This window comes from Dasypus novemcinctus, chromosome 11 (assembly GCF_030445035.2).
Source record: "Dasypus novemcinctus isolate mDasNov1 chromosome 11, mDasNov1.1.hap2, whole genome shotgun sequence".
Lineage (NCBI taxonomy): Eukaryota > Metazoa > Chordata > Mammalia > Cingulata > Dasypodidae > Dasypus > Dasypus novemcinctus.
This window is the reverse complement of record NC_080683.1, coordinates 31,892,484-33,045,916: the sequence shown is the minus strand read 5'-3', so window position 1 is coordinate 33,045,916 and position 1,153,433 is coordinate 31,892,484. Positions and strand designations below refer to the sequence as shown.

At 35.8% G+C, this 1,153,433-nt stretch overlaps 2 protein-coding genes, 1 long non-coding RNA gene and 1 pseudogene across 4 annotated transcripts; 3 read left to right on the top strand and 1 right to left on the bottom strand.

Annotated features, from left to right (window-relative positions):
- Positions 1-343,092: 343,092 nt before the first annotated feature.
- KHDRBS2 (KH RNA binding domain containing, signal transduction associated 2) lies at positions 343,093-1,022,662 on the top strand. Of its 2 annotated transcripts, XR_002793225.3 has the most exons (10): positions 343,093-343,454; positions 465,258-465,385; positions 601,592-601,708; positions 685,369-685,515; positions 775,446-775,573; positions 787,491-787,689; positions 964,036-964,118; positions 992,784-992,842; positions 1,016,787-1,016,960; positions 1,018,867-1,022,662. XR_002793225.3 is itself a non-coding variant. In XM_004473412.3 (9 exons), the coding sequence occupies exons 1-9, from the start codon at positions 343,364-343,366 to the stop codon at positions 1,016,882-1,016,884; spliced, it is 1,050 nt and encodes a 349-aa protein (XP_004473469.1). In that variant the 5' UTR covers positions 343,100-343,363; the 3' UTR covers positions 1,016,885-1,017,580. The 2 variants fall into 2 exon arrangements, 1 of the variants encoding a protein (XP_004473469.1); XM_004473412.3 differs by lacking the exon at positions 1,018,867-1,022,662 and having other exon boundaries at positions 343,100-343,454; positions 1,016,787-1,017,580.
- Positions 367,996-370,428, top strand: LOC139440048 (putative E3 ubiquitin-protein ligase UNKL). The gene is given in 5 exon segments (XM_071218701.1): positions 367,996-368,148; positions 369,369-369,719; positions 369,795-369,990; positions 369,993-370,076; positions 370,079-370,428. Coding segments are annotated over 5 exon segments (1,134 nt in total).
- LOC111759142 (protein FAM133B pseudogene) lies at positions 520,190-555,466 on the bottom strand (annotated as a pseudogene).
- A 25,388-nt stretch (positions 1,022,663-1,048,050) lies between the features above and the next one.
- LOC111759143 (uncharacterized) lies at positions 1,048,051-1,060,952 on the top strand. The gene is made up of 3 exons (XR_002793228.3): positions 1,048,051-1,053,133; positions 1,054,821-1,054,915; positions 1,060,751-1,060,952. It is a non-coding gene; the product is annotated as an uncharacterized lncRNA (long non-coding RNA).
- The last annotated feature ends 92,481 nt before the right edge of the window (positions 1,060,953-1,153,433 follow it).

Below are 1,153,433 nucleotides of genomic sequence, written 5' to 3'. Positions count from 1 at the left end.
TTTACTTCTGAACTTTGACAAATTGCTCTGAACTGGTGAGTTCTTAGAGATACAGTCCTCAGTTACAGAATACATAAAATCTCCTGCTGCTACTTAATTTACCTTGGAAAATAATGATACCCTTGATAATAATTGACCAGATGAATTCAGCAAAGACTAGAGAAGTGCTAGATCTGCAAACACAAGAAAATGTAAAATCAGAATACAAACCCAAACCTAGAGAACTAATGGTGGTAGCCCAATTTAACTTTGTGTTAAACTATATTCAAATTAGAAATCTCTTATTATGTAAAACCAAAATCAATGAAAGAAATTCCTAAAATAATGAACTTATTTTTAGAAAAGTATTGTTAGGAAAAAATTATTGTGGCAAGACTTCCCTTATGACCTGACTTAAAACCATACAGACTCTATGACCAAAGTGAAATTTTATTCACAGATTAATATCGACATACAGTAAGAACTTGGTATAAGATAATCAGTGTATGTGGCATTAATGGATGTTAATCTCTAAGATGAGGGTATTAAAAGTTGTCATTGTAGTTGTAAATAAGTATGATTTCTGGACAAGGTTAGAGTTCTTTAAAACTGTTAATAATTTTATAGTGAAAATATTAACACTGAAATGAATATCTTCAGCATTTTTCAGATGTTTTGAACCTAGATTAGGCTTATCCCTCCAACATTGCCCTTACGTAGACTAAATGAGACTAAATAAAAATATACATAAAATGTATCATTCAATTAGCAAAGTATCTGCCTTGGACATTTATTTTTAATTTAGATCTTTAGATAAGTACATGACAGGAAGGACAAGATGACTAAAATTAGATTTTAAAGGTTATTATTTCAATGAAATTTCATGTTATTTTTTAATCAAATTTTTATTTTTTGTAACTGTTACAAATTACTCAGTTTCACAAGGTAATAACTACAATCACAATAAATCTGCTTTAGTCGGTTATACTCATTCCTTATTTTTGTTCATTTCTCAAACTTGAGGAATTTGGGACTATGTCCATTCTGACTGCTTCAGTCTGAGAAGGGACTTATATGTTACAGGCAGAAAAATTGAATTGTTTTGCTTGAAGTTGAAGCTACTATGTAGTTTTAGGCTGGGAATGGTTGATCTTCATTGTTTTGTTAGATGTCCAGGGCATGCCCAAAGAACTGGAGAGTAAAAGCCAGCTGCTTATCTGCTGGGTTTCAGGGATCAACCAACATAAGAACAGTCTGAGGCCTTTAAATCTCTGGGAAATATATTTAAGTATATTGAAAATCACAGGTTCAAATAAAGGAAGTAGAAGAGTTGTGATTAAAGGATTTATACAACTATGTTACGCTGGGTAAATAGCTTTCCATATATTCCCAGATACAGTCTGCCGAGGGGTTGTTTACATGTGGCCCTGTGGCTTGCCTATGGTGTCTAGAAGTCCCCAGGGCCACCAGGGACACTTCTGTTAGAGGCTTTGTTTATTGTTACTGTTTGTAAAATCTGGCTGAGACCTGCATAAGCATAACATCTGGAATACCTCCTGACTATTTCTGAAATCTCTTAACCATAAAAACTCTATTTTATTTAATACCACCCCCTCTTTGTCAAGGTCATTCTCCAAATTCATTGCTTATTAATGCTGGTAATAATCTCTCAGTGCCAGGGAGGCTCATCCTTGGGAGTCATGCCCCACACCAGGGGTGGGGCAAGGTAGTGAGTTTCTTTGCAGTCTGTCTTAGAAGAGAATTCACAATTGAGTAACGGAAGTTTTCAGGAGGTAGCTCTTAGGCAAAATTATAATTAGGCTTCATTTCATTATTATAAGAATAAAGTATGTAAGTGCAAACACTGAGATAGATAGCCTGTTTTCTTTATTAGGCAAGGCTTATATATTCCAGAGCTTTTGGCCATCTTATTTGAGAAAGTAGCAGGACTTCCCCAGGAGGAAAGTTTATTATTTGGGAGCTACTGTGAGGGCCTCTATCTATTCTATGGCAACAAGGACATATTTATATCCCATAGAACTATGTAGCTATATAGCGTTCAAGATGTTTAGAAGGTCCTGTCTGTTGAGACACCTGGCATCTCACTTTTACCTTCTTACCAGAGTTATGCTAATTAACAGGTAGAATTTTATATATTTGCCTTGCTTCTCATGTAAAATTCTCCCCCCTCCTTCTTCTTCATGAAGTTTTGACTACAGCTGATTGCATGTACTTACAGAGAAGATCCAGAATAAAACAGTAAAACTTACAAGGAAATGTGATTGTTTCTGTGCCATATAACATTTTTCTAAGAATAAAAATGCAACATTCCCATAACCACTCTTAACTTTGGTGTGGTACCTTTGTTATATTGTGTAAGAGTGTTAAAACATTACTATTCCCTATAGTCCATATTTTGTTTCAGGAGGATTTTTCTCCCACATACCACTGTATTATTAATACCTTGTACTAGTGACATACTTTTGTTTTAGCTCCTAAAAGGGCATTCTTATATTTGTGTTATTAACCACAACCCTCATCCACCACAGAGTTCACTACGTTACACAATTCCATGTTTTGTCTTCTAACTTTCCTTCCCGTTACATATATGATTCAAATCTTCCCCTTTCAACCACATTCACATACATACTTCAGCACTGTTAATTATACATACAATAATGTGCTATCATCACCTCTGTCCATTGCCAAACATTAATTAATTATGAATTCTGCACAGATTCAGCTTGCCATTCTCTATACTCATTCTATATTCTGGTAATATCTTCTAAATTCTACCTTTCTGAGTTTGCTTATTATAAGTTCATATTAGTGAGATCATATAATATTTGTCCTTTTGTGATTGGCTTATTTCACTCAACATAAGTTCTCAGTGTTCATCTATGTTGTCATAGATGTTAGTAACTCATACTTCTTATGGCTGAATAATATTCCCATCATTTTGTTTATCAATTTTGTTTAGCAATTCATTGGTTGATACAAACTTGGGTTGCTTCCATCGTTTGCCAATTATGAATAATGCTACTATGATCAAAGGTTGCATATATCTGTTCATGTCACTGCTCTCAGTTCTTCTGGGTGTATACTTAGTAGCAGGATTTCTGGATCAAATGGCAGTTCTATATTTAGCTTCCTGAGGAACTGCCAAACTGTCTTCCACAGAGACTGCACCATTCTACTTTCTCACCAGCAGTGAATGAGTGTGCCTATTTCTCCACATCCTCTCCAACACTTGTAGTTTTCTGTTTGTTTAACAGTGGCCAGTCTAGGAGGTATAAAATGCTATTTTGTTTTGGTTTTAATTTGCATTTAGCTGATAGTGATGTTCAGCAACTTGTCATGTGCTTTTAAGCCATTTGTAGCTCCTCTTTGAAAAAATGACTATTGAAGTCTTTTGCTCATTTTTAAATTGGGTTTTCTTTTTACTGGTGACTTGTAGGGTTTTTTAATATATGCTGGATATTGGACCTTATCAGATATGTGGTTTCCAAATAATTTTTCCCTGTGTAAGAGAAATTATTGTTTCTTGACAAACTCTTTGAAGCACAAAAGTTTTTAATTACGAGAGGTACCATTTATCTTCTTTTTCTTTTGTTGTTCATGCTTTGGGTATAAAGTTTATGAAACAATTACCTAACATAAGTTCTCGAAGATACATCCTACATTTTCTTATAGAATTTTTATGATCCTGGCTCTTAGATTTAGTTTTTTGATCCATCTTGAGTTAGTTTTTGTATAGGGTGTGAACTAGGGGTCCTCTGAATTCTTTTCCATTGGTCAATCTCTCTATCCTTCTGCCTGTACCATGCTATTTTGATCACTGTAGCTTTATAATATGCTTTAAAGTCAGGTAGTGTGAGTCCTCCAACTTTGTTCTTTTTTTCAAAATGTTTTTTGCTTTTCAGACCCCTCACTCTGCTAAATAAGTTTGAAAATAAACTTTTCCATTTCTGCAAAAAAATAGGATGTTGGATATTTTAGTGTGATTGTGTTGAATCTGTAAATCACTTTAACAATATTTAGTCTTCCGATCCATGAAAATAGAATTTCTTTCCATGTATTTTTCTGTGTGCAAGTCCTTTACAGCCTTAGATAACCTATGACTAGATATGTGATTCTTTTAGTTGCTATTGTATATGGTATTTTTTCTTCATTTCCTCCTCAGATTGCTCATCATTAGTGTATTGATATATTGATGCACTACTGCTTTTTATTTGTTGATCTTATACCCTGCCACTTTGCTAAATTGTTTATTGGCTCTAGTCACTTTCTTGCGGGTTTTTTTTGATACTTTCTTTGTATCAAATCCTGTCACTTGCCAAAAATGAACATTTTACTTCATCCTTTACAATTTGGATGACTTTATTTATTTTTCTTGCTTAAGTGCTCCAGCAAGAACTTCTAACACAATGTTGAATAAGAGTGGTGACAGTGGGTATCCTTGAGTTGTTCAGGATTTTAGAGGAAAAATTTTTAGTTTTTCAGCATTGAATATAATGTTAGCTGTTGTTTTCTCAAAATATATATATACTTTATATATATATTTATATATACTTTATAATGTTGATTTCTATCTTTAAAAGTACTTTTATCAAGAAAGGATGCTAGATTTTGTCAAATGCTTTTTCTGCATCGATAGAGATGATGGTGTGATTTTTCTCCTTTTAATTGTTAATGCTGTATATTGTACCAATTGATTTTTCTTGTGTTGAACCACACTTGCATTCGTACGATAAAACCCACTTGATCATTCTGTATAATTCCCTTAATGTGTTGTCGGATTTAATTAGCAAGTATTTTGGTGAGGTGAGATTTTTTTTTTTACCAATTTTATTTTTTTCCCTCCCTGAGGTGACTGCCTCAACTGTTTGCTCATTGTCTTTCCTTGTTGTCTCTGCTCATTGTGTCCACTCATCTTTAGGTGGCATTGGGAACCAAACCAGGAACCTCCCATGTGGGAGGTGAGTGGCCAACTGCTTGAACTACATCCGCTCCCCTGTTTTGTTTTGTTGTTTTTTTCTTTTGAGGTGAGGACTTTTGCATCTAAATTCATTAGAGAAATTGGACTATAATTTTATTTTCTTGTAGAATCTTTATCTGGCTTTGGTATTAGGGTAATGGTGGCTTAATAGAATGAGTTAGGTAATGTTCCCTCCTCTCTAATTTTTTGGAAGAGTTTGTGTAGGATTGGTATAAGTTCATTTTGGAATGATTGCTAGATTTCACCTGTGGAGCCATCTAGTCCTGAGCTTTTCTTTGCTGGAAAATTTTCATGACTGATTCAGTCTTTTTACTTTTGATTTGTCATTTGAGGTCTTCTACTTCTTCTAGAACCAGTGTAGGCTGTTTGTGTTTCTAGGAATTTATCCATTTCATCTAAGTTGTCTAATTTGTTGGCACACAGCTGTTCATAGTACCCTTGTATGATCCTTTTCATTTCTGTGGGATCAGCAGTCATGTCCTCTCTCTCATTTCTTTTTTTTTTTTTTTTTCTTGTTTTATTTCAGTTTATTGTTTTATTTAACCTTGTTTTTTATCTGGCTTGTTTTGTCTTACAGCTGCAGGTATTTCATAGAGTCCATCAGCCACATTTTGCTCATTATTTTTTTTTTTATTGACTTTGTAATAATATTACATTAAAAATATATATGTGAGGTCCCATTCAACCCCACCCCCCCACCCCACCTCTCCCCCCCCAACAACACTCGTTCCCATCATCATGACACATCCATTGGATTTGGTAAGTACATCTTTGGGCACCTCTGCACCTCATAGACAATGGTTCACATCATGGCCCATACTCTCCTCCATTCCATCCAGTGGGCCCTGTGAGGATTTACAATGTCCAGTGATTGCCTCTGAAGCACCATCCAGGGCAGCTCCATGTCCCAAAGACGCCTCCACCTCTCATCTCTTCCTGCCTTTCCCCATACCCATCAGCCACCATGTCCATTTTTCCCAATCCAAGGCCACCTCTTCTATGTGGACATTGGATTGGTTGTGTCCATTGCACCTCTATGTCAAGAGGAGGCTCAGATTCCACATGGATGTTGGATGCAATCCTCCCACTTTCAGTTGTAATCACTCTAGGCTCCATGGTGTGGTGGTTGTCCTTCTTCAACTCCATCTTAGCTGAGTGTGGTAAGTCCAATAAATCATATTGTAGGTGCTGGAGTCTGTTGAGGCTCAGGACCTGGCTAGATTGTGTTTGTTTTTTTTTTTTTAAAGATGTATTTATTTATTTAATTTCCCCCCCTCCCCTGGTTGTCTGTTCTTGGTGTCTATTTGCTGCGTCTTGTTTCTTTGTCCGCTTCTGTTGTCATCAGCGGCACGGGAAGTGTGGGCGGCGCCATTCCTGGGCAGGCTGCTCTTTCTTTTCACGCTGGGCGGCTTTCCTCACGGGCACACTCCTTGCGCGTGGGGCTCCCCCACGCGGGGGACACCCTTTGCGTGGCATGGCACTCCTTGCGCGCATCAGCACTGCGCATGGCCAGCTCCACACGGGTCAAGGAGGCCCGGGGTTTGAACCGTGGACCTCCCATATGGTAGACGGATGCCCTAACCACTGGGCCAAAGTCCGTTTCCCTAGATTGTGTTTTGATCATCTTGTTTTGAGTATGTGATATTCAAATACATTAATTTCATTAAAATACATGGACTTTAAAATTAAAACAACTGCATTTCATCTAAAGGAAAGGTATGCTTTTAAAAAGGAAATAAAGCATATAAATATATGAGGAAAAATTTTAAAATTAGTAAAAATGGAAACAACAGCAAGTCTATAAGCATTTTCTTTCCCATGATCTTCTGCTATTACAGTATTTCTGAGATAGTAGCCGTCTTCAAAATAGGATTTCAGAGTGATCAAATCTCATTTCCCCTTTTCTATAACACTTCCAAACTTATGGAAACACGTAGCCTTATTTTAAATGAATCATTCCTATGACTTTTCAATCTCTAAAAATACACAGCATCTAAAAGTAATAGAGTGTCAAGGCACTGAACTCCAGAGACATTTTCCATGACCATAGAACCTGTGTGTCTCTGTAGCCCTCAAAAGTACCAGTATCTGGGGTTGTATCTACTTTGGCTGTCTCTGGGATCCTGTGAGATGTGCATAAGTGCGACCCCTCTGATGACCTCCCAACTCATTTTGAAGTCTCTTAGCCATATAAACTCATTTGTCTTTATCATTTCTCTCTTTTATTCAAGGTATTTTTCTAGTTGCATCAACAGCTGGTGATTGGTAATAATCCCTCAGTGCCAGGGAGGCTCATCCCCCCAGAGTCATGTCTCACACTGGGGGGAAGGTAATGCATTTACATGCTAAGTTTGGCTTAGAGAGTGGCCACATTTGAGCAACGTGGAGGCTCTTGGAAGGTAACTCTTAGGCATCCTGCATCTCTAGGCCTAGTTGAAATTTAAAGCACACAGGCTTGCAAGCATAGTTATCAGTATCAAGGGCCCATCATTGGACCATCCTTCTTCACTGGTCTTTGCCCTTGCATTTGGGGGATTATTGCTGTTACAATTGAGGAATGTGACAGAGCTCCCCTGGCTAGGAACTCAGCAGTCCCTTAATTGTCATGTGTAACTTTACCTACTATGACAAATCCAGAGAATGTCCAAACATATTTATATACCTTATATACATGCCCTGGAGAACTCCCTCCCAACCATGTGTCCCCTATCAATGATACCCCACACCAGTGCTCCTCCCCTGCCATAGTTGAACCCCTCTGTGATCCAAAACTTCTTCAGAAATGAAGCCTAATATATTGCCGAATTCAACTAGTAAGAAAAATGAAATAGTAATGATAGGTTTAAAGATTAGAAATAGAATACAAAATTTAGAAAAACTAAAATAAAGTAAAAAAATAAATTGGAGTATTGAAAATAAAAAATATCATAAAACTTTGTTTTTGACATTTTTTCTTTCATCACTGTAACAGACTCTCCTATGGTCATAGCAGATGGCTCTGGAATTCAGTGCCTTGCCAGTGGGCCATACTTTGGAATTTGTGCTCCTGAGTGTGTTAGAGTTGGACTCATAGTGACCTCTCTAAACATGCCTCTTCCGTCATTTCACTAAACCTGTGGTTGACGCTGGGGTTGGTGTATGCTCAGGAGACTTGAATCTTTGGACGGTCCATGTGCCATGTGGGCCCTGAACCTCAGCAGAGTTGCAACACCTACTCTCCAGTTTGTTTGACTTACCCAGATCAGCTAACAGGGAGGTGAGGATGGTCAACCACCACACCAGGGAACTGAGAGAGTCTACAACTGCAAACAGGAGAACTGCATCCATCAGCTATGTGGGATCTAAGCACCCTCTGGATTTAGAGGTGGAGGGAACATCACCATCCCAGGGCCCACAAAACGGAGGAATAAATATGGATTAGAGTGGACTTACTGGTAATCTACTATAGAAGTATTGTGACTCTAGTAGTGGAAGAAATTGTGTCATTGATGTGGAGACAGTAGCTATGAGAGTTGCTGAGGGCAGGGAGAGGGAAGAAGAGATGTGATATGGGGGCATTTTCGGGACTTGGAGTTGTCCCAAATGATATTGCAGGGACAGATACAAGACATTATATATCTTGTCATAACCCACTGAATGGACTTGGGGGAGTGTAAACTACAATGTAAACTATAATCCATGCAGTGTAGCAGTGCTCCAAAATGTATTCACCAAATTCAGTGAATGGGCCATACTGATAAAAGAGGTTGTTAGTGTGGGAGGAGTGTTTGTGGAGGTGGGAGTGGGATATATGGGAGCCTCTTATATTTTTTAAATGTAACATTTTGTGTGATTTGTGTATCTTTAAAAAAAAGACAATAAAAAATTTGCCAAAAAAGTAATAGAGTGGCCTCTAAAATGAAGCAGAATGTGTGCTGGCCAAGGTGGTGAGACAAGAATCTTACCAATACCTACAGAAAAATTTAGGGTAGAGCTGTTGAATGTAGCATTTGACCGATGTCTCAGATGCCAAGAAGTACAATACATGATATACTCTTCCAAAAAGAAATATTTTGGGATTTAGGAATCAGTAAATTTCTGTTGGAATCTCAACTTTGGTAATTTATTTGACAACAGTTTCCTCAGAAGTAAATAGGAAAAAATACTTGTTTGATAAGGTTACTGTGAAGTCTATATAAGTAAATATAAGTAAATTATACTGTTTGGGGACTAGGACATGGGATGCGGCAAATGATAAACCTATGTATGCACTTTTTAAAAATGTTAATAGTAATTTTGGCCTCTAATACATTTTTATTACTAGTCTTGACAAGCAAAGCAGATGACACCAAGCATCTTCTTTTGATATTTATTAATAAAGACTCATAGATTCAAAATGAGAGAAGAAAAAACATTTTTGAACAAAAATTTATCTTTAAACATTTTTAAACAAAAGTCAACAAAAGTCCATATTTGAGGAGTAATAAGGCATAATTTTTAAAAATTATCAGCTCTATCATTATTTACCTTCATAATGTTTGTGGAAGCCTCTCCTTCAGGTAAATCCCAGCTTGATCATGATATACACACTTAAAATAATGTAGCCCTTCTCTGTGTCCCATGCCCTGATGACCTAGTCAAATGCAAAACTTTGATTGTTCAATCCCAGTAATTAGAAAAGCTTTCAGTATCCCAGGAATCTGTTTAAGTGGTTCTGAGGCTAAAAATAAAATAGATGTCCAGGTGTCAAAGATATGGGGATATTTTATGGCCACATCAGGACCCTACTTTGAGTCAACTTGACCTGTCCAGAATAATGTTATATTCTCTCTCTCCCTAAACAACCCAGGGTGGGGAGTATATTATACTATTCCCTTGCTACTTTCCATCAGTTCATCACCTCTGATAATGGGGTCCAATAAGAATATGCTGTCCCCACCATTTACAAATTTATACATGGAGAGGTATTCAAACGACCATCAGACATTGACAATTGCATAAACTGAATGTGTAAGCAGGAGACATTTACAGATTTCCTTAATTTATGTTTTTTTCTAAAGATGAGGAACAAACTCATAATCAAGGTTACTTTATTGCCTCTTTTGAATGATGTGGTTAGGACCAGAGACATATGAACTCAACCATGGTAGACAGCAAAACCCCAGGTGTGGGATATTTCTCATCTGGTCTCTTAAATCATCACATCCCAATGGGTGTTTGGTATCAGCCAAGTCAATATGCTTGTCCATGCTATAATACATTCAGCAGAGGAGAGGACTGAGGAGCTTCTTTATTTGAGCAAATGGATGTGTTTCAAATTCTTCTTAGTAAGGCCCAGGCACCTGTGGATGTTTCTTCCACACTCAATTAACTTAAAACTTTCAAATTTAGTCCACACTCCTATTGTTGGAACAAAACTGTTTATACAGTTTTTGGCCATGGAGTTTGATTAATTAGGTAGGAGTGGTGATCTGTCTGAAAAGAGTAACATTATCTACTACTTCAAGCCTAGGACAACCTAAGGAGAAAAAAGTTCTTCCCCACGATTTTGCTCTGCTAGAGTGGTAACATCAAACACTGTTCTGTGTATGGTTCAAATAGCTATAATTTTGACGAGCCTCCTGGGAAAGAGGCAGCTGAGTTTTTATGCTCCTTGTGGATGAATGAAGGTGAGGTAAAGCTCAGCTTCTATACATCAGAACCTCCAGAGCTGGCAACAGGTAGGGGGCTGGTGGATTAGGGGTAGGGGGAAGGGCATAAGATACAAAATATTGGGTGGACATTACAACGACAGATGCAGGCCATTATATATCTGGCCATAACCTACAGAGTTGAATGGGAGAGAGTGTAAACTACAATGTAAACTATAATCCATGCTTAGTGGCAATGTTCCAAAATGTGTTTACCAATGGCAATGAATGTACAACACTGATGAAAGATGCTGCCAATGTGGGAAAATGTGAGAGGTGTGGGGAGTGGGGAATATGGCAATCCCCTATATATTCTCTGTAATATTTAAGTAATCAAAGTGTCCTTTAAAAATTAAAAAATATATATATTATTGGGTGGAGAAAAGTGAAGTTTTAACTATTGCATTACATATGCTTTGACTTTTTTTCTCATTTTATTTATTTTATCTAGCATAGTTATTTTCTTCAGGAAAAGGAACCATTGGAAACAACTCAAATTCCTAATATTTAAAGACTGATTAAAATTCTATTAATTAAGGGGGGGGCAGGATGACAGCAGATTCAGGAGCTCCAAAATTCAGCCCCTCTTACAGAGCAATTAGCAATCACCCAGAGCTATCTAAAGCACCAATTTAGGGGCCCCAGGAGACCAGAGGAGCATCCTGCAGCATTCTCAAAGGAATGGAAAGAGGAGACTGCCCATCTGCAGTAAAGATTCATGAGTAGAGCATCCAAACCTTGAGACTAGTACCCGTCCTCCACTGGGATGCAAGCTGCTGTGAGAGCTATTCTGTGGCTGGAGTTGGAAGCTCCATTTCCCAAAAACAGGGGAGAAAGACATGGCAGGACACCAACTTCAGCTACTGATTAGTAAATTTGACTGGCTAAAAATAATCCTAAGAACAATTAAAGTTTGAACCTGTCCAAGTCAGAAGGAGACTGCTAACCACTACTTTGACTACACCATTGGCTTGGAGGAAAGCAGGGCTGATTGAAAATCACATTGACAGTAGGGTCTGGCTTCTTTCCATCCAGATCAGATAGCACACCTAGCCTAAGCCCCAGCCCCATTTCTGGCAAGGAGGAAGCTGGGGGCACCTGCACCAGACTCTTTGGGCAACTGCAGGCACTTTCAACTGGCATAGGCTGGATAAACAGACACCTGGGACACCATCCCTGACTTCCAATAGGATAGGAGGGTTGCTGTTTCCTTGGCCTCTCTGGGTGACTGAAGGTATTTTTAGACTACACAGACTATAGTCTGTGGAGTCTTGACACCCGGGGCTCCATCCTTGCTCCTGATAGGATAGGAAGGGAGCTGGGAGTGGTGTTTTCTCAGTCTCTTTAGGCCTCTGCAGTTGCTTTTGGCCTGCATGGATTGGACTGTTGGGCACCTGACTCCACCCCCACCCCTGATAGGACACAAGGGGAGAGTGCTTTCCCAGTCTCTCTTGACAGCTGCAGGCACTTCTATCCTGCACATACTGGTTTGATGAGAACTTTGATTCCATCCCCACTCTTCCCCCATAGGATAGGATGGCCTGGTATTTCTTTAGCCTCTCTGGGCAACTGCAAGCACTTTCAGTCACATAGAGTGGATATTTGGACACCTGTAGCTCCATCCCTGCCTCCTGATAGGATAGTAGGGGAGCTGTGTTTCCTCAGCCTCTCTGGGAAAATGCAGGTGCTTTTGGCATGCACAAATTAGTTTGCTGGACACCTGTGGTCCCATCCCAAGCCCTTGAAGGACAGAAGGGACAATATTTCCTCAGCTTCTCAGGGCAACTGCAGGCACTTTCAGCCCACATGGATTAGATTGCTGGGCACTCCAGAGGATCCATCCTGACCCCTGGTAGGGTTGGAGGGGAGCTGGAGTTACGTTAATCTACCTGGTCAACTGTGTTCAGTTTTGAACCACACAGCTTAGTTTGCTACCCATACCTGCAGCTTTGTATCCACCAGCCAGGGAGGAATGGGCTTGAATCTTCTTTAGTCTCTCTGGGCAACCACAGACAGTGTGGACCTTCATAGCTAGGATTACTACACATGGCTATGTCTCTGTCTCTAACCCTTGGCAGAGGAAAAAGGAGGGAGAATCATAATCAGTTCCTGGGGAAACATAGGCAGCTTCAGCCTTCACAGCTTATAGTACCAACTACATCCTCATCTCCTACTATAAAACCAACAAGGGAGAAAGGATAAGAAAACCCTAAACTAAAGAGAGAAACTGTGGCTCCAAGATAATTATGCCTAGTAAACCATATGCCAAGAAACCAACAAATAATTAAAATCCATACCAAGAAATAGGAAGTTAAACCTCCAAATGACTTAAAGGTGTTGAGACAATTAATCACACAAATCTCCTTAATAAATTCAATGCAATGAATACTAAAGAGATTAAGGATATTAAGATGATGCTGGGTGAGCACAAAGAATTTGAAAGCACACAAAGAAAAATAGCAGATTTTATGGGAATAAAAGCCACGATAAATGAAATTAAAAATACACCAGAAGTATATACAACAGGTTTGAGGAGGCAGAAGAAAGGATCAGTGAGCTTGAAGATATAGTCTCCAAAAGTGAATATACAAAAGAATAAAAGAATGGAAAAAATTGAACAGAGTCTCAGGGAACTTAGTGATGGCAAGGGATGTGCAAACATTTGTGTCATGAGTGTCCCAGAAGGAGAAAGACATTATATAATATTAAAGGGGCAATTCACCAGGAAGAAATAACAATCATAAATGCATATGCACCTAACAAGGATGACTCAAATTACATGAGGCAAACTGGCAAAACTGAAGTGAGAAGTAGATTTCTCTACAGTAATAATTGGAAACTTCAAAACACCACTCACAGCATTGGATAGAACATCTGGTCAGAGGATCAAAAAAGAAAAAGAAAGCTTGAATAATATGATAAACGAACTAACCCTAATAGACATATACAGAACACTGTTCCCCGAAACAGCAGGATATACATTCTGCTCAAGTGTTTATGGATCCTTCTTCAGGATAGACCATATTTTGGGTCACAAAGTAGATCTCAATAAATTCAACAAGATTGAAATTATACAAAACACTTTCTCTGATCATAATGGAATAAAATTGGAAATCAGCAGGAAGCAGAAAAAGGGAAAATTCACTTATATATGGAGATTAAACAACATACTCTTAAATCAGTACATCAAAGAATAAATTGCAAGAGAAATGAGTAAATATCTCAAGATGAATGAAAAGAAGAACACAACATATCAGAATCTATGGGGTGCAGCGAAGGCAGTGCTGAGAGGAAATTTGCACCCCTTAATACTTATATTAAAAAGGAAGAAAGAGATAAAATCAATGACCTAACTACACAGCTGGAGGAAATAGAAAAAGAACAGCAAACTATGCCCAAAACAAGCAGCAGGAATGAAATAATAAAGATTAGAGTAGAAATAAATGAAATTGAGAACAAAAGAACAGTAGAGAGAATTAACAAAACCAAACATTAGCTCTTCAAGTAGATTAACAAAATTGACAAACCCTTAGAGTGATAAAGAAGAGAAGAAAGAAGATGCAAATAAATAGAATCAAATAGAAAATGGGGACATTACTGACCCCGCAAAAATAAAAGAGATCACAAAACGATTCTATGAACCACACACCAACAAACTAAACAATGTAAATGAAGGGGATAAATTCCTAGGAATGTATGAACAACCTACACTGGTCCTAAAAGAAATAGAATACCTCAACAAACCAATCACAAGTAAATAGATTGAAATGGTCATCAAATAATTCCCCAAAATGAAAAGCCCAGGACCAGATGGTTTCACAGACGAGTTCTTCCAACCATTCAAAAATTTAATATGAATTGTATTCAAACTATTCCAAAAAATTGAACAGGAAAGAATGCTACCAAACTCATTCTATGCAGCCAACATTACCCTAATACCAAAGCCAGATAAAGATATTACAGAAAAAAAAAAAAGAGAGAGAGAGAGAGAAAATTACAGACCAATTTCCCTAATGAATACAGATGCAAAAATCATCAACGTAATACTTGCTAATGGAATCCAACAACACATTAAAAGAAATATTCATCATGATCAAGTGGGTTTTATACCACGATGCAAGGGTGATTCAACACAAGAAAATCAGTCAGCATAATATACCACATTAATAAATCAAAGAAGAAAAATCACATGATCCTATTGATTGATGCAGAAAAGGCATTTGACAAAGTACAGCATCTTTTGTTGATGAAAAAACAGTACAAAAGGTTGTAATTGAAGGAAACTTTCTCAACATGAACATTCCATGTACTTGGATGGAAAGACTAAATATCATTGAGATGTTAATTCCATCAAAATTGATACACAGATTACATACAATCCTAATAAAAATTCCACCAGCATTTTTTTAAGAAATGGAAAATCCAATTATTAAATTTATTTTGAAGTATAAGGGGCCGGCCCCAAATAGCCAGAAACATCTTTTAAAAAAAAGATTACAGTTGGAGGGCTCTCACTTCTGGAATTTAAATCATATTACCTAGATACAGCATGGTCCTGACACAAAGATAATCACATAGATCAATGGAACTGAATTGATGGTTTAGAAACAGACCCCCACATCTCTGGTCAAGTGATTTTTACAAGTCTGTCAAACCCAACCTAGTGGGGCAGAACAGTCTATTCAACAAATGGTGCTGGGAGAACTGGATATCCATAGCCAAAAGAAAGAAATAGGACCCCTATCTCACACCTTACATAAATATTAACTCAAAATGGATCAAAGACCTAAACATAAAAAGTTATAACCATAAAGATCCTAGAAGAAAATGTAGTGAATCATCTTCAAATTCTGGTGGTAGGTAGGTGGTGTTTTCTTAAACTTCAGACTGAAAACATGAGCAATGAAGAAAACATGGATAAATTGGACTTCCTTAAAATTAAACACTTGCATTTCAAAGGAATTTGTCAAGAAATTGAAAAGGCAGCTCACTCAATGGGAGAAAATATTTGGAAACCACATAACTGATAAGGGTTTGATTTCCATTCTATGTAAAAAGATCATACAACTCAACAAAAAAAGAGCAAGCAATCCAATTTAAAAATGGGCAAAAGATTAGACATTTTTCCAAAGAGGAAATACAAATGACCAAAAAGCACATGAAAAAATGTTCAATATCACTAGCTATTAGGGAAATGCAAATCAAGACAACAATGAAATAACATCTCACACTGCATAGAATTTCAATTTTTAAAAAAACAGAAAATAAGTTATTGAGAAGATGTGGAGAAATAGTAGTACTCCTTCACTGTTGGTGGGAATGTTAAAGGGTGCAGCATCTGGGGAAGACAGTTTGGCAGTTCCTCAGGAAGCTAAATCTTGAACTGCAATATGAACTAGCAATTCCTCTACTAGGAATATACCCAGAAGAACTGAAAACTGATGTGAAAACTGCACACTAATGTTCATAGCAGTGTTATTCACAATTGCCAAATAATGGAAACAAATCAAGTGTCCATTGATCAATGAATGGATATGCAAAATGTTGTATATACATATGGTGGAATACTATGCTGCTGTACGAAGAAATGAAATTGGGACACATATGATCACATGGATGAAACTTGAAGGCATTATGCTAAGTGAAATAAGCCAGACACAAGTTATTACATGGTCTTACTAATATGTAGTAAATAAGAAGAATAATTGCATGTAATTAAAACTTATGGCATAGATTATTAGGGTATAAGTGGAGGGCTGAAAAGGAGTACCGATGCTTAATGTATGTAGAAGTGTTAATTAGCTTGACAGTGAAAGTGGGAAATGGATAGAATTTATGTTAATAGATTATAGTGAGTAGAACTAAGGCAGATGGCTTATAAATGGGACTGTGGCTGACCAGGCTAGTTTAGGGTTGTAATTGTCAACTGAAAGAAAGCTAGAGAATAATCTAGGGTCTGAACCCAGAGGTGAACAAGAATTGTGCTTATGTATAAATGCAAGAATGTCCTTCTATGACCTAGAACAAATGTACATCACTATTGCAAGGTGGTAAGAATGTGAAGAAGCATGGGAAAAATAAAATTATTGTAATTTATGGACTATAATCAACAGCAATAATGTAATATTCTTGCATCAATGCCAAAGATGTACTGTTACTAATAGAGGAACATGGAAAATACATACCAGATATAAGCTGTAGACCATAGTTAATGGTAATAATCTGATGATATTATCTTATAATATGTAACAAGAGTTCTACAACAATGTTGGAGGAAGGGTGTTGCATAGGAATTCCACACATGTGCATGATTGTTTTGTAAATTTATGAACTTCTCTAATAAAAATATATTTCAAAAAAACTATTGGTGCATATGCAAACGAAGTGTATAGCTATTAAATGCCTTTATAGTATAACATTTAATGACATAAAATGTTCATGATATATTGTTTAGTAAAAAATGCAGGTTATGTAAGATTAATTACAGTTTTTAGACATGTAATTGTGTAAAAGGATATGAGAATATGCAGAAAAATTTAGTAGTGATTATCTTTGTGGGGTTATACCTGATTTTGATTTTTTTCTGACCCGACCCGTGGATCAATCGAACCAAGACCTGAGGGAGGGAGCGGGAATGAAAGGGACAAGAGACACAAAGAATGGAGACAAGACAGGATTCTGATCAAGTCTCGTTTATTGAGGGTCAATCAGGGGTATTTATAGCCAGGAATGAATGAGGTTTTGCGCCACAGATCTGATTGGTCCACGTCAGGACATCTTTTAGCGGACGTTTCAAAACAACCATCTGCGGATGCACAAGGCGGGAAAGACTTTCGCGCTCTTTAGGGAGTGCCCAATTGGAGCCCGGGGGTGTGGCATGAAGATAGAAACTTAATTACTTCAGCGAGGATGGGGAAATAGAAAACTTAACTGGGTTAGGCGTTATTTCACGAGATGGCTGCGACTGATACTGGCGCCAAAAGCGGCCTCCCACATTTTTCTATTGTATTTCTTAACAACTTTTTAAATTAATTCTGTTTGAATTTTTTAAAGCGATATTGTTTTCCTCAAACAATTCACAGTATTATAAAAATATTTGTGTAAAAACACAACAAATATAATAATACAGCTAGGGCAATAATAGAGTCAAAATAACATGCTGTTTCAATGAAGAGAATTTACTCTGATTGGGTGGATCAATTATGGACTCACCTAGGAAGTGAAACAAATGTGGACATGTTTTTCAATTATAATAAATGTAATATATTTACACAAAAATATTTTAATATATTAAGTCCTGAGGAAATAATTGTTCTGGTGGTCCCTTCTTTGAAGCAGATACAAATAATTAGTGGACAATTAAAATAATATTCTTATTCAAGGTTAGTACTGAAGTTCGTTATAGCTATTCATTTGCCACACCCACATTAATATTAAATTAAAAATAAAAGGATGAATTTCTAAACAATAATGATATTCTGTAGAAGCGAAAATGTAATATTTGAAAAATTAAATAGTGAAATTTATATCAGTTAGATTTTAGTAAAACAGCATAACAGTTTAAAATGACAGAAGAACTTGGTTGATAATAATTTCATTAAGCAATAAAATCTATATTAAGAACAACCTGAAAACCTGCAGTGGAATTCAGAAGGAACCATTTAAAGATTGGTCTTTCTTAGTTTCATTATTTACTTCCTAAATATTTTATATACTAATTTTGAAATTATAATTTAAAATAGCACATGCTCATGATGACAATGTCAGGGAAACTTTTGGGTATAAGATGAAATTTAAAACCTTTCACTTTTTCCTTTAGAATAACTTCTTTTTTATGGATTCTTGTATATGTTACAGAAATGTTCTATTGATAAACACACATACACAACACAGAAACACAGATACACATGCACAAATTAATCTAAATAGGGTTATACAAGGCATACATTTCTGTATTATTCCTTAACAATTAGAGTTTATTAAGAAGAAAGCTTTCTATGGAGTGCATTTGGAATTACTCTTTTTAAAAAACTTTCTATTGAGAAATAATTTCAAGCTTACAATAAAGTTGCAAAAACATAACAAAATAATATATAGAACTCCATTATACTCCCTACCAAATACATAGATTTACCAACATTTAACATTTTGCTGCCTTTGTTATATCATTCTATGTCTATATATTTGTCCATCTTCTAAATAATTGTTCCAATGATGACTTTTTGGCATTTTCTCCTCCATTATGAGATCCATTCCTGGATCATGCATTTCATTTCATTGTCTCTTTAATGTCTCCTACTTAAAATTGTGGTAACATTTTATATATATATATATTATATATATATATATATATATATAAACCCTAAAAATTCCCATCTCTATCATTCCCAAGAATTCAATTCAGTGACACTAATCATAATAAACATTTTTATACCATCCCCACCATTCATTAACAAAACCTTTCCATCACACTAAACAAAAACCCTGCATCTATTGTGTATTAACTCCCTGTTCTCTAAACTTCCCACCCCTGTCCCTGCAAACCTATACTCTACTTTCTATCTCCATGAATTTACATATTGCTGTTATTTTATGTAAGTGGAATAATACTGTATCCATCCTTTTGTCTCTGGTTTATCAATGTTAAAGTATGTACTAAAATTTAATGCATTTTTCCAGCTGAATAATGTTCCACATATACCACATTTTGTTTATTGAATCATCTATTGATGGACACCTGAATTTCTTCCATCTTATGGCTATTCCAAATACTGCTGTTATGAACTTTGGTGTACAAATAACCTGTTCATGTTCCTACTTTAAATTCTTTTGAGTATATACCTAGAAGTGGAATTTCTGGGTTATATGGCAGTTCTTTTTACCATTTTGAGGAACCAACAAACTGCTTTCTACAGCAGTTAAAACATTTGATATTCCTACCAAAAATCTTCATGGGTTCCCATTACTCTACATCCTCTTAGAACTTATTAACTTTAAAAAAAAAAAAATAGCCATCCTAGTGGATATGAAGTGGTAACTAACTGTAGTTTTAATTTGCATTTCCCTGTTGGCTAATGATGTTGAACATTTTTTATGTGCTTTTTAGCCATTTATGTATCTTCTTTGGAGAAATATCTACTCAAGTCCTTCAAGGTTCCCATATACCCCACTCCCCACCCCACCCCCACTCCAACCACATGAACATCCCCTTTCATCAGCTAGGCACATTCATTGCATTTGGTGAATACAGCCTGAGCACTGCCACACCGTATGGACCATAGTTTACATTTGTAGTTCACACTCTCCCCTAGTCCATCCAGTGGGTTATGGCAGGATATACAATGTCCTGCCTCTGTCCCTGCAATATCACAACTCCAAGTCTTGAAATGCCCCATATCACACCTCTTTCTCCCTTTCCCTGCCTTCAGCAACTCCCGTGGCCACTGTCTCCACATCAGTGATACAATTACTTCCATTGCCAGAGTCACAACAGTTCTATAGTAGAATATCAGCAAGTCCACTCCAATCCATATTATATTCCTCCATCCTGTGCACCCTGGAATGGTAATATCCCTTCCATCTCTAAATCATGAGGGGGCTTAGATCCCAAATGGCTGATGGATGCAATTCTCCTGCTGGCAGTTACAGACATTCTCGGTTTTAATTTGGATTATGTATTGTTTTGTTGAGGTGTAGGAGATATTTATGTTCTGGATATTACACCATTATCAGGTATATGGTTTCAAATATTTTCTCCCATTCTGTTGGTTACCTTTTCACTTCTTGATTGTGTCCTTTTGCACAAATTTATTAAATTTTGAAGTCCAAATTATTTTTTGTGGGTAGTGATTTGCAGTTATGTGTAAGAATCCATTGCCCATTTAAAAGGTCTTGAGGATATTTATTTTCTACCAGAATTTTAGAGTTTTAGTTTTTATATTTACATCACTAATTTATTTTGAGTTAATTTTTGTCTATGGTGTGAAGTAAGGCTCCGCTTTCACTATTATGTATGTGAATATCCAGTTTTCCCAGCACTGTTTATTGAAGAAGTTATTCCTTCCCCTTTGAGAGGACTTAGCACCCTTATACTAAAATCAATTGGCCATAAAATGTGGGTATAATTCTGAACTCTCAAATCTGTTCTCTGTGTATACATCTTTCCTTGTGCCAGTAGCACATTGTTTGAATACTGTAGTTTTATAATAACTTTTAAAATTGGGGACTATGAGTGTTTCAATTTTGTTTTTCTTTTCAGAATGCTTTTGGTTAATGGGGTTCCTTGTCCTTCCATACGATTTTTTTTCATTTAAAAATTTTATGAATATGTCATTCATATATGAACATACATAAACAATAAGTGTATAGTAAAAGTTATGAACTTATAAAACAAACATGCATAATATCATACAAGGCTCCCATACATCACCCAACAAACAATACCTTGCATTGTTGTGCAAAATTTGTAAGAAACTGTGAAAGAGCAACATCAAAGTATCACTACTAACTAGAGTCCATATCTTACATTTGGTGTATTTTCACCCTATTCTTTTTGTTCATAAACCATACACTTTATCCAAATTGTACAATCAATGGCATTTGGTATAATCACAGATTTTTGCATTCATCACTTCAATAAATATTAGAGCATTTTCATTATTCCAAAGAAATGGAAAAAAAAACCCACAGAAAAACAAAAAGCAAACAGCTATCATATCAATTTGTAATTAGTGCTACTAATTACAAATCCTATGGTGTTCAGTCACCATTTCTATTCATTTCCAAATAGTTACAAACACCAATTCTGCAGAGAGTAGGACCTTTAATTGAGGCTACTTCAATTAAGGTGTGATCCAATTCTATCAGGGTGGGTCTTAATCCTATGACTGGAGTCCTTTACAAGCAGAATGAAATTCAGACAAATTCACAGAAGTAAGAGGCTGAACCTCAAAACATGGAAGTAAAGGAAGATATCAGGACATACAACCATGTGCCTTGTCTTATGACAAGCTAAGGACCAAGAATAGCCGGCAGCCAGCCCAGAACACCACAGTCTTCAGGAAGAAAACATTGCCTTGATGACACCTTGATTTGGACTTTTTCCTGGACTTTTTCCCAACCTCAAATCATGAGCCAATAGATTATCATTGTTTAACTTGACCCATTTCATGGTATTTGCTTGATCAGCCTACAAAATTAAAACCACCTTCATACACACTTACACACATGTATTTATTCACACATATATATTCACATACACACATATACACATTCATAGACATATATTTATACATAGTCATATACTTTCACACATTCACACACATACAATTTGTACACACACATATATACATTCATACATGTACATATATACATGTATATGCACACAGAAATATATGCTTTCACACACATCTGTTGATATAGATATATATTCGTGTACACACACAGGCACGTCTACCTCACTCTTTAATATCCCTCAGGCCTTTGCTTAAAGGGTACAGAATCCTTCCATGACTTCCCAGCATAGTGCTTCAAAGTCCCCCAGCACTAGCTGTCATTCTTACTTTCTTTTTCGGGCACCAAACATATCAGCATTTATTTCCTTTTTCCTTAGGCAAATGAAAAAGACCCAGCTTGCCAAACTTGCTTTTTATAAATCAACATATGGAAATAATTATCAAAAATTACTCAGTCGTCAGCATTCATCTACAACCAGAAAATGTATCACCATTAATGTACTAATATCTTTCACTACTGAGTACTGAAAAAAAATGAATTTTGTAGAAGGTTCATCCTGACAGTGTTAGCTTCACAGCAGACTGATACTACCTGGCTCATATTTCAAACAAAATCCAGGCTGATGCTATTGTATGATTATGTCCTAGCACTATGAAAATCATGGTTCATCTGGGAGTAAGTTAGGAAAAAAAAAAGTAAAGTGCAAGCAGAAATTTGCAATTTTAAAGACAAAACAAACAAACAAACAAAAAACTGGTCTTATTAGTATGGTTGCCACAATAAACTAAAAAGTCTATGAAAGTTGCTCTAGTGAGCATTTTTTAACACCTCGACATTATGTTACAGATATTTGCTTGTCCATTTCTTGCCTATATGAACAAGGATAGTACATGTTGTGTTTATGGCTGCATCCCCCGCTTTCAGAGCAGGGCCTACTGAGTGCAGGGGCTCTAACAATGACTAAGAGAATGAATGAATAAAAGCACTTTCCTCCAATACTATGTTGAAATGAATGAGGCAAAGCATATTAGGTGCTCAGCAGAGTTCTGGGTAGGGAATATGGACTCAAATCCGTGAGCTGCTTTTTCCTTCTTCCTGGTGCTTTGAAAGACACACAGGGGGAGCTAAGTCCCAGTCTGGCAATCACAACCTAAAAGCAGAAAGCAGAGACTCAGTGAGCCACACTTTAGCAGGAGCCTTTGGAGACCAAAAAAAAAAAAAAAGAGGGGGGGTGGATATGACAGGGCCACATCTTTGCTTTAGGAAGAAATGCTGCTAGAAGTATAGAAGTACAGAGTATAAATTATTGAAAGGCAGGAGGACAACTGGAAAGTAAGTGACAAGTGGACTCAGTCCTGCACCACATGGGATTCTTATTCCAGGTGGAAAGCTTTCCTCTCCCATCTTCAACAGTCTTCACACTCTGAGACTAAGGCAGGATGTGTGTTGCCTCTGTTTCCCTGAATAGGAAATTGAGGCTTAGACTGGTGGCGTGATTTCTAAGTCATCTGTTCACCAAGAGTGAAAAGCAGACCAGGAACTCAAGGCCTCCTGTGAATTCCAGAGTATTCTAACTCTGCATCTTGGCCCAAGCAGCAAAATGGGAGCTGCTCACACTGCTACAGTACCTGGTGATGGAGAAACTGTGTTGTCTCTAAGCCTCCATTTCCTCAACCACCATCCCTGCTCGCTGCACCATCAGTGTCTTGTTCCTTCCATATGATTTTGATAACTAACTTTTCCACTTCTGAAAAGAAAGCTGTTGGAATTTTGTTTGAGATTGCATTGAATCTGTAAGTCACTTTGGATGTTATTGAAATCTTATCTAAAATCTTCCAATGAATAGAGCATATTATTCAATTTCTTTTGGTAATGAGTTGTAGTTTTCTGTGTACAAGTCCCTTATATCCTTAGTTAAATTGATTCCTACTTATTTGATTCTTTTAGTGACTATTATACATTAAATCATATTCTTGATTTCCCTTCAGGTTGTTCATGACAGGTTTATAGAACCTATTCACTTTTGCATGACCTAGTACCCTACTTCTTTGCTGAATACCTTTATTAGTTCTATCAACTTTTCTGTAAACTATTTGGAATTTTCTTTATATAGAATCAAGTCATCTTTGAATGGAATAGTTTTATTTCTTCCCAGGTTTGATGCCTTTTTTTTCCCCTTGGCTAGAACTTCCAGTACAATGTTTATTAGCACTGATGGATGTACACACCATTGTCTTGTTTTTGATCATGTGGAGAAAGCTTTCAGTCTTTCACCATTGAGTATAAGGTTAGTTGTGGCTTATTCATATACACCCTCTGTCATATTGAGGAACATCCCTTCTATTTCTAGTTTTCTGACTATTTTTTATCAAGAAATGGTGCTGAATTTTGCCAAATGCCTTTTCTGTGTCAGTTGAGATGACCATGTTATTTTCTTCCTTCCTGAGGTGAGGAGCCCCCGCTTCTCCAGACAGGGGGCTCGGGGTGGGGAGGCGCAGGCGTGAGAGGACGCACAGTGACTCGAAGGACAACTGCGGAGACAAGGCGGATGGCGCAGGTCTACTTTATTGAGGAAGTACAAGCAGTTTTATAGAGTATGAAGAGAGGGGATTGGTGGAGGGTGATTGGGTTCTGATAGGCTAGATTAGCTGTAGTTACCTTATAAGGGCATAGAAGCAGAACTCGTCTACTAGGCTGGTCAGTAGTTACTAGGGAGAGCTTAAATTTGAGAGGGCTGAGCTGGATAGCTCGCTGATAGGTGGAAGAGAGCAGGCGTGTCTTTACGAGGTAGGAGGCCCTGAGATTGGCCCAGACAGAGGTGGTGTGAGGGGGCTTGCGTGAGTTTCCCCTGCGGGGAGGCGCAGGTGCATACCTCGTCCCGAGGGGCCAACCAAGGGAGGCGTATTTCGTGCCTCAGACCTCAGAGGCGGCCAGTTCTGAGAGCCAAATTTTTGCATGCTTGCCCTCACTTCCTTCAATTAATTGATGTAGTGTATTGCATTATTGATTATCTTATGTGAAACCACCCATTTCATTACTAGGACAAATCCCTATTTGTCATGGTACATAATTCTTTTAATGTGCTATTGGATTCTGTATGCTAGCATTTTGTTGAGGATTTTTGCATCTCTACTCATAAAGGATATTGGTGTATAGTTTTCCTTTCTTGTGATATCATTATCTGGTCTGATATTAAGAAGATGCTAAGCTCTTATAGAATGAGTCAATATTTTTGGAAGAGTTTTAAAAAGATTGCTGTGAATTCTTTTATTTTTTAGTATTTAGTAAAATTTTACTATGAAGTCATATGGTCCTGGGTTTTTCTTTATTGGAAGTTTGTTTACAGATTCAATATCTTTCCTTGTTATTGGTCTGATATTGGAAGTTTGTTTACAGATTCAATATCTTTCCTTGTTATTGGTCTGTTGGGATCATCTATTTCTTCATTAGTTAGTTTAGGTAATTTATGCATTTCTACAAATTTGTCCAATTAATCTAGGTTATCTAACTTTGGGTATACAGTTGTTTGTACTATTCTCTTATAATCATTTCTATTTCTATAAGAATGGTAGTAAGGCCCCCTTTCACTTTTGATTTTTATTTGCTTCCTCTCACTTTTTTACTTAGTCTAACCAGAAATTGTTAATCTTATACACCATTTTAAAAAAAACCACTGCTTTTGTATTCATTGATTCCATTTATTCTCTAATCTCTATTTCATTTATCTCCACTGTAATCTTCATTATTTCCTTCCCTCTATTTATTTTGGGTTTAATGTGCTCTACTTTATATAGTTCCTCCAGTTGTGAGGATTAGATATCTGATGTGCGATCTTTTTTAATGTAAGCATTTACAGTAATTATTACCCTCTGAAAACTACAGTTGCTGCCTCCCATGGTTTCTGAAATGTAGTGTATTTGTTTTTCTTCATCTCAAGATGTTTCCTAACTCTCTTTGTAACTTTCTTTTTTGATCCTTTGGCTGTTTAATAGTGTATCATTTAATTTGAACCTATTTGTGATTTTTCTATTTATCCCTCTGATGTTGACTCTAGCTTTATTACCTTATAGACAGAGAAGACACTTGGTATGATTTCAATATTTTTAAACTTATTGAGACTTGTTTTGTGACTTACCATATGCTGTCCCACAGAATGATCCTTGTGAACTTGAGAAAAATGTGTATCCTTCTGTTGTAGGATGTATTGTTCTATATATGTTTTTTAGTTTAGGTCTAATTGATTTATAGTATTGTTCAAGTTCTTTATTTCCTTATTTATCTATTGTCTAGTGGCCTATCCACTATTGAAAGTGGTGTTTTGATATCTCATACTATTAACATAGAACTATTTATTTCTCCCTTCAAATCTGCCAGTGTCTGCTTCACATATTTAGGGGCTTGTTTGTTAGGTGCATATATGTTTATAATTATTGTATCTTCTTGATGAATTCGCCTTTTTCTCTCTTTGTCCCTTTTAGCAGTTTTTGACTTAAAATCTATTTTATCTGATATTAATATAGTGACCCTTGCTCTCTTTCAGTTACTATTAGCATGGAATATCATTTTCTTTCTTGCAGTTTTCACCTACTTATGTCTTTGGATTTAAGGATTGTCCTTGTAAACAGTATATAATGAGATTTTTTAAATCCAGTTTGCTATTGTCTGGAATGTTGAACCCAGTTACGCTTTAAGTATCTGCTGATAATACAGGGCTTATGTTTTACTTTTGCTATTTGGTTTTTATAAGTATTATCCCTTTTTTGTCCCTAAATTCTTCCATTGCTGCCTAATTTTGAATTTATTTTTTTAAAGATTTACTTTTTAAAAAATTCCTTTCCCCTTTCCTCCCACCCCCATTGTTTGCTCTCTGTGTCCATTCGGTGTGTGTTCCTCTGTCATGTCCACTTGCATTCTTGTCAGTAGCACCAGGAATCTGTGTCTCTTTTTGTTGCATCATCTTGCTGTGTCAGCTCTCTGTGTGTGTGGTGCCACTCCTGGGCAGGCTGCACTCTTTTTGCACAAGGCATCTCTCCTTGAGGGGGGCACTCCTTGCATGGCATGGCACTCCTTGCATGCATCAGCACTTGTACATGGGCCAGCTCACCACACAGGTCAGGAGGCCCTGGGTTTGAACACTGGACCTCCAATATGGTAGGCTGATGCTCTATCAGTTGAGCCAAATCTGCTTCCCTAATTTTGAATTTAGTTGTAATTTTAAAACTTTCTGATGTTATCCTGTGCATATTTGTCAGATATTTTCTTTGTAATTACCATGGGGCTTAAATTTAATATCCTAAATCTATAACAATATTGTTTGTGTTGATATCAGCTTAATTTCAATAGCATACACAAGCTATGTTCATATATCCCTCAAGCTCCCACCTCTATGTTATTCTTGTCACAGATTACTTCATTATACATTGTATGTCTAAAAACATACATTTATAATTGTTTTTTATACATTTGCATTTTAAATCCTGTAAGAGGTAAAAAGTGGAGTTATAAACCTAAAATCCAATAGCACTGGTATTTATATTTGTTCATGTAGTTACCTTGACCAAATATTTTTAGTTCTTCATGTGGCTTTGATCTACTGCCTAGTGTCCTTTCCCTTCAAGCTGAAGAACTCCCTTTAGCATTTCTAATAGGATGGGTCTAATGGTGGTGAATTCCATCAGCTTTTGTTTATCTGGGAAAGTCTTAATCTCATTTTTGAAAGGCAGTTCTGGTTGTAGTCTTCTTGGTTTGCAGTTTTTTCCTTCACAATATTAAATATATCATACCACTGCCTTCTTGCCTCCATAGTTGATGAGAAATTGATACTTAATCTTATTGGGGCTCAATGGTACATGATGTGTTGCTTTCTCTTGCTACTTTCAGGATCCCCTCTTTTCCTTTGGCATTTGGCCATGTGAGTTTATCCTGTTTGGAGTTAGTTGAACATCTTGTATATGTATATTCATATCTTTCCTTAAATTTGGGAGGTTTCCAGCCATAATTTCTTTGAATATTCTTTCTGCCCTGTTCTCTCTTTCCTCTCTTTCTAGGACTCCCATAATGTTCATACTGGTACATGATGGTGTATCACAGTCCTCTTGGTCTTTTCTCATCTTCTCTTTTTCTTTTATGCTCCATAGACTGAATTATTTCAATTTTCTCATCTGCAAATTCACTGATTCTTTTTTCTGTCAGCTCCAATCTGTTGTTGAGCCCCCCGCAAAATTTTCAAATTTAATTTATTGTGATCTTCAGCTCCAGAACTACTGTTTGGTTCCCTTTCATGGTTTCTGTCTCTTTATTGAAATTCTTAATTTGTTCATATATTCTTTTTCAGATTACCTTTAATTCTTTGACTGCCTTTTTCCTTTAGCTCTTTGAACATATTTAAGATCATTTTTTCAAAGTATTTTTCTAGCTTGTCCAAAGCTGAACTTCCTTGTTGATAGTTTCTAATGCTTTAATCCATTCCTTTTTATGGACTATCATATTCTGTTTCTCTGTATGCCTTGTGATCTTTTATTGCACACTGGATATTTCAATGTTTTCATATGTTATTTCTGGATTTTACTCACTGAGTTGTCTGTTCCATTATCTTGTATCCAGCTAGAGTTGTAACAGAGATTTCCTTGAATGCTAGCAGATAACAAGATAGAGAGCAAGTGCATGTTAGAGAAATAAAGCACTTTTACCAGCCTTTGCTGGTGGTTATGTGCAAGTGCCTCAGAGATTATCCCACCTAATAATGAGTTTGAAGAACAGCCTGAAGTGAAAGAATAGGGTCCTCCCTGGTCTTTTCTCAGCATACAACTTGTCCTGGGCCTATGTTCATGGCATAAGGAATTCTCCCATTTACATGTATCCAGATATCCCTTTTCCCCAAGGAACTAGTCTTCCTCCCAGTTTCAGGTACTGTATTCTGAGTCTTAAAGATGATAATTCTTTTTCCCAGGCAACCATTTTTATTGTTTTCTTTTTTTTTTTAAGATTTATTTATTTATTTATTTATTTATTTATTTATTTATTCCCCCCCTGTTGCTTGTTCCTTTCTTTGCTGTCTCTTCTCTGTGTTCATTTGCTGCAGTGCTTTTTCCTGTATCTGCTTGTCTCCCTTTGTTGTGTCATCTTGCTATGCCAGCTCTCCATGATGTACTGGTCATCAGCTCTCTGCGGCACGTGGGCCAACTTGCCTTCTCAAGGTCCCAGGGCCTCCAGTATGGTAGATGGAAGCCCAACTGACTGAGTCACAGCCACTTCCCAATTGTTTTTCTTTCACTGTTTTAGCTGTCTTGTGAGTTGCTTCTACATATAGGACAATATCTTGGGGAGTGAGCCAGGAAAATGTCCTGATCGAGTCTTTCATACTGCCACCAAGTTGATTGGTACAGAAATACATGCACCTTAGTATGTGCATAATGGTTACTCTACTCCCTCCCTTTAAAACTAGGACCAGAGACCTGTGCCAAGAGCATATGTTGACTCCATACCACATCCATGGGGGAGTGGGGCAAGGACTTGCAAGGATGCCACAAGGTTTTCCTATCATTTTTAAGTGGCCTTTTTCTTGATCCAGTGATTGCCAAGTTACAGAAACTTTTAACTATTTTCTGGAACTCTGATATATGGTTCTGCCAATTTTTGTTTGTTCCTTAAAACTGCCATGGGCACATGAAACGCTGGAGTATCTCATACTATCATCCTGTTGACCCCAGCTCTATTTATTCCTTATTCTTAATGAAAGCACTGTAAAAATGTGCTATGGCATTCTTACATTGATTTTCATGTAGTTTATGCCTGTTCCCTCTAATCACATTTCAAATATCATCTCCCCAAAGTCCCTCCCTTACCATCCTAGCTAATGTAGCTATCCATCTCCCTCATCTCACACATAAGATATGGTTTCTTCATGGCACACATTATAATCTGAAAATATCTAAGGTGTGTATTTGTTACTTATTCATTTTCTATTTTGTACACTATAATGTAAGATTTTGTCTTATTTACTCTTGGATCATAAAGTCTCGAACTAAGCCTGTTACATGGTAAACAATAATTACTTATTGAATAAGTGATCAGAGTTAATCAGTTCTTTTTTGATAAACACTCTCTTCCTGCTATCCTAGGAATAAAAGTAATGTTGTAATTGGCATCTTTGAAATACCTAAGCCTATTGAGCAGACTCACAGAGATAGGGTCTGGAAGATAGGTTTTCAGGAGATGGAAAGGGAATAGGTTGTGGTGATATGATGCTCAACATGGGCAGAACCTATGGTAAGGTGGAAGGGGATGGTTTGGCAGTGGATGGGAGTATTGGTGGTGCAGTGATGTGAGTGGGGTCAATGGTGCTGGAATGCCAGGGTGAGCAGGTGGACTATCCATGGAACTAAGGGTAGGCCTGGAAGAAGGAAGGTTAACACTGGAAATTTTTTGGTCTGTGGTTGAAGCTACAATTATGGAAATATTCTTTTGGCAAATATGGCATGGGAGGATCACTGGTACATGGTGTTGGAGGGGTGGGGGATGTGTGGGAAAGGGTACACCTGGGACATGCTTCCTTGGACTGTAAATGTGTTCATCTTGTCATAGGGTTTATCTCAGTGGCTGGAGATCCACATAATAAACTACAAAATATTAAACTCCCATCTGTGGAGTCTTGCTACATTCTCAAACAGAGGGGCAAGAATCTCTCAAATACGTTGGCATTGCCTAATAAAAGAAAAGAGACCAGTATGTATGTCAATACTAATGCATATAACTATGAATCTTATTCTTCAAAAACAGAAACTTAGTGGTTACCATAGGTTCTGAGGGGAGAGGAAGGTAGAGTACATGGAACATACGACAGTTTTAGGACATTATATTTGTTCTGCATGATTTTACATGTCATACATGCCATTATACATTTACAAAACATTATACAAACCTATAAAACTGTATGCTGCAAAGTGTAAATCATAATATAACATTTTGACCATGGTTAGTAGCAATCCTTCAATATTTGTTCACCAATTGTACCATACTCATATAAGATGTTATTAATAGGGGAAAATGTGAAAGTGGGAGGGGTTAAGGTAAATGAAAATCCCCTATATTTTTTATGCGTCTTTTCTGTAAATCTAAAGCTCTTTGAAAATAAGTGAAAAAAATAATAGAAGACACTGGGGTAACATACAGAAGAAATTGAAAACATACATAAAAGTTAACAGGTCTATGGTGATGAAAGGCACAATGCAAGAAATTATTTGGCCCTGTTTTGATGAAGGTTTTGGATTACAGAAAAGTTAAAAGTATGGCAGGGGAGCAACACCAGTACAAGGTATCAGTGGTGGGGGAAGGTGTGGGGAAGGATGTACCCGGGGAAGGCCTCAATGGAATATGAATGTGTTTATGTGGTAATGGGGTATTATCTCATTGGGTGCAGACCCACATAATAACCAACAAAATATTAAATTCCCATTTTGGGGAGCCTTGCTACATTCTCTAATAGAGTGGCAACAATCTCTAGAGTAAATAGACAGTATCTAGAGAAAGAGGACGGATGAATACACCAGGCCCTTCATATTGATGCTTGAACTTATTAACTTATTCTTGTGAAATTGAAACAATAGTTACCTCCTGAAAACCTCCTTTTACTCAAATGTGGCCTCTCTCTAAGCCAAACTCAGCATATAAGCCAGGTCAGATTTACTGCCTTACCCCTCATATGGGACATGACTCCTGGGGATGGGCCTCCCTGGTACCAAGGGATTATTACCAAGTGCCAACTCTCAATGCATTCGGAAAAAGACCTTGACCAAAAGGGTGAAATATTAAATATAAAGATTTCAAAACGAGTCAGGAGGTCATTAGAGAGGTTGCACTTATGTCTGTCTCAAGAGGATCTCACTGACTGCAATGGTAAACAGTGCCTCAAGCAGGTGTGCTCCTGAGGGCTGTAGACACTATAGGCAGAGCAGACAACCCCAGGAAAGCCGTGCCCCATCAGTGGACCTTACCTTGTAATATATGTCAATGTATCTCCCCAATGTAACAGAGTTACATTTATAATTTCCCTACAAATTGCTCCTCTGCCCCTTTTATTTAACCTATAATTAGCATTAAATCCTTTAAATATATGCCCAGAGACTTAAATCTTTGGTCTGTTCATATGCTGCTTGAGCCCTGAATCTCAGTGGAGTTGCAACACCTACTTTCTAGTTCATTGGACTTGCCCAGGACAGCTAACAAAAGGATGATGATGGATGATGCCCATCCCAAAGAGCAGAGTATCTATAACTGCAAGCAAGACAGTTCCAGTCATCTGCCCCATGAGGTCTAAGACCCCTCCCAATCGGAAGCAGAGTAGGCATCACCATCCCAAAATCCTCAACAATGGAGAATCAACAAATATAAGGGGGTTTGCAACTATGGACAAAAATAGACTCATTATTCTAGTAATGGAAGAACTTGTAACCTTGAAATAAAGATAGTGGTCACCAGAGGTCCTGAGGGGAGGCAAAGAGAAGAATAGATGTAACACGGAACATTTTTAGGACATGGGAATTGTTTTGCATAATATTGCAATGACGGATACAGACCATTACATATTTTGTCAAAACCTATAAAATTGTGTGGTGCAAGATGTAAACTATATGTAAACTATAGACCATGGTTAGCAGCAATACTTCAATATTTGTTCATCAATTATAACAAATGTACCATACCATACTCATGTAAGATGTTATTAATAGGGGGAAATGTGAAGGGGTATATGGGACTCCCCTATATTTTCAATGTAACTTTTCTATAATCTAAAACTTCTTTAGAAGTGAAGTTGAAACTATGAGTATTTAAAATGTTGATATACATTGCCTTGTGAAATTCACAGCAATATATATTCCCACCAAAAGCATATGAGAGGAGTTATTTCTCTGTACCTTAGATAAAACTCATTGTTACCAAATAATTAATTCTCTGCTTAAGTAAACTCTGTTAAGTAAAAATAATATGCTGTGATTTAAATTTATATCATTTTTATTTTGAGTTAAGTTACATATTTTTCCATATTTTTATTTTTCTGTGACCTCCATGCTCACATACTTTGACCATTTCTCTTTTGAATTGTTAGTCTTTTTACATAGTAATTTTCTACAGTTATGGGTGCATTAGAGAAGTTCTTCCTTTTTTAGGCACATGATTGATAACTTTTTCCTAGGTTTTCTTTTACATTTAAAAACATCTTTATGATATCATATTTTCCATATTTTTATCTAAAATTTATGTAGGCAAATTTATTTCAATAGATTCTAGCCTATTTACTTAACATACATTTTCTCTAAGTGTCTTGTTTAAAAATTATTTCATTGGAGTCAAACCAGTTCCTGAAATCATTAGGTAGGAAAAGTATACATAGATCCTGAGTAAGTTTATAATCTTATCCAGGAATAAAAGTAAAAAATGTGAGGATGTGAATTAAAAGAAAATGAAAGATGAGAGTAGCAATCCCTTGGAAGAAAGGTTAAGTCAATATGTAAAATTGCATTGTTTTTTGAGAGGGGCTTAGATAATAAGAGAAGGAAACTCAGTAGTGTCTAAAAGAGTTCATTTTTTCATAAATAAAATTATCTAAAATTATTGAAAGTCTCCTTATCAGAGAGCCATTTAGTATAAAAAGATAGAACTTTATATGTTGGAAGAAAAATATGTTTTTTTCTTTGAATTCATGTGGCTTAGATTTGGTACAGGCAATGCACTCAGAACATTTAGCAAGTAGCTTATTTCTATCCTGAGTTAATCCACAAGGATTTAGTATGGCTTATAAAAACACAACCAAAAGGATAGTAAAACATAAATAAATTATGAAGACTGGAAAAATATGTTAGAATAGGAGGAACAGGCCAAGGCGGAAAAAGAGCACAGAAGCAGACGTAAGGTCCAAAGCAATTGCTGTAATTGAGATATCAATTTGTGTCTGATATCCTGAGATATCAAAGCAAAATGGGAAACGTGATTAGTTACATAGCTTCCATTATCCATAAGGAGAAATTATGCCTCATCTTTAGGAAATGCAAAACTATTCTCTTGCTGCATTTTAGACATCTTAGGCTGCATCTTTTGCATGTGGGAAAAAACTAAAACAAAAGCAAAAATCAAACCTTGCAACTAGAGATTACATTAAAGTTGTAGGATCAGTTTCAACTGAAGGGGAAAAATCTTTCTTATCAATGGAATTGTTTAACAGTGCAAAGACATCTTCTATGAAATCATGATTCATAAGTATTCAAGCAGAGAGTAGATGTAAAATATGTAGACAAGGCCCTTTCTTATAGCCTGGACTGTGCCTGTAAGTGCACCTACACACACAGAGGAATGTGTTCACTGGTCGGGGGGTTGAATGACAAAAAGTAGATTAATCAACTCATACATAGAAGCTCAGAGCCTAATCTAACTTGGTTAAAAACCATATGTTTTTTCTCGTAAATCTTTCTCTTTATCAAGACATGTCAAAAAATAGTGATTAAAAACTCATTAGCTAAACACATGATCAGGTCTATGGCTTCAGGAACTATAAACAAGTTCCTTGGTAACCTCTTGCTAATGGCAATTTTAGTGCTTAACACCTTATGAATGAATCATTCCATATAAGGAACAACCCCACCATAATACCCTGGTAGCCTTGAACTTCTGCACAAAGCAGTATGATCTAAGTCTTTGCAGAATGCCCTCTGATTTCTCTGGAGCAAGTTTGGGTCTGATAAGGAACTGTTCTCATCCATCTCCCTCCTTTCAGATAAGCATCAGCTTTCAACATGACCCCTTCTCCCCGTTTAGGCTTTAAAATTGTTTAGACTTGACTCTTGAGTGTCAGAGCAACCCACATCCCATGCTTCATGTCATTTGACACCTCCAGCTTGGTGTCTACCTGTGGGACTCAGGATGCAGAAAGCCAGCACCAAATTATTTTGATTTTACTGTTTGTGTAAGTAAGAAAAGACTGTCTCCATTTGGGCTCATTTTCTTACTTGCCAAAAAGCCAACCTTGCAGTTGCAGTAGTGGGTCTTGTGGCCCTTTTAACCACAGTGCTACTGTCTAATGACTGCTTCACAGCTTGCCATTCTGTACTTAGTGAGAGCATTGCCCTGTTTCCAGTGCCATCCTCTTCTGCCTGCTTGGACTTAGTAATCAGGCTCTGGACTATAGACATTTTGAACAGCAAGGAAATAAAAAAGAATGTTCCACCAAGACATTGGCCACCCCTAATCCATTCCTCCCCATTGGGACATTTATAGATGGCCTTCTGACCTCATGCTACATCTTGGAGAAGACATAGGACAATGTGTCGTAGAAAATTTATCTTTCTCTGCTATCTGAGTGATTGCCTGGCATACTCACGTGTACTTGTACATGAACATACACATACAGGAAAGAATTATTCCTCCTTTCCAGTCTGACTCCATTTTCCAGTAAACAACTGCTACTCAATTTTGTGTACATAATGTCTATTATTTAGTATCTCCTGGTATCATAACGAAATGTATGATAATTGTTTAAAAATCTGTCTCTAATAACAGCACAGCAGTTCTTATATGCTTTTGCAATTATTGCAGTATGGAAAATTTACAAATATATTGAAGAGCTTTAAATTATATACAATTATTTCATATATGCAAATATTAGAACTTTAAAATCTTGTATTCTGAAAATGTTCCAAGACTGACAATCTTCTTTAATGGATATTTCATTGTTCTTTCTCAATGCACTGACTGTGAAAAAAGCATAAAAGATGGCCATTTGGCAATCCTATATTTGTAGTTGATAGAAAAAGGAAAGAGCAGCATGTCATGCCAGATAGGCTGTCCTGGCAGTACCTTGACAAGTGTGAAGGACTATAACAAGAACAAAGACTCTGTTTATAGCTAGAGCAAAGTCACCATTGGAAATATTCTTCAGGAACATCATATGCATTTTGTTATAAAATGTTTCTATTTCTTTCTGATTAAAATAGTTATATATATCTATAATTACATGTTTGATAATATGTAGAAATCATAATATCAAGCACACAAAATGAATAAATTATAGTGCATTCATAAGACATATTATTGAATCATTATGTAAAAGTATATATATAATTTGTAATTTTATGGAAAAATCCTTATTCTGTAAGTTATCAAGGTAAGTGTGATATAAAATGACATGAATATATTTTAGCTATATATGCATACACAAATATAGATTAAAAGCTTTAAAGGATTTATCTGTTACTAGCTGTTAACTGTGCTTTTTTGGGGAGGAAGTACCAAGAAGAACAATTTTAATTTTTGATTATTATTATTTCTAATTTGTTTCCAACATGAATATACTATATATGTTTGTAACAATATTTTTTGTTAATTTACATGTAGAAAAAATATATAATTTTCCTTCTTCCTTCTCCTCCTCTTCATATACTGTTTTGTGAGTTTAACTCATCATGCTTTCTGGCAAATACCAATACCCAGAAATGATGAGGAATATGGAATATATATTCCAGCAGCCTAAGACAGCCACCATTTATTGCCTTTCTTTTCTTACCTGTATGTTTTATCTGCAAAGACTCTTTCGGGTTGTTTTTAACTTGTTGTTGTTATTTTTGTTTGTTTTTTCAGACAGGCATTGTGCTTAGGCCCCAGATGATAGATCATGATTGGCATAAGGCAGTCATGACTATCTTAACTGATTCCCCAGCTTCCCTTGATAGCAAGATAGCTGACTGACCCAGGTAGTATTTTCAGATAAAGAATCAAATGCCCAGTTAAATTTGAGTTTCAGAAAATAATGCATAATTTTACATCACAAATATTGCTTTGGGCATATGTATACTAAAATTATTATTACTTTATCTAAAATTCAAATTTAACTTACCTTATTTTTATTTGATACATCTGGCAACACTAGATCCAGTTCTTGACAGTGAAACCTAACAAAAAGTCCATTGTAAAGATTTCTGGGAAACCTTTTGCTTTCCTAATAAAAAGGGCAGATAGGACTAATCTTGCCTTTTGCCTCTTCTCCTTGCATTGTATAGAAGTGCAACAATGTCTTGTGATGAGTGTGACCACAAGAAGGCACAAACTGAGAGGGCAGATTGTAAAGCTACATGAAGCCAGGTTTTTGACAACTGAGACATTGCTGTCTAACTCTTGATTTTTTTTTTTTTCTTGCAAGAAAATTCTTTCCTATTTATTTAAACCAGTTAGGTTTTTTGTACCTTAAGCTGAATGTAGTCCTGATTGCTAATGCTACTTGGGTGCTCTTTCTTCCCCTTTCTGCACCAAGAAGGCTTTACTTACAATGATAATACATTCTTATATGCATTCATTCAGCAATTACCTTTTGAGGTCTAATCTATGCTAGGGAGGCACCAATTCACTGTAACACTCCCCCAACTTTCTGTCAGTTATTTTCTGAAGAGTCCAAAGTATAGAAAGTTAATGGAGTTATCAGCATACTTTAACTTCCTCCAAGAACATTGTCCACCCACCAGAGGGGTGACTGAAATGTTTTCTGTGTCTGAGTAAAGGATCAGAGAATAAGATATTTATAGTGCACTTCTTACCTTCTTTCACAGAGTTAGCATAGCTCTTTGACATGAAGTAAAACATATGCAATTTCTGGTAATTTGCTCTATCCAATATTTTTGATATTATAAACAGTGATGATTCTTCCTAGATTCTGGGAATATACCATCAGTCATGGTTTTTTATATTGTGACTTTTTGTCACTCAACGTCTTCAGTGTCATCTCAAAATTTTAATGGGAATTCAAGATAGATTGTCTCAAGAGCTGCTAGGCATTGCTATTTATACCCTGACATTCCTATTCTTGGAAAACTTGAAAGAGTTGTCTTCTAGTCATGACTTAGTTGCTGATAAATTTTTCATCCATGTTTTAGTGAAAGGTAATTCTTTCTAGGATTTGGCACATCTTTTCCAGTGCTGTAAGCATTGTATCCATCCTGTTGTGTATTTAGATTGCAAGAGTTGGGAATGATGAATCAAGTAGAGGCAGTAACTTCCAGCCCAACCAGGTAATTTTCTAAGAAACTTTTAAGTACTAATTCGCTTAATATTTTAAAATAATATATTTAAGTGCATTATATATTTATCTTTAAAAAGTATATTGAACTGCCAACTACTATATAAGTTGGTCAATAACTAGTACCTGGGACATATTAATGGCAAATTAGTATATTGATATTTACATCATGTTGGTTGCCTGAAGAATTAGCTTTTAAGGAAATCAAATAATTAATGGACCGTGAGTCTGATGATTGTGAAGCTACATTTAGATTTTCAGTGATCGCTCACTGAAAAAAATTACACCTTTTTGAAGTGAACTCAGAAATTATTTTACTATAGTATTATACATAGCATAAAACTATTAACTGGTATGGGAGGCTGAAAAATGGTCCCTAAAATGTCCACATTCTAATTCCTGGAATATGTGTATGTTACCTTATATAGTAAAAGGGACTTGGCTGCAGTGACTAAGATAAAAATCTTCATATGTGCATAATTATCCTGGATTATCTGGGTGGGCCTGATATAATCACAGAATTTCTTATAAGAGGTATTCAAGAGTTTAGAGACACAGAAGGCAATGTGAGGACAGAGCGGGAAAAAAATTTGAGATGCTCTACCACTGGCATTAAATTGGAGGAAGGGACTAGGAGCCAGAGAATGTAAAGAAAGAGCTCTAGAAGCTGGAGAAGACAAGGAAGCATATTCTCTCCTGGAGCCTCCAGAGGGTGTGTGGGCCATGGTTTTTGCCCAGTGAAACCCATTTCAAATTTCTAACTTCCATAGCTGTTGGATAATAAATTTATGTTATTTTAAGCCAATAAATGTTGGGTAATTTGTTACAGCAGTAATAGGAAACTAATACATTAGGCAACAATTCTTCCTACTGTATTAGAATGTTTGGGGCAAAAACATGGGTGCTATGGGATTAAAAGTCTGAGACAGAAACAAATCAACATGGTGAATATGTGACAGACACATGAATGGGAATCAGATCAACTGTGACAGTGGGGGGAAAACCTGTGGATGGTAAGCTGTTTATAGCCAAAGAAAAGTATATCGGGAAAAACAAACATGCATTGTTTACATCATGAAATTCGAGTAGGAGAGATATATGTGTATCTAAATGTGTGAAGGTAATCTCTAGAATAAACAAGAATTATATCATCAACAACATAGTGTGGAGCAATGGAAGTTACAGAGGTGGGAGGAATAGATGTACAGTAATTCCATCATCACTTACAGTGGGAGATCAGTAGGTACTGGTAAAGAAATAGATTAATTCCACTAAGTAAATTACAGTTATAAAGCACCACAATAACTTTTAAAGGGTATAAACTTTTAAAATTATCAGATATAAATATACACAATACAGATGCAAAGAAGAAAAGAAATAGAATATGAATGCTAGAAAATATAACACAAAGCAGAATGGCAAAACCATCCTACTTTAATCTGTGTGAATATAAATGAGATTTCCTTATCTGTTAGAAGAAAAAACTACTCACACTGGATTACTAGGGAAAATCCAACTACATTATTATGTACAGGAGACATGAAATTTTCAAAAAAGTTTAAAAGGGTAGAAATAGACATAGCAGGAAAGTGAAGAGTAAAAGCTTATAGGGGTCAGACAATTTATATCATGTGGTACAGAATTCTGGTAAAAAGTCACTGAATTAAAGAAAAACACTTTATAAAATATTTGATCCACACTGAAAAGCTTATAATCATAATTTATATACAAAATAATTGTATCAAAAATCATAATGCAAAAATTCTCTAGAATGGGCTACTCTCAGACTATTATAGATTGTACTTGAAAAATAATACCTAAATAATCCTATTCTTTATATGAATTTTAACAGAACATAAAATTTATGTGCCCATAAAATCATCAGTATTTGACAAAAATGCTCAATAAATTTAAAAAAGTAAAAATAGTAGAAATATTAAGCTTTATTTATAATGTAATAACATAAACTGGTCAGAAAATGTTTGACAAGCAAAAATGAATAATTCATGTCCTTGCATTCCTTCCTGCCTTCTCTCTCCTTCTACCTTCAAACATGTTTTAAAATGTAAAAATTTTCAAGATAATTTGAAAGCAAGATATAGCATCATATTTCATTTTTACAATGTTTATAACATGTTACGATATGTGTTAAAAGGGCAGCATAATGTATTATGTATACTGATGGGATTGAATCATTTCTCTGACAAAAGGCATGTGTAGGCACCAAATCCTGGTCCTATAGATGTGGACCCATTGTAAATAAGATTTTTTCAAGGTGTTACTTCCACTAAGGTGTGACCCAGCTGAATCAGGTCGGGATTTTTTCTGGGTTACTGGAGTCCTTCACAAGCAGAGTGAAACTCAGACAGATAAAATCACAAAGAGGAGCTAAAAGCTGGAAGTCAACCAGAACACACAAGAGAAAGAAAAATATGCTGCCATGTGCATCTCCATGTGATGGAAAAGCCAAAGAGCTCTAAAGTTCACTAGCCCACCAGAAGAAACAGACTCTGGGGGAAGCCAGCCTTCTAGCCTCTGAAACTGAGCCAATAAATTCCTTCAGCCATCCCAATGTATGGTATTTGTTTTAACAGCCAGGAAACTAAAACACATAGCCAATTTTTGAAATGACATGTATTTGGTATTTGGGGACTATAAATTTGGGAACATGGAGAAATAGTAAGGTGAGACAAATGTTCTCTTGAAATTTGTACCCATGTGCTTATAAAATATATTAACTATTTAACGGGTTCTACAAAAAGTTTGCAAAAACTGTGTTCTGCAAAGTATAGATACTCTCTATAAGTACATTATACATAAAAGTCATACATCAAAATATTGCCTGTCATCACCATTTGCTAGTACAATTATAGGTGACACTTCTGCTTTGTATCTTACGGTATTGTTTTATTTTTAACCAAAAGAATATATCATATTTACAACTGAAAAAGCAAACTGTAAACATTTTTCCACTTGGGGGAAAAATAATTACTATACTGAGATGGTTTTCCTTAGCTTCTAGGAAAATTTCTAAACAACTTAATGATATATACAAGGTCCTTCATGACAACATTACAGGTTACATTCCCAGCATTGACTTCTGCCTCATATGGCTTATACACCTTGCATTTAGGCAAAAATTCATGACTTCAAACTCTCTTAGTTCATTGTTATGTATACCATTGTTCAAGCTGTTTCTTCTGCATAGAATAAATGCCCTTTCATTTACTGATTATCAGAATGCCCCTCCTTTTTAAATGTTTAAAGTCACCTTAGTGATATTTATATGGAAAATTAATCACTATCTACTCACTTTTAAAAATATTTATATTAAAGCCCCATATCTTATTCTATGTGTGTATGGATAAAGAATCAGACACTGAAAGAGAAATGCAAGACAGAAAAAGATAGTAAAATTAATAAAAGATCATCCCTTTCAGTCTGGTCTCCAGTATACTACAAGGATTGAGGTTGGATATACTCGAATTTAAACTTTCCCAACTCATGAACAATTTTTTTCTTTCAAATAATAATACGCTGTGAGTGATTACCTTACCTTATGATAGTCTATCATTGAGTTTGTGATTGTGATTATGATTAAATTGGAAGTTTTCTTGAGAAAAATTGACAAGGAAATCTAAAGACTGCTTTTAACTAGACTCCATTTTTGCTGATATAGAGATTCAATCTAAAAGTTCAACTTTTTTTTTATAAATGAATTACAATTAAAAATGAAATTTGATAAGAATTGGCCAAAGAACCAGTTGCTAAAGAGTCAATTCATTTACTTCTTCATTTTATTACCAGTATTATAGACATTAAAGAGATAACTTAAATTGAGCCTGCTTTAGACTGAATTAGGAAGAAATAAAGCTTTATTCAGTTATATAACTCACTTTTGATCATTAATTTTAATGCCACAATATATTTCATATGCTTTTCACAGAGTTCTAATAAAAAAAATTAATTATTTAATAACAACTTTTTTGTTTGCATTTTCTAAGGGATTTCAGTTTTAAGGTATAGTTTCATTTTATTAATGAATGTCTCCAAAAGTACCTGTTTTCTCATTTTTTTAATACAAGCTTTAGCATGTTTTTATTACTTTAGAATTCTGAATTACTGTTTTTGTGGTAGTGTCTTACAATCTTGGGATTTTTGACAAGGTTCCCAACTTCTGAGCCTCAATTAATCATCATTATAATAATAGTATCTACATTCTTTTTGTTGGATTTAGAAGTATGCTCATGGATTATGACATTAGTTCTACCCCAACTGATCTGTTGAGTCAACACAATCTCAGCCATGTCCCTAGCAATCTTTCTTTTTGTTAGAAATTGTGAAGCTGATTGAAAAATTATATGGCAATGCAAAGTTCCTGAAAATAATAAAGCTCAATAATGAATCTACAGCAAGGAGGTATTGGTATATGAACAGACAAATAGATCAGTGGAACAGTTTAGAATTCAAGAAACAGACTCATATTTAAGTAGTCAGTTAACTTTTGATAAAGGCTGGATATCCATTTACACAATGTCTAGAACAAATAAAATTAAACTACAGTGAAAAAAATACAGAAGTGATTGCCTGGAGGGTGGGGAAATGGACTGTGAAAGAGCAATAGGGAATTTTCTTCATAATGGTTAGTTACATACCTACAAGAGGAGTTTGATTTACACAGATACATGTATTTGTCAAATTCATTGACTTATATACTTAAGAATTGTGCATTTCCTTATATGTGAATTTTATTTCAAAAATGCATAGGCAAATATTAAATTCTAATTAGGATCTTTATCACTGTTATGGTTTATCAATTACAAAGCTACTTCTGTATATTGTAGGCATGAGGAAATGAGTAAATATACTGAGGTTAACAGGAGCTTCTCACAACTGGACAAGGGAGTTACAAATAAAATAATGGGAAAATTAGAATGTGATGTGTGGTATTAGATTGGAATTTAGGATATCTATATGAACTCATGCATTTCATATAGATAATTAAATAGATATATAAATATTATATTTGTGTGTGTGTATATATGTTCATATAATCTTAGATTTGTCCCTGAGATGATTTAGGACCAATGGCATACCAGGACCAACAAATTCTCACTGAAAGGAACTAGGGGTCCCTGGAAAAAGCAAATTTCAGGAATGGAGTTGAGAAAATACAAGATAAGCTTGTTGCAACAGAAATAAATGAAGATCAAAAAGGATCTATCAAAGGAAATACATTGGCCAGCTTGAAGGAAATGCCCTTACTCAATCTGGCATTTATAAACAACAAAATAAATACTGATGGTAATGAAGTATAATTCATTAAATAAAAAAATTTTCCATTATTCCTTACAATATAAATGAAAAAATAAATAACAGAGAAGAGGAAATTCTTGTGTGCAATAGAATAGTAAATATAGACATATTTTATGAAAATGTATTTATATAAAATCATTAATGGGCACTAAAATTAGTGGGTAAAATTTCTATGAGAAATATGATATTTACATTCTCTCAACATATTTCTCCACAATTTTTCTTATTAAATACAAAGGGTGAAATAATAATTTTATAGTGAGAAATCAGGCAGACATCACTTAAATGATCAAAGTTAATATTACTAATATTGACCAAAGAGGTGTCAAAATGCTACTTTAAGAGACTTGTGCTTTTTCTGCCAAAAATGCAGAACCAGAATGCAATTGTGAGGAAAATATCAGAAAAGTCCAAACTGAGTGATATCCTACAAAATAAATGGCTTGTAAAATTCACAAATTCACAAGTTCAAGAAAGGTAAGGAAAAATTAAAGGACTGTTCTAGATTAAACAAGGGTGAAAAGACAGGAAAATTAATCCAAAATCCTAGGCCTGAAAAAGGAAATAGCTCTAAAGGCGTGATTGAGACAACTGACAAAATTTGAATATGGACTGTAGATTAAGTAATATTATTATACCATTGTTAAATTCACTGATTTTTAAAATTGAATTGAGGGAAATGGATATAGCTCAAGTCATTGTGCTTCCCATGAGCAAAGTCCCAGGTTCAATCCCTGGTACCTTCTTAAAAAGAAAGAAAAAATAATGGAATGAAGAAATAAAATCAAATGGGATGAAATGTAAACAATTGGTGAAGTAGACTATAGCCTATTTAGGATTTTCTTATTCTATTCTTGCTGTTTGTCCATGAATTTTAAATTAAAAATAAAAAGTAACACAAAGAAAAAAAAAAGCGAAAATATTTTCATGTTTTAAACATGATTCATCTCTATAAGCCAACAACTTTAGCCTATTTAGTAAGGCCATTTACAGATATTTAAATTATAGTATACACAGTAATAGTTAAAAATTCAATTAAAGGAAGCGGACTTGGCCCAATGGATAGGCCATCCGCCTACCGCATGGGAAGTCTGCAGTTCAAACCCTGGGCCTCCTTGACCCATGTGGAGCTGGCCTATGCGCAGTGCTGATGTGCGCAAGGAGTGCCCTGTGTAGGGGAACCCCATGCGCAAGAAGTGTGCCCCGTAAGGAGAGCCACCCAGTGCAAAAGAAAGTGCAGCCTGCCCATGAATGGCGCCACACACATAGAGAGCTGACACAACAAGATGATGCAACAAAAAGAAACACAGATTCCCAGTGCTGCTGATCAGGACAGAAGCAGTCACAGAAGAACACACAGCAAATGGATACAGAGAGCAGACAACCGGGGTGGGGATGGAGGGGGGGGGGGGAGAGAAATAAAAAATAAATCTTTAAAAAAAAATTCAATTAAGGAAAAGTATAATGTATATAATGCATGATGGCAGAGCTAGTTCACATTTATAATAATTCACATTTATAATAATGTTAGAGAGAGGAATCTTTCCATAATTTTATTTCCAGAAACAAAGTAATATAAAAAACAAAGACCAAAAATTAGCTTTAAAAAGATTCTAAAAATAGATCCTGAAAAATTAACTGCATTTTCTAACTACTCTGCAAAATAGAAAGCTGTTCTATTGACCTATATTTATTAAATACAATTTTAGTGTGTCAATAAACTTTATTTTTCCAGATATAGACTGACCTATTCCTGTGAGTTTTGTTTAATTTTAAAGAGTTGAGAGTCTGAATTTGGGTCAAGCAGTTCAAGGATATTGTAAAGCAAAGTCTTTTGCTTTTTTGAGGTTTATTTTATGCACACACAAGTAATCACCTCACAAACACATACATACCTACAACTGAAAAGCAATTGAACAGAAGGATTAAGTTGTTCTGATACAGAGAAATGATTTTCTTGAAACAAGCACATTTATTTTCTCTGAGAATATATTAAAGAAAAATGACTTTCAAAGCATTAAAAAATACTTTCCTCTAATTTAACCATAATTTCAAAAAGTATATTTTCATATAGATATATAAAGTATGTTTAAAATTTTACCATTTGTAAATGTATGACAGGGTTACCAAAGAATTGCCTTTACTTTTAGTTTATTCTTTAGTTAGAATTTATTTTCCTAAATCATTGGTAGAGCCCATGACATTGAACGTTAGTGATGGATAAAAATTAAAAGTTTGACATTTCAGATTTTAATAATAATAATGAATACTGTGAAATTCAGAACAGGAGTCTACTCTTTTATCCTTGAACATAGCTGCTCCTTTAGAGTCCTGGTAGGCACCCTTGGGGGTCCATGGATGATCTCTAGCAGCACAACATACTTTCTGAATATGTGTGAAGATGTTTTTATTTATTCACATGTTATTTTTTATTGAGGAGCACATAGATAGATTTTATTAGATTCTCAAAGGAGTTCCAAATCATAGAGCTTATTACACTTTAGGCCCAAACATAGGAATACTCTCAAAATTCATTGTCTATGGCATCTAACCTTGATTCCAAACCAGATAAAATACAAGAACAAAATGCAGAAAAATATTATTCATGAACATAAATGCAAAATTCTTAAAATACTATACAAAATCCACCCATTTCTAAGAAACATGATAAAGTTCAATTTAATGCCAGAATTCAGTAGTTTTAATAGTAGGAAATATGGATTCCCCTATTAAAAGATTAGATAAATATGATAAAGTGTTTATTCTAAAAACCTTTAGCAATAGTTACTAATAAAATTTTAAATCCTATACTTTTACTCAACCTGTGAAGTCTTAGCCAGTAAGGTTAAAAAAGGGAAAAAATGAATCAAAGGAATAAACAAGACAATCGCTACTTATGATGTTTTGATGGTTTACATATAAAACCTAAATAACCAAGGAATGAATTATTGGAATTAATAAGTATTGAGCAAGTTTACTGCAAACAAAAAATGTATACAAAGCCAATTATATTTTTCTGTAACATAATCAAACAGTTCAAAAATATAATTGTAATAAGATGTCATTTGCAACAGCAGAGTTTAGATTCTGTATAGCATAATTGTCATATTCTTGTAAAGTTTCAAAATGTGAAGAGACTGCATTTATCAGATATCAAAGACAGAATATGTGATATGATACTATTTGCCAATTATTTAAATGCATACAATTACATACATAAGTAGCTACAAATGATTGTGATAATTCATCGGTCCATAGCAGTTTTCTCTGGTTATTAAAATTTCAGGCGTTTTTCACTTTCTTTCTCATTATTAAGCAATGTTCAATTTTTTTAAATTAGCTTTTACTATTTATATAATTAAAAACTAGAAAATAGGTATATTATCACTGTTTTAAAAGTAAAACTCAAAAACCTGCAAGGTACTATGAAAATATGCTTATATTACAGTGAAATTTTTAGAAATATCAAAAAAATTAAAGTAGTTAAGTGGTTTATGACAACCATTGCAAGCTACTTTATGTCATTTCTGAAAATAAATTTGTTTCAAAGAAAATGAACTCATGCTACAATTTTACCTTAAAATTGATCTGTTTGAGAAATCACAGTTGAGAATGACATACATGAGAGGAGTACAGCTAAGTCCTGTGCAAGTTGAAAAACATAAATTTGTTGATGGAGGCTAGTGGAATTGTCATTCAGAAAGTGGTATTTAAGGTAGGATTCTGGTATAATTTGGGTAGTGATCTGTGGGGAATAGATAATTGATGCTTTAGGATCCTGTCAAGGAAGTATACAGAGAGCAGATAGCCAAGCATGGAACATTCATATTAAGAAAGAAGTTATTATTTGTAGAAAATTAGTTGAATACTCGTTTGTATCAGGACTATATGTCATTATAGGGAGTAGTGATGAGTACAAATATAATGGTCTTTGTGAGACCCTACCTATGTGTCTTGGGCCATATTCATTTCAATGCTTGCTGGTGAACTTCAACTGCTGTAGCTTTTCACCTAAGCCACTCTGCATTTGCTTCTGACAGACTGGATTACTGGAGAATTAACTCCTCTCCCTGCTTCTAATTCACCCTCAGCCAATGACTGTAGGAGGCTGGTGTATAACTAGCTCAATTCCCTTGCCTCTGGGGTGAATAATTCCACGACATGTTGTATACTACTTCCCAGAGTTTCCCATGCAATTAGGTTCTTGTTACCACAGTGTTAGATGACTTAATTATATGTACTTTACTAATTGCCTTCCCATCCCTTTCTCACTTCCCCATTCTCATACCAGTGTCTGCTGCATTTTCTAAATCAATCACTTGCACGCGAATTCTGGTCTCGGGATTTGCTTCTGGGGAACTCAACTAAAAAAAGCAAAGATTGGCAAAAAAATAAGAATTTAGGAAAAGTGCAGAATAACAATCTGCAGATCATTATTGGCATAACGGAACTTTTACAAATGTCACATTTTAAGTCTAGTGTTCAACTGTAAAGTAGTCAAGTGAATAAATGGAGAATAAGTTGTAGAAACACTGTAAGGGATTTTTAGGTAAAGTCCATAAGTGAAAAGAAGGAAAAAAAAATAGAAGCCCTTCCTTGCCATTCAAAGCTCCACGTTGAATATGACAGCCCATACTGACCTCCACAAATTGGGCCATATGCCTCTCCTCTGTGCCAGATGTAACTATGAAAACAAATCCATAATTCAAGTAAGAATACAGTTTGGGGACTGAGTCAGGCATATTCAGGAACTTTATAATACAAGCCAGTGAAATGAGGTAGGCTGGAATCAGAAAGAGTGTAGAGAGAAAGAAATGCTGGGAAGCTATAAGAAATCATTCACAAGGACTTAATTTAGAATGTGGGCCAATATTAAAGTTTTATATTTGCAGAGCATTTAATAATGGTTTTTTCTAAGACAAATATAGCATAGGTAACTCACCCTCTAATCTCACTCACATTTTTCACATAATAAATAAGTACACCAGTGGTTCTGTGGTAAGGGGTTTTGTTATTCAAAATGAACAGAACTTTTTCATTTTCTTAAAGTCCATACCTATCTCTTAATTCTTAGACTAGTATATTAACCAGGTTCTCTATAGAAACAGAACCAACAGGAGATATCTGTAAATGGTATGTGATTTTATAAAATTGTCTAACATGACCATGGGGATACAGAAGTCCAAATTCCATAGGACAGGCTGCAAGTCAGGGATTCAGATAAAGGTCCTTGTTGAATTCCCCAGGGGAAGCTTGTTATCTGAAGTAGATATGGGGATTTCTCCCTGAATGCTGAAATCATTCCTCCTTTTAAGGCAGGGATTCTTAAGAAGGCATTCAATGAGCTTGAACTGAAATTCAAAAGAAACATTATTCTTGTGGGATGTGTTGGTGCAGGTGTGATATATTTATTAAATAATACACAGTATAGTATGGCCTTAGTAAAGGGTCCATGGTTTTCACCTGCCTAAAAATGTGATCTGTCAGTTTAAGAACCCTATTTTAAGGCTTTCAACTGACTGGATGATACCTCACTCATTGCTGATGGCAGTCTCCTCAGTTGATTGTAGATGGAATTAGCCATATATGCAATCAACTCACTGATTATTAAAGTCCATGAAGTGCCATTGTATTACAATTAGCCCAGAACTACTTGACCAAACAACTGGGCTTCAATTTGCCAGTTCAGTAGCTGCATACCAGGTACCATGGGATGTGTTGATTTGCTCAAGTAACCATACAACATTTGGAATAGTGACTGCAATTGGAGTCATCACCTGGTTAAGTTTGCAATAGTCTACTATCATCTTTTAAGATCTGTGTTCTGCATAAGTCAAATAAGAGAATCGAACAGTGATGTGGTGGAAATCACCTCCCCTGCATCCCACAAATCGTTGATATGGTGGCACTGATCTATGAAATCCCTCCAGGAATCTGGTATTGCCTTTGATTTACTATTTTGTTAGTTAGTGACAGTTCTATTGACTTCCACTTGACCTTTCCTACCATAATAGCCCTCACTCCACAAATCAGGGATCCAATGTAGGGATTCTGCCAGATGCTGAGTATGTCTATTCCAATTATGCATTATGGAACTGGGGAAATAACCACAGAATAGGTCCAGTGGTTCCCATGGACCTGAACTAAAACCTCATCAATCACCTGATCTCCATAAGTGCCTACTCTGGTGGGCCACAGTGACATTTTTGGTTTCCTGGAGTTAATGTAACTTCCAGATGGGTGTCTAATAATCCCAAAAATATCTGAACATTTCCTTTTCCCCAATGCACAGTTATCCAGGTAAAAGGCTATAGGTCTGTTTGGGGATGCCTGGGAGGAAGATTAACAGTATGCATTTTTGGCAGTGTAACAGGATTCTTCCCCAAGGGGACCTGACTTTTACCTCATTCAAGGGGCTTGGGTCTGTAAACTGTCTCAAGTCTGGGAGTTGATCAAGGGGCAATGACTCTCTGTTTTTGTAATTTAAGCTAGGGTTTTGTTCACTTGACCTAGAACTCTTCTGTTTATATAGATCAGGTTGGAATTTAGTAGACTGCCCATCTAGTTTACTTCTAGGTACCCCATGATCTATTAGACAAAGCCATAGATCTATGCAACTCGAACTCTTTTGATGACTTCTTGAAGTTTGCCTTTCATTGTGGTAGCCAAGGTCACTTTGTCTTTGACAAGTAAGTGCTGATTCATGACTTTTGCCTGCCTGGAATCTGATCATCCTTATAGTGTTAAAGGATTCCAGTTCCATGACAGCAGTTCCCACAGTAATATCTGACCTACAGAGAAGAGTAACTGTAGTGCTCTTAAGGGAGGATGAAGTTAGTCTCCAAAATTTATTCTCACAGTCCTGGTGAAAGGTGTGTCCCCTGGACATTCCTCGAGTGGGTGGGCAGGTCTTAAATTGTATATCTATTCTAGCACTCCAATCTCTCTAAGTCTTTGATTGCTCTTATCCACAGTACACAGGGTAAATTGGACATCTCAACTTCAGTCATTATAGGCTATCTTTTGGTCCATGTTTCTGCCTGCCACCCAAACAAACTGTTAAAGCCCTTCCTAAGACCTTAAGCTACAGCATTAAATCTAGAATCTCTGCTTAGTGGGCTCATATCAACAAATTCAGTCTGATCCAACTTTATATTCCTTCCACCATTATCCCACATCCTTAATATCCATGCCTACACATAGTGCCCTGATTTCTGTCTATATAAATTGGAAAACTCACACAGTTCCTTTAGAGTACCATGTATTTCCTCATGGGTCACAATTTGCTTTTCACCTTTGGGACTTGTGACTTTAGTCTAGTTATAGGTTTGAAAGAGGGGTGGTGGGAATGGGTAAGGAGAAGAATTAGAAATGTCTTACAAGAAAATTACCTCAGGGCATTCCCTTGTAGTTTCATCTGGTGAGAAAGGATTACTCCTCACCTGGGGGTTGGATGGCAGGCTCCTCAGGGCAGGGTGGAGATTAGACAGTGCAGGTGCATGTTTGAGGTTGGATGGTACCCTCCTCAGAGCAAGGAGGAGGTTGGTACTCCTTTGGGCAGGCTGGAGGTTGGGTGATGCAGGCTGGACATTGGGTGGTCTCCTCAGAGCAGATCATTACAGGTTTATCTGGCAAAGTCTCAGCAGAATTTAGGGTTTCAATGTCCCCACTGCCATCATCATCAACTCATATGTCTTCATCCCAATCTTATGTATTCCACTCCTTTCCAATTGGTGGTCTCACTTTTAATAGCAGAAACTCTGCAATGTTGAGATTTTAGTTTTCATTGTAAATCTGCTACTGGTATAATGAGACTCTGAGTCTGGTTTTCAGAGATCTCAAGTCTGCACCTGCATGAAACAAGATTTTCTTTCTGAGCACATATAGAAACTTTCACATCATTCAAGTGAGGCTTAAGCTGCAAATATGAAGCCTTCAGTTCATCCATTTCTTTGGACCTGTATCCAGCTTATTTAAGAACAGCCAGGCAGCGGACTTGGCCCAGTGGTTAGGGCATCCATCTACCACATGGGAGGTCTGCAGTTCAAACCCCGGGCCTCCTTGATCTGTGTGGAGCTGGCCCATGTGCAGTGCTGATGCGTGTAAAGAGTGCCATGCCACGGAGGGTCCCCCGCATAGGGGAGCCCCATGCGCAAGAAGTGCACCCCATAAGGAGAGCTGCCCATGGCTAAAGAAAGTGCAGCCTGCCCAGGAATGGTGCCGCACACACGGAGAGCTGACAGAAGATGATGCAACAAAAAGAAACACAGATTCCCGTGCCACTGACAACAACAGAAGCAGATAAATAAGATGCAGCAAATGGACACAGAGAAGAGAAAATTGGGGTTGGGGGAAGGGGAGAGATATAAAGAAAGAAAGAAATCTTAAAAAAAAAAAAAAAAGAACAGCCAGCCAACATCACCACTGTACCTTTTAACTCCAAAAACCTCTGTTAAGTGATAAAAAACATTCTCACCCAGATCCTTGCACTTTATAAGCATGGAAGTAGTCATATCCAGTGGTGGGCAATATTTTGTGAATCTCTATGCCAACACACACCATGGACTGTCAGCAGCCTCTTGATTATTGAAAACAAAGTCATAAGTGCCCTTGAATTTAATCAGAGTAGAGAGCCAGAACCAATTCAGCAATCCCATTTTTAAGATTCTGTTTCTCAAGAACACCACTCTGAGTAACAAGTTGTTTTAGTTAGGGAAACAGTATAACAGGACATATTTGTAAATAATATGAGATTTTATAAAATTGTCTCATGTCACTGTAGGGATGCATGAGTCCAAATTCTGTAGGACAGGCTGTAAGATAGGAACTCAGATGAAGGTCCTCATTGAGTTCCCCAGCAGACACTGGCTATCTGAAGTAGAGATGGGAATTCTCTTCCTGAATGCTGACTTCACTTCCCTTTTTAAGGCCTTCAACTGACTGGATGATACCTCACACATTGCTAATGGCAATCTTCTCAGTTAATTGTAATTGTAATCAACCACATATGCAATCAACTCGCTTATAATTAAAGCCCATGAAGTGTGTTGTATTACAATTAGCCCAGTGCTCGCTTGACCAAACAACTGGCCATCATTACCTGGTCGAGTTGACACATTAGCCTAACCAGCACTTCTAGCAAAGGAAAATGTATAGGAACTGACTTAATATATTTTTAGTCAAATGAAATAACTGGGTTCTGACATATGGATATTTCCCACTTAGTTTCAATTATTTTTTAAAGCCTCCACCTATTTTATAAACAAACCTGTCTTATTTATATTTCAACTCTTTTAGATGAAATCTAATCATTAAAGTCCTTAAGACTTTATTAGTTTATTAAATAACTGATTGTCCCTATCCTGAAAGCTCTGCTGTTTAGAGCACAAAATGAAATGTTTGCTCAAAAACAAACAAAATGCATCTTAGTTTCCCAGGATGCTGAAAGCAGATACCATGAAATGGATTGGCTTAAACAAAAGGAATTTATTAGCTAACAGTTTAAGGCTGAGAAAATGTCTAAATTAAGGCATCATCAAGGTAATACTTTCTTCATGAAGACTATCTTCTAGCAATCCTGGGCTCCTCTATCACATGGCAAAGAACATGGAGTGTCTGCCAGTCTCTCCCTTCCCTTATGGGTTTCCTTGATTTAGCTTCCTGCTTCTGTGGATTTCTCTCTTTGTGTTCATTCCTTTTTTTAAGGACTCCACTAATAAGATTAAGACCCATCCTGAATGAGGTGGGTCACACCTTAACTGAAGTAGTCTCATCAAAGTCTCCTATTTACAATGGGAACACACCCACATGAATGGATTAACTTCAAGAATATGCTTTCCTGAGGGTACTTAAACGGTTTTAAACCATCAAGATGTGTATTTAGGGGTTGATATTGTTACTGAGTTTTGAGACTAGTACAGAAAGGCACTTCTACTAAGTAAAGATCAGTGTTTCTCCTTTTTAACTCAATAACTTCCTTATGTTTAGATGTAATATTTGAACTAAAATTATTCTGAAGTGACAAGGTTGGATTATTAATTTTACTCTTATTATGGTGAAATAGCAGGCATATTTTCTTTATAATTAAGCAATAAACTTCAGTTTATTTTAACTGAAAGTTAATAATTGGAAACAATATTGCAACTGACTTTAGAGTAGCCAAAAACTATTCTTTATTCACTTGGATTTGATATAGAAAATGGTGCCTCTATAATTCTTTACCAAAGCATAAAACAGAAGCAAAGCTTCCTTTCACTGCAGTTTGGGATCATAATAGATCTACCAGTCCATAAACTCTCTATGTTCTATCAATTTTCTTATACTCCATAAAAGATTTTTTACAATCTGTTCTACCTTTGTAAGGTGGAGGATAGCAGGATTCATTAGTACAGAATCAGACAAATTGGTAATGTAGACCATTTTTAAAATCTTGGGAAATAAGTGGTATAATTATTTGTTGAAAAATTCAATATGTGTTGAAGATTGATAAAGGACTCTATTATGTGCTTGTTGAAAGGAAATTGCTTGGAATAGCATAACCCACAATCTGCATGGCTCTGAGGTCATGGCTCATTGCTAATTCTTTTTCCATATTACTTTTAGGGTTCTGGTTCTGGGGATCCCATTATCTTTTTGACTACTGACATTTATCTTGGGCAACTGAGTGTTAGGAAATCTGGTTGGGTTAACTTTATCCCATTAGCAGTAAATTGGACTGAATGTTCACAAAATGAGGTCACACTTTTAAGGGCATTAGAGGTAAGGAGTCTGCTTTTATCATAGATGTGGAGGCAGTGGCCACTGGAGGTTCTGAAGGGAAAGAAAGGGAAAAACAGATGTAATTTGGAGGCATTTTGGACACTTGGGAATTATCCTGAATGACATTTCAATGACAGATACAGGCTATTGTATATAATAACTTGCAAAAATGTGCAGGAGAGACTGTAAACTACTATTTAAATTATAATCATTGCTTAGTGGCAATGCCTCAAGTTGTGTTTATCAGTTGTAACAAATGTACCACACTAATGAAGGATGTTGTTGATGTGAGAAAACACAGGTGGGCTAGGGAGCAGTACGTATGGGAATCCCCTATATTTTTAGTGTAACATTTATGTAATCTGAAAAAAGAAAAGAATGTGGAGTAAAATAAACCTTTTCAAAATAAGCTTAAGAAACTCCACTTATTGAAATCTATCCCAGGGACTTACCCTCCTGGAAATAGCCTGTCTGGAGCAAAGCAGAACAGCCTCTTAATACTATCCCTTTGAGATGTAATTACTGATTATTGTCCTGTATAATAACCAGAATTCTCAAGAAGAAAAGGAGTTTTCTACAATCATACAGCAGGACCAAACGAAGCAGAATTTCTTAATTTCCTGAAATAAATATCTTCAAGTAATTTTTCACTGAATCCTTGAAATCTACGAAGAAAAGAACAAAATACTATTTTTACTAACTCTCTATGTATAGGATGACATTACCTGAGAGGTAATTGAGTGTGAACAAAGAACTTTTGAAAAACATGGCTAAAAAAACAAACAAAGACACAGTTAATGCCTGTTTCAGCCCTTGCTCCTTGTTTGCTTTAATGTCAGGGCTGAGTAAAATGCTTGTAAAGGAGATTTTGGTGTGTGTCTTAAGGGGACAGCAAAGGATGAAGATGAAAACAACAGCTAGAGAAAGTGGACTGATTTTGAAGAAACTGAAATACTGTTGTCATCCCTTAAACATCACTCAGTTTCAGAGATCCTATTTACCATAGTTTGACAACATAAAAAAAAGTATGCCTTATTAAAATATTACTAGTTTAAGCAGAAATCTTAAAAATTAACAAGGGATCATACTTAAATGCATAGCCTAGAGTGCAATACATTTTACATACCCATTGATGCCCTCTCTTGGCAATAATAGTCAATGCTAGATTGCTTTAGGAAGAACTATAAAAATGTAAACTACTGAGACCTGATTTGGTCTTATTGCCTTAGCTAAGTTCTCACACTTAACTTAAAATATATGGAGGCTGGAGCTAATTAATACTGGTTAATTTGCATATTAAGAATCTTGCCCTAGTACTCCTCTCTTTTAACTAACATGAGATGACTCTTTCAAAGCTCACAAGGCCATTTGAATAGAGAACTGGACTGAAATTTGTGCCTTCATTTATAAAGGTTTCAGTTTTTTCATGAGTATCATCTCCCTGTTAAAATTGTCTCCTATATCCCTTAGTCATTTCCCTCACTAATAAATAGAAGACAAGGACTGTTGGGTTATTAAATTACTCATTTAAATAGAAAATAATGTCTTAAATTAACATAATAAAATGTTTGGAAGTGATAATATACTCATAAAATGGTTCAATTGCACATTTAAATACAGCAGAAAGTAAGCTTAATATACATACTTGCAAATAAGTCATAAGAAAATACTAGAGTGGATTCATAAAACAGCAAAAAAAAAAGGATTATATCAGTTCTGGAGTTAGAATGAAAGAAAAATTATTCTTTCTTTGATATTAACATTAATTTTTCTTATCTTCACCAGATTTTGAAATATAGGTTACATGGTTTTTAAAATAAATGAGAATTAAGGATAGGTAAAATAGAAAGAATAAATAATTTACTACAAATTATCTGTTTTAGTTTTCCAAAGGACTGCTGATGCAAAGTACCAGAAATTTGTTGGCTTTTTTAATGGGGATATATTTGGGGTAAAAACTTACAGTCCCAAGGCCATGAAATTTCCAATTTAAGGCATTGGTAAAGATGCTTTCTTATCAAAGTCAGCTGCCACATGGTGAAACAAGATGGCCACTGATCTCTGCTGAGGTCTCTGCCCTCTCCTCCAGAATTCCTCATCTGCTGGAGCTGAGCTGAGGGAAACCAGGTTTAGGCTTTGGCTATTTCTGGGCCTCCTCTATCATTCTCAGGTGGTCTACTTTCTTCCTGAGCTCAGCTGCAAACTCTCAAGTATATGGCTCACCTCTCCCTTGGCCTCAGCTGTTTGAGCCTCTTGGGGGCTTCTTTCCTTAGAGATCAGCTGTGAGTGAAACTGGAGTCCTTTCTCTCACATTGCAGGATCAATGTGGCAGAGTTCCCTTTTCCTGTGTCTCAGGTTTTATTAGACCCAGCAAGAGGGTGGAGATTCAGCAAGTTCTAGATCTAAGAAAAGGAAAAAGTGACACAATTGGTACTTGATTTGAAGACTTTAGGGGTGTGTGGGTTGGTGGGCATATGGGGACCTCATATTTTTTGAATGTAACATTTAAAAGAAAATAAAGAAAAAATAAATAAAAACATAAAAAAAAATACTTGCCAGCTCCAATTTTAAAATATGTTATCCAGTTTGACTCAGATCTTCAAAGTGTATTTAACTCTTTGAGCACTTTCTTCTTGAAGGACAAAATGGTTCCTTGGAAAATTTATCCTTCAGCAAGTCTATTTTTTAATCCTTTACTATACAATGTTATCTTTTTCAATACTATTTCCTGCCTAAAAACAAATTCCTGGCTTTTTATGAGGTTAGAATCTCTCAACTCCTAATTTCAATTGAATGTCTTAAAATGTTTTGCATCAGTTGTGAAAACGGGATATTGTTACAGGACGTCTAATTTCAAGAATGAGATATTTCCAGCATTAATAGGGTAACTACTCACTCATGTTCTCCTGCTAGAATTGAATATTCCTAATTCAAAGGGAGGACTGGGAAATTCAATTACTTGTACATTGTAGTGTGTTTTCAATGTAAAATTGCATATAATTATTAGAGCTCATGAACCCATTATTTTTTGTATAAGCTTTTATTGTCTTCATGGAGCACTTTGATTATTGACTTGTGAAACTTGCTCCTGGAAGCATTATGGACACTTCTGTGGTTTCCTTTCCATATACTCAACCCTGAATGATGTGTGTAAGTTTGGAAAAAAAGCACCAACTGCTAATAGAACCAGGCAACTCCTAGCATTCCCACTTTCACTGCATTTTCAATAAACACTGGAAAAAGAGGTTGAGGATAAGTGTTTGACAGCACTACTGTTCTCTCAGTATCTTTACCATAGTGGTTAGAAAGTATTATGGTGTGTCTTTTAAAAGTTAGAAATCATGGTTAGGGTATCACTTAAGTTAACAACAAATTTATAAATATACCTACTGATAATCATTGTTCATATCTTCATTTATAATTTAAAAATAAACTATATAGTGACTTAATTCAACACCAAAACAAGCCAGTAAATTATGAGCAAACTGAAACCACTAAAATTAAGTTATATATTCAACTCACACATTTTTAAAGTATTAGAACCAGAATTACTGATGCTCTTTTTACCACATTTTGATCTTTCCCTAGATGCATGAGCACTTCTAGGGACAGGAATTTCGCTCCTATGAAAAGCAATCCTTTTATTGAGCCGCAATGTCTAAATGCAAAAGGTTTTACTTGACCATAAAGAACATAACATTAAATCTGAATTCAATTAATGAATTTCTTTGCTGATCTAAAATATAATGGTGTTAGTTCTTAACTTTATTATTTTTCTACTAAAATTGAAAATTCAAATCAATTAAACTGTCCCTACCTATGTATAAAAATACTATAAAATATGCAAAGGTAATTGAGCTAAGGGTGATTATAAGAGCAAAAACAGTCATTTGGTGTACCTCTAAAGATTGTCTTAATTAAACCTTCATCATAATAAACAAAAAACAGACAAACAAAGAAGAAAATTCTTATACCAATGATTGTATGCTTTGGATGAATTGTGTACTTTATTAATATATATCAATAAAAATGATTTGTTTAAAAAAATTAAAGAAACCTTGAAAAGATTTAGGATGACAGCAAAAATTATGACTGAAAATTTAACAAGTGACAATAATGTGTTGTTGGTTAATTTTAGATATTAGCCATAAATATGCCAAAGTAGTCACCTAGTGGACAAAGTATAAGAGTGGTATTACTATTGTCAAACAGAAAGTCGACACACTTCTTCCTTTTGTTGTTTGGAAGAACATTCTGTAGATTACAAATCAAGGATGGCTTGTTTCAGTCTAAAATATCCACCCCATTCTCATTCTCTCTTTATCAGAGACTCTATTCTTTTTTTTAATTTAAAAAACGTATTAAAATATATCATTCATACATAAACATACATAAACAATAAATGTATAGTAATAGTTGTGAATTTACGAAACAAACATATATAACATCATACACAACTCTCATAACTCACCCTACCACCAATACCCCAAATTGTTATGAAACCTTTTTAACTCCTTAAAGAGCACTGTCAAAACATTACTATTAACCAAGGTATTTTCCCCAACCCATCCTACCATCATTACTATCTTTATATCATTTATATGTGAACATACATGAACAATAAGTGTATAGTAAAAGTTGTGAACTTACAAAGCAAACATGCATAACATCATACACAGGTCTGGTACATCAACCCTCCACCAACACCCTGCATTGTTGTGAGATGCTTGCCACAAATCATGAAAGAATATTGTCAAAATCTTACTAATAACTACAGTCCTTATCTTACATTTGGTGTGTTTTTCCCCCAACCCTAGCTATTATTATTTTTTAAATATATTTTTTATGACAGAAGTTGTAAACTTATAAAACAATTATACATATGTGCAAAATTCCCAAACATCACCCTTTCATCAACAGACCACACTGTACTGGAACATTTGTTACAGATAAGATAATATCATCTGATTCTTACCACATCCATAGTGTACATTTGGCTCATATTTTCCATACTGCTCTATTATCAACACAGAATATCTTTGGCATAGATGCAAGAATATTATATTATTACTGCTAACCACAGTCCATAAGATAAGTCACTCCAGTTATATTTTTCCCATGCTTCTCCACATTCCCACCACCCTGCAGTAGTGATGTACATTTGCTCTAGCTCACAAAGGACACTTGCATCTGTACCATCAACCATAATTCTCATCCACCTCTTGGTTTATTGTGCTATTCAGTTCCTAGATTATTCTCTAGCATTCTGTCAATTGGCATTTACATACCTAGACTACCATTTTCAGCCACATTCTCATTTATAAAATAGCTGTTAATCACTTTTTGTTACCATCCACTCTACACATTTTCACACTTTTACAGTAAAGCTAATAAAACTTCCACATACATTAAACATCAGTAGTCCATCTCAGTCCTCCTCTCATCTCCTATAAGAATCCACCACCTATCACCAGGTCTTGAAGATATTTTCCTACAATTTATTCTGGAAGCTTTATTGTTCTTGCTTTTATTTTTAGGTTTTTAATGCAATTTGAGTTAATTTTTGGATAAAGTGTGAGATAGGGGTCCTCTTTCCTTCTTTTGGCTATGGATATCCAGTTCTTTCAGCACCATTTGTTGAATGGACTGTTTTGCCCGATCTGTGTGGGTTTAACAGGGTAGTCAAAAATCACTTGAACATACATATGAGGATCTGTTTCTGAACCATAAATTTGGTTCCATTGGTCTACGTGTTTGTCTTTATGCCAGTACCATGCTGTTTTTACCGCTATAGCTGGGTAATATGATTTAAAGTCTTGAGATAAGAGTTTGTTTTGCCTTTATATGATGTTTCTGATTATTCAGGACCTCTTACCCTTCCAAATGGGCTTGATAATTTCATTTCCATTTTTTTTTAATGCTGGTGGAATTTTTATTGGGATTGCATTGAAACTATATATCAGTTTGAGTAGAATTGACATCTTAATAATATTTAGTCTTCCAATCCTTGCACATGGAATGTTCTTCCAGACATTTATTCAATTTATTTTAACACTGAGTTGTAGTTTTCTGAATACAAGTTCTGTATATTGTTGCTTAAGTTTATTCCTGACTGAGCAGTGAATTTGGCTCAACTGATAGAGTGTTTGTCTACCACATGGGAGGTCCAGGGTTCAAACCCAGGGCCTCCTGACCTGTGTGATAAGGTGGCCCATGGGCAGTGCTGATGTGTGCAGGGAGTGCCGTGCCTTGCAGGGGTGTCTCCCACATAAGGGAGCCCCACATGCAAGGAGTGCACCCCATAAGGAGAGCTGCACATTGCTAAAAAAGTGCAGCCTGCCCAGGAGTGGTGTCACATACATGGAAAGCTGATGCAGCAAGATGATGCCACAAAAAGAGACACAGATTCCTGGTGCCACTGACAAGAATACAGGTGGATACAGAGGAGCACACACTGAATGGACACAGAGAGCAAATAACTGGAGTGGGGGTAGGGGAAAAATGAACAAAATAAATAAATCTTAAAAAAAATGTTTATTCCTGACTCTTTGAGTTTTATCTGTCCTATTTTATTTTCACGACTCTTTTGATACTTTGTTATTTTTTTTATTTTATCTTCATTTCTAGACTCTCTTCCAGGTCTCTCTCTCCTCTCTTCTCTTTTCAGGCTGTAGCACAAACTTTAGTATTTCCTGAAAATCTGATATGTATTTAGAAATTCTCTGTTTCTGTTTATCTGTGAATATTCTAATCTTGCCCTTATTTTTTAAAGACAGTCTTACTGGATATAAGATTCTTGGCTGGAGGTTTTACTCTTGTAGTATCTTAAATATATCAGACGACTGTCTTCTTGCCTCCTTGGTTTCTGGTGAGAAATCAACACTTAATCTTACTGGGTATCTTTTATATGTTAGGCAATGCTTTTCTCTTGCTGTTCACAGAATTCTCTGTCTTTGGCACTTCACATTCTGATCAGTATGTGTCTCAGAATTGATTTATTTGGATTTTTTTGGGTAGGGGACATTGTGCTTTTTGGACATAGTTATCTATGTCCTTCAATAGGATTGGGAAATTTTCTACTATTATTTTTTCAAATATTCCTTTTGCCCCTTTCCCTTCTCTTCTCCTTCTGGGACACCCATGACACATATGTTTGCACACCTTTTGCTGTTATTTAGTTCCCTGAAACCTTGTTCAATTTTTTCCACTCTTTTCTTCTTCTGTTCTTTTGTATGTTCACTTTCAAAGTGGAACAATCCGAATTGTGCAGGCCTAGACTCTAGTTGCCCATAGGGACTGATGAAGCTTTATGCCCCTTTCTCCCCTGCCTGGGGTGATGAAGCTGCAGGTGTGGGCAGCAATCTATGCAGTGTGAGTCCAAGATGACCACAGTTTTCCCAGTAGACTTCTGATTAGTCAATCTGTGCCAGCCAAAGTTACCTGCAGTTACCTGAATAGTTTGGTGCAGGGTCCACCAGCCTTCTCCTGGCCAGAGGTGGGGCTGAAGCCCAGACTAAGACTGCAAGCTGATATGGGTGAGAAAAACCAGTTCCTACCATCACTGTGATTTTTGGTCAGCCCAGGTTCTCCTCATGCTGGGGGCAGAGTCAAAATGACAGCCACTGGCCTCTTTCTGACCTGGGTAGATTCACACCCCAGTTGTTCCTAGGGTTATATCTTAGCAAGCTGAGTCTACTAATCAGTAGCTGAAATAGGTGGCCAACTGTCTCCTCCTCCCCTGTTATTGGGAAATGGAACCTCCAATTCTAGCCACAGAACAGCTCCCAGGGCGTCTTGCACCACCAGTGTAGGGCAATCACTGACCCCTGCCATTTAGCTGGCAATTTCCCAGAGAGGCTGGTGCAGGTCCCCCCAGCTTCCTCCCTGCTGGAGGTGGGGCTGGGGCCTAGGCTGGAACTACAATCTGACCAGGATGGAAAGAAACCAGTCCCCACCATTGCGGTGATTATTAGTCTGGCCCACTTCCCTTGTGCCAGGCATGGAGTTAAGATGGTAGCTTTCAGCATCTTTCTGACTTGGACAGGCTAAACTTCAGCTGTTCTCAGGATTTTACTTTAGCCTGCTGAATTTACTCATCAATAACTGAAGTTGGTGCCCAACCGTCTCTTCCTCCCCTCTTTTTGGGAAGTGGAGCTTTCAATTCCAGCCATGGAACAGCTCCTGAGGTGCCTTGTGCCTCCAGTGGAGGATGGGCACCACCTTCAGGGGGGTGGAGCACTCTACTTATGCATCTTCTCTGCAAATGGGCAGTCCCCTCCTTCCATTCCTTCAAGGATGTGGCAGGATGCTCTTCTGGTCTCCTGGATCATCCAAAGAGGTGCTTCAGCTAGCTCCAGATAGCTCTGGATATTTATTAATTGCCCTATAGCAGGAGATGACTCTAGGAACTCCTTACTCCACAGCCATCTTGCTGGTTGTCCCAAGGTCTATTCTTTTTATTATCGCTTTGTACTCCTGAATCTACAACCTCTACTCATTCCTTATCTTTAGTATTTGAGGTACTAATGGCCAAAAAACCCCAACTCTTATAAAAGAAATGAATTCACATGTTCAAGAAGCACAGTATACTCCAATCAGAATAAATCCAGATAGACCTACTCCAAGACACATATTACTCAGAATATCAAATGCCAAAGATAAAAAGAAAATTCTGAAAGCAGCAAGGGAAAAGCAAATCATCACATACAAGGAACACCCAATAAGACTTAGTGCAGATTTCTCAACAGAAACCACAGAGGTAATAAGACTGTTTTTAAATATAATTAGGATACTGAAAGAGAAAAATTGCCATTTGAGAATTCCTTATCTGGAAAAATTGTCCTTCAAACATGAAGACAAGTTTAAAATATTCACAAACAGAACCTAAGAGAATTCATGAAAAAGAATCTGGCTTTGCAGGAAGCATTAAAAGGAGCATTACAGCCTGAAAGAAAAAGACAGGTGGGAGAGACTGGGAGAATGAGTGTAAAAGGGAATACTATCAGAAAGGATAACAAAAAGAGTTAAAAGACTGTCAAAATAAGATATGACATTTGAAGACAAAGAATAAAATTGTGGAAGTAAGTGATGCTTTTATAGTAATATCATTGAATGTGAATGGATTAAACTCCCTAATCAAAAGACTTGACTGAAAGAATGGATTTTAAAAAAAAGAAAACATAAGCAATCCATATGCTGTCTACAAGAGACTCACCTTAGATCAAGGCATAGTAATCACTGAAAGCAAAAGGCTGGAAAAGGATATTCCATGTATACAGTAACCAAAAAAGAGCAGTGGTAACTATTCTAATATAAGACAAAACAGGCTTTAAATGTAAAAAAGTTATGAGTTGCAGAGAGCCATTATATATCAATAAAAATGGCAATCCACCAGGAAAAAATAACAGCCATGAATATCTATGCACCTAACCAGGGTAGCCCAAAATACACGAGACAAACTCTGGCACAAGTGAAAGGGTGAAATAGACATCTCTACAATAATAGTTGGAGACTTCAACATGGCACTCACATCATTAGATAGAACAATTAGAAGAAGATTAACAAGGAAACAGAAAAGTTAAATGAGAAATAAAGTTATCAAAATTTATGGGATACAGTAAAAGCAATACTGAAGGGAAATTTATAGCGCTACATGCCTATATTAAAATAGAAGACAGAGCTAAAATAAAAGACCTAACTGAACACCTGGAGGAACTAGAAAAAGAAGAGCAAACCAATCCTAAAGAAAGCAGAAGGGAATAGGACATGACTCAACCTATAGAGCATCTGCCTACCATATGGGAGGGTCCAGGGTTTGATATCCAGGGCCTCCTGACACATATGTTGACCTGGCCCATGCACAGAGCTGCTATGGACAAGGAGTGCCATGCCACATGGCAGTGCCCCCACGTGGGGTGCCCCATGAGCAAGCAGTGCACCTTGCAAGGAGAGTCACCCTGCATGAAAAAAAAGCACAGCCCACCCAAGAGTGACACTGCACACACAGAGAGCTGGTGCAGCAAGATGATGCAACAACAACAATAAAAAAAGAAACAGAGTTTCCTGGTGCCACTGAGGGTGCAAGCAGACACAGAAGAATACACAGCAAGTGTACACAGAAAGCAGACAATGGTGGGGGGGAAGGGGAAAGAAAGAAATAAAATAAATCTTTTATTAAAAAGGAGAAGAAAAGAACTAATAAAGATTAGAGCAGAAATAAATGAAATTGAGAGCAAAAAAAAAAATAGAGAAAATCAGCAAAATGAAAAGCTTGTTCTTTGAGATGAATAAAATTTACAAACCCCCAGCTAGACTAACAAAGAAAAAAAGAGAGAAAAGATGCAAATAAATAAAATCAGAAAGAAAAGGGGCGATGTTATAACTGTCTCCACAGAAATAAAAAGGATTGTAAGAGAATATTATGAAAAGAACATGCAAACAAAATAGACAACCTAGATGAAATAGGTAAATTCCTAGAAACACAAAAACGATCTACATAGGCTCTATGAGAAAGTCAAGAACTCAATAATCCAATCACATTTAAAGAGATTGAATCAGTCATCAAAACTCTCTCAAGGAAGTGAAGACCAAATGACTATACAGGTGAATTCTACCCAAGTCTTTCAAGAAGAATTAATACCAAACCTATTTAAACTCTTCCAGAAAAATTGAAGAGGGAAAATTACCCAACACATTTTATAAAGCCAACATCTCCCTACTACCAAAGCTACAGAAAGATACTACAGGAAAAGAAAATTAAAGCCCAATCTCTCAAATGAACAGAGATGAAAAAATTCTCAACTAAATACTTGCAAATAGTATCTAACAGTGTATCAAAAGAATTATACACCATGACAAATGAGATTTATTCCTTGTATGCAAAGGGGGTTCAACAAAAGAAAATCAATCAATGTAATACAACACTTTGCCAAATTAAAGGGGAAAAAACAACAATATGATCATCTTGATCCATGGTGAAAAGGCATTTGACAAAATCCAGAAATAGACCCTCACCTCTATGGCCAATGTGTTTTTAAGAAACCTACCAATTTCACACTACTGAAACAAAGCAGTCTCTTCTGCAAATGGTGCTGAAAGAACTGGATATCCATAAAAAAAGAACAAAAGGTGATCCCTATCTCACTCCATATACATGAGCACATCAAAATGGAACAAAGACCTAAATACAAAAGCCAGGACCATAAAACTACTAGAAGGAAATATAGGAAAACATTTTCAAGATCGTGTGCCAGGTAGTGGTTTCTTGTATGTTACATCCAGATCATAAGCAACAAAAGAAAAAATAGATAAATGGGACCTTCTCAAAAGTGAACACTTTTTCACTTCAAAGGACATTGTCAAAAGGGTGAAAAAATAGCCTACTCAATGGGAGAAAATATCTGGAAATCACATATTTGATAAGCATTTAATATCCATGATATATAAAGAGATGCTACAACTCAAAAATAAAAAGACAAATGACCCAATTATAAAACACATGAAAAATGTTGAACATCACTAGTGATTAGAAATGCAAGTCAAAGCTACGATGAGATATCATTTCACACCTATAAGAAAGGACATTATGAAGACAGAAAACTACAAATGTTAGAAAGGATGTGAAAACACCTCAATCTCTCCTGCAAAGAAGCGGCTGAGTAGGGTCAGAGTCCTGCTGGACCAGGCTGTTTTGGGGGCTTGCAGGGCAGGAGGTGTCTGGATGTCAATTTGGTGAGACAGTGACAGAAGAGATTCTTGTGAGAGGTGGAATTTTGGGTTTCTGACACGGAGGTCAGAAGTTGTGTGTGGGACCCCTCCCCTGGGGCTGGAGGCCTGGCTGCTGTGATCCCTGAAAACTTTGTTGTGCTGCAGTGTTCTCAAACCTCGTGCTAACTGGATGCATGGTTCCCAGGTCTGTATCCCCTAAACACTGGTAGCCCATGCTCCAGAGACTCACACACCTTGAGTCTGCAATATCATGGACTTCCCATTCCCAAATCCACTGCGCCTTGAAGCCCATCTGAGGTCCTTGATTACCCTAGTCCTCCACGTTTTTTGTTGTTGTTTTTTTTTTCTCCTTGAGCTTGGAGGAGTGTACCAGCTGACTTGGGGAGAGTCTGGGAAGAAAGGAGAGGTGAATCTGCTAAGGAAGCCCAATTTACCTAAATGTCCTGGGATAGGAAACTTGATCTGGGAGAAGGTGGAGTCAGAAAATCAATAAGACCTCCCTAGCACACCTAAGGGGTAGGACATGCTATCCAAGCTTCCAAAGCATATTTGGGATTTCTGGTGAGGTGTAGGTGCTCTCACGCTGGACTTAAAGTCATATTCTTCTGTGTTGAGTTGATTCAACAAGGACCCACTTGCATCTCCTACTGGGCCTCTCAGACAGCTTTCCTGCTGCTCTGGTGGAGAGAGAAGTGAGGAAGGGAGAAAGGAGAAGGTCAGATCCCTAAGCATTTTATTTAACTGCAAAGAGGTTTCCTAGCTTGAAATGTTTCTGGGATTTTTTGTTGTTGTTTTTCTTTCTTTCTTTTTTTTTTTTTGTCTTGGCTGCTCATATTACATTGTCTCCTGGTCTTTTCTCACATTTTATATCCCCCAAGGTCCTTTTTCATTTATTTATTTATTTATTTTTATTTTTCTTGCTTGTTACACCCCTTTACTTTGCCCCCACTGTTCTCTTCTCTTTTTTTTTCCTCTCCTTTTCTTCTTTTTTATTTTATTTACTTTATATAATAGGTGCAGCAGGGAGCACTTCACATATGCTGTGTTTCCTCATCCTCCATTTCCTCTTTTCTGTGTGTATTGATTTTGACCACATACACTATCCCCTTTTCCCTACATTTTTCTATCCTCCATCATCTACTGTTTCTCTTACATTCCATCTCCCTTTCTTTGGCCCCCAAATTGTCTGACTTTTTATTTCTAATACCTTTGTTCTGTTTTCTGTCTTTTATCTACTCTTGATATTACTGTCTTTCTTTTCTCATTCCCTCTCTCATGAAAACATGGGCATTTTATTTCATACTATATTCCTCCCCATATTCAGTTAACTGCTATAACTCTACACAACTTACATGAGTCTAATATCCATTATCCTAGATCTCACATTGTTGCTGTTAACATTTATTACCAATACTACTTTATACATTTCTTTTCTTAATCATTTTGCTTTCCCTCCTGGCCCTAATTCCTTCAAAGTGAACTTAGCCAGCAACAAGAAAACAGAGTAAGAAGAACAAAGTGACAAAGAGAAGACATAACAGTTATGCACAAACAACAGCTAATTAATCCCCAAGACTAGACAAAGAAGCTAAGGAACTGATTAAACCTTTCAAAAAAAAAATGATGACTAGACAGCAACAAAAAATTACAAACCAAACCAATAATTGGGAAAACATGGCTGAACCAATGAACAAACTAAAAACCAGGAAGAGGAGCAGAACATCGGACAAGTAATTAAAGATCTCAACACATATATTAGAGACTAACTTAATGAACTAAAGGAAGAGATTAACAATATGAAGAAAACACTTGGAGAGAATACAGAAGAAATTGCAGACATACATAAAAAGATAACAGATATGATGGTGATGAACACCACAGTTAAGGAAATCAAAAATACACTGTCAGCAAATAGCAGCAGATTAGAAGAGGCAGAAGAGAGAATTATGACATGGAAGACAGTACATCTGAAATCAAACAGATATAGAACTGATAGATAAAAAGATAGAAAAAATACAGCTGGGACTTAGGGACCTGAATGCAATGCAAATGCACAAACATATGTATTATAGGCATCTCAGAAGGAGAAGAGAAGAGAAAGGGGACAGAAGAGGTTTTGGAGGAAATAATGGCTGAAAACTTCCCAAATCTACTGACGAAGATGGATGTACATGTCCAGGAAACCAAATGCACCCCAAACACCATAAATCCCAACAGGCCTACCCCAAGGCATATACTTGTCAAATTATCCAATGCTCAAGACAAAGAGAAAATTCTAAAAGCAGCAAGAGAAAAGAGAACCATCAAATTCAAGGGAGGCTCCATAAGATTAAGTCCTGATTTCTCATCTCAAATGATGGAGGCAAGAAGGCAGTAGTATGATATAGTCAAGGTACTAAAAGAAAAAAAAATTCCAACCAAGAATACTCTACTTAGCTAAGCTAGCATTCAAAAATAATGGAGAGTTCAAAATATTCACAGATAAACAGAAATTAAAAGAGTTTGCCAACAAGAACCCCGCCCTTCAAGAAATACTAAAGAGAGTTCTACAGGAAGAAAGAAAAAAACAGGAAAGGCAGAGTTGGAGGAGAGTGCAAGAGCAACAACAACCAAAAAAAAAAAAAAGAGAAGGAAAACAAACAAACAAAATATGACAAACACAAGTCCAAACAAAATATGGCTAACATAAATAATTCTTTGAAAGTAATAACACTGAATGTCAATGGATTAAATTCATCTGTCAAAAGATTCAGATGGAAGATTGGATAAAGAAATATGACCCATCTATATGCTGTCTACAAGAAACACATCTTAGACCAAGGGATTCAAGGATGTTGAAAGTGAATGACTGGAAAACAATCTTACAAGCAATGACCAAGAAAAGGCAGGAGTGGCTATATGAATATCAGACAAAATAGACTTTAAATGCAAAACAATTGTGAGACACAAAGATGGATACTACATATTAGTGAAAGGGACAATCTCTCAAGAAGAATGAACAATCATGAATATTTATGCTTCTAACAAGAGTGCCTCTAAATATGTGAGGAAAACACTGGAAAAACTAAGTGAAAGAATAGATGCTTCTACAATTATAGTGGGGGACTTTAACACATCACTATCAACTTTGGACAGAACATCTCAAAAGAGAATCAATAAAGAAACAAAAACTTTGAACAGTATATTAGAAGAACTGGACCTAATAGACATGTACAGATCATTACACCCAACTACAGCAGGATATACATTTTTCTCAAGTGCACATGGATCATTTTCCAAGATAGATCATATGCTAGGCCACAAAGAAAGGCTCAATGAATTCAGAAAGATTGAAATCATACAAATGAATATCTCTGACTACAGTGGAGTGAAGCTGGAAATCTGCAAGGGCCAGAGGCCCAGATTTCACACCAAGATAAGGAAATTAAACAGCACACTCTTAGAAAAATGGTGGGTCAAAGGGGAAATCTCAAAAGAAATTAATAACTACCTTGAAACTAATGAAAATGATAACAAAACATCCCAAAACATATGGGATGCAGCAAAAGCAGTACTGAGAGGGAAATTTATAGCCATAAATGCATACATCAAAAAAGAAGAAAAAGCAAAAATTGAAGAACTAACTGCACATTTGGAGGAATTAGTAAAAAAAAAAGTAACCCTATAGGAAGAAGAAAGAAAGAAATAACAAAGATAAGAGCAGAACTTAATGAAATAGAAAATAAGAAAGTACTTGAAAAGATAAACAGGACCAAGAACTGGTTCTTTGAGAAGATCAATAAAATTGACAAACCCTTAGCTAGACTAACAAAGAAAAAAAGAGAGAAGATGCAAATACACAAAATAAGAAATGAGAAAGGAGATATCACCACTGACCCCACAGAAATAAAGACTATCATAAGAGGATATTTTGAAAAACTATATTCCAACAAAAATGACAATTCAAAGGAAATGGACAAATTCCTAGAAACATGTAAGCAGCCTATATTGATGAAAGAAGAAATTGATGATCTCAACAAACCAATCACAAGTAAAGAGATAGAACCAGTCATATTAAAAACCTCCCAACTAAGAAGAACTCATGGCCAGATGGCTTCACAGGTGAATTTTACAAAACATTCTGGAAAGAACTAATGCCAATCTTGCTGAAGCTCTTCCAAAAAAATCAAAACAGAAGGAATATTACCTAACTCATTCTATGATGCCAACATTACTCTAGTGCCAAAGCCAAACAAAGACACCACAAGAAAGGAAAATTACAGACCAATTTCTCTAATGACCCTAGACGCAAAAATCCTCAACAAAATACTTGCTAACCATATTCAACAACACATTAAACAAATTATACACCATGGCCAAGTGGGATTCATTCTGGGTATGCCAGGATGGTTCAACATAAGAAAATCAATCAATGTAATACACCATACAAACATATTGAAGGAAAAAAATCACGTGATTATATCTATAGATACAGAAAAAGCATTTGACAAAATACAACACCCTTTCTTGATAAAAACACTGCAAAAGGTTGGAATACAAGGAAATTTTCTGAACATGATAAAGAGTATATATGAAAAACCCAGAGCCAACATCATTTACAAAGGTGAAATCCTAAATCTTACCCTCTAAGATCAGGAACAAGACAAGGATGCCCATTATCACCTCTTCTGTTTAACATTGTCTTAGAAATACTTGCTCGAGTGCTGAGGCAAGAACCAGATATAAAAGGCATTCAAATTGGAAAGGATGAAGTCGAAATTTCATTATTTGCAGATACATGATCCAATACATAGAAAACCCAGAGAGGTCTACAACAAAGCTTCTAGAACTCATAAATGAGTCTAGTAAAGCCGCAGGTTATAAGATCAATGGGCAAAAGTCAGTAGCATTTCTGTACACCAATAATGAGCAAGCTCAGGAGGAAATCAAGAAACAAATACCATTTACAATAGTAAATAAAAAATCAAATACCTAGGAATAAATTTAACTAAAGATGTAAAAAACATACACAGAGGACTACACAACACTGTTCAAGGAAATCAAAGAAGACCTAAATAAATGGAAGAATATTCCCTGTTCATGGATGGGAAGACTAAATATTATTAAGATGTCTATCCTACCGAAACTGATCTACATAGTCAATGCAATCCCAATAAAAATCAACACAGCATTCTTTAAGGAACTAGAAAAACTAGCTATGAAATTTATTTGGAAAGGAAAGAGGCCTCAAATAGCCAAAGACACTGAAAAAGAAAAACAAAATTGGAGGAATCACACTACCTGACTTCAAAACATATTACAAAGCTACAGTAGTGAAAACAGCATGGTATTGGCATGAGGAGAGACACACAGACCGATGGAACTGAATTGAGAGTTCTGATATAGATCCTCATATATATAGTCATATAATATTTGATAAAGCCACCAAACCCTCTCAACTGGGAGAGAATGGCCGATTCAACAAATGGTGCCTGGAGAACTGGATATCCATATGTAAAAGAATGAAAGAGGATTACCAACTTAGAACTTATACAAAAATCAACTCGAGATGTATCAAAGACCTATATATAAGACCATAAAGACTTTGGAAAGCAGTGTAGGGAAACATCTACGGGAACTTGTAGTAGGAAATGGCTTCATGAACTTCACACCAAAAGCACGAGCAGTGAAAGAACAAATAGATAAATGGGACTTCCTCCAAATTAAAGCCTTCTGCACCTCAAAGGAGTTTGTCAAGGAAGTGAAAAGTGAGCCAACACAATGGGAGAAAATATTTGGTAACTATATATTGGATAGGAGACTTATAACCTGCATATATAAAGAACTCCTATATCTTGAAAATTAAAAGACAAACAACCTATTTAAAAAATGGGAAAAAGATTTAATCAGACACTTCTCCAAAGAAGAATTTCAAATGGCTAAAAAGCACATGAAAAAATGCTCCAAATCCCTAGCTATTAGGGAAATGCAAATCAAAACTACAATGAGATACCATCTTACTCCCATAACATTGGCAGCAATGGAAAAAACAGAAGACTACAAATGCTGGGGAGGATGTGGAGGAATGGGAACACACATCCACTGCTGGTGGGGATCCAGCCATTCTGGAGGACAGTTTGGTGGTTTCTCAAAAAACTAGCTATAGATTTGCCATATGACCCAGCAATTCCACTCTGGGTATATACCCAGTAGAACTGAAAGCAAGGACACAAACCGATATATGCACACCAATGTTCATAGCAGCATTGTTCACTATTGCCAAAAGTTGGAATCAACCCAAATGCCCATCAACAGAAGAATGGATAAATAAAATGTGGTATAAACATACAATGGAATACTACTCAGCTTTAAGAATGAATACACTACAAACACACATGATAACATGGATGAATCCTGAGAACCTTATGTTGAGTGAAGCAACCCAGGCATTGAAGGGCAAATACTTTATGACCTCAATGATATGAAATAAGTAAACCAAGCTGCCTCATAGAGCTAGAGACTGGATGATAGGCTTAAGGGAAATTGGGGGTAGAGGAAGGATGTAAGCTGACACCTACATGGGTGAAATCTATGATAAGCTGGAGGTAAGTATTTGTACAAGGAAGGGATAAAATGAGGGAACAGGGTTAATTTTGGGTGGGCTTTGCGGGCTTGAGGGGTGCTAGGGATGGGAGGATGGGTAATATTGCCCAAGAAGTTGGGAGGAGGGTAGGGGAACATACGAACATAGGAGATTGTCAGGTATTTGGTTTAGAGCATAATGCTGAGAAAACTTTTTCAAAAATATAATAAGGAAGGTTACCTGTTTATGATGCTTAAAAGAGATAATCTGATGCAGGACAGGCTCCTAGGGAGTATGTGAGTGCTCATTTTGCCATAGTGGCTTACATCATTGAATAGAGACACATAAATGAGAGTGAAGGTATGCCGACATCCTGGGGAGGACTGATGTTCTCAAATAGAGGGAATTGTATCTCTCGAGAGAAATCATGGCTCCCAATGCATTAGGTCAGTTGAGCATGTCAAGCCCTCAACACTGTTGTAAGTATCTCTGATCATGACTCTTCAAGCAATGAAGATTGACTCACTGTGGGACCTGAGGGGAGGCGGAAAGAGGTATTGAATATATGGAATCAATGTAACTGTGAGGGCAATAGAAGTATTCCACAAGATTATGCAAGGATGGATATAAGACAAGTTAAATTACACCAAAAATATATAGGGGCTGATAAGTTAAAAAGTAAATCATAATGTAAAACATAAGATAACTAAAAATTTAGAAAATTGTATAGTCTAAAATATAAACCACAATGTAAACCCAAATGTTACCTTGTTTGAAAGCTATTGTCTCAATATTTGTACATCAGTTTCAGTAAATATAGTATGAATATGTAAAAAGATTATTGCTGTGGAAGGGAAAAGGGTTTTATGTTGGATATGTGGGAATACTGTATATTGTATATATGAATTACTGTGATCTAAAACTGTTGTGAAGATAAGTTTAATAATTAGGAAAAAAGAAAAAGAAAGCACATAGACACCGAGGAAAAGATGGAAGAAGTTGCCTTGCCAATTTTCATACAGGACAACACTTATTGCAGTGATGGAAGGCAAAACTTCAAAAACAAAGCTTTCGCATTTAAAAATTTTTTGATACCCCAATTTATTTTTACCTTAATTTTTCTAAATTAATATGTATTCTATATCTAACCTTTAAAATCATCACTATATTCCATTTTACTATTAATGGAACCTGGCAATATATTGTGCTTCATTTTTTAAGAAGTTTTGGATCACAGAGAGGTTCAACAATGGCAGGGGAGGAATACTGGTGTGGCATGTTACTGACAGGGGACACAAGATTGGCAGGGATTTCTCCAGGGCATATATCCAGGGTACATAAAAATGTTTGGATATTTTCATAGTGGTTACAATTAAAAACAATAACTGAGGGAGTGCTGAGTTCCTAGCCAGGGGAGCTCTATCACAGTCCCTAAAGGAACAGCAACAATCCCCCAATTGCAACAGCAAAGACCAAAAAAGAAGGAAGGTCCAACAATGAACCCTTTAAACTAATGACTATGCTTGTAAGCCTGTGCACCTGAAATAAGAACAAGGCCTAGAACTGCAGGGTGCCTAAGAGTTACCTCCTGAGAGCCTCCGTGTTGCTCAAATGTGGCCAGTCTCGAAATCAAACTCAGCATGTAAATGTGTTGCCCAGTGTGGGACATGACTCCCAGGGATGAGCTTCACTGGTGCTGAGGGATTACTACAAAGTACCAGCTGATGATGTTAACTAGAAAATGACCTTAAATAAAAGGGTCAACTCGGACCAGCAGAATAGCTCAGTCTACATATAATACCAGGAGTTAAAAATGCTTTTTGACCTGAAGAAAAGGGGGAAATGGAAAGGACAAATGAGTTATATGGCTATGAGTCTTCAATAAGAGCCAGGAGGTTATCAGAAGGGTTGCCCTTATGCACACCTGAGCAGAGTCCCAGAGAGAGATAAAATAGATACAATCCCAGGTATTGGTTCTACTGAGGGCTGCAGAGACCCACAGGTTCTATGGTCATGGAAGATGGAGTTCAGTGCCATGTCAATTGGCCCTACTTTGGAGTTTGTGTTTCTGTGTGATGGAGCTGGAGCTGGACTCAGATGTGATCTTTGTCCATAAGTCTCTCCTGCTACTTTTACTGGATCTGTAGTTCGTGCTGGGTTTTAGTGTATATCCAAGGGACCTGAATCTCTGGACTGACCATGTGATAGTCAGGCCCTGAGCCTCAACAGACTTGCAACTCCTACACTCTGGTTTATTGGACTTACCCCACTCAGCTAATGTGGAGGTGAAGAAGGTTAACCACCACACCAGGGAGCCAAGAGTGCCTACAACTGAAAGCAGGCGAATTGCATCCAGCATCCATGTGGAATCTAAGCTCCCTCTTGATATAGATGTGGAGTGGACACAACCATTCTAAGGTCCACAGGATGGAGGAATAGAGTATGGACTAGAGTGGACTTACTGATATTCTATTCATGAACTATTGTGATTAGTAATTGAAGAAAATGTGGCATTGGTGTGGAGAAAGTGGCCATGGTGGCTGCTGGGGGTAGGGAGTGGGAGAAAGAGATATGATGTGGGGGCATTTTCGGGGTTTGGAGTTGTCCTGGGTGGTGCTGCAGGGACAGTTACCGGACATTGTATGTCCTCCCATGGCCCATTGGGTGGACAGTGGGAGAGTGTGTGCTATGGTGTGGACCATTGACCATGAGGTGCAGCAGTGCTCAGAGATGTATTCACCAAGTGCAATGAATTTCTCTTGATGATGGAGGAGGTTGTTGTTACGGGGGGAGGAGTGAAGTGAGGGGGATGGGGAGTATATGGTGACCTCATATTTTTTTAATATAACATTAAAAAAATAAATAAAGACAAAAAGTAAAATAAAAAATTACTGAGAAAAAAAGGATGTGGATAGTTGGGAATGCTTATTCCTATTGGTGGGAATGTAGAATTGTATGGTACAGCCACTGTGCAAGTCTGATTGGCAGTTCCTAAGGAAGTAGAATATAGATTTGCCATATGACCCAGCAATACCACTATCCATAAGAACTGAGAACAAGGCAGTGACATGAACAGACATCTACACACAATGTTCATAGCATTGCTATGAACAATTGCCAAAAGGTGGAAACAACCCAGGTGTCCTTCAACTGATGAATGGATAAACAAACTGTGGTATAAACATACAATGGAATATTATTTAGCCATAAGAAGAAATGAATATGACAATAAGGATGAATGTAAGGACATTTTGTTGAGTGAAGCAAGCCAATCACAAAAGGACAAATACTCTATGATTGTGCTATTGTGAACTAAATATGTTTGTGTAAACTCATGGAGTTAATGACTAGAATACAGATCACCAGAAAAAAGAATAAGGTTAGAGAATGGAAAGTTGAAGGTTTATCTCTGCAGAAGTGGTAAAAAGGTTGTTTTGGAAATGAATAGAAATGGTGAAAGCACATCATAGTGTTTGTAACTAGTAGTCGTAGTATATGTGTATAATAGCAATTGAAAGGAAAATTTAAGGTCATGTATATTACTAGAAGGAAAGCTTAAAAATTTGACATGGGACTGTATAGCATGGTGAAACTTCATTTTAAATATGAGTATAGGTAATATTGCATTTTTAAGACTGTTTTTCTTTGAAACCGAACAAATGTAATATTACATGATATTAATATCAGGCAAAAATGTAACCAAATCAAAATATGGACAATAGGGTATAGTAATGTATTAAGAATCTTTCATTAAGTTTTTAAAAAAAGGAAATATACTAAGTCAAATAAACTAGGAAACAGGTACTATATATTGTTTTGTCTGTCTCCATATATTAAAAACAAACAGAATAGCAACTATGCATGGCAGGGGAAGCATAAACAGACTGAGAGGTGATAATGTAGAGACAGAACTTTGTTGGCTTTTGGTTTTGTTTTATTATTATTATCATTATTATTATTGGAATAATGAAAATGCTCCAATAATGATTAAAGCGATGAATGCACAATGATGTGATTATTGCAAATACCTTTCATTGTGCGCTTTGGAGGGATTTTATGCTTTATTAATATGTATCAATAAGATTAGTTTTAAAAATCCAATTGGCATTTCTCAGTCCTTAATCATATATACTCTCACAGAAGCATTTGGCAGTCTGTGATGTCATAAACTTCTGATTCTTCTGTTTCCTCTGTCTGCTCATTATCCTCTGATGGTCTGTTTTTCCCCTGCCAGGTCTTTAAATGTCCATGGTCATCTCTTAATCTCCCTTCCCCCCTTTTTTTAAAATACTTTCTCTCTGAAAAATATTAACCTTCATCATAGATTTATGAACATCTGTATTATGATGCCTGCAAGCTATAGTTTCAGCCCACGTCTGTTCAAACTCACACTTTCAAATCCATTTTAAACATACCCCCTTACTTGACCCAAGAAAATATTAAAGTGAACAAAGCACAACAAATCAAGTCACTTTAAATTCTATTATCCTGACCTGAAAACCCCCAAACCAACCTTGATTTCTCCTTCTATGCCTAATACCATATCTCATTGGTTAACCAGAAACTTTAATAGTGCTTCCAAGTTACCTATCTCTTAAACCAATCCACTTCTCTACTCCTTCCTTGCTATTTTCTATCAAATTCACAGCACCACATATCTCACATGAATGATCATAACCTCCTAACCCAACAGTGCTGTGAAGCCAGTTCTTTCATTCAAGGATGTATCCCGTGCTTAGCACACTGCTCAGCACAAAATAAGAATTTCATATATTTTTATTAAAAGATTGAAAGAATGCAGAGAAATAGAGTATTTTAATGTCTTATTAAAAAGAAACACTGAATTTGAATCTTTTCAAAATTACACAAATACTTTATTTAGAATCCAAGGTTATGTGCCATATGTTATTGCCATATGGTATAACTAAATACTGAAAATAATGGATACTTTTTAAAAGTGCTTTCCAGCATTGATGGAAATTCCAGGAGGACTCTTCTTGGCTGACTTTCCCTGGATTTCTCTTTCAAATTTTGAACTGCTTTGTCATTTTGCTTGCTTTTTCTACTATCGTGGAGCTATGAGTGCCCTCTTAATTGCTTTCCAACAAACCATTGCTTTCATCAGTCTTTTGGTATGTGATTTTCCACTTTCTGTTATAATTAAAACCAGTTTCCTCACTCAGATCTGCAAAGCTCAATGTCCTCATGGCTTGCCTCGCTCTCTAGACAGAACCTCTGCATCACTGCATAGGAGCTGATGGCAGGCATACGGGTCTTCTTTTCCTAGTGTGACACCCATGCTGTACACAAAGGTACTTGGAGTATGGTGGTAGCCTAAGGTCTTACTAACATATCTCTTCTGATGTGGAATTTTTTCCATACAAATGATCTGAGGCAGGGGTGATTAGGTCCAGTACTCAGCCTGCTGTGCATGGCTTAGAGCATCTACCCTACAAAGAGGAGTTGAGTGAAGAATAGAAACCCCCATTTCTCTAGATCATGTCTGTCAGAAATAGAGTTTCTGCAACAAGGGATAGGGGAGATGAACAATGCCAGTGGCATTGTGAAACCATAGTTCTAGCCTGGCAGCTGAGGGGATTGGGAGCCTCCATCTTCTTGGCCACATGTGCCCAAAGTAGAGAAACTAGAGTAGAATTTCCATAAAATGGAACTGGGTCATGGTTAGGAATGCAGTGGGTCATGGTTGAATTACCAGAGAATTGTTCTTTTCTTACCATGGTTTAATAGAGTTTATTTGAATGAGTGCCTCTTCATTTGACACACACTCTTGGAAGAAAAATTCCAGAGATTTTTTCTTTTTCTGTGAGCAACCCACCTTATTCAGGGTGGGTCTTAATCTTATTTTTGGAGTACTTTAAAAATGAAATGGAGAGATAGAGAGAGAGGCAGAGAGAGACATACTGTTGTGGGAAACTGGCTTACCTATTTGTTGCTTCCTGTTATTGTAGATGATGTTGCAATTGCTTCCTTTAGAGATTTTGAATGTTTGAATTCTTTTGTTTTTTATTTTACTATTATTCTCCAGCTGAAATATGTTTTGTTAGGGAAAAAATCTGGGGCACTTGTCACTTTGTCATTCTGGAAGTCAATTCTTGCCCAATCACTTTTGGGTGCATCTGGACTCTTCTTTAAACCATATGGATTGCCAAGTCTCACTCAAGTTTTGACAGGAAATACATGGTACACTCTATGGGATTAATTGGTGAGAGTTTAATAGAGAGAATTTTAAAGAAATAAGCAATTGTAGTGAACACCCAGATACTGGGGGTATTAGGCAACCATTACTACATGACACCTAAAGTGACAAGAGAAAAATATTGTTTTAACGGAAACTGAAGGTATCAAAAGACTTGGAAGTGGGACCACCCTAAAGAGTCAATGTCTGTAGATTCTCTTCTTTTAATCAGTGTCTCTTTTTCCTTAAATCTTCAACCTCTCAATTTTTCTTGGTTCCTTCCCATAAGCCAATATAGTTCAGATACAAGGAAAGACTGGGGAATAGCAAATAAACCCCAAACTTTCTCCTTCTCCTTTTTTTCATCTCCTTTTGGTGCTATCCACAGGGCATTCCCGTGAGAAGGAGAAGGAGGAGCTAAGTGATGGAGTTCATTGAAAGCATCGTCTTGGGACACAGAGAGGATGTATTTGGAGGGGCAAGTAGACACTAACCAATCCAACCAAGAACCCAATTCTTCTAAAATCTGCTTGATACTATACTGCCTCAGCCTCAGATTCTATGACCACCACTACATTAGACTCCTTTAGATATTAATGCTATTATACATCTAGATTGAGATTGCCATTTAGCTTTGCATTCAATAATGAAAAATGTTTTTACCATTTGAATTTAAAAAACATATTGCTATGTTTTAACTTCTGGCCCTCACCATCCATCCCAGTCTGTTGAAGAGGTCCTAGTATGCCTTACTTCTTCTACATTGATATGACTTGTCCCTTATGAAACACCTATTTTGAATATAATATCTAGAGACCAGCTATCTACAAAGTATTCTCCTAAGCAGAAAAATGAATTGAAATGGGTATTGAAAACCTGCAAATATATATATTTTTAAAACCTGCAATAAGGGAAAGATTTCAGCTTTGGTAAAGCTAATGAAAACATCTCTTTATTTTAACATAATAAGCCAACAGAACCAGAAGTTTTAAAACCATTCTTCATATGATAAAATAGAACCATGTATATGATATGGAGAAGAATGCTTATCCATTTTGCTTATTATATGTAGTGTACTAGTCTGCCAAAGGGATACCAATGCCAAGTACCAGAAATCTGTTGGCTTTTATGAAGGATTATTTATTTGGGGGTAAAATATTACCATTACAAGGCCCTTGTAACTGTAAAGAATCCACCTAAGTCAGCTGCCATGTGTTGAAGCAAGATGGTTGCTGATCTCTGCAAGGTTTCAACCTTTCCTCTGGGCTTCCTCTCTCTCAGCTGCAGGCTGGCATAAGGTTGTCTCTCAGGGCTTCATCTCTCTCCTGACATAAGGTTTGTTCCTTTTTGGGCCTGCTCACCTGTACTATTCCCTTCCCAAGGTAAGCTGTAAACTATCAGGCAAATGGTCCATCTCTCCCTGGAGCTTTAGCAGTTTGGATTTTCCCCTTTCTGTCACATGACAGGATCAAAATCACAAAATTCTCTCCTCAGTGTATCTTATTGAGTGTCCATTTATATTGGCTCACCAAGGGGGTAGGAACTCAACCTGAGTCATGTTTTATTGACATAGTCAAATCAAAGTCCTAATCTTAACAGGTAATTTAATCAAAGACATCTCAGCTGAATCTAATGCAATCAAAGGGTATAGCATCCAGAGGAGTAGATTAGTTTACAAACATAATCTTTCTCTTTTTGGGATTCATAGAATAATCTCAAACTGTTATATATAGTAGACTGAAACAAAACAAAATCAAAACATGTTCCTATTTTTTTTTTCAGATTTATTTCTCTCCCCTTCCCTCCCCGCCCCCCCCCCATTGTCTGCTCTCTGTGTCCATTTGCTGTGTGTTTTTCTGTGACCACTTCTATCCTTAGCGGCACCAGGAATCTGTGTTTCTTTTTGTTGAGTCATCTTGCTGTGTCAGCTCTCCGTGTGTATGGTGCCATTCTTGGGCAGGCTGCACTTTCTTTTGCACTGGGCGGCTCTCCTTACAGGGTACACTCCTTGCATGTGGGGCTCCCCTATGCAGGAGACACCCCTGCATGGTACGGCACTCCTTGTGCGCATTAGCGCTGCGCATGAGCCAACTCCACACAGGTCAAGGAGGCCCGGGGTTTGAACTGCAGACCTCCCATGTGGTAGGTGGACGTCCTATCCACTGGGGCAAATCCGCTTCCCTATGTTCTTATTCTTAGTCAGTGTTCCTGTTGTTTTAGTTAGGATATGGCCAAACTGAATAAAGGTGGGCCTCAATCTGATTACTTGAGTCCTTTGTAAGTAGAAGAAATTCAGGCATGGTGAGAGAAAGCTCACTAGGAAAATGAGTCAGAAGCAAGAAGTCAATAGAATCTGGAAAAGGAAAAGGACAGTGCCAAAGTGGGAAAGCCAAGGAACCCAAGGACTGCTGGTCAGCCAGATTATACTGAGTCCAGGAAAAGCAAGGCTTCTAGCCTCTGAAACCATGACCTAGTACATTCCTGTTGTTTAAAACAACTCATTACTTGATGTTTGTCATAGCAACCTGAAAACTAAGACACTATAGAAGGAGGAAATCCATCCAGTATATTAGGTAATAGCAAAAAATTAAAGAAATATGGTTTAACTATGATTAAATACATGTCGATACTGGGAAGGACTCTGACAGGAAATTAAATTCCTTCCATTTTTAAGAGGAACAGTGTTTTAATATACCCTAAGTCTATGATATATATCAAGAATATATAATTTGGTCTACAGATGCTTCCTCTATATTGTCAAAGATTAGTGTATAATGCCTTCAGGTTTTCTCAATTATTTTCACATGAGAAACAAATAGAAAAGTTACTTAATTTTCTTCATATAAAATATTAGTTTGAAAATTCAGTCCTACCAATACTGATAACAAAATTGATATTATTTTGAAGAAAAATCAATTCAATATTCAACAATATAGTTTATACAATATTTTCCTTTCTAAAGGTCTGATTATAATTTTTGTTCCTTACAAGAGAAGGACATTTTGAGTTAATTAGGGTATATGTTTCCACAGATCAGATTGCATTCCCTCAGAATATTTTAAAAACTCCAATTTCAAGAGATCACCTTTTCAGGGAGTTAACATGATTGTTCAAATATTTTAGAGGTTGCAGGGCAGAAAAATGGCTGGGTAGATTGGTGAAACATTCTATAAATTATGGTGCATCTTTCATAGATTTGTGCTTCTATAATTCATACTACAAAATCTTTAAGTTACAATAACCCAAATCTACAGGTATAATTGAGTCTTCAAGGGGGTTGCAGCCTATTAGTGGGATCTATTATAACCTAGTTTAAGGGTTTTAAGAAAAATGGTACTTGTGAATGTGGCTGTATATCTTTAATTTTCACTTGCCAATTTAGCTTTAATTTTGCCTTCTGGCAATCTTAATACATATGTTTACAAACCATAAATGAGAACATTCTATGTTCTGTTGAGAAAATGTTTCTGAATAATGCCTAGAAGAAAAGAGAAATAAAAGTGACAGTGAATATAATTTGATTTGAGATAAACACTGAATCAGAAATAACATTATCTAATAAATGAGATCTGGCGATAATTATCTTTTGATTCTTAGTGATAGGAAAATATTTTCTTCCCTAAGTAAGATAACATAGTTGTGCACTTAAGAAACAGGACACTGTTTCTTTGAGTAGGTCTTGGGCATAAATGGCCAAAACATAGTAAGCCCCAATTTTGGAATTAACAGCCTTGGTGGGCAGAGAAAGAGAGAAATAAGACTTGCTCTGAATGAAGTGAGAATTAGAAAAGTAGGCCCTCATTTGATGGAAAGTGACTTGAATAGGAGAAGGGCACCTGAAAGTTCTCAACCTTAGTGGAACTTGGTTATAGAGAACAAACTACAGATTGGATATATGAGTTAAAAACATATTTACCATAAATGTATTGAAGCTCAGGCTTTAAGGACCCTTGCTTGCAAGGGTACTTTCTTTGTAGCAGTCCTATTAATGTGTTCAAAAAGTCACGTGTTTTTGTAAATTGCCAAAGTAAGTTTTGTGTTAAGACAGTTGATTTTTCTGCTCTTCTTGTATGGTGTTGGCATGGCCACCAGAGCTTTTGGCATCCAACAATAAAGCAGTTGAGTTGGGGATAAGTTTAATTTTAGTATAATAGAATATAATCTTGTGATTTAGAGTCACTTCCATACTTAATAAGTTATTGGTGAGTGTGAAGGAATTGTAGTGCTCTCAAACCCCAAAGCCCTAACACAAAGATGCAAGTGTAGAGAGAGTAATATGGATGTGGCTATGAAGCCAAGCAAAATTAGGTCAAGGAAAAAGATTTGAAATGCGTGGATCCAAAAGCAGATCTACAAAGTATTTTACAAATCTTTTAGCTCATATGGGAAAGGAATTTGACAGCAATTCTAAGTATTTACCTGACATTACCAATAATGAGCTGTGCATCTGAAAGTAACTTTTCTAAACTAAATGAATTTTCATCAATTATGTTATAGAAAAATTTAATTATTTATCATTCTCTCAATTTACTGTTGCCTTATGAACAAGCTAAGACTATGTAGCCAAGAAATTATAGAAAAATATAAACATTAGTATAGGGATGAGTTAGGCAGTTAAATAATAAAAAATATTGCCTTGTTTTTCCCAATTTTGTGATGACTTTGGCACTTGCCAGCTTTTTAATTATGTAAAATGTTTTCTTATTCTAAATAAGTATTGCGATTTGTGCCAAATTTGTGTTTTACTTAAATTGAGCACTGCAAATTGCATAAACTTCAGGCTCTAGAAAACCTAAATTTGCCTCTTCCTGACCAAGTTGTATGACATCTCTTGCTTTAACTCTTCTCTGACCAATGCTCCTTGCTCCCTTCCTCCCATACAAATACATACTCCCAATAAGAAGCTCTGGTGTTGGCGTGAGGATAATCTCAGGTCCAGAAGACTCCATTACTTTCAGCAATCCCTAAAGGAAAAAAAGTCTAGATAATGAGATTTTATTTTTCTGGGACCAAGGATGAATGATTAACTGAGGTGGAGATTTGAGGCCACCCTTGGTTTTAATTATTAAATCTCACCCCATCTCCAATACCTGTAGATCTATTTTCAAATGCCTGGAATTAAGACTAATTATTTGGGTGGATTATAGATAATATTTTTAGGAGGTACTAGGTTTTGAACCAGGGACCTTGTACATGCCAAGCAGGAGCTCTACCGCTGAGCTCCACCTGCTCTATAGATAATTTCTTAATCACCTATTTCCCCTGGCCCTAATTCCATGAGCTAATTTAGGAGTCCTTAGACAGCAGATGTTATTGTTCTACTTCGAAAGAAGAATAATATTTGTTTATATTTGCTTAGTAAATTTTCCAGAAAGGTAGAATAAGTGACATTTTTCAAATCTTCTTAGTAAAGTTCAATTTTCCCCTTTTTCATAGTGTGCCCTATCTCCTTCTAAAAGAAATTAATGGTTTCAGTACTCATAGGGATTATTTGTGTACCTCTCAAACGATCTATAAGTTTCTATATTGCATGTTAGAGATAAACTAAATTGTCTAAATTCAGTTAGTGTGCAAACTAATTGAAGGCAAAGAAGTCATCTAAATTATTTGGAAATAATAAAAGTTAAGAAACTTTTATTAAAATATGAGTAGGATTTAATTTTTCCATTGTTTGTGTGGTCTGATCCAGCCTAATGTAATGATCAGTGTTTATTTACTCAGTGTTGATTACCTATTTACATTTGACTTGAGAAAAATTGCCGGTAACTTTATTATATTATTTCTATTTTACCTCTTACATATTGTGGTTTTTTTTTTTTTAAGATTTATTTATTTATTTAATTTCCCCCCCCCTCCCTTGGTTGTCTGTTCTTGGTGTCTATTTGCTGCGTCTTGTTTCTTTGTCCGCTTCTGTTGTCGTCAGCGGCACGGGAAGTGTGGGCGGCACCATTCCTGGGCAGGCTGCACTTTCTTTTCACCCTGGGCGGCTTTCCTCACGGGCGCACTCCTTGCGCGTGGGGCTCCCCCACGCGGGGGACACCCTTGCGTGGCACGGCACTCCTTGCGCGCATCAGCACTGCGCATGGCCAGCTCCACACGGGTCAAGGAGGCCCGGGGTTTGAACCGCGGACCTCCCATATGGTAGACGGTCGCCCTAACCACTGGGCCAAAGTCCGTTTCCCCATATTGTGGTTTTGAACCCCTTTTCATTTTAAGGATTTATTGTCTTTGTTGGTTATTTTAATAAAGATGATACAGTACATTTCTACCATAATTTATACTGAAAAAAAGAAAGTTTTGTATTAATTTCATAAATAATACAAATTATGTTAAATATTATTTTACAAAAATATTCAGTTAGATGTAATTTTGTTATAGTAGTACAAAAAGTGGTATGATCTATATATTAAAATCTAAAATATTTAACTTTAAAATAGCTAACAAAATTATTTTAGATACTAAAAGGATGACATAATGTGATATTCCTGTAACATATTACCAAATTAGTTGCACATTTTGTCAGAGAATTAAATAGATGAAATTGATTGTGTTCTTAAGAAAATTTCCCAATTGACATAGCATAGTGAACATAAATATATACTATGTGTGCTAAGAGACAAGCCACATTAATGCTAGCTATTTTTAGAAGTACAAAATAATCTAAATCCAATGCAATTTAGTTCCTGGGAAACTCAGGAAAATATGATGCTTTCAATGATAATTCTGTTGCATATTTTTAGAAATTCTTTGGGATGGAGTGGAGGGCACATAACAACATTTGTGTTCTTTTTGTTAAATCTTTTATTAATCTATCCCAATATCTGTAACATGAGTTAGCACTGCCTAAGCAACGAAGTCTAAATTTCCTTGTCCTGGCAATCAAACTCTTGAATGCTTTAATGGTGCTTCTTGTTTCATTTACTGCTATTTGTCTTGAGGATCTCTTTGCTTTCGAAGAACTTCTCCTAGTTCAGAAATTTTGCTATGTTTCTTGATTAAAACAATTCCATGGGGAAGAGGGAGGGGTGATAGTGGCTCCTTTTTTGTGTTTTTCTGTCTACATAAATTCTTTCTTGCAGCTCAGTTTCCTCTTCCTCCCATAAGACTTCCCGGATGTTTTTAGCCCACATTAATCTCCCTTCGCCTCTGAATCCTTACAACTCTTTAACCACTCTTTTACAAATTACTTATGCACTATTCTACTTTAATATTCTTTATGACTTCACATTTCTCCATATTTGAAAGAGTACACTTAAATATTTTGCACTCCAATCACCATTTCCTCTATTATAGCTATGCCACACCATCACTGCTCTGTCTCTGATCTTTGACATCCAGAATCCATTTATTAACTCCCACCCCCTGGACATTTACCCACCTTGCTTTCTTCACTTGCTACCTCACAGCCAGGATCACTTTCACTTTCAGTGCTCTTTTCCATGCCTCAAACTCTATTAACTCAAACTCACACATATATCTTGCTGCACTCTTGTGGAAAAAAAATTCTTTGGTTAAACCTATAATCTGCCTTTAATATATATAATACCCAAAGGATTGAATAATTGCTGATGGGAAATCACATAACCACATAGATGACTGCCATTACAAAAGGAGCTTCAACCTCAGCTGAATCCTCAGTGGTTTTTGAAAACTGCTTTGTGTTTACCTGACTAACTATATCATTCTTTCTCTTCAGTGATCTCTCCAAAAACTTGCCCTTTTCATAAGCCCTTTTCCCAATACCCACCACACTAATTTTCAGTAGACATCTTGGCTGTGGTCTCTGGCTCTAAATGAATGGATTAAATTGAGTTCGTTAGCAGTAAAGGCTTTTCAGTTCAAGATCCCAATAACAAAGTTAATATATTTCCTATGACATTTCTTCATTTCTTCTTGTCTCTGAGGAAAAGATACTTTTTCCAATTCAGTTCAACCAATTCATCTCATCTCCAGATAATTTCTTACTATCACTTTAATCCCTCTCATCTGCTCCATCTTCTCTTTACTTTAGTTCAGCAACTTTAACTTCCTCTTGGTTTTCCTTGTACCTGTCTTACTCTACTTCCCACCCCACCACCACCAATTCATTCTCCACATTACTGCCAGAGTGATTTTTCTAAACTGTTGATCTGATAAGTTATTCTTTGTTCAAGATCCTCAATGATTTCTCTGTTACTTTGCACACAATACAAATACCTTAGCATCACTAATCAGGCCTTTCATAACTCTGGTCCATCATTCAGCAACTCTCCAGCCATATGGAACTCCTTGCATTCCTGATAGGCCTATGCCTTAAATTCTTCCATATTTCGTTTCTATTGTACATGTTGTTTCCTCTGTCTGGAATGTTTTCTTACAGTCTCTCCAGGGAAAATTCATATATATAATTCAAATTTTGGCCATTCTAGAATATTTGAACAAACTTCTCTTTCTATCTTCCTTTCCTGAAGTTTGCTTCTCACACCCTTCTTTGTGTTTTATAGCATTGTACCTTCATTCTGCCTTTTGCATTTGTCTCTTTAGTGGGGAAACAGCCCCGTTTATCCAGGATCACACTAAAATTATATCCCAAGTTTTTCTCCCCAAATTAGTTAAGGATAACTGTGAAATGGCCCCACCTGTTTTCTTCTGCTTTGTAAAAACATCTGCTCATGTAAAATAATATTAAAGTTGTCATATTCTTGGCATACTCTGTCTTTAACACACTGGACAAAGTGGATGGCATTATTTATATGGCACATGCTAAAATATCATTTTTATTTTGCATGACTGGTGTGTTTTATTGAGTAATAGGCATTGTAGAACCAAGTACTTAGTGCTATTGATCCAGTGTGTGGCATAAAGGACTAGATTGGAGTTTGTATGTTGGCATATGTTTGGGAATGGGAGCCTCACAAAAGGATGGGTTGAACAGTATTTTTAGATATGTGGTTATAGACACAAACAGTCCTCTTCATTCATCTTATTTTCATTGATTTATTCATTTATTTATCCATTCTTTCATTATATATTTTTGATTATCCAATAGGTGCTAGGCTTTGTCTTAGTTGATGGTTGTATTTCAGATAAATAAAATAGCTATGGCTCTGCATTCATATAGCTTATAGTCTGTAACCATTCCTGTTAGACATACAAAGTGACAAAAATATCATAAACCAGATAATGAGAAACTGAAACTAAACATTTCTAATCTAATATAACTTTTTTACAGGATGATAATGTACTCATTCATCTCAACTGGAGGTAGAAGTAAAATTTCCCTTCTCCATAAATTGCCATTTAATCTCTAAGGGGTTGGTTAGCAGATCAGGGTCTTTGTTGGACAATACATATACACATGTTGTTGCAGAAGGAAATTGCAGTTATTAGGACTCCACTGGGTCAGAAAAGCTGTGGCCGTTTGTTTAGAAATGGAGAAAATAACCATTTTCTAACATTTGCCATGTGCCAGTGTGCTAGCCATTCTCATGTGCTATCCCATTCATATAGAAAACTTGGAATTTATGTTTCTTATACTCATTTTAAAGATAAAATTCAAATATCCAGAGAAGATATTATTTATTTCCAAGGGCACACATCAAATAAAAAATAGAGTTAGAATTTTGATTCAAGACAGTACTCTTTCTAATACCTACCTGCTCTATGATTAACAGTACCTCCATCTGACCTAAGATGCAGTGGAGTCAGACAATTCCTTGCTGGAGAATTATCTGCAGGGTCATAAACCAGCTCATCAAGGAATTAGGGCAAGTGTGCCTATTTGTTTTGAAGAAACCATATTCTATAGTTAAGGGAAAAATGAATTAAAACAAGAAAGAATTGTCAGAATATCTTAGCTCTCAGTAGAAAGGAGAAGCAATTTCACTGTTGAACGGAATGAATAATATCATTTAATGGAGATGTCAATGGGAAAAATTCAGTAGGTGAGGAAATATGCCCATCTGATAGATTCTCATGACAAGTTTCTGGGGATAATTATTGTGGGAACATAATACTATACAGAATGAATAAGAGTCAAGATCTAGTCCTCATAATTTTAAAATAATTTCACAGTTATTTAAGCCTTTAGGCCTGTCCATGAAGGTCCCTTTTTCTGCCTTAGAGCAGGGATAAACTAGCACATAATCAACTTACATCAATTTGTTTCTAAAATATTCTGAGAGCGTCTTCTATTGAACTTAATCAGAAAGTGATGCAGAAATCTCCTTGTGGGAGCTCTGGGATTGGCTTAAATTCCATATTTCTATATAAACGCTCCTTAAAATAATTTCAATCTTAAGCAACTAGTTCTTAGTTCTTATAAGAGAAAGCAGTTAGAAAGGTCTATACACAGAAACAATCCATAGTGATGCCTTAATTAATTAATTTAATAATATTTGAATGATTACTTTGTGCCTGGCTTTAAGTATGTTCCGGGAGTGTCAAAATGAACAAAATAAGTATGGTCCCTACCTTCATGGAGTAACAATCTAATAGGATAAAACACTTCATAATCAAATGTTTAATATATATATATATATATATATATATATATATATATATATATACACACACACACACACACAACAAGGCTGCTTTACAAATATTTGTCATATTCTTATATACAGCCCAAGAGAATCCTCCCAAAATATGAGTTGACAAAATAAATCTAATAAAAGATGAATGAATACTCTGTTGGTTATTCTAAGGGGAGGCAGACATTAATTTAGTAACATCTTTGCAGATCTTCAGGTGTCACTATTGTCAAGAATTTGTCAAAAGAATAAAAATATGTGTTTATTCTTTTTACTAAACATCTCTAAATTTTGCATTCCTGGTATCCATCCTGACCATGTTCTGGACTTTCTGCACATGAATTTCTGGATTTCAGGCACCCAGGTTTCCTGTGGAATACAGCTATGCTTCCATTGTGTGCAGCCTCAGGGCTGTCTATTCAAGAGTCCTATATTCCTTATGCCAAGACAATTTGAGTTACTTTTTAAGGCATTTTAATCTTTATTTGAGGGGTGTAAAAGCACAGATTATTTAGAGCTGATTGCTGACCATGACAGGACTTTCAAGAGGCCCATCCAATCCTGCAGCCCATATTCCCATGATGGTTCTGCTTTCTATAATTCTTCAACCAGGCCCTCCCCTAGATTCTGGTAATACAATAGAGAACAACAAAGATGTAGTTCAAGTATAGTGAGGAGGGCAAATATTTAACACATAATCACAAAAATGAATTTATAATTGCAAACTGAGATAGGGAAATATCGGAATTGAGGATGATAGTTAGACATTTGCTTTAGTTAACATCCTAGAAAACACTAAGACCCTCCCCCATCTCTTTTGCTAGGAGGGATTCTCAAGGTTTTCTGGGGAATTATAATTTAATGAGATTTAGATTCAGATAAAATAGACATGAGCTCACTTAAGAGCCCCCAAGAAAATAAAGAGAGCCTGCAGCCTGCATCAGTAGTGTTTGTTCTTCCTGAAGAACCTGCTGAATAAATGAGTTTTTTTAAATTTCAAAACACTAATTTCATCTAAACTAAAATGACATGAATCAAAAAAGGTGAAGCAATTATAACACTATTAAACTTGTATGACATGAATATAAGGTATTCAGTGCTTCACCATTACATATTTAGAGCATAGGTATTGCTCTAAATTATATGAGGCTGAAACATCTGCCTTTATGATCGTGGTAGATATTGCCTCACAGTTGTAACTTTTCTATTTATTTTAATTATTATGCTTCCTTTGTGATAAAGACAGTCATGTTAGCATCTCTCTATAGAAATCATTTCCCATGGCTCAAAATACAAAAATAAAACAAATGAATAAACTGGATAGTCATCAAAATGAAATTTGCTAGAAGACCAAAACATGAATTTAAATGGAGAAAGGTGAAATTTGAGGTTGAATACTGACTCACTTTAGAAGATTAACCCTTCTCAATTATATAATATGCATGTAATAACATATAGCAACTGTTATACTTAATGCATAATCCTATAAATTCTCAAACTCCTTATTTGGTTAAAAATATTTATATGTGACCTAATTACTTAACTGAAAGCTTTAAAATATTTCTTACTAATCGTTAAATCAGAATTCTGGTATAATATTATATATGTTTGTTTTCTGGCATTTTTATTTTTCATCAACTTTCCTTCCCATCTCCTTCAGGAGAAAATATATTTTGAAGTCTAGAAAAAAGGTCGTATATAATAAAGACAAAAATTTTCCAGGATTAGTAATGAAAATACACATGTGAAATTTGCCATTTACTGAAACACAAGATAGTAATAATTTAGAAGACTTCCTGATTATATTTTTAAAAATAAATAAATCAGGATAATTTTCTGTCTAGATTTCCAAATTATTTTACTTTCTTTTTATAGACTCAGCTCCCCAGTGCTTTAATGAATGTAGTTAAATATCGATAGATATGGCATTTTAGTTCCCAAGTTTTCTGATGATTCAAATTTAATATAACACATTTTAAACTCCTAACATATTTCAGTCTCATCAAAATGGCTACAATTTATTTCTGAGGAATGTTTATTTGCTTTTCTTATTTTAAAAAGTATAATATATTCATTTTAGAATATTTTGAAATAATTATACTGCAAGCACTTTATTGTAAACTGCCTTTGTCTTAACCAAAGGTGCATAAATATTTGATAAGACAGTATTTTAATGGATGAATATCCTTTCATTTTTAAGACTATTCCACAGTTCATTTAACCATTTCTATATAAGTGAAAATTTCATTTGTTTTCAAAGTTTCTCCACAGTAATAATTTGCAATACATAGTTTTGTAAAAATACATTTGTATGAAATTCTTTGGTTATTGTCTAAAGATTAATAATTAAAATTAAAATTATATTTGTGTTTGCATAATTTGGAATTTTAGAACTGATTTTTTTTCCATTTTTTATTGTTACTTTCAAGAAAAATGAATTTCATCCAATATGTATCCATATTTCCAGTAATTATTTAGAGAATGGTTATATTAACCCTCCCTTGGACCATGAATTTGTAGTTTGGAGATTTTTTTTTTTTTTTTGGTCTTTTTCAGTTGAATGCACTAAGTGGAAGGGATGGGTCCTAAGCCCTTACATATCCAAGAGTATCTCCCCTTTGCCATTGAAAGAGTGTTGGGAGATGAATTGTGTTGTTTCCCCACTGTCCTTTTCACTATCATCTGTTTAATAAAGCAGAAAAGAAAACTGAGATCAGATAATATTTTCATTTAACAAAAAGTTCTGCCTAAATGCGTACACAGTCTACTTTCCAATAAGTTTACCAGTATTTGTCTAGGCATTTCCCTTCTTTTCTGAATTTTCTAATTTTTGGAAGGATTTCTTCGGATGTACATAATTAAGTCACTCTTTAGCACAGAAAAACTATTTTTCTAATTAAGCCATGATTTTTATTTCTATTCAGTTTGTTCTCATATCTTTCTCAAGAATACCAATTAATGCTATATTAGAACATTTCTCCTCCCTTATTCAAGTTATCACTGTTAATTGATTTCATCATTTTGTCATTATGTCCTGGGCCCAGGTTTGTTCCTATAAATTATTTGATTTTCTGTAATGTCAATTCTATCTTTTTATAGTTCAAATGAAGTTTTACAGTGTACCATTACATTAAATTTAGGATTGCTTATAAATATTTCTTACCTCATTGAACTTCCTATTTTTTTTTTTGTTGTTCTTTTTTTTAGTTTTGTTTGAGTGATTGCTTCTTTTATTTCATTATTTTTATTTAGAGAAGTTGTAGATTTACAGAAATAACATGCATAAAATACATAAAATACAGAGTTCCCGTATATCACCCTGTTATTAACACATTGTATTCATGTGGTACATAGGTATAATTCATGAAAGAACGGTTTTATAATTGTATTAATAACTATAGTCCATCATTTACATTAGGGTTCACTGTGTTCACAGTTGTATGATTTTCTTAATTTTTATTCTAATAACATATATGGCCTAATTTCCCCCCTTTTAACCACATTCACATATATAATTCAGTGCTGTTAGTTATATTCACAATGTTGTGCTACCATAAATGGAAACCCACAGGGAAACTCAATATAATTTAAGTATTAACTTCCCATTCCCTACCCTCAACCCAGCCTCTGGTACCTATATTCTAGAATCTGACACTTGAATTTGCTTATTATAATTATTTCATATCAGTAAGGTCATGCAATACTTTATCCTTTTGTGTCTGGATTATTTCAATCAACATAATGTCTACAAGTCTTATCCATATGGTTGCATGAATCAGAACTTCATTTGTTTCTAATGTAGAAAAATATTCCATCTAATGTTTAGACCACATTTTGTTTATCCATTCATCAGTTGATGGTCACTTGGGTTGCTTCTATCTTTTTGTAATTATGGATAATGCTTCTGTAAATATCAGTGTACATATATATGATCGAGTACCTGCTTTAATTCTTTTGGATATGATAGCAGTTTGATATAGTTATGAATTCCAAAAATAGATATTGGATTGTGTTTGTAAACTGGTCTATACCTGGACATGGTTAAATTATGATTAGGGTTTTAATTAGGCAACAACAGTAGGGATTTGAGTCCCTGCCCCTTGGTAGATGGGGACTTTTAGATAAAAGACATGGCAAAGGACAGAGTTGGAGGTTTTGATATTGGAGTTTGATGCTGAAGTCATAAGTTGGAGCCCCAGGAAGTAAGCATGCAGAGGAAAGAGAAGCCAGCCCTGGGAAGAGAGGAACGCTGAGCCCAGAGAGAAGCAAGACCCGGGGAAGAGGGGAACTCAGGAAGCCTGAACACTGGCAAATGTTGGCAGCTGTCTTGCTCCAACTTTTGAAAATAGACTTTGGTGAAGGAAGTAACTTATGCTTTATGGCCTGGTATTCATAAGCTCCTACCCCAAATAAATATCCTATATAGAGGCCAACAGACTTCTGGTATTTTGCATCAAAACCCCCTGGCTGACCTATACAGATATATACACCTAGTAAAGAGATTGCCCGGTCTTATGGTAATTCTGTACTTAGCTTTGTCAGGAACAGTCAAACTACCTACCACAATAGCTGCACCATTTTCATTGTCCCTAGGAATTAAGTTGTGCTCCTTCTTTCCCAACATCCACTCCAACACTTTTAATTTTCTGTTTGGTATTTTTTTTAATAGTAGTCATTCTAGTGGTTATGAATTCTTAGTGTGGTAATTTGCATTTCCTTAATAGCTAATGATGCTGAGCATATTTTCATGTGCTTTTTAGCCATTTATATATCCTTTTATGAGAAAGTATATTCAAGTCTTTAAAATTTTTTTGTCTTTTTTTGTTGATTTTTAGGATTTCTTTATATATTCTGATATTAAACTCTTACAAGATATGTGGTTTCCAAATATTTTCTCCCATTGAGTAGATTGTCTTTTCATTTTCATGATTAAGTACTTTGTACAAAGGTTCTAAATTTTGTCAAGGTCTCATTTATCTATTTTTTTCTATTGTTGCTTATGCTTTGGGTATAAAATCTAAGAAATCATTGCCTAACACAAGTTCCTGAATGCTTCCTTACTTTTTCTTCTAGGAGTTTTATAGTCCTAGTTCTTATATTTAGGTCTTTGAATCCTTTTTGAATTAATTTTTGCATCTGGTGTGAAATAGGGACTCCTTCATTCTTTTGCATATGGCTATCCAGTTCTCTGAATACCATCTGTTGAAGAGACTATTCTTTCCCATTTGAGTGGATTTGGCAGCCTTGTCAAAAATCAGTTGGCTGTAGATAATGTGAGAGTCTATTTTTGAACTCTCAATTCAATTCATTTGGTCTATATAACTATCCTTGTAATTTGACTGTTGAGATCTCCCTTTTCTTCTAGAGTCAGTGTAGGTTGTTCATGTATTTCCAGGAATTTGTTCATTTCATTTAGTTTTTCTAAATTGTTGGCATTCAGTTGTTCATAGTAACCTCTTATGAACCTTTGGTTATTATATAGCATCTTTCTTTGTCTCTCGGAAGTGATTTTAACTTGTCTATTTTGCCCAATATTATGTAGCTACCCTAGCTCTCTTTTGGTTGCATTTGCATGGATTGTCTATTACCATCCTTTCACTGTCAGCTTGTTTGTGTCTGAGTCTAAGTTGAATCTCTTGTGAAGAACATACAACTGGATCGTGCTTCTTTATCCAGTCTGCCAATTTTGTGTGTTTTGATTGGGAAGTTTAATCAATTAACATTCAGTGTTATTGCTGTAAAAGCAGTACTTACTTTAGCCATTTTGTCCTCTGGTTTTTATGAATCATGTCTTTTTTGGGGGGAGTGGGAGGTTTCCATTTTCCTTTATTTCAAGTTCCTTTTCTATATAGTTGATCTTTTGTGATATATCTGACTGGTCCCTTTCTCATCTGTTTCAGTATATTTTTAAAAATACTTTGTCATTACCCTAGGGTTTATATCATACAAATTGTGTCTACAGTCTACTAATATGAAAGTATATCAACTTAGCTTTAATAGCATACATATTCAATAGTGCAGATACTGAGAAATTCTTTGGTACGGGAAAGAATATGGTCTCTACGAATAGTCCTGGATTAGAACACAGCTCTGCTAACTTGAGTGTGATCATTAGACAAATTATATAATTGAATCCATCTCCTTGTGGAATCCATTATAAGCCCATTTCTCCAAATGGAGATTATACCTTACCTAGAGAGCTCTTATGAGGATCAGATGGAATAGATATGGATATCCTAAAATTTCCTGGCTGCTAATCCCATACCCTAAGAGAACTTCCAGACTTTTATAAAATAAAGCACCTTCCCTCTGTATTTTATAGTTGTTTCCAACCATAAAAGTATATGTCTGTCCCCTTTTCTTATTTTCATTGTTTCCCAAGTAGTGCCTCAGTAGCCCTCATTAATCATTTCACCAAAAATTACCACACCTACATCAGGCCCAGTTATAGATGTATCTTAGACCTAATTTGAAATTCTACTACATGTGAACAACAACAAAAAATAAAAATAAATGATATTTAAAGTACCAATAGCTTTTATGTATAGCCTAAGAAATAATAATGATATAAACACTGTGTACCTCTCACTCAGCTTAAGAAATGAAACATTACTAGTCTTCTCTGTGCCCCATCACAATTGCATCCTCCCCACTAACCATCCATGTCTCAGTTTATAATAATCTAGATTGATTTGGTGTCAGCTATTCACATGCTTTGTTTTTTATTAAGATAAAATTCACGCAACACAAAATTAGCGATTAACTGATTTAAATTCTACAATGCAGGGGCATTTAGTACATTCATAGTACTGTGCAAGTATTACCTCTGTCTACTTCCAAGACATTTTCATCATTCAAAGAGGAAATCCTTTCCCCTCAATCAGGTTTCCGTTTGTATATATTTACCGAGTCTAGAAATTTCATATAAATGAAATCACGTAACATATGAACTTTTGTGTATGGACTCTTTCACTTGTCATAATGCTTTTGATGCTCATCTATGTTGTACCATGTATCAGGAGTTTGTTCTTTTTTATGGCTGAATAACATTCCATTGTATGGATATACCACATTTTGTTTATCCGTTCACCCATTAATGAACGTTTGGGTTGTTAATAAAGTTTGGATATTGTGTATAGTGCTGCCATGACCATTTGGATACAAATATTTGTTTGAATACCAATTTTCAATTCTTTAGGATATATTCCTAGGAGTAGAATTGCTGAGTCATATGTTAATTCTATGTTTAACTTTTGAGGGAACCTAACTATTATACTTTCCACGGAAGCTGTACCATTTCTCATTCCTACAAGCAACGTACAGGGCTCAAATTTGTTCACATTCTTGCCAACTATGGCAGTTTGAGGTTATTTATAATCCCAAAAAGAGAGATTATGCTTGTAAACTAATCTATTCCTCTGGGTGATACCCTTTTAATAGATTAGATTCAGCTACCATGTCTTGATTAAATTACCTGTTAAGATTAGGACTTTGATTCAACTACATCAGTAGGGCATGGCTCAGATTGAGTCCCCACACCCTTGGTAGGTTGATATAAATGGACACTCACTCAAGAAGACATATAGGAAGAGAGGCAGCTCCAAGGATGCCAGAAGAGAGAACTTTGTCATATGACAGAAAGAAAACAGCTCAAACAGCTAAAACCAGGGGAGAGATGAGCTATTTGCCTGATAGTTTGTAGCTGAACAGAACAGAGCTGCTGAGCAGCTGACAAGGCCTGGAAAGAAACAAAGCCTACACCAGAGACTGAAAAAGGAAGTCCTCAGAGATAAGGTGGAGACCACCCACCATCTTGCTTCAACACGTGGCAAATGACTTTAGTGAGAAAGCAACCGTGAATTGGACTTTTTTAGACCTTGTATCTGTAGGCTTTTACCCCAAATAAATACCCTTTATAAAAGTAAACAGTTTTCTGGTATTTTGCTTCAACACTCTTCTGGCTAATTCACCAACATTTTTAAAATTTTCTTGTTCTTGTTTTGTTTTACTACTTTTTCCTGTTCAATAATATTCAGCAGCATTTGTGAGGTCCTTCTCCAGTCTCTATCCTACTCCAGAGTTCAAGTAAGTGGGGTTTGTCCTACTATTAGATGATTCTTAGGGGAGAGTATTGCAGGATATCTCTTATGTCACCATGCTGATGACATCACTCCTGAACTTTCTTTTTAAATGCATTTATATCTCAGGAAAATGTTTTTTTCTTTTTACCTTTCATTACATTATACATTGAATCCATATTTTCTTGAATTTCGCTGAGGTTACATAGCAGATAATGTTTGAAATGTATTTCTTATTGTATTAAGTCTTATCCAAAACATGCTTATCTTCTATTTCAAATACTCTGTTCTTTTGTTAGAGATTTCTTTCCAGTGGTCTCTCTTTTCTTTTTCCCATACTTGGAATGATGAAATATCTGTCTGCCCTGATTTCTCCCACCACTCCATCAACTGTAATGTTTTAGAGTCCTTGGATTACAAGATTATCCATGTTGTATGATTTTAGGATTTTCTTTTCATACCTTAAGCAATTGCATGGCTAAGGTAAAGTGACATCACCAAATCAGGCATTAGTATTTTCGGATAAGTAACATCTGAAGCCAGCGGTTTTTTAAATTTTCTTCCCAGTGATTAGCCAAATTGTTGCTCCCAAGACTAGTTGTTCTTTCCTGTGTCCTAGAATAGAATATCTGTACCTGTTGAATGTAATTAGAAGGTGTAATATAACTTTATAAATTAAAAAAATAATCATGGAACACTTTTTTTATCCTGGCCACTATTCCAGGGACTAAGGATTATAACCATGAGTACAACTGCCCTCATGTAGGTCACATTTTAGTGGGGGAAGGTGAAATTAAACAAATCATTATATAAATTACCATAAAACCACAACTCTGATAAATGAAACAAAGAAAAGGAAAATTATGTGATGGTGATTTTGCAGCTGAAGGACATCAGAATGTTTCAACGAATGATTAACCTTTAATTCAGAAAAATGAATAGGAGTAACTGGGTGGAGGCAATTACAAAGAGACTTCCAGAAGAGGAAAGTGTACATGTGAGGGATATGAAATCAGCTTTTCACAGGACTAGTGAAGTCAGAGTGTTTGGAACATAATGAGACATACAGAGACCAGCAAGAAATGAGGCTTAAGAGGTACGGAGGGAAAATCTAAGGATGAAAGGACACATGGAATTCTGGCCAGGCTTCAGAAAGAGTTGGAATGTTATCCTGTTGATAAAATTGGGAATTGACAGGCTTTCAGCTTTTGTGGACTATTGGTTTTATTAAGTAGCACAATACAGATTTACCTTTGTGTTTTAAAACTGCGGCATTATTAATCATGCTAATCTTTTCAAAGCATTGCTGCATGCATTAATTAGTAAGTTTTTCAGCATTAATTAGTAAGTTTTTCATCATTTTTCAGAAAAAAAGGTGAGCAAAGTATAACCATTACTACTATATGAATAAGGAAAATGAAGCAGAGTAAGTTTAAGTAAGTTAAGTGACTTACTTAACATTTTCACTGAAGTTACCTGACATGGTATATTGAATGTGTCTTATGATTCCTAAATCAATTGTTTTTCCATCAGATTACACTGAAGGCAATTACATAAAAAAATAAATCTATAAAATCTCATTAATAAAATGTTTAGAGGTTCCTTACCATCTCCACCTTGTTTTTTACTTTTGCTTGGCAAACAGTTTTCATTTTCCTCATAGTTACTCCCTTTATCAGTTCAGGAAAGTAGTTTAACCCCCCTTTTTCTGTTTTCTTTATAAAATAAAGTAGGGATAAAACTCAGCTTTCAAGAGTTATGTCAACACTAATTAGATGACATTTATTAAAAGCTCTGAATATTACATGAGAACTAAGAATTAGTTTTATTTTTAATGAGATATTGGATGAAATTAATTATTGATTACAAATTGCTTAGTAATTCAAAGCATATGCAAATGCTAATCTTATGTATCATAAACATAGAAAGATAAATTCATTCATGGAGAATACAGTAGATGCAAGATCTTTAAAAACAACGATCAGTGCCCAAGTATGTTCCATAATTCCATGTGCTTTAAGAAAGTAACTATGGAAGAGGCAAAGACTGTTTTGTTCTCATGCTTTCAGTACCCAAAGGTATAAATTAATATTAGCAATTAAATCTCCTTCAAAATAACGATTGTGAGCAATTGCTTTGGGCAATCCCTTCTTCACTAATACTTTCTTACTTCCTCTCTTGAAAATGAAGAAAATCTAATAACCCAAATCGTGATATATTTTCCTTTGCTTTAATTAGCATAGTTTTAATTTACTCTGGAATTAGATAACTAATATAGGTGACTGAAATGAACCATGCATGACTTGCATGTATATATTTAATATGAATTTACAAGTTTGTAGCAGGTAATGTAAGAAGGAGCCACTGAATCTAACCAATTTCAATTTCTAGTTTTTACATTTATCTGGTCATATGTAGAGAGGGCTTACATGCATGTTGTTAGAGTTAACATTATTACTGAGATTTAATAAAGTCACATTTATCTCAGCATTTTACCCCCTTTGATAGTTAGTCTTGGTGTCAACTTGGCTAGACTGTAGTACCCAGTTGTGGCAGTTTGAAATTCTTTTATGAATATCAAAAAGAGAAATGTTATGTTTATAAGCTAATCTATTCCTCTGGGTGTGATACATTAAATTAAATTGAGAGGGATTTGATTAGATTACTTGATAAGATTGCTTTAGGGCTTTTGATTGGACTACGTCAGTGAGCCATAATGCAGGCTGAGTTTCTGCCCCCTTGCTGGGTCTGATATAAACAGAAACACAGAGAGAAACTCACTCAGCCAGACCTAGGAAAAAGAAGCCGCCATATTTGATCCTGCTGTGTAAGAGAAAGGATCACTTAAGCCTGAAGCCCCAAGAGGCTGGGCCCATGGAGCAGCTCAAGAGGAAATGTTGAGCTTGGAGGGTAAGGCTGAAATTTAAGCAAAGTTGGGTGGCCATCTTACCTCACCACGTGGCAACATGCCAGGACACACAGTAGCTGAGTTTGGTGAGAAAATATCTTGATGGTGCCTCACTTTGGACTTTTCACATCCTTGGAACTGTAAGCTTTTACCCCAAATAAATACCCCTTATAAAAGCAATACATTTCTAGTACCTTGTGTCAGTATCCCATTGGCAAACTAAAACATCATTTATTAATCTAATGCTAATCTACGTGCTTGTGTGAATGTATTTTGTGGCTTTAGTTAACATCTACAATCAGTTGACTTACATAAAGAAGATTACCCAAGAAAACTTGGGTGGGTGGCCCTCATCAAATCATTTGAAGGTCTTAAGGGCAAAAACTCAGGAATCCCAGAAAATAAGAAATTTCTGCTTCAAGACTACAGCATAAAATCTCACCTGGTTTTCCAGTTTGTTGGCATCTCCTACAGATTTTGGACTTCCAAGTCCCTACAATCACATGAACCAATTCCTTAAAATAATAAATCTATTTAAATAAATATAAATATGTATATATTCTGTTTTTCTGAAGAACTCTGAGGCAATATACCCCTTCAAGTACTTTTTTGCATATTATAACTATATGCAAAGGATACTGCATTATGAATTCTTCTTTTATTATATAAAAATACACCTCAGAAACTTTAGTTGTGGGATTATTTCATTGCTTATATTGTTTATGTCATCTAAATTGTGTTTCCATATGTCAGATAAACAACCTTTGATTCAGTTGTTTAAATGCTTTGGTGTTAGAATAGCAGTTTTAATGTTTGTCTTGTGTGTGGGTTTAGACATTTTTAATGAAGGGAATACTTAAGCTTAAACAGAATTTGGATTTATGAATTCCAAACACAGCTATTTAAAATTAAATGCTGTATGTTATAATTCTTAACATGATATCGGGCTCTTTTTCCAGTTAAATGAATATTTTTAGGATATGCATATCATTTATGAGAAAAAGTACAGCATACATTTCTGCTGAAAGACACAAATAAACTAATAACATTATTTAATTTATCCAATGGTCAAAGCTTTTTATGAACTATTTAAGGCATTCTTTAGAAAATATAAAGTCAGTCATTGATTAAATGAAAGGAAATAATTACACATTAATGAAAAACATTTTAAGAGATACACTTATGATTTGATAAATATATAATTTACATCAGCAGTTTATTTTGTAGCTAGACTCTCATTCATGTGACCTTTTCTCTGAATTCTTTCTTTTTAATGCTGTAATTCTTTATTTTAGTCTTTAATATAACTCTTCTCTGATTTCTTCCTCCCCAGAGAGCCCCATTACCCCTTTCCCATTCTTATAATGATGATGTTAACACTTTAGTTAACATAGATAATGTTCCAGTCAATTGACATTTTTTCCCCTATATTTTCTAGGTCTCTGCTTCAGCCAAACAAAATTCCTTGTTACAATCATACAACTGATAACACTCTAGGAAGATGAAGTCACTAATCCTCCTTCCTTTATAACTCAACTCAGTATTGTTCTCCTAAAAAAAAAAATCTTGACAGGTTTTTTACAAATTTTCCTTTATGTTTTTTTTTTTAACTTGAACAAGTTCTTCAATCGTTATATATTCTTGCCTCCTTAATCATTTTGTACTTCCATATACCCCAAATGTTGTTCCCCAAAGTATGCATATCTGAGAAGAGAGGAAGAAAGCATACATAAAAATACTAATTTCAAATTTAATTGCATACATTATAATAGCAGATTGAAGCTCAAAGTCAATATTTGAGTCTAGATTGTCTTTTCAATGAATCTTGTGACATCTGCTGTGATTTATTTCACATCTTTGCATTTACTGAAAATGGCCACTAGAGTGCTGCAAGTAGCCATGCAAATTTGAGACCCTGTTCTATGTGGTAGAAACAAAAAAATACGATACATATTTGGAACTTCTGGGCCATGATGAGTAAAGATTTTCCAAGAATTATTTAAATCATATGTAGTTTTATCGGCTTATACATTTATGTTTGTAAATTTCTCTATTGTGTTAGACTTAGAAGGCATAGAAATAATTGAAATCAAGTCAATCTCTTAGTTAATAAAACTTACTTTTAATTTTATCATCTTACCATCAGCACTTATACAACTTATAACTTACTTTCTTTTTATAGACTGATTTGAATATTTATATATATATATAACATTATATAGCATATCTTAATTTCTATTCATTAAAATTATAATAAGGTCACCCAGCAATGGACTGATTCAATTTTTCTTTTTTAAGATATATTGTTTCAGTTATATGTCCATTCAATATGTGAGAGAATTAATTTTTTAAATCATCCTTTTTGACATATTTAGCTAATTTAAATTTTAAAGTTCAATTTACCACCTGTATGCCATAATCTGCAGTTTCAATGAGTCCTCTTTTGAGAAACAAGCAATATTTTTATTCAACATCATAGTTGCGATGTCTAATACATCTTAGCAAACAAATATGAATATTGGCACTTTAAAAATAGATGAATGAATCTAATTTATTTCTAAGCAATCATCAAGAAAAGCACTTTCCCTAGCATCTATATATTTTATTATTACTTGAATAATACTTTATGTACCATAACTTTTACCATTTGTTAGGATTTTGGAGCAAGGAAATAAAGGATACAAAACTCAGTTTATTTGATATATTAAATTACAGTATTGGAATTCTGATCTCCTGACTGAGAACAGAGATTTTTAATATTTGTGATCCTTGTGGTTGCCAAAATCTTTATGTTCAATCAATTCACATCTCAACAGAATGTGTTATACTTTAATTGCAAACATGCCACTATACACCAATGAAATAAAATCATTTTCATTGATTCTGTTAATTAATTAAAGTAAAAATTTTTCAGATAAGACTGGGGATTAATATATTCACCAAAGTCAAGTGATAAAGCAAAATATCAAAGCCATTAAGATTCTGGTTCTATGATTTGTCCATTTGTCCATTGTTGCCAGATGGAGCCACTTGGTGAGAGAAGCATCCATCTATTCAAAACACCATAGTTTGCAGTTATGCAGTTGCTTTTTATATGACACTTGAGGTAAACCTGCAATTCCAGTCTCATTTCTCACTAAAACCCTTCAGACATGTTACTCCCTGAAAATGTGTATGCTTGCCTCTGTACTCATAATACCTTTTTATTCTGAAATTTTCTTTTCCCAAGACAGCCTCAGATTTCCAACTGATTTCTAATGCCTTAGCCTACAAATCCCCAGATGGAAATAATTGCTTTCTTATTTGAAATCCCATAAGATTTTATTTGCTGATATAATTATAACATTATTGTACGCATATCTTTCTGTTTTTCAATTAGCCTGTTTTTTTGCCAGGTATATTTCTCTTAGCTTTAATTGATTAATTGTATTATTCATTCTATGAATATTCAGTGAATACTTACTATGAGCTCAGCACTGTTCTATGTCCTGAGAATAAAATAGTGAAGGAGACAAAATTCTTACATTGTGGTGAAGGAGGGTAATAAATCAATGCAAAAATATTAATATATACTATAATTGTAGGAAATATACGCTATGGAAAATTTTAAAGAAGTTTAAAGAACAAAAAGTTCTAAACTATGTTAATAGCCTCTCTTTGGAGAAGATGACAGGGGTGAGCCAAGATCTAAGTACCAAGAGAGAAGAAATCATTCCACTATCTGAGATAGGAGTGCTCTAAACAGGAGAAATAGCAAGTGCAAATCTCAGAGGCAGAGGTAAAATTGGTGTAGGAAGGAAGAGCAAGAGGTTAGCAAAGGGTGGAAGAAGACAAGTTCAGACAGGGGAAATTCATATTTTGTCATCATACCTAATTTTACCCTCTTTGTTTCTTGTACTTCATACTGCATTCAATACATGGTGTTTTGTACAAAGTATTCAATAATAATGCAGTATAGCAAGTATGGAGTAAGCAAAGTCTACGTTTTACTCTAATTTCATATCTTTATTTGATAATGACCTTGAGTAGATTGCATAGCTAGAGACTTGGTGTCTTTGATCAACGTTTTCACTTTCCAGTTGAACCCTTTATATTAAGACCATATATTAAGTAAGAAAGAGATGTGTTATAATGGTGAATTGTATCTGTTGAGCAGAACTTTTCTTAAAGTAAACATTCTAAAGCACATTTAAACTCTGAAATCAAAATTCATAAAAGATGCTGACTTATTCTAACGGGTAAGACCCCTGAAAGAACAGACTATCTTCCTGAACTGAAAATCAGCTTCATCAGAGCCCTTCTTTGCTCTTGCCTTCCATCAAGGAGGAAGTGTGTTTGTTCGTCTGGACTCCACTTTTCTCCTTTTGACTTGATCTGCATTAAATTTGGTACACGATTTTTTCCATTTGCATTCTTACTGAAGACAATGGAATAAGATTAAATTCTGTAGACCACCAGTTGAAGAAGATCACATTTTTCTGTCCAGTTTATTCCTACGATTTTAAAATTCAGATGAAAAACAAAAGTTATACCCTCTATTTTCAATGTGTAGATAAAAATCAGTGTCATTAGGGAGGAATGACTTTCTCAAAATAGAGAAGGTAATATAGTTGCTATCAATCCAACTAGAATTTGTCCTATTCTTTTTCAGATAGATGAAAACTCTGATATTATCCTCTGGCTTGAACCTGCATGATTTCCCTTCTGTCCTTTTACATATGTGGGTAAAATACTGGTCATTTTAAATGTGAACTGAAGCAGTGCCTTCATTTGCTTCTCTGATGAAATCCCCAGAGCTAGCAGCACACTTTAATATGCTTGAGAGACTTGGGATGCCTTTACTAAAAAATAATAAAATGAATAGAACAGTTTCGCCTTTTAATACATTTACTTTCAGCTTATGCCCTGACAAAGTAATATTGCCTAATTAATTGGAAGTTTGGGGATGAATATATAATCTCATCTCCTACTAGGATCCTCTCCTCCCTTCTTTTGTGTGTCTATACTTTGGAAAACATCTGCTTTCTCCTTTTATACTCTTTTCACCCTCTACCCCTCCTATGTTTATTAAAATAGAAAAATCCTATTTTTAATAATTCCAGAAAAATTATTACATCCTCTGTTTTCCTTCACCTCTCTACTCCTCCATCAGAATTAATTAGGTATTGGTTTTATTGTTGCTTTACCATTTTTAGGCATTATATGCTACTACTCCTTATGCTGTGATATAATTATTGCTTTACAGCTTACAATTCTCCAATAGAGTATAAACCACTCAAAGACAGGAACTGTGTGTTATTCATTTTTATAACCCTAGAACTGAGCACAGTGAAAGGAACATAGTAGATAGGAAATTTGTATTGGATTAGTTTCATCTTAAAGAGAATAGTATTACTTTTGGAACTAGAAAATTGCCTTTTCATAAATCATGAACCTGGCTATGTAATTGTCAAGACCCACTCCTTCTCTATTCTCAGGACAAAGTCCCCAAACTGCAAGGTGTTGATTGATTTTACTGCTTTTCTTCCATCCGCTTTCTTCACCTAGAATTCACCTCTTTTTCTTACCTCTTTCCCATCTGTTTGTAAAAATATTGTCACCGGTTGAGTCTTAGCTCAAATGCATTCTGCTTTGTGAAAACATTTCCCAAGATCTCAGCAAGCATCTCCTGTTTGGAATTCCTATAATACTGATGTAATTCTTGACATAGGCAGGTATCCCATATGCTCATGCATTATAATCATTGTGTAGATTAGATCACTCATAACTTCAAATAGACTGCAAGCCTCTTGAGGTTAGAAATAAGGCCCTACTCTCAGCATGCATTCATTCATTGTGTTCAGTATATGCTTTGCCAGTTGAAGATAAGCAATAAAAATATCTTGTATGAGTAAATAAATATATGTAGATAGGAACATATTATATATAGATATCTGTTAGTATCCATTTATACTTATATTATAATCTATCTATACAATTCTAGTAAATTTTTCCTATAAGAGGTAGGTAATTAGTATTAGCAAGGGTCAAATCCAGCCTACTGCCTGTTTTTGTACTGTCAATAAGCTAAGAATAATTTTTACCTTTTAAAGGTTGAAAATATAAGAAGAATAATATTTCATGGCATGTGAAAATTATTTGAATTGAAAATGCCAATGTCTGCAAATAAAGTTGCATTGGAAGATAGCCATATCTATTAGTAATAGTCTAAGGTTGCTTTCAAGCTACAAGAGTAAGAGTTGTTGAGTAGTTGTGACAGAGACAGCAAAGCCCATAAAGACTAAAATATGTACTATCTGATCTTTTATTTAAAAAAAAAAGCTTGGAAACCCCTGGTATAAAGGAACAACAGGGAAACAAACACTTATAATGCAAAATTGGATATAATAATGACACTTTACATGTTTCATCAAGAGCAGAATTTTCCCTGTCATTTTTTTCAACCTTTTAATAATACAAACACATAATTTACAGGATTGGATTTCCTGAATGCTACGTAGAGCAGAATCTGTAGACTGTATCTACAAGAGGTTTAAATATTCAGGATATATATGTAAATATGATGTAATTTATTGTTGGAATTGACTCACATAACTGTGGGATTGGGCAAGTCCAAATTCCATAGGACAGACCACAAGCTGGGAAAACTGATGAAGATATGTGATGAATTTTCCAGGAGAAGCTGGCTGGTTGAAACAGAGATAGAAATTCTTTCTGACTGCTGAAATCACCAGTTGTCTCTTTAAGGTCCTAAAGTGATTGGATGAGACTGCTCTCATTGCTGAAGGCAATCTCCTTAGTTGATTGTAGATGCACTCAGCCATGGATGCAGTCCTAACTTATGGATGATTTGGATCCCTGGAATACCCTAAACAGTAACAATGAATGCAGTGCTTGTTTAACCAAACGACTGGACACCATAAATAAGCCAAGTTTACACATTAATTTAATGATTACAAGTTATATTAAAATATGTATAATGCCCATAAGCACACATTCAAAATAATAAAAGAATTGGGAGAATTGTGGAACAATGTGTATGCTGAGAATTACTGAGCTAGAATGGTTTGGAACCTAACACAGATTTAATCATTTTGATTACCTGATACAGTTAACAGTTAATATTTAAAATGTAAATCTTATGGATTTTAATTATAAAGTGCTAAGTCATAATTTGCACTTGATATTGCTGAACCATGTGCCAAATATTGAATGAGAATCTAATTAAACAGTCATTTGATTGTTTTAATTTTAAATATTACAAAGAATTTACTATGACTCCAAAAATTTAAAGTCCCTTTGTCTAAAATAGGTAATTTTGATTTTTCATAATTATTTGAAGTTAGAGTTAGGCAAAGACATTTCTATTGGTATTTAACAGGAATCTTACAATACATTAAACTGAATTTCTCCATTTAAACAATATGAGGTTAGATAAATGCAGTCAATTTAGTTACTTCTTTCTTCTCCACCACAGGGGCATTTCTCAGTAATTCCTTTGCTCAGCAGTCTAGCAGACGCTAAGCAACTAAATTTATGAAACAAATGAAAACACTTAAGTCAGAGAGTTGAGTGGATAATCTTCCTCTCTTAGCAATTGCTTTGCTAAAGGAGGCTAGATTTCAGTGATGAATTATATAACTTCTACCAACTTAAATATTGCATTTCCTGGTTTGCACAGCTTATATTATATTTGTTAGTGAGGGTCTAACATGATTCTACTTTTTTTTTGTATGTGTTGAATGTAGTGGTTTACTTATATATTCATGCTAATTGAACATTTCTGTTGCATTACAACAAACATTGGTTAATGGTGATTATTTAGAAACCAGTACACAAGATAATTATAAATAATCCCATTAAATATTTGACATTATTTTGTCCAGAGCATAATTTCAATGCAAGCAAAGTTGCCTATCATGTACTGTGAACTTCCTTTTGCATTTATATACAGTTTCCAGGTCTTCTCACAGTACCTCTGTGTACTTCATGCAAACTTTAGGCACATCATTGTGCACTGTTAACCGCCTTTTTTGCACTTACATACAATTTCTAGGTCTTCTCACAGTATCTCTGTGTATTTCATGCAACTTGTAGGCCGTTAAAGATCTCTTTGTTGTACATCATCCCAGTCTGACTTGCAGCAAAATTCCCAAACCAAAATTACTTCTACCTTTTATTCTGTGGCAACTATGTAGCTATTTATTAAAGTGCATGCAATAATGTGACTTTTTGGAGGAATTAGAATGATTTATAGACTTTACCTACAATGGGTTAAAATTATGGGATGCAGTGAGCAATAAGGAAAGCAGCTGTGTTAGTCAGGGTTCGCTAAGGAAACAGAATCAACAGGAGATATCTGAAAATAGTATGAGATTTTATAAGAGTCTCTCCTGTGACCGTGGGTGTGTACAACTTCAGGTTCCATAGGCAGGTGCAAATCAGGGGCTCTGACAAAAGTCAAGTGAAGGTTCTCGATGAGTTTCCAGGAGATTAAGGTCCAAAGATGAGCTGGGAAATTCTTCCCCTTTTAAGGCTTTCAACTGGTTGGATAAAGCATTGCTCATTGCTGAAGACCATCTCCCTGGTTGATGTAGATGTAATCAGTCTTTTATGAAGTAAACTCACCAATGACTAAAGCCCATAAATGTCCTTATATTACAATTAGCCCAGTGCTTGCTTTATCAAACAGCTGGGCACAATTACCTGGCTGAGTTGACACATTAGCCTAACCATCACAGCTATCAAACTCATTCTATGAAGCCAATATCACCCTAATAACAAAGCCAGATAAAGGTGTATACTCAGGATAAAGGTGTACACTGAATCTCTGGATTGGTCATGTGCCAGTGGGGCCCTGAGCCTCAGCAGAGTTGTAACTCCTACTCTCCAGTTCATTGGACTTACCCAGGTCAGCTAACAAGGAGGTAAAGATGGTCAACCACCACACCAGGGAACTGAGAGTGTCTACAACTGCAAGCAGGAGAATCACATCCATCAACCGTGTGAGATCTAAGCCCCCTCCCGATTTAGAGGTGGAGTGGACATCACCATCCTGGGGTCCACAGGAGGGAGGAATAAAATATGGATTACAGTGGACTAACTGATATTCTACTACAGAACTATTGTGACTCTAGCAATTGAAGAAACTATATCATTGATGTGAAGACAGTGGCCATGGTAGTTGCTGAGGGCAGGGAGAGGGAAGAAGAGATGTGATGTGGGGGCATTTTTTGTACTTGGAGTTGTCCTAAATGATATTTCAGGGACAGATACCAGAAATTATATATCCTGCCTTAACCCACTGAATGGATTGGGGGAGAGTGTAAACTACAATGTAAACTATAATCCATGCAGTGCAGCAGTGCTCCAAAATGTATCCACCAAATGCAATGAATAGCTACAATGATGAAAGAGGTTGTTGATGTGGGAGGAGTGGGGCGGGGTGTGGGGTATATGGGAACCTCTTATATTTTTAATGTAATATTTTGTGTGATTTATGTATCTTCTTTAAAAAGGCAATTAAATAAAAAAATTAAAGAAAGATATTATGAAAAAGAAAATTACAGACCCATTTCCCTAATGAGTTTGGATACAAAATTCCTCAACAAAATACTTGCTTATCACATCCAACAACACATAAAAAGAATTATTCATCATGATCAAGTTGGTTTTATACTGTATATTGCAAGGATGTTTCAACACAAGAAAATCAACCAGCATTATAAACCACATTAATAAATCAAAGAAGAAAACTCACATGATCATATCAATTGATGAAAAAAAAGGCTTTTGACAAAATACAGCATCCTTTCTTGATAAAAATATTAATCTACAAAAGATAAGAATTGGAAGAAACTTTCTCAATATGATAAAGACCATATAAGAAAACCATATAAAGACCATATAAAGACCATATAAGTTAACATTGCACTCAGTGGTAAAAGACTAAAAGCTTTCCTGCTGAGATCAAGAACAAGACAAAGATGCCCATTGTCACCACTGTTGTTCAATATAGTGCTAGAGGTTCTTGCTAGAGCTGTCAGGAAAAAAAAGAAATAAAAACCATCTGAATTGGAGAGGAAGACCTAAAATGTTTGCTATTTTCAGATGATATGATCCTATACCTAGAAATTCCTGGAAACTACAACAAAGCTTCTAGAGCTAATAAACAATTTCAGCAGACTGGCAGGATATGAGATTAATAAGCAAAAATCAGTAGTGATGTATATACTTGTAATGTGCAATCTGAGGTGGCAGTCAGGGAAAAATTCCATTTATAATAGCTAGTAAGAATCAAATATTCAGAAATAAACTTAACCAAGGATGTAAAGTACTTGTATTCAGAAGACTACAATGCATTGATAAAAAAAATTTTTTAAAAAGACCTAAATAAATGGAAGAACACTTCATGCTATGGATTGGAAGACTACATATCATTAAGATGTCATTTCAACCCAAATTGATACACAGATTTATTGCAATCCTGATAAAAATTCAACCAACATTTTTTAAAGAAATGGAAAATAAAATTATCAAATTTATTTGGAGGGGCAAGGGGCCCAGAATAGACAGAAACATCTTAAAAGAAAAAGCAAAGTTGGAGAACTCTCACTTCCATACTTTAAATCATAGTTCCTAGCTACAGTGGTAAAAAGAGCATGGTACTGGCAAAAAGACAGACCATTGACCAATGGAACCAAAATGATGGCTCAGAAACAGACTATCACTTCTATGGACAAGTGATTTTGACAAGGCTGTCAAACCCACCCAGCTGGAGCAGAACAGTCTGTTCAACAAATAGTGCTGGGAGAAATGGATATACATAACCAAAGGAAAGAAACAGGGCCCCTATCACATACATTATACAAAATTTAACTCAAAATGGATCTAAGGCCTAACTATAAAACCTACAACCATAAAGCTCCTAGAAAAAAATGGTGGTAGGTGGTGGATTCTTAAACCTACATCAAAAACGTGAGCAATGAAAGGATACATGGTAATGGGATCTCCTTAAACTTAAAAACTTTTGTCCTTCAAATGACTTCTTCAAGAAATTGAAAGACAGAAAATATTTGGAAACCACATATTTGATGTGTTTGCTTTCCATTCTATTGAGAGAGATCACAGAACTCAACAATAAAAGAGCAAGCAATCCAATTTAAAAAATCCAATAAAAAATGGTCAGAAAACTTAAATAGATATTTCTCTAAAGGGAAAATACAAATTGCCAAAAAGCACATGAAAATAGGTTCTATATCAGTAGCTATTAGGGAACTGCCAATCAAAATGACAATAAAATATCATACCACATAGAATGGCCATTATTAAAAAACAGAATATAATAAGTGCTGGAGTTGATGTGTAGAACTAGGATCACATTCTAACTATTGGTGGGAATATAAAATTGTGCGCCTCTGTAGAAGACAGTATGGTGGTTCTCAGGAAGCTACATATAGTACTACCATATGATCAAGAAAGCCAGAAATTTCTTCTTTAAGGATATACCCAGAAGAATGAAAATCTGTGATATGAACAGATAATATGCATACCAATGTTCATAGCAATGTTATTTACAATTGCCAAAAGATGGAAACAACCCAAATGTCCATCACTCAACCAATGAATGGCTAAACAAAATGAGGTATGTACATACAATGGAATTTTATACTGCTGTAAGAAGAAATGAAATTTGGACACATATGATAACATGGATGAACCTTGAAGACATTATGCTAAGTGAAGTAAGCCAGACACAAAAGGAAAAATTTTGTATGGTCTTACTAGTATGTATTAGATACAAAGAATAAACACATTGAGTTAAAACTTAATTTAAATGTTATTAGGAGGTAAGAGGAGGTCTGGGAAGGTGTACTAATGCTTAATGTATGTAGAAGTTTTAATTAACTTGCCTGTAAAAGTGTAGAAATGGATAGAGTTTATGGTAACACACTTATGGTGAGTAGAATTAATGCAGCATGTTTATAATTATGATTGTGGCTGAAAAGGGTAGTCTAGGGATGTAAATGTCAACTGAAAGAGAGCTAGAGAATAATTGATGGACTGAACAGCATAGTGAACACAGAGGTAGATAAGAATTTTGGTTAATATAATAGTGCAAACACAAGAATGTCCTTCTAAGAACTAGAACAAATGTATGTTACTATTGCAAGGTTGTAAGAATGTGGAGAAGCATGGGAAAAATAAAATTAATGTAACCTATGAACTGTAGTTAATAGCAACACTGTAATATTTTGGTATCAATATCAAAGATGTACTTGTTAATAGTAGGGGGTATGGAAAAATATATACCTAGTGTGTGCTATAGACAATAGTTAGTGGTAATAATCCAATGATATTATCTCATAACCTGTAACAAATGTTCCAAACAATCTAGTGTGTTGTTGGAGGATGTTGTATGGGAATTCCACACATATACATGATTGTTTTCTTAGTTCACAACATCTCTATTAAAAATGTATTAAAATAAAGCAAATTAAAAATAAATTGAACCTGAATAATCACAATATGGGTAATTGGTAGATTAGGTAACAATGACATATTAAGAAGAGGAATTTTTTTGGCATTTTTGAAAATAAAAGATGCTACTATTAGTATTCTCTCTTTGTGATTGTCCCACACTTTCTGAATGCAGTGTCCTCATGATTTATAAAGTTACTTTACTTTTTGGGACAGTTTAGAGAAAAGAGAAATGATACCCTAATTGTCTTTTTACCAATTGAGTCACCTGGAGAAACTACCTTCACTCTTGTCTTAGTCTCTCATCTATTAACTAAAGTTGGATAATATAAGATTTAAAGTCATATCCTATTTTCATTAAATATTTAATCTCCACATTCACATGGATTGAATTTCATATATTTTAAAGTTAAAATAAATAGCTATGTCTGTATTAAAAGTCAAATGCCATTTTAATATTCTGTTTTCTCCATGTTATACCGATTTAATAGTATTATCAAAGATATGACTGGGATATTATAGGAAACCATTCAAATTTTATTTTCTCAAATTCAACATAAGAATGATACACTAAACAAGCATATTTTCATTCCCAATAAATGAGTAAACTCATGAAAACTAAAGTTAATAATGCAAAGCCAATAATACAAAACAAAACAGAAAGTATCTCCAGAGAGAAAGATGAAGGAAGAGGAGGAGGAAATATTTTTAATAGTCATACAGACTGGTAAACATTGTTTCTCATATTCTTTCAAAACCATTTTAAGACTATGAACTCTCTTGAATAGCTTGTTCAAAATAAGAAAATACATAAAGAATATATTCTATATACTCCCATATCTATATCATCTATCCATCTACAACCATGCCTCATTTTTGTGCTTCACTTTATCATGCATTGCAGATATTGTACATTTTACAAATTAAAGTTTTGTAGCAACTGTGCATTAAGTAAGTTTTTTGGTGCCATTTGTCCAACAGCATGTGCTTGCTTCATGTCTCTGTATCACATTTTGGTAATTCTCACAATATTTCAATCTATTTCATTATTATTATATCTTTTATGGTGATCTGTGATAGTGAACTTTGATGTTACTATTGTTGTTTTGGGGCACCATGAACTGCACCCATATAAGATGGCAAACTTAATTCATAAGTATTTTATATATTCTGACTCCTCCACCAACAAGCCATTCCCCATCTCTCTCCCTCTCCTTAGGCTTCTCTATTCCCTGAGACACAACAATATTGAAATTGGACCAATTAATAACCCTACAGTGGCCTCTAAGTTTCAAGTGAAAGGTAGAGTCACACATCTCTGGCTAGGCCCCTTGTGCCAAACAGTTAGTCAAGCTGTGAATGCAAGGGAAAAGTTCTTTAAGGAAATGAAAAGTGCTCATCCAGTGAACCCTCAAAAGATAAGGAAGTAAAACAGGTTATTATTGATAAAGAGAAAGTTTTACTGGTCTGGATATAGATGAAGCCAGACGCAATATTCTCTTAAGAAAATGCCTAATCTTCACTTCTGAGAGACTGAGAGAATTGAAAAAGCTGCAGAAGAAAGTTTGAAGCTAGCAGAGATTGGTTCATGAGGTTTAAGGAAAGAAACCATCTCAACATAAAAGTGCAAGGTAAAGCAGCAAGTACTGGTGTAGAAGCTGCAGCAAGTTATCCAGAAGATCTAGTTTAGCTCATCTTGGCTAAACAATAGATTTTCAATGTAGATTAAACAGACTTCTATTGGAAAAAGATGCCAACAAGGACTTTCAGAGCCAGAGAGAAGTCAATGCCTGGTGTCAGAACTTCGAAAGACAGGCTGATTCTCCTGTAAGAATCTAATGCACCTGGTGACCTTAAGTTGGAGCCAATGTTCATTTTAAGCACACTGTTCAGAACTACTCTGAGGGAAAAAATCCTTTCAAAATATTACTGTTTATTGACAATATCCTGGTTACCAAGAGCACTGATGGAGACTTTAAAATCTTATTATTTAAGAAGTTCATTTCATAAGGCTATAGCTCCCATAGTGAGAAATTTCTCTGATGGATCTAGGCAAAGTAAATTGAAAACCTTGTGGAAAGGAGCCACCTTCTAGATGCCATCAGAATATTCATGATTCATGAGAGGAGGTTAAAATATCAACATTAACGGGAGTCTGGAAGAAGTTGATTCCAACCCTCATGGATGTCTTTGAGGAGTTCAAGAATTCAAAGAATGAAGTAACTGCAGATGTGGTAAAGCACAAGATCTAGAATTTGAAGTGGAATCTGATTATGTAAATGAATTTCTACAAGCTCATGATAAAACTTTTATGAATGAGGAGTTTCTTCTTAAAGATGAGGAAAGAAATTATTTTCTTGAAATGAAATCTATTTTTGGTGTAGATGCTGTGAACATTGTTGAAAGGACCACAAAGGATTTAGAGTAGTACATAAACTTAGTTGAGAAAACAGCAGCAGGGTTTGAGAGGACTGACTCCAAATTTGAAAGAAATTCTACTGTGAGTAAATGCTATCAAACAGAATCAAATGCTATGAAGAAATCTTTTGTGAAAAGAAGAGGCACTTGATGTGGCAAATTTCATTGTCATCTTATTTTAAGAAATGGCCACAGCCACCTTTATCGTCAGGAGCATCAACATCAAGGCAAGACCCCCAGCAGCAAAAAATTATGACTTGCTGAAGGCTCAGATGATGGTTAGAAATTTTAGCAATAAAATATTTAAACTAAGGCATGCACATTGTTTTTAAACACAATGCTATGGTACACTTAAAAGCCTACAGTAGGGAAGCGAATTTGGCTCAACTGATAAGAGTTTCTACCTACCATATGGGAAGTTCAGGGTTCAAACCCAGGGCTTCCTGACCCTGTGTGGTAAGCTGGCCCACGTGCAGTGCTGATGCCTGTAGAGTGCTGTGCCAGCAGGGGTGTTCCCCAATAGGGGAGCCCCATACACAAGGAGTGCGCCCTGCAAGAAAAAAGCACAGCCCACCCAGGAGTGGTGCTGCACACACAGAGAGCTGTCACAGCAAGATGACACAACAAAAAGAGACACAGATTTCCAGTGCTGCTGACGAGAATGCAAAAGCAACGCAGAATAACACACAGCAAATGGACACGGACAGCAGACACCGGGCGGGGGGGGGGGGGGGGAGGGAGAAATAAATAAAAAATAAAACTTAAAAATAAATAAATAAATAAATAAAAGCCTACAGTATAGTGTAAACATATTTTATATGCACTTGGAAACCAAAAAATTCATGAGTCACTTGATTGCAATATTTGCTTTATTGCAGTGCTCTGGAAGTGAACCTGAAGTATCTCCAAAGTATGCCTGTATCCATCAATGCACAATACAGAAAAATTAAGAAGTTTAAAACAAAGACTCTGAATTCCTATGATTTATAAAAGTTTACTTTTTATAATGAATCAAACTCTACTTAAAATAACTGTATAGATTTGTATTTTCAAATGGGCTTGTCTTTGCCATGTGATCTTCACGTGTGAATATTATGTTCTAATATGTTGATTTTTCCAGGGAAGAATACTATCATTAATATTATTATCTACCCAATGAGTAATAAATATGTATTACTAGTCAGGTAGAGTTTTGCAATGATTGTTCACAATTTATTCATACTTCCCCTCCTACACTGCCACTGAGCTTGGCCATTTAACTGAATTTAGCCCAAAGTGAAGATAACAGATGTGAATGAAGCAAAGACATGAAAAGTTCTTGCATTTGATGCTTTACTTCTCCTGATGCATTTGCAACCCGTCTGCTACCAAGTGGACAAGCCCAGGCTAGCCTGCTAGATGATGAAGTCATATGATCCAGTGGCCCAGTCATCTCCCTTAGCCAGCTAAAATCTAGCTGGTGTCTAATGCCTCACAATGCCTCACAGAGCTATGTAATTGATTGATGCTTGACAAAGAAGCACGAATATGTTCGCTGAGATAAGCAGAACAGAGCTGAGCCCCGCCCAAACTGCCAATCTACAGAATTAGGAGCTAAATGAATGGTTGTTACTTGAAGCAACATGTTTTTGCAGTAGTTTGTTTCATACAAATGCACAATTGGATTGAATGGTAATATTAAATAGGCCAACGCTGATATCTCAGAATATATTCACTGCAGTAGTGAGCTAATCCTAACAAGATATTGTTTATCATAATAGTCACTGGTAGAGAAATGCTCATTTAAAATTGTCACTTTTTCCTTTTTTGGAAAAGGAGTTCATGTATTACTATATAAATGAATTGACAAATATTTATGTAGTAATATGTACAAATCAAGTTTTATGAGCAACTTTTTAAATATGTAGTAATTTAACCCTTGAGAGAGTTCGTATTTAATTCACTTCTTAAACACCTATGGGAAATGGCTTAGCACACTCTGTAACCTAGAGGCTCACTATTTTTTTTTCTTTTTTACTAATAAATTCATATAAAAGACAGAATTGGAGACATGATTATTAGATTTGGAAATAAACCCTAACAGCTAGAGCTTGCACCGTAAAGTGTATGCCATAACACTAAACAAAAGGAGGGGAGAAATTCTTTTTCAAGACATTAGGGAATTTTTAAAAATGTATAAAATATCAAAAAGAAAAATATTCTCCCATCTTATCCTGCACAGAATATCCGGCATTAGATTTCCACCTTTAGACTTTGTTTTATCACACTTATGTACTTTGTATACATATATTAAAAAGTATGCATTATAAGATAAAAGTGATCTTAATAGTTTGATTGATGAGCTTAAATTATTTAATTTTCCATTCATAAGTTTATTTACATTGATTTCAGTAAGATCAGGAAACAATAAAATAGGTCTACTTTAACCACCAAGTCCTAAGATTTTTATATTCATTATTTGTTTTGATTTTGTTTATTTGTTTAGATCCCCATTTCATCATCACCACATCCCTTGGAAGTCATAATGGACATTTGTAAAGTTCATTTTAACTTGAATGTATTTTCAAAATCTTGTCTCATTTCACTCTCTCATGCTCTACAAAATGAAAGGTTTGTTCAGTCTTACACCCATACCTTATTAGAATGTTTCCTGAACAATTTCCTTAATTTCCTGAAAAAGATAGATAAGCCAACTCTCTTTTAACAATGAGTTGAAGATCTTAACCAATACAATGCAACAAAAAAGCAATTATAGATTATAGAATTAAAAAGTATAGATTGAAAAAGACTTAAGAGGCATATTAAGTTGTATCGACTATTACAATGTATAGACCTTTATGGATCCTTGCTTAACTCTAAAAATTATGAGAAAATGGGGAAAAGTGAACACAAATGATGAATTATTTTAAGTGTGATAATTGTACTGGGGAGCCTTGGATTTGGAATAGATTCTGAAATGTTAGTATTTTCACATAAAACGATGAAATATATGAATGTTCCTTCAAAGTAGTTCAGGGAGTACAGGAAAAAGTGGGTGAAGTATAGACAAAACAATTTTGGTCTTTGATTGGTGAATTGGGTAAAGTTGTTCTGAAGTTCATCACTACTCTCTCTAATTCTCCATATGTGCAATCCCTCCATTATAAATACCTATGCATGGTTATTAATTGTTATACACTCTTTCTTTTCTTATAAAGAGTTACTCTTCCCAGAAAATAGTGTACAGTCCCCACTCCACCTCTACTCCACTATGCATCCAATAGTTTTCTTGAAATTTCTGTATTGATTGGGTATGTAAAGATAACAGATACTGACAAGTTCTCAGATCAACATAAACAAACAGCTAAACAAATTTCTACTTGGAGCAGATCCTGTGTCTCAAGATTCAGTGGCTAATAATCCTTTCTATTTTTTCACAGATGATCTGTCTTCATAATTGAAATCTGGAGGAGTAGAAACTGTTAAAAGTCTTAATTTGTATAACCAACATTCCACTACTTATCTTTTAGAGATTTAGTTAATCTGAACCCAAAGCCTAAGTCCACGGCCCGAGAAAATATAAAGTTCATACATTTTTTGTAGCTTCACAAATTTTCTCGTCTTCACTCTCTCTCTCTTTCTGTTTGTGCATCTACACAGGATTCTTTTATTTTATTAGTGTTACTTTAATTGGGAAGTGACTCTTTCACTGGCTTCCTTAAAAATATCCTTTTATTAAATTTAGTCTCAGTAAATTTGTGGAAGGTTTGGAATTCTTGAAAATCGAATTAAAGAGTAAAACAGTATTCAGCCTTATCACAGATTGTCATGCTCCCTTCTTGCCACTCCCACATCTTTGCCCTTTCTCTCAAGAGAAACTGGTGTGTGCGTGTGTGTAGGGGTATATTTGTATATTTTTTCTGCTAGCAAAGCATTTCCTCCCACAGTCAGAATTTATATTTTATCTAAGGTGTCTAACAAATAATTACTTAATAAAAAAGAAACCTGATAATCTCCCTGAAAGTTGTCCTGGTTGATAAAGTTTTCTTTAATTTATTTCATTTGAATATATAAATAGGATTCAGTAACATTGTTTTTACATGGCCATTGGCAGAATGATTTCAGAACCACTGTCTAAATTCTTTTGATTTTCAAAAGAATTTATCTGCTGGATATCATTTTTGGTTATTTTACATTACTCTATGTAGAAGAACCATTTTTTATTAGTTTGATGAAAAGTCATCAAAAGGACAAATTCTGCTGATGCAAAGTAGAAGCTTAGAAATAGACTTTAGTCCTGATATGAACAAGTGTATAAATCATAGAGCTGATGAAATTGGAAAAAAAAAAAACGCATTTAATTCTCCATCATTCATATGAAGAAAACAAGGATGGGGGGCGGGGGGGGGGAGAAGAAAAGATTTGCTGATTTCACACAGTAGGTGAGAATTCTAGAAAGCAGATTTTTAAAATTCTTTTAATTCCTGATACAAAGGGCTTTGTCCTGTGTTGCCTCTAGTAACAAAAAGGCATGTTTCTCTCTGCTTGTAAAAATGCCAGTTAAAAAAAGACAGAATATTTTCTGAGTCAGGTGCAAAGTGATAAATTTTCCCTGATGTATTAACTGAATAGGTATTGAGAAACATGGCAAGGGTCAGTATGAAGCCCAGAGATTACAGTACCTACTCTTCTCAGACTAGATGGTTAAATTTGTTGGTAAAGCCCATGAAGAGTAAAACTGACAGACCCAGTCGGAATGATGTGAAATATGTAGTTGAAACTGTAGGCATTTTAGTGAGGAAGTGCAAATATTTTTAAAGCAAGGATTTGTTCAGTACAATAAATGCAAGGAAAATTATGGTTAGAGCATGGGCATTTTAACCATATTGTCAATTCTTATACAGGAATACATTATTATCAAGCAGAAAAGGCATGCTATTTTAAAACATATTTTACAATTAGAAAGAAATACATTTAACAATGTGAAAAAAAATGAATAAACATTAGTTTGCATTCAGTGAATATCATTAATATCTTAAAGCACATATCAATACATATCAAAGTCACTGGGGAAACTTTTCAAATCTCTTATGCCTGGCCACAACTCTAGACATTCTGCTTCAAAGTGTTACCAGATTTCATTCAGGTTCTTTGACTCTGCTGGAGAAATTAATTTCAAGAGTACGTTGGGTGAATTAGGCTAGTAATTTATTCAGGTAGGGAGGGAAGAGAAATGGGAGAAAATAACAGATCAGGGGTCCCAGGTAGAGAGGAAGGGGTGAAAAGGGATTAAACGGGCTGATTTATAGGCTACAGTTTCCCGTTATAGGTTATAAATCCCCAATTTTTAATTGCATGGCCACGTGGAAGAGGATAAAAGGAACGGGTCCAGAGGCAAGAGAGCGGAAAGCTCATGCACTCATTCAGTCTTGTGCCTGGCTTTTAAACTGTTAATTATTCCACCCCTTTGCTAATGTCAGGGCAGGGGTTCCAGCTGTTTGCTCTTTTGATTGATTACCCCACCCATCAATCTCCCAGTGAAGACCCAAGGATGAAGTCTTTGTTCTGGACAGCAGGATCTTGGGGGTGGCAATCTTCCAACAGCCATCCTATGGGTTACTGATGTCCAGGTGGACTGTCTACCAGGTTCCAGATGCACCCATTGATTCCCTACCTTACTAGCCTGCTTCAAAAGTGCCTGTGTGGTGAGGTCCAAGAATGATTATTTTGAAAATGTTCCCCAGGTATCCTGAGGCACAACCCTTGTTAGTCTTCACTTTCTATCTACTATGTTCATGATAAACTCAGTTGAGCTGGTGAATAGAGGAGATTTAGGCACCACTCATTCATTTGCAAGAACTTGACAATCGCCAGTGCCTGTACAGCCACCTCTCCAGGTGGTGGGTGATAAAGCTCATCTGTATTTCCAAGGTCAGAGGATTTTCTGTTGAATGAAATGTTATCCTTATCTCTATATTCTACATTTAAGAGATTTCAGGTACTCTTCTGTGTGCCTACATGGTAAGCTAACCACCCCCAGGAAGTTAAATTAGAAACTTTTTATTAGAGATGATCAGAAAAAAAATATTGACAAGTGAAAAATCAAAGTAAATTAATCAAAAATGCTAACATTAACTAAGTATGGTCATGAAAAATAGAAGAAAGCTTATATAAAGTAACTGAAAAGCAACAAATGACTGATTCTGTAGTATTTCCTTTTCCTTCATTGTCCATCAAAGTCCTATTTACTATATAAAGTGGTAGAATTATATAAATTATACTGCAATTAATTTTTGATCTTTTTGATCTTCCTAATATAAATAGAAAAAACTATGAAAATGAGTCTTTCTTTAGTTTTTTATTATGGAAATTTGCAAACATAGAAAATATCTACCCCAATTTCCATTATTCAGTTTCAACAATTATCCAGATATTTGTGTATCAGCTTTAGTTCTAACAATACTCCGCTCCACTGGATTATTATATTCTTTACACTATATTTTAATGCAAAATTTTTGATACATTTTAACACAAAAATTTTAGCTATTCAGTTCTGAGAAACAGAGACTTGTGTAATTCAAACTCCTATCACCATAGAGTAAATTTCTATCTCCCTGGGAAGTTCCCTTGGATTCCTTTCATTTAACCACATTCACGCATTGGTTACCAGTGTTCCAATTTTTTTTTCATATTGTATTAATTTTGTCTGTATCAAATAACTGTTGCCACCAAGTAGAAACTACAACTTTGGTAGTATTTGGACTTACTCACTAGGATTGCCTTGAAGGTCCCATAAGTATAAGCAATGAGATCTACAACTGAGAGTAAAGCAGAGTAGTGTAAAGTTTAAGTCCTAAGAAAGATACAGAAAATTGTCAACTGTACATTATAAATAATGTGTAACAAAGTTGTCAGTTATTCAAAGAAAGTGTGACACCCCTCCCCCAGTTTGAATGCACTTCTTAAATTAAATTAAATTTTATTTTAACTTTGTTTTTAAAATAGTTTTAGCTTACAAAGAGTTACATCAAAAAATATTGGGGACTATCATGTATTTCACCCCCTTTTTCTCTCACATTTTCCCCTATTAATAACATCTTACTTGAGTGTGGTACATTTGTTACAATTGATGAAAAAATCAAATTAGTAGCATTGCTACTTATCATGGTTTATAGTTTACATTATTGTATATACTTGCTCTGTACAAATTTAAATATTTTGACAAAATGTATAATGGCCAATATCCATTATTGCAAAATCATGCAGGACAATTCCAATGTCCTAAGTTTATCCCTAGATATTTGATTCTTTTAGTTGCTATTATAAATGGATTTCTTTTTCTTGATTTCCTCCTCAGATTGCTTATTATTAGTATACAGAGATGCTTCTGACTTTTGAATGTTAATCTTATATCCCAACAGTTTACTAAGTCATTTAACAACTTTAAAGTCTTCATTGTAGGTATTTTGGGCCTTTCTACATATAGGATCATGTGACCAGCAAATAGTTGTTGTTGCATCCCTTCCCCCAGCCTTTGTTATCTCCTTCCTCCAGCCGTTGCTGTCCTTCCCGCCAGTCCCGCCCACGTTGCCAATATATAATCTGCCTTCTTCCCTGGCTACTGCCTACCTCATAGCCGCCTGCACAACTCCGCCTATCCACTACCGCCCCGTAGTTAACCCGCCCCAGCTCCTGCCCCTCCCTCTACCCAACCCTATATAACCAAGTGTATTTCCGCAATAAAGCAGACTTGTTCCTGCGCTCAGGCTGTCTCCGTGGTTTTTACCGCGCGTCCCCCACGCCTGGAGAACCTAGGCCTACGCGCTGGCCTAGGGGCTTCCCGCCGAGCCATGGAAGGCTGCCCGGACCTCGTGGGCCGCTAATCACTGCCAGCGAGCCCACAAATAGTGAAAGTTTAACTTCTTCCTTTCCAATATGGAAAGAATTTTATTTCTTTTTAATGCCTGAATGATTGAGCATGTACTTCTAATTTAAAAGTGGTGACAGTAGACATCCTTGTCTTGTTCCAGATCTTAGTGGGAAAGACTTTAGCCTTTCACCATTGAATATGATGTTAACTGTGGATTTTTCATATATGCCCTTTATCATGTTGAGGAAGTTTCCTTCTAATCCTATCTTTTGAACTGATTTTATTTAGAAAAGAACACTGTATTTTGTCCAATGCCTTCTAGGTGTTGATAGAAATGATGTTATTTTTCCTTCAATCTGTTAATGTGGTATATTGCATTGATTTTATGTTGAGCCATAATTATATACTTGGCACTAAAAACTTCTTGAGCATGATGTATAATTTGATTGATGTTTTGTTGGATATAAGTAGCAAGTATTTTATTGAGGACTTTTACATCTAAGTTCATTAAAGAGATTGGTCTGTAGTTTTCTTGTATTATATTTATAAGGTTTGGTATTGGGTGATGATGGCATCATAGAATTAGTTAGGTAACATTCCCTCCTATTCAACTTTTTGGAAGAGTTTGAGCAGGGTTGGTTTTAGTTCTTTATGGAATGATTGGAAGAATTCACCTGTGAAGACATCTGGTCCTGGGCTTTTCTTGGTTGGGAGTATTTTGATGATTAGTGCAATTTCACTACTTATGATTGGTCTGTTGAGTTCTTCTATTTTTCTTCCATCTGTGTATTATGCTTGTGTGTTTCTAGAGGTTTGTCCATTTCATCTAAATTGTCCATCTTGTTGGCATACAATTTTTCAAAATATTCTCTTATGACACTCTGTTTCTGTGAGGTCAGTGGTGATATCCTCTCTCTCATTTCTGATTTTATTTATTTGCATCTTCTCTCTTTTCTTCTTTTTTAATCTAGCTAAGTGTTTGTCACTTTTCAGTCTTCTCAAAGAACCAGTTTCTGATTTTGTTAATTCTTTCTCATGTTTTTATTTTTAATTCTCAATTTCATTTCATTCTGCTTGAATCTTTGTTAATTCCTTCCTTCTGCTTGCTTTGGGATTAGTCTGTTGTTCATTTTCTTTCCAGGTCCTCCATGTGTGCAGTTAAGTCTTTGATTTTAGATCTTTCTTCTTTTTTTAATGTAGGCGTTCAATACTATAAATTTCCCCCAGCACTGATTTAGCACTGCATCCCAAAATTTGATGTGTTGTGTTCTCATTTTTATTCTCTTTAAGGTAGTTACTGATTTCTCTAGCAATTTCCTCCTTGACCCACCCAATGCTTAGAAGGATGTTGTTTAACTTCTGTATATTTGTTCCTATTCCAGTTCTCTGTCCTTTATCAATTTCTAGCTTCATTCCACTGTGGTCAGAGAAAGAGCTTTGTATTCTCTTAATCTTTCTAAATTTGTTGAGACATATTCTATGCTGTAGCATGTGGTCTGTCCTGGAGAACAATCCATGAGCACTCAGAATAATGTTCTGTATAAGTCCATTAGGTCTAGTTCCTCTAACATGTTCTTCAAGGTCTCTTCAAGGTCTTCTTTATTGAGCCTCTGTGAAGATGTTCTGTCTAATGATGATAATGGTATATTGAAGTCTCCAACTATGATCGTAGGTGCATCTATTTCTCCCTTTAGTTTTTGTAGCATTTGCCTCAAGTATTTGGGGGCTCCCTGATTAGTTGCATAAATATATATGATTATTCTTTCTTCTTGGTTGTATACCTTTTTTATTAAAATATAGTGTCCTTCTTTGTCTCTTTCAATAATTTTGCATTTAAAGTCTATTTTGTCTGATATTAGTATAGCTACTTCTGCCCTTTTTTGGTAATTAATTGTATATAAAATCATTTTCCAACCTCTCGCTTGCAACTTGTTTGTGTCCTTGTGTCTAAGGTGAGTTTCTTACAGAAAGCATATAGATCAGTATTATTTCCTTATCCATTCTTCTAATCTGTGTCTTTTGATTGGAGAACTTAATCCATTAACATTCAATGTTGCTACTGTAAACAGAGTACTTTGTTAAGCCATTTTTTCTTTAGCCTTATATATGTCATATTTTATTTTAATTTTTAAAATCATTTTTGTTGCCTTTACCAATAATCTTCCCTTTTCCACTCTCCTCCAACCCTCTCTCTCCTGTTTTTTTTTTTTTTTTCTCTTTTCAACCTGCAGAACTCCCTTTAGAATTTCCTGAAGGTCTGGGCTGTTGTTGACAAATTCTCTCAATTTCTGCTTACCTGTGAATATTTTGAACTCTCCCTTACTTATAAATGATAGTTTTGTGGGATACAGAATTCTTGGCTGTCAGTTATTTTTCTTTCAGCACCTTAACTATGTCTCCACTGCCTTCTCACCTCTATAGTTTCAGGTGAGAAATCAATGTGTAATCTTATCAAGCTTCCCTTATATATAATGAATCTCTTTTCTCTTGCTGCTTTCTGGATTTCTGTCTTTGTCTTGAGCTTTTGACAACCTGATAAGTACATGTCTCATGGTAAGTCTGCTAGGATTTATTGTGCTTGCAGGATGCTACACTTCCTGAACATCCATGCCCCTCATAAAAATTTGGAATTTTCAGTCATAATTTCTGAAAACACTCCTACATCTTGCTTTACTTTTTCTTCTCTCTCTAAAATGCCCATAATGAATATGCATGTACATTTCATATTGTCATTCAATTCCCTGAGTTCCTGCTGAATTTTATCTATCTTTTTGTCTATCTGTTTTACTATCTGTGCAATTTCAAATGTCCCATCTTCTACATCATTAATTCTTTCTTCTGCCTATTCAAATTTGCTGTTAAGTGCTTCTAGTGTATTTTTAATTTTTTATATTGTCTTTCATCACTGTAACGTCTGTCATCTTTGATGTATGTTTAAAATTTCTTCTGTATGTTTCCCCAGAGATATCCTTTATCTCTTCCGTCATTCCAATGAGTAGATTAAGAATATTTGTCTGGACATCTTTAATTAGTTGTTCCACATTGTCATCTCCTCCTACTTTTTTAAACTGCACTAAAAGTATGTGTGGCTTGTAATTTTTGTTGATGTCTAGGCATCTGTTGATCTTTGTGGGTTTATTCAGTTGGTTAGTTTCTCTTTCTAATCTAGGCTTTTATTTTTGGTTTTATGTTAGGATTCCTCTTTATCACTTGGGTCCACTTATTCTATATCCTAGTAGTTGTCTGTGTTCAATGGAAACAAAATTAGATGAACAAAAAAGGAAAGGAAAAAGAAAAAGCAAAGGGAAAAGAAAATAAAAAAGAAGAAAGGAAAAGGAACAAAAAATGGAAAAATACATAGTAAGTGGGAAAAATGGTAAACATGAATAAAAATTCTAAAAGGTTAAAAAAAGAAACAGGAAAAATAAAATCAAATGAATGATAAGTGAGAAGAGATGAAAGAAAGACAAAATAGGGAAAGGCAGATGAAGGATAAAGAAGAGGGATAAAATGACAGAATGATAAAAAAGAAAGAAAAAATTAAAAGGTATAGGAAACAGATAAAAGAAAAAAGAGAATGAAATAATAAAAGCTAAAAAGGGAGGAAAAAAGAAAAAGAAAACAGGAAAAATTAAAGACAAGAGAGTGGAAAGAGAAGAAATAAAAGAAGAAAAACAGGAGAAGAAATGAAAATGAGGAAGAGGAGAAAAAAGAAACAAGCAAAAAAAAAATCTACCTATTTTGGCTAAGCAATCAATTCACAAATAAAATAGAATAAAATTTAAAAACAGAAAACAGGCCTCCCTCTCAGGTCACCAGGAATTACTAATCTACTCCTCTTCGTTGCTTTTACCTGCCAATCAATCTCCCCAGAGCCAGCCTCTGGGACAGTACCCAGACAAAGAAAAATAAATAAATAAATAAATAATAAATTTAAAATAGGAAATAGGAAAAAGAGGGGAAAAAAGCAAAAACCTCTCCACCTAAGTTCCCTGAGCTCTTCCTGTGGTTCATCCAGCTCTGTCTATCCTTAGCAGGCTGGGCATTGGCTCACCTATGCCATTGCTTCTCAGCAGCAACTCCTTTCTGCACCAGAGCCAGGTACATGGTGTCCCTTCCCCTAGGACTAGCTGGGTGGTTTTCCTTTCCCTTTTGGGCCAGCTGGTATGTTCCCTTCTCCTCTGAGGCTGGCTTGTAAACTCCCTTCTTGTCCAGAGCAGACTGTGGACTCCCCTTTTCCCTGATGCCTGGGACCCCTCTTTCCAGCTATCCTCTCCTATTATCTCCCTGACATCTGGCTTCCCTTAAGCCTGGGAAGCCTGCCTACCTTCCCCCAGTATCTAGAGGAAGAGTGCAGCCTGCTGTTTCCTACTCCACCATCTTGGATCTTCCTAAGTGCACTCTTTAGCAGGCAATTAAGAAGGAAAAGAACCAGAACAGAAAAGTTTACATGCCCCTGCATATTCCAGAGTAGTTTTGAATCTAGACGTGAACCCAGGCACATGTTTCAGGAAGGAGTGTCCAGTGAAATGATTATGCTACACAGCATTTTCCTGAGCATTGAAACTTTTCTTTTGACTCTTATAAAGCACTCCTAAACTCTAAAAATTCCCTGATGACCCATCTTAGTTTGGCAGAGAAGAAAAGATTGTCATTTATAACCATTATGTTAGTGTATAAATTTCGGTTTCTAAGATAGTTAAAATAAGAGATTTCGCCACTCTTTTTATCCTAGGATTCCATATCAAACGTAGGTTGGATAAATATTAGACTACCACATGGGATAATTCAACAATGTCATTTATTTTTAAAATTACCTTCCTGAATTTCCTGAACTCCTACTTCACTCCACAGAACTCTTCCCCTCCATACACACAGAAGCATATATACACAGACAAATAATTACAAACAATGTAATATTTGACTGTAATGAACTTATAAAGATATTGTTATTAACACAATGCTTTTAGTTCCATTCATTGTTTCAAGTGGTAAAACCACTTTAATTGAACATTACATGCCAAATACTTTTTACTGAAAAGAGTTTTAGAGAAGAATTAAATCTACTATTCAAAAAGACAGAATTTTCACTTCAAGTTTAAAGACTGGGAATATATGACACCTTCTTCTCCATGCTGAGATTTTAGTATAATAATAGGAGGAGATACTTTCAAAGGTATAAAGGATACCTTTAAAAAGGAGCAAATCAGAGGGAGATTGTTATGGAATGAGATGTCTATCAAATTTTGGAAAGGTTTAAATTTAACAGAGGAGTGTTTACTGATGAAGCAGAAGGAAAGAAGTCTCACCTAGACTTATATGTGGAAGGTGGTACTTCTAAAGAAGGGACTATTGTGTATCAAGAGCTGCAAATTCCCCCCAATATCTTTTTGCCTTTCTTTTAAGTAATTAAAGCACACTCACACCTAACCCCTCATTTTAGCAAGGGAATTGTGCCTTGGTCCCAGATACAGTATTTATATACTAAGTATAGCAAGGTCAACACACTAACTTGGGTGTATAGATGATGTCATGGAGTGAAGTTGCCTCTCTTTTATGTTAGAAAAGAATTAACTTCTTTTTATTTAAAAAATTAAATTTTTGTATCTTTATTAAAGCAGCTTAACCTTTATTCTAGCCTATATACCATTTTAACTGACAAAACCCCAGAGGGACTTCAGCCCACAAAAAGATGATTATGGCTAAGATAAAGGATGAGAAATGGAGCTAAAAGCAGAATATTATTTTTTTAATTAAAAAATTTATTAGAGAAGTGGGTTTACAGAACGATCATGCATAAAATACAGGATGCACATATTGCCCCCTATTATTAACATCTTACGTTGGTATGGTATATTCATTACAATTGATGAAAGCACATTTTTGCAATTGTGCTATTAACCATGCTCTGTGGTTTAACTTAGGGTTCACTGTTTGTGTTGTGCAGTTTCATGGTGTTTTTTTAAAAAAATGTTATCCTATTGCCATAAATATTGACTAACATTTCCTCTTTTATATAAATTCAGATATATATAAAATATATACTCAGATATATATTTCACTGCTGTTAATTATCTTCACTATGTTGTGCTACCATCACCACAAACGTTTATCAAAACATTTCCATCATCCCAAATAGAAAGCCTATATATTTTAAGCTTTAATTCCCTATTCCCTATCCCTACTCCATCCCCTGGTAAACTATATTCTAGATTCTAACTCTAAGAATTTGCTTATTCTAATTCTTTTGTATCGGTGAGATCATACAATATTTCCCCTTTGTATCATTACTTATTAAGTGCTTAACATTTGTTAGTCCTTATTACCAGTTTTTCTATGGTCATTGGATGACTACGATAAAAGAGTAATCCTCTTCCATGCCATAGGCAAGGTCGATCCCCACTGTTGAAAGTGGGAAGACAGGAAAATCTCTCTGGAGTGGTCTTATGTTCTCAGAACATGTAGGGATTGGTTGTGATTAGCCCATGTTGATGCCTGGCAATGAACTGGTGTTGTCTCTCCACCACTACTCTGGAGAATGGGCATTCTTGGGCCATACTGGAATAGCTTCTAAGGGGGTTCTTTTCTTGGCTCAGTAATCAGCACATTTTCTTAATCTCTCTGCCTCATAGAGATGTAAGTCATCTGCAAATGTTTAAGGAAAAAGTCATCAGATTATGTGATGAGATTCTGGTACATTATGGAATAAACCAGGGGAATACTTTTATGGACTCTCTGGGCTTGTATTCCTGTAGTCCTTTATTCCTCCTTCCAACATCCCTTATCAAATAGTTACTGTACCTTGTGCCTTCATTATTTTTTATCCTCTTGAGGACAGAGCAAGAGTCTATTATTATCTCATTCAACAAATACCTACTAAGTGACTACCATGGGTCTCTGTGTCTATTTTTTTTATATAAAATGTTTTTAATATACTTTTTAATTTTTTCTAAAAGACACTTAGGTTACATAAATGTTATATAAAGAAAGTGTAGGGGATTCCCACAGACCTGCTCCATTCCCCTCCCACATTTTCTCACATTAACAACATCCTTCATTAGTGTAGTATATATGGTACAATTGATGAACACATTTTGGAGCATTGTCACTAAGCATGGATTATAGTTTACATTGCAGTTTACACTCTCCTGTACAATTTTGTAAATTATGGCAAGATATATAATGGCATATATTTGTCATTGTGATGTCATTCAGGACAATTCCCAAGTCCCAAATATGTCCCCATTTTATACCTCTTTTTCCTTCTTCTTCCCATCAGGACCTCCAGTGGCCACTGTCCCTACATCAAAGATATAAGTCCTTCCACTGCTAAACTCACAAGTCTATAGTAGAATACCAGTAAGTCTACTCTAGTGCATCCTTCATTCCCCAATCCTGAGGATTCTGGGATGGTGATGCTCACTCCACCTCTAATTGAGAGGCGGCATAGATCCCATGGGACAGATGGATGGGGTTATCTTGCTTGCAATTGCAGACTCTTTCTGTTCCTAGGAATGGTCATTGTCCATCATCATCTCCTTGTTAGTTTTCTTTGGTGAGTCCAATGAACTGGAGTGTAGGTGTTGCTACTCTGTTGTGATTCAGGGCTCAGCTAGCACATGGACAGCCCAAAGATTTAAGTACTAATTATAGGTTCAGAATTTGTAATTTGTAAATATTAAATTTTTTGCCCCTTTTTGAACCCCCTTACATCCCCCTTCCACTAACACACTCATCTGCAGTCTACTACCTTAAAGGGAAAATGAAGTTCTATTCTCTTAGAATATTGAACCAACTCTGGGAAGAAAGAGGAAATTGAAGTTTACATGAACCCAGGGCAGGAATTAGAGTGACATGAGTGAGGCTGAGTGTGGCTAAGTGAGGCAACTAGAAGTTTGGATCCTGTCTTTATTTAAAATTTGGATATTTTTTCTAATTCAGAATTTTTTGTGTTAATTTGGATTTTTAAAAATAATTAGTTGTAAGTATTTATATTGATTAGCGAGGTATTTGACAGTATCTTAAATTTTGTACCAGTGGCAAGTACCACCGTCTCCTCACTCTAGTTCTCGTCCTGGTTTTACCAACAATCTTACCTATTGAGCATTTACATATTTTCAATGTGAAAAATGGCTCTCTGCCATCTCATCTTAATCAAATTCTTATAGTTGACAAGGACAGTACATATGCACAAATGTATTAATTTCCTAATTCTTATGTTTTTAATCATATTTTTTATCAGATTTGCCAAGACAAGTATTTTTTAAATCAAATACTACTAAACAGTTCATGTGTTTAAATGATTTGGGTACAATATTTCTTGATTTTCCAATTTTAGCTAGAATCTATTCATGTATTCAATATTTATTAATAATGTAGTTATTCTACATAATGTAATTATATTTTTGTTAAATATCTTTCACAGTTAAGGTAAATTGCTCTTCTTTTCCTTTTTCCATGTTTATCATTTACATGCTTTTCTCTGCCTTATTACATGTTTATCTAAATGCTCTAACAGAATCCCCAACAATAATATCTCCAGGAGCTAAAATATAAATTCTATTCATTTCATTTTCCCAATAGTTTCTTCCAAAAGCTCTGTGTCCTGTTTCAATATAGACTGACCGTTTTTGAGGTTAGCTGCATGGCTTTAGTTGGGGACTTAAAATCACTATTCTCATGTATTTTCCCCACCATTTCCTGGATCCTTATAACTTTGGTACTGTCTTAATCCTTTTTTATTAAGATGCTCACTGTACTATCCTAAGAAATGATAGATGGAAGGCATATTTTTGAGACCTTGAATTCTAAAAATATCTTCATTCTACATGCTTATTTTAATAGTGGACAGACAGAATATAGATTTCTAGACTGGAAATCCTTTTCCTCCAGGATTCTGAAGACATTTATCTCCCAAATTTCATTGTAGTAACTGTTGCGAATAAAGATGCCATTCTTATTTCCTTTTTTTTTTTTTCATATCACCTAAGAATTTTTCTTGTTGGAAGATACTAGGCTTTCTCTATTCCTAATGGTTTAAAATTTGATGATGTGCCTTTGATAGGGGTTGTTTTTTCAATATAATTTCAAGGCCACTTTCAGTTCAAAGACAGTTCTTATATGATATCTTATTTTTTGATATATTCCTCACTGTCATTTTCCCCTACATTTCTCTTCTTTTACCTTCTTTTTAATTGATTGATATTTTAATTGTTCCTTTTTTTTTCACAGATAGTGGTTTATTGGATGTACCTCACTGAATTTTTTAGTAGTTAATCTAGGGTTCACAAAACCTATCTTTAACTTATTGCAACCTAACTTCAAGTAATAGCATACCAATCTATATATCGTGTAAGATCATTAGATGATATACTTATGTTTCATTCTTTTTGCTTTCATTGTAAAATATTTTGTCTTCATATGTTAGAACTCCATAATAAATTACTATTTTTATTTTGACATTGAATTATTTTTAGTTTAAAATACAAACAATTTAGGTTTTTTAAATGTTTCACACATTTTTCCTATATCCAGTAGTCATTTATTTCTGTAGATTAAATTTTCCATTTGCTTTTATATTTATGTTGCCTGAGATATTCAATTAAATTTGTTTCAGTGCAGGTGTGACAAAATAACTTTACAGATTTTGTTTATCTAAAAGTATTTATTTCACTTTTACTTTTACTGGATGTATGTTTCTGGGTTGGTAAGTCCCCTCCTCCATCACCGTAAGGATTTTTACTCTATTTTCTATTACCATTCATAGTTTCTAATGAAAAATCTGCTGTATTATTCATATTTGTTCCTGTATGTAATTTTTTTCTCCTCCCATCTTGCTTTTTTTAATATTTTCTATTTATTTTTAGTTTTCATCAGATTAACAAAGATCTTTGGTGTTAGAATATACTTTTTATATATATACATATTTAAGATTCTCTGAGTTTTTGGAACTTTGGTTGACAGTCTCTCAATAATTTGGAGATTCTTGGCTCTGATCTCTTGAAATAGTTCTTCTGTCCATCCTCACCCTCTTCTCCTTCTGTACTCCAATTATTTATTAATTATGATATTTGATATTGCTCCACAGTTTTGGTTGTTCTGTTATTTTTTAACTCCCACTGATTTTTCTTTTGGCGCGTCAGATTACATAATTTCTAAAATAATCAGAAATATAAAACATCGTATCAAAGATGAATAATTACCTAACATTTCAATTTGACTTTTTATGGTTTCACATATGTTCATTTGTTTTCCACCTTTCCACTCAATTCCTTAATATATTCATCATACAAAATACAAATCTCTTGAAAGAATATTCTGGAAGTTGTTCCAAGTAATATTAAAAAGGTGATTTAAATATATCAGTACATTTGTAATGAATTAGAAGATGAATGAATGAAATTTTTATGATATTCTGAATAAAAGAAAGATGAAAATCAGTAAAATGACTTTGATTTGTAAAGATAATGACAAAAATGTATAAAACAGCAAAAAACTAAGTACAAAAAAATAAATTCAAATTAATGAAAGTAATATAAACCCCTGAAATGCACAAAGGTCTGTGCAGGTAGATATGTGTGTATGATTATCAAATCATGCATGTTTATGGATATGAATTTCCTGCCTTTTTAGACCTAAGGTAAATAATTTTACTGTAACACACAAAATATTGTATAGTGGTGGAAGTGCATGCTTTTGGACTTACACAAAACTGAATTAGAATGCAAGTTCTGTCTCATTAACTTTGTAAATGTGATAAAGCTGTACAGTTTCCTAATTTATAAAATGAAGATAATTTTGCTCTAAATCTGTGCTGTAAGTCAAGGAGATAATAGATGCAAAGAACCTGAAATGTAGAAGGTGTTCAATACATTGTAACTGGTTTTGTTTTGGGCTGTTACAATTTATAGGGACATTGAAATTAATGAAATTTTGACACATGCTTTGATTTTATTTTAACCATTAATTAAATTTATGAATTCCAAATATAAATTTACCTTCAATGAGACTGTTTTTGTAAAATGGATATAATTATACTTTATAGTCTTACTGTGAATGTTAGAAAATTGTATGCAAAATACCTAACATTCTTGCCTATTACCAAGAAATAATGATATTTTTCTTATTAGTATCTTGTACACCTACTATTATTATGTTTAGCATCTTAGGAAAATCACATGTTTGTATTTAGTTGACCTCTCCCAAGCATTAAACCAAGTTTTTCACTTATATAAATTCATGAAACATCAACTTTTTTTCAAAATATGCTGTTTTTAATATCCTTCTTTTTGTGCTTTGCAATAAAATTTCAATGATTTATGTTCCAAGTGGTACATTTTACTCCTAGCTATTGTTCTTTTAAGCCATCATTATTCTTAGGTCCCAAGCTTTCAGAATATCCATCCTTCATCTATTCCAGGCCATCATATTTAGATCTACTCCATATCATCAGTTACAGTTAATCTAAATTAGCTTTTATCTTAGAATGTGTCATTTAATATAAGATTATCTTCTATATGTATGGGAATCAATGACTATGCTTTCCATTTCTCCTATTCCTCTGTCTTTAGCTTTATGACAAAAATTTGCATGTCACCTTAGGGACTTTGCTAGTTTTAGCTGCATGAGAATATCAGTATTATCAACTCTAAAGGCTTATTACACATGCTTTTAATTTCAGAAATAGTTATATTCTTTGAAGTTTTATGCAATTCTATTAAAAATTCATTGCTTGAGAAAATTTTCTTCTTTATTAAAAATTGTGAGCATTTGCCAGGATTCAAGGGAACAACTCAAATAGTAATATTTTACATTTTAGGCAAAATGCAGATAACTGTAATTGTTACATTTTGAAAATATTCCCAGTCAATAATGAATTGACCTTAACAGTGAAATTCATATAAAGTAGTACATAATTGGTCTATTGAAAAAGGTAAATGTAGATGCCTTTTGAGAAGAGAGTCCCTAGTTCATCAGGGAGGAGCTACAAGTAGTTTTCTAGAGAAGGAGATAACTGAATATTGTTTTGATAAGTAGCAGACATTTTTTCAGGGTAGAAAAGGAGAAGATTACTAAAAGCAAAGTGAACAGTGTAGACAGAAGAAAGCAATGTTAAAAAGTGTGGTATATTTATCAAATAGCAAACTTTCTAGTGAGGTAGGACATTGTATATCCAATTGGTATATTTGAAAAATTGAATAAATAAGTGATGAAAGAGAAAAAAGAAGAAAGTAGAGCAAAATTGAAAGAGGGAGGGAGGGAGGGAGGGAGGGAGGAAGGAAGGAAGGAAGGAAGGAAGGAAGGAAGGAAGGAAGGAAGGAAGGAAGGAAGGAAGGAAGGAAGGAAATATATGTGCCTTGAAAGAGAAAGACATCTGATATTTCTGTCTGTTTCTGAGTTGGTATTGTTAAAATTTTGATGAGGATAACTCTGAACAAATAGGGTCACTTGATTAATATATACATTTGATAATAGAATTTTTGAATGAGAGATTTTCAATGTTTATCCTCATTGAAGATCAGAAATTAAAACCAAGTTTTCAATACAAACAGTTAGTAGCAGAGTCTACACCACATCGAGAACTTTCAACACCCGTTTAAAGCCATCCTTTATAACACTAATCAAAAAAGTGCAATTCACTTTTGAAGTGAGAGGCAATGTTTAATAGGATGAAAGTTGTGACAGGAAGATGGGAGAGAATTGTTCAGACAAAAATATTTCATAAGCTATATAAGGAGGGAATTCATATACAATCAAAAAGTGTGTGTGTATTATTGTGTAGACATAAATTATATTCCCGGCACAGGAAGTTTGAGCCATTGAGTCAAGACACAAGGAGGCCAAACAATATACAGCCTGTGTATTGGTGAAGAAGCCTTTTGGACTGATTCTTAGGCTTGTAAGACATTGGGATAAGCATTCATAAAGCTAAAAGGATGATGAAAGTTGACCCAACTTCTGGAACATAATTTTAAAATAGAGAGGGAATTTACCTTAAGATGGAACAAAAATACATAAACTTTAATACGGAACAGTAGTTTGTCATGAGCATGAAGGAATAAATCTTAATACAGCAAGAGTAATGAACATGGATTACTACACAATCTGGCACCTAGGAAACATGTTCTAAATTCTGAAAATGCCAGACTTCCCTCTGTGAACCACAAAAACAGGTTCAAATATTAAAGAATAAAGTACTTCTGTATATTTGAAATGCCAGTAGTATAGGCAGTAAAGAGAGTGAGAAAAATGAGTACAATGGAGCTTTCCTGGAGGAAGTAATGATACTGTAAATTAGTGCCTCCACTGCAAATGGTATGGAAAGGGCTGATTCCCATCATGTGATCCAAGTCTTTAATCAGACACAGATGCCGCTGGGCTAAAAGTGAAACTACCATGTGTGGTCTTCAAAGTAATGGGCTGTTTGCTATTATACTTAAAGGTGAGGGTAAGGAAGTGTATGCATAAGGAATATCTGTGCCAAATGTATCAAATTGCCAGACTTTGAGATGTATTTCTTATTTTTTATTAGAGAAGTTGTGGGTTTACAGATCAATCATGCATAAAATACAGCATTTCCATACATTACCCCTCCACCAACATTTTGTATTGGTGTGGAACATTTGTTAAAATTGATGATAGTGTTGTGGAATTTAAGAGAAGTTCAATTATTTGAGTATAGAGAGGCCAGGACTCAGGAATGATTTTGATAAGGAAAAATGGTTTATTGATGGCCGGCCGGACTCGGGAACTTCTGTTTGAATCCCGAGCCCCGAACAAGATTTTCAAACGTCTTTTATACAGAGAGGAAAGGCCAAATGGTCCCTTTGTTTCAGTTCTCAATAGGCTTCAATTAGCATATATCTCTGCCACATCTTAGGTAAGCTTTTAGCATGGACTCCAGATAGTCTAGATAAGCTTTTAGCATATTTACTTTTTGCATTTCCCCTAAATACTTAAAGTTTATAGCCCTTGCATTGTTAAACATTTCCAGGGACTGGAGCCGATGCCACTGTCCCTAAGGCCAGGACTGCAGCCTCTTACCGTTCCACACCCACAAGTCAAACAACTTAGTTATCTCTGAAGAGACAAAGAGCCTTCCACCCATAGCCCACATCAATAGCACTTATTTTTGTATTTTTACTAGTTTTTAACTGTTGTTAACTTTGTGACAACTGAGGAAAATTATTAAAATAGCATATTATCATCCATAGTTTATCTTATGTGTAGTTTTGCATATACCAACCTATTAACACCTTATACATTTGTTATAATTCATGAAAGAACATTATTATTTTTATATTATTAGTTATAGTCTATCATCTACAATAGGGTTCATGGTGTTTTACAATCCTTATCTTTTAACTTTTATTCTAGTACTTATTCTAAATTTTCCCCTTTTTACCACATTCATCTATATAATTCAATGCTGTTAATTTCACTTACAATAATGTGATACCATCACCACCATCCATTTCCAAGCATTTACAATCAACCTTAGTAGATATTTTGTACAAATTGAGATCAACTCCCCATCTAACTCCAGTCTTTCCCCTGGTAACCTGTACTCTATATTCTAATACCATGAGTTTGCTTATTTTAAGTAGGTCATATCAGTTGAATCATACAATATTTGTCACTTTGTGTCTGGTTTATTTCACTGACCATAATGTCCTCAAGTTTCATTCATGCTGTCACATGCATCAGGATTTCATTCCTTTTCATAACTGAATACTATTTCATTGTATGTATATACCACATTTTGTTTATCCATTCATCATCAGTTGATATACAGCTGGGTTGCTTTCATCTTTAGGAAATTCTGGGTAACACCTTTATAAACACTGGTGGGAAAATATCTGCTTAAGTCCCTGCTTTCAATTCTTTTGAGTATACATCTAGTAGAAGGATTGTTGGATCGTACGATAATTCTATACTTAACTTCCTGAGGAACTGCCAAATTATGCCTACAACACTTTACATTCCCACCAGCAATGAATGATAGTTCCTATTTCTCTACATCCTCTCCAACACTTGTAGTTTCCTGCTTTATTTTTTAATAGCCATTCTAGTGGGGGTGAAATGAAATCTCATTTTGGTTTTGATTTGCATTTTCATAGTAGCTAGTGATGTCGAGCATCTTTTCATATTCTTTTTTTTGTCACTTTTATATCTTCTTTGAAGAAATATATATTCATGTCTTTTGTCCATTTTTAAATTGGCTTGTTTTTTTTTTTTTTTTTTACTGTTCAGTTGTAGGTTTCTTTATATATTCTGGATTTTAAATGCTTATAGGATATGTGGCTTCAAATTATTTTCTTCCATTAGGTAGGTTGTCTTTTTATGTTCATTATAAAATGCTCTGAAGCATGAAAGTTTGGTTTGTTTGTTTGTTTGTTGATGAGGTCTCATTTATCAATTCTCTTCTATTGTTTACATTCTGGGTACAAAGTTCAAGAAACCATTGCCCAATGCAAGATCCTGAAGTTGCTTCCCTATATCTACTTTTAGATGTTTTATAGTCCTGGTTTTTCTATTTAGATCTTTGATCCATTTTGACTTAATTTTTGTATGGTTTGAGATAGGGGTCCTCTTTCATTCTTTTGCATATGGGTATCCAGTTCTCCAGCACCATTTGTTGAAAAGACTATTCTTTCCATGTAGAGTAGACTTAGAACCCTTTTCAAAAATCAGTTGGTAATAGATGTGAGGGTCTGTTTCTGAACTCTCAATTTGACTCATTGGCTAATACATCTATACTGTGCCAACACCATGCTATTGAGACCCCTGTAGCTTTGTAATTTGCTTTAAACTCAGGAAGTATAATTTGTCCACCTTTGTTCTTCTTTTTCAAGATGTTTTTGGTTATTTGGTGCCTCCTACACTTTCAAATAATTTTGAAAATTGACTTTTCCATTTCTACAAAAATGCTGTTGGAATTTTGATTGGGATTGCATTGAATATATAAATTCTTTTGGATAGAATTGACATTTTAATAATATGTAATTCCTTAACATGGAATTTTCTTTCATGTAATTTTATATCCTTGGTTAAATTTATTCCTCAATATTTGATTCATTTAGTTACTTTTGTAAATGCATTTTTGTTCTTGGTTTTCTCTTCAAATTGCTCAATACTAGTATATAGAAACACTACTTGTTTTTGAGTGTTGATTTTGTATGCCACCAATATGCTGAATTCATTTATTAGCTCTAGCAACTTTTTATACATTTTGGGGGACTTACTATATATAGGATAATGTCATCTGCAAATAGTGAAAATTTTACTTTTTCCTTTATGATTTGGATGCCTTTTATTTCCTTTCATTGCCAAATTGCTCTTACAAGAACTTCTAGCACAAAGTTGAATAACAGTGGTGACAGGGACATCCTTGTCTTGGTCCACATCTTACAGGGAAAAGTTTTAGACTTTCACCATTGAATGCAATGTTAGCTGGGGTTTTTATTATATCTGCTTCTTAGCACATTGAGGAAGTTTCCTTCTATTCCTTTTTTTTCAAAGTGTTCTTATGAATAAAGTATGCTGCATATTGTCAAATGCCTTTTCCACATCAACAAAGATAATCATGTAGTTTTGTTTCCCCTTCATTTGGCTAGTGTGATACATTACATTAATTTAAAGTTGAACAATCCTCGCAACATAAGGATATTGGGATAAAACCCACTTGATCTTAATGTATAATTCTTTTAATGTGCCATTTAATGTGTATTTGGTTTGCAATGATTTTGTTGAGAATTTTTTGTATATATTCATTAGAGAAATTGATTTATAATTTTCTTTACTTGTACTATCTTTATCTGGCATTGTAATTAGGGTGATGTTGACCACGTAGATTGAGTTAAGTAGTGTTCTCTCCTCTTCAATTTTTTGGAAGAGTTTGAGCAGGATTGATATTCATTCTTCTTGGAATGATTTATGGAGTTCATATCTGAAGGAATCTGGTCCTGGGCTTTTCTTTTTTGGGAAATTTCTAATGACTGATTCAATCTCTTATAATTTATCTGCTGAGGTCAATTTCCTCTAGAGTTAGTGTAGGTTATTAGTGTTTCTAGGAATGGGTCCATTTTAACTAGATTATCTAATTTATTGGCATACAATTGTTTAGGGTGTCCTCCTTTGATCCATTTTATTTCTGTGGGTTCAATAATAATGTCCTCTTTCTCATTTCTGACTTTATTTGCGTCTTCTCTTTTTGACCTTGTCAGTCCAGCTAAGATTTTGTCAATTTTATTTCCTTTTGAAAGAACTGGCTTTTAGTTTTGTTAATTCTATCTTTTTTTTTTCTAAATTTCACTTATTTCTGCTCTAATCTTTGATATTTATTTCTTTCTGCTTCTTTCAGGATTACTTTACTGTTCTTTTTCTAATTCCTCCATGCGTGAAGTTAGGTCTTTGATTTTAGCTCTTTCTTAATTTTAGATATGTGTATTTAGGGCATAAATTTCCCTCTCAGCATTGCTTCACTTTATCCCAGAAATTTTGATATGTAGTGTTATTGTTTTCATTCATCTCAACATATTTACTGGTTTGCCTCGAAATTTTCTCTATGACTCATTGATTGTTTGAATGGATTAACTTATTTGTGAATTTTCCAGTTATCCTTATGTTATTGTTTTCCAGCTTCATTCCATATGGTTAAAGTTTCTTTGTATAATTTCATTCATTTTAAATTTATTGAGACCTGTTTTGAGGCACAATATATAATCTATAATGGAAAATTATCCATATGCTCTTAGGAAGAATGTATATCCTACTGTTTTGGTGGTACAATGTTCTGTATATGCCTATTAGGTATAGTTCATTTATCATATAATCCAAGTTCTCTGCTTCCTTACGGATCTTCTGGGAACACGTTCTATCTGTTGGTGATAGTATTGTATTGAAGTTTCCAACTATTATTGTAAAGGTGTCTATTTCTTTCCTCAGTTTTTCCCGTGTTTTCCTTATATATTTTTAGGCACCATCATTAGGTGAAAAATATTTATGATTGTTTTTCTTCTTAGAGGATTGCCCCTTTTATTAATCTATAGTGTCCTTCTCTGTCTCTTATAAGAGCTTTTGACTTAAATTAAATATTTCTGATATTAGCATAGCTACTCCAGCTCCTTTTTGGTTACTATTTGCATGGAATATTTTTCCAGCCATTCACTTTCAACCCATTTGTGTCACTGGGTCTGTGGTGGACCTTTTGTAAATAACATATAGTTGGATCACAATATTTAATCCATTCTGCCACTCTCTGAATTTTGATTGAGGAGTTTAATCCACTAACATTCAATGTTATTACTATAAAGGCAGTACTTAAGCCATTTTTTCCATTTGATTTTATATGTCATGTCTGTTATTGGTCTCTTCTTAGCTTTATTTTATTTATTCATTTATTTTTAAAGATTTCATTTTTATTTCTCCCTTCCCTCCCCCTCTCCCCCCCCCCCCCCCATTATCTGCTTTCTGTGTCCATTCACTGTGTGTCTCTTTTTGTTCTGTCATCTTGCTGTGTTAGCTCTCTGTGTGTGTGTGGCACCACTCCTGGGCTGGCTGCACTTTTTTTACGTGGGGCGGCTCTCCTTGCAGGGTGCACTCCTTGCATGTGGGAGTCCCCTATGCAGGGACACCCCTGTGTGGCATGGCACTCCTTGGGTGCATCAGCACAGCACATGGGCCAGCTTGCCACATGGGTTAGAAGGCCCTGGGTTTGAACCTGGCACCTCCCATGTGGTAGGGGGACACTCTATCAGTTAAGCCAATTCTGTTTCCCTTCTTAGCTTTATTGCAGCCTCCTTTGCTGTATAGTTGGTTTTTTTCTGATGTATCTCTTTGATCCTTTCCTCATTTTTGATTCTGTATATATTTTTAACATTTCTTTGTGATTACCCTGGGCTTATATTACTCAACCTATATCAACTACTTACTAATTTGAAGAGATACAAAATTAAATTCAGTAGCATACACACTCTCTGCTGCCAAATCCCTTTTTTCCTCTTTATGTTGTTTTTTCCCACTTTACCACTTTATATTTTGCATAACCATTATTAGGAAATATGCCTATTTCTTGTTCATTTGTATTCTGACTTTGAAGGAATTGAAGAGTAGTGTTGTATTTTGAGAATGCTATCCTATTGGGTTTTGCATTTACCTTTTAGTTATCCTTACTAATCTTCATTTTTTCAACTTATTCTGTCACTTTCTCCTGTCTTTTCCTTTCAACTTAGCAAGGAACTAAACTCCCTTTAGTAATTCTTGTAGGGAAGGTCTCTTGTTGATGAACTCTCTCAGTTTCTGTTTATATGTGGATATTTTAAGCTCTTCCTCATTTTTGAAAGATTTACCAGATAAAGAACTTTTGGTGGGCAGTTTTTCTGTTTCAGTACTTTAAATATATCATAGCTTGGTATTTGCATGGTTTCTAATGAGAAAGTAGCAGTTAGTCTTTTTGAGGATCCTTTGTATATGATGGATCACTTTTCTTTTGCTGCTCTCAGAATTCCCTATCTGTGGCACTTGACATTTTGAGTAGTATGTGTCTCAAAGTAGATTTATTATGATTTTTTCTTATGCAATTCATTGCACTTCTTGGACATGTATTTGTCTTTCATAGGAGTTGGGAAATTTTGGGCCATTATTTCCTCAAATATTCTTTCTGTCCTTTTCCCCATTCTTCTCCTTCTGGGACACCTAGGATCCATATCTTTTTGCACTTATGCTGGCACTCCAATATCTGAGACACTGCTTAATTTTTTTTTCTTTCTTTTCCCTATTTGTTCTTCTGATTGTATGAGTTCAATTGTGCTTTCTTCTAGTTCACTGATTCTTTGTGCTGTCTGTTCAAGTCTGCTGTTATATGCCTTGAGGATATTTTAAATTTCTACTATTGTAACTTTCATCCCCATAATATCTGTTACATTTCTTTGTATACTTTAAAATTATTTTTTATGATCACACATTAATATCCTTTATTTCTTTATGCATATTTTCCTTCATCTCCTTGAATTGATTTAGGAGATTTGATTGATCTTCTTTGATTGGTTATTCCACATTATCTCTTCTCTGAAGTTTTAATTTGTTCCCTTGATTGAGCCATATTTTCCTGTTTCTTAGTATGACTTGTTTTTTACTGATGTTTAGGCATTTGATTATCTTGATGAGTTAACTCTGAAGGTCAGTTTCTCCCTCTTGTTAGGGTTTTATTGTTGACTGGCTTTGTGTTAAGGTTTCTCTCTGATGCTTGTTCAAACTTATTCCAGATGTTTAGAATAGCCCATGTTTATCTCATAAGATTTTCTCAGCTCTTCTTCATCTGATTCTTGCCTTGGATAAGTGATACGCATTTTAAGATTTTACTTTCTGTGCCATTGTTTTACCTGCAGGAGAAAACTTCTTTTCCTCTGTTCCTTCTCTGACAATCTTGATCTATTCTGTTTATGTTTGTACTGAAGTTTCTCCCTAGCTCCTAGGATTTGTTTAAATTCTCTTCTGTACACAATGTCTTGTTTTCCTTATTCTTGTTTAGTTCTAGGAACCTCCTGTCTTACAGAAATTCAGTTTAATTCCACCCTTTTTTTCTTCCCTATTAGGGTATCCCACCTCAGGGAGCCATTTATGTTGTCAATCTAGAAAGGTAGGCCACTCCAGAAAGGTATGTTATGGATTGAGGTGATCTAGTCAACAGAAACTGGATTCAGTGGGTGCAACACATTCCAGCTGCTGTTCTCTCTCTCTCTTTCTGTCTCTCTCTTCCTTCTGGGGGCCCTTGTGTATGCAGCACTCCTCAGAAGCTCTATGGACTTGGGCCCCTGTGCCTGGATATGCATGGTGTTCTAACTGTATCCTGGTGGAATGTTGTGGGATCCCTGCCACTGTTTCTGAGCAACTCCCAACTTGTGTGAGACCAGTGATAGAGAGGGTGTGGATGAGCCAGTCTGACATTTTTCTCTTTCAATGCAGCATTTGTGGAGTCCTTCTCCAATCTCTATTGTCCCCCAGAGTGCTAAGCAAGTGGAATTTGTCCTATTTGCTGAATCTCTGGGAAAATTTTTTCAGGTGATATTGATGACATCATTCCAAGATGAATTATATTTTAAGTATATGCACATGGAAATTTTTAGAGATTAGGCAACATCTCAAATGTTAAGGGATGTTCCTCCTTTTTTTTCTTTTATTAGAAATAAAAGGGCATTCAAGTGATTTAATAATTCATTTAACAATGAATACATTTTTTAAAAGCAGAACTTGAGCATTTACATATTTGTCATGAATTCTGTTGTTAATCATGACAGTAAGTATTTAGGGCCCCTTCTTATAAATTTAGCTTAAATCTTATTTAGTCTTAAGATTTCTGACAGTTTCATAAACACATGAATAATTGCAAATTTTATAGTCAGACAGGGAAAACAAGTACAAATATCAACATATCACTATACGTACAATGACTTGTTAAAGGGAAAAAGAAAAACAATGTGCATAAATTATTGCAATTTTATTTCTCCTTTCAGAGTCATATTTTCACTACCAAAATGAATATTCAGTAGGAAATCATGGCCTTGGAAAAAATACATATAATTGTCCTAGGTTTTACAAAGGGAAGTTTTTAATCTTCTAAGATATTTATCATACATAATTATCTCGTGATTTTGCTCCATGCAAATATTTTTTTAAAGTTGAACATTAATAATTTAAAAATATTTTACACATAGCCAAACAAGGTAAGAAATGGAATGAGCTTTTAGGCCACTGTGATTTATTTAGACTTTCTTTCTTTTATCCTTTTATGAGTAGAAGTGTACATTTTTATTTTGATAAATATGATCTTTTATTGAGCAATCACTTATCCCAAATACCCTTTGCCTTAGTTTGCCAAAGGGTTGCTATTGCAAATTACCAGAAATGGGCTGAAATTTATAATGGGAATTTTATTTGGATAAAAGCTTAGAGTTCTGAGACTGTAATATGTCTAAATAAGTCTCCATCAAAGATGCTTTCTCACCAAAACCAGCTACTGGTGATCCTGACATCCTGCCACATGGCATTCAGGTGTACGGGAAGGGGAGGGCTTCTCTCCTCAGCCTTGAGCTACTCTGTGGGTCCAGCCCCGCAGAACCTCTTTCTGTGCCTCTGTGCTCTACTGTTTCCGGACTCTGGGACCTCTCTCAGCCTCTCTAATGTCTCTGCTTTTCTGCAGTTGTAGACAAACTGGAGTCCTCTCTTTCTCTCCTTTGTCTCACATGCAGGATCCAAATGACAGTTTCCTTTTTCCGTGTCTCTCTCTGTGTCTCTGTTTATATAAGACTCAGAAGAAGGATGGAGACCCAACATGAGTCACATCTCACAGATACAGTCCAATCAAAAGCAGTCTAATCAAGTAATCTAAAGTGAATCTAAGGCAATCAAAGGATACCACACCCAAAGGAATAGATTAGTTTAAGAGCCTAATATTTTGGGATTCAGAAAAGAACTTCAAACTGTCACACCCTCTAATTTACTCATATAAAGTACAATTATGTATAGTAGTAAATCAGAATTTTGTATTTTGATATGTCTGATTAAAAGTGGGATCCAAATGTTTCATAAGGAAAAAGATCTAAGCAAAATGTGGATTGATTGATTAAAAACTTTTATTGAAATATCTACATTGTGATTATGTTCAAGAAATTAATTGAACTTTTCTAAAATGTCTACTTATCTAATTAATTATGCCTTGGAATTTAAGATGAGTCTTTTGTAAACCGTATATAGTTGGATAATGTTTTTTATCCATTCTGCTAACTTCTGACTTTTGAATGGAGGATTTAACCATTCACATTTAAAGTAAGTACTGGGAAGTGGATGTGGCTCAACTGATAAAGCATCTGTATATCATGTGGAGGGTCCAGGGTTCATTCTCCAAAGCCTCCTGACCGTGTGGTGAGCTGGCCCATGTGCAGCGCTGCTGTGCACAAGGAATGCTGTGACACGCAGGGGTGCCCCTGCCTAGAGGTGCCCCATGTGCAAGGAGTGCACCCTGCAAGGAGAGCCGCCCCACATGAAAAAAGGTGCAGCCTTCCCAGAAGTGGGGCCTCATACACAGAGAGTTAATGCAGCAAGATGGTGCAACAAAAAAGAGATGCAGTTTCCCGGTGTCACTGGATAATGCAAGTGGATGCAGAAGAACACACAGCAAATGGACACAGAGAACAGACAATAGGGGGGAAGGGGAGAGAAATAAATAAAATAGTAACTACTGATAATGCAGGACTTTTTTATGCCATTTTTCTATTTGGTCTTTTTCAGTATTATACCTGTTTTGTTTTGTTTTTTAACCTCAATTGTTCCACTAACATCTACTTTCATATTTATTTGATTGTGTGTATCGTATCATTTTCAGTCCATTTCCATTTCTTTCTTTATATTTTTTCATATATTTTCTTTGTGGATACCATGGAGATTACATTTAACATCCTGAATCTATAACAATCACATTTGATTTGATGCTGACAACTTGAGTAGCGTACATATACACTGCTCCTGTATCCCTCTACCCTCCCACATTTATGTTTTAATTGTTACGAATGATATCTTTATAGACTGTATGTCCCAAATCATTGATGTATCATTATGTTTATGTATTTGCATTTTAGAAGCTGTAAGAAGTAAAAAATGGAGTTCTATGGTAAAGAAATTCATTCTATGGTATTGGCATTTATAATTTCCCATGTGGTGACCTTGACCAGGAGTCTTTACATTTTTATGCCACTTTGGTCTATTGTCTAGTATCCTTTCTGTTCAGTCTGAAGATGTCCCTTAACACTTCTGGTAGGGGAGGTCTAGTGGTATTAAACTACCTCAGTTTTTGTTAATCTGGCAATGACTTAATCTTTCCCTCATTTTTGAAAGACGGTCTCACTGGATACAAAGTTCTTAACTGGCAATTGTTTTCCTTCAGCATTTTAAATATTTTGCCCCACTGCCTTCTTACCTCCATGATTTCTGATAAGAAATTGGTATTATAATCTTATTAGGACTGCCTTATACATAATACATTGCTTTTCTCTTGCAGCATTCTGACCTCTCTCCTTGTCCTTGGCATTTGGCAATTTACTACTAGGTGTCTGGTCATGGTTTTCTCAGAGTTTATCCTGTTCGGGTTTCACTGGGCTTCTTGAATTTTCATATTCATCTATTTCATTTAGTTTTGGAAGTTTCCTGCCATTATTTCTTTCAAAGTTCCTTCTTCCACTTTCTCTCTTCTCCTTCTGGAACTCTCATGATGCATATATTGGTACAGTAAATGGTATACCTATTGAGGATCATTCTTTTGAAAGTTTTAGTCCAATATTTGGTCATCTTGGATAGTTTCTATATTTGTATTTTCTTCCTTTGAATGGAGCACAAATTCATGTTTCTTTGTTTGTCTTTGTATATTTTGTCGTACACTGTATATTTTAATAATTTAAAATATTAATTCTGTGATTTAGTCCCTGAGCTGTCTCTTCCTTAAGTTTTTATCCAACCAATGATATGGTGAGATTTCCTTTAGTGAAAGAATCTAAACTTTCACAGCCTTTGTGAATTGGCTCTGTGCTCTCTTGGCTTTCCTGCAGAGTTCTGTCTTCCTATCAAAATGATCAGCCTGAGATAAATTTAAATTCAGAGTCCTCTATATCTTTTCTGAACCTGATCTTGTCCTGGGCTTCTGCTTATTCATGGAATTTATCCTTTACAGGAATTAGATTGCCCCCTCTAACTCCTTATGAATTAGCCTTTCTCACCTGCAAGGGTGCTTTATTTTATTTTGTACAACAGGTACTTCCTTAGATTTATTTGTTTCTTACACTGTTTTAGCTGTCCCAAAGCTGCCTCTATCTGTAGAACAAGCACTGGGAGGGTAACTAGAGATGAGTTTCCTGGTTGTGGTTTTCAGGCTGTCACGTGATGGTTGACATCCAGGGATCCCAGTTTACACATAGGGGATACTGTGCTCCCTCCACTACAGGGCTAGGTACCCAAAATGGGAGTGCAGTCTGGCTTTAACACACCACACCAGAGATGGTGTGAGAGAGGAACCAGCAATGGTGCCACAATATTTGATTTGTGAGACCAGACTTTTAATTTATTAAAGCTATAGAATTGATGAATAACTAATCAGTACTCCAAAATTTTAAAAACAAATTACTTCTGTAAAGTGATATTTCTTATACATATTTAGGTCAATCAGTTGAGATATTATTTTGGAGTTAATTTAAGAAGAATTTACAAGATTCCAACTTAATAGTAATAAGCATTTTGTATTCTTTCAGGGTACAAAATATCATTATCAGTTGCTTTATTTTATTTAAAATTTAAATGAATAAATTAGAAATTGTTGGTGGATGTGAGCCAATAAGAGAAAAATTTAAGTATGGATTTTTAATATTTTTTTATCTATGAACTGAGCACCTGAGGACATACATGCAAAATATTGCTTGTTCCACTTTATGACCTACAGTTTAGCTTTTAAAGTTTGGTTTGTTTTTTTGTTTAGTGTAGTATATATTCAAACCTAGAGTGTTTTCACATTTTTCCTTTCCTGAAACTTTATCAAGCCCCATTCTTTGGCTCTCCTCACCAATGTTCTCTTCCATGGTACGTATTGAAGAAACAGTTCTCAATAAAGATGTGAGGTGATTATTCAGCTCTTGGAAGTCTTCTTGGAAATATGTTGTAACATACCTTCCTTTCCAGGCTGACAAAAATTAGTGTCTTCTAGTCTCACTGTGCATTTCTCTCCTTTAAGCACTTTTTACGTATTGTTACAGTAACTTATTTTCTCATCTGGTTTCCCCACTATTTTATGAGACCATTGAAAGAAGCTATTGTTACTGATCTACCTCTAAATAGCCAGCATCTAGCTTTTTGTCTGTTATATAGTAAATACTTGATCCAAATTTGAAATAATGAAAAAATGAGTAAAAGACATGGGTATAAAAGGGAGCAAATAATGGAAAGCCACATTTCTCACACAAAATACTTAGGAAGAGAACTGTAAGCACTTCTTGTGTCTACACAATTTAGAGAAAAAAAAAATTTTGGGAAAGTGGAGAATAAGTATATTTCCCCACCAGAGGTTATTTCTAAGATAAATGCACTGCTATATTTTTTAAGTCTTTTCAAGTTTCTTTCTCATCTTCAAATACAACTGAAGACCCGACTTAATCAATGACATGTTCAGGTCAGTAGATAAGCATAAGAAAATCCATTTGTGAATTTATAATTCATGACTCTGGCTAGAACATTATTCTTGTTTACAATTATTTCTTTATGATGTTAACTAATTTGTACAATCAGAGGGAATGTAACAATTATTTTTGGTTTCTGTCTGTTGATTCCAATAAAATAGAAGTTGAGCACAGTGAGGTTTCACTATTTGGTTGTCAAAACAGAGCATAATGTTATTAAAGAAGCTAAAGTTAATTATGCATTATTTTAAATTAAGCACTGAAGAGAAGCTAGAGTTTAGCTCATAGACACATTCATGAATATTGTTTGATATTAAAACACTAAATCATCAGGTAAATTTCAAATCTCAGTTTGTTTCCTTGGTTGCTTATAAGAGAATCGAGGGATTAAAAAAAAATTATGAGATGAAAATATCAGCAATTTTTTAATTCAACACTTGTGGAAATTTGCTTATTTATTCAGGAATGGGGAAATCATATTAGAAACCAGGAATCAATGTTGAAATTAGCCCTGTTTAACAGTTTATCTAAATCTTGGAGAGTCATATTCTTTTCACATTTGTTATAACAAATGGTAACACTCTGTAAAGGTTATATTTAACTTAACATTTTATATACTTTCAAGAATTCTTTAAACCTTATTTCAACTTCAAAAAATAAAATAACAGGCAAAATAAAGCTTAACAAATGATGAAAACATTACTTTAAAAAATTCTTTCCATGCATATTTCTCTTATTTAATTCTAATTACAATCTCAATTGTTTGTCCAGTGTACTGAAAGATGAATAAATGAGCACAGATTGGTTAAATGACAAGTTTCAATTCTCCTTGTTAATGAAGGAAATGAAAAAAAAAAAGGCTATATCATATTCTCATAAAATTGAATCTCATATTCTTTTTTTCCCATTTTTTTTCACCTGGAGCATTGTTATAGTACCTTCCTTGCCTTTGCAACAATAATGGAACATTCTTGTATTTGTGTTATTTACTACCATCCTCATCTACCACCAAAATCACTATATTATACAGTCCCTATATTATCCTCTAGAAGTCTTTCAATTAATAGTAACCTCCCTAGACCACTCCTTTCACCCACAATCTCATTAATAAATCAGTAGTGTTAGTTATACTCATTATAATGGTTATCATCACACCTATCCATTTCCACATATTTACAATCAACCTTACTAAACATTCTACATACAGTCAGCATCAGCTCCCCCTTCTCAACTCACATTGTCTCCTATACTCTATAGTTTAACTCGGTAGGTATAATCATTGTATTTAGTTCCTATCAGTGGGACCATACAATATTCGTCCTTTTGTGTCTGGATTATTTCCCTCGACATAATATCCTCAAGATTCATCCATGTTGTCTTATGCATATCAAATTCATTTCTTTTTACAGCTGCATAATATTCCATTGTGTGTATGTACCACATTTTGTTCATTCATCTTTTGGTGGGCACTTGGGTTGTATCCATATTTTGGCAATTGTGAATAATACAGCATTAAAATTGGTGTGCAAATGGCTGTTCATATCCTTGATTTCAGTTCTGATATATTCCTAATGCCAGGATTACCAGATCATAAAGTAATTCTATATTTAACTTCCTGAAGAACCACCAAACTGCTTTCCACAGAAGTTGCACCATTTTACACTCCCACCAACGATAGAATCCCTAATTCTAGTACTTGTAATTTTCTTATTTTTTAAAAATAATAACCATTCTGTAAGGCATGAAATGATATCTTGTACTTGTGAGCTGCATTTCCCTAAGAGCTAGTGATGTTGAATATCTTTTCATGTGCTGTTTGGCCATTTGTGTTTTTTTCTTTGGGACAATGTCTATTCAAATCTTTTGCCCATTTTTTAATTGGGTGGCTTGTCTTTTTATCATTGAATTGTGTGATATCTTTACAAAAAAAAAAAGGCTGTTGAAATTTTTTTCAGTTTTTGTTGAATCTGTAAATCAGTTTAGGTAGAATTGGCATCTTAATGATATTTAGTCTTGCAACCCAGGAACACTGAATATCCTTCCATTTATTTAGGTCTTATTTGGTTTCTTTTAGCAATATTTTGTAGTCTTCTGCATATAAGTTCTTTATTTACTTGGTTAAGTTTATTCAAAAATATTTGATTATTTTAGTACTTGTAAGAGGAATTTTTTAAAGAATTTCTCCTTAGTTTTCTCATTAGTAGTGTATAAAAACACTCTTGATTTTTGTTTATTAATTTTGTATCACACCACTTTACTGAACTCATCTATTAATTCTATTATATTAGTTGTGCATGTTGGAGAATTTTCTAGGTAAAGGACCATATCATCAGTGAATAGCCAGAGTCTCACTTCTTCCTTTCTTATTTGGGTGCCTTTTATTTCATTATCTTGCCTTATTGCTTAGCTAGAACTTATAGCACAATATTGAATAACAGTGGTGACATTGAGCATCCTTGTCTTGTTCCTGATCTCAGCAGGGAAGCTTTCAGTCATTCACTGTTGAGTACAATGTTAGCTGTGGGCTTTTTGTATTTTTGCTTTATCATATTAAGAAAATTTCTTCTATTCATGTCTGTCAGAGTTTTTTTTATTAGAAAGGATGTTGTATTTTGTAAAATGTTTTTTCTGCTTCAATTGAGATGATTAAGAGTTTTCTTTCTTCAATTTGTTAATGTGGTGTATTGCACTCATTGATTTTCTAGTGTTGAACCACCCTTGTATACCTGGTTAAAAAAAACCACTTGGTCATGGCATATATTCTTATAATGTGCTTTTGGATTCAGTTAGCAAGTATTTTGTTGAGGATTTTTTAATCCATACTTGTTACATAGGTTGATCTGTAATTTTCTGATTTTTCATAATACCTGTTTTAAATTTGCTATTAGAATGATGTTGGCTTCACAGAATGATTTTGGTAATGTCCCCTCCCAGTTAAATTTTTGGAAGTGTTTTGAGAAAATTTGGTTTCAAATCTTTAAATGATTTGTAGGATTCACCTGTGAATCCATCTGGTTCTGGGCTTTTCATTTTGAAGAGCTATTTATTGACTGTTTCAATCTCTTTAATTGTGATTGATTTTTTGAGGTCTTCTATTTCTTCTAGGGTCAGTGAGAGTTATTCATGTTTTTCTAGGAATTTGTTCATTTCATCCACATTGTCTAGTTTGTTGGCATACAGTAACTCATAGTATCCTCTTATGATCTCTTTTATTTCTGTGGTGTCAGTGGTAATGTCCCCCCTCTCATTTCTGATTTTATTTATTTGCATCTTCTTTTTTTCTTTGTCAGCTAAAGATTTATCAATTTTATTGATCTTGAAGGGCAAACTTTTGTTTCTGTTGACTTTCTCTACTGTGTTTTTATTCTGTTTACTTCTGCTCTAATCTTTCCTTCTTTCCTTCTTCTTGCTTTGAGATTAGATTGCTGTTCTTTTCTAGTTCCTCTAGGTGTGCAGTTAGGCCTTTGATTTTAGCTTTCTTCCTTTTTAATGTCAAAATTGAGGGCTTTTAATTTCCCTCTCAGCACTGCCTTTGCTTTAATCCATAAGGTTTTTTTTTTTAATTTATTTATTTCTCTCCCCTTCCCCGGCCCATTGTCTGCTCTCTTGTATCCCTTTGCTGTGTGTTCTCCTGTGTCCACTTGCATTCTCAGCAAGTCTGTGTCTCTTCTTTTGTTGCATCATCTTGCTGCATCAGCTCTCTGTTTATGTGGCATCACACCTGGATGGGCTGCGCTTTTTTCACGTGGGGTGGCTCTCCTCGCAGGTCATACTCCTTGCGCGTGGGGCTCCCCTGCATGGGGGAAGCCCCTAAGAGGCATGGCACTCCTTGTGCCTGGCAGCACTGCACATGGCCAGCTTACCATACAGGCCAGGAGGCCCTGGGTTTGAACCCTGGACCTCCTATATGATAGGTAGACACTCTATCAGTTGAGTCACATCCACTTCCCAACCCATAAGTTTTGAAATGTGTTCTTATTTTCATTCATCTCAAGATATTTACTGATTTCTCTTGCAATTTAATTTCTTCTTTCACACACTGATTATTAAAGTGTGTATTTTTTAATCTCCATATATTTCTGAATTTTCCCTTTTCCCTTCCGTTATTGATTTCAAACTTCAATTATGATCAAGAAAGAGCTTTGTATAACTTCAGATCTTTTTAAATATACTGAGATCTGACTTATGACCCAATATACGGTATATCTTGGAGAAAGATCTATAAATGCTTGAGGTGAATGAATGTCCTGCTGGTTTGGAATGTAAGACTCTGAAAATAACTGTCAGGTCTAATTCATTTATAATATTATTTAGGCTATTTTCTTATTTATTCTCTGTCCAGATGTTCTACCCAATGCTGAGAGTGGTATATTGCAGTCTCCAACTATTATTGTAGACACGTCTATTTCTCCCTTCAGTTTTGCCAGTGTGTGCCTCATGTATCTTGGGACAACCAGGTCAGATGCATAAATATTTATTATACTTATTTCTTCTTGGTGAATATCCCCATTTATTAATATATAATGACCTTTTTATCCATTGTAACTGTTTTTCATTTAATATCTATTTTGTCCAATAGTAGTATCACTACTCCAGATCTTTTTGGTTACTATTTGTGTGGAATATCTTTTTCCAACATTTCATTTTCAGTCTGGTTGTGTCCTTACATTTGAGGTGAGTCTCTTGTTGCCAGTATATAGATGATGTATAGATTTTTTATCCATTCTATTAGTATGTGCCTTTTGATTGTGAAATTCAAGCCATTGACATTCAGTATTATTACTGTAATGACCTTCTTACTTCATCCATTTTACCCTTTGGCTATCCATTGTCATATCTTACTATTGTCTGTCTTTTTTGCCCTTTAATTTAGCTTTCTTAATGATGTTCATTGCTATACTCTCCTGCAAGTCTTTCACCCTTGTTTTTTCCTTTCAGATTATAGTACTCCCTTTAGTATCTCTTGTAATTTTCGTCTTTTGGTACCATACTCTCTCAGTTTTTGTCTGTGAAGACTTAAAATTTACCACCTTATTTGAAGGACAGTTTTTCCAGATGCAGAATTCTTGGCTGGCAATTTTTCCCTTTCAGTAACTCAAATACATCATCCCACTGTCTTCTCACCTCCAAGGTTTCTGATGAAAGGTCAGCACTTAATTTTACTGAGGTTCCCTTGTATATGATGCTTTGCTATTCTCCTACTCTTTTCAGAATCTTCTCTTTATGACTATTATTTGTCATTTGAATAATAGGTATCTTGGAGTAGGTCTATTTGTATTTATTCTATTTGGATTGCATTGTCCTTCTTGTATATTGATATTCTACCTTTCATAAGGGTTGGGAAATTTTCAGTTATTATTTCCTCAAGCATTCTTCCTACCCCTTTTCCATTCTCTTCCCCTGCTGGGAAACTGATAACAAGTACTTTTGTGTGCTTTGCAATATCGTTCAATTCTGTGAGACCCTGTTCCATTTTCCTCGTCCTTTTCTCTTCTTTTTTCATATTCATGTGTTCTGTACTCAATTTCACTAATTCTGTCCTCCATCAATTCAAATCTGCTGTTGTGTTTCTCTACTGTATTTTTTATCTCATCTGTTGTTTCTTTCATTCCCATAAGCTCTTTTACCTTTCCTGAAAGGCTTTCAAATGGCTTCTTATGCTCACCAGTGTCTTCTTACTATCCTTTTTAGTCATATTTTCCTTCAATTCTTTGAATTGATTTAGGAGATTTGTGCGATTATCATTGATTAGTTTTCTTAAATACTTTATCTTAGCAGGATATTCGGTTTGTTCCTTTGGCTGGACCATCTCTTCCTGTTTCTTAGTATGGCTCATAATTTTTTGCTGTTATTTAGGCATTGGAATATATTGATGAATTTAACCTGACAGTCAATTTCTCTCTCATCTAGTGTTTTTTTTTTTCTTTTTTCAAAACACTTCTTTGATTTTTGTTTCAATTTATTGTGAGTCTTAAAATTGTCCAGTTTAAGTTACCAAATCAGACCAGGGAACCACTAATGGAGCACAGAATTTGTCCCAGGATATTGGGCTAAGACAGACCTCAAAGTAGTTTTTCTTTTTCAGTTTCCCACCTAACCAGCATATAGTGAACATTAGTGATTGTTTCCACAGAGATATTTCATTCAATCTCCACTTGCAGGTAGTTCTGCTTGGGACAGAGCCATGGTTCAAAGTGGGCTCTGCAGACCAAATTCATTGAAGATAAATCACTCTCCTCCAAGGTCATGCACTTACTTTTGAAGGGATGTAAATGTCCATTCCGCTCTCAGTTGGCTAAAGTGGGCCATGGGTTTTGTCCATGCTGCACACCTTAAAGGTGGGGGATGGGTGCCCTTTTCAGCCACCATGAGGGTTTAGCAACTCACAGTTGTTGTTTCCGTTCTTCATCTCTTGCCTCCCTAGTTTTGCACAGCATTGTCCTGGACTGGTGATCCTCAAAGCAGGTCCCTTGGACAGCTTTTGACCTTTTCTCCATTGCTTTTGTGAGAGAGCTGAGCCCTGCCTGCCTGCTTTGATGTCATCTTCCTGGAACTCCTTCTTTAATGTATTTTTTATCTCATCCATTGTGTCTTTCATTCTCATAAGCTTTGCTACTTTTCTTTGCAGGCTTTCAAATTGTTCTTTATGCTCTCCCAGTGTCTTCTTAATGTCTTTTATCTATTTAGTCATGTTTACCTTCAACTTCTTGAATTGATTTAGGAGATTTGTGTGAACATCATTGATTAGTTGTCTTAAATCCTGTGTCTTATCAAGACTCTTATTTTTTTTCCTTTGGCTATGTCATGTCTTTCTGTTTCTTAGTACAGCTTATAACTTTTTGCTAATGCCTAGGCATCAGATTATATTGGTGACTTTAGTCTGTTTGCCAAATTCTCTCTATTGCTAGTGGTTTTGTTTCTCAGTTCTTATCTAATTTTTGGTTCAATTTTTCCTAAAACTTTAAGATAGCCCTGTTTAAGCAAAACAGGTCCAGGGCCCCACTAATGGGGCACAGATTAAACCAATGGGGCCCAGTAAAGGAACTAGAGATGTAATGTCTTCTTTACTTTCCTGGCTAGTCAGGAGATGACATTTTTTAGTAAGCCCTTCCACAGAGGAGGATCTTTCAGTTTTCCCTGACTGGGTTTTCTGAGCCAGTGAGTCAAAGCTGAGTTATGCTGTTTAAACTTGCTGAAGAGAAACCACACTCAGCCTCCAACTGCATCCTCCCTCTTCCCAGGGAGAAATATGCCCTTTCCTCTCTCCATAGGCCTCTCACTTGCAGATTCTACTGAGGCTGTTCACCTAGAAGTAGTGGGGGGACAGTGTTCCTTTCTGCAGGGCCTAGCAACTAATGGTTTCCCATTTGGCCCCTTCATCTCTCTCTCTCCAGTCTCTACTGAATGATGCATGCATCACTCTCCTGGTTTATAGATTGCCAAAGTAGATCTCTCAGACAACTTCTGCCCTTTTCCCCTGTTTTGTAAGAGAGCTGTGCTCTGCTTGACCTACTTCGATGCCATCTTCCCAACTCCTCCTCAATAAATTTTTATAAGCCAAAATCAATGAGCATATATTTTTTTCAGTTCATGGTTAAGTAGCATAAATACAGAGTTCTCAGTTAAATTTGAATTTCAGATATGTATGTGTATAAAATATGGGACATATTTATCCTAAGGATTGGTATTAGTGGTTGTGACAGTTTGAAGCTGGGTGGATCCCAGAAAATTATATGCTTAGGCTAATCCATTCATGTGTATTTAGGACTCTTTGGATTGGATTCATTTGGGGCCCTTTGATTGGATTACTTCAGGGAGGTGTGACCCAGGGTGGCACTTGGTTCTCTTGCTGGAGTCCTTTATAAATGGAGGACTGAAAACAGAGATGAACAGAAAAAAAATGGCAGAAACAGAATTCCCAAAAGGCTGATAAGGAGGTCCCAGAGCCTTGAGGCTAGAATCAGCGGAGCACAGTAGTACAGAAAGTGACCCCTGAGGGAATGAAAGAAAGGACCCAGGGGAGAGGGGAGAGATGAGGCATATGCTTGATTGCCCAGAGCTGAGTTCAGGAAGAAAGTAAACCCAGAGGAAAAGGGAGAAACCCAGACAAGAAGATGCTTCCATGTGCTTTGCCACGTTTGGTGAGACAGCCCCTTACCCCACATTTCAAGGATGGTACAAGTGCTGTTAGTTGTCAAGTTCCCTGCCTAATACTGACTGGCTGTTCATTTCTCCTGTATTTCAGGTGCCCTAACACTGTTTCTGTCCTAAGGATGCATCTGGTGGTTCTTAAGGAACTGGATACTTACCCTGCATGGTCTCCTGGCATGAAAAAGCCACCTCTTTCTCTCCCACCACCAATCCCAGCCTTGCTTAGGCCCTTTTTCACAGCCTTTTGCAGTTGGAGTTCTTTTCTAATAGGTGACCCTCTTGGAGGTATTGACAAGAATGAGTATGACCCTATAATTATTCAAAGCATCTACTGCATCCATGGGAAGTGAAGCAATTACTATTGTCACATTAATTCACGTTAATTGAGGGGTCTAAGATCTAATCCCAGCTCTGCCTCTTCTTTCTTGCCCCTTCCATGTGCTAGAAGGAAAAGCTGAGCTGTTTTCACGATTCAGCAGCTTCCTTATAAGAACATATGACGAATAGTAGCTTAGGAAATGCATGTTTCAGGCATTTTCTATTGAAGAAATTGGAAGGAAAAGAGATGGGATGGTGGTGACTGCAAAAATGTATTTTTACAAAGACCTCATTTTCTCACTCCTGGTCTACTTATTATATCTTTTGATAATGAAGTTCACCAAAAATTTCTAATCTTCCTTCTTATACCTGGGAACATAAGAGTCAAATACTAAGAATTGGGTATTCTTCTGATTCTGGGCATTTGGAAACTTTACTGTATCTTAATTTTATTCCTAGCCTTATTTAAGCCACATACCCTCCCTCACCCCCCAAAACTCTAGTTCTCAACTAGTAGGCACTATAACTATACTATTCTACTAATTGTACTGTAACTCTAACCAGAGTTACAGACATAAGTGTAACTGAGAGTTGGGTATTTATGGAACTCAAGGTGGGTTATCCATGGGAATTTCAATCCTATGCAATCATTTATAAACCTAACATGTGTGCAAAACTGTAACTTAGAATATTTCATATTGTCAGGGATGATATGGGGACATTCTTCCAAAAAGTATGCATGATTAATGTTCCTTTAGAGTCATTTTCAGTCTCATAGTTGGTATTTTAGCATAAACAAAATATTCAAAGTAGCATGAAAGATACAAATTAGGATCAGTAATAATCTGACATCAGATATATTAATATCATTTTCTGAATTTATTAACCCATATAAAAGCCTCTCTAGAAATACAAAGAAAGAACTATATAATTACACAAAATATAGGCATCTTACAATTGCTACCTGTGGAGGCTCTTAAAATCATTGCTCACCATGTGAATATTTCAGCTGTTGCAACTATCTAATTAGAAATACTTAGGTGTAGCAAATTGAAAAAAAAATATTCTATCTACTGCAACTCTGGAGTAAATCATGCTGAAAGATAAGCAAAGAAAAAGTATTCAGAAGTTTAAATCAAAGTGAAAAAAAATGCCAGTTTTAGTTATGTAGTATTTTCTAAACTTCTCAAAATGACAGATTGTCAACACCATACCTATTTCTCTAAGGAACATGGTAGGTTTTTTTATTGTCACAGAGCAGAAAAGTGGTTTTCTGGTAGCATCACTAGCATTTCAGCCATCTCTTAACACCAAGTTTGACACAAATGGAACACAGCATCTTATAATTTTCCAAAAAGTGCCAACAGAGATGTGACACCATCTTAAATTACTGTCAGCTCTATTCCCTATACTGATGGCTCACTGCTGAGAGAGGCAAAGCTGGGGATAAAATTCTCTCATGATGACTGCATGGGACCTTTGTCAACATTTGGAATTCTTAGAGTTTTCAATGGTATTCTAACACTATCTCCAAAAAAAAAAAAAAAGCAAAACAAGATGAAACATAGAGACATTTGAATACTAAAGATGTTGTTTCTTTTCTTAGAAAGGAAAATCTACAGTAATTCAGAGAAAATATTACTTTAAATTTAACTCAGGGAATGTGCAGCATTTTTATCAGTCACATTCCTAAGGTTGCAAAGAATAGGTAGATTATTGTATTTGCCAGTTGAATTTTGTCATAGCAAACCATATCTTCCTATAAAATACTGCTAACTACAAGGCCCACTGTTTGCATCATTCCATCCTCATTCCATCCCCAAAATAACCTTTTGAGATAAATGTTTCTCCTGTTTTACAAGGAACTGAAAGTCACAAAAGTTATTCATTTTATTCCAGACCACAGAGTTAGTGACCACTAAAAACTAGGTCTATTTCAAGTTTAATACCTTTTCCAATGTACCATAGATGTCTGCACAGGGCTGACAGGTCACAGTGTAAATTAGTAGGGAATGTACCTCTCAAGGTTTCAACCAAAACTCAGATATAGGGCATAGGTTTTGAAAAAATATTGACTTTTTAAAAAATAACTTTATTTCAATACTCGAAAAAGAGAAACTTAACAAATTATCAAAGCATTACTTTAAAAAATCCTGTCCAGGCACATTTATCTTATTTAATCTTAAATAAGATATCCTAAAAACAAACTCAGTTGTTTCTCCAGTGTTCTGAAAGATGAAAAAATGAGCACAAATTAGTTAAATGAGATGACCAAGGTCTCCTTGTTAATGAAGAAAATTTTAAAAATTATTTATCATATTCACATATTATAAAACTAAATCCTGTATATTTTTGACCTTTAGCATCTTGACTTTTGAGTGGGTGTTTTGAGAACATGATGTATGCTGATTTCATTATGTAAGCACTCATTACGTGAACTATGTACCATCAAAAACAAAGGTAGTCAAGGGAACTCTAGATACACTTTAGTGTTTGTGTAGAACAAGCACTGAGCCTGAAACATGATCTAGAGTCATGTTTCAGGTGTGTGGTTGTCTGTCTTAGATCTCTTTGTTTCTGCCCTGCCTTTGTTCCTTATAAACTATAGTATCTGATTACAAAGTCTTAGAAAAAAATCAAGAGGAATGCATGCTGCTTTAGGGACCTACAGGTTTTAGTTTGATTAGTAATTCAAGTTATAAATAGAACTCCAAAAACTAGATTCTTAGAAGTAACAGTCTAAGCTGGCAAAATCAGTAAGGGTTATTATCATTTGATTTACTATCTCTGTGATACAGTCAGCACTGCACTGATTAGTGAAGATGCAAAAGCAGGAATCAAGAAACTCATGACTGAGGAAGGTGTCTCTAGTGCTATTACTTAATATCAAAAACAAAGGGAAAGAACTTTGCCATTCAAGTGGGCATTAGGTTTTTTCTGTCTGACCAAAAAAGAAAAGATGAATGCCATCATTGTAACTTAAAGAGTCACAATACCCCTTATTTTCTCTCTCTCTATTATATGTTGTTTTACTATGGTAGAGGATAGATTTAAAGCCATCAATAAAATGTAAGCAATGGTGTCAGAGAGAAATTGCAGCTAACTAGACATTGCCCTTCAGACTTACATATATATATATTTTTTTAATTTTGCAATTTATGGTAAAAAAAAACAACACACACACAAAACTTTCTGTGACAATGAAGCTACATGGTCCTTCCAAAAATAATTTGCCAGAGACTTCGGGTACTATATTCAGTACCAAATGCAATAATGATGTTCTAGGAGATAGTCAATATTCTGACACTAAACAAATGCTCACGTCCACTTGTCTATGCTTCACTGGAGCCAATAGCAAGCCCAGCAGGCAGAGGCAAGAACAAATGGCAAAGAAGTATAATTTGAGCAAATAATATGACTAGGAAATTACAGTAGGGAGCCAGGACTAGTATGTGAAGCATCTAGCAATGGGAAAGCTCTATTTGAGTTAAATTATTTGTCTATCCAGGAGGCATATCATGAGTCACTCTCTAAAGTTATAACCATTGAATGAGCATGTTAGGCATTTCTAACTCACACAGACAGCACCATTGTGTACTGGTACATTTTTGAGTGGCCTGGGAAGAGTGAAAGCCTTGTAGAAGGGTTAGTAATAGTTAGAGTGGCTGAATCATTTGATGTGCTCCAGTCAGTAAACAGGTATTTGGATGTGGTCTTGCATTTATGAAATTACAAATGGGCAGCTATTACCATATTCAAATTTAAGACCATTTTAAAAGTCTATTCCTCATACGAACTTCAAGTTAAAGGAAACATAAATAAGCAAAAACTTCCTCTCTTAGAAGAGGATCTAGTACTGAGACCCATGGTATACATTGTGAATCCAGTACTAAGACCCATGTATACATTGTGATTATAATACATTATTATTGAAAGCACATTTTGTGAAGCAGAGTAACATTTATTTCATAATGGGCCATATTTTATTGATACCATGTCTTGTTTGGATAATTATAGTTTTGGTCCTTCTAATCATAATTTGTGAGAAAATGAACCTGTTAAAATATTCCAAACACTTTGACAATAGGTAGCATGCAAATGAACAAGCAAACAAATAAATATTTTTAATTAGCCTAGTAACAGATGGATTCATTGTCTCCTAGGTATTCTAGAAATAATCAATTGGATTGACCAAAAATGCTCTCATTAGTTAACTTGAAGAGGCAAACGATAATAGTGGATTTAGAGTAGAGACATTTAGGCAAGAATAACATTTCCATATCTATTTAGGGTATGGAGGATTCTATGATGGAAGTCAGGGCCTCATTCCCACCTGTATTATATATTAGGAAAGCTGGCATATTCCCTTTTTTCTACTAGGTGGATTTGAAAACCACTTAGATTACTCTGTGGATTACAGTGAGATTTATTTTATTTTTTGTAACATTTTCTGACTCATGATTTAACCAACTCTTGCAGTAGGACAACACTTGAAGTCAGAAGACCTCATGTGCATTATGGAAATGATAATCTTACTATACAACCTAAAATCTCCCTGTAGAGTAAATTGTAAATAAAATAATGGACCTTAAAGTATTTTTAAATCATAGATATTACTTATAAAAGTAAAATTCTCTATTGACCTCACAAACTGTACAGTGTCATTAAGCATCCAATTTAACTTCATATGTTTTTTAACCTGATTATAGCTTAAATATATTGAAGTATACGTTACAGAAAATAAAAATACATAGATTTCTAAGTGTACAGCATTATGAGTTTTGAAAATGTATACCATTTAACCACCACCAAAATCAATATGGAGGAAATTGTCATATCATAAAATTCCTTTGACACCACCCACCTTCCCCTCTCAGAGGTCATCAATTTATATTCTTATTTATATTATCAGAACTTAGTTGTCCTATTCTAGAACTTTCAATAAATGCATTCGTACAGCACATACTCTTTTATGCCTGACTTCTTTTGCTCAGCATAATTTCATATTGTTACCCCTGCAATATGGAAATAAAGCTGTCATATTTACTTTTGATATCCCATAGAGTTGCAAACCACCCAGGTGACTCCATGGATTATAGTAAAATATGGCTGTGTTTATTTTAATTTTTGTAACATTTTCTGACCTATGAGGAAGGCAAATCTATAAAACAGAACCAATCCTGAATTTAGGACTCCTGTTTTGGATGATATGGTATAAACACTTAAATTAACTAAAACTCAGCTTCTTTATGTGTAATATGTAAGTAATAATAATAGACAATCACAGTGCCTTAGCAAATATTAAATAACTGTGTGTATCGAGATGCTTTATAAAGTCTACTGGTTTCTGCTTATCATAAAGAAAAAAATAACCTATAAAATCATAACTTTCCTTCAAACCATCAAAAAGCTGAGGTCACAGAGAAACCAACCAGCATGCCATCTAAGGAAAGACAGACAAATTCAAACAGAGGTAGGATGGATGGGATCACTGACTTACCTAGGGAAGAACACAGGAGAAAGATAAAGCTGTCATACAAGTTGGAAAGGAATTCAGCTAAAATATTTAATTAACACTAAATGCTTTGTGTGGGCTAGTGTGAAAGTTTAGAACCCCTGTTAGCTGCAGATACAAGGAAAGTTTGTACTCCTTTCTAAAAAGAACTTCACTGAGTGCTCATGAAAAAAATTGGGAATGTTCAGCTGACCCAAGAAATCTGCCCAATTTTGCAGGCTTAGAGTAGAAATGTTCCTTGCCACTAAACAAAAATCAGGGAATTCCTCTTGGATCCTTCTGTTCTACAGTAAGAAAGCTTTAGCTGCTTTGAGAAGCACAGCAAATAATGATGTCCCCTAGATGCATATGAAGACCCATTTTAGCTAAAGGAGGGTAGTAGAAAAATATTCTCTACTCTTGGGAAAGGGAAAAAATAGTCTGATGCCCAGACTATTAGAAATTTCTAGAGCTGGAGAAAAGAGAGTATTGTTTTGAAAGCCCTACCAAAAAGATACAGGATCATGAAGTCTGCTTAAGACTGAGACAGGAATAGGACAATGGAGCATCATCCTTGTTTGTACCACTAGGCTGGAAAGCACTAAGAAACAAACCTCAGATGCTGATTGTTAGAGAGGAGTAAAAGCCTAGAGAGAGTCTATGATATGCACAGACCCAAAGGGAAAGCCTAAACCTGAGGGTGGATACTGAGCAAAATTATCTAACAACAAGTCCCTACCCTAACTATAAGGTAAGGCTGGGGGAATTTGAAAGCTAGTAATGCACTGGGGATAAGCATAGCGACAACAAAATCCAAACCCCTCTCAGCTCCTGAGTAGTTTGAGTGTACCCCTCACAATAAGTGCCAAACCAAAAAAGGAAAGAGTATTTTGACTATTTTTAGAAGAGAAAAAATTTTCCTCTTTCCCTATTATTTTACATATGATATCTAGTATTCAAAAAAAATTATGAGACAAACAAATTTTGAAAATAAATAGCATACTCTAAAAAAGACAAGATAATGAATTAAATCAGATGAAGAGTATAACCAAATGTTGGGACAATCAGATAAGAAATTTAAAATAACTATGAATAATGTGTTAAGGACTCCAGTAAAAATGCTGTACAACATGCAAGAACAATGGACAATGTTGGCGAAGAGACAGAAGCTATGAGAATGTATCCATTGGAAATGCTAGAAAAAAATATAACCCAAATGAATGTTCTCTGTGTTGAATTGAAACTGCATGTGTGCCAGAAAATCATGTTCCTAAAGCTAATCCATTCCTGTGGGTGTCAACCTATTTTAAGTAAGATTAATCCTTTAACTGGAGTCTTTTATAAAAGAATGGAATTCAGACAAATAAAGAGAAAGTCTTACGAAGAAAGAGGCTAGACATCACTGGAACCCAGAAGGGAAGGGAGAGGCCAGTAGATGATTCCACGTGTGCCTTGCCATATGACAGGGGAGCCAAAGAGCATTGGCAACCAGCAAGAGAATGCCAGTCATTGGGAGGAAAGCATTATCTTGATGATGCCTTGATTTGGGCTTTTTCCCAGACTCCAATAGTGAACTAATAAATTCTCATTGTTTACCTGAATCCATTTCATGTTATTTGTTTGAGCAATCTGGGAAACTAAATACCTGGAGAGTGGGGTGTTGCTATTGTAAATATAAAAAAAGGGGAAATGGCTTTCAAAGTGGATCATGAGTAGAGACTGGAAGAATTGTGAAGCAGTTGATAGAAAAGTCCTAGGTTGCTTTGAAGGGACTGTTGGTAGAAATATGGATGCTAAAAAATACTCTCAATGTGTTCTTAGAGGGAAATAATGAATGTGGTATTGGACTTGAGGAAAGGCTATTCTTGTTTTAAGAGCAGAGAACTTGGCAAAATTGAGTTCGAATGTCAAACAAAAGTCAGAACCTGAGAGTGATGAACTTAGATATTTAGCTGGGGAGATTTTTCATAGCAAACCTTTCATATCAATAGCAAATGAAAATGCAGAAGCTGCTTTATCAGCAGTTATTTTAAATGCCATTGACTTAAGATCTTCAGTCAAAAGGCAGATATTGACATACTGGATAAAAAATCCTGACCCAAGTATATGTTTTTACAAGATATCTTAAATTCAAAGACACAAGTATGTTGAAAATGAAAGGGTGGAAAAATACATGTCATCCCAATAGTAACCAAAGAGAGTTGAGGTAGATATACTAATATCAGATAAAATGGACTTTAAGTCAAAAACTGTTACCCAGGACTGAAAAAGTGTTCAATTCAAAAAGAAGACATAGTAGTTATAAATATATATGCACCGAATGGCATTACCCCAAAATATATGAAGCAGATATTGACATACTTTAAGGGATAGATAGTTTTGCACTAACAGAAGGAGACTTCAGTAGAACATTTTTAATAATGGATAGAATATCTAGATAGAAGACCAATAAGGGAATAGTAGACATGAATGATACTATAAACCAACTAGTCCTGACAAAATATATGAAACACTTTATCCAATGGTAGAAGAATAAACTATCTTCTCTAGTGCACATGGATCATTTTCCAATTTTCCAGGGTAGACTATATGCTAGGTCACACAAGTCTCAATAAATTAAAAAAAATATTGAATTCATACAATGTATCTTCTCTGAACACAATGCAATGAAGCTAGAAATCAATAATAGAAGGTGAACTGGAAAATTCATAAATAAGTGGAAATTAAACAACACAGTTTTAAACAATGAAGGGGTCAAGGAAAAATTGCAAGGGAAATTAGAAAATACCTTGAAGCAAATGAAAATGAGAACACAACATATCAAAACTTATGGGTGGCAGCAAAGATAGTGCTAAACAGAAAATTTATAGCTCTATAAGCTTACATTAAAAAGATGAAAGATCTCAAGTCAAACCTAGCCTCACAACTGGTGGATCTAGAAATGAATAAACTAGCAACCTCACAGAAATTAAAATGATTACAAGAGGATTCTATGAACAACTGCATACCAGATGAAACGGACAAATTCCTAGGTACACATACCTACTTACACTGACTCAAGAAGAAATAGAACACCTCAACAAACCAGTAACAAGTAAAGAAATTTAAAAAGTGATCATAAACATTCCAATAAAGAAAAGCCCACAAATCAATGGTTTCACTGGTGAATTTTACCAAATATTCGAAGAAGAGTAAATACCAATCTGTTCGAGATTTTCCAAAAAAACTGAAGATGAAGGAACACTGCCTAACTCATTGTATGAAGACCACATCATCATAAAGCCATAAAAAGACACCATGGGAAAAGAGAGTTGCAGACCAATATCCCTTATAAACATCGATGCAAAAATCCTCAACAAAATATTAGAAAACTGAACACAACAGCACATTAAAAAATTGTACAACATGACCAAGTTTGATTTATCCCAGACATGCAAGTGTAGTTCAACATAAAAAAATTAGATAATGTAATACACCGAATTAATGGATGGAGTAACAACCAAAACATGATATCCCCAATTGACACAGAAAAGACATGTAACAAAATCTAGAACCCCTTTTTGATAAACCTCAGAAAACTAGGAATAGAAAGAAACTTAATCATCATGATAAAAGGTATATATGAAAAACCCACAACTAATACCATAATAAATGATAAGTCTGAAAGTTTTCCCTATAAGATCAAGAACAAGGCAAGGATGCCCACTGTTACCATTGCTTTTCAACATTGTACTGGACATTCTAGCAAGAGCAGTCTAGAAAAATAAATAAAAGTCATCCAAATTGCAAAGGAAGTAGTAAAAACTTTCCCTATGTGCACATGAGATGATCCTAAATATAGAAAATCCCCCAAAAGCCACAAGAATGTTACTAGAGTTAATAAATGAATCCAGCAAAGTACAGTGTGCAAAATCAACCCAGAATCATCAGTAGTGTTTCTATACACTAGTAATGAACAACCTGAGAGGAATAATTTTAAAAGTTCTGTTTGCAGTAGAAACTAAAAGAATCTAATATTTAGGAACAATTTTAATCAACAATTATAAGGAACTGTGCTTGGAAAACTATGAAACTAAATAAACAAAAAAACTAAATAAATCAAAGGACAATCTATTTTTATGAATTGGAAGACTAAATATTGTTAGTATGTCAGTTCTACCCAAATCTATTTACAAAGTCCACTCTCTCTACCTAGAGGAACCTGCATTAAATCTCAGTGGGTATTTCCATTCTTCCCTCTCATTTCTCAGCAAGTTCTGTTCTTTTCCAAATTTCCCAAGAAATTCTTTTTGCTGGCCTAAATTTTAAAAAAATATTCAATGTAATTCCAATAACAATTCTTTCTTTGCGAAATATAAAATTCAGTAATTATATTTTATAGAAAGGTAAGAAGTCCAGAATAGCCAAAGCCATCTTGAAAAAGAATAAGAAAGTTGGAGGGCTCACACTTCCTCATTTTCAAACATACAGAGCTACAGTAATCAGAACTGCATGGTCTTTGTACAAGGAAAGATATATGGAACAATGGAATCCAATTGATATATCAGAAATAATCCTTCATATCTGTAGCCAACTGTTTTTTTTAACAAGTGTGCCAAGTCTATTCAATGGGGAAAGAATAATCACTTCAACAAATGCTGCTGAAAACACTGGATATACCCCTTCCTCACATCTTATACAAAGGGAAACACAAAATAGATCAAAGTCCTAAATATAAGAATAAGACTATAAAACTCCCAGAAGAAGCCATAGGGAAGCATCTTCAAGACCTGTGTTAGGGACTATTTTCTCCAACTTTTATAACAGAAGCATCAGCAACAAAAGGAAATAGATAAATTTGTTTCTCATGAAAATTAAAAACGTGTATACATCAAAGGACTTCATTATGAAAGTAAAATGATAACATGGGGAAAAATGTTTGGAAACTACATTTCTGAAAAGGTTTTACTATACAGAATACATAAAGGTATCCTATAATTCAACAACAAAAAGACAAGGAACACAATTAAAATGGGACAAACTCCTTGAATAGACATTTCTCCAGTAAAAATGTACAAGTGGCTAAAATACACATGAAATATACTTAATGTCATTATAGTAATAGAAATAAAAACCCATTTATTAAGTGGAAAATATATGTTGGAGATGATGTGGAGAAGAAATAGGAACACTTGTTCATTCTTGGTGGGAATATAAAATGATACAGGGAAGTGAACTTGGCCCAGTGGATAGGGCATCCATCTACCACATGGGAGGTCCACAGTTCAAACCCTGGGCTTCCTTAACCAGTGTGGAGCTGGCCCACATGCAGTGCTGATGCGTGCAAGGAGTACCATACCACACAGGAGTGTCCCCCACGTAGGGAAGCCCCATGCGCAAGGAGTGCACCCCATACGGAGAGCTGCCCAGCGCAAAAAAAGTGCAGCCTGCCCAGGAGTGGTACCACACACATGGAGAGCTGACACAGCAAGATGACACAACAAAAAGAAACACAGATTCCTGTGCCGCTGACAACAGCAGAAGCAGACAAAAAGAAGAATAGAAGAATACACAGCAAATGGACAAAGAAAACAGACAACTAGGGTAGGGGGAGGGGAAGGGGAGAGAAATAAATAAAATAAATCTTTAAATAAATAAATAAATAAATAAATAAATAAATAAATAAATAAATAAAATGGTGCAATGGCAGTGGAAAACATTTGTCAAATAGTCAGAAAGTTAAGTATAAAATTACCATATAATCTGACAATCCCACTTTTGGTATATTCCAAAGTATTGAAAGCACGGACTTGTACATTTGTTCATTTGTACACTGATGTTCTGAGCATCATTATTTATAATTGTCAAAATATGAAACAACCTAATTGTCTATTAAGATGAACAAAATGTGATATATCTATTTAATGGAATATTATTTGGCTGTAAATAGGAATGAAGTTCTAATACATGCAACAACATGGATGAACCTTGAAGACTTCATGATGAGTGAAATAAATCAGAATGATAAGGACAGGTAATATATAATCTCACTGATATGAAATAATTAGGATAAGCAAATTCATAGATCCAGAAATTAGAATACAGTTTATCAGGTGCTGGAGTGGGTTAGAATTTGGAGAGCTAATGCTTAATTGGTATAGACTTTCTGTTTGGGTGATACTGTAGTATTGAAAAGTGGTAACAGTAGCGAATATTGTGATTGTAATTAACTCCACTTAATTATACATTACAAAGTAAAGTGGGAAATTTTAGATTTGTATATATGTTACTAGAATAAAATTTACAAAAAAATGTAGAACTGTACAACACAAAGATTCCTCTTGTAAACTATGTACTGTAATTTATGACACAATTATAATAATACTGTTTCATCAAATTGTAACAAATTTACCCCTCTAATGCAAAAGGGTAATTGCAAAACAACATGTTTGTGAGGGGATTATATGGGAACTCTATATTTTCTGCATGATTTTTCCATAAACTCACAACTTCTCTGGTAAAAAAAAAACAAAAAATAAAAAACAAACAAACAAAAAACAAAACAAATTAGGAACACAGTACATGCCTGGGATTGAAGCTTAGCCATAACAGATAAGAATTTTTCCCACCCTCTGCTGTTCATGTAAAAATCATCATATAAAAAATACAGTGAAGAGAGAGTTGTTAAGTAGCCAGTACTTTCTAGTGAGATAGAGTGCAAAGAGAGACTGGAAGCTGAAAGTGAAGCAGATGTTTATACAAACCCTCTGGAAGACTAGGCTTTACCTCAACAACAAATTATCACTCTTGGAATAAATCTTTAATGCACTGATAATGATGTAAAAACAAATCTAGTATATAGCGCATCTCCTGACTGGAGTAAACCTAAGCCCTACAATAAAATCTATCACAAGATGTATTGGCTTTTGACAAAAAGTGCATAGCATATGAAATAGCAGAAAAGACATAACAAAACAAACAATAACACACCCAAGAGTTAAAAAAAAAAGAGGTAGAACACATGTTGTAAATATTGAACAGGCAAGTTAAAATAAAGATAATAATATGTCAAATATTTAATGTAGAAGGTATACACCATGCAAAATTAGATAGGTAATATTACTAGAGACAGGGAAACTACATAGGACTATTAAATGGAAATACTAAAAACAAAATGAACCAAAACACTGAAATAGTGATGACACATTTGAAGAATGAAAGAAAAAAGAAGATAGAATCACTGACCTTGAAGACAGTGTGATAGATTAACTAACTGAAACACAAAGGAAAATAAGAGTAAAAAACAGAAGAGAGCATTACAAATCTATGAAACACTCTCAAGTGATCAAACATGTATTCTTGCAATCCCAGAAGAGAGAAAGTATAGGTGAGAAAAAAAGTGAAGATATAATGACAGAACTTTACAAAATACTAAGTCTTATATATAAGAAGCTCAGAAACATCAGTCAAGATATATATCCAAAAAATAAAACAAAGTTAAACAGAAATAAAAACACATAAATACTTATGTTCATATTCAGACTGCTGAAAAAGACAAATATGATGGTAGGCACAGAAAAATTCAGAGACACAACATTAAGTAAACCTGTACTTTTTCATCAGAAACTATGCGAATTATAGGACTATGAATTAATATCTCTGAGATGCAGAAAGAAAGAATAAAATAACATTAATTCAGTGTCCTAATCTTAGGGAAAAGATAACTTGAAAATAAAGGCAAAATAAAGACTTTTTCAGAAAATCAAAAACCAAGAAAATTTCTTTTCAGAAGACCTACACTAAATAAAATCTAAAGGCAGTCCTTCAGGGCAGAGTCATATAATAACCAAAAGAAACTTGGAGCTAACCAAAGAAATAAAGAAGAAATATATTGGGAAAAATAATTTGTTTTTCCTTGTCCTTTTTATTTTAATTGCCCAAAAAGATAACTGGTTAAAGCAAAAAGAGTACACTAACCTGTATTTATAACATGTAAAAGTAAAATGTACGACAATAATAGAACAAAGGATGATTAGGATGAATTGGAAATATACTACTATTATGTATTTATGATACATGTGAAACAATATCATAATAATTGAATGTATATCTGATTAAAATGAAAGAGGCATAAATAGTGGGGACAAAATGGAATCTTATATAAATGCTCAATTAATAAAAGAGGAAGCAGAAAAAGGGAAATAATAAAGAACAGATGGAGAAAATGGAAAAAAGCTAACAGCATGGTATACTTTAATGCAAATGTATTGATAATTACAGAGTTTATCACACTGAATAAAAAAGTAAGATCTAACTACATGCCACCTACTAGAATTCCATTTTTTCTAAAAACATAGCCTGAAAGTAATAAGATGAAAAATTATAACATGAAAACACTAATTCAAAGAAAGATGGGTAGGTATGCTATTATCAGACAAACCATATTTCAGAACAAAGAATATTATCTGTATAAAGAAGGAAATTACATAATGATAAATCAATTCCTCAAGAAGACAACTGTAAACATATTTACAACATCAGACTTTCATGCAGCAAACATGAAGAACTGAACAGAGAAATAGAGAAAACCGTGATTATAATTGGGTATTTCATAGTACTTTTACAGTACAGTCTCCATAATTCAGGACATTAGTAAATTTATAGAAACCCTGAATCAATACTATCAACTGCCCGAGCCCAATTAGTATTTGAGAACATTCAACCCAACAAAAGCAGAATACACATTTTTTTCAAGTGCACAATGAATGTTCTCAAAGATAGATTATATCCTAAGCCAAGGATTGACTATCTTTTTTCTATAAAGGGCCAAATAGTAAACATCTTAGAGTTATGGGCTAAACAAACCAGACTTATCAAACCTAATGTTTTAGTGGGAAAGTAGCAAAATAGTGTAAGTAAGTAACTAGGTGGCATTATGTTGCAATAATACTTTATTTGCAAAACAGGTGGTAAATCAGATTTTACTCATGGACAACTTGCCAGCCTCTGTGCTAGACCATAAAACAAGCCTCAATGAAAAAGCAATTGAAATCATATGAAGTTAGTTGTCTGGGGGAAAAAAGGAATTAAATTAGAAACCATCAATAGAGGATATCTCTAAATTTCCGGAAAATTTGGAAACTAAACATTATGTATCAAATAGGAAGTATCTAGGGAGATTAAAACATATTTTGAACTGGATGAAAAGAAAAATATATTAAAATATGTGGGTTTAAGTTAAATCCATGCTTGAGGGAAATAATAGAATTAAATTAGGGAAAAAAAATGAAGATCTTATATGAGAACCCTCTGTTTTCTCTTAGAGAAACTAGGAAATGGAAAGCAAAATAATGCAAAACAAGCAGAATGAAGAAAATATTGTAGATCAGAGAAGAAATAAATGAAATTTTAAAAGCAGAAACATCATAGAGAAAATCAATGTAAAAAAAGCTAGTTCTCTGAAAAAAGTCAACTAAGTATTCAACCCTTTGAGCTAGAGTGCTGAGAGAGAATGATAAAGACAAAAATTACTAATATCATAAGTGAAAGACACAGAATCAAGGTCAACCTTCAGAAATGTATTATAAGGGAATATTATAAACAACTTAAACAAATTAGTCAACTAGTCTGTGTTCATCTGTGTCTGTTTCTGAAGACTAGAGGAACAACTGAGTTAGCAATTGGAATTAGACAAAATAAAAGTGCCTGAAAAACAACTTTATAGGAGTGATGTTTCCATAACTTGTTGAGCTGCCTTTTTTTGTTCTTTACTTTTTTGTGAATTTGAAATAGTTATTAATAATTTTTAAAAACCCAATTAACAAATTAGATTAAAAAGATTTCTTAGCTCAAATATAAAAATTGTATAAACCATAAAAGAGGTAATTGACAAATTGCACTTTATCAAAATTAAAAACTATTGCACAATTATGTAATAATATGAATACCATTAATTGTATATTTTGGATGGATTTATGCTTTATAAATATGTATCACAAATTGAGTTAAAAAAAAAACTGTCCCTTACCTTAACACACCATGAAGAAAATGAAAAGGCAAGACGTGGACTGGAATAAAGCACTTACAATACAAATATCTCATAAAATACTTGAATATAGAGTGTATAAAGACCTTTTACATCTCAATAATAAGACCAAAACCTTGATTTAAAAAATTAGCAAAACGTTTGAACAGACATTCAGATGTATGGATAAAAAGTGAGCATATTAAAAGGCGTCCAAGATTCATTAACCATTAAGGTAATTAATTTAATTAAAGTCACAATGAGATACTACTACACTGTTATTAAAATGACTAAAATAAAAAAATCCAGTGAAAAGGTAGAGCAACTGGAATTCTCTTATATAATTGATGGGAACTTTTCCTATTTTGAAAAAGGTAGGCAGTTTCTTATAAAGTTAAATTACATATTGTATACAACCCCAAATTTGCCCTAGGAAACTCAAAATATATGTTCATATAAAGATTTATATATGAATAATTAAACCACTTTTATAACCAAAATCTATAAACAATGCAAATACCTACAAACTATTGAGAATGGTTAAAGATCTGGTATACTAATATAAATGAATATTATTTAAAAATGAAAAAACAAGAATGAATACTGATAAATGCAACAACATTAATGAATCTAACATGTGGAATAAAAGAAGAAAGCCACAGATGAGTTCATACCATAAGTACTAATGTATATGAAACTATAGGAAAGAAAAATCTAATCTACAGTGAAAGAAAGCTGTTTGGTAGTTACCTGGTGCTGGGAGTAAGATGGTAATTGAGTGGAAGGAGTACAAAATAATTTTATATGGTGATGGAAATGCTCAATACCTTGATTGAGATACTCTTTACATGTGTGCATATATTGAAACTCATCAAAATGTACAATTCATATAAGCACAGGGCATCAAGTATAAACTACACTTCTTAAAATTGGTTTTGGGAAAAATAACCATTTGAGAAGAATTTAAGGGAGAACATGGATCTGATAGATGAAGTTCTATAAACCTGGGAATCTCATGGAAATCTGATCTTGGGTATGATTTTAGATAGAGCAATTCTATTATTAGCTCCATTTTAATTCTGGGAAAAGTCCTTAAATTCTGGAAACTTAATTTCTTAAGGTCATACAGCAGGTGAAACAGGAGTCATTAGTAAAGATCTTGCAGGTTGGTAAAACAATTACAAGGAAAATTTTGTAGTTGGGAGAGATGTAAAAAGCTATTATTTTTTATGTTTTAAAAATAGAATTATCTTGGGATATCCAGCTCAAATAATTTATTGCTCACTTCAACATCCTGCTTTTAAGAAAAAAGTAGATAATAACTGAATCTTGAAATAAATGATTCAAGGAATAAAAAACTGCAATATCTAATAATTTTTTAAAATTTTGATTCTTTAAAATACATTTTTAATACAAAAGTTTTGAATTTAGAAAACAATAGTGCACATGTATAGAATTCCCATACAACAACCCTTCACCAACATTCTACATTGTTTGGAATATTTATTACAGATTATGAGATAATATCAAACAATTACCTCTTTGGTCCATAGCATACAGTTGGCATATTTTTCTATACATCCTATTATTAACACAGTATATCTCTGACATTGATGCAAGAATATGACAGTATTTCTGTTAACTATAGTCCATAGGTTACGTTATTTTTATTTTTCCCATGCTTCACCACATTCCTACCACCCTGTAATGGTGATGTAATTCACAGAAGGACATTCTTGCATTTGTACACTTAACCACAAATCTCATTGACCTCTGGGTTCCCTGTGTTATTCAGTCCCTAGATTTTTCCCTAGCTTTCTTTCAATTGACATTTACATCCCTAGACTACCCTTTTCAGTCACAATCCCATTTATAAACCAGCTACTACTCACTGTAATGTGTTGCTATCACCTCTATCCATTTCCACACTTTTACAGTCAAGTTAATTAAAACATCTACCTACATTAAGCATCATTACCCCTTCACAGACCTCCTCTCATCTCCTAGTAACCAATACTCCAGTTTTTTTTTTAACTCCATGAGTTTATTCTTCATGTTTAATTCATATTAGTGAGACAATGCAATATTTGTCTTTTTAAATCTGGCTTATCTGCTTAGCATAATATCTTCAAGATTCATCCATGTTGTCATATATGTCCCAATTTCATTTCTTCTTACTGCAGCACAGTATTCCATGATATTTATATGCCACATTTTCTTTACTTAGTCATTGGCTGATGGATATTTGGGTTGTTTCTGTCTTTAGGCAATTATTAATAACACCGCTATGAACACTGGTGTGCAAATGTCTGTGTCACAGTTTTCAGTGCTTCTAGATATATTCTTAGTAGAGCAATTGCTGGATCATATGGCAATTCTATATTTAGCTTTCTTAAAAACCACCCAACTGTCTTCCACAGAGGCTACACCATTTTACAATCTCACCAAAAGTGAAGGAGTGTTCCTATTTCTCCACATTCTCTCCAGCACTTATTGTTTTATATTTTTTAAATCATGGCCATTCCATGAGGTGTGATATAACATCTCATTGTCACTTTGATTTGCATTTCCCTAATAGCTAGTGATATGGAAGATTTTTTTCATGTATTTTTTGGCCATTTGTATTTTCGCTTTGAAGAAATGTCTATTTAAGTGTTTTGCACATTTTTAAACTGGATTGATTGCTCCTTTATTGTTGAGTTGTATGATCTCTCTCTATAAAATGGAAATCAAACTTTTAATGGATATGTTGTTTCAAAATATTTTCTCCCATTGTGTGGCTTGCCTTTTCCCATTTTTGATGAAATCCTTTGAATCATCAAAGTGTTTAAGTTTGAGGGGGTCCCATTTATCCATAATTGCTTTCATTACTCATGTTATTGGTGAAAGGTTTAAGAATGCACCACCTATTACCAGGTCTTGGGGTTTTTTTCTGCATATTCTTCTATAAGCTTTATGGTTCTTACTTTTATATTTAGATCTTTGATCCATTTTGAGTTAATTTTTGTATAAGGTATATGATAAGAGTCCTCTTTCTTTCTTATGGATATGAATATTCAATTCTCCCACCATCATTTATAGAATAGACTTGTATTAGTCAGTCAAACGGGTGCTGATACAAAATACCAGAAACTGGTTGGTTTTTGTAAAGGGTATTTATTTGGAGTAGGAGCTTACAGATACCAGACCATAAAGCATAAGTTACTTCCCTCGCCAAAGTCTATTTTCATGTGTTGGAGCAAGATGGCTGCCAATGCCTGTCAGGGTTCAGACTTCCTGGGTTCCTCTTTCCAGGTCTTGCTTCTTTCTGGGATCAGAGTTCCTCTCTTCCAAGGGCTTGCTTCTTTCTTCTATGTGTGCTTACTTCCTAGGGCTCCAGCTTAAGACTTCAGGATCAAACTCCAACATTAAAATCCCCCCGCTCTGTCTTTTGCCATGTCTTTTTTTTTCCACTTTAAAAAATCAATTTTATTGATACATTTTAATAAAGCATAAAGCTATCCAATATTCTGATTTCTTTTTTCTCTATTTTTTTAAATGTTCCATTAAAAAAAAAGAGGTCCCCATATACCCTCCTCCCCCCTCATTCCATTCCTCCCACATCAACAACCTCTATCTCTGAGTCCCCACTCACCAAGGGGCAGGGACTCATTGCCTTACTGGCACAAGAGGTTTGCTTGATTAAGTGATCAATCAAATATAATCTCATATACCGAGAGGAAAAGACCAGTTTACAAACATAATTCAATATTTTTTTTTGGAATTCATCAATAATATCAAACTGCTACAAGACTCTTCTGCCCTGGCTGTGTGGACTTGAAAACCTTGTAAAAAATCACTTGACCTTAGTGTGAAGGTCTGTTTCTGAACCACTACTTCATTTCCATTGGTCTATGTGTCTATTTTTATGCCAGTACCATGCTGTTACTTTTATTTTAAGACTATTCTGGCTATTCAAGACTCATAACAATTCTAAATAAATTGGATGATTGCATTTTCCATTTCTAAAAAAAAATGCTGGTGGAATTTTTATTGATTTGTGTGGAATCTAGATATCAATTTGGGTAGAGAGGCTTACAGGAAATCGGGGGGTGGAGGAAGGATGTGAATTGACATTTTAATGATGTTTAGTCTTACAATCCATGAGCATGGAATGTTCTTCCAATTATTAAGGTTCTTGATTTTTTTTAAAAGATTGCATTGTAGATTTCTAAACACAGATACTTGATATCATTTGTTAGGTTTATTCCTAAATATTTGATTCTATTAGTCACTATTGTAAATGGAACATTTTTCCTGACTTCCTCTTCAAATTGAACATTCCTAGTATATAGAAACGCCACTGATTTTTGTGTATTGATCTTGTTATTGAAATCATTTATTAGCTCTAGCATATTTCTTGTAGATTTCTCAGATCTTTCTAGGTATAGGATCATATCATCTCTGACTAGGCAAAATTTAACTTCTTCCCTTATAAGTTGGATGCCATTTATTTATTTATTTATTTATTTATTTATTTATTTATTTATTTATTTTGCCTCATTGTGCTAGAGCTAGAATTGCTAGTACTGCATTGAACTACAGTGGTGACAGTGGGCCTCCTTTTCTTGTTCTTGATCTCAAGAGGAAAGCTTTCACTCTTTCACCATGTTATCTGTGAGTTTTTCATATATTGCGGCGGCTTGCTCGGTCGGTAGAGGTGGGGTCTGGCTGCGGACGAGGGGTCGGTCTAGCTCTGGACGAGGGGTCGGTCCCGCTTGGGACGAGGGGTCGGTCCCACTTGGGACGAGGGGTCGGTCCGGCAGCAGACGAGGGATCGGTCTCACAAGGGGTTGCGCGGTTCGGCTGACGAGGTCGCCCGGCGAAGCCGGTGACGAAGGGGTCGCCCAGAGAAGCAGGCGACGAACTGGGGACAAGGGAGGCCAGGCCCTTGTCGGGGCCTCTCAGGACTGGAGGGCGCATGGCAGGAAAACTACCGCGGAGACAAGGTAAACACGCAAGTCCAACTTTATTGAGGGAGAGGCAACAGTTTTATAGGGGCTGGGGAAGGCTGATTGGTCGAAGCCACGCCCTGTTCTGATTGGTTGCCGGTGAAAGGTCAGTGGGCGGTACTGGATGGGGGAGGGGTGGTGGTTAGGGATTGGCTGTCGCTGTTGCTGGGGGAAGGGGCAGGGTTTAGGGATTGGTGGCTGCTGTTGCTGGGGTGGAGGGCAGACTTGAGTTTCCCGCCCACGCCTGGCTGTTGCTTCTGTCGGGGGGAGGGAAAAGGGCAGACTGGATTTTTCCGCCCTGCATCTGCACAGGGAGAAAGAAGAAGAAGGGTGCCGCCCTACAGGCATCGTGTGGCGCCATCCGGGAGGAGGGGCGGCCGCGGAAGCATGGCTGCCGGGAAGGGGAGACCCGAGGGCACTCTGCGCCCATGCCGAGCTTCCTTCAGGGGTGGCGGTGAGTCCAACCAGCCACCCTATTATGGGGGCAGCGGCTTGGCCTACCGCGGCTGCTCCCCTGCCAGGCCAGCAAACCACGCTTCAGCCCGAGGGGTGACCCCAATATATGGCCTTTATTATGCTGAGAAAGTTTCCTTCAATTCCTTTTGTAGCATTTTTATCAAGAATGGATGCTGTATTTTCAAATGCTTTTTCTGCATCAATCAAAAGGATCATGTGATTTTTCATCTTTGATTCATTAATGTGGTGTATCATGCTGATTGATTTTCTCATGGTGAATTGTCCTTTCATGTCTGCTATAAAGCCCATTTGATCATGATGAATAATTCTTTTATTGTGTTGTTGGATTCAATTAGCAATTATTTTGCTGAGGATTTTTGCATCCATATTCATTAAGGAAGTGGACCTGTAATTTTCTTTTTTCATATCTTTATCTGGCTTTCTTAGTAAGGTGATAATTTGCTTCATGGAATGATTTTGGTAATGTTTCTTCTTGTTCAATTTTTTGAAAGAGCTTGAGAAAGATTGGTATTAAATTTCTCTTTGAATTCTTGGTAGAACTCAACTGTGAAACCATTTGTTCTTGGACTTTTCATTATGAGGAGTGTTTTGATAACTGTTCTAATCTCTTTACTTATAGTTGGTTTGTGTGGTCTTCTATTTCTTCTAGTGTTAACTTAGTTTTTTGGTACACTCCTAGGAGTTCTTCCATTACCTAAATTGTCAATTTTTCAGCATAGAATTGTTCATACTATCTTATAATCTCTGTTCATACTATTTTATAATCTCTTTTATTTCTGTGGGGTCAGTAGTAATGTCCTTGTGTTCATTTTTTATTTCATTTATTTGCATGTTTTCTCTCTCTTTCTCTCTCTCTCTTTTTTTTTTTGTTTTGTTTTGTTTTTTTGGTCATTGCAGCTAAGGGTTTGTTAATTTTGTTAAACTTCTTGAAGAACCATCTTTTGGTTTTGTTAATTTTCTCTATTGTTTTTTTTTTTTTTTTTTGCTCACAATTTCATTTTTTTCCTGATCTGATCTTTGTTATTTCATTTCTTCTACTTGCTTTGGGAATAGTTTGTTGTCCTTTTGTTAGTTCTTCTAGCTATGTAGTAAGTCACTGAATTTTACCTCTTTCTTCTTTTTTAATATAAGCATTGAGGACTATAAATCTCCCTCTCAGCACTGCTTTCTCTGTATCCCACAGTTTCTGATATGTTGTGTTCTCAATTTCATTTGCCTTGAGATATTTATTGATTTTTCTCACAATTTCTTCTTTGATCCACTGATTTTTTAAGAGTGTGTTGCTTCCTTTCCTATATTTGTGAATTTCACTTTTTCTGCCTATTGTTGATTTCCATCTTTATTCCATCATGATCAGATTATGCTTTGTATAATCTTGATCTTGTTGAATTGATTGACATCTGTTTTCTGACCTAACATATGGTCTATCCTAGAGAAAGATCCATGAGCACTTGAGAGGAATGTATATCCTGCTGTTTTGGGGTGCATTTTTCTGTATATTTCTATTTGGTTTCATCTATTTTTTAAATATTATTCAAGCTCTCTATTTCATTATTGATCCTCTGCACAGACGTTCTGTCCAATGCTGAGAGTAGTGCATTGAGATTTCCAAATATTCTTGAAGAAACATCTATTTCTTCCTTCAGTTTTGCTAGTGTGTGCCTCATGTATCTTGGGGCATTCTTGTTAGGGGCATATACATTTATGAACGCTATTTCTTCTTAGTGAATTGCTCTTTTACTTAACATATAATGTCCTATTTTGTTTCTAATAGCAGTTATGCTTTTAAAGTCTATTTCATCCCATATAATCATAGCTACTCAGCTTTTTTTTTTTTTTTTTTGGTTACTGCGTGTGCATGGAATATTTTTTCCAGACTTTGCTTTCAATCTTTTGGTATCCTTGGGCCTAAGGTGACTCTCTTGCAGGCAGCATATAGGTGGCTCATATTTTCTTATCCATTTTGCCAGTCTGCATTTTTTGATTGGGGGTTTAATCCATTAACATTCAATGTTATTACTGTAAAGGCAATTCTTATCTCATCCATTTTGACCTTTGGATTTTATCTGTCATAATTTTATTCACCAATCTATTTCACTATTAGTTAATTTATTGATATAATCTTCATTTCTAGACTCTCTTCCAAGCCTCTCTCTCCTGTCTTTTCTTTTTAGGCTATAGCACCCCCTTTAGCATTTCCTGGAAAGTAATCTCTTGGTTAGAAACTCTCTCAGTTTCTGTTTATCTGGGAATATTCTAAACTCACTCTCATTTTTGAAAGATAATCTTTCCAGATATAAAATTCTTGGCTGGAAATTGTTCTCTTGCAAAATCTTACATATATCATACCACTGCCTTGTTTTTATGGTTTCTTCTGAGAAATTGGCACTTAATCCTATTGGATATCCCTTATATGTTATGCATTGCTTTTCTCTTCCTGCTCTCAAAATTTTCTCTTTGTTTTTGGCAATTAACATTCTGATTAGTATGTGTCTTGGACTTGGTCTTTTGGAATTATTTGGATGGGAGTACATTGTGCTTCTTGGACTTGGAGATCTATGTCCTTCAATAGGGTTGAGAAATTTTCTACAATTATTTCTCCAAAATTCCTCCTACCCCTTTTCCCTTCTCTTTTCCTTCTGGGACACCCATGACATGTATGTTTGCATGTCTTTTTCTGTCATTTACTTTCCTGAGACCTGCTCATTTTTTTTACATTCTTTTCCTTATCTGTTATTCTTTGTGTTTGTTTCAGAGCCCATGCTTTCAAGCTCACTGATTCTTTCTTCTGTCTCCTCAAATCTGCTGTAATATATCTCCAGTGGTTTTTAAAAATATTTTTAATGAAGCTTTAGAATTATAAATATTACATAAAAATACAGGGAATTCCCTTATAGCCTACCCCCATGTCTCCCCACACATTCCCAAACTAACAACATCCCTCATCAGTGTGATTACAGTTGTTACAAATGTTGAACACATTGAAGGATTGCTACTAACCATGGACTATAGTTTACATTATAGATGACACTCTATCACACACAATTTTATAGGTTATGACAAAATATATTTGGCCTGTATCTGTCATTGCAATGTCATGCAGGGCAATCCCAATGTTCCAATAATTCCTCCATATTTTACCTATTCTTCATTCTCCCTTCCCTTAGAAACTCTGGTAGCCACTGATTTTATATCCATGATTAAAGTTCTTCCATTGCTATAATAATAATAATAAGTCTATAATAGAATAATTCTGAAGATTGGGGAATAAACAATGGACTAAAGTGGACTTTTAGTCTATTGTTTATATTTTGGGATTGTGTTGCCTGCTCTCTTTCTAATTGAGAGGGAGCTTAGGCCCCATGGGACAGATGGATGGAACTATGTTACTTGCAGTTGTGCTCTCTGTTCCTTTGGATGGCTGTTGCCCATCATCTCCTTGTTAGTTTTCCTCTATGAATTCAATGAACTAGATAGGAGGTTTAGCAGCTCTATTGAGATTCAGAGCTCAGCTGGCACATGGATGGACAAAAGATTTACATCTCTGAGACATATATTTAACAAGTATAGTGCTAATTAAAGGTTCAAATAAAAGGGGTAAAAGAGCAAAGTGTAGAGAAACTTAAAATGAGTCTAAGCCTGTTACACTGGGGAGCATAAATTCCAGAGTAAAGCCCACTGACAGAACACTGAATATGGTAATACCCTCTATTTTCTATGTGACTTTTTTATAACAAAAAATTTTATTGAAGATAAAGTGGAAAAAATAAGACCTTGGGATAATTATCCCAAGAAATTATCACTGTACATACAAGGCAATAGATCTTATGGTGAAGAAAGACACAATGCCTTAAAATTTTTATTTCAAGTTTTAGAATTTTCTTTTTGTATTCTATTTGGTATTTTAAAAATTATTATTTTTCACTTTCTTATTAATTTTACTTGTTTATTCTGTTGGCTTCATTTTTTAAGAGGTTTTAGATCACAGAAAGATGGCAGCCTTGGCAGGGAAGGATCACTGGGATGGGAATCAGAGAAGTAGTGCATCTGAGGCAGGCCTTTAAGGCATATGAATATGTTCAAGTGTTCATGAGGTGTTATCTTAGTGAGTGGAGACCCACACAATAACTGAAAGAATATTGAAATCCTATCCTGTGGAGTTCTGCGACATTCTCTAATAGAAGAGCAAGAATTCCCTGAGAACAAGGGTATTGCCTAGTAAAGGAAGACAGATCATTATGCCAGGCCCTTAATTTTGATGACTGTACTTATGAACCTTTTCTTGTGAAATAGAAACTTAGTCTAGTATTATTTATTGCGTAAGAGTTATCTCTTGCGAGAGTCCTTGCTGCGCAAACGTGGCCACTCTCTAAGCCAAACTCAGGACATGAATGCACGAACTTCCCCCTGGCATGGGACATGACTCCCAGGGATGATCCTCCCTGGCATCAAGGGATTATTACCAAGTGCCAACTAGCAATACATTTGGAAAAATACCTTGAGCAAAAGGGAGAGATATTAAACACAAAAGAGTTTTTAAGGCTAAGCAACATGTCTCAGGAGGATCTCACTGACTGCTACAATAAACAGTGCCTCAAACAGCAGGGATCCTGAGGGCTCTAGAGATTTCCAGACACTATAAGCAGTGAATATAAGCTCAGGAATCCAGTGTTCTTTAAATTTCATTTATTATACTTTTATTCCCATAAGAGCTGTCTTCTTAGTATCCTTAATCTCTTTAGTCATCTTGTGTTTATTAAGATTTTTTGAACATCTATGTTTCATTGTATCAAGTCCTTTAATTATCTGGAGTCTTATCTTGTTTCTTTGACTGGGCCATATCTTCTTTCTTGTTATGGATTGTAATTTTTTGTTGTGTCTTGGCATCTGGCTTATTAGATGTATTTTTTCTGGGCTCATTTTTTCTCTTTAGTTTAGGGTTTTCTTCCCCATCCTCCCTTGCTGGTTCTGTACTGGTAGTTGATAATGTAGTTAGTATAGTATGATCTGGAGGCTGAAGTTGCCCACATTGCCCCAGGGACATATAAAGCTTCTCCTACTTTTCTTCTCTGTCAGGGGTACAAACAAAGCTGGAACTGTGCTTAATAATCCAAGTTGTGGGGGGACAACCAGCAAGATAGCAGTGGAGTAAGGAGCTCCTAGAGTCAGCTCCTGCTACAGGGCAGTTAGTAAACACTCAAAGCTATTTGGAGGTATCTGAAGCACCTATTTGGGATCTCCAGGAGACCAGAAGAGCATCCTACAACATCCTTGAAGGAATGGAAAGAAGAGACTGCCCATCTGCAGAGAAGACTCATAAGTAAAGTACTCCATGCCATGAAGGTCAGTGCCCATCCTCCACAGGAGGTATAAGCCACCTCGGGAGTGGTTCTGTGGCTGGAATTGAAAGCTCCAATTACCAAAAATGGGGAGAAAGAAACAGTTGGCACCAATTTCAACTACTGATGAGTAAATTCAGTGGGCTAAAGTATAATCCTGAGAATACCTGAAGTTTGAGCCTGTCCAAGTCAGAAAGAGGTCAGTAGCCACCATCTTAAATCCATGCCTGGCATGAGGAGAAGTAGGGTGGACTGAAAATCACAGTGCTGGTGGGGACTGATTTCTTTCATTTCAGGTCAGATTGCAGCTCTACCCTAGGCCCCAGCCTGACCTCTGGTAGGGAGGAAGCTGCAGGGAGCTATTACAGCCTCTCTGGACAATTACTGGCTAAGCCACAGACGCTGGTGATTATACTACTCTGGCATAATCTGCCCCAAGAGCTATTCTGTGACTGGAATTGGAAGCTCCATTTCCCAAAAACAGGGGAGGATGAGACTATTGGCTGCCGATTTCAGCTACTGATTGGTAGACTCAGCTGGCAAAGATATAACCCTGAAAAGAACTGGGGTGTGAAACTGGCGAAGTTGGAAAGAAGCTGGTGGCCATCATTTTGGCTCCACCCTGAGGCTGAAGGGGAGCCAGGGCTGAAAATCACAGTTAGAGTATGAACCTGTTTCTTTCACCCATATCGGCCTGCAGCCCTAGAGCATGCTTCAGCCCAGCCGCGGCAGAGAGGAGGATGGTAGGCTTTGCACAAGCCTATTCAGGTAGTTGCAGGTACCTTTGGCTGGCAAAGACTGAAAATTGGAAGTCTATCTGGGCAACTCTGCTCATCTTGGGCCCAAACTGAATAGATTGCTGCCCACACCTGCAGCATCACTCCCCCCCCTCCTTTCAGGGAAGAAAAAGGCATGAAGCTTCACCGGTCTCTCTGAGCAACTAAAGTCAAGGCCTGCATGACTTGGATTATTCCACATAGCTGTGACTCTGTCCCTACCCCTGGCAAAGGAGAAAGTTGGGAGAAGCTTCATTGGTCCCTGGTGCAATGAGGGCTGCTTGAACCTCCACAGCTTATAGCACCAATTACAACTTTGGCTCCTACTGCACAACCAGCAAATGAGAAAGGTCAGGAAGCCATAAACTATAGAGAAACACTGCACCAAGAATAAATACTCTAGTAAGCCACATGCCAAGGCACCAATAAAAAATTATAATCCATAACAAGAAACAGGAAGGTAAGGCACAATTAAAGGAACAAGATAAGCCTCTGGGTGACATAAAGGAGCTCAGGCAATTAACAACAGATGTTCAAACAAACCTTCTTAATAAATTCAATGAGATGACTAAAGAGATAAAGGATATTAAGAAGACACTGGATGAGCACAAAGAAGAATTTGAGAGCATACATAGAAAATAGCAGATTTTATGGGAATGAAAGGTGCAATAAATAAAATTTAAAAAAACAGTGGAGTCATACAATAGCATATTTGAGGAGGCAGAGGAAAGGATTGGTGAGCTTGAAGAGATGGCCTCTGAAAGGAAACATACAAAAGAACAGATGAAGAAAAGAATGGAAAAAATTGAGCAAGGTCTCTGGGAACTAAATGACAGCAAAAGACATGTAAACATACACGTCATAGGTGTCTGAGAAGGAGAAGAGAAGGGAAAAGGAGCAGAAGGAATATTTGAAAAAATAATGGTGGAAAATTTTCCAACCATATTGAAGTACATAGATATCCATGTCCAAGAAGCACAACTTACTCCCATCTGAAAAAAATATGAATAGGCCAACACTGAGACACATACTCATCAGAATGTCAAATGCCAAAGACTTAGATAGAATTCTGAGAGCAGCAAGAGAAAAGCAATACATAACATATAAGACATGCCCAATAAGATTAAGTGCTAATTTCTCACCAGAAACCATGGACACAAGAAGATAGTGGTCTGATATATTTAAGATAATACAAGAGAAATATTCCCCACCAACAATCTTATATCCAGCAAGACTGTCTTTCAAAAATGAAGACTAGATTAGAATATTCACCGATAAACAGAAACTGAAAGAATTTCTATGCAAGAGACCATATTTTCAGAAAATTCTAAAGGGTGTGGTAGAGCCTGAAAAGAAAAGACAGGAGAGGGAGGTCTGGAAGAGAGTCTAGAAATGAAGATTATATCAATAAAAGTAAGAAAAAGTGTTAAAAGAGTAGTGAAAACAAAACATGATAGATAAAACTAAAATAGGTAGGAATAAACTTAACCAATGATGTAAAGCACTTGTATTCAGGAAATTGCAACACAATGTTAAAAAAAAATCAAAAAAGTCTGAAATAACTGGAAGAACATTCTATGCTCACAGATTGGAAGACTAAATATCATTAAGATATCATTTCTACTTAAATTGATATATAGATTCAATGCTATCCCAAACAAATTTCCACCAGCATTAGAAAAAAAATGAAAACATGACCATCAAATTTATTTGGAAGGGTGAGTGGACCTGAATAACCAGAAACATCATAACAAGGAAAAGCAAAACCTCATCTCCAGACTTTAAATCACATTACCTAGCTATAGTGGTAAAAACAGCATGGTACTGGCATAAAGAAAGACACATAGACCAATGGGACTATTTTGGTTTAGAAACAGACCCTCACAAGTTTGGTCAAGTGATTTTTGACTAGCCTGTCAAACTCACACAGCTCAAGCAGAACAGTCCATTCAACAAATTGTGCTGAAAGAACTGGATATCCATAGCCGAAAGAAGGAAAGAGGACTCCTATCTCACACCTTATCCAAAACTTAAAAATAAAGGCAAGAACCATAAAACTTCTAGAAGAAATGGTAGGAAAATATCTTCAAGACCTGGTGGTAGGTGGTGAATACTTAAAGGAGATAAGAGGAGGACTGAGATGGACTACTGATGTTTAATGTATATAGAAGTTTTCATTAGCTTTACTGTAAAAGTGTGAAAATATATAGAATGGATGATAACACATAGTGAGCAAGAACTAGTTTATAAGTGGGGATGTGGCTGAAAATGCCAATTGACACAATGCTAGAGAATAATCTAGGAACAGAATAACACAGTAAACCAAGAGGTGGATGAGAATTGTGGTTGATGGTACAGATGCAAGAATGTCCTTTGTGAGGTAGGGCAAATGTGCATCACTACTGCAAGGTATTGGGAATGTGGAGAATCATGGGAAAAATCCAGCTGGAGTGACGTATGAAATGTGGGAAATAGTAATAATATAATATTCATGCATCTATGCTTTATTAGTCAGGGTTTTCTAGGGAAACAGAATCAACAAGAGTTGTCTGTCAATAGTATGCTATTCTCTAAGAGTTTTTCATGTAGCTTGGGGATACACAAGTCCAGGTTCCACAGGCAGGTTGCAAACAGGGGCTGCAATAAAAGTCCAGTGAAGGTTCTTGATGAGTTCTGGAAGATGCTGACTGTTCAAAGACAAGCTGGGAAATTCTCTCTCAATGCTGGAATCACTTCTCCTTTTAAGGCATTGAGCTGATTGGGTTAAGCATCACTCATTGCTGATGACAATCTCCCTGATTGATGTAATTATAACCAGTTATCTATGATTTTCCACTGCAGTAATGTCAATGGTGACGAAAGTCCATTAATGCCCCTATATTACAGTTAGCCCAGTGCTTGCTTGGCCAAACACAATTACCTGGCTGAGTTGACACAATAGCCTAGCCATCACAGTCCACCCCTTGTCAACTCAGCAACCATACACATTACCTTAAACCATACTTAGTCTCTAAGTAAAAACAATAACAGACATGCATATATATATATTTATACATATATATAAATATATATATATTTCTGCCTAATAATTTTCAATTTTCCTGCGTACAACCAGAAACATATTAATTTCATACAGAATGGTGTGCAAGTTCTTTGGTAATATTCACTCTCAAGCTTGACATCCTCAAATATTATGACATGAAATGGATACAATTGTTATATGATAAAGGGGAAAGTTTAAGGAAGAAGACAAAGAAATTCATTTTGTGTACCTATACAGTCATCATCATAATGAAACAAGAAGGAATGGTTTATGACCATTATAGTCCTCATTTCCATAACTGGTCACATGGTCAAAGTTCATATTTATCACTACCTTCTTCCACTACTCGTTCCATGTTTCCATTACTCTCAGCAAGCACTTCAACTGGCCATGGTTCTTTGCCTGGTGGGGTGAAACAAACTTTCATTCTTGAATATCATGGGCCATTTTCAGTCCTGCTTGGATTGGGTTGTTTCAGTTTTCCATGGACTTTAATCATAGGACATGGCAGTACCAAGAGATGCCCTAGAGGATCTCCTCTATTCCAGGCAAACTCTTCTTTACTTTCATTATGTAGACACAGTCCTATTTCTCCTTGATAGTCAGGATCAATCACCCCAGCCAGTAAAGTAATTCCCTTCTATGACTGTTGATTCAGAGATAAGAGGAGCCCAAAGTGGCCATGTGGCAGTTTTAACATCTAGCTCAATGGAATCATTGTTGTGTTCCTGGTGACAGCACTCCTCCTTTTGGGACTAAAACCTATAGACCAGCAAAGTTTGAGGTTGCAGGAATAGGAAGCAAAAATTTTCCTAGTGAGACACTAGGGGTAATAGTGAGTGTTGCCACTCCCATTTCCACCCCTTGATTCCTGGACTCATGGATACTCGTTATGGGAGAAACAGCACTATAGATTGGATGCTGATTTAAAACATTTACAGCCTCCTGGAGAACACTGCCCCACCCCTGCAAGATATTGCCACCTAGTTGGCACCATAATTGAGTTCTCAAAAGGCCGTTCCACTCTACTATCAATCCAGCTGCTTCAGGATGCTGGTACCCACCTCAGGGCTGGAAGTTGTTTTAGACTCCCTGGCACAGGCTGGAGGCTGGGTGATACAAGGTTGACAAAGTGTGGCCTGGACAGGGCAGGCCATGGCAGGCTTATCTTGTAAAGTCTCAGCAGAATTGAGGGTTCCAGTGTCTCCATCAATATCATCATCAACCCAATATCATCTCCATCCCAATTCTGTGGATTCCACTCTTTTCCAATCAATGCCTTCATTTTAACTGCAGGAACACGGCAAGGTTGAGATTTTCATTTCCTTTGTAACTCTGCAACTCATACAGTGAGAGTCTGGGTTTGGTTCCCAGATATTTTGAGCCTGTGGCTACAGGTGACAAGATTTTCTTTCAGAGCACACATAGAAACTTTCACATCATCCATTTGGTGTTTAAGTTTCAAATTTGAAGCTTTTAACTCATCTCTTTCTTTTGTAACAGTATACAGAATATATACGAGGAGCCATCCAACATCATTTTACCATTTGACTGCACAAAACTCTGTTAGGGTATTGAAAACACTTTCACCCAGATCCTTGCTTCTTAAGTGTGGTAGTAGGGGAATCCAGTGATGCTATTTTGCATATTTTGATTGCCAACTCACACCATGGTCTATTAGCAGCCTCTTTCTTATTGGAAAAGGAGTTGTCAGTAACCTCGAGTCTAATTAGAGTAGACAGACAATTGCAAAACTCCCCAAACCACCTCTGACATCCCATGTTTAAGATTCTGTTCCTCAAGGACCACTCTTGGTACCAAGCTGTATTACTCAGTGTTCTCTAGGGAAACAGAATCAACAAGTGATATCTGTCAATATTATGTGATTCTATAAGAGTCTCTCACACAGTGTGGGGATGCACAAATCCAGGTTCCACAGGCAGGCTGGAACCAGGGGCTGCAGTGAAAGTCCAATGAAGGTTCTTGACTAGTTCTGGGAGATGTTGGTTGTCCAAAGACAAGCTGGGAAATTCTTTCTCAGTGCTGGAATCACTTCCCCTTTTAAGGCATTCAACTATTGGATTAAGCATCACTCATTGCTGATGGCAATCTCCCTGACTGATGTAATTATAACTGGCTATCTATGATTTACCACTGCATGATTTACCACTGCAGTAATGTCATTGGTGACAAAAGTCCCTAAATGCCCTTGTATTACAGCTAGCCCAGTTCTTGCTTGACCATACAACTGGGCACAATTACCTGGCCGAGTTGACACAATAGCCTAACCATTACATTGTGAAAGATGTACTTTGTGGATAATGAGGCAGTATGGAAAATGTGAGCCAAATGTACACTATGACTATGGTAACAATCAGATGATATTATCTTATCTGTAGCAAATGCATGTTGATGGAGGGTTGTTGTTTGAGAGTTCTCCACATGTGCATGATAGTTTTATTTGTTTACAACTTCTGTCATCAAAAATATATCTAAAAAATAATAATATGATGGGTTGGGGGAAAACACACCAAATGTAAGATAACGACTATGATTAGTAATAAGATTTTGACAAAATCTTTCATAATTTGCAATAAACATCTCATGACAATGCAAAGTGTTGGTGGAGGGTTGATGTATGTGACCACTGTAAGATGTTACACAGGTTTGCTTTGTAAGTTCACAACTTTTACTATACTCTTAATTGTTTACATATGTTTATATGTAAATGATATAAAGATGATAATAGGATTGGTTGGGATAAAATACTTTCATTAGTAGTAATATTTTACAATGTTCTTTAATCATTAGTTAAAATGGTTTAACAACAATGTAAGTTATTGATGATAGGGTGAGCTTTGAGAGTCTTGTATGATGTTATATATGTTTGTTTTATAAGTTCACAACTATTATACACTTATTGTTTATATATGTTTATGTATGAGTGATATACTTAAATTAATTTTAAAAAATGATAATAATCCAAGTTGTGCAGGGCAACACCATCTGTAGTTGCCTAGGAGACTTATGAAGCTTTCTGCCTCTTTCTCCCCAGCCTGGGCCTGGGATAGAGGTGCAAGTATGGGTAAAAATCTATGCCATGCAGGTCCAAAATGACTGCAATTGCCCAAGTAGACTGATGTAACAATGGCCCCCCTCCTCCCATGCCAGTGGAGAGGATGGACCCTCTGGAGTGTCCAACAATCTAACCCATGTTGCCTGAATCTGTCTGCTGTTGCCCCAAGAAGCTGAGGCTGTACAGTCCCTTCTGCCCTTTATTGGGTGCAGATGGAACCACAGGCCTCCAATAGTTCTGTCTGTGTACACCAAAAGTGCCTGCCATTGCCCAGAGAGGCTGAGGAAACACCAACCCCTTCCTATCTTACTTTGGAATTGGGGATGAATCCACAGGCACCCAACAGTCCAGTCCCTGCAGGCTGAAAGTGCCTGCCATTTCCCAGAAATGCTAAGGAAATACCAGGCCCCTCCTATCCTACTGGTCAGTGGTGTGGATCCACAGGTACCTAAAAGTCCAGTCCATGTATGTCAAAAGTGCCTGCCATTGCCTGGAAAGGCTGAGAAAACACAACTCCCCTCCTATCCTATTTGGGGACAGAGATGGAGTTATAGGTGTTGTGATGGTTAGGCTATTGTGTCAACTCAGTCAGGTAATTGTGCCCAGTTGTTTGGTCAAGCAATCACTGCCTTAAAAGGGGAAATGACTGCGGAATTGAAAGAGAATTTCCTAGCTCATCTTTGGACAGCCAACATCTTCCAGAACTCGTCAAGAACCTTCATTGGACTTTCATTGCATCCCCTGGTTCCAGCCTGACTGTGGAACCTGGACGTGTGCATCCCCACAGCTGTATGAGAGACTCTTACAGAATCACATACTATTGCCAGATATCTTTTGCTGATTCTGTTTCCCAAGAGAACCTTGACTAATACAGGTGTCCAACTATTCAGTCTTTGTGGGCCAAAAGTACCTGCAATCACCCAGACAGGCTGAAGACATATTGCCCCTTCTTGTCCTCTCATGAGTGTAGGTAGAGACACAGGCATCTAACAGTCAAGTTCATATAGGCCAAAAGTGCCTGCAGTTGCCCAGGAAGCTGAAGAAACCCCAGCCCCTTCTTATCCTATGGGGTGGAGGAGTGGAGATGTAATTGAAGGTGTGCAACCAGCCAGTTTGTGCAGGCTGAAAGCACCTGCAGTTGCCCAGGAAGGCCAAGGAAACACAGCTCCTCTCCTATCCTATCCTACTGGGGTGCAGGGATGGAGCACCAGGGGTCTGACTATTAAGTCTATACTGGCTGAAAGTGCCTGTGGTTGCCTGGAGAAGTTGTTGCAGTTTCCCCTAGCCTCCTCCCTGCCAGAGGTTGGGCTGAAGCCTAGGCTATGGTTGCAATCTGATCTGGATGGAAAGCAGCTGTCCCTGGCTTCACTGTGATTTTCAATCAGTGCTGCCTCCCCTCATGCCAGGGGCAGAGGTAAAATGACAGCTACTGACCTCTTTCCAACTTGGACAGGTTCAAACTTCAGCTCTACTTAGGACTATATTTTGGCCAGCTGAATTTACTAATCAGCTGAAATTGGTGGACAATGTCTCTCTACTTTTTGGAGAAATGGAGCTTCCAACTCCACCCAATCCTCCTACACTTTACAGGAAAATGTTGTCAACCCTTCCTAGAAAGGAATAATACTTTACATGAGTTCTTCAATATAGAAAATATTTTATGATACTTTATGGCATATGTAATGATGGTTTAAGACACTACATTCATTGCATTGTGGTTAACAATGTAACTTTTGTAACCATTCGGCTTACTTTTGCTTTCACACTCTGCCCATATTAACTATGTGAACATGGATAGATTAGTTAATCTCTCTTTCAGTTTCCTGGTCCTTAAAATTGGGATAATAATAGCACCTACCTGTTAGAAATGCTGTGATGATTTACATGTCAGGTATTTAAAGTAGTCACTGGCACATAATGTCTGATAAATATTAGCTAGTATCATCCTCCTCATCATTACCATCATCATGACATATATTTTCATACAACAGATCAAATAAAATTCTAAAAGTAAAAGATCTTTTATAGTGAGGATGGAGAGTAGAAAAAGGATAAAAATATATTTTTTTCCTTTTGGAAAATAATTTTCAATTTAATGAAATGTGCTGCATTGTATTATACTTAATTGAGTGCATACCTTTTATTTCCTATTAGATTGTGTATTTCTTTAGTACCATAAAGTTCTTTATTTTTTAACTCTCCAATTTTTAGGAATCCTATGCATGTACTGTTTTTTAATATTTACTGTCTGATCAGGTAATAAATTAATAGCTAATGGCTACCATTTATAGCACTGAATATTGAAAATGAAGCATTATTCATGTTTAACAGAAAGTTAATTGGAATAATTAGCTGTTTTGATTAAGTGCGTTTCTTAGCCATTGAAGTCCTTTAGAAGCATTGATCTTGACTGTGATGTAAACTTTGGGGACATGAGTTAAGACACATGCATTTGTGTTTAATTGGAGAAGGAACTTTACTAATAGTAATTTCACTGAATTCAAATAACAGCCCTATTAGAAAGTGAATATTTAATTGCTTTGCTATAAACAATTAAACAATGATCATCTCTAAGTTTTGAAAAGTATTTTATCAGTACAGTTCCTTATTGCCATCAGCTTGAGAATAAAATCAGGGTAAGTTCAGTAAATTTCCAAAAAATGTTTTAAATATTTAGTTAAAAGTTTCCCTGAAAGATTTAAAAAAAAAGGATTAATTTTCCTCTTTTTCTCATAAAGGAGAATGAATGTCTTTCCATTTTCCATTTTGGTAATTCATGCTCAAAGTTCATGGAAGAGATGTTTCAATAAAATATCCTGCTTTAGTGAAAGAGAGTAATGAGTAGATTTGTATATTAATTCAAAGAAGGTTGTTCATCATCTGAAATTAATCTTCCACAGTGAAGATTCATCCTGGAATTGTTACCCACAGAGGAGCATAATGTACCTTGTCTCTATAATACTGCTTGGATAGTAAGAGTATATTCATATTGATTTGTAACCATCAAACCTTGGTGACATGAGTGTTCATTCTTTTGTATAAAACAATTACACTTAGAAATAATCTTTTGAGAAAACTGGAAGGCATTAAGGTGAATGTATCTTTGAGTTTTATGTTCTGGGTTGATAAAAAAAAGAAGTTACTGATGCATATATTCTGAAAAATATTTTGTGTGGTAAAGTTAGAGGTATCTTCAATAGTCTACTATTTGCTTACTGAAAGCAAAAATAACATGTATTTCTTAAGCAGGCATTGAGAGTTATATGGAAATGACATCCATAAGGATCAAAAAGTGAGTAGGTTGAGGTAGATGAGAATACATTACTTGAAAGTACCAAGCAAATGTGTTTGTGTGAGAGACAGCAAACTGAAGAATTAGAACAGAATCATCAGAGAATTAACAAGCTAATTTAAAAAGTGTCAATTAGAGCTTATTAATCATGGACATTGAGTAGATAGTTTGTATTTTTTAAATTTTTTAAGATATATGAAAAATATTTTAGAGTAAATTGCTTTTAAGGCAAACGGTACAGTAACTAACTCACTGTCATGTTTTATTAATTATAGTAAAGAAGCCAAGGAACAATCAGGGTTATTGATGATAAAATAATAAGCTCTATCTTCTTAATGTTGATTATCATTCCATTAGTACCTTCCTACTAATTTAGGAAAATATCTTAATATAGCTTAATTTGTTTGTATATGTATGTGTACATGTGTTGCTTTGAAAAGTGTGAACCTCTGTAAGCTTGTGACTTGTTATTCTATATAATCATTATATTGAAATGTTCACTCTGTCCACATTGATCATCTTAGGTCAAGCTACACCTATGTGTATGGATGTTAGAATTTTGCTGCTTCCAATGTCTCCAAATCTGAAATTCTCTGAAAACAATCTCAATAGCTCTAATTGTTATAGATTTTCTGTTCTTTGACCAGTTGTATTAGTCATCCAAAGGGGTTCTAATGCAAAATACCACAAATCAGTTGGTTTTTATAAAGGGTATTTATGTTGAATAGGAGCTTACAGATACCAGGCCATAAAGCATATGTTACTTCCCTCACCAAAGTCTGTTTTCACGTGTTGGAGCAAGACGGTTGCCAACATCTGCCAGGGTTCAGGCTTCCTGGATTCCTCCCTTCCAGTGCTCTTGCTTCTTTCTGTGTTCAGGGTCCCTCTCTCCCCAGGGCTTGCTTCTTCCTGGGCTCAGCGTTGCTTTCTTCTGGGGCTTGCTTCTCTTTCCTCTATGAGCTTACTTCCCAGGGCTCCAGCTTAAGGCTACAGCATCAAACTCTAACATCAGAACTCCAACCCAAAAATACTCCAACTAGAACCAGCAAGATGGCAGCAGAGTAAGGAGCTCCTAGAGTCAGCTCCTGCTATAGGGAAATTAGTAAACACTCAGAGCTGTCTGGAGCTAGCTGAAGCAACTGTTTGGGGGCTCCAGAAGGCCAGAAGAGCATCCTGCAATATCCTTGAAGGAATATCTGCAGAGAAGACTCATAAGCAGAGTGCTCCACACCACGGAGGCTGGTGCCCATCCCTCCACTGGAGGCACAAGCCACCTCGGGAGCTGTTTCATGACTGCAATTGAAAGCTCCATTTCCCAAAAATGAGGGAGGAAGAGACGGTTGGGCAGCAATTTCAGCTACTGATGAGTAAATTCAATGGGCTAAAGTAAAATCCTGAGAACAGCTTAAGTTTGAGGCTGTCCAAGTCAGAAAGAGGTCAGAAGCTGCCATCTTAACTCTGCACCTGGCATGAGGAGAAGTGTGGTGGACTGAAAATCACAGTGCTGATGGGGACTGGGTTCTTTCCATCCAGGTCAGATTGCAGCTCTGGCCTAGGCATCACTGCCACCTCCCACAGGGACAAAGCTGCAGGAACCTGTGCCAGCCTCTCTGGGAAATTACTGGTCAAGCTATGGAGGACAGTGATAATCCCACTCTGGCAGCAAGAGCCACCCCAGGAGCTATTCTGTGACTGGAATAAGAAGCTCCATTTCCCAAAAACAAGGGAGGACAAGACAGTTGGCTGCCAATTTCAGCTACTGCTTGGTAGACATGGCTGGCTAAGACATAACCCTGGGAATAACTGGAGTATGAATCTGTCCAAGTTGGAAAGGAGATGGTGGCCACCATTTTGGTCCCACCCCCAGTCTGAGGTGAAGCTGGGCTGACCAAAACTCAATGTCAGGGTAAGAACCATTTTTTTTTCCACCCAGATCAGCATGCAGTCCTAGCCTGGGCTTCAGTTCTGCCTCTGGCTGGGAGGAGGCAGACAGGTCCAGCACCAGCCCATCCAGGTAACTGCAAGTACATTTGGCTGGCACTGACTGAAAATCAGAAGTCTACCAGGACAACTGCCATCATCTTGGACCAGCACTGCATATATTGCTGCCCAAAAGGGCAGCAACATCCCCACCCCAGGCAAAGAAAGGGGCATGAATCTTCATCAGTCTTTCTGGGCAATGACAGGCTAGGTCTGCATGACTTGGATTATTCCACTCAACTATGACTCTCTGCAAACTCGTGGCAAAGAAAAAAGTTGGAAGAAGATTCATTGGTCCCTAGAACAATGAGGACAGCTTGAGCCACCACAGCTTACAGCACCAACTAAAGGCTTGGCTCCTACTACACAACTAGTGAGGGAGAAAGGGCAGGAAGCCATAAACTAAAGAGAAAAACTGCACCCAGAATAAATACTCTAGTAAGCCACATGCCAAAACACCAATAAAAAATTACAATCCACACCAAGAAACAGGAAGCTATGGCCCAGTTAAAGGAACCAGATAAGCCTCCAGATGACATAAAGGAGTTGAGGCAATTAATCACAGATGTTCAAACAAATCTCCTTAATGAATTCAATGACTTGGCTAAAGAGATTAAGGATATTAAGAAGACACTGGATGAGCACAAAGAAGAATTTGAAAGCATGCACAGAAAAATAGCAGATCTTATGGGAATGAAAGGTGCAACAAATGAAATTAAAAAAACATTGGAGTCATATAATAGCAGATTTGAGGAGGCAGAAGAAAGGATTGGTGAGCTTAAAGAAAGGGCCTCTGAAATTGAACATACAGAAGAACAGATAAAAGAAAGATTGAAAAAAATTGAACAATGTCTCCAGGAACTAAATGACAGCAAAAGGCATGCAAACATACGTGTCATGGGTGTCCCAGAAGAAGAAGAGAAGGGAAAAGAGAAGAAGGAATATTCGAAGAAATAATGGTAGAAAATTTCCCAACCCTATTGAAGGACATAGATATCCATGTCCAAGAAGCACAATGTACTCCCATCTGAAAAAATCCAAACAGACCAACTCCAATACACATACTCATCAGAATGTCAAATGCCAAAGACAAAGAGAGAATTCTGAGAACAGCAAGATAAAAGCAATGCATAACATATAGGGATACCCAATAAGATTAAGTGCTTATTTCTCACCAGAAAACATGGAGACAAGAAAACAGTGGTCTAATATATTTAAGATAATAAAAGAGAAAAACTTCCAGCCAAGGATCTTATATCCAGCAAGACTGCCTTTCAAAAATGAGGGCTAGATTAGAATATTCATAGATTAACAGAAACTGGGAAAATTTCTAAGCAAGAGACCAGACCTTCAGGAAAAAACTAAAAGGTGTGCTGGAGCCTGAAAAGAAAAGACAGAAGAGAGAGGCCTGTACAAGACTCAAGAAATGAAGATTATATCAACAAAGGTAACTAAAAGTGTCAAATGCTTGGTGAAAATAAAATATGACAAATAAAACTCAAATAGGAATAAACTTAATCAACAATGTAAAGCAGTTGTATTCAGAAAACTGCAATACAATTTTAAAAGAAATCAAAAAAGACCTAAATAACTGAAAAAATATTCCATGCTCATGGATTGAAAGACTAAACATCATTAAGATGTCAGTTCTACTCAAATTGATACACAGATTGAATGCAATCCCTATAAAAATTCCACCAGCATTAAAAAAAAAATTGGAAACACAATCATCAAATTTATTTGGAATGGTGAGGGGTTCTGAATAGCCAGAAACATCGTAAAAATGAAAAGCAAAACCTCATCTCTAGACTTTAAATTGTATTACCTAGTTACAGCGGTAAAAACAACATGGTACTGGCATAAAGACAGACATGTGGACCAATGGAAACAAACTGATGGTTCAGAAACAGACCCTCACAAGCTTGGTCAAGTGATTTTTGACTAGCCTGTCAAACTCACACGGCTCAAGCAGAACAGTCCATTCAACAAATGGTGCTGAAAGAACTGGATATCCATAGCTGAAAGACGGAAAGAGGACTCCTATCTCACACCTTATCCAAAAATTAACTCAAAGGAATCAAAAATCTAAAAATAAAAGTAAGAACCATAAAATTTCTAGAAGAAATTGTAAGAAAATATCTTCAAGACCTGGTGGTAGGTGGTGGATTCTTAAAGGAGATAAAAGGAGGACTGAGATGGACTACTGAGGTTTAATGTGTGTAGAAGTTTTCATTTACTTTACTGTAAAAGTGTGGAAATGTAGAGTGGATGGTAACACATAGTGAGTAACAGCTCGTTTATTGGGATGTGATTGAAAATGGTAGTCTAAGTATGTAAATGCCCATTGACAGAATGCTAGAGAATAATCTAGGAACTGAATAGCACAGTAAACAAAGAGGTGGATGAGAATTGTGGTTCATGGCACAAGTGCAAATGTCCTTTGTGAGTTAGAGCAAATGTACACCACTACTGCAGGGGGTTGGGAATGTGGAGAAGAATGGGAAAATCCAGCTGGAGTGACTTATAGACTGTGGTTAGCAGTAACAATATAATATTCTTGCATCTATGCGAAAGATGTACTGTGTTGATAATGAGGCAGTGTGGAAAATGTGAGCCAAATGTACACTATGGTAAACAATCAGATGATATTATCTTTTCTGTAGCATTTGTTCCACCACAGAGGGGTGTGTTGATGGAGGGGTGTTGTTTGGGAATTCTGCACATGTGCATGATTATTTTATCATGCACAACTTCTGTCATAAAAAATATATATTTAAAAATTAATAATAGGGAGAGTTGGGAGAAAAACACACCAAATGTAAGATAAGGACTATGATCCGTAGTAAGACGACAATATTTTTTCATAATTTATACCAAACATCTCATGACAATGCAAGGTGTTGGTGGAGGGTTGATGTGTTGGACCCCTGTATGATGTTATGCATGCTTGCTTTTTAAGTTCACAGCCTTTACTATACACTTAATTGTTTCTGTATGTTCATATATAAATGATATAAAGATAATAATAATATGGTTGTTTGGGGGAAAATACTTTGGCTAGTAGTAATTTTTTGGCAATGCTCTTTAATCATTATTTAAAAAGGTTTAACAACAATGCAAGTTATTGGTGGTAGGGTGAGTTATGAGAGTCCTGTATGATGTTATATATGGGTTTTTTTTGTAAGTTCACAACTATTATTATACGCTTATTGTTTATGTGTGTTTATGTAAGAGTGATATACTTCAATAAATTAATTTAAAAACAAAACAAAATAAAAAAATTTTTGAAAAACCAACTTTTAAAAAAAGATTTATTTATTTATTTCTCTCCCTCCCCCCCAGCCCCAGTTGTCAGTTCTCTGTGTCTATTTGCTGCGTGTTGTTCTGCGTCTGCTTCTGTTGTCAGCGGCATGGGAATCTGTGTTTCTTTTTGTTGTGTCAGTTCTCCATGTGTGCGGAGCCATTCCTGTGCAGGCTGCACTTTCTTTCACTCTGGGCAGCTCTCCTTACAGGGCGCACTCTTTGCACGTGGGGCTCCCCTATGCTGAGACACCCCTGCGTGGCAGGGCACTCCCTGCACACATCAGCACCATGCGTGGGCCAGCTCCACATGTGTCAAGGAGGCCCGGGGTTTGAACCGTGGACCTCCCATGTGGTAGACAGACGCCCTCACCACTGGGCCAAGTCCGCTTCCCCCAACTTTGTCTTTGCCATGCCTTTTATCTGAGTTCCCACCCACCAAGGGATGGGGTCCAAATCCCTACTGGCATGAAATCCAAAATATTCTAATATGCCCAGAGGAAAAGACCAGTTTACAAACATAATCCATATTTCTTTTTGGAATTCATCAAAAATATCAAACTGCTACACCATCTATAGACAACTCTTAGTTCTCCTTGTTTTTCCCACTTCTGACCTCTTTGTTACCTTCCCAAATTCTAGGAAAGAAACTAGATTTCTCCCATCACTTCTTTTTTCTCCTACAACCTTGGATTTTTTTCTCCTATGATCCCAAGTACTCTTGAGATCACCATGAAATAATCTTCCCTGACTTTAGAACATATATTCTTAACAAATCTCAACAATTTTTATATTGATCTCTACTTAACTTCATATTACAGTGATCACAATGCCTTTACAATTTTCTAATTATTATTATTTTTATAATGTATTACTGTTTTATAGTGTTCACAATGTACCACACATAATTCTAAGCACTTGACATATATTAAATACTTACTTAATCCTTGCAGGAAAAATAAAGATGTTTGGGCAGGAAGATTTTTAAGGATAAGGAATAGATTACAAATGCAGAGAGAAAAAAAATTTTTGGCTTTTATTATGACTTCATGACTCATTTCTTCCATGAAATTCCTCTTTATAAAGTAAATTGAGTTATACAGTAACACAGTGCAATGCCATTTTCAAACACATCATTCCTGAATACCCTGTAAAATTTATATTTGTCCAGATTTCCTTCTGATCTTCTATCCTTTCTTGGCTTCTCTAATTTTGATTTGATTTTGTTCTTCTCTTCATACTGTTTAAGCTTTTCTCATTTTCTTATTATTCTCCTTCTCATTCAGCCTAAATATGGGCATTTCTTTGAAGTTTTAGCCTAGAGGAAAGGTATTGTAGCTAATGTCTCCCATAACATCTCATCCCTTTAGCCTGCCTCTGACTTCAGCATACACTCTGGTGATCAAGAGCTCAGCCTCACCTTGGCTGCCCCACTTCAATTTCACAATATCTTTTAGCATTATACCCCAGGATTGTCCCTGACCTGGGAAGTTCATTCAGTAAGCAGCACAAAAATTTAGGGAGAATTTACTTCTGGCAGAGCAATCCTCTACCAACGGAGTTTGGGACCTGTTGGTTAAATTCTTTGACCTCTGGTCTTTGGTGGACAATTCTACAAGATACTTTTCATGCCTTTAAGAAGTCCTGGTAGAATTGAGCTCTCATGTTTACAGCAGTGACCTTGATAATCCATCCTTATACTGGCTTTTTCTTGCTTCCTCTCTCCTGCTTCCTAGGGTCACATCCAAATAAATGAGGTCATTATTAGTCTCATTATTTTTTGTCTCAGGTTCTGCTTTTTAGGAGAATGCAAAGTAAGATAAATATTTTGTGAGTCCCAGGGCTATAATTTGGGGGCTTCTCTTCAAAGAAAAGAAGAAAAAATAGTCTTAGTTTGGCAAAGTTTACAAAAACATATGGCCATGTGAACACAATCTTGGGGACCTTTCCCAAAATGTATCTATCTATTTTTTTTTTATGTAAAGCTGAAATAGAAGAAAAATTAAGAAAATATTATGAGGCCAGAAACAATTGGAAAAGATGAATCAGGAAAATTAAGTATTTGCCCTTAGGTCACATGTTGGGTGAAAAGAAGATTTAGGCACTCTGGCTCCAGAAGAATATTCTTCACTCTTATTCTGCTTTCATTAAATACCATTGAAAGAGAATCAGCTATTTGGAAGTTATATTTGGAATTATATTAACTGTGGGATACTGAAGCAAAGAGATAAACATTATGAAAATAATAATCAACAGTTTCTCTACAATGTATCTAGATATATATTTATATTTATTTTTATTTTTATGTATTGATATTTTTGGGACTTTTGAATTTGAACAGTACCTTCATTAGTTCTGTTTAGGAATGTAGCATGTGTTTGGTGAAGTTAATAGGCCAAGAGGATTGCCCACTTGAAAATACCAAGTATGGCAGATTGAATTACATACCCCAAGTTAGACACCTTGATCCACATTCCTGTGGGTATGAATTTATGGTAAATAGGATTTCTTAATGATGTTTTTGTTAAGGTGTGGCCCAAATGAATGAATCCTTTGTAAGCAAAAGAAATTCAGAAATGGTCAGAGAAAGCCATGAGGAGATAAACTGGAAGTCAGTGGGAATCCAGAAACCAGAAGTCAGTGGACATCTAGCAGAGAAAGGAGAGGACATTACCATGTGACAAGAAAGTCAAGAAATCCACAGATATCTGGCCAGCCAGGTTGCTTTGGACCTTGGGAGGAAGCAAGTTTTCTAACAAAGCCTTGATTTGAAAGCCTGAACTCTGACACTATGAGCCAAGAATTCCCATGGTTTAAACCAACCTATTGTGTGGTATGTATAATAGCAGATAAACTGACAAACTAAGACACCAAGAGAGAAAAAGTTTATCTTTACATATAGGCCTGACTCAAAGAGCACAAATCTATCTTAGAAATTTATCAAAGTAAGAACATTCCTTCCTGTGAAACTTCTCTCCTTCTCCTTCCTTGGAACCTCTCTCCCACAGCAAGTAGCTAATACACAGAGGAAGAAGACCAGAGCAACAAATTCATCATTAAATCAGATTCAGAGTTTCAATTACAGCACATTTTCAATTACTGTTTTAAGACTATGTTGGGTCTTAAATAATCATAAATTTTTCTATTTCTTAACAGTGATTAGAAAAGTCATAATATCCAACTAAAGGGATGCTGAGAAACAAATTTTGATTTATGAATAAATCCCGTGAGTTCTTGTTCAGCATAGCAGTTATATATATACAATTGGTTCTCAATTTTATATATTTAACCTGGTTATAAAAATAGACTTGTTTATTCAATTGCCTTATTAATATATCTAAGAAATTGCCACATTCATATGCTGTGTGAGAGAAACCCCTTGTGTCAGTTGGAAATGTCTTTTCCTTTAGTATGATTGGTCCAAATTTTGTCATGAGTCTGCTTCTGGATCGATATCCTTCACAAGGAAAATAAAAGTACCAACTCGCCTAAAATTAGAATGTGATACCTGGCAAGGAGGATGGTGTTAACATAATTAAGACAAATTATCAAAAAGCAAAAATGGAGCCAGTTTCCTAGTGAGTCATATGGACTAGTTGGGGAAGAGATAAATATCTAACTCAAAGCAGCTTTTTAACATAGGAAAGATAGGCAAAATGGTTGCTATGAGCCACAAAAAGGACTCACTTTACTTTTTTCCCCTCCATTTAGGACCCATTAGAAGTTCTGCCCATTTTTCCAATATATATCTTCAATCCAATACTTCTCACTATATCTGCCTTTAATGCACTATTCCAAGCCACCATCTGTTATTGCCTTTCCTAAACTACCGTATTTGCCTTTCATCTAACGCTATTATCTTATGGTTTCTTTAAGGTTCCTTACTGTTGTTGTTGTCATTGTTGTTGTATAATTTCTTCATGAATGTATGTTTTATTAAATAAAAGCTAAATTTTTAAAAATCTAAATTCTTCCTCTTTCTCTTCAGATTTACCATCTTCTTCACCTTAATTTTATTAATTTCCAGTGCTGTATCCCTTGAATTTTGGCCACATCCATATGTAAAATCCATGGTGGTCATTCCTTTTTATTACCCATCTTTGATTTAAGCTGCCACTTGATTAGAAATAGTGTGGCTAGGGTATGGAATTACGACAGTTGGTGAAAACCACAGATTTAATTCAGGTTGTTCTCTGGAGCACAAAATCTCTTATGTCCATTGGACTTTAGGACATGAAATCCTAAAGTTGTTTTACATTAAGCAAGTTGATATGAATCATGATAAAGCCCTTTGTTTTTTCGGGTCTTTATGTTGTAATAACTATTTTTCCTATGTCCTTTGTTGCAATTCATTTTGGCAGTCTCCTTTGCTAAATGCCCATTTCAAATTGTAAAATTGATAGTTAGCATAATCTTTCCTACTTTGATAACTTCTCTTGCCTTTGTAATACAACAAACTCATGCAATACCCATATTTCTTCTATGACTACCCATCTCTATAGTTTACTCAGAGAATGATAGGATAGGCCCTTTAGGAACCTAATGCATACTTTCAGTAGCACTTTAGCCCTACTAGTATCTAAGAAGATACATATCAGCCCTTTATGTCTTTATATATTTTGGTTCAAATTTCAGAGTGCTTGACAACTTTTTCATATTGTTTTTACAATGTAGTTGTGATCTTTGTTTTCCTTCCTTAAGTGAAGTTTCTTTGTTTATTTTTTGTCCATTTTGTTATATTTGATAGGAATCAATGGAAGTGAAGAAAGTTAAAATATCCTCACCTTGTCAAGCATAGACTTTGTGGTGGATTGAATTATATGCTCAATTTTATACACTTGGTCTTGTTTCATAATCCTGTGGGTGTCAATGGGGTCTCTTGAGGAGGTTATTCTAGTTTATGTGTGGCCCAACTGAATGATCTTGGGTTTAATCTGGATAACTGGAGTCCTTTAAAAACAGACAAAACTAGACATAGTGAGAGAAAGGGCCATGGGAAGGAGCCAGAAGCAGAAGATAGAGAGAAGCAGAAAGAGAAAGGAGAGGATATCACCATGTTTATAGCCATGTGGTGGGAAAGTCAAAACCCAAGGAGTTCCAGCTATCCAGAATTCTATGGACTACTTCTGTCTTCTGAAATTACCAGCCAAAAAATTCCTATTATTAATGTGTTATCTGTCTTAGCAATTTGGCAACTAAGACAGACTTCCATTTATAACTACTTATTGTTACCAGGTCTTAAGAATCATTTTTTATAGTAATGATTTTCTTAAACAAAATTTATTATAATCAAATACAATATTTAGGCCTTTACGGCATTTCTTTTATTACATTGAAAACAATTATGGACCTAATTGCTTTCAATTTCAATTCATAAAAATGCTTATTTTCAATGCTGTTTTCTGGCTTCACTGGCATCACAAAAAGTGTCTCAAGTAAAATGCTATCAAATGAGTTGTACTTAAAATTTGACTTCAAAGTCCCATTTTTCCCCTTCCTTAAAGGTCTTTCCTTGAAGATGTATTTTCTTGGTTAAAATATGACTGGAGATTTACAGCTAATTCATGCATGAAAATGTGTAGTCCAGCTTTATAAATATTCAAGACAGTAGTAATGGGAAGAAATATAGAGAATACCTTATATCTCATTAGTGGTCAGTGGTTCTTTTTACATTATACAATATATGAAATTCCTTGCAGTAGATATGGAAAAAAAGAAAGTGTTTTCCTATGCAGAAATATAAAATGAATCCTAGTTTTTCTTATTTTCTACTTATTTTATGTTCCTTTTGTTCTCAGGATTTATATTGAGTAGATATGTTCCATTTTTGACAAGTATGACTTATTTAAATGTTTTGAATCTTCATGTTCCAGACATCTGGCAAAGCCATCACTGCCAGTATTTTTTTATGTTACATATTTCTGAATTTACGTGCAAAATAAAATGCTTCGCCATTTAACTTAGTTGATATGTGTTAGAGTCTTGATATAATATGCTTTATTTTTATAATCTTTTTAAAATAAAATGTTATATTTTTCTCAAATCTTATCCAAGGAGAGTAAAAAACTGGCTTATCAAAATTATTTCATTATATGTTAGTTCTGATGCATAAATTCTAAGGGTATAGGAGGCTCTGTCGTAATTCTTGTTTAGTGATGGTACTGTTTACTAATATCTAATAAAAAATTGTAACTAATAAAGCTTAATTCCTTTCTGTAAAAGAGTAAGGATGCTTGTTTATATATACAGGTTTTATCCTGCTTACAGCTCAGCTTCCTCCCTTTACAGGAACCATTCCATCTCAGATTCCTAACAGGCTAGGTTTGTCTGCCTGTTGCTATGGTTTCCCAGCAGTCATTGGCTATGCCTTGTTGCTTGAAATTATGCTTAGGCATGTCCTCATAGAATTTTATCCTTCTCCCGTGATTTTGGTTGTTCTCAATTTTGCGTAGAGTAGTTATTCAGCAAATCTTTGCAATCCAGTTTCAAGCTAGGTTGATTTGACTGCAGCAGAATTAAATGTGTCCTAGAGGTTTGGTAGACCCCACATTTATGAGGGCCCATCTCATTAATGGAAGACCCTAGATTTTTAATATCCCTATTGCTCATTGAGTTGAACATATCATGGTCCCTGAATCTGATATACTGCCCTCATGAAGCTGTGACATATTTTTACCTAAGATGAGTTTCAACAGTAAGACAGCTGTTGATTTCATCTAAGGGTTTTCCTTTTGTCCATTGTCACAGGGTGGAAGTACTAACATATAGAATGGCATCTTGACCATCTAGACTTCACAGTCATATTATAAATTGCATATTACCACCATTCTATGGGCTATTAGTTTGGCTGGGAGCATTTTGCTCTGTAGGTGTCACCTTTTTCCAGCTAGGCTTTCTGGAAACTTGTTGGCTTTCTTATTGTGTTCCTTTATTTCCTTGGTAGCATGATGTTTAATGATTTTCTGCCAATATAGTAAAATTTAATAATCAATTTTTATTTTCCATCTCCAATAAATATCTTTGCTTTTATGCAATGATGCATTTTCCTACCTTGGTCAACTTCAGACCCATCATTGCCAACACCATTGAGTAGAAATGACTAATTGTCCATTCAAGTGAGGTCCTTTTTGAATAGAAGTACAGAAATGAAGAGAAAGGGGGAATCCTGGTTTTGGTTTTTGGAAAAGATAATTTAAGTTTTTGATTACTTAATTTTTTCTACCCAAAGTTAATTTTGCATATTATTGTCATTCATAGAGAATGAAGAGGAAAAAGCAAAACAGAAAAGACACAAAGCAAAAGGAATTTAAGATATTATATGATGTTAATGCACACAAATACTTTATACATATACATTCATATTACAGACTAAAAATACTATTTTAGTTTCCCTTTCTTTCAAGTGCTTCTATCTTCAATTCAGACTCAGACATTTCCCAGGAGGATCTTAGAATTAAATTTATAAGACAACTATTTGATGTGCAGAGACAAAAGTTAAAATTCCTATATTCTTTAATTTAGCTGTGACTAGAGAGTTTTAACTTGATGACGGTTAATAAAAAAATCTTGAAAGAATGGTAGATATTTGACATAGATAATTTGAAAGATCAAGCCTCAGACCTGCCAGTTCATTCTGAGTAAGTTAAGAAAGACGTGAACAAATATTTATATATTTAAGTGTTACCTTAAGTTTAAGTATAAATGTATGGCAAAAGGCTTTCCTGTAATGATGAAAAAGTTTCATAGTAAAATTGTCAATATTATTGATTTGTAACCTCTAGAATGTAACCTCAAGAAGATGTTTGTTATAAAAAAGCACACTTATTAGAATATTTTTTTGCAAAAATTATAAAGTTTTACAATTTCTATAAGGAGTAAATTTTATACCATGGCTTTGGTGATAAGTTATTTCAATTTTTCTTTAACAAATCCAATCTACACAAAAAGACAGTGTGGAATTTCTTTCAAGTAGGAACATAACAAATGTCCTATTTCTCCTCCTAGAAGTTAATTGCCATTAATATAAAATGGCATATAAAGAGCTAAGTAAAAGAAAGATGGCCTTGAAAATGATACTAATTCTCAAGTTGTCATTATAGGGTTTTGAGGATATTCAAAGGAGCATTAATATTCAAAATCTCTTCATTGATTGTATTACTGTTAATAAATTCCTCTCAACAATACTGATTTTATGAGGTACTGCATTTTGAGTTATTTTATATGCATTTCCAGAGTCTCCTTGCCTTGCTATTTTGAGTCTTTTTGGTGCATAACATATAATTTGGAATCAAAAGTATTGGATGGTGTTCTCACTCGAACATTTTGTTACCTCTGTGGTCTTTTATATGTCATTTCAGTTCTCTGATTTTCTGTTTCATCGTATGTAAAATGAGGCATTTTGTGGAAATCAAATAAGGAAAATAAAAAAGATTTCACAAAATTTTTAAACTGTAACATGAGTTCTAATTGTCATTTTAATAGTTGACCCTTTCTCAAGGATTTCTAATGATGGCATGTTTTCTAAAGTTGAAACCATTTTCTGCAAGACTATATTTATTCTACTCTAGATATCAGAAATATTCTCTTAGTCACTATATAAAACGTTTGAAATTTAGATTAGTCTGTATAACGATTTCTAGAAAAAAATACATTTTTTTCTTCAAAAGTCCCTCTCCATTTGCAAGTCATTTTTCTGTTTGCATTTCCAGACTTTCAATATAAATCAGAATTTTTGGAATTTTGATTGTTTTAGCTTAAAATATTACCATCCATAAAAATAATCCATAAGCTGTATAATAACATGAAACATAAATGAATGTAAAGAAGGTGAGAAATTAATTGATCATAGTGGAAAAAGTATGGGATAGAGAGTCCAGCAGATCTGAGTTCATATTCTAATCCCACTACTTTTTAATTCTGAACTTTGGGAAACATTATTAAATTATTTTGTGCCTCAGCTTACTAATTACATGACAGGGATAATATCCATTTTTTTCAATATATTCTATGTGAGTGACATAATGTGTGTAAACTATCTCTCATAATGCATGATTTGTATGTTAAATAATCAACAGCTTCATCATTGCAAGGGTCTCATTATCATGACAACTCTTGTTAATATTCTTATTTCTTTGCTTAATATTATTAAAGTAACTTTTAATTATAATGAAATTAAAAACTAAATTTGAAAGAAAAACTTAGAAGTTATCTATGCAAACTGTCCGTTCACATTGCATGCTTACATAATATTTTGTTTCATATATGGCTTGTAGAACAGTTCCAGAAATTTTTACCTTCTGGTTAAGCTTTTATTTTCTTAATTCCATTTTCAAAATGTAGATTCCAGATTTAGATATAGTATTTCTACAGTTGTTGAACTCATGAATATTGGAATGGGGCTCATCTCTCTCTTTGTGTGGAAAATAAATTTCTATTGATCGAACCTCTTTTCCAACTTAATGAACCATTGTGAAATTTTATGTTGCTATCAAATATATTGTTTTGATATGACAGTATCTAGAATTTGTTCTTTTTTTTTTATTAAATTGTCCATTTCCATTTTTACCATTTGATTAATTTACACCCCTGGCTCAAACACCACATTATGTATTTTATTCTTTAAAATAATAAATATGTAAGGAGGATCTACCATGTGTTAATCCCAGGAATGGTGAAATACTGACCTAGATAAACAAATTCCTGCTAAAATTTATATTACAGGGAGATAGACAATGAATATGTAAACTAAAATATAAATAAATGGAATATAGAAGAAAGTAGAACTAGGAAAAAAATAACAAAATGCTATGACAGAAAATAATAGAAACAGCTTTACATAGATAAATGGCTAGGTAAGGATTATCTAAGGGGGTAATATTTAAAATGAAAAAGGACCAATTAAGTGGAGAACCAGGAAAAGAACATTTCAGGCAGAGAGCACAATGCAAAGGCCTTAGATAAGAAAATAAAACAAAACAGTACAAAACAATAAAACCTCTTCTGAAGTGGAACAGAGAGACAGGTAATTGATAAATACGGGGAGACTGGCATGGGGTGAAGCTGGAGATATAGGTAGTGGTGAGATCTCCAAAGGGCTCAAAAGTTTATGGCAAGGAGTTTAGATTTTATTGCATAAATGGGGATTCCATTCACAGACGCTACACAGACAGTGATATCATCATAGCATTAAAAAAAAAATCTGGCTACTATGTAGAGAGAGGATTGGTGAGAGAATAGAAAAGCAAAAGCAGAAGAAGGGAGACTATTTAGGAGGATCTGAAATATCCAAAGAAGAGAAAATGAATGAAAGATGTTTAATTTTCAGAAGAAAACCAGCACCAATTACAAAATGACCAGATCTTTAAAAATAATTCATAAATAGACTGAACAATATACTGAGCAGTCAATTTGCCAAATTTACCAATTCACTTAGAAATTTTTTTCATAAAGTTTATAGATATTTGTATTGAAACAGACAGTTTTAATAAGCTGAAGATTTCTGAGATATTTAGATGAGTAGTTTGTTTTAATTTGTCTATTTTTATTTTTGGTTAATTTTTATTTATTATCAGCCATTTCACTCTGGCAATCCAAAGTTTATTATATTCTTTCCTTTTTCAATATAGCCTGCTTTGAGAAAGAGAATGTCTTCTGCAATTTCAATTTCAAATATTCAGTAGAGAGAAATTGTTTCATTAGGATGAAAAAGTGAGTTTCTACCTTCAAAAAAATTTTCATTCATAAATTCACCAATAAGCTCAATCAAGTTAATATTTGAGGATTTCTTAAGGTCTGAAATGTGAATCACACTTAAAATTGACATTTAAATGTGCTTTACATAAAAATTCACTGCAAAATAACTGAATTAAGGATGATGTAGTAATAGAAACTACTGTGAAACATCTTATGGAAAATTAAAACTCTATAGAATCTTTTGAAAATATCCACTCACCATATTTTGTTGGGAAATATATAAATACTTAATATAAATGTGTTTTACTGAGTTTCCATTTTGCTAAATGGAGTTTGGTAAGTTGGCCTTTACACAATTGATTTTAAGCTAATGCGTTTATTTAAAAGAAGCTGTTTTTTTTGTTTTTTGTTTTGGCAAATTCAAGTAAACTGTGATCAGTGAATTGATTACTAGACAAATTTATTTTGGTAAATAACTGTTTGATTTTAAGTAACTAATGAAATTGAATTTTAGTATGCTGGTTATAAGGAAATTTATTTTTGTGAATAGACAATGAATGATCTGCTCTGGGCTTTTGAAATATGGTTGTAAGCAATGTATATTGAACAAAGTGAGTGAATATGATACTTTGGAGAAATGATATAATTTGATGCTGGGTTGGATCTGAAGGATAGAAGAAAAAGAGAGGTTGGTGATTACTATTACAGTTTGGGTTTTGGTGGCATTCTTTAAGATGGGGGAATATTGGGGAAACCACATTTCAAGGCAGCAGACACAAGCATTTCCAAAATGAAATTTCTGATAAGTTTCGGATACTTATGAAATAACCACATGACAGCAGCAAGTACAAAGTAGGGCATACCAGCCTGGTTCTAACAGGAGACTAGTATGGAGATAAAAACTCAGGTGCCATCAGAATATGGGTAGCAATTAAAAACAAGGTCAGGCGGTAAAGAGGCACTTGGATTGACCCCTGAAATGTACATCATTAAGATCATAAATGGAGGTTCATAGACCTAGAATGGGGACCTAAAAGGAATTGCAAGTGGTATGCAGTGCTGCTGAAAATGAGAAAAGAAAGTTTTCAAGAAAGTTAGAGTAGTCAGATATGGCCAAAGTAGCAGAGTTTGGTCCAGGTCATTCCGTTTAATTCCCTTTTTCAGTTATTTTAGGATTTCCAATTCACATTTATAGTTCTTTTTTTTTCCTTACTTAACAAACACAAATAATAGTAAATATTTATATTTATATATATTTACAGTATCATATTGATACATACATGTAGTAGTATATAGTAGTATTCAATATATAGAAGAATACAGAAATCACATACACACTATATATATAACTTCTAGAAGATGTTCATTATAAGCAACCATGTATAAATACAGACAATAAAATAACTGTATTCTACTATTCTACACACACAAGTGTGAGATACATGGATGGATGGATGAATAGATAGATAGATAGAAAGAAAGAAAGATAGATATAGACAGACCGATCCTGTACAGGATATTTATTATAAGAAAGCATATAATATTATGCTTGTGATATTATTTCTTTATTCTACTTTAGTCTTAACCATGAACTCTTTGAGGGTGGGCAGGTATCTCATTCATTTTTACATTTCTGGTGCTTAGCACAGTACCTGGGAAATACAAAGTACTCAGGAATATTTATTGAATTGCATCATATTGTTTCTAAAAAGAACTTCACGTCAGTCACTATCAAATTCAAATATAAATATTGATGAAACATGTAAGTGAATTTTAGACATTCAAGCATATTCATGCACTAAGAAAAGTATATTTCCATTCTTACAGGACATGTTAAATTTTGCCCCTCAAAATGAATTATAAGTTTTTCAGATAAACACATATAATCTCTTTTACCTCTAAAGTTACCTCTTTGGCTTTTTGTGAACATCTCTTGAAATTTCATAATCACAAATGCTGATGTCTGAAGAGAAAATTTGCAACAAACAAAGTCTACTTGCTACATTAGCTACTGATCTGAAACTGTGGCCTGCACCTGTAGAGCTAAAATTGATTTTATTTGGCTTTTCATATGTCATCAAGATCAGCATGCATTTTGAAACATTCTTAAGATTTTGTTAAGACATTTTTGAAGTTATAGTCTGTGAGTCTGATCAGTTTCTGAAAAGCTTCTCTGCTCATTTGCACAAAGACAAAGGCCATGTGTAAACGGATCAACAAAGATATAAAATTGGCTTTATGCCATTATACAAGTAAAAATCCTAGAGATTTGTTTATTCCGAGATTGAAATATTCACAGACATAATGTAAATGACCATATTTGCATTCTGTAAGCTAATATAATAAAATAATAGAAGAATGCAACCCAATATATGTGAGTAAAATTTTAAAGCAAAATAGGAGAATGAGTCGTCAAATTCAGTAAGCGTAATTCAAAGAATTTGTGGTTAAACTGGCTTTAAACATAAATCTAATTTAGTATTTTAATCTTATTGTTCTACAATATGTGATCCTATAGCCACAGAATTTAAGCATTAGGATGAAACTTGGAGATATTTATTCAAACATCTGTAGCATGCAAAGAATGTTTTCCACAGGCTCCCAGTTAACGGTTATTCAGATTTTGGGGGGAGATGTTCAGTAATAGGAAATTCATCCTACCCATAGCATTCTATTGGAAAGATCATTAGAATCTTCTTCTCCATTTATTTTAACTCTCTGGAGCCACATGAAATAAATCTTTTTTCTTACACACAGTGAACTTTAAAGTCATTAGGATAGTTATTTCCATGACATCTCTCCTTGGTGTGCATTATATCAAATATTCAGACCTACCCAAATGTTCTCCAAAGTCTATTCTTTATTTTTTCCCTCTATCTATAATGGTACTACATGTGCAGTTGTAGATAATAGCCACATGAGGCTATTGAATTGTGACTAGTGTGAGGAAAGACCTTTATTTCTAATTTAATATAATTTAAGTTTAAAAACCAGTTTCAGTTGTTGGAAAACTTGTAGGTATATTTTGAATAACCTGGGTATGTGAATTAACTTTTTAAACTGTGCATTAATAAAATGTAAATACTATCATGTATTTCCAATAAAAATTTTGTATCAGATTGAGATGTGACATAAGTGTAAAATGCTTACTGTAATGCAAATATATCATTAATACCTTTTGTATTGATCACATGTTGAAATAATAGTATTTTGGACACATTTGTTCAAATAAAGTTTATTATTTTTCTATAATTTTTTTAATTTTTACAGAAGCTTTAGATTACATAAATGTTACATAGAAAGTATAAGGGATATGCCCCACACCCTCCTCCTCCCACACTTTCTCACATTAACAACATCCATCATTAGTGTGATATATTTGTTACAATTGATGAACACATATTGAAGCATTGCTACTAACCACGTTCTATAGTTTACATTATAGTTTACACTTTGTCCTGTACAAATTTGTAAGTTATGACAAAATATACAATGGCCATATCCATCACTGTAATATCATGCAGGACAAATTCAAGGTCCCGAAAATCCCCCATATTATGCCTATTCTTCCCTCTCCCATCCCTCAGAACCTCTGGTGGCCTCTGCCTTTGCATCAGTGATAAGAGTTCTTCCATTGCTGGAATAATAATAAGTCTGTAGTAGAATAATTATAAGTCTACTTTAGTCCATTGTTCATTCCCTTATCTTGAGGATTTGCAGATGGTGATGCCCACTCTGCTTCTAACTGAAAGGGAGCTTAGATCACATGAGGCTGATAAATGGAGCTATCTTGTTTGCAGTTGCAGACGCTCTTTGTCCCGTGGAATGGGCACTGTCCGCCAGCCTTGCCTTGTGAGTTGTCCTGGGTGAGTCCAATTAACTGGAGAGTAGGTATCACAACTCTGCTGAAATTCAGGGCTCAAATGGCACATAGACAGAAGAAAGATTTAAGTCTCAGAGACATATTTATCAAGTATAGTGCTAATTATGGGTTGGAAAAAAAGGGGCAGAAGAGTCATGTGTAGAGAACCTATAAATGAGTCTAACTCTGTTACACTGGGGAGCATAAATTCCAAAGTGAGGCCCAATGACAGGGTGCCAAATTCTCAATACTTCTTGAGCCCTCAGGAGCCCAACTATTAGAGGCACTGTGGTATTCAATGAGATCCTGCTGAGACTTGCATAAGTGTAACTTCTAGAATGACCTACCAACTCACTTTGCAATCTCTTGGCCAAAAAACTCATTTGTATTTACTATTTCCTCATTTTGCTAGTTGGTGCTTGGTAATAATTGCTCTGTGTCAGAGAGACTCATCCCAGAAGTCACATCCAATGCCCGGGGGAAGGTAGTATGTTTATATGCTGAGTTTGGCTTAGAGGGAGGCCACATTTGAGCAACAAGGAAGCTTTCAGGAAGTACTCTTAGGCAGTATATAATATGAGGCTAAGTTTAAATTTCACAAGAAAAGGTCCATAAGTATTATACAATCATCACAGTCAAGGGCCTGGAATAATGGTCTGTCTTCCTTAACTATACATTGCCCTTGCATTTGGGAATCTTTGCTGTCCTATTAGAGAATGTAGTGGAATTCCTCAGAATGGAAATTCAATATTCTTTCAGTTATTGTGTGGATCTCCACCCACTGAGACAATGTCCCGTGAAGACTTGAACATATTCATATGTCTTAGAGGCATGCCCCAGGTGAACCCCTCCCATGCCTCCCCATGTCACTGATAACCCATACAATTGATCCTCCCGTGCCACTGATGTGACCCATCTTTGACCCAAAACTTCTCCAAAAATGAAGCCAACAAATAATCTAATAAAATTAATGAGAAAATGAAATAATGATTTAAAAATTAATCAATAAAATATAAAAAGATTTAAAGCAATTTGAAATAATATTTTTAAAATTTTAAAAAATTAAAATTTTAAATGTAGATATTGTGTCTTTCACGATTGTAAGATCTGTTGTCTTTAAGTACAGTGACATTTTCTTCCATATATTCCTCTGGTGTCTTATTTTTTTTCCATTTTATCTTCAAAGAATCTTTAGGATACAGAAAAGTCACATAGAGAATACAGGTTGGATATACCCAATGGCCTCCCACTTTTCCCTCTCCCTTCCATTTTGTGGATGGTACATTTGTTATAACTGATAGACAAATAGTGAAGCATTGCTACTAACCACGGTGAATGGTTTACCGTAAGGTTTACCTTTTGGATTGTACATTTTTATAGGTTTTGACAAAATTTGAAGTGGACTGTATCTGTTATTGCAAGATCATGCTGAACAAGTCTTAATGCCCTAAAAATGCCCACATTCCAAAATTAATTTCATCTGTTTCATTTTACTTTTCTTAGTGTGGTTTTGGAAAATTAAAACTTGCATAAATGGCTCACATTGAATCTCTATAGGAAAACCTTGGTGGTGAAATCTTCTTTGTACTTTATTATTCCTATCTCCAATTGTTTCTTTGCCAGACAGGCTTCTTTGACCACCAAGTTTCTCTCACATAGGTTCAGTTTTTCCATTCTCTTCACTTCCAGGGCCCTTCAGGGCCTTTTGATAAATGTTTCAAAGTTAATAATGTATTTATCAATTTCTCTTGCTAGAAAATGCACTCTTAGATAAGAAAATTTATATTTAATTCATGTTTTAATTGTAGTGCTTACACAGCCTTGGCATATTTCAAGCAATCATAAATCTTTTTTATATAAAAATTATTGAAGAATATTATTAATACATAAACATGCATAAACAATAATTGTATAATAAAAGTTGTGAACTTACAAACATGCATAACATCATCCAGAGGTCTCATACATCAACCCTCCACCAACACCTTGCATTTTCATGAGATATTTGTTACAAATTATGAAAGAATATCATTAAAATCTTACATTTGATGGACTTTCCTCCAACCCGCCCTATTATTAATTTTAAATATATTTTTATGACAGGAATTGTGAACTTACATAACAATCATGCTCATGTGCAGAATTCCCATATAACACCCCTCCATCAACACACCACGCCGTGGGAGAACATTTGTTACAGATTGTAAGATAATATCATTAGACTATTACCACTATCCATGGTCCATAGTGTATATTTGGCACACTTTTTCCACATTATCAACACAGTACATCTTTGGCATAGATACACAAATATTACAGTATTGCTGTTAACCACAGTCCATACGTCACTCCGGTTCTCTGGTTGTGTTTTTCCCATGCTTCACCACATTCCCACCACCCTGCAGTAGTGATGTACATCTGCTCTATTTCACAAAGGGCTCTCTTGCATCTGTAAATTCAACCATGCTTATCCTCCTCTGGTTCTATGGTGTTATTCAGTCCCTAGATTATTTTCTAGCTTTCTTTCAATTGACATTTACATCCCTATGCTACCCTTTCCATCCACATTTCCATTTATAAACCAGCTGTTACTATAATGTGTTACCATCAACTCTATACACTTCCACACTTTTACAATAAAGGTAATTAAAACTTCTACATACACTGAGCATCAATTAGTCCATCTTAGCCCTTATCTTATCTCCTTTAAGAATCCACCACCTACTACCAGGTGTTGAAGATGTTTTCTCACATTTTATACTAGAAGCTTTATTGTTCTTGCTTTTATATTTAGGCTTTTGATACATATTTTAAGTTAATTTTTGTTTAAGGTTTGAGAGAGGGGTCCTCTTTCTTTCATTTGGCTTGAATATCCAGTTTTCCCAACACCATTTGTTGAATGGACTGTTCTGCCTAAGCTGGATGTTTTTGAAAGGCTTGTCAAAAATCACTTGAACATAGATGTGAAAGTCTGTTTCTGGACCATCAGTTCAGTTCCATTGGTCTTAGTGTCTGTCTTTATGCCAGTACCATGCTGTTTTTACCACTGTAGTTAGGTAATGTGACTTCACATTAAAGCCCAGAAGTGACAGTCCTCCAACTTTGCTTTTAATTTGTGAGATGTTTCAGGACCCCTCACCCTTCCAAATAAATTGAATAATCATGTTTTCAAATTATTTTTAAAATGCTGGTGGAATTTTTTTTATCGAGATTGTTTTGAATCTGCATATCACCTTGGGTAGAATTGAATCTTAATGGTATTTAGTCTTCCAATCCATGAGCATGAAATATTCTTCCAATTATTTAGGTCTTTTTAAATTTCCTTTAAGAATGAGTTGTTGTTTTCTGAATGCCAATGCTTCATATTATTAAGTTTATTCTTAATATTTGATTCTTTCAGTCGCTATTGTAAATAGAATTTCTTCCCCTGACTTCCTCCTCAGATTACACATTACTAGTATCTTTTAAATTCTATTTCATCTGATATAATATAGCTACTCTGGCTATTTGCCTTTTGTTGTTGTTACTGTATGCGTGAAATATCTTTTCCCAGCCTTTCACTTTCAATCTTTTGGTATTCTTGGGTCTAAGGTGAGTCTCTTGCAGACAGCATATAGATGGTTCATATTTTCTTATCCATTCTGCCAGACTGTATCTTTTGACTGGGGAGTTTAATCCACTAACATTCAATTTTATAATATTAAAGGCAGTTCTTATTTCACTCATTTTGACCTTTGCGTTTTATCCTTCATATTTTGTTTTCACCACTCCTTTGAGACGTTTAGATACTTTTATTGATATAATCTTGATTTCTAGACTCTCTTTCAAGCATTCCTCTATTCTTTTATTTTCAGACAGAAGCATACCCTTTAGTATTTCCTGCAAAGGTGGTCTCTTGGTTACAGACTCCCTCAGTTTCTGTTTATCTGTGAATATTCTAATCTGGTCCTCATTTTTGAAAGACAATCTTGCTGGATATAAGATTCTTGGCTGGAAGTTTTACTTTTGCAGTATCTTAAATATATCATACCACTGTCTTCTTGCTTCCATGGTTTCTGATGAGAAATCGGCATTTAATGTTATTGGGTATCTTTTTATATGTTATGCATTACATTTCTCTTGCTGTTCTCAGAATACTCCCTTTGTCTTTGGCATTTGACATTCTGATTAGTGTGTCTAAGAGTTGGTCTATTTGGATTTATTTGGATGGGAGTATGTTGTGCTTCTTGGACATGGATATCTATGTCCTTCAATGGGATTGAGAAATTTTCTACCATTATTTCTTCAAATATTCCTTCTGTTCCTTTTCCCTTCTCTTCTCCTTCTGGGACACATGACACATATGTTTGCCTGTCTCTTGCTGTTGTTTAGTTCCCTGAGAATTGCTCAATTTTTTTTTCCATTCTTTTCTTCATCCGTTCTTTTGTATGTTCACTTTTGGAGGTCATTTCTTCAAACTCAACAATCTTTTCTTCTGCCTCCTCAATTCTGCTATTATATAATTCCAGTGCATTTTTAATTTACTTATCGCCCCTTTCATTCCAATAAGATCTGCTATTTTTCTAGGTATGCTTTCAAATTCTTCTTTGTGCTCACCAATGTCTTCTTAATATCCTAAATCTCTTTAGGCATCACATTGAATTTATTAAGGAGATTTGTTTGAACATCTATGATTAATTGTCTCAACTCCTTTATGTCATCTGGAGACTTATCTTTTTCCTTTAACTGGGCCATATTTTCCTGTTTCTTGGTGTGGACTGTAATTTTTTGTTGATTTCTTGACATCTGGATTACTAGATATATCTATTGTGAATGCAGTTTTCTCTCTTTAGTTTAGGCCTCTCTTGCCCTTTCTCCTTTGCTGGTTTTGTAGTAGCAGACAAGGATGTAAACTCTGGAGATTCAATCTGCCCTCATTGCCCCAGGGACCAATGAAGCTTCTCCCAACTTTCTTCTTTTTCAGGGGTAGGGACAGAACCAAAGCCCTGTGTAATAAACTAAATCATGCATTTCTAAACTGTAGTTGCCCAGAAAGACTGATGACTTTACACCCCATTCTCTCCTGCCTGGGATGGAGACAGAGCTGCAGGTGGGGGTAACAATCTATGCCTTGTGGGTCCAAAATGACCACAGTTGCCCTGGCAGATTTCTGACTATTTAGTCCGTGCCACCTGAATGTACCTGCAGTTATCCAGAGAAGCTGGTGCAGGACCCACTAAATTCCTCCCTGCTAGAAGTGGGGCTGAAGCCTAGGCTGGTGCTGCAGACAGATCTGGGTGGAGAGAAGCTGGTCCCTACCTTCAATGTGATTTTCAATCAGCCCAGCTTACCTTCATGCCAGGGATGGAGTAAAAATTGCAGCTACTGGCCTCTTTTTGACGTGGACAGGTTCAAACTTCAGCTGTTCTTAGGGTTATACTTTAGCCAGCTGAATTTACTAATCAGTAGCTGAATTTGTGCCCAACCATCTCTCCCGCCCCCATTTGTGGGAACTGGAGCTTCCAACTCTTGAGATGGCTTGTGACACCAGTGGAGGATGGGCACCTCTCTCCACAGCATGGGCAGTCTCCTCCTTCCATTCTTTCATGGATGTTGCAGGATGTTCTTCTGGTCTTCTGGAGCCCCAAACAGGTGCTTTAGCTCTGGGTGGTTTGCCCTGTATCACAAGCTGACTCTAGGAGCTCCTTACTCTGCTGCCATCTTGCTGCTTCCATAAATCTTTTAATTTGTTGCTTTAGTTTCCTTTGCTTTCTTTCATTTTGTTTTAATAATGACACAGATAGTTGAAGTGAAAACATCACTACTTCTGTACACACTTCTTTCGAAATGATTCCAAGTTCACACAAGGCTTATTCTTTGCTTATACTATGGAATGATGGTGTCAGTAAGTAGATAGAATCTTGCATTTAAAAACAATATAGCTTTCTTCATTTTTCTGTAACACAACTCAATTTCAGTTTAAGAGTTCCAATTTTGCTTTGTGAGGAAACTTAATTATGGTCAATTTATAGTTGTGCTCCTGGGATTGCATGTAAGTATTTCAGGGTATTTGGAGGTAAAGACTTTGAGGTGAAGTCATCTGACTCTTATTGTTAGATTTCATCATTTATACTTCTTGACTTCTTTTGAGAAGTTTTCTGACCTATCAAATCTTTGGCTTTATATCAAGCCAAACCATTGCTAAGTGATCTCACTTTCCTGAATGGGAGACTTCTTTTGACGTACAATTTGGCCTTCTTCACAGATTCAAGGAACTTTCCAAAACTACATCTTGTTGAGCCAAGAAGGGCCTTGTGCTAATTATTATCTCCTTAGATATAGGCAACTGTAGGTGTGGGATGTAGGTCAAGGAAGAAAGCCAAGGGATGTGAGTGAACATTGATAGAATGGAAAACCTGCACTCATATGTCAACCTACATAGTTTTTATGCCAAACTATATGCTTCTCAAAGAAGAAATTAAAACTTTTATCCTAACCATTCTAGTTTAATACCTTGAAATTTCTCAGTAAATAATAATAGTATGATTGCTAGATGATAATTTGCTCTCAATTATACTCAACATTCAGGTAACAAAGACACCTCCTGTTTACTAGACTTTGTCATATATTATAGAGTGAATAATAATAGCATATCAACCTAATATTAAAATTGGTCTGTTTTGCCTGAAACCATGCTGGGAGGAGTGAGAGAGGAGTGCCAGGGGCATATTGTTGAGAATTTGAAAATTAACATTTTGAAATTGACCATAAAGAACACCATTTCACCTATAGTTACTTTTGAAATATTTGAAATACTCTTTGTTTCTCTTTTCCTAGGAATTTTGTAAAACAGATAGATTCACAGTGAGCAAAATAGAAACAAACTTTTAGTTTAATATCTTTATAGAGAATGAGTCACCTATAATAACTCCAATTAGGACTAATGGAAATTTGTATGTAATAAATCCTTCTGGAGCCTTGAGAATGCACTGCAGCTCTTTTAACTGTCTGGAGCTTTTACCCCTGGGTTTTCAGAAGTGATGAACCATTAGATAGTATTCCTGGGAAGGAACAGGAAGATAATTAGGGTAACTCCTGTTTTCTGTCTTTGCATATCACAATCTTTTTATTCCAGAAATACACGCATGCATGTCTTAATACTCACACACAACTACATTTCTGAGAAGCTGAGATATATATATATATATATATATCTTCCTGAGCTTCTCAGTATATATACTGGATCATATGAGAAGAACTCTGAATATAACTAATAAGAATCTTATGAGAATTTTCTGCTAGTATAATTATAAATATTTTATAAGGGGTTTCAGAAGATGATTTATACCTTTAAGTACACAATATCTGTTTAGGTTTAAATTTGTCATTTTGCTTGATTAATTTAATAATGATTTTAAAAACTACCAAGATAAAAGTTATCCTTTAAAGCATCCATATTTTATTTCATAGGAAAATTAAATACCAATCAGATTTTTACTGGAAACATAGAACTAGGTCCACCTACACAAACTGCATTGATTGATTTGTTAAAGAAGTAAAAAAAAATTGACTCAAAAGTAATGAATTTGATATGGCAAGAAATGTTTAATGACTTATAACTTCCAATACCCTAGTTTAGGACATACTTAATTTTGAAGCTTCCTTTTTTCCCCCCACAGTATTTATACTTCTGGGGAGCTCCACTTGGCATACATGTTGGCTTTAACTCTGTGTTTAATTTCTCAACTCACTGGTAGGTACTATACCCTTTTCTTAATCCTTCATTGTTTATATTGAGCACTCTATTATTTCAAAGGCTGCTCTAGTACATCTATAACCCACTTTTCCCAATGTTTAGAGACTTTATAATTAGTTAAGTAAAATGGTAAACTTATATATGGAATAATTTTATGTTACTGTTTTTTAAATAGATTTTTCACTAATGTCTGTACCACACACTTATTCATAAACTTAGTGAATCTAAATCTGAACTTCTGATCTTTTCTAACAAGACTGACCTTCCAACAATCTTCTTCAATGTTGCAGCTCAATTCTTCTGATGGAGACCTTTGAAGTAATGTGATTATAGAATACCATAGGAGTTATGAATCAGAATTGCAGTTTAAAAATCCAAAAATCAAAGGTATGGAGAAAATGTGCTTATATTTTAAATAACTATTGCCTTGATTAATTGACTATAAAAGAATTTAGAAAACAAAATTAGGGATGTGGTTGAGATCCAGCTGATATAGAACCTTTTTCTCACAAAAGAGAATTGTTCAAATATGAGGGAACCAGCTTCTTTACAACTTGCTAAGTAAGAATCTAGAAGAAAGAAAGACTATGTTATCAATTAAAATATATTTTAAATTTTGTTTCCTTAGACTGTCACCATGCCTACTTCATTTGTTTAGTCAATGTATACAAAAATATTGATCTGTATTCTTTGTGGTACAAATGACTAATAGATATCAGCAATGATAAGCTTATATGTTTGAATACTAAATTTGTGTTAAGTAGGAATATTAAACATGGTAATTTTAATATTCAGTAGTTAGCTTTTGAGTATTTAACTAAGTCTATAGTTAAACAAATAGTCATATAAGAAAAGTCCAAGATGTGGAGTCATACTTTTCTTATGCAAATAATGCATGCTCTTATATTGGGGATTAGTGATCACTGTATCCCTTTTAAGAGCATCATACATGGGGAACTTTCCTCTATGTAAATAAATCAGTTCAAAATCACCTGTAATTATTAGTAGAGATTTCAACTTTTACTTGGTTAATAAATTTATTTCCAAATAAACCAAATAAAGGACTTAAAAATAAACAGACTAGTAAATATTTATTTTATTTTTTATTTTTTAATTGAATTGTCTTTTTTTAAAGATACATGGATCACAAAAAAAGTTACATTAAAAGATATAAGAGGTTCCCACATACCCCACACCCTACCTCCCCACTCCTCCCATATCAACAATCTCTTTCATCATTGTGGCACAGTCATTGTATTTGATGAATACATTTTGGAGCTGCTGCACTGCATGGATTATAGTTTACATTGTAGTTTACACTCCCCGTCAGAACATTCAGTGGGTTATGGCAGGATATATAATGTTCAGCATCTGTCCCTGCAATATCATTTAGGACAACTCCAAGTCCCAAAAATGCACCCTTATCTCATCTCTTCTTTCTTCTCCCTGCCCTCAGCAACTACCATGGCCACTTTTTCCAGATCAATGCTACAGTTTCTTCCACTATAATAGAATACCTATAAATTCATTCTAAACCATATTTTATTCCTCCATTCTGTGGACCGTGGGATGGTGATGCCCACTCCATCTCCATATCTACAAGGGGCTTAGATCCACATGGTTGATAGATGCAATTCTCCTGCTTGGAGTTGTATGCACTCTCAGTTCCCTGGTGTGGTGTTTGACCATTTTCACCTCCGTTAGCCGACCTGTGGAAGTCCAACAAACTGCCGAGTAGAAGCTGTAACTCTGCTGAGGCTCAGGATCCAGCTGGCACATGGCCATTTACATATACACTCCTTTTAAATGTTTGATAACAATGGAATGGTAATTAAATGCATTAATAAAGCTTGCTAACATTTTTTTTTGAAGAAGAAGAGTTAGTCTTTAAAGAGAATTATTCTACAGAATATCTGGTTTTGTAATTCCAGTGAAAGAGGATGTTTTCTGACAGCAGAAAATATTTTTAAAATAATAGTTGATAGTAGAAACACAGAGACTCACAAAGTCATAAAGGAAATCAACAAAATTATCCTTAACCCACCATCCAGGTAATCCATATGGGTTTGGTAAAATGAAATAACATTGGTAATTAATTTGGTAAAAAGATAATTACATGGAAAAGGGACTTGGCCCAGTGGTTAGGGAGTCCGTCTACCACATGGGAGGTCCGCGGTTCAAACCCCGGGCCTCCTTGATCCGTGTGGAGCTGGCCATGCGCAGTGCTGATGCGCACAAGGAGTGCCATGCCACGCAGGGGTGTCCCCGGCGTAGGGGAGCCCCACGCGCAAGGAGTGCACCCTGTAAGTAGAGCCACCCAGCGCGAAAGAAAGTGCAGCCTGCCCAGGAATGGCGCCGCCCACACTTCCCGTGCCGCTGACACAGCAGAAGCGGACAAAAGAAACAAGATGCGGCAAATAGACACAGAGAACAGATAACCGGGAAAGGGGGGGGGGGTAAATAAATAAATAAATCTTAAAAAAAAAAAAAGATAATTACATATAACTAGAAAATCTACTAAATGGAAACTAAAATCCTCCTCCCAAACTCACATCTATATTCTCTTCCAAACACAACAAATTAAATATTTTATTAAGTTATCTTATAATTATTATACATAAGAAATTTTATGATATTAATTTAAACCTTATGAAATTGCTAATAGTTACCCAGCAATTTTATAGTATTTAAACTGATACTTGTTGATGCTGTACCTTAATTTTTTTTAAATGAAATATCCTGGATTTCTTTCTATACCAGCAAATAACAATACTTAGATATAAAATGGTTATATAGTTATAACAGATTTTATTTGATCTTCTATTGATAAGAATTTATGTTCCTTGTTTCTATTGTAATCTTTATGGATGCATACATATAAATCCACAGATAAGCTGTGAAAGTATTGTATCCAAATGAAACACATATTAAATATTTATAGACACACTGAAATTGCCCATGAAAACAGTTGTACTGGTTCACACTGCCCACACCCACAAAAAAATATTTTTCTGTTTCACATCTTTGCCAGCCCCAGCTATAGCTTATGATGGATAAAAAACAAGTATCATATTTGTTTATAAGTGAGATTGAACATTTTCATTTACTATTCATTTGTGTTCCTGTTTCTTTTTCAGTATATTGCCTGATCATATATTTTGCTTTTTTCCATAATATTTATATGCATAACCTTGATTTGTATAACTCCTTCCAAATTAAGGCAATTGGTGGTTTAGCTGTCACATGTTTTTATAACTTTTCTGATTGTGTTACCTTTCTAATTCATTCATGGTGTTCTTGTTATGAAAAAATGTTTAATGCTATTTATTGAATAACCTTTCTTTTTATGACCTTTTCTGCCTAAGAAATCTTCTCTACTCTAAATTAAAATACATTATTCATGTTTGCTGTTTGAAATTTTGGATTCATTTTTACTTTCAAATCTTTCATCCAGCTGGAATTTATTTTAATATAGAAAGTGAGGTTGGCATCTAGCTATTTGTTTCTCTCTAAAAATTTAGCAAGTTGTTACTTATTCACTACTTTGCCAAATTCTCAAATTGATTTATGTAGTTTTTTTTTTATAATCTTGGATTTTCCAAGTTGCAAGTATATCATCTGCAAATAATGGTAATTTTTCAATCTAGAAAAAATTGTGGAGTAAAGCTTAGTATTAATTATATGATAATGATTGAACTTTCTGGGGAAGAAAATTTATATTAGCTAAAAACTAATCTATTGAGAATACAAAATATCAGTGGCTATCTAATAATGAAGGAGCAGTTGTTCTCAGTTGGGTAGGAGAAGAACCATGACAGTAGATTGTCATATAAGTTGGGGAAATTGAAAAAGTAAAGATTGAGACAAGATCACTAAAACACAATTGGATTCAGTTACATGCAAAAATAAATCAGCATTGGAGAAGATCAAGGATGGAATGATAAGAGTAAATGATGTCTGAGTTTGTAGATTATTCTTTCTAGAAGTTTGAGATCAATGAGAAGAGAAATACACTGTACAAACTCTATAGAAGTCAAGAAAAGATGTTTTCAAGCAAAAGAAGATGAGAACAATTTAAAAGCAAAGGAGATGCCAATGGAGAGGGAGAAAAGGAGGCAGTGAGTGATCGAGAAACTTGGAGAGAAGGAAAGAATGATGAAACTACTCAGAGTCAGAAAGGATTAAAAGTTATGATATCACTAGAATTCTGAGGAAAAGAGGGGCAAGCTAAATTCAGAATGTCAACCTAAATCAGGTCTCTTATTCTTCAGGTTAGGGAGAGGAGTGTGGGGCCTCTGAAACAACTAATCTGAAAATTAGCTAAATCACATCTGTAGCAGTTTGATATTATTTATGAATTCCAAAAATAGATAGTGGATTATGTTTGTAAACTGGTCTGTTCCTCCAGGCATATTAGATTATATTGAATTCAGAGGTTTTGCTTTTACTTGATTAAATAATGATTAAGGCTTTGATTGAGTAACATCAGTAGGGCATTGCATCCCCACCCCCTTGGTGGGCAAGGACTCACAGAGAAAAGACATGGCAAAGGACAGCATTGGAAGATTTCGAGGTGGAGCCTGGGAAGTAATCACAAAAAGAAGCAGATACAGCAGAGGTCCTGGGAAGAAAGACAGGTCATTCACCTGATAATCTACAGCCGGCCTTGGGGAGAGAGCAAAGCAGCTGAGTCCAGAGAGAAGCAAGCCCAGGGAAGAGAGGAACCCAGGAAGTCTGAACCCTTGCAGCATTAGTAGCCATCTTGTTCCAACATGTGGCAATAGACTTTGGTGAGGGAGGTAACTTGCGCTTTGTGGTCTGGTAACTGCAAGCTTCTACCCCAAATAAACATCCTCCATAAAAACCAACCAATTTCTGGTATTTTGTATCAACATCCCTTTGGCTAACAAATATAGCATGTAAATTGATTCACATATGAACGTAAATAAATTTCTTATAAAGAAATGCTTAGTAATTATCCATAACATTCATGGTATATTAGTTTGCTGGCTACTAAAACAAATAACATACAAGGAGTTGGCTCAACAACAGTGATTTATGGACTCCTAGTTTCAGAGACAGGAAGGCTAGCTTCCTCCTGGGGTCAGTATCTTTTGGCTGGCCACCAGTCTTTGGGATTCATGGCTTTCCTGTCCACGGCAATACACATGGTGATGTCTTCTACTTTCTCTTTCCAGTTCCATTGACTCTTGGCTTCTGGATGTTCCCTGTGGCTTCTCCTTCTGTGTCTAAATTACTCTGTTTATGAGAATTTCAGTTATAGTGGTTTAAGGTCCCCACTCATTCAGTTTAGGCACACCTTATCTAATCTTGAAAGGTTCTATTTATAAATGGGTTCACACTCATAGGACCAGGTAGGGACCTGAAAATGCCTGTTGTGGGGGATATGATTCAATTGCTTACACATGGAAAAATAAAATGAAGATTAAGAGAAAACATATGAAGAAATGCAAATGGGAATTTAAAGGGAATAAAGGGCAACATTTAAACAATTGGATGCTATACTAAAACAGAAGAGATTGCTAATTAACCTTAACCTAGGTATATAAAATTCTTCCCCCAAAATCAAATTTTAAAAATACTGAATTTAGAAGATTAAGGGCATTGTGCTTGTTTTCAGGTATGGATCTGACATAGGATGATAAATCCTATATGTAATAAAATTCTGGTTTTTAGTAAATATGTCCAGGTAACTATGCCTGCCAGGATATTTTCAGTGTTCTTTGTGGGTACTAATGGACTTCACTTCCTAAACATGTATACAACGCGGTCACCCCTCGGGCTGAAGTGTGGTTTGCTGGCCTGGCGAGGGGCAGCGGCCACGGTAGGCCTATTCCAAACCGCTGACCCCATAATAGGGTGGTTGGTCGGGCCCACCGCCACCCCCGAAGGGAGCTCGGCATGGGCGCAGAGTGCCCTTGGGTCTCCCCTTCTCGGCAGCCATGCTTCCTCGGCCGCCCCTCCTCCCGGATGGCGCCACACGATGCCTTGTGGGGCGGCACCCTTCTTCTTCCTTCTCCCTGCGCAGGCGCAGGGCGGAAAAATCCAGTCTGCCCTTTTCCCTCCCCCCCGACAGCAGCAACAGCCAGGCGTGGGCGAGAAACTCCAGTCTGCCCTCTACCCCAGCAACAGCAGCCACCAATCACTAAACCCTGCCAATTCCCCCAGCAACAGCAACAGCCAATCCCTAATCACCACCCCTCCCCCATCCAGTACCTCCCACTGACCTTTCTCCGGCAACCAATCAGAGCAGGGCGTGGCTTCGACCAATCAGCCTTCCCCAGCCCCTATAAAACTGTTGCCTCTCCCTCAATAAAGTGGACTTGCGTGTTTACCTTGTCTCCGTGGTAGTTCTTCTGCCGTGCGCCCTCCAGTCCTGAGAGCCCCCGACAAGGGCCTGGCCTCCCTTGTCCCCAGTTCATCACCTGCTTCTCCGGGCGACCCCTCCGTCGCCAGCTTCGCCGGGCGACCCCGTCAGCCGAACCGCGCAACCCCTGTGAGACCGACCCCTCGTCTGCTGCCGGACCGACCCCTCGTCCCAAGCGGGACTGATCCCTCATCCCAAGCGGGACCGACCCCTCATCCTGAGCTGGACCGACCCCTCATCCGCAGCCAGACCCCACCTCTACCGACCGAGCAAACCGTCGCAAACAAACACACACATAAACTCATGTATCAAACAGCAAATAAAAATCCATCACACATACATCTCAAGATGGTTTTTTGGCAAATGTGTTTTCCAAAACAATATAGCATTCAGCTTTTATCCAGAACAAACTTAGATATTAATAGCAGCTTTCAGCTAATAACAGCTATTCAATTCTAAATACAGGTTCTTTTACTGGTAGATCTTGGACAAATAAATATTTCTTTTCCTATTTATATTAGAAGATCTTTATTTTACTTTTATTGCATTAAAAACTGATTTTATTGCTCTATTTCCTGACATTTTGAAGTGATTTTCAGAGTCTACTGAGCAAACTTATTAGTCTTTCTCTGAGCTGTTAATAACTTAATAATGCTATTTATACTTACATACAAAGGAAAATTCTGGTGAAAATAGAAATGTAACAAGGAGAAAGATCACTATATTTTAAGAATTAATTTTTCCTGAAATCTCATTGGCATTTAATTAGAAAAAGAAGAAAGTCAGGCAATGAAGTACTTGATAGCATTACACATTACATTTGACAATACTGTTATAAATTTTAAATGTTTCCTGAATTGAACTTGTTGTCATTTTTAATTCTCTGTAGATCAATATAAATTCTCCATATTTGGAGATTACTAGATCTTATTTTAGTTATGAAACCCCTCAAAAAATACCATAAGAAACACAAAACACTGGGATATCTAGTTTATGAGCCATTCATCTTTTTATAAGTTTACATTTGAAAATAAAATCAGCTACAATATATATATTCTTGAGAATGTCTTTATATGAAATTCTTGAATACAAAATCACTCCACTTAAGGGATTTTATTACTTACATGATCTTGAATTTTCATAATTGAATGGATACTCATCCACTTTTTGACTCTTGAGGATGAAGCTTTCATTAGGACAGAGCAGATATGTTAACAGACCTACTCGAGTCAGCCTTGATTGCAAGAGTTCCCATGAAACTTTCAATTGAGAATATATGATTTCCCAAATGATGCCACATTCACCTTTATCCAAAACAAACTTAGATAACAGTGTGGCAGTTTTGAGCTAATGACAGCAAAGCAATTGAGCCTTATTTTTTTAGAGGAATAGTTCAGCCTAGGAGAGTCCCATTTATTATTTTTTTAAGAAATGAATAAAATATATTGCTCTGTTTAAGGAATCTGTGGTCCCTTAAGGAACATAATATGTGAGTTAAAGTTTTTGTTGACAAGGGATTTTCAACCTTTATTTTGAAATGTAATGAATTATTTTCATGTGTATGATGTTAATATTATAGCACTGTATGTTCCCTACTGAAAAGAGTTCACTATATTATTGCACATTTTTATATTTACATCCGATCTGTATCTTAAAGAGGTCCTCATTGTGGAAGCTTAATAATTTAGAGCCCCAACCTTGACAGACATCCAGAAGCAGAAGAAAATTAGAAGAGAAGATAAAAGGGTAAAAACAAATAAAATATAGAATTTCCTTAAATATTAAGCTGTCAGGAATTCTTGGTTATAGAGATTATGCTGGTAGTACTAATAGAATTGTAGATGATACTGCTGCAGCTACAAACTTCAAGGAAAGCTAAACCTGCCTACTTCAGAAATGGACCACAGAGCCAATGGGTGGGTATGGGAAGTATAGATAATGAGGACTAGGAAGAGGAGAAAGCACTACAGTGCTGAACTGTTCAAATTATTCCTGAGAGCTCCTATTCGCCCAATCCAAACTAAAATTCCAGTTGCTCTTATCTACAGTAGACAAGAGGAGGGTATTGGCTAAAAGTGAACAGACAAAAAAAAAAACATCCAAAATCATGAAGTCATGTCTAAATGGTAGTTTCTGGAATTTCAGAAAATAATCTTTCAACTTAAACATGTAAGATGAAGATTAACTCAGCTTGAAAATGGAGCTCAAAATATTCATATTTTCCATGCTGCAAACTCATTTATTTAAATGGATACCTTATTAATAACTAGGACAGGAAATAGGATTATATTTATATACCCAGAAAAATTTCCCTTGTAATTATTCAGTAACATAGCGCATCCACATTGAAAATGAATTATTCAGTAGAATATATAGTATTCTTATATTTCTAATATTTGGTAACAAATGAAGATGATAATATTCCTTTCTCGAAATATTTTAAATACCATTACCATTACTCTTCTGGACACAGTTCATCTTTCTAATCATCTAGAAGTAAATTACGTCTTTATGATACTTAAAGCTCTTTGAGTCTCCAATATAAACTTTATATAAGATTCATCCTAGATACCTCATTCTTTCAATATTGTACTCAAATTAATATAATATGTTTTTCTAGTAATCTATCAATATTCCTGAAAAATATGAAGAGATTAAAAGTGAACTTATAGCATAACAAATAGTCCTATCATATACTGAAAGTGGAATAAAGAGCGGAGACAGTAAGAAAATTTCTTAAATTTATATCTTTCTATGTACCAACAAATACTGTTTAATACCAGTTTTATGCAAGGCAGTTTGTTGGGTACTATGAAGTATACAAAGTCATGTAAAATGTAGTTCCTACTCTTCAAGAGTATTGCCCCTGACTTAATTCTGACTTCATCTTTTCTTACCTTGACAATAATTATCTTAGAAAAATTATCTAATTGTTATTTCTACGTCTAGCTCCTTTTCATTTTGATGGCCCTGAGGTCTGTTGTCACAAACTGCTTTAAATTTTCCTGTGGTTTCCATTGACCAAAACTGTGTAGGATGCTGTCTATGATGTTCTAGTATCTGATACTAGTCTGACTCTCAAGGTGTACCTTTATCAACATACTCTTCCCATGTACACTGCAAACTTACAATACCAAAATAATCATTCTACAATAATTTGTGACTTTGTAGATACTCCTTTTATCTGATATGCCTTTATCCAGTAATAAAAGTATGCTTGCCCATTAAATTCAAATTCAAATGCCTTCTTTTTCAAGAAATCTCTCATTTCTTCCTACATATTCCTATGTAGTACATATTTCCTTCTCTGGGTTCCTAAGCCACCTCATTTGAAATGGTATTATTTCATACTACTTTGCATCATTGTTAATTGCTTAATAGATTTCTCTTTGCTTTCAAACTATTTCAATTATTGTTTATTCTTCCTTTTTTTGGTATAGTTGGCTTCTAATGAAGACTGCTTCAAATTCTTTTTATTCAGGTATGTGAATAACACATGATAATGAATATCATCCCAATTAGATATGACATTACATAAAGATTGGAACCACATCTTAGTTACCCTTTTCAATCAATACTGATTGGATCAAAAGTAACATAAATTGAGTTTTTTAGCATAATTAATTGGGAAATGCTTCAGAAGTAAGTAATTTATATAATGAAAGAAGGGAACTTGAGCTTTGCTATCAAAATTTGTACCAAAAGTAAAAATCCTTTGGGTATTAAGTCACTTTATACATTTCAAGATTTTTTAGAAACAATTTATATTTCAAGTTACAGAAGATTTGAAAATTATAGTGCAAGAATAAAATATAAAACATAAAACATTATAAAAACAAGTGATTTATTCTGTAAATAAATCAAGAGATTATTTATGCTTAAGTACTTTTGCTTTAATGTTACTGGTTCTGGCTAATTAATGAGAAATTAGTTGATAGTCTAGGAACAAAAGTATATACCAGAAAATAAGAAATAACCTAATTGCGGCGGCTTGCTCGGTCGGTAGAGGTGGGGTCTGGCTGCAGACGAGGGGTCGGTCCAGCTCAGGACGAGGGGTCGGTCCTGCTTGGGATGAGGGATCGGTCCCGCTTGGGACGAGGGGTCAGTCCGGCAGCAGACGAGGGGTCGGTCTCACAGGGGTTGCGTGGTTCGGCTGATGGGGTCGCCCGGCGAAGCCGGCGACGAAGGGGTCGCCCAGAGAAGCAGGTGACGAACTGGGGACAAGGGAGGCCAGGCCCTTGTCGGGGGCTCTCAGGACTGGAGGGTGCATGGCAGAAGAACTACTGCGGAGACAAGGTAAACACGCAAGTCCAACTTTATTGAGGGAGAGGCAACAGTTTTATAGGGGCTGGGGAAGGCTGATTGGTCGAAGCCACGCCCTGTTCTGATTGGTTGCCGGCGAAAGGTCAGTGGGCGGTACTGGACGGGGGAGGGGTGGTGGTTAGGGATTGGCTGTCGCTGTTGCTGGGGGAAGGGGCAGGGTTTAGGGATTGGTGGCTACTGTTGCTAGGGTGGAGGGCAGACTTGAGTTTCCCGCCCACGCCTGGCTGTTGCTGCTGTCGGGGGAGGGGAAAAGGGCAGACTGGAATTTTCCGCCCTGCGCCTGCACAGTGAGAAAGAAGAAGAAGGGTGCTGCCCCACAGGCATCGTGTGGCGCCATCCGGGAGGAGGGGCGGCCGCGGAAGCATGGCTGCCGAGAAGGGGAGACCCGAGGGCACTCTGCGCCCATGCCGAGCTCCCTTCAGGGGTGGCGGTGAGTCCGACCAGCCACCCTATTATGGGGGCAGTGGCTTGGCCTGCCACGGCCGCTCCCCCGCCAGGCCAGCAAACCACACTTCAGCCCAAGGGGTGACCGCATTTCCCCCTTCTTTCCAAATAAGGGCCAGGATGGCAGCAGCAACAAGTAGCCGAGGCCCAAGAGGCAGTAAGCAATGAGGGAAGCGGGGCTGAAGAGGGAGGTGAGTATGACGGGGATATAAATGTACAATTTAGGGGGCGGTATCTTGCCGTTGCAAGCAAGGGTGGCCAATGTCCAATTCTTGTTGATCTCGACAGCTATAAGGTCTATCTGCTGTTAAAAGTCCCGAATGACAGCGCGTTACAGGTAGTTGATCTCTTCTTGGCGGCAAAGAGCGGTAGAGGCAGACTGTGTGATGGTCTGGAGGATCACAGCGGTGAGGACAAGTCGCGTCAGGGCACCAGCGACGGTGGTGGTGGCGGCGTCGGGAGTGGTGGAGACGTAGGCGAGGGCAACAAGAAGGCCAAAGTCTCCACGGGCACGAGAGAGGCCGATGTTAACGGGGCGGGCCGACATGGGGCGGCCCAATCTGCAACGCAATGGGGGTTCAAGCAAAAAAGGAGGGGGTGGGGGATGAGAAAGGATGCTTTGGATGGCTGAGAAGAGGAGTGAGGTCGAGACAGGAGGAAGCTCCGCAGAAGTATGGGGAGCTGTTTGCGTTAAAAGCAGAAACGTTATTAGATGCTAGAAAGCAGGCCGCGGGCCGGGGAAAGCGGGTTGCGGGCCGTTTAGCAGGGCTGGAGCTGCTTGAGAGCGATGGCGGCATGGGGGGCTGCAGTTACAGAAGACTTGGGGCTGTTTCAAAGAGATCTTACACCAGTGAGTGTCTAGGAGACCGGCGAGGGCCCGAACTTGTGGGGCTTGCTTAGCAGATAGGATGTTACCCATTGCTAATGGCCTTTTGGAGCCGATAAGAAAAGGGGCCCTTACCTTGAAAGCATGGCGATGGGAGCCGAGGTGCGCGGTGAGATGAGGGGTCAGAGCCGGTGGGGCTCCGACGGTGGTCGCGGGCCAAGAGAAGGCCCCGACGAGGGGAGGGCGGAATGACGAGCAGTGGAGCAAGGCAAAGGGGAGCAAGCACGGAGGGGAGGAGGCAGAGATGAAGGCAGGGGTGGAGGTGCTCAGGCACGCGCTCCTGAGAGTTTTATTGGCGCCTCTTAATCATAGCAGATCGGTATAAGCCCCCGACATGGAAGGAGAAAGCCATCCAGTGATTCTCCCAGACCACCGTGGATCATATGAGGTCACCAAGGTTCAGGAGTAGCAATGCAGAGCAAAAAGATAGGGGTGAGAAGAGAGGAGGGCGTAGGGCTATGGTAGGGTTACTTCAGATGTGCAAGCGCACGCTCCCAAGAAATCCAAGGCTCCTCTTAATCATAGCGGGTCGGTATAAGCCCCCAACATGGAAGGAGAAAGCCATCCAGTGATTCTCCCAGACCGCCGTGGATCATATGAGGTAGCCAAGGCTCAGGTAGCAGCAATGTTGCACAAGAGAAGTTCCAAGGTGAGAAGAGAGGAGGGGGGGCTGCCAGGTTATGGAGTGAGGCTGTGGTGGAATTGCCTTGCCCCACGTTGGGCGCCAGCTGCGGCGGCTTGCTCGGTCGGTAGAAGTGGGGTCTGGCTGCAGATGAGGGGTCGGTCCAGCTCAGGACGAGGGATTGGTCCCGCTTGGGACGAGGGATCGGTCCCGCTTGGGATGAGGGGTCAGTCCGGCAGCAGACGAGGGGTCGGTCTCACAGGGGTTGCACGGTCCGGCAACGAAGGGGTCACCCGGAGAAGCAGGCGACGAACTGGGGACAAGGGAGGCCAGGCCCTTGTTGGGGGCTCTCAGGACTAGAGGGCGCACGGCAGAAGAACTACCGTGGAGACAAGGTAAACACGCAAGTCCAACTTTATTGAGGGAGAGGCAACACTTTTATAGGGGCTGGGGAAGGCTGATTGGTCGAAGCCACGCCCTGTTCTGATTGGTTGCCGGCAAAAGGTCAGTGGGCGGTACTGGATGGGGGAGGGGTGGTGGTTAGGGATTGGCTGTCGCTGTTGCTGGGGGAAGGGGCAGGGTTTAGGGATTGGTGGCTGCTGTTGCTGGGGTGGAGGGCAGACTTGAGTTTCCCGCCCACGCCTGGCTGTTGCTGCTGTCAGGGGAGGGGAAAAGGGCAGACTGGAATTTTCCGCCCTGCGCCTGCACAGTGAGAAAGAAGAAGGGTGCCGCCCCACAGGCATTGTGTGGCGCCATCCGGGAGGAGGGGCGGCCGCGGAAGCATGGCTGCCGAGAAGGGGAGACCCGAGGGCACTCTGCGCCCATGCCGAGCTCCCTTCAGGGGTGGCGGTGAGTCCGACCAGCCACCCTATTATGGGGGCAGCGGCTTGGCCTGCCGCGGCCGCTCCCCCGCCAGGCCAGCAAACCACACTTCAGCCCGAGGGGTAACCGCACCTAATGAGTGAGACTCAAGGTTTATTTAATTAAATATTCCAAACCCACTTATTGACAGGGCATTTACCAATAGGATATGGTTGTTCTACATGAAACTATTCCTTAAATATCTCTAAATTGTTTTATTCATTTCTTCTGAGTCCTTCATCTATTTATTTTCAAATCATTTTTATCAAATAAATTTTAGGGAAATTGTAGCTTTACAGAAATATTATGCATAAAATAAATAAAATACAGAGTTCCAATATGCTACCAGTGATGCTAAGTTCATTGTGTCAACTTGGCCAGGTTATGATATCCAGTTGTTTGTTCAAGCAAGCACTGTCCCAATTATTACAGTTTGAAGACTTAAATCGTCTGTAAGTTGATTGCATCTAGGGCTGATTACATCTTTGATCAATTTAAGAGATTGCCTTCAACAATGAGAAAAGCCTCATCCAATCAATTGAAGGCTTTAAAAGGAGAATTTCCATCTCTCCTTCAGCCAGTCAGCTTCTCCAGGGGAATTCATCAAAAACCTTCACAGGAATTCCTAGCTTTCAGTCTACCTAGCTTCCAGTCTATGCTATGGAATTTGTATTTGCTCATTTCCACAGTCATGTCAGACAATTCTTATAAAGATCTCAGAATATTTACAGATATCTACTATTGGTTCTGTTTTCCTAGAGAACTCTAACTAATAAATCTTTGATGCTGAGAAGGAGGTACTGTTTCTGAAAACACTGAAAATGTGGAAATGGCTTGGGAATTGGGTAATGGGTAGAGGCTACAAGAAGTGCAAGGTACTTGATAGAAAAGACCTAGATTACTGTGAAGAGACTGTTGAGTAGAAAAATGAGTACTTCTCATATGGGAAATAAAGGTACTTCCTATAAGGCTTTAGAGGAAAATGGTGAATGTGTTATTGGAAATTGAGGAAAGGTAATTTTTGTTTTATATGTGGTAGAGAACTAGGCAAAATTGAGTTTTGATGTCAGTGGAAAGCAGAATTTGAAAGCAATGAACTTGGATATTTAGCAGAGGAAATGCCCAACCTAAATATGGGAAGTGCAGCCTGGCTTTCCTTTGCAGCTTATAGTAAAATGAAAGAGGATAGGGATAAGCTGAGAACTGAACACTTAGGCACACAGAAACCAGAAACTGAAGTTTTGGAAAATCCTGAGCTTCTGGAAAGTGAGTCTCGAGAGAATAGTCATCCATCTGAAGGTTTAATTGAACAAGAATCTAGTCAGTCATTTCAGTGCAAATCAGAATTGGCAATTCAATTATCCATGAATAATATGTGGAAAGTTCTTTTGTCTGATGGTTTGGACCCCTGTGCAATACATGCAAAACCAACAAATTTTTAGTGAGATCTGTATGAACAGAACCCCTGTCAGCCAGGACTAAAAGGTACAAAACAGGGGTAGATTGGAGGAAAAATCACTTTGAGGGCAGAAACATGGACCAAGTTTCTGAGGCCAAGAGATCTGACCCACCCGAGTGTGTGGAAAGGCTGATTACGCTCTGGGGTTTGGGTAGAGAGGACATGCCTTCCACCCCTTTTTTTCAGGAAGAATGCTGCCACCCCAGTATTCAGAAAGGGTGGGGCATATTCCTCAGGAGAGTCTGGCCATCAACCCAGTCTTCTGAGGTGATTGAGCCTTTGCCCAGAGGATAGTGGAGAGCTGGGCCTTACCCCAATGCTTAGAAAGAGTGGAGCATTCACCCAAGTGTTTGGGGAAAGCAGGGTTTTGGAATCATAGGTTTACTTGATGTTAAGCATCTTTTCATGTCATTTTTAGTCATTTGTATATCTTCTTTGGAGAAAGAACTAATCAAGTCTTTTGCCCATTTTTAGTTAGCTTGTCTTTTTATTGTTGAGTTGTAGAATTTCTTTATATATTCTGTATATTAAACCATGATAGCATATGTGGTTTGAAATATTTTCTCCCATTGAGTAGTTTGTCTTTTTATATTCATTATAAAATCCTTTAATGCCTGTATTAACCAGCCAAAGGGGTGCTGATGCAAAATACCTGAAATTGGTTGATTTTTATAAAGAGTATTTATTTGGAGTAGGAGCTTACAGATACCAGGCCATAAAACATAAGTTACTTCCCTCACCAAAGTCTATTTTCACGTGTTGGAGCAAGATGGCTGCCCGACATCTGCATGGGTTCGGGCTTCCTGGGTTCCTCCCTTCCAGGGTCTTGCTTCTCTTTCCTCTGTGAGTTTACTTCCTGGGCTCCAGCTTAAGGCTCCAGCATCAAACTCCAACATCAAAACTCCAACATTAAGAACACCCAACTCTGTCCTTTGCCATGTCTTTTATCTGTCAGTCCTCACCTACTAAAGGGTGGGGACTCAATGCCCTACTGTCATGAGAGATTTACCTGATTACTTAATCAAGTAAACCTGTGATTCCAATATAATTTAATAAGCCCAGAGGAAAAGATCAGTTTACAAACATAATCCAATATTTCTTTTTGAAATTCATCAATAATATCAAACTGCCCAAATATTTCTAATTTTTATGAGGTTCCATGTATCTATTCATTTTTTTTTGTTCCTTGTGCTTTGGGTGTAAAGTCTAAGAAATCATTGCCAAACACAAGGTCCTGATAATACTTCTCTATTATTTCCTCTAGGAGTTTTATAATTCTGGTTCTTATATTTAGGTGTTTTATCCATACTGAGTTAATTTTTTATATATGGTGTGAGATAGGCATTCTCCTTCATTCTTTTGCATATGGATATTCAGTTATCCCAGCATCATTTGTTAAAAAGACTATTCATTTCCAGTTGAGTGACTTGGCAGACATGTCAATAATCAAATGACCATAGATGTGAGGATCTATTTCTGAACTCTCAATTTGATTCCATTGGCTTATATATTTATCCTCAAGCCAGTACCATAAGTATCATAATGTTTTGATGATTATAGCTTTGTACTCAGTTTTAGGTTCAGGAAATGAGAGCCCAACAGTTTTGTTCTTTTTCCTCCAAGATTTTTGTGTTAATTGGGGTCCCCTACCCTTCCAAATAAATTTCATAATAGTTTTTTTTTCCTTTTCTGCAAGCTAGTCTCTCGGAATTTTGATTGGGACTGCATTGAATCTGTGAATCATTTTGGGTAGATTTAACATCTTAACAATATTTAGTTTTCCAATCTATGAACATTGAATATCCTTCCATTTATTTAGATCTTATTTGAATTCCCTTATTAAAATTGCATTGCTTTCCATGTAAGAGACCTTTTTTATCCTTGGTTAAATTCATTCTTTGACACTGAGTTGCTAAAGTAAATGAATTTTTTCTTGATAAGATTGCTCTTTATTAGGGTATAGTAATGCTAGTGATCTTTGTATGTTGATCTTATACCTGCCACTAAACTGAAATTAATTACTAGCTTTGTCATAGATTTTTTTGACTTTTTATATATAGGATAATATCATTTTAGATAGTGGAAGTTTTACTTCTTCCTTTCTGATTTGGGTGAATTCTATTTCTTTTTCTTTTGGATAGAACTGATGATACAATGTTAAATAACAATTGTAAGAGTGAGCATCCTTATCTTTTGACAGATCTTAGGGGGAAAGTTTTCAATCTTTCGCCATTGAGTATGATGTTAGTTGTGGGATTTTCATATTTGCTCTTTATCGTATTGAGGAAGTTTCCTTTAATTCTTATTTTTCAAGGTTTTTTTTTATGAAGAAAGAATGCTGAATTGAGATGATTGTGTGTTTTTCTCCTTTGTACTGTTAGTGTAGTGCATTACATTAATTGACTTTCTTATTCTTAGGTTGAACCACCCTTGCTTATCTTGGATAAAATCCACTTGAACATTGTGTGTAAATCTTTTAATGTGCTTTGGATTTGATTTGCTCTTATTTTGTTGAGATGTGTGTATCTATTCATAAGAGAAATTGGTATGTAATTTTCTTTTCTTGTAATATCTGGCTTTGGTTTTAGGGTGATGTTGGTTGCACCAGACTGAGTCAAGTATTGTTCCCTCCTGTTCAATTTTATTTGGAAGTGTTTGAGCAGGATTGGTATTAATTCTTTGAATAATTAGTAAAATTCACCCCTGAAGCCATCCTGTCCCAGGCTTTTCTTTTTCTGAGGTTTTTGATGATGGACTCAGTCTCTTTACTTGTAATTTGTCTGTTGAGATCTTTTTTATTTTTTAAAGATTTATTTGATTTATTTCTCTCCCCTTCCCGCCCCCATCCCTGTTGTCTGTTGTGTTCATTTGCTACATGTTCTTTCTGCTTCTTCTTGCATTATCAGGTGGCACCGGAAAACTATGTCTCTTTTTTTTTCTGTTGCATCATCTTACTGCATCAGCTCTCTGTTTGTGCAGCGCCACTCCTGGGCAGGCGCCACTCCTGTGCTTTTTTCACACGGGGTGGATCTCCTTGTGGAGTGCACTCCTTGCATGTGGGGCACTCCTATATGGGGGCACCCCTGTGTGGCATGGCACTCCTAGCACATGGCAGCACTGCACATGGGCCAGCTTACTACATGGGTCAGGAGGCCCTGGGTATAGAAGCCTGGACCCTCCATACGATAGGCAGAGCTCTGTCAGTTGAGTCACATCTGCTTCTCTACTGAAATCCTCTGTTTCTTCTAGAGTCAGTGTAAATTGTTCTTGTGTTCCCAGGAATTTGTCCATTTCATCTAAACTGTGTAATTGGTTGGAGCACAGTTGTTCATAGTATCCTCTTATAATCCATTTCTATTTCTGGGGAGTCAGTAGTAATGTTTCCCTCTCATTTCTGATTTTCTATATTTGCATCTTCTCTGGGTTTTTTTCCTTTGTCAGTCTAGCTAAAGGTTTGTCTTCTATTGATCTTTTAAAAGAACCAAATTTTGGTTTTCTTAGTGCTTGCTATTTTTTTAATTCTCTATTCATTTATTTATGCTCTAGTCTTTGTTATTTCTTTCTTGTGCCTACTGTGCATTTAGTTTGCTTTCTTTTCCTAATTCCTCCAGGTATGCAAAAGATCTTTGGTTTTAGGTCTTTCTTTTTTAATGTAAGAATTTAGGACTATAAATTTCCCTCTCAGCACTGCCTTTGCTGGATCATGTAAGTTTTCATATGTTGTTTTCTGTTTGTTTTCATTTGTCTCAAGATATTTTTTGAGCTCCCTTTTGATTTTCTGTTTGATCCATTGATTGTGTAAGAGTGTTGTTTAACGTCCAATGTTTGTGGAATTTCTCATTCTCTGCCTGTTATTGATTTCCAGATTCATTTCATTGTGGTCAGAGAAGTTTGTGGGGTTTTTTTGTTTTTTGTTTTATCATTTCAACCTGTTAAATTTATTGAGACATGTTTGTCACCTAACATTAGGTCTGTCCTGGATATTGATCCACATGCACTTGAGAACTATGTATATGCTGCTGTTAGAGGATGTAATGCTTTTTATTTGCCCATTAAGTCTATTTCATTTATCTTATTATTCAAGTTCTCTGTTTCTTTACTGCTTTTTTTTTCTAGTTATTTATATGTTGATGAGAGTGTTGTATTGAAGTCTTCAACTATTATTGTAGAAGTGTCTATTTCTCCCCTTACTTTTGCCAGTATTTGCCTCATGTATATCGGTACACTGTGGTTAAGTATGCAAACATGCATGATAGTTATTTCTTCTTGTTTGACCCTTTTATAAAAATATAATGCCCTTCTTTGTCTCTTGTAACAGCTTTGATTTAAAGTCTATTTTGTCTGATATTGATATAGTTACCACCGCTCTCTTCCAGTTACCATTTGCATGGATTATCTTTTTTCATCCTTTAACTTTCAACCTGCTTGTGTCTTTGGGTCCAAAGTGAGTCTCTTGTAAACAGCATATAATTGAATCTTGCTTTTGTGTCATGCTCCCAATAAATGTCTTTTGATTGGAGAGTTTAATTCATTAGCATTCAGTGTTATTACTGTAAAGGTAGTACTTACTTCAGTCATTTTGTCCTTTGGTTTTCTTTTTCAGTCATATCTTTTTTTACCTCTCTTTTCCTTTACTGTACCATTCTTTTTGCATGGGTAAACTTTTGGGTTGTATCTGGCTAATCCCTTTCTCATTTCTGTTTTGTGTATTTTTTAAATACTTTCTTTGTGGTTCCCCTGTGGTTTGTATTACACAACCTGTGTCTATAATGCACTACCATGAACTCAACTTAACTAGTATATGTATACTCTGTTCCCACACTCTTATTTTTCCTCTATTTATGTTGTTTTTGTACCATATTATCTCTTTAGATGTTGTGAGTTCATTACCAGGAAATATGACTTTTTCTTGTTTAATTGTACTCTGACTCAAAGGAGTTAAAGAATAGAGTAATATATTGAGGATACAATACTATTGGGTTTTATATTTATCCTTTTAGAACCTTTACTTCTTCACACTGCTCCAAGCCACTCTCTCCTGTCTTTTCATTTCAACTTGAAGAACTCCTCTTTGTTGAGGAGTGCTCTCAGTTTCTTTTTATCTGTGAGTATTTAAAACTCTCCCTTATTTTTTAAGGACAGTTTTGATGGATAAAGAATTTTTGCCTGAGAGTGTTTCTCTTTCATATTCCCTTAAGTATATCATACCACTGGCTTTGCACCTCCATCATTTCTGATGAGAAATCAGCACTTGCAGATCCCTTGCATAAAAAAAAATCACTTTTCTCTTGCTGCTTTCAGAATTCTCTCTTCATCTTTGGTATTTGACATTCTGCTTAAAATGTGTCTCAGAATAGGTCTATTGAGGTTTATTCTGTTTGGACTGACTTACAGTTTTTGGATGTTTATTTATGTTTTTTAAAAGAGCTGAGAAATTATTGGCCATTATTACTTCAAATATTTTTTCTGCTCCTTTTTCTTTCTCTTCTCTTTCTGGGTGACCCATGATGTGTATATTTTATGCTTCATACTGTCACTCTAGTCCCTGAGATACTGGCCAAATTTTTTCTATTCTTTTTTCTACCTGTTCTTCAGACTGTATAATTTCAATTTCCTGTTTTCTAGGTTGCTGATTCTTTTTCCTGTTCAAAACTGCTGTTGTATGTTTCTATTGGATTTTTTTTTAAATTTTTTTATTTTTTCTTTTCTTCCTTTATTTTATTTTATTTTTTTCAAATTCTACTCAATTTATTCATTTTTTAAAAAGATATTACATTAAAAAAATATGAGGTCCCCATTCGCCCCCAACCACCCCCACCCCCACTCCCCCCACAATAACATTCTCCCCCATCATCATGTCACATCCATTGCATCTGGTGAGTACATCTCTGGGCATCGCTGCACCCCGTGTCCCGTGTTCCACACCATAGCCCACACTTTCCCACGTTCCATCCAGTGGACCATGGGAGGACATACAATATCCGGCAGTTGTCCCTGGGGCACCACCCAGGACAACTCCAAGTACCGAGAATGCCTCCACATCTCTTCTCTTCCTCCCATTCCCCACACCCAGCAGCCACCATGGCCTCTTTTTCCACATCAATGCCACATTTTCTCGATTGTTAACCCCAATAGTTCATGAATAGAATATCATTAAGTCCACTCTGATCCTTACTGTATTCCTCCTTCCTGTGGACCTTGGCTTGGTTGTGTCCATTCCACATCTATGTCAAGAGGGGGCTTAGATTCCACATGGATGCTGGATGCAATCCTCCTGCTTTCAGTTGTAGGCACTCTAGGCTCATGGTGTGGTGGTTGACATTCTTCAACTCCATGTTAGCTGAGTGGGGTAAGTCCAATAAATCAGAGTGTAGGAGCTGAAGTCTGTTGAGGCTCAGGGCCTGGCTATCATATTGTCAGTCCAGATCTATTGGATTTTTAATCTCCATGCTTGTGCCTTTCAACACCATAATTTCTGTCATGTGTTTTTTTAAACTTCCAAATTCTTCTTTATGCTCACACATTGCCTTTTTAATATCATTTTGCACTGTACCCACCTTTATTTTCTGTCATCTATTTGAATTGACATCAGATATTTGTTTAAATTCTTAAGTTTTAATTTTTTCCCTTTACTGAATTATATCTTCCTGTTTCTTAATATGACTTGTAATTTCTTTGTTGATGTGTTGGCAGCTGATTTTTTTTTTTTTTGTATTAACTCTGAAGGTCAGTTTCTCCCTCTTGCCTAGAGTTTTATTATTGATTTCCTTTATGTTAAGACTCTTTTTTGACACTTGTACCAACTAATTCTGAACTTTTAGAGTAGTTGTGTTTAAATGTGCAAATGTTCTCAGCTCTTTTGCACCCGATTCATGCCCTGAATATACAGTACAACTTTTTAAGATTGCCCTTATTTGTGCAATTGTTTCACCTCTGGGAGAAAACTTCCTTTCTTCTGCTCCTTCACTGAGAATCTTGATATGTTCTGTTTGCTTTTATATAAAACTTCCTCTCCAGTTCCTATGTTTTATTTAAATTCTCTTCCTCAATCAGTGCACCCTTTGTTTTTATAAAGATTCTGTTTTTTTTTTTTACTTATTTCTCTTCTCTTCCCCTCACCCCACCCCATTGTCTGCTTTCTTGTGTCCATTCACTGTGTGTTCTTCTGTGTCCACTTGCATTCTCATTAGGCAGCACAGGAATCTGTGTCTCTTTCTATTTGTTGTGTCATCTTGCTGCGTCAGCTCTCTGTGTGTGGCAGCACCACTCCTGGGTGGGCCGCGCTTTTTGCACGGGTGGCTCTTCTGGTGAGGCACACTCCTTGTGTGTGGGGCTCCCCTATGCGAAAGACATCCCTGCGTGGCAGGGCACTCCTTGCATGTGCCAGCACTGTGCATCGTCAGCTCACCACATGGGCCAGGAGGCCCTGGGTTTGAACTCTGGACCTCCTATATGGTGGGTGGATTCTCTATCAGTTGAGCCAAATCTGCTCCCGAGTGCACTCTTTTTATTATACTTTTTGGCTCTGGAGGCTGTCCTATCTTAGTACAATTCAGTCATCTTCTATCCCCCTCCCTCCCCCCCCTTTTTTTTTCTGGGAGCTTTTCCTGTCTCTGCTTTCTTTCCTGTTAGGGTATCTCAGTATCCCAGTCAGGGCCACCAGATGGCGGCAATCTTAAAAGGTCCATTTTACGTTTAGTGGTCCAACAAACAGCTGGATTGAATGTCTGCACCTAGCTCTTTCCGCCAGTTCTAGTGTAGTCTCATTTTAACCTGGAGATACCTTTGTATGTAGCACTCATCAGCTGCTTGTGTTCCACCCTGAGTCTCTGCAGATTTGGGTCCTTGTGCCTGCATATGCATGGGATTCTAACTCACTATGTGAGTGTCTTTATGGAATGCCTCCATAGCAGGAGGGGGGACCTAGGTTTTGCTTCCTCTATGTGACTCTAAGTTGCATGGGACTGAGTGAGTGGGAGGGGTCTGGAATGAGGGGTTTAAGTTATAAATCTCCTACATGAGTTTAGTATTTTTTTCTCCTTTTTCTTTAATTCAGCATTTGTGGAATTCTTCTCCAGCCACTATCATACTCCAGAGTTCCAAGCAAGTGCCACTTGTACTTTAATTGGTTTACTGTGATTTTCCAGGGCATGTCTTATGTTACCACATTGTTTAAATCACTCAAATCTTTGTTGAACCTATTAATGTTTTCGGCTTTAATTACAATTTTAACAGAGTACACATACTAACTCAAACCAATTAAATCCAAGTACTATTACCAAATGTCTATGATAAACAAGATTCTATGCTGAGCAATAATATACAAAGACCTAACAACAGTATATGCCTTTTTAAAAGTTGGCTTACATAAACAGACTGTTATAAAATAGCGTGCTAATTTCAGCAACAAGCAAATTGTAAAACCATGTGGCTGTTCTGAAGTTTATCTGGACTGTTTACAAGAATTCTTGCCAGCCCTTATTCTCAGAAATAAAGTTTGTACTTTCCTTCATCACATGATTATATGCCTAGAGGAAGATGTTTTCCTTAGATCCCATCTGCCCCAGAGCATATGCTCAAAGATTGTGAAACAAAGGATCTTCAAAAAGTTCATTCCTTTTATCAACAAAATTACTGTCAAATTTAAGATACAGGTATCCCAATTTTTAGAGCAAATGTCCATGCCCTTGCTTCACGCAATTTTTGAAGTGCTGCTCCATCCAGCAGAAGTAAATGACCAGTCTTCTGCTTTGTAAAATCAAATGTTGTGGAGGAGTTACTTTGCTTTCCTGCAAACCGTCACAGGGAGTGGAATGAATGAAGTCAGCAAATCAAGGAGCAGAATATGTAGAATGGGTATTGGTTACTCTAATCCAAGGAGTGGTCGAATACCCAGATTCAATTGCTCAAAAAACATACTTTATAATCCTCTCAATATTGGTAAAATTCTGGGGAGGTAAAGATGGGCCAGTGGGATTTGACGATTTTGTTTAAAAGCACATTGTCCCTGCATGTTTGTAGCAACTTTAAAACAAGCCTTTGACCTGGCAAATGCACAAACATATTGACTTTACCTGAGTGTACAGCGACACTGAAAAAAATTTCTCTCAGACGGGGCCCAGAATGTGTTCAGTATATTAAATAGAAAATACTTGCCCTCCTTGCAAGTAACTCCAGAAATAATTCAGTTTTGTCAAGCATTCAGCAGCCTGATGTTAAAGTTTCTTTAAATTACTTACAGGTACTCTTCCAGAGAGCAAAGCCCTAATGACTGGATCTCCTTGTGCCTACTTGATGATCAGAAATTCCAGTTAATAATTTATGAAAATGTGATTTTTGTGTGTCATTCACACTGATCTTTTTAAAATATCTTGAGTTTACTCTGGGTATAAGTATTGGGATTTTTCTGCAAAATGGGTGTAATTTTTCCTATATACACATATATGACAACATGACAGATTGCTTGCATGCCAACTCACTGTTCTATATAAATTGCTATTAAAAGATACAGCAAAGTTAACCTAATGCCTTAATTTTTTTTAAACTTGAAATTTTGTCAAGTCCTTTATCAAAACTAGAGCAGAGGGAAACAGTGTATTTTTAAAAACTGCTGAATATAAAATGTTTGAAATTTCATTTTCTTCAGTGTGTGCAGACACATGAAGGATAGGAGGAATACAACAATCAAAGCTAAATTTTGTAGATAGCCATTACATTATTTAAACTTTCAATACCAATGTGTATTCTACAAAAGAGAATGCTTTTATAAATTAATTGATTTAAAAGTAGGTGTCATTGTTAAATATATTTTTTATAAAAAAATAAATTTCATGTAGTGGAGAAAAAAGAACATGCTAAATAGTGATATTTTTATATGTACAATACTATAAGGGACCCTGAGGAGGAGCCTGTAACCTGTGCTATTGGGGTAGATACAATTGAAGGTAAACTTAGGCTATCAGAAGTTGGGGGTGAAGAAGAAAAAATTGGAAATCTAAGCAGAGGAGAGTGTGACAGTGTGATTCAAAGCATAGAGGAGTATGAGTAAACAGTACTGGAAATCAGACAGTCCAGGGTTGCTGAGAAACAAACCATTATAAAAAGGCATCAAGGATTGATTAGTATTTCTAATGTCTTAGAATGTGGTGTTTAAACTTATGTTTGGTTGCTTTTTCTTTTGATTTAAACATCTTTTCAAAAAAAATCTGAACTTTTAAAACAGCCTTAATAATTATAATAATAATGAATAGCATTTGTTGAAGATTTATATGCTAGACATTATGTTAAGTAATTTACATCTGTCATCAAATTTTATCCTCACAACATCAGATGAAGCAGGTAGGATTGCTAGTCTCGTTTGTCAGAATGAGGGAATAAAAATTTTAAAAAATAAACTTTTTAGTCTTATTGTTACCAATTCTTGGGATAAAGATAATTTCAGGTAACTTCTTTGAACATTTTATTTCTTTGTATTATTCTGAGGTAATAATTAACCTTTCAGTAAATGCATATTCAAGTAAATAACTTTTCAAATGAGTTTTCAGTTCTCAGTAAGCACTTGTCATTTGCCATTTGCTCCCTCCTCTAGAATTATGTGGAATTTTCTATGGAAAAAAATAGCAACTCCACCTGTCACTGATTTTCTCTGTGAAATTATTAAGTTTTTTGTCTTTATTTTTAATGTTACATTAAAAAAATATGAGGTCCCCATATACCCCCCACCCCTCTCACCCCACTCCTCCCACCATAACAACAACCTCTTCCATCATCATGAGACATTCATTGCACTTGGTGTATACATCTTTGAGCACTGCTGCACCTCATGGTCAATGGTCCACACCATAGCCCACACTCTCCCACAGTCCACCCAGTGGGCCATGGGAGGACATACAATGTCCGGTAACTGTCCCTACAGCACCACCCAGGACAGCTCCAAGTCCCAAAAAATGCTCCCACATGCATCTCTTCCTCCCACTCACTACCCCCAGTAACCACCATGGCCACTTTCTCCCTACCAATGCTACATTTGAAATGATTGATTTTGATTCCCAAACTTTTTCATTTCTTATTTCATTTTTTTACATCACTTTCTAAATTACCATTATCCATTCATTCATTCAAAATTAGATCATAGATATTATATATTTGTAAGTCCTTTCTTTCTTCCCTCTTTGAATTGGCAAGTTTCTCTCCAAAAGTGGATGCCATTTTTCTGCTTTAAGAAGCAGATGATATATCTAATATTAAAACACCATCAATAACAACATCTTGGCTTCTTAACCTTAATTAGCTTTCTATTCTGAAACTACTCTTTATCATATCTATCCCTTGAGCTCAGACAAAAATTAGTATTCTTTTGTGTTGTCCTTAACTTGTTTTTCTCTTTTCGGATCCTTTGAATTAGATAATTAGATTAAGGGAGAACTACAGCAAAAACATAATTAATTTTCCCTTGATATCTTATAATCAAAGTGTCATCCAGTCCCACCCAAAATTCCTTCTTTCCTTTTCTCAATCATTCCTTAATTTGCTGAAAAATATTTATTATGTTCTGAGAATTTAGCTTATCCTACCAGTTTGTATGATTTAATAAGGCATTTTGGTTTTGATTTTTGAAAAGAACTCATTTCCATTACTTTAAATGTTTGTCACACATAATGACATTATACTGTAAAAATGAAATCCTAGTTGAGCTTAAAAGTACCCAACTTTCAATTTATCTCTAAACCAAATTCTCCATAAACTAAGTCATAAACAGAAATCAGATGTCTCTTTTGACTAGGGATTCTCAAATTTTCCTGTGAAAAACAATCATTTAAGAACAATCACTTGAAAACTATCTGACCCCACCCAAGGATATCTGAGGTGGGAAACAAAAATCTATATTTGTAACAAACTTCGTCTAATTCTGATGCAGAGTCCTCAAGCCACAATGAAGAATTAAATGTGGCCCTATGATTAAGTTCTGGCCAATGAGTTGTAACAGTTCTGCTCTTTGGAATTTCTGGGAAGGCTGTTTATAGGGAGTCTACTAATCTTAGAGGGTCAAGGACTCGCCATTACACCTTTTGTGCTTCTTTCAGTTTTCAATGAAGATATGATATCTGGGGTCTAAATATTCATCTTGGATCATTGGTAACCTAGAAGATAGAAGTCAAATGCCTCAGTAGAACAAAAGATAGAAGCTAGGTCCCTGATGAAATCATGATGCCACAATAATAACCTTGTACTGCTTGGAAAACTGGGATTCTCTAGGATTTTTTAACATGAGAGGTTTTCATCTAATTTAAGTCACTTTTGGGGAGCAGGATTTTTGTATGTACAACCAAACATCATACTATTTTAAATAACCAACATGGGGATATGTAACATAAGTTAAGTAGAGAAGAGAACACAGTTATAACTTCTTCCTAATAATATACATAAAATTTAAAAAGAAAGTGATTTATATAAGCAGAAGTTTTATCAGAAGACAAGCAACGTTTATGATTGCATGAAATTGTATAATCATAGCTAGCTATTCAAATATAAGAACACTATGTGAGAAACTGACTAAAGAATAGATAATGATAACATTAAAGAGTGGAGAGATAAAGTGCAGTCATACACACCAATAAACATACACTGTTAATATGTAAGTGGTTATTTTGGAAAATTCCTCCATGTGAAAGGAAATCATCCTTTAACCCAGAGATAGCATTAAGTGGTGGTGCTGATATGTATGGAAGTGGATGGGTGGGGACTGTTATCCTATATTTCTCAGATTACCAAAGTCAGTGAAAGATGCTACAAGAATTTGGATGATCAAAGGGTTTAGTATTCAAATTGGCTACAATTTCAAACTAACAAAGAGCAAATCAAACTAGAATTAATTTCTAGCATTAAATAGAAATAGGATAAAGGAATTTGCATGTAACAGAAACTAAACAACAGTGTCTTAAATAAATACTGGTTATGTTTATCAACTTTAGAAATCTGGAAGTAGGTTTCCAAAGCTGGTTAATTTATTCTAGTAAGTAAGCATGGAATCTGGTTTTAAAGAAAACTTCCTTTTCTGCTATCACAGTCTTTGTATTTTATCCCTGTGACTACAAGACGACTGCTCAAACTCCAGGACTCAGATCTATATCCTAGGCAGGATGAAGAGGGAAAAAGGCACAAAACAAGTGATGCATGTTAAGTGAGACTTTTCTTTTCATTAAAGAAATTATGTATTCTTAGAAACTCCTCCTCAGCAGGCATCTGCTTATATCTTGCTGCATGTATCATGTTCTCATAATTGCCCCCAACTGCAAGGGAAGTATAGAGATCTAAGCATCTCATTAGGCACATTATCCAAAACAAAATCAGTAGATAAAGGATGTTGGTTAGGAAACAAGTGAGAACTGTTACAAGAGTGAGCATAGAGGATGTTGAATATATTTGACCACCAGTGAATTTAGAAAACAGTTAATTAGAAATTATTTTTCATGGCATCATTCATTTCTATACTATTTCTACGAACTTTAGTAATAATGCAAGTGAAGGCCAAAATGAACTGAACTGCGCAAACATTATTTAACCAAAAAATAAGCAAATTCTTTCACTGTCTGTCTTAGTCGGGGTTCTCTAGGGAAACAGAATCAACAAGAGATATCTGTCTAAGTATGCGATTCTGTGAGTCTCTCGTGCAGCCATGGGGATGTACAAGTCCAGGTTCAACAGGCAGGCTGCAACCAGGGGATGCAACGAAAGTCCAGTGAAGGTTCTTGATGAGTTCTGGGAGATGTTGGTTGTCCAAAGATGAGCTGAGAAATTCTCTCTCAATGCTGGAATCACTTCCCCTATTAAGGCATTCAACTGATTGGGTTAGGCATCACTCATTGCTGAGGGCAATCTTCCTGATTGATATAATTATAATCAGCTATCTATGATTTACAATGGCAGTAAGTCAATGGTGACTAAAGTCCATTAATGCCCTTGTATTACAGTTAGCCGAGTGCTTGCTTGAACAAACAACTGAGTACAATTACCTGGCCGAGGTGACACAGTAGCCTAACCATCACAGTCCATCCCTTATCAACTCAGCAACCATACACATTACCTTAAACCATACTTAGTCTCTAAGTAAAACAATAATAGACATGTATATATATATATATATATATATGTATATATGTGTGTGTGTATATATATATATATATATATATATATATATATATATATATCCACCTAACAGTTCTGTGTACAACCGAAAACACATGAATTACATACAGAATAAGGTGCAAGTTCTTGGGTAATATTCACTTTCAAGCTTGACATCCTCAAATATTATGACATGAAATGAATACAATTTGTTATGTGATAAGGGAAAAGTTTGGGGAAGAAGACAAAGAAATTCATTTTGTGTACATATACAATCATCATCATAATGAAAGAAGGAAGAAAAATTCATGACCATTATAGTCCTCATTTCTGTAACTGGTCACATAGTCAAAGTTCATATTTATCACTACTTTCTTCCACTACTCATTACATGTTTCCATTACCCTCAGCAAGTACTTCAGCTGGCCATGGTTCTTTGCCTGGTTGGGTGACTCAAACTTTCATTCTTGAAGATCTTGGACCATTGTTAGTCCTGCTTGGATTGGGTTGTTGCAATTTTCCATTGACTTTAGTCATAGGACATGGCAGTACTAGGAGATGCCCTAGAGGATCTCCTGTATTCCAAGCAAACTCTTCTTTACTCCCATTATGTAGATGCAGTCCTATTTCCCCTTGATAGTCAGGATCAGTCACCCCAGCCAATATGGTAATTCCCTTTTTTGACTCTTGATTCAGAGGTAAAAGGAGTGCAAAATGGCCATGTGGCAGTTTTAATGTCCAGTTCAATGGAATCACTGTTGTGTTCCCTGGTGACAGCACTCCTCCTTTTGGGACTAAAACCTGTAGACCAGCAGAGTTTGAGGTTGCAGGGACAGGAAGCAAAAATTTTCCTAGTGGGTCACTAGGGGTAATAGTGAGTGTTGCCACTCCCTTTTCCACCCCTTGATTCCTGGACCCACAGATCCTGATTATGGGAGAAACAGCACCATAGAGTAGATGCTGACTTAAAGCATACAGAGCCTCCTGGAGAACATTGTCCCAGTCTTGCAAGGCATTGCCACCTAGTTGACACCATAATTGAGTCATCCAAAGGCCATTCTACCATTCAATCAGCCCAGTTGCTTTAGCGTGATGGGAAACATGGTAAGACCAGTGAATTTCTTGGACATGTGCCCATTCCCACACATCATTTGCTGTGAAATAGGTTCCTTGATCAGAAGCAATACTGTGTGGATTGCCATGGCAGTAGATAAGACATTCAGTAAGTCCACAGATGGCAGTTTTGGAAGAAGCATTGCATGCAGGAAATGTAAACCCATATCTAGAGTATGTGTCTATTCAAGTTGAAACAAATCACTGCCCCTTCCATGGTGGAAGTGGTCCAATGTAGTCAGCCTGCCACCAGGTAGCAGACTGTTCACCTCGAGGAATGATGCCATATCAGGGGCTGAGTGTGGGTCTCTGCTTCTGGCAGACTGAGCACTCAGCAGTGACTGTAGCCCAGTCAGCCTTGGTAAGGGGAAGTTCATTTTGCTGAGCCCATGCATAACCTCCATTCCTATCTCCATGGCCACTTTGTTCATGAGCCCACTGGGCAATGACAGGAGTGGCTGGGGAAAGAGGCTGAGCATTAGCCTCAGAGCAGGTCACCTTATCCACTTGATTATTAAAATCTTCCCATGCTGAAGTCACCCTCTGGTGAGCATTCATGTGGGACACAAAAATTTTCATTATTTTGCCCACTCAAAAAGGTCAATCCACATACCTCTTCCCCAGAACTCTTTATCAATTTTCCAATCATGTTCTTTCCAAGTCGCTGACCATTCAGCCAAACCATTGGCAACAGCTCATGAATCAGTGTACAAGTGCATCTCTGGTCATTTCTTCTTCCAAGTAAAATGAACAACCAGGTACACCGCTCGAAGTTCTGCCCATTGGGAAGATTTGCCCTCACCACTGTCCTTCAGGGATGTCCCAGAAAGGGGCTTCAGTGCTGCAAATGTCCACTTTTGGGTGGTACCTGCATTTCCTGCAGAACCATCTGTAAACCAGGCTGGAGTTTTCTCTTCCTCAGTCAACTGATTGTAAGAGACTCCCCAAGAGGCTAAAGCTGTGGGCTGGGAAAGAGAATGTAATATGATAGGGGTGGTGACCATGGGCATTTGGACTACTTCCTAATTTAACTTACTCATGCCTTCAGGACACACTCAAGCCCTATCTCATATACACCACTTCCACTTTATTATGGAGTGCTGCAGTGTATGCCCAACTTTATAGTTTGGTAGGGCAGACAATACCCAGCTCATGATAGGCAACTCAGGTTTCATGGTAACTTGATGGACCATGATTAAGCATTCAGTCTCTATTAAGGCCCAGTAGCAAGCCAAAAGCTATTTCTGAAAAGGGGAGTAGTTATCTGCAGAGAATAGCAGGGCTTTGCTCCAAAATCTTAAGGGTCTGCATTGTGATTCTCCTATAAAGACCTGCCAAAGGCTCCAGACAGCATCTCTATTTGCCACTGAAACTTCCAGCACCATTGGTTCTTCTGGATCATATGGCCCAAGTGGTAGTGGAGCTTGCACAGCAGCCTGGACCTGATGCAAAGCCTCTTTTTGTTCTAGTCCCCAGTCAAAACTAACAACTTTTCTGGTCACAGTGTAATTGGGTCAAGGTAGCACACCCAAATGAGGAATGTGTTGTCTCCAAAATCCAAAAAGACCAACAAAGTGTTGTGCCTCTTTTTAGATCATAGGAGGAGACAGATGCAACAGCTTATCCTTCACTTTAGAAGGGATATCTCTACATGCCCCACACCACTGGACACCTAGAAATTTTAATGAGGTGAAAGGACCTTGTATTTTAGTTGGATTTATCTCCCATCCTCTCTCATGCAAATGCCTTACTAATACATCTAGAGTCTGTGCTACTTCTTGCTCACTAGGTCCTATCAAGTTAATATCATCAATATAATGGACTAGTATGATATCTTGTGGGAAGGAGGGATGATCAAGATCTCTGTGGACAATATTATGACATAGGGCTGTAGAGTTGACATACCCCTGAGGCAGGATGGTGAAGGTATACTGCTGGCCTTGCCAGCTGAAAGAAAACTGTTTCTGGTGGTCATTACTATTAGCAATTAAGAAAAAAGCCTTTGCCAAATCAACAGCTGCATACCAGGTACTGAAGGACATATTGATTTACTCAAACAATGATACCATATCTGGACAGCAGCTGCAATTGGAGTCATGACTTGGTTTAGTTTACAATACTCTACTGTCATCCTCCAAGATCCATCTGTTTTCTGTAAAGATCAGATAGGAGAGTTGAATGGGGATGTGGTGGGAATCACCACTCTGCCTCCTTCAAGTCCTTAATGGTGGCACTAATTTCAGCAATCCCTCCAAGAACCTGGTATTTCTTTTGTTTACTATTTTGCTAGGTAGGAGCAGTTCTAGTGGCTTCCACTTGGCCTTTTCAACCATAATAGACCTCACTCCACAAATCAGGGATACAATGTGGGATTCTGCCCATTACTGAGTGTGTTTATTCCAACTATGCATTTTGGAACTGGGAAAATAACCACAGAATGGGTCCAGGGACCCACTGGACCAACTGTGAGAGGGAACTGAGCTAAAACTCCATTAATCACCTGACCTCCATAAGCCCCTTCTCTGACTGGTGGACCACAGTGATGTTTTGGATCTCCTGGAATTAATGTCACTTTGGAGCCAGTGTCTAATAATCCCCAAAATGTCTGATCATTTCCTTTTCCCCAATGCACAGTTACTCTGGTAAAAGGCCATAGATTTCCTTGGAGAAAGGTGGAGAAAGATTAACAGTATAAATTTGGGGCACTTTAACAGGATCCTTCCCCAAAGAGACCTGACCTCCTCCTCATTCAAGGGGGTCTGGGTCTGTAAACTGTCTCAAGTCTGGGAGTTGATTAAGGGGTCATAATTCTCTGCATCTGCAATTTGAGTTAGGGTTTCATTCACTCAACCTAGAACTCTTCTGTTTATACAGATCCTGAAGAAATTTAGTAGACTGACCATCTATTTCACTGCTATGTATTATCCAATGCCATAACTCTACACGACTCAGACTATTCTGAGCGCTTTTTTGAATCTGCCTTTCATTGCGGCAGCCAAGCCACCCTTGACTTTGGCGATTAACTGTTGATAATTGACATTTACCAGACAGACCTCCAATCATGCCCGTAATGTTTAAGGATTCTAATTCCATCATAGCTCTCCCTACAGTAATATCTGGACTACAGAGAAGAGCAACCACAGAGTTCTTCAGGGAAGATGGAGTTAGCCTTACAAATTTATTCCTCACAGTCCTGGTTAAAGGTGTACCCTCTGGATATTCTTAGGGTGGGTGGGCCACTCTCAAATGGTAAATCCATTCTAGCATTCCAATCTCCCTAAGACTTTGAATTCCCTCTTCTACTGTATACCAGGGCAAATTGGGCATCTCAACCTCAGACATGCTAGGCCATCTTTTGGTCCATGTTTTAGTCTGTCACCCAAAGTGTTAGAGCCCTTTCTAACCCCTTGAGTTACAGTGCTGAATCCAGAATTTCTGCTTAGTGGTCCCATATCAATAAATTCAGTCTGATCCAACTTTATATTTCTTCCATCATTATTCCATACCCTTCGTCTCCATTCCCACACATATTTCCCTGATTTCTGTCTATATAAGTTGGAAAACTCATGCAGTTCTTTCTGAGTATAACTTACTAATAGGTCACACTTTGTATTTCACCTTTGGGGGCCTCTTGTGATTTTAGTCTAGTAATAGGTCTCAAAGACTTGAAAGGTGGTGTGGGTGGGTAAGAAGAAGGATTAGAAATGCCTTGCAAGCTACTGACCTCAGGGCCTTCCCTTGCATTTTCTTCTGGTGAGATAGGATTAATCTCTTCAGACAGGGGTTGGAGGTCAGTTTCCTCAGGGTAAACTGGAGGCTCCACAGTGCATGCTGGAGTTTGCCTGGTACATGCCTCAGGGCTGGGAGGCAGTCCAGACTCCCTGAGGTAGGTCAGAGTCTGGGCAGGGCAGGCTTTAGTTTGACTGGTACCCACCTCAGGGCTGGAAGTTCTTTCAGACTCCCTGGCACAGGCTGGAGGCTGGATGAAACAAGATTGACAAGGTTTGGTCTCCACAGCACAGGCCATGACAGACTTATCTGATAAAGTCTCAGCAGAGTTCAGGGTTCCAATGTCTCCATCAATATCATCATCATCCCATTTATGTCCATCCCAATCCTCTGGATTCCACTCTTTTCCAATTAATGCCTTCACATCAACAGCAGAAACTCTGCAGGGTTGAGGTTTTAGTTTCCTTTGTAACTCCACTACTCATACAATGAGAGTTTGAGTTTGATTCTCAGACATCTGGAGCTTATGGCTACAGGTGACAAGATTTTCTTTTAGAGCACACACAGAAACTTCCACATCATCCATTCGGTGTTTAAGTTTCAAATTTGAAACCTTAGCTCATCTCTTTCTTTTGTGGCAGTGTCCAGAGTATCTAGAAGGAACCAGCTAACATCATTATACCATTTGACTCCACAAAACTCTGTTAAGGTGTTTAAAACTCACCCAAATCCTTACTTCTTATAAGCATGGAAGTAGGGGAATCCAGTGATATTATTTTGTGTATCTCAATTGTCGACTCATGCCATGTACTGTTAGCAGCCTCTTCATTATTGGAAAAGGAGTCATCAGTACTCTTGAGTCCAATTAGAGTAGAGCGACAATTGCAAAATTCCCAGAACCACCTCAGACACCTCATCCCTGGTACCAGGCTGTATTAGTCAGGGTTCTCTAGGGAAATGGGATCAACAAGAGATATCTGTCAACAGTGCGTGATTCTATAACTGTCTCTCATGCAGCCATGGGGATGCACAAGTCCAGGTTCTGCAGGCAGGCTGCAACCAGGGGCTGCAATCAAAGTCCAGTGAAGGTTCTTGATGAGTTCTGGGAGATGCTGACTGTCCAAAGATGATCTGGGAAATTCTTTGTCAATGCTGGAATCACTTCCTCTTTTAAGGCATTCAGCTGATTGTGTTAAGCGTCACTCTTGCTGATGGCAATCTCCCTGATTGATGTAATTATAATCAGCTATCTATGATTTACCACTGTAGTAAAGTCAATGATGAATAAAGTCCATAAATGCCCTTGTATTACAGTTAGCCCAGTGCTTGCTTGACCAAACAGCTGGGAACAATTACCTGGCTGAGTTGACACACTAGCCTAACCATCACACTGTCTTATGAAGAAAAAAAAAAGAAGTGCTTCCAATAATACTTTAGTTAACTTGTGAAACATAACTCTTTGCTGGTGTATAAAGAAATATCAATAAGCAAACTTATAAAATACTGTTGTAGTTAATTTTATGTTTTTCCATTATTTCAAATATGCTGTTTTTTATATCAAGATGAATTTATTCCCAGTATTTTGTAGCCAAAATTTAGCACAAACATGTCAATCATTTTTATGACTAAGAAAATATTACATTTTATATTATATTCATATTATCAGTCATAAATTCCAATCAAAACTTTTTCTCCAGAGTGAATTGAGAAGAAATTAAAAGGAAAAAGTCATGATATATATTATATGATATTCCTCCTACTGATTTTAATGTATTTAAAATTTTTCTCACAGGATTTGAGAAATTATGACAGTTATTGTCAAATTTTACTTTTATATTAAGTGTTTTCAATCCGTTTTGTTGTTCAATCTGAAGTGTTTTCAATGCTTAATATAACTTTCATGGTTGTTGAGTTACTGTTGTTTATCATATTAGATAAAAACTATTGAATTTTTTTTCAAAACATTTCTGGCAGAGGTGCAATTTAAAGTAGTAATCAGGGAGATGGAGCAGGATAGCAGGAAACTAAGGGGCTCTGAGAGACATCTTGTCCTACAGGGCAGTTAATAATCACTTAGAGCTATGTAAATCAGCTCTTTGGGGGGGGCCTGGGAGACCAGAAGTGTATCTTCCAATATCCTTGAAAGAATAGAATGAGGAGACTGCCCATGTGCAATGGGGATTCATGAGTGGAGCACTCTACACTGAGATGGCCAGTGTCCATTCCCTGCTGACAGCACAAGATGCCTCAGGAGCTATAACGTGGGTGGAGTTAGAAGTTCCATTGCCCAAATATGGGGGAGGAAGAGACAGTTGGGCACCAACTTCAACTACTGATTACTAAATTTGGCTGGCTAAAGACCAGTCCTAAGAATAGCTAAAGTTTTAATCTGTCCAAGTCAGAAAAAGGTGAATAGCCTTCATTTTATTTCCACTTCTGCCATGAGGAGAAGCAGGGAGGATTGACAATCACAGTGAAATTAGGGACTAGCTTTTCCCACCAGGTTGGATCACAGTCCTAGTCTAAGTTTCAGCCCCACCTCCTGCAAGGAGGAAGCTGGGGGAACCTGCACCAGCCTTTCGAGGTAACTGTGGGTGATTTTGGTCTGCGTGGATTACATTGTTGCACATCTGTGGCTTCAGTGCTGCCACACGATAGGAGGGTGCGTGGTGTTTCCTCAATCTCTCTGGGCAAATGCAATCACTTTCCGCCCACATGGACTAGATTGTTGGGCAAACCTGTTGGCTACAGTCCCACCCTCAATAGGACAGGAGTGGGGGTGGTATTTCCTCACCCTCTCTGGGCAACTGCAGTCACTTTTGGACACATGGAGTAGATTGTTGGGGATTCTGCAGATGCATTCCTGCCCCTAGAAGGGCAGGAAGAGGGACAGTGTTCCCTCAGTCTCCCTGGGAACTGCAGCCAGTTTCTGTCAGCACAAACTACACTGTTGGACACATCTGTGATTCCATCCCTGCCCCCGACAGAGGGAGGGGTAGTGCTCTTTGAGGCTTTCCAGGCAACTGCAGTCACTTTTGGCCCACATGGACTAGATTCGTGGGCACACAAGTGGCTCCTGCCCCATGGCTTGGAGAGGGACAGTGTTTCCTCATCCTCTCCAGGCAACTGCAGCCACTTTCAGCAAACATTGACTAGAATGTTGGGCACATCTGTGGCTCCATCCCTCTAACTTATAGAGCAGGTGGAGAGACAATGTTCTCTCACCATCTCTGGGCAACTGCAATCAACTTCAGCCTACAGTGATTAGATTCTTGGGCACACTTCTGGCTGCATCTCTGCCCCTGGAAAGGAGGAGGAGGGGCAGTGCTTCTTCAGTCTCTCCAACCAAATGCAGTCACCATCAGCCTGCACAGATAAGATTGTTGCATATACCTTTGACACCATCACTGCCCCCCTCCCCGGCAGGGGAGAATGGGATGTGGAGATTCATCAGTCTCTCCAGGCAACTACAGATAGTCTTGGACTGCATGACTTGGATTACCGCACATGGTTGTGGCTCCATTCCTACTCCTGGCAGGGGAAAAAAGTGGGAGAAGCTTCACCAGTTTCTGCAGCAATGCATGCAACTCCAGTTTTCACTGCTTACAGTACCAACCACATCCTCAGCTCCTACTCTATAGCCAGCAAGGAGGAAAAGTCAAGAAATAGATGAAAAAGAGCTGAAAGCATTCAGATTGGCTAAACACTAGCCACTATAAATTTCAAAATTAAGTTGACCAAGTACCAAAGAAGGACTGTAACACAGTCAATCAAATAGAAATTTCTAGATTAAAGAGAGAAAATGCACCAAGCAAAAATACCTTTAGTAAATCAAATATCAAAACATCAACAAAAAATTACAATTCATACCAAGAAACAAAAAGGAATGGCCCAGTCAAAGGAACAAACTAATCTTCCAGATGACATAAAGGAGTTAAGACAATAATCATATATGTTCCAATAAATCTTAATAAATTGAGTGAGATGACTAAAGATATTAAGGATGTCAAAAAGACACTGCAGGGGCGGGGCAAGATGGTGGCTGAGTGAGCACACCTGAGATTCTCTCCTGCAAAGAAGCAGCTGGGCAGCATTGGAAATTCTTCGGGACCAGGCTGTTTTGGGATTTCCCAGGGCAGGAGGTGTCTGGACATCGATTTGGTGGGAAGGTAACAGAGAAAATCCGTGTATAAGATATAATTGAGACTGTATTACACGGAGGTGGGAGCTGCGCGCAGGACTCTCCCTCCTGGGGTGGGCGGAGCCGTGGCGCCAGTGCTGTGGCAGCGATTTCTGGAGGCTCTGCGGTACTGGGGAATTCATAAGCCCTGAGCAGGCTATTGGGGGGTTAACAGGACAGGAGACCTTCGCAAACTGATTTGGGGAGACAAACAGGAGTTTTTTTGGGAAGTGGGGAATTTTTGATTGCGGACACAAATAATAGCACTTCCACCTAGAGCCCCGCCCCCTGAAGGCCAGCTGCCGATCTGAAGCAGCCTTAAATTTTTCACAATAAAGAGACATACCAGGAGACTGTTTCAGGGCCTGCAGGGTGGGAGATGTCTGGAAGCCAATTAAGGCAATATTTTGCGAAGTGTGGGAATTTCGGTTTTGGACTCTGTTATCGGCGTTTCCGGCTGGAGCCCCACCCCCAGGCCTGGCTACTGATCTGCATCATTAAATTGGCTGCAGTGTAGAGGCGCCCCCAGGTGGCTGTTCTGGGGGCTTACAGGGTGGGAGGTGTCTTGAAGTCGAATTGGTGATACAGCCATAGAACAGACCCAGTGAGTGAGTTAATTGAGGGGTTCAGACACATAGGTTAGAGTTTGCAGAAGTGACCTCTCCCATAGGGCTGGCACCCAGCTGCGGGGATCCCTGAAGGCTGTGTTGCACTGCGGTGCTCCCAGGCTCCCTGTTAACCAGATTTGAGGGTGCCAGGTCAGAGTCCCCTAAACCCTGGTGGCCCACACCCCAGAGACACACACCTCTTGAGTCATCAATATCTCAGACTTTCCATCTCTGAATCCATCATGCCCTGAGGTCCATTTGAGGTCCTTGAATGTCCTAGCCCCCAACGTTTGCATTTATTCTTTTTTGTTTTGTTGTGTTGTGTTGTGATTTTATTTTTATTTTTTTATTTTTTTATTTTTTAATGTCCTGATTGCTAACATTGCATTATCTCCTAGTATTTTCTCCCAGCATATCCCCCAAAGTCTTTTTTTTTTCTTTTTTCTTTTTTCTTTTTTTTTTTTTTTCAGTTATTTAGGGGTTTTTTTTGTTGTTGTTGCTGTTGTGGTTGTTCTATATCTTTTTTTTTTCTTTTCCATACTTGTTCCCCTCCCTTTAGCCATCCCCATTTTCTTTCTTCCTTTCTTCTCTTTTTTTCTCTCTCTCATCCCTCATTTCCTTCTTATTTTATTTTATATTAATTATACAATAGGTGCTGCAGGGAACACCTCACATTTGCTGGGTTTCCTCACCCTCCGCTGCCTCATTTCTGTGTGAATTGATTTTGGCTACCTGCACTATCCCCTTTCCCCTACATCTTGATATCCTCCATCATCTACTGTCTCTCCTATATTCCACCTCCCTTTCTTTGATCCCCAAAGTGTCTAACTCTTAATTTCTAATACCTTTGTTTTGTTTTCTGTCTTTTATCCACTCTTGAAACTATTGCCTTTCTTTTCTCTTGACCTCTCTCGTGAAAACACTAGCTTTTTAATTCATACCATATTCCTCACATATTCAGTCGACTACCTCATTATAGGTACTCTACCTATTGCTATAACTCTACACAACTTACATGAATCTAATATTCATCCTCCCAGATCTCGTATTTTTGCTCAGTTAGCATTTATCACCAATACTACTTTATGCTTTTTCCTTGCTTATGCAATTGCCTTTCCCTGCCCCTAATACTTTCCTTTAAAGTGAACTCAACCAGCAATAAGAAATTAGAATAAGAAGAACAAAGTGACAAAGAGAAGATATAACACTTACACAAAGACAACAGCTAATTAATCCCCAAGACTAGAAAAAGAAGCTAAGGAACTGATTAAGCCTGTCAAGATAAAATGATGACCAGACACCAACAAAAATCTACAAACCAAACCAGTAATCAGGAAAACATGGCTGAATCCAATGAACAAACTAAAAACCAGGAAAGGGAGCAGAACTTCGCACAAGCAATTAAAGATCTCAGAACATTTATCACCGACAAATTTAATGAAGTAAAGGAAGAGGTTAACAACATGAAGACAACATTTGGAGGGAAAATTGCAGACATAAGCAAAAAGATAACAGATATGATGGGAATGAACACCACAGTTCAAGAAATCAAAAATACACTTGCAGCAAATATCATCAGACTAGAAGAGGCAGAGCAGAGAATTAGTGATGAAGACAGTAATCAGAAATCAAACAGATAGTAGAATTGATCGATAAAAAGAGAGAAAAAATCCAGCTAGGATTTAGGGACCTGAATAACAATGCAAAATGCTCAAACATACATAATATAGGCATCCCAGAAGGAGAAGAGAAGGGAAAGGGGTCAGAAGGAGTGTTGCAGGAATTAATGGCTGAAAACTTCCCAAATCTACTGAAAGAGACAGATGTACATATCGAAGAAGCACAGCACACCCCAATTGTCATAAACCCCAACAGGCCCATCCGAAGACATATACTTGTCAAATTATCCAACACTCAAGACAAAGAGAAAATTCTAAAAGCAGCAAGAGAAAAGAAAACCATCACATACAAGGGAAGCTCCATAAGATTAAGTGCTGATTTCTCATCTGAAACCATGGAAGCAAGAAGGCAGTGGTATGGTCAAGGTACAAAAAGCAAAAAATTTCCAACCAAGAATACTCTATCCAGCTAAACTAGCATTCAAAAATGATGGAGAGTTCAAAATATTCACAGATAAACAGAAACTGAAAGAGTATGCCAACAAGAAACCTCCTCTTCAAGAAATTCTAAAGGGAGATCTGCAGGAAGAAAGGAAAAAACAGGACAGGCAGAGTTGGAGGAGAGTGTAAGAGCAACAAAAAGACAAAAAGAGAAGGGAAAAACAAACAAACAACATATGACAAACACAAGTCCAATCAAAATATGGCTAACATAAATAATTCCTTGAAAGTAATAACACTGAATGTCAATGGATTAAGCTCACCTATCAAAAGATTCAGACTGGGACATTGGACAAGGAAATATGACCCATCTATATGCTGTTGACAAGAGACACATCTTAGACCCAGACTCTTGGAGGCTGAAAGTGAATGATTGGAAAACAATCTTACAAGCAAACAATAACCAAAAAAAAGGCAGGAGTAGCTATATTAATATCAGACAATATAGAAAAAATGCAAAACAATTGTGAGAGACAAAGAAAGATACTACATATTAGTGAAAGGGACAATCTGTCAAGAAGATCAAACAATCATAAATATTTATGCTCCTAACAAGGGTGCTTCTAAATACATGAGGCAAACGCTGGAAAAACTAACTGAAAGAATAGATGCATCTACAATTATAGTGGGGGATTTTAATACACCACTATAAACTCTGGACAGAACATCTCAAAAGAGAATCACTAAAGAAACAAAATATTTGAACAGTATATTAGAGGAGCTGGATCTAATAGACATATACAGATCATTACACCCAAACACAGCAGGATATACATTTTTCTCAAGTGCACATGGATCATTCTCCAAGATAGACCATATGCTAGGTCACAAAGAAAGGCTTAATGAATTCAGAAAAATTGAAATCATACAAAATAATATCTCTGACCACAGTGGAGTGAAGCTGGACATTTTCAAGGGCCAGAGGCCCAGATTTCACACCATGATTTGGAAATTAAACAGTACACTCTTAGAAAAACAGTGGATCAAAGAGGAAATCTCAAAAGAGATCAATGACTACCTTGAAACAAATGATAATGATAACACAACATACCAAAATTTATGGGATGCAGCAAAAGCAGTACTGAGAGGGAAATTTATAGCCATAAATTCATATATCAAAAAGGAAGAAAGAGCAAAAATTGAAGAACTAACTGCACATTTGGAGGAATTAGAAAAAAAAAAAACAAAGTAATCCAACAGGAAGAAGAAGGAAGGAAATAACAAAGATAAGAGCAGAACTAAATGAAATAGAAAATAAGAAAGCACTTGAAAAGATAAACAAGACCAAGAGCTGGTTTTTTGAGAAGATCAATAAAATTGACAAACCTTTAGTGAGACTAACAAAGAAAAAAAGAGAGAAGATGCAAATACACAAAATAAGAAATGAGAAAGGAGATATCACCACTGACCCCACAGAAATAAAGACTATCATAAGAGGATACTTCAAAAAATTATATTCCAACAAAAATGACAGTTCAGAGGAAATGGACAAATTCCTAGAAACACATAAGCAGCCTATATTGACAAAAGAAGAAATTGATGATCTCAACAAACCAATCACAAGTAAAGAGATAGAATCAGTCATTAAAAAGCTCCCAACTAAGAAGAGCCCAGGACCAGATGGCTTCACAGGTGAATTCTACAAAACATTCTGGAAAGAACTAACACCAATCCTGCTGAAACTCTTCCAAAAAATCGAAACAGAAGGAACATTGCCTAACTCCTTCTATGATGCCAGCATTACCCTAGTACCAAAGCCAAACAAAGACACCACAAGAAAGGAAAATTACATACCAATTTTTCTAATGAACCTAGATGCAAAAATACTTACCAAAATACTTGCTAATTGTATTCAACAACACATTACATGAATTATACACCACGACCAAGTGGGATTCATCCCAGGTATGCAAGGATAGTTCAACATAAGAAAATCAATCAATGTAATACACCATATAAACAGATTGAAGGGAAAAAAATCAAATAATTATATCTATAGATGCAGAAAAAGCATTTGACAAAATACAGCACCCTTTCTTGATAAAAACACTCCAAAAGATGGGAATACAAGGAAATTTTTTGAACATGATAAAGAGTATATATGAAAAACCTACAGCCAACATTGTTTACAATGGGGAAATCCTAAAATCCTTCACTCTAAAGTCAGGAACAAGATAAGGATGCCCACTCTCTCCCCTTCTATTTAACATTGTCTTAGAAGTACTTGATCGAGCACTGAGGCAAGAACCAGATATAAAAGGCATTCAAACTGGAAAGGAGGAAGTCAAAATTTCATTATTTGTAGATGACATGATCCTATACATATAATACCCTGAGAGGTCTACAAGAATGTTTCTAGAACTCATAAATGAGTTTAGTAAAGTCACAGGTTATAAGACCAATGTGCAAAAATCAGTAGCATTTCTGTACACCAATAATGAACAAGATCAGGAGGAAATCAAGAAACAAATACCATTCACAATAGTAAATTAAAAAATCAAGTATTTAGGAATAAATTTAACTGAAGATGTAAAAAACTTATACACTGAGAACTATAGAAGGAAATCAAAGAAGACCTAAATAAATGGAAGAATATTCCCTGTTCATGGATAGGAAGACTAAATATTATTAAGATGTCTATCCTACCAAAACTGATCTATACATTCAATGCAATCCCAATAAAATCAACAAAGCCTTCTTTAAGGAATTTAGAAAAACTAACTATAAAATTTATTTGGAAAGGAAAGAGGCCCCAAATAGCCAAAGACTTATTGAAAAAGAAAAACGAAATTGGAGGAATCACACTACCTGACTCAAAACATACTACAAAGCTACAGTAGTGAAAACAGCATGGTATTGGCATAAGGAGAGACACACAGACCAATGGAATTGAATTGATAGTTCTGATATAGAACCTCATATATATAGCCATATAATATTCAATAAAGTCACCAAACCCTCTCAACTGGGAGAGAATGGCCTATTTAACAAATCATGCCTGGAAAACTGGGTATCCATATATAGAAGCGTGAAAGAGGATTACCATGTCACACATTATACAAAGATCAACTCAAGATGGATCAAAGACCTAAATATAAGAGCCAAGACCATAAAGACCTTGGAAAGCAGTGTAGGGAAACATCTACAAGACCTTGTAATAGGAAATGGCTTCACGAATATCATGCCAAAAGCACGAGCAGCAAAACAACAAATACATAAATGGGACTTCCTCAAAATTAAAGCCTTCTGCACCTCAAAGGAGTTTGTCAAGAAAGTAAAAAGAGAACCTACACAAAAGGAGAAAATATTTGGCAACCACATATCTGATAAGAGACTTATAACTTGCATATATAAAGAACTCCTATATCTTGAAAATAAAAAGATAAACAGCCCATTTAAAAAATGGGAAAAAGATTTAAACAGACATTTCTCCAAAGAAGAAATACAAGTGGCTAAAAAGCACATGAAAAAATGCTCCAAATCTCTAACTATCAGGGAAATGCAAATCAAAACTACAATGAGATACCATCTTACTCCCATCAGATGGGCAGCTATGAAAAAAAACAGAAGAATACAAATGCTGGAGAGGATGTGAAGAAATGGGAACACTCATCCACTGCTGGTGGGAATGCAGAAGGATCCACCCATTCTGGAGGACAGTTTGGCGGTTTCTCAAAAAACTAACCATAGATTTGCCATATGACCCAGCAATACCACTGCTGGTTATATACCCAGCAGAACTGAAAACAAGGACACAAACCGATATATGCACACCAGTGTTCATAGCAGCATTGTTCACTATCGCCAGAAGTTGGAATCAACCCAAATGCCCATCAACAGATGAGTGGATCAATAAAATGTGGTATATACATACAATGGAATACTACTCGGCTTTAAGAAAAAATACACTACAAACACACATGATAACATGGATGAATCTTGAGAACCTTATGCTGAGTGAAGCAACCCAGGCATGGAAGGACAAATACTACATGACCTCAATGATATGAAATAAGGAAGTTGCCTCAGAGAGCTAGAGACTGGAAGATAGGCTTACAGGAAATCGGGGGTTAGAGGAAGGATGTGAGCTGACGTCTGCAGGGGTGGAATCTATGTTGAGCTGGCGGTAAGTATGAGCACAAAGAAGAGATAAAATGGGGGCAAATGGTTGCCTTTGGGTGGGGCTTTGCAGGTTTGAGGGAGGGTGGGGATGGGCGGATGGGTAATATTGCCCAAAAATTGGGGGGAGGGAGGGACATCATAGAAACATAGGAGATTGTCAGGTGTTGGTTGAGAGTAAAATGCTGAGAAAACTGTATCAAAATATAATTAGGAGGGTTACCTGTTTAGGATGCTCGGAGGGGATGGTCTGACGCGGGAGGGACTCCTGGGGAGTATCTGAATGCTCATTTTGCCAGGGTGGGTTGTACCATTGGGTAGAGACCCAAGTAGTGAGAGTGGGGGTGGACCCACATCCTGGGGAGGACTAATGCCATCAAATAGAGGGAACTGTATCTCTCAAGAGAAAGGGTGGCTCCCAGGGCATTAGGGCAGTTGAGCAAGCCAGGCCCTGAATACTGTTGCAAGTATCTCTGGACGTGGCTCCTCGGGAAATGGAGATTGGCTGTCACTGAGGGCCCCAAGGGGAGGGGAAAATGGATGTTGAATGGATGGAACCAAGGTAAATGTGGGGGCAAGAGAGGAGTTTCACGAGAGTACACAAGGATGGATATAAAACATGTAATATTACACCAAAAACATATAGGGATGACAGACTAATAATGTAAACCATAATGTAAAACATAGGATAACTAAAAAATTTAGAAAACTGTATATCCTAAAGTATGGACCACAATGTAAGCACAGATGTCACCTTGTTTGAAAGCTGTTGTCTCGGAGTCTGTACAACAGTTTCAGTAACTATGATATGAATAAGTTAAAAGATTATCGCTGTGGAAGGGAAAAGGTTTTATGGTGGATGTGTGGGAATACTGTATATCGTATATATGAATTACTGTGATCTAGGACTCTTGCAAAGAGAAGCTCAATAATTAGGAAAAAAGAAAAGAAAAAGATAGGAAGTAGAATTTTTCCAAATCAATATGTATTCTATATCTAACCTTTAAACTCATCGCTATATTCCATTTTACTAGTAAGGGAACCTGACATTATATTGGGCTTCACTTTTCAGGAAGTTTTGGATCACAGAGTGGTTCAACAATGGCAGCGGAGGAATACTGGTATGGGATGTTATTGACAGGCGATATATGGTTGACAGGGAGTTATACAGGGCATGTGTCCAGGGTGCATGGAAATGTTTGGATATACTCATAGTGGAAACAATTAAAAACAACAGCTGGGGGGGTACTGGGTTACTGGCCGGGGGGGGCTCTGTCATGGTCTTAGGGGAGCAGCAGCAGTCGCCTAGGTGCAACGGTAAGGACCAGGAATGAGGGTCCAACAGTGAACCCCTGATACTAATGACTATGCTTGTGAGCCTATACGCCTGAAATAAGAACAAGGCCTAGAGCAGCACTGTGCCTAAGAGTTCCCTCCTGACAGCCTCCATGTTACTCAAATGTGGCCAGTCTCGAAGCCAAACTCAGCATGTAAATGCAATGCCTTCCGCCCAGCATGGGACATGACACCAGGGGATGAGCCTCCTTGGCACCGAGGGATCACTACCAAGTACCAGCTGATGACATAACTAGAAAATGACCTTAAATTAAAGGTTCAACACGGATCAGCAGAATATCCCTGTCTACATATAATAACAGGAGTTAAAAATGCTGTTTGATCTAAAGTAAGGGGGAAATGGAAAAGACAAATGAGTTCATATGGCTATGAGTTTCTAAAAAAAGAGTCTGGAGGTTGTCAGAAAGATTGCCCTTATGCATACCTGAGCAGAGTCTCAGAGACAGATAAAGTAGATACAACCCCAGATATTGGTCCTTTTGAGGGCTAAAGAGACCCACAGGTTCTATGGTCATGACAGATGGGGTTCACTACCATACCAGTTGGCCCTTCTTTGGTGCTGGTGTTTCTGCATGATGGAGCTGGACTCAGATGGGATCTCTTTTCATGAGACTTTCATGCTACTTTACTGGAATTGTAGTTTGTGCAGGGGCTTAAGATATATCTGGGGGATTTGAATCTCTAGACTGACAATATGATAGCCAGGCCCTGAGCCTCAACAGACTTCAGCTCCTACACTCTGATTTATTGGACTTACTCCACTCAGCTAACATGGAGTTGAAGAATGTCAACCACCACACCATGGAGCCTAGAGTGCCTACAACTGAAAGTAGGAGGATTGCATCCAATATCCATGTGGAATCTAAACCCCCTCTTGACATAGATGTGGAATGGACTCACCCAAGCCAAGGTCCACAGGAAGGAGGAATATGGTAAGGATCAGAGTGGACTTAATGATATTCTATTCATGAACTATTGTGGTTAATAATTGAGAAAATGTGGCATTGATGTGGAAAAAGTGGCCATGGTGGCTGCTGGGTGTGGGGAATGGGAGGAAGAGAAGAGATGTGGAGGCATTCTTGGGACTTGGAGTTGTCCTGGGTGGTGCCCCAGGGACAACTGCTGGATGTTATATGTCCTCCCATGACCCACTGGATGGAGCGTGGGAAAGTGTGGGCTATGGTGTGGAACACGGGACACGGGGTGCAGCGATGCCCGGAGATGTACTCGCCAGACACAATGGATGTGACATGATGATGGGGGAGAGTGTTACTGTGGGGGCAGTGGTGGGGTGGGGGTGGTGGGGGCGAATGGGGACCTCATTTTTTTTTAATGTAATATCTTTTTAAAAAATGAATAAATTGAGTAGAATTTGGAAAAAAAAAGACACTGCATAAGCACAAAGAAGATTTGAAGGCATATATAGAAAAATGGCAACTCTTATGGGAATGTAAGGCACAATAAATGAAATAAAAATACACTGGAGCCATATAGCACCAAAGTTGAAGAAGCAGCATAAGAGATCAGTGAGCTTGGAAAAAGCAAACATAGAAAAGAACAAATAAAGAAAATAATAGAAAAATGAACAGGATTGGAATCTAAATAATGGAAAGAGATGCACAAACATACATGGCATGGGAGTCCCAAAGGAGAGAAAGGAAGAGGAGCAGAAGGAATATTTAAGGAAATAATGGTAGAAAATTTTCCAACATTATTGAAGGATATAGATATCTGTGTCCAAAAAGCACAACATACTCCCATCCAAATAATTCTGAATAGACCAACTAGAAGACACATACTAATCATAATGACAAATTCAAAATATAAAGACAATCCTGAGAGCAGCAAGTGAAAAAAAAATCATCACATGCAAAGGGATGACCAGTAAGTTTAAGTGCTGATTCCTCTTCAGAAAGCAAGGAGGTAAGAAGGCAGTCGTGGGTGGTGGACTTGGCCCAGTGGTTAGGGCATCCATCTACCACATAGGAGGTCCACAGTTCAAACCCTGAGCCTCCTTGACCCCTGTGGAGCTGGCCCATGCTCAGTGCTGATGCACGCAAGGATTGCCCTGCCACGCAGGGGTGTCCCCCACATAGGGGAGCCCCATGTGCAAGGAGTGCACCCTTAAGGAGAGCCGCCCAGCAAGAAAGTAAATACAGCCTGCCCAGGAATGGTGCCACACACATGGAGAGCTGACACAACAAGATGATGCAACAAAAAGAAACATAGATTCCCGGTGCCACTGACAACAACAGAAGTGGACAAAGAAGAAGACACAGCAAATAGACACAGAGAACAGACAACTGGATTGGGGGGGAGGCGTGGGAAGGGGAGAGAAATAAATAAATAAATCTTTAAAAAAAAGAAGAAGGCAGTGGTATGCTATATTTAAGATACTGAAAGAGTAAAACTGCTGGCAAAGAATTATATCCAGCAAGATTGTCTTTCAAAAATGAGGGTAAATTAGAATAGTCACAGATAAATAGAAACTGAGAAGAGTTTGTAACCACGACTAGCTTTGTAGGAAATACTAAAGGGAGAACTTTAGTCTGAAAAGAATAAACAGGAGAGAGAGGCTTGAAAGAGAGTCTCAAAATGAAGACTATATCAGTAAAAGAAATTAAAAGTGTAAAAAGAGTAGTGAAAATAAGTCATGAAAGGTAAAGCACAAAGGTCAAAATGAATGAAACAAGAACTGACTTTACAGTAATAACACTGAATGTTAATGGATCAAACTCCCCAAATCAAAAGACGCAGATTGGTAGAATGGATAATAAAATATAAACCATCAATATGCTATCTACAAGAGACTCACCTTAAACTCAAGTATACAAACTGAAAGTGAAATGCTTGAAAAAGATATTCTACACATGCAGCAATGAAAAAAAAATAAGCTGGAGTGGCTAAACTTTTATAAAATGAAATAGGCATTAAAAGCAATGCTGTTTTGAGAGACAGGGAAGAACTTTATATAATAATAAAATGGGTAATTAACCAGGAAGAAATAGCAATCTTAAATATGTATGCACATACAACAATGCCCCAAATTACATGAGACAAACACTGGCAAAACTAAAGAGAGAAATAGATGTTTCTACAATAACAGATGAAGACTTCAGAACACCACTCTCATCACTGGATAGAAAATCTAATCAAAGAATCAATAGACCAATAGAGCTTGAATAATATGGTAAATAGACTAAACCTAAAACACACATTCAGAACATTGCAACCCAAAACTGTAGGATACAAGTTCTTCTCATGTGCTTATTGATCTTTTTTTCATGATAGACCATATATTGGGTCACAACGTAGATCTCAATAAATTCAAAAGATTGAGATTATATAAACCACTTTTTCTGATCATAATGGAATAAATTTGGAAATCAGCAAGAGGCAGAAAAAGGGAAAATTCACAAATATATGGAGATTAAACAACACACTCTTAAATAATAAGTCAGTCAAAGAAGAAATTACAAGAGAAATCAGTAAATATCGTGAGACAAAGGAAAATGAAAATACAACACATCAGAATGTATGTGAAGCAGGGAAGGCGGTTCTCAGAGGGAAATGTATAGTCCTCAATGCTTACACACACACACAAAAAAAAGAGCTAAAATCAATGACCTGATTAAACAACTGGAGGAAATAGAAAAAGAACAGCAAACCATTCCCAAAGCAAGTAGAAGGAATGAAATAACAAAGATCAGTACAGAAATAAATGAAATTGAGAACAACAACACAAAAACTAGAGAGAATTAACAAAATCAAAATTTGGTTCCTCAAAAAGGCTAATAAAATTGACAAACCCTTAGCTAGACTGAAAAAGAAAAATGAGAGAGGATGCAAATAAACAAAATAAAATAAATGAAACTGGAGACATTACCATTGACCCTAAGAAATAAGAGATTATGAAAGAATACTGTGAACAACTCTACACCAACAAACTACACAATGTTAATGAAATGGAAAAATTGCTAGGAACATGTGAACAACTAACCCTGACCCTAGAAGAAATAGAAGTCCTCAACAATCCAATCACAAGTAAAGAGATTGAAACAGTCATAAAACAGCTCTCCAAAATTAAAAGCCTATGACCAGATGGTTTCACAGGCAAGTGCTGTCAAGCAATTCAAAGAAGATTTAATACCAATCTTACTCAAGCTCTTCAAAAAAATTGAACAAGAAGTAGCACTACCAAATTCATTCTATGAAGCCAATATCACCCTAATACCAAGCCAGTAAAGATATTATGAGAAAAGAAAATTACAGAACCATTTCCCTAGTGAATATGGATGCAAAAATCCTCAATAAAATACTTACTTATCGAACCCAACAACACATTTAAAGAATTACTCATCATGATAAAGTGGGTTTTAAATCAGGCATGAAAGGATGGTTCAACAGAAGAAAATCAATCAGCTTAATACACCACATTAATAAATCAAAGAAGAAAAGTCAGATGATCATCTCGACTGATGCAGAAAAATCATTTAACAAGATGCAGCATCCTTTCTTGATAAAAATACCACACAAGATAGGAATTAAAAGAAACTTTCTCATTATGATAAAGGACATATATGAAAAACTGACAGCTAACATTTTACTTAATGATAAAAGAGTGCAAGCTCTCTCATTAAGATCAGGGTCAAGACAAGGATGTCCACTGTCACCACTGTTGTTCAATACAGTGTTAAAGTTCTAGCTAGAGTAATCAGGCAAGAAAAAGAAATAAAATGCTTCCAAACCAGAAAGTCAGAAGTAAAACTTTCAATATTCCCAGATGATATGGTCCCAGAAACTTGGAAGAATCTACAAAAAAGACTCTAGAGCTAATAAACCAGTTCAGTAGAAGCAGGATTCAAGATTAATATACAAAAATCAGTAGTCTTTCTATAAATTTGTAGTGCATAATCTGAGTAGTAAGTCAGGAAAAAAATTTCCATTTACAATAGTGACAAAAATAATTAACCAAGGTTATAAAGCACTTGTATTTAGGAAAATACAATCCATTGCTAAAAAATATCAAAGAAGACCTAAATAAATGGAAGAATATTCCATTTTCTTGGATTGGAAGACTACATATCATTAAGATGTCAATTCAACCCAAACTGATATACAGATTCAATGCAATCCTGATAAAATTTCAACTGCCTTTTTTAAAGAAATGGAAAATCAAATTATCAAATTTATTTGGAAGTGCAAGGGGCTCCAAATAACCAGAAACATCTTAAAAAAGGAAGAAAGAAATTGGAGGACTCTTACTTCCTAGGTATGTACTACCTAGTTATAGTCGTAGAAACAGCATGGTACTCGCATAAAGATTGACACATAGACCAATGAAACAAAATTGATGGTTTAGAAACAGACCTTAACATCTATGGTCAAGTGATTTGTGACAAGACTGTCAAACCCACCCAGCTGGGGCAGAACAGTCTACTCAACAAATAGTGCTGGAAGAACTGGATATCCATAGCCAAAAAAAAGAAAGAGGACCCCTATCTTACACCTTATACAAAAATTAACTGAAAATGGATCAAAGACCTAAGTATAAAAGCTTGAATCATAAAAGTCCAGGAATAAGATGTAGGGAAATATCTTCAAGACCTGGTAGTAGGTGACGGTTTCTTAAACTGTATACCAAAAGCATGAACAATGAAAAAAAAAAGGATAAATAGGACCTCCTCAAACTCATACACTTTTGTGCTTCAAAGAACTTGGTCAAGAAGGTGAAAAGGAAGTCCATTCAATGGGAGAATATTTTTGGAAACCATGTATTCCATAAGGGTTTTATTTCCATACTAGATAACGAGATCATACAACTCAACAATAAAAGAGCAAGCAATCCAACTCATTTCATGGGTAAAAGACTTAAATAGACACTACTCCAAAGAGGAAATACAAATAGCAAAAAAGCACATGAAAAAAATGTTCAATATCACTAGCTATTATGGAAATGAATATCAAAACTACAATGAGATTCATTTCACACCTCATAGAATGACCATTATTTAAAAACAAAACAAAATGCAGAAAACAACAAGTGCTAGACAAGATCCGGAGAAATAGAAGAACTCCTCTGTTGAGGATGTAGAAGTGCAGACCGTGTGGAAAAGTTTGGTGTTTTCTTAGGAAGCTAAATATAGGACTGCTGTATGATCTGACATTCCATCTTCTAGGAATATATGCAGAAGAACTGAAAACAGTGACACAGACATTTGCGCACTGAAGTTCATAGCAGCATTATTCACAATTGCCAATAGATAGAAACAACGCCCAAGTGCCCATCACCCAATGAATGGTTTAAGAAAATGTGGCATATAGATATGACGGCATACTATGCTGCTCTAAGAAGAAATGAAATTCATATGATAACATGGATGAAACTTGAGGACATTATGAAATAGGCCAGACACAAAGGAACAAATATTGCATGGTCTCACTAAAATATGAACTAAATATGAAGAATAAACACATGGAGTTAAAACTTAGAGTATAAGTTACTAGGAGATAGAATGAGGATTGAGAAGAGGTACTGATCCTTAATGTATGTAGAATTCTTAATTAGCTTGACCATAAATATGTGGAAATAGAGTTGACTGTAACATTATAGTGAGTAGAACTAACACAGCTGCTTATAAATGAAATTGTGGCTAAAAGTCCAGGGATGCAAATATCAGTTGAAAGAAAACTTTGGAGAATAATCTAGGGACTGAATAACATAGTAAACTCAGAGGTGGATGAGGATTGTAGTTTATTTGGAAATGTAGTCACAGGGTGCAAGAGTGAGAGACTAATGAGAAAAACTGGGAGGAAGAAGAATACAAGCATGAGTCTACTGAAGTGGGCTATAGTGTGGGTGATGGGTACTCAATACCACAGACAGGACCTTCTGAAAAATCTAATGAAATATGCCTCAGAACTTACTTCCATTTCTTATTGGTCTAGAGTAGCCACTTCTTTATGAATAACAAATGGGTTTCCAGAAGACTGGAGACAAAATTGAGGGAACCTGTGCAGGTTCAGGTGGGATGCTGTTAGGCTGCATTCACAAGAAAGGTACCCAAGTCCAGCTGAGGAACTGACAGCTGAAACAGTGTATGGGGTAAGAGGCAGGGCAGAGAGGATCTGAAGAGGTGTGCAAGAGGTGTCACAACAGGTCATATACTCATGTTCAATAGAATCATCCTCACTGTCTACTATAGTGTAAATAGAAAACCCAGTTTCATTCAAAATGTTTGTTAATTTCTCATAAACAAGCTCATCAGTGTCCTTATTAGCTTTGGGCACTGAATGGGTGAAAATATGTATTTTTCAAATGTTAAAGGGAAATGAAGTAATTTTCTGCTAGGCATTTGAAGATTCATTATTTTTGTCTGGAGACAAGCTTCCTGTTGAGGTTCTTGACTTCAGGACCTCAGCCATCTCATAGCTACTGCATTCCTCTGTAAGAAAAATCTTTTTATTCCTTTCCTGTTGAATAAACCTATGCACCTTACTGCAATTTTTTTTATAACATTAGAACTAATTTTGAGCATTAGCACACTCTTTTCAGCATTTGGATAATTTCTAGAACTTACTCATCAACTTGTGGTATTTCTTTCTGAGACAGAAACTATTAATTTTATTTTCCTGATATCTTTGTTGGTAATTCTCATGGTCTATTGAATCACAGCACCTTAATATGAACAATTTCAAAATAATTTGCTTTAAAACTTAACCCCTCTTTCTTGGCTTGCCATTTTGCACATGAGCCACAAATGTATCCTACACAATTGCATATATATTTTTTTAAATTCATGAAGTTTAGAATTTCACCAACAAAAATTCTCTCTGACAAATAATACTATAAGCGATATCTTATACACAGATCTCAATAGATAATGGTAATCAGGATGAAAAACCTTGGGCCTGTTCTAAACATTACTGCCAAGGTATACACTGAACCAAGTGCCTTTCTTGTTCATCCATCTTTTGTCAAGTAGGAAAGTTTTTCCTTGATTTATTTTTATTTATGTTTGCTAATTCCTCTGGGCCTCTTCACAGTGACAGTAAAAGGTTTCATAGAATTTTCAGATAATTGTCTAATAATAATAGTAATACCCATTGGGTACCTATCATGCACCAGGCTTTGTACTAAGTACTTCACACACATTACCTCTCTCAGACCTCTAAAGGACTCATTCAACAAATAAGTCACCAAAGCTTATAGAATGACCTAGCTCGTCTAAGGCTGTATAATAAATTCTTAGAATAAAATACAGGTTTCTTTCCATAGTCTCCTAAATTTGGAGACCCTTCAGAAGCTGGAACTACCCCACTTGTCTTGCTTTTGGGTTCTGCCTGATGCACCTCACCTTTTTTACTAGAATCCTCAGTTTTGTGCATTCCTCAAATTAGATATTCTTCAAAGCTTTAACAAGAGATTCTATGAGGTTTATCTTCAAACCTCATTGTGTCTCTTAATTTAAAACCACAGTCTTCCTTTTTTTTACCTAAGTAGAAAAAACATTTTCCCACAATCAATATTAAATACTGCTACCATCACCCCCCACTACCCCATCATTTATTGCTTCTGCCTTCACTGATAAATGCATTGAAGCCTTCCCTTTTTCACCTGTTAGCTTAATTGCTCTCTCTTCTCTAATTTCTTCTGAAAACATGCTTAAATGTCTCCTATTCTTTAAAAACAATGCCATTTTAAAACAGATAGTATTTCTTTAAAATCTTTTTTGACTCTTTTTAAGATTAGATTTCTGGTGTGAAGGGGACTGAACCTTTAGATTAAGATATGGGTGACTGGTAAAAGATGAGGTTGAGGAAATGAGGTCTAAACTGGCAAAAACCATAAAAACAAATTAGGATTTAGGTTGATAAACAGAAAGAAGAGGTTATTTTAAATTGAGGGATGTAGCTGTTTGATGTGGTTCATGAATTCCAAAAATAGATATTAGATTATGTTTGCAAATGGGTCTGTACCTGAGTGTGATTTAATTATGATTAGGGCTTAGTTTGGGCCCTATCAGTAGGGCATTGAATACCTGCCCTTTGGTGGGTGATAACTTACAGATAAAAGACATGGCAAAGAACAGAGTTGGAGTTTTGCTCTTGGAGTTTTGATGCTGGAGTCTTGAGCTCAAGCCGGGGCAAGTAGGCACACAGAGGAGGTTGGTGGTGAGGAAAAAGAAGCAAGTCCCAGGAACAGAGGAACCCTGAACCCAGAGAGAACTAAGCCCTGGGAAGAGAGGAACCCAGGAAACCTAAACCTTGGCAGCAATCAGCAGCCATCTTGCTCCAACACGTGGCAAACAACTTTGGTGAGGGAAGTAACTTATGATTTATAGCCCAGTAACTGCAAGCTCCTACCCCAAATAAATACCCTTTATAAAAGCCAACAGATTTCTGGTGTTTTGCATTAGCACCCCTTTGGCTGACTAATACAGGGGACATAGGGGAAAAGGAGAAATAGTCTTGGTAAATCCAAGAGATAGTAAAATCACTAACCTAGACTATTAGAAAGGGAGAAATTGTATGGAGTGCTTCAAAATCTAGCAAGTAGATGTGGAGTATGGGAAAGGGACCTAAATTCAAATACCTAGAAGAGTTAGGTCCTTGATGAGGGGTGAAGAAATGAAATGGTGTTCCTGAAAAATACTTTAGGCAAAAGTGAGAAGGAAGAACTACAGTGGAGAGAATCTAGAGACAGAAATACTGACTGAAATATGTTGCAATCCAATCCTGAAGAGTTGATATCATAGCCTAAATTGGTAATTGTTGAAATAAAGCTAAAGATGATTCTGAAAAATATTGTGGTAGAAAAATATAATACCTAAATTGATACTAGATGGAGGGACGTGTAGATAGGATGTAATTTTAAAATTCCAAAATTTCAGGGATGATGGAACTGGAAACAGTGGTATCATTGATAGTCCTTATGAAACAGTATAATTTTATAGGAGAAGATCAAAGAAAAGTTGCACTTTTGAAAACTAGAAAATATTTCAAATTCTCATTTTTAAAAACTGCATTCCAAGTTTGGGTTTTCATAATCCTTTATTTTTTCAAATAAAATTTTCAGGCACATGTGTATTAATATGTAGACTTATTTCAGGTTGTAATGTCTTTAAAATGCATTTCATTTGCACAAATCGCTTGTGCATTTAAGTAGCTGACCTTTTAACTAGATCAATAGTTTCAAAGTGATCTTTAAATATCAGCCCTCATTTTCTGGATATCAGTTTTTAGCTTTCCAATCAACTTAAAACTTTTCTTAACTGTTAGAAAAAATAATCTAAGGAAATGAAAACCTATTGTATCTCAATAGTCACTACATACAAATTTCTCTGTTCCTTAAATTTGCATACTGACCCAATTTTTACCTTGACCTCTGAATACAGGCAGAAATGAACTTTTAAATATCTGATTACTATAAGAATATATCAACACAAGCCATGGGCTCACCTACCCTCTACTAGGGCCACTAGGAATTTTTTTTTTCTTTGATCTGGAATCCCATAGAAATTTTCATTTCCATCACTCACCATTCATTAATGTATTATTTATGGAGCAACTAATAACTGCTAGCACTAGGAGCCCAAGAGTAAGCCAGCACATTTGTGAGTTATATCTGATTAGAAGAAACAGACAATAAATAAGTAAATAAATGAATGGTATTCTAATTGTGAAAGCTGTTATGCAGGATATACATAATGTGATAGACGAAACTGTCCAAAGTCAGAATTAGAGTGAACAGCAAACACTGCTGTAAAGACATGATTTTGAGACATGACCTGAAGAATAAAGGAGCTAACCACACTAAGAGCTAGGTGAAGAGCATTCAGGGCAGAGGAATTAAGAATTAAAAGGGCTCTGGAAAGGGACAGGAGAAAATCCTCATGGCTGAATTACAGTGGTATAAATTGAAGTTGGCCAAGAAAGCTGGGCCAAATTACAAAAACTCTGGATGTTATTCTTTGGGAGTTACCTTCCTTCCCACTGGCTCTTACCTCAGTGGTTACCTGACAGCTTGGATTATAGATGGGTCCTGAATAGCCTTTGGAATTTACCTTCATGGTCATCTCCATGACATCTGTTCTTTCTCTATCGGAAAAACCAAATCTCAGCTTTCCTAGAAACCTGAGTGGTAAAGGTAAGCCCCACAACTCAGGTTGAATGTGACTGTTTTATTTTAACATAAAAGTTCTCCATACACATTTGGGACCTGGTTTCACCATTCTTACTCCCTTTCGTATCTCCTCTCTCTTCCACTTCTACTTTTCAGGATAAAACAATTTAGTGTCCCCAGAATTATGAAAACCTACATTTGAAGTTCTTAATTAGTGTTAAAAGACTCTTGTACTTGGACAAATAACATTTTCACTATAGCATCCTTATCCCCTAAAGGACAGGTTTCTCCTATGAGCTAAAACTCACTCATCTTCATATTTCTGTTTCTTTAATTGAGACATGAAATAATAAGGAATGAGAAGTATAAATATGTAAACACAATATTATGGAAATTGTGAAGGCATTAACTGTAAGAAACCATGAGACAAATTCCTAAATCCATTGTGTGGTATTTGTTATATCAGCTTGGTAAAACTAAGGCAACAATTTATTGAGAGCCTACTAGGTACAAAACACAATACTTAAAACACTATAATCTAAGCTCCCAAACAATTCTGGACCATGAATATTTTAGGTCCAATATTATACATAAAGAAACTGAGATTCAAATGTGTTGTTACCTACCAAAATGTATTCAGCTGACAAAAAAGAGTTAGAATATTCTTTATTTTCACTAGTCACAGGACTGGCTACATAATGTACAGAACCCACTGCAAAATGAAATTATCTCTCCCCTTGTTCAAAAAGCAGGAAAACATGGCTGTTAAAAGAACTTGAACAGGAACCTTTTCCTTTCTTCTGCTGTCTCTATTGCAGTGTCATAGTGTTTCTTTACTTGCTGTTTAATATCATTAGAAGTAAAGGAAACATAAAAATTGTAATAATTAACATGAATTTTACCAGTCATCTTTATATAATGCAGTCTTAATTCTAAAAGCAAATATAAGTACATTTATCTCGGAAATTACACAATCAGTACTGCCTAACTCATATATGCATTTGTATTTTGTACTTGCCAGAAGATTGGAAGTGCTGCACCAAACTAACTCAGCTGCCTTTATTTTCCTTTTCTTTTTTTTTTTTAACTTCAGATTATTGATGAATAAGGAAGAACTAAAAGGGGGAAAAAAAATGTGTTTTCCTATCTTTCCCGTTCCTTCTCTGTCATCCTTCTCTGTATAAGTGGTTGGCTAATGAAATGATACAACAGGGTAAGAAAGGTTGCAGTAATCTTCCTTGGTTCCTTTGAACACCATTGCCCTGTTCCTGAATTTAAAGAATGTTTGGCTTCCAATGGAAAGTATGATTCCTCAGAACTAACTCATTAGGCCATGCAACATGGGGGGACAAACATAATGTGCAGACATGTCTTCTCTGCCATTTGCTTGCTCCACTGTCTCAAATTAGTAATATGGCCCACAAGTTCAAAGATGAAATTATGAAGAATTTCAAGACGAAAACAGTAGAGCATTGAAACAAGCACAAAGCCATTCTGAGAGTGGGTGCCCTGTGTGACTGCACAGGGGACATGCATGTGAAGTGGGCTCTGACTAGACAGGCTCCTTGCTTTGGTTTTCTGGGAAGGAATACCTTAGTGGTAACTAACCACTCACTTAATAAATATTTGTTTTTTCCTTGCAGTGTGCAAGCCCTGTAATATGGGTTGCATGAGAGAGAGGTGAATTAAGTAAAGGATCATTGAAACTGTTGATTAAATACTTTCCTCTTCCATTTAAAATTTATACCTTTGAACTTTTAATTTTCATTCAAGGTTGGCTTATTCCAAATTAATAAAATCTTAAACTCAATCTGATGAATTTTCCTGATCCTAAAAATGTGCTTTTTTCTAAAAATTCATCTTGTATTTCAAATATATAACAGGAAGAACTTCAATTTGTGAAACCTTGAGTAAAGAGCTGGGATAGATGAAGGCATGAAATGCTGTGTTTTCTCAGAAAAAGTTCTGAATTCAAATCCAATTTCTAATAAGAAATTTGATCCATATAATTACCAGTGAAAAGTATATATAAGCAGTAATTTTGCTTCAAACAATTCAATAATATTTTGTCATTTGGCTATATTAGGCATAAATCTGAATAAAATTTGTAGAAAATCACAACCACTAAAATAGTTGACTTCATTATAAACTAAAATGATTTAGCCAGGCAAAACAAATTCTAAGAAGCAAGCACATACTTTGTGGTCCTAGGAAAAGTATTCAATAAGAAATGGTCTAAACCTGGAAGTTCTTAAATAAATGTTTTGATTTGAAATAATGGTGGAATATTAATGTATAAAGTAAGGTATCACTTATTTAATCCAGAATGCAAGGCATGAAGTTCCTTTTGAAAAGATATATAAGAAAATGTTAATATTAAAATATTCTAGTGTGTGGGGGAAAATTATCTAGAAAATCTAGCAAAAGTTCAGTTTAACTTTGCAAGCTCAGCACATCTGAAGTATATAATATGTGTAGCCAATGCAGAGCTGTCGGTTTTTTTTTAATTACTTTGTTATCCTGGCCTCATGTAAATCAGATAAAAGTTGATTATATGCAGAGGTGTTTTTTTGCAATAATGAAAGTTCCTTTTATTCCTATCTTTTTAATTCAAATACAGGTAAGAAAACATCTCCATATTGTTCTTTATTGAACTATGAAGAAAATAAATATTGCCAAATAACTCAAATTCAAAGAGAGAAACTATTTTTAGCTACGGTGAGTATTTTCCATTTTATTATAAATCTATTGCTTCCTGAACTCTGATTAACCAACCATTTTTCTTGAATTTCCATTCCAACCCTTTTGAGTCTGAAACTACTTGCACTACTATATTTCCTTCATGATTTATTTCCCTCAAATATTATTCCTGATATACCCAGAAGGATGGTTTTGTCTCCTCATTTTGCCAGTGCTCCATTCCTCCTACAAACTTATAAGTCTATTTATTTCCTTTTATTTTTAAGTTATTCAGGTACCTGTTTATAATCAGATAGGGGACACACGCTACATAGCCATACTCACTAGCAATCTTTATTTTTGTATTCTCTATTTTCATGTAGCATTTGGAAAATATAAAGATGCAAAAATCATAGCAACTGTATTGATAAAACCCAAAACCAAGCCAGTTATCAAAACCCTTGGTAGATAATCATTCCAGGGAGCTGTGTATGTGGGGGAGAGAGTGTGCACTCATGTGTGTATTTCATCTTCACTCTAACAAGATGGGTCCTGCCTTCAACATTCTCCCAACCTCCCATTTCCCAGGCTACAAGAAGTTTTACTTGAACTGAACTTCCTCTGCTATATCCTGCCACAAAGGCCAAGAAGTCTGAAAAGCTAAGCCAAGAGCTAAACTATTCTTGTAGTCCACACACACATACCTCTCTAATCCTAGTCTAGGTACCTAGCACCCTGGAATTACCTGCCTAAGTGAAGCCCACAGCCCACTTGCCAGTGCTTTAGTTTTGTCAGGGTAATTCTTCTCTAGGCTTGGAAGAGAATCTGTTTGCCAGAGTGTGAGCTGAGCTCAACTGTGCTGCCTAGGATGATTGCACACATGTACATGTAACCTCTCACGTTTGGGACAGCACTGGGAGGTGACAAGAAGGTGGTCCGGGGTGCAGGATGGAAAATGTGGCTCTACACTTCACTGAATTCTGAAATGTCTGAGAATTCTAAGTTTTAATGTGGACTTACTGGTTGTTATGAAAGTAGAAGAATAGGACACACTTATTTAACATTAAGACTTTAATTCACATATATGTATTTAAACATATTGTAACCGGATGTTGTCTAGGTTCTTGACTATGCTGCAGAAATCAATTTCAAGAGCATGTCGGGTTAGTTAGGCCAGTAATTTATTAAGAGAGGGAAGAGAAATGGGAGAAAATAATAGGTAGAGAGGAAGGAGCTCAAGAATGATAAAGTGGGCTGATTTAGAGGCTATAGTTTCCCATTATAGATTATAAATGCCCAGGTTTTACTTGCATGTTGATCCATGCAGGGACATGGAGAGAGCACGGCACAGAAGGCAAGATCAGGGGTCAAAAGGCAAGAGAGAGTTCAGCCTTTGTGCTTGCTTTTTAAACCATTAATTATTCCACCCCTTTGCTAATGGCAAGGGAGGAGTCCCACCTGTTTGCTGTTTTGTTTGATTGCCCCACCCATCAATCCCCTGGGAGGGCCCAAAGAAAAGGCCCCTGGAGTGTATCCCGGATTTCTCCTGGCTTCTAGAGCAATCTTGTTCTGAATGGCAGAATCTTGTGGGGGTGCCTTCCAGCAGCCATCCTGGGGTTATTGATGTCCATGTGGACTTCTTGCCAGGTTCCAGATCCATCTGTTGGTTCCTTATTTTACTAGCCTGCTTCAATGTGGTATGTGGCCACCCTTTGTCCTTTTACTCCAGTCCCTTCTATGCTAGGGGCAGGCTCGTGTTTGTGTGTGTGAGTGTATGGGGATGCAGTGGAAGGATGGAAGTCGGGTGGATAACTGCAGTCACGTTCACACAGCATAGGGCATGAACCCCACAGTAAAGCATTAGGGAGTCTGGGAGATATTCTTCTGTGGGCCCAATTCCATTCCATAGAGGATACTTCTCCTGGGTTCCTTCCTAAGAAGGAAGAAAAAGCAGATTTTCAGTCCAAATTCATAGGTTACAGCATTTATAAAGCTACTTTTGGCTAAGAAACAGGGGAGCTGGTGAGAGGGAATTTACTGCTGACCAGGAAGACGGACTCCACAGTGTCATCTCTAAGTACTTTTCTTCTGAAACCTTTCTCATTAGAGCAGGACTTTGGCTGCCTTCCTTTAATCTTTTTAAAGAATAAGAAAATTAGCCAACCCCTAGTCTCTCCCTAGCAGAGATAGTGAGAGAATGTCCCTTAACTGAACAAAAAAAGGAACACATATAACCGATCATTTCCACTTTGAGGCCATGGTGAACCCAGTGGAGCAGGAACTGAGTATTTCCACAGGCCAGAGGGAGGCACAATTTGAAAATGTTTTGGGGATGGAAGTGAAAGAAGAGAAACAACATTGTTCTGCATAATAATGAGCAGTACAAAACCCATTGTGAAAAAGGTGGTCTTACCAATTATGGATTAATTAGGAAGATATTTCTTTCTTTTAATGTGTTTAGACCTAGGGTTACTAAGCAGCAATTCACAGGGCAAATTCAGCCTGCTGACACTTTGCTTCCTGTGTACTGTGCATTATATGACATTTGAATTTGATGCATTTAGATGCGTCTACATTCTCCAATTTATGTGTATTACCTAGCTGGCCCTGGTGGCATGTGAGTTTGTGCACAAATAAAAATACCTGTGAATGTGAAAATTAATGTTTGTTCTTGAGAGATTTATATGTGTATATGTGTGTGTGTCTGTCTAGAAAGAGAGAAAGAAAGAGAGAGGGAGAGGTAAAGAGAGAGGCAGACACAGAGAGAAATACAAAGTCACAGAGACAGGGACATAGCATCATGGGACAGGAACTAAATAGAACAAGCCAGAAAAATCTATCCAGATGTTATCTGTAGCACATAGTGACATCAAGAACTCAGAGTGGGCCTGACAGAAAATTCCTGCTCTCTCTCTGCGGACCCTTGGAGGAGGAGCCATGTTAACACTGACTAGGGAAGCAGACATGACTCAAATGATAGAGCGTCTGCCTACCATACAGAGGGTCCAGGGTTTGATACTCAGGGCCTCCTGACCTGTGTGGTAAACTGGCCCACACATGGTGCTGCTGTGAGTGAGGAATGCCATGCCACACAGAGGTGCCCCCGCATAAGGGTGCCCCACACACAAGGAGTGCACCCTGCAAGGAGAGCCACCCACGTGAAAATAAAAAGCACAGCCCGCCCAGGAGTGGCGCCGCACATGTGGAGAGCTCACGCAGCAAGATGACACAACAAAAATGGGACACAGACTCCCGGTGCCACCTGACAAGAATCAAGCAGACACAGAAGAACACACAGCAGCGAATGGACACAAAAGAGCAGACAACAAGGGGGAAGGGGAGAGAAATAAATAAAATAAATCTTAAAAAAAATTAATAAAACACTAAATAAGGCACATTAAGGGAAACCAAGAGGGATGGATCACATATACTGGGAGAAGAGATAAGTTTCTTACCTGGGTGATGAAAAAACAGAAGTGTTAAAGAGGTGCATGTCGGGAACAGGATAGCAGAAAAGGGAAACGAGGGTGTCTGTAAGGACTTAACCTTTGGAGGTGCTTTTCTCTTATACTCTGGGGAAGTCATACTTTATTCACCGTTAGACATTTCTTCATCTCCTTGTACAATGAAATCTTCAAAATTATCCCATCTGTATTAGTTTACCAGGGTTGCCATGACAAATTACCACAAATAAGGTAACTTAAAATGGTAGAAATTTATACCCCTAATGTTCTGGTGACTAAAACTTCAAAATCAAGGTGTTAGCAGGGCCAACTTCCTCCGAAGGTTCTAGGGAAGAATCTTGCCCTGCCTCTACCTAGAATCTGGTGGTTTTCCAGCAGTCCTTCATGTTCCTTGGCTTGTGGATGCATGCCTCCAATCTCTGGCTCATGGTCTTATGTTGTTCTCCCTGTGGGACTGTGTATCCATATTTCCTCTTCTTATAAGGACATCAATCATTGGAATGGGGGCGAAACTAAGCCAGCATGATCTACATCTGCAAAGACCCTATAACCAAGAAAAGTCACACTCATGGGTACTAGAGGTTAGGATCTGAACATATGTTTTAGAGGAACATCATCTCTTGTTTGGTAATATAGGGAAGAAAGGGATGAAGGTATTGCTGTCTCACCAACTTTTATCTAGAGAGATAAGCAAACTTTTGAGAGAGAGACAGAGAGAGAGAGAGAGCATGCTGAGGAGCACCAGATGATGAGCACTAAAGTGAGCAGTGGTCTCTGGCTGAACTTGGAATGATAGGAAGAAGGAGAATTTATAGTTATTGAGGAGCAGCAGCCTGGTAGACAAATGGAAAAAGGCATGTGAGATAGCCTCTTTTTTCCAAAATTCCTAAGGGATCCAGAGAGACTGAAATTTGGGCAATTTAGGAATTATAATAAGAGTTTATCAAACTGAGACAAAATTACATTCTACTCTTAACTCCTCAGCGCCAAATTCCAAAAGGAAGTTGATATGTGTATATATCTGAAATTGCTCCTGCCATGTATCTGTGAACTGATAATTGGTCAAATCAAGGAGACAGAAGAGCTGGGAAGGCAAGCCATCATTATGCTAATACAGTCACTTGTACAGTAGCTAGTATTTGGGAAAGGGTGGGGTGATGAAAATGGGGTAGGGCTTTTGAAAGTTCGCTTGTTACTGGTTCACCCCAACCCTAGATGTTCTGACATATATCTTAGGTACAAAGGATGACAGAGCATAGTAGTTGACAGATTTTACTGTACTGTTCAGCTCCTATTCTCAATATATATACTATAAAAATATGTACTGTATAATAATGAATAGTAATCTATATAAAAAGCTTTGTACATAGTTTTTAACATATATATAATTTTAGCCATGGAAATAACTGTAATGTAAAATTTTATTGATGAAAGATCTGGATTAAGTGACTGTGGGGCATGTACTGAGAATACAGATGATGTAATACTGAATAAACACCAGCTAAAAGGTTATGATGGGGTTCCCATGAGAAAAGAGTATAACGTTTGATAGCTTACCACATGATTACATAGTTGAACTTTAATTTTCACAACGGCCCTGTATTCTAGGTACAATATATATTACCCTATTTTTACATTTTTGCAGGTCAGAATAAGTCATGTGTCAAAGTTTACTAATTAAATAAGCAAGACCTTACTGTATACAAATCCAGTGCTCTATCAATCTACAGCTGTTCCCTGTAAGTGGGTAGACAAGGAATGGAGAAAAACATGTGCCCAGTAGATTACTGGGCTGACATAGCCCCACAGCTTCATTACTAGGGACATTTTCTGTTTTTATATCTTGGGATTTTATTAAGGTAATAACCTAAGGAAAAGTACTGTGGTGCAACTTTCAGAGGTACCAAATATGTAACCAGAATCTTGCCAAGACAGTGGAATTTCCTATTCCTTGTTTCTTAAAAGTGTGCAGATACAGTCATGTTGAAATCAACAGAACAGAATTCTAATGCCAAAAGTCAGTATTGATATCAGACTTTCTGTATCTTAAGGTGACTTACTACAATTAAGAACTGTCAAAGATAATTGAAGCTTAGAAGTAGCTTCATAAATATTCCTCAATTTATCTAATTAGTATGTGTATATGTGTTTTAATCTTTTAGTAGCTCTTTCATAATTGAATATAAGTGAAAATTTCAGCAAGCAAATGTAAGCTTTACTAATAATTAGCTTAGAATCAATGAGTAGATGAAAATCTATAGGTGTTACAATAATTCCTTAGATATGTTATGAGAAAATGTAAAAAAAAATCATTAAATTTCTTTAGTTTATCACTATAGGTCTTCCTTCTTTGCCCATAAATCTAATTGTAAGATATACACAATATGAATTTACTGTTTAAACTGGGTTATTAGAGATAGTAAATTAAAATTTTATTTTAGCATTATGTTTTAGGATTGGCCAAATAATTTATTTTTTAAACTAAGAATTTGTAAAGACAATTTGGAAGATCATGAGCCTATTAGAATGTTAGTTCTTTAAAAGCAAAATCCATGTTTTAAGTATATTTGTAATCTCAGCTGAACACAATGGCATATAATAAGCATTGAATATATATTCAGTAAATGAAATTGAATAGTTTATTACCACTTTCAAGAGGCTCAAAATATTGTCTTAGATGATAAGAGTTATAGCACTGTAGCTAAGAATAAATCCAGAAACAAGAGTGTAGAATAAGTACTCAACACTGTTAGGAATATATAACTATATACCTATCCAACTCTTTCATTTCCTCTAAAGTCTGAATTTGAAAAGCACCCTGTAAATGATAAAACACAATTGAAAAGATAGGCCTCATTTGATTTCCATATATCATTATATATTGTTTTCCCCCAGTGGACAGTGAGTGTGTTAATACTAACCACTATGATTGATTTGTGGGTGCAGATTAGGCTTCTCTGTGCTATTACTCCTATAGCAAAATCTACTTTTCTCCATAGATCACTTTAGAGGAAAAAAAATGCATGTATGAATTGCATGCTAGACTACAACTCCAAGAAGACAAGAATCTGCATCTTTTCAGTCCCTAATGTATACCTAGTGCTTTGTACATGTCTGGCACATAATAGGACTCATTCTTACAACATAAATAATTACAAATCATTTTTCAGTTTATATAATATCATATAAAAGTATGCATCAGAAGTAAATCAGTACTTTACAACATTTATTGAGTCATCACTCTGTGTAGAAAATTGAATCATATACTTGGAGACAAAACAAAGAAATATTTTTAAATGAAGTTGAAATAAGGCATATGGAATTACTTAAATGACTCGTTTGGCCAGATGTTTTGGCATTTGCTAAACATAATGTAAAGAAGTTATTTTTCTCTTACTCACTGTCAACAGAACTGACTAGGGAAAAAAAAGACCCCAATCAATTATTTCTCAGATTCCAGAGCTGCATTTGTGTTTATACCCACTGACATATTGTGATTCACTCAGTTACAACTGGGTCATTCTTTAGTCAGAATCTAGAAACACTTCTTCCTTATTCTTTTTATTCCTTTTTCCACAATAGCAAAATTGCATGCACAAGGAAAAGCTTCTATTAGGGCACAAAAGTTTTTAGAAATGAGCTAGACAAAACACTGGCAATGAGTAAGTCAGGTCTTCTGTGTTTCTATCCTGTGGTTGAAAGTTGTTAGCTTTTTGTAAACTCATGAGAAGGAGTCATTATATTGGGATGACCCCTGCCTCAGGCTTATCAAGAATGTTCAATGCAAGAGTTAACCCATACTACCCACTGATCAATATTTCACTTAAGGGTTGGAAAGAAAATGAATCAAATTCATACTGAAAGATAAAAAAGAAAATGATGATTGTCAATACACTAATACCCTTATATCACACAATGTTCCTCTATTTGTACAGAATTAAAATAACACATTTGTTAAAGGTAAAGAAAATTCTTAACTGTGTTTGATATTTCAAGCAGATGCCATCAGAATTTGTAGACTCTTATATTTTGGGTAAAACTAATTAACAAAGAGTTAAGAAAATCTCTTAAAGCAAAGGCTTCAAAATATTCCTACTGTTTCCTTTCTCACCTGGCCTTGGCCTTGGCCTTGCCCTTGGCCTTGCCCTTGCCTTTGTCTTGCTTTCTGCTTCCAGGCTGGTGAGAAGGAACTGCATGCACTGCTGGACATCCAGAAATTCTAAGAAAGCACCTGTAGGGACAGAAAATGAACAATACCCAAGACTATGATGTGCAAATGCCTCCTTTTCCAGAGAGAGTATAACTGACCTGGGATCCTATTCATAGAAATAAGATTAAGCAAAAGAAAACAGAAAAAAAAAAATACTGGATAAATTCCACTGTGCCTAAGAGGTTTATTTGAAGCGATGGATTAAGAACCAGAATACAGACTGAAGAATCTCCTGAGAAAACATTTATCGTAAGAACTCCTAAATATAGGATAGTGACTGTCATGTGGATTACTTCCCATTCTAGTGCCTTAGGATTTGATCTGAGTCCCAACATGAGTGTGCTGCAATTGAAGAGTATGCAAACTCTGAAAGAGCTGTTTCATTGATCCAGCATTTCATGGTATGAAAGAGTAGGTGCCCTTGGTTCCTATATTTCCTTTGTGCAAAAGCAATCACACACAGGTAGATAGGCAGTTATTTATTTGTGCACATGAAAAGAAAAATGAGTAATAAGTGAATAAAGGAAAGTAGGTATTGCAGAAAATGGTGACTACAGGAAAACCAAGAGAATTATCTTATTAGAATTATCTAATGAGAATTATCTAATGAAACACAAGTGAGAACTAGAGTACCGGAAGAAGACTTAGGGGAGTGTGACGTGGTGATTCCTTCATTCCTGGAACTATCATTTATTCTTTTAAAAGTTTTGTTCATCTCAAGACTTCATCTGATCAGTCTGTGCATGTAATTCCAGGGTTTATATTTCTATCCCTGATTTGTGAAATGTGTTTTCAACTACATAATAACTTTTCTACCTAGATGACCTACTTGCACTTTGACATCAGCGTAAGCAAACCCAAATGTATTATTTCCACTCCAAAATCAGCACCTCCTGGTGAGTTGCAGGCTTTGCTTAATGGCACTTGCACTCTCTAACATCCAGAATGAAACCTCTAAGATATCTTTGATTCAATCTTGTATCCCCTAAGTTACAAAGTCTTCAGTTTCCTCTAAAAATCCTTTCATAGTCATATTCTTCTTTCTAGTCTCACTTCCACTACATCTTTTAGGTAATGCTAGTGATTACAATAGCTCTAAATATTCAGTGAATGGTTATTATGCACCAGTAGTGTGCTAAGGGCATATATGTCTTGTCTTTTGTGATCTTCACGACAACTTACAAAGTAGAAATTATTGTTGTCACACTTTTCTAGATGAAGAAAATGATCCACAAAGAAACTTAATTATTTGCTCAGAGTCACGAAACTAAAAAACAATGGAGCCAGGAGGTTAGCAGCTATAGCCTAGCTCTAGACACATAGTGTTACACACTTGTCAGCCTTCCACAGAGAGATGCTACTTTCTGTAAGAACAGTTTATATAGACTCCTGTCTGAATCCCGCCTTCCAAAACACAATCACTCTCAATCCTGATTTCTCCTAAACATTGCTGTTAGAAAAAGTTTGTGATAATGTGAAACTTGAATTATGTCTGCCTCATAAAACCTTCCAAAGACTAACCCTTGCTTTCAGAATTAGCAAAAATCTTTCCTCTGCAATTCCAGGCATTTCCTATGTTAGCCACAATCTGCATTTTTCACTTTATTTCTCTCTATTTTTCCTGCATAATAATTCATAAACAGTATCTGCAATTTTTCTGATGCATTTCTCATCTCTGGTAGCTCTTTCCACCTTGATTGCCTACCTATTGATTTCCAACTCAGTCTTTAAAGATAATTTTAAATTAAGTATTAACGATTAGTATATTCCTGAACAAATCTTTGAAGGGGCACACTAGATCTCTTTGGAACCTATTGCACATCAGTAAAACTTTTAACTTACTCCTATGGCAGAGACTTTTTTATAAATGCTATTCAATTTATCAGAGTAAATTCCTCTAATACTGGTCCCACTCATCACTCCCATTTTGTATTTTACAAGCTGATAATTAGTTGGCTAATTAATTATATAGTGAACTGAACCAGAAGACAGAAGGGTAAAGGAAAGTGTTCATTCAATGTGTGAAATAAGTGAATGGAGGTGAAAAGCAGCAGGCCCAAGAGAAATATTAAAGTTTAAAGAAAAAGGGAGTCATAAATAGCATATCCTCCCTAGAGCAGGAAGGAGTAGAGTAGACCAGGGGTGCAGCTCTCTTCTGGGAGGGCCATAAGCAACATCACTTGTAAAAGTGAAAATGAGGAATGAAGCTACCAGGACATTTCGTGGTGGTTTTGAGAGTGTTAAGACAGATATTTTGTGGGAAAGAACAAAAATATGTGGGAATCATACTAGTTGTCTCAATTTTTTTAAATAAAGTGGCAAAAAGTCATCTTTTGGGATTGAATAAAAATGAAGTTGATTAAGAGATGAGAAAACGTTTATAATATCTCCTGTGGGGAAATAGATAAGGGTCCAAGGAAAATGAATGCAAATATTGTTCTACCGAAGGGAGACTCCACCGGAAGGGAGGTAGCATGAATTCTACGACAGCTAGTAAGCATGACTGCCTTACTCTTATCCACAATGCTTAAATATCTAGGTTATTAAGAAACATTGAATTCATGCATCAATATAAAAATATTGTATATAAACAATGTCAAATATAGATATATAGATATTTTTAAAATGATGTATTAGGCACTATATAGTTCTTAATTCTAAGAAGTAGTGTATTTCATAATGAAAAAGTATATTACATATTTAATTAAATACAGTAAAAGTGCCAAATTTACACTAATGAAAAAGAAAGTAATAAAATGATACTTTTTCTTTAAAAAGTATTTTGTATTTGGTTAAATGCAGCAACTTTTAATGTAAAATAGATTTGTCTAGGAAGATTAATAAAATATTGGTATTTGATTTAATTAATCAAATAGCTTAAATTTTATTCTTTTTCTGGAAGAAAAAGCTATCATCTCATTTAATGATAATTTCCACCTGAATATGTATCCTTTGTTTGTTTTCTATTTTCTAAATAATTCTTTTCCTCTTTATTTAACATATGGTAAGTCTGTACTTTTCATAAACCATTTTTCTATGTTACACATATATATCCTTTCTTGAATAATTTCATGCCTTGCAAATAGCGAATACTGACCAGTCAGCACTATTACAGAGTTTCCCTTCACTACCAAATAACTAAGGTCATTATACTATTACATCTATGTATATGACTATCTGTATATGAAATTACCTCCTGGGCTCTCAATCCTTGCGATCTACCTATCATAGCTCTTATCTGATATAGCATTGCCCTGCTCCTACCCTTTCTTTAAGTAGACAGATTAAGAATTTCTCTAGTTGGGTAGATCAGTGATGACTCACCCTTAAACCAACCTTACATTAATCCTTTTCTGACATTGGACACAACTGCTAGTAACTGAGCATCTGTCCTATTGCTTGTGACTAATTCTCTACTTTTTATTATTTTTTTAAGTGTTACATTCAACAAATGTTTATTGCCACACATCCTATGACAGCCTCTGAATGAGACAAAGGGAAATAAGGATATATATGATATCCCCTGACTTGAGGATCCAATAAGATAAATTGTCTTCCAGTTATTTTAGGGTCCAAGAGCAGTATATACTTTTCAACTGAAGGATCAGAATTCTAGACAGTTCTGAAGTTCAGATTTGTTGTCCCATAACCCACTCCTCACATCCAATTCTAGTGGCCTGCTTTGATATGCTTTTATAGTGGACTGGGTTAGTCCTCATTGGAATACTCATCCTTTGACCACCAACAGTCTTTCCTCTCTATCCATATGAGATCAGAATCCAAGTACCTCTTCATCCCAATAGTTTTGTTAACCCACTTATCTAGGACTGATTTGTTTTTGAAAAAGTGATTTCACTCTGATGGCATTGATACAAGAACAAATAAGCATTAGTAAAGAATTAAGTTGATAATTTGCTTTATTTTTCACATTTCCATTTTTTTTTATGTATTTTTTATTTATTTCTCTCCCCTTCCCTGCCCCCCCCGCCCCCGCCCCAGTTGTCTTCTCTTCATGTCCATTCACTGTGTGTTCTGTGTCTGCCTGTATCCTGCAGCACCCGGAATCTGTGTCTCTTTTTTTTGTATCATTCTGCTGTGTCAGCTCTCCGTGTGTGCGGCACCATTCCTGGGCAAGCTGCACTGCACTCTTTTCGTGCTGGGCAATTCTCCTTACGGGGTGCACTCCTTGTATGTGGGGCTCCCCTATGCAGAGGACACCCCTGCGTATCATGGCACTCCTTGTGGGCATCAGCACTGTGCATGGGCCAGGTCATCACATGGACCAGGAGGCCCAGGGTTTGAACCTTGGACCTCCCATGTAGTAGGCAGATACCCTATCCATTGGGTCAAATCTGCTTCCCCACATTTCCTTTTTGATGAAAAAAAAAATACTGAATTTAAATATTAGAGCTTGTTTTAGGTCAAATTCCCCAGAAGCTGTCCCTAAAAGCAAGGATACACCTACAATTGATAAAAGAAGGAAATACTCAGGAAATGAATTAGAGAATCAGAATAGAAAGAGACAGGAAAAATAAGGGTGCAATTTTAAGTAAAGTCTTATTAGGTCTACTCCTTTTGGACTAAACCATCTCCCCTTTCCATCATTTTCCTCCCACTGCTTTCCTTGAACTCTTCCTCATTCTCTTTTTTTTTTTTATCCTTTAACTTTACAAACATTTCTGAGTGTTTACTTCCTGTTTTCTTGCTTCTAAGAATACAATTGCAAAGCAATTTTTTTTCAATTGGCATAAGACTATAAAAAATAAAGAAAAATTAATAATTTCAGATAGTTTTAAGTTACTTCTGGGAATAGGAGAAATTTTAGATAAGGTGGCCTAGACGTACATAACTGAGGTGATTTCGTTGAATGAGATCTTGTTGGAAACTGAGGCACAGTGATTTTGCAAGGAGTTATTTGCTGTTTTGGCTATGCTACACTTTCTACCTAAGAATGCAGTAATTAAGAGACTCCAGACAAACAGGATAAAGCTGTGAAAGGCTGAAAGAAAAGATGAGCAGATAACATTTGTGTAGTAAATAGAACATTTAAACTTTGTACCTTGAGATAAGGTTTTTTGAATTCCTTAGACTATGAATAATGTTGATGGTTAACTGCCTGTTGCTGCTTCTACCGTGGACTGGAGTATATATAGAGCCCCTTGTGAACAATAAAGTTGTCTGATGAGTCTCTACTTGCAGGCTGCCTGATCCCAGCCCTCTCATTCTTTCTTTTTCTTTCTTTCTTTCTCTTTCTTTCACTCTCCCTTTTCTCTTTCTTTCATTCCCGATACCCTTTGGGTCCAAATCTCCAACAAGATCTGATGAAAAGGAAACAAGTTACGGAACAGAATCTTCCATGTGAGGACACTAAGCAAATGCTCAATGAAGGAAGACATTTGCTTTGTGTGAGGAGGAAAAGTAAACTTATGTAGTTGAACATATGAGCAACAGAAAGAATGGTTTGTGTTGAGGTCAGAGATACTTATGAGAGCAAAATTGTATATGGTCTTGTAGTTATGGCAAGGAATTTGAATTTCTCTCTAATTGCAATGGGAAGCCATGGACCACCAGAGGTTTTTGGTTATTTAAATCTGTTTTATTTACTGTGGTGAAAATAGACTGTACATGGTAAAGAACTGATACTGACAGACCAATTTCGATTATTTGAAATGATATATTAAAGAAATAATGATGACTTTGAGTTGGATATGAAAGATAGAGAAAAGAAAACATTTTGGAGTTAGAGATGATACAATTTGCTGATGGAGAAGATGTAGGGAAGAAAGAATAAAGAAAGATAGTACCTAAATTTTTAACTTCAGCAACTGGATGGAGATTGTCCCTTTATTTATGGTTCCCTTTATATCAGACCCAGCAAAGGGGTGGGGATTCATCCTGAGTCATGCCTCATGCCTCACTGATGTAGTCCAATTAAAAGCCCTAAAGTGGTCTTATCAAGTAATTTAATCAAAGGCCCCTCAACTGAATTTAATGCAACCAAGGGGTATCACACCCAGAGAAAGAGATTAATTTTAATTTTCGGCTTTGATTTTCTAGCGATGGAAAACAGACTGGATATACCCTCTTGCCTTAAACAATTTTTATAAAACAGACTTCAGGTAATGATGGACAGTGATCCCTGAAAGATAAGAAGTTTAAAAGGTGAGTATTGTGATTGCTCTATTCCTATGGCTGCCATGGAGAATTTCCAGCCAAAGCACAGAAAGAGGAATTCGGGTGGAGATGGAACAGAGAGTGCAGAGAGATCAGAAATCTATAATTCACAACACAGAGTACCATAGAGAAGGGAGCTGCAGACAGGAAAATTCCAGAGATCTTCAGAGCAACTCTCTCAAGTATTCAATAAAAAAAATGGATGAGTCTATGGTAGGGAAAGAACCATCTGAAAAGATTAAAGGGAATGGTGTGCAGCACCCATAGAGGGCCAGGAATAGGTGCCTCTTCCAACACGCTAGGCTAAAAAATATACATGATTTATAGACTATTAGGATTAGTATGCAAGAAGTCTTGACTCAGTAGTGGGAGTAATAACTGTAGACTTAGCACTGTTCCAGAAAGACATAACATTAGTTGGGGACTGAATCATGTTCCCCTCAGAAGGCACATTCAGGCCCCAAAGACTGGTCCTTGAAAATAGGACCTTTGAAGATGTCATTAATTAATGCACTCCCAAACTGAATGAGGGTAGGTTTTAATCCAATATAGCTGAAGTTCTCATGAGCAAAAGAAATTAGACATGGAAGAGAAGCCATGGGGAAAAATAAGAAGCTGGAAGTCAATGGAACCATAAAAAGAAAGAAGACATAACCATTTGCATTGCCATGTGCTGGAAAAGTCAAGGAACCCCCAAAATTGCTGGCCAGGCAGAAGAGACCAATCTTAGGAGAAAGCAAGTTTTCTAGCCTCTGAAGCCATGAGCAAATAAATTCCTTTGGTTAAGCCAAACTATTGTTTGGTGTTTATTTTATTTAGCAGCTTGAAAGCTAAAACAACATGTCATAAGGAAAACAGAAAAAAAGCAACAAAAAGTATGTACAAATAGGAAGGAATTAGCAAGAAAATGGAATTAAACTAAAATGTATTGATGATTATCTTAAATTTAAATGGTATAATGTGGTGGATTGAACGTTCTTGGTCTCAGTCCACATTCTAGTAAGTGTGGACCTATTGTCAATAAGATTTCTTTGAGACACTACTTCAATTAAGGTGTCACTCCATTGAATCAGATTGGGATTTAATCTGGATTCCTGGAGTCCTTTATAGTCACAGTGAAAGGAAAATGGAGAAGGAAGTTAGGAAAGGAATGAGATGACATATTTGAAGTGGTGAAAAAGAAATTTGAAAAAAAATTGTAGTTGTAAAGAGAAAATATGACAAATTGACCCTCTTGAAATTAAAGTTTCTGTTCATCTAAAGTCACCAAAGTGCACATGCAATTGACAGACAAGGAGAAGATATTTGCAGTAAATATATCCAATCAATAATTTAAAGTCTTTGTACAAATTAATATGGAAAGGAAAACCAAACAGAAAATGGGTGAAATTCTAAACTAGAAAAGGATTTAAAAATGAGAATATCCAAAAGAACCAATAAACATCTAAAGAGATGTTTCAACATCCTTAAAAACCAAATAAATGTGAATTATCTGTGTGATCTACCAATACATACTCATCAAAATAACTAAAATGAAAATTCAGATACAATTTTTGCATGTATTAGAAGAAATGGAACTATCATGAAGAATAAATCAATATATAAATTTGTAGAACATCTATGGAAAATTAATTTTGCAGTATCATATAAAGTAGAAAATATGCATAACCTATAATATATAAATTCCATAATTAGAAATACGACCAAAAGAAATATGTACATGAGTTCACCAAAAGGCAAGCACAAGAATGGTCAGAGCTGCACTGTCCTAAGAGCCCTGAGATGTAAACTCCTCAAATGTTCATGAAAAGTTGAATGGATTGAGTTCTGGGAAGATAACATCAGAGTAAGCAGTCAGGGCTCAATTCTCTCACAAAACAATGGAGAACAGACCAAAAGCTGTTCAGATCCCTGCATTAGGGGTCTGAATGCATTTCTTCTGAGATCCAGAACAAGAGAAGGTTAGCCACTGTCACCACTGTGATTCAATATTGTGCTAGACATCCTAGATAGAGCAATTAAATTAAAGAAATAAAAGGCACCAAAATAGGAAATGAAGTACAACTTGAACTATTCTCCATTGATATGTTTCTATATCTAGATAATCCTGAAAAATCTACAACAAAGCTACTAGAAATAATAGACAAGTTCAGCAAAGTAGCAGGGTACAAGGCTAATATGCAAAAATCAATAGTGTTTCTATACACTGCTGATGTGCAATCTGAAGAGGAAATCAGAAAAAAATTCAGTTTATAATAGAGACTAAAAGAGTCAAATATTTAGGAACAAACTTAGCAAGGGTCATATAGGACCTATACTCAGAAAACAACAAAACATTGTTAAAAGAAACTGAAGAAGAATTTAATAAATGGAAGGACATTAGATGTTCATGGGTTGGAAGATTAAATATCATTAAGATATCATTTCTACTCAAACTGATTTATGTATTCAACACAATCCCAATAAAAATCCAGAAATGGAAAAGCCAATTATCAAATTTATTTGGAAAGTAAGGGGCCCTGAATATCCAAAAAATGTCTTTTAAAAAAAGAACAAAGTTGGAGGACCCTCATTTCCTAACTTTAATGCATATTACTATCTACAGTGGTAAAAACATAATGGTACTGGCATAAAGACAGATTGACCATTGGAACCGAATCAAGAACTCAGAAACAGACCTTCACATCTACAGTCAAACGATGTTTACAAGGTTTCTCAAGCCCTCCAAGCTGGGCCAGAACAGTCTATTCAACAAATAGTGCCTGAAGAATTGGATAGCCATATCCAAAAGAAACAAAAAGGACCCCTATCTCACAGCTTTTACAAAAATTAACTCAGAATGGATCAAGGACCTAAATATAAGAGCGACAACCATAAAACTCCTAGAAGAAAATGTAGGAAAACATCTTCAAGATCTTGTAGTAGGACTGGGGGGGGGGGGGGCAAGATGGAGTCTGAGTGAGTGCACCTCATAATCTCTCCTGCCAAAAAGCAGCTGAGTAGGCTTGGAGTCCTGCTGGACCAGGCTGTTTCAGGTGTTTGCAGGGCAGGAGGTGTCTGGACGTCAATTTGGTGGGACGGTGACAGAGGAGATTCTTGCAAGAGGTAGAATTTTGGGTCTCTTGCATTGAGGTCAGAGGTTCTGGGTGGGACCCATCCCCCTAGGGCTGGCGGCCTGGCTGCTGCGATTCCTGAAGGCTTTGTTGAGCTGGGGTTTTCCCAAGCCCTGAGTGGGCTCTTTCAGGGGCTTGCAGGGCAGGAGGTGTCTGGATGTTGATTTGCTGAGACAGTGACGGAGAAGATTCTTACGAGAGGTGGAATTTTGAGTTTCTGACACAGAGGTCAGAAGTTGTGGGTGGAGCCCCTCCCCCTAGGGCTGACAGCCTGGCTGTAGTGATCCCTGGGATCTTTGTTGTGCTGGGGTGTTTCCAAACCCTGAGCAGGCTGTTTCAGGGGCTTGCAGGGCAGGAAGCATCGGGATGTCGATTTGATGAGACAGTAACAGAAGAGATTCCTGCAAGAGGTGGAATTTTTGGTTTCTGCCATGGAGGTCAGAAGTTGTGGATGGGCCGTTGTGATCCCTGAAGGCTTTGTTGTACTGCAGTGTTCCCAGGCCCCATGTTAACTGGATGTGTGGCTCCCAGGTCTGTGGCCCCTAAACCCTAGTGGCCCATGCTCCAGAGACTCATGCACCTTGAGTCTGCAGTATCATGGACTTCCCATCCCCAAATCCACCATGCCCTGGGGTCCATCTGAGGTCTTTGATTACCCTAGCCCTCTGTGTTCTGTGTTGTTGTTTTTTTCTTCTCTCTCTCTCTCCTTGAACTTGGAGGAGTGTACCAGCTGACTTGGGGAGAGTCTGGGAAGAAAGGAGAGGCAAATTTGCTGAGAAAGCCCAATTTACCTAAATGTCTTGGGATACGAAACTTGGTCTGGGAGAAGGTGGAGTCAGAAAATCAATTAGACCTCTCCTAGCACACCTAAGGGGAAGGGACTATAGGGGGTGTTATCCAAGCTTCCAATAGAATATTTGGGGTTTCTGGTGAGGTGTAGGTGCTCTCATGCTGGAAATAGAGTCATAGTCTTCTTTGTTGAGTTGGTTCAACAAGGACCTATTTGTATCTCCTACAGGACCTGTTAGGCAGCTTTCCTGCTGCCCTGGGAGAGAGAGAAGTGAGGAAAGGAGAAAGGGGGAAGGTCAGATCCCTAAGTGTATTATTTAACTGCAAAGAGGATTCCTAGCCTGAAAGGTTGGTTCTTTTTTTTTTTTTTTTTTTTTTTGGCATGGTTGCTAATATTGCATTGTCTCCTGGTCTTTTCTCCCATTGTATCCCCCAAGGTCCTTTTTCATTATTTAAGCTTTTTCTCTTTTTCTTTTTCTTGCTTGTTTCCCCTCCTTTTTCTTTGCCCCCCCCTTTCTCTTCTCTTTTATTTTCTTTTCTCTCTTTTTCTTTTTTTTAAATTTTATTTTCTTTATATAATAGGTGCTGCAGGGAGCACTTCACACTTGCTGTGTTTCCTCATCCTCCATTTCCTCTTTTCTGTGTGTATTGATTTTGGCCACCTGCACTATCCCCTTTCCCCACATATTTCTATCCTCCATTATCTGCTGTTTCTCTTACATTTTATCTCCCTTTTTGTTGGCCCCTAAATTGTCTTTTTATTTCTAAAACCTTTGTTCTGTTTTCTGTCTCTTATCCACTCTTGATATTATTGTCTTTCTTTTCTCTCTCCCTCTCTCATGAAAACACTGGCCTTTTAATTCATAGTATATTCCTCCCCATATTCAGTTTACTATCTCATTATAGGTACTCTACTTACTGCTATAACTCTACACAACTTACATGAGTTTAATATCCATTCTCCTAGATCTCACATTGTTGCTCAGTTAATATTTATTACGAATACCACTTTATACATTTTCTTTTCTTACTTATTTTGCTCTCCCTGGCCCTAATATTTTCTTCAAAGTGAACTTAGGCAGCAACAAGAAAATAGAGTAAGAAGAACAAAGTGACAAAGAGAAGATATAACACTTATGCATGAACAACAACTAATTAATCCACAAGACTAGACAAAGAAGCTAAGGAACTGATTAAACCCTTCAAGATAAAATGATGACCAGACAGCAACAAAAAACTACAAACCAAAGCAATAATCAGGAAAACATGGCCAAAGCCAATGAACAAAGTAAAAACCAGGAAGAGGAGCAGAACATTGGACAAGTAATTAAAGATCTCAAAACATATATTAGAGACCAACTTAATGAAGTAAAAAAACAGATTAACAATATGAAGAAAACACTTGGAGAGGAAATTGCAGACAATGCAAAAAGATAACAGATATGATTGCGATGAACACTACAGTTCAAGAAATCAAAAATACACTCTCAGCAAATAGCAGCAGATTAGAAGAGACAGAGGAGAGATTTAGTGTTGTGGAAGATATTACATCTGAAATCAAACAGATAGTAGAACTGATCCATAAAAAGATAGAAAAAATCCAGCTAGGACTTAGAGACATGAATGACAATGTAAAATGCACAAACATGCATTTTATAGGCATCCCAGAAGGAGAAGAGAAGGGAAAGGGGTCAGAAGGGGTGTTGGAGGAAATAATGGCTGAAAACTTCCCAAATCTACTGAGGGAGATCGATGTACATGACCAGGAAGCACAACGTACCCCAAGCACTATAAATCTCAACAGGCCTACCCCAAGACATATACATGTCTAATTATCCAATGCTCAAGACAAAGAGAAAATTCTAAAAGCAGCAAGAGAAAAGAGAGCCATCACATACAAGGGAGGCTCCATAAGATTAAGTGCTGATTTCTCAGGCAAGAAGGCAGTGGTATGACATAGTCAAGGTACTAAAAGAAAAGAATTTTCAACCAAGAATACTCTATCTAGCAAAGCTAGCATTCAAAACTGATGGAGAGTTCAAAATATTCACAGATAAACAGTAACTGAGAGAGTATGCCAACAAGAACCTGCCCTTCATGAAATACAAAAGGGACTTCTGCAGGAAGAAATAAAAAATATAGGAGAGGCAGAGTTGGAGGAGAGTGTAAGAGCAACTAAAAAGACAAAAAGAGAAGGAAAACAAAACAAAACAAAATATGACAAACACAAGTCCAAACAAAATATGGCTAACATAAATAATTCCTTGAAAGTAATAACACTGAATGTCAATGGATTAAACTCACCTATCAAAAGATTCATATTGGAAGATTGGATAAGGAAATATGACCCATCTATATGCTGTCTAAAAGAAACACATCTTAGACCCAGGGATTCAAGGATGTTGAAAATGAATGGCTGGAAAACAATCTTACAAGCAAACAATAATCAAAAAAGGGCAGGAGTAGCTATATTAATATCAGACAAAATAGACTTTAAATGCAAAACAATTGTGAGAGACAAAGATGGACACTAAATATTAGTGAAAGGGATAATCTTTCAAAAAGAACCAACGATCATAAACATCATGCTCCTAACAAGGGCACCTCCAAATATGTGAGGTAAACACTGGAAAAACTAAGTGAAAGTATAGATGCCTCTACAATTATAGTGAGAGACTTTAACACACCACTATCAACTTTGGACAGAACATCTCAAAAGAGAATCAATAAAGAAACTAAAACTTTGAACAGTATATTAGAGGAGCTAGAGCTAATAGACATATACAGATCATTACATCCAAATACTGCAGGATATACAATTTTTTTCAAGGGCACATAGATCATTCTCCAAGATAGACCATATGCTAGGCCACAAAGAAAGGCTCAATGAATTCAGAAAGATTGAAATCATACAAAATAATATCCTTGAACACAGTGGAGTAAAGCTGGAAATCTGCAAGGGCCAGATGCCCAGATTTCACACCAAGATATGGAAATTAAACAGTACACTCTTAGAAAAACAGTGGGTCAAAGAGGAAATCTCAAAAGAAATTAATAACTACCTTGAAACTAATGAAAATGATAACACAACATACCAAAACTTATTGGATGCAGCAAAAACAGTAATGAGAGGGAAATTTATAGCCATAAATTCATACATCAAAAAAGAAGAAAGAGCAAAAATTGAAGAACTAACTGCACATTTGGAGGAATTAGTAAAAAAACAACAAAGTAACCCCATAGGAAAAGAAAGAAAGAAAGAACAAAGATAAGAGCAGAACTAAATGAAATAGAAAATAAGAAAGCACTTGAAAAGATAAACAAGACCAAGAGCTGGTTCTTTGAGAAGATCAATAAAATTGATAAACCCTTAGCTAGACTAACAAAGAAAAAAAGAGAGAAGATGCAAATACAAAAAAATAAGAAATGAGAGTGGAGATATCACCACTGACCCCACAGAAATAAAGACCATCTTAAGAAGATACTTTGAAAAACTATATTCCAACCAAAATGACAATTCAGAGGAAATGGACAAATTCCTAGAAACACATAAGCAGCCTATATTGATAAAAGAAGAAATTGATGATCTCAACAAACCAATCACAAGTAAAGAGATAGAACCAGTCATTAAATACCTCCCAACTAACAAGAACCCAGGGCCAGATGGCTTCACAGATGAATTCTACAAAACATTCCGGAAAGAACTAACACCAGTTCTGCTAAAACTCTTCCAAAAAATCGAAACAGAAGGAACATTACCTAACTCATTCCATGACGCCAACATTACCCAAGTAACAAAGCCAAACAAAGACATCACAAGAAAGGAAAATTACATACCAATTTCTCTAATGAACCTAGATACAAAAGTCCTCAACAAAATACTTGCTAACCATATCCAACAACACGTTAAATGAATTATTCACCATGACCAAGTGGGATTCATTCCAGGTATGCAAGGATGGTTCAACATAAGAAAATCAATCAATGTAATACACCATATAAACAGATTGAAGGAAAAAAAATCACTATTATATCGGTAGATGCAGAAAAAGCATTTGACAAAATACAGCACCCTTTCTTGATAAAAACACTGCAAAAGATCAGAAAACAAGGAAATTTTCTAAACATGATAAAGATTATATATGATAAACCCACAGCCAACATCATTTACAATGGTGAAATCCTAAAACCTTTCCCTCTAAGATAAGGAACAAGATAAGGATGCCCATTATCACATCTTCTATTAAACATTGTCTTAGAAATACTTGCTCGAGCACTGAGGCAAGAACCAGATATAAGAGGCATTCAAATTGGAAAGGAAGAAGTCAAAACTTCATTATTTGCAGATGACATGATCCTATACATAGAAATCCCTGAAAGGTCTACAACAAAGCTTCTAGAACTCATAAATGAGTTTAATAAAGTCGCAGGTTATAAGATCAATGCACAAAAGTCAGTAGCATTTCTGTACACCAATAATGAGCAAGCTCAGGAGGAAATCAAGAAACAAATACCATTTACAATAGTAAATAAAAAAATCAAATACCGAGGAATAAATTTAACTAAAGATGTAAAAAATGTATACACAGAGAACTACACAACTCTGTTCAAGGCAATCAAAGAAGACCTAAATAAATTGAAGAATATTCTCTGTTCATGGATAGGAAGACTAAATATTATTAAGATGCCTAGCCTACCAAAACTGATCTACACATTCAATGCAATCCCAATAAAAATCAACACAGCATTCTTTAAGGAACTAGAAAAACTAGCTATGAAATTTATTTGGAAAGGAAAGAGGCCCCGAATAGCCAAAACATATTGAAAAAGGAAAACGAAATTGGAGGAATCAAACTACCTGACTTCAAAACATACTACAAAGCTACAGTAGTGAAAATAACATGGTATTGGCACAAGGAGAGACACACAGACCAGTGGAACCAAACTGAGAGTTCTGATGTAGATCCTCATATATATAGTCATATAATATTCGATAAAGCCACCAAACTCTCTAAACTGGGAGAGAATGACCTATTCAACAAATGGTACCTGGAGAACTGGATATCCATATGTATAAGAATGAAAGAGGATTACCATCTCACACCTTATACAAAAATCAACTCAAGATAGATCAAAGACCTAAATATAAGAACCAAGACCATAAAGACTTTGGAAGGCAGTGTAGGGAAGCATCTACAAGACCTTGTAATAGGAAATGGCTTAATTAACTTCACACCAAAAGCACGAGCAGCAAAAGAACAAATAGATAAATGGGACTTCCTCAAAATTAAAGCCTTCTGCACCTCAAAGGAGTTTGTCATGATAGTGAAAAGAGAGCCAACACAATGGGAGAAAATATTTGGTAAACAATATAAAGAACTCCTATATCTCAAAAATAAAAAGACAAACAACACATTTAAAAAATAGGAAAAAGATTTAAACAGACACTTCCCCAAAGAAGAAATACAAATGGCTAAAAAGCATATGAAAAAATGCTCCAAATCTCTAGCTTTTAGGGAAATGCAAATCAAAACCACAATGAGATACCATCTTACTCCCATAAGATTGGCAGCTATGAAAAAAAACAGTAGACTACAAATGTTGGAGAGGATGTGGAGGAATGGGAACACTCATCCACTGCTGGTTGGAATGCAGAAGGATCCAGCCATTCTGGAGGACAGTTTGGCAGTTTCTCAAAAAACTAGCTATAGGTTTGCCATATGGCCCAGCAATTCCACTGCTGAGAATATACCCAGTAGAACTGAAAACAAGGACACAAACTGATAAATGCACACCAATGTTCATAGCAGCATTGTTCACTATTGCCAAAAGTTGGAAACAACCCAAATGTCCATCAACAGATGAATGGATATATAAAATGTGGTATGTACATACAATGGAATACTACTCAGCTTTAAGAGCAAATACACTACAAACACACGTGATAACATGGATGAATCTTGAGAACCTTATGTTGATTGAAGCATCCCAGTCATTGACGGACAAATACTACATGACCTTAATGATATGAAATAAGTAAACCAAGCTGCCTCAGAGAGCTAAAGACTGGATGATAGGCTTAAAGGAAATTGGGGGGTAGAGGAAGGATGCAAGCTGACATCTACATGGGTGAAATCTATGATAAGCTGGGGGTAAGTATTTGTACAAGGAAGGGATAAAATGGGGGAATAGGGTTACCTTTGGGTGGGGCTTTGCAGGCCTGAGGGGTCTGAGGATGGGAGGATGGGTACTATTGCCCAAGAAATTAGGGGAGGGTGGGGGGAACATACAAACATAGGGGATTTTCAGGTATTTGGTTGAGAGTATAATGCCGAGAAAACTTTTTCAAAATTATAATAAGGAAGGTTACCTATTTAATATGCTTAAAGACAATAATCCAACACAGGACAGGCTCCTAGGGAGTATGTGAATGTTCATTTTGACATAATGGGTTATATCACTGGATAGAGACCCATATAATGTGAGTGAAGGTACACCCACATTTTGGGGAGGACTGATGTTCTCAAATAGAGGGTATTGTATCTCTCAAGAGAAATGGAGGCTCCCAGTGCATTAGGGCAGTTGAGCATGTCAAGCCCTCAACACTGTTGCAAGTATCTCTGAACATGGCCCTTCAAGCAATGAAGATTGACTGTCACTGTGGGCCCTAAGGGGAGGGAAAAGAGGTATTGAATAGATGGAACCAATGTAACTGTGTGGGCAATAGAAGTGTTCCACAAGATTACGCAAGGATGGATATAAGACATGTTAAATTATACCAAAAAATACATAGGGGCTGATAGGCTAAAAGGTAAATCATAATGTAAAACATAAGATAACTAAAAATTTAGAAAATTGTATAGTCCTAAAATATAAACCACAATGTAAACCCAAATGTTACCTTGTTTGAAAGCTATTGTCTCAATATCTGTACATCAGTTTCAGTAAATATAATATGAATATGTAAAAAGATTATTGCTGTGGAAGGGAAAAGGGTTTTATGTTGGATATGTGGGAGTACTGTATAATGTATATATGAATTACTGTGATCTAAAACTTTCGTGAAGAAAAGCTTAATAATTAGGAAAAATAGAGAAAAAGATAGGACGTAGACACTGAGGAAAAGACGGAAGTAATTGTCTTGCCAATTTGCATACAGGGCAACACTTATTTCAGTGATGGAAGGCAAAATATCAAAAACAAAGCTTTTGCATTTTAAATTTTTTGATACCCCAATTAATTTTACCTTAATTTTTCTAAATTAATATGTATTCTACGTCTAACCTTCAAACTCATCACTATATTCTATTTTACTATTAATAGAACCTAGCAATATGTTGCGTTTCACTTTTGAAGAAGTTTTGGATCTCAGAGAGGTTCAACAATGGCAAGGATGGAATACTGGTGTGGGATGTGATTGACAGGGGACACATGGTTGGCAGGGAGTTCTCCAGGGCATATATCCAGGGTCCATAAAAGTGTTTGCATATTTTCATAGTGGTTACATAAAAACAACAACTGAGGGAATGCTGAGTTTCTACCCAGAGGAGCTCTATCACAGTCCCTAAAGGAACAGCAACAATCCCCCAAGTGCAATGGGAAACACCAAAAAAGAAGGAAGGTCCAACAATGAGCCCTTGATACTGAGGACTATGCTTGTGAGTCTGTGCACCTGAAATAAGAAGAAGGCCTAGAATTGCAGGGTGCCTAAGAGTTACCTCCTGAGAGCCTCCGTGTTGCTCAAATGCGACCAATCTCGAAGCCAAACTCAGCATGTAAATGTGTTCCCTTCCCCCCAGTGTGGGACGACTCCCGGGGATGAGCCTCCCTGGTGCCAAGGGATTACTACCAAGTACCAGCTGATGATGTAACTAGAAAATGACCTTGAATAAAAGGGTCAACTTGGACCAGCATAATATCTCAGTCTCCATATAATACCAGGAGTTAAAAATGCTTTTTGACCTGAATAAAAGAGGGAAATGGAAAGGACAAATGAGTTTATATGGCTATGAATCTCTAAAAAGGGCCAGGATGTTATCAGTGGGGTCGTCCTTATGCACACCTCAGCAGAGTCCCAGAGACAGATAAAGTAGATACAACCCCAGGCATTGGTTCTTCTGAGGGATACAGAGACCCACAGGTTCTATGGTCATGGCAGATGGAGTTTAGTGCCATGTCAGTTGGCCCTACTTTGGAGTTTGTGTTTCTATGTGATGAAGCTGGACTTAGATGTGATCTTTGTCCCCAAGTCTCTCCTGTTACTTTTACCGGAACTGTAGTTGGTGCTGGGGTTTAATGTATATCCAGGGGACCTGAATCTCTGGAATGACCATGTTATAGCCAGGCCCTGAGCCTCAAGAGACTTGTAACTCCTACACTCTGGTTTATTGGACTTACTCCACTCAGCTAACATGGAGGTGAAGAAGGTCAACCACCACACCAGGGAGCCAAGAGTGCCTACAACTGAAAGCAGGAGAATTGCATCCAGCATCCATGTGGAATCTAAGCCCCCTCTTGATATAGATGTGGAGTGGACACAACCATTCTAAGGTCCACAGGATGGAGGAATAGAGTATGGATTAGAGTGCACTTACTGATGTTCTATTCATGAACTATTGTGATTAGTAATTGAAGAAAATGTGGATTTGGTGTGGAGAAAGTTGGTCACAGTGGCTGCTGGGGATAGGAAGTGGGAGGAAGAGATGTGATGTGGGGGCAATTTTGGGCATTGGAATTGTCCTGGGTGGTGCTGCAGGGACAGTTACCAAACATTGTATGTCCTCCCATGGCCCACTGGGTGGACTGTGGGAGAGTGTGGGCTATGATGTGGACCATTGACCATGAGGTGCAGTGGTGGTCAGAGATGTATTCACCAAATGCAATGAATGTCTCATGATGATTGAGAAGGTTGTTGTTATGGGGGGAGGAGTGGGGTGAGAGGATGGGGGATATATGGGGACCTCATATTTTTGGAATGTAACATTAAAAATATAAATAAAGACAAATATATATATATAAATAAGAGAGACATAACTGGAGAAAGGGATAGGTAATATCCACTTTTCTTTACATAATGACAAAAAAAAGATATTGTAGTAGGTGGTAGTTTCTTAAACCTTACACTCAAAGCATGAGCAACAAAAGAAAAAATAGATAAATATGAATAGATTGTTCTCAGAAAGTTGGATTGAACTCACTCATACAATACCCCAAAACTAAAATTTTCAGAGGTAATTCTTTCAATAATTTCCATTCTCTTTGCTGGATTACAGACAATTTAGATTGTGAATTTCTCTAGTATCAAATTTGGTCAAATACATTTGCCAGAGAATTATTCTGGACCTATATTCTAACAACTAGGAAAAGTAGAAGAAACTGTTTGCTGATATTCTAGAAATTTTCTGTGAAAAATGATCATTTCTTAAAAATCTGACCTGTAATTTGACCTTTGCCTATTTGAGTGGGTACCCAACATAAGCCTGGAAATGCTCTGCTTTAAGAAAGACTTCACTCTGCCTTTATCCAGTAAAAGTAATTATTTTATATATTTGAACTTTCCATAATAATTGCTTTTTGTGCTGTATATGAGCATATAAAGAAATATTACTGTCACTGCCCTGTATGGAATTGTTAGGTTTAAAACCAAATGTTATTATATTCAACATAAGATTTCATTTTAAAGCACAAGATTACTTCTATTGAATTTTAAATACATTTCTGTATTTCCAACTAGGCATATCTTTTTTAGCATCAGAAGAGAAAAACATCCAAAATGTCAGAAAATTTAGACAAGTTTCTTTTTCAAACATTTCTCTAACTTAAATAGCCACTATACATAAAATGCACATTAATTTCACTTTTAGAGATGTCACTCAAAGTTTATTTCTCTTCCAAGTGCATTAATACATTCTAGATGGTAGCAGTAAACTTTTTCTATTTACCTCAGAAATAATTTTGTTTCTCCTTTGTTCAAAAAATAAATTCCAGTAAGCTATACTTCATTGTAAAGAAAACATACTAATAGAATTAAGTTAATATAAAAAAGGAAATATGGACAAAAGTTCTGTATCTTAAGAAGAGATGTTATAAGGACCACACATTTTTTAAATATAGAAGTATCAACAAATAGTAATATAAACAAGTACAATATTTTAAAAATTATACCATATGGAAGTTTGGGTTGGATAAGCTGGGGTTAAATTTGGGATGGGTCAAAAAATGCTTTTGTTCAAGCAAGAAATATAGCAACTCCTGGGTGTTAAGGCATAGGCCTGCCAGATGTATTCCCTCAGCACCACAGGGAACCAGGCCAGGAACTAGCCTTTTCAAGTGATGTGAGCACAGCAAGGACTGGCTGCAGATGAAAATAGTATGTGTATTTCACTGAAAGTGAATAGTTTCCTAACTCTAAAAAGAAGGATAGAGTGGGACAGAGGTAGCCCTTTGGAAGCCCCAAATAAGTTAGGAAACATCACTGAGAAGGAAAAATACAGAATTGGGAAGATGGGGTTCTAAATGATTGTTGTTGCTCTAATTGTTCAGTAGTCCACTGGAAAAAAGTCTTATTTTGGTACTAAAAAATAATTGCATTGTCAGTATGCAATGTTCAAATAGGCCAAGTGAGTGTAAACTGAAGATCACCTTAAAAGGTACATTACTTCTTTACTTATTATTGCATTAAGTTATTGTTTACTCCTTTGGCATAGCCATTAGCTGTGAACTATACACTAAATAAGTTCATGAGCAGTGAGACTTGCTTCACTGATTTTAGAAATAGAGCATAAATATAATAGCCTTCGCATGAATGCAGTTATTGCATAGATATGCATTACTTCTTATGGAGTGTGAACTCCTTAAGATTAGAAATTATTTATTTCTCTCATATCAATTCATCCCCTAGAACAGATTCTTTCATATGATAGCTTTCTAAAAGCTATAAGAATGATATGGGTTTTGTTTTACATAATCTTTTTCCATTGGATATTATAACAATGAGGAATCATTTTCATGATGGTTTGCTCTGTATAGATAGCAACATGACTGAACTCCTGGTCATTAAGCAATGATATGTTAAAGAAGAGCAGGAAATTTAAAAAACAAGGAATCTATAGGGAAAAAACACTCCATACAACTAAATTAATTTTTCTGTAATAATGTATTCTAGCCTTCTCCCAAAGTGGACACACTGCAACTTCTCCTGAATGGAATTGGCCATACCCTTAGTTTTTTTAATTTTATTTTATTTTTAAAGAAGCTGTAGATTACATAAATGATACATCAAAAATATAGGAGGTTTTCCCTCTCCCTCCCCTACTTTTTCCCATTAACAAGGTACCACTTTGATTAGAGTGGTACATTTGTTACAATTGATGAACACAGATTGAAGCATTGCTACTAAACATGATCAACAGTTTACGTTACAGTTTACACTTTGCACTGCACATTTTTATAGCTTTTGATAAAATGTTTAATGGCCTATATCTGTCATTACAATGTCATTCAGAACAATCCCAGCATCCCCCAAATGCCTCATATTACACTTATTCTTCCTTCTCCTGCCCCTCAGAACCTCTGGTGACCACTTCCTTTATATCAGTATTACGCATTCTTCCATTGTTAGAATTATAAGAAGGCTACTTTAGTCATAATTGCATTCCCCTGTATGTTTGTTCATTACTCAATCTTGAGGATTTTAAGATGGTGATGCCCACTCTGTTTCCGACTGAGACGGGGTTATAGACCCCATGGGGCAGGTAGATGGAACTGCCTTGCTTGCAGTTGTAGATACTCTCTGTTATTTAAGATGGGCATTTTCCCTCCTCATTAATTTGTTAGTTTTTCTGGGTGAGTCCAATGAACTGGAGAGTGAGTGTTGGCTGCAATGCTACTGAGATTCAGGGATCAACCAGCACATGAACAGTGAGAAATTTTAAGTCTCTGATACATATATTTAACAGGTATATTGCCAATTATAGATTCAAGTAAAAGGGACAGAAGAGCCATGTGTAGGGAAATTATAAATGAGTCTATCTCTGTTACATTGGGAACATATATTCCAAGGCAAAGCCCACTGACAGGGTGCCGATTCCTGAGACTATCTGCTCTCCCTACAGTGTTGGGGTGTCAGTGATGGGACATGTGAGGGGAAGGGTGAATCTGGGGCATGACTTTATGGAATATGAGTATCTTCAAGTGGTCGTAGGTGTTGTCTTGGTGGGTGGAGACCAGCACAATATCTAAAAGAAAATTCAATTCCCATCCCTAGAAGTCCAGCTACATTCTCTAATAGAATGGCTAGAATCCCTAGAGTACATGGGCAGTTCCTAATGAAGGAAGACAGACCAATATTCCAGGCCCTCGATATTGATGCTTATACTTATGAACCTTCATCTTGTGAGGTAGAAACTTAGCTTAGTGTTACATATTGCCTAAGAGTTACCTCCTGAAAGCCTGCTTGTTGCTTAAATACAGCCTCTCTCTAAGCCAAACTCAGCATATAAACTCCCTACCTTTCCCCACCCCTAGTCTTAGGACATGGCTCCTGTGTATGAGCCTCCCTGGCACTAAGGGATTATTACCAAGCACCAACTAGTGAAGCATTTGGAAAAAGACCGGACCAAAAGGGGGAAATATTAAATATAAATGAACTTTTATGCCAAAAAGATTTCAAAGTGACTCAAGAAGTCAGTTCAGAGGTTACACTTATGCACATCTCAGGAGGATCTCATTGAATACCAGTTAACAGTGCCTCAAGCATGGGTTCTCTTGAAGGCTCTAGAGACATCTAGGCAATGCCCTTTTATTTACTCCCTTACATCTCACTCATCTTATTTAAATATCATGCTTTAAGCTATCATTTCTTATTTTACTACTTTTTCCTCTCTATGGGCTTTTTTCCCCCAACTCATTTAAAAGGTATTATGCTTTGATAATGGACTGTCTGAATATGGAACTGAATTATAATTTTTTAAAATTTCAATTTAATCAATGCCAGAGGCTACCCAGCAATATAGGAATTCTTACAAAAAGTTCTACTCCAGTTGAACTCTTTACATATTGGTCTTGGAAAAACTTACATGTTTATTATGAATACATGTGGATAAATACATAGATATATTTGCAAAAGTAATTTTCATCATAATTAATTATCATTAAGATATTATCTTGGGATTTGTTGGTTTCATTTATAGGATGAACATATAAGAAGTAATTTTTAGATATTGAGACTTAGTAGACGTAGCTTTAAATTCTTGTTCTGCCTTTTTTAAGTCCCTCCTGGTGATGTTACTTAACATCTGAGTTACTTATATGGAAAATGATGTTGACAAACCCCATCACTAAGGATCAAATTAGATAACCTTGTAAATCACTATGATGGTGGAGAGTCTCCAAAAACATTAGTATTCCCCATAAGCAAAAAATGAGAGAACAGCTGGTCTAAATATAAGTCCTGTTTTATTTAGTTTTTCCCCTCTGTAGAATTCTTAACAACCTATATTAAATGGCACATTTGCACACTAGACACAATCTACTTCTGAATACCTTCAAGGAAAAGACTCAGGTTTGATATGGCTTCTTAAACTGGATGTGGGTCTTTTGGTAAAATTAAAATTAATTAGATTTTTTAATGAATTTATCAAGTGTGTTTGTTTATGAAGATATACACATTTCTTGATTAACTTAGCACAGATTTAAATCAAATAAGAAGAAAGAATTTTTTATCTCTGAAAAATAACCAAAATTGAAATCTTTTATTTCCCCTCAGGTCTGTGTTTCTTCAAGTTGTCTTCATGAAGTAAGGATGACGCCACTTACCAATTGGTTGTTCAAGTCATATATCTTGAATTAATTCTTGACATTGTCCTTTCTTCCCAAGCCCAATCTATTGTTAAATCCTTTGATATCTTCTTTCAAGATATATCTTAAATATGTCCTCTTCTCTTCAAATCCATTGCTACTGTAGTACAAGCCACTGCCATCTCTCATTTAGGTTATTACATGAGTCTTCTATATTAGGTATGTCCTACAATAAAGACACCCACTAAATAACCATTGCTAAAAAGGTAGTTGTTTCCTTTCTAAGATTTTAATAAAAGAAATGCATATTTAGGTAGTCCAAACCTGGCATGATGGTTCTACTAAGATGTCATAGAACCAAACTCTTTCCAGCTCCCACTTGGGTGTGAGTCTCAAACAAGAACCCCAGCAATCACTAGCAGCAATATGGTGGCAGGGGGCAGGGGTGATCACTCCCTTTAATGAGAACTCCTAAAAGTATATATGAAACTTCACTTTGGATAACATTAGCCAGAAATTAATCACATAGTCCACCTAGTTGCAAGGAGGTCTGGAAAATAACTTTAAGTCAATGTGGCAAGTGAACGATTGGGTTCTGTTTTTGTCTAGTACTTGTCTCCGGCTCTAATGCCATGTTTATTATGCTCCCCCGTAGCTCATGCTCATGCTCCAGCTATAAGTGTAGACCAAGCTATCTCCCACTGCATGGTCTTAGGACAAGTTTTCTCTGCCAAGTGGTTCTAAGGCCTTTCCTCCTCTGAATAACTCCTTATCTTTCAGGCTTTACTGTAATAGTACTTCTTCAGATAAATCTCCCCTGATAATCCAGTCAAAGGTTACTGCCATCCATGGATTTCCTCTTTCTCTGAGGACACACTTTTCTTTCATAATACTAATTACCAAAAGTATTTGTTTGTTCTTTTCTTGTTTGATTTCTGTCTTTCTTACTTATCCACTGACCTAAAAGGTCTAAAAGAGTGGGGGCCACTCCCATGTTTCTGTTTTCTCAGTCTGCAATGCCTATTACACAGAAGATGCTTAATAAGGATTAGAGAGCAAAAACTATAGGGAGTAGGAAAGAAAGAGATAGGAGGAGAAAGAAAGGGAGGTAGGTAAGAAGATAGAAAATTTAAGTTCTGAAATTTCAGGGATGTAGACATCTTGTTTGGAATAATTGATCATGTGGTTTTTGCCTTCCTATTTAATTTTTTTTTCCCATTTCCTTTGCCTCACTGTTAGAGATCTGAAAAGTTACATTCAATTCAACAAATAATCATTGAGAACATAATTTGATCTTAAATGTAAAAACAATCAGCACTTATCTTCAAATGTTCTGTTTTGAATTGATGTTTTGAAATCAGACTCACTCAGATGAAAATTGAAGAGGTGAATCCAAAAACTTTAAATTATTGTTGACATTGCCTCCTAAGAAATTACTGAGTAACTCTGGGAATAAAGTTAATGGACAAAGGCTAACAGCCCCCTCTGCAAGTCCAGGTACAAACATATATGAATAAAATTCATAAATGTCTTATAAAGTGCCCTGTCTGCTGCTGTAATTGCTTGTAAGGAAGTAAAAATACACTAAAGATCTTTTTGCCTATATAGTAATGAGTACGAAAGTGTTCTCTGCATACAAAATCATTTATTTCACCCAGAAATCAATCCAATTGGATTCAGTGCCCCTGAACACCTTATGAAAGTTTATCAATTCTAAACATCTTTGTTAAACTTGCTTTGTGTTCAATTGTCAATAGTATTATCTTGTTTTGCCTTTCCCTAAATGACACTTTACCTTCAATAATGAAGATAAAAAAAGTATTTGAAACCAATATTCACCTTCAAAAGCATTAGATTGTTCTCTGTACTTTTAGCCATTCAGTTTATACTTCGATTCTTTTTATTTAAAGATTGTTTTTGGTAATATGATATCAGTATGCCATTTGGATTTTCCTTTTAAATTTTTCTTTGATCTGGTTTAACTTGTTCTTTTGGTTTGTCTTGTAGGAAAGTTAAATATACCTTCATTTTCTTTCCCATATGCCATCTATAAGGCACCTGTAACTTTTTCCTCAACTTACACCAAAGAAAACTTCATAAACACCAGTGAAACACTGCACTAGCAATAATGTTAGCAGAGCTATATTTTACTTTTAATGAAAGCATTTATTATTATTAATACCAGAATATTATATGTTTTGAGATCAGCTTCATTTCCATTTGTAGAAATAATTTTTCTTTTTAAGGAGAATTTTTAAAAAGGAAAAAAAAAATTGAGATGCCATTACTCTGCCATTACCAAGCAAATTTATTTTTGATGCAATGGTCATGATCATATACGAAAGTTATTTAAACTTAAATAAAAGATAGTTCTTCACTGACTAATACAATTACAAAAGGACATACTTAGTATTTTATTTACCTAAAAAATATGGATACTATTGTAGGATGAATAACAGCCCCCCAAAGATGTCAGCAACCTAATCCCTGGAATCTGTGGATATATTGTGGTTGTACTGTATTCATTTCCTATTCCTGCTATTAAAAAAAAAAAAAAGCAAAAAACACTAAAACTTGGTAGCTTAAAACAACACATATTTATTATTTTCTATTTCTGGATGTCAGAAATTGTTAGGGCTTCATTTGTTCTAAAGGCTCTCAGGATGAATATGTTTTCTTACCTTTTTTAGCTTCTAGAGGCCGCATGCATTATTTTGCTTGTGGTTGAAACTCCATCTTCAAAACCAGCAGAATAACATCTTCAAATCAATCCTCGCCTTATTCTCTTCTGTAAGCCATATTCCCCTGTCAAATGGGACCCATGAGATGTCATTGGACCCATTTGGATAATTAAAGGTAATCTCCCCTTCTTGATATCCTTAACTTAGTCCAATCTGTAAATTCCTTCTTGCCATAGAAAGTAACAACATATTTACAAGCTCCAGGGATTAGGATCCAGACATATTTTGGGAGCCATTATTCAGCCTACCACAGTTTTATAGAATTAAGGTTAATAACTAATGTAAAAATAAGGAAAATATTCTAGTTTATCCAGGTGGACCCAGTGAAATCAAAGTTCTTAAAAGTAGAAGAGGGAGGCAAAAGAGTGATTCAGAGTGATTTGAGAAGGATTCAACCTATTGTTCCTGGCTTTGAAGATCAAGAAAGAGGTCCATAAACCAAAACAAATGCAAGCTGGGAAAGGTAAGGAAAGAGGTTCTCTCCTGGCATCCCACAAAAGATTGCCAATGTCTTCATTTTAGCCTGACAAGAGCCATATCACCCTTTTGAACTACAGAGTGTTAGATAATACCCTTGTTGTTGTAAGCTACCAAATTTGTGGTCATTTGTTGTAGTAGCAATAGAAGACTAATAAAAGTACCCATAATTGAAAATAGCAAGTTTGTGTATAATCTCATAACATTTCAAATAATCAACCAGATCATGATGGCAACATTATGATTGTTGCTTCAGTTATTCTTAAGACCACTCAGTTAGCTCTGGCATCTGAAAAGATACATCCTGGGTTGATGGGTTTGTGCTAATAATCATTGTCTTGCTTTAATTAGCATTCAGGGAGAATATAGTAACTGCTGTGAAATTCAATGCATTTGACATATTTCAGGCTTATTTAACTAGAAATTCATAAACTTTGAGTTGATATAAAAAATCTCAGGGAAGCAGAAAAAAAGTTTGCTTCTGTAATTCAGTGATATCCTGAAAGAGTTAAATTTAGTTAAAGCAATAGCTTGTAAACCACAAATGTACATAGCTCGCTTTTATATTTCACAATTTTATTCTTATAATGTGTAGTTTATAAAGTATTTAACTAATACTATTGCTTAACAACATGTCCAGTGAAGATGGATAAGATGTTTTATCCTGAAGTTAGATTAGCCACAAAGAGAGGACCTTTAAGGAAACATTGGCTTTAATTAATATAAGAACTGTTTGATTTTCCCAGAAGTACTGGGGAATTCTGTACCTGTGTTATAACCAGCCACATTTAGTTACATAATTTGTTAACAACAACATCATATGATTCTTGAATTCTATTCTTAATAGAATATCAATTCTATTATGAATAGTTTTATGCCTCATTTTTTCTCATTATAAAGTAGAGAGGATGATAATAGCACCTGCTTCAAAGAACATTAAGCCAATTGTTTAATCAAGCTCTAAGATGGCCTCCTTTGACCTCTGTCTCCTAGTAGTCACACTTTTGTAGTACCCTCCCATAGTGTTTTAGGGTTGCTTGGTGATCAAAGGAATACTGCAGAAACATTGGTATGTCACTTCTGAATTAGCTTATAAAAGACAGTGGTTTCTGTTTCAGTTGTACTCTATTTCTTGGATCATTCACTTTGGGCAAAGTGTGCTGCCATGTTGTGCCTAGCTCTGTGGGGAGGCCCGTCTCATGAGGAAATGAGATCTCTGGCCAACAGCTTTGTTGGATGGATTTTCCATTCAAGTAAAGTCTTCAGATTACTACAGCCCTGATCAAAACTTTGATGGTAACCTCATGAGACACCCTGAGTCACAGCCACCCAACTAAGTTGATCAGATTCCTGATCCTCAGAAATTGTGTGTTTATCTTTTAAGTTATTAAATTTTGGTCATTTGTTACACAACAATAGATAATTTATACATTAATTGATATAAGCCTGGCACTTGGTAAACATTACATAAGTGATGGCTAGAGATTTTCTACTTTTGAGGGAAAATAAATTTATGTACATTTTACCTCATCTACCATCACTTAGGGAATTCTTAAAACCAGAAAGGGGAAGATGAGTGTTAAATCTAGTCACTGTGTTGGGTGAGGCAGGCTCCTTAATATCTCAGGCAGGCTCCTTAATATCTCTGGTATTTCCATTAGGAATCAGCCCATGTCTGCTTCTTAGTGTCAGGATCGCACTTCTAGTCACTAACCTCTGCCTACAGAGTTAGATTATAATTTTCTAGAATTAGTTTATTAAAAAGTGTTCAGGTAAACCAAAGGAAGCAGTATGGGCAACTTACAATCAACAAGTGAGAAGGAAAAGTGTTTGTGTGTGCATGCATGTAATTGTACATATGTGCGTTATGTGTATATGTATTTATGGTATATAAGAGAGAAGGTGAGAGAAAAAAAGGAGGGGCAGATGGAAGGAAGGGGAGGAGAGAAAGACACAGGGAGAGGGAGAGGGAGAAAAAGAGAGAGAAAGCTCATATAAGGTCGGTAGTGGAGCTCCTTTGTGGGGACATCCCATGCAAAGAGGCTTTAGGATGACAAAAACCTGGGGATAACAGGTTATGAAATCTTGGGAATAAAGAGAATTGAAAGAAGAGGGAGACTGCCATGGATATCAAACCAGGCTTCCACATGTGGAAATGTGAGTAAAGAACCTCACATTTCTAGGAAGTACAATTCACCTAGGCTACAATCTGCATACTGCTCACAACCTCAGTCAATCCATGTTTACCTGGCAAATTAGGTCCCATGAACCACATAATTGCCACTCCTGCCCCTGTAAAAGAGTTTAAAAATAATTAATCATGGGCAATTCCAGTCTAATGAATATAGTTATTATATTTTGGTGCATTTTAAATGAAGGAAACTCCAGAGTGAATTCATTAAGGAGTCAATATTTTTTGAAGAATTTTTTTAGTTATTTGGCACTCAGGAAAAAAAAGAATTTAAGAACTTATTAATAAAGGTGGGAAAAAAGATTAGGTCCAAACAAAACTTAAGGAGCATCTAATTGTGGTGAAACCTACTTCAAAAATTTTTGGTTGGTGATTTACTGAATAAATAACTTCTGAAGGGTGAGGTTTCCAGGTACTTGAATATAATAAATATTAGGGGTACAAAGAATTTCACTATTCTCAAGAGAGAGCAAATCAGGGTTAAATTTGAAAATACGGATTGTCTTATTACCTTTGTGTTTATTTTTCATTTAAATAATATACCTTCTAAAAGTCTTACTTTAGCTAATATGGGATGAATTATGAGTGATCTAATTCCCTAAAATCTCACAATTCCTTTGTTTGACCTGCTTATGTTGCTATTCTGTTTTTTATATTGTGTTCTTTAAGAAAATATCTGGAACTTTTCAAGTCTTCTCATGTATTTAGCAAACATAGCTTGATATCACAACTGGATAACATAAAACTCCTTATTCCCCATATATGTGTATGTGTGTGCAAGCATAAATCTCTTTCAACTAAGTAAAACTCCAAATCTGTTATATCATTAGTGTCCTTGAGAAATGAATCTGAATGATAGATAAGGAACGGGAACTTAATCAGGAAAAAACTAAATAGGGTGGAGAATTCATTAGCTATCAAATCTCTTTGAAGAAATGCAATAAACAAAGATGAGTTCTGAGTTTATTCCCAAGCCTGAGGTCCTATGGCAGCATTTTCTGCTCTTAAACTTTTGCCACAGTGGCAAACTGTTGTCACGATAACACAACAGTGATTTTTGTCCCTGTGGCCCATAACTTTCATCTGTCCCCTTTGGTTCTGAACCAGCCCACTAAAATGCTTTCAGGGGCATACATGCAGAAGGCACAGGATAAAACCAGAAATATAGGGATATCTTGACACCATAAACACTCAAGTTCACACACAAGAAGCAGGGAAAATAAAGATTTATTCTAATTTCACATCTATTGTTAAAATAAAACTTTTTTTGTATTTATTTTATAAAGTATATTTATACCCATAGTTCAGCTAAAGTAATTCTTTAAAAATGAATTGTTTAGTAAACTAATGAGACTGTGAGTTTTCAAAGAAAATTGAGCCAGCATAATTATGTATATTATTCTTCATTTGTAAAAAAAGAGTAAATAGGCAATTCACACATAGGTGCTCGATATTTTTTTAATGATATAGTAAAGTTATTTAAAAAATAGTTGATACTTTTTGTGATCAAATTTGTGAATTCCATGCATACTATGACAAAGGCTACATAAATTCAGCCTTGTACTTTCTATGGCTAGTTAGTATAATATAATACTTAAACTGGGGTCCAGGTAAAACCCTTGAAATAATGTTTGGTAATAACCAGATAATTGAAAAGATTTTTATGTGGAAATAATGTTAGGTGTACAAAAAATTGCAAAGGTAATAGGGGAAATTCCAGTATACACTCCCTGCAAGTTCTTCAACTGTTAACATTTTATTATATTTGCTGTATTACTTTATCATCCTCTATCTTCCTGTATACAGGTATATGCATATATATTTTTTAATTAATTGAGTATAAAATGCAGACATGATCCCCTTTACTCCTAAATTCTTTATTGAGTATTTTTAAATATGGACATTTCTTTATATAATCACAGTCCCATTAGCAAAATCAGTAAATTTATACTATAGACCATATTCATATTTGGCTAATTATGCCATTAATGTTCTTTATAGCAAAAATAAAACAAAAAATAAATACAAAATCTGGTCCAGGATCTAATCTAGAATTGCACATTGAATTTAATTGTTAAATACTGAAATATTTTTTGTGATGCTTATTAGTTGTATGCTGGTTAGGTAGCCATGATAGTCTATTGCTTAACACCTCACATACTGCCTATATCTTTGATTTTTAGTTCATTCTCTCTCCCCTGTTGAAATGATAAAATGCTGACTCAAACTGTATTTTCTAATATATTATTATTCTCTTCAAATGGCCAGTACTTGCTGTGAAAGGGCTCTTGATAGTAGGATTTCATAACAAATTTTTTCTTTTTGACAATATCATTTCATATGAGAGACCAGAATGACAAAAGTTACACCAATCAAGCATCTGAGTATTTTAAAACTTGAATGAGATGATATTTTAAAAAATACTATTTCAATATTAAATAATCATTTGTACAAGTGTATTTCTAAAATTTATTTTGAAGGAAGGTTTAGATTACATATATGGTACAAAAAAAAGAATTCTCATATACTCCACCTCTTCCCCCTCACACACATTTCCCCACTAATAACATATTTTTAAAAAGATTTATTTATTTAATTTATTTCTCCCCCATTGTCTGCTTTCTGTTCTCATTTGCTGTATTTTCTTCTGTTTCTGCTTGTATTCTCATTAGGCAGCTCCAGGAACCAATCCTGGGACCTTCTGGAGTGGGAGAGAGGTGATTGTTCTCTTGTGCCACCTCAGCTCCCTGATCTGCTGCATCTCTTATTGTCTCCCCTCTGTGTCTCTTTTTGTTGTGTCATCTTGCTGCACCAGCTCTCTGTATGGGCCAGCACTACTACATGGGGCAGCACTCCTGCATGGGACAGCACTCCTGCATGGGGCAGTACTCCATGCAGGCCAGCACTCCACATGGGCCAACTCACCACATGGGCCAGCTTGTCTTCACCAGGAGGCCCTGGGCATCAAACCCTGGACCTCCTATATGGTAGAGAGGAGTCCAATTGCTTGAGCTGCATCTGCTTCCCTCACTAATAACATCTAGATTAGTGTGGTACATTTGTTACAATTGTTGAACATACTGAAACATAGCTACTAACCCTGGTCAATAGTTTACATTATAGTTCACACTTTGTACCACATGTTTTTGTAGTCTTGACAAAATGTATAATGGCCTGTATCCATCATTGCAATGGCATTCAGAACAATTTCAGTATCCCCGAAATGCCCTGTATTGCACCTATTTTTGACCTCTCCTTCCCTTCAGATCTCTGGTGATTACTGCCTTTATATCAATGTTAACAAGTTCTTCCATTGTTAGAATAAGTCCATAGTTGTATTCCTCCCTTATGTTTTTTTGCTCCTCAATCTTGAGGATTTAGGATACTCACTCTATTTCTGATTGAGAGGGGTCTTAGATCCCATGGGGCAGGCGGATAGAACTCTCTTCCTTGCAGTTGTAGATATTCTCTGCTTTCTGGAATGAGTGTTGTCCATCATCATCCTTTTGTTAGTTGTCCTGGGCAAGTCTAATGAACTGGAGAGTGGGTGTTACAACTCTGTTGATATTTAGGGTTCAACTGGCATATGAACAAACCAAAGATATAAGTCTCTGGTACATATATTTCATGATTATAGTGTTAATTATAGGTTAAATTAAAGGGGCAGAAGAGCCATATATAAGGAGATTATAAATGAGCTAACTTTGTTACATTGGGGAGCATGTATTCCAAGGTAAGGCTCACTGACAGGTGCCTAATTTCTGATAGTGTCTGCCCTGCTATACTGTCTAGATGTCCCTAGAGCCCTCAGGAGTACCCTTGTTTGAGGCACTGTTCAATACGGCAGTCAGTGAGATCCTCCTGAGATGTACATGAGTATAACCACTGGAATGATCTCCTGACTCACTTTGAAATCTCTTAGCCATAAAAAATCATTTGTACTCAATATCTCCCCATTTTGGCCAAGTTTTTTTCCAAATGCTTCACTAGTTAGTGCTTGGTAATAATCCCTCAGTGCCCAACCACCTCCTTCCACTGTATCGTAGGTTTTGCCCAAATTGAGCATTGGCTCACCATGCTCTACTCCCTTTGTGTCTACTGACAGCCTATCTTCCTGACTATAGATCTATGAGTCTGCTCAATTTGTTTAAGTCATATCAGTGAGGTCATGTAATACTTGCCCTTCAGTGACTGTCTTACTTCACTGAACATAAGGTCTTCAAAATTCAGCCATGTTGTCCCATGTGTTAATATTGCATTTCTTCTTACTGCTTACTAATATTCCATTGCATATGTATACCACAATTGCTTAGCCATTCATCTATTGATGGACATTTGGGTTGCTTCTAATTTTTGGCAATAGTGAATAATGGTGCCATAAACATGTTGTGCCCCTGCTTTCAATTCTTCTTGGTATAAATGCAGCAGTGGAATTGCTGGATCATATGGCAGTTCTATAGTTAGCTTCCTGCAAAATCGCCTCCATAATGTCCTCCATAATGGCTGCACCATTCTACATTCTCAACAGTGGATGAATGTTCCCTCTCCTCCCCATCCTCTCCAACACTTCTATAAGTGTATTTTTAAAATTTATTGAACTATATCACTCACACATAAATATGCATAAACAATATGTGTACTGTAACAGTTGTGAACTTATAAACAAATAAACATAGCATCATACAGGACTTTCATAACTCACCCTACCACCAATACCTTGCATTGTTGTTAAACACTTTAAACAAATGATTAAAGAGCATTGTCAAAATATTACTACTTGGCCCCATCTACTACTCAAACCCAGTGCTGATGCATGCAGGGAGTGCCCTACCATGCAGGGGTGTCGCCCATGTAGGGGAGCCCCACAAGCAAGGAGTGTGCCCCGTAAGGAGAGTTGCCCAGCGCAAAAGGAAGTGTAGCCTGCCCAAGAATGGTGCCGCACACACAGAGAGCTGACACAAGATGACAGAACAAAAAGCAACACAGATTCCTGGTGCTGCCGATAAGGATAGAAGCAGTCACAGAAGAACATATAGCAAATGGACACAGAGAACAGACAACTGGTGGGGGGAGAAATAAATAAATAAATAAATCTTTAAAAAAATATATTACTACTAACCAAAGTATTTTCCCCAATCCACCCTATTATTATTATCTTTATATCATTTATATGTGAACATAATTATTATTATCTTTATATCATTTATATATGAACATACATAAACAATAAATTATAGGAAAAGTTGTGAACTTACAAAACAAACATGCATTACATCAAACAGGGGACCCTTACATCAACCCTCCACCAACACCTTGCATTATCGTGAGATGTTTGTTATAAATTATGAAATATCATAAAAATCTTATTACTAATTATAGTCCTTATCTTATATTTGGTGTATTTTCCCCCAGTCCACCCTATTATTATTTTTAAATATATTTTTTATGACAGAAGTTGTAAAATTATAAAACAATCATGCATATGTACAGAATTCCCAAACAACACTCCTATCAACACAACACACTATGGTGGAATATTTGTTAAAAATAATATATCATCTGATTGTTACCATGTCCATAGTGTACATTTGACACACATTTTCCGTACTTCCCCATTATCAACACAGTACATCTTTAGCATAGATGAAAGAATATTATATTATTACTGCTAACCCCAGGCCATAGGTCACTCCAGTAGTATCTTTCCCATGCTTCTCCACATTTCCACCAACCTGCAATAGTGATGTACATTTGCTCTAGCTAACAAAGGACACCCTTGCATCTGTACCATCAACCACAATTCTCATTCACCTCTTAGTTTACTGTGCTATTCTCTTCCTATGGTGTTCTGTTAATTGACATTTACATACCTAGATTACCCTTTTTAGCCACATCTCCATTTATAAACTAGCCATTACTATGTGTTACCATCCACTCTATACATTTCCATACTTTCACAGTAAAACTAATGAAAACTTCTACATACATTAAACACCAGTAGTCCATCTCAGCCCTCCTCTTATTTCCTTTAAGAATCTACCACCTGGTCTTTTTTTTTCACACCAACTAACTTTATTTTTTTTAAATTAAAGTTAATAGATCACAAGGAATGTTACATAGAAAAACATAAAAATACAAAAAAAATAAGAGGGTCCCATATAACCCATTTCCCACCCCCCACCACATCATTTTTGTAAGTTGTATTTTTCTGAAGATATATACATCACCAAAAAAGAGTTATATTAAAAAATATAAGAGGTTTCCATATACCCTCCAACCCCACCCCACTCCTTCCACACCAACAACCTCCCTCATCATTGTGGCACACTCATCACACTCAGTGAACACATTTTGGGGCACTGCTCCACTATACAGATAATAGTTTACCCAGTAGTTTGCACTTTTCCCCAGTACATTCAGGAGGTTATGGTAGGATACATAAAATCCAGTATCTGACTCTGCAATATCATTAAAAACAACTCAAAATCCCCAAAATGCCACATCACATCTCTTCTACCCTCTCCCTGCCCTCACCAACTACTGTGGCCACTTCCTCCACCTCAATGCTAATATTTCTTCTATTACTCATCACAATAGTTTCATAGTAGAATATCAATAAGTCCATGCTAGTCCATAGTTTATTCCTCCATTCTGTGGACCCTGGGATGGTGATGTCCTCTCCATCTCTAGATCAAGAGGTGGCTTAGATTCCACATGGATGATGGATGCAATTCCTCTGCTTATAGTTGTAGGTACTCTTGAATTGATTCCCTGGTGTGGTAGTTGACCATCTTCACCTCCCTGTTAGCTGACCTGGGTAAGACCAATGAACCAGAGAGTAGGAGTTGCCACTCTGCTGAGGCTCAGGGCCCAGTTGGCACATGGGCAGTCCAGAGATTCAAGTCTCCTGAGTATGCACCATCCCTAGTGCCTACCACAGGTTCAGTAAAAGTGACAGAAGAGGCATGTGTAGAAAAGTGACATCTTAGTCCAGCTCCATCACACTCATGAGCACAAATTCCAAAGTAGGGCCCTCTGACATGGCACAGAGCTCCAAATCCATCTGCCGTGACTATATACCCTGTTGATCTCTGTAGTCTTCAGGAGAACCAGTAGCTAGGGTTGTGTCTACTTTGGCTTTTTCTGGGATCCTGCTGAGGTGTGAATAAGTGTGACCCCTCTGATGACCTCCAGACTCATTTTGGAAGACTCATAACCATATCAACTCATTTGTCTTTGCCATTTCTCCCTTTTATTCAAGGTCAAAGAGCAGTTTTTAACACTTGACCCAACATGTAGGCTGAGATATTCTGCATTCCCACCAGCACTGGATGAGTGTTCCCAATCCTCCACATTCTCTCCAGCACTTGTAGTCTTCTAATTTTTTTATAGCTGCCAGTCTCATGGGAGTAAGATAGTATCGCATTATAGTTTTGAATTGCATTTCACAAATAGCTAGTGATTTTGAACATTTTCTCATGTGCTTTTTAGGCATTTGTATTTCTTCTTTGGAGAAGCATCTGTTCAAATCTTTTCCTATTATTTAAATGGGTTGTTTGTCTATTTATTTTCAAGACATAGGTGTTCTTTATTTATGCAGGATATAAGTCTCCTATCAGATATATGGTTACCAAATATTTTCTCCCATTGTGTAGGCTCTCTTTTCACTTTCATGACAAACTCCTGTGAGGTGCAAAAGGCTTTAATTTTGAGGAAGTACCATTTATCTAATTTTTCTTTTGCTGCTCGTGCTCTGGGTGTGAAGTTCATGAAGCCATTTTTCCTATTACAAGGTCCTGTAGATGCTTCCCTACATTGCTTTCCAAGGTCTTTATGATGTTGGCTCTTACATTTAGGTCTTTGATCCATCTTTAGTTGATTTTTGTATAAGGTGTGAGATGATAATCCTCTTTCATTCTTTTGCATAAGAATATCCAATTCTCTAGGCACCATTTGTTTAAGAGACCATTCTCTCCCAATTGAATGGGTTTGGTGGCCTTGTCAAATATCAGATGACTGTATACATGACGATCTATATCAGAACTCTCAATTTGGTTCCATTGGTCAGTGTGTCTATCCTTATGTCAATTTCATGCTGTGTCACTACTCTACATTTGTAGTATGTTTTGAAGTCTGGTAGTGTGATTCCTCCAGTTTCATTTTTCTTTTTCAATATGTCTTTGGCTATTCAGGGTCTCTTTCCTTTCCAAGTAAATTTCATAGTTTTTCTAGTTTGTTGAAAATGCTGTGCTGATTTTTATTGGGATTGCATTGAATCTGTAGATCAGTTTTGGTAGGATAGACATCTTAATAATATTAAGTCTTCCTATCCATGAACAGGGAATATTCTCCCATTTATTTAGGTCTTCTTTGATTTCCTTAAACAGTTTTGTGTAGTTCTCTGTGTATAAATCTTTTACATCTTTATTTAAATTTATTCATAGGTATTTGATTTTTTAATTTGCTATTGTAAATGGTATTTGTTTCTTAATCTTCTCCTCAGATTGTTCATATCAGTGTGCAGAAATGCTACTGATTTTTGTGCATTGATCTTACACCCTATGACTTTACTGAACTCATTTATAAATTCTAGAAGCTTTGTTGTAGACTTCTCAGGGCTTTTTATGTATAGGATCATGTCACCTGCAAATAGTGAAATTTTGACTTCTTCCTTTCCTATTTGGATTCCTTTTATATCTGGGTCTTGCCTCAGTGCTCAAGCAAGTACTTCTAACACAATATTAAATAGAAGAGGTGATAGTGGGCATCCTTGTTTTGTTCCTGGTCTTAGAGGGAAAGATTTCAGGATTTCTCCATTGTAAATAATGTTAGCTGTGGGTTTTTCATATATACACTTTATTATGTTCAGAAAGTTTCCTTCTATTCCTATCATTTGAAGTGTTTTTATCAAGAAAATATGCTGTATTTTGTCAAATGCATTTTCTGCATCTATAGATAAGATCATGTGATTTTTCCCCTTCAATCTTTTTATGTGGTGTACTACATTAATTGATTTTCTTATGTTGAACCACCCATGCATACAAGGAATGAGGCCCACTTGGTCATGGTGTATAATACATTTAATATGATGTTGAATATGATTAGCAAGTATTTTGTTGAGGATTTTTGTATCTAGGTTCATTAGAGAGACTGGTCTGTAATTTTCCTTTCTTGTGGTGTCTTTTTTGGGTTTGGTATTAGGGTAATGTTGGCAACATAAAATGAATTAGGCAATGTTTCTTCTATTTTAATTTTTGGAAGATCTTAAGCAAAATTGGTGTTATTTCTTTCCATAATGTTTGGTAGAATTCACCTGTGAAGCCATCTGGCCCAGGGCTCTTCTTAGTTGGGAGGTTGTAAATGACTGATTCTATCTCTTTACTTGTGATTGGTTTGTTGAGATCATCAATTTCTTCCTTTGTCAATGTAGGCTGCTTATGTGTTTCTAGGAATTTGTCCATTTCCTCTAAATTGTCCTTCTTGTTGGAATATAGTTTTTCAAAGTATCCTCTTATGATAGTCTTTATTTCTGTGGGATCAATGGTGATATCCCCTTTCTCATTTCTTATTTTGTGTATTTTCACCTTCTCTCTTTTTTTCTTTGTTAGTCTAGCAAAGGGTTTGTCAATTTTATTGATCTTCTCAAAGAACCAGCTCTTTGTTTTATTTTTTTTGAGTGCTTTCCTATTTTCTATTCCATTTAGTTCTGCTCTGATTATTGTTATTTATTTCTTTCTTCTTTCTTTAGGGTTAGTTTGTTGGGTTTTTTCTTTTTTTACTAATTCCTCCAATTGTTCAGTTATTTCTGCATTTTTAGCTCTTCTTTTCTGATGTATGAATTTTTGGCTATGAATTTCCCTCTCACTACAGCTTTTGCTGCATCCCATAAGTTTTGATATGTTTTGTTATCATTTTCATTAGTTTCAAGGTACTTATTGATTTCTGTTGAGATTTCCTCCTTAACCCACTGTTTTTCTAAGAGTGTGCTGTTTAATTTTCAGATCTTGGTGCTAAATGTTGATCTCTGGCCCTTGCAGATTTCCAGCTTCACTCTACTGTGGCCAGAGAAATTATTTTATATGATTCCAAGCTTTCTGAATTCATTGAAACTTTCTTTGTGGCCTAGCATGTGGTCTATCTTGGAGAATGATCCATGTGCACTTGAGAAAAATGTATATCCTGCTGCATTTGGGTGTAATGTTCTGTATATGTCTATTAGGTCCAGATTCTCTAATACACTGTTCAAAGTCTTTGTTTCTTTATTGATTCTTTTTGGAGATGTTCTGTACAATGGTGATAGTGCTGTGTTAAAGTCCCCCACTATAATTGTAGAGGCATCTATTATTTCACTTAGTTTCTCCAGTGTTTACCTGATGTATTTGGAGGTGCCCTTCTTAGGGGCATAAATGTTTATGATTGTTCTTTCTTCTTGAAAGATTATCCCTTTCCCTAATATGTCATGTCCATCTTTGTCTCTCACAAAAAATTTTGCATTTTAAGTCTATTTTTTCTGATATTAATATAACTACACCTGCCCTTTTTTGGTTATTGTTTACCTGTAAGACTGTTTTCCAGTCATTCATTTTCAATCTCCTTGAATCCCTGGATCTAACATGGGTTTTTTGTAGACAACATATAGATGGGTCATATTTCCTTATCCAATCTTCCAATCTGTGTCTCTTAATAGGTGAGTTTAATCCATTGACATTTTGTGTTATTACTTTCAAGGAATTACTTATATTAGCCATATTTTCTTTGGATTTGCATTTGTCTTATGTTGTTTGATTGTTTTTCCCTCTTTTTGTAGTTTTAGTTGTTCTTGCACTCTCCTCCAACTCTGTCTCTCCTGTTTGTTTCTTTCCTCCTACAGAACTCCCTTTAGTATTATTTGAAGGGCAGATGTCTTGTTGGCATACTCTCTTAGTTTCTTTTTAATCTGTGAATATTTTGAACTCTCCATCATTTTTGAATGCTAGCTTTGTTGGATAGAGTATTCTTGGTTGGAAATTATTTTCTTTTAGTACCTTGGCAATGTCATACCACTGGCTTCTTGCCTCCATGGTTTCAAATGAGAGATCACACTTAATCTTATGGAGCCTCCCCTGTATGTGATGGTTCTCTTTTCTCTTGCTGCTTTTAGTATTTTCTCTTTGTCTTGTGCATTGAATAATTTGACAAGTATATGTCTTAGGTAGGCTTGTTGGGATTTATGCTGTTTGGGGTGCGTCGTGCTTCCTGGACATGCACATGCACCTTCCTCAATATGTTTGGTAAGTTTTCAGCCATTATTTCCTCCAACACTCCTTCTGTCCCCTTTCCCTTCTCTTCTCCTTCTGGGATGCCTATAATGCATATATTTGCACATTTTGCATTGTCATTCAGGTCCCTAAGTCCTTCATGGATTTTTTTCTATCTTTTTATCGATTACTACTATCTGTTTGATTTCATATATACTATCTTCCATATCAATAATTCTTTCCTCTGCCTCTTCAAATCTGCTGTTACTTGCTGAGAGTGTATTTTTGATTTCTTGGACTGTGCTATTGGTCCCCATCATCTCCGTGATCTTTTTGTGCATGATCACAATTTCTTCTGTATGCTCTCCAAGTGTTTTCTTAATATGCTTAATCTCTTCCTTCACTTCATTGAATTGGTCCATGATACATGTTTTGAGAGCTTTAATTACTTGTTCGATGTTCCACTTCTATTCCTGGTTTTTAGTTTGTTCATTGGATTGGGCCATGCTTTCCTGATTATTGGTATGGTCTATAGTTTTTTGTTGCCATCTGGTCATCATTTTATCTTGTTGGGTTTATTTTGTTGATTATCTTCTTCATCTAGTCTTAGTGTTTAATAAGTTGTTGTCTTCATGTGGGTGTTAAGTCTTCTCTTTGTCACTTTTTTCTTCTTATTCTCTTTCTTTGTTTTTGGCTAAGTTCCCTTGAGCAAACACTAAATCTGCTGCAGTCTCACCAGATCAATGTCCAGACACCTCCTGCCCTCCAGGTTCCTGAAACAGCCTGCTCTGGCAGTACTCCATCACCACAAGCTGGTCCTTTGTAAGAGAGATGATGACAGTGTACTTACTCAGATGCCATCTTGCCCTGCCTCCCTACGACCTGATCTTGAAGATGTTTTCCTACAGTTTCTTCTAGAAGCTTTATGGTTATTGCTTGTATTTTTAGGTTTTTGATCCATTTTGACATAATTTTTGGATAAGGTATGAGATAGGGGTCCTCTTTCCTTCTTTTGACTATGGATATCCAGTTCTTTCAGCACCATTTGTTGAATGGACTGTTCTGCCCAAGCTGTGTGGGTTTGACAGACTAGTAAAAAAATCACTTTACGATGTATGTGAGGGTCCTGTTTCTGAACCATCAGTTTGGTTCCATTGGTCTATGTGTCTGTCTTTATGCCAGTATCATGCTATTTTTACTTTATCGCTAGGTAATATAATTTAATGTCTAGAGAGGAAGGTTTGCTTTTCCCTTTTAAAATGTTTCTGACTATTCAACACCATTACCCTTCCAAATAAATTTGATAATCATGCTTTCAATTTTTTTCTAAAAAATGATAGTGGACTTTTTATTGGGATTGTATTGAATCTGCATATCAATTTGAGTAGAATTGACATCTAAATGATATTTAATCTTCCAATCTGTGAGCATGGAATGTTCTTCCAATTATTTAGGCCTTTCTTAATTTCTTTTAAGATGGAGTTGCAGTTTTCTGAATACAAGTGTTTTACATCGTTAATTTTATTCCTATTTGAGTTTTATCTGTTATGTTTATTTTCACTACTTTTTTGACATGCTTTGTTACATTTATTGATATAATCTTCATTTCTAGACTCTCTTCTAGGTCTCTCTCTCTTTTCTTTTCTTTTCAGGCTCCAGCACACCCATTAGAATTTCCTGAAAATCTGGTCTCTTGGTTAGAAATTCTCTCAGTTTCTGTTTAACTGTGAATATTCTAAACTTGCCCTCACTGTTGAAAGACAATCTTGCTGGACATAAAGATTCTTGGCTGGAAGTTTTTCTCTTGTAGAATCTTAAATATATCACACCACTGACTTCTTTCATTCATGGTGTCTGGTGAGAGATCAGCACTTAATCTTATTGGGTATCCCTTATTTGTTATGCATTGCTTTTCTCTTGCTGTTCTCAGAATTCTCTTTGTCTTTGGTATTTGGCATTCTGATTAGTATGTGTCTTGGAGTTGGTCTAATCAGATTTTTTTCTGATGGGAGTGTGTTGTGCTCCTTGAACATGAATATCCATGTACTTCAATAGGGTTGGGAAATTTTCTACCATTAATTCTTCAAATATTCCTTCTGCCCCTTTTCCCTTCTCTTCTCCTTCTGAGACACCTATGACACATGTGTTTGCATGTCTTTTGCTGTCATTTAGTTCCCTGAAACCTTGTTCAATTTTTTCCATTTTTTCTTTCATCTGTTATTTTGTATGTTCACTTTCAGAGGTCATTTATTCAAGCTCACCAATCCTTTCTTCTGCCTCTTCAAATCTGCTATTATATGAGTCCAGTGTTTTAAAATTTTCATTTATTGTGTCTTTCATTCCCATAAGATCTATTTTCCTATGTATGCTTTCAAATTCTTCTTTGTCCTCATCCAGTGTCTTCCTAATATCTTTAATATCTTTACCCATCTCATTGAATTTATTAAGGAGATTTGTTTGAACATCTATGATTTGTTGTCTCACCTCCTTTATGTCACCTAGATATTTATCTTGTTCCTTAACTGGACCATAGCTTCCTGTTTCTTGGTGTGGGTTGTAATTTTTTGTTGGTGTCTTGGTACTTGGCTTACTAGAGTATTTATTCTGGGTGCAATTTTTCTTTTTAGTTTAAGGTTTCCTGCCATTTCTCCCTTGCTGGTTGTGCAGTAGGAACCAAGCATGTAGTTGGTGCTGTAAGCTGTGGAGGCTCAAGCTGCCCTCATTAACCTAGGGACCTATGAAGCTTCTCCCAACTTTCTCCTTTGCCAGGGGTAGGGACAGAGTCATAGCTGTGTGGAATTATGCACATTGTATAGGCCTATACTCTAATTGCCCAGAGAGACTGAAGCTTCATGTCCCTTTCTCTCCTGTTTGGGGTGGAGATGGAGCTGCAGGTGTGGGCAATAAGTTATGTAGTGCAGGTCCAAAATGACTGCAGTTTCCCCAGTAGACTTCCTATTATTCAGTCTGTGCCTGCCAAATGTACCTGCAATTACCTGAATAGGTTGGTGCAGGGCCTGCCAGCTTCCTTCCTGCCAGAGGTGGGGCTGATGCCTAGGCTAGGATTGCAGGCTAATATGCATGAAAGAAACTGGTTCCTACCATCAATATGATTTTTGGTCATCTGGGTCTTCCCTTCATACTGGGGGCAGGGTCAAAAAGGCAGCTACCACCCTCCTTCTGGCCTGCACAAGTTCAAACTTTAGCTGTTCTTTGGGTTATCTCTAGCCATCTGAATCCACTAATCAGTGGCCAACTGTCTCCTCCTCCCCTGTTTTTGATAAATGGAGCTTCAAATTCCAGCCACAGAATAGCCCCTGGGGCAGCTTGTGCTGCCAAAGTAGGATGATCACTGCCCTCTGCAGCTTGGTTGGTAATTTCCCAGAGAGGCTAGCACAGGTCCCCTCAGCTTCCTCCCTGCCAGAGGTGGGACTGGGGCTTAGGTTAGAGCTGCAATCTGATGTGGATGGAAATAAGCCATTCCCTACCAGCATTGTGATTTTCAGTCCTCCCCACTTCCCCTTGTGCTGGGTGCAGAGTCAAGATGGTGGCTACTGGCCTCTTCCTGACTTGGACAGGCTCAAACTTCAGCTGTTCTCAGGATTATACTTTAGCCCTCTGAATTTACTCATCAATAGCTGAAGTTGGTGCCAAACTGTCTGTTCCTCCCCTGTTTTTGGGAAGTGGAGCTTTCAATTCCAGCCCTGGAACAGCTCCCAATATGACTTGTGCCTCCAGTGGAAGATGGGCACCGGCCTCTGTGGAGTGGAGTGCTCTACTTAGGAATCTTCTCTGCAAATGGGGAATCTCCTCCTTCCATTCCTTCAAGGACATGACAGGATGCTCTTCTGGTCTCTTGGAGCCCCCAAACAATTGCTTCAGTTAGCTCCAGATAGCTCTGAGTGTTTACTAACTGCCCTGTAACAGGAGCTGACTCTAGGAGCTCCTTACTCTGCCGCCATCTTGTTGGTTCTCTACAAGTGTATTTTTAATAACCTCTCCAAATGAAATTTAATCCAATCTTTATTCCTTTTTTCTTAGGGTATAAAACAATTGCTATACATCTGCCTCTGTGGCAAAAGTTTTAATGTACTTGAAAGTTGTTTTAATTAACTCATCTCTTAGCCTTCATTTATACTGAATAAAACAACTATCAGATCTTCCTTTGTTGTTTATGAAAAAAATATATACTGATGGGAATCTTTTAACTTAATATATTAACCTCCAGAAATAATCAATATGTGAGCTACAAACAGACAATTCAAGGATTTACTTTTAAGATGACAGCCATTATCATTCACTTTGGAATGACAGTTTCATTCTCCTTTCTTGTAATGTTATGACTGCTCTTCATCTCTATGCAGTGCCAACCAAAAATGTGTCACCACAGTGATTGTTCACAGACATAGGACAAAGATGAGGTTTATCAGTTTCCAGTCAACATCAGAAATGATTTATTTGGATTATTAGGCCATTTTAGCATTAAAATCAGCTTCTTCCTTGGTCTATCTTCATAAGAATTGTGAGATTGAGAATAGCATTATTCCAAACACAAGAGTAGGCTACCAACAGATGTCACTTCTTTTCTCTCTGTCTCTCTTCTGTTCTCTAATTATACATTTGTCTCAGTTGAAATCTAATGTGGTAATTTAAAGCATACATAAATGTATGTATATATGTATGTGATATAAATATATAAATGTAAGTAAGGAATGGATTAAGACTTGTGAACCAACAGTAAAGAATATGCAAGTGCCTGGAGTCTTCTTCCCACAGACACCAAGGAATGTTAACTGGGGTCTGGTCAGTGGGAGGATGTGCTTGAAGGTCACACCTGCAGGCACACAAACAGCTATGTCAAAACTCCCCCATGTACAAGTTGCAAGATTGGCAAGAATTCTGAGATTCAGAATCCCTTAAATGGGGCAGCCCCAAAACTGCCTGTTGAAACCTTACCCAGGTGAGGTTGCTCTGCCTGGTGTTGTATTTTACCCAGGACCTGGTGTTGTGTTTTACCCAGGGCCTGGTGTTACAGTGTACCCTGGGAAGGGCTGTTGCTAGTGCGCTCTGTCCAGATGTTGTTTCCAAACGGGACTCTGGTCAGTTATTGAACGGGACTCCCCAGCCTTGTGAAAGACCAGATGTTGAGTTTTCCCCTGGTTTGGTGAGTGTTTTTAAATATATTCTCTCTCTTTATTTTGTACTATCTAATTGGTTTATTGCATTATATTGTGAGTAATCAATAGTTGTGATTATTTGACTATTAATGGTAGGTCATCTACATACCAATTGTCAAATAAATTGCTTATCTTTGTTGACTTATTGTAAATATTCTTTTCACTTTTCCTTTATGTTCTTTTTGTTACATTGTTATTACTATCTAAATTCTTACAAGTATTATTGATTTATCTAAGTAAATCTCTCTTTTAGTTAGTATTCTGGGTTTCTGACTCTTCCATAGCAGAACAGTATGTATGTACATATTATCTATGCCAGCTTTGAGTGGTGAGTATTCATCTTGTTTTGTGACATATTTAGCATACAGCTTAAATTTTAGCTCTGAAAACATTACATATGAGAGATTTCTCATTGCACAGGTTAGTGCTATTGGCATCATCAGAGCCAAGTCCCCTTCCTCTCCCCTGATGCAAACATAAATTATACTATAGAAACAATAGGCAAAACTTGAACTAATTTCCCTTCTCTTGTTAATGAAATTAAAAGAAACCAAGCAGAAATAGAAGACCCCAACAAATGCATCATAAGTAAAAGAATTGAAACAGTCATCAAAAACCTTCCAAAGATGAAAAGCCCAGGACCAGACAGCTTCACAGGTGAATTCTACCAATTACTCAAAGATGACCTAATACCAATCTTGGCCAAGCTATTCCAAAAAATTGAATGGGAAACAACACTATCAAACTCATTCTATGAAGCCAATATCACCCTAATACTAAAAAAGATAAAGATACTACATAAAAAGAAAATTACAGACCAATATCCCTCAAGAATATAGATGCAAGTATCCTCACCAAAACACTTACAAACCAAATCCAAAAACACATTCTAAAGAATTATACATGATGATCAAGTGGGTTTCATCAGAAGTATTCAAGAGCAGTTCAACAAAGTAAAATTAATTAGTGTAATAAACCACATTGACAAATTGAAAAAGAACAGTAATAAACCACATTGATAAATTGAAAAATAACATTCACATGATTCTCTAGATTGATGCAGGAAAGGTATTTGACAAAATACAGCACACTTTCTTGATAAAAAACACTCCAAAAATAGAAATAGAAGGAAGCTTTCTCAATAAGGAAAAATGAAGCTATGAAAAACCTACAGCTAGTATTGTACTCAATGGTGAAAGTCTGAACACATTTCTCCTGAGATCCAGAACAAGACAAAGATGTCCACTATCTAGAAATTATAGCTAGAGCTATAATTCTAGGGCTAGAAATTATAGCTAGAGCAATTAGGCTAGATTAAGAAATAAAAGGCACTGAAATAGGACAGGAAGAAGTACAACTTGCACTGTTTGCTAATGATACGTTCCTATATCTAGAAAATCCTGAAAAATCACCAACAAAGCTATTAGAACTAATAGACAAGTTCATCAAATGGTAGAATACAAGATTAATGCACAAAAATCAATAGTGTTTCTATACACTACTAATGTGAAATCTGAAGAGGAAATCAGAAAACAAATTCTATTATTAATAGCAATCAAGAGAATCATATATTTAGGAATAAACTTAACTAAGGACATAAAGGTCCTGTGTTCAGAAAACTACAAAACATTTTATGAATTGACGGACTAAATATTGTTAAGATATCAATTCTACCCAAACTGATTTACAGATTCAATGCAATCTCAATAAAAATCCCATCAACCTATTTTTCAGAAATGGAAAACCCCATTATTAAATTTATTTGAAAGGGTAAGTGGCCCCAAATAGCCAAAAATATCTTTTAAAGAAAGAAGTTGGAAGACTCTTACTTCCTGATTTTAAAGCATATTACTTAGCTACAGTGGTTTAAAAAAAAAAAAGGCATGATACTGGCATAAAGACAGACACATTGACAGATGGAATCGAATTGAGAACTCAGAAACAGACCCTCCCATCTACAGTCAAGTGATTTTTGACAAGGCTGTCAAGCCCTCAGCTGGGCTAGAATAGTCTGTTCAATAAATGGTGCTGGGAGAACTGGATAGCCATGTCCAAAAGAAAGAAAAAGGACCCTTATCTCACACCTTATACAAAAATTAACTCAAAATGTATCATGGACCTAAATTCAAAAGAGAAAACTATAAAAGTTCTAGAAGAAAATATAGGAAAACATCTTCAAAATCTTGTAGTAGGCAGTAGTTTCTTAACCCTTACACCCAAAGCACAAGCAACAAAAGAAAATATAGACAAATGGGACCTCTTCACAATTCAACACTTTTGCACTATTTGTCAAAATGGGAGAAAATATTTCACAATCACATATCCAATAAGGGTTTAATACCCATGATATATAAAGAGATCATACAAATCAACAACAAATCACCTAATTAAAAAATGGGCAAAAGACTTGAATTGCCCAAAGAAGTACAAATAGTAAAAAAACACACAAAAACATGTTCAATGTCACTAGTGATTATGGAAATGCAAATCAAAACTACAACGAGATATAATTTCACACCTATTACAATGGCCATTAATAAAAAGTTAGAAAACTATAAGTCTTAGAGAGGATGTAGAGAGATAGGAACACTTATTCGCTATTGATGGGAATATAGAATGGTACAGCCACTGTGGAGGACTGTTTGGCAGTTCCTAAAGAAGTTGAATATAGAATTGACATGTGACCCAGTAATATCATTACTAAATATATAACAGAATAACTGAGAGCAGTGATACAAACAGCTATCTGCACCCCAATGTTCATAGCAATGTTATTCATGATTACCAAAGTTTGGAAACAACCCAGGTGTCCATTAACTGACGAATGGATAAACAAATTGTGGTGTAGACACATGAAGAATACTCATGATACTTAATGCAGCAGTAAGAAGAAATGAAGTCATGAAGCATAGGACAACATGGGTGAACCTGGAGGACATTACGTTGAGTGAAGTAAGCCAGACACAAAAGGACAAATACTGTATGATTGCGTTATTAGAACTAAATACATTGTGTAAACTCATATAGTTAATAATGAGAATACAGGTCACCAGAAAATAGAATGAGGGTAGAGAATGGAAAGCTGGGGTTAATCTGGGAAGAACTGGTAAAAAATGTTGTTTATAAATCTTTGGAAATGAATAGAAATGATGAAAGCATGTAACAGTGTTTATAAACAGTAGAGTTATTAATATGGGTATGACAGTGGTCAAAAGGGAAAGTCTAAGGTCATGTATATTACTGGAAGGAAAGCTAAAAAATGTAACGTGGAATTGTATAATATAGTGAAACCTCATATAAAGTATGAGTATGGCTGATATTGCATATATAAGACTTTTTACAAAATATAAATACAAATATACTAGAGGGATAGAAACAGAATAGCAGGTATTTATGGCTGGGGGAGCAAAGAGAGATTGACAGGTGGTGAGATTTTGTTAATTTTTTGTTTACTATTATTATTAGAATAATGAAAATCCTCTAAAAATTATTAAAGTGATGAATGTACTACTATGTGATTATATTGAATACCATTGATTGTACACCTTGGATGGATTTATACTTTATTAACATGTATCATTAAAGATGATTTGTTAGGGAAAAAAGAGTGGAGCTACAAACCAAAGATACACTAGTACTGGCATTTATATTTGTCCATGTCTTTATTCTCACTGGATATTTTTATTTCTTTATGTGCCTTTAATCTACTGTCTATTGTCCGTGCATTTCAACCTGCAGACCTCTCTGTAGCATTTCTTTTAGGGCCAGTATAGTGGTACTGAACTCCCTCAACTTTTGTTGATCTGAGAATATTTTAATTTCTCCCTCATTTTTGAAAGACAGTTTTGTCAGATATCTAATTCTTAGGTGGCATTTTTTCCCCAGCACTTTAAATATGTCTTCCTACCGCCTTCCTGCCTTGCTGGTTTCTGATGAGAAATCAGTACTTAATCTTATTGAGGCTCACTTACATGTGACACTATTGCTTTTCTCTTGAGGTTTAGAATTCTCCCTTTATCTATAGTATTTGAAAGCGTGATTATAATATGCTACAGCATGAATCTATTTGGGTTTATACTGTTTGCAGTTTTTAGAGCATCTTGGATATGTATGTTCGTGTTTTTTTGTTAAATTTGGGAAATTTACAGTCATTGTTTCCTTGAATATTCTCTCTGCCCTTCTCTTTCTTCTTCTGGGACTCCCACAATGCATGCATTGGTATGCTAGATGATGTCCCACAGGTTCCTCACACTCTGTTCACTTTTGTTCATTCTTTCTTCTTATTGCTCCTTAGATGAATGATTTCAACTGTCTTGTCTTTAAGTTCACAGAGTATTTATTCTGTCTACTCCAATCTCTGCTGAACCCCTCTAGGGGATTTTTAATTTCTGTTACTGTGATCTTCAGCTCTGCTTGGTTCCTTGTCATAATTTCCATCTCTCTATCAGTATTCTCTTTGTGTTCATCAGTAATTTTCCTGATTTCTTTTAGTTCTTTGTCCATGCTTTGCTTCAGCAATTTTGAGTTTATTTAGGACCATTTTTAAAAGTCATTTTTTTCTGTTGTGTCTTAGGTCTTGTCCTTCTTACTGATAGTTTCTAATGCTTTACTCTTCTCCTTTGCAAATTGGCCATTGCGTCCTGTTCTTTTGCATGTTTTGTAAGCCTTTGTTGAAACTTTGGCATTTTGATATTTTAATGGGTTATCACTGCAGAACATTTAGATTCTGCATTATCTAATCTTTAAACTTGTATCCAGCTAGTATTATGACCAAGTTTTCCTTGAATGCTAGGAGCTAACAAAAATAGAAGGAAAAAAGTAAACATCTTTCCAAGTCTTTGCAAATTCTCTTATAAGAGTGCTCCGCTTCAGGGTTTATCCATGCAGTGGATATATGAGAGTAGCTGCAGGCCAAAGTTAGGGCTACCCTGATCCTTTCTGGGCATGTGTCTTGTCTTGGGCATGCCCGTGTAGCCCTAGGATTCCCAGATTCCCCATTTTCTTGGTTATGAGTGTCCTCTCTTCCTTACGAAATAGTTTCCTTACTGCCATGTATACCCTGCAGCTAGCAATTCCTTGTGTTAGGCAGCACAGCATGACTGCTTTCCCACTGCATTGTGTAGGAGTATTCTTTGAGCTGCTTTCTACATGCTGGGCAAGTTCTGGGACAGCAAGTCCTTCAAGCCACCACCAGACAGAATGAGCCAGGCATACATGTTCCCAGCTTGTGCAAAAGAGCCACTCTGTTCCCCCTGGAACAGAAACCAGGGATCAACACTGGAAGCAGGCTGGCTCCCAGCTGAGGGGTGAGGGAGTGGCCAGCGAGGGCACTACAAGATCCTATTGATTTTAAGTAATCTTTTTCTTGATTTTTGGTGCTTGCCTTGTTATTGTAATCCCTCAGTTGTTTTCAGGAGTATTGACAAAGACATTTCTGCCAGTTCTTGCTGGTTGTTGAAAGCTTCTGTGGGAGGATGGAGTCCTGATGCCTCTCACTCTGCCATCTTGATTGAGAGGGACTCTGTGTATTTTATTATAAAGATTAGATACTTTTTATTAGTATACAAAAATAAGCCAGATTAAATACCCTCTAGCCTCGCCTTTTGTCCAACAGTTTTATGAAAATATTGAATGCTTTTTCTGTTCATGAACCGCAGAACATATTATCCAACGGATGCCTCTTTCATGCTTCTAAACCAAATTTGGTTGATATGAAAACTTTCATAACACCCTATTTGAAATATTGGTGCAGTAAGCAGACTACCATTGAAGAAACAAAAATAAAAAAACAAAAAACAAAATTAAAAAAAAACTTTAAGTACCAGAACAAATGGATGAAATGAGATAATTCTTTAGCTAAGCTTAAATCAACTCAGTGGTGATTAAGGTTAAGTTATTTATACCATTCGAAGAGGAGGACTATCAGTGATTATATTTATTCACATATAGGCACATAGTACTATTTATTTAACAATCAACTATAGAAGGCTCTCATCTTATTTACCTTTATGTTTATAAAATGTTTGCATTTGTAGGACTGCTCTGAGAATAATCACTAGATAATTGTGATACCTATAAAATATTTATCTGTGAAGTCAATGGAGAACATGCAGTGACATAGAGCCATCTATTGAAAATGGATGGATCTGGTGCCGAATGAGTGTATGTATAAGGCAACTGGGAGTTTGCCTTTGTTCAGCCAGATTCTGCTTAGAAACAGGACAAGTCTTATTTTGTAAGTCAGTTCTGAAGCATATTGATTCTTAAGAGCACAAAGGCCCTTTATGTAAAGTCCGAGTGATGAATTATATTAAAGTCATTTGTATCTCTATGATGCAGTAATTAAGAATTAAAGTAATGTAGCTTATGTTTTTGTTTTGTAATTTCTGTCATGTGCTAAGTGCAGAGACTGTATTCTCTTCCCTACCCCCTTCATTGGTTCCCTCTTTATTTCAGTCAGCAATTACCAGATCTCTTGTGTTCTTCTTTTTCTTTTATATTCACATTAGAAAATCATCTTTATGATGGCAGAAAAGGAATGTACACATCTTATTCCTCAACATTTTTCCAATTTATAGCATAGTCACTAGGCTCTTTTCAGTATTCAACAAATCTTTATTGAATGCATGCTTGAAAAAATAAATTGAATAATTAACATGCAAATAGATTGGCTAAAGCATTATAGTCTGGAGCTAGATGCTACTAAACAGACTCTGAATTATAATCTCAACTTTACCATTAACTAGTTATGAGTTTTGGGTTACTGAAATTCTCTGTCTCTGCCTCACTTTCCACATCTATAAAACAGGTAAAGTAATATTTACCCAAGGGATGCTAAGGCACTTTATTCTAAACACTATGCAAGTTCAAGATAATCCCCTGGCTTTATTTTTAAAAAAAGAAAATTTAGGAAAATATTTTATTACAGTAAGTGAACTTAACAAAGTTTCACCAGGCTTTATTTACAGGAACTTGGCCCCTTTCCTTTCACACTAGAATTAATGGGGGAGTGGGAATTGGAGAATGATTGGTTATAAAAGGAATTCCCCAGATCACCGGAAAGATTGTTTTGTAGGGTTTGAAGCCCACAAACTACATTTTAAGGCACCATTGGTAAGACTGCATGGGTTTTGTGCCTCCACTGTTGGTAATACAGAGTATTTCACTCTCTTTAAATAGAAGTGGGGTAGATATTAAGTAGTTCAGCAACACAACCTGGTGAAAGCGACTGTCACATCTAAATTAAAGAGGAGGAAAATTAGAGCAACGTATTTTTCAGAAATTAGAAAATTAGAGTTACCTATTTTCTAATTTCTTCCTGCCTCCATTTATCTTCCCAATACCGTCACACACTGTAACCATTTGACTACGTTGCTTTTCAGTTTTTAAATTCAGAGTCCCCCTCCCAACCCCTTCTTAGGAATGAGTTGGGTGGAGGGTTGGGTGGGACGGAAAGGGGAACTAATTCAATACCCTAGTGATTGTACACTGGAAGAATGTTGCTGGATACCAATATCAACCCCAGACGTGCTTTATTTGTTTATCAATGAACATCTTACAGGGTCCCTGAGATGTAGGTCAGGCACATCGGAAATATGAGCCACGGATCACATGAGGTCTTCATTATATTTTCAGACCCGGTGTGCTATTTATTCCTGCACAACATGAGCGCGTCTGAGCTGCTTGAAAGAGAGGAGACACCTGTGCCTTAGGGACGCAGGTGATGTCCCATTACCTTTTTGAGACTTTTCCTTGCGCTTTCCCATATCCTCTCCTGCTCTCTCCTCATCCTCATCCCCTCTGCTGTCTTGATCTCGAGCTTCTCTGTTTAGCGGGTGTTTTCCCTGTTCTCTTCCCTCTCATTACCTCGACCGAAGGCACAGAGAGCTCCGACAGAACTGGGCATGCCTAATAACCAGGGAGGGCTTGGGCTGCGAGAAGAAAGCGTTTGCACCTTCTGCGCTCCCCTCCCCTCTGCAGCTGCCTCCTGTCAGTCAGACGATCCGACGTGCAGCACCGCCCAATGAGAGTCCGCGGCCTCCTTGGGGACCCCGCCTCTCCTGGCACCGCCACCAATGAATGGTTGACGGAGGTGGGACGCGCTCCGTTCCCGCCTCCCCAGTTAAGGCCACTGGTGTGAGTGGGGGCTCGGCGCTAGCGAGGGACAAGGAAAGAGACTGGCAGGTGTGGGCGCCGGGCCGGGTAGCCCGACGGCGGGAGTCGCAGGTGCTCGGTGCACGGGCCAGTGAGGACGCGCGGAGATCGCCTCGCCGCGGCGGAGGCGGAGCAGCGCGGGAGCAAGGGGCTGCCGGGCGACCCTGCGTCCGAGCGAGCGGAACCTTGCGCTTCGCACGGGGACGGTCCGAAGTCCGCGCTATGGAAGAGGAGAAATATTTGCCTGAGCTGATGGCAGAGAAAGATAGCCTGGATCCATCTTTTGTGCATGCATCGCGCCTTTTGGCAGAAGGTAGGACTTGCCCCCTCCGATGGGCTCAGACCTCGCGGCCGCCCTTCTCGCCCGCGACTGGGTTAGGGGAGTGAAGTTGGGGAGGGACGCCAGCCTCAGCCTTAAGTAAAAACTGTCCCCCGACGAGGCTCGCTTCAGAGCCTAGGCGCACGAAGCCCGTGCTTGGGGCAGGAAGCTCTGCTCTTTTCCTCCACGTTTTAATTTGGGGAAGACCCAAGCTGGGAGATCTAATGGTAGTGATGATGATGTGACTTGTTGGGATCATCGTCCAAAGGAACCATAAAGTGTAACGCGGTCTACAGGGACATTTTGACTTCGCAGAGGGAAGAGAAATCAGTTTGGAAGTAAATGATGATCTGTGTTGTATTCTAAGAGCTTCGTGGCTACAGATCAGTTTTGTGTTTTCTTTTTTGCATTTGGCAAATGATTTTGATACCCTTTAATCTAATTACAGTCTTTCTTAGGGGAAGTAGTAGAATTAGCATAGATGGAACAGCATGTTCGTATATGTACGTAAATGTCATAAGCAGAGACTAAAGTGTTTATAAATGTGTTTGAAGTGTGATGATTGGGTACGTTGTGAGGTATTGGTCCTTCGGAACACTCCACAGTTGATCGACTGTTTTACCAAGTGTGCATTTTCCTTTGTGTACCTGTAATTTTAGGAGATTCCATTCCCGGAGGAATAAATATGTCTTGGGTTTTTTTGCATTGCTTTGAAAGGTCGTCTACAAAAAGACACACACACACACACAACTTCTGAATGGCAGAAATACTTGAAATAATGCCCTCTAACAAACAATTAAAGACTCTTATATCTGTAGTAATCTACACACGGTTTTCTTCTTTAACAACCACAATTTCTTTTCGGGATGAATGCTTCATTAATAATGAAATGCCTCATCATCAAATTGACTACAATGCAGTTTTGTAGCTTGGGTTGTTATAGTCTTAGCTACAGTAAAACTAAAAGTGAAAACTTCCTTTTCCCCAGTCCCCTCAGCATTACAAGAAATGTTTTTGGGGTTTTTTGAGACAGTTTACGTGGAAGGAAAAATTTTGCAACTGAATATATGAGTCAAAGAGATATTAAGCTTATTTTAATATTTTACTGATGGATTGTTATTTAGAATAACAGTTAACCATAAAGTATTTTCTGTCTTTTCAAATTAAACAATTAAAATAATTTACAAGCAGAATACAGAATGTGTGATTGAAATAACTAAACTGTTTTTCAACAGAGAAGCAAATTTTGTAGAGGATTTGGGAAGGGTAAAAATGCAAGGATATATACTAATTTTGATTACAGAATGAAAAAAATAGAAATTAAAGTTGCAAAGAAAAGTCAATTAAAAATAAAAATCTGCTTTATCTTTATTAAAAAATTGAAATAGGTATATAAACTAATAGGGATATAGGAAAATAATGAAGCTATAAATCTTTATTGTTCAGAATGGATTAAAAATGCTATTAGGCTTCTATATAGTTTACTTCAATATATTTTCCAGAAGTGTCTTCATTTAGGTGATAATGTCTCTAAAATGAAAAGAAGCTAAAAATTTATCTTTTTCTCTCACCTGCTAATTGGATTTCTCTTTGGGACACAGATTCTATGTTCATTTCATGTGTCATTAATGAAGGCTATTGTACTTTTGAAAATTGCCAAAGTAAAGCAGTGCACATGAGAACTCTTAACAAAATACGTAGCCACTTGTGTGGCTGGTAAAACAGTCAGAGAAGGCTATGCAATTGGTTCTTTAACATTTTCTCTTTTTCAGGAACTTGATTTCTTGATAGGAACATGTTCTGATCTACCTTGTAATTTGAGTTTTTCCCAGTAGGGGGAAGCATGTCCTGCTTTTATATTAAGAGAAAAAGCACCTAAATAGAGGGGGAAAGCATCTAAGTAAGAAACAAAGAGAGATTCTCAAATTCCAGAAAAATCATACACAGCAAAGGAGAATGGAGGAGGTGATGATAATAATCTTGGGGTCTACAAAGAGCTATGCAAAAAAGATGCTCAGCCTTTAAATTCTCTCATTGTACCTTGGGCTCTTTGTATATATGTGCTTATTAAACTGTATAAGGTGAGTGTTCTCTGGAATTGATAATAAATCTTAGTGTACATTTATTATCATAGATATTTCATTATCTTCCCAAAGCCCATTTGTCAAGCTTTCCAGGTTTTGTTTCAGATTCTACAGAAGGATATTGTTGAGATGATTTTTTTTCCCTATACCTGGAAATGCACTGATTGAAGGCAGTGGCTATAAATAAACCTGACATAGATATTCATTTGGAAGGAAGGTGTGCACTGAAGTACATTTCAGTCAGTACTGTGCAGACAGTCTCAAGATGTAGTGAGTAATAAAAATGATCCAGATGATTCAGTTCTTGGGAATGTTTTCCGGAAGCTAGTATATATAAGGGCAGTGATGTAAACCAATAAGGTTCCACAATGATTTACTTTGCTTTTTGATTGGTGATAGATGCAAATCAATGCTCAATTGTATCTACTTTGTTTGGAATGAAGGCTGTGTAGTTAAAACTACTAGTTTGTTTGGAGTTTTTGTTGTTATTATTTTTGTTGTATCCTGTTTTATTTCACTTGTCTCTGCTATGTATTTTCAATAGGAATGATTCTGAGAAAGCTTTTGGAAGAGCCTAAACATTTTATGTTTTTGATTATTGCTTGAAGAGATCTTAAATAATATAGTTTCGATAGTGTTTATAATATACTTGATTAGTTAAAATAATTTTTCTCCCATGATGATAATGGTGTTTAATTATCTATTTGTTATGGAAGGTGCTTTTGAATATGATAAAACAGCAAACTCGGCGTGATCCTTAAAGTTCCACTCAGCTTCTGCATTTGCTTGCCTGATGAAATTAGATGAGGTTATTTATATCTGTGCAGCTTCTGGGAAGTACATTAATCTGCGAATCCAGACACCTGGATTTTAAACCCACTTTTGCCTAAACTGAATCTTGGGAAACTCCCTTCCCTAGGCCCAGTTTCCTTGCCTGTGAAATTAAGGAGTTAGACTAGATGATCTACATGTTTCTTTGCAAGGTTAAGTGAGTCCTAGATGCAAAGGAGTGGTGTTTCTGTATTCAGAATTAAATTTTTTTAAAACAATCAAACATTGCACTTTTTGAAACTTTTTTTCCCCTTCCTAGTTTAGTGATTAATACTACTAATACAGATAATACAATTATTACAATATAATGTAATTTGAAACGTATACTTTATTCTGAGCACTGGGGACAGATTTGTTTTCTTTTGTCTCTCGAACTGTTATCAAGACTTGGGGCTCAAAATGTATATACCTAGAAATATTCTTGTTTGCACTCTGGTATACCTGTCTGCTCACAGGATAGATCTGTTCACATTTATAGATCCCGTTTCGATGATTCTGTACTTTTAGGACTATTTTAGGATGGTTAAATTCTTCTCTATGTGAGGGTGTTTTGGGTTTTCTGATCAGACTTCCTAATCTGAATTCATCACAAGCATTGGTAAATTTGTCGTCATATTTTTTGACATATTATGGGGTAGAATCAAATATTGCCAGATATTCCAGTAGTTCAAATGGTCTTTTAAAACACCTAGATCAGGGGTTCTTAACAAGGGGTCAATAAACTTAAATTGAAATTCTAAAAACATTTTTCTTGTGGGGACTTGTTGGTGCAGGTGTGATATATTTATTAAATAATACACAGTATAATATGGACTTAGTAAGGGGTCTGTGTTTTCACCTGACTGGCAAAGGGGTCTGTGGAACAAAAAGGTTAAGTATCCCTGCTCTAGATGTTATTTACAAATTTGTTGAAAAGTTTGACTCGCCCTTCAGTACTGGCCTTGTGTTTGCAGATATAGATGAGCTTTTGTAATCATGAGGAAAACATTGATTGATATTTATCACAAATGCTGAGTTGTAGAGAACTTAACTAAAAGATCTATTTCATTCAGAGTCACAATAGGATCTTCTTTGAATTTAGATTGTGTTCTTTAACATATTTTCTGTAAAGCATGGTGAGTTCTTAATTGAAGGAATGTGAAGATATAATATCTAAAACCAGGTTCTGAAAGAAAGTAGTATTCATGTGACTCTTAAAGTGATTTTCCCTTTTATTATTGTATTCTCTTTTTTTGTCTCCTATTGGATCCAGGATAATCGTCTATGTTTCTTAAATATAATTAAAAAATATGTCAAAATTATTAAATGTAAATCAACTTTGAGCTGCAATTAAAACAATTTCTTATTATATTGGAAAAAATACTGGAAAGCGGTCAAAACACTTGGAATTGAGTGTAGACACTTCTTCGTACTGTGAAATGTTAGATATGTCAATTTTTTACCCTCTCAGATACTCAGGTTTTTCATATGTAAAATAGTAAAAATAATGCCTACTTTGCAGAATTCCTGTAAGGTTAAAAAGTACTGCTTGTAAAAATGCTATACAAATATGAGATGACGCCTTTAAGATAGTCCTTAACATTTTAATGTTAACATTTAATTGTGGACTTGACCTCAATTTTGAAACTAGATTTTGTAAGAAAATAAGCACTGCTTTACTCTTTGAATCACTGCTGGGTAAAATTTGAGCTAAAAACACCAAATTTTGAAATAATTATCTTAGAGAAAAGGATTCCAATGAGGCTTTAAAAAATATATATCATGTTTCTTTAGTCCTTAGCCTCTTGTCAGTCTTTTACTTGAGCTCCATTTCCCCTGGGTCTTATTTCTTTCAAGGGTAATTCCAAACTTCCTCAAGCCTCCTCTTCACCCACCTGCCCTTCGCTCTCAGCAGCCAGATTTCACTGTCTCATTTACTGAAGGAAATAAATACATCTCAAATGACGTGCCTCAACCTCCCACCCCCTGAAAACATCCGTACCCAACCTCACTGTCTTTCATTCCCAGAGATCAAATGTCTTCTTTCTGTTGAAGGTTGACTTGTTCACTGATGTCCTTGACCCTAACACTTTTCATCTTCTCTGGACCATAGTTGTATAATTTCTTCAAAATCTTCCTCCCTCTGTGTTTCTTCCATGTAGAATCCTGTACATTATCCAATCTGTGTACCTGAAAGAAAGTAAATAAAGAATACTTGTTTCACCTGCCCAAACTAATAGAAATAATTTCTCTTAACATGTATCCTCCTTCATTTTCTTCAGGCTTCTTAAAAGAGTTGTTAATTATTTACTTCACTTTTTCAACTAATCTCTTCAGTTTAGTTCCTCTTCTCATCACTGTCCTGAGGCCAGTGACCTCCGTGGCTGAATCATCTCCTAATTGTCAAATATAATAAAATTGTCCTGGTCTCTCATCAGGTCTCTAGGCATCACTTTCCATTTATAATATTTTCCCTACTTCTTAGCTTCGCCCTTGGCTTTCAGGCACTACATGCTATTGGTTTTGCTCTTCTCTGACATCCTCTATCCCTCCCTGTGTAACTCCAGCAAACACAGAGCTGCCATAGTGATTCATTCAAGAGAAAATTCTCACCATGTCTCTCTTCGTAATGTCACTGCTTGCAATGTGCAGTGTGCAGTATTTTGACATCTTTACCATATGCCTGCCGCTCCAGACTCATCTCTTGATCCTTTCTGCTTAACTTTTATCACAGATACACCAAACTGTATTAATAGTTGACTCTCCATACCTCCCCTCACCTCTACCTATGCACTCAAAGCAGGATATGTTTTCTTCTTTCCTCTTCCCTAAATGAACAACTCTAGATCACTGTACATATTGCTTTCATTTATGATGATCAGGTTATGTCTGTCTCTCTCACTGGACTGGGAGGCCCTTGAGAAGCAGAATTGAGTCTTATTCATATTTGTATCAGCAGTACTTATCACAGTGCCTGTCACAGTATGGTGCTCTGTAGATGTCTGAAAGCCTCTTCTCCATCAGAGTTAGTGACCTGGCTCTGTTACCTCTTCTGCCAATGACTTGCAACACATGGGCTCCTCTCTATCCCCTCCCATTTCTAAGGAGTGGCCCTGATTGGGTCCTCACTCTGGTAACCCTTCCCCAGTTTTATTCTATGATTATAATTTCTGCTCATTCAACAAAACTGAATTTTGGCTGTCTCTTCTTCTAGGAAGCTTTTCATAATGGTTTCCTTATCTCACTCATTACGGATTAAGCACATTTATGGTGTGCTTCTCAGCCTTGCCATTACTACATCATTTCAATGAGTAATTCTATTTTAATTTGTCTGTCTCTTTTCTCTAGCCTTGAGGACCAGAACTGTGACTTTTGTTTCTGAAGTCTTTGTTCTGATAGGTAGAAGGCTGTAATAAATAATTATTTAGTGAATGATGCTGACCCCATTTATTTTCATTTTACTGATTTTTTTTTAAGACCGTGTCTCTAAAAACAAAATATTGTGAATTCCGTCATTGTTCAATTCAATCCTATTCTATTATTCCTTAGTTCTAAATCCTAGGGGATCAAATTGAAGGAAGTTGCAAAGGCAGTACAAAGAGGCCCCATTCATCCGTTCACTCAGTTTTACCCAGTAGTTAAATTTTGAATAGCTATAGTAGAATATAAAGTCCAGGAAAATGGCAGTGGCACAGTTGATTTGATCACACATGTGATTCATGTAATCATCACCACTATCAAGACATAGAACTATTCATTCAACACAGAGATCTCTCTTTTTAAAAATCATACTCATCCCTCATGCCAAAAATCCTATATCCTTGTCCATAGGTATAATTTTGTCATCCAGAGAATGATATATAAATGGAATCACATAATATGTGACTTTAAGTTTGGAATTCCACTCAGTACAATGCCCTTGAGGGCCATCCAATTTGTTGTGTGCATCAATAGTTTTGTGGAGTTTTTTTTGTTTGTTATTCTTGCTAACTAGCATCCTATAACAAAGATATAACATAGTTTGTTTAACCAGGCAGCTTTAGAAGGAAATATTTATTGTTTCCAGTATTTGGAAGCCTACCCAAATTGTTCTATTTGTAATCTGTGTTTTTTGGTAGATAGCTATACTTGAGTCATAATTTTTGTTTGTTTGTTTTAGTCCACTCTACCAATCTCTTTTAATTGATGTATTATTTTTCAATATGTTTATTTATTTTTAAAAGAAACTTAGATTACATAAATGTTACATGAAAAAATATAGGGGATTCCCATATGTCCTGCTCCCTAGCCTTCCCACATTTTCCCACATCAATAACATTCTTCATTAATGTGGTACATTTGCCATAATTAATGAGCACATGTTGGAGCATTGCCACTAAGCAATGATTATAGTTTACATTGTAGTTTACACTCTCTCCCGCACATTTATATACATAAACATATATATATATTTAAAACTTACTTAGATTACATAAATGTTACATAAAAAATATAGGGGATTCCCAGATGCCCCGATCCCCACCCCTTACACATTTTTCCTCTTTAATAGCATCCTTCATTAGTGTGGTACATTCACTGCAAGTAATGAACACATTTTGGAGCATTGCCAGTAAGCATGGATTATAGTTTACATTGTAGTTTACACTCTCTCCCACACAATTCTGTAAGTATGGCAAGATATAAATGGCCTATATCTGTCGTTGCAATATCATTCAGGACAATTCCCATGTCTTGAAAATGCTCCTGTATTACACCTGTTTGTCCCCCTCCCTGCCCTCAGAACCTTCGGTGGCCAGTGCCTACAATTCAATGATTTAATTTCTTCCATTGTTAGAATCACAATAAATCTATAGTAGAATACCAGCAAGTCTACTTTAGTCCATAGTTCATTCCCCAATCCTGAGGATTCTGTGATGGTGATGCCCACTCTACCTCTAACTGAGAGGGGCCTTTGACCCCTCTTGGTTGATGGATGGGACTCTTGCTTGAAGGTATAGACTGTCTTGGTTCCTTGGTATGGTGGTTGTCTATCATCTCCTTCTTGTTAATTGTCCTGGGTAAGTCCAGCGAACTGGAGAGTAGGTATTCTAAAGTGGTTTGTACACTTTTTATTTTAATATAAGTACCGTGTCTTATATTTTTAAATTTGGATTTTCTGATGATAAATGAGGTTGAGCAATTTTTTGTGTATTGTATGCCTTCACTTGTGAAACATATATTCAAAGCTTTTGCCTATTTTATTGATTTTAAAACTTTGTTTCCTAATACAAACATTAAGAGCTATAAATATCATTAAGCACTGCTTTAACTGAATACTACTGCATTTTATAACTGCAACTTTTGCATATGCTGACTTATTATTTTCATTTTTTCATTTAGTTCCAATTATTTGTAATTTTGTTCAAAATTCTTTACATAGAATTGTCAAATATTTGAGATTAGGTGTTTTTCTGTTATTGATTTCTGATTAAATTTAGTTGTCATCAGAGAAAAAACTCTGATATGCCATTTTAAAATTATTGAAATGTAATTTATGTCTCAATATAAATCTATCTCTGTGACTATTCTATGAACTGTTGTTGAATGGAATGTGGAATATTTTATTTATCTATCTATATCTATCTACCTAGCTAGCTAGCTATCCATCATTTATCATCTATTACTATATATCATCCTTCTTTATATAGATAGATTACATATAAATATATAAATAAATAAAGATATAGAGATAGAGATGTATCTAACCTGGTTGATATTCTATATGCTGATTTTCTCTTTCTTCTATCAATTTTGAGAGAGGAGTGTTGAAATTGTAGAATTTTCTATTTATTCTTTCAGTTCTGTGAATTTTTGCCCCATGAACTTTGAAACACTGTTATTAGTGATGAAAGCCAATTTTTTTTTCATTATTTTTTATTATCCCAAATTTTTAAATTTTTATTTAAAAATTTTTGGTATTTTGTTTCTTATTTTTAAAACTGTCATTATAATTTTATTTTCTTATTAATTGTATTTGGCTATTATATTGACTTCATTTTGGCAGGAGTTTTGGATCATAGAAGGTTGCAACTGTGGCAGGGGAGGACCATCTGTGTGGAGTATCAGTGAAAGAGGATACATGGGAGGAGGTTCACCAGGGCATACCTATAAGGCAATAAATGTGTTCATATGCTCATGGGGCATTGTCATGGTAGGTGGCAATTCATACAATAACTGAAAGAATATCAGATTCCCATCCTGGGGAGCTCTGCCACATTCTCTAATAGGACTGCAAGAATCTCCCAAGTTAAGGGACAATGACTAGTGAAGGAGGATGGTTCATTGATGGGCCCTTGGTACTGATGACTGTGCTTATGATCCATTACTCTTGAAAGTGAAACTTAGTCTAGTAATTGATGTATTTAGATCATTTAAATTTAATTTAATTATTGATATTTTAAGGCTTAAATTTTCCATTTTATTTTATTTTTGTTTTCTTTTGTTCACACTTTAAAAAATTTTTTCTCTGTTTTCTTCCTGCCTTTCCATAAGTTACTTGTAAGAACATTATCCGTTTGGATATATCCTTTGTGATTTTGATGTTTCTCTTTTTATACAGTTTTTAAAAATTGTTGCTTTAGGTATTACATTATATGTGCAAAACTTACCATTGCCTACTGGTGTGTACATTTTACCAGTTCAGGTGAAGTATAGAAACCTTACCTCCATTTAGGTCCCATTAACCTACTGACTTTAGAATATAGTTGTCTTAAATCTTTTGTATGCTGACATAAAGAATAACATCAGCCAGTGTTATATATTATGCTTCAACTGGCAAATATAATTTAAAGAACTTAAAAGCAGAAAAGTCCGTTGTATTTACACCTATGTTTGCTCTTTCCATTGTGCTTCCTTACTGATGTTCCAAGAGTCCTTCTTTGATCATTTCCTTTCAATTTCAAGAACTTCTTTTAACCATTCTTTTAGGGTAGGTCTGCTGGCAACAAGTTCTTTTAGTATTCCTTCCCATGAGAATATCTTTATTCCCTTTACATTTACAAAGGATAATTTCTCCACATACAGAATTTGAGGGTGACCTTTCTTTCAGCTCTTCTATTCTACATGACTCTTGATGAGAAATTTGCTGCCATTTGAACTGTTTTTCAGTAATAGATAAGATGCCATTTCTCCTCCATTGTTTTGAAATTTTTTCTTTACCTTTCGTTTTCTAAAGTTTGATTATGGTGTATCTTGGAATGAATTTCTTCGAGTTTATTCTGTTTAGTGTTTACTCAGCTTCTTGAGTGTGTCGGTTTATGTATTTTACCACATTTGAGAAATACTCAACCATTTCAAATGCTTTTCAGTGAACAACCTCTTTTTTCTTTTCTTCTGGGACTTTGATGAAAAGAATAGGTCTTTTTTAAAGTCCCACAGGTTGCTATCCCTTAATTTCTTTGTTTTTCAGATTGGGTAATTTTACTCTATTTTCAAGTTCACTAATTCTTTCTTTTGCCTTCTTTGTTCTGCTCCTGAGCCCACCCACTGAATTTTTTATTTGTTATTGCATATTTTGGTTCTAAAATTTCCATTTTGTTCTTCTTTCCATTTTGTATTTCTTTGTGGAGAATTTCCAATTCTTTGTTTCAAGCATCTTCCTATTTTCCCATGAAAATATTTGTATGATGGCTACTTTAAAATACTTGTCAGATAATTCCAACATCTTTGTAATCATAGTCCTGACATCTGTTGATTGTCTTTTCTAAGTTGAGATTTTCCTGGTTCTTGGCATTACATGTGATTTTAATTATATCCTGCATGTTTTGAGTAGTATTTGATCATACTCTGGGTTTTGTTTAAAATTTCTCTTTTAGCAGGCTTCCTCTGACACCATGCTAACTGCAAGAGAGAGGAGGAACCACCTTGTTTCTTTCAGGTGGAGGTGGAATTTCAGGCCTCCCACTAGGCATCACTGGCAACACTCTGACCAATAGGGTGTAGGGTACCTTGTTACTCACCCCTATGTAGCATCCACTGATTCCACAAGGAGTGAAGAGGCCTTGTTCCTGCTGTAAAGTAGTGGAAATTCTGGCAGTAATGAGATTTTCTCTGACCCTGGCAGGGAGGTGTGCCTTACTTCTAGGTAGGAATAAAGTCCCAATTCCCTATTCATTTCTTTCTGATGTCACCCTGGTGGCAAGAGGGTATCTCATTACAGCTTGGCAAGGTTGAAAGTCTAGGCTATTTAACTTTTCTTGATGGGATTGAGAGTAGGCCAAAGTTTTATGTGTATGGTAGGAGAACAGTGATTGTTGTCTGAAAGTTTTATGTCTTACTAGGTTGCCCCTTTCCTAGTCCTTTGGTTAGAAAGAGCATGGTTTTTGCGTTTTTTTTGTTGTTGACTTCTCTTGATGTTTCTGGATGGCCAGCTTTTGCAACACTGAGTCTGGTATATATGAAGCACAAGAAGATCTAGAGAACTTACTTTCATATTTTTTCTGAGTCTCACGGTATGCAGCCAGTTTGCCTTCTCTCCTCCTTAGAGAAAGTCTGTCTGTTTTATTTATACTATCCAGGAGCCATTCACCTGTGTTTCTATAAATTTATTTATAAAATTTACTGGTGAATATGTTTTAGGCCTTGTATATTAACAGCTAATTAACTAGTTATATGAGTATAATAGCCAAGATAAATCCATTTGGATAATAAGCACAATGTATTTTCCTTTTTCTTTTTTCATGATTATTTGTGACACAGTACCTAAAAGTTTGAACGAAATGAGGTCTAATCATTATCCTGAGTTTCTCTATAAACACACAGTCTGGATTGATTCCTACAGAAGCTATAGAAAGAAATAAGTGACTTTCAGAGGTACTTTTTAGAAACTGTTGGAATTAACTCTATAGTGTTACCAGTGATTATTGTGCACTTATTTCAACACCTGACTTGATCTTTTTTTTTCTCTGACTCTATAGTATAAGAAGGTATATTTTAATTGGGGTTACATTTTCTAAATATTGATAATATAAAGTTGATTTTAAAAACCTGATAATAATGCTCTAACCTTTTCTGAAACCAGTTTCTTTCTTTAAAACTATAATTAGGGTAAGATCGATATACTCATACACTGAAATATGGTCATTTAAATTACAAATATGGTGAATCCCAGCAAAATAAGCATGGCATTTATGGGATTTTTAAAAATGATAAAGTGCTGGTTAATACCTGATTTCCCAAATTGTGTTAGCAAATACCCATGTTATATGACTTCTTAATTTGCACATATAAAAATTTCTATAATGATTTCATGTTTTATTTGCAAATAATATTAAAAATATTTAGCATCCTACTGCTCAATAATTATCAATTGCTTTTTTTTGAAACAAGTCACTTGTAGCATATTCCCCATTATTTACCTTTGTCTTAATAATACTACTTCCCAAAACATTTCCAAGAATTTCTGAGTAAAAAATTCAGGCCATTTACTATAGATACCCTTATAGTCAAGCTAGAGTTAGGGGGATAAATCCTGTTTGACTAGGACTTGGCTGGCCTTGAATGTGTGTTGGTGATGTCCTTGTACAATATATGGTGCTGTTATATGAAGAGGCATCAAATATTTGAATCTGGAGGTATATAATATGTTTGGGATTTGACAACATATAGGAGATGTAAATAATAGTGCATGGGAGGGTTTGCTAGTTACTATATGAATGATACAGACTAATGATATCATAGGAGTTCAGAGAAGGAAGACTCTTCTTGGACATAGTAATCAGTGATCATCATCCTCATCATTGTCATCATTGCTGTCAACAGTTGCCAGGCACTGTGCTAGGTGCTTTATGTGCATGCCTGCAATTAATCCATAATTCTATTCTATGAGAAAAATTAAGATTTAAAGAAGTAAACATATCTCAGGTCACACAACTAATAAGTTGTAGAGCTGAACTCCATCTTTCTCATTCATAGGGCATGCGTAACTATTACTCCATACTGCTGCCTGTGGATGAGAACCAAGTTTAGTGAGGATATGAAAGAAGGTCAGATATTAATATGCAAAAGTATCTTTGGGAGATTAGAATTGTTGTAGCCATTAAATTCTGAAATATGTTATTGAAAGCAAGTATTGGATGCATAGCATGAAGTAAGTATAGTTTATATATAGACAAGTAAAAATATAAATGGGGAAATTTACATGGGTACAGAACTAGATTAAAGATCATCAAGATAGGCTGTGTTTTCTGAATGTCTTATACTGATTCTTGTTTATGGGTTATTTTGGTGACATGATGTCTGGGAATAGGTGAACATTCCAGGTCTTTTCTTTTGGTTTTATTTTGTTTTGTTTTGGGATCCACAAAGGGATTGAATAGCTTCGTATATTTTGCTGAAGCATTTTCCTTTCCATGTTTTTGGAAAACTGCTTACATTTGCTGAATTCTTCTAGGAAGGAAAAATAACATTAGGTCTTATGTTGTGTCTTGAGGCAGTGCAGGTTTTGTTTAAAATTTGAAAGCAATTTTCACATTTGGGAAGGATCAGATAACATGCCTTGAATTAAATATTATCCATGGGTTCTGAGGTTTTAGGTTATAATAACTTGGAAGGAGATTGGTCAATGTTATTGCATTATTATAAAAAATGGCACAATCAATGCCCATTTCTGCTAAAACATTAAATATTAGATTTCACTCTTCTAGCAGAAAAGCAAAATGAATGTGTTCTCTCTAGAGTATAGATATTTTTAGCAGGTTCATAGAATTGTATGTTTAGATAATGAACAGCCATAACTACAATTTGGAAGAGAGAGCCTCTGTGCCTGAAACACGGTAGAGAGCCTGAAGGAAAATACATGCATTAATTTTAAGAAGAAGCCATGCCTAAAGTAACAGCTGCCATTTATTGAACATGCACTCTTTTTGGGGTCCTTGTATCCTGAAAGGCAGGTTATATCTTCCCTATTTATGGGAAGAGATAAAGGGGAAGATTAGAGAGTAGCGTAATAAATTTGGATTTTTAAATCAGTCAATCAGATTAGGTAAATAGTCAAATTAAGGTGTAAAAGAATGTGTTGCCATTAAATACAGCAACCATTAAACACTGTGATATTAAACAATATTGAAGAACATTATTTATTTAAGAGAATGCCAAGATCTTGCTTTGAAAATCTTTTAGAAGGTTTAAATAACTACATTACTGTAGAATTTATTGCTTCCTTTAAAATAAATTTTATCCAGGAAATTTAAGGAATTTTATTTTCTCATAATTTTATTTACTTTTACAATAATATGTTCCTTGAATAAAAGACAATTCTAAAATCCAAATAGTAGATGAATTACTAAATAATAGAATACATTTATTTTGCTATGGTTAGGTATATTAGTATTATAAATGAGGAAATTTAAGTAAGTGCAAAATTGTGTTAAGGGTCATCCATGTCTCCAGACAGTCTAATTTTCTCTTTCCAGAAGGCAAAAACTAGAAGCTGAATGTTTATCGATCCAGATCTGGTGGAAGAGGGACCCTTTAAGGAATTGTGTGAAGATGAAAGAACATTTGGTATGCTGAGGTAGATGGCATTTTATTATATGATATTGCTTTAGAATGGATAATAGGTGGCTCTGCATTAAGCTAGTATTCTAAAGTTCGTGAAAGAGTGGAAATTATGTAGTGTTCATACAAGGGAAACCTGGGAGAATAAAGCATTATGATAAAAGCAATTTAAAGAGTTAGTTGAAGTGGTAAGTATTTGGAATGGATTGTAATAAACCGAATGCTTTACCTTTGACTAGAATTTATAAACACATTTATGGCTATATTATGTTTCAAGCATCTCCTAGATGTACTAGACATAGAGAATCAATGAGGAACAATACAGACTTTGTCTGATTGCTTCTTACTGGCTGTGTCCTGCATTACTAACTGGGACTTGCATTTAGATTGAGGAGGGGGCAGGAGGTAAGATAAGGAAGTAATTTCTATAAAATCTGCTAAGTTCGATGATAAGGAAAGTAGTTGATGCTTTAGGAATCTTGGGTAGGGAAGAAGTCTAGAGAGATCATTGAGGCTTTGATAAGAAGGGGCCCATTGTTGAGATTTAACCAATAAATAGTATGTGGCCAGGTTGTGGTGTGAAAGGGATACAATCCCAATAGAATTGCAGATGGATATAGTGAACCACATTTCCAAAGCTTGAGAATAAAGAGAATATTCATTCGAATAATTGGAAGTTAAGTATGACTGGAAAGTATAATACTAGGAAAAGAATAGAGAAAAGTGAGACTAAAGAGAAAGGAGCAGACTTATCACACATACCTTGTAAGCTATGTTAAGGAGTTTGGACATTATGTCAAAAGCAAGGGTAAATCATTGAAGGGTTTTAAAAGAGGGCAGGGGTGATGCCAGACTTTCATTAAAAACATAAATGGCTGCACTGTTGGAGAAGGCATTGGACAGATGTAAGATATTTGTGGGCCGTGAGAAAGCTAGAGCAGCAATCCAAGAATAAAGTTATGGTGACATGAATTCAGATGTGAATGCAGATGGGAATTGGTGGACAGGTTTAATAGAAGTTTACCAAACAAAATGGAAAGGATTGGATTGCATAGAGGAGCTGAAGGAAAAAAGGGGGCTAAGTTTGTTGTATAGGTTGCTTCTTGGTAATTGGTTTTATGGTGGTATCAGTTACTGAGTTAAGGGGAAGTTCATGATGAGTTATTTGATACACATTGAAGGGTCCGTGAGCTCTCTAAGTCAAATGCAGATGGAGAGATGGGTTTAGATTTAGGAGAAATATCTGAACTGCAAATATTTATGTATTTTTAAAACAACTTTGAGGTTATGATTGACCTTGGAAGTAGCAGAGATCACCAAGGTGAGAGTATATGGAGTGAAACAAGGGGACTGTTTTGGTTTGAACTGTTTCTCCCAAAGGATATGTTGAAGTCCTAATTGCCAGTAGCTCAGAATGTGACTTTATTTGTAAATAGGGCTGTTAGAGATGGTTACATTAAGTTAAAATGAGGTTATACTGGGGTAGTGTGGACCCTTAATCCAACATGACTGATGTCCCTTTAAGAAGAGGAGAGAGAACCCAGTCACAGAAAGGAAAGAAGGCCTTGTGAGAATGGAGGCAGATATATCTACAACCCAGGAATTCCTGAGGCCACTAGAAGCCAGGAGAGAGTGACATAGAACAGATTCTTCCCAGAGACTTCAGAGGGAGATGGCCTTTCCAACCCTTTGATATTGAACTTCTACCCTCCAAAATTGTGAGACAAAAAATTTCAATGGTTTTAAGCCTTCCTTTTTGTGGTACTTTGTTTCAACAGCCCTAGAAAAAGAAGATAGGTGCTTAGGATAAAACTCTGAGAAATATCAGCAGTTAAGGGAGAGGGAGAAAAAAAGGAGTCTGCAAAGTTGACCGACAGGAGTACCTTAGAATATAGGTGGTTCCATGTCAAGTAAATAGAATGTGTGAAGAAGGAAGGGTTTGGTTAATGTTTTTGATGCTGCAAATAGATCAGTAAGACAAGGATTAAAAATCTCTAATGGATTTGGCAACAGAGAACCGACTCTAGGAGTTGTAGGAGCAAATCCTGATTCCTGTGGGTAGGGGAGTGAATAGCAAATGAGTCTGGAGAGAATGAGGTTAGTGAACTCTTTCAGGATCCTGGGCTTCACAGGGGAGAAGGGATGGGAGTAACTAGTATGTTGAATCATATTTAATCATTTTGACCTACAAAGATAGCAGTTTTATATGGTTCAACCTATAAAAGGGGACAGGAGAATGAGAGAGGCATTTAAATGTAGTCAATAAAAACAAAAATTTTGGTGCCAGACTCCCTAGGTTCCAATTCGGTTCCTGTAACTAAAGATCTGTATTATTTGGAGTAAGTTACTTTACCTCTCTATGTCTCTTTTTTTCTCATCTGAAAAATGGAGACACTGTTAGTTCTAAATTAATTGTTCAAGGAAGTGACAGCCACATATTATTGTTTCTTTTGCTTACTTTATATTGCAACACAAGTTGTAGACTCTGCTCCATTATCCTTACTCCCCATTCCCTCTGCTCCTACCCCGCCATTTTTTTCCAGTGTAATGTGGAACATTCCTTTCTAAAACTACATTTCAGAATATAAAATTATACAGTTAATCCGTAATGCTTTACTAGGTCTGTCCTCGAAATTTTGATAGCCTTCCCTTATCCTAAATCCATTGTAAGAACCTACCTGTCAGCACCTACATTTTCCTTTGTTAGCTCATATTGACCTGTTGACACATGTGGCTTTGCTCACTACTGCTCCCTTCTTGGTACATTTCCCCTTGCATTTGTGATACTATACAAATTTAGACATTTACTGCCTCCGTTATGACTCACAGTGAACATGACTTGGGATGCCTGGATCTGCTGTGCAGTCTGTGCTCTCAGATCCTTAAAGCTTCTTGTGGTATGAGCATTTCTTTTCACTGACTAAGAATATAGAGTGTGAACACGTATGAATCATCTTTCAACATGGCCCCCACATAGATCTGTTTTCAGTACTGAAAGGAATGATGACTATGTTGGTCCTGAGAGAAGGATGTCCTTATATATAATTTTAACTACATATATTTTATTACTTTCTGAAATATTTATTACAGTTTGTGTGCATATGTCTGTGTGTTTACCACGTCATGAGGTAAAATCTATTTCTTATTCTGGAATGAGGTCAAAAAAGTTTGAAAGCTACTGTGAAAGTAGAAAGAACATTGTTGGAGAAGTCAGCATACGTAGGGATTCTAACTGCTTTGTTTCTGTGGGCAAGTTTCTAAATACCGTTTTAAGCCTTTGTTTTCTCATCCATAAAATGAGACCCATGCTACTCATCTCATAGACCAAGCGGCAGGCATCTCATGGATCCCATGCAATTGCACATGCAGTATCTTATCTGACACCCAGAAATCAGTAAAAACCTTTTCTTTCTCTTTCCCTTTTGCCTAGTTTTTTTTTTTTTTACTTAAAATGAGGTAAAATTTATAAAGAGTAAAATGTAGTGTTTTGGTAATTGTATACAATTAGGCAAAATAGAGAACATTTGCTTTAGCACAGAAACTTCCCTCATTCCCCTTGATCCCTGTTCCCCTTTGGCAAGCACTATTCTTATTTTTATCATTACAGATCACTTTGACTGTTGTTTACCTTTATGTATATGGAAAAATTAAGTGTTCTTTCTGACTTAAGATAAATGTGATATTTTAAAAATTAATCCATGTTGTTGCATGTATCAACAGTTTATTTCTTTTTGTTGCTGAGTAGTATTCTGCACTACGAATACAATATAATTTTTTTTCCCATTCTTCTGAGGATAGAGTGTTGGGCTGTTTAAAATTTGAATCTATTAAGAATGAGCTACTATGAACATTCATGTATGAGTTTTCATGAATGTAGGTTGACATTTCTTTACTAGGAGGTACAAGGTCTTAGGGCATATATGTGGTTAACTTTATAAAAGTTTGCCAAACAGTTTTCTAATATTGTTGTACTATTTCACTGTTATACCAATGATGTATTAAAATTCTGGTTGTTGCACTTCCTTGCCAATATTTGATGTTCTCAGTCTTTTTATTAATGGCCATTCCAGTGGTTTGATGTGCTAACTTGCTGTGATTTTAATTTGTCTGTGGTGATCAAAAATCTTGACCATATTATTATGTGCTTTTTCGACATTCATTTATACTCTTATCTGAAATGATTGCTTAGAATTTTGACAGATTTTTTGTTGGATTGCTGATCTTTTTATTGTTGTAGGAGTTCTGTGTATGTTCTGAATTGACATTCTTTGTTATTTATATGCATTGCAAATATTCACTCCCAACAGATAATTAAGCTTTTTGTTTTCTTAAGTGTCTTTTGAAGAGCAGATTTGTTCATTTTAATGAAGTCTAGTTTATCTTTTTTTTTTTTTAAGATTATTTATTTATTTATTTAATTTCCCCCCCTCCCCTGGTTGTCTGTTCTTGGTGTCTATTTGCTGCGTCTTGTTTCTTTGTCCGCTTCTGTTGTCATCAGTGGCTTGGGAAGTGTGGGCGGCGCCATTCCTGGGCAGGCTGCTCTTTCTTTTCACGCTGGGCGGCTTTCCTCATGGGCGCACTCCTTGCGCATGGGGCTCCCCCACATGGGGGACACCCTTGCGTGGCACGGCACCCCTTGTGTGCATCAGCGCTGCGCGTGGCCAGCTCCACACGGGTCAAGGAGGCCCGGGGTTTGAACCGCGGACCTCCCATATGGTAGACGGACGCCCTAACCACTGGGCCAAAGTCCGTTTCCCTAGTTTATCATTTTTTCCCCTTTATATTTAGTTCTTTTTGTTTCCTCTCTAGGAAATCTTTGCCTCCTTCAAGATCGCTAAGGTCTTTTTAATGTTTGTTTCCTAGAGGCTTTATAGTTTCAGTTTTTAAATTTTAAATTTAGGTTTATGTCCCATCTAGAAGTAATTTTTATGAATGGTGTTAATAGGGTCAACATTGTTTTATATATTTATTTATCCATTCATTTATTTTTGGATTTGAATATACAGTTGTTCCAACATTGTTTGTTGAAAGGACTTTCCCTTGCCCATTGTCATGTTTAAAGTATTCAAAAATATTATAGAAACATGATGAAGGTCCAGTGTTTAAATATATAAATTACAGCAAAGCAAAGATAATAGAATTTAAATATTTTTGAAACACCTTTCAATACTGACCCTCCAAGTAAGTGGGTTTAAATATGAAAGGAAACACTGATTGACTTAGAATTATTAAGCATGAAAAATGTTTGTACTGGATTTTAAAGTCATATATAACCAAATACAATTTTTACCTTTTTCTCTGAACTTAGAACATAATAACCCTTGCAGGAAATATGAATATACTCTGTACTTACTGTAACAGAGAAGACTAGCTATACTACAGGTCTTTATTTGCTGAATCTGACAAGTACTGCATTCCACCATAAGAGAAATAAGATGTTTGCTGCAAATGAGCAGTAGTGATTTCTAGTGAAACCTGAGCAATTGCCCTGTCATGAGTAGAAAAGTAGGTTTTAACCTCACAAAATAACAAGAAATAGTGTACACATTAAATATTTCCATTAAAAAGAACCATGCAATTGTTTTATGCTTTTTTTTTTTTAAGAAAAAAATAGTATGCTGTATGGAAACAGAATTGACCTTCCCTACCCTGGGTAAAATAGATATATGTGTAGACAAACAATGGAGACTTACTTCTTTATCCTCAGCCTTAGCCTATCTTTATCTCCTGATATTCAATGGCATATTAATGGCAAGCATTGCTATCACCCCAAAATGTGACATGAAGTTTTAGAAATTACCCAAGGGCATACATAACTGGTGACTTTATGCCTATCCCTAAAGCACAGGCACTAAACCACTATCATTTAGTAGACACGGATGTACTAATCGTGTCAGCACTAACAAAGGAAAAGATGAGTTATCTGTGATTCAGACTGACAGAATATATCAGTACTGGCATCTGACAAGGAAAGTCTTGGGGGAGTTTGTATAAACAGGAAGGCTAACCCTGATGGAAAATGAAGGTATCTTATACAGTTTAGAAGTAGGGCTGCAGTGGACTATTTTTGTGTGCATTTGGGGCAGGGGAAAAAAATGGATTTAGATGCAAGTAAGTGATACAGAATTAGAATGATGAAGTACTGACACGTGTCCACTTCCTACTAGAAACTAAAAGTAAGAATAATTTTCTCAGATGCAATGCACTTTCTCCCCCCTAACAACTGATACCATTATAAAATTTTTGTTTTAAGAGAATCTCTGAGTTTGACCACTGTTCTCTCAGAGCCCCAGCACACTGCCAAGGGCACTGACATTGTCGACCTTGGTCTCCTGGCTGCAGCTAAATGGATCGGGGTAGACACTGGACCCTTTCTGGTGAGAACTTGACATTAGAACTGAGAGCTAGCCAACAATTTTGGGCTGGTTCTTAATACAGAGAAGATGTGATCTCGGGAGTTGTAGAACTAATCTTCAGACAAGAACAAAACAGATGCACACAGTGAAGTAGAGTCGAGAGAATTTCTGGAGCTTCCTGTAGCCTTCAAAGGGCCCAGCTGACTGTGGCCCTAAGAGAAATCCCAGAATTTTTCCAGGAGATACTCTCTTCTGATTATTTAAGATGATTCCAATTGGTTTATGTGTTTTGCAAACAAAGATCTTTGACTAGGGGAAAATAGAATCTGTCTTAGGCTGATAGCAATCTATTGTGATGTTTTTGGGGTTCCCCTAAAAGCAGATTCTGAATAGGGATCAGAGTGTAAAACCTACCTGTACTACACTAATTACCAGCAATGAAACTAACTAAAGCCAAAGAAGCTTTTTCTCTAAAGGGTGGACAGTTTTCTTTTTTTCAGTGAATGTTTTTGAGTCTACTTATTACATGTAAATTAAGATGCCTACTTAAAATGTACACCCTTATTTAAAACTTTTTTAAAGGACTCTATTAGTCCTAGGAGATGGAAGTAAAAGGGCAAGAAACACAGTATTAATTGGTACTTTTCTCTGTGTACACCTTCAGTGAGGGGGGCATGCTAGGGTAAATATGTGTTGCAGATTTACCCTCCATTCATTTTCATAAAGTTAGGTCCAAAGTTACTTAGCAAGGAATACACAGTGTCTAATTTTTTTTCTCCAGATCTAAACCTTGAGACAAAGATTCAAATTCAAGAAAGTTATTTTGGAGGTCATCCAAGAAAATAGGGATGTTAGATAAGAAAGAAAGGAGGCTATCAAAGAGTTTATTTCCAAGTAGGTTACTACTGTAGGAAACTGAGGCTTAATCACATTGGGAAACCTGGGGAGTACCTTAGGTTTTTAGAGTTGCTATAATCAAGTATGACAAACTCGGTGGCTTAAAACAACAGAACTTTATTGTCTCAGTCCTGGAGGCTGGAAGTATGAATCAGGATGTCAGCAGGCCCTGCATCCTCGGAAGTCTGCTGGGTGCTGGAGGTGGCTTGCCAGCAATCCCTGGTGTTCCTTGGCTTGTGGCATAACTCAGTATCTGCCTCTGTCACAGGGGCATCTTTTCTCTCTGTCTTCCTGCCTGTGTCCAAATTCTACCTCTTTATGAGGACCCCAGTCATATGAGATAAATCCTAATCTAGCTTGGCTTCATTTTAACTGGTAACATTTCCAAGATCCTCTTTCCCAAATAGAACCATATTCATGAGATCAGGGGATGGGAACTGAACGTGTCAACTTGGGTGATACAATTCAATCCAGAACAGGGAACCAGTATAAAACACGCACGCTGAGGGTGAGGAAACCAGGATATCTATACCAAATCCCACCAGCTGTTGGTTGATAACTGCTTTAAGGATTGTTAATTCCTGGCAGTTCATGCTTGCAACTTGGGGGCAGAATTAGAAGGTTCTGACAGAGAGAAAGCCCTCAGTTATGAGATGTATAGATCCTGGCTATTGGAAGTTGAGCAGGTGGACACCAAAGTCGAAAGAATGAGGAGAGCTAGGCAGACACAGACATTGCTAGACCTAGTATGCTACAGTGAGTGCAAGATATTTTTTTATCTTTTTTTTCTGTATAGGATAGACAAAACCTGTGAGACCCTTGTGAATGAGAAGAGTTAGCTAAATAGGGAGAAAGATGGTTTGACTACCCAACCTCTTCCTACCCCCTCAAACAACAAAATGGATAAATATGAGCAAGGACAGCGTCTCCCCTGAAAAGCTTCTGTATGAATGAACTGTAGAATAAAGCTGCTTTTTACTGAGCAGAGGCAAAATATTGTAGCTGCTTGATAACAGCCTGCCACATTACAAATCACCACTTGCAAGGTTACACAAGGTGCCTTTAGAAAAAGCTAAATGAATTACTTCAAATAGTATGTTTGTATTCAAAAGGAAACTAGCTGGTATTTTGGGAGTGACAGTCTTTTCTTTCGGTTTAAAAAGGCCCATTGCCATACTCTGCTTTTTCATTTGCTGCCAGGAGCTGAAAGTCTGCAGCTAACAGGTGAATTGAAGGTATTCCTAATATGGAATAAAAATAAGAAAATGATTTTTGCAAAACAGTTACAGAGTCTCTCATTTTACTCTTGTAGTATGTATAGGTTTTTTGGTAGCTGAGAGGAGATGGATGCCTTTTCAGCAAGTCTTTTCAGTGACTTTACCTCTGCTATTTAATGACTTATAAGGACAAGATCAAGTAAGTTCCTTTTCTGTCTAAATATATTTAGGTAGATATTAAACCAAAATACTTTCATAGGCACATTTGTCTCTCTAAATTCACTTTTTTTTTTTTTAAGGAAGTACCAAGGATCAAACCCAAGACTTTGCATATGGGAAGCAGGTGCTCAACCACTTGAGCAACATCTGCTCCCCTCTTAACTTACTTTTAAAAAGTTTTTTAAAAAGTTGTAATAAGGAGTAACTTTGTGATGGTGTGGGTAGCAGCCTCTTCCTGTTATGAAATCCTGGTTCAGTGTGCTCAGGTCCTGAGACTGTGGTACTCACCTAGGACCTAAGGGTCAATATTGACAAAATACACCTGATTTCTGACTTCATGGAAAATGCTAACTAGTGGGGAAAATAGAAGATAAGCAAATAATCATCCTGATAGTCTATGTAATGTCTGTGACAAGTCCTAAGATTAAAAGTACAGGGCTTTATTCAGGTCTCAGCCAGACTTCCAACAGTGCTACAGTAAACAAAACCTCAAAGTAAAGTGCTCCTGAAGATGGAGGATTAGAGAGGCAGAGGGATCACTTCTCTGTCAGAAAAAAATAGCTAAAGGACAGGCAGAGACTGTCTGGAGGGCTGCTCTGGGGCTCAGGTCACCAGGGGAAGGCGAGTCACCACCCAGAAGAGAGAGGAGTGAAGAAAAGGAGTCTCAGCTGGCCGAAAAATCTCTTGAGTAGAGCTGTAAAAGCAGCAGTGGGCACCCTTCCCACCACCTGTGGAGCACTTAGCAATCTGCAGATTGCAGTGGCTGTGGACTGCAGTGACTGATAACTGAGGGGGTTGCAGGATCCTCTTCCCCAAGAAAGGGGAGTGGGACGGACACAACCTATGGCAAATTTAGATTTTGGCCAGTGGAACTTGGTCTGCTGCATTGGAGGGGTCCTGACTTTGTTTACCGTGAGAGCCAGTAGGGAGGTAAAGATAGTTTTCCTTCTCAAACACCCTTCCTACTACCACAGGCTGGTTGCTTAAGAGGCAGAGTGAGGGAGGGTGTAGCTGGCCAAGAGTGGAGAATGGCCTCTAAGAAAGTTTGTTTGCCAGTCTTGACCAGCCCTGAGGACATTGCTTCTACACCACCTACTTGCCTAAGGAGTTAGACTGATGCATCCCCCCTAGCACCTGGAGTCTACCTGAACAGTCTTCCAAAGAGCGCCATCTGCTGGCCAGACCATAAAAGTGCATGGAAAAGGAAAAATAAATCAAAGAGGCAAGCAGTGCCTTTACTGCCACCATTTCCAAAGCCCTAGGAAATTTACCTGCACCCCTTTACTGGGCCCTTAGCCCTGGTTTGAACAGTTAAACAAGGCCAATCCTAAAGATCTAGAACAAGTTGAGCCAAGAATCAAAGAACAGTGGTAGCACACAGCTACTTAACAGTAAATCTCTAGATGAGAGAGAGAAAATGAACATTAGAGTAAAACAGCATCAGAATCAGATGCCTAGACAACAGCAAAAAATTAAAAGCCATACTAAGAAAAAGGAAGATATGACTCAGGAAAAGGAACAAATCAAAGCTCCAGATGAGACACAGGACTTGAAACAGCTAATCAATGAGGTTAATACAAATCTCCTATATCAAATCATGGAGCTGAAGGACAACATGGCTAAAAAAATAAAAGGCATTAGGAAGACACTGAGGGGGTACAAAGTAAAATTTGAAATCTTAAATGGAAAAATAATGCGATATGGGAATGAAATACACAATGAGTGAGATCAAAAATACAGTAGAGGCACACAAAAGTAGATTTGAAATCATGGAAAAAAGAATCAGTGATGTAGAAGAAAGAATTGAAATTGAAGAGAAAGAAGAACAGAGAGAGAAAAGAATGGAAACAATTGAGCAGGGGCTCAGGGAGTTGAATAATAATAGGAAGTGCACCAGCATATATTTTATGGGAGTTCTAGAAGGAGAAGATAAGGGAAAATGGATAGAAAGAGTATTTAAGGAAATAATGGCCAAAAATTTCCCAACTCTCATGAATATACTTGCCCAGGAAGCACAGCATACTCTTATCAGTATAAATTCCAACACAAAGACACATAATATGCAGAATGCCAATGTCAAAGATAGAGAGAAAATTCTGAAAGTGGCAAGAGAAAAACAAAACATCATGTACAAAGGATATCCAATAAGACTTAGTGTGGGTTTCTCTTCAGAAACCATGGAGACAAGAAGACAGTGGTATGATGTAATTATGGTACTAAAAGAGAAGAACTGCCAGTCAAGAATTCTTTATCTAGCAAACCTGTTCTTCAGATATGATGGTGAGTTTAAAATATTCACAGATAAACAGAAACTAAGAGAGTTCGTAAACAAGAATCCAGCTCTGCAGGAAACACTAAAGAGAGTTCTGCAGCCAGAAAAGAAAAGATAAGAGAGAGGCTTGGAGGACAGTGTAGAAGTGGAGACAATCAGAAAGGGAAACCTAAAAGGTAAAAAGATGGGTAAAATAAGATATGACATATGAAAGCCAAGAATATAATGGCTGAAATAAGTAATGTCTGTACAGTAATAACACTGAATGCTAATAGATTAAACTCCCCAATCAAAAGGCATAGGCTGGGGTTTGAATCAGCATCAGCAGTGGGTGGTAGTGGGTTTGGCCTTGGAACTTCACAAGTCAGTGTAGAGTCCCTGGAATACCAAGACAGCTGTGAACTTGGACTGGCAAGTCAAAGGCTGCTGGGAGGGTTTGCCACCTTGACTTTCCCCTGCACCCTGGTCTGCTTGCATTTTGTGCACACATCCTAGTCACTGTGCACCACTCTGCTCAGGTCCCTCTCCTAGTCACTGTCAGAGACCCTGGTCTCTTTAGCTGTGAGCCTCTCAAGCAGCTGCTACCCCTGAAGTCAGAGCTGAGGGTGCTGGGCTCCTTGGCGCTCTCCTACAGCTCCTTAGGGCTGAATGACATTCCTGGGAGCACATGGGACTTCGTTGCTGGCAGCTCTTCTCTGACCCCATCTCCTGTCCTGAGCCCTGGCTCCAGCAGGAGCCCCAGCCATTCTGAGCTGGAGAGTGTGAGGCAGCACCTAGATGAGGTCAAGAGAAACATCAGGTGGTGGAAGGAGTCCTGGCAGCAGGTGAAGCAGGTATGGCAGGTGAAGTGGGTGACGTGGTACGCAGGGGTGGGCAGGCCCTCCCCCCTCCCTCCTGCGAGTCTCTTTCACCTCAATGGCCTCACCTCGGTTCCAGACCTAGAGGCAAAGGGGGCCAAGGAGTGCGACCTGGTGGCTGACAGCGACCAGCAGCTGACTTTGCAGAAGAAGGAGGAGGTAGAGGCCAGCCAGGTTCTAGGCGATGCTGGAAGGTTTGAAGGGTTCTGGGTGGCCTGCGTGGTGCCTGCCCTCAGGGACTTCAGCGGCATTGACGCCATCCCCTTCCCAGAGCTGCACTCACTAAGAGCCAGCTACGCCTGGACCTGAAGGCAGCCAACAGAGTCATCCTCCAGCTGTGCTCCAAGCAGGCTGCCATGCGGGTAGCCAGACTGGCACAGTCCTGCGGCCCTGCCAGCACCATGTCCCCAGCGAACCATGTGCTGCCAGTGCCCCCGAGCATCCCTGCTGTGAGGGCCACCCCACCTCGGTCACGCTCAAAGACCCTGCACTCCCAGGAGAAGATGACAGCAGGAGCCAAAGTCACCCTATGCCCTTGCCCAGCCCCCTTACCTGTGTGCCACCCCCTCAATGGATTCACGGGTGTCTCCCCCAAAACCGTAAAAGCTTACACATCACCACTGCTGTACTGTGGGTGGGGCGGCTGGAGTGTTGTGGCTTCACTACTGCTGATGAGACCACCAGGGAGGCTGGTGGAAGCACTTTGCAAACTAAGAACTGAGCTAGGTCCTAGGGTACAGCGACTAGAACCTGCTTTCTAGGCTCATGATGCTTTTAGTATGCGATAATATGAAGCTTTCTATGTGTCCTGTGAACTTAAAATATCTCTTATCAGTCTATTAATAATTCACAGTATGGTAAATATGTTAGATATTATATTCTGGAATTAGTACTTACTAAATGAGCATTTATGTAGTGGTGAGAAATACCTAGGATTTTTAGTTTTCAAAATACAAACAAATAGTATTGATAAGCAGAATGCAATTATGGAAAGACACAAATACATTTAGGTAAGTTTTCAATTTAATGAAAGGAGTTTCATTTTCAGACATGCTGTTGAGAGAGCATTTGCGTGCACGTGGCCACTGTCTCCAAGTGCCTGTGTCTTACAAAGGAAGTGAAGGAAATGCCAGGCTTTTGACTTTCTTTCCTCCTTTGGAAGTCTGGGAGTCAGTTTGATATTAACCAAGTGTGAGTCAAAAGGGATCGGATATTAGATTCTGGACAAGATTTATGTTATTTATTTTTTCCCTACTCCCTCATTGTTTGCACTTGCTGTGTCTGCCTGCCTTGTTTCTTTAGGAGGCATGGGAACCAAACCCAGGACCTCTGGTGTGGGAGGGAAACACTAATTGCTTGAGCCCCCTCTGTTCCCTGCTTTGTTGGGTTTCTCACTGTGTTTTTCTTCTTGTGTATCTTGTTGTGTCAGCTTGTCACGCCTGCCCATCGTGCCAACTCGCTGTCTTCTTTAGGAGGCACTGGGAACCAAACCCACGACCTCCCATGTGGTAGGCAGAGCCCAGTCATTTGAGCCACATCTGCTTCCCTGGACATTGTTTTTTGAGAAGCTGTGTTCTGGTGAAGCAGTAGCTGAGATTTATACCAGGTAGTGGTGCTTTGCGATTTTTCATGGGTGGCATAGGGCACCCTTGCAGGTGGAGGGAAGTGGTCAACTATCAGGAGCAGTCACTTGTTGTGGATTTCAGGTGTTACACTGTTCCCTGACTTACTCGCCTAGTTGCTTTTGGTTCATTCACATGGCCAGTGGCCTAGAGTGCGTGGGAAGTTGCCTCTGAGGACCCCACCCTGGCCCGGGTCCCTGCGTCCACCCCCTAAACCCTGGAGCGCTGACAGCCTGGCCTCATACCCTGAGGCAGATCAACAACTGAAAAGGGGTCTTTTCTGCCCTGGATTGGGGCATGGTTCTAGAAGGAAGAGGACCTGTGGGTTTGCCCAGAGCTGGCTTTTTCAGTGAAGGAGCTCCAGATGGCCCTAATAAAATCTTCTCAGAATCTGCCCTTGGGGTGGGAAGGTGAGGACAGGTTTTATCCTCTCCAACTGGGAAGGGAACACTGACTTTGCCAAAGACTTAAAAAAAAAATCTTTTTAAAAGATACCTTAGATAACAAATGTAACATCAAAAATACAAGAGAGGGAAGTGACTGTGGCTCAGTCAGTTGGGCTCCTGTCTACCATGTGGGAGGCCCTGGGTTCACGTCCTGAGGCCTCCTCACCCGCACACCGTGGAGAGCCTCCAGCTTGGGTGCTGCTGAGTGTCACCTGGCCTGCAAGCGCTGCAGAAAGCTGACTCAGCAAGGTGATGCAACAAAAAGGGAGACAAGCAAAAACGCAGAAGAGCACGGAGTGAATGGACATAGAGAGCAGACAGCAATTAAGCTGCTGGGGGAGGGGGTGTCAGTAAATAAAAATAAATACAGCAGAGAAGAACACACAGCGAATGGACACAGAGAGCAGACAGCACGCAAAAAAGTCACAAGGCAGGGGGGAATTTAAAAAAAATACAGGGAATTCCCATATACTTCACCCCTCCCCGTCCCATACTTCCCCATTACCAACATCCCTCATTAATGTGGTATATTTGATACAATTGATGAACACATATTGAGGCATTGCTACTAACTGTGGTCTATGGTTTACATTATGGTTTACACTTTACACTGCACAATTTTAAAGGTTTTGACAAAATACATAAGGGCCTGTATCCCTCATTGCTTTATCATGCAGGACAATTCCTGTGTCCCCAAAATGTCCTGTGTTACACCTATTCTTCTCTCTCCCTTCCCTCAAACCTCTGGTGGATACTGGCTTTATATCAATGATACAAGTTTTTCCATTGCTAGAATAGCAATAAGTCTAATTAGTCCATACTTGCTTTTCCCCCTTATGTTTGTTCATTCCTCGATCTTGAGGATTTGGGGATGGTGATGCCTATTTTGTGTCAAATTGAGAGGGGGATTAGATCCCATGGGGCACATAGATGGAACTGTCTTGCTTGCAGTTGCAGATATGCTGTTTTATGGGATGGGCATTGTCCATCATCATCCTTTTGTTGTCCTGGGTGAGTCCAGTGAACTGGAGACTAGGCATTGCAACTCTGCTGAGAGTCAGGGCTCAATGGGCATAGGAACAGACTGAAGATTTAAGTCTCTGGGACATGTATTTAACAAGCATAATGCTAATTATAGTTTCAGATAAAAGGGCCGGAAGAGCCCTGTGTAGGGAAATTATAAGTGTTTCTAGCACTGTTACACTGGGGAGTGCAAAAGACTTTCAGTAGCATTTTTAAAGTGCCAAGTGACTAGGTAAAAATTTTATCAGAGAAAAATTAGAATGTATTTAAATCTAGTAAGAAACTTAATGACATTTTTCATGTAAAACAGAAAAGTTCTGTCTTTTCTAAGGAAATCTGCAGCTAGGTTGCCACTTGTGGACTCGTTGACTTGGAATTTAGTGAATCTGCTTTGTTTTGAATTCCAGTGAGAATGACTCATTAGCACAGCACTTAGAAATTATGTGCATTTTGTGCTTTTGTCATCAGTGTTAAGATTTTATTTTTTTAATATTTGTATACTTGTTTCTCATTGTAGGCCTTTGGTCTTTTGTGGGATAACCGAAAAATGTTTATTATCCCTCTCTATCCTAGACAGCTTCAAATTATAAACATTTAAGGTCAAATAAGTATTAGGTGTATTTATAAGCTATTCTGGTCAGTTCTTATGGAATCTGGTTTGCTGTCAGGAGCAAGGTCTCTACGGCTCAGGTTTGGGAAGAGGGCACAGGCTCCACATTTCAGGATGCGGCTGGTGCCTGTGTTTTGACATGCCCACAGCCGGGTTGGGCTTCTTTCAGCATCCTTGCTCAGGGTTGTCATGGGAGGAGCAGAGGAACCCGAGGAGAGAAACCCCCAGAGCACGCAGTGCTGTGGAGGGGGTCTGATCACTTTGGGTTCCCCAACCCTGCTTTTTGACTCTGGGTCTTTTGAGGGATCCCAGGTCACAGGAGTGCAGCAGTAAGGGAAGGTACCAGAAGCTGCTCTGTGCAGGCATCCCTGCCTGGTGCTTCCCCGAGGCTGAACTAGGAGCAGTCCTGCTTGGCACTTGGTGTCAACTGTCGTACTCTCTTGTGGTGACATTGTACTGGTACAAGACCTTAGCTTAGCCCAATGTGGATTTTGTGTGGATTAATTTATGGAAGCCCCAATTGGTACATTTTGAGTATTTAGATTAGAACATTTGCAGAATTGGTAAAAAGTTGTTTGTAAATGTTTGAAAATGAATAGAAATGGAATATCATAGCATTAGTAGCATTAATATATGGGTATGATAGTTTTTTGTTGTTGTTGTTTTGGAGTGATGAAAATGCTGTAGTGTTGATTGAAGTGATGAATGCTCAACTTGGTAATTACACCAAATGCCATTGATTGTATATTTTAGATAAACTGTATAGTTTATGAACAAAAAAATAATAGGGTGGTTTGGGGGAAAACCTACCAAATGTAAGATAGGGACTATAGTTAGTAGTAACACTTTGACAATGCTCTTTCATAATTTGTTACAAATGTTTCACAACAATGCAAGGTTTTTGTAGTGGAGTGATGTATGCAAACCCTGTATAATGTTATGCATGCTTGTTTTGTAAGTTCACAACTTTTACCATATATTTATTGTTTATGTATGTTCATGTATGAAGGATATACTTCAAAAAACTGTTTTTGAAATGAAAAAAAAAAGTTTTAGTAAAACTTCCAGTTTACTAATTCACTGATATAGTGTGTGAACTCAAACTCATTAAATAATAGCCTTCTCTTTACAAATTTTAACCAATGTGTAAATTTCCTTTGTTATTACTTCTGAGTATATTTTTAGAATTTATTTTCATATTACACAGTTGGAATTTTTCATCTGGCAAATATGAATATTTCTCTGGCTTTTTGAAGTAGGATAGGAGTAGGGGTTTGAAATGGATCACAAGTTGTGTAAATCTTAGTGTGTAAAGTTAAATTTGTCAACTCCTGGGAAGATAGTTCAACCTTCAAGGCCACTTAATCACTGAGTTCTTTTTCTTACTTTTAGACTCACTGATTCTAATAAGGAATAGGAAAACAATGGTTCAGTAACTTCGATAATAAAGGAAATAATGGTCCAAAAAGTTTGATAAAAAAAAAAAAAGGAAAAGACAAGATAACCCATCAGTGAAATCAGAATTGTATGATTAAATCCCTAATATAAGTATCTCAACAATTGTAAAGCCAATCCATTATCATATTTCACAATACAAATGGGATAATTGGAGACTATGAGCAGTTCTGTGTGAGTATCTGCCAAAACAGAAGCATATAGCAAGTACTAGAGGGTGACGCCTACGGTAAAGAAACATAACTTCATTGTGCTATCACAAGCCTAAGTGAAGCTTCAAATAAACCACAAAGCTGAATTTGAAAATCATTATGAGATCAAATGAACTGGTTGTCTATAGAAGTGAGAATATAACTGCTATATGAAAGTATGTAGAAACATAAAGGGTTTTGGAAATATTTTTGGTGTCTTAAAGTTTTAGATGAGGGGAACCAGTAATAACCACTTTCAGGATAGCCTGTCCCTTCAAAGAGAGCTCTTTTTCATAAAACGATGTAACTCAATTCCGTGGCATATTCATTGCTTTTTTTACTACTTGACTTTTGGTGACTATGAAGAATATATATTCCTTACATCTTATCAGTTATTATGGCTGGACATTGAATTTACTTGTCATAATGAGGCAGGTTTACTTTAAAAGTCAGAAATGATATATTGTTCATGTTTTGTGAATGTATTCTGCACATAATTATGCATCTGACTAATTTTTGTGAAGAAAATCTTCCCTTTCATGCCTTTACTTGTTAAGAACAAGGAAGTGATGTCCTATAGTTTTCATCCTAAGGGTTCAGATTACACCTCTGAAATTAAAGTAGTTTCTGACTTTATAAGACATGAGCAGCTCATTTTAATGTATATGTTAATTGTAAATGTTACTGTACGAGCAAGGATGTAAAACCAGTGAATAAAGGTCATTTAACCTCAAGGCTTGGTGCATGTTTTTTGTAAATTATTGAATATGAAGTAATAATTAAGAGAATTTAGTACATACATATTATTATTTAAAGAAACCTTATGTCATAAATAAACCTGTTATATTATGTACATTTGTAAAGGGATTCACAAATTCCTCTGTTACAGAGTGTACTTGAAAAAATATATGTGTATTTGTAGTGGTATGAGAGGTGCAGTTTGCGGGGGCATTGGTAAAATATGTAAATGATTGATATTAATTATTCTAATTGGAGTTAAGATATTATCAATCTGATAAACAAAAATATTGTTTTCAGTATGATGAATCTTAATTGTGTGACAGTAATATTTATTTGAGACAATATATTGCAATTCTTACTCTAAAAGATTTTCAGAAAATATAGTTGATAATTTAAGTAATGTAAAAAATGAGTTGATATTATAATAGCCTGCTAGAGCCTAAAAATCAATAAGAGGCTGCGTTTTGGGCATAAAAAGTATTCAACATTCTTTGCTGAATTATACAATATAAGAAATAATTTATAAATTTACTTTAGAAAGTAAATGGTATTCTTTCTATGGAAATTCCATAGCAGCAAATGTGGTTTTTATTTGATTGAACAGAAATAACCTTACTCTAAGTGATATAGAATATACAAATAAAAAATTATAAACTTGACTAATGAGCTCTTTCTTTGAATGTTCTTGGCAAGTACAGTATATAGCAGTGTGTGAATATCAGATATGCTTCATGTAATTTTTATCTTTATCCTCATAACTAAACTTTGATCTCTATCTTTTTGCTTGCTTGCAAATAGGAATGATTGAATGTAGTATGGTACAGGAAAAATTGACAAAGGCCCCAGTCTTATGCATATTTGTACTTAGAAAGAAGATATATGTTATAATTTCTATGTATTTGTAGTTTACTTCTACAATGATTGGTCTATTTTATTTTCCTTATCAGTAATGTTCATTTACTTATAGATATTTTAATATATATTTAACATATTCTAATTATTCATTTTAGATGATATTTATTAAATAGAACTATGTTTCAAGCACTTGGCTAGATGCTGGGAAACAAAGGCGATAAAGCAGTACTTGCTAAATGTAAGCTTTTCCACTAAGAAATATATCAGAATTTCAGGTTGTACTAGGTTAGATTCCAGTCAAAATTTCATGAATTTCAATAAATCTTTGCTCTATAAAACCTGTATATCAAATTCTTGAAGTTTCATTTCAGTTTTTAACTTTATTTCTGCTTTTATTATTGAAATATGTAGATTAATATAAAATGCTTGACTTTGTTGGTAGTTATAGAAATGATTAATACTGTGACATAGTTTCATATGATATGGCTGGCAAATATGTTTTAATGTAATTTTACCTGAAAAGAATTTCATCTGATTATATGCAGTGCTGGAATCTTTTTATAAAGTGATGGATGAGTTCAAGCATGGAAATGCACATTGGATCCCCGTGTTCTTATTTCTGTGGTCTTATTCAAAAGAGCATTATATTTCTAGAGCTATCCTTAACACACATTTGAATCCTAATTGGGATATGCCTCCCATCATTTCTTGATAGAATAAAACAAAATAAATATAGAGACTTTAAGCATGGTAGATAAAAAATGTAATGGGAAGAGTTACGTAAGTTGGAAATACCATTGCCCTAAATCTAAACTGTAGAATAGATTATCTTAATACTGTTCTGATGCACTTTTCGTTCTGCATAAAACTAAATTCAGGAAATATATCAATGGCAGTTCTATTGTCTTGATTCTCTTACAATTTTGTGAGTAGTTTAGAACTTTGGTCTAATTTATCAGCATGTGTGTGTATGTGTGTGTGTGTGTGTGTGTGTATAAAGCCTCAAAAGTAAAAGACTATTATTTGAATACCTTTTAACAGCTGATATCTGTGGAGAGTTGAGACCGAGAAAATCTCACTGTTACATAAGAATTTTCAGAATGCACAATTTATGGGCTATTACCTCCAGTACAAGTTAGTGATCATGAAATTTAGAATTAATATTTATTGGATTAAAATTAATAAATTTCCAATATTTTATATATTATCAGCTGAATGCCTGTGGAAAATGTGTATTTTAAGAAGTCATTGCTTACAATCTAATTTGGTTTGCCTAAAATGGTATTCTGTTGCTGCTTTGACTTGTGCCTCTAATAGGCAGAATACTTTGTCTATTGAAACATCATTTGTCCTTTCCTCACGTATTAGAGCAAAGGATTGGTTTCTGTTACTAATTGTAACTTGGTAACTGAGATCTTGGGAAAGGATCAGTTTCCCTGGGCTTCATTTTCTCCTTTGTAAACTGAAGGCATGTACCAGTTAGGAATGACCTGAGGTCCATTCCTAAGCTAGCACTGTTCACTCTCCAGAGCACTAGCATATCTGAAAGGTTGCCCTGAAAGGGACATAGGCATTGCTGGGCTGCCTGCAAAGAGGTATGAAGAGAAAGACTACCCGTTTCCATGTGTTGCTAACTAGTTACACTCTCTTCTGGTTTGGGACATGCCACGTCATGCTGGTCAGCAGAAGGTGAAGAGTTCCCTAAAACTGGGCAAAAGAGTGGAAGATGGGTGTGAGTTTATGTGTTGGGAAAAAAGAAGGTGCTCCGTGGGTATTTTTTTTTTTTTAGATCATGAAAAAAATTTATTGGGAAGCAGTTTGAGAGAGAATCTTTAGACTCTTGTAGGTAGGCCAGGAAGAGAGGAAAATGTACAGCTGGAGTTGAAAATGTGAAGCCTTTCAACTCCTATGCAAGCAAAATAAGACCTTCTCTAACTTAGAGAAGGAAAGAAGCCAAGGATTGAGGAAGATAAGCTATCTGAAGGTTTTCCAGTGGTAATTTAATCTTCACTGTGAGTTTTCAAAATAAATATATGCTATTAAAGGATAAATAAGAATTAGTAATAAATGATTCAAATGCTTATTTTAGGAGATTTAATTGCCTCATGTTGATTTAAAGAATAATATGCTTTGCTCTTTGTTTAAAATGAGTTTAAGTGTGATGGTTTAAATAAAGCCACACAGATTAATTCAAAACTTGTAGAAGAAGGTAATTAATGTATGTGCTTGTTAATGTTCTAGTGCTTTATATTTTCTTAAGTCCAAATAAAAACCCAGTAATTTTTGTGCTTACTATATGTCAGTGAGAATGCTAAACTCAGTGGTTAAATATGGAACTGAGGTTCTAGACTGCCAGTCATCAAAGTGCCAGTATTTACACTGTGTGTTATCTTGGAAAAAGTTAGTTAACATTCCACACACCTCAGTTTCCAATTCTGTAATGTGGAAATTATGGGTGACTTAACACTTAGGTTGGTTTTGGGTATTGATCCATATGAAGCAGTGATAATATAGGAAGAGTTTAATGCAATAACTGCTGCTGCCCCTCCTTCCCCACCACACACAACTTTGTGATGCAGATACTACCCTTAGCTCAGTAAGGAAGACTAAGGAATAAAGGATATAGGTAATGTGCAAAGTCACACAGTTGACATGAATCCAATAATAGCACCCCGCTCTGCTTTCTGCATTGTTTCTCCTTCCATGCATTCTCTGTGCCCAGAAATGACTACCTTGCTCCTTGCCCCCTGGCAACAGAATTATTATTGCCACTCCTCTCACAGTTTTGAGAAAAATTCAAATCCTTCAAAAGTGAATGCATTGCTACACCGCAGGGATTATAGTTTACATTGTAGTTTACACTCTCCCCCAATCCATTCAGTGGGTTATGGCAGGATATATAATGTCCTACATCTGTCCCTGCAATACCACACTGATGAAAGTGGTTGTTGATGTGGGAGGTGTGTGCAGGGTGGTGGGGAGTGCTTTCTATGGGAACCTCATATTTCACATTTTATGTGATCTATGTATGTTTAAATAAAAATTTTTAAAAAGTGAATGCAAGTAAGAAACTGGGTAATAGGTTCCAAAATTACCCAAGGTTACTTGGCCTGGAGTTAGATGTCTGAACAGAGGTCATCCTGCAGCTGGTATGGATAATCTAAAAATTTCCTTTAGCTCGGAGAGGAAGGGTTTTCTTTTTAACTTTGTGTCAGTGAAGTAAACTGACTCAGTTTACTGATTTATCATGCCATGTAAAAGTTTGTAGGGAGGTTTTACCTATGAGAATAGGGCAGGATACCCGGTGGTCTCAGATGGAGCACCAGGATGTGAGAGTAAAATTCTGCAAAAGGGGTTTGGTAAGGATTCAGAGTCAATGATGACTATTTCTGCATTTACTGTTTTGTTTGTTTTAAAGCACGAGGAATAAGAATAGAGGCACTGCTGTAAAGAATGGCTGCTGAGTTTGAACAGCCTGGGTTTGGCTCCCTGATCCACTTCTGTTAGCTGTATGGGCAAGATGTTAAGCTCCGTGTTTTTTAGTGTCTCATCTGTAAAATGGAGATAAGAATAGAATCTACCTCCTGATGTTGCAACAAAGTTAATCAGTTCTTAGAATGATGTTGGCCCTCTTTTAGCATCCAATAATTGGTAGCAGTTGTTTATTTTCCTCTTGTATACTGTATAGACCTCTGACTCCAAAACCAAAAATGTAAGCTAGTATTAGCACCTTGGAGATTAAATAGAACTCTCTCGACTACTCTGGAAAAATAACTGGCATTCATTTATTTCTATAAGGTGTGCTCTGGATTTCCAGTGAGGGGATCTTGGAAGATTGATCATTTGTAAATTGGAAACTGCCTGTTCATTTTTCTAGTAATTATATTTGCATGACCTTGAGTAGAGTTTTCCTCAGCCTGAATTGCAGAATAAGCCCAGATTTCAGAACCTGTAGCAGTTCGATATTATTGATGAATACCAAAAAGAAATATTGGATTATGTTTGTAAACTGGTCTTTTCCTCTCGGTAAATGAGATTATATTGAATTCAATCAATATAACCAAGTAAACCTCTTGTGTCAATTGGGTGTTGGACCCCACTCCTTGGTGGGTGGGGACTTGCAGATAAAAGGCATGGCAGAGGACAGAGTTGGGGGTTTTTAATGTTGGAGTTTTGATGTTGGAGTTTGATGCCGAAGCCTTAAGCTGGAGCCCTGGGAAGTAAGCTCTTAGAGGAAAGAGAAGCAAGCCCTGGGACTAGAGGAACCCAGGAAACCAGAACCTTCGCAGATGTTGGCAGTCATCTTGTTCTAGCACGTGAAAATAGACTTTGGTGAGGGAAGTAACTTATGCTTCATGGCCTGGTATCTGTAAGTTCCTACCCCAAATAAATACCCTTTATAAAAACCAGCCAATTTCTGTTATTTTGCACCAGCATGCCTTTGGCTGCCTAATACAGAACCCATGGGGGAAATAACAGTAACTTTTTTATCTCTGCATTGATTAAAGACCTACGATTGCAATGTACTCTGTTAACACTTTACATGCAATAACACATTTAATTTAGTAACAACTTTATGATTTTAATGTATTATTATAATTTTTTATTATAATTTTATGATACCTCCACAATCCATTCTCTCAGTTGCTTTCAGTGGTTTCAGAAGTTAAAGCATACTGTCTGTGGCAATTAGGAGGAAATGTAAGCTCTGTAGCTTGGTTAACTCTTCTTCCCCTCATCTGCCCCTCACTTACCTTTCTGACCTTAACACTTTGATTCCATTGCTCAAAGTTTTGCTATAAATACTGGCTTCTCTCTTCCTTGACCAGTTCCCAACTCTTACCTATGTTGGAGCCTTTGTACCAGTTGTTTACATGTCTGGGAATGTCTCACCCCCAGATCTTTGCATACTGCTTCCATCCCATGGGTTTTGCCTCAACTCAGAGTGGCCTGACACGGCTACTTTAAATTAAGTAAACACCTCTCCTTACTCTGCCCCATCATCACTCTTTATTCAAAACATTGTCACTGTATTAGTTTCCCCGAGACTGTCATAACAAATTACCACAAGCTTGTTACTTAAAATAATAGACATTTTTCACTCCCTCTTCTAAGGGCCATTAGACTGAAATCATAGTGTCCACAGGGCTACACTGCTTCTGGGTCTCTAGGGAAGAATTCCTTGCTTCTGCAGGATTTTGGTGGTGGTTCACTTCCTTGGCTTGTGGCCACATTGCCTCCCTCCCAGAGAAAATTGGTCTGCTCTCTGCTCCCTCAGCTGGAACTAAAAGGGAACTGCTTGGACCACCTGCCAGCCCAGCTGGGCCAGTGTTGCCTGCTCAAAACAAGTGGGCTTGTTGTGGAAGATCACCTTTTTGACACCCTGCCACTGGAGGTCAAAGAGGCATTGAATCAAGACATAAATATTCCCTTTGCAAACAGGGTTTAAACTGAGATAATATGTGCACACCCTTTTGCAGTCAGGACTTCCTAGCTTGCAAATACTTATGTACAAGTAATTGCAAGATAATGCATTTTAGGAGTAAATACGTCTTTAAAAGTAAAACAGAGAGAATGCATAGAAGACTGATAGAAGGCATAACTGAATGTCAGTGTTTGTAGTGTTTTAAGTCATTCATTTCCAAGTGTTTTCTCTTTGCTTTTCTTTCTTTCTTTTTTCTTTTGGGAAAAGGGAAGGAAAACGCATAATTAGTGATTTTGGGTTCTTTTAAAATTGTTTGTAACGTGAATGCTGCCACTACTGAATGTTTACAAATTGCTTGCCTGCTAAAGTAAGTGATTAAATTGACATCTTCTTACAATAAAAAAAATCTTTAATTCTGACTTCACGTTGCATCCTGCTCCACATGTCTAACTGCTCTGGGTTTTGCTGTCTCTTATGAGGACTCTTGTCACTGGATTTATGGATCATGTGGGTAATTTAGCCCAATATAGTCACTAATTTAAAATTTTTTAAATGTATGCATATCCTTATTTCCTGCTTCCCTTCATTACAGGGGTTCTTAAACTTTTTTGGTCCATGGACCCCTTTGCCAGTCAGGTGAAAACCATGGACCCCTTACTAAGTGCACATATACTGTGTATTATTTAATAAATATGTTATACTGTCACCAAATAAACAAGAATATTGTTTATTTTGAATTTCAGTTCAAGCTCATGGACACTTGGTTAAGAACTCCTGCTTTATTATAATGTAAATTCATCACAGCTGGATCCTTTGTGGTTTACTGTGCCTAGGAAAAAAACTTGGCATATAATAAGCATCCAGATATTTGAAAAGTGAACGAATGAATATAAACTTAAAAGGTTACAAAATATGTCCATCATTTTAAAGCTAGAAATTTGGCAGAACTCAGTATATTCTAAAAATGACTTCTTCTTGTGGTAGTGGGCATATAAAATGTATAAGCAACAACTGAAACAAAACCATAAAACAAAAGTTATTATGTAATAGCTTTTTGACATTTGTTTTATTTTGTCAACCTTTCTCCAAGGTAAAAAGAAAAAAAACATGCCATGTTTTACTAGCCACTATGCCTTTATATCCAGTGTACTTATGAATTAGCTTCTGTCACCTGTGGTGTTCAAGGTCTGTCATTTTGGTCTTCATGAAAAGTTAGAATTCTTGCCTGTGCAATTCTTCATGTCTGCTGACTGATGGGGAAAGCTCCCAAATAAAAGAATTCCAGCTTCTGGTCCTCTGGGTATTGCAAGTGGAGGGGAAATAAAAACAAAACAAAACATTCCCCATAGTTATATCAGAAATAGCAAAGTCTTAATAATTCAGAGTAATAATGCTAATTACAGTAGGTTATGAGTACAATAGTCACATCATTTAAGGTCACATAAAGAAAGGTGGGAAGGTATTTCAGACTCAGGAACAAGTGAAAGTCTGTACTCAAGAGCCACAGGCTGTTGCTGTAATCATTTGTTTTTTTGTTTTGTTTTGCTTTGGGTACCAGGGCTGGAGATTGAATCTAGGACCTGGTATGTGGGAAGCTGGCACTCAATCACTGAGCCACATTGGCTTCCCTGAGTTGGTGTTATCGTTTTGTTTGCTTGTTTTTTGTTTTGTTTTGTTTTCTTTTTAAGTGACACTGGGAACTGGGAACCAAACCTGGGACCCCCCTGTGGGAAACAGGCTCTCAACCTCTTGAGCCACATTTGCTCCCCATTTGTTTTCTTTTCCTGCTTTCCTTCTTCCTCTTCCTTCCTCTTCTTTCTGGTTGTCAACTTTTTTTCTCTTACATTATAAATACATTTTTAGAGGAAAAGGAATCTGGATGTTAAATAGCTTGCAAGTTGTACAGCTTGCACTTTTAGCAGAGAGAGAGAGGCAGAGATAGGGAGAGATTGAGAGAGTGAGAGTGTGTGTGAGAGAGAGGGAAAGAGAGGGAGAATGAGGTGGAGGGGAGAGAAAGGCAGAGACCAGAGACGGAATGGTTTGATGCTTTCTCTGATCCCAAATACAGCAAATCCCAGAGAAGGTCTCGTTGATTCATTTATTCAACAGTTTCCAGGAGAGGGGCAGGTAGAGAAGGGAAAGATAAACATGCTCATGAACATCCATATTTTGCATGAATGTTTATAAGTTATATGTATGTATATACACACAGTCTTGATTTTGAGAGCTGTAATATGAGCCAAACAAAGTCCTAGCAACAGGGTTGGAAAAATAAAAGTAGATTTTAGTTGCTTTCAAAAAACCTCGTAATGAAATTTAGAATACATAAAAAAACAAAATTGATAAAAGCCAGTTCTTTAAAAAAAAAAAAGTTTGTGGGGGGGGAAGATGAATATGAATTTAAACAAGAGAATATTCACTCTGTTCCACTCAAGGCTCTTACTGGTAATATACATTATCCCATTCCAATTGTTTTAATGGCCATCTTTTATATTCATTTTTTATTTTGTTGTTTTCACTTTACATTTTAAGTACAAATCTGAAATTCAAACTATCAAAGGGAGGGGTAACTGGAAAACTTTGTAAAAACATCTTCATTTGAACTAGTGGAATATTTTAAGCAGAGGGGAAAGCAAGTACATTCGTGCTATTTGCTTCCTTTTAAATAGTCAAAGGTACTGCTAAAAATGATTTAAAGTTGGTTTAACTTCATGAAACTTTAGAATTAATTAAAAATAAAATCAGTAAATAACTGTTAAGTTGATGTATCCAGGGGCTGTTAGACATTATGATTAATGCAAAGAAATCTGACACAGTCCTCATCTCAAAGAGTTCATAATCAGTATGGTTGGAAGTGATAAAACTGGTAGAATAAAAGTCACATTTTTATAATAAGATTTAAATAGCTGTTTGAGGATATAGTGAGATATTTGATGCTAAAGGAGTAAAAACATCTGAATGTGAAATAATCAGGAAGGGCTGTATTCAAAGAGGTGATATAAAATTGTTTTTGAAAGATGAATAAAGAATAGTGGTAATATTATTCTGCCTGGAATAATAGTAGAATGAAAGCATCTAGACCCCGAAAGTACCAAGCCTTGCTACAAACCCATCAACCGTGAAATATTCTCCTAGAGTAAATCTAGTTCTCATAATATTGAGTGGTGTCATCAAGCAATGAATATTATCTTCATTGTTTGTCAAAGCCTATTAAAAATTTCAAAACCTGAGGGAAAGAACACATTTCTAAGAAATTTATTACACCTTTCCTCTTATAAATTCAGTCAATAAATATTATGTGAATTGCTGTGTCAAGAATATTCTCTGCCTCAGTAATAGGTAAGCTATTCATTCATGTTCATAAGTGTCCCAATTTGCAGTATTATAAATGATTATGAAATTGGATTTTAAGTTATTTTTAACATTTGGAATCCTGAGGACCCTTACTGTTCTCACAACTTTAAATATTATTTATTCTCATGTCTTTAAAGCTATGATTACTATTTTCTTTTAAATAATTGTGAAACAAGTAAAAATGAGATGCTATGCATGTCCATAGAAATCAGCACCTATTTTTAATTGGTTTTGAAATTAATTTCCATAATGTGTGCATACATCAAATGTTAGGCATTAGGTTATATATGTACATAAAAGTTTTATTATCCAGAGTTGTTATCAAGTATGCATCTTCTAACCCATCTGTGGAGAAAATAGTAACAATTTATTGTCATCTTCATTTATTAAAATTCCTGAGCTTTCTTGACAAGTCCTACCAAGTGAATCTTCTATTTAATGAAATATAAAATTGTCATCAGAGTAGGAACTTTGTCTTTAAGGTGTGTTAAAAAATAAATGGGCTGATACTTAGGAGATACTTAGAACAGTGTAGAGCATATGGTAAATGCTTTGTGTGTTTGTTAAATGAAAATAAAATGCACAAAGATACTGAAAGTACCATCCTCTATTTCAGAAATAATTTCAAACTTAGAAATAAGTTGTAAAAATAAAAGAAGCAAGGAGAACAGCATTAAGTTTACTCATATTCCTATTTTTAATGTATTTATTTTTTATGAACCATTGGAAGTCAAGTTACACATATCATAGCTCTTTTTTTTTTTTTTTTAGGTACTGGGGGCTGGGGACTGAACCCAGGGCTTTGTATGTGGGAAGCCGGTGCTCAACCAGTGCTCAACCAATGAGCCACATTGTCTTCCCTGAGTTGGTTTTTTCATTTGTTTTGCTTATTGTTTGTTTTTGTTTTTTTCAGGAGGCACAGGGAACTGAACCTAGGACCTACCATGTGGGAAGCAGGCACCCAACTGCTTGAGCCACATCTGCTTCCCTACCATAGCTCTTTATCCCTAAATATCTCAGTGGGAATTTCCTGAAATTAAGGATGTTCTTTGTTTAAGTACAATTTAGTTGTCAACCTCAGTAATTTAATTCGATGCAATTCTTTAGTCTCCTATTCCTAATCTGGTTTTGTCATTTGAAACAATAATGTCCTTTATAGCATTCTCTTCTTTAGTACAAGACCTGGTTTGGAATCATGTGTTATATTGAGGAGTTATGTCTATTTACTCTCCTTATTTCTGGAACATTTCTGCAAACTGCCTTTGTCTTTGATGACTGAATTTTTGAAGAATACAATACTCCCCTCCTTTTCTTTAAAATTCCAGTGTTCTCATTTCGGATTTATCTCCTCATTCCTCATGATTATATTTAGGTTATGTGTTCTCATCCAAAATACTGTGATATTGTGTCCTTCCAGATGTGGAGAAGCATAATGTCCACCTGTCATTGGTGACATTCATTTTAATCATTAGATCAAGGTATTTCCTGATTTCTCTAATTTTTTTCTCCCTTGCAGTCAATCTGTAGTCTGTGATTTAGGTTTTGCATCCATTGATAATTTATACCTGATCCAGTCTTTACTATGATGATCAGAAATGATTATTTCCAAATCCAATAATCCCTGCTCATCTACCAGTCAGCACTCAGCATTCCATTGAAACCAACAGCCCCACCCCCCAACCTCCCTTCCTTCTTTGGTATGGACTCTATTTATCGAAATTTTGAAATCAACATTTATATATGTTTCCTATATTAGGCTATATGATTTTGCATTAAAATGATCAATTTAAATAAATGATTTGGCAAAAAATAAACTCTCGCTGGAATTATTAGACACTTATCTAACCACACCTAAAAAACTTATGTAAATTATTGGATATTTGTATTCTGAAGGTTACATTATATGGTATTATTTATAGAAAATATCAAGAGACACTGTTATACACATGTAGAAATGTAAGGAATCTTTTATAATTATGGTATTTCATTAACAGTGATTGATCTAGAGGAACAGATTTTTTTCCCCTTATAACCTGAAACTTTGTCCAAGTACATTTAATCTTCTCAAGGCTGTCTTTTGATGATTTTCTGGATGGCAGTCCAGTATCTCTGGAACTGTTTCCATTTATTGTCTTAATGATAAGGAAGCATTTTCCTCTAATTTAATTCTAGTCCTCAATGCAAGAACAGAATGCTACAGTAATACAAAGATAATTAAGAGACAACATGGGGCAAAATTGGTGCCTCAGTGGAACTTTTGACCATCTGAAAAAGCTGCTTTTTAAATGTGAATTTTAATTAAAGAAAATTTATCATATTAGTTATTTGAAGCAAGTCTTTTGAATGGAAATATTCAGCATGAACTTAACCTTTAGTTTAAAGTGGAAGAGCATGTTCTTTTTGTAAAAATATAAGCAACTTTTCTGAATTATTCCACATGTAAAATAAAATTTTTAGAGAGAAATAGAACATGTGTAATGTATTGGTTTTCATGTGGACACCAAGCTTTCAGTCTGGAATTTGGGGTAAAAGGCAGCCTGCATCCTACAACTATAGTAGGTGAATGTGAAAATGAAACACCTGTTTTTTTTTTAATTTAATTTTGCTTTAGTATATATTCCCTATATTAGTGAAAGTCATATACTCTTACAATATAATGTATTTATTTATAAATTGAGGCAGGGGGAAAATAGACAATATTGTCCCAAAATTGTATGTTTTCTTTTGTAAAATTAAAACAGCCTTTAACTATACATATCTATTTTGGTCCAATAATATATGTGGGTTTATAATTGATATATTTTAGTGTTAAATATATTTCCTTGGAAACAGACATTTAAAAGTAACTGAGGTAAGGTATACATTTAGTATTTTTTAAAGTGTTCTTAGCAATGAATTTACAAAATCCGTGGGCCCAGGATAAGATGTATGAATTTTCTGTATTTTTTATTATTGTGACAACAAATAAATGTGTGATGACATATAAATATATAAATACTTATGGCATTTAATCAGTACTGGAGTCACTTCACTGAGGAATTTTACATATTTTGCTTATTAATAGGATTTGAAAATTTCTATAGAGAAATGGGCACGTTTAAATAATCTTTGGAAGCAGATTCTTCAGCAATGAGCTGGAAAAGATAAGATTATTTTTCTGCAAATGCTTTTGTTAAATTTACCTGGTCGAGGAGACTTCTGGGAAGATGGAAGATTCTAGAGGCAGGGAGCTCTCCTTTCTCCAAGAAAAATAGCTAGAGGACAGACAGAAACAAAATTGTTCTAGGGCTTAGGACACCAGGAAGAGGCTAGAAACTACTCAGATGAAAGCGGGGTGAAGGAAAGGAGTCTCAGGTGGCTGGAAAAGTCCCATGAGTAAAGCTGCAGCAGCAGCTGCTGGTGCCCATTCTCCACCCTTGAAGCAAACAGCAGTGGATCCTCTGGTCCCCTTCTCCAAAAAAGGGGAGAGGCAGGGACACATTCCATAGCAAAGTCAGATGTTAACCAGTGAACTTGGTCTGCTGTGTCCCAGGATTCCCACACTTCCAAGCTGGGTGGGGCTACCACATTATTTATCCTGAGATACCTCAGGGAGCTAAAGATACTTTACCTTCTCAAACACCCTCCCCAGTACCCTGGACTGGTTGGTGAAGAGGAGGGGCAAGAGAAGAGAGCAGCTTCTGAGAAAGCTTGTTTTTGAGACTTGGCCAGCCCTCCAGGATTGCTTCTGCACTACCCACCCAGGTGAGCTTACAGTGAATGCGTTCCCCTAGCTTGAGCAGTTAAACAGGTGCACTTCTAAAGGTGTAGAACAAGTTGAACCAAGAATCAAAGAACAGTGATAGACATAGCTACATAACAGTAAATACCTAGGCAAAATAGAGAAACTTGCCATCAGAGTAAACCACCATCATAATCGGATACCTAGACATCAGCAAAAAATTACAAGCCATACTAAATAAAAGGAAGGTATGACTCAGGCAAAGGAAAAAAAAAATCAAAGCTCCAGATATGACAAAGGACTTGAAACAACTAATCAGTGATGTTCATACAAATCTCCTAAATCAAATCATGAAGTTGAAGGACAATATGACTAAAGAAATAAATGACTTTTAGAAGACACTGGGTGAGCTTAAAGAGAACTTTGAAAGCTTGAATGGAAAAATAACAGAGCTTCTGGGAATGAAAGATAAAATAAGTGAGATTAAAAATATAGTAGAGGCACCAAACAGAAGATTTGAAAGCATAGTAGAAAGAATGATCAATTTAGAGGACAGAAGAGCTGAAATTGAAAAGAGAGAACAGAGAGAAAAAAGAATGGCTTAGGTAGTTGAATGATAGAATGAAGCAAACCAAGATACATGTTATGGGACTTCCAGAAGGAGAAGATAAGGGAAAAGGGACAGAATGTGTATTTGAGGAAATGAATATGTCCCAACTCTCATGAAAGACATGAATATATGTTCCCAGGAAGTTCAGGGTAGTCCAACTAGAGTAAATCCAAATAGTCTTACCCCAAGAAGTATGATATGCAGAATGCTAAATGCCAAATGCCGAAGATAAAGAGAAAATTATGAAAGCATCAAGGAAGAAGCAACATATCACATACAAGGGGTGTCCAATAAGAATTAGTGTGGAGTGTATTTCTCTTCAAAAACCATAAAAGTGAGAAGACAGTGATATGATATAATTAAGGTACTGAAAGAGAAAAACTGCCAGACAAGAATTCTTTATTTGGCAAAACTGCCTTTCAGATATGATGGTGCATTTAAAACAGTCACAGATAAACAGAACTACGAGAGTTCATAAACAAGAATCCGGCTCTGCAGGAAACACTAAAGGTAGTTCTGCAGCCAGGAAAAAAAAAAAAAAGTGCAGAATGTCTTGGAGGGGAGTGTGAAAGTGAAGATTATCAGAAAGGGTGACCAAAAAATGTAAAAAGATAGATAAAAATAAGATATGTCATATAAAAGCCAAAAGATAAAATGGGTGAAGTAATGCCTTTACAGTAATAATATTGAATTTTAATAGATTAAATTCCCCATGATGGGGACAGAATGGATAAAAACCCATGAGACATATATAGGCTTCGGCAGTAGATTCTCCTTAGATTCAAGGATACAAAAGATATTTCATGGAAACAGTAACCAAAAGAAAGCAGGGTGGCTATACTGATGTTAGATAAAACAGACTTTGAATGCAAAAACATGATGAGAGATGAAGCAGGACATTATATAATAATAAAAGCAACATTCCACCAGGAGGGAGTAACAAAAGTATCTGTGCACTATCCAGAGTACCCCAAAATACATGAGGCAAACTCTGGCAAAACTGGCAGGAGAAAGAGATGTATCTACAATAATAGTTGGAGATTCAACAAGCCTCTCACATCATTAGATAGAACAACTAGACAGAAGATCAACAAGGAAACATATAACTTGAACAATATAATATACCAACTGTACCTGACAGAACATTGTACCCCAAATCAGCAGATTTTACTTTCTTCTCAAGTGCTCATGGATCTTTCTCCAGGATAGACCACATGTTGGGTCACAAGTAGTTCTCAATAAGTGTTAAAATATTGAAATTATACAAAGTACCTTCTCTGATCATAGTGGATGAAACTGAAGATCAATATTAACAAGAAAGGGGAAAATTCACAAATACCAATTAGAGCAGAAGTAAATGAAATTGAGAACAAAAAAATGGAGAAAATCAACAAAACTAAAAATTGGTTCTCTAAAAAGATCAATAAAATCGTCAAACTCTTAACTCTACTAAGTAAGAAAAAAAGAAAAAAAGATGTAAGATGCAAATAAATAAAATCTGGAATGAAAGGGCAGCATTATGAAATAAAAAATATAAGAGGATATTATGAGAAAGTCTGTGCCAACAAATTAGACAACCTAGATGAAATGGACAAATTCTTAGAAATGCTCAAGCAACTTATATTGACTATACAAGAAATACAGCCACTGGGCATACCAATCACAAGCAAAAAACTGAATTACTCATCAAAAATTTTCCGGAAAAAAAAAGTCCAGGGCCATACAGCTTGACAGGTAAATTCTACCAAGGATTTCGAGAAGAAGTAATACCAATCCTCTTTAAAGACTTCCAAAAAATGAAAAGGAAGGAAAATTACCAAAACATTTTATGACGCCAACATCTTACTAATACCAAAGCAGATGACGTTACTACATGAAAAGAAAATTACAGACCAATCTCATTAATGAACATGGATGCAGAGATTCTCAACAAAATATTTGCAAATTGAATCCAACAGCATATTAAAGGAATTATACACCACAATCAAGTGGGTTTTATTTCTGGTCGCAAGGGTGGTTCAACATAAGAAAATAAATTAACATAATACAACACCTTACATGTCCATTCTACCCAAATTGATTTATAGATTCAATGCAATTCTGATCAAAATTCAAACAGCCTACCTTATTGAAATAGAAAAGTCAATTACCAAATTTGTTTGAAATGGAAAGAGTCCTGAATAGCCAAAAATATCCAAAAAAAGAAGAGCAAAGTCGGAGGACTCATGCTTCCTTACCTTGAAGTGTATTATAAAGACACAATGGTCAAAACAATGTGATATTGGCATAAAAAGAGACATACTGATCAATGGTATCAAATCGGAGTTCAGAAACAGACCGTCAGCTCTATGGTCAATTGATTTTTATAAGCCTACCAAGTCAGCTTTTCTGGGACAGAACAGTCTCTTCAACAAATGGTGCTGGAAGAACTGGATATCCATAACCAGAGAAATGAAAGAGGACTCCTATCTCACTTCCTGTACAAGAATCAACTCAAAATGGATCAAAAACCTAAATGTAAAAACCAGAACCATAAAACGACTAGAAGATACTTTAGAGAAGCATCTTCAAGATCCTGTAGGGGGTGGGAGTCTCTTTAACTTTATGCTCAGAGCACTAGTAATGAAAGGAAAGTAGTTAAATGGGACTTCCTCAAAATAAATCACTTCTGCACCTCAAAGGTCTTTGTAAAGAGGGTAAAAAGGCAGCTTACTCATTGGGAGAAAATATTTGGAAATCACACATCTGACAAGGGTCTAATGAACATGATATATAAAGAGAACTTAGAACTCAACGATAAAAAGATGAATGGCCCAATTAAAAAATTGGCAAAAGACCTGAATAAAGATTTTCTAAAGAAGAAATACAAATGGTAAAAAACACATGAAATGTTCAACATCACTGGCTGTTAGGGGAATGAAATCCAAAGCTATGAGATATCATTTTGCACCTACTAGAATGACCAGTATTTAAAAAACAGAAAATTGCAAGTATTGGAGAGAAGATGGAGAGATAGGAATGTTTACTTATTGTTGTTGGGAATGTAGAATGGCACAGCTGCTACATAAGTCTGTTTGGCAGTTCCTAAAGAAGTTAGACATAGATCTACCATATGACTTCGCAATAACACTACTAAGTAGATACCCAGGAGGTATGAGATCAGGTACAGGAAGAGTCATCTGCACACTGATGTTCAAAGCAGATGTATTCCCAGTTTTCAAAAAATTGAAAAAACCCAGGTGTTCATCAACTGATGAATGGATAAACTTTGGTATATACACACAATGGTATATTATTCAGCTGTAAGAAGAAATGAAGTTGTGAAGCATATGACAGTATGGATGAACCTGGAGGTAATTATGTTGAGTGAAGCAAGCCAGGCACAAAAGGACAAATATTGTATGGTTTCACTATTATTAACTAAATTATGATGAGCAAGCTCATGCAGTTAATAGCTAGAATAAAAATCACCAGGAAATAGAATGTGGATAAAGAATGGAAGCTGAAGTTTGATATGTGAAGAATTGGTAAAAAGTTGTTTGTAAATGTTTGTAAATGGATAGAAATTGTTAAAGCACACCATAGGACTTGTAATTAGTAGTGCTAACATATGGATATGATAGAGATTGAAAGGAAAAGTCTAAGGACATGTATATCAATAGAAAGAAAACTGAAAAATTAAACATGGGACCTTATAGCATTAGTGAATCTTGTGAAAAATGAATATAATTATTAGTGCATTAATAAGACTGTTTTTCTCTGAGACAGAACAAATATACATTAATGTTACAAGAGGGTGATTCCAGGGTGATATTTCAGCAAAAATACAACCCCAAATACAATAGTGTATAGTAGTATGTTAATTTTCTTACATCAGTGGAAAAAAAGGAAGTGTGGTAAGTGAAAGAAACTAGACATAAAGTATTACATATTTTATGCAAAATGTAAATACAAATAAATTGCAAAGATGGAAATAAATTAGCAGTTATGCATGATGGAAAGGATAGATATTGAGAAGTGGCTACTAAGGGATAGGGTTTTTTATGTGTTCATTTGCTTGATTTTGTTTTTTTTTTTGTTAATTTTTTCCTTTTCTGGAGTAATAACATGCTCTCATATTCATCGAAATGATGAGCATACAACTCTGTGATTACACCAAATGCCATTGATGTTACGCTTTAGATGAATTGTATGGTTTGTGAATATGTTTCAATAAAATTGATTAAAAAATGTATATGGTTAAGGTGTTCAAGAATTGATTACTCAAAAATATTATACTTGAGAATGACAATCTTAAAGCTAGGTTATTTCTACTTTCTCTATTACAAGGGCCTAAATTAAAATGTCTCCATTCTCTTTTGTACACAGTTCTTATGAATCTATTTCTGTAGACTTCAGTTCTCCTGTGGTTGTTTTTCCGTTTGCAGCGGCAATGGTGCACAATGATTACTTTGTAATTATTTTGTAATATGTTTTATGCCCTTTGGGATTTGCCTCAAAGAAAAATAAAGCAATTCAATTGAGCTCTGCACAAGTCTTTTGAAGTCAAAGATAAAATAACATTAGTGAAAATGAGACTGGATCAAACATTTTGCTGGATTCAAGTTAAAAAAAACAAAACAGCAACTCTGCTTTTTATTGTATTTATCTAATTCATTGAATTATCCATACTCTAATGATAGTAACTACCCTTTATTTTGGAATCATAGAGGTAATGAAAGCTAGTATAGGCACAACCACAATTCATGTTGATTTTATTAAATTTATCTACAAACCAACTACAAAGTGGAGCTAACAGGTCTAACCTAAGCCAATAACTGAGACTTATTTATCAGTAATTTATTTCCTTGTCAGCCATCCTATTTGAAAATAAATTCCTGACTGACATTTGAAATGGTGTATTTATTTCAGAATAGCCTTCCATTAAAGGAAATATAAAGGAAGTCATAGTTTATAACATACTGCATGCTAGGAATGCTCTTCTTCATTCCCATAGAAACTTTATTGGGCTTGAGAAGTGGAGATCTCCTCTGTAGAGTCCTTTAAATAGGAAATTGGGCAATACCCATCTACAGTCTCATTATTTACAATAGAAATGAAAGCTTCAGTAACTTGGTATCCAGAGGGCCTTAAATTCTTGATAGTATTAGCTAAAAATTTTTAAATACTGCTTTTGAACCAGTTACTGTGCACAGCGCTTATACTGTTCACATCATTTCCTAATGAAGATTGCTCTGTGTAGGTGGAGTTATCATTTGCTCTGTTTTACAAATCATGCATTAGAGGCTTTGGGAGTCTCAAGTAATGGGGCGAGTGAGTGGAAGCACCAAGCCTAGAGTCCAGACTTGCTAGACCCAAGAAAACCTACATTTTAAATATTCGTATTATACATAACACTATATGTGTATACAAAATAATTAGTGCAGTTGATTAGCCTTTTTTAAGATGCTCCATGTTATTTTACTATAATTCTCCAAAGTCTCATCTTTTTTCTTAAAAAAAGTAGAAATTTCTTGTTTGTGTTAGTGATTTCAAATGTGCACAAATGCTTTTTTTTTTTTTTGGGAGGGTGGGTGTAATTTGTAGTATAGAATCTTAAAGTAGAACCTAAACTTCATTGCATCGTTGTAGCCCTAGTGGGTAGATTTAGAAATGTGCCAGACTGGTGAGGTATGGTTTTGGGGAGGGGGAAGGGAAGGCTAGTGGGGCTTCTGGGAATTCTTCACAATTTTTTCTGTAGTATTTGTGTAATCTAAAGCTTCTTTAAAAATAAGAAAATATTTAAAAAAAAAAGAAGGTATGGGGGATTCCCATGTGCCCTAACTCCTACCCCTCCCACATTTTCCCCTATTAATAGCATCTTACATCATTGTGGTACATTTTTAAGAACACAAGAAGGAATAAGTTTCTACCAATCCTTGTTTCTTGTAATGATTTTCATATACTGGTTGGAAAATGTGTTGTTGTTTTAACATAATAGGCTTTATTTTTGTAAGTAGGCTATAATCTGAAAACATTGAAAATGAAAAAAAAAATAACTACTACGCAATGTTAAAAAAAAAAAAAAAGCACCAGAAATATTAACCATGGTACTTCTGCTTACCAGTGAGGTCAGAGTGGAGAGGGTGGTCATTGACAAGAAGCATTTAGAGGAAATCTCTGTGCCTTATCTCTCTGGAGATACTTTGAGTATTTTAGGAAATTTATCTAAGTCGTTCTTCTTAATATAATGAGTTGATGGCAAAATTCTTTCAATTAATCTTTCAGCCTAGAACTTTCCTCAGAAAAACTTCACAAAGTAATTCACTGTCAGATAATCTTTCATGACTTACCTATGAAATTTCCGTTTCTTTCACGAAAAAATATAAAGTGATTTACATTTGATTGGTATATTTGATTGAAATTGAAGTCAATTGAAAGGGGTCATGACAGTGTAATATTTTGATTTACCTCACTAGGGAAAATATTTTAAAAATCAGAAATCACTAATATATGTATAGATATATTTCCCTGATAGCTTCATTAAAGATACATGAGGGTTCATTTTTCTTTTTCTACTTTGTCAGCATTTGAAAATAGTTCTGTATCTTTCTTCTGAAAGTTGACTTTGATTAAATGCCCTTATATACAATACACTGAAACCTTTCTTGTTCCTTTTATTTTTCAAAGGAGGAAATTTAAAGTGTTTTTGCTATAGAAGGCAAAAAACAAGACCAGAACTCCTGTTATACACCCCTCCAGCCCAGCTGATGAAAAAATCTGGGAGACACACCTGAAATGTGGGTTGTGAGCAACAGGAAATAAAGAAGTATGTGTGTCGAAGTTTTCTTACAAAGATATCTCAGGTTTACCTGAGAAAATAAGTTTTCTAAGGTACAAATTTATGTAACTCCAGCTAGCTTTGTGTAAATTGTTTGCCAACTCACAAAAGATACTGTCTAATAGCATGAAATATCTCACACTGACCATAGGTCTTTGTTTTAGTTCTCTGAATATTATACCCTCCCTTGTTTACTTTTGGAGACAGTTCTGTATGATAAGAATCCATTATTTTAATATATATCTCTTCACTTTGATACAGCTCTTCCACAGATTGGATGTGGTCAATCTTTGCATGTGGGGATAATTTTAACACTGAATTTTACGTATCAAATAATTACTTTAAGATTTCTAAAATCTCCAATTAGAACATATTATTTAGCACATGAATTCATATATATGTGTATATGTGTATGTTTATGTGACTGTCATATTTCTAGAGACTTTCCTCAACATATAGACATTAACATATTATTTGTCTCTTTTGGATTTATATATAAATATTATAATTTTAAAGATATAAAAAATACTGGCTTATCTTTGCAATAGTTATTTCAATAATTATGTATATTAAAGCCAAAATTTTACTTATGACTGAAAATGCTTAAAGTAGAAACAGAAAGAAAATCAAATGTGATTATGAATGTGAATTTTTCAAAAATATTTCAGCTACACTTGTGAATTTAAAGGAATTGCATTTACAAAAAATAATCAACAAAGTCTTTTTTAGAGTAGTGAGCTAAGATTTTCTTTGTGTAACCTGCATAGGTTTAAAGGTATCATTTAGAATTTTTTTTTTAAGATATGTGGGAAAAAGGTAATAATTTTTATGAGCTTAAAATGCTAGAAAAGCAACTAGAAAATGTGTGTTTAAACTTAACAGAGAACAGCAAAAAACAAAGAGAAAGCAGCATATCTTCCTTGTAAGCATTAGCACGATGAAGAACACTTCTGAATTTCATTTTCTGCCTTGTGCTCAGATATTTAGTCATCAGCCTCTAAAATCCATTCCAGCTGCATGAAGCTGTTGGCAGTGTTTTTGGTTTTCTAGTATATGGCGACCGTGGGAATAAGCTGTAAAACTCATAAAATGCTACAATTCCCATCTCCTCCCGAGCAAAAAGTCACCTTTACTTGCTCAGTATGAGCAAGGGTCGAACTTGCTACTATGTGGCCCAAATGACCGTGGCCCTGAAGTCCTGAGCTGTTCGTGTTTATCTGGCTGGTAGATCCTATTCTTCTATTAAACAGTCGCAGACTGCTGCAGATGCAAGTGCTGAAACATGGCAAGGCAAAGGCAAAGGCAAATTGTTCTGGTCCAAAAAGATTACATTCTAAAGACATGAGACTTGGATCCAGAAAGGCTTGCTTCAGAGATGTGTAATGAAAACTGTTAAAAACAGATTAAATCTACTGTTTAAGTAGCTCTTTTTATCTATCCATGGTGACTCAATTCATCTAACTATGCAGTTAAGGATGTTGGATAAACAGAAAAAAAAAATCACATTTATTCTTTATACCTGAGCTATGCTTTTCCTTGGATCCACTCTACTGTCTTTATTTTCAGAGTAGTCTTTTAATTGCCACTTGCCAATGTCCATGTACTTTTTTTATTAGCTCATCGTGCTGACACTTGTTATACTTCTCCTGCTTTTCTACCTTTGTTGTTTTTAAGGCAGAACAGGGATCATGGGGAGTCATATAGGAAGATGGGTTTTAACTTCTTATAAATTCTTTTGAAAAACTGAAGTTGCCTTAACAATGGAAGAAGCCATTTAAAAATAGAAAAGCCCCATTCAATTTTCATGGAACTTATGATTTTTTTGTTATATATATATAAATGCTCTTAGAAGTTAGAAAAATATGGAAATATCAGTTTATTTTGGATAGCTGGCAAAACCCAGCATGCACAAACACACACACATACACACGCATACACGATAAAGTACAAAAAGGCAAAAAGAGAATAACTTCATGTATAACTTAGATGTAAAAACCCTACATAAGTTATTAGCAAACTCAGCAATCTTCTTAAAAGTAGCGAATGACAAGGACAAATGATGATATTGTTTTTATTTTCTTCCTGGAATGGCAGCATGACTCAATAATTTGAAATATGATTCATATAATTTATCATACTATTTGATTAAAGGAAAATGAAGGATAAGATATTCCTGCAAATCATGGAAAAAGCATTTAAAAATTTTCCTAGATTCTTAGTATACTATACATGGGATACTTCCTTAATCTGTTAAAGATTCACAGCCACCATGTAGTGAACATCCGCTGCTTCAGGCTCTCCACTGAGCATTTTCTGTGCCTTTTAACCCATCCCCCCAGCAGCTCAGCAAGATCAGTGATGGTATCTTTGCTTTATAGATGAAGACTGAGGGATAATGAACTAAGGCTGGTGTCTGAACCCACAGGATCTAATTCCAGAGTACATAGTTTTGTCAACTAAAACCTTATTCTAGCATTTATATTTTCTTGTAGGTTTTTTTTTATTTTGTTTATCCCATTAGGCTGTTTTTTTTTTGTGTGTGGTTTTTATTTTTTCTTCCTTTTCAGATATTTGTTATTATGCATTTTATTTTTTGACTCTGCTGAACATTGTCCTTTGTTTTTATGTCTCTAAATAAAGTGAAGCATAAGAAACATTATCTCTGAGTATACACATCCCAGTGTATAACTTCTTCAAATATTTGAAATTGGTTTGTAAGCATGACTAGCAGTGGGATCACTTTCATTTTAAATTTCTATGTTGAGGACACTGGTGTTTAGTGTATCTTGTCTACTAGAGTAATATTCAGAGATCTTTGCCTTTGAAATCTGAAATTGACCAACAAGCATGTACAACTACATCATACTAGTCTTTAAGAAGAGGTGCTCTGAACATTGTAGAAGTACATAGAAACTGAGTGTTTATTGTTTTGCTTTATAAAAGACTCAAATTTTCACATCAAATATGCCATTGAGATGTGTATATACCTTATTGCTAGAGCAACTTGCATTGTTTTCAGACAAGACAGCACTAAGTCCTATGCTTAGGCCACTACGTCATTTCCCTTTACCTCAGAAGCTACACTGTTGCAAAGCTCACAGGACAAGAAGGTGGTTCTGAATAAGTGATGTTACTGTATACACTATTTCTTCCATACCTTTTAGCATTCTGTGAGGATTATAAGGTGGCACCTGGCAAAGTACATAAAAGAAAAGAGGTGTGTTCTACAGGTCTAATGTGAGCCAGCTTTGGATTGGATTTTATGTCATGTCAGGGTCATATGGACAAATAATTTTTAAAAAACAAGAACTGCATTTGGTTCTGAAAGAGAGTACATTGTACATTGCTCTATGTGTGCAGATGCAATTTAGATAAGGAATTCATTTTTTACTTCTTCTTCAGTGTTACTGAGATTGACATTATTTTGGGCAATTTAGTCAGCTAACTCCTAAAACAAGGCTCTTAAAGCCTTTTTTCACATGCTGTACATCAAAGGTTCTCCTGCTTGAAATCAGTAAATACAATTCCCTTAATGTGTTAGTTCTCAAATAGAGGTGATATTGCTCTCCAAGGGCTATGTGACAATGTGTGCAGGGAGACATTTTGGTGGGGAGAGGTCCTAGTGGCGTTTAGTGGGTGAAGGCCAGGGGTGCTGCTAAATGCCCTGCAACTCAAAGGACAGCTCACAGCAACAAATAATTATCCCCTCTAAATTGTTAGTAGTGCTGAGTTTGAGAAATTCAGCTCTAAAATGTATCTTTATTATCAATAAACAGAAGAAAAGGGGTCATCAAGTAAAATTAATAAACTGGCTTGAATATTGGGATAGTCAGTACTTTTTTATATAAAGATGGCTAACCTTCTGAAAGTCGAAGTTAAAACCCATGCAGTCGTGGAGAATGGCTGATATGTTTGAATTGGCTTCTTAACACCATTAGTCGGTTCTGTCTACCTGTGATGGTCTTTCTCACGAATCAGCACTTTCTGTCTGAATTTTTAGTCATAACATGTTAAATAAGTATTTTTCTTGTATGAAGTAATTTGAAAGGAGTGCATTTAATGTTTTCCCCTTTTGGTCAAGAACATTTTCCAATGCATGGCTGATTGGTGCTTGGTATTAATCCTTCAGTGCAGAGAGGCTCATCAATGGGAGTCATGTCCCAGAGGGGACTGAATTTATTTGCTGAGTTTGGCTTAGAGAGAGGCCACATTTGAGTAGCAAGGAGGTTTTCAGGAGGTAACTCTTAGGCAATAGTTACTTGGCTAAATTTAAATTTTACAAAAGTAAGGATGCATTGATATTGAGGGCTTTGCATATTGGGCTGTTGTCTTTTATTAGGCACTGCCTATATACTCAAGAGATTCTTACCCCTCTGGTTGAGAACATAGCAGGACTCCGTGGGGTGGGAGTTTAGTATTTTGTTGGTTATTGTGTGGGTCTCCACCCACTGAGATTACCTATGACAAGATGAATGCATTCACATTCCACAAAGCATGCTCCAGGTGCACCCTTCCCCATACATCCTCCACCACTGACACCCTGCACCAGTGACCCTTCTCTGACATATTTGCTAAAAGAATATTCCCACAATTATATACTCAAACCACAGACCTCCACTTCCCCAGAGTTCACCTGTTCCTCCCTTTAGTCCTCCCCCCAGTTCCATGGATAACCCAACTCACTCGCAAACCCCAGTCACCCTCACATTCCAGCAAATTGGCCCCGCTCACATCCCTGTACCTCCATCACCCCCAAACACTGCCAAACCACTCCCATCCACCTTATCATAGATTCTGCCCCGATTGAGCATCAGGTCACCACTCTCTACTCCCTTCCTATCTCCTGGTAGTCTGTCTTCCAGACTTTACCTCTGTGAGTCATGTCAGTATCCTTAGTTCATATGAGAGTTTTTACAGATAAGAGATTTCAAAATGAGTCATGAATTCAATCCAGAGGTTACAATTATATATGTCTCAGACTGATCTCACTATCTGTCACAGTAAACAAAGCTTCAAATAGGGGTGTTTCTAAGGGCCCTAGAGCCATGCAGACACTATAGGAAAGGCATAAAACACCTTGAAATCAGCTCCCTGCCTATGGGCCTTTTGTTGGAATATATGACAGCCTATTTCCCCAATGTAAAAAAGTTAAACTCATTTATAATTTCCCTACACTGATTCTTTTACCCCTTTTTAAAATATATTTAATTTTTAAAAAAGATACTTAGATTATGTAAATATTACATGAAAATATAGGGGATTCCCACGTGCCCAGTCCCTAATCTCTCATGCTTTCCCATATTAACAACACTCCTGATTAGTGTGGTACATTCATTGTAATTGATGAACACATTTTGGAGCATTGCTACTAAGCATGGATTACAGTTTACATTATAGCTTACACTTTCTCCCACACAATTCTATAGGTTATGGCAAAATATATAATGGCCTGTATCTGTCATTGCAATGTCATTCAGGACAATTCCCAAGTCCAGAAAATGCCCCCATATTACACCTGCTTTTTCCCTCTCCCTGCTCTCAGAATCTCTAGTGGCCAATGCTTCCACATCAGTGGTATAGTTTCTTTTATTGCTAGAATCACAATAAGTCTATAGCAGAATACCAGTAAGTCTACTTTAGTCCACAGTTCATTCCCCAGTCCTGACAATTCTGGGATTATGATGTCCACTTGGCCTCTAATTGGGAGAGGACTTCGCTCCCATAGAGCCGATGGATGGGACTCACTTGCTTGCAGTCGTAGACCCTCTTGGTTCCTTGTTATGGTGGTTGTCCACCATCACCTCCTTGTTAGTTGTCCTGGATGAGACCAAGGAACTGGAGAGTTGGTGTTGCAACTCAGTTGAGACTCAGGGCACAGCTGGCACATGGACAACCAAAAGATTTAAGTCTCTTGAATATACACCTTCCAACTCTAGTACTAATTATAGGTTCAAATAGAAAGGCAGAAGAACCATGTGTAGGGGAACCACAACTGAGTCCAACTCTGTCACACTAGAAAGGTAGGCCCACTGGCAAGGCACCGAACTCCTGAGCTATCTGCCCTGACTATAGGGTCTGGATGTCTCCAGAGCCCTCAGCAGCCCTGCTATTTGGGGTAGTATCTACTTTGGCAGTCAATGAGATCCTGCTGAGATGTGTATAAGCATAACCTCTGGAATGATCTCCTGACTCACCTTTGAAGTCTCTTAGCCATTTAAACTGCTGTGTTTTTAACTTTTCTCTCTTTTGATCAAGGTCTTTTCCAGTTGCATTCCCCAAGAGTCATGTCCCATGCTGGGGGAAAGGTAATATATTTATATACTGAATTCAGCTTAGAGAGAAGCTGCATTTGAGCAACAAAAGGTTCGTCTCAGGAGGTAACTCTTAGGCACCCTATAATACTAGGCTATGTTTCAATTTCAAGAGTAAAGACTCATAAGCACAGTCATCAAAATCAAGAACCCATCCTCCTTCACTAGTCATTGCTCCTGTATCAGGGGATTCTTGCTGCTCCATTAGAGAATGCAGCAGAGTTCCCCAGGGTGGGAATTTGATATTCTTTCAGTTACTGTGCGAATCTCCACCCACCATGACAATGATCCATGAACATTTGAACACATTTATATGCCTGATATATATGCTCAGGTGAACTTCCTCCCATGTATCCTCTATCACTGACACTCGCACCAATGATCCTCTGCTACCACCATTGTAACCCTTCTGTGATTTTTATTTGAGCCTATAATTAAATCTTTACTCATTAAATATGTCTCAGAGACCCAAATCTGCTGGTTGAACCCTGAATCTCAGCAGAGTTGCAACCAATACCAACTCTCCAGTTCATCGAACTCTCCCAAGATAAAAAATAAAATGCTGATGATGGACAGAGTATCTACAACTGCAAGCAGAAGTTCCTTCCATCTGCCCTATACATTCTAAGCCCTCTTAATCTGAAGTAGATTGGGCATCACCCTCCCCAAATCCTCAAGACTGAGGAATGAACAAATACGGGGGGGTGGGGGAAGAAATGCAGCCATGGACCAAGTAAACTTACTAATATTGTAATAATGAAAGAACGTGTAACATTGATACAAAGATAGTGGTTACTAGAGGTTCTGAGGGAAGGGGAAGGAAATATTAGGTGGGATATAGGACATTTTTTGGGCATCAGAATTAAGTGTAAACCACAGTATAAACTATAGACCTTGGGTAGTAGCAATGCTTCAATATTTATTCATCACTTGTAACAAATATACCACCCTATTGTAGGATGTTATTAATAGGGGTGGAGGTGGAAGGTGGAGCACATGGGGTATATGGGGATCTCTTATACTTTCTGTGTAACTTTTCCATAATTTAAAACCTCTTTAAACAAAGGTTACTCATTGAAAATAAAGAAAAGAGTGTAAACTCATTTAATAAAGACTACAAGATAGAAGTCTTCAAATACCAGGTTAAAATCTATAAATTAAAGCATTCTAAATCCACTGATGCTGAAATGCTACAAGCTAATATTTGCAAAATCCTTGTGACACTCTTCCTAAAAAATTAATGTCTTTCTGAAGAATAGAACACCAATACTCTGAAGCAGGGGTTCTTGACCTCTTTGTTTCATGGACCCCTTTGACAGGCAGGTGAAAACCACAGACCTCTTACTAAGTCCACACTATACTGTGTATTATTTAATAAATATATCACAACTGCATCAACATGTCCCCACAAGAATAATGTTTTTTTGAATTTCAACTGAAACTCACAGACCCCTTGTTAAGAGCCCCTGCTCTGTAGCATTATTTTCAGGGCCATACCTGAATATACCACACTCTTTTGGCCTTCTATACTTGGCTTACAAATATCAGATCCTGAATAATCATGATGATGATTGCTAAAATTTTTGAGCAATAACTGTGTTCATGGTACAGTGCCAAGTATTTTATCATACCCATTCTGCAAATAAAACAAACAGGCATACAGTATTTCAGTAATTTATCTAAGGTTACACTCTTAGTTAAGGGCGGAACTGAGATTCAGTGCATCTGGTTTCATATCCAGTGCTCTTGACCTGTGTATCTGTTTCTGTGCAAATATCTGCCTTCAACTCCCTTATTCAGAATCACTGGACACTGTTGAAGGAAAACAACATCACGTAGAGCCATGTAGACTAGTACAGGTGTAAATATTTTTTCCAACCTCAGTTGATTTGCTTAGTGTAAATTTTGTTTTTCCTTCTATTTCCACATGAGCTATTTAGGGCCTTCAGCACTTTCCTTAAGTTTATCCAGGGCTTCCCATTTCAAATGTATGACCTTATGTATTTTGTCACAGAAAATATAAGAAGTTGAGTTAAAGGCAGCTATTGTGGCTCTCTTCATTAACTCTTGCTAAGAGTACCTTCTTCCGCACCCTTATATTATGTTTCTACAGTTTTTCCTTATAATATACCATAAAGATACCAACAAGATAATAAAGCTCAAGCTTTAGAATCTTTCATTTACATGCCCCTATCAAAGGCAGTGGGAGGGTAATAGCAATGCATTCCCATGATTTTATGATTTTATAAATTTTCCAAAATAAGATTTTAAGAAGTTATTTTAAAGCAGATGTTTAGTTGGAAAAACTCAAACCTACAAAAAAGTTAGAAAATATCCATATAGGAGGGTGCAGGGAGAAGTGAAGGTGCTAATCTAAGTAACTTTGGAAGTGTGTGGAGTCTGTAAGACTAAAGGTAAAAGGAAATGAACATAAACACTGTACTCTTTTGATAAAGTTGTTTCTGTGGGGGTATGGGTTAGCAATCTGAAAATGCAATATATGTATTCTGGCACTGAAAATTTATATACACACATATACATAGGAGTATATGTTTAGAGATGAACAAATATTTAGGATAGCATATACACCTGGATTAGTATACATGCATATATTTCCTTGCTCTTTGAATTGAGAAGACCTAGAAGCAAGCATACCCTAGCACCTGTCTTTTCTTTTTAATACCAATAAAAGAAACCAAGTTTTCTTGGAGAAATGGCAGATAGTAGGACTTGGACAGGAAATGTAGAAGATGAGCCTGAGCATCTGAATATCTTGTAATGCCAGAAAGTAAGAAAATACTTAAATGAATAAATTAAACTACAAGAATGGGGATATATCAAGGGGACAAGGAAGTCAACTGAGATACCTCCCAATGGCAAAAGCTGAAACAGTTTGATCAACAAAATGAGGGAGTATTGGATTAAAACCCAAAAGATAAAATATGATATAAATGATTGGATAAATAAATATATGGAGTGCAATAGACAAACTTCCCATGTATAAGAATTCCAAGTAATTTATGTAGATACTTTACCCTGAAGGAAGTGGATCATAACTTCCCATTCCTTAATTGTGAGTTGTGCATTTTGACTTCTTTCCAAAGAGTATGGTACGAAAAAGGAGAAAATCTTAACTTTAAAGTGAAATAACCTGATCACCTCAGCCAGGTTATCATAGTCAATCAACAGTGGTAAATAATGTTGATAGTTTGTATCCGTCAGAAAATGTGATGAGAATATTACTTCATCTTTATGGTCTTTCTCCCCAAAACCTAACCCCAGTCTAATCATGAGAAAAGCATCAAGGGAATGCCAATTGAGGAGCAAAATATCTGACCAGTATTCTTCAAAACTGGCATGGTCATTAAAAACAAGGAACATCTGAAAAAATGTCAGAGCCAAGAGAAGCCTAAGAAAACAATTAAAATTTAAAGTGTTAGCCTAGGTATGATCATGGACTACAAAAAGGAGATAAGGTGAAAACTAAAAAGGAGTCTAATGAAGTATGGACTTTAGTTACAAATAATGTAAAAATATAGGTTCATTGATTATGACAAATCTAACATAGGAATGAAAGAAGTTAAAAAGTGGAGAAAGTGTGTTTCATACCTGGAAACTGTCTGCATCCTTTGCAACTTTTCTGTATTTAATCTATTCTTAAAAAAAAAAAGTCTATTTAAAAATAAAGGTTACAAAAACAAACAAACAAACAAAAAAATACCCCTGCCACCTGGATTGACAGTTTGGCACTTTTGTGCTTTAAATGTGTTTTTTAGTGTGTGTGTATGTATATGTGTAAATGTTATTTTGCAAACTGCTTGAAAATGTGTTGCAAGCATCAAGATAGTTCACCTCTAGCATGTACTTTGTTCTACATAACACCAGCACCACTATCACACCAAAGAGAGTTAACATTGATTCAGTTTAATCCGTTATTTTTTAAGTCAGGATCAAATCAAAGTTCACAAATTGCATGTGGTTCAATTACCTTTATTCTATAGAAGTTCTTTAAACTTTGTCTTTCATAATTTTGAGTATTTTTGATAGTCCAATTCAGATATTTTAGAGAATTGTTACAATTTTTGTTTTGTTTTCTCCTGATTAAATTTAGGTGAAGTTTTTTTGGCAAATACAACATAGGAGATGTGATTTTCCCAGGACATTATACTGGAAGTCATACGAAATCAGTTTGTCTCTATTGCTTCTGCTAAGTTGTTCACTTGGTTATTTGGAATCTTGCATATATGTCAATTTAAAAAATTTAAATTTCCTGTAGTAGTTAAAAAGTAATCATGGAACTGTAGTTTGAGACTTTATGAATATTCTTTCACTAAATATCTTCCACATAATGTTCTCAGTACTGATCCATTGTTCTTGCCTAAATAATTTATTATTTTGAGGGTTGAACATTGTGATTTTCTAAATCTATCATTTTTTCCCTACATTTAGTAAATTGCATTCTTCTGTAAATAAGAATTTTTCCTTGCCACCCAAACTTTTTATATGAATATTGCCATGATTTCATGAATAGCTTTATATTTTAATGTTTCATAATGTTACCTTTATTGTTCTTTTTATGTTCAAGTTTTCCCAAGTTTAGCTATTGGGAGCCAAGGTACAAGAAAATGTTTTAGGCTCTTTTGGGAAGTTCATTTTGTCCTCACATTATATCAGATAAAGATATATGATCTGAGTATAAATGACGTGTTATCTTTTGCTGCTAATTATGGATTACAGTTTACATTAAAGTTTACTTTCTGTCCTGTGCAATTTTGTAAGTTATGATAAAATTGAGATACACAATATATCACTTTTAGGTTCTGGCTACTTTTACTTACCAAAATGAATGCATTTAAGTTTTATCCATACTGTCCTGTAGTTTAGTACTTTATCGCTTTTCAGCACCAAGTTGTATTCTATTATGATGTATTGCAGTTAGTTTTTCTGGTCAGCTGTTTAAGGACATCTAAGTTTTATTTTCCAATTCTTGATGATTATGAACGAAGCTACTCTAAATATTTATGTTTTTTTGTATGAACATAAGTTTTCATTTTACGTGGTGTAAGTTAAACACCTTGGAGTGGGATTGCTGTCTCATATGGTTAACTTCAAACTGTAGAAAAGCTTTTATGTGATGACCTAAAAATATTGTTTAATAAATGTTTTTTGTCATAACATGAAACTGTGTCCCTGGGAAAATATATAAGAACTGAAATTAAGGCAGAGCACGTGCCTCACTCTTTCTAAGTAGACTGAAAATACTCTACTGACCTATTCAGTTGAAATTTATAAACAGAACATCTTTGGGGAGCGAATGTGGCTCAAGTGGTTGAGTGTCTGCTTCCCACATGGGAGGTCCTGGGTTTGGTGCCTGGTGCCTCCTAAAAACAAAAACAGCAAGCAAACAAATGAAAAAAACCAACTCAGGGATCTCAGTTGTTGAGCTCTGGCTCAGTTGTTGGCTCAGTGGCTGAGCACTGGCTTCCTGCGTACGAGGTCCCAGGTTCAATTCCCAGCCCCGGTACCTCAAAAAACAAACAAAGAAAATCTATTTTCTTGCTTAAATTTTCAAAAGGCATATCTATGACTTTTTTAAAAAGTGAGAAATGACAGGGAAATAGAGAGAGGAGAGAAAGAGGACTGAAGGTGGGGTGGGGAAGAAAACAAGAACGAACAAGAGAGCATTCTGACAATAAAAAATTCTAGCATTTCTATGCAAGATTATTGCTTTAGGTGTCATGGTAGAGAGTGAGGGAAGAATCGATTTGTGTGGAAAAGGAGTCAAGTTTGATTTAGATATGCGGCTGTGAGGTTCCTCTCTGGAAATATCAATACCTGCTTTGGTAAATTGGGACTTCCTTACTTTGCTAATCTCATGTAAACATAATGTCCATTTGAAACCATTTGATTTTGCTGCAGTTCATTTTCTCATCTTGGTCTTAAATTTGGGGAAAGATTTGCTTTAGTGATCATTGCATAAAAGTACAGTGACAGTTTATTGTATGTGCAAATTTAAGTGTCCACATTGTGGGTGAAATTGGGGGTCACAAAACAGACCAACTGAAGTAGATTTAAATAGTACAATGAGCAATTAACCCCAGTAGACTGGATAGATGAGCTGTGAATCAGGTCAGTCTGTCTTTTGCTCTGAAGGTTCATGTGAAATGAGTATTTGGAAGCACTGAATGAGATTTCTGTACATAAAGGTGTATATAAATTAATATATAACTGATAATATTTTCATCTTATTTATTGACTTGAGAGCCTAGCACATTGTATCTTGAGTTCATATTTACTCAAATGTAAAAATGAATAGACACTGTGTAGACTTCAGCTCCTGCACTCTGGTTTATTGGACTCACCCCACTCATCTAACATGGAGGTGAAGGTCAACCACCACACCAGGGAGCCAAGAGTGCCTACAACTGAAAGCAGGAGGATTACATCCGGCATCCATGTGGAATCTAAGCCCCCTCTTGATATAGATGTGGAGTGGACACAACCATTCCAGGGTCCACAGGATGGAGGAATAGAGTATGGATTAGAGTGGACTTACCGATATTCTGTTCATGAACTATTGTGATTAGTAATTGAAGAAAATGTGGCATTAACAGACACTGTATAGAAAAATGTTATCAGTTTATTTATAATACACAATTTTTCTTAGACTTTGAAGGTAAATTTTGTACCTTGGAGTTTTTTTTTTTAACTTTAATAAGAAAAAAAATTGTACTTGATTGCAAAGCTTAACCTATGATTTAGGTGAACAGTAATGTTCTGAAGTTGTGTGGTAACGAGTACTTTAGTGTAATGAGTACATTAACATAATTTAACTGTTCTCTATAAATCATTCAAGGTCTGACTGCACCAAAAACTTAATAGAATAGTCTAGTTGAAGAACTTAACTGTATTTTCTTTTTAACAAAGGAAAACACTTTTTTCTCTTATGTGGTAGAACTCACTACTTAAATTAGATTGCATGCTATTTCAATATGTAAGCTTTACTATATACTAACTTTATATGTATTTATATGTCTCTGGGAAATTTAACAGATCTGGCATTTAAGCATGTTATAAATCTTAAAACATTTTTGGAATGCCAATACTGACAAGTAGCTTTCTTTTTAGTATTTATTTGACAGGTATAAAATCAAATAAAATCAGCTATTTGTTCATACACATTATGGAAATCAGCCTTTATTGGACTTAGATATAATTTGTGGCTTTACTTTGTCTGCTTTCCATGTCATTCTCTTATAAAAGTATATTTTATTGGAAATACACTTGCCTTAAAGATATTTTGTGTGTTTTTGACAAAAACCTTAGATTCTTTAATCCAGGGGTTCTTAACCATTTTTGTTCCATGGACCCCTTTGCCAGTCAGGTGAAAACCACGGACAACTTACTAAATCCACACTATATTATGTGCTGTTTAATAAATATATCATACCTGCACCAACACAGCCTCACCAGAATAATGTTATTTTGAATATTGGTTTACGCTTATGGACCCCTTCTTAAGAGGTCTGCAATCCTACCCTTGATGTTTAATCCTGATGAAACAGGTTCAGCGGGTTTTAATGGCTTGTCCAAGGCTCTACAATTGGACCTTAGCAGAACAAGCATTGGAATCCACTTTTTTGGACACCCATGACTGTACTCACTAGATTATCCTGTGAATTATTTGAATTCTCTGTGATATTTTTAAGATAGGGGTCCTCAAATATTTGTCAAACTAGTCTTTAGGATGTGACAGTGGAATCAAGGATTTATTTATCTGTTTGCTTTTTAAATTTTTATTGTGTGTGTATTTGAGTACTGAAAGCAATAACTGCTTGTTTCAGAAAAAAAATAGTATTTAGCAAAACTAGAAGTGTAGGGGTCTTGTAAAATTTAAGTCTATACATATCTATGTATCTATACACACACACACATATATGCACACAAACACATCCTCTCATCTTTTGCTCTTATTCCTTTTTATTTTCCAATCTCATGTAATATTTATGCTTCTTAGTATTTAAAGTATATTTAAATATTTCTCTTCAGGTTCTTGTAATATTTACTTTCCTTCTGATAGATACTATGCCCACCATATACATAATAATAAATAATGAGGCCAGCATTATAGTTTTCATCCACAATATTTTTGTAAGAAATAACTTTCTTTATATTACTGTAAATGTTTTTTCTTTCCCAGTCTGTTGCATGCAGGTCTTGATCCTCCTTTGTTCCAAAAATATGCAAAACTATCCTATTAATAGGGTAATTTTGATAATCTAGTCATATGCATCTAAAATCCCTTTGTCCTATAATTAGAATTTGTGTTTTAAATCCTAAAGCTCAGTAAGAGAGAACTATTCCATGAATTGTTTTTAGTTTTTGGGGTTTTTTTTACCTCTGATTTTTAGCACACTGGTGGATACTTTTTTTGGATCAAACAGTAAAAGTTTATTGATTTATATGAAGGCTTCCCCCTACTGTTACTGAATGTGTGCAGAGAATATGATATTAATGCAGATTTTAAAAGAAAAAAAAATTCCACCCTTACCATTAAGATATAGAGAGTGCTATACAAAAAAATTCATAAAGAGCTCTAATGCATTGTTATGTATTATGTTTTTATGGCACCTCAGAAATAATTACTAATTGGGAACTCTTTGGAAAATGAATTAATGATTCTTGCCAAGGCAATGAATAATTTTGATGACTACTTCCATTAAGCAAATTCCATAAAAAGAAAGAGACTTTGGAACGATCTTGTGAATGATCTAAAATTCCTCCTTTACAATAAAACCTGGTAACCCATTAGGTAATGTGATTAACCTGAGATTGTGATACTAGTTAATGAAAATGAGAATGTTTGATCTGCTGGTTCTGCTGGCTTTTAAGATATTTTCAAATTAGTTAACATGGTTTTCTCATTTCATACATCTCTAATTTATACTATTGAGGAATCATAGTATATTGTTTAATTTAGGGAAGTAGGTAGTGTTGAGGGAGGGAAATAATTTGGTGATCTCACTAATTTGTTAAATTTTAAATAGGTTCAGAAAGTATTTTCTATTTTCGTTTTTTAAATGAGTGTTACTGAAAAAATATAGTATTATTCCATTAAGTTCTCAGGGGAAATTCTGCATTTCCACTGCCCCCAGGGACAGTCGTTGGAGATATTCCCTGAGAAAACCCAACATAAGTGCGCACAGTATCTGATCCCAGAGGAAATACATATAATTCTGGGTCTAGGAGATAAAACTAAAACAAACAAATAAAAATCTCTGTGATAATTATCCTCAGAGAGACTTGAGAAGATAATGTGACTTAAAGTTTCAAGATTGCTAAAATAGAGACAAGATGAAGCATATGAGGTTTTGAGTCAGGAAATAGGTGGATAAAACTGACATGTAGCAGAAACAAATTTTGTATCTAAGAGCACGTGGCATGTTATGGTACCAATTGACTGAATGTTATGATCCAAATGGTATAAAAATATGCAGGAAGCCACAGAGATAAATATAAAACAGAAATCAGAAGGGAATGGGACTTGAGATATAAAAAGAACAGCATTTCTTGAGAATTTTTGTCACCCAATGTATCAATTGTGTGGTCATCATTAAACTGAGAACTTAAAATAGAAATAGATAAAAAGTAGAAATAGATCATTTAAGTATTAATCCAGTATTTTTGTATTTTGAACTGGCTCAGAAAATAGTAAAGTAAATGGAAACATACTAATTTTCAATGTTAATGTTCTTTAATTGCATAGAATATGTGGAAATAATTTGTCATGCTCATCATTACCAACCAAACCCCTTAAAAAGGAGGTGTTTTGAAAAAAATCATTTTTGTAGTTTAAATTTTTATTTTATTTGGATTTTAGTGCAGGAGAACCTCTTGGGACATTGTTCTGACCCAGAAACTCAGCTTTAGTCTTTGTCAAATCTATTTCAGCCATTAGATATGGGGATATATAATGATTTTGTGGTGATGTTTGAAGCTCTGCTGGATGAATTCTTTTAAAGCACACCTAAGAGCTGGCCACCTCTCACCACCCAAGATGGAAAAGGAAGCAGCCTGTTACAAATGGGCATTAAGGCTTTTGATGATCTAAATGTCCAATCTGTATATAAAATTTGCTCTTAATACTTCATGGCAATTCAGTTAACTTTCCAAACCAGTATTTTAACTTATATACAATATTTTTAAAACAATTTTTTAAAGTCTATTGTTTATTATTTAAGTCCCTGGTTTATGATGGGAAAAATTGGGTATACTGTAATAACGCTTGTCCTTTTCATCATTGTGTCTTTAGTGCCTGATATATAAAAAGAGTTCATTAAATATTTGTTGACTGAATGAATTAATTATATGATTCATTTGCATTGACCTTTGCACATGTAGATTACTTAATCTTCACAACATAACTGTGCTGTAATTAGTAATTTTCATAGAGAGTAGGGAAGATACTATGGGGCTTAGATAACTTGCCCCAGGTCACCAACTGGTATGTGGCAAACCTGGACATATCCAGATCTATGTCTGGAACTTTTTTCCTCTGAATTCTTTTTGGTGCTAGGTTAAGATACTGGTGGTCTACGAATCTAGTCTTAATTTTCTATGTCAGACAACCTATTTTGAGCCAGGGAGTTGACTGCATTTCACTTTATTTTTTTTTTCATATTTATAAAATTGGAAGCTTGGCATACAAAAGCTCTAAAGAAGTTTTTCCTGCCTCTAAAATTATATAATTATATAATGCATAAATCCAAATTTAACTTTATTTTACATACATCTTTTTGTATGAAAAAAATTACGATGTATAGGTCACGATGAATCCTCTGTTTTGTTGTTTCTTTTACCTAGGGTATTTATCATCAACTTTTTATCCTGGAGATTTTATACTACACACTGTACCAATAGTAGAGAATAATTCTTCCGAATTTCTGAGGTTGTTTCCTGTCATGGTAGCCTATTTGTGTTACCCTGAGCTTTTCTTTCCCATGGAGATTCTGTCCCTGGGAAAGTGGAGTGACTTATCTGGTTCATAAATCTGAGAATGTTCAATTCAGCCCCTCCCTGCTTCATCCTGAAAGAAGGGAGCATAAGCAGAGAGCAAGCAGCCAGATCTACTTTTCCAGAGACAAACATTCTTGTGGGACTTAATATGGGTTAACAGGCACATTTGGCCAAAAGATTTAATCTGCATTCTGCAATCTGGCCCCTATCAAAATGAAAATATTTTGATTTCATATATATTCTTTATTTTAGTTCCTATCTTGATCATAACTGGCATAGGAAAGTGGGTTCTTTTTGAGGACCTCCATGAAGATGCCAACAGGATTAGAATCTGTCCTTATTGTTGGCATTACCAAGCTGGAATCTGATTTTCAGGACAAATCACACTTTTATTGACTTGATTGTTGAAAACTATCCTGTTCTTAGAGACACTTATATTAAATTTCTTTTAAATGTTAAAAGACCAACAACTCTATTGTTGGATATTAGTACTTTATTTTCAATTTCTATGAACTGGAGTTTGTAGTGATAGCTTTTAGAGAAAGCGCTTTTAAACTTCCATTTCACACCTTCAAGAGTCTAGTAATATTGAGGCAAAAATGGGAGGGGTGGAGGAAGAAAGTTTGGCATTTGTGTACGTTTACTTACTCCTAATGCCTTTTTTCTTTTTAATAGAAGCCAAATTTCACTCTGGTGTCTCAGCATCCTTCACATAGCTCTGTGCTTCTACGAAAGCCATCCCTCTCACTAGAGGCAGGGATGGATCCTGGTTAGTCCTAAGTCAGTCCTCTCATGACAATTTCTTAGAAACTCTGGCTCAGATGGTTAACCACATATTGTCCAGGGAGACTGAAAGACAAAGTACTCTGGTGAAGGGAGGTTTATATCCTTTCCTGTAAGATATAACAAGAAGACATGACCATAAGTGTATCTCTTTATTAGAAGGGAAGACTGAAATTCCCTGTGACCTAGTTCTAGTTTCTTGGTCGCCTCTTGTTCCCTGGCGGCTTGCCTTAACTTGAGGATTTTTAATATGTCAAAAAACCGATGTTGGGAAGTGGACTTGGCCCAATGGATAGGGCGTCTGTCTACCACATGGGAGGTCTGTGGTTCAAACCCCAGGCCTCCTTGACCCCTATGAGCTGGCCCACATGCAGTGCTGATGCATGCAAGGAGTGCTGTGCCACGCAGGGGTGTCCCCCACGTAGGGGAGCCCCTCGTGCAAGGAGTGTGCCCTGTAAAGAGAGCCGCCCAGCAAGAAAGAAAGTGCAGCCTGCCCAGGAATGGCACCACACACACAGAGAGATGATGCAGCAAGATGATGCAACAAAAAGAAACACAGATTCCCCGTGCCACTGACAACAACAGAAGCGGACAAAAAGAAGAAACCGTAGCAAATGGACACAGAGAACAGACAACTGGGTCGGGGGAAGGGGAGAGAAATAAATAAAATAATAAATCTTTTAAAAAAAACAAAAAAAAGCCCTATGTTCTTATTGAAGCCTGTTTATGTTGGTTTTCTGTTACTAGCAGCTAAAAGCAATCAAGTTGATTCTTGAATATGTTTTAAGAGAAAGAAATTCATAATAGAAAATGCTGAACAAAAGAAGGTAGAAGTCTGTGTTTACCTAGCTCAGCCTACGGGGATGTATTTAAGTGAAGTATTAAGCATGATACAAACATGTGGGTTTCAAGTACTTTCTGTTTCAGGTAAGTGTGTTTATAAGTTTCAGATATATGTGTGATTTTGTTCATTTTGGGTATGTGTTTTGTTTCATTGGGAAAGATGCCAACTTCTTTTCCTGTTTTAAATATATCTTCCTTAGAGAAATATCGTAACTGGGCAATGCCTTGATCAAAAAAATGAAATGATTTTCACTCTACACATATTAGGTAGAAAAAAAGTCCTTCTGAATTATGTGAAGAGAGGATAGACTTGTTTTCTGACATTTATTCATTCTTCATCTAATTTATTGTTGCTACTATGTATCAGGCACTGTAAATTGAAGTCTTAGCAAAAATGATATTTCTTTTCTTCATGGTGTGTATATTCTAGATACAAAAAGAATCCCTCATGTTACAATATTATGGTATCTGTACTTTCCATGGCAGTTTGAAATTTGTGTAAGAAAAAAAAAACAAATGTTCTCTCTCTTTTTGGAATAATCATGTATTCCAGTAACTTTTTTATTAATGTCTAAAAATGATAATATAACCAGAATTTAATACCATGTTCATAGAACACAGCAAATGAGCACATTAGACAGGCAAATAATTTTAAAACCTATTAATCCAGGAAACCCTGTATTGATTGATTCATTACTATGAAATGTGATAAATTAACTGTTTATAAGAAATATTTTAGGAGTGTTTCATAAGAATTCATCAGAAGATAATCAAGACAGATGGGTTTCATGAGCAGTATACTAGCTAGGCCATATATTTCACCTCACTCAAGTAAACACAGAGAATAAAGGCTTACAGAGAAAACAAATTCTTCAGAAAGTGAAAACAGAAGGGAAAAATGAAAAACATTAAAGGTGTTCTTTGTAAATTAAAATATAGTGCAAACAATATTTTATAATTTACCGATAATTTTTCAACTGCACCTAGATATGCATAATTTATCAGGCTTACCTCAAAGATACTGCAAGTGATTTTACTTTCCTCGTTAGTGAATATTCTCAGCATATTTAATACCTCTGGGGAAATTTATATTTGTGCTTATTTGGACATCTCAAACAGTGATTGGAGTACAGGCAGCTAAAAACAAGAACAAAAGACTTTTATAACATTATATTACCAGAATATCTTTGTATATGTGACCATGCCTAAATAAACTTAAAGCAATTTTGAAGATAGGTAGCCTGTGTGTATAAAAGCTTAAATGTGTAAGGTTTCATATTTAATCATATCAGTGTAACACTATAGTAACTATACTTTATTATAGTAAAATTTGAATGTTTACTAGAATGACCATTTTGCATTCTCTTTGATTCAAATCCTAGTTAACTCTGTTATTATGCATTTATGTGAGTGGCTGATCATATGGTGAGTAGAGTCCTAGGCTATATAGGAAAAAAAAAAAAATCAAAGCAAGGAGGCTCTTAATATGCAGTTACTCAAAACCTGATAGTAACAGTAGCATCTGATTTAGTCAAGCTGAACATCATAGTTTGGGTTTTTAATTGAATTCTGCATTCTGAATTGGCCTTATTCCCCCTAAAATTAATGTGTTTTGGAGGGTAGTGAATAGGATAAATACGTAATAATATTTAAACAGTAATTTAATTAATTCAAATATGTGATAATTTGCTTGTAGCTGCTAAGAGCTCTCCTAAGCACTTTTCACCTTAGTGTTTTCCAAATATTAAATCTTCTGAACTCTCCTCTAAGGTGACAAAGCCAGGATCTGATCATCCACTATGCTCTATTAGTATATTTTGATTTTTTAAAAATATCTCTCAAGAAAGGAAAGGTCATTTCCCTATTACAAACTGGAAGTCTCAGCTGCATCTTGGAGTTTTAATACCCAGCAATTTCTTTACATTTTAATTCCAACAACTTCCTGTCAACTTAGAGTCTGCAAGTCACTCAATGGTGGAGGAACACTGTTGATATTTCATTCTTGTACCTATTTTATCTGCCATCATATTTATCATTCAATTATCTGCTATATATATCAAAATTACCCCAAATCTGTTCTGTCCCATTTTATGAAACATTTTTCTTTACTAATTTATAGACTAGAGATATTATAAATTTAATATATATAATATAAAAAGCAGACCAGTTTCTTTAAGGTCTGCATAGTGCATATTGAAGGACATAAAACATTCTGATTTTCAGCAAGAAATATATTTGTCCTCCACCACTATACTAATTCAAAGTCATGGTCTCTAGACATACATAAAGGGAATCTCCAGATTTCATGAAGAACATTATGTTTCTAATGCCAATGAGTAAAATAGAAGATAATTTAAATATTTAGATCCTCATTTAAATGAACATATCCCAACTTGATATAGTAATCATATTTCTTAAACTTGTCAGAAATATGTTTAAAATATTTTTTCATGGAAATGCAAATAGTGCACTAAAAGTTTATTAAACCTGCAGTTGATGAGAGTAAGAATATCCTAATCTTTGTACCTTAAAGTTTTGATTAATTTCAATTTTTAATTCCCTTTTCTAAGGATGATTTCAGTCCAATCCAGAAAACATGAGAGAAAAGGACAGAAGGGTATTGTCATACAAAAATCAACCCTGAATTGGTCAAATTAGAACACAGGTAAGACCAGGGTTTTCAGTGCAGTTCTAAGACATTTTGGACCAAATAATTATTGTGCATAGGGGGTGGGCTGGGTGGTAGCTGTCCTGTACATTGTGAGATGTTTATCGGCATCTCTGGCTTCTTCTCACTAGATGATGGTAGCATCGCCCTAGGTTTTGAAAAACAAAATATCTCTGAACACTGCTAAATGTTGCCTGAGGATGAAATTGCCCCAAATGAGAATCACTGAATTAAGAGGTGTTATGTATAAGGAATGCCAAAACTAAGAGTAACCCAGATTGGTGGGTTTCAACAAAACACTAGAAAAAATGAAATGTTTTTCCCCCATGGGTATGTCCTGTATGTATATCTTCAAGCAAACAGCTTTTTTTTCCTAATGATATTTAAGGAATGAACTATTTCATTCATTTTATTCCCTGACAGTATAACTCAGTCATATACTGGCGTCTAAAAGGAAAAGATTTTTGCATAGCTAATTTTTAGTCAATTACAATGGAAACTTCAACAGTGCTTTCATTCTTAAACACTTCACTCCTAAATACTTCATGTAAAGTCTCAGAGATAGGTTGGACTGAAACCTTTTAATGTTGCCTGACGGTAAATCCCAGAATCAGTTCCTAAAGAGAAAATTGTGTGTGTCAGTCATTGAAAAGCTTCACTCTTTGGGTTGTTCAGTTCTATGTCCTTTTATTATTATTCTTGTATTATATATACAACCTAAAATTTTCCATTTTAGCCACTTTCAAATATATGATATAGTGGTGTTAACTACATTCAGAATGTTGTGCTGCCATCACCACCATCTCTCACAAACTGCATCACCCTAAACAGAAATTCTGTACCAATTAAGCATTAACTCCCCACTACCTCTCAAACTTTGGTAACCTGTATTCTAGTTTCTCACTCCATAAGTTTGCATAGTCTAATTATTTCGTATAACTGAGATCAACAATATTTATTCGTTTGTGTCTGGCTTATTGCACTTAACATGATCACCCTTTTGGTCTTTAGTCAATTTCAAGATCACTATTGTTGAGGAAGTCATGTACACACACTCAGTGGCCATTTCCTAGCCCTTGTCTAATCCCCTGCTTTCTCCTCTTGCTTGTTTGCATATGCATGTTCAGTATTTTACCTTTTTGGCTTGTTTGCATACAAGTGTTTGGTATGTTTCTATTTTGCAAGAGACAATGAGCAGCCTGGGGGAGATGATGACTCTCAGCCAGCCCCAGCTGCTTGCCAGGACATAAGTCTTTGCTCATTGGTGGGGCTCCCCTACCCCTGGGTGTGCTTACCATTCAGGCAGCAGCATAATTTTCCCTCATCTCCTATGCAAAGCAGGGTATGCACAGCACCATTAGCTGACCCTGATCTGAGCAGTTGGCCTCCCCAGGGTACTGGCCACAGTGGGATCTCTTCCCCTGCTCTTTTGAACACTTTGTGTTATATAATAAAGTGGTCAGTTGCTGAAAGTCTCTGCTGTGCTTGTTCCTTTGTTCCCGTAAGGTACTGTATAGTAACTCCACAACTACACATCATTATTATGAAGACTCACATTGCATTGCACCTACTTTGTGTTCAGAGCAAATCAGCAAGCAGTGGCACAGGGTTGGAAGTGTTATTTATAACTATCTTCATCATGAAATAATTAATCTAGAGATTATGACCTCTGTTAGCCTGTTGGCCTTATGTAATGCTAGCCCCACCCAAATGACCTGATACATATCCAGATACTTTCTACTTATTTAGTCAAGTAAAACATTTCACCTTTTGTTCACCAGAAATTATGTTACCGAAGAAAACATGATTCAACATGATAGATATCATGTTTGTTTTCCAAATAATTACAAATTTATGTTTGTATCAACCAATGCATTAATAGTATATATGAAAATTATATATGTTCATTTTGGCTCTTTCATCTCACTGGAGATTACGTACTAAATTTAGGCAAGCTTCTAAACATTAGACTTGATGATTTTAATTATATAGCATCCTCCTTTTTAAAGAATTTAATATTCCAGGATGATGTTATTTGATAAGGAATATATATTATCTATTTTGATAACAACTAACTGATGTTTACAGTAGTTTAGATGCTTAATTGGTGATATGACTTTGATTTCTTTCTGTGTTTCCTGATACATCCCAATATAAGAGATAAACTGAAGGGGATCCTTTGGAGGTATATGTGGGTATTTATACATAAGTGTAATTAGAGAGAAAAAAGTAAGAAAATGAATTTTGGTTGCATTTGAAACTTTACATAGCTTTATTTCTTTTTGACGTATTCATTCTAGATGTTATGTTGTAGTACATTAGAATATTACTAAGAAAATTTCACCTGATTGGTAGCCTATGCCTTGCCTTCTCCTCTGTCTTTATTTTAGTGAATAACTCTGGCTGTGTTTCTTAACCTCCTCTTTAAAATCAATGGTCATGTTATTATAGTTTATTGAGTCATAGTGCTGGTTTAGATATTCATACTTGAATTTCTCTGATACATCTCATTTTCCCTATGAATAACTTTTTTATAAGTTATTATTTTAATTGTATTTTTTAAGGATACATGGATCACAAAAAAATTACATTAAAAAAATATAAGAAGTTCCCATGTATCCTACACCTCATCCCATCCCACTCCTCCCACATCAACAACCTGTTTCATTATTGTGGCATGTTCATTGCATTTGGTGAATACAGCTTGGAGGACTGTTCCACCTCATGGATAATAGTTTACATTGTAGTTTACACTCTCCCCCAGTACATTCAGTGGGTTATGGCAGGATATATAATGTCCAGCATCTGTCCCTGCAATATCACTTAGGTCCACTCCAAGTCCTGAAAATGCATCACATCTCTTCTTCCCCCTCCCTACCCTCAGCAACTACCATGGCCATTTTCTCCACATCAATGCTACTCCACAGTTCCGTAGTAGAATGCCAGTAAGTCCACTCTAATCCATATTTTATTCCTCCGTCCAACTACCATGGCCATTTTCTCCACATCAATGCTACTCCACAGTTCCGTAGTAGAATGCCAGTAAGTCCACTCTAATCCATATTTTATTCCTCCGTCCTGTGGCTCCTGGGTGGTGATGTCCACTCCACCTCTATATCGACAGGGGACTTGGATCCCACACGGTTGATGGATGAGATTCTCTTGCTTGCAGTTGTAGGCACTCTCGGTTCCCAATAACTCTTGATTGGATGCATATGAAGAAATACAACATTTCTATTTAAAAGAGAATCTATTTACTTATGATTTAAAAATACCAAATATTATGCCTTTTATATTCATATAGTGACTAGCACATGGTAAGTGTTTATGGGGAATTTATTATTTAACCAGATAATTCTTAGGAACATCATCTTTATATTTTAGTGTTCTACCTAATAAAAATAGAAGGTCTGAAATTCTTTGGTAATAACTTTTCTTACTAGATACAAAGAAGCCCAACTCTTTTTGAGTTTTTCTTGTTTAGATCCTATTTGACACTTTGTGAAGTATTCTCAATTTCCAATGGCAGTGTGGTAGTGAATACGTGAGTACACTGCTGTTGTGCACTCACACAAATGCATCTGTATACATACTGGGTATATAAGAGCTTTTACAATACTTGGAGAGAAGTATTGTATAATACTTGGAGTTTAAGTCATCAAAAATGAAACTCATCTGCATTCATAAAATAATGTGGTCTTCCTCGACCTTACTCTGTCTTTCATTTTTCTCATGAAAACTTAATTCCTTTTGACTTGTGTTTCCCACACACCAGCCAGCAAGAGCAGTGGGAGAGGGGAGAGATATTGGAAGGTACATTATTGCTCTTCCTACCATGGCTTTTCTCAGGAAATATTTACTACTTCATCCTATAAAAAAAAAAAAATTCCTGTATCTTTCAAAATGACCTTTGCATGTAATAAAGAAATGGCATTATGTTTGGCCATATCACAATAAATGGGGGTGACAGATGTCAAAGACAACTTACCATTATATAATAATGTGAGATAACAGTAAAGTACTTTGTACATTTCTTTTCAATTTCCTTGATTTTATATTACAATGTACCTTTTATTTATTGCAAAGCTTCCTTCAAATTTAGAATCCACTTTCACGCGGATTTCTACTTTGGCTTTAGGCAGTTTGTGATATAAATTCGAAGAACACATTCACCTTCAGGGCTAAATGTCAGGTTTTTTATTGTAAGAATCCTGACACTGATTTCTTTCACAGTTCCTGAGCTAATGCTGGTAGAACTAGGAGTCTTGCTAATTATGGGAACCAAATCGGCCTTCTGACATTGATACACGTTTTGAAGTACACCTGTAATACTCAAATTTTTATATAGTGCTTATTGTCTTACAAAGTCTTGTTTTTATATTCTCCTTTGATTTTCATATTGCAGACATAATTTTGTTTTATAACTTAGAGACTTAAGAGTTGGGCAAGTTTTAAAAAAATTAGGCGCTCACAGATAGGAAGCGGTCGAGCTAGGATGGTTATCCAAGCTTAGGGAATTAAAGTCTAATGTTCCTTTCATTCATTCTATTGCTGTCTGTGTGTATGCTTGAAGAGAGAGGATAGGATCATTTTTATTCTTTGGAAGTGATGAAAAAGTTTGAAGTTTCTAGTAAAAAAATAACAGTATTTCAATAAAGTCATCTTCTCAAGCACTGAAAAACAGAACATTTTTAGATTCTACCTTCAACTCTTATCCTCATATATTCTCCAGGTGAGAGTCATCATTACTACAATGTAAACGACATATAGTAGAACAGACAGCTTGTGCCAGCAATCTGTAAAAGGAAAGAGAGAGAAGTAAGCAGAAATAATTGAAATTTACTGGAAAATCAGCAATTATGTAAATATTATAAAAATACTCCTGACTTGGGATTCTGATTCTGCTTTCATTTGTTTATTTCTCCAAAATAATCCAAAAGCATCATTGTTTCCATTTTACTCAAGTACTCAAGGTACTTAAACATTTAAACAAATCAATGAATAATATAGTATGTGCCATTCAGCATGAAAAGAAGGGCTCAATATCATAAGAATCTTCATAATTCTGTAAGCACAACTAGTTTTGTAGTGGTAAGACACCTGAGAATGCCTTCCATGTACAAACAATACATTATTCAATCAATATATGTTTGTTCAAGCTTTCCTTTCACTAAAGAGTATTTTGGAGAAAAGCTTCACAATCACAGATGTTCTTTATGGGCATTTGTTACGTATATTATGGCATGTTTGTACAAAAAGACATAGGGTTGAGAAATGAAATCTAAGTAAATCTGATCAACAAATTCTACTTAAGCCATATTATTGATTTTCTAAATTTATGCAAAATTTCAAGAAATAAAATGGGTATTTTAATGAAGGTACTTTCTTTTTGGTCCATCTCTCCCTCATTACAGGACAGTGCTTTGATGTTCTTTGGAGCAAAGACACAGTCAGTAATAAAAAAGGGACTTACTTTATTTTGTTATTGTATCTTATGACTTTGGGAATATAGTAGGTAAGAGATGGAGGCTGAGGTAAAGCCAGTTTCAGGTAAGTCTGGGTTCCTGGCTATAATACTGTAAATAACTGTAAGGATCTGAAATTTAGCTCTATTGCAAGGTAAGAAGTTAGCCTGCCACAGCTTCGTGGATGCTGGCAATAAACATGAGACTCCTGGGTCAGAAACAAAGGACTTCCATGCACAGTGATAACAGTAGTCAGAGTATTAACATTTGTGCTGATTCTTCTAACCTGATTTTCCACAGGGTAACATGAAGAGAGCAAGGGAATTTCTCCATATGAAGTGAGTTTTAATACAGGAGAGGAACCCAAGCTTAAGGAGCGGCATCATTTATAATGTACTGTAGGCTGACTGACTTTGCCCCGGGAAAGGGGGGAGATTTTATTTTTATTTTATTGAAGAGTAAACAAACCTGTCTTTGGTTCCAGCAGGAGGCAACATCTCTAACTTCCAATGCTCTTCCCTATGTGCAAATATTTTAAAAGATTTTCTGAAATGGAGGCATTCAGTGCCTCTGCTCCCAAGATTTATAGAAATGTGAAAGACCCTTGGAGAATTGTCTCTCAACAAATACTATCTAATATCTAATAGTATCCAAGCTTCACCTCATTACATATCATTACTTCCCAAAGATTTCATGAATCAGTTTTTTGCTAAACAAATGCATGGCTACTGCCTTAGTTTTAGTACTGAAATTCTGTACTAAAATTGACTTACCTCATCTTTGTGAGTAAATTCCCAGTAATTTAATATTGTCTGGTAAATTCCTAATAAATGCTAATTATAGCTGTTTCTCAGTTTAAAATTTGATCTTGCCACTTCTCTCCAATATTCTTTCTTGAACTTACCCTATAAAGCTTGTCATAATCCAGCCAAAGTCTACCTCTTCTGAATTTCAGGCCTGCATTTGGACAGCTTCACTGGGATGAAGCAAACATTTCAAACTCAAAATCTCATACAAATCTACTGGTCCCCTCCCTGCCACATACACACACACATACCCTTATCCTTTCGTAATGTTCCTAATCTCAGTGAGTTACACAACTGCTGTTTGAAACCATTCAGAGACTAAGAAGTTCTTTATTTTATGTCTCTTTTATCTCCTCAGATCCCTGGTTCATTTCTTGTTTTCAAAAATTACCTTCTAAACTGATCTCAGATTCTTCCACTTCTCTCCATTATCAACCTAGGCCAACCCAACATTGCTTCGTCTCTCACCATGACCACTGCAGTAGTTCCTTGTCTATCTTTGCCGTTCCTACTCTCTCCCTCCACATGGACCTCATTCCCTTTGAGACAGAGTTATCTTGTTGAAATGCATGTTTGCTCACATTGACTTATTAAAAGTCTTTCATAACTTCCCATTCCCATGAGAAAAAAAAAGACAAAACTCTTTAGGATGTTCTGTAAATACGTGCAAGACCTTCTTTCTAGCCACCTCTTACTCTCTCTCTCACTTGTTTCTCCTGGCCCTCTCCTCCAGGTACACTTCATTCATCCTTCACGAAATAATTGAGCATTAGTTTTGTTCCAACTGTGTCTCTAAGTAGTTACATTACAGCAGTAAGCAAAGATAGAAAACATCCATATTGTCAGAGCTTACATTCTATAGATGGAAGATTGACAAAATGGAGGAGTTATGGTACATATATATAAACTCCTCTTACTCATACTTGAATGTGGATATATGCTCATGGGTATATGCATGAATATGCCTATATATTCTGAAAACATTTTTAAAGGAACTTGGGAATACAGTAATGCCTTAGATATAAGGATAAAGAGATCCAGGGACATTGCCAAGTTTGTTTGTTTTTTAATATTTTTGTGGCCTCCGCCGACTATGAAGGTGAATTGGGAGGTCAGTTATTGGTCACTGTTGATTTAGAAGTCTGGAGAACACAATTTCTGAAAAAAAATGAATGCCAGGAAGCCTATTCACTAATTATAAATACTTGAGAAATGGAATAATTGTACTATAAAATATGATTTCCAACTAAAATAGAGTTTGTATATTAGTCTGAAATGTATATAATCAGAATAAACTCTGGCCCTATATCTAGTGCCAGTTTCTCTTCAGATAAAATTATTTTTGCAAATTGCTTGGATATTTCATCTTAGAAAATAAATATTTATTGCATGTTCATGAAAGTAACTAACTATATAGAGTTTTTGACTTTAAGAGATATTTAAAGATAATTTTTTAGGTATACACAAAAATTTTTCTAAAATTGAGGAGATTAAATTGCATGTCTCCTAAACATTTAAATTGCATGTCTCCTAAACACTGCATGTCTCCTAAACATTTATTAGAGATTCACTAAATCTCTAATTTAGTGAAAGTGCATAACTTTGTAATGTTTCTCAACTTTGACATGACTGAAAATTAGCTATCTTTTATAAGAATGTCTTTCCCCCTCTACTAACTTAAGTCATTATGTACAAATGAGCTTATAATAGTTTTTAGTGTTTTAAGGTCCTGGGACAGAATAATCTCATCACTGACTTCTGTTATTTATACTTGTTTGATCTCACTTATAAGATGTCTTAAAATATCTTGGACATTTTAATATGAACTGCACGCTATTGTTCTAAGCATGTTTAAAAATTCACAACACTTTCAACTTTCAAAACGTCTTTCAAGTATCTGCCACATTTTAATTATACCTTTACTGTTCTATTTTTATGTAAGCATCTTATCTGTTTGTACAAGAATTAGAATTCTTATCCCTATTCTAAAATTGTATTTGTACATTCATGGACTTTGTCTCTACTAGACACACTAGAGAGCTTTCATGTTTATTAGTCTGAAAGGCTGGGCTCAAGAAAACTCATTTTTAATGCTTCAGTATGATAAATACTTGAAGTGGTAAATAGGAATCTTACTAGAAGAGTAAACTCCTAAGGACGCATTATCCTTAGAAGCAGTGTTCTTAGAGTAATCTTAGGAACATTTTCTGTAAATGATTGGTGATGTATATGATGTCAGTTAGAATTCATGCTGATTTGAATGGAACCACAGTTTTTCCTTAGTACAGTGCAGATTTTCAAAAATCTGTTTTTCTCTATGTTCAAAATTGACTTTTCAGGTTTGACTTGATATTGTGGTATATAACTATCACATTTGTCTCAGGTTGTGATGGAATTTTAGAGACAGCATCAAAACTTAAAATTTGCTTATATTTGCAAATGGAATTATATTTGACAGATTCATTTATTATAATCTACTACCCAGTTTTTAGGGGAAATTTTCGTGTTGTAAGCTCTTGGTTTGGTTTTTTTTTTTTTCCCCTACAGGATTAACAAGTCAAGTAGTTGGTTTAATTGTTTTACACCTTTTTTCAGTGTGCTTTTATCTTGCATGATAAAATACAAGAGAACAAAGCAGAGAATAGAGTGACCGAGATAATAACCATCCTTAGACCTGGGCCGGAGGGACCCCTTCCCTGGGTGCTGAGCTTTTCAGGATCCCCATGGTCTCTTCTTCTACCTGTGCCCTCCCCATGTGTTTTAGTTTGCTAAAAGCTGCTGGGAGCAAAATACTAGAAATGGGTTGGCTTTTAAAATGGGAATTTATTAAGAGCCTACAGTTCCGAGGCCATGAATTTGTCCAAATCAAGGCTTCACCAGGCGATGCTGGCCTGCCCGAGCCTGGCTGCTGGCGGTCCTGGACACCTCTCTCGAGGCAGAGCACAGTGGTGGCATCTGCCAGTCTCGGTCTCTGCCTTCTCTGGGCATCGTCGCTTTCAACTTTGGGTTGCTCTGTCTGTGGCTTTTCTTTGCCCTGGGTTCATCAGCTTCTGGAGGCTTCTCTCTGTCTCTGCAGCCTTTTTCTCTGTCTGCAGCTTTTTATCCTTCCATTTATGAAGGACTCCAGTTAGAGGATTAACACCCAGTCTGGGTCCTGAAATCTAATCAAAGACCCTGAACTGAAATAATTTCATCAAAAGGGTTCACCTACAATACATTTACATGCACAGGAATGGATTAGTTTTAGGAAGATTTTCTAGCTTCAGACTGTCACACCACGGAACTGGAAGTCTTAGAGTGCCAGGTTGTGCCCATGGGGAGTCTGTGCCCCTCCGTCTTCTCCAGAATATGCTCTGGGAACCTGGAAGTTCAAAAAGGCTGCCACTTTACCCCAAGCTTACTTCTGGGTCTGTTCCTTAGGTCCACCTTCCTAAGGCCAGACACTGCAATTAGATTGTGAACTTCTAGCCCTGAAAGGCTGCAAGGCTGTGACAGGGATATAGGGCTGGAACTTGGTGCTGCCGTATGGATGTCTGCACAAGTGTGGGCCTGTCCTCCTGCAGTTCTGGAATGAGCTGAGGGTGAGTCTGACTCTTCATACTGTAATGTTCTGGCATAGACTCAGAGAAGTTCAAGAAATCTAAATTGTATCAGGCTGTAATTGGAAGTCTGCCGATTGGCAAGTGTGAATACTAATACAAATATTATATAGGAATATCTATTCTTCATGGTAGGAGAATAGAGCATATTTTATTTAACAGTTTGTTAACTTGGTTTATAATGTTCAGATATTTAGATTTACGGTACAGGGGCCTCTATTTGCACTACTGCCCCAGGCTATGCCTGTTAGATATCAGTCTAGACAGAGGTTCTAAATTTTATTTTCTAAAAGCAGTATTCACTTTTTATTAGAGAATTGGTTTCTTTTTATTTGTAGAATTACAGATCCTCAAGGGAACTTTGAGGTCATTGGGTCCTCTCTCCCACCTAGAATAGAAAATCACTTTGCAGAATCCGTGACAGATACTTATTCTGCCCTTCTTTTAATACTTTTAGACACAGGCAGTTTAACAACTTATGAAGCAATGCTTCCAATTGTTTCATTAGTTTAAATTTAAAAAAAAAAATTAATATTCAGTCCTATTCTTTTCTCTTTGTTTGATCATAAGAAATAGGTCACAGTGTCCCTGCTGTCCAGTCTCAGCCAGGAATCAGTGCTTAGGCTAACTTTTCTATACTGAACCATTGTCTGGGGATAAAAATCCTATGACTTTTCTTTGCTTAGTTAGACGTTAGTGCACTTTATGCATTTTATACATGTCATTTATTTTTACATTCATTCAGTGAAGATTTATTTAGTGTCCTATGTCCAAGGGCTTTTTTCCTTTCCTGGACTCTGAAAAGATTTTGAATGTTGTCATTGTTTCACAATATTAATTTCTAAAGTGTTATTAGAATAAAAAAAAATTTAAGCCAAGCTTTATAGCAAATTTGTCTCTTTTTCTAAGGGAGAACTTTTGATTGATGATAAAAAAAATTTATCTGCAGGCATTGCTTCCTGCTTGGATTCCTTAATCTTAAAATATTTAGTGATTTGGAAGAATAATGTATAATTCTCTTCCACAGAATTTTGGTTTGAAAGACTAAGTATTCTTAAAATAGCATCATCGATCTACAGATTCAGTACAACCCCTATCAAAATCCCAGCTGCCTTCTTGCAGAAATTGACATGCCAATCCTAAAATTGATATGGAAATCCAAAGGACTCAGAATAGCAAAAACAATCTTGAAAATAAAAAAATTTGAAGAACTCACATTTCCTGATTTCAAAACTTACAATCAAGCCAGGGTAATTAAGACAGTGACTACAGTACTTGCATAACAATAGACAGATAGGTTGATGGGACAGAATTAAGAGTCTGGAAATATACTCTCACATTTATTTTCAATCGATTTTGACAAGGGCACAAAGACAATTCAATCAGAGAATGAATAGTTTTTTCAACAAATGGTGTTGAAACAGTTGAATATCTACATGCAAAAGAGTGAAGATGGACCCCTTCTAGTATAATATACAAAAATTAACTCATAATAGATTATAAACCTAAATATATGTGCTGAATTATACAATTCTTAGAGAAAGTATAGGCATGAATCGTTGTGACTTTGGGAATGGTGGTAGTTCCCTAGCTATAACACAAATTTAAGTGACATTAAACTTCTTTAGCCATCTCACTAATCAAAACTACACTGAGATATCATTTCACACCTTACAGAATGACCATCATCAAAAAATAGAAAACTACAAGTGCTGGAGAGGAGGTGAAGAAATAGGAATACTCCTTCGCTGTTGTTGGGAATGTAGAATGGTGCAGCCTTTGTGGAAGACAGTTTAGTGGTTCATCAAGTAACTAATTATAGAACTGCTCTATGATCTAGCAATCCTGTTCAAAGAATGTATTTAGAAGAACTGAAAGCAAGGACATGAAGTGACATTTGCACACTGATGTTCATAGCAGCATTATTCACAATTGCTAAATTATGGAAACAAGCCAAGTGTCCATCAACTGATAAAGGGATAAACAAAATGTACATAGAATGGAATGACTATATAAGAAAAAATGAAATCGGGATGCACAAGACAACATGAATGAAACTTGAGGACATTATGTTGGAGGAAATAAGCCAGATTCAAAATGACAATTAATGTATGGTCTTAATAATATAAACTAAAATGATGAGTAAACTCACCAAGGTAAACTCTAGAATATAGGTTACTAGGAAATTGAATGTGAGTTGAAAACAGGAGCTGATATAGATAGATTTTTTAATAAGGTTTATTATAAATTGTGGAAATGAATAGAGTTGAAGGTAATACCTTGTAGTGAAGATAACTGTCACTGTTGATTTAGAAATGTGATTATAGCAGAAATGGGTAGTCTGTGGATGTAATACATCAACTGAAAGGTAGCTAGGGAAAAACAAAGTGACTGTGTAGCATGGTAATTTTTCTTTAAGATTTATTTATTTCTCTTCCCTTTCCCCCCATCCCTGTTGTCTGTTCTCTGTGTCTGTTTGCTGCGTCTTCTTTGTCTGCTTTTGTTGTCGGATATCTGTGTTTCTTTTTGTTGCGTCATCTTGTTGTGTTGGCTCTCCATGTGTGCAGCACCATTCTTGGGCAGGCTGTACTTTCTTTCGCTAGGTGGCTCTCCTTACGGGGTGCACTCCTTGAGCGTGGGGCTCCCCTACGTGGGGGACACCCCTGCGTGGCACAGCACTCCTTGCGTGCATCAGCACTGTGCATGGGCCAGCCCCACGTGGGTCAAGAAGGCCTGGGGTTTGAATTGCGGACCTCTCATGTGGTAGAGAGACGCCCTAAACACTGGGCTAAGTCCACCGCCGTGCATGGTGATTTTTTGGTGGATGAAGATTGCAGTGAATAGTATAAATGTAAGAATATGCTTCCGTTACAAAGTGCTAAGAATATGGTGATGCATGGAAAAATTACATAATTAAGACTAATACTGTAATATTTTTGCAGCAATGGTAATGAAAATATTTTATCAATTCTAAGGGTGTATGTATAAGGAGGTATGGAATTTTTCCTTTTGGAGTAATGAAAACATTCTGAAATAGACTGAGGTGATGACAACACAACTCTGATGAATATGAGAGCTACTGAATGTACACAATGGATTGCACAAAGCATGGGACTGTATAACACTATGAATCCTGTGGTGGAAGATGGAGTATGTTTAACAGAACAAATGTGAGAACATTCTCTCCTGTACTATAACAAATGGGTTGGGGAGAAAATACATCTAATGTAAGATATTGGCTACAGTTAGTACTAATGTTTTGATGATGCTCTTTTATAGTTTGTAACAATTGTTTCACAACAATGCAAGATATTGGTGGTGGGGTAATGTATGGGAGCACTGTATATTTGTTTTGCAAGTTCACGACTTATACTATGCACTTATTTTTTATGGATGTTCATGTATGAATGAAAAACCAGTAAAAAAAAGTTAAGTTACAAAAGAAAAAGACTGAACTAAATAAAAATTAAAAATTGAGCTGCACATGATACCACCAAGAAAGTTTAAAAAAAAAAAAACAGCAGATAGGAGAAAATATTTGCAAATTACTTGTCTTAGAAGGAATGTGAAACCAATATATTTAAATAACTTATAAATCAACAATAAAAAGAAAAGTAACCCAATTAATAATGGTCAGTAGACTTAAACATTTCTCCATAGAAGATATAAAAATCGCCAATAGCACATTTTAAAAAATATTCAACATTACTCATCATTAGGGAAAAGCAAATCAAAATCAAAATGAGATGCCACTTGACACATATTAGGGTGGCTAAAATAAAGACACACAGACAAAAATACATGCTTATAAGGATGTAGAGAAATTAGAATTCTCATACATTGTTTGTGGGATTGTAAAATGGTGCAGTCACCTTGGAATACAGTGTTACAGTTCCTTAAAATGATAACATAGAGTTACCAAAGGATCAAGCAATTCCACTCCTGGTATATAACCAAAAGAATTGAAAAAGGTCTACACAAACACTTTACACAAATGTTTTTAGCAACATTGCCCATAATATTTAATAAGTAGAAACAACCCAAATGTCAATCATTTGATAAATGGATAAACCAAATAAGGCATATCTTTACAATGTGGTATTATTTGGTCATAAAATAGAATGCAGTATTAATACATGCTACAACATGAATGAGTCTTGAAAACATTATACTATCTAGTAGAAGTCAGACTGTCTTTCTTCCCTAGTGCTGCCATAACAAAGTATCATGAAATTGGTGGTTTTAAAAAAAAATTATTTTCATGTGCTGGGGACTAAAGTTCCCAAACCAATGTGTTGATATGGCCACACTCCCTCTAAACTCTTTAAGGAAGAATCTGTCCCATGCCTCTCTCTGCCTGGTTTCTTGTGGCTGCTGGGATTCCTTGGCATTTCTTGACTTGTAGCAGCATAACTCCATCCCTGCCTCTGCCACATGGCTGTCTTCTCTGTTTCCAATTACATCTTTTTATAAGAACATAGTCATACTGGATTAGGGCCCATCCTCATCCAATTTGTCCTCAACTTAACTAATCATATCTTCAATGATCCTATTTCCAAATAAGGGCACCTTCCTTGAACTGGAGGTTGGAACTTGAGCCATTTTTTTGTGGAACACAATGCAGTTCATAACAAGCTGCATATTATATGATTCCATTAAGTGTCCAGAATGGGCAAGTCTTTAGAGACAGAAAGTAGATCAGTGGTTGCCAGAGGCTGGTGGGAGGGAGAAGGAGGATTGATTGTGCTGGGGAAATCAGAGACATACTCATTTGCTATCTACTCACCTCCTTTCCCGCTCTTGCTTGTTTGCATGCAGGTGTTTGTCATGCTTCCACTCTTCTTTGCTTGTAAGGAGGTGTTTGATAGGTTTCTGTTTCACAAAAGACCACAGGCAGCTAGGGGAAATATTCTTTTAAATCTTAACCAGCCCAGTATTTGAGCAGTGCAGGTGTCCCTCATCTCTTAAAAAGTGAGGCATGCAGAGCTGTGGAGCAGTTATCCTCCCCAGGGAACCAGTCTCAATTGGTCCCTCAACTCTGATGCAAAGTGGGGCATGTAGAATTGCCATACACTGACCCTGATCTGAGCAGTTCGCCTCCCCAGGGGACTGGCCATGGTGGAATATTCCCCCTGCTCTTTTAAACCCTTGTGTTGAATAAGTAATAAAGCCATCATTTGCTGAAAGTTTCTGTTGTGCCTGAGCCTGCATGCCCTAGACATATAGTACAGCAACTCACTCTACAGTCTGTTAACAGCATGGGGTTTATTTTGGGTGAATAAAATGTTCTAAAATTATATATCAGTGATGGTTGCACAATTCGATAAGTATACTAAAACCCACTGAAATGTACGATTGGAAAGGGTGGATTTTGCAGTTTGTGAATTATAGCTCCATAAAGCTACTAAATATCTAACAAAAAGAATTAACTACCCGCAAATTATAATGGAATGGGACCTGTCTACCCCACCTACATTTTTGTAGAGGCAGAAAGAAAACTTTTATTTGTAAAATATTGTTTTCATATAGGAAGAGCTTATCTTTCACCACAGATGAGAATCAAGAATAAAAATGAAACGTTTCAACTGTTTGAACAGTCAAGTTAGAGCTGGGGGCAACCACCATATATAAATACTATGCAGGAGAGAGTGTCTCAGGTCCTCCCTTATCACAGGAGCTCTTTGTTCAGCTCTTGTTGGGATGAATCTTCAGTTTAGGACCTGTAGTGTGAGCAAGGGAGTTGTCTCCTACAGGCAGATTTATAGCATCAGTAATAATAATAGCAGCAATAGTGTATCAAACAATAAACTAAGCAACTTAATTATCACTGTGAACCCCCAAACAACAGTATGAAGTAGATAATATTGTTATCTCCATTTGATAGATGAGGGAAATAGAAAAAAGGGTTGTTAACTCCGGAGGCCACACTCCTAACCATTATAACATGGCAGCCAAGCCATAGCAACATTGACAAGTAAAAGGGTCAAGAGAGACAGAGTCACTGAAAGAGAAAGCAGTTCAGGCAAATTCACCTCAGGATTTTAAATAAAGCAGCAAATAACCATATTGAACTCGTCTACCCATGTAGACGTCACTTTTTTTTTCACGATATATGTGGTCTCAACGTATGTCAGAATTGGAAGGGCCCTTCAAATTTATTCAGTAAAAATTTATCATTTTACAGATAACAAAATTTAGAAATAAAAGTATAAATTGACTTGCTCAGGTTAAATAATAAGGTAGTTACACATCTTGTAATTCTGAGTTTATAATCATAAAGATGATAAAAGAGATGTGTTTTGGCTAACTATGTTCAACATGGGAAATAATAATGAAAGGTGGACTTCATATTCTAGGAAGTTGTCAGAATTGTAATATTTGACAAAGAGAAATTACAAGTTTTTCAACTTATGTTTATATGTTCATGCCTTTTTTAAAAAGTCTGGCAATGTGGCAAGGGAGTGGCTACAAAATAAGTGTTAAGAAAGAAAATACCAAACAGCTAACCTTTATTGGGTTCCTCCTGAGTGGTAGGTACAATCGTGGTTTTTTTGAAGAAAGAGATCTCTGAATCTAAATCCCCAAGTCTGCAATCAGCCCTCCATTTGCCCTGCATGTTCCTGAGTGAGAGATGAAGAGGGTCTGTTTCCTGGGACTTCAGTACACAACTCCTCATTTACTAAGCGATAATGCATGCCATTTTATGAGCCCTGTGAATTCTTTTTGCCCCCAAGCCTAAATTGCAGGTTAAATTTGGGCTAAATGGACACTCTGGCCCTTTTCCCGAGTGACCAGGGCTTGAGTTCATTCCTAAGGGAGTCACTGCTTCACTGGTTAGGAGAGGCAGAGTCAATGAAAAGAAAATGTTTCTTACTACATCTAAAGAAGAGCCATGAAAGATTTGCCCTTGGTGTGTGTTTTTTCTGAGAACCACACCATGGTGGTTATAGGCCTTTCCAGGTCAGAGGCCCATTCATAATCTGAGGCCAGTCTGTTTCCTCACATCAGCTGCATGGGAGTAACTCAGAGGAAGACCAGGAAGAACAATTGGAAAATTAAATGGATCCAAGATGCTAAGAACATCTTTTTCCAGTACTATGGAAATTTTACTTCCTAATATGGCCCCTAATAGTTTGACACTGTTCCATTACAGGAACTTTCCTCTTTAGAGTGGGGGTTAGATGGAGGTAATAAGGGTAAAGAGAAGGGTTTGGTAAATTCTTCCTAGAGATTAGAAAATACCACAAACACTAAACCCTTAATTTATATCATGCTTAGTTTTCAAAACAACCCATCAATGTAGGAGTAATTTTTTTTCATTTGACATGTGATGCTGTTGAGGCCCATAAACTTTGGAATACATAGTCTGACTTTTAAAATTGTGTTTATTGTCTCCAAGCACATGGTTGTTTATAAAAGGGGCTTCATAAGAGTTCAGGTAAACCTTAGATTAAAAAAAAATCACTGGGGAAGATTTGAATTTAAATATATTTAAATGGAATGTTATAATTTCTCTATATACTAGTGTCATAATTTGGTATTATTTGCATGTCTTATATTAAAAGCAAAAATATTGATCCTAAGGAAGATAGGTTCCAATTTATATTAAAGTCTTTTGTAAATATTGCAAATATATTTAATAACACTTTGAAATATGCAGGTAAGAAAGTAGGAGTGTCATGAGCAACAATAAGAATAAGGAGTATCTCATTGTTACACTTGACAATGAATGATCACTAGATGATTAGTAGCTGAAAATGGAGTGCTACTTTTCTTCTCCCTTACAATGCCTTGTATACCGTAAGGCACTCTTCATAGCATTTGCTGAATATGTGAAAATATCGGATGAAGAAAGTCTGCCCTGGGGCATGATTAATGTAAAGCAGTCCATATTCAGTTCTATTTAAATACTTTGTACTATTGACATATTAAGAATTTTTACCTCCAGTGAATAATAGTGCATCTTTATTCAATTCAGGAAAATTTACTTTTAAACACAAGGAATGTCTAATGTAATTATGCTACTGAAGTTCTTGAAAATAAATTAATACAAATTCAAGCACATCTGGGTGTGGTATTTCTGTACAGTTTGTCTAAAAGGTGAATAAATGGTGATTTAGTTAATAATCTCAATAAAAGTAGACAAAAAAGTATTTTAATCTGAAACAAGCCAATGCAGCTTAAGTTGCTGATTTTAAAAGACTTGTTTACTTTTTATTAAGATAGTATATCTCAAGATCTTTGGCAGCAGTAAAGACTCATTTTTTCCACACATGGGACACATGTTCTATTTATGCTCTGAATGAAATATGGTTGAATATGAATGTAAGAAAATCAGAAATAGCTCAGTAAAACTACCAACAGTTCCCAATTAACATTAGTCACTCATTTTAAAACAAAATATATTGAATGAAAATGTTATTTGAGAGTTTATTTTACAACATTTACCTGAAAAAATTATAATGAATTATAATTCATTATGTCAATTCAAAATCTTCCAGCAGTTTCCTAACATATTACCAAAATACATAACAAGAGATCATGTTACACTAGAAAATGTATAAAACATAACTTTTTTGATCACTAAACAATAAGCTGTAAAAAATAAAATAAATGGGGAAGCAGACTTGGACCAATAGATAGGGCATCGGCCTACCACATGGGAGGCCCTTGGTTCAAACCCCGTGGCCTCATTGACCCATGTGGAGCTGGCCCATGTGCAGCGCTGATACACGCAAGGGGTGCCATGCCACGCAGGGATGTCCCCCGTGTAGGGAAGCCCCACACGCAAGGAGTGCACCCCATAAGGAGAGCCGCCCAGCATGAAAGAAAGTGCAGCCTGCCCAAGAACGGAGACCTGACACAAGAAGATGATGCAACAGAAAGAAACACAGATTCCCGGTGCCTCTGATTAGGATAGAAGCGGTCACAGGAGAACACACAGTGAATGGACATAGAGAGCAGACAACTGGGGGGGGGGCGGTGAGGGAGGGGGAGAGAAATAAATAAATAAATAAATCTTAAAAAATAAAAATAAAATATAAAATAAATGGTTGCTTTGAAAGCACAATATTACTTCTCTTAGATTCGACTTCCCTTTCCTCACACTTTTAAAAATACTTCAGATTGTAAAAATAATATATTTTGTGGACATAATTATAAATGTTTTAATGTGGCATTGTGCTTTGCAGAAATAAATATGTTTTCCCATGTCAGCAATCTAAGACATTATTTTATTGAGAACCCTAAACGTTCTATGAAGTATGTATGTTAAAAACTAGCTAGAAGACTGAAAAAATGAAGACCACTGTGGTACTTCTCATTCCTCTGGCTCTGATCTACTGTTGTACTAGGGGTTTTAATCATGTCTATGTCTGCCTTGTTCCTGAGCAGGCCAGAAATCCCATCTAATATAGAGTACTCCTAGTTCATTGGCCATATGGGAATTCCAAACCAGTATTGTCTCCTGGGACATTGACACAGCAGTTGTGGTTGTTGGTTTGGGGCTGTCATTGGCAGCTTGATCATTGGCTATGCCAGGAAACTGTCTCTGAAGCATAGTTCTCCCTTGCCATTCTGAGCTTTGGCCTGAGGCTCTTATATTTGATGGTTGCCTTTCTCATGCTTTTCACTGTGAGAGGCTCCATGGGGTCACCTTCCTGTCCCTGCTGCTCTGACTCCACGCCATTCCCCGTGCTGGAGTATGCTTAGCTTTACCATTATACACAACATTTCTCTAAACCTTTTTTGAAAGGTGGGGCATTCTTCTATGAAAATGTATTCAGAGAAACAATCTGCTGTGTTGGCCTAGATTTGAATTTATTCTTGATGTTATCCATTGTAGTAAGTACTGGGATGAAAAATTTTTAAAATGTGATGTGGTTCTTGTCCTCAAGGCGATCACGGTCTAATGGGAAAAATGCTTGCAAACGGTACATTATAAAATGATTGAAAGTGTGATATTTTACAGTACAAAATGCTGGAATGGGATCATCAGGGAAATTTTCATGGGAAATGAGTATTTAAGCTGGACCAGCATTAAAGAAAAAATAATCCTGCTGAGGTCAGAGAAAGGAAGAGAGTCATGAACAAAAGCCTATGGACTTAGAAAGGATGTGGCTTGTTTAGGGAACTTGAGGCTAGAATGCACACTACATGTTTTATGGTGGCAAGAGACCAGACAAAAATGTTTGATGTATTTTTAGTGACAGGAAAAAATTAAGACTTTAATCTTCAGGCAATGAGAAGCAGGTACATAGCATGGTAGATTTGAATGCTTAGTGTGCCAGGGAATAAACACAATGCACATGCCACATTTCAATAGGATAGGGGAATATTTAGTGCTAAAATCTGTGTTTTGAAATGGTATCTTGTATGAGAAACATAAATTTTGTAGGGGTCTTCAGGGAAACTATTTGAAAGACTCCTGCTATAGGTGAAAATTGATGAGAAGTGAATTGGAGCAGGGGCAGAGTACCTGGAATACAAAAGATTGATTCACAGATGCTCTGAGATGGAATCATCAGAGCTTAATGATTATTGCATATGGAATGGTGAGGACTAGGAAATAACTAATGATTAAATGGCTAAGATTTTTGCTTTTGTCGATCTTGGGTATCTAGGAAGATTGTGGTAGAAAGGATAGGGTAAATTTTAGATTTGAAGTGAATTCAGCTTGAGAATACTTATTTTCATATGTCTTGGAAATTTTAGAGTGGAGATATGGAATAAGGAGTTGAGGAAGAGATGTAGGTGTCAGGGAAGTAGTTTGGCCTTGATGTATGAATTTGGGGGTTAGCAGATAAAAGATGGTAGATGCAGGTTGTGAGAATGGATAAGATTGGTTAGAAGTGTGGTTAGCTTAGGTCACCTAAAAGAAAATGGCTTAATTCTCAGCATAGAAGGAAAGAAGAAAATATTATCAGATTGAAGCAGTTGCAGTGCAAGTAGACCTCAAGGAATTTAGAGCAACATTCTGGAAGTGAATGAGCCAGTGCACCCTTAGTGAAGTGGGAAGAAGCATCATAGTCACTGATTCAAATACTCTCCAACAATTCTGTCATAAATCCACTACACTAAATGACTGAAATAAATCTTTTAAAGGTCACCATATCTTCTACCTTGCCAAGTCCAATGGTCAAAACTCAGCTTTTGTTTAGCTAAATCTCTCAGCAGGATTGAGCCAACAGAATTCTTTCCCATTATTTAAACACTTTTTCCACTTGAATTTTGTACGCTTTCAATTTCCTCCCTGCTCACTTACTTCCCATTCTTACACTCTTGGCTGACTTCTTCTCCGCTATCTGACTTTTACATATTGGAGTACATATTTCAGTCCTTGGAAATCTTTCTTTCTCCATCCCAACCTACTCCTATGAATTTGAGCATTAGTCATCTGCTGATGCTTCAAAAATGTATATGTCTAAAGCCAGCCTTTCCCCTGGACTCCAGACTTATATATCCAACTCTTTATCCTACATTTCCATTTAGATTGACCTAAATATAAGAAAAATATAACTCATAATTTTGCCTCACAATCCTGCTCTTCTACTAGTCATTCTCATGTATATATTGCTGCTAATCTTCACCCACTTACTCAAGGCAAAGTGTTGATATTTTGATGATTTCTTTCATCTTAAACCTCTGTTCCATCCTATAGTAAAATCTCTACCTGCAAATTAATCTACCCTAATTTTCAGATCTCCATCTCTAAGACCTAGCCTTCAACATCTCTCACTTGGTCTAGTGTCACTGCACTGCCTCCCAACTGCTCTCTCAGCCTCCAATTCACCGTTCCTACACAGGACTATCAGAGCTATTCCTTAATAATACAAATCAGATCAAAACTATGGTAAAACTCCTCAATATATTACCATCACACTTACAACATAGAAGTTCTGCATCAGGATGTATTATTCATCTATTGCTGCATAACAAATTACCATAAAACAATTTAAACCAAAACATCATCTCACAGTTTCTATAGGTAAGGAATTTGAGAAAGGCATAAATGGTTAAGTCTGGCTCAGAGTCACCTGAAGGCTTTATTAGGACAGTGGATCTACTTCCAGGATGGCTCACTCTCATGGCTATTGGCAGAAGCCTTGTTTCCTTGCTGATTGTTGGCAGGAAAACCCTTGTTTCTCACAGTGTGGACCTCTCCATTGTGGTTGAGTGTCTGCAAGACATGAGCTGGCTTCCCCCAGAGAAAATGTCCCAAGAGAGATAAAATGGAGGAAACTACAATGCCATTTATGACCTAACCTCAGAAGTCACATACCATCACTTCTGCCATTAGTGCTATTTATTCACTATCATATTTTGTTTCTATTTATCCTTTTATCTTTTCAGTTACTTTTACTAATAATCTTCCTTTATACACTCTCTTCCAACTCTCTCCTGTTTTTTTCCTTTCAATCTGCAGAACTCCCTTTAATATTTCTTGAAGGGAAGATATCTTGTTGACATACTCTTAATTTTTATTTATCTGTGAATATTTTGAACTGTTCCTCATTTTTAATGCCAGCTTTGCTGGGTGCAGAATTCTTAACTGGTAAAATCATATTGAGCCTCCCTTATATGTGATGGATTTCTTTTCTCTTGCTGCTTTCAGTATTCTCTCTTTGTCTTGAACGTTTGGCAATTTGAAAAGTATATATATCCCTACTAATAGGGGTAGGACTGTTAGGATTTATACTGTTTGAAGTACACTGCACTTCCTGGACATGTACATCTATGTCCTTCAAAAGAGTTGGGAAATTTTCAGACATTATTTCCACTGTCACTCCTCCTGCACCTCTTCCCTTCCCTTCTCTCTCTGGGATGCCCATAAGGCATATGCTTGTGCATTTCACATTGTGATTCAATTCCCTGAGTCCCTGCTGAAATTTTTCTATCTTTTTGTCTGTTCTATTGTGTTATTTCAGATGTACTATCTTTGATGTCACTAATTCTTTCCTCTGCCTATTCAAATTCGCTGTAAAATGCTTTCAGCATACTTTTGATTTCTTGCATTGTGCCATTAATCACCACCAGATCTGTTCTCTTTGTGTGTATGTTTACAATTTCTTCTGTATGTTCCCCCTGTGTCTTCTTAAAATTTTTTATCTCTTCCTTCAATTCATTAAGTTTGTCCACAATACTTGTTTGGACATCCTTGATCAGTTGTCCCACATTCTGTATCTCTCCCTGATTTTTAGTTTGTTCATTAGACTAGGCCATGCCTTCCTTTTTCTTAGTATGGCTTGTAATTTTTTGCTGGTGTCTAGGTATATTTATCTTGATGGGTTTATTCAGATGGTTAGCTTCTCTATATACTCTAGGGTTTTATTTAATGATTTATTTTTTGTTTTGTGTTAAGTTTCCTCTTTGGCACTTGGTTCAACCTATTCTATATCCTTGTAGTTGTCTGTGTTTCCTGAAAAATAAAAAGATAGTAAGAGCATAGAAAAGAAAGATAGAAGAAGAGAAAAAATAATAGTAATAAAAATATAGTAAAGGAACCATAAAAACATGAAGGAAAAAATAAGTAATGAGTGAAAATCCTTTTAAAAATACGCAGGAATAAGAATTAAACAGGTGAACAAAAACATGAAACAAGAAAAAAAAACAGACTAAAATAAAAAATCAGAAAGAGGAGAAGAGAAAAAAATAAATAAAGAAGACCAAACAAGAGAAGGGGGAATGAAAGAAAAGCAATGGAAGAGGAAAAAATGAAACACAGAAAGAGAAAACACAACCCAGAAAAAGAGGACTTTCTTAGTCACCCCTATCTAAACATCACATACTTATCACCATTATATCCCCTTACTCTGCTTTCTTTTTCTTTAACACAATTCTCCTCATCTGTATTATATCATATTGTACTTATTTGTTTACTGTCTACTTCACTAGACCATAAGATCCAAGAGGACAAGAATTTATTTATCATGGTCTACCCAGCTCCTGGAATGGTGCTGGCACATAGTAGGCTCTCAATAAATATTTATTGAAGGAATCAGAGGATGGGTAATAAGATGAATGATTATGTCATGGATAGGAACCTGAGCTGTGAAATTCAAATCCAGCTCAGTTAGTTTGCTAACTGGGGAAATTAATTTTAAATTCCCCCCTTTTGTATAATGAAGGTAATAACTGTGTGTATTAACTTTGGTTAAGAGGAGAATTGAATGGTATGATTTATATAAATCACTTGGGCAATTTCTTACACCAAGGGTAATGTTGTAGAAATTAAGGTTGAGTGGCCACCAAACCAGCTGTGCTTATCTAGAATATCATGTTGCCTCTGTCAGAATTATGCACTATGAAAGTATGACCTGCAAAGTAGTCTATAGATCTCTACTTCTTTTCTTATACATGGTGATTATAATTGTACAGCAAACAGAAATGTGTGCCTTTCATTGTTTCCTTATGTGTAAATTCATGTTTGTCTAGCTTAACAATAAATGAAAACATTGAATGCTTTCAGGGAAGGGGGACCAAATCTGGAAGCCTGCATGGAAAGGAAAGCTATAAAGTATTATAATCTTTTTAAAAGAATTAATTCTAAAACTTAAGACAGCATCTGGCACTTGACACAGTTGAAAAAAATTAAACCTAACTACCCCCTACCTTGTGTGAAAAACTTGTGCTTTGCTTTTAATGATAATGCTATGAAAAAGGTACTAAATGATGGTTTCAACAAGTATTCTTCATACTATTATTATGGTCACTTTGGCCTCATTATTTCCTCATTCTTTTTTTTTACTGTTTCTTATTTCAGTAAATATGTATGATATTATTATCATATGTAGAATTGGGTTAGTCTGGTAGAGAAAACTTTGAAATATGTCATGAGTATACCTTCAATAATTGTTGATCTACTTAGAGACAAGGTAAGCATGCAGAATAAAATAGAGATGAAATAGCATTGGCTTTCATGATCTTTGGTTCTAAAGATGAAAGTCTCCAGCAAAGCCTCAAGCCAACCCCCAAAAGGAAGTAAATAGCATGATAATAGCTAACATTTATCATGCTCTTATTCCCTGACAGGCATTGTTCGAAGTCCTTTAGATAGCTGGACTCATTTAATGCTGTCAAAGCTCTATGAGCTTATTTCCATTTTACAACTGTACATTATGATACAAAGACATTTAGTAAAATGATTAAATTAACTTGTACAGAAATTAGATCACTGCCGAGCACATTGGAAATGTTTTTAAAGCAGTTGCTCTCATTCTTGTTAATAAGGGTCACAGGGCTAATAAGTGATAAAACCAATACTATATTTGTACTCAGGAAGTCTGTGCTCTTAAGCATAACACTAGGTTGCCTTTAGTAAGATTAGATACCCATTTTAAGGTGTGGGCATGAATGTGGACAGCAGCTGAATTCTAAAATGTTTAAGTGACCTATCAAGGCCACAGAGTTAAGGTATAGCCTTGTATTACTGCTAATAAGTAGCACAGACTGAATATGTAATGTAGAAAATAAGTGATAGGAATTTATAGAGTGTAAAAGCCTGGGAGTCCTTCTGTAATCTAACCCTATACCTAACATAGGAGGGGTGAGGAAATATGAATTGAGCCTTGCAGTGGTTGGAATTTGGATAAGCAGCCAGGAAAGGGGACTAGCACTCAAATTTACAATATTAATAAATTCAATGTATTAAAATAAATTATTAGTAATTAAAATTGGTAATTATCTTTTGATTAATCTTGTTAAAATCAATACTTAGATTATTTAAAGCATGTGCAGCAGTTACTATTTATATTTATATTTAAATCATAAAAATACTACATAAGTTGATCCTTAATATTATTTACTAAGTATTTAGTATTGAATTGTCATCAATGGATCTGAAATATTTACTTCAATAAAAGTTGCTTAAGAGCAATATTACATCTTTCCATTCTCTAATGCTTTTTTGAAATTTATTGAAATATAACATTCACACATAATCATACACAAACAGTAAGTGTATAGTAATCATTGTGAACTTAAAAAACATACATAGCATCATACAGAACTCTCAAAACTCACCCTTTACCATTTGCCTTGCATTGTTGTTAAACATTTTCAACTAATGACTAAAGAGCATTGTCGAAATATTACTACTAACCAAAGTATTTTCCCCCCACCCACCCTATTATTAGTATATCTTTATATCATTTATATATGAACATACATGAAAAATAAGTGAATAGTAACATTTGTGGACTTACAAAGCAAACATTATACAGGGGTCCCATATATCAACTCTCCACCAGCAGTTTGCATTGTTGTGAGACATTTGTTACAGATTATGAAAGAATTATAGTCCCTATCTTATATTTGGTGTATTTTTCCCTCAACCCACCCTATTATAATGTTTTAAATATATTTTTAATGACAGAAGTTGTAAACTTATAAAACAATGATGTACATGTACAGAATTTCCAAACAACATCCATCTATCAGCACACCACATTGTGGTAGAACATTTGTTACAGATAAAATAATATCATCTGATTGTTACCATGTCCATAGTGTACATTTGGCACACATTCTCCATACTGCCCCATTATCAACACAATACATCTTTGGCATTGATGCAAGCATATTACATTATTACTGCTAACCACACTCGATAGGTCATTCCAGTTGTATTTTTCCCATGCTTCTCCACATTCCCACCACTCTGCAATAGTGAGGTAAATTTGCTCTAGCTTACAAAGGACATTCATGCATCTGTAATATCAACCACCATTCTCATCCACATCTTGGTTTACTGTACAATTCAGTTCCTCGATTATTCTCTAGCATTCTGTCAATTGGCATTTATATCCCTAGACTACCATTTTCAGCCTCATCCCCATTTATAAAATAGCTGTAACTCACTGTTTGTTACCATTCAGTTTATACATTTCCACACTTTTACAATAAATCTAATTAAAACTTCTACATATATTAAACATCAGTAGTCCATCCCAGTTCTCCTCTTATCTCCTTTTAAGAATTGACCACCTAACACCAGGGCTTGAAGATATTTTCCTACAAGTTCTTCTAGAAGTTTTATGGTTCTTGCTTTTATATTTAAGTTTTGATCCATTTTGAGTTAATTTTTCGATAAGGTGACACAGGGGTCCTCTTTCGTTCTTTTGGTATGGATATCCAGTTCTTTCAGCACCATTTGTTGAATGGACTGTTCTGCCCAAGCCGTGTGGGTTTGACAGGCTAATCAAAAATCACTTGACCATATTTGTGAGGGTCTGTTTCTGAACCATCAATTTGGTTCCATAGGTCTATGTGTCTGTCTCTATGCCAATACCATGCTATTTTTACCACTTTAGCTAGGTAATATAATTTAAAGTCTGGAGATGAGGGTTTGCTTTTCCTTTTTATGATGTTTCTGGCTATTTATGACCATTTACCCTTCCCAATAAACTTGATAATCATGTTTTTAATTTAAAAAATTGCTAGTGGAATTTTTATTGGGATTGCATGGAATCTGTATATCAATTTGAGTAGAATTGACATTTTTATAATATTCAGTCTTCTAATCCATGAGCATGGAATGTTCTTCCAGTTATGTAGGCCTTTTATGATTGCTTTTAGCATTAAGTTGCAGTTTTCTGAATACAAGTGCTTTACATCATTGGTTAAGTTTATTCCTATTTGAGTTTTATCTGTCATATTTTATTTTCCCCACTCTTTTGATACTTTTGTTTACTTTTATTGATATAATCTTCATTTCTAGACTTTTCCAGGCCTTTCTCTCCTGTCTTTTCTTTTCATGCTCTAGCACACCCTTTAGCATTTCTTGAAAATCTGGTTGCTTGGTTAGAAATTCTCTCAGTTTCTGTTTATCTGTGAATATTCTAATCTCACCCTCATTTTTGAAAGACAATCTTGCTGAAAATAAGATTCTTGGCTAGAAGGTTTCTCTTGTAGAATCTTAAATATATCATTCTACTGTCTTCTTACCTCCATGGTTTCTGATGAGAAATCAGCTCTTAATCTTACTGGGTATCCTATGCTATGCATTGCTTTTCTCTTGCTGTTTTCAGAATTCTCTCTTTGTCTTTGACCTTTGACATTCTGATTAGTATGTGTCTTAGAGTTGGTGTATTCAGATTTTTTGGATGGGAATATGTTGTGCTTCTTGGACATGGATATTTATGTCCTTCAATAGGGTTAGGAAGTTTTCTGCCATTATTCCTTCAAATATTCCTTCTACCTCTTTTCCCTTCTCGTCTCCTTCTGGGACACCCATGACACATATGTTTGCACATCTTTCATGGTCTTTAAGTTCCCTGAGACCTTGTTCAATTTTTCCCATTCTTTTCTTCATTTGTTCTTATTTGTGTTCACTTTCAGAGGTCATTTCTTCAAGGTCACCAAACATTTCTTCTGCCTCTTCAAATCTGCTATTATATGATTCCAATGTTTGTTTGTTTTTAATTATTCCCCCACCTTGTGGCTTGCTTGCTGTCTGCTCTCTGTGTCCATTTGCTGCTCATTCTTCTGCATTTTTTTTTGCTTGTCTCCGTCTCCTTTTTTGTTGCGTCACCTTGCTGAGTTGGCAATCCATGGTGCTTGCAGGCCAGCGGCACTCTGCGGCACCCAGGGCGGTGGCTCTCGGCAGCATTCTGGCGAGCCTCCCTTCACAAGGAGGCCTTGGAATGTGCACCCAGGGCCTCCTGTAAGGTAGATGGGAGCCCAACTGATTGAGCCATAGCCGCTTCCCTCCTATGTTTTTTTTAATTTCATTTATTGTAACTTTCATTCCCATAAGATCTGCTATGTTCCCATAAGATCTGCTATGCTTTCAAGTTCTTCTTTGTGCTCATCCAATGTCTTCTTAATATCCTTAATGTCTTTATCTATCTCATTTATTAAGGAGGTTTGCTTGAATATCTATAATTAGTCATCTCAACTCCTTTATGTCATCTGGAGGCTTATCATGTTCCTTTAACTGAGCCGTATCTTCTTGTTTCTTGGTATGGATTGTAATTTTTGGTTGGTGTTTTGGCATCTGGCTTACTAGAATATTTATTCTGGGTACAATTTTTCTCTTTAGTTTAGAACTTTCTGCCCTTTCTCCCTTGCTAGTTGTGCAGTGGGAGACAAGGATGTCGTTGGTGGTATAAGTCATGGATGCTCAAGCTGCTCTCATTGCCCAAGGGACTGATGAAGCTCCTCCAACTTTCTCCTTTGCCAGGGGTAGGACAGAGTCACAGCTGTGTAGAATAATCCACGTTGTGCAGGCCTACACTTTAGTTACCCAGAGAGACTGATGAGGCTTCACGCCCCTTCCTCTCCTACCTGGGGCAAGGATGGAGCTGTAGGTATGGGCAGCAATCTATTTAATGTGGGTTCCAGATGACCCCAGTTGCCCTGGTAGACTTCCGATTATTCAGTCTGTGCCACCAAAGGTAGCTGCAGCTACCTGGATATGCTGGTGCAGGGCTCACCAGCCTCCTCCCTGCCTGAGATGGGGCTGAAACCTAGGCTAGGGCTGCATGAAAGAAACCAGTTCCTACTGTCACTGTGATTTTCAGTCCTGGCTTGCCCCCAGGCTGGGGGTGGATCAAAATGGCAGCTACCAGACTCTTTCAGACTTGAACAGATTCACACCCTAGCTGTTCTTAGAGTTATACCTTAGATAGCCAAAAATCAGTGGCCAACCATCTTCTTCTCCCCTGTTTTTTGGGAAATGGAGCTTCCAATTCTGGTCACAGAATAGCTCCTGGGGCAGCTTGCACTGCCAAAGTAGGACAGTCACCAGCCTCCATGGCTTGGCTCGTAATTTTCCAGAGAAGCTGATGTAGGTCCCCCCGTATTCCTCCCTCCCAGAGGTTTAGGCTAAACCTGCAATCTGATCTGATGGAAAGAAGCTGGTCCCTACCAGCACTGTGACTTTCAGTTTGCCACAATTCCTCTTGTGTCAGGCAAAGAGTTAAAATGGCAGCTACTGGCCTCTTTCTGACCTGGACAGGCTCAAACTTTAACTGTTCTCAGGATTGTAGTTTAGCCCACTGAATTTTTTCATCAGTAGCTGTGGATCAGCTCCTGAGGCAGCTTGTGCCTCCAGTAGAGGGTGAATACCAGCTTCCATGGTGTGGAGCACTCTACTTAGGAATCTTCTCTGTAGATGGGCAGTCTCCTCCTTCCATTCCTTCAAGGATATGGCAGGATGCTCTTCTGGTTTCCTGGAGCCCCCAGGCAGGTGCTTCAGGTAGCTCCAGAAAGATCTGGGGTTTACTAACTGCTCTGTAGCAGGAGCTGACTCTAGGAGCTCCTTCCTCTACCGCCATCTTCCTGGTTGTAACCTCTCTAATGTTTTTTAAAATTATTTTTTTATTTTTTAAACAAATTAATGTTATTGATACATATTAATAAAGCATAAAATTCATCCAAAGTGTACCATGAATGGCATTTGCTATAATCCCATATTTGTGTATTCATAACTTCAGTCATTATTAGAGCATTTTTATTATTTCAGTAATAATAGTAAACAACAAGAAAAAAAAAAACAAGAAAATTGCTCACCTCCCAGTTTCTCTATGCTTCTCCCACTGTACATATCTGCTATTTCTAGCTATTTTATACCTAGGGTATAATCTATGGCTTTTACTATAATCACAATGTTGTACATTCATCATCTCAAAAATTTTAGAACAATTTTGTTACTTCAAAAAGAAAGATTCCACTTCCCTTATCATTCCTTCCTCAGCCCTACATAATAAATAATCTCCTTTCATCTTTATAAATTGATTTATATTTACTTTTTAAATAGAATGGAATCATACAATATGTAGTACTCTGTGTCTAATCTCCTTTACTTAGCATGTTTTTTTTTTGCCTAATAGTAATATTGTGTAGAATTAACTTACATTTGCTCAGCTTTAAAGAAAAAGTCTTTTTTTGCAATTCTACCCATACTCATATTTCACATAATATATTAATATTTATATTTAACATTATTTAGTTCATAATAGAGCAGTCATATAATATTTTTCCTTTTGTGTCTGGCTTACTTCACTCAACATAATGTCCTCAAGTTCATCCATGTTGTTATATACTTCACAACTTCTTACTGCTGCATAATATTCCATCATGTGTATACTCCACACTTTGTTTATTCATTCATCAGTTGATAGACACCTGGGTTATTTCCAACTTATGGCTATTGTAAATAATGCTGCAATAATCATTGGTGTGCATGTCTCTATTTATGTCTCTGCTCTCAGTTCTTGTGGGTATATACCTAGGAATGGTTTTGCCAGGTCCCTTGGCAAGTCTATATTCAACTTCATTAGAAACTGCCAAACAGTCCTCCGCAGTGGCTGCACCATTCTACATTGCCACCAATGCTTATTCAAGCGTTCTTAGCTCTCCACATCCTCTCCAACTCTCTAATGCTTTTGAAATTAAACATTGTACTCTAGAATATTTTTCCCTTGAATATTTTTACCTGTTGATCTTTCATCTAAGAGGCACATCTATTTTGCTAACATCATTGTTCATATGTAATGTTGCCATCTTATTATTTTGGCTTCGTTTTGTTGCAAATAACCCATTTCATTTTTCTTTAGAGGAAAACACAGGTTTCAGGCATAATGTTCCATTCTACCTTGTCAGGCACTGTGCAGCAACTGTGAAGATGAACAAAATGAGCTTTGTGCTTGGAGATTACAATATAGAGGGAGAGAGATAGGAAAACATTGTGAAAACATTGTAATATCAAAACAATATGATATTTATTGCCAAAAATAACATACTTATATTATAAGTAGCAAAATGCTATTTATAATATAATGCTACTTATAATATAATGCTACATATAAGTTAAAAAATGCTACTTATAATATAATGCTACATATAAGTTAAAAAAATACTATTTATAATATAATCATGTAATATTAGTTTCTTAGAGAATAAAAAGGAAAATGAGGTTAACTTGCTTAAGTTCATGGAGCTGCTTTTAGCACGCAGATCTAATTCCAAAGCCACAAAACAGAACTCAAAAAATTGTATGTTGGTTGGGATTCAGACTAATAATCTATATTTAATGCAAAATATTAAGTAATTTAAAAATAAGTGATATTGTATCACTTATCCGTATCTGAAATGGATTTGAGGCATCTTATAATAAAAACATATACAAATGTTAAAAATATTCTTACAGAGTTAACCAAGCAAAAAGTTGTAAGGAGGTTGAAAAGGAAAGGAATTATACCAAAAATCCTTAACTGGGTTCATTTAGACCTATTTAATGCCAGATTTAACTCTGAGCATCCTAGAAACACTCAAGACAAAACAACAAACCTGAATCGCTCCCTCCCTGTAAAATATTTTATATGGGGACATATTTCTAAATGGTAATTTTAAGCAAAGGCAAGTTCCTTTTCTTATCTTGTTTACATTAGTCAATTGCAAGTTGACATGGAGGATTGCTCTTCTAATCTAAGGACCTGCATTTATTAAATCCTTTTTTAAGTTGTTTTCCTTCATGCATTTTAACATATATTACTTTAACTCTGTACTCCTGTTTCTTCATTTGAAAAGTGGGATAATTGTACTGACCCCACAGGGTTTTGATGTCAAAAAATATGTGTCAAAGTGCCAGTGATACTTCCTAACCTGTTTTTTCAGACTGAAATACGAAGATATCTTTTTCTAATCAATAGCAATAAACTTTGTCCTTAATTATTTCCTCACATTTCTTTATTATTATTAGTTTTATATTTAATGAAAAATACTTGTTATTTTTTATATATTTTAGTCAGGGCTTAGATTTTGGAATGGTAGAAACCTGTTTTTTATAGTGTTACTGAAATCTAAAACTTCACATCAGAAAGTCTAAAAGAAAGATGAAAATTGTTCTACTGTGCTATACTCTTATCCTATTAACACTAATCATTAAAAGTTTAATTCTGTATTCAAACATAAAGAGCAAAAACCATTTTTGCTTAGAAGCAAAGATGTAATTTGATGGTGTAATGAGTAGGATAACTTTAGCTCTGATATATTTTGTAAATGTGTTTTTTTAATTTTCCATCTATAATAAGTAGTTCTAATCACCAGTTCAGCATCATTTGTAATGTAGCTAAAGTCTTAATGAAATTTTCAATAAATAAAAATTAAGATTTTCACAGTCTCTCACCATTTTTTTAATTTTAATTGAGCATAAATTGCAAAAATCTGAATATTGGCATCATTCTGTTTCTGTATTTAAACATCAATTACATTTTATTGACAAGTATTTTCCTTCCCAAGCTAATCCCATATTCCTCCTTTTAATATTTTCTAAAATTATAGTTTGTATTAAATTTTCATTTCTTTTAAATTGCATTTTTCCAAAATTATTTTCATAGTCAAATGTATATTGACTCTTTACAGTTTCCTTAGAGGTAGGGGTTATGTTTGTGCATATTTTAAAAGTCTGTCCCTCCACATGTGATTGTTAGGATGAAAGTAACTGGAGGAGCATGTATTTCATCCTCCGTGAAGAAATTCAGTCATAAAATTTCTGTATAATCCCACAAAGAACATATTTAATATGATTTAGTATATAGTTCTAAAAAGATTGGTTATATGCTATCTTCATTAAACAATTCAGTGTATATGGAGGAAGTACAGGGCCACCAGTGTTAAATGCAAACTAAAAATGACTAAAACAAACAATTAAAATAAAACAAGCAAAAATTAATTGCACAAAGAAAAGCTGCAGTCAGATAAATACCCTGAATATTCTTATAAATACACCACACACAGACACATGCACATTCACCTAGTTGCTAAGATTACTTACTATGGGCCATCTTTATTTCTTCTCTTCTTCTCCCTTCATTCCTCTCCCTTCATTCCCTTCATTGCCTTATCTTCAAAATGTATCACAAGTCTGATTACTGGTCATCACTCTAATTAAACTTCCCTCATCTCTTCTCTGGCTTCTACTCTTGGACTGCTATTATTTATCCTCCAGGCATGAGCTGAGGTGATACTTGTCATATTTATTGAATTAATGAAAAATAAAGTCATTACTCACTGGTGAGCATGATACAATAACTGACATACATCATGATATCCCTAAATTGGAAATGACAGGGAAATATGTCTTTTTTTTTTGAAATGTTTACTGAAAACATGTAAATTCCCAATTTTGAATATGCGTTTAAGTATAAAATATGCAATTTTTAAGATCCATTTTTAATGAAGAAGTGTTTTTCCAATAGGACTAGATAATAGTCTTGTGTGTGTATATGTTATTATATGTCATGTATATTTTAAAATGTTATGTTCTACAATGTGCCTGTAGCACAAATAAGTATAACTACAATGAAATAAATTGTGCAAAACCTCAGGAAATAAGTACAGCCCCCGAATATCAAACATGTCACTCATTAATACTTCTAAAAAACATGGAATCAACTGATTCAATGCAACCCCTATCAAAATTTCAGCAGCTTTTTATACAAAAATAGAAAAACTGATCCTCAAATTCATATGGAGCCACAAGAGTCCCTGAATAGCCAAATCAAGTTTGTAAAACAAGAACAAAGTGGGAGAACTCACACTTTCTGATTTAAAATTGTACTCTAAAGATACAGTAATTTAGAGAGTTGTGGTACTGACATAAAGACAGATAAACAGACCAATAGAACATAATTCAAAGTCCAGAAATAGAGCTACTCTTCTATTACCAATTGATTTTTCTAAAATAAAAGTTTATTGAAGTATATATTAATACATGAACATACATAAACAATAAGTATATAGTAAAAGGTGCAAACTTACAACATACACATACATATCACCATACAGAACTCCATGCATTGCCCATCACCAACACCTTGCTTTGTTGTAAAGCAGTTGTTACAAACTATGAAAGAGCATTGTCAAAACATTACTAGTAACTATAGCCAATATTGTATAGCCCACCCGATTATTAACAACCTGTATTAGTATTATACATTGGTTATAATTCATGAGAGGACGTTCTCATGTGTCCTATTAACCAGTCCACCTTCCCTGTATTTTAGAGCCCATGTTTGTACAGTCCACTCAACGTATACATCAGTGGCTATCATTTTCATCACAAAGTTCTACTGTCATCTACTTGGCCAATTTTAAAACATTTCGTAACCCCAAAAGGAAAAATTGCATACCCCTTTATGCCCCCCTATTGATATCTATTAGAATTGATATAATGCCTTCTTGCCATTGCTGCAAAAATACTACAATATTACCATTACCTTTTGTCCATAAGTTACATTAGTTGTAATTTTTCCATGTGTCACTGTATTCTTAGCACTTTGTAAAGAACATTCTTACATTTATACTATTAACTCCAGTCTTCTTCTACCACTGATATCACTGTGTTATACATTCCCTAGCTTATTCTCTAGTTTCCTGTCAATGGACATTTGCGTCCACAGACTACCCCTTTCAAACACAAGTTGTTGTTTTTTTTTGATGATGGGCATTCTGTAAGGTGTGAAGTGGTATCTCATTATAGTTTCCATCTGCATTTCCTTAATAGTTAGTGATGTTATACATTTTTTTTCATGTGCTTTTTGGGTATTTGTATTTCCTCTTTGGAGAAATGTCTGTTTAAATCTTTTGCTCATTTTTAATTGGTTTGCTTGTCTTTTTATCTTTAAGTTTGGTACGATCTCTTTATATAACATGGATATCAAACCGTTGTCAGATATGTATTTCCCAAATATTTTCTCCCATTAAGTAGGCAGCCATTTTACTTTCTTGAGATAGTCTTTTGAAGAACAAAAATGTTTAATTTTGGGGAAATCACATTTCTCTATTTTTGTTTCATTGCCTGTGCTTTGGGTGTAAGATTTGAAAAAGTATATTTTACTACAAGATCATGAAGATGTTTCCCTATGTTTTCTAAAGACCTTTTATGGTTATAGCTTTTTCAGTTAAGTCTTTGATGCATTTTGAGTTCGTTTTTGTATTAGATGTGAGACAGTAGTCCTTTTTCTTTCTTTTGGATATGAATACCCAGTTGTCTCAGCACCATTTGTTGAACAGAAACTTCTGGCTCAGCTGGGTAGACTTGGCAGCCATGTCAAAAATCACTTAACCATAGAGGTGAGGATCTATTTCTGAGTTCTCAGTTTGGTTCCATTGGTCAATCTGTCTATCTTTATGCTGTTTACCACTGTAGCTCTGTAATATGCTTTAAAGTCAGGAAGTGAGAGTCCTCCAACTTCATTTTTTTTTTCCATAAGATAATTTTAGCTATTCAGGATCCCTTATCCTTCAAAATAAATTTGATAATTGGCTTATCCATTTCTCCAAAAAAAAAAAAAAAAGCTGTTAATATTTTTGGGGGGATTGAATTGAGTCTGTAAATCATTATGGGTAAAATTGAAAAATTATTTATATTTAGTCTTCCCTTCCATAATGCAGAATGTCCCTCCATTTCTTTTGGTCTTCTTTGGTTTATTTTATCAATGTTTTGTAGTTTTCTGAATACAGGTGCTTTATATCCTTGGCTAAGTATATCATTAATATTTGGTTCTTTTAGTTGCTATTATAAATGAATTTTTTTCTGATTTTGTCCCCAGATTGCTCATCATTAGCTTACAAAAATGCTTCTAATTTTTGTGATTTATTCCTTTATTCTGCCAGCTGCTGAACTCATCTATTAGTTCTAGTAGGTTTGCTGTGAATTTTTCAGGATTTTCTAGATATATGATCAAATATCAGTGAATTGCCATATGTTCCTTCTTCCTTTCCTATTTGGATGCCTTTTATATCTTCATCTGGCCTAATTGCTCTAGCTATGAGAATTCAGGAAATATGTTTAGACAAATGAAAATGAGAACACAACTTATCAAAACTACACCACAAAGGCAGTGCTGAGAGGGAAATTTATAGCCCTCAATGATTACATTACATAAAATGCTGTTTGACCTAAAGTAAGGGGGAAATGGAAAAGAGAAATGAGTTTATATGGCTACGAGTTTCTAAAAAAGAGTCTGGAGGCTGGCAGAAGGATTGCCCTCATGCACAACCGAGCAGAGTCAGAGAGACAGATAAAGCAGATACAACCCCCAGATATCGGTTCCTTCGAGGGCTAAAGAGACCCATGGGAATTATGGTCATGGCCGATGGGGTTAACTACCAGGTCAGATGGCCCCTTTTTGGAACTGGTGTTTATGTGTGATGAATCTGGACTCAGATGGGATCTTCCTTCATAAGACTTTCATGCTAATGTGCTGGAGGTGCAGTTAATGTTGGGGTTTAAGATATATTTAGGGGATTTGAATCTCTGGACTGACAATGTGATAGCCAGGTCCTGAGCCTCAACAGACTCCAGCACCTACAATATGGTGTATTGGACTTACCACACTCAGCTAAGATGGAGTTGAAGAAGGACAACCACCACACCATGGAGCCCAGAGTGATTACAACTGAAAGTGGGAGGATCGCATCCAGCATCCATGTGGAATCTGAGCCTCCTCTTGACATAGAGGTGCAATGGACACAACCAATCCGATGTCCACATAGAAGAGGTGGCATTGGATTGGGAAAAGTGGACATGGTGGCTGATGGGTATGGGGAAAGGCAGGAAGAGATGAGAGGTGGAGGCGTCTTTGGGACATGGAGCTGCCCTGGATGGTGCTTCAGAGGCAATCACCGGACATTGTAAATCCTCACAGGGCCCACTGGATGGAATGGAGGAGAGTATGGGCCATGATGTGGACCATTGACTATGAGGTGCAGAGGTGCCCAAAGATGTACTTACCAAATCCAATGGATGTGTCATGATGATGGGAACGAATGTTGCTGGGGGGGGGGAGAGGTGGGGTGGGGGGGTGGGGTTGAATGGGACCTCACATATATATTTTTAATGTAATATTATTACAAAATCAATAAAAAAAAATTCAAAAAAAAAGATTACATTACAAAGGTAGAAAGAGTTCAAATCAGAGACATAACTGCACACCTGGAAGAACTAGAAAAAGAGCAACAAACTAATTCCAAACAAAGCTGAAAGAAAGAAATAATAAAGTTCAGAGCAGAAATTACTGAAATTGAGAACAACAACAACAAAAGAAAACAATAGAATCAACAAAACCAAGCGTTGGGGGTTCTTTGAGAAGATCAATAAAATCGATAAACCCTTAGGTTGACTGACAAAGGAAAAAAGAGAGAAGATGCAAATAAATAAAACAAAAAAATGAGAAGGGGGACAGTACCATTGGTTCCACGGATATAAGAGATCATAAGAGGATACTATGAACAACTCTATGGCAACAACCTACACTGACTCCAGAAGAAAGAGAAGACATCAACAAACCAATCACAAGTAAAGAGATAGAAACAGTCATCAAAAATGTCCCAAAGATGAAAAGCCCAGACCAGATGGCTTCACAAGTGAATTCTACCAATCATTCAAAAATGACCTACTACCAATCTTACTCAAGCGCTTCCAAAAAATTGAATAGGAAGGAACACTACCAAACACATTCTATGAAGCCAACATCACCTTAATGCCAAAATCAGATGAAGATACTATGAAGAAAGAAAATTATAGGCGAATACCTCTAATGAATATAGATGCAAAAATCTTCAACAAAATACTTGCAAACTGAATCCAAAAGTGCATTAAAAGAAATATATAGAAGTTTTATCCCACATAAACAAGGGTTTTGCAACACAAGAAAATCAGTGTAATAAAATACATTAATAAATTGAAGAAGAAAAATCACATGATCTCTTGATTGATGCAGAAAAGACATTTGAAAAAATACAGTAGTCTTTCTTGGTAAAAAAAAAAAACACTACAAAAACAAGGAATAGAAGAAAGCTTTCTCAACATTTAAAGGGCATAATATGAAAAAGCCACACCTAATACTGTATTCAACAGGGAAGATTGAAAACTTTCCTGCTGAGATCAGGAACAATACCAGAATGCCCATTGTCACCAGTACTGTTCAGAATTGTGCTAGAAGTTCTAACTAGAGTAATTAGGCTAGATATAAAAATAAACATCACCCAAATAGGAAAGGAAAAAGTAAAACCTTCACTATTCACTGATGATATGTTGCTTTACCTAGAAAATTCTGAAAATTCCACAGCAAAGCTACTAGAATTAATAGACAAGTTCAGCAAAGTTGTGCAAAACACATTTTGTTTTGTTTTATTTTGTTTAGTTTAGGAGATACCAGGGATTGAACCTGGGACCTTGTGTATGGATAGTAGGCATCCAACCATTGAGCTACACCAGACCCATTATACAAGTTGAATATGCAAAAATCAGTAGTGTTTCTATACACTACTAATGAGCAATCTGAAGAGGAAATCAGAAAAAAAATCCATTTATAATAGTAACCAATAGAATTAAATATTTAGAAATAAACTTAACCAAGGACATAGAAGACCTGCATTCAGAAAACTACAAAACTGCTAAAATAAACCAAAGAAAACCTAAATAAATGGAAGGGCATTCTGTATTCATTGATTGGAAGACAAACTATCATTATGATGAGAATTCTACCCACACCTATTTACAGATTCAATGCAATCCTAATACCAACAACTTTTTTTATAGAAATGGAAAACTCAATTATCAAATTTCTTTGGAAGCAAGCATAAGGGATCCAAAATATCCAACAATGTTTTGAAAAAGAAAAATGAAGTTTGAAGACTTTCAGTTCCTGATTTTAAAGCTTATAACTTAGGTACAGTGGTAAAAACATCGTGATACTGGAATAAAGATAAACAGATTGACTAACAGAGACCAAATTGAGATCTTAGAAATAGACCCTCCTATCTGCAGTCAAATGATTTTTGACAAGGCTATCAAGTCCACCAAGTTGGGCCAGAACTGTCTATTCAACAAATGGTGCTGTGAGACCTGGATATTCATATTCAAAAGAAAGAAAGTGGACTCCTATTTCACAACTTATACAAAAACTAACTTAAAATGAATCAGGGACCTAAATAAAAAACTACAACCATAAAACTTCTAGAAGAAAATGGAGGGAAATATCTTCAAGATCTTGTGACAGGCAGCAGTTTCTTAACTGCACCCAAAGTACAAGCAACAAAAGAAAAATAGGTAAGTGGGACCTCCTCAAAATTAAACTGTCTTCAAAAAAGTAAAAGACTGTCTCAAGAAAGTAAAAAGGCAGCTTACTCAATGAGAGAAAATATTTGGAAAACACCTGTCTGACAAGGGTTTGATATCCATGGTATATAAAGAGATCATATAACTCAATGATGAAAAGACAAGCAACCTAATTAAAAATGGGCAAAAGACTTAAATATACATTTCTCCAAAGAGGAAATAAAAATATACAAGAGGCACATGAAAAAATGTTGAACATAACTAGCTATTATGAATCAAAACTACAATAAGATACCATTTCACACCTTATCATAAAAAAAAAACAAAACAGAAAACTACAAGTACTGGATATTATGTGGTACAATAGAAACATTCCTTCACTGTTGGTGGAAATATAGAATGGTGCAGCTCCTGTGGAAGACAGTTTGGCAGTACCTCAAGAAGCTGAATATAGAACTGCCATATGATCCAGCAATCCCATTATTAGGGATATTTTCAGAAGACCTGAAAGTATGGACATGAACTGATATTTGCACACCGAAGTTCACAACAGCATTATTCACAATTGCTAAAATTTGGAACCAGCCCACATGTGCATAAACTATTGAATGACTAAACAAAATGTGCTATATACATGGAATACTATTCAGCTATAAGAAGAAATGAAATCAGGATGCATATGAAAACATAGATGAACCTTGAGCATATTATGTTGAGTAAAGTAAGCCAGACACAAAAAGATAAATATTTTATGGCCTCACTAATATGAACTAAATATGATGAGTAAACTCACAGAAGTAAACTCTAGAGTGTAGGTTACTAGGAAATAGAATGTGGGTTGAGAATGGGAGTTGATGCCTAATATACATAGAATTTTTAATAAGGTTTATTGTAAAAGTGTGGAAATGAATAGAGTTGAACGTAACACATTATCGTGAGTATACTATCACTGCTGATTAATAAATGAGATTTTGTTTGAAAGGGGTAGTCTGTAGACATAAATGTCAATTGACAGGAAACTAGAGAATAACCTAGGGAATGTTTGACAATGATTTCAGTGGTGGAGGAAGATTGCATTTAGCAGTATAAATACGAGAATGCTTTTCTTTTACAAAGTGCTAAGAATATGGTAATACATGGGAAAATTACAATTAATGTAACTTATGGATGATAGTTAACAGTAATATTTTGCATCAGTGGCAAGAATATATTATTTCAATTCTAAAGGAGAACAATAGGGGGTAAGAGGAGTTATGGGATTTTTCCATTTGAACTAATGAAAATGTTATTAAAATTGACCGAGGTGATGTCAGCACAACTCTGTGGTGAAAACAAGAACCACTGAGTGTACACACTGAATGGATTGTACAAAGCACAGGACTCTATAACACAGGGAATTCAGTGGTAAAAGATGGAGTGTGGTTAACAGGACAAATATGAGAACCTTCTCTCATGAACAATAACAAATATATAATATTATTAATAATATAGGGAGTTAATAATTGGGTGGGTTGGAGGAAAGTACCCCAAATGTAAGATATGGGCTGTAATTAATAGTAATGTTTTGATGATGCTCTTTCATAGTTTGTAACAGCTATTTATTTCACAAGAATGCATGGTATTGGTGGTAGGGAGAAGTATGGCAGTCTTTTATGATGGCATGCATGCTTGTTTTCTAAATTCACAATTTTTCTATATACTTACTGTTTATGTATGTTCAGGTATGAATGATATATGCCAATAAAATTACATTTAAAAATACAACAAAAGATAGTGGAAGGAGATACACTGGAGATAGCAAATATAGTTAATTATTTCAGAATTTACTAAAATAATACACTGATAGAATATCATTCTTTCTGTCTGCCACCTATTTAGGCAATATTTTTTTTCAAAGTTAAATATAAGTCTTACTTCTTCCATTAAGGCTTCCTAGACTATTCCATCCTATTTCAAAATTCTGCCATAGTTACACGGTATCATGCAATCGAGCACTGGTTCTATGTAAGTGTTGTTTACCCTGCTAGGTTTTAAAATTCTTGACAATCAGCACCACAGTTCCCAAACTGTGCTCCAAATATCCCTGGGGTACCACAGTGTACTTTGTGAAACACTCTGCAACAGTTTTAATTTTGAGGGAAACAGTGATACTTAATGTCTGTTGGATACCATGGAAATTGCGAGCTTTAAGGTAGTTTACAGTTTCAAAACTAGAATAATCTATGTTTCTTCAATAATATATCTCTGCATAGCTGAGTTTTCTGCAGTTACTGTGATTTAAAAAACAAGTGCCAGGTGAATATCAATGTAGAACATGAAGTTCTTCATAGTTGTCAGAGTTCTGTATATAATGATTATATATGAGCTTGAAGGGCCTGAATAGAGTTCTTTTTGGTTTAAAAAATGAGTAAGTTAGAATGAAATGTTCATTCTTTGTAGAAGGAAAGTAGGAATTTGATACCATCATATTAAAAATAGAAACTATAAATAAGTTACATATATCACGTTTTCAGATAATTCAGGCTATTTTAAGATACTTGTGTCTAAGGAAATTTTAGCATATAATTGATAAAATGGTTATAAGTGGCTTAGTTCAATGGTTAGCTTTCATTCAAGCATAAACTGGGTAAGCAAATTAATACTACTTCAAAAAGATTATTTAAACTTCACACGGACCAAATAGATAATAGGCTCAAAGGTAACCATCTGGAATATTATAGAGATTTTCTGTAAGCTTTGTGAAATCATTTTTGGAAAGTTGTTAGATAAAACAGCAAAGAAGAAAGCTATTAGATATAACATAGTATTCCTCTTAGCTTTAATCAAACCTTTAAAAAATAATTGTTTTGGCATGCAATTTCAATTAATATCAATTAAGAACTTCCATACTTAATAACTATCATTATTACTCTTCTCTTTACTCCAAAATAACAGAAACCAAAATCTTTATATTCTATCCATTACAACATTAAAAAACTGTCACATACGTTTCTTCATTAGGTAGTATTTTTAAATCAGTCTAATTGACCAAGGGCAAGGAGAGATGTTTGCAAATGACTCTATAGTAATACCAATTTTCCAATATACATAAAGGAAATTAGTAAAATGAATTTTTCAATATTCTTCCAAACCTTGACCTTCTATTCCATGAAATGATTATAGTTGCATATATTCTTCTCACCATTTCCATTCCTATATATTAGTCCAAATCAGCATCATTTCTTGACTAGAAAAATATAAGCTGATTTACTTGTTTGCTTGCCCTCAACTATGATCAGTTTCACCTATTACAGCTGGTGTTATCCTTAAAAATAAAAATCAGATATGGTTATCCCTATCCCTCACTCGGTTCTGTTCAGTAGCTTCTCTTTACAAGCACAATATATACCAGAAATGCCCCTTCACCTGCAGAGTTTTACATTATCTGTTCTATAACCACTTATCCAAACTCTTTTCTGTACTCACTGTTCTTTGGCCACACAGGCATTCTTGCTTCAAGATCAGATCAAGCTTATTAACTCCATTGGGCTGTAAAATGCTACTTCTAGATCTTCTCATGTGTCTGTTCAAATATCAATCTATAAGTCTAAATTAATAGCCGCTCCTACACCCTATTCTAACTTTATATTTTAATAGCTTAATTATATTTGCTCTCTATCCCTACACGAAAATGTGTATGTATGCATATTCATTTTCTGATTTTTCATTTTCTACACCAGATTTTAGATACCATGAAAGCAGAGATGTTTTCTTGTCTTCTGTTATATCTGTGATGTCTTACAAAGTAGCTTGTACTGAGTAGAAGTTAATAAAAAACTTTGTTGAATAAATTAATTTTAAAATGAAAGAATGGAAAAATAGTACACATTTGAATAAAAATATCCAATTTAGGGAACATTTTCATGAGTCAAAATTAATATTTCCTCCCAAATATCTAAATAGATGATTTTATATTGATGAATGTGAATGATTACATTTCCAGATTTAATCCTTGATATGACTTTTCTATGGCTCCTTTCTAATTACCTTTAAATTTGTTTGAAAAAAGAATCACGCTATTTTTTAATTATTTTTTTATTTTTAAAGATACTTTATATTACATAAAAAATATAAGGGATTCTCATTTGCCCCACTCCCACCCCCTCCCACACTTTCCCACATCAACAACATCCCTCATTAGTGTGGTACATTGTTTTTAAAATTGATGAACATATATTGAAGCATTGTTATGAACCATGGATTATAGTGTACATCGTAGATTACACTATATCCCGCACAATTTTGTAGAGTATGACAAAATATACGATGGCCTGTATTCATCACTGCAATATCATGTAGGACAAAGTCAATGTCTTAAAAAATGCCACCCATATTACACCTATTCCTCCCTCTCCCATCCCTCAGAACCTCTGTGTGCCTACTGCCTTTATATCAATGATAAGAATTCTTCCATTGCTAGAAAAATAATAATTCTATAGTAGAATAATAATGTCTAGTTCAGTCCATTGTTCATTCCCCAATCTTGATTTGAGGATGATGATGCCCACTCTGCTTCTAAATGAAAAGGAGCTTAGATCTCATGGGGCAGATGGGTGGAACAATCTTGCTTGCAGTTGCAGACAATCTCTGTTCCTTGGAATGGATGTTGTCCATCATCCTTGCCTTGTTAGTTGTCCTGGGTAAGTCCAATGAACCAGAGAGTAGGTATTGCAACTCTGCTGAAATTCAGGGTTCAACTGGCATATGGACAGACCAAAGATTTAAGTCATATATTTATTAAATATAGTGCTAATTATAGGTTTAAATAAAAGGGACAGAAGAGCCATGTGCAGAGAACCTATAAATGAGTTTAATTCTGTTACACTGGGGAGCATAAATTCCAAAGTAAGGCCCACTGACCGGGTGCCAAATTCCTGAGTGGTCTGCCCTGCTTATAGTTTCTGGATGTCTCTAGAGCACTCTAGTGCCCTAAGGCACTGTTTACTGTGGCATTCATTGAGATCCTGCTGAGACATGCGTAAGTGTAACCTCTGGAATGACATCCTGACTCACTTTGAAATCCCTTCACCATAAAAAATCATTTTTATTTAATATTTCCCCCTTTTGATCATGGTCTTTTTCCAGATGCATTGCTAGCTGGTACTTGGTAATAATCCCTCAGTGCCAGGGAGGCTCATCCTGGGGAGTTATGTCCCACACTAGGGTGGGGAGGGGGAAGGTAGTGTATTTATATGTTGAGTTTGGCTTAGAGAGAGACCATATATGAACAACAAGATTTTCAGGAGGTAACTCTTAGGCAGTTTGAAATACATGGCTAAGTTTAAATTTCTCAAGAACTAGGTTCATAAATACAATCATCAACATCAAGGGCCTGGCATAATTGTATGTCTTTTTTCACTAGGCACTGCCCTTGCAATTGGGGGATTCTTGCTGTCCTATTAGAGAATGTAGCAGAACTCCCCCAGATGAGAGTTCAATGTTCTTTTGGTTGTTGTGTGGCTCTCTACCCACTAAGATGATACCCCATGAAGACTTGAACATATTCATATGCCTTAGAGTCATGCCCCAGGTGAACCCTTCCCATGTATCCTCACATCAACTGACACCCTGCACCAGTGATCCTCCCCTGAGATCCAAAACCTCTCCAAAAGTGAAGCCAACAGAATAACCAAATAAAATTAATAAGAAAATAATTTTTAAAATAACCAATAAAATTTTAATTTTTAAAAAATATTGAAATAATAAAAATTAAAAAATACATATAGACAGTGTCTTTCATTACTGTAAGATCTGTTGTCTTGTATGTAGAGTGACATTTTCTTCCATTAATTCCCCCGGTATCTTATTTTTTTCATTTTATCTTAAAAGAAACTTTAGGATATAGAAAAGTCGCACAGAGAATATAGGGGATTCATATATATCCAATACCCTTCTCCTTTTCCCCGCTCCCCTACTAATAACATTTTACATGCAGATGGCACATTTGTTACAATTGATGTGCAAATATTGAAGCATTCTTACTAACCATGGTCAGTGGTTTACATTATGGTTTACATTTTGGATCGCATACTTTCATAGGTTTCGATGAAATTTGAAGTGACCTATATCCATTATTGCAAGATGATGCTTAACAATTCTAATGCCCTAAAAATGGCCTACATTCCATCTATTCTATTCTTCCCTCCTCCTCTCTTTGGAATCTATGGTAGCCACTAAGTTTCAATTTCTGAAGAATAAGATTCATAGTTACGTGCAGGAATATTTAGGGTTTGACCTATTGGTATGTTTTCTTTTATCAGGTATTACCTATGTTCTCAAGGGATTCTTGTTCCTCTAATTAAGAACATAGCAGGACCCCTCAGGATGTGATTTAACACACTATAACAAGATGAACACTTAAATAATCCACAGAAGTCTGTTCCAGGTGTGCCCTGTCCCGTTTATCTTCCCGACATCCAACACCCTACACCAATAGCCCTTCCCTGACATATTTGCCAAAAGAACATTCCCAACATTGTAGTTTTAAACACAGACCTGCAAATCCCGAGTTCACCTGCTCCTTCCCCTGACCCTCCCCCCAGTCAGATGGATATTCCCCCTCACTGACAAGCACCACCAAACCCATTCACATTACTGCGCCACTGTCATGCTTATCCAGTGCACAACTACATTGCTTTTAAGAATTGGATGGTTAATATTTTAAATTATTTTTATTTTCTTAAAAATATTTGTTTAGAGATAAAAACTATAACCTTAAAATATGTTTTGCTCTGGTCATTGCGCCTAGGAAATTTGTTTGCTTAAATATTTTAAATAGTAAAAAGATGTATTCCCTCTTGTATTTTGTATGAAGATTCTAAAAATTAATTAAATGCTTCATTTGCTTTACAGATGACACAGTCAAATATTCAATTATCACATTTTAGTTTTAGTTGACAAAGGTCATCTTACATACAGTAGCAGCATTCACAAAGCTGTTGAAACAATGCAATTTCAGTCCTTTTATGAAGATTCTTCAAAATCTCATTTAAGAAAGGGAGTTATTAGTAAGAACAGTCAGCATAATTATGGTGATTTCTTTTCTCATTTTACTTAATTTTTTCTTATGATTTTTTCCAGAAATTGAAAAATTTCAAGGTTCTGATGGAAAAAAGGAAGATGAAGAAAAGAAATATCTTGATGTCATCAGCAACAAAAACATAAAGCTCTCAGAAAGGGTATTGATTCCTGTCAAACAATATCCAAAGGTATTATAGTATATGCTTTATTCTGATATAATTAAGAACAAAATGATAAAAATGAGACCTATTATTTTATAATTGCCTTTTATAAAATAAATATTTAAAGCTTCATTATGTAAGTATACACAAACACTCATCATACTGACATGGGAAAAGGAAAACTCTTTGAAAGTATGAGGGAAATTAACACCTGAAGGCTATAACATTTTGGTTATGTGAATGTGGGGAGCATTAGATATTTTAAGCATGAATTATTTAACATATAAATGATTCACGTGTTTGTCCAATATGCACATAGACTTATGTTTTGTTTCATGTGGAATGTATTTACTAATTACAAAATGGAGTAGAATGAAGGATTCTAATATATAGTGTTAGCCAATCAGCAGAGAATTATTATATCCAGGAAAGCAACACAGTCTTCATTCGACTCTTGGATTAATACCTCTGGTCTTCTGTATCCAGACTTGAATTTATAAAACTAATTGTAATCTTTTTCTTAGTGTAATGGAATCTCTCTTGAAACTCCTTTTCACTAGACATTCTGTTATGAGATTTTTATCACTAGGACCATTGATTATATAATACAGCTTTCAATGGCTTATATCCATTCAGGAAAATTCATAAATTCTAATGAATAAAATTAGTTTTCTTTCCTAAACAATTGAAAGAAGCTGCAAATGGAGACAAAAATATTCAAGCTGATAATTTACTTTCAGAAGATAGACTCTGAAGCACTGTGAAGCAAAGAATATGTAATTATCCTAAATAAAGATTAGAGAAATAAATGCTGTCATTTACCAATTGTCTTACAACATGATACATTTTAGTAAATACAATTAAATAGAGTGTTGTGTTTATAATTATTTCAAATAGGGATAAAATGGTTGTGGCCCACCAAACCATAAAATTTTTAACTTTCACATGAGCTTCTTTGGGCATGCAAGGTTTGTTTTTGTCTGTTTTTGAGGTAGACTTACTCTATTGCAAGAAATATGCATTCAATAGGCGTATAATTTAAATAAAGTTTTATTTGATTTACTTAATAGTCATTACATGCAAAGTTATATAAATGTACATGAGATTTTTTGCATAGTAATGAAATGTAGTAGAAATTTGATGAAAGATTAACGAATGTGTATCCTTTACAAAGAACTTGATTAACCAATTATAGTCTAGGGTAGAATACTCTTTCTTTAAATCATATAGATCTTTAAATATGATATAACTTGACATTATTTCCTGGAATAACACTTGTCTCTTCACTGAATACAGGAAAGCCAATGACAGACTTGATGTCTGCTTCTAAAATAAAATGCGATCTCTGGCCAAATTAAATTGGCAAGGTATAGAAGACATCTAAAGTCTTGATGGCTCTTCAGTGGTAGTGGTTTTATGCCAAACATTACCAGAGCCTATATTTGATTTGTAATGATGAATACTGAAACCCTAATAGATAATATTCTATGTTGTCAAATGTTTTGTGTGAGGTTTAATTTCATAATTTATACAAGATGATCAAATAACATAAATGTCCATTTTTATTGCAATAAACCTTGTATCACATGGATCACAAGCATATTGATTCAGAATTTTTAGAATCATAGAATGCTGAAACTGGGACTAATATTGGAAATCATCTTATTTTACAGATGAGGTACCTGGGAAATTATGAATTGCTCAAATCATATTTTTGTTACCTGGTTTCTCGATCTTTAGTGGGGCTGCTGTTTTAGATTCTTCATCTTATGCAAACAATTACCTTTACAAGTTGGCTGATCTTGCTTTTCATGTAAAATTTGAAGAATGTGAAAATTATATATCTTAATGATTAGAAAATTGTTTTATGGAATATTGCCAAATAATCATTCATACTTGAGAAACTTACCATTTCTTTAATTGTTGAATGGAATGCCAGTTCCCTTTAATGTATATTTTAAAGGGATGTTCATTTCATACATCTAATTATTACACATAAGAGAAATTATTACACATAAGAAAAAGGGGGGATACTGAGAAACAGAATAGAATCCTCTTTCAAGTTGACACTATACTTTTGTCTGTTTTTATACTGCAACAATAAAACTACAACTGACATTTTGAGATATAGCTATGTTTTATTACAAAAGTGGTGATTGTAGCCTACTGTATGATTATTGCTCACTTGTCACAAAAAATATCCGTGAGGTTGAGTTCAAGTTATGATCCCTAAACTTGGGCCATATTCCATGTATATCATGAACCATAATGTATGTGGTATGGTGTGACACTGTAACTATTGAGCAGATCATAACAGTCCTTTTGGATTTCAAATTTGATCTTTTTTTAAAATAATAAAACAGTGATTTATCCCTCAGAGGGGGGTACTGGAGAAGGACCTGGATTTTACAACTTTTTCTCAGAGCCATTTCACTCCTTGATGCCTCCTGACTGTTTGAACCTGTAATTAATGTCTTGATGAGACAGTCCTCTCAGATAACAGGCAATAAAGGACTATGGGAATTCTTGGAGAAATGACCTTATCACCACTTTACTACATAACCTTTCTTGGATTGATTTTGTTTCAATTAGCCTCCAATTTCAAGTTAATTTGCTGACTTAGTTGAGTATTGCAAGAAATTGAAAGAACTTTAAGATTTTAAAGTATGAAAACTGTGAGCACATTAAAAATGATTTATCTAGCTCTAGTGCTAGATAATTAATTCAGAGAAAGTTCGCCAAATTATTAAAATATTTTAGTGCGCAGTTTTTCTTGTTTGTTTTCATTATATCTTTGTGGACGAGATTAGTAAAGAAATGTTATTGTTTGCATCTATGGACATGATTAATAAAGTATGTTATTGCTTGCACTTGTAAATGCTTCAGAATCAGTGCAAGAGATACTTGCAGAAGACCCTGGAGAACCATGCACCATACCACCATTAGGTCTTTCTCTCTAAATCCAAAGTACAATTTTTTTTTTCACATTTTACCATAACCAAATGGTAAGCATATTTTAGTCAGAAGCATCATAGAGTCTCTTGGTGGGCAAGCAGTTGTCATACTCTATTGTTATAGCCTGTGCATGTCAAAACTTGGTCATTGCTGCTTTTTTTTTTAAGATTTATTTTTTATTTATTTCTTTCCCTTTCAAAAGAGGAATAGAAATGTAATTGGGGGTATAAATTTGATATTATTGAAACCAGTATTCATCCTTGGAGGAACAAGAACAATTCCATACTTTTCTTGCACAGCAACAAGCCAGTGCTTACCAGGACCTAAGAAACAGAAGACATCCATACGCAGCCAAAGCGGTGTTGTGTATTGATTCTGCTAAACATGCCAAAAGATTGCCGGTCATAAGCCTGGGTAAATGAAGAGAGCACTAGAAGATTAGAAAATTGCTGCCTGCATTTGCATAGGGGTGTCTATTTGCTGCTGCTTATTGTACCTGTTTGTCCATGCAGGCAATTCAGGTCTCACAACACCATTTAAAAATATATTTTTGATGTTGCCTGCAGAATCCTCTGAAATGCATCAGACATTGTCTTCAATTAAATTTGCCCCAAGGCCCAGTTTTCATTTCTCAACGGAGTTACAGCCAACTTTTCAAGTAATGTATTGCCAGAAGTGTAAATCTGCCCCAAATTTGGCCCCTTTTAAGATCAAACGCAGCCTTGTTCCCCTGTGCTACTGTTCAAATCAATTCCTTATGTAGATTAGTGCAGAACATTAAAGTTCAAAAATATGTCTAAAAGCATCTCACTTGCTCTATATTTCTTCTTACTCTGCTTATCCCAGAGAGAGGGGCTGTCTATGTTAGGTTGGAAGAGATCTCCATCCACAGCTGCAATCTGGTTTGTTCTCCCACAGAGCATTTATTTCTTTAAGCTTTTCAAAGACGAAATACTCAAATCCAAATCCTTGATGAATGTTGTTTTTCTAACTTTCTAAGTAATTTTCAGATCATGTTAGAATATTTAATAGAAACCCACCATTAGAAAATGTGAAAACTACAATCTCATTTCAAAGCCAAATATAACTATATATTGTCTTTGGATCAACCCTCTTCTTTTTCTAAGCAAATATGGTATGCCAGAAGCTACCTTGCAGCTTATAAATTAAACCTGTTTTATTGTTATTAGACGGAGATCACACCGTAGTATTGTTTTTTATTTTTCCAGAAGAAATGGAAAAGAGAATTTGGTGGGCTTTATGGTTTCAGTTTCATCCATATCAGTTTCCTGGTTTCTCACTTGTTACTTTAAATCTCATTTGGGAAAATAATGTATCAGATGCACTCTTCTTAAGTGGAAAAAAAATTCTAAAGTGCTTCTAGACCTCATTCTCCCAAGAAAAGTGGTACCTGAAGTAGACCTATTTCTATAAAAATTTAGAAATTTGCAATCTGTAGTATCTTCAGTACTTATGTTTTTTGACGATCCTTCCTTAATTAAGGCACATTCATGCATTTTAAATATTCTTTCATTTTGTGTTTTTAAATTTATTTGTCTTGATCTCACTTTGAACCATGTGTTCCTAGTTCTGAATCATATGTGGTGCTCTCCGTATCTCTCCTTTTAAATAACCTTAGTATACCCTTACAGTATGTCTGTATTCTTCCTGAAATACCAAATTATCCTTCTTTCACTATGTCTAGACCTCTTAAAGAATTCTTAAGTTTTTTAAAACATTTGTTGCCATTCTGCCACCATGACTACTTACTAATTTTCTCTCTGTCTCTCTCACTCACTCATTCACTCCCCTCAGGCTGATATTTTTCACCTCAGATGGGGAGATTGCATCTTATTTTCATGTTGCCCCTGTAACAGTTTGAAGTTTTTATAGAATAACCAAAAGAAAAAGATTATGTTCTTCAATGAAGCTATTCCTGTGGGTGTGGTACCCTTTGATTGTATTAGTTACTTTTTAGATTGCTTCTGACTGGACTATGTCAGTGAGGCATGCCTCAGGTTGAGTCTCTGCTTTTTTGCTGGGTCTCATATAAATACAGACACAGAGAAAGACACACAGGAAAAGGGAGCGCTGCCATTTTTTATCCTGCCATGTGAGAGAGAACTCTAGGATCGCTAAAAGCCAGAACTTAAGCAAAAAGTCCCCAAGAGTCTGGGCCCTTGGAGCCGCTCAAGCTGAAGAGACAAGCCATATGCCTAACAGCTCACAGCTGAACTGGCGAAGAAAGCAGAATAGCCAAGACTAAGAGAGGAGGCCCAGAAAATGACAAGCCCTATGCCTGGTTGCCCACAGCTGAACTCCAGGAGACAGTCGATTCTGGAGGGGAAGGCAGAGACCTCGGCAGAGATGGGCAGCCATCTTGCTTCACCATGTGGCAGTACTCCAGGGTTATTAGTAACTGAATGTGGTGAAAAGACATCTCTGCTAATGCCTTAATTTGGACATTTCACGGCCTCAGAACTGTAAGCTTTTACCCTAAATAAAATTCCTATTATAAAAGCCAAGCCATTTCTGCTACTTTATATCGGCAGCCCTGTGGCAAACTAAGACAACCCCTAATAGGAAAATTACTTCAACAAGATAGTTAAAATGCAAGTGCCTTTTGAAATGTGTCTAAATCTGTATCTTCTCAAGGGTCCTAAATCTGTATCTTCTAAAAGATTTTCCAACTGCACATTCTCTACAATTTTGCTATTCTTTGATTGCTTGTTTGTTTGCTTAATTCATTGAGCCTCTTAAGTTTTTTAAACCCATTGGAGCTTCTTAAGTTTGTCTACACCCATTGGATGACCCTTCTGCCATTTATTTTGTTGTTGCAGCAGTTTTGTTCTTTAGCTATATAGATCTCTAAATAGAGCAGATAAGAAAGATGGATCTCTCTATCTGGTCCAATTGAGTGGATTCTCATTTGATTATTGATTTTGAAGGACTTTTTCACATTTACTAGAAAGTGCAATTGATATAAATTCAAAGCAGGATATTTTCTGAGATTAGTAAATAAACTTTCTCTGAAAGGGTTAAAGAGAATAAAAACTGCAACTTTTTTCCCCACAAACTTCTAGAGAAGGGATTATTTTTACTTCCATTATTAAAATAGAACCTGGTAATGATCCCTTTTTAAAGAAATATAGAAATATTGAGCAGTTTTTATTTTATTTTTCAAATTTAAGTCATTGTTAAAAGAAATTTGTCATACATTTATATGTATATAATTTTATGCATCAATTATTTCCTTAAAAATACGGATTCCACAAGGATATCACAAAAATAAAACTCTAAAATGCTAATCTCAATTATGAATATCAATACAAAAACTTTGAAATATCACCAAAATGTATTTCTATTTTACATTTTGTGCAGAATAAATTATAATACAATCAAATGTAGTTTATTTCAGGAATGCAAGACTAATTTGGTATTTGAAAATATTTAACAAACTTACAGAATTTTTTGTTCAAATAAAGCATTGGTAAAACCGATTCTCATTCTTCATGAAATAAACAGAAGCATATATTATGTGATAAATAGATGTATAAAATAAGTGTGGAAAAGTTTTTTCAGCAAGTGCTAGAGTCATAACTAGTGAGACATCTGGAGGGGAAAATCAAAAACTACTTCTCTAACTTACCTTTTATAAAAACATGTATTCAGTCGATGTTCTTCCCACCTCACACCTCCTTCACTTGTGTTCAACCCCATCTCAGTTAGTGCCAACCATTGTTGTTCATCCCAGAAATCTTGGACTCCACCTTGACTGCTCTCTGAACTCCTGCAAGGCAAACCTGGTAGTCTTTTCTTCAAAATATTATCAACAAGCAGCACTCCCTCCATTGCTATTCCCCTGGCCTAAGCCATCATCTCTTATCCGGATTATTGCAATTTTCTCTTAACTGGTCTACACATGCCCCTTTAGAGTCTATCCTCAACAGAGCAGCTGTATCCATCTTTAAAATATAAATCTGTTATTTCACTGGTTGGTTCAAACTGCTCCAAGTAGTTCTCTGTTTTATTCAGAGCAAATGGTAGGAGCTTACAGTTACCTACAAGACCCTTCACAGTCTAGCCACCTTTACCATCCTGACCACATCTCCTAGTCTCCTGGTTATTGATTTTGTGTAGCAACCTTGGCTGCTAGCTGTCCTAATACTGCCATCACAGAACCTTTGCACCAAGTCTTCCCCAGTACCGATGTCACAGGGCTCACTACCTATTTCAAATCTTTGTTTAAATATTCCCTTCTCAATGAAGTCAAATTTGGACACCCTGTTTAAGGTTTTAATCCTTCATCTCTCTCTACCCAAGTCCTATCCTTCTTTTCCTTTCTTCCATAGCTTTTATCACCTTTCAGCATATTTTGTAAGTCACATATTTGATATGTTTAACATCTCCCTGCACTGGAATGTAAGCTGGCAAATGACTAGTCCCTTTCTCGTTCTTGATCAGTCATGAATCCCAATCAGCTAGGACAATACGTAGCACATAGTAGGTGGTTGATTAATATTTGCTGAAACACAGTTAATGTTGTATGTATCCAGAATGAGGATCTTTAATTCTTACCTCTTGCCTCTTTCTACAGTATTTCGAGGGGGCCTATCACAGTTGTAGCAGCAACATCATAGGTCCTCTGAAAGAGATGCCAGTACTCTTCATCAAAGCCTCAGTGCTAATCTAATCTTGGTAGAGAAAGTCTAAGCACAAAAAGAAAGCAATTATAAAGTGAAAATTTTACTTGATTCTAATGCCTCAATAATTGGTTATTTGCTAAATGAAATTTTCTTATTAAAATGAAGTTAAAAGGTTAACTCAGGAATCACTTTCAATTCATTACTGAATATCATGCTATGAATTTATTGTTTAATTATCCATTTTTAGTAAGTGCAGTATATTGAACACTTTGACCTTTTTATATACAGCTTAGAAGGCCTCCACATCATCATACTGAATATTAATTCCAATCCTATCTTTCATTCATTCCAAAGATGTTTATTGGATCTATATGGCTGTCACTTGGTATTCAGTTCAGAAATATGATAATGAAAAAGATGCTATTGCTGCCTTCCTGAAGTCCTGTGGGAGATTTAAGCAATTAGCTTAATATGATCTTACCCTAGGATGCATCCCAATGCTTTGGGTCTTATTACCTTGTTTTCATTAAACCAGATTATTTTTTAAAGATTTCCCTTAAAATTTCAGAAGCTGAGGTGTGAAAGGAGGCAAGGATATGGAAAAGAAAGTAGATTATTTTTTGAAAAATGAAGCAGAGGAGAGAGAGAAAAGCTGTTATTTGGGTTGTATGGTTGAAAGGAATAGAGGGGTGAGCTCTCTTACTGTCAAGTCCTTTCAATAGAGAAACTTTCGCTATATGGATATTTTTCTTATGTGATAATTTTTATTTATGGCATCTTAACCTGTAGAACTTATGCTGCAGAATAAATCTGGCCCCCTTATTCTTTCTCTGTTTCTAGAAAGAAATCTGTAAGAAAATACTAAGATGCTAAAGAGAGCTGAATAGACAGTTTATTATAATGAGAAACTAATAGAATTATGAATAGAATAAAACTAGATGTTAGTCATATCCCTACAACCATTGGAAATGTCCATAAAAACCTTCATCCTCAGTATTTTTTCATCTGTAAATAGAGTATAACAACATGTCATGATGTTTCTTCAGGAATACATAAGAACACATATTTTCTTGGCATGGTGTCAGCACAGAGTGTAAGCTTTCTCAAGTATAAACACTAAGTAACTATGAGTGTCTTCTGTGTTTTTTCATTTAATAAAACACTTTTTATGGGGAGCAACCTCTCTGTGCCAGGTACTGTGGTCTGTGATGAAAAAGGGTCCTAATTATTTCTCCATAAGTTCCGAAATACCGTTCCTGTAAGAGAGTTAAGTAATATTAAAACATTACTAAGAACAGGGGTAAAATGGATAAAAGGGGCTAACAATTACATTAATGCTAATAAAGTTATTATTCATTGACTACCTACTGTATGTATCAAGTACTTTTCTGTGATTTACAGTATCTGATTTAATCGAAGCAGTGTCTCTGTGGAACAAATACTTAATGGAGGAATATGAGCCCAGATAATTAAAGTGTTCAATGTCACATAGACATTTAATAATGAATCAAAATTAAAGAAAAGGGGAAAAGCTTAGGCATACATGTTATCTTCAATGTTTAGAACGTTTATTTACAATCTTGGTTTCATTCGTATTTATTTAAATACAATTCTGAAGCATTGTTCATCTATACCCCACCTCTATTCAAATGGTGGGAAATTTACTGAAGCTAATTAGGAGTGTGGGAAATATCATAGTTTGGAAGATAAAAACCCTGTATATAATGATAAATTATGAAATAAATAAAATTCATATAAACCAGGCTCTTATTATATTTTTGTGTATTAGAACTTTGATTCTCATAGTTATATGCCATTTTGTTTTAAAATATGTTGGTACATACCCTAAAAGTAGAGTTTGTTTAGCTCCTATGTTTCCATCTAAAAAGACGTCCTAGAAGTAGAATTTCATACTGCTTATTATCCCAGGGGTTAGTTTATTTTTATTTTTTTAACTTTTTATTATAGTAACAAATATACAACTCTAAATTTCCTGTTTAAACCACATTTAAGTATATAATTAAGTAGTATTAATTACATTCACAATATTGTGGTTCCATTACCAATATCTATGACCCCTGCTTTTTCATCACCTTGAACAGAACCTATTTACTCATTAATCTGTAATTCTCTCTTCCATATGTGCCCCTGGTAACTGATAAACTACTATCTGTCATTATGAAGTTTGCTTTTTGTAGGTGTTTTGTATAAGTTAGATCATCATATATGTGTGTGTGTATGTATATGTATGTATATGTGTATATTTAGGAGGTACCAGGGATTGAACCCAGGATCTCATACATGGGAAGCAAGCCCTCAACCACTGAGCTACCGATGCACCTTCCAATATTTTTAATTATATGTCCTCACTAAATGAGAGTGAAACTTTCTGTGTTTCACAGTTAGTTGGATATTTAATATTGTCCAACAAATATTGAATCTTCATAAAATTCTCTGTTATCACATGGGCCAATGGTAACTTTGCTTCATTTAACATGATAGGCTTGGTACTATGTAATTAGAAATCATTCTCATATTGAGCTTAGCTTACCTTACTTCTATTTTCTTTTTTTAAAATAAGGTATTATATTTAATCTAATGGAAAAATTATTAACTTCATGGTGTAATAAAAAGCTACAGTAATTAACTTTTTAGAAGAGTAACTCTTGATGCCAAAAAAATTTAGCAACACATATTTTATTTTATATCTTTAGCAATATAATCTCAGAAAAAATGCTTAGAAGAGTATTTCCTTTTTACACTGTGTCTCATTGTTATTAAAATACAATATATCAGGTTGAAAACAGAATTATATTTTAAGAAAATGCATTAGTGAGGAAACCTTAATTTCTGGAGTGGCCAATACACATCTTGCCTTTCATAACATAAAAAAAATAAAACTCAAATTTGATGACATTTTCAATAATTTGATTACCTGTTGAGATCAAATTTCAAAGTCTTGAAATCGTTTTTGATTTTATAGTTTTAATCATGAAGTTGATTTTTTTACAGACTTTTAATATATTTCATTATTCCATCTGTTTTAGATCAATTTAAGTCTGCTGAACTAGTCATAAAAATATTTTATTATAAGATTTAATGTACTCTTCAAAAATTCTCTCTGAAATTGACTATTAAAATATAACTTCTTGGTTGATAAGAAATATGTACTACAAGACACAAAGAAAAAAAATAGCTTAGTAAAACTTCGGAAACATTTTCACATGTTCATCATTTTCACATTTGTATCACAGATGGTTTGATATTATTAAAAGCTTCTTTCCTCATATGATTCTGTACCTGAACTATCAGGTATAATTGGGGAAATTGTGTTGCTAAGATCATTTTAGTTTTATTATATAGAAAATTTTTTCTGACTACGCCTTGGGAGATCCATGATGGATTGCATTAGATCATCATACAAAACTCTGCTTCCACACAACAATTTGTCTAACAAGATAGAGAAGTTGCTGCATCCCTATTTTAGTAACCTGTGGAGGAAAAGAATGAACCCATTATGAGCTCTGAAATTATGGTGGGAACCCCCCAACACACACCAGCGGGTTAGAGTGCTCCAATTTTCACAAAACGGGAAGATGCATTAACACTCCCCTCTCAACCCATTTTATTCCTTCTTGCAAATGACTTACGTGAATTCGTGTATTTTTATAAGCTGCGGAAGACAGATCTAGGAATAACTTATACTGTGCATTTTCAAAATAACTATGTGAGGGAAATTGTTTGAGATGCTATAAATAGTATTCATGCATTAAAGAACTATAATTTAGCGATGGAATGGAATAAAATGATGCATGCATACGTTGCTACATCCAGGACCGTATCAGAGGAGCAGAGTTAAACCTAGCGGCCTTAAAAACTTCATACAAGTCAGAAGGTGTGGTCTCAGCCTAAGTCTTGTATTTTGTCCTATACATCTCCCTGACAATATCTGCTACTGCCATGATCTTCAGAACCATGTGATGTAGTTGCTAATGACTCCCAATCTCCAATTTGTATCCCCTGCCCATATTGCCATCTCTCTCTCTCTTTTTATAACTCTCACCTCTCTTCATGTATTCAATAACTTTGCTGACATCTTCACTTTAATACCTCTAAGGCAACTCAAACTCAACAAGATCAAAGCTAAGTTAATCCTCTTTTCCTGGGAGTCTGATCTTACTATTTCACTCTTATTTCAATGAACGGCACATCATCTCCCTGGATGGCTGGACAAAAACTGGAGTATAAACTTTGACTCTTACTTTGACTTCAGAATCACCAAACCCTACCCATCCTTACCAGCTAAAAACAGCTAAAATCCGTTCACATTTCTCCAGTCTCCCTGAGGTTACTATCACTCAGGCTACCGTCATTCCTGACATATATTTCTTCTGTAACCTTCTGGCTACTTTTTGCAGGATTCTGTCTTTCTACTTGTGATTTATTTTTCACAAGGGAACTTGAGCAAATATTTTCAATTAAAGTCATTCCCCTGCCTAAGGTCACTCATGTTTCTCTTCTGCCTTAGAGATTAAATCTAATCTCCATGACACTTCTAGTATGATTTGAATAGTCCTACCCTCCCTCTAATCCTGCCATTGACCAATTTTATCTTATGGTATATTTGTGGCATACTTAATCCTGAAAACGGAAAGTTTTTCTTGTGGTTGTGTAATCAAAATCAAAACAAAGACATCTGTTGTAGTACTTGTTTATACAGTGTTCCTTTAGTTAACACTTTTCTCAAGATTTTTTGGTAACACTCATACTTTTTGTCTTCTTTGTTCCCATGATCTTTTTTATAATTTGATCTATGAACCATCCATTCCTTTTTCTTTTTTCCTCCATTTCTTTACTTTAAGGTAGATTGGAGATGCTGAAGAAATTCTAAGAAATTATCTCTTTCCACATAGAGCAGATGAGCAAAATTGATAGGATATGTAAGTCAGAACACAGCTTCTTTTCTCAAAATATATTTTAAAAACCAGAGCTTACTTTGTGTATGTGTGTGTGTAAGCATATGTGACATATTGTTGAAGTCCTCTAGCTAAAAGACTTATAAAACCACTTTTAGAAATAATCCCGGGGCTCTCTATTCTTCTTTTCTTCTTTTCAATTTTAAGTTAGTATGCAATGAAATGGATGAAATAAAGAAGAGGGAAATAAGAATGGAAGAGGTGGATATCAAGAAAGAACACAGACAGAATCCCAGAGATATCTGGGAGCTGTCATATTTTGTAGGCCCAGGCCCTTTGGTTCTATCTTTAGGCCTATCTTTCCTGGTTTGGAACTTGCTTGTGCCAAAATGTTCCATAAATTCTCCTTGGATAAATCTCTACATATAGCTCTCCCTGTGTGCCATCAGGATCCTGCTAGACTTCCACCAATTTGTCTTGTACAAGAAGCAATGTGGTCATTACACTATCAAGATGACTTTACCCTGTGATAAAAGAGCTTCTGCTAGTGGGAAAAATAAAATAAAAATCCTAGGACTCTGCTTTCTCCTTAAGAAAGGCCCTGTTTTTTTACTTCAGGGCAGTCTAATGGGGAAATGATATAAAAGTAGGAAGCCTGTGGGAAATGTCTGATATTGGTCTCTTTAAAATCATGCTATTAATTCTTTAGGCAAAGTCTGAATGGAGGATTTCTAGGAGTAGCAACAACTTATACTCATGGTTAGGGAAAATTGAGTGTGCTTTATGGCACTTATTTTTATAAATACAAAAGATTTTTCCTTTGGTTTTGTGAACAAAGAAAACAGTGGCATTGAGTAGGATCAAGTAGGTCTGACAGTGGTTATTCTCAGATCCCTGCCACATGACCCATGTCACCATAAGGTAAGCTTGGCCCCGTTAGAAAAGCATTGGTCATCATCTCTTGTTATTTTCTATCCGTGTTTTAAAAGAATATCAACTAAATTAAATATTCAAATGAATATTTTCCTTATCATTTCTCTTTTAAATTCATACTCTTTTAAAAGGGAAAACATTGGTTATAATTCTGTGCTATTAAAAGAAAAGAGTTAGAATATATTTTCAATAGTTACAAATACCAGTAATAATCACTGTCATTATTTCTGAATAAAACAGTTTTTTTTTCATTGAAATTACATTAACAATGTAAAGACTGAAACCTCTTATCTTTTCAAGGGCCATGCAGTCAGCTCTTTTCCAAAATGCCCATCAAAAACACAATACAAAATCAAGGTGTCAGTTTGGTACTTGAGAGGAACTATTCATGGGCTTTAAAAATGTTACCCTATATCCATATTTTTCCTTTATTACAAACAAGATATTATTTTACAACAAACAGTCATTAAGAAATTTAATCATTTGCTTAGCATTTGAATTGTATAAGCAGTTTTGGAACTAGAATTTCCCTCTGCAGCATGGGCTGTTTAAAATCCTGAGAAGGTTATTCTCTAATTCTCTATTCATTCATAGTTTATGGTAATGAATTTAAGTCTTGGAAAACAGTAAAACTAATACTTGAGATATGGCCTTAAAAGGTGAAATCTAGTGTTTATCCCTTTGAGCAAGCGATAAACTGTGAAACAATGTTTCAAAATCCAGAGTTTCTCCTCCAAGTCCTTCATCCACATGCACAATCACCAGAGAGACTCACTTGTGCCAAAGCCCTGGTGCTCTTAGTTGGATTCCGGGCTCCGTATCTTTAACCCTCTTTATTCAAGGAATATAAACATGAAATTTAAAGAGCCAGGAAACAGGAAGAAGATGTTAATTTGTTTATTTTAGGTCTGAATTATGTTCCCTGAGATTGCTTGTAATGTACAAATTACTTCTCAGTCATTTCTGAGGAATAATATTTGTGTATGAATGACAGCCACAGAGAAACCTGGCCCCATTTATGCCAGCCATCTCCATGGAGCATGTAGAGGACAAAGGGATAAATGCACTGCACAGAGGAATTTAGGCAGGTCAAGATTTGAATATGGACTTTCCTCCAGCATCTCTAGTAATATTTAAGACACAATTCTATGCAGATTCTACATCTTCATTTTTTTTGTAAATAACCTGATAGACAGTATAGCTTAGTTGTATGTCACACTAAGAAGAGTTTTTTAAAATATCTTCTTTATACCTTTAATTTCTTGAGAAGTATAGTTCTCAGATTGTGCTTATGAAAAAACAGATAGGTACTGTTTGAAGATGTGAATTCAATTCGTTTTCAATGCCAGGGGAAGCAAGGGAGTTTAAATATCAATTAACCACCAAAGTTATGTCATGTAAGTTCTTATATCCAATTTAGAGACGAGGACACTGAGGCTAAGGGAAATTAATAATCAGACAGAATGATTACTTTTTCCAGGACTATAAATTAAAAATAGTTAGCACATTTATTCAATATCTTCTTTATAAATACTCACTGTGTCCTAGGAATATAAGGAATTCTATTACACAAACCTAGTCCCAAAAGATCACAAACTACTTATGGTAAAAACAACTTACACATTAAAGCAAAATATCCAAATGTCAACAGAAAGGAACCAGTATTATTTAGGTGCTTTAAAAATTATCCATTTGGACCAAGTATTTTCCAACATAATTCAAATTTTAATCTTAGCGGAACACCATTTAGAAAGAAAGTTAGACATCGTGGCTTGGTGTTTAGTCCCTGAAATGGAACTGCTCCAAATTCAAATTCCACTCTACCACTTACTAGTTGCATGGTGTTAGGCCATTTTACTGGTCCTCCCTACTCAGTGATCAGTACCCATCTCTAAACAAGGGATACCAATAGTGCCAACCTCGGAAGATTTTTTTTTCTTTTCTTTCTCTTTTAATAAAATGAGATATAATGCATGTCAAACATTTCACACATCTTCAAGACCATGGTAAGCTAGTCCCCGATAAAGCTAGAATTTCTGAAAAAAGATTCTTTTTTCAGTAATCTAAGCATGACCCCTGTATCGACTGCCACCAACCACATGGTGGCAGCAAACATATTGTAAGGGCCATTACTGACAAGAGCCATTTACTCCCCCAAATGATGAAACTGAAAAATGTGGCAATGAATGGAACATCAAGCCAAACACACCTGGATTGAATGACCATTTCCCCTTGGCTGAGTGACTTTCAGTAACTTCTCTAATGCCGATTCACTTTTAACATTTAGTATGAATTTAAAGTGAAGAAAGGAGATTCACATTGATTCAGAATCTACTATGGGCTAGACACATGGCCAAGTGTTCTACATTTATTTCATCTAATCCATACTACACCTTAGGAGGTAGACGTTAGAATTCCAATGGGAAAAAAAATGAGATTTCAGTTGGGTTAAATAACTTGTTTACTATCTCACTAATAACATGTACTAGACTAGACCTAAGGGACTGGAAGACAGCTGTGTCTAACCACACAGACCTAGATGAAAATGCAATGAAATTGCCAGTGATAGGTACTCTTGAATTACTTTAGGAAACGTTACACTACCATTTTTCAGGTATATCAATAACTGGGACTTGAACTTTTTGTTTTGTTTTAGCCTTTTTTTTTTTGGCTGCAACTTAACCAGTTAGTACTTAAACACTATACCATCTTATACTAGACTTAAAGAACTAATGTGTATTGAGTTCTTATAAGGTGTTGGGCTCTGTGCTGAGTGTTTTGCTTGTATTTTCCCAGTTAATCTTCACATATGTTCTACATGAGCTAATTTATTTAATCATTTTATTTAAGCAAATTGCTTGTATCATATACTATGCTAGGCATTGGAAGTCAAACACCAGTAGTAGTACTTTGATTTATTTACCTGCCCCTTGCCGCTTGCTTGCTGTCTGCTCTGTGTCCATTCACTACACATTCTTCTATATCTCCTTTTCTCCCTTCGTTGTGTCATTTTGCTGCGCCAGCTCTCCGCAGGTGCAGGCCATCAGCTCTCCGCAGTCGTGGGCTGGCTTGCCTTCAGAAGGAGGCCCTGGGAAGCAAATCTAGGAACTCCCAGAGAGTAGACCAGGAGCCCAATCAGTTGAGCCACATCCACTTCCCAGTAGTAGTACTTTTAAAAAATTTGAATATGCTCACTTCTTGAAAGAAATTTTGGTTTGGGACATAGATAAGTAAACAGACCACACACAATACAGGTCAGAAGGACCTTGAGAGGTGAGCAGCTGCATAGTTTGTGAGTACATACAGGCATACTTCATTATATTTTGCTTCAATTTGTTATGTTACACAGATACTGTGCTTTTTTATTGTTTTTTTGTTTGCTTGTTTTTTTTAATTGCAATCCTGTATAGTCAAGTTTGTCAGAGCCACTTTTCCAACAGCAAGTGCTCACTTCCTGTCTCAGTGTCACATTTTGGTATTCCTCACAATATTGCAAACTCTTTCATTATTATTATATCTGTTATGGTTATCTGTGATCAGTGATCTTTGATATTACTATTGTAATTATTTTGGGGTGCCACAAACCATGCCCATATGATGGCAAACTTTGATGAATATTATGTGTTCTGACTGCTCCACCAGGAGATCTTTTCAGTCTCTCTACCTTTCCCCAGGCTCCCTGTTCCCTGAGACACAACACTGAAATTAGGCCAGTTGATAACCTACAGTGGCTTCTAAGTGTTCAGGTGAAAGGGAGAGTTTCTTAAGGCTATAGCTGCGATTGATAGTGATTCCTCTGATAAATCTGGGCAAATTAATTTGAAAACCTTCTGGAAAAGAGTCACCATTCTAGATACCATTACAAACATTCATGATTCATAGGAGAAAGTCAAAATACCAACATTAATGGGTGTTTGGAAGAGGTTGATTCCAACCCTCATGGATAACTTTGAGAAGATCAAGACTTCGATGGAGGAAGTAACTGCAAATATGATGGAAATAGCAAGAGAACTAGAATTAGAAATGGAGCCTGCAGCTTTGATTGCCTTGCTGAATCTCATGATAAAATGGATGAGGAGTTGCTTCTTAAGGAACAAAGAAAGTGGTTTACTGAGGTGGAATCTACTCCTTGTTAAGAAGCTGTAAATATTGTTGAAATAACAGCAAAGGATTTAGTATTTTACATAAACTCAGTGGATAAAGCAGTGGCAGGGGTTGAGGATAGACTGCAATTTTAAAAGATGTTCTACTATCGGTGAAATGTTATCAAAAAGCATTGCATGCTACAGAGAAATCTTTCATGAAAGGGACCACCAGTCGATGTAGCAAACTTCACTTGTCTTATTTTAAGAAATTGCCGTAGCCACTCCAGCCTTCAGGAACCACCACCCTGATCAGCTAGAAGTCATCAACATCAAGGCAAGACCATACACCAGCAAAAAGATTATGACTCGCCGAAGGCTCAGAAGACGGTTAGCATTTCTTAGAAATAAAGTATTTTTTAATCAATGTGTGTGCATTGTTTTTTTAAAACATGATGTTATTGCACATTTAAAAGACTACCATCTAGTGTCAACATAACCTTTATATTCACTGGGAAACAAGAAATTTGTGTGACTCACTTAATTGTGATATTTGTGTTTATTACAGTGGTCTGGAACAGAAACCGCAATCTCTCTGAGAAAGCGACTCTCCTAGACTCTAGAGTTAGGAAAAACTGCTCAGGGGACCTGGAGAACATTTAGGAATTAGCATGTACAGAGGGGAGGATATGAAAATGGCGCTTATATAGGGGTAATTTTCTCCAGGGATTGCAAGCAAATAACCGAGGCCATTATGTTGATTCTGTGATGTTATAAGCAAATGTGAGTGCAAATGAGAGAATCGGAGTGTTTCTTTTTTGGGGAGTGGGAGTGGGAGATCTTTCTCTTTTGCTTCTTATGATGGACCTTGTGATTACCTATATCATCATGCTTACCAGGTTACATTATAATTCTCTGTTAAGGTACACAGTATATTGTCTCTAAGACTCATGAGCTTCTTAAGGCTGATTATCTTCTATCCCTTCCTATCACTGACTCATAGTAGGCAGTCAACAAATGTCTGGGTAGATTAACTAACTTATGTCTATATTATGTGCCATGTTCTTTTTATTGATAAATAGTAAAAACTAGAGGTCTGGTTTAAGATTAGAGAATAGAACACACTTGTTTAAAAAACAGATAACATGACTGATTTTATTTGGCTGTGGGCTATAATCAATGAAAAATCTTTGATTAAAGAGAATCCAGTTACAAGCAAGTTTTTTATTAATTTCCAAAGTAAATTTATGAAGTCAATCTGCTCTGTAAATATTAACATAAAGAATTATCTTAACCTCATTTTTCATTAAAACTACCTATTCTTCTAGTGTTCTTGCTTTGAAACATTTAAAATTTTTTTCTTCATCCTATGTAAAGTTTTCTTGTTTATTTGCCCCTAGTTCCAAAGTGGATGACACTATAAATGTCTGTGTTATCCTTGCACATGCACGTTTTTTAACACCAAAGTGAATTACTTAGTCACTGGCTATCTGACCTCCTCAGACAACAGTGCAAGTATAGGGAAGAACGAAGAACCTCTGGAAGAAAGAGAAAAGATAGTGTTATCAACATTACCACATGTACACACCCCTAAGCAAGATACTGTAAGTGGTTTAATGACTACTTTTATCACTCTGTCCAGTGTACCTAACTGAAATTACGATCTTAATTCTAGGGTTTTAGCAGAAGTCAAATGTCACATCGCTCTGACTACCTTTGACTAGCAGCTTGTTGTGATGCCTGAGAGTCACAGCTGCAAACTTTCTAGAAGAAAAAAAAAAGGAAAGAAACAAAACCTCTATGGGAACTACATAAGCAAAATCAAGCAGTATTCAATACCCGATGACTTATGGGAAGTTGGGTGTTTTCTCACTCCCTTTAAAAGATAAATTGATAATATAATTTACAAAATAAGAAGATAGTTGCTGCAATCAGCTCAAAGGAAAGGCAATGCAAAGCTTTACAAAATAAAGGGACAGAGAGGGAAACACAAGAAAGGAGACAAAGATGGGACCAGGGGACTCAGAGCTTCTGGAGCTGAGGCCTCGACCCTAGTTTCTACCTCGTATTTATTGGAAACTTCTGGGCAGCTGTTTGCTATCTGAACTGCAACATCATCTACAATAATAAAGAACAACTGCAACATCTACAATAGAAATGGTATACCATTTACAATAAAGAACAGGTAAGCCTGTTTCCCACAACAGATAGTAGCTTAATGAATATACTGCTGTTTTCTGACAGATTTAAGGACATTCTTCTGCTTAATAAAGCATTTCTAAGAAGAGGTAGAAGAGAAACTTTTGCTTACTACACTTTGGACTTTTGGGGCCTCTCCAAATCTTTGTATTCCTAAAGGGAAAAAATGTGCATCTCTTTGGAGGAAAATGTGCATCTCAGAATCTCAGACAGAGACACTGAAGAAACAGGCAGTGTTTTATTACTTCACAAACCTAACTACCAAATCATCTTTGAGGATCTTTTGCTAAAAATAAAAGGTATGGAAAATGGTACTGTTGTGCTGAAAATTAGCAGACTGAAAAAAGGGGGTACAGAGCAAAGAATATTGACCTAAATTTACATTAATGCAGGAACAGCGTGGAAAAAGTTTTCTGCTGGAAGGGGTGAGCCTGGAGGAGCTGCTTATATGGCTCTTTGAAACAAAGGGAAAGTGTGGAGGCGTGGGGAGGGATAAATGGACATGATTGATGGTTACTACTGGGTCTACAGGTGAGGCAGGACAGTGTAGGAAACGAGGGAAGGTGGCTGATCAGAACAGAGCTGTAACCATCACATCCGGGACCTGGCAAAGAGCGTGGCCCTGAGACCTGGCCCAGAAACCCCCTGAGGGGGCAGCTGCTTGAAAACAAAGCCTTAACCTTTAGGGCTGAAAAGCCGCCAAGACCCTGGTCACAAGGTCCCATTTGAAACTCCCAGGCTCAAACTCCAGAATAACTCTAAACAGAAAGGCTCCCCATTGTTCCCCTGAAAGCTGACAGGTGAAGGTAGAAGGCACCTTAAAAGGCACCCAGGGCCATGTTGCGTCTCCATGCCTGGAGGATGCTCATACCCACACCTTGGGTGCCTACTATCTCTTTTCTCTCATTACTCAATAAACTCTTTTTACCAGCCTCATTAATCTGGCACAGCTCTGAATTCTTTCTTGTGAATTAACCCAGAACCTAGAACCCAGAGCATTCCACAACACAAGCAGTGTTCAGGAAGGGTGTCCTTGAAGCTCAGTTCATTAATTAGCAAGCAGGATGGTTTTAGATTGTGGTCATCTGGTGAAGATCAGCAGACTTTGCTGTCAGTTCTTCCTCCCAGGCTGGGGATTTTATCAGCACCGCAAAGGGTTATTGGTATGTCAGCCTACTTCAGTTACTGTCAGTTTCTTCTTAATAATTCCCTGGATAAAATGGAAGCTCGAGCAAATCAAGATGATTAGTAAAATCACTGATCATTCTAGTTTCACAATATGTTCCTAAATGGAATGGGAAAAAGTAATGCAAAACTGAATGTAAGAATAAAAAATCATTTGACAGGAGGGAGGCTTGATTCCAAGATTCAAGGGGCTACAGTGTGAAAGGATTATCCTGGAAGGGAAAAGAGAGGAAACAACACTACACATAGATGTTGCCTGGTGAGTAGGAGATATTTCACTCAAAACAGATATCATCTGTCCTTCCCAAAGCATTTGTGTTTGAGAGGAATTAAATAGAATGTGATTGGAATGTTAGAAGAATGTGGAATGGAATGATGTGAGAGAAGAGGAGCAGAAGAAGGATGGTGATGATTGGATAAGTGCATAAATTTACTAGAAATCATTGAGTTGTGCATTAAAATTAATGAATGTTATGATATGTAAATTATCCTGAATAAATCTGTTTGAAAAAATTAAAACTAAGACTAAATAACTGATATTTTAAAAATTTATGCAACTATTAATGAAATTCAATTGAAATTATGCTTAACAATAAAAGCTTAAAATAACTGGAATTAAAGTACAGGTTAACTCAACAAATTCTTATTGGTGTTGAGGAGGGCAGGAAGCGTAGAAAGGAGGAAAATGTGATTTCTCTCATAATGTTAGGAAATACCATACGCAAGAGGTGTTAATGTATAAAGAGTTCATGCTTTTTATATTTTAATTAAAAATTAGCACTGGAAGAGTAGGATTGATAACTTCCAAATCCCAGTGGGAACAGTTAGCAAGTAAAATGCTAAATATGATTGGATTAAATAACCTTATTAAAAGAAACAGAATTTTAGATTGTGTCTACAAACAAAATGCATTCGTTTGCTGTTTTACAAGAGGCACACATGATGCAAAGTGACCCAGAAAGACTAGTAAAGCATAGGAACATGGGAGCTTAGCAAGTAGGAAATAAAAATAAGGCTATAATTTAAGTACTCTCAGGGAAGAGTGTATTCAAAGATAAAAGTGTTCAATATGTGAGTTATCCATACAAAAATAAAAAATTGAAAATAAATGTAGTGAGAATATAAAGTGTACATATTTTTCATCATCTCTGGAGCACTTACCAAACAAATCAAAACAAACAAAATCTGAATTTAGATTTGACTACATGGAAAATGTTAATAAATTCCTTGAAGTAGAATTTATACACTTCTGATTGTTTTATCAGTATGTGACTGAAATATAAATTAATAGCTAAGGCTGAATTCCAAACCCTAAAAACTTGGAAATAAAAAATAAAAGATGGGGAAGTAGATATGGCTCAAGCAGCTGGGCTCCCACCTACCACATGGGAGGTCCCAGGTTCAGTGTCCAGTACCTCCTAAAGAAGACAAGCAAGACAGAGAGCTGACACAACAGACTGGTGAGACGAGCTGACACAACAAGATGACAAAGTGAGAAGATGCAACCAAGAGGCACAGAGAGGAAACACAATGAGAGACACAACAAAGGGGAAAATGGAAAGGACAAATGAGTTTATACAGCTATGACTCCAAAAAAGAGTCGGGAGGTCATCAGAGGGGTCGCACTTATGCACACCTCAGCAGGGTCCCGGAGACAGCTAAAGTAGATACAACACCAGGTATTGGTTCTCCTGAGGGCTACAGAGACCCACAGGTTCTATGGTCATGGCAGATGGCTCTGGAGTTCAGTGCCATGTCAGTTGGCCCTCTTTAGAGTTTGCATTCCTAAGTGAGATGGAGTGGACTCAGATGTGACCTTTCTACACATGCCCCTTCTGTCACTTTTACTGGACCTGTAGTTGGCATTGGGGTTGGTGTATACTCAGGAGACCTGAATCTCTGGACTATTCATGTGACAACCAGGTCCTGAGCCTCAGCAGATTTGCCACTCCTACCCTCTGGTTTATTGGACTTACTCTGACCAGCGAACAGGGAGATGAAGAAGGTCAACCACCACACCAGGGAGCCAAAAGTGCCTACAACTGCAAGTAGGAGAATTGCATTCATCATCTATGTGGAATCTAAGCCCCCTCTTGATATAAAGGTGGAGGGGACATAACCATCCCATGGTCCACAAGATGGAGGAATAGAGGATGGATTAGAGTAGACTTACTGATATTCTATTATGGAACTATTGTGATTAGTAATGAAGAAATTATAGCATTGATGTGAAGAAAGTGGCCATGGTAGAGGCTAAGATAGGGAGAGGGAAGAAGAGATATGATGTGGGGCATTTTCAGGACTCAGAGGTGTCCTGGGTAGTACTGCATGGACAGATGCTGGACAGTGTATGTCCGGCCATGGCCCACTGGGTGGACTGGGGGAGAGTGTAAACTATAATGTAAACCATTATCCACGTTGTGCAGCAATGCTCCAAAATGTATTCACCAAATGCAACAAATGTCCCAGGATGATGAAAGAGTTTGTTGATGTTGGAGAAGTGGGGTGAGTGGGGTGGGAGGTATGTGGGGACCTCTTATATTTTTTAATGTAACATTTAAAAAAAATAGAGGGGAAAAAAAAAAAGGAACTGGAAGTGGCTCAAGTGATTAAGCCCCTTCCTCCACATGGGAGGCCCAGGGTTCGATTCCTGGTGCCTCCTAAAAAAAAAGATGAGCAGACAGCAAGCCCAAACAATTAGTGGAAAGAAAGAAAGAAAGAGAGAAAGAGAGAAAGAGAAAGAGAAAGGATAGAGCAAGAAATAATTTAATGGTACCAATGGTCTAAGAATAACATAGAACTGAAATTATTGAAATAATTATCTGGAAAATAATGAACATACTACAGAGAAAACTATATATGACATAGACAAAATTGTACTTAGAGAAAAATCATAGTCACAAAGTATTTTATTGAATAAGAATGAAAATAACTATGCTAAAAATTCATCCAAAAAAGTACAATCAAAATAAGACAGAATTAAAAGGATGAACAAAAATTAGAAATTATAATTAGAAATTAGAAGAAAAAATTAACCACAAAATAAATTGATTTTATGAATCAATTTATATAAATATCTAGTCTGATAAAAAACATCTAGCCTAATTTAAAAATTGAAATGAGAGAAAACATTAATAATGATAAACTGGATACAACTATTATTTCAACAAATTTTTGAAAACCAAAAACATAGAAGTTGTTTTAAAAGTTTGGGCATTTTGCAAATATTTGGAGAAACAATTTAGACAATATAGTTGAAAATGAATTTTCTAGAAGCAATATTGAGGATTACTTTAAGATGTGGAAAGAATTCAGATCATACCAGTAACAGAGGAGGAAATGGAATAATTTCACAAAAGAACTTTATCCCCAGGAACTTTCATCACTGATTCCTATCCAAGGGATTATAAGCAGTAATTCCTATTTTATTTAAATTACTTCTCACCCTAGAAAATTATGTAAAATGGCCCTAATTATTTTATGAATTTGGCACATCAGCCAAATCCATGATACCAAAATCCAAGAATAGAAGTCCCCTCACTTAATGTCAGAAATCCCATACTTAATGGTAAAACACATGTAAATATCATGCTCAAAATATTAACTCTCCAAAAGAAAATGGATTCTAGGGTTCACTTATTTAATGAGATGTTGAATTAAACAAAGATGCACTGATAACTTTCACTGCAGAATTGCTCAAAAATTTTAATTTGGTAAGTTGCATAGTAATTTCTGTAAGAATCAATTATCATGAGTCATTTCCCAGATTTTACCAGAAACAGTTCACTTTTTTTTTTTAAAGATTTATTTATTTCTTACCTGCCCCCACCCGGTTGTCTGTTCTCTGTTCTCTGTGTCTATTTGCTGCGTGTTCTTCTTTGTCTGCTTCTGTTGTGAGCTTATGATCACCAGGACAGCAGGAAATCACTTGCTGGCCCGTATAATAGCTTCTGCCCAGTAGTGACAAATTTCTCCTCACAGTTCATTGGGTCACACCTAACTTCAAAGGGGCCAATGAGTGCAATCCTACCAATTGCCTAGAAGAACTAGAATATTTCTAAAGCTCTAAGAACACTACAACAATAATACAGACAAGTAAAAAACATACAGATAGCCCATAAGTATATGAAAGTATTCAGCCTCATCAATAATCAAAGTAATGCAAATTATACATGATTAAATTTTTATTATTTCTGGTTGGTGATAGTTAAAAGGAAAGTTAAAATCCACATTTGAAAAGAGTATGAGTAAATGGTATGCTTATGCATGCTTGGGGGACCTGCAAATTGGTACAACCCTTTGGAGGGCCAGTCAATGATATATTGAAAATTCTTTTAAGGTAAAAATAAAAGACAAGAAAAAAGATGTTCACAATCTTAAAAAAAAATTATTTGCACACCATATGGTCCATCCAAAGTGTACAATCAATAGCTATCAGTATAATGACAGAGTTGTGCATTCATCAGTGAAATCGTTCTAAACTTGATTGTGGTGATGAATACACAATCTTTTTTTATTAGGAAATAATTTAGAAATAACCACAATGTTTAGGACATTTAATGCATTGTGATATAGCCATCACAGGAAAAAGTGTGGCTTTATTAAAAGAATACTGTAGGTCTGTATTTATTGACAGAGAAAGATGGTGCCAATGTATTTTAAAATGCAAACAATAGGTACATAATAGCTTATAGGGAAATGCTATTTTTTGTAAACATTCAGCAAACATGGCTACCACATTTGACTATAACCTTATATACCAAAAAGGTAGTTAATATTTATTTCATTATTCTAAAATGACTTTGTATTGTTTATATTCAGTATTAATTATTTAGTGTGATTGACCACTCCTGTATTATTTGAGATACTCCTAGCTTTGGCTTTGTTATGTCATTTATCTCCTGCTTTTGCTACAATTTTCTTTTTTCATCTTCACTGTCTAATTGCTCAGGGCTTCATCCTTGAACTTTAGCTTTTCTCTCTCCAACATATTTCATGTATTATTATTACCAAAATGCCATTTACACACGCTATGAACACAAAACACATTGATTCCATTGTTTACTTCTCATCTTTTTTTGGCTACTGCACAGGCATCTCAAACATAATGTTTACAGACTATATGCTCTTGACCTGTCACCCCAGAGCTTCTTCTCTATATTTACTCTGATTTCAAATTATAACATCTCTGTCCCAGTTGTTTGACCCAGATATTTGGATTTTATTTTTGTTACTTTCTTCTTTAACCCACACAGTGATTTACTTCATTAATATAGTTTAATTTGTGCATTTATTTCCACCTTTTGTGAGTTACCACCATCTTACCTGTACTAATGCAAGAGCCATGCTCCCAACTCTATCTTGACTCCTATCCTCATCCAGTTTTCAAAGAGCAGTTAGGGTGTTGTTTTAAAAAATAGAAATCCAATGATGAATCCTCCTTAAAACGGTTTAGTGACTGCCCTATGCACTAAGGAAATATTTCTAATTCTTAACAAATACAGACCTGCTACTGTCTTCATGCACATTTCATACTCAATCTCATCTTAGAGCTTTCAAATACCCTAAACCTTCTTATTGGGATATTCTTTCTATTACATTTATAATACTAAAAACTGCCTATCTATGAGAGATTAGGTTAAATTTTATTTTTGTAAAGAAGCCTTTTTTTACATCTTCTAAACTAAATTAGGTAGCTGTATCATCATAAAATTAAAGTGAATACTGATTGTTAACATGATACTGAGATCCTAATAGTTAAATAAATTTGATGACTATGTAGCTGTTTCATATGAATTCCAGTCCCCTAGAAAGAAAAGAGCATATCAGGAAACTTTCAAATAATATTATTGAGCCACTGTGATTGTTTATTGAGGAAAAGAAACATAAGAATTAGGAGATGTTCTGAGGGATGTGATATGGCAAAAATGCTTCCTAAGTTTTATAAATTATAAGAGGGCAGGGTTTACAAACTAACTAGTTAACTTGCCATCAGTCCTGAATATTATTTCAAGAGGGTTTATGTAAAAATACTTATTTGTTAGCATTTAAAACAGGAAAGATGTGATAAGTAATCATCAGGGGTTATCTAATTGTAAATTATGTCAAACTAGTTTTTTAGACAGGATAATAGAGTAGACAATATTAATTGTCTTTATTTAGACAATTTACTAACAATATATGAAAGAAAGAAATATGGGACACTCGTAAGGTTTACTAAGAGAATTAATAAATAGTTGAAATAGTGTACCTCATATAGTCAATTTTCAAAGGCATGTGTATTGTTGTGTTACAGGGATATGTTCATTACTTTATCACCTGCTTGGTGTGACTCTAAGGGTTGGTTCATGACTTGTTATTTCAAACTGCTAAGAATGGCCATCATGTTGAATAACTGAATTTAAAAATATGCTTTGAGTCTTAAAAAAAAAATGTATCAAGAGAGATAAATATAAGAACATATATTTTGTTCCCAACAATATGCTCTAAGTTCTGTTAATATGAATCCATAATGTAGGGCAGTATTATGAACAGCATGCTACTCAGATTGAGAGAGTCAGTGATCCTATTCTGTTCTATTCAGACTTTTCCTAGAATATTACTTTCTGTTTGGAGTTCGACTTTCTAAAAGAGAGGGAAAAAGTACCCTGAGATTTATACAGGAGGGAATTATCATTATAATGGGCGACTTTCTCAAAATCACCTCCTATGAAGAAGAGTGCATGAAACCAGAAATTTACCATGGAAGAAAAACAGCTGGGGGGGGGGAAATGTGGCAATTTTCAAACATTTGAGGGTGATACCTGGGCATGGAATAGATATGTTTTATAAAACCTATGTGGTATATTTAAGAGTACTAGGTATTAAATATAGAGAGATATTCCAGGCATATGTAGATAAAAAAAACCAAATAATGTGCTGGCAGTTAACACTGATCAACAGCGGAAGCACTATTTCAGCATGTAGAGCCCTCCCCGTCAGCATGGCTACCACACCATCTTGATTTGATACTGTAGAAGTGGCTTTGAAAAAGTACTTTTTTAATCTCTTGAAAATCCCTTTGAATTCTGAGTCTAAAGTAGTCAGTGTTCAGCCCGGTGAGATCATCAACATAGTGACATAAGATACTTCCTGAAGAAACCTTCCCAGAGATTCATCAAATAAGAGGATAAATCCCGCTTGCTTAAAGCGCTCAAATACAGTAGAGACTGGAGAAGGGCTCCACAAATACTGACTCAGAGAAAAGGAAAAATAACAGAAAGGAAATTTCTATCCCAGTCCTACCAGTCAGCTCCTATTCCCCTTCCTCTCATTTGACAACTACATGACTCAGTCTTTCCACCCAATATCTAGGAATATAGTTAACCAAGGAAGAAAAAGAATTGTACACAGAAAACTGCAAAACATTGCTAAAAGAAAGCAAAGCAGACATAATAAATTGAAGGATATAGTATCATTAAGATGTTAATTCTACCCCAAATAATTTACAGATTCAACACAATCCCAATCCAAATCCCTATAGCATATTTTGCAGAAGTAGAAAAGCCAATTACCAAATTTATTTGGAAGGGTAAGGAGCCTGAACAGCCAAAATCATCTTGAAAAAGAAGAATGATGTTGGCAGACTCACCCTTCCTGACTTTAAAGCATATTACAAAGCTGCAGTGGTCCACAAAGCATGGTACTGGCACAAAGATAGTTATATTGACCAATAGAATCAAATTGAGAGTTCAGAAATAGAACTTCACATCTATGGCCAATTGATTTTTTGTATGTATTATAAGGGAAGTTGTGAACTTGCAAAATAATCATGCACAATGTGTAGAATTTCTGTACAATATCCCTCAACCAACACATTATATTTTTGTGGAACGTTTGTTACAGATTATGAGATAACATCATCAGAATATTACCACCGACTATGGTCTATATCATATATTTGGTATATTTTTTGGTATATTCTATTATTAGCATAGAACCTTCCTTGACATTGATGCAATAATACAATATTGCTGTTAACTATAGTCCATAAGTTACATTAGTTGTATTTTTCCCATTCATCTCCAAATTCTTACCATGTGTAATAATGATATACATTTGTTCTAGTTCATAGAAGAATATTCTTGTATTTGTACAGTTAAACACAATTCTCATCTACCTCTAGGCTCATTATATTATTCAGTCCCTAGATTATTCTCTAAATGTCTTTCAATTGATATTTACATCCCTAAACTATCCCTTTCAGCCACAATCCCATTTACAAACCAACTGTTTTAGTTATGCTCATTATAATGTGTTACCATCAACTCTATCCATTTCCTCATTTTTACAGTTAAGCTAATTAAAAATTCTACATACATTAAGGATCAGTACTCCTTCTCAAATCATCCTATCTCCTAGTAACCTATACTCTTAAAGTTTTTTTTTTTTTAAAGATTGTCTTTTTTTTTTTTTTTTAAAGATTTATTTATTTATTTAATTTCCCCCCCTCCCCTGGTTGTCTGTTCTTGGTGTCTATTTGTTGCATCTTGTTTCTTTGTCCGCTTCTGTTGTCGTCAGCGGCACGGGAAGTGTGGGCGGCGCCATTCCTGGGCAGGCTGCTCTTTCCCATGTGTTTATTCCTAGTTCATTATTAGTGAGACATACAGTATTTGTCCTTTTGTGTCTAGCTTATTTTGCTCAATATCATGTCCGCAAGGTTCATCCATATTGTCACATGTATCCCAATTTCATTTCTTCTTGCAGCAGCATAGTATTCTATTGTATGTATATACCACATTTTGTTTGTCCATTCATCAGTTGATGGACTCTTTTTTGTTTCCATCTTTTGTGAATTATGAATAATGCTGCTATGAACTTCAGTGTGTAAATGTCTATTCATGTCACTGTTTTCAGTTCTTCTGGATATATTCCTTGTAGAAAGATTGCCAGATCAAAAGGCAGTTCTATATTTAGCTTCCTGAGGAACCACCAACCTGTCTTCCAGAGAGGTGGCAATACTGTACATTACTACCAACAGTGAAGGAGTATTCCTATTTCTCCACAACCTCTGGAGCACTTGTCTTCTGTTTTTTGTGTGTTTTTTTTAATAATGGCCATTCTGTGAGATGTGAGATGATATCTCATTGTAGTTTTGATTTGCATTTCCCTAATAGCTAATTGATATTGAACATTTTTCAGATACTTTTTTGCCATTTGTATTTCCTCTTTGGAGAAATGTCGATTTAATTTTTTTGCCCATTTTTAAAATTAAATTGCCTGCTGTTTCATTGTTGAGGGTTTTAAAATCTATTTATATAACATGGAAATCAAACCCTTATCAGACATGTGGTTTCCAAATATTTTCTTCCATTGAGTGGGCTGCCTTTCAATTTCTTGATGAAGTCCTTTGAAGCACAAAAGTATTTGTTTGGGTTTGAGGAGGTCCCTTTTATCTATTTTTTTCTCAGTTGCTCACGATTTTGGTATAAGGTTTAAGAATCCATCACCTACCCCCAGGTCTTGAAGATGCTTTCCTAGATTTTCTTCTAGGAGATTTATTATTCTAACTTTCATATATAGGTATTTTATCCATTTTGAGTTAATTTTTGTATAAGGTGTGGGATAGGTGTCTTCTTTCTTTTGGGTACGGATATCCAGTTCTCCCAACAACATTTTTTTAATAGACTCTTCTGGCACAGCTGGGTGGGTTTGACAGCCTTGTGAAAAATCACTTGGCCATTGATGTGAGGTTCTTTCTAAACCATCAGTTTGGTTCCATTGATCTATATATCTATCTTTATGCCAGTTCCATGCTGATTTTACCAGTATAACTAGGCAATAGAATTAAAAGTCCAGAAGTAAGAATCCTCCAACTTCGTTTTTCCTTTTTTTCTCAAGATTTAATTATTTATTTATTTATCTCCCCTCCCTCCCCCCCACCAATAGATTGTTAACAAGCCTGTTTAGTATGCCTAATTGAGAAAGAATAGTCTCTTGAAAATGGTGCTAGGAGAATTGGATATCCATATGCAAAAGAATGAAAGAGTACCCCTATCGCACACCATACACAAAAATTAACTCAAAATGGTTCAAAGACCTAAATATAAGCACCAGGAATATAAAACTCCTAGAAGAAAGTGTAGTGAAGCATCTTTGGGACCTTGTGTTAGGTAAAGGTTTCTTAGACTTTACACCCAAAGCATAAACAATGAAAGAAAAAAAAATAGAAAAACGGGATATCCTCAAGATTAAAAACTTTTGTACCTCAAAGGACTTTGTTACAAATGTGAGAAGACGACCTACCCAATGGAAGACAATGTTCATGAACCACATATCTGATAATGGTTTAATATCCTGAATATATAAAGAAATATTACAAGTCAGCAATAAAAAGACAAACAACCCTATTAAAAATGGTCAAAAGGCTTGAGTAGGTATTTCTTCAGAGGATATACAAATGGCTAAAAAGGTCATGAAAAGATGATCAACATCACTAGAGAGTAGGGTAATGCAAATCAGAACACAATGAGATATTTCAAACTCACTAGAATGGCTACTATTAAAAAAATAACAGGAAACTACAAGTGTTGTGAAGGATGTGGAGAAATAGAAACACTTATTCATTGCTGGTGGGAATGTAAAATTGCGCAGCTGCTGTTGAAGACAGTTTGACGGTTCCTTAGAGAACTAAATATAGAATTACCATATGACCCAGCAATCCCACTCCTAGGTATATACCCAGAAGAATTGTACGCAATGACTCAAACAGATATTTGAACACCAGCGTTCATAGTGGCATTATTCACAATTGCCAAAAGATGAAAGCAGCCCCTTTCCTTAACAATATGTGGTATATACATGCAATAGAATATTATTCAGTCATAAAAAGGAATGAAGTCCTGATTGCATGCCACAATATAGATGAACCGTGAACATATTATACTGTATGGAATAAGCCAGACACAAAAGGACAAATATTGTCTGAGTTCTCTGCTATGATTATAATTATAATAAGCAAACTCATAGAGTTAGAATCTTGAATATATTTAACCAGGGGAGATTGAGGTTAAAGAATGGGAAGTTAATGTTTATATGTAAGGAATTTCTATTTAGGTTGATTATAAAATTTGGAAAAGGACAGTGGTATGATAGTAGATTATTGTGAGTATAATTAACAACACTGATATATATGAGTAATATGGTTTAAAGGGGGAAACTTTAGGTCATTATGTTACTAGGTAAAAATTAAAAGATAAAATATAGAACTGTATAACACAGTGAACCATATTGTAGACGATGGACTGTAGTTAATAATACAGGAATGTTTCATCATGAATTATAACAAATGTACAACAGTACTGCAAGGTGTTAATAATAGGGTGATATATGGTAAAAAAATACATCTAATGTAAACTGTGGACTATAGTTAATAATATTTTAATAATCTCTCATCAACTGTAACAAATGTTCCACACCACTGCACGTTTTTGGTGGTGGGATGGTGTATGGGAATCCTGTATTTTCCACTTGATTGTTCAGTGAACTCGCAACTTCTCTAATAAAAAAAAAGTTAAGTAGTGAAAGTTCAGTAAATTCAATATTACTTTAATTGACATGTAGCTAATGAATTCTTTAACATTCTGTAATCAATTTACAAACTTGAAAATATGATAAAAGTTGTATTGTTTTATTTTCTGTTTGTAAATGAAATTGTAAAAATACATGCATTAAAATTAATTCCTTTCAGTATCAAAATAGCCTCTCTCCCATAATATAAAAACAGTATGTCATATGTATTTATGACTTTACTATAATAACAAAACGAGTAATCAATCAGAAATCAAAAATTTTTATGGGAGGTATATAGATGAGTTAGGAATTAGTTTAGTCAGAATAAATTTGTATCATAGAAGACTAATATGAATTTTATCATCAGAAGACCATAATATCAAGATTATACAGAAACTTTGCTAAAGTTTCTGATGTATTTTTCCATGGATTTTAAACCTGAATAAGACAATTATGTGATATTATCTTTAGGGTCCCTATTTTTAAGCTTAAGATTTCAAATATACTAAAATGCAAGTGACATTAAAGCACAATACTTCATACAAATTTAAACCTACGTTTTCAATAAATATGATACTCTTTTTATTTAGATATTTATCTTACTTTGCCACAGGGCTGCCAATGCAAAGTAGCAGAAATGGGTTGTCTTTTATAATGGGAATTTTATTTATAGTAAAAGCTTACAGTTCCAAGGCTGTGAAATGTCCAAATAAAGGCATCAGCAGAGATGCTTTCTCACCAGGCAGCTGCTGGTGATCCTGGCACCCTGCCATGTGGCTGTCAGGCGTATGGCAGTGGTCGTCTCCTCAGCCTTGAGCTGCTCCATGGGCCCAGCCCCTCTGAGGCCTCTTTCCATGCCTCTGCACTCTGCTGATTCCAGAATCCAGAACCTCTCTCAGCATCTCAAGGCTTCTCTCCTTGAGCTCAGCTGTAGGTGAACCTGAAGACCTCTCTCTCCTTTCTCTCACATGGCAGAATCAAAATGGCAGTGTCCTTTTCTCTGTGTGTCCTCTCTGTGTCTCCATTTATATAAAATTCCAGTAAAGGGTGGAGACCCAACCTGAATCATACCTCACTGATGTAGTCCAAGCCAAAGGGCCCCCCACTCACAGGAATGGATGAATTCAAGAACATACTCTTTTTCTTCTTTCTTTTTGGGATTCATAAAAGAACTTCAGACTGTCACTTTGTTAATGAAATACAGTCAGATCTTTACTACCAATCATATTGAGGCATAAATCAAATTTGTTCAGTTATTAGAAATGAAATTGTATATTCTATTATTACAAGTTATTTATGGGGATTAATTAAAATAAATTTTTGGAAATCAGATGTTTCTCAAGTGACAAAGTTGATACATACACACATACCCATGTGCAATGCTTGGCCAGATATTTTCTGCCACCTCCTTTTTTTGTAGTAGGTAGATATTTAATTATAGGACTTCAAAACAGTGTTCTTTCATAACATATAAACATAGAAATTCGTGTATACAACTCATTCCAACTTATCACTATACTATGCCCTCTTTAACATGAAAACTCTTCAAAAATTCATACTGTTTATTCTATTGTGTTCTTAAAAATGGTGCTGCTGATGTTCACTTAGGATTAATTGGATTGATTACAGTTTAAATGGAAAATATGCCCACATTTACATTACAAAGAATGCAATGAGTAGGTGCTTTAAAGTGCTAATCATGTTTATGGCCCCCTGTATTAACGTGTTTATTTTATAAGGCATTTCTTTGACATGTGGCCTAATTCTGAGGCTTGTGTCCTTTAAAATAATCAGTGTTCTTGTGCATATGTAGCTTCTCACTGTAGGTTTACTTTATTCGAAGCTGAATCAATTCATAATTTTAGGTCACTAGAAACATATATGTTTGGAGATATATTTTTGAAGGTTTTTATTGGAATTGCCTTTGCAATTTGAGGCCAAATACTGAAGTTTACAATTTGGGATTTATATTGCAAGCATAACTTAGCTCACCCCCTACAATTGTAATAATAATATAAAAAGATCACTACCTGTTCTGCAAAAAGTGTGATTTTTCACTGTCATAGTTTCCAAGTAGAATATATTTTCCTGTTTTGAACACTGAACCTGTCATAATGTTCACAGTTTATTTTTAAAGATTATGTATGTGAAAAACTACACCATACTACTAACAGCATAAAATTATTGATTGCATATACAGAATGGCAAAATGTATGAACAAATCATACCTCAGATTCAACATTAAACATTTTAGATGTATGCCCATCCAAGTGCGTGTCACTAACATAGTAGTTACTCAGAAGCAGCTGTAGCAGACACTGATGAGCTTCACCCTATCCTGAGCACTTGTCTACTAAGTATATCCCAGCAGGGTCCTACTTGAAAGTTCCTTCAAATAACCATTTGAATGTTTTTTTCTCCGCTCAAAAATAAAACATGCTAGTGAAGTGCTAGAGAATTAACGATTTGGGGAACAGCCCTTAGCCAATGACAGTTGATAGTTGGGTCCTAAATACCTAGTTTTTTTACCCGTTAGGTAGAAAATACTGAGGGACGGTCTACACTATCTCACAGAGGTTCCTGGTGGGATGAGCCACACTTGCCCACAGCAGTGACCTGTTTGATTAACCATACTCACACTAAAATCTTTTAATATAGCTTATTGACCCTCCCAGATTTTCTCATTGTAATATATGCAAATTTATACAAAGAGGTGCAAGATTGCGAAGTTGTATTCTCAGGGAATATTAAACCCAAAACAAAACAAGAATCAAACAGGAAGAAGGTAGGGAATTTTCATCCTATTCCAATTTGTATTATCCTTTTGTGGAAATTTTGGCCTAGCTATATGATTTATCAACTGCTATTTTACAATATCTTAGCAGATCTATGCCTACTTGCCTGCCCTGATCACTACTTTTCTTTCTATAGTTGCTGTGAATTCAGCACCGAAAGAAGAAAAAGTAGAAAGGTTCTAGTGGAAAGGAAGCAGTAGAGAGGCAAAGAGCCCTAGGACTGGTTTTCTGAAGGTTGGCATTTTTCTTTCTTTTTCTCTTTTTCAGGAATTAAGATGAATGGACTATTTAAGATTACTCAGAAATATTTCCCCTCCATGTAATAATTTGATAAGCAATAGCAAAGGTGAATTCTTTAACCCAGTTGAATTATACTAAAAAATGCTTTAGATACAATAAACTTAGCTAAAATTTTACAGATCACCTTACTTTCTAGGTTAAATCAGAGGTTAGACTTTTATTAGTACCCATGTACCAAAAAAAAGGCACCAAAGGAAATCCATTTGTCCTATATGTCAACAAGTGCCAGGAAAAAGTGGGGGATAAAGTAGGTGCTCATTTTTAAAAAACTGTTGTAGACTGACTGTATCTTGACTATGTAATAATGTGTTATTATGTAGTCTCTGATACAGTTTTTCAAAAGCTGAAATTGAGCACTATATTCGTTATGCATAGAGAGAGGATATTGGGGGGAAATTACTGAGCAAACAGAAGAAACATTAGAAAGTATCTGCTTGATTTGAATTCATTTCTATTTCATTGAAATGGTTGAGACCATCAAGCAAGATCTCTAAGGCTACAGAGAACATACCTCCTCTTCTGTCACATAGGATGAAATTTCTTATATCCTAAGATCAAGTCACCTATTTTTAAACAATTCTCATGTCATCCACCAATTTCCTTCAGGACCTTGTTCAACTAATCTTATTCATCAATATCATGTTTTCTACAGGCTTTTTCCTCGTCATCTACACAGATCTTTACTTTTTTTCCCATTCTATGGATACGGTACATATCTAGCTGTTGTCTAATATCCTTCTCCCCTTTCTCTTTTTCTCTTTACAAAATACATCTTGTTCTCTTGGTATTCAGTTGTACCCTTTCCATTACTTTCCAAGTCTACCGTAGTCTGGCTTTCATGCTTATATTTCAACAAAGTATTTCCTAAAGGAAGAGGAATTAATATTTAGACAGGACATTTCTTCATTGTCCAAGTCTGTTCCACACTTTTCAGTAATGTTTAGCATCATTAACCCTGTGAATTAAATTTTAGTAGTTGTAACAATCAGAAAACATCTTGTATATTTCTAAATGCCATTGTAAGGAATGGTATCATCTTCTGATTTTAAATTACTGGTCTCTCAATGCTGTTCTCATTAAGGTCCTCAATGGCATACTGATTCTAAACACCCATAGTATTTCTTTCCATGCAGGACTTCCATACTATATTGGATACAGTTAAAGACATTTTCCTTTTTTAAACTTTGCTTTTTCTTCTATTCTAAAGCAATGCAGTTTCTCCTTATATGTCACTGAATTTTCTCTTTGTCTTTTCATCCTTAACCTATCCCTTAAATATCACTGTTCTCCAGAGTTTTACTAGTAATGCAATACATGTAACACTCAGCACCAATAAATCTTAATCCTTTTTTTAAATTATTTTAATATCTCTTTGAGAATGTGTTGATAGCTATAGACTTTCTATCCCAAGAAGGGGAAGTGAGTAGGTGGTACAATGTATTTCATGCAAGCACAATAAATTATATATATATATATTTCAGAGAGTTTATGAATTCTCTGAAAATCAACATTTGATTTCTACTGCCTTTATCCATTGGTAAACTAGAAATTTATATTCTGTCTTTCCATGTTTAATAAAAAGTTTCCCAACTGTCTCCAGACATGCTCCACAAATACATTTTCCATATGGCTGCAAAAATTATCTAAAATGAAAATCTGGTAATAAAATCTCAGGTCCTTAATATTTTGTAGGATGTTTTCCAGGATCTGTCTGCTACCTGTATCTACTGCCTCATCTCTTGTTCTCTACTGCAGATAAATGCTTCTCATGGAGTACTTGCTATGAACGAGGCATTAAATTGATTATTTCAATCTGAAAGGTAAACAAGATGAGTTGAGTGGAGGAATAGTGATAGCAAAGTGGAAACCTCATGGCAAAGTTGAAAGGTGGAACTGACATTAGGGGGCAGTAGAAGAGCATAAACTATCAGCAGAGCATTGGGGCTAACTGCCCACTGCTAAAGTAGCCCTCAAGTTTGATTGCCACTTAATGAATAGTTTGACTTAGGTCATATTACTCTAATGATCTGAAAGTCAATGACCTCATTGTTCTCATCAGCATCAAATAGTTCTGATAATCGTATATTGTACTGATGAAGATCTTCGTAGGTTGTACTAATGAGATCGTCGTAGGTTGAAGCAATATTAGGAAATGGAGTAATACAAATGGTAGTATTAGAATATATTTATATTTCATCCTGATTGGGCATTATATAAAAATTATTTTTAAAAAAAAACCTTTTACCTCAAGTTAACGAAGTCATTTTTATAAAGGTACAATGTCTTTCCACTGGCATCCAGTGAAACTTTTTTTCTGAAAATTTTGTCAGCTTTTTGAAAAGTAATAAAATCCTATACTAAAGTCTTCAAAGGTACTTTGTTCTTCCACTGTTTCCCATATTTTAAAAAATCAAGCAATTTGTTTTTAAACACAGCCCATTTCAAGATAAAAGAACAACATTGTACTTGATAAAGGAAAAGTTCATTGTGAACAATTATTTATGATTTGCCAGTGGTCACTTCATATACTGCCCTGGAACAATATAAAATATTCAGTTTTGTACTATTCCTGTAAAAACACCACGTTGGTAGTTTGATAAGATAAAACATTAAAGACACAAGTTTGTTTGTATTTAACAAGTACCATATACCTTGTAATAGCACCACTTATATTTTCCGGTGACAGATCCCTATTTTCCTTAAATTTTTCTTGAGGGAGTAATCTATAAAAGTCATCTCTGCAAAGTATAATGGGTTTGTAAATTCTAGTTCACAGTCAATTTCACACTGAACCATTTCTTGGTTTAATCAACCTTCTAGATAGTCTTGACAAGCTTCAGTTATTCTGTTATTTCTATTGTTTGGCAACAGACTGCTATTTTAGGATTAAGTGAAAATGCAATATGAGCAACTCACTATAGAATCTTTTTTAAATCAGCCTTTGAATTGGTCACAATAATATAAGAATGTTTCTGGTTAAATTTTGCATAAGTAGAAATTTTTAGAGGCAAACTTGCTTAACAAATAACAAGAATTTCCCATAAATCATAGTTGAGAGTTAATTTTCTCCTGAAATATAGGTCCTTTAAAATACCAAATGACTCTTATCAATATTGGTTTTATTGCAGAAGTGGCACTGCATCTTCAAATTATCTGATTAGTCAGAAGAGCAAATGCATTCCAAGGCACAACTGCTGAAAAACGGTAGCAATTACAGGATAATTGAAGCTAGTCAAGATCCCTTAGATGGCCAAAGAAGAGTATGTGATAACATTTATGCAGAGCATATTTGGAAGACAGAAGGTTATTGAGTGCCTTTGCATTCCATAGCTTTGACTCCGAGTCTTATTCATAACAGAATGATCAATCATAGTTGTGCTCTTACACCATAGAATTGTCAGCTCACAAGTCAGTCATCAACATCTGTCACTGTGGACCTGGGCAGTGTAGGAATATGAAAGACACAAGTGAATAAAGCAGTGAAACAACCATTGCAGAGCAGCAAACATGGCAAAACAATACATTGTTTTGGTGTGTTTCTAAGAGCACACCTAAATTTCATTGACTCTTAATTAAACCACTTAAAAGAAGCTTTGTTCATTTAATCTTGGGATGGTAAAGATATGACCTGAGTCATTGTAAATACTTAATGTAACCCTTAAATTAGAGTTTGTAAAGCGGTAGCCCATGAGCTATGTGTTCAGTCCTCACAGTGTTTGAAAACACAGGAATTAATGAAAATTTAAAACCTGGGTATTTCATATAGAAGATCTATGTTTCACAACATTGTTTTCTGAAAAAAAAAGGAAAAGAGGTTAACACTGGGTTTTTATAGCCTTAGTCATTAGTTGGTGGGATGTAGGGACATTTTCCTTTAGACTGCCCATTTCTTCTCCACTGTGCACAAATCTCCACTATCCCCTATTATTTCACTGACAACAAGGCCCAGAACCACTTGCCATTTAATATAAATCTTACAGTGGTTTTTTTTTTCATTTATACCTGGTGTTTCCATTCATAATTGTTACCTGACTTGTCCTGCTAAGCTTACAATTCTGCTCTAAACAATACAGATTTCAAAGTTATTTACCTAGAATGAATTATCCCCAGAAGACTATCTGCTTTAGATGCCAGAAAATCTAAAAGACAAAATAATCCAGCACAGAATCCGAAAATCACATATATTAAATTTTTTAAAAAGCTGAAAGAAAATCAATCAAATGAGGTTTAGCGTATAGGGTCTCAGATAAAACAATGGGGAAAGAGTAGGAGCACATTTCAGATTGTGAGAGCACGCCAATTTGCAGGTGTTACCAGTTAGTCACTTCTTACATATGTCACCAAAGAGCCATGAGCTCTGCCTCAGGGAACAGGCTAAATGGCTGTGCATATAAAGTGGTTGGCAAGTGTTTTGCAAGTCAGAAACCAGGCATCTTGTGATTGCGGCTGCTCACTGTGGTGGAGAGGTTTAGCTAACTACTTAGGACTTATTACAATTGGTGATATTCTTAAACTGTAATCGAATTTCTAATATTTTTGCTGCAGGGGAGAAAAAACAAGGCCTTAACTTCGCAAAGCAATTTAAAGAAACCAAACTTATCAACTAAGCAAAAGCAAACAGTATTTGTTATGGTATGGTGATACAGAATGAATATTTCTTTCAATAATATATAATGTGTAAAGGCATATTTATTGTAGTGGAATGATACTGAATCTTCAGTTATAAGAAATTCCTCATAGTCAGAGGCTAATACGATCTGATTGGGAATGATTTAGCAAATTTGCCTGTTATTAAACTATACAATTTGAACAAAATCCTTCACCTGCCTTAGTTCCATTTTTCTTGTGTAAAGTATCGTTGACTAGAACACAAGATCTCTTAGACCAGGAGTTGACAAACTATGGTCTGTGGACCAAATCCATGGCCTATTTTGGTAAGTGAAGTTTTATTAGAACATAACCACATCCCATTTGTTTATGTTTTGTCTATGGCTGCTTCAGTGCTACAGTGGCATAGTTGAATAATTCTATTAGAGATATGTTGCCTACAAAGACAAAACTATTTATCTACAGGAAAAAAATGTCTGACTTCTGCCTTGGATCCTCCACTAATTTTCATACACAAAGAGGCCAAAACAAGAAAGCCGTGTCAATGTGGCTCAAAACTATTTACATCCCATTTTATGATACATGATTTCTGATATTGCTACTGGAATTTATGGGGATTCTCTAGAATTCCATTACAAGGGGAGCAAATTACTTTTTAAACAATCAATGGTATAATGGCAATAATAATACCATATTTTATGTTTCTACTAAACACGTTTCTAGAAACAGAATTTTAATAGTCAAAAAAGATTACCATGGTGACAGATTCACCATTTAAAATCAGGCTGAAACAATAGAACAATTCCCATCAATACATTTTGGTTACTTCTGGATATTTAGCTGTCAGCCATTAAAGCATGACTTCCAAATTTTAGCTGCAACGGGTCACGTATAGGGATGGTTAAGAGACAGTCTGGCCCCACTATGAGAACTTCTAATTCATTAGGACTTGAGCAAGGGAAGTAAGAATTTGCATTTTTAATAAGTCTCCAGGAGCTGCTAATGAGGCTGGTCAAGCAACCACACTTTGAGAACAACAACATAAATGTTCACTCAGTGATAAGAAACCAATGGGTATCCTACTTGACTTAATCAATTGTACATTTTTTAAAAGATTTATTTATTTATTTACCCTCCCCCCCCCCCCCCCCCCGCTCCAGTTGTCTGTTCTCTGTGTCTTTTTGCTGCGTCTTCTTTGTCCACTTCTGTTGTTGTCAGCAGCACAGGAATCTGTGTTTCTTTTTGTTGTGTCATCTTGTTGTTCAGCTCTCCATGTGTGCAGCACCATTCCTGGGCATGCTGCACCCTCCTTCGTGCTGGGTGACTCTCCTTACGGGGCACACTCCTTGTGCATGGGGCTCCCCTACGTGGGGGACACCCCTGCGTGGCATGGCACTCCTTGCACGCATCAGCACTGCACGTGGGCCAGCCCCACACAGGTCAAGGAGGCCCAGGCTTTGAACCGCGTACCTCCCATGTGGTAGACGGACGCCCTAACCACTGGGCCAAGTCTGCTTCCCATATACATTTTATCATAACAAAGATTTTGAATGGAAAATGAATTAGTCATTTAAACAAAAGAAAAAACTTTAAATCAACCATGAAGACAAGAATTTGAGCCCTGGCTCCTTCAAGTCAGTTTAGGTATCAGTTTTCTTATAGTTAAATGGTAAAGGTGAATTTCTGTCTCCCTTACTGGATTGTTTTAAAGTATTATTGACTAGTTCTGCAGTAAAAACATAAGGTATTTATATTTTTAAATAACAGTAATAAGAATATTTGTTTTCAGAGATTTCTTTATTTCACCAGAATATACTGGGTCATTCCATTGATTTCTATCTATAACTATCTGCTTCAGCTTTTCTTGACATCTTGTTAAAAAAAAGGTGCTATTCACATAACTAGTACCTTTCAAGTACTCATTCAAGAACTAATACTTAGTAAGTGATTCATTGAAAATGAGGTAATATACTAGACACCTTATATAAATGATACAGCTCCTGTTAGATCTTTATATCTACTCTTCACTGATTCCCTCTATTTTCTGGTCTGAGAGGCTGGCCCATATGCATAACATCAACGCACTTCTGTGGCTTCTGACTTCCTGTTGGATTTATCCAATTAGGACCCCCTCCAGGAGTTTAGACAGGAGAGAATGGAAATGGTAAGGAATCTGTTCTTCTGGTTCTTCCCTAGGAGATTCCATCAACCTGGTCATGGCTCTTCACAGTCGCTGGTCCTCTTGTGGTAGCCTTCTCTATAGGACTAGTTCATTTGCCACTAACCTCTTCCTCTCTCCTCTCTTTGGACCTGCTGTTGGTACTGCTCATGCTACTAGTCCCTATGAACCACTCTTGTCTTTGTAAGTAGTCCTTTTGTAAATAAGAACTCCTTGAACTATGGTAATTTCTGAGAATCTTTTTAGGATTCTGACTAATAATAGCATCTGGAAATTCCCTCAGGAATCAAATATTATTTTACCAGATTACAGATGAGGATTCTAAAGATGGAAAAAATTCCAGTGTCTAGATTCAAACTCAGTCCAACTCCCAAGTGTGCAGTCTTTCTGTTACCAGAGGTTCTCAAACTTTGATGCCACAAGGATTATTTGAGAATTTGTAAAACAATACTGATTAGTAAACTCCTCTATGAAAAATTCTGATTCTAGGATATGGGGTAAGGATTGGAACACTGCAACCTACCAACAGCACAGGTTTTTCTGGAAATAAAAGTGTTAATGATGGTGATCCTTTTACCTCTATCCATACCTCTACTAATTGACATTCATTGTGCTCCCCATGTGCTAGTTATCTTCATAAAAATCATAATGCAAAATGTACCATTGTTATCCTCCTTTTACAGATGAAAAAAACTGATAGAAAATTGCAGTAACCTGGCCCAGATTATATGCCTCAATTCAGTGACTCAAGTATCTGATTACATAGTCCATGCTCTTGAATATCACACTGCAGCTGGCCTTTGGACCATTTTTGGTGAACTGTATCACATTGCCAACTTAGTGCTTCTTCATTTTCTCATGATATCATATGTCTCTAGTTCCTCTTTATAGGGAACTATTCTACCATTATTATGGCCCAATACTGTATTTTTAATTACCTCCTCATGCTCAGTAGCATGGAATGAATGATAACACTTCTTTTTGGTTTTTATTAATTAGTTTTAATAGCCAGAGTTGTATACCTTCTAAGCATTGTTGGAATTAAAAAAATAACCTTAAGCAATAAAGTTAGTGCATTTTTTGTATTTAATAGTTATTCACAAATGTGTGTCTAGTGGATGAAAGATGCAAAGGAAGGGGCTTTGTTAGCTTAACATATATAAGGAATCTAATTATAAAGATAAATTCCCTCAGTTGTGAGATATCATATTAAACATTGAGAATATTACCTTCAGGTAATGACAGCAATTTAGTTTTATATTCCTGGTTCTCCAGAGCAGTATTTTCTTGAAACTCTAATTCTCAAATCAAACATTCTGTGATGAAGGAGAAATTCTATAGCTGCACTGTCCAATACAATTGTAGCTAGACTCCAGTGCCTACTGAGAACTTGAAATGTAGTTAGTGAGACTGAGAAACTGAATATTTTATGTCATTTGATTCAAATTAATTTAAATGTAAACAGTCACATGTGAGTACTGGCTGTCATTGTGTACAGTGTAGCTCTAGAATGCATATTCAACAATATTCTTTTGTCAATGCTCTTTAGTTGAGATATTTGAAGACTATTTAATGTAAACTATAGTAGTAATGCTTCAATATGTGTTCATCAATTGTAACAATTATACCACACTAATGAAAGCTTTTGTTAATGTGGGGAAGTGTGGGAGGAGGAGGGGCGGGGTCTATGGAAATCCCCTATATTTTTTATGTAACATTTTATGTAATCTAAAGCTTCTTTTTAAAAAAATACTATTATTGTGTTGTTTTTCAACTTGGAAAGTGTTAAAATATTTGCCATCAAAATTTAAAATATTAAGGTCTTCATCATTTATGGCTCTCTTTCTATTGCTGCTTTAATTTAATCCAGTGATAAAATATATACATGCTTCTGTATTCTGTGTCTCCTGACTTATTCTTTCTTATTCCTGCTATGTTTTTCATGACTGTATTTTTCCACCTTCAAACTTTCCTCTCTGTAGTTGTGATACATATTGTCAGTGTATTCCAATATTTGAGCAATTCCCCATGAAATCATGACATTTACTTATAAGAATGCAGTCCAATGTGTCTTCCATAAATCTTTAATCGAATGTATAACTTGTTGTGGGGTTTTAACTAAGTTGTAAACACAGGAAATTTAAAGCCATCATTTCATCCTGTTTTAATCCATAAAACATAGAAAAGTGGTTTTTATTTTATCCATCTGCAGCAAAACAGAGTAATTTGAACAAACCTGGAATAAATACATTAACTATGATACATATTTTTCAGTTGAGTCTGACATCCAACTTCATGAATAAAAAAGGGTCCTATTTATCATGCAGTAATAGTTACACACATATTTATCATGTCTATAAGTGAATAGATTACCTCGAAAAAATCTACTGTTACTATATAAGAATTGTATAATATAAAGTAACTATAATCATGTTACATATATAAGCAGAATGAAACTGCTTTAAAATCATCTTTGATTTATATCAGTCTGTGTCTTGACTGGGATGGGGATTAAAAATATTGAGGTACTTAATGTTTCCTTATACTTGTTTTCATATTGAGGAAGACAAGTTATTCTGTCATGCTTATAAATATCTATCTTAAAGATAATTTTAAAAACATATCTATCTTAAATTTATCAAGCTAAATGAAAAAAAAATTGATATAGTCCACTCACCATAATAAATTTGAAAAGCAATTATTTTAAGAGAATGTGTTACTTAAACACCTTGTCCATAAAAGAGAAGACTCTTCAAGATAGGAAGAAGGGAGACAGAGAGAGCCCTTTAAGATAAAATTTCACATATTTGGGAAAAATAGTGCCTACTTCCTAAAAATCATCTTTCACACATTTCCAGTAAAATATCTTTTAAGATACTTCCTTAAAGAAAAGCTTACATCATGAATTTCTGGACTGACAATCCATCTAGTTAGAAAATTACCAAACTCTTACAATCTAAAAGGCCAGTGGAAATAGAGTGAAAAATTCAATCACAGGAATATCCATTGGTAGTTGTCTGCCTTTCATTCAGTTAATATTTATTGAACTCCTACTATGAAGTAGATGTGTTATGGAAACAGTACAAGTCAGTTTACTAGATCCTCTGTTCCATCTCTGCTCCATATCCTCTGTTTAGAAGCTCAAGACCTGCACCAAACAGGTTAGATTGCTCTCTCTCTCCTGCATGGCTGCCAAGTTGGAGATAGCAAGCATGCTAAACCATTCTAACTGGCACCATTCTTTTCTCAGATAATGATGTGAAGACCTTATCTTGTTCCTTTTCTTAGTGTAACTTTAGTTTGGTAATTTTTCCTTCCCAGTGGTTCTTTGATTTGAAAACAAAACAATAGCAACAACAACAAAAATCCAGTTGTAATCTGATCAGGACCAAGTTAATCTGAAAGGACACTAAACTTCCCTGTGATAGCTCTCTGCATTATAAATAAATCTAAATTGTTTTCACTTATAAATTGGTTTCCTTACTTAATCATATTGACCCACGTATCTAAGTGTCAACAGTTTGTACAGGTTCCAATGATAACAAGGTGATAATATAAGTGTTATAATAAACTTCTGAAGTTAGCTTAAAAAAGTAGTTACATAAATTTTTGGTCAGGAAGTCTACTTCAAAACACTTTTGAGGCTTTAACTGCCATTCAAACAGTGTGGTAACTACTGTGGTAGGCAGAATAATTGGCCCCCAAATTGTCCACATCCTAATCCCTGGAACCCCTGAATATGTTAATTTATATGTCAAAGGGAAATTAAGATCGCAGATCTTAAAATAAGGAGATTATACTTGACTACTTGGGTGAGCCAAATATAATTACAAAGATCCTTGAAAAGTTAAAAGAATCTGTGAGTCATGAGAACCAGAGAGAGAGAGGCTGCATGAGAAAGACTCAGCCAAAACCTAAAGTCTCCTGCCTGGAAATGTGGAAACTGAAAAGGGAACAGATTCTCCCCTAGAGCCTCAGGAAGGGAAGCAGCCTTGTCAACACCTTGATTTTAGTCCAGAGAGAGAACTATTTTGGAATTCTGACCTCCAGAACTGTGAGATTAAAATATAGATTGTTTTAAGCCATAAATTTGTAGTATTTTGTTAAAAAAGGGATAGGGCACTAATACAGTGGCCAATATGAGGCTGTGTGATTTTAAACTACATTAATAATCTATGGCTAGTGTACATAGCAAGAGAGATAGTAATCCCATCATCTACGGACTTTGTTTGCATATATCTCTTTATTTACAGTGTCATAGCCTTCTCTGAACACTTTACATTAAGAAAGATGAAGAATTTATGAACATTGTCTAAATTGATGACAGAGAAATTTATAAATGTTATACCGGGCATGTTACTCCCCATCTTTGAAATCACTTTAGTATTTCCTAATGCCAACAGAATATATTTCAAGGCTTGAAATATGGTATGTGGTTGTCCCCAAATCCTCTAACATTCTGGGCTCCCCCTCGGCCATAAAATCCCAATCAGATGGCTCTATCTATCATTTTATGCTCTGTAGGAAAATGCCCTTCCCAGTATCTCCAGGATGTGCAGAAGGTTTATGGTCTTATGCCCAGACCACACTGTGGTGTCTTCATGGCTGTGGTTCAAATGCCAACCAATACATTTCTCTTTCATTGGCATAATTTGCTGCACATTAAACATCATTCTGATTTTGTAATTCACCCACTATGTCAATAACTCAAGGCTACTTTGGCCTTAATAATAGTAATAATGTCTTATACATAGAGTGCTTACCTTGTGTCAAGACCTAATTCTAAACATTTAACATAATAGTGGCTCATTTAATTCTCACCGCAACCCTATGAGGTTGCCACTTATAGTATCTCCATTTTACAGGTGTAGAAAATGGTACACAGAAAAATATGCCCAAGGTCACAGGAATTAAGGCATAGAAGCACAGTTTGAGCCTAATCTGAGTCTTGACTTCATGCTCTTAACCACAAATCTATACAAACACCTAATAATAACTGCCCTGGGGAAGACTATAGACTAGTAGGAGGTGACAGATCTCTAAGAACTTAAGTATGGGAAAGCTACTGATGCTCACTCAGACTTTTACAAGGTGACCTAAAAGAATAAATGAAAAAAATTGCTGATTCTACAAAAAGTGGTAAAGATATAAGAGAGAAACTGTTGTTTAAGTGTTTCTGATTACCTATAGTCAGTTGCTTCTCAGCACAACCCACAGTGCCTGGCAGATAATAGGTACGTAGTGATGGTTTGATTGAATAAGCAAATTAATTAGCTAGTCAGTGTATTGATCAAAGTGAATGAGAGACCCTACAGAAAATCATAACCAAAGTGTTGAAGGGATCTTGAAATGGTATAGAGAAACTAGAAATGTTAGGCTTAAAAGATAAAGGTAACCTTCTTAATAGTAGAAAATCCTTCAAATATTTGAGGACAGGATAGATTTGTTCTTTGTGGCTAAAGTGGGCAAAAATAGGAAAAATTAGTAGATATTACAACATAGCAAATTTTGACACAAGATAAAAAAATATCTAACAGTTCTTCTCATTTGCATTTTAATTTATAAAACATAAGAAACCTTAATGTAATAAAAACTTCAGTTCTTTTCAAATTGCATATATTTTAAATGATCAGTTCATAACCTATTACTATGTTAGTAAGGTTTTATAATAGTAATGAGTTTTTATTTGATCAATACAAAGAGAATTGGCCAGTTTTAAGTGTTTTATTTGTCTCTTAGAAGCTTAGCAATATTTTTAAAACTATATCTTATGTATGAGGAGTTTAATAATTTTGGTTTTTAAAAAATATATGCCCTATATATTGACAAATTGCTTGTTGTTCAAAACACCTATATATTTTATAAGGAAGCTCATAACAGCATTTAAAAATAATTGGAGGTCACAATTAAAAATGTGACAAATATTTCAGTTGCAATGTTTCCAAATTGTAATGTTGATCATATTTGCCTACAAAAAAAGTTCCCATGTTCAAGGTTATTTGTCAGAGAATATGCCTTCTTGTGTTGCCATCCAAAGATTTAAAACAAAAAAGTGAGACAAAATACCTAGAGTTCCTTTGAAAAACCGTGTTCCTAAAGGGTGCCAATACTTCAAGTAGAAGAAATATCGGCAACATGTAGAATCATTAAAATCTCTATTTTAAAGGCATTACGATGGCATGCACGCTAGTCATTATGCATATCTTTTGATTCTATTTAAATACACTTGTTTAGAATCTGAAATTGTATCAAGATAAGAAGGTTCACTCTTTGCCTTGTCCCTACTCTAAATCACACCAAGAGGAATCCTCTATTTAGGAGTTTGTGAGAGTAATGCAATAGATCCCTAACTACCATCTGTCCTCTTACTCTCTCATAATAAAGGCATTCCTTTTTGTGGGTCTTTCAATAGCAGAGGAAGGCTAATTTGACCAAAAAAAAAAAGACATAGGAGGAGGAAGGCACCAGTTAGTAAAGGGTGTGCATGTTCCCTAATTTATCAATTACCAGAGAAACTCATATATAAAGCTAAGGAAATATTGGTTGAAAGCTAAGGTGAGTTGCCTGTCTGAGTGGGGAACCATCAAAACAGCAGCCCCAGGAACCCTAAAAATGATAAATGAAGCCCAGGGAAATGGTTTGGTTCCAAGAAAGATTGGGAGAAGAAGAAAAGTATTTTACAGAAGATGTGTTCTTTTTAGGAAGGAAGCACAATGTGCCAGAGATAAATGAATGGTCATTGCTTTATTAAAATGTGCAGTCACCTTACTTGATGATTGTTAAGGGTAGGGTAGTAATGAATACTCTTGAACTCTGAATAGAAAGTTTATGAAATAGAGAAGCAGAGGGATGCAAAAGAAACCATAAAGACATCACATTTATAGGTAACAGACTAGACTTACATAAAACTATTTTTAGCCAAACTGAAGCCTCTGTGGATATTACAGTTTATATGAATATCACTATTTATTAGACTCTTAATATCAGTGCTAAAATTAACCCTAGTGGACCTTCTTTGTACTCATTGAATATATGTAATAGGCTCTGAATTACATACCCTGATGATGGGAATATATATATAAAGTTCAGTCCCTGTCCTTAAAAAGTAGATAGATTTAGAAGAAAGGGACAAACATGCAAATTAAAAGTTCCATCAAATGTGGTAGCTGTGGGGACACATAGGAAAGTAGTTCAGGAAAGGTTTCATAATCCTTATATTGAGCAATTTTCCATTGACCTAATAGGGAGACATTCCAGGAAGAAGGAAAAATGTGAATAAAGTCATGAAACAGGCTTACATAATAACAGGCTCTGTGTTTGTATAGACCCATAGCATAGCATGTAGTGCAAAGTGATGCAAGGTGAGAGGAAACCTAGAGAGAGTGGTAGACAAGACCCAGATCACACAAGGGCCTTGTATACATCCCTAAAAAGCTTGGAATTTATCGTACAAGTAATAAACAGCCATGGACAACTTCCATCTTGTAAGAAGTTGTATATACTTGAGACTGGTGCTCAAGATTGAGGTTCCAAGTAAATATTTACTGTGTGGCATTGAAACCAAGGAAGAAGAGAAGAAAGCCATTATCAGATCTCGGGGATGCCGACATTTTGAGTCCCCAAGTCTTTATAATACAGTCAAGTAAAAAGAAAATGGAAAAGTGTTCATCAAACCTAGCCGTATGGAAATCTCTCATAATCTTTGCTAAAGCAGTTTAAATGTGCACACGGAAAAGGTCAGGTACAAAGAAAATAAATCAACGAAACAGAGTGATAGTTTATTTTTTTCATCTACCCAGCATGTAAAAATGTCTCAAAAGGTAGTTGTTTTACAAGGAACATATGATATTTGTTTGAATCTTAAATGATAAATTGATAAATGCAAACAACAACAAAAAGGAACAGTGTTTATAAATGTTCACAGGATCCACACTAACTGATGTCAAGTAACATTATACGATTTGCAGACTTAAACAGAAGTATATGAAATATATCTCATTGAGTGGTGCTATCAGGAATAAGGTTCAAATGTTGTCTTATTTATGACCTAATAAGCCTTAAAGATTTAAACATAATTTTTGAGCAAATGTATTTTGTTGAGCAGTGAACATTACCAGAAACGATGGCATCAAATGTTTCTAATATCTTTGGGGTTTCACTATACTGTTGTAAAAAAAAAAAAAAACATAGGCAGTATTTAATGGGGCAGGATAAATTTGTGACATGTGTTAGAAATGTTTTAAAAATATCAGATTATCCTTAAATTATTCGATTATGCTGATGAAACTGATTGTGTTTAAAATGCATGCCAGCGCTACACTTGTGGACACTGGGTGTTTTAAGAATCTCTCAGAAAAAAGAATAAGGACAGATTGTATCATTAAAGTTTGAAAATAATCTCACAAAATAAGTTTTTTGCTATAAGGAGAAATAATTTCTTTGGAGTTTTGAAAGTTACTGTACTTTTATGTATCACTTGTAGAAAGCAAGCTAACATGCCGTGGTGGTTTGGAGCTGTTTGTGTCTCAGAAAAGCATATTCATGCAACTAATCCTCTCCTGTGGGTGTGAACCAATTATAAGTAGATTCTTTTGGTGAAGCTACTTCACTTAAGGTGTGATCTACGTCATTCAGTGTGGATCTTAATCCTGATACTGAGGTCCTTTGTAAATAGAATGAATAAGAGAGAAAGAAAAAGCCTAGAAACAAGAAGCTAAAAGCAGCAAAACTGAGAAAATACAGGAGAGACCAGCAGATACTGCCACATGGAGCCAAGGATCACTGGCAAGGATCACTTTGGGAAAAATGCATCACCTTGATGATGCCTTGATTTGGACATTTTCTCAACCTCTACCTGTAAGCTAATAAATTTCCACTGTATAAGCCAACTCATTTCATGGTATCTGCTTTAAACAACCTAGGAAACTAAAACACATACATAAACAGATTTTTTTCCCTATGATTTATTCTGTCATTCTATTTTTAGTGAAAGGCCATTTTGCAACTGTAAGATTAGCTAAATTTATGAAGAAGCTTAAGAGTTTGGGATTTGGCTTTCATCCTATCTTTGGCATGTTACTGTGTGACCTTGGAAAAGTCAGTTGATCTCTCCAAGCTTCAGTAAATCTTTTGTGAAATTGAGATAATAGGAGCACCTACATTCAGCAACATATTCTGATTCTAATATCAGGCATAGGAAGCCTGGGGTGAACTGGATTATTATTATGTAAAGGGTTGAGCAGAAAGAAAGAAAGATGTTATCATTTCACTCCCTCTCTATGGTCTTATGCAGTGGATACCCTTAATATGAAAATTCATTAATACCTTATATTTAAATCCATGTGTGCTTGGGGTAAAACTAACTTTTGATGGAAATCAGACAGCAGTCAGTTAATTTTGGAATGGAGAATTTACATACTCTTATGGATATTCTTTGTGGAAGAATTGTAGTGATTCAGAATTATTATTTTTTTTATTATAACAATTTCAACATGGGAGGGGTTAAGCATACCACCTGTATTGTCATTTGATATAATTGTCACACTTTCTCAGCACAAATTCTACAACTGAAAATGATTTCCCTCCTATTTGAACACATCGTTAATAACTAAATAAAACTAAAAACTTTATTCTTTAAATTTAAATAAAATAATATTCCAGCCTAAAAGCAGCAACTTCAAAGGTTGTAATCTCTTTTAAACTCCTAACCAAGCACCTTCTGATATTTAAACAAAGGCCTCAAACTGGAAGTGTCTAGAGAGAGATAAAATTCCACTTCTACCTCTCGAACTTAGGTTTGACTGATAGGAAAATACGGTGTGATTTTAACAAAGGTGGCCAAAATGTCAACTGTTAGAAAATCCTAATAGGGAAAACAGACATTTTCTAGTACATCTGCTGACTTCCCTGTGCTAAGACAGGAAATTGAACTAAAATGGTATTCAGAATTTAGGACATTATATTCTTGCCAATTGTTTTTATAAATAATAAAAATTAGTTTTAAAATAAGGCAAATACAATTGATAAAAATGTTTGCTTCAATTTTTTGTAGGGAAATGCCAGATATTTATAGATTTTAAATGGAAAACTGGAAGTTTTTAAAGTGTGAAACCTATTACTAAAGTCTGAGTAGCCATTCTGACTTCATTTTTCTGAAGCAAGTCTATTGTTCTCCATAAAATGAAAGAAAATTAGGCAACAGGCTTTTTAGTACATCATGATTGAAGGAAATGAGACTGTACCCTGGATAAAATAATTTCAAGACACTTTTATGCTACTGAAAACACCTAAATATACTTAGGGTAACTGAAGGAATCCAAAACAAAACCATAAAGAAGTAACACTGGTATAAAGTCAATTTTTCTGTCCCAACCCAAGCTGTCTATTACCTTGATGCGGTTACCCTGGCATCAATATCCAAATAACACACATGTGTTATAAAATTGATGAAATTCAGGAAAAAGGGTGTATTAATGGGGGAGAAAGTAAAAAAGATGTTATTAACTCACTTGTAGTAATTTTGGAATGAACATAACAATTAATAACATACACTGTCTTCTTTTTCTATACTCTACTGGAGATTTTTATGGTTACAATAAATAATGGAAAGGGTGTTTTTCCCAGACAATTGACACTAGAAGGAATATATATATATATTTTGCTAGATCACCTTCTTCTCTATTCTTACTCAAAATGTATGCTGGACCAGTCTGCAAGGCTACAATATTCGTATTACTAGCAAAACTGATTTACAAATATCCTGATAAACTTCATCTCTTATCATTTTCAAGAACAATTCTTAGAAATTTTATTTTGTAAAAGTGTCCCTCAAATTTGCTATGCCCTCAAGAGCATATATAAAAGTATGAAACCCTAAGTGTAAAATTTAAATAAATTTACTAAGGAATGTGTTATTTTTATAGCTAAAAACTTGGGGACAAAACTCATCTATTACTTAACATATAGAAGTGTTTTATATTGTTATAACTATACTCATGATCCAAAGAGAGCTGGTTAGAACACAGCTATTTTTCAGTAAAATAGCTATTTATTTAATCTCTTGACATGGCAAAATGTTTAGTGCATATATCACTATAATTAGCACACCCTCTGTAACAGGCATAATTGTACATCAAATTAATATTTCATGAAACTTGATTATATAAAAATGTAGAGTGAAAGTAATTTATCAATTCATTTTAACATTACTAGTAAACTATTCAGTGGAGATAGGAGGCACAAAGTTTTAGCAAAGTATGACACAGGAAGAGCAATAATGTATTTCTCACTTAAATTTAACTTCTCATAGTTTGTTATTAATATGCAAACAAAAGAAACTTTTAAAACATATTTACTAAGATTCTGGCAATAGCTTTATGTAACAAGACACAGCATAACAGGTCTGCCACTCAACTTGTTTAAGTCTCAGCTTCAATATAAAGTTATTTAAAATACATATATATAAAACCTACTTTTTACATGCTAAATATCTCGACAAATATGCCATTAAATACAGTAATGAACTTAAGATAGCAGGAGTAAAGAAGTTATAAAAACTAAACATTGAAGCCTTTTAAACAAAGTTCATACAAAAATTTTTAACTATACTGGTTACATAAAATCTTCCTGACTAGTTAAAACCTAACAATATAAAACATGCATTTTAGAAACTTTCAGCCATCTAGTTAAAGTACAGTCAAAATTAAATCATGTGACATAACACATTGTAATATGCTAAAAAATATTCAAAATTTAAGTGGAGATAAATTCCAGAATTTGGGGGCTTTCTCATGCTGCACAGAAACATTTCTCTGGTTCATTCAAGGCAACATAAGGCAGAGTCTAAGGATGTCACTAAGTTCAGTAAATGGTGAGATGCGGGTATCCAGCTCTGACCTCCCCAGGAAGCATGGCTCCTGCATCCACAAAAACAGGATGTGTGAAGATCAAAGGCACACCATTCTGCTAGTTAAAGAGATAGCAAACCACCCCACCCCGCCCCACCCTAAACATTCCTTCCCCGGGTAAATAAATAGTATACAAGGGGGAAAAATTAAAATACCCTTATTTCCAGTTAGGATTTTGTAATATCAATATAATCGCTACTTCAAAATGCTAACTAAAGCTCTCTGGATATTTCTGATAACTTCTTAAAGATGTATTCAGATTCAATTTCTATTTATTTATAATTATGTAATTTTGTAAAAAATATTCACTTTATCCCCAAATATCTGAACTACTAGTACGACTGCAGTATAGTATCTCCCAGAGCTATTACACATTGAAAGAGAGAAGAAGAAAAAAAAATGATGTTCAAGAAGGGGCCTTTTCACACAGTGTCATCTGAGTGGCTACTGGAAAATCTAGGAATAATTCTAAAAACAAGAAAATCATACATTTTAATAAATATGTCATAATTTTCACAGTTGAAATTTCCTTAGACACTGCACTGTCTTTATAAGGGAATCCTTATTTTACTTAATGTTATGGAGAATCAGGACTTGAACTAGCCTCCTTTTTCTTCTTCCTATTGTGTTTCTTATGCTTTTTTTTTTCTGTTTCTTTTTCTCATTCTTCACTGCTTTTCTTCTTTGCTCATACCTCCTCAATATAATCGCTTCTGAGAAGAACTCAGATGCAAAAGGTTATTCTTCAGGATACATCTTTCTTTATTGCTGAGTCCTTTATTGTCCTTTTCTTTTTGTGTTGAATTCTTTGACTTCTTTTTCCTTTTTAAACTATCCTTACTGTCTAATTTAGTTTCTGACATGGAACTTTCCAAAGATTTATGTGAATGTTCCTTCTTTTTCTTTCTCCCTTTTCCTTGTTTCTATCCTCATCTTCAGAATCTGAAGAACTGCTGGAAGAATTAGAGCTTGATGAGAAAGAAGATGAATACCTACCAGATTTCTTTTCTTTTTGCTTTCTCCGTCTCTTTTTGGATGAATTCTCGCTTCCACTTAATAATTTCTCCTTGTGCTTTTCTAGTTCTTTCTTCCATTTCTCATTCATTTTTTTTTCAAATTCAGCTAAAGCCTTGGAGCCTTTCTTTTTCTTTTCTAGATGCTCTTTAACGTCTTCCCAGGTGGGTCTTAGTCAATTCATATAATCTTGTATTGTTGGCCCTGATGACTGATTTGGACCTCTTGATCTGGCCATTGCTTTCAGGTTCATAGGCCACTCGATTGTCCCACTTCCCTGTGGTGCCTGATGGCTCTCGAAGCTCATGGTCAGAAGCTGAGGGAGACTAGCTTCACAATTATTTTAATATTCCAACTGAATCACTTCTAAATAGAAATATTGCAAATAGATGACAACTGGTATAAAAAGAGGATAATAATTTCTTCCCCTAAATACTTACACCAATTAAAGGATTCTTAGATTTAGGAATTAATTACTAAATATTGAATGCCATGTTGCCTCAATAGGAAGACTTTCTTTTTCACATTTTAAGATTTTCCCCCCATATAATGTGATTACATATTATAATCAACCTGCATTTACTGTATGTTCTCTTTTTTTGTTTAATTAAGATTGAAAAGATTGAAGTGGTTGAGAATTCAAATTCTGCAACCAACATGTATTAATTCAGTGCTCCTGATTCCTTGTCTGTAAAATGGGCATAACAAGACTGTTAAATAGCTAGGATAGGTAAAGGGTTTAGAACAATGACTAGGACATAATGCTTATTAAAAGTAAGCTATCATTGTCATTGTTGAAAACACTAAGACTTACATATTTCATTGCTTAGATCATAATAGAATTAGGTAGTGACTAATATTTGCACAGAGTTTTAGACTTTTTACATACATTACATATATTATCATGCTTAATACTCTTACCTTTGTGATTGGTATTATTGCCATCCCAATTTTCAAATAAGGAAAAATAGTCTCAGAAAAATGTAGTACCTTCTCAACATCACAAAAATTTTACAGTGTAGAAATAGGTCATTAAAACATGCCTTTTCTCCTTTTTGTCCATCCACAAAAAACCACACTAAACTCCTTTTATTTATTTTCCTTAATAGCAAGTAAATGTTTCATGCAAATGGCTCTGGATTTGGTCACTGAAGTATTTTACTTTACTGTCCCTGATTAATTCCACAGAGTGAAACTCCTGCCATCTTGCCAGTTCCTAAGAGTCATTACCAATTGTGTAAATTGTGATAATGTTAGAATTTGAAATGTGTAAATTCTGTTAGGAAAAATGCTCTTTCAAATCTCTGATCCTTCCTGCTAACACATCAGGGGAATTTTCTCAACTAATATGTAGCAACTATGTAAGATATTTTACACATTTAAAAATCTCCAGAGAGAGTCAAATGTTCCCAATATTAGTTATGAGCACAAAAGCCATGCAATTGTTTTTAAAATAGCATTTGCAGAAATAAGAAAAGGTGGTAAAGTTTGTTATCTCCACATAAAAGGACTTGTCCTGATTCTCTGAAAGGTTTCAGAATGAAAACAAAGCAAGAGTTTTATTTAATTTTTCTATAATTAAGCCTAAATATGCATATCAAACCATGTTCTAAATTAACATTTTTTTAAATTCAGGTTTTCTCAGGGATTTATAATATATATATATCTATTTCACCCAATTTTAAAAATTATATTCCCAACTGTGAACAGAAATTCAAACCTGACTGGAACACTGTTTCCCTCTCCTCTTGCTTTTAGGTCTTGATTGCCCTGAGTGTATGCAGAAGTCAGTATATTCCACTAAATATTTATTTAACCAGAGCCTGAATATGGTGATGTGATGTGTGCTTAAATAAAGTCCATTCCTAATTAGAGGATTCTGCTAGACTTTAGCATGTAACACACATGATAGTCCCATGGTAAGAATAGCTCTCATTAATTTATGAGAGGCACAGTTCCCTTGACTTAAATCCTAAATGAAATATTTAAGTCAATCCACCCTCTGAAGTGCCTTATGGGTTTTCAGAAAATAATTGAAAGCCATTAAGGGCACTATGTATTAGAAAAAATCACGATTTAAAAAGCAGTAGCTACATAGCTCGCTACATATAGATATGCAGTATGAGTGGATGGATGGATGTATCACAACTTTGGCTCATGTTTTAGTTTTTTTTGTGTATGTGAAATCTTTCCACTGATGGAGAGAATTACAAGGAAGATCTCTGACTAAAGATGGTTTTGCTATACTGGCTATTCCTGTTATTCAGCAGTGTTTAAATTGTGACATTTGGCTAAAGGTATGAAATCCACTGAATTCTTTGGCAGTCATTCCTGTTTATAATCCACAAAGTACTCTATATTAGGGATATGAAAATATAGAGGGAGCTTACAAAGTAATTTAGCATCTTTATTAGGTTTTACTACCACCCTTTCATTATATAATAGTCCTCATTTTTAGAATAAAACATCTTATGAGATGTGGAGTTGATTATATTGCCTTTTTCTATTTAAGTTCTGTTGTCCTGTTTTACACTCCTTCTTGTAAGAACTCAGAGAACAGATATGCTGCTGTATAAATCCCACTGGAAATGCCCTATTTATTCAGTGTTGCCTGAATTGCTCTACTGTGATATCTTAACATTCTTAGGATAGAGAGATAGATAGCTCAAGCCACAAAGGATGCACAAACCATCCATTTGCACCATCAAACTTCTTTAATATGGTTTTTCTTTTAACTGGAGAAAATCAGTCAGATTTGGGGATTAGCATGAATAGTTGACAATATTAGGAAAACTGACTCAGTTTAACTGCAGAATTTCACATCTGTGATTGATATGCCTTATGTGAAAAATCAGTGCCTCTTAAAGTATGGTTCCTAAACTGGGAATTTGTTAGAAATGAAAATTCCTGTAACCCAACTGGGATCACCTGAATCAGAAATTCTAAGGGTAGGACTCAACAATCTTTAATTTTTTTAAACAAACCCTCTAGTTGATATTTAGGCAAATTTGAGAACTACTATTTAAACCAGTGGTATTGTGTTCTTTTTTTTTCCCCAATCAGGTTTTGATTATAAAGACCTTCCCAGAGAGTCCCAGCCACACCACCATCTCCCCATAGCCCAGCCTTCATAAACTCTGACATAGTCCCAGTGAAGACCAAGTGGTCACTTCTGACAGGAACAGCAGGGGCGATTTTTTTTTCAGGGTGTGGCAGTCATCTCTGCCAGCTGGCCCTATTCTCTGGAAGCGTCATTTCCAGTGATCCACTGGGAGCCCCTTCGGACCCCTCCCTAGGGGCCTCTGCATAAGTGGCAGCTACTCACAGTTGTTATGTAATGTATTTTTTTAATATATAAAAGTTTTTTTTCTTTAAACAAAAACAAAATGTCGTGCTATCTTTAGAAACCAAATTTAAACCACTTAACTGATCATCTAACATACCCAAGAAAAACTGAGTATGAGACTTGAAGTTTCTAAATTGTGTAAACATACTATCCAATCCCACAAAATACTTGCTAGACCACATCATCAAATGATTTTATATAAGTCATACTAACATAGAGGTGACATATACACCAGGCTTTGAAAAATATTTGTTGAAAATATCTGTTCAAGTCCCTGTTTTTAATTTTTTTCAGTATATATGTAGAAATAGAATTGCCAGGTCATATGGTAGTTCTATAATTAACTTTCTGAGGAACTGCCAAATTGCTTTCCACAGGAGCAGCAACATTTTACATTCCCAAGAGCAATGAATGAGTGTTCATATTTCTCTATATCCTTTCCAACAATTGCAATTTTCCATTTTTTAATAGTAGCCATCTAGTGGGTGTGAAATGGTAACTCATTGTGCTAATAGTTTTCATTTGCATTTCCCAAATGGTTAATGATGATGAAGATCATTTCATGTGTTTTTTGGCTATTGTGTATCTTCTTTGGAGAAATATCTAAGTTCTTTTTCCATTTTTACTTGTTTGTTGTTTAGTTGTCGAAGGATTTCTTTATATATTCTGGATATTAGACCCTAATTGATAGTTTCCAAATTTTTTCTCCCATTGTATTGGTTGTCCTTTTACTTTCATGATAAAGTCCTTTGAGGCTCAAAGTATTAAACTTTGGTGAGATTCCATATATTTTATCTTTCCTTGTTTGAGCTTTTGGGGGTAAATTTTAAGGAACTATTGCCTAACGCCCCATCCTGACTATATTTTCCAATGTTTTTTTCTAGGAGTTTGATAGTTCTTGCTCTCATATTTAGGTCTTTGGTCCACTTTTAGTTGATTTCTGTACATGGTGTGAGAGAGGGGCCCTCCTTTTTTTGCAAATGTAAATCCAGTTTTCCCAGCACCATTTGTTGGAGAGACTACTCTTTCTCAATTGAGTGGTCTTTGCCCCCTTGTCAAAAATCAGTTGGCCATAAATGTTAGGGTTGATTTCTAAGCTCTCAGTTCTATTCCATTGGTCTATATGTCTATCCTTGTGCCAGTACCGTGATGTTTTGATAAACATGACTTTGTAGTAAATTTTAAGATCAGGAAGTGTGAGTCCTCCAACTTCATTCTTCTTTTTCAAGATGGCTTTGGTTATTTGGAGCCCCTTATCCTTCCATATAAATTTCTATAAAGAAGGATGGTGATATTTTGATTGGGATTGTGTTGAATCTGTAAATTATTTTGGGTAGAATTGACATTTTAACAGTATTTAGCCTTCTAATCCATGAATGTCCTTCCATTTGTTTAGGTCAGGTGTTTGTAACCTTCTTTGTTCCATGGACCCCTTTGCCAGTCAGGTGAAAACCAAAGACCCCTTACTAAGTCCACGCTATACTGTATATTATTTAATAAATATATCACACCCACACCAACACATTCCCACAAGAATAATGTTTTTTTGAAGCTCTTTGACCCCTTGTTAAGAATGCCTGATTTAGGTCTTTGATTTTGTTTAACAATTGCATAGCTTTTGGTGTTAAAAGTCTTTTACATTCATGATTAGGCTTATTCCTAGACATTTGATTCTTTTAGTTGTTATTGTAAATGCATCCCCCCCCACCCTTGACTTCATCTTCTGATTGTTCCTTATTAGTCCATAGAAACACTACAGATTTTTGTGTGTTGACCTTGTACCTTGCCACTTTACTGAATTCATCTCTTAGTTCTAGAGATTCGTTGTTGCTTTTTCAGGATTTTCTTTATATAGGATTATGTCACCTGCCAATAGGGAATATTTTACTCCTCCTCCTCTTCAATTTGGATGACTTTTGTTTCTTTTTCTTGCCTACGTGCTCTGGCTAGAGTGTTCCCTACAGACATATATCAGTGATACTGTGGGTTTATTCCAATATCTGGCAATAAAATGTATGTCACAATAAAGTTGCAAATATTTTTTCATTTCCCAGTGCATATAAAATTTATGTATGTATTATGTTTGAGTATATTAAGTGTGGAATAACATTATGTCTAAAAAGTAATGGACATATGTTAATTAAAATATGACACGGAGGCAAAAAGTGAGCACATGCTGTTGGAAAAATGGCCTTGATAGACTTACTTGACACAGGTTTGCCACAAACCTTCAGTTTGTAAAAAAGGCAATATCTGTGAAGCACATTAAAGCATAACATATTAAAACAAGGTGTGATGTTGAATAGCAGTGGTGATAGTGGACATCCTTGTTCTGTTCCTGATCTTAGAGGGAAAGTTTTCAGTCTTTACACCTTAAATATGATGTTGTCTGTGTGTTTTTCTTATATGCCCTTTATCATGTTGAGGATGTTTCCTTCTACTCCTAGTTTTCTAAGTGTAGTTATCAAACAGGAGTGCTGGATTTTGTCAAATGTCTTTTCTTCATCAATTGAGAAGTTCATGTGTTTCCCCCCCCCCCCATTCTGTTAATGTGCTGTATTTTCTCATTTTTGTCCATAGCAGCATTATTCACAATTGTCAAAAGTTGGAAGCAACCCAAGTGCCCATCAACTGATAAGTGGATAAGCAAAATAGGTATATACACACAGTAGACTATTAAGCAACCATAAAAAAGAATGACATTCTGATAGCTGTGGTAACATGGATGAACCTTTTGTTTCTTTATTTCTAAAGTTTTATAATATAGAAAAGTTATTTAGGAAATATGGATGATTCCCATATACCTCACCCCCTACCCCCTCACACTTTTTCCCATTAATAACATCTTTCATTAGTGTGGTACATTTGTTAAAATTGATGAACAAATATCGAAGCATTGCTACTAACCATGGTCAATAGTTTATATTTTGGTTTACACTTTGCACTGCACATTTTTATCACTTTTGACAAAATGTATAATGACCTGTATCTGTCATTGCAGTATCATGCAGAACAATTCCAGTGTCCCCAAAAATGCCATCATGTTACACCTATTCTTCCCTCTCCTTCCCCTCTGGTGACCACTGTCTTAATATAAATTTTACAAGTTCTTTTATTGCTAAAATAATAATAAGTCTACTTTAGTCCATTGTTGCATTCCTGCCTTAATGTGTGCTCATTCCTCAGTCTTGAGGATTTTAGTATGATGATGCCCACTCTGCTTCTGATTGGGAGGGGCCTTAGATCCTATAGGGTGCATGGATGGAACTGTCTTGCTTGCAGTTGTAGATACTCTGTTTTTTTGGGAAGGGCATTGTCCACCATCATTCTTTTGTTTGTTGTTCTGGGCAAGTGTGATGAACTGGAGAGTAGGTATTGGCTGTAACTCTGCTGAGATTCAGGGCTCAACCGGCATATAAACAGATGGAAGATTTACATATCTGGGACATATATTTAATGGGTATAGTGCTAATTATAGGTTCAAATAGGAGCAGAAGAACTATGTGTAAGAAAATTATAAATGAGTCTAACTCTCTAACATTGGGGAGATAGGTTAACATACATTCCAAGATAAGGTCCACCAATGGGGTACCAATTTCCTGGGGTTGTCTGTCCTACCTATAGTGTCCATCTGCCTCTAGAGCCCCCAGGAGCACCCTGCTTGAGGCACTGTTTACTGTGGCAGTCAGAGAAATCCTCCTGAGACATGCTTATCCTCTGGAATGACCTCCCAACTTTGAAATCTCTCGGCTATAAACACTCATTTGTATTTAATATTCCCCTGTTTTGGTCAAGGTTTTTTTCAAAAAACATTGCTAGTTGGTGCTTGGTAATAATCTCTCGGTGCCACAGAGGCCCAAATGGATGAACCTGAATACATCATTTTGAGTGAAATAACCCAGATGCAAAAGGGCAAATATTGTTTAATCTCACTGATATGAAATAAATTGGATAAGCAAATTCATAGAGAAACTAAATATAGGTTATCAGAGGACAGGATTGCTTTAGGGAATAAGGGTTAAGGCTTAAAATGTACAGTTTCTTTTTGGGACAAAGGAAATTTTTGGTAACGGATGGAGATAATAATAGCATAACATCGTGAATGTAATTAACATCACTAAATTATATATTTGAATTTGGTTAAAAGAGGAAATGGTAGTTTATCTATATGGTACTACAATAAAAATGTATTTAAAAATCCATGGAACTGCACAACACAAACAATGAACCCTAAGGTAATCCATGAACTTTAGTTCATAGTACAATTATAAAAATGTGTTTTCATCAATTGTAAGAAATGTATTACACCAATGCAAGATGTTAGAAATAAGGTGGTATTATTTTATTTTATGTATGATTGTTCTGTTAACCTACAACTTCTCTTATAAAAGGAAATTTCTTGAATGAATAAATTTTGTACAAACATAGTTCATATAGGCCTTAGAGAGGAATGATTATTTCAGTTTTTTTAAATGATTCAGTATGTAGCATATTTGAATACCACAAAGTACATTTAAGTGAAATGTTAATACATTGAACATTTTTTGCTAAAATGCTACAAAAATGTCTACTTGTTTTAAATTCTAAAAAAAAGCCTTAATTATCTGCAAGGTATATAGTAGAGAAATAGAATTATATTGTAATAATTAATCTAGTTCCTTGGCTATCAGAAGAATAGAATATTTAGTTCATATATTTAATGGAACTCTTTCCAAGATCCATTCTACTTAGAGCTAAGTTCTGAATTCTAATACATGTGTTAAAATAGAATGTTAAACCAGCACCTTTCTTTTTTCTTTACAGTTAATTGATAGTTAATTGAAGTAAAATTTATTTACATGCAATAAACAGCATATATATTAAATGTACAGTTTGACAAGCTTTTACTTCTATATGCACCAGTGAAACCATCATTACAATCAAGGTAATGACCATTGTCATCATCCCCAACATTTTCTTATCCAAAAGATTGTTTTGTAATCCCTCCATCCTATCTCTCTCTAACACACCTAACCCCAAAACAAGCACTAATCTGCTTTCAATTACTGTACATTAGTTTGCATATCCTCAATTTCTATATAAATGGAATCATGGAGTGTCCTTTTTGGAGAAGGTGTTTTGGCTTCTCTCACTCAGTATAACTATTTTTGAGATCCACCTTGTATCATGTATAAATAGGTTATTCCCTTTTTTTTAAAAGTAATGTTCCATCATATGAATACACTACAGGTTATTTATTCATTCACATGATAATAAGCATTTGGGTTGTTTCCAAGTTTGGCTATTACAATTAAAGATATTGTGAACATTAGTGTACAAGTCTTTGTATGAGCAATGGTGTTCATTTTTCTTGGGTAATTACCTCTGACTAGAACAATGGGATTATTTTGTAGGTGTATTTTAGCATTTTAAGAGATCAGCGAACTGTTTACCATAGTAGTTGTATCATTATATATTTCCGTCAGCAGTGTATGAGAATTACAGTTCCTCACCAACACTTGATTTGGCCCTTCTTTTAAAATTGTAGACATTCTACTAGGTAAGTAATGGTATCACACTGTGGTTTATATTTTCATTTCCCTAATGACTAATGATATGGAGAATCTTTTCACATATGTTGCCATCTGTATATCTTTTAAATATACATATATGTATTTAAAAGATACTTAGATTACATAAATGTTACATGAAAAACATGGGGGATTCCCACATGGTCTGCTCTACACCTCCTACATTTTCCCACATTAACAACATCTTTCATTAATGTGGTACATTCATTACAATTGATGAACATGTTTTGGAGCATTGCCACTGAGCATGGATTGTAGTTTACATTGTAATTTACACTCTGTCCTGCACAATTTTATAGGTTATGGCAAGATACATAATGGTTTGTATTTGCTGTTGCAATGTCATTCAGGACAATTCCTAAGTCCTGAAAATGTCCCCATAGTATACCTGTTTTTCCCTCTCACTCAAGTGGCCACTGACTTCACATCACTGATATAAGTTCTTATATTGCTAGAATCATTATAAGTCTATAGAAGAATGCCAGTTTGTCTACTTTAGTCCATAGTCCATTCCCCAATCCTGAGAATTCTGGGATGGTGATGCACTTTCCACCTCTATTTGGGAGAGTGTTTCAATCCCATAGGGCAAATAGATGGGACTATCTTGCTTGCAGTTGTAGACTCTCTTGGTTCCTTGGGATGGTTGTTGTCCATCATCATTTTGTTAGTTGTCCTGGGTGAGTCCAATGAACTGGAGAGTAAGTGTTACAACTCTGTTGAGATTCATGCCCCAAACGCACATGGACTGCCCAAATATTTAAGCCTCTTGGACATACACCTATCAACTCCAGTACTAATTATAGGTTCAAATAGAAGGGTCAGAAGAGCTATGTGTATATCTTTTTAATGAAGCATTTGTTCAAATATTTCACTCTTTTTTAAAAGAAAAAGTGTTACTGTTTTCATGAATTTTGAGTATTTTATATGTTCTGTGTACAAGTACTTTATTAGAAATATGCTTTTAAAATATTTTCATCAGTGTATGACTCTTTTCAACATTTTATACTAGTGTCTATTGGAGAGAAGAAATTTTAGTTATGATGAAATCTAATTTATCAGTGTTTCCTTTTAGGGAACTTGCTATTGGTTTTATATCTAAGAAATCTTTTCCTAACCCAAGGTCACAAACATTTTCTCCTATGTTTTCTTCTATAAGCTTTATAGTTTTAGGTTTACATTAAGATATTTGATCCATTTTTAGTTAAATTTGCATGTGGTATGACGTTTAGATTGGAAGTTTGCTTTTTTTCTTTTTCTTTTATTAACAAATTGATATTGATAATCAATTTTTTGAAAAGATTATCATTTCTTCTCTAAATTGCCTTTGAAACTTTGTTGGAAAATTAGTTGTCCATGTATATGTAAATCAATTTCTGGACTCTATTCTGTTCTGTGGATTTATTTGCCTTTCTTTATTGTAGCTTTATTCTTAGCATTGAAATAAAGTGGTTTTAGTCTTCCTGTTTTGTTCTCCTTTTTCAAAGTTGTTTTGGGAATTCTATTTCATTTGCATTTCCATATGAATTTTATTTTATTTTTTTAAAGATTTATTAATTTCTCTCCCTTTCCCCCGCACCTTGGTTATCTGTTCTCTGTGTCTATTTTGCTGCGTCGTCTTTGTCCACTTTGTGTTGTTGTCAGCAGCGCGGGAATCTGTGTTTCTTTTTGTTGCGTCATCTTGTTGTGTCAGCTCTCTGTGTGCGGCACCATTCCTGGGCAGGCTGCACTTTCTTTTGTGCTGGGCAGCTCTCCTATTGGGTGCACTTCTTATGCGTGGGGCTCCCCTACGTGGAGGACACCCCTGCTTGCCAGGGCACTCCTTGCGCGCATCAGCACTGCGTATGGGCCAGCTCCACACGGGTCAAAGAGGCCCAGGGTTTGAACTGCGGACCTCCCATGTGGTAGACGGGACACCCTAACCACTGGGCCAAGTCCGCTGCCTCCATACGAATTTTAGAATTCAATTGTCTATAACTACAAAAGTACTGTTAGAAAGCCTGTTGAGAGCTGAAGTTTGATTGGGATTATATTGAAACAGTACATGTACTTGGGGAAAATTGAACTCTTAACAATATTGAGTACCCTGATTCTTGAACATGGTTTATCTATTTGTATTCTTCAATTTTCTTTAGCAAGATTTTGTAGTTCCTATATATTTTGTCAGATTTACATCTAAGTATTTTATATTTTTGGATGCTATTATAAATGGAGCCACTTCAATATTCTTTTGTTCATTACTACTCTAGAAATGGCATTGATTTTTTAAAATATATTGATCTTATAATTTGTAACCTTGCACAACTCACCTATTAGTTGTTTTTTTTCAAACTTCACTTGCATATTCTGTATAATTGACCATGTCATGTGTAGTAAATACATTTTTACTTCTTCTTTTCCAAACTAGATGTCTTTTCTTTCTTTTCTTCCCTGATTTCATTGGCTAGCACCTTCAATTCAGTATTCAATAGAAGTGGTGAGACTTGACATGCTTATACAATCTGTCTTGCCTCATTAAGTGTGATATTAGCTGTAGGGTTTTGGAAGGTGCAGTTTATAAAGCTGAGGAATATTTCTTCTATTCCTAGTTTGGTAATATTTTAAAAATCATAAATGGATATTAGATTTTATTAAATGCCTTATCAGCATCTTTTGAGATGATTGGAAGGGTGATACGGTATATTTTTTAGATTATTAGTATGATTTTCAAATGTTAAAACAATCTTGAGTTTCTTTGATAAACATACTAGTCATCCTTTTCATATATTGTGTTGCTTTTTATTAACTAAAATATTTATTAGAATTTTGTATTTCTGATTATGAGGGATAGTAGTCTGTAGATTCTTTTTATGTTATATTTTTGTCTGATTATGGCATCAGAATACTTGTGCTCTCATTGAATAAATTTGGAATTTTTTTGTCTCTCTTCAATTTTCTGGAAGAGCTTGTATAGAATTATTATTACTTCTTGCATAAATGTTCCATAGAATTCACCAGTGAGATCATCCTGACTTGGTGTATTCTTTGTGAGAATATTTTTAACCAAAACTCTCTATCTCCAAGAGCCACCTTTTTCTTTCATTAATTTTCTCTTTATATATTTGCTTTCTATTTCACTGATTTCTAGCCTGATTTTATTTTATTTTTTCTTTTGGTTCCTTTAGATTCAATTTGTTCTTCTTTTGCTATTTCTTAAGTTGGAACTCAGGTCAATGATTTGAGACCTTTCTATTTTACATAGGCATTTAACACCATTAGTTCCCTATAAGGACAACTTTGGGGCCAGCTCACAAATTCTGATATGTTGAGTTCTCATTTTCATTCAGTTCAGGATTCTTTCAAATTTCCATTTTGATTACTATTTCCACCCACATGTTATTTAACAGCATGCTGTTTCCAAATATTTGGTAATACTCAAGATGTCTTTTTGTTACAGATATCCAATTTAATTCTGTTGTAGTTATAGAATATATTTTGAATAACTTGAAAAATGTTAAATTTAGCAAGATTTGCTTAATGGTCAGAATATGGTCTGGCCTGGTAAATGTTCCACATAGAGTGGAAAGAATGTGTATGCACTCTTGCTGGATGTAATGTTCTAAAGATGTCAATGAAGGCAAAGTTGTTGATTATTGTTAAAGTCTTCTATAAGCTTACTGGTTTTCTTCATGATATATTATTAATATTTTTGTTTATATGATTATCTTTTCAAGTGATTTTAAATAAGAAAAACCACTAAATATTTACCTTAATTTTTAAATTTAAATTTTTTTTTTTCCATTCCCTCTGTTCTTCATGCCTCTGTGGAGATTTATATTACCCTCTGGCATAATTTTTCTTCTGTCTGACGGCATCCTCTATATGTCTTGTCTTGAGATCGGCTATGTATAGATACTTTCAGCTTTTGTTTGTATGAAATAACTTTCTTTCATCTCTAAGTTTAAAAGATATTATAATTGTATATAGAATTCTGTATTGACAGTTTTGTTTCTTTCAAAACTTTAGAAATCTTGCTTAATTCTCTTCTCACTTGCCTTATTTCCCATGACCAATCTGCTGTTATCCTTATCTTTTGTCCATACAATTCTTTGTTCTCTTGCTGCTTTAAGTTTTTCTTGTTTCACTGATTTGAGCAATTTGACTATGCAATGTATCTTAGTATACGTTTCTCCCTGTTTCTGGTGCTTGGTGAGTCTTGATCTTCTTGCAACTTTAAGTTTTTCTTGTTTCACTGATTTGAGCAATTTGACTATGCAGTGTACCTTAGTATAGATTTCTCCCTGTTTCTGGTGCTTGGTGAGTCTTGATCTTCTTGCAACTTTGAGTTTATAGTTGACACTGGATTTGAAAAATTTTAAGCCATAATATCTTCAAACACTTTTTCAATTCCATCTGAAGATTCTGATTACATGGACATTTGTGCTCTTTAAGTTGTCCTAGAGCTTACTAATGCTCTTTCATTAATTTTTTTCTTGCTGTGTTTAATATCATATCATTTCTATTTTATGTATTTAAATTCATTAATCTTTTTTCTGCAATTTCTAATTTGTCATTCATCCCATCCAATGTGTTTTTCATCACTAATTTTGTAATTTTCATCTCTGGAAATTCAAGCTAGGTCTTTTAAAACATTCCATGTCTCCACTTAACTTTTTGTACATATAGAATACAGTTATGATAATGCATTTCATTTCTCTGTTAGTTTTGGGTCAGTTTCATTTGCTTGATGAAACTCCTCATTATTAATCATGGTTTCCTGCTTCTTTGCATGCTTGATAATTTTTTATTCCATGCCAGATGATAAATTTTATCTTGTTAGATGCTGGATATTTTTGTATTCCTATAAATATTCTTGAACCTTTTCTAGGTTCTACTTAAGGTATTTGGAGATAGTTTTATCATTCTAGGTCTTTCTTTAATGGTTTGTTAAGCAGTCCCACAATATTGCTTAGTCTAGGACTAATTATTCTGCAGTATCAAAGCACAAACTTCCTAGCTACTTTATCCAGTGCTTGTGAATTTTTAGGTTTTCTAGGCTCACTGGTGGGAAAAAGCACTGTTCCTAGCCTTGTGAGACTGTTGAGCAATGCTTTCCTTAATCCTTTCAGGCCTGGCCTCAGGTAGTTGCTTCATGATTTCATGTACTGATCGGCATAATGCTGAATATTAGTATTAGAGATGGAACTGTACAGATGTCTTAGAGTTCTGCATTGGTATAGACCTCTCGTTTCCAATATTCTCTCAAGTGAACTCAGCTACCTTGATCCCCCCAGACATTCAGCTTTGTCTCCTCAACCCCGGGACTGCATTGCACTCTGCTTAAGATTCCTCTCACAATCCCTCTGTCATACAGTAAATTCTGTCTGACAGTAAACTGGGGCAGTCATAGGCTTGATCTCCTTTTGTCTCCTTTCTCTCAGGTATTGTCACCCTTCATTACCTAATGAAAATAATCTTTAAAACCGGTTTTCTTTCTTCATGTATTTTTTCTGAATTATTTTTGGTCATTTCAAGCAGGAGAGTAAAGCTAACCCTCATCTTTCCATCTCGCATGGAAGCTGAAAACCCACGTTACATTTTCACTCTGATTTTTCACTGGATTTTCCTCGCCAATGTTATTTCAGTGTGTAAGAAGAAAACCTGCATCTGAGTAACTAGTGAATGTGTATTTTTTCATGTTTTCTAAACCATTTAAATAATTATTTTGGGTATACTTTATTTTACACAGTGGGCTCAATGCTTGCCCAGAGTTACTGATTTAAATTGGATTGAAATGGCGTATCCTAAAAGTACCTTTCTTTCTGCAACAGGCTGTAGGGAGTTTCATTTTTATTTGTAGAAAATCATACGTTTATGTCTAGTCTATCTCTGTGCACAACGTCATTAAATTATGGAAAAGAAGAAAATATTGACTGGATTACTTTAGTTCTGGTGGTCAGATATCATTTCACACTTGAGGTATCTCTGTCTTTGTACTTTGTTATTCTCTAAACTGACATCCATTAGATTATTATTTGTTTCAATTATTATTTCTAGTTTCCCTGGTTATTTTGGAAAAGTTTGAATCAAAAAGTTAACATATATATATTCTTAATTATCTATTGTTTTAATGTATAATTGCTAAAAATAGAGACATATTGATAATATACTAATCACTCTTTTGTAAACATTTACAAATTATAACCATTACTTGTTAAGTCCTCTCATTACATTCAAAGCTTGTTGATTTACCAATTCATAAGATTAAAATAGCCTGCATTTTCAGAACCTATTATATAATTATTCTTGGAATATAGTGCATCACTACTAGTTTGTAAATATAATTGAAAATATAGACATAGGCAAAAAAATTGTATTTAATTTTTCTAATTAAAAATGGGATTTACGTATCAACTCTTAAGGACTCAAGAAAATATTCACTGACATCAGGAAACTTCTTGGTGCCATTTTAATATTTGTGTGTCTTTTGAAGCGTGTGAGAATACCATGATACATAAATGTAAATATTTCTTCATTTTCATGAAAATCTATAGAAAAAAGAATAATGCAGAGACAAAGAACAAAAGTCAAATGATCATTATTTTGCATGTTACATCCTTAATGATGAGCAGCTGAGGGGGTTGTAGACAGATGAGGACATGGGTAGATGTCAGGTCCCATCTTGGGTCAAGGTAGAAGGTAGAGGAGGGAAGGAGAACCTGGGTTTTCTGGCCAATAGTGAGCAAAGAGGCAAATTGCTCATCAAAGAGAGAGACTAGGCAGGACCTGCGAGGGAGAAAAGAATGTTTGCCTGCAGAGAAATTGGTTTTTAAAAGTGTCCAACTGTTTTGGCAATGCTGAGACAAAGGAACAGAAGAGACAAGATGGCAGGGCTGAAGAAGGAAATCAGAGGCAAAACATTGAGTCCATGCTGATATTCATTTATTAACTGATCATCTTTTCAGACTTGGGACCTGATCTGGGTATTCACATATACATACATATATATACATAATATATATACATATATATATATAATTAAAGTGTTAACCCTCTTTTTAGCTCTTAATACTGTTTAAAAAAAATGTGGATCTATCCTTAATCGGTATGGTGGTTTGGAGCTGTGTGTGCCCCAGGAAAAACATGTTCTTAAACATAATCCATTCCTGAGGGTGTGAATTTGATGATGTTACTTCAGTTCAGATGTATCCCACGATGGGTCTTAATCCCATTACTGTAGTCATTTATAAGAAGAATGAAACCCAGACAGAAGGAGAGAAAGTCATTAGACTTAAGAAGCTAAAATGCAATGGAACTTGGAAGAGAACAGAGAGGTCAGAAAAGGCTACCATGTGACAGAGGTGCCAATGACCAAGGATACTGACAACCAGACCAAGAACACCTTTGTGAGAAAGCATCACCTTGATGATGCTTTGATCTGGACTTTTCCTGGCATCAAAACTGTGAGTAATTAAATTCCCATTATTTAAGTCATCTCTTTGCATGGAATTTGCTTGAGCAGCCTAGGAAACTAAAAGAATCAATAATCTAGATTTCCTGCATTCTAGGTACTTGTCAGATGATAAAACTTCAAACTTACTAATATTTAATACCTGTCATTTGGGAGAAATGGTATTTTGGAGAAATGTCTGAAGTTTATCCATTTATACAGAGACCAAATTTTATCCTTGGATTTGGTGACACCACAGACTCTTATTTTGCATATTATTCTTCTCTTGACTTTATCTTACCTTATTTATCTGAGGTTAGGCTGATTTCTCCATGCCCTTATTTGCATCCTTTTTTATTATATCTGCATATTTTGAAAGTTGCTTTATGATTTTTTTGAGTATTTGTCCAATTAACTGAATAAAAAATACAGGCCCTTATTTACCACATGCTCATAGGTGAGTAGGAAATATAAATATGTAAACATATACTGATAGAAAGTATCATTAAATGGGCTTATCTTTGTATTGATTACCCAATATTAAATAAACCAGTAGTGATAAACTCCCCAAATCTTGCTATCAGTCCTTTAAAATTTAACCTGTCTGATGGTCCCCGGTGGTTTTATCTAATTTAGCACATAAATGAAAGGTAGAATACTGGGCAGTGGACATTCCTTATTTTATCCTTTTGCAGGATTCATATACTTAACAAGTCAACTATCAATCAGTCTTAAAAGTAGAATTTCTTTTTTTTAATGGAAATTAAACGATCACTTTGTCCTTTCATTGGGAAAACCTTTTTCACTTTTGCCTTGAATAAGTCACAAAAGAGTGATGAAGATAAAGGTCATTTATAAATTATTTTCTAGGGGAAAAATGTTTTATGAAAACATGTGATAGGAGAGGTAGAATTACAGTGAAATATTTACCTTGATTCAGGTAGGCAGTTTTGCTTAGTATGAAATATATAGTTTGTTCAGACAGAGGCCAAAGGAGGAATAAAATAATATAACGTATATGTTAGTTCATAGCATTCTATCTCTATATGAAACTTTTTTCGAATCTAGTATAGTTGTTCTGTTTAAGGTTTTCACTAGTAGTACCCATATTTTAAGATATGTGTGGGAACTGGGAGAAGATTTGAAGCTGATTGCCTATTTGGAGATGTTTATTTCTTAAAACTTATCAATTTCCAGGTCATCAAATCATTCTCAAGAATATGATATTTTATAGGCCTTTGTGGTTACTCTAATCTAGTACATGCCATTAGAGTGATTTATGCAGTGGGTGCCAGGTGCCAAGCCCCAAATCTCCAAGGAGAGGAATAAACAAGAGATCTACAGTTTCTTAGTTTCTTGGAGCTATAAAAGGCTACTGGAAACAGAGTGGCAGATGAAATCCTGGAGAACACCTGAAGCCCTACTTCAGGAAATGTTTAACTGGATGCGACTAGAGAGCAGTAACAAAAAGCCCTAGCCATCAAGTAGGGTATATTTATGCTGTCTGTGTACAACAAAAATTCAACACTCTGCTGTTTAGACCTTCCTGGCTTGATTTACAGAACTTTTATTACACCAGAAGGTGGGTATCGATTATAATCAACATGTATAATTTGCCATAACCTAAGTACTACTCTAAAGACTTTACATGTCAATTTCATAACAAACAAAATTTTTATTATCATTTCACTTTACAGGTGAAGAAACAGTAGTATAGGGAAGTTAAATAATTTGTCCAAGGGTTTCAAATATCAAGGCAAGGACTGGACTCAAGCCACCAGGCTCCACAATCTGTAATTGTCACCTCTATGCTCTATTTCCTGACAATCATGAGAGAATGTATAAATTTTGATACTTTTTCTAGTGAAAAATAGGTCTATTATTAATTGATAATTCTGACAGATGACTTGTTCTGTGGATTTCAATTAGATGGACTTTAAAGTATTTGTGGACAAACATTTTATAGAAAAGAAAATTACAATTGTCAACAACTTCCATTGCCACGGAATGAGAGGCTCTTCTTTTTCAAATTATTGTGGTAACATTCTTTCTAAGATGCAAGGGAAAATACTTCTTGAAAAGATAAAGTAACAGCAAAGCAATTAAATAAATATTGATATTTCATACTAAAATTTTAATTAGAATTTTAGAATTCTCTACCTATGATACCACACAACCTAGCTAAAAAACGTACAGCACTATGGTGCAATTGTAGTATTGACAGCTAAGTGTATGAAGTAGAGAACTTTTAAGGCTAATTTTTTTTTTTTAAGATTTATTTTTATTTATTTCTCTCCCCTTCCAACCACCCCCCCCCCAGTTGTCTGCTCTCTGTGTCCATTTGCTGCATGTTCTTTTTTGTCCACGTCTGTTGTTGTCAGTGGCATGGGAATCTAGGTCTCTTTTTTGTTGTGTCATCTTGCTGCATCAGTTCTCCGTGTGTGTGGTGCCATTCCTGGGCAAGCTGAACTTTCTTTTGAGCTGGACGGCTCTCCTTACAGGGCACACTCCTTGTACATGGGGCTCCCCTACACGGGGGGCATCCCTGTGTCGCACGGCACTCCTTGCATGCATCAGCACTGCACGTGGGCCAGCTTACCACACGGGTCAAGGAGGTCCGGGGTTTGAACCGTGGACCTCCCATGTGGTAGACGGATGCACCATCTACTGGGCCAAGTCTGCTTCCCTTAAAGCTCATTCTGTCTCTAAGATTTTATGATCACACCATTAAGATCCCCACCTTGATAGGATAATTTAACAGCATTGTTTGGCTGGGGCAGGACTGTGACAGTGCTCATCAGTTTAGAAGTCCTGTACTCTCCAGTCTTTCAAACAGGTACCAGTGGCATTGCAGCTGTGTTCCCCTTGGCAGAGCAGCAGCTGAGTGCAACAAACGATGTGACTTTTCTGCCATTCCTGATTACTATATGTAACTTTATATTTCATAGAAGGACCTGCCATTATGGCCCTGCTGGAAGGTACTTAAAGTGCTTTTTGGGCAATATTCCTTGTAACCCTGGCCAAAATCATGTACCTAAATATATCTCAATAATATAATGCTGTTTCCCTTTTCATTTAGGAGAACTCAAAATAAAACTAAAGTCAGTTACATAGAACTTTGAGGATTCCTTGAAGAATATTTCTGTTTAAATGCAGGGTAATATTTGCAGTGTGCATTTCATTTTAGTTACTGCTATTTCTTTTCAAATCAGTTACTCTTGGATATAAAATGGTACCTCTGTCCTCTCTGGCACATAAATGCATTCAGTTATCTTTGGAGCATCATGCATGACTGGTACTCGATAAATGTTAACAACAGCTCTCCTAAAGTCATTGAGGATTACTGGTGGATACTTTGCATCTGCTCCATTAGACAATTTATGCATCAGAAGGGGATTTGCTTTGCCATTGAATCATCTGCCAATATAATGCCAAGCACAGAGTGGTTGGATAATACATATTAGTTGATAATGGTTGTTAATCTCGCCTGCTTACATGAGGTAAATGAACAACATCTACCTTTATAGCCAACTGCTCTCAAGGCCTTAAAATGAGCAACTGTGAAAAGAAATGCATGTTCCCACTAAAATCCCCTAACTTTTTCAAGGATTAATTTCTTGAGGACAGATAATTAGCTGTTTACTTAAACAGATCTTGTTGATGTACACACAAGTCCTCAATTATTTTTAAAATAATTCTTTTGTCTACTCTTGTTTTTGTTGTCTTTGTTGTACCTCTTTCACCATCATCCACTGACCATAGGCACCTTTCACATATTTACTGAGGCTTTTTCCACCTAAGAAGTTTTATTCTTCCTACCAAGGTATGTCATCATTCTGGAAGACATTTTTATTTTTGTGGATGATCCAATCAATGTGCCAGCCTCATAGTTCCTTAACAGTCACAGTTTACCTCATAATCTTTGTGGCTTTGGCATTGGTTTTGCCTAAACCAAGCACTGCACCACCACTCATATTTTTTAACCTTTGCACACAAATCACACATACAACCGTCTTAAAAAATATCATCACTGGAATGTAAAATAAAACAGCCACAGAAAATCACTTAAAACAAATATAAAGCTTATTGAATTATTGTGACAGAAACCTTGTAATCACCATGCGGTTCAAGAAATAGAAATTTGCCATAGTGTCTCCATGTGCCCCATCCCAATCAAACCATCTGCCTCACACAAAATTAACCACTGTCCTTACTTTTACAATAATTCTTGTTTGTTTTATAGTTATCACTTTCTTTGACTTTTATAACACAAGTATTAATTCCAGGATACCATAGTTAAGCCTTCCCCGTTGTTCCCCCTGCCATTTATGTCTTTTTGTTATGATTTATTTTGGGGGGAGGTGGCCATTTTATCTTCAGAATTCTCCACATTCTAGATTTGTTGGTTGCATGCTGTCAGTGTAGTTCAACACATTCCTCTGATCTCTCTATTTTACACACTGGCAGCTGGATCCAGAGATTTAATCACCCTCACATTCAATCCTTTGGCAGAACGATACCTTACTTGTAGTTGTATTGCTGTTTCCATTTTTATAATGTTAGCTGTTGTCAATATCCAATGGGTGAATCTATTAATTCATTGAGGAATGTAAATTGGTAATTTTTTCAAATCTATCATCTTTTACATTTATTAGCTGAAATAATATTATAAAGAATTTCTTCTAGGAATTGTGGGAAGACATCATGGTAGGGAACTCCAGGATTTAGTCCTGCCAGCAGAACAGCTATTAAATAGGCAGGAATTGTCTGGAACAACTATTTTAAAATTCTGGAGGCCAGTATAATACTGTACAGCATCTAGGAAAGAATGGGAGGAAGAAGCAGATAAATTATGATAAAAACCATGAAATTGCTCTCTCTGCAACACAGTTAACGGTACTCATCTTCCACTCTTGAGCAGGTCAACATGAGTTTCAGCCCCTGACTAGCTTGCTGGTAACAGAAAAGGACTTAAAAATCCCCCTCCCCCAGACCAGCGGTAGGCACAGCTGATCCCTGATTACAGCTTTTCTTAAGCAACTTTGGATCTCTGGGGGCCCACCTCTGAGGGAGCCCATTGTTCCAACCTGCCCTGGACACAGGTTGCAGCAGAGAAGACTGAAAGATGTTATGCTTTCTCAGGTTTGCAGTGGACAGTTAGTTAAGGGCTACGTTTGCTGGGCAGATAAAGAAGCTCAGTTTGGGGGAGACATGAAAGAAGCTCTTGAACCCTTCCTGATCCCATCCCTGAGCATTTTGGACCCAATCTGCACCCCCTTCCTGGGTGCTTGACCCTGTTTCAGCTAGGAAAGACTGTCTTGTGAAACTCCTATCCGGCAAACTCCCTGTGGCAGTTTGAGATTATTTTTTTAATTCCCCCAAAGAGAAAGATAACGTTTTTAAACTAATCTATTCCTGTGGGTATGATACCCTTTAATTGCATTAAATTTGTCTGAGGGTCCTTTGATTAGATTGTTTGATAAACTCTCCTTAGGGGTTTTGATTAAACTACATCAGTAGCCAACTTGGGTCTCTGTCCTCTTGCTGGGTCTGATATAAGTGGAGACACAGAGTGAGACAAACACAGACACAGATAATGGAAGCCACCATATTGATCCTGCAATGTGAGAGAAAGAACTCCAGTTTTCCACATAGCTTAACTACAGGGAGAGAAGCGCCTGAGAGGCTCAAACAGCTAAGGCTCAGGAAGCAATAAGCAATATGCCTGATAGCTTGCAGCTGAACTCAGAAAGAAAGTGGAGCAGCTGAGTTTGATAGAGAAGACCCAGAAAAAGACAAACCCTAATCCTGACGCTCACAGCTGAGTTCTGGGAAGCTGGGCTCTGAGAGATGGTGAGCCCAGAGGGGAAGGCTGAGACCTTGGCAGAGATGGGCAGCCTTCTTACTTCACAACATGGCAGTTGACTTTCATGGAAAGCACCTCTTATGGTGCATTGAGTTGGATTTTTCACATCCTTTGGAACTGTAAGCTTTTGCTCCAAATAAATCCCCTTTATAAAACCCAACCCATTTCTGATGCTTTGCATTGGAAGCCCTTTGACAAACTAAAACTGTCTTCTCTCAGAATTGGCCCTCCAGGTAAAGGAATCTGAGACCGGAAAAATGAGTGTAAGAAACTATAGAGACAAACAGAAGCTAAATGGGAGAAGCAAAGGCCTACCTACTTTAAATACCTAAGGGAGGGATGTCTGTCTCCAGGGAAATAGAGAGGGTGGCATTCAAACTCCTGTAAACAGCAGAAGTCCAGAACAACCGTTAAGCACAGGCCCAGGAAAGACATAGGCCCAGAAGATACTGGGAGGACTCTGCACATGACATTCACCTTGGACAGATATTCCTTATAAGAGGGCTGAAACTCAAGAAAATCTCTGTCCTATCATCATCTGTATTCAAAATCAAGAAACAGATATCTCAGAATAAATTCCAGAGTTAACATTTTAAAATATTAAAATGTAGTGTGCAATAAGAGAGTAAAAGACACACAAAATAACAGGAAATGATGACTCATCCAAAGGAGAGGATAAAATCCAGGAAACACCAATGAAGACCAGAATGTGAACATTCTGAACAAAGCCTTTAAGAAAACATTAACAGTGCTGAAGGAGATAAAGAAAGATACAGTGAAAGAGCTAAAGGATAGGTTGAAAACAAAGAATTAGTAATATGAGAATATTAGTAAAGAGATTGAAATTTTAAAAAGGAATGAAACAGGGAAGTGGACTTGGCCGAGTGGTTAGGGCATCCGTCTACCACATGGGAGGTCCACAGTTCAAACCCTGGGCCTCCTTGACCTGCGTGGAGCTGGCCCATGCACAGTGCTGATGCACGCAAGGAGTGCCGTGCCACACAGGGGTGTCCCCCGCATAGGGGAGCCCCATGTGCAAGGAGTGCACCCTGCAAGGAGAGCTGCCCAGCGTGAAAGAAAGTTCAGCCTGCCCAGGAATGGCACTGCACACATGGAGAGCTGACACAACAAGATGATGCAACAAAAAAAAGAAACACAGATTCCCATGCCGCTGACAACAACAGAAGCAGACAAAGAAGAACATGCATCAAATAGACACAGAGAACAGACAACTGGCGGGGGAGGAGGGGAGAGAAATTTTTTAAAAAGGAATGAAACATAGCTACTGGAATTGAAAACCACAGTAACTGAAATGAAGAATTCTTGGGAGGTTTTCAAAGGTAGATTGGAGCTGTCAGAAGAAAGAATTAGTGAACTCAAAGACAAGACAATTGAAATGAGTCAGGCTGAGGAGCAGAAAGAAAAAAAAATATAAAAACTAAAAATAGTCTAAGACACCTCTGGGACACCATCAAGTGCAGCAGTATATACCCTATAGGATTCCAAAAGTATAAGAAAGAGATAAAGGGGCAGAAGGAATGTTTAATAAATGATGGAGATCTTCCCAAACTTAGAAAAATTCATGAATATACGCATCCAAGAATCCCAGAGAACCCCAAACAGAATAAACATGAAGAAAAATATATCCTATTATATTGTAACCACACTATTGAATGCAAAGGACAAGGACAAAGTTCTGGAAGCTGCAAGATATAAAGGAACCCAAATAACATTAAAAGCCAATTTCTCAGCAGAAACCATGAAGGCAAATTGGAAGTGGGTTGAAATAATTAAACTGCTGAAAGAAAACAAATGCCAACCAAGAATTTTATATCTAATAAGACTTTCTTCCAAAAATGAGGGAGAGGTTAAGACATGCTCAGATAAACAAAAGCTGAGGAAGTTCATCACTGCAGATCTACCCTATCAAGTATGTTAAAGGGAGTTCCTCAGTTTGAAAGGAAAGGACACTAGATAATTGTTTATAGTAGCATAAAGAAAACAAATATCTCTAGTAAAGGTAATTTAGTAATTGTAAATTCCAGTATTTTAATGTACTCTTTGGTATGTAACCACACTTCTTACTTACTGCAGGTGCTAAAATGCAAATGCATTAAGTGTAATGACAAATCTATGGTTTTGTACATACAATATACAATGATATAAGTTGTAACAAGTAAAAAAAGTGTGGTAGAAAGGAGTAGTATAGGAAAAGCATATATGTATAGCTATTGAAATCAAGTTGGTATCAATACAAATGTGATTGTTATATATTTTGGATGTTAAATTTTAACCTCATGGTAACCATAAGGAAAATACATGAAAAATATATCCAGATAATAAAGAGAAGGTACCACATATGGTACAACACAAAAAGAAGCAAATAAATATAAAAATAGGCATTAATGGAGGAATTGAGGGGCAAAAATGTATAGACTTAATCTGACAATATCAGTAATGACTTTAAATGAAAATGTATTAAACTCTCCAGTCAAAAGGTAGAGAATGACAGAATGACTAAAATATCAGGACCCACCTGTATGCTGTCTGGAAGAAAGTCGCCATAAATTCAGACATGAGTAGGCTGAAAGTGAAAGGATGGGAAAAAATACCAAGAAATTAGTAACCAAACAAGAACAGAGCAGATATACTAGTATCAGATAAAATAGACTTTAAGTCAAAAACAGTTACAAGGGACAAAGACAACCAGATGAAGCAGTAAATTCAACCAGACAATGTAAAACATAAATATATATGCACCTAAAAGCAGAACCCTAAGATACATTAAGCAAATACTGACAGATTTGAAGAAGAAATGTACTGTTCTATAACAATAATAATAGAAGACGTTAATATACCACTTGCAATAATGGATAGAATATCTATTCAGAAGATCGATAAGGAAATACAAAACTTGACTGATAATCTAAATGTTGGAGAAAAACGGCATTCACTGGAACATGGAGACCGATATGACCACAGGCAGAGAATGTATTGAGAAGCTCTCCCAATGGAGGGGCTCTGAAGAACAGACTTCAGGCCCCCCCCCACCCCCCAGCAAGGTGGGGTTCTGAAGAGAGACTTCAGCCCACTGCTGGAAGAGGAGGGTTTGAATTTATGCAGAACTTTCCTAGGCGGGGAAATGATAGTTGGTGGGAGGGGTTTGAGGGTCCGAGTGAGGTACCGGGAACAATAGGAAGCCCTAGAGGTGAAAATTTTCTCTGATAATAACTATTAGGGTTAGGGAGTTATAGTTTCTTGGAATGCTGCAGGAGCAGATGTTTCTTTGATCTGTAGGGATTAAAGATTTTCTTTATCTCCCCCTGATATACAGGTAGGGAAGGTATCCATTTCCCTTTATTCCCATCTCTACTGGTTTCTTTGTTTAACCTGTGGGAAGTGCCATTCCCTTAGACATGTAGGCTTATGGGGGATGGGGTTAGCCTGTCCCCAGTGCATATCAGGGGAAACTGAGCTACAGCTTGTTAATTATTGCAAGCCTCCAACACCAAACCAACTAGACCTAATTAATATATAGAGCACATCACCCAAAAACAGAATGGACATTCTTCTCTAGTGCACATGTATAATATTCCAGGATAGACCATATCTTAGGTCACAAAACAAGTCTCAATAAATTTAAAAAATATTGAAATCATACAATGTATCCTCCATCCACAATGGAATAGCTAACAATCAATACCAGTGATAAACTGAAAAAAAATTTTTAATGTGGAAATTAAGCAACACACCCTTAAGCAATCAATGGCTTAAAGAAAATATCACAAAAATAAAGTGTGGAAGGAACTTGTGGGAAGATGGCAGAGTATTGAGCTGCAAGACTCAGTACTTCCACCAAGACAGCTGTTGAATGGGCCGGGACTGTCAGAATAACTGTTTTGTGTTTCTGGAGGCCAGAAGAAAACTGTGCAGCTTTTGGAGGAGAGCAGGAAGAAGGACTGATAAACTATGGTAGACAACAATGAGTAACCCTTTCTACATGGAGGCTGCAAGGTTCACCCCCTCACACACACACTCATGGCAGGCCACCTTGGGATCCAGTTCCTGGCTAGCTGCTGCAGACAGAAAAGAATATAATAAAAGTCTTCTTCCCCATGAATGGGTGGGCATAGCCAAGCACTGATAATGACTTTTGATTAGCAAACCCAGTCTAAACTACCATTTCTGAGAGTAGATTTATTCTCAGAAAATGGGGACAGCAATCATTATTTTAACCCCACCCGAAACAGGACTGAGGCCATGGAGATTTAAAGACACAATTTTCCCATTTCAGGGCTGTGGGAAACAGTTTACTGAAGGGCAGCATCTACCTGGGAAGGCTAGGAAAGCACAGCTTTTGGCGTCCTTTCTGATCCCCTCTCCAGGGCAATATGGAGTCAGTCTGCACCCACTTCCTGGGTCCCTGGCCCTGTTTAAGCTGGAAAAAATAGACTTGGGGAATCCTTTCTAGTATGACACTCCTCACAGAATTACCCTGCAGGCAAAAGCAGCTAGAGGCAACTGTAGGAGTGTAAAATATACAGAGAGGCAAATGAAAAACAAACAGAACACATCAAAATTTCCTGAGAAGGAACAGAGGAAATGGAACTTTCTCTTAGAGGTGAAACAATTGCACAAAAAAATATAGTCTTAAAAATAGTACAACATATCCAGGGAAACAATTAGATAACGAAGAGCTGAAAAACTCTGATCAGGTAAACACAAGCTACTCTAAAGTTCTAAAAAAAATTGATCCAATTGTCAAGAGAAGAGCCTTAACACAAAGTCAATCAGCAAGAAAACCTAGGCAAGAGAGAGAAACTGGCCTTCAGAGTGAACTCATTGAGATCTATTAATACTTGGATCTTTTTGCCTAGATTCAGTATTTGTCACTTTCTATTCAACTTAACCTCTTATTTGCATTTCTTTTTGACCTTCAAAGATTTCATTTTTACCTTCCATTTCCTAAGGTATTGCCTGTTTTGGCAATTTGTCTTCGCATTTCTTCTAGTTTAGTCAATTTAAAAAGTGATTTTTTCTAATTTCTAATTTTTTTCTTATTTACAAAGTCTAATTCTGGATTTTTCCAATTTTGAGGTGTCTTGCACTTATGTTTTATATAATTTTCTTAATGTCTTTTATATGATTTTGAAATAGTAAAATACAATTTTGATGTTTTGTGGTCTTATCTTTTGGCATACTTTTATTGTTTACGCGGATATCTTATGGATTTGTATTCTGTTGTGTTATAATAACTAGATGAGATTTGGCTTTGACCTTTTTCTTTTGTTTATTTCTATGTGAATTCAATTTTTTTCTGAATTTTTTGAAAGGGGCATGGTTCAAACATGTTTTCTGAATTCACATAGCTCTATCTTCTCTTTTTTTAGTGTTGAATAGCAATATGATAGATTGCTTTTGTGATTTTCTGTTTCTCATCCCTTCTCTCACTTATATCTTCACCTTTTCTTTATTTCTTTATGTCACTTTTTTGCTCTAATTTTTTCCCCTCTCTTGCTAGTTTTTCCTCAGTGTGGCACTGGATAAAAGGGATCACTGACTGATCTGTTTTTATTATTATCTTTTATTATCTTTTTTTAAAAAAAGATACATATATCACAACAAATGTTACATTAAAAAATATAAGAGATTATAAGAGGTTCCCATATACCCCACTCCCTACCCCCAATGCCACTCCTCCCACATCAACAACCTCTTTCATCAGTGTGGCACATTCACAACTTTTGATGAATACGTTTTGCAGCACTGCCACACAGCATGGATTAGAGTTTACATTGTAGTTTACACTCTCTCCCAGTCCATTCAGTGGGTTATGGCAGGATATATAATGTCCTGCATCTGTCCCTGCAGTATCATTCAGGACAACTCCAAGTCCCGAAAATGCCCCCATATCACATCTCTTCTTCCCTCTCCCTGCCCTCAGCAACTCCTGTGGCCACTGTCTCCACATCAATGATAACATTTTTTTCCCATTGCTGGAGTCAAAATAATTCTAAAGTAGAATACTAGTAAGTCCACTCTAATCCATATTTTATCCCTCCATCCTGAGGAAACTGGGATGGCAATGTCCATTCCACCTCTAAATCGAGAGGGGGCTTAGAACCCACATGTGTGATAGAAGGAATTCTCCTGCTTGCAGTTGTAGATGCTCTCATTTCCCTAATGTGGTGGTTGACCATCCTAAACTCCCTTTTAGCTGACCTGGATAAGTCCAATGAACTAGAGAGTAGGTGTTGCAACTCTGCTGAGGCTCAGGGCCCAGGTGGCACCTGGGCAGGCCCTGTGCCCACTGCTAATGAATTGGACAAAAACCCTCCCATTTTCAACTGCTGATCTCATTTTGACCTGACACACTTTCCAGTGAATGCCATTTTACTATTCAGGGGATCTTTTATTCTCTTATGTTTCAGTCATGCCATTGTTTCTTTCTCTCTTTTCCTGAACAGATGTGGATATTATATAGGTCATTTCCCATTTATGTTTGGGGGTTTTGGAGAATCCTTGTCACCTAATTTTAAGTGTTTTTCTTGTTTATGATCGAATTACTCTATTTATATCAAGGCATTCAGGGGATTTTAATACCAGGCCACCCACTATGGAATCCTCCCCAACTTCTCTGTTCTATCTTTTATGTATTAAACCCAGATTTCTCAATTTTCTACTACACATTCTCTATAATTTTAGGTTTTTCATTTTTGCTCCATTAAACCCTTTATTCAACTATACCCAATCCTCAAGTCTCTCCTCCCCTTCCTTTTTTTCCAGTCTCTGAATCCTTTCCTATTCAGTTACAATCCTGGGATTTTACAATCATTTTGAGATCCTCAAAAATACTGTCTTTTCCCTATTTTCCTTGTGCTTTTTCGGAACAATCCTTCTTAAGGTCCCGTTGTATATTATCTTAAGTTTCATGCTTATTTATCCTTGTATTTACCTAATAAGCATCACTGATGATAGACACATGGAGTTGATAGACACAATTAGAGACTTCCAAACTCTTTCAGACATCAAGGATTAAGTTGCTAATGTTCATTGGATAATTCTTTGATATGTCTCTCTTTAATAACTGCCTTTGAAATTCTTCATACCAAATTCTAATCATCACCAGTTCTCAAATGGCCTCTAGACAATCCTCTCAACTATTAGCAGAATACCTTTTCCACTAATTCCCAATTCTAAACCTAACTGTATTTGAGTTAATTCCTTTTCCTTACCATTTCCCCCTTTGAATGTTTCCCTTGTATATACATATGTAATAACTTTCCATGACCCTGCAGACTTGCAATTAAAATCAGTCTGTTCTTGCTCTCTATCTCCATTCCCTCATTTTCCATTTATTCTTCAATACATTGCCTTTTACCCTCATCATTCTGCTTAATATGCATCCTCCAGTTTTCACTAATTTCCTAAAAGCTATCTTCCATAAACCTGATTTCTCCATTGCATTTTATATGTGTTTAATTCGAGTTTTTTTCCCCACTTACTTAAGTTCTTTACTTTTGTAGTTTCAGTAATTTTAATTGCATTTAAGTATAAATGACCTTGCATTTTATAAAGCATATTATTTTAATTGATTTTTCCTTCTTTTTGAAACTGTCTTTCCTTAACACTAATATTTCTCACTCATTTTCAAATCCCTTTGATGATACTTTAACTGCTTATCCCTCAGATTTTGGAGATCCTCAGCCTTCTTTCCTATGCTTTTTATATTTTTACTCTTTATATTCTTCCTGGGTCATCCATTGACTTTATGCCTTTTTTCCACCAATATTGCCCCTTGCCTTCAGGACATCATCTAGTCAGGCTAACACAATTTTACCTAAAAAACCTCAACACCATTTACATCTAAAAAAATAATTGACTATGTTTTTTATTAGAGAAATTGTGGGTTTATAGAACAATCATGCCTAAAATACAGGATTCCCATATACCAACTCACCACCAACACCTTGCATGGTGTGGAAGATTTGTTACAAGTGATGCTAGTATATTTTTATAATTATACTATTAATCAAATCCATGGTTTAACTTGGGGTTCACTATCTATATAGAGTAGTTCCATAGCTTTTTAAAAAATTGTATTCTGTTACCATCTAATCTAACATTTCCCCTTTTAACATCTAATCTAACATTTCTCCTTTTAACCACATTCAGATATATATTTCAGATGTATATTCCAGCTATTATGTTCACAGTGTTTTGCAGTCGCCACTACCATCCATTACCAAAACATTTCTATCATTCCAAATAGAAACACTGTACTTTTTAAGCCTTAATTTCCCATTCCGTATCCCTAGCCTATCTCCTGGTAACTGATAATCTAGATTCTGACTCTGTGAGGTTGCTGATTCTAATTGTTGCAAATCAGTGAGATCATAACAATATTTATCCTTTGTTTCTGACTTATTTCGCTCAACATAATGTCTTCAAGGTTCATCCATGTTGTCAAATGTATCAGAATTTCCTTCCATTTTACAACTCAATAATACTCCATTGTATGTACATACCAGATTTTGTTTATCCATTCACTAATTATTGGACACTTTGGTTGCTTTCATCTTTTGGCTATTGTGAATAATGCCTCTTTGAATATTGGTGTGCAAATACCTGTACAAAACTCTGCTTTGAATTATTTGGGTATATACCTAATAGTGGGAATATTGAGTGATATGATAGTTCCATACTTAGCTTTCTGAGGAACCGCCAAATTGTCATCCACAGTGGCTGCATTGTTTTACATAGCCACCAGCAATGAATGAGAGTTCCTATTTCTCCACATCTATGCAACACTTGTTTTTTTTTTTTTTTTTTGAATAGCAGCCATTCTAATTGGGTGTGAAGTGGCATCTCATTGTGTTTTTGATTTGCCATTCCCTGGTATCTAATGATTTTGAGCAACTTTACTGTGCTTTCTGGCTATTTGTATATCTTCTTTAAAGAGATATCTGTTCAAGTCTGTTGCTCATGTTTTAATTCGGTTGTCTTTTGTAGTTAAGTTGAAGGGTTTCTTTGTATTGGATATTAATCTTTTATGTAGGTTGTTGTAGCAGTTTGGTATTGTTTATGAATTCCAAAAATAGATATTGGATTGTGTTTGTAAACTGGTCTGTTTCTCTGGGCATATAAGATTGTATTAAATTCGGAGGTTTCACTTTTACTTGATTAGATTATGATTAAGGCTTTGATTTGGCCATGTCAGTAGGGTGTTGAGTCCTGCCCCGCTGGTGGGTCAAGACTCACAGAGAAAACTACATGGCAGAGGAGAGAGAATTTTTTGATGCTGGAGACCCAGGAAGTAAACACACAGGAGAAGAACACAGAGGAATAGAGACAGCTACATGGACATGGCAGAAGCCCTGGGAAGAGAGAGAGCATGATAGTCTACAGCTGACGTTGTGGAAAGAACAGAGCAGCTGAGCCTAGAGAGAAACGAGCCCTGGGAGAGAGACTTTTCTTAGCCTACAGCAGATATTGGAAGAAGCTGGAACAACAGAGCCTTAAGAGGAAAAGGAAGCCTGAACCCCAGCAGACAGCGGCAGCCATCTTGCTCCAACAGGTGACTATGGATTTTGGTGAGAAGTAACTTATGCTCTATGGCCTGGTAAATGTAGGCTTCTACCTCAAATAAATATCCTTTATAAAAGCCAAGAGATTTCTGGTGTTTGCATCAGCACCCCTTGGGCTAACTAAGACAGTTGTCATTTTACTTTTATGATAAAGTTCTTTGAGGAACAAGTTTTTATTCCTTTTATTTTGATGAGTACCCATTTATATATTTTTATGTTTGTTGCTTGTGCTTTGGGTATAAAGTCTAAGAAACCATTGTTTAACATAAGGTCCAGAAGATGCTTCTCTATGTTTTCTTCTAGAAGTTTGATTGTTCTAACTCTTACGTTTAGTTCTTTGATCAATTTTCAGTTGATTTTTGCATGTGGTGAGAAGTAGGAATCCTTCTTCTTCTTTTTTTCATTTGAAAATAGGGATCCAGTTTTCCCAGCACCACTTTTTGAAGATACTATTCTTTCCTAATTGAGTGGCCATTGCCAACTTGTTACCATGTTATTAAAATTTATTATCCTAAATATATGACAATTATATTTGTTTTGATACCAACTTTAACTTCAATAGCATGCACATATACTTTTCCTGTACCACTCTGACTGTCCACCATTTTTTGTACTTGTAACCACATGTCTTTGTACATTGTATGTCCATCACCTAGATTTATCATTACTTTTTATGCATTTGCATTTTAGCACCAATAGGAAGTAATAACTGGAGTTACATACCAAGCAATATAATACTAGCATTTACAATTATACAAATGGTTAATTATTTACTGTGCATCTTTTTTTCTTTATGCTGCTTTGAACCACTGTCTAGTATCTTCATTTCAGTATGAAGCACTCCATTGAGCATTGCTTGTAGGACAGGTCTGGTTATGATGAAGTCCCTCAGCTTTTCTTTATCTGAGAATTTCTTAATCTCTCCCTCATTATTAAAATGGGGGCTTATCAGGTAGAAAATTCTTGACTGGCAGTTATTTTCCTTCTACACTTTAAGTATTTCAGCCCGTTGCCTTTTTGCCTCCAGGGTGAGAAATTAGCAATCAATCTAAGTGGGAATCTAAATTCTCTTACAATTTTCAGAACAACTTCTTTGTCATTTGCATTTGATATTGTAATCAATATATGATAGAGTATATTTTTCTTCATGTTTATATTTTTGTTGTTCTCTGAGCTTCTTTCATGTGCACATTCATGTCTTTACTAAGTTTAAGAAGTTCTCTGTCATTATTCACTTGACTATTCCTTCTGCCCCTTCCCTCCTTCTCCTCCTGGTACTACCCTAATGTGTTGGTATGCTTGATGTCCCATAACTGCCTTATTCTATTTTTGCTTCTAATATTTCTTTTTTCTTGCTGCTCTTTGGCTTAATTTAAAATGTTGCATCCATATTCATCGATGCTTTCTTCTGCCTGCTTCAATCTGTTCTTGCAATCCTCCTGTGTATTTTTCATTTCAGTTATTACGATCTTCAACTCTAGTAGTTCTGTTTGGGTCCTTTTTAAAATTTCTCTCTCTTTACATTGATTCTCATATTGTTCACTCATTGTTTTCCTCATATCCTTTAGTTTTTCCTCTGTACTTTCCATCATCTCCTTGAGCATTTTGAAGATCATTCGCTTAAAGACTTGTTCAGTATGATCACATTCTCATTGTCTTCATTGGTGTTTTCTGTATTTTTACCCTCTTCCTTTGGATGGGCTATTATTCTCTGTTTCTTTTTTTGTCTTGTTCTCTTTTGTTGCACACTATTTAATATTTTAAATAGTAAACTCTGAGATTTACTCCCTGGGATGTCTGTTTCTTGATTTTGTAACCAGCTGATGATAAGACAGAAATTTTCTTGAACGTCAACCTTTCTATTAGGAAGGTCTGCCCAAGGTGAATGCAGTCTGCTGGTGTTATAAAGCATTTGCCTAATGGTTGTTTTTGGAGTTCCCCTGTTATAGGCATTTGATTGTCCTGTTTCCCAAGAGTGAATCTCCCTCAACAGATGTAATAGTTTGAAGCTGGGTGGATCTAAATAGATCACATTCTTAAAGGTAATCCATTCCTGTGGGTGTGGGACCCATTGATTGTATTGGATTCAGTTAGGGGGACTTTGATTGGAATACTTCAGTAAGGTGTTACCCAGGGTGTGTCTTCATCCTCTTGCTGGGAGAAACAAGCAGAAGCACACAGGAAAAAGCAGCAGAGACAGAGAAATCCCAAGAGGCTGAAAGAGAGGTCCCAGTGGCCAGAGGCTGGAATCAGTAAACCACTCATGAATGAAAGAAGCCTCTGAGAGGCTGAGAGGCCTGGAGGAGAGGGAACTGACAAACCATGTGCCTAATTGCCCACAGCTGAAATCAGGGGGAAGTAAGCCTGGAGGAGAAGCAGAGGTCCAGACCAGCAGAACTGCCATTGTGTCTTGCCATATGGCAGTAGTCCAAGATTGCCAGCAGCTGACCTTTGGTGAGACAGCGTCTCTGATGATGCCTCGATTTGGATATTTTCACAGCCTCAGAACTGTGAGCTTTTTACCTAAAAAATTTCTATTATAAATGCCGACCCATTTCTAGTATATTGCTTCCAGCAGTTTTTAGCAAACTAAAGCACCAGGTATTTTAAGTCAGTAGAACTTGTCCAAGATTATCTTACTCTATACTTTTTTACACTTCTTCATCTCATGCTGCATGTGTGAGGAAGGAAAATTCTGGGAGGAGAGCTTTTCCAATTTGGTCTTTCCCATAAAACAGGGTCAGGGACTCACAAAGGAGGTACAGATATGTTCCAAAGTGCCCCATGGAGATTGTCATTAAGAGTGTCATATCTTCTCTGACGATTTCCGAAAGCTGAGCTTTCCTTATCTGCCCTTCAGCATACTGTCCCCCACATCCCTAAGGAAGCACTGCATCTTTAAATTTCTAATGCCTCCAACCTTGTCTGGATAGGGTTCAAACATTGGCTGCCACTGTCTTTGTCCAGGAATGAGTGACAAAAATGGTTGCTCCCAGGTGGGTTGAAGCATGATCCAGGAATCTGAATTCCCTGTTCAAAAGCCATGATCGGTGGTCTGCTGCACACACATCTGTTCTTGGGTGAGAAGATTTTTATGTCCCTTTTAGTCGCCAGGTGCTAGTTAGGGACAGGGCCCTGCATAGGTTTGCCACAAGAATGGGGGATAGAACCCATTAGCCATAGCACAGAGGGAACAATTTTCAGTTCTTTACCATAATTTATCAGTCTCTTCTTCCTGTTTTTCCCTGGATGCTTTATGGTGTTCCTCTGAACTCTGGAATTGCAGAATAGTTGTTTCGTACAGTTCCTGCCTGTTTAATTGTTATTTTAGTAGAAGGACTGAGTCCTAGAGTTCCCTACTCCACCATCTTCCCAGGAAGTCTAGATTATGGCTATTTTCATACACCTCAATATTCTTTTTTATCTCAAACAGAATGGGTCCTTAATATCAGAATGAGCATATACTGAAGGATACTTTAGAATCCTAAAAGAATGCAGTATTATTGAAACTTAAATTTCTTGGAAATTTAATACTATGTGGGTAATTTTATGATGCCATTTTATTGCTAGAAATTTGAGTTTCACTTGTATACATCTAACTTTTTTGTTGTAGAGATTTTTATAGGCAATAGTACACATTTCCATGTAAGAATTCAAAATTCACTGAATCACTTCTCTTTCTTGGAGGAAAAGGAAAATAGTTGTAATTTAATTGTCATGAAAATCTTGTTTCTGTAATGAGTGAAATAAATGTAATGAACTCTTTAATGGGAGTGTTTTTCTTAGCTGCAGCATATTTTGAGAAATGTGGGAAGCCATGATTATAAATCCACACAATGCTTCATTAGGACTATTTACAGAACACATATTTTTCATCTTTAATAGTGCAGCATGAAGGATTTCATGTATTTTTTTCTTTAATCTTTGTTATTAGTTCAGAGTAATTCTGTTAATTCCAAAGAAAACTTTACAGAAATACTACTTCTTCCACACTTTGGAAGGGTCATTATTATCATATCTTGGACATATATACATAAGTATCTTCCATATTTCAGGAATCAAACTCTCGTTTCAGATGTATAGATTCTTTTACCAAACTAAGAACCCATTTGGGAAGATGAGCAGGGGAAGACATGAAGCCACCTTGTTCATTTTCCTCTTCTTTTCTACCAGTCCTTTCCCTTCTTGCTTCAACCAAACATCCTGCAAATAGATACCAATAGAGAGGTGGCCTCTGCAACCCAAATTAACTAATTTTTCTTTATGTTTTACCTTATGGGACTGTAAGGTGGTACAGAAATATGTACTTATTGGAAATGTGCATGAAAAGAATAACAGAATATTTGGTTTATATCCTTCTATAACAAATGAAAATTATAAATGCATTCTATCTATCATGTTATTTTGTCCATAATTTCATTTGGCATTTCTACATATTTCTTGGTGATAACCATTTTTTATCTTCCTATTGTTAGCAAATGAGACAATGTTAAATTTAGCAAACAGCTGATGAAGTGAAGTATTTGGTCATAGACAGCTTGTCACATGCTTGTAAAATGTGAGGTTCTTTGTAATAAATAGTTTATTACTGAATCTGCATTTATTAGGATTCTTTTGATTGTGAGTGACAGAAATTCAAATTGGTCTAGCTTAATCAAATGGGTAATTTGTGAGTGGATTCTAGGGGTATCTCACATAATCAAATTCTGGAACCGGGAGGGCTCCAGCTGGGCCTCAGGGACAACTGGTAGACAAGACTCAAACAGAGTGCACCAGAGCTCTCTATTCATCTCCTAATTCTGTTTAGCTCTGAATTTCAACCTCATTCTCTCTTTCGACACATGGCAGGAAACACGGCTACTGTTAAATCTGAGTTTCATATTTATAGCTTTCAATGATGAGACTATCTTGCCCACTTCTAGTTTTTAAAATTCCAATAAAAGACCCTCTTTGGCATGAATTAGGTCATGTATATATCCCTGAACCATTTATATATGGGGAGGCAGATGCTGTAATGAAAGATTTTCCCCAAAAGGGGAAGTCCAGCATAGAATAAGAAAAGATAAGGATATCTACTAGGCATACTTCATGTTTATCCTTCGTCTTTCCTTTCCTCAACTTAGATCAAGACAAAACTTATTTCTCGTAAATAAATATATGAAATTTCCATGGCAAATCTTCTGTGATACTATACAGTTAGGTTGTTTGATAAGATAGAAGGGGGTGGTTTGTCAGTAGATGGGGGTGATAAGTGGTGCAGTGATGTGATTGGGCTTGACAGTGCTGGAATTCGAGGGCATAGTAGGATAGGAGGGTTGGTTTGACTATCCGTAGAACTGGGGGGGAGGTTGGAGGAAGTAATAGATTAACTCTGGGGATTAGTAGGTCTGTGGGTAAAACTACAATGTTGGAAATGTTCTTTTGGCAAATTTGACAAGGGAGGGTGAGGGTTATTACTGGTACAGGGCATTGGGGAGGAGATATGTGGAATTAGGCACACCTGGGACATGCTTCTATGTAATATGAAAGTGTTCATTTTGTCATAGTTTGTTATCTCAGTGGGTGAGACTCACACAATAAACAAGAAAATATTAAACTCCCATCCTGGGGAGTCTTTTCTTGAGAATATAGGCACTGCCTAGTAAAAGAAAACAGACAAATATATTAAGCCTTCAATATACTGCATATAACTATGAATCTTACTCGTCAAAAGTTGAAACTTAGTGCTTACCATAGGTTCCGAAGGGAGAGGGAGAGCATTTATAGAGCATTGGGTTGTTCTGCATGATCTTGCAATGACAGATAAGGCCATTTTAAATTTTCTCAAAACCTATAAAAGTGTATGGTGCAAATGTAAGCCGTGTGTATACCATCGACCATAATTAGTAGCAATACTTCAATATGTGCACATCATTTGTAACAAAGGTATGATACACATGTAAAATGTTATTAGTAAGGAAGAGTGGGTGAGGGGAAAGTCATTGGGTATAGGGGAATCCCCTAGTTTTACTATCTGGCTTTTCTGTAACCTAAAATTTCTTTGAAGATAAATAAATATATATATATATAATAAGACACTGGGGGAACATACAGAAGAAATTGTCACTGTACGTATGAGATGACATATCCTACAGCAATGAAAGAGACACAAAATTTTTATTTTATTTTTTATTTTTGTATTTTATTTGTTATTTACTTTTATTATTATGTTATTTTCTTATTACTTTTATTTATTTTTTGGCTTTGTTTTGTGGGAGGTTTTGGATCCCAGAAGGGTCACAACTGTGGCTGAGGAGGATCACTGGTGCAGGTGTCTGTGATGGGGGGATGTGTGGGGAGGCATGTACTTGGGTCATGCCTCTATGGCATATGAGTATGTTCAAGTGGTTATGTGGTGTTGTCTTGGTGGAAGGAGACTGACACAAAAAACGAAAGAAAGTTGAATTTTCATCCGGGGAAGTCCTGCTCCATTCTTTAATAGAGCAGCAAGAATCCCCCAAGTACATAGGCAGTGCTTAGCAAAGGACAGACTGTTATGCCAGGCCCTAATATTGATGGTTGTACTTATGAACCTTGTTCTTGTGAAATTGAAATTTTCCTTAGTATTATATATTGCCTAAGAAACTTACCTCCTAAGAAACTCCTTGTTGCTTAAATATGGCCTCTCTCTAAGCCAAACTCAGCATTAAATATACTCACTACATTTCCCCTGGTGTGGGACATGACTCCCAGGAAAGAACCTACCTGACACTGAGGGATTATTATGAAGTGCTAATTAGCGATGCTTTTGGAAAAAGACCTTGACCAAAAGGGGGAAATATTAAATACAAATGAATTCTTATGGCTAAAGATTTCAAAGTGAATCATTAGGTCATTCCAGAGGTTACACTTATGCATGTTTTAGCAGGATCTCATTGATTCCTGCAGTAAACAGTGCCTCTGAGAGCTCTAGAAACATCTAGACACTATAGACTGGCCAAACAATCTCAGGAATTTGGAACCCTGTAAGTGAGCCTTACTTTGGAATCTATGTTCCCCAATGTAACATAGTTAGACTCATTTATAATTTCCCTACACATGGCTTTTCTGCCTCTTTTTTTTTGAACCTGTAATTAGCACTATACTCATTAAATATATGCCCCCAGAGACTTAGATCTTCAGTCTGTTCATATGTCCGTTGAATTGCAGCAGAGTTGAGTCCAGTTCACTGGACTCTCCCAGGGCAACTAACAAAGGGATGGTAATGGACAGCACCCACCAAAAAAAGCAGAGAATATCTACAACTGCAAGTAAGACAGTTCCAGTCATCTGCCCAAAGGAATCTAAGCCCCCTCTCAATCAGAAACAGAATGGGCATCACCATCTCCAAATCCTCAAGACTGAGGAATGAATAAATGTAAGTGGGGAACACAACTATGGACCAAAGTAGACATTATTCTAGCAATGGAAGAACTTGTATCATTTATATAAAGGCAGTGACCACCAGAGGTTCTGAGAGAAGGGAAAGGGAAGAATAGGTGTAACATGGGGGCATTTTTGAGACATTGGAATTGTCCTGCATGACATTGCAATGACAGATCAAGTTATTATACATTTCGTCCTAACCTATAAAATTGTGTGGGGCAAAGTGTAAACTATAATGTAAACTGTAGTCTATGGTTAGTAGCAATGATGCAATATATGTTCATCCATTGTAACAAATGTACTATTCTAATGAAAATTATTGTTAATGTGGGAAAATGTGGCGGGGGAGGAGTTGGAGTATATGAGAATCCCCTACATTTCTGATGTAACATGTATGTAATCTGAAGGTTCTTTAAAAATTAAAAAGAAATTGAAAAAAATCAATTGTATTGTACATCTTGCAATAAATCTCAAAAATAAAAAATTATACACATGCACTTATGTGCATTATACACATATGCTTTAGCTGCCTAAATAAACTAAGACGTTTTTGTTCTTTTTCCTTGCTTTAGGATGGATTTTAATATTCTTTAATGAATTATGCAGCAAGTTTTTTAGTCTGGAAGTCAAATTGATTGGGCAATAATCCAGTACCCATCCTTGAATTTCATTAGCTTCCTTTTCAGAAATGAACCCAATTCTGGCTCAGTCATCTCCTAAAGTAGCTGTTTTAATGATAAATTAACAGTTCTTATTGGCTGTCCAACTATTTTTTTCCCTCTAAATTCTCAGATGAATACCCTCTGGTGGTTGTGATTTATTGCAATATTGCAGTTTAATTTCTTGAGTTATTTCCAAAAATGGTATCAGCAATTTCGACTTATTCTTGACATTGTGCTTTTACTGGACACTTAAATCTGACTCTCCAGAGACAGAAGAAACAATAATAAGCATTTTTTCAACAGAATATATGATTTTATTTTTTTCAAAAAAAGGCATTAAAATTTATGAACATTTAAGTGTTAGCAATTATAAACCCTGATAGTAGCTGCATATAGAAGAAATAAATGAAATTACAATGAAACAACTTAAGTGTTCAGTTCTATACTATTAATAATGAAGACACTTGCATGAAAATATGTTCTTGTTTGAATATCTTAGTGGAATGAGTGAACATTTAACACATTTCACTGATTTTGGAAGTGTTCCTTCTGTGCTGAAATGAATGGACATAGCACCTGATTTTACTTTTCTGTCAAGTCCCATTTTAAACATTTCCATTTAAGTAACTTCACTAAAGTTACTTTATCTCTTTGACAGCATATAATTTTCTGGGTCAAAGTACTATGCATGTTTAGCTCTAGTTTCCATATTAAAAACAAAAATTAGTTTTGCCCATTAGAGAATATTAGAGGAACTTGTTACTTTTCTCTAGCCTTCAGAATCCACCAGTAGCCTTAATTTTCTCTAAAAGCCTTTCCAAATATCAACTAGATAGAATCATATTTGTGATCATCTTTCACTTTAGGGAACTCTATTTTTATATTCCTTTTGTAATTATTGTACTGTATTCCTCATTACCCCTTAGGCTAAATGTGGTATAACCTCTATTTGGTGGACGCTCTGTTTAGACTTCTTAAGTTTTACATCAGCTTCGCTTCTCTGCTTCATTTCTGTTTTGCTCAGAGTCCCAAAAGAAAACAGAGGGCATGCTCGAAATGGATGGTGATTGATGTGAGTTTAAGTTCATGAAGAGAATATTTAGAAAAGTCTGGTCAGTGAAACTAACAAATGATGGTGAGGTAGAGAAGCTAGCAAGAATCAGGAGCCATTACTATTCTTAAGCCTAAAGGGTCAGGGGAAAAGAAAGAGCCCTGTAGTTTTTTTAAGAGTCTACCACAAAACTTCTAGAAATTATAAATGAGTTGAGTAAAGTCTCAGGTTACAAGATCAATGCGCAACAATCAGTAGCATTTCTGTACACCAATAATGAGCAATCTGAGAAAGAAATCAAGAAACAAATACCATCTACAATAGTAAATTAAAAAAATCAAATACCTAGGAATAAATTTAACTAAAGATGTAAAAGACTAATATACAGAAAACTATATAGCACTGTTCAAGGAAATCAAAGAAGATCTAAATAAATGGAAGAATATTCCCTGGTCATGGATAGGAAGACTAAATATTAAGATGTCTATCCTACCAAAACTGATCTACAGATTCAATGCAAGCCCAATAAAAATCAACACAGCATTCTTTAATGAACTAGAGAAATTATCTACGAAATTTATTTGGAAAGGAAAGAGGCCCTGAATAGCCAAGGACATATTGACAAAGAAAAATGAAATTGGAGGAATCACACTACCTGACTTTAAAACATACTACAAAGCTACAGTAGTGAAAATGGCATGGTATTGGCACAAGGATAGACACACTGACCAATGGAACAGAATTGAGAGTGCTGATATAGATCCTTATATATATAGCCAGATGGTATTCAACAAGGCCACCAAACCCTCTCAACTGGAAGAGAATGACCTCTTCAACAAATGGTGCCTAGAAACTGGATATCCATATGTAAAAGAATGAAAGGATTACCATCTCACAGCTTATACAAAAATCAACTCAAGATGGATCAAAGACCTAAATATAAGAGCCAAGACCATAAAGACCTTGGAAAGCAATGTAGAGAAGCCTCTACAAGACCTTATAATAGGAAATGGATTCATGCACTTCACACCAAAAGCACAAGCAGCAAAAGAACAAATAGATAAATGGGACTTCCTCAAAATTAAAACCTTCTCCACCTCAAAGGAGTTTGTCAAGAAAGTGAAAAGAGTACCTACACAATGGGAGAAAATATTTGGTAATCATATATCTGATAGGAGACTTATATCCTGCATATATAAAGAACTCCTATATCTCAACAATAAAAAGACAGTCCATTTAAAAAATGGGAAAAAGATTTGAACAGACTCTTCTCCAAAGAAGAAATACAAATGGCTATAAAACACATGAAAAAATGCTCAAAATCACTAGCTATTAGGGAAATGCAAATCAAAACAACAATGAGATACCATCTTCAGCCCGTAAGACTAACAACTATCAAAAAATCAGAAGACTACAAGTGCTGGAGCAGTTGTGGAGGAATGGTAACTCACAGTCACTGCTGGTAGGAATGCAGAAGGATCCAGCCATTCTGGAGGACAGTTTGGTGGTTTCTTAAAAAACTAACTACAGATTTGCCATATGACCCAGCAATTCCACCCAGTAGAACTGAAAAAAGAATACAAACCAATATATGCACACCAATGTTCATAGCAGCACTATTCACTATTGCTAAAAGTTGGAATCATCCCAAATGCCCATCAATAGATGAATGGATAAATAAAATTTGGTATATACATACAATGGACTACTACTCAGCTATAAGAACAAATACAGTACAAAACACATGTGATAACATGGATGAATCTTGAGAACCTTATGTTGAGTGAAGTAACCCAAGCATTGAAGAACAAATACTACATGACCTCTCTGATATAGAATAAGTAAAGCAAGCTGTCTCAGAAACCTAGAGACTAGATGATAGGCTTAAAGGAAGTTGGGGGTAGAGGAAGGTGCGAGCTGACACCTACACAGGTGAAATCTATAACTTGGAGGTAAGTATTTGTACAGGGAAGGGATAAAATGGCATAGGGATAACTTTGGGTGGGGCTTTGTGGGCTTGAGGGGGGCTAGGGATGGGAGGAAGGGTCAGGTGGTCCAAGAAATTGGGGGAGGGTGGGGAGAGCATTTGAACATAGGAGATTGCCAGGTATGTGGTTGAAATTATAATGTAGAGAAAACTCTTTAGAAAATATAATAAGGAAGGTTATCTGTTTAAGATGCTTAAGTGGAGGGGGAGCATCTGACAGGGCAAGCTTCTAAGGAGTGTGTGAGTGCTCATTTTGCCATAGTGGGTTATATCATTGGATAGAGATCCATATAATGGGAGTGAAGATATACTCATATCCTGGGGAGGACTGATGTTCTCAAACAGAGGGAATTGTATCTTTCGAGAAAATTGGTGGCTCCCAATGGGTTAGGGCAGTCGAGTATGTCAAGCCCTAAACATTGTTGCAAGTATCTCTGAATATGGTCCTTCAAGTAATGAAGATTGATTGTCACTGTGGGCCCTGAGGGGAGGGGGAAAGAGGTATTGAATAGATGGACTCAGTGTAACTGTGGGACAATGGAAGTGTTCCACAAGATCATGCAATGATGGATACAGAACATGTGAAATTACACAAAAAATGTATAAAAGTCCAAAGGCTAAAATGTAAACCATAATATAAAACATCAGATAACTAAAAATTTAGAAAATTGTATAGTGTAAAATATAAACTGTAACCATGTTTGAAAGCTATTGTTTCAATATCTGTACATCAGCTGCAGCAAATATAATATGAACATGTAAAAATGTCATTGCTGGGAAAAGGACAAAGGGTTTGATGTTGGATATGTGGGAGTACCGTATATTGTATATGTGAATTACTGTGATCTAAAACTTTTGTGAGGACAAACTTAATAAGTAGGGAAAAAAAAGGATGTAGAAACTGAGGAATAAATGGAAAAAAGTGCCTTGCCACTGTACATACAGGGCAACACCTATAGCAGTGATGAAAGGCAAAATGTCAAAAACAAAGCCTTTTCATTTTTTGATACCCCAATTTATTTTTACTTTATTTCATTTTTCTAAATTAGTGTGTATTCTATATCTAACCTTTAAACCCACCACTATATTCCATTTTACTATTAATGGAACCTGGCAATATATTAGGCTTCATTTTCAAAGAAGTTTTGGACCACAGAGAGGTTCAACTATGGCAGGGGAGGAACACGGGTGTGGAGTGTTATTGCTAGGGGCACATGATTGGGAGGGAGTTCTCCAGGGCATGTATACAGGGTACATAAAAATGTTTGGATATTTTCATAGTGGTTTCAGTTAAAAACGACAACAGAGGGAGTGCCGAGTTCCTAGCCAGGGGAGCTCTATTGCATTCCCCAATGGAAGAGCAACAATCCCCAAATGCAATGACAAAGACCAAGAGAGGTGGATCGTTCAAGAATGAACCCTTAATACAGATGGCTATGATTATGAACCTGTGCACCTGAAATATGAACTAGGCCTAGAGCTGCAGGGTGCCTAAGAGTTACTTCCTGAGAGCCTCCATGTTGCTCATATGTGGCCACTCTCTAAGCCAAACATGGCATGTAAAGGCATTACCTCTCCCCATGCTCATGGGACATGACTCCCAGGGATGAGCCTTCCTGACACCGAGGGATTACTACCAAGCATCAGTTGATGATGTAACTAGAAAAACACCTTGAATAAAAGGATAAACTCAGACCAGCAGAATATCTCAGCCTACATGTAATATCAGGTGTTAAAAATTCCCTTATGGCTTTGGATAAAAGGAGGAAATGGAAAGGGCAAATGAGTTATTTAGCTATAAGTCTCCAAAAAAGAGTTGGGAGGTCATCAGAGGAGTAATGCTTATGCATGCCTCAGCAGGGTCCCAGAGAAAGCCAAAGTAGATAGAAACCCAAGTACTGGTTCTCCTGAGCGCTATAGAGATTCACAAGTTCTATGGTCATGGCAGATGGCTCTGGAGTTCAGTGCCATGTCAGTTGGCCCTACTTTGAATTTTGTATTCCTGAGTATGATGGAGCTGGACTCAGATATGACCTTTCTACACATGCCTCTTCTGTTACTTTTACTGGACCTGTGGTTGGCACTAGGGTTGGCATATACTCAGGAGACCTGAATCTCTGGAATGTCCATGTGACAGCCAGGTCCTGAGCCTCAGCAGACTTGCAACTCCTACCGTCTGGTTTATTGGACTTACCTGGTGCGCTAACAAGGAAGTGAATAAGGTCAACCACCACAGCAAGGAGCTAAGAGTGCCTACGATTGCAAGCAGGAGAATTGCATCCATCATCCATGAGAATCTAAGCCCCCTCTTGATATAGTGGGGGAGTGGACATAACCATCCCAGGGTCCACAGAGATGTGAAGGGGGGACATTTTCAGGACTTGGAGTTGTCCTGGGTGATACTATAGGGGCAGATGCTGGACATTGTATGTCCTGCAATGGCCCACTGAGTGGACTAGGGGAGAGTGTAACTACTAGGGGAGAGTGTAAACTACCATGTGATGCAGCAGTGCTCCAAAATGTATTCACAAATGCAATGAATGTGCCACAATGATGAAAGAGGTTATTGATGTGGGAGGAGTGGGGTGATGGGTGTGGGGGGTATATGGGGACTTCATATTTTTTTAATGTAACATTAAAAATAACATAAAGAAGAAAGAAAAAATAAATTACATTGATACCATAAAAAAAAAGCCATACAGGAGCTGTGACCTGTATATAATAGAGGAACATAGTCACTAACTAACTAGGGTTAGCAAGTAGGGAACTAGGAAAATAAACACTCCAATTTCTCTCTCCTCAATTTTCTTGAGTTGTTCCCATTGGCCATACATAACCAGAAGACAGATAGAAGGTACATGCTTGATACCGTTTAGAGAAGTCTGTTTCCACGGGCACAGAGCAAGTAGAGAAAGATAGGCAATGGATCTAAATGTACAAATGGAAACTATCTAGGAAACTTTCAGGTCACTGCAAAAATTTATCACATACTTTATTGAGAAAAAGAATATTTTAGAGAATACAATATAGGACTTTTGGCTCATTTTTGCATTGATAAAGTCTATGTTTTATCTCTAAATCAATATCCATAATTATAGAGACCACACTTTGTTACCCACTTCCATGTCTAATAAACTAATTGTCTTTATTTATTCTTTGATGGTATTCCACCAAAGCTTGGGCATGTTGGTTAGCAACTCCATGTCAGTTTTATGTTTTTAATCAGTACCTACCTCATAGATTTGGCCCAAGATTTAAATAAAATGATGTATGTAAAACACTTAGAATATTCTTTACATATCATAAATGTTTAATGAATATTTTATATTTTGGGGTTACTTTGACCAAATTTATAAGAAACTTCTTTATGAAACTTCTCACTGGGTATTTTACTGTATGTAGTTGAATATCCCTCTTTATACTTAGATCCATAAGAAATTTACATGTTTTTAAAAAAATATTGATAATATATTTTAAATGTGTTTTCATATTTATTTATAATTATATTTTTCCATCAGGAATGTTGGGAATTTCATAATGTATCTTTCCTTTTACTTTGGCCACCAGAAACTCATAGTCAAACGTATTCACATCTTAGAAACTGTGTAGAACTTTTGAATTTGCATGTCTGTAAGAAATTTTATTTTAAACTACTTCTTTGTATGATTTTATTTGTATAAGATCCCTGTTGGAGACTGAATCATGCCCACCATAAAAGACATGTTCAAATTTTAATCTGTGTTCCAGTGGGTGTGATCCCATGTATAATTAGGACCTTTAAAAATAATACTGTTTGTTAAGATGTTGCTAAACAGAATCAGAGTGGGCTGTAATCCATAATCCATAATGACTGGAGTCCTTATGGACAGCAAAGGAAATTTGGACAGTCAGTAAGTAGAAGCCAAAAATCAGTGGAAAATCAAGGAACAGACAGAAGGAGAGCGAGACAACCATGTAATAGAGGATTGCTGGAATGCTACAGACTCCAGAAGAAAGCAAGGCTTATCAGTTCCTTTATGTTGGACTCTGGACTCCAAAATCTGTGAAAATTCCTATGGTTAAGCCAGCCAGTTCTGTGGTATTTGTTATAGCAACTCTGGAAAACTAAGACAATCCATTCATAAAATTGAGTTATAAACATATAAATGAATACATATTTCTGGAACTTGGATAATAGTACTGTATGGATGCCACTACATTGTGGACTTGAGACAATATCTATCTTATCTTCATCCCTCCTGGCACAGACATTAGGTATCCAATTAATATTTGTCCAATTGAATTATCATTCTCTTCATGACACCAGTTCTGCATTTTTAGAGTTCCATGTGGCCAAGTAAATGGAAAAAAAAGATTTGAAACAGGATGGATTATATTTTCACTTTTTGTAGTGAAAATCCTTTATTTTAGTTCAGAATTCAACATTAAATCCAGTAGAGTATTAAGAATGTCATCAAACACTGTTTTTCTTAAAGCTATGCATTAAATTTGTCTGAGTTCTCTAGTGGCAAAAATAAAATGCAATCTTAATATTTTAATTCTTGATTAATGCTAATACATTAGGCTGTGCAAAGGGCTATATGTGTAGTAACTGCCTACAGAATTTATATCTAATATTCTGGTGATTATTAATTGAAATAAAGCCATCCTTTTTTAATGGTCATATTATTCAGGAATGGTAATGTGTTAATCTTACTAATCATGCATCAAATTCATAGAAAAAGCAATTTTCATTTAAAATGCAAGTTAAAAGAAACATAGCATATTTAATAAATCATAGTAAAACATGTATCCTTATATGGAGAAACCAAAAACCAATTTTATCTACAGTAGATAGACACTTAATGATCATGGTGAGATATGATTGCCCTTGCTTCATGATTTAAATTACTTGTTTTCAGATATGCTGCATTGAGTTTTCTAGGAGAGTTTGCCACATTGACTATCATCCCTTTGCAAGTCAGTTGGAAGTTCAATTTGCCTATGGCGAAGAAAGATATGCTAAAGATTTTTTTAAAAAAATTATAAACTATTGATAGCTTCTTTTTTATTAGCAAGACTCCCAGTGACACACAAAATATTACCTTTCAGTAGCAAATGCAATAGTATTGATTCTTTCTAAAGTGTGTCATTTGCCATTTTGCATCAAAGCACTTTAAAACCTTTTAATACCATGGAAGTAGAAACTGAAGTACAATAAAATATACTTTCTGTGGTATAATTTTCTTCAGAATATTAGATGTTATGTTTAGAATAATTATTGCTTTTCATGTACACCTCAATGAATTTAGTAGAATTTTCTTTCAATTCCTGTCATGACTTATATGGTATAAATATGTACAATAAAATGGTTATTTTCTTACTTCCTGATATAGAATAAATTATAAATTAAGACACTCTCCTTTCAAAAGTCAAATAATCATCAGTTTCATTTTTGCTTTGGGTAGAATAGTCATAAAAATTTCCCCAACAGACTAGAGGTGAAATCATAATATTTGTGGGTAGTAGAACTTGATAATTTGAATAATCATAACTATTTCACATGTTTAATAATATGAATATGTTTTATTTCTCCAATTAAGTTTTTTATCTAATACATGCTAAGAATCTTGATAAAATAAATAACGGCATGCACACACCCCCAAAAATAACTATCTAATAGCAGGTCCATTACTTGGATATTTTTTGTGATACTGAATGTAGTTTTCTCAGGCACAATGAGAATTCTATAAATTCTCAATCACTTGGAATTCACATTTGGGATCATATGTTTATAACATATGTCAAGGTGTCAGGTGGTGAGAGTGAGTTGCAAAACTACTGGAGATTATTACAGATGATTTTGCAAAGAAGGTATCTTGCAAATATTCTTAGCAACATTTATTAAGTCACCATGCTCGGAATAAAACCAAAAAATGTCATCATAATTATGCTACATATACATTTTCAAATGCATGGTAAGAAGTCTTTTCCCTTAGGTTACAAGGGTACTTAGAAAGAAAAATGTATTTCTTTTTCTTCCTTCTTTTCTTCCTTTCTTCCTTCCTTTCTTTCTCCTTCCTGCCTTCCTGCCTTCCTGCCTTCCTGCTTTCCTGCCTTCTTAGATTACATAAATGTTACACAAAAAATAAAGGGAATTCTCATATGCCCCACTCCCTACCCCTCCCACATTTTCCTTCCTTAACAAAATCCTTCATTAGTGTGGTACATTCATTACAACTGATGAACACAATTTCAGGCATTGTCACTAAGCATGGATTATCGTTTACATTGTAGTTTACAGTATCTCCCACACAATTCTGTAGGTCATGACAATATATATAATGACCTGTGTCTGCCATTGCAATGTCACTTAGGGTAATTCCCAAGTCCCAAGAATGCCCTCATATTACTCCCATTATTGTTTCCCCCTCCCTCCAGAACCTCCAGTGGCCACTGCCTTCACATCATAGCTAGCACCACAATAAGTCTATAGTAGAATGCCAGTAAGTATACTTTAGTTCATAGTTCATTCCCCAATCCTTAGGATTCTGGAGTGGTGATGCCCATTCCACCTCCAATTGAGAGGCAGCTTTGATCCCATAGATGGATGGGACTATCTTGCTTATAGTTGCAGACTGTCTCTGTTCCTTGGGATAGGCATTGTCCATCATCATCTCCTTGTTAGATGTCCTGGGGGAGTTCAGTGAGCTGTGGAGTAGGTGTTACACTCTGCTGAGATTCAGAGCCCAGCTGTCACATTGACAGCCCAAAGATTAAAGTCTTTTGGATGTACACCTGTCAACTCTAGTACTAATAATAGGTTCAAATATAAGGAGCCATGTGTAGGGAAACCACAACTGAGTCCAACTCTGTCACACTGGGGAGCATAAACTCCAAAGTAGGGCCCACTGGCAGGGCACCAAACTCCTGAGCTGTCTGTCCTGCCTATAGTGCTCTGGATGTCTCCAGAGCCCTTGGGAGCTCTGCTATTTGAGGTAGTATTTACTTTGGCAGTCAGTGAGGTCCTGCTGGTATGTACATAGGTGTCACCTCTGGGTTGACCTCCCAATGCACTTTGAAGTCTCTTAGCATGTGAACTCATTGGTCTTTTATCTTCCCCCCCTTTTGATCAAGGTCTTTTTCCAGTTGCATTACTAGTTGGTGCTTGGTAGTAATCTCTTGGTGCCAGGGAGGCTTATCCCTGGGAATCATGTCTTACGCTGGGGGGAAGGTAATGTTGAGTTCAGCTTAGAGAGAGGCTATATTTGAGCAACAAGGAGGCTTTCATGAGGTAACTCTTAGGCACCCTATAATACTAAGCTAAGTTTCGATTTCAAAAGTAAAGGTTCATAAATGCAGGCATCAATACCGAGTGTCAATTGTTCATCCTGCTTCACCAGTCACTGCCCCTGTACTCAAGGGATTCTCACTATCCGACTGGACAGTTGCATCCCAGGATGGGATGGGAATTCGATATTCTTTCAATTATTGTGTGAATCTCCAGCCACTGTGACAATGCCCCATGAACATTTGAACATATTTATATGCCTTATATGTATGCCCAGGTAAACCTCTTCCCATGTATCCCCCATCACTGACACCCCACACCAATGATCCTCCCCTGTCATAGTTGTAACCCTTCTGTGGTCCAAAACTTCTTCAAAAATGAAGCCAACTAAACAAATATAATTAATAAAAATATGACATATTAATGATAGTTTTAAAAATTAATAAAATACAAAAAATTAATTTATAAAAAAGTTTGGAATAAAAATATTTTTTAAAATTTGACATTGTCTTTCATCACTGTAAGATCTGTTGTCTTATATGTACAGTGAAATTTTCTTCCATTTATTCCTACAGTGTCTTATATTTTTCATTTTTTCTTCAAAGAAGTTTTAGGTTACAGAAAAGTCACATACAGAATATAGGGGATTCCCAAATACCCAACATCCTTGCCCTTTTCTCCTTTCCCCTATTAATAACATTTTACACTTAGATGGTACATTTGTTAAAATTGATGCACAAATTTTAAAACATTGTTACTAATCTTGGTCAATGATTTTCATTATAGTTTCTATTTTGGACCATACACTTTTATAAATATTGATGAAATTTAACATGGCCTATATCCATCATTGCAAGATCATGTAGTATAATTCCATCACCCCCCAAATGCCCCATGTTCCATCTATTCTATTCTTCCTTCCCCCTCCCCTCAGGACCCATGGCAACCTGCAAGCATCACTCCTTAAAGAACAAGATTCCTAGTTGCTTTCAACATTGAGGGCTTAACATACTGTCCTGTCCTCCCCTATTAGACAATTCCTATGGTCTCGAGAGACTCCTACCAGTCTCCTGGAGAGTATGTCAGGACTCCTCAGGATGGGAGTCCAATGATTTCCTGCTCTTTAGGTGGGTCTCCACCTACTGATATAAACCATTATGTCAAGATGAACACACACTCTCCCTAGAGGCCTGCCCCAGGTGTGCCCTGTCCTGCATGTCTCCCACATCTAACACACTAAACTAGTAACCTCCTGCTATATTTGCCAAAAGAACATTCCCAACATTGTACTTTCAACCACATACCCACAAATCCTCTGAGTTCACCTGCTCCCTTCCCCTTTCCTTCCCCCAGTTCCATGGACGGCCCAACCCATGTTCCCAGATAAGCACTGCCCAACCCAATAGCATCACTACACCACTGTCATGCTTACCTACTGCATAACTATAGACTTCTATCTTATCATAGATTTTGCCCATATGGGCATGGGCTCAAATGTTTTTCTCCCTTTCTGTCTCCTGTAAACCTCTCTTCCAGACTCCAATTCTGTGAGTCTGCTCAATTTATTTAATTTATATCAGTTAGGTCAATTAATATTTGTCCTTCAGTGCCTGGCTTGCTTTGCTGAACATAAGGTCTTCAAGATTCATCCATGTTATCCCGTGTGTTAACATTGCATTCTTTCTTACAACTGAGTAATATTCCATTGTATGTACATACCACATTTTGTTTATCCATTCATCTATTGATGGACATTTTGGTTGTTTCCAACTTTTGGCAAGAGTGAATAATGCTGCTATGAACAGTGGTGTGCATATATCTTCGTGTCCCTGCTTTCAATTCTTCTGGGTGTATACCCAGCAGTGGGATTCTGGATCATATGGCAGTTCTATAGATAGCTTCTTGAGAAACCACCAAACTGTCCTCCACAATGACTGTACCATTCAACATTTCTGCCGGCAGTGGGTAAGGGTTCTCATTCCTCCACATCCTCTCCAACATTTGTAGTCCTCTGTTGTGTTTTTTAATAGCCATCAATCTAGATATCTTTTTTTTTCATTTTTTCATGTGCTTTTTTCTTCATTTTTTATTGTATTTTTGAAGATACATAGATCACAAAAAATGCTACATTAAAAAATATAAGAGTTTCCCACACACACCCCACACACACACACACATCAATAACCTCCTTCATCATTGCAGTGCATCTATTGCATTTGGTGAATACATCTTGGAGCACTGCTGCACTGCATGAATTATAGTTCACATTGTAGTTTACACTCTCCCCCAGTACATTCAGTGGATTATGACAGGATATATAATGTCTAGCATCTGTCCCTGCAATATCATTTAGAGTGGACTTACTAGTCTTCTAGGCATCTTAATGATGTTTAGTCTTCTTATCCATGAATGGGGAATATTCCTCCACTTATTTAGGTCTTCTTTGATTTCCTTTAACTGTGTTGTGTAGTTTTCTGCATAGAAGTCTTTTACATCTTTAGTTAAGTTTATTCCTAGGTATTTGATTCTTTCCGTTGCTATTGTAAATGGTTTTATTTTTCCCCTTGGTTTCCTCTTTAGATTGTTCATGATTGGTATACAGAAATACTATTGATTTTTGCACATTAGTCTTATAACCTGCCACTTTACTGAACTCATTTTTAAGCTCTAGAAGCTTTGATGTAGATTTCTCAGGGCTTTTGAGGTATAGGATAATATCATCTGCAGATAGTGAAATTTTATCTCTTCCTTTCCAATTTGGGTGCTATTTCTATCTTTTTATTGTCTAAATACTTGAGCAAGTACTTCTACCACAGTGTTAAATAAAAGCAGTGAAAGTGGGCATTCTTGTCTTGTTCCAGATCTTAGAAGAAAAGCTTTTAGGATCACAACTTTGAATATGATGTTAAGCTGTGAGATTTTCATACATTCCATTTATGAGTGTTTTACATAGATCATTGTCATATATACTGTTTTTAAGTGCTTTTACCAGGAATGGGTGCTGTATTTTCTCAAGTAATTTTTTTTTTCTGCATCTATAGAGATGATCATGTGATTTTTTTCTTTCAGTCTCTTTATTTGGTATATTACATTGATTGATTTTGTTATGTTCAAACATCCTTGCACACCAGGGATGAAATCCATTTGGTCATGTTGTATAATTCATTTGATATGTTGTTGAATACGATTAGCAAATATTTGTTGAGGATTTTAGCATCTATGTTCATTAGAGAGATTGGTCTGTAGTTTTCCTTTCTCATGACATCTTTGTTTGGTTTTGGTATTAGGGTGATTTTTGCAGCATAGAATGAGTTAGGCAGTGTTCCCATCACTTCTATTTTTTGGAAGACTTTAAGCATGATTTGTGTTAGTTATTTCCAAAATTTTTGGTAGAATTCACTTGTGAAACTATCTAGTCCTGGACTCTTCTTAGCGGGGAGGCTTTTGATGACTAATTCAATCTCATTACTTGTGATTGATCTGTTGAGTACATCAATTTTTTCTTTTGTCAATGTAGGCTGCTTGTACATTTCTAGGAATTTGTCCATTTCCTCTAAATTATCCACCTTTGTTGGCATACAATTTTTAAAAATGTCTTCTTATGATACTCTTTATTTCTGTGGAGTCAATGGTGATATCCCTTCCTCATTTCTTATTTCATGTATTTGTATCTTCTATTTTTTTTTTTTTTTTTTTGTTAGATTAGCTAAGGAGTTATCAATTTTATTAATCTTTTCAAAGAAACAGCTTTGGGTTTTGTTTATTTTTTCTGGTGCTTTCTTAATTTTAATTTCATTTAGCTCTGCTATAATCTTTGTTATGTCCTCTTTAAACTTGCTTTGGAGTGAGTTTGTTGTTGTTTTTCTAATTCATCCTGGTGTACAGATAGGTTTTGATTTTAGCTCTTCTCTTTTAATGTAGGCATTTATGGCTATGGATTTCCCACTAAGCACTACTTTTACTGCATCTCATAGGTGTTATGTTTTGTATTTTATCCCCCTACCTTTGAGGCGTTTGCATGCTGTCTGCTCTCTGTGTCCATTCGCTGTACATTTCTCTTTCTGTATTTTTTATTTATTTTTATTTCCCTTCCCTTCTTGCAGCTTGCTTGCTGTCTGCTGTCTGTGTCCACTCGCTGTAGGCTCTTCTGTGTTCTTGCTTGTCTCTCTTCTTTTTGTTGCGTCATCTTGCTGAGTCAGCTGTCTACGGTGTCAGCCGGCTGGGCGGTGCTTGGCGGCATGTGGGTGAGCCTGCTTTCAGAAGGAGGCCTGGGGCATGAACTGAGGGCCTCCATGTGGTAGATAGGAGCTCATCTGATTGAGCCACAGCTGCTTCCCCATCCAATAGGTTTTGATACATTCTGTTGTCATTTTCATTTGTTTCAAGGTGGTTATTGATTTCTTTTGCACTTTCTTCTGTGGCCCACCAATTGTCTAAAAGTGTGTTAACTTCCATATCTTTGAATCTTATTTGCTTCTCTGCCCCTTACTGATTTCTAGCTTCATTCCATTGTAGTCAGAAAAAGTACTTTGTATAATTTCAATCTTTCTGAATTTATTGAGAGTTGTTTTGTTACCTAGCATGTGGTCTATCCTGGAGAATAATCCATGTGCTATTGAGAAGAATGTGTATCCTATTGTATTTGGGTGCAATGTTCTGTATATGTCTAGTTATGTTTATTTATTCTTACACTCTCCTCCAACCCTCTCTCCTGTTTTTTTTTTTTCTTTTTCCTTTCTCTCGGCAGAACTCCCTTTAATATTTCTTGAAGGGCAAGTTTCTTATTGTCAGATTCTCTTAATTTCTGCTTATCTGTGAATATTTTGAACTCTCCCTCAGTTTTGAATACCAGCTTTGCTGGAGAGAAAATTCTTGGCTAAAAGTTTGTTACTTTTAGCACCGTATCTATATCATAAAACTGCCTTCTTGCCCGCATAGTGTCAGATGAGAAATCAGCCCTTCATCTTATCAAGCTTCCCTTATTAGTGATGGATCTCTTTTCTCTTGCTGCTTTCAGTGTTCTCTCTTTGTCTTGAGCATTAGACAATTTGGCAAGTATATATCTTGAGTTAGGCCTGTTAGGATTTATACTTTTTGGGGTATGTTGTGCTTCCTGGACATGTACAAACATGTCCCTCAATAGTGTTGGGAAATTTTCAGCCATTATTTCCTCCAATACTCCTTCTGCCCCCTTTCTTTTCTTCACCCTCTGGGATGCCTATCGTATGTATGTTCCTTTGTTTTCTGTTGTAAGTCAAATCCCTAAGTCCGTGCTGGATTTTTTTTGTCTTTTTATCTGTCTGATCTACTGACTGTTTAATTTCAGATGTTCTGTCTTACACATTATTGATTCTTTCCTCTGCCTGTTTGAGTTTGCTGTTATGTGCTTCCAGTGTATTTGCACTTGTGCCATTCATCACCATCATATCTGTTATCTTTTTATGTAGGTTTACAATGTCTTCAGTATGTTCTCCCAGTGTCTTCCTCACCTCATTTAGTTGACTCATAATACTTGTTTAGACATCCTTGACTAGTTCTTCCACAGCCTGCATCTCCTCCTGTTTTTTAGTTTGTTCGCTGGACTGAGCCATGTCTTCCTGTTTTCTAGTATGACTTGTAATTTTTTGTTGGTATCTGGGTATCTGTTTATGTTGATTGGCTTATTATGTTGATTAGCTTCTCTTTCTACTCTAGGGTTTTATTTTGTTGTTTCTTTATGGTAAGTTTAACTTTTGATATGTGGTTCCTTTTCTATATCCTTGCAGTTTGTCTTTGTTTGCTTGAAAAAAATATTAGTACAAGAGTAAAAGAAAGAGGTAAGAAGAGAAAAATAATAATAGTAATAATAATACAAAAAAGTGAGAAGAGGAACCATGCAAGAGCTAGAAAACTATGTAATACAAATAAGAAATTATAAAAGTACAAAGAAATAAGAATAAAAAGAGGTGGAGTACAAAAATATAAAACAAGAGACAAACTATAGAGAAAAAAATAGAATGAATCAAAAGGCCAGACAGGTGAGTAGGGAAAAATAAAGCAAGAAACAAAATGTAGAGAAAAAAAAGTAGAATGAGTTAAAAGGCTAGACATATCAGAAGAGAAGAGAAGGAAAGTAAAAAATAAATAAAAAGGAGAAAGAGGAAAAAAAGAGAAAAATGAAGAGCAAACAAGAAGTGGTAGAATGAAAGAAAAGCATAGAAATCAGAAAACAGAAAAATGAGGGAATGTAGAGAAATAAAGTAGATTGAAAAAATAAGCAAAAGAAAAAAAGTAACAAAAAAGTAAATAACAAGCAAGTAACAAAACAGCAACAAAGTAGCAATCCAGGAAAAACAGCCTTCTGTCTTAGGCCCCTAGAGATCATTTCAGACTGCTGGTTCTCATCAATTAATCACGCTGCAACTTGCCCTCTGCAGGTGATGTATCCAGTTTCAGGGAATAAAATAAAGGAAAAAGAAAGAGAAAACAAAATCCAAAAAATCACAAAACAAAACAATAGAAACTCAGTCTTTAAGTTCCCTATCAAAAGATGTTAGCTACATGTCTCAACTCTCCCTGGATCCCTTCTCTTAGGATGTATATGGATATTGAACCAGCGACCTTCTATGTGCAAGGCAGGAATTCCCCCACTGCATGACAACACCTCCATAAACTAAATAGGCTTTTGAAAGTTTATTGGGCTCTTCCTGCTCCTGTTTCTCTTAGGTGAGTTGGATTTTTAAGTTTTCTACTGCCGAGCTAGTTATTTGCCTGTCTCAACTGCTTCCTTGAGCAGTTTCCTCTCTCCAGGGGTGGCTGGGTGTGACAACCTGCCTGAGCAGATTCTTCCCCCCCCTTCTCCCCAGGGCCATCTCAGTGCTGGATGGTATCCTCCCCAAGATTCAAAGGAGGCAAAGGTAACCAAAACCATGGAAAGGAAACTACTCTCTATCCTTTGGCAAACCCCTCTTCTTCCCAGGGAATGCTCTTCCCACTTGCCTCCCCACCCCCACACTGAGCTGACTGGTGAGAGCCAGGGATTCCATGGAAGGTTTTTGCCTTGATGGTGGGGCTTAGCAGCCAGCTGCCTGTTTCCAGCCACAGAGGTGAGCAGCTCACAGTTTTCCCTTGCCCTCTTTATCTCTTTGTTGAGCTCACTCCAGAGCAATGCCCTGAAGCCTCCTGCTCTCTGGATTTCCAAAACAGCTCACTCCGGTAAGATTTTGCCCCTTCTCAGCCATTTTTTTTTTTTTTTTTGCAAGAGAGCTGGGCAGTGTCTTATCTACAATGACACCATTTCCCCCTCTCTAAATGTATTTCTTAATGCTTTTTAAATCAGGGACACTATGTCTATCAGGCACTGTATATTTCTAATGTATTCTATCTATGACCCAATCTCATACATATTATTTCTCTTATAAGTGCATAACTTATTTATTTATTAACTCATTCCTTCTGTCAACTTAATAGAGCACCTACTGTGTCAAGTTGCCAGGTCCTGAGATGATTAATTAGGACTAATTAAGCCTGAAAGTAAACAATTAAGCCTTTATTCAATATGTCTGTCCACTCAAAAGACAAAAATGTGGTGCCTGCCATTTTTCACCAAAAACAGCTTTGGCAAAGGTCAAATGGATGCAGTGCAGATGGATGGGATTATCTCACTGCCGAGGAAGTAGAGCGTGCTGTGGAAAAGCACTGAGTCAGTGTTGGTGATTGAATAACGTCTGCAGTAAAGACATGTTCAAGTCTTAATTCTCATCCCTGTGGGTGTGAACATCTTTGTGAAGAGGACATTTTAAGGTGTAATTATTGTTAAGGTGGGGACTCATTTGTGGATAGAATCTCCAAAGATACCATATTTAGATGAGGTCATATTGAATTAAGGTGAGCCTCAATACATATGACTGGAGTCCTTACAAAGCAGAGGAAATTTGGACTTTGATTGCAGTCAGAGAAAGCCACAAGAGACCAAGGAGATAGATTGCCATGTGATGAAAACAGAGATGCAAGTCAAGAAAGTCCAAGGCTTGTGTAGCTAGGAACAAGGAGTTTAGCATTCAGCTAGTTGTAGTTAATTATTAAAGAAGGCAAGTGGTGGAATGCCAAGGAATTAATATTCAAATCAAACTCTTACTGGTAAGGAGAGAGTAGTATTTCCAGAATAGCAATTAAGGAGCTCAGGAGCTCACCCTCTCCCCAGTAAAACAACAATTTAAAGGGAGAAAATTAAATAATATATCTATAAATAAAAATTAAATATTTATATATGTGTATATATGCTCATAGGACAATTTCCAGAGTCTTTAAATTATTTTATACATATATTATATATAAATTGGGAAAATTGGGAAGCATTCATTTAAGAAAATGTATTCACTCTTGGTAATAGCTTCTAGAGTCTGTGCATTTAGACCATGACCCACTTCATTATCTGTCCCCTACCCCACCTCCATGTTAGGAAAGCTCTACCCTAGTGTGTACAACCAACAAGACAGGGGACCTTCTTTCTCCTGCTAGTAAAGGAGATCAGTCTTAGCACCTAGAAAGGGACCATGGTTTCACCTCAGGAGAAAAGGGCTGCCAAGGTTTCTCATCCCCATCAGCCCTTGCTGCAGAAGCTCTATTTCAGAACTGGCAGCAAAAACCATACCTTCTTTTCCCACCAACCTGCAATGATAGAGCAAAAACTCTACTCCAGTCACAGCAGGCTGGTATAACTAGTAATTTTTTCTTGGGCAGAGCTCCATGCTGTGAGGGCCATGTCAAGATCAGGACCCCATTCCTGACCAGTGGCCACTTAAGAATGAGAGTGTTACTACAGGAAAAGTGGGTACCACTCCAAATTCCAGTAAAATTATGCAGGAGTACTGCTCAGAGGGAAAGGCTGGCAGTAGGGAGGGAGAACTCTGTAATTCTTGTGGAGACAGATTTTATTTGGAACAGAATGAGAGGAAAAACATGACTAAAATCATTGATGGAAGCAATGGAGATCTGGATGGAGAGCAAATAAGACTGTAAGCTCCATGACACAAGCAAACTGCCTTGGCAATCAGCATTTTAAGAGTGAGAAACAGAAAGAAAGCCACATTGATCTGTGGTGGTTGGAAAAGTTATAAACACACACTAAGTCAGGAGTAATAAGAGACTAATAGATGGCAGACTCAAAGCATTCGCTACACCGCACACAGAACCAGTAACACAAGGCTGAATCCTCACTAGCACGGGGCTTAAACATAATCTTTGACCAAACACTGATAGAACAATAAGCTACTCTGATCCAGGGACAACTGCTAGGAAGTGAAATGTAAAAAGAAAATCACACTGATTTCTAGCAGTCTGTAGTTAATAGAATACATTGCCTAAAATGTCTAGTTTTCAACCAAAAAATTACAAAACATACAAAGAAATAGGAAAATGATTCAAGCACAGGGAGAAAAAAACAGGAAATAGAAGTTGCCACTGGAGGGGAACCAGATGGTGGGCTTAACAGATAAAGATTTCAGAGCAGCTATTATAAATATACTCAAGATTTAAAAGAATCATGCTTGAAAAATTAAACTATGATAACAATGTCTCATCAGATAAAAACAAATAAAGGTATGGATTTACGAAAAAGAATCAAATGGAGATTCTGGTGTTGAATATTACAATAACCAAATGGAAAATTCACTTGAGGACATCAAAAGTAGGTTTTAAAGTTTTTATCTGGAAGTGAACTTGAAGATGAGTCAGTGGAGATTATGGAATGTAAAGAACAGAGAGGGGAAAAAAAGAATGAAGGGAAAGGAACAGTTTCAAAGACATATTGAATGCCGTTAATTATACTACCATATGCATAACGGGAGGACAAGAAAGGAAAGCAAAAGGATACAAATTAGTTAAGGAAATAATGGCTGAAAACTTCCCAAATTTGATGGAAAAACATTAAAATACACCTACAAGAAGCCCAACAAACTCCAAGTAGGGTAAGTACAAAGTGATTCAGACCTAGATAAAGCCTGGTAAAAAGAGCAAAAGCTTTAAACAAAAAGAAAATACTGAATGCTGCAAGATAACAATGACTCAGCATGTGCAAGAGAACCTCAATGAGAATAACAATTTCTTTTCAAGCATATAGTACCGTAGTGGGTTGGAGTTATGTACCCAGAAAAACATGTTCTTAAACTAAATTCATTCCTGTGAGTGTGAATCCAGTATAAGTAGGACCTTTTGTAGTTGCTGTCTTTAAAATGTATCCATCCATATATTTGGATTAAATTAAATTTATACATCAAAAACATTTGCTCAGAATTCTAATCTTAAGTATAAGGCATAACTTATTAAAGCATAATCCAAATACTGAGCAATAATGCTACCATTTAGATTTATGTGCTTCATCTGAAAAACTTATTTTGCAAACAGGAATTTTGCCCTGTTTCTCCAGAATAAATGTCCTATGTCTAAAACTCTAAGTGATAATAAAAAAAGACAGATTGAAATAATTCATGCCCTGCATTTTACTTCATTGGGTTTTGATAAAAAGCCATCTGGTGTTGGAGCACTATCTTCCTTCTCAATTACAGTCCCTACAGTCTCCAAAGCAGACACAATAACCATTGTTTTATTTGTTGAAGCGGTTTTCTGTTTCTCAACAAAAGCTGCACAAACAGTAATAATCTCATCACATTCAAAGTCATAGTCAGGAATTGACTTTGGTGAGAAATCCACTCTTTTTTAGTCCTCTGTGCCACTTTCTGCTGCTCTTGGAATGTTCTTGCCCAATAAGGGTCTTCTTTCCATATTGCAGGGTTCATTGGATAGATGTGAATGGGCTACTTGAAAACTTCAAATTGCTTCATCCATTTTGTCCTTTGGCCCTCTGTTGTCATATTGTTCTATTGTCTGTCTTGTTATCCTTTAGTTTACTCTTCCTGATAATCTTTATTTCAAAACTCTTCTCCAAATCTCTCACCCATTTTTTTTCCTTTCAAGCTGCAGCACCCTCTTTAGTATCTCTTGTAAATAAAATATTTTGGTAACATTTTCTGTCAGTTTTTGTTCGTCTTTGAAGACTTTGAATTCACCCTCATTTTTGAAGGACAGATTTGCAGGATACAGAATTCTTGGCTGGCACTTTTTCTCAGTCAGTACCTTAAATACATCATACCACTCTCTTTTCTCCTCTGTGGTTTCTGATGAGAGGTCAGCACTTAATCTTAACAAGTTTTCCTTGTATGTGATGCTTTGCTTTTCTCTTGCTGCTTTCAGAATGCCCCCTGTATCTCTGATATTTGTCATTTTAAATAGTAGGTGTCTAGGGGTAGGTCTATTAGGATTTATCCTGTTTGGGGTGCATTGTCCTTCTTGGATATTGATATTTATGTCCTTCATAAATGTTGGGAAGTTCTCAGTCATTATTTCCTCAAATATTCTTTCTGCCCCTTTTCCATTTCTTCTCCTTTGGACACAAATAGTGTGAATGTTTTTGCTTTTTGTGTTGTAATTCAGTTGCCTGAGACTCCATTCCATTTTTTCCATTCTTTTTCTGTTCTCCTATCTTTTTGAGTTCTGTCTTCAAAATCACTAATTTTGTTTTCAGGCCATTCAAATCTGCTCTTATGTGCCTCTAATGTATTTTTAATCTCACCCATCCTTTCTTTCATTCCCATAAGGTCTGCTACTTTTCTTTGCAGGCTTTCAAATTGTTCTTTATGCTCTCCCAATGTCTTCTTCTTAACATCTGTAATTTCTTATTGTCAGATTTTTTAAAAAATCATTGAAGTGATTTAGGAGATTTGTGTGATTATCACCATTTAATTGTCTTAAATCCTGTATCTCTTTAGGATATTTGGTTTGTTCTTTTGGCTGGGTCATCTCTTCCTGTTTCATAGTTTGGCTTCTAATATTTGCTGATGTCAAGGCATCTATCTGAATATGCTGGTGTATTTACTCTGATGACTAATTTCTCTCTATTTTTCCCCCCACAGAGCTTCTTTGATATTTGGTTTAACTTATTCTCAGTCTTTAAAATTGCTCAGCTTAAGTTTTCAAAATTGCGCGAGGGACTCAATAGAGTGGTGCAGATTTTCTCCCAGGAATTGGATACAGAGAGCAGGAGCAGTTTTTGTCTATGCAGTTTGCATACCAGCCAGCAGGTGGCGCGCCTCAGTGCTCCTTTCCATACAGGTGTGTCAGTCTGGGCTTTCCTGTATTGAATCTCCACATGGGAGATTTAAAGCAGGCTCTGCACCCTGAATTTACTGAAGAAGAGCACCCCAACCTCCCGTCCCTTTTCTTTTGAAACAGCTGACAGGAGGAAGATATCTGTTCACCTTTCATTCGGCTACAGTGAGCCAAGGGTTTACCCCAACTTAATATCTTGGGGATGGGGGAGGGGAGCCCCTCCCAGCTGCCTTGGGGGCTTGGTAACTCACTTTTGTCTTGGATTCTTTGTCTCTCTCCCCTGAGCATTGTGTAGCATTGTCCTGGTCTGCTGACCCCAAAAGCAGGTCCCTTGGACAGCTTTTGACTTTTTCTTCATTATTTTTTTGTGAGAGCATTCAGCTGTGCCTGCCAGTCTGTCACCATCTTCCCACAGTCCTTCAGAAGGACCTTTTGATGGTGTTACTTCAGTTAAAGTGTGGCCCACCTCAATCAAGTTGTCTTAAACCTATTACTGGGGTCCTTTATAAGCAGAATGAAACTCAGAAAGAGAGAAAGTCCAGGAAAGCAAGAAGCCGAAGGTCAACAGAACCCAGAAAAGCAGAGAGAGGCCAGGAGAGCCCATCATTTTCATTGTCATGTGACAGCAGATCCCAGGACCACCAGCAGCCAGCCCCAGAACACCAGTCTTTAGCTGGAAAGCATTACCTTAATGATGCCTTAATTTGTACTTTTTCCTAGCATAAAAACTGTGAGTTAATAAAGTCTTATGGTTAAGCCACCCCACTGCACTGTATTTGCTTGAGCTGCTAAACAAACTGCTGGTACCTTTAATATTTTCTAATACTACTAAGTGGAGATAAAGAAAGACTTGAACTTTGGACTCCCTGAACCCCCCTTTACCAGATCCCTGTTGGTTTCAATCTAGGACTTCTGAGAAGGACATAGAATACTGCATGGAGTGTTCTGGTCACCTTCCCAAATCCTTTAGCTAATATTGAACAAATTGATAGAACTTAAAGGAGATAACAAGAACAATCTTTGACTTTTTTGTTCAATCAACTGCTGAATTCATATCTAACCTTAGAAAATTAAGATATATATTTTTGTAATGGTTGGGTCTGTCCATAGGGTTTGCAATAAAATATTAAATAATTCAATAGCTTATTTTAAAGCAGGATATGTCTTGGCAAAGCTAGATATCATCCAGGAAAGAGAAAAGAAATTGTTTAAATATGCTTAAAATAAAAATGTGTGTTTAAGAAGTGAGCTCCATGAGGCCATCGATCTTTGTTTCATTAGCTTCTACATCCTCAGTGCCTAGAACAGTGCCTGGTATGTGGCAGAAGCTCTACCAGCACTTCTTATTTGAAAGAATATGTCTTCATCAAACATAAGCACATATATTGATTTCATGATATTGTGTAGGGAGGAAAAAGTCCTTTAATTTGAACCCTTAATACAGCTTACAAGAGATTCATATTATACATTTAAATAAAAGATTTACTTTAGAAAGTCAGGTTTTCAACTGATACGTGATAGTTCCATTGTAGTTTACTTAAAGAGATATACGTTTCTAAAATGCAAGAATTTAACTGACCTTATTAAGGTGTTATTTTGATGACTACAAAGAAAATCCATTAAATAATAAAAGTACACAGATCCAGATAAAACTAAAATTGTGTAGCTAATATCACTGTACTTAGTATATATTCACCTATCTCTACAGATGACTATGACAGTTTCATCTGCATAGTAACATTGCAGTATTTTTATTCAAACAATAATACATACTGAACAAATTTTAGGTTTGAACTGAGGTTAAAATTAAGAGTAGGACTGTTTTTCTTTTTCAGCATTGATAGTTACCACCTAATATTATTATTATAAACAAGTCTTTTAAATAACATCACTTGAACTTTGAGATGTCCCTAGATTTTTATAAAACAGCAAAGATGTGTCCCATATACAAAACATTTAAAATATTACCAACATTTCTTTAATTTCCTATGAAAGGAAAACATGGTTAACACACAAAAGTGCTAAAGCATAGTAAAGAATTATTTATAACAAAAAGACTGAAGCATGAGTTGTGTATGTGTTTACATTATTCAAATGCATATTGAATTATTTTTATCACTATATTCTCACATTTCTTTGCCATTTCTATAGAAGTATGAACCATCTGTAAAATATGATGTAATTTAAAAAGACAGCTTTTTATCTTGAAACTTCAAAGGTAAATGTCAGTTAAGAAAAGATATACCCGATCAACACATTTCTAAGGGCCTGCATTTTAAAACTTAGTATAAAAGGAATTTTATTCTTCAGTGTTTCACACTTGTACTTTCCTCCAAATAGAACAGTGCCAAATGGGATATGTTTAATTTATGGCAAGCAGGGGTAATTGCTTTTTTTATATTTTTGGTAAAGTCTTTCTATTTAAGTTCTTTTGGTAATTGATCACAAATGTATTAACCTCTATTGTTTTATTTTGCAATATTATATAAATGCTGAAATTAAATATAATGTAAGGATTGTTATTTCAACTCAGAACCAAAATTCTTCCTAATGATCAAATCCAAAAGACTGTCTCAGTTTTTCTCAAATTCTAGAAAACCTCTATTTCTAGCCTCTGCTAACATATATAGATTCCTTGATACATAATTATGGATTAATTTATTTATACAAAATTTTCCTTTCTCCCATTTTTCTTATTTATTTTTCACTCCTCTGGAAATTAGTCCTTTTCCTTTCTTCCTTATTTTTCTTTTAAATATAAGTTTCTCTCTTGGGTGCTCCTTTTCTTATTCCTTTCCGTTAAGTTCATCATCTTCAGTAGCATATCTATATAGAGATTTGTTAGACTTATATTTTCTACTTAAGTTTCTCTCTGAGTGTCTATCCACACAGTTACTAGATTTCTGCATTTGGAGAGCACTTCAAATTGAGTATGTCCCAAATTTCCTTCTAAAAGTTTGGTTTCTATATTCCATAATTTTGTTAATGGTGTTTTATCTTTCTTGTCATCTGAGCATAAGGTATATTTTGATTACTCTCTTATCTTATGCTTCTCATTTCACCTGAATCCAATAAATTACCAATTTCTGCTGAGGATACCACCTCAGTCGGTCTCATCTGTTTTTCCCGTTTTCCATGGCCACCATTCTATTTTATACCCCATTATCATTTATCAAAGCTATATCAACCACCTTCTAATGGGCCTCCGTGTTTAGTTTCTCCCTGCTCCACTGAATCCTTCCCAAATGTTTCCCCCTTCTTGAACCCTTATTTACAACCCTGCCTCTTTTACCATGTGCAGCTTCTACCGCTGTATATAAAATTCAGCACAAATATCAACCTCCCCACTTTTCCAGGTGAAAACCATTTCTTCTGCCCTTGAATTCTCATAGCACTTGATCTGTACTTCTGTTGTGCCACCTATAAGTTTCTTTTTAAAAATTATAGCAGTTGATGTACATGCCTTTTTTTCCCTTTCAATAGAGTGTGTCCTGAGAGAGGTATTATATTTGTGTAACTTCCATACACTTCACAAGTTCTAAGCAGGAAAGAAATGTGTTCAGTAAATGACTGAATTAATTTCATACTTGATTTCTGTTAAATATAGTTGTTGAATAAAATAAATATAAAGTGAGGTATCATATATACAATATTTTAAATATAAATATTTAAAATATAAATTAAAAATATTTCTCATGATCATAAATTGGACACAGATTTTTATGAGAACTTTTTTAAAAAATGAAAACATTTAAAATGACACATTGATAATTGATAATTCGTCAGAGACCTACATAACAGTTTTTTAAACTCTCACAAGATGGGTATGAATTTTAGGAAATAACTATAGAGATAAATGTCTGTGTTTAGAAACAAGTGTCCCAACTAATCATAGGTTCTTAGACAGTTCAGTACTTAAGACTTTAAATTAATATTCACCTTAAAAATTTTTATTTTTAAAGAAGCTTTAAATTACATAAATGTTACATAAAAAATATAAGGGACTTCCATATGCCCCACTCCCTTCCCCTCCCACACTTTCCCACATTAATAACATCCTTCATTACGGTGGTGCATTTGTTACAATTGATGAATCCACACTGAAGCATTGCTACTAACCATGGGCTACCATTTAGTTGTAGTTTACCCTTAGTCCTGCACAATTTTGTAAGTTATAAAAAAATATACAATGGCCTGTATCCATCACTGCAAAGTCATGCAGGACAAATCCAGTGACCCAAAAATGCCCTCATATTGCACCTATTCTTCCCTCTCCCATTCCTCAGAACATCTGGTGGACACTATATTTACATCAATGATAAAAGTTCTTCCATTGCTAGAATAATAATAAGTTTATAGTAGAATAATTGTTAGTTTAATTTAGTCCATTTTTCATTCTCCAATCTTGAGGATTTGGGTATGGTGATGCCCACTCTGCTTCTAATTGAAAAGGGGCTTAGTTCCCATAGGGCAGAAGGATGGAGCTATCTTGTTTGCAGTTGTAGACTCTCTCTGTTCCTTAGCATGGACATTGTCCATCATTATCTCCTTGTTAGTTGTCCTGGGTGAGTCCAATGAACTGAAGAGTAGGTGTTGCAACTCTGCTGAAATTCAGGGCTCAACTGGCACATGAACAGACCAAGAATTTAAGTCTCTGGGTCATATATCTGTATCAGGTATAGTGCTAATAATGGGTTCAAATAAAAGGGGCAGAAGAGCCATGTCTAGAGAATCTATCAATGAATCTAACTCTTACACTGGGGAGCATAAATTCCAAAGTGAGGCCCACTGACAGGGTGCCAAATTCTTGAGTTTCTGCCCTGCCTATAGTTTCTGGATATCTTTAGAGCCCTCAGGAGCCCTGCTATTTGAGGCACCATTTACTGTGGCAGTCAATGAAATCCTGCTGAGATGTGCATAAGCATAACCTCTGGAATGACCTCCTGACTCACTTTGAAATCTCTCATCCATAAGAACTCATTTGTATTTACCGTTTCCCACTTTTGGCCAAGGACTTTTTCTAGTTTCTTTCCTAGTTGATACTTGATAATATCCCTCAGTGCCAGGGAAGCTCATCCCTGGGAGTTATGTCGCACACCCAGAGGAAGTTAGTGTGTTTATATGTTGAGTTTGGCTTAGAGAGAGGCCACATTTGAGCAACAAGGAAGTTTTCAGGAGGCAAATCTTAGTGAGTATATACTACTAGGCCAAGTTTCAGTTTCACAAGAAAAGATTGTAAGTACACAAGCATCACTGTCAAGAGCCTAGCATAATGATCTGTCTTCCTTACAAGATATTGCCCTTGCACTCAGGATTCTTGCTGTCCTGTTGGAGAATGTAGTAGAACTCTCCAGGATGGAAATTCAATATTCTTTTAGTTATTGTGTGTATCTCCACCCACTGAGACAATCTCCAATGAACAGAGCATATTCCTTTGAGGCATGCCCCAGGTGAACCCCTCCCATGTGTTACCACATCACATTTAGCCCACACCAGTGATCCTCCCCTGCCGCTGCTGTGACCTTTCTGTGATTCAAAACCTCTCCAAAAATGAAGCCAACAAAGTAACTGAATAAAATTAACAAGAAAATGAAATAATAAGTTTAAAAATAACCAATAAAATATAAAAATTTAAAACAATTGAAATATGTATTTTTTTAATTTAGACGTTGTGTCTTTTATCACTGAAAGATCTATTGTCTTATATATACAGTGAAATTATTTTCCATATATTCCCCCAGTGTCTTATTTTTTTCATTTTGTCTTCAAAGGAGCTTTAGTTCACAGAAAGGTCACATAGAGAATACAGGTGATTCCCATATATCCAAAACCCTCTGCCTTTTCCCTTCTCCCTTATTAATAACATTTTACATACGGATGGTTCATTTATTAAAGTTGATGCACAAATATTGAAGCATTGCTACTAACCATGGTGAATGATTTACATTATCATTTACATTTTGGATCATACACTTTTATATTTTGGATCATATACTATAAAAGTATATTTACTTTTATAGGTTTTGATGAAATTTGAAGTGACCTGTATCCATTATTGGAAGATCATGCTGAACAATTTTAATCCTAAAAATGCCCCACATTCCATCTATTCTATACTTCCTTCCCCATCCCCTTGGAACCTATGGTAATCATTAAGTTTCAATATTTGAAGAACAAGGGGCATAGTCACTTGCAATAATTGTGAGGGCCTGACATATTGGTCTGTTTTCCATTATTGGACACTGCCTATGTTCTCAAGGGATTCTTTTCCCTCTAATTGAGAACGTAATATGACTCCCTGGGATGGGAGTTTAATATTTTCTTATTGTATAGGTCTCCACCCACTCATAAAACATAACATGACAAAATGAACACTTAGATATTCCATAGAAGCCTGCTCAAGGTGCACCCTATCCTGTGTAATACACCCTCATGCCCAACACCCTATACCAGTAAGCCACCCCTGCCATATTTGCAATAAAAACATTTCCAACATTATAAGTTTAACCACAGACATGCAAATCCCCAGAATTGATCTACTTCTTCCCTGGCCCTCCCCCTGTCCCATGGATAGTCTATCTCAACCCCCTATACTATTCCCCCTCACAGGCCACCACTGCTGAATTCAATCATATCACTGTACCATTGTCATGCCCATCCACTGCCCAATCACACCTTTCCACCTTATCATAGATTTTGCCTTTATGGGCATTGGCTCACCACCCTCTCTCCCTTTTCTGTCTCCTGTAAATTTATCTTTTGACTATAGCTCTATGAGTCTGCTCAATTTGCTTAATTCATGTCAGTGAGGTCATATAATATTTATCTTTCAGTGCCTGCCTTACTTCACTCAACGTAAGGTCTTCAAGATTCATCCATGTTATCCCATATGTTAATACTACATCCTTCTTATTGCTGAGTAATATTCCATTTTAGGTATACACCAGAGTTTCCTTATTCATTCATCAGTCAATGGACATTTGGGTTGCTTCCAACTTTTGGCAATAATAAATAATATTGCTATGAACACTGGTATGCATATATCTATTAATATCCCTGCTTTGAATTATTCTGGGTGTATATCTAGCAGTGGGATTGCAGGATCATATGGCAGTTCTACAGTTAGCTTCCTGAGGAACCACCAAACTGTCTTCCACAATGGCTGCACCATTCTCCATTCCCACCAACAGTGGAAAAGTATTCCCTTTTCTCCACATCTTCTCCAACACTTGTACTCCTCTGTTTTTTAATAGCTGCCAATCTAATGGATGTAAGATGATATCTCACTGTAGTTTTTATTTACATATCCCTAGTAACTAGTGATGTTGAGCATATTTTCAAGTGCTTTTTACCATTTGTATTTCTTCTTTGGAGAAGTGTCTGTTTAAATCTCTTGCCCACTTTTTAAATTGGTTGTCTTTTTATTTTCAAGATGTAGGATTTCTTTATATATGCTGGATATTAGGACCTTATTAGATAGTTGGTTACCAAATATATCCTCCCATTGAGTAGGCTGACTTTTCTCTTTCTTGACAAATTCCTTTGAAGTGCGAAAGTTTTTAATTTTGAAGAGGTCCCAGTTATCTATTTTTTCTTTCATTGCTCACACTTTGGGTGTAAAGTTTATGAAACAATTTCCTATTACAAGGTCTTGTAGATGCTTCCCTACATTATCTTCTAGGAGCTCTATGGACTTGACTCATATTTAAATCTTTGATCCATCTTGACTTAGTTTTGTATAGAGTGTAAGATGGTGATCCTCTCTCATTCTTTTGGATACTGATGTCCACTTCTATAAGAACCATTTATTGAAGAGGCCATTCTCTCCCCGTTTAGTAGGCTTGGTGGCCTTGTTGAATATCAGTTGGCAGTATACGCAAGGGTCTATATCAGACCTCTCAATTCCATTCCATTGGTCAGTATGTCTATTTGTGCCAATATCATGCAGTTTTGACTGCTGTAGCTTTGCATTTAATATGATTTAAAGTCAAGCAGTGTGATTCCTCCAATTTCATAATTCTTTTTAATATGTCTTTGGCTACTGGTGACTCACAGTTTTCCTTTGGCCTCTTTGTCTCTTTGTCCCACTCCCTCCTGGATGATGCTCTGCAGCCTCCTGTTCTGTAGATTCCCAAAGCAGCTCTCTCCAGTAGGTTTTTTCTCTTTCTCTCCTGATTTTTGTAAGAGAGCTGAGCAATTCCTACCTACTTTGATGCCACTTTCCCAGAAGTCTCTCAATATTCACTTTAATGGTTTAGTTCTTAAACAATCTGTTTTCATTCCCTGCTTTCTTGAATATTCATTATTATTTATTTTAGTTAAATTGGAAGGAATTTTTACTGGTAGGGTCCTGTGTAAGTTGAAAGTATTTAATTCTACAGAAATAGATAATAATTTTGCAATTGAATAAAACCATTCCTTTGCTCACCAGTAATCTTTGATGATTGCAAAGATTAGTACCTGACCTATTGTCTCTTCCGCTTTCTTTTCACAAGAACAAATTCTTTTGATCTGCCACAATGGTTGTACAGTCCTCCCCAATATACTTAACTTTGTCTTAATAGCAGCAAACCAAGATAGAACACTAAAGGTTGATTTAACATTGTCTTTCCAAAGCATAGTACAATAGTTCTGTCAGTTCTTACTGATAAAGAAGAGAATTGGTCCCAACATCTGGGACAGGATGGAGATGAAAATAGTGCTCAGGTTCTGTCAGATGTGAGGACAAGAGGAATTCAAGGATTGGGAAATGTGTCATATGAGAGGACGAATGAAATGAGGGCAGTAGCAGAGTTCTGACAGTTCAGAGTTTCTTCACATGGACTTGAATTTACAAAGCAGATGTGATCTTAGTTTGTACAGAAAAAGAAATAAGTCTAGGGGAATCACCTCCCCAATTTAAGAAAAAGCATATTTACCAGATTTAGCTTATATGCTTTTATGACTAAAATATAATGCCACATGGAAAAAAAGGCTTATTGCATATTTTTGATAAAAATTGTTAATCCTGCAGAAATTTTAAAACAGGTGACTATAGATAAGACATTCTGAAATATTCTATGCTTATAAGATGAATTAGTAAATTTTAAGATATTGTTTATTTTAAATTACTCATGGATTTACCATGTAAAAATATCCCTAAAATATTTTTCTTAAAATGGTACTACCATACATCTCTGACAGACCTGGAGAAGTTAATGTCTGCTGCTAATGTTTTCCATTAGAGATGCAAGAAAAAGAAGGTCCTCACACTTTCTGTCTGTCTGGTTGTGACAGCCAAAATTGAATAGGAGAATACAGGAAATTCTAAAAAGTTGGAGAAGAGGAAATAATCTTTGCAACTCAGAAACAAACTGTAAACCGTGAAAAAAATGAAACTATGTAGATTTATGATAAACATTTACTTCTCCCATAAATTATTTTTTGTTACATCTCAATTCATTGAAATGCGTTCTTTTCTTTTAATTTTACTCTTGACACAATTTAATTATTTGCTTTTAGAATTTTTTTTCAAAAAGTTGATTAAAATTTCTCAAAAGACTTCTTGAATATAAATTTCATTACAATATAACTGATCACTGACTCAAGCATAAATGATTTTGACATTTACAAATCTAATTTATTTAAAACACATATGGGTAAATGACTTTCAAATTATTTGAAGATATTCGACATACAGAAAACACAGTTGTGTTCACTCTATTATGTTTTAAGACTCTTAGAGATTTGCGAGGTATTAAATTATGGCTAAAATAGCCATCCCAGGTCCGCAAGATGGAGGAATAGAGTATGGATTAGAGTGGACTTACCGGTGTTCTACTGGAGAACTATTGTGATTAGTAAGGGAAGAAATTGTAGTAGTGATGTGGAGAGGGTGGCCACAGTGGTTACTGATGGTCGGGAGAGGGAAGAAGAGATATGGTGTGGGGGCATCTTCAGGATTTGGAATTGTCCTAGGTGGTGCTGCAGGTACTGATGCTGGACGTTGTGTGTCCTGTTGTGGCCCACTGGGTGGACTGGGGAAGAGTGTGGACTACAATGTGGACCACTGTCCATGTGATGCAGCAATGCTCCGGAATGTATTTGCCAGGTGCAGTGGATGTGCTGAAATGATGGAAGAGGTCGTTGATGTGGGAGGGGTGGAGTGAGTGGGGTGGGGGGTATATGGGGACTTCATATTTTTTTAATGTAACATTTAAAAGAAAATAAAGAAGAAGAAAAATTATGGCTAAATATTGAAGAAAGTGCTGTGTAATATTTGATATATTTTCTGTATTTCAGAGAGGTTTGTTTTGAAGAAAGAGCACCAGTAGCTGTCAGTGAATTGATAATTCATCTTCCATTATTATATAAATTTGCTTTGTTTGAAAGGTGGTTTAGTGTAGGGTGAAAGCACAGAGAAAATTTCTTCTTAGAGCATCTTTTGTCTAGGGTGTCTCCAGAGTTTATGTTAAAAAATATTTTCAGAAACTAAGTACCACATCATAATATGTATAGAGCTTCATGAATTCTTTTGATGTCTTAAATGTCAAACAGAGATGACTTCTAATCCCTCCTGAAAGAAGTTCCCTGAGTCATTCCACAATGTTGACTCCAGAAACTCCAAGTTTAGGTTAGGGAAAAAATCGTCTGCACAAACCTATGTTATTGCAACTAAAAACTTGTTTGCTAGCAAAAACAAATAGTAGATTGTACATTTATAAAAAGACTGCCTGCTTAAAATAATGCTGTATAATTAATGTTGCTCATGAAAGATTTTTACTTTCCATTGGCTTGTGGAATTAAATCTGTGATTATATGGTATTTTCATCCTGTTGGATTTCTGTGATCTCTTTCAAAAGATAAATGTGTGAAATAATTAAAGAGGACATCTCTTGTATACTTTTAAGCCAATTTGCTTTCAAATTGATTATTGGTTAGAAATAAAGCTAATGGTTTGAAAATAGGAGTGTTGGGAAATAGTCTACCACCAATACTCAAGGCAGAGAACAGAGAATTCTGAGAGAGGGACCATGTCTTTATTCCATCAGTAAACTGTCTTCAGCCAAGATTCTGTGAAATGCTGTCTCTTCCTTTCATAACCATAATCATTCTCAGTGGAGACATCACTTTAAGTACTTTGTTATTTTTGGTTTGTTGTTTTACTACCACCAGTAAAGGACAAGAAATCTCTGTAACAGTATTTCTGCTAAGTACAGTCAAATTGTACTCAGCTGCAATTATCTTATTTAATTTCTTCTAAAATTATTAAGTGCTATGGAATGCATTCAAAGATATGTATAACTTTCACAGAGTATAAAACATAATAAAATGAACACTCATAACACATATCTCAACTGTGGTTTAAATAATACCCATTGTTTTGTCACCCCATATACATTTCCTTTCAAGCACATACCGTACATCCCCGTTCCCAGAAGTTACCAAGATCTTGAATTTTGCATTTATTATTCCCACTGTTTTGTTTTTTAGGAAGAAATTTACTTCATATGTATGCATCCATAAGTATCATTTTGTTTAATTTTACTGTTCTTGAGTTTTATAAAAATGTTATCATATACCTGCAACTTGAGTTTTTCACTCAAAATTTTAGTTCTGGTTTTTATCATTCATATTTTATATAGCTATGTGTAATTCATGGTCATTGCTGAATAATATTCTACTATGAATTTATCACAACTTATGTATTCATTTGTACCAATCAGCATTCTTACAGGAAAACAAACTACTCTCTATTTTATGGTTATGATCTATAATAAGGGGCTATCAGAAATGTTGAAGAGATGGAAGAAGGGCTTTAAGAAAGTTGCCACCAAAGGGCAGTGAAGATCTGGGCCTGAAGAATCAGAGCAAGAGGAGAAACAAGAGCTCCAGGAAATTCTGTGAAGCTTATCATGTCCATGAAGTGGGAGATCCTGGAGAGACTGATAAACCTGCCAGGACAGTCAACTGGATGCTTAGGGAAGAGTCTATGGAGCTTCCCACATCCATGAAGTGTTACAACTTGTCAGGAATAATGAACTCTGATTCATGTGCACCTTCAAATCTTATGCCACTACCTGTCATTGATGAAATTCAACTGAAAAGGAAACATACATGGACGGGGACCAAAGAAACAGTTCTGAGACATAGAATTGTTGGTCATATCAAGTTGACAGTACACCATTCTTGTTTCAGGAGTCGTTTCCCCAATTATTTTTGCAGTTATAAATATTGAGGCTTTGATAGTATTGCACATGTGCAAATATTCTTCTGGTCTGTATTCCTAAGAATGGGATTGCTGAGACATAGGATATATGTATTTACAGATTTATAAATAAGACAATACCAAATTCTTGTGTCTATTTATACCCCCACAAGCCTGATAAAGGAGTCCTGGTGTCTCCACTTTCCAACCAATGCTCTGTGTCTGGCTTCTTCATTTTTAGAAACAGCGTTTGTAAAATATTATCTCATTGTGGCTTTCATTTGTTGTTTTGTTTTGTTATATAATTATAATGAGGTTGAACTTTTCATAATTTTTCCCCTTCCCATTCCCTCTTCAATGACATATTCAAGATTTTATTATTTAAGTGGTCTTTTACTCAAAGTTTTGTATGTGTTTTTATTATAAACTAATTCTGTATTGGTAACATTTAATGTGAATAGTCTCCAAATTTGTGACTTGTACTTTTATCTGCTTTTAGTTCATTTTGTTGAAGAGATATTCTTAATTTTAATAACTTATTTTACAGTTAACATATTTTTTACTTGTTTAAAAATTCTTAGGCACTCTTTCAATGTCCGTTTCATCTAGAATTTCTAAAGTTGTGCCTTTCACACCTAAGTCTGTAATCCGTCTGGCATTTACTATTTTTTTTGGTTATGGTGTGAGCTAAGAAGCTAATTTCACTTGTCTTACTATGAATAGTCATTTATGCTATGTATTAAGCAGTTCTTCCTGTCCTTCATATATTGGTTTCCTATTGCTGCTTTACCACAAATGCAGTAGCTTAAAATACAAAAAATTATTTTTCAGGCTTGGAGACCAAAAATCTGAAATGGGTCTTATGGGGCTGAAATCAAATTTTTGCAGGTCTTCATTCCTTCTGAAGGTTCTAGAGTAGAATCTCTTCTTGTCTTTTCTAGCTTCTGGAGGCCACCCACATTAATTGACTCATTGACTCCATCTTCAAAGCCAGCAATTGTGTCATGTTCAACCTCTGAGTCTGCCATCATATCTCCTCTAACTCTGTGACCTCCCTCCCTCATCTATATGTGATTACAATGGGCATGACTGGATAATCCAGGAAATTCTCCCCCTCTCAAGATCCTTACTCCTATCTTCTAATTCCTTATTGCCCTGTAAGTTTACATATTCAGAGAGTCTGGGGATTAGGATGTGGCAACTGCAACAGGCCATTATTCTGCCTACCACAGTGATCTATCATAACACCTGTATAGTATATCTAACATGCACCAAAGACTTTCAATATTTTGAATGCCATTGCTCTGTATGTCTGTCTGTGCCCTAGGACTATATGTATTATAATATCATATTACTATAGCTTTGCAATGAATCTTGATATATGATAGTAATAGCTCTCATGTTATTCTTCTGGTTCAGAATTTTTTGGTTATTCTTGGACTTTGATTTTTTAAACACATTTTAGGACCAATTGGTAAATTTATCCAAATTCTAATTGATCCATTGAATCTACTGATTGATTTGAAAAGATTAGGAATCTTTATGATGTTGAGAATTCATATTCATGAACATGGTCTGTCTCTCAACTTACTTAGACCTATTTTATGGCTTTAAATAATATGTTCTATATTTTCCCTGTAAAGGTTTTGAACATATATCATTAATTTTATTCTAGGAAATTATATTTTTAACTAGTGTTATAAATTCCTAATTATATGTTGCTGGTGTAAAAAGTACAATTGATTTTTTATATTGATTTTTCATAAATCCACCTTGCTGATCTGCCTTACTAAGTCTAATAAATTTTCTGAAAATACTTTAGGCTCTCTATGTATATAATTATAAAAACTATGAATAATAATAATAACTGTGAATAATAATGTTTTATTTCTTACTTTCCAGTAAATCTTATTCAGTGACTTGAATCTTGTTATGAATAGAAAATAAATTGTGTGGGTGTTTATCTTGCTTCTGAAATTTTTTCCCATTAGGTATAATTATTTTTTCTGGTTTTAAGTAGAAACCTTCTATTAGATTAAGAAAGTTTCCTTTATTTCTCAGATGATATGAGTTTTTATAACAAATTAAATCTAAGTATTAACAAATTATTTTTGTATTCAAATGATATGCTAACTTTTCCCTCCATTAATTTGTTAATGTGGTAAATTATAATTAGTGATTATAAATCTTAAACTTCCTTGCATACCACCTAAAATACAGTACCACCTAATCATGTTTTTTGTTTTTTAATATAGAACAAGCCTTGGCTATTGTATGAGTCAGCTAAAGGGGTGCTGATGCAAAATACCAGAAATGGGCTGGTTTTTGTAAATGGTATTTATTTGGGGTAAGAATTTACAGATACCAGGCCATAAGCATAAGGTCTTTCCCTCACCAAAGTCTATTTCCACATTGTTGGAGCAAGATGGCTGCCAACGTCTGTGAGGGTTCAGGCTTCTTGGATTCCTCTGGGTTCAGTGCCTCTGTTTTCCCCACAAGGTCAGCTGTAGACTATGAGGCCCTCTAGGCTTTTCCTCTCTCCACAAGGTCATCTGTAGACTACCATGCAAACGGCTCTGTCTCTATCCCTGGGGCTCCAGCTTCAGCACCAAACTCTAACATCAAAACTCCGACATTAAAAGCCCTAACTCTGTTCTTTGCCATGCCTTTTATCTGTGAGGCCCTATCCATCAAGGGGTGGGGACTCAACACCCTAATGACATGGCCCAATCAAAGCCCCAGTCATAACTCAATCACACTCAGGTACAGACCAGATTACAAACACAATCCTGTATCTATTTTTTAATTCATAACCATAACAAAATGCTACAGCTATGGTACTGTTTTGTTTAGGATATTTTAACAAGTGGATTTGGTCTTTAAATTCCTTTTTCTTAATTAGATTTGCTATCAATATTATACTAGCCTGTTAAAATTAACTGGGGAGAATGTCTCCATTTCTTTCCTCTGGAAAAGGCTGCATAAGATTAGAATGATACATTTCCTAAAAATCAAGTGAGATTCCTTATACAACTAACTGGAACTGGAACTGGTGTTTCTTTGTAGGCCATTTCATTATGATGCTATTTTTAAAAATAATTTGTATTTTAATCCTTTTATTTCTTTTTTTCTCATTTTAAATTGAAATGCAATTACATGTGATGAAATGCACAGATACTAAATGTGCAGCTTAGTTAGTTTTAACAAAAGTATACCTGCACTTCCATCAAAATATTGAGCATTCCATCACCCCAGATATTTCACTTACGCTTCTTTCCTGCCAGTCCTATCCAAAGTCTACTGTTTGCAACAACCTAGCCTCTCTTAAGAATTCTAATACCATACATTATTTTTGCCTGTAGAATTTCATTTTAATGAAATCAAACATGATTCACCCTTTATATATGACTTCTTTACTCAATATAATGTCTTTCAGATGCAGTTATGTTGTTGTGTGAATTAATGAGGCTACCTTTCTGTTTATTCATAGATTGGTTTACCCATATTTCTAGGCTGGGAATTTGTTTTATTTCCATTTTAGTGGTGATTATGAACAAAATGTTATGAACATTCTTGTGTATTTCATTTTGTGAACATACACCTTTATTTCTCTTGAATATATTATTAGGAGGGGACTTGCTTTATCCTAATGGCACTCTATCATTAATTTTATGAATAACTGCACATCTTTCCAAAGTAGGTATTTCATTTTAAATCACCAGCATTTATTTCTCCAGTAGCTTCACATTCTTGTCAACATTTGGTATTGTCAGGCTTTTTTTTAGTTTTAGACACTTTGATGTGTTTGATGTGGTATCTCATTGTGGTTTTAATTTATATTTTCTTGATGATTAACGATTTTAAGCACATTTTCATTGAAACTTGTGGCCTTTTATACATCTTCTCTTATGACAGATCTATCAAGGTCCCCCGGCCCCATATTTTTTTAGTGTGCATGTATATGTTTTTGTGTGTGTGTTTTAACTATTGATGTGTTAGAGTACTTTATAGATTCTAGATGAAAATTGTTTGTCAGAGATACACACGGGGAGCATTTTCTCTCAGTCAGTGGCTTGTCTAATCAATTTCTTAAAGTGTTTTTTTTATCAGCAGAAGTTTTAGTTAATGGTCTTTACCTTCTAGTTAAGTAATCTTTTCCTTACCTAAGTTTGAAAAGGTATTCATGTATGTGTTTGCCTAGATCTTTATTATGATTTTAGCATTTACTCTAAATCTATTATCAATCCCAAATTAAGGTTTGGCTAAATGTAAACGAGAGTTTCAAGTTTTGCTTTATTTTTTTTTTTTACTTTGTATATGGATATCCAATTTTTCCCAGCACAATTTGTTGAAAAGACCGCACCTTTCCAAATTTAATTGCTTTTTCATTTTGGTGAAAATCAATTGACTAAGTCTAATCTGTTTCTGAACTTTGTACTGTTTCATTGATCTCTTTACCTTTATGTATAATAATCTACACTTAAAAACAAAGTTGAATAGATGTGGTAAAAACACAAGGAAAGACATCTTGTCATTATCCTGTACATGGGGAAAATCAGTTAGTCTTTCACTATCAAGTATGATGTATTTCTTTCTATAGGATCATGGTTTTAAAATATTGATTAATTGGTAGTGACCCAATTTTTTTCTTATCTTTGTCTTCCATGCTCCCAACATTGTTTTTGGTGCATTCTAGCCTTAGTATTTGTAGCAATTTGATATTATTTATGAACCCCAAAAAAGAGATATAGATTATGTTTGCAAACTAGTCTGTTCCTCTGGGTGTGATACCCTTTGATTGTATGAGATTCAACTGAGATGCCTTTGATTAAATTAAGATTAGGGATTTGATTAAACCATGTCATTAGAGTGACTCAGTTTGAGTCCCTGTGTCCTTTGTGGGCTATATAAATGGACACTCATTCAAGGAGACACACAGAAGAGATACATGGGAATAAAGAGAACTGCATAGACATGGCAGAGAAGACAGCTTGATCCTGGGGCCCCAGAGAGAGATGAGCCATTCGCCTGATGGTTTGCAGCTGAGAAGAACAGAGCCCGGAGCCACTAAGAAGGCCCAGAAAGAAAGACCCCTCTAGCCTTGAGCTGAGATCAAAAGAAGTTGGGCCCATGGAGACTTAGGAGGAAGAGGAAGGCTGAACCCTCACAGACATTGCCTGCCGTCTTGCCTCAACACATGGCAGCAGACTTTGTTGGGAAAAGTAACCTTGAGTTGGACTCTTTAGGGCTTTGTAACTGTAAGCTTTTGCTTGAAATAAATACCATTTATAAAAGCCAATGTATTTCTAGTACTTTGCATTAACACTCCTTTAGCTAATTAATACAGTATTTTTTAAACTTTATCAATAAATGGCAATATGAATGATTATCTGGGTCATTTAGTTTGATAATGTTCCTCTTAGTAGTTATCCTCTGATAACTGCTTTTCATTCACCTGTTTTGTGCCATTTTTCAGGATGAATAAATAAATTGAACACACTTCCAGAGTTTGCCATTTAGACACAAATTTTGTATATTTCTCCATCTGTAGTATTTTCACTTTTTATTATATGTTTATATTTTTTATTTACTGTTGCTTAGTAAAGCTTTCTAACATATAGAATGTGAGATTGAAGAATAATTGATTCTCTTTTTCCCAATTAACTACAATGTTTAAAAAAATGAGTATTAAAATTTATTTTAAAATTCAATTTAAAATGTTAATTATTGAAATTTTGAATGTGCATAAACGTATGTTAAAACCTTTTTCATTTTTATAATATAGATGGGGAGGAGTAGTCTTTATTTTTTAAAATATACTTTTACCTTTTTAAAAGATATTTAGATTGCATAAAAGTTACATTAAAAATATAGGGGATTCCCATATGCCCCACTTTGTACCCCTCTCATGTTTTCCCACTTTAACAACATCCGTCATCAGTGTGGTACATCTGTTACAATTGATGAACAGAAATATCCTTTAGAAATTTTGTAAATCAGGAGTGATTTTTTCCTAATTCCTTTCTTTAATAAATTATATATTTATTGATGACATGATTTATTGATTTTGATTATATTTATTTATCCAAATAAAATCTAATAAATATCATATTAAATTTTTCCTCATGTATATATTAAATATAGAAGTTGCTCCTATTCAGAGTTGCCAAAATGCTATCATAATTTTATTTTACCTTTAGAAGTGATTTTGAACTAGTGTAGTTAGCCAATGTCCCATGAATCAATTTGATCATTTTATATTTGTCTCTGTATGACATTGCTCTTCCACTTAGGGTTTAGGAAGAGGTCTTTTAAAAATGGGTTCTAGACTGAAACAGTTTTTAATATATATGGCATAACTCTCTTCTGTATGGTAAGGTTTGAAGAAACCCATCAGTTATTCTTAGTGTAAGTCATCCCTTTACTCTAACTTAAAACAGACATTCTATTGATTTTGTTTCCTAGTTCAATTTTGTGGGGAAATTGCTTGGACCAAGAGGAAACTCCTTGAAGAGGCTACAGGAAGAAACAGGTGCTAAAATGTCTATCCTGGGCAAAGGATCAATGAGAGATAAAACAAAGGTACTGAACTTTGAATTTGATATTTAACACACAGGAATTTACCTGTAATAACGGTGGCCAAATTTACAAGCTCACCTGAACTGCTCTTTTGCCATTTTCTATGATTTTAATCTTCTGGGACCGCCTTGTTATACGTTCTGATGTCTCTATCTTCATGAAAATCAATTATGGGCCTTTTTTCCATGAACATGTAATTTACTATTTTTACTCTCTTCAGTTTTTTGTGTAGGTTGCTTTAAAATCTTTTCTGTATTTCTGTGTCCTCTGCAGGATGCTTCTATATATCTATGTTCATTTTCTTTAATTCCTTAGCAAGATCCCTTTTCTCTCTTTAATCTTATCACTTAATCACATCCATTGTACCATTCTCTCATTTTATATTTCTGCTCTATTTCACTTTGATCCTCTTACCTAAAGTAATTTCAAATACTTATCTGCAAATCTAAGAGAATCCTGCTTATTTCTTAAAATGTTTCAGTGATATTAAACAACATACCTGACCCCTAAAAGAACAATAAGCTAAGAAATATATCAGTGTTGATATTTGAAATGATGTATTTCTCACCTGAACTACATCATTTCCCATTTGATAAAGTGATGGCAATTTTCTGTTAGAATTCAGTGCTGGCAAGAAATAACTATTTGTAGAGATCTGTTCATAAAGGACCTTTTAAAGTTCACTGGGAAAGGGTTGGTGTGTTAAGGTAGTACTTTTTGACAAGACTGTACCTTTATGATTTGTTATGATATGTTAAAGCAGAAAAAAGTGCTCAAACATTTATTTTTGACCACAGGAATACTTGGAAAATTGCTTAGGAATTCTGTCATTGAACTATTAATGGGACATCTTGAATGAAGGAATTTATAGAGATGTCACTGAACTGGTATCTATCCCATACAGAAAATATTTGAATCTTATTTTAACAATTTTATATTTGAAGGTTGATCAAGGCGCTTTACATGAGGGATTTTTAATGTGTCAAAAGTAAATTCTATAAATTAAAAAAAGCATATTTTTACTAGTCCTCTATTTTTGATAACTATTGGTTACTTTATACTGTGGCTCTTGTTAAAAATGTCTTTCGTTCTTGCTAATCATCCTGCCTCTAATTTCTTTTATTAAATTTAGAAAATGTAAGATAAGTATTTAAGAGATAATGACCTTGGCACCTAGTCATAAGTTTTGCTTTCTGCCATTAGATCTTTATGTGTATATATATATATATATATATATATGAAAAAATTGACACATAACTCTCTATATTTGTACTTTAATATATTATTTAATAATGTTTTTTATATATTCTCCAAATCTCTCATAGATTTAAAATATAAACTCTGTATTATGTACTTTTGCAGTCTTACATACTCTATAAGATTTAGTTCAGGCATTGTCTCCCCTGCAAGGTTAGAATAGACTAAGCCCTCTCTTATTAACGTGTTTTATTAAAATTATCCACCTATCTATCTCTTTATTTCATTAAACCATAACCAGATTGGAGACATGTCTTATTCAGCTTTTAAACTCAAAACTAAGTGCATTACTTCTGCTCAATCTCTCCATATCTTTTATAGCAGATGGGTGTACAATTTTCATGCCTGTTTATTTGAACAGTTTGTCCTATTCATGAAGTTTTAAATGGATTCCTATTTCCTTGGAAGAACATTAGGTACCAGCATAAGCATTGAAAATCTAGTCAGATATAAATTGCTTCTGTTAAGTTTTCTTTAGGTTTAATTTATTGATATTGCCTGTTACTTAAAATCCTGTTTCTCATTGATTACTTTTTAGGTGATCCATCATGTTTGCCTATACTTTGAGGTTTTTCATTTTTTGTTTACAAAATAAAAGAAAAACTTAACAATAATGATGATAATATATAGCATTATGAAGCACATTTTTTAGACTCTAAGTGGGTCTTTAACTACCAAAGTTGTAAGACACGCAGTTGAAAAAGACCACAGGCATGGAGATAGATATGAAAAAAATGTACCTCATTGAAAATAAATATAAACTTCTGGTAAGTTATTGATTATAATGTTGCTATTTTGCCTCTCTCATCATGACCCAGATAGGAAAGAGTCTACAAGTAAATAAAACTCAACTGATTAAACAATGAAAGTGTGTATGTGTGTATGCATATGTGCATAGACACACTCGTACATTCTTTAATTTATTGAAAAAGTATTTACATGTGTCATTCACAGTTTTAGTTACAGCAATTAACACAACAAATATTTTATCCTCTTGCAGTTCATATTCCAATAAGAGATACAAACCATAAATAAGTGAATAAATACATTTTATATTTTCAGGCATTGATAATTGTGATATGTTAAACAAAACAGGAAAGAAAAAGAAGCTGAGGATGGTAGAAGCAATTTTTTGATGTGATAATCAAGTAGAAGACTGGATAATGAGAAGGAACCAAATATAGAATGACCAACAATGAGAGAAAGGATGCCAAGAGGGAAAATATGTAGCTTTATCTAACACCATATCAATATATATCTATTATTACAACTATAACCATATCACTATTTGTAAGTATATTTCTTCCCACTTAGCTACCACCTGAGTTCTGTGCTTTATAGGAAAATCCATTGGAAAAGTTTGCAATCAAGCGCTTGCCTCCGTTCTTTATTGTTCTTCTCCTCAGGTCCCATGGCTGGATTATTTTCCTTTCCAGACATCCAAGCCTGGGCTGATTCCTCAGAAATCTTTCTTCCCTTCATGATTTTATTCTGTTATATGCTGCAGAACCCAACATTTTTATGTCCAGCCCCCATCTTTCTCTTAAGTTCTAGATGTATTTAACTACCTACTCAACATATCCATTTGGATGTCTAATATCTGTTGAGATTTAATATGTACACACTCACACACACATTATTCATGGATTCTGTTTCTGCAAATTTGCCTACATGCCAAAATTTACTTGTAACTATCAAATCAAAACTCACAGACCTTTAGTGATTATTTGCAGACATGCGCCGAACAGCGAAAAATTTGAATTGCCCCACAGGCACGTTCCCATCTTAAGTTGAACAAGGTGACAGCTGACTTTGTGTTAAATGTCTCATAACATAAACACATATCTTCTTGTGATGTATTTAGTGCTTTGCTTTTCATATTTTTGTGCTTTTTTCCCACTGTGTAAAATGACTTCCAAGCATACATAGTGCTGAAGTGCCTGTTTAGTGTTCCTAATTGCAGGAAGGCTGTGATGTGCCTTGTGAAGAAAATATTTATGTTAGATAAACTTTGTTCTGGCGTTATTTAAAGTGCTCTTGGTTGTGAGTTCAATGTTAATTAAACAATAATATATATTGAATAAAGTCTTTCCAAATGGATACAAAAACACATAAAACATATATACAGTTTGGATGACAAAAATGAGACCAGAGACATGTTGGAACATAACCCTATATTTCCTCTAGAAGCAATGCTCAGTATCCCCTAATTCACTGTTCAAGGCAACTTTATAGACCATAACTACAGCAACAAATGAGAACTGATGGTATATGAATTAAAACACATAGATTATATATTAACCTGTATATGTGGTGTTTTTGTATTGCCTATATATTTATTACATTTAAGCACAGAAAGAAAGAATGAATGAAGCAAAAGACAGGAAGAGTAAGGGCCTCAGTGAACAAAATATGGGCCACGTGGTCTCAAGATTTAGGGTTACCTCCCCTTTTATCTTATGTTTGTTTAAAAGCAGCAAATCTGTTTGAAACTAGAAATGAAAAACAGCTTATATGCAATTGAATGATGTTCGGTGCTTAATAGCTCAAGCCTACAAAGGTTAACTGGGTTTATTTGAAATGCCTATCAGTGTGCATTAAGCAGATCAACATGTCTGTACAAATCTATTTTTCACATTTTGTACAATGAAAGAAAAAGCAAATGAAAGAAGCACTGCTCAGCACTGCATATGCACCTGCTGACAAAGCCTCAATCACCATCCCTTCTGCAGTCACATAGACACCTTTGTAGAAAAACTTGTTTAATAAACCTGTTTGTAATTAATGGCTTGCTTCACCTTTATAGAAAATGAGAGTGCAAATAATGATATCTTAAACTTGATCTTTACTTCATGATAAATGAGAATATTTGGATAGTTGCCTGACCAAATCAAGACAAAATAACTATCAAACATATTTGTTATACATCTGCTGTAAATTCATGGATTAATTATTATGCTGGATAGAAAATCAGTATTAGATGTGACTTAAACCCTCACAGAGCTTGCAATTTTATTAAACACGCTGATCTAACACTGTCTTGAAGAAAATGTTAAAATATCAATCATTTGGATTAGAAGGTGGCAGGGTGGGCAAATTCATTTAGATTTGTTTTTGTAGGTGTGAGCAGAATTCTACATCCTTACATAGGAAAATATGAAAGTAAGATTTGTTTTAAGATCATAAAATTAACTGTATAATATAGAAAATAGTCTTAGGGGTCTGTAGTAAGAAAATATTGACAAGCTTAGTCTTTTCTTTTGTTTGGGTTATTTTGTTTTTGACAGTGGTAGGGAAATAGTCCCTTTTGTTTAATTATACCAATCCAATAACTCTAAAAAGAAAACAAAAACAAAACAAAATAAAAATAGCAATACCCAGGGTAACACCAGTGGCACATTTCTACCTTAAATTCATTATTTCACTCCCATATTGCTATTTACAAACTTCCATTCTACCTAAGACCATCCAGGTTGCTTAAAGAGAAGCTAAATTTTACATCAAGAGCATAAAATGTAGTCATAGAGAAATCCAGAAAGTAAAATATGTGGTTTGTTTATAATGTTTCAAAATATCTCAGGAAATTAATTGGCAGTTCAGAAATTTCTTTCAAGGCTGTCCTTCCTTCACCATATTGGCAGCCTTTCTCATGAACAGGCTGCTGTCTGCATCACCAGCAGTTTCTTCTGAGCAGTCTTCATGGGTAACTTACTGTAGTTGTAGTTTGAGATATTTTTAATGGTGGTGATGACAAAGATTGGTGAGAGAGAGCAGATGAAGCAGTGCTTCTACGGGCTTGTCTTTGAAAAGGGTGAGGAACAACCTGACTATCTGCAAGATGAAAAGTAAGCAAGGTTAGAGATAATCAGACAGTGACCAAATACACCCAGGCAAGAGGGAGGAAATAGCAAGAGAGCATGAGAACACATTTCTTAGAGTCTTATCCATTGGCCTTGAATAGAAATCACAAAAGCCTTGATGAAAATATATTAGCTTGTAATAATGGGCATTTTGGCACTTCTCTTAATAAACTTGGTTGGAAATAATGGAATGCAGTCTTAAAACATGTTAGTGATTACATGTTAGAACTAAAGGGCTTTTTGGTGTAGTATTTTTTGAAAATTTGTGGTAACTGAAGGCAAGCTTTTCTCTCTTTGATGTGCTAATAACCTGTACGGTTTCTATTTTATACCATTTTTTCTGGTTTTGGTGATGGGTTCTTTAGTAAAGCCTGTCTGATTTCATGGCATGACTGACTTTCATCAACAATAAAATCAACTAAATACCTTCAAAGTGATGCAGCTGCCCGTTGGGCAAGTTTGAAGTGAACTCTGTACTGTCAATCTTGTTTCATTTGGCTTCTGAGCTCTGCCCATCACCAAACGCATGGGAATCTCTCAAATCCTCAAGGGCGAAGCTGTGTTTATTGTTTGTCAGTTAGGCTGTGGCTGGTCACATAGACTCCTGTTTCAAATATTCAATATCCTGAATACCAAAGCATCCTATAATCCTGCAAACTCAAGAGCCCAGACACTCTGACATTAATTTTAGGTGTGCCTCCTAAAAACTGCATGGATCAAAAATGTAACTTTCTCATCTTTCCTCTTACAGAAACAAATGCCTAGTCCATCTTGATTTTGCAAGAGAGATGGAGGAATAAGTTCAATAATTTACTTAACAATCACTTGAGTTTGCAAAGGACAAATTACATCATAAACTACAGAAAGGTGTGGGTTTTTTTGTTGTTTCATTCCTTGAATTCTTCTGTTTCTCAGATTTGAATTCTAAAGAGTCAGTGGAACAGACTAAATGTCTTCACCTGACCAGTGGTACATGTGATTAGGAACACTGTTTTACAAATAGGTATTTTGTGAAGGCACAGAGAAAGATGAGTTTGAACCAATAGATTATTTCATTCATTGATATAGTTGCATCCTAAGTGATCAAACAATTAAAATACTTAGATTTTAGTTAACAAGTAAAATATATGTGTGAGAAATATTTTAATTTTCAAACACTACCATCTTCCTCTCTTTTATGAATATAAGTAATTTGTCAATCACTATAGTATGCTATGACCTTATAGTGAAATAACCAAGAAGCCATAAATCTATCCAGGCTCAATTTCTCCATGAGTTTCAGTGACAGAGCTTGAGAAAGCAATGTTTTATGTGTTGTGAATTAAAGCTGTATTATATATTATCATAAATTATTTATTTCCTCTTGTCTGATTTTATTCACAGCAAGATACATATATTTTAATTTTTGTAATTAAGACCCCGGTCCTGAAAACTTTCAGGAAGTTAATGTATAAAGCATTAGGTAATGTATAAAACAAAAAAACAGAAACATATACTACTAGAATAATAGTTTTTGCTCCATTATCATTTGTTACTAGTTATTTGGACTGGACTCTTGTCTTCCTAGGAGAATAAAATGAGGGAATCATAGAATTAGTGTCTCTCCTACCACGTTGCAGGAAATTTTATTTATTAAGCAATTAAAGAAATAGAACATATGAAGACAGAATTTCTAGACACTTCACATTTTATTAACCAGAACTACTGTGGTGTGTTTCTTTCCTACCACTAAGGAAGGCCTAGCCCATATTTTTCCTGAGCTTTACTGCCCATTTCAAAATACTACAACCAAAATTTGAATGATATAACCAGTATAGAAAGGGCCGGGTATGTCCTGAGAATAATTTAAATTCCACATCTGTGGTAGATTAAAGATGGTTACAACTTCTTTGACATTTCTTTTAAAGAGAGACGAGAGGGATCTAAATCCCTTCTCCTTTGAATATGGTTAGCTTTAGTAACTTGCTTATAAACAATAGATACAGAGGAAGAGATGCTTAATGATTTTTGAAACTAGACTAGAAAAAGATGATCTAGCCTCATTTCCAGGAACACAATCTCTTGGAGCCCTGATCTGCCTTGTAAGGATTCTGACCATCTTGAGATTGCCATCTGTGTGGCTATGTGTAGATATACCACTTGGAGGTGCCAGCTGAGTCCAGCCTTTGGGTAATTCCAGTATAGACACTATAAATTTGAACAAAACTCTCCAGGTGATTCCAGTCCCAGCCATTGGAGTGAATCCTAACTGACTGAGTCCTCTGTACAGCCACGGGCATGGGGAGCAAATAAGTCACCCCCATTGCCCTCTGTCTAAATTCCTGACCCCTGGGAAGCTACTCAAATATTAATAATAAAACAATTATTCTTTTAGGCTATTAAGTTTGGAGTGGTTAGTTATGAAACAGTAGATAATTGGTATACATCCCCACTACTTTAAATATGGTAGTACAAGATTCCTGATGTTGTTAGCAATTTTCCAAAGAGTAGGTTTTTTCTCTTCTTGCCTTTCTACTGAACTCTCATGGTAATCACTACAGACTATTGTTTTTATTTTCTACTTTGAGATTATTTTGAATTTGTTCAAGCCTATTCTCAAATTGACATGTCAGAGTTTATTTCAAACTTGCCAGGATGGGAAAAGTCTGCTGAGAAAGGCAACAGAAAAGTTTCTTCTTGGTAGAGACATTTTATGGGAAACCAGACATCAAAACTAGAAAGCTCTAGTACTAGTCTAGTCATAAAGGTAGTTTAAGATACACCTTTGAATGTCTTATTTAATGTAACAAAATTCAACTTTAATTGGGTAGGTAATTCTAATTTCACTGTAAGTCTTCATAATTTTATCACAGCCTGACTCAAAAAGTGCTCCAGATTTTTTCAGGAATACTAGATGGATCCCTGAAGAGCAAGTAAATTGCAAAACAGTAAGGACAGCCCCCTGAACAAGACTGGGACAGATCCTTCTTTTGACCAGTTCAGATTTTTAAAAATGTTTTTTTGGTCAAAACATAAAAGGTCCATTGTATAGCATTTTTTTTTGTACTGAGGACATTAATTGAGTTTGTGCTGATGACATTAACTAAGTCAATATTTATATTTCTTATAACTGCTGAAATTTTACATATATATCAATATATGCAATACATGCACTATCAAGATTATGGCAATATACAGTATTTCCCAATGACATTATTTCTTTTTAACAGTTTTCTATATTGGGAAAGAATTGCCAAGCAGAACCCTAAGGTAACTCATATCAGTGACAGATATTTATGTATTAATTAAAATATTTTATATTAGTTAATACTATATTTTACATCTTTAATGATCTATCCCTCTTTTACCATATGTGTGAGTACTATATGTTCTGTTTTATTCAATAGCAAGCATTGATTAACACATAAAATCTGCTTCATTGTGTGGTAGCAAGTCTAGAGCATATATAATTTCTTTTACAAGTTTTATTGCGCATATTTTACCCTTTCGAATATTGTGATTTGCTTTATATTTTTCAAATATTGGATCCTGTCTTTGCTTTGGCCCCAACCCTAGTAACTAAAGCAACAGATCTATATGAATGTACCATGGCTGGAATAGGAGAATTGGATGAAAATCTTGCCAAGTAGCTTTGTTTTGCTCACTGTAAATTCAATTCTTTTTTAATTTTATGGGTACTGTTAATGTCAAACTAAATTGGAATGATTATCTAAAATGTTAAATATTTATTCTCTTAGAAATGGACTTTTGCTGTTTATATGTTATTTGTATATTTTCAGAAATATGCTGGTGAAAGTTTGTTTCAAATAGCTGAAATTTGACCCCGAGATAGTCATGTTCTTTAAAGAAAATCTTGGACAACTTGTTCTAGCACAGCTTGGGGAATTTGGAGGTACAGTTAAAAGGATAATGGGTTAGACTGGGAATGCTAAAGTGAAAAACCCTGCAGGTACCTCCACATTACCATCAGCACTAATTTACATTCTGAATTTCATTAGTTGCAGTGATGTTTATTTGATTTGGCATTCTGTTTCCTCCTTAATTTTCTAACCTTCACAAGTATTTCACAGATTTATTAGTAATATAGTTTTATCCATCATAAACATCTGAATCTTTCTTTAGTGAGTAGAGTTGTCATGAATATTGAAAATTTTTGTTTGGGATCTTGCAAACCTTTATAAAAAGTAAAGAGCTCTGTTTTTTAGCTATAGTTAATGATGCTCTATAGAGTCCAGAGAAAAAGAAGTTGCCAGTAGCTCAAAGTATCGGTTAACAACATTACTGAATTTACATTTAATTGTTTTCTATGTGGATTGGCTCACCAAGAGTGAAGTCAAATCACCAAGGAAAATAGAAGGCCCAGGTTACAAAGGGAAATGTATAAATTTTTCTATAAGCACATATGATTGCACCATTTAACTTTCTGGAGTCAATATAGTCTTTAATATGCTTTTGAGGTTGCCATTCACAAGGCATTTTATGTGAATCGTTCCCCAGAGCTGTCCAATACATTGAAACTCTAAGGTTGTCCCAAGATGAATGTACCAAATGCCGATTATGAAAACAAGTTTGTGTTTATATTTTCTTAATATCTAATTACTACAAATAACTAGGAATATTTATGCATATATTTCTTTTTTTAAATGTTACCTGCAAAGAATTTGACTGTTTTGCGTACTCTGGTGTGCAAGCTTAGCATTTTGTTTAAATTTTGACAATAGTAACATTTAATTCTCCTTGCTTTTGAGGCTCATTGTTTTGACATGGACAGTAAACTGCGATGCCAGTATTTTTGTGTGTGGTTTTTCCCAGTTAAGGCATCCCTAGGCTGGAGGTTTATAATTACTAACATCTACAATTCTAGCATCACTGTGGGGGGAAAAACCAAGCAAAATGGGCTCTTGTTTAGAGAAACTGGAAAGTCTGCAGAACCTTTAATGTTCACATTTCTAGCTGATAACGCCCTATATTAGCTGCCTTCTCTTCCTTAATAGTGGCTTAATGGTTTTTTTTCTCTTCCTTTCATATTTTCGGCATGTTTTCAATATTTTATTTCTATCATTAGGCCCTTTATTTTCCCTTTTATAGAGAAGTTGTGGGTTTATAGAACAATCATACATAAAATACAGGATTCCCATATACCATCCTGTTATTAACACCTTGCATTGGTGCGGAACATTGTTATAATTGAGGTTACATTGATATAATAGCGTATTTTTATAATTGTACTATTATTTGAAGCCCATGGTTTACTTAGGCTTCACTGTTTGTACAGTGTAGTTCCAAGGATTTTATTTAAAAATTTTATTCGGTTACTATGCAACCTACCATTTCCCCTTTCAGCCACATTCAGATATGTATTTCAGAGCTGTTAATTATGTTCAAAATTTGCTACCATCACCACCACCATTACCAAAACATTTCCATCATTCCATTCCTATCCTACCCTGTCCCCTGGTAACCTATATTCTGGATTCTAAGAGATGGCTTATTTAATTATTTCATATGTGTTAGATGATAAAATATTAGTCTTTTGTGCCTGGCTTAATTCACTCAGCACAATGTGTTCAAGGTTCATCTATTTTGTCACATGAATCAGAACTTCATTACTTTTTGATGCTTAATCATATTCCATTGTCAGTGCATACCGCATTTTGGGTATCTTTCATTGATTAATGGACACTTGGGTTGCTTCCATCTTTTGGCAATTGTAAATAATGCTGCTATGGACATTGGTGTGTAAATATCTGTTTGAGTCCCTGGTTTCAATCTTAAAATATATATATCACATAGTGGAATTGTCAGATAATGGGATAATACTATGTTGGCCTCCGCTGCGGCACTGCAGGCGGGTCACTGCAGGCGAGTCGCTGCCGGGGATCGGGCCTACGCCACAGGCCGGACCGGGGCGGCAGCGGGCGGCTCAAGGCTTGGGGGACGCGCGGTTCGATGGAAGGAAAAACCACGGAGACGAGGTCTATGCGCAGGTCTGATTTTTATTCGGGAAGTACATGAGGTTTTATAGTGTCATGGAGGCGGGGAGGTTGTGGGAGGGGCATGTCCGCGGGGCAGCTGAGGATTGGCTGCAGAGGCAAGGGCGGACCTGCGGTTTATGACGTAAGCTATTGATGGCAGAGGGGTTGTTTCCGAGGTTGTGCCGGGGCGGGATACGGGATGAGGGCGGTTGAAATGAGGCGGGGAGAAACAGCGATCGGCTGGGAGGGGGAAGATAACAGTGGCTGGGAGGAGGGGCGGAGGGAGGCAGCAGCACAAACTGCTGCTGAGAAGGGCCATAATACAGGGAGGTTACGAGGAACAGGCGGGCAAAGTGTAAGGAAGCGAAAGGCAGGGTGGGAGCAGGGGACAATTGCTCCCTCTTTCAAAAATAAGAACGCACAGGTTTTGTGGATTGACATTTTGTAGGGAGGAAAGACGAGGGGGGTGAGAGGAGGGGAAATAGGAGAGAAAGGAACGAGGAGGGGCTACGGCAGGGGGCGTGGGGGCACGAGGGGGGCCGTGAGCAGGGGGGAGGGCGGCTGAAACGCCCCGATTCCCCATGCAGAGGGCAGAGAACCCGTTACCCGCAGCTCGAGGCGACCACGATGGGCCCTATCGATGGCCACCTCCTGCCACCTCCGTGAGCCACACCTGGGCGTGCCGGGCCTCCTCGGGAAGGGGATGGCTTTGGGAGAGGACTAGGACAGCTGTGGCCAAGAGCCTTTGCCGCTCTCGGTGCTGGCGAACGGACTTGCGGATACAGCAGGCGAGGCCTAGGAGGAGGAGGAGAAGGAGGAAAAGGAAGGCGTAGAGGAGGAGGCTGGAGGGTTGGAAAAGGGAGAGGAATTTTTGGAAGGCACGAGTTATTGCGGGGGGTTTACGCACAGGGAAAGGTTGGTGACGAACTGCAAGGCGTCGAGGGAAATAGGGATGGAGACATTTGGCAACGACGAGGAGACAGGAAGGGCGAGGGGGTCGCAGCTTTCTGGGAGGAAGTCGCAGTTGGGGAGAGTACATGGTGGGGAAGGTGGGGGGAGTGAGGGGAGAGAAAGAGGAAACCAGGCGGTTGAAGAAGGGCGGCCCAAAGGGGCGTGGCCTGGGCTGAGGAGGCTAAGGAGAGCATAATGATGAGAAGGTGTAGGGGGGGGGTGGTAGGAGGGCGCGGGGCAGGGGAGGCGCGAGCACGACGGAGAAGCTGGAGAATTTGCTGCTCGATGGAGGCATCTTCGAGGGAGAGACGGCTCAAGCGGCGGACAAGAAGACGACGTCGACGTCGCTCCCGGCGGGAGAGAGCTGGCGTGGTCCCTGCGGAGTGATGGCGCAGGAGGGGCAGACTCAGGCGGGCTCGACTGGGCAACTGGAGGCGTCATCTGCAATGACAAGAGGAGAAAAACCTCACGGGGGGGGGTGAGGTGCAGAGAGGGGCCATCATTATGGCAGGGGGGAATCATCAGGGGGAAGGGGGTCGGGAGGTGGAAGGTCGGCAGGGGCCGTGTGGAAGTGAAGGGCTTAACAAGATGAGCAGGGATCCAGACAGGCTGGGGTGCAGATTCCGGAGAAGACGCAGGCAAATCCTCGCCCTTGGGTGAGAAGGGGCACTGGTCCGGTCCACTTGCTAGTGAGCGGGTCGCGCCAGGACGAGAGGGGCCGGAGTGGGCCGGTAAGAGGGCCCCCAGTGCTTGTGGACGGGCGAAAGCCCCTCAGAGTCAAAGGTCATCAGGTTGTGCTGGATGAGCACTTGCGTGACTGTTTCACGTGGGGTGAGGCGGGGTTGAGTCTCTCTAGTCTTCTGGACGAGGATCTTGAGGGTTTGGTGAATTCTTTCAACAAGTCCTTGGCCTTGCGGGGTTGTATGCGATGCACCGAAGTGGTGGGTGATGTTGTAGAGCTTCACAAACTCGGCAAAGGCGGCGCTGCGGTAGGCGGGGCCATTATCTGTCTTTATGTCCCAAGGGACTCCCATGAAGAGGATGGCTTCCCGGAGCGCTTGAGTGGCATACTTGGCAGACTCTCCCGGGAGGGCGACGGCGTAGCAGAGGTGCGAAAACGTATCGATGGCAACATGAAGGAACTTCCATCGGCCAAAGGAAGCGACATGTGTGACATCTAATTGCCATCTAGAGTTGGGCCGCAATCCGCGCGGGTTGACACCCTGGGGCTGGAGTGGCCCCAGGGGCAGCAAAGGTGCGCAGGAGCGGCACGCACGCACCAGATGTTTGCATGTCTCGATGGGAAGTTCTGGGAGGAGTCGATGGAGGGCGGGCGCACCAAGATGGAAGCGCGCATGCAAGGTCTTTGCCTGGTTGATAATGTCTCCTACGGCAGCTGCGGGGCTAAGGGCATTGATGGAAGCACCTTGGGCGGCCTGGTCAGCGAGATGGTTGCCGTGAGCCAAGGGGCCTGGGAGGCCTGAGTGGCTCCTAACATGGGCAATGAACCAGGGTTGTCGCCGCCTCTCTAAGAGGAGTTGAAGGTCAGCTAAGGCCAGGTTGATGTCCCGGTTGCCGATGCTAGCAGGCGGCAGGAAGGCCGCAAAGGCAAGGATACGAGAGACCTGCAGGCAGTAGAGACTGTCCGTGAAGATATTTACTGGCTGGTCCTGGAGGTATTGGAGAGCCAGAGTGACGGCTTTCAATTCGGCCACTTGGACAGAGCTGCTATGTCGGCGGGTGTGGCAGAGGGGTTGTGTGGAGTTTGGCTTGTAGAGGACTATAGCAAGGCAGTGCTTGGAGGCGTCAGTGAAGGCGATGGCAGCGTTGGGGAGTGGCTTGGAGGACGGGAACGGGAAATGGTCAGGAGCTGCGACGGGGAGCGTGCTGAGGCCTTGTATGAGGCGGTGCTGGGGGAAGTGATTATCGAATGGGCCGGAGAATAGGAGGAACAGTGCCTGCATATCTATGGAGTCCTTTAGCAAGTGAGTGACCTGCTGAGTTGTAAGGGGCCAAATGATGACATCTGGATGACGCCCGTAATGGTGGGTGGAGCGCTCAACAAGGGCGATGGCGAGCTGCGCGAACAGGACGGATTGGGGGGTGATTTTGCGAAGCTTGCTTTTGGCTAAATGGACCCACAGGAGTGGACCGTCCTGCCAGATGAGGCCAGTGGGGGTCCCACGGGTGGGAAGGACAAGTCCTGCAAATGGCTTGTCTGGGTCTATTCGCTGGAGCAAGCAGTCCATTAGGGCAGAGTTGACACAGCTCAGGGCGCACTCTGCTTCATACGACAGGGTGACCCTCTTTGTGGGTGCCTGTGATGGTGGGCCAGTGGTCTGAAGGAGCTGGAACAGAGGCTGCAGCTGATGTGTGGTGACTGGCAGCGACGGGCGCAGCCAGTTGAGCTGGCCACAAAGCTGTTGGAGATCATGGAGCGTCATGGTTTTGGGGACGTTTATAAGCGGCGCCATGGGCGTGACCGTTTCCAAGATTTCAAAGCCCAAGAATTGAAACGGTGGGTGGAAAACGGCTTTCTCTGTGTTGATCTGAAGACCGATATCTTTCAGATTGGAGAGAAGACTGGCAACTATAGCTTGCAGTTTTGGCTCGCTCGGATGGGCTACAAGGATGTCATCCATGTAATGCACGATAGTGGCCTCGGAGGTTAAGGGCTCAATAGCAGTAGCCACAAACAGCTGGCAGATGGCAGGGCTGTTCTTCATGCCTTGGGGGAGGACTTTCCACTGATATCGTTTGGCAGGCCGGTGGTGGTTGGGCTGGGGAACAGTAAAGGCGAACCGTGGGCGGTCATCCGGATGCAGGGGGATAGAGAAGAAGCAGTCCTTGATGTCGAGGACTGCCACATACCAATCTCGCGGAAAGGCTGACGGGTGAGGCATGCCGGGCTGAGGAGAGCCCATGGGTTTGATGTGCTTGTTAACCTCTCGCAGGTCGTGGAGGAGGCGTGGCTTGCCAGATTTTTTGATGATGAAAAAAATGGGAGTATTGTATGGACTGGTGGAGGGCTCAACATGGCCAGCACGGAGCTGCTCTTCCACGAGGTCCTGAAGAATAGCTGGTTTCGGGGCAGTCATAGGCCATTGCTCCACCCAAATGGGTTCCTCTGTGTCCCATTGCAGAGGAACGGGTGCTGGAGGTCGAACGCGAGCAACGGCCAAAACTATTGGGGGGGCAGCGATGGCTGCGAAGTAAAAAGAACGGCGCCTGACTGGTGAAGAATGTCGCGCCCCCAAAGGACTTGCTTGATATCCCTGAGAACCAGGGGACGGAAGAACCCTGACCGTCCATCGGTGTCATGCCAGGCAAGATCTTCAGCCGCCTGTTGCGAGGAGGACTGGCCTGTGGCACCTACGATGACGGGTCCGGCTGTGAGTGGGAAGTCACGAGCTTGGGAGAGTGGGATGCAGGAGATTTCGGCGCCGGTGTCAAGAAGGCCGTCCATCCACTTTCCATTGACCTTGATGGTGAGGCGCGGCTGCGAAGTGGGCGACATGGGAACGGACCAGTGGATGCCTACGGGCGGGGCTGGCGCGGGGCGATTGGAGCCTCTTGATGGCGGGGCTGAGGCTTGCCCCGCTGCCCGTTTAAAGGCTGTCTCGGAACACGGCAATCACGAGCCCAATGATACCCTTTTCCACAGCGCGGGCAGGGGGTGGAGGGCGGCCGGGCGGCAGGAACAGGGCGCGGTGGTGGCACCATAGGCTGGACTACGGGTTGCGGCGGAGCCGGAAGGTTGGGGCACTCCCGAGCGAAGTGGCCCAATTCGCCGCAGCGGAAGCAGGTGTTGGCTGTTTGGACTGCCGCGACAATAGCCGCTGCAAGCGCAGATGCTTGCCCAGAAACTCCGGAGCATGCGAGGACCCAGTCTTGGAGCGGCTTGTCACGAAGGGGACGAATGATGGCTTTGCAAGCTGGGTTAGCCCCCTCCTGCAGGATGTCCTTAACGAAGGACTCGCGGGCTGCATTGCCGACGACTCGCCTCTCTGCAGCGGCCTGCACACGAGCTACGAACTCATTAAACGGCTCCTCGGGTTTTTGGAAAAGCTTCACGAGGGGCTCTGGGGCGGCCGCGGCGCACGAACGGAAGGCTCGAAAAACACAGTCACGGAGCTGGATGAAAAACCCAGGCGGGGTGGCAGTGTAGGCGCTGGGATCGCCGTAAGGGCCGAACCCGAGAAATGCGTTTGCAGGGTAATGCACACCCTGACGAGCATTGTCGGCAATCTGATTGTCGATCAGGACACCGAGATGGGCTCGCCAGTCAATGAATTGCCCGGGGGAGAGAACCGCTCGGGCTAGAGAGATCCAATCGTAAGGGATGCAGCGAGGGATGGTCATATGCTCGAGAAGGTCTTGGGCATGAGGGCTGGCAAGGCCATCCTCTTTTATCGCGTTGCGGAGCATTTGGATGTCTTTGGGAGAAAAGGGCACCCACGCTTGTGGGCTCTGCGGAGTGCGAGCGGGATTGAGGGGGAACATCTGAGCCAGAGGCGGAGTGGGGGAGGTGAGAAAGGCGGTGTCGTACGCTGGTGGAGAAGGATTCACGACGGTCCCGCTATTGCTGGAGCAGGCGGGATGCGAAGCGGGCCATGGAGGTGAGGCATTGGCGGTGCCACCGGGGCGCCGGCCAGGAGGGCGCGGCGCGCAACGGTGTTCCTGATTGGCCAAGATGGCAGCACGGTGACGTCACGCCTGACATCACTTCTGGCCTCGGGCCAAGATGGAGGAGTGGCCACGTCACTTCCAGGTACAGGCCAAGATGGCACCGGAGGCTCTGCCAGTTTAGCCGAAAATGGCGATCGGCAGGCATCCGGGACGGGACCGGATGGCGACGAGACAGGAAGAGGTGGGTAAAGGCGGGAAGAGGGCGCCGAGGAAGAAGAAGGAGGAGGTGCGCCATGTTGGCATTGTTTGCAGGACGCGGTGGGGGGGGGGAGAAGGCGGGGAGTCGCCATGTTGGTTGGGGTCCGGATCGGAGGCTGTGGGGGGATACAGTTCGAGCGCGGCCTCTAGCTGGGTGGACAGAGAACGAGCATCGTCGTCTCCATCAGGATCGCAGGTGAGAGGGTGGCTAGGCTCACAGGCGAGAGCGGAGGCAGGGGAGGGCACACCTTGGAGACAGGCGCGGATAGCGACGAGGGTCGGGATAAGGCCGGGGGGAAACTGCTTGCGATCGTGCTCCATAGCGGACGTCACCCGCTGAATTAAACGTTCGTAGGTCTCTGGGCTCCAGAGAGCACAGGTGACGAGCCAAGGGTTAAAGGGTAGGAGAAGGTCCCAATACCGCTGTAGCTGACGGAGAGAGACCTTCACGTGGTGAGTCTCTAAGAGGGCAGCGAGCAGACGGACTTGAGGAACCTGACGGGATGAGAGGGAGGCCCCCATCGCGGCAGAGGGCTCAGGAGGGGGGTGAAGGGAGCAACGCCGGAGAGTCCCTACCTTGAGCGGCGGCACGGGAGGACGGCGATGGGTCCCGTGCGAGGGGTCAGCAGCGGGCTGGCCAGACAAGGGGCCGTAGCTGGTGTCCCTGTTCGGGCGCCACCTGTTGGCCTCCGCTGCGGCACTGCAGGCGGGTCACTGCAGGCGAGTCGCTGCCGGGGATCGGGCCTACGCCACGGCCGGACCGGGGCGGCAGCGGGCGGCTCAAGGCTTGGGGGACGCGCGGTTCGATGGAGGAAAAACCACGGAGACGAGGTCTATGCGCAGGTCTGATTTTATTCGGGAAGTACATGAGGTTTTATAGTGTCATGGAGGCGGGGAGGTTGTGGGAGGGGCATGTCCACGGGGCAGCTGAGGATTGGCTGCAGAGGCAAGGGCGGACCTGCGGTTTATGACGTAAGCCATTGATGGCAGAGGGGGTTGTTTCCGAGGTTGTGCCGGGGCGGATACGGGATGAGGGCGGTTGAAATGAGGCGGGGAGAACAGCGATCGGCTGGGAGGGGGAAGATAACAGTGGCTGGGAGGAGGGGCGGAGGGAGGCAGCAGCACAAACTGCTGCTGAGAAGGGCCATAATACAGGGAGGTTACGAGGAACAGGCGGGCAAAGTGTAAGGAAGCGAAAGGCAGGGTGGGAGCAGGGGACAATACTATACTTTCTGAGGAAGCACCACAGTGGCTGCACCATTTTACCTTGCCACTAGCAGTGAATGAGTGTTCCTGTTTCTCTGCATTATCTCCAATACTTGTTACTCCCCACCATTTTTTAATCCCCCCCTTTGCAGCTTGCTTGTTTTTGCTTTCTGTGTCCATTTGTTGTGTGCCCTTCTGTGTTTTATTTTGTTTTGTTTTTAGTTTGTCTCCCTTTTTGTTGAGCTGGCTGCTCTCTGCAGCGTGCAGGCAAGCCTGCCTTCACAAGGAGGCCCTGGGACAGGAACCCAGGGCCTCCCATATGGTAGATGGGAGCCCAACTGATTGAGCCACAGCAGCTTCCCTATTTCCCCCTTTTTTAATAGCAGGCATTCTAATGGGTGTGAAATGGTTTCTCATTGTGGTTTTGATTTGCATTTTCTACATCTGTTGAGATGGTCATGTGGGCTTTTTTTCCTTCTTTCTCTTAATGTGGTATATTACAGTAATTGATTTTCTTATGCTGAAACACACTTGTATACCAGAAATAGGTCCCAAATGATCATGGTGTATAACTCTTTTAAAATGCTGTTGGATTCAGTTTGCTAGTATTTTCTGGGTTTTTGTTTTTTTTTTTCCTATTTCATTTATCTCCACTCTAATATTTGTTTATTTCTTTCCTTCTGCTTGCATTAGCTGAAGTTTGCTGTTCTTTTTCTGGTTCTTCCAGTTTTGCTGTTGGGTCTCCAACTTTAAATTCTTTCTTGTTTTTAAATGTAAGCATTTAGAGTTATAAATTTCCCTCAGCATTTTCTTCACTACATCTCATAAGTTTTGGTATATTGTATTTTCATTGTCATTTTCCTCAAAATATTTCCTAATTTTGCTTGTGTATTAGTCAGCCAAAAGAGTGCTAATTCAAAATTCCAGAAATTGGTTGGCTTTTATAAAAGATATTTATTTGGGGTGGATGCTTACAGTTACCAGGCCATAAAGTGTAAGTTATTTCCCTCACTAAAGTCTATTGCCACATGTTGGAGCAAGATGGCTGCCAATGTCTGTGAGGGTTCAGGTTTCCTGGGTTTCTCTCTTCCCAGGGTTTGCTTCTTTCCAGGCTCAGCGCCTCTGCTATCTCCACAAGGCCAGCTGTAGACTATCAGGTGAAACACCACAGTTTCTCTTCCTGTGGCTTTTTCTCTTTCCTAACAACCAAGCTCCTCTCTGTGCTTACTTCCAGGGCTCCATCTCAAAACTCCAGCATCAAAACGAATTCTTCTGCTCTGCCGTGTAGTTTTATCTGAGTCCCCACCCCCTTGGTGGGTGAGGATATTCTACTGACATGGCCCAATCAAAGCCCTAATCATAATTTAATCATTCCTAGGTACAGACCAGTATGCAAACAAAATCCAATGTCTGTTTTTGGATTTCATAAACCATATCAAGCTGCTACAGCTTGTGATTTTCTCTTTAACCCATTGGTTTTTCAAGAGTATGTTGTTTAATTTTGAATATTTGTGAATTTTCTTGTTGTCTTTCTATTATTGATTTCTAACTTCTTTCTGTTGTGATCAGAGAATATACATTGTACGATTTCAATATTTTTTAATTTATTGAGGTTTGTTTTGTGACCTAACATATGATCTATCCTGGAAATGATCCATTTGTATCCAAGAAGAATGTGTAGTCTGTTTTTCTTCAGTGGAGTGTTAGATCTAATTGGTTTAGAGTATTATTCAAGTCTTCTTTTCCTTATTGATCTTCTAACTACATGTTGTAAACATTATTGAAATTAGTATATTAAAGTCTCTTACTATTATTGTAGAGCTGTACATTTCTCTCTTCAAATATGTCAATAATTGCTTCATATATTTTGTGACTATCTGTTAGGTGCATATATATTTATATTTGTTATATGATCTTGTTGAATTGTCTCCTTTATCATTATCTAATGACTGTCTTTGTTCTTTGTCCATGTTTTTGACTTAAAATTGATTTAATCTGATATTACTATGGCTGCCCTGCACAGTGTGCCTTTTTTGCATCCTTGTGCTTTCAAACTACTTATATATTTGAATTAAAGGTGCCCCTTTTGCAGACAGCACATAGCTGTGTCTTTTTTTCTTTTCTTTTCTTTTTAAAAGGATGTTATTGAGATATATTCACATACCATATAATCCATTCAAAGTGTACAATCAGTGGCTGCTTTTAGTATATTCACAGATATGTACATTCATCACCACAGTCAATTTTAGAAATATTTCATTATTACAAAAAGAAAAAAACCACATACCACTTAGCAGTCACCTCTAAATCCCTATATTCTTGTCCAGTCTTGCATAACCTCTAATCTATTCCTGTCTTTATATATTTATTTATATTTACATTTCATATAAATGAAATCATGTAATATGTAGCACTTTATATCTGGTTTCTTTCACTTAGCATACAGTTTTTTAAAAATTATTATTTTTCATTAAAGAAGTTATAGGCTTTACAGAAAAATCATGTAAAAAATGCAGCAATCTCATATACCCTCCCTATTGTGGACACTTTACATTAGTGTGGTACCTATGTTTCAACTGATGAAAGAATATTAAAATATATTTTTCCCATATACAATCCTATTATTAACATCTTGTAAAGGAGTTGTACATTTGTTATAATTTATGAAAGAACAATTCTTACACTTGTACTATTAATCCCAGTACAGCATCCACAACAGTGCTCATGTGCCATTATACAGTCCCATGTTTCATCATCCAAATTTCATTCTGGTGACATACATGACTCAATATCCACCTTTCAATAATACTCACATACATAATTCAGTGCTGTTAATTGTACTCACAAAAACATGTTAACATCACCACCATCCACTTCCAAACTTTTACAATCAACCTATATAAAAATTCTATACAAATTAAGCATCAACTCCCCATTCAATACTCCCAATCCGTCCCTTGGTAACCTGTAGTCTAGATTCAAAATCCATCAGTTTCATCTTTTGCTTGTGGCATATTTTAGTCCCTGTAATGTCCTCAAGGTTCATCATGTTGTCACAAGCATCAGGACTTCATTCCTTTTTACAGCTGAATAACATTCCATTATATGGATATACCACATTTTGTTTATCCATTCATTAACACTTGGGTTGATTGCATCTTTTGGCTATTGTGAATATTGCTTCTATGAACATGAGTATGCAAATATCTATCAAGTCCCTACTTTCAGTTCTTCTGGGTATATACTTAGATTTTCAGTTTATATGATAATATTATATTTATAAGAACTGCTGAACAATCTCGCACAGTGGCTGCACCATTTTATATTCCCACCAACAATGAAAGGGTGTTCCTATTTCACCACATCCTCTCGTTTTCTATTTTTTGTGTATTTTTTAAATAATAGACATTCTAGTGAGTGTGAAATGAAGTTACCCAATAGCTAGTGATATTGAGCATCTTTTCATTTGCTTTTTAGCCATTTGTAGATCCTCTTTGGAGAAATGTCTATTCAAGTCTTTTGGCTCAACACTTTTTAATTGGGTTGTCTTTTTATTGTTGAATTTCTTTTTTTTTTAAGATTTAGTTATTTCTATAGTTCTCTCCCCTTCTTCCCCCCACCCCAGTTGTCTGTTCTCTGTGTCTATTTGCTGTGTGTTCTTTGTCTGCTTCTGTTGTTGTCAGCAGCATGGGAATCTACGTTTCTTTTTATTGTGTCATCTTGTTGTTCAGCTCTCCATGTGTGCGGTGCTGTTTCTGGGCAGGCTGCACTTTCTTTCGCACTGGGTGGCTCTCCTTATGGGGCACACTCCTTGTGCGTGGGGCTCCCTATACCAGGGACACCCCTGCGTGGCATGGCACTCATTGTGCGCATCAGCACTGCACATGGGCCAGCTCCACACGGGTCAAGGAGGCCCGGGATTTGAACTGTGGACCTCCCATGTGGTAGACGGATGCCCTAACCACTGAGCCAAGTCTGCTTCACTGTTGCATCTCTTTATAAATTCTAGATATTAAACATTTAATGTTAATGTGGTTTCCAGTAATTTCTCCCATTGAGTAGGTTGTCTTTTCATTTTCACGACAAAGTCTTTTGATGCACATAGTTTTTAATTTTGAGGAGCTCTGATTTATCTATTTTTCTTTCATTCTTGTCCTTTGAGTGTAAAGACAAAGAAACCATTGTCCAACAATCTTGAAGATGTTTCCCTATATTTTCTTTTAAGAGTTTTACATTCCTGGCTCTTATTTTTAGGTCTTTTTCAATTTTTAGTTAATTTTCATATATGGGTGAAATAGGAGTCCTCTTTCATTCTTTTGCAAAGGAATATCCAGTTTTCCTAACACCATTTGTTGCAGAAATTATTCTTTCCCTATTGAGTGGCCTTGGCAGCCTTGTCAAAAATCAATTTGTGGGTGGCGGTCTTGGCCCAGTGGTTAGGGCGTCTGTCTACCACATGGGAGGTCCACGGTTCAAACCTCGGGCCTCCTTGACCCATGTGTAGCTGGCCCATGTGCAGTGCTGATGTGCGCAAGGAGTGTCCTGCCACGCAGGGGTGTCCCCGTGTAGGGGAGCCCCACGTGCAAGGAGTGCACCCTGTTAGGAGAGCCGCCCAACATGAAAGAAAGTGCAGCCTGCCCAGGAATGGCACCGCACACGGAGAGGTGACACAACAAGATGATGCAACAAAAAGAAGCACAGATTCCCATGCCACTGACTACAACAGAAGTGGACAAAGAAGAAGATGAAGCAAATAGACACAGAGAACAGACAACTGGGGTGGGGGTGGGGAGGAAAGGGAGAGAAATAAATAAATAAATAAATAAATAAATAAATAAATAAATAAAATAAATCTTTTTAAAAAAATCAATGTTCCATCAATGTAAGGGTCTATTTCTGAAATCGCAATTCCATTCCATTGGCCACTATATCTATTCTTGCACCAGTACCATGCTGTTTTGAACACTCTAGCTTTGTAATGTACTTTAAAGTCAGAACATGTGGGTCCAACTTTATTCTTTGTCAAGATCTTTTTTGGCTCTTTGGAGCCCTTTACCCTTCCATATAAATTTGATAATTGGCTTTTCAATTTCTGCAAAGTAGGCTGTTGGAATATTGATTGGGATTGCATTGAATCTGTAAATTATTGGAAAAATTGACACCTTAATGATACTTAGACTTCTAGTTCATGAACATGCAATGTCCTTCCATTTATTTAGGTCTTCATTGATTTCTTTTAGCAATGTTTTATAGTTTTCTGTATACAAGCCCTTTACATTCTTTGTTACAATTCCCAAACATTTGAGTCTTTTAGTTGCTACTGTAAATGGAATTTTTTTTCTTGATTTCCTCCTCAGCTTGCTCATTACTTATATATACAAGCACTACTTATTTGTGTATGGTGATCTTGTATCCCGTTACTTTGCTAAAGTTATTTATTCGTTCTAGTAGCTTTGTTGTTGATTTTCCAGACTTTCCATATACAGGATCGTGTCATACAAATAATGAAGTTTTACTTCTTCCTTTCCAATATGGACTCTCCAACAGCCAACCACAAGAATATGGTATCGGTACCATTAGCTGCCATATGGAAAGAGCAATTTACAGTCCTTCACCATAATTTATCAGCCTCTTCCTCCCATTCTTTCATGGATGCTATGCAGTGTTCTTCTGGCCTCTGGAGTTTCAAAGTAATTGTTTAAAACAGTTTCTGACTGTTTAATAGTTGTTGCAGTTGAAATGTGTCTGTCATAACCTTTTCCTTTCATTTATTTACCTAAGTTTGTTTGTTTGTTTTTAAATGAAAAGAAAGAAACCAGATTGTTCCCCAAAGTTAGAAATCCTGAATTACTCACATTTTTATTTTACTGAATACTGCTAGAATGTGTAAGGGGTGTGTATTTTCTCAGTAGCATCACCAATATCATATTTACTTAAGTCAAACTCATCTAGAGCAACAGTCATTCCTACCAATCAGGGAGAATATGTGGTAAAAAATAAGATGGTAAAATATAAACTAAACAAGACTTCCTACCTGTGCTTAGTAAATATTTTCAGGGTTACAATTCTTTAACATATTGATTGGAAGGTTTTATCTACTTTTTATTTAATCATCATCATCAAAATGAAAATAAGAATGTGGAAACTTTTTATTATGCCTTATATTCTTTACTAGGGAAGATTTTATATTATGAGTAAGTTAAAGCTATATTTTGACAACTCCATACCTTTAACATGATAATTAAACTTGAGCAGCTCTGACTTGTTTGAGAATATTCTGTTAGTTTTCATTCAGTTGATAGATGGTATAACATATGTGCTTCTATATAATCATATGCATAGTACTTGGGCTTATACAATCTTAGAGAAAGTAAAAGTTAAATTTATTCATTTTATGGCAATAATTTATTGTTGCCCAAGAAACAATACTTTGCCTACTATTAGTCATAATTTTTTTTTTAAGATTTATTTATTTATTTATTTCTCTCCCCTTCCCCCTCCCACCCCGGTTGTCTGTTCTCTGTGTCTATTTGCTTCATCATCTTCTTTGTCCACTTCTGTTGTAGTCAGTGGCATGGGAATCTGTGCTTCTTTTTGTTGCATCATCTTGTTGTGTCACCTCTCCGTGTGCGGTGCCATTCCTGGGCAGGCTGCACTTTCTTTCATGTTGGGCGGCTCTCCTAACAGGGTGCACTCCTTGTTATCCTTAGAGATAACCACTTCTCTGCAACATTAACCACATCTTCAGGGGAAGACTGGGAACAATGTATACTCTTCTGAGTAATCCTCCCCTTTCTAGATCCCAAGTTGCCTTTTTAGGAGAAGAGAGTATATTTAACCTCTTCATCCCTATGTAGGTTAACAGGTTAGAAAAATTAATGACACTATACTTATTTGCACAGTTAGTAGAGAATTTTTTTCACATCACTATAAATTATTGTTTCAATTATAAGCCTGACTGCCCTTTTGGTACAGATTTTTGCCTCTAGTCATTGGTTTTCTTAAAATCTCCAGAAGCCAGGTAGTTACATTTTTAAAATCATTTTTATTAGGGCATAACTTATGTATAATAAAATCTACCACTTTTAAGTATGTTCAATATATAAAGTTATGGTTGCATCACTCCCTCCTGACTTCTTGTGATCACTGATCTGCTCTCTCTTGCAATTGGTTTGTTTGTTTTTTAGACTTTCTTAATGGAGCTATACAGTATGGAGGTTTGTGTCTTGATTTTTTCGTTTAGAATAATACTTTTAAGGTATCTCTTGTTGTGTACAAGTATTTGGTTCTTTTTTATTCCTGAGTATCTTTCCAATGTGTGCTCCATCACAATTTGTATATCCATTCTTCAATTGATGGTAATTTAGGTTTTTTCTAGTTTGAACTATTACAAAAAGGTACTAGAAGATCCATGCATAATCTTCATGTGAACACAGGTTTTCCTAATAGAGAATTTAGGAATTATTCACTAAAACCTAAAGAACAGGAACAAGTGTATTTTTTTTTCCATTAATATAATGCATTTGGCACAAGACTATAAATTTTTCAGAAAGTTAGAAAGAAAGGTATGGTTTACTTATGTATTGATTCTTTGTTTATTCCCTTCTTTTTGTACAATTTACTTGATAACCAACATACATGATGAGTCTTTTCATACAGAAAGTGTTAAATATATGTAAAAATTAAAATGAAACAGAGAATGACCTAGCACATCAATACCACAGAAAGATTTAGCACACTAGAGCTTAAGATGATGGAAAGACTTTTTCATTAGATTTAGGAAAGACTTTTTCATTAGTTGTTCATTTGTTCACTCAGCAAATAATCATTTCCAAATTAAGGTTTGAAAGAATAGTTTTCCAGAAATGCCCTAAATGAGGATGCAAGAGTTTAGAAATAAACTAGAGGTTCTGATTCCCTAGTCAGAGAGACTGGATTTGTTAGATAAATGAAGCCATCTGCATCAATTTAAATAGATCTACTAAATGGATTCATGAAGTGTCTAGTATTTCCATGTAATTAGCAATGGCATTTTCAAAACTCCATAACCAAGAGGAAAATTTAACCTTCTCTGAAGAATTGCACACTCTAGAGTTGATACTTTATAAAATCATATTGTTCTAAGGGAATACTCACCAAAGAATTACATCAGACTTGAACAGATGCTGCAAGATCCCTGTTTTATTACTGGTACACCCGAGTGGTGATATTAAAAGTCTTCATCTCCTCCCCCGCATCTGATGTTGAAGCAGATTTCCCATTTTTCAGCTCTGACAGTTTAGTGGTGATTCTCTTGTGGCTTTTCCAAACAACAACAAAAAAAAATTTACTTTCTCTTCTCCTTTACTCTAAAATTAAACTCTAGTCATTAAGTTCAATGTATGTGTTTTTATTGGGACTCTAAGGAGTCTTTTCCTGTAATGGAAGGTGAGGGGTTATTCCAGATGATAGTATCTGGTTTTCTCCTACTCAGAATTTTATTTATTACTAAAGGAGTTTATGTCTACACATGCATATTCCTTTAAAAATACATAAATATGTAGAATCGGTGTATAACATTATTAGAGTTTTATTTATGTCCTTGTAATCAATGAGTTTCATATCTCATACTCTCCCTTTATTTAGGGAAATCTTGGAGATAGATTTGTTATGAAAATCTACGACTGTTAATGAGCCATGCTCATTTTTCTGTTTTATCTTAGTTGCTTAGATTTTTGATATTTTTCTCCTTTGTGCTATATTAGTGGTATTGAATGCAAATTAAATACTCAACTATTTTATGTAATGGAGTATAAACAAGTTTGCACAATTAATAATAATTAAAAACTAATGTTTGTTTTCCATGGCCTAATGCATGGGCATTACATGTTAATTCTTAAACCTAGTAATGATTTTGATAATGTGAATAATTCACAAATTTACTCGACATAAAAATAGATGGTAGGTTTCAGTTATAAAATGTTTGATACAGTTTGTGAAACAGTTTCACAAGACAATATTAGCTAAATTGGGCATATCTTAAACATTGTTTGAAAGTGTTGTACAGTTCAGTACATCATCCATGTTAAAAAAAAAATCAGCAACTCCTTTCCCGCAAATGTCAAGCAATACATACCAGCCGATTGTATTAATATATACAAAAAAGTTTGACTGCTATTACTAATATTTTTGCACCAGTTACTAAAAATTCTGGTTATGGATTTTTCATACTTTAATGCTATCAAAGTACATGCTATCAAAAATTATGTTTTGATAATTATTATATTAAATTCCTAAAATAAAAGTGATGATTCCCATATTTAGATGAATTATAAGGTGATTTGTGATCACAGTTAGCATTTTTGAGTTTTGTCTAACTCATTGGTTCAGGATGTAATTTTCCAGATTCATCTGCACATAAAAATTTCACCATTGTTATTGTTTGCTTGAATAATTTAGAAGAATTCTAGTTCAAGTTTATTTTAATTTCATTGGCTGCTCAAGCAAATACCATGAAAGGAGTGAGGTTAAACAATGGGAATTTATTATCTCATAGTTTGGGGACTAAAAGAAAGTCCAAATCAAGGCGTCATCAAGACAATGCTTGCTTCCCCAAGACTGTGACATTCAGGGGCTGGCTGTCAGTGATCCTTTGTCCATGGCAAGTCATGAGGTGGCCACTTCTGTCCTCTGCCTTCTCTTCCAGGTTCCAGGGATGCTTGACATCTGTCTGCTCCCTCTGTGTCTTTCTCTCTGCGTGTCTGAGCTTCATTCTGTTTATAAAGAATTCCAGCAATACATTTAAGATCTATCCCAATAAGATTAAGACCCAAGTTGAGGTGGGCGATAACTTAACTGAAGTAATCTCACCAGAAAGCCTACTTACAATGGGTTCACACCCACAGGAATGGGATAAGTTTAAGAACATGTTTTTCTGGGGTACATACAGCTCCAAACCACCACACACGTCACAGAAAGGCACTTCAAGAATACAAAAAAATATCATAGCTTATCATTTCTCAATCCAAGTTATCTTGAAGCAATATCATGTATATACACTCAGGCAAGGGGTCTTATGAATATTCCATGTGTTGACAGGTGAATTTTCAGATTCTGCCAAATTGATTATTTGCAAGTAGAATATTAAGTTATTTAAGCAGGAAATTTGTTAATGTCTTTCAGAAAACAAGTTGCCAGTGAATATTCCTGTTTTAGTCAAGTTTCTACGTGTGTGTGTGTGTATATATATATATATATATGTAAATATAATGAGGAATATTATGGGAATTAGCTCATATGACCATGGGGATTGGCAAGTCAGATTTCCATAGGTAGGCTAAAAATTGGGAATTCTGATCAAAGTTTCCATAAATTCCCAGGAGGAGCTGACTGAAGAAAAGATAAAAATTCTTTATTCTGACTGCTGCAATCATCAGTTCTCCCTTCAGGCCTTCAAATGATTAGAGAAACTTTTCTCATTTCTGAAGTCAATTTCCTTTATTGCTTATAGATGTAAGCAGCCACAAATGCAGTCACTGACTAATAATTTAAACCCATGAATCACCGTCATAGAAACAATCAGGCCAGTCCTTGCTTGACCAAACAACTGGACACCATAACCTAACCAAGTTGTTACATGAACTTAATGTTCAAAGTTACAAATTTATGATATTGCCTATCACACACCCACACACACATAAACCTTGTCTGATATAAAGGAAAAGTATGATAAAAATATATGATTTGTGTGTTTGACCAAAGTTATAAGGGGAATGTAAGCATAATTGGAAATGAGAGGCTTTAGAGTATATATGGATTTTACATTGCATAGCCAGTCATATTGTTGTAGAAGTCGAGAGAGATTCAGTTATTTGTGTATAGGACTCAGGAATGATTTTGAGAAGGAAAAAACGATGCCGGCTGGACTAGGGAGCTTTCTGTTTCAAACTCGAGCCTGGAACAAGATTTTTCAGTTCCTTTTACACAGAGAGGAAGGGCCAAATGGGTCTTTTGTTTCAGTGCTCAATAGGCTTGAATTAGGCATATATCTTCCACATCCTAGGTAAGCTTTTAGCATGGACTTCCTACATTCTAGATAAGCTTTTAGCACATTTGGTTGGCATTTTTATAGTTTGCATTGCTAAATTGTTTCTCCAGGACTGGAGTTGTTGTCATAGTTACCAAGGGCAGGGCTGCGGTTCTCACTGTTCCAAACGCACCACACAGAAAGCATACCACTCAGGTTATCTACAAATATATGAACAGCCCATACAACCCAGAATATTTCAGTCACTCTAAGTAAACACAAGTTCACATGAAAAATTCATTTTCATGTTAAACAGACAATCAGTTATGAATCAGATCTTCCCACGTAACATACAGATGGCATTTTAAGGTAATGGGTTCTTAAATATTTCATTGAAATGTTCTCTATAATATAGAGTAAATAAATAGCAATAGATCTTATCCCAATTATGCCCTGTGCAGCTTAGTGTTCTTTGAAATCTATAGTTTTGCATAATGCATTAAAATAAATTATATTGCATAACCTTAATATTTGATTACTTAATTTTTAAATAGTTACTTATTAAATAAAATTGGAACTAAGAAATACAGGTTATATTTTTCCTATGATTTTATCAACTTCTAATGATCCTCTAACAGTCACCCTACTCAAACCATTACAAGCCAGCTTTGATCCCTCTCCTTTATTATTGGAGTACAAAAACGTATTCAGTTTATTACTGATATTCAAAAAGAGTGGTTATTTCTAAAGCTCCCATGTACTAGACCTTTCTGTGGTATCTGATATGCTAAGCCATTTCCTATTTCATTTTCATTTTTACAAATATGTGTTCAGTACTTTATGAAAAGACTTATTATATGTGCTGATTATACTGCAGTTAATTTTTAAAGAAAAAATTTCTACTTACTTAGAGTTGACATTCTCTTTGAAATATGTGAGCATTAAAAGAGATAAATTACATATACAGAGAGAGTATATAATAGACAAAATAATGAAACCAAAAACACAAACAAATCGACATCTATATCAAACCTAAATGAGAGTTTTCCCCCAGAAACCCAAAATACAAGTGGCTAGGTATAAACTTTGACAGTTATAAGATCCATGAGCTATATGCATCTATGCGGGGGAAGCAGAAGAAAGGCAAGATGGTGTCTGATGGCCCAAGGAAAAATGAATCCCCATAGCAAACAGATAATTGCAGGCCAATCTAAGAATGAAATCCAAAACTGACAAGATGTTTTCAGATTCAAATCAAAGTGAGGTCAATGGATTTGCTTAAGTTCTGAAGATACTGGAGAAGTCTCGGTCCTATGAACTCTTTACGCTTCCAGGATGAAGCAACACAGTGGGAAAAACTGCTGTGAGAAGCTTCACACTGAGTAGGGGAAAGGGAAGAACAAAGAGAAAGGGGAATGAAAAAGGTGGTTTATATGAAACTAACAGTTGAGCAGAGAAGACATCTCAGAAAGCAAGAAGCCATATTTTTTATCCCTTTGGAAGAGCAATCAAAGTGGGAGTGCTAATGTTTGTTTCAGACACTGAAAAAAAATAGGAAATCACATCTCACTTAAAAATGAGCAACATATGCATTGCTGTTAAATTTCATAAGAAATTATTTTAAGAAAAAGATGATGAAGGAACAAAATGAAAATATAGATATGCACACAAAACAAATAAAAATGTAACCTAATATTTAATTTAAAAAGCTAAAAATAAAAAATAGAAATATTGAATGAACACCAGAAATAGAAAAACTCAGAAATGGTGTAATTTCAGGAAAGAGTTTTGTAGAGAGGACTAATAAAAGAATTAGAAATAAAAGGAAAATTATTTCAGGAATAAAGAGTAAACTAAGAGGAACAAAAGAGTAATTAAACACAAATAATATCTTAAAATAAATAAATTTTGAAATTTAAAAATTCAAATACAAATGGAGAATGAGATGAATAGGATTTGGAAGAAAAGGATAAATATATACATGTATAACAGGAGTTTTCAAAAACAAAATAAGAACAAGGAAACAGAATGAACACTAAAAACCATGATGGAATAAATTTTCCTGGAACTATTAATAAAAGAAGACATGAAATTACACATAGACAGTGCTCACCATGTAGCAAGGTAAATTCACCAAAATGTATTGCACATATTCAGGTAAAACAGTTGCATTTAATAAAGCATTTGGGGCGTGCAGGCAAAAATACCAACTATTTTATGACAGGAAAAAAATCAGACTTTCTCAACAATGATATTTGCCAAGACAATGGAATAACACATAAGATACTGAAAAAAGATAATGTGAGCCAGGAATTTTATATTCAGCCGTATTAACCTGTATGTTTTTAAAAGCCTCAAATTGTCATCAACATGCAAGAATTCAGGTAATATTTTTCCCATGAGTCCTTTCTGAGGAATTTGCTACAGAATGAGATTCAGATAACTAAATGACTAGAGAGAAATCACCATAATGTTCTGGTAGTGAGCATTAAATATACATTTGCCTATAAATCTAAGAATAAATGATGGTAATAAGGTTGACAGTTTGCATGTAGTGACTATATTCTGATATTAGCAATGCAGCTCAACTAGCAAAAATGATGACAGGTGTGAAGTTGTAGAGTATAGATGAAAAGGAGGATAAGTTTACCAATGGTCTTATAAGTACTAATTGGTTTTAACATTAAATATTACTTAATATGAGAAGGTAGAGGATGGAAGAGGTGAATAATAACTAATTTCATTCTTCATCATAGTAGGGATACAATAAAGTATTTCCACAAAATGTAAAAATAAATTTTAAAAAGAGGCAAAGGATTAATACACAAATGTCAATGGATAAAAGTGATTATCAGAACAAAAGTAGAAACTTCTCTAAAAAACAAAATAATCTATAATAATAAAAGACAGAACAATAAAATATATAACATACTGCAAGACTGTTTATAGAAAAGACTATATATGTGCATATATATAGCCTATATATAGATATATGTATAGCCTAAATACATCGCAATATGACACAACTGAGACAAAAGTAATGGCCTCATGGAGTTATCCCTATGGTATTTTGCTAAATGATTAATGCACGATGTAGAAAAATAAGTATAGTATCCTCTCTTTTATATAAAAACGGGGAAGCATAAATATAAATAAATATACTCTTTGAGCTTGAAACATCTGTCATAATAGAAGTTAAGAAAGCTAGTTAAGTCTACTAAGGTCAAATCCCAAGTTCTCAGTGACTCCTTCTGTTCAAAGAAAGACCATTTGATCATCAATAAGGACAATAGTTCCAAAGAACTGAAACTTACAATATTTTAAATTTCTGACAGAGCATAAAGTACCACATAAGAAAATTACTCAATAGAAACTTGAAAATGATTTCTTTCAAAACTTGGGATTGTATTTAAATTTTCTAGAAGTACTGAGAGAAAAGAAAATGATATCTTCTACATGAAAAAAATGTGGAAAGATAAGAAAAATGATGGAGCCCAACTTAGAAATTAAATGAGACATAGGAAACATATAAGCCAATCACAATGAATGCCTGTAATTTCAATCCTGATACTAAGAAGCAAAATGTGAAAAATCATAATTGGAGAAATCAACACAAACATTTTATTTTTGGAAATGAAAAGATTATTTATGATAACGGTATGGGGGTTATGTTTTAAAAATGTTACTACCTGTTAAATCACATACTGAAGGTGAGATACACTTTAAAATATATTTACATAGGAAGGAACCTTCTTTTAATCCAAAGATAAGATAATAAAGCAATTTACAATGTAAAATTATAATAATATCTTCCATAGATGGATAATTAAATATTTAAAGTTCCCTCTCATGGAATGTAAAGATTAAGAAGAGGAAGCTAGTAAACAAATGATAGAATTAAATTTGAGAAGATAGTGCAGAAAGAAACATGAAAAAGTGAAAACCAGTGTTCTCAGGCAATAAATTTTCAATCATGATTATCATAGTATTTTTATAAGAATGGTATGCCATTGCCAGATTTTCTCTTTATATGTAAAACTGGGAACAAGCATCCATCAAAATTAAATTTCAGTTTCATTAGCAATATGAATTTGGTAATATTAGGACATTCAGAGAAATTGACTATTCATTAGAATGATTTTCTTTTGATTTTTATATGCAGTAATTAAAATACTTAATATGCTAATGTAAAAGTAACTTTTTATTTTATCCTTTAGTTTATGTGCTATTATTCTGGCTATTTTACACATAGACAAATAGATATTGTTCTAAATTATATGTACCAATTAAATAGCTCAGTTTTCTCTTTGTTGTGTTATTGGTACACATGAGGACCATAATAAACACTTTTAATATTCTTTAATGGGTTACTGAAACAAGGCATTTTTTTTGCATTGCCATAATACAGATAGCATTTACATTAAAGTAAATTGCAGTGCATACAACTTAATAGAATAATGAAAAAAATTAAAGCTCAGGGCAACAGTTCTTTAAAGCTTAGATTCTTTGATTAGCAAATGAAATAGATAACAAACAATTCTGATAACTAAACAAAATCACTTTATCTGTAATATCACTATCAAAGATTAATGGTCTCTCATTTAGAGAGATTGATAAGTCTATTAATTGTATATTTTGATAAATTGCTCTAACATATTTTGCCCTAAACACATATTTAAGATGAATCATTTTAACTTTAAAATTATGGCTTTAAATAAGTTCAGTATGGCAAAAACTGAAGCAATTTATGGTTACCTATAAAATTAATTTTTTGAATGTAATATTAAAAAAATAAATAAAGTAAAAAAAATAAACTAATTTTTACAGTGTGGTCTTCAACCACCATCTATGTCTTGAAAATAGAATGGCCAACAATTCTAAAAAAAGCTGAAATACGTATTTTCCAAGTATATATTTTAGTGTTAATAAGTCATTAGAAAATATTGATTTTGTTATCCTGATTTTATTTCTATGTTAATAATTAATTCCTTTGTGTTTTACAAACAAAGCTCACTACTTGTTTATTTTAGTAATATTTAATGTAGCTGTAAAGGCCTTCACAGTTACAGCAATTAATGGGTATAGTGGAAAGTAAATATTCTAAATTCTGTTTGTAATTTATGTGCAAAAAATATTAATATTTATTAAAATAATGTATGAATTTTACAGTGTATATATATGTAACTTATACATACATGTATTATTTATACTGAGAATGCATGTTTAATATGATCAAAAACTTCAGAAAACAATGGACCTTGATGGTAGGAAGAACTATAAAAATGCTAAAAAAGCAATCATAGAGTTTTAAAGCATAATTAAATATTAAATGAAAATATCCTGTTCTTTTGTTTTTATGCAATATTTATAATTAACAAGGTAAATTTGCTGCATTTTTCAAGTAATTTTAGGAATAATGATTCTATAAAATATACCCAAATTCATTGTATTTATAATATTACTCCAACCACATTTATAGTGCAGATAAATAGTTGATTGAAACTTAACTTCACATATTGGTACTAAATGTGGTGAAGCCATACAAATTTGTTTCTTTTCATGGTTTCCGTTGGTGGTTTTTGTTGATACTTTACTTTAGAGACAGATGTATTATAACAAACCTTAATGAATAGCTTAATGACTGTTGTTTCTCTTTGCTCTCTAAGGACCTAAGACTTTACCTATTTAGGCTCTTCAAAGGGAATAGTCACAAAGTTAATAGCTTTTGAATAAAAATATGATATAGGAGAAATTCTCCCTGCAATAAGCAAATTAAACCTTTTCTTTACTTCATGAAGGGAAATTTTCTTCTAAACCCCAATGGGCAATCTACTTCCTGACAATGACTAAGAGCTATTAAAAACATTTAAAAAACGTGAATTTGCCTTTGGTTGATAAGTAAATGACTGCTACTGATCATGGCTCATTATAATGCCAGAGATATGCTATTTCAATAGATTGAGAACCACATGCCTTCTATAATACAAATCATATATCCTACTGGGCTCCATCTTATTGATTCTGATAAGTTTTATGAAGTTCTTTTCTATAACCAAATTATGAGTTGTACATAAAATACTTAATAAGTCTTCCCCTTCAAGTGTTGGTGACATACCTTAGTTTTTTCAAATTAGATTATTTTAAAGTAGTGGATAGTATTCAGTGAATTGAATACTTTTGTACAATCATATATTCCTTACTACTTCTCATAAGGCATATTTATCCTTAGACACCCTTTTAATTTTTAAAAGGACATTAACTTTCTTTACAAATTAAGTAGGCTCAGAAATCAGTGGAAAATAAATTATGTGGAGTTTATTTTTAAAGAAGAGTTTGCAAAATGAAAGATTACACTTAAATATGGACATTACATATTCATAAGTCTAAATTTTGAAATCCAAGCAAAAGAACTTTGATTTTCTTGGGCCAATTAGAAGAGGAAATCCCGTCCTAAGTATGGTTAAGAATAGCCAGTAGATAATATAAACAAATGATTGTCTTGATGACTAAAAGAATCAGTTTTCTAAATTAGATATTAAAATAAGGACAGGCCCATAGGTTTCATTACCCTCCAGGAAGAGATAATGTAAGTTGGGCAAAGTCTACTGTGCATAGCCTCTGGTAGTTCTGCCTTAAGAATTGTGAGTGTATAAAGATGACTAAAAGAATGATAAAGATATGCATGACCATTTAGGCTTATACAGTGACTAATCAACAAATTTGATTTAAATAAAATTAAATTTATCCTCATATACTAGATTACCCAAATCTTTTGATTGTGTCCTGCATTTCTATGAACTTCTATGAAAATGAACAGTTCTATCTTTATTTAAAGTCATCACAGTACATTTATATACATTTTTGAAATCATAATAAAAATGTATATAGATATATTCGTTCTGTAAAGTTTTTCATTTATATGTTCAAAAGTTATGAAGAAGATACTTTTGCCAAAGCAAGATATATTACTATGCTTAGTTTACCATTACATCAATTTGATATTATATTTTGTTTGTTTTTTAAAAATTTTCCTTCTGATTACGCACACATATAATGACATCCAGTCAATGAGTAAAAATTTAAACAAAATTTACAAATTATTTCATGGAAACCTTGTATGAAATGATTTACTTGACAGATGACATTATAGAGTTTATGATATAATGCTGTGACATGCTTAGTGAGGAAATGTCAACATCAGTAAGTATTAATCACCCACTTCTATGATCCCTAAACTGAACTTCTTGCTACACAATTGAATTGATATGATACTAAAGCATTGAGTCTGAATTCAATATGACTTAAATTGTATTTTCAAGAGACAAATGCCAAATTTATACTCACAAACACAGCAATGTATATGCTCAGACAGGCAATGCTCTTTAAAAAATTGAGATCAGCTCAGTTCAATGTTCAGGTATATAATATAAATATGCTTTCATCATCTTAAAAATAATTCCTAAAATATGATGCTGTAATTTTAAATTAAGGAAAAAAGTTATTCATTAGATGAGAAAATTTTAGTATACTGTCTGTAATAGTGAAATATTCTTTTAAACCATAACAAAGTAGAACTAAACCAATTTGGGGGTTCTGAGCCCTAGTTTTGGCTTTAACATTAAATTGCTATATGCCATTAGACAGGTCATTTAACATCATTGGGCTATAGTTTCCTAAATTGTAGAATAAGAGAATTGTTTTGGAAGATCCATAATTTTTTTCTTATAAATTAGTGATTCTCACTTGAAAAGTAAGAAAATGGAAAAAGAGTTAACCTTTCTAATCTTATCTCCTTGTTAACAATGAAAGAAAACAAGAATAGTCAATGTAATAAGTATCCCTTTATGCTGGGGATTTTATTAAGCATCTAGGCAACTAAGTTGTAAAGGTAATTATTTCTTAAAGGCATATAAATATCTTCATATAAGTAGAACTTGTGTGGATGTATAGTTAGAGGGTTTGAATTCAGTGACCTGAATTTGTTATACTTATTTCAAATATACACAATTATAAATCCCTCCCCGCTTTTTTGAAATCTTTTGTCTCCTTACTTTATATGTGCCATTTTATATATCACTAAATTTTCTCAAGTACTCAAGATTACCTTAAATCCTATTTTAGTACAAATAAATGTGGCAAACATTCTCAAAGATTGTTAGCTTAATATAGTATAAAACAATTCTGGTAGAAAAAAGGAAAAGAGACTGATATTGGCAGCCCCTCTCTTTTTCATCCTAACATTAAATATTGTATTGTATTTTTAGCACATGTACATAGTAATCTCTTTATATATATAGCAGGTATGTTGATAAAACATTATTTGCAGGATTTAACATAATGCTAATTTTATATCCTGCTATCTCTTTAAAATTTATTCAGTGGGGAAAGTGTTTATCTGATTAATGAGGGGAAACTTCTGCAAATTTTAGATAATAAAACAACTAAAACACTGTCTTGATTTAGGCATTAAACACAACTCATCCAATATGTTAGTAATTTTAATACCCATTTAGAGACACGATTTCCTCTTCCCCTCTCCTTTCCAGGGTCTATATTCATTGGGGACCCTTCCTTCGGGTATGGAGCATTATCACTTTATTTTTCATTCTCCTTTCCTTAGGTAGAGCACTGGATAAAGTACTCAGGAAGGACTTGCCTCAGTAGTGAAGATTATTTATCTCTAGACTGTGCACCTCACTGGTCCTGCCTAACAAACCATACAAAGAAGAAATAAAGAGTATCAAACTGTTTCCAAGATCCTTAAATGCATCACAATGCAGGCTTCAAGAATATATACATATATGTAAAAATAAAAATATTCCTGGGACACAACATATTAAAATAACAAAGCCTGGCAGCCGATCAAAAATTAGCAGGCACACAAAGAAGCAGAAAATAACACCCAGAGTGAGGAGAAAAGTTATTAAGTCAATGAAACTGAGCTATAACTGACACAGATGTTAAAAGTAAAAGACAAAGATATTGGAACAGTTATTATGACTGTTTCCCATGTGACTGTTTTCATGAAAACCTGTAAGAGACATTGAACATATAAAAAATTTTAAGTAAAAGTCGCTGAGATGAAAACTAACTTGCCAGAGACGTAAAATACGTAGTATGGGATTAATGACAGATTAGACATCACAAAGAGAATACATAAGTGAACTGGAAGGCATTGCAATGTGAATTATCCAAAATGAAACTCACAGTAAAAACAAAGTTTAAAAAATAATGGAGAGCCTCATATCTTTTATTGTAACATTTTGTGTGATCTATGTATCGTTAAAAAAAATGATGAAAAAAATGGAAAGATCATCAGCGAGCTGTGAAACAACTTTGAGATAACTAATGTGTATGTAATTAGAGTTCCCAAAAGAAAAGATACAAAAGGGGTGACGGACAGAAAAAAAATTTGAAAAATATAATAGCCCCCAATTTAATAAATTGATAAACCCAAAGATCCTAGAAGTTCAAAGAACCCCCACAGTAACAGAACCATGACGAAAATGACACTAAGGCACATTATAATCAAAGTACTCAAAACCAGTGTAAAGAAAAAAATTAGCCCCAAAGCAGATAGAAAAATAAAATGCATTGTATATAAGGGAGCATATATAAAGATGTCAATAGGTATCTTTTCAGAAAAAATGAAAACAAATTGATAGTGAAGACAAATTTTAAAAATACTGAAAAATGTAACTGTCTACTTGGATATCTATACTCAGAAAAATATCCTTTAAAAATTAAGATAAAATAAGGATTTTTTCTTAGCTTTATAAAAGCTGAAAGAGTTTATCACCAGCAGATTCACACACTATAAGAAATGTTTAAGGAAATGCTTTAGGCAGGACAATTATTAACAGATGGATATTGTTATGTCAATATCTTTAAAAGATAATTAATTTATTAAATATAAATAATAACATAGTGTGGGATTTATAACAAATGGAGAAGTAAATTATATGAAAATGTATGACAACAATAGCACAAAAGTTGTGATGGGAGAAATAGAAGTATACTATTGTAATACTCTTATACTCTTTATTAAGTCATATTATATCACTCAGAAATAGACTTTGATAAGTTAAAGATATATTAAAGATTTGTACTATCAACACTAAATCAACAAATAAAATAGCAAAACAGAGTTAGTGCCAGTAAGCCATCCAAGGAGATAAAATAAAATCATAAAAAATATTAGTTAATACAAATGAAGGAAAAAAAAAGACATAAAATGGGAAAAATAATAGATGGGGCAAATAAAAAGCACATAAATGATATATATAAACCTATCCATATCAATATTCACATTAAAAGTAAATTGTCTAGACACTCCAATTAAAAGGCAGACATTATCAGATTTTATAAAAACACATAATCCAAGTATATTCTGCCTAGAAGAAACAAACTTTAAATATGAAGACACACATAGTTTAAAAGTGAAAGAATAGAAAATGATATGCCATGCTAACACTAATTAAAGGAAGCTGAAGTGACTATATTAATATCCAATAAAGTAGATTTCAGTTTAAATAATATTATCAATGATAAAGGCAGACTTATTTTTAATGATAAGCCAATTCATCAACAGAACATAGCAATTCTAAAGTTAATGGACATGATAACTGAGCTTCAAAATACATAAAGCAATAACTATCAGAATTGCAAAGGGAAATAGACAAATCCACACTTACAGTTGATAAATGCCATCTGTGGATAGTTTATAGAACACACAGACTGTGAAGATTGAATATAATGACCAAAACTTTTATATTTTTATTAATATATATAATCTACATTTATAGACACCACCCCTCCCTCCTGCAACATCGAAGTATATACATTCTTTCCAAATGCACACAGAACATAAACCCAGATGCACCATATACTGGAGCTTAACATGTATGAATATACTGATATGGATTCAAGAATTGAAAGTATGTTCTTGAACCACCATAGAATTAAGGTCGGAATCATAATGGATAATGTCTCAGAAAAAATCCCCAAATATTTGACAGTTTAATAATACAGTTCTAAATAAGCCATGTATTAGAGAAGAAATCAAAAGAAAATTTTGAAAGCATTTTGAACCAAGTGAAAATGCACCTGCAGTATATCTAAATATATGTAATGCTACTAAATCAACACTTGATTGGAAATATGTAGCATGAACACCTATATTAGAAAAGAATAAAGGTCAGTTAAATTACCTCAACTTCTACCTTAAAAACTATAAAAAGAGCAAATTAAGTAAAATAAAGAGAAAAAAGAAACAATAAAGATCAGAGTGAAAAATCAATGAAATACAAAACAAAAATAAGAGAAGAAAATAAATGTCTTTGAGAAAATCAATAAAATCGGTAAACCTCTAGCCAGACTGATCAAGATAAACAAGAGAAAAACATTATTATTATCAGGAAGAAGAGATATTATATCATTATGGAGTCAACAAATGTTAAAAGGAAAATGAGGAAATATTATGAACAACTTTATGTCAATAAATTCTAAAACTTATGTGAAATAGACAATTTTATTATGAAGATACAAACTATAAAAATTCATTCAAAAAGAAATAGATAGCCTGTTGGTTCTTTAGCTATTATTAGAGAAATTGGCTTTATACTGAAGAATCTTCCCAAAGAATACCAGTCCCAGATGGCTTCTCTGGTGAATTTTACCAATCAAATAAGGGAGTAATAATATTAACTACATGCAAAATTTTCTAGAATATTGAACAGGGGTTAATGTTTCCCATTTCTTTCTATGAGGTTAGCATTACTTTGATACCAAACCAGAAAGACATTACAGCACATGTACAGAAAAAAAAAAACTTTATTATAATATCAATAGATGCATAAAAAAGTATTTGATGAAATCCCATATCCATTCCTAAAAGATAAAAAAGAAACCTCTCCATCATTCTATTGCAACTAGGAATAGAAGCAAACTTCTTCAACGTTAAAATGACTATTTGTGGAAAACCTCCAGTTAATATAATAAATACTTAAATCTAAAAGACTGAATGTTTTTCTCCAGGTTTGGAACAAAATAGGATGTATGTTTTCACCATTTCTATTCAATATTTCATAGGACTTTCTAGGCAGTGCAATAAAACAACAATTAGGGAAGCATGTATGAGTCAAAGTGATGGGGCTCCTGTCTACCATATGAGAGGTCCAGTGTTTGATTCCTGGGATCTCCTGGTGAAGGCAAGCTGGCCCACACAGTGAACTGGCTGAGTAGAGAACTGGCCCATGTGGAGTGCTGGGCTGTGCAGTCACCTGCCTGAGTAGAGTTCTGGCCCATGCAGGAGGGCTGGCCCACTCAGCAAGCCAACCTGAGGGAGAGCTGGCATAGCAAGATGACATAAGAAAAAGAGACACAGAAAAGAGGCAATAAGAGACACAACAGACCAGGGAGCTGAGGTGGATCAAGAGATTGAGCACTTCTCTCCAACTCCAGAAGGTCCCAGGATTGGTTCCCGGTACTGCCTAAAGAGAAGACAAGCAGACACAGAGGAATGCACAGCAAATGACATGGAGAGCAAACAAGTGGGGGAGGGAAAATAAATAAATAATAAAATCTGGTTTTAAAATAAAATGAAACAACTATTAATAAAATACATCAAGACTGGAAAGGAAGTAGTAAAATTTTCTTCATTTGCAGACAATGTAATTTGGTATCTAGAAAATCCATTGGAATTTTTAAACAAGAAATAGGAACCACTAAAATTAATAAATGAGTTCAAGTTTGCAAGACCCTAGATCAATAAAAAAGTTATTTTTATATTCTTGCAAGAAATAATCAGGTATTTAAATGAGAAAATCATACTATTTACAACAGCTTCATAAATGAGAAATACTTAGAACTAAATCTGATCCCAAATTTAAAAGGCAAGTTGTCTCAATTTGCCAAGGCTGCTATGACAAATATCACACACTGTATGGTAGATTAAACTATATCCCTCATTTAGACTTGTTCTTAACCTTAATCTTCATTTCTGTGGATGTTAACCCATTGTAAATAGGAACACTTGATGATGTTTTATTTCATTAGGGCTGATTAAGTGGTGGCTTTAATCTGTACTGTTGGCCTTTTAGAGAAGAAATCAGAAGCCAAAAGTTGGAAAAGCTTACACAGGAAGAATTCAGAACACAGCAGACTCCGAAAGAGCAAAGAAATGCAAGGCCATCAATATATGATGGGAGGCAGAGATGCAAGTCAAGGAACTCCATGAATTGCCAGCAGCCAGCACCAAAATGTAGACTCTGTGAGAAAGCAAATTTTGCTGATATCTTGATTTTGGACTTCTTCTAGCCCCAAACTGTGAGCCAGCAAATCTCTGTTAAGTCAAAACCAGTTTGTGATATTTGTTGTAGTATCTCAGGCAAACTAAGAAAACTAAGACACACTAGTTGGCTTAAGGTACAGGAATTTATTGTTTCATGGTTTTGGAAGCTAGAAGTCCAAAATCAAAATATCAGCTGGCCATGCCTTTTCCTGGAGTTTGTAGCATTCTGGTTCTGCCTTGCCATAATCTTTCAGGCTCCTTGTCTTGCAACTCTGTCTCCATTACTTGGCAGTCTGCATCTCCGTGTGTCTCTCCTCTTGTTTCCATTGACTTTTGGCTTTTACCTCCATATCCAATTTCTTTTCCTTAATCCCTTTGGTGACAGGGATTAAGGCCCATCTGATTCAATTCAGCTTCATCTAAGTAGGGTATTTGAAGATTCTATTCCTAATGAGTCCACACCCAGAGTCATCTTAATATTTTCAAAGATACTATTTTCAAATGGGTTTATATCCATGGGAACATGGATTAAGACTTGAACATGTCTTTTATGGAGTGCATGATTCAATACCCAACGAAATTATACTGAATTTTTTAAAAATCCTGAACATAATTAAAATCTAAACAAATTAAGAGAAAGATTATATTAGTTGGTAGGAAGAATAAGTATCATGAAGATTTCAATTCTCCCCAAAATTAATCTATAAATTCAACACAGTCCTAAATTTCCAGAAGTCTTTCATTGTAGAAAATGACAAGCTGATTTGAAATTCATATGGAAATGCACAGGAGCAAGAATAGGCAAGACATTTTGGAAAGGAATAAAATTGGAAGATAATAATACCTGATTTCAAGATGTATAAACACAGTGATTAAGACAGTATGGTATTCATGTAAAAATTCAACGAATAGGTCATTTTTATCATGAAAGCCAAGAAGGTCAAAGTCTATATTTTAAATTTAACTTCAATGATATAAAAATCTTAATTAAATTCTGGGTCCCTGATAGCATAGTTAAAAATGCACCTTCTGGAACTAGACTGTCCTCCTACTCCAAATCTCTCATTGATGGGCTTCGTGAACTTGGGCAGATCATCAAGGTCCCTATAACTTAGTATCTCCATATGTAAAATGGTTATAATAATAGTACCAGCCTGTAATTTAAAATACCAAATGAATTAATGTATGTAAAACATTTGGAAAAGTGCCTGGCACTTAGTAACCTCTATGTAAGTGTTAGCTATTATTGTTCTTATTACTCCTGTTTCAATTGCTCTTACTCTTATATTCACGAAGAAGTAAGCCAAATCCTCTCAAGACACGAACAAGAGATTGAGAGACATAAGATTAAGTACACAGGAGAGAACCAATAATTAACTTAATTTGAGATTACTTTTAAACTTTCTCATTATTAAAATATGTTCATATCATTCACTAATACCTATGAAATATTAAAGATTTAAAGGCATGTGTTAAAATTCATTTAAATTGTTATGATCTAATGATTGCTTTATTAATATACTTTATTAATATACTTCATCTGCTAAAGTTTTTGCATTATTTTTCTAATATTACTTGTCAAACATATATATGACATTTTTTTAAAATCACAAAGAACATTTTATCTCTGACACTACTGAACTCCAAAGCAAAGACACAATAAGCTAATTTATGTTTAACAGGCAATAACAAATATTCTGCCTTAATGTAAATCACATTTTGGTCACTGAAGATGATTCATAGCGGCATTTATTTTCAGTTGTTATAACAGCAATGTTTCTAATGGAACTGAGCACTAGAAGAATTTTGAATAGATTCATTTTTAGGATTAATAAAACTGGTATAAAACTGCTTCTTCAATAACTTGTATTAAGAAAGCAATTTTTATATGACATTTATAAGAAGCAAACTGATGCATTAAAAATGGCCATGTCTTTGCCTCTGAATACACTTGGGAAGTGTTTGCTATTTTCCCTTCTATTTACCTTTTAAAAATAAAGAGATTACAATCTAAATTGTTATTAAAATTACTATGTTTAATTCAGTGTATTTTACTTGTTCAACTCAAGATTTCTGAATATTGTATCAAATAAAGCAAATTTCAATACTAGCTTAAATGGATTTTCATTTTGGTAAAATGAAAAAGTGTGATAGTTCAATCTGAGTAGTAGTAATCTGTGCCATTCGTGGTGATAGACATAGATATCACTCAAACTATAAAACTTTTGCAAGGCATATCTTTTCATAGGATGTTTCCATTTTGGAGTTTTTGCAGGGACAGTATAGGGACAATAAATGGTTGGTATTTTTCTCATATAAAACAGTCTTGTTAGTTTGAAAACTGAGGAAGAATGAAAAAGACAAAAACTACTTTTTTTCAGAATCACATTTCAACCATGAAATTTTGTTTGTATTTACCATTGTAAGATACACATTCCATTTTACTATTGCTCCTAAAGAATTTTGTCATTTTTTTTGAGGCAGGTCTGATTAATTCACTGTGACAGTCATTTAAGCAATTGTTATTCTCCAGGGTGCTATTAAAATTCCACGGTGCTCCTGAAAATCACCATTATCAATGTGACTCTAGGCCCAGCTTGTTATAGGTGTGGTTCATTAACTGAAAAACTAGGGTGAAGGGACATGGTTTATATTATTGGATTTTGCTCTTTTGTGTTAGTTTGATTCATTTGGTATACCTTATAAAATAGAAGCCAGTCATGAGAAAGCAAGAAGAGATTTAAGAAAGAAAATTATTTAAAAGGAAAACCAGAGGGAAGCAGACTTTGCCCAATGGATAGGGAATCCGCCTACCACATGGGAGGTCCCTGGTTCAAACCCTGGGCCTCCTTGACCCGTGTGGAGCTGGCCCATGCGCAGTGCTGATGCACACAAGGAGTGCTCTGCCATGCAGGGGTGTACCCCCCATAGGGGAGCCCCACGCGCAAGGCGTGCGCCCCTTACGGAGAGCCGCCCAGCACGAAAGAAAGTGCAGCCTGCCCAAGAACCAAGAACAGGAGCCGCACTCACAGAGAGCTGACACAACAAGATGACGCAACAAAAAGAAACACAGATTTCTGGTGCCGCTGATAAGGATAGAAGCGATCACAGAAGAACACACAGCGAATGAACACAGAGCAGACAACTAGGTGGGGGGGAGGGTTGGAAGGGGAGAGAAATAAATAAAAAATAAATATTTAAATAATAAAGAAAGAAAGAAAAGAAAAGAAAAACCAGATAAATCAGTTCTGCGAACATATACTTGTTTTCACTTTAACGTTCTGTTGCTGTATGTCAAATATTTTTTAATGGGGCATGTTCTCAAGCAGTAAAATTTGAAAAAGAGAAATGATGGACTTCCTGGCAAACTTTTATGACATTGGAATGGGAAGAAGTTGCTTTAGAAGTTGTGGCATTATACTACATCTAACAAACATTTAATGGGATCTCAGTTATGGCCCCCTTTTATGACCAGCATCTCCTTTGATTGCTCAGTGCCCAGGAATGTTTAGTCAGTACACATCGCTGATGGATCATTTCCCATGTTGTACTGGTTCTCAAATTCTTTAAATTTCATCTTGATCAGTCCTTCCCAATTATATATTTTGTAGTGCATTCAACTTATTAGACCTGTCACAAAGCCATCAGTCACCAAATATTTTCTGAATCCATATTGTATAGTAAGCAATGTGTTGAATGGACTTTATTTCTTCTTATGTGACCAGGACTAAATTTTCTACATTAGCACTTGTGTGCAAATCATTCAGCCTCAGAAATTATTTCCAGAAATTATTAGACATGATGAATCTTTTAGAGTGATTGAATTTGATCATCCTACTTTATTCTATCATTAAAGGGATACCTAGGCTAAAAATTAAAACTCCCAAGTATGAATTCCATAGAACCACTAGAAATCTAAATACATATGGAAAATAAAATTGAAGGAGAATAAAAAGCTGTTTTGTGAAGGGCTTTTTGGTTGACTCTATTTGTGCTCTTTTTGGGGGGGTTATGATATTTAGATTAATGCTTGATTTTAAAGTGTACTTGAAAGTCTAAATCCAGATGAGGGATAAACCAACTTCAGGGGCTTCAGAAGAATGGCTAACAACTCCAAGCATATATGGTACCATTTATCTGTGCTGATACTGGAGTGAAATTATTAATGCCATCAGAACAAGAAGGAAAATTCTTCAATGATTTAGCCTTTGTGATGTGAGAAGGAAGGCTAATTGTACTTACCAACAGATGCTTAGAAAGTACATTAAATCCATTTGATTTATAGTCTTTGGATAAATAGTTCTGATTATCATCAATAGGAAAGGAAAATATAAAGGTCTTCCTATCCCTTCAAACATTTTAAACCTAGATGGTAATGCTGTTTTTGACATCTTCAAGTATTCCTTGGGTGCCTACCCATGAAATTGGTACATGAGTAGGTAAGTGGGGTCACAAAGCTTTGCAGGATATTGTTTGGGGCGCTGGAAATTTTGCTGTATTAAAAGGAAGATTACAAGACCTTTGGATAAAAGACTGACCAAAACTAGACTGATGTTGATAAAACAAAATTCTTACTAGAATAAAGTAGAATTATGTACTAATAATTAAGGTAAACAGTGGCTGTCTTGTTAAAGTATTTCAGCAGATATAAACCATGTACCTCTATTTCCCACCAGCTTACACTTAAATTTTGCAAAGTGAAGTAGAGTAAGATGTGGGATCTAAGCTCGACCCCAGTTATTTCAAGATATGAGACCATGAACAAATCTTTTAAATCAGTAGATCTTCGTTTATCTGTAAGAGTCAAATGGTAAAAATAGAAAATTCTTCTACATTTGCAATGTTATCACATACTCTGCACAGGTGTATTAATCTGTGATTATAGCAGTTTAAAATATCACTGAACTAGCGAACTAAAAAATTACTCAATGATGTAAGTTTGAAAGGTGAAAAATAAACTAGAAAGAATAACTTTGGAATGTGTCTCATTGTTTCAGCATCAGATATGTGTAACCTTAAACCCGCTTCATGATTATTGTTGGTCTTCAAAGATGTTTCTTGCTCTTCCTTTACTTGAATACATTCTAGGGTGTTTCACCAAGGCAAGAAACCCACAGTAAGAAAACCAAGGTTGGAAAATTAAAAGAGAATAGATTTATTCTTTATGTATTATTAAGAATATTCATAAATGAAGCCAGATTTTTATTGTTGTCTTGTACAGTGTTGATTTATACAAGTCATTAAATATGACAGTTTTAGGATAAGCTGTCAAAAATAATTGCATTCAAATAAAAATATTTCATGTATTATATGACTGGGTGGAAATAAAATCTAAGATTTTTCAGTTCAGGAAAGATGTAATTTTAAAATCCAAAGCAAGTATTGAATATTGTTTAAATATGAGAGACTGTTCAGTTAATCTGCTGTGCAAGCACAATTAGTTGGATTTCATGTTGTTTAAATTACAATTTTATCTTTCATCATCAATATGAATTAAACTGTCTTTTCTTTTTCCCCGGTAATTCATACGCTATCTAACCAATAATTTATAAAATGTTAAAAGAAAATAAGTTACAACAATTTATATCTAGACCTCCAGGTAACCTGTCATTTAGTTATTCACAGAACAATTTGGAGCTTGCAATTTGACAAATTGTAGTACTCCATTGAATAAAACTAAACCTCAATTAAAAAATAGATTGAAAAAAAATACCAGTAAGGAAACCTCTTTCTATCCTTGGAGGAACATAAAGCAAGATCTTCCAGCACGTTTTTCCTTTATTTTTAAGAAATTATGAAAAAGCAAATTAAATGTAATTGATTCTTATCAAGCATATATGAAACTAATATATTAAAGCCTGGGAAACAATATAAAGACTGGGAAACAATATACAGGAGCTCATTAAGAATAAAGATACCAGCTAAGAACTAAATGGAAAAACAACAAATGCTTATTTTCTTAATGTATGTTCGCAATTAGTAAGCCTACCATGCATTTAGTCCTATGTTTTTACAATAATTCATTAGAAATAGTGTAACTTGTATCTTACCACCACAATCCACTAAGTGTTTCAGATTGTTCAACTAAAACTCTATAGTGAGACTCTGGGCATACATGACAACTGTGTAACGTTGGAAATGAGCATACTGCAGAAGCAGATTTGGGGAGTGAGAGCTATTCTTTCCTTCTGATGGTTACTAGCACCTCTCTGGCCTGTCCTGGTTTTGAAACCCTGGTCTGCCATCTACTACACTGGTGATCTAATGCTAGGCATTTCATATCTTTGTGCTCATAAAGATTGGATGTATGAACAGTATGGTAATTGTATGTGAATGGTTCCCTGGTGTTGTGCAGTGCACTGCCAGAAGATATTACCAACCTCCACAGGTTATTGTAAGATTTAGACAAGAAAAACCTTGTAAAAGTACATTTATCAGGGTCTGACAGAGAGTAAGTTCATAATGAAAGCTGTGCCATTGTTGCTGTTGTTGCTATAATTCTGATAAGTATGGACAGTGGGATAAGCAAGGCCAGGACTCGTTGACACCCTGTCAGCAAGGACAGGGATGAAAATTATTTCAAGCAGCAATTTGAGTGGCACATTTTAACAAAGAGAAAGGACTTGTTATAAATGTGGAACTCTCAGAAATATTTTGGTGAGAAAGGAGAAAGACAGATTTGATAAGGGGGCCTCAAACCCTTAGACCCATGAATGTAAATGTATACAAAACCTAGAGATGCATTTATTGCTGTTAATGGGGAGATTTTTTTTTTTTTTAAACACAGACGTGTATGTTGGCTCACTCTATGCCCTTCTCAAGTCTCTTCTACTCTGGAGGCTGGGAAGGTAACTGCCTTTTAGAGACTCCCTGGCCCCACGGGTAGGAGCATGTGAACCTGGTTGTTTCCATCAATCAGATGCATTCCCAAGGGCAATGAGTGAGAGTGGCTGAGTGCCAGCAGGGCCACATGATCTGATTTTTTTGCGGGGGAGGGGAGGGTTGGCCAGAGAACTTCTGGGAACCCATCCTGAGTATTGGAAGGTAGTAACAGTTTCCCCAGAGTGGTCCGGCCATATGGCTGGGCATTGTTTCCTGGCTGCTTTCTCCACACTGGTTCTTTAGCCTTATTGGAGAACCACTGAGGTATCTAACAAATGCCTAGGAATCCTTTTGTCCACTGGGAGCCCTGATATCGGTCTGGTGACATTTGTCATATATATGTGTGTGTGTGTATGCTTTATATATGCTTTATATTATATATGCTTGTGTTGACAATTTAAAATTAAGGCACATCTGTGATGAAAGTAATTTTCTGCAAAAATTACAACTTGATTTTATTAGGGTTTCAATTTATTGAATTTAGTATTAATATTTACTCAATGTGGCAATGGCTTTTCAATTAAATTCAAAATAAAATCCTCCCCCAAACAATCTTAATGTGATATGTTGGGAAAAATAAATTCAGCTGCTGAATGTCTGCATGATAGTTTGTTTCTCATTTAAATAGATCTATAAGAAATTAATTTTTTAAACCTACTTTGTTCATGTTATGCCAATAATACCTTTGCCCTTCAAAATTAGCTAATCTATCTTTAAATTAAAATAATTAATTTTTAAGATATGGCTTTCTAAGGCCCCCATTTTTCTCTCTTATTATGTCTCTGATATGGTCCCAACCTTTCTACCCACCTTAAGCTCCAGTCCTGTTCCAGCTTTTACTGCATTCTTTTCTTTGGTTATCTTTGTTTCTATTTAAATCTGTTTGCTGTTTAGTCCTTGAATATTCATCAGATGTAACATATGTAGCTTTAAATGAAATCATTCTAACTCTATATTAATATGTTATATTTCACAAAAAAAATCTATGTAATCTTTAATTAAAGCTACTTTACTAAGTAATGTAATAATGCTAGATAACATTTACTAAGTAATTATTATATGCTGGGTAATATAATAATTTTGCATGTGTAATTTAGTTTAACCCTCACCAAACTTTGTGCAGGGTTCCCATTTTACAGATGTGAAAACAGCTTTAGAAATTATAAAAATACTACTATGGTCATCAACTAATTAATGGTAGAACAAATATGGGAACCGATGCAATGCTTCAGAACTTTTATCCCACACTGCCTCATTTTTTTACAATATAATAAAACAAATATAATAAGAATTGTAAATTCAGTAAAATTGGTTGTCTATGATTTAAAATTGTACTAAACATCATTTTGGGATAATATAGTATTTATTAGAGTTTTGATCAAATTTAATTCTGTTATCATTTTAAGTTGTAATAAACTTTCATGAATGTAAAATAAAATTATGTCTCAATTGCAGCTTAAATTGTATCAATCATGATTAATGTATTTAAAATCTAATATATTTTAAATAATTTAAAGAAATTATCTATTATTTTTTAAACATGCTCTTAAAATTAAGAGCATTCTTTCTGTAAATTCTATTCAATGACTAGGTAGACTTAAATTAATTTTGGTTTGTACCTTATAGCTTTCCCTTCTGGTTGTGCAGAGATATGAACAGAATGCTTATAATTTTATAATCATTGAAAACACCCTTAGAAAATTTATCAGTTAAATTAACTCCATAAGTTCTCATTTAAATGTCAAAGAGATTAAAGCCTCCATTCTAGTCACAAAACTATTTTCTCAAATGAAGAAGTAATTAAACCCCAGAGCACAATTCATACATAATTCTCCCTCTCAGAGTCATCACTGTCCCAACCCTTCTTCTACAGCAGCATCCATTCATTTCTTCAACCAATATTTATTGAGAACTTAATGTGTTCCTTTGATATTCTAGAATATAGACCTGGGGATATCACCTGAACAAGACAATCAGCTTTCCCGCTTTCACTGAATTTAAAATCCAGTTTGGTAGTGGAATGAAAGAGGAAGAAAACAGACAAGCAAGCAAACATGCCAGAAAAATGTATCAGGATATGATAATTCCTATGTAGGATACTGAAATAGGGCAATGTGACGGGCATGCATGGTTGACTATTCTCTGAATAGTGGCTTTAAAGCTGAGATAATAAAGTGAAGAACAGGAAGGAGCAAGACACAAGGGGGTTAGGCAAGAGCATTCCAGATAGAGGGAAGAATTAATGCAAAAACCAAAAGGCGCACCCTTGCTCAGTGTGTTTGAGACACTTAAAAAAGCTTTTCTCAATAGTAGTGCATAAGGAGAAGTGTCACAAGATGAGGGCAAGCATTTAGCAAGTAGAGTGTTTAATCCCAAAAGAAGAATGCATAAAATGGAAAAAAAAAAACCCTTGAAATTAATGTGATTTATATTTTAAAAACAAAACTCTATGTTTAATGAAAATATTTTGGGATCTCTCTTCTTAAGACTTTCATGCTACTGTGCTGGAGTTGTAGTTGGTGTCGGGGTTTAAGATATATTTAGGGGATCTGAATCTCTGGACTGACAATGTGATAGCCAGGCCCTGAGCCTCAACAGACTCCAGCACCTACAATCTGATTTATTGGACTCACCTCACTCAGCTAAGATGGAGTTGAAGAAGGAGAACCACCACACCATGGAGCCTAGAGTGCCTACAACTGAAAGTGAGAGGATTGCATCCAGTATCCATGAGGAATCTGAGCCTCCTCTTGACATAGAGGTGCAATGGACACACCAATCCAATGTCCACAGAGAAAAGGTGGCATTGGAGTGGGAAAAGTGGACATGGTGGCTAATCGGTATGGGAAATGGCAGGAAGAGATGAGATGTGGAGGTGTCTTAGGGACTTGGAGCTGCCCTGGATGGTGCTTCAGGGGCAATCACCGGACATTATAAATCCTCACAGGGCCCACTGGATGGAATGGGGGAGAGTATGGGCCATGATGTGGACCATTGACCATGAGGTACAGAGGTGCCCAGAGACGTACTTACCAAATGCAATGGATGTGTCATGATGATGGGAATGAGTGTTGCTGGGGGGGGAGTGGTGGGGTGGGGGTGGTGGGGTTGAAGGGGTCCTCATATATATTTTTTTTAATGTAATATTTTTACAAAATGAATTTTTTAAAAAATTTTAAAAAAAAAGAAAAGAACATAAACAGTGTAACTAGGGAAGAAGCTGCTACAATGGTCAAGCAAGATGTGGTGGTGACTTGGGCTAAGGGGGAGAGACAGAAGTAGATGACTTTAGAATGTGTTTTGATAACAGAATATGCAGGACTTAATTAGTCTCAGGGTAGTTAGTGAGGGAGAAAGAACAATCAAGGTAACTCCTGGGTTCTGGGAGGAATGAGAACAATTGCTCTCTGTTAGTGCTGGCCTTGAAAGTTTAGTTTTATGTGCCTTGTAGACATTCACATGGACATGTCAAGAAGGTAGTTGTGCAAAGGAGTATAGAGATCTGGAAAGAAGTCAGTTCCTTGGATCAAATGAAGAAACATTATCAGATGCATTTATGCATTTATATATTTTGTGTGACTACTTCTTGCCACCTTCTTCCTTATTTATATAAACATGTTCCTAAATCTATTTCCAGGTTCCTAAATCTATTTCAAGGTCATTGAAATGTGTGCTACTTTTAGAAATAGTTTTAAGAACTTAAATTTTGCTCAATTTTTTTCATAGTACTAGTACATTTAAGACATTTTATATAAAAAGAATGCAAATAATAAGTTAAAACAAATAGTAACAATGATACTAGCTATTGAGCACTTAGAATTATGTCAGGAATTGTTACAAGTAGTTTGAGAGATGTTACCACATTTAACCATCACAACAGTCTTAAAAGTAATTACTAATTAAAATAATAAATCAAAATCATGGAGAGAAGGAAGAAGCAAGTATGCTAAACAAGAGTATTAATGTTCTCATTATCATTGAGCCTAACATGAAACTAAGTTTCCTGGAATGGCATATTTCTTTTGGTCAAAAAGTAGAAAATGTACTGGTAATTCAAGGGAGACAAATATTTTCCTAGTATGCGGCAGCTTGCTCGGTCGGTAGAGGTGGGGTCTGGCTGCGGACGAGGGGTCAGTCCAGCTCAGGACGAGGGGTCGGTCCCACTTGGGACAAGGGGTCGGTCCCACTTGGGACGAGGGGTCGGTCTGGCAGCAGACAGAAGGGGAGACCCGAGGGCACTCTGCGCCCATGCCGAGCTTCCTACAGGGGTGGTGGTGGGCCCGACCAACCACCCTATTATGGGGGCAGTGGAATTAGGCCTACCGCAGCCGCTCCCCTCGCCAGGCCAGCAAACCACACTTCAGCGCGAGGGGTGACCGCACTAGTATGATTTCTTTTCTCTGAATTGTCACATGGGATATTATTTGGGGAATAATGAGCCATATTTTATTGACTTTTCACATGTGTATTTTTCACATTTTCACGTTACTGGAATTGGATGGCTGTTACTAGGATGAACACTCAAGCAACAGTGATGATATAGTTGCCCTTCCCTGTCCATTGGCTTCAAAACTTTCAGAAAGCGTGTCAGCAGCTGGGAAAATCCTCTGGAGAAAATAGTGAAAGTCTTTCAGAAATGCTGATTCATCAAATTGGTACGGAGATTATTGTGGTGGGGTAGACTGCACTCTGACGTCAGTTCTTCACCCTTCTTTATATTCACTCCCTTTGCAATGTAACTTTGCCATGTATGACCACTGCAGGTGTGTATCTGTCCCAAATGATGGCCCTGGGCCCAGCCAGGTGACTTGCATTAGACATGATGCAAGCAGAGGCCTGAAATGGAGCTTGACCTCTTACACATATGAATCAACATGGAAACCTTCCTTGGGTAGCCTTTAGAAGATAAAACCCATGTGCAGATGAGACCTACAGTTGAAGTCAGTTTTTTAGCCAAAAGGCACCTGTCCCCTAGACATGAGAGTGAACCTATCCAACATTAGCAAAGCCATGTAGCTGAACCCCTGGCGGATTACAGATGTGTGAGCCATAAATGTTCATTGTTTTATGACCCTGAGTATTGGGGCTGTTTGATACTCAGCAAAAACTAACTGAAACTTATGGTAAAAATGGACATTGATGACTTTGAGTTGAATTGTGATTCAAAAGATTCACTCTCTGAATGGGGGTAATTTTACTAATACCCAAACAAATTTATTTTTCTAGTATTTCTACTTATATGTATGCACAGGAAGGATTTATTATTAAAAAACTGAAACCTAAAAGGACTCTGTCATTGACGTAAAATAAAACTTATGAAGAAGAACAAAGCAATATTTTGTAGTTAAATTGCAGCTTTCTTTCTTTTTCTTGGTGACACATTACAATTAATAGTGCCTTTAGATTATATAAGTACATGATTTTGTCATTTTTTAAATTGTATTGTAATTTGAAGATTTCCATGTTCATTTCTTTCCCTGAAAGGTAGGGACCACCTCATATAGATCATTGGATTAACTAAACCTAGACTTAGCCCTGTGATTTACTCATGATTGAGTCAATAAATATTGAACAGTCTCCATAGGTCAAAACACTAAATATTAATTATTTAATTAACATGCCCTTCTTGCTATCACCATCCTTTTTCAATGGGCTTCAGTGTTAAAGTAAAAAGGAATCAATTATTTCATCTGATTTTAATTAATATAGCTGAATGGTTTGAGGAGTCGGAAGAGAGTATTAAAGATTGGCTGAGAAATTTATTTTAATTAGTTCAAGATTCTGTTGTTGAGCAAGCAGTTAAATGCCCATAGAAATGCATTTATTTAATATCTGAAAATTATTGGTTAAAAATGTATTCTCTCAATCATTAAGAATTTATCATTAGTTGAATCTTACTAAGAGAAATAATTGTTTATTTTAGATTTTTATTTTCAAGTGTATCATGTCATTGCTTTGTAATTCTGATTCTTAATACATTGTTCATGTTTGTAAATAATGTCACCTGATTTTAATTTTTTAACACATTTTGTAAGCATTATAGGAGGAACGATAGAGCCCATTTCTGATTAATTGATTCTGCATTCTAGGCGCTTCTTGAGTTCAGCATTTGTGATTCTGAAGAGATGACAGAATTCTGTTAAGATCAATTCTAATAATTTGCTTTGCAACAGCCTGGTTGTACATTTTTAGAGGGAAGTGAAAGTTATCAAAATGTTACCGTCACTGTATGCCTGCTTATATTTAATAATGAGCTCCTGATTAGAAACAACAAAGTGAAGACCTACATGGGTAAATTAAAAAAACACAGCAACTTAAATGAGAATTTGATCTAACAGGGACAGGTGTGTTTTTTAAAAAAAACAAAAAACAAAGCAGGAGGTAGAGTATCTAGTACTCAATTTTCATTCCTTATAATTAGGTTTCTTTTTTTTTAAAGGTTTACTTTTTATTCATTTCTCTTCCCTTCACCCGCTGCAGGTTTTCTGCTCTCTGTGTCCATTCGCTGTGTGTTCTTCTGTGACCGCTTCTATCCTTATCAGTGGCACCAGGAATCTCTGTTTCTTTTTGTTTCATCATCTTGTTGTGCCAGCTCTTGGGCAGGATGCACTTTCTTTTGCGCTGGCCAGCTCTCCTTACGGGGCACACTCCTTGCACATGGGGCTCCCCTATGCGGGAACACCCCTGCGTGGCATGACACTCCTTGTGCGCGTCAGCACTGCGCATGCGCCAGCCCCACACCTGTCAAGAAGGCCCGGGGTTTGAACCATGGACCTCCCATGTGGTAGACGGACGCCCTATCCACTGGGCCAAGTCTGCTTCCCCATAATTAGGTTTCTATTCTTTATTTTTAAAAATATGAACATCAAAAGGCAACATTTAGAATACACACTATATAATCAATAGTTTAATAAACACTGAAAACTAGTAAAAATTTTTGATCATATTTGTCCTATCTTCCTTGTGCTTTATTGTTCTTCCTATGTTCAATCAAATTTTAATATACATTATTGTTGTGGTTTTTCCACCATACATTTCCACTTTGCAAAAGCCTAAGAATCAACTATGTTAGAAATAAGGTTTAGTTTCCAAGAAAGAATTTGAGTATGTTTTATAAGAGGTCAAGGGATTGCTGAATTTGACTGCTATAGTTATTTACATATCATTTTTAAAGAACTCTACTTTCTTATTATATGAAGCCATAGCTTTTATCTTAATGAGCAATGATCTAAATCATTATCTGGATTACTTGTGAGGAAAAAATTTTGTGGAGTCTGAGGTTGCCACAGTGACAAGTTAGCAGGTGACAGTTTAGGAATGGACATTTCTTGGCCTTTGTGGCCCTCATCTCTGTCCCAGTCAACACCTTATCTGTCCTTCTGAGTCAGAAATTCCTAATGCTCCATCATACCTTGGCCAGTATTCTACCCTCTTTGACTTTTACCTCCTAAATGTCCCATCACGTATAGGCAATGTCACATAGCAGTTTCTGTATTACAATTATATTTTGTCAGTCAATTGTTCCATGCAGTGTTTTAAGCAAAGCTATAAACTATTTGCTGACAAAGGTTGTATTTTAAACTTGTATGTTCTATAAATAGCAGTTAGCCCCAAACAAAATTTAGAGAGAAAGATATTCCCTACTTCAGGCTTGGCATCATGGGATAGGTGGCTGTTAGAGAATGTTAAATCTTCACTTTGATTACAAATGCCTATCATTTTTATCTGTTTTTTTTAGGTTAAAAATAATATGTAAATAATAATGTTTATTATTGAACTAATAATACCATCAAGTGTTCTGTCACATTTATTTTCTTAATTCTTTTATTTGTTCTGGATTGTGAAATTTCATTTAAATGGTGGTTTTGTTTTGTTGTTTTGTTTTCACATTTTGGTATGTAAGATACAAACTAAAATTAAAAATGCATTTCACAGATATTTGGAGGAATGCACCATGTAGAGACAGAGCTACTAAAACTGACAAAGATTATTGTCTTCAATATTTGAAAGTGTGCCTAATTGCAAAACTAAGGTGGAAAGATACATGCTTTTAGCCAAAAAGAAAGGGGACAGTATTTTATATACATTAGATTTTAACTCTGAAAATTGTTACACTTGGGTAAATTGTGAGAAGAAGCAAATATAATAAATTCTCAAAGTAGTATGATAAAAAATGGTTTTGTTAAAATTCAGGAGTTATGATTTTAAAATTATCTCAATTTTCCAAATTGCATGAGAGTAATCTTTAAATTATCTCATATTTTAATTTAATAAAATATAGAATTAAAATAACTAACAGGAAATTATAATATAAAAAAATACCTAAAGGACATTTTGTCTTTGGGTTTATAACATATAATGATACTAAAATATAATTAGAGGAAAAGAACAAAGGTCAAATGAGACTTTGAGAATTCCCATTTTTAGTGCCTTATTTGTAATTTTTATTGTCTTATTGAATAAAATAATTTTAGTGATTTTTATATTACTCTATTATATATTATTTATTTTTTCAAATTATTGTAAAACAAAATGATGGATGTAAGATTTTCAAGGATAACACAGAAATGTTTATATAAAAAAGGAAATTAAATAAAACCATTATTTTGTAACTATTACTAATAAAACAGTGGTAGAAAATTCACCGTACAGAAGTGGGAAAGGTAATTATAGTATCCAACAAATGGGATTTGAGGATATATTTTTATCAGAAATGTTCGCTAAGGTCAGATGACCAGCAGATATATAAGAAAGAGGAAATCTTAGTTTTTATTTTCTTCAGTTTTTCTAGCAATACACCAAGATAAGTACTTATATTCAGCATGATTATCTCACTGCTTACATGACCGATCTTTAATAGTAGAAAATTTTAGAGACCCATAAAGAAAAATATAAAACACCTTCAATTGAATTAAATAAAATAGTGTACTGATGCTTAATACTGGTAAAGAAAGCTTAAAGTGGCAAAAGTAAGTGGTTTCAATAGCATCACTTTCTGATTATTCAAATAAAGTGTTCAATCAACTTGGTAAAAGCTCTACAGAGGTCAGGGAACATTACACTTTTTATGTTTCACCTAAAGAGAGTACAATATGATACCTTACAAAATTTTAATTTTCCCTTTGATCTACTTTGCAAGTTCACTTACTTCTTTCAAATAATTTCTCAAATAGCCTTCTTTTAGTAAAACCTCTGCAAGATAATCCTCCTTTCTTCCACCTAAAGATGAAATAGATGTTTCAATAGAAAGCACAATGAAACTTGAAACAAAAATCCAATAAATTCCACCTCTGAGATTTGTTCACCCAGCATTATTTTAGTTCATCTTCTGGGTAAGGCATTAATGTTTGCACAGATCTGTCAGTTGTACTTTTTGAAAAGACCAAATAGTTCCATTGGTTTACAACTAATTCAAAAAATAATTCTAGCAGAGTCTCTGAATGACTTGCATTAACATTCAGAAGTGCATATATTTATAGAATGTCAGAAATTAATCTTGGGAAACGGATGTGACTCAAGAGGTTGAACACCCACCTCCCACACAGGAGGTCCAGGGTTGGGTTCCTGGTGCCTCCTAAAAACAAATGAACAGACAAAACAAACAACATTTTAAATCGTTAGTGAAATGTAAAAGTAGATGAGACACCTGAGGGCAAAGCCTTTAAGAAACATGTAAATTAGGTTTCAGCGTAATTAGTCAAATTAGTGGGTCAATAATAACTGGTGTAAAGTTTAAAAGCCATCAAACATATCCATAGTTTCATCAAACACGTGCTATTTTCTGTGAGTAAAGGTTCACTAAGGGCAATTTAAAAATGAAGCCTTACAATCATCTGCTTTTAACATGTCGAGGCTCTTCTTATTGTGATACTCTGATAAAAACACTGAATATATTATAAATGAATATTTCAAATAACAGATATTTGTTCAGAGGAGGAGTATAAAAATGCTAATTTGAACCTGCCCAGTGTAGGAAAAAAATACAGAAATCTACTATCTACAACAGTAAAGATAAAGCAAGCTTCACATGAACCTCATCTTAATAAAATTAATTTTTTGTTTTTTTGAGGGGTAGTACCGAAACTAGGGATTGCCCCTGGGACTTAGTATGTGGGAATCTGGCACCCAGCCACTGAGCCACAAAGGCTCCCCTGAGTTGGTTTTTTTGTTTATTTGCTTGTTGTTTGTATTGCCCTGCTAACACCTTGATTTTAGTCTTCTGGTCTCTGAAGTTTTAAGAGAATAAACTTCTGTTATTTTAAGCCACTAAGTTTGTGGTAATGTGTTATAGCAGAAATAGGAAACTAATACAAAAATATATAATTGAAATAAAAGCTTTATCAAACAATATTTAACTATATTATAAGACATGCTCTTTGCTATTTTTATTTTACTGTATTTCACTCTCTCTCACTATTTTAAGTACCAATTGAAACCCACTGAATTGGTTCTACTTATCAGAACGGGTCTTGACCTGCAGTTTGTCAAACTAATGAATTGAAACCTGTAGTTTAAAACAGGTTTAACTTTTTTATTTTTTATTTTTTATTATAAAAATGAAAATGTCAGGTAAATTGTTACACATGCTATTTTTTATGGATAACTGTTTAATCTGCAATTTACTGCATTGCAGTACTAGGTTTCTCAGAATTTTATTTTAGATCTAAGATCTCTATCAATATTTTAAGATGGCATAGTCTTTTTTTTTTTACCCACTGTTTAATTCTTAACATTAAATATTTCTCTTTTTAAGTTTTAAAGTTGCATATTTCATTTTGAAAGTAAATCTACTATAAATGTAAATATTCTGAATTGCATCATTAGGTCTAAATGATGTCTTTATTTATTCAAAAATCATTTTAAAACATTACTTTATGCAGAAACCATGCTGCACAGTACTATATACAGTGTTGAATAAAATAATCATGAATCTTATAATCATAGATCATATACTGTAGTGAAAATTAACAACTGTTTCCTTATCAGGTATTTTTATTCTATCTTTTATTTGTATTTTAAACTTTATATTATGTAACTGAAAGTTAAGAATTAACAAATAATTATGATTACTGAATCACTATATAGATGTTTTTACCTTCTAATATATTGTAAAATAGCCAAAAGTAAGTACGTGAAATTATTGAAACTCACCAACTAGACCCCACATATCTTGATCACTGATAATGTTTTAAAACTAAAAAACATTTGTTTTGTGATTGTAAAAACGTCCTGACTGCCCCCACTTGTATCCACTTATCCTGTTTCTCTACTTCGGAGTCTTATGATCACTAGACAGCCCCCTAATGTTTATTAATGGAGGAACATAGAACTAATCCACCCCAATTCCTAAACAATCTTACTAAAGGAAGCTAAATCTAACCAATATTGGCCTGCCTGACAAGTGTGGTAGCTTAACATTAACCTGTAAGTAACCTATACCTCATTATAATACTAAAAATCACTCCCATCATCATATTAAGGCCATTGTTTCCTTCCATCCACTTTGTTACTAGGCATGTACTCAATCTGCACATACTCAATAATGAGATCATCTTTCCCTTCCTCATCTCAAGCCGCTAAACTTATGAGCATAAATTGATCCTGCTTTGTTGGAAAAATAAACTATAGAAATTGTTGGACAAACTTTACCCAAATACAAATGGTTCAGTATAATAAATTTGTATATTGTTTCTTAGTTAATGAATCCTTTCAAATTGCTCTGTATTTTTCCTTAGTGCACGAAAGTTTAGTCAGTTTGAAAATGCATAACTGTAAGAAAATTAGAAACAAAATAAATAAGAAAATATCAATTAGATGCAGAAGAAATATTCAGATGTACATGTATGAATGTACATTTGCTAATATATGTCTATGTGTTAAAGTTTACTTCGATAAACATATGGCATTGTGTATGAATTTGAAGCGAATGCTGGGAGTGGGAAAAGGTGGAGGGGAGAAGACAGGCCATTTCATCCTTTAGTCTTATGGATCACTTTCAAATGGGCATCAATTTTTCTTTTCTTTAGAACCAAATTAGCCAGTGTAATGGGCTGAATTATGTACTCCAACAAATACGTTCTAATCTTAACCCATGTTCCTGTGGGTGTTAGCCCGTCATAAATAGGAACTTTTGAAAATGTTATTTTCAGTTCATGTGTGTTTACCTGAAGCAGGGTTGGCCTTAATCTGGATGACCAGATGCTTTATAAAAAGATGACAACATGGAGAAGCGGGATGTCAGAGGAAGCCAGAAGAGGAGACAGAAAGGAGAAGACATTGCCAAGTAACAGGAGAGTCAGGGACCTTCCAAGATTGCTGGTAGCCAGCCCAGAACTTCACAGACTCTTGGGAGAAAGGGTGGCCTCACTGATACCTTGATGGTGGGTTCTAGCTTCTGAAACCATAAGGCAGTAAATGCTTCTTGCATGGTATTTGTGATAGCAATTCTGTCAAACTAAAATACCCCTTTTCATTCTTGGGATAAAGTTGAAAAGTATAAGACAAAAGAAAAGACACACTGACAAAAATATGATAAGTCAGAAGGAAGACCGCAATAATGTTTAATGAAACTGCTATATATGTAGTTTGTTTTAATTCCATGGTTTCAAAAAATAAATGCCAATTAAGGTGCTATTTTTCCATTCTGGGAAAAAAAATACTCTGTCAAAGTTGGCATATTTGACCCTCTTGCTCTTTGTTCATTAGATAAAGAGGAGATTAATTACTATGCAAGAAAAATATGTGATCTCTGAAACAAAAATGTATTTTTTGTTAGAATTGGAAGCTTTCCAAAAACTGCAGACTAATAATTTTCAGGACAGTAAGAAACAGCTTAATATACTATGATAAAATATAGTCAATAAAGTATAATTACATTTGGTTGATTGATATCCTTGTTCAGTGAATTCATCAAATTGCCTTTCATTCTTTAAAATTGCCAGAATTAAACTGCCTTAATGATTTTTTATTTCACTCATGACTTTCAGAATGCATTAAAGTTTGCAATAAGTCTCCCTCATTCATGTTTTTAATTTAACTAAATATATCACAGAGAAAATATATGTTCATTTCTAGTTCCACTGTATGCACAATAATTAAACTATTTGATATTAAATTATACCTATAATTTGAGTTTTAAAATTTAATATGATTGCTGTATTTCCAAACTATTTGAGTTACTTTGTTGAACATTAGTAAACTAAATATGTTAATTCCAATTGACGTTAGATTCCAATTTCTGTTTTCAAAACATTTTTCTTTGATGTTTCTTGGAATACCTAGTATTTTCTGCACATGCTATAGTACTTTCTCTCCTCTGTAATACTGAGCATTTCTGTGGAAGACAGCTTTCATCTTTGAAGCACAGCAACAGTATGTCATTGAAGCTTAGGAAAAAAGGCCCATAACCAGGGTTGGAGCTTAGTTGGGAAGATGGCCATGAGGGAAAATACTTCAGTCAGGATGCATAATACCCTCATTATATCCAAAAGGGCTTTGTTGAAGATTAGGAGGATTCGTAGCTGGATGAACTCTCAAAGCACTAATTTAATGGATTAACATTAAATTGCAAGGGGTTCTAAATTAAGGCAAGATTATCTTATCACAGGACTTAGATTGGAATGTCAATAGCATGTTCATAAAATTTGCGGGAGAGAAAACTTGGAGAGAGGTTGTTTGAGACAAAGAGATGAATAATGGGCTACTTTTAACTGGTTCTTCCAATTAAAAAATTCAACAGCTGATTTCAAAATGTCAATGATGTTACTTTTCTGCACTCAGCAATATATATGAGATAAGCTTAGAGGTCTTCGTTCACAATAACTCAGAGAGGAATCAAGGATGGGATACCCTGAAATAGCTGTTATTCATCTAGCTTTTCACTCAGAATCAATAGGGTGATAATTATTTTCTCTCCTGTGATAAAAATAATACTAAGAGAGAACGAGCAAGATGGCAGCAGAGAAATGAGCTCCTAGTCAGCTCCTGCTACAGGGCAGTTAGTAAACACCCAGAGCTCTCTGGAGCTAGCTGAAGCACTTGCTTGGGGGCTCCAGGAGACCAGAAGAGCATCCTGCAACATCTTTGAAGGAATGGAAGGAGGAGACTGCCCATATGTAGAGAAGACTCGTAAGTAGAGCGCTCCATGCCCAGAAGGCTCGTACCCATCTTCCACCAGAGGCGCAAGCTGCCTCGGGAACTGTTTCACAGCTGGAATTGAAAGCTCCACTCCCCAAAAACCAGAGAGGAAGAGTCAGTTGGGCACCAACTTCAGCAAATGATGAGTAAAATTCAGTGGGCTAAAGTATAATCCTGAGAACAGCTTAAGTTTGAGCCTGTCCAAGTCAGAAAGAGACCAGGAGCTGCCATCTTAACTCTGCACCTGGCACAAGGGGAAGCAGGACAGAGTGAAAATTCCAGTGCTGGTGGGGACTGGCTTCTTTACATCCAGGTCAGATTGCCACCTGTGACAGGGAGGAAGCTTCAGGAACCTGTGCCAGCCTCTCTGGGAAATTATTGGCCAAGCCACGGAGGCCGGTGACTGTCCTACTCTGGTGGTGCAAGCCACCCAGTAGTTGTGACCAGAATTGGAAGTTCCATTTCCCAAAAACAGGGGAGGAGGAGACAGTTGGCTGCCAATTTCAGCTACTGATTGATAGACTCAGCTGGCTAAGATATAACCCTGGGAACAGCTAGGGTGTGAATCAGCCCAAATCTAAAAGAGGCTGGTGACCACCATTTTGACTCCACCACCTGAGGAAAAGCCCGGCTGAATGAAAATCACAGTGACAGCAGGAACTGTTTCTTTCACCCAGGCGACCTGCAGCCCTGGCCTAGTCTTCAGCCACCTCTGTCATGGAGGAGGCTGGCAGGCCCTGAACCAGCCTATCCAGGTAACTGCAGGTACATTTGGCTGGCACAGTTTGAAAATCAGAAGACTACCGGGGCAACCGCAGTCATCCTGGACCCACACTGCATAGAATGCTGCCCACAGCTGCAGCACCATCCCCATCCAGGTGGGAGAAAGGGATATGAAGCTTTATTAGTCTCTTTGAGCAACTACAGTCTAGATCTGCACAGCTTGGATTATTCCACATAGCTCTGACTCTGTCTCTATCCCTGGCAAAGGAGAAAGTTGGAAGAAGCTTCATTGGTCTCTGGTGCAATGAGGTCAGCTTGAGCCTCCACAGCTTACAGCACCAACTAAATGCTTGGCTCCTAGTGCACAACCAGCAAGGCAGAAATGGCAGAAAGTCCTAAACTAAAGAGAAAAACTGCACCCAGAATAAATACTCTAGTAAGCCAGATGCCAAGACACTGACAAAAAATTACAATCCACACCAAGAAATAGGAAGCTATGACCCAGTTAAAGGAACCAGATAAGCCTCCAGATGACAAAAAGGAGTTGAGACAACTAAACGTAGATGTTCAAACAAATCTCCTTAATAAATTTGATGAGATGGCTAAAGAGATTAAGGATATTAAGAAGACTGGATGAGCACAGGGAAGAACTTGAAAGCATACATAGAAAAATAGCAGATCTTATGGGAATGAAAGGTGCAATAAATGAAATTTTAAAAAACATGGGAATCATATAACAGGAGATTTGAGGAGGCAGAAGAAAGGATTGATGAGCTTGTAGAAATGGCCTCTGAAAGTAAACATACAAAAGAACAGATAAAGGAAAAAATGGAAAAAATTGAACAAGGTCTCAGGGAACTAAAAGACATGCACACATACATGTCATGAGTGTCCCTGAAGGAGAAGAGAAGGGAAAATGGGCAGAAGGAATATCTGACGAAATAATGGCAGAAACTTTCCCAACCCTGTTGAAGGACATATATATCCATGTCCAAGAAGCACAATGTACTCCCATCTGAAAAAATCCGAATAGACAAGCTCCAAGACACATACTCATCAGAACATCAAATGCCAAAGACAAAGAGAGAATTCTGAGAACAGCAAGAGAAAAGCAATGCATAACATATAAGGGATATCTAATAAGATTAAGTGTTGATTTCTCACCAGAAACCCTGCAGGCAAGAAGAGAGTGGTCTGATATATTTTAGATACTACAAGAGAAAAATTTCCAGGCAAGAATCTTTTATCCAGCAAGACTGTCTTTCAAGAATGAGGGTGAGTTTGGAATATTCAAATAAACAGAAATGGAGAGAATTTCTAAGCAAGAGACCATATTTTCAGGAAATTCTAAAGGGTGTACTAGAGCTTGAAAAGAAAAGACAGGAGAGAGAGGCCTGAAAGAGAGTCTAGAAATGAAGAGTATATCAATAAAAGTAACTGAAAGTGTCAAAAGAGTGGTGAAAATAAAATATGACAGATAAAACTCAGTCAGGAATAAACTTAACCAATGATGTAAAGCACTTGTATTCAGAAAACTGCAACTCAGTTTTAAAAGAAATCAAAAAAGTTCTAAATAACTGGAAGAACATGCCATGCTCATGGAATGGAAGACTAAATACCATTAAGATGTCAATTCTACTCAAATTGATATACAGATTCAATGCAATCCCAATAAAAATTCCACCAGCATTTAAAAAAAAAATGAAAATTGCTCATCAAATTTATTTGAAAGAGTAAGTGGTCTTGAGTAGTCAGAAACATCATAAAAAGGAGAAGTGAACCCTTATCTCCAGACTTTAAATCATATTACCTAGTTATAGTGGTAAAAACAGCATGGTATTGGCCTAAGACAGACACATAGAACAACTGAATCAAATTTATGGTACAGAAAGAGACCTTCACAGGTACGGTCAAGTGATTTGTGACTAGCCTGTCAAACCCACACAGCTTGGGCAGAGCAATCCATTCAGCAAAATGGTGCTGGAAGAATTGGACATCCATAGCCGAAAGAAGGAAAGAGGACCCCTATCTCACACCTTATCCAAAAATTAACTGAAAATGGATTAAAAACCTAAAAATTTAAACAAGAACCATAAAATTCTAGAAGAAATTGTAGGAAAATATCTTCAAGACCTGGTTGTAGGTGGTGGATTCTTAAAGGAGATAAGAGGAGGATTGAGATGGATTACTGATGTTTAATGCCTCTAATGGAATTTTCTGAAACAGGAGTGTTTCCGGGATCATCATTCGCTGTTAATGTTTGGGGCTCACACTGTTCCCTTCAACAAACATCTTCAGGGCTGCCTGCCATCATCAGGAATCAGCAGAAGTTAAAAACAGCTGAACCACTTAGAAAGGAAGTAAAAATGACTGTCTTTCACTGGGTGTCAAACTTGATCATCAGTGGCCATGCCAAAGTGGTGGGAGCCTGGGGGCTTCTGAATTGCTGAAGAAGCCCTGCTCCCACATCCAGGGCAACTCGGTTTTGTTGTCAACGACAAGATGCTGTAGGTTGGTGTGATGCCAGCAAAGGCTTCAAGAGGCCAACTAATATTCCAAAGCAGCAGCTGATAGGAGAAATAAGCAGACTATTGGGCATCCTGAGGAATTGGAGATAAAGAGGAAACCCAGAAATGAAGCTCCTGCTTCACTAACCCCTGACAGAAGTTGCCTTTCCTACTGATTTATTAAAGTTTCTATTTCCTTAGTTTTAAAACTCTATCCCCTTTGTGTATACAAGTACAAAACTTACCTCACTTTATGCATAGTTATGGGACGATTAGATGATCTAATCCCCAAATCCCGGTTAAATCTTGTTTTTGTCTTTCACTTTAGAACTAGAATAACCTGGTTCTGGTCACAAGGACATTTGTAGTTAGGAGAAGCTTGATCTAAAAGTTTCCTTTGCTTAATTATGGTAGTAAAAAGCACATCCACAGCCATTGCACCGCCATTTTTCTTACATGCAACATATGACCAAGCATGTTTTGAAACAGTGCATGCTCAGCTAAGACCCACTTCCTACCCCATGTAATCTCACTCTATCTGCCTCATTATACTAAACCAGCCCCACAACTTAAAGCACAAACTTTATTTGTGTTTTGATTTAGAAATTAAAATATACTTAATTTTCAGACAGAATTAGGGAGTCTCAAAAGGGAATGATAGGGGAACAGATGTGGCTCAAGCAGTTAAGTGTCTGCTTCCCACATGGGAGGTCCTGAGGTCAGTTCCCATGCCTCCTAAAAAAACAAATAACGAGCAAACAAACGAAAAAAACCACTCAGAGGAGTCAATGTGACTCAGTGGGCTACCCACATACCAGGTCCTGGGTTCAATCCTTGGTCCCAGTATCTGGGAAAAAAAAGGGGGTGGTGGTGGTGGTGGTGGATGATAGAGTGATACAGTCTTTTGAAAGTTTTAGATTTCCTCCTATGAGAAGCTGCCTCTGTAATAAAACTAATCCATTGTCAATCCACGACGACTCCTTTGTAATGGGGTCTTAAAGATTAAGGTGGCTATACTCTTGGATTATTCCTTCCTGCAGAAATCCTTGAAAATCAAGACTTTATTAGAATTCTTGTGACCATTGCAGAGGGGAACTTGTAACTTGTAATTTTCATTAGACTCACTAAGGAGAGTTTCTTTTGCACTAAAAGCCATTATATTCATGCCAGCCAGTGACTCCAAAGCTGTCAGGTAGGTAAACAGCATAATACCTTGCAGTTCAGAATCCAGCCTTGCTTCAGACCTGAATTTGTTCTCTATTTTGGTGATACGGTTTAAGTTATGATTATCAATTGTGGACTCCACAGTTATCTTTGAGCCAAACGTCTATCACCCTATCCCTAACATTGTGTCTAGGAAATATTGTTAGGTATTGTGAAGTTTAAACAGGATCATATGTAAGAAAATTCTTAGTATGGTTCTAGCACTTTGTCACTAGTCAATATACACAAATTTTTCTACTCAGAGCCTTAAATAGTAATTTTAGCACCAGGACAAGGGAGTTGAACACAAGCCATAACATCAGAATACACATACACACATATACATGCAGTCACTTCTCACCACTCACAGTAGTTATGTTAGAGTGGGTGCAAAGGAATACTGAACCATTGCTTCTAAGGGAAATACAGGCCTCTGGTTAAAAGGTTTTCATTAACTGATCAATATTTGGTATTGTTTTAAGTATGTTTCTGTTTAAAGTTGACTTATTTAATATATGTTTTTGATTCAATAGCATTTAACTCATAGCTAACAGTACTATAACTCATGTCTGAAGAGAATTTATCTAAGACACATATTTTCTCTGTAAGGTACATCACAGACTTCTTGAGCTTAGGAACACTAGACAGCACCTCACTCCATGCTTGGGAGCCATTTAAATCAGCAAAACCAAAAAGAAAAAGCACAAAAATGCAAAAAAGAAGTGGCACTAATATACCATAAAAAGGACACTTGTTTACATCATGAGAGTTGCAACAAGAAGGCAGAATGTTGCCCTGTTCGACCTCAACTGCAAGCATACACATCAGGCAACTCACATTTTTCACTACTCTGTGAATGTTGTCTGCAAATGACTTCTAAAACTCCATGAGTATTGATTTTGTGGTCACAAATAAATTTTAGCAAGTAGGTGAATTTGCAAATACAAAATCCGTGAATAATGAGGATTGACTGTCACTGGCGAAGATGTAACGCTGCCCACTCCATTAAAATTTTCATGGTCCCTAATAATCAGTGCTGTGGGACAAAACATCTATTATTTTAAACTATTATGATTATTCTTTTCCTTTCTATTTATATAGTTCCCAAAGATGCTTGCTGCCCTGGGAGAAAACAAAGAACACTTGTCAGGACTAGTCAGGGAAAATTTTATACACTGGAAAAGACATTTTCTGGGCCATAAGAAAGCAATGCGCACCAAGTATTAGGTGCCATGAGGAGCTCAAGCCCAGGTCCTGATCCCTTCCTCCCATACCCTCCACCTTTATCCCAAAAAGATCTATTTCAGAAGACCTTAAGAAAAATTTCTGCAAAAAAGGCTTTTCAAGCTTATGAGAAATTTTGTAGCTGCTTTAGTGTCATATGCCCACATTCAGTTTCCTGCTAAGAATGACACTTGAAACTTAGTTACAGAAGGGCAGAAGTAAATCCTTCCTCTGATGTTGCTCTAAAATTCTTAGATGCCCTTGGACATCCCTGATTCTGGATTTGTATTTTCTTGTATCAATAAAGCATATATTGGGAAGCGGTCTTGGCCTAGTGGATAGGGCGTCCGTCTACCACATGGGAGGTCCATGGTTCAAACCCCGGGCCTCCTTGACCCATGTGGAGCTGGCCCACACACAGTGCTGATGCGCACAAGGAGGGCTGTGCCATGCAGGGTGTCCCCCATGTAGGGGAGCCCCACGCACAATGAATGCACCCTGTAAGGAGAGCCGCCCAGCATGAAAGAAAGTGCAGCCTGCCCAAGAATGGCACCACACACACGGAGAGCTGACACAACAAGATGAAGCAACAACAACAACAAAAGAAACATTCCCTTGTTGCTGACAACTACAGAAGTGGACAAAGAAGAACACACAGCAAATGGACACAGAGAACAGACAACTGGCAGGGGGGAAGGGTGGAAGGGGAGAGAAATAAAATAAAAATAAATCTTTAAAAAAATAAAAATAAAGCATATAGTAAGGCTATAAAAATCAAAGCAGAGATAAACTCATCAGAAAAATATATCTATAAAATTAACAACAGTCAGTATAGCTATGGTCTTTCCAAAGAATTGATTTCTTTAAAAATGTAAAAATGCCTACACTGCCCCTGTCAGTTTGTCAAGTATATAAGAGAAACTTTCCTTTTAGACATTAGCAAATACATTTTTTGCTAAATGGAAGGGGACTGAAAGTGAAATAAATCATGTGACAAGACATTATAATACCTAAAAGATCAATGTCCCACCTTCCCCATTCCTCCTGCAAAGTGCTTGTTTCAACAGAAATCTTATCTGTTTCTTAGGTTAAAGCAGTACAAATTGTATTTAGAGATTATACTTTGTATTAGCTGTTTAGTGATGATCTAGGGAGCATCACTTAACTAAACTTTGTCCTAATCCACACTCCACCCTCCCACTCACCTGTATACACACAGGTACTTACAGGAAAACATATTCCATGCTTAAAAGGAATCACAGAGTTAAATGTTCTGATAACAGGATTCAGCATTTTTATTATAATGCTAACTATTTGTGATATAATATCATTTAGAAGTTGTTAACATTTAAGATTTTATGGCACAATCATTTCTGCATTGTTGGCTGTGTGGAATCTAGGTGAATATATTTGATCTGAGTCTTGTAAGAAGAACAAAGGTCTGCAGGAGTTGGAAAGAGGATGGTGACTTAAGAGAATGGTGAAAATTGTGATTAGAAAATGCTGTCTACAATAAGATAACAAAAACTAAAACTGATCAAGTAAGCCAGGGTCAGATTAAAAAATTCTTAAGTGTCATGTTAAAATTGTTGAATTTTAGGCAAAAAGAATGCAAGTTGAGGTTTTCTAACAGGAATTAATATCATCAAGTTTGGTTTTCAGAAAGCTAAATGTGGCAGCTATGTATATTCTTCTGCTCACAGCAATTATTGACCTCAAGTCCAGGCTGTAAATTAAGATGCCATTTAATACTGATACTAGGTATATTTTGGTCAGTGGTTAGCCACTTTATAGGTCCTAATGGTGTTTGCTTCTCCTTCTGGTTGCCTGATGAACAGGGTAATGCATTTTTTGCAAGTAAAGCACTCCATATCACATTGTCAAGGTGCTGTTGCATTCCCAGTGTGCAGCAACTGTACAACTCTGTGAGAACTTCTTCAGCAGCCTTTGTGGCCTTTTTCTCCTTGTTTCTCCCTCTCTAGCTTATAGTCACTCCACTTCAGCAACCTGATTCAGAGCTGTTTTGGTATCCTTTTGCTGTCTTCTCTACAAACAAGTCTGGTTGCACAAAATGTCCTCTTCCCAATTGATATTCCACCTCTAAATTTTCTTTCAGAACCTGGCATCTGGCCTGTTGCTCTCTGCCAACTGGGATTCACTACTGTTTACCTTTCCATTATTGGTTGTCAGTGAAGACTTGCCCTTTCTGCAGCATGAGGCTTAGAAGTTATTCTGGCAATATCTATTGGGTTAAAGATTACTGAGATCCCTTCTCCCAGTTCACTAGCTGTCTTCACTTCTTAATTGGGTGATAGGTTTCTTTTCAGCACATCTTTCTTCCTATCCATATTCCAAACTCAAAGATGCCTGTCTCAGGCTACATTAAGCATTTTCTTTCCTGAGGCAGCTGTTCTTGAAGGAAAACTTGATCCAGGTACCCTGAGAACCAGCATGCAAATAAAAAAAGTGATCTATAAAATACTTTTCATCTTGCTCATGTTCTTGACAAACATCTTTTGTTTTGCTCATACCTTTAGTTAACATAAACCCAGAACATTTTAAATCCAAGTAATTCTAGGTTGCTGAACTTTCTTGGAATCAAACCTTGTCTTTCTGCATTAGCAAAAACTTTCCACAGTCTTTATTTCATGTGATCTAAAAATTATATTTATTGAAAGGGCATTCAAAATGCTATAATTTACAGTTGAATAGATAAAATAATAAAATATCACCTTATTATATTATAGGCATCTAGTGCAGTAGGAACTGTGGTGTCATGCACTTCTCACTGCTTTTGAGGACATTTATCAGATGCTCAGTATCATAGCTCAAGTAGGAAATAAAATTTTATATGTAAACTGCTCAGAACAGGGCCTTGTAAGTATAGTTTGCATGCTATTTACTATCCTTATTTCTTAATTCTAAATTACGTTGATTAAAAGTCAATGCCAATCAGATCTTTTTCCCTTTGTAGATCTAATTCTTTCTGTGTATAAGCTTATGAGATTTTCCTTCATTTTTTGTTTTAATTAAAGTTCAGGAATTTTACCAAGACATATCCCAGTGTGTGGGTCTTTTTTCTTCAGTCTAGGAAGGAACTAGGTGTGTCTTTTCAATCTGTGAGTAGGCAAAGTTCTCTTCTACTTTTTTCTTTCTTTTTGTTTTTCAATCTGTTGTTGCCTCATTGTGAAATTCCTATTATTTGCATGTTAGCTTTCCTGAATCTATCTTTTAAACCTCTCATTTTCCTTTAAAATTTCATGTATTCATATTTTTTAACTTGCGTTCAATCTTCTGGATAAAATTATGATTTCGATCAGCACCTTCTTTTAATTTAATCTGCTGAGTTGGCTTTGATTTCCTCAGGAAAACTGTGGCAAGATTAGGTTTTTAGAAGTTTCTTTGGAAGCAGATATCTGGAAGCCATTTTAGAGAATGGAGGAAGTTAAAGAAGATTATGAAGGTAATCAATCTAAGGTGTATTCTAGAGCAAGTTAAAACTGTGGGAAACTGGAACTTAATCCCAGTGGGGAACCTGAGAAAGAACATGAAAGTTACCCCATCCAAGCATTCAGAAGAGCTGGGGTATTCATACACCGACTCCCTACAGTCACTACTGAGAGTTGCTCCTTCCTCATGGGTGTTAGTTCCCTGGCATTCCCTGCCTTCTGTATGTCTGGGCTGGGCTATCTCTCACAGCCAGAGCAAGTCCTCTGGCACAAATGTTGCACCAAAATAGTATGACAAAACAGTATGGGCATGGTATCGTCAGTACCTGTCACCATTTGTTTAAATGGAAAATCATAATTTTAAAAACCATAACATTTTTGTACTTATGTTTTATCTCAGCTGTTTCCTAAAATATTTCTAGGAAGCATCTTTGTCTTCTTGTAATTCAATTCGACTGGGCCTGTGTTCAGATGTTTCCCTAATTTTCCTCTCCATGGTCATGGGTATTGGTTGCTATTTTTATTTGCTAGATTAGATATGGTAGCTGAATGTTACAGGTGATGAAATTCTTTAAATGGAAGTCAGGAGAGAGTCTCAGCCCTGTGTGCATGTGGTGGTTCCTTTGACACCTCTTCTCTCTGGTTTCCCTGATTTCTCCCCACCTCAAGGCAAGGAATGATCCACGTGGTTCTTGGTTTCCTCTCAGCTTTTGAGGGTAGGGAGAAAAAGTACATTTGTATGTCCTTCCCCCAAGAATCCCACAGATTTCTGAGTGTCACGTAATTCTCAGAATCCACTCTTCTCTTTCTGTCTACCCCCACGCTCTAACTCTATTTTCCAAATGCTTTCCCCAGCCCATACTGGTTTCTTCTACTGAACCCAAAGCTCCCTTTAAATCCAGTTAGAACTGGAAAAGAAAGGGTTAGAAAACCACATTCAGATAAATGTGTTTCTGGATTACTCTGCTCCCCAAAATAAATGTTCATAATATCCTAATCATGTATAATGTATCCTAATTACTAGGCAACTGACTTTTAAATAAATATGGAAAAATAATTCTTTCCTATCTTAATTAAGTGGAATGACATATTAATCTTTCTGCAGATTCTATTTGTTCAAAACTGACTACCTTTTTTTCCTTGAATACTGAATTAGCCTTTTTAGTATATCAAGACATACTTTTCACTGTATCAGACAACACTTTCATTTGGTTTTAGGAGTTAGTCAATCCCTGATATAACCTAGCATGCATGATTCATTTGTCCTGAATTGAGATTCATACCCTCAACATCACCACTCACGTATAAATAATCTTTTTTTTATTTTGGCACTGTCCACCTCCCTATTTTCTAACTGTAGGCTACTTTTTTTAGTATCCCCCCTTGGCTCCAGATGCTTCAGTTACTATTCTCTTCATGAACCTCGCAAATGTTAGAATGGGTATGTAGCATTAAAAAAAATTCTCACATTATTGATCATTCTGCTTATGGGTGGCCATAATCTGGAAGGAGTGTTGCCACATTCATTGAAAGAAAACAAGAGAGTGGGAATTTTGAGCTGAAGGTGAAAAGATCAGATCCTGAGACATTTTAGGATCAAGCCACTTTATTTCTATCATGCATTTGTGTGCATCCATTTGTACAATAAGCCCTTTGTGTGGATAAATTTTGTGAAAATACTTTATACTGGCTTAAAAGAATTTCTACATATGCTTATTCCAAAATGCTTTTAAATTGGGAACTAGGAAAAAAAATCCCATTCAGGCCAAAATATAAATAATAAATGTTGTTTATTTGAATTTCTTGATAGCGAAGGCTTTGCAGACAATAGATGTAATGTATTTATTTCTGAAGAAGATTTATATTAAAAGAAAGTTCCTTGGGGAATTAGGAAGAAATAGCCTGCAAAAAGCACTCTAGTAAATTATAACTCTGGGTATAAACTATGACAACAACAATTGTTAAAGTAAAAACCAAAGAATAAAACTTGCATATTCCACATGATTTTTCAACTTTACTTATTATTGTGTTTATTCCTGTCACTGGAAGACTTATTCCTTGGTGATTAATTGGAATCTTTTAATGCATTAACTCTCTTTCAGTTCATATGTAATTTAGTATATTGTTTTGAATCTGAGACATTTACTATAATAATATTTGATAATGGTAATATTTGGTCTATGCTTACAATGTTATTACTTTTATCGCCATTATCATTTTACCCAAAATAGCAAGGTAAATTGCCCATTTACATACTATTACAGGGAAGAGCTGGGATTTTAACCCTGGCCAACTACCATGATATGTGGCCTTTCAGTGTTATACGGTCCATGCAACATACTGTAAACAATAACCTTATGATTCATTTAAAAGTTACAAATTCAAGAAAACACAAGTGGCAATGTTAATTTTTCCTTATCTTTCTCAAACACTTGAGCTTTTTGGTTTAGAATAATTTTGATGTATATGGTTCCTTAGTGTAAAGATATACATTTAAATTAATTTAATAATTAAACAAACATTGAACTGATGCATTCTTGGTTACATCAAAGCTGCACTTAATTTGAAAATTTGTTATTATATTCTTTCAAGTGAATGTATTGTTCATAGAAAACCGCTGTTAATAGAAGAGTGTGGCTTTGGAGTCAGGCAGACTGAATTCAAATCCCTTACCACCTGAATAACTGCAACCACGTCACTTTAGCTCCTCCACAAGAAAACCTCCAGCTTTTTCTGAGTGCTTGTGATTTATATATATTACCCCATGAATCTTTGCAGGAGAGAGCTAGAGTTTCCTATTTTCCAGATTAAGAAATAAAAACTCAACAAAATTAAATAACTTGACTCAAATGCTATAGATAAGAACTATCAGAGCTGTTAATTCAAATCTAGATTTCTCCAACTCAAAATCCGTTTATTTTTCCATTACACTCTGCTGCTTGCACAACCCATGGCTGCTGTGTATGAAGTTATATATTAGTTTGAGACTAATTGTCTCAAACAAGAGAAATTATTGGCTCAAGGTTCTGAATACCAAAAGACTGAAATCAAGGTGCTGGCAGAACCTCGCTTCCTCATAGAGGGGAGAATCCATTCCACACATCTTCCCTGGCTTCTGGTGTGTGGTGAGCAATCCCTGATGTTCCTGGGCTTGTGGCTGCATAACTCAATCCCTCTTTCAATCGCATGGCCCTTTCTCTGTTTCTGTCTCTATTTCTGTGTCAAAATCTCCTTCCCTTATAAAGACACCGGTCATATTGGATTAGGGTCCGCCCTAACTCAGTTTTGCCTCCAGTTAGTTAATAACATTTTCAAAGGTCCTGTTTACAAACAAATTCATAGTCATAAGACCAGGGGTTAAAACTTGAACATGCCTTTTGGGACAACACAATTAAATCCATAACATCCACCTAAGCGTTCTATGAAGATTAAATGATTCAATGTGAATAAAACATGATATATTCTAAACAATTACCAAAAAATTGCCCAAAGCAGTTTACTACTATTCTTAAAACATTTTCCTTCACTAGAATCTAATATAAAGAGCAATTTGTTTGTGTGTGTTTACACAAAAGTATTGGATAAACTGCTTAATGAAGAGGATGTGATTCCAAAGGGTCGTTCCAAGTAGCAAGTATATGTTCTAAGGAGAGTCAACCCTATTAACTGGTTTTCTCTTTATTTTGCTGAGCTCCATGAGCTGATCATGTGAGCCTGGGAATTAGAACTGAAAAAATAACTCTGTAGTAGAGGTAAAAAAATGTTTTAAATTCTCTAGAAAATTCCTGGTGGGAGGAGATAATAACATAAAAATTAGAGACAGAAGAGAAAAAAATAAATAAATGTGGTCTTGAGTCAGGGAAGGGACTTGGGAAATGAGAATGAGGTGTTTTTTTTAAGTTGCATGCGTTAGGGTTATAAGTATAACCTCCTTGCTCTGGGCTACTCTTAGATTTTAAAAGAAGACGCACTCATAAATGATTTTGTGTGTTGAATCTTTTAGGATCTTTTAAGAAATTCTGAATTTTATATCCAAATTGACAATTGGCAAATGCAGAGACAAAATGACTGGTCTTGGGAGCCAGAGCACAATGGGACATCTGGTCCTGTGTATCATTTTAGAAAGATTGTCCTGAATCAAGTGAACTTAAGTTAAATGCCCAGGTGTGAGCTGACTTGACTCCCTACCCCAAAACAGAATTAAGGGGGAATCCTAACCATAACTGCCCCACTGTTCAACAAACTATGCAAGGAAATAGAAAACACCTGTGCATGGAGCTTAATTGTTTTAGGAAAACAACATGAACATCTGAAAGAAATTGTACAAACTACTCAGCACAAAAGTTAAAACTCTGGAGGAATGTTCTGTTTGGAAATGAATGTTGCAAACAGACAACTAAGCATAAATAGTGTGAGGTGAAGTCACTAACATGTTAGGTCCTAGTAAGTTGTTTATGACATGGGAGGTGATTGAGAACCTTTGAAAAGAATAGGCTCACCTAGACCAGATGGCCACACAGTTATTTTAGAATAAGACCTTTTGGAAGAAAGGAAAAGGAAGTTCTTGGTAAATATGTTTGGTGAATAAGGACCTGCAATCTGCTGCAGGTTACCCTAGAGATCACACTACTACATGTGACTGGATACCAGGAAATTACTGGGAAACCACTGGCCAATATCTTCCAGAAACTAGAAATATACTTGGAGAATTCTCAGTATGTAGAAAGTTTACTTTCACTTAATTACCTGTACCAGCAACATAGCTGTAGTGAGTAAGAGTTTGTCCTATATGGTAAGATTACCAGGAGTCTCATCCAACTCCAATTTAGAGTCTGTGTTAATTCTAGACAGTTTTCTTTCTCTCTGCCTCAGTTCCTTCATCTGTAACATTGTCTGGCACAAAATGTGCTTGTGCAGATAAAATGAGGTAATCCATGGGGAATATTTTGCGTAGCTGTCACCTAAGAAGCAATACTAAACATATGACTTTTATTTCACTAATATTTTATTGTAAAATAAATTTATAATTTACAATTTTTATGGTTTCCTTGAAAAGTTTGATTCTGAGTCTTTTTTCTCAATATTTGTATTTCTTGGGATTATTTGTTCAAGTTTTCTTTATTGAACATACTACTTTAAGTTAAGGAGGAAATTCTCTAATTGTGAGGTTATTTCCAAGTCAGAAACATGCTTTTGTAGACGACAAAATACAAATGGTAATTCCTTAGAGGAAGATTTCTAAAAAATCCCTTTAACAATTAAATACAGTAATGCAATGCAAATTAGACTCTAGTGACTACCATTCTATTTTCTAAAAAATAAAATAACTGATAAAAAATTAATATGTTTCACTTATATTTTAGCATAGGGTATAACATTGGTCTTGAGTGTTTGGGCACTGATATGTGCAACTAGATTTGAAATGCCCTAATAACTTCTTTTACAATCTATGATGTTTAGCAATTAATAATTCTACTTAAATAAAATAATTAGCATATGATTCTTTTCACACTGTAATATCAGAACACCATTATAGCAGTTTGATATGGTTATGAATCCAAAAATATATATTGGATTATGTTTGTAATCTGGTCTGTACCTGGGCATGATTAAGTTATGATTATGGCTTTGATTGGGCCACATCATTAGGGTGTTGAGTCCCCACACCTTGGTGGGTGGGGGCTCACAGATAAATGGCATGGCAAAGGACAAAGTTGAGGGGTTTTGATGTTGGAGTTTGATGCTGAAGCCTTAAACTGGAGCCCTGGCAAGTATGCTCACAGAGGAAAGAGAAGCCAGCCCCAGGAAGAGAGGAACATGAGCCCACGAAGAAGCAAACCCTGAGAAGGAAGGAACCTTGAGCCCAGAGAGAAACAAGACCCTGGAAGGGAGGAACCCAGGAAGCCTGAACTCTCACAGATGTTGGCAGCCATCTTGCTGCAACATGTGAAACTAGACTTTGGTGAGGGAAGTAACTTATGCTTTATGGCCTGGTATCTGTAAGCTCCTACCCCAAATAAATACCCTTTATAAAAACCAACCAATTATTGGTATTTTGCATCAGCATCCCTTTGGCTGACTAATAGAACCATAAAATCCATTTTCTGAAGGTCAGTGGTTAAAGTAAATAGCCTCCATGGAATGAGTGTACCTTTTGCATTTCAGGTAAAATAATATCAACTGTCTGTGCAGTATAAACAGACTTTTGGATTAGGTCAAGTAGATTCAAGTTCTAGTTTGTACATCTTATATTCTTTTAATTTACTACCTGCTCCCTTTCCTTTGCCTTCTGTAGGATTCATTTCAATTTGTGCACAAGATTTCTCTGACATCTCTAATTTTGTGTCATGTTCTTTACTGTTGTTTCTATTATGTCCCTTTCTCTATCTGTTGTTCCCTACCAAGGAACCATGATCTTTGTTATAAGCATGCAAAAAGATAATTGGACAGATTTTTATTTTTAATGCCAAGCATAAACTTTATAGCACTACCACCCCACTCAAAGTCAACTTGTTAGACAATGCATTTTCCCAAAATACATAATATTTGGTAGTTTTGAGAGATTTAGTCAATTACTCTAATTACTCTTACTGGTATTCAGACACTTGGGTGTTTTCAGAATGACCGTGATGTCTGGATATATTCAAATGAAATTCGGAGATTAGAGTAATAAATACAATTGGGGTATATAGTATTACTTTTAAAAATAAAATTTGAATGTTCTGGCAGACACTGACCAGCTATTCAACAAAATTAGATTTAATAATCAAGTGTCATTTTAACTAGACCTAAATGAGAACTGAATGGCAAAGATGGCTCATTGTCACCCAATATCCATTCTCCCTTTTAGATACACTCATGATCACTTGGTTTGAGATGACATTCACAGCTACTGTCACATCCCAGGATAGCTATAGTGACTTCTTATCAAATACATCTGAGGAGAAGAGATATATGCAAATGTCCTTGATAAAAAGCTTTTTTTTTTTCCATCCAATTTTTTCCTTTCTCCTTTCCTTGGAGTTGTATTTGGAAGTGATTATAGACAGTCTCTGTCATCAAGAGGGATGAAAGCAATGTCTTGGGGGTTGCTTGAGTTAAAAAAGTGAAGGAACACGATCCTTGGATGAAGATGTAGGAAAAAGCCATCTGCCCCATCAGTCACTTACAACTTGGATTTTTCCTTTGAAGAAAAATAACTTTTTTACTTGTTTGAGACATGTTTATTTTGGTCTCTTTTGAAACAAGTGAACAATATCTCAATGATACTACCTAAGAATATAGGAAATAATAATAATAATGAATTTGTATAACACTTTCTAACTTACAAAATGTTTTCCAATTTTTTCAAAAATCCTGTGAGGCAAGGACTCATTTTCATTTCTCAGAGGAACGAACGAAAACTTGGGAATTTTGGATTTGTCCAAAGTCATCCCAATGAGTGAGTTTAAATATAACACTTTTGATTATATAAAGTCTGATTTATAAAACAACCACAAGTCTACTAGTAACTCATGATAGGTTCTGGTATGTATCCCCTACACTACTGAGTCCTGACTAAAATAAAGTCTATGTCTGTGATCTCTAGCCATTTGCTTAATCTCTAAGGGCCTTAGTTTCCTCATCTATGTATGAGATGCTTGGACCATTTCTAAAAAAAGTAATTTCTCTGATTTTCTGTTTCAAATTAGTATTTTCCTGCTTTTCTCACTTGTGATAGAAACAGAAAGTCTACTTATCCTTTTAATTATTTTCTATGTGTTGGTTGCATCACCACAGACTAACTGTAAGTTCTTAAAGGCCAGGCATTTTGTCATATTTTCCTTGTTTCCCCCCAAAATCTAGAAATTTGCTGTTCAATATGGTAGACCCTGCCCACACGTGACTATTGAGCAGTTGAAATGTGGTTAGCCTTAATTGAGATTTGCTGTAATTACAAACTATACACTGGATTTTAAATACTTTTTACGAAGAAAAAGTAATATAAAATATCTCATTGATAATTTTATATTGATTGCATTGTTCAAATAATATTTCAGACATGTTCAATAACTTTATCAATAAAATTAATTTCACTTGCTTCCTTGTATATTTTTAATGTAACTATTTAAAAAATTACATATGACCTCATATTATATTTATATTGTACTGCATTGTTTAGAGCATTGCAGGGAGTGGATTGTTTCTTCATGGGGCAGATTGTCTAGCCGTACTCCAGACACATGGCGTCTTCCTCCCGAGTACACAGCTAGACCACATTTCTCAGTCTCATTACCAGGGGAATGTAGACCGAACAGTTATATGCAATGTGTAGGTCTGGCACATGAAACATCTCTCAGTTTGTCTGCCATGTTCTTTATTCTCTGTCAATATTCTTGGTAGCAGCTCAGAGAAGATGAAGGAGCAAAAGAATTGCAAGAATGTGGATAAGATAATTAAATTGCATTGTGGAGGAGAGGAGGACTTAACCTGGGCAAAAAATAAACTTCTAGGATAATGAGGCACTGAGATTGAGTGGTTCATCTGCTAGAGCAGCTAGTACTACATAATTGTTACAATTAAGTATCCCAAAGCAAGCAGCTTTATTCTTTGGATGATAGGAATGCAATAGTATACACACACACACACACACACGCACACATATACAAATATTTATAAAACCCCTTTACTTCAAAACTCTCAGCTTTCCAAGTGTTAGAGATGAGAACATTTCTCCTCGACCATCCAATCTTCTGCATTCTCTATCACATCAATTGCAGTGATCTTCTTGCTTTTTTAAAACCTTCACCTTAGAGACTTTCAGTGTAAAATACTTCAATGCAACATACTGTGTGGGTTTTTTTGTTGTTGTTATAATAGCACATGAAACATGCTGATGTTAAATTAAAGTCTATCATCCTGAGAAATTTTTTTAAAGAAAGTATTTATAAAACATAATGTAAGCATCTTTCCTTTAGTTAAGGTTCCCACCGTGGAGGCAGAACTGCTTATTTAAAGATGCTGGGATGGGGGAAAAGTAAAGTTATCTTAAAATGGCAAAGCGCATTTACTCATGAACATTGGTCCATTGGCACAACTCCAAAGATGTCTAATTAGGCTCTTTTATTTGAGAGTATTTAAAATGAATGTTTGCTATACTTAATTGAACAATACTCATCATAGTATGCTGACCTTAAAAAATTTAGCTAGCTAGTGGCCCTGAATGACCAGCTGGAAATCAGCTTAGAAAGAATTAAAAAGGAAAGAGGCAGTATCAGGAAACCTCTGATTTAACTACCCCAGGGCTCATGCTCAAACAAAGCTGGCCCCAGAATTAACAAGCAGCTTGCATCCTAGCAGGATCCAAAGAGGAAAGAAATGTTCACTATGCCTCAGGGGTGCATTTTAGTTCACTTAAATGCTGCCTCTCCTCCCAAACTGAGAAATGGGCACTAGGAAAAGCCCCTTTCAGTAAGAAGTCCTAGTCAGAGATAGAAAGTTCTCTTAGGGAAGTGGAGAGTGAATTGCTAGACTGAAAAGCTCTACTACTAGAGAGATTAAAGTACCTTAAAGATGTACAGGAAAGCAGGGAAACCTACCTTCTCTTACTTTCTTGGACCCTTCATGTTTTGAAACGCTGGGCACTTTTAAAATCAGTTTTATTGATATATATTAATAAATCATATAATCCATCCAAAGTGCACCATCTATCCAAAGTGTACAATCAGTGGTATTTGATATAATCACACAGTTGTACATTATTCACTTCAATCATTATTACAGCATTTTCATTGTTCCAATGATCATACTGCTAATTAAAAAAGGCAACACAACAGATGAACAAAAAAGCTCTGTCCCTTAATAATTACCTCTGAATCTCCTTATGCTTCCCCTGCCATTCATAGGAAATGCCGGGCATATCTAATCAGTAAATCACACACATTAGCGTGGTTCATCCAATTGACTCATGTGAAATTAATTGCCAATTTGTTTTGGTTTATCAGTTTATGGCTATACATGTAACTTTTCCATTTAATCACTGCCTAAAACTGAGAATTACTAGTTTATTTTTATCCTTTGGAATTCAGTGAAACAGCTGCTGGTTTATTTGGGGAAGATCAAGAAAGATGAAACGTAATTAATATGGTTTATGTTAAATATTAACCATGTTTTCCTTCCTTGAAATTCCGTAAAGTTTGACTAATTTGAGAAGGGTGCTAGTTTTGGAATCAGAATGAGATGGGTTTGAATTCAAACTATGTGGAACTTACTTAAACTCTTAACCTCAGTTTCTTCATCTGAAATATGTGAATAATTTACAAGATTACTGTGATATTGGAGATGATATGTGTATAATACCTAGCATATGGTGACATATGTATCATATATGTATATGCTCTGCACCTGCACTGAATTAATCAGCCTGCCATAATGGCTTGGGCACAGATGAAAAATCTGATCCAATATAAGTATTGATTAAGCAGAAGATCTACACCTCATGAATAATCAATGCCAACATAATGTTTAACTGTCATTCCTTTAATGCAACTCTATTTTGAAAAAAAACAGCAAATGATTGAAGAAGATACGGGTATGCGTTTTGATAACCTGAGCCAATGAAAACATAGACTGGGAGGATAAACCTTGGTTTTGCATACTGAGCTCTCTTTTTTATCATGGGCAAGTAACCATTTCATACCTTCTGAAAAAGTAGCTAGAAAGTTCTGGTTTTCTTAAGAAACCCACAAACATACACACAGTGACAATTTTTGGTTTGGTGTCTGCAAAATGCTACACATCAGACACAGAAACAATCTTTTTCTTCCAGAATGTAATGTTGTACGCCAAAGAGTTAATGACATTTCTGTAACTTCTATTCAGGGATTTGGCATTTTTATTTTGCTGATTAAAACCTGTTGTAGATGATAAATATGTCAGTCTTTTAATCATTCAAACACTAAAAATTGTTTTAAAAGCTTTAAGTGGCTCGTACCAGAATTTTATTTCTCAAAGGGTTTCTACTTATGGAAAATTTGCTTAGATTATGCCCTTTTGTCATATTCTCTGTAAATGTTAAATCTATGCAAAATGCGTGGATTTGTACATCTAAAAATAACCTCTTTCACAGGAAGAAGAATTAAGGAAGAGTGGGGAAGCCAAATATGCCCACTTGAGTGATGAACTTCACGTATTAATTGAAGTGTTTGCTCCACCTGGGGAAGCTTATTCACGTATGAGTCATGCATTGGAAGAGATTAAAAAATTCTTGGTTCCCGTAAGTGTTTTACACTTTTACAAAGATGTTTCTCATCAGTTTCTATTAAAAATGTGCCTTTGATCTTCCCTGGATTTTTAAGGGAAATTTTGATTGCAAGCTAAGTGTCTACCCATAGGCTTGTTCCTGAGGTTAAACTAAAATAGAATAGAACAAACCACTTAGCATGGGATCCAGCATGTTATCACACAGTGATGGCTTGCAGCAATATTTGACTTTAGTACATTACATACCATGCACCAGTAGATAGCCATGAAGAATAAGACAATTAAAAGCATAAATATAAATATGTAATTGAAGTTATAGTCTTCTCTCTTGTGTTTTAATAAGCACTTGATTTTTGACACATATTGGCAATTTGTTGTTAATAGGGAAAGCACGTGAAATTATAGAGGGAGGGTGAAGAGCTCAGGTTTGCAATATTTGTAATAAGACAATTATATTATTTATATATATATATATATATATATATATATATTTTTTTTTAGGAAGTAATGGGTATTGAACCCATGACCTTGAACTTGGGAAGTAGACATTCAACCACTGAGCTTATTACAGTATTATTTTAAAATATCAAATGTATTTGATATGATGGTATGCCAGATGGTGTTAAAAATTTTTAAGGTGAAACAATTAATATTAATAGACCCAGATATTATATGATATTAAGCAAAGATTGGGGGTGAAATTAACTCATTGCACTACACAAGAGTGACAAAGAATGTTCATTTTGTAAGGCAACAAATTCAGGGTTTCAAATTGAGCAGAATTCTCTCCTCTACTGCTTTTCTTAGAAACATTGGAAAGTTAAATGAATGAAGCTTTTGTAAAAGTTGGCAATTTAGCATTCTAGGAAGAGGTCATTCAAGTAGAAATCTTGGCACAAGACTTAGAGCTGGGAAAAAGATAATTGGAAAAGAATGCTGAATAAAGTTTTCTAGAATGCCTGGGCAGAAGTCTTGAGCAAAGAGAGATAGTAGCTAAGATTACTCTAGTAAATGGAAATAAAAAATTAGATTCCTCAACTGACCAAGAAACTCAGAGGAAATAGATGGTAAGATTCTTTGATTGGCAGTGATTTGGGAAAAAGAAAAACTAATCAAGAGAATTTTCAGAATGTAAAATCATCAGGTTCCAGCCACATAATCTATTGATATGACCAATTTAAAATTAATTTCTGTCGAGCAAGGTTTAAAATAATCCCATGACACTCTGATTATTCCCTTACTTTATATGCACATAGAATTTCTGCACAATTTATTATCTGGTACTTATCTGAACACCTTTCTAAATAGATCCCATATTTCTTAAAAATGAGGATGCTGGTTTCTCTGTTCCTTCTGTCACCAAACTAAATGCTTAGTGTTTTTAGGTAAAGAGTTTTACTATATTTAACCCAGAGTAGACCTCTGATGATATCCATAGTACAGCTAGAACTTCCTATATTACCAACTCATTTCATGACTGTAAATAAGTTATTTAAATTCTCTGAACTTAAACTTATTCCTCCTTAAAGTGAATATAGTTATAATTGACCAATATTTATCATGGTTGTGAATATGAATGGAGTAAGACATATGAAACTCTTAGAAAATTAAAAAATGCTATGTAAATGAATGTTTTGATTGATTTTATTGTTACAGTAGGTAGAAAGACTCTTGGAATGATTTTTTAGCAGAAAAATATGAAAGACAAAATAGTATTTCATTGTATGTGTGTGTATATATATATAGTAAGACAAAAAAGTATTTCATTGTGTGTGTGTGTGTACATACTGTAGGACCATCATTTAGCATAATACCTGGATACCTGGTGCCAAACCTATTTGTTTGGCAGTCTGACTGATGGAATGACTGACTAAAAGTCACCAGCAATGTTGCAAAGAGATGAAATAACTATGGAGTTTAGGTTTGGGAGATCATACTATATATGCACTATATATACAGGTATGTACTATATGCACCATAGATATATATCCAGGTGAAGATGGAAATTTTTACCTTGGTCCATGTGTCCTGTCCCTGCCAAACTCCTGATTTCAATTCTTCCCTTCTAATTGCTCACTCACTGCACTCCAGGCATGCAGGCTTTTGCTCATCTTAGCCTCCAGGCTCATTCCTAAGGGCTTTTGAAAGTTCCTCTCCAATATATGGAAATGGCTATCTCGTTGTCTTTCAGGTATCATATTATATATCAGATCCTAGGAAATCTTCCCCACCACACAATCTTAGGTAGCTCTTCATTATCTTCTCTCAATCCTGTTATATTTGTTACACAGGATCACTGACCACTCTATTTAATTGTAATTCACTGTCCCACCATTCCCTAACCCCCTTCATGGCTTTATTTTCCCCATAACTATTATTACCCTCAGATATATTATATATAATACATATTAATATATATATATTTATATATGTCTATTTTCAATTTCTCTACCATAATCTACATCAGACTGGGATTATTTTCCATTTCAACCACTTTATCTCCTCATTTAGAACAATGCTAAACACATAGGAGGTACTTAGTAAATATTTTTTTCTATGATTGAATAAATTATTTGAATGACTAAGGTTTTCTTTTTAAATAAGTAACTATTCTGATACCTCTCAAAGTCAAATTTGTAAATTTTATAACCACTGAAAGCCCTTCTACTTGATAAATTTTCCATTTGCCTTGCTTGTCCAAGCACCAAGTGAAGGATGGTCTCGGTCCACTTCAAGCATCACCAGAATTACAAAAAGCAAATAAATGGACTGCCACATTTTTTATTATATGGAATCACTTGATGTATATAAATTATAATTCTACATTAGTGAATAGAATTTTAATTATGGGAAATATACTTCTGCACTGATTCTTTGTTCCTTGGACATGCCAAGAACACCCCTATTTGGAACAGTTGTGTTGCTGTTCTCTGCATCTCTCTGCCTGGCTGGCTGGCTTCCTCACTTCCTTTAACCTTTATTCCACTTGTCACCTTTTGATGGCACCTCCTCTGGCAACCCTAGCCATGAAATTAATCCCTCATCCCGTTTAGTTGTTTTTTTATTATTTTATTTGTCCTGTCTACTATGTATTCCATTTTAACTATCCTGTCTATTGTCCATCTCCCGTATATGTATAAGGACATGAAGTTCTGTCCTATTCATTATTATATCCCTAGCATCGAGGGCCTGGTATATAGTAGGTGTTTAATGACTATGTGTTAAATGAATGAATGTAGATAGTTATATTTCATTATGTTTAAAAAATAATTAGTACAGACTTTCAGTATGGCTGTACTTTATCTAAATATTACTGGTGGCTTTGCAAAGAAGCTTTATAAACATACAAATGAATTTAAACCATCTTTTTGGTAGCCAGAGAATGCTGCAGTTCTTCTCCAGGTGAGCTGACAGACGGCAACCAGACAGGTTATCCTGTCTGCTATGATTGGTTATCTCCCTTGTATGAAGAAATAAGAATGTCTAACACCCTAAGTAGAAGGGAATGGTTCATATAATCCAGGTTGCTTTTGATGTTTGATATTAAAATCTGCCAGAAATGCTAAAATATTTGGACATTAACATTTATAAATATGATAGAGTAAAAATTCTAGCCAGTAAGATTCATGCTAGAAAAATGCAAAAGTGGTGTTCTGAAATTCCACTGGCATCTCATACTTCAACAAAATGAAGAGTCTGTCTATGGTTAGAACATTTTACCACCTTCTTCCTCTGGTATGTCAGCCAACAGTACCCAGCTTGCCCTGTGTCCAGGAATTGTGCGTGTCTAAGACTGTGGACTTTAGAACATACAACTCTTCATGAAATGTCTGAATTTTACAGAATGTTGGAAAACAACACCATTCCAGCACTTTGAATGCATTATTGAGGACAAGAGAATTATTGCTCTTAGAAATTTTTGGCATCTTGGTCTCTGTTCGCTACAGTCTTATCAAAGCAAGTACTGTAAGGTCAGACACACATAGAGTGTCAGGCCAAAAAAACATCATTAGTATGAACATTGATTTGGTCAGATGCTATTTCTAAAAGTTTCTTTATGTTTGCTAATTATTTAGGAAATAATTATATAGGCTATAAAATCATAGTCTAATATATACCTCAAAAATGTTATTGTCTTTTCCTTCCCTTTATAAGCTATAAAGAGGTAAATAAACACCAGCATTATTATATTGTCTAAAGCTCATTTCTTTTATAGTTCAGACACCAGAACTGCCACATACATATGTACAGGTTATGCCCTGCCCAATGCTAAGTGGAGATATTACATTATAATTTGTGGATGGGAACCCCTAGGTGACCATGATACAACATCCCTTTTTCCTACCCTCATCAGTAGAGTACCTGAAAATGGTGACACAACATTTATTTTCCTAAATTTGACTGAGTTTTATCTATAATTAAGTTGAATTAAATTTTACTAATCCTAATTATTAATTCATGATTGAAAGCATAATTAAGTTGGGAAGCAGACTTGGCGCAGTGGTTAGGGCATCCTTCTACCACATGGGAGGTCTGCGGTTCAAATCCTGGGCCTCCTTGACCCGTGTGGAGCTGGCCCACACGCAATGCTGATGCACGCAAGGAGTGCCCTGCCACGCAGGGGTGTCCCCGCGTAGGGAAGCCCCACGTGCAAGGAGTGCACCCCGTAAGGAGAGCTGCCCAGTGCGAAAGAAAGTTCAACTTGCCCAGGAATGGCACTGCACACACGGAGAGCTGACACAACAAGATGATGCAACAAAAAGAAACACAGATTCCTGTGCCTCTGACAACAACAGAAGCAGACAAAGAAGAACACGCAGAAAATAGACACAGAGAACAGAAAACGGGGGGGAAAAGGGGGGGAGAAGGGTAGAGAAATTTTTAAAAAGTGGTTGAAAAAAAAAGAAAGCATAATAAGTTGCTCAAAATCGTAAATTATGAAACATTCAACAAAATTCTGCTCCTTGAATATATGTCTGTATATCCTTTCATAGAAAAGATGAAAAGAAGAATTTCCCCAAAACAGCAAATTAGCTTTAAGTCACAAATAAAAAATATATTACCTAAAGTTACCTCCTCATGAGTTAGTGATTGATATAGTTAAGAAATCATAATATTCCTTTTTACTGAGCTCTTTCAGTAGCCTAAGAATCTTTCCCAACACATCCCCTAGGCAGCACTATAAAAATCATCAGAGCTGACAGAATGTAAAAGGCCCACAACTGGCCTTGGTCTCTATTGTGTCATTGAAAGAAAAATGTATATATACCTTTATTTCCGATATATGCAGATATAGATGATATACATATATCATCTCACATATATCATTTATTAGTCTCATATATAAGATTTTAAATCAGTTCAACACAGGAAAAAAATGGATAATTCCACTTGTTTCTTTCTTACATTAAATTACATGTATGTCTCAATGACAGCCTTGAAGCTTGAAATAGAGATAATTAGGGCATATTTTATTGTTTTAAGTTTGAGATATTGGAAACAAATATAGGGAGGCTACCAAGAGTCTGTTTATGCAGGAAAAAGTAAACCATTTTCCTCTTTATAATAAAAGCAAATGGAGGACTTTCTTATTTTCTTTTCTTCAAAGATTATAATCCTAGCTCTGAAATGGGAAAATGACACTGATTACTAAAAGAATCAGAGAGGAAATTAAGTAGATGTAAGGAAGAAAAAAAGAAAAGTAGATTATTTTTATCCTAGGACATAGAAGAAGATCTAGACATTTGTGTGCTTAAAAATTTCTTACAAAGCCATTATAATATGGTAAATATAAAAACGTGTTCCTGAAATCCATGCTATAACTGGAAAAAATGAGTTTAATCAGATTCTTCCATGCAAGTAAGTATATAATGAGACAATGTACTAAACAAAAACCCACCAGTAAAAACAACACTGATAAATGTCAAGGCCTAAAAGGTGGGCAATGGCAAGCACATTTTGGCAGGCAAGCAGCAGGAGTTCAGCATTTATGAACAACATCCTAGAGACAAGAGAATGAACAGTTACAGAAAAGAAGACATTCAATGTGAAGAGGGAAGCAGAATCCACAACCTGGATATCATTCCCTCATTGCTGTGGTTGTTGAAATGTTGTCAAGGGTTTTTACATATTGCTCTCTTCAAAACCAATTCATTCCCTGTTCTTTCCTTCAGTTAACCATATTAGAATTATGTGGTAGCTAATGGCAATAAGCAGAAAGCCAAATGTATTTATGCAATTATTACTTACTCAGAAATATTTCCTGTATTGCTTTGGACTATTATCACATGCTCATTATATTTGGAGAACTTTATGAACATGTAATATAGAGTATTTCCTTCTTACCGACAAGTTGTAATAGATAACATATGTCTGTCACTTACAACATAATTATTATTATAGTAATTGTTTTTATCAGTATTGTTGAAACCCGAGACCACTCTGGCATTACTAATTGATTGATATAACCTAGGAGACTGATAAAAAGAAGCAGTGAATAACCATTTGAGTGTAATTATTCTATGAAGCCTAATGCAATTGTCTTCTTATTATCCAACAGTAGAGATAATCAAGTATCAACTGCTTAGGGATGGGGGACTCTATGAATGCAGGAGCAGGGTGTAATCATCTGCTTCCCAGCTTAGGAAATAATTTATTATTAATTATCTCTAAACTCATTTGGCCCTAGAGTTCTGAAATCTCCAGTGTCACTTTTGTTATGAGCTTTTATTGCCTTTGGATGCCTACCATCATTTCTGTTCCTACTGGTGCCTTGATTTCCTCTTGATGAGTTACTTTTCCCCATTAGCTAGCATTATAATCAAATGAGAATCCTGTATTTTACGCATGATTATTGTGTAAACTTACACATCTTCTAATAAAGAAAAAAAGGCAAAACAGAAAAAAAGAACTTCTTTGGCGATTCACATACAGTCCTTAACTTAAAGGCTTGGCAGCACTCTTAAAATTTTATCTCTGTTATCAAAGACTTGAGTATCCTACAGATCTCCCAAGCAATAACCTCACCTCTTAGTTTTAGCAATTCTAGTTACAAGAGAAGTCTTGAAGGGTCCAGTAGAAATTTTATATTATGTTGAAAACATTTACTCAATGCTAATTCTGGCCTTGTACATAGGTATATGGTAAACATGTAACAAAACTGATTTGAAAATACCCATAAAGATTTTTTTAAAAAACTGAAAAAGAGTGTGGTTATTAATAATTTGTTTCAATAATCAGAATCTGTTAAAGAAATTGTGTAATTTTAAACTGAGTAAATAGTTGGGAATAGTTAAAGGAGGAAAGCTTTACTTCAAAAAATATTTCTGAGTAACAAGTATATGCCAGGAATGAGTCTAGGGACTTGTGTTATATCAGCTATTGTTCTTGGATAGTTTAAAACCCAGAAATAATCTTCAAGATTTAGAAGATATTTGAGAGATGGTGTAAATGAGAGACCATAATGGATGATAACATGGTGTGCTAAAGTACTAATTATAGACAAGGAGACACTGCCCAAACAAAGAGCATGATTGCTAGGATGAAGAAAAACGTGTTACTGATAAAGACTACCACCAGACAACCAAGTGTAAATTATCCAGTGAGAGACAGAGAGTTTTGATTCACTTCTGTAAAATATTGATGACCCACAGGAAAAAAAAATGCAACAACAAAAAAAAACTTCCAGAAAAAAAAAACCTATTTTCCTATTCATTATTTCTGGAAAATTTTGTATTCCTAAAATGTATATTCAAGTTATGTCCTTACTTTTTAAACAGCTAATTTTGTAGCCACATAAGATACAGTATAGGCTTATTTTGAATTGCCTTTCTTTGATTAACTAATTTCATTTTGCTACTCTGAAGTTCCTTTCAGCAGTTATAATGTAAAATGTGTTGATGCCTCCAGACAGTATTTAAACCAGGTATCTAGGGAACATTGAAAAATCCCTAATTTCTCCAAGAGCTATATCATCTATCTCATCTCTATCCTGTTCTTGTCTCCTCTGTTGCACTCTGTCCAATCTTTCTCTGTGGTTATGTAAGACTCTACATACACTAGTGCCTTAAAATACAAGTCCAGTTGATTATTGGATTGCCTGTACTTAAGGTGGAACAAATAGTAATTGGCTTTACTTTTTTAGGAACTGCTGTAATTCTCTATGCTCTGTTGGATCTCCTTTTACTGATCCCTTATCAACAACTTGAGCAAATCTCATAGTTCTCCTCTCTTTCTCCTATAAGAGAAATAATAATTTAGGCAATTGAGGTTTTAAAAGCCCAGTTAACTCCAGTTTATAATTTCAAAATCAAATCTAGTTCCAAGTTCTAATCCTCATTGAGGCTTAGGCTGGCTTTATGGTTGGGAGAGAAACAATGGGAAGAAGACATGGTCCATTTATTCCTTCATTTCTGCCTTCTCCACTATCCATCCCCAATGCTCTGAGAGTTTTGTGAATGGCCCTGTGAGTGGGAGGGAGGAGGTAATATGAAATTAAAGAGAGACTATACATCTCTTCCTCTAATAATCTGGTTCATTTGTTTGGTTTTGATCTTATTTTCAGGTGTTTTTCTTCTGATGGCATATGTGAAATTGTTGCAGATCTTCAAAAATTTTTTATTTCTTCATTTCAGCTGGATAATCACTTGGAGAGACATGCATTTTTAACAATGCAGTCCTTTCTTTCCGTAGTCCCTAGATGTTATTCTGCTATCTTCTGGCTTCCTTCCAATGTTACATTTGAGTTTTGTCATGTGTACCTAACTTGTTTTTCTCTGGGAACATGTAAGATTTTTTTACCTTATCTTCAGAGTTCTTAAATTTTACCTGATATGCTTCAGTCTGACCCTTTTCTCATCAGCCCAGCCTGGAACTTAGTAAGCCCCAGCAGTATCAAATCTTTCTCTCAAGGAAATTTTCTCCTAGAACTTATCTAATTATTTTTGCCTCTCCACAGTTTCCTTTTCCTCGTTTTGTAACTCCAGTTACTTGTGGTAAGTCTCCTGTATTTATTTTCCCATTGACTTTTTCTAACAATTTCTGTCTCCTTGCCATTTTGCTCATGCTTTCAGATATCTCTTCTCCATGGTCTTCAAAGCCACAGATTCAGGATTCAGCAATTATGATGATCTCTTTCCATTCTCTTGAATTGTTTAGATGGGAAGAAAAATCATGTAGATATTATGTTTACTTTTTTGTTTTGCTTCTTCACAAGATACTGCAACTGCATTGTCTTAAATATTTCTCTTTTTTTAGGTTGTTTTCTGTCCTCTATGGTAACTTTATTTGACTGGGAAGGTTTTCTTATTTCTTTTGTTCTCTCTGACTGCTCTTTCCTGTATTTTTCTTTCCTTTTCTTTTTTTCTTCTTGATTCATGTCTGTTTTGTTTTTAGTACCCTTAGTAATACCAACTCTTCAAGTGGTAGAAAGTAAAATATTCTTCCCTATGTGGCCAAAAAATATAGAACCAGACTAACCACTAAAATCTTGGTGAGAACCTGAATAATTCCTCTCTGTTCTCCAATCTCCTTTCACCCTCCCAGCCTTGAAGGGAAGGAGGACTTGCCTGATGATTGACACTAGTCCACTGATTCAGGTCCTTCTTAGTCTCTTGAAGGACAAGGTCACCCCAGAGAGCACATGTCATACTTGTTAGAATGGCAGTATCAAAAATTTGGTTCTAAAGTCAAGATAATCTTGTTACCAGAAATTATTTAGTAACCCTGCTACCTTGGCATTAAATCCAGTCCACTTTGTCCCAGGAACATTTTCTATGTTAAAGCTTTCTTATCCTCACACCTATATATTATGTTCATTTTGGTCATCGTAGAGCCAGAAGAAGTTTTCAAGCTCAAGGCAATTAATAGGTTTTTAAATTTTATTTTTTAACTATTTTTTTTAAAGTTGATAGATCACACAAAACGTTACATTAAAAAGCATAAAAGGCTCCTGTATACCCCACTCCCCACCCAAAAATTAATAGGTTTTTTAAATTTTATTTTTATTTTTATTGTGAAGTATTTCATTCATACATGAACACACATAAACAATAAGTGTATAGTAAAGATTGTGAACTTATAAAATAAACATACATAACATCGCACAGGGGTCTCATTCATCACCCCTCCACCAACTTTTTGAATTGGTGTGAAACATTTGTTACAAACTTACGACAATTTAAATATTAATGGTTGGGAAGCATATACCTGAAAATACTTATTTTCTTTATTTTTTGCCAGTCCTCTAAAGAACTTCCAGAGCCATAGAGTTCCAAGGAGGGTTGTTTGAAAATCATGGATGGAATCCAATTCATATTTTACTAATGAGGAAACTTAAAGTCAGCTTGGTTACCTGAATTGCCCATAGTTCACCAAAAGAGGGATGGATCAAATGCCTCCTAATTAGAAAAATTAACAAAATAAGAAGGCCCAGATGCTCTAACATGGTTCATCTTATATTGAGGAGGACTTACTAAATTGCCTGCAGGTGACAATTGTGTAATTAGAGTTAAAAGCCTCTGTATTTAGAGCATATATAATGCCTATTTTTCTTCTCATAGACAACCTTAGGCTTATTATCATTTAGTAAGTATTTGTCTATGATTTTTAGAGGGAAAGCAGGTAAAATTTTTCCTGCTTATTCTTAGATACTCATTAATTCAATAATATTTTCATTAGTCTATTGTACTTAGACCTCTTTTGTGCTTATACTTTATTGTTTTCTTAGCACAAATGTATTATTCTCCTTTGGTGAAGTGCTTCACAGTTGTTTTAAACAGAAATATGGGGTATGTCATAGAATTTCTATAGTAGGGGCAGAAACATTAAAGGAACATGTATTGAAATTGTACATGGCCAGTTGTAAGGAATAGTATGTCATCTCTTAAAGCAAGTGGTGGCAGTTTGTTATGAATCCCAAAAAGGTAATGTTTTAAAACTAATCTATTCCTGTGGGTTTGAGACCATTTTGACTGGTTATGTCAGTGAGTCATGACTCAAGTTGAGCCTCTGACACTTTGCTGGGTCTGATATAAACCCAGAGACACACAGGAAAAGGAAGTTCTGCCATATTTGATCCAGCCTTGTGAGAAAAGACTAGAAGAGCTCTTAAGCACCAAGCACCCAGGAGACTGGGCCCACAGAGCAGCTTAAAAGAAGAGCCCTGCAATGGGCCTGATAGCTTGCAACTAACCTCGGGTAGAGCAGCCAAACTGATATAGAAGGCTCATGAAGAGATAAACCCTATGACCGATAGCTTACAGCTGAACTCTGGGAGCTGAGCTGCAAGAAATGGTAGATTCTGGAGGGGAAAAGCTGGGTGGCCATCTTTGCCATTGAAGCCCACTTTGGTGAGAAAGTATCTCTGATGGTCCCTCAATTTGGATCTCTCATGGCCTTCGAACTATAAGCTTTTACTGCAAATAAATCTCCTTTATAAAAGACAACAGATTTCTGGTGCTTTGCATTGGCATCACTTCAGCAAACTAACACAAGCTGATACCTCTTACAGTAGAAAGTGGTCATTTTCACATTTATTTGTAATGCTTAATAATACAATGCTTTTAATATATTTAGAAGCTAAACTACAGAAGGAAATGGGAGACTGATGCAATATTAAATATATATTCTTATTATTGGTTATTTTCAGGAATAAATAAAAAATACTATCAATTTGAGATCACCATTCTGGAACTTTAGAGTCCTTTTCCCTAGTTAACTAAATTATAGATTTAATTTTATCCTACATACGATAGAAAGTGTTGTTACATTTTTTATACCCTTTCGAGTGCAATGAAAAAGGATTCATTCAGACTAGATCATAAAGCATGTTGGAGGAAAGGAGCATATTTAATCTATTTATAAACATATATATAGATATCTGTCTGTCTATCTATCTATCTATCTATCTATCTATCTATCTATCTATCTATCTATCTATCTATCTATCTAATCTATCGTGGGTCCCAGGGAGTAAAGAGGGAATCTGAGAAATCAGATATATGGATATTAATCCTAGTCTCAAAAATTAAAATGACCCTCCTCTCCCTGTGCATCATTCTTATTTTCTACTGCCGGTTAGCAGTTTATCACCTGTTAGATCACTGATCTCTTTGAAAATCAGATGAAACCATTAGATACTCTGCCCAGAAAAATGCGCATGCACATTAATATTCTCCACAAACCTCCAGAGGATTCATGGATCTCAGATTAAGGAGCTTTACACTAAAGTATCAATCTCTTAGTATGGGAGAAAGAAATATAAAAATGCATGACTAAAATTTCATTAAAATGCTAAATTTACTCTATATTAGAAAATTAAAGGATCTATATTGAAAAGCACAGGTCATTTTGCTTCAGACTACCTGAAGATAGTTATAATAGAAATGCAGGTTTTCTTAACAGTTATTTTCTTAAATGAATGAATATTTTATCTTAAGATGAGGTAATTCTACTACCAAATGGTAATTCATTACTTTTCAGCATAATTCTCACTTCCAAATTTCATTTTACACATGATACAAATGTTATATCAATTATAGTACATTTACAATGTATTACATCCAGAAATTTCTTTTCCCCCAATATCAATCCTAAGATTTGTTCTAATGAAGCAGGAATAAGAGTCTGTATACTCTGAGTGGAAATGAGACTTTAATGCATCGGCAATAGTGCAATAGTGCAGTCTGACCCTAAAACTTTTCATTTAAGAAATAAAATCAGAAACTGTAGCTCATTATAAAAAATGTATGCAAAGATGAAGAAGCTCAATTATAAATTGTCTTTTATACTTTAGACTAATTTATTGCAGTTTCTCAAACTTCTACTTTCAGTTGAAGTGATTCTTTAAACTTTATCCATTATCTATCTACTGTCCCCTGTAATAAAAATACCTTAATGTATCCTTTAAAATGGAAATATTTTAACATAGTCCTGAATATGCATATCTTTAAATTAAACATATTTTAAAAATTTATTTGGAAATGAAAAATAGCTGTATATATATTTAAGGGTAAAAAATGCTACTGGGTATTGGTGCAGAGGAGGGTATCAGATTTTCTGCTACCTCACATCCAACCAATTTTGGAAATATTGATCTTCCCTAACTTTGCAGCCCCTATTGCCTGCACTGAACATTGGTTAAGGGGGGGAAGAGACAAGTGGGGGGAGATACCTGCAGAAAAGGATGGTGACATGGAAACTAAACATGTCTCCAAATCCCACTTGTCTTTTTTATTATCTGAGCACAAACAATCAAGAGATTGCAAAGGGCAGGAAGGCTGAAGTCCTGTCCTCCTCACAGACATGAGTTCTGGACCACACCTGCCCCCATCTTGAATTTGTCTTCTTGCTGCTCCTCAAGGCTTTCAAGCTTCCAAACCTATAAAGACCAGGATTGATGTTGGGGCGGATGTTTCAAGTGCCCTGAAACTGGCAGCTGGGAAAAGGCAAACCCTAAGCCCTCAAAGAGAGGAGTAGAAAAGCATCTGAGCTCCTTTCACTTAGTTCAGCCTTTACCCTTTCTTGTTTCCATCTCATTTCAACAAAACCATTGTCAAAGTCCCCTTTCCAAAGAGCAACAAAGCTTAGCCTACACTCATCCAGGAGCTAGGACTAAAATTCCTTACAAAATATATTTTATGCTCATGAATTACATATCTAATGGAATATAAAGCAAAACATTAAAATGCCTAAATATTTCTAGGTATCCAGATGTTTACCTATGTGTAGAACAAAATGTACAGATATTTTACTAAAGATTTTTTCATCCTGTTGACATACACTATCTTTGCCCTAACACCTGTATGGGCATCTGCTTAAGTGTTTTCTTTTGAAGCCCATTTCTGCATTCACTTTTGGCTTATTCGTCTGTTATTTATGTTATAACTCAAATGTCAGAATCCCTTGAAAGCTAGGGAAAGACAATTAATCCTTAATTTATTTTAAAAAATAATTTATGACCATAAATCACAATAGCTAATTAAATTTATCAGAAGTTATTTTTAAAAATGCAGAAACCCAGTCATTACAAGTTAAATAGGCTGTTAAATTCAATGAGGGAAAAAGGATTATTTTTTAGAAATCATCATCCTGCCTTCAGAAATTGAAATTTTTTTCGTCAATACACTAATTCAGATGTAACATGCTGGAGAGAAGTAGGAATTGAGAGTGGGTATGCTGTTTACATGTGTGTCTACCTTGTCTCCTTCATGAAACCCATCTCCCTGAAATTAGAAATCAAAGCTGTAAGTCTAGGCTGCCTGATACGTTTGCATACCCTGTGGGCTTCAATAAATATTGATTGATGGAAGTAGGCTCTTACAATAGTACAAGAAAAGATTTAAAATGTTTAACTGAATGTTTGTCTTTGCCAGAAAAACCCTTCAACCACAACATACATATGTTTATATGGTATGTGTAGATTTTAAAGAGCAGCATTATCCCTTTATGCACCAACTTTGATATCCTAAAACAGAAATCATAGATCTTTAGAGTCACTGCTACAAGTGGACCCATGTGGTAATATAAGGCAGTTCAATATTTTGTACAATGGTATATTCAGAAATAGGGAAAGGAATATATTTATCAATCTATAGTCTACCTTTAGGTATCATTATATTTCATAAAATCAACTGGAAACAATTAAAATAGACCACTGCATTAGGGCACAGTTTGAGATTCTTAATAGTTGTCTTTTTTTAAAATGGAAAACCTCTATAGCTAGGCATTAAGGAAGAAGCAAAAATATCCAGAGGCTTACTTTATAAAATATTGCCAAGAAATTATTCCGACTTATAGATCATAGGCACGGCTATCAGGAAGAAACCTTTCCCTTGGATTTATCAGGGACCATATACAGGCTTTCACATCAAAATGGTGGTGGAGAAGATGTGGAATTGACCTGTAAAATTTTGAAAGCTGTGTGTCAAAATCAGACTATGTTAGGTACTTTTTAAAAATTAAATTGGGTTGAAGCATCATTTTCCAAAATATTCTATGGGACATTCATTCCACATAATGTTCTCCTGGTGGGGTGGAGGGGGAGGGAGAGGGAGATAAAGGCTTCCAGTGGTCAATAATTTTAGAAAATGCTGCTTTCAGCATTTTCTTCTTGGAGATTCACAATGCAAATTACCATTTTAGAGACTCTGAGATGTCCTGACATAAAGAAGCTAAACTTTTTAATTTGTTATTTACAATATTTATTTAACCAAATATCCTTTGTTCAAGTAATACTTATTACAATTCTCAACACACTTTGAAAAAAAAGCTATCTTACAGCAAAATCTCAACTAACTTATAGAATCATGAGCTCTTAAAACAATGGTATTTACCTTGTCCAGAAATTTCTGTCTTCTTAGGTGTCCTCTTAGATTACTAAAATGCTGTGTTTATATTTACATAGCATTTTACATAAAACTGATCCAATAACTTCCAATAACCTTGAACCATGGCTTCGTCTCATTCTCAGAACATAATATTGGGTAACCAAGTTGACATGGAATATTATCTTCTTTTGCATATATTTGCCACTGCACCAATGCCCCCTTCAAGCATGTTTACTTTCATGTTTCATTTCACTACTAAATAGTAACCAACTCAAGTAGTGGCTGATAATTAAGAAGTCTGGCGTTACCACTGTGTGACTCAAGAACAAATTGGTTAACAAATATACTTAACATTGATACTCATTTCTCTAGTTAATTTGCCTCCACAAGAACACTTATTGACATATTTCATGCTGCATATAAATGTATATTAGTTTCTCCCTACATAAATTGAAAATCTTAGATCCTGAGCCAGTATTCTATCTGGTGAACAGGTGGAATAGAGGTTGTACATCTGATTTATCTTAAATTGTTATGATATTTTATTGTCGTACCCTAAGAGTTTCCTCTTAGAGTATAACAGAGTTAGCTGACCTACCATCTAATTTTAATCAGAAAACAAAGATGAAAATCAATCATGAAAACCATCATTGTTGGCACATCTCCTCCAAATTTATCAGTAACTTATTGGTCATGGCCATCCCCTAGTTATCAAGTAAGCCCCCACAATTTTAATATTTAATGGGAAATTGAATGATTGTTACAACGTAATAGTTCTCCTTTTCTATCAGTGGAAAGGTCAAATTCACATGCAAATGTAGATAAATAGTCATGTTTGCAAAACCTTGGACTTTACTAGCCATAATCTGACCCCTAGCATCTGAGGTCCACATATTGGAAAACACTGCTTTGAGGCAGACATAGAGGCCACACATACTTTCTTATTCATGTTTAGACCAAACATAAACATTTTCCTAGTATATTCTTGGATGTGCCTCATCACACAAGCTGCTGGAGCCATGAGATCACATTTCTTTCTATACAGACAGGCGTCCTAGTGAGATCCCTTATTTATTTTTCATTTATTATCTCTATCACTTGCTCTTTAAATCCATGATAACCAAAACTAGCCCTGTTTCAGTCAGACCAAAAACCAGCTCTTTTAACTGTAAATTTTCAAAGCATGTGGTTATGCCTTTGATTGGCAACACAATAAACCTGCCTTTCAGATTCCTGCCAGAGATTGTAAACTCAGAGACTTGGCTGCCCAATTCCTATCAAAGCTTAGTTGTGAGACACAATATTTATTGAAGATTGTCCATAAGATATGCTTGCCTTTAGATCAGCATTTCCTAGAGTGTGTCTCATGGAACACTGGTTCAGGTAGATTCTCTTCTAGGGAAAAAACAAACCTCTAATACTAAATATGATTTTAGACACAATGATTATTATAGGTCTCTTCGGAGACCACACAGGCACAGGAGCAGATCTCAGGACAATCCTGCAGTCAAGACATTTGTTCATCATTCTTCAATTCATTTTTACCTAAACTTATTATATCATGAGATGCTTTATTCATGTCATACATTTTAATATCCCACATTGTTTCATGAGCACAATATGAGAAACTCTGTTTCATAATTTTAAACTTTGTCCTTTGATCAAACCATCAGAGACTTGTTCAACATGTCTGCAACATTTATCCCTACACATATATTTTTATGTATCTCCACATATTATATATTACTATCGAGATATAAATGTATAGACTGATATGCTTATATGTGTTTACAGATATATATCTGCATATAATAACATTGTCTTATTTAGAGCAACATTTTAATAGACAGGCCTTTAAAATATGCTATTGTATTTGTTCTATAGGCTCTACATCAGGGGTTCTTAACAAAGGGTCCATGAGCGTGAAGTGAATTAAAAAAACATTATTCTTGTGTGGACATGCTGGTACAGGTGTGATATATTTATGAAATTATACACTATATAGTGTGGACTTAGTAAGGGGTCCGTCGTTTTCACCTGACACACAAAGGAATCATAGAACAAAAAAGGTTAAGAATCCCTGTTCTACATAATCTATTTTCAACAGAGCAGCCAGAATTATCCACTTTAAACTATATATCAGATCACATGATCATGTGATGGCTCCCTGCTTCATCCGGAGAAAAAGCATCCTAGTCTCTAAAGCCCTGGCTGATTTGCATGCCCTGCCCACAATTTCTGTTTGAAGAGTCCTGTCCTGAGACTTTTCCCTTTGATCCCTCTGCTTTAACTATCTTGTTTTTGTTTGACCGTGAGCTGGCTCCCACCTCGGGCCTTTCAACAGGCTCCTCACCAAATCCTCCTCTGCAGACATCCTCACCTTCCTAAAAATTTTTGTTCAGATGTCATTTTTTTCCAATAAGTTCTTCGCAACAGCCAAATTTAACCCTTCATCTTTCCCCCCTTCCTGCAGTCCTGATTCCCCTTACGCTATTGTGCGTATTATCTTTTTACATAACACTCATCACCTTCTAAACCACCATAGATTTTATTTAATTATTGGGTCTGTCATTTATCATCTGTCTCCAACCTCATGCAGTATAAGATCCAGAGATCTGTTTTATTCATCGATATATAACCAGAGCCAGGAAAAGTGCTGGGCTCATAGTAAGCGCTCAATAAATGATTGTTGGATGAATCAGTGAATGATTTTATTGTAGGACTGTTGCCATAATATAATATCACACTAGTAGGAGAATTTCTCTCAGGTTTTTCTCTATCGATGCCATATCCACTTCCGTAGTAGGAAGGGGCATTGGATACAGGCCAGAGGATGCAGGAAGGGAGGAAAATCATAAAATCACCGCTAGTTCAGTGTTATTTCAATTTCTGATCTGTCTCAATCTACCTGATATTGCTTACTTTCAGAATCCTCAAATCACTGTTTCATGCATTCTGTTCATGTATTTAGTGGGAGAAATGGCATCAAGAGTCCTTATGCCATCTTGGCCTTGAACTGGGATCTCCCATTGTATTTCTCGTATTCCTTACTTCATTAGGTTTAAGCCTTTGCTTAAATTTTGTTCTCAAATGTATATAACTCCTATAAAAAACAGATGTATATAGAGAGGAGAAAATAAAACTTTGGTCATTTTCATAGAGAAAATGAATTAAGTTGCATACATTAGTTTATCCATAGGTGAATTTTTGGTTCAGTTTATGAAGTCATACTACTTCTTGCTGAAATCTTGGATATAAAACCTTTTGTGTTATTTTATAAAACCTACCAATCGTAAGCTAGTCATGGTTTTATTTGATCTGAAGTTCAGTGTATCTGTTGCTTCTGAACTATTCCACTTTATTCATCCACACTATTGTGGAAAATATGAAACCACACAAAACTGATTGTCAACACTTGGTTAATTGAGTATAAAACAGGTTCCCTTCTTTGGGTGCACTTTTCCCTTATGTTGCTTCACAAATATAAATTAGAAAACTATTTTAAATTTAATATTCTTATGTGTAATTGTTTCAAAACTCAGAAGAAGGGGATCAATGTTCATGATCTTTTAATAGCGTTTAAACATCCAGGCTTTAACGTTTTTCATTAAGAGAACCAAATCTAATTTTCAAAGGTTCTATTTTTCTCCTTTGTCTTGTATTCTTTTGGAATCTAAAAATTACCATGGTTCATCATTTGATTTTGTTTTTTAAAGAAAAATTCTGTATTTTTAAATTTTTTTTGTATTTTTTTGAAGATACATAGATCACGAAAATGTTACATTAAAAAATATGAGCATGCGGCAAATAGACACAGAGAGCAGACAACTGGGGGGAAGGGGAGAGAAATAAAAAAAAATATATGAGGTTCCCATATACCCCACACTCCACCTGCCTCCTCCACTCCTCCCATATCAACAACATCTTTGATCATTGTGGAACATTCATTGCATTTGGTTAATACATTGTGGAGCACTGCTGTACCACATGGATTAAAGTTTACATTGTAGTTTACACTCTCCCCCAGTACATTCAGTGGGTTATGACAGGATATATAATGCCCAGCATCTGTCCGTACAATATCATTTAGGGCAATTCCAAGTCCCGAAAATGACCCCACATCACACCTCTTTTTCCCTCTCCTTGCCCTCAGCAACTACTGTGTCCACTGTCTCCATATTGATGCTACAGTTTCTTCCATTACTAGTCACAATACTTTTATAGTAGAACACCAGTAAGTCCACTCTAATACATATTTTATTCCTCCGTCCTGTGGACCTTGGGGTGGTGATGTACACTCTACCTCTATATCCAGAGGGGGCTTAGATCCCACATGGTTGATGCATGCGATTCTCTTACTCGGAGTCGTAGGCACTCTCAGTTCCCAGGTGTGGTGGTTGACCATCTTCACCTCCCTGTTAGCTGACCTGATGTTTGTCAAAAAACAGTCTCACACAAGATCTCAAGTTATTTAGGAAATATATATTTAAGTTAAGTGTTCCCTTTTTACAACACAAATTCAGTGGATGTTTATCTATGTTATTTTGACACTGATTTTGACTTAAAAAAAGCAGTTATTTTAAGAATTATAAGATTATTTCCAAGGATGCTGTCCAATATTATATGTTCAAGAATAAATATATTCTTTCTCCATTAATTATGTTTGCAGTATGAAATAATAATTAGCAAATAAATGAAGTCAGTTACTACTACTAATATTAGTGTGAATATATTCATCATTTGCCTGAAAGTTTGTGGATTGCAATTAAAAATATATGAAAATGTTGATTACAACTAGAGTCAATATATGTGATTCAAAAGGAAATAGAATATATTTTCATTATTCTGGAAATGTAATTACTTACCAAAAAGAAATGATTTAAATTAGCCTTGAGAAAGACTATGATTGTAGTTACAAAATTTTGTCTTACCATAATATAGATTTCAGTTGTGTTCCTTTTCTCTAAACTATTGCAACAATTTCTAGCTGAAGCCACCATAAATTCTTCCTGGAATTGTGTAGTTTGCTAGCTGGCTCAAAAGCAATAGAAGGTGATGTGTCAGGAGAGGCTAGTGAAAGAGAACAGAAGAAATCCTTGGTTTATAGACCTAAGAGCCATCTATGGCCAGAAAAGATTACTAGATTAAGGGAAAAAGAATAGTTACTCTAAACACAGGTGGAGAAGCAGACTGCATAGTTCAGGAAATCAGATCAGAAGGAAAACACATTAATAGGAGGTCTTACATAGGGTGCCTTCCCAAGTCCTGGCACATTCATTGCATTTGGTGAATACATCACAAAGAACAATGAAGCCAGGCTGGGTGCCTAAAGAATCCTGAGAAATATTTGACAATGGTTGATAAACCAAGAACAATTTCTATGCTCTGCCTTTCATTGACCTCTCTTGATTGTGATAGACCAGTTTTTGAGATAAGGGAACCCTATTTTTTTTCTCAACAATATCAGAATCAAATCTTTTAGGGAATGGCATATTAGAATTTTTCTACTAATATAACTTAAGTTGAATACAGACTTGCCCTTTGCTGTGGATCTAATATTATTTTGCATTTTCCCTAAACCATAACTGTCTTCATGTTTTTGTTTACACTTGGCATAGTCTATTTTCTATTTCATTTAACATTTTATTCTTAGTCCTGCTATATAATTAAGAGTAGAAGTATCAAGATATTAGATTGTATAATCTCCTGAAACCCTTAATTGACTTTCCTGTTAACTTTTCCAATTTCCCTGCAGAAACTGTTTCTATCGATATTTTAATTTCATGTGAGCCAAATAACAGGAAGTAAAGAGATTTCAGCAGATGGTTGCAACAAACTACATACTACATTTCAGAATTGGTCTACAAAACTCTGCAGCTTGGCAGTGTATGGTGGATCATTTTACTGCCTGTTAATGCCAAAAGAAATCTGGCTGAAATGTGTGTTTTTCCATTTAATTTATTCTCCGACTTTATTAAGAGCTACCAGATTTGATTTACTTGTGTCTGATGTCTCCATAAAATTTAAATTCAAGAGGTTTCACAGTCAATGTTAGCCATTTGCATTAACTGAAATTTCATGACCTCTAAGATGAAATCTTTAAAGAAACTACTGATGGCTTTAAATATATCTTTAAGTATTCTTTTCCATTGGCAGGCCTTAAATACGGGTGACTGAAAAACAGTGAGTGCTGTGGTAACTAAGAGTATGCCCTTGTATTTTTAACCCAAGTCGATATTTTACGTTCTTGATGATCTCATCTAACCTAGGAGGCAGTGATATCTGATAAGACTGAAGGCAGAAGAACTGGGGCCAAAATATGATGCTATAAGAAAGTCTTAAATAGTGTGGACAATAAGAGAGGCTAGGCAAACCTAGAAGTGCTTGAAGAGTCAATTGCTGTTGTAGTACTATCAGTTGAATTTGGAGTAGGGCCGTTGATTGATGGAATGCATTGTTCTGCAGCATTTCCCCCTCCAGCTATCTGCATATGGATGCTAAGAGATAAAGATTTAGATTGACCCAAAGTTGGATTTTTTGTCAAGAGGTTTTGATGTTGGGACAAGGAACCAATAGAACCAAAGTCATTGGCAAGGTCATGGTTTGTATTATAGATGGTAGGGTTAAAGCTAAACAGAGGAGGTAGTAAGCAGGCAAGAGGGCTGCAATGAAGAGAATAAATTGAATAAAGGTAGTATGTTTAAAAAAGAACAAGTGTTGTAGTGATATAGCCTGTGCATAAATTCAAAATTGTTTCCAAGAGTACCTAGTCCCCAAAATGGCCAAATAAGTAATATAGGCCCTATAGTCTCTGAATGTTCAAAAAGGATGTAAGACAAATGTGTTTAGGGTTGCCTCCAGACGAGATGTGGGGGATATGCTAATTCAAGCTCACCTGAGATGTGAGCGATATTCTAATTCAAGCTCACCTAAAATATGGGGGTACTATAAAAAACTTATCTGGTACTCAAACACTTAACTAACAAGGAAAGTTATTTTCTTTCACAAAAGCACCATTTAACTCCCTACCCTTATATCTTTTCTGTATAAAAGGGAACCCAAAATTCTATTCGGGGCTCAGTTTTTATTAGGACGAGAGACTGCCGAGCCCGGTCGGTCAAAATAAACCAACTTCCTTCTCGGTACTCTCGTGTCCTGGCCTTTAATACCGCGCACACCCGATTTCTCTACAACAGTAGAAGTAAAAATACCTAATATAGAATAGGAACGAATGTTGAAACAGGGACTTTGGTGCCTACATGGAATATTTTAGAAGTAAAAATATTCCAGGTAAAGCTTATGAGTGTGACCATTGGAATGGTCATTGAAATGAAATAGAAATAAATACCACTGTTGATGAGGACTAGGAATATAGATGAGATGCCAAAATGACTATTTGAAATTATAATGAATGGTTGGTTAAATAAAACCAAATTTTAAAGGGCAAATAAACTGAGGATATGTCTAAGTAGCTTACTGATGACAGCATGAAGATGTGTTGCCCTATGACCCACTCTTCAATAGTACAGGCATTTTTTATCCCAAATTGAGAAACAATGCTTAGAAGCAATATTGATACCTCTTCTTGACCCTGAGATGTGTGGGATGTACAGAAATAGCCTACGCACTGGATTGCAGAGAGGAGAAAGCCAACTTCTATTAAGAAAATGGAAATTGTGTCCACCAAGAGGCAAAAGTATAGGGAATTTTGTTCCGATGTGTCTTTTAGACTCTGGAATGAGAAAGGGAGCAGAATGAAATGGCTTAGGTGGGAGGTGAGAAGTTTGAGACTCTATTAGAGACTAGAAAGAAAAGAAAATTAGGGATGAGAATGGGGAATAAAGTGGATTATTGTAGCATTGATGGTGTCTGTTTTAGTTTTCTAGCTGCTAAAACTAATACCATGCTATGGGTTGGTTTAAACAGTGGGAATTTACTGAATTTAGGAATTTAAGGCTAAGATTAGTTCAAAATCAAGGCATCAAGATGATGTATTCTTCCAGAAGACTGGCATCCTGGAGCTGGCTGCTGGCAATCCTTTGTCCTTGGCTTTCCTGTCATGTGGCAATGCACATGGCAGCCTGTCCTACATCTCTAGGTTCCACGGACTTCTGGCTTTCCTCTGTGGCTTTCTCTCAGTGTATCTGGATTTCATTCCATTTGTAAAGGACTCTAGTCCTCTTGATGTAGCTGGGCCACAGTTTAACTTAAGTAACCTCATCAAAAGGTCCTCATGGAAAGGTTCACTTCTATTAGAATGGATTAAGTTTAAGAATGTATTTCTCCAGGGTACATACTATTCTAACAACTGTTGAATGCTTGCTCTGTGGAAGATGCTATTCTAAGCACCTTAACTCACGCCTCAAAACAACCAGATGAGGTTGTTTGGAATCTTAAGATGTGGTTGAACTGAGGCACAGACAGTTTAAGAGCCTCTAGTCACACAGCAAGTATGTGGAGAAGCCAGGTAGATTATCATAGGTTACCGTTGTTTAGTCACCAAGGAAACAACAATGTGCAGAGAAAGGTGAACTCACCTGGTCCAGTGTTTTAAAAATAATGCTAGCTCTATTCACCCCTGGTGGAATTTTCTCTGAGCATGTGTGGGGTGGCAAGAGAAGGTTGAGTTCTGTGACCTGTGCCTGGGGCCTCTCTGTGCCTCTGAGAATGCCTGCAGTGTTTAACAGCCTGTGCTGTCACCACCGCGAGAAGCAGCAGGAAAATGCACTGCTTGAAGTTGTTTGAGAAGAATAAATAACAAAGGCGCAACTACAGCCATGCAAGCAAGGAGATAAAAGGAGAGGCAAACTGATTGGATTCCAGTTTTGTCAGTGAATTATACAGGTTAACAGTTTACATTTTAGCAGTTTATATCCCTTAAATATGCTAGATGGTGATATACAGTAAAAGTGGATAACATTGTTCCATGAGCATCAGAATTACATATGATGGGAAAAATAAATATATTGGTAGGTATCCTTAGAGTGTGTTAAGAATGTGGAATCTAGGGAGGGACTGCTTGCATCCAAATCCTTGCTCCTTTGCTTACCAGTTATGACTGGGAAAAGTTCATGCACTCTGTCTCTGCTCATCATCTTTAAAATGAGGATTATTATAGTCCTGACCTTGCAGGATCTTTCTGAGCTTTTAGATAGGTGACTAGCACTTAAAAGTACTCAGTAAATACCTAGTGATTATGATTAACATTATGCCCTTATCAATACATATGTATATACAGGCAAGGACCACAAACACACGTGCACCCAGGTGCAGGCAAACACACACACACCCCTAGGGACTGCTCAGACTCTGATAAGATATAGTCACTGAGGACCACGGTGCCAGAACTTGGGGAGTACTTCCAGAAACAATGATGCACCACTGAAGCAAGTTTCTCACTGTCATGGCCGGAGGCGCTCTAGAATGCTTGTGGTGCTTCCCTCTGCTGGAATATTTCTCTGTTACTATTTGACCGACCTTGATTTTTGTGGCAACTTTGTCCTGATATCTTGTTTATTCACTGGTGGTATTTTCAAGGCCATCTGTTTCCTTTCGCTGACCATGTTTTTTTCAGCCTAGAAACTCGTCAGAGGTCTTATTTAAGTTGCTCACAGCTTCCTCTCCTCTCTGCTAGCTGCAAAGTTAACTGTGAGATCTTGCTTGGATTTTATTTCCTTGGCCCATGGCCTTCCTCCCTCTTTCTGTCCCAGCCTCTAAATTTGTTCTGTCACAAGCTATACATGTATCTTCTAAGTAGGCAGAAAGGCCATGGCACTATATCTCTCCAACAGTATCCACAAATTGTTTTGATATCCAGAGCATGGGAAGGTTACATGCTTTCGGTTTTCCTATAGAAGAACAAATTTCACGAACCTGAAGAGAGAACTTCATTTTATACAACTGGGTGGCTGAGAGCAGAACTTGGTCATTCTGGCAGCCTGCTTTTTTGATTGGCAGCTGAAGGGCATTCTTGTCATGAGATGTGAGAGCAACCATGTCAAAATGCTAGCAATACTGAGTGAAGTTCTGTACTTTGTGTCAAAGCTGAACTTTGGCATAACAAAAGACAACTACATTTTAAACTTTGTCATGATGTTTCTGAATTTCAGTTCACCTTTACAGTTAGATGCATTTATGGAACATGGATAGGAGGGATTACAAAAATACCATTCTAATCTTGTTTTCTAGTGTTTATTATTATGTGTAGGAAAGACTTACTGTAATTTTATAAACCCACCACATTGTCTTAAAAGTCAGTCACATGGGATGATTTGGGGTCAGAGTATTTGGGGTTGAAATGGTATCATCTTTAAAACAGAAAGGACAAGAGCTCCCCTCCCTTTCAGTAGGTCATTGTAACTCTCCAATTACCTAGCAGATATGAAAGCACTATGAATACCCCAGATGTGCTATGTCAATATAAGGCATTGATAAATTACATGACACATTTAGGGATTTTCTAAATTTAGCAGGATAGGAACAGGTTAGTTTATATCCAAGAACTTTGAGTTGGTTTCACTAATACTTGCAAATTATTTAATATAAATATAATACAAAGAATTAACTTCCAAAGAACATGCTTTAGAGTAGACATGGAAACATTGCTGCAACACAGCTCCTCTGCATAGTGTGTGAACTGGGATGGCAGCACAATATCCACACAAGGGCTATGAGTCTCAGTGTGACATAACTATTAGGAAGGAAACCAAATTGTCTGGTATACATGTTTGCTTTATGAATAGCAATTGCAAATCATGGCAACATCTTGGAAAACACTTGGCACATTGAGCTATGGTAATTGTATAGTCTTCAGAGTTCTGTTTCAAGTATTTATTGATATCCAGGTGGAAAATTGTATGTGGTTTGAAGATATAGTGTGTGGAGTAAGGAGATAGATTTGAGTCATGAGAGAATCCATGAGCCTATAAAAATACATGTCATCTATGTGGTATTGGTTCATTTCGAATTCACATTTGGAATACTCAATGAATAGACGTAAAAGTCCAAACTTGAAAAGTAAAAGCATCATGACGAGGTTATAGATTAAACATTAAAGAGAAGATCCAGAAATGTTTTGTGATCCTAGTCTTTGGAGGAAGTCACTGGTGTACTGATGCCAAGGCCATTGTCTCCACTCACATCACCTTCGTTGTGATACCTCTGACTCCTGAACCTCCAGGCGTGCCTCTTCCACACAGAGTTTAAACAGAAAATGTCTCCTAAGCAAGCCTTTAAAAATGATTAGTTTTTAATCTTCACTCAAGAGTGAAAAAAAATGTTCTGATATATATTCTTATGCTTAGTTACAAATAAAAAATAAACTGGGAAATATTCATTGAGTCTTAAGAATTTTTGCCCTTGTGATAATCAATACACTTAAATTCACTTATCACAGTTACCAACTCTGTTCTCTAATGCAACATGTTTAGTATAATTAAAGAATTCTGGTAATCAATTTAGCTTTTGGTCTAAAAAGTGGTTTTCTTTGATTGTAGCAATAACATTTCGTTTTACTTCACTTTAGCAAGGCTATTGGGATGGCAATAACTATAATTATGGAACCTCTCTAATGTGCTTTCTGAACTTCTCTGACAGTGTGCCCCCACCCCCAAAAAAAATCCTCCCCAAGAAAATGAGGGATTACTTATGCAAACACTGATGTGATCAACTTTTATTCATTTCAGATTAAATTATACATTTTAAACATGGCTGTAAATAGCTCTGTTAAGGTCATTTTATGACCATCGTCCCAAAATTGGTGCATCCTATAAAAGTGCTCATTAATTTACATTGCATGCTGATTTTTCTAATCCTGTCTTTGACTCTCTTAAAGCACCTTTCCAGTCCGGATAATAAATTGAAAGGAAATGGATGAGTGAGCAATCAAGATGTATTAGTAAGGCAGGGTATTGTACAGATGCCCTATATTCTTGACTGTTATATTAGGAGGCAAATATGCAAACAAGTTCCTAAGAAATCCCTGTGATAAAGTAATAACAGTACTAGACTTCTAGTGCAATACTAGTGCAGGAAGAAAATTACTTTTAAAAAGCTAAAATGTGTTGTTTTGCATCTTAGTTAATAAATGATTGGCAGATATATAAATATAAATTATCCAGCCATTGCTCCACCTCTAATGTATTTGACAGGCTCTCTAAAGTCACTCCAAGGACCCCTTCTCCAGAGGAAATTTACTACCTGCTTGCACATGGAGCCATTTGTCAGTTTCGAGTCTATCTTTATAGAGCAACAAAGACGGCTTACCTACAGTAATTGGCTCGATATGATAAACCTGTCCCCAATATGGGGTCATTGGTATCAAGCTAAGTTTCTCTCATTCTTGCTCATTTTTGAGTGAAGTCTGTTTTCTACTTTCAGAGAAAAGAACCATAGGACAAAGAGAATATAGTGTGAAATTTGCAATCAAGGTCTGTGCCACCTCATGATTCCCTGGGGAAAAGAACTCCAAAATATATGGACAGCTAACCTCATGGCATTTGTGTATGTCTATGATACTCATTACCAAGTGACCCCAGATATTTGCCTGGTAAATATTCCCTAAGCATGAAAATAATTTAGTGAGATTTCATCAATATAAACATTATTAGAATTAATTTGAGGACATAGTATATGTACGCTTATTTTATTCTATAAACAAAGAGCTACAATCACTCAAATAAATGACATTGGAACTCAGGTTCCCACCCTTCTCTGAAGTGAAGTCTGACAGTCAGCCTCACCTCATTGAAAATCCACTTAAAGGGAAATGTCACATAAAATACTCAAGGGAGATCTTGTCTTACACATTCTAAATCTTGTAAAGACAAATAATCCTACTCCAGGGAGGGCAATAAGCCCAAAGCTAGCATAATTGAAATGAATAAATCAAGAGAGACAATTACATAGAAAATATACATTGTCATAACACTTGATGTAAGGTATGTTAACACAGAATTCAGAATCACATCAACATCATTGATCGTGGAAATAGAAGGTATCACTATATGGGAAAAATGCCTGGGCTTAAAGGAGTATTGGAACATCTGGAATATTAACTTTTAGTGTGCATTTCAACACTCTACTATCTTAATTCAGGAAATTCATTTGCTGCATCTGTCTCGGAAGGAAGTTGGCGATATCAGTAGTGATTACAATACGATCATTTACACCAAAGTAATATATTGAATTTTCAACATCAGCACTTACTGTTAAATAGCAAGCCATTCAAGTCTTGGAGCTGTACTGTATCCAAGGGAAGAGAATTAAGATGCAACAAAACAGCAGTTTCACACAGAGAGGCTTTTCTGACAGTATATCAGCTGTCATCCAATAAGCTTGCCAAAGATGGCTGTTCTCCAAACATACAGGAATTTTCAGTAACAAAGCCACCCACCTTCCTGTTGATTCTGTTATTAGTCTTTTTTGAAAGAAATAACAGCATCAGCAGCAACCGGTATATTTGATTCCTTTCAGAACTTTCAGCTGTAATAGAAGACCACATTTTGGTTTTAAATGCTACGTAGATAAATTTCCTGCTGACTCAAAAACACTTTATTTTTCACTAAATAAACAAATTGTGGGTATTACCTAATCTATTTCCATTTTAAGTTGAAGCATGAGGTAAAAGAATGGTAGATAAAGTAATTTGTGGGAGTTTGGGACTTTAGAAAGAACATTAAGCCTAGAAAATAGTTACACCTAAGAATGTAAATAAATTGTTGGGGGTAGGGTTTATTTCTTGAAAAGTTGGTTTGCCACTAAAAGAAAAACTTGCATGTAGACAGTAGTTAAATAAATGCACAATACTCTTTCTGTCTTATCTGAAAACATAAATGTATAAATAAAATTACAATTGGAAGTAAATTTAAAATGGTTGAGGAATAAATATCCAACATTTGCTATTTATAAAGATATAAAATACAACTTAAGAAACAATAGGAATCTTTAAACAAAAATGCCTTTTAAAAAATTTTATTGTGCCTTTAAAAGTGTCAATATTTGTTAGTATAAACAGGGATATGTGCCATTTGAGTTACAGCATATACACAGAACTGTTTAACTGTGAAATATGCTCTATAAATTCCTAATAGACTGATTTCAACTTTCCTACTTGAGAGATAGTTTTTCACTAAGGGCAGATTATTTTGTTTGTCCACTTTAAAGAACATGTGAGATACAGTGAAAACAGCACTGAAATATAAATAACTATGACGTGTTAGGAATTTAGGGAACCAAAAAGTAAACCTCCTCTTCTTCTCGTCATGAGTTCTAAATTGATTGAGAATTAAGATGAAAGTCAACATCCCACCAGCTTTATTGATGATAAGTTGAGTGTATTTAACTTTTTTCGTCTGAAGGATATTGATACCACTCACCCCTAATTAAACAGAATTACCTCCCAATCAGTGGAGCAGCAGGGCCTTCTGCTAAGGGCCTTCCCCTGGATGTTTATAGCATGAAGAAGATGAGAATGACCTTCCAATGGAAGGTCAACTCCCATAAAAGGGCTGGAAGAAGGGGCTGAGCCAAGTAGTCCAATTACTTCTCAAAAATCGGCGAAATGACAGTTCCTCCCATTAGAGAGTGGAGAGGCCAGGAGTATTCTTGCTGAAGTGCTTCCACACAGAAACCTGAAAAATGGGGTACGAGGACCCCCTCACTATTACTGCCCTCACCACAGCACTGCCACCAGTTTCACATGTAAGAGCTTGTATGTGAAATATGAACTGCTTACCACACATTATTTATACATTACTCTTCACAATAACACTTTATGGTAAGAGTTCTTATCACTACTGTTTAAAATGGAAGTTGGGTGTCAGAGAGGTTAGGTAGATTGCTCAGAGATCCATAGATAATTGGGTGTACCAGACTCATCCATTAAGTTCTTGATTTACTAGTATTATAATTTTGCAATTTAAAGAAATATCTATCAAATGACAGAATTTTATATTCGCTAACATTGACCAAGTTTTTCTTCATCTAAAAAAGAGAACTCAGGACTTAAATGATCCTTTCAATGCAATAATTGTTGGCTACAAAAACACAATTATGGAAAGTGGATGTGGCTCAAGCCATTGGGCACCCACCTACCACATGAGAGGTTCTGGTTTCAGTTCCCAGTGCCTCTCAAATAAGACAAGCAAGGCAATAAGCTGACATGACAGACTGGCACAGCAAGCTAATGCAACGAGCTGACACAACGAAGAGACACAATGAAGAAACATAATGAGAGACAAAACAAAGCAGGGAATGGAAGTGGCTCAAGCAATTGGATGCCTCCCTCCCACTTGGGGGGTCTCAGGTTCTGTTTCTGGTGCCTCCTAAAAAAAGAAAAGAAGATGCACGGAAAACAGACACAGAGAGCAAACAGTGAGTGCAAGCAATGGAGGGGCAGCAGAGAAATAAATAAACATCTTTTTTAAAAATTATATGAATCGCACAGATAAAATAATAAACCGATATAAAAAAAATGTGAACTTAGACTCAAGGACTATTTGGTAAAACATTTATCTGTGCAAATGACTTGATATTTGTTTATATGCTTTTTTTATGTAACTTGCATTTTTCATACTCATTTGCCTTCCCAGAATAGTTTCTTTTTCAGTGCTTTTTGCAGTATGAAAAATTGACTAAAATACCATCCTTCATGGAATTTGGTTTCTTAACTGTTGTTATGGGTTATTAGCAAACGATTTTTCCTTTATATACTGTTATGATATCTATGTAATCCTTTCTGCAGATACCCAGGTCCTCAGTTTCTCATAATTTGCCTTGCTGATGCAAAGGGTTGTTTTGTTTTTGTTTTTGTTTTTTCTCTTTAACTGAAATAAAGGAACACCTGTCTAGCTGCCATAGACCAGTGGTTTTTAAAATTTTGTACTTAAACCACAATAATGTATGCATTTTATATTGTGACTCAGTATGTACATGTATATAAACCTGAAGCAGAGGTTTCACAATACATATCCTTACTACTTGCACTTTATACTGAAAATGTACTTCTTTTCATTTATTTATTATAAATGCTTAGCAAAAAGACACCCATGGGAGTTATGGTCATGGCCGATGGGGTTAACTACCAGGTCAGATGGCCCCTCTTTGGAAATGGTGTTTATGTGTGATGAATCTGGACTCAGATGGGATCTCTCTTCATAAGACTTTCATGCTAATGTGCTGGAGGTGCAGTTAGTGTTGGGGTTTAAGATATATTTAGGGGATTTGAATCTCTGGACTGACAATGTGATAGCCAGGTCCTGAGCCTCAACAGACTCCAGCACCTACAATCTGATTTATTGGACTCACCACACTCAGCTAAGATGGAGTTGAAGAAGGACAACCACCACACCATGGAGCCTAGAGTGATTACAACTGAAAGTGGGAGGATTGGATCCAGCATCCATGTGGAATCTGAGCCTCCTCTTGACATAGAGGTGAAATGGACACAACCAATCCAATGTCCACATAGAAAAGGTGGCATTGGATTGGGAAAAGTGGACATGGTGGCTGATGGGTATGGGGAAAGGCAGGAAGAGATGAGAGGTGGAGGCGTCTTTGGGACATGGAGCTGCCCTGGATGGTGCTTCGGGGGAAATCACCGGACATTGTAAATCCTCACAGGGCCCACTGGATGGAATGGGGGAGAGTATGGGCCATGATGTGGACCATTGACCATGAGGTGCAGAGGTGCCCAAAGATGTACTTACCAAATGCAATGGATGTGTCATGATGATGGCAATGAGTGTTGCTGGGGGTGGGGGGAGAGGTGGGGTGGGGGTGGTGGGGTTGAATGGGACCTCATATATATATATATTTTTAATGTAATATTATTACAAAGTCAATAAAAAAATAAAAATAAAAAAATAAATGCTTAGCAAGATCCACTGATCTGATTTTGTGATCCACAATTGAGTCATGACCCACATTATCCTAGACTACAATTTTTAATTCCTCTGTCAGATTCTTGGCTCAGGACCAAATAATACCTTTCCCCTTAGCTTTTCTGTTCCTATTTTGCTCCCCTTCACCAAGGAACCCATTTCTGCATTAACAATATCTCTTTTTATCTTTGTGAAGGACTAAGACAGGAACTGGAGCTATACAAGTGGATGTCAATGTGTGTGCCCTAGAATTGTGCAGGGTCTTTAACAGTGAAATTGGATCACCTTGTTCAGTCCTTTCCAAATTACTATTTGGGAGCTCTTGTGCTTTAAGATTTTCCTTTGTCAATCCATATTAACTAACTGATGAGCATTTCAGTTTTGCTCATACAAAGAATTAACTTTTAAAGAATATGACATAATAGTGGTAAACTTCTAAAGAAATGACGTAATAAAGAGTGGTTATACATAGGAAAGGGATGATTGTCAGCTGCCCATGCAAATGGATAAGAGGTAAAAGAAAAAATTGGCATATAGTATTATTTAGAAACTTTGGTCAAATATGCCTTCTCAATTCTTTATTGATTTAATAAAGAATTCTAGAGTGAAATTAAGATTGTAATTTTTAAAAGACTGGCTATCTCTCTTGCATTTTTATCCATTTTTCCATGTCCAGTCCCATTGTCCTCCCTTTTCTTCACTGCTTGAAAACCAGAAGGGCTGACCCCTATATCCTACTAGGTGGGGTGCCTGGGTTTTGCCAATGAGATGTAAAAGTTGCAAAGAGAGACATATATTCATGTGTCCTTACTTCTTTCCATGCCACATCCCAACAAGTAGCTATATCCTGCCAGAACTAAACATCCCCTGGGCAGTCCCTCTTCCATAGTTTCAGCTCTCCAGTAGCTATTTCCTCCCATTGTCCTTTCAGTACCAGTAATGGTCATGGCTTGACATGTTGCTGGACTCAGGGTACCTTGTCTTCTCCTGCCTGAACTTCTCCAAATAGCCCCTTCATTAAAGTCTGTCCATTTGAACCATCTGAATTTATTCATTTGAACCACCTGGATTTATTCATTTGAACTAATGGATTTATTCTTTCCAACCCAGTATTCTTTCTCTTCACATTAAAAAAAAATAGTTTTTAGGCATTTAGAGCAGAGTTGGTTAGTCTTCTGCCCTATTAAAGCAACTGAAACGTACTGCCTATAAACAGGTGAGTGGCGAGCAAGAGGGAAGCAAGATGATCTTGAAGCTTTAACTCATTTTGCTTTTTAGAGCCTATTATTCTCTTTACCAGGCTATCTTAAGCTTGTAAGGAAAAAGGAGAAGAGGAAATTTTTAAAAGGTAGATTTGGTGCATTTTATATGTGATATTTAACTATTCTGATATTGGTAAAAAAATCTATCCTGAATGATTAATCTAATGCACATCACTGTGTACCTGTCATAATGAGAGGTATCACATACATACACATGTATGTGATATCTGGTTGTTTTAAATAAAGTGGCAAGCGTTGATTCTGTGGTCTGTAAATAGATTTCTGAACTGCATCTGATATTTATACCTGCTAATTTCACACTACCCAGTATATTTCTTAATAACTGTGAAAAAGGATTAGTCCACTTCATCTCTCCCCATCCACCTTCCTGTGTTTGTGGGTGCACAAGTACATAAGCATGCACATGCGCACGCCAGGATAAAACGTCAATGTAACTGAGGAAGGCAGACTTACCAGTTCTTTATTTATCTGGTTTGTGGCATTTCTGTGTGCAATTTTAGTGCCTTTTCTAAGTAGAAACTATTATTTGCATAAGTACTTATTATCAGTAGTTCATAAATGGGTTTCATATATTGAAAGAACACATGGGAATATTCTCAGTTTGCTGCACTTACACCTGTCACATTTCTATTTAATTTGAAAGATATTTAGCTTAATTTTACATAGAAACAATAGAAAATTAAAATCAAGGAAAGACTTTTAAAAGTAAATCCATGAAAATTTGATTTCCAGGGAACAGAGAGAAACACATTACAAAGAATATGCTCTTAAATATATAAAATTTTGTATGTAAATGTTTCTGTGTTCACTTGGATATTAAATTCCCTCAAAAATATAGATGTGGTTCAAGTGTCTCCTGTATATCTTCCTACTAAAAAGTAGAGAATGCCTGGATGGAGAAACTGGTGGGCATAAAGAAGGAGAGATACATTCTGAACTTTTGGCTATGCTAAGCACATTTTTAGTACAGTGAATATTTGAACATAATTATTTCCTTGTGAAGATTAGTTTATAAACATTCTAACAAAGAATCTTATAAATAAAGCGTTCTGTTTTATTTTCATGAAATCCACTCATTTTGAAGTATGTTTTTAAAGTATTGAGATGCAGTTCAGTGAAAGCTTTTTAATTTTAATAAGATATCACTCTTAGAAATAAACTTTAACAAGAAAAATCTTGTGTTTATTTTTACAATCTTATTTTTCTATATAGTTTGTTTAATGTAACAAACTAAAGTCATCAGATTACTATGTTTTAGCCTAAGGGCTTATAAATTTGAATAAGTGAATGGAAATGTGTGGCAATATTGTGGTTATGAATTTTTACCTTTTCGTGTATTAAAGAAAATATGATCATGAATATTGTCACATATGATTAAAGTGTAGGTTCAGAGAAAAATGCCAATAAAAAATATGTGTATTTCATTCTAGGTTGACTATTAGGGTAACAAATCATGATGCTACCATTTTTCCTTTTAGGAAAAATACTAGAAATCTTCTGAATTGATAGGAAATGCATAATTTTATAGCTATGCAGGCTTTGACTGATTTTCTCTTCTTTCCAATGCCTAATGAATGATTAGCTCCTATGATTTGTTTCAGTGATTTAGAATTAGCATTAAGAAATACCTTATCACATTGATTCTTCTAAGTAAATGTAATCTGGGCATTTAAAATTCAGCTTAATTTAGAAGTATAAAACAAGGAAATAAAATGTGGGGAAGATATTTATACTATATACCTATTCCCCCCTCCTCTAAGAATCTTAGATTTTAAACCTCAGTGATATTAGTTAGACCATTAGAATGCTGTGAATTTTTTTACTATTACTCATTCCTGCATGTAAACAGTATTTATTAACTTTCTGCTTTGTGCCAAGCATGGATGCTGGGAAATAGTGAGTAAAACATACCAAGATCCCTGGCCTGATGGATCATATGGTCCAGCAAAGGGGTATGGGGGGAGGGTGGGGAAGACAGAAAATAAATTTAAGCATAATAAATAAATAATTCTGAATTTGAAATAGGAATAATACATTTTTTTATTCTGGTAAGTACAATGGAAAAAATAGAGCAGGTTATCATGGATTGGGTATACCACTTACTGAACTATGTTTAATGCTCAAAATAATTACATGAATTCTGTTTTTTATTTCCCTGAGAGACAATTGTGGGGACACAGTCCATTATATCAGTCAATATTCATTGAGTTTCTCAGCCCTGGCACTGTTGATATTTTGGACTGGATAATTTCTCTGTTGCTGGGGGCTGTCCTGTGAATTGTATGATATTTAGCATCATCCTTGGATACTACCCATTAGATACCAGTAGCACTTCCCCTGCTTCCCACCCTCATACACCATCGTGACGATCAAAATTGTCTCTGGAAAATATCAGATACCTATAGGAGGCAAAATAGTCCCCATTTGAGAACCACTGACAAATATGAATATGACAATTCTTTTCCAAATTTGGGACTGGGAAAAATATTTTTACTTCTCTTGAGAAGCACACTTCCCCCATCTTTGTATTTGCACTGCCTGCCAGGAACCCTTAGATCAACAACTTTGTCCTACTCTTTTCAAGTTCCCTCTTATATTTCTAGTTAATCCTTTTGGAATTTTCTCAACAAGACCCCAAATACTTTTAGGAAAGGAGAGAGTGTAATACATTTAGCTACCTCTGCCAGCTTTCCCTTTCTTTTCTACCCCTATTACCAATCTGCCCATCTGTGTTTTCGACTTTTTACAATTTATTGCAGTGGCCTTCCTGGTCTGTTCATCCGGCCATGCTTTAGAGAATTTCCATCTTAACCTTCTCAGAGCAGCAAAAGCACTATATCACAGCCTTACTTAAAATATCCTTAATAAATAAAGTTCAAAATCTTAAAAATAAAATACTTCAGAATCTGTTCTAGGTTAATTTCCCTCCAATATATTTGATCAGCCCAAGATGAGTCGGTAATAATTATGCCCTCAAAACAATTTATTCTTCCTCATTTCTATAGCATATCCTCTTTGTTTTGAGTGGAAACACTTGCAGATCTATCTAGCTTTCCTAAATCTATTTTTTATAGCAAGTTCAAGTTTTAACTCTTTCATGAGCGTTTTTCAAGTTATCCCAACAGAGAAATTCAGCCCTGCTTGAATACATATAGATCGTATTTTAGTACTGTTTAATATTTTGTTTTAATAAAATTTAAATATTTTATCTCATTTTAATCATTACCAGATTATAAAGTTCTTGAAGAGAGAGATTTACGTTTATGCCCCAAGTCAGATGTCAGTACTGAAAACACAGAGGACATGCAATAAATGATCCCTGATTTGAATTGATTGCTTGAGGTGGTAGAAAGTGTGCTGGAGACTTCTGGTCAAAATGGTAAAATTAGGTGACATGGAAAACTACCTCTTCTACCCTACTCACACAGAAATGCTAGATTGAAGAATTAGAGACTATACAAAATTAAGAGTAAGAAAATGTCCTACCATAACCCACTGAATGGACTGGGAGAGTGGAAACTACAATGTAAACTATGATCCATGAGGTGCAGCACTGCTCCAAAACGTATTCACCAAACACAGTGAATGTGTCACAATGATGAAAGAGGTTGTTGATGTGGAAGGAGTGGGGTGGTGTGGGGTGTGGTTTATGGGAACTTCTTATATTTTTTAATGTAACTCTTTTTGTGATCTATGTATCTTTAAAAAAAAAAGGCAATAAATAAATAAATAAGAAAATGAACTCTTCAGGTGTAAGAAATTAAGAGGAAATTTACAGCAGCCACCAAGACTGGACCCATGCAGTTCATGGGTATGAAGCTGTTTGTTATATATATAAGTCTTAGGAGATAAAGTTTAATTCTGTTTAAAGATGACCTTTTGTATGTAAGAGGTACTGAATTTGAGCTTCCTTTGTAAATCCAGTTATATTATTAAAAAAGTATCAATGTAAAACTTCAGCCCTTTGACCCAAGGCCATATTCACAAGGCTGTGAATATGGAATCAAATGGAAAAACTGTGACTTCAGGCCTTATAGCACAAGTAGATGCATGAAGTAAAATCTTGCCCTATGCACCTAGAACAGAAATTCCCAAAGAAGAAATTAGCAAACTCTGGTCCCAAACTGATACACCCAATAACTTAAAGGAACATAAGTTACATCAGACCAAAAGTAAGTTAACTATGAAACCTTACAAAACATTTGAACAAGTAGGAGAACCAATGACAAAATGCAACAGTCAGCAGTAATAATAGCTAAGGAACTAGAAGTTTTAGAGGAACCTGAAGGGGACTTTAAAAACAAAATTTTTAACATGGTCCAATAACTAAAAGAAGAAATGCAATTCAGATAGCAAGGAAAGGGCATTATGAAAAAAGTAACGGTTATTTCAAAAACCAAACATAAATTCTAGAAAATAAATTAATTGAAATAAAAAACTCAATGGGTAAAAATAGTGAACCAGAAACTGTGGAGAAGAATATTAATACAATTCAAGAAGGACCTGAGGAGATTACCTGGAAGGCAGCTAACTAAAATTAAGAGAAAAATCATGGAGAAAGGAATGAGGAGTTCCTACACAGGTTTAACAGAAGTTGAAGAAGAGAATCAAGAAAAGGGGAGGGCAGATGCATTGTTTAAAAATATATGTTGTGAGTATTTTTTCAAATCTGAAAACAAAACTAAGTCCTAAAATGTAATTAAAATTCGTGGGAAGGGAGCAGATGTGGCTCAAGTGGTTGACCACCCACCTCCCACATGGAAGGTCCCAGGTTCAGTTCCCAATGCCTCCTGTAAAAACAAAATCAAGCAAAACAAACAAGAAAAGCCAACTCAGGAAAGCTGATGTGGCAGTGGTTGATCGCCAGTATCCTATATGCAAGGTCCTGTGTTCAATCCCCTTCCCTCAAAAAAAAAGTCCTGTGAAAGATAAATTTGATGCATGTTAATTATTCTACAGAATATACGAAAAAGTGAAAATTGTGAAAAGTTTTAGAGAAATAATAATTTGACATTCACCAGCAAGTTCTCATGAACAAAACTAAACCAAGTAATAGGAATAATACTTTTAAAATACTGACCAAAAATAATTATCAAAGTTCAGTTCAGTACAAGCATACGTTGTCATTCCAGTGTTAGGGGGAAATAATTATATTTTCCGATTTATGAGCAGCAAGAGTTTACCATAGCTATAACTACAAAAGATGTACTTCAGCTCAAAGAAAAATAAACGGAAAAAAAAAAATAATGGAGTGCAAGACACAAAGATGAGTCCAAAATTGATAAAGCATGCCAGTAAAATCTACTAACTATTAACAAAAAAGATTTTGGGAGATGATTAAAACAACAAAGAAAGTAAATATAGAATAACACTAAAATGAAAAATGAAAATGAGTTGGCAGTTCAGAGTAAAGTATAAGCATATTTAAAAAGAGGGAGGGTTATGGAAGAGTCTCTATGGGCAGGCCAAAGATGGCACATTTAAGGCATATAACATAATATACAGTTTCTAAATTATTACAGTACCAAAAAAGATAAGGAAAGCTTAATACATCTAGCAGAAAGCAAAAAAAAAGGGTGGGGGGAGATAGAAGAGAGATTGGCTAAAATTCTTAAAACAGGATTGAAAGGATAGACGCACACTGTGTGGTTTCTAGTTGGGTTGATGGAAAAGTTTTGATAAAGGATGGTAATGATGGTAGCACAGCATTGTGAACGTATTTAACAGCACTGAATTAAATATATGAATGTGATTAAAAGGACAAATATTAGATTGTATATGTGTTACTAGAATAAAAAGTTTAAAAAATAAGGCTGCACAACATAAAGTGAACCCTATTGTAAACAATGGACTATAGTTAATAGTACAATTAAAAATGTTTGTTCTCTAAAAATATATATAAATTATTATATATGAAATTTTAAAGCATGGACTAGAAGGATACCCACCCAGTCTACCTATGGAAAAGAAAGAAGTAGAATGGAATTGGGGGAAACTGGAGAGTTCCACTTTAGCGTTATTATTATATAAACTATGATGAAACCAATATAGTTAATTCAGAATGTTATTCTTTTAAATTCACTGCAGTTAAATTTTCTTCCCAAAATAAAGATGGGGGTGAGGAGCCCTCCCTTCTAGTTCCATTTCCTGACCTCACATAGTTTTTCACGTTATTGGTCCTCAAATTTCTCTAATGTAAGATCAGTTAGTTATACTAAATTGCCTCACAAGGTTCATTCATTCCTAAAACACTGTGCAAAATATAAATAATATTGAATACTAAGCAGCATTGAGCAAAACAAATTCACTAAGGGGAATTTGCTCCCCATGGCATTATATGCATAATAATATGCAGATAATCTTCCCTCCCTTTCTGCAGCCCCATCTGGGTTTGCTCTCACCTCCTTTTTTTGCTGATCCCTGCTGATTTACCCCTTTACTACCTGGACACCTCTTGGCCTTTATCTTCCTTCCTGCTTTGTCCAGGACAGAGTTTGCAGACGGCAAAAATAAAAAAGACGGAAAAGCAAATTTTAAACATCTTGTTCATGCTTTTACTAAATTCCAGGGATACTGTCCCTCAAACTACAATTACTGTCTCAGGCCTTCTTCTCTTTTAAGATGTGCCCAGTTCCCACAAACCTCTCCATGCTACCTTAGCTCCTCTAATGAAAAGGATAGTCTGAAAATTAAGACTATTGGTGGAAGGTAGTAGCAATAGTGGAGAAACATTTGAGATCCCTCTTCAGTTTCTCTAAAGATATGTCCCTGAGTTTATTCAGTCTTCTCTGATTTTCTCTAATCTCCTAAATCTCTGTTCTTACATCCCCCCAACCCTCATTTTCATGACTCTTTGCCCTTGGAAGGCCAACTTCTAAACTTCAAGTTCTTATCACTGTAATTGCAGATATCAGTGCATTTTCCCAGTCAGTAAAAAAAAATACAATCATTGACAACTTGAAGTTAGATTGCTTTTAGCCTATAAATATAATAAATTCTGGCATTTTTAACCAGTTTTGTTATCAAGAGAACTGATCTTTTAAAGTCAAGATTAAGAAAGAGTATATAAAGTTATTTAAATATTTCTTCTGTAATTTTGTATATATCTACTTAAAATTTCAAATAGCATTTTTTAAATCCAATGTATCAGATTTTTGTTGTTTTCTTTTTGATAGTATCATTCTTTGCACTTTTATAAAAAATCCAGTTATTTGAAAGCTTCAGTAAGTAACTTTCAGAGGTTTATAGATCTGTGTCCATACACTCAAAGTCATCTTTATTTAGCCCCCATTATATGATTATACTAAAAGGAATCAGATTATATTTTCTTATAGTGACTTTCAGTGAAGAAGCACATAGGTGGTAGTTTAGGCATGACTTCTTATATTTATATTGAATTTTGTCATTATAAAGATTTACAGAAAACTATATTATTATATACAAAATATAATTGATTTTTTATTGATTCACATTAGCATGCAAACTTGGGGGGAGTTATTTCTGTGCACTTGAGTAGAAAAATCACGTGTCAATTTGGATTTATCTTTTTTGAGACCAGATTATGACACTAGGAATGAAACTGAAATGAAATAAAACTATACCGAAGCCTGGTATACATAAATTCCTCCAGGAAACTTATGAATCAGCTTGCCTTAAAGGTTTCCAACATTTAACTCCCCATTTCTTTATTTTCAATATGACTATTTTCCATATATTTTCATTAGACTATTGTCACTGGTCATTTTTCTTTAGAGAGTACATTATTACCTGCTAATCATTCAGAAAGCCCACTGTAGTCACACTCTGATAACTAAAATGTACTCACCTTGAACATTTCCTCTTAGAACTGACAATTAAGAGAGCCTGGTCCCTTTCAACTCTTCTGTCTTCATGAAGAAATAGAAGGCTATACAATGTTAGATTTGGAGGAAAGAAGATAGGTTAAGAAATCAACTAGTTCTAATCTTTTATTTAATAAATAAGAAGACTGAGGAAGTCAGAGAGATGACATTTAAGTTTGTGCAAAAAGTTAGTACAGACAATGGCTTCGCCAAATAGAACTGCAGGTATTATATCTCTGTAATAATGTAGATTAATTTTTCTCTATTAAGTAAAGATTTACTAAAAGATAATTATATCTTTTTTGGCTTGTTAGGTTTTTTGCTTGTCATCAAATTTGGATTCACATTGTGGTTTTTGTTTCATTTCACGGTAATGGTAAAGAATTTAATAGCATCAAGGAGTCCTGCTAAATTAATCCCATTTGAGTAAGCAGTTTTATCTCTCCCTGTGATACTTCCAAATTGCTAACATCTTGCCAGTATCTCTGGATTTTTACCCACTTCTCAGTAAGTTGAATGTGAATGATTGAGAGGGTCCTATCCAGATGGTAGAAAATGGCCTTTAGGCAGACTCATATTATATTGCTATTAAGATGACTAACTGAAGGAAATTAGATACTGTAATAAAATGTTCTTTAACCCAGATTCATGCAGGTAGAAGAACTGATGTTCACTTTTGATTTTGGCCTACATATATATATTCAAGACATCTTTTGAAAGACCAATCTGAAGATCTTGCTTTTACGGTGCAACCATCAGTAGAATTAGAATCTTCTAAGTTGTTTTCCTGATAATTACTTGAAAGAAAAAGATTCTAAAACCATCTGACTCAGATGGAGTATAACATCATTTGGGTACATTTCTTTTAGCTTTCAAAAGTTCTTTAAAAGCTTAGCTTTAGCACTTTAAAACATATTAAACAAATTTGAATATTACAAAGATGAAGTGTAAGGCACTGGCACATAGAATTTGCATCACACTGTATAATTTTGATTTAGTGAGGTTGGCCAAAATACTATTATTCTAGAATATTTTTAAAAATAAATGTCTGCCCACCAGTAAAAAATAATAATGTTGGATTAGTACTTTTGGATTCAGTGTTTAAGCAGAAGTATAAAAACTTCGTATAAGAAACATTAGCATTCACAAAAGTATGATTTAGTGAGAAATGGTAAAGTTATTATGCAGTCAAGCACTGAATTAGTTTAATACAGTGATAAACTCTTGACTTCAAATGTCTAATTCCTTGTAATTATTTTACTTTATGGCTTCCCAGATTAGCACTTATTCCCAATCTATTTTCTGTGTGAACCCCATGCAGGAACAAAATGGTACTTCATTCAACTTTCCCATACATTGATATTGTAATTTCTTGCCTAATTGTAATTCTCTGTCAGACAGTTTTAGAGGAAGGGAATTTGCTTGTAATGGACTTGTAATTTTTATTTAATTGTTAAAATATGATATTTGGTGATAAGTAGTAACATTTGCTCTCAAATTTCACTATCAAAGAGCCGCTAGTTCTCTTTTTAAAAATAATGGTAACAATGGAAAGGGAGTCAGAAAAAATATTTATGGGTCAACAAACAATCCTAGATCATGAAGCATTGTGAAATCTATTTTTTTCTGCCAAAATATGGTGCAAATCATAAATTCTCTTTACCATAATCATATAGGTAGAAATTCCCAGCATGATAAAACCTAAGATAACATATGTGCTCTACAAATAATTGTCCTTTGTTTAGACACTAAAATGTCATGACCAGAATGTAGCCCTCTGTTAATACTATGTCATGTAGTATGATGACATTAATATGCATATTTGTTATGTTTATAGCATGTTAAAAAATGCTGGAAAATATATTTTAAGTAGTCAAGTTAAAGTGAATGAGATAATGTTATAATATATTTGAACATTGTAAGTGACAACATGAATAACTTAGAATCTATAATACTAATGGCTCAACAGAATGGGAATCATACAAATAATAGACTAATATTTCCTCTTTGCTAACCTGTTTCCATACAGTAATTATATAATTTTGTCTAGAATAGGGTGTTTTTCTTTTCTGTGGATTGAAGTTCCAGTGACTACATTTACTAAGAAGTATAAACTTGAATGCATAAACCAGAAGAACTGCTGTGTTATACGCTGAATTTGAATAGGTAATCACATGTGGATTGGTAACCATCACATTGTTTTCTATAGGAAACTTAATTTGTCCTGTGGAAGTTCTTAGCATTTTATATGAGGTAAACATTATTTGCTCACCAGTGTAACCAGTGAATAAAAATTGGCCAATATTCTTTCTGACACCAGAAAGACACTGAAGACACTGCACATGTAGGGTGGATCCTAGATTTGCAGGGCTCAATGAGGAAAGGCAAATAGTGCCACACTACATCTGCAAAACAAACTCCAAAAATGAGCTGTTCTCATCATCCAGTTTACTTGTAAATACAAACCTATCACATGCTCCAATTTTAAAGCTGATTGAAAACTCAGCTACACAATTTAAAATAAACATCATATTATGTTCTCTTATTTCCATGCAGCAGATGGATATCATATGTTACTATGTGTTATGATATACTTTCATACATTTATTGTGGATTGAATCAAATTGTATTTTCAAAGTGATGCTTTGTGGATTATCATGAGTGACCAGATTTTGGGGGTGTTCAAGGGACAGATTGGGGAGTGTGGCCAATTAATTCTTTACCTTCCATTTTTCAGAAAAGTTTACTTTTGAGATGCGATAATGTTATTCTACTTACATATTTTTAAAATTAAGTGATAGCCCCAAGATAGTTGGCATGGGGATTTTATAGGAAGGTACTATTTTTGTTCTCTAATACTCCAGGTAAAAGCATCATTATTTTGAAGGGGCAGGTACATAGTGGAAAGTACCTCTTAAATTTAGTGACTAAGAATCATATGACTTTATGTTTTGTATATCTGCTTATCATTTAGATTTTTATGCTCCTCAAGGGTAAAAAGGGTGACTTTATCATAAAAAATATGTCCAATTTTACCTTATGGTAGTTATTCCGTAATGTTTATAAAATAAAACTTACAACCTAGTGCCAAGCTAGTGCTTTATATTTATTGTTATTTAACCTCCCCAAACCCCACAAAGTAGATGGATATTTTTATTATCGCTGTTATTATGGTGTTGTGGCGGTTGTTTTTGTCTCTGAAATTTGTTCATACAGCTATTTATTGGCAAAGCCAGTAATCTAAATTTAGTCTGTCATATTTCAAATCTTAGTTTCTCATGAGCTACATTGTATCAACCCAAGACAATGGTTGCTAAGGATTATGGATGCACTGAATGAAATCAGAAAGCCAGAGACTTGTATGAACCCTTTTCCCTCCTATTTTCATTATACACACACATAAAGTATACCTTTTTAAAAAATCAACATAAGAAATTCAGGAAAATGGTGATTATTCTTGGCGCATCTGTCTCTCATAATCTTTTCTTTCTTGACCACATCCTTTACTCCTGGCTGTGACTATCACCAACTTGCTTATGACTCCAAAATAAATCTTTCTTTAAATTCTTCCCTGAGTTTCAAACCCACAGTTTCAAACTCATCCTAATGCCACATGAGAGTAGAAAAGTCCATGATCAATAATCTTAAATTCCCATTGCCTCAGCAAGAAACAACAACTATTATCACTGGTCCACATCATACCTATTTGGTACAGCTCTGGGAGTGCTGAGATTTGGGCCTGAGCAAATACGCCTGTAGTCTACCACCCTGCCTTGGATAATGTCTTCAGATTTGCACTCTGAAATAACCTTTGCTTGCTTTCATCTCCCAGCATATTATACAAATACTATCTTACAATAGAATTCCACACCTTCTTAATTCCTTGTCATTCTAAAGCATATATATTCTACTTAAAACCCTTAGTACCCACCTTGCCTATAGGATTCTTCAAACTCCTCAGAATGGTATTTTTACAACCTGTTTCCAAACTACCTTACCAAACTCATTTCCTATATCTTTTAAGCTTATTCACTTCCATACCATCATCCAGTGGTGATTAATGCTTCTTAGTAAATGGTTTTTTAAAAAGAAATAATTTGTCCCTTTGCATATATGTTTCTCTCTGCCCATCATCCTCTTCTGCCTCCCATAATCCTACCCATGTGTTACTTCCTTCTGAAAGGACAGTTCCTACATCCCTCAGATCATCTCACAATACTTTTATATAATATATAAAACACTAATACATTTTTCACAATTATTTCTATTAAATCATTATGTTTTCATAATCATTAATAATCCATATTGTGACAGGTTGAATTTTTTGAATTCCAAAAAGAGAAAGATTATGTGTTTGAACTAATCCATTCTGTGGATGCAAGATCCTTTCGATTGGACTACAAAAGTGAGGCATGACTCTGGTTGAGTCTCTGTCCTCTTGCTGGGTCTGATATAAATGGAGACATGGAGAATGACAGACACAGACACAGATAAAGGAAGCTGTCATATTTGATCCTTCCATGTGAGAAAAAGGACTCCAGTTTAACCCAGAGCTAAACTGTAAGAAATGAGCCATATGCCTGATAGCTTGCAGTTGAGCTCAGGAAGAAAGTGGAGGAGACAAGACTGACAGAAGAGGCCTAGCAACAGACAAGCCCTGTGCCTGATTGCCCTCAGCTGAGCTCTGGGAGACAAGAGATCCTGGAGTGGAAGGCAGAGACCTTGGCAGAGATCGGCAGCCATCTTACTTCATCACAAGGCAGCTGACTTTGGTGGGAAAGCTTCTTTGCTGACCATGTTTGGACTTTTTTTTTTTTCCTACTCTAATCCATATTCTATTCCTCCATTCTGAGGACCCTGGAATAGTGATGCCTACTCCACCTCTAACTTGAGAGAGGAACTTAGATCCCACATGGCTGATGGATGGAATTCTCCATCTTGCAGTTGTAGACTCTCTCAGTTCCCTGGTATGGTGGTTGACTATCCCCTTGTTTGGACTTTTGACAGCCTTGAAATTGTAAGCTTTTACCCCAAATAAACCCCTATTATAAAAAAGCCGACACATTCCTGGTACTTTGTATTGGCAGCCCTCTGGCAAACTAAAACACCTGTGTGATTATGACATGTTATTTAATCTGTGTCAATGTCTTCATCTTTAAAATGACAATAATTACTACTACCTATTTTATTGTTATGTGAAGATTAGAAATATAAAACATACAAATTAAAATGCCTAGCATATAGCAAATGCTCAATAAATGTTCCAGAAAGTACTGTGTTTTATTTATTAGAAGTTTTATTATCCCACAAGACTGAATTTCTCAAAGGCAGTGTCTTATTTATGTTTATAATTGCTACAGAGTCTGTCATAATTACTTGCACATTGTATGTGTTCAATAAATGTTTACAAATTAGTGAATTACTATTTCTTAACACCCCTATGAGAGGAATTCTGAATCTTGCCTTTTCCTTTCAAAAGTGTAGATAGTACGTATAACATTGTAAATTGGATAATAGAAAAACTATTAAGGGGTGATTTAAAACATTTGCAAACCACTGCACACAGTCCATACCTGTGTAACAGAGCATCAATTCAACTATTCTGCTTTTTGTTGTAAATCTTAGTGATCACTATTCTAGCAAGCTAATTTTGCAAGTATTAATATTAACCAATTCAAGTACAAGACTACATGTTTTTGTCACCACATTCTAAAATAAAAAAGCTCATTAAAGCAAAAGAATTAAATGGCTTGACACTAGTGCTAACAATTTAAAACCCAACCTATACTGTGCCCTTGGTTTTAATTAATTCATCCCATGAATGCCTGACCACCATACCCAATTACCAGTGCAAATCTAATGAGAGTGATCTAATTCAAATTAGATAGGGAAAAAAAATGGTTATTGAGTACATAGAAGTGGTTCTTCTCCTTTCTCAATTTTATTTCCATGGGTCTGAAGGCTACAAATAAACAAGTTACAATTGCCTAATAATTACTCTGCCTGCTTCCTCCATGGACCTTTCTTCAGCCGCCAGCCCATTCTCAATGCAGTAGCCCGAGTGATCCTTTTAAAGCCCTCCCATTCTCCCCTATTAATGACATTTTACATGTGTAGGGTACATTTGTTACAATTGAAGTACAAATATCAAAACACTGCTACTACCCATGGTTGATGGTTTACATTATGCTTTACCTTTTGCCCATACATTTTTATAGATTTTGACAAAATTTAAAGTGGCCTGTGTCTGTCATTGCAAGATCAGGCTCGTGTCTACTTAAGAGGTTCACCATATGGAATTCCATTTATAATAGATGTATTTAACAACTAATTCTAACATTTTTATCAGTTTTAGATTAATTTCTATTCATTGATTTTTCTCAATATATCATATTTTCTTTGCTTTCTTCATGTCTGCTAACTTTTATTTTTTTAAGATTTATTTATTTATTTAATGTCCCCCCCTCCCCTGGTTGTCTGTTCTTGGTGTCTATTTGTTGTGTCTTGTTTCTTTGTCTGCTTTTGTTTCTTTGTCCGCTTCTGTTGTCGTCAGCGGCACAGGAAGTGTGGGCGGCGCCATTCCTGGGCAGGCTGCTCTTTCTTTTCACACTGGGCGGCTTTCCTCACGGGCGCACTCCTTGCGCGTGGGGCTCCCCCACGCGGGGGACACCCCTTGCGTGGCACGGCACTCCTTGCGCGCATCAGCACTGCGCATGGCCAGCTCCACACGGGTCGAGGAGGCCGGGGGTTTGAACCGCGGACCTCCCATATGGTAGACGGACGCCCTAACCACTGGGCCAAAGTCCGTTTCCCATCTGCTAACTTTTGATTGGTTGCCAGACATTATAGATTTTATCTTATTAGGTGCTGAATAATTTTATATTCTTGTAAATATTCTTGACCTTTAGTGTAGGATGCAGTTAAGTGACTTGTAAGCTGTTTGATCCTCTTAAGTCTTCCTTTTGGATTTGTTAGACAAGACCAGACTGCTGTTTAATCTTGGGCTAGTTATTCCCTACTAGTGATTTGAGACCATTCTGAATTTTCAACCACATATCCCCATGAATTATGAGGTTTTCTAGCCTGGTTGGCCAGAACAACCTCCACTCCTGGCCCTGTTGAATACTTGGGAGAAGTCCTCTTCTGATTTCCAGAATTCTCTATTTTGCAGCTCTGCCTCTCTGTTAACACTTTGCTGCAAAATCTAGCCATCTTGGTCTCTGTGGACTCCTCCCAACAATGTCTCTACAATTTAGCAAGTTTGCCAGGTAGACTGGATTATTGCTTTCCATGTCATAGATTGGAAACTATCTCAAGGTCTCATTTGTTTTCTATCACTCAGGAGTCACTATCCTTTCTTTCCTGAAGTTCAGTGCTTTGAAACTGTTGTTTTATGTATTTTCCCGGTTCTTTGGTTGTTTCAGATGGGAGGGTAACTCTTTTCCCAGTTACTCCATCCTGGTTGAAAGCCAAAATCCCTAGACATTTATTTCCTTTACCTTACAAATATTCCAATAAAAAATGAATAGGCAATTTAGAAAGAAGGAAAACTAAATGGTTAGTAAATATAAAAAGACATTCATCTTCGGATACAATTTTTTAACCCTATATAAGGAAAATTTTTTAAAAATAACTTTCCATTGTTAGCAAAGTTGTGAGGAAATAAAGGACTTTGATATCTTGTTGCTGTCTTGTGAATAATACAACCATTTTGAAAAATCTGGTAATGTTTATTAGTTAATTTAAACTTCTAATATAAAGGGACCATCAAAAAGATATATATAATAGAGTGATAATCATAGTATTATAGTTGCAAAGCAGTGGAAACCTCTCAGAATCCATAAATCGAAAAATGGATGAATGTGTTATTAAACAATGCATGCATTATGGAAAACTAATTAGCTGCTGAAAGGAGTACATTGAATTTCATTGACCTGGAGGAATAGCCAGGATAGATTGTTCAGTTAAAAGAGAATATTGCAAAGCAATGTGAATAGTATAATCATTTTTCATTATTGCTTAAGAGAATATTTAGCAAAGAACCATAGAAAAAGTAAATGGATAAACACTTTTACCTTCAAGAGGGCATGTTGGAAAGGTGTTAGGGAAAGATTAACTTTTAAATATATCTTTGTATCATATTACTTAACATGTATTCCTCTTACTATTTAAAAGAAAGTTTAAAATTTTTAAATCATACAGCAATTACCAGCAATGTCCAAAAAATTGCTAAAATATTCATGCAAAATTTTGAGATTTGAAAGAAAATTAGTGGAGAAGGCTGTTTTATTGCATGTAGTGAAGCTTGTGAAGTTAATAGAATATACTATTTATCTAGAATTACAAGAGAAGTTTCTTCAACAAATAATGTAAGAACACTTGCTAATTGTTCTAATTTAAATGTTACTCTGAAAATAAGCACTGGAATAAAATATTTTAAAATATTTTGTCATGGCCTGCAGTTTTGACCCTTGTTGTTCATTGTCCAAGGATATTACTATACAATCTATAGTGAGACTACTGAGCTGAACTAATGAGCTGATGGTTTACCTTTTCCTTTCTTTATACATTTCTCCTAAATTGACTGAACTTTAAAATGTTTGTCTTAAGTATTTCGTTTCCTTTCTTTGCCTTTGTAATTTTATTTTTATTACAAAATGATAGTTTTGAAAAGGGTATTACCCCAATTGTCCCTGCTTCCTTTCTGAATAACAATTTTGCCTTACGTTTCCTCTGCATTCGTTTTTTAACTTGGTTTTAATTATATTCCTTCGTGTTCATCATAATTATTTTTACATTACTTTTGTTTATTTATTTATTAAAATTTCAGTGCTGTTGATTGTATTCACAATGTTATGCTACCATAACCATCCTCTATTTCCAAAACTTTTGCAATGACTCCAATAGAAATTCTGTACAATTTAAGCATTAATTCCCCATTTCCTACACCAAGCCTATCCTCTAGTAACCTGTATTCTAGATTCTGATTCTATGAGTTGCCTTATTCCAAATGCTTCATATTAATGAGATCAGAAAATATTTTTCCTGGACTTATTTCAGTGAACATGATATCTTCGAGGTTCATCCATGTTGCTGTATCAGAAATTCATTGCTTTTTATGTCTGAATAATATTTCATTGCATGAATATACCACATTTGTTCCATTTATCGGTTGATGGACACTTGGGTGGCTTCCATCTTTCTGCAATAGTGAATAATATTTCTATGACCATTGATGAGAAAATATCTGTTCAAATTCAGGCTTTCAATTGTTTTGGCTATATGCCTAGGGTTGGGATTGCTGAGTCATATGGTAATTCTATACTTTGCTTTCTGAAGAACAGCCAAAATGTGTTCCACAGTGGCTACACCATTTTACCTTCCCACCAGCAAGGAGTGAATGTTCCTATTTCTCCATATCTTCCCTAACACTTGCAATTTTTTTTTGTATTTTTTTTTAATAGAAGCTATTCTAGTTGGTGTGAAATGTTATCTCATTGTGGTATTGATTTGCATTTCCCTAACAGCTAATGGTATTGAACAAATTTTCATTTGATATTTAGCAATTCATGTATCCTCTTTGGAGAAATGTTTATTCAAGTGTTTGCCCCCCTCCCCCCACTTTAATTGGGTTGTTTGGCTTTTTATTGTTGAGTTGCTGAATTTCTTTATATATTCTGGATATTAAACCTTTATTAGGCATGTGGTTTCCAAATATTTTTACCCATTGCGTAGGTTGTCATTTTCATAATAAAGTCCTTTGATGCACAAGCTTTTTAAAATTTTTTGAGGTTCCATTTATCTGTTTTTTCTTTCATTGATTGTGCTTTGGATGTAAAGTCTAAGAAACTGCTGCTTAACACCAGATACTAAAGATGCTACCCTGAATTTTCTTCTAGGAATTTTATAACCCTAGTTCTTATATTTAGATCTTTGATCCATTTTAAATTGATTTGTATATATGGTGTGCAGTCAGAGTCCACCTTCATTCTTTTGTATATGGTTATCCAATTCTCCCAGCACCATTTTTGAAAAGGCTCTTCTTTCCCAATTGACTGGACTTGGAAGCCTTGTCAAAAATCAATTGGCTATAGATGTTAAGGCCTTGTCCAGAACTCTCAATTTGATTCCAAAGGTCTGTATATCTATCCTTGGGCCAGTACCATGCTATTTAGATGCCTTGTAATAAGAACTAAAATTATAAAATTGAGTCCTCCAACCTTGTTCTTTTTCAAGATGATTTTGGCTATTTAGGGCCCCTTACTCTTCCAAATGAATTGGATTATTGACTTTTCCATTTCTGCAAGGTAGGCTGTTGGAATTTTCATTGGGATTGCCTTGAATCTGTAAATCATATTGGGTAGAATTGATATATTAATGGTATTTAGCCTTCCAATATGAACATGGACTATCCTTCCATTTATTTAGATATTCTTTTATTTCTTTTAGCAAAATTTTGAAGTTATCCATATGTAATTCCTTTACATCCTTGGTTAAATTTATTCCTAGATATTTTATTCTTACAATTGCTATTTTATATGGAATTTTTTTTCTTGATTTCCACCTCAGAATGTGAATTATTTGTGTAGTGTATAGAAACAGAACTGATATTTGCATGTTGATTTTGTATCCTTCCTTTTTGATAAATTCATTAATTCTAGTTGTTTTTTTGTAGTTTTTCAAGACTTTACGTATATGGGACATGTAATCTGTAAATTGTGATACTTTTACTTCTTTCTTTTCAATTTTGGTGACTTTTATTTCTTTTTCTTGCCTAATTGCTCTGGCTAGGACTTTCAGTACAATGTTGAAAAAACAGTGGTAATGGTGGGCTTTCTTGCCTTATTCTAGATCTTAGAGGAAAATCTTTTAGTCTTCCACATCTGAGTATGATGTTAGCGATGGGTTTTTATATGTGTCCTTTATCATTTTGAGGTGTTTGTCTTATCCTATTTTTATAAATGTTTTTAGCAAAAAAAAAGGATACTAGATTTAGTCTAATGTCTTTTTTGCGTCAATTGAGATATCATGTGGATATTTCCACTGGTTTTGTTAATGTGGTGTATTGCATTAATTAATATTCTTATGTTGAACCACCTTTGCATACCTGGCATAGATATGACTTGATCATGTTTTATAATTTGTGTAGTATGCTTTTGGATTTAACTTGCTAATGTTGTGTTGAGATTTGTGCATCTATGTTCATTAGAAAAATTAATCTATAATTTCCTTTTCTTGTAGAATCTTTATCTGGCTTTGGTATTGGAGTGATGTGGCCTCTTATATTGAGTTAAGTAGTTGTTCCTTACTCTACAACTATTTGGAAGAATTTGAGTAGGATTGGTGTTAATTTTTCTTGGAATGTTTGTGAAGCCATCTGATCCTGGAATATTCTTTATTGGGTAGTTTGTGTGTGTGTTTTTATGACTGATTCAATCTCTTTACTTGTAATTGGTCAGTTGAGACCTTTTTCTTTCTTCTAGAATAAGTATAGGTTGCTAGTGTGTTTCAGGGTATTTGACCATTTCATCTATTTTGCCCAATTTGTTGGCATACTGTTGTTTATAGCATACTGCTGTTACCCCCTTTATTTCTCTGGGGTCATTAGTAATGTGCCTTCTTTCCTTTCTTATTTTATCTACGTGTGTCTTATCTCTTTTTTCTTTGTCAGTCTAGCTAAAGGTATGCAAATTTTATTGATCTTTTCAAAGAACCAGTTTTTCATTTTGCTAATGCAATTTAATTTTTTTCTCTATTTCATTTATTTATGCTCTAATTGTTTTTGTTTCTTTCCTTCTGTTTGCATTGCTGTTGGTTTGTTGTTCTTTTTCTAGTTCCTCCAGGTGTGCAGTTAAGTATTTCATTTTAGCTCTTTCTTCTTTTTAATGTAAGCATTTAGAGGTATAAATTTCCCTGTCAGCACTGCCTTATCTGAATGCCTTTAGTTTTGATATGTTGTGTTCTCATTTTTATTTGTCTCATGATATTTACTGATTTCCCCTTTAATTTTTTCTTTGGCCCATTAATTAAGAATGTGTTATTTCCATTTACTTGTGGATTTTGTAATCCCGTCCCATTATTTCTTTCCAGCTTCATTCCATTGTGGTCAGAAAAGATGTTCTGTATAATTTCAATTATTTTAAATTTATTGAATCTTGTTTTGTGACCCAACATGTGACCTATCCTGAGGAATGATCCATGTGCACTTGAGAAGAATAAATGATCTGTCTTTTGTCTTTTAGGGGTACAATATTCTGTATATTTATGTTAGGTATAGTCCCTTCATCATTTTATTCAAGTTCTCCTGTTGGCCTATTGATCTTCTATGCAGATGTTTTTTCAATTCATGACAGAGATATATTGAAATATCTATTATTGTAGAAATGTCTATTTCTCCCTTCAGTTTTGCCAGTATTCGCTTAATGTATTTTGGGGCACCATAATTAGCTGCATAAATACTCTGTTATTTCTTCTTGGTTAATTGCCCCTTTATTAATATATAGTGTCCTTCTTCATCTCTTATAATGGCTTTTCATTTAAAGTCTATTTTGGATGATGTTACTATACTACCCCTGCTCTTTGTTGGTTATTATTTGCAGGGAATATCTTTTTCTGTCTTTTCTTTTACAACTGATTTGTATATTTTGATCTAAGATGAGTCTCTTATAAACAGCATATAATTAGATCATGCTTTTTTTTTTTCCCACCTTCTGCTAACCTGTATCTTTTGATTGGGCAGTTTAACTCATTAACCCATTCTATGATATTATTTTGAAGGCAGTATTTCAGTCATTTTGTCCTTTGGTTTTTATATGTCATACCTTTCTTTTGTCTCTCTTTTCCTTTATTGAAACCTCCTTTCCTGTATAGTTGATCTTTTGTGATGTATCTGACTGATCCCTTTCTCATTTCTGTTTCTGTATGTTCTTAAAATACTTTATTTGTTGTTACTACAGGGTTTATAGTAATATTATATAATCTACTATTCTAGTTAGCAAATAGCTGCCAAGGCACTATACCAGAAGTGGGTTGGTTTTTACAATCAGCATTTATTAACTTATAAGCTTACAATTCCAAGGCTTAGAAAAATGACCAAATCAAGGCATTATGTGATGTTTTTTTCCCTGAAGACTGGCTGCAGGCGATCCTGGACTTCTCTGTCACATTGGAAGGCACATGGCAGCATCTGCCAGTCACAGCCTTCTCTTCAGGCTCCATTGCTTTCAGCTTCTGACTGCTCCTTCTGTGACTTCTAAGTCCTTGGGTTCCTTTGATTTCAACTTCTTGCTCTTGCGACATTCTCTCTCAGCTTCTGTGGGATCCTCTTTGAACTACTGGATCTTTTTTTTTTCTCTCTCTCTGTCTCTCCAGATTCATCCTGCTCATAAAGGATTCCAATATGACAATCATACCTTACCAAAATAATCTAATCAAAGGCCCTTAACTGAAGTAATTTAATTGAAAGGTCCTACTTACAATAGGTTCACACCCACAGGAATGGATTAGCTCTAAGGACATCATCTTTTCTGGGGTACATAATGTCTCAAACTACCACACCTACTAACTTGAAACCATACCAACTTAGCTTCATTAGCATACATGTTCTCTGTGGCCATGTCCTTATTTCCTCTCTTTATGTTGTTTTTGTCCCACTATACCACTTTATATTTTGTGGTGGCCATTATAAGGAACTATGTCTTTTTCTTATACAATTGTAAGCTGACACTTCCAAGAATAAAGAATAAAAATATATATTGAAGATACAGTACTATTGGATTTTGAATTTACCCTATTATTTACCTTGACTGAAGGTCTTGATTTGTTTATACTACTCCAAGACAGCTCTCTCTGACCTTTTCCTTTCAAACTGAAGAACTTCCTTTAGTAATTCTTGTAGGGTAAGCCTTTTTCAAATGAACTTTATCTGTTTATCTGTGAATATTTTAAACTCTCCCTCATTTTGAAGGATATCTTTTCCAGAGAGGATTTTGGGCTTGTGGTTTTTCCTTTTCAGTATCTTAAACATATTATTCAGCTTCTGATGAGATATCAACATTTAGTCTTATTGTCTTATTGAGGATCCCTTTTGTGTGATGAATCACTTTTCTCTTGCTGATTTCAGAATTCTCTCTTTATCTTTCACATTTGGTATTCTGATTAGTATGTGTCTTGGAGTAGGTCTATTAGGGTATTTTCTGTTTGAAATACTTTGCACTCTTTGGACATGTGTATTTATGTCTTACAAAAAGTTGGAAAATTTTTTACCTTATTTCATCAAATATTTTTTTTGCCCTTTCCTTTCTCTTCTTCTGGGACACCTATGATGTGTATATTTTACGCTTTATGCTGTCACTCAAGTCTCTGAAACATCGTTTAATTTTTTTCTCTATTCTTCTGTCCATATGATTTCAATTGTACTATCTACTAGGTCACTGATTTTTTTTCTTCTTTCTGTTCAAATCTGTTCAAACACACACCTCTAGTGTATGTTTTAATCTCCATCATTGTGCCTTTCAGTCCATAACTTCTATTATGTTTCTTTATAAACTTTCAAACTCTTTATGCTCACCCATTGTCTTTTTAATATTCTTTATCTCTATATCCACTGTTACTTTATTTATATCCATATGTTGCTTTCATCTCCTTGAATTTATTTATGACATTTGGTTGAACTTATTTGTTCCAGATTCTTTGTCTCCTCTGAAGTTTTAATATGTCCCCTTCAACAAATTAAAGCCATATCTTTCTGTTCCTTAGTATGGCTTACGATTTTTTGCTGATGACTGTGCATCTGATTAATTTGATGTGTTAACTCTGAAGGTCAGTTTTTCCCTTTTTTCCTAAGGTTTTGTTGTTAACTGGCCTTGAGTTAAGACTCCTCTTTGATGCTTAGTCCAAGGTATTCTAGACCTTTATTTAAATATGTTTGATTGTTCAGATTTTGTCAGTTGTTTTACACCTAATTTTTGCCCTAGATAGGTGATACTGTTTTTGAGGTTGGCCTTTTGTGTGTAATTATTTCACCTCCAGGAGAAAGCTTCCTTTCCTCTGTTTATTCTTTAGATATTTTGATCCATTCTTTTTGTTTTGGTGCAGAACTCTTCTCTCTAGTGCCTATCATTTGTTTCTTCCTTTTCAATACACTTTCAGTTTGGGACCCATCTGAAATACAGAAGTCCATTTTCCCACCCCACCCCACCCCACCCCACCTCCCTTTTTTTTTTCTGTGAGGCTTTTCTGCCACTGGTTTCTTCCCTGTTAGGGTATCCCATCCAAGTGAGCTAGATGGGATCAATGCAGGAAGGTCTGTTTGGCATGTAAATGGTCCAGCATGCAAAGACTTGAGTGTGTGCACTCTTGACAACAGTTCTCCATAGTGTCTTTTTTCTTCATTCCTGGGTCACTTTTTATGTGGCACTCTGTAGCTGCTTGTGTTAAGGCCTAGGTCTCTGCAGACTTGGATCCCTATACTGGCATATGCTTGGGGTTCTAACCACTGCTGTGAATGGATTTATGTTCTATATCCACAGTAGGAGGGACCTGGACCTTGCTAACTCTGTGTGACTCTTAAGCTTTGTGGAACCGAGTGAGCAGGATGGGTCAAGATTTGTGGATCTGTATCCAAAATCTCCTATCTGATTTTGGTCTTTTCTTTTCTTTTCCTTTGGTAAAGCATTTGTGGAGCCCTTCTCCAGTATATATCATACTCTAGAGTTCCAAGCAAGTGTGGCAGGTCCTTTTATTAGTTGATTCTGAGGGGAGACTTTTCCAGGGGATGTCTTACATCACCATGTTGATTATGTCACTTCCTCTCACACCATTTTTGTACTTGTTGCCACTTATATCTTTGTATATTGTATGTCCAAAACCATAGATTTACCATTACCTTTTATGCATTTACACTTTAGCACCTGTATGTAGTAAGAAGTAGAGTTACATACCAAACAACACAATAATATTAGCATTTATAATTACCCAAATGATTACCTGTACAGCAGGTCTTTATTTCTTCGTACTGTTTTGAAACACAATCTAGTGTCCTTTATTTTCATTGTAAAGAACTCTCTTGAACATTGTTTGTACGGGAAGTCCAGTGGTAATGAACTCCCTCAGCTTTTATTTATCCAGGTACTTCTTAATCTTTCCCTCATTTTTAAAAGAAAGTCTTACTGGATATAAAATTCTTGGTTGGCATTTGTTTTCTTTCAGCACTTTAAGTATTTCAACCCGCTGTCTTCTTGCCTCCATAGTTTCCAGTGAGAAATCAACACTCAATCTAATTGGGGCTCCTTTTTATATAACATGTTGCTTTTCTCTATCTTTGTCCTTTACTTTCAATAGTATAAACAGCATATTCCAGGGTGTATTTTTCTTCATGTTTATCCTTTATGGTGTTCTCTGGGCTTCTTGAATGTGTATATTCATGTCTTTTGTAGGTTTAGGAAGTTCTCTCTCATTATTTCTTTGGCTATTCCTTCTGCCCCTTTCTTTGTTCTCCTTCTGAGACTCCCATAGTTTGTATATTGGTGTGCATGATTGTGTCCCAGAGGTGTCTTAGGATATTTTAGCTTTTTATAAATATTTTTTCTTTATGCTCCTCAGCCTGATTCACTTCAATAGTTTCAACTTCAGGTTCACTGATTCCTTCCTCTGCCAGCTCCAAGCTGCTGTTGAAACCTACCTAGTAATTTTTTATTTCAGTTGTCTTTAACTCCATAATTCTGTCTGGTTCCTTTCTAAAATTTCTATCTCTTTAGATTCTGAATCTGCTCATTCATTATTTTTATGATATCCTTTAGTTCTTTCTCTGTATTTTCCTTCCTGTCCGTTAGCACTGTTAAGTACATTTTTAAAAAGGCTTTGTTTGATATGTCCACATTCTGGTTTTCTTCATTGGTGTTTTCTGGATTTTTATCCTTTTCTGTGAATGGGCCATCCTTTACTGTTTCTTTGTTTGTCTGACTCTTGTCACACACTGTACATTTTAATATTTAAAGTGCTAACTCTGGGATTTTCCCCCTGAGATATAAGTTTCTTGATTTTGTAACTGGATGGTGATAAGACAGAGATTTTCTTGAGCTTCAACCCTCCTATCAGTTAGGTCTCCCCAAGGCAAATGTAGTGTGCTGGCTCTTCCTTATCTTCTCTGGGCATTTGTCTTGTTCTGGGCTTGTGCTTATTCATTGTTTTGGAATTCCCCTGTTTACAGGAGTTTGAATGCCCTCTCTATTTCACAGGAGCTAGACCTCTGTCTTCTAGATGTTTAAAGCAAGGAAGTCTTTGCCCCCAAATTTCTGCCTCTATGGTTTCTTACATTCCTTTTATTGTCTCAAGTTTCTTTTTCCCTGGAGGGCACATTCTGGGTGGAGCAAGCCAGAGAGAAGTTTCAAAAGTCAATCCTTCCCAGCCAAAACAGAGTCAGGCACCCATGAATTGGGCACAAACAAGCTCCAAAATGCCATGGGGAGGGGATCAGGAGCTTCTTCCATAGCTCCCAAAAGCTGAGTTTACTTGACCTGCCCAGCAAATACAGCCCTTCAAATAAATGCCCTCCTCAACCCTGAAGTAACATGACATTCTTAAGTCTCCCTCCACCAGTGCCTTTGTCATGGTTGGAATGGAACAAAGCCCACCCTGAGCTGAGAGCACAGCAATCCATAGTTACCCTTCAAAAGCTGTGATCAGCTATCAGTCAATCAGCTGTGCTCACCTTGATCTTAGGGAAAAATATTTTAATGTCTCTTTCTGTCATCAACAAGCTAGCCAGGGGTCAGAGCTCATGGCAGCCTGCTTCAGGAGTAGGGGATAGGTTTCAGTCACCACCACACAGAGAGAGCAATTTACTGGTCTTTACCATAGTTTATCAACCTCTTCCTCTCATTCTTCCCTAGATTCTGTACAGTGTTCTTTTGGCCTCCAGAGTTTCAAAATAGTTGTTTCAGACAGTCCCTACCTGTTTAATGCTTGTTCTTTTGGAAGGACTAAATTCTAGAACTTCCTACTCTGCCTTCTTCCCACAATCCTGATATTGCTTTCTTTCCAGCTGCATGTCTACAAAGCTTTCTTTTAAGGGTTAGTAATTTTTTTGTTTCATAGGTCTTCCTTAGACCCTTAACCTTTCATACATAAGATATTAAGATCACTATATCTAAGTATAAGATATTATGATCACTATATCTAAATGAACTCTGACTTCAGACCAATAAGATTTGATCCTTTCCAGTGACTCAGTCAAGAATTACTTTAGACTTAATTGTTGGTTAAATATACTGTGCAAAGAAGCAGTCCTAGATTCATTTATGGCTATGAATCTTCCAGAATTCCTCAAATTAGGGTTTTCCCATAACATCTTATCCATAGTCTTAAATTTCCAAAGATAAGTAATCAAAAGCATTTTTTGTTCATTTTTTAAAAATTTATTCCTATGGTTCTCTACCACTTTAGACAAGTATTGGATAAAATATGTTAATATATATTTAACACTTCAAGACTCTCTTTTTAGCTAAAAATTTTCAAAGGAAAAAAATAAGGATGATATCACAAATGTGCCTTTCATTTCACATGGGTGATATATCACAATAGGAGATGCATCCAAATATAAAATCCTCATGGGGAAATATTAACTAACACTTAACAGGTGCTCAGTATGTGCCAGATGCCATCTTAAGCAATTTGCATTTGTTTATTTATGTAATCCTCCCCAAAACAATACTAATTTTTATATGGATTATTGTTCCCATTTAATAGACTGTTATACAGTTCCATGCCTGGTACAATCTATTTAAAGTGTATACTCACTGGCTTTCAATTTCATCACACAGTTGTCATCACCTCAGTAAATTTTTGAATGTTTTCCTTTGTCCAAAAGAAGGAATCCCCTACTTCCTTATTATGGCCCTTTGTATTAATAGAGTCCCTTCTTTGAAATTGATACAAGAATATTACAATATGCTATTAACTATAGTTCATTTTATTAATACATTAATTGTTTTTTCCCATGCTTCACTATATTCTCAATACCTTGTAATAGTGATGTACATTTGTTCTAGTTCATAGAACATTTTTTACTTGAACTATTAACCACAATTCTCAACCACCTCCAGGTTCGCTATGTTGTTCAGTCCCAAGATTATTCTCTAACTTCTTTTCAATTGACATTTACATCGCTAAACTTCCTCTTTCAGTCCCAATTCCATTTATAAACCAGTCAGGTTAGTAATATCATAAGGTGTTACCATCAACTCTACCCATTTCCATACTTATAGAGCCAAGTTAATTAAAAATTTTACATACATTAAGCATCAGTATCCCCTCTCAGCTCTCATCCTATCTCCTAGTAACTTATATTCTAGGTTTTAACTCCTCATGTTTGTTTTTCATATTTAGTTCATATTAATGAGAACATAGGTTATTTGTCCTTTTGTGCCTGGCTTATTTCACTCAGCATAATGTCGTCAAGGTTCATCCATGTTATCATATGTTTCCCCATTCCATATCTTCTTACAAAAGCATAGTATTCCATCATATGTATATACCACATTTCTCAAATCCATTCATCAGTTGATAGATGCTTGTGCTGTTTACCTTTTTTGACAGATGTGAATAATGCCACTATGAACGTTTGTCTGTGAATATGTCCAGGTCAAATGTTTTCAGTTCTTGGTAGTAGAGAAACTGTCAGATCATATGGAAGTTCAATATTTAGCATCCTGATGAACCAACAAACTGTACTGTTCTTCATTCCCACCAACAATGAAGGAGTGTTCATATTTCTTCATGTCTTCTCCTGCACTTGTTGTTTTCTGTTTTTTTAATAATGGCCATTCTATGATGTGTGAGATGATAACCAATTGTAGTTTTGATTTGCATTTCACTGATAGCCAGAGATATTGAACACTTTTTTCATGTGCTTTCTCGTTATTTCTATTTCCTCTTTGGAGAAATGTCGATTTAAGTCTTTTACCATTTTTTAAATTGGGCTACTTGCTCTTTTATTGCTGAGTTGAATGATTTCTTTATATAACATGGAAATCAAACCCTCACTGGATATCTGTTTTCCAAATATTTTCTCTGATTGAGTGGGCTTCCATTTGACCTTCTTAACAAAGTTCTTTTCAATCGCAAAAGTGTTTACGTTTGAGGAGGTCCCATTTATCCACTTTTTTGTTGTTGTTGCTCATGCTTTTGGTGTAATTTTTACAATCTACCGCCTACCACCAGGTCTTGAAGATGTTTTCATACATTTTTTGCTAGGAGTTTTATGGTTGTCACACTTATATGTAGGTCTTTAATCCTTCTTGATTTAATTTTTGTATAAGATGTGAGATAGGAATCCTCTTTCTTTGGTTTGGATATGGACATCCAGTTCTCGTGGCACCATTTGTTGAATAGACTATTCTTCCCAAGTTGGATGGACTTGACAGCCGTGTCAAAAATCACTTGACCATAGATGGGAAGGTCTGGTTCTGAACCATCAGTTTGGTTCCGTTGGTCTATATGTCTGTCTTTATGCCAGTAACATGCTGTTTTAACCACTGCAGCTAGGTAATATTACTTAAAGTTCAGAAGTGGGTGTCCTCCAACTTCATACTTCCTTTTTAAGATATTTCTGGCTGTTTGGGGTTCCTTACCCTTCCAGAAAAATTTGTTAATTGGCTTTTCCATCTCTTTAAAAGAGGCTGTAAAATTTTTATCAGGATTACATTGACTCTATATATCAAATTGGGTAGAATTCACGTCTTAATGATATTTAGTCTTCCAATCCATGAACACAGAATATCCTTCCATTTATTTCAGTCCTCTGATTTATTATAGCAACTATTTGTACATGCATTGTAAGTTTCTGAATACAAGTGCTTTACATCCTTGGATAAGTTTATTAAGTGTATAGAACACTACTAATTTTTGCATGTTAATCCTGTATCATACCTCTCTGCTGAACTTGTTTATTAGCTCTAGTAGCTTTGTTTTGGATTTTTCAGGATCTGAAAATAGCAACGGTTTGACTTCTTCCTGTCCAATTTTCACACCTTCTATCTCTTTTTCTTACCTAATTGCTATAGGTAGAACCTCTGGCACTATATTGGATAACAGTGGTGACAGTGGGCATCCTTGTCTTCTTCCCGATCTCAATGGGAATGCTTTCAGTTTTTCACCACTCAGTACAATGGTAGCTGTGGATTTTTCATGTATGCCCTTTACTATATTGGAAAGTTTCCTTCCATTCCTATCTTTTGGAGTGTTTTCATCAAGAAATTATACTGGATTTTGTCAAATGCCTTTTCTGCATCAGTTAAGACGATCATGTCATATTTTCTTCTTTGATTTATTAACATTACACTGATTGATTTTTTTGTGTTGAACCACACTTCCATGCCTAGGATAAAACCCACTTGATCATGATGAATAATTCTTTTAGCATGTTGTTGGGTTCAATTAGTGAGTATTTTGTTGAGTTTTGTATTTATATTCATTAGGGAAATGGGTCTGTAATTTTTTTTTCTTAATATCTTTATTTGGCTTTGGTATTAGGGTAATATTTGTTTCATAGAGTAAGTTTGGAAGCATTGCGTCCTGTTTTGGAAGTGTTTGGGTAAGACTGGTATTAAATCTTTTTTGAATTCTTGGTAGAATTCACTTGTGAAGCTTTCTGGTCCTGGACTTTCCATTGTGAGGAATTGTTTGATATCTGTTTCAATCTCATTACTTGTGATTGGTTTGTTGAGATCTTCCATTTCTTCCAGGGTGAGGGTAGTTTGTTCATATGTTCCTAAGAATTTTTTCATTTCATCAACATTGTTTAGTTTGTTGAGGTACAGTCATTCATAGTATCTTCTTATGATCTCTTTTGTTTCTTTGGGGTCAACAGTAATGTCTCTGTTTTCATTTCTGATTTTATTCATTTGCATCTTCCTTCTTTTTTTCTTTGACAGTCTAGCTAAGGCTTTGTCAATTTTGTTAATCTTCTTGAAGAACCAACTTTTGGTTTTGTTAATTCTCTCTTCTCTCTTTTGTTCTTTTTGTTCTCAATTTCATTTATTTCTGTTCTGATCTTTGTTATTTCATTGCTTCTGCTTGCCTTAGAATAGTTTTCTGTTCTTTTGCTAGTTCCACCAGCTGTGTAGTAAGGTCACTGAATTTAGTTCTTTCCTTTTTTTAAATGTAAACATTGAAGGATATAAATTTCCCTAATGCCTTTGCTTCATCCCATAGGTTTTCATAGTTGTATCTCATTTTCATTCATCCTGAGATATTTATTGGTTTCTCTTGCAATTTCTTCTTTGAGCCACTGATTCTTTAAGAGCATATATTTGTGAATTTTTCCTTTTACTGCCTATTACTGATTTCTAGCTTTATTCCTTTATGATCAGAGAAAGTGCTTTGTATAATTTCAATCTTGTCTGGAGAGGCCGAGTAAAGACTGTGCTACCTCCTGTCCTATCAGTGGTGGGACTGGAACCACAGGTGTCCAACAATCTAGTCTGTGCAGGACCAAAGTGCCTGCAGTATCCCAGAGAAGTTGAGGAAACATTGCCCCCATTCCTGTACTATTGGGGGTGGGGATGTATCCACATTGTGCCCAGCAATCTAGTCCATGTGGGCCAAAAGCAACTACAGTTGCCAGGAAAGACAGGAGCACATCCCCCAAGTTTATTCCCTTCTGGAAGCAAGGCTGGAGCCCAGGTTAGGGCAACAATCCAGTTTGGGTGGAAAGAAGTCAGACCCTACCATCACTGTGATTTTCAATCAGCCTCAATTCCCCCCATGCCAGGGGCAGCGTTAAAGTAGAGTCTACTGGCCACTTTCAAACTTGGACAGGTACAAATATTAGCTGTTCTTAGGACTGGACTTTGGCCAGCCAAATTTACTAACCAGTAGCTGAAGTCAGTGACTGACCGTGTCTTCCTTCCTTGTATTTGGGAAATGGAGCTTCCAATTTGAGCCAGGAGATAGTTCTTTAGGCATCTTGTGCTGCCAGAAGGGAATGGTCACTGGCCTTCATGGCATGGAGTGTTGTACTCATGACTGTTGCAGATGGACAGTTATCCACCTTCTGTTCTTCCAAGGATGCTTCAGGATGCTCTTCTTTTCTCCTGAGCCCCCCAAAGAGGTGCTTTAGATAGCTATGGGTGATTACTAACTGCACTATAGAACAACCTGACTCTTAGAGCTCCTTATCCTGCTGCCATTTTGCCCTTCTCCTCCCAATATATGTAATTTTATTTTTAGCTTTCAATTTAAAAACTTAGCTGCCTTCAAATTGCCTTAGCACCTAGAAATATTTTATCATTAATTTAAGCAACCTAAATATTACTGTTATACAGTAATGCCATGATCATGTGTTTTTTATCTCCTTTAAGTTCTTGGGGTCATGTATCTTTTTTTAACGTAGAAATTGATCTTGTTCCAACTCAAAATACATAATAATAGATTTATTTTCTCACACTACTCTCAGAATTGTAAAAGGGGGAAAAATGTACTAACATGATATTCATGTCCCACCCCTGTGCCATACCTCTATAACATCCAGTGATAAGGATCACACACGTAGACTACCAGATCTTACAGCTCCGACAAAGAGAGGGCAGGTCTTCCCCTCTTACTGCATAATTATTTCAATATTTTTCCAAATTTGGAAAGGTGTGTCTGATAGTTTGTTCGTTGTATTTTTTTAAATTTTAAGTCAGAGTGAACATGGCCAGAAATCATTCAAGATGAGGAAGTTAAACAAATATTTTTTTAGAAAGAAGACCTAAATGAAAGATCATGTTGTTGACATATTTGTACACATAAGAGTTATGAAAAAAAAAAAAAAAATAGGCGATACATCAGAGCTGAAGAAAAAGGTCTTACGGGCCAGCTGGTTTACATGAACAATTTTAATGTAAGAGTTTCATCTAATCACACTATGAATTTAGACATCATTAAGCTTCATACAGTTGATTTCCTATGTACCAATAAATGACTTTGTTGTCATTTATTGTCCATTTCATTAGAATGTGAACTATCCAACTCCATTTTTCTTACGCCTTTAATCACACTTCTGTTTTTCTTGCTAACCCTTTTCTGGCTCCTTAGGGTGCCTTTTTAAATCTTTTATTTTATCATGTATTTTATATAAACCCCAGTCTGCTCTGTGTTCAAATTTCCAATTTAATACTTGCCCACAGTTTTAATTTTCTTTCTAAGGTTGTTTTCTAGTCAGGAACACATAAATGTTTCCTACACAGATGCACCTACATATAAATGAACATGCATAAGAATAATATATGATTACCTAGAGACACCCAGTAGACCTATTGATATAGTTTGACTTGTCTTCAAATATTCAGATGGGTCCATTTTCATTTAACTCTGTTTAGAGACAGGAAATTGTTAGATAGAAGGAAAAGATCATTTTTGTAACATCTTCAAAATCAAAAGAACCCAAACTAGAGCTCAGAATTCTTGTCTCCAGCACTACAAAGCAGACTATTTAATAGCTACATTTATCTTTATTATCCACTTAGTTTCAATTAATTACTCAAACATCAAAAATGAGTACATTTTAAACAAATGTCAACATGCTAATACATTATCAACAACAATAATACCAGTTTAGCAACAAGGGCAATGGGATATTTTTGTTTGCCTTTTCTATTTTTAGGAAAACACCGGTTCAGAAAGACAGCCTCCAAATAGCTCCTTATGACCTATGTGAGTGAAGGGACCTTGAGCTTGGATTCAGGAATCTGTGCTCATTTGATTCCAGCATACTTAATTTCTGAGTAGGTCTAGACTGACAGGAACTGAAAACAAGAGGAAAATAAAAAAGAATAGCTTAGCTGGATAAAAATGAGAAATCTAAGATTTTAGAATATTCTCTGCCACCAAATCCCTGCCTGTGATTTGCCTCACATTCTTCATTCAACCTCTGAGTTTATAAATGGGGGTAATAATCCTCCAACCCTTTGTCTTTCCCTGAGGTGTCATAAAGCACTGCAATTTCTGTTGGTGATGTACTTAGAGCAACTCAGAGGTCAGCAGCACATGTGGAGGAGGTTTCAAGAGGTTCCTACCTCTGATGATGAGCAAACAAGTACTTGTTTAGCACCATGAATTTTTAAGCTTGCATAGGTTGTATCAAGTTGATGAAAGTGGTCTTTATTTGCTGGTATCATGTTATCAAAAATCATGTCTCAGTTAATTTTCTAATTTATCATGAATTATTTTTCTGATTGTTTTTTGTCTGTCAAATCAGTATTTGCATTGATACTGGTGATGAACTTAACATTTCTTTTTAATGCCTTGACAGTTCTTCCAGTAATGATTTGAATATATTCTAAATATGGATAAAACAGGTTGATGTATCTAGAAGGTTTAGGTGGAATCTAGTTGTATTGCAAATAATTTAGAGAGAACCCTAAGGGTCTTTTGATGAAAGTTGAATGCTCTGTCTTCACATGCACACCATTGCCTGTATAAACATGAATAATTTAAGACAGCATAGGCCTCTAAGGCAACAAGATTTAACATATATTTTTTTAGATTTTCAGAAAAAGGGCACATGAAAATCCCTAAAACTGAATTCCAGTTCTCAGAATGGCTGATTTACAAGTATCAGGAGAATTAGGTTTAAAATTAAGTTTGTTTTAGAAACCTATGGAAATCAAATTCCCTGGAAGAATGTTTATTCAATAATAAAATAAAAATATGCATATGTATTTCTAATCTATACATTATCTAGAGAGTAAGAGCAAGAAGAGCCATAGATCTGCTCTGTAATTACTGATGCTTTGAAAGCAGTATCCTTAATCGTGGAAAAAACAGCCAATTAATGGCTTTTGTGGTTTGTTAAATGCTTGAGTAAAGTTGAGGTGTTTAATAACCACAAAAGCCCTTTACTGCCACTAGAGTCCTAAGACTCCATCCACAATTCATAGTCTATACCAGCATTAAATCTGATATAACAATCCAAATCCTGTCTTTTAAAAAACGTTCTCTCTCCTGAAGAGAGTCTGTTGGTGCTATTTTTTAGAACTCTTTTTAAAATTTTCTTCCCCCCCCCATTGACTTTATAGCAAAGAAATACATAAAATGAAGTGGGTTGCAAAGCAAATTGGTATCTGTGTATAGGTTCTGTGAACAAATTATTATATAAATACTCATATAGCCATATTTCCATATGTACATACCGATTTGTATTTCAGTTTTGCAACAGAGAAATAAAAACTCAGTAGCTTGCCTCCTCTTGATATCCCCAGAAATATCCTTCATAATGAGAGTGCCTTGTGGAGACATGTTAGAGATCATTTAATTATATCATTTAGGACCACATTCTTATTTTTCAGTTATGGAAATGAGACCAGAAACAACTTGCTCAAAGGCACATAAGTACAGTTGGATTCTGTACTCATTCCAACTTTTATTGACTCTTGCCTGGGCTGCTGTAATAGTCTTCTATGGCAAATGGCTTTCTATAGAACAGGGGTTCTTAACAAGTGACCCATGAGCTTGAATTTAAATTAAAAAAAATATTATTCTTGAGGGGACATGTCAGTATTGATGTGATATAGTTATTAAATAATAGACAGTATAGTATGGACTTAGTAAGGGGTCCATGGTTTTCACCTGACTGGCAAAGGGATCTGCAGAACAAAAAAGGTTAAGAAACCCTGCTGTAGAAAAACTCCTACCCAAACATCCTTCCTGAAAAAGTGATCATCCCGAAGTCCATCCATGATAATGACATTATGGGAGCATTCATTTTCTTGAGAACCTGGGCCCATCTACCAATTTGTCTTTCATCCATATACTCTTTTCCCATCCATCTTAGGAAAAAGATTATGAACTCTTAACTAACTCTATTACTTTTCTGTCATGCCTTCATGACTTTACAAGTGGAAATCTGCTTGAATTACTCTTTTTTGCCCCTAAGTAATTCCCATGTACCTTTTTTTTTTACCTCCAAATGCCTTCATGTAAATGATTTATCTTAATTTTATGATTTTTTAATTCAAACTTTATTTCAAATCCAAAAAAACTAAAATAATAGAAAAGGCAGCTCAACCAGATATGGAAGCATTATTCCTAAAAAGTTCTGTCCAGTCCCTTTCATCTCATCTAATACCAACTATTAAGTCAATTGCTCTTCTAATTTTCAGAAAGATACACATGTGAACCTAGATTAGTTAAGTGATATAGTCAAGGTCTCTTTATTAATGAAAAAAAATGAAAAAGAGAAAAAATTTGCTTAATCATATTCATATCTCACATCATATCATCTACAGAGGCTGCACCATTTTACACTCCCACCAACAGTGAAGGAGTGTTCCTATTTCTCCATATTCTCTCCAGCACTTGTAGTTTTCTGGTTTTGTTTTTGCTTTTTAAAAAATAATGATCATTCTGTTTGATATGAGATGATATCTCATTGTAGTTTTTATCTGCATTTCCCTAATAGCTAGTGGTACTGAACACATTTTCATGTGTCTTTTGGCCATTTGTATTTCCACTTCAAAAAAATCTCTATTCAAATCTTTCGCCCATTTTTTAATTGGGTTGCTTGTCATTCTGTTGTTAAGTTGTGTGATCTCTTTATATAACATAGAAATCAATCCCTTATTAGATATGTAGTATCCAAAGATTTTTTTCCCATTGAGTTGGCTGTCTTTTCACCTTCTTAAAAAAATAATTTAAAATAAAAAAAACTGTTTAATATTGAAACCCTAGAAGAAATAGAAGACCTTAACAAACCAATCTCAAGTGAAGAAATGGAAATGGTCATCAAACAATTCCTCAAAATGAAGATTAAAGGATGAGATAGTTTCATAGGTAAATTTTACAAAACATTTAAAGAAGATCTAATACCAATCTTTCTCAAACTCTTCCAAAAACTTGAAAAGGAAGGAATGCTACCAAACATTCTTTGAAGCTTACATCACCCTAATACCAAGGCCAAATAAAGATATTATGAAAAAAGAAAATTACAGACCTATTTCTTTAATAAATATAGATGCAAAAATTCTCAACAAAATACTTGCTAATTGAATTCAGAAACAGGGTTTAAAAAATTGTGCATCACAATCAAATGAGCTTTATTTGAGGTATGAAAGTGTGGTTCAACATAAGAAAATCAATCAATGTGATACACCACATTAATAAAGTGAAGTTAAAATAATCACATGATCTTCTCAATTGATGCAGAAAAGGCATTTGACAAAAATACATTCTTTCTTGATAAAAACACTCTAAAATATATATGTTTACTAGAAGGAAAGCTAAAAAATACAACATGGAACTGTCTAGCATAGTGAAACCTCATGTAAAATACATATATGGGTGATATTGCCTATGTAAGACTGGTTTTACAAAATATAAATACAAATACATTAGAGAAAAGGAAACAATAGCAGCTCAGTATGTCAGGAGGAACAGAGAGAGATTGAGAGTGATGAATTTTGTTTTGTTGGTGTTATTTATTATTAGTAGCACTGGGCTAATGAAAATGCTCTAAAAATGATTGAAGTGGTGAATGTACAACTATGTGATTATACCAGATACCACTGATTGTACACTTTGGATGGATTTGTGCTTTATTAATATGTATCAGTAGAATTGATTTGTTAAAAAAAAAACCACTTCAAAAGATAGGAATAGAAAGAAATTTCTCAATATGATAAAATGCATTATGAACAACCCACAGCTAGCATTTTACTCAATGGAGAAATGTTGAAAGTTTTCCCACTGAGATTGTGAACAAAACAAGGATGCCGACTCTTGTAAAAGAGTAAAGTAGTGGGATACAAGATTAATACACAAAAATCAATAGTGTTCCTAAACACTACTCATGAACAATCTGAGAAGGATATCAGACAAAAATTCACTTTACTATTGTGGCTAAAATAATCAAATATTTAGGAATAAATTCAACCAAAGATATAAAGAACCTGCATTCAGATAACTATAAAACATTACTAATGGAAACCAAAGATGATCTGAAAAAATGGAAGGATATTCCATGTTCATGGGTTGGAAGACCAAATATCATTAAGATGTCAATTCTACCCAAACTGATCTACAGATTTAATACAATTCCAATAAAAATTCCAGTATCCTTCTTTGTAGTACTGGAAAAGCCAATTATTAAATTTTTCTGGAAGGGTAAGGGTCCCTGAATAGCCAAAAATATCATAAAAAAGAAGAACAAAGTTGGGGGACTCTTACTTCTAGACTTTAAAGCATATTTTCTAGCTGCTATAGTAAAAACAGCATTTTACTGGCATAAAGATGGACAGACTGACCAATGCAATCAAAGTGAGAGTCCAGAAATAGATCCTTACATCTGTGGTCAAGTGAGTTTTGACAAGGCTGTCAAACCCATTCAACTGGATCAGAACAGCCAATAATAACTGATGCTTGGAAAACTGGATTTTGATATATAAAAGGAAGAAAGAGGACTTCTATCTCATACTTTATACAAAAATTATTTCAAAATGGATCAAAGACCTGAATATAAAAACTAGAACCATAAAACTCCTATGAGAAAATGTAGGGAAACATCTTCAAGATCTTGTGGTTTTTGTTATTTTCTTGGACCTTACACCCAAAGCACAAACAACAAAAGAAAAAGAAACAGATAAAAGGGACTGCCTCAAAACTAATTTTATGATTAACAGACTATCTTTTATTCTTTTTTTCCTTTTTTCTTAATTTTCTCAAAGATTGGTGAGCCTACCCATAAAACATGCCACATAGAAAAGAAAAAAGTCACACCTGAAACCCTGAAAAATTCTCAATTTAAAAAGAGTCCTTGTCTTCAAATCATATTTGCTTTGTTTTTAAAGAATAAAGAGTGAGAAGAGGGCAACTTAAATTAATCATCTTCCCCACCTTAATAATGGAACCACAGTGAATTTGTTGCACGAACCAAAAATCTACAAATCTTCTTTGAGTCTACTTTTTTGACCATTGCCTTTACTCTCTGAGACATAGGGTTAGGGATGAAGAGATCCAAGGGCCCAAGGGAGCCTTGGAGGAGGATCATCAATTTAATGTTTACTAGAAGAGAATCTAGTGGCTTCCTGCAGAGGATCCCTTCTGCAATATGCAGAATGGGATTGATGCTGGTTACATCTTATGTATGTTCCTGATTCTGCTGACATCACTGCTCTTGAGGAGAACTGTGGAGATGGGCTGTGAGATTAGGAAATCTAATCTTGGGGAAGCCTGCAAGCATAGAAGCATACTGTCCCTACAACAGAGAAGGCTAGTTGTGCCACCTGCTCGAACATGGGCCCACTAGAGCCGAGAACCCAGGTCTTCCTGCCTAGGGGTTTGTCCTTGCCAGGCAGCCTCTATTCCATTTGGATGCTGAGCAAATCTGCCCCACACATAGGCAAAGACAGTGTACAGTCCACTGAAGGGCCTCTGTAAACTAAAGAGAAACCCAACTGAACAAACAGATGGTTCCTGAGGAAGAACCAGTGGAAGTGACAAAGGAATAAAGAGCATACACCCAGGTCTTCTGACTCTGTGTTCTTTTCACTTTGTAATTTCTTATTTATTTCATGATGCTCCTTCAGAACTTTCACATCATATTCTGACACATTTTTCCTGTGTCTTTTTTTCACAACCTTCTTTCAGTGCATTGTACTTATATCTCACAAGTCTATTTCTTAAGTTTTCATGGAGCTAAAGTTTTTCATCAGCTGTCCCTTCCTTTTCTGAGTGTTCAGTAGCTGGAACTCTTTACTTAGCATCTTTCACTTAGCTCGGACACTTATTCCTCCTTGCCTCTGCTTATCTTCTGTGCTGTTTGCCTTTCTGGCAGATGATTCCATTTTCCTCTAAATCATTGTTTGAAAAAGTGGCACTTCAATTACTTTTAAGAACTAATCTATTCTAATATCATTAAATACTTGGAAAGAATACATTGCAAAGTTGTTTTATAGTTAAATTTGAATTTAAATAAACTGCAAGTCAAATAAAAGACTATCTTTTAAAAGCTATGCTTAGGCTATTTTATATTTTCAAAATGCTTCAAAAAGTTACCATGATAGAATAGATTGTTTTCCTGCTTAAAAGATACAATTCAGAATGTATCACCCCAGAATTTTCATGAGGAAATGTAATCATTAATACATTTCTCTCCAAAACAGAAATATAGGCTTCAAATTTTTGATAATAAAACAAAACAACAAAAACACAGAAGTAGCAGTCACTAAAAATATCAGTATAATATTGGGAATAAGTTAAATCAACAAAAAGAATCAAAGTTGAATCAGACAAGAATAATTCAGACAGTAATACAAAGGTGTATTTCTTGCCTAGGTATTTTAATGAAATATTGCCTCAATCATTGCTTCCTATTACTATCCATGAAAAAGAGTAGGTGTCCAGTCATTTATTTGCACTTAAGTGCCATTGGAGCTAGGGGCTTTTGGCCACTCTTTCCTCAACACCTAAAACAGTGCCTGGAACTTACTTGCTTCTCAAAAAACCATTGCATGAAGGAGAAGATTTTAACAACTATCCTTTGGATTTTACTATCGTAAATATATAAGTTTTCCTTGTCTAGAGGAAGTTCTGAAATTGCAAATCTATTGATAGTAGTCATCCATGTGCGCCAAACCCTGTCAACCTTTTTCATGCACTGAATTTGTATAGTCTACTTTCAGTGTACCCTTACCATGATGATTTCTTTGTTAAGAAGCGTTTTAGCCCATGGGATCAGTATCCCATTAACCATTACCCCCCCTGTAATAACCAAGAGTTCCCTTTGTGTATTTGTATATCTAGGTGTGTATAATATATCAAAGTTGTAAATTAATAGCCTACTTTGACTTAAAATGCCAATAAAGCTCCTGTATCATGAGACCAATAAGTTGCCAAAATATTCACTGAAGAAATGATAGTCAATTTGACTCTATCTAGATAAACTGTACTTGATATGTTTAAAATAATAGATAAAAATGTCATTAAATATTATGTGAACATTCTTCCACTACCCTGAACCTACCCTGAAATAGTATCTGTTTATTTAGGTTAGGATGAGTCAAGGTATAATACCAAATCGTTTGGTGCTCATTGAAATAAAGGTCTTGACTCCTAAAACTTGTATATGCACAGCCAATGTTGACTAAGATCAAAGACAAAGAAAATGAGAGAAAATAAGACCTTCCAAAATACTTACATAAAATGTAGATGTTATCTCACTATCTGATGATTTTTGCTTAGTGGGAAATACGACTTTAATGATGTGGAAAAAAGAGAAAACATCTGAGTAACAGAAATTATCCTCTCTAGCAGGTCAAAATACAAAGTCTACAATGTTTGACTATGATATTCCATCATCTTTGTTGAATGTGTTTTATAAAACCTTTATATAGATCTTATGCAGAGTCACGCACTGAGGAGATTCTCAATAAATCTTAATTGACTCTTCTTTGACCACATTCTGTTACTAAAAGTTTTTCTGATCCCAAGCCCAATTAAAACTCACCCTGTGTTAGCTAAGAGATGTTAGCCTAAACTGTTCTGCTAAATAATAACCAGCACCAGCACTAGTTGTTTTCCAAAATAGTTTCCTACCCATCCCATCTCAGTTATTGGTCTGATATTGGCTTGTGACCTGTTACTTCAAACACTCTCCATTTATCACTGTGATTAAAGTGTCCTAACTTAAATATGTGTAGGATTTTAGTTAATCCCTGTTCTCTGTACCATGGCTGGAAAGGTTACAGTCTGAATCTCATTTCCCTTCATGTTGTCAGACAGTATTGGCATTGGCTGAGCCAAGTATGCATTCATTTGGTGCCAGTGGTTATAATCACAGTTTTAAATATGCAGCACCCGAGCCCATCAGAGTCTCGGAGGAGGGAATTTGGCAGGAAAGTGGTCCCTCAGTGTGCCCCCCAGGTATCCTAGCTACACCTGTCATTACCTGGCATCTATGTGCAAGTGAAATAATCTTCCCAATTTGTATCTGGGCAAAATGCCATCACAACAGATGGACATGAGTGTATGTAACTGGGAAAATATGCATGTACATTAAATATGGGTACCACGAGTATGAGTCCTTCCTAGGAACATCCAAACACCTGTCTGCTCTGAGCTTTTGTGTCTGTCTTTTATACCAGATGACATCACAGTGGGAGGGCCTTTTATGAGAGACAAATAGGAATATCATGAATATTATGATAGTTCTTTCATGGGGCATATTTGCCTCACCCTGGACAATAGGGAAATAGCAAATATTGCAGATATCTTTGTGCCTATTTTTAAATAGCATGTTTTAAAACTTATATTATGGTAGCATATATAAGCAAATTTTGTGGCATTAAAGGAAAAATACAATTTAAAATGTCTATCTCTGATATGATATATGATTTAAACCTTTATGGATTCATTTAAAGTTTTGCTATTAGTTATTTGACTTTTCTCTCTGAAACCAAAGCTTCAGCTCAAACCAACCAGCATTTTTAAGTAACTTTATAAATCACTTTTCAAGACTAAACATAGACAGGGCAATTGAAATACTGCAAAGGAGTATTTTTAGTGAGTGTTTTATTCACTGCAGGTATTTCCCAAAGTAATAAAGCATTCTTTCTTTTATTAAAGTATGAAATCCCAGTAATTTGGAATGCTAGCTAAAATAATACTAAGGTTTACCTTTAGAGATAATTTTCATTTTTCTCAATGAGAACATTTTCTTCACAATATATGTAATTCTTTTTTTTAATTTTGAAATATTCCAAGATTTTGTACACATATATTACCTTTACTTACTGATTTACTTTAAATGATGAGAAATTCCCATTTTTGTTCATCCTGAAATGTCATAACATTACCTTTCTTTGTTTCAAATGCTGTTTTTCACTTTTTTGCGATATTACCTATTTCTCAAGGGTGTTTTGATATTAAAATAAAAACAAAATATTATCATAATAATGGTCATAATTACTATTTACAAACTTGTACTTCTACTTTTCAGTGTATAGCCCTATTAGCAAATTGAGCATAAAAATTATAAATGCCACAAAACTATGATCATCACTATATCAATGTATAGTTATTATATGGCTCAAGATTCTTTGAACTCAGAACTACCTAAGTAAACTAAGTGTTCTGTTTATAATTAGATAAAGTTTATAAGGTAAACTTAGGATATTTTGTTTACTCATATCTTTAAGATTTTATTTAACTGAAGTGTCACCAACATATGCAACAATTAAATATTCAACAGGATATTCTAACATCAGCAAGTCTCATGTACTAGTTATGGAAGTCTAAATCAAATTTAGGTATGTGGTTAATGGAGTAGAAATAAGCACTCATATGAAATTACAGACTTTGGAGTTTAGGAAATATTTATGTTAAAAATATTCAGTCTAGAGATTATTTAGGATTTCAACTAGCCCTCCATCTAAGCATATTTTTTAAAATTCTCTTATTTATTTGAAACATTATGCTGCTCTGTTATAAATAGTGATATATATATATATAGGTTAGGCAATGTGTAATTACAAAATCCTGAATTTATTAAAAATCCCTGGTCACATAACATTTTATGATCCAAATATTTTAGTTAATAGGATAACTGTTTCTTGGTTATCTTCAATATTAAAAATTTGCATTTAAAGTATGATTACAGGAAGTTACAGGAAGATGGCATTGGAATAGGCAGGCAGGGCTCAACTTTTCCACAAAAATAATGGGGAATGGGCCAAAAACTGACTGAGGGACCTGTTTTGGGGGTCAGCAGACCAGGACAGTGCTGTGCAATTCCCAGGAGGGCAAGGGCAGAGAGACCAAGAATCCAAAACAACAAACATGAGTTATTAAACCCCCATGGTAGCCAGCTAGGGCTCCTGTGTCCCACCATCAAAAGGTTAACCTTGGACAAAATATCAGACTCACTGCACCTGACTGAGAGAGAAACAGATGTCTTCCTCCCTATCAGCCAATACAAGGGAAAAGGAAGGTAAGTTGGAGGACTTTTCTTCAGTGAATTCAGTCAGCAGAGACTGCTTTGAATATCAGCTCTGGCCAAACCAATAACATGAGAAAACGGAGGTTGAAAGGAACACCTCTGTGGAAAAGTTCACTGATGAGCAACATCTGCTGCTGGGCCAGGAAATTGCAAGAAGAAAAGAACACTTTTACTTCTTTCTTCAGCTCTACCTCTGAAAATCTGCACCCTATTAGTGAGTCCCTGGCATGATTTTGATTACATAAGCTGGGTTATTTTAGAGACTTGAGTAAGTTGAAACAAATACCAAAGAAAATTGTGAGAGAGAAAAAAACCCTAGGCAAGGAGAGAAAATGACCATTACAGTAAATTTTCTAACATATTCAGATGCCTAGATCAACAAAAATATACAAGTCATACTAGGGAAGAGGAAGAGATGATTCAGCCAAAGGAACAAATAAATATCCTGAAGAGATACTGGATTTAAGACAACTAGTCTATGATAATCACACAAATCTCATAAAGCAATTTAAAAAATTAAAAGAAAATATGACTAAAGAGATAAAAGATATTAAGAAGACACTGAGTGAGCATAAAATACAATTTGAAAGCCTTCAAAGAAAAGTAACAGAGCTTATAGTAATGAAAGACATAGTGAATGAGATTAAAAATACATTTAAGTCACGTAAGAACAGATTTGAATTGCTCAAAGACAGAATTAGTAATTTTGAAGAAAGAACATCTGAACTGGAAAAAACAGGAGAACAGAAAGAGCAGAGAAAAGGGAAAATGGAACAGGGTCTTAGGAAATTGAATAATGCTAAATACAACCATGTGTGTTATCAGTGTCCCAGAAGAAGAGAATGGAAAAGGCGCAGAAAGAAATTTGAGGAAAGAATTACCAAAAACTTTCCAACCCTATGAAAAACATAAATATCAATATACAAGAAGAACAATGCACAAGATGTTTACATAATTATTTAATTAAGTAAACCTAGGAATCCAATATAATCTAATATGCCCAAGGGAAAAGATCAGTTTACAAACATAATCCAATATTTCTTTTTGGAAATCATTAATAATATTAAACTGCTGCACTCCACTCTCAGAATTCTAAAAGAACATTACAATATTAAAAAAAAACCTTAACTCAATTAAAATTCAAGTACTAAATCATATCACAATCAATTTAAAGAAATACAGTTTTTCTTGGGGCAAAGCCCCATCTGCTACAGAATTCTGAAATTTACAAAACAATTCATCTGCTTCCAATACACAAATGGACAAAGGATATACATTTTCATTACATCAAGGAGAAATTGGGAGGGAAATATGAGTCATGTTTCTCTAAAGTTCAGCACACCTGCAGGGAATCTTTTGTTCAATTTCAATGTCTGAGAGTCAATCTTAAGAAAATGGTTTCTTCTCCTTGGGGTTTTAGGGGAACCCACCCTTTCTACAGGCTTGCCCAGCTGCCATTTTTTGGTTTCATCCTCATCAAGCATCTGGGTGTTGACCAAGCTCCAGACATCTCCCTCCAAGTATACTGAGGTGATTGCCACACCTTACCCAATCCTTGGATTAGATTCTTGACCCCCCCCTAGTACAGTGATGTGAAGACAACATTCCCCCTAAACTTTGGCTCAACCCTCTCAGAGCAATGAGTTGACCACATGGCCTTTGCTAACCTTTGGGGGATGGGCCCACCCCTCTCAGACCTGTGGGGTGCTGACCTTAACCACCTTAATCCTTGGGGAATGTGCTCCACTCTCTCTATACCCTGGGGCAGCAAAACTCTCCCAGAACATTGGACAGGAACATCCACCCTCTTCAACTGCTGAGGCAAACTCACCCTCTTTGTATACATGGGTAGGGTTCTTCTCTTGGCCCAAGGTGATATCCTAATTCCAGATCTCAGCTTCCATGGTTTTCCTCTTGAAGCTATTTCCCCTTCAATCTCTCCTTTCCATGTCCCTTTTATTCCAGGCTGACAGTGGTTTTGTTCATACAGCTTTCTCGAAAAGTCTGTTGGTTTAGCATGCAGGAAGCAGGGGTCCAAGCCATCAGAAAGTAAGACTTTCCACAATTCTTTCCAACATAACTGCATCCCAATCCTGATTTACAAGTTCCAAGCTTAGTTAAGTCCTCCAATGGGGCACTTTCATCTGGGAGCTTGATTTCCAGAGGCTTAGAATTTCCAGAATCAGTTTCTGTTTTCTGTGTGCCCAACAATACAGTTCATGGCTTATTTTACTCATCTAGCATTTTGCTGTAAGCTGAAAGGAGAAGCAAAGCTGCATTCTCCCAGTTTACTTTGGAAACTTCTTTAGCTAAATGCCCAGGCTCGCCATTTTCAAATTCTGCCTTACATAAAACGCCAAGAGTTAATCTTGCTAAGTTCTCTGCAACTTTAAAACACGGATCGCCTTCATCCAGTTTCTAATAATAGTTTCATCATTTACTTCTAAGACCTCATAAAAGTCTCTTTGGCATCCATATTGTTATCAATAGTCTCTTCAAAGTGATCTAGGCCTTTTCCATCAAGCATCTCACAATTCTTCCAAAAAATACTCCTTACCTATCTATAAAACCATTCCAGCATTTTAGTAATTGCAAAAGCACTTCCCCACTCCTCTGTACCAAATTCTGTATTAGTCAGCCAAAGGGGTGCTGATATAAAATACCAGAAATTGGATGGATTTTATAAAGAGTATTTATTTAGAGTAGAAGCTTACAGATACCAAGCCATAAAGCATAAGTTACTTCCCTCACCAAAGTCTATTTTCACGTGTTGGCACAAGATGGTTGCCGATGTCTGTGAGGGTTCAGGCTTCTTGGATTCCTCCTTTCCAGGGTCTTGCTTCTCTCTGGGTTCAAGGTTCATCTCTTCCTGGGACTCTAGCTTAAGACTTCAGCATCAAACTCCAACATCAAAACTCCAACATCAAAAACCTCCAACTCTGTCCTTTGCCATGCCTTTTATCTGTGAGTCCTCATGCACCAAAGGGTGGGGACTCAACGTCCTACTGGCACAAGAGTTTTATACAATTACTTAATCAAGTAAACCTAGGAATCCAATATAATCTCATACGCCCAGAGGAAAAGATCAGTTTACAAACATAATCCAATGTTTCTTTTTGGAGTTCATTAATAATATCAAACTGCTACACATATTAAAAGAATTATACACCACAATCAAGTGTTTTTTATCACAGATATGCAAGATTAGTTCAACACAAGATAACCAATTAGTGTAATAAACCATGTCAATAAATTGAAGAAGAAAAATCATGTGATCCTCTCAATTGAAGCAGAAAAGGTTTGACAAAATCCAGCATCCTTTCTTGATAAAAACACTCTAAAAGGAATAGAAGGAAGCTTTCTCATTATAGTAAAGTTCATATATGAAAAACCTACAGCTAGCATTGTATTCAGCAGTGAGAGACAGAAAGCTTTCCCACTGAGATCAGGAACAAGACAAGGATGCTCACTATGACCAGCTATTCAATATTATTCTAGAAATTCTAGCCAGAGTTATCAGGCTAAATAAAGAAGTAAGAGGCACTGAAATAGGAAAGGAAAAAATAAAACTTTCACTATTTGCTGATGATATGATCCTATATCTAAAAAATCCTGAAAAATCCACAACAAAGCTACTAGAACTAATAAACAAGTTCAGCAAAGTGGCAGGATACCAGATTAATACATAAAATCAATAAGGGCAGCAGACTTGGCCCAGTGTTAGGGCGTCCGTCTACCACATGAGAGGTCCACGGTCCAAACCCCTGGCCTCCTTGACCCGTGTGGAGCTGGCCCATGCACAGTGCTGATGCACACAAGGAGTGCCGTGCCATGCAAGGGTGTCCCTCGTGTAGGGGAGCCCCATGCGCAAGGAGTGCACCCTGTAAGGAGAGCCACCCAGGGTGAAAGAAAGTGCAGCCTGCCCAGGAATGGTGCTGCACACACAGAGAACTGACACAACAAGATGATGCAACACAAAGAAACACAGATTCCTGTGCCACTGACAACAAGAGAAGCGGACAAAGAAGAAGAACCAGCAAATAGACACAAAGAACAGACAACCGGGGGGGAGGGGGGGAAGGGGAGAGAAATAAATAAATCTTAAAAAAAAATAAAAATAAAATCAATAGGGTTTCTATATATTACTGATGCATAATCTGAAGAGGAAATCAGAAAAAATTCCACTTATAATAGCTACTAAAAATTCAAATATTTAGGAATAAAACTAACTGAGACCATACTACAAAATATTTCTAAAATAAACCAAAACGACTTCAATAAATGGAAGGACATTCAGTGTTCATCAATTGGAAAACTAAACATCATCATTAAGATGTCAATTCTACCCAAACTATTTACAAATTCAACACAATCCCAGTAAAAATCTCAACAAACTTTTTTGCAGAAGTGGAAAAGCTAATTATCTCATTTATTTTGAAGAATAAAGAGCCCTGAATAGCCAAAAATGTCTTTAAAAAGAACAAAGTTGGGAGGGCTCTCACTTCCTGACTTTAAAGCATATTACTTGGCTATAGTGGTAAAAACAGCCTAGTACTGGCATAAAGACAGACAGCTTGACCAATGGAACTAAATCAAGAACTGAGAAAGAGATCCTTACATCTACAGTCAAGTGATTTTTGACAGGGCTGTCAAGCTCTCCAAGCTGGCCCAGAACAGTCTATTCAACAGATGGTGTTGAGAGAAATGGATATCCATATCCAAAAGAAAGAAATAAGACCCCTTTCTCACACCTTATACAAAAATTAACTCGAAATGGATTAAAGACCTAAATATAAATGTGACAACCACAAAACTCTTAGAAGAAAATGTAGGAAAACATCTTTAACACCTGTTGGTAAGAGGTCATTTCTGAAAACATGAGCAACAAAAGAAAAAATTGATAAATGGGACCTCCTCAAAATTATCACTTTAGTACCTCAAAGGACTTTGTCAAACAGAATGAAAAAGTAGCCAACTAGATGGGAGAAAATATTTGGCAATCACGTATCCAATAAGGGTTTAATATCTGTATTAGTCAGCCAAAGGGGTGCTGATGCAAAATACCAGAAATTGGTTGGATTTTATAAAGTGTATTTATTTGGGGTAGGAGCTTACAGATACCAAGCCATAAGCATGAGATACTTCCCTCACCAAAGTCTTTTTCCATGTGTTGGAGCAAGATGACTACCAACGTTTGTGAGGGTTCAGGCTTCCTGGGTTCCTCTGGGCTCAGCTCCTCTTGTTTTCTTCACAAGGTCAGCTATAGACTATGAGCCTCTCTAGACTTTGCCTTTCTCTACAAGGTCAGCTGTAGACTATCAGGTGAATGACTCTGTCTCTCTTCCTTGGGTTTCTGCTATGTCTAAGGAGCATCTCTATTCCTCTGTGTTCTTCTCTTGGCTCAGGTCCTTTCCTCTTGGGGCTTGCTTCTCTTTCCTCTGTGTGCTCACTTCCTGGGGCTCCAGTTTACGACTTCAGCATCAAATTCCAACATCAAAACTCCAACATCAAAAACCCCCAACTCTGTCTTTTTCCATGCCTTTTATTTGTGAGTCCCCACCCCTAATGATGTGGCCCAATCAAAGCCCTAATCATAACTTAATCATGCCCAGGTACAAACCAGATTACAAATATAATCCAATATCTGTTTTTGGAATTCATAGCCATATCAAACTGCTACAATATCCATGATATATAAAGAGATACTACATCTCAACAATAAAAAGGCAAACTACCCAATTAAAAATGGGTAAAAGACTTGAAAAGACAATAATCCAAAGAAGAAATACAAATGGCATAAAAACACATGAAAAAATGTTCAACATCTCTAGCAATTAGGAAAATGCAAATCAAAACTACAATAAGATATCATTCACACCTATTAGAATGTCTGCTATTAAAATGTCAGAAAACTACAAGTGTTGGAGAGGATATGGAGAAGTAAGAATGCTTATTCATGGTTGGTAGTATTGTAGAATAGTGCAGCCACTGTGGAGGACTGTTTGGCAGTTCCTAAGAAAGTTGAATATAGACTTGCCATGTCACCCAGCAATACCACTACTAGGTATATACCCAGAAGAACTGAGAACAGTAACATGAACAGACATCTACACACCAATGGTCACAGTGGCATTATTCACAATTGCCAAAAGATGCATACAACCTACATGTCCATCGATTAATGAATGATAAACAAATTGTGGTATATACACAGTATGGAATATTATGCAGCTGTAATAAGAGATGAAGTTGTGAAGTATATGAGAACATGGAATACATTATGTTGAGTAAAACAAGCCAGACACAAAAGGACAAATGCTGTATGATTGTGCTAATATGAACTAAATATATTGTGTAAATTCATGAAGTTAGATTATAGGGCACCAGAAAATAGAATGAGGGTATAGAATAGAAAGCTGAGGGGAAACATGTGCAGAATTGGTAAAAAGTTTCTTTTTAAATCTTTGGAAATGAACAGAAATAGTAAAAGCATGTCATAGTGTTTGTAACTAGCAGAACTGTTATATGGGTTGAATGTCTAAGAGTATATATATTACTAGAAGGAAAGCTAAAAATTATAACATGGTACTGTATAACACAGTGAAACCTCATGTGAAATATGAATATGGATACATTGCTTATATGAGACTGATTTTACAAAATATAAATACAAATAACCCAAAGACAGGAACAGAATAGCAACTATGTAAGCAGGGAAAACAGATTGCGATATGATGAGGGTTTTTTGTTTGTTGGTTTGTCTGTTTTTTATTTTTTTTATTATTGGAATAATGAAAATGCTATCATAATGACTGAAGTGATAAATGCACAATTATGTGATTATACTAAATACCACTGATTATACACTTTCGATGGATTTTTGCTTTATTAATATGTATCAATAAAAATTGGTTTGTGATTAGAAAATTTCTGTTATTGTACATTACTATTCTCTTGCATAATTTCTGTCCTTCAGTTTTCACAAATATGTGCAGATGTCCCTTTTCAACCCATTTCTGAATTTCTAGCACACCCCTTAATGTCTTTCTGGCATTTTAAACTTAAGGTGATCAAGACCAAATGTATATTTTCTACCTCTGTACCTTTTTTTCTTCATTTCTTCCTTTCTCTGTTTAGTGGTACCACACTCCCAGCCATTTCTGCACGTAAAAGCTTCTTTTGTTTCGGTCTTTCCCAATCATACCATGCAGCTTCCACGACAGCATCTTGAACTACTTGTGGTTGCTCATGTTGTCAGTGCCACCACCGATACTGACACATGCAAATACATACACGAGGGTTTTCACTATTGCCACAATCCCTCTCTGCCAACCAAAATGTTCTAATCTTTTACCCAAAATATAGTTTTTGCTTGCCTACATTGATGATTTTTTCATATTTTCTTATAACTTATTTTTAAATTTTTTTTTGAGGTAATGGGGATTGAATCTGGGACCTTATATGTGGGAAGCTGGCGCTCAACCACTGAATCACATCAGCTTCCCTGAGTTGGTTTTTTCATTTGTTCTGCTTTGTTTGTTTGTTTTCAGAAGGCACTGGGAACCAAACTGAGGACCTCCTCGGTGGGAGGTGGGCACTCAAATGCTTGAGCCACACTCACACCCTTATTATTTTTTGTTTTGTCTCACTCCTACAGTATATTCTGATGTTGTCTATTTTTCTTTGAGTCACTGTCAGCACCCAGCACATCATGTACATCCATGCATGTATTTTCGAGAAACTGAATGGTTAATATTGTCATTTGTTTTCATTTCTAGTGCTGTCATAACTAATGACCACAAAATTGGTGGCTTAAATCATCAGAAATTTATTCTCTCACAGTTTAGACGCTGGAAGCCTGCAATCAAGGTAGTAAAATGGCCATACTCCCTCTGAAGGCTCCAGAGAAGAATCCTTCTTCACCTCTCCCTAGCTTCTGATGGTTGCTAACAGTCCTTGACATTCCTTGACTTGTAAATGCATTGCTCCACTCCCTGCCTCTACCATCACATAGTGTTCTCCCTGGGTGTCTGTGTCTCTGTTTTCTCTTCTTATAAGGACACGAGTGTTGGATCAGGCCCCATCCTTATCCAATATAACTTCATCTTAAATTAATTACATTACCCTATTACCAAATAAGGTAATAATCTGAGGTTCCTGGTAGACATGAATTGGGGGGGGGGGATATTATTCAACCCAGTAGAGCATTATACATTGATTTTTAACATCGTTTTCTAGTATAATTGACCTCTTGAACATTTATTTTTAAATTTTATGATCAACAGATTTCATATTTTAAATTGATATTAACCAAAATTGGGCAACATCTGCTTTGTTTTCTTAAACAATGACCATCCATCTTAGTAATAAATAATCAGTTTTTGTTTAATGTATCTCTAACCATTTTTTAGTAAGAGAATGGTGAGTAGTCCAATTTAACATGCGAATAAAAAAAGTTGAAAGGAGCAGGCTTCCCATGCATGAACACTAGGTTGTCCAAGAAACAGATGCCAAAATGGAATCAAACATGTAAGGATTAGGGGGAAAGCTCTCGTGACAAAAAAAAAAAAAAAAAAAATAGGAAGGGAGTCAGGAAACCTAGAGAGCCCTCAGACTGCAATGAAATCCTGACCCCAAATTAAGAAAAGTGTAAACATCTTAGACAGCTCTGGTGCAGTGACAGTTAAAGGAAGGTTGGTAAGGCTGTTGAGGAATCCTTTAGGCAAGGTCTGAGTAGTCCTGTGTTTCCCAGGAATGAGTCTACATAAGTATCTCAACAGCACTTGTTCACTGGCAGGGGACAACCTTCAGGTTGTGTTGCTTTGAGAGCAATAGGATCTCAGAGCTCAGCAACTGTGGTTCTTGGTCAATTACACTTGTCGTTGGAAGTCTCCTTCTCTTGGCCACCATAACCCTGGAAGATAATCCATTTCTTAGAACAGAGTACCTCTAACTAATTTCATAAGAATCTTAGTTATATGCCAACAACAGTTGTTTCACTTACATATCAAATATTCATGTTAATATGATTACCAGATGTTCTCCATGTCGGCATATTTCTATCTAGGAACTGAATTCTAATCTACAGTTGGGCAAGTCCAAAATGGACTGTAAAAAGAGATTTAAATGGATAATTCATATAATTAATGACACCAGGCTATAGCATTCAATTATGTCTACCTGTATACTAGGGCTATATTTGCCCAAGAAACTTACACTTCACATCTAGGTCAAAACACCTTCTTTCTGGTCAGGACTGGAGAGAGGCTTTGAAGATGCCTTTGTATCTCTGGTCTCTCATGTTCCAGGCTGACCACCCCCTTCCTTAGCAGTTAGCTTTTGTATCAACAAACCACCACCACACTTACAGCTTAAAGCACTAGTTAATTACTTATTTCTCCCCATTCCAGGGTTGACTTGTTTCCTCTTCTGGTCTTTACTCACTTAACTGGAGCTGGACAGCCTGGTATGGTGGGATGTCTGTGGGCTCGGTGGGATGGTAGGTCACCTGAGATGACTGAAGCCTGTCTCCATGTGGTTTCTCATCCCTCAGGAGTCTAGCCAGCTGTCTTCACATGGTGGCATAAGAATTCCCAGGGACACAAAAGGGCAAGTTCCAAGGCATAAGCACTTTTCAAGTCACTGCTTTGGTGACTATCTTCTTGGCTAGGGCGCAAGGGCATTGGCAAGTCCACAGTTAATATGGCAGGGACTCGCAAGAGTATGAATGAAGGGATGCCTGAACAAATTGGGGAACATTGTTACCACATTACTCAGTTTACCATTCTTCTCCTCTTTTTCATGCTTTCCCTCCTTCTTTTCCACATTTTTATTTTTGTATGATTATGCAGTGACTAAGGTCACATTGATATCCTTACATTTTCTGATTCTGGCATGAAAAATATTTACACTCTCAGGTACATTTTTTTTACATATATTCAATTCATATACACATATGCACTTTATTGATTATCCCAACTCTCAAGTTTTGCCAATAATGATCACCCCGCTCTTTTTTATAATTCATAAGGGCACATTTTTCTCTGAAAGGAAACTACAAAGAACTCCTTTCATATTGGAAATATTCCAAGGGAAAATTATGGGATTAAGTTTTCATTTTGTTGGTCGTACTCAAAGGTAGCAATTCACCACATAGCCCTCATCCTAAAAAAATTAGTAGACATGTTTGTTCTTTAGTTGTTGCTTGAATGTGAAAATTAGGAGGTAGAAATTGACCAATATTTGACTTGTTAGAAACCATAATTTTCTTCTGTTAGCCAACTGTGTTGAGCCTATTATCACTATAATCAGGTGCTAAAGGATAAACATGAAAGTTACATGTTAAAAATAAGTGTTTTGGAATGACTAGTACTTTTATTTGTAATCAAGGTAAGTTTCTGGAACAGGAGATAAAGCTGTGCATTAGAAATCATTGTAGGTTGGATACATCCTTTAGACAGAAATGTATGGGTTAAGTATACACAGTTTTTGTTTAATATTACTATAGCACATGCATGAGAGCCAAAATTCCATTATTTTGTGCAGACCGTACACTAGATCTTTGGGCCCACAGCTAGACCTCAAGTATTATTTCTGTTGGCTCATCTCTGCTAAAATGTCTTGCCTTAACTTCTAGATTCCTCACCACCACTAGAAAATCCCATCCTAAGGAAATAATTTCAAACACCAGGAGAAAATATATATAAAGATTTCTGTGCATTTGTTCATGTGACACACATATTAGTAATGTATTTAATTATGTAACTCTCATATGGTTTTAAAAATTGATACTGCTTAAAGACTGATTTTGATTAGAAGTATAAAATAGCACTTTAGGCCTTAGCAAGCATGACCGAAAATACTGTATTCCTTTATTTTTCATATAGACTTCTAGTGATTGTATTACCAAACTCTCTTATTAATGAAATAATAGACTGTTAGTAAGAGCAAATGATTCTTTAAAAACAATATTTTCATTATTTCATGTTTGCAAAGTTTTTTCCTGTTTGAATAAACCAATGGATTTTTAAAATTTTATTTTAATCACTTTCCTCCCAACTAATATTTAACTACATGCTTGTACTTCCCTTATGGATGAATGACAGAGATACACCAACCATACTTGCCCCATTGTATTCTTTTGTGTGTGTGTACCATATTTGGGTCATGGGCTTCTTAAAGACTCACTTTCAGAACTTAAATTTTCTCATTAAATTAACATTAAAAATTCTACTTTCCTTTATTGGAATCACTCGGGCTATGTGGAGTCCATTCTCTCCCAACCCCAAGCAGAAGGGACCTGAGGTATAAAGGTAAAATTACACCTCATTCTTGGTGTTCTCTTCTCTGTCCACACACTACATCTGCATCCTTTACGGATGCCCGTGTCTTGCATTACATCTCTTATACTAGGAACTCCTAGCTCTAACTCAAGGGCACATTCCCTTCTAAGCACATTCTACCACCTCAAGAATAACAATTGTTTGTTTACATCCCCGTCTTCTCTCCTCTGAATTAAGCTTCTTGAAGATAGAGCTCTGTCTTATTCTCCTTATGCATATGACCTAGTGGAGTACCTGTGATGCATTTGTTCCTGGTTGATTTTTTAGTGACATTAATAGACAGGAAGCTTACATATGTAATCCTCAAACTGTAAGCTCTGTTTGGCTGTATAACGAGCCATTGTGATAGCCATTTGCAACCCAGACTACATTGGTTCTGTGTTTCCATTTCTGATCAGGGTGCATCTAGTTACCACAAATAACCCCATGTTTAGCCCTAAGCATGGTAAACCACTTAAGATTTTGCTGGCTTTTTCTTTTCTTCATTGCAGTAGGGAAATTAATATTCCCTCTTTTTCCATGCTTGAGGAACTCCCAAGGTGGAGTTTATGTCATGACATAAATATCTTCCCCACACACTCTCTTGATCCGCTACAATCCATTCACCAATTTCCACTAAAGTCATCATTCTAAAGAATAAGACATTGCATGTAACAATCTAGCACCTTTCCAATTGTCTTTAGAATAAAATACAAACTCCTTAATTTGACCTATGAAAGCAATCATGATTTGTTTCCTCCTTATCTAGTTCATATCAGAAACATTTCTCTCTGCTTTGAACTTTCTCCTAATACCCATTCTCCTCCCTAGTCTATTCATTTTCCAACTTAAATATCACATCCTTAGGGAGGTTTTCCTTGACCCATAGAGCATATTAAGCTCCCTTTACACATTCATTTAAAACCTCATAAAGTACTATCACAAGGCTATCATATTTTATATGGAAAACTGTTTCCAACCATTATGAAAGCACCAATCCTTCCAACATTTAAATTATAACCCCTTCAGTCCAATTCACAATAGCCATGAGAGCAGTACCATGAGGACAGGCCTTGGCTCTTTCTTGGTTTTCATGGTATTCCTAAAGTCTGACACAATACCTAGTCCATACTTAGTGATAAATAAGTACTTGCTGAGTTGATGAATAAAATTCTCCTCTATTGTCCAAAAATATTTAATTGTATAAATGAGTCCATTGAATTCTGCAGTAATAGAAAATTTCTTAGCCTTTCTTATTTCAAATTAATGTTCATACCCCCTGTTTACACAGACTAGATTGTACAGGGTCTGTACAGCAGTTGATTGCCATGCTTAGTGTGTCTGAATTCATAGCCAATTTAAGTATAAGGAAATATTAACTTCATGGTGCCCAAACCAACTGATTAATTTTGCTTAAACATGTGTTTAGAAAAAATAATTTAATCAGATTGGCTGTTTGGCACAAATAGCGAATTACTCAATTATGTGGTGTTCAACCAGGTGTGGGTGTGTGTGTGTCGTTAGTAAAAGAAGAAACAGTTAAGGCACGCTCTTGTGTTTTAAAGGTAGCATTTATCGTTAATGATTCAAATCCACTCCTTGATCCTATTGAAATAACCAACATGTTTCTTCACTGATGAAGGATAAAAACAGTCCCTTTGACTTGGACTGAAACTGATTGTTTTCATGAAAGTTGCCTTCTGCTGTGACTATCACTTTCGCCCAGCCCACTGCAAGAGCATATAGAAGATTGGCTGTTTTGATTTGTGCCCATCAGTTTGTTTGGTTGAATTCCACAGCTTTCCAGTTGTCCGAAGCTGTGCCATATCATTTGCACGTCATTATGGTTTTAGCATATGCTCTTAATCTGTTTTATGAGGCCAGAAGTTGTCCATTTTCAATTTGTACATCAGGAGCTGTTTGGGTACATGCCTGCATTCATAATCTACACACATCCTTCCCTGTGAGGCTGTTTTTCAGTAATACTTATGTTAATTCTCAAGTTAATAACCATGACCTTTGCTCATTCCAAGACCGTGGTCTATATTGCTATCTTCCTTTTTCTGCTAGAACATCAAGTTAAATCCCAGCAAATCTAATCCAATTTCCTGTTGGATTCTTCATTGATAAAAGCAGCAACTTCAATTTCTCTGTATAAAAATAGGAATTTAAAATATATATACTTTTTATATCATCTCAGATTTTTGTATTCAAGACTCCAGAAGAAAAAAGAAGAATTTCCTTTCTTATTTGTGTTCTTTCAACTCCCGGCCACCCACATCCTGTTTTAACTCATCAGATCTTTTTTTTTCCCTCCTAGGACTACAATGATGAAATTCGTCAGGAACAGCTACGCGAATTATCTTACTTGAATGGCTCAGAAGAATCTGGTCGTGGCAGAGGTATTAGAGGCAGAGGGATCAGAATAGCTCCCACAACTCCTTCAAGGTACTTTAATTCTTACTCTAAATAATCTAACAGCAAACAATGATGACTGGCCTTTGCTGGCTAGTGTCAGGCTTGCTGGCTTTGTGTCAGGATTACAGTTAAAAATAAATAAATAAATAGCAACAACAGCAACAATAGCTACCATCACAACAAAAACAGTAACTGTGAATGCTCAGGCAGGACACAGAGCTTTACTCAGATTAACTCATCTCTTCTTCACAGTCACCCTAGGAGGTAAGTATTATATACAGGTAAAAAACTGAGGCACAAAAAGGATAAAGAATTTACCTAAGGTTATAAAAGCGGTCTGATGCCAAAATTCTGGCTTCATAGTTTGAGCTCTTTAGAAAGTACACTACAAAAGTAAGAGCAATGAACCTGGGACTTTCTCTTTCTTGGTTCTATTCTCAGGATTAGGACACAAAGATGATACAGTTATTTGCCTCTTTGAGCCAGCATGACCTTGCAGGAGGAGAGAGCTATAAATTTCATTTTTGCCTTTTATGGCCTCTAAATTGATATATTCTTGATGGATAAATGGATGGATGGATGGATGGATGGATGGATGGATGGATGGATGGATGGATGGATGGATGGATGGATGGATGGATAATCTCAACTGTTCAGAAAGTCAAGAGTACACTTCATGCATGACTGGTGGTGAAGGTATTTAAAGTTCATATACATTAGACTGCATTGTCCTTGATGATCAGAAAGCATTGTATTTGATTTTGTTTACACTGTAAAAGAAATTGGAATCTTTGTACATCAGAATTTGTTTATGTGATTCTGAGTTTGTCAAGTTTTCAACAGGAAGCTTTGGTATGCATAGAGGTAGAGTTGAAAATACTCATAGCCTTTACTCGTAGACTATGTGATTCATTTATTCCCTTCATCTGATAGCAATTGCCCTTTAAACCTGTAAAGGGCATAGATCTAGAATATTATTTCATATGTTACTAGGAAATCATCTTAGGAGATGCTCAGATAATTTACATGTTCAATTTGATTCTTAAATTATGCCCCCATATTTTTAACCACCACAAAATACCACTATATTAACATTTAACTCATAACTACCTCAACATTTTCTCACTTGTCAGAAAGAAAAGTTAAGAATGATAAATTTCCAAATGGCAAAGAAAGAACTGACCATCTAAAGGTAAAATGTGACATTTCTAGAAATTAGACTCGACTAAAGGAAAAACTTTTGAAAATGTTGTAGATTTCATTTTTACATTTTTACCTTTAACAAATGCATTATAAACCTTTCTATTGCTATCCAGGGTCAATATTTTTTTCATTTCTATGAAGTAACATGATGTAACACAACACTATTTTTTGTGGATATACTCTTTCAAAATAATCAGTCTCTTAGAAAATCTTGCCATCTCTAACCTTATCATGATTGTGAGTTAACACCATTATAGGTCATCTTAAATGGGTTAAATAATATAGGTTAAATCATATGAGACTCCCAGTATTGAAATTTTAAAAAAAGCCAATTTTACCTTTTCATATGGTGCAACTTAAGTATATATATATTTAGGATGCCTAGAGAGAGGGCAGCTTTCTTTTATTATACCTTCCTTGGTTTGGAGCATTTTCTTTTAAATAATACATTTACCTGCTTTTGAAAGTGTAAAGTCATCCCGTTAGTAGATTTGGCTTCACTCATGTTATTTAATGCAATATTGCCTTTACGAAATTTGACTAGATTTTGATTTCAGTAGGATTTTCATTCCAAAATTTATTTTTATAATAGTTTAATAAAGAATATAGTATTAATTAGGTCTAGATTTTTAAATTCTTCCTAGAAGAAAATGGATGCAGCTTTTTTCCTAATGTCTTGCATAGCATACATTGTGATATTGCACATATATTAAAATTGATAAGAAAATTAATGTTGAAAATCAAACCTCACTTCCAGTACTGATATATTGATGGTATTAATGTTAATGGGAAGTAAATAGAGTAGAACTCTGTTGTTTACTATTTCAAAGTGATGAAATATATGTACAGTTTAAAAAGAATAAGGAAATAGCTTCACAAAACAAAATATTTTCAATCTCTTGAAAATGAGTTAATGGATGCTAATTTGTTCATATTTATAAAAAATAACTTTATTAAGTTGCTCAATTAAACTTGTATTAAAAAAAGAATGGTGCCTGGAACACTTTAACTTTGTACAATAACTTGTTGAAAAATACTGAATTAAAGAGATAAATTTTAATAAGTATATCTCTGACAACTAGTCATCCAATAATAACTCATATCAGAGAATAAAACATTAACTCTGTATATTATAGTACTTTTTGCATTATTGAAGATTTAAAATGCATGGAATCTCTAATACATAGCAAACATGACTCAGAACAAGTGGTGGAAAATGAAACCTTAGGTACATGTTGTGAAGGCTTTTGTTTAGTATAATAAAAACTAATACATAGAAATAATGAATTTTGTTAAAGAGAGGAATCATATTTGTTTCTAAGAAAGACTAGTCATCACTGTGGTTGACAGAGAAGAGTTAGAGAAAGAGAAAAATGGACAAAGAAAGAAAGACAGACAGACTTATTCATAGAAAGGAAGCCAATTGGAAGATAGGTCCATTATCAAAGAAAGAAATGCACACTACTTGGTCTAACGAAAGAGTATAGGAGGTAAGAGCAAATTAGAGATTAGAATTTTGGAATTTCTTCCCTAGTAGTAGTGTAGAGAATAAAGTGTGACCCAAGACAAAGATAATTCCCTAGTATGTATCTTGATGATATCATAAACTGAGAATAGATTAAGTTTCAAGTTAAAGGAACAATATCGTTATTCCTAAAATCAAGCCTATCTCTGTGAATTACTAATGTGACCTTGTGTGGGTAACTTATACTTTCTGTGCTTTGGTTTCTTCAACCTTTACAATGCTTTGAAATGTCTACATGGGCCAGTTTGTCATTATTTTAAATTAGATGATGCATATAAGGCAGTGGTATCCAAACTTTTCTGTACATTGGAATTACTGGGGGCTTTAAGCTCTCAGTGCCTCTGTTCTGTCTCCAAAGATTGTGATTTAATTGGTCTGGGATGTGGCCTAGTCTTTGGAATTTTTAGATACTCAGATATGCATAGTATAATGATAAAAGGGAAACTTTTCATGCAGTTTAGGATTTCACAGCTTTATTGCACAATTCATGAATCAGGCAGTGTCCTCTCTGAAGAGCAGAAGGAAGCTCTGCCAAGGAGGTAGAAAGCTTGAGCTTACATAGGGCAAATGCAGAAGCAAGAGAAGAAATACTTTGACTGGCTGATAAGTTTCCAATTTACATGAAGGAGGTGTCTTATAGAGTTGGGAGTAGATATACATTGGTTAGTGTAGTGTACTTGTCCATTTTTAATAGACTATGCCTATTGGAACAAGACCAGCTAATCACTAAACCTTGCAAAAATTTTAACTTTGTTGGGATTGGGTCTCACATCCTTGTCAGTTTTTATCTTTAAAAAGTTCCTTCCATGTGCTGGAAAGGGGGCCATTCCTGGCAACTCCCAACACAGGTGGCTGTTTTGTTTCTATTTAACATCCCGCCTCTTGGTCATTTTCCCAATGATCACATTGAGAATTCGACCCAAACATTCCAGTCACCACCATCGAGCTCCTTTTCTGTTGGGCAGTCGCAGTAGATGCGGTCAGCAGTTTTGTTTTTAGTTTGTTTATTTTCCATGTTTGTTTCTACCTTCTTTTTTGGTTGTCGTGAGGTGTGCTGGATGGTTTATTATGGTTAATAACCTTGGAGTGATGTTACCTACACAGCTGAGTGGATTGTGAGCACGACCCTTTCCAGGAAGCAGGGTATCTATTATTTTTATTTTTAGTCTCAGAGGGACTTGAGACAGTCCTATGTCTATCTCATTTTTGTTTTTTGTTTTTGTTTTTGATTAATTACCTTATGAGCAAAATTTCTCTTGAGATTGACAAGGAATTTGAACAGAATCATGAAATACAGTTTGTGCAAGATACGACAATATATTTACTGACAACTACAATGAAAAGCCTAAATCTAAAGCATACTAGTTTGTCCCTTTATTTTATTAAACCAAGAATGTAGGTCAGAAAATAGGTCTGCCCATTGAAATGATTGAGCCTGACTATTATCATGAAATATCTTAGGCTATTTATGTTTTCTACACATGAGGAAATGTTTTTAGTTATAAAGTGAAAAGTAGTAAAAGGCTGGCCTAATACTTCTATTAGAGACTCTCAGCACCAAATACACTTATCATTTTAATCTGTTGAATGGATATCCTGATTTTTAATAGGATGCCCAAACCCTTTTGTAAACCCATTTGCCTCCTATTTTTCTCATTGATCAATTTTTTGTTGGATGGAACATTAAGTCAAAGTCTTCTTTATATTGGTAAACTCATCATTTGTTAAATTGGCAATGTTAGAAATCTTTTTAATGACTGGAGCCAGGGGATGGTCTAAGCTTAAGGCACCAGGGATGGTTAAAGTAACATTATTTTGACAGTTTAGGGAATGAATGACAATATTATTTTGGCAGTTTTAGGGAATAAGTGAAAATGGTACCTAAAGAGTAACAACAAAATTATATAAACAGATAAAAGCACAAGTGTGAAGATTAAGCAAGGGAAATTTAGGTTAATGAGTTCTTGTTCTGTGATCTTGGGTGGAAGCTGTCGATATCAAAAGCTGTCATCTACTTCTGGGTTATTTTGGTTTATTTCAGCTTTGTGTCAGATACAGTTTCACATAACCAACCTGATAGTGGCACCTGTTTTAGCTGGGAGATATGTATCTGAGGCTCAGTTCCTTTCAATTTGATAGCTATGTGTGAAATTAACAAAACTTGATAAGGTCCTTTCTAGCAAGGATCAAGATGGGTCTTTTTCTGATGATTTTTCCAAAATACGAGGTCATCAGGTTGTTGAGTATGCAGGATGTAGTGGAGTGGTACTTTTGAAGAAAACCTTTAGAATACTTTATTCATTCTTTACAGTATTAGAGTAGGTTTTTGTGAGGGACTTTATTTAAAATATAAATTTCATTGTCTGTACAATTCTTTGCACTGCTAGTTTTGCATGATGATTAACTAATAACTTTGTTTTATATTTTGGCTCAGCTTTGCAAATGTGAGTCTATTTTTATTACAGTTTCTTGGTAATAATAATGCTTTAATAGTTCAGATGCTTATTTATCATTTTTATTGGAGTTCCTAACAAGGTCAGGAATCTTTATTATTTCCATAACATTCCAAAGTCATGAACTATTCCTAATTCATATCTACTGTATAAATACTAATATGCTTTTTTCTTTAGCTAAATGGCAGATTCTGCTTAAAGTTTTAAACTCAGCTTGCTGGACATAACCGAGTTTAGGAGCTGGTTGACCTTCAATTACTTTTAATATAGTGGTTACTGTATAATCTGCCTGATATATTTCTGTTTCTGTTTTAAGATAAGATCCATCTACAAGTAAAATCAAGTCTGGGTTAATTAAGGGTTTTTTTGTTTATTTTTTGTTTTTTGTTTGGTAAGTCTCATCATGACGAGGATAACTGAGAAACCAATACTTCACAATTATGCAGCATGCTCTTCTTAGGCAGGATAACAGAGTAGTGGGGTTTAAAATATTATAGCAGTGTATTTGGATATTTGAAAGGGAGAGCAATAGGATTTTATAAGTCAGTCTGCTAGCTGACATGGGTTTTTCAAGAGATTAGAAACTGGAGAACAGCATATGGTGCTTTTAACTGCAAAGTGTGTCCTTGGACCAAATCGGCCTGAAGCCTCAACTAATTTGGCAGTGGCAGCACTCTCTTTACACAAGCTAGGAATGCTCTGGACACTGCAACTGAAGGCTTTAGTATGCTGTGGGTCTCTGTTGACTGTCATGTCTTTAAGTGACGACGTTTGATTTTGAATTTTATGCACAAAAAATTTTAAAAAGGTAAATTGTAATTGGGTAAGCTTAGAGTTGAAGTTAAAGAGATTTCACAAAGTACATTTGAAAATGTTTATAGAGTCCTGTCAGTCAAGGTGTTTGACCCCACCCACCTGTACAGTTTTACCAGGGTTATGTAATTGACAAGTGGAACGTGATTTTTATCCTTGCCTTGCTTCTCATTTAAAGTCCCTTTTTTTTTTTTGCCTGAGATGAATCTCTAACCTTTCACTGTTTGTAAGCACTTTCAGGGAAGCATCAGAGTGAAACAATGTAACTGACAAGGAAATTTGGTTGCTTTTGTGGCATGTAACTTTTTTTAAAAGAATAACTGAAATTATAACCAATATCACTATACTGTTGCCTAATATCAGAAGATCAGTATCAGGATATATCTTGGACAGTAAGGACAATGACACATTTTTAAGAACTTTAAATAGCTTTTGAAATATTTATATTAATAGCACTCACACAAATTTATCCAGCAGAAGGTTAGAAAATCCTTTTTATTTTGAGAACACTTCCCATGCAACTTATAGTATATTAATTAAACCTAAATACGTTTAGCATTTTCTTTTCACAAGGTGAAAGAACAAATTCTTTGTGATTTTCCAGGGGCCCTCTGGAAATTCCCAAAAATAGTTTGAAAATCAAGAAGACATCATTTAGGATTTGATTTGGAGAAGGTAAAATGTCAAAAGTTGTCAGAAGGTTTTAGCTCTCTTAAATAGGGTTATGGGTCACTGTGAAAAAACACTTGACTCTGTTCAACGGAAGTGACAAAATATTTTAAAAATAAATATAGGAAAAACGTGATGATAAAAAAATAGTTTTTCAAAATTGAGAAGACTTGTTTCTCTGAACACAAGGACGTGATAAAGTATAAGAAGTTTTTATGATAAGATACAGAATTTTTGCCACCTAGGCAGAATACTCAGATATTTTAAAAAAAAAAAAAAAACACAACCATTTTACAACCTCTTACTAAGAGCAGACCAATAATCCAAGAAACCTTTGTCATTTTAAACAGAAAGAAAACTAAATTTTACTTTTGCAAGAAGGTACTGTCTGATTAGAAAATTCTTAAAAATCTCATAAAATCTTTATATCTTAGTCAATCTTGACCACACCAAATAAAATTCCTTTTCTGAAAAACTTCTACAATTTTTTAATATCCATTCAAAATTTTGTCCTACATATTCCTGCTTCTTATTCAGCAAAAACTACTCATTTTACTTTAGAATAAAGCTACTACTCTCTTTTTCCTTAACAAAAGCATTCTACATACCTTTCATATTTAAGTTACCAAAAAGATCTTAGAAGCTGTCTTTAAGCCAACATCCTACAAAACACAATTACTCTTGACATAAAATTTGTCAGAATAACTCCATTTGGTTATGCACAAATTTATATTTTTCATAATCTTAAAGAGCTAGTAGATTTATGTTAGTTCAGTTGATCAGTAAACTAGTACAAATTTAGGAAGAACATACCCAAGTAGAATAAACTTGCATGCTTCTTTTGTGCTTAATATTGATAATAACTCAGAAGAAATAGCTATTTTTATTTAGTGAATAATATTTAACTAGTCTTGTTTGCCAAAGTTTTGCCTAAGTAATTTGAACTTTTTTGTTAAATTTGGCTTTAGTTCTATGACTCCATTCCCCTGACTCCCCCCCCCCCCCACCCCATTGGAAGTATTACAAACGTAATATGCTTACATTGGGGGACTTTATGAGTATTAATTTTTATATAAGCTCCTGTGTATCTTTAAGTCAATTTGAATAGAGTTCTTTTAAGGCATTTTATAAGTTAATTTGGTAATACCACCTGGAGGTAAGAAAACTCATACATCAAACATATAAACAGATACAAATTGGCAGTTTATAGTTTAAATTTTAAAAAAATTTAACCATCAATCACACACACAAACAAACACAGAAAGCATAGTAATATAAACTCACTAGTCTATATAAGCAATTTTATAGTCTTATAATTTCTTTATAGACTCTGAGTATCGATTAAAATAGGCACTCCATTCAGACTGTTTAATTCAAGAGTATTATTTTCTTGAGTTCGCCTCTAAGATGAATAATTTTATCTAATTGGAACATTCTCCAAAATGACCATTATAATTCTAGGTTGTCTTTGGTGAGATTTTGCCACTATATTAGATAGACACAGCTTCTGGCCCCACAATTTTGAACATGTAATATAGGAGGGTGCTAGAAGGTGGATGTATTAGTCAGGATTCTGTAGGGAAACAGAACAATAGAAGATACCTGTAAATACTATGAGATGTTATAAAATTGTCTGATGTAACTGTGGGGGTACACAAGTGCAGATTCTGTAGGGCAGACCTCAAGCTGGGAACTCCGATGAAGGTTTTTGATGAATACCCCAGGAGAACCTGGTTGGCTGACGTAGAGATGGAAATTTTCTCTTCTGACTGCTGAAATTACCACTTCTCCTTTTAAAGCCTTCCACTGATTGGTTGAGACTTTCCTCATTGCTGCAGGCAGTCTCCTCGGTTGATTGTAGATGTGATCAGCCATAGATGCAATCAACTTCCTGATGCCTGAAGTCCAGGAAGTGTCCTCACAGTAACAATCATGCCAGTGCTTGCTTATTCAAACAGCTGGACACCATCACCTGGGCAAGTTCACAAACGAACACATCTGTCACAGTAGAGAAACGAACTTTTCAGAGGTTGATGATCCCAGTTTTACCTTATCAATTTTTACCGTGCACACAGGGTGATGAACTTCTTACCTTGCTTAGTGGACAAAGAAACCAGCAGTAGCAAGAATGAAGCTGTGGATCACACCGAAAGGCAAGGGACTTAAGCTCAAAATTTGAGCTTTCTCATCATTCAGACTGGCCCACTAACTTTTGCACTGCTCGAAACTAAAGAGAATGAATGCAGAAGCAGGTTAGGAAATGTTTTGATTGGTTTATGTTAAATTTCCCATATACATAGTGGGTTCTTATAAAGCAGGCAATAGATACTCATTGGTTAGTATATAGTATATTTGTCCATTTTTAGTAAGCTATCCCTACCAGATGGAGACTAGCTAATCCCTAAATTTTGCAAAAATTGCAACTTTTTTAGGTTTGCTCTGCTATCTTAGAAAACCCATCCTTGGTCAGTTTTTATCTTTAAAAAAGATCCTGCCATGTCTTGGAAAGGGGCCACTCAAGCAATTCCCCATGCAAGTGGCCATTTTATTTTTATTTCTCATAAATTAAGGAACTTCTGATATAAGGCACATAATCCAGGAGGTGGCATGTGTTAGGAAGGAAACATAACAGCCATCATCAGAGGGAGAAACAACAGGGCTCAATCCTGAGATACAGGATAAGTGTCCAGGACAGATATTTGAGACATCCACATCTCAAGGTAGGCCAAGGAATAGAAACCAGTGAGCCTGGAGAGTTAGGAGAAAGAATGAGGAAGGAGGAAAAATGGGGAAAATCAGAATCTTGAATGTTCAAAGAAGAGATTTTTTTCCAGACAAAGAAAGTAGTTCAAAATGATTAAGTGTAATAGGGAGATGTAGTAGAATGAGGACTGCAAAATAATCCACTGGATTTGGAAATCAGTAGGCTACTAGTAATCTCAGCAAGAATATTTCAACAGAATGGTACAGAATTCAGTTGAGGAATGAGGAGAAGATAAAGATTACAGATGACAAACGTTCTTTCGAGAATATGGACTAGAGTAGATTTACTGGTATTCTACTATAGACTTATTGTGGTTCTAGCAATGGAAGAACTTTTATCATTGATGTGGAGGCAGTGGCCACTAGAGGTTCTGAGGGCAGGGAGAGGGGAAACAGGTGTAATATGGGGGGCAGTTTTGGGGCTTGGGAATTGTCCTGAATGACACTACAATGACAGATACAGGCCATTATATATCTGGCTATAACTACAAGATTGTGTGGGAGAGAGCATAAACTGTAATGTAAACTATGGTCCATGCTTAGTGGCAATGCTCCAAAATGTGTTCATCAATTGTAACAAATGCACCATGTTAGTGAAGGATGTTGTTGATGTGGGAAAATGTGTGTGTGGGGGGGGCGGGGGTAGGGAGTGAGATACGTGGGAATCCCCTATATTTTTTATGTAATATTTATGTAATCTAAGTATCTTTTGAAAAAAGATTGAAAAGTATGTTTTAAAAAAAGAAGTCAGAAAAATAGAGGGAAGAATATTATAGTGTGGCTTTAGCCAGGAGCAGTATACTAAATAGATGAAGTGATTCTTGAGATGAATTGGAGGAGGGAGCAATGGAGTTAAAATTCCAGGGAAAGGATAGAGCATATAGGAAGTAAAAAATCATGTTCAGAAAACAGGTTTAATGGGGCCGTATCTGGGAGTTGATTAATAAAGGGATAGTATAGGAAATTAGATTCGATGTGAGTAGCATATAATTATAAAGCAAGAAAATTTCTTAAAGATTCAGAAATCTGCATTTTACTGATTAGGTGGGAAAAAAACAGCAAACTCTAGGTCTATGAAGTTATAATACTTACCCTTGATTATTCAGCGATACAGCCAGAACTTATAAACATAGTTTAAAGTATGATGACTGTATAGTTTATTATCCACACATGGACATTTTTGAGAGTACTAAAATACTAAACTGAATAAGAAGCTAAGACAACAGTTGTAAATAAGAACTATCCTGGGCAAAGCTAAAGGTATGCTTATGAGGAATCAGATAGATGCTTAGAGACCAAGTGAAGGTAAAATTGGTCTTTAAATCTCTTTTGAAGATGTGTTTTATATTATCATGAAAATATAGAATATTGTACTCCAGATGTGTTATACATGAAGCAGGCAATGGGCCTTTCCAACCTCAAAGATCATTCTGTATACAATAGACTCCCAGTAAGTTCATATTGAACAAGTCTCTGATAATTTCTGTATTCATCAGCTCTGCAACCTACTTAAAACTTTAAAAGCTTTACCAGCATTCTTATTGTTCACTCCTAAAAGCTGATTTTCCGCAAGCAATAAAGAGCCAGCTGACTGCTATTCATAGCGGAAAACATAACCGACATCCACCTGATGTTGGTATAGGCAGAAAGTGTGATTGTTGGTATCCTAATGATCATCATTTTTTTCCAAAAGCTTTAGTGTTCCTGCTGAAAGAAGTACTTTCTGGAGGCCAACCTTTCAGATGTAATAAAAAGTGAAATAATCATACTGTTGCCTGCAGACTTCAGACAAACACTCAACCTTTACAAAGGCCTCAGAATATCATAAAAGTTGGCTGCAACCATTTGATCTTATGCTTTTAGTGCACGTTACTTTTGTGTCAAGCACTACAATACAGAGTATTCAGTCTCTTATTTTTTACTGCAGATTACTAGGGCCTTACTTAGGAGAAGAAAATATATCATGGACTGCACCAGCTCATGGGATTACATGCATGATGATAAATCAGTGACAAGTATAACTTCAAGTGTTCTCAGCCTTGAACCACTGTAATAAACAGAGTGATATCACCACGGTTAGAGTTCTACATTTGATTAATGTGCAAACATTTCATTTTTGGCAAATTATATCATTGCATATCACTGTCAATGACCCCAGCACAGAGGAGACATAACCACAAGAGTTCAGTTTAATAGATAGTCTAGTGAGTCATGTATCAGGTAACATTCTCATCTGTGCCTTCATACAAACTTTGGGGTATAATCAGAGTTCTTACTTTTTGCTTTGTTTTTTTTTAGTCATATAACAGAAAATATCAAAGTACTTAACATAGTTTCCAGAACAAAGTCACTTAGTCAGTATTCATAAACTTGATTCCATTGTGGAGATCAAAATACTAAATAATTTCAATTAAACATGCACACAGTCTTTTTCCTTGTGGGCAGATGTGAACTTGGCCTGTTCGAGTTCGTTTTCTCTCATCCCTTGCATGCTCACATGTGTACAATCTGTTTCTCCTAGGGGCCGTGGAGGTGCCATTCCTCCTCCACCCCCACCTGGAAGGGGGGTTCTTACTCCTCGAGGGACCTCTGTGACTCGTGGAGCTCTTCCAGTGCCCCCTGTAGCAAGAGGCGTTTCTACCCCACGAGCCCGGGGGACACCAACGGTACCAGGATACAGAGCACCGCCTCCTCCAGCCCTTGAAGCTTATGAAGAATATGTGAGTACCCTCGAGGAATCAGTCATTGGCAGGAGTTAGATTGACTGGGTAACAAGCTAAGCCTCAAGACATTCATAGCCCATGAACATGGCAGATAATTTTATTGCAAAAAAAAAAAAATAGATGTCATTTGCGATTGGAATTACACAGGGCATTTAAATGAGTGCATTCTAAAACAAGCTTTCTTTTACAGGTGTCAGCCTTGTTAGGATCAGTTAAATGGCTTGGATTTTAAGAATCAAACTATCTTCAGATTTTCTTATCTTTAGAAGACCTTATCCGATTTCACAATGGAAATAATTATGAACATACTGTGAATGGTCAATATGTTGAGATTATTCTCCTGCAACAACCTAAAGATTAGCATAAAACTGACTCGTAAATATTTGACAAATATAAAGTTGGTTATATTCTAAAACTTTGGTAATAATGTGAGGCCATGTGGTTGCTCTTTCATGTAAATATTGTTACTCGCTCTTTCATTATATGAAAGTTACAGAATTGGCAGATATGAAGCACTCCTAAATAATATAGAATGAACAGAAAAAATGCAGTTTCTCTAAGCATCCCCCCTCCCTTCTCATCCTGTAATTCTCTTGGTCATCTCCTACTTCTGGTCACCTCTATACCTTTTGTTCAAATTGTCAAGACCATACCCATCACATCATGCTCTAGTCCATACATTCATTTCTCCTACTAGATCATGAGACTTGACAAAAAGAACAGTTTCATTTTCACCGTGTTACTATAGAAATCTCACTGTACATGCTTGCTCAATTGAATTGATGCAAGCCATTTCATCATCCATGAAACAGTTTTGTTTTTCCTTTATCTTTCCACCACACCATTTCCTGCTCTAAACTTATTTCATTCAATCACCCATAAGCATGCTGTCATCTTAAATATCCTCAGTGAATTATTACATGTTAAATAAAAGCTCTCCAAAAACAGTTAACCGTCACATGCTAGGCACTCAAAACAAATAAATGTTTCGTGGGCAGGTTGGTGAAGAAATCAAGCAAATCTTTATCCTGAAATAAAGTGAACGTAGTTGACAGATGTCACCGATATATTTATTTTTACAATATGCCAGTATTTAGGAATAATTTTACTGCTTAATTATGTCTACTATCTGCAAGAGTGAAGAAAACCTTTAAATGTAGGAATCCACTTCCTCTGGAAAACATGAAATGTGTTCATCTGAAGTATCTTTTATACGGCATTCAGGTATCAATATTTAAAATCTTAGATAATCTGAACATTGCCATGTCAAAAGCAGAAAACATATTCTACTATGTAAATGAGCCCATGAGTTAGGAAACGCAGGGCCTAGTCCTGGTTATCTTGCCTGAGACCTAGTAAAATTAAGTATTTAAGTGAATGAATAGAAAGCTTGTAACTGGGATAATAGGATCATTTTGTTTTTTTTGTTTTTTAATCTCTGACAAACCTTCCAGTTCCACGATGTTGAAGTATTAATGCATTTCCACTATGATTCATTCTGTCCTCCAAATAGAGGCTTAAACATATAGACATTTTTTTCAAAACTTAAGAGAGAAAAACCTTTTAAGTATAATGTTTGATATTGTTTTAATCAAATAACATACAGCACATACAGCACTATGAAAGAGAACAAGCCTGCCAAGGCACAGTTGCATGTGTATTCCAATTTTTGTGGAGTAAATCATGTGACTACAAGGCACACTACAGTAAGAGATACATAAGCATAAAAAAATCACAGAAACATGTATGAAAGGGTTATATTCTGAATGGGGAAATCTATGAGGGGGATAGTTCTTATAAAAAGTAGAATATATTTTAAAATATGTAACCTGAAATGTTTACTTCAATTTAGTTATCTTATCCCATTTATTTATTTATTTATTTTTATTTATTTATTCATCTTTAGTTTTCAAAAGTATGTAAAATACCTGCTTTATTCACCGCTATGTACTAATATTGATTTACAATCAATTTTTTTGAGAGGATGTGGCGATGTCTTTTTTTTTTATTTTAATTTTAATTTTTTTCAAAGATACTTAGATTATACAAATGTCACATACAAAATATAAGGCGTTCTCATATGCTCTGCTCCCCACACCTGCCACATTTTCCCACATTAACAACATCCTTCCTTAGGGAGATACATCCATTGCAACTGAAGAACATATTCTGCAACATTGCCACTAAGCATAGACCATAGTTTACATGCAGTTTACACTTTCCCACCCAATTCTGTAGGTTATGGTAAGATTTATAATGGCCTGTATCTGTCATTGCAATGTCATTCAGGACAATTCCCAAGTCCCCAAAATGCCCCCATATTATACCTGTTTTTCCCTCTCCCTGACCTGAGGTGAGAACCTCCACTGGCCACTGCCTCCACATCTATGAAATATTTTTTTTCCATTGCTAGAATCACAGTAAGTGATTAGCATAGTGATATAGCATATACTATAGTAGAGTACCAATAAGTCTACTCTAGTCCAGAATTCACTCCCCAATCTTGAAAATTCTGGGATGGTGATGTCCAATCCACCTCTAATTAAGGGGGGGCTGTGATCCCATAGGGCCAATGGATGGAACTCTTGCTAGCAGACTCTGTCTGTTTCTTAGTATGGTAGTTGTCCATCATCACTTCTATGTTAGTTATCCTGGGTGAGTCCAATGAATTGGAGAGTAGGTGTTGCAACTCCATTGAGATTCAGGGCCCAGCTGGCACATGGACAGCCCAAAGATTTAAGTCTCTTGGACATACACTTACCAACTCTAGTACTAATTATAGGTCCAAAAAGAAGGGCAGAAGATCCGTGTTTAAGAAAGCACAACTGAGTCCAACTCTGTCACTCTGGAAAGCATAAATTCCAAAGTAGGGCAAACCCCTGGGCTACCTGCCTTGACTATAGTATCTGGATGTCTCCAGAGCTCTCAGGAACCCCACTATTTAGGGTAGTATCTAATATTGATTTTTTAATCCCCTCAGTCATTTATTTATTCTCTATGTTACATCAGGCACTGTTCTGAAGGTCCTGGAGACATATCTGTGAAGAAAACTGACCAAATACCTCCTTTCATAAAGCTTACATTTTAGAGGGAGGAGACAGAAAGCAAACAATCATATACAAATAAATGAATAACGTAATGCCAGGTAGAGATAAGTGCTCAGAGGGAGTTGGAGGGAGGACTGAACTAGCAAATGAGCAGTCAGCGAAGATTTCTAAGAAGCCATGACTTTTGAGCGAAGGCCTAAATGAAGTGAGGGAACAGGCCATAGGCTCTCTGGAAAGAGCATCCCTGGTAAAGGAAAGAGCAAAAGCAAGATTCTAAAGTAGAATTTTCTTGGGAAATGGATGTGGCTCAACCAATTGGGCTCCCTTCTACCATATAGGAGGTCCAAGGTTTGATACCCAGGGCCTCCTGGTGAGGACAAGCTGGCCCACGTGGCAAGCTGGCCCATGTGGAGTGCCAGCCAATGCAGGAATGTGGTCCCATGCAGGGGAGCTGCTCTTCCTGGAAATGCCACCTTGAGTGTGAAAAGACGCCCCACGCAGGAGTGCCGGTTGATGCGGAGAGCTGGTGCAGCAAGATGATGCAACAAAAGTCACAGAGGAGAGAAAATAAGAAGACATAGCAGAACAGGGGAGCTGAGGTGGTGCAAGAGAGAAATTGCCTCTCTCCCACTCTGGAAGTTCCCAGTATTGGTTCCCAGAGCTGCCTAATGAGCATACACGAACACTGAAGAATACACAGTGAATGGACAGACAGCAGATAAGAAGGGGATGGGAGGGGGAAAAAATAAAATGGAATCTTCTTAAAATATTTTGGGACCAACAAGGAGAACATTAAAGCTAGAGCAAAGTGTGTTAGGGGAGGTAGCACATAAGGTCAGAGGAATAGACTGGCCATCTCATGTTGTTATTGGAGGGTTTTGAGCAGCATCATGCCATGATCAGATTTATCATTTTCTCTACCTACTTCATAAAGAACAGAAGATAAGGGATAGACACAAGAGTGAAAGCAGGCAGAGCAGGGAGTACTCATTGCAATATCTCCCAGTGACCGTAATGATTGTTTGGAGGGGATGAGGTCAGATTCTGAGGGCACTGTGAAGATAAAGCCATTAAGATTTCATGATGGCATGGATTGGGGATACGTGAGAGAGTAGAGAAGGATGATTTCAAGCTTTTGGGAGTGAACAACTGGGTAAAATTAAGAAGTCATTTATTGAAATGAGGAGTATAGTGTAGTTTAAAATTCATTTTGAGATCCTATTGAAGGTGTTTGGCCTTCAGAAAAATCTGTAATGTGATTGAGTATACAGGATCTGGGCTTTGGAAACAGACAGCAGGATTTTTAGGTTTGAATTCTAGCTCTGTCATTAGCTATGTAACTTTATAAACACTTTGAGGCTTGGATTTCTCTGCTATGTAATGGGGATGATAATTTCAGCCTTATAAGACAGTATAGAAGATTAGAAATAAATATGCATAAGCACAATAATGGAAGTATGTACAAATACCTAGAACATCATAGGCGTTCAGTAAAAAGCACTATTATGTAAATTTCTATCATGTATATATTCTTTAGTGTCTGTCTTTTATAAGCTATGGATCCAATGAAGTCATAGATATTTTCCCTACTTTTGGTGAATTAATTAAGCATTATTAATTACAAATAGCATAAGTACTTTGAGCTTCTTTTAGTAAATCAAAAAAAAAAAAAGGTGGGGGGGAATATTACATGAATTTAGGATCATGAAATCCAGTAATAGGAATGCCATCAGACCTTAATAAAAGTCTGGGCCAAAGAATTAAAAAACTCTCAGAAATTTCTCCCCATACGTCACTCTGTTTTTTCTGCATGTGTGTTTTCATCTGATTTTTATCTACAGACTGGATTTTTCAGGTTCTCTGACCAGCAGGCCTCAACACATTGTAAAAGATGGCCACCTGGTAGCTGCCAAATTTATGTGGTCCAGGTCCAGCCAGCCAAGGATACTACCTGGCTGGCTGGCTGGCTGTCCCAATCCAGATCTCCAAATGGGAGAATTGTATTCACTCAAGCAATAGCTAGTCACCTAGGCAGGAATTGTTCAGATTTAAATCTGAGATCTATCACTTATCATACAATTCAAACATGGTTATTGAGGATCCAACCTTATAAATAATATGGGGAGACACTAATGTCCAGAAGAGAAAGTATTATGAACTGGGCAGGCACACCAAAATATATCCACTATAACATATTGTTGGTAAAGTGAAAACACATATAGGTGCTGTTTTTTAAACACCCTGTTAAACCATATTTAAAAAAACAACAAACATGAAATATATCATTCTTTAGTTTTTCAGTGAGTACAAACAAAGTTTAATACATGGTTGCTAAACTGCTGGCAGCATCCTTGAAGGAATCAATCCCAGACCCAGATTAACACTCAAGAGCTGCTACTTTCTGCTCTAATTTTAGACTATTGGTTGGTTCATATGGAGTAAGTAAAAACAAAGTTTTAAGTGTCTCAGTAACAAAATAATAGCACCATGCTGAGCTGATAGTGAAAATCTCAACGGAGTTCTTTACTTTCAGAAAAAAATTTCTTAGAAAAGGTTTCCTTTATTATAAATGACACTATGAGCCAATTCACTCTTTAGACTTTCCTTTCTCACCTGCTGGGACTCAGCATTAAGTTTCTGGCCACAGAATGTATAAGTGTAATCAAATCCACTCCTTGCAGTTTGCCTGACAAGTAACAGCTTACTGTAAATGAGCTTGCTGTTTAAAACTGTCATTAGTATTAACTGAGTCTATTTTTTAAAAAGTTAATTTTAGTTTGTTACACATGCTAAGTCAAAATTTAAATATTTTAAGGCTTCTTTCCACTGACCTTCTGCTAAGATGAGTATATTTATATTTTACAGATCCATCATTAGGATTGAAGCAGATTTGGGGAATAGAAAAGTAGATTTCAAAACCTCCCATGCAACAATAGATTAAGTTCATCAGCTCCATAAGTGGATAGTACATTAGAAGAGAGTAAACTAAAATTTTTGAATACCTACAAGTGTCTAGTCACTGTATATTAATTCATCAGATCTCAAGCTAACACTGTGAACTAGTTATTGACTTAAATATTTTAATAAACGAGGAAACTAAAGCTTGGAATTGAGACTCGCACCCAGTTTTCTGACTCCAACGCCTCTGTATCTTTGTTATATTGTGCTTCTTCTCCATAAAGAACCACAAAATATTATACCCTACATAGTCCTTTTCTCATAAAGAATTCACACAAGTATTTACAGATCACTTGTGCCTCACACCTTCTACCCAGACCACTAATCAGCATTTGAGTCCCCTTAACAATACCTAGCAAAATGTCTCCAACGCCTGTATGAACACTTCCAACTACAGACAACTCAGTACTTCCAGAAATTCTAGATGTTGGAGATTAAAAAAAAAAAAAATGTGGTTAATGAGACACTCTCTCTACTCTCAAAAGCATGCCATCTAGTGGGAGAAACAATTTCATCAGACAATGAAAATGTAGTATGTAATTGCTATAGAGAACTCTGCCTTCTAAGTTATTTGACTCTTATCTTCTACTTTCAAGATCCCATACACCCTGAAGGCAGAAAGTGTTTCTAAAGTTTATTTTTATCTTTATAGTTCTTAGTAGAGTGCTTGATAATAGCAATTAAACTGAACCCAGTTATGATATTGCTGGAAAGACAAACATACACACACTCATATGTACATATTTTATATAAATGCCAAATGAATTACAATACAACATAGCATATATTGAGTGGCAATTAGAGACTATGCATGCCAGTGTAATTAGAATCCTGACTCTGGGATATGATATCCCGGAAAACCTTGAAGATAGTAAGGCAGCTGTTATGTTGGAAGTGCATGTGAAAAATCCTAAAGAACATGCCAGTAGTGTTATGAAAATAAAGAACACCGACTCAAAATTTAAACAAACAAACAAAAAAGATGGTAAGGAAAACACAACAGCAGGCGGGGATGAATAAGTATAACCTTGAGAAATGGAGAGGAGAGGGAGGAAATTTCACAGAAAAGACATGATAAGAGCAAAGATAAGAAAAGGGACTTTTCAAGGAAAATCTAAAGAATCTGGGACAACAATTTGACACAACAGAGAAACACGTAATATAGCAGTGGAAAAATGTAAAAAAGGGCCTACAGATGTTACAGATGACATTCAAAGGCTGAGATTGTTACTCCTCTTATTGCAATAAAAAGCCACCTGAAGGTTTTTGAGCAGAAGATAAAATAAGATTTTGGGGAAATTCTGTAATCCTCAATTGTTAAGTGGATTGGAAAAGTGAAGAAAGGGGAGAAGCTTTAGGAAATTAATGCTAATTGAGGCTTACTGAGATGTGGAGAGGAGATGAGGGACAAGAGTGAGGGCTGTAGTGGGGAAGGGCAGTGAAGGATTGACAATGTCTCTAAAGAAGCTCATTTCAAGACGCAGGCAGAGCATTGTAAATGTGTTCATATGGTCATCTGTCTTTATTGCAAAAGTAAGGTATTTCATCTGCAACAAATTGATGTCACTAACTCTTTGCATTCTCACTTCCCCATCCATCACACACCCCTGTGTTGGGTGGTATTAGAGAGAACATGACTTATTTGTGAGATAGTACTAAGTGGAGTGTGTGTTGGAGATTCATTTAGTTTGGGTTTACTGGAATATGTTTATGTATATGATTTAGATATTGCTAACATTCTTTTGTAGCAATGCTTCCAGGAAATCTCTCATCTCAACTGGTGTCATGACATAGGTATCCATGAGCAGAGGCCTTATTACTATTAGTAAACTAAGGCAGAGATTCCTTACACCTGTAGTGAGTGGAAGAGAAACAAGGTTTCAAGTGTATGGAAAACTCTTCCAGGTCATTTACTTTAGCTCTGGAAGAAGCTTGATAGAGATTTCTCCAAATTTGACATTGATCCTAATAATTTATAACATAACCAATAATGAGTTGTAAAACTGAAAGAAGTGTTGAAAAATTATCAATGATTTTTTTCTGTCAACCATGCTAGAGAAATACTAAAGTTTGTACCCTCTTGATAGAAAAATATAAAATCATGGCCATATTAGAAAGTTACAAAGATTATGGTTGTAAAAAAAGGTATAAGTATATAGCAAAAAGTCAATAAAAAATTATCTTGCTTTTCAGAATTTTATGATGTCTGTGGCATTTTCACCTTTAAAAAAATTATAATTGTTTGTGACCGCATTTCTCATTCAGAATATTCACTTCCATACCTAATATGTATTCATAGTTTTGTAATAATTAAAGAAAGAATGCAAATTGTATAATCTTCAAGCCCCTCAAAAGCTGTATCCATCCCTATAGGAAGAAAACAATGGCAACTTTTAATGGAACCCGTATGTGTAGGGAGTAATTGTTAAAAGAAACACCAGTTATGTAACCTTAGTTTCTTTCCAGTACTGAGAGTCTGTTCTAGTATGCTTAGTTGTATCAAAGTTGCACCTCTAGTAAGCATGGTACTATGCTTTTCCTTGTAGAAATGCCATTCTTTTAACCAAGGTGTAGGAGAATTAAATGTGCTTGTGACGGTACACAACTTCTGGAAGTGTCCCTCAAGTGAACACACCCTACAAAAACATATTGACATAAAAAATATTTCCTTAAATAAAGCCTTTCTTGAACTTATACATTCGTATAGCTAAACAAAAATAAAAACAAACAAATGAAAAAACCCAGGTATGCAAAAAATAAACCCCAAAGTTTTTAGTTTCCAAACACATAGGCTCAATTTATTTTTACATTACCTCATATTCTAACAGTTAATACTTAGACATTGGTGATGTATATTAGTTCACAACAATGCAAGAGGAAGAGACATAATTAAAATTTAGTTCAATGCTACATGAGAAATTTTGGTTAAGTAGAATCAATCATGTTAACCTAATTTATAAAATCCATTTTGACAAACTTTTGAGGAGATTTTCTTTTCATCAGTCTTAACTAAGCCTATCAACTTTCCAGCCCATCCTATCATTTAATTCAGACTCTGAGGCATCCTTCCAGTAACAATGAGAGAACTAGAAAATTCACTGGTAAATCAATAGTCCTTAAAAGTTTCATGAATGAGTTGAGGCTGCCGACCTTCAGTTTTGTATGCAAGGAACATTTTTTGACAGGAGAGGGAAATAAGTATTAAAAGATAATTGAAATCAATTCTTGTGCCATTTTTATGGAAGGAAAGATTATGAGTCTGATCTATAATGCATTTTGAGGTAAGCCATGTGTCGTAGTTTTCTATGTTATAGTCAAGAGCTATCACCCAAAGAAGGGAGATTTTTATTAGAGTTTCTAGATTGGATATTTGTATTCCATTAAATATCCTTGTTTGAGTTTCAGGCTGTAGTCTCCTCTTAGTAGAGATTAATTTACTAGAATGCATTGCAGGGTTTCGTGTATTGAAATGTAACATATTTAAAATAGCAGAAACATACAAGGTAAATGGAATGTTTTACAAAACTACAAGAAAGACATAATACTAGTGCAGTCCAAATGTAGTCCAAATGTTCTTAGACAGTTAGGAATATTTGAGCACTATTGAGATATTAAATTATTTTCCAAGCTAATTTCGATGCCATCTTTAAAAATTCTGTTCTTCTAGCATCATATTTTAGATTTTTAAGTTATGAAAGAGCAGATGCAGATTCTTCTAATGACCACAAACAGAATTGTATCCAAACCTGCACCTTATAATTATCATGATGACTAATGTCTTTTGTAACACAAGGATGAAAATAGGTTTCCTCTGTGGGCCTTTTTAAAATGGCTGCTAGCTGCTGGAAAGTATTATATCATAAAGTATTTTAAAGTTACTTCTAGAATCTGTTGGAAAAAAACACCATAATCTTATTGCAGTGTCTGCTAGAGACACGTGAAGGAGAGCAGAGGCAAGAATGCCTGCCACTAACTACCATCTAGGCCTTAGGGAGTTCTACCATTTTTCTTGTCAATGTTCTTAGGTTATGTTCTTTTTTATCTCTGGTTTGTGCAAATGACCTAAGAATTAATATTGAAAATGAGTCAAACCTTTATTTATTTCTATAGACTTTTTCCCAAAAGGCTGTGTTGGATACAAATTAAGTTTTTATGTCATTTTTTTCTTCTGAGTTGATTATAATTTTGAGAATTGCATTCCTCCTGAAAAATTAAGACCCTTTATGGAATGCTAAGACACACCTAAGAATCCTTTTTTTTCCCTAGTTGAAGAACATTGTCCACTTGCTTTGCCAATATCCCAATATCACCCTTATAATTTATTAATATTAACAAAGGAATCTTAGTAAATACAACCTGCCTCTCTAGTTATATTGTCACTGACTTTTGAAGAAAGCCAAATAGAAATTGTTAACAAGGACTGGATCCTTGTCTGCATTTTGGCCCTTTTCCATTGAGAATGCTCTTTTCAGTGTATAACAGTGTCTATCAACCTTTCCATCAGACACAGATCTTTGTGATTATTTTCTGTGATCTTATGTGCCAAAGGCTTTTACTGGAGAAACTATGCATATTCTATGCAGTAATTTTTGACAGTCTCAAGACTTGAATTAAGACTATTTCTTTTCATTGTTTAAGATGAAAAGCATACTTTTCTTTTATATGAAACCATATTATAGATTAATATGGCAAAAGAAGGACACAGAGATGACCCATGTTTAAGCCCCCTGTCTTGTATTTCTTAGAAATCATATATAGAATATACCACTGTTGGGCTTTTTGATTTTTCAGATTCCTTCAAGTGTTTACGATCATTCTTATGTGAGATCTCTGACTTGTAAACATCCATGTAAAGTGAGTTGTCCTCTATTTTATACTGCCATGGATACTAACAGCACTGGAGAGCTACAGACTAGTATAAGACTTGGGAGAGGTTCAGGATGCTGGAGGATGAACAGTTTGTTCCCATCAGCTGATCTTTTCTTTCTTCTTCTCAACCTCTACATATAAGCCTTCCTGCTTTTTCTCATCTTAGTGTAGGGAGAAATAAACACAACAATCTCACACAATATAGATCACAGGTATTGTGTGTCATAGAGAGAAATTTGACCTTTAATGCCAGATATTTTTCCTCTGTGCAGACTAGTAAATGTTGTAAACTACTGGAAAATAAAAGCTGATGTCCTTCACACTTCATGATATTATTTCCTGATACCTAGATCTGATGTATTCAGCTGATCTGCCTGAGTATAGAGAGCCAGCTGCTATCTGTTCTGCTTGGACAGACCTCGGAAGTGATTGGTTGGTGCCTGAGCCATATTGGTTGTTAAATATTTGTACCACTTCTATACCAGTGAAGTTGTAGTAAAAATGCAGTTTAATAATTTTACTCAAATAGATTAATTAAGCCAACTCAGCTTAGGTATTGAAAAGATTCCTTAACCAAGTCATCGGGGCAATTGTGCATGTGAAATAATTATGCTTCACCAAATCCCCATTTGGATACAGTTTCAGCTGATAGCAATTGTGACTTCAGAATTCCCAATACTCCGGCTGCCATCATGTTGAACCTCATTACAGTCTCTTTCCTGTTCTCCCCATCTGTGTCAACTGTGTAGTAAGAATTGAATATAATCTAATGAACCTCATCTATCTTACTCCATCCTCTCAGTAGATTCTTAGTGTAAAAAAATATTATCATGTTATTTCGGATATCATAAAGGGTCTTATCCAGTCCACTACGTTATTTTAATGTTGAATAAATTAAGGTTCAGGGAGTAAGTGTTGGAACTGAAGTCACATGTTGGTAATGTCAGCCATAGGTTTTCTGACACCCCTGCAGCCTCTTTATACTGGCTCTTACAAGGAGAGAAACATACACACACACACATGCATCCTTTCTATTTTACTTTTGAAGTTACCACAATTCCTAAATAAACAAATTTTTGGCAAGAGCATAATTAAAAGGAAGATCCCAGTTTCCTTTACTTATCAGATTGGTTTCTTCTTGGAAACAGGATTCATAAAAATCAGTTAAGAATATCCTTTTCCCACTCTCGCTCTTACCTATTTCTTGCTAAGACTGCACTCAGCACTAAGGAGTTATACTTGTAAAGCAGGAGTATAGTTTACTGAATGAAGCAAACATACCTTGGAGGTAGGAAAAGGTTTTAGGAGATAACTCTGGGGATTTAGTAAGTACAAAAATAATACTTTACTCATTAAGGAATTGACCCCTTCTGTGTCTGAAATTAGATTTTTAGCAAACATGTCTATTATGTTTTACATTTCAAGTGTACTTTTGAAAATTTTTAAGCAATATATTTTCTATGGAACAAAATTGTATGCATAAAGCTCTAAATATAAAGAAATAAAAACATATTTAACTTCATATCTAGTTCTTATTTAATATATTTTGTATTATTTTGTATGTTATATTCATACATGTATATACATATACACACATATATATTCATACATACTTTACATGACAAAACATGCTCTTCAGATTTAGATAATAAAATATGATGGTTTTTACATAGATTTTAGACAGCAAATGGTACCTCAGTATATAATCAGACTGACTGAATCTCTCCCTCCCAGAAAACAATCTCCATTAAAATTTCTTCCCAAACCACTGTTTCATCTAGCTACACTCCTCTTTTTTCTACTCTCAGCTTCTTTCATAGCTGTCATAACACTATAATTTTAGCTTTCATTTCCCAAACTATCTTAATCCTTGACTCTTCCTGTTGACCTATATGTTCCAGACTCCTCAGTTATTTGTGGGTCCTTCCATTCAGTGTCTCTCTTCTTAGACCCCATACAGCTAAGCCAGAGTTCATCAAATACCTCCCAAATAAGAATTCCCTCCTGATTTACTTCATTTTGTTTAATTTAACCTCAAAAATCTAGTTCATCTTTTGGTTCTTTCTTTGTTTGGCTCAAGTACTAAATCCAGATTAGTTTTTCTTAAGTGCTAAAATCATCATGTCATTCCTTTGTTAAAAGCATCAATCACGTCCCATTGCCTAAAAGATAAAATTCCAACTTCTTAATTTTACATACCTAATATTATGAGAAGATGAAGATAAATATTTTAGTTTTATAAGCTTACTGTTAATGAATGTGTTTTGTTTTCAAATGAGATTTTGACAAAGATTAAAAATAAATGAAACAGTAAAAAATCCTAAATTTATATAGCAAATATGGTTAGAACTAGCCTTATAGTTCTTAGTTTATTAAAGAATATTGTGATATTTTATTCCATTTAACTTAATATTTATTGAAAATCCATTCTATATTATGCTTATTCCCACAGGCAGAGGAAATTGGGGATTAAAAAATGTGGTCACATTTATTGTGTCTATTATTTGTTAGGCCCTTTTACATTCATAATCTTAGAACAATAAAAGGTGAGACTTTTTACCAATAAGATATTTTTCCTTTAAGGACTATTAAGCTCAAAGAATTAGATAAATATATCAGTCATGTGTGTGATAGCAGAGCCAGAAATGCCTATCTTCAAAGAAGTACATTGTTGGATACGAAGATGTGCAAAGCAAAGTTCCTGGTTTTAAAAGGGCAGTAGATAAGACACCTACACAGAAAAAAAAGCTAAAAAATCCAGGACATATTATAATTTGTGAGTGTGAACTCCAGATTTCACTGTTAGACATAAGCCTATGTCTAACAAAGCCTATGCTTTCCTTCTGTACTTCATGAACTAGGGGTCAAGTAATAATCACAGCAGCTGAAAATCTGGTGAAATTGAACTTATCTGTAATGCATTTGATTCATTTTTCTTCCACTGGGAAAGGTCAAAGAACCAATTAGGCCCACACCTACCTATTTCATATAGTGAAATATATATGAATTTGGGGTAAAGCAACCAATAATCTTTAACTTCATAGTAGTCAGAATAGAAGAGATTTGAGCTGGTACATATATACTCAAGTTCTTGTGAACTCTAAAATACTAAAAAGTGACAATAAAAACAACAATGGTATTAATAATTATTAAACTGATAAAAGAAGCAACTAACATGGAATGATAATTATGAACAAGATATTATATTCTATGCCTACAAAATTTCCTTTTTACAGTAACTTTTTTATGTTGGTATAGTCCCACTTTACAACTGAGGTGTAAAGAGGTGGAATAACATGTTCAAACTTATCTAGCCGTAAGGGCAGAGCTGGTATTCATACATTTGCGTCCATGGGTGGACTCATGGCCTGTAAGTTACAACAATGTAGCACTTAACACATGGTGGGTGATTGCCTAAACCCTTGTCACATTGACTCATATTATCTTCTTAGTATATCTATGAGTGAAGAACTATTATTATCATAATTATCTCTATTGTACAGATAAGGAAGATTAATTGCAGAGAGACTGAATAGCTTAGCCAGCATCATCCAGGTATCGGTGGCAGAGCCAGGATTTAAACCCGCACAATCTTGGTTCTAGTCTTCCTTGCTCTGCTGTCTCCAGGGATGCTAGCAAAACAATTATTTGGACAGTAGCTGAAGATGATACCAATGAAAAAGAAATGAGTGAAATACTCCAAGATACTACCTCATAAATCTATCTGGACTATAGTGAACAATTAACAAGGGCATGTGTGGGCAAAGGCTGATGGAAAAGATGAGCTGGGGCAAAAGTAATAAAATGAATTGTGGGGGGAAATAGCTGTAAGAGCATTTAATAATTTACTTGTTTGCTGGTGGAGAGTGGTGGAATGTTTCTGAGAAGTCTGAAGAAAAACATGTTTCATGAAGATCAATTTGGCAATAACAGCAGCAGGGACTGGGTCAGATAGACAAACTGAAAGTTTGTGTAATCACCTAAATAGGAGTAGAAGAGAAAAGCGGGGAAAATGGGAAACATTATGGAAGATAGTGTGAATTAATGGTATCAACCTCTGCAGCTAACTCCAAATTTTCAGTCATTGTACAAACCATTTTAGGTAATCTAGAAAGAATTTTATCAATATTATTTCCTTGTCATACTTCCTTTATTATAAATCTCGTTTCTCAATGCATCTACCTTTGTGATGAAAGCTTCATTTAGGAAATATTTTAGATAATTATTTATGAAAGCCAAAGTATTTAAATGAGATTTAAAGAAAAAGATTCAGAAAAGCAAAAATGTTTTTACTTATTTATGTAACTACAGAATCCTTTTCAGCCAAATGCTTAAACCACTTTCTAAAGAAATGTTTAAAACATAATATCTCTATAACACAGTGGTTTTTACAGGGTTTTTTTTAGGGACACCCATCTGTCAAAGGCAGTTTTAGCCCCTGCTCCAGTTGCATAATAGTGAGAAACAGTTTTGTTATTTTTTTAGGCATTTGTAGCTTTATTATTTGTCAGAAACCATGTTCGCTGTGTGCAGAACCTCTGCAGTTCTTCCGGGAAACAGTGAGGTCTGTGGGCTGCAACTCTGGAAGTATCAAACACAGGGCCCAAATGCAATGGAGATAAGGCAGATGGCAAGAAAAACCAGTACTTTGTGATTATTGAGAAAGATCTTCCTCCTCTTTATAAATTTCTCAGTTTATAAAGAATTTTCTGTTTCCACTCCCAGGAAAGCATTTAACTGACACTTCTGTAGGAACTGTGAGGTGTCTCTACTCCAGGATATTTTCTAGGCATGTCCATCCCTTCTTCCTTCCTACCTTTCATATGCTGCTCCTTGGGTGCCTTCAGCCAGATCAGAACCAGGGCATCTGGAAAGTGTTTGGGACTGTGTTGAGACTTGTATTTGAATGTCCAATAGAGAGGTCAGCAACCTTTTTTGTAAAGGATTTTGTAAGCATTCTTGGCTTTGTGTGCAGCACAGTCCCTGTCATTACTACTCAGTTCTGCTGTTGTAATACAAAAGCAGCCATGGACAATATGCAAACGAATGACAGCAACTGTGTTCAATAAAACTTTGTTTACAAAAACAGATGGCAAGGCTGGATTTGGCCCATAAGCCAGAGTTGCTGACCCCTGGTCTAATGTGCAGCATCCAATATATTTTGACCTGATGACAGATATTCGAATCTTATTTATAAGGAACATATTTCTGCAAAGGTGGAAAAAAAAAGCCCTTGGAATTTCAACTTATAAAAATTTCCTGAGGCCACTTATTTCCTTTTCTTGCAGGAGCTGCAAACCAAAGAGGAGAGTAATTCAACCACGTTGAATTTACTCTATCAGTTCTCAGAGATACCAGTCTGAATGGAATTATTTCCATTCATGACCCCCTGCCCTTTTAATTTTAAGATACATATGTGGTGCAGAACACTGCCAAATTGCTCACTGCAAGAGCTGAATACCATTAAAGAAAAAAATGTATCATTTTCAGCAGAGCCTCTGAAGGCTGGGTGATGGAGGTACTGTGCAGGTGAGTGTCTTGCTAAATGATAAATGAGCTTGGATCCTTGTATTTTTTAGAAGATTATAGGTACAGTAATACCAGTATTCTATAAAGCTACCTACTTCTGAAGATAAATTCGCCTGTGTCATCTCACTGGTACTGCTGTGTTGCTGCCATTTGTAATAATCTAGTATTGTAAGCTACTGTCAGATAAATATTCACACAGGTGTGCTGCTTGCTTTCTTCTGAAAGAACCTGTTTGCCATCATGCTTTAGACAGACTCAAATTTAATGCATCCTTTAAAAATGAATTTGGCAGTAAAAATGTTGTGGAAATTGATCTTGTTATAAAATTTAGTAGCATAGGTTTGACATTAAGGCCACTTAGAGATTTCAGTAATCAGTAAAGGCAGAGAGGAAACAACTGAATTTCAAGGTAACGGTTCAGAGGCCATAAAGTGAGAAATTGGAACACATTACAAAACCTAATCTTTCAGGTTGGTCATTTACTTGTCAACTACTCCTGCTCCAGGATATTTCACATATACAAACAAACAAATATATATATATATTTTTCCTTTCTGGCATTTTTTTTTTTAATCTGAGGGGAATAGGCCTGAGTCTTGAAAAATTACCTCGTCTTCACAGGGGATAAAGGGGAAAATTAAAACCAGCAAAGAAATGTGGGGGGAAAAAAGACTGTAGTATAATATGATAACAAAATAAAAAATAATTATAAATAAATTTAAAGTTAGGGAGTGTTCTGACTTGGAATTATGTACCCCCAGAAAAACATGTTCTTAATCTTAATCCATTCCTCTGGATTACCCATTATAAATAGAACCTTTTGATGAGGCTATTTCATTTAAGATCTGTCCAGCTGGCCTTTAGTCTAAATTACTGGAGTCCTTATAAGCAGAGTGAAAGTCAGACAGGAAGGGAGGCCATGGGGAGGAGCTAGAAGCTAGAAGTCAAGGGAACGTGGAAGAGAAAGGGGAAGATGCTGCCGTGTGCATTGCCATTTGATGGAAAAGCCAAGGAACCCCAAAGATTGCCAGCCTGCCAGAAGACACCAACCCTGAGAGGAAGGAAGTCTTCTAGCCTTGGAGGCCATGAGCAAATAAATTATTTCAGCAGCTGAGAAATTAAAATGGCGAGTAATTAGGAAACCTGTTAATTTGACTTCAAAAAGAAAATATTATATAATTAAATATTGTGAGTATGAAGATTGAAATTATTATCAGGTTGACAAGAAAGGATGAAGTCATATTTGTAGTTACTACCTGTTAGAAGCTTGATTTTAATGATCTGTGTTATCGTTGTGACAGGGTCAATAAAATACTTCATGGAAATGTAGAAAGTTCTTTATTCGAGGCTTCCTCAAGTCTGTGAAGGCCAGGCAGTTATAGAGAGATAAGTGAGCCAATTTCTCAGAGTTAAACCTGAATCAGCCTTGACTGTGTAGGTTGTATGATTTCTGAAGAGTGTCACCTTCACCAAGAGTGAAATCTGAGTGAAGCAGGAGATAGGGACTTCATTTATTATACCTGTAACATGCTTATAAGGCTTTCCCACCCACTCCCCCTACCAAAACAAAACCAAAAGTGAGCTTTCATGGACAGGCTTGACTTCCTGTTTCCTTACTTACCACTATGACAAATACCACACAATAGGTTGACTTAAACAGTAGGAATTTACTGACTTACAGTTTTGATAGTAGAAATCTTCCAAAATCAAGATATGGGGTCTGTAAGTTCCGGTGCTGTCTGTCGCAATCTTAGGTTTCCTGGCTTGTATCTCTGGTCCTGTTACATAGTAATGTCCTCTCCCTTCTGGTTTCTGTGACTTCTGCATCCTTTTCATAAGCCTCCAGCAAACCAGGTTAAAATTAAGAAGATATCTAAATTGGCTACATAATTCAGTCTCTGCACCCTGCATCCTGATTCCATAAACCTCAGCTTCACTAATCTATTTATTGTACCCAGAACATTTTATCCATTTCCAGATCTACCTTCATTTACTCTGAATGTAATTCTTTCTACCACTCAACTCCACTCCACACACACCTTTACCCGTGACAGGATCTACTCAATCTTTCAGGTCCTTAAATCAGAATTCATGCTTCATTCCTAAGCTAAAATCATAAAATGATGCCTAGTTCAGTCTACCTTTAATGCAGTTACTCCTACCGTTGTATGTCTCTTCTGCTAGATTGTAAGCACCCTGGAGGACAGCCCAGGGCTTTTTAAAATTCCCTTTGTTATTTTACAAATAGTAAATCGTCAATATAAAATCTATTAAATGAAGGACTTTTGTCACTCTAGTCTTCCAGATGTGGAGTCCATGCCAGGGGATAGAAGGATTTCAGAAATCACAGGAGGATTTCAAATCATTACATCAGGAGTTCTGACCAGACTCCCAGGCTGAGAATGGGGATAGGGTGCTGTGGAGGAAAGAAGAGAATGTGCCACGCATATCCCCACTAACCCCACCCAGTTTCCTTAGTTCAGATTTATTTGACACTCATCATTGAGATCTTCCAGAATCATTTAGATGAGATTTTATCACGTAACATCCATTGAGCTGAGTATTCTCCCAAGACACAGCTTTCTGTACCAGGGTCGACATAGCTGTGGAGGCACAATGAATAAAGGGGCCCCTAACTAAATATTGACTAGATACCAATTTGATAAGAAAAGTTGTACTTAGTAGTAATAACTAGTTTGGGCGAAGAGGTGCAAAAAAGTATGCACATTTAAGTAAGAGGAGGCTACATAACTTTAATCAGTTCCTAATCTAACTTAGAAACTACTTTTGTGCTTGTTCTTCTAGTTATTCTGTTTAATCAGTATTATTATACAATAGTAACAAATGTTCTCAGTAAGGCATTTCCTGAAAAAAATGAGTCAATATTGCATTTCTTAGGAAAACCCATTCCCAGATTTATTTTCAGTGAACACATTCATCATTAAAGCATTTTTGTATGTATGTGTAGTGAATGGTATTTCTTATCTGAAAATTTGTCCTACCATCAGTTCTGATATTTCATATAAAACAAAATTATGTAATCAAAAGAAATTTTCAAAAATTAAAAATACTATAATCCCATATCTTAATTTTTACTTTTTTTATTACTGTGAAAATTTCATACATGTAAGAGTTAATATCATTATTATGTAAAATTTATAAAATTTTAGTTCATAAATTATATTTTATTCATAAAATAATTATACTTTTTTCATAAATAAATACATAGAAAACAGATTGAAAATAAAATATTACATGTCTAAAAGCTCCCCTACACCTCTTTCCAATCATCTTTTTCTATCTCCCTCAGAATTAATATCTTGAACTAAATGATAATTATCATCTTGCCTTCCTTTTTAATCTTATTGCATACATATGCATCCCTAAGAAATATCTTGTTTAGTTTCTTTACATACTGTATAAAGAGGAAATCAGACTATATAATTCTTAATTTTAAGGTTTATTCATATTGATACATGTAGCTGTAGTTTGTTCATTTTCACTAATGATTGAATATACCACAATTTTAAAAATCCATTTTGTTATGAATAAACATCTGCATAGTTTCTCATTTTTTACTTTTATGAACAATACTGTCTTGAACATTCTTGTTCTTGCTTCCTCACACTGAGAGATGTAATGAAAATATTCAACTTTTTATATAAATTTTTCTTCCAAGTAGATACACTAAATTACCTGGGATGTTATAGTTCCTATTACTCCACAATTTGTTCCAATGATTCAAATATGAAATCAAATTTACTGTGGTTTCAATTGTCATTTTCATGATTATTAAGGAGATTTGTGTGTTTGTATATATTTATGATCTGGCACTGTTTCTTCTTCTTGGAAATGCTTGTATCTCTTTTGCCTAATTTTTTTATGCCATGCAGGAGCAGGGAGATGTTTGTCTTTTGAATTTATTTTTAAGAGTTCTTTTATATTCTGGATCTTAATTCTTTGTCAGCTATACATCCTGTGGTTTGTGGTCCATCTTTTGACTTTATGATGTTTGGTTAATGTTAATTATTTGAATGTGGTAGAATATGTTTGTTTTCCTATAATAGAATATGATTTTTGTATCTTATTTAAGAAATCCTTTCCTACTCTTAAATAGGAAAGAATATAAAAATATTCTCACACATTAAAAAAAAAAATTATTGTTCCTTCCACCTTAATCCACCTGGAACTGATTTTATGTATGGTATGTGGAAGAGATTTATGTTTCTTTTTTCCCCTTACATGGAGTACCAATTATATCAGTACAATGTATTGAATAGTCTATTCATTCCCCACAGATGTTCAGTTATATATGTTCATATATCAGAGTTTTATGTGTATGCAGATCAGTTTTCAAGCTCTGTGGTCTCTGTTTCTTTCTGCAGGTCAATATAACACCCTCTTAATTTTTATTGCTTTTATATTGAATCTTGCTGTTTGGTCATGCAAGACCTCTTGGTTACTCTTCCTCCTCAGGACTCACTTTGCTCCTTTGGTCCTAGGTCCGTCACACAAATTGAAGTGATATATTATTTGGGAAAGAACTGGCATCTTTTTAATTTTGGCTTCCCCTGTCGTAGTACATGACATATTTCTCCGTTCATTTAGCACTTCCTTAATTCCCTTCAATAAAGTGCCATGATGTTCTATATGAATCTTCACTTTCGTTTAGGGCTAAGTGTCATTTATTCTTCGTTGAATACATGGAAACTTTTTAAAAATTAACTTAGTTATTTTAAGTGTTCAATTGCTTATATAACAATTTAAATCAAATTTTGTATATATTATCTTGAGTCATATTATAAAGAATTCTTAAAACTTCTTACTAATAATTCTAATAATACATCTGAAGATTCAGGGGCCTTTACAGGCAACTTTATATCCTGAAAGCAATGACATTTTTATTTCTTCTCCACTCCACTCCACTCTTTATAGCTTTTATTTATTTCTTCAGTTGTTATAATGGCTAGAATCATTAGAAAATTATTAAACAAAAATAATTCATGAAAGTAAATGTATTTGTCTTGTTACTGATCCTAAATTTATTTGTTTCATCATTATATATATTTTATAAAGCTTTTTGAAACATACCCACTTTTTGTTTAAGGCAGATCAATTCTATGCCCTGTTTCACAATAAAATATCTTTCCTTTTTATCAAATGCATTTACTGAGATAATCATATAGTTTTTCTCTTTTACTCTGTTAATGAGGTAAATTATATTAATAGGTTTTCTAATATTGAACCCACCGTGCCATTCTTAAATATTTGAAACTTCCCCATACTAAGTCCTCTCTTTTACATGTTGATTGGTTATGTCTATTTTATTTTATACTATTAAAGATCATGTTATTGATTTTCATGACAGATAAAGAGGTAGCAAGAGATTTTTCTTTTTTTATTTCTTGAAAGAGTATATGTAAAAATGGCATCATCTGTTCCAGGAAAGTTATTGGAGCTGGTTGTTTTATTGGGGAAGATTTTTTTTAAATCATTAAATTAATTTAATAGTTATAGCATTATTTAGGTTCTCTTGAAGGATAAAAGCATAAAGTTTCCTTAGGTCACATTTTTGCAGGAACTTTTAATTTTTAACTCAAATATTATTTATTGATACAGTGTTGCTCAGATTACTCTATTATGCTCTTTCATTCCCAGTCACATATGTAGTGTGTTTTCTTTTCTAACCTAATGTTATGTTTGTTTTCAATTATTTTTCATTGATCAATCTCACCAGTGTTTTCGATATTTTATTAGTATTTTCAAAGAACCATCTTTTAGATTTATTGCCACTCTGGATTAAACCTTTCTTTTGTATTTCACTAACTACTGCTCTCATTTTATTACTTCCTATATCTAAGATCCTAAATTGACTATCCATCATGTTTATTTTGGGACTTCTTTTGTTTTTTGAAATAATCATTTGTATCTATATATTTTTCTTAAATTCTCTTTCAGCTACACCTCACACTTTATGGTATATAGTGTTTTAATCATCACATAGTTCTTAATATATTCTCACTTCATTATCATTTTTGAATTATGGTTTATGTATAAGTATATGGTTATCTTTTTCTTATTGGTTTTTAATATAGTGATGTTATATTTAGGGATTTACTCTGTAAGAGGCTATTCATTAAAATTTGTTGATATTTGTTTTACGCACTCACATGTGGTCAGTTTTTTTCAACTTTTTATTGTGAGGATTTTCAAAAACAAGGAAAAATTATAAGACTTACTGTTGAATGCTGGTATACCCATCAACAGTCAATTTTTATGAATATTCCCCATGTGCTTAAAAATGTATATTATGCTTACCTCTCTATCAATTACCAAAAAGTTCATGTTAAAAATTCCCAACTTGCAGTATTAGTCTGTCCATTTTTCTTAATGTATTTCTGGCTATGTTTTTAAATAGTAACCCACAGTGAATTTACTCCTTTTTTGCCTTTAATTTCATCCTTTTTGCATACTTAAGTTTTAGGTATACTCATTTCTAAAACATATACTTGGGTTATTTTTTAATCCAGTTCTATAGTCTCTGTCTTTTACATAAATGGTTAGTTCACATAATGATTTTGATTATTGATATATTTGGATTAATATCTACCATCTTATTACTTATTTTTTCCTCCTATTTCATCTTTTCTCTGTAATAAAATGTTATCTACTCTTTCTTTATTTGCAATACTATAAATTTGGGCAATATTTTAAACTTCCTCCTGAATAAACCAAGGAGCACTGAATGCTTTAATTCCAACATTGCTCTCAAATTGTGTGCTATTATTCAGTAATTTTTCAGTTTACTCCTCTGTTTAGATGTTAATTTATTGTTTTATATTACTTTTTTCATTTACTTTTAGTCCTTTGTTTCCTAGTTTCTTAGATGATCATGCCTTCTTACTGTCAAACATTCCCCCTGGTATATTCTTTTTCATAGGGTATTTCTTTAAAAGTTCATTTTATCAAAATCTGTTGATGGTACTTCACTTAGTTTTCCTTCTCTAGAAGTTTTTTTTTTTGCCCTTGTTACTGAGAGATACTTTCACTGGATATAGAATTCCATGTTGACATTTTTTTCTCTAATTACATTGAAGATATTCAACTTGTTTCTATTATTTTAATTAAAAAGACAGCTGTGAGTCTTATGGCTGCTTATAGGAAATCTTTCTCTCTGGATATTTTTAAGACCTCCTCTTTATCTATGATATTCTATTTTTACTAAGGTGTTTGTAATATGGATTTGTTTTTATTTTTTCTGATTTGTATTTTTAAGATTACTAAATTTGTGGACTTGCATTTTTCCTCAATTCTAGAAGCTCTGTAATTTTAAAAATTTCCTCTTCTCATTCTATCTGCTATCTCATTCTCAAACAGTGCTTATAATACATTAGATTTTCTCACTCTCTACTCTGTCTCTTAAATTCCTCTTATTTGCAAGACTCAGAATCATTTTCTAGATTTCTTCCAATTTGCTTGCTTTAATCTGATACTTAATTTTCTCATTCTGAATATTATATCTTCAATTTCTAAAAGTTCAATTTTCTAGGCTGCTGTTCTTTCTCAGCTTTCCTCTTTCTATAAATATGCCAGACATCCTTACATGGTATCTGTAATTCTTTCTGAATATTATTCTACATACTGATATCATGATGATTCTTTACTTTTGATGACTTATTCTCTCATGTGTTTAATAAGGTAGGAGTTCATGATCCTTGGAACTACACTGAGGCCTGCATTTAAATCCCAAGGATAAATGCACTAATACCTCCCATGCCACTTAACCAAAATTTTGACTTGAAGCTTTTCAAGCAATTGTTGTTATGAAGATATGCCCAAAGCCTTTGTGAATCAGGGGACATTTTTGTTTCACTCAGAGACAAGGCCTTTTCTAACAAGCAAATTTATTGTTTCCCTCCATTAGATGAAAATTTTTCCTGCTTTACCCAATAAGGTGTCATCCTTAAAGGGTTCCAACATTTTGTAAAGTTCTTTCACTTGATGTTTACCTTTCTTTCTTTTTTTTTTTTTTAAAACAAAATATTTGCATTTATTATTACTTTGTAGCTATTACTGCTAAAGTACTCATCTCCTGTCCAAGCACATCTGCAGCCTGTTAAGGCATTAGGCAGCATGGACGAGCAGATACCCTAAGAAAAAGCTTTGCTGCAGAGCTTGGTAAACAGTTTTCAATCATTTGAGACTCTTGAGTGTTTCCTTTACTTTTGTACCAGCTCAACTATGTCATTAAATATATACTTTAATATATTTTATGTCTCATTTTAGGTCTTATATATAAGAAGGCTTTCATTGAACTCACAATTTTGCTGGAAATGGCATTTATTTTTCTAGTCTTTATCTACATCTAGACATAATTTTAAATACATAAATACTATATATATATGCTGTACATTGAGTACAAGGTTAATCTGATAACTTTTAGAGAAGATACATTTAGAATATAAGAATTCAACCTCAAATATTTATATATTCTGATTTCCTTAGTTGCCAATGAAAAAATGGACAACCTGATTTCTTTACTGATTTTAATAAAAGAAAAGCAAAATTTCTTCCTTTAGGAAGTTCATGTGGCCCAGCATATGTTATAAAATTAATACAAAAAAAGAGGATGCTATTGTTGTTTATAAGGTAGGTTTTATCCTGATGCTAAATATTACAATAAACAATGTCAGGGTGTGCCATTCTATAAAATATCAAGTGGACACATTTTTATAACGATCAAAAAGAAAATTTTCTGCTAATTCAAAGTTACAGAGTAGGTATAGAAGAGAAGACACAGATTTACAAATCTAACATTTAGCACAACATTGTGAACATAATTAACAATACTAAAATATATATCTGAATGTGATTAAAAGGGGAAATATTAGATGGTATATAGGATAACAAAATAAATTTTTAAAAGAAATCTATGTAACTTCACTACACAGTGAACCCTAAGTTAAACCATGGACTATAGCTAATATAACAATTATAAAATTGTGCTGTCATCAATTGTAACAAGTGTTCCACACCAAGGCAGTGTGTGAATGATAGGGTGCCATATGGGAGTCCTGTATTTCATGCATGATTATTCTATAAACCCATAACTTCTCTGATACAGAAAAAAATAAGTGGCCCACAAGGGATTAAATAAATAAATAATCTATTTGTTAGATTCTAGATTGATCAGATGGTGAAAATAGAAAATGGAATAACAAGAGTCCATATCAGTTACTATAATCCTTTATGAATAAATTTTGTCTTTTCATATTATAAAGAGAGCAAAACTGTTGTATTCCATTATATCGGATTTTTTTTTTTTTTAGCGCAGAGGAGATTCTTGGAAGTAAAATATGAAGTGTCTTAGTTACAAATAGCTATTAAAAGGGATGTAGGAATAAATGCTTCTGAAATGCTAACTTGTGTCAAAGAGAGAAAAAGCAAACAAGTTGAGCTGTTGGTGACAGTATGGCTAATTTAAATCCATGCCATGATGCTAATCTTGGATGCATTTTATTCTTCACTGTTAATCCATGTTGCTCAACCTTTGAGTGTTTGTTGCCTCTATAATGTTTTAAATATAACATATAATGTAGAATGTGATATAATATATAACATAATGTAAAATAATATGATATATAATGTAATATAAAAATTTAAATAATACACTTAGCAAGTTAAATAGATTTATCATGTACATAGAATGGCCTGTTTATTGTCAGTGAAAAAACCCCATCATGTTGTAGTCTACTTTTAGTGAAGGAGGTTATTGGATGCCATGAATTTCAAGGTAGTGCAGACAACAGGAATTGCCAGAGATGATTTATAATCTCATCGGCATTGCCCTGCTTGAGGTTTATGAGATCATACTGTTCAATCAATTCCAAAACCTACAGAGGGAAGCCCTGTGGATATAGTTTCTGGAGTTCACTCTGGCAACATGGCAACAATACCAGTATGTAACTAGCATGACTTTTTCTTCAAAGTGTCATGAAAATTTCATTTTTGAATTTTTTAATCTATAGTAAACAGTTATATTTTCCATTGTCTGTTCATTACAGTTTCTTTCAGTATCTGGAGAAGATTATTTTGTAGAGACCAGGGAAGAAAAAGGGCTGATAGACCAGCTTTCACTTTTTTATTCCTCCACCATACCTGTCTATTCTTTATCACGAATGCCAGTTTATCATTTATGACATTTTTTAAGCTATAGTTATAGCCAAGTGATTAACATATAAAAAGGGATATCAGAATAAGCCCATGGTGATTTAAGAGAGATGTTTAATCATTCTTTCAACTTAGGTAGTGAAAGTTACATTTTGATCTTTTACATCATATAATATTCTGTTATATATAAGATTTATCAAATATACCATTTTCCATTTATTTCTGAAATATGTAATTTTAAAAAGGTTCTTTTTATTATCATTGTATTATCATTACTGGGATTTTCTATTATTGCAGGATTAAGTGTGTCCCAAGATAAGAATATTCTTTTTATATCAACCATTCACATTGGTACTGTGCTCCTCAGTACAATATTTGAGGAAATGCAGGGACTTGCCTCTTCTAATTATTCTGGGAAGAGAAAATGTTTCCTCCCAAGATGGTCCATCCAGCATTCTGTGTACAATCACAGAAGGGTAAACGGAACTACTGTATCACAGAGCTGGCTCCACTCTTCTCCAGCAATCCCAGGAGTGTGGCTTAACCTCCTTAAGTGCCTGTGAGTGTTAAAAATCACTGCTATTGGGAAACGGACTTTGGCCCAGTGGTTAGGGCGTCCGTCTACCATATGGGAGGTCCACGGTTCAAACCTCGGGCCTCCTTGACCCGTGTGGAGCTGGCCATGCGCAGTGCTGATGCGCGCAAGGAGTGCCTTGCCACGCAAGGGTGTCCCCCGCGTGGGGGAGCCCCACGCGCAAGGAGTGCGCCCGTGAGGAAAGCCGCCCAGCCGTGAAAAGAAGGTGCAGCCTGCCCAGGAATGGCACCGCCCACACTTCCCGTGCCGCTGACGACAACAGAAGCGGACAAAGAAACAAGACGCAGCAAACAGACACCAAGAACAGACAACCAGGGGAGGGGGGGGGGAATTAAAATAAATAAATAAATCTTTAAAAAAAAAAAATCACTGCTATTGAATTCTTAGCAAGGAAATTCACTTAGGGAAAACAAAGGAAAAAAATATGATGGTTTTACAAGCCAAAACAACACAGATTCAGTAGCCTAGGAAGAAATCTATATATACTTTGTTCCAAAATCTAAGAGACGAAAGAAACTTGCCAAAATAAAGACTGCTGCTAAAATAAGAAATACTTCACAATTATCTTTCAAAATAAATCAACTGTACTATGAGCTTTTTTCAGGTAAACTAAAAACATAAGATACTCAAACAGATTTTTAGAAATTTGGAGGAACCTCCTTCAAATTCAGCCATCTGCTAAGGCTAAAAAAATAAATAAATGACTTTTTCAATGAAGAAGTAAATACAAAGGAGGCTTTGTTTCTATTATTATCTGGGTAATAATATAGCCAGCATTTGTGAACAAATCAGTGATATTTGTTCTCCACCACCCTAGCAGGAAGTTCAGACACTAAAGTGTGAAGTCACAGGCCAGAGATCTCAGTGTTGATACAGGGTATGAGCAGGAGGCATGGAAGGGAAAGAAGCACAGAAAAGGTACAATACTAAATAGAGAATGAAGTGAAAATCTAAAACATCAGACAGTAAAGGAAACATAAAGTGGGTAAAAACTCACTGTACATGAGAGAAAACAAAAGGCAGTAGTGTCCTAGGCTGAATACTGAGATAAGACTAAGAGTAGTAGGCAAAATCTCAGATGTAGCCCAAACTAATGATCTGTCTTAATTTTGTTCTGCCAAAAGCAGACCCTGAAGCAAGGATTTGGGTACAAGTGGTTTATTTTCAGGTGATTCCAAGAAACAAAATTTAAAGAACAGACCTACAGAAATTGAAATAGTAGAACAGCCAAAGGAGAGTGTTTTGATGAGCTAGTTACAACTGTGGGAAATGAGCTCAGTTTCACAGGGGCCTCTCTAAGGAACCATGTGGAAGACATCTCAGAATTCTCTCTAAAGGTCAGGAAGGTTGGGAAGCTTATACGAGGACTTCTGTCCCCAGAGCACTGAATTACCTTGAACCTTTGGGTTGTGTCTTTGTAAAGCTGAGCAACATTTCCTAGTCTTCAGGGAAAAAATGCAGGCCCAGATTGATGTGGATGGACCTGGAGTGTATCTGGAACCATCAATTACAGTTGGGCTGAAATCAGGTGGACCAAGGCAAATGCAATTCCATATGCCACAATTGTCTATTACACACACAAACACATACACACAGAGGGTATACACATATAAAACCACTTAGTCCTCGAAGGAACCCTGCGAGGCACCTAATATCGTTATCCCCAGTTTACAGATAGGGAATCTAAGGCACACAATTAAGTAAATTATTAAATATAAAGCCACTAGCAACTACAGGCATTTGCACTAAAATTTATGTTTCTAGAGTCTCTGCCCTTATTCCTTACATGGTAACTGCCCCTCAGAAATGGACAAAAATCTTTTATCTCAAGAAATTTAGCATTCTTTAATTTCAAAGTATTGAACTGCCTAAGGAATCAGTCTTCATTTACTCATGGGAATAGCATGCCTCCTAATAACTTCTGGAATGGTCAAGATAGGGGAAGAGAGCAAGTCTTCCCCCTCCCACTCAGTAGACAGCCATTATATGAACAAATGAGAGTGTGGTTCATTCAGACTTGTCAATAGATATAATCTTTTTCCTAAGGTATTTGAAGATCAGTGGAGATGGAATTCATTGTTATTGCTTTGGGGATTTTTGTCAGTCCTACATGTGAATACAGGTTAATTAGTATGGAAAGCCATTGCTTCTGTAGCTTCTTTTCCTTTCATATTTGAGACACAAAAGATATTTGGCCTTTCAAGATTTCCTGCACCACTAAATTTAAAACTCATTCTATGTACTAAGTAGCTTATTTCACTAATTCAACTTTCTCTAAGAGAATAGTATTCAAATATCTGATATATCTCTTACTTTTTTCTATTATTGTGAAGAATTTTGCTTTCCCTGTGAACATTCTCATAGGTCATTTTCTTCTAAGTTCATCTTGAAGAGGAATCTGTTCTCTAAACAGTTTTCATATTTGGTTATTTGAGGCCAAATATTTAAAGCTTGAAGTTCTTAAATGGAAGAACGTCAATTTTGATTCAAACAAGTTATATAAGCATGAAACAGTGAGATGTGAATGTGTTAAAAGGAGAGAGGTTCTTGTTTTGTTTTCATTGAGCTTAATTATTTTGCTCAGATTCTACTCAATTTAAAAAATACTTTTTATAATGATTTCAAAGATTAAGGTCTCATGACATTTAACCTCTAAGATTGTTGGCAATGTAATAACTATTTTCTATTATAATAGAAAATAATCTAATGGCATTTTAAACTATAAAGTGTTTATGAATTTAGCTTGTTTAAATATGAGTCTATAACAAGGACCTTGTTAAGGTTCCACATAAATGTTGATATAAAGTATTGCATTAAAAGGATGGAGGGAAGAAAATGAATAAAATTCTGAAATAATTAAGAAATTCAAATCAAAATGATACAAGTCAAATAATATGTTAGCAAAAACTTATTTGTTAACTGAAGAAAAATTTAGAGTATATAATGAAATGGCTATGCAAAGAACAAAATTCCAAAACTGAAATTCCACATGATATTTCATAGTTTGCAGAATTTTGACTGTGGCAGAAATGTTGAGCTTTATCCTCAATAACTTTTTGATAGGAATCAGAATTTAACTATATCTGTGGAAAATCCAGGAGAGAATAGCTTTCCTAAACTCACTTGCAGCTTGGTGGAGACATATTAGTAAGTTTTGGCTAATGGAAAGTGTTCTTTGGCAGTTTAAAAGCCTTTCTTAAAAAAAACAGTATAAAGTTTGCAGAAGCAGTTAGTTAAGTGACCAAAAACTTAAGCATAGGAAAAAAAAGGCTATCTTATTCTCCCTTGCATCAGCTGCCTGAACACAGATGCAACCCATGTACAGTGAGGTCAAATTCATGCAGGATAGAGCAACAAATATAGAAAGAGCTAACGTTTGGAGAATCACATGAGCCCTGAACCATGATTTTTTCTTTTTTCTTTCCTTGAGGCACTGGGCTGAGGGTTAAACCCAGGATCTCATATATAGAAAGCCAGCACTCAACCACTGAGCCACATCGACTCCCAGCCCTGAACCATGGACCTGGATTTATACATGAAAGATAAATGAAATTTCATTTTATTTAAGCTACCTTTATTTGGGATTTTATGTTTCTGCCCCTGAACCTAATCCTACTGGGCTCAGAGACAAAATTCAGCAAATATAAAATCTGACTACTATTGTTGCAAATGAAGTATCAAATGGCAAACATTGTTTAAATATAGCCTTTTCTTTCCAATACATTTTAACAATCAGTGGGTTCCACAATGTCAGCAAGATGAAAGATGGGAGAGGAGACAAAGGGTCTCGTTAATATAGTGTATTTCTTTTCCTGTCTTTTTTCCTATGCTTAAGGTTTGGGTCACATAACTAATTCTTTATGCAACTTTATATTATTATCATTGTTCTATAATACCAAATGCTCTTAATAAACAATTTTAAATAGCTATAAATTGTCAAATTTATATGGCAAATATATTTAATGGATTTAAGTGTTAAGTTGGTAGCTGCAGCCTTGTTAGGGACATGCTCAGTGAATTTATTTGGGAGAGATTCAAGAAAGTTATAGTGTAAGCAATTACTTTCACCTGAAACAACTGAAGGCCTAGGAACATAAGATACTAAGCCTGAGTCCATAGAGGAGGGCTGAATCTAAGGCCAAGGGGAGTAAAGATAATCAAATATCAAATCTGTAAAGGCAAAAACCAGAACTATCTGTGGTCACAGCCAAGGGTGCCAACTCAAGGGTCAAGATCCTATGGCAACAGATCAGTATAAAATGTGTTTGTGTGTGTGCACATATGCATGTGCACAAAGATGGGGTGAAAGGGGCCATGTGTTTCAGTGGCTTGTTCTGACTTAAATGATTAGAACAGTGGACACAGTTAGGATTAAAGTGATCTTCAATATACTGTTGTTACATATGTAAGGAGTTTCTAATTTTTCATCATTTTAACTAGCACTTTAATAAAGAAAAATGAATGTAAGCATCTACACATACACACAAACTCAACTTTAAAATTATTGCCATAGAATAGTTTAATATAAATGGAATTGCTGAGCCACAGTATATTTTATGTTTTGTTATGGCTCTTTATAATAATTTCCCTAGCCACATTCCATAAAGGTTGTAGCAAATAAGACAGCCACCAGTAATGGATTTGACCTTCTCTAATCACACTGGGTATTATCAGAAAGACTTAAGATAGGAAAAAAAAATCTTTATTTTGTGGTGATAAATACATTATTCTGGTTTACATTTCTTTGATTAATAGAAATTCCCACAATTATAAACTAATTTCAGTTCCTCTCTGTAAATTATGTTAATATCCTTTGCTGATCTGTCAAACACATACTGCATTCTAATTTACTGATATATTACATAAGGAATAAAACTTAATGAAGAGCTCTTTATTCAATACATCTAAAAAATCCAGGATTTATATTGTGTTACAGCAAAACTGCCAAAGAACCCTTTCCATTAGCCAAAATGTATTAATATGTCTCCACCAAGCTGCAAGTGAGTTTAGGAAATCTATTCTCTCCTGGATTTTCCATGGATATAGTTAAATTCTGATTCCTATCAAAAAGTTATTGAGGATAAAGCTCAACATATCTGCCACAATCAAAATGACTCATTGTTCCAACAGGGATCTTTAAGCAAGATTTGTTTGGGGGAAGACAATCCTGACAACTTCACAGAGGGCGGGTAGCTGGGTTAGAATAAACAGGAGTTGGCATGATCAGCTGAGAAGCTGCAGCAAAGCCCAGGAGACAAACCCTCAGGTCCTCAACCATGCTGAGGCCAGGGAAGTGGGAAGGCCAAGACAGGTGATTTACAACCTTGTCCCAACCTGAGGATGTAATAAAGTCCTTTTGGTAATGGTGGCTTGTGACAGCAATGATGGGGGAGTAGGGCCAAAGTTCTAAAGCCTACCTATTGCCCCATTGGTTTTCATAGGCCCACCCCATGGTGCACCTTTCCAGTCCCTTCAGAAGCATTGCCTCAATCTCCCCTTAGCAATTATCTGAGCTAGACTTTCAGGAGCTCAGTGCTAGGTAGTTGACGACTGGAAATCAGACTGGTGCCTGAAATTGAATAGCTACATTTTAAAAGAAAAGACCTCTGGGTGCTTTAAATAAATGACCCAGATGATTGACTACATATAGAAAGCAGGTGCCTAAAATCCTTTTTGGAAGCCTGATTGGTATAAATTATAAAAACATTATTTTAAATAGCTTCTCCAGGTACATCACATGAGTAGATAAAGCTAAAATTATTAGCATAAGTCTTCGAGCTGGGATAGACTAATTTGTCAGGAGTAATTTTCTCCTTGATATGTTATTTACTTATAATAATTACAAATGTATTTGCCAGTGGTATAATAAAAATGAGTATTTTTTTCCCCAAATACTAGGTATCCACAGTTAGGTTAAATACACAAGTAGTAATTTAGAGCTGGTTACAAAGCAGGAGCAAAGAAGTTTGTTAAAATAATGAGATAACATTGACAGTCTGACCTGTGGATTCCAGGCTTTGGGCTAGGTGTTTATATTAGTTTCCTCATTTTATCCTCCCAGCAGATACATTAAAATGCAGACCCGTATCTCCATTCTACCGGGTAGGAGATTGAGACTCTGAGAGGTTACAAAAGGGTGAATAGTTAATAAGTGTCAAGACCTGGATTTGACCCCAGCCTATCATTGGTGCCCAAGCTGAATTTCCTTATGTGATACAGAGGAGCTTCAGTTTTAGAATCCACTTCATGAACTGCAGTCTTATTATTGAAAATTCTTTTTTTTTTCAAGATGAGACAGATTAATTTAATTGAGATATTTGAAAGTTAATTTAAATTAAGATGGTTAAGGTGCCACACTGGTGTTTTATTCCTCTCAGTAAACTCTAAGATTCTTCCAAATTGCTACCATTTTCTGACAGCTGTGCAGTGCAGTGTCCCCTGTTTCAACCATAAGGTTAAGATTAGTTCTAATAAACCTTTCAGCCCAAGGGAGATCTTAAGAGATCTTTATCCACTATAAAATATTCTAAAGATGCTTAATCATGGTCTATGATTCATATTAATAGCATTTTATGAATCTCATTGAAAGCTCCTTCTGCGTCTTTGGGAAAGATTTAGTTTTTTTTTTTTTTAACTCACTTCTCTGAAGGTCTTTTTTTTTTCAGTGCTTTGAAATCCAAAATCTGTGCTGAGAATAGATACATTTTATTAGACTTAACAATGTAATAGTATAAGTACATTATTTATAATTTAAGGAAAGGTGGAAAAACCCTATTTTGAACTCATTAAAAGATATTCAGTTGAAAAAGAACTTGAGCTAGTGTACTTTAAATTTGTGTACTTTGAAGTTGTCATTTATTTTTTTAATAAGTAAAATGTTTCAAAATGGCATGACTTTTGACAATAAGTGAGCAATTTTAAGTGATATTTTGAAAACAAATAGTTTTTTAACAATGAAAATTATTAGTGTTAAAGTATAATTTTCAAAGAGACAAAATCATAATTCTCAGGCAAATATTAAATGAATCTGTGTCCAAGATTCTATTTAACCCACTAATTAATAGGGGAACCAGTAAGATGTCAGGGTGTGTCTGAAGAACATTTAAGAAGCTGGAGTATTTATAGGCAATTTAGCAAAGAGATGTAAGGATAAGATTACTAAATTAGGTACAACCTGGTTAATGTCTAACAGGCTGTGGGATTATCTGTTCTCCAGTCAGAAAGCTTTTCCATCTCTATTGGGCAAAGTCTACAATTCTGCAAGATACTTTACCAGATTGGGGACCTTTTATCAACAGCATACAGTGAGATATACCAAATTCATACCTAGAAAAGCCTTGGGTAGCCTTTTCCTTTATACAGTATTTAAAGTATGTGCTGCACATCTTTTTGCATTATTTCAAAGTTTTCGATAATTTTTTTCTGGCAGTAAAATAGTTAAATTCAAATGTGAAAATACATTCACTTAACTATTTAAAACTGTACACCATGTGTGTACTATTCAACTAGACATAGGGTGAAACTATAAATCAGAAATTTCCCCTGCCTTCAAATAGCTTACAGTATAGATTGTCCTAATATTAATCAGTCATATTGATTTTACCATGTTTATCATATATATATATGTATATATATGTTTATTTCCCGTCCATACTGCAGGAGCCAGTATAGTAGCAAATGCCTGGTTGGTGGGTTAGCACTTACCAAGTATGTACCAGTTAGTAACCCAAGGAGGAATAGGAATGTAAAAGTATCAAACAAATACTGCACATGGAAGGTCAGTGATTTCTCAATTTAATAATAATGTAATCAGCTTATTACATAAAGCAGAAGCAGTCTTTTATAAAGACTTCACTAAATATAATCTGATGTGTAAAATGTAATTGATTGATACAATTCATTGTCCTGAAATACCATACCTATGTATGTTAATAACTTACATGAAAGGGAAGCACTGGAAGACACATTCTATAGCCTTATAAAACAGAGATAAAATTTGAAACACTTTCTTCATCTGGGTAAATTTTTGAGGTGTGTATAAAATGTGTGTGTATAAATTTTGAGGTGTGACCATAAAATGGATTATGTATTAAATGAATTTTTTTAGTCAGCAAATGTTCAAAACTAAGATATAAGGGAAAAGTACTGTAGTTGTAATTTGCCTACTGTTTGTCTCTAAGACACTGAATAACCATCTTACATGAATTGTCATAACTATTATTTTATTAGAAAAAAATAACTTCATTTTATATTTTTTCTAAACATGTACTATTTACATAAGACAGAGCCTGCAGGTGGAAAAGCAAAGCAGATATACTTTTCAAGGTATGTACATTGGGCTCTGCTGAAGAACTTAATCAATATTGACTGAGCTGAAACCAAGAACAAGGTGCTGTGTTTATGAGATGCAGAAAATAAAGGAATAAGACACAGAAAAATAAAATCAATACTTAAGTAACTAAAATGTACAATAGGATATAAATAAAATGAAAAGTAATTTTACTTGTTTCAGAAGAATTAGGATATCAAGAATATATAAAGTAGCTCTTCATTTAACTATAAATTGACATTTATTTATTTACTTATTTTCTTATTGAATGCCAACTATGTGCCAGGCACTGTTCTGACCAAAAAGGTTAAATTAGAGAATAAGACAAAGTACCAGCCTTCATGAGATTCCCATGGTTTCTGTGCTTGATATGAACCTTAAGAAATTAGTGGAAATTTAACAGTGATAGGCAAAGAGAAATCATTCTAGGCAGTGGAAAAATCACAAGTATCATAGGTAGAATTAAAATTAAGAAAGAATCTCCAAGACCAGTGTAGAAGGTAGATATAGGGATTAGTGGGATGTGAATGGAAAAGTCAGAGAAAGCCAAAACACCAGACTAGAAGAAAAGTAGGATTTATTGAGGGTTTTGAGGAGAGAAATATTTTTTAACAGTGAAGACCAAATGTGTAGAATAAATTAGAGATGTGGGGCCAGATCTGGGTTATGCCTGGTAAGAGATCATTTCTACAGTCCCAGTGAAAGCCAATAATGAATATGAAATCATGGGATGGATGTTGAGAACTATGGTCATTTGAGGCCTTTAAAATGTATTTATTTTTGTTTGAGAGAGAGAGTTACATCCCCAGTAAATCTCTGGACACAGAATTAGAAGGTAGAAACTTCCTCTTCCTTCCACATCCCCTGCCCTCCCCAAAGGCAATAGCATAATGTTAAAAAGCAGCTAATGTATGAAAAAAAATTGTGAATATTAGCAGTGGACTAAATTCTCCTGACCAGGAACAGAAAAGATTGCAATGTTAAGCACATTAAAGAAATCCAAATAAAGAGAATTGTGGATTAATTCAGTAAAAAGAGAGGTAAAAAATAACAGCGGTGAAAGATCAAATTATAATTAGATACACTAACAATTGCATTTTAAAAGCTACATCCCGGGTGCTTTGATAAAAACATAGAATAGTGATTAATATAACTGAAGTACTTCTTAAAAGAAATTAATCCAACTAAACTTTGTATGTGAGAGTAGAAAAACAGAGGCCTAATAATGCCTAAAATGAAGACAATCCCATGAAGGCATCAACAATAATATATGTATTTATTATCTATAGTATATACTATATGTACTATACTATATATAGTATATACCACATATCTGTATATGTATATTACTATAATATATACCAATATACCATAGTCACATGCCATAAAATTCACCCTTTTGAAGTATACAATTCAGTGTTTTTTTAAATATATTCCCAAAGTTGTACACCACCACCATAATCTAATTCCAGAACTTTTCATCACCCCACTAAGGAACTCCACACCAACGAGCAGTCATTCCTCATTCTCCCCTCCCTCAGACCTCTGGGAAACACTAATTTGCTTTCTGTCTCTGTGGATTTGCTTATTCTGGACATTTCATATTAACGAAACCATACAATTTGTGGCCTTTTGTGTCTGGCTTCTTTCACCTAGCTTGTGGTTTTCAGGGCTCATCCGTGTTGTAGCATTTATCAGTACTGCATTCCTTTTTATGCCTGAACCACAGTCCATTGTAGGGATAGACCATATTTTGTTCTCCATTCATCAGTGAATGGATATTTGGGTTGTTTCCACTTTAAGATCATTATAAATAATGCTGCTAGGAACATTTGTATGCAACAGTTTGTGTGCACATATGTTTTCGATTCTTTTGGTATATACTAGCAGTGGAAGGCCATACAGTAAACTCTACGTTTAACTTTTTGAGGATCTGCCAGATTATTTTACAAAGTGACTGTGCAATTTTACGTTCCCATTAGCAGCGTTTGAGGGTTCCAATCTCTCTCTGTCCTTGCTGACACTTGTTACAGTCCATCCGATATGTGTATTTTGTCAGCAAATTTAGAAGCATGCTAATGCTGTTTCACACCATGGCCTTTTGAGCTCCTAAGACACATTTACCAGTTCAGTACCAGGAAGCATGTTAAATCTTTCCCCTCTGTAGTGAGAGATTTGGGTCAGATATGCAAAGGTAATGTAGACTGCCATTATTCAAAACAAGTTCTGAATGTGAGTGTTTGTGTCTGGTTGAATAAAGAAAATATGTCTCATACAGCAAGGATGTCAAGCCCTGTCAGCCTATACAGCAGTGACCAATTTTGCTTTTCAATGTGTATGACACTGGAATACTGCATAAGTAATAGCTATTAGATTCCCATGCTAAACTGGTGTTGTGACCTTGTTTTGTCATAGGTGGCAGCAAAAAGAACTTTAGCAGCTTTCAGATTGGGTAGCTAGGTAAACATTGCTTTTAGTTAAGATCCAACAGGAACGTAATAAAGCAACAATTTCAGATGTCATAGAAGCCAAGAACACATAGGGTGAAGTGCATTTTCTTTACACAGCTAAGAATATAAAGGACAGACATTCTTCATCTGCCAGTGCACTAAGGAATGAACAAAAATGGTTTAACATTGTTTAAAGCTCATAAACTGCAACCATAAATCAGCAAATTAGCTAATGATTGCCTTTGGGTAGTGATACATGATGAAAAACAAATGAGGAAAGGTATTCAAGCATTGCACTTAGTAGCTACTGAAAAAATTAAAGTTCCATCTTCATAAAATAAAAAACAGTTTAAGGGATGTTATAAAGGGTTGTGCCCTAGTAGCAAAACAATTACTGCTTCAAATGACTATGTATTATAATGAATTCCACCACATCAACTGGACTTTTCAATGCTAACTGTTGTAAATGATTCATACTGTTCCCAGGAAGATGCAATTGCGGAGCTCATTTGAGAAGATGCAGTCAATCCTGTTTTAGCAAAGTACTTGGAAATAACTAGTATTTAATCCACAGTACCAAGACCAGGTCCGTGTCATCAGTGAGGATTAATACCAAATTAATAACCTGAACCTCTATTTCTACTTTATGTATTATTTTAAACTTGACCAAAATTTTTAAAAGGTTAAGTTTTTTATGTAATAACTATTCAAGGAGTATTTACTGAGTCTTTTTCACATGCAAAGTATGGTGATAAGAGATGAGGTCAATTTAAAGACAGGCAGTCTTCCATCAGACAGTTTACAATCTAGTAGGCCATGGAAAACTATATCTAATGTATTTATTTTATTACCTGTTTTCAGAGTATTTAAATGCAAGTGGCAGAAAGTAAGCTGGAAAGGAATGCTTAAACTGAGGCTGGTTGGCTCCAATTACAACTTGTTAGATGATTGATTTACACTGAAAATAAGAAAACTACAATTTCTTTTGATTAGCACTGGCAGAGTTCAAAGGCCCTGAGATTATAGAACTTTAAGTAGTTGTGTAACAACCAGTCCAAGGTTATAAATTCAGGCTTCTTTTGATAAAAATTGAAACTCTCAAATTCAATTCCAGAATATATAATAAACTAGCATGAAACAGATAGCTTACAGTGGCCACTGTGGCCTCTTGGACTGCATGTCTCCACTACGGTATGAAGAGCATTCTCTGTGTGATCAGAGAATGGAAGATGTGGGCTTAAGAGTTAGAGAGCTCTTTTTCTCCTCCCACATAGAAGCAGGATAAGAATTTCATTTCTGCCTGGTTAACACCTGTGAGGTGAGTAATGCCAGTGTTACGGATTCACCATGGCCTCGAGTGGAGCGGAAGCCAGCAATTTCGCCCAGTATTACTATGTGCTGTTACAGGTGCCGCCACCTTGAATGAGAACATTATGGTTGCTCCCTCTCAGCACTAATAGCTGTTTTTGTCTCTAATGATGGCCAGGCCTTCTAAGAGGAAGCCTAATATAAACTACCATATCTTGTTTGTGAGAATTCTAAGCATCAAATTTTTCCTCCTTTTTCTTTTTTTTTTTTGTTTTGGTTTTGTTTGCTGTTTAGGGAGCTCCTTTCCAAAGATCTGCAAGTGGTTCTAACTATTATTTATGTTATAGTGATAATTTTTAAAAATTGCTTCTTTAAACATGCTAGGCTATAGATTATGGTTGAATCTTGGAATATTTGAACTGAGATGTTGAAAGCAACCACACAAATCATTTTTATATTATCCACTTTGTAAGGTCAAAAGTTACTGTTTTTAATGATGTGAAAAAAAGAGGGTCACTTCCTACTATTTCGACATAGGCAAAAATGGTATATTTTAACTAAGTGTAACTTTAATATAGTTTTGCAATATAATTCTTGGTTCAATTTACTTTATTGTTTTTACCCATTTGAACAGAAAGTGATGTTGTAAAACTCTGTTCTCTAAAAATGACCCTTTCTATTTATTTTCTATGTTTTTCCCCTAGTAATAATTGAGGACAAATATAATTAAATAAATATAATAAAAGAAACTGGGTAGATTATTTCATTGAAAATATTTTCCTTTATTATTAAGGCACAAACAATATGTGGACCTTTTCATTTGAAATAAATATTCACTACAATGGGAGGGAAACAGCAAAACTAGAAGCAGTCAATCATGAACTTTATACTTTTCTCCTCCACATGTTTTTATCATCTATACTTACTTCCTTCATTCAATAATCATAAAATATTCTCTCTCCTCCCTTCAGTAAGCTTTTCTATTTCATTCTCATCTAAGCTTACCCAAATACCATGTTGTTACTCTTTCTCCAACTTTAAATAACTCATTAACATCAATTTTTCTTCTCTCTTCACTCTTTCCTCTTTACTAATTTTTCTTATTGTACAAATAATTTCTATTTTACTACTATAGTAAGAACAAAATATTTTTTAGGTCATCCAATGTCACTCAAAAGTAAATGGCTAAACTGGAATTTAATCCTTTACAACAATGGTCTCTGCATACTTGACTGTTAAATACTTTTGCCTCCGTGAATATGGAGGCTTTATCCTTTCATCCACCTATTCATCTCTTAATTCATTTATTCACTCTCCCAGCAAATATTATTCGCTCATTTGCTGCTAACCCTACAGTTGCTAGGTACAGATGATTTCATGCAGAGCAGCTAGAAACTGTCATGGAATGGTGCAATGATAGAAAATTACACAGACAATTATACAAGTAAATACACAGCTACAAATTAAATCCAATTATAATATAAGAAAAGTAGAGATTGCTGTGAAATTATCAATATAAAATTATCAATTATTTTAAATTGCAGGTTCAGAGAGGCTTTTAACTGAAGAAAGGACTTTAAGATGAGATCTGAAGTCTGTGCAAAATTAGTCAGTTATAGCAGAGAGAACAGCATTTCAGGCCAAGGAAAGGGCATCTGCAAAGTCTCTGAAGTGGACAAAGGGTTGACCAAATAAAAGAAGTTGCTAGGGTCTTCTGAACCTGGAAAAGAGTGAAAAATGATTCTGAAAAGGTAGGCAGGGCTAGATTATTCAGCAAATATTAGCTTAAGTTTAGTATATTTTTTAACCAGATTTTTTAAAGTTCTTAAGTAAGGAAATGTTTGAAGATTTTGTGTTTCTGAAGGGCCAATTAGGAAACCATTGAATTAGACCAAAAAATGAAAAATGATGGCAGCTTGGCTTTCTGTGATAATAATGGGGATAGGTTTAACTTGGTTTCCTGGTACATTTCTATTTACAATCAATCACAAGAGGCCAGACAAAGTAAAGAATATTTCTGGGATCTAGTATCTCCTTTATATCTTTCCTGGATACTGCACTATATCCAGTACAGTTTGGAAAGGTAAATAGGTTAAAAAGCTTTGATTTCTTAGAAGAGACAATAAGGTGTTTTTAGTATCATATTATGACAATGTGGTATACATAAATATTTCGAGTCAAATAGAACGAATATTTCCAAGATACATGAAATAATATTAACATTAATATAAACATTAGCATATTCTTCATTTATGAAAGGATAGAAAACATGGATGAGTGTTAGGATATTATCATTTCTTTAATTTTTTATGTCTTTGGCCTTTGGCATTGAACCAAATATGAATGTAAATTAAATATATTTTTATTTGGAACATTGCAGAAACTGGTATCTACAAAATATGTATGTGAATGCAAACTTTCTATACAATGTGGGATAGGCATTTCCAAATTTTAATTTCACAATATTCCTATGCTCTGTAGTTTTGTTGTGGAATTTAAGAGAAGTTCAATTATTTGAGAATAGAGAGGCCAGGACTCAGGAATGATTTTGAGAAGGAAAAATGGTTTATTGACGGCCGGCCGGACTCGGGAGCTTTCTGTTTGAATCCCGAGCCCCGAACAAGATTTTCAAACGTCTTTTATACAGAGAGGAAAGGCCAAATGGTCCCTTTGTTTCAGTTCTCAATAGGCTTCAATTAGCATATATCTCTTCCACATCTTAGGTAAGCTTTTAGCAAGGACTCCAGACATTTTAGATAAGCCTTGGTTTTTGCATTTCCCCTAAATACTTAAAGTTTATAGCCCTTGCTTTGTTAAACATTTCCTGGGACTGGAGCCTGCTGGTCCCTAAGAGCAGGACTGCAGCCTCTTACCGTTTCACACCCACAAGTCAAACAACTTAGTTATTTCTGAAGAGACACAAGTCAAACAGCTTAGTTATTTCTGAAGAGACAAAGAGCCTTCCACCCATAGCCCACATCATTCCCCCCTTTGTCAAAGTTTAACTTGCTAAGCTTTGGCATAATTATTGTTGGAGCTATGAGGTGGATGGCTGTTTGTTGTCTTGACTGATTATTTATCAGTCTTTAGTACAGCATCCAGGACCGTTTTTAGAAGTTTAGAACTTTTCATTCTGGACAGCAGAATCTTGGGCAGGGGCCTCCTGCAGTTATTCTGCTGCCACTGGCACTCACGTGGATTTCCAGTCAGGTTCCAGATCCATCTATTACTTTTCTTTTACTCTTAAAGAGTTTACACCTTTAATTTAAAAGGGGTGCTGAAGGGAGACGATCTCTTTTCTGTAACTGCTTCCTGCTGGCCATGGGCTGTAGTCATTGCCTAATAAGGTGTAAAACTCTTAATTTATTCTAACTGGAGGAAGATGGATCTGGCATTCTGTACGAAGTTGGATGAAGTTTTCATATGGTTAATAAGATGTTCACTCTGAAAGAAACAAACTTAATTAAAAATTTGGAATACCCGTTTTTTTAAAAGAGGACACATTGGATTACAGAGGTAGACAAGGTTAGGTGCCTATAAAGATGGCACTCCTTAAAAGCTGGTGGGAACAGCATATATTCTTTTTTAAGTTATCCATCTTTAGAGAGAAATTGCAACAGACACTTAGCTTTGTCTGAAGACACATTCCAAGCTGTTCAATGATTGACACTCATTCGCTCTGTCAGATGCTCCTGGTGAACTGGCACTCCTTGGGCAACTGGCTTCACGCAGGATTAGAACACTAATTTGGAAATACTCTTAGTTTTCACCTGTGGGAGTGATCAGAACTACAGAATAAAGATTTTTACACCTTGGTTTTCATTGTACAATTTCTAGCAATTTTGACTTGTTCAATAGGTGACTCACCATCAGCAAGCAAGCCTCACTTTTGCTAACTTGAGACTGGCTGAGACTGCCACCTTATTCTATAGACATGTTATTAACTGTTTAGAAAATGATTTTACCAGGAATTTAACATGTCTAATATACTTCTGCACTTGATCCAAAATAGAAAAGATAACATTACAATTATTAGGCATATATTTAGTACAGGATAAAAGTACAGCACTTAATATTAACTAATGTATTACTTAATGCATAAGGATTCAGAGTTGCCATTATTAGTTTTGAGTTTCAGGTTTGTAATACTTTACATGTTATCTCTCCATGAAAGCAGGCCATAATGCCAATTGTGTTTAAGTTTTACTTACAGTCTCCTGGTATCATGGCTCCACTTAGCATGTTCTTCAACGCAGTGAGCAAGTTGCAGCATCCTTCCAGTATTCCAGAGATTTTCCAGTATTCTACTAGCCTGGTGCATAGTGCTCTCTGGCACCATGGAACAGTGCCAGTCTGGAGGCGATATCCATTGTACACTTGTACCGAGTCATTATTGGCTGCAGGAGCTTGAAACTGCAATATAGTTTCCATCGACTTCAGGAGCAGAACCAGAGACTGATATAGCACATATTTTTAATTGAGGGGTCAGTGACCAGCCTAGCCAATAACTCACATGGAGAGGCCACCTGTAATGTATACAAGGCCTGGTTCGAATGCACAAGAGTTTGACAATGTTAAAGTCTATTCCTTGTTTTATATATATTTTAAACAACTTAACGCAATACATATATCAAATGACCATCTACTTACACAATTTTACTATGAAGATAACAGTAGGTACTTCACTTTAGTAATAGAGGAAAAATATTATTTTTCATTGTTAGAATGAAAACAGAATATTTCCAATAGAATCAAGACAACCTTTTATTACCATTTACTTAAATGTGTATTTTGCAGTGGCCTTCAGACAGGTTTATTATCATGAAGTTATTTCTGCTACCAATACCAATCTAAGTTTCTTTAGTTAACAATGACTTCTACAACTAGAACTATTTAAACATTTTCAGTTTGGAAGATGTTTTACAAACTCTTTATAATTGACTATAACCGCATTGACTAGACACCTCATGTTTAAATAAACTTACTAAATTACAATTCCAATGAAAGAAATTTACTCTTTATTTAAGAGAGCATATCTACAATCTTTTCCCTTTAGCCTAATTTCACCAATGTGAACTTACAATTTTCACTTACAATTTTCATTACTGTAAAGATTTTGTACATATGTTAATTTAGTTTATAAATTAACTATGGGAGATTACACTCAAGTTAAATAAAATTGAAACCATAATAGTTTATGCAAGGAATGTTCTCTTTTTCCCTTACAGGAAGCTAAAAACTTCTTTTCTTTAAGTTATGAAAATTATTAATTTAAAAGCATAACTGACTACCAGGTTTTAAAACACATGCATACTGACTTCCAGGTTTCAAAACACATTACACAATTACTTAATTTTTTTAAAATCATAACCCAGGAAAGATCTCTCCATAGTTTTTATGGACTTTCCTTTACTTACTGAAATTTGTTAATAGAGCCACTAATTACCTTATTTTGTTGGAAAGAAATCTTCTGGAAGAAAATAAGGCTCACCAGATTGTGGAGAAGAAAATACTTTATTCTCAATCTTGCAAGAAGGGGCGCAGAGCCAGATATGGCTGGTGCCCCGAACAAAGAAAAATGACACAATTTATACCCCTAAGCCTAGCATGCAAGCTCTTCCTGTTTTTCCATAGATTGGATACTTCAGAAGTTACAGCTTATCTGAGATTTAACTTTCCCACGCAAAAGTTTGATTTAACTGCTTCTTCTATCACATTCCAACCATTTTAGTTTTTACCTGCTCCCCCCCCTTTGTCAAATAAGGAATAGAATTTAGTGCTGAAATGGCACCGACTTAGTTAGCTCCTTCTTGGGCATCCTTCCACTGCCCATAGGACTGGCCTAAACTGGTCTCCTCCACTGCTGTCCAACCCGGGAGTGGGAGACTGAGGCAGCAGGCCGCCGGGTTACATCAACATTTTTCTTCTGTGAAAATTAACCTAATCTTTGTTTTGTTTTTTTTTTTTTTCCAATTTATGGCTGACAAAGGTTTAAACTGGGAAATTACCAGGCAAACTGATTCTTAATTCCCTAGCCTAGTAGATAGGTTTAATCTGCCACACCTAGTCTTGCCTTAAAAGCTCTTGCAAAGAGGAGGCCCTTTCCCAATTGTTTCCATAATCAGATTTCTATGACTTTTTCATCCTGCTTAGTTCAATTTGGGCTTTAAGAATATTTATAAATATAACTGCATATTTAATTTTTAACAATTTGAGCAAATAGGCAGACATGAATAGTTTGACACAACAACATGACTTTAGTTACTTTAAACTTTTCAAAGACTTTTGAAACTCTTCTTAATTTGCACTATGACCATGCAGTTTACCACAAGAATTTTCTTTCTTACTTAATGGATTGTAATAACCAAAATGTTCTCAATGCCTTAGCACCATTTTGTTTTAGAACTTTATATTTTACCTTGAAATTAGCAGAATTTTGGATAAGCAACAAGATTAGTTTTATATATATTTACTGAGGCTATTTGAAGCCTCAGGGAGACAGACTGCTTTCTCTCATGAATTGCCACTCTTAGGAACACTGACCGTCAAGGCAGGAGACTTCTCCCCCTCCACCCCCCTTTTGGTTTTGGAGATAATAAAACTCCAGTGGTCATTTAACCTTATTCTATCAGGCAGCAATTTATTTAGTTTACACTTGAATTCATGAGAGAAAGGGTTACTAATACCAGGAGAGGAGACAGTGCTGTCCCAGCTCTTCTCAATTATGAAATAACCATAGGCAAAGGCAAAGGGTGAGGTTAGGCTTGAAGTAACCATAAACAAAGGAAAGGTTAGTGTAGAATTTACCCTTAAATAATAGTTTCAGGCTAAATTCACCCAGCTATAATCTCAGTTATTGTCTTTCCACTGTTTTACAATATAAATGCATTTATAAATGATTTTAACTCTTAGTTACAGTTTTTATTAATTTTTTAAAACCTATTAATTTTATAACACCTTTAAATACCTTTCATTCAACTTATAACATATTAAATGAACTTAACCATTACTTTAATTTTTCCTTTAAAGTGAAAGAATAAATCTCTTGCAGTTAGTTTGAAATAAAAGGCTACTTTTCAGGATTTGATTTCTAGAACATAAAATGTTCTTTTAAAAGAGGTAAGACTCTTCTTCAAACACTGAGGAAATGATGAGGTTAAAGCACAAGAAGCTATTGATAAAAGATTTTCTTTATATATTGATCTTACTCAATTTAATCATAAAAATTTCCCTTCCACAAACCTTCTACACTTTCAGTATTCATTCAGGTTCTGTCCCACACTCTACTCTTTCCAATAATCAATCATTTTATCTTAGGACAAAATCATCTTCTGTTGCCTTAACAATAAAAACACATTCCATATATCCCACATACTGAGTTACCAGGCAAACTTCTTACAACATATAATTGCCATTAATACTAAACAAGTTTGTTAAAATAATGAACTTTTCTTCACTTTAAATACTTAGTAGCATGTAATACCAGAAACAGTTTTTTTGGAAGCAAGTTGGCAGGGGAGATTGGCTGCCGAATAAGTTTGTTATAAAATTGCCTTTTATTATTATTATTATCAATTCAGTTTTGTTAAATAATGACTTTCTGCAATTAGCCACTTAAATACCTTAAACAATGCTTTGTAAAACTTTTATATTTATACCCTTAACACAAATTTTACCTTCACAGAACACATTCTCTTACTTAAAGTTACTAAAATACCTTCTAAGAACCTGGGCAGAAAGCAAAGGTATTTTGGCTTTGACACCCTAAGGAGGGAACTTTACTGCATTTATTCTGATTCTGCTTTTCACCTCCTTCACTTCCCCCCCTTCCAGGCAGTCGGGTGCACAACAAACAGGAATGCGGCTTATGAATAGAAGGGTGGACTCACTGGAAAGGGGCAAGCCGCTCCCCCCTTTCCAGCTTTCAGCCAAAATGGGCAGACAGAACCTACTCAAATTTGGCAACTCTCCCAGGAACCCAGCCGCCCTGACTGGGACATTCCCAACAGACTTGGGTGCTTGGCGCGGACACAGATGGCCTCCAAGCCCCGGCAAAGGGCCAGACCAGAGACAAGACAGCAGAACATGCACAAACATCTAGACTCCTCAGCTTTTGCCCCAGAATCATTTCACCCCCTTGCCAATGGCAAGGGAGGGCTCCAGCTCAGCTGTAATTCTACTTCATGTAAGGACACAACTCCAACACTAACATTGAGCTGACACAGACAGAAGCACAAAGGTCACTAATCTGACTCACAAGTTTATATATTTATTTTCACCACGGCTGCCCCCACAGCCATCACAAACCTCAGAACACTTAACATTTGGTATAAAGCAAATTCATTCACAAATTAGCACCATAACAAAAGATTTCAGCTAGACTTTTTCACTGTTTAAACTTTACACCCAGACCAAGCTCCACCAGAAAAGCCGATCCATTTTCCTGTAACCAAGTTTTGTTTTCCTTAATCTAGACCAATTTCCAGGATATTAGGACTCGAACCTATAAATACCCTTCCTATTAAAATCGAGACTCCACTCCTTTAGTGGATATAAGACCAGTACCAGATTCTAACATGCAGTTAGACAAACCCAAAACACCAGGGCTTTTCCCCGGTTTTCCTCCTTTTCCCAAGCCTAGAGAGAACGGCTTCCCCCCAGCCTTCTGGGGCTACTAGGGTTCTCTCGGGAGGTGATCAGCCTCCCCTTCCTAGCAATTAAAGCTAGGGCCTTCCAGACTCTGCTCACCCGGGGAGTCTTACCTTCTTCCCTGTTCGGAGCTCTTTTTCGTTCCCAGAATCTTTCTCTTCAGACCTTCCATTGCCCCTTGATTTTGTCGGGAAGATTCTGGTGGAGCCCACATCTTTTCTGGATTAAATTTAATCCAGGGGCGCCCAGATTTGGGGTTCACCCGAGTCCTCCCGGCTTCCTCGGGGATTTGGAAGGGGCAGCAAAATGCTACCGTCTCTGGCCTTCATTTATTGTCCCTTCGTGGTCGCCATTAATGTTGTGGAATTTAAGAGAAGTTCAATTATTTGAGAATAGAGAGGCCAGGACTCAGGAATGATTTTGAGAAGGAAAAATGGTTTATTGACGGCCGGCCGGACTCGGGAGCTTTCTGTTTGAATCCCGAGCCCCGAACAAGATTTTCAAACGTCTTTTATACAGAGAGGAAAGGCCAAATGGTCCCTTTGTTTCAGTTCTCAATAGGCTTCAATTAGCATATATCTCTTCCACATCTTAGGTAAGCTTTTAGCAAGGACTCCAGACATTTTAGATAAGCCTTGGTTTTTGCATTTCCCCTAAATACTTAAAGTTTATAGCCCTTGCTTTGTTAAACATTTCCTGGGACTGGAGCCTGCTGGTCCCTAAGAGCAGGACTGCAGCCTCTTACCGTTTCACACCCACAAGTCAAACAACTTAGTTATTTCTGAAGAGACACAAGTCAAACAGCTTAGTTATTTCTGAAGAGACAAAGAGCCTTCCACCCATAGCCCACATCAGTTTATTTACTATTTATTTATTATTTATTTATTTAATGTGCATATATGTATGCATATGTATTTATATATAAATGTTTAAGAACCATTCCATATCAGCACTGAATCCAGACCATTTTTCTTTAATATGTATGGAAAACTCCAAATGTGGGTACAAAGACACTGATCAAATTGTCAAATTAGTGTGCTTTCTTTGTACCTTTTCCAAATTATCCTCCTTCCTTTTCCTTCATTCTAAATAAAAGTTTACTGTATTAAAATTCTTTCTCACACTCATACCTATACTGGAAAAGGAACTTTTTGTTGCTGTCTAGGCTTAATGGAGCTTCTCAGTTGTATATTTTTCCTGCTGGGTCAGGTGAGGGGGCATCTGCCTCCTACAACTCCTATAACTCCTATAGGTATTCTGGTTTTTCACCTCCATTTCTGGTTTGGATGGTAGGCAGCTGTTGTAGGTTGAATGGGAGTTATTTGCAGAAGTTGGTCAGAATGTGTGCCATAAGGCAATGGTCTGCTGAATACCTTTACTTGGTTGTCCTTCCAAACAAAAGAATAAGAGATAATTGATCACTAACTAATTTTCCATGTGGTCTCTAGTGCGATAAAAAAATGACAGGTGATTTGAATGTTTCTCTTACATTAAAACTAGCTGCATTTTCACTTCATGGCCATGAATCTGTTGCCTTTGTTTTTTTTATTTTGTTGTGACCCACTCTTCCACCAAAACAAAAGTTAACTCATGGATAACTGTTGGTACTGAAGGAAAGAATAGTGTCCAGAGTGAAAAAAGACTGTTAAAAACAAATGTGTGAGAGCACATAGAGTCATGTGTTAAAATGTTATCTCACATATTCACTACACTTCAGTGGCTACTAAAATGTAGAAGAGTAATATACATGTTTGATTTTCAGGTGGCACTTAAATAGCAATGCTTTATTTTTGTATAATGTGTGGTAGTTTGAGTCTATAATGGACGTCAGAAAGTTATCCATTCCTGTGGCTGTGAACACATTGGAGGTGGGACCCTTTGATTAGATTACTTCAGTAAAGGCCATTTGATTAGATTTTGGTAAGACATAGCCCAGGATGGATCCTAATTCTCTCACTGGAGTTCTTTATGAATGGGATGAATATACAGAGAACAAAGGCCACAGAAACCCACAGAAGCTGAGAGAGAAAGCCACAGATGGAACAGCCAGAAGCTGAATTCAGCAGAACCTGAGAGAGAGCAAGCTGCAGAGAGAGAGAGAAGCCACAGGAGCAGAGACATGCCATGAGACCAAGAATCTGAAATTAATGGAACCTGGGGGAGAGGAAGCCAGAAGCTGAAGCAACGAGATCAGAAGACAGGAGACACTGTCATGCGCTGGTCTTTGGGAGACCTGATGATGCCTGGATTTAGACACTTTCATGGCCTCAGAACTGTACGCTTACAAGCTAATAAATTCCCATTGTAAAAGCCAACCCATTTCTGGTATATTGCCTTAGCAGCTTTAGCAAACTAAGACATAGTGATAGAATGACACATGTTCTGATTTGTAAATTATATTTTCTTCTTGACTTTTACACATTACAATATTAGCATAAGATCATTTGGGGTTAAACCCAGAATAGTATTCTATACCTAAGGTTTACTTAATATACCTTATTTGACATTTAAGATCTTTTTAGGACCCTGCACCACCTGCCCAGTCCAGAAGGACTGTGTCATGGGAGAATGAAATCTGCTACTACTGCTCAAAAGATAAATTCTTATATTCCAGATCATTTATTTTTTAAATTATAAATATTTAAAGAGAAAATAGACTTATATTTGTATAATATGATATAAGAGTTTAAGCCACTTGCTAACACCAACTAATTAAAGTCTAAATGCTTGGTCTCCTAAAAGTGATAAAGTAATTCTGGATTGTCTAACCTTCAATGTTATTAATCTAATGCACATACATAGGCATGTGTGTATATGCCACCTTACATTTATGCGTAATATGTGTAACACTAAGATACAGCCACAGTGTCATTATTTTTAGCCAAATGACACCTAATCCTTACTAAATAATTGAAGAGAGATTATAGACATCCATTTTATTTCTCTAGTTAGTTATAGCACTGATGTCTGAATACAAATTAAATTCATCTGTTGCAAATAACACAAGGTAGTCAAAGGATTTTCCATGCTGCAGGCTCATTTTTCATATTTATTAGAAGCATTAAAAAAATGTGTCCCACCTAATTTTATCACAAGAGTAAATACATAATAAAACACAAATAATTCTGTGAAGTAAAAAAAAGGCAGTTGCTAAATCTTCCTGTTGTCTTGCCAGCTTTGCATATACACCCAATGATTCATGTACTTTTCATTTGGAAAGAAATATGTTAAACTTGCCTTGCAAGGAGTCTGTGCATAATGGAAATCTGGGAATGTATATGGAATAATTAACTAAGTGTCCTTCACTGGTGAAGAAGACAGCCACGTTGAGAAAAAGTATTCCAGTGTATATTGAACAACCAACACATGTATCTGACAAAATGGTGGGAAAGATGAGATGGTGCTAGCTGATATTATTGGTCACATAAGTAAACTACCCAAACAGATCTGATCCATGTGGTAGATACTGAAATGAATCAGAAGGAATTGGCATTCCATCTCTAATCATCTTGGCTCCTTATGTGTAGAACTCAATCACTATTGAACCTCAAGTTTATCAGTTTAAAAACTAAGGAGAAGAGTTTGACATAAAAGATTTATTAAATTACATCACTAAGTTTTCAGAAGAAGCACCAAATCCTCCATATGTGCACAGAGGCTGGGAAATAAATGATGGTCTGATTTGAAACCTGGTTAATTTGTCAATAAGTCTATACCATATTCTTAATTTTCTTAGTGCCTTAACTCTTTCTATGGAAATTCATCTTAGAAATGTTTTATATTCAACATGGCAATGTAATACATCCCCTGAAAAAGCCTCCAAATGATATAGCAAATAAAAGGACAAATTCCATTTACTTAGAACTCTGGAGAATGGTAGAGACTGGAGAAGGACTCCACAAATGATGAATAGAAAAAAATTTTTTTTAGGAAGGAGAGTTCCATCTTGGATACTGGTTAGTGTCTGTTCCTCTCTCCTTCCATCAGTCCTGCAGACCTAGCAAGTAATAAAGAGCAAGCACAACCCTGACTCCTCTCACCATGGACTGGGCTTGTAGATTGACAACAGTATGTGAGAATTCCACATTTATCCAGGCACAGCCACCTAAGTTGGCATAACTCCAGGGTATAACAGAAACCATTGAAGAGTACTGCATACAGAAGGGTGCCCAGGGGCAAAAATAAAAGGACCCTAATAGAAAGGCTTGAAAGAACTGCTGTGCCCTCACTCAACCAGTTTCATTTGGATGGACACCTAAATGCAAAACAGATTTTTCTGAAGTGACCCACATTTCTGGATTGACCCCGCTGGCTCCCTTGGGTAGTTTAATCTAATGGGAAAGAACTGGGTGGCAGAAAAGCCACAAAGGAAAAAAATGAGGGTTAAAATTGAACTGTTATAAAATAGAACATGTCCTAGGAATGAAAAATGTAAGGAAAATGGGGCACTGAGTGAGGAAGATAATTTAAATAAATCATAGGAGCTTGGGAGAAAATCCTCCACTAATATAAACAGAACAGATAAAATTCCTGGAGAAGGAACATAGGAAAGGAAACTCTCTCCTGGAGGTGAAACAATTGCACAAAAAGTGCAATCTTAAAACTTGCACCACATATGCAGGGCAAGGATCAGATGAAGAAGAGCTGAGTAAATACGAACTATTAAACACAGGCTTTTTTAAACATCTAGGATAAGTTAGACCAAACATCAAAGAAGAGCCTAAACACAAGCCAATCAACAATAAAATTCTATAGAAGAGGGAGAAACAGGCATTTAGAGTTAAAACCTCAAGATAATCAGATACTTAGACATCATAAAAGATTACGAGTCATATTAAGGAACAGAAACATAAGACTCACTCAAAGGAACACATTATAACTTCAGAAGAAACTCAGAGGTTGTAGCAACTAATCAGAGATGTTCAAACAAATGTCCTAAATCAACTCAAGTAGACAAAAGAAAAAATGCATAAAGTGATAAAGGGCATTAAGAAGACAATATTGAACATGAATTTAAAAGTATTAAAAATCCTTAGAGTATTATGGGGATGAAAGTCACAATAGGAGAGACTAAAAATCCACTAGACAGGGAGCAAATGTAGCTCAGTGGTTGACTGCCTGCTCCCATGTACAAGATCCTGGGTCCAACCCCTGGTACCTCCTAAATAAAAGAGACTCACAACATCAGATTTGAATAGGCAGAAGAAAGAATCCGTGAAATGGAAGGCAGGACAATTAAAATCATACAGTCAGAAGAACTGATAGAAAGATAAAAAGTGGGAAGCGGACTTGGCCCAGTGGTTAGGGCATCCATCTACCACATGGGAGGTCTGCAGTTCAAACCCCGAGCCTCCTTGACCTGTGTGGAGCTGGCCCATGCACAGTGCTGATGTGTGCAAGGAGTGCTGTACCACACAGGGGTGTCTCCTGTGTAGGGGAGCCCCATGCGCAAGGAGTGCGCCCCGTAAGGAGAGCCACCCAGTGCAAAAGAAAGTGCAGTCTGCCTAAGAATGGTGCCACCCATACGGAGAGCTGACACAACAAGATGACGCAACAAAAAGAAACACAGATTCCCATGCCACTGACAACAACAGAAGTGGACAAAGAAGAAGATGCAGCAAATAGACACAGAACAGACACCCGGGGGGGGGGGGGGGAGAAATAAATAAAAAATAAATAAATCTTTAAAAAAAAAGAAATATAAAAAGAATAGAAAAAATTGAGCAGCATCTCAGGGATTTTGTGAGACAGCAAAAAGTACACAACATAGACATAATGGGTGTTTCTCAGGAGGAGAACTAAAAAGAGGTAGAAAGTGTATTTGAGGGAATAATGGCTGAAAATTTCCCAACTCTCATGAAAGACATATATATGTCCAAGAAGTACAACATCCTCCAAAGAGAATAAATCCTAATAGACCTACTCTGAGACACATACTAATCAGAATGTCAAAAGCCAAGATAAAGAGAGAATTCTGAGGGCAGCAAGAGAGAAGCAATTTGTCAAATACAAGGAATCCTCAGTAAAACTAAGTGCAGATTTCTCATCAGAGAGCATGGAGGCAAGAAGGCAGTGCTATGCTATATTTAAGAAACTGGAAGAGTAAAATTTTCAGCCAAAAAATTTTTATCCAGCAAAATTGTACTTCAAATATGAGGGAGAGTTTAAGGTATTCACAGATAAATAGAAACTGAGAGAGTTCATCAACAAGAGACAAGCCCTACAAGAATTACTAAAGGGAACTCTGCAGGTTGAAAGGAAAAGACAGGAGAGAGTGGCTTGGAGTAGAGTGAAGAAATGAAGAGCATCAATAAGAGTACCTAAAGGGGTGAATGCATAACCCTATGGTACTGTATCCTCAACACACATTTCTTCTATTTAATTCATGTAAGAATCAGAATACAATTAAACAAGAAAAATACGTATTTCTGGATAATGGACAATATATTAATAAAAGGATAAATAAACTAAAAAAAGGTAACCATCATAAATATTTATGCACTTAACCATGGTCCCCAAAAATACATGAGTCAAACACTAGCAAAACTGAGGAGAAATAGACCCTTCTACAATAGTTGTAGATTTATTTATACACCATTCTCATCATTAGATAGAGATTCTAAATGGAAGATCAGTAAGGAAATAGTGAACTTGAAAAATATGATATATGAACTAGACCTAATAAACCTGTACAGAGCATTGCACCCCAAAACACCAGGATCTGCAGTCCTCTCAAGTGGACATGGATAATTCTCTGGAAGAGACAACACATTGGGTCACAAAACAAGTCTCAATAAATTTTAAAAGTTTGAAATCATATAAAGCACCATCTCTAACCACAGTGGAATGAAGCTGGAAATCAACAACAGTTGGAGAACTGGAAAATCCACCAATATGTGGAAGTTAAATAACAGTACACTGTCAGTCAGTTGAAGAAGAAATTGCAAGGGAAATCAGTGAATATCTTGAAAAGAATTAAAATGAGAACAAAATATATAAAAATTTATGGGATGCAGCAAAAGCAGTACTGAGAGGAAAATTTATAACCCTAAATGCTTACACTTTAAAAAAGAACTAACTTCACAGCTGGAGGAACTAGAAAAAGAACAGCAAACTAACCCAAAGGAAGCAAATGAAAGAAATAGCAAATATTAGAACAGGAATAAATGAAACTGATATTTAAAAAAGAATATAATTAACAAAACCAAAACTTGGTTCTTTGAAAAGATAAAAAATGTTGGCAAACCTTAGATAGACTGACTAAGAAAAAAAACGAGAGAAGACACAGCAAAAGCAGAAATAAGAGGGGAACATCACTACTAACCCCACAAAAATCAAAAGAACCAGGAGAGAAACAATGAACAACTGTATGCCAACAAATTAGACAACCTAGAGGAAATGCACAAATTCCTAGAAACACATGAACAATCTACACTGACTCTAAAAGAAATAAAAGACCTCAACAGATCATGTATAAGTAAAGAGATTGAATCAGCCCTCAAAAACCTCCCAAAAAACAGAAGCCCAGGATCAGATGGCTTTCCACTGTCACCACTGTCATTCAAAATTGTGTTTGAAGTTCTAGCCAGAGCAGTTATGCAAGAAATAGAAATAAAAGGCATAAACATTGGAAAGAGAAGGAAAGAGTAAAACTTTCACTGTGTGCAAATGACATGATCCTATATATAGAAAATCCTGAAAAATCTACAACAAAATTACTAGAGCTAAGAAACTAATTCATCAAAGTGACAGAATGTAAGAGTCTCAGTAATGTTTCTACACTAGTACTAAGCAATCTGAGAAGGAAATTGAGAAAAATTCTATGTATAATAGAAACTAAAGGAAATAAAATATAGAATTAACTTTAACCAAAGATGTAAAGGGCTTGGGCACAGAAAACTATAAAACTTTGCTAAAATAAATTAAAGAAAACCTAAATAAATGGAAGGACATTCCATGTTCATGTATTTGAAAATTCAAAATCATTAAGATGTCAATTCTACCCAATATGATTTACAGATTCAACATAATCCTTATAAAATTTCCAATAGACTACTTTACTGAAATGAAAAAGCCAATGATCAGATTTATTTGGAAGTGTCAGTGCTCCAAATAGCCAAACACATCTTGAAAAAGAAGATGGAGGACTCACACATCTTGACTTTAAAGCATGTTACAAAGCTTCAGTGGATAAAACAGCATGGTACTGGCACGAGAATAGATATATCAACCAATGGGATCAAATCCAGAGTTCAAAAATAGAGCTACACATCCATGCCCAAACTGAATTTTGACAAGGCAGCCAAGTCCACTTAATTAGGAAAGAATAATCTTTTCAACAAATGGTGCAGGGAAAACTGAATATCCAAATGCAAAAGAATGAAAGAGGATTCCTATTTCAAATCATTTACAAAAATTAACTCAAAATGTATCAAAGACAAATATATACAAACTAGGACTATAGAAGTCCTAGAAGAAAATTTAGGAATGCATTTTCAAGATCTGGTGTTAGGCATTGGTTTCTTAGACTTTACACCCAAAGCACAAGCAACAAAACAAAAATGGACAAATGGAACCTCCTCAAAATAAAATAATACTCTACTTAATGGCAAAATGTATTTGGAAACCACATATACAGTAAGGGTTTAATATCTAGAATATATATAGAAATCCTACAACTCAAAAATAAAAACTTTAAAAATAGGCAAAAGACTTAAATATACATTTCTCCAAAGAGGATATACAGATGGTTAAAAAGCACATGAAAAGATGCCCAACATTACTAGCTGTAGCAGTTTGATATAGTTATGAATTCCAAAAATAGATATTGGATTATGGTTGTAATCTTGTCTATTACTGGGCATGATTGAGTTATGATTAGGGCTTTGATTGGGCCATGTCATTAGGGCACTGAGTTACCACCCCTTAGTGGGTGAGTCCCCCCCACCCACCAAGGGGTGGGGACTCACAGATAAAAGGCATGGCAAATGACAGAGTTGGAGTTTCTGATGTGAGAGTTTTTAATGTTGGAGTTTTGATTTTGGAGTTTGATGCTGAGGCCTTAACCTGGAGCCCCAGGAAGCAAACTCACAGAGGAAAGAGAAGCCAGCCCCAGGAAGAGAGGAACTCTGAGAAGAAAGGAAACTTGAACTCAGAGAGAAGCAAGATCCTGGAAGGGAGGAACCCCCAAAGCTTGAACCCATGCAGCCATGGGCAGCCATTTTGCCCCAACACTTGAAAACAGACTTTGATGAGGGAAATAACTTATGCTTTATGACCTGGTATCTCTAAGCTCCTATGACAAATAAATACCCTTTATAAAACCAACCAATTTCTGGTATTTTTGTATCAGCACCACTTTGACTGACTAATATACTAGCCATTAGGGAAATGCAAATCAAAACCACAATGAGATATCATTTCACACCGACTAGAAAGGATACTCTTTATTTAAAAACCAGAAAATTATAATTAAGTGTTAGAGAGCATGTGCTGAAATAGGAATACTCACTCATTTCGTGTGGGAATGTAAAATGGTGAAGTGACTATAGAAGACAGTTTGACAGTTCATCAGGAACCAAAATACAGAATTACCATATGATCCAGCTATCCCATTACTAGGTATATATGCAGAATTTAAAGGAGGGACTCAAACAGATATTTGCACACTGATGTTCATTGTGGCATTATTCACAATTGCCCAAAGATGCAAGCAACCCAAGGCCCATCCACTAATGAACGAAGAAATAAAATATGGTATATACGTACATTGGAATGTTTTACATCTGTAAGAAGGAATGAAATCCTGACGCATGTGACAACATGGATGAAATTTGAGGACATGATGCTGAGTGCAATAAACCAGGCACTAAAGAACAAATATTATATGATTTCACTGATATGAACTAATTATAATAAGCAAACTTATAAGTTACTAGGGGATAGACTGACATAGGCAATGGAGAGCTGATGCTTGCTTTGTAGAGAATTTCTATTTTAGGTTGATGATTTTTAGGTTTGGAAATGGATGTTGGTGATGGTAGCACATTATGGTGAGTATAATTAACAGCACTGAATTATTTATGTGAATGTGATTGAAAGGGAAATTTAGGGTAGTGTATGTTACTAGAATGAAAGCAGATAAAATATGGGACAATATAGAAGCAGCTGTGGTTTAAGCAATTGAGCACCTGACTCCCCTATGGGAGGTTACAGGTTCGGTTCCCAGTGCCTTCTAAAGAAGACAAGCAATGAGCAGACAATGAGCAGACATTGAGCAAAAGTGAGCAAAAACAACCAGCAGACAGTGAGCAAAAAGAATGAGCAAGACAACAAGCAAACAATGAGCAAAGAGTGCAAAAAAAAGCAAAAACAACAAGCCAAAAAAAACCCAAAAAACCCAACAACAAGCAAAACACGCAATGGAGTCATCTTGGGGAAGGGAGTAGATATGGAACAGTGTAATAGTGAACCCTGTTGTGGACAATGGACTGGGGTTAATCGTACAAGTATAAGAATATTCTTTCATGAATTACAACAAATGTATTGTTTATAATATGGTGGTAAATGGGAAAAATGCAACAAATGTAACTATGGACTATAGTTAATGGGGTACTACATTAATATTATATAATCAATTGTAACTAAGGTACCACACTAACACAGTGTCAACAATGGAGGAGGGTATATGGGACGTTGTATTTTGTACATAACTTTTCTATAAACTTACAACTTCTCTAATTAAAAAAATAATATTTTAAAAGGATATTATTAGGATATAAATTAATCAAAGTATAGAATGTAGGCTTTATATCAACATTACATTTCTTAAACTTGAAAACTGCACTTTTACAGTGATTACATAGGTGAATGTCCTTGTTTGGAAATATGTGTTCAAGGAGTATGATATGTGCAACCTGCTCTCACATGTTCAAAAGATAGGTATGGATAGAGAAAGATAAATAGATTAATAGATAGATTGATAAATGATAAATATAAAATGATAGGACAAAGGTAGCAAAATGTTAAAATGGTGGATCTAGGTATCTGGGGCATTGGGATATGCTAGATTTCTTTGTATGGGATTTGTATTACTTATGCAACTCCCCTGTAAGTTTGAAATTATTTCAAAATAAAAACTTTAAAATATATAAACTAAAGTGTTTATTAGGTGAAGTGACTGACAGTGAATTTATATATATATATATATCTGAGTCTAAAAATGATGTCAATGGAAAATGGTTTTATTCTAAGGGAGAAAATCAAATCCCTCAAGGGATTTGGGAAATCATCATGCACATTCTATGTTGAAATGACAATAATTCATTACCTTCCTGAGGTACCTATACTGCTCAAAGCTATTTCATATCCATTACTCAATAGATCCTGGCAATGATACTGTTAGGTGGCTCAAGCTGATGGCAATATCCCTATGCTATGGAAGAGAGAAATGAAACACTATGATTGATGAGCTGTGTTGAACGATCATACAACAAAAACTGACTAGTGAATGACCCATAACAATTAGTCCAATACTTTTTTATACCTCATTGCCATTGCAATGAAAACATATCAATAAGAAATATTTAATGTAGAATTACTTCATAAGCATGAGAAGACTGTTTTTAAGAAACTTCTGTTACACCCAGAAGTTATCATCTTAATCTGCATGAATTTAAAATATTAGCCGTTTTTGGCTATATCTCTAGATTTAAAAACACCAAAATCCAAACGATGAACCCCAAGCTTTTCTCACTTTTCTAGGCAAATTGGCAAACTTAAAAATCTGACTAGAGTAAAATCTGTGATGAGATTTTACTTCCTGGCAGAAAGAATTTTAGTTAGAGATTCTGACACATGTGCTTTGCATCCTCTTGCTTTTATTGTCAGTATTGAATTTTTGAAAGAAAGGAAAGAAAATAGAAAGAAAGCAGAAGAGAGTGTGACGGAAGATGGATGGACCGACAGCAGTAAGAAGGGAGGAAAGAAAGGCTGACTGAAGGACAATTAAAAATGAATTAAATAATATGAAAATTTTCTATCAACTAATCATTTATATTGTATTATTTTTAAAATGTGAAAGAAAAAATAAGCCTTGGCATAAGTAAATATGGCCCAGTTACAAATAAATGTAAAAGCAAATTGTACTTTTTATATTAAATTATCCTTTTTACACAAAAAGGCACCTATTCATTAAGATTTAACCCATTTTATATTACTACCTTAGAAAAATAAGACTCATTTTCAATATACCCTTCTTAATGAGGATTTAGTTGTGAACCCTGCAACCAAGCTCTACCTTGCAATTCCCATCTGCTAGGGGTGTTGGCACAGTGGCATCTTTTCCTAGAGGAAGACACATAAAAATGCAAATAAAATAGATCCCTTATGTCAAAAGAGTTAGCTTTGTGGCATATTATTTACTCCAATTACAATGAAGAAAATTAAAACAGAATCAGAGCTACCAAAGGTGAAAGAACTCATCCTCTCTGCTGTTAATTAGTTTTATGATGCTAAGTCATTAGTTGTATATTCTCCCTTCATTATGTAGTTTCATTGTGTCATACTTTTCTTATGCTGATTAAATATATATATTTTTGTTTTAAATAACAATATTGAAGGAAGAAAGTGGGGAAAAAACCTTTGTCTTTGAGCTCCAAAAATTGGGAGAATACATTTGGTCACTCAAAATAGTTCACTTTATTTGATTAATTCTGCCTTAAGTGCATTTTTTTCAAGCTATTAATGTTTGGTAATATGTATAGAAATAATAGGTATGGTTATGAAAAAGAGCAAAACAGAAAACTGCTGAAATATGGGTAGAGGCTAGGTTTGCATGAGAAATGAAAGTAAACTGATTTCCTGTTTAGAAAAACCTAACTTACATATATAAAGTAATCAGTATTTTTCATAGGTATGTCCATTTCTATTCGATGTCTGCAGCTTCACTTCATTTGTTGTGAAGAAAAACTCGTAACAGAATCATTTGGGAAAGTTTAAAATAAAGGCAAGAGGAAAGGACGGAACACAGAGAGACAGAAAGGAAAAGAGAAAAAGGAAGAGGGAGAATATACTTTTTAATTTTAAAGAAATTTAGAATGATATTATAATCAAGAATATTATATTCTTTCAATAGATTTTTCCTAAGGAATCCCAGAGATGTATTTGCTGGAGAGAAACTGGGCTAAGTTCAGTGTAATCACAGTACTTTTCACACCAAAATGTCTGGAACTGCATTTGCCCTTGGAAGAGATTCTCAAGTCATTAAAGGTTGCCTTGTCCAACTACCTGAAATGATGAATGATGGAGAACTATATGCTGAGGTTTCATTTAATTTGTATCTGGAAGGAATGTTATAGCTCAGGACCAAATGTCTTCCAAATAAACACCTTGTTGATTGATGTGATGCATCATAAGACAGAAGGTTTTTTTGAATAGGGATAGATAATAGAAGCTGAACATATGGTATTATATAGGAAAAGAAACTCTTTCAGAATGTGTGAATGAAATAGCATTTTCAAAGCTATTTCAAAAATATTGCATTTTGGAAATGTTAGCAATTGCCTAGCCTAGAATTTAATCAACAACAAGAGCTTTGAAAAGACTCCAGGACAAAGAATGTAGGTAATGTGAAAAATGTCACTCAGGCCAGAAAGCCTTGCTAACAAATTGTCATGATTCTGTGCTACAGGCATCATTCATACCAATGTCAATAAGGGTTCCACAAACTAATTTCATAGATATATCGAGATTTCTAATGGAAATAGTCTGCACATTTTGTCCTTTTAAGCATCTATTCTGGTAAATCCACTGAAATATTAAAAATGAAATGGTGTCTTATAGGAAAATTGTAATGAAAAATTGTCAAATTTTAAGTAGTGCTTATAAGTGAAGATTATCATATCTTACCAGAAGATATTTGTATCCTGTTAAGATTTTTACAAAAAATTAATTTTCAACAATTTACTATGTTTATAAAGAAAAATGTGGGACTGAAGTTTAATCTTCAAAGCTTTCAGGAACTATAATTTTTGCTATATTCTAAAAAAGCAAAAAAGTCAGATTCAATGATATAGGCCAATTTATATACGAAAAGCTTTGATCTTCCCATCCTACAAAATACTTAGGCTCCAAATAAGCTAAGAGTCATCTGCAGCCAAATTATTCCTTGGCTCCAAGGAATATTCTTAAGCATTTGTTTTATCATTTTATCATTCTCCAATGGATTATCCTTAAGCATTTTTTTACCAATCAGTAGTCCCTAATCTAAAAGTGCCAGTTGCTCACCATAGCACTCTAAAGTTTAAAAGTGGCTCTTACAAACACTTTATCATTTGCCCTCCTAGTACTTTTTGAGTTAAGAATTCTAATCATCTAATTTGAGGAAAACAAAGCCAGGGCTTTGCCAAGGCAGAACTGGCTGCTGAATTCAGACTTTCTGGCATCAAGGCTCAGCCTTGATTTACTTTATCATAATGTTAACACCTTAGAAGTTGTTTGAAGCTTTTGAGATACACAGAGAGTAGAGGGAAGAAACTTTGAGATGAGAAGGTATGCAGGCCACATCCCAAATCATGATTTAAGTGACCTTGTTTCTGTAAGTACCCCTCAACGAGATATCTATTGATTTTATATTTAGAAATCTTTGAATAGATTAAATATTATCCTATTTTGTTAGTGTACAGATATCTTCATTTAATGACTTATCCCCAATTATGTTTAGTTATGGTTACAGGTTATTGTGGTTAAGATTGCCCTTAGAAATGGTTATGGACAGTTATTATGCAATTATGTGATTACTTTAGTTATTTTGCATTGACATAATTTCATAAGTTAAATAATTTCATTTTTGCTTGCCAGTAAGGATTTTTTTTACCATTATCACTATACGATTTAAGATATTTGAGAAATTATAAAACTATTGATCACATCACCTGCATTTAGTGTACATCAAATTATTCATCTCATTCATAAAAATGCATGAAGTCCCCACAAAATGTGTATTATATTACAAATGCTCATGTACTAATCAGCTTCTTTGAATTCAGTTTTTCTTGGGAAAATAACACTATAAATATGAACTGGGATTTCAGAATACTTTTCTAAAGTCCATTTAAGTATTAGTATATCTAAAGGAAACACAGAATTAGTAAAAGTACTCGGTAGAAAACGACAATATTTTATTAGTTAAAATCAAGGATAACATTTTAAACCCTAATGCCAAGAATGCAATACAATAACATACACATATATGCACACACACTTTTGGCCCTAGCTCCTTCAGAAATAGTGCAACTCATAATATAGTAATGGTAAATGGATGTGCTACATTTTTGTCTTTTGTGATTCTTCAGTCTGTAATGTAATAAGATATTAATAATAAAACAGTCATCTGATAAGCTTCCCAAATTAAAACAGTGAAAAATATACTTCCAGTGTCCTTTAAGGTAAGAGTTCCTTTGCTATGGAATCTACTGAACATTTCTAACAAAAGCTTAGGGTCTTGATTTTAATAATAGAGATGTTTACCAACATTAAAAAGAGAAAATTCCTGAGTCTCTTACCTGTCTTTGTGTTCAATGCATTTTTCAAGTATGTTAAGAAAAGAAGTGTATCTCATCTAACAACAGTTTTTCCCCAATTCTCAGATGTATATTTTCCTGCCAGTTGGGTACATTTTTTTCCTTTCCTAATGGGGAAAATGTACCCAACTAAATTCTTTATTCTACATGTATCATTATCTTATAGTCATCTCAAATTTGAATAAGTAAAATATTATCGAATGTCCATATTATCCACACCCCTAATAATGTTTCTATTTTATTATCATGATTAATCACAACCTTTTGAGAAAATTGTTGCCAAGAAACTCAAGTATGTATTTCAACTTCCACTTCACTCTTTAGCTCAAAGGTAGAATGTCAAGCTTGTTTTAACTGGGTCTTAGGCCATGACATTAGACCTACAAATGACGAGTCAGCTATAGATGTGCCAAGTTAAATTAGACTGATGAGAAAAGGTTAGATTGGCAGCCTCTTTGTCAAGGAAAAGAGAGAGGAAAGGGAGATCGGTTTCAGATAAACAAATTCTGGATAAGTAATGCAGATATGTAGAATTTAAGAGTAAAGAGAGATTTCAACTTTCATCTCTCCCACCTCTTTAGGAAAAATTGCAGATAGGCTGCCAAAACTTTCTTTTGCTCATCAGTTATTCTTTCCAATTTCCTTCCATAATCAGTGAGATGTGGAGAGGATAATTTAGAGAAAACTTGGACAGAATTAGAGAATCCTCCAGACAATGCTCTTGAACCTATAGACTGCAGTATATCATTCCCCAACTTCACTGTAGGCTTGTCGTAAGCAAGAAAAGAACACTGGATGGAATGAGGGAAAGTGTGGGCTATGGTGTGGAACACGGGACATGGGGTGCAGCGATGCCCGGAGATGTACTCACCAGACACAATGGATATGACATGATGATGGGGGAGAGTGTTATTGGGGGTGGAGTGGTGGGGTGGGGGCTGTGGGGGTGAATGGGGACCTCATATTTTTTTAGTGTAATATCTTTTAAAAAAATGAATAAATTGAGTAGAATTTGGGGAAAAAAAACAAACAAAACATCTGGCAAATGACTTTGGATAAAAAAGGACCTTTTATTGTATCTTGAGTTGGACTCTTTAAAGCATTGTGACTGTGAGCTTCTACCCCAAATAAATACCCTTTATAAAAGCCAAAAAAAAAAAAAGAAAAGAAAAGAACAAAACAAAACCTGGCTAGGCTGAGTGTGAGTCTACATTTCTCTTTCTCAAAAAATGGGTCCACCCACAATAATATAACCTCTCCCTTCTTGTATTATCTGCTTCAAAATTTAATTGGAGTGGGTGCAGGCTGGTGGTTTCACATTTTAAATAGTCCATATTTCTTTTCATTTAGGGTCCTCAGGATTTTGAGCTTGACTATTATTTTTTCAACTTATTACAGAATAGATTCAGAGTGATAAACAATTTGAGTAAGAATCATAAGGAATTCCCTCATAATTATTTTGGAATATTCTGGATATGCTTTATCTAGGCCCTAGACTGAGTCCAATCTTTGTCTTGCCCATTTTCACTCACTAAACATTGAATATTATGTTTGATCCTATTTTTAAATTGATGCATTGCTATTGCTTCTTATGAAAATGACTTAGTACATGAGTTTGTAAAGTTATAAAATCAATTTTCTAATTTATTTCTGGCCTACCTGCAACATCACTATGTAATTATGTTTCAGTGTTTAATATATCTGTAGGTAATTTTAATAAATACATTTACTATATATTTTTTAATCTCCTATTTTATTTTCTAAGTTCTTTGAGTTTATCTTTTCTCAGTTAGGTTTATTTTTCTAGGGAAATTTATTAAAGAGAACAACTTAAATCCTCAATCTCAAATGTATATACATGTACAGGCTCAGACACAATTTCATCTACATGTACACAAATAATGCATCAATATTTTATTAACAAACAGTACCAAATTAATGTGAATAAAATTGGAATTAAAGACTAAATAAACACTTCAACAATAGTTTTGCTTGCACATAATGGTTTCCAGGATAAATTAATAATCAAATCCATTGCAAAAATAATGAACCTAAAAGATATCAACACTTACAACCTATTGATTTGGCAAATACTTGTAGAGTATCACCAATGTGCCAGGTAAACAACCATATACATAGGTAAATGAAAATATAAAATGACAAACAAATGATAACAATATTATACAAAGATTAATATAACAACTGCCCTCAAGCATCTCATAGGATGTAAGGATGCAGATTCTTAATGTGATAAATTCTGTAACTTTGGCATATCAAAGGGAAATGCAAAAGACAGAGTAGAATGGGGCAACTTACTAAGGTCATGGGAATGATTGTCACCCAGCCACCCGGGGAATAAAGAAAAATACACAGAGGAGAAAGCTTCTGCACTAAGATTTGAAGAATGAATAATAATTTTAGTGGCAATCAGTTGCTAAGAACTTTTGATGTTTTATCACATTGAGTCAATAATGAAATTAAAGAAAATTGATGAAAATTAAAATAACAACCCCTCAGTCTATAAACCCTTTTGCTAGTCTGAACCATTCACATTTTTTTGGAAGGGATTGTATATACGTTTTATTTTTTGACATGTATTCACCTGTTCTTTTTTCCCCTTTTATTTAAGAGAAGCTTTAGGTTATATAAAGGTTACAGCAAAAATATAGAGTATTCCCATATACCGCACCCCTCTCCCTTCCACATTTTCCTCCATTAACAACATCTTCATTAGTGTGGTACATTTGTTAAATTGATTCTACTAAGCTTTGTCTATAGTTTACCTTATGGTTTATACTCTGCACCACATAATTTTATAGGTTTTGACAAAATATATAAAGGTTTGTATCTGTCATTGCAATATCATGCAGAACAATTCCAGTGTCCCCAAAATGTTCCATGATACACCTATTCTTCCCTCTCTCTCTCCTCAGAACCTCTGGTGACCACTGTCTTTATATCAATGTTACAAGTTCTTTCACTACTAGAATACTTCTATTTTAGTCCATAGTTACATTCTTCCCTTATGTTTGTTCATTCCTCAATCTTGAGGATTTGGGGATGGTGATGCCCACTCTTGCTTCTGATTGAGAGGGGGTTTAGATCTCATGGGGCATATGGATGGAACTGCCTTGCTTGCAGTTGTAGATACTCTCTGTTTTTTGAGATTGGCATTGTCTGTCATCATCGTTTTGTTAGTTGTTAGATTCTGATGAACTGGAGAGTAGGTGGTGGCTGCAACTCTCTTGAGATTCAGGGCTCAGCCAGCATATGCACAGCCAGAAGATTTAAGTCTCTGGGACACATATTTAATAGTATAGTCCTAATCATAGGTTCAAGTAAAAGGGGCAGAAGAATGATGTGGAGGAAAATTATAAATGAATCTACCTCTGATACACTGGGTAGATAGGTTATCATATATTCCAAAGTAAGGCCCACCAACTTTAAAAAGGTATGATTTTCTGAGGTTGTCTGCCCTGCCTATAATGTCTAAATGTCCCTAGAACCCTCAGGAGCACCGTGCTTGAGCACTGTTTACTGTGGCAGTCAGTGAGCTCCTCCTGAGACATATCAGCATAACCTCTAGAATAACCTACTGACTCACTTTGAAATCTCTTAGCCATAAAAACTCATTTGGATTTAATAATTCCCCCCTTTCATCTAGGTGTTTTACCAAATGTATCACTAATTGGTGCTTAGTAATAATCCTTTGGACCCAGAGAAGCTCATTCCTGGGATTTATGTCCCATGCTGGGGGGTAAGGTAATGAGTTCAGTAGTGCAAAAGGAATTGTGGTTTCAGGTCATGAATTTTAAATCATTATAACTAGGCTCAACCACATCTTTATTAATCAAAATAGGAACCATTACAATCAACACATTTTTGCCAATGAGAAATAAGTTTGTTTATTCCTGTAACATAAAAATCTGAGCTTCAGGATTTGACAAACTCTTGGAAAGCATTTTCTGCATCCTGCTAGTTGTAGAAGAGTTTTCATTATAAAAAATTGATGAGATGCTTGAAGAAATGGTAGTCATTTGGCAAGGTGTCAGGTGAATATGGCAGATGAGGCAAAACTTCATAGCCCAATTCATTCAACTTTTGTGGCATTGGTTTTGTGATGTGCGGTTGGGCATTGTCATGGAGAAGAATTGGGCCCTTTCTGTTGACCAGTGCTGGCTGCAGGCTTTGCAGTTTTTGGTGCATCTCAGTGAATTGCTGGGCATACTTCTCAGACGTAATGGTTTCACTGAAATTCAGAAAGCTGTAGAGGATCAGATTGGCAGCAGATCACCAAACAGTGACTGTGACCTCTCTTTTGGTGCAAGTTTGGCTTTGGGAAGTGCTTTGGAACTTCTTCTCTGTCCAACCACTGAGCTGGTCATTGTCAGTTGTATAAAATCCATCTTTCATCACATGTCACAATCTGATCAAGATTAAGAGAAGATGACACTTCAAAAGGGTGAATTTTTGTTTTTCAGTCAGCTCTAAAGCACTCACTTATCAAGTTTTTTCATCTTTCCAATTCTTCAAATGCCAAATGACCATAGAATTGTTGAGACTGAGTTCTTCAGCAACTTCTTGTGCACTCCTAAGACAATCAGTTCCAATGATTGCTCTCAATTGGTCGTTGTCAACTTCCAATGGCTGGCCACTATGCTATTCACCTTCAAGGCTCTCATCTCCTTTGCAAAACTTCTTGAACCACCACTGCACTGTACATTCACTAGCAGTTCCTAGCCTAATGTGTTGTTGATGTTGAGAGTTATCTCTGCTGCTTTATGACCCATTTTAAATTCAAATAAGAAAATTGCTCTAATTTGCTTTTTATCTAACATCATTTCCATAGTCTCAAATAAATATAAAATACACAGCAAATGTCATTAGCAAAAAAGCATAAAGCTAGAAATGCATGTTAAAATGATGTATAACATAACCACATTTATTTAAGAATGTATTCCAATAGCAAATGGCAGATTTCAACAATGCAAAACCATAATTACTTTTGTACTAACCTATATCTAATATTCACATCTTAATCCTGAAATTATCTCCTCAGAGATACCTTCTTGATACCCAAGTCGAAATTTGACTCCCTTTTCAGTCTCTCTTAAGACACCCTGGGGAAGCAGATATTGCTCAAGTGTTCAATTGCCCACTTCCCACATGGGAGGTCCCATATTTGGTTCCTGGTGCCTGCCTCCCCCCCCAAAAAAAAGGAACACAAAAAAACAAGCCAAACAAATGAAAAAAAAAAAACAACTCAGAGGAGGGGAGCCAATGTGCTCAGTGATTGAATGCCAGCTTGGCTTCCCACATACGAGGTCCCAGGTTCAATCCCCGGCCCCTGGTACCTCAAAAAAAAAAAAAAAAAAAAAGACATCCTGCACCTTTCCTTTAGAGCTTTTCCCATAATTTTTAATTAGATATTAATGGGCTTACTTACATACACATTGTAGATAGACTCTTGAACTAGCATGCAAGATCAGATTGTCAAAGTGAATCCTTGGTTCAGAGATTGCTACCAGTATGAAATTTTACTAACAATTTCAAGGTTATTAGCAATCCAGAGACTCAGGCGAATTGCAAAGTGATCTGGGGCATTGAAGGCAGCTTTCAGATCCCTCATTCCTATGTCAGGCCCAGAATAATCAGTGAGATCTCTAGGTGAGGTCAGTAGGAATAATTTAAATTATAAAACATCTGCATTTTTAATGCTCAGAAAGTTGTCCAAGTTCAGTGACACTCTTCAGGCAAGCATGCCTCATAAATCCATAGATTATGAATTTAATGATGATAAGTAAACCTTTAGTCTGGACACCCTTTTAATATATAAGATTCCTTCCTTCTAGCAAGTGTCACCTGCATCCCCAGAGGTCCTGTAGACAGAGAATAAACTGGGTATTCTGTCTTCTTCTTTTCCCTAGAGGGCAACCCACATACTCTGTAGCAGTTTGATATAATTGATGAATTCCAAAGGAAATATTGGATTATGCTTGTAATCTGATCAGTACCCCGGCATGATTGAGTTATGATTAGGGTATTGAGTCCCCACCCAGTCCCCTTCCCTTGGTGGGTGGGGACTCATAGATAAAAGGCATAACGAAGAACAGAGTTGAGGGCTTTTAATGTTGGAGTTTTGATTTTGGAATTTGATGCTGAAGACTTAAACTGGAGCCCTGGGAAGCCAGCATACCAAGGAAGGAGAAGACAGCCACAGGTACCTAGGAAGCCTGAACCCTCGCAGACGTCGGCAGCCATCTAGCTCCAAATAGACTTTGGTGAGGGAAGTAAGTTATGCTTTATGGCCTGGTATCTGTAAGCTCCTACCCCAAATAAATACCCTTTATAAAAACCAAACAGTTTCTGGTATTTTCCATCAGCACCCCTTTGTCTGACTAATACGTACTCCAACTCCCATGAAAGAAATAAAAGGACCACAGGATAAAAGATTACAGAAGCTATCTTTAATACCCTCCTTCCAACTGTAAACATAATGAGAACAGGGACTTCGTACATTATGTTTACCACTTTACTTAGTGTTTTCACATTGCTTAGCACAGAGTTATTGAAGGAATGAGTAAGTTAATGATGCATTTTAACCACTATATAGATAAATATTAATTTGTTCTAAATATGATTCCCTGAAGCCCCAAGAAGTATATGCTCTTCGCAGTATTTGGCAGTTGAATTCATCATTGATCTGCATGTCCTGTATTTTCTAATAAACTTAACAATCGGTTTATTCTCATGTAGTCTTGTATTAGATAGCAAAATGGGTATGGGTCCAAAGTACAAGATACCGGTTGACTTTTGTAAAGGGTATCTATTTGGGGTAAAATCTTATATCAACAAGGCCCTAAAGAGTCGAACTCAAGGTTGGTTTCTCACCAAAGTCATTTGCCACATGTTGAAGCAAGATGGTGGGTGGCATCTGCCTGGTCTCTCCTTCCTTCTTCTTCTTAATGTTCCATGGGCCCAGCCTCTTCTGATCTCAGCTGTAGACTGGCATAGGGCTTGTCTCTCTTCCTGGGACCACAAATCAAAGTTCTCTCCTCTTCTGTGTCATGACAAATTCTCTCCTGGCATCTGTGGAGCTCTTTTACTTTTCTTGTGTCTTCTTCTGTGAGTGTCCATTTATTTAGCCCACCAAGGGAGCAGGGATTCAACCTTGAGTTACACCTTACTGGCATGGTTGAATCAAAGCCCTAATCATAACATAATTTAATCAAAGACATCTCAGTGGAATCTAATACAATGAAAGGGTATCATGCCCAGAGGAACAGACCATTTTAAAAACATAATTTCTCTTTTTGGAGTTCATAAATAATCTCAAACTGCCACAAGTCCCAACTATATCTTTGCTGAAATTGTCTTCTGGTAGATTTAGGATAATTGAAGAAAATAACACAAGCTTTGGTACCTTCTGATTGACAGTCAGTATTTCAGTTTTCTATGTCATGCTATGATAGGCTCATTTTTAATATTAGTTTGCGTGACTCACACCAGAAAATTTATGAAAGTAACCTATATCCAGAAAATATCAAATTTTATGCTGAGTTTATAAGAAAATAGAAAATGAATTGACAAAGAACCATTGAATTTTATGCAAAAAAAAAAAAAGTGTTTCAAAGGCAGATAGGAAATAGTGAATTGTCCTATTATTTTGAAAATCAACATCAATTTCTTTAAAGTCCAGAAAGGTCAAATTTATGATGACATTAAATATTACCTATATGAGAGACATTGCCAGCACTAAACAGGTGGTTCACTCACAGGTGTAATTTGAAGACAGCACAGTGAAAGGACCATTTCAACTAGGGAAGGTGATGCAACCAGGGGCTAGTAACAGCAGGAAGCCTTTAAAACCCTACCCTGAAGTGACAAGCAGAAGACACTGTTGTGGGATCTTGAACATATTAGCAGTGGGAGAAGGGCTGTCCTGCAAGAAACCATTGCCAAACCTTGGCCCAGAAGAAGAGATTGGGGTGACCATGGAGGGTAAACATCCTCACCTCTTTCTCCTCCTGCTCTTCTATTTCTTGCCTGTACTTCCCCCTGGCCTAATCCAAAAGAAAGCCAGGTGGCAAGGGAACCTGTGTATTAGAGTCTCAGATGTCAGCTTCCTGTGCCGAAAGGAGTGAATAACCATCTGAAAATAACCATCAGAAAACCCCTAACAATTCTACAGTTCATCATATGAAGAGAAGGACCAAGGTCAAAAACTAAGGGGTGAAAAATAATATCCAAAAGCACTACTTTTTTGATTGTTTACAGACTAATAGTAATCTTACATCTGTTTTTTCAGGTTAAAGAATGTCCTATCTCTTATTTTTGGAAGAGAAAGAAATCTTTCAATTTGTCACCTTCTCATTCAGAGCTGTTCTTAATAAGTTATTTAACAATCAATTTTATAATGCTTAGTATGTACCAAGTACTCCTCTATAAGTTTTACAAATATTGACTTAGTTAATTTATTACTTATACAATGCTCTAAAGTAAATTCTATTCTCATCAATTCCAGTCAATGCATGAGGAATCCAGGACCCATAGAGAGGTCCTTTGTCCTGGTTCACACAGACAGTAGGTGGTGGAGTTGCCATCTGAACCCAGTGCTTGTGCACAAGTGCTATGTTCATAGCCACTACAATGTATCCCCTGTTTTTTTGGAGGTCTTGTTGCATGACCATAATTCCCAGCACAAATAAATTTTGAACTGCAGCCATGTCAGCAGATCAGAGATAGTGCTTTTCTTTTTTCCATGAAAATTCACAGCTCTCTTAACTTTCCCTTACTTATAAAACCTTTACAGAAGCTGTACTTTCTCCTCAAAATCAAACCCACTGCAAAAACCATTCAAGATCAGATTGGCATAAACACACACAGGTTGGGGTGCTATTTGTCAGAGCTACAGATTTAGAGGTGCATTAAAGAATAAACGTGATTAGATTCAGCAAAATTATGGCAGCTATCTATGTAATCAAATCCAGCATGTATACCATCAATCCTAAGACTTAGAATGCGTTTCTTCCTATGGAAGCACTATTTTAAGCTGATCATTCATTTTACTTTCACAATAAAGAAAATCATGCACATTGCCAGGTGAGAATTCTTTGACAAATACAATTTTTAAAGGCTGGAATGACATTCTATAAAAAGTACCTTTTAACAAGTAAATTTCATTTTCTGAATCTAAATTATATCCTTTTTTCACCTGCTTTGGTCTAAAGAAATAATTTATCCCTTGATTTAACTAAAGTAAAATGAATATTAAAATGAATATTGAATTAATTTTGTAATAAAAAGATGTGCCTCTATGAAAGTTCTTCAGATAAGATCCATGAAATTATAGATTTTAAAAACCCCTAGTACAATAAATCTGCCCCATTTTAATAATGTTGAGTTTCTGGTAAAGCAGACAATCATTCATTTGAATAATATGATATGATTAATGCACTACTCTCATTTAAGATATATGTAGCAAATTAGATTTTTAGGAAGTTTAGATTTCCAGTAAATGTGTAACAATTTTACAGAAGCAGGAATTTGCAATCTCTCAACCAAATTTGAGCTACATCATTGTACCATTTATAACAGAAAGAAATGATTCAATGCCTTATTATTGAAACTGAAATAAAACCTTCCAAATTATGCATGTCATGTGGAATTGTCAAGATAATTTTTTTTTTTCCTGAAGTAATTGAAAATGGGAATTCTAAAATGCATGTCTTCCAGTGCCTGGATTCTACTACTAAATAGAGTCTTGTGCTTTCAATAGATGTTGACTAGACAGAATGAATAAAAATAGAAGAGTATGCTGTAGTCAATTCAGAGCATTGTCTGCCATAAACACTAGTTACTGATACTTTTAAAATACTCTTTGAACTTTTAGTCATATATTTCTTTGTATTATTAAAATAAAAAGGAAAGAAAAACTGTCTTCTGGGGAAATTCCAAAGATAAAACTAAAAAATGTTTTTTCATATCACCAAATTAATAAACGGTTGATAATAAATATTTCTACATGATTTAACTTGGATTACAGATCTTTCATTTTGGAGCATGTTATTTCAGATAATATTACTTCATTAGGATACCAATATACCAGTCTTAAAACTGTTTTCTCATTTTTAATTTTATAATCTCCAGACTTTATAATACATACACATATTTGAAAACTGTAAATTTGAGCAACCTTTACTTCCAACACAAAGTGACAAACTATAAATTACTAACTCTTTATCAACGCCTCCCAATTGTCAGGAAATAAATAATGGAAAATCATTTTGCAGCAGTTACTCTGTTGATGAACAGAATCATAAAACTAAACTGGTTTGCTTATAATGAACATTACATATTGTGTGTGTTTTATTTATTTTTTCCTTTTTTTGTTATCTTTTTTTAAAGAAACAGATCACACAAAATGTTACCTTAAAAACATAAGAGGTTCCCATATACCCCACTCGCCACCCCATCCCCACTCCTTCCACTTCAACAACCTCATTCATCAGTGTGACACATTCATTGCATTTGATGAATACATTTTGGAGCATTGCTACACAGCAGTGATTATAGTTTACACTGTAGTTTACACTCTCTCCCAGTCCACTCAGTGGGTTATGGCATGATATATAATGTCCTTCATCTGTCCATGCAATATCATTCAGGAAAACTCCAAGTCCTGAAAATGCCCAGATATCACACTTCTTCTTCTCTTTCCCTGCCCTCAGCAACTCCCATGGCCACAGTCTCCACTTCAGTGATGCAATTTCTCCCATTGGTAGAGTCACAATAATTCTGTAGTAGAATACCAGTAAGTCTACTCTAATCCATATTTTATTCCTCCATCCTGAGGGCCCTGGGATGGTGATGTCCACTCCACCTCTGAATCGAGAGGGGGGCTTGGATTCCACATGGCTGATGGATAGATCTCCTGCTTGCAATTGTAGACTCTTTTGGCTCCCTGGTGTGGTGGTTGACCATCCTCACCTTCCTGATAGCTAATCTGGGTAAGTCCAATAAACCAGAGAGTAGGTTTTGTGACTCTGCTGAGGCTCACGGCCTAGCTGGCACATGAACAATCCAGAGATTCAAGTCTCCTGAGCATACACCAACCCCAGCATCAACCAGAGGTTCAGTAAAAGTGACAGAAGAGGCATGTGTAGAAAGGTCACATCTGAGTCCAAATCCATCACACTCAGGAACACATTTCCAAAGTAGGGCAAACTTGCAAGGCACTGAACTCCAGAGCCATCTGCATGACTGTAGGACCTGGGTGTCTCTGTAGCCCTCAGGAGCACCCCTACCTGAGGTTATACCTATTTTGGCTGTCTATGAGATGTGATGCGCGTAGGGATGACCCCTCTAATGACCTCCTGACTCATTTTGAGGTCTCTTAGCCATATACATTCATTTGTCTTTACTACTTTCCCCTTTATTCAAGGTCTTTTTCTAGTTGTATCACCAGCTGGTGCTTGGTAGTAATCCCTCAGCACCAGGGAGGCTTATCCCTAGGAGTCATGCCCCACACTGGGGAGAAGGTAATGCATTTACATGCCGAGTTTGGCTTAGAGAGTGGCCACATTAGAGCAACATGGAGGCTCTCAGGGGATAACTCTTAGTCATCCTGCAGCTCTAGGCCTAGTTGAAATTTCAAGCACACAGGCTCATAAGCATAGCCATCAGTATCAAGGGCACATCTTTGATCATCCGTCTTCATTGGTCTTTGCCCTTGAACTTGGGGAATTGTTGTTCATTGAGGAATGCAACAGAGCTCCTCAGGATGGAAACTCAGCACTTCCTCAATTGTCGTGTGAAACTCTACCAAATGTGTCATTACCCAATGAATATCTGAACATATATATATACCCTATGTGCATGCCCTGGAGAACTCCCTCCCACCCACCCATGCATCCCCCATCAATGACACCCCCCACCAGTGCTCCTCCCCTGTCATAGTTGAATCCCTCTGTGATCCAAAACGTCTTCATAAATGAAACCTAATACATTGCCAAATTCAATTAATAAGAAAATGAAATAGTAATGATAGGTTTAAAGATTATAAATAGAATACATAATAATTTAGAAAAACTAAAATAAAGTAAAAAATAAGTTGGGGTACTCTAAAAATGAATAATGTCATTAAACTTTTTTTTTTACTTTTTGCCTTTCATCATTGTAATAGGTGTGCCCTGTATGTTCAGTGTCAAGGCAATCGCTTCCATTTCTTCCTGTGTCTACAAACTTTTTTTTATTATGTCTTCAGAAAAGCTTTAGGTCACAGTAAAGACACATACAGTCTAGGGGATTCCCACATACCCAACATCAAACCCTTTTTCCCCTACCCCAGTAATAATTTTTTTTTTTTTTACATGTGGATGTTATATTTGCTACATCTGATGTACAGATATTGAAACATAGCTATCAACCATTGTTCCGTTACAGTTTACATTCTGGTTTACATTTTAGACTATACACTTCAATAAATTTTTGGTGAAATTTAACATGGCCTGTGTCCATCATTGCATGATATTGCAGAACACTTCCATTGACCCCCAGTTACACCCTCTCTCATCTATTCTATTCCTCTCTCCCCCTCCCCTCAGGGCCCACAGTGACAAACAAGCTTCACTGATTGAAGGTCAAGACTCATAGATACTTGCAACAATGCTATGGTCTTGACACACCAATCTGTCCTCCCCCATTGGGTGCCACCCATGCTCTCGAGAGACACGCTCCCCTCTGTTTGAGAATATCAGGTCTCCCCAGGATGGAGGTACAACACCTTCCCACTCATTGTATGTGTCTCTACCCACTGATGTAATACAATATGAGAAGATGAGCACTCATACACCCTCTAGAAGCCTGCCCCAGGTACACCCTGTGCCAGATGCCTCCTGTCAAACACCTTAAACCAGTAACCATTCCTTATTATATTTTCTAAAGAGTTTTCTCAAAATTATAGTTTCAACCATGTACCTGACAATCTCCCGTGTTCACCTGCTACCCCCCAATTCCATGGACCATCTGACTCATCCTTCCAACCCTAGCCTCCTCAAGCCTGAAAAGTGCAACCCCATAGTATTTCTATGCCCCATCTTATCACTTCACTGCACAACTACTTACCTCCACTTTATCATAGATTTTGCTCATGTAGGTGTTGGCTCACAACCTTCCTCTCCCCTCCCCACCACTATTTTCTGAAAGCCTATCTTCCAGTCTCTAGTTCTCTGTGACAGATTGATTTGTTTAATTCATATTAGAGAGATCATGTAGTATTTGTCCTTCAATGCCTGGATTGCTTCACTCAACATAAGGTCCTCAAGACTCATCCATGTCATTCCATGTGTTAGTATGGTGATCATTCTTACAGCTGAGTAGTATTCCATTGTATGTATATACCACATTTTGTTTACCTATTCATCTGTTGATGGGCATTTGGGTTGATTCCAACTTTTGGCAATAGTGAATAGTGCCGCTATCAACATTACTGTGCATATATCCATTCGTGTCCTTGTTTCCAATTCTTCTGGGTATGTACCCAGTGGTGGAATAGCTGGGTCATATGGCAAATCTATAGCTAGTTTTTTGAGGAACTGCCAAACTGTCCTCCACAATGGCTAGATCCTTCTACATTCCCATCAGCAGTGGATGAGGGTTCCCATTCCTCCACATCCTCTCCAACACTTGTAGTCCTCTTTTTTCAGAAGCCACCAGTCTAATGGGTATCAGATGGTATCTCATTATAGTTTTAATTTGCACTTCCCTAATAGCTAGTGATGTTGAGCATCTTTTCATGTGCTTTCTACCCATTTGTATTTCTTCTTTGGAGAAGCATCTGTTCAACTCTCTTGCCCATTTTTAAAGAATTGTTTGTCTTTATTTTTGAGATACAGGATTTCTTTATATATGCTGGATATTAGGTTCATATCAGATTTATGTTTGCCAATTATTTTCTTCCATTGTGTAGGCTGTCTTTTCACTTTCTTAGTAAACACTTTTGAGGTGCAAAAGGCTTTAATTTTGAGGAAGTCCCAATTATCTATTTTTTCTTTCACTGCTCATGCTTTGGGTTTGAAATATATGAAGCCATTTCCTATTACAAAGCCCTGTAGATGCTTCCCTACATTATTTTCCAAGGTCTTTAGGACTTGTCTCTTATATTTAGATCTTTGAGTTGATTTTTGTATAAGGTGTGGGATGGTATTCCTCACTTATTCTTTTGCATATGGATACTCAGTTCTCCAAGCACCATTTGTTGAAGAGGTTTTTCTCTCCCAGTTGAGTGGGTTGGTGGATTTGTCGAGTATCAGATGATTCCATATGTGACGATCTATATCAAAACTCTCAGTTTGGTTCCATTGGTCAATATGTCTGTGCTTGTGCCAATACAAAGCTGTTTTGACAACTATAGCTTTGTAGTATGTTTTAAAGTCAGGTAGTATGATTCCTCGGATTTCATTTTTCCTTTTCAATATGTCTTTGGCTATTCAGGACCTCTTTCTCTCCAAATAAACTTCATAGTTAGTTTTTCAATTCATTAAAAATGCTGTCCTCGTTTTTATTGGGATTGCATTAAATCTGTAGATCAGTTTGTGTAGGACAGACATCTTAGTGGTATTTAGTCTTTCTATCCATGAACAGGGAATATTTTTCCATTTATTTAAGTCTTTTTTAAATTTTCTTTGGAAGCGTTGTGTAGTTTTCTGTGTATAAGTCTTTCACATCTTTAGTTAAATTTATTCCTAGGTATTTGATTTTTTTATTTACTATATTGAATGGTATTTTTTCTCTTGATTTCCTCCTCAGATTGCTCATTATTGGTGTACAGAAATGCTACTGATTTTTGTGCATTGATCTTATGACCTGCAAATTTACTGAACTCATTTATAAGTTGTAGAAGCTTTATTGTAGGTTGCTCAGGTTTTTCTATGTATAGGATCAGGTTGTCTGCAAATAATGAAATTTTGACTTCTTCCTTTCCAATTTGGATGCCTTTTATATCTGTTTCTTGACTCAGTGCTCAAGCAAGTACTTCTAACACAATGTTAAATAGGAGTGGTGATAGTGGGCATCCTTGTCTTGTTCCTGATGTTAGAGGGAAAGACTAAGATTTTACCATTTGAATGATGTTAGCTATGAGTTTTTCATATATACCCTTTATCATGTTCAGAAAGTCTCCTTCTATTCTTATGTTTTGCAATGTTATTATCAGGAAAGTGTCGCATATTTTATTGAATGCTTTTTCTACATCGATAGATATGATCATGTGATTTTTTTCTATCTGTTTATATGGTGTATTATATTGATTGATTTTCTTATCTTGAACTATCCTTGCATACTGGGGATGAAACCCACTTGATCATGGTGTATAATTCATTTGGTGTGTTGTTGAATATGATTAGCAAGTATTTTGTTGAGGATTTTCACATCTAGGTTCATTAGAGAGATTGGTCTGTAATTTTCCTTTCTTGTGGTGTCTTTGTTTGGCTTTGGTATTAGGGTAATGTTGGCATCATAGAATGAGTTAGGCAATATTCCTTCTATTTCTATTTTTTGGAGGAGTTTAAGCAAGATTGGTGTTATTTCTTTCTGGAATATTTAGTAGAATTAACCTGTGAAGCTGTCTGGCTCTTCTTAGTTAGGAGGTTTTTAATGACTGATTCTATCTCTTGTAATTGGTATGTTAAGATCATTAATTTCTTCTTTCATCAATGAAGGCTACTTATGTGTTTCTAGGAATTTGTCCATTTCCTCTAAATTGTCCTTCTTGTTGTAATATAGTTTTTCAAATTATCCTCTTATGATATTCTTTATTTCTGTGGGGTCAGTGGTGATATCTCTTTTCTCATTTCTTATTTTGTGTATTTGCATCATCTCTCCTTTTTTTCATTGTTAGTCTAGCTAAGGATTTGTCCGTTTTATTGATCTTCTCAAAGAACCAGCTGTTTGTTTTGATCATTTTTTTCTAGTTCTTTCTTATTTTCTATTTCATTTAGTTCTGCTTTGATCTTTGTTATTTCCTTCTTTCTTCTTCCTTTGGGGTTAGTTTGTTGTTTTTTTACTAATTCCTCCAACTGTGGAGTTCAGTCTTTGATTTTAGCTCTTTCATCTTTTTTGATATATGAATTTATGGCTATGAATTTCCCTTGCAGTACAACTTTTGCTACATCCCATAAGTTTTGATATGTTGTGTTGTCATTTTTATTACTTTCAAGGCAGTTGTTGATTTCTTTTGAGATTTCCTCCTTGACCCACTCTTTTTCTAAGAGTGTGTTGTTTAAATTCCATATCTTTGTCCCTATTCTGGTTCTCTTACTCTTGCAGATTTCCACCTTCATTCCACTGTGCTCAGAGAGATTATTTTGTAGTGGGTTTTTTTGTTTGTTATTTTTTAAGATTTATTTTATTTATTTCTCTCCCCTACCCCCCACTCCCTGGCTCAGTCATCTGTTCTCTGTGTCCATTTGCTGCATTTTCTTCTTTTTGTCCACTTCTGTTGCTGTCAGTGGCATGGGAATCATCAACTCTCTGTGTTTCATTCCTGGGCAGGCTGCACTTTCTTTTGTGCTGGGCGGCTCTCCATATGGGGCACACTTCTTGTGTGTGGGGCTCCCCTATTCAGGGGACACCCCTGCGTGGCACGACATTCCTTGTGCGCATCAGTACTGAGCATGGGCCAGCTCCACACGGGTCAAGGAGACCCGGGATTTGAACTGCAGACCTCTGATATGGTAGATGGACGCCCTATCCACTGGGCCAAGTCTGCTTCCCGAAATTATTTTGTATGATTTTAATCTTTCTGAATTAATTGAGACTTTCTCTGTGACTTAGCTTGCTGTCTATCTTGGAGAATAATCCATGTGCACTTGAGAAGAAAGTATCCTGCTGTATTTGGGTGTAGTGTTCTGTATATATCTATTAGGTCTAGATGCTCTAATATATTATTCAAAGTCTTTGTTTCTTTACTGATCCTCTGTTAAGATGTTCTGTCTAATTGTTATAATGGTGTAGTTAAGTCTCCCACTATAATTGTAAAGGCATCTATTCCTCCACTTAGTTTTTCCAGTGTTTGCTTCATGTATTTTAAGGTGCCCTGGTTAGGTGCATAAAGGTTTATGACTGTTCTTCCTTCTTGAAAGATTACCTTTTTTACTAATATGTAGTGTCCATCCTTGTTTCTCACAATAGTTTTACATTTAAAGTCTATTTTGTCTGATACTAGTATAGTTACTCTTGCCCTTTTTGGTTATTGTTTGCTTGTAAAATAGTTTTCCAATCATTCACTTTCAGCCTCCTTGAATCCCCAGGTCTAAGGTAGGTTTCTTGCAGACAGCATATAGATGGGTTATATTTCTTTATCTATTCTGCCAATCTGTGTGTCTTGACAGGTGAGTTTAATCCATTAAAATTCAGTTTTATTATTCTCAAAGAATTTCTTACATTAGCCATATTTTCTTTGGATTTGTGTATGTCATATGTTGTTTTAATTTCTCTTTTTGGCTTTTTACTTATTCTTACACTCTCCTGCATCTCTGTCTCTTCTATTATTTTTCTTTTACCCTGCAGAACTCCCTTTAGTATTTCTTGAAGGGCAGATTTCTTATTGGCATACTCTCTTAGTTTCTGTTTATCTGTGAATATTTTGAACTCTCCATCATGTTTGAATGGCAGTTTTGCTAAATTGAGTATTTTGGGCTGGATTTTTTTTCTTTTAGTACCTTGACTATGTCATACCACTGCCTTCTTACCTCCATGGTTTCAGAAGAGAAATCAGCACTTAATCTTATTGAGCTTCCCTTTTATATAATGGTTCTCTTTTCTCTTGCTGCCTTCAGTATTTTCCCTTTGTCTTGAGCACTGGATAATTTGACAAGTATATGTTTTAGAGTAGTCCTAATGGGATTTATACTGTTTGGAGTGCACTGCACTTCCTGGACATGTACATTTATCTCCCTCAATAGGTTTGGGAAGATTTCAGCCATTATTTCCTCCAACATCCTTCTGTACACTTTCCCTTCTCTTCTCCTTCTGGGATGCCTATAATGCTCATGTTTGTGTGTTTTGTGTTGTCATTCAAATCCCTAAGTCCCTGCTGGATCTTTTCTATCAATTCTACTATCTGTTTGATTTCAAATGTATTGTCTTCTACATCACTATTTCTTTCTTCTACCTATTCAAATATGCTGTTATTTGCTGAGAGTATATTTTTGATTTTTTGGATTGTGCCACTCATCACCTTCATACCTGTTATCTTTTTGCATATGTTTATAATTTCTTCAGGATGCTCTCCAAGTGTTTTCTTAATATTCTTAATCTCTTCCTTCACTTCATTAAGTTGGTTCATGATATTAGTTTGGAGAGATTTGACTAGTTGTTCAATGTTCTTCTCCTCTTCTTGGTTTTTTATTTTGTTCATTGAACTGGGACATGTCTTCCTGATTATTGGTAAGGTTTGTAATTTTTTTGTTGCTGTCTGGTCATCATTTTATCTTGATGGGTTTGTTCAGTTGATTAGCTTCTCTCTCTAGTCTGAGGTTTTATTTAAGTGTTGTTTTGTCTGTGTGTTAAGTTTTTCTCTTTGACACTTTGTTCTTCTTCTTCTGTTTCCTTGTTGTTTTCTAAGTTCCCTTGAAGGAAACAGACTAGGGCATGGGAAAGCAAAAGAAGTAAGAGAAGAAAAAGTATAAGAGTAGTACTGATAGTAAATGTTAGCAGAAGAACCATATAAGTCCTAGGAGAATGAATATGAAACTCATGTAAGTATTGTAGTTATAGGAATGAAAAATTGGAGTACCTACAATGAAATGGAAGACTGAATACAGAGAAGAATACAGTATGAATTAAAAGGGCTGCATGATGAGGAGAGAGGGAAACAAAAAAGAAAAGACAATAACAGAAAGAGCTAATAAAAGATAGAAAACAGAATAGAAGTGTTATAAATAAAAAGCCAGGAAAATCGGGGGCTGAACAAAGAGAGGTGGAATGTAAGAGCAACAACAGAAGGTGTAAGATAGAAAGAAGTAGGAAGGAAAAGAGATAACATTGGTAGCCAAAATCAGTACACACAGGAAAGAGGAATTTGACAAGAAAACAAAAAACATACAAGACCACAAGCAAGGAGTCAACCAAACATTAAGACAAACCAGACTTCCCTCTTAAGCCCCTGTGGAACTTGTCAGGCTGCTGGTGTTTATCAATCAATTACTAAGTTAAATTATGTAACAAAAGTAATCTTTTTTTTTCCTTTAGGGAAATTAAGAGACCCAAGGGAAGCTAATACAAGGATAATGTCCATGTTTTCCCTGTCCTAAGGTATCAGCTACATATTTAATATCCCAGTGGGTCACTACTCTAAGAGGAGCTGGGAATTGAACTGGAGACCTTGCACATTCAAGGCCGAAACTCCTCCACTGAGCTAAACTCTCTTTCTGGGTTGATTTGTTCTTCAAAAAGAGTTCCTTTCCCAGGGGCAGGGTCGACTCTACAGTTGGATAAACTGCTGATCAGGAATCTGTCCTCCACCCTCCTTTTTTTCCCTAACTTCTCTCTCTCTTAGGGCAGCAGGAAGCTCATGTGAGAGTTCCCTTTTGAAATTCAAATGGGACCCTGGTGAATTAACAAACCACAGAAAATGATGACTCTCAGTCTTTTGAGAGAGCACCCACACCTTGCCGGCAACCCTATATATGCTCTTATTAAGCACTTCCTACTGTCCACCTCCCTTAGGTGTATTGCACAGGACTAGTTAATTTCCTAACTCCACCTTCTCCCAGACCAATTTTCCCTATCCCAGGGAGTTTTGGTAAATCAGGCTGCCGCAGCACATTCAACTCTCCCCTCCTCCTGGTTTCTCCTTAAGCCAGCTGATATGCTCCTAAAAGTTCAGAAAAAGGGGTACAGACAATACTGGGTGCTTATATTTAGCACCCAATATAAGCTTTTCCCTAAAGAACTGGGGGAAGTCTTCAGTGAGAGCTAGACTTCTTTGTGGTATGTGTCTCACCAATCCTACCCTCTTAACAATGGCAGACATGGCTAATCCATCATGGCTAATAGCCTGGGCAGAATTACTGTTCTATAAACTCGGGCCCTGTCAAACCTATACCTTCTCTAATATTCTTCAATTTCCATGTAGTACCTCCATTCACCCATAACTCAAGACAAAAATGTAGTCAGCCTTTATTTCTCCACTTCTTTCACTTCATCAAATCCATCAACAAGTCATGTTGATTACTCTTACATAATAATTGGATTTGTTTAGCAGTAATATTTGACAATGCTCTTTAGTCATTAGTTAAAACACTTCTTGAACCTCCCCACTCACAATGTGGCCCAGTATGAGCAACATCATCTCTTGCCTAGAATCCCACAAAAGTCTTCTGATGGCTTTCATTCCTAAAATTTCAATATTCCATTCTTTCTCAGCAGCAAGATTATCCTTCTCCAAAATAAATCAATCACTCAACTGCTTAAAACTCTCTGTAGCAGCTTGATATTATTTATGAATTCCAAAAATAGATATTAGATTATGTTTGTGAAAGGCCTGGGCATATTAGATTGTATTGGATTCAGAGATTTCACTTTTACTTGATTAAATAATGATTAAGGCTTCGTTGGGCCATGTCGGTAGAACGTTGAGTCCCTGCCCTCTTGGTGGATGAGGACTCACAGAGAAAATGACAAGGCACAGGAGTCAGTTGGAATTTTTGATCCAGGAGTTGGGAAGTAAACAGATGGGAGAAGCAAATAGGTAAGGAAAGAGAGAAGGTTCCATTAGGCATGGCAGAGACCCCAGGAAGAGAGACGAGTGTTCACCTGGTAGTCTATAGCTGGTCTTGAAGAGGGAGCGGAGCAGCTGAGCCTGGAGAGAGATGAGACTTATCACAGCCTACAGCTGATGTTGGAAGAAGCTGGGACCATGGATCCTTAAGAAGAAGAGGAAGACTGACCCTTGCAGACTTCAGCAGCCATCTTGCTTCAACACATGAAAATAGACTTTGGTGAGGGAAGTAATTTATGCTTTATGGCCTGGTAACTGTAAGCTTCTACCCCAAATAAATGCCCTTTTACAAAAGCCAACAGAATTCTGGTATTTTGCATCAGCACCCCTTTGGCTGACTAAAACACTTTCCAATGTCTTTGCATTGCAACTGGAGAAATGAACAAAAATACCCACAAAATTCTTTCACAGCACACCAAGGTCTCTTGATACATTTCCGATCACATCTCCATTCACTCTCCCACTTGCTCAGTCAACTGACTGCATACGTATTGAGAGCAAGGTTCTGGAAACAGATCATCTGGGTTTGCATCTCAGCTTTACCACTTTTTAGCATGGGTAAGTTAACTAACCTTCCTGTGCATCACCTGAAAGTTGAGTTTAAAATAGTATTTGCCATGATGATGAAAGAGGTTGTTGATGTGGGAGGAGTGGGGTGAGGAGGCATATGGGGACCTCATATTTTTTGAATGTAACATTTAAAAAAAATAAAGAAGGAAAAAATAGTATTTGCTTCAGAAGATGTTTCAGGTGCTTTCTGTCGGTTTAAAATTTCTCATTTATTCATTCCTTAGCACTCTGGAACCTGTTGTTTCCTTGTTTCCATTTTGTAAACCTCTCTTTCTCAATTCTTTCCTTGGTCATGTCCTTCTCATTGATCATTTCTCTATTACAGTTATCTTCCTTCATCAATCCACTAACTTCCCTCATAACTCCTAACACCAACAATAGCCACATTCATTTTTGTTCAGTTTCCTGAATTTCTCCATTTAAGTTCTAAGACAGTGGAAATTTTACCTATGCTGTTCACTGTCTTTCCCTAACACTGAAAACAATATCTATAAATAGGAAGCAATTTAACATAAGGTCCTTTTTAGAAAAATTTATGGACCACATTTAATCTCAGGAAAGACAGAGCCCTCAGTTACTAATCAATAAAATAAGAAAAAAATGTTGAAAACACAACATTGTTATTATTTATAGGTATGTCTATATCCAGCATAAAATATGGACAGAGAGATGCATATAAACTCGAGAACTTTGAATACACTCAGGAAGGAGTGAGGAAGGGGAGGGGACTATAACAGGGTCAAAGCAAGCTTCCATGTTTTGTTTTATTCCCTTAAGTTATATTGTAATAAATAATTTTTTTGGAGAAAAAAGTTAATATAAATAAGTTTCCACCTAAATGATCCATTACAACTGAATTGAAAAACTCTTTCCTCTCTCCCTCATTCCTTAATGCCCACCTTTGACCCCATCCAATCATATTTCAACCCCCAAGATCACTTGTATGAATGAAACTGTTATTTTATATTTTATGAATAAAATACTTCCTACCTTAAAATAGGGAGGAGTTCTTCAATTTTTAAAATGCATTAAAATATTACAGGCAAAGAAAATATCATTAAAAGTAAAGATTTGGGGAGGGAAATTTACAGGGAAGAGAAAAAATTGGGGGAAATAATTATTTCAATTAAGTACTAAATTTTCTACTGAGAACATAAGATGTTTTCCTAACCCTTTTGAGGTTCAGTAAAGCAACTTATAGAAACATGTATATTTTCTTTAAGCTAATAATTAGACTACTGGGACGTTTTTCTAGGGAAAAAAATGCTAATAAAGTAATTTTAAGGAGAAACAAATGTAGCTTACTGGTTGAGCATCAGCCTCCTATGTAGAGGGGCCCAGGTTCAATCTCTGGTACCTCCCAAAAATAATAATAATAATTTTAAAATGTTAATAATTAACATTGTTAGAAAGAGACTAGAGTGGGTGGTATAATCTTTTATTCCTATTTTTGTACTTTGTGGATCTGTAAATCCAGTTGTACTATCCTTCTAGACTATTAGTTTCTTGAGGAATGGCTTACAGTAAACAAACCCACAGGGAATGGATGGATTTGATAAAATGTCAGTTTAGCAACTTACAAAAGGAGGCACACATTTCCAATGACCTTATGGTCATTTCCATCATCCACTATCAAAGTGGTCTGATGAACATGGAACAACAGCAAAATAAGTTATATATGATCTTGATGTGTATTTCATCCAGGCCCTGCTAAATCCATATGAAATCACTCTATTCTAAAACAAATATACCTATCCAGAGACTAGCATCCTCTATCCACTGGATGATAGTCTCAGTCTCTCAGAGATGGTGCCAAGTTAATAGTCCTAATTCTTACTGTTGAAACTTCTACTTCCCTTTTCAGTCACTCCCTCTCTACTATAATACCACATTTCAATAACCTCTTAAGTGTCCATATAATGTTTTTTCTTACAGCCTTTCATTACCCCTACATCCTTCTATTGCCTGCAGTTCCTTTCACCTCAAGATACTTTCCTTGCCTAATATTCTGATTTTAACCATGGAAAGGTCTTTAGAAGCCAGCAGCAAAGTGTCTTTTATGAATTGGAACTGATTTGAAGAACAACAGAATTGCATCTTGATTTATCACAGTAGATATTATCTTGGCAAATTGCTTATGAAGTAGTAGCTGAAATTCCTATGGTAAATTGTGTGGCCTTTTTAGGAATTTGCCCTCTGATTAAAGTCTTTGGGTTTTTGGATGAGGGAAAGGGAAAGTATATTAAAATATTTAATGGCTTTAACCTGAGGAAGTTGTCAATCAAAATATAGAACTCCACATAGACAGCCTTGGGCATATCGGCACCTAATTACAGAAAGTCTGGCTCGTCACCAATGTTTTAACAGTTGATTTATTTCCTTTTCAATTTGTTCAATAGAGCCAGAGTTAATTGGTTTTCCAAATGAGTGTTAAAAATATAAAGATCTAGCTTCATTAAGTGGAGGCTATACTTATTATGCACCAGTTACTTGTAAGTCTATATAAAGGTTAGTAGGGTGAGATTTCAGGGCATCATGTACAAAAACTACAGTATTGATTTGGTACTAATATCACTAATAACCAGTACTTATCCTAATCCACAGATGCTGGTGAAAATAGAGAGGAAGTTTGTGAAATGAAAATTCCTCCAAAACCAAATATATTTAAACAGACCATCTTAAAACATGACATTTTATTTCTGAAATCTAATTTATTTTATTTATTCAGGAAGAAGTATTTAGATTATTTGTGCAGCTAAAAAAAAGTCTCTGTATTGGTGATTATCTAGCACACTGTAAGTTTTCTAATATAGTGCTTAGCGTTTCTATAATTTCCATTTTTCTATGATATAGCAATGCATAAGGTGATATTTTGATGCCATAAGTGACAAACGGGGGACTAAACAAAGAAAGCTAATATATATTGGGATAGTTCTGGACTCCTACATAGGCACAAAAAATTATTGAGCAGTAATTTTCATTTTATCATTTTCTAAAATAAATGCTGTTTATTTTTTTAGTTTGGAAACCATCCTCAGTAATGCTGATTTTCATTACTGTTAAATGTATTTTTTAAGAAATAGCATCATCATTTGCAATAGAGTCATCATTTATGGGCAACATTTATATCCTTTGAAAATAAGAGAATTTGGGTTGAATTTGGGAAAAATTTTCAGAAAGGCTGCATATTATCCACACAAATAAACACTGATCTCATACTTCTGTGCCTCTGCTTGATGTTTCAGCAGCTACCACAGTATTCTTTATTTTTAGAGACCATGGCAATAATGTCATTAGGTAGATCATCTTAAATAGAAGCACCAAACTTGAAATCTATTAACTCCTAGCTCCTGTATCAGTTGTAGAAAATATATGATTTGAATTAGGACACCTTCCATATACTGAAGGACAATATTTTGTACTTAAAATTATTAGCATAAAAAATAATTCCTGTGGAGGTCTCCAAATGTCACCTTATATGAATACAGTGAGTTAATTTTATTTCATTATATATTATTGTTCTAGTCCACATTTTAATAGATTTATTCTTTAAGAGAAAACTAGCCTTCTCTGGAAAGGTTGTAAAAATAGATAACACTGTTTTGTGGACATGTTTTATAAATCTATGTGTACTTTTTAAGCTCAAATTCAGTTATTGTTTTGGAAAATTGTAAGTCTGAAAGCTGCATTATTTCATCTTTAAAACAATGTGTCCTTTGATTGGGGAATGAGGTTTGGTGCACTAAGGAAACTTCTAATATTTATGAGAGCTCTATTCGACTGAGCAGCATGATTGAAAATCTTTCCTATTATAAAACAAAGTGTTTTGTTTATTGATTCAACTGTAATATAAACAAACGTTCCAGCAGTACATATTAAAAATACATGTCACGGGGTTTTTCAATGTGCTGGTTTTTATCAAAGCATTATTTTATGGTGATTATCCATGAAAAATTTATTTTTAAAAAACCTAGAATTTATGCAATGTGACCAAGGATGAAGAAGGCACCTAAAGTGAAAATGGAATCTAGGCCTCAGATTCTTGGTTGGATAAATTAATTCCATGTTTTCCACTGAAAGTTAAAACAATTTTCCTAATAATTACTTTAGGCATAGATGTGTTCATAGAGACCATGTCACTATCAATCCTTTAATGCTGCCAAGGTCATGGAATTAAGCTCCTTATGGACAATTTGCCTTTTCTCAGGTTCGTGGCCCAGACCCCTTCTTCCAAATGTAGAATAAGTCACCAGGTTACCATAAATGTATGAATAAGTGAGTTAGAATCCATAAGCTTAGTTAACACTTCAGATAAAAATATATACCTAGTCATTATGGACAATGCGTTAGTCAGCCAAAGGTGTGCTGATGCAAAGTACCAGAAATCTGTTAGCTTTTAAAAAGGGTATTTATTTGGGGTTAAAGCTTACAGTTACAAGGCCCTAAAAAGTCCAACTCAAGATACAATAAGAGGTACTTCCTCACCATACTCTGTTGCCACTTGTTGAAGCAAGATGACGGGTGATGTCTGCGAGGGTTCAGCCTTCCTTTTCCTTCTTAAGCCTCTGTGGGTCCAGCTTCTTTTGATCTCAGCTGTAGGTTGGCATAGGACTCATCTTTCTTCCTGGGGCTTGCTTCTTTGTAGGCTCAGCTGCTCCGCTTGCTCCACAAGGCCAGCTGTAAACTATCAGCCAAATGGCTCATATCTCTTCCCAGGACCTCTGCCATGTCTATGGAGCTGTCTCTCTTCCTCTGTGTATCTTCTTTTTGTATCTACTTCTGTGTTCTCCTTGATGGAGTGTGCATTTATATAGCTCACAAAGGGAACAGGGACTCAAACTGAATTATACTCTACTGTGGAATCAAAGCCCTAATCTTAACATAATCAAGTAAATGTAAAACCTCTGAAATTAATACAATCAAAGGTCATCATGCTCAGAGGAACAGACCAGTTTACAAATAAAATCAATATCTATTTTTGGAATTCATAAATAATATCAGACTACCACAGGCAAGTAAAGTGTTTTACTGATAAAAGAAAAGGAGTTGTGCAGGCAGCTCAGTGATCAGCAGATAATTGAGAATTCAAATAGAAACCATACCTTGTAGGACTGTGCAATAATTAACAAAAGAGATGAATTGGAACCAATGACAACATTCAAGACAACCTAAGTGCAAACCCTTTCAATACCTTCTTGTTCAGATATATGATCCAAAACCTGTAGACAACAGAATTATTCACAGACACATCAGGTTCTAGCCATTTCCTAGTTTACAAATTCTGACCAATCCCAGGCAAGAGAGTGGTCCTTTGGTTATGTTTTCCTGTAGCAAGCTAATAAATCTAACTTAATTGACTATAGTTGGATTTCTGATTTTCAGTGGGCTTTAATGATATAATAGCAAGAATAACTATACTCACAAGATTGTCACATTGTAAGAACTGAGTTAATCTTCTATTATATGTCTCATTAACTTAACAAATCCTAACATTCTCATCTTGGATCTACCAGTGGTATGGAATTGGGGTATGAAATGTAACCCAAATTACTGATAAAGAAATGTAATATTTTATCATGGAGTAAAAATAGGTTTCAAGGGAGAAAATGATAGAATTTTGTAATTTTAGGTATCTGAATTCATAGAAATATGATAGGCAATAAGACAAATGTTAAATATGTTTAAGTTTTGAATAAATAATTCATCCAAGTAAAGAAGAGTTAGATGGAGAAAATGATACTGAAACTGAGATATTGGGAAACATGTACGCTCTAGATGATCTAGATGATCTTACCTCTGTGCTTACATTAGATCATGATGTATTATTTTACTTTATTCTTATATATAAGCAGTAACTCCTTTTATTCAATTCTCAGAAGCTTTCTAAATGTTTTAGAAAGTTTTAGTTTTGGAATTTAGAAACTGTTGCCATGCCTTGATGTTCTTTTTAAACTTGTATTAAGTATCCATTTAATAGTCTATCAATAAACGCTTATGTATCCTTGTAGATTTTCTACTATGATACTTTACAAAATTTTCTTTCTATGATGAATTTTTCTTTACAATGGTATAATCAAAATTTTCAGTGATTAAACATCAGGATTTACCCACGGTTTATATGGGTTAGATATCTAGGATAAAAATTATTGGCAATATTTCTTCACAGCCTTGAAGTGATTGAAAAGAAGAATGTGTCGGAGTAGGGTCTTGTTGAAAATATGTCACAGAAGCTCCTTCACATTTGTCAGATAATTTTTTGTGGCTGACGTTTTCTGGGCAAAATAGATTAATCTGACATTTGTTTGAAGAGCTTAATAAAATAATTTTGCAAACCATATTAGTTCAGATATTGATAAAATATTGGCTTTCAGTTTCTTTACCGATTTAACATCAGCTCAAAACAAAGGAGTAGTTTGAAGGTCAATGGTTTTCTTAAGGTATTTTTCAGGTACTATTCTAATAACTGGTACAGACATTAGAATAGCTAAGTATTTCATGCTTGTATGTGGAAATATCCTTTTGCGTGAAAAGTTGCCCAAGTTTCTAGCTAACCAAATGTCAAAGCATGTACTTGGGTAGTAAACTAATTGTTAGCAAACCTCATTAAGAATTCTGGATGCAGTAATAGCTTTTCTTCAATTGCTACTGCCTTTAATGAGAAGCAGAACAATAGAAGCCACATTGCTAGTGTGGCAATTTGTTCTATTGATTTATTATGCCTGCTCTGCCACCATCTACATGAAAGGACTACAAAACATTAGTCTGTTATTAGTACATTTTGACTTCTGCAAATATAGGAAAAGGAGGCAAGTGCTTATATGTACCCCATTGCTTCATAGTTCACTTTTTTTCAATGGTATCCAATGGCTATTATTTAGATAGGAAATTTGCAATCAGGTAATCTTGTAATAGATTTTTTTTCCTATCCTGGAAATAAAGAAATTGATGTTACATTTAACCAATTGCTTTAAACACTTTTATGCCAAATTTAATTTCTTTTAGTTTTCTACTTTTCTTCCTCCCTTTCTTCCTTTTAGAGGAATGGAATTTGTATGGTGCTTCAATCCATCTATCTTTCCCCAAGAGAGAAAAAAGGAAATTTGAATTTAAGTTAAAAACCAACCAAAAATGTATGTAATTTTTATTTTTTTCTTCACATTCCTAAAGGTCTTACCTCATTTCAAATTCTAAAATGTCCTAGTTTCCTTTAGTTACAGTTAGTTATTGAAATACAGCAATTTAGACTGTAATTCAAATCCAACCAAAAAAAAAATCCTATAAAGAACACTTTTCTCATTTATCCATTTTGCAGTATTTTATCCCTAATGAGCACACACTCCAAAAATGTGGCTCATGCAATACCTTATTTGGTGCCATTTTACAGAATTACATTTAGGAGAAAATGCATCATGTCATTGAGAGAAATCACATTTGCCCTTTGGTCAATACTTCTTCAGAAACCTAATACTGAGACTCGATTTCATTGTAATTACACTGACTTCAAGTAAAAAATGTGTTTAATGGAACTATAACTAGAATTCTGGATATAGTTTCAAGTTTATAATGTAACATAAGAAATCTAAGTTTTACATTTTGCTTTAGAGTACATTTGAATACTCCATATTAATATTAATGAATTAGTAGCTATTTCTATATTAAGTGCTGTAAATATGTAGAAACAGTGCTTACTGTGATTGTTCCTTGGAAATGAACTGTGTCCTCAGATTTTTAAGATGAATCATGTTTAAATCACTAATGGTAGCTGAACTTAAGCTTCCATATTTTTTACTCAACATATATACTTAAAATTGTGAAGTAAATAAGTGTGCCAGTGGAACCTTTCCTTCTCAAATAAGAAACCCACGGAGTTGATGAGATGATGCCTACTGGGTGAGCACTCAAGCAGTTGCTTTATTTGAGTGACTGAATGGGAATTTAATTTGTTCTTCAAACTTCCTCCTAACATGACAGTTGATTTAAAATTGTTATCCAGCAGGGGTCTTCTGGCTCGATTATTTATAGTGCTGTGGTTTCTTATTCACAAAGTGGAATACGTTTGATGGAAAAAGATATTTTGCAGGAATGTAGAGTATTTTCATCCTGAAAAAGTGATTCAACATAGGAAAGACATTAAGTTATATTAATCTTAGAAATTGGAACTAGCCATTGTACTTTCTATAGAAAGTAAGACATCCTCTTATATAATAGAAGGCAGAAAAAAAATCTCCCTGGCTAAACCAACTTTTGAAATTCAGCATAACAACATCATAATAAGAATATTTCTATTTGGGAAACCAGTACATATACCAAAATATAGGCATACAATTAAAACATTTTAATTAGCAAATATAATAATTATATGCATGTATTAGTCATCCAAATGGATGTTGATGCAAAATACCAGAAATATGGTGGCTTTTATAAAGGGCATTTGTTTGGTCTAAAAGCTTACACTTAACAGTCCATAGAGCATAAGTTACTTCCCTCACCAAAATCTGTTGCCACGGGTTGGGGCAAGATGGCTGCTGACATCTGCCAAGAATTCAGTCTTCTTGGGTTCCTCTGTTCCTGGGGCTTGCTTCATTCCAGACTCAGGGATCCTCTCTTCCTGAGGCTTGCTTTTCTTTTCTCACAACCAAGCTCCTCTGTGTGCTTATATCCTGTGTGCTTATATCTTGAGCCGGCTCAAAACTCCAGCATCAAAACTTCAACAGCAAAACTCCAACTTCAAAAAACTCCAACTCTGTCCTTTCCCATGTCGACACCTTACTGACATGGCCCAATCAAAGCCCTAATTATAATTTAATCACACCCAGGTACAGACCAGTTTACAAACATAATCCAATATTTCTTTTTCAAATTCATCGATACTATCAAACTGCTACAATGCACTTCATTTTTAACTAAGTCTATATATCTCTTATAGAAAGAGTTTTGTAGTTATCTATTGCTACATAACAAATCCCCCCCAAACTTCATGACTTAAACCAACAGCCATCATTTTAGTATCTCTTGTATTTTGGGGGGTCAGGGATTTGGGAATGGCGTGAAGTAGAATTGTCTTGGTTATCTCAGGTGTTTGAAGTCAGAAGGTTGCTGGACTTGGAAGAGTGGAGAGGCTGAGGGCAGCTGGGGGCTTCCCAAGCACCTCTTGATCTTCATGTAGTCTCAGGACCTCTCCATGTGGTCTCTTCTCATGGGTTAGTTTAGGCTTCCTCATATGATGGTGTCCTAGAGATAGAAGATTGTTTCCATGGCAACTCTGAACTCCAACAGTAAGTAACCTAAGAGAACATCAGGTGGAGGCTGTATCTGTCTTTTATTATCTAGCCTTGAAAATCACATAACATCATTTCTACCTTAATTCCAAACCCAGGTTCAAGTCCCCATCTCCTGAGGGGGAGTGTATGAAAGTCAAATTGTAAGAAAAACAAGTTAGATGGGAATATTTCTGTACACATAATTGGAAAATAGAATCTGACACAACATCAGTGGTTAAATGCGTAGACTTGGACCCTAAATGCTTGGGTTTGTGTCCTACCTTTACCATGAACTACTTTTGGAGTCTTGGGCTAATCATTTAACTCCTCTGTTTCTCACTGTTTTCATGTCTTAAATGGGGATAACAGTGGAGCCTACCCTCTAATTTTGTTAGGAGGATTAAATGAGAAGATATGTGTAAAAGTGCCTTGATCAGTATCTAGTACATTATAAGTATGACTAAGTGTCTGCTGTTATGATAATTCAATTGTATTTGTCCAAGTAAATTTTAAAGTAAAAGAATGCATATGAGGGAAGCAGACTTGGCTCCATGGATAGAGCATCCACCTACCACATGGGAGGTCCACAGTTCAAACCCAGGGCCTCCTTGACCCATGTGGAGCTGGCCCACATACAGTGCTGATGTGCGCAAGGAGTGCCATGACACACAGGGGTGTCCCCAGCATAGGGGAGCCCCACACACAAGGAGTGCTCCCCGTAAGAAGAGCCACCCAGCACATAAAAAGTGCATCCTGCCCAGGAGTGGGGCCGCACACACAGAGAGCTGACGCAGCAAGATGACACAACAAAAAGAGACACAGATTCCCAGTGCCACTGACAAGAACAGAAGTGGACACAGAAGAACACACAGTGAAAGGACACAGAGAACAGACAACTGGGGTGGGGGGAAGGGGAGAGAAACAATTAAAAAATAATAAGAAGAAAGAATGCATGTGAATTTGAATTTGTAAGACTTTTTAATAGCAGGTAATGTGACAGAATCACCAGTGTATCTCCTGAGTCAGTAGGCTTTTAATATCTGTTTCTTGAAAGGATGCCCACAGCAATTCAGTCAACTAGTCCCTCTACAAAAGGGATGCTGGGAACATTGTTTCTATTGGCAGCAAAGCTCCCTGTAAAATAATTGTGTCTTTGTATCTACAATTGACAAATTGTTTTGTTCCCAATTCACACTCTCATTAAACAACTAAAGATTTGATTATGAGGAGGACGCAGAAGAAGCAGGGCATTATGATTCAGAAAATAAAATTTGAAACTGTGAAAACAAAGCCAGTTTAAATTGAGTCATTGAAGCAGTCAAAAAAGTTCAGGCCAAGAAGTGTCCCGAATTTTCCTGCTTCTACAACCATAAGTATTTTGCTTATTTATTCAAGAGAAGTTATTGGCTTGCAGAAATACAGAGTTCACACATACCCCTCCCGTATATACACAGTTTTACCACTTTGCAGTAGTGTGGTACCTTTGTTACAACTGATCAAATAATAATATTATAATTACATTATTAACTATAGTCCATAGTTTACATTAGGTTTTACTGTTTGTGTTGTATAGTCCTATATTTTATTTTTAGTTTTCATTCTAGTAATATATATGCAACCTAAAATTTCCCCTTCTATTTTTAATTAATTTTTAATTTTAATGAAGCTTTAGATTACATAAATGCTACATAGAAAATATAAGGGATTCCCATATGCCCCTCTCCTTCACCCTCCTGTACTTTTGCACATCAACATCCCTCATTAGTGTGGTACATTTGTTACAAATGGTGAACACATATTGAAGCATTGCTACTAAGCGTGAACTACAATTTACATTATAGTTTACACTCTGTCCTGCACAATTTTGTAGGTTATGACAAAATATACAATGGCCTATATCTGTCACTGCAGTATCATGCAAGGCAACACAACAGTGTCCCCAAAATGCTCCCATATTACATCTATTCTTCCCTCTTCCACACCTTATGACTTCTGGTGGCCACTACCTTTATATCAATAATAAGAATTCTTCCATTGCTAGAATAATAATAAGTCTACTTTTGTCCATTGTTCATTTCCCAGTCTTGAGGATTTGGGGATGGTGATGCCACTCAGCTTCTAATTGAGAGGGAGCTGAGATCCCATGGGGCAGATGGATGGAATTGTCTTGCTTGCAGTTGCAGACACTCTCTGTTCCTTGGAATGGATGTTATCCATCATTATCTCTTTGTTAGTTTTCCTGGGTGAGGATAATGAACAGGTGTTGCAACTCTGCTGAAATTCAGTGTAATGGTCTGTCTTTCGTCACTAGGCACTGCCCTTGCACTCGGGGGATCCTTGCTGTCCTATTAGAGAATGTAGCAGAATCCCCAGGATAGGAATTCAATACTCTTTAGGCTATTGTGTGAATCTCCACCTATGAAGACAATGCCCCATGAACGCTTGAACATATTCATATGTCTTAGAGGCATGCCCCAGGTGAACCCGTTCCCATGCATCCCCCTACCACTGACACCGTGCACTACCAATCCTCCTCCTCTGTCACTGTTGTGACCCTTCTGGGATCCAAAACGTCTCCTCTCCAAAAAATGAAGCCAACAAAATAACCAAATAAAATCAATAAGAAAATGAAATAATAATTTAAAAAATAACCAATAAAATACAAATTTTTTTAAAATTTGAAATAATGGAAAAATTTTTTAAAAATTTTTATACATTGTGTCTTTCATCACTGTAAGATCTGTTGTCTTGTATATACAGGGACATTTTCTTCCATATATTCCCCCAGTGTCTTATTTTTCATTTTATCTTCAAAGAAGCTTTTGGATACCAAAAAGTCACATAGAGACTATAGGGGATTCACCTATACCCAACACTCTCCCCCTTATCCCCTCCCCTATTAATAACATTTTCCATGCATATGGTACATTTGTTACAATTGATGTAGAAATATTGAAGCATTTCTATGAACCATGGTCAGTGGTTTACATCATGGTTTACATTTTGAATCATATGCATTAATAGGTTTTGATGAAATTTGATGTGGTTTGTATCTGTTATTGCAAGATCATGCTGACCAAATTCTAATGCCCTAAAAATGCCCTAAGTTGCATCTATTTTATTCTTCCCTCTCTCTCCGCTTGGAACCTATGGTAACCACTAAGTTTCAATAAAGTTTCCCCTTTTCAACACACTCAAATATATAATTCATTGGTGTTAATTACATTCACAATGTTTTGCTACCAACACACCATCTATCACCAAAAGGTTTCCATCACCCCAAATAGAAATTCTGTACCAATTGAACATTAGCTCTTCATTCCCTACTCTAACCTCAACCTCTGATAATCTGCATTCTGTTTCTGACTCTATGAATGTGTTTATTCTAATTATTTCAAGTTAATTAGATCATATAATATTTGTCCTTTTGTGCATGGTATATTTCACTCAATGTGATGTCTGCAAGGTTCATCCATGCTGTTCCTTGTACCAGAACTTCAATCCTTCTTATGGTTGAATAATATTCCATTGTACGCATATCCCATGTTTTGTTTGTCCTTTCATCAGTGGATGAACATATAGGTGTTTTCCACCTTAGCAATTGTGATTAATGCCTCTGTGAACATCAGTGTGTAAATATCTGTTTGAATCTCTTCTTTAAATTCTTTGGGTGTATACCTAGAAGTGGTATTGCTGGGACATGTAGTAATTCTATACTTAACTTTCTAAGGAACACTCTTCCACAGTGGCTTCACCGTTTTACATTCTTAGAAACATTGAACATGTGGTCCTATCTCTTCACGTCCTCTTCAAAACTTATCATTTTCAAAAATTTGAATAGTAGCTATTCTAATGGGAGTAAAATGATATCTCATGAGTTCCTAATTGCTAATGATGCTGAGCATCTTTTCATTTGCTTTTGGGTCATTTTTATATCTTCTTTGGAGAATGATTAGTCATGTCTTTTTTCCAATTCTGAATTGGGTTGTTTTTCTTTTTGTTTTAAGATTTTTAAAATATAGTCTGGATATTAAACACTTATCACACATGCAGTTTCCAAATATTTTCCCCATTATGGAGGTTGTCTTTTTTGCTTTCATGATGAAATCCTTTGATGTCCAAAAGTTTTAATTTTGATGTGTTCCTATTTATATAATCTTTATTTGGTTGCTTGTGCTTTGGGTGTAAAGTCTAAGAAAGGATTGCCTAACAAAATCCTGAAGATGTTTCCTATATTTTCTTCTAGGAGTTTTATAATGTGGGTTCTTAGAATTAGGTCTTTAAATCATGTTGAGTTAATTTTTGTATACAGAGTTCAATAGGGGTCCACCTTCATTTTTTGCATTTGGATATCAAGTTTTCCCAGCAACATTTGTTGAACTGACTATTCTTTCCCCCTTTGAATAGAATTGGCAGGTTTGTCAATAATCAATTGGCTGTAGATATACACGTGAGGGTATATTTATGAACTCTGAATTTGATTCCATTGGTGTATTTGTTTGTCTTTGTGCCACTACTCTTGGATCCCAATCTTAAAGAGAGAGGTATTCAGGACAGGAATGAAAAGAGTAACTCTGGCAAAGGTAAGAAAATTACAAAATGAACTTCTGGACAAGGGTACGGGGTAAAGACACCTAGGTCAGAAATCAGGGTGGTCACATGAAGAGTAGCAAGGCTGTATCCCCTCCCTAAAGCCAGGATGATTTACTACTATTCCACTCTTCTCCAGTATAGAACCGGGCTAATTTTAGACATGTTGATGCTGAGAAACCTGTAACATTCATTTAGCTGCTCATATGAAGAGAATTAGGCACCAAGGAACAGACAAAAAGAGAATTTGTGATCATCTAACCAAACATCTTCACGTTAATGATGAGAGAATCTTCATTCAAACAAATTTTCAGATTAGACCACCTGACTTTCTATTCTAACAATGTGGAGCAATGTGCCGCTCATCTGTATTGGAGTAAAATTGCAAAACCACAAAGTTAATTCCTTAAACATTCCCTTTTTTAAAGTGTTGTGGTTATACTAATTAAATACCAAAAATTCTGGTTCTTATCTCAAAGGATAGAGAAACTCACAGACTCTAGGACAAGTCCAAGCACATATTACAATTCCAAACTTCTGTTTGTCATGTAAATAATGTTTTTGTAATTAATATTATAGGAATATTATAGAGGAAATGTTATTTACAAACATGTATGTATATTTATAGATATACATATTTATATAATGTGTGTATATATACAGACACATAACTTACATATCATGTGATTTCATTAATACATGTAACTTTATATTTTATACCTTTCACATGCAGTAATTAATATTCATAAATGTTATCTTCATAGCACTGTTGAACCACAGTGGAATTATTATGAAGTTTTGAAAACAGAAGAGGGTGGAAATAGAGGTACACATAAATTAAGGATTATCCCACTATCCCCACTTTTCTGCCCATCAACTACTTTTTTTTCTTCTAAACATTAGGTTAATACATTCCATGTTGGAATGCATATAACAATATGAAGAAATTCAAAATCATGGTAGTTATATTATTCAAGAGTTTTCTAGGGTAACAGAACCTATATAGGAGATATATATGTTTATATGTGTGTATAAATATATATATATATATATACATACATAATGTAAATAATAGATATCTTTATAGGAATTGGCTCACTCAACTGTGGGGATGGGCAAGTCCAAATTCCTTACGGCAGGCTGCAAGCTGGGGATGCCGATGAAGGTTTTCGCTGAAGTCTACAGGAGAAGCTGGCTAGCTGAAGGAGAGATGGAATCTCTCCCTTCTCTTTCAGTTGCCATTGATGTTCAACTTGCTCCCTCTGTAGCTTTCTCTCTCTTCTGAATCTCTTCCTGTTTATAAAAGACTCCATTAATAGGATTAAGACCCATCTTCATTGGGGTGGTCCTCACCTTACCTGAAGTAACCTCATCCAAAGTCCTACATACAGTGGGTTCACACCCATGGGAATCAATGAGACTTATTTTTCTTGTGTACATATAGCTTCAAATGTCGACAGTAGTGTTGGAAGATTTTGGTTTTACACATCAAGGAATTTGTTTGAGACACTCTAATTGGCAAGGGACTAACTGAAAAGTAATCTACCACAAGAGGCAGATCTATGATTACATACTTTTCAAAATTTTGGTTTCATCTTCAAAACTCTTAAGTTTTTTTCAATAAGGTGTCATAATAATGGTAATAACTCTTGATTATTTTATTGAAGATATACATTATTTCTAGTTACTAAGAAAAAGTCTTAGTAACTTTATAAATAAGAATAGTCTTCTTTATTGTTTTGAGCAGTAAGAATCTACAATGAAAAGCTCTCAGGATATTCAAAATGATAAAAAGAAAGATACAGCTTATATCTCTTCCTATTTATATCTCTGGCTGGCTGCCCAATGCTTAATAAACATTAGATATCTGTTTTGGAACAGATACTTACAGGACAAAAACATTGCAAAGTAAAAAAATTACTGTACTGTAATTCATGATTGATATCACGAAGCTTGAGTGAAAGAATTGCAAGTCTCACATAAGAGCCTTCAAATTCACACTAATTTTTCACATGGTCCTTCGGCTCCATTTTTGATGACTATCAAATATTCCTCAAAATCATGGTTTAGTTAGTAGTCTTCATCATCAATTATTTTAATGTTTATTTCATTCCCAGTGTCTTTTAGCAACTTCACATTATGACTATGTAACTATTTACTTAAAAAATGAGATAAAACAGCTGTTTATCTAATACATACTGTAGTATTGTAAAATCTGTAGGTTTTTAAGAGAAAACAACATTACAGAGTAAGACTGGAAAATATTAGTTTCCAGTTTTATCTTCTAAATATTAAATAAGCTAGAATGTCTCATTACCCCATTACCCAAGATCTAAATGTAATAAGGAAAATTATGATTGTTTTGGGCAAAAGAGTAATTATGTAATTTATAATTTAGAACTTCCATTATAAAATTATGTCATTTTTAAATTACATTAAGATAGTATTAAATGCTTTTATATTGAAACACACTTATGTTTTGTACTTATTGACTAAGTAAATTAACCAAACTAGCCTTAACTAATTAGTCTTTTCTAATGATATTACATGATTTAAACAAATTTTTTGGTAAAGAATGTGCTCCTAGATCTTATTTGTTGCTTTGGCCAAGAGCACAGGTTAGGGATCTTCACTCTCAAGAGCATTAAGATGAAATAATTAACTTAGGAGGATTCTTTGTTTCTTTCTGTTTGTTCTACTCATAAGCAGAATAAGCTGCATATCAATATCAATTACAGTATGATATGTATATACCAAAATGACCACTGTGCCTGGAGATAGATATTTTTACCAATTGTGGCATATTTCTCCTTTGAGTTAACAGACTGAAGGCCCATTAATGATACATGTATTTTTATCTGATGTGACCAGATAGTACCTAGGGATGGATGGATGGATGGATAGATAGATAGATAGATAGATAGATAGATAGATAGATAGATAGATAGACAGACAGACAGACAGACAGACAGACACCACACCTAACAAGCCACTATAGGGCTATTTTGTGAGGTCAATTCATTGTCCTTACTTAGGAAACAGTTATGTTGAAATGGAAACAGCACAGTCAGTGCATGTGATGGCAGAACCTCATGGAATTTCCTAGAGGTCCTGGCAGCTCAGAGACCAGTGAAAAACAGAAGGGCATGAATAGATTCAGGAGTATATTAGTCATGGCTCTCTAGGGTAACAGAACCAACAGGAGAATTCTGTAAATATCAGAGTTTATAAAATTCTCTCATGCAATCGTGGGGATGCATGAGTCCAAGTTCTGCAGGGCAAGCTATAAGCTGGGAATTCTGATGACTCCCTCAGGAGAAGCTGTCTGTCTGAAGTAGAGATAGGAATTTTCTCTCTGACTGCCGAAATCACTTCTCCTTTTAAGGCCTTCAACTGATTGGATGAGGCATCTCATTGCTGAAGTATTCTCCTCAGTGGATCGTATATGTAATCAGCCATAGATGCACTCAACTCACTGATAATTTATGTTCAGGAAATGTCCTCCCAGTACAATTAGGCCATTGCTTGCTTGACCAAACAACTGGACACCATTACCTGGCCAAGTTGACACATGAGCCTAACCTAATCACAAAGAGGGGACCCAGTACCTATTAGGTGCTTTAAAATAGTTTATAACCACTTGGCCCAGTGGTTAGGGCATCCGTCTACCACATGGGAGGTCCGCGGTTCAAACCTCGGGCCTCCTTGACCCGTGTGGAGCTGGCCCATGCACAGTGCTGATGCACGCAAGGAGTGCGGTGCCATGCAGGGGTGTCCCCCTGCGTAGGGAAGCCTCACATGCAAGGAGTGCGCCATGTAAGGAGAGCCGCCCAGTGCAAAAGAAAGTGCAGCCTGCCCAAGAATGGTGCCACACACATGGAGACCTGACACAACAAGATGACACAAGAAGAAGAAACACAGATTCCCCTGCCGCTGACAACAACAGAAGCAGACAAAGAAAACGCAGCAAATAGACACAGAGGACAGACAACCAGGGTGTGTGTGTGTGGGGGGGGGGGGGGGAGGGAGAAATAAATAAATAAATCTTTAAAAAAAATAAAAAATAAAATAGTTTATATAGTGAAAATGATTGAGATTTGAAGATCATTTATGATTTTTCTTTGGAGCCAGACAGGTTCACACTTCTCTCCTGGCTCAGTGATAGAATTCATAAAGCCAATACTACTATTTCTTACCCATTGAAAAATAGAATAATTAGTATATCATAATTTTAAAAGATGCTCTACATTGATTTCAAATGCTAAACCACAATGTTTATGGAATTGTTTCTCTCACTTGTACTTTCTTTAAGTTATAGAAAGTTAACTGTCTATGCAATAATAAGGAGAGAAAATGGTAAGATCATAGACTTTTACAGTTCATTCTATCACCTTTGCTTGCTAGATATTTGACTGCGCAAGTTAGTTAAAGACCCTGATCCTATGCGTCCTTGCTGATAAAGATGGAGAAATGAATACCTACCAGGCCAACGTGCAAGGATGGAAAATCAGTAGCATTGAATTTGGCATAGTATGTCATATCATGCTCCATAAATGCTTTCCCTCCATTCAATTTTGTCCTTACTTTCTATAACTGCTTCATGCAACAGGATCTTCATTTTTCTTTCTTCTTTTTATGGTCAAAAATATATGTTTGGCTAGGTATCTTCAGGGTTATTTAATTGTTTTAATTTTCTCTTTCTTACAAAGAAATTTTTAAAGACTATGTCCAGATCTATATTAAAACAAGATTTTTACATAAAAGCAGACTGCTTGTTTTAGTCCCTATTAGCACTTACATAATTAAGAAAATCAAGGTTGTATTTGTTTTGCGTATTTTACATGGAAACATAAAATACGGGTACCTTAAAAATTTAATTTCATCATCAGCATTTTTTAGAGTAGTAAAGAACTCTGATTAAATAATGGAAAGATTTCATACTCATGGTATATTTTCAAAGGTGAGCATCTGTTCTTATAAATCATGCAGCAGCATATGATATATGGGGTGATATTGTATCCTTTGAAAGTCTGTCAAAATCAGGTATAGTCCCCTTGTAATTATACCCAATATACTTTTTAAGAATAAGGGGAATCTAATACATAACCCAAAATACCAGTCAGGAAAGGTATAAATATTTTTCAAATTCCTTAAGCATTTATATAGATTAGTTTGTCATTTTGTATTACATTAAGCTTTTTCTAATTATAATATATAGCTACTTTATTTAACACCACTCACTAACAGCATTTAATGTAAACTTCTGGAGAAATGACACAAAAGTAAATTTTGGGATTCTAAAATTGACTGCTTTGTTTAAAACCAAATTCTTATTATTTCAATCATGGCTGGCAAATTATAAATATTCAGTTAATATTTGTTGAATAAATAAAACACTGAATGCTATAAGTTATCTATCAAAACCTATTAAAATTTGAAAATATTCCAGACTCTTAAAACAAAATAGCTCTTAATTATACATACTATGCAAAAGTGCTGAGCAGTCTGCTTCAAGCTAACCTTTCATTCACTTGAAGATTTCATATTTTTAGAGAAATAATGGAAGAATATTTGTTTTCTGTGTTCCAGAGAGTGAAATTTTAAATCTCATGATATTTTAGAACAATTATATTATTATTTCCATATTACAAACGAGAAAAAAAATTGCCTGAGGTCATGCAACTAAATATGAGAAAACGGAGACTCACGCTTTCTAATTCCAAAACCATATTCTTTATCACTAGACCTTTTCATTGACTTTCTTTGGAAGTTCAAATGTTCAGAGTTTCTATGATAGTGCCACTCAGGTCTACTGAACAATAAACTGATTGGAATGGAACAGACCAAATAAATAACACGAAAGTTTAATATATTATCAGTTGTGCAAATGCATGCTATACAATAAAGATTAACTCCAAAGGAAAAAGAAACTGTAAGTTGCATTTATCTGGGGAGGCCACACACATATAAAAAAAATTGAGTGAAGTACACCAGCCCTGAAACTGAAAGAAAGAGAAGTAAAATTAGAACAAGGGTGACATCAAAGCCATCTTTTTCTCCTTACATTTACAAGTACTGAATTTTTAAATACAATTTATATCAGTGGATTCAATAAGCCAACCCAAACTAAAGTAGTTTTTAAAGGTGTGCAAGTACTAGTGTATGGTATATGCAGTCTACATCAAGCTATTGTCTGAGAAATGTTCAGCAAGAGATTTAATCTTTTGCGTAAGTTGGCACACCTCCCTTTTAGCATTATTTGGGTGTGTTGGATTTCTGCAGAATCGCAAGTCACTGAATCATTCATGCTCTATCCCCAGTACTTCTTAATAGCATGCCTTTCAATATTCTGAGCTCAGCATTTCTGGTTATAGATAAGAAGATTTATATAGATAATTAGAATATAGTGTAGAGAATATTCAGAAAAATTACATTAAATATTTTTCTTGAGTCCTAGCAGAATTTTTCAGATTTCCCATAACTCTCCAGTGAAACAGTCTTCAGGGACATGTTTATTAAAAAGCATGTATTTAGGCCTACAACAACTTTCTAAAACTTGTAAAGAGCTACTTCAGTTGGTACATTATGAGGAAATCTTGATATTTCAAATTTCCAGGGTTTTCATAATTTGCAAAGCTTTCACTCTTCTGACTCTATATTCCTTTTATACTATTTGATGAAGTTTCAAATATTTTCTAAGAAAAAAACACGATTTCTTATAAATGCTTCGTTTATTAATTAATGCTTATCTAATCAGGTAAAAGGCTATTACGTTTTACTGATTTTATTCATATTTGATGCTAAAATTTTACAGCTGCTTCAACAATTTAAAATGCAGCTGGCTATTATACCATAGAAAACACCCATTTGCTTTTCTGGAAAATTTGATAATTGTCTGACAGTTTGATAATTTTAAAGTTGTTGTTGGGAGCTGATGTGGCTCAGTGGTTGGGTGCTGACTCCCCAAATACGAGGTCCCAGTTTCAGTCCCAGGCCCCGGAGCCTCAAAAAATAAATAAATAAATAAGTAAATACAATACAATGCAATAAAGTTGTTGCTGAAGGTCAGAGCTTTGGAACCAGAGAAGACTGTCTTTGCCCATCACTACTCCTTACCCTGTGATCTCAGGCAAGTTATTGGAATACTAAGCCTCAGTTTCCCCATTAGTTAGGTGGGTAATAATTGTACTTCCCAGTTAGTGTGGTCATTATATAAGATAATGTAAATAAACTGCTTGGCATTTTGCCTGTCACATAGTGAGGAGTCAGTAAAATGAGCTGTGTTTTATCTTTATAATAAAAAAAAACCTTTTATTTCAGTTTGTCTTACTACTATCAAACCCTTGATTATTTTGTTTTGTAAATTTTCTTTCAGTGAGCTTTTTATATATTTAACATATTTTTGATCAAAAAACTACAAATCTGTTATTTTCTTGACAGAATATCAAATTTCAATTTTAGAGCCATACTGAAGCCACCATCACTTAAGTAAATTGCCATTTCTGTGTGAACTGTTATTATAATATATTACATTAACACCCTCATAATTCAAAGGTAATGCTGCAGTTGTTGATGATTATCATCTTTTTCTGGAGAAGCAGCTGGAAAACTCAATGTGAATGCACTAGGAACAAAAATATTGTATACATGTAACCATTAAAAAATAATTGATTTGGTTTGTGGCATCTGGTACATTTTGCAAAACAGGTTTATACTTCTGAATCAACTTCTTCAAATTATGAAATATTTTTAGCACAATAAAAGATATAGAAAATAATGTAACTTATCTAAGGACCCACCAGCCAGGTTTAACTAATATTAACATTTTGCAGTTTATGATTTTGCCAATTTAAAGAAATAAAATTTACATACTTGAACCTTTCCTTCCTCTTTATCCTCTCTACCTCTCTCTTTAGAGGTCATTGATTTACTTATATTAGTGGTCTTTTGTTTATACTGTTATACTTTTACATTTGTATAATATATTTTTTATATAAATATAAATATATAAAAATTTATAAATTACAAATTTAAATATAAAATATAAATTTTGCATTTGTATAACATATTTATAAATTTATTAAAGATTTATTTATGCAGTATTACTTAAAAAAATACCAACCCTAAAAAATGACTTGTCTTATGTATACTTTATCAGATTTTTACATTTCACTATTGAGATTTAGATCTTTGTCTGAAATCTCTTTTGCAAATGATGTTAGGTAAGGTTCAAATTTTAACTCTTTCTGGATTAAACCTAATGTTCCAGCACTTTTATTAAGTAGCCCACTGTTTTGCCATGGATTTATAATGTTTACACTATCATATATCAAGCTCTCTTATGTACCTGCCATCTGTTTCTGAGTTTTCCATTCTTTTGTGCCCATTCCTATGTAATTTCATAAATATTAATCATAAAAATTTTGTAATGTCTTGATATTTAGTAGAGAAAAGCCCCATCATACTCTCCTTCAAAACTGAACCTGTAAGTTGTAATGATTTTAAATTTTTATGCGCTGTAGCCAACAACTACAGAATCACACAGAGAACATTAAAAACTACCATTCAAAAACTGTAATGCAAAGCCATCATAGATCAAAGAACTGTGAGCTTATAGAGAATTTTGTAAGACTTCAATGTATTTAATCTACCCATCCATTATGAAATATGTTTTGTAAAAGCAATGCACTAAGGGAAAAATCATAATGGATATTAGAAAATATTTATAATTCAGTAAAAATGAAAATATTACATATTAAAACTTGGGAAATTATATATTGAGCAATACTTAGAAATAAAATTACAGCCCCCAAAACATGTATTAGTAAAGAAAATAGGCTGAAATTTTACATGCCAACATTTTAAGAAAAGAGAGAAAGAAAAGTCAAAATACTTCCCCCCAAATAGGGGTGAAAGTAATGATGATAACAAAAATAAGTGAAATAGAAATAGTCAACAGAAAACCTCAAAAAATTGAGAAGTTGATTCTTTAGAAAATAAAAAATAAGATACATTTGGCAAACTTTTTATTTAAATGATCAAAAAAAAACTCACAAATTACCAAACTCTGAACTGTAAGGAGACCAAACTATGGATGTTCAAAATAGTAATGGTTTATTGTAAGCAATTTCATGACAATGAATGTAAAAATTTAGATTAATGGACAAACTCCAAGAAATAGTGTAATAAAACTGGCTCAAGCAGAACTACAAAATGCAAAGTGGCCCTATAACCATGCAAGATAAATCGCATGTAGTAATCATTATTTCACACTAAGAATACTCCCAACCCAAATGGCTTCATGGGTAGCATGTCTTAGTTTCCTGTTTCTTGGCTATGGCAACTACAATAGGTTGTCTTAAACAGTGGGAATTTATTGTCTTACGGCTTTGGAAGCTGGAAGGCTTGCTTTCTTCTAGGGTCAGAAGCACTCTGGCAGGCAGTCTATCCATGGGCTTCCTTGGCTTTCTAGTGAAATGGGTATGTCCTCTCATTTCTCTACCATGTGCCATTGACCTTCAGCTTCCTGCCTTCCTATGATTTTCTCTCTATAAATCCTCCAGTAAACCAAATTAAAATGTTGTGATGTGATTTGCTACATGGTGCATCAAGGGAACAACAGACACTTTCAACAAATGACTGCTTTATTACTTACACAGACAAAAGATCCAAAAGAGCAGGGAAAGAGATCCCATCACGGCCTGTCGCCCAGGGAGGCCAAACGGCTCTGCTTGGTCAGAGCCAGTGGATGGCAGTTCTGCACTTTGTGTTGGAGGAGAGAGTCACCTTTACTGTCTGAGGGCAGAGTATTTATACATCTCAGGTAGGAATTCCTACCTTTACAAGCAGCCGTAGCTGATTGTTCCCACCTTCTAGATTTAAGGTATGATCAGGCCTTTTCATTAGACCTAACATCTTCCCCCTAGGCTGCAGAATGGAAACATACCGAAATATATGCACACAATAGAAAAGGAAGTGCAGCAGACTCTTCCTGATTTAGAAGGCCAAACCTTAACTTAAAATAACATCTTCAAAAGGCCCCATTTACAGTGGGTTTACACACACACAAGGACATGGATTAAGAACTTTTTTTTTCTGGCGTACCTACCACAGGTGCACTGTATGGACTATTCAAGGAACAAATGCCCATGTTTACACATACTATTCCAGATATATAGAAAAGGATTGATCATTCACAAATTCATTTATTTTATTTTTATTTTTAAAGAAGCTTTAGATTATATAAATGTTACACAAAAAATACAGGGGATTACTGTATGCCCCCCTCTCTCCCCCTCCCACACTTGCCCACATTAACAACATCCTTCATTAATATGATACATTTGTTACAATTGAGGAACATATATTAAAGCATTGTTACTAACCATGGTCTATGGTTTACATTACGGTTTACACTTTGTACCGCACAATTTTACAGGTTTTGACAAAATGTATACTGGCCTGTATCTGTCATTGCAGTGTCATGCAGGACAATTCCAATGTCCCAAAATTGCCCATGTTATACCTATTCTTCCCTCTCCCTCTTCTCAGAACCTCTGGTGGCCACTGCCTTTATATCAATGATAAGAGTTCTTCCATTGCTAGAATAATAATAAGACTACTTTACTCCATTGTTCATTGTCCAATGTTGAGAATTTTGGGATGGTGATGCCCACAAATTCATTTTTGAAGCTACATTACTTGAACACCAAAACCTCCCAAGGGCAGTACATCAAAAGTAAATCACTGTATAATATTACTCATGAGCACAGATGCAAAAAATCCCAAAGTACTAGCAAATGATATCCAGCAATGAACAATAATTTAACAAAAGAAAATCTGCCGTGAACAAGTTATGTTTATTCAAAAAATGTAGGGCCAGTTTTTTTTGTTTTTTTTTTTAAAGACGTACTGGGGATTGAACCTGGACCCTCATACTTGGGAAGAAGGTGCTCAAGCCACTGAGCTACACCCATTCCCAAACTTCTAAAAAAATCAGCGAATGTACTCAGTACAGGGACATATTACAGGGAAAAATCAAATGATTAACTTGGAGTTATTTTGAGGAGCAGGTAAAACAGTGCAGATGAAGATCTCCTTAGGCTGAACTGCTGTTAAGGAATTATTCTTAACTCATTCAGGCTACTGTTGACTGCCTCCGTATTTTGTTTCCAAATATACCAAATAAGGGGAATTGTGAGAGCTTTGATTAATTTCTTCGGTGACTGCTGCTTTAAATTGCAGTCATTTAACATCTTTCAAATCTAATGGTTTGGAAATCTTGATAAAACAAAAGGGCAAACACTGCAAAATAGGAAAAGGGAAAGATAGAAGAACACTCTGATGAGCACCTAACAAGGAAAACCTATGGTATTTTACCTTTACAAGATTTCTATTTTATTTCTAATAAAGGCATCTTTTGAAAAGCAACCTTAATACGGAAAGAACATTTCTCATTTGGGTCAGTACAATCTATACTCTTGTTCTGGATATAAAGTGCCATTGATTTTACAAGGGGTTATATGCTTGAATCAATTCAGTAGCACTCAACCAACATGAATAATAGACAGATTATTTATACTCCCACTTTACAAAATATAATTTCCCAAGAAATTCAAATAACTGTATACTCTCACAAAATTTTACATCCCAATTGTATGAAAGTGGATAAATACTAGAATATTTTGTCTGCTTCATATTTCTTGTTTTGGGCATTCTTCCTTTCCTCTCAGACTTTTAAAACAAATTTGAATTTCTTTGACTGCTTTTCTTATCTAGGCTTTTGTTTCAAAAGAATTGTGTTTTCAAGATCCTCAGTGTTTTCCTGTTCCTGTTCCTTTCTAATTCCCTAATAATAATTTCTATGCTTTCCAATGTCTCTCTTGAGAGTTTTATCAAGACAGTATGAGGTCTGGAGGAGAGGAAGATAAAGTCAGAAAGAACTGAAAATCATTCCCCTTCCCATTTATGAGCTATAGGATCTTTAGCATATGAAGAAAATAAGTTTGTTTCTTTTATTGCTAAGTAAGCATAATGGTGCCTTTACTTGTGAAGATTAAATGAAATCAATGTATGTCAAGTGCCAGAAACACTGCCTGGCATATACAGACAAGCAACTTATGTCTATTCAACCCAAAATTTCCCCATACACAGATTTGGGGAAATGGTTTGAGAACGAATTAGGGTCACATGTTTTTTGTATCAGAGTCACAATGCTGTAAGTAGCTTTTGAGGCCGTAAAGCCTGGATTGTTCACATGTTATTGTAGAGTAGGTTATAGAAGTGATGATGGACAGGTTATACTTATTCCATTTACCACCCAAATTCTGAAACTCTAAGACCAAAGAGATATCATGAAAATCGTTCTTTGCATCAGAAGATATTAGGATTAAAGAAATTATGCAAAACCAGCATCATTCCTATTAAGAGCAGCTTAAAAGCCTGACCTTTATGCCTAAAAGACAAAATATTAGACTTATCATCTATAATGTTTCTAAAGTCTTTGGCTATTTTGATATTTTTTGGCTAATCCTGATATAGATCTTCAAAGTATATGTTAATTGTGTATTCAAAAAGTTCCTTTTAAAACACTAATGTGTATTGTTTTTTTTTCTGTTATTTTATTCTTGGGTGCTTAGCAGTTTTACACTCTTTATTCCTTCATATTTAATAATATTCCATGTTAAGGTATAATTTTGATTTGTGCCTTTACTGACAATAATCCAGTAACTTTATCTATTCTTTATTATGTCTGCGCTTTACTCCTACTACCTTTTTTTCCTACCTTAGATATGCAAGCTCTGCTTTTTCCATCCATTTTTGCAAATTGCTAAATTTTTGCACACACTGCATTGCATATATTGGGTTTTCAACAAATATTACCTAACCTCTATATGTGTAACTTTTCAAAATAAGATATGAATAAGTGGTATTAAGATGTACTGAAGGATTATTAAGTACCAAAACCTCTTCTTTTTATATAAATTATGAGATATGTGCTCCTATTACAACTATTTGCATATGAGAAGATCGAAGCAAATACAGTGATTAAGAATTTGCCCAAGTCGTCATTAGTAGGTGGTAAATCTTTGATTAAACCCAAGAATTTTCAGTTCAGAAACCCAATTCTTAACAACTTCATTCTACTATCTCCCTAATTTACCTTGACCATTTTTACACATATCTTGGGTTTAATATATAAAAGTAATTAAGGGACAATTTCTCCAATATCTTTTCAAGAATCGTGACATATGATTTCTATAAATGTAAGCTATGAACATATCACTTCTTTGGAATAATATATTTGTTAGTTTTCTAGGGCTGCGTAACAAAGTACCACAAACTAAGTGGCTTAAAATAATGAAATCTTGTCTCACATTTCTGGAGATGCAAAGTCTGAAATCAGGGTGTCTGCAGGGCCATGTTCCATGTGCAAACTCTAGGGGTGACTCCTTCCTTGCCTGTTCTAACTTCTGGTGTTTCCCAGCAATCCTTGGTGTTCTTTGGTTGTAGATGCGTCATTCCAATCTCTACTCCTCCATCTTCACATGGCCTTCTCCCTGTGTCTATCTGTGTCTCTTCTCCCCTTCCTCTAAACACACAGGTTATACTGGATTAAGGGACCATCCACCTCATTTTAACTTGCCTAATACCATCTGCAATGATCTTATTTCAAAGAAGGTCACATTCACTGGTACCAAATGTTAGAACTTCAACATATCTTTCAAGTAGACACAACTCAACCATAATAACATATTTTGTGTAAACTCCAGTTAATTTGGTTTCAGCACAACTTCTAATTGAAAATTATTCTTCTAGAATCAGCAGACTAGAAAAAAAGAAAAAAAAATTGAGAATTTTCAGTTTAAATAAAATTAGGCTATCTGAATTTACTCCATAATAGAGTTTTACTTAATTAGTTATGGGCTGTCTATCTTTGAGAACAAGGGAATATTACTTTTACATAAAATATGCAAGACTCCTTTATAAAAGCTAAGTAGGAAGATGTGTGTGGTACTACATAAATATCTCACAATCAGATGTCAAACGTATACCAACAAATTTGTTCTCATACAGATATTTTGCATGAAGCAACATTTGAGCTCCAGCTGGAAAAAAACGATTCTTTCAGTATCATTAAAATGCAACGGTATAGGAAAGCCAACATGGCTCAAATGATAGAGCGTCCATCTACCATATGGAAGGTCAGGGGTCCATCCCCAGGGCCTCCTGACCCGTGTGGTAAGCTGACCCACGCACACTGCTGCCATGCACAAGGAGTGCCATGCCACGCAGCGGCGCCCCTGTGTAGGGGTGACCCACACGCAAGGTGTGCGCCCGCAAGGAGAGCCACCCCATGTGTAAAAAAGCACAGCCTGCCCAGGAGTGGCACCGCACACAGGGAAAGCTGGTGCAGCAAGATGATGCAACAAAAGAGATACAGTTTCCAGTACCACCTGACAATGCAAGCAGATACAGAAGAACACACAGCGAATGGACAGAGAGAGCAGACATGGGGGGAGGGGTGAAGGGAAGAGAAATAAAATGAAATTAAATTAAAAATGCAATGGTATAAAAAATTCATTGGTTTGAAATGACATAAACCTGGAAATAATCACCAATGAAATCTCTAATGGCTAGCTATAAGCAGTAGGAGTTTTCAGTAATTTATATTCATGATATTCACTTTTTTAGTCTTAGATGACATAGGCCAGAGTCAAAGCATAATATTCCAGAGTATGAATGTTGCTGAGGAAAGGTTTCTTTGCCAATAATATTCAATAAAGGATTTTGTTTTGTAATATTTTATGTGATCACTATTTTGCCCATATCTGTAACAACTGTTAGCCAACATTGATTTAGGACACACTTAGAAAACAATTATTTCAACAAATGTATTAATGCAAATTCATTATAATGTAGTATTTAGCTAATAGATTTGACAAAGATATATTATGATGTATTATGCATTCATATGTGTGGTTATTTGGAACTGTGCATGAAATGACTTTTTGGAGGCATACAGCCTTAAGGCACAGGCTTAACCATGGCAGGTTTCCTGAATTAAACTGAGATTATGGTAAACCTTTACTGCTAAAATCCAGTCTGCTTTTGAAAACTCAACTGTAATAATAACATTACATTGTCATTTCCAAGAAAGAAGAGACAGATTTCCCAAATGAAGGTGATTCTAGGGAAGCAGAAAATAAGTAATTGCTCTAATTGACATTGGGCCAGAACACAGATTAAGAACTTGATATTAGTGAAGAATATTAAGCTTTTTAATAAATAACGGGTCAGAGCAATTTCTAAAGTTACCAAAAAAAGCCTTCATAAAGTGCTTAATATGAAACCTTACCTTTTTTTTTTTTTTGAGAGGCATAGATAAGGCTGAGCAATCACTTTTCTAAAGAAAATGACTCCATGGTTTTCATTTGTAATGAAAAACCACAAGTTAAAATTTCTAAATTATTCATTGTCTGTAATAGCATCTGTCATATACTATTCTCACAAGTAACAAGAAGATTGAAACTGTGATCATAGTAGAGTCATAAATAATTTCACTCATAACTTTACATTAAATAGAGATGGATACCCTTTGGCAATTAATTTTATTTCTCAAAATCGGTCCTAAGGAGATAATGAAAGATAAGGTCAAAGATTTATGTGCACATATGATGTTCATTACAGCATTATTTATAATAGCCAAATGTTGAAAATAAACTAAATGTTTAATAAAAGGAAACTGGTAAAATAAATCATTGTATATACCTAACAACACCGGTACACTATTGCACCAGAATAGCATATTTTAATAATATTTAAGAATAAGGAAAATAGCTGGCTTAATATAATATCAACTGAAAAACTATACATACACACACATATATACACATATACACAAAATATTACCAATTATATTAAAATATATGCATATATTTATGTAAAGGAAATTAAGGGAAATGAAAATTTTTAAAAAATTTTTATTGGGATTCTTTTTTTGGATTATGGAATTCAGAACTAAAACCAAATAATTCCCTCCCTGTGCTAAAGAATTCTGTAACAAAGCATTCATTCCAATTTTTGTTTCTTGTGTTTTATTTTTTGTGTCGCTAAACAAAACTGAGAACATGCAAAAACATCTAAGCTACTTAACTCTGCTCTTAGAAGTTAAGAATGAACCAACTAAATATCTTACTTATCCAAATTAAAACTGCTTATTCCAAATGCTCACTTCAGGACTTCCACCGTGTTGTACCCACAATTCCAAAGTTATGATATCATAAAATGTACCGAATTCCAACTAATTCCTTTATCTTGCAAGACCCACATCAAAATCACTCAGCCCTGGCAAGCACCGTATAAATACTCTGCTTTAATTTCCTTATAGAGGTTAATAAATTTAGCTTTGCTTCATCTAGCAGACCCTTTATTTTCACTTTTCTGGTTTGTCTCTTGACAGAATCATGGATGATTTTAATTTTCAAAATAGTTTACAAATTTCTTCATTGAGAATACATTATTTTTATTATACAATATTTATTAAACCAACAAAAATATCTAGTGATTAAATATGACTCATAACCATAAAATAGGCCATTTGTCTTACAAGAATAAGAAATTAATAAATTTAGGAGATTTGGAAAATTTTTAAACATGCGTTTTAATTAATTTAGTAGCAAATTTACCACTCTGTAGGCCTTCCTTCTCTTAACAGAGAAATAACAATTTGAGCTCTAAAGACATAAAAACATTTATTTGGGGTCTCGGAATTGCAGTTCAGGGAGCACAGTTTCAGGCAGCAACCCATACTGTGCCCCATGGTTATAAAGGTCTTCAGGCTAGACATTTACTGATTTCTTTCTTTTGTGTCTGTATCATGGAGTCCAGCTGTCCTCAGAAACACTGTTACCTTTGGTTTTGCTACCTCAGCAGTTTGTGATATCTGGATGAGCCAAACATACATAAGAGTAACTCCCCATATGGCCCTAGACTTTATTTTACATCTTTTAGCCATAGTAACTCCACTTTGTTTTTCTTTTCTCGTTTTCTTTCTCTCTTACGTTTTCTTCTGCCTCTCTCCTTTTCATCACAGTTGAAATGCTAGCTGTTTAAACTGTCTTAAAGGAGCACTTGGTGCCTATTACTGGATTTTGTGTTGTGCTGTGTCTTTGATTTTAGCCAAAGCTCTAATCAGGAAGCAAACAAACATAAATTGTTAGTGAGTATATGTGTTTGATTAGATCAACTGAATAAAATTGGATAAAATAGATGATGAAAGTTCATTGTACTCCATTATTATTACATAGAAAATTTATACATTTTTTTCCTTCCCTGGGGATGGAAGTGTGTGGGGGGGTAACTTTTTAAAACTATTTTCCAGAGCAGCATGTGTTCAATATGTGCAGTAATCTTAAAACACACACACACGCGTGCATGCACAATAAGAAGGTAAATAATCCCAATTTTTATTTTTCTCTTCTGTCTGTAATATTTAATATAAAAAAGAAAATCTCCCTACTATCCTAGTGCCCATAGACATCATTATTAACAGTTTTTGTGTTTCATATTTTTGTACACATATTTTATTTTTTCAAAAAAAGGTGTTCAGTTATACTTTCATCCAGTACTGGCAGAGTCCTAGAAATATATTGCTAGGCTATAAGATATGTACTTCTTAAATTTTGATTAATACTATCCCTTCAAAATGGTTATTCAAATTTATACTCCCACAATCAGAGAATAGGAATGTCACTTTTCCTAGATTGTCAATAATACTCACTGTTTACAAACTTATTGATATGAGAGGCAAAAATTGGTATCTAATTTTAAAAATTTGTATTTTTCTAATTATTTTTCTTAGTGCATGTCTTTACCATCTTTTTCTTTTTTTTTTGATTGCCCTTTGACTCATATTTCACATTTTTAAAATCTTATAAAATTTATACTAACTTTTAAATCCTAATTTTTTAATAATTAAAAAATGAAACACTACCATTCATGCATGGATACACATCCACATGTTGCATTCTGTTAATAAACATTTTTCCTGTTAGGTTGAATCATATGAAATTGCCATTTTTTCAGTTAAAAAAATCATAGATATTGTGAAGTACAAATAGTTCAAGTTAATATATTTACCAAAATTTATATCAACATCATTAAAGTGAAACAGTTAATATTTGTGCATCTAACTCTGTTAAATATTCATACCATTTCTTACCTGAGATACCACATACTATGTTAATTTCTAGATTAAATTGATTTATAAAATAAAATTAATCTTTGACAAAAGGAATCATATTCTGGAAGAAAGCACTCGCATTTTCAGTTATTTTTCACACATATTATATTCTTTGTTAAGATGTTTTTTATTTACCAGTTCAAAAAAATTTTTTTAATCATCTTTATAGAGTTACTGGGTAGCAAAATACATTTCTGACAAAGTCATAAAATGAAATAGCTAGTGTCTTAAAAGTTATACATAATTTTATTATCAATTACTATAATGATTAGAGTCATAAATAATTTTCAGGTTCTTAATGAGAAACTGTGCCCCAGAACATATGGCTAAGATTGCTAAACCACTACAAATCTTTTGGGATATGCAAGTATTTTCAAATTAAATAATTCAAATTTTAATAAATCCTTAGAACCAAATACTAATGTAATTCTGGTTTGTATAACTTTTTTCAAATATTATACCTTGCTGAGAATTCTATACTTATTGCTAGACTTAATTTCAGACTTTTTGTTTTTAACTGAATAAAGGAAACTTTTTACTTGATAGAGTCATCTAAGATTTGTTTAATGAGATCTGAGTGCTGTGGTTTAATTGCTTCAATGATTCAAATTTTATAATATAAAAGGGTGATGCCTGATATTATCAAATAAACTTTTACAACCATTCATTAAGTTAAATGTATTTTCCTTCTAATAAAGCAGTTCAGTAGCTTACATATTATTAACAACAAAGCTCAAACTTGTGTAGTTATTGGCTACTCATTAAATTTCTGCATATTTTATATTTTTATGTCAAATAAAAATGTAATTATTTTTAGGAAATAAATACGTATTACATTATTTTATAGGAGATAACAAGGTACTAAAATTTTTAAGTGGATAAGCTACAGAATTGTAAGATTTCATTTCAGCAGAAAAATCAGTTTGAATTTATAATTCAAATTCACTCTTATAAAGTTATCAAGAGAATGTGTATTTTTAGAGCATAGAGTTTTGAAGGCAGGGTCTCTCTCTTTGTCTTTCTTTTATTTCCATCTCTTTTCTTTCTTCAATAAATATATAAGAAGCAGTTGCTACATGCCAGATGGCAATGCAAGGAACAGGAATGCAAAAGAGCTTTCAGCCTTCTGGGGAGAGTAGCATATAGATAATTACAATGCAGCATGGAAAGCTGGCTGGAGGATGGATATGTGTAAATAACCCAAGCCAGGAAGGTCAGACTATGCTTTCTATATAAAGTGATGCATTGCTGAGCTTAAAGGATGAATAGAAATGTGTCAGTTTAAGAAAAGGTCATTCTAGGAGGAGCAAAGTATGAGAATGAATGATAGGAAACAATTGCAGGTAAATTGTATGAAGATATGGACTGAGGATACTTATTTTTTCCAACAAAGTGACTTGAAATTTTTAAAAATTTCATTTATTTCCCTAGTTATGATAGTTTCAGCTATTTATTCATTCTTTACTGTTCTATAGCCGCATTGTATATCCATATCCTTGCCACAGCCTCATGGTGGGCAGAGTGTTCTTTCCTACCTCTGAATTGTGCTCTGACCATGTGAGTTGCTTTTGCTAATGGGGTATTAGTGAAATAAAGTAAAAAAAATCACAATGTGCTTGTATCCTCTGCTTCTACCATTGCATGAGAAGAAGATAGGTTGAGTAACCATCTAGTCCAAGAAACATGGGACACATGTATGTCCAACCCTCAGCTGGGGGAAATCTCATATGTGGCCCTCAACTGGTGCAAACCAAAATCATATGAGTGAAAAATACTTATTGTTGTATTCCACTGAAATTTTTGTGGTATTTGTTATTCAGTTGTAGCTGACTAATACACAATTTTTAGTATGAATGCTGTCATGTTAGTGATCAGTACAGATTTGTTGAATGGAAGAACTTTAATTCCTTATTACAGCTTTTGAGAATTTTCTTTAATTATATTTATATAAATCTTATCAAACTCTCACAAATCCCCTGGAACTGCACAAACAAACCACATTTCTAGTGCAGAAAGGCTATATTTGTACCCCTTCAGAATGGCATTTCATAATATACTATAGGATCATAAAACTAGCAACTCAAATCAATTGATCTTAAACCATTAGAGGTAGCAAGTACTTGCATGGCAGCCCACCCTGATGACAGATGTAGAAATCCAACTACAACTAAAACAATGCTTTGAATAACTGATGCATCATTTATACAGCAAGATTACTTCCTGAAAAAACAAGCAGAGACAGCTCATTGTTTGCACAGCACCTTTCTCGTCGGTCCAGACACCACCAGCCAATCAGCATAATCAGTACTAGCTAGAGACTTTAACTTCCTAATATGTAATAGAGATTGTGAATGTTCAGTTCTTTAAAAAGCAAAAACAAATAAATAAACAACAACAACAAAAAAACACTTCTCAATTTCCCTTCCTGGAGAGATAGCCTTCAATGTTGACACAGCCCCTATATATACTTCTGTTCAAATTCTTAATTTAGCACATAGGAATTGCTACATAAAGTAGTTTACTTTCTGGGTTCCCACATCCTTCTTTTTGCACCTCTATTAGCAATTCATGTGTTTCTCTTGATTCCTTTTCTTATGGCTTTTTTTAGCTCACCACTAGAATGAGTAGTAATGGAGATGAGGAGAGGCCATTTCTTACTCATATTGTATTCCCTGGATGTAATTCATTTCTCTTCCTATTTTGCAACTGTTTTCAGTGTGAGATTCTAAAGAGGGGAAGACAGGCCATAACAAGTTTCCTTCTCTCTTTTTCTCTCCTCTCTCTCCTCTCTCTTCTCTCTCTCTCTCCCCCTCCTCCCTCTCTTCTTCCCTTCCTCCTTCCCTCTCTCACTTTCTCTGGAACGCCATCACCAGAATCTGTCCTCTAGTTCTAAAAGCCTGGGAAAAGCAAAATGCTTGGAAATTTCTAATTGGGAAAATGCTAGCTTTGCTAATTTTATTTGTATTTCATTTATTTGCTTACTTTGAATAATAGGTCTTATTGATAACATGGAGGCTTCAATAATTAATATCATTTTCAGAAAGAAATTTGTAGGAAAATATTGATCTGAATTCAGGAGCTTGGATTTCTTAAAATTGATGTTTGTTCAAGCAGAGATTCAGTTTACACTGGGAATATTATCCACATTATATTGATTTTTACTTCATCCTTATTTTGGAGACTCATTCCACATAAACATAGGGTTCAGAGCTACTGTGGGTATAAATTATAGGTACATCTGTCTCAGAATTATTGATTGCATCCTTATAGCTAAAGATAGGATAAAGAAATGTTAGGTAGTCTATATAAATAAAATTTAATTTCTGCCTTTGTATTATTGCACCATGCAAAAATGAATGGACATATTTTCCTCAAATTTAGAGCATGTGTTTGGAAGCTTCTGAGTTAAATATTGGCTAGTGGCTAATGTGATTATCACTTTAGGAACTTTACTAGGCATCTCAAAGTGTAAGTCCATCATCTTCAGCAATAAATGAACAGGTTCAGGCACAGACCCACATGCCTACTAAATGGGGCAAATGACTCAAATGCATGAAAATGTCATTGAGAGAACACAAACGAGTTTCAAATAGGAGTCCTGAGTGACTCATAGTAAGCAGTTTGCTTCTCAAATGGGCACAGTGGGTAGCAACAGGTAAACTATTTATTATAAATTATTATTACCAAACAGTTGAAATATAGAGTTCAGAAAGAAGACCCATAATTAGGTTTAAATGAAAGGTTTTGTTAGAACAAAATTACTAGAGAGATTTCACTGGATAAATGCATTAAATTCAGCACAAAATATTAGGCACGTGTAGTAGAATATGTTATATATCTTCCAAAATCAACAGGTGTTTTGCATTCTGGTAGTAAAGATATATTTTTTTTCCCAGTTTTTCTCTGAATAAATGTCCTAAGTATAACTGAACTTAACCACTTATGCGGCGGCTTGCTCGGTCAGTAGAGGTGGGGTCTGGCTGCGGACGAGGGGTCGGTCCAGCTTTGGACGAGGGGTCGGTCCCGCTTGGGACGAGGGGTCGGTCCCGCTTGGGACGAGGGGTCGGTCCCGCTTGGGACGAGGGGTCGGTCTCACAGGGGTTGCGTGGTTCGGCTGACGGGGTCGCCCGGCAAAGCCGGCGACGAAGGGGTCGCCCGGAGAAGCAGGCGACGAACTGGGGACAAGGGAGGCCAGGCCCTTGTTGGGGGCTCTCAGGACTGGAGGGCGCACGGCAGAAGAACTACCGCGGAGACAAGGTAAACACGCAAGTCCACTTTATTGAGGGAGAGGCAACAGTTTTATAGGGGCTGGGGAAGGCTGATTGGTCGAAGCCATGCCCTGTTCTGATTGGTTGCTGGAGAAAGGTCAGTGGGCGGTACTGGACGGGGGAGGGGTGGTGATTAGGGATTGGCTGTTGCTGTTGCTGGGGGAAGGGACAGGGTTTAGGGATTGGTGGCTGCTGTTGCTGGGGTGGAGGGCAGACTTGAGTTTCCCGCCCACGCCTGGCTGTTGCTGCTGTTGGGGGAGGGGAAAAGGGCAGACTGGAATTTTCCGCCCTGCGCCTGTGCAGGGAGAAAGAAGAAGAAGGGTGCCGCCCCACAGGCATCGTGTGGCGCCATCCGGGAGGAGGGGCGGCCGCAGAAGCATGGCTGCCGAGAAGGGGAGACCCGAGGGCACTCTGCGCCCATGCCGCGCTTCCTTCAGGGGTGGTGGTGGGCCCGACCAACCACCCTATTATGGGGGCAGCGGTTTGGAATAGGCCTACCGTGGCCGCCGCCCCTGGCCAGGCCAGCAAACCATACTTCAGCCCGAGGGGTGACCGCACACTTAGACTGCCGCTATTAAATCATTGACTAATGTAGTGCTTTGTTTATTTCATGGGTAAAAATGTGATGAGGCTACGGCATGTATTTAGAAGCACCTCTAACATATAAAACTTGCTTGTTTTAACAAGATGCACAGAGAGTTACTGTACTGAAATTTAACTTTGAAGATGAAACAAATTACTACAATTTAGTGAGTTGAAGTTATTTTTATAGTATTTTATAATTAAGTTCCATCCATGAATGTTAACTGATGAGTTTAAAAAAAAAAGGTGATGAGCTTTAGAGTCAGATAGATGTGGAATTAGTTCTAAGCTTGAACACATGCTGGAATTTGGTGTTGGACTTTGTGCCTCAGTTTCTCATCAGTAAAACGGGGATGAAAATTTCCTACCTTGTGTAGTTATAATCAGAACAAATTGGGGTAATGTGTGAAAAATGAAGTCAAGTGCCTATAACAGCACACTTATTAAATTCTAGTTATTATTAGTATTGATAGGTTTTAAATCTACCCTACTTATCATTTTTGTACTATCATGTTTTCTAATTGGATTATTTCCTGATTGGATGGTTTTAAAAAGTCAAATATCTTATGCACTTTATGGTTATATGTTGTTGCAACTTTATTCCATTCAAAACAAATATTATATTTACCTCTCTCTTCTACAAACTATTCTACATTTTCATTCTCGTGTTGCTAGTTAAAAATTTCTCAAACCACACACCGTTCTAAAATGCAGCTGTCTTCCTCCAACTGTTCCCATATGGTTCTTTACCCTAATATTATTGCCACATATATTAAAACAAATGTCTGGCTTTTACTATTATGTTATCCCACATGATAGTAACTCCAAAGGAGTATGTTTCTTGACATACCCATGGAAGGAGATTCTGAGTTGAGATATTTCCGGTAAGTAGAAAAATGGGATGGCAGGAAGTAGGCCCAAGAAAGAGTATATAAATATTTTTGGTTTCACTTTAAAAACATTGTTATTACATTACATTTATATGTTTAAATTAGTATTATTGGATGGAGGATTTTGTTCTCCTGTTGATGGATGGTAGGTGGAAGGATATTTAGATTAGAAATTGGGATTGTGATTGAGAAAATGTCTACCAATAATCCAAACTGCCAAATAAACTAAGTGATCCCTTTCTTCTCCATCAAGCAATTAGATATTTGAGTACATTTAGGCAATCAACTTAAAAGGGGAAAAGAAATACCCATGTGGAAACTGGTCTGGCACTAACAAGGGTTAGACAAGAAAAGAGCAATAGATTGTTGATTAACAAAGTATTAGGAAAGGCTACAGAAGTAGAACTAAATTGCTCTGGCAGGATGAAAGGTTTCACTTCCGGTCACTAGTCATTCCATTCTTTCTTACATCTTGTCCTTTATTAAATTGACTGAACAAAAAGATAAAAAATATAATCAAATTCCTTTTGACCAGGGTGAGGATATATCCTTTAGAACTGACAGTGGTGAAGAAAGGAGTGAAAGAAGCTGCCAAATAAAGCAACGTGTGGCATGTTGACACTATATCTCAGCAAAGGGGAGTCATCTGTGCTTTGCCTGACTTCAGAAGTTGCCTTTTATGCTTTTGTATCCATAGAATCTTTTATCTTTTAGCCATCCATTTATTTGTAATATTCTCTTGTGTAAATTATGTTCATTCTGCCCCTCTGTTTAGAGAGTCACATGGTACCTGAGTTTGCTATCAAATAAACCAGCCATGTGGTCATGGGGACATTATCACCACTTCTTTAAATTTCTTCAGATGTAATGAAATGTAATGTTATGGTAGGGGATTGCACATGAGATCAAGGAGGAGAAAGTACCTAGCACGGTTCTTGACCTAAAGGCTTTTGAACCAGGTATTGTGTTAATCCGTGAAGTGAAATAATTCCTGAAGGTCTCACTTTTGAAGCTGGAATTTATATATTTTAGGAGCTGTTCATTGTCTCAGAGACATACTCTGGTAAATGATTTTTATTAAACAGTATGATGATGGATGAAAATTAAAATCTTACAGTCTTTCCTTTTACAGCCATGTCATATTATTTATGTCATACCCTGAAGATAAGAGTGCGGAATCTTGGAAAGACACCAAACATATGTTGTAATGCTCTTTTCCAAATTAAACAGGGATTTCCTTTGAGGTTTCTATCACCAGAGAACATAGATATCCTGGGTAGGTTTTCTTTTTTCCCCCTCTCCACAACGATCTCTCTGGATGCTTCCATTGTTGTGTCATTTTATAATTCCACTATGTTCTTTCCCAAATGACTAAGTAATAGATTGCATTTTTTTTTTCTTTTGGTATTTTTCCTGAGTTTCTTGGCATTCTCTGCTCCAGTGTTTATTTGAAAATGAGAAGCAAAGTAACTTCATTACTCTTTTTCTGCATTGGCAACAGCCTCTAGTGTCCCTGCCTCGTTTCAATGGAATAATAGTACAATGTGACAAAATGCAGTCCTTTCCTCCTTTAATCTGAGTCTTCTTGCATAAATAACACTGGAAATTTATATTTTATCAAACCCAGTGTAATTTTTTTTGGGGGGGGGTATTGGGGCCAGGGATTGAACCCAGGACTTCATATGTGGGAAGCAAGTGCTCATGGCTCCCCTGAGCTGGTTTTTCGGTTAGTTTGCTTATGTTTTCTTGTTTTTAGGAGGCACTGGGAACCGAACCGAAGCAGGCACTCAACCACTTGAGCCATATCCATTCCCCCAGGTGTAATTTTTTAATCATAAATGTTTTTAGGTAATTTCCACCTAACATCAGCCTAAAGTGCAATGTATCAAACTGTAAAAAAAGTTATGAAAAATATATCCTTTATATGAGCATTGATACTTGTTATGAATAAAAATCATTAATGATATTGAAAACAAACTAGAAATCAGAGAGAGTAGGCAATAATTCTTTTGCTTATAGAGGCAAATAATATAGATACACTTTAAATTAGAAAGTAGGCAAGTTCCTACTTTTTAACTCATAAAATTTTAACTCATAAAATTTTAACTCATAAAATTTCAACTCATAGTTGAAAAGTGAGTTCACTATGCTAAATTCTCTGCACTATTTTTTTAAACTGAGAAATGACTTAAAAGTTAAATAATCACCTCTAATAGCTCTATGTTATTAATCTAGATTTTATTTGTTTGGAGGCCCTCCATTCTTACCTGTTAGAGAGATTTAAAATGTCAGTTGTTATTCAGGACTATTGGCATTCAATTTGTGTTTCTTTGTGACACCATACTGCAACTGGCTAATAGATTATGCCTTGATTTATGTTGGGTTGGCACTGAATTGTATGAAACATCAACTGTTAAAAATCTCCCTTTTGCCAGGTTTCATCACTTTGTACTGCATTCTGCAGATTGCTCATTTGCAGTGAAAGATACTACGAATTTTCATTTCTGTTTATTACCACTTAGACCAAGGGAAATTCATGATATATTCATGGTTTTATTCAAGATTAACTCAATCTTTATTATTATTATTTTTTGTGGTCCCAAAGATTGAACCCAAGACCTCATACGTGGGTAGCAGGCATTCAAACCATTGAGCTATACCTGCTTTTGTGCTTTTATATTTCGATTATTTGATATTATATCTCCTCTTTTATTTTTTGTGAGTAATAATAGATATTAACTAACAAAAGGCTTTTTAAAAAATAGCCTAATGGGGTAAAACAAACTTCCAAAAAATTAGGTTCCACATATTTTTACGGTGCTAGGACATCCATGTTTAGTTCTGTGGATTAATTCTACTGAGGAGGGCCCTGGGTGGTCCTTAGATGGGCTTGTTCACTTGGCGTGGTGGGACAGACAGACACCCCAAACTAGGTTAGGAAGGAAAAGATTTATTCATTGGCGGGAGACTGGAGGTGTGCAATCTCAAATAACTTCCTGTAACTACAGAAATTCTAATATTTTATACCACCAGAGGTGGGCACATTAATAAACATTAAGGGGCTGAACAGAAAGGACAGGGGTGGGGTAGTAAACCAGGGTCAGTTACAAGGATTTGGAATAGGAATATTGTATTAGTCAGCCAAAGAGGTGCTGATGCAAAATACCAGAAATCTGTTGGGTTTTATAAAGGGTGTTTATTTGGAGTAGAAGCTTACAGTCACAAGGCCATAAAGCGTAAGTTATTTCCCTCACCAAAGTCTGTGCCATGTGCTGGAGCAAGATGGCTGCCAGTGTCTGTGAGGGTTCAGCCTTCCCCTTCCTCCTAAGGCTCCATAGTGTCAGCTCCTTCCTTTCTCAGCTGTAGGTTAGCATAAGGCTTGTCTGTCTCCCTGGGGCTCATTTCTTCCCACTCTTAGCTTCTCTAGTTTCTTCATAAGGTCAGTTGTAGACTATCAGGCTCATTCTCTCCCCAGGGCCTCTGCCATATCTAATGGAGCCTTCTTTCTTTCCTCACATATCTGCTTCTCTCTGTATTTACTTCCCAGTGTTCCAGCATCAAAACTCCAACTTTCACTTCGGCCCTGTTTTCGTCTCTGTGAGTCCTCACCCACCAAAATCCTACTGATCTGGCCAAATTAAAACCCTAATCATCATTTAATCATGTAAAAATGAAACCTCTGAATTTAATACAATCTAATATGCCCAGAGGAACAGACCAGTTTATAAACATAATCCAATATCTATTTTTTGAATTCATAAACAGTATCAAACTGCTACAGGTATACAGAACAAAGGTCAATTACAAGGTCTTTCATAGGATATTAGAAAGAGGTAGGCAGAGTAGTTACCATCCTAAAAGTAAGTATACTCAAGGGTGAGGTTAAGTTTTGTGTAACTATAAACAGGGATAAGACCTGTTTAGAATGACAATAATAATAGCAGGTCTAAACTTAATCCAGTCAGTTTCAGCAATTTCCAATATTAACCTTTTGCTGATGTTTAATAATATAAAGGCATCTATATAATAATTCTTGACCCTCAGTTACAAAGGTTCAGAAAAATGTCTCAATATTTAAGCTATACTGGGTTTTTCTAGTACTACAATTTCCTGATTAAATATGCATTTCCAATCTTGGGAATTTTGGCATTTTCAATCTGGCTACTTCCAGCTGAGTTGGGGAGATGTTAGGGTTTTTTCTGGTGAAAGGTGAGATACTATTGATTGGCAATTCCTTTTTCTGGGCACTGGTCTGGAGAGGCTGGTATGCTACAAAGAGTTCACTAGACTGCAATCACTTAGAAATAAAAAGATGGTATTAGTTTCAAGATAACTTACTCATGAGGCAGTGGAAATTCTGTAGACACAGAATTTCAAGGAACAAAATGAATGGAGCTATGCCCATATTTCTTGGGGTTTATGAGGAAAACCCAAAAGTCTAGTTTAGCTAAGCTCCAGATAGTCCTTGCCACTAAGAGAGAGTTTAGAACAAGAAAGCAAGGCCAACAAGGGTGTCAAGGTAAGTATTCAGGTTGGGGTGCATCACTGGCATCAAGGGTATTTCCTGAAAACTCATTCAGGGTTGCAACCAAAGATCTAACTTAATGGATAGTACTTAATTCAGGATTAGCATGCATGTTACCTATATACTCATTTTTAAGAATGGCCTGCCATAATCATTTTATTATGAACTTAAACAAAACCTCTTGGGGAATAGCTCTTACTCTCAGCAGGGTGGTGGGCAAGGCTTTATCTCTCTCTCACTCTAGGTGAGTCTCTAAACAAATAAACCGGCATAAGAGTAACCTCCAGAATGACCTATCCACTCTATTTGAAATCTCTTAGCTATTATAACTTTAATGTGCCCTATTTGTTTTTCCCCATTTTGGTCTAATCCCACATTGTCAGGGAGGCCCATCCTTGGGAGTTGTCAAATTCTGCCCAGGAAAACTCTCTGGAAGTCAAGTCCAACGTTGCAAGGGAAATTATCCCTGGAAGTTCTGTCCCACATAGGGGGGGAAGGTACTGAGAGTTTGGCTTACAGAAGCAGGCCACATTTGAGTAACAAAGAGATTCTTTAGAGGTGACTCTTAGGCATTAATTATAGTTATGTTTAGCTCAGTCATTACAGAAATAAGTTTCACGAGTGCAAGCCTCAAGACTGAGGCCTCAGCTCAGTTTATGAGCATGCTTCTTTTTCAAGGGTTTACCTTCCCAGATGAAGAAATTTATTATTTCTATGTTTTTCTCAGCCCTTAGGGGACTTTATAAATAGCTTTCTATCTTATACCCAAACCACTTTGAAGTGCATCAGAGTATTATAACAACTCTGTACAGAATATCAAAATTTCATTTACTATTTTAGGTTTCATGTTAACTAAGAATAAATTAGATAGTGCTTCATAGAAATTTAAAGAATTTTAAAGAAATTTAAAGACAAAATAAACTTCTTCTTTCTAGTCCCCATAGCAATTAAAGTTTCAAAATAGCAGTAATATCCTTTCCATGCATCTTGATTCTCTTTAGTCTTTAGATTAACCCCATTTACCTTTTATTGAAGTTTGATTTCTTTTAGTTACTTCAATTGGGGTGGTTCTTTAGAATTAATGCTGCTTCTTTTCAGTACATTAGAGCTTGTTAACTTTAGCTCTTAGTTCCCGTCTCATACAGGTCCTTAAAAATTCTAGGGATATTAGGTTATACCAAAAAAAGCATCTTAGGACTTACAAATAACAATTAGAGATCAGAGCTCAGGTATAGATGACTGTTGCAAGAACTCGCAATCTAGGCCTTAATTGCCTTATGAGCAGCTTTAAAAAGCTGTTTCGTCCCCATAGCACTTAAAGTTTTAAAATAGCAGTAATATGCTTTCCACGCATCTTGATTCTCTTTAGTCTTTAGACTAACCGCATTTACCTTTTACTGAAGTTTTGCGGCGGCTTGCTCGGTCGGTAGAGGTGGGGTCTGGCTGCGGACGAGGGGTCGGTCCAGCTTTGGACGAGGGGTCGGTCTCACAGGGGTTGCGTGGTTCGGCTGACGGGGTCGCCCGGAGAAGCAGGCGACGAACTGGGGACAAGGGAGGCCAGGCCCTTGTCGGGGGCTCTCAGGACTAGAGGGCGCACGGCAGAAGAACTACCGCGGAGACAAGGTAAACACGCAAGTCCACTTTTTTGAGGGAGAGGCAACAGTTTTATAGGGGCTGGGGAAGGCTGATTGGTCGAAGCCACACCCTGTTCTGATTGGTTGCTGGAGAAAGGTCAGTGGGCGGTACTGGACGGGGGAGGGGTGGTGATTAGGGATTGGCTGTTGCTGTTGCTGGGGGAAGGGGCAGGGTTTAGGGATTGGTGGCTGCTGTTGCTGGGGTGGAGGGCAGACTTGAGTTTCCCGCCCACGCCTGGCTGTTGCTGCTGTTGGGGGAGGGGAAAAGGGCAGACTGGAATTTTCCACCCTGCGCCTGTGCAGGGAGAAAGAAGAAGAAGGGTGCCGCCCCACAGGCATCGTGTGGCGCCATCCGGGAGGAGGGGTGGCCGCGGAAGCATGGCTGCCAAGAAGGGGAGACCCGAGGGCACTCTGCGCCCAAGCCGAGCTCCCTTCAGGGGTGGCGGTGAGTCCGACCAGCCACCCTATTATGGGGGCAGCGGCTTGGCCTGCCGCGGCTGCTCCCCCGTCAGGCCAGCAAACCACACTTCAGCCTGAGGGGTGACCGCAAAGTTTGATTTCTTTTAGTTATTTCAATTGGGGTGGTCCTTTAGAATTAATGCTGCTTCTTTTCAGTACATTTAGAGCTGGTTAACTTTAGCTCTCAGTTCCACTCTCATACAGGCCCTTAAAAATTCCAGGGATATTAGGTTATACAAAAGAAAGCATCTTAGGACTTACAAATAACAATTAGAGATCAGAGCTCAGGTATAGATGACTGTTGCAAGAGCTCACAATCTAGGCCTTAATTGCCTTATGAGTAGCTTTATAAAGCTGTTTCTAGAGAGATTGTTAACTACAGACCATAGGAGTTTCATGACCGAATTCACTTTTACTAAGCTTATGTTAAACAGGTAAGATATAACTTATAGATTTGCCTTGTTTTCCTAAAAGTCCCTTTTTGTGGAAGATGAACTGACTGTATGCTCCTTTACAGAAGCATCAGAGCAAAACAGTGTAACTGATAAGAGATTTTGGTTGTTTTCATAACATCCCATTTTTCTAAGAAAAACTAAAATTATTAATATAAAAAGCAATATCATCATGCAGATCTATTACTGGATGGATCTGGGCTCTAGGCTTCTAGGCTCTTGGCTTATGTCCCATAAAAGAATTAAGGACATGCCATAGGGAGGCAAGGGAGTAGAGAGTTTATTAAGAAACAAGAAAAGTGTACTGCAGGTTGAGCTGCATACATGGGACCTCAGGTCAGGGCTTTTAAAAGTCTATTTATTAATCTGATTGGTTGCTCCATCTGTCAGGGGGGCAATGGAAAGGCCTTTTGAGGATATCTTGGTCTTTCCCTTGACCTCAAACAGGATTCTCATTTCAAATGAGATTCTTGTTCCAAATGAGAGTCCCGTTCCAGGGCCTTGCAGGATCCTTCAGGAGGTTTCTGAGTGGGGTCTCATTGCCATGTTGTCTGCCAGCCATGTTATCTGCTCGGTTTTTAGCTGTGATGCAAGTCTTCCCTTTCCCTATACTAACCTGCCTCAACTCCCCCCTCAGAGGGTTTATACACCCTTATTCTTAAGGAAATGCTGAATGGTGATGGTCATTCTTCTATATCCTCTGGCTATTCTGTTGTGGTTCAGGGAAGATGGGTCTGGCACTCTGGTTGGAACTGGATGAAATCCCACATGACTAATAAGGCATTGATTCTGTAAGAAATAAACTTAATTAGAATTTTGAAGATACATGATCCCTCTAAAAGGATAAAGAAGATGGTGGCAGGTGGGCCCAAAAATGGGGCCAGCCATGGCATACTGGACCATGAGAGTGATAAAGGCCAGATGCCTTCAGAGGCTGCATCCTCCCATTCTTACTTGAGTTCTTTTATACTTTTGGTTAAGTCTAGTGAGACTGTGGTAGACCCGGGGGTGTAAACTGCTAACTCCAATGCCAGTAGCAGTGGTTAGGCTTAGGACAGCTAGGAGAGGTATGAAGAGAGGCACTACCCTAGACATAAACTCACAAAGACAGTATAGGTAGAGGTGGGGCCAAGATGGCATCAGAATAAGGAGCTCCTAAAGTCAGCTCTTGAAATAGGGCAGTTGGTGATCACCCAGAGCTACCTAAAGCAACTTTTGTAGGACCCAGGAGACCAAAGGAGTATCCTGCAACATCCTTGACAGTGTGGAAGGAGGACACTACCAATCTGCACAGAGGAATCATGAGTAGAGCACACCACACCATGGAGGTCAGTGCCTGCGGTGTGCAAGCCTCCTTGGGAGCTATTCCATGGATGGAATTGAAGTTCCATCTCCCACAATAAAAATGGGAGGAAAACACGGTGTGGCACCGACTTCAGCTACTAATTAGTGGATTCATCAGGTTGAAGTAGCATCCTAAGAACAACTAAATATTGAGCCTGTCCAGGTCAGAGGGAAGACAGTGGCTGCCATTCGGACTCTGCCCCAGGCATGAGGGGAAGCGGCGCCCACTGAAAATCAGTGCTTGTAAGGACTGGCTTCTTTCCACCCAAGTTGGATTGCAGGTCTATCCTAAACCCCAATCCCACCTCTGGAGGGAGGAAGTTGGGGGAATTGCACCAGCTTTCTGGGAAGCTGCAAGCCATGCCACAGAGGCTGGTGCCCATCCTACTCTAGGGGCGCAAGTCACCTCAGGAGCTATTCTGTGGCTGGAGTTAAAAGCTCCGTTTCCCATAAATGGTGAAGGAAGAGACAGATGTCCACTGATCTCAGCTACTAATTAGTGGACTCGACTGATTAAAGTATAATCCTAGAGCCAGCTAGAGTCTGAGCCTGTCCAAGTGGGAAAGAGTCCAGTAGCTGCCATCTTGACTCCACCCCTGGCATGAGGAGAGCCTGGCTGACTGAAATCCAGTGAAGTTAGGGACGGGCTTCTTTCCACCAAGATCAGGCTGCAGCCCTAGCCTAGGCTTCAGCCCCACCTCCAGCAGAGAGGTTGCTGGCAGGACCTACACCAGACCCTCCAGGCAACTGCAAGTGCTCTCCGTTGACAAGCTGAATAGTTAGACACCTGGGGCTGCATGCCCACACCCCAAGAGAATAGGAGAGGAGCTGGGTATCCTCTGGCTTTCTGGGCAATGGCAGGAATTTTCAGCCCACACAGATTTGTTGAGTGCCTTTGAGCCTATCTCCACCTCTGTCCCCCACAGGATAGGAGGGGACTGGTGTTGCCTCAACCTCTCAGGGCAGCAGTTTTGCGCTGCACAAGTCTGAGTGTTGGGCACCTGTGGCTCCACCTCCATCCCCAATAGGACAAGAGATGAACTGTATTTGCCCAGCCTCTTTGGGTAACTGCAGGTGCTTTTGGCCCACACAACCTGGTTTGGTGGGTACTTATAGATGCACACTCTCTCCCCAATAGGAAAGAAGGGGGCTGGTCTTTCTACAGCCTTTTTGGGCAACAGCAGACCTTCAGCCTGCATGGACTGGATTATTGGATCCCTATGAATCCACCCCCAGTAGATAGGAGGTTTTGGTGTCTCCCTAGCCTCTCTGGACATTGGTGGATACTTTCAGCCAATAGGGACTGAACTGTCGGGTGCCTGTGGATCCAACCCCATGCCTTAAGAGGATAGAAGAGGGCTGGTGTTGCTTCAACCTCTCCAGGCAATGGCAGGTATTCTCAGCCTAAAGGAACTGAACTGTTGAGCACGCATAGAACCACCCCTACCACCCAATAGGATAGGAGGGATCTGGTGCTTCCTCAGCCTCTCTGGGCAACGGTGGGTATTTGCAACCTACAGGACTGAACTGTTGAGCATTCGTACTTCTGTTCCCACCCCCTAAAGGGCAGAAGGGACAGTACTCCCTAAGCCTCTCAGGGCAACCGCACACATATTTGTTCCACAAAGATTAGATTATTGGGCACTCCAGAGAGTCCTTACCCACTCTCAGTAGTGGGAGGGTGTGGTGATACATCAGTTTACCTGAGCAACTGTCATCATTTTGGACCCACACAGCATAGATTGTTGACCAAAACCATAGCTCCATCCCTGCCTAAGGTAGGGGAAGAAGGGGTGTGAAGCTTCATCAGTGTCTCTGGGTGATTAAAGACAGTCTTGTGCCCAACTGGGATTATTATACATGGCTACAACTCTGTCCCTACCCCTGACAGAGGGGAAAGGTGGGAGAAACTTCAATTCCTGGGGCAACGTGGGCAGCTTCAGCCTCCATAGCTTACAGCACCAACTCATCCTTGGCTCCTACTACACAACCAGCAAAGGAGAAAAGATAAGAAATCCCTAAACTAAAAGGAGAAACTGCACCCAGAATAAATACATCTAGCAAGCCAGATTCAGAAACACCAACAAAAAATTATAATCCATACCAAGAAACAGAAAGAGATGGCCCAATTAAAGGAACAAGATAAGCCTCCAGATGACATAAAGGAGTTGAGACAACTAATCTTAGATGATCAAACAAATCTCCTTAATAAATTCAGTGAGATGGCTAAAGAGATTAAGGATATTTAGAAGGCACTGCATGAGCACAAAGAAGAATTTGAAAGCATACATAGAAAAATAGCAGACTTTATGGGAATGAAAGGTGCAATAAATGAAATTAAAAGTACACTGGAGGCATATAACAGCAGATTTGAAGAAACAGAAGAAAGGATCAGCAAGCTCAAAGACATGGCCTTCGAAAGTGAACAAACAAAAGAACAGATGAAGAAAAGAATGGAAAAAATTGAAAAGGTTCTCAGAGAACTAAATGACAGCAGAAGACATGCAAACATACATGTCATGAGTGTCCCAGAAGGAGAAGAGAAGGGAAAAGGGGCAGAGAGAATATTTGAAGCAATAATGGTGGAAAATGTCCCAACCCTATTGAAGGACAAAGATATCCATGTCCAAGAAGCAAAATGTACTCCTCTCTGAATAAATCCAAATAGACCAATTCTGAGACACATACTAATCAGAATGTCAAATGCCAGAGACAAAGAGAGAATTCTGAGAGCAGCAAGAGAAAAGCAATGCATAACATATAAGGGATACCCAATAAGATTAAGTGCTGATTTCTCATCAGAAACCATGAAGACAAGAAGGCAGTGGTATGATATATTTAAGATACTGCAGGACATAAACTGCCAGCCAAGGATTTTATACCCAGCAAGATTATCTTTTAAAAGTGAGAGTGAAATTAGAATATTTACAGATAAACAGAAACTGAGAGAGTTTATAACAAAAAGACCAACTTTACAAGAAATACTAATGAGAGTGTTAAAACTTGAAAAGAATAAAACAGGAGAGAGGGGCCTGGAAGAGAGTCTAGAAATGACAACTGTATCTGTAACAGTAACTAAAAGTGTCAAATATAAAATGACAGGCAAAACACAAAGATCAAAATGGATGAAATAAGCATTGCCTTTACAATAATAACATTGAATGTTAATGGATTAAACTCTCCAATCAAAAGACACAGACTGGCAGAATGGATAAGAAAATATAAGCCATCTATATATTGTCTGTAAGAGACTCACCTTAGACCCAAGAGTACCAATAAATTGAAAGTGAAAGGCTGGAAAAAGATATTCCATGCATGCAGTAACCAAAACCAAAACAAAAACACCTGGGGTTGCAATACTTATATCAGATGATACAGACTTTAAAAGCAAAACTGTTATTAGAGACAAGGAAGGACATTACATATTAATAAAAGGGATGATTCACTAGGAAGAAATAAAAATCATAAATATCTATGCACCTAATCAGGATGCCCCAAGATACATGAGGCAAACACTGGCAAAACTGAAGGGAGAAATAGACATCTCTACAATAATAGGTGGAGACTTCAATACACCACTCTCAGCATTGGATAGAACATCTGGGCAAAAGATCAGTAAAGAAACAGAGAGCTTGAATAATATGATAAATGGACTAAACCTAATAGACATATACAGAACATTGTGTCCCCAAAACAGCAGGATATACTTTCTTTTCAAGTGCTCATGGATCTTTCTCCAGGATAGACCGTAAGTTGGGACACAAAGCAGATGTCAATAAATTCAGCCAAATTGAAATTATGCAAAGCACTTTCTCTTATCATAATGGAGTAAAGCTGGAAATCAACAAATGACAAATAAAGAGAAAATCCACATATATAGAGAGATTAAACAATACACTCTTAAATAATCAGTGGGTCAAAGAAGAACTTTCAAGAGAAATCAATAAATATCTCGAGATGAATAACAATGAGAATACAACATATCAGAACCTATGGGATGCTGTGAAGGCAGTGTTGAGAGGAAAATTTACAGCCCTCAATGCTTACATTAAAAAAGAAAAAAGAGCTAAAATCAATGACCTAACTACACAGCTAGAGGAACTAGAAAAAGAACAGCAAGCTAATCCTAAAGCAGGTAGAAGGAATGAAATAACAAAGATCAGAGAAGAAATAAAGGAAATTGAGAACAACAACAACAAGAAGAAAACAATAGAGAAAATTAACAAAACCAAAAGTTGGTTCTTCGAGAAGATTAACAAAATAAACAAACCATTAGCTAGACTGACTAAGAAAAAAAGAGAGAAGATGCAAATAAATGAAATAAAAAATGAAAAAGGGAACTTTACTCCTGACCCCACAGAAATAAGGGAGATCATAAGAGGATACTATGAACAACTTTATGCTAAAAACCAGACAATGTAGATGAAATGGAAAAATTCCTAGGAATGTTCAAACAACCCATACTGACACTAGAAGAAATAGAAGACCTCAACAAGCCAATCACAAATAAAGAAATTGAATCAGTCATCAAACAGCTCTCCAAATGAAAAACTCAGGACCAGACAGTTTCACAGGTGAGTTCTACCAAGCATTCAAAGAAGATTTAATACTGATCTTATTCAAACTCTTCCAAAAATTTCAAAAAGAAGGAACACTACCAAACACATTCTAGGAAGCCAATATCACCCTAATACCAAAGCCAGATAAAGATATTACCAAAAAAAAGAAAATTAGAGACCTATTTCTCTAATGAATACAGATGCAAAAATCCTCAATAAAATACTTGCTAATTGAATCCAACAACACATTAAAAGAATTATCCAGCATGATCAAGTGGGTTTTATACCAGGCATGCAAGGCTGGTTCAGCACAAGAAAATCAATCAGATAATACACCACATTAATAAATCAAAGAAGAAAAATCAGATGATCTTATTAATTGACACAGAAAAGGCATTTACAAAATACAGCATCCTTTCTTGGTAAAAATACTACAAAAAATAAGAATTGAAGGAAATGTTCTCAACATAATAAAGATCATATATGAAAAACCCACAGCTAACTTTGTACCCCATGGTGAAAAACTAAAAGCTTTCCTGTTGAGATGAGGGACAAGACAATGTTGCTCACTGTCACCACTGTTGTTCATTATAGTGCTAGAGGTTCTGGCTAGAGTAATCAGTCAAGAAAAAGAAATAAAAGGAAGAATTAAAATTTTCACTATTCACAGATGATATGATTGTATATCTAGAAAATCCATAAAAATCTAAACAAAGCTGCTAGAGCTAATAAATGATTTTGGTAGAGTGTAAGGTACAAGATCAATATGCAAAAATCAGTGATGTTTCTATACACTAATAATGCACAATCTGAGGAGGAAGTCAGGAAAAAAATTCCATTTACAATAGCAACTAAAAGAATCAAATATTTAGGAAAAAACTTAACCAAGGATGCAAACCACTTGTATTCAGAAAATTATAATGCATTGCTAAAAGAAATCAAAAAAGACCTAAATAATTGGAAGAACATTCCATGCTCATGAAATGGAAGACTAAATATCATTAAGATGTCAAATTGGTATACAGATTGAATGCAATCCCAATAAAAATTCCACTAGCATTTTTTAAGCAAATGGAAAGCACAATTTTCAAATTTATCTGGAAGGGTAAGAGACCCTGAATAACCAGAAATATCTTAAAAAGGAAAAGTGAAATTGAAGGACTCTCAGTTCCAGATTTTAAATCATATTACCTAGCTACAGTGGTAAAAACAGCATGGTATTGGCATAAAGATAAACACATAGACCAATGGAACTGAATTGATGGTTCAGAAATAGACCCTCATATCTATGGCCAAGTGATTTTTGACAAGCCTGTCAAGCCCTCCCAGTTAGAGCAGAAAGGTTTATTCAATAAATGGTGTTGGGAGAACTGGATATCCATAGCCAAAAGAAAGAAAGAGGACCCCTATCTCACACCTTATACAAAAATTAACACAACATGGATCAAAGACCTAAATATAAAAGGAAGTACAATAAAGCTCCTTGAAGTAAATGAAGGAAAACATCTTCAAGACCTGGTGGTAGGTGGTGAATTCTTAAACCTTACACCAAAAGCAGAAGCAATAAAAGAAAATATGGGTAAATGGGACCTCCTCAAACTTAAACATTTCTGTGATTTAAAGGCCTTCATCAAAAGGGTGAAAAGGCAGCCCAGTTGATGGGAGAAAATATTTGGAAACCGCTTATCCAATAAGGGTTTAATTTCAATTCTATATACAAAGATCATACAACTCAACAATAAAAGAGCAAACAATCCAATTTAAAAATGAGCAAAAGATTAAAATAGATATTTCTCCAAAGAAAAATACAAATGACCAAAAAGCACATGAAAAAATGTTCCATATCACTAGCTATTAGAGAAATGTAAATTAAAACAACAATGAGATATCATCTAACACCACATAGAATAGCCATTATTTAAAAAAAACAGACAAAAATACGTGCTGAAGAGGATGTGGAGAAATAGGAATACTCCTTCACTGTTGGTGGGAAAGTAAAATGGTGCAGCCTCTGTGGAAAACAATTTAGTGGTTCCTCAGGAAGCTAAATATAGAACTGCCATATGATCCAGCAATTCCTCTTCTAGGACTATATCCAGAAGAACTAAAACTATGACATGAACAGACATCTGCACAACAGTGTTCATAGTGGCATTATTCACAATTGCCAAAAAATGAAAACAGCCCAAGTGTCCATCCACCAATGAATGGATAAACAAAATGTGGTATATACATACAATGGAATACTATGCTGCAATAAGAAGAAATGAAATTGGGACATATGTGATAACATGAATCAATCTTGAAGACATTATACTAAGCATAGTAAACCAGACACAAAAGGACAAATATTGCATGGTCTCATTAATATGAACTAAATACAAATAATAAACACATGGAATTAAAACCTAGAGTATAGATTATAAGGAGATAAGAGGAGGGTTGAGAAGAACTATGGAAGCTTAATGTAGAAGTTTTTATAACTTTTAATTTTTAGAAGTTTTAATTAACTTGACTGTAAAAGTTTGGAGATGAATAGAGTTGATAGTAACACATTATAGTGAGTAACAACTGGTTTAGAAATGGGATTGTGACTGAAAATGTGGTCTGGGGAAGGAAATATCAATAGAAAGAAAGATAAAGAATAATCTAGGGACTGAATAACACAGTGAGCCCAGAGGCAATTGAGAATTGTAGTTAAGGGTACAAATGCAAGAGAGTCCTTCTGTTAGCTAGAGCAGATGTACATTGCTATGGCAGGGTGATGGGAATATGGAGAAACATGGGAAAGCTACAAATGGTGTGACCTATAGACTGTGGCTAACAGCAATACTATAATATTCTTACACTAATGCCAAGCTACACTGTGTTGATAATGGAGGTGTATGGAAAAAGCGTGCCAAATGTATGCTATGGACCATGATTGGTGATAATAGTCTGATGATATTATCTCATAATCTGCAACAAATGTTCCACCAGGGTGTGGAATTGTATGAGAAATCTACACATCTGTATGATTGTTTTGCACTTTCACAATATCTGTAACAAAAGCACATTTAAAAAAGAATAGTATGAGTTGGGGGGGAAATGCATCAAATGTAAGATAAGGAATATAGTTGGTAGTAATATTTTGACAATGCTCTAGCATAGTTTATAACAAATGTTTCACACCAATGCAAAAAGTTGATGGAGGGGTAATGTATGAGATTCCTGTGTGATGTTATGTATGTTTATTTTGTAAGTTTGCAATCTTTACTATACACTTACTGTTTATGTGTGTTCATGTATGAATGACATACTTCAATCAAAAAATTTAAAACATTTTTTAAAAAGACAGGATAGGCAACATATGTTTGTCATATGCTTGTTTTTATGTCTCATTCATTAACTACCTAGGAAATGAATTAATTTACCAGGACTTTCAGTATGTTCAATATCCCTCTGCATATGATCTAGAATAGAAAAGATATCATCATAGTCATCAGGTGTATAGGTACAGTACTTAATACTAATCAATGCACAGGTTGTCTTTGAACTACAGTTAATAGATCTAAGCTCCAGGTTGGAATACCATACATGTTATCTTTCCATGGGAGCAGACCATAATTCCAATTGTGTTTAAGTTCTACTTACATCACTCTGATAATCATTGCTCCACTTGGTATGCCCTTCACACAGTCAGCATACTGCAGCACTGTTAATTCTAGAGAGAGACTAGGAAGGTAAGGCATCAGTGTTTTACCAACCTGGTGCATAATACCCTTTGGCACTATGAAGCAGAGCCAGTCTGGGGGCAATGCCCATTGTACAATGGCCATTGCGAGCTATTGCCAGCTGCTGCAGTCCAAAACTGAAATGTATTCTCCATCCACTTCAGGAGCATTACTAGAGCTGTAGTACATACCCTTATTGTTTTAGGGGTCAGTGACCAACCTAGTAAATAAGTCAAATGGAGAGGCACCATGCAGTGTACAAAATGCCTGGTTTGAATGCACAAGAGAGTTTGACAATACTGAAGCCTATCTCTTTTAATCTTTATCCACTTTCTAAACATTTCCAATGCAATGTTAACCACATCAAATGAACTTAACTTTTACCATGATTATGTTAACAAGTATTTTATTTTAGCAGTACATGAAAAACTACTTTCTCGATTATTTTATGAAAATCTAAGATTTCCAATGGAATCAATATTATCTCTCCTTGCCATCACTTTAATATGCAGATTGAGGTGGCCTCTGACAGGTTTCCCTGTTAAGAAGTTACTTTTTGTTATTAATATCAGTTTAGGCTTCTAATTCATAATGGCTTCCTGGAATTAGCCATTTACATGCTTCAGTTTTGGAGATTCTTTTATAGACTCCTTATAATTAATCATAGACTAGTTACTTTTACCTTTAAATAAGCTTATTAAATTATAATTAGCAACCAATGCAATGTATTGTCTATTTAAGAGAGGACAGATCTATATTTCCTTCTTTAACTTAACTTCATTTGACATGAACTTACAATTTTCATCATCTTAAAGATTTAATAAATATGTTAATTTATTTAATTGGTAACCTCTAAACCTTGGGAGACTACAGCCAAACCAAATAAAATTGAAATAATTATAGTTTGACTCTTTTCTTTAATAAAATTCCAAAACTCTGAATAATCTTAAAGGCATACTTTCTGCTAGATTCTGTAATACATTACAATTGTTTAATTTATTTTAATTATAATTTAGAAAAGGTCTTTCCATAGCTTTCAATGACTTTTCCTTTACTTACTATTTGGTAATAGGGTTATTAACTACCCTTATTTTAAGGCTGTTAAAAGGTTTAAATTAGAGAATTGCAGGTTAAACTATGATTCTTAGTTCCCCAGCCTAGAAGATAGAGTTTTAATCTGTCACACCTAGTCCCTCCCTCATAGTTCTTACAAAGAGAAGGTCCTGAGGGCTGGGTAGGTCAAAGAGCTTAGGGAAAACTTTTTCCCTTCCCCAATAGTTTATATATTCAGAATTTTATGTGATCTTTCCATTCTGCTTAGCCTAATTTGGGCTCCAGGAATATTCTTTCATATATATAAGCACATATTTAATATTTACCAAGTTGAATAGAACTCTTTTAAGAAGTTTCATTTGATAATTTGATATTACCATCCTGATGTATGAAGATATACACTGCACAAATAGACACAGATAGAGAGTTAGACAGTTATTTACAATTTTCATTCCCTTACAAAATAAGTTTAACTGTTAAATAACATTTAAAAGATATCTCTGAAAATTATTTCTAATCAATCTGCACTGTGACCATGCAGTTTTGCACAAGAATTTTGTGTTTCTATTATTGACTTATAACCAAATTGCTCCCAATGTTTAAAATACAATTTACAACATTTCCCTTTACTTCAGAGCTTTGCTTCTTTCCCATTTTGACTTTGACAGACCTTGGATGAGTAAGACTAATTCTAGTATATACACACTGAAGTTACTAAGGTCTCAGGGGAACCTGATTTTTCTCATGACTTGCTACTTTTGGGAACATCAACACTCGTGGTGGGAGGGCCCCACTCCCCAGTCCTTGAAGATAACAGGACTCCAGTAGCTGTGGACTGAAAAAGTGGAATTCCAAACCCAAGAGTCATGAACTCCACTAGGCTGTGATCTAGTCCAGTCCTGAAGTCATAAGAGAAAGCAGGGTAATTAATACTAGTGGAAGGGCAGGAGACAGGGATATCATAAATTTGCCTTCCCCTGAGCCATGGGGGGCAGAAGTTGTCATGAAATAACCATAATAAAAGGTAAGTTTAGTTTATAATTACCATTACTATAGCAAGCATAAGCAAGGGTGTGGCTAGACCTGAAGTAGCCATAAACAAAGGTAAATTAGTCTAAGATTACCATCACAGTAGTAGGTCTAGGCTGAATCCATCCAGTTATGGGAGTTTTAGCTTTTGCTGTTTTATAATAAAAGGCATCTATATAATGATCTTAACAGTTTTAGTAAGTTTTTATTTTACAACAAATTGGGCACTTTTGTATATTAACTAAGCATCTAAAACAATTTTATTAATAACAATGTTGCTAAGTTTTTCTGCTCTTTCAGTAGTTGAACGAATTCCATGTGATTTATTTTATACATCAAATTCAATTGCAAGATTGTATTGACATTTAAAGACTCAATTTTAGGTTACCTTTCACCATTATCCAATTTGTAATAGGCAAACTCCAAATCTAATTTACTAGTTCCTAGGAACAAACAGATTGACAAAGTTAAGGCAAGTACAGATTAGAATAGAAGAGAGAATCTTATGCTTACTTAATTTAAGGAAAGGCCTGCCTTTAGAAACACCATAACACAAAGCTCCCAGTGTCCGTCCATGGCAGACTCTCCAGCTTCATTCCTCCAGAAAATCCCTGGGAAGCTGCTAATATGGAACTAATGGGTCCAGAGAAACCCTGTCCCTGATGAGACACATATTAGGTCTGCTCTGTTGGCTGTAACCCACTACTTACCTCCCTGGGAAGCTTTTTCGCTGGAAAGATTGGAGTATTACAAGGGAAAAGACAAGAAGCTAGGAATAGGCAGGAACCTTTCAATCTTAATTGATGACTTATGAGGAGATTCCTTATTCTACAGTGGAGAGGTTTAGTATGGCCTAGACTTTGATTCCCATTTAGTCCCCTTATTAGGCACAACCAAGATTAGTACAGGTCTGTAGTGCAGGCTAGGACCAAGTAAATCACTTCTATGTTAATTAAGAAATTAATAATCCTACCTGCCACATCAAGTGTCACCCAAGATCTTCTGGTTGACGGTTCACATGTGGCTTCAGGTCCCTTCCATCCTCCCCTGGGGAAAGGCCCCAGCAGTCCACGTGGTGAGGCAATGTGGGGCCAGTTTCCTGTTGATGTGGAGCCTGGATTCAGGTAACCCTGAGGTGACCAGCACTTTTAAAAACGGCAGCAGTTAAAAGCTGGGCCTGTCCTCGACCCTGCACCTGTCCCTCCTTACCATCTCCATCTTGGTGGCATGCTTTCAGCTGTTGAAAACTGAGAAGGCTTTTCTAACAGGGAATTAATGGAAGTTTTGGGGCCCAGGGAAAGTTTCTGTAGCTTTCTACTGATATCCAATGCAGACTGACTGTGTTTCTCTGAGCTTTTAATTGACCAGTTTGGTAGTGCATTTCCATGCCCTTTAAGGAGACATGACCACGTGGTCTCTGGCCCTCAGATCTGTCTCCTCTCCTCTCTTATAAAGGTTTAACTGGAATCCATGGTCTCATGCAGAGACCACTCTTGGCCATACTGCAGCCACATGGCATGACAGGAAAAGATTAGCCTTTCTTTTTAGACTATCAGTAGGCAGGTTGTCCCAAGTAGAAGTCACCCATTATCCTAGGGGAGAATAAATGTGTTTGTCAGTCTGGGTGGTATCCCACCAGTAGACCTGGTTGAATGGATTGCTCACTAAGCCTGTGTCCTGGAGGTCAGGAGTCCTGCTCACTGTCCCCATGTTCTGGGGATTGGAACCTTTATGTCTCTGGGTGTCCCCAGAGCCTTAGAAGTCTTGGGAGACTTCTGGGTCTGGTTCCCAGACCTTAGCTCCCAAACCAGGCTTTCCCACTAGGAAAGGGACTGGCTAGGAAACTTTCCTTTGCCTACTTTGCAGAGGTCTTAGGAGATAGCCATAAGTGAGCTCATCTCATAGCCACTCCCATGGCCCGAGTTCCATGGTTAAATCTGACATTAAAAGGCAATTAAGCAGCAGAGACTGATCTGTGGCTTACATGCAAACTGCCTCTGAGGCCCTGGAGGTAATGGATTAAGAGGAATTCAGGGCCTCCCAGGGATGAGGGTGAGTAGGGAACAAATCTCCTGGTACAGTCCAAGGTGAGAGTCTTAGGGCTTGGGACCTCTGATAAAACAAAAGGGGGCACAGACAAGCTTTAATTAAAACTCACCAGTCTCCTTCAGGGGGTGGGGAGTGCCACTTGTCTCTGTCTCCTGGCTGGCTCACCAAATAATGTTACTGGATGGGTCTAGATTCTGGGCTTCTAGGTTCTTGGCTTATGTCCCATAAAAGAATTTAAGGACATGCCATAGGGTAGGCAAGGGAGTAAAGAGTTTATTAAGAAATAAGAAAAGAAGAAAAGTGCACAATCTGAGGCATGGACTGCAAGCCTAATGCAGGGTAAGTTGCACACATGGGACCCAGGTCAGAGCTTTTTAAAGTCTGTATGCTGTTCCAATTTGTTGCCCTACCTGTCATTTCTCAGGGGGCCAATGGTGAGCTTTCTGAGGATATCTGGGGCTTTCCCTTGACCCCAAAAGGGATTCTCATTCTAAATGAAATTCTTGTTCCAAATGAGATTCTCACTCCAGGGCCTCGTGGGATCCCTTGGGAGGTTTCCAGGTGGGGTCTCACAGCCATGTGATGGACAAGTCATGCTGTCTGCCAGCCATGTTGTCAGTCAGCCGTGTTGTCTGCTGGGTCTTTAGCTGTGACTCAGTTTTCCCTTTTCCTGTACTAACCTGCATCAGATCAGGGTTAGGATAGAATAGACAGTGAGAACTTCAAAAGTCTTTAAGAATTTTCATACAATATATAGGTAAATTGCATATTTAATTCCTCCTTCATGTTTTCTCTTTTAGGAAGATACTCTGCCAAAATGAAACTTCAGCAGTATGGGAAGAGTGCTATTTTTCTAATTATCATATGAGAACCTAAAATTCCCAGTGGAATAATGATTATCTTCCAATTATCATTTTATAAAAAATATTTCCCTTAGTAATAAACATATTTCCTAAATCATTTACAATAGACTTAGGAAATAAATACTGTCACTATGCACATTGTTGTATGACAAATCAGGTTTTGGTGTTTTTTTTTAAAGTTCAACACCTTGATAAAAATTCTGATCAGAATAAATTGTGATTAAAACTTAAAATATTATCAAAGTAACATCTCATTTAAACTTTTCCACAGGTTATACATGTATTATGAGTTTTCAGTTTGGGAATATATTTTTCACTGTGAATTAAAATATGAACATATTGATAATGTTAATTTTCATAAACATAAATAATTCAGCACCACTCTTTTTACAAGGTCAAAGAACAGATTCTTTTGTAACAGTTTGAAATTAAAGATATCCTTAAGGATTTATTAGAATATTAAAAGTTGTCATGTTTGATTATTATATTTAAATAGGCCTAACAGGACTCTATCACAGTGACAAATTAGTAAAATAGTTTGAAAAAGACTTAACTTCCAAAATAACAGCAGCTCAGTATTTTTCTTAAAACCATTAAAGATATGGTAAGGTCATCATGACTTCTTAGCATAGATAATAATAGATTAAGGTGGTGTCTGACAGGTTTTTCTACTATAAAATTACTTTTTGTTTTCAATATCACCTCCTAGATTTCTATTTAATAATGATTATAATCTTTCCACTTAGGAAATGCTTTTAGAAACTTCCCTTAACCACCCATGACCACATAGACTAGTTATTACCTCTCAAGACAAATATCCCTTTAAATAAGCTTATTTAATTGCAGTAAGCAACAAGTGAAAATTACTTCCTCTTACCCTTCTATAACTTTCCATATTCATTCAAGTCTTGTCCTAAATATTTGCGCCCTGGTTTTATGAAAACCAGCCATCTTATCTTAGGACAAAAACACCCTCCCTTAAACAAGCTTTCACAATCCTTCTACTTAGGTTGATATCCACTTAAATCTCATATCCTTCATTCTGTTTTGTGAAAAACTAGTCATTTCACTTTAGGAAAAACAATTTTTTTAAAGATGTGTGTAATAACTTCATTAACCAAAAATTTACAATTTTCATCATCTTAAAGATTTAACAGAATTAATGCTACCTTATTTTATTAGTATCCATATAAACTTAGGGAGACTGCACCAGAGTAGAATAAGATAAAAATATTGATAGTTTACATAAGAAATGTTTTCTTTTTTTTTTTTTTCTTCCATAGGTTAAAACTTCTTTGTATTCATAATACCTTAAAACTGTGAACAATCTCAAAAACATACTGGTTATCAGGCATTACAGAATGTATTGTACTTTTTTTCATAGCTTTCACAGACTTTTTCTTACAATTTGACAATTGGATTATTAATTACTCCCATACCTAGGATGTTTAAAAAAATCTAAATTGGGGAATTACAGGACAGACTATACAAAACAAGGTTTATTCTGCAATATCCCCTCTGTCCGTCTCATTTTTAATTTCCAGGTCTTAGTAGACAGAATTCTAAGCTAAACTCACATCTCCCCTATCTTTCCTACCCCCCGTCCCTAACCTCAATAAAATATATAAATTAGTATCATCATTTTACAAAATAGAGAAGTGTTAAAACCAGAAATTAAATAGTTTATCTGATTCCAAAGTCTATAGTTTTCTGAGGCATTACACTATATATCCTAATCTTTTTGTAACCAGCATATGTGATGCTGTCCCATTTAGTACATATGTATTTATTTCATAGAATTTCCATCAGCAGGGTTAAATAACCTGTGCTAGTTGATCTTTATTTGGCATTTATGGTCCTAGTCAGCAGACAAATAGTACCAAATGCTTAATGTAATCATCTGCAATTCTGTTTTCAAACTATTCAGTGACATATTAGCTACTGTGTACAAAATCTTCTAGATTAAAATGAACCATTAGAATTTTATAAGCTGATATTACCAACATTTCATTCTTAAAATAGAAAACATAAACAAATACTGTTTGTCAGTGGCACAGAATCAAATAGATGTTTATAAGAATTGCTAAGCAGACATGTAGTTGTTTTCTAAAATATGTAATAGTCAAAAGTGTCAGTTAAATTCAAACACAACCACCCTGATTAATTCCAATGGAAGCCAGGCCCTGTGACTGACAACATCTTTCTCTAATCTGCATCCTCATTTGCATCATACAGGCTTTGCTTTCTTCACTGACCACACATTTTAAAACTGAAAAACAGTTTCTCTGGAAAACCTAACCTGAAATATGACTGTAATAGCTATTCCCTATAGCACAGGAGAAAGTGGTCAAATACGCTGCTGGGGAAAATATTCTGAAAGTTGCTGCAAATTTCATTTTCAAAACCTATCAACCCTGAATGTTTAATTAAATACTGACTGATGAAACTATCTTTACTATTAATAATAAACAATATATAATTTTAAAATAATCTTTGCCGGTCGATTATTGAGGGAATTTTCAAAACCACTCCAGCATATCTTCATGACGTTTCCCAAATTATCACTCAAGGAAACTATTTGTGTTATATCTGCCAGCATCTTTAGATTTTATACCAATGTAAAGATGCTCTGCCAAACTGTTGATTTTCTATAAATTTCAATGATCCTTACTACCATTGCAAATAAGTTAAAACAGGAGTATCATAAAATATTCCTAAAAGTTATGATCTCTACTCTGTTATTACTTTTCTTCTAGTAATAATCCAAGAACTACACTTGCCTGATAGTATCAAGAATAGTTTGCCTGATGGATAGGACTCTGTTGCTTGCAGTTGTAGACTCCCTCGGTTCCTTGGTATGGTGGATGTCCATCCTCACCTCCTTGTTAGTTGTGCAGGATCGAAGTCCCCTCTAAATCAGAGGTGGAATAGGCATCACCATCCCAGAACCCTCAGGTTTGAGGATCAAAATATGGACTAGAGTGGACTTACTGGTATTCTACTATAGACGTATTGTGAATCTAGCAATGGAAGAACTTATATCATTGATGTGGAGACAGTGGCCATTGGAGGTGCTGAAGGCAGGGAAAGGGAAAAAGAGATGTAATATGGAGGCATATTTGGGACTTGGACTTGTCCTAAATGACATTGCAATGACAGATACAGGCCATTATACATCCTGCCATAACCTACAGAATTGAGTGGGAGAGAAAATAAACTACAATGTAAACTATAATCCATGCTTAGTGGCCATGCTCCAAAATATTTTCATCAATTGCAATGAATGTACCATACTACTGAAAGAAATTATTAATGTGGGGAAAAGCGGGAGGTGTGGGGAGTGGGGCATATGGGAATCCCTTATATTTTTTTATGTAACATTTTATGTAATCTAAGTATCTTTTACAAGTAATTTAAAAATACAAAAAGAGATATGAATAAGCTATAAATAAAACAGAAAAAACAACAACGAAGAATAGTTTGGGGCCTTCTTCTTCTTTTGTTTCCGCAGTTGTTTGCAAACATTCTCTAAGAGAATGATACAAATGCTTTTAGAAATGCAAATTAAATTTATTGACTTTCTCTCACCTGTAATATTTTCAGAATGTTTAGGCAGACCATGTATATGAATCACCCAATCGGAAATAATTCAGCATGCATTTTAAATGACTTATCTTTTTTATAGGTGAAGTTCAGCATTCGGAAGTTCTTTTTTATTTAATTTAAGTGCATATTATTTTTACAAGTTATTTTGTGAATAAGTAAACAAGTACAAGTAACATACATTCTTCAGTAAAACAAGTTTGCCATTTAGCTCCTACCCAAAGGCTCAGACTTTAAAAAAAAAGTTTGACCAGGCATAAAAGACAGCATGATCTGAGCAAAGACAAAAGTTAATTAAAGCTGAAACAACAATTCTTTGTACACAGTTTGGTTCCTTTAGGCTGCTAATAGTCATTTAATTTTTGTTGATCAGCCAAATCTTATTGTTATGATGCCCAACAATTGTATCTGATGGCCTGGCTGTTCACTATAACTTGAGGCTGAAATATGCTAACAGGGGAAATGAAAGAGCTCATATGTATTCCAAAATAGTTCGGTGTTTTACAGATGCCAAAGAATACCTTACCAACTAAGAGCAGATAGAGTATTGAGCCTGACTCCATCCATTCTTAGAACTGGTAGACTTTTGGGGTACCCCAGAAATGTAGCAGACTAAGCAAAATTCTTAAATCTCAAAAACAAAATCTGTAAAAAGGATGTCAAGTACACAAATTCCATTTGAAAAATATTTTCATGGTATTGTAAGTTCTGAGATGCAGGAAGATTCAAAATTTCTATTAAAACTTCTGCTGAGGAAGCAGCTGTGGCTCAATCAGTTGGGCTCCCATCTACCATATGGGAGGCCCTGGGGTTCACGTCCCAGGGCCTCCTCCTGAAGGCAGGTTCTCCCGCACACTATGGAGAGCCGCCGGCCTGCAGGCACTGTAGACAGCCACCCAGCCCACAAGCACTGCAGCACTCCGTGGAGAGCCGACTCAGCAAGGTGATGCAACAAAAAGGGAGACAAGTAATAAAACAAAAGAGCGCGCAGCAAATGGACACAGAGAACAGACAACAAGCAAGCTGCAAGGGGGTAGGGGATAAAAAAATTAAAAAAAAAAAAACAACTGCTGCTGGAGATCCTTGGCTTCTCTGCCACATGGCAAGGCACATGGCAGCATCTGCAGGCCTCTCCATTCTCTTCTGGTTTCATTGCTTTCAGCTTCCTGCATCTGTGGCTTTCTCTATCTATATTCAGCTGATTTATAATAGTATTCCAGTAAGAAGATTAAGACCCAACCTGGACCACATCCAACTAAAGTATCCTTATGAAAACCTACTTACAATAGGTTTACCTTCACAGGAATGGATTAGCTATAAAGATCATGATTTTCTAGGGTATATCCAGTTCCAAATCACCACACTGGACATCTGACAGCAAAGGACAATCATCTTGAGAGATGGTAAACATGTGAGATGAGTCTTTACAGTTGCCCAACTTACTGCTTCAAGAAACTTACCAGACTGTGAAATAGGAAAGAGCAAACCAGGTAGAGCTCAGTCCATTCCCGGAGTTGAGAAGACAGATTTGAAAATCTGGAGAGCACAAGGCAGCTAAAGGTTGTGTTAGCAGAATGCTCTGGGTACTGGGCCTCTAGGTTCTTTACTATGTCCCATAAAATAATTTAAGGACATGCCATAGGGTAGGCAAGGGGGTAGAGAGTTTATTAAGAAACAAGGAAAGCAAAACAGCACAAAATCCTAGAAATGGATTGCAGGCATGGAACAGGATGAGTCACCCATGTGGGGCCAGGGTTAGGCCTTTGAAGACCTTTCCTCCTCCCCTTTCCTGATGTTGGGGAGGGACCCCAGCTGTTTGCTGTTCTAATTGGTTGTCTTACAATCCCCACCTGTTAGCTCTCAGGGGGCCAAGAGGAGGCCTGCTTGGAGTTATCCAGTGCTTCCCCTTGACCCAGAAAGAGTTCCAAATGCAATCTTGTGGCCAGGGTCTTGAACGGTCTTTCCAGCTTTGTTCTTTAGTAACAGCCTTTCCCACAGTTTCTGGGTGGGGTCTCATGGCCATATTTTCTGTCGTGTCTGCCAGGTATTCCCTTTTTTCCCTATACTAAACTGCTTCAATTTCAAGACAAAGTACTGGAGAAAATAAAACAAAATTACAAAAAAGAAAGAAAGAAAAGAAAATACTGTAGAGAAAAAAGTGCTCCATAAAGACTGAATTCCAAAAATCTGAGGAATATTGATTTTCATGTGTGTGAATAAATACCTGAAATTGGGAAGGAAAAAACACCCAAAAGGATGAGATGCGAAAGCCAGGGTTCACACACCACTGAGAATAGTCCTTGTTTCCAATTGTCATAGTGGCAAACATCATTCATTATTAATGGGATATTAAGTAGAGTACACACAAGGGTCTTGCTTAGTAGTGGGGAATAATTAGCCCTAAACTGAGCACTTCTCTGGTCTTACCTAACAAATATTAGAAACAAGACTGAAAAGGAAAACCTACCAAATAATTAAACTGCATCTCAGAAAAAACTCAAGAATATATATATAAATGCAAATATGTCCAGCACTCAAAAGATAAAATTCACAATGTATGGCAGCTAGTCAAAAATACCAGGCAGTATCCAGCAATACTGTCTAAATAAGATCATTTCATTATAACAAAGGCATCAATTAACAAGAACCTGACAAAATACAGCAATCCTAAATATTTATTTCCCTAATAACAGTGTCAAATATTTTAAGTAAACATTGATAGAATTGCAATGAGAAATGGATAAATCCACAATTATAGAGAGCTCAATACTCCTCAATATGAGTAAACAGAAAATTAGCAAGGATTTAGAAAACTTGAATACAATCTACCAATTCTGCCTAATTGGCATTCATAGATCACTCCATCCAACAACCACAAAATACGCAATCTTTTCACATGAAGATTGATAAAGGAACAGATGGATAGATAAACTATGGTATATCCATATCAGAGAATACTGCTTAGCAATAAAAAGAAGACATGAACTTTGAGGCATGCCAAAACATGGATGAATCTCAGAATAATTATGCTGAGTGAATGAAAGCAAATGAAAAATAGTGCACACTGTATGATTAAATTTACATAAAATTCCAGAAAATGAAAACTAATCTATTGTAACAGAAAGCAGATTAGCGGTTGTCTGAGGACAGGGGTAGAGGGTGATGAGTATGTTTGTAATCTTGATTGTGGTGATAGTTTCACTGAATGCATACCTATGGTAAACCTCATTAAATTGTACACTTTAAATTTGTATATGCTACTTAGCATAGGCTAATTATAGTTAAATAAAGCTGTTTAAAATTCATATAGAAAGATCTAGGGATAAATGGAAGAAACAATAATTATTTGATAGCTATTCATTTTTAGAGTCTCACATTTCAGTAAAATGCATTAGTGTTTATTTACTGACCAGTATTTTCAAATATGAGTGATTTGCTCATGAATAGTGGCTAGTGCTAGTTAGACATCTACTCTGAGACATGTAGGAATCATAATGCACTTGACCATATAAAGAGCTCCATAAATAATTAATGAATGAAAGTTAATCCCCAATTCAATTTGTATATTCTCTTTTCTTTATAAGTCTGTTCATGCTTGTCAAAACTAAGTGTTTGCTTTAGAAAATGGAATATTGCATCAACGATTCTGCCAAAAGCCACTTTAATAGGCCAGTCAAGTATGATGCTGATAGGTTAAGGAAAATAATCATAAGTATATCACACTTACCAATACTTTTCCTGAATGCAACACATTAACCAGAAGATGTGGCTGAAACAACTGAAAAGTAAAAGGCTCCAGGATAAGTACAGTTTTTAAATCATAACATTGATCATTCCTAACTCCTCCTACTGGCCCAGAAAGTCTAGGAAAGTCTTGGGACTTTGCCCTCCCTCCATTAAACTAATTGAATATTACAATAAATAATAATAATAATAATAAAAACCCTGCTGATTCTTTATGCCTGTATTCAAGTTGTTGGTGTCAGAAACTATCAGGGTCCTAATGGCAATGAAATTTTCTTATAGGCTCTGGCTTTTGTAGACTAGTTTTGGTGAAATATTAGCCTCATTAGTAAATGTCCTCTGTGGGTTGAGGCCTAATAAAAGTCAGAGACAGTGGTTCCCAAACCTATAGCTGTACATTAGTATAATATGGGGAATTTTAAGAATTTACTGATGTCTAGTCCCCAGTACAGACCAATTAAATCAGGATCTCTGGGTATCATGCCCAGGCAAAATATCAAAGTATCCCACTAACTACTTCACTTTGATATTTAATTTCTAAAGCATTTGTTTAAAAAAATACTTTTTAGCTAATCCCTACTGATGTTCTATGGCTATACAACATCAAATTCAAGAATAATATCTTTATACATAATAGAACATAACCATGTGTCTGTCAGATTTGCTTAGAGAAAAGAGTACCTGAATGTAATCTTTGCAAATTCTATAAAATATTGATTTTCCATATGTAAAATAAATAAGTAAATAATTTGAGCTCAAACAGAATTTATGTTATACTAGATTCTATTATAAATTTGGTATTGTCATCAAAATTGTAATGAAAATTTATGGAGGAAAAACTTGACATCGAAAATATTCTATCCAGAAAAGCATTGCTGTCATATTCATTTTAACAGAGCAACACCTTAGACTAGCCTTCAAATTTATAGTTTAAGAAATATTTCCCTAATTTTTTTCTCTTTTCTATCATTCCTTGGCTCAGATACATTCCACAGTCAGCAAGGAGCCTCCACACTCAATACTGCATTTTCATCAAGAAATCAAATAGATTTGTAAAAAACATGAGCAAAGTTCTGCATAAGGTTCTGGGGTCAAGAGGAAGGCTTGATGCTAAGCAATATAAGACGTGGTCCTTATCCTTGAAGACAATGACTTTTATGAGTTCATGATAGCTTCCCTCGTGTGACCCTAACTGTAGTCTGGGCTTGTCACCCCTGAATCTCAATCTTAAACCTTGATTGAGAGAGAAACACAAGTACCAGAAGGAAGACAAGACTCATTTACTCTCTTATGAAACATTACGTCTGCTTTGCAATTTAGGAATGAGGATTTGTGGGCTCCCAAACCTGAATATTCTCTTGCTCCATTCACAGTCGTGAATGATGGGACAGGTCATGCTCCATTTCCGGGGGCCCCATCAGAAGCCCTGGCTCAGGTTCATTTTAATACACACAGCTTCTACCTTCTCAGCTTGCTGAGAATTCCAGTTAAATTGCTAGCTTTTAAACTCATCCCCATTTGGTTAATTTCCTATGGCCGCTCTAACAAATTACCACAACTGCATGGCTTAAAGCAAACAAATTTTATTTTTTCACAGTTTTAGAGGTCAGCAGTCTGACATCAAGGCTTGGCTGCACTCCCTCTGGGGGTTCCGGAGGAGAATTTGTTCCTTGCCTCCTTCTGCTTCTGGTAGCTGCCAGCATTTTTTAGCTGATGGCTTCATCCGTCCATGCTCTGCCTGTTTTCACATTGCCTTCTCCTTCTGCGTGTGTTTAAACTTCCTTGTGTCTGTCTTTTATAGAGACACTTTTGATAGCAATAAGAGCCCTGCCAGGTAATCCAGGATAATCTCCTTATCTCAAGGTCCTTAATTTAATTACATATGCAAAGACTCTGTACATTTATAGTTCCCTATAGCTAATTCCCTATTGATGTTCTATTTCCACACATGCTTGAATTCAGAAATAATATCTTTCTTATGGGATTAAGATACGCACATACATACATATATATATACATATACATTTATACATATATATATACACATATATATATATATCTGGGAGTCTTCGTATCATTTTACTACCACACATTAATTCTACTGATGGGTAGCAGAGCTGAAGCCTCTTCTTCATGGCCACCATGTCCCTACCTTCCCTCCCAACCTCACAACTTCTTTTCTTTCCATAAAGCATTGGGGAGGGGGGGGAGATCCCAAAACTACATACATATGAGCAAAAGAGCCAAAATTTGTTTCGCACACCATTATTGACTGTCCCAGTGGGGAGTGACTACGAGTTACATTTCTTTCTCTACATAAAGATAAATGCATATATTTGTTTTACTAGACAGTTACTTTTTTTTTTGTTCTGATTTCCATTACATTTTTTTGGGTTTTTTTTCTTCTTTATTTTATTTTAAATGTTACATTCAAAAAATATAAGGTCCCCATATACCCCCAACCCACCCACCCCACCCCTCCCACATCAACAACCTCTTCCATCATTGCAGCACATCCACTGCACCTGGCGAATATATTCTGGAGCATTGCTGTACCACATGGACAGTGGTCCACATTGTAGTCCACACTCTCCCCCAGTCCACCCAGTGGGCCACAACAGGACACACAATGTCAGCATCCATCCCTGCAGCACCACCTAGGACAACTCCAAATCCTGAAAATGCCCCCACACCATATCTCTTCTTCCCTCTCCTGATCATCAGCAGCCACCGTGGCCACCCTCTACACATCACTACTACAATTTCTTCCCTTACTAATCATAATAGTTCCCCAGCAGAACACCAGTAAGTCCATTCTAATCCCTACTCTATTCCTCCATCTTGTGGATCTGGGATGGCTATGTCCATTCGCCCCTCTACATCAAGAGGGGGTTTAGATTCCACATGGATGATGGATACAATTCTCCTGCTTGCAGCTGTAGTTACTCTTGGCTCCCTGGTGTGGTGGTTGACTCTCTTCACCTCCCTGTCAGCTCACCAGGTTAAGTCCAAGAAACCAGATGGTAGGAGCCACAAGTCTGCTGAGGCCCAGGGCCTGGCCATCACATGGAAAGTTCAGAGACTCAGGTCTCCCCAGTATACAATAATCCAAACACCAACCACAGGTCCGGTAAAAGTAAGAGAAGAGGCATGTATAGAAAGGTTAAATCTGAGTCCAACTCCATCACACTCAGGAACACAAACTCCAAAGTCGGGCCAACTGACATGGCCCTGAACTCCAGAGCCATCTAGACAGTTACTTTTATCTGTCCAGAACATCATTCTCTTTTTTTTTCTGAGACATTATTAGATGGTTTGGAGAATGTCAAACCAAACAGGTCAAGATCCCTAAGCATCCCGCGCCACTCTTCCCAACCCCCTCCATAATGATAGATTCAAAGGGAAGCACATGACCTAGGCTGATCAGAGCCCTGCTTTGGGGGTCTGAAAACTAAAGCTGAGAGGAAGAGACACTTTTCTGTCTTTGGTTAGCCACTGACTAACGTGACCACAGAGTGGCTAGTGACCATGTCCTTTCTGCCAAGTGGAGAAAACTAGAAGGCAAACAAAGAGAAGTGGAATGAGCAGGAGAAAGGAAGAGAGAAGGGGTGAAAGTGAAGAGTGGCTCAAGTGGTGTGTTTATTGCATCTTAGAGCTGCCCTTCCTTCCCTTCTGTAAATTAGTCAATTCTAATAAATCCCCTGTTTATCAGTGTAGTTCTATTTGATTTTCTGACATCTATAGGCAAAATGGCCATGAATAAAATACCCAAAGAAAATTAACTAAGAGCTTGGTTTCCAGTGGAATTCCATAAGTCTTATTTAAATTATTATTATTGTTATTATTGAATCTAGAACTCATCTTCTTAAAGAGTGCAATGCTGTAATCTCACCTTCCCAGGGAAGCCTGCCCTCACTACTTCATTAAAATCTATAAACCCACTCCTACTCTAACCTGTTAAAACATCTCTTTGAATTTTTTCCCTAGCATGTATCACCATATGGCATAATCATTTAATTTTATTCCATATGTCCACTGTAAGCCACCTACTAGAGAATGAGCTTAGTGAGGGCCAAGATTTCTGTTTTATTGACTCATGTATCACAGTCATCTGTAATAGTGCCTGGCACTTTGCAGGCACTCAAAATATATGTGTAAAATGAAAGTTTTCAATTTTCAACTTGTGAAAGTCTGTAATCAAAATTAAAATATTAGAAAAATCTAGGGGAATGCAAATTTAAAAATAATGCAATTAAATAATATGACTTTTTACATTTTAGTTATAATTATGTTGGATATTTGGGCATATAGAAAGATTTAATGGCAAAAGACTATGATTTAGAATAAAATAAAGTAGGTCAAAACCTGGGTCTGCTATTTATTAATCTGTAAGAATTTAAACAAATTGCTAAAAAAATAATCACGCCTCTCGTTTGATGCTCTTTTTAACCCATGTTTTCTTCTTTCTGTATTTAATATGTGACTTACAGCAAAAATGTTGTTTTGTTGTTGTCATTGCTTTAAAAAAAAAAAAAAGATAATATTGCCCAAAATATTCCTGGTGTCTTCTACCCTTTTCTCAAAGTAATCTTGTGTATTTTTAAAATAATATCTCATTATCAATATTGCAAGTGCTGAAAGTTTCTCTAAGCATTAAACCTAGAGGTCATTCTACTAGATAAAAAGAAACAATAAAGAATAAAGCAGAACTGACAATTTAAGCTTCTGCTTTAAAATAGTCTAAATCATCAAAGATTTTGACATATGGGTCTATTAACTTTCCTCTTTTATTGATTCTTTTAAATGATTACTAGGAGGATAAGTGCAAAGTTCAGAAGTGTCTTCCATTTTCCTTAAGCTCATTGCTCTTTACTCCTGTTTTGATGTTTGCATATGAAATTTTCTCAGAACTATCAAAGATTAGTATGTCAGTTCTTCATTTTATTGTGAGTATACTACCAAAAAAGCAAGTCACATACAAAAATGCCCTCTTAGTTCCCAATCCATCTCATTCAATGGAAAGCAAAACTTTTCTCAAATTCACAAAAGAGAAAATCAAGGCAGTTTCTAAAATAAGGCAAGTAAAGATGAAGAGAAAAGGGATGGTGGATTCAAAAATGTATTTTTTATTTGCCACCAAAATGACATCATTTAGAGAATCCAAGTCCATTGTATTTTTCTTTTCCTATAGTTACGTTTGATCTGAAGAAGAAAACAGATGTTTCAAAAATGGCTGGTCAGCTGAATATTGTTATTATTATTACTTATGAATGCTGCAGTGCCCGATCGTAACCAGTCCATGTGTGGTTACTTAAATTTAAAATTAAACTAATGACAATGAAATGAAATGAAAAATATAAAGTAATAAATTCAGTTTCTTTGTAACTAAATGTTTCTCAGTAGCTTAAATGTGGCACTAGTACTTAAGTGTTCAGTGGCCACATGTGACTAGAGGCTACCATATTGGAAAGCACAGGGCATAGAGAATATCCATTATCATAGAAAGCCCTATGAACAGCCCTACACTGGTATAGGTGAAGCACTGGTATGAAATATAATGCGACTTTTAGTATAAGCCAACACAATGTTAAATATGGAAAGAAATGAATCACCATGCAGAAAAATTGCCCTTTGATAGCAAACAGTTTAAATTCAGTGGTTATTATGGAACATGTGAAAACGGTGGACACCAATGTACATGAAGTAGTTTTAGACCCACTTCTTGAAAGAAGTGTCATGTAAAACAGTTAAAAGTCGAGCTAATCTGGTTGCAGTTAGGGTGGTGGATTCCTGTCTGCTTAGTCTGCCTCCTGGGCTGCCCTGAATTGCTACTTCAAGCAGAACCTGAGTTATTTTAGGGGGTAAGGGGAGAACCTGTCCAGAATAGGAGAGAGTGGTTAAAAAAATAGAGTATTAAAGAAAAGACTGGCATTCTACTTAATTCAGCAGTGAGACCCCTCCCTATTCAAACAATGCCAATATATATACTTTATTAGGAGTAACTTGAACATTTACCTTTTCTCCAAGAAAATGAACTTCCATAAAGTGGAAAACAAAATTCCAGGAAAACAGAAGGCTATAAATGCCTTTCTCTCAAGATCTAGAAAAAGAGATTTTTGATACACTTGGTACCATATAACATGAAATATAAACCACTATAAAAATTGACAATAACTGATATATATGAAATCAGTTATTTATTTGATGTGTATTTGTCTGATGCATAATTTATTAGTAAATGAGAGTTTTTGTGTGAACAAAATACCAAATATTTATGAATATAAATGATAGGTTTTAAAATTCCTTTCTAATTAAAAAAAAAGTTACTAAAGATCATAACTCAAATATTTTTGGAGATGAAATGTTGAGGAAAATATTAAATGGATACATCATGCCATCATATTCTTGCTATACAAGCTGTATACTAAAATAGCAATATAAAACACATAGCAGCAACCTCAAGGGACTATATCCATTATTGGCGGTAAAGAGACCTTTTAAATTACAGCCTTCTTTCTGGGGCCAGCCATTGAATACCTGTGACTAGAAATACATTAAAATATGACAATGCCCTTGTGTTCATCTTTAACCTTTTGGTACTTACAAGTGAAAAACCTGACTTGCCTTCTAAAACTTGATCCGTTCTTTAGTCATGACAGCATCACCAATTTTATCTATTATTTTTCTGTTGAATGAGTTAGAAGGCCTTAGAGACCTTCTGATTATGAAACAGTATGTCACTGATTTTGAAGCACTTACTTTGGGCCTTATTCTGAAGCAGTAATGATGCCTATGATGTGAAGTAGATAAAGCATTCGCACATTTAAAATGGATCCATTAGCAAACTAGTACTCATTAGTACATTACTCTAAACTTCCAATTTCATTAGTCATAGTTCTTTTCATTAACAACTGAACATATTGCTATCTGGTTTCTAAAGTGTTAAAAGTCAGTTATAAAAATGGGGCTTGGGAGAGCTCTGCTGACATCTGATTTGCTTAAAAATTACAAAGTAAACATTCTTTCATAACATACTATGGTAAAACATAACCTAAAATATTCCAGAAGATCCTTTTTGAGTTATAGTCTAAAAGCATTCTGTAAATAGCCACTACTTCCCTTTGTCCGAATCAAGAACCAAGTTTCATTGTTTTTATTATTCTATACTTATGGCATACTTTTGTTTATTATATAGCTTTTGGAAAAACAGAATATTAATACAAGTGTTCATAATGAATAATCACATACTTGGAAACTTAAATCACATTAAATAGTGTTTATCACCATAAATATAGTTATATGGACTTTGGAACTTTTAAAACTTTGGAAATTAATTTTCAGTCATTCATGCCAAAAATGGTCAGCAAATTTTAAACTGTGATAGATATAAAATGCTAATATTCTGCAGGAACTGATGAGTCTCACTAAAAATATATACCTATGTTTTAGGAGATCCCATATCACAATTGATATGGTTTATTGCTACTAATAGAAAAGGGTTACTGCCTGGCAATCCCCTTGGTTGAAACATTTTAAGAGTTAAGAGACAAAGGGAATGCAGATTGAACAGAAGAAAACACATTCAATTTTTCTCGAGATAAAATTGCAGTCTCATCTTCTGTTTATTAAATAAACAAAGAAACAATGACGTACTCTACCCTTCCTTCCTCAATACTGTAAATCGGTTTTGAAAGACTTTTAGATTGCACATATTCTGCTCATTTATTGTTGGGATCGGCAGACAGCCATGGACCCTAGCTTCCACTGAAGTTTCTTTCTGGGTATACCACGAATACGAATCCCTGACCACACTTTACCTGTATTATTTCTCAACACTGTGTTTGCAACAAGGAATCTCGAGGGACTCAGTGTTCCTTCCGCAAAACTCAGCCTGCTGAATGTACAGGCATCTACCTGCAATGTCCCCGTGGCAGTTGGGGCACGTTGGGAACCCACACCACCAGTAGGAAGCTCTGCTTTGTCATGAGCAATAACGTCCTTTCCTCTAATCCAGGAGTCTCCGGTCTTCTCCCAGCATCCATGAAACAGTGGGGGAGGCTAGCTTGTTAATTTACAAGTAGGTTAAAATCCCAGACCTTGCACAGTTCTTGACATGTATATTCTCACAGAACCATGTGTTTTCAAGGCTGTAAAACAGGCTCAACAAAATCATAGCCTACATTTCTTATCAAGAGTCATCAGAATGTTTCTGTATTCTCATCATCACATCCTTAATTATCACAAGAATGTGCACAATCTCCCTGTCTGTAAGTCTGCACACATGTAATAATTTATGGACACTCAAGGAACTAAGGCAGCATCAGTGGTTCCCTTCCTGTATGTTTTGCAGTTACTCTTTTCCAGCAACAGTGCCTCACTGATAAAGTCATCAAACAGACTATCTAACCCTTTTGTATTACTTTGGCCTCCCCCAGGCATCCCCTCTGCTGCTCTGAGAAAGTTCAGTTTGGTGCTTTTGCATATAAATAGTGAACCCTCCCTAAAGGCTCTCTCACACTTTATAGATAGTAAGCTCTGGAGCGTGCCTGCTTTCAAACTTCATCTCCACTGCTTGCTAACTGTATCATCTTGGGCAAGTTACTTAACCACTCTGTGCCCTAGTTTCCTTACCTGTATAATGACTTGAGGATAAGATAACTTAATATGTACAAAATATAAACATTTATATGCCTGCATTTAATAAGTGCTCAACAAATGTTAAGTCTCATTATTTTAGAACACATCTCATCCCTCTCCTCTGTCTGTTAATAATAGTCTCATTTCCAGGGTACAGTTTCCACCAAATCCTTCCAGATAGTGGTCAGTAGAAGGAGGAATTTTCCTCTCTGGACCCACAAAATCACTCTGCCTGAACGTTAAACTTTTAGTAGAAGCCTTTTGTTATCCAGCTGTGATTCCTGTACATGTTTATGTGGTGTCTTAGAATAATAATGTTTTAGAGCTTGAAGGGACCTTAGAGAGTTGCTAATTTAACCTTCCCATTACAGGTAAGGCAGATGATTTGGAGTGGAAGAATCTAGATAAGAATTTAGGTTTGAGGACTTTAAGTCCCACATTGATCATGTAGTTTTAACTGGACAAGCTAAAAGTCACGACTAAATTTAAACATTCCTAGAAACAATCTATAAAGTTTTCTTAGTAAGACTTTTATTATTTTTAAGATATCTATTTAAAAATAAAGCACTGCTTTTTAAAATTAAAATTTAAAAATGGCTAATCCAAAATGTTTTTCAATTTTTTACACTAGAAAGCATTTTTAACAACTAAAACCTTAAGCTGCACATTTGTTACTATTAAAATCTTACAGGAAACGGACTTTGGCCCAGTGGTTAGGGCGTCCGTCTACCATATGGGAGGTCCGCAGTTCAAACCCCGGGCCTCCTTGACCCATGTGGAGCTGGCCATGCGCAGCGCTGATGCGCGTAAGGAGTGCCGTGCCACGCAAGGGTGTCCCCCGCGTGCGGGAGCCCCACGTGCAAGGAGTGCGCCCGTGAGGAGAGCCGCCCAGCGTGAAAAGAAAGTGCAGCCTGCCCAGGAATGGCGCCGCCCACACTTCCTGTGCCGCTGACGACAACAGAAGCGGACAAAGAAACAAGACGCAGCAAATAGACACCAAGAACAGACAACCAGGGGAGGGGGGGGAATTAAATAAATAAATAAAACTTAAAAAAAAAATAAAATCTTACATAGTTCAAAATGATTTTTAAAATAGTCCTGAGAATTATATTTGCCATTAATGATACTCGGCCTTTAGTAAAACAACTAGAGCGTAGGGGTTCAAGCACTAGATAGTGCCAGCAAACTGGATTAATTCTAACTCTGTCACTTGCTGAGGGAATATAGCCTCATGAAAATATTTAACTCAGTTTCCTAATTTGTAAAATGAATGTAATGATTCAGAACATCCTTTCTATGGTTGATAAAGGGTTTTAATGAAATACTGTTTGTATAAGTGTTGTGGAATTTAAGAGAAGTTCAATTATTTTAGTATAGAGAGGCCAGGACTCAGGAATGATTTTGAGAAGGAAAAATGGTTTATTGACGGCCGGCCGGACTCGGGAGCTTTCAGTTTGAATCCCGAGCCCCGAACAAGATTTTCAAACGTCTTTTATACAGAGAGGAAAGGCCAAATGGTCCCTTTGTTTCAGTTCTCAATAGGCTTCAATTAGCATATATCTCTTTCACATCTTAGGTAAGCTTTTAGCAAGGACTCCAGACATTTTAGATAAGCCTTGGTTTTTGCATTTCCCCTAAATACTTAAAGTTTATAGCCCTTGCTTTGTTAAACATTTCCTGGGACTGGAGCCTGCTGGTCCCTAAGAGCAGTACTGCAGCCTCTTACCGTTTCACACCCACAAGTCAAACAACTTAGTTATCTCTGAAGAGACAAAGAGCCTTCCACCCATAGCCCACATCATTCCCCCCTTTCTGCCAAAGATTAACTTGCTAAGCTTTGGCATAATTATTGTTGGAGCTATGAGGTGGATGGCTGTTTGTTGTTTTGATTGATTATTTATCAGTCTTTAGTACAGCATCCAGGACCGTTTTTAGAAGTTTAGAGCTTTTCATTCTGGACAGCAGAATCTTGGGCAGGGGCCTCCTGCAGTTATTCTGCTGCCACTGGCACTCACGTGGATTTCCAGTGAGGTTCCAGATCCATCTATTACCTTTATTTTACTCTTAAAGAGTTTACACCTTTAATTTAAAAGGGGTGCTGAAGGGAGACAGATCTCTTTTCTGTAACTGCTTCCTGCTGGCCATGGGCTGTAGTCATTGCCTAATAAGGTATAAAACTCTTTAATTTATTCTAACTGGAGGAAGATGGATCTGGCATTCTGTACGAAGTTGGATGAAGTTTTCATATGGTTAATAAGATGTTCACTCTGAAAGAAACAAACTTAATTAAAATTTTGGAATACCTGTTTTTAAAAGAGGACACATTGGATTACAGAGGTAGACAAGGTTAGGTACCTATAAAGATGGCATTCCTTAAAAGCTGGTGGGAACAGCATATATATTCTTTTTTAAGTTATCCATCTTTAGAGAGGAATTGCAACAGACACTTAGCTTTGTCTGAAGACACATTCCAAGCTGTTCAATGATTGACACTCATTCGCTCTGTCAGATGCTCCTGGTGAACTGGTACTCCTTGGGCAACTGGCTTCACTCAGGATTAGAACACTAATTTGGAAATACTCTTAGTTTTCACCTGTGGGAGTGATCAGAACTACAGAATAAAGATTTTTACACCTTGGTTTTCATTGTACAATTTCTAGCAATTTTGACTTGTTCAATAGGTGACTCACCATCAGCAAGCAAGCCTCACTTTTGCTAACTGAGACTGGCTGAGACTGCCACCTTATTCTATAGACATGTTATTTACTGTTTAGAAAATGATTTTACCAGGAATTTAACATGTCTAATATACTTCTGCACTTGATCCAAAATAGAAAAGATAACATTACAATTATTAGGCATATATTTAGTACAGGATAAAGGTACAGCACTTAATATTAACTAATGTATTACTTAATGCATAAGGATTCAGAGTTGCCATTATTAGTTTTGAGTTTCAGGTTTGTAATACTTTACATGTTATCTCTCCATGAGAGCAGGCCATAATGCCAATTGTTTAAGTTTTACTTACAGTCTCCTGGTATCATGGCTCCACTTAGCATGTTCTTCAACGCAGTGAGCAAGTTGCAGCATCCTTCCAGTATTCCAGAGATTTTCCAGTATTCTACTAGCCTGGTGCATAGCGCTCTCTGGCACCATGGAACAGTGCCAGTCTGGAAGCGATATCCACTGTACACTTGGCTGTACCGAGTCATTATTGGCTGCAGGAGCTTGAAACTGCAATATAGTTTCCATCAACTTCAGGAGCAGAACCAGAGACTGATATAGCACATATTTTCAATTGAGGGGTCAGTGACCAGCCCAGCCAACAACTCACATGGAGAGGCCACCTGTAATGTATACAAGGCCTGGTTCGAATGCACAAGAGTTTGACAATGTTAAAGTCTATTCCTTGTTTTATATATTTTAAACAACTTAACGCAATACATATATCAAATGACCATCTACTTACACAATTTTACTATGAAGATAACAGTAGGTACTTCACTTTAGTAATAGAGGAAAAATATTATTTTTCATTGTTAGAATGAAAACAGAATATTTCCAATAGAATCAAGACAACCTTTTATTACCATTTACTTAAATGTGTATTTTGCAGTGGCCTTCAGACAGGTTTATTATCATGAAGTTATTTCTGCTACCAATACCAATCTAAGTTTCTTTAGTTAACAATGACTTCTACAACTAGAACTATTTAAACATTTTCAGTTTGGAAGATGTTTCACAAACTCTTTATAATTGACTATAACCGCATTGACTAGACACCTCATGTTTAAATAAACTTACTAAATTACAATTACCAATGAAAGAAATTTACTCTTTATTTAAGAGAGCATATCTACAATCTTTTTCCTTTAGCCTAATTTCACCAATGTGAACTTACAATTTTCATTACTGTAAAGATTTTGTACATATGTTAATTTAGTTTATAAATTAACTATGGGAGATTACACTCAAGTTAAATAAAATTGAAACCATAATAGTTTATGCAAGGAATGTTCTCTTTTTCCCTTACAGGAAGCTAAAAACTTCTTTTCTTTAAGTTATGAAAATTATTAATTTAAAAGCATAACTGACTACCAGGTTTTAAAACACAAGCATAACTGACTTCCAGGTTTCAAAACACATTACACAATTACTTAATTTTTTAAAATCATAACCCAGGAAAGATCTCTCCATAGTTTTTATGGACTTTCCTTTACTTACTGAAATTTGTTAATAGAGCCACTAATTACCTTATTTTGTTGGAAAGAAATCTTCTGGAAGAAAATAAGGCTCACCAGATTGTGGAGAAGAAAATACTTTATTCTCAATCTTGCAAGAAGGGGCGCAGAGCCAGATATGGCTGGTGCCCCGAACAAAGAAAAATGACACAATTTATACCCCTAAGCCTAGCATGCAAGCTCTTCCTGTTTTTCCATAGATTGGATACTTCAGAAGTTACAGCTTATCTGAGATTTAACTTTCCCACGCAAAAGTTTGATTTAACTGCTTCCTCTATCACATTCCAACCATTTTAGTTTTTACCTGCTCCCCCCTTTTTCAAATAAGGAATAGAATTTAGTGCTGAAATGGCACCGACTTAGTTAGCTCCTTCTTGGGCATCCTTCCACTGCCCATAGGACTGGCCTAAACTGGTCTCCTCCACTGCTGTCCAACCCGGGAGTGGGAGACTGAGGCAGCAGGCCGCCGGGTTACATCAACATTTTTCTTCTGTGAAAATTAACCTAATCTTTGTGTGGTTTTTTTTTTCCAATTTATGGCTGACAAAGGTTTAAACTGGGAAATTACCAGGCAAACTGATTCTTAATTCCCTAGCCTAGTAGATAGGTTTAATCTGCCACACCTAGTCTTGCCTTAAAAGCTCTTGCAAAGAGGAGGCCCTTTCCCAATTGTTTCCATAATCAGATTTCTGACTTTTTCATCCTGCTTAGTTCAATTTGGGCTTTAAGAATATTTATAAATATAACTGCATATTTAATTTTTAACAATTTGAGCAAATAGGCAGACATGAATAGTTTGACACAACAACATGACTTTAGTTACTTTAAACTTTTCAAAGACTTTTGAAACTCTTCTTAATTTGCACTATGACCATGCAGTTTACCACAAGAATTTTCTTTCTTACTTAATGGATTGTAATAACCAAAATGTTCTCAATGCCTTAGCACCATTTTGTTTTAGAACTTTATATTTTACCTTGAAATTAGCAGAATTTTGGATAAGCAACAAGATTAGTTTTATATATATTTACTGAGGCTATTTGAAGCCTCAGGGAGACAGACTGCTTTCTCTCATGAATTGCCACTCTTAGGAACACTGACCGTCAAGGCAGGAGACTTCTCCCCCTCCACCCCCCTTTTGATTTTGGAGATAATAAAACTCCAGTGGCCATTTAACCTTATTCTATCAGGCAGCAATTTATTTAGTTTACACTTGAATTCATGAGAGAAAGGGTTACTAATACCAGAAGAGGAGACAGTGATGTCCCAGCTCTTCTCAATTATGAAATAACCACAGGCAAAGGCAAAGGGCGAGGTTAGGCCTGAAGCAACCATAAACAAAGGAAAGGTTAGTGTAGAATTTACACTTAAATAATAGTTTCAGGCTAAATTCACCCAGCTATAATCTCAGTTATTGTCTTTCCACTGTTTTACAATATAAATGCATTTATAAATGATTTTAACTCTTAGTTACAGTTTTTATTAATTTTTTAAAACCTGTTAATTTTATAACACCTTTAAATACCTTTCATTCAACTTATAACATATTAAATGAACTTAACCATTACTTTAATTTTTCCTTTAAAGTGAAAGAATAAATCTCTTGCAGTTAGTTTGAAATAAAAGGCTACTTTTCAGGATTTGATTTCTAGAACATAAAATGTTCTTTTAAAAGAGGTAAGACTCTTCTTCAAACATTGAGGATATGATGAGGTTAAAGCACAAGAAGCTATTGATAAAATATTTTCTTTGTATATTGATCTTACTCAATTTAATCATAAAAATTTCCCTTCCACAAACCTTCTACACTTTCAGTATTCATTCAGATTCTGTCCCACACTCTACTCTTTCCAATAATCAATCATTTTATCTTAGGACAAAATCATCTTCTGTTGCCTTAACAATAAAAACACACTCCATATATCCCACATACTAAGTTACCAGGCAAACTTCTTGCAACATATAATTGCCATTAATACTAAACAAGTTTGTTAAAATAATGAACTTTTCTTCACTTTAAATACTTAGTAGCATGTAATACCAGAAACAGTTTTTTTGGAAGCAAGTTGGCAGGGGAGATTGGCTGCCGAATAAGTTTGTTATAAAATTGCCTTTTATTATTATTATTATCAATTCAGTTTTGTTAAATAATGACTTTCTGCAATTAGCCACTTAAATACCTTAAACAATGCTTTGTAAAACTTTTATATTTATGCCCTTAACACAAAGTTTACCTTCACAGAACATTCTCTTACTTAAGGTTACTACAATACCTTCTAAGAACCTGAGCAGAATGCAAACGTATTTTGGCTTTGACACCCTAAGGAGGGAACTTTACTGCATTTATTCTGATTCTGCTTTTCACCTCCTTCACTTCCCCCCCTTCCAGGCAGTCGGGTGCACAAGAAACAGGAATGCGGCTTATGAATAGAAGGGTGGACTCACTGGAAAGGGGCAAGCCGCTCCCCCCTTTCCAGCTTTCAGCCAAAATGGGCAGACAGAACCTACTCAAATTTGGCAACTCTCCCAGGAACCCAGCCACCCTGACTGGGACATTCCCAACAGGCTTGGGTGCTTGGCGCGGACACAGATGGCCTCCCAGCCGGGGCAAAGGGCCAGACCAGAGACAAGACACCAGAACATGCACAAACATCTAGACTCCTCAGCTTTTGCCCCAGAATCATTTCACCCCCTTGCCAATGGCAAGGGAGGGCTCCAGCTCAGCTGTAATTCTACTTCATGTAAGGACACAACTCCAACACTAACATTGAGCTGACACAGACAGAAGCACAAAGGTCACTAATCTGACCCACAAGTTTATATATTTATTTTCACCACGGCTGCCCCCACAGCCATCACAAACCTCAGAACACTTAACATTTGGTATAAAGCAAATTCATTCACAAATTAGCACCATAACAAAAGATTTCAGCTAGACTTTTCCACTGTTTAAACTTTACACCCAGACCAAGCTCCACCAGAAAAGCCGATCCATTTTCCTGTAACCAAGTTTTGTTTTCCTTAATCTAGACCAATTTCCAGGATATTAGGACTCGAACCTATAAATACCCTTCCTATTAAAATTGAGACTCCACTCCTTTAGTGGATATAAGACCAGTACCAGATTCTAACATGCAGTTAGACAAACCCAAAACACCAGGGCTTTTCCCCGGTTTTCCTCCTTTTCCCAAGCCTAGAGAGAACGGCTTTCCCCCAGCCTTCTGGGGCTACTAGGGTTCTCTCGGGAGGTGATCAGCCTCCCCTTCCTAGCAATTAAAGCTAGGGCCTTCCAGACTCTGCTCACCCGGGGAGTCTTACCTTTTTCCATGTTCGGAGTTCTTTTTCGTTCCCAGAATCTTTCTCTTCAGACCTTCCATTGCCCTCGATTTTTGTCGGGAAGATTCTGGTGGAGCCCACATCTTTTCTGGATTAAATTTAATCCAGGGGCGCCCAGATTTGGGGTTCACCCGAGTCCTCCCGGCTTCCTCGGGAATTTGGAAGGGGCAGCAAAATGCTACCGTCTCTGGCCTTCATTTATTATCCCTTCGTGGTTGCCATTAATGTTGTGGAATTTAAGAGAAGTTCAATTATTTTAGTATAGAGAGGCCAGGACTCAGGAATGATTTTGAGAAGGAAAAATGGTTTATTGACGGCCGGCCGGACTCGGGAGCTTTCAGTTTGAATCCTGAGCCCCGAACAAGATTTTCAAACGTCTTTTATACAGAGAGGAAAGGCCAAATGGTCCCTTTGTTTCAGTTCTCAATAGGCTTCAATTAGCATATATCTCTTTCACATCTTAGGTAAGCTTTTAGCAAGGACTCCAGACATTTTAGATAAGCCTTGGTTTTTGCATTTCCCCTAAATACTTAAAGTTTATAGCCCTTGCTTTGTTAAACATTTCCTGGGACTGGAGCCTGCTGGTCCCTAAGAGCAGTACTGCAGCCTCTTACCGTTTCACACCCACAAGTCAAACAACTTAGTTATCTCTGAAGAGACAAAGAGCCTTCCACCCATAGCCCACATCATAAGCACTTCACATACTGCCTAGCACTTGGTGGTCTCCCAATAAAAGCTCGTTGCATATGAATCTAATTGTTCACTTGAATGAAATATCATTAGTTTCATCTTTAAATATATCTAAACACTACATGTTCTGCTAAGAGTGTTATTCGACTTCACTTTGTTTATTTAAAAATTAGAATAAACCACCCCAGAGATTAACGCTGTGGTACAGAATCCTGAGTTACATGTGCATGCCTGTGGTTTTGAGGGTCCTTGGCAGCTTTTTATATCCAATGCAGCTAGATCTCAAAATACACCATTTCCAGCCTTCATATTGAGTGTAGATGCAGGAAATTGTTAAAATAGCTATTATTAACATAAGATACCGAAGTATTGTAGAAACTTTCCCCTTATTAGGGACTGATTCACTGATTTCCATTTTCAATAATTCAAGTATTACCTCATTGCTGAGCTGGACTGTATGCGCAGTGACTCCCCACTGACCGCGTGGACCCTTAGGCGGTAGGAAGCTTTTGAACACATAATGACGCCCCACCGTGAGTAAGCTGGCTGGGCCAGCTCTTGCCATGCTATGCCCAACAAGCCAGCAATCCATAATAGGCAGCTCGCTCTTCCGGTGGGAAAAGGAGATGGAGGATATTATTAAAATGCCTTCTATTATATAAGAAACTGGTCTATACCTTTCCATGCAGAAAATCTATGATAAAACTGTTGGGAGATACATATATAAAAGTAAAACTTTTAATAAAAGAAACATCTGAAAGTACAAATAACTCACTACCAAGCAGATACTTGGCGTAAGCATTGGTAATGTACATCCTAGGGGAATAATGACTATTAAAACATTGGCATTCCATGTTAAGTTTTCGTTTTGATAATAGTTCATTAAATGTTTTATGATTTGAATAATTATCATGAAGTGTTTTTGTAGTAACTAGAGATCATATGTGATGTGGTCACTTCATGCATTTTATAGTTTAAATCATTAAGTTAAGAAAAACCGAACATAAATTATTGAGTTTCTATTTGGGGTGATGGACATGTGGTATTGGCAGCATAGCACTGTAACTATAATTAATAACACTGAAATATATACTTGAATGGTAGTTAAAAGGAGAAATTTCAGGTTGTATATATGTTACCAGAATAATTTTTTTTTTAAAAACAAGATAGTCCATCACAGTGACCCTAATGTGTACTGTGGACTATAGTTAATGTAGAATTGTAATAATATTGTTTCATCAATTATAACAAATGTACCACATGAAAGCAAGGTTTTAAAATGGGGGGAAGGCGGATATATGGTGTATTATTCAGGGTTCTCTAGGGAAACAGAACCAACAAGAGATATCTGTCGTCAGCAAGAGATTTTATCAGAGTCTGTCATGTGACCATGGGGATGCACAAGTCCAGGTTCCGCAGGCAGGCTGCAACCAGAGGCTGCAACGAAAGTTTAATGAAAGACCTTGATGAGTTCTGGGAGACACTGGCTGTCCAAAGACTGGCTGGGAAATTCTTATTCAATGCTGGAATCACTTCCCCTTTAAAGGCATTCAACTTATTAGATAAAGCTTCACTCATTGATGATGGCAATCTCCATGATTGATATAATTGTAATCAGCTATCTATGATTTACCACTGCAGTAAAGTCAATGGTGACTAAAGTCTATAAATGCCCCTGTATTACAATTAGTCCAGTGCTTACTTGACCAAACAACTGGGCACAATTACCTGGCTGAGTTGACTCATTAGCCTAACCATCACATATAGGAACTCTGTATTTTCTGCATCATTTTTTTAATAAACCTAAAACTTCTCCTTAAAAAAAGGGAATGTGAGGTTAAGAATTAACCACACTTCATAAAGAAAGTTAAATGTCAAGTTCTTTTCTGACCTGGTAATTATATTCAATAACATTAAAGGGCAGCATTTGCAAATTGCTTCTGTGCCTAGCATTTTAGTGTTTGGTGACAAATTTATGTTCTTGACCCTCATAATTAAATTACTTAATTCTAGAATGTTTAATGTTTCTTGATTATTATTGCATGCTTGATTTTATTTGCTTTTTTTTCTCCATTGTATTAGAAAAAATGCACATTATTTCCTTTTATCCACATATTTCCACTGACCTTTTATAGAAAATAAACCCAAAGGGAGGATAATAACCAAATGCTAAATCTATCACCAAGGCCTGATAAATTTTAAAGTCTTTGAAGAAAATGTGAGTATATAACAGAGTCAGAATGACATTTCATATCATTGAAATTTCCAAATGGTTTTCTTCTGGAAGCCATGATCACAAGACATTTTGGCTCCTCTTTAATCAACAAAATACATGCTAGTTCTATATTTCTAATATGAATATAGATTGAACCATAGGAAAACACCAACATGAGACCATTTTTCTTAATCTACAAAAACAGCAATTTTTTTGTGACTCAACTTAACTTTTTAAATAGGTAAATTCAGTACAACAAACCATTAGCCAAACCATCAATGACATAATATAATATTTGGAAACATATTATGTATTTTTCAAAGTGTGTCATGAGGAGTTTCTAAATGATATTATGTAATATCTGAACGATATTATGTAATGAGTTACTAGAAGTCTTCAAAACCATTGTCTCAGTAAATTGGTGGTGATTTGAAAATCTCTAAAGTATGTCTAGAGGATATATTGTTTATGTTTCCATTTTGTCAGAATTTGGGGGTTTTGTGTCTATGGAGTATCATGACTACAACCACAAATTCTTGCAGATCTAAGTTAAGAAAAAACATTGGCATGAGGATGTTACAAGGCCTTCAGAGAAATAAAACATTTCAGAAAAATTCAAGACTGGTTTTTTCTTTGTATAATGGGATCTTTCTATAAAAACTTTATTATATAAAATTTATTACAGCAAATATTTATCCTTTCATATGTTAGTAAAATAAAGACCAATTAAAGAGGATCCGTATTTTATTATAATCTATGCGTCTTAGGTTTTTCATGGTTGTTGTGTCTGCATGGTAGAAATACTGCATAGTGGTGTGCTGCTGCTCATCTATTCCCAAATCTTGTAGTGATGATGTCACACAGATAGCTTTAAATTGGCCATGGTGACATTATTTACAATGCAGAACTTGGCAAACACTAATAGCTAGAGCTCAATTTATTGCTGATAATTTAACATACAAAAGCTATATAGAAAATGTTAACAATGCAGATTTAACTTAAAATCGTTTTATGTCTATAGCTTTACATTTTGAATAGAGCACAAAACTGAAGAAATATTCTTCCAGTCTGTATGAACCATTGTCCAGCTCAAAACAAACCGACTCAAATCACTGAAAAACAAGTAATTTTCCAATGTAAATTCGTTATCAATTTTACTGAAAATAGGATTTAAAGTACACAATTTTAAAATAACTTATAGAATATATTATAAGTTCTCTCTCTATAAAACTTCAGTTTGACTTTCTATTTCTTATAAATGCAACCATAAATTTTTGTTTATCAAAATATTACCACAAAAATCACATCACAAATACTTGATTACTTAATTAGAGAGAAAAAAAGATGCTTATCTTACTGATGAACATGTATATTTCTGACTTGAATGTCATTGTTGTAATGTTCATCTCCATATGTTGGACAAGATCAAATTCTTTATAACACATACTTGTACTATTAAAAACACAGATATTTATATCAGTTAGAAAATGAACTAGGTTATATCCATTTATCCACATTTACTTTCTCTTTTACAATAAGTACAGCTATTGTGCTATATGCTTTATGAATTTTTAGGTTGCCAGGAAGATTTTTATCTATACTTTAGACTTTCTTTGTATTATTTAATAATATAAAAGCATAACTGAGAAAGTAAAATGTAATACCTTCCTTAGAAATGCTAAAACTATTCTTCATAAATAGAGACAAATACTATAGACTCATCATTTGAAATATTTCTCCTTTAGTGGTGACTGATTTCAGTCAATTCATATTGCCACTAGAAGAAAATATGTCTCCTTCATGTTAATGTAACAATTCAGTACAAATTAATTCTGTGACCACTCTATGAAACACACTATGGTAAACACCATAATGCATAAGGAAAAAAAAGGAATCTAATTCTAAATGATAAAAAATGGTAGAAAATTAATAAAGCACATGATTAGATATTCAAAGTATTGGTATCAAAAACAACAGGCTTTTGGAAATCAGAGGTTAGAGAGTTACTATATGCTTAATATGAGCAGGCAGAATTTCCTAAAGATAGTGTCATGTAAAATGACCTTTAGGATTCAGTAGCATTTTAATAGGTGAAAATGAGGGAAATGGAGTTAATTCAGGAGACTTGTGTCCCTGAAGCAATATCCATATCCCCTCCCTGGGTTCTTCTAGCTCCCTGCTTTGCACAAACACATAAACAAAATGCAGTAAAACAAAACAAAATAAAACTTGCTCAACTTCTGTTGGAGCTAGAGATCTTAAGTCCTTAGTAACAGGTGATGGTGAATGAATCCTATTTTTGTAGTCTTGGTGAAGAACACCAAGAGGCACCTGTGGCAAATATCATTGCTGCTGTCATTTCTGACCCAGGTGGATCACAGGTAGAGAATTGGGTTACCCTGCATGTTCTGCAGCTCTGGGAAATTAAAACGGCTATGTTAACACTTGTTCCACCAAAGGAGAATTAACCTGAGGTCAGGATACTTAAACTGCCCCTGAGAACAAGGAAACCTACTGTACAAACTCGAATACATATTAATGTGTGTGTGTGTAATTGAAGTTAAATATTTTATGGAAAGGTTGGAAAATACATATATATAATTGTCACATTAAGAAGAATAAGAAGGCTGAGATATCACACAGGACAAAATTAATGTATCAATCCAGAAGATCTAATATTTCACTAGTAAATATTCCTAGAAAGAGAGAAGAAAAATGGAGAGATATTTCCCAGAACTGAAGAACATAAGCTTCTAGATTTGAAGGAGACCACTGAGTACACGGCACAATGAATGAAAGGGAACACCCACACATACACACACACATATGCATGCACACATGAAAACACATAAGCACAGTGTTGTAAAATTTCAGAACACCAGAGATAATTGTAGAGCTTCCAGAAGGGAAAAAAAAATAACCACAAACTAGGTCACATACAGATTGGATGAATTCTCAATACCAACATGTAAAGGTAGAAAACATTGGCTCAAAGCTCTCAGAATTCTGAATAATAATAATTTTTCAGCCTAAACTTCTATATCCAGCCAACCAGTTAAGTGTGGTGGTAGAATAAAAAAAATTCCGGACAGGTAAAGGTTCAACACAATATCATTTATATAGTATTTTTCCAAAAATATTGAATAATCAGATAAATTCAGACCAGTAGACAATCTGCAAAACAGCTCATCTAAACCAAAAAACTCAATATTGTAGAAAAAATAAAAGTCTGGAAGAATTTGCTAGTTTTAAAAAAATTAACAGATATAAAGATTGAATGCAGATGAGATAATGCAAATAGGACACAATGTCAACAACTGGTGAATGTAGGAAAATGATAGATGAATATTCATAACATTATCTTTTCAACTTTCATGTATAATTGAAATTTTTCACCCAAAAAATGAAAAAAAAAAAAACTGGGTAGAGGGTTGGGGTGGAGTGAATGGGAGGACAAAAATAGGAGAGTGAGAGAGAAATAAATATATATATCTCTCCAATATACCTCTTAATAGATATTCAACAAGAAATGAGAGCAAGGAAAAGATGGAATCTGGTAAAATGGAATTCAACACAGAGAGTGGTAAGGGGATTCTCAGGAAAACCACTCTGCCATCAGGCCTGGAAATCCATCAGTCTAGACCAGAGTGCAATTACATGATTTTCCTGGAAGGAGGTCTCCTTATAACACAATAGGAAAGGATAGATTATCTGATGTTTTTGAATGCTTGGAAATATTAATGTTACTTTAGCTTAACTACTAGGGACAATAGGAAACAAATAATTATAAATACATAGAAAACCAAGAGAAAATAAAATTAATTAGCAATTATTATTTTAGGAGAAACAAAAATTTGTGTCAGAATAAAAATAGAATTGTATTGATTTATTTGGATCAGCAGTGCATAATACTCGTGCATTATTACTTAATGTATACATCAGCTATGCTAGGAAGACAGGTATGAAGCAATATTGGGAGGTGTTTAAAATGGAACTAATGACCAGTCAATAGATAATGACTAAACATTAATGACCAGTCAATAGATAATGACTAAAATTCATAGATGAAGTAGTCCTGGCTTAATTATACCACTTAAAAATACTAAGATTAATACTTAAAGTAATAGATAAAATTGCTAAAAGAGAATGGGTGGTTGGAGAAGGACGTGTAAAGGAGGTGCTATTTTTGGACATAAACCCTTTAGTGCTGTTTTAAACAATCCTCATGTAATATTCTTGAGAATATTAAATTAACTTTAGAATATTTTAAAATTTTTTGTATTCAATAGTATTTACTGCTTGAAACCAACTTAGAGTACTCAAAGATCAAAGGAGAAACTATCCCATACTGCAAGAGGAAAAAATATGTGAAATGGAAATCATGAATTAAAAAAAAGAAGGCATGGAAATCAGACTCAGAAAACCTAATAAGTAAATAATAATATCCTATAAAGGATAAAGCAACAGATGGGAAAGGAGTAATAAAAAATAGAAAAAAATTTCCTTGAGTGAATGAAAATTTTAGATTTCAGGTAAAAGGGATTCAAAAATCTTAGGAAAGATTTATGTGGAAACTCTCACACCTAGACATTTCTGTTTAAATTTCTGAACAAGATAAAAATATGTACAAGATTCCAGATTGAAATGAAGTTATGGATTGGTGACATGGGGGTAGAAGTGCATTCCAGTAGGAAAAATATCAGCACTAGCAAAGATCCAGAGGCAGAAGAGCTAAAGCCTTGCTCAGAAGTTAGAGTAATCAAGACAGATGGCCAGGGTTTAGAGTGAAATCAGTGACCACAAAGGGAAATAATGCTAAGCCACTCAGAGTGATTGAGAGCTGGCATACATAAACTCTAACTTTCTTGGCACATTCCACAATAAAAAACCTGCATTAGATTTGTTAGCATAAGTTAGATAATCAAACTTACAGCACAACATTACTTCATTAATGAGATTTAAAAATCAGTATATGCAACAGAATAAAATGTTTCATTTTTCTTTCCCCTTCCTTCCTTCCTTTTAATTAATATTTATTTTTGCTTTAATAACTACATCTTCCTGAAAGTTGGCCACAAATTAGAGATCTTGAGTTTCAGTTTCCATCTTAATTATGGTTATTAGGAAGAAAATAAAAGCTCCCAATGGAGTTGTCAGATAACTATGGAAACACCCACATTAGATTATCACAATTGTTCTTACCTATCCATAATAATTTCAAAAGAAAAATTTATTTAAATTTCTTAAATTGTCTAAGTATCTATCAAGATTCTAAATAAATACCAGAATAAATATTGCCACTTCAATGATATGCTGAGTTTAAATAATAAATAATATAACTTGATCCAAGAAATATTATTCACGCTGATGTGTGAATTGTAATGTAGTAAATGGAATGCCTAGTAACTAACCAAATATTAAAACAAAACCAAAGTCTCAGGGTATAAAATCTCCTTTGCCCAAAATAGGTCAAAATTAATCAAATTGATTGCTAATAAGTCTCTCTACCATTTTCTGCCTTAGGGGTATGATGATGGCTATGGGGGAGAATATGATGACCAGACTTATGAGGCCTATGATAACAGCTATGCTACCCAAACACAAAGGTAAGGCATTTGCTGTCTAAAGCATCCTTCTCTGGATTATCTCTAATTTGCTATTTTGTTCCTTGAACGTGAATATCAGTAATATTGTGCAGGATTTCTAACAGTAGTTTTTCTCTATTATCTTTCTGACTATCAAATTGCTTACTAAAGTCTGAGAGATAAAAGGTAATAATCTTGCAATGATAAATGATGGAATAGTGCATTATTTTAAGACTGCATGAATATCATAACTAAATAACTCATTAAACAAGCTCATACTTAAAGAAATATGATTAGGAAATATTATTGGTTCTATGAACAGAGAATTCCTTTCATGATGGATTCTTGATAGTTTTTAATTATATTGCTTTAAATTGACTCAAAATTTGTGACAACAATGCATTTTTGGCTTTTTTAAGGTCAGATTTATTGAGGTATTAGTTACATACAGTAAAATTTAACCACTTAATGTACAGTTATCTGAGTTTGGCAATCATAACATCATGTAACTACCACCAAATCAAAATTATAAATTTTTTCATCACTCCAAAACATTTCTTTATGGCCCTTTATAGCAAACTCATCCCCCAACCTAAGACTCTGCAAACTATGATATGTCTCAGTACTTCATTCCTTTTTGTTACTATTTAGTATATCATTTTATGAATGTAGCACATTGTTGTTTTTTTTTAATCCACCAGTTGGAGAACATTTGTATTGCTTTCCATTTTAAAAAAGCAATTATCAATAAAATTATTGTAAAACAAATGCATTTTTAGAAACCTCAATTGCCTAAGTTTTTATCTTCAAAAAATTTCACAGAAAAGTAAATGGGCTCCATATGGATTTCCCCTTTAAGTAATTGACAGAAACCAAAAGAACTAATTGTTGGAAAATCACCATATTATTATCATTTATTTCCCAGCTTTATTGACCACCAAAAAGACCTAGATGCAGTATTAAGTAGATATAGGGGTGGGATGGATGATAAAGAAACAACTTTATAGGCATGTACAGAGTGGAGGAAATATGCATGTACTGCATAAATTTAAATTTCCCATGGCCCCAGAGACAGCATGACAAAGGAGTAAGGGGAAATTCTGTGTAGAAAAAATTCCGTGGGCAATTAAGAAAAAGATGAGTGTTCACTGATAGCTTGAAAGCTAAGGAAAACTGAAGATAGTATTATGGAAATTACCATCTTCAACTTTGAGTAATTGGTTAATTTATATTAGGTTAAATAGAAAAGCCACCACAAGTCAACACCTTCTGCTACGGGTAAATGTCAAATTGGAACACAGTTATTTAGGATAATGGGAGAAAGTTCTGCATCATATCAACAGACATTGAACCAAGTATTGTATGCAAATGACCCCTTACTTATAACATTTGCTAATATTTTCATTCAGATTTCTAGTTCATCATTACACATTAGTGTATAAGAAGATAGTGATAATAAAGTTCTATAACTTGTATCAGAAACCCAATTGTAGAAAAGGTAATTATCGTACACTACAAAAACAACTAGAATACAATAAAACACTACTTTCATGTATCTCTGTAGAGCTACATTCAGCTCATAGAGTTTTTTGAACAATTTCCTAAATGTGAGGGATTTTCTACATTTTTCTTCTGGTGATATTTAAATGGCTTTAACTGACCAAAAGATAAGGAAAAAGGAATTTATGGGATTAGGATGAATTATCTTTGAATAATTGAATGGTAAATTCTAGAATTGTTGAACACAATATGTATAAAAAGCAAATAGTAATATAGAAGAAATTTGAAAAATATTTGATATTGTTATAATGAAGTTTAACTCAAAAGGACATTTTCAATGAACTTCTGCCACCTTCTTTTTTCCCTTTCCTATGCACTCAGTTTTTGACAGCTGAATTCTTCTTGTCCTTGCAAATCCAGCTCTGAAAACGGTTCCTTCAAAAAGTTTTTCCTTAATCCTTTATTTGGGAATAATCTTTTTCATACCTGAATCCCAATAGCACCATATCTTTACTTTGCTATAGCATTTTCTCTTTCTGCCTTATATGGAGATCGTCTATGTCACATCCCTTATCTCCCTTAATTGTCCAGAATCCTTGTGTGATACACCCTCATGTCTTTTGCAGTACTAGCATTGCATCGTTCATGGAGTAAGTGTTGAACAGACAATTGTTAACTGAGTTTGAGGCCTAAAAATATACATCCACTCTATAAGGATACCAAATAAGAACCTCATCTCTCAAGAGCATACTGTCTTCAGAATTACATATATTATATTCACTGGCAAAATATTTATGTATTTCACAGGTATTTTAGTGCTAAGCAGAAGGGACAAGGACAATAGGTCATGAAATTAGTTACAGTAATATTATTCTTTATTATAATAATTTTAAAATGTCTATTTTGGTCAATATCATATCCCCAGCATAGTATAATTTATTGCCTAGCACTCTAGAAGTTCTCAGTAAAAATTTGTTAAATAAATGGATGAAAAATAATGACTGCATTAACAAATAAATGAAATTACCACTATTATTTCAGTGATAGTAATGTGATATATTATTATAATGCCAATTTGCAGCAGAAATGAATTAACACTGTGAGAATTTATTTGAAGATATGTTAAATACCTACATTTAGTTATTTCTGTTGGTCCAACTGTACCAATAGAAGGTAGGATTAACAGTTCAATTAAAAAAGCACATTCTAAGCAATTGTGTACACAAGATAGTATAGTAAACACAGTAATAATATATTTTAAAATTTTTTAGCATATTTTAATATTTGCTTCTGACATATATGTTTATGAGGAGTCATTTGCAAACTGGGAATATATTTAAATATATTCATTATGAGTACAACAAGAGAGTAATCAAGCATTAGGAATTAAAAATTAGAGAAATTCATTTTCTACAAAGAATTACTCTAGATTTGTAATCTTTAAAAGACTGCTCTGGGGAGTGGTTGTGGCTCAAATGGTTGAATTTCTGCCTTCCACATGGGAGGCCTGGGTTCGGTTCCTGGTGCCTCCTAAAAACAACAATAAAAAGTAAACAACAAACAAACAAAAGAAAAACCCAACTCAGGGAAGATGATGTGACTCAGTGGTTGAGCACTGGCTTCCCACACACAAGGTCTGAGGTTAAATCCCTGGCCCCAGTACCTAAGAGAGAGAGAGAGATGGCTCTGAAGTTGGACTTGAAAAATAAGATTGGTTTGATGAAGGGAAATGGATAAAGTGTTCTAAAGAATTAGACGTATGCAAATAGAAAGATATAAATATATATAGAAAAATACATGTGCAGAAAACTCCTCTAGCATTTACAAACAGTGCTTTTCTCAGCATTGCCTAAATTTTTTGCAGTCAAAATTTGAAGAAATGCTGATTTGGAATCTTTGAAGGTAAAACAATGGAATATAGGTGACTTAACAGAATTGAGATAAAAGATACTATCTTTAGAGGAGATGGTCTTTAATTGACTAATTAATCAGCACAGTTGAATACAGAATTTGTGGAGATTATAAAGTAGAATCTGGCAGGTGCCTAACTGGAATAATTTTATCAGCTTCAATAGAGATTCTAGCGGAAATTCACAACCATACAAAAGTTCACCTAGAGTTCAGAAGCCATAACAACTTTAATTAATCCTTTTTTTGTCTTATAAGGTGTCATTAGTTCTGGGATATTTCAAACGGATCAGAAAAGGGATTACACTAAAATTTTGTCAGGAAGCAGTTCAACTGAATGACATATCAATGACTGGTAAAGATGACAATAATATGAGGAGTCTCCAACCATCTTTTTCTCTTGCTAGGTATTTAAGAGAAGAAAAAAAATAGATTGATGAGTTTATTATGCAAGCTTCAAATTGCAGTTTCTAGGGAGACTCACTTACTTGACGTTTTGGCTTAAGACAAATTACATCCTGTGATTAACACCTTTAATTGGACCAAACATTTAAATTCTGTCCATGTTCTGATGCCTCGTTTTATGTGTTCCTCAAAAGGCAGTCACATTTTCAAAGATCAGTCTTCTGAAGTCATATAAATTCACAAGGTTTTACCAACATTTACCAATGCTCAAGTTTTAAGCAAGTATCTATTCTAAACAAAATCAGCAATATAGAGAAAAGCGTTTACTTAAATACCAATAATAACATTGCAAGCAAAAGTCTAAAAACCAATTCTGGTTTTTGTTCTAATAGTAATTTGATCTGGATGTGAAATGTTAAGAATTTATAATTTTCCATTGTGAATTTTTGACTTCAGGATGGTATAATAGGCAAAATATCAAAATGTAAGCTTTTGCTTTCCTTGAAGTATGATTCAAGGAATTCATGCAACCTAGGCAGAGAGGCTTTCCTTCTGCAAATTAAGAAAGGAATGTGCTTGTAGAGCAAAGATATATCTCCCTCTGATATATTAGGCCCTATTTACCAAAATTTTCAAGAATGGAGACCTTTTTTTTTTGAATATCTATATCTGTCAGAATCTACACAGTAAGAAAAAGTGAAACTCCAAAGATAGAATAATTTGAGGAGAATTTAATAAAGGGGCCATTTTCAGAGGCAGAATTCCAGGAAATCAAGAAGGATCATGTAGTTTCATGGGGTTAATATCCCCAGGACGAGGTGCTCTGCCACCAAATTTGGAATGAAAGGGTGATAGAACTGTTAGGTGAAGGCCACCCGACAAGAGCTGACTCAATTGCAGCCATGACCATCCGCAAGGAGAAAGCTCAGGAAATTAATACCCTGACCTCACTTCTACTCCCTTCTTCCAACCTCCTATAATTCTCTTCCCATTGGCTGAACCCATAGGAGACACAGGGCCAGACCCAGTAGATAAAGTCTTCTCAAGTCAACTTTCAGACATAGATCTGGCTGGAGGAGAGAGTGGAGGTAGGAAGGAAAATGGAAGAGATCCAGCATAGCTGGATCAGTTGTTTGAAGAGTCAGTTGTTTGAAGATATAAATAATGGCACGAAATTGCTATATTTAAACTAATTTGTATTTTATTAATGAGAAAAGCATCTTCCTTCTAAAAGAAAAAAAAAATCAGAATTCGCAGATCTGAGTGTTTGATGGACAAATAGAGATTCTCAGACTCCCTTGCACAACTCCTTAGCTCCTCAAGGTTCAGAGCCCAAGGTATAGGAACTGTTACTCTGTTGCTCACAGGCTGTTCAGAACTAAAGGTTCAAGAGCCAACAGTAATTTTGTGCCAGCTTTATGCTAAGTGTTTGGGGCAGTTTTTCTCATTTATCCCACCCAATAACACATGTTCTAGGAACTGTTTTATTCCCATTTAATATAGAGAAAATCTGAAGCTTTGAAATGTTAAACAACTTTCCCCAATTCATTCAAATAATGAATGTGAGTTTAATCCCACATCTACTGACTCCAGAGACCTTAGACCAAAAGACTAATAAAAACCATATAAAAATCTGAGTCCATTCATCACCTGACCTTCACTATGTACTTACACAGGCCAGGGAGAATATTCATTCAACGTAATAAGAATGTAGGGAGTTATTTCCATGCTCTTCAAAATGTTCTGACCAAAGGGCAACTTTAAGTAAGAAAAAATAATTGAAATTATTTAACTGTTGTTTTTAGGCTACAAGTTTAATGTGAGTGTGTATTTAGTACTAAGAATTCACAGAACTCCTTCTAATGAAAATTTCAGTGTGAGGCACTGCAGTTATGAGTAATGCAATAAAAGTTACAATATTAAGTATACAGCAGTTTATCCTATTCATTTAAGTGGCACCATTTGCTATAAAATGACTCACCCTCATTTTATAATTCAATTCTCTTATGTCTCAACACTTAGTCAATGATGAGATTGAATTACAGAAGGTTATTGGATTTGAGATATACTCCCACAGATATTTTGCAGGTTAGTTGTATTTTCATGCCATCTACAGACCTCTGCATGCATAAACAGTAGTAGATTTGAAATCATTTGAATTTACCTCAATAGAATGAGAATACAGCTCCTGATAGCCAGTATTTTTTTTTAAAGTTTTAATTTGGCATATTTATTTTGGACATTTGAAAAATGATAACCACTTGCCTAAATAGTCAATTTATACTGAAAAATATATCCTTGAAGTGCATTGTGTCCTCTAAGACTCTAATAAAAAGAGTTAAAATAACCATTTTCCTTATGATAAGATCAGTCTCACAAGAGAACCTAAGGAACTAGAGACATCCCTCAGGCAGGAAACTGGAAATCATCTAATAAACCTCATGTAAGCAGAGTCTCAGAAACGGAAAGTATGGATGGATCATTCTGTACTCTTGAAATACCTGGTGTACTGCAAAAAGCCCAGCATTAAGGCCAGATAGAGAAGCTAAGATAAAATTCTGTCTTTGGTGGTGTATTAGTCAGCCAAAGGGGTGCTGATGCAAAATACCAGAAATTGGTTGGTTTTTATAAAGGGTATTTATTTGGGGTAGGAGTTTTACAGTTACGAGGCCATAACGCGTAAATTACTTCCCTCACCAAAATTTATTTGGAGCAAGATGGTCTGAGAGGGTTCAGGCTTCCTGGGTTCCTAAGTTCCTGGGGCTTGCTTTACTCTGGCTTCAAGGTTCCTTCCTTCCAGGGGCTGGCTTCTCTTTCCTCTGTGTGCTTACTTTTCAGGGCTCCAGTTTAATTCTTCAGCATCAAACTCCAAAATCAAAACTCCAACATTAAAAGCCCCCAACTCTGTTCTTCATCATGTCTTTTATCTGTGAGCCCCCTCCCATCAAGGGGTGGGGACTCAACACCCTTATCATAGCTTGATCATGCCCAGGTACAGATCAGATTACAAGCATAATCCAATATTTCTTTTTGGAATTCATCAGTTATGTCAAACTGATACAGGTGGTAAGTGAAGAAGCTTAGCATTGCCAAAAAAAAATAAAAACAAAAGAAGCAGCAAACTTGTTTAACAACTATTTATTCACATACTTTAGAGGTCGGACAATGTTCATAAGTTTGTTTGATTGTCAAGATATAGAACAGTAAGGAATGGTGGCAATAGAATAAGGAACTCTGGAAAACTGGAAAATATGTGCTCTGTCTAAAACAACTATCTTCCATTCAGTTTAAGAGAATGTGGCCATGTAGTCCGTGTAGGTTAAAGGACCTAGGTGTGCTAGATCTTTTTTTTTTCTCCATAAGAAAAACTGGAAACCTATGCTTTCCACCCCAAAACTCAGTGACATAAAACAGCCATTTTTATTTTGCTTGTGGATTCTGTGTGTCAAGAATTTTAACAAGGCACAGCAGGGGTGGCTTCTTTCTGCTCAACTATATTTGTACCTTCAGATGGGAAGGCCCAGAAGCTGATGGTGACACAACAGCTGGGGGCAAGAATCATCTGGAGATGCTTCTCTCACATATTTGACAGCTAATGCTGGCTGTCAGCTGCTATCTCAACTGCCACTGTCAGAATGTTCAAATGGACTTCTCTGTGTGACTGTAGCTTCCTCAATGCATGGCCACTCAGGTTCTAAATATGAGTATCCCAGTGAACACAGCAGAAGCTGCTTAGCCTCATTCTATTGGTTATACTCTATAACAAGGCCACCCATATACAAGGGGAGAGGGATTAGACCTAACTGCTTAACAGGGGACTGGCATGGCTCAAGTATGAAAAAGACTTTTGTGGCTGTTTTTAGAAATTATAATCTGCTGTACCAGGTTTTTAGTACAACCTGCTGCTTTTAAATGCTAGAAACTAAGCATTGTTAAAAAATAAATCAACAACTTTGGAGACTAAACCAAGCATATCTGCAGTGTAGCCATGGCCATTGTTTTTCTAAATTCTGCTCTAAAATAATCAAGATAGAGAGGAAAAAGTCAGTATCCAGAACATGCTTCCAAGGGCACAGCAAGTCCTTCATAGAGGTAATAACCTCTTTGGGCACCACATGGTCTATGTAGAAATTGCTAAAATCCAAGAGTGGGAACAGTTAGGACACACATGGAAATAAATGTGGTCCATGTGATAAGTACTAGACTAGAGGAGTATGATAGAAGACAGGAGAGAACATGGGAGACCACCCAAGTGGAGAGTTAAGAGAAAATTCCACAGTAGGCTTCCCAGAAGAACTTATCCCAAGGTGAGACTGGTTTGGTGGGTAAAATTTAGCCAGTCAAGAGCAAGATCATGCAAAAAGACAAAGAAATGAGAATTGATTCAATATTAAAGGAACTCCATGTCCTTCAAGAGTATCAGGAGACAAGATATTTGAGTATGGCAGATATTTGGCTAACGTGATAGGAAATAAACAGGAAAGTACTAAGAAATAAGAAGAGAATTATATTTCGATAAAATTTTAGGTCTTCGTCAAACCTCAAAATTGGTAAAAACCAAATTCTTCTTTGGAGAAAATCGTAATCATCTTTTTCTGCACTGGGCAGATTTGGTTATCTGAGCTTAATAAGTTCTCTGTTAGTTGTTATCCCATTCTCTTTTGGTATGGCTTTTTCATGATTTTGTTGCTTTCTTTAGTTTCTTAGTGATTTTTCACATTAAAAAAAAAAGGAAAGAAAACCTTCAGGTCTTACTTTTTTGCACTTGCACATTCCTAATTAGAGAAGGAAGAGAGTTTTTCATCCCTAACACTGTGGTTAAGATGGAAAAGAGAACTTTGTGATCTCAGTGTTGGAATAACAAAAACAAGACTTATTCTAGATCCACTGGAGATCTCAAAACTGAATGAGTGGGGGGTAGAGTCAAACTAGGATATAGAATGTATTCATTTTCCATAATTAGAAACCCATTTTTAATATCCTTAACATCTTTTCACTTTTTCATTAAATTAATGTTTGTTAAGTGCTTGATATTTGGTGGTTGCTGGAAGTAGAATGGTGAACACATATGGTACATTAAACTTACAGGTTCAACATCCTTTAGTTGCAATCCTTTGGACTAGATGTTTCATATTCAGAATTGTTTGGATTTTAGAAAGGCATCATAATACATATACTTTATTTTGCATCTGGGCCAAGAAAACCATATTAAGGTTATTTCAGTGAAACATATGAATAACTACACCAAGAGGGCAAAATGAAGACTATAAATAGCTTCTTGTCACTTTAGGTAGGGTTTTCTTGGCAAAATACTTTAGGTTTCACAACTTTTGGATTTGGAATGCTAGGATAAGTGATTTTGGACCTGTATTATATAATATTCCTAAGAATGAGTTGTAGGAGATGGGTGAAAGATGAAAGAAAGGACACTGAAGTGCTGCAAGAGAACACTTAAATGTTTCCAAGGGTGGTAAGCTTCTAATAATAGTAATAGCAACCCCCTGAAGCATTTGCTGTTTACCACACATCTACGTTAGGTACTCCATAACATCTCATGAGGTAGTGTTTTCCTCATGTTACAGATAAAGAAACCAGAAGTCAGAATGTTTACCTTGCCTAGGGTGTTATAACTTAATAAGTAACTAGTCTAAACTTTGAACTGATTCCTGTATCCAAAGTCTTTGCCCTTTGTACAAATACTACATTGCTTTCCAAATACATTATTCCATTTTTTAACACCACACCTTATTAGGAAACACTTTAACTACTTCTTCATCTGTATGTGTTGATATCTAATCTGCCCTGTGAAACAATATAACGTAAATCTAGTTTGTTTTTGTTTCATATACCAGTCTTTCTTGGAGAAGAAAATGTACTCCTCTCAATATGAAATCTAGAGTGTGGTAGCATGTATTCTTGCTATACTTCTTCTCCCCTTCCTGTGTTCATGCCATTCGCTGTATGATTTTTCAATCCCTCCTAATAAAGGAGCTAGGTATGTTTTTTTTAATTATTCCTGACTACCATGTATCTTACTTTAATCAATAGAATAATGGGGGCATTTTCATGTCTATTTCTAAGCCTAGACATTAAAACCTGTGTGTTTCCCATGTTTCTTCATATTGTCACCACGAGAAGAGCTTCTCCATGGTAGCTGCTGCCCCCTCAGTCTAGGCTACAGAATGAATACACTTGGAGCCAAGATGACACTCAGGAAGCAGCCAAGATCAGCTCAACTCATAGCTTGGAACAATTAAGTCCATCCTTGTTAAACTAACTCCAACAAACCCAAAAACACATGAGCTAAATATTTTATTGGTATAGACCACTGATATTTTGTGATTGCATAGTACACAGCATTATGGTGGCTATAAAAAACGTACCCAGGGTAAATGCCCAGTACCTATGGTTTCCCACAACTGTCTAGGTAAGCTATGATTCTCATTTCATCAATATCTTGGTTGTTTTCTTACAAAATTACTCCAGTTGTCCAAATGTCCATCTTAAAGTATGCCACAGTAAGATTGAGATATATCAGATAAGAGCTGATTGGTGCAAAGAAATTGCACTTTACGTATTTTGCTCCTAACCTCAATGTCCTCCAATATAATATGACTTTTTTTTTTAAATGGCTATGTCACATTATTAGGTTTTACTGAACTTGCTTTCAATTGAGAAGCTACATTTTTCTAAATGAACTGCTGTCAAGTCAGTTCTAACATCATCCTATGTCTTTGCAGTTGATTTTTTTAACCTGAATGTACATTTATCTCTGTGGCATTTCACCTTATTGTTTAGGCATCTTCCTGTGGTTTTGATCTACCTTTTTGGATACCATTCCTTAAAAATGGCATAGTAGCAGTACTTTCTACTTTATGTGAGATATCATAAGCACAGCTTATATTACTCTATTCAAGTGATTTACCAAGGACAAAGTTTAGTAGCAACCTTTCAGCTGACATTGACCACTAATTAAAATTCTATGAGAACAGTTGTAGACAGAGCCATGAATCTACATAGCTGAACTGTCAAGCACCTTACAAATTATGCACAAGGAAATTAAGTAGTATTTTTAAATTATCTATTGATTTATTCCCAAACATTCATTGAATGTCACTATTCTGGGCCTCTATATATAGAAACAAATAAGACATAACCTGGCCTTTGATTTATTCACAGTCTAGTATAGTTTTTGCAGAGTAAAAACTAGAGTTCTTCATCATAAACATCAGCAAATGAAATTGCAGATTTCTGGACCACTAGTTAGACCAGCTGAATCAGAATCTGAAGAACAAGACTCAGGAATGTATACTTTTTCACACAGTACCCTTGTGATGTTCATGCACACTCAAGTTTGGGCCCCCCTCTACTAGAGGAAGAGACAGAGAGGCAAAAATACAGTTGTGGTACACCGAGAGGAGTTGTAAATGAAGATGTGAACAAAGTCTCACAGAAGACAAGTATGAAGGGGTGACATCTTCCCTGAGGAGGTCAGGTAAAACTTTAGTAAGGAGCTAATGATTGAGCAGGATGCCAGGAGGAGGACGTATACTTTGCAAGGTGAAGATGTAGAGGAGGAAATGGACATTTTGTCCATTTAGACAGAATGTTTACCATGGTCAGAAGCAGGGGATCGTGAAGAATATGTGTCTTTGGGATACATTCCACATGTCTGGGTGTAGGCTACATGTCTTAGCTTCCTAGAGCTGCTATAGCAAAATACCACAAACTGAGTGGCAAGCCACAGAAATGTACTGACTGACAGTTCTAGAGGCTAGAAATCTGAAATCAAGGTGTCAGCAGGGTCATGTTCCCTCCAAAATCTGTAGGGAAGCATCTGTTCCATGCCTCTCTCCTGGCTTCTGGTGGTGCCTTGCCAGCAATTCATGGCATTTTCCCTCTTTCTGTCTGTGTCCAAGTTTCCTCTTCATATAGGAACAAGAGTCATATTGGATTAAGGACATGCCCTATTCCAGTATGACCTTATTTTACCTTGCTGAATACCATCTGTAATCATCCTACTTCCAAATAAGATCATGTACTGATGTACTGGAGACTAGGACTTTAACATATCTTTTGGGGAGACAAAATTCAATCCATAACAATATGTACAAGAAGAATGACAGGGAAAAGGCCAAATGGGTGTTTAAAAGGTAGAAAGAAAAAGCACTTGTGGCTGTTGTAAGCAATTATCACTAAGACCAAGGATCAGAGAAAAGGATGATGTATAAATACATAATAACAATTCAATTCAAAGTGTGCACAATGGTGGTACAGAGAGACAAGCCGTTGCAATCCTGATTTCCTCTCTTATTGTGACAAGAGGATACTGTATATATTAGGTAATAGGCAGGCTTCTGATGGCTTCTAACCATAAAATAGTTAAAGCCACTTCTGATATAAGTTACTTACTGAGAAGCTCTGGAAAAGCATGGCTTAATTTTCTCACTTCAAGAAAAGTCTTGTCAAAATGGAGTAGTTATCAATTCACATATTGTTTTCTCATACTCTGTTAAAGCTTTCTAAATTTCCGAAGTCTGGTGCATGAAATTAAGCCTCTGATAAGTAACAAATGGTTTGGGATCATTACACAAAACAGGTGAGATTCCATTTGTGTTTTAAATGAGGAAGACTATAAATCACTTTTAACCTGTAACCATAGTTCATATTGCACCACTGAATTCAATCTCAAAGTCAACTAGATTAGAGGATTGAAATGATTAGAAATTATACTAATGTTTACTGCATTGGAATTTCACTGTTACTCATGAATTATGACTTGCCAAGGAAATATTTGTATACGATTAAAATTATGCCCATTTCAAACCAGGGTTCAATAGCTTTTATGTATTTGTACCTACGGCATGTAACAGTTCATTTAGTAATGCCATGTACCACTGAGCCTAATTAATCATTCAGTTGAAGGTCTTATTTATAGAAAATAATTGCTATGTTCTGATGATAACTCCACACAATAAAACAGAAGATTAATGTGTTTGTTATAAAATTGCTCACCCTCATTTATGTAATAAAGGGTCAAAGTAATCAAAAGACACAGATTGAATTGGAAATAAATGATTAAAGACTGCCTAGAAAGGGAGATCATTTGCAGAAATGTATACAGTATTAAATTCCAAAAACCAAAACTTTCCAAATATTATTTCTCTCTCATTTGAGACATGAGATTGCACTCTCAAAACATCAATTTTCTATAAAAGGGATCGTTGCAAAAGTGATAATAGTTTTATACTAGATGCCTTATATAGATCATCTTATATAAGATGATCCTTAATCTATGAGCAGAAAAAATGTCAGTTCCCTCATGAATAATCAATCTATATTTCATCCTGTGAACATAAATACCATCAACTGAAACTTAAGAGGGCATGTATGGTTATTTCATGTTTCACAGTATTTCAAGAAGATGAAATCTCTATCAACATGGCAACCTTTATGGAATATGAAAAAGAGGAACTTTATAACTATACATTCATTAATCAGACATTGGCATATTATTATTATTGAGTGCCTGTTATATACTAGACACTTATCATGGCATTGTCACAGGTTATCTCATTAATACTTGAGATAGATATCATCATTGCCATTTAAAAGTGAAAGATTAAGTGATTTACCCAGGTGGCACACCCATAAACACACAAAAAAGTAGCTCTTGGTTTTAAGTTCAAGTACTTTCTTTCTGTGTTCTGTTTATTTATATATTATTTTGAGTATAAATACTGATTTTCATTCAGCTGGATCACAGAACAGAGAACTTACTCTCCTCCCTTCTTAAGGCTGTGGACTTTACCAATCTCACAACGAGTTGACTTTAAATAGGAGATTTATGCCTTTGATTTACTCAAAACAAACTGGTAAGAAAAACAACTGCAGGAAGTTTATTTATCTTTATCTATCTACCTCTATTTCTATCAATATATACAAGTATATCTATGTGTAATGCATTTAGTTTGCCAGTTTGCAAATTATATTTCTGCATACAGAAACATGACTGCTTCCTAATACAATGCTATCTGTGGAAACCTATTAGTAAATAAATGAATAATAAAATTTTAAAAATATTTGTAAACTATTTATGCAATCTTGATGGAATTTCAATGATACTTTAGAACTACTAGTTTCTGAAGCATTGAATTTTTTCCCCTCCATTATAGCTCTGTAAAAACCACTGCTCTTAGAGCACAGAGAAGGGTATATAAATTACAATTGAAACACAGACTCACAAAAGGACAACAGATTTCATTTCGTATTTTTAGCACACACACAAAATGATCAATATATTCCCATTTTAAAATAAAATATTAATTTTGTTTAATTTCTTTAAAATATATTTTGATTATTTCTATACATGAAATATATGTTATTCAGAAGAGTTTAAGGAGTTGGTATTTTCATAACACGTTTTTATTTACTAACAATGTGAATACAATGATAGTGAATTCTCAAAGCAAATGATATTTTCGTTTGTTAATTTCTAATATCAGAAGTTTAATTTGCATATTTTATTATTTGTCAGAATAAAGGCTAATTTCTAATTTGAAAAATTCTTGCATGAAAAATGAAAGATGTAACATAACGGTGGCTAAATAAATTTAGGTATATAGATATATATTTTTCAGCTCCCGTCTTGCAGCTTTTTGTGTGCTGTCTGCTCTCTATGTCCATTCGCTGTACGTTCTTCTGTGTCTGTATTTATTTATGTTCCCTTCCCCCCTGCGGCTTGCTTGCTGTCTGCTTTCTGTGTCTTTTCACTGCGGGCTCCTCTGTGTTCTCGCTTGTCTCCCTTCTTTTTGTCGTGTCACCTTGCTGAGTTGGCTCTCCATGTAGTCTGCGGGCCAGGCAGTGCTCCACAGCATGCAGGCGAGCCTGCCTTCACAAGGAGGCCCCTTGTGACATGAACTGAGGGTCTCCTTTATGGTAGACGGGAGCTCATCTGATTGAGCCACAGTCACTTCCCTAGCTGTATATTTTTCACATTTAAATCTCTTATTCATTTCAACAGTAAAAGACCTGTGATTTTAGTCTAAAAAAGATGAGATTAAGAGTTTTAAATATATATGTAGGTACATATGTACGCAACTACAGTTACATACAGTATTTGTTTTCTTTCTTATGTTCCACCCTAATGACTAGATGCTATCATTTTAAGTTTTATACCCAGCTGTTTTTAATGATTCACAGTATTTCATTTCTAAGTCCCAGGAAATTAATCAGCAGCAGCCCAAAAACTAATATTGTGTGAGTCTTCATTGCTATCTACTTATAGTATTAATCATCACAGTGGATTCAGAAGCCACTGCTCATTTCTACAATTTAGTTATTAAAAGTAAAGTACATTTGGTTGCTTTCAAATAAATTGATGCATTCTCCAAAGTACTGTGCTACTTTGCATTTAACAAAAAATAATTGGCTTTTAATATTTGGATGAAAAATGTACATTTTTACCATGACTATATTATAATTAATATTACTTTGAAACAGCCATTCTACTCAATATTATTGTGGGATTATAACTTTTATATTTTATTGGAAATCTCTTTATAGAAGTTATATATTTGTGATTACTGAAACCTTGGGAATGGGTCTAATGGGAAATAAAGGTGAAGAATCTAGAAAGAGAGGGGAATTAACATAAGATACAGCTTTGGGAGGAGTCACTGTACTTTAGGGTAGACACGGAGATGAATCTGGCCATGCCCCTTTCTGACCTCATGTCCTAGAACTCTCCCCATTGCTCCCTGTGTCCTGACATTCTGCCTTCCTTGCTATTCCTTGAATACCCTAAGCAACTCCAACCTCAAGGTCTTTTCATTTTTTCTTGCTTTTCCTGGAATATTCTCCCATCCCACTCCCAAATTTCTAAGATTTGCTCTTTCATCTCCTTTTTCTTTCCTTTTCCTTTCTTTTTTAAATTGAAGTATATCATTCATACATGAACATCTATAAACAATAAGTGTATAGTAGAAGTTGTGAACTTATAAGATAAACATGTGTAACATCATACAGCGTTTCCATATATCACCCCACCACCAACACTTTGCTTTGTTGTGAAATAATTGTTACAAACTATGAAAGAGCATCATCCAAACATTACTAATAACTATAGCCAATATCTTATATTTGGTGTTTTTTTCCCCCAACCCACTTAATGACACCTTGTATTAGTATTATATACTTGTTATAATTCATGACAGAATGTTCTCATATTTGTTCTGTTAACCACAGTTCATTATCCACCATAGGATTCCCTATGTTATACAACCCCATGCTTTGTACAATCCATTCAAACTGTACATTCAGTGGTTCTCATATTCATCAGAGTTGTGCTGTCATCATCTCAGTCAATTTTAGAACATTTTCATTACCCCAAAAGGAAAAATGCCGTACCTTCTTCTATCCACCTATTTTTGTCCCTTAAAATTGATATAAAATCTTCTTTGACATTGCTGCAAAAATATTACAATATTACTGCAATTAGTAATTAGTAATCCATAAATTAAATTAGTTGTTATTTCCCCATATATCACCATATACGTAACACTTTGGAAAGGAAGAGCATAAACATATACTATTTTTAACCTCCCCTTCCTCTCTTTCCCTCCACCCTGATGTTTTGCTGTCTGTGTCCATTCGATATGTGATCTTCTGTATCTATTTCTCTTTTTGTTTTCTCTTCTCATTTTTCTCCTCTAGGATTCACCAAGGTTAGATCCTGGGGACCTCTGATGTGGAGAGAGGTACCCTGTCACTTCCCCCACTTCAGTTCCTGGTTTCGGTTGTGTCTTGCCTTGACTCTTCCCTTTGTCTGTCTTTTGTTGTGTCATCATCTTGCTGCATGACTCACCTGCACAGGCACTGGTTCACTGTGCATGCATTTGGCTTGCTGTGTGGGCATTCATGCAGGCACTCAGCTCACCATGCGAACACACGGCTCACCACCCAGGCACACTTTTTTTTTTTTTTTACCCCAAGGATCAAACCCAGGTCCTCCCATATATTAGGTGGAAGTTCAGTCACTTGAGCCACATCTGCTTTCCTGTATATACTATTAAGCACAATCTTTATCTACCACCAAAATCACTTTGTTGTACAGTCCCTATATTATTCTCTAGCTTCCTTTCAATTGAAATATTACATCTACAAACTACCCCTTTCAGTCCCAATCATGTTTATAAATCAGCAGTGTTAGGTAAAGTCATTATAATACATTACCATCAACTCTATTCATTTCCACATATTTAAAATAAACTTTATTAAAAATTCTATGTACATTAAGCATCAGCTCCCATACTCAACCCACATTAAATTTCCTAGTAATCTATACTCCAGAGTTTACCTCTGTGAGTTTAGTTATTGTTTTATTTCATATTAGTAAGACCATGCAATGTTTGTCATTTTGTGTCTGACTTATTTCACTCAACATAATGTCCTCAAGGTTCATCCATGTTGTCATATGTATCCAAAGTTCATTTTTTCTTACAGCTGAATAGTGTTCCATTGTATGTATATACTACATTTTGTTTATCCACTCATCTGTTGATGGGCACATGGGCTGTTTCCATATTTTATCAATTGTTGATAATGCTGCTATGAACATCTGTGTGCAAATGTCAGTTTGTGACCCTGCTTTCTGTTCTTCTGAGTATATTCTTAGCAATGGGATTGTTGGATCATAAGACAGTTTTATATTTAATTTCTTGTAGAATGGCCAAATTTTCTTCCACAGAGGCTGCACCATTCTACATTCCCACCAACAGTGAAGGAATGCTCCTATTTCTCCACATCCTCTCCAGCACATAGAGTTTTCTGTTTTTTAAATAATGGTTATGCTATAAGGTGTGAAATGATATCTCAGTGTAGTTTTGATAAGCATTCCCCTAAAAGGTAATGATATTGAACATTTTTTTCACGTACTTTTTGGCCATTCATCTGTATTTCCCCTTTGGAGAAATGTCTATTTAAGTCTCTTGCCCATTTTTTAATTGGGTTGCTTGTCTTTTTATCTTTGAGTTGTATTAATCTCTTTATATAATATGGATATGAAACCTTTATTGGATATGTGGTTTCCAACTATTTTCTGCCTTTGTGTTGTTTGCCTTTTCACCCTTTAGGCAAAGTCCTTTGGTGTGCAGAAGCGTTTAAGTTTGAGGAGATAGCATTTATCTATTTTTTTCTCTCATTCTTTGTGCTTTGGGTTTAAAGTTAAGAAAACACTGCCTACCACAAGATCCTGAAGATGTTTCCCTACATTTTCTTCTAGGATTTTTATGTTTGTAGCTTTTATATTTAGGTCTTTGATCCATTTTTAGTTCACTTTTATATATGGTGTGAGATAGGCGTCCTCCTTTTTTCTTCTGGATATAGCTATGCAGTTCTCCCAGCACCATTTGTTGAATAGATTGTTCTGGTCCAACTGGATGAGCTTGACAGCTTTGTTAAGACTTGTCAAGCCTAGTCAAGCCTGTTTTTGAGCACTCAATTCTGTTTCATTGGACAACATATCTATCTTTACACCAGTACCATGTTGTTTTTACCACTGGAGGTAAGTAATATGCTTTAAGGTCAGGGAGTGAGAGTACTCTAACTATATTCTTCTTCTTTAAGATATTTTTGTCTATTCAGGACCTATTGCTCTTCCAAATAAACTTGATAATAGGTCTTTCTTATTCCAAAAAAAAAAAAAAAAAGCTATTGGAAGTTTTATTGGGATTGTATTGAATCTGTAGATAAATTTGGATAGAACTGACATCTTAATGATGTTTATTTCTCCAATCCATGAACATGGAATGTCCTTTCATTTATTTTGACCTTCTCTGGTTTATTTTAACAATGTTTTGTAGTTTTCTGAATACAAGTCCTTTCTGTCTTTCATTAAGTTTATTCCTAAATATTTGATTCTTTTAATTCTACTGTAATTGATATTTTTTCCTGACTTTTTCTGCAGATTGCTCATTAGTAGTATATAGAAATGCTGCTAATTTTTGCATGTTAATGGTATATCTCACCACTTTGCTGAACTTCTCTATTAGTTCTAGGAGCTTTGTTGTGGATTTTTCAGGTTTTTCTAGATATAGGATCATGCCATCAGCAAATAGTGAAAGTTTTATTTCTTCCTTTCCCATTTAATGCTTTTTATTTCTCTTTCTTGCCTAACTGCTATAGCTAGAACTTCTAGCACAATATTGAATAATAGTGGGGTGATAGTAGGCATCCTTGTCTTGTTCCGAATCTACACAGCAAAGCTTTCAGTCTTTCTCCATTGAGTACAATGTTAGCTGTGGGGTTTTCATATATGCCCTTTATCATGTTGAGAAAGTTCCTTCTATTCCTATCTTTCCGATAGTTATCATCAAGAAAGGATGGTGGATTTTGTTGAATCCCTTTTCTATATCAATTGAGATGAACATATGGGTTTTTCTTCCTCAATTTAGTAATGTGATGTATTACATTGATTGATTTTCTTGTGTTGAACCACCCTGGCATACCTGGGATAAAACCCACTTGGTCATGAATTATAATTTGTTTAATATGCTGTTGGATTTGATTACCCTGTATTTTGTTGAAGATCTTTGCATCTATATTCATTAGAGTAATTGGTCTTTAATGTTCTTTTTCATGTTATCTTCATTTGGTTTTGGTATCAGGGTGATGTTGGCTTCATAGAATAAGCTTGGTAGCATTCCCTCGTATACTGTTTTTTGCAAGAGTTTGAGCAAGAATGGTATTGATTCTTCTTTGAATGATTGTTAGAATTCACCTGTGAAAGTATCTGGTCCTGGGCTTTTCATTTTTGGAAGGTTTTTGGTGACTATTTCAATCCCCTTACTTTTGATTAGTTTGTTTATATCTTCAAATTCTCCTAAGCATACAATTTAGATTGTATCAGTTTAGGAATTTGACCATTTAAACTACATTGTCTAGTTTGTTGATGTACAGTTGTTCATAGTATCTTCCTATGATCTCTATTATTTCTATCAGGTCAGTAGTAATGCCCTCCTCTCATTTCTAATTTTATATATTTGTATCTTCTCTCTTTTTCACTTTGTTAGTCTAGTTAAGGGTGTATTGATTTTGTCGATCTTTTCAAGAAACCAACTTTCAGTTTTGGTGATTCTTTTGTTTTTGTTGTTCTTGTTGAACTCCATTTCACTTATTTCTGCTCCAATCTTTTTTATTGCCTTCTTTCTGCTTACTTTGGGATTAGTTTGCTGTTCTTTTTCTAATTCCCGCAGTTAGGTCTTTGATTTTAGCTCTTTCTTATTTTTTAATATAAGTGTTGAGGGCTATATATTTCCCTCTCAACACCACCTTCACTGTATCCCATAGGTTTTGATGTGTTGTGTTCTTATTTTCATTTGTCTTGAGATATTTACCAATTTTTCTTGCACTTCCTTCTCTGACCCACTGATTGTATAAGAGTGTGTTGTTTAGCCTGTATATGTTTTTGAGTTTTCCCTTCCTCCACCTGTTGTGGATTTCCAGCTTCTTTCCATTACGATCAGAGATAGTGCTTTGTAAAATTTCAATATTTTTATACTTATTTAGACTTGTTTTGAACCCAATATATATGGTCTATCCTGGAGAAAGATTCATGAGCACTTGAGAAGATTGTATATCCTGCTGTTTTTGTGTGCAATGCTTTATATGTGTCTGTGAGGTCTAATTCATTTATCATATTATTCAAATTCTCTATTTCTTTATTAATCCTTTATTGATTTGTTCTATCCAAAGATGAGAGTGTTGTATTGAAGTCTCCAACCATTACTGTAGAGACATGTATTTCTCTCTTTGGTTTGCAAGTGGGCGTTTCATGTATTTTGGGGTACTCTAGTTAGGTGCATAAATATTTATTATTGTTATTTCTTCTTGGTGATCTGAGTTCTCTGGTCAACTGTCACCCCTGTGCTACCTGCCACCCCCAGGTGGGTGAAGTGACTCTATCTGCACTGTCTTGAGAGACTGATCAGAAAGCTCTTGGTTCCCTTCTTTTTTGGGGCACCTTGTGGATGAAAGGGTAGCACTGTTCAAGATGGGCAGGGTGAATCTGCCCACACTGCCCATAGAGAAAGTGTGGGCTTCCCCTCCTTCCAGGAGTCCTTGAAACTGAGTGTCCAGAGTCCTTTTTAAGGTGAATGGGATGAATCTGCCCATCCTGTCCACGAAAGAGTGTGTGCTTCCTCTCTCTCCAGTGGCACAGAGCATGCAGCAGCCCTTCAAGGAAGGTGGAATGAATCTACGCAACTTCCACTCCAAACTAGGCATACTGGATCTGATCCCTACTGACCTGGGTCAGTGTGTTTTTCAGTCACCCCCAGCTTTCACTCCTGCCGGGGGTGGAGACAGCACAAATGCTGCTGGCTTCCTGGTTGCCTGGGCAGATTTAAACCTCAGTTATGCTAGAGATTAGAATCTAGGTAGCCAAATTTGCCAATCAACAGCTGTAGTTGGTGCCAGGTGCCCTCCCCTGCTTTTGGGAAAGATCTTCTGATTCCAGCCTGGGTGTGGTCTGAAGGTGGCCCTCCTTGCCAGGGGGGTTGAGCATCTGCTTCTGCACCATGGAGGAATCCACTCACCATTCTTCACTGCATATGGTCAACCTCCTCTTCTTGTTCTTCCAAGTATGGTGTACTGTGTTCTTGCTCTGGAGTTCCTAAATAAGGATCTAGATAGATCCTTATTGGTTATTAGTTTTCCTGTGGGAGGAGCTGATTGTTAGAGCTTCTACTCTGAGCCATCTTGGGTCTTCTCACCAGGTCTTTTTTTCAATATCACCTCATCAGTAAAGCTTTTCTTGACCACATTGGCTATCATTTGATCACACCCTGACATTCATGTTCCCCTTCCTGCTTTACGTTTCCTCTCCTTAGCACTTGTAACTCTTTATCTTAATCTATATTTCCCTTGCTTAATTTGCTTCCTTAAGATTTCACTCATGAACTCCATGGAGTCAGGTATGGTTTGTCTATTTTGTTCAATTCTAAATCCCCTAGCACCTAGAATAGTGCCTGACATATAGTAGGTACTCAATAAATTATGTCAAATAATGAAGAGAAAGTGGATTGAATATTCCATTATTCATCTGTTGCTATCTTGCTTACATTGTATTTATCATGAGGCACTTACATTTTTTATTCTAACATATCTAAATGATATGTTAATGCATCTTTTTCTTTATGTCCCCATAATGGTATGGGTACTCAATAAATATTTATTGAATGATTTCATGATTTCACGTGGCCACAATTTCTCTAGGTAAATAAGAAACAAAGGTTTTGATCCTTAATCATATGAGATGTAGAAAAGAAGAAGCTAAAAATTTCCATAATATAAAACTCAAGTTTCAGTCTACCTGGTATAGCTTAAAGTGTCTCCTAGCCTATTTCCTATTCCTCCTTAGAGGGGTAGCATCTTTATTTCTGTCACATATGAGCTGTCTTAATAACTCCAAAACAACTTTTTCTGATAAAAAATTATCAATATCAAAATTTATATTCCCCCTACATTTCTGATGTCTACTCAGAGGGTTGGTGCTTATTAAAGTTAAGTCATGAAAAGGTCAATAAAATTGGTAAAGGAAATCAGGGCCTTGTTTCATCAAAAACTGAATGCTAAGGGCTCAGTGGAAGGAGATATCTTTGGGTTCCCCATACAGAAAGGAAAATCATGGGGAAGGTACTTAGGGAGTGCTGGGTGCTAATCAGTGCAATGGATCATCTATTGATGTCAATAGGTTACAGGGTAGCTATTTAGAATTGGAAGGGATATAAAGCTCTCTGCTAGTCCAAGACTTCAATTCATTTTTTGCTCAATATATTTTGAGCACTTATTTGTGTCAGGCATGAGGTTAGACCCTGAGAATGCAATGATGAACCAAATAACTCTGACCTAATGGAAATCATATTTTAATTGGAAAAACTGACAAGCAAATAATTACAAGTACAAAGGTGAAACTGCAACAATGACTGTGCTATATGTGGGAAGAATATAGATGTGGGTACACATTGTAAGGTTATTTGAGATCTGAGAAGGCCTCTTGGATTAGGAAATAATTGAGTAACAAATAAGAAGGGATTGAGAAGTGTATGTGCTTGGATTAAGCCCTTCCTCTTGATGGTGGATGGGGTTTCTCTGAGAAGAAGGAAGACAGGTAAATGTAGAGTGGTACTCATGGTTCATCTAGTCTTCCTAACTATCATTAGGCCCAAATCATCTTTTTATCAGCCATTATGCAAAAAATTGAGTGTAATTATTTAGATACATGTAATGGACAAGATGAATTGTGAGTTGGCCATGTGGGCTATATTGTCAGACACTTGAGAGTTTAAATCCCATTTTCACCACTGACTAGCTGGATAGCTCAAGACAAGAAACTTACTGTAGCTAAACATCAACTTCCTCTTGTGTACTTGAGCTAATACCATCAACTCAAACATTTGGTAATGATTAAATAAGACAATGTATATAAGGCACATAGCATTTAGTATGTGCTGGAGAAATATTAAGATTTATTTTTATGGTTGCTATTGCGTATGGGAGGGGAGTTGATGGGGAAGAATTTTGAAGAAACAAATGACATAATTTTTGTCTAAGTTTTTGTTACTGTTTTAAATTTCTCAATTTTAAAAATCAGGTGGCAGGGGACCTTCTAGTAGGGAGGAGAAAAGATTAAGTCAATAAGCAAATAACATTTAATCAATGTTATTAAAAACATTATCAGAAAGAAAATGAAGCAAATCCTGCATCTTCATAAACCATGCATTTTCATTTGGACCTCCAAAACATCAAAAAATTTATGTATTACTCTCAATTCACCAAATCTTCTGAAATGCGTTTTTGAATTGCCGACTAAAGTTAGGCCAGAATTATCCTGTCTTTTCTTTCTATCTTACTTTTTATCTCTGTAAGGTTGGAAGAAAAAAATCATTTAACAGTTCAACTCATAGATACTGGATGTAGCACCTGATGAAATTAAATAATTATGAGTTTTGTTTACATATAACTTAACCCAACATGCACATTTTCATTTAGCAAAAACCCAAGCTCATGGATACAAAGGAAATAGAGATGTCGAAGCAAAAGCTAGATAATGATTGTGAAAAGAAATATTCATCCTATGATCATTTACTTATCCATTCATTCAATAAATATTTATTAAGCACCTACTATATGATAGATACTGTGCCAGGTGCTGATGATATAGCAGTGGAAAAAAAAGATACCACCAACATAATGGTCTGTTCAAGGCAAGATATAATCGTGTCTCTCTTCTTAAGTGTTTCACTATCTTCAGAGGCCCACAAGATAAAATTTAAATCCCTTACCAGAACTAAGACAAGGTCCTTTATTATCTGGCCCTCTTTTTTCTCCATACACAATGTTGAGTTCCTCTCTCCCTTTTTCCAACCCCTGGCCACTCTGGAGGAGCAGCTGCTTATACCTTGCTTTCTCTTGCCTCTGAACATTGGCTGGTGATGATCCCCTGCCTGTAGGTCCCCTTTACTATCTCTTCATCTGGGGAATTTATACCAATTTTTGGTGTTTCAGCATTTGATGAACAAAAAAAGTGAATGAATGAACAATCACACCTTATTACTTGTAATTTCTGTGAGGGCTTGTTGGATTTTTATTGTTTTACAAAATGGACTGGATGTATCCATACATAGTTACTAGATTATTTTATGGTAAGGTCATTGTACTATTATTTTGTATAGCAAGCAATGAAGAAGGTGAAAGAAAATGTTCAGAGAGATGAAGGGGAAGAAATACATGAGGGAAGAAAGTTTCTGTGGGAAAGTAGACTTGCTCTGGAAGGGATATACATGAAAATAATTTTTAAAATCTCTTTGCAAATAGGTCACATTTTCAACATAGGCATAAAGTTTATCTTATGTTGGTCAACTTCACCTTCAGTGCTGGAAATAATAGATGTTCAAGCAAAACTACAATCATGTCTTCAAGGGAAGACCCAGGAATAACTCAGAATTATCAGGAGACAGGAAAGTGTTCTGATGTAGAAGGAAGCTATGGAGTCTTAAGATATTTGATAAGACTCTTCCATTTGTCTCTCTCAGCAGCATTTAGTTTATACCTGAATGATCCAGAACAAGGGTTGTGGTTGGTGGTGAGAATTGATATTATGTACCTATGTGTTACACTTAAACTTCACACTTTGTTTACTACTTTGTTAATAATACAATCATGAAGCTTTAGAAAACTTAGCAGAAGGATCTAATCATAATATAAATTGAAATGAAAATAAAGGAAATACCAATTTGCAATTTGAGTATGAAGGACTATCTGAAAGTTTATTTTTGCTTAATAAATATCTCTGAAATACAATGTAAATGAACAGTACAATGAAGTTTCAGTGTAAATGCTTAAGAGAACAAATTTAAGAGCACTCACTTAAATGCTCAGAACAGTTGGGTAACTATTAATATATGTCTTTCATATTAAAGCATTAACCATGTCCCTTTGTCTCTTCTTATAAAATATTATTTTATACTTTTTACTTTTCTTCAATTCAGATTGTAATTAATGAACTTTTAACAAATTCTCCCTCATCTATTTGTCTTGTTTTCATGTTGACAATTTAAAGTAATTAAGTCTTCTGTTTAATCACGAATCAGAGAAAGTGGAAATTAAGGACATCATGGTGTAAACTAAATGCAATTGGAAACTATGAATGTGGCAGCTTTGACCTCATGAATGGCACAGCAAGCTGTGCTGTCTTTATAAGTATTAAACTATGAGAATTTTATATCCTATTAGAGTAAACAGATGAGAAATTAAGAAAAAGTGTTAATTTTAACAAATTGAATCCTTCATTTCTTTCTCACATATGTAAGTCTAACTAGTTTGGATATATGAATGCATCTATAGAATTGTGTTCCCATTTATAGCCCTCCTAATATTTATATTTGTGGAAACTGGCCAATGAATGTATAAATTGCTTTACAAACTTCGTTAGACTCTGATTTCTGAACACGCCCACTACACTCTCAGTGTGATTTCTCCCACCACATGAACACCAAATAATATATGAAGCACTATAAAAATGTGTTATTGCATCACAAAGTAGGCTCATTGGAACTGGCTTGAAAAATAGCTTAATATGGTGAACATATTATTTGGTTTTCCAGAAACCACATTTCATCCCAACTTTTTTTCTATCGTGTTCATCATTTACCTAGGTATCTTAGCAGACTGTTAACAGATTCTATTTAGAGTAAAATACCCTCTCCTCCTCACAAAAAGAACTGAAAATTTTTTCTAATTTTACAATTAGCATAAATTAACCTGATATTTTTCTGCCTCCCTTTCTCCATTTATTTAATTATTAATTTGTTTTCAAATATTCATTGTTGCCTAAGGTCTTGATATCAAATAGCCAAAATGTAGTATAGAATTTTACTAATAATGAGATATTATTTAATGAGCCAATTGCTTCCTAACAGCTATTGTGTTATATATCCTGATTTTATATATATGCCAGTTCCTTGGAAAACTATATCTGCTATAACTTCTAGAGTAATCAAGTTCCAAATTGCCAGTAACTGTCATAATTTTATTTAGCACCTCCATAATTGTAATAGTACATCTGGAAATTTTGAACAGTATATTTTCTGAACTATAAAGTAGAATAATAGTGAGTTGAAAATAACCAAGGTTGCATTTATGCTGAATGCATTTGTACACATTTACCCATATTTCAGCATAATAAAAATGAATTAAATGTAATGAAATAGTAGCTTTCTAAAAGAATTAAATGAAGAGCACAGAGATAGTACTAAAGTCTATTCTCTCTATCCAGTGTCATACATGATTTTAAAGTTGAAAAATAATATAACTACATAAATATCATACATGAAGTCATCAGTAATATTATTTTCAAACATTTGATCTGACTTTCTGTTATGTCAGAAAATGAATGAGTGTTTTTTTTCTTTTTTCTCTTCCCATTGCTGTCAATGTGAGTAGACAGCCCTTCTGAAGCAATGCACAAAATGCTATAAAAATACTTGTAGCAAAATGGTTTGAGAGTATTCATGTTTAAATTAAATAACTTCTTATTTTATTTAATCATTTATTTATTCAGCAAATATTTACTCAATTTACTGTTGTCTTTAAGTAATTGCTTTAATTGCCAACTATATTATTTGGGGTATGGGCTCAACCTCTTTTATAAGGAAGCCTCAAATATAGTGGATCAAACAAGAGAAAAGTCTTTTTTTTTCTCCCCACACATAGTAGACTAGGTGGATAGATGTCGTTTGCTCCATAATATCTTTTAGGAATCCACACTAGTAGGATGGCATCATTGATATGAATCTTCCAAAGTGACTCCAGTCATTGCCATTTCCAAGCATTGTCCTGAGGGTCAAAAGGAAATGGAGGACAAGGAATTTACTTTCAAGCAAGTGACAAAGACTTTGTATATATCACAATGGCTACACCCAAGTATAAGATAGACTGAAAACCATATTCTCAAGCTGGTCAGCCTCTTTTATGGCAGAAAGGGCAAATAGAATTGGGGAAGGGGCAACTAGAAGTATGCTACAGTTTCCATATTTGGATATACATTTGACACCCAGATGGAAATGTCCAGTAAGCAGTTGGATATATGAGACAGAGTTGAGGGGAGGTGACAAGGCTAGGGATTTAATTTGAAAGTCACCAGAGTAGAATGTTCAAGCCATATGATAGCTGAGTTTGCCTAAGAAGTATGACTAGAAAAGGAAAAAAAAAAAAAAAAAAGACTGCTAATTGAACATGGTAGAGTCCAGGGTTAAATGGTCAGGAAAGTTAGGAAGTACCAACAGAAAAAAATGAAGAAATGAGGTAACCAAGGGACTCACAGAGAAGATCATAGAAGTAAATAAAATATTTGAAAGAGCAGGGAATGAACACCATGTTAAATGATGCTAACAGATGTAGTAAAGTGAGGACCAAGAGTTGACTATTGGATTTGAAAACATCTAACTCTGACAAGAGCAGATTTAGTGGAGTAGTAGCGACAACAACTTGACTGAAATGTGTTCAAGAGAGAATGGAAGAAGATGCAGTGAAGAGAGTGTATAGAGTTACCCTTATCAAAAAATTTTGCTGTATAGGTACAAAGAAAGAGAGAGTAGCAGGAATGACATGGGGGTGAGGGAGAGCTTTTTAAGAATAGAAGAGATATAAGATGTTTAGATGCTATTAGGAATAATACTTTAAAGGAGGAAATTGATGCTGCAGAATAAGGTAAGGGTACTTGGGTGGGGAGGGGGCTATTAAGTAGCATTTGAGTATGAAATAGAGGAAATACATCTTTTCCCAAACTTATTAAAATGTGAACTGATCTCGCAAAATACTGAGTGGTCATAAATAGCTTGTGTATTTGGGAAGGGCACAGACATGCTGTGGAAGGATTAGAAGGAGTATAAATATCACTTCACAGTTTGGAAATGAAGATGATTTTGATGAATATTTCTTAAGGTAACAAGATTAAGAGCCATTCATGATTGACCAGATCGTCATCTTATATAGCACTTTCTCTGGGAAATAGACCTTTTATAACTCTCCTCTTCACAAATGTTGAAGCATTACACTTGTGTTTTAGGGGGGATTTGATTTATCAAACCGGAGTTAGAGATAAAGAAGTACTGAGGTGGCATGAGAAAAGCATAGCACTCCTGGTCAATAACCTGTATTTTTCTTACTGAATATTTCTTTAGGATTGCATTTCATGCCCAGAGAGTTTCCTGGGATATTACCTTAGCACACATTTTGCCTTCAAATTCCATATGAGTTTCTGGATTGATTCCTCTTGATTACAGTAACATTGATTGGTGTCTAAATCTGTTGCAGTGCGCCTGAATACTATGACTACGGTCATGGAGTAAGTGAGGATGCCTATGACAGCTACGGTAAGACCTTTTCTTTACTAAAACTGTGCAATCAGAACATCCATCAGTCACTGACAACTCAGAAATTACTTCTATCTTTCTCCCCCCAGTTTTCACAGAAGTCCAGACTAAATTGATTTATGTAATTCCAGGGTGAGACTTGACTTACAGAGCCAGTGCCAGAAAATTGGACAGATCAATTTTGATCAAAATTTCAAAAGCAATTAATCACAATCATAGATCAATTTCAATGGCAACAGTGAGCATTCTGAATAGTGTCCTATGTTTTGCTGTGTCCATTGTCTGTCTCATTGATTTGACAACAATGCTGTGTCTTTTCTGCTGTCACATACATCATCAGAGTAACAGACATTTAAAAGATTTTAAAGCTAAGGGCAGAAACTATACCCTTCAGGTTATTTTTTCTAGCATGCATCACTCTTAAAAGTGGCAAATAATGCTTGGCTCATAAGAATTAATAACCAACAAGTATGTCAGTCTATAATTAATTTTGAAAATATATTGTTATATAAAATACATAATTTAAAATTAATTGGAATTCAATTGAGTAAAGATTTAACAAGTGCCTGTGATGTATCAAAATAGTACCTCACTTTTGAAGGGTAAGTTCTGTTTCTTTAAAATGCATATGCATTAGTAGCTCAGTGGTTGAGCATCTGCTTCCCATATAGAAGGTCTTGGGTTCAATCCCTGGGACCTCCTAAAAAAATAATAAAAAGTAGAATACATTTACAACCTCAGAAGTTGACCACCTTGAAAAATGACAGTCATTTAAATGTTCACAGTCCTGGATTCTTATTAAAATAATACCAAGGTTGCTCTGTTCCTCTTTATGGGGAGTTGTAAAGGAGTTGATGAATGCTACCTGTGTGTTTGGGACTCCAAATGACAAAGGCATGCTGCCCTCTCAATAAGGAAAAGGGAGGGTACAGGTGTTAGGAGGAAAGAGGATGTGTATTCCTGTTGGAACCAGAATGACCAAACTGACTAACTTCTTTGGGTGAACTATCACCAGGTCAAACCCAGAAGTAGTAGAAACAAAGAGCAACAACTACCAACACAATTGTCATTCATCAAGTGATCACTTGCTTATATTTTCTTATTTATTTCTTAAAAACAAATTGAAATTGTATTTTTGATCTCCATTTTATAATGAAGAAACTGAACAACAAAGATTAAGTCAATATGCGAGTTTAGCTGTGAGGCTCAACTTCTGATTTTATATTCTCATTTGCGGCTAGAATATTAATAACTGTTACTACCCATGGAACACCTGTTATTTCTATAATCTCTAATCCTCATTCTAAATTATATATATGTCTAATAACATAAACTAATTCCCACTAGAATTCAGCAGGGTACATATACATATCATTATCTGCATTTTACAAATGAGGAACTAAGCTCAGATGTTAAGTAACCTGACTTACTTCAACAATTAATAAGAGGCAGAGCAAGAATTTGAATTCAAGTGTGTCTGGTTACTTTTTTTGGTCAGGGATAGGGGCAGAGTTCAATGGAGAAAGATCAGAACTGGTACTTTAAACTTGTTTGTTTAAAATATAGGATTTTCAGCTTAGTGAGATTTTTCTGAATCCTGTCAGCTGCTGTCCCACAATTCTAAGGAGAGAGAGGTCTTCTATAGTATTTTACAAGAAATAAACATAAAGCATTAATCCAAACTGAGTACCAGGCTCACTCTTCCAGATGTCAGCTTTCCTAGCACCAGTCAAATTGGCGTCATCTTTCACTGCTACAGGAGATAGGAATATTCTCAAAAAAAGCCTAAAACATGTTTTTCAGAAAATTGTTTCACAGAAAAGCAGGGTGATGGGACAAGTTTGCATAGGCCTGGCTCAGTTCATTAGCTGCCACGGAAATTACAGCTTTAATTTTATTCTTTATATAATTTGAAGGACGCTCAAAGGCATCATGTGGTCTTTAAAAAGCACAATAGCATCCAAAACCCAGGCCACATCAGTGACCCACCAGGCCAGGGGCAAGAGAGCACCTGGCATCCCAGGCATCCATGCCTATCACTGTCTCATTCTCTGAGATCAAAGCAATAACATTTCTGATATTCCCAGTATACCCTTAGTCAAGCTAGAATCAAGTCACAGGTTTTGTATGAATAGTTACTGAGCAGAATGAACGAATAAAATATACTCTGCTCCTTTCTTTAATTCACTGGAATTTCTGCACCTAGGTATTTCCAGGTCTAGGATTATGATGGTGTATATTAGATAGCCAATTTCCCTCCCTGGTTTCTGCTGTCTACTGTTGACAAACTTATGACCACAAATTAAAAAATTATACCAGATTATAAATCATGTGATGTAACAGTCCTACAAATGTTCAGAGGATAGTAATCATTTAATAAATATTTAATGACCAAAATGTGTAAGCCATCATTCCCTATCCTGGAGATATTACAGTAAACAATCTCTCAGAAATGAGAGAGTATATTATTATTTATAAATCACTCTTTTAAAATGGAATTTTCATTTTTAAAATAATTTTGTTATTTTTACACCTGACATCAATTTGGGTAATAGCACACCTATGAACTTTGCTCCACAGAATTATACACCCTGAAATCAATAACAGTAATGATTTTTATATTTAAGTGGGCTGTTGGTGATAACAGATGAAATTTTTATCTCTCAATTATCTATGTTTTAAAATGTTAATACAATGCAAGGCAATAGGGAAATGGGTGTGAATATAAACTACTGCTTCTCAGACCTTCTAGTAAAGACACAGGGACCATGGCCAGGAGAACCAGGTTCTCACCTCTATAACCCATGGCTCTTACATATTTCTTTCTTGGTTGGCTGGTTCACCTGCTGCCACGGGTACTAGAGAGAACTAATCTGTTTTACTTTAGAAGCTACCCCTGCACAAAAACACTAGATTTTATTCTTGGTCAAATTACAGTTTACCAGCAAACAATTCTCTATATTCAGAAAGCAGTTTGTACATTGAAATGCAAAAAAGGGATTTGACTGTCTGGGCAGAGTAAGGAAGATATTAATTAGGCTGCAATTTTTATTTATTAACTTTTTCTTACCTATTTTGCTAACAAAAATTTTGGCCCACTTGGCCACATTCTTCAGTGTTGAAAGATAAGACAAGGATATGGCTAAAAATAGTCTGTTTCCTATGGCCTGGATTCTTTCTTGGGTCACTGGCATCTGTTGCCATTTTCTAACTTTACTAAGTAAGCATCTGTTCAAGAATACACTTCACATTTAAGGTGATTTTACTTTGTTTGAAAATATAGACATGTCAACCCTCTGTGCATCCTACTCTGGCAAGTATGTCTTAATTTTCATGTCAGAATATTATTCAGAACAGAGTTTATTTACTTATTTTGTTGGGGCCAGTGGGGGTGATTGTTCCAAGGGCTGAGACAAAGAAATCAAAGTAATTGTTTGGTACATGTTTCATGGTGCAGATCTTGCAGAAAATGACAGCACAACAGTGGAGTTGAGGAAGGCAGCTGCTCACAAGTCAGGATTTCAAAAGCCAGAAGTCCATCCCACTGCCCCATTATCCTCTAGGCTCACCTGTAGCTCATCCATGGCACACATTAAGCCATAGAACAGGGGATGGGGAACTTTGAACAAAAAGCACCTACATATTTAGTGATGCACATCTGGAAATAATTTTAATTTTTAAGAATTTGTGTTTTCTGCAGGTGTTCAGCAATCAAGCGAATAAATTGGTCTGATTACCCAGAAAAATGTTATTTTTTATTCTAAAATTAATACACATACACTATAGAAAAATTATGGAAACAAAAAGAAAAAAAATTCCTCTGACTTACACTTGTATTTATTCATTCCCTACTTTTTGCTTTATACCTTGTCAATTTTTTAAACCATCCTTAATATACATTTTATTTGAAGGGAGAAGACTACACCAACTGTTTTATAAAAATTCCATTGACACTTTTTTCACATCTAAATCATTAGGATTATACTTGATAAAAATTCATAGTTTAATATATTTTTACATGTGCTGTCAGAATTAACTATTAATATATTTAGTTGGAAAGGAATATTCCTTTATATATACCATAAAATAAAGAAAATAATTCCATTTCAATCCATATAGTCATTAGATTTATATTTTGAGAATTCTACTCTCATATCCTATATAGACAGTTGTATTAGTCAGCTGAAGGGGTGCTGATGCAAAATACCAGAAACTGGTTGGTTTTTATAAAGGGTATTTATTTGGGGTAGGAGCTTACAGATATCAGGCCATAAAGCATAAGTTACTTCCTTCACCAAAGTCTATTTGGAGCAAGATGGCTGCCAACATCTGAGAGGGTTAAGGCTTCCGGAGTTCCTACGTTCCTGGGACCTGGTTTTCTCTGGGTTCAAGGTTCCTTTCTTCCAGGGGTTGGCTTCTCTTTCCTCTGCGAGCTGACTTCCCAGGGCTCCAGCTTAAGTCTTCAGCATCAAACTCCCACATCAAAACTCCAACATCAGAAACCAACAACACTGTCCCTTGCCATGCCTTTTATCTGTGAATCCCCACCCATCAAGAGGCGGGGACTCAATGCCCTAATGAAGTGGCCCAATTAAAGCCCTAATCATAACTCAGTCAGGCCCAGATACAGATCAGATTACAAACATAATCCAATATCTATTTTTGGAATTCATAACCATAGCAAACTGCTACAACAGTAGATCAAGGACCATGTCAAATGATAGGAAATAATAAGAGCTCAGCAACGTAAACTTGAATCCCAATTGGATTAATGTACATATGTGCACTCAGATTTTAGTATTAGGTCTTATGTGCTAGGAGCTTTAAGTACAGGCTTCTTGCCCACGGGTTTCTCATAGTATAATATCTAAATAGGCAGATGATAAAATTTAAATATATTATATATGTGGAGCAGTGATTTGAGTTCTCATTTCAAATATAAATTGATATTTTTTCATTAATTTTCCATACCTCACATATTTACTAATATCCATTTTTAGCTTATCCTTAATGAACTGTGCACAATTTTTCTTGAAACAACAATATTTATTGCAAAATATAATCTTGTAGTTCCACATATTGTTTCACTTCCATTCTGAATTAGTAACTCCTCTCTGTTTCTTTTTGGTTATTTCATGGGTGCAGATGCTAAGTCCCAATGGAAGGTCTATTTTTATAAAAACGAATGGCCCCAGTTCTTAGTTTTCTGACAGTATCCCAGACTTGGAAAATTATTGTCAATAATTTTCAAGTAAATTTTCTCCAGCTACTCATCTCTTGCTCAGATTGGCAGAAAGAACTCTGGTGAAATGGAGGCATTGGGAAGGAAAAGGGAATACTCCCTTTTGGGGTCCAAGATTCAAAAGATAAATAAATGAAATTGCACATTTAGCCTTCCTTCAGAAATGGTTTGAATTAAATGACTAGAAATAAAAGTTCATTCACTCAGTGTGACATTTCACCCCAAGTCTTCATTTTTTTTTATCTTTTAAGTATTACCATATTGAAATTTATTTCTTTAGGACCCATATTTCATTGTTAAAGTAAAGTCATGTAACCTTTGGGGCTTGATCATTATTAAATTATTCAAGATGTTTACAGGAAATGTAAGATTAAATTTTAAATTTTTTCATACAACTTTGTGTAAATACTAAATTTCTGATGATCAATGATTGAATTTATTTTCTGAATATGAATATTTGACTTACAGGAATACCAAATCAGTTTCTGCACTTTCTAAATATTTCCTAATTTATCAGAGTCCCTATAATTGTTTTGGATAAGTCTGAATAACGCATAATTCAGTAAGAGTTCATTTTAAGCACAGCACATAGACTAGCTTGGCTAAGCAATGTTTCACATAAAAAACACCCTCTAAATCTTCTCTGAGACTGACAGCTAAGAATGGACAATATTCTCTTCTCAGACAAAGAGCTGTTTATTAAAACGTATTTAATGTGTGACTGAAGAGCTAATTATTCATCCATTCTTTAGTGGTGTTTTGGATGACAGCTGTGTGGAAGCAAGGAGGCTAATATTAATACACTTTCTTGAAATGAATAAAAGCAAAAAGAATTTTAGTGCATTTGAGTGCCTCTCTTCAAGTCGATTGCAGAACATGAACATATTCATTTTGTGTTGAGGAGCTGGGATGATTATTATCCCAGTGTGAAAATAAGCTCTGCATTGATTAATCTGTGAAAACAGCAGAGGAAAATGAAGCCAATTGGAAATCATGCCTGCCATGTGATTTAAGCACAAGGACTGTCCATTTTGTATAGTAAATAAAAATATGAATTTGGGGAAATTTTATTTTTTAGAAGGGGATGACAGTTTTGTTAATATGGGTAAAAACTTAGTCTTTTAAAAAATAACATATTCCAACAATTTATTTTTCCGTGAGATGTTTAATATTGAAGTTGTTGCATGATAAACTATAGAGCATCACTGTGGCTTGATTTCATTTTAATACAGATTTTTAAACTTTATTTTTAATCAAAAATAAGGCCTAGTAAGTTTCTGCTTCTACAAAATTTTAAAATTCAGTTGTCAAAATTAATTTAAACATTAGCTTATTTTCTCTCCCTTACTGTTTTAGATAAAAGATTGCAATTAGATGAATATCTAATCCAACCATTTTTGGTAATAAAATGCAGAACATGTTTCCTAGATGAGAAACAACCAAATAGAATCTGGCCACTATGTCCTTGCTTATATTGCTAATTTAGGTTAAATGTATTTATAATTTCAATTTTGTTAAGAATTATGCACTCCTGAATTCAACAGCTTTAGGCAACACTGGAACCTGTTTTAAAATATTTTACAGCAGAGATTCCTAACCTTGATTACACATTTTATAATCACTTGGTGAGCTTTAAAAAAAGTCAATGCCCAATTGCCACCCCAGCTCAACTCTATCAGAACTTTGGGGAGAAGAACTGGACATCAGGATTTTTAAAATAATTTTTCTCACAATAACCAGGCCAAATTATACTTGAAACCTGACTTTCCATCAGTTTCTGCTTCTCAGGATTACTTGAAGGATCAATGGTTGAAACTGTGGCAAGCACTTGCACTCTTGAATGTAACACACAATTTACGCCTAGGCCACTTTATAATACTGTATATTTTGTAAGCAAATATAGTGTTATAGAACCTGGAATTTTAGATCCACTTTAAAAAGTAAACTATAAGTTTAAGTAATGGAAGTATAATTTAGTGCCTTTTTGAACAATCTTATATTGAACAGTAAAATCTCAAACTTATCTTTCTCTCAAATGTTCCCAACAGATAGAGTCCACAAAAAAATTACAGTCCACATGGTTCTAATCCTCCCTTGTTGAGACAATAAAGCAAACCATAGGAAAGTTCTTTCATCATTTTCTTTTCTGCTGAGTTAATGGTGCAATCATTTTAACTGAAGGAAAGGGAAGGTTGAGTGATTCATTGTCAGAATCTTGGAGTAAACAGATCATGTATAGTTTTTAAAAGCATATTCAATAGGATATAGATACGTAGAAAAAAGGAACGATTTTCAAAACATAAATGCAAAGCAAGGAAAAATTTATTTTTCCCAATTCTAAGTATACCAGCTGCGATAATATTTATCTCAGGGACATGCCCTGTTAAGGGATCTTTAGTAAATTTCTTGACTTGGGGGAGATTTTATGTTTATTAAAAGGGGACATGGGTCAAGAAAGAAAAAGACTAAAATACACTGTTCTGTACACTGTGCTACAATTCATGTATAGAACATTTCATATTTTGGTGAATGACAAGGGAAACTGCTGTGTATATATGTGTGTGTCTGTGTGTATAGTAGTAGCAGTAGCAGAATTACCAGAAAATGATGAGAGTTGAAAATTTGCAAACCAAGTGCCCACGTGGTGTCCTGAGTGCCTGTGTGAGTGCCCACATGGCAAGTCGAGTGCCCACATGGTGAGCCGAGTGCCCGCACAGCAAGTAGAGTGCCCATGGGAGTGCCCTCATGGCAGGCCAAGTGCCTGCATGGTGAGCTGAGTGCCCACATGAGTGCCTGCGTAGTGAGCCAGGACCATGCAGCAAGCTGAGTGCCCATGTGGTGAGCCAGTGCCCATGCAAGTGAGTCAGGCAGCAAGATGATGATGCAACAAAAGAGAGACAAAAGGGAGAGTCCAGGTGAAGTGCAGCAGAGACCAGGAACTGAGGTGGTGCAATTGACAGGGAACCCCTCTCCACATCAGAGGTCCTAGGATCGAATCCCAGTGATTCCTTGAGGAGAAAGACAAGAAGAAAAGTCCAAAAAAGAGAAATAGATACAGAAGATCACACAGCAAATGGACACAAACAGTGAAAAATAGCAGGGTGGAGGAGGGCAAGGGTAAGAAAAATAAATAAGAAAATTTAATTAATTAGTGATGGTTTTTAAGCAATGACTATATGTATTGGACAGATGAATTAATCTTACTGGTTCATTGTCAATCCTTTTTCTCAGTTGGTAACAAAATGTGCCCAGAAACAGAATAATAATAATAATAATAATAATAATAATAATAATTTAATGATTAATTGAAATAGCTAGGTCTGTCTTTTTGGAGACTCAGGGAGGTCCCAGAGGATGCCCCTTATCCTCAGGGGAGTGTTACAGTAGGAACTAGATGCTTAAGAATGTTTTTGGCATTTGGGACTTCTGGCAGAAATAGGTCCAGCCATGGGCAAAGGACAAAGATTCAGGCTGCTGAAAAGACTGGGGACAGCAAACACATGGCATCAGGATGTGAGGCAAGAGTCATTTACCAAACTGGTAGAGCAGGCAAAGAACATTGAGGCAAATGCACAAGGAGTTAGAACAAGTCAAAGAGCAAATTAAGTATTTTGCTGACTTGAAGACTAATATTTTTCTAATTTTCATAATTTAAGGTTGGTTTGATAATACAGACTGGGCTCTTTTCTCTTTTTAAGTCTTGAGAATGAAGGTATGTCACCAACCGGCCTTCCTCAATGAAATTAAAGAATTAAAGAAATTACTGGAGTTCTTTGAGAAAATAATTATAACATATGCACTTATGTACACTTTAAAAAGTGTGTGGCACAATTTCACAGACTTTGATTGAGTCAAGATTTTATTTGACAATCAAAAATGTGTTTTTTAGACCCAAGTCAGGGGAAGCTTATGCACTGCATCCATTTATCATTGACCATTTTTGTTCTGTACCTTCCATTTTGGAAATCCTTTCTCCAACTCCCTTCTTTGTCTCCTTTTTTACCTAGATGAGATCTTATAGCCACAGTAAGAAAAAGATACATACTTATATAAAATATTAAGAACCATGGGCATGTATTATTCTACAACTGTAAAATACATCAGAGTTAAGGACAAAATATAAGTTTAAATTACACTTACATAACTTAATGGTCATTAATAGATGGCAATTAGAAGCAGAATGGTCAAACAGGCTCACCATATTAAATAAGATAATGTATAAAATATGTAGGATGGGACTAAAGCAGTGTGGACAATTTAAAAACATCAACAACAAAGATGGAGATATTAAACTAACCATTACTTATTTAAATTACCCTTCTTAACCTTCCAAATCATGGTGGCCTTACCTGGGAACAAAGGAGCTTATAAATAATATCTACTGCAGGCTAAACTACCTGGAATACTGTTTTTGATATAGATTGAAGTTTGGCAATTTTTTTACAACCCTGGAGCTCATAATCAGAAGCAGCAATGATTCAAAACAACCAACAGTAAGCTTATTTACAGAAGATAAAGTTGTGAAACCATATTATGATTTGGAAGTTAGGTACATGCATGAAGCAAATTTGTGGTTATTAAATAAGGGTAAGTATAAACAGGGAAAAAGGTTAAGGAAGATGGCTCTAAGATTGCTGTGTGTAGACTGAAAAGAGAAACTGGAATAGGAGTCAGCTCTTAGATTAAAAGACTCAACCATGGCCACAAACACATGTTTCACTGAGCCCAAATTAAGATTAATGGAGAAAAATCAAGCATCAACTATTTAAGACACAGATGTATTTCAGGATTTTACCTTCAAAATTTATAAAAATTACTTCATTACAGATGATTCATATGCTTATCAAATGTCTTCCTGATGTTACACACTTATATTCTCAATGTAAGCTATATTTAAAAATCCATATTTATTGTTTTGTATAAAATTTCAATTTTGGTATGAGTTGTTTGTTTGTTATTTATCTGATATAAGGTTCAAGGGGGCCAGTTGGAAATACCTACTTTCAAAAGCTAACTGGGATCTTCACCTAAAACTTATTCAAAAACAAAAATAGGTCTGACTGCTTTTGAGGAAAATTTTGGTATTTAAGACAGGTACTTAATAGCTAAGAGAGGATCTTCAAAAGTCCTGAAAAAGTCTCTACCCAAAAATCATCATTTTCAATTGGAAGACGAACCAAAATAAGCCAGAAAAAAAAAAGCGAATTTGTAAAAATGTACTAATTGTTAATGGAAAAATGTAAGCTTTTGCTCAGTGTATTAAGCAAAGTAAGATTATGTAATTGCTGAAATTTAACATATATTTAAAATTTGGGTTTTCTTAAGGCACTTAAAATCTTAAAGGAGTTTGCTCTCCTGTTTTCTTCTTCTATAGCAGCAGAGAGAAGTCGGTGGTCACAGTATTGAAAGCCAGGACACAAGAAATCTCTAATAAGGAAGATTTATTAAGAGCCAGCTGGGCCAGGCAGATTTCTATCCAAAAACCTGAGCCCTGAATAGGATTTCTAGGTCCCTTTTATACGGAGGATGTAGCAGGAGGGGTCAAGCAGCGCTTTTACACAAAAAGGACTTTCTTTGTTAGTTTCTTAGAGTTTTAGGGGTTTGTTTGGATACCAGGTAGGTTTGGATTAACATATTGCACACATACCAGGTAAGCTTGAATTAACATATTGCCCACATTCCGTCTGGATGTAAATTCAAATACACATTCAGTCTGTATCCTTCCTGAATATTCAAAGCCTATAGAGCCTATATCAGTTAATTGGCTTTCCAGAAACTAGGCAAACTTGGATATAGAGTTAGATAAGTTTGAATTCATGCACAGGCTATGTTATTTCTCCCCTTTGATGCATGCTTAAGGTTGTTAAGCTTCGACATTACTATGCCGTAGGAGTCTCTCTGGACTGGCTGATATGTCTATAGAGCCATGAGATGGGCGGCTGTTTGTGTTTTCACTATACTATTTATTAGGGCATATATCCTGCTAATGAAGAAGGGGTAGAGGGAAGGGAGTATGGTGCATCCTACTATGAGGAAGGCAATTATTCCCACTAGATTGAAATTTTCTGTTGTTTACTGCAATTTCCAAAGGGATTACTTAAATTCCAACCATTCAAGGCTTGCACTGGAATATGAGCAATTTTTACTATTTTGTTTGTAATTTCATTGATAATCTTTATAGTGCTGTCTAGTTCAAGGCAGCAATTAGTTTGCTGTTGGGCTAGTAAAGTTAGAGCATGGGCAGTTTCATTTGTTATTATTTCTGCCATGGCTTGTAAGCAGATGATTCAGTTTAGCATATATATAGGGGGTTGATAATCCCACATGCCATCCTCTGCCCAAGTTGCTGGCCCATAGTACTGGACTATATGCTCAGGGGGCCATTCATCATCTGTCCAGGTAGTGACAGCCCTTTTTTCTCTTATGTTTTGATATACTGGTTGGCTCAGCTCTTTCCCTTCTACTAAGGAATGAGGAAGAAGAAGGGTTTTATTGTACTGAACATACAAGTATGATTCCAATTTTGGGGAAGTTCTCAGAATGCAACTTTCCCACAAATCCAGTACAGATAGTTTGGGGCAGAAAAGGGACCCTTTGCAGTGGAGTGCCACACTGCTTCTAGTAGTTCCAGAATCTGTGTGCCATATTTAATCTTCTGTCCTCCCAAGTTAATGAGTCCCTTTTGTTTGTATAAGGCTCCATGTGCATGCAGGGTAAGGAAGGCACATTTAGAGTCTATGTAGATGTTAACCGTGGCTCCAGACACAAGCTGTAGGGCTTGGGTGAGGACAATGAGTTCAGCTTTTTGTGCAGATGTGTTATCCAGGAGACACTGGGCTTCTACTGTGGTTTTGGAGGTCACTACAGCATATCCTGCTCACTGGTCACTCACTGCCCTGAACAAAGCTACTCCTATCCATGAAGAACTCCATGTTGGGATTTGGTACTGCCTGGTCTTGGAGGTGCAGCCTGCTGGAATACAACTGTTGCAATGTCTCCAGGCAGTTATGGGTTGGAACTCCCAGCTTGACAGGTAGCAGGGTAGTAGGATTCAGTTTTACAAGTTCCAGTTGGATGGATGGATTTTCACATAATAGGGTCTGATATTTGACTAGGCAGCTTTAGTAAGCCAGTGTGTTCCTTTGGCTTCTAAAACTGTGACTATTGCATGCAGAACCCAAAAAATCTGGGTGTCCCAGTTTACTTTCCTTGACACGGGGTTGCTTCTTTCAACTATTGCTGTTGTGAGAAGGTCTGTTTTCTTTTTCATTTTCTGGTTTTTCTCTGTCCTGATTTCTACACCACGGTCGATGTAAACCTTGGTGGCTACCTCCATGAGCTGGGAAATGTTCATACCAGCAAACCCATTTAACTTCTATAGCTTTCTTTGGATGTCAGCCTGTGATTGGGCAATGAATGCAGCATTGACCATTGTTTGGCTTTTGGGAGTGTCTGGGTTAAAGGGCATGTATACAAAAAATGCCTTGCACAGTCTCTCATAGAATTGAGCAGGACTTTTCATCAAGAGTCTGTTGGACTTGAGTGGTCTTCACCATGTTTACTGCCTTTCAGCTCCCAGCTCTGAACCCTTCGACTAAGGCCCTATGGAAAGTTTCTAGTTGGTTGAGCCCAGTCATGTCATTGGGATCCCATTGGGGGTCCTCGTCTGGGAACTGTGTGTGAGCTTATTGGTCACTGTCCAGGGTTCCCTCAGGTGGGTGCTCTTTGAGCCAGATTAAAGCCCCTTGTGTGACTTGCATTCTCTCCTCAAAGTTGAGTAAGGTCATGAGGAGTTGTTTACGGTCAGCCCAGGTGGGTTTGTGGGTTTGTATGATGGACTGGAAGAGGTCTGTCATGGTCTAGTCTTCTCTGAGTATGGTGGGGTATGACTCTTCCAGTTAAAGAGGTCAGTGGTAGTGAAAGGTTGGTTCACAAACATTCGGTTTCCTCCTTGGCGCTGGCCATCAGCATCATAATAAATTGGAGCTTTGGCTTCATGAAGAGGTAGGTGTAGGTCAGCCCTTTTCCCTGCTCCACCTGTCCCCAGGGCTCCCCGTGGTCTGAGTTGCCATCTTTCAGGGGCTCCTTCCTGACTGATAGTTGGGACTTGTGCCTGGGAGTGTGGTACTACGCTGCTGGGGGCCAAGATTGGTGGAGACAGTGGTTGTGGGGGTGAAGAGGCTGTGTCACTCGGAGGAAGCAGCTGCAGGAATGGTGGAGCTGTGTAGCCTGGAGAAGGTGGAGGCAGGTGTGACTGCAGGAATGGCGAGGTCACACTTCTTGGGGAAGGTGATTCATCCCCATTCCTTGGCACTGGTGCAGTAGGAGCAACTGCATAAGGCAGTGGGTGGTCATTTTCACCTGGCTCTTCTAGAATGGGTGTGTCGGCACTGGATTTGGGGCTCACTTTCTCTGAACCCTTTGAAAGGTGCTTGTCTGGCCTGGTTCCCTGGACAGCACCTCTGGGCTTTTGTATCAGGCAAATCCTGGCTTCTTTAATCATATATTTCCTTAACCAGGGCAGACTTTGGCTCACAGTGTCCTGCAAGGCATTGATATATGGGAACTGGTCAGGGTAATCTGGTTTTCTGGTTACCATGTTGTGGACTTTATGGATGATCTGGGGGCCAAAGGTGCTCTCCTGGGATCAGCCTACTCCAAAAGTCAGCCATTCTAATTCACAAAGTGATCTAAGCTTTCCTGGCTGGAACTTTATGTTGTATACATCTTCACAGAATGCTTAGGGAAAGTTTTTCAGCATATAACATAACGGGGTCCTACTTTGTGTGTTCCCATGTTTCCACCCTGTGTCAGTGCTGTACAAAACTCACTCAGCCTTTCTCTTCATCCATCTCTGGCCATGCCCCTCACAGGAACTTACAGCACCTCTTAGCCTTAGCAGGTTGGTATAAACCCGACTCAAATGAAGAGCCCCGGAGGGTGCCTTCTCTGTCCTTGACCAGATGAAGTCGCCTTGGAACCGCAGATAGGGACTCCACTCTTGCCTCACAGAAGTGTGTCTCTGCATGTCACTCAGTCACCATAGTCACATGCACACAGCTATCTGCTTTCCTTTCCTTCCTTGGACCTGGAGAAGATGGCTTTCTCCCTTCTTCTCGGGAGTACTAGTGTCTTCTTTGGTAGGTGATCAGGCTCCACCTTCTAACTTCCAGAATTAGGCTTTTCCTGCACTATACCCCTGGGGGTCTTACACATCTGGTGTGTGGCGCTCTTGCTTCATTCTCTTTTGAACACTCCAGTGCCTTTGGTTTCTTCCAGGAGGGCTCCAGCAGAGTCCACAACCTCTTTCTGGACTAAGGGGTCCAGGGGTGCCCTGGACCGGGGTTCACCTGGGTCCTCCCAGTCCTCTTGGAGGTGTCCGAGAGGGGCAACCAACTGTTGCCATCTCTGGCCTTCACAGAGATCCTGGACAAGCCCCCAGTAATGTAGTAGCAGAGAGAAGTTGGTGGTCATGGTATTGAAGGCCAGGATGCAAGAATCTCTGTGAAAGAAGATTAACAGCCGGCCAGGACCAGGGGATTTCTGTCCAAAAAACCAAGCCCTGAATAAGATTTCTAGGTTCCTTGTATACAGAGGATGTAGGAGCAGAGGTCAAGTGGTGCTTTTATGCAAAAAGGACTTTCTTGGCTGGCTTCTTAGAGTTTTAGGGGTTTGTTTGGATACCAGGTAGGTTTTGGATTAACATATTGCACACATACCAGGTAAGCTTGAATTAACATATTGCCCATTCCATCTGGATGTAAGTTCGAATACACATTTGGTCTGCATCCTTCCTGAATATTCAAAGCCTATAAAACCTTTATCATTTAATTGGCTTTCTGAAAACTAGGCAAACTTGGATATAGAATTAGATAAGTCTGAATTCATGCAAAGGCCTTATACTTCTATTTGGCTCTGAATCCGTTTCCATGCAGAGATAAGATGGCCATTCTTTTTGGAAAAAAAATTAATATTAGCTTTACAAATAACACCCTTTGTATTTAAAGACCCTAGAAAACTTACACTGACTACCATAGAATACCTGTACTTTAGATGATGCTCAAAGTCATCAATCTCCAATTGTCTAAAGTCAAGTGTCAAATCATGCTAGGTCTTAACAGGGAATTTCTTGCTAAGGAATTTGGACTTGATCCTGAATGTGTCAAAAGGACCATTGGACTGTCTTAATCAGTTGTACTTGGAATAGCCCCTCTGGCTGGAAGATAGAGAAGAAAGTAGAGTAGAGCAATTTTTATGGAGAGAAGATAGCTAGCTGAATATTCCAGTCAGAGATGCTTGTGGCCTGGAGTGGAATAGGGTCAGTGGAGATGGAAAGAAAAGGATGGATTAAATATATATTAAGGAAGAAGAGGAAACTTGGTGATTGCTTAAGATTGATTAGGCAAAGGACAGCAGGCATAATGAAAATGCCAGACATTTTGTGAGTAACTAGGCAGATAGTAGCATCATTTACTGAAAAAGGAAACTTGGGAGGAGCTTAAGTAGTATGGAGAAAAAAGTATATGCTTAGTGTTGGAAAACATTGGCTTTGTGATTCCTGAGGAAGTTTGATATGTAGATCAGAATCTCAGAATTGATTGTGACAATTAAAATAGTCCTTAATAGGTAGGTTAAGAGCCTTGCCTGGGTAGTCTTTAAAGAAGAAAGAGGCAGAACCAGAATTAAAATGCAGACCTGCCTCCAAGACCCCTGGGACCCATTCAAAGGGAAGGGATCCCTCCGAGGGAAGCTTGTGGCTTTTTTAATGGGTACAGAACAAGATGTAAAATATTTAAATATAATTAAATTATTTAATGAATAATTACCGAAGGTCTGCCTACGTTGTAAGATTCTAGAGTTGGGAAGAGTGAGCTTAAAAAGGTCCAACCCTTTGTTACTCTCTGAATGGATTATTCCATGTTATTTTCCAAGAGAGAGTATCTAATTAAAAATTTGGAAGACTGATAAAAGCTGTAAATGCTTCCCAGAAGCTGACTGAAATTTCTGAAAGCATAACTGATAGTGAACTGAAAGTTAACAACCCATCTTGGAACATAATTCACTGTGTTCATCTGTGAAAACAGATGCTGGTCATCCATATTTCTCCTTCAGTGTGATTCCACTTTACCTTCTGCATCTTAAAACAAAACTCTGAAATTTCAGATAGAGGAAATACAAATTGTGCCAAGTGAAATGATGGAGCCCAATCAGATCTAAAATTCCATTACGATTTTTAAATGCCCACGGCACAGCAGATACCCTACCTTCCCCTTTGAATGAATGAACACCTAGATTGGATGTAACAAATTCAGCTGTTAACAGACTACATTCTTGCTCAAAAAATTAAAAGCACAATCTCCTCACTTAGCTAACCAATTATTTGCTGTTGAAATCACTAATTATGATATCCTGGAAAGTAAAATAAATTAAGACCTGTTTTCTATAAAAGATAGAAAGAGAGAGGGGAAGAGAGGGAAATATTGCAAGAGAAAGAAAGAAAAGAAACAGGAAAAGAAAGAGGAAAAAAAAAGAAAGGAAGAGTGGAAAGACGGTGAGATAGTTCAAGAAAAAAATTCTGGATGTTGCCACCATGTAACTTTGTAAACTCAAATTTCATCATCTTTAAAAGAAAGGCAATTATTAACACCTACTTCCAGAAATACTGCATTTACTAATAATATTCATAAAATGCCCAGCACTTAGATTTTGTGATGGTAATAAGTTTCTTCATTTTTTTTTCTTTTAATAAGATAGGCATTAAAAAATTAGTAAATGGAGCTGTTATTATAGTGAGTTACATCAGCAACAAAACATCCAATCTCTACTCTTTAAGAATAAATAGCCATAAAATAACCATGAAGTACAGATTTAAAAGTATTTTTAGATAGAATGTTATTTTCTTGGAGAGATCAGGAACTTAACTGAAACCAGCCAAATCAGTGGCTCAGGGTCAGGGTGAATTTTATCACCCAAGTATAATTCTTTTATATGCCTGGCAGTTTGTAAAAATAGAGATTAAAGTGAGTTTCCTGTTTTAGTTGCAGCTTTTGTATATTAATTTACAGTGTACCAAAAATAAATAGCATGAGCTGCCCTTTTTGTTGTTGTAGATTAAAAAAAAGTTTTTTTAATTGTTTTTCAGATTTCAGAAATGCAAACAAATAGTTATCTAGATCTAGCAAAGTGTGAACATAATAGCTGTGTCTTCAGGAATCTCCATGGCATCCTTTTGCCTATTGAACTAGTCACTAAAATTAACTTTCTTTGAAGGTGGCGTTTCAAACCCATTTCTGGAAAGACAGACATTAAAAGTTAACTTTCCAGGTATTTAAATAATAATGCCAACTTTTCCTAAGAGGACTCCTTGTCCCTATGCTTCATTTATCCCCCTAATGATCTCAAAGTTTAAAGTGTTCCTGGAGCAATTTGAGAACACTGTTTTGCAACTTTTTAAAAAATCCAGAATTTTTCTTTCTCACTCTGAATGCCCCCAAAATACACTGTTCTACCACAGGATGAGAGCACATTGAGAAATGCATACCATTTGATAGAACTGATTCTGCTGAGAGCAAAATATTTAAAAGGCAAATGATTTTGAAGTCACAAAAGGAACATTTAATACACAAGTAGATTTACCTGGGTAATTTACACTCCTTTACCTAAGTAAAACGTTCTTCAATGTTCTATTAACAGGTAATAGAAATGTATTCTGCAGCATCCTGTAAAAATAGACTCACTGGGTAAAAAATCAGTGAGTTGATAGAAAAATCAGAAGTAGAATAATTATTAAAAGAAATATTGATATATTTCTCATATATGCAGCACAACTTAATTGCTAACAATATGTTTTCTGATTATTAGTCTTTTACTCAATTTGCACACTTAATTTTTAAAATTCATTTTATTTAGTAACATCAGTTATTTACATGCAGCTTAAATGTTAATGGTGTACTGTGTGTCTACCACTATAGAAGTTCTCTCCTCTCAAAGATCTTAGAATTCAGTTTAAGAAATAAGGCCAGATGATAAAAAAAATAATTAATACAAGAAAGTCTTTAAGAGAGTGAGTTCTCTTAAATAGGTTAAACATCACCTGAATTCTTACTTACACTGCATATTTGCTCAGAAAATCCTTTCTTTGACTTGATTAAACATGAGAGTTCAATCCAAGTTCAATTGAATTATGTTCTTTCCAGCATTTTCTTCAAATATCAATTATAATTTTGTTGTAATCCATCCAGAAGACTAAGCCCCGCCCCTCAAACTAGGGCTCATCCCTGCAACTTTGCCCTACCCACTGAAACCACTTTACCCCCACACAGCTTGTAGACTCCCTTTCTGGTTAAGCTTGTTCTTTTCCCTCTGAGCCAACTCCTGCCCACTGCCCCACCAAACTAAACCCCGTCCCAGTCTGTGTGCCCCCCGCACCCCCCCGCAGCCCATCTAGGTCTCACTCCCAGTGCCCAGCCCTCACAGAACCACCCCCCAACCTCCCCCATGTAGAACCCTGTCTTCCCAGAGCAAGGCTGCCTCCAAACCCTTCACAGGGATTCCCAACGTCCAGGTTGTCCTGAGGCACAGGGGACATCACCCATTTAATGTAGCTTTGCCCTTTTGTGGGTTAAGACCCCCCCTCCAAGAGGCATGGCTTACTCTATAATCCATTTCCATTTGGGAGACATTTATGTAGTGTGTTTTCTGAGGAATATTTTGTTATCTATTTGCCTGATTTACATTCATGGTCTAGCACATTTCACAGTGTCCCTGATTCTGAGAATATTTTACTTTATTTTTCATTTTCCAAAAGGACAAAGACAGATTATCTATCTCTAAATTTCATTGCCTGTAATATTCTTTAAGTGAAATCCTAGAGTAATAGTGGGACTAGAACACAATTGGCCAGGGATCCAAATTTCCTAGGAAGTCCTTGATAATTTTAAATCCATTTAGTCTGCTAAATACTAGTATCCCAAGGGAACAAATAAATTCTAAATCCCTTTCTGGGCATTTATAATTTCATATTTTAGAAAAACCTCATTGTGAGGGACCTTGTAAAGATTTGTCTCTCCCTGTGTTTGTTACCCAACAGCTCTGGGTTCTGGGCTTCTAGGTTCTTGTGTCACATAAAAGAATTTAAGGACACACCATAGGGTAGGCAAGGGAGTAAAGAGTTTATTAAGAAACAAGAAAATGAGAAAAGTACACGGTCCAAGACATGGACCCTGGGCCTACTGCAGGGTGAGTTGTGTGGGTGGGACCCTACATCAGGGTTTTTTAAAGTCTGTTTATTGTTCTGATTGGTTGCCTCACCTGTCAATTCTCAGGGGGCCAATGGTAGGCCTTTTGAGGATATCCAGAGCTTCTCCCCTCATTCCAAATGAGGCTCTCATGACCAGGATCTAGCGGTGTCCTTCTGGCAGCCTTCTTCTCAGGAGGTTTCCGGGTGGGTCTCACAGCTGTGTTGTCTGTCAGCCATGTTGTCTGCCCGACCAGCCATCTTCCCTCTTTTCCCTATTTCACTATACTAACCTGCCTCATTTGGATTTTTACCATGCTCAAGTTTCCCAGATGGTGACAATGGAAAAATACCCACTGGGTCAGTACATTCCAGGACAAATTCAAATAACATAACTTCACTAAGAGAAACTGGCTTATATTATCATGTGGCTATTATGAATGTGTCACTGTATATAAACATTCTGAAATTTTCAGTAATGTAGATCAAGGAAATTTGGCACAAATAGAAACAATAGTTCTAATCTTGATTCACTATTTGTTATTAAAAACATGTAAATAATGGAATCAAGATCTGAGTTAAGTTAAAGAAATCCTTGATTTCTTCTGCTAATTGTGAAGAATCTTAGAAAATCTAAAACTCATTTTTACCTGGATAGGAATTCATTTTTGCCACCTATTCACCTTCCCAAATACAGTGATGTAGGCTAAGAGTAAAAGTAGTTCCCATTTTTCTAGCCTTCAGCAAGGTAGAAAGAACAGTGCTAATTCACAGTAATGATATACTTTTGCCACTTAGTTAATTAACTGTCTCGAATAAGAATTCTGACTTTAACTCTATAGCAAATACAGAAAATTATGCTTTTAAAATTAATGTCACATTTCTTCAGCTCAATTTTTATGCCTTTTAAGGTTGTCATTGGAAGCTATTTCTGCCACATAGTTCATGCATTTATTTATTCACTAATACTTTAATTCATGCAATTTTTCAATGCATTCATTCCTCACTAGGCACCACATTTTATCCAAGCACTAGAGGTAAAACATTTTGAGAATGTGATCCTCCCCATTCTAATGTTGGCCAACAGTTAGGAAATAAAGCATTTTAGTCCACCAATTAGCTGCCTTAGAGATTTAAATAAAGTCAAGGAAAGCCAAGTCAATGAACTCTAATTAATACCTATGTCCTTAGTATGCCAGTTTAAAACTTGAATGTAGCAGGTGATTCAGTCAGTCTGTTCATGGTTGTTCAGCTATGCTGGAGAAATTAGTAGGAGTATTCAGGGCAGCTCAGAGTCTGAGAAGGGACCCAGGACTTCCATTCCCTGGGAAACCTATATTATTTCAGTTCCTAAATCCCAGATAGTGCAACCTAGGTATCTTTTTTTAAAAATAAAGATTTATTTATTTATTTATTTCTCTCCCCTTCCCGCCCCCCAAGCCCCAGTTGTCTGTTCTCTATGTCTACTTGCTGTGTGTTCTTTGTCTGCTTCTGTTGTTGTCAGTGGCATGGGAATCTGTGTTTCTTTTTGTTGCGTCATCTTGTTGTGTCAGCTCTCCGTGTGTGCGGCACCATTCCTGGGCAGGCTGAACTTTCTTTTGTGCTGGGCAGCTCTCCTTACGTGGCGTACTCCTCGCGCGAGGGGCTCTCCTATGCAGGGGACAGCCCTGCGTGGCACTGCACTCCTTGCACACATCAGCACTGCACATGGGCCAGCTCCACACGGGTCAAGGAGGCCCGGGGTTTGAACCGTGGACCTCCCATGTGTTAGACGGATGCCCTAACCACTGGGCCAAGTCCGCTTCCCTAGGTATCTTTAATACTCTAGAACGATTGATAGCAGAAAGTGTTAAAGTCCTTGTATTAAAAAAAAAGTATAATATTATGAAATTGGTTTACTTCTGCCAGAGAAAAAAGACATTGACATATCCTTGATTATCTCACAAAGTATAAACATTGATATTACACAAGGCCAAGAAAGCACTTTCAAGCTTGCAACAAAGTCACTTTTTCCCATTAATATATCCAAAAAAGTTTTATCCAATTCCAGTCAAATACATATATAGAATTCTTCTCCAAATGTCTATGTTGAGAAATTTATACTGTGATCTCCTCAAAATGTCACATGAGGAAGACAAAAGTCCACACACTGCCACCAGGCATCCCTACAATGTCACAGGTCACAGGGAACATTTCCCAAGACGTCTCTTAGGTTCCATGATTTGCTAAAAGGACTCACAGCACTCACTGAAAGCGGCTATACTTATGGTTATGGTTTACTACAGCTAAAGGACAGAGATTAAAATTAACCAGGGGAGGGAGTGCAAAAAGCAGTCCAGGAAATTTTCAAACGCAGGGCTTCTGTTGCTCTCTCCTGGTGGAACTGTATTACTTTCCCAGCATTTCTTTTGGACAACACACATGGAGTATTGCCAACCAAGGAATTTCACTTGAGCCAAGAGACTTTACTGAGGCTCCATCACATAGGCACAATTGCCTGCCCACATGGCTGATGTCAGTCTTCAGCCCCTCAGGAGGTCAAGCTGATACCACATACCAAAAGCCCACACCTTAATTTTTGGTGTGGCTCAAAGTCCCCAGGCAAACAATAACACTCTTTTCAAGCATGCCATTCTATGGGCTAAGAGACAACTTCCCAGAGGTTGAGGGCAAAACCAGACCTCTCTTTGGGCAAAATTAAGTTCATTACTACACAGTATTTCTCTCCACTCCTTTCAAAGACAACATATAGAAGTCAATAAACCTTTTCTGTAAAGGGCCAAAGAGGAAATATTTTAGGCTTTGAGGACTGTATGGTATGTGTCACAACTATTCAACACAGCCATTTTAGCATGTTTGCAGCCATAAAGAATATGTAAACATATAAGCATGACTTTGTTCCAATGAACATTATTTGTAAAAACAGCTGTCTGAATTTGGCTTATAGGCTGTAGTTTGCCAAACCCTGATTTAAGTAGGTACTATTTTCTCTATATATTGAGTTTCTCACTCCTATTTTATATTTTATCACATACTGAAATAAGCATAAATATGTTCCTGAAATAGTGAAAGGAATATAATTTTCATTTATCAGGTATCATCTATACAAATGATGTTCTGATGCAGGATTTCCTTAGAAACCTAGTTTTTACCCATACAAGTGTTATTTTTGGCTAAACTGATGAACTGTTGATTATTTTTCTATAGTTTATATCATTTACCCTTGCCTTATAGTATTATAAGTGCAATTTAATTTTCTCTTTTGAACTATTGTATAGAGATATTCTTAAGGGAGCTTGAAATTTCTAGGGACACATCTTCAGCATCGGTTGGCCTCAGTCTACAGAGATTTTTCCAGTTTGCATTTCCATTAGTGTCACTTTTATATCAGCTATCAATGCCAGTGTGTCTGTGTGCCTTTCTAGAAATTCTTTCTCCTTTGTCCACACTTCTTCTTGCCATAGCCCCATGCATGAAGTCTGCTCTCTATTAAAGTATAAAAATAACTGAATTCTGATTAAAAGACCCAGATAACCTAGTTTTGATATTACATAAAATGTTATTATAACCTAATATTAAGTCCCTGGTCCGGTGAAGGAGGGCTGTGTTCCTTTTCTTGGGACATGAGGATTGCAATTGCTTATTTCTACAATACTCAAAACCTGGTTGCTTGTTCTTGCTTTTTGTCAAGGTTCCAAAACATTGAGGTTACTAGAAATTTGATTAATAGACAATGGAGTTTTCCTAGTGTACTATAATAGTACCTCTTTATTTTCCAAGTTGTTTATTGAAAAAAATTGATATGAGTATATTCTTTCTTTACTGGTTTTATTGCTTAAAATCCACTCTGCTCTATATCCTGTTTCTTTCTCATGAACTTTGACTAGGACAATTTAGTGCAATAAATCTTGATAAATCTAATGTGGTTGTGAATCTCAGCCTTATAAAAATCATCAAGGAGCATTTGAGAAATTCCAATCCCTAGGTTCTACCCCTTAGATTTTTCTAATTAGTTAGTCCAAGGGCAGGTTTTAGTTTTGTTTTTGTTTTTGTTGTTAAAGGTTCTTAAGTGATTCCCAAGTTAACCAAGGGCTCCAAACCACTGGTTATTCCGTCCAATTTCTTTTGAGCATTAAATGAGAAATGATTTACAATGATACTCCTCTTTCTATCTGGTGGCATCAAACTCTAAAAAAAATGTACAGTTACCCAAAGACTTTTACCTTTCTCTTCTCTGAAAAATGCCCTGCAAGCTCAACTCCAAGTGGCTACATTTCAACCTATGTATATATATATATACATACATAATTTGAATTGGTCTCATCATGTGGAGAAGAGAGTTAAGCTTTAGCCTGCAGGGTCGACATCTTTTATTCTCTTTTTCTTAGTCAGCTTTTGTGTCTTAAATGACTATTTCAGATAACTGGGAAGCCACTCGTATGTTACTGTCTCTGTCTTGTTCATAGCACCAGAAGAATGGGCTACCACCCGCTCCAGCCTGAAGGCACCACCGCCAAGGTCAGCCAGAGGGGGATACAGGGAGCATCCCTATGGTAGATATTGAAGGCCCTCCTCTCCCGTGACCTCACCTCAAAGACAATTCATAACCTGTGGTCTCCACATAAACAGCAACAAGACAAGTAATAGTCCATTTTTATTTTCTATTCTAGGAATAATTGCTCATGATTACTCCTATATATTTCTTGTATCTTTCCCTAAATTGTTGGTGTGACATTGACACTAGTATTATTTTATGAAACAGACTTAAAAAGACATTGGCAAGCATTGTCTATAAATTATTCAGTAGGGTGATATTCTCTTGGTTGTTTTCATTGTTGTGTGTAATTTTTTTTTTAAAGAGAAAGCATGAATCTGTTAGATTTTGAGTCTCAACCAACTAGCAAAAATTTTGTTTAGGGTTGCTAAAAAAATTGTAATATGATTTTTGAATTAGCTGATAATAAAGTTGTAGATAAGATGTTTTAACCTGTCTTTTAATATCTGTTAGTTAGATGAAGATGTTCGATATTCAGTTTGTAAATTTAATTTTAAATGCTGTTTTAATGGGGTTGAAAACAAGCAGCTACTGTATGTATGTAGCTAACTGAATTTGTTCAGTGTTTTAACCTGTATTTGTTAAAAAAGAAAAAAAAAACACATAAAGTTCCATGTGTAAGCTTCTCTAAATAGGAAACCACAATTTGTCAAATATGTTTGCCATAATTTGTCAATAAAGCTGAAAACTTTTGTAAAAACTAAATTTGGAATTACTTGTTTTCTAGCTTTAAATGCCTGCTTTATTTCTTCTTCAAGAGATGCCTAAAATGTTTTCTATTTAAAAATTACAAAAATGAACCCAAGCCTGTTTTAAGATATTTGTGTAATAATTTAAAAATGTATTAATAACTTATGGTTGTTAAATAATTTAAAAGTTAACAAACTAAACTGTTACATGAATCATGGTTAGTAAACACTAATGTATAACATGTTAATGGAAAAAAATGGATTTAGAATAATAAATGGATTTTAAACTATCCTCTAAGCTTTATCTTGCTAAACACAAACTCTGATTGACTTGTTTGCATTAGCATGTCTCTCGTGAGAAAGAGTAATGGAGTATAAAGAGGTAAGATTACCACTTACCACTGTCTAAATGCCTAGTTCTTCAACCTTTGAGTTTCCCCGCGCATTAAATATCCCATCCAACATGTAAGCATTGCGTAGATTCACTTTATTGTTTTCACTCAAAGGAGTGCGTGGACTTCATTTGCGTAGTTTATAACAACTTGTTTTGACAAACAAATCAGTTTCACTGGCCAATTGTTGCTATTCAACCTCAAAAACTTTATTTGTAATTTTCAGTGCTAAATATCACCGCCCTTGAAGGCAGTTTAGAGGGCTGATATTTCTTTTGAGACTATCAGACTTGATGGCTGATGATTATTAAGGAAATATGTCGCAGGACTCAAAGGATGACTAAACGTTAAACAGGTAACACTAATAGTAACTCTGTAATTTTGCATATGCAACAGTAATGTTAAATATTCTCAGTTATTAAGTTCCTGATAGTTAAAAAAGTAAACCTACAAAAACATAACAAATAGGTCTATAGGCTATTAAAACAACTAATTAACATTAACTAGAGGCACCAAAATTATTTTACAATATATAACCCTCAAGGTAATAAACAGAACTAAAATTAACAATAATAGTAATGCAACTCTTGCTAACATCAAACGTAAGCTAAATTTTGATGGACAAAAAGAAAGCAAAAAACTTGATGGTAGGGATGAATGCCAAAACTGTTAAATCTTTTAAATACAGTTTTTTTGTTTATGGTGGCTTTTTGTCGATGTGATTGGTTTACTTTTTTGCTCTTACCAGCTTAGGCATATTGCTGTTCAGTTTTTGCAGCTGGAGTTGCATGCTAAATAGTTTTATGAAGTGTGTGTCTGTCATCAATCAAAATTGTAAATATTTGCCCTTCATGAAATACAGGTGAGTGATATTTAATTTTCCTTTTTTTATTCTTTCTCACTATTTCAGGTACCCACAAGCAAAGAACACAATTGAATAGCAGATGAGATGGAGTAAGAAGGATGGAGGTAAGCTTATTTGTGTTCTTTGAAATAGATCATCTTCACCAGTATGAAGTTACAGCCATGATCTAAAACACCAAATGTTTTAGCTTTGTTGAACACTGAAAAGGTTTAGGTTGTTGTCAAGAAACAGTTCTTTTTACCATCTTTGAAATAAAGTAAACTAAGGTGGTATTTCCCTGTCAAGGTTTTCTGAGCTTGTTCAGAAGTTTTCTAGTGAAATGTGAATTAGTGGTTAAAATCTGTGGCTCTTTTTTTGCTATATCTCCATAATTGCACAAAGAAAGAATATTAAAAATTTCTCTGGAGATATCAGAGAAGGAAATTGTAATTGTTAGCTAAAATGAAATGGAAGGGGACCCTGCAACCCCTTGCCTTCCCCTGTCAGTGAGACTCATAAAATAACTCAATAAGCCTGTCCTAGGGATGCTGTAACAAAACACCACTAAACAGGTGACTTAAAGCAACAGATAGTTATTTTCTCACAGTTCTTGAGGCTAAAAGTTCAAAATCACGCTCTCAGCAAGTCCATGCTCCCTCAGAAACCTGTTGGTGAGAACCCTTCCTTGCCTATTCTAGCTTCTGGTATTTGCTGGCAATCCCTGTTTATACATACAGCACTGCATTCTCTGCTTTTGTCTTTACATGGTCACCTTCTCCCAGTGCCTCACCTCTTCTTATATTGGACTAGGGCTCACCCTAATCCAGTGTGACCTCATCTTAACTTGACTAGAACTGCAAAGACCCCGTTTCCAAATAAAGTATGGGGGGGGGTGGTAAGGTTGTCAACATGTCTTTTGGGGGGACACAATTCAGCCCATAACAAAACCCAAATTTGCTTTCTTGGTGTGGTTCTTCCTTCACGACACAAATAGCTGCAGGGCAGTTCAGTCTTTAAGTGCCATCCGAGAGATAAGAAAGAGCCAGGAAATTCTCGTTACTGGGGACTAGGAAAGAGATTTGAGGGCGGCATTCACGATGGACTGCAGTGAAGAGTAGACTGTTCATTGATGATAGGAAGAAAATCCTGGAGAAGTGGGAATCTGTAGCATGGGAAAAGTTCAGAAAGTGTTTGTGAGGAAAGCAAAATGGTCAATGAGTCTGATTCTTGAAAGCACATAGTGAAAGCAAAGCCTAGAAAGGCAGGTTCAAGTTAGGTCAAGGTCCTCCTCAAGTGCCATGCTGAATTGCTCAGATTCCATGGAATGAGTAATAGGAAGCTACTGTAGGTGTTGAAGCAAGGAATGAAATAATGGTAGCTATTCCTAAGGAAACTATTCTCAAGGAACTGAGGCAAAACTCACATTTAGTTCCTCTCATCTGAGATAACTTTTCTAAAATTCTAACTGTAAAAATAACTATTTAATAACATATGTGCTTCAACGAATCAGATTCCTTTATTAATCTGAAATCTTATTAGTGATTTTATATATCTGACTTGACTATGAAAAAACTTTACTATTTTTATAAAGCAAGTAGAGAAAAAAAATTGTTATCCAGAGACCTTGCTTATTATTCTTCTTTGACCCTTTTCATACAATAGGCTTGATTTCATAAATCAATGAAAGGAAACCAGTCACAGGTTGGTAATATTTCAATATGTGAATAAACTTTTGTGTCCACAGTAATTATTATATTTGTTGCTGCTGCTGCTGCTGCTGTTTAATCCTATGATTCTTTTACCATTCAGACTAAATCTTTACATGGTTTAACTCAGAGCAGAACTATTACAGCAGAAATGCCAGTACTGAACAAGAGAAGAGAACTACCTGGTTTTAGAGTTTAAATGCAAGACTTTTTAAAGCTCAAAGACAATAATTTGTAACAAAGAGGATTTAGAGTTTCTAAAGCCTAAATTTTCAGAGCATAAGCCTGATGGACTTGGGACAAAGTTTGTGAGTTAAATAGGAGATTTAAAAACTCCATCCCCCTACCTCCATACATCCACCAGATAGAGATCACCCAGGCTAAAAGAGCTTCAGATGCTGCAACATCTAGATATTAGTGTGGCCTCGAGTATGGGTTCTCCACATTGTGGCAACTGTCCAAAAAATAAAGATTAAAAAAACTCAAATAAGGTTTGGAGCAGAGAGTAACTGTGTCTAGAGTGGCACCCAGGGAGGCAGCAAGCTTCACAGCGTTCCCCATACTGGTCTGTCATGGGTACAGTCCCATAGAAATGGCTGCTGAATGCGACTTTATGCTGGCAAGGGCGGAGCTGCTGTGACAAAGAAAGCCACACACAGTCACCTCTGCAGAAAGGCGGGGAGGATCCAGTATCCTCAGGACGGACCAACACTGACCAGATGGGAAGATGAAAAGAGCAGCCAGTCCCTGCCACCAATGACTCCAGAACTTAAATACAACCCAGAGAAAGGAGGAAAAAAGGCAAAACTCTGAAATGACAGAAGAACTGCTGGCCCAAATTAATCTGAATTGGCTCAGATTATTTTTCTTCTGGCAGAATGGACACTTGAGATTGAAATCAAACTAAGATGGAGAAAAACATAATCATCCATGTACTGCAGAGTCGTTTATTGCATAACTTGCCTGACTCTTAAAATAATCAGCCATGAATACAGCAGGCGTCTCTAGCAACAGGGAATGAGAATTTCCCTAAATTACTGGCCTCTTAGTGGAAACCTTTGCTAGTGTGAAAACTGTTCTGCAAGTGGCCCTAACAATGACCTGTGACAGTCAGAAGGTGCCCTCTTCTCTTATGGACATCTTAAAATAAATCTGGGTCCTGCTTGCATCCTTTCAGGGCAGCATGTCTGTTTTCAAAGATCCCGAGGGGGTAGAACAAGTACCAAGCCAGTTCTGGAATCACTGTCTGTACAAAAGGTCTCGTGTCTGTCAACTTCATAGCGTAAATGATACAAACTTGCATGGTAAATTAAGATTTTAAAATTACAGTGGATTCTGTTTTCTTTATCAACTAAATTATTTTCTGGTTAAAATTCCAGTTTTAAATGTATTGTGACGTCATCTTTATAAATGTTCCATGCATTCTTTTAGATAATGGCGTGACTCTTGGTGCACAGATTCCATAACAATGGACAACTAATTAAATTACCAAAGGTAGCCAACTTGGGCTCTAAATGAATTTTTTCAGATAGTACTAATAGCATTAATAAAGGCTTTGTGACTGCTAATATTTGCCTTAAAAAAGAGGTTTAATATTCTCAAGTATGATTAAATCAGAATCAGTGTGATGGCATTTAACAGACCAAATAGTGCTTTTAGGATTTATTGTAATATTTTGATAATTTTACTTTCAATATATTAATGGAACTAAGATCATTTAGCTTAACAACTGAAACATTTGAAGTTTTTAAATAAAGTTGGAAGAAAATGACATATTAAGGATTTGCAGGAATTTTTTAAAGGCAATTATTTTTAAATTATTTTACTAAAATATTACACTTGGTTCTTTCATTCTTCATTAAATATATTATTTTGAAAACCGCAAATGTCTTTTAAAAATGTAGTCTTTAACTATAGCATTTTCTTTTCCTTCTCTCCCTCTCTCTCTCCATCTTTCTCTAATGTAGTGTAGTAGTTTGTAGTTGGTTTTTGGTATTTTTGTTTTATTTGTTTGTTTAAGGGAATAGAAAATGGTGATCCATAATATAAGTTGGCTGGACAATTTCAGTATCAAGGGACCTGTTACTGAAAACTCAGTCCATTCTTGCAGATTCCTTAGTAAGGTCTAATTTTTACTGCAAAAAAAAAAAAAAAAATTATTAGTGCGCTACAGAAAATTTCCAATTCTATGATAGTTCATAAAATTGGTCATCTATTTTAAGTTTGTTATGAGACTATAGAATTAATAATAATAACAATAACAATAATGTGGTCTGTTTTTTTAATATACCTGCCAAACAAAGTACTAAATATTCACCTAAAATTTAACATAAAATATCTGTAAATACTTATAACAACATGCAAAGGAAGTACAATTAACCCCATTTTACAGAAAGAAAGTTGAAGTTCAGAGACTGAATTAATGTCACACCACTAATAGGTAGCAAAGCCAATAGTTAAAGCAAAGTTTGATCATCCACACATTTTCCAGAGTACTATGATGAACGCCACCTTTGAAGAAATTTGATTGAAAAGAGAATCAAAAAGTCCAGTTAGTCTTTATATAAATTTCTATTCTGTAACAGTGGGAGGATTATTGACTAAATAAAAGATTATGAGAAAATATTTTAAGTTGAAGTGCATCTTCACTTTGATCTTTTCCGAAGTTTATCATTCTTTTAAAAGTTCTGATTTTAAAAGTTCTGACACATAGAAAAATGTAGATGAAAGTATCTCACATTTGTTACAAAACATGACCACAGTCTTTTGTAGAACAAATGAATCCATTTATAATCTAAATTCCATTTTGACATTAAAAAGCAACACTCAAAAAATTAAATAAGCATGAAAGCAATTTCAGACTTTTAGTCTTCAATTTATAAATCAGAACTCTGCTTTAAAGAATAAGGTCAATTTCAAACCAGAAATATCTTTTGTATAAGCCTTGCAGTCATGTGTTAAGCAAAGAAAGTGAAGATACCAATCAGTGTTAACTATTTTAAAGCAAAGCATTTCCTGTTTTCAATATGATATATAGCTTATCTGGGCTTTCTAGTTTCCTATTAAAATATATGAGTTAATGATAAGATGGCTTTTCTTGTTGACTGACAGGCATCAGTCTTCTATATCCATCATGAAGATTAATTTGCCGTTCTCATTACACAGACTATATTAATTCGTGTTCAAAAGATTATTTACAATGGGGGAAAAAGGTCATTCTACTTGATATGCTGTATTACAGCTCATCTCATACTTTATAATGAAAGGACTTGAAATAACAGGAAAGGGGTTTGTCTGAGTCATATACTATTTAACAAAGGTTGGCTTGTCTTCCCTTACAAAGAAAGGTACAGAGGGAGGGAAAGTGGGATGATGGAAAGTGGGGGGAAAAAGGGAGGAAGGGAGGGAGGGAGGGAGGAAGGAAGGAAGGAAGGAAGGAAGGAAGGAAGGAAGGAAGGAAGGAAGGAAGGAAGGAAGGAAAGAAGGAAGGAAGGAAGGAAGGAAGGAAGGAAGGAAGGAAGGAAGGAAGGAAGGAAGGAAGGAAGGAAGGAAGGAAGGAAGGAACCATTGTAAAAATCAGTGACTGGTTTAAGTTTCTGTTTCACCATGTATCATACTGAACAATAGGATGTAGTGGTGATCTATTTTCAGGAGAAAAGTCTGGTCCCCTGGGTCTTCATCTTAAGATAAGTAAATGCCTTTACCCTGATGCCTCCTAGAATGACTTAAAATGGGAAAACATCCCTTCCCTCTGTCTCATTCTCTAGCTTCCCAATCACACATGTAAACCACATTTCTCGTCTTTTAACCTTACATCCTGCCTTTTCCGGCAACAGGAAAATTTTCATCTTGATTGATACCATCTTTATCCTCCTTTCCCAGGTTTTTCTGTCATTCCAAGTGCAAATGGGGAGGTGAGAAGCCAAAAAGAAAGGGTGATTGATGACTGCATGGAAGGTAGCTCTTTCAAAGCTATTCAACAGAGCCCCTACACTGAGAAATGTTTGTTTTGTTATTTGTGAAAACAATTCCTGTCCATTGTAAACCAAAAAAATAAGAAAAGAAAAAAATTTATTTAATTAAGGTTAGAATTATCTGTTAACATATTTATCTAACTTACTAGTCATAATATTTTTATTTCTTAGCTAGAAATTATGAGAGGATTCCATAAATGACACTGTGTCTCCAGTTTGTCTACATTCCCTCCATATTTCAAAAAAATATCTTAAAAATTAGAAATAAATAAACATGGAGTTCACTAAAGTCTATGACTGGAATGAAGCCAGTTTTAAAATATCTTTACACAGTTAAGAATATATCTACATGTTGTCTAAAAATATTCTGCACAAGGAAATTTTATTGAATTTTTAAGCTATCTATCCTGTTGGACATTTAAGAATATAAATTAATTTACAGGCCAGTAGATAATTATTTAAAATTAATAAGAGATATGCTGTTTTGTCTTTTCTTATAAAGCAATAATTTTTAAAGTAAGCAGTATCAGATTCCATCAGAGAAACTTCTCTGAAACTTGCAAAGTAGAATTTAACTTTTAAAAGACTTTTCATTGCTTATGGACAAATAATTCAGGTACAATGAATAGTAGCTCAGGACAGCATTCTAGTTGAATTAGTATTTTTTAGGGGGAATTCTATTTTTTATAATATGTCCTTTTTTTTAAAATTAGAAACGTGGCCTATACTCAGAGTGAAATAATAGTACTGTATAAATATAAATATATAATGTGAAAATTGAAAGTCTATAATCCTGCTCCTTAGAGATAATTGTTGTTAGTTTGACTTAATTGTTTCTTTTTTCTCCCTTCTTTCCATTATTATTTGCATTCTTTACCCGTTCCTCAGCTGCTTGTTATCTGTAATAGTATATGCAATTTTAACTTTCAGAAATGAGCTGTAATTTGTTCCTTTGTGAGAAAATGAACAACTACCCAGTTCCATAAGAATGATTTGTGTGGAAATTTAGCTTGTATCATTCCACTATGTGTATCATTCCACAGGACATTCTCTTGAGTGTGAGCGAAGTTACTTTTACTTTTCCAAGCCTCTTTTTCATTGTAGACAGGATGGTGATAATAATAACACACACTAACAAGATGGTGAGGTGTGTAAAGCAAATGAAACAAATGTTTATATCCTCCCCCAAATTATTCCCTCTTGGCAAAAATTTTAACTTTAAGAAATCTTCATGTGTATATCAAATGTGTAAATAAGATACCTTTTAAATCCATAAAAATACTCATATTATCCTAATCAATTTGTCTTGAACATCTTTAAAACATTCCTTACTAAAATACTGAATTAGTATAGATTTTAGAACACAGCTTTAAAACTCATCATTATATTCATATGCATACATTTATTGTGTGCCCATTAATACACAAGATATTATAAGATATGTTTATACACAAGAATCTTACAATAATGTTGTAATATAATATTTACTTTGAAATAGGAAAGGAGGCATTTATAATTATGCAATGTATAATATGCATCAAACCCTGCAGAAGTGTTTCATTTATTTTTTCAACAAGTCTATAATATAATTCTACTCTATCCTCCATTTCTCATTTTATAAATGAGAAACTGAGTCTGGGAGGAGAAATATCTGACCAAGATCACATCACTGCACTGGAAGGCTGGCTCTAAATCCCGGCAGACACACTCTGAGATTTCACTCCACACTCCATTGGCTCCTCTGGCTTGGAGGACAATTTTTGTAATAAACTAAATTTGAGAAAAAGCCAAAATGTAGGTGTGAAGTGCATTCTTAGAAAAAACAGGAATTACAATAGATTCTCTTACTACAAATATTGCCAAGGTCAATGATAATTTTAGAGTCTGATGATAAATTTGTAAACTCCCCCTAAACAAAATCTAATATATTCAGACTATTTCTTTTCCCCAGGGTTTGCAGAATGAGTCTTGCACAATGACCTTAAACTCTGAATGTAGTGTGCTTGACTATATTTATTTGTCTGCCTACCATTGATTGATTAAATGGAAATTACATGTATCTGAGTATGAAATTACATGTATCTGAGAATTTAGTCTTCATGAGGTTGAGATAACCTAAATAACATAAACTTCAATGAAAAATGAAAAAAAAAACTGGCAAACTATGCTTTTAGAAAAAGAGTAATGGTTACTTATTGTTAGTTGATTACATGCTGTCTTGTACTGATTTATCCCAATGTTGGTGTGATTACAAAAATAAAATGGAATTTTCCATTTACTCCCTCTTATCACATAGAGATAATATATACTGTTGAAATATATTTTATGCTTAATAATAGGATACCAGGATGGAGTGAACATGAAAATAAAGGAAAAATACATAAAGGAAAAATAAGGTAGCTGGAAGGCTGATAAAGATCTAGTAGACATGTGGAGATTAAACAATAGCAACGTGATAAACAAAAGATAAGCCACTCATATTTTAAAAGAATGTAATGTCCTGAAATCTCCTAAAAGTTGTCATAAATCACCATCCTGTGCAAATTATCATACAAACCAATCAATTTACAAACCAAAAGTATGCATTTCCTTTACACCAAATACAGAACATTCCATTATTGAATGTGTCTGGAACATCTCTTTTCTGACTCAAAACAATTACTTTCATCGACCATTGAACTTTCCCTTCACTTCCACAAGCAGGTTTTTTAAAAATCACTTTGCAAAATTTCCATGGGCCCAAAGTTGAGAAAGGAACAAAAATTTGCACCTGCTCACAATATACATTCATGCAAATTTGTGCTCCAAGAAAATTACAAATTTCTCCATGCCATGTACGTTTGGCATTATTCAAAAATATTAAAAAGTAGAAGTATTAAATCTATGAATTCCCAGGGTATGTCAAAGTAATTTTTTAAAATTTTCATGCTTTATAATTATATAGGTGTTTAAGAGATACTGTCCTTTAACCAATTTTTTAAGTGTCCTATAGTTTGGTATTCTATATGCTGTTGATAAAAGAAGAAAGAAAGAAAAGAAGAAAAAAAAAAAAATACCCTGTCTGAAACATTAACTCTATACGTTTCCCAATAAGCATTTACTGTTTATTTGTAAAAAATATTCAGTGGATGTCAAATAGTCTGCTGAGCTAAACACACAGCTATCTGTCACATAAGGAAAAATGTTAGTAAGTGCAACTTGATGGTTTAAAGATGTCCAAGAAACATTTTGGGAAAGAGCCGCCAAGCATTACCTTTCTTATAGCAAATCCTGGACCACTTTGGGAAGAGGATTACCTTTTTGTATTAACTAGTAAATTGGTCTAGACTGATGGGAGGCATTTATAAACTGTAACTTAATGAATAAATATCTATCAACTTATCTCCATCTTTTTATTTGTCTTAAGAGTTCTTAGGTGTTATTTATGGCAGGTAAAATATTGTTTTATATGTAATATGCAAATATTGTATACATCATTATTTATATGTATATGTACATATATATGCACTTTGATAATTTTTTAAACTTTTAAGATAATTTTTTATTTAATTACCACAAGAGTTCTATGGAGAAAACAGAGCAAAATTTCTTACCCTTCTTTAAAGTTAAAGAAACTGAAATTTAGAGGGTCACATATTCTAAATGGTGGAACCTGGGCTTAAACTATAACCTCTCCAAGATACCTAACTGTCTCAGTTTTGTAAAAGATAAAAGAATGTCTGGTAATATAATATTAATACAGGATGTTAATAATCATGTGGGTTGGAGGAAAAATATAACAAATGTAAGATATGAGCTATAGGTAGTAGTAATTTTTAATGATGCTCATTCGTTGTCTGTAACAAAATGTTTCACAACAATGGAAAGTATTGGCAGTGGGGCGATGTATGGGAGGCTTGTACGATGATATACGTGTTTGTTTTGTAAATCCACAACTTTTACTAAATAGTTATTGTATATGGCTCTTCATGTATGAATGATATACTTGAATTAAATTTTATTTTTTAAAAAAAAGAGTGTCTTGAGATGGAAAAGCGACCAATCTAGGCTGTATGAGATAAAAACTGTTCATTTGCAGTAATTGTTAAGCATCTTTATATAATACCCATTTATAACCAAAAGTGTTGAGATTTATTTTTGCCTGTATACATTTACTCATAAACTTAATCATTGGTATTTAGGTTCCTCTTAAAGCCATGCTATAATATTAAATACATAGGAAAACAGCATATTGGTGTCAGAAGAAATGAAACTACTCAAAAATGAGATCCTAATAATTACAAAAGTGTACACTGACTTTCGAATATCTAATTAAGCAATAATGTTTCTGATTTTAGCCAGAAGAGAATGAAATAGAAACTAATTAGAAGTATAAAACAATAAGAAATAATTGGAAACATAGTAATTTTGATTTCAAACATATCAAGATTGTAGCTCCTTTATTTTTTTAGCATCCTCGATAAAAGTACTTCAAAAGAAAGAAAATCAATTTATAATTCTACCACTAGATAAGAATTCCCTTAACTTTGGCCATTATTTTTCTAATACTTACATTAGTCCTTCCATTAAAATATTACTTCTTAACTATTGGATAATTGAGATTTTGAAATGCCTTCTGAGCTTTACAGTCTAATTTTGGCTCGGTTTGCAAAAACCAAAGTAAGTCACAGCTATTTCCTAATTTTCAAACAAGCACCACCCTGCTTTTGAGGAAAAGACCCTGGGATTTTAGTCTAAAATAAACAGATCAGCAGTTGATCTTAATTTAATTTACTAAACAATTTCATTTAACAGTTCAAAGAGAGACTTGGGCATCTTTCACATGAGAATAGTCATCTGGAAGGATTCTGCAATTTGGTCCATTTTATTCCTGTCCACCTTTATTGTTAAAGTGCATTACAAGGGCCCAGAAATACCCACCTGTCAACAAACCCACTATTGAAGCAATACACAGGAAATCAACACATTTAACTGTTTTACAATTACCTGCTGTAGTATACCGTGCAGAACATATAGTATCTCCTTTCTAATATAAAAGAAGCATATTTGAAAGCCTTCATCTTATTCAGTTCCTAGGTCTAACTTCATTCCTGAATTAGACACAAGATCCTGAATTTTTATTCATGTGCTCAGATAGCTCAACTCTGCTACACAGCCTCACAGATTTCTGGTTAATTGCTGACATCAGGAAATGTCATTTTGTATTAAGCATATGTGACTAATTAAAATTTTAAGGCTTAATATATAAATAAGATACAACACTTACATTGCAATGGTGGAACAAATAAATAATATATTTGATGTTGAGATGACTTTTTCCCCAGGTAAGAGAAGGAAGAGTCTAGAAACACAGTGTAAGTGACAGATGGCTTTAATTATATCTACAATGTCCATCCCAAACAAAATTAAGATATTCAACATCCTACAGAGTATTTTTGGAGCATGTACTTACAAAGGTAAATTATTTGACAATGGTATTTAGTAAATAACTAATTATTTTGGAGCTCATTTGAACTCCAAAATAATTGGACATTATTTCCAAAGCTGAATTTGTTTTTAGAAGTGTAAAAGTATAAGAGTTTCATTTTGGTGATTTTCTAAACTTAAATTTTACTGTAGTAGAAATATAATTTATTATTTATTGTTAATATTAATGTATTACAGTTGAATTTAGTCAATTTCATAGACTTATCAAGTAGTAGAAATAAGACATATTTCAGTTCTCAAATTCTTTATAATTATATACAAAAATGATAGTTTTTATTCTTATTTATACCATAGACAATATCAAAATATAGTGTCTAACTTACAAGACTATTGATTCCTAAGTATAGTAGTTGCTTTATCGTTTGTATTTTTCTTCATTTATTTTTAATTGTGGTAAAATATATATAACATAAAAATAATTTTAACCACTTTAAATGGACTGTTATTTTGACATTAAGTATATTGGCAATGCTGTGTAACTTTCATCAGTATTTATTTCCATACTATTTTCATCATCTTAAACGAAAACTCACACTTACTTAGCAATAACTCCCCATTCCTCCCATCCCCAACCCTTGTAACCGCTATTCGGCTTTCTATGCCTGTTAATTGTATTTGTCCTTTGTGTCTGCCTTAGTTCACTCAAAATAAATTCTTCAAAGTTCAACCTGTTGTAGCAGGTACCAACACTTCACTTCTCTGTTGATGGACACTTGGGTTGCTTCCACCTTTTGGCTATTGTGAATCATGCTGCAATAAACATTGGTGTACAAATATCTGCCCAAGTCTCTGCCTTCAGTTCTTTGGGGTATCTACCTAATAGAGGATTGTGAATCATATGGTAATTCTTTGGTTAACTTTCTGAAAAAGCACCAAACGTTTTTTTCACAGTGACTGTATCATTTTACATTCCCAAAATGTACAAGGGTTCTTATTTCTCCACATCCTTGCCAACACTTGTTATTTTTCATTAAAAAAAATAATAATAGCCATAGTAATGGGTTGAAGTGATATCTCATTTCTTTGATGGCTAATGATGTTGGGCATATTTTCATATAATTATTGGTCATTTGCATATACTCTTTGGTGAAATGTCTTTTCAAATCCTTGGCTCATTTCTTTTTTAGTTAGGATGTTTGTCTTTTTATTGTTCAGCTGTACAAGTTCTTTATATATTCTGAACATTAAATTCTTATCAATTATACAATTGTAAACCAATAACAACCTAGTTTGAATAGTACAGTTTCAGTAGTTTACAAACTCTCTACTTGTATGTATGTCCTTTCCCCTTTATGTTGTTATTGGCTTAGATTACATCTTTATGCATTGTTGTCCATTAACATAGATTTAAAATGTTAATTTACACATTTGCTTCTTAAGACATATGGGGGAGGGGAAGCAGTTACAAACAAAAAATACAATAATACTGGATTTTATATTTACCTATGTAGTTGCCTTTACCAATATTCTTTATTTCTTTTTTTTTTTTTTTTTAAAGATTTATTTATTTAATTTCCCCCCCTCCCCTGGTTGTCTGTTCTTGGTGTCTATTTTTCTTTAATGGCTTTGAATTACTGTCTATTGTTCTTTTATTTCAGCCTGAAGGACACCCTTTGGCATTTCTTTTAGGGCATATCTTCTGGTAATGAACTCATTCAGCTTTTGTTTATCTGTAAATGTCTTAATTTTTTCCTTCATTTTTGAAAAATAATTTTGTAGTATATGGAATTTTTGGTTGATGATATTTTTTTATTTAAGGACTTTAAATAGGCCATCCCATTTGTCCTCCATCCTTCATGGTTTCTGGCAAGAAATCTGCTAATGATCTTATTGTGGTTCCCTTGTATATGAAAAGTTGCTTCTCTCTTGCTGCTTTAAAAATCCTCTCTTTATCTTTGGGTTTTGGCAATTTTGCTATAATGTGTATTGGCATTGATTTCTTAGAATCTATCCTGTTTGGAGTTCATTTACCATCTTGGATGTATATATTCAAGTTTTTAATCAGATTGGGAATTTTTGACCATTATTTCCTAAAGTATTTTTTCTGGCCCTTTCTCCCTCTCTTGTCCTTCTGGGATTCCATTGATGTTGATATGCTAATGGTATCCCACAGGTCCTTCAGGCTCTGGTTATCCTTTCTTATTTTTTGCTTTCTGTTCCTCAACTGAATAATTTCAATTGTCTCTTCTTTAAGTTCATATCCTTTCTTCTACCTGTTTACAGCTGTTAAATCCCTCTCCTGAGTTTTTCATTTCAATTGCTCTATTTTGAAATCCAAAATTTCATTCGATTCCTTTTTATAATTTCTACCTCTTTATTTGGCTCAAACACTTTTTCTAATTTCCCCTAGTTCTTTGTATATGGATTCCTTTAGCTCATTGAACATATTTAAGACAACTGATTTAAATTAAAGTCTTTGACTAATAGTTCTAATGTTGAATTTCCTCAGAGATGGTTTCTAGGAAATTCTCTTTTTTTTCTTGTAAATGGGCCACACTTTCCTATTTCTTTATGTATTTTGCAATTTTGGATTAAGAACTGGGCATTCTGAGTGTTATGTTGTTATAACTCTGGAAATCTAGTCCTCCCACTCATCTGGGATTGCTTCGTATTTTGGTGTTGAAGCCATCCATCTGTGACTTTTTCAATATATTTTTGCTCCCAAACGAGGAATAGAATGAGAAAAGAGAAGAAAATAAACAGATACTGCCTCTGTAAAACTCTTCTGCTGCTTTTGCCAGAGGGGGGCTAGAAAAATGGCCACCCTCAGAACTGGCTTCCCATCAACCTGATGTAGCAGATCAAAAGCAGTGATAAGCAATGAGATCACATAAACTCAGGTTTTAGAAGTCAAGATCCTTATAGCTCGCTCAGGCAACAAACAAAGCTACAACAGGATTCCAGACTGCAGTCCCCACTGCTGTCTGCCACATGGTTGGGGGATGGAAGATGGTAGTAACTATACAGAGGATAAAACTCACCAATATTTACCACAATTTACTAGTTTCTTCCTGCAATTCTTCCCTGGATGTTACCCAGCTTTCTAATAGACTCCAGAGTTTCAAGATAGTTGATTCATACCAGTTCAAGGTTTGTTTTGGTGGAAGAACAGATTCCTGGAGCTTCCAAATCTACCATCTTCCCACAATCCCCTTTTTGTTTTTCAAAGTTGTTTTAAATGTATGAGTAGTTAAGAAAGCAGAATTTGCAGTTGAGAATAGAAATTTCAAGACAGGCATAGTGTGTTAGTTTGTTAAGGATTATGTTATTATGATGAACTGAATTTCAAAGTGAAATTATTGAAGTAAAAAATAATCTATTAATAGCCTTTATGATTAAAAGTAAAAACAAAATAATTTCATATTTCTATTACATAGAATATCCATTTCATGCTATCTTTATACTAGGTATACTTGTTGATTTGGAAAGATATTCAGATCTTACCCCAAGTTAGGTGAATAAAGTTCTTATTTCAGATTTATTATTTGCATGAATTTTCTATTTCCCATGTACTTATCCAGCTCCAAATTTATTTGTTAGGCAGTTTTGAAATTCATATTTTCTACCTTAAAACAATAACATTAAGAAATAAGTGTTATATATTGAGTTATAATCTACTAAGAAATAAGTATTATATATTGAGTTATAATCTCAAAATAGGACATTTACCAAAATTACCCAAAAATTACGATTCTTAACATTTGCCTTTGTGGACAATGTAAGTATTACTCATAAGCAATGTAATTCCTCTTACATTTCAAACTACACCATTCTAACAAAGTTAATAGTAAAAATGTATAAGATCAAATACTTAAGTATTCCCCAGTGGTTTTGTCAATATATAATATGAATTATTTATGGCTTATGCCATAATAAAATAATAATACCCAAGGCTTCTTCCCAATAATCTGTTTCCTAAAGTATTTTCCTGAATAGCACAATCTGTAAAGTTATTTTTGTCATAATTTTTCCTCTTCATTGATTTTTGACATATGAAAATCAGCTAAAAAGTATGAGATAACATACTCTCTGAAGTAAATAAGGATTCTTAATCAATTTGTCTATCAAATGCCCATTCACCACATTCAAATTTATATGTCTCCTACTACTTGCTCAGTAGCTTCAAAACAGACTAGATATATGAATTAGAAAATTATCTAACAATGTGTAAATTAGAGAAAGTGTATCTATTTAAATTATAGTGAACTTTGTTTTAATATCAAGTAATAACGTATATATAAAGCTAAAATAAAAATAAGTCAATTGCTCACCAAAATTTTTCCTAATGAGCTATAAATCATGGAATCCCCTTTATTTATTACAAATAATAAAACTAAACTGTAGTGTTATATTAATCAAACTCAACTCAATTAAGCTACATGATTTTCAGTGAAAAGATGCTTAAGAAGCACACAATATACTAAAAAATGAAAAGTTCATTGCCTTATAATCAAAAACTTTAAACTTCCAACAAACAGGTGGTTTGTCTTTTCTCAGTTGCGTTTTTTGTAGAAAGATGTCAAGAATGTTTGACATCTCTTAAATTTGCCAGCTCATTTGTCCTTATTTATGAACCTCTTGATTAAACCAAGGGACAGAGGAACAGGAAACCCACAATTCCATTAAAATATATATCGGCATTACCAATACTGAGCAGGTGTGAGAAGATCCTTAATTTCCAAAAGAAAATATTCTCTCTCTCATTTCCTTGGTTCTTGATGCTTTTTTGCTGTTGTTCTTGATTTTTCTGTGTCCAATTACTTCAGGGCAACTAGGTATATTATTAATTAATTGCCTTAGTGATGGAGACATCAAGGCTCTTATTTTAGAATTAAAAGCTGTGGATGCATGTAACATTGCTATATTCAAATATCTACAAAAGCCAGATATCATTTTTTCTTATAATGTTAAAAATAACTATCTTCCAGTGAAAATATATGTTCAATAATTTTACAATATTTCTACCAAGTTAAGCTGTTGAATTAATTTATCCAATCAACTAGAACTTTCAAAGTGCTAAATTTTATATAAGGAAAGCAGACATTTCAATCAGTGTGAAGTTACAAGTTAAGAAAACAATTGAAATGCAAAAGCTGAGTCTCTCTTATATAATAAATTTTTATTTGGATTGGCATAACCCAATCATTTCTGTTTTAACCCTATTTTGATTTTCAATTTCAAGGCAAAAGGGTCAAAGATATATAAATTACTTCCTTTTATATGATGGATTTTTTTCTTTCATTCTTACAGGAGAGTTAAAGTTTTTTTTTTTATCAATGATTTTCTATATCCCTAGTTGGTAGTTTGAGATACTATAAGAATTCTGGGAATTTTTAATAGTTGAAGTTCCATTACACTTAGTTCTCAAATGGCTTCTAAAAGTTTATTCATCAAATAATTCAGAGTGTAAAAGTAGCACATAAACATTAATTGAACAGCCATTACACAGTGTGACTGTTTGTTTTTGGTTGATAGAGGACATAAAGCTTCATACCCTGTGGTGGAAAACAATTAGGCCTTATGATGAACATGCCATTAAATATGCTTCTATGCAACTTAGATGAGTTTTACTTTACAAAATAGCAGTCAGCTGTAGTCAGAATCCTGCCCAAGTTATAAGAAGTCATATTTTTACTGTCATGTCTTAGCTGCTTATAAATATTGCAGTGTACCTCATGCCTTATGCTAATGGCAGTGACTAAGGGTTGTCATTATCTTCAGTCAATCTCATAAAAAAACTTCCTCAGGAGAAACTGATCATAACTAGAATGCTACTTAAAGTTAAACTGTTGTTCTAAAACACAGAATATAAAAAGCTCTTAAGTACAAGAGGTTGGATGGATAATTTATTTTGTTTTGAGTATGTTTGACAACTGCTGCTGTTTAGTTTGCCATGAACCAAATTGATATCCCATCTGAGAATGCCTTATGTATGTGTGAATGCATAATGCTTCAAAGTTGTTCTGCTCCTCTGGGAATGTAGGTGAAGATGTATGATAGAAAGAAAAAAAAAAGCTGGAATAAATCTGACACTGGCTACTTGGAGGTTCAATGTTTTTACCAATGAAGGTGAGTCCCATCATCCATTTGTAATTTTATTTATGAACTCTGCTTATGTGACTGGTACGGAACACTTCATTTTGGGCCTGAACATAGTTACTTAAATGGACAGAGCAGCTCTTTGCATATGATAGAAGCAGCATAGCAGTAATGAGTTTCATTATCAAATGCACATGATTTTTCAATGTATTTTATAGCCATAACTTGAGGCTATGTATTCCTGTACTTCAAAGTAAAACAAAACAAAACAAACTACCAATAAGGGAATAAACTTTGGTGAAAGAATGTGATGAAAGTTCAATATCACTACTGCCAATAATATGGGTGGTGAGAACCAAAAATGTCTTATTTGAAAGGAAATGGTATCCACCATACATGATGAATCTTTAAATAGCCCTGTCCAAAGAGTGCTGTAGTATGTCCTTCTCAGGTTTTCACTTTTTTCTATTAGAGGGAAAGTTCATTTTCATAGGAGAAAGAGCTGGCAGATAGTGAGCTTCTGATAAAGGTTTGTGGAATGGAATAAGATGGCATGGAGCAGAGTGGACAAAACACAACAGAATAGGCCACAATTATATTTTCACTCCTGAAATTCTTTCTGAAAAAGGTGGGGAGAAGGGGCGATGACCATATGGATGGTAAGAAGTTAAATGATTCAAAAGAGAAATGTCTATTTTCTTCTTTATACTTCTTTGTATTAAAAAAGAATGAATTTTGAAAGTATAAATCAGTTTGTATATTTAATAAAAAAGGAAATTATATATTTTGAAATTTTTTCTTGAAAGTACTTAAGTAAAAGTTTCTAATAAAGAAAAAAAAGAAAGTGCATTTTCTAGAACATGACCTTAGGAAGAAAGATTTTGTATTTATAACTTTATAAATACTGTATACTGTAAATTTGCCATGCCTCCTATTTTGTCTCAGAGGACTTTGGGAGAAGGCAGTACTGTATTTGTTTTGTGCCCCTTTTAAGTGTGACCAACACTTAACATTTTTCCAAACCATGCGTCGTAAACCCTCCTGCACAATATTACACTCCCTTAGGAATCTGCTAGCAAAATATATGGTAGAAAATGTGATGCCTGTTATCCCAGTATAATTATTAATAGCAGTGCCTTTCATTCTCAGACATGGCCTGGTATAGATGACAAGTGATGATAACCTTTTCTATAAATAATAATGAAATAATAATAATAAATAAGTAACTTTTATTAGAAGCTTGCTGCTTGTCAGAGACTTTGAAATGCCTTCATGTATAATTAATTCTTCATAATAATCCTGAGGCAGGTGTTTTATTGCCCCTGTATTACAGTTGGGGAAAGTAAAGGTTAGAAAGGTTAAATTGTATAACCTGCAGCCAGTGGACAAATCTGAATCCAGATAAAGCTCAATTCTCTAACAACTTTTGCCAGAGGATGATATAATGTCTTCCTATTTTCTTGTTGATATGATTAATTTGGTTTTAATTAATACAATTAAAGATTATCACTAGGTTGAATTTGTTATTCTTCCCAGCTGTCATGACTGCCTTTTTATAAGAACTCTGCATTTTAAGAGACAAGAAAAGAGGACTGAAATGAACTGAAAGTCTGTAGAGCTAGATTACAGTTCAGGCTATTAATATTAATATTGTAATGATAACTATGATTTGTTCAGTGTCTAGTTTATGCCAGGTGCTGTTCTGGAGCTTTCACTGAGTTATCTTGTTGACCCTTAAACAACTCTGTAAGGCAGAACACTTGAGTCCCACAAATGTATTTGAATCACCTTAGCTATTAGCTATAAATTTGTTCATAGTTTAAAAATGAAGATTAGGGAATTAAATTATTTTAGCAGGCTTATCCAGCTTTAATATTCTATGGCTAGATGTCTCTTAGAGTAGCTGATTATCAGAAGATAAGACACAAAATCTCAATGCTGAGGAAAATTCTTGGTAACCAAAGGAAAAATTTTCCTAATACCTTATACTTATTTTAACTATCATATATTGCGTGATTATTAAGGATCATGCACTTTACATATTTTATTCTTTTCTTTTTCTCCTCACAATAGTTCAAATAAGAAGAGAACGTAGATTTGAACCAATATAAGTTTAATTCCGCTAAACTAGAGATAACATCCTTCTCTGAAACTCTCTAGGGATAGCCCTAACTTAGAAACTTTCTGAAAAGTAATATTAAATAAACATGAATAAATGATATTTGCTCATCATATTTGTTTCACCATAGTATAAAGAATATGAATAGAAAAACAGATATGCTACTATTATATAGAAATTGTTAAAAGGAAATTCTTTGTCAGTTTTTAGCCTTTTATTCTCAAACAAAAAGTGTGAACACTTTTCTTTGATTCTTAGTTCTTACTAGTGCAATATATTCTGTTCTATGCAGCAGAGAACAAAGCAAATATAGGTGAGGACTTATAGCCAAAAGATATTACAGTTTACTCAGAGATAACAAGAATATAAATGTATAATATGGATCATGTGCTATTATAATAAGATGTTAAATCAAATTGTATAATTTGAACAGTGGTTCATAACTGGAGATGTACATCATCACATATGGCATGTTTTAAAAAATGCAAATGCTAGGACCCTACCTATACCTACTAAATCAGTCTCTAAGGTTGGATCCCAGAAATGTGAATTTTTAAAACTTCATAGGTGATTCTGGTATGCACTACGGATAACAAGCCCTGGATTAAAATGTATGTGGAACATATTAATACATTAATTATGCAGAATCATAAAGAAGAGGTTTAATTTGGGCTGGAATTTAAAAGAATGGCTTCAGAGAAAAGGTGAGATTTAAATGAAAGATCAGCTAGAGAGGAGAGGTAAAAGAAACTTTCTTTTCCTTTTTTAGTTCAAAATAAAATCTAGTCTTTGAGTTTTTTCTGCATTTCAGATTCCTAATTGGATTGGCTTGGAATAGATAATAAAACTTATAACAATAAATAACTGGGAATGCTCAATTTTACTCTAATGTATCTATGGTATTTCTACATGAAGGTCAGGTTTAGAATCCGACAATCTTGAAAGTTTGTATTTTATTACAGATTAACATTAATATTCATAATAAATTTAATCACACCAGTAAATGCAATTTAGGCTGAAATCTACCCAAAGGCAGGATCTGAGTTTTACTCAAATTTGGATTCTTGGCTCTTTAGCACAGGGATTGGCATCTAGAATATGCAAAATATATATTTGTTTGTTGAATAAATGGATCTGCTTGGCTTATTAATTCTATCTTGTTTGTGGGGTGGGTTCAGATCTCCATGTGAAGAATCAAATAGTTTACTCATGAAGATTTTTGTGTTTTTTTGTTTGTTTGTTTTGACCCAGAACCAATAGGCTGGCAAAGAATGTCATAATCATTAGCTTATAAAAGTCAACTTTCAGTTCTTCTGTTTTCCAACAAAAGGCCTGAAGAGAAGGGAAGACAAGTGGGAAAAGCAAAGAAGTTGCAAGCATCTTAGCAGCAAGAAAATTTACCCCATCCAAGTTTAGCCCCGGAACAGCTGGTAAACCCCTCCTACCTGACCAGTTGCTCCAGACGCAAAGTCGCCTAACCTGTGCACAGGTAGGAGTGAGGCTTCACAAGCTTTCCCAAGCTCTGTCTGCTGATCCACTTTTTTGTAGGGCAGTATTGTTTTGTCATTATTGTGGTTTGAGTTCTTAGCAGAGTTTTAAAGACATGACAGCCAAAGAGATTGTTAGGAGTCTTAATTTTGTCCTGCATTACATCTCACCTAACTCAGCGTTACATTTTTTCAAAAAATAAAAAATTTTAAAAAGCCAGGAGATATTCATATTCCCTCAGTCAGATTCAGTAATCCTTTTGGAGGCTGTTTCATAGAGGAAAAGAGAATAATTGTGAGAAGAAAGAATAACAATAAAATAAAACCAAAATACTGATGGGAAAGAGCATGGTGAGCCGATGACAGAAAGAAAGCTTTGATTTTATTATGCATATATATGTTCAGTGCTTTGGAAAACAAAAAGGGAAGTAGAAGGCATCTTAGGGTCTTCAGTTTCAGACATTTTCATTTTCAATGTGAGAGAGCTTTGATAATAAAGATAGCCACTTTCTTTGGTATTAGAGAAGTGGCTGGTAAAGCCCAGAAGTTGGAGATCAGGCAGAAGCACTTGCTAAGGGACAGGATGCCTGTGAACCCAGCCTCCGCTCCATTCGAGGGAATCCCTATTGTTCACCCCATTGACTGCTTCTGGGTCAGGTGTCTTGGCTGTATGCTAGTGGGGACTTTAAAAAATAACCACTCCTCCCTAAAGGACTATTGAGGGAATACTTGAGATTATTATATTCTGTAACAGACACATGGAATTGTGAGTAGTTGGACCAAGCCAAACCCCAAAACCTCCAAACTGCTAATCTGAATCTTAGTAACCATATTTGCTGCATACTAACAAATAGTGAACTATAGTTGGGACAATGTCTTACCCATGCCTGAAAGCTGTATCTACTGTCATCTGAGTGGTGACACTTTTTTTTGCCTCCTCTCTCCCCTCCCAGGTCCTAAGGAATTGTCTCACATAAGACAAGCCTGGCAATCATCGGTCATAAATGCACCCAAAATAAACATGATTACATGTTTCTTTATAAGATTTGATTGAAGGTAAATATATCCAAAACAGTTTAATTTATATTGAGTTGCATAAAACAGCTGAAAAATAAAATGAATTAGTATTTTAAGAACATTTTAAGTGGATAACCACACCCTTGATGCAGATGTCAACTTGAGTCCAATAGTAATTTCAGTTAGCTAGTGGCATGCTGGGGACCGCTTGTACAGGCACCTAAGAGCTGAATTTACACAACTCTTCTCAACTCTGCATTCTGTGTCCTCACTTTGGTCTCATAAAGTGAACCCTGGTGGAAATATTTACCCAGAGAAATTTAGAAATGCTAAAACTAGTGCTTTCTGTTCTTTTGCAGGTTTACCAGCACACCACTGAATTAAATGCACATTTTAGAAGGAGAAAGAGACCCAATAGAAATATGTCTCTTTAATTGATGGGAATAGTAAAACTAACAAGAGAAAAATAATTAAAGAAAACATTGCTTAAGACAAACAGTATTTTATTAGGCTTCCTAGGCTCAAACCTATTTTTAGCTGTCAGTTAACCTCCCTGTGCCTTAGTGTCCCTATCCTTAAAATGGAAACATAATAATACCTACTTCATAGGATTATTCTGATAATTAAATCATACATGTGATGCACTCAGAATAGTTGCTGAGACAGAGCCAGTACTCAGTAAGTATTTTTTCTATTAGTATCAACAGGAGGTAAGACTATTTTTATAGTCTTTTCTTAAACTCCCTAATTTCAGTTTTGTTTTCCTTCTTGAGCTTTTATAACTTTTAGAAGCCCATTCACAACTTCCACAAATTTTGTGAAGATCTGTTAAGTGAAAGCACATCAAATCACTTTGAAGCCCATAAAGCACTGTGTAAATGAAAGGTGGAATAATTATGTTAAAGACATCATCTTGAATTTTGTTTATATCGCATCTTTGAAATGAACATCAGATTTTTCTTTAGGCAGTTACCAGTCCTTCAGAAACAAACACAGATGGTGCCCAAACTTCCCACTGAATAGTTTCAGGCAATGACATTTATCAGTATACCACAGGTCACTAAATGTACAGAGACTGAAAGAAATTCCGAATCTCAGCATCAGGCCAGCTTGATAATTTAAGCAACTAAGCCTTTGTTTGATAATTCAGATTTTCTGATGGGTAAAATGCACTAGCACAACAAAGAGAAAATCTTAAATGTATGCTAAATTTTACAAAATATAATACTAAGATGCAATTTCTTTTAGAGAAAGAAATCAGTTTGTCTTTTCCAGTGAGAGTTTCTAGCGAAATTAAAACAAATTTTTTGATTGTGCATACAGATGTTCCCATTTTCTGATGCCTTTCTGAACAAGCAAAGCAGAAAAAGAAGGGGAACATATTTTGCCTATCCTCAAACCTTCTAAGAACCCAGTCTTTGGAGCGTAAGCTTCCTTTTTTTTTCAGTGAGCCTGCCCTGGGATTTCTACCCCCTTGGCTCTCTTAATTGGATTCTAGGCAGGTCCTGGGCCTGTTTGCCTTTAAATCATGCCCTGCCTGTGCTTTGGCTCAGAGGGAGATGGAAGCTCTGACCCTGAGACTGGAAGTTGGGAAGAAGTGTTTCTCTGGACGTTCTTTCTACCTCGCGCCCCAGCTAGGGTAGCAGCAGCACCTCTCTGTCTACAGCTGTGTCTTTTCCATACTCCAACTCCCCCCATTCTACTGGCCAGGTTCCAGTGCTCATCAGGTGACCCCAGCCTGATGACACTGCCTTAAACTTCCTAGGCCTGGTTATGACTTCCTCTTGATGCCAGCCTTTGCATTACCTCATTTTTTTCTGCTTGGCTTCTTCTGCCTCTTTCTTCACTTATTTCCTACCTTAATTTCCTGTCTTAATTCCCCACCATTTAAATATTCCAGGTGGTTCTGTGTTCCTGATTAAACCCTAATTGATCCAAGGCCTAACACAGACTGCCGCCTCCTGGTGAATTCTTCCCAGTTCTTCTTTGGTTAACTGAAGATTCTACCTGGACCCTGCTCTGTGCCATGTGCCTGAGATGGAGACAGAGGAAATGTATTTTCCTTTGATTCTGTTAACATTGGTGTCACAAGACACCCAGCCATTACACATGATTATTCCCTGTTCTGTTCCCCTTTCAGGCCACATCTTTCAAATCACAGTAGGGAGCTGATTTACAGGTCGTTGGTCTATCAAACATTAATGACCTTTGTAGAAGGTCACAAAAGATCACAGCGTCCCAGATCCATTCCATGAAGGTAAGTGATAGGATTGGAATATGCATCTGTGAGCAGTTACCTTTCTAAATTTTTATTCCAATTGCTCTCTTTCTGAGGAGATATTTGGGCCACAAACAACTCTGTGTTTTAAAACAGATTTATGAAGTTAAAATTAGATCTATAAATATACTCTTCATTCAAAAGTGTCAAGCTAGGGTTGTGGCATGACGTGCATTTACTAAACTTACTTTGGAGTGCTTAAAAAAGTAAACTGAAATATGCATTAATGCTGAGTTTGTAAAATACTATTTTATAAAGTAGTTAAAGACTTTTCTCCTTTATTCCCACATCCCCAAGTTATTGCATTGCGCACAATCCTCACCTTCCCAAAATGGTCTTCTTTTTCCTTTTATTCTTTGGTTGTGATATGAGTTCTCAACCAAATAACCCTCTTTCTAGGAGTGTTCCCTGGCTTCTCCTACCCAGTCTCTGGGTGACATTGCTGTACTGTCCCATTCATTTCTCCATGCTGCTTTGTACAAAATGATCCATTTACATCTCTATCTCGCTTTAGATCTTTAGCTCCATGAGGAAAGGACAGTTTCATCTTTGCAATCCTAGTGCCCACTAATTCCTTGGCATTTAGAAATCATTCCAAACATATTTGTTAAATTATTTTTTGACAACACTGTGGAAGTCCCAAGGTCTCTCATGCTGGATAAAAACAAGAATTGGGATCTTAGAATGCAAAGTTTTTTGTTTTTGTTTTTTGTTTTTTTTAGAATTAGGAATATTTTACTAACATAACAGAGATGCTGTTTATTTCACAAGTTCCCTACGGTTTGTGTCTTATATTAGGGGTACTTGCACACCAGACAAAGTGTCATTACCATTTTAACAACTCTAAGACCATGCTTCTGAAATCCTGACCTTATTTATGTTCTCTTTCATGAGAAGTCGCGTTCTCTTTCTGGGTTTGTCTTACTAAATTTAAGCCCTTATTTTCAGTGTCCATCTAGCTATTTTCTCACTGCCTCCACCATCAATTTAGTAAATGCCATGTCTCTAACTCATTTCCTTGAAAAAGAATGAGCTCAAACGTGCTCTGTTTATTCCATTCATAATGGCCCACTTTGCACATTTTGGTCCATTGCCTCTGGTGTCATTTCTCATGCATTGGTTTATTCTACCTAATTAGACATGGAGCTGTGCAGTTAGAGGTACTTTTTTCTTTTATATCTCCTCACAACATGTTCACAACATAGGCTTGTGAGCTAAATGTGTTCTCCATTTCACCAATATCCATGCTGGTATTTTGAGTTCCTTGTTAAATGATGACATTGGAGTGCTCACTCACAGCTGGCGCCATGGGCATTTGGCCACCCATACAGGATACAGCTCCAGGGTGGAGATCCCTTTCTCCAGACCAGTAGGCTAGACAGCACAGGGACCTTAAGACCCTGTTGCCTCTTTCTTTTTAGTTAGGAATATTCCTAAGCTGCCTCTCCTTTGCCTCTCTTCTCTCCTGGGACTAACTGTGGCCGCCCCAGTAGTTCCCACCATAGATCATTGGTTCTTTGTCACTGAATCTGTTCATATCTTTCATAGCACTTAGGATATTGTATAATTAAATATACATGTAGAGCATGTATAGACTAAGTACTTGAAGTAAATAAAGAAGTTTAAACTTATATAAAAATATAAAATAAATAGTATACATAAAGCATATAAGTAATATATACTATGAAAACCCATATGTGTGGCTATGTGCATGCATATGTTCATGTTTTATACATTCTTAGTCTCTTTCCTTCCACAGGTTTTCCTCAGCATTCCTTGCTTTATCACTAAACACCCATCCTAACATAGTGCCTCATGCATTGTAGATGCTCATAAATAATTGTTTAATAAATAATAGATGAGTGAATGAATCTAAGGGAACAAAGAACTCCTCCCAATCAGTAATCACCCTGGATCTTACATTTTGCTGATCAAAACCATGAGGAGAGAAGAAAACGAAACAATAGAAAAAGAAGGGGGTTAATATTCCCCTCTACTACAAAATTTCATAGATTTCTCTCCTCTAAGTTAGAGGCTCAAAGAGTTCTCAATTCTTTAACTGGAGAAGGGAAAGATGAAGACAAGAAAGTCTCTGCTGTCCACTGTTGGGACTGCTCACTAATAAAAGCTACAAATATTGCAGCAAAAATGCTAATGATTCCCAAATAGTGTAGCAAAAAAACCCTAGTTAGCCAGTCCTATATGAACTGTTACTACCTTAATTTCTACCTTCACAATCCTGATATCTTTAGAATATATCTATAGCATAGGCAGGTTTTTCTGTTATAAGAAAGTTCTGATGACTAAAAAGAAAATGTAGGACATAATTATAGAAATAAACAGTAAACATGGTAGTTGATGACAAGGACTTTGAGCCAGATTGCCCAGTTTCAGGTCCTGGCCCCAGTGTTTTCTAGTCTGTGAGTCTGTGAGCAAGTTATGTAGCCTTTCTTTGCTTCTATTTCCTTATCTATAAAATAACTCTAGTGAGACAATGTATAGGAATCCTGTATAGTATGCATGATTGTTTTGTTAACTCACAACTTTTCAAATAAAAAATCCATGACTCTTCAGCACATACACACACACACAAGTACCTAACTCCTAGCATTTCTTATTAGAATTAAATCAGTTAGAATATGTAAAGTCCTTAGAATAATGCCTGGCACATAGTAAATTTACAATACATGCTCACATATTCTTATTCTTTGTGTTATTATTTTCAGTACCATCCCCAAAGTAAGGCATGTTAACTTTTAATACAGAATATATGAATTTCCACAAAGATTGGTCACAATAAAAAAAGAGAGAATGTGAAAATACATATTGTAAGAATGAAAAGGAAAAAAATAGCCACAGAGCATTAGAACTATAAAAAGGCAAAGTAGAAAGTCAAGATTCTAAAATTTTGTTATGCCCCCATGATAAAGTTTTTTCTTTTTAATTCTTACCCCTGATAGACCATGTCGATTCCTATATCTTTTAAGCACTTCATGATTTTCCCTACATCCTTTTAAACACTTAATGATTTATCTTCCTTGGTCCCAAAATATTTTATTACAATCTACTTTTAATAACCATTAGCATTTTCTTCTCCTTGCTAAGAAATTTCACATGATTTTAATCAGTGATATTTGAACTTATTCATTCAAAGAATATTCATGTTCACCTTATTGTTCACATTTCTTTACCACATCAAGAAAGGCATTATTAAGTTTTTTATACTTTAAACTATATTTCATAATACAATACTATCACTAGCCATTAAAAAAGAAAGCTTTTCCACATGACTGCACCTTTACCTGATTATTTATTCTTTATGCATATATGCATGTGTGTATGTATTTCATTTAACAAATATTTAGTTCCTACTATATGTCAGGTATTGTTCTAAATACTAGGCAAACAAACACAAACAATAAAGAGTGAACTAAATAGACAAAGTCTATGTTTTCATGAAGTCTAGAGTCTATTGAGTGTTTGGGGCAATTTTACAAAACAAGTAATTTAAAATAACCACAAACTGAGACAACTGCTATGCCAAAAAGAAGTGGAGGTCTTGAGACAGAAGAATGGGAGTGAGTGGTGGGAGGGGTTGAGGGCCATGTTAGGCCAATAATGAAGGCCTTTCTGAGGAAACAACATTTTAGGCAACACCTGAAATAAGAAAAGGAACCAGCCATTCAAAGACCTGGGAGAAGAGCATATTCCAGGCAGAAAAAAAAGCATTGCAAAGACCTTATTGTAGGAAAGAGCATGCACACGTCACTGTATCTGTAGCTGGGCACTGATGAGTAGTGGAGAGATTGGCACAAGAAGAGCTGGCAGGGCCAGGTATAGGCCAGATCTTGCAGGGTCTCTGGTTTGGGCATTCTCTATGTGGAAAAAAACATGATTAAAAGGCTTAAGGAGCTAGCACGCTCTGATACGTGATTCAAAAGATAACCTTCATTAATGTGTGGAGAATTTATGGGAAAGTGTTATGAGTAAAATAAGAAGAAAACCCAGCAGAAAATAAGAGTCATTCAAGCAAGAGTTATTTTAGCTTAGACCTAAATGTTGACAATGGAGCTGCAGACCTAGATATGAGAAATTCTTAGGAAGTAGAACAGGCAGAATTTGATGAAGGATTGGATTTGGATGTGTGAGAGAAAGGCAAGAAACGATATATGACTCTTAAGTTCCGCTTCAAGTATTAGATGATAGATCCAGTCACTGGGAAGGGAAATTTGAAGAAGTAGTAGGAATTCTGCCTTGATCAGGTAAGTTTCATGATACTTACGTGACACCTCAATGAAGATGTCAAAGAGGTGTTTATTTGTTTACGCCGATGTGAAGTTCCAAGGGAAGGTCTTCCTTGGATATGTCAATCTGGAAATAATTAACCTAGAGATGGCACTGAGGCCATGAGGATTAACAATACAATTTAGGGAAGAGTGTGTAGAGATAGGCCAGGAGGGCTCAGGGCTAAATCTGAGGAGTTACAAAATTCGAGATGTGGAAAAGACAGAAAACTGGCCAATTCCTGCTTATACTGCGCCACTCTGGTTAAGCACTGGTTCCTTAGGATACTGCCCTATCTTCTTTCTACTACCTGGCCATGCTGTGTTAGAATGACTGCCCTCTTCTGTGCTGCTTTGGTTTTTCTACGTTATTGCTATACTGCATGTTATTGAAAGTATTTGGTTATAGATCTGTCTCCACATGAGTTATGCTTAAAGGCAGAACATGTATTCATCTCTAAATTCCTTGGGACTAGCACAGTACCTGAAATATAATGCTAAATAAATAAATACTGTCTGCATAATTGAGTGAATTAAGGAATTAATTAATTAAACAACTTGACTCTAGAGAATGGGTATGTAGGAAAAGCAGTGATGATAAATGTGGTATTAGAGAACTTCAGGTTACTGGGGAAGGCTAAGACATCTTTTGGTTTCATGATGATGGTATTATTTTCCACTCTTCTTCACTCTGAAGTTAGATTTGATCCTTGCCTTGAATAAGACATTGGGACATTGGGTTCACATTATTGTACCATAGGAATTATATGTAGAGGTACTGGAATAATATCTGAAAATATTTCAAGTAATTAGGAAGGCAGCTAGTTCCATAAAATCTCAGGGTAACATAATACTGAGGGCTATTTAAAGTATATTTTAAATTATTATTATTTTAATTTGGTTTTGCTTTTTTACTTTAGAAGAAGTTTAAAATATAGAAAACAATGGTATTTTAGGTCAAATGTATAAGATCTGAAATTGAGTCACCTCAGACAATTTTCTGTTCTTAATAGAACTAATTTTTATGATTTAGTGCTGTTATCTTTTGTCTAATTTTCATTTAAAAGAGCAAACCTGGTCTAACACATTATGGATGAGTCAAATCATTGCTTCCACATACTGTTTACTCAGAAACATGGTCATACTTCACAATTGGGTCCTTGAAAATAAACCCTGACTAATATTAGAGAGGTTTGTGGCCTGTACATCATGGATTTTAATAGCTAAGGTAGGATAAGCAATTATAAATATTGCAGAAAAAATAAATAAATGGATACATAAACAATCATGGGGGCTAAGTGATTATTATAAATGTATGTACACAAAAAATCTTTGGACATGTGATAAAATCTACTTCCTTAACTATGAGACAAAATTGGTAGTAGGACATGCTGCGTATTTAAAACTTTTCAGTGTAAGAGAAATAATCAGCAAAATTTTGGATTCTGATTATGAAAAGCAACCTGATTTCAAAATTTTAAGCTTCAATGAGTACATCTTAGATTTAATTGAAAAAAATAATAACCCATGTATGTCACAACTGACTGAACAGAATTATGACAGGAAGGAATGGTTAACAAATGTTCAGAAAGCTGTATGTATTTTATATAATTATCTATAATTAACTATAATTGTAGATAATTACATATTAACTGACATAAACATTATGCTTTATTGACTTAATGATATCTGTTTGTGAAAACACTGAGTCAGCATGGTCCCTCCTTTGAGATATAAAACAAGTAAAATTATAAACCCAAGCATAAAAATCCACACATATCAATTATTATTGTAGCTATCTGTAAACATATTTTCGTAATGATTTAGCAGCAGTACTTCAAGAGAGCTTTCACAATCAATCCTCAGTGATCTCAGTAAAAGTACAAAAACTATAGAAGTTGCTTACTTAAATATGTACCATTGCATCTCTTAGTCTTATGACTAGGAAGACCAAGTATAAATATGAAACATATGTATTAATTTTCTACTTGTTATTTCCAGATAAAATATCACATACAAAAGAGTTCAAATTCTTGATAAACATTTCTGATTACATAGGTGAATGGAGATAATGTACTAAAGAACCTCATGGGGCACTCTAAAAACTCGATGACATCAATATCATCTTGAAAGACCTTTGGCAAAGTAAAAATCATTAAAATATTTTGAATATGCATTTGTATAAGTACTGTTGATAGAAATCATCTAATGTGGAAGAAAAATTATTAACAAAACAAAACTTCTTCATAATGTCTGGTTGATTCAATGGGGACATTTGTACTTGTATATTGATTAAAATAAACTTAATCCAGTTATTACGGAGTATTGAAAAATGGTAAGGTGCATATTTTTCTGAGAATTAAGATGCTGCTGTGGGTGCCTAGAAAAATCATAGGGTCTTTTCTGAATATATGAAAAAGCTACATTACAAAAGCCTTCATAAATTCAAAGAATCTCAATTACTATCATCTTAACAATAAACAAATCGATAATTTGCATTGAGGTATACCTCCATAATTCCTAGATGCTATATTTTTTGCTTATCCAGTATAATGCCCATATCATATTTTGTTTTTTCTAATGTAATAAATTATGCTATGTAGAGGTGAGAAGGTGTTCACGTATATTTTTAAGCCCACAAAAAGCAGCACAGAAGAAAAAAAGTAGTTGTTCTTCGAGGGACCTATACAGTATGCATGTCTGGCCCTGAAAGCACCTGCATCTTCCAAAAGCCAAAGGCTCCAGATACAAAATGTTTTAATGCTCCTAATACTCTGGAAACTTACACAGTGTCCATTTTGGAAAGAAATAGCTCTGTTTACAGCACCATATGCTCCTTTATATAGCATTCCTAAAACAGGATGAGAGCTAAGCCATGTTTTCATTTACTTCATTCCCCATGGTAAACTGATAACCAGATAAAATCGTCAAAAGAAAGGATTGCAGCTGGGTGAAAATACTTATGTTTTCTTGCTTGTCTACAGGAATTGTCCAAGATCATACCACTGAGTGATTTAAAAGTTTATAAGCATTTGGCATAGATTAATTTATTTAATCCTCTTAACAATCTATGAATAGGCATTATTTTATCCCTATTTTACAAATGAGGAGACTGAGGCTCAGAGAGATTGACTTGTACGTGTCATAGCTTTGCAACTTGTAAATGATAAACTAAATAAAAGCACAGGAAACAGTTCATTGCACTTAAATTCATTTGTTTATTGGAAGTAGTATGAACAATGCTACCGCCATCACAATAAATAGCCTAAATATCATGGATCTGCTTAAACTGGAAAAGTATCCCAAGCTGAGAAGGTTACTAAAGGTTATATAAAGAAAACAATGGGACTCTATTATCCTATGGTTTTATTTCCTGACAAATGTTTTTGAGCATTTAATGTGCTATTAAGCTCCATAAATCAAGAAAGCCTGTAGCTTTATCCACCAATCACATACACACAGACACACACACACACACTGTAACATCTTGTGTGGCTAGCATTCCAGGAAATGCTTTGGGGAATACTGGCCTGGAATCTCCTTAAGAGATCCATCTGTCCATGCCAAATCTCTATCAACTAGAACTAGTCAACTACCACATTTCCTTCATGAATACTTTCCTATCCCCCTCCATAGACAGAAGAATTCTCTCTTTTCAAATCTTTTGAAATATCTGATATATAGCAGTTAGTCTATGTATATGATATAAGTTGAAACTAGGAATCTTTAAATAAATACACACATACAACACAAACATACACACATCAAAATTTATAGAATACACACTGTTAACACATTCAAGTGAATGCTGGTCTATTTTAAGTGGTTACCATGCACTACCCAAATAATTTTTTAAATCTCTTTTGGAATTGACCTTAGAGAACTATTTTTTAAGTGTCCCCTAAACAGTGTCATCTCTTCAGAATGGAAATACATTAATATCTTGAAAGAAAAACCTATTTGAAGCAAGGAGGAATTGCAGTTCTCAGGTAATGAGATTGATTTTATTGTGAGACTTATAAATTAGTTCTAAGAACAAATCCAAATGTGGATTAGAACATATATGTTAGAACATTGTGACACTGTTTAATAGTTGCATAGGCCTATTACATGCCTGCTCTGGGGAAATTAATGCAACCTATCATTTTATTTAAGAATTGTTTTGTTATATTAAGCAAGAGGTTATATATTTAAATACTTTCAAGGAATTATTTAAATTTATGAAATACTTGGGTATAAGACAATAGGTAATAAAGGAAATAATGGCAAATAAGTGAGTGCCAAACTGGGAGATATTCAAGGTAAAACAAAAAACAAACAAAACAAAACACAAGAGAAACTTTTATTGTTGAAGTAGGGTATGGAAAAGGGGTTTATCATCTGTTTGGGTCCTTTCTTTGTCCTGAGATGTCCCTTGAGGTGTTGCCTCAAAACTCTAGGTCTTGCCAGGCACATTAAATGATATAAAAAACAACTAGATTTGGCTTCAAGCAGACCTGGATATGAATCTCAGCAGACCAAGTATAGACAAGTTACCTATCTCTCTAATTCGCAGTTTGCTTGTCTATAAAATCATAGGGTTGAGGGATGAATTGTGACAATGAAAAGAATGCACTTAGCCTGCCCTGATCTTCAATGATCTTTGCATAGAACTTTTACTATTCCTTCCATCAGCCCTTTAACCATTTGCTAAACATATCCTAAGCACAGATCAAGGTACCAGATAACCGAGGATTCACAGATGAAACAGATCGCTTGTGTTCTCAAAGAGCTTAAGAGTGATTGGAGAAATGAAGCTCATGCCATGTTATAATACCAGTAAGAGAAACATTCCAAGATGGATACACATGAGTAGCTATATCACCTTAAAGAGAAAGAATCTAATTCTAACAAGGACCAGGAGAGAGTTTTATACTAAAGTCTCATGAAAGGAAAAATTGGAGGACTTTCAAGTGGAAATGTTTGGAAAGAGATGCTTTAAATAAAAAAGAATAGAGACCCAAAAGTAAAGAATTCTTTCAAGGAAGAGCAGGTAGTTCATTTGGTTTACAGTTTCAAGTGCTTAATGGAAGTAACAATAAAAAAGTAGTCTAAGGACAGATTTATAATACTAAAACTCTGAGTGAACAAGAATGGACTTTATTTGAGACCAATGGTAAACTACTGAAAGTTTTCTTAACATGTGAGTGACATGATAAGAGCCATATTTTAGGAAGCCTAATTTGGAAGATATCCACATTGTATTGCAGGGGGAAAAGATTGGAAGCAAAAAGACCAACAGAAAAGTTGCTGAAGTAATCCAAAGGAAAATAGAAGTATGCCTTGGAATTTCCATTTAGGAAGGATGTAAATGTGGTTGAAAATTAGGAGGGAAGACAACTTCTTTGGAGGCTGTGTTTTCAGGATACTTTAACTTAAATTATATGTTCATTTGGGGGTGGATTTGGCATGCCAATGAATATAGCAGAAATGAGAACTTCTCTGAATCATTAACTGAAGGAGTCATAAAGTTGAGCTTGTCTAGGAAAGTTCAACAAAAATGGAAAGGTAGGAATGAATATGAGAGAAAGCTAGAGGCAAAAGATCAAGGTAATAGCTAAGTCTAATGCTCAAATCAATAATTCTTCTATTTTCTGTCTTTGGTTACCATTTTTCTTTAGTAGTTGCCACCTGTTCATATCCACAATTTCTATATCAACTTACCTGATCCCTTGTATATCAATTAAAGGAAACTTTTCCTCACATATCTTTTCTCTGACATTGAGGCTGAGTGGAACCTGTACTATTAACAAATTTTTAAAAGTATCCTTTGCTTTTTACAGGGTTGTTGATCATTCTCAAGATAAGAAAGTAAATCATTTTGGGTCAGTGATTGACTATTTTACAGATTTTTATGTTCTTCAGGACAGGCAGTTATGGATAATAAAGATGGAGGAGAAAAGGGTAAGGAAACCAGATTCATTAAGCACCCAATAATTTTCTGTGACAAACAAGGGAGAAGGGACTATACAATCAAAGAAATGTTTTCTTAAATTGAATTGGTTCTATGTGTTGGGTTAAACACTGGAAAATGAAAATTCATTCAAATCAATAGTCTGTTACCATTATTACCTTAAATGACTGAAAAAGTGCTCTCCTACTCTCCTACCCTGCCACACGGCAATTTTTATATATATTATATACATATATATATAGTATATGTTTTTATGTGTGTATGTACTATATGTGTATCTATTTGTAAGTGTGCATGTATATGATATGTACATATATAAACTTTTTGAGGAAATAATAAAACTTACACTAAGTAAGGAATATAGTATAATCAATCCTATATACCCTTCACTCTGCTTCAATAAGATGTCCCTTCAATGTTAGTTCTTTCCAATTAGGATCCAAACAAGGTCTCCATGTCACTTTGGTTATTTTGTCTCTTAAACCTCCTTTATTCTGTAATAGTCATTACTTCATTTTTTTTCTTGACATTTGTTTATTGGAAAAACAAATTTTATTCCATATTTAATAATCAGATTACCATACTATTTTCTACTTCTAAAACAAAACCATAATCCATTCAATATTCATTCAATTACTATGTAAAGAACATTTACTATGTGCAGGACAGTGAACAAGGTATTGAATGCGATTCTCAAAAATGTCCATATATCATGGTCTTTACCTCCAGTTTTACAATCTGGAGGAAGAGAAAAATAGTAATGTACAAACATAACCATAATGACATGCCAGTAGAAGTTAATTAAGTGGTATAAGATGCTGCAGCTTCAAAAGCAGAGCCATAGTTTGGATTTTGAAGGGAATATTCCTGGAGTAGTTGGCATGTGAGAAGGGTGATGTAGAATAGCCATCATTTCAAGAGGAATTTAGGATGGAAGAAGAGTAAAAAGAGAAAGTGCCTTCTGAGATTGAATATTTTGAAAGAAAAAAAAGATATAAAAATCTTAGAGATGTGGAAGTAAAAGACATATTCAAGGAATTTTAAGTAATGTCATTCAGCTGAGTCAGGTCATTTGTGGAGAGATAAACCTAAAACGTAAGAAAAGGCATTTTGGGAGATTATTGAATGAAAGGCTAAGTAATGTGAGCATTGTTCTCTAGAGAGGAGAGCTCCATTCATTTTTTCCATGTCTTGGAGTTTATTGGACACTATGTAAGCATAGATATTCCATTAGTAAGCAAAATACATGAACACATTTTGTAAGGGAACTTAAAAAGAAACTGTTTATGTATTCCAATAGCAATCATTTTCAAATATTTATAGCAAATTTGCAAGATAGTTTAACATTTCATTTTGCCTAACAGCTAGATGTTCCACTTAGAGCAATGCAAACAAATTGGAACTGATTTAACCAATCACACAGCAGCTGAGAGATCCTCATAAAGTGGGGACTAATTGTTTCTGGCTCAGTATGAAACAACAACAGCAATTCAACAAGTTCACTGTAGGAGAGAAAGAAGATGGCACTATTTGAGATCAACATATTGGCTCTTGAGATCTAAGAATCTCGACTTTTCATCTACTATGAAAATATAGTGAAATTTGTAATAAGTCTGGTTTTCTGCCAATCAACTATACATTTTTATTAACTGGTAAACTCTCTCTTTGCCAGTACAGTGCTAACTGATTTTCATCATTAAGAGATCCTCAAATATACCTGATTATTGAAGTCATCAAAGAATATATACATTGAACTTAATGTAGCTTTATTGGTAAGTATTTTCTTCTTGCATGCTTATTATTTAGTAAGTGGTAATCAAGTAATCCATATCATATAAGTTTTTAAATATTTTTGAGTGTCCATATTTGCCAGATTTTGTGCTAGGCTTTGAGGGAAAAATATGCATAAGATGTTTTCTTGGTATTCCAGAGGCTTATATACTAGTACAAATGATTAAACACATAGTAAAATTATGAGCAAGACTGGAATAGAGTTGTCAGATTGGATTGTATGGGGACTTCTCGACAGCATCATTATTGACATTTTGGACCAGATAAATCTTAGTTGTGGGGAGGTCTCCTATACATTGTTAAATAGTTAGCAGTATCTAGCCTCTACCTATTAGATGACAATGGCAGCTCCCCAGATGTGAACACCAAATATGTCTCTAAATACCGGCAAAAGTCCCCTTCCATATTACCCATTCCATATTCAAATTTCTCCAATTGCTTTAAATATGTCCTTTTAATGTTAGTTCATTCCAATTAGGATACAGGCAAGGTCTCCACATTGAAATTATCTTCTGTTGGTCATTGCCTACCCCTTTCCTTTTACCCCAACATCTTCCTTCCATTTCATTCTTGCACAAGTCTCCAAAAAAGGGCATTTTCTGAAATCACAGAGACATTCTATTTTCTTAGCCAAAAGGCTAGTATGTGTATTTTAGATATCCTTAATTTGCATTTTTGAAAGTATGACTATATTTAGTAGATACCAAAAGATTAAAATGCATTTTTGAAAAATACAGATGCCATGAAGTAATTATAGTAATTGAGAATGTAGGGAAATTGGTGGAAAAAAATCTAACCTCAGACACAGGAATTCAATTTTGTCAAATAAGCAAATGTTAATTTCATATGTAGAGAATTAAATATGTTGGAAAATCAAGAGAGGATTTTTCTGGCAGTTAGATATAAAATGGATAAGAATTTGAAGAAACTTGCATAAGTAAGACAAGTTAAGAGACAGATGCAATAATCCAGATAACGTTCATTTATTAAAAGCAATTTTTTAAGTATCCACAGTATTTATGATACTTTATTAGACACAAATTAATGCTTACTTGAACTAGGGCAGTGACTTCAGAAATGGAAAAGACCTTTGAATATTAATAAGATTCTTAAACCCACTCTGTGCCCATTTTATCTTGAGGCCTTTTTTCCTACATTTTCTAGACTTTATATATTTCAAACTGATCCATAGATTTGAGGTGCTTTCCTAAAATAATTTGCATTAAGAATGCTGGAAGAGTTACTGATCAACTACTTGTCAATCTATTCTAAGGTGATAGAATTTTCTGAGTTAAACCGCAGTGTCAACTCTACAAATTCTAAAGATGGAGGGAAAAGCTTGTGGGAAGCAATGCAACTCCTCAAGGTTTTATCAAAGGCTTTATTTCTGTCATTACCAGAGAATTGAAATCCATCCCAGTCCTGCAAGAATGCTTTTAGTGAGTTGTGACCATGTTCATTAAAAGAATGAATGAAACCAAATGGCTACCCTTATTGATTATTTCATCCCTTGTGGTTTTAGACTGGAAGTGGTTCTCAAGAATCCCAAAAGCTATTTCCCTTTTTTTTCTTAATTTGATCTTCAGTAATGTGAACACAACTCATTCCAGCCACATCTGATTGTTCCATCAGGACATTGGTAGTGATCTTTAATGAATAAAGGTACTGCATTAGAAAACCTTTTTTAAATCCTTCTGTATTATTTTAGATTATATCGAACTAAGTAAAAACAACAAAACACCCAGATTGTTAGAAAACTCAATTTTAGCTCCAACTCTGACTTTGACTTAAAACATGGATGAATATGAAATCTAAAAATGTAGTTGAGAGATGAAATCTTTCAGTTATTCTCCTGTTTTATCAACGTAATGTTCACCACCTGGAATCTTTTAAGTGATGTTAGTTACAATATAAATTACTCTGACATGCTATTTTGGTATTTTATAAAACTGCTAAAGGATATAAATGGGTTTCCTTTTATGCATGTCCTTTTGGAAGCATAAGGTACTTAAATATAATCAATGAACATACTAGTCTATTTAAAATACTTGGTAAATATAAATCTCAATCTGTATGTTAACGTATGCCTTTTTATATTGAATTATCCATGGGCTCTAGTTTTTGTTCTGTCATTCTTTTATTCTGCAACCATTTGTTGATGCATTTGTTATATGTTGAGTGCAGTAAAAGAGATGGGGTTCACAAAGATGTGCAAGAGAGATTTTCCTATTCTCAAGGAGTTGATGGTCTAGTGGAAGAGAGAAAATTCAACTAGTACATACAGAAAATTGTAAAAAGTGCTACCATATACATGACTACTTAAGAAAATACCTAAGCCAGCATAAGGATTCTTTATTTAAATGTTGTTTGTTATCCTAACAAAACCCTTAGAAGTTTCCTATGAAAAATGGCAAGATGGACATGTGACTTCTGTAAAGTATTCAATATTTTCATAGATATTGTAAAGGGCTTGAAGGAACCTTCAGTAACAGCTATTTTTCTTTACATAAACTTATTAAATGATTCCCATATTTTGACTATCTACAAAATATTTTAAAAACAACCACATTTTATTTTGAGAGTGTCTTTCTGAATCAAAATTCTCATTTTTTCATGTTTTCCTCCTGAGTTTTCCCTAAATAAGTAAGCCTAGAAGCAGCCCTTTTCTTGAGCTGGTAAATATGATTTATCTGCTATTGGAAGAAAAAAAAAAGAAACACCGAAAAACCTGAGGTGCATTTGCTGCTTCAGTAAATGGGTCACACTTTGTCAAATTCTGAATATATTAAGCTTTTGTAGAGCTCTGTTTTTCTCAAATATTAGGTTGCTGCACTGGATATCAAAGGGTAATTTATTTTGTTGTAAGTAGGCTGTCTTTCTTTTTTTTACCTCAAATCAAGGATACTTCATAAAAGATAACAGATAAATTAGAATGTTTAAGGAAGGAGAATATTGGTCTTCATTTGTATTTGTGCAATTACATGCTATTCTTTATATAGAGAGACTATTTCCATGAGCTGAGATCTACAAGATATCTTCTTTGTTAATTTTCTTGTAGCAGTGATGGATTTAAGGTGATCCATGCCTGAGAAAAAAGTGCAGATGGCCGTCAGAATACAGCTGCCAATAGTTAGATCAAACTTTACTATCCTCATTGCTGAACTATAGCATAGGTACCAGCAAATATAACTACATATAAACAGGCAGAAAACATGTATAAATGAGAATGTGCCTTTCACAACCTGTTGCATAAAAGATTTTTATTTGATCTTAACATTTACTTTTACTTTTAGAACTCTAAAATATTTTTCAAAATGATATACGCTATCACTTTATTTGTTAGAATAAACTAATGCCATTGTATTAAATTTCCCAACAAAAATAATAAATTGTTATATATACATATTCTAATTCAAGAAATATATTTGTTCTAGTAAGTTTCTGGCACAATGTCTGGTGTATCATAGATGCTCAATAAATGTTTTCTTCCTCCTTTTCACCATGTCTTTTATCATGATAAATTCCTTTGATTTGACTAGATTCTTATAATAGTACTATCCTAAGTTCTACATGAGACACTTTCTTCTAAAGATCATTTGGTATTAAAAATAATTATGAGGTATAATAAAAATTATTTAACTCAGAACATTCTATTGGCCATACCCACATGATTTTGTGCCAATCTTTTACAAACATACATATTCTTATCTTTTTTAAGAACATTTTCATAACGCTGGAAAAAAACAACAAAACCGATGAACAAAGGAACAGACGGGCATGAGAGAACCAACTTTTTTTTTTATTAGAGAAGTTGTGAGTTTACCAAAAAATCATACATAAAACACAGGATTCCCATACATAATCCCAATACCAACACCTTGCATTGGTGTGGAACATTTGTTACTATTGATGAGAGCACTTTTTAAAATAATTGTACTATATTTAACCAAAGTTATTTTTGCTAGAATTGATGAAAGAATATTAAAATAGTTCCACCTATCATGACTATTTATATTAGATGATTTTTTCCAAATATCACTCTATTATTACTACCTTGTATTAGTATTGTACATTTGTTATAATTCATGAAAGAACATTCTTAAGCTTATACTATAGTACCTCACCTACAATAGGGCTCACTGTATTGTACAGTCCTCTGTTTTATCTTTTATTTGTTAATTTAGTAATATATACATCCTAAAATCTTCTCTTTTAACCACATTCACCTATGCAATTCAGTGCGTTGATTGTACCCACAATAATGTGCTACCACCACCACCACCCATTTCCAAACTTTACCATCAGCCTAAATAGAAATTCTGTACAGAGACCCAACTTTCACCTTTTCTATTTATATCTATTTCAGTGTTTCCTTCAAAACCTGTATTTACGCACAGGATAATTTCATAGGAAAGGACTTTGACTCAGTTGTTAGTTGGGTCCTGTTGCTGTTTCATTTATGACCTTCTTTTCTCTAATTCCAATCACATGATCATCCCTGAGGAGAAAACACTGAGACAAACTCAGAGTATAGTCTCACACCCTGACATTTTGTACTTTCTCCACAATCTACCATAGATTTAGGTCCTCATTGCATCATACTTAAGTTGTTCACAAAACAGATTAATAGCTTACCTCCCTGTCAGGGACTCCCTTTCACCTGACTGCCCTACTGAAGCAAAGCCTTAGCAGCACTTCTGCAGTATTGTTTTTCCCAGCTTAAGAATTTGAATGATCTTCCATTTCTATAAAATCAGAATTCCTATTTGACATTCAAGGCCCAACACTAACTCGTCTTTGAATCCAAGCAATTTAATTACTTGCCATAACTCAACATATAGCCCTTCACACACACAAACCAACAAACACATATATTTGATATTTAGGCTTTATCTCAGCACTACTGCTTTGAAAATATTTTCTGATCTTTCCCCTTTCCCCTGACATTGGTTAGGGGCACTTCACCTTCCATCCCAGAAAACTTCCAGTATATTCACCAAAGGGCATAACATGCTGTATTGACATTTTTGCTTATTTTTCTGTGACCCTCATGAAGATGTGAGTTGCTTGAAGAGGAAAAAACATGCCCTATTTGTCTTTATAACTCCAATGCCTAGGATAGGATTGGCATGTAGAAAATGCTTAAAAAATAATTAATAAAGACATCTGAATTTGGTACTGTGTTTCTAATGCAAAAAATTCATTGATGTATCTCTTCTAGGTAAAATGCAGTCTTTCCCCCTCTCTCGTTCTTCATCTTTCTTCCCATTTTCAAAACTTGGATCAAATTTTAAAGTCTTGAAAATAGTTAGATGTTCATCAAAGACAGGGAGAGATCTTACTTGGAACTCCCAGTCTGAGACTTAATTCCTTTCCAAAGCAATCCTGCCTCTCACTAAGAAAGTCCAGAAAGCCAAAGAATAAAAAGAGACAAATGAGGAGAGAATAATAGGGTTTCTCCATTCAAGTCAACCCTGAAGACATGAGCCAAACTCCAGGAAGTTATCCTTGGAGACAGTTTACATTTCCCTTGTTTAGAACCCGGACCATCTCCCCTTGGTAAAACAATTAACTGTTCACTGCTCACCCCAACCCTGTGCCACTGTCTCTGAGCTACTTTCTTCTCTGGCCCATTGTCTGGGGACCCCCTAAGATGGAAAACCCACTCCATTGGTACCTAGTGCACGTCCTCCTTTCAGGAATAATTTCTGAACTTACTCTGCTCTGTAAGTATCTACCATAGCACAATCCTTTATTGCATTGAGAACTTTCCCAGAAAACTTTTCTCAATCCATATATCTCTGCTTTGGTTTCAGGTACCTTCCTCCAACGACAATCCTGTTCATCAAGGAAGATGACTGAACCTCCAGTGTCTTGAACAAAAAACAGTCATTTGTCTGTGTTTTTAGCCCCACCTTCAAAAAGTGTTCATTGGCTCACTCTTAAAGTCAATTTGGTGCAAGTATGGTGTTAGTTACCAGACCTTATGATACATGTGTAAAATATGAAAATAAACAAGTGCTTAAAGATGTACAAGTCTACGTTTTTCTACTGGTCTCATTTCTTACCAGCTCAATACGATGTTCAGATAACTAATTCAAGAGGAAGGTATAAGAAAGTAAAAATAATGAACGTTTTAGTCATTGTGTCATTTTATAAACTATTACACATTTTTACCATCCCTTTTGAGTTGATAAGAATTAATTTTGAAAATTTCCTACTGAGCATTTTTAAATTTGTATTCACCCACAAACTTGGCTATTTGAGAGAAACATTACACAGGTGTAGGAATAGGGAACCCCTACAAGATTATATTTGATATAGCGAGATCTGTAGAAATGTATTTCTATTGACAGCAAATAAAAATAATATGGAATCTTACAAGAAAATTCGAAATTTATCATATAAAGCTTTTCAGAGAAAGAAGTTTTCACTATTCCCGTCATCTTTATTTTCAAATACATTCATCTTTATTCACAGACTAGGTTCCCTGCAATGTAAAATTCAGCTTTATGACATCCTAGTTTTTCAATATTATTATTGATAAGTCAGGCCCAGGGCATATAAACCTCTTTAAAACAAAAGTAGACTTAATGCTCCAGAACCCATTTACCCAAAAGCCTTAGTAAACTTGGAGTGGTCACTTCCAGGGTTTGATAAAAAGGTTATGTTTTCTCACAAAATGGCCATTTCTGCACATGACATGGCTCTTCTAAATGAATACTGAGCTGTGTATCCTTGATTTGTCCTGTTTTTATTCTGTGTTCCACAAAATATGAAACTTAAATAGTACCAATGTTTAGGTCTTTAATTTTATATGGACATATAAATTATATAAGAAGATATGCTAAATAAGAATGAAAAAACTGCCCCAAAATGTTGTATTACTTATATAATGTTTGGGGCATGGTTTCTTACATGTTTGGAAAGAGTAAGGTCCACTCCATTATGCTGAGTAGTGCATTTTTGCTTGGTTGTATGGTGAAAGATGTGAGTCTTTGCTGACTTTGGAGATTCAGGTAAGAAAAGTTTGGATTGTAACAAATCAGTGAAAAATCACATATGGCAAGAAACAAATAGTTTCTCTGTAATTCTGGCTGCAGGCAGGACAATATAGACACTACTACCTGTAAAATTTCAAAGATATTTAAATTACTAGGTTGATTAGAACAGCTTCAGAATTAGTAGCTAAGTTACTCTTCCCCATTTTCATTGTTTTTATATATTAGATTTGACTAATCTGATCTGTACTGATTAGACAGATTAAAAGAAAATTTACAATAAACCTGAAAAGTTTATGCACTTTTTATACCCTATCTCTTGGAATCACACCAAATTATAATACACTAGCCTTTTTTTCCCCAAAGGCCACGTTATATATACAGAAATGGACATGGAATAACAAAAAAAAACTATGTAGTAATTCCAGATAGTCTAGCCTAAGCCTAAGAGACAAGTGAGAATTGTACACAATATGCACCTCAAGATTTCAGAAGAGAGAGTCATCACTGGGGGACTGAGGAAATCCAGGAAAGCTCCCAGAGTTGTCACTAGAAAGGAAAGTTTAACTTAATGCAAGAAGCACATGTTAGGCACACATAGTTTGTTCATTGAAATGGAAAAGGGCCCATATGGTTTGTTTGGGGTACAATGAGAAAAGAAATTGTGTTGGAACCAAGAGTTCACTATGGAAGTAAGAGAAAATAAGGTTGAAGAGGTATGTGGGTGTCAACTTGTGGGGATCATAAACAGGTAAAACTCCAAAATAAGCTAAAGGTAAAGAAATAAGGACTAGAGCTATTTTGGCCATAGAATGAAAGGGCATGGGGTACAATTCATTGTTCATTGGGGTGAGAATCCTTGATAAGAGGCTGCATATAGAAAAAGCAACCCAAATATATTAAAAATATTTTTCTAAATAAACTCTTAGCCTGATACAAATATGAGTTTGAATAAAAACAATTCCTTTTTATCTTCTTTCTTAACCAGATGCTGAAAATAGATCCTTTACAGTAAGAGTGATCTAAAAATATATATACAACTCCCAAATTGACACAATGCAAATTAAATGCTTCATTCGTATTAGATGAAGGTAAAAGTGATGAGGTTAGCATTTTTAATGCCTCCTGTGTTTTCTGCATTACATGCCTGTGTAATCTTAGCTCTAATTCCTCTATTTTGACATGTTCTCATTTCAGTTCATTGTTGCATATTACTGCAACCGCCTGCTAAGAAACAATAGAAGACCAACCAAGTCACTCTCTGGGCCTGCAAAGTCAGCATATATTTGCCTCTGAAGAAGATATTATCCACATTAAAAAAACACTACCTTTTCTCTCTTAGCAGTGACAGTGACACATCTGAAAATTCTGTAAAAATTTTTTCCATTTACACTCTTTATTTTTCAACTCTTGAATGATCAGAGATGGATTCCAGAAAAAGTATGCCTTCCTTTAAAGTGCATTATTCAGAACAGAAAATTGATCTATATTTTATAAAACATAATCTGTTTGAATTTTGCTTCTCTATACTTCTATTATAAATTATGGACATATGGCAAATTTTGAAAACAAATATTTTTATTTCCAATTAACAGTTCAACAATGACTTTGCTTATTTAATCAAATAAACAATAAACATGGGCAGGCAAATATTCATACCTCTTTGGTTAGGAGATATCAGGAAATAGATTAAAAATAGCTTTAATAACACATTAAAACATAAATCATAAATTGACTGATAAGGTGTTTAGTTTTAATCATAATGCTTATAAGTTCCATAGGCATTATCTGATGTGTCAGTTTGAATCCTATGAGAAGTAAATGTCAGGAAGCGGACTTGGCCCAGTGGTTAGGGCATCTGTCTACCACATGGGAGGTCCACAGTTCAAACCCCGGGCCTCCTTGACCCGTGTGGAGCTGGACCATGTGCAGTGCTGGTGTGCGCAAGGAGTGCTGTGCCACGCAGGGGTGTCCCCCGTGTAGGGGAGCCCCACGTGCAAGGAGTGCACCCCATAAGGAAAGCCGCCCAGGGCCAAAGAAAGTGCGGCCTGCCTAAGAATGGCACCGCCCACACAGAGAGCTGACACAACAAGATGATGCAACAAAAAGAAACACAGATTCCCAGACAATAGAAGCAGACAATAGAAGCAGACAAAGAAGAAGATACAGCAAATAGACACAGAGAACAGGCAACCGGGGTGGGGCGGGAGGTGGGGAGAGAAGGGGAGAGAAATAAATAAATAAATAAATCTTTAAAAAAAAAAGAGAGAAGTAAATGTCAAGGCAGGATTAGATGCACAAGAGATTTACTGGGTGAAATGTCCACACAGGATAAAGAGGAGAAGGAACAGGAGCAGGGACAGGAAGAGCCTTCAGAGGTAGGTTTGTGGAAGAGAGAGAAAGAAGAAACCTTAAGTAGAGGGAGGACAAGAGCCCCAAAGCAAAGATTGCCCAGCAGTAGAGTCAGGTGTCAGGCAGGAATGGACTGGCTGTCGTATTTCTGCGGTTTTCAGTTATGGCTGGGGGAAGCCTAGGGAGAGCATGAACTTTTCATGAAAACTGAGGTGGACCTCAAAGTGCAGTGACTAGAGTCTGTTTTCTAACCACTCTTCTTGCAAGCAGATCCTCTTGGGAGATCTGGTTGATGAGCTTCCATGGAAACCACAGTCCACTCCTTATGTATCACAGATCCTCTTTCCCACACATTTTCAGGAAGTAGCCCCTCATTCTTGTATGCCTCTCTTCCTGAAGGAAATTTAGATGTGGGAGGTTAGAAGGACAAACTGCATCCCTGTCTCTAAAGTTATTCTCTGTGCCATGACTGTAAGCTCTGATGACTTACCTGGTTATATGACCCAAACCGTCATTTGTGATGGGTTTGAGCCCTTGTTAAACATACCTTCTTCAAACTAGGATTGCTGCATATGTCCATTTGCAGTTTAAATTGAGCAAGAGAGGACCATAAGGCTTCAAAATGAATCACCTGAAATGACAATATTTCTCTCTGGTCCCTCTTGGCAAAGACAACCTGGAACAGTTTCAATTACCCCAGCCAAAATGATGACTTCTCACCTGCTGGTCTCCAGACACACAGAGTCCAAACTGCCTGGGGAGGAACTATAGTTTAGAGTCCACTGATGTTAATTTTGGCAACATGGTGCCCCTTTTGCAGACCAGGACTTTTCAGAGCCCTGAGCTATAGTCCCAGTGGGTATAAGGCGCCCCAGTGGGTCTTTAGGGGTAATAGTAGATGACAAGTAGACCAACTCCTGTTTCCACCCTCTGGTTCTTAGACCTAGGTATTCTTTCTATTTAGGGCATAACATCACATAGAGGCCTCTTAATTAGCATATTTATTATGTTCTGAAGAGATACACTGAAGAATATTTGCAGAATATTTCCACTGAGGTGGCACTCTAGCTGTGCCTTTAGAAAACAATTCCAGCATTCTGATACACCAGCTGACTCTGGATGATGTGGTACATGATTTTACCAGTGGATCCCATTCCTACTCCCACTATTCATTTGCTGTGAAGTGGTTTCCCTGGTTGGATGCTTTGTTATGAGGGATACCATGACTGTGTCTCACACCTTCTGTTCTACTGAATGAAAATCTGTGGGCAGGAAAGGCAAACCCATGTTCGCAATAGATACCTAGCTCTGTGAGGATGAACTGTTGACCCTTCCAGGATGGAGCAAGCTCACTGTAATTAAATTGTGAACAAGCAGCCAGTTGGTGTCTGTTATTTGCAGGTTGGACATTCAGAGGTGGCAGTAGTTAAATTAGCTCTGCTAAGTGTGAATCTATGCTTTAGGGCCAATCTTTAGTTCCCATCTCTGCCATTGATCATATTGTCCATCATGCCAGTTCTGGAGTGGCTGATGATAATGGCTGGATAGTATCATTTGGCCAAGTCATTTTTGTCTGCTTGGTTTATTCTGTATATTTTCTGTGATAGATAATTTCTTGGCCTTGACCTACAAAGTCTTTATTTGTCCACTGTCATAGGTCCTTCCACACGCTATGCCAAACTCTTTGTTTCCTATGCTCTAGTCCTTTTCTTTTTCACTCCTTGACCATTTCCCACTGCCCCAGAAATTGTAAATTCTTTCACTTGAGAAAACTTTTCCTTTCTCACAATATAAATAACCAGGTACATTGCTTGCAGTTTCACCTAGTGGTGAAACTTCTCCACTGCATTTCAAACCCATTCCTGAATGTGGCTATGATTCATACATCATCATTTTTTTAGCTTACCCCTACATATCTAACTGTCCTATCCATGAACCAAATTCAGGGTATTTCTTCCTTCATCTAGTTGTATGTGACCTCACATAAGGCCATATGGGCATGCTGAGAGAGGGGCACTAGTGCAAGTGTGGTAGGTGACATAATGGTTTGGATTACCTACTTATGCATCTTACTCACATACCCTCTGGTCCTGCTCTGGCCCAATCCCAGATGTACCTTTTCTGTCCTATGAAGGATTGTCCTCAGGCCCATTCAATTTTATGACTTGGCAAGGCCAACAGAAGCAAGTTTATAATGGGCAGTTCCAAACACAAGGTCAGTTGTTAACCCATGGATGAGAGTTTTTTCTCTATCTGGGCCAATAACATACCAGGAGCTCTTTCTTAGAAGACATGTAATCCTCTGCTGCAGATGGCATGGATTTGCTACAGAACCCCAGGAGCCTGTGTGTTATTTTATTACTAGGGCTTTACACTCAACACTCATTATTAGCCACCCGTCATCTCCAACATCATAGGATCTGCCAGAAGGACCTGGAGGGTCTACAGTCTATACTTGCTGCATTGTTGCAACACCTTTCCTCCTGGAACCCCATCTCTTTGAATAGGTTTCAATTCAGAAAATCATCTCAAGTCCAAGAACTGATCAAGAGATCCTGATTTTTTATAGAGGTAAATCCTCTGTAATTTTTCCTTCTGTGTGTAGATGTCAAGCATCACCCTCATTGACCGCCTGTCTATTTTGCCCCTAGAAGTGCAATTATCTGTTCCCATACTCCCTCCAAGTCAAGTCACCTTGGCTGTCTCTCCACCCTTTCCAGTCATTACAGTAACTGTGACCCTTGGGTTCAGATAATTAAGTGCCTCAAGTGGGCTCTACCATTCCCCTCCTTATTCAGGACCCCATCATTTCCCCCATTATTAATGAGTCCAGTTCTGTGAGAACTTCTCCTAATTCCAGCCCTGGCCTGCAGAAGGGAGCCCCTACTGAAATTCTCAGATTTGCTGCTATCCATACCACTGGTATGTTTTTGATGGCCTTATTAAACAGTATGTCCTCTGGGCTCTTTCATGCAATATGACTGTCTATTGGCTTCTATAACCTCACATAAAATATCCATTCCATCATTTCCATTTTTCTGAGCATTTTTATTCCTTCCTTTACTGTCTGCCATGGAAACTTGGGCATTTCTACTTTATTCAGCATGGTCCATCACATGCTTCATACTTCTAAGAGCTACCCTACTAGTGAGTTTGCCCTGTCTTATACAATTCCTTGCTTGGGTATTAAATCCTATGTTCCTAAAAAAGGCACCCAAGTCAGTGAATTCTTGCTTTTTCAGATCCAGTCTGTCCTGCTCGATCAAGCAAACTCAAAAACCAATATCAGGGTTATTCCATTGGCTGGTACACACTAGCTAATTTTTCCAGCTCTTAGGGATATAATCTCTTTCCTTCATCACTATGCTCAACTTAGCTCGGGGTGGGTTTTGCTGAGATTTAAACCTAATTATTGGCCTGATAGCCAGGAGAGGAGATGGAGCAGCTCTTGAGGAGAAATCTGCTGCCTTGTGGGAGAGAGGTCTTTAAAATGTCTTCACTAATGTTCTAAGCGCTAGCTCTTAATAGAGAAAGGTGGCACCTTTGCAAGCAATTAGGGTTTAAAAGATTCTCCAGAGCTGGATTAGGATTAATTAATTAATTCATTCATTCATTCATTCACTCGTTTTATTGAAACATAAAAAAATTACTACACTTAGTGGCTTAAAACAACATACATTTATTATCTCAAAGTTTTTTAAGTCAGAAGTATGGGCACGGTTTAATCAGGTCCTCTGCTCTATTGCCAGACTGAGTTATTTGGAGTCTTGACAAGGGAATAATCTGTTTCCACAGTCATCTAGATTGGTGACAGGATTATATCCTTATGGCTATATAACAGAGGTCTCCAGCTTCTCACCAGCTGTCAACTGTCGGCTGTCCTAAAGGTTGCCTAAATTTCTCTACCATATGACCCTCTCTATAGGCTTTCCAGACATGGCTATTTGCTTCTTCAAAGCCAGTAGGGGAATCTCTCTCTTTCTTTCTCTCTTTCTGTCCAGTCCGCTACAGTAGAGTCTTATATAAGAAATCAGGAGAGTAAGACCTATCACCTTTGTCATGCTATATTTTGATTAGAAGCAAGGCAGAGGTCTTATTTACACTCAAGGAGAAGGTATTATACAATGGTGTGGGTCACCGTGGATATGTTCACCACAAGTGCCAAATCTTTGGCAGTATCCACAAAGATGTCCCTATCCAATGTTTCCATGGATGAGATTTTCCCCAACCAGGACCCTTAATGTAACAGACCTGCCTTGACAAAGCATGTAAATGTCCCTGGAGCTCTTAATGGAGAGCTACCCAATAGCCTAACTAGCAGATCTTCAGCCTGCTACCCTCAGCACCCAGCAGTGTCTGCATTTCCACTGAATAGATAAGACCTCTTTGTAAACTATCAAAAAAGACCCTCGGGCTTCCACATTTAGCTATTAACTATTTATTAACCAACTTCACTTTTGAATTATTTCTCTGCAGGAGTCAATACTACTTAGTACAAACCAGATAACACCACTATCCTAGTGGCATTATTTCCCCCCACCCCCATCTTTCAAATTTAATTTCAAAATTATTACCCATAGAAGATGAGAGGGAAAGATGTGAAAGGGGCAGGAGTGAGAACATGACTTCTTTGTGTGTGTATATATATACATAGTTTGATTTTAAAACATTTAACTAGATTGCATGTTTTAAAAATAGAATTACATTTTTAAAAATTGAAAATAATTCAGGTAAAGCAAAAACAACATTGGGATTTGGGAGGAAACAGCCAATAGCAATGGAATGATTATCACATGGCAAGCATTGTTCTGAGTAGTAACTATTGATCCCTATCACAACATTTGTAGAATCTCATATTAAAGAGACAGGGGCTCTTAATGTAAAATTAATATCTTGATTAAAATTTAGATATTTTTAAATCCTCAAATCAACAAAATTCAACTTACTTTATATTCATCATTATAAAAGTAAAAATGACTGGGATTCTCTAGGACAGGGATGCTTTGTTCAAATGCAGCTGCAGAATATAGCGTAAAATGAACACAAAAACTACTGCCCTCATGGAGCTTACATTCTAGTATGAGGAAGCAAGAGTAAACAGACAAACAAAAGTTAAGCCATTAAAGAAAGAGTTACATATGCAAAAAAAATAATGATCAGTTGCACAGAAATCAGCAGATGCCCACTAACAGAGCTTCAAATTCCTGGGTGGCCTGGTATATCTCATCCACATTAAAACTATGTTTTAGTCTCTTGGTTGCTAAAACAATTACCATGCAGGGGGTTGACTTAAACCACAGGAATTTATTGGCCCATGGTTTTGAGGCTGGGAGAAGTCTAAAATTTAATTCCCAGCAAGGCAGTGCTTTCTTTCTGAAGACTGGTGTTCTGGGGCTGACTGCCAGTGACCCTTTGTCCTTGGCCTTTCTGATGCACGGCAATGCACATGGTGGCATCTTCTCCTTTCTCTTCCATTTCTGTTGATTTCAGTTTCTGACTGCTCACTGTGGCTTCTTTTCTGTGTCCAATTTCTTTTACTTATAAGGACTTCATCCATAGTGGATTAAGGGCCACCCTTATTTATTTGGGCACATCTTAACTAATAACATCGTCAAAGTTCCTATTTACAAATGGGTTTATACTGACAGGGCCAGGGGTTGGGACTTGAATAAGACTTTAGTGGGAACATGATTCAGTCCACAATGGACCACTACCTGCCTTCTAGATAAATGCAATGGAAAATTAAAGCATTCTCAAAATCCCTTAAAAAATCATCCTGCTACCTGAAAATGGGTTATGTTATCCTCATTAACCTAAAGAATGTTCCAGGTATGTTAGACTGATTTCAGGGTGGACATTTTCTCCATGTGGAGAAAGAAAACCATTTCCCAAAAATGACTAATAGCATAGCTCCTGGTGTACAACTGGGTTCAAAATAGTGTCTCACATATGGAAGTGTCAACATTTAATGGTTGATTCAGGAACATCTGTAGAAAAGATTTGCTTTCGAAAGTGTGGTCACTGCTTAAAGAACATTATTACCCATTATTGTGATTTTCAGCTTGGGTTCACATTCCTTCCTAAATTTAAAAATTAATCTGTGTCAATGCTGAGAACAATATGATATGAAACCTCATGAAATTCATGGAAAGGATAAGAAAATGAATGGCAAATTGATCTAAAATACATGCTAGTTTTCTTGGAAAATTGAGAGGAATTATAGAATTTATTCCTTATATATTTTATTCATTTTAATGTTATATGATATTCTTGAAAGGCCCAAAGGTTAAGTAGAACTTGATGAAATTCTCTATTTTTAGGGAATATTTGGAAAATAGCTATTACCTAGTGTCTAGACATAGAAAAACATTTCTTCATACAAATCCAAATTTATTTTTGCTTTTATGAGTTATTAACATTCATTTGGACACATTTTTCTATTAAATTACATTACTTAATGAGGTGTGCTATTAACATGATATTGCTGACGCTAGATACTCAAAATAGATAAAAAATCAGAGTCTTCTTCAGTTAATAAGCCTTCAGAACAAAATTAATTAACATTCTTCTTAATTTGTATTTTTAATATTTAATTCTAATCACATACTCAAGCTACCTAGCATATCAAAATAAATATGGTTTATAAGATATTGGAATGTTATAAAGCAATGCTGTAACAAAATAATCAGAGGTAATTACTTTAGTAATAGGTAACATTTTAGAAAGAGATCATCAAAATAAGATGATAACTGGAACAATGAGATAGACACCTTGCATGAAAGCTTAGCCATTCTTCAAACTCAATAACCGGAAGACATACAGACAGCCACATGCATCATCCAGCAAGCTGAATTAGTGGATTTTCCAAATATCAATCTTTAAATTCCAGGTGTACCAACCTGTAGAGAAATTACAGTTCAAAATGTAGTATGTGACTAGTTTTAATGATTATTTTTTAATGCGTAAAAAACAACAATGACAGTAATATATCTATCTACACCCATTATATTTTTTAATGTATTTTTAAATCCCAGTAGTCCAATTATTTCTGGTGCAATTACTTAATTGTTTTTTTTTTTTTTGGTAAAGGACGTACCAGAAATTGAACCCAGGACCTTTTACATGGAAGCAGGTGCTCAACCACTGAGCTACACCTGCTCCCCTACTCAGTTGCTTTGCATCTGCATTGACATTCTTATTGCTCTTGTTTTGAAATCAGCTTCAACTGGCACTTAGTTTCAGTTGTGTTCTCTTTCTAATTTTATGGATACCTAAAAAAGAAAAAGAACTACTCAATAAAATAAGTTGTCCTTGGTATTTCAGATATTCATCCTAACATTTTTGGTTTTGACAGGTTCAGTGATAGTCTAACAAAAGAGTTTTTCTCATAGGTTTTAAAATTATTTTCTCCACTTAAAATGGGATGTCAGGGGGTGCACTGGACTTGGGAATGCAGGGAGCTGGATTTCTATCCCTGCTTTCTAACTAAAGGTACCTTGCTAGTTCTTCCTCATTTTTGAGAATCTGTAAACCTCAGTTTCTTTAGTACACCTCTCAGCAGAGTTGTTAGGATCAAGCAAAAAGAAATGGGGTAGCAGGCACATTTTCAGTATTTGTTAATTTATCACCCATGTTCATGCTTAGCAAATGGCAAGACTACATTCCAATAAATCAGATAAATTAGATAGTTAAATCACTTGCTTAATTACAAACATAAAATGAGTAAGAGCCATGAATGGTTTAGAAAGCATTAGCAGTTTGCACACATTCCTTCATCTCATAACTAAAACTTTGCTATAACATTTTTACTATAGGATCATTCCAAACCATTTTTCCAGCTAAGTACTTCTAACAATCCTTCCCTCAACCTCACACACAGGCCCATTAAGTTAAGAATGAACTACTACAATAGTATTATAACATAAGTATATGCCCTAATCTTCTAGAAAGACACTCAAATGGAGGAGGCGTCAGCATATTTTAAAGCAAATAGCAAGCTTGGTCATATTTTTGTTACAAATGTTTTGCAGCTGATCCCCATTCTATTTCGTGAAATCGATGCTTCTGCTGCTAGGTCAGGAGTCACAGAAACATAAACATTGGTCTATAGACAGCTCCTTTCAGGAAGGAAATGCTATTTTGAGACAAAACCATAATCCATCCAACTCAGGATTTGTCTCAACGAAACAAAAAAGTGACATTTGAAGGGAAAAGTATCTGTTATCCTTTAAAATATATGTGGAACTGCCCTGACATTCTTTTCATTGACTTTTATGGATTGGTCAACTTTGAATGAATCTAACTGGCATTACAAATGCTTGTGAAGATACAACAAAAAAGCTGGGCTATGTTTCTGATTTCTTTCTCTTGTAGCTAATTCATGTAGAATATTATCAATCAATAACATCTTGAGATTCAGTAATTCTCAAAGAAAAGACAAGAGGTATCTAAATTTGTGCATGAAAGTAGACAGTACGAAAAAGAAGCTGCACTTCTGCTTTTTTCTTCAGTTATTTTAAGCTCTGACTTTTATGCTTTTGAATTTCAAACAATATTACAGAAGGCAAATTTAGTTTTACATTCAGCAAAGGAAGTCATGGATAGAGCAAAAAACACTATTTTTGTTCATCTCAGGTTTTAATTCCTAGCTCCCATTAAAAGTCTATCCTAAGCATTGACACAAAATTGTCTGTGCAATATCTTACCACCATTCTTTTAGAATGTACTTTCTTCTTTCTCTTTATCTACTGGGCTGCATAACTTCATTTAAATGTTCAACCGCCATTGGTAGAACTTTTACTTTGCCTTACGTCTGCATTTTGTGAAATATCAAAATTAAGGAAAATTATTTCACACTTGTAATACTGCTTTTGAGTGCATTGTTTTGCATGTTATTTAAAAATGTATAAGTTAAATTCAGTTTTAGAGGCTTTGTTCAATTAATATGAAATGGAAATGCCAAGTCTTCTTCCCCCCTGCCTTAAAACAAGGTATTTTGCTGGAATTTGCCTGAGAACCACAAGCGAGTGGACAAGCTGCCAAAGGAAATGGATTAAGAGCAATGCGGGGAAATGGACTTTGGCCCAGTGGTTAGGGCATCCGTCTACCACAGGGGAGGCCCGCAGTTCAAGCCCTGGGCCTCCTTGACCTGCGTGGAGCTGGCCCATGCGCAGTGTTGATGCGCGCAAGGAGTGCCCTGCCACACAGGGGTGTCCCCCGCGTAGGGGAGCCCCACGCGCAAGGAGTGCACCCATAAGGAGAGCCGCCCAGCACGAAGGAGGGAGCAGCCTGCCGAGGAATGGCGCCGCCCACACTTCCCGTGTCGCTGAAGACAACAGAAGCGGACAAAGAAACAAGACGCAGCAAAAAGACACAGAAAACAGACAACCGGTGGAGGGGAGAGGAATTAAATAAATAAAAATAAATCTTAAAAAAAAAAAGAGCAATGCGGACCATTTTTGGTCTCCCACTTGATCATCATTTCTCTCAAGATCCTTATTTTAAAAGTATTGCACAAATATTGTCATTATTATTATTGTTGTTGTCCTTATGTTGAAAATGAGAAAACTGAGGTTACTAAAGGTTAACTTGCTCCAGTTCACAGAGGATTCATCACAAGATTAAGATCCAAACCAAGGATACTGATGCAAAATCTCCAGTTCATGATTTTAAAGCAAAGCAGAAACTTTGTTTTACCTTATGAAGACAATAAAATATTGTGTTCCTCATGATGATGCCTCTATCTAGAATAAGAATGCCACCTCATCATTCCTTTCATCTGGAATAAAGGAAGTCTGGACCAGATCCAGGTCACCTACCTGATCATCATCACTGTCATGATTTTGGATCTTTGAGTGATTTTTGGATGAGCAAAAATTGACTAGCCATCCAACTTCAATATTACTGAGATTGGGGAGGCAAAGTTCAGGTGATTCCTGGTCCATTTCAGGTTAATGTGGTGACATATTTGCAGTTCCCAGCACATTTGGGGGATTCAGCTGATTTGCCATGGATTAAGATCATAATGCCCTTTAACCTGACTTTTGCCCATTTCCTAGATGCAAACCTAATGTAGCCCAGAATGTCATTAATGGTCAAGACAGTGTAAGTACTACTCTAAAAGACTGGCCAGAATAAAAGATGAAACCATCATCATTCCAAAGACCAAACCAATATTTTTAAATCAGGGTGAATAGATACAATTCTCTTGTATTAAATTAGGATTGTCAAACTAAGAAATCTTTAGAAGAAATTTTATCCCTAGGAAGAAAGTTGTGAAAAATAGCAGATGGTAAGTCCTTTTTCAAAATAAACATCATGGCTGGTAAATTAACAGCTGAGCCAGCCTTATCATTTATATTATTAATGGAATCAGTAGTGATATCTATATCCTTTCTGCCCACCAGCCCCAAACCAATGGGATGACAGAAAAGAGAAGCCACATGTAGTTAGTAGATATACACAGCAAACTGGTTTTAAATCTTGGCTTTACCACTAAATTTGCAAGTCACTATTTCAGAGCCTCAGTCCCCCATGCCTAAAATGAGACAAATGATACTGTTGAAATAAGAGAAAGAAATAATGTGTCCTATAGTCCCAATCACCATTTTGGGGTAAAAATCCCCTGGCATGAATCATAATAATTTATACTACAAGTTGCCTTTATTATTTTTGATAATAAGATGATGAACCAGCCATGAGATGGACCCGTTATTCCAGGAAATGGAGACATGGCCTAAGCTATCATTAAGCAATCTTCTTGAGCAGAAAAAAACAAATATTGCTAGGATATTTGTTGTTGATGTTGCTTGTAAGTTCAGCAGAAGAAATTTATATTATACATCTCTCTGTAAAGCCAAACATCTGCTAATGACAATCATTTAGTATATGAGTTAAGGACTTTCCTCTACTTCTTTGAAACACAAATTCACATTTTTTGACTGACCAGAGTCAAAAAACAGCGATAGTGACTGTACAAAGATAGTAGTAAGGAGCAGTCATAAGAAAAACAGGAAAAATGTGGACAGATCAGAAATGTGGACAGATACACATGAGACCCAATTTCTCATCTAGAACCTGTAATAATTAGTACTGTGATCACACAACTGAAGTAATTTCTGTGAGCCTCAGGTGCTTTATTAGCAAAATGAAGGAAATAGATTCACTAGGTTGATTCCCAAGGTCTCTAGCATTCTATGACTCTATTACATTTCCATAAAAAGCTATTGCAAAATTAAATATTACCAAGCACAGTCATTCATTTACTTATGCTTCCAGGATTTTTAAAAGAGATGTCATGGCAGGTTGGCTTGAAACTATATGCAGTGTACCCCCAGAAAAACATGTTTTTAAAGTTAATCTGCTTCTGTTGGTGTCACAAAGTTATTTCCATTAAGGCGTGGCCTACCTCAATCAGGATGGATCTTAATCCTACTACTGGAGTCCTTTATAAGAACTGAAATTCAGAGCAACAAAGAGAAAACCACAGAAGCAAGAAGCTGGAATCAACAGAACCCAGAAGAGAATGGAGAGACCAGGAGAGGCCACCACATACGTTGCCATGTGACAGAGGAGACAAGGACCAAGGATTACTGGCAGCCAGCATCAGAACACCAGTCTTCAGGAAGAATGTATTGCCTTGATTTGGGCCTTCCTTCAGCCTCAAAACCATGAGCAAATAAATTCCTATTGCTTAGGTTGAACTGTTTCATAGTATTTGCTTGAGTAGCCCAGGAAACTAAAACATCAGGAAAGAGGTTATAACTGGAAATATGTCAAACAAGATTTCCAGCCTCAAGATTTTTATATTCTAGAGAAGAGAACATTAAAAACTAACATTAAACAAATAGGTAAAAAGCTACATTTTAGATTACTTTAGATTGCTTTATCTTTGGGGAAAGAGATAATGTGTTCATGGGTAACTGTAATGGTTAGGTCCATAAAAAGGAAAATAATTGTGCCATATTCTAGATATTTGGAATGTCTTCAAGGTGCCCATAAAAGAGTAAGAAAACAAAAAATACAGATTCAAGTGAACACTGGAAGATGAGAGCCAAAATAATTATCTAAGAGATCACTTATGGAGACACAGGAAAGGCACTCTTCTTTCTCCATAATTGGTAACTTCTCTGTTTTAAGTACCTAAGCTGCTCAAGAAAATACAATGAAATGGATCAACTTAAACAATGGGAATTTATTAGCTTACAATTTTGAGGTAGAAAGGAAATTCAAATTAAGGTGTCATCAAGGAGCTGCTTTCTCCCCACTGTGGAATTCTGGGGCTGACTGCTGGTGATCCTTAGTTCCTCTATCACATGCCAGGGCATGTGGCAACATCTCTTGGGCTCTCCCTTCTCTTCCAGGATCTGCTGATGTCCAGCCTCTTGTTTCCTGTGTCTTTTCCTTTCTTTGTCTGAATTTTATTCTCTTGTAAAAGATTCCAGTAATAGGATTAAGACATCCTGATTGAAGTGAACTGTACTTTAACTGAAGTAACCTCATAAATAGGTTCTACTTACAGTGGTTTTACACCCACAGGAATGGGCTAGATTTAAGAAGACATTTTTCTGGGGTACACACAGCTTCAAACCACTATATTTTCCTTGCAGCCTGGCTTGGTAGTTGAAATAGGGACATAAATTTCTGATTGTCATAGAATGTGGCCTCATTCAATAAACTTCTGTTCCCAAGACCATCTTGAAAGACTTAGGGATGTTTCTTAAACCTAACTGTAAATTTACCAAAATGAGAGGATGGCATGACTCCTCATCTACATAATGAGCTGGAGAAGGGACATTAGTTAAGCCCATACGGTCTGAATGCTGGGCTGCTATTATTGGTGGGTGACCTGAGATGAGATCGTAAACATTTCTCAGTCTTGGATTCTATAAATTAATAGCATTTAAAAAAAAATGTCTGTAAAATGCTTGGCTCAGGGCCTGTGACAAAGTAAGTACCTAATAAGAGAAATAATTATTATTAACTTTTTGGTGCTGTTCAACTATGGTAAGTATTTAAAAGCATTATCTTATTCATCCTTCCACAACAATGCTGGAAGCAAACAGGATAGTGCCCATTTTAAAGTTGAGAAAACTGAGGCTTATGGAGTTTAAATGACTTAACGCCATACAGAAAGCAATACCAAGCTGAAATGACTCTAAAGCCTATATTTATACTGCTAGACATATTCTCTCTCAAAAAAGCATTACTTAGACTTTATAGTTTTCCCTTAACTCCAGTATTGTATCAAGACCTGGTGTATTGGCTTTCTGTACTCAACAAGAAATGAGAAATATGAGTGTTTAAGAAAAGTGTCACCATTATCCTAATAGGAAGAAAAAAGGAGTTTTATAGATAGTGAGCCTATGTTGAATGCTTTCTCTCTAGCAAAATTTGAAAAAGAAAATATGTTAGGAAGTCTTTGGAATTTTGGGCCTTTTTCTAGCCCTCCACTGTGAATGTGTGACAGTTTGAAGTTTTTTTATGAATCCCCAAAACAGAAGGATTGTTTCTGCTTTAATCTTGGCCTGTGGTTGTGGGTTTTAACTTTTAATCAATTAAAATTTTTAAAAATTATTTTAAAGAAACTTTAGATAACATAAATGTTACTTAAAAAATATAGGGGATTCCCCTATGGCCCACTCCCTCCTCATCCCACACCCTTCCACACTAACAACATCCTTCAATAGTATGATACATTTGTGACAATTGATGAACACATATTGAAGCATTGCTACTAACCATGGATTAAGGTTTACATTATAGTTTATACTCTATCCCATGCAGTTTTGTAAGTTATGACAAAATATATAATGGCCTGTGTCTGTCATTGCAGTACCATGAGGTACAATTCCAATGTCCTGAAAATGCCCCATATTACACCTATTTTTCCTTCTCCCTCCTTTCAGAGTCTCTGGTGGCCACTGCCTTTATATCAATGATATAAATTCTTCCATTGCAAAATAATATAGTAAGTCTACTTTAGTCCACTGCTCATTGGGCCTTTTGATTGGACTATGCCAGTGAAAAATGAGCCAGTTTGGGTCTCTACCCTCTTTCTGAATCAGATATAAATGGAGATAGAGAGACAGAGATAGAGACAGAGACACAGAGAGAGAGAGAAAGGAAACCACCATATTGATCCTGCCATGTGAGAGAGAGGACTGCAGGGAAACAGAGAAGTCCCAAGGGCTGAGAGAGGTCTCTGAATCAGGAACCAGCATAACACAGAGGCACAGAAAGGGGACCCCAGAGGCTGGGCCCATGGAGCAGTTCATGGCTCTGGAGATAAGCTCTCTGCCATATGCCTGATAGTTCACAGCTGAACTTGGGAAAAAAGCAGAGCAGCCAATACAGACAAAAGGCCAGGAAGAGACAAGCACAATGCCTGGTTGTTCACAGCTGAGCTCTAGGAGTTGGGCTCCAAGAGCCAGTGAGCCTGGAAGGGAAGGCAGAGACATAGGCATAGATGACCCACCATCTTGCTTCACCACGTGGTACCTGACTTTGTTGAGAAAGCATCTATGATGGTGCCTTGATTTGGACATTTCACAGCCTTGGAACTGTAAGATTTTACCCTGAATAAAATTCCCATTATTAAAGCCAATTCATTTCTGGTATTCTGCATCAGCAGCTCTGTGGTAAACTAAGACAGAATGCTGTCACCTACTGCATGTAACCCCAAAAGGATAGATGTTACATATCTAACTTTGATACATCCATACATACATACATATACACACACACTTCTGACATCACCTGATTATTTTCTCTCTCTACATATAATTGAGTCAATAAATTAAATTGTTCTTGAGTGGAAAATTGTTACTAGAATGTTTTCCAAAATAGAATCAAATAAGTATATATAGGACTCACTAGCTAGCTGAATTTTACAAGGGGTATAAGCTACTCACCCATTAAATTGCTACATCTAATGAATATTTAAAAACTAGGATTCATATCAAATTAAAAGAAAAGTAACAGTAGACAGAAAAATTTAATTTGCAATTTCATTATAGGCATAATTAGTACTCCCATCACTGTGCTCCTAAGTCTTGGTCTTATATCTGTAAGGATATTTAATTTAGCTCTTTTTTGGAAAATGGTTACATGTTTATTTCTTTCCCCCAGACTTTGATGTTTTTCAAAAGGTTAGTGGAGACTTCTCTTCACTGGACTTTGTAAACCCAGTATATAAAATAGTGTCTAGTGAATATTAAACTCTGAAGAATAAGTTGACAAATGGATGGATGGAAGAATGAGTGAATTTTAGTCAACAGTTCAAGAATTTATAGGCACAGGAAGACAGGCCATGTATGATAGTTTGAAGTGTATGTACCCCAGAAAAACATGTTCTTACATCTAATCCATTTTTTTGTAGATGTAAACTCATGGTAACTAGGACCTTTTGATGAGATTACTTCAGTTAAGGTGTGTGCTACCTCAATCAGAATGAGTCTTAATCCTATTACTCAAGTCCTTTTTAAGAGAATGAACTTCAGACTGAAAAGAGAAAGTCACATATGGAGCAACCAAAAGCTGATATCTTTGTAAGCTGGAAGAGAAGGTAGAGACTAGGAGAGACCAGGAGATGCTGCCATGTGCCTTGCCGTGTCACAAACTAAGGATCATGGGATGCCAGCAGTAAGTCCTAGAATGCCACAGTCTTGGGTAGAAAGCATCACCTTGAGGATGCCTTGATTTGGACATTTTCCTGGACTCAACACCATAAGTGAATAAACTCTCTTTGTTTAATCCAATGCATCCCATGGTATTTTGTTTGAGCAGCTTAGGAAACTAAAGCATCCTGGAACCAGAAGAGTGGGTGCTGCTATTGCAAACATCAGAAATGAGGAAAAGGCTTTGGAATTGAGTAATGAGTAGAGGCTGGAAGAATTGTGAGGTACATAGTAGGAATGGCCTTATGTCTTTGAAGAGACTGTTGGTAAAAATAATGGATATCAAAGCACTTCTGATGAGGCCTTAGGAGAAAATGAATATGTTAACTGGAAACTAGAAGAAAGGGGATCCATTTTTTAAAGTGGCAGAGAATTTGGCAAAACTGAATTCTGATGTCAGATGAAGGGCAGAACTTGAGAATGATGAACTTGGATATTTAGCTGAGGAGATTTCAAAGCTAAATGTGGAAAGTGCAGCCTAGTTTCTCCTTGTAGCTTATAATAAAATGTAAGAGAAAAGGAATAAGCTGAGAACTGAACTCCTGGGGACAAATTGATGATTTGGAAAATTCTGAGCTTCTGCAATGCAAGTGCTTGGAGAATAGTCCTTCACATGAAGGTTTAAGTGAATATGATATCAGTCAGCAATTTCAATGGAAGTCAGGGTTGGAAATGCAGTGTGGCAGTTTGAGATTATTTTATGAGTCCCCGAAAGATAAAGAATATGTTTGTAAACTATCACTCTGGGTGTGATACCCTTTGATTGCATTAAATTCATCTGCCAGTAGATTACCTGTTAAGATTGCTATAGAGCAGGAGTTCTTCACAAGGGGTCCATGGGCTTGAATTGAAATTCAAAAACAACATTATTCTTGTGGGGACATGTTGATGAGGGTGTGATATATTTGTTAATTAATACACATTATAGCATCATCTTAGTAAGGGATCAGTGGCTTTCACCTGACTGGCAAAGGGGTCCATGGAATAAAAAAGTTTAAGAACCCCTGCTGTAGAGCTTTCGATTGAATTATGTCAATGAGGCAGGACTCAGGTTAGGTCTCCAACCCTTGCTGGGTCTGATATAAATGGACACTCAGACAGACACAGGAAGAGAGAGCTCTGCCATTTTTGATCCTGCTATGTAACAACCCTCAAGCAGCTGAGGACCCAGGGAGAGATGAGCCATTTGTCTGATATCTTAGAGCTGAGCTTTAGAAGGGGGTGGAATAGCCAAGACTGATATAGCAAGCCCAGAAAGAGACAAACCTTATGCCAGCTTGCAACTGCAATGGGGAAGAAAGTGGAGCAGCTGAGTCTCAGAGAGGAAACCCAGAAGGGAAGGCAGAGATCAGCCACCATCTTGCTTCAACTCATGGTGGCTGACTTCAGTGAGAAAGCACCTCTTATGGTGCTTTGAGTTGGGCTTTTCATAGCCTTGGAACTGTAAATTTTACCCAAAATACATCCTCCTTATAAAAGACAACAGATTTTTGTACCAAAGGAGAGGAACTGTACCCCAGACCAGACCACACCCATAACCAATTATGATGAGACTGTGTACTAAGCATTGTTTGTGAAATTATTTAAGACTTTTAGGATATTGTGATGAAATGAATGTATTTTGAATGTGGAAAGATCATGTCTTTGGGGGACTCACAGAATGGAGTGTGGTGATTTGAAGCTGTATGTATCCCAGAAAAATATACTCTTAAATTTAATCCATTTCTGCGGTTGTGGAACCATTGTATGTAGGACCTTTTGATGCAGTTACTTCAATTAAGGTGTGCCCCACGTCAGGCAGGATGGATCCTAAACCTATTAGTGGAGTCTTTTATAAGAGAATGAAATTCAGACACAGAGAGAAAGCCACATTCAGAGCAGCCAGAAGCTAAAATCAACAGAACCAAGAAGAGAAGGGAGATGCCAAGTGATGCAATGTGACAGGCTAAGAACCAAGGTCACTGGCAGCTAGCTGCAGCATGCCACAGTCTTGGGAAGAAATCACCACCTTGAAGATACCTATATTAGGGCTTTCTCTTCATCTCAAAACCAAGAGAGAATAAATTCCCATTGTTTATCCCTATCCATTTCATGTATTTTCTTTGTGTAGCCTAGGAAACTAACACACCCTGTCCTCAATTGCTTGATTATATACAGGATTTATATGTTGTTTTGACTTGGACTTCCTCTACTTTGTTTTAAAAAGATATCATAGGTAACCTCTTCATACATTACTTAAAACATATTTTTCTTACAAAGATGCATAATGTACTTTCCCTCTAGATAGTGAATACAGAGCTTACAAGTTTCCTCTGCTGTCCCTATCATAGAGATAAGATGCCTTCTTCAATGTTAAGACCTGGTAGCTGAACGTTCCTAAGATGGTTTAATAGGTATTATTAGGGGATAAGAATGAATTCATCTATTGTAATCATTAAAAATATGTGCACAAATTCTTTGAAGTCTTCTCTAAAAAAGGTGGACCCTAAATCTCCTCCCCTTGAGTACAGATTATACTTAGGGACTTGTTTCTCACAATGTGTAGTGTTTGAGACAAGGTCATTAAAAAGTATTACCAGGGAGGGAAAGAGGCTTGTGGTTTCCTCCTTGTTCTCACTTGGATCACCTACTCTTGGGGAAACCAGCTGCTGTTTCTAAGGACACTCTAGAAACTCTATGGGGAGAGGTCCACATGGTAATGAACTGAAGCTCAGGCTTCCAACAATGGGTGAGATGATTTGGAAGCAGATCCTCAGAGCTCGTCAAGCCCTTCCATGACTGAAAGCCTCAGCCAACATTTGAACACAGGACAGACTGTGATTCCCAGCCACCCAGCTAAGGTGCTCCCAAATTCCAGATGCACGGGAATTGTGAGAAAATAAATTCTTATTGGTTTAATTTGCTTACTTTAGGTTAGTTTGTTACACAGCATTAGAAAACTAATACAGTTGCTAATTACTTCAAGGAAAACCTTGTTTAAACTGGGCTAAATAGTTATTCTTTTCTCCTAGGTCTTTAATATAATTTGTGAATTCTTAATAGGAAAATAAAGCAACCAATAGTTTTAAAAAATATTTTTGTCCTCAAAAATTTTTGACCTGGAATATCCTGGAAGATTGGTGTTCATGAGAACATATTCTGAGAAAAAATTATTTTAAAGAATGTTTACTCTTTTCTTAGTGCTAGTGTTGTAGAATTTGAGAGAAGTTCAATTACTTGAGTATAGAGAGGCCAGGACTTAGGAATGATTTTGAGAAGGAAAAATAGTTTATTGACATCCGACCAGACTTGGGAACTTTCTGTTTGAATCCCGAGCCCCGAACAAGATTTTTTAGTCCCTTTTATACAGAGAGGAAAGGCCAAATAGTCCTTTTGTTTCAGTTCTCAATAGGCTTGAATTAGCATATATTTCCACATCTTAGTAAGCTTTTAGCATGGACCTCAGGCATTTGATAAGCTTTTAGCATATTTGGTTTGCATTTCCCCTGAATATTTAAAGTTTATAGACCTTGCATTGTTAAACTGTCTCCTGCTCACCAAGGGCAGGACTGCAACCTTTCATCATCCCACACCCACAAGTCACAGATAGTTTAGGTTATCTCTGAAGAGACAAAGAGCCTGCCACCCATAGCCCACATCACTAGAACTGATTGCTTTGTTTTTAAGGGTTATTTACATGTTTCCTCCTTAGAATAGCCAAAGGTGACTACTTAAAACCAATTAATTTATTAACCCTTTCCTGGTTCCATTGTCTAGGCTCCAAAACTTTTCCAAAACTTTTCTAAAATTTCTTAGCTAATTGTAGAGAATACTGAAATGACATACAATTTTTGCAACTGATAACTTGCAAAATGTAAAATTTTTAAGGACTTGTAGTCAAATGTATTATAATTGCAAAAATGTGAAAATTAAAATGTTTGTGAATACCTTTCCAAGGTTATTTCTAATGAATATAAAGAGCTATATTTGATTGGTAGATAAAGAGATTATATATTATTTCTCTTTTGCTTTTTAAAATACCTTTAATGTTTCTATAAGAATTTTGTTCTTTAAATATAATTTTAGTTTTGAAAGAAAAAATATTTCTCCGTGTACTCAGAAAATTCTGGCATTTACATCTCATAGCATATCACTACTAATAATGATTTTAACTATGTAAGAATACACAAAATCTTTCTTGTTTTAAGGTACAGAAGACTATGAAATGAGTTTTTAAATCTTTCATTTCTCATCCTCTCCCCAAACATATTGTATGATTCAAAAAACAAAAAACAAAATTTTTATATATCCAGTACATTTAATTGAGAAATGTATGCTTTTATTCAACTGTATTTTCTTTTGATTTTTAAATTATTGTTTATATTTTCAATTATTAAATGTACAAAATAAAGTTTGAAAAAAGATAAGTATAAAAAAATATTTGCTGTAGGGAGCAGATGTGGCTCAAATACTTGAGCACCTGTTTCCCACAAAGGAGGTCCTGGGTTCAGTTCCCAGTGCCTCCTAAAACCAAAATCAAACAACAAGCAAACAAATGAAAAAACCAACTTAGGGGAGCTGATGTGGCTCAGTAGTTCATAAGAAGTTCCTGGGTTCAATCTCCTGCCCTAGTACTTCAAAAAAAAAAAAAAAAACATTTGCTCTGTGTCTATCCTTTCAGTCCTCTCTTCCTACAATTAATACGTTTTATTTTGTATTTATGTTGTAGAATTTGAGAGAGGTTCAATTATTTGCGTTTTGAGAGGCCAGGACTCAGGAATGATTTTGAAAAGGAAAAATGGTTTATTGACAGCTGGCTGGACTCGGGAGCTTTCTGTTTCAATCCCCAGCCCCGAATAAGATTTTTGAATCCCTTTTATACAGAGAGGAAAGGTTAAATGGTCCCTTTGTTTTAGTTCTCAATAGGCTTGAATTAACATATATATCTTCCACATCCTAGGTAAGCTTTTAGCATGGACTTCATACATTCTAGATAAGCTTTTAGCATATTTGGTTTGCATTTCCCCTAAATACTTAAAGTTTATAGGCCTTGCATTGTTAAACTGTTTCCTGGGACTGGAGTCATGGCGACTGTCACCAAGGGTAGGACTGCAGCCTCTTACCATTTCACACCCACAAGTCAGAGAGCTTAGGTTATCTCTGAAGAGACAAAGAACCTCCCACCCATAGCCCACATCATTTACAAGAAAAAAGATAATACTAGACGTACATTTCTGTGGCTAACACTTAAGTAAATATCTTATAGATCTTTCTATATTAATACATATATGTTTACTTCATATGAACTGTCAGATTTATTCCCAGTTTTTGTGACTAAAAGTAATCCTGCAGTAGGCATGCTTGCTTAGATAGCTTTGCTTCACATGTATAAATATTTCTTGGAACTTATAGAACCAAAATTTCACAGTCAAAGGGTTTATGCATTTTAGATGTCAATATATAATTCCAAATTTCTTTCCAAAATTACTCTTTGATTTAAAACACCACCAAGAATACTCATTTCCCCATATTCTTTCCAATACCACATATTAAAACTCTTTATTTGCCAATATTATTGACAAAAATTGACTACTAATTTTCATTTTCTTTCTCTGAATTCACAAAGAATATCATTATATATTGACTGGCTATTCATATCTTGGTTCTATGAATTGCCCATGAGCATTTATAATCTCTTACAAACTAGGGACACAGAAGTGATCAAAGCAGAAAAAAAAAAAAAACACGATTCTTGCAGTCTTGGAACTTACATTATGATAAAAGAGAAAAAGAGGGACACTAAAAATGGAAATAAGTAATTTACATAGTGTGTTAGACGGTGGTAAATGCTATAGAGAAAAATAAAGCAGGAAAGGCAATTTCTTGATCAATTATTCTAGAAACTCATTTATTTTATTAATCTTTTGAAAACCAGCTGTTTTTTTATTTTTATTTTTGAATTTAATTATTTTCTTTTTTTCTGCATGAATTTCTTCTCTTTTTATCACTTTATTTTATTATGCTATATGTTCCATCCCTTTTTTTCATTTTCATTGAAGTTTTGGGAAAAATCCTAAACTAATCTTCCAGCTCACAAATATGCTCTTTAGTTGTGCCTGCTCGACATCCAGTCCCTCTATTGCCTTTTTTTCCCCCCAACAAATTTTCACTTTCAAAATCTTTACTTTTTTTTTAATGAGTAATATTCTTGTGTTAAGTTCCCCTCCAAAAGTTAAGGTTTTCTCCTATTTTTTTTTTATGACTTAATTTTCTCAGGTGTTCTTTGTCCTTGTATCTGATTTGGTGAATCTTTTTCAAGGTGTTCATTTTCCTCATATTTTGGTGATTCTTGGCTATTTCATCATATTTAGATTAGACAATCCTTGACTGCCTTCATGACCATAGCTTGACCCTGGGTCTCATGGAAGAGGAGAGAGTAGAGGGTTGTGAGGAATTTTGGATTTGATGTAACTTGTCTTATGAGAAAGGTCACTCTATTTCTCTCTCTCTCTCTCTCTCTTTTTTTTTTTTTTTTTGTTATTCTGAGATCAGTAACTCTTTATTTGATCAAACTGGGGAGAAGGGAAGGGCCAGCTTCTCTGGGTGCACAAGTTGTAGCACAACAATAAAATTCTTCTGACTTATGCTCCACTCCCATCCAGCAACATGTGTTCACTGCTTTGGTACATTCCAGAATTTCTACCACTACTGCCATGAGAGCATTCTGATCATGCTTTTTATTTTGCTTTCCTGTGGTTTTCTCTTCAATGATCCTTTTCTGTTTGTTTTTTTATCTCCCAGGAATGTTACAACAGTTCAGGTTTTCTAATGACATTCTATATAGTTTTTCCATACTTATTCACTTGATAAATGAATCTTTTCTATCTTTTCATTGGTTTTTGGATGGGAGGATGAGTAACATATGTTTCAGTCATTCATTTCAGGAAAAAATTTGAACTTCACTATGCAGTGATGAAAATTTTCAACCCATATTATTCCCCACAAGTGTAAGTCCCTGAAGCATAGACTGAGGAACACTGATCTAACTAACTTCCCTTGTTCTGATTCCATTCTCACCCAGCAACCTTTTGATTGTGGTCTCGCTTTCCATATAAGGTCTGCCTAAAGGGGAAGAATGCATAAATGATGCAATTTTAATGTTCTAATCTCTATGGTAGAAATTCATTATTATAAATTATAAAGTAGGCATTCTGGCTTGAAACATGGATTTTGTTTAATGTGCATCCAACCCTACAGATGAAACAGCCCATGATTTGCAGGCAGAATCAAGTTTCTAAAAGTTCAAGGTTGAAGGTCAAACCTTAGATATATAGTGACAAAATGCCTGGACTCTGGAGCCAGACAACCAGAGTTTGAATTCCATCACCTATTAACTATCAAATCCCATTAACTATTACCATTGCTCTTCACCTTGGTACATCAGTTTCCTCATCTAAGAAAGCACACTGGCATAGAGACAGCACTTTATAAATGTTGACAAAAGAGATCAGAAGAAAATTCACATAAGGCCAGTTTCCCAAAGTGAAACCACAAGAGATTACATGTTTCAAAGAAGAGGGTTTAAAATGGATGAAACAAAATTAAATAGGTGTCTGTAATTTATGGAATTTTGTTATGCACAATATATTTGAATCTTTAATAGTAGGTTCGGATATGTAGATAAACTTATTTTACTCCAAGTTCTTTCATTTAGGAGTAGCTTATAGAATTTATGTTCCTCAGGTAATACTTTGGGGAAAGCTGCACCCTAAGAGTCTTTTAGGTTGACCATTGTCAGTTTTATATCTGAGAGACAATATCAAGACATCCCCATGTGTCAAGAGCATTGAGTTTTCAATGTCCATTGCTTTCTGGAGCATATATTCCATGCTAAGAAAATTCGTATAACAAAGATGCTCCAAACTTTTAATAGTTCCCATCATTGTTCACCATCAAAACTTATTTCTCAAGACACCAGACTCCCAGGTCTTGTGGCCAGGATTAGTTAATCCAGGAACATAAAAAAAACAACAACAGATAATAAAAAATGCTAATAGGTTGAACTGTTGAGCTTCCTCTGGTAATATTTGTTTCTATTGTGGCTGCTATTTTGTTTTGCAGCAGATGCTTCTCAGATACCCAATTCCTTAACCATATCCAGAAGGAGGCCCATCCAGAGTGGCATATACCACATAATACCACAGTGGGGCTATTTTTGGGCAGGTGAACCTTTGGAAATTTGAAAGGATAACATGCATTTCCTTCCTTACACTGACTGTGGTTGAGACTGACTAAAAGCCCTGCAGGGACGTGGGAGAGATTATTTACAGTCCTCTGTGGGGGAAATAAAGCAACAGACAAAAAGTAACTAAAAAATTATTTACCAACATCCATAACCTTTTCTCTTTGGCAAACAGATTTCTCCTTTTCCACTACCAAATGCCTAAGAGTGCTAAGAGCCTGGTCAGAGAATTATTCACCTCTGGGGGGTGGGGGGGGAGGGAGGCCTTGCTCGCTTAACTCTTTCCTACCCAGCTTGCCATTTGTGGTCAAATTATATCCAAAGGTTGAAAAAGGAACTTTTTCATGAATCTGAGTCATGTAGTTCATTAATAGTGTTTTTCAGGTCATACATTTCTGAGAAACTAGTGAATCAAAAAAACGTTATTATGGCTAAAACATATTAATAAAAAACTTAGCAGAACTTGGTTCCTATAACACAGGCTCATTCTCAACTGTAAGAGGATGTTCAGATAGTATGTCCAGATAGACAAACTGTCTCCCAAGAGGTCTCCCCCAATCGTTCTCATTTTCTTTGGAAATCTAGACATTTAGGCCTGGAATTAGCTGAATCACCTACTGCAGTCATAAAATTAACCAGTTATCTATCAATTTCAATAATTTTTTAAAAAAAACTATTACATCTGGGTATAATTGTGGAATTTCCCAGTTTAATCATGGTAAATTAAATGATCAGTTGCCGTAGTGGTGGTTGATGACGAATTTAGCTTTTCCTAAATTTAAACAACCTAAAAACAGAAAAGTAGGGAAAGGGAGAAGAAACTGAATACAAATAAACAGCAGCAGCTGCAATGAATGCCCATTTTATCTTATTGTTGCTTTTAGTGTTATTGTCACAATCACTATGTTTGCATACATTTTTATAATTTACAAAGCATACAAAAAGAGTGTTTATTTGAAACACAATTGAGATCATATAAAATCCTAATATATGGATACTTGACTAAAGGCAAATGGAAGGAAGAGCTCCCAACTCATCTTTTATCAGCAAACTTGATGATTATCTGATGGCACCTTTTCTTGTTTGCCATGATTTCTGGCTCAAAATATGTACCCAATAAATATTAATTGATTAAATGAATAGGAAATTGATGACACGGGAGGAAGCAGACCATTTTCTCCAACATGGTTTCTTATAGAGTTGAATGCAAGAATGAGAATGGTGTCTATAATTAGTTTCCTATGCACCCATAACCAGATGGTCACACAGGCCTGCAGAAGGGAGACACTGGTCATTTCAAATGATAGGCATGCCCTAAGTACGTGCGTGGAGTACATGCATGGGTAGTTAAAGGGCAGTTGGGAGCATGGTCAGCAAAATGATGGTAAGATTTCAGTTAATCAATTTACATGTAGGCAAGTATGTTTGATTTGGCAGCTCCAAAAGAAGAATCTGCTAAGTCTAGTTTATATATGGCCCTAAGGTGTGATTCAAAAAGCCAGCTGTGGCTGCTTTGTCATGAGGAGGCTTGCTGTCAGGGAGCTATAGGCAGTACAGAGCATGATGAGGGAGGGTTGGAAGGGTTGGAAGTGCTATCAGTTTTCCCAATACCATGAGAGCATCAAATGCTGAGAAAATAAAAATGGCAAGGAGAATGTGAAATGAGCAGGTGTGCTGCTGAATTTAGCCAGGAGGCATTTTTATGCCCAAAGAAATTTGAACAGGTTTTCTTATATATTATTAGCCAGGAGTTGAGAAGTACAAAAACCTTGCTCATGCCACCTTAACATCAAAAGGCAATTTATTGACCAAAAGAAGGGGACTTCAAGGATAAATCTACTTTCCTTCATGCCAGGAATGTTGGTCTTGAATGCTGTGTTCAGGGCTTTGTCTTTCCCCGGTTCCTGCCCCTCTGGTTTGTCTTCATTCTCTCCTACTGCATATATATTTCCTTCTAGTGACTAGAGAGAGAGCCATTGGCAGCTTGGATCACAAATCCTTCCAGTTACAAGCCCAAACAGAGAACAAAACCTCCTTTTTGAAAATATCATAGGCAGGAAGAAAGAAAACTTCTGATTTCTCTATCAAGTCATATGTACAGTCTTCTACAAGTTTCTCTGGCAAGAATGTAGGGCAAAAGACTTGGACACTTATTAATCGGCACCATCACAATCACATTGAGAAAGTTAAGACGTCATCCTAAGGAAAATGAGAGTTGATAGCAAAAGAGGTGAGATAGAAACCATGGTAGAAATTCCCCAAAGGAAATGGAACTGTTTCAAAAAGAAGGGGCGATAGGAGAGAGTACTGGGAAGAAACAGAAATCATAACTAAATCCTTACTTAGTGGGGGAAGGCCAAGTGTTGTCATTTAAGCAAGTATATACCTACAGACAATGTACTAATATTGGGACAAATACATACAGAGAGACATATGCTTCTTGCTGGCTGTCTAGCTGTTTTTTTAAAAATGCATGTCCCCAAATAATATCAGGAGGATGTTTTGACAACAAATAACAAAAACCCAAATGAAACTAGTTTAAAGAAAAAGGGAATTTAAGTAGCTACAAAATTCAAAGATTTTGGGATATTCTGACACGACTTGATTTGGTAACTCAAATGAAATGACTACAACACAGCTTCTTGTTCATATTCTCAGTTCTTTCTCACTTTTGACTCCATTATCAGCAAGCTTACCCTCCTTGTGGTCCTGAGATTGCTGCCAACAACTTGGGTGTCAAGCTTTCTCATTCATGATAAGTACACAAATAAATCTGTACCTAATTTCCAAATAAGAGATCTGGGCTTTAGACTGACTGGAATCTGAGATCTTTTATTCCACACTCAAATGAATCATTTAGATCAAGTGAATGGGGTTATACCAAGCATGTTAAGATTGAGCCCATGTACCATTCTTGAAGCAATGGACTACTTGGGGGAGTGGATGAATAACCAAGCAAATATTTGAGTGTTATTCCCAAGAGAGAGAAAAAATTGATTGCTGGATGAGCAAAAGCAGTAAATGTCTACAACAAAAATTATTTTGAACACAATTTCTTTGATGCCTTAAGGACTTTATAATGCTTCAGTTATCATGATGATTATTAATTTCTATAAGATGTGATGGTGTATACATGGTCTGGAAAAGTTCTTACAAACCATCTTTTCTAAGCCTCTCAGTTTATGGAATAGGAAAGAAGTTCAGAAAGGTGAAATAACTTCCCCAAGGCTACAGTTACTTTGTGCTAGAACTATAATTTGAGTTCAAGTTTCCTTGCATCCAATCATTGTAAAAGTAGATAGCTCCACTGAATTATTATTACATGAATTTTGTGACACTGTAAAATGCTTTCATCCCTGGATGAAGGCTTATAAATGAAGAAGTATGATTTTTCTTTACTTTATGTTTCTTTGAGTCCTTTTAACAAAACATGGTTCAATCTGATGGTCTCTCTACTTCTAATAGGCCATTCTTACATCACTTTTTTATGCATTGATGAAAGATGGTTGCAGAAACAAATCCACAGTGGCTTTAAGTAAGAATGATTAGTTCTGTGTAGAATAACATTTCATTAGAGTTGTTTTACTGCAACTCTTTTGTATGCTCCATAAAATCACATGAATTATAATTGATATATTATATTAATTTTTTCACGAAGGGTATGCAAGAATAGTTCCAAAGAAAATTTATAATCTTTGTATAAATTATACACAACAATAAAGGAAAAATCCCAAATATAAAAATAAATATGAAAAGAAAATTTTTAGCAAGATTATAAAATTTGTTTTAAAGTTTTCATAAATAGAAACTACAATTCAGAGCAAGTTTTTATATTGTGGTCTTTAGTACATTGCACATTCAATTAGCCTACGTTCCCAAAGGGTCATTATAAGAAACCTTTTTTTGCTTGAGATAGCCAAAAAAGAAGCATACACCATGTTGATGCCCTATTCTTATTCTAAGGATCCAAAATGTCCTTCTTAGATACCACATTTTTATAAGTCATATACTCTTCCAATTATGCATCACATCCTGCTTATTTTGCTAAGTTGCCAAAAGCAGATCCATAAAATGCATTGGCTTTACTATGGGAATTTATTAACTTACAAGCTTACAGTTCTGAAGCTGTGAAAATGTCCAAATCTAGGCATCATCAAGATGATGCTCTTCCTGAAGGCCAGCTGCAGGTGGTCCTGGACTCCTCTGTCACACGGCAAGGCACATGGCAGTGTCACCTTGTCTCTCCCTTCTCTTCTGGGTTTGGAAGCTTACAGCTTCTACTTCCATGTTTTTTTCTCTCTTTACCTGAATTTCATTCTCTTATAGAGTACTCCAGTAAAAGGATTAAGACCCAACCTGAATGAGGTCAGTCGTACCTTAAGTTAATAACATACTCACCAAAAGATCCTACTTACAGTGGGTCCACACTCACAGTAGTGGATTAACTTTAAGAACAGACTTTTCTGGGGTACATACAGCTTCAAACCACCACACACCCCAACTTTCAAGTTAATTACTCCACTCATTTGACACCCATACCTACAGACCTGAAATAATAAAGCTTGGCAACACTTTCACTTTCCCCAAATGCTCCCACCATTAATTTTGTCATTTCTACTACTCTTCCTTTCTTATTTTCCCCATTGACATCTTCCTCCTTTAACACATCTGAGCTTTAATATTGTAACTGTATCTAAATTAAAAAGTTGTCCAAGTTTTATTATCAAATTTCCATTTCCAAGACCTAGAGAAAAATCCATCTGTTTCATATAACCAAAAGTTAATACAAGTCTCATCTTTTCCTTTATTTCAGTTGTCAAGTTTCACAAAAATGCATACCTACTTTGTATGAACTTCCATAATTCCTTGATTCAAAGAACTATATTTTTTTCACAGATTAACTTCTCTAACACTGGAATGCATTTTTTGAATAAATGTTTAGTTACAATTGATATTAAAGTTGCCCATCTTCCCCAAAATATCTGATATGTCTTATAATCACAGCTGTTTTAAAATACAGGAAATATGATATTTGATCCTTCTGTTTTGTATTTTGGCAGTGGCAATTTTCTAAGGAAAAGGAAATGCAGCTTTTAAACAGCTTTTACATTTTAAGAATGTATTGAGGTAACATGCACTCTCCAGAAAAATACATTTAATTGCTATTATTTAACCTAAATTATACCAAAACTTTAAGATATTTATGCTGGTTAAACTCTTACAATAACTGGCTGTTGAATGCCCATTTTCTTCTAGCAAAAAGATGCAATGATCCCTTGCCCCAACCTCTGCATTCTCTGAAACTATATTTTCTTGCCTGTGTTATTTGTGATTCCTTATGGTTGCATGTGGCAGATAAAAGATCTCTAGGACAAATTAACAAGGTCTAATTTTCTAAGTCAACAGCGTCCATAAGTCACCTATCCAAGGATGATATGGCATCCAACGATGTCATTTATGACCCAGACTTCTCCTGATTTATTTCTCTATGATCTGTAGCTTATTGTCAGTAGTATGCTAGTAAACAAACATTTAACAATCAGCTATCCAGTGAGATTAAGCCTTTATTTGTAGTGTTTGCCATTTTCATCATATACCTATTTATACCATGGCCACCTTCAAGCTACCAACATGACTTCACTGAATGCAGAATTGTGAAGAGGTGTACAGTAGCATGTTGCTAAATGTTATTTCCATTTTACTAGACATAAATAACTCCCAGAAGCATAGATATTAGTAAAAGTTCTAATGTAGTATTTAGGAAGCTACATTTTTTGAGTATTAATCACCTTTGTGCTTCTAATATAATTCATTTAAGTGTAAGTTTGTATATAATTCAATTTTTAATGATGGGTGTGTGACAGCATGAAGTTCTTTCATAAATCACAGAAAGAGAAAGATTATGTTTTTGAACTAATCCATTCTTGTGGATAGGAGACCCTTTTGACTGGACTGTATCAGTGAGGCACAACCCAGATTGAGTCTTGCCCTCTTACTGGAGCTGATATAAATGGAGACACAGAAAGAGACAGAGACAGAGAAAAAGAAGGCCATTTTTGACCTTGGTATGTGAGAGAGAACTTGAGGATCACTAGTAGTTAAACATAAGCACAAAAGCCCCAAGAGGCTGGGTCCAGGGTTCTTCAAAGCCAAAGAAATGAGACATATGCCTGATACCTCACAGCTGAACTTAAGACAAAAGCAGGAGTAGCTGAAACAGAGAGAGAAAACCCAGTAAGAGACAAGCCCCATGCCTGGTTGCCCACTGCTGAGCTCCAGGAGATGGTAGATTCTGGAGAGGAAGGCAGAGACCTCTTCAGAGACCAGCGGCCATCCTTGCCACATGGCAGGACCCAGAATCACCAGCAGCTCACTTTGGCGAGAAAGCATCTCTGCTTGATTTGAACTTTTCACAGACTCAGAACTGTAAGCTTTTACGCTAAATAAAATCCCATTGTAAAAGCCCACCCATTTCTGGTGCTTTGCATTGGCAGTCCTGTGGCAAACTAAGACATGGTGTATTTAATACATAGCTCGCACAGTCCTGAAAATTTTACAATCGGCTCTTGAAAGCTCATCTGAGCCAGTTTGGTCCTCATCCCCAGGGTTAGGGTAGCTCTTAGAGCTCCAGCCCTTAGTTCCATATTCCAGTTAGCAAGGATTAAAAGAAAGGGCAAAAGAATGTTCATTCCTTTGAGAATACACCACTATTCACATGGACACACTTAGCATGTGAGACTAGAAATAGACATTTCCTGATTGTCCATGTTCCCAACTATAGGGAGAATAGACTTTGAGAGATGAAGTAAAGGTCTCTAAGGCATTGCACAACAAAATAATAATAAATCACAGGATATAATGAGTTCATTCTGATATTTTTGGACATTGATTTTCATTTTAAGTATTTGCATACGTACTTCATTTCCCATACTAGAAACTTAAGCTCTGTGAAAGTAAGCATAATGTTAATTCCTCTTGTTTTTCCTCACATTATCAAAGCAAACTGACTGAATTTTTCTTCTGTCTTCTATAACTATATATCTGATTGCTAGACATCTCTACCTGAATGCTACTCAGGCATTTTAGCTTAATAATTCCAAAATCAAATCATTAAATTGTATTACTTAAAAATGTTTTCTTTCATCTGCAAGTAGCTTAACTCAAGGTGATTTAAATAATAATGGTGTATTTTGCCCACATTACAAGGAGTTTCACTTTTTAAAAATACCTCATCTCTATCTTGAAGATCTGTCATTTCTAACCTGCACTACTGAAAACGTGTCCCTTCTTCATGTTTCTTTCCCCTTCAGTTCACGTTTTGCACTGTCACACTATCTGTCTAACACAGAAATAAAGTAATATAATTCTAAATTTGCTTAGAATGTGTTAGTGACTTTTATTCACTCTATCTGCCAATTCCTGAATGCTAGAGAATTCACCAATGGATGAATGCCATCTTGAGTGACCTCCAAGAAAACAGGTAAATAAGCAGCAAATAATCCTACTCCTCTACTTATTTCTTTATAGTCATGCAAGTATAAATTTTGTTTTACTTCTTTTACTTTTTTCTCCCAGATCCTGCCAAGCAATGCTTGGATAATAATTTAAGATACAATTCAAACTTTCTTATGGCAGTAATTTTGCAATAAATCAGCAGTGAGCAAATGCATTATTTAGAGTATTTAGCATGGTTTTAATTAATACCCGCCACCATCAACCAAATGCTTAGTTCATAGTAAAGCAGTATTAACAAGAGAACTATTTCCCCTGGAAATAAATTATTGTGTGTTGGTTAATAGTGCACATTATACAATGGTATTTAATGCCAGAATGGTTGAAATTAAGACTATTATAGAAGGAAAATTTCTAATCAAATTTGAATAAGATTGGTAACATGTTAAAAATCAATTATATGTAATAAATTTAAAATTTTTATTAACTGTTATAAGGAAGAATGTACAGAATCTTTGGATTGAAAACAGACAATTTCATTGTGCTTCTATTGATCTTGTATTTCTTTCAAAAGCTAAGAAGTAAGTATTTTTTTATTTCTTCTCTAAAATCCGTGAAATTTTTGAAATCTTGACGCTAAAGACTGATATGGTACAATCATTTTTTCAGATCATGATAAAATGATTGATAAATACAATCCAAAAAATATTAAAAATGCAATGCCATGTCTAATAATGATATAAAAATCACAGTAAGTATAGTTTTATTGTAGCTATTAATTTAGTTATATCTGGAAAGGAGAAGAAAGAAATTTACCACTTTTAATATAAATTCTTCAAAATGTGGCCTTAAGTGAGAAGAAAATTTATTTTAAATTCATTTTAAAGTTTGCTAATTTTTATGTAAAAGAGAATAATTGCTTCCTTGCCCAAAAAAAAAAAACCCACATAAATTTTGGAAGCAATATGATCTCCTTAAAAATCTTTGAAACTAAGGTTGAGCTGCTTACCTAAATCCTCAAAAATGTAGAGAAACTAAAATTCCACGTTACGTGTTTTCACCAATACCAACAGGAACACAATTACACTCTAACAGTGGTCTTTCAAAAGCTAACTAATTACCAAGAAAAATGAGAGAATATTATGAATTTATTCCAATAAATTCTATAAATTACAATAATAGACAAATTTCTTAGAAGACAAAACTTCCCAAAACTGACACGTGTATGACCCATAGCCATTAATGACATTGATAAATTAAATTTCTACAAATAATTCTAGATCTGCATAATTTTTCCTCTATCAAGCATTAAAAGAAGTAACAGTGATTCAAAACAAATTCAGAAATTAAAAATGAAAGAAACTTTTCAACCCATTTATAAAGCCACTCACACCCTGATTCTAAAGCCAGAGTCATTACAAGAAAAGAAATTTGAGAGCCAATATCCTTCATAATATGGATGCAGATATTATTAAAATGCTATCAAATCAAATCCATCAATATAGAAAAATGACAACCCTCATAGTAAATGTTTTTTTCCCCACAGAAGTATGCAAATCAGTTTAATATGTGTAAATGAGTCAGTGCAAGTCATTACATTAGCAGATGAAGGAAGAAAAGTCATATAACTATTTTAATAAATATTTTTTATAAAATACAACATGCATTTATATTCAACACTCCTTGCAATCTAGGAATAGAGGAAAACTTCTTCAAACTATAAAGGGCATCTACATGAAACTTAGAACTAATGTAATATTTAACAGTGAGATGTTGTTAATATTGATCAGAAACAAAAAAAGAATGTCTGCTCTCATCACTTCTATTCAACATTATGCTGAGTTACTATCCAGTGCAATAGGACAAGAAAGGGCAATGAAAGGCATGCAGATTGGAAGGGAAGAAGGTAAAGAACAGTCTTTATATTTGTCATGCAGATGACAGGTTTGTGTATTTAGAAAATACTAAGGAATTTACAAGAAAAGTACTAAAACTATTAAATTTAGGAACATAATAGGATACAAAATCAATATATAAAATCTATTTTATTTGTATATATGAAAAATTTGAGGTGAAATTAAAAATGCCATTTACAGTAGCATTTAAAAGGCAAATACCTAACAAAATATATGTATATAACATGTACATTGAAAACTATAAAACAATTCTGAGTAAAAGTAAAAAAAAAACTTAAAAGATAACTTGAATGTGTTTATGGACTAGAAGGTCCATTATTGTTAAGATACCAGTTCTCCTTAAATTACTCCATACACTCAGTACAAGTTCAATAAAAATTTCAGCAGACTTATTTCTAGAAATCTAAGAGGTAATTTTAGAATGTGTTTTGAAAGACAAAGAAACTTGAATAGCCAAAAATCATGATAAAGAAAAACAAAATTGAAGGACTTCTTCTACCTCTAGTAATCAAGTCAATATGGCAAACAGACACTTAGGCCAATGGAGCAAAATAAAGAATACAGTAATAGACTTATACATAGGTAGTCAAATGACTTTCAACATGGCTTCAAAGATATTCAATGGGATAATGAAGATCCCTTAATTAAATGGTATTGAAACAACCTGATACTCATTAAGAAAATGAAGGAATCTTGTTTTATTCATAAAAGACAAAAACTAGAGGCAGCCCAAATATCAGTCAAAAGAAAAAAAGGGTATGTAGTGTTATTTTCATACAATGGACTACTACTCAGCAATAAAAAGAAACAAACAACTTACACATACAATATAAATAAACCTCAAAAATATTTTGCTCAAAGAAAACAGATACAAAAAAGCACATACTATTTGGTCTGCTGAAATTCCAGATAGACAAATTGACCTATGGTGATAGAAATCAGATCAATGTTTTTTTTCAGTGATGGGGTTGACTGAAAAAGTATATGAGGGGACTGAATCTAGAGGAAAAATATAGGAAATTCGTTTTACTATTCCCACAACTTTTCTGTGCGCTTGACATTTGTTTTAATAAAAAGATTTCAAATAATTAATTTTGTCCAGACTTCATTCTACAAAGTCTTTGAGAAAACTTGTAGCAAGAATACACTCAAAACTATAGTTGTACAGCTAGAATGCACAAATTAAATTAAATATTAAAGTAAGAGCTAGAGAGAATCCAAGGTAAGGATTGTTAGTGGAATGCTCTGGGTTCTGGATTTCTAGGTTCTTGGCTTCATTACAAGAAAGAATTCAGAGATGTGCCAGTTTAATAAGGCCAGTAACAAGAGTTTATTAAGAATCAAGAAAAGAGATAGTAAACCCAAGACATGAGTGTGGGCATGCTGCAGGGTGAGATTCCTGCGTGGGGCCAGGGGAAGACCTTTTTAAGGCCTTTCTTCCTCCCCCTTTGCTGTATTAAGGAGGGGCCCCAGCTATTTGCTGTCCTGATTGGATGCCTTCTGTCTTCACCTGTTAGCTTTTGGGAGATCAACGAGGAGGTTTCCAAGCCCAGGAGTTTCAAATAGTACCTCATAACCAGAGTCTTGGCAGGCTTTTCAGCTGTAAGCGTTACAGCTGTGTTCTCAAGCAGTGGCCTTTCCTCAGGGTGTTTCCAGGTAGGAACTCATGGCTATGTTCTGATAGGGGAGGGGGATCCCGGCTGTTATGGCTTCATTCTGACCAGTCGCCTTCCCTCATTCCCTCTACTAACCTGCCTCAGAATGGTCACAAATGTGTAACTTTATATAAATTTTTGAGATTTAAATTTATCTCTGTGCTTTAAAAGTCCCAGTCAAAAACCAGGTTACCTAATAATTATCATGAGGGATACGAACAATTTTCAGATTGTTAATGCTATGCTAGCTTTATAGGACCATGAAAAGAAGCTCTTTGTCTTCTGTCTTAATCTGCCAGGTTACAATGACAAATACCACACAGTGGGTTGGCTTAAACTATGGGAATTATTGGTTCAAAGTTTTGAGAGTAGAAGAAGTCTAAAATCAAGACATCAAGAGGATGCTTTCTCCCTAAGGTATGAAACATTCTGGTGCTGGCTGCCAGGGATCCTTGGGGTTCCCTACCTGTCATCCCCTGGCAATGTCCTTGCAACAGTCTGAAGTTCTTTTGTGAATTCCAGAAGATCATATTCCTAGAGCTAATCCATTCCTGTGGATGTGGGGCTCTTTGATTAGACTGCATCCGTGAGATGTGACCCAGGTAGGTCTCCACTCTCTTGCTGGAGTCTTATATAAACTGAGAACTGAAAGCAGAAACACACAGAGAAAGCTGCCATTTTCACCCTGCTGTGAGAAAGAGGATTCCAGGATTAGCTACAATTGCAAGTAAGACTGAGAGAAACCCTGAGAAGATGAGAGAGAGCCTGGAGGCTGGAATTGGTGGAGAAGCCGACCAAGGTCTGGGAAGAGATGAACCATATGCCTGACTGCCCACAGCTGAGTTCAAGGAGAAGGTGAGCTGGAAGCAGAAGGCAGGGACCTTGGCAGAGATCGGCCACCTTCCCTTGCCATATGGCAGCACTCCAAGATCTGCCAGCAGCCAACATTTGGTGAGAAAGCATCTCTGATGGTTCCTTGATCTGGACATTTCACAGCCTTAGGATTGTAAGCCTTTACTCCAAATGAATTCTCTTTATAAAAGCCAACCTATTTCTGGTACCTAACATTGGCAGCCCTTTGGCAAACTAAAACAGTCCTCTTCTTTCTCTACTGGTTGGATGCCTTCCTAAGGGTTCTTTTCCTATGTCTGCATTTCTTCTGTTTATAAAGGACTCCAGTAATTTGGATTGAGAATCAGCCTCATTCAGTTGGGACACACATTAATTTAAAATAACATGTTTGAGAAGTCCTATTTACTATGGTTTCATACTCACAAAAATGTGGATTAAGATTAAGAACGTGTCTCAATCATGGTATGTAATTCAATCTACCACACCTTCCTATTCTAAATTCTAGAATATTTTCTAAGATATAGACATTTTGTTCTTTAACATTTGAAGGAATTAGCCTATTAATTATCTAACCTGTTGTTAGTCATTTTAGTAGTGGTCTTGTGAACACTATTTCTGTTCATTGTCTAATTAATGGTCTATTCAGGCATTATACTTATTCTGTCAATTTAGATAGTATATAATTCCCCTGAAGTATATAATTTTATTTTTAACATATATTTCATCTATTTGTATATCATTGCTTTTATATTTCTTTTCCTGCATTGATCTTCTAGATTGTTTCATGGATTATTTTCTTTAAAAATAAAAGCTCTTCAATTTATAATCTGACTGCATTTTCTGTTTTAAAATATTATTTTCCAGTTTTATGCTTATTTCTTTCTAATATCCTGTTCTCATGTTTACTTTGAATTAAAAGCCTAACTCATTTATTTTCATTCTTAATTTTTACTCTTTCTCTTTTAATATAAAAGTCTTTAAGATCAAGAATTTATTACTAATTCCATAAGTGCTTCATTTTTTTCTTGAATATTTACAAATTGTAGTGTTGATTATCTTCATTATAATCAAGATTTATTTTTAATCCTAAATTTTAGATATATTCCCTTATACCTTTGTTATTTATGTCTAGATTTATTTCCCTGCAGTTAGAAAAGGTGGCTCCTATAATTTCTATTTTTTTACTTTGTGTTTTTAAAGAAAAAATTTTTGAAAATATTCCATGAACTTTTGAAAATAATATATATTTTTTGTGATTTTTGGGTATGAAGTATTCCAATAATCTCCATATCAATATATCAATTTTGGTTTTGTTGAACTATCATAAAAAGAGAGTGATGTTTTCATATTTCCCAAGTCAATTGTATTTCTGTCAATTTTTCCTAATATTTCTATTGTTCCCCTATGCATTTTTATTATGTTATTTCACAAATTGTTTTATAGCTTTTATGTCGTCACTTTGCTCTTATCAATGTTTTTAGCTTTTAATTCAAATTTGACATCATTTTTTCATTTGTTTTCTTTTGTATATTTAATCATATGTATTATATACAATTTTTGGATGCTGGAGTCAGAAACACAGATTGAACATGCTAGGTTGATGCAAAAGGAATTGTGGTTTTGGACTGTGAATTTTAAATCATTATAACTAGGCTCAAATATATCTTTATTAATCAAAATAGGAACCATTAAAATCAACACATTTCTGCCAATGAGAAATAAGTTTGTTTATTCCTGTAGCATAAAAATCCATGCTAGGGATTCGACCAACTCTTGGAAAGCATTTTCTGCATCCTACTATTTGTGGAAGCATTTTGTCAAGATGCGTGAAGAAGTGGCAGTCAGTTGGTGAGAGGTCAGGCAAATATGGTGGATGAGACAAAACCTCTTAGTTCAATTCGTTCAACTTCTGAAATGTTTGTGCAATGTGTGGTTGGGCACTGTCATCGAGAAGAATTGGGCCCTTTCTGTTGACCACTGCGGGCTGCAGGTGTTGCGTTTTCAGTGTATCTCATCAATTTGCTGAGCTTACTTCTCAGATGTAATGGTTTTGCCAGGATTCAGAATGCTGTAGTGGATCAGACCTGCAGCAGACCACCAAACAGTGACTATGACATTTTGTGGTGCAAGTCTGGTTTGGGGAAGAGCTTTGAAGCTTCTTCCCTTTTGAACCACTGAGCTGGTCATGGCCGATTGTCATATAAAATCCACTTTTCATCGCATCTCACAATCTGATCGAGAAATGGTTCGCTGCTGTTGTATAGAATAAGAGAAGACAACACTTCAAAACGACAATTTTTTAAAATTTTTGGTCAGCTCATGAGGCATCCATTTATCGAGCTTCTCGCCTTTCTAATTTGCTTCAAATGCCGAACAAGCATAGAATGGCTGACGTTGAGTTCTTAGGCAACTTCTCATGTAGTTTACGAGGATCAGTTTCTATGACTGCTCTTTTGGTCACTGTCAGCTTCCAATGGCTGGTCTCTATGCTTCTCATCTTCAAGGCTCTTGCCTCCTTTGCAAAATTTCTTGAACCACCACTGCACTGTACATTCATTAGCAGTTCCTGGAACAAATGCGTTGTTGTTTTTTCTTTTTTTATTGACTTTTTAAAGTTGTCTTTTTATAAAAATAATAGATCACACAAAATGTTATGTTAAAAAACATAAGAGGTTCCCATATACCCCACTCCCCCATCCCTGCACCCCCACACCCTCCCCACACCCTCCACCTCCCCACACCCCCCTGCCCTTCCCACATCAACATCCCCTTTCATCAGTGAGGCACATCCTTGCAAATGTATTGTTGATGTTGTAAGATGTCTCTGCTGCTTTACGACCCATTTTGAACTCACATAAGAAAATCGCTTGAATTTGCTTTTTGTCTAACATCATTTCCATTGTCTAAAATAAATATAAAAAACAGCAAGCTATAAGTCATTAGCAGAAAAACATAAAGTAAGAAATGCACATAAAAGTAATACAACATAACCACATTTATTTGAGTGTATACCAATATCAAACAGCAAATTTCAACAAGGTAAAACCACAATTACTTTTTCACCATCCGAATAAATCAAGAGAAAAATTTGTTAGACGATACTGTGGAATCCCATAGAAGATTTGAACTGCCAAACCACAACAGAAGTGGGGGGAAGGCAAATGTCCCATTTTTATGGCACAGTACAAGTAAAGGCACGGAGAGTTGAGTATGCCGTCTGGTTTGGAAAATCCATGCTGAATAGCTCGATTGAGGCAGTGGAACTTGTTTGCTAGGTCTTTCAAATACAGGGACTTACACAATCAGATTACTGAAGACTTTGAATCTCAGGCTGAGGCCTGTATTTCAGTTTCAGTCCTTGTGGCAGCCTTTAGAAGAAAAGAATCCCATATGTTCCCCAGTATTTCTGTACATGTGTTTATTAACAATTTTCGTCTGACACTCACAGTTTACATAAGAATAATACCCCATCCAAACTTGGCATCCATTCCAGCTACCCTCTATTACTAAGCAGGGCGTTGAGCTGAGTGAAGGCCAACTTCCATGAGCAGAACTAAAGCACACAATTAGGAACCTTGAAGAGGAAATTCTGCAGTCTGTAAAGTGAAGGACCAAAGTTCCTAGCAATGTTTAGGTACAGCTCCCTTTCCTGCCTCTAATCCAAAATTTTGCACTTGTACTTTTCCAGCCCCATTCCCATCCTTATCCTCACTCTACATTTAAATTTAGTACTGGCAACCCACCTCCCTCTCTCCCAGCTTCGGGGGCTGATTAAACCTAATATTTAGTGACATGCTGTCACATACTGTGCTTGTTTAAATAGGGATAAAACTATTACCAGCCTTCCCCCTAGGCTGAGAGAGGAAATTGCCAGTAACATGTAAATCCCACGGAAAGCACAAGGCATTAGATGCAAAAGGAAAATGCTAGCAAAATGTTAAAAGGAACAGAAAGGAAAGGAACAGAGAATCTTCTTATTGCCCTTGATAAATTGGAATACCCTGCATTTAATTGCTGATGATAGTTTCATTGCCCAAGCACCTCACTGTACTCGCTTTACTACCAACAAATCTGTAAAAAGATAATTTTAACACATTGAAAATATCTCATCATTATCAGTACTAAAAAGATGCAGTAGAGCACTCACACTTCTTATTTGATGAATCCAATTTGGTTTTTATAAGGCAAATTTTCTGACAGATAAAAGCACTTTTAGATGAACTGGAGAATGCAAGGGCAATGATTCTGGGAATACTTTTTTTGACTGAAAGCTTTACTGCTCTGGTCATACAAGCAGCTGACCTAATAAAGCAGAGACTTCCAAAATTCATTCTATAAAAGTCAGGAGTTTTATGGCACACTGGCTTTGCAAGTCCAAATGCAATCATGACATGCCATTGTCACTATAATTGCTCACACACATATTTTTTTACTACTGTACTGTTTTTTCAGAATGATTTCTCTGGCTGAATTCTTAAGTGAAAATAAGCAACAAATACCACAAAAACATGAAAAAATGTTGATGCAATATTGTTCACTAATGAACTATAAAAATAAACTATTCCCTTAATGACCTGATGCCACAACCATCTTACTCTGTTCTTTTATCTTCTTCCTCTTTATTTTTTTTAAATGTTACATTAGAAAAATATGAGGTCCCCATATACCCCCCACCCTCCTTACCCCACTCCTCCCACATCAACAACCTCTTTCATCATCGGGCACATCCATTGCATTTGGTGAATACATTTTGGGGCACTGCTGCACCACATGGATAGTGGTTTACATTGCAGTTTACACTCTCCCCCAGTCCACCCAGTGGGCCATGGCAGGACATACAATGTCCAGCATCTGTCCCTGCAGTACCACCCAGGACAACTCCAAGTCCTGAAAATGCCCCCACATCATATCTCTTCTTCCCTCTCCCTACCTTCCTCTGTTCTTTAACCCATCTGAGGTAACTTCAGATTCATCTGTTTTTCCAGGAATTCATTGTCTTTTACCCTCATGACTTGAAGTTTCTTTACAACTCAAGGGATAGAAAATACAGATTTGCTCAGTGAAGTTTTATTAATGAAGAGAGATTTTTCTTAGTAGTAGTTCTCAAATATCTGCTTATTATGTCTGATGACATTAATTTTGCTGTCAAGTTTAGCTTTTATGAAATAAATATTGAATTAAAAATTCAGGGGGTAATGTTCTCATTTCTCATCTAAAATTTTTACAACTCTCATTTTTAACAGGCTAGGATTATATAAATTTTTAAATGTAGTATTTTAGCTGTTTCAAAGCAGTTTCTCTAAAGTATTAACAGTAGGTACTTACTACAACAATATGATTTCTATATTGTCTCTAACTATGAAAAAATTTCAATTATTAGTATAATTCTGATTTTAATCTTCCTAATTTGAAAGGTATTTTCTGGCTTAAAAAGTCATACTTTTTGGAAAATAAGTCATTAAATGTATGATTTCTGAAAAATACTCATCTCAATCATATACAATCTTTCAAAAATGCCGAACACTTTTTTTCCTTCAAAGTCAAAAGTTTGAGAGGAGGGATGGTCTGCTTGTTTTGAATCAGTGACTCCATAATAGCATCTGTAACATCTCTGACTTTCTCCAGGCCTTTCCCTTGTGGTCACAAGATAGCTGCTATGGAACCAACCATGTTTTTTCCTGTAGTTGAGACAAGTATTTACATTCTACAGCCTTTCTAGTAGAAACTGACAAGAAAGAATGTGGTTGTGATAGGCCAGTTGGGTGCTGGGAACAACAACCAATGGAATTTGCTCAGATTAAAAAAAAAAAAAACTAAATAAAAAGTAGTTATAAGAAATAATGGCAGAAAATATATTTTTAAAAGTAACATAATAAAACTGTCTAAGAATAAACTTACGAGAAAATTTGCAAAAGCTAAATAAAGAAAATTTAAAATGCTAGCTAAGAACATAAAGGAACACTTGATCGAATTGTAAAGGTTCACCATGGTTTGGATAGAATGACTCAAGACCTTGCAGTTGTCAGTTCTTTCAATGATAATCTGTGAACTTGACATGACTCCAATGAATTGTTTTTATAATTGACAATTTGTTTCTAAAATTTCCATAGAAAAATAAGCAAGATTAGAAAAGGAAGTTCTAAAAATATTAAGAATAATAAAGTAGAATTAACTTTATCCAATATTACTATGTTTCATAGACCACGAAAATGAAAACAGCTTTGAACTAGCTCACAAAAAGAAAGTGGTTTAGCCAAATACATACTAGAATTTAGAACATGACAAGAAGTTGTATTATTTAAAATATGATGTTTGAACAATTGGAGAGCTACTTGGATTTGTGAGGATTGGTGTGGGGGTGGAGGGGTGCTGACTATATATACCTCAGAACAAATTCAGAAATTAAAATTTTTTAAGTACTAGATGAAACTTTAAGAATTTTTTAAAAAAAATATTAATCTCAGAGTGTTGGAGGCCTTTCCAAGTGGAACACAAATACCAAATGCCACAAGAGAAAAGATAGTTAAATTTGATTATGTAAAATTTCAATTTCATCCTATTTCAGTTTCCTAGGCTGCTCCAGCAAATACCATAAAATGTATTGGCTTAAATAATGGGAATATATTAGCTGTGGCTTGAGGTTGGGAAAAAGTTCAAACCAAGGCATCAGCAAGGTGACGCATGCTCCCCAAATCTGTGGCTTCTGGCAGCCAGAGATCCTTGGCCCTTAGTTTGTCACATGGTAAAACACATGGTGGTATCTCCAGGTTCTGCTGATGATCAGTTTCCAGCTTCGCTGTCTGTCATTTTTAAGACCCACCCTGAATGAGGGGGCTAATATCTTAAATGAAGAAGCCTCATTCAAAGGTCTGACTTACAATGGGTTCACACCCACAGGAATGGATTACATTTAAGAACATGTTTTCCAGGGGTACATACAACTTCAAACCACCAGATTCCAAATAGAGTAATAGGGACTGGATTCATCTTCCTGAAATATCAAAATACTAGACAAAGTTTTCAAGATATTGGAATCAGGCAAAAATGGGGAATGATCCCTAAGAAATGAAAAACAAATTAGATGAGCTTCAGTTTCCTCAAAGTCAAAATTAGAAAGCATATTTAACTGAATGAAAAGGAAGATACAAGATGTCAGAGTTTGTGGAAGGCTGCAAAAGCAAGATTACAAAGGAACATGAGGGAACTTTTGGAGATGAGAAATATGTTCACTATCTTGATTTTGGTAATTGTGTCCCAGGTGTATTCACATGTTTAAATTTATTAAATTGTACACTTAACTATGTGAAGTTTATTGTGTATCAATTATATCTCAATTTCCCTGTGGAAAAAATAAATTTTTATTACATTAAAAAATAATGACTATATATATATATATATAGACTAGAGTGGAATTACTGGTATTCTACTAGACTTATTATGATTCTAGTAATGGAAGAAATTACAACATTGATGTGGAGGCAGTGGCCAATGGAGGCTGTGAGGGTAAGGAGAGGGGAAAATAGGTGTAACATGGGGGCATTTTCAGAACTTGGGAATTGTCCTGACATTGCAATGACAGATATGGGCCACTATATATCCTCCCATAGCCTACAGAATTGTATGGGAGAGAGTGTAAACTACAATGTAAACTATAGTCTAGGCTCAGTGGCAATGCCCCAAAATGTGTTCATCAATTGCAATAAATGTACCACACTAATGAAGGATATTGTTTATGTGGGAAAATGTGGGAGGTATGAGGAGCGGGGCTTATGGGAATCCCTATATTTTGTATGTAACATTTATTTAATCTAAGTATCTTTTTAAAAATTAAAAAATATTTTTAAAAAGACCTTATAAATTTACCATAATCAAAGTTAGAGAAACTTCAAGATGGAGAAAAAAATTGTTTGCAACTCATATCACAAAAATTTCTCAATATATAAAGAGCTTTTATATTTTAATGAAAAGACAAGCAATAGAAAAATGGACAAATATATAAGCTGGTAGTAGAAAGAACAAGAAAAAAGAAGCAAACATATATGGTGTTAAACAAATGAAAATACAATCAACCTCCTTCAGAATAGAAACATAAATCAAGACTGCAAAGTGATACCAATCAGAAAGTTTGGGAACACATTGTTGAGAAGGTTGTAAGGAAACAACAATCTTCATACATTGTTGGTGCGAGTTGACACAGCTCTTTGAACAGGAATTTGCCAGTATTTAACACACTTCAAAACCACGCATTCTTTGATAATGAAATTCCAATTCTGGGAATTTAGCTTACAAATATTAACCCAGTTAGCCTACAAATACAATTAATATGTTGTCATGGGGATTCCAGAGGTTATGCTTATGCATGTCTCAGAAGGATCTCATTGACTGCCACAGTAAATATTACCTCAAAATAGCAGGGCTCGTGAGGGCTCTGGAGACATCCAGACACTATGGGCAGGGCAGACAGCTCAGGACTTTGGTGCCATGCCAGTAGACCCTACTTTGGAATTTACACTCCCCAATGTGACAGCTTTGGATTCATTTGTGGTTTCCCTATACATGGCTCTTGTGCCCCTTCTATTTGAACCTACAGTTAGTACTAGACTTGATAGATGTATATTTGGACTATCCATGTGCCAGTTGGGCCCTGAATCTCAACAGAGTTGCAACACCTATTCCCCAGTTCATTGGACTCACCCAGGACAACTAACAAAGAGATGATGATGGACAATGACCATCCCAAGGAACAGAGAGAGTCTGCAACAGCAAGAAAGATGGCCCCATCCATCTACCCCATGGGATCTAAGACCCCTCTCAATTAGAGGTGGAGTGAAACAATGGACAAGAGTAGACTTACTGTTATTCTAGTATAGACTTATTGTGATTCTAGCAATGGAAGAACTTTTATCATTGATGTGGAGGCAGTGACCACTGGAGGTTCTGAGGGGAGGGAGAGGGAAATTCAGGTGTAACATGGCAGCATTTTCAGGTCATTGGAATTGTCCTGAATGATTTTGCAATGATGGATACAGGCCATTATATACCTTGTCATTTACAAAGTAAAAAAAAAAGACTTTATAGAGACAGGTAGGTAGTTAGGCTAATGAAAAGTAGTTAATTAGATAGCTATAGATATATATGTGTGTATATATTTATGTGTTCATTTGTGTGTGTAGAAAGAGAATGAGAGAGGAGGACCTTTATATGCCTAGAATATTTCTGTGATGACCTATGGAGAGCTAAGAGATAAGCTGTACAATTGAAAACTTATTTTTTTTATAGCTTGCATGTCTTACTTATTCAAAAAATGAGTTAAAAATTGTTTTTAAAAACCTCTAGGATTTTTTAAAGTACATTTAAACTACAAGGACGTGGTTTCTTAATTTACATAGTAATTAATATTTTATTTCATACAATAAATTATGTAACATCCTAAATATTAACAACTATTACAATAAAAGCAATGGACCAGTATAAATTGTAACTTTAGTAATCATTGGCTTCAACTCATATTTTTACTAGATAAGAGAAAGCCATTTTACTCCACCAAGAAAATTAATTCTCTTGTTATATCAAAATGAATTTAAACAGTGTCTGCAAATAAGACTGGAAATACAGAAAATTTCTTAAGACACTCCAGAAATAGAGTGAGAGAGGAATTTGTATAAAATTGCACTTTAAACTATTGATCAAAGATATTGTGAGCAACAGAAAGTAATTCTGAAAATTTTACCAATGCCAGCTTAATATCTTTTATCTTCATGGTTTAACTGCAACTAAAATAAGAGAAATATGGTGAGGGATTTTTGTTCTATAGCCAGTTTAGTAAGAACAGGAGAAAGAAACTTCCATGTAATTTATAGAGGGTCCACTTTTTTTTTTTTCATGAAAAATTAAGTCACTATTAGCTTTTATTTCTTTATTAGAAAAGTTGTGAGTTTACAGAACAATTGTGAATAGAATAGAGGATTCCCAAATACCACCCTATTCTTAACAACTTGCATTGGTGTGTAATATTTGTTATGATTGATGATAGCACATTTTACTATTGTACTATTAACAATAGTGTATAGTTTAATTTAGGATTCATTGTGTAGTATATTTCTGTAGATTTAAAATATATATATATTCTCTTACATATACACAATCTAACATTTTCCCTTTTAATTATATTCAGATGTATATTTCAGTGCTATTAAATTAATATGTTCACAATGTTATGCTACCATCATCACTATCTATTACCAAAACATTTCCATCATTCCAAATAGGAACCTAGTACATTTTAAGCCTTTACTTTCCATTCCCTATCCCCAAACTGCCCTGGTTAATTATCTAATTATATAAAATCTGGGAGATCATAAAGTATTTGTCCTTTGTGTCTGGATTATTTCACTCAACATAATGTCTTCAAGGTTCATCCATATTCTTATATGTTTCAGGGCTTCATTCCTTTTATAGCTGAATAGTATTCCATTATATGCCTTTGCCACATTTTATTTATCCATCATTGATTGACAGACAATAGGATTGCTTCCATCTTTTGGCAATTGTGAATAATGCTGCTATGAACATCAATGTGCAAATAACTATTTGAGTCCCTTCTTTCAATTCTTTTGAGTATATACTTAGTAGTAAGATGGTCAGATCATGTGGTAGTTCTATACTTAGCTTTTGAGGAACCTCCAAACTGTCTCCCATGGTAGCTGAACCATTTTACATTCCCACCAACAATGAGTAAGTGTTCCTATTTTTCCACATACTTTCCAAAACTTGTTATTTCCCATTTTTTTAAATAGCAACCATTCTAATGGGTAAAAATTATATCTTATTGTGGTTTTGATTTGCATTTCCATGATAACTAATGATGTTGAACATCTTTTCAAATACTTTCTGGCCATTTGTATATCTAACTTGGAGAAATGTCTAATCAAGTATTTTTCCTATTTGTTAATTGGGTTGTTTGTCTTTTTGTTGTTAAGTTGAAGGATTTCTTTACATATTATGAATATTAAACCTTTATTGGATTTATAGTTTTCAAGTATTTTCTCTCATTGTATAGATTTATTTACTTTCATGGAAAAGTCCTTTGAGGCAGAAAAGTTTTTAATTTTGTTAAGGTCCCATTTATCTATTTGTTTTCTTTTGTTGCTCATGCTTTGGGTGTAAAATCTAAGAAACCATTGTCTGACACAAGGTCATGAAGATGTTTCCCTATGGTTTCTTCTAATATTTTGATAGTTCTACATCTTATAATTTAGTCTTTGTTCCATTTTGAATTATTTTTGTATAAGGTGTGAGGTAGGAGCTATTTCCTTTTGTTTTTGTTTTTGTTTATGTAAATAGAGATTCTGTTTTCCCAGCACCATTTGTTGTAGACACTATTCTTTCCCAATTGAGTGGATTTTGACCCCTTGTCAAAAATCCGTTGGCCATAAATGTGACAGTTATTTTCAGAGCTCTCAATTTGATTCTATTGTTCTATAAGTCACTACTTGTGCCAGTACCACGGTGTTTTCTTTTTTTAATTTATTTATTGAAGTATATCACTCATACATGAACATACAAAAACAATAAGTGTATAGTAGTAGTTGTGAACGTATAAAACAACATACATAACAATATACAGGGTTCTCATACCTCACCCCACTACCAGTACCTTGCATTGTTGTTAAACATTTTTAACTAATGATTAAAGAGCATCCCCTCCCTCTATATTACTACTAACCAAAGTATTTTCCCCCAACCCTCCTACTGTTATTATTATATCATTTATATATGAACATACCTAAACAATAAATGTATAGTAAAGGTTGTGAATTTACAAAGCAAACATGCATAATGTCATACAAGTGTCCCATACATTAACCCTCCACTAACACCTTGCATTATACATGTATTTGTTACAAATTATGAAAGAATATTGTCAAAATCTTACTACTAATTATAATCCTTATATTATATTTGGTGTCTTTTCCATCCAATTTTTTTAAAATATATTTTTATGACAGAAATTGTAAACTTATAAAACCATAATGCACATGTGCAGAATTCTCAAACAACACCCCTCTATCAACACAATACACCATGGTGGAACATTTGTTACAGATAATGAGATCATATTATCTGATTATTACCAGGTCCATAGCATATATTTAGTGCACATTTTCCATACTCCCCCATTATCAGCACAGTACATCTCTGGCATAGATGCAAGGAATATTACTTTATTACTGTTAACCACAATCCATAGGTCACTCCAGTTGCATTTTTTCCATACTTCTCCACCCTCCCACTACTCTGCAATAGTGATGTATATCTGCTCTAGCTCACAAAGGACTGCATCTCTACCTTCAAGTACAATTCTCATCCACTGTGCTTCTCAGTCCCTAGATTATTCACTAGCATTCTGTCAATTGGCATTTACATCCCTAGACTACCATTTTCAGCCACATCTCCATTTATAAACCAGCTGATACTGGTTACCATCAACTCTGTACATTTCTGCATGTTTACAGTAAAGCTAATTAAAATGTCTACATACATTAAACATCAGTAGTCCATCTCAGTCCTCCTTTTATCTCCATTAAGAATCTACCACCTACCACCAGGGCTTGAGTATACTTTCCAACATATTCCTCTAGAAGCTTTATGGATTTTGCTTTTATATTTAGGTTTTTTATTCATTTTGAGTTAACTTTTGTATAACGTGTGTGATAGGGATCATTTCCTTCTTTTGGCTATGGATATCTAGTTCTCTCAGCACTATTTGTTAAATGGACTGTTCTTCCTAAGATGGGTGGATTTGATAGGCTAGTCAATAATCAGTTGACCATACATGTGAGGGTCTGTTTCTGAACAATCAGTTTGGTTCAGTTGGTCTATATGTCTATCTTTATGCCAGTACCATGGTGTTTGCACCACTGTAGCTAGGTAATATGATTTAAAGTCTGGAAATGAGAGTCTTCCAATTTTGTTTTTCCTTTTTAAGATGTTTCTGGATATTCAGGATCTCTTACCCTTCCAAATAAATTTGATAATCATGTTTTCCATTTATTTAAAAACTACTGGTGGAATTTTTATCAGGATTGCATTGAATCTGTATATCAATTTGAGTAGATTGACATCTTAATGATATTTAGTCTTCCAATCCATGAGCATGGAATGTTCTTTCAGTTATTTAGGCATTTTTAAATTTCTTTTAACAATGAGTTGTAGTTTTCAGAATACAAGTGTTTTACATTTTCATTGTTGGTTAAGTTTTTTCCTGACTATTTGAGTTCTATCTGTCATATTTTACTTTCACCACTCTTTTGACACTTTTAGTTACTTTTATTGATATAATCTTCATTTATAGACTCTTCTCCAGTCCTCTCTCCCCTATCTTTTCTTTTCAGGCTATAATACACCCTTTAGTATTTTCTGCAAAGCTGGTCTCTTGGTTACAAACTCTCTTAACTTCTGTTAATCTGTGAATATTCTAAACTCACCCTCATTTTTGAAAGACAATCTTCCTGGACATAAGATTCTTGGCTGGAAGTCTTTCTCTTGCAATATCTTAAATATATTATTCCAATGTCTTCTTGCTTCCATGGTTTCAGGTGAGAAATCAGCACTTAATCTTATTGGATATCCCTTATATGTTATGCATTGCTTTTCTCTTGCCGCTCTCAGAATTCACTCTTTGTCTTTGGCATTTGATATTCTGATTAGTATGTGTCTTGGAGTTTGTCTATTTGAATATTTTCTGAAGGGACTATGTTGTACTTCTAGGACATGGATATCTATGTGCTTCAATAGAGTTGGGAAATTTTCTACCATTATTTCTTCAAATATTCCTTCTACCCTCTTTTCCTTCTCTTTTCCTTCTGAAACAGTCATGACACATATGTTTATGTCTTGCTGTCATCTAGTTCCCTGAGACATTGTTCAATTTTTGCATTCTTTTCTTCATCTGTTCTTTTATATGTTTACTTTCAGAGGCCATTCCTTTAAGCCCACCAACACTTCCTTAGGCCTTCTCAAATCTGCTATTATATGATTCCAGTGCATTTTAAGTTTCACTTATTGCACCTTTCATTCCCATAAGATCTGTTATTTTCTATGTATGCTTTCAAATTCTTCTTTGTGCTCAGCCAATGTCTTCTTAATAGCATTAATCTCTTTTGCTATCTCACTTTTGTTTGAACTTCTATGATTAGTTGTCTCAACTCCTTTATGTCATCTGGAGGCTTATCTTGTTCCTTTAACTTGGCCATGTATTCATGTTTCTTGCTGTGGATTGTAGTTTTTTGTTGGTGTCTTGGCATCTGGCTTACTAGATGTATTTATTTGGGGTACAATTTTTCTCCTTAGTTTAGGGCTTCCTGCCATTTCTCCCTTGCTGGTTGTGCAGTAGAAGCCAAGGATGAATTGGTGCTATAAGCTGTGGAGGTTCAAGCTGCCCTCATTGCCCCAGGAACTGATGAAGCTTCTTCCAACTTTCTCTTTTGTGAGGGATAGGGACAGAGCCACAGTTGTGTATAATAATCCATGTCATGCAAGCCTAGACTGTAGTTACCCAGAGAGACTGGTGGAACTTCATGCCCCTTTCTCCCCTACCTGGGGTGTATGCAGCTGCAGGTGTGGGCAGTAGTCTATGCAGTACAGGTCCAAGATGAGCACAGTTGCCCCAGTAGGTTTCCTATTATTCAGTCTGTGCCAGCCAAATGTATCTGCAGTTACCTGTATAGTCTGTTGCAGGACCTGCCAGCTTCCTCCCTTCTAGAGGTGGGGCTGAAGCCTAGTCCAGGGCTGCAGGCCAATCTTGCTGAAAGAAACTAGTTCCTACCATCACTGTGATTTTCAGTCAGTCTAGCTTCCCCTCATGCTGGGGGCAATGTCAAAATGGCGGCTACCCGCCTCTTTCCAACTTTGACAGGTTCAAACTTTAGCAGTTCTTAGGGTTGGTTATACTTTAGCCAGCCGTGTTTACTAATCAGTAACTGAAGTCAGTGGCCAACTGTCTCATCCTCCCCTGTTTGGGGGAAATGGAGTTTCCAAATCCAGCCTCAGAATAGTTCCTGAGGCAGTTTGTGTCACCAGAGTAGGATGATCACTGGCCTCCACAAGCCTGGCCTGTGTTTTCCCAGAGAGGCTGACTCAGGTCACCCCAGCTTCCTTCCTACCAGAAGGGGGGCTGGGTTTTATGCTAGAGCTGAAATCTGATCTGGATGGAAAGAAGCCAGTACCCACCAGCACTGTTATTTTCAGTCCACCCCGCTTCCCCTCGTGCCAGGGATGAAGTTAAGATGGAGGCTCCTGACCTCTTTCTGACTTGGACAGGCTCAAACTTTAGCTTTTCTTAGGATTATACTTTAGCCCACTGAATTTACTAATCAGGAGATGAAGTTGGTGCCCAATCATCTCTTCCTCCCCAGTTTTTGGGAAGTGGGGCTTCAAATTCCAGCTGTGGAATAGCTTCTGAGGATGGGAAGCATCCTCCAGGCATGGAGCTCTCTACTTGTGAATCCTCTCTGCAGATGGGCAGTCTCCTGCTTCCATTCTTTCAAGGATGTTGCAGGATGCTCTTCTGGTCTCCTCCAGCCCCCAAACAGGTGCTTTAGATAGCTCTGGGTGATTACTAACTGCCCTGTAGATGGGGAAGTATGAGTCTTCCAACACTCTTAACTTTTGAGGCTTTAAAAAAAATTCAAACAATGTCTTTCCACTTATCCTTTAATTCTCCTACTGGACATTGGATACATTCTAGCTTTTTTGCCTTTATATATATATTTCCTGAAGGACCTTTCCTACTTCCATTCACATATTTGAATCCTATCAACTTTAAGAATCACCTGTAAGCATTTTTTCCCTCTTTGAAAGTGGCATTGACTCACCTTGCAATTTAAAGTCACAGGATTATGGGTAAGGAGAGCGATAGCTAACATGTACTTTCAGTTTTTTCAGCATTCTCCCTAAAATATTGTGTGAGATTATATTATAAATATTTAAAATCTAATACAACATAACACAGGAGTAAAATCATTTTTCTTACAGTAAAATTCATGTATTGATCAGTAAAATATAGCATGCTGCACTGGGCTTTTTAAAACAATTCCAATATGTTTCTTGGAGTTGTAAAATGGGAAGCTAAGTGCCAGGTTTAGAAGTATAGACATTGACCCATACACCATGAAGAACCATTGTTCTTCAATTGGGCCAACATGTAATGAAATCTGAATTAAAACAATATATGGAATTACTGTTACCAAAAGTCCAGCCTTTCCCTAGGTCCTCTGAAGACAAAATTCCATAACTGGGTAGATTAAAATCACTAGATCTAATATCTGTAGGTAAAAGGCAAAACATATTTATCTTATTGCAGTGGCTATCTTCACAAATGCAGTTAAAGTAAGGTTGTGCTGAGAGAGAAGGTAGAATACATATAGTCTACCTAGTCATCAAAAGATACTTAGGGGAAGCAAATAGGGCTTAAGTGGTAGGGTGCATACCTCCCACATGGGAGATCCTGGGTTTGGTTCCCAGTGCCTCCTAAAGAAGATAAGTAGATGCAACAAGCTGAGACAATGAGCTGATGCAATGAGCAGACACAACAAGCAGGGAGCAGATGTGCCTCAAGCAGTTGGGTACCTGCCTCCCACATGGGAGGTTTGGTTCCTGTTGCCTCCCAAAGAAGACAAGTGGACACAACAAGCAGAAAAATGAGTGGTCACAACAAGTGGAGACAATGACAGACATCAACAAACAGACAAAAAGTAGAAACAACAAGCAGACACAGTGAGCAGACACAGTGAGCAGACAATGAGCAGACCGATGAGGGAGTCTTTTCAAGGAATGGGGGAAGAAACAGGTGATCAATAAGGAGAAGGGTATTAAGGCCAGATGGGGCAGGGGTTTTCTTCTTCATAATGCTCAAGTAAATAATCAAAATAGAAGCTTGACATAAAGCATCTGTAGAACAGATAAGAAGAGACACAGTCAAAATGGAACAATTTAGTTTTTGTGCATATATAAGTGCATTTATGTATTTATTCATTCACCACATATTTACAAAACATCTATTATGTGCCAGATACCATGCTAGGAAGTGAAAAGATTTCAGCAAAGTCCCTGTGTTGAGAACTTCTTTTATACTGTGAACTCTATCTCTGTCACCATTATAGTTGAAGCTGCTAATCCCACATAGGTTTCAAGGACTGCCGTTGTGTGGCAGATGAGACTTCAAAAGACACCACTGAACAGAGCTGAACATGGGAGAAAACTACCCTCCCCAGGTGAGGCTATCAAAGGATTGAGGGTAGGCTATTTTGTTTATGAATTATGTGGAGAATTATAAAAAGCTTTTATCCACCTCTCCTTTCTCCATCTCCACTATCTAGAATGCAAGTGTTATGATGAGACTGAAGAGGGTACATTTTGGTATTGGTGATTAGGACACTACTTTACCTCTGGGTCAAGAGGAACTAGAATGAATCACAACAGAAAAAATAACTCAGAGTCCTGAAAGCTTGCTTTGGGATTGCATTGAGAGGGAGGGAAGTAAAGGGGGTTAAGGAAAAAGATTTTCTTCTGACTACCTAGCTCTGGTCCCTGAATATTTTAAACAGAATTGTGGACAGTGGTTCTGTTCATGGAATTGGAGTGTATATTTGGCTTGAACATCCCTGTTTTATTTCTTTTAGAATAAAGCTGGGCCAAGGTCATAGCTATCAAGTAACCCTATTTTCCCATTACCCACCCTCGTTCCCCAGGTGTCATATTGTGCTTTACTGTTTTCATACATAAGTATTTATCTAAAAGTTAGTTGTACAATTTAAAAGTTTCATGTAGAGCACAGTAAGCTCTTAAAAAGAGAAGTGTTAAATCAATTCAATAATGAGTAAATATTTGATGATCCACTGTATTTTGTCAGCAGCGCTCCTGTCAGTATGAATAAAATAAGCATGCTCAGAAAACAACTGACCCAAAGGGACTCACTACCAGTCACATTATAAATATGTAGGACTCAAGTCAGCAATAATTACATCATCGTCTGTCATATCCTTTTCTGTGCCTTCCCATTTCTTTTTATTAAGAGCAAGAAATGTGTATACTTTGAGTATTGGTATGTGTGCTCTAAACTGTTTCTGGTGGAATCACTGTGTAGCAATTGACACAAGGGGAAAGAACATCCATCTTCGTTCTGATGGAAGAAGAGTTTTATTACCCTCTGTGTTTCTATTGAAAGGCAAAGCTGCAATTTATATGCTTTTTGCCTTCAAATCTTGCACCCTTCTCCCTCCCTGTTGGGAAGTTAAATTTTGCCAAGATGGAAAAAAATAAAAGGAAAGTTATAGCTGAATTTCCATTAGTAGCTTTTCCTTCTACTTCCTCAGCTTTTGGGGGTATGTATGTGGTAAGACAAGCATAGCTACAGTGTAGAATGATATTTTGTTCACAAGTAGAGAAGTATATAGGATTACATTTTATATCACCTGGGCCAGAGTTGGGTTACTATAACAGGAAAACAGACTAAAAAAATATCATCTAACTAAGAAAGTAAAATTTTATTAAGGGCATGGAAGGCAGAGGAATATTCCAGACCACTGCATGATTAAAGTGGTTACTCAGAGTGGCTGTCACCATGAGCACGTGGGACAGTGTGGGAGCACAAGCAAGCCATATGGTTGTGACCTAGTCCAGATGCCCAACACATATGAGTTGACAAAGGTGAAGGTAAATCAGGAGGAAGTTCAGAAATATAGCAACACTGAATACGGAGACCACATATCCTCATGAACTACTCTGGTGGGCAGAAACCATGATGATACAAAAGAATCAGGCAAATCAGGCAATATGAGATTTTAAAACTTCATAGATAATCAATGGCAAGGATATTTACAGGACATGAAAAGACAAAGCAAAACAGATAAGCATCTAAATTTGAAGACCCTGAAATGGAAGAAACACTTGGTCTTGTCAAGGGAGCCTTTAAACCGTTCATGTAAAAATGGAAACAAATCCTCAGGCATGGTTGAACTTAGAGGTTCTGGAAGAAGCCTGTATGTAGAATCATTAGAACAAAACAAAACAAAACAAACCCTCACGTTTATTCAGTGCTTATTATGTGCCAGTCATGGCTCCAAGTATTTTTCATTTGTAATATGTCTATTGAATAAACTTGATTCAAGGGATATAATCAGATTGCAACTTGAAATGTACTCAGTGGGGAAATTTCTTCCTCACCGAAGTAAATTTAGGTAGGCCCTATGAGTTTTCTGTCACTGGTAATAGAAAGCCCTATGTCTCTTTACTTTATAAACACATTCTCAGTTCCATATAGAAAAATGCCCTCTTCCATTTAATAATCAAATTCCTCAACCTGATAGGGGAGGGAGGTGGTGCAAAGAGATAAGGAGGGCAGGAATGTTCTTAAATGAACAGTAGTCTCATAAGTAATACCTTGTTCTCTATGACTGGTAGGGACTGTTGAGTATAAAATGCCACCTGCATCGGGCATTGCCTGGAGGGGTCCCCTTTCTGAGGCAGGCTTTTCCAGAAGACAAAAACAGCTGACCTGCTGGGACTTTTTGAGAAAATGGGTCACTTTACAAAACTGCAGATAAGCAGCACCAGGTGATAAAAGTAGTACAGGTCCAGTAGAGATGACTTATCAGAATAAGCAAGCATACCATACTAATCAATGTATATTTACTCTTCACTTTGCAAGACCCACCCCCCCCCCCCCCATAAAATGAAAACTTAATGCCAGTCAATCAAAACATTTCCTCACTTGCTTCCCCATTCACCCTCTATGAGTTTCCCCTTTCTACTTCCTGGGGTAGAGCCCTTCTACTTTCTGAATGGGATGCTGCCCAATTCATGAATCACTCAAGAAAACAGTGAAATCCTTAATTGCATGGAAAGTTTTTCTTTTATCAGGACCCACAACTGACCCTTCTCTCATAGGGCTGCTAGTCCTCATTTTCTCAAGCTGCCTGGTCCCAGGAAAATGGACTCTATTCCAATGGTCACTTCCTCTCTCAGTTCCTCGACATCCTTTGGTCCATCTTCAGCTTCTCCCTTGTTGAGGCCTGATAGTCCTCCAGGTGGCCCCTTGGACACATCTCTCAGCATATGTCTAATCCACAACTGCTCCACAGGAAATATTCATGCATTTGCTACAATCTCAGGAGCGCATGTATATAAGCCAAAACCAATACTCCAACTCATCTTCACTCTGCTGTGCTAACACAGTAGTTCACCAGAATTCTAGGGTAGGAATAAGACACCAGTTCACTGTATATCCCGACTTTGATGTCAAGCTCTTTATGAGTGGTCTGACTGAAATCCTATCCCCTGATTTAAGGTAAATGTGAAAGCATCTACGCTGTTTCATCTTGGCATGGTGACAGAGGGAAGATAAAGCACAGCAATAGCTCTATCCAATGAAATTCACCTTACAACTCTCCTAATCAATAATTGCACTTTTCTATACTTATATTGTCATCTAACTCATACTGAATTCCTACAGAATGCTCTACCTTAAAAAGTCACTTCAGCACTTCTTTTTTCTCTCGTTCCCTCAGTTGAAATTTCCAATTTGACATCCTGTTACATATTTACTACTTTCATTTAATCTTCATACAAACCCTGTCATATGGGTACTTTTATCTCCATTTTCACAGATAAGGAAACTGAAGTTAAGTAACTTGCTCATGAAGTTAGAATTTAAACTCAAGCAGTCTCTCTCCAAAGCCTGTGCCCTTAAACACCATAATATGTGGTCTTCCAGAATATCCCCGTGAAAAGCAAAACTGGGAGCAAAAGTATCAGGATCTTTCTTAAGCCACCCCTGAAAAAAGAAAGCTGTACTATATCACTCTTAGAATTGGCCTGAGGCACCGACCACTTTAAGAAGAAATTGGGTGATATCTAGAGGACAGGTCCATGACTAGTTCTGTGAGCTAATAGGTTACACAAGTGAATTCTGGACTGTTAAACTTTGGCTTCATTACACCAGCAGTTTTTCTTACACCATAGCTTTGACTTTTTCCTGTGAACTGCTGATTTGTCCTTTCTTGTTTTTCTCAGCCTTTATAAGTAAAAATTCTTTGCCTGGCTTTTAACCTTAGCATTTCTCTGTTTAGACTCCTGATTAAAACTTTACTGATAGGCGATCAATAACCTAGTACTGTCCTTACAAGAACCCATAGATCTTACCTTTGCCAGCCCCAGAATGATAAGTAAATAACCGTTCAGGTCCTGGTTACATTATGGATTATTACAACTACTGACTATGATGATCAGTGATAACTCAAAGTATTCTGAAATGCAAAAGTCATGTTCTTTCAAAATATGTACTCGGATTTGCATGAACAAGTCAAACAAAATGAATTGAAGTTGAAGCTTATGGTGGGTATCTTAGAATATACTTTATTGGAATGCTGCTTTGACATTAAATCTTATTTTGAATATCAATCAAATTTTATACTTTTAAAAATTCTTTAGTCTTTCCTGTGAAAACAAGCAAAGAAAATGTCAAAATTTCTATGTAGCATTGAAGATAAGAGGTCTATTTCTACAACATTAGCTTTCAAAAATTACACATTGCCAAAATAAAAAACTATCCCGTGTATTCTATTCCAAACCATTTAAAATATAAAATAATCAAAATTAAGTTAGGGGCATTAACATTTTTTTACATGGTAATGGGGATTTTATTCATATCCCACAAAATGCAGGTACCTCCTGAATGTGGATGACAGCAATTTAAATCCAGCCCCATCTCAGTTTCTGCAAACACCATGGTCTTCATTGGGGCAGTCCATCCTCCATAACCTAATGTTAAAATCATTTTAGTTGCTTAGTTGATAAAAAATACAACCCAATTTGTTTTGAAGTGAAAATGAATCCTGAAATGGTAACTGAGGTTTAAGAATTAACAAATGATTCATTTTATAGATGCTCTTTTCTTACTTTTCCAGTTTATTATAGAACAACCAAAAGTTAATACCTGGAATTACTAAAACTGACTGGACTGACCTCACGCTTGTACAGAGTCAGTCCAAATAAGACTTGCTATTGTGATGCTTGTTCTAAACTGAACTCACCCCAGTTTAGAGTTACTCTAGACTAGCCCCACCCTTTGACATACCTGCTATTGTGATGGTCATTCTAAACTAGCCTCACCCTTATTTATGGTTATACCAAACTAGGCTCATCCTTGTGTGTATTTACTATTGTGATGGTAACTACACCACCCTCCCATTTGAATCCATAAAATCCTAAAAATCTGGAAGGCAGACTTGAAAGACCTCTGTTTCCCATCCTTCTGCAGGTGTCAATAACCCTGCTTTCTCTCCTGACCATCTCTGTGTGGACTCCAAGTCATCTGTTCTAGGCAAGAAACCAGAGGGACCCCTGCAGGGTTTCCCTCAAATGAAAAGTCCAATTATATTTAAGTTGTGGTAAACATATTTCATTGCATTCTAATTGAATGTTATTAACCTATGATTTAGATGATGATTTGCTCTTGGTCTGAATGTCCATTATCATATTATATGTGTTTAAAATAACAGTTACTATAGTAGATATCCTGTAGTAGAAGCTGAGAGGATTCAATGATTGCATTTTGAAGGCAATCAGAAAACTCTGAGAAGGAAGTGGAAGCAGAGAGGATTCGGTGATCACGTATTGAAGGTTAGGACTCAGGAATCTCTAAGAAGGAAGATTTATTGCAACCGGCCAGGCCCACAGATTCCTGTCCAAAAAGTGGAGCCCCACACCTGTCTTGTAGGTTGCTTTTATACAGAGTATGGGAGGTGGGGTTAGGAAGTGTTTGGCACAAAGGGTTAGGTTTTAGTTTTGGTTTTCGGAGCTCAGGGCTTTCCAGGAACTAGGCAGGCTGGAGTGGTTGGCGTGGTTATGAGAGGGAGGGCTGCAGTTCTTGTATGCATGCACATATGGCTTATGCCAGAATCTTAAGTTTAGCAAGCTTGTACACACAGCCCAGGTTATTCATTAAGAAACACACAGCCCACACACACAGTCCATATCATTCCCCCCTTTGATGCAAGCTTAACTTGTTAAGCTTTGGCATCACTATTGTTGGAGTCATGAGGTGGGTGGCTGTCTGTATTCTTACCACATCATTTAATAAAATGTGCACCTTAACTATTATTAAGGGGAGGAAGCAGGGAAGCATGATGAAAGCCTTGGAGGAGTTTCAGCTGTTCACCACCTCAACTGCTCGTTTTTCCCATTAATTTTGTTCAAGAGGGCTTAACTATAAAGTTTCTGGGAACATCTGGATCTTCTCTTGGCTTTTGGAGGAAGTGTTCTTCTGAGTGGTAGAATCTTGGGGTGATTTCTTGCTAGGTTCCAGATCTACCGATTTCCTATCTTACTAGCCAGCCCTATTTTTTTTCCTTTAGAGAGTTCACACCTCTAATCTTAAAGGGGATGCTGAAGGGAGATGATATTTTTTCTTTCGCTACTTCCTGCTGGTCAGGGGCATTGGCTCTACCTGACAGGATGTGAATCTCTCTTCCTAGCTTATCTTGATCGGAGGAAGACGGATCTGGCATCCTGGGTGAAGCTGAATGAAGTTTCCATATGGCTAACATGATGTTGATTCTGGAAGAAATAAACTTAATTAGAATTTTGAGAATATGTGGTGTCACTCGGAGGACACTGGACCACAGAAATACAAAAGGTGAGGTGCCTGCAAAGGCTGCATTTTCCTAAAGTTGGTGAGAAGCAGTAGTTTTCTTTGAGTTATTTTATGCTGTTGGTTAACTTTATAGAGAAATTGCAATAGAAAACAGGGTTAGGTATAAATTGTCAATACCAGTCCCCATGGTAGAGGACAGGAATGAGAAGAGGCATTTCTATTTTCAGTTAAGCTAAAAGAGATGAAAAGAGGCACGGTTGTTTGTTTGTTTTTAAGGGGAAGTCCGTTTTGCCTTTCCCCTGGCAATAGGCATTTGGGCTAGTTAGAGGGAACAGCTAATTTTGACATAGACACTACTTAGTTTTGTCTTCTAAAGAAGTATTTCAGGTTGTCCAAAGACTAGCACTCATGTGTTCCATCAGGTGCTTCTGATGAACTGGCATTTTCTTGGGCAGCTGGCTTCATTCAGGATTAGTGCACCAAACAGGACATTCTTTTAACACCCATCTGTTTCCAGGGTGAATTCCATGTTAGCTTTAAACTTTGGGTAAGGGTAATTAGTTCTGCTTTCTGGGCTGAAGTTCCAGGGGTAAGAGCATTGGCCTCGATGGTTCCAAACTGAGAAATCACTGCATAGCCTGGCTTTTTAATTCCTCTCTTAATAAAATTGCTTTTATCTGTGAACCAGTTAATGTTTGGGTTCACAACACTCATTCTTTATGTCTGGCCTGATTGAGTAGGTTCAGTAAAGAGTCTCAATATAGGTGTGGAGAAAGGGTTCTTCAGGATCTGAATTTGGGCCCTCTACTGGTAGTAGGGTGGTTGGGTTGAGAGTTTGACATACCCATATCTGCACCTCAGGGGTTTTTAGTAATTGAGACTGGCATTAATTAACAGTCTACTTATAAGCTATGGGTGGCCTTGGGCTCAAGCACATCCTTAACCTGGTGTGGGGAAAAGATTGTGAGGGGTTGCCCCAAGTTAATTTGGTGATTTTTTTCAATTAAAAGGGCTGTTGGCCCCACTGCTCTCAGGCAAGGTGGCCATTCCTATATCTTACAGACATGTTCATTACTCAGAAAATGAAGTCGATCAGGAGTTTTAACATGTTCAATGTCCTTTTGCATTTGTTTTACTAGAAGTATTACCATAATCATCAGACATATACTAATTAATGTACTACTCAATGCATAAGTTTCTCCTTGAGGTGCAATCAATAGCTTTAAGTTTCAGGTTATTTCTCCATAGGAGCAAGCTATAGTGCCAATTGTGTTTAAGTTCTACTCTGGTATTCATTATTCCACTTCGTATGTTATTTACAGAAGCTGCAGCACCGTTGACCCTAGAGAGAAACTAGGAAAGTAGATTCCAGTATTTTGCCCGCCTGGTGCATAGCACTCTTTGGCACTATGAAACAGTGCCAGTCCAGAGGCGACATCCATTGTACATTTGGCTGTATCAAGCCATTGTTGACTGTTGCAGGAGTGTAAAACTGCAGCATAGTTCCCATTCACTTCAGGAGCATGACCAGAGATGTAGTAGAGACTCTTATTGTTTTAAGGGGTCAGTGATCTACCTAGCCAATAACTCATGTGGAGAAGTACCCTGCAGTGTATTGGATGCCCGGTTTGAATGCATAAGAGTTTGAAAATGCTGAAGTTTATTTCTTGATTTTCATATATCTTTTAAACATTTTAATGCAATGTGCTACATATTAAATGAACTTTTACTACCTTGATTTTTTACTTCTAGACTTTTACCATGAAGACGTAAATTACACAGGTATTTTGCTTTAGCAATAGAGGAAAAACTACTTTTTCTGTTTTTTAAAATGAAAACTGAAGATTCCCAATGGAATCAAGGTAACTTTTCATTACCATCATTTGAATATGTACAGTGAGGTGACTTCCAGACAGGTTTTATTGCTATGAAGTTACTTTTTTCTATTAATATTAATTTAGATTTTTAATTGATAATCAAATGCTTTGATTTTGAAGATGCTCTTACAAACTTTTTATGCTTAAACACAACTACATAGACTGGTTAATTTACCTTAGATTACAATTAGCAACCGATGGATTTTACTTTATGCATTTAGGAGAGGGCAGATCTACATTTCTTTAACTTAATTTCATTAAACATGAACTTACAGCCTTTATCATTTTAAAGATTTAATACATATAATGTTAATTTAACTTGGTATTTTATAAAACAAAGCAATAACACCCGAGCTATTGTTATTGTTTATACAAAGAATTTTTTTTCTCTTTTCTTTACAGGGACCTAAAACCTCTTGTCTTTGATAAAATTCTAAAACTGTGAATAATCTTAAAAGCATACTAATTTCTAGGCTCTGGAATATACTGTAATTATTTAATTTGTTTTAATTATAATTTAGTAAGGATTTTTTCATAGCTTTCAAGGACTTTTCCTTTACTTACTGAAATTTGGTAATAGGGTTAGTAATTACTCTATTTAAGGCTGTTAAAAGGTTTAAAATGGGGAACTACAGGAAAAACTGACTTTATTCCCCAGCCTAGAAGACAAAGTTTTAATCTGTCAAACCTGGTCCCTCCCTTGGAGCTCTTGCAAAGAGAAGGCCTTGGGGGCTGAGCAGGTTAAAGAGCTCAGAAAAAAATTTTTTTTCCTTTTCCAATAGTTTCTATATTCAGATTTTTATATGACCTTCTCATACTGTTTAACCTAATTTGGGTTCTAAGAATATTTATTACATGTATAACTGTATAATTAACTTTTAACAATTTGAAGTGTTTTTTTAAGAATTATTTGTTAATTTGATATTATTATCCTGATATATGAAGATATACACTGCGCAAATAGGCAGACATGAATAGTTAGACACACAAACACAACTTAGTTACTCAAAACTTTCCCTTTTTTTTTTTTCTTTCTTTTTTTTACAAAACAAGTTCAACTGTAAAACAACACTTGAAAGATTTCCCTGAAGGCTTTCCTTTGCTGGCTTCTCCAGACTAGGGGTTCACAGTTTCCCCCTTTGTGGCTTTTTAAATTAATGGCTTATAACCAAAATGTTTCAAATGCTATGATACATTTTTTCTTTGCTTCAGAACCTTAAGCAGAGGCAAGGGTTGGGGCAAGACTTAGAGTAACCATAAACAAAGGCAAATTCAGTTTATAATTGCCATCACAATAGTTGAAGTCTAGGGGCTAGGTGAACTTAGTTATAAAATAACCATGATTAAAGGTAATTTTAAGCTATAATTACCATTACTATAGTAAGCACTAGATAGACTTGAAGTAGCCATAAGCAAAGGTAAATTAGTTTAAGATTACCATTACAATAGCTGAAATCTAGGCTACAGCGACTCCGCTGTACTAATTTGTTAATTTTTTGTCTGTTTTATATAGAGAGGTTTTTATACAATGATTCCAACTTTTAGCTTCTAGAAAGTTTTTACTTAAAATCAATTTGATCACCTTTATTTATTAACTATTCAATTAATACAATTTTATTAGTAATAACTTTGTATAGTTTTTCTGCCTTTCTAGCAATTAAATAAATTTCACTTGTGATTTATGCATTAAATCCACTAGCAAGACAGTATCAGCATTTAAAGATTCATTTTTAGGTTACCTTTCACCGTTATCCAACTTATAACAGGTGAGCCCCAAATCTGATTTCCTAAGCACAAGCAAACTGACAAAGTTAAACACAGATTTCAAAGTTGAACACAAGGTTATGCACAGATTAGAACAGAAGAATTTTGTATCTTTAGTATTTCTAGGAATTCTTTGACCTTAATTGATGGCACATGAGGTTTCTTTATTTTGATGACTATTCACACCTTTTATAGGCACAGCTGAATTTAAACTGAGAAGTTTGAGGTTTATTTCCTCATTTTTTAAAATAAACAGGACACCAGGTTTCTAGGTTTTAGGTCTATCTGTTCCTTTTTTTTTCCTGCCAGTTTAACTGGAGTTCAGGGTTACACAGAGACTGCTCTGTGGTCATGTGGACTAGCAGCAGGCAGAACTTCCTGATTCCTGAGATGAGACTCCCATGGGGAGCCCACTGGCATGCCAGAAGCCATACTTATCATTCGAGGAAGAATGAAGAGACACCCTTTTAGTCAACTGACCTGGCATCCCAGAGTTCCAGCCTAACCAAAGTTCACCATTTCACACAATTCAATACCACCACCCAGAGGCATGAAAACATACACTGGCATGAAATAAATGGATGAACACTAAAGAGCCATGGCACACAGACAGAAACTCAAAGCCCATCAATTTGACTCATAATTTTCATTTCTCCAGTATGGTCATTTCCAAGCTTTCTACCTTTTACTTTTATTTTTAGGAGGTTTCTTTGTTTAAGTTTTGGGAAGTGCTGTCATAGGCTATGGGGGGTGGGGGTGGGGGTAGGGGGCTTATCTTTCTTTAATGCATACCGGGGGGACTGAATTACAGCTTGTTAATTATTGCAACCTTAGTGAGGGGAAACTTCTAATGGGACTTTTTGCCTACCCTTTGCTGTTTACAAAACAAGCTCATTTGCAATCCAGCACCAAAACGAAGACCTATTTCTGACCAAATATTTCCACTGCTCAACTCACATTCAGACCAAGCTTCATTACAAAAACTATCCATTTTTCTGTAACCAAGGTCTTCCAAATCCAGACCAATTTTTTAGGACGCATCCCAGTGGAAAGCACTGGGATACTGACCCCTCATTTCCTGCTGTGGCAGAAAGAGAGTGAAAGAGAGAGAGCAGCCAAAATAAAGGCAAAAGAGGCAGCAGGCCTTTTTTTTTTTTTTTTTTTTTTTTAAAGTGAAGTAGAGAGTGGGACTTAAACCCATCAATGCCTCTCCCACTGTAACCAAACCTTCACTATCTTAGTGAAGACAAACCAGATGCCAACCGAGAGTCAGCTAAAACCAAACATCAGGCTTTTCTTTTCTTTTCAGACCTAGAGAAGACAGCTTCTCCCCAAACTTTTGGGGGTACTAGGATCTTTTGGGAGATGATCAGGCCTCCCTGCTAACGTTCACGGTTAGGCTTTTCTTGCACATTGCCCCCAGGGGTCTTACCTGTCTGGTGTGCAGAGCTTCTTTTTTGTTCTCAGGATTTTCTTTTAGACCCTTCAGTGCATCCAGTTTTTTTCCTAGGAGGGGACTGGCAGAGCCCACAACCTTTTTCTGGACTAAAAGGAGTCCAGGGGCGCCCTGGGCTGGGGTACACCTGAGCCCTCCCAGCTTCCTCAGAGTCATCCAAAAGGGGTAACAAAATGCTGCCATCTCTGACCTTCATTGCAATCCCAGATGAGCCCCCAGGAAATGTAGTGGAAGTGGAGAGGATGATCGCATACTGAAGGCAAGGACTTAGGAATCTCTGAGAAGGAAGATATATCACGACCGGCCAGGCCTGGCAAACTCCTGTCCAAAAAGCTGGGCCCCGCGCCTGTCTTGTAGGTTGCTTTTATACAGAGAGTATGAGGTGTGGAATTAGGAAGCATTTGGTGCAAAGGGTTAGGTTTCAGTTTCGATTTTTGGAGCCTGGGGCTTTCCAAGAACTAGGCAGGCTGGAGTGGTTGGTGTTAGGAGAGGTGGAGCTGTGGTTCTTATTGTGTGCAGGCACACATGGCTTATGCTGGAATCTTAAGTTTAGTGAGCTTACACACACAGCCCATATCAATCCTAAATCCTAGCTTCACATAATAGTGAGAGAAAGAGTGAGGCAGGCTAGATTAGGAATCAGTAGATGGATCTGGAAACTGGCAGAAAAACTGCTGCCATTAAACACATGGCCATTGGTACCCACATGATGGCTACTGGAAGACCCTTGCGAGAACTTCCATTTGGAACAAGATTTCCTCTAGAATCAAGGAGAGGCCCCAGATATTCTCTTGGGGGCCTTATCATGTTGTGGAATTAGAGAGAAGTTCAATTATTTGAGTATAGAGAGGCCAGGACTCAGGAATGATTTTGAGAAGGAAAAATGGTTTATTTGACGGCCGGCCGGACTCGGGAGCTTTCTGTTTGAATCCCCAGCCCTGAACAAGATTTTCAAATGTCTTTTATACCACGAGGAAAGGCCAAATGGTCGCTTTGTTTCAGTTCTCAATAGGCTTCAATTAGCATATCTATCTTCCACATCTTAGGTAAGCTTTTAGCATGGACTCCAGACATTCTAGATAAGCTTTTAGCATATTTACTTTTTGCATTTCCCCTAAATACTTAAAGTTTATAGCCCTTGCATTGTTAAACTGTTTCCTGGGACTGGAGCCTGTAGTCATTGTCCCTAAGGGCAGGACTGCAGCCTCTTACCGTTCCACACCCACAGCCTTCAGCTTAGGTTATCTCTGAAGAGACAAAGAGCCTTCCACCCATAGCCCACATCAATCATTGGACCCTCCTGGGGGATGGAGGGGTGGGGTAATCAGTCAAAACAGCAAAAGCTGGAACTCCTCCCCTATCATTAGCAAAGGGGTAGAATAATTAATGATTTAAAAGGCAAACCGCACCCCCCCACCCCCCCACCCCCCGCCGTTGTTCTTGCCTTCTTCGCCCTGCCTAGAACAGCATGCAAGTAAATCTGGGCATTTGTAATCTGTAAATCATTCCTTTTTATCACTCCTCAGCCCCTTCCCTTCTACCTGGGACCCTTAATCTGTTCTTCTCTCCCATTTCTCTTCCCTTCCTTTCTTAATAAATCACTGGCCTAACTAACCTGTTTTGCTCTTGAAATTCATTTTCTGTAGCTTAGCCAAGAACCTAGAGAAAATCTGGCCACAAGAGGAATGGAAAAGGGAGGGAGGGAAGGAAAGAAAGAGAGTAAGTAATCTTAACCATTCTTTACATTTATCTCTGCCAGGACTCTAATGTTCTTTAGCACATATTTAATGCAGACTCTGACAAGTGAGTGCGAGGACACATTAACTATTATTGCTCCTTAGATCCCTGAATAACTTACTGAAGCATAGTCTGATTGGCTCTAATACTTAGATTTTTTTTTTAACTCCATGGTATTCACGAGAGGCAAGCCTGACCTAGAATGGGAAAATGTCGTGACCAATAGAGAGCCCTCACTCAGTATTAAAACATTTTATACAACTGAGACAGCTAGAACAGGGACCTGAAGGAAAGGAAAAGGTGTTGGGGGAAAGCACCTTGGCAAAAGAGATAGATCAGTCCTACACAAACCTCCTGCTCACAGGTTGCGCTCTGTGCCTATGCCTGCAAGGGAGAGCTGCTAGTCCCACCAACAAGAGAGAAAGCAACCACTCACAGTCTTGGAAACAACAGATAAGAAGAAGCTCATTCATAGCCCCTCCCCTGACTCCTACTCAGTGGGCAGATATATAGAACCAATGAGAATATTGTGTTTCCCATCTTTCTTTTGCATACAACAAGACCAATGAAAATGTTGCAACTTACAAGTCCTCTTTTGCATAGAGGAAGGAAGAGAAGAGCAGGGCACTGGTGGGATGCCAGTCTTAATAAAGCCTCATCCTCAGCCCCAGCACATTTCCCTCTCCAGCATGACCACATTTCTGTCTTGAGTGTGTACTTTCATTTAAAATTAAACTCTTTGCTTGCTCACTTAAACTGTGGTGCATCCTTGAATTCTTTCTCTTGATGTGGCCAAGGACCTGGAAGCCCATCCAGCAACACAACCATTTCCTAAATTTACAGGTACCTGGCCACGACCTCACCTTTCCTTAATAAACACAGCAAAAGAGGACATTTCTTGCTTTTTCTTGTCTTGAACTTTTCTCCTTTTGGGCATCACAGGGTCTTGATATTTTCAACTATAGGGTATGACCTTCAGCATTTTGCTTTGACAGAAACCATTTAGCCTACAGAATACATAGAGGAGAGAGGTATTCATCAGAGAGCCATAAAATGCTGCAGGCAAACAATTACTTGGGACAACAGAAGGAACAAAAAGAAAGCCATTATGCAAATTTAGAGCCACTTAAGACCTGCTCCACCTATAGGAGATAAGGTAAATCACTGCTTTGTACACAAAGAAAAGTTGGGAAATTATTTATGGATTTCTATTCAGTCCATTCCAATTCTGTTTAAGTGTTGTACATATTCAAGGACAGGAACTATATCTACTTCTTTAATATTTTTCAGAGCCTATAACTAAAATATACGGTAGATGCTTGATAAAATGCTCATTAAATTAAATTTAAATAAACTGCCATGATTACTAAATCTAGACATGATAAGGGGCTGACTTATGCTTTTTGCAATTTTTAAGAAAGAATTGTTTTTTGCTTGGTTGAGGTATTTGCTTTTTAAAACAGACACCTGACTTGTTTCCTTCAAGATGATGATATCATTGCAGTAATCAGAGAGTTACATAAAATCCTCTACTTGACCTGAAGTTATTAGCAATCACATGGAAAATAAGATGGACTCCTGGTTCTAACAGACAGTCCAAGGGCATGATCAGGACTTCCCATTCCTCTATGACTGCATGTTTCAAAACTAACATGAGGTGGTAAAGGAACAAGCTCTTCATTTATGTGCAAATGATCTGCAAAATGCTTTTTCAGGGGCTGCAGAGAGCTCCTTTGGTTCAAGTTAACTACCCCATTCCCTTTCATGCCTAAACTGACACTGTGTAATGTATTTTCTATGACTGTATCTCAGTAATAATAGCTTTAGAATCTACTTTAATTTTCCTGTACTTTGTCTGAAAGGTACAACTGCAAGTGTGTTTAGAAGGACGTTTTCCAGGAAGTAAAAAGGGCTGTGGCTTAAATTACTCTTAATTCCTGTAAATCCATATTCTATTGACTGTGACTCTTACTTAAAATGCCTGTACTATCCTTCCATTTGTTGATAAGTTAAATTGATCCTATCAATATCAATATTAATACAACCGAGGTCAGCAATCTTAGTTAAAATGCAACTCAAGCTTAGCATTTAACCTTTACCCCCTACACTAAAATCTCTGTAAGGCAATAATCAGAGATATTAGAAGTTGATCTTTTTATGTCTAAAATTAAGGAGGTTTAAAAATACCTACCAATTTAAGAATGCAGGGAAAGTAGGATTTCATAGATAGAATTTGCAAAGGTATTTCCATTGAAAGTAGAGTCACCCAGGTACAAATTTGTATAATAACAAAGACAAGTCTATATGGGTTGTGCAATGCAATGAAATTAGGAAGTGGTATGTCTTTAAGGTTGCATTTCAAGCAGTCTCAGAGAGAACCTGAGAACACTGAAGACTTAACAATTTTGGTGTTAGGAAGTGACCAGTGTGGCTCAAATGGTGTGGGAGGAAGATTGTTAGGGAATCAAAAGCAAATCCAGGAATCAGTCAGCAGTCAAGGACCAGCCTGAGAGAAGTTCCCTGAAGGAACACAGCAAAATGCTGCAATGGTCATTCCTGGCTGAATGATTCACAAAAGCCCAAGTGAGGTGGGATTGAGTTCTAACTAGAGCCTTCTTATTCTTGTCTCTCAGGCTTGTCTCACTGGAAGTCAAAAGAGAAATCTGACACATCTTCCCAGACTATTGATTTTATTAGAAGATTTGAGAAAAAAATGGGAAAAATTTTTAATTCTAACACTGTTTTCCTCCATATACGTGCAAGAAAAATTCATGAAATTCTCCATGTCAGAGGATGTTGTGGGGATTTTATGTTTGTATAAGGGGAAGAATCTCATGATTTCTTTATAGCTGGTTAAACCATGGTCAGTGCTCATATGGTCATGTTGTTTGGTTTATAATTATTATATCTGTGAATACATTATGTAAAGTGTTTGGACACAAAATAATTAGGAACAAGAAATAAGTTCTTGCTGGGAGCTTGGTTTCTAAGGTGGAATGTATGTGTGGAGGGAAATGGGGCACAATACACAGATATGAATACAATAAGATTGATGGTCCAGAAGATTTTCTGGACACTCTTCTAGAGAAGAGGCTAAGTAGGGGCTTCTTGGGGAAATTTGAGGAAGAAGTTTAAAAACGGGCTGCTCCACTAGCTACGACTGGTTCAATGTTTTTGGCTCTCAGTTGGGAGGTAAGTCTGGCTTGAAGGGACAGTAAGAGCTGGACCATCAGTGACAGTGCTGGGTCTTTGCCCAAGGTTGGATAACTTTTCTAAATTTTCCTTTTGGACTTCCTAAACTTTATTCCTGGTATTTTGAAACTTCTGCTTCAACATGTGTTTTGTGTGTGTGTTTTAAAATGTGTTTTGACATGGTAATTTTTAGAACGTGGATTGGGAAGGAGATTATATCACCTCATAAGTAACGCATATCATACTTAGTCTCTCTTTTCCTCCTAGTATAAATTTCCCTTTCACACACATATGTCAATTCATTCTTGTAAATAATATTTCTAACATATTGTGTATGTTGTGTGTGAAAGGAAGGGTATGAGATAAGTTGAAAATCATGTCCCAAATTTCTCTCTAAATTTTTGTACTTTTAATGAATTTCTGATATATGGCATTGACTTGAAACGCTTAACCTATAAGTCCTCTAATTTTACTCAAGGGAGTTGCTGATTAGGGGCAGAATTGTTGGTTGCATGTGTGTGTAAATGATTTCTATGGGGGAAAGTGACCGCAAAATAGGTTAAAAGAATCTATATATGATTAATACACTTAACATTTACCTGAATGAGAAAGAGTGGCTCACAAAATTGACTTGTCAATCAAATATTTTTTCTTAGCAGAACATTTTCAATAATAACTGAAATTAAAATGTTTAATATTTTTACTTCACATAAAACCATGTATTGAAAATAAAGCATGAGAATTGGATGAAAAGAATTTGTTGTGAAAGCTATGAGTTGTTTAAGACTCATTTTACATGCATTGAAAATTTTAGTTAGGACCTTCTCATTTGCCAGGGAAAAGAATATGATTCAAACTAGCTGAGAAAGGTATTTATGAGCCCTCATCATTAGGAAAGCCATGAGTAGGACCACTTTAAGAGCTGAGGGACTCCAACTGTCACCTGACTCTCCTTGTCTTCATGTTGTTATAGAATTTGAGAGAGGTTCAATTATGTGTGTATAGAGAGGCCGGGATTCAGGAATGATTTTGAGAAAGAAAAATGGTTTATTGACGGCTGACCAGACTCGGGAGCTTTCTGTTTCAATCCTGAGCCCAGAACAAGATTTTTGAGTCCCTTTTATACAGAGAGGAAAGGCCAAATGGTCCTTTTGTTTCAGTTCTCAATAGGCTTGAATTAGGATATATATCTTCCACATCTTAGGTAAGCTTTTAGCATGGACCTCAGGCATTCTAGATAAGCTTTTAGCATATTTGGTTTGCATTTCCCCTGAATACTTAAAGTTTATAGACCTTGCATTGTTAAACTGTTTCCTGGGACTGGAGTCCTTGCCATGGTCACCAAGGGCAGGACTGAAGCCTTTTATCATCCCACACCCATAAGTCACAGATAGTTTAGGTTATCTCTGAAGAGACAAAGAGCCTCCCACCCATAGCCCACATCAATGTGGTATCATTTTTCAGATGCATTCTCTCCCTGTGGCAGATAAAATGGTCACCTGCAGTTTCAGATCCACAGTTTTCCAGTTGAGTAACTCCTATGAAGAGAGACCATCACCTCTGAGATACCTGAGAGGATCACCCTACAGAAGACTGTGATTCATCCTGTTTGAACTAGCTGTGTTAGAAAGAAATCTTCTTCTGGAAGAAAATAAGGCTCACCCAATTGTGGAGAAGAAAAGAATTTATTCTCAATCTTGCAAGAAGTGGCGTACAACTGGAAAACATGGCTGGTGCCCCAAACAAAGAAAAATGACACAATTTATACCCCTAAGCCTAGCATGCAAGCCCTTCCTCTGTTTCTCTATAGATTGGATACTTCAGAAGTTACAGCCTGAGAAGATCTAACTTTCCCGGGCAAAAGTTTGTGATTAACCGCTTCCCCCATCACATTCCAACCACTTTAGTTTTTACCTGCTCCCCTTTGTCAAATAAGGAATGGAATTTAGTGCTGAATTTGTATTGACTTAGCTCTTTCTTGGGCATCTTTTTATTGCCTATAGGACTGGCTTAAGCTGATTTCCTTTGTTGCTGTTTAACCTGGGAATGGGAGACTGAGGCAGTAGGCTGCCAGGTTACATTAATCATTATTTTCTTCCTTTATGTGAAAACTAAACTAATCTTTATTTCTTACAGCTGTTGCTACCTAGATATTCAAAGTTGCTGGTTAGTCAAGATAGGTGACATTCGTGACTCTGAAGAGATTTATCTTCATCAGGAGTCCCCATAAGAGGGATAGGGGGGAAAGGATGGAATCCTAGACTGACATAAATGTAATGGAAGTCCACTACAAATATTTCCAATTATTTTTCTTAAAAACAAAACAAAGCTCCCATTTGGGTTTATTGATATTTCCTGGATGCAATAAAAGACAGTGTATTACAGATATCTCTAGGTTTTCATATGACAAGTACAAAGTCCTTTCAGCAAGATGATGCACTTTTTAGAAATGCCCAACAGTTGAATCCTGAATCCCTGCTGGGCATGTCTTCTCCAGGTACTGCTTTATTCTATAGTATCCAAATTTCCAAATTGATGGACTCTGTAAACCTGGACAGTGTTTTTCCCTGACCTTATAAACAATTTTAAAATATCTATTATATTTTGAATTATATGTTAATACATTGACTACACATATTTTATTATATGTGTGATATATTTTGAAATATATTCATGAAATAGAATGCAATTCTGACAAGAAACTTTAAGAAAAAATAAAACTTCAAATAATTTTAGGTTATACTAGGTTGCTTTGTTTTCTGTCATTAGGCCCACCTGAGATAGACAGACAGATAGATAGATAGATAGACAGACAGACAGACAGACAGACAGACAGACAGACAGACAGATAGATAGATAGATAGATAGATAGATAGATAGATAGATAGATAGATAGATAGATCTGCATTAACTTGGAGGACAATTGAGGAAACTGCCATACACATTCACCTTTAAATTCTTTTTAGTTGGATACATATAAATTTAACTTTAAATGAGCTGTTTATTAAACTTTATTTCATAACATAATCTCATCATTTTTGTCCAATCATTTTTTTACCTTTATAAAGGCAGGTTAAAAACAAATATTTCAGTAATTCTTAAATATAAACTAAGCTTGGTTGTCCCAGCTAAAAAGTTTAGTCACTGTGCTAGTACCCAGGATGAGTAGACAAGGAAGCAGACTCCTATCAGCAGGATGTCTGACCAGTGCATGTTTATTTTTGCCACCCTGTAGAGCAGTGACACTCACGCCTAGGTACCCACCACTTGGGGAGCTTTTTAAAAACATCAGTACATGGAACCAACCCTGGACCAATTAGACCATAGTTTCTGGGAAGGAGATTCAGGTCCTAGTATTTCATAAAAACTTCTCTGGTAATTTTACAGTGCAGCCAGGCTGAGATCAGATGCCTTAGAGGGACTTGTTTAAATAGCTATAAATTTGTTAATACATTTTATATGTATTCTTGTTCACCCAAAATGTCCAATTTCTCTGTCAAGTTTTTGAATTGTATGATAGTAAATTATGCTATCCTTTATAGCCAAGGGGCTGAGGATGATTCACAGAATTCAGAGGCACAACATTTTAAGACTTTACTAATTTAGTAACACATAAAAGTGAATCTCCAAATGAACAGAGAAGAAAAAATACGTACCAACTCCGAATGATCATTTCACAGAGCAAAGAATTTATACATCAATATTTTCAAGGAGATAAAAATCTAATGGGAACTGAAGTGATGAATCTGATGCTTCAAAAGAGAACTGAAATTCTGTTTTAGGGAAAATGGATTATGAAAACACATAGGAACTTTCCAGTATTTGAAAAAAGACTTAATTTGAATTAACTAGAAAAAAATAACATTAAGGACAAACTAAGAAACAAGGTGGAGAGAATATTTTGTTAATGTACTGAAATGTAACCCATTTTATGAGGATTGCATTTATATAGTAACCATTTACCAATTATAAGGCAACAAGCTGAGATGATTGGGGCTCAAATTATACTAAACCAATGTTCATAAACATTATGTACAGAAGAATTACCTGGGGGTCTTGTTAAAATGCAGATTTTGATTATGTCTGGGGTGGGGACTGAGATTTCCCATTTCCAACAAGCTCTCAGGGACTGTGAAAACTGCTGGTCCAGGAACTATACTTTGAGTAGCAAGGAAAAATTCATATTTACAGTCTTCACTGCTGAAATTATCCAGATAATAGCCAAATTTTGAACTCAAAATTGTGAGTTCAACAGTAGTTCTTCAACAATAGATAGCGTCTCAAATTGTGGGACTCCTAAAGGTTCTAGAGATATCCAGAAACTATAAGCAGGGTATATGACTCAGGAATTCGGCACCCTGTCAGTGGCCTTACTTTGGATTTATCTCCTCAGTGTAACAGAGTTCGACTCATTTATATGTTCTCTAAACATGGCTCTTCTGCCTCTTTTATTTTGAATCCATAATTAACACTATACATGATAAATTTATGTCCCAGAGACTGAAATCTTTGGTCTGTACCATATGCCAGTTGAGCCTGAATTTCAGCAGAGTTGTAACACCTACTCTCCAGTTCTTTGGACTCACCCAGGACAACTAAAAAGGAGATGATGGTGGACAACACCCATCCCAGGGAAGAGAGAGTATCAGCAACTGCAAGACACTCCATCCATCTGCCCCATAGAATCTAAGCTTCCTCTCCTTTAAAAACAGAGTGGGCATCACCATCCCAAAATCTTCAAGACTGGAGAATGAACAACGTACTAAAGTAGACTGATTGTTATTCTACTATAGACTTATTACTCTAGCAATGGAAGAACTCTTACCATTGATATAAAGGCAGTGGTCACCAGAGATTTTGAGGGATAGGAGAGGGAAGAATAGGTGTATCATGGGGGCATAATCAGGACTGGATTTGTCCTGTAGGACATTGCAGTAATGGATACAGGCCATTGTATATTTTGTCATAATTTACAAAAGTGTGTGGGACAAAGCGTAAAGTATAATAACTTTAGTCCATGGTTAGTAGCAATGCTTCAGTATTAACAAATATAACAAATATACCACACTAATGAAGGATGTTGTTATTGGGGAAAAGTGTGGGAGGGGAAGAGAGAGGGAGTGTGGCATATAGGAATCCCTTATATTTTTTTATGCAACATTAATGTAATCTAAAGCTTCTTTAAAAATAAAAATAATCAATTATAAAAAAGAATAAAAAATTGATTTTAAAAAAAAAGTAAAGAACATTTTATTTCTTTCATAGCTCTTTATAATGCCAGGTGTTTCCATTTCACACTGAGGATCAAATGCCTGGCTGTTGGATAGAGAGACAGATGGAATGCCTAATTTTTAAGTGATGTCAGGGCCACAGATAAGTCCTTGATGAAAACAGGAATATGTGGAATTACATTTTCTTAAGTGGGAAATATAACATGAGTCACTGGTCACTAAGGCTGCCATGGGCCAAGAGTGTGCTGGAGCTGGCTCCTACCACTCAGGAGTAATGACTGCATCCCTTTCCAACTTCAAGTTCATGTATAATTATGTTGAGTTGGTAGCTTAACTTTAGCAAATACCATAAAATGGGTGATTTGAACAAAGGAAATTATTAGCTTGTGAGCTTACAGTTTTGAGGCCATGAGAATTTCCCAATCAACACATTGCTTTCTTCCTGAAGACCAGCTGTTGGCCTTTCTGGAATCGTCTGCCAAATGGCAAGGCATAGGGCGGCATTTGTTGGTCTCTCCCTTCTCTTCTGGGTTTCATTGCTTTCAGCTTCTTGCTTCCATGGCTTTCTCTCTCTTTGTCTGAATTTCACTCTCTTATACAGGTCTCTAGTAAGAGGATTAAGATCCATCCTGGGCCATACCTTAACTGAAGTAACTCTATCAAAAGGTCTTAGTTAAAATAGATTTACACCCACAGGAATGGATTAGCTTTAAGTACATAATTTTCTGGGGTACATATATTTCAAACCACTGCAATATGTAAAACACTGAGAAATGCAATGACCTGAGAGACTGTCAATTTTGAAAAAGCACAAGGAACTTTTTCAATCATGGTCTTCTTATCTGAGTAGTGAATATAGACAATGGAGAACAAAACTTCAGTATGGGACATTAGAAATATGACAAAAGAAACAAATGGATCAAAATCTAAATTGTAATAACGGTATAATGTGAAGTGATGTATTTTGATGTGTTTTTTTTTTATAGTGGCAGCTCAAAAATATTTGGTCTCAGGACCTCCTTATACTCTTAAAAACTTATTGAAGACCCTATAGATCTTTTGTTTATGTGGTTATAGCAATTGATATTTACCATCTTAGATATTAAAACTGAATAATTTAAAACTATTTATGCATTAAATTATTTACAAATAGCAATAATAAACCCAGATGTTAGCCTTAAATATATTACTTATGACAAAAGCTGTATTTTCTAAAACACACAAAATATAATGAGAAAAGTGATGTTATCTTTACAAATTGAAAGTCTGTCTTAATGGAAATAGCTAGATCCTCCTCCTATTTGCTCCTGCATTCATTCTGTTTCTCTAAGTTGTTTTGGTTGAAGTATATTAAGAAAATCTGACCAAACATGGATAAATAGTTGGAAGAGGGAGAAATATTTTAGTAATTTTTTCAGATAAATGTGCACATTTTTCTTTGATTGATTTGATTCTTGATAAGTGATGCTCTCTGATTCAACCTTACAACTAACTTTTAAGAAGCCATATCATGGAAGTTTTTGTACTGTTACATTAAAATCCATTGCCTAAATGGATATTTTACTCCTGTATGATTTCATAACATTAAGCATTGTTCATTTGCAATGTATTGCTTCACTGAGTGAGGCAGAACTTCCAAATATTGACATGTTGTCTTATGCAGTATCAAAAAATTACATTCATTAATATCATCTGTGATCTCACCAGAAAAGTCTGTAAGAATTGGAAAGAAGTCAGATTCATGGTGGCAAATACAAGTTTTTCAAAAGTCTAATTTTTCACTTGAAAGCTCAAATATAGTCATTGGCAACAAGTATTGTCAGTTGTTTTCCATAAAGTGACAGGCTCATTTCATTCCTTTTTAAGGAAATGTATTCCAAATATCCAAATCTCAATAACCTTAGGTTGCCTTTCAGCTTTTTATTCAGGAAAAGATGGAGTTCACTTAAAAAGAAACTAGTTTGGCTTATAGCATGTCCTCAAGACAAGCAGGGAACTTTTGAATTCAGCGGAAATGTCTTAGGCACACCCCCATTTTCTCATACAGAATATTAAAAAGATGTGTACTCAAGGATTAATATTTAATAAATTTACTATTTACTGCTTCATTGAGGACATCCTTATGTGAAACTGACATATTATTTTTTGGTATCACTAGTGTGCAGTGGTGAAGGATCCAACGACAGCAAGGACAGTTTGGTGCCACTGCCTTGATTCCTGCTAAGGCGCCAGCAGTTTTGTCCACTATTGTTTTGCATCCTCAGTGTGTGTGAACACAGTAAAAAAGCTTTTGGTGTTATGAAAGTATTTTGATCTCACGTACCACCTGAAATGGCCAGGGACTCCTAGGGATTCACGAACTACACTTTGAAAACTGCTGCTTTACAGTATTCCATCAGCACAGGATTTTGCTTTATATAAGATTGTAAAAATTTTACATTTATGTTTGTTTGTAATTTTGTTATAGTATTAGTAGTTCGTAGTTTACAAAGGCTCTTCACAGTTGTCAGCTTGCTTTAATCATAGTGTAATAATATAAAGTTCTGAGCCAACTGTTACAGTAATAATGGTAATGCAGGAACTGGAGTAAAATATCAGTTCAGACAGGACAGAGAAAAGCTACCATTTAAAAGGAGCTCAGTGGTTGAGCTCCTCCTTCGCATGTATGAGGTCCTGTGTTCAATCCCTGGTACCTCCTAAACAATAAAGGGGTGGGGGGAGGGGACACCCTTTGCTGCAACTTCAAGCCTCTGTACTATGTCAGTCCTTATTAAATAATGGTTGTAAAACATTACTTTATATACCTGAGTGATCTCATGTCTTCCTTAAGCCCTGTTTTCTCTGTCCAACAGAGCCAACTCTCCTAAACTCTACTCAGATTTTCAGAACTCTGTGTGGTTTGATAGATTGCCTGTGAATTTGGTAGAAAATATACATCTGTACCCCTCAACAATCTATATATTCCAAATTTGCAGTTACAGAATCTGCTTGGAAAAAACAAAATTGCCATGTAAATGATAAGTACTTTGGTATGATGTCCTGAAATGAATTCCTGACAGGACATTGTGGAAATTTTTGAATCCTCAGTAACATAAAATTGAGAAAAGATTATATCATCAAGTTTTCACAATTACTTTATTGTGTATATATTGTTGTATATACACACAGTATTACGTGTGTATATATGTGCATCCATATACATAATATATATGTATTCAACTTAATGTAAAATAGTATAAATTATCTGTAAATAATATAATTATATATGGACATTTTACATATATAACTAAATATATATTTATACATTAATGTACACCTATGTGTATGAATTGTATATTTATGTGTTATCCACTGGAATTGCCAAGTACTTTTATGTTAGAAGCAATTAATTAGCTAAACTTCATTTTGTGCATTTCTTATTTTTTTCATAATAATATTTTCACTGGGGACCTCTGGAAAAGTATGTATTGCTGGTGTAGATTTGCCCTTTTATCTTTGTTTCTTTTCCTTCTTCCTGCCTAGTCTATAAATATTATAACTGAAGGTGAGGAAATTATCTTGCAAGCATGAGGCAAAAGTCATAATACATGATCTTGACCTCAACATTCTTGAGACACTTTAGCTGCTCTGGTTTATCGCCAAGGTTCTTATGTGATAAAAAAAATAATTAAATGCTTTTTTTAAAAAAAAACATCCTTCCATATATATTCCCTAAATGACAAAGAAGAAAAGTATTATAAACTTATTTATACAGATAAGGAAATTAAAACTAATCTGCTTTACAGCTATATAATTGGTACATGGCAAATCTCAACTGGGAGAAATTAAGAAAAGAGAAAACTCAGCTCAGTGTACTTGGAAGGCATCTAAAGTGAAAAGGAATATTTAATCTTAAATCTGATTTGTTTACTGAAACAAAACTCTAATTTTTATCACTTTCCCTTTCTTTCTTCATTTGCCTTTTTAAAAAGGTAGATTTGCACACCAGGGATCCCTGACATATCCAACAGCTGGTGATATATGGATCTCAACTTTTCTACCAGTATTTCTGACCACTTTTTCCTCGTTGGACTGTTGGCCTTCTTAAAACTCACCATGAACTTCCCTGCTGCTAATTATTTGCTTACACATGTCTTTCTTCCTGGAAGGCTCTCTCCTCTCATTATCTTTCAAAATCCGATTATACATTATCATTACCTAGTTTAAGCATCACTTCCTCTGGGAAAACTTTTTAGATCTTCCCCAGTTTTTATACCTCTCTTATAGAAACCATCACTATAGGTTTCTTTTATATTTAGTTGTGTATGTATTGGCTCTGGGCTTTTGGGGTATCTTATTCAACTCTATAATTATGCCAGGGCACCAAGGCTAACACACACCTGGCACTTGGGAGATGTTTAATAAATACCTACTGTATTTGCATGGAACAAAGAACAGAATCAAGAACTGAAAATAATATCACTTTCAGGCACTTATATTTGCTAATCAGTGATTTTACATTGTATGTCATGAAATCACTTTAGCAGGTCATTAGTAACACTTTCAGAAATGAAAAAGAATAGAATAGAAAAGAATACAATACAATAGAAATGTCAGAGTACATCATAAGTAATGTCTGCCAATGTGTATACTCAGTCATTTATTCATTCAACAAATCTTTTTTGAGCACACTATTTGTTTCCACACTATTTTATGTATATGTGTGTATAATGGGTCATGTAAGATGTATTTTTTTAAGGAGATACCTGGGTTGAACCTGGGACCTGATACAAGGGAAGCAGGTGCTCAACCACTTGAGCTACATTAGCTCCCCTAAAATGTGTTTTTATTGTGAGTTGCAGTCTCATTTATTTAAAAAATCTGGGATACCTCCTTTTAAGCCACTCTTCACAAGGAGAGTTATAGCTCCTCCTCTATTGATACTGGAATTGACCATGTGATTTGATTTGACCAACCAGTATGTGGGGAAGTGATGTATACTACTTCCAAGCAGAAGATTAGTTCTTTTATTTTTTCTCTGCCATTAACCTAGCAATATCCTAGATAGAAGCTGAGCCATCAATCTGGGACTTGGATTGAAAATAACAAAAAGCAGATTTGCCATCAATTTCTGTTGAACATATAACATGAACAAAAAATGAAGTATTTTATTTTATTTTATTATTTGTTTGGTAAGCCCTAATATTCGAGAGTCCTTTGCTGCCACTACCTAGCGTGACCTAAATTGACTATTATCTGCTGGACAGATAATGAACAGGAACTCCTTGGTTTGAGGGAAAAATAATATGAATGCATGGAGGCAGAAGTAGGAATTTTATTCCCAGGACAGGTAGAAAGAAAATACTGTTAAAGGGAATAAGGTCTATATATATAAATATGTATGTGCATGTATGTGTGAGGGTATGACAAATGTATGTCCTTGTGATATTAATAATTACAAGGAAATATTGTCATCATGAATATTTATTACGGATATGTGTAAATAAAGTGAGAAGGAAAAAATCTAAAAGTTGACATCTCTCCACATATAAAAATTCAAAATAAAACTAATTATGTTAATATGATGCCATGTTGACTACTTACCCTTTAATGTAATTACCAGATAAAGCAAATATATATATTTGAAATATTTTATCAACTTTGTTGAAAGTTTGATTTTAAAAGTAAACTTTGAAATTGTACAGCCAGTTTTCATAATTTGTGACTTATCCTGCCTATTTGAGTACTGACAACGTAAGAAAAAATTACAGGGAATACTAGTCAGGTCTGAAGATTTTCTCTTACTACTTAAAACCATATATTTCTCCTTCTTTGAGACTGGTAATAAATGTCTACATAAAATGTTTACTGGGCCAACTTTTTCTGCCTGACAGCTCTCCAAATTTGGCCTGATATAAGAATTAGATTAATGAAATTTAAAACAACCTCATTTTCATTCTTTTTTAAAACACAACTATGTATTAGAAATCTGGCAGAGGCTTCTGTCAAATTGAACTATTGAACTCAGGGCAGTAAAAGTCCCTCCCCAGGCAAGAGATTTAAATCACTTTCAAAGTTAATTTCCTGCTCCCAGATGGAGAACAAATCTAATCGGGTTTACTTCATTCTTCAGATGAACAGGAATATGTTACTTGCATACTCAAAAAGGAGAAAGAAAATCTCAGGGAAGGCAGTTTCCAATCCACATCACAGCAGACAAAGAAGGTAATTCTGAAATTGAATGTATGGGGTCATTTTGAATCTGAAAGCAGATCTGAATTTAATCTAGACAAATCTCTGAGTTTACTTCCAACCTAGTTCTTTTCAGAGATTATGCCTGTTTACATCTGCAATATACACATATGACTTCAAAATTATGTTCACCTTAAAGGGGAAGAAACCCTTATCTAGTTCGAAGAAGGAATTTGAATAAACTGCCTAAGCATTGTCTGTGAAATGAGGTTAGAACCTTTTAAAGCCCTGTGGATAGTAGGGAAATTTTGCTCTTTCTCAGCTATAGCTTAAAACAGAGAAAAGATGAGTTAACATTTGAGTTGCTGGATAATGGGACTATAGAAAGAGTAAATAAATAAATAAATGCAGTATTCTCATTCCTAATTTAAGAACTGCTGTATTCTACTTATTTTTTGCTGTGAACCTTTTAGAAAAGACTTACATATGCTGGCAGGCAGACATAAATTCCTTCATCTCTCAATTGTGCTCTTGCTTAGTAACAAAAGCATCCTCAGCAAAGAAGCAGGTTTATCATTAGATCTTGATGAAGCAGTTGAAATTGGTTGGGCTTCTCTCAATTTACTCTACCCCATTTGGCTTTGCACAGCTTCCAATGACAAAGTGGTAGATTACAATCTAAAATGGCAGACATTTTCCTAAGCAACATATTTAATTTTATCTCTTTTAAGGACAGATTGCCCCTGTAAGTCAACAACACAAAGAAATTTTCTGGAAAGGTTGCAATGGACTTTAAAATATTAAAGTCCATTTTTACTTATGAATATAAAGCAGGAAAAACAGTTATGCCTCAAACTGATGGTAAAGAAAAGACCTTTAGAGTTTAAATAGGATTTCATTCACCTTTTGTTTTAAATGTCAGTTCAGTTTGCAGGATTCCAATTAATTGTTTAAAGTAAGTCTGTTTGTCTTGCTCCATTGCTTAAACCAAAGCATGTCCAGACAATTAAAATTAAATTGCCTGTGTCTAATGAGCAGAACACTCAAAATCAATAACATAAAAATTGATAGATTGAAATGAGGATATCAGGGATCTATTCCTTCCCTCAAATACTGATGCTCCTCAGTCAAAATAAGGTAAATTTTAAGGCGCAACCCTGAGACATGAATAATCACAATGACTCTTCTGTTAGAGCTAGAAAACCAAAGCAGAGAGATGGTAAAGTAATTTAGGGGATGGATCATATGTTTGCCTGCATAATTGCATTTAATCCTTATTGCTATCTCCATTAAACAATATTCTCAGAGAGTGGCTTCAGGGTCATAAAATAATGAATGGCAATTGTAGCCCAGGTCCTTACTAAAGCAGCATACTTTATACTGTATCATAATATTTTTAGGAAGACAAAAAGCATATTTTGCTCTTCTAGAAACAATCAAAAGTACAGAAATACACAAATCACCTGAAAATTTAAATCATAAAAAATGTGTGCCCAAATATGTGTATCTTAGGAAACAATATAAATTAATTAGTAAACTTGATCCCCCAGGCTTGGAGTTCTCCCTTAGATCACTGTAATTCCTCAAAAGTTTTGGTTTGAAAATTTCAGCTATTAACCATCTACTTAAAACATTAATGGTGATAGAATAAAAATAGATTGTTTTAAAGTTTTACACTTTTTTTATTGAAGCATAAGTGGATGAGACTTTGCAAAGTTTAAATTCTGGAAAAAATGACATTACTTCATTAGTCAGAAGAATGGAAGCCTTTTTTAATATCAAGATAGTCTCACTGTGTTATCTCAGATGTTCACTATGTGTAGTTATAGGTTAATATTTAGCTCTCATCTGTAGCCATGTAATCAAAACTTTATTTAAATGGATATCACTTCAGTAAAGAAGCTGTCAAGGTACCAGAAATTTAGTACTAGCTCAGTCTTTTGATGTGACCATGAAGTAATATGAAATTGTATAATTAATTAAAATATAAAGCAGACCCTTAATAGTCCCAATGGAAACAGCACAATTCTTTGCAAATCTTTGGTACTGTTGATAGTTTGGGCTGGATAATCCTTTCTTGGGATGGTTGCCTGTGCATTGTTGGAAGTTTAGCAGCATCCCTACTGATGTGGGCTATGGGTGAGAGGCTCTTTGTTTCTTCGGAGATAACCTTAACCTAAGCTGTCTGTCCTGACTTGTAGGTGTGAGATGATGAGAGGCTGCAGTCCTGCCCTTGGTGGCCATGGCAATGACTCCAGTCCCAGGAAACAGTTTATCAATGCAAACTCTATAAACTTTAAATATTCAGGGAAATGCAAACCAAATGTGCTAAAAGCTTATCTAGAATGTATGAAGTCCATGCTAAAAGCTTACCTAGGATATGGAAGATAATATGCTAATTCAAGCCTATTGAGACCTGAAACAAAAGAACCATTTGGCCTTTCCTCTCTGTATAAAAGGGACTCAAAAATCTTGTTCAGGGCTCAGGATTGAAACAGAAAGCTCCCGAGTCTGGCCAGCCATCAATAAACCATTTTTCCTTCTCAAAATCATTCCTGAGTCCTGGCCTCTCTATACGCAAATAATTGAACCTCTCTCAAATTCTACAACATTTTTGGGGGCTCTCCCGGGATTGCAAACGAAGGCCAGAGATGGTAGCATTTTGCTGCCCCTTCCAAATCCATGAGGAAGCTGGGAGGACTCGGGTGAACCCCAAATCTGGGTGCCCCTGGATTAAATTTAATCCAGAAAAGATGTGGGCTCCACCAGAATCTTCCCGACAAAAATTGAGGGCAATGGAAGGTTTGAAGAAAAAGATTTCTGGTAACAAAAAAGAACTCCAAAAATGGAAGAAGGTAAGACTCCCCAGATGAGCACAGTCTGGAAAGCCCTAGCTTTAATTGCTAGGAGGGGGAGGCTGATCACCTCCCGAGAGAACCCTAGTAGCCCCAGAAAATTTGGGGGAAGCCGTTCTCTCTAGGTCTGGAAAAAGGAGAAAAACCGGGAAAAAGCCTGGTGTTTTGGGTTTGTCTAACTGCATGTTAGAATCTGGTACTGGTCTTATATCTACTGAAGGAGTAGAGCTTGATTATAATAGGAAGGGCTATTTATAGGTTCAAGTCCTAACATCCTGGAAATTCGTCTGGATTTTAAAAAACTTTTCTAGCGAAGCTTTGTCTGGGTGTAAAGTTAAACAGTGAAAAAGGTCTAGTTGAAATCTTTTGTTATGGTGCTGAATTGCAAATGAATTGTCTTTATACCAAATGTTAATGTTAAGTGTTCTCTCTAAGGTTTGTGATGGCTGCAGGGGCAGCCATGCTGAAAAACATATATAAAAAACTTGTGGGTCAGATTAGTGACCTTTGTGCTTCTGTATGTGTCAGCTCAATGCTAGTGTTGGAGCTGTGTGGTTATGTAAAGTAGTGGAATTTAACTGAGCTGGAACCTTCTCTTGCCATTGGCAAGGGGGAGAATTGATTATGAGGCAAAACTGAGGAGTCTGGATGTTTGTGCATGCTCTGCTGCCTCATCTCTGGTCTGCCCATTTGCCAGGGCTTGAAGGCCGTCTGTGTCAGCGCCACACACCCGGGTTTGTTCAGGCTGCCCCAGTCAGGGTGGCTGGGTCCCCGGGAGGGGTGCCAAATTTGAGTAGGTTCTGTCTGCCCATTTTGGCAGAAAGCTGGAAAGGGGGGAGCAGCTTGCCCCTTTCTAGTGAGTCCACACCTTCTATTCATAAGCCGCATTCCTATTTGATTGTTGTGTATCCGACAGCATGGAAGGGGAAAGGTAAAGCGGATGAAAAGCAGAATCAAAATAAATACAGTAAAGTTCCCTCCCTGGGGTGTCAATTTGCATTCTGCCCAGGTTCCTTACTTTTCTAAATCTCTCTCTCTGTAAGACTGTAGAAATACTTTGGAATGTTTTAGAACTATAAAATCGTCTGAAGAAAGGAGGCTATCGCTTGAAACAATAAACCTCTAATCACTTGATAGCTTTTTCAATGGTCTGGCTGGGAACTTCAGAGTTGTGAGACTATGGAGGGAAAATTAAAAAAAAGAATGAAATGCCACTTTGAAATCTATGTTTGGCTTTTATCAGTTGCCGGTGCCCAAGAATTCACGGTAAAAAGGTAAAAACATAGTTTAAAATGAATCTTTAAATGCCAATACTCTCTTGCTGGTAAATTAAATGCATAACTTGCAGGTGAGAATTTGTTCCATTACTAGGAAAAGGCAGAACTTCACAGAATTGTTACTAATAAAATTCTTGTAGCTTAATTAATAAGAGTATCCAATTCACCTTAAGGTTAAAACTTAATGAAAACTGTAACTAAGAGTTAAGATCATTTATAGATGCATTTGTATTATAAAATAGTGGAAAAATAATAACTGAAATTATAACTGAGTGAATTTAGCCTGAAACTATTATTGTAAGTGTAAATTCTAAATTAACCTTTCCTTCGCTTATAGTTACTTCAAGCCTAACCTCACCCCTTGCCTTTGCCTATGGTTATTTCATAATAGCTTCTGCCCCTACAGTTCAGAGAAGAGCTGGGACATCCCTGTCTCCTGTCCTGGTATTAGTAACCCTGCTTTCTCTAATGAATCCAAGTGTAAACTAAATTGCTCCCTGGTGGAATTCTTAGCCCTTAGGGCTAAATGACCACTGCAGTTTTATTATCTCCAAAGACTGGGGGAAATAAAGGAAGTCTTCTGCTTTAACTGTCAGTGTTCCTAAGAGTGGCAATTCATGAGAGAAACCAATCTCTCTGAGGATTCCAATAGCCTCAGTAAATATACATAAAATTAATCTTGTTGCTTATCAAAATTATGCTAAATTCAAGGTAAAATATAAAGTTCTGAAACAAAAGAGAAGTGTATTAAAACATTGGGAACATTTTAGTTACAAACCATTAGTTAAGAAACAAAATTCTTGTGTAAAGCTGCATGGTCATAGTGTAAAACTGCACAGTCATAGTGCAAATTAAGAAAAGTTTCAGGAGTCTTTGAAATGTTTTGCAGTCACACTTATTTTGTAAAAAATGGAAGTTTTAAGTAACTAAAGTTATGTTATTGTATCAAACTATTCATGTCTGCCTATTTACTCAAATTGTTGAGGTTAAATATGCAGTTATATAAGTAATATATATTTCTGGAAGCCAAATTAAGCTAAGCAGTATAAAAAATAATTCAAATTATAAGTAACATCAATGAGTTGTATTTCTTTGTCTAACTCTATTTGTGTCTGCCCATTTGCTCAGTGTATGTCTTCATACATCAGGATGATAATATCATATTAACAGGTGAAAATTCCTAAAAAAGCTCTATTCAAATTGTTAAAAATTAAATATGCAGTTATGTATGTAAATAAGTATTCTTGGAGTCCAAATTAAACTAAGCAAGAAGGAAAAGTCATATAAAACTCTAATTATAGGAACTATTGGGAAAGGACCTCCTCTTTGCAGGAGCTTTGAGGGCAGAACTAGGTGTGGCAGATTAAACCTATCTACTAGGCTAAGGAATTAAGAAGCAGTTTGCCCTGTAATTTCCCAGTTTAAAACTTTTGTCAGCCATAAAATGTAAAAAAACAAAGGTTAGTTTAGTTTTCACGTAAAGGAAGAAAATATTGACTAATATAACCTGGCAGCCTACTGCCTCAGTCTCCCACTCCCAGGTTAAACAGCAACAAAAGAAACCAGTTTAAGCCAGTTCTATAGGTAATAAAAAAGATGCCCAAGAAAGAGCTAAGTCAATACCAAATCAGCACTAAATTCCATTCCTTATTTGACAAAGGGGAGCAGGTGAAAACAAAAATGGTTGGAATGTGATAGAAGAAGTGGTTAAATCACAAACTTTTGCGTGGGAAGTTAAATCTTCTCAGATAGGCTGTAACTTCTGAAGCATCCAATCTATGGAGAAACAGAGGAAGAACTTGCGTGCTAGGCTTAGGGGTATAAATTGTGTCATTTTTCTTTGTTCGGGGCGCCAGTCATGTTTTCTGGTTGTGTGCCCCTTCTTGCAAGATTGAAAATGAATTATTTTCTTTTCCACAATTGGGTGAGCCTTATTTTCTTCCAGAAGAAAATTTCTTTCCAACAAAAATACAGGTAATTAGTGGCTCTGCTGACAAATTTCAGTAAGTAAAGAAAAGTCCATAAATACTATAGAGAGATCTTTCCTGGATTATGATTAAACAAATTAAGTAATTGTGTAATGTGTAATTTGAAACCTGGTAGTCAGCATGCTTTTAAAAATTACTCATTTTCATAACTTAAACAAAAGAAAAGTTTTAGCTTCCTGTAAAGATAAAAAGAGAACATTCCTTGCATAAACTATAATGGTTTCAATTTTATTTAGCTTGAGTGTAATCTCCCATAGTTAACGTATAAGCTAAATTAACATATGTAAAAAATCTTTAGAGTAATAAAAATTTAAGTTCACGTTAATAAAATTAAGCTATAGGAAAAAGATTGTAGATATGCTTTCTTAAAGAAATAAAGTAAATTTCTTTGGTTAGTAATTGTAATTTAATGAGTTTATTTAAATGTAAGGTAACTAGTCAATGTGGTTGCAGTCAATTATAAAAAGTTGGTAAAACATCTTCCAAACTGAAAATGTTTAAATAGTTCTAGTTATAGAAGTCATTGTTAACTAAAAACTTCGATTGGTATTGGTTGCAAAAAAATAACTTCCTGGTAATAAAACCTGTCTGAAGGCCACCGTAAGGTGCATATTAAATAAATGGTAATAAAAAGTTATCTTGATTCTATTGGGAATCTTCTGTTTTCATTTTTACAATGAAAAATAGTTTTTCCCTCTATTATTAAAGTAAAATACCTACTATTATCTTCGTGGTAAAATTGTATAAGTAAACAGTCATTTGATACATGTATGATATGTTGCATTAAATTGTTTAAAATATATATAAAAACAAGGAACAAACTTTACCATTGTCAAACTCTTTTGTGCATTAAAACCAGACCTTGAATACATTACAGGTTGCCTCTCCATGTGAGTTATTGGCTAGGCTGGTCACTGACCCCTCAAGTAGAAATATTTCCTATATAAGCCTCTGGTTCTGCTCCTGAAGTTGATGGAAACTACGTTGCAGTTTCAAGCTCCTGCAGCAGCCGATGATAACTCGGTACAGCCAAGGTTACAATGGATATCGCCTCCAGACTGGCACTGTTCCATAGTGCCAGAGAGCACTATGCACCAGGCTGGTAGAATACTGAAAACTCTCTCTCGGATCTACGATGCTGCGACTTGCTCACTGCATGAAGAACATGCTAAGTGGAGCCATGATACCAGGATACTGTAAGTAAAACTTAAACACAATTGGCATTATGGCCTGCTCCCATGGAGAGATAACATGTAAAGTATTACAAACCTGAAACTTAAAACTAATAATTGCAACTCTGAATCCTTATGCATTAAGTAATACATTAGTTAATATTAAGTGCTGTACTTTTATCCTGTACTAAATATATGCCTAATAATTATAACGTTATCTTTTCTATTTTGAATCAAGTGCAAAAGTATATTAGACATGTTAGATTCCTAGTAAATTCATTTTCTAAACAGTTAATAAACATGTCTATAGAATAAGGTGGCAGTCTCAGCCAGGCTCAGTCAACTTACTATTCTACTGTACTCTACCATGTAGCAAAAATGAGGCTTGCTTGCTAATAATGAGTCACCTATTTAACAAGTCAAAATTACCAGATATTGTACAAATAAAACCAAAATGTAAAAAAAACTTTATTCTGTAGTTCTGATCGCTCCCACAGCTAAAAACTAAGAAAATTTCCAACTTGGTGTACTAATCCTGAGTGAAACCAATTGCCCAAAGGGTCTCAGTTCACCAGGAGCATCTGATAAAGCACATGAGTGCCAATCATTTACAGCTTGAAATGTGTCTTCGAACAAAGCTAAGTATCTATTGCAATTTCTCTCCAAAAATAAATAACTTAGAAAAAGTATATATATATATATATATACTGTTCCCACCAGCTTTTAAAAAGGAGTGCCATCTTTATAAGCACCTAACCTTGTCTACCTCTGTAATCCAATGTCCTCTTTTAAAAAACGGGTATTCCAAATTTTTAATTAAGTTTTGTTTCTTTCAGAGTGAACATCTTATTAACCGTATGAAAACTTCATCCAACTTCGTGCAGAAGGCCAGATCTATCTTCCTCCAGTTAAAATAAAATAAGAGTTTTACACCTTGTTAGGCAATGATTACAGCCCATGGCCAGCAGGAAGCAGTTACAGTCTCCCTTCAGCACCCCTT

Excerpts from the sequence above, each read along its gene's own strand:
- KHDRBS2 (XM_004473412.3), top strand. The coding sequence starts at position 343,364 with ATGGAAGAGGAGAAATATTTGCCTGAGCTGATGGCAGAGAAAGATAGC. Across the intron at positions 685,516-775,445 it reads TTAAAAAATTCTTGGTTCCC|GACTACAATGATGAAATTCG; the intron begins GTAAGTGTTTTA and ends TTTCCCTCCTAG. Across the intron at positions 992,843-1,016,786 it reads GGATGCCTATGACAGCTACG|CACCAGAAGAATGGGCTACC; the intron begins GTAAGACCTTTT and ends TCTTGTTCATAG.